The 1153433-nt window shown below is 39.7% G+C and overlaps 5 protein-coding genes, 3 long non-coding RNA genes, 1 other non-coding gene and 2 pseudogenes across 36 annotated transcripts; 4 read left to right on the top strand and 7 right to left on the bottom strand.

Annotated features, from left to right (window-relative positions):
* Positions 1-189363: 189363 nt before the first annotated feature.
* GXYLT1 (glucoside xylosyltransferase 1) lies at positions 189364-285576 on the bottom strand. 5 transcript variants are annotated; one of them, XM_074375019.1, is made up of 8 exons: positions 285215-285576; positions 278318-278410; positions 269912-270083; positions 264054-264179; positions 260957-261208; positions 255235-255358; positions 254762-254934; positions 189364-189844 (listed from the first exon to the last, which is right to left on the bottom strand). In XM_074375019.1, the coding sequence occupies exons 1-8, from the start codon at positions 285442-285444 to the stop codon at positions 189575-189577; spliced, it is 1440 nt and encodes a 479-aa protein (XP_074231120.1). In that variant the 5' UTR covers positions 285445-285576; the 3' UTR covers positions 189364-189574. The 5 variants fall into 5 exon arrangements, with proteins under 5 accessions (XP_074231120.1, XP_074231121.1, XP_074231122.1 ...); XM_074375021.1 differs by lacking the exon at positions 189364-189844 and adding an exon at positions 241216-247137 and having other exon boundaries at positions 285215-285567; XM_074375023.1 differs by lacking the exon at positions 189364-189844 and adding an exon at positions 247144-249923 and having other exon boundaries at positions 285215-285572.
* On the top strand, positions 230827-230901 carry TRNAT-AGU (transfer RNA threonine (anticodon AGU)). Its single transcript has one exon. It is a non-coding gene; the product is annotated as a tRNA-Thr (tRNA).
* A 9257-nt stretch (positions 285577-294833) lies between the features above and the next one.
* On the bottom strand, positions 294834-361987 carry YAF2 (YY1 associated factor 2). 5 transcript variants are annotated; one of them, XM_074375018.1, is made up of 5 exons: positions 361819-361975; positions 361258-361383; positions 337553-337624; positions 297047-297199; positions 294834-296239 (listed from the first exon to the last, which is right to left on the bottom strand). In XM_074375018.1, exons 1-5 carry the CDS (start codon positions 361842-361844, stop codon positions 296002-296004), a joined length of 615 nt encoding a protein of 204 aa, XP_074231119.1. In that variant the 5' UTR covers positions 361845-361975; the 3' UTR covers positions 294834-296001. The 5 variants fall into 5 exon arrangements, 2 of the variants coding, with proteins under 2 accessions (XP_074231119.1, XP_074231118.1); XR_012510632.1 differs by lacking the exons at positions 294834-296239; positions 297047-297199 and adding exons at positions 337393-337459; positions 359298-359675 and having other exon boundaries at positions 361819-361987; XM_074375017.1 differs by lacking the exon at positions 337553-337624.
* A 1-nt stretch (position 361988) lies between these two features.
* Positions 361989-400647, top strand: LOC105081377 (uncharacterized). 6 transcript variants are annotated; one of them, XR_012510635.1, is made up of 7 exons: positions 361989-362460; positions 363771-363903; positions 367826-367971; positions 391230-391335; positions 395843-395981; positions 397482-397555; positions 398544-400647. It is a non-coding gene; the product is annotated as an uncharacterized LOC105081377 (long non-coding RNA). The 6 variants fall into 6 exon arrangements; XR_012510634.1 differs by having other exon boundaries at positions 362240-362460; positions 391230-391646; XR_006720260.2 differs by lacking the exon at positions 391230-391335 and having other exon boundaries at positions 362059-362460.
* On the bottom strand, positions 400582-410401 carry ZCRB1 (zinc finger CCHC-type and RNA binding motif containing 1). 3 transcript variants are annotated; one of them, XM_010970541.3, is made up of 8 exons: positions 410263-410401; positions 409086-409171; positions 407069-407097; positions 405179-405290; positions 404742-404849; positions 402184-402296; positions 402002-402077; positions 400582-401188 (listed from the first exon to the last, which is right to left on the bottom strand). In XM_010970541.3, exons 2-8 carry the CDS (start codon positions 409167-409169, stop codon positions 401057-401059), a joined length of 654 nt encoding a protein of 217 aa, XP_010968843.1. In that variant the 5' UTR covers positions 409170-409171; positions 410263-410401; the 3' UTR covers positions 400582-401056. The 3 variants fall into 3 exon arrangements, with proteins under 3 accessions (XP_010968843.1, XP_010968842.1, XP_074231117.1); XM_010970540.3 differs by having other exon boundaries at positions 410211-410389; XM_074375016.1 differs by lacking the exon at positions 410263-410401 and adding an exon at positions 406339-406375 and having other exon boundaries at positions 409086-409145.
* A 4-nt stretch (positions 410402-410405) lies between these two features.
* Positions 410406-529758, top strand: PPHLN1 (periphilin 1). Of its 8 annotated transcripts, none has more exons than XM_010970546.3 (10): positions 410406-410518; positions 422621-422712; positions 440181-440345; positions 443020-443081; positions 464812-465023; positions 473820-473876; positions 476315-476394; positions 481225-481344; positions 488034-488174; positions 527363-529758. In XM_010970546.3, the coding sequence occupies exons 2-10, from the start codon at positions 422641-422643 to the stop codon at positions 527555-527557; spliced, it is 1104 nt and encodes a 367-aa protein (XP_010968848.1). In that variant the 5' UTR covers positions 410406-410518; positions 422621-422640; the 3' UTR covers positions 527558-529758. The 8 variants fall into 8 exon arrangements, with proteins under 8 accessions (XP_010968848.1, XP_010968849.1, XP_074231113.1 ...); XM_074375012.1 differs by lacking the exon at positions 410406-410518 and adding an exon at positions 410610-410989; XM_074375010.1 differs by lacking the exon at positions 410406-410518 and adding an exon at positions 411051-411434.
* A 7793-nt stretch (positions 529759-537551) lies between these two features.
* PRICKLE1 (prickle planar cell polarity protein 1) lies at positions 537552-638100 on the bottom strand. Of its 6 annotated transcripts, XM_074375007.1 has the most exons (9): positions 637849-637987; positions 632919-633041; positions 549158-549343; positions 547321-547434; positions 546521-546658; positions 545334-545537; positions 543830-544016; positions 542042-542905; positions 537552-539851 (listed from the first exon to the last, which is right to left on the bottom strand). In XM_074375007.1, exons 3-9 carry the CDS (start codon positions 549287-549289, stop codon positions 538983-538985), a joined length of 2508 nt encoding a protein of 835 aa, XP_074231108.1. In that variant the 5' UTR covers positions 549290-549343; positions 632919-633041; positions 637849-637987; the 3' UTR covers positions 537552-538982. The 6 variants fall into 6 exon arrangements, with proteins under 6 accessions (XP_074231108.1, XP_074231109.1, XP_074231107.1 ...); XM_074375008.1 differs by lacking the exon at positions 632919-633041 and having other exon boundaries at positions 637849-638100; XM_074375006.1 differs by lacking the exons at positions 632919-633041; positions 637849-637987 and adding an exon at positions 559430-559448.
* A 9411-nt stretch (positions 638101-647511) lies between these two features.
* On the top strand, positions 647512-1036792 carry LOC141579510 (uncharacterized). Its single transcript, XR_012511048.1, has 7 exons — positions 647512-647893; positions 792358-792515; positions 866786-866846; positions 1003816-1004368; positions 1014049-1014146; positions 1021057-1021170; positions 1036398-1036792. It is a non-coding gene; the product is annotated as an uncharacterized LOC141579510 (long non-coding RNA).
* On the bottom strand, positions 889589-895518 carry LOC123612970 (uncharacterized). Its single transcript, XR_006720283.2, has 3 exons — positions 895230-895518; positions 892121-892282; positions 889589-891810 (listed from the first exon to the last, which is right to left on the bottom strand). It is a non-coding gene; the product is annotated as an uncharacterized LOC123612970 (long non-coding RNA).
* On the bottom strand, positions 997967-999712 carry LOC105081413 (AP-2 complex subunit sigma pseudogene; annotated as a pseudogene).
* Positions 1036793-1091813: 55021 nt separating the features above from the next.
* LOC105081414 (serine/threonine-protein phosphatase 4 catalytic subunit-like) lies at positions 1091814-1094061 on the bottom strand (annotated as a pseudogene).
* Between the last annotated feature and the right edge of the window lie 59372 nt (positions 1094062-1153433).

The following is a 1153433-nucleotide window of genomic DNA, read 5'->3' as shown; positions in this document are numbered from 1 at the left end:
TTTTCCAAATTGTCTACAATGCAAATGTATTCCTTTTGTAAGTATATAGTAGAGCCTTTACATGAAGTATTCAAATATCTGGAAGTATCTGGCAATCCAATAGGGTCAGCTTTCCTGATGTGTATTTGCACAAGGAGCTGAAGACACTGCTCAGAGAAAATGTCATACAACAGAGCCAAGAATGAGGGTCTTGGCTAAGTGCACAAGGCAGGGTCATCAGAAGGGAGGGGTCATCCTGAATACATCCTGATATGGGTCTCTTGGATGTGTCTGTCCACTTTGCTTTCGTATCTGAATTCTCTAAAGACAGGGTGGCTGAGATAAGAGCTAACATCTCTGTATCGCTGAACATTCTTTATGCCACTGAGCACACGCAGCCCAGGTCCAGGACTCCTCCAACAGGGCACAACACAAAGACAAACCTCCTTCTCCCGGTCACAACGGAACCACCTTGGCTCCTGAAAGAATCTGGTGGTGGACTGTGGTGCCCAACCAGAGGACATAAAATCTGGATGTCCCAGAGATGCTCAGCCAGGAAGAGAAGTGATTCTCTGCAGAAGCAGTGGTTTTATAAGGAGATTCTCACAGAAGAGGCAAAAGTGCCCGTTAGATGAGAGAGGTGCCAGGTGGACGCAGAGGTGGTGTCTAGGAGTGTCAGACACAGTGATGTGGCTGGCGGACATGGCAAGCCACCTGCTGGAGGAAGACAGTACCAGCTGAAGATGAATAAAATCCCCAGGGAAACACAGGAAGAATTTTCAGGACCCTAAAGCAAGAGTTAGCGAAACACAGAGATGAGGGAAGTACCTGTCACAGTGTCTCGCACAGGATAGGCAGCCACGTTTTTTCTTTTAGAGGTGAGTTTAAATGCCAGTAGAGCAGGTGTAGAATACGATAGAAAATGAGCGACTCAAGAATTATAAACGTATTCTCTAAATCGTGTTACAGTCTGCTGGAGGAAATACCTGTCTGCTGGTCCCTGCCCTCTTCTCTCAGCCATGACTTACCAAACTGTGTTTTATGGCTCTCTGAGACTCAGCTGGAGGCACCTCAGAGGAAAAGTGGAGGTCGTGGGAGGGACCTGGGGGGTGATTTTATAAATGAGTTTGCTGGAATAAAAGAAAAGATTTTCTCAACTTAAGACAAAGTCACTGCTCTGTGGCAATATCATACAGGACGACTTATTCTTCAAAACCATAACCCTTAAAATATTTGAAGACAGCTGTCACATCTCTGCGGAGTCTCTTCTCCTGAGACTAAACACCTCAGACATCTGTTCCGCAGACGACGCGGCTACAGCCCCTTCCACACGCCAGTTGCTTTCTTACGTTGCCCTCTGGTTGGTTAATCCACGTCTTTTTTGATAGGTATGTGGCTGAATCAGAATTCACAGATGTTGACTGAGATGTGTGTTTTTTTTTAAGTTTTTATTGTCTACTATTATTTTTATCTTACTCGCAAGCCCCTTTCCTAATCATGGTAAGAAAAATTAGACTTTCCAAATAAATCTATTTCTTCCAATTTAAAATATAGACTATTCTGGAGGGGGTGGGGGTATAGCTCAGTGGTGGAGTGCATGCTTAGTATGCATGAGGTCCTGGGTTCAATCCCCAGTCCCTCTATTTAAAAAAGGGGGCATAAAAAATAAAATTAAACACAGACTATTCTGCTACAATGTGCATTATTATAGCATCAGTTACTCTTACACGATCAGTCAATAAGAGGATGATAGTATAATGCAGAAGTCGCTTTGGTTCACACCATTTCTGCCTGGCAAGAGAAGCAGAATTAGCAGGAACAGAATTGCAACCATCAGCAGGAAAGGAAAACACCCTCAGCTGGATGCTTGCACAAGCAGGAGCTTCTACTCTGCACTTTCAGAGAATTAAAAATGAGTTTCTACTAAAGAATTTCTATTCTTCTCTTAAATGCGCATCTACACTCAGGGCTCTTCCCCCAGCTCAGGACTCAGGTTCACCAGCCTTCTTTCAGCACAAGTCTCTGCCCTTTGCACTACTGTTCACAGAATTCTTATTCCCTAAGGCAGCCTGAGGCTGCTGACCAGTCCTGGGCAGTCCACGTCAGCCCCGAAACAGACGTGATTGTTTTGTTAAGTTTCCGGTTTCCCGGGCACATAGGTTTTCGAGTGGTTTGCCCCTAATTAATTTTTCCTACAAACCTAGCTATTCTTTCTGAGCAATTTTATAGATTGAGAGGTTTTCCAGATACAGGTACCCGAAATTGTAACAGAAAGGCCCATAGCCTCAGTCAGGTCTATATCTAATCAATTCAAAGTTTAAACTCTCCATAAGGCTGTTTCTCTGCTCTCAAAACAACTCCCAGCCCCAGCCCTGGCCCTTCCCCAAACAGTGTGTGAGTTCAGAGGCAGCATCTGTGGGAAGGGCCTGTGACCTCATTCAGGACCATCTCTAGGCTATAAGTGTCCTCTGTCGAGATGTCCCCTCTCATCTGGCTTCTGGTCCTCTGGGCTGGCATTGGTGTGCCCCATCCTTCCTAGTGTGTCTAGGTGTTATGTGAGCACCCACTGCTAAAAACCTTGGTCCTATACTCATCAATTGCAAAGTTGGCCATGTGACCCAGACTGTGCCTGGTCCACGGGCCTCCTGCCCTCTCCCTTCCCCCACTGGAAGAGGCAGGAATCTCTGGTTACACGGCTCGGCCTTGCAGAATGTAGGTGACCAGGAGCCCTTGCCCAGGGTCCTCCATCTAGCCCCCTCCCTCCACAATGCTGCTCTCCCGCTCTGCCCTGTGTTCAACAGCAGCGTGGCAGGAACTTTTGTTACCTTATCCTCCACCTTCTTAAGATCCACTTTCTCTTATAGCTCTATGCTCAGACTGCCCCAGTCCACTCTGGGTTTGTAAAGGGAAGTGTGAACATTTGAAACTCCTTTGTGTCTGGCTTTCCAGATGATTGGTTCTCTACACTTTCAAGAAAAGTCAAAGTTGCGTCTCAATATTGCAAAATATTTTCTAGGCTATTATTTTCCTTTCCCCCAAAACCATGAGTGTCAGTGGTTGGGGGTGGAGGAGCCGTGGGACAACAACGAAGTCAGAAGCATTGGGAATCAAGATAACAGTGGTTTGATATGCTTCCAAAGTTGATCAAGGTTTCATGGGATGTCCGGAACTAAATGTGGAGGTCTGTCCAGTGGGACCAGAACTGGGAGTGAGCTGACCTCTAAAAAGAGCATTCCTTTTTCATTAAGCATATCATGTAGCTGAGTTAAGTGGTTATTGGAAAGGAAAGATGTGGTCCCCCCTGGCATGGGTCCCCAGGGTGCCCACCCAAGTCATCTTCTGAGCCAGGGATGCTGCTGGGATTTCCCCATCTGCTGTTTTCATTGCCATGATCTTTAGCTGTGGCCCCAGTGGTCTATTAGATTTCTTCTGTTACCTCGTGTCTCCCAGTTCCTTTGCTCACAGGAGTTCCCTGCAGCCGCCAAGCACAGGGAATAAATGATGCAGCCTTCCCCCAGGCAGCTGGATGCCAAGCCTCTCCATACAGGATGCCATGGCCCAGGAGCTCCTGGCCGTTTAGGAGGGAAGGCTGACGTTATCCATCCAGTCCACTCCGCTGTCCACGGGGCACCTGGTGCCCTTGCGCACTCCACGCCTTTGCAACCTGATCACACGCTCTTGTTATTTTTCCTCTGCTTCCAATGAATAAACTTCTGGAAGAAGGCTTGAGCATCTAGAAAGGGCCATCCCAAATGGCAGCCATACAGAACATGGCATTCTCCACACTGTGTACAAATTCCACAAGGCCTGCATCTACACAGCCTGATGTCCTGATGGCCAACATGGAGCAACCAGCACAAGAGGACTGGGGAGAAGGGGGTGCGGGTTTCTCCAGGCCTCCGGGCAAGACTGGAGCCCTTGTATTCCACTCTCTGTAAATCAGCTCCCTAAAGTCAGCTCTCCACAATGCAGCCAGAATAATCACCCAACAGGAAATCTGTCATTGACCACTCCTCTGCTCAAAACTGTCCGAAGGCTTCTCATCACACTTACAACATGATTAAACTCCTCACCCTTATGGGGTCGCACATCACCCAAGCCCTGCTTCTCTCTCGGACCTCATCTCAACGCCTGCTCCCCGTGCCTTGTCTCACCGGTCATTGCTGTTCTGTGATTCACCACCTTTGTTCCTGCCTTGGGGCCTCTGCCCTTGATTTTGCCTCTTCCTGGAACACACTTCGCTCAAAATATCTCACTCCTTCATTTGATGGAAGAATTTCTAAAATTTTCTTGATTCATTCAAATTTAATATTCAATCATTTCTTTTCATGTCCACTATAGAACAAAAGAAATACCTAAGAGTTCCATGTATTTAGCAGATCAGTCCAAACATGAGTTATTTATGCTCTAACAACTTGGTGACCATTTGAAAAAATAATATGCATAAGTTGAAAGAAAAAATATTTGTATTTCCTTTATAAATAACCAGAGTCACTCCCTGCATTGGTTTTCTAGGGCTGCTTCCTCGGCTGTGTTCTAGGGTCACAAGTTACCACAAGCTGGGTGGCTTAAAACAACAGAAATTTATTCTCTCAGAGTTCTGGAGGCCAGAAGTCTGAGATCACAATGTCTCTAAGGCTGCCATATAAGGTAATATTCACTCTTTTGCCTTGTGAGGTATTACCCCCAGGATCTAGGGCTTCGGAAGTGAACACGTCTTTGGAGGCCATTTTTTCTACCTTCCACACTTACCAGTGGGTGGTGTGAACCATGTGGACGCTGCACAACTCCTCAAACCTTGGAATCACATTGAGCCCTGCCACTTCTTCTTAGTTTTTTCTCCGCACTTGCCTTTTATTGTGGCAAGAGCCCAAAACTCAAAGATAAATCATCATTGAAAGGAAAGTAACATGATCACACGTTGAAACTGTGAGAACCACTACAAGCCAGTAGCTTGTGCAGAGCCTAGTAGAGGCTGAACATTACCACCCTTGAAACTTCAGTAATGTGGCCTGTGAGTTCTGCAGCCCCGCCGGGCAAACAGGGACACAGGGTGAGACTGTCTGCCCTCCTCAGAGAGACTATTGCTCACAGACACCATTCCCATCGCCGGTATGTCATCAGCCCATTCACTCTGCTTTATTTTTTTTCCTAGCATTTAGCACCACCTTAAATTACATTGTAAATTTGTTACTGTCTGCTTCTCCATTGTGATGCAGGTTCCATGAGCGCAAACACTTTGTCTTCTTCACCGCTGGAACTTCCGTCCATGGAAGAGCACGGGGCACAGAGCAGGCACGTGAGAAACACGTGCTAAGTGAACGAATAAAAGATAGGAAAGAAGGCCTTGGGTCCCCATCTGCCAGCACGTAACATACAGGTAACAGGTCTTCTCCAAGTGCTTTTCAGGTACGTATTTTCTGACTCTAGTCATTTTCATCTTTAAAAGGTACGTGATCCCTGCAGGGGGAAGGTGTTGCTCAGCGGTAGAGTGTACGCCTAGCACGCACAAGGTCCTGAATTCAATCCCCAGGACCTCCATTAAATTAAATAAATAAATAAACTCCCACCACCCCCGAAAAAATATATTTTAAAAAGAAAACTTAAAAAAAAAAAAAAAAAAAAACAAAGTTCAGCCACAGAAGGCAGAGGGTATAGCTCTGTGGTACAGCACGTGCTTAGCATGCACAAGGTCCTGGGTTCAATCTTCAGTACCACTGTGAAAAATAAATACCTTAATTATTTCCCCTCCCCCTGTCCCAATTTTTTTAAATGAAAATAAAAAAATAAAAACTATGTGATCCCTGGGTACAGAGCCTCCTCAGGTTTCTTCAACAATATAAAATTTGTTTCTCTGAATTATGACTCTATAGGGCAGCTTGGCTGATCTCACAGGAACAGGTTAAAAGTGTAAGAACATTCAGTTACAGCTGGCTGGTCTGTGGCTGACCATTCGTGGCAAGATAAGGGCTGAATCAGGACTCTGCGAGAGGAGTTGGAAGCTCGTGTTAAGGAGGGAACAGCAAAGAGATAGATGCTTTTTTGAGGAATTCTACCTGTTTTCCCCTGGGGGCCTCCTTTCTCTGCCCCTAAATAGGGGGCATCCCTGACTGTCAGAGACCCTAGGCCTGACCTTCAGAGCTCAGCGTCCTCTGCAGGGAAAATGCATTTTTTATAAAGTTTTGAAAGCCAATTAATATTTTGCATCGCCATCATTTTAGTAGGTGATTTCACTTCAAATGAAATAATTGCCCAGTTTTGGGAAAGCTTTGACTGAATCAGAACCAATATTATAACAAGGACAGGGGAGGACTCAGGATGTGAAATGGCAGACTTGCTCACTCAGCCTTTGACTCTATTTCCCCTTGAAATGACAGGGGGAAATCGTATGACAGAATGAATTCCCTAGTGACAAAATGAAAGCAAAATAGGGTTTTGCTCTCAGGACTGAACTCTTGAAGCCCAAGAACGAAACTCTAACAAAAGTGTGTAAGTTGCCTAAAAAGGAAGGAAGAAGACTTGGCAAGGCTGCCAGGACCTGAGAAAGAAGCCGGTTGGTCCTCCAGGAAAGATACAAAGCAGAAACAATGGAACAGGAGAGGAGTGAAACAGACTCTGTGAGGCCAGAGTCACATTACCTGCTCAGGTGCAGATGAAGAATCTGTTGTGCTGACATGTGCCCCAAGTACACACGCCCTGCAGGCAGCCCTCTTCAGAGGGGAGGTCTCTGGATGCTGGGCCACTCACCTCAGCCACCTGCACTCAGCGATACAGCCCTCCACTCATGAAAACGAATGAAACACTCACAGAAATTTAAAAAACAAAACAAAACAGGAGAACAAAGACCAGGAAGAACAAACAGAACAACAAATCCTAGAAACGATGGAGGAACCAGACTTTAAAAATACTTAGCTAGTATCCTAAAAAATATTCAAGAAGCCATCACATCCTGATCACAAGACAAACTGACACGAAAAAGGAACAATTCAAGAACCAGAAAGATGGGAAACATTATGGTCAACTTAAAGGATGGGTTAAATGAGGATAAGAAAGTAGTCAAAGATCGGGTTGGAGACATACAGAACAGAGTTGAGGAAATCCTCCAGAATGTGAAACAAAAAGACAAAATAATGGAAAATATGAGAGAAGAATGAAGACGACAGGGGTGATCAATTTTAAAAGTTTAATATTCATCTGATACGTTCCAAAATCACAAAACAGAGACACTAGTGTGGAAAGTATAAACATATACAAAAGAAATAATAAAGAGAGATTTGCCTCAGTTGCAAAGGCCCAAGTCTAAGGATCCACACAGTAAATTTCTTACTGAAATTTTAGAATCAGATAAATTAAGACCTGAGAAACTTCCAGAAAGACAAAGAAAGCTGGCTAACTGCAAAGGAACAAGCCACCGTCAATACTACAAAATAAAGAGCAGAGTCCAGAGTGGAACGTTCTTTGGAATCTAGAAATCTATATACCGTACAGCCAAATTTTGAATTATGTGTGAGAATTTTAAAAATATTTTTGATGCAGCTATCACAAAGTTGAAAACTCATGTTCCATATTAAACAAAAAATTTAGAAATATAGACCATCCAAAGTTAAAAAAAAAAATCTGACAAAATAAAAAAATGACATAAAATGTAAAGAACAAGCACAACTGACACAGAAAGATTAACGGAAATGAGAAAGGAAACAAAAGAAACTCCTTAGGCTGCCACTTTAAGATTTTATTTCAAACAGCAAAAATTGAATTTGCTAGATTATATTTCAATTCACCTGCAACTAATTGATCTACACAGTTCTGGAGTAAATAATAGTTATATAATTATAGTATTCAAAATGTTAATTATTTTTCTTGTTTTAGAATCAGCCTATACACAAAATTTAAGAGATTTAATTATAAGCACAGAACTGCAGGACAAAATGTAAGTGTTTAAATAATGTACAATAATAAAAACCAGGAAGTAGATGGAAAAAAATAAAGAGTAATGCAGTTGGAAGAATTAATACTGTTAAAAGAACCATACTACCCAAGGCAATCCACAGATTTAATGCAATCCCTATCAAAATGCAAATGGCATTTTTCACAGAACTAGAACAAATAATTCTGAAATTTGTATGGAAATAAAATAATATTGAGAAAGAAGAACAAAGCTGGAGGTATTGGGCTCCTTGATTTCAAGTTATTACTACAAAGCTACAGTAATCAAAACACAAAACACAAACTGGACTACTCTCTTACACCACATACAAAAATAAATTCAAAATGCACTAAAGATTTAAATGAAAGACCTGAAACTATAAAATCTCTAGAACAAAACATAGACAGTATGTTCTTTGAAATCAGTCTTAGCAATATTTGTTTGGATTTGTCTCCTCAGGCAAGGGAAACAAAAGCAGAAATAAAAATATGAAAACAAATATATGTATGTATATGCATGACTGGGACATTGTGTCATACACCAGAGGTTGACACACTGTAACTGATGGTACTTCAAATTTTTTTAAAAGTAAAAATAAACAAATGGGACTACATCAAACTAAAAAGCTTTTGCACAGCAAAGGAAATTATCAATAAAACAAAAATGTCACATATTGAATGGAAGAAGATATTTGCAAATGATAAAGGGATAAAGGGATAATATCCAAAATACATACAGAACTCATACAACTCAAAACCAAAAAAACAAACAATCAGATTAAAAAATGCTCAAAGACCTGAAGAGGCATTTTTCCAATGAAGACATACAGATGGCCAACAGACACATGGAAAGATGCTCAACATCACTCATCATCAGGCAAATGAAAGTCAAAACCACAATGTGGTATCACCTCACACCTGTCAGAATGGCTATTATCAAAAAGACAACCATAAGCGTTGATGAGGATATGGAGAAAAGGGAACCCTTGTGCACTGTTGATGGGATTGTATATTGATGCAGCCACAGTGAAAAACAGTCTAGAGATTCCTCAAAAAATTAAAATAGAACTACCATTTGATCCAGCAATTCCACTTCTCAGGTATTTATCTGAAGAAAATGAAAATACTAATTAGAAAAGATATATGCACCCCTACGTTCATCATAGCATCATTTACAACAGTCAAGATATGGAAGCAACCTAAGTGTCCATCAATAGATGAATGAATAAAGAAGAGGTAGGATACACAACGGAATATTACTCAGCCATAAAAAAGAAACTAATCTTGCCACTGGGGACAACATGAATGGACCTAGAGAGTATTATGCTAAGTGAAATAAGTCAGACAACAAAAGACAAATATCGTATGCATATTATATATGAAAGTTGTTAAGGGAGTAACTCCTAAGAGTTCTCATCACAGGGAAAATATTTTTACCATTTATTCAATTTTGAATCTACATGGATACGTATAGATGCATGGTCAATAAACTTACGTGATAATCCTTTCATCACATATGTAAGCTAAATCATGCTGTACATATTAAACTTATACAGTGCTTATACAACTATATCTTAATAAAACTGAAAAAAAAGGGAGAGAAAAAAAGAGCAATGTAAGAACACTAAATAGCTCATCTTTCATAGGAAGGTCAATATATAATGTTCAAAACTGATAAATCAAGGAATAGAGGCATAAGAATATTATTTCAACATACAATGGAAACTTCCAGAAGCACTAAAAACCAAATCTGCCACCACAGTTGCCCCTGGGCATGAAGACCTGGTGATTATACTTCTCATGTTATCCTCTCTCATACTCTTTAAATCATTTACCATTTGGATGCACTCATTCTATTACTGAGTATAAAAACATGGAGAAGGAAGCATCACACATGAAAAGCATCACCTTAATCCTGAGTGTATCTACTTTGAACCTTTAAACAGAAAAATAAAATAGGTCCCACTGCACTATTAAAACTTTGTTTTTACAAATCCTGAGTTTTCAGAGTAAAGTCTGGGAGTCTTTCCATCAGAGGCGCAGGTAACTATGGGTCCATCAGACTTGTAATCCCTCCTGCTACAGCTTTGGATTTAGACATGGAAGCCATTGCTGAAATGTGCAGTGATCTGTAAGAGCAAGATAACTGATACTTAACTCTTTGTTAAAGGATTAAGAATTTAGCACAAATTGTTCAATCAGATTAGGTAGAGAGTCACAAGAACACCCCAGATTAATTGGAGTTTTGGTTTGGAGACCAATGGGACAGTAAAAGGGAAGAGGTACCCTAGAGATATTGCCCCATTAGGGACCAAAAGGATGCCATAGGGTCATCTGACACCTAAAGAGGGGAAAAGACAGGAAGGAAGTTACCTATTTCCCAATATTGCTTTGGCTCAGCCTTGACCTTAAACCTCCATGAAGCTGAAGTCTTATGGGAGGTTTGAAAGTTAGATTTTAGATCATAGTACTAAAAATAGCATTGATATTTTTATCACAGGCCTCTAAAACAAAGCTTTATCCAGTCATTCTCAGAAACCAGGGCCAAAGTAACGAGTCTATTCGGACACAATGGGATCTACAGCAACCACGGGCAGGTGTACTTTGTAAATATCAAAGCTGACCCCACAGCACATTTAACAATGAATCCTTTATAAGAATGAGGACTATCAAAAGGGCTGCATGAGATCTGAAAGTAATATTCACACAATATTAGGTAATGGCCATAAATGCCTTGAGGAATAATATTAAATGCCTTGAGGAATAATAATATTTACCAACTTACTGGTATATTGGTTTTAAGTACAATTGTGTAAGGTCATTTGCATAGTGTTCTTTTTAGCTTATCATCTCTGTGTCTTTTCCTGTTCTTTGAAAATTCATTTCAGCTCTGTAACTAACAGTATCTCACTGGATACAAACAGATAGGTCAATCTAAGGGTGACACTTGGCTCAAGAAGAAATGAGGTGACAAACACAAATCAAAGGTGTTCAATAATATGGGATCACTTGAGTGAGAAAATACATTAATAAATGTACCGAAATTTTTATCATTCATATTTAACCCAATGAATGAGAGTAAATAAATGTTGGGGAAAAAAACTTTGATCTGGAGGCCTCTAAGGCAAAAACTGTACATTGACAGTTGTACATGGGCAGGAGAAGAAATAGGAAGGCATCTTGCTAACAAATGCGAACAAAGAGAAGATTTTCCCAGAGCTGTAAATGAAGTGACGCGGGGTGGCGCGGGGACGGGGGCTGGGACTGGGGCCGGCTGCTGACAAATCTCTCAACCTCCACCCAGCTCCTCCCTGAGCCCCACTTATCCTGTGAGGACACCCTCCCTCAACTCCACAGTTGTCTCTAAGGGCTCATCTCGGAACCTGTTTTCTTTGTATATTTGGGAAATCCTCACTCTGACTTACTTTGAGAACTCACCTCTAACCCAGATTATCTGGAGGAATTCTTAAAGAATAACTCTGCAGGAGAATAAAATATATGATCGACTGATTTGATTAGTATGGCCAGATTTAAGGATACAGCAACTCTTGTCCCCATTACAGTTTCCATTTCCTTTCATTTTCATTATGAAAGCAACTGGGACATTTTTTATTAACATATCTCTGTACTACGGCAATGGCATAGCTTTAAAATTTGCTGCATCTGGACTGATATTTGCCCATGTTTCTCTGACTCTTTCCTGGCATAGGTCCTGAATTTCTGTACCATATTTATTGGATAAGTCACCACTCACCAACGCCAGTATCTCATGAGCACATGAGAGCCCTGCTAATTACCGATCTGAAGCATTCATTAAGCTGTTCTGAAACATGACAAGCGCCACTCTATCACATAAAATAAGGTGCAGGGTCCACATGCATGCCTGCCTTGTTTGGTGGTAATGCGGATTTTAGCATGCACTTGTCACCCACTTTAGGGGCTCATTATTGTCCTGCTTGCCCTAATTCAGTGATGTATCATCTTCCTGCATTTGTCTAAATCAGTTCAGCAGCAGATAAATCAAAGCATTTCTTGCCCTTGCCCTTCCAAGCTGTTCAAATCATCCATCTGACCGTGGAAGAAAGGAAATAATCACTTGCTTGGAAGAAGAAAATATCTGCATTAACTCGACAACAAATCGCTTCTGCATCAACATGGGCAAATATGTGCGAGGGGTGTGTGTGTGTGTGTGTGTGTGCACATTTGCATACACACTGATGTCACGCACCTTGGGGCAGGTTCTGAAAGAAAAACATCAAAACCCCAAAATGTCGCTTTTTTTCCCTAGAAAAGAGAAAAGTCTGTTTCAATTCTCTTCTTTTAAAAAGAGAGTATATCCTACATTTCAAAAGCCATTTAAGATCCTATTTTGATATCCTCATGAGCTGTAGGAGCTGGAAATTAATTGGTCCTTTAACTGACAAATCCTTTGACAGACAAGATACCCTGGCATCCAGAGGCTTAATACATTTTTCTCTTTGTGGTTCAACAGAGGAAGAATCCTAAACCAGAAAAGACTTCCTGGGTAGACCCAAAGAATGCTGCAACCCACTCTTGTCACTTTCATTCCCTTTCTCCAGCTCACTTCCAGTTTTTGATATTTTATTTTAAACCACCCCCTACCCCCCGCTTTTTTTTTTTTTTTTTTTTTTTTTTGCCTATGGAGCTTTTACTTCTTTTTCTAGGAAGCATGTTACTAGAAAAATTTTAAATGATAAAAAGGAAGAACTATGGCTGTGACAAGGGAGACCAAAGTGCAGCAGACTTTCCACTGTAACCTCCAACTGCTCTCCGGGAAGCTGCAGCCAAGAAACGGGAGTTACTGCTCCACTGCCAATGTCTCCATCAGGACAGGGGCTACACTAAGCTCTTCCCTTTACCGCAGAATCAACTCTGTCGCTGTTAAGAGCATTTGCTGGCATGGCAAAAAAGAAATTAGGGCCTTTCTCTTCTTTCATGTTCTGCAGGATAGCAGGCAAAACTCCATTTTTACAGAAACAATAAAATAAATGGACAGGAGTATTCCCGTGTTCTGTAAGGGATCCAAACATGCTTCTCTGAACTCTTGTCACCCAGGGTAGGATCTAGGTTGAACTCTGTAAACTAGGATTTTGAATTCCTTTCTCTGGAGGCAAAAGTAGCAGAATGTGGTTATATATCTTATTTATTTCAATTTATAATTTTATTAAAAATAGCACTCTCTCCCCTATTCTACCTACTTTTTGTTTTCATTATATATAATCTATATCTATATATACATAGATATACATAGATATAGATATCTTTATACATATGTCCTTTCTCTTTTTAAAAAGACTATTTTTTTGAGACGTTTTAGGTTCACAACAAAATTGAGAGGAAGGTACAGAGATTTCCCATGTACCCCCGCCCTCATACATGCACCCCCTCCCCCATTATCAACATCCCCACCACAGTGGTGCACTTGTTACAGCCGCTGAACCTGCCCTGACATGTCATAATCACCCAAAGTTTATAGTTTACATCGAAGCTCACCCCTGGTGCTGCACATACTATGGGTTTGGAGAAATCTATGATGACATATGTCCTTCGTTATGGCTTCACAGAATCTTTCACTGCCCTAAACATCCTGTTCTCTGCCTATTCAGACTCCCACCCCGACCCCACCCCTGGCAACCACAGACCTTCTTACTGTCTTCATAGTCTTGGTTTTTCCAGAATGTTGTGTTGTTGGAATAACACAGCTTGTAGCTTCTTCAGATCCGTTTCTTTCACTTAGTATATTATGCACTTAAATTTCCCCTATGTCTTCTCATGGCTTGATATCTCATTTCCTATAGCTCTGAGTAATATTTCCACTGCCTGAATGTGCCACATTTTATTTATCCATTCACTCACTAAAGGACATCTTCTTTACTTCCAAGTTTTTTCCAATATAAATAAAGCCAGTACAAACATCTATGTGCAGATTATCACGTGGTCATAAGTTTTCAGCTCCTCTGGGTAGATACCAAGGAGTGTGATTGCTGGATCATAAGGTGAGAGCATGTTGAGTGTAGTTAAGAAATCACCACCAAACTGTCTCCCAAAGTAGCTGAAATATTTTGGATTCCCACTAGCAATGACTGAGAGTTCTTGTTGCTCCACATCTTCATCAGAATTTGATGTTTTCAATGCACCTTGTTTATTTTTTGATATAAATTATTAATTTTCTCAGCTATAAACCTAATTTTTAAAAAGGTAGCTGAAAAAAGTAAAATATGCTTTCTTTACAGTTTTCATATGATGATCTGTGGGTGTGAAGTTAGATACACACATCCCTCAGTCTGGTTTTGGAGGGCTCTTTTGGATTCTTTATGATTTTTTCAGCATCCCTAGGCTCACTGCTTCTGTATTATTCCCTTTGTATATTAATTCTGGCCTCTTTTCCCTGTCCTAAGAAAGTGTCCAATATTTCATTAGACAGCACTCAGAGGAGAGAAAACCTAGATCACCCTGGAGGTCTGTTTCTTCCTTTGATCTGTTAGTAGGTAGGCGAGAGCTAGCTCAACAGCTCCGAGTCGTCAGCTCAAGAGAAGAACAAGTGGATAGAAGCCCCTGGGTTCCAAAGGTCTCCTTTCCTAACAAAGCCACTTCCCTGATCAGGGAGCAGGGGTTTCTCCACGGCACAGGTGCAACCCGCGCCCCTAGCCCCTGCTGCACAGACAACATCACAGGTCCCTGGTTCCTCCCTGTGGAACGCTGGCCACGGTGCATGCAGTCCACCCTCGGCCCCCACCAGCCGTGGGATAATGAGATTTTGATGGATCGTGTGCACTCTGCCACCTCTCTGCTTCTGAGTTGTTCCTCAATAAGGTCTATTCTATATCTGCATCCCCCGTGGCTCTGGCAGTCTATTTCTTGACCCCTTATATGTAAGGCACTTCAATCGCTAGCTGGTGACTGTTTCACCTGGCTTCTCATGAGGCATCCCTCACCATCCAGAGGAGTGGGTTATAAACTATTGTACAAATTTCTCAGGCTAGTCCCAAGGCGAGCATCTTAATAACATTAGCGTTCATTTCACACAATGACCTTGTTTTCTGATTCAAGCAGTTTTCTGACAACAGCCCTCACAAAAGAGTCATCAAGGCAAGCCCCGTTCTTGTAAGAATCTAGGAGGTTACGAGCACGGAACCAGGTAAGTGAGGAGTGTGGTTTGTGTCCTGCCACAGTTATCTGCAGATTAAGAACATTTGGTCCTGGCTACACAGATTCCACCCTCATTCCCCCTTTACCAGTTGATTTGTTCTCTTGACTTGGGGCAAGCATACGTGTGTTGGGGAAAGGATGGGATGATGGTGTCTGCTAGTAATAATTCTAATGTTTTCCAAATTGTTGAAGCAAGTATTTAGAATATTCACCACTTATTGTTTGTTGCCTCAAAAAATATTTAGAATCTTTTCAAATAATTAGCAGAACAGAAATTCACGAAGTTATCATGCATTCTTCTATATATAAAGACCCCAATTAAAAATTATAGTTAAAGGTGTCAACCATGAAAATAAAAAGCAAATAATGGTCTGTGTTTGAAAAAAAAAATTTAAATAAAGATATCAGCAACTCACCAAATATTTTCTGTACTGAAGGGAATTTAAGGAAATAGAATTGTTTATTCTTAATACGTTTCAATGAAATCTTATGGCAGCACATGCTCTATGCAGTTTAGTCAGAGATCCCAGAGAGTTCCGAAATATAATCATGGGAAGAGTGTTGTTCCAGAATGAAGACTCGACAAGAAGTGAAAAGAAAATAAATGGGTTACAACCAGCATACTAAAAAGGAAAAATAATGTTAGATAAATTTCCCCAAGAAACTAGAGATAAAGGAATAGATTTTTGTCTGTTTTTTTAAGGTGCTTTGTTTCTTGTTTATTTCCAAATACTATGCTCCATTCAAAAAATAAGATAAAAATCAAACAATTATTTTCCAGTTTATTTCAAGAGAGCTTAGTATTATAGAATAACAATAACAAGCAATAATATATTTCAGGGCTTAGGGCTGATTTATTAAGAGATTCAAATTATAAAATTCTAAAAGGAGGGGTGGGGACAAAGGCTATGATACATGAATAATCATTTGTTAAGTAGCAAGTATTCCTAATGGGAAAATAATTTAATTAATATTAAAGCACCGAACAATTAGTGGTCCTTATCTGGCTCAGGACCCGTGAACTCAATTATCACTAGTCATCCCATTAGTTGAGGTTAAATTTTAGAAAGTTTGAAAACTGTAGACAAGAATGTGGTTCAAGTTCAGTGTTCACCAAGCCTGACCGCAAAGCACTGGGTAAGGGAGAGCAATGCACCAGCCCGCATCCCCACATCTTCATTTCTGTCTGTTACAGCTGAAACGTAGCACTGATGCCAATCACACTGTGCTGAAGAGTCCAGTGAGGGCTGCAAAACGTGGGAGGTGAGGGGTACGTTTTATTTTTCTTTGATAGGTGGAATTTTTGGAAGATAGATGTGATAGGCTCAAAAAATTCCCAACCTACATACACCACTGTTATATTGCCTCTTTGAGAGCCAACCTGAGGACCCTTGGGACCTCTGTTGTGACGTTGGTTTAGAAGTCACTAGGTGGATGGCAAGAGCAAGTGCAGAGGGTGTCAGGGATGGAGGCGTGGATGGATAGGTAAAGGAAGTACTCTGAAAATCCTCTATTGAAGGAAAAATGATATCACTGTCACCACCCTATCATACAGAAAGCACTGCAGGCCAGCTTGAAGATTTCAGTCATTCTCCGAAAAGCACCAGGTAACCCCTGAAAGATTTATGTGATGTGACTCTATCTCACTGAGGATTTATTGGGTGTGAAAATAGTTGGGTACTTGAAAGCATCAAGCTTGTCCACAGATGGGTCTTTGGAATCCTGCCACGCTTCTGATACGGCCAAGCAGCCCAGGCTGCTGTCCCTTTAGGCAGTGTGACATGTGCTGCTTGTGCAAGATAACACACCCACAGTAGAGGTTAGTATATACATCAGCGCTCCAGAAATGAAACCAGAGGAACAGAGTCCGTCTGGATGTCAACGGCAGGCACGACTCAGAACATAAGACCAAACCATGATGATGGCCACCAAAGCATTTTAGAAGCCTGTCTGCATCAAGACCACATTACAGGCAACACTGCAGAGCAGGTGGGATGTCCACAGGGACAATTCTGGCCACTCTGACACCTTTTCAGTCAAACCACACGTATAACATCTTCTCAGCCCCTCAAACCTGTCTCACCCATTTACTTATGTCCAGAAATAGGGCTTCATATAAAATTGAGAACCACTTGTCTGAAAAGTGGAAGAATCAGGGAGCAGGGGAGCCGAGTTCTTGAATTAGAGGGCTTCATTTTTCAGATTCAAACTAATTACCAATAATTCTGTAATAAAGCTGTTTTGAAACTCATGATCTCCTTATACCGTCCATGTGCTTGGGTTAGAAGGAGTGGGAACTATTCTCATTTTAGCTTGGCTGATCCATTTCCTCGATCACATTTCCTCTTACGTTGACTATGCAAATTCATGTCTTTGGGGTTTTTTTTTAAATCAATAGACAGAAAAATAGTTTTTTTCCCAAAAATCTCTTAAATACGTGATGCTGTATTTTAAAAATAATTACCAAAGGCCAAGGTGGCAGCGTGCACACAGACACCCGAAGACAAAGACTTTCTTTTTGACTAAACCTGAGTCAGTCTCCTCTGAGTCCTTTTCTTTACTAGACCTTGACCTTGGGTTCTGTCCTTGCCCTGCTTAGTCCGGTTCTAACAAGAATCCTGCTGGGTCAGTTTAATGGAAATCCCCTAGTCTAGATGTCTGACCCAATTCCTTAACCCCTGCCCCAGACACCTGATCACCCTGGCCTGCCTTCAGCAACAATCCTAGTAAGTTTAGCCAAAGTCCTCCCTTACCTCTAAGGGTTCCTCTTAGTAATTTCCTATCCCTGACTCCACCCTGCTTCTTCTCTCTAAATCCCCACTTGTCCCTGTTGTATGTGGAGTTGAGCCTGACCTATCTCCCCTCCCGCAAAACCTCCCATTGAATAGTCCCTCTTGAATCAAGCCTTCCTCACCGTTTTTAATGAGCATCATAAGTAATTTTTTTCTCTAACACCAAGATTCTTCAAAGTTCACACAGAAATGATCAGAGAATGCTCTGAGAGAAAAACCTCCCTTCTTGCTGCAAATCAGGAATGGTCATCTTCCATATACCAGAGATCCAGATGAATTTCAATTAGATGCAGCCCCTGTGGTGTGAATTGATGCAAGGCAGGAATCACCACTGACAGCACCCTGTGGAGAGCGCAATGCTGGGAAATTAGTGAGAGGTGACAGCAACACTTGTAAAAGCCAGGGTTGCCGTGAGATCAAAGTAATTCAGGGTAATGAAGAAGTCTGGTACTTTGGTTCCTCTGGCCACTACAGCAATGTGAGCCTACCAGTCAGAGAAACAGGTATAAGAGAACCTTTCTCTGGAAATACTGTCCATGTCAGTGTCCTTGAAAACCCTGGTCCACCTGCCTCCCCAGTCCCCAAAGCTGCTATGCCCATGATGGTCATCCCCTGCTTGACTTCTTTCTCCACATTCTAAATCTAGAAATCTTGCTATGATCATTGGCAGAGAAACACACATCCATCTACGTTACGAACCTAGCCTAATCCTACCCAACAAAAGTCAACGAGGTAGTTTCTTAGAAAGCTAACCAGACACTTATCATGAGACCCAGAAACCCCAGTCCCAGGTATCTGCCCATGCATTAGTCTCCTGTGGCTGCTGGTACAAATTATCATAAATTTCATGGCTTCTAACAGCCCAAACTTATTATCTTCCAATTCAATAGGTCAGAAGTTCAACACTGGTCTCACTGGGCTGAAATGAAGGTGTTAGCCAAGCTGCAATTCTTTCTGGGCTTTTGAGGAAAAAATGCTTCTAGAGGACAATTGTATTCTTTGCCCCTTCTATCTTCAAAGCTAGTAACAGAGGACCAAGCACCTCTCAAGGTGACAGCTCTCTGCTTCTCTACATCAGTTAGGAAAGGTCCTCTTCTTGTAATCATTTATGTGATCTGGTTGGGTCGACCTGGAAAATCCAGTTGAGACTCTATTTTAAGATCAGCTCATTGGCAACTTTAATTCCATCTGTAACCTCAATCCCCTTTGGCCGTGTTATGTAGCATATTCCCAGGTTTGAGGATGAGGACACAGGCATCTTTAGGGGCCATTATTCTGCCGCCAGAACCCAAGGGAAATGAAAATATATGTCTATACAAAGATTTGCCTTCAAATGTTCATAGCTTACCTGCATAAAAGCCAATAACTAGAAATAATCCAAATGTCATCAACTGGTGAAAGGATAAACAAAGTGTGATACATCCATATAACAGAACACACTCAGCAATGAACAGAAACAAACTATTGACACCCACAACATGAATAAATCTCAAATGAATTATATTGAGTGAAAGATACTAGATATAAAAGGCTTTATATTGTATGAATTCATCTGTACAAATTTCTAGGCAAAGCAAAACCACAGTGACACAAAACAGAGGATAAGTTGCCAAAGAGAAGGAGGGTCTTACTGCAAAGGTACAGAGGGAATTTCTTGAAATGACGGGCATGGTTTTTATCATGAGGTGGTGGTGGTTACATAATCATATACATTTGTCAAAACCTACTGAATCACACCTTCCAAACTGTGAACTTCATTGCATATAAGTAAATTAAAATATATACAATAAAATATATACTTATACAAAATATATGATAAAATATAATTTCAATTAAATATATAATTAAAATAAAAGAGAATAAAAAGTGATTTCAAAAAACCAGTAAGAGGACAATCATAGACTTCCTGGTAAGAATGAATAGTCATGAGGCCCATGAAAAATTTTGCAATTCAAAAGAAAAGTGCAAGATGTTTTTGGTAGTAAGCCTAAATATAAATATGTTATCTGAATTTTCTTGTGTTTTTCTAAAGCAAAATGTTGCCCACTGAGTCACCAACCAGAGCCCAACAGGACTCAATGACAGAAAAGTACACCACATGCACAATGAAAGCCCAGCGGGTTATTTCGTGGTTTTAATAAATGTGTCCAAGCCAACAAAAGAAACTGGTTGACCTGTCTTCTTAATCATTTTGGCCACTAATTTACGTTTTCTGTGTCTGTTTTATATGTAAAGTTGGCCAGCTGGTACCCAAAATTGGCAAAAGTGGTTTGCAGTTAGATTTAGTTTGTTCAAAATTTATTTTTATTTTGATACAAATCACGCAATATATAATTCAATCTATTTAACCATTTAAAGGCTACAACTGAGATGTCAACACAATGTAAGAACTGAAGGCTTTTGACACTCCCTCCCACCATGGATATACTGAATAAAGACCTAAACAAGAATTACAATCAGGAAAAAAAAAAAAAAAAAAGAAAGAAAGAAAAGTGCAAAAGAAGAGAACTCTGGAAACCGATTGCCTCTGCAATAGATTTTGTAAAAAGACAAAAAAAATCTAAATAATAACTTATTTTTATTCTCACCTAGGGATATTCCACCTATGAAAGAAGATGAAATCATCACGAAAAGGAAGAATCTAAGACAACGAGGAGCTGGACGGAGGTGTTAAAAAGCCAACATCATATCGAAATTAAAATCCACAGAGAGGACACCTATCTCCACATGAACTAATTGTGTTTATCCCTTTGTTTGCTTGGCGATTGTCTCTCCCCGCAGGTGACCTGTGAGCTCCATGAGCACCGGAACCTCATCTTCTGTATTCACCTTCTGCCCTCGGAACCCAGCACAGAGCCCTGCAGTTGGCTGGGGCCCCACAAAACTGGCTGAATTAAAGGATGCTTTATTTAAAATTAGAAGAAAAAAAAATGAGTTGCTCCGCACAATGAAGGGATACACAAAGTAAAAGCGACCGGCCCCTCCAAAATAAGTCAGCACTGCTACTTGTAAGTAACTAGAGAAAAAAAACAAAAGCTACATCCTCGCTGTTTTACTAGCAAACTTCCAACAGTCCTTCCAAATACAAATAGGTAGTACTCTCTGTATGCAGGCTTTCAAGGCGGGCTAACTTACATTGCAAGGCTCACTTCCCTTCCCTGCCAAATACGAGGTCTCATCTCCCCCAGGTGAGTGTCTCCATCCCTGCTCATCACAAAGCAGTCTTGGAGAAAGTCTTCTGCTACACTTGGGCGTGCAAGTTGGATGGGAGTTTTCTTTCTTCCTCCCGCCCTGCTGTTCCTGTCCACGAAATCTTACTGAGACTCTTTGATGGTGGTCTTATTTTCCACAAGAGTAGTTATTAAGACAATGCTAATAAAAATTTTTCATAAGGAAAATTCTTCTGATGTGACATTAAATGTTTTTAAAGCTCCAAATAAAAATATACAGAATAATACTGGGAGAAAATTAACTACATTGCTAATAATTGTTAGTTCTGAATGGCGAGATTTGGGCCATTTGACATTTGTTATCTTTATACTTTTCTAGTGTTTTTCTTTCATCTTTTTTTTTTTAATTTGAGGAAATAAAATGACAAAAACAATTAGAGAGTTCCAAATGAGGTGTGATCTACAAAGGAACATTGACTCTTTTTACTATTTTTTACTATTGAGCACCAGCTATGTCTAAACACTGTGGATTCACAGTCTAGAAGAAAGGCCTACAGATACACACTGAGACCTACAGTAGCAGGCAGAATGTGGTAAGTTCCACAGACAACACTCTATGGGAGTTTTGAGCAGGAAAACATGACTGTCTATATGAGACCTTTTAAGACGGTATTAAAAACTGTTACACTAAACGTGTAAGAGAGGGTGAGGAAATTTTATGTAGGCACTTGCAATTTTTAAAAGTAGTTTAGAGACTGGGAAGTAGAAAGGGACATAGATTTTGACCAGTGGTTTTCAACTGGTTTTCAATCAACATGATTTCGTCTTCCAGGGGACATGTGGCAATCTCTTGGAGACATCTTGGGTTGTCGCAATTGATGGGGGGGGGTATTCCTGGTATCTAATGGATGGAGCCCTGGGATGCTGCTAAAAATCCTACAGTGCACAGGACAGCTTCCCCCCTACCTTACCCCTCTCCACCCACAACAAGGAATTATTCAGCCCAAAACATCAACAGTGCCAAGTTTGAGAAACTCTACGTTAGGCAGATAATAAAAAGCATGTATATATTTACATAGAGGAAAATTCATTTAGGGGGAAATTCATAATTTATTAGCTATATAAAATGAATGAGTTTACCATGTAGGTAGCTGAGTAACCCTGCCAACACTTACACTATTCCTAATGACCACACCCTAAAGGATTCTGAAGGACTCAAATTCCTCTACTAACATCAGATTAAAACATGAGAGACTGCTTAGCCCAATTCATGCATGTTGGCTGGAAATAACATAGTCAATAAATAACAAACAGGAACAGAAGAGAAAGATCTGTCTGGTTTGTCCCCAATCTGATATTTATCCTACAATTACAGATTAGGAGGTGAAAGGGAGGAGACAGAGCCCATCACCATCCAGAGGCATTTCCCCGAGTATCTGCAGTTTCCCGGGAGTAACCTTTTGTTTGGCAGATAGCAAACTTTGTGCAGCTTGCTGGGTCGGTCATTAAACATCTGTGTGAAGATCTGAGTGTTAGCATCACTGACAGGGCTTCCTAAACATGCCGCATTTCCTCTGCCTGTCACCAAGAATTACAGCTTCTGTGACGCACACTATAATAGCAGCTATTTGTGATATTTTAACCTAATGTACGGCCCCAGAGGAGAAACAACAGAAACAATAAAGCATCTGCCAGGGACCTGCTTGAAGGAAGGGATTCTGAGTGTTCAGAGGGTCCCAGATTAAGGAGTAAAGGTTCGGGTGTCAAACACTACCGGGTCTGCCCTCATTAACTTTCTAGTAATTTACGTCTTGATTATCTCCACGCCCCAAAGGGGGACATTCTAATTCACCTACGTTGGCTTCATAGGCAAAGCCAGAAAATGTAAAGAGCCTCATTTTGTTTTTCTGTGCTGGAGTTGGGGAGAGGGGCTACTAAAATCAAATACAAAAAAAAAAAATCCTCTTTAATGAGAGTTTATTCTTGTGTGTGGATTCCTGCCACGGCTAGACTTCTGTTTTGTGGCAGGAAGGGAGGGTGACAGGGGAATTGGCTTTTTTCTCTTTTAATGAGAAGTCCGGTGTCAAAACCACCGTCCGGATTTCTCCTGGCTTCCTCGTCAGCCCATCAGAGTCTAAAATTCGCAAGAGGCTCAGGAGAAGCGAGCACCAGCTCTGGAAAGACCAGATCTACTCAACAAAATAAACCGTGTCATTTCATGCTCCTTCAGAGACTCATCCCAACTGCTGTGCGATGCGCCGCCAAGAACCGAACTGTAACTCAAACACAAACACAGCACATTGCCAGGAAACGGCTCATGTCGCCTCCCCTTACACAGAGCTTTCAAAATGTTTTAAGCATTGATGAATACAGCGTTTTGGAAAGCGTTCAAACGTATGCAGCGTTAATGCTACAAATACATCTTTCTTTCAAAAAGAACCCCCTTGCCTCAGAATGTGAATGGGGAAAAGGAGCTTTTGAGTGGAGGAGCATGGCCAGGTGCATCCTGGTGGTTTGCTCCTCCGCAGTAGGGAGCCTAGTTGCTGCAGCATCCTCTGCTGCATTTATCTCCCTTTTGGGGGAAAAAAAAAGCACAACCACGCTAGAGTCTTACTTTTGAGATGGGAAGATACACTGAAAGTCTCTTTAGGGTATTCTGTGTGATCACAAACTTCAGGGATAAAGACACAAGTGTGTTCACTTTAAAAACTCATTTTTGGAGAGGAGAAAATATGATTGATCCCCTCGCCCACAAAAGGGAGCAGATGAAGATTGATAATCTTCTCTGGGCCTGTTTACAGGAAGGTGCAGCAAAATCCGCAGGGGCTATGGGATCTCCTGAACAGACACCTGGGACCACTTGCCAAAAAGAGCTGCTCCTTAAAGTAGGATTGGCCACACCAGGTCTGGCAGAGCAAAAATATTCCCTCATTGAGGCCCAGACACTTACTTACCAATACCAGGCTGGTTGGAAACAATTTCAAACTGAGCTGAGCTCTGGACTTATTTTAGTCTAGAGGCAGTCAGCTAGAGGTGCTTTCAACGCTCAGATGTACCCAAGAAGGCCTTCTTCCCGAAGGTTCTAACTGGGTGCTGCCAAAGCCAATGGAACGCCCAGAGCCGGGCCCCTCTGTGGACGGAGGAAGCCGCCCAGGTAAATTAAGGGATGCCTCACAGTAGGAAAGGCGGGCATTTTAGCCCAGCTGTGCCAGTTACTTACCTGTTTTCTCTCCAGGCTAAGTCTACCCTTCCATCCTCTGCTGCTGAAACGGAAGGTAGAATTCTACAAACCGGCCTCCCATCAGGTCCTGAGCATGTGAAGCACAAGGGCGAAAGTGGAGGGTGGGCCGCGGGAGGAGGTCAGAGGCCCCCAGCCCCGCCAGCCTCAGGCACCCCCTGACAGGTACAGCGGCGGCCAGGCGGCTCATCGGAGATCTGAACACCATGTGGCTGGCGCTGCCGTTCCAAGCTCCTAGTTTCTGATGTTTCTCCATCTTTCCTCTATGTTCCCTCCGTTCCAAGGATGGTAACTGTTTCCCGTAATTATCTCAGTGTGCCCTTTTTGCGCTTTTAGCCCGTTAACACCTGTGTAGTGAATTCTCTGTATTAAATTCCATCTGTTTGCAGTTCCTCGTACCACACTTTCCTGGCTGGATCCTGACTGATACAGTAAAGGATGGCAGAGAGGGTGAGGTTTGGGAGGAGGGGATGGAGGGGAGGTAAAGGGAGCCAGTTTATAGAGCCAGTCTAAGTGGTAGAGCACATGCTTAGCATACATGAGGTCCTGGGTTCAATCCCCAGTAGCTCCATTTAAAAAATAATTAAATAAATAAACCTAATTACACAGAGCAGGTCTAGATTTTCTACATGTTGGAGGAGCGAGGAGCAGCTAAAAGTGAGGCTCTGGATGGGCAGTGTCCAGCAGGGTAGTCTTTGAAAGATGTCAAGTGTGACTGAGGGACTGAAGCGAAGTCAGCTTTTGGTATTCAGTGTGGTTATGTCTGGAACAACTTAGGTAAGTGAATCTTCTTTTTTAAACTGCACATTTTATGAAATCTAAATAGAGATGAATTATCTGTGATGAAAAGGTAGCATACAAATTGAGATGCGCTCTAAGTATAAGATACATGCTGGATTTGGGGGGCTTTAGATTTTTAAAAAAGAGTATAAACTTCTCGTTAATAATTTTCACCATGACTATATGTGAAAATGATACTATTTGGGATAGGTTGAGCTCAATTTAATATATTATTAAAATTAATTTCACATGCTTTTTTAAAAGAACTTTTTCAATGTGGCTATTTGAAATTTTTAAATTACGTGTGTAGCTCCTATTCCATTTCTATCACACAGTGCTGCTCTAGGCTCTTCTTTCTTATACCCTCAATATCCAGGTTCTTCATCCAAATACATTGTGTTAGTTCTTGTTCATATGATACCATATAACCAAAACCAACTCTGGACAGTTTAACAAAAACAAATTGCTGGATACACATGGAAAGCAACAGCAAGCAGAGTAGAAACATGAAAGTAAGAATGGTCATGTACTACCTTAAAAAGCCAGACAAGACTGTGACCACATTAATAAAGGCAGAGTGTCTAGAACAAGGGAGGTGATATCCTATCTGAAGCAGGTGTTCCCTTCTGGGCATCAGCATTTAAGGACGCTGACAAACTAGACAACATTCAGAGGAAGGTGAACAGGCTTTTGATGTCAAGGAACCATGTAATATTAAAAATAGATGAAGGAATAGGGCCCATTTGTTATAAGCCATTGGAACACTCTGTAGTTTTCCTGCGAGGAATTTATATAACACTGTAAAATAAACAATTTTTAGTTGTTTTAAAAAAAGAAAGAATAGTCATGTAAAAATGTCCGAAGAACCAGCACTAACCTGAATTTGACACCGACGAACTCAACCTCTGTGTACTTCCCAACCTCCCAGCATGCTACTGTGGGGCCAGATGGCAAACAAAATAACAGAAACACATAAACAGCACAAGCCAGATAAAAGAATATCCCTCTAAATTCAATCTAACAGTTGCACATAATTAGCTTATGATGTCTGAGTCATTCAATATGCTCTCAAATTTCACAACAAAGTCATCCAAATGATTACAACTCATTTGTTAGGAGTCAGGGTTCGCCAGGAAAATGTCATGAGAATTCTGGATTTGGGGTTTCAGAGGAAGAAACATAGCAAGATAGCATCAGCAATTATACTGCACACTTAAATTGTACGTTTCTGTGTATTTCCACAGGACAGGCTTCCTATTAATGTTGTCTCTTTACTAATTATAAGAAAACTAGTTTGCATACAGAAGTTTTCTATGCTATAGCCAATGTGTTTCCATTACCATTCTTTAAATTTTGTAAGAACCTACAGATCAATCAAATAATATGCAAGTGATTATCAAACGTCTACTACGAAACAAAGCACTGGGTGAGGAGATGGGATATTGATGAAATAACAGTGTCTTCTTGGCAAGGAACTTTCAAACCAGGGAGAGAGGGAGAGAGAGAGAAAGAGAGAGAGAGAATATGGAATACTAGAACTTCAGCTTTGGAAGAACCTTAGAGTCACCTAATCCAGTCTTCTAACTGATGCATGTTTTAACTCCTGCAACTCTCTCTGTGAGTGTTCAGCTTCTGCTTAAAACTGGTTAAACAGGAAAAGATAATGTACAATCTCAGAATCCTGTCTACTCTGTGTTTGTACTGCTTTGCTTTTTAACAAGATCTTTATACTAAATAAAAAAACGCACCCTTACAATTTCTACTTGCTGTTCCTTTTTGTGTCTTCCTTTGCAAATAATAATAATATGATAGGAGAACCATATCTTATTCCTTTCTTCCTTTTTATTCGCAGCATTGCCCTAGGATGTTTCACAGAGGGGAAGAGAAAGCATTCCATGGTGAAATACACTTAGAAAATAGAGCATATTTTAATCTTGTCTTGAAAATACATTTTTTTAAAAGCTCTGAGGTTCCCAGCAGTAAGGAAACCCATCTAACTGCACTGTACTTTCCAAACCAGTTGACCACAGAAATTTGATTTCTCCTCATTGCACCCACTAACATCACACAGATTGATGATTCAGTGGAAAATTTATCTATTCACTCATTCATTCAAAAAAATATTCGTTAAGCATCTATTCTGCATCAGGCATTGTGATACGTGCTGGAAACACTAGAGTAGACAAAACAGAAATGATTCTTGGCATCCCAGAGCTTAACATCAAGTCTGAAAGATGAACCATGAAGCAAACAACAACACAAAGTGTTAATTAACGCAGGAGTTGCTGGGGAGGTGCAGTCCATGAGGACACACTGTGGGTGCTGCTGCTCAGCGCTGAGCAGGCTCAGATCTTTCCATGTTCTTCTTACATCATGGTTTCCTGACTCCGTGCCTTCGTGATCCTCTGCACATGCTCCACTTTGTCACTGTCCCTCAGAAAGGGCTCCAACCTAAACATAATACCCCAGGAATGATTTGACCCATAGACCTCGGGCAAGAGAATATCTTCCTTATACTGGACATTGAAGGCCTAGTAATGCAGATTGCTATACAAATATAAAACACTAAAAACAACCGTGAAAGAAAAAAAACAGCAGATTGCAATAAAATAAGAGCTGCTCTAAGAAAGTCCTTTGTACTAATTACCAACTAAATGGTGGACCAAAGTGACTACCAGAGAAGGAAACTCATTTCCCCCGTGAGAGACTGGATAAGGCTTCCAGAAATATTTGAGTTGAATCCTATAAGAGAGTAGAATTTGGATGGAGGATGCTTTTAGATAGTTTGCTGAAACATAAAAGCTCAGTGAGATCTGGGAAACTCAGGCTTAACCAGGAGCCCCATAAACTGCTTAGAAATACAGGAAACAAACTCAGGGTTCAGAAGCAAATTTGTGGCATCGAATCATAGTAAAAGGTGAAAGATTTATTTGATCTGAAGAGAAACTGGAATATGGCATCTAATTAGAGACTTTACAATGAAGCTGAGTGGCATATCAGGCAATTCACGTTTAAGGGGCACGGACTGAACTTTCAGATTCCTCAGGATATTCAAGGACCTGCTTGCCTTCACCTGAAGGAAACTAATGGTGAGTACCAATGGGGCTCTGCATCTTGATGTGGCTCAGGGTGGGAACCACTCAGCACACGGAGAATCTGTACTGAAACAGAGAGCTAAAACCAACCTCAAAGAATTGACCCTCTTTTATATTAAGATGGCATCATAACCAACACGTCAGTGCTATCAATACTTAAAAGTAGCCCTAAAAGTAAAATGTGAAACAGGGAAAACTGTAGACGGACTTCCCCCTTGGCCCACATATCCCTCTGGAGCTCTCGATGTAACCAGTACAGTGCTTACTAACTCTTCCCCGGAATTTCCAAAGGAAAAGAATAGATAATTCAGCCCTTTAACCTCCTCCGTTAGCTCTGGTTAAATGGTAGAGGATATGCAAAGCAGTAATTGAGATTTTTCTTTTTATCACTATTATCATTCTGGTTGTCAGTCCCCCATACCTCCTGTCTCCCCGACTGGCATGGATGATGGGGAGCTGGAGGTAGCACACTGCATTTACATCAGGAATACTCAGTACTAACAGCCTGATCCTCTTTCTGTCTCCCGACCTCACGCCACCTGACTGCACCTGGTACACTGAAGGACACAAATGCCCTGGTAGCATAATTGGCCACAACTCATTAGTTACACATGAGAGAAGCCCGACTCTGTTTACTTTTAATTTGAATTTCAGAAATTGTTCTATTCATCATCATCAATGGAGAATCCACAAGGGCGAATCAAAAGCTAGATGCCAAACACCCTGATGAATGAAAATTTTAAATAAGGGTCTGGGGAGGTTTTCTGCACCCAGTAAAGCGTTCACAAGGGTGGGCACTTTTAGGTAACTGGCTGAATTTTTCATATTCAATTCAGTTACTTGACCTCAGCATTTATTTACATTTCTCTAGCTGGCTATGCCAGTAATCTAAATTAGCTGTGAAAATGACCAGTGGCAGCCAGAAGTGTTTTATTTCCATCCAGGCTAAATAGAAGTATCATTGGAAGGAGGGCGGGAGGAAGGGAGAGGAAGTTGATGGAGGTTGATGAAGCAGAGGAAGATAAAATGGAAGAATGGCGGAAGGGAGAGAGAAAGAGGGCCAACAAGCTAGTGCGGAGAAAAACACTTCTCCCCTGCCCAACAGACGCATGGGAGGTACTGCCAAGCCTTCACTAGTTTTTCTATGTGTTTGCTCAGTTAATTGATGACCTTTTCTACGAGAGAATCAGTAATATTATGAACGGATTCAAAAGAAAAATTGGAATTACTGTCTTTCCCTTAGATAACTAAATAGCTGAGTGTTGGGATTGTGTCCCATTGTGGTCAGCTGGGTAATGCTCCCAAAGACATCCAGGCCCTAGTCCCTGGAACCTGTGAGTGGGACCTAACACAAGAAAAAGATCTGCTTAGATGAGATTAAGCAAAGGATCCTGCGATGAGGAGATTATCCAGGATTATCCAGATGGCCCCTAAATTCTATCATCTGTTTCCATATAAGAAAGAGACACAATGCATGGGATCTAAAAAAAAAATGATACAAATGAACTTATTTACAAAATGGAAATAGACTCAAAGACAGAAAACAAACTTATGGTTATCTAAAGGTAAAGTGTGGGGGATAAATTAGGAGTTGACGATTAACAGATACATACTACTATATATAAAACAGATAAACAATAAGGTACTACTGTATAGCACAGGGAGCTGTATTCAATATCTTGTAGTAGCCTATAATGGAAAAGAATCTAAAATATATTCATATATATATATATATATATATATATATGACTAAATCACTTCGCTGTACACATGAAACATTGTAAATCAACTTCAATTCAGTTTTTAAAATAAAGGAGACAGAGGGAGATTTAACTATAGAAAGAAGAGAGGAAGGCAATGTGACCATGAGATAAGAGTGATGCAGCTACAAGCCAAGGAATGACAGTGGCCACCAGAAGCTGGAAGAGGCAAAGAATGGATTCTTCCCAAGAGCCTCCAGAGGGAGCATGACTCTGCTGACACCTTGATTTCAGCCCAGTGAAACTGACTTAGGCTTCTGACCTTCAGAGCTGTAAGAGACTAAACGTGTGTGTTTTAAGCCACTGAGTTTGTGGTAATTTGTTACAGCAGTACCAGGAAACTAATATACTCTACATTTCTTGAAAAAATGGCCAATAGGCACATGAAAAAATGTTCAATATTGCTAACTATCAGAGAAATGCAAATCAAAACTATAATAAGGTATCACTTCACACTGGTCAAAATGGCCATCATTAAAAAGTCCAGAAATGATAAATGCTGGAGAAGGTGTGGAGAAAAGGGAAACTTCCTACACTGTTGGTGGGAATGTACTTTGGTGCAGCCACTATGGAAAACAGTATAAAGATTCATTCAAAAACTAAAAACAGACTGCCCTTATGATCCAGCAATCCCACTCCTGGGCATACATCTGGAAGAAACTCTAATTCAAAAAGGTGTATGCACCCTAATGTTCATAGCAGCACTATTTACAATAGCCAAGACATGTAAACAACCTAAATGCCCATTGACAGATGACTAGATAAAGAAGTTGTGATATATTTATACAATGGAATACTACTCAGCCATAAAATAGAATGAAATAATGCCATTTGCAGCAACATGGATGGACCTGGAGATCATCATTCTAAGTGAAGTGAGCCAGAAAGAGAAAGAAAAATGCCATATGATATCACTTATATGTGGAATCTTAAAAAATGATACAAATGAACTTATTTGCAAAACAGAAACAGTGTCACAGACATAGAAAACAAACTTATGGTTACCAGCAGGGGAAGACAGAGGGCGGAGGGATAAATTAGGAGTGCATGACTTGCAGATACCAACTACTGTGTACAAAATGGATAAAAAACAAGGTCCTACTGTTTAGCACAGGGAACTATATTCAATATCTTATAATAGCCTATAATGGAAAAGAATATGAAAAGGAATATACATAAATATATATGTATAACTGAATCACTACGCTGTGCACAGGAAATTGACACAGCATTGTAAACCAACTGTACTTCAATAAAAAAATATATTTTTTTTTAAAATAAGCATTCAGTAGCTTCAAAAACCATTCCAAACTGCCAAGAGTCACCTGGCAAAGAAATCCCTTTCCAGGACCTCAAGGCACAGATCCCACAGGTTCCCTAGGAACTCACTTGAAGACCCAAACGAGCTCTCATCTCCTTCTGGGAAAATAGCCAGAGCGGGGTCCCATCAGCAGTCAAACATTATAAAAGTGAACTGAATATATAAATACTGAGATTTTACAGAATGCATTTTCAAAGACTCTTTATGAGTCAGGAAAGATAAAATACCACTGAAAATTTATAGAATAATGAAACTTCAAGAAAGAATAGAGAAATGAGTGAAGTAAGATAGTAATGCCCTAAGAATACATGAAATAGGAAAAGAAAATGTCTGAGTGTAATTATGTTCAGGAGAAGTACTGATCAATAATTCTAAAGAAATTTCCAATTTCCTTAGGAAATCCTCCCTAAGGGTGAATCAGATTTTCCCTCTTATCTCCTCTGCAGTGTGCTGACACGTGCAGGTCCGCGATGGAAAGGGCGCTCAATTAAAATGCACCGCTAAAAGTCAGAAAGCTGTGCGTCTCGCCACTGGAGTTTTCCATAGGAGTAAAGATGCCCGGATTTTGAAACAAATCATTTTACGGAAAAGAAGGGTCATTTCCTGCAATAAATCCCCATCAGGACAAATTCTCACTGGTGCCAGTGTGGTGACGGATGAGGCTCTCTAGGCTGGCTGTGCGGATTGGATTTAGATGGGCCAACAAAAGTGAAGATGTTTATCTAAAACTTATCTGAACAAGCCAAATCTCACGGGCCTGCAAAATTATGCTGGCATTCTTTCAAGATTAGTCTCTCTCTTGAGATTGCTGGCTCTCTCTTGGGGGACTTGGCTGCCCTTCCAATGAGGATGGATTTCTTCTTTTTTTTTTTTTTTTTGGCATTCCTGGTGCAGGGAATAAAGCATTTCTCTGATAGTGGGCACACAGACAGTCATAAGAAAGCAAAGTGAATACTGCATTACTGAGGTTTTAAAACGACCAGCCTTACTGTCTTCCTGCTCCTGGGCGTTTATAATCCAGCTGGAGAAACAAAAGTCACTATCAGAAATTAAAAGAAACTCAGTTACAAATGGTCAAAAGGAGGAAAGATCAAGCCATTATTTGAGAAGTATTCTTCATAACTATGCAATTTAAGCTGGACTGTAATCTGTAGTAAGATTCAGTAGTCATGGTGATGCAGGGGAAAATGGGGGTGCAAAACGATGGCTGTGTCCCAGGTCTCAGTTGAGTCTCTGGGATGTGCCCTGCCAAGTGAGGGTCCTTGGCTTCATGCAGCAAAGAATTCAAGAGCAAGGCACAGTTGAGTAAAAGTAGATTTATTCTGAGAGATGCAGACTCCATAGACAGAGTGCAGGCCGTCTCAGAAGGCAAGAGAAAGGCCAAGGGGTGCAGAGTTGGGCGTTTAAAGTAAAAGTCGATACACACTCCTCACAGTGCACATTTTGTTTTCCCAACTGGGTTATAAACTCCTTGGAGCAGAAGGTAAGGGAGCAAGAGAAGGGTGGGGTTGCTAGTTTTTATATGTTAACGAATGAGAGGATTATTCCAACCACTTTGGGGAAGTGGCAGGGATTCCCAGGAATTGGGCCACTGCCCTCTTTTTGACCTTTCATGGTTAGTTTTCCAGCTGTCTTGGTGCCTGTGAGTCATCATTCACCATGCTAATACGTTACAATGTGTATAATATAGCTCAGGGTCCACTGGAAAGCGAATTTCCCACCATCTTGGGCCTCAAGGTCCATTGGGAGTTGACTTTTCCACCATCTTGGTTCTAACTTCTGTGTCTTTCCTTTAATGGTTGTGCCTGGCCCCCTTCCCTCCTGTCTCAAAGGAAAAGAAAATTCACACTAAGAAGAATCACTATTGTTGTTTGATAAAAGCCTACTCTGTGCCAGGCACTGTTTAAAAACAGGCAATATTTCTTTCACTTATTTCAACAATGCTGTGTAAGTAAGAATCTTTATCCTCATCTTTCCCTGAGGAGAGCCAAGATATGGAAGAGCTACGTTTCTCAAACTCACTTAGCTAATAAGTGGTAGAACCAGAATTTAAATCCAAGACTCAAAAAAATCTCTTAGTCAATATTCTCTGGGATACAAAATCATGGTAGGTGGTTATTTCTGACAAATGTGAGTGCAGTGAAGAGTAGAAGGAAATGGAGAAGGATTTTTTTTTAATTCTGAAATAATCACAATCTCCACGCAAGCAGAATCATCTTTTCGTAAGTATATGTTTTTCTTGCTAAACAGATAAAACTTTTTCTTCCTGAGGATACAAAGAAAGTCATTCCAGCTTTATCATTGTGTTTGGTATGTTTGCTTTGCTTGTTTTTCTTAGATTTTTGTCACATCAGAGTATTTTAAGGACATTCTTTGACCATCTCCAATGTGCTAGAAATGATAGGTTAATTTTGTAGTATTAACTTCCTTTGCACTTTTATTCATTTACTATTGTTGCTATAACAAATTATCACGCACTTAGTGGTTTAAGACAACACAACTTTATTACCTCACAGTATCTGTGGGTCAGACGCCTAGGTTGCCTAAATTGATTTCTGCGCAGGGTACCACAAAGTCAAAATCAAGCTATCAACAGGGACTTGTTCCTTTCTGGTGGCTCTGGGAGTGAATCTGCTTCCAAGAGCATTTGTAATGTTGGCAGAATCTGACTTCATGATGCTACAAGACTAAGGTCCCCATTTCCTTGCTGTTTATTGAGGGGAGGAGGGTCTTTCTCAGCCTCTAGGGACGGCCCATATTCCTTGGCTCTTGGCTCTGGTCCTCCATCCTCAAAGGTCAAAGTTGAGTCCTCCTCACGTGTCTGACATGCACATTTCTGCATCCCTCTTCTGCTTTCTCCTTCTTCCACCACCCTCTCTAACTCTCTGCTTCCTTTTTTCTGTTTTTTTTTCTTTTTTTATCAACATACAAAAAACTGCATATAATTAATATATACAATTTGATGAGTCTGGAGATAAGTGTACACCATGAAACCATCACCACAGTCTAGGCCATCAACCTATCCAACACCTCCAAAAGTTTCCTCTCGCGTCCTTATCGTCCTTGTCTGTTTTTAAACGCTCATGTGATTACACTGGGCCCACCCAGATAATCCAGGATTATCTCCCTACTTTAAGGTCAGCTAATTAATAACTACAATTCTATCTGTAAGTTCCTCCCCAGCAGTACCTTGATTAGTGTTTGACTGAATAACGAGGGGGCAAGAATCTTGGGGGCACAATTTTAGAATTCTACTACTGCACTTATCAGCTATTTGGTTCCTAGCAAATATATTGTTTTACTGGTAACATAAAATTAATTGTACTCAGCAAATGTGGTTTCCAGTTCTTCCTATTACACACCCTCTACCACTGTCCTGACTTCAGGAAGATTGAAATCCCTTCTATGAATAATAAGGACAAGTTTTAAGAAGATGAGAAATCCTCAAAAACAAGTTAATACTATTAAAATAGAAAATTTTTAAAGCAGATAATCTTCTAGATAAATTGCAATTTTAACAACCATCTCCTACCTTAATTTCTAAAATATTTCCTTTCAAAGGTCTTAATTATCAAAATAACTCAGTTCTTCAATCTCTGTTCTTATTAAAGCCCATGTAAGTGCCTTTACTTGGGAAAAATGCTTACTGTATTGAAAATCCCTCATTCTAAATCGATTAGTTTATTTCCTATACAGGAGGCAAGAGGATAGTTCTGTGCTTCAAGTGCTTAATAGTTGAATAATCCTCTTTTGGTCCTTCTAAATTTATCTAGATAGTGGTGAAAAAAAAATGTTATCTGGCAAAATTTTCCCAAGTTCCAATTATTTATTAGAGCTTGGTGGCCCCTGCTGATATGGAGCAGAGACCTGTCACAAGTTCATCGTTCTTGGAGTAGAATACGCCTCTCCCCACCCCCAGCGCCCACCACCAACACACAGGTATTCCTGGAATAATCTCAGATCACTGCTCTAAGAGGACTTCCCTTCAGCCACTAATCAGTTTAGCATATAATTAAAAGAGCTTTAGAAATCATCAGTTATCTTGCTTAGGGTAAGTTATAATTTATGCCAAGGAGGTTGGAAAGAATGCTGATTTCACTTATTTTTATCTCCTTGGAGGGAAGGTGGACTGATAAAAACCATGCGCAAGACGCTAAAGCTTTAGACTTATTCATAAGGCTGAATTAAAGCAGCAGACCTATGGGTTTCTGAGGATTTTTGAATCTCTCTGTATCCCCCTTTTCGAAGCAAAAGGGTTTTATATAAATACAACAGCCCCTTACTATGCTCCATCATTTGTGGCAGTGACCTATTTAAAAAAATTTTTTTTCTTTTCCTAAACCAGCCTCCTCTTCATTTTTCTACATTAATGAATAAACAATACATGAATAGCAGTTATTGGCTAAGCGCTGGTTCACTGGTACGGTATATTTTTCTTCTAAGAAATAACACTGCTGCCCCATGTAGGAGAAATGGGCTCTCTCTGTAGTTGATCATTTGTGCCAGGGCAAGATAGGACACAAGTGCTTCAGGAGTTGGTGACGCCAAGGGAAAGCATGCACTGAAGGTTATTAATATGCACTGTGTACAGAGGACGAGTATGATGGACCTACCTAATTAAACCATCTCACTGAAGTGGATTCGAAATCTGCCTACTTTAGCACTAGAATTAATTTAACCCTGCCTTGAAAAGGAGTATGCTGAGGTCATATTTGCAATGTTAAAAATATAAAGATATCGATTATGTAACAGTATCTGGTTTTTAAGAACAGAGTTAAACTAAAATCTTTAAATTTAAATTAAGACCAAGGTGTGCTCTATCATCTGTTGAACGAATATCTGTTGAGTGTTGATGAGGGAGGAGCCATGCTCTGGGAAACTCAAAGGTGTGGAAAGAGCAAATGAGGGTGAGTCCAGGTTTCTCCACCGCGGGTCCCTGGACACTCCTGTTTCTTCAGGAATGTGAAATGAAAGTGCTTGTCTCCTCAGAGGAGGCAGAAAACCCAATCCAAACAGGTTAAAGTGGAAAAGGCAGCTCACTGTTGAGAAGCCCAGACGTCAGACACCAAGAGCCCGAATGATGTCACCAGGATTCTGCTTCTCCTGGCTTTGCCTTGCACCATGTGAGCTGCCTTCCCAGGCACCACACGGTGACCCCTGCACTGGCTCAGTCATCCTCCCTGCTTGCAGTCCCAGTAGGGAGAGCACCTGCTCCTTCACTAACATCCAAATATGCTTCTGCGCGTCTCATGGCTCTGATAGGAGCACGTGCTTCTCGCTGGATCCATCCCACAGCTAGGAGAAGGTGGTGCACGTGTGTGCAGTAAGGGGTGACAACAACTCCCCCTGAAGAGAGTGGGGTGGAGCTGATTATGTAGAGACAAACCAGGCTGCTGTGACAAGAAGAGTGAACACATGCTGGCCTGCTGAAAGGAAAGGTCTAGCCTAGGCCATCTCAACGCCTCCTCCAGGGCTGCCCTCTTGCTACGGGCTGAACTGTGCATGCGTGCGCGTGCGCGCACACACACACACACACCCCACACGCTCATACACATACGCTCCAGCCTGCCCCCTACCAAATTCATACGTTGAAGCTCTAACCACCAGTACCTCAGAATGTGACTGTATTGGCAGAAGGGTCTTTAAAGAGGTAATCAAGGTTGGATGTGGCCGTGGCGGAGGGCCCTATTACAATCAGATGGGTGTCTTTATGAGAAAAGGAGATTAGGACATCCAGAGAGACACCAGGGATGGGTGCCCAGAGGGAAGCCCTCTGTGCGAGGACACAACAAGAAGACAGTCGTCTGCAAACCAAAGAGAGGGGCCTCAGAAAAAAGGCAACGTGCTGATACATTGATCTTGGACTTCTAACCTCCAAATTCGGGGAAAACAAATTTCAGTTGTTTAAGCCACCCAGTCTGGGTATCTTATAATTTTAGCCCTAGCAAACGAATACGTCTTCTGAATAAGATGTGACCTTTTCCTTCCAGATCCTTCTTTTGGCCTATTTTCGGTCTGTTTTTGGAGAAAACAGACAGCCCCAACCTTCCCCCACCACACACACATACACAGACACACACAATACCCAGCCACAAGGTGACTGTTTGGACAAAGTGAGTGACACAACAAGCCAGAAGGCACAGTCCCTACTTTCAGATGCTTATAGTCACAGCTTATAAACAGAAGTTTAGGCTGTGTATACAGATTAAAGGAGTGATTCTCAGCTTTCTGGGGCTCAAGGCACTTTCAAGCACTACGATTTTTTGGCAGCCCTCGTGAAATAGTTGAACCGTGTTCACAGTCATCACAGTACTTACTTGGGTCCCCGTCAGCACCAAGTCACTGTAGTGGACATTTGTCCACCTTGCATCTCAATCTCCTGTTTGGGGAACTGTCCACTTTATAGCTCCTGCCAGAGTAGCAGATGGCGCTGGGCATTTGCCTTAGCAGCCTTCTTTGCAGCTGGATGTGGGAGGAGACTGAAGTTCTGCTACCCAGACACACCTGCCTGGCCTAAATCTGTAGCTAGTGATGCAAACAAGACAGAACCGGCGGGCCCTCTCTGTAAGTGGTGGCAGTTACAGGCAGCGCTAGAGAGTCCTGGGATGAAGGACGGTGGGTCAGCTGCCCCGGGGACAGCCAGATGTCAGCTGGGTCCACGGTATAAGCTGCAGTGCTAGGCTTTGTCCGATGGGATCAGCCCTGCTGTGGGCTTCCAGACAGCATCCCTGGCCACTGCCCAGCCTCTTCCATCAATGCCCAGCCTTCCAGGTGATTGCGTGAGCGTCCCCCAGTCCTTTCAGCAAACTCATTTTCAGCTCAAAATCAACCAGAAACTTTCTGTGATTAAACTGAAAACCCTGACAATATTGCTGTCTGAATAGACCTCTTTATTGCCTCCAACTGTCTAAAATTCTCACCTGTTCCAAAAAACAACCAACTTTCCAGTTTCTGTGTATTTTCCTTCTTACCCCAAAAGGTTCCTGACCCTGAACAACACCATGTCGGTCACGTGGCATGATGTTACTCTGCCGTGACAGTGTCTTACATCTTGCGTCTCTTTTCCCTTGAAGCAAAAAAGAACCAAAACCAAATCTTTTAAATATATGTGTATCTTCATTGAAAGCAAAAATGTATTTTAAATATATATTTTAAGAATTTTAAATATACCATAAATATTGATCTTGGTTGCATACCTGTGAACTGTTTGAGGTGCGAAAGTCTGAAAAAAACCACTGAGTTAGAGCATGGAGGATGGGTCCACTCAATTCCAGAGGCAGAGAAGAGAGCCGAGGGCAATGGTTACCAATCAGGTGATTGTTAGAGCATTCTGAGAACTTCTGTGGCTCAATATCGATTCCAAGTCCTTCAGAGAGACTTCTCTTGTATACCTAGAGTGTAACCTGGGAAAATGAGCTTTTATAATGCTCAGCAGAGATGAAAGAAGACTGTTCAAATTGGCCAGGTAAGAATGGAGATTCAAGTTACAAAGGTAAGCAATAAAAGGACTAGCATATAATCTACCTAACAGAACCTGGGGGAGGTGTGGTAGACTAGGGAGCCATTATAAGAAAGCTAAATGCTTCAACTTTCATGATGAGGAATCAATAGATAAGGACTAAAGATGATAAAGCAAGACATGGACTTAAAAGCGTTATCACTGAGCATTATGGCAGCAACCATGAGGAAAAACTAAAACTCAACTTTTCAAGGTTCTGGCTTAATTAGCTCCTTCCATCCACAGTCACTTCTTGCCCATTATTCTCTCGTTACTGTAACTCTTCATACTTTCTATATGAACATATATATTTTATTGGTTTATTTCTAAAGTTATAATAAGTAAGCCTCATTAGGCAAGGATCTTGTTTGTCTTGTTCCTTGTGTCCCCACAGTTGGAACAGTGCCTGTGTACAGCAGGTGCTTAATAAATATTTGAGGAGAATGATCATTCTTTAAAAGTCCACAAATGACAAATGCTGGAGAGGCTGTGGAGAAAAGGGAGCCCTCCTACACTGCTGGTGGGAATGCAGTTTGGTGCAGTCACAGTATGGAGATTCCTCAAAAGACTAGGAATAGACTTACCATATGACCCAGGAATCCCACTCCTGGGCATATATCCAGAAGGAACCCTACTTCAAAAAGACACCTGCACCCCAATGTTCATAGCAGCACTATTTACAATAGCCAAGACATGGAAACAGCCTAAATGTCCATCAACAGATGACTGGATAAAGAAAATGTGGTATATTTGGAATGGAATACTATTCAGCCATAAAAAACCAACAATATAACGCCATTTGCAGCAACATGGCTGTCCCTGGAGAATGTCATTCTAAGTGAAGTAAGCCAGAAAGAGAAAGAAAAATACCATATGAGATCACTCACATGTGGAATCTTAAAAAAAAAAAAAAAGAAAAGAAAATTCACACAAAACAGAAACAGGCTCACAGACATAGAATACAAACTTGTGGTTGCTAAGGGTGGGGGGTGGGAAGAGATAGACTGGGAGTTCAAAATTGGTAAATACTGACAGGCATATGCAGAATAGATAATCAAGATTATACTGCATAGCACAGGGAAATATATGCAAGATCTTGTGGTAGCTCACAGCGAAAAAAAATGTGACAATGAATATATGTATGTTCATGTATAACTGAAAATTTGTGCTCTACACTGGAATTTGACACAACATTATAAAATGACTATAACTCAATAAAAAATGTTAAAAAGTAAATAAATAAATATTTGAGGAAGGAAGGAAGGAAAGAAGTGGGAAGGGAGGGAGGAAGAGGGGGTATAAGTAATGGCAGATACTCCTGGGGAACAGAATAGGGATGGCAGAATTTTACACTTTATTTAATGCTTTTCTGGACCGTTTGAACATAGTTTTTCCATGAAAATGTATTATTTTCTAACAAAAAATTGTAAATACTCCCCTAGTAGCTCTGATGTGTAGCCAGGTTTGGGTACTGGACTAGGGCATGGAAGAAAACACCTACAAAGTAAAGGAGGATTTAGGATCAACTTAGGTATGTGGAGGAGGGTTACTGATTTGATTAGTCGTCTTTTTTTTTCTTTTTTTTTTTTTTTTTGGCATTTTTCCAGTTTTTATTTTATTGTTGATTTAGTACTAGGCTCTCCCCTATATCATATGCCATGGATAGCCATAGAAAGACAGTACCCAATCTTTGCCTGACACTTTACAATTATCCATTCCTTTATTTAAAAAACTTTGCCAGATTGTTTGCTCTAGTTGGATGCTCACTTCAGCCCCTTTTTAAAATGCAAACCCTCTATACAGTGGCGAGGGGGGTCATATTATGTGATCAGTATCTTGGTGTGAACTTCTTGTGTGGTTTAATCGTCTTCTCAACCTCTTTAAATGCCAAAACACAGAAAAAGGAGATAAATCTGTCTACAGGATTCCAGCTACGAATGTTCTGTGTGATGAATGATGGACTTATTCGGCCCTTTCATTATTTGCAATCACACAAAGATTGAAAGTAAATATGGAAGGTACAACTCTGTCTCTTTTTGTTTTTTGAAAAAGCTGAGTATACTATCAAGGTAGTGAAGCTCTTCGCAGATACTGCCTTGCATCTGTATGAGCCCAATTTGGAGCTAGTGTTGTGTACTGAAGTGTATCGATGATTCAGGATTTTAAAAGGAAGAGGAAGTAAGCGGGTGGCATAGCTTGTTTCTGCTGATGCATTCACATGTGTACTTTGCTCTGAAAGAGATGAAAACTAACACATACAGAAAATCCTACCGACACTGCCGTGGTGCATCCTCCAAGTCACTTTCCTTCTAGATGGCCCATAATAAGGATTCAGGGCTAAGGACTCAGTATGATCCAAGGTACCAGAAGCACAAGAGTCAGGTCTCAGGACTTACTATACGGATTTCTGGAAGTGATATGGTCATATCACTTTTAATTTCCTGTTTTATCCATTTTGGATTTGTTTTTCTTCTACATCTGGTACTTTTTCTCACTTTCCAATGAGAACCCAAAAAGATGAGCATCTACACCCTATAAGAAGGAATTTTTTAAATTAAATATAATAGAATTCTCTATCCAAGTAAGTTTTACTCAGTTAAATACTAATCTTGGGAAGCCAAACATTCATTCCACTGATGTACTGTATCTCAGAACATTTTCAGAGGTCCTTCTTGGAAATTGTCTTCAGGGTCTCAAGTATATTTTCTTGTAAAGTTCACAATGGCAGCAAGTAAGTCTTTAGGAATATAATTGACTGAAAGCAGCAGTTCTCAAAAATTTTGGTCTCAGGTTTCTTCTACACAGATAAAAACTGTGGAGGATCCCAGAGAGTTTTGTTTATGTGAATTATTTTATAAATATTTACAATGTTAGAAATTAAAATAAAAAATTTAAATACTTTTACTGATTGGTTCATTTGAAAATAAGAAAGCCATGAAAAGTTAACATAAATAACATATTTTTCTGAAAATTATCGCTCTACTTACTCAAACAAAAAACTTCTGTGATAAAAATAGCACTATTTTACATTTTTTTGTAAATCATTTTAGCATCTGACCAATACAACACAGCTGGATTTTTATACCTATTTCTGCTTTCAATCTGTTACAATGTCATTTTGACTTAAGAAAATCCAGACTCACACATATGTAGCTAGAAAAGGATTCTTCTAAGATTTTTAAAAAATAATTATGATACTCTTCTTTGGCACTACACCAAACTCAACAAATAGTAGTTTCTTAATGATTAGTTGCAAACTGAAATCTAAAACCATATCAATAAACTTTCATATTCTGTATATCAATATCCTTTGGTCTGATTTGCACTTTGAAAGAATCTTTCACCCATGCATAATTTTGTAACACCCTGCATTGGTTATTTGGAAAATATTGATTCACTGAGCTGTTCAGATCTTCCAAATATCAATACATTTCACTATACAACAGTATCACATGCCCTGAAACTTCTGGAAAACTACACTGTACTCTTGTGAGAGAAAAAGAAAAAAAGGCAGATAACATCTTACTATTATTATTTTAAAAATAAGTTTGATTTTACTGACACCCTGGAAGAGTCTTAGGACTCCCAGGGTCCCCAGACCACACTTGGAGAACCCTAGACTTACAGGATGAGCTAAAAGTCTTTTCAGAGTCAGGTCCTATAAGGCATGTTTCCAAACTAAGCAACATGAAACATATAGTTGAGGAACTGAATAGTTTCAGCTCCTTGCAGCTTTTGTGGAAAAATGAATTTCAATGGATTTTTTTCTGTTGTTGTCAGGTCTACTGATTAATGTCAAGTGTCATCCCTTTACATCATGTAAGACAGTTCATGATGTCAGCCCACTTTAGGTGCTAGAGTTGCCCCAAATCACAAAGCCAATTAGAAACCAAGCTTGGTCAAACTCCACAAAACTCAACACTGGCACAGCAAAATATTCTTATTTTCTTAACCCCAGGTGGTGGCCCATTTACTTCAAGAAGTATTCAAAAGGATCATGGTTAGTATTATGAATAATATGGATATCCTATGGGGTTTACTGGAAAATGATTTTCTATAGCTCTAATGCAAACATTCCAATCTGTTTGCTTTTTAAGTTGTGATTTACGACTGTAGAATTGAATAGCGATGCAGAGCTAAGAGGCAATCTAGTCCAATACGCTAGTTGTACAAAAAGTGAAAACCAGAAAGCCAAAACTGGACATCTACTCTGAGACGGGGCTGAAACCAAACTCCAGTCACATGACATCCTGCCCAGTATTCTCTGCACAAAAAAGGTTCTCAAAAGAAAATATCTCACTTTATCTCAGCTTTATATTTTTCCATTTAGCAACCAATCCAAATTGGAGATGTGGAAAAATGTGCCCAGTAATTTAGAAACATCTTAGACTTTTTCTTCTGAAAATAAATGTCAGTTTTTTAAGTTATATTCTTGTCACCCACCCAAAAGTTATAGATGATATTTTATTAGTGAGGGATAAAGAAATATTGAAATAATCTAGTGAAATGCCTACACATTGCAAAGCTACCCACAATAAGAAAATTATTATCTATTTTATCTGCCTTGGTGACTGATGTCATAAACTAAGGTTCAGGGTCTTGAAATAGGCAATAAAAATGATACTTACAAAAATGACTAAAGATAGGTGGAATACCATTAATTAAGCAATAATCCTTTTGAAATCAGTCATTACCAGCAGTTTTTTGCTATGGGCCATTAACACTCTAACTAGCAAGTCATTAATAGTGGTAATAACCAATTCTGAGGGGATTACTGCTCGAATAAACTATATATAATGATTTTTAAGCTTTCTAAAAATTTTCACACTTTTATGTTAACCTTTGAATAATAAATATGGGCAGAATTAGCTAAGAATATTACTGGCTAATTTTTTTAAACATAAATATTTATCTCTCTCCATTTGTCTTTCCTATCATTTGTCTCTCACGTCCTTCGCAGTTGAGGATGGTGCTCCTGACACACCAGCACGGAAAGGGCTTTGCTCTCCTATTTTGTACAAGATTTGTAACGACTGTGTGGTGGTTTGCAAACTGCCCTCACTCATTTCAGCCCAGCATTACCACTGACTTTACCTTTGAAAGTCCAAACCTGCCTGAAGTCAGTTTTTGTCCAATTTCATCTCAGTTGCTTTGCTGATTTTTTTTTTTTTTTTTTTTTGGTATGCCAGTAATACTGAGTTTCTTCAGTAATGTAGACAGCTTCTGTAGCTTGCTCTAAGTGCAAAGCGCCAGACCCAACACAGAAACTGATCCAATTTAGGGGAGGGAGAGTGGGGAAAGAGTTCCTGATTTTTCGATCCACGATGGTAGCCCCCAGGTCAACACCTTGGCCCTGCTCCCACCTCCCTGTTTCCTAGGCTGCTGGAATCTAGCAGGGCTTTTGATGGTGGTAGCTTTTACCATAGTTGCCTAGTCATCATAACTTGTTCTAATTTCTCCTTCACCCTGGATCTAGGGTGGGGTGGGGGGGGAGGGGAGGGGTGCTGGGCCTCCCTGATATAGTTAACATCACAACTTGACTCTTAGACGACTTTACAAGTTATAAAACAATATTGGCTATGCTTACCAAAGGGGAAAAGGGGGGAGGGATAAATTAGGAATTTGGGATTAACAGATACACACTATTATAGATGATAAAATAGATAAACAACAAAGACCGACGTATAGCACAGGGAAATATATTCAATTTCTTGTAATAAGCTATAATGGAAAGGAATATGAAAATATATGTATATATATATATATATATATATATATTTACATGTAAAAAAACCAATATTGGGTAAACATAGACCCCCCTCTAAAAAATGAGTCAAATAAAAAAAAATCATGGGTGTAATAACTATAAATGGGGTATGAATTTTAAAAATTGTGAATCACTATGTTGTATATGCTGAAACTTACATAATATTGTACATCAACTACACCTCAATTTTTAAAAAATGTTTTAAAAAAAAAGAAGTAATCTGCCTGATAGAACTTCACCCCACCCCAAAAGAAGGTACCTGGCCTGAAATAACCTTTTCTTTTCTTTTCTCTTCTTTTTTCTTCTTTCCTTTTCTTTTGCTAATAACATCCTTGCTCCACTCTCTTTCTACCTAAAGAAAGCTTCCATTTTGTATAACCCCTCAGAGGGACCTTATATTTACTAGACAGGATGCTGCCCAGTTGATGAATTGTTCAATAAAGCCAATTAGATCTTCAAATTTACTTAGTTGAATTTTGTTTTTTAACATAATGAACCTGGGTTGGAGCGTGTGGCTACTTTGACCAATAAAGTATGGAAGAAGCTATGCTTTGTGACTTTGATAGCTAAGTCACAGAAAGGATCCAACAGCCACCTGGTGATGCTCACCCTAGGAAACCTGCCACCAAGTTGTGAAAAGGCCATGTTCCAGCCACAGCCCTCAGCTGCTGGAGTCTCCCCAGTCATTCTCAACTGCCATTCTCAACTGCCAGACATCTGATGAAGCCTTGCCCCCGAGGCCTCCCATACTGCAGATTCACCAGCAAAATACTGTTTTCTTCGCAACCCTACAACTTTCAGCTGTGTTGGTTTAGAAGTTTCAGTTCCCAGACAGAAGTGCTTCCAACAGGGAGCACCATGATGGTCCCAGTGAACTGGAAGTTAACCCTACAGCTGAGTCACACTGGCCTCTCCATGCTACTGAACCAACAGGCAAAAAAGGGAGCCTGGGTACCAAGCACTGGCCTGGGAAATGATTGTTAACAAGGGGAAGTTGGGTTATTACTCTGTGTTGTGGGTAAGATGAACTATGTCTAGAACTCAGGGAATTCTCTGGGACACCTCTTAGAACTTCCTGAATAATGTTTAGAATTATAGTTACTGGAAGCTTATGAACTTTCAAAGTAATATGTTGAATCTTTTGGTCCAAGGCAAAGACCAAAGGAACAATCTGAGTCACCAACTTTATACACAAAGAGCCCAGAACACAAAGAGCCCATACGCAAGAGGGGACAACCCTGACCACCTAGGTCCTAGAAGAGTGATCCCCTCAAAATCAAGAGTGGAACCCTCTCTGAAGCATCAAGTTTTAAGAAGTCCAGGCTGCCAGACTGGAGAGGGACTAAGTGAGCTTGTCACCTGCCACTAAACACTTCCACATTTAATCCATTCTAATTCCAGCTGGAAACATTTTCATTCTCCTCAATCATAATAGCATAATATGATTTGTAAAGCCATCTTATGAATCAATTATGCTCGTGTATAAAAATTAGAATACATTTTCCCTTTCTTTATGAAGATGTTCAAATATTCACAAACTAGTTTCTAAACAAGATTCATTACTAAAAAAAAAGAAACTCTTTTATGTTTCTTGCAAGTTTTAAGGCTAGAAGTGAATAGATATTTAAATAGAAATTCTTCCTCCATTTGAATTCAGTTAAAAAAAAAAGATTTGATTTCCCGAATGCATGAGTGCATCATCTTTAAAAACCAGTTGTTATGTTACCATCTATTAAAAAACCAATAATGATAAAACCTTATTTTCTGAGCTGCAAGAATTTTGAAAAAAGTGAGTCAAATCCATAGCTCAATACAAGATCACTTAGAAGTTCAAAGATAGTATCTTATTAAAAATCAAAGCTTTCAGACATTTAGCTTTACTTAAAAGTCACCCAATATTAAACTGGAATGTTTCACTTATTTAAATTCCCTTTAATGAGGATCTTTGTACATCTTCTCATCTATATTAGTCCGTGATGATTATACCCCAAGGGTATTAAAATCCCAGACTGTCAAATCACCAGAAAATATCTTCAAATATGCACTTGACAATCTTTGCAATACTGAGTTGGTAATGTCAAGGATTATTTACAGCGAGGATACTGCATTTTCCACTTTGCAAATGAGTTTTAATTTGCAGTCCGTTTGCTGGCTTGAACTGGGTGACTGAATCTTAAGAAAATTTAGAATCATCAATCTGGAGTAATTGTTGAAGATGTTTAAAAATGGGGAGGTTTCAATCTGGTGTCAGAACAGCTAGGGAAACACAAATGAAAGCTGACAAAACACATAGAAAATGAGACATTTGAGAGAAATGCAGGAAGGAAGGAAAATACTTGGCTGAAATCTGAATTTCCTTTGTCTGAATTTGTCTAGATGTTTCTCATGTTCCCTGAAAACTAGTAATTTACCTTAAGCTACAATCCCCAGCCAAAAAAATATATATGTAAATAGGATTTAAACAAAATACCATCTAATCCAATTTTCGGTCTTCCCTCACTTCATGGGTTCCCTTCTCTATCACAGTGCTGTCATAATTTTTTGCTCATTTACCCTTTAAAGGAATTTTGGAAAATGATGTACCCCCTCACCTATTTATTTAGTTTAAACTCAACTTTTTAAGTAACTTTTCATGGTTGTGAAGGATCTACTTTCCAGTATGTTTAAAATATTAACATTTATCATTGTTAGCTCACTCTTAAATATATCCAACATAAGTTGGGTAAGGATTATGCTTTGGGATTTTTTTTTTCATATTTCAACATATCAGACATTGAAATGAATCTTATTATTGCTCTGACCAGGTGGCAGGTGTGCCTGTGATGTCAGTCAGAAGAAAATTCTAGAGAAATTAGCATTTAAGAAATGCTGTTCTGAGGCTTTTGATGACTCAGAGAAAATGGGTATAGGGAAAGCCCAGACACTGACAATTAAGCTAAAAAGTCTATTCAAAGACTGAGACTCTGAATGTCAACAAGTTTTAGTAATAAAATGTTTTAGTACCAATTCTAACATGGGGGTGGTCGGGTTGTGGGGGGCCACACCACGAAGCAATTCTCTGACACCAGTTGGGGATCCTACAATTAAATTCAGTCCTGACACTATTTACTTGGACACAGCATCAGATCTCACAGGTTAAGGTTTTAGTCCTACAAGACTGCCCCCCTCCCCCATCCCCCTACTTTAGGTCCCAGTCATAAGTGCAAGTTGTCTTCTGTGCTTCTGACCAACAGGCTATAGATCTGAGGTTCCAATGACCCCCCTTCTTGGGTTTGATTAATTTGCTAGAGCAGCTGACAGGACTCAGAGGAACATTTCACTTACTGATCACAGGTTTACTATAAAAGGACATAGTTGTCCCTAGTATCTTTGGGGTATTGGTTCTAGAACACTTCTCTGATGCCAAAATCCTCAGATGCTCAAGCCCCTTTATGTAAAGTGGCATAGTGCAATCAGCCCTCCGTATCTGCAGATGTGGAACCCAGGATACAGAGGGTATAACTCAGGAACAGCCAGACAGAAGAGGTGCACAGGGCCAGGTAGGGGGAATGGGTGCAGATCCATGCCCTCCCCAAGCACGCCACTCTCCTCAAATCTCCATGTGTTCACCAACCCAGAAGCTCTCCCAATCCTGTCCTTTGGAGTTTTTACAGAGGCTTCATTACATAGGCATGACTGATTGAATCATTGGCCATTGGTGACTGGTTCAGCCTCCAGCCCCTCTCCCTCCTTTGGAGGTCAGGGGTGTGGAACTGAAAAGTTCTGACTCTCCAATGACATGGCTGGTTCTCCTGGCAACCAGCCTCCATCCTTAGGTGGGATCCAAAGTGAGCTCATTAACATAACAAAACACCTTTGTTGTTCTCATCACTTAGGAAATTCCAAGAGTTTTAGGAGTTCTGTGGACCAGGAACAGTGGACAAAGATCAAATAAGTATTTCTTATAAATCACAATATCGTAAGTATTTCTTATTATTCTGTTCACATTTTCCACAAGCATAATCAATGGTAAAGATCCAAATAAGTCTAAAAGATCTCTCTCAATAATGATAGAACAAAATTTGTAAGTGATAAAAAGCATCATAGTTTGTTACAGAATTTTTCTGGCTTAGTTATACAAAAGTCATAGTGCATCTAAACAATGGTATCTAAGATTTAATAAAATACAAGACTACAATGATGTAATAACCACAGATAATTCATTTTTTTAATTACATGAATAAACTCTTCTATTTATTGTGTAAAATATATATAATATATATAACATGAAATTTACCACTGTAACCATTTTTAAGTGTACAGTTCAGTGGCATTAAGTACATTTGTGTTGTACAACCATTACCTGTATCCACTTCCAGAACATTTTCATCATCCCAAACTGAAACTCATTAACCTCATTAAACAATAACTCCCCCTTTTTCCTCCCCCATCCCCTGTTAACCACTATTCTACTTTCTATCTCTATGAATTTGACTATTCCAGATGCCTCATATAAATGGCATCATATTATGTTTGTCTGTTGATATCTGGCTTATTTCACTTAGCTAATGTCTTCAAGGTTCATCCATGCTGTAATATGTGTCAGAATTTCCCTCCTTCTAAGGCTGATAGTATTCCGTTTTATGTATATACCACATTTTGCTTAACCATTCATCCACTGAGGGACACTGAGTCATTGCCACCTTTTGGATATTGTGAACAATGCCACTATGAATACTGGTGTATGAATATCTGTTCAAGTATTGAAACTGTTTTCAATTTTTTGGGTATGTAACCTGAAGTGGAATTGCTGGAATATATGGTAAAATTACATTTAATTTTTTTTAGAAAACGTCACACTGTTTTATAAATGCCTTTTTTAATATCTATTTCCATTCCATTTCTCCCACAAGAATTAACCTAACTTAAAATATTTTTTGTTTAAAATCTTTTGATTATTCATCATAATCTTCTACAAAAAGTAACACAGATTAAAATGTAAATTTTCTATTATCATAAATATCTAGGTGTTAAAATTTCTTCTAGATTGGGTTATCATTCAACAGTACTACACAGTTGATCAAAACAACATAGATTATAAATTTTATAAATACTAAACAAGAAAAGTATTATTTACAAGGCAAATTATTTTAATTTCCAGATGAAATTGGTATTACTTTAGAATTTTAATGAATTCCTGATTTATCAAATACCATATAATTTTTTATTACTTCAAAATATTTTTTTAATGAGGTAAAGGTGATTTACAATATCATATTAGTTTCAGGTGTACAACATAATGGTTCAAAAATGTTACAGATTATACTTAATTTAAATTTATTATAAAATATTTGCAATATTCCCTGCATTATAAAGTATATCTTTGTAGCTTAATTTTTTAATATATAGTAGCCTGTACCTCTTAATACCCACCCCTATCTTGACCCTCACCCTTCCCTCTCCCCACTGGTAACCACTAGTTTTCCCTCTGTATCTATGAGTCTGCTTCTATTTTGCCATATTTATTCATGTTTTATTTTTTAGACTCTATATTTAAGAGATACCATACAGTATTTGTTTTTCTCTGTCTGACTTATTTCACTGGGCATAAGACTTTCAAAGTCCATCCCTGTTGCCATAAATGGCAGAACTTCATCCTTTTTTATGGCTGAGTAGCATCCAGTGTGTATACGTACCAGATCTTCTTAATCCATTCATCTGTTAATGGACATTTAAGTCACTTCCATAGCTAGGCAATTGTAAATAGTGCTGCTGTGAACATTGGAGGGCATGTATCTTTTCAAATTAATGTTTTTATTTTTGTTTTGGATCTATATCCAGGAGTGGAACTGCTGGATGATTTGATAGTTCTATTTTTAGTTTTTTGAGGAACCTCCATACTGTTTTTCATAGTAGCTGCACCAATTTACATTCCCATCAAAGTGTATTAGAGTTCCTTTTTCCCTTCATCCTTGCCAGCATTTGTTATCTGTGGTCTTTTTGATGACAGCTATTCCAACAGGCATGAAGTAACATCTCGTTGTGGTTTGGTTTGCATTCCTCTGATGATGAGCAATGCTGAGCATCTTTTCACGTGCTTGGTGGCCATGTCTTTTGAGGTCTTCTGCCTGTTGTTTAATAAGGTTGTTTTTTCCATATTGAGTTACATGAGCTGTTTATATTCTGAATATTAACCCCTTATTGATCATATCATTTGCAAATATTTTCTCCCATTTAGTAGGCTGTCTTTAAGTTTTGTCAATGGTTTCCTTTGCTGTGCAAAAGGTTTTAAGTTTAATTAGGTCCCGTTTGTTTATTTTTGCTTTGGTTTCTTTTATCTTGGGAGACAGATCCATAAAAATACCGCTACCATTTATGTCAAAGAGTGTTCTGCCAATGTTTTCCTCAAGAAGTTTTATGGTGACCAGTCTTATGCATAGGTCTTTAATCCATCTTGAGTTTACTTTTGTATATGATGTTAGAGAATGTTCTAATATCCTATATGGTCTAATTCCTAATTCCCTTCAAATATACCAACAATAACAGATTTGCAATAACAGATTTCAGGTACCGAGAAGCTGTAAACAACCAGAGAAATTTCAAAGCAGAAATAAAGACTTAAAACTTCACTATTCCCACAATTCAAAGAAAAATCTAAATATAACGGGCAAAAATCCAGAACCTCCCTTGGGTGCCATAGTAGACACACTTGCGCCCATCTCAAGAATCAGCCTCCTCTCCCCGTCTGAAACAAATAGGAAGGATGTACTTCCTTTTTCCCAGTGCAAATCTCCGTCCATGGCTGAAATTGGAAAATTCAATCTTCTGCTCAGAGGGGATAGCCATGTTTTAAGTATCTGTCCTTTCTCCTTGTGGGGAGGGTATATTCCAAGGTAAAAATTGCCATCAGCAATACCTTTTCTCAAGCCTAAATTAATTGAGAACAGCATCATGACACGCTCCAGCTAAACAGTCCTAGTTGGCTTTGTCACCTTAAGTCTTGCACCATTCACGGTCTCTCTGCCAATGAATTACATTTATATTCATCCGCATCCTCCCAGTGGTCTTGTAGTAGGTATGCACTGGGCCAAGCATGTGTGCGCACGCACGCACGCACGCACACGCACACGCACAAACCTCTCTCTCTGTGTCTCTCTCTCTCTTTCCTCTAAAAAAAAAATTTCCAAAGACAGTACAGGCTAAATCCATACTAAAATAGTGTGTCCATTAAGATAAGGAATAAGATTGTTATCCCTATAAGCAGCACAGAACTGAGGACCTAAAGAAGTGGCTCTAACACGGCCGAGGTTTCCTTCCTTATCATAGTCCGGAAGGAGGCAGTCCTGAACTGGTCTAGTCAGGGCCTGGGCTCTTTTCAACCCTCCACCTCCCCAAGACCCGGCTCCATCCTCATGATAACAAGATAGATGCTTGAGCTTCAGCCATCACATCTGAGATCCTGACATCCGATAGTGAAAGGCCCTCCCTTTGAAAGGACACCTCTGGAAAACTCTTGCATAACACTCCCACTTACATGTCATTGGCCGAAATTTTCACAGGTCTTAGTGCCCATAAAAAAATCGTGTTTTACATGACTGTCCCAATTATTTTATCAATACCAGAAACACCCACAAAAACAGGACCCATAACAATGTCTTGCCAAAAGCAGAATCATTTTATCTATGGCCATCTTAGTTATACCTAAGCCTGTTAGAAGCATTGATTTTTTTTTTTTTTAAATTTGGATCCATGTTAAATTCTAGGGTTGAGCACCCTTCTCTCGTTAACCTTTATAATCTGAACGCAGGCCATATAAAGATTCACTATGCTCTTTTACAAAGAAAATCCTCAGTGTCAGAAAGTGAGCGGTGGGGACGCTCATTTTAGGTTAACTCACATCTTCCCACTTTCTTAATTTTACTCATCCTTAGATTTTGTGTGTCCAATGAGCGAGTTTCTTCTTTTTTTTTTTTTTTTTTTTTTACTGATAGATGGAATATACTTCCAAGTGTAACACCCAAATAAGCAAACGGTTCACTGAGTAAATTGCAGACTAGTATGAATGGGAGTGAGAGAAAAGAGAAGTTTTAATAACGCAACAGTGAGTCAACAACTTCTGCAAAAGGGGAGATGTTTTCTACTTTTCACCAACAACAAAACTTATCTATATCATCCCTCCTACTGGTGCGTCACAGAAAATAAGAAACTCTCTTCAGGCCTGGAGAACCTACATCAGGCATTTTTCAGAAAGCTCACTGAAGCAGCTTTCAGCATCTCGTTGTTGAACAGATCTGCACAACAGAAAACTGGGAAAGTCAGAAATAATATTATCAATCTCCCTATAGTTAAAGTGTGAGTTTTCAACAAATAAATGTAGAGTTTCTGAGGATTCTGTGTTCAGGAATGAGTGAAATTTGGACCAGCATGGACAGAGGGGAGGTAACTGGCAGATAATCAAAAACACCTTGAAACAGAAAACTCAGGATATTTTAAGAGAAACACAGACATTTCTCTTAAACGAATGTAACAAAGTATGTGCTGATTATTCAGTTAAAAAAAGATTAAAATCAATTAAAAATAATACACCATGTCATATATTATTTTTACTTTGTTATGTGGAAATCAGTTTTTAAGACAATTTTTAAAATACTGTGTGTAACCTGTATTTCTCCAGGTCACAAACCAGTTCATATAAATAGCACAGTGGTAGAAAAGAATGGGCTGTGGACAAACAAAAATATGTATGGTCATCTGATTTAAGACAAAGGCAACACTGCAGTGCAGTTGGGGGAAGAAGGCCCTTTCAATAAGCAGTGTTGGATCAATTGGATATTCCATATGGGAAAAAAAATGTACCTTGACCCCCAACCTCACACTATATATCCAAATCAAGTTCCCCTTCCTGCCTGCTTTTGCAGGACCTCCAAACCTCCTCAAACTCTCCCCAGCTCTTTCCTGTAGTCCTCGGAGGGTATTTGGGATTTTCTGCCATGTGCTGGATCCCATCGTCCCCTGAGACACTGAGCTAATAAACACTGTAACTCTTCATGTCCAAGCATCACGACCTCTGGAGTCCTCAAAATGCTACCGCAGGCTGTCCTCCGTGGCAAAGGAAGGAGAACACTTTGCTTCTCCTTTTGAATTTAGAAGACAACCAAGAACTCAATGCCCTTCAGAGTTTTTGCAAAAAACAAAAAACAAACAAACAAAACAAAAAACTGTAAAGTCTTGAGGTATTTGAAGACAATTTTTGCTTTGTTATCTTTTCTTCTTTTTTCAGTTTAGAACCACTCTGTAGCACAAAAGGCCATGGGGCCTGGACCACCGCAGTGTATGGGGCCCAGCCCCTCCTCTCAGACTGATACCTTGTTATTGGGCCCTGCTGGAAACGTTTCTTTCCTTAGGATACTCTCAGTCGCTTTGGCACACACACTCTTGGCAAGCAAGCCACTCTAGTCCATTAGACACACCTAGCTATGCCTGAGTCCCAAGAATGAAGGCATTTGTATCCCAGGAGAAACTCCCCCGAAGGATTTCATTACACACTGTTGGTTTTATGAAACTCAGAGCTTAAGGAACACTTCATGCAGCTTTACAGGTGGATATCTGAACCAGGTGGATGTGGTGGACAAGCGAGACAAAAACTCTGGGACCCAGTAGAGGCTACAAAACTCAGCAACATGCGCCCACGGATGTCAGTCTCTCTTTCCGAGAAGGCCACATCCTCCTGATGCTGATGAGTCCACACAAACCCCAGAGCACCCGTGTGACACACCCCCTCTCTGCCATTCAGGAAAACATGGTCCAGTGTAAGAAAGTACATGTGATGGCTAATTATAGACACAACCTCGACAGTTCTCTAATCTACTAAAGTAAGAAAACATTCACAAGTTGTAGTTCTTCCTTATAAAGAAAACATTACTGCAATGCACTGCACCTCCATTGTTTTGGCCACAGAATGTGTCACACACTTATGACACTGAGACCAAGACTCATCAGCTTACAAAGGACAAAAGCCCACATCAAACTAATTCGGGGAAAAGGGGGGAGTTTGTTAAAAGTATGTAAGGGAATCTCATATGAATGCCGGGCAGGCGGGGTAAAGCCGGGTCTCAGAGGTAAGTTGAATGCTGCCTGGACTCGCCTTGTCTTTTACATCTGCTTCCTTCTTTCCTGGAAACCAGTTCCCTTCACATTGTAGAGAAGGTGGCCACCTGAGTGCCCCTGACTCTCACAGCCAGAGAGGGGTCTCTTTCCTTGGTTACCACGTGACAACCTATGGAAAGACAGACATTGGCAACACTCCTGTCAGATGCCTACTCCCAGCCCAGTCAGCAAGGGCCACAGGGTCTGCAGCCCTGGGGCACAGACGCCCCGGCAAACCAGAGCCCATCCAGAGAAGGAAGAAGTACTGGTATCTATTACAGAGGGACATTTCTGTCTGGATGCAACAAAGTTTTTATTCTGCTTATGACACTTACCGAATGCAGGGGGTAAAACTAACAGAATAAGCCACAAAAGAAGGCAAAATCAGATCATAAGGAGTGGAGACCAGTGAGCGGTTTTCTCCATTAAAGTAGCCAGGCTGAAATCAGGGTTGGATTGAATATCACAGCGGTCTGAAAGCAAATGAAAGGAAGCTGCCTGTGACAGTCTGATGGCTCCCCATGATAAGGCACTGATCCCCATCTTAATAATAACCAATAATAAGCGCCCTGCACGACTCTCTTTTACTTCTAATATTATGGGTAAAATTGTGCAGGCCGAATCACATGCAATTACTGCTTAAGGCAGAATGGACGAAAACCCACAGCTCCTACACATTAAAAAGATTCAGTGGGTGGAAGACCTAAAGAAGAAGGATGTAATAATGTTTTTTATGATTATAGCTTCCATTGTTATTATTTGGGCTTGGGTTATTATAATTATTATTATGATAATTACTTTTTTATTGATACTTCTTGTTACGTTTATCTTGAGACGGAAACAATAACGGCCCAGCTCTCCTTGTAAAAGTGCCAAGGGAGTAGTTGGAAGTCATGGTGAAAAAAGTCTTTTTCTTTTATATTAGTTCTGCCATAAAAGGGGTGGTTACTCTTTCTATAAAGGTAGCTTATGTCGCATAAAATAAAGTCATATTTTTTCCAAAGCTGTTCACTCAAATCTGGAAGTAACTTCTTCTTCCTTATGAAAAGGCATACTTGGGTGATTATCAATCAAATCTTGTGAACTTCTCTTCCTCATAGAATATGCAGAGTTAATAAAGAGCCACGGCCCCTGTATCTCTGCCTGGGTCTCGTTTTCCCCCATGTTCCGGTGCTTCGTTGACTCCGATGATTAAAGAGCTCACATAGCAGGGTTTCATGTGATCTGTGTTTTTCGGGAGGAGAAGAACAGGGATTAATTGATCTTTTGTCCCTGAATAATACTAGATGATGGAAATTTAATAGAAACTGGTAGGTTTCAATATCACCAGGAAGGCACAGAGAACTTGACATTTCAATTTGTTTCTGAATCATTCATATAGGAGAAAAGCCAGGAATATACATACGGTAATAAGCTTTCTGACAGTGCAATGAGGAGGAGAGAAGGAAAGAAAGGGCTATGCGATCCATCCATCCATAGGAGACTCAGCAAGAAATGAGTTTGAGCCGGGTAGAGAGATTTCTTTCCAGTTACATGTATGAGCTGGGAATACATAAGTGTATTGTTCTGGGGGATTATGCCACTGAGAACCTAAATGTAAGGTAATGCAGACTGGAGAGAGTTTAAGGGACCTGGGGAAGTTCACTGATCCCCGCCTCCTCCCCAGCTGAGGCATCCCTGCCACCTGCACTGGGTGTGGGCAGTGGATGGACCTGGCACCCCACGCCCCAGGCCAGTCTTCCCGCACCCTCCTTGTTAACTCACACCCATTTTCCATGGCCCTTTGATCCTCCTTGGGTCTCAAGGCCATCTCAGTGCACAGCCCCTCTGGTCACAGCAGGAAGCAACTAAAATAACCCTCTCTCTCCAAGGCAGTAGTGACTTGCGTTACTTCTGAGTATTTGCACTCTTAATGGGGGGAGGATTGGGCTTAATTATCAAGAATGGATTATGGATTCCATTTAATTAAGCCCAATCCTCCCCCATTTAGAGTGTGAATACTCAGAAGTAACACAAGTTACTACTGCCTTAGTATCTTGTAGTAAGTAACCTATAATGAGAAAGAATATGAAAAGGAATATATGTATGCATATGGATGACTGAAACATTATGTTGTATACCAGAAACTGATACAATATTGTAAACTGACTATACTTCAGTTTTAAAAAAAGAAAAACAAAGAATGGACTGTGGTTTTTCCTATATCATACTGTCCAATATCTGATGAGCCCTACTGCAAAGCACACTGCCTCCTGCAAACCTGGGCACCAGAGAGTGTACTCATTAGAAAATCACAGCTTCTAATCTAAATAAATAGATTTTTTTAAATTTACCTTTCAGAGCACGTAGACGAGCCCTCCTTAACTAATCTTGATAATTGACATTTTAGAAAAAATTTGCTTTAAGGTTCTTGGTAAAGGGTGAGAGTTAAGAAAGTTCATTTGAGCGTTTTGTTTATTAAAAAAAATAATGTGCGTGCAACTTTTCAAGGAAAAAAGTCTTGCATAAAGAGAGGTTTGGGAGTTCGAGATTTGCAGATACTAATATGTATAAAATAGATAAATAACAAGTTTATACTGTATAGCACAGGGAACCATATGCAATATCTTGTAGTAAATTATGGTGAGAAAGAATATGAAAACAAATATATGAATCCTACAATATGACTGAAGTATTGTGCTGTACACCAGAAACTGACACAACATTGCAAACTGATTATACTTCAATAAAAAATACATATATATATGTGTGTGTGTGTGTGTGTATACATATATAGAGAGGTTTGCCAAACATACATGCAAACACCCACACTTGTTAAACTCAAAAAGATGAAAAATGGACAATTAGACCACATCCAGTGAAGATGCCTCCATCATGGGAACTAACAAACCGCTGGCGCCATCTCTGGCTGTATGAGGTCTTTGCACCTGGGACACAGCCTGCGTGAACTGTCATTAATCATCATCCATCACCAAGCTCCACTCGCTACCTAACAGATGAACCCTCTGCAACCCTCATGGTTTCCCCACATTTGCTCATCTGTAAATTCATTTAACCTTCAGGATCCTGCACAACTGAGTGATTCTGTACCTCAAGTAACTTTTCTTTCATTTTGCCTTTTTGTTTGAATTCCTATTGGCTAGGTGTAGTAAGAAAAACTCTGCCCACCCACCCACCGAGCTGTTCACACCCTCATCCCCAGACTGTGAATGTGTTTCCTTATGTGGCAAAACAGTTTTTGCACAAGTGAGTAAATTATGGATCTTGAGATAGAGACAGTAGCTTGGATTATCCAGGTGAGTGCGATGATAGAATCACAAGGGTCCTGATAAGAGAGATGCAGAGGGAGATAACTGTGGCCAAAGAGGAGAGGGTGATGGGACGACGGCAGCAGAGACTCGAGGAAGGCACTTTGAAGGTGGAGGGAGGGACAAGACAAGAAACCGAGGTGGCCCAGGAGCTGAAAAAGGCAAGAAAATGAATTCTCCCCTCTTAGCTCCCACAGAGTCAGCCCTGCCAACACCTTGACTTTAGCTGAGTGAAACTGATTTCAGACCTCTGACCTCCAGAACTGTAAGATAATACATTTGTGTTGTTGTAAGCCACAAAATCTGTGGTAATCTCTTACAGCAGCAAAGGGGAACTACTATACCAGACACGAATATTCTGTTATCCTGCAAACAGACAAATGCCCTTAAAATTAGGACATTTTTAATCTCCAATTATCTGTATTATTTGGGAAGCTTATAAATAATATTGGCATTTAGGGTAAAAATGAAAATTACTATCTCATAGTTACATGGATTAGTAATCAAAAAGTATGTACTCGATACCTAGTTTGTACAAGGCATTGTACTATAAGAGACAGCTGAATAAGGTATGTTGCCCCTGAAGAACTTATTTTAATGGTAGGAAAGAAAAATATGTATAAAATTAAGTAACTCTGAGCACTATCCGAATCATTTGTGAATCTCCAAAATATTTTCTGGCATATAATAGATGCTATATGTATTCTATTCAGTGACATAAATTAAGGTCATGTGTTGTAAGTCAACAGTGCAAGAGTTGTCATGCAACAGCCTGTGATTCCCTGTGAAGCTGCTATTATTTTAATAATGGCTGAGGAATGGAGAAAGAGAGGGAGGGATGGAAGGAGGAGTGGAGGTGGGAAAAAAAGGAGGAGAGGTCTACCAGTTGTCTTTCCAAACAGACTGGACTAGAAGGTGAGTGAGCTTCTCATGGAAGGCCTGCAGGTGCGCCAAGATCTGGCCTTCAGTGGCGCATGTTCAGGCCCTTGGTTTACTCAAGGCTCTTCAGGTTGTGGAAGATCATCAGGTCTGGAGGTTGTACTGGACAGTCCTCCACTTTATAGGCAGGTTAAGCATCTGAGTCTGTACAGTTCACGTGATGTTGCTGCAGGGGCTACAAGCTGGAAAGTCCAGTTGCAGGTAAACCAACATCAGGACCCTGTCTGGTTCAGAAGGCAGATGCCAGCCGCAAAGTCACTAGAGCTGAGGGGTGTGATTAAAGCCAAGGTCAGGGCAGGAAAAGAAGGCAATGATGACAACAAAATACTTACATGTGATTCAAGCACACAAATCCAACAACAAAGAATAGGAGTGCGGGAGAGGATAACACCAACTTCCACACCCAGAAGGCGGCGATGTGGCAGGAAGGGGGCTGAGCGTGTACGGCTGTGAGGTGGTGACAGACCAAGGCTTCACAGCTTTTATGAAGAACTTGCTGTGTGCTAAGCACTTTTCTAAAGACCACTGTCTCATTCAGTCTCCCCAACAACCTTATGATGTATATGCTGTTACTGTCTCCATTTTACAGGTGAGTGAAAGGGAACACAGAGAAACTATACAACTTGCCCCAAGTTACACAAAAAGTGGTGGGTCTCAGGCTAATTATTTTCCTGAGCTATCAGCATCATTATTTTAACCCTCATGTTATTATGTTATTTCCATATCATGGCAGGATGTGACTACCATCAGAGCGAGTCTTCTTGTCCACCTTCAAATCATACGCAGAATCTTTTTTTAACACTTCCACTGTTACTACCCTAGTCCAAGCCATCATTTAGTCTCACCTGGATTATTAGACTTGCCTCCTGCCTTGTCTTCCTGCTTCCATGCTGGTCCTGTATGGTCTACTGTCAACATCACAGCCATAGCAATGCTTCTCAAACATGGCACACTTCACAAAAGAATACACCCAAGTGATACACTTCCATGAAGAAGCGGTGCTCAACACCATCACTCATCAGGGGCTGCAAAATTAAACCACACCGTAGTGTCACTGCACAACCACTACAAAGTCCACAATGAAAAAGCAGACCAAATCAAGGGCTGGCAAGCAAGCCGCAGAGCAGCTGGGACTCCGATCACTTGCTGGTGGGTACAGCAGACAACTATCTGGCAATTTCTGCTAAAAGCAAGCGTGACTCAACGATCCTACTCCCAGGCATAGATCTAACCAAAATGTGTAAGTACGTTCACCTAAAGTTACACAAGAACATTCGGGGCAGCACTGTTTAAAACACCAAACCCCAGAAAAACCTGTAAAATCATCAACAACTGAACGAATAATAAGACCTATGGGATCTGACTGTGCCACACAGCCATTCAACCACGGACCACAGAGCAAGGAGAATGCACCACCTGCAGCTGCGTGACTCTCACAGCGCTGACTGAGAGGGGCCAGACACAAAGCAGGACATACTCTTTGAATCCAGAACTAATTCTTTATGTTAAAAGTCAGAGTAGAGGTTACGCTTGTGGGGGCGGAAAGATCTGTGACTGGAAAGAAGACACAAGAGGAGTTTCTGGGGAGGGCTGGGAATGGTCTGGTTTCTTGAGCTGGAAGCTAGTTACGCACTTTTGAGTTTTCACTTTGAGTAAACTCTTGAGCTGTAGACTTAGGAACATTTACGTACGTCATATATTTACATTTAATGTGTATATATATGAGATATACATCATAGACACATTATTCAATAAAAAGTTTGCAAGATAAATATAGAAGTCATATCGTCTAACTTCTCTGTTCAACACTACCGCCCACCCCCACCCCCCCACCTCCAGTGACTTCCAGTCAAATTCACTAGTAAAGGCCAAGGTTGCGGCTGTGGCTGCAAGGCCTGGCTTGATGAGCATCAGGCAGGTCTGCTCTGCCCTCCTGTGACTCTGCCCCTTGTTCACCGCGTGCTCAGCATACATGTCCCCTTGCTCGCGCTGCCTCAGGACCATTGCTCTTCTGTTCTCACCACTCACATCTGCTCGATTCCCTCCTCTCCTTTAGGTCTTTGTGCAAATGTTATATTTACAGTGAAAAATTTCCTGACCACGTTATCTGAAATGACAAGCCCTCCTTCCCTCTGGGGACTTCCTCTTTCCTCTTTTTTGACTTACCATGTAATTTGTTTATTTGTTTGTTTTGAGTTTTTTAAAATCTGTCTCCTCCACACTACGGTGTGCCCTCCCTGAGGGTGAGGGTATTTGTCTGTATCAAACATTGCTGTATCCCCAGCGCTTGGCACATTGCAGATGCTCCATAAACATCTGTCAAATGAATGAATAAAGCTCTTACACCTTTACTACATTTGTTAGTTATGGGTGCATCTGTCTTCTCTAATAGGCTGTAAATAAGACATAGCTTGTATATTAGTTTCCTAGAGTTGCCATAACAATTACCACAAATTTGATGGCTTAAACCAATAGAAACTTAAGCTATCACAGTTCTGGAGACCAGAAATCTGAAATGAAGGTTGTCCACAGGGTCACACTCCCTCCAAAGGCTCTAGGGGAGGATCCTTTCCTGCCTCTCCCAGCTTCTGGTGGCTCCTAGTAGCATGTGTTATAGGCCTGGTTGTCAATGACACACCGAGGAGGTCAGCTGGAGGTCCAGTGAAGTCAGTGAGAGATCCAGGCAAAAAATGCTGAGCATACCTTGACCATCATATGACTTCTGTGAGAGAGAGGCATTAGAGCAGGAGTCACACAAAAGCAAGTGGACAGACAACTGTATAGAAGGAACAAAGGTAAAGGAGGGGGGTAACGTCTCAGCTAAGAGTCAAGGAAAGGCTAAGACTGCATATAAAACTGCAAGGCAAATTCATGTACATAATTGGCTTCATGGACAAGAGACAAAGAGGGGATGGATTTCATGTGCATTGTAACGAGCTAGATTTATGGGGCTGGGTAAGCAAATAAACTTAAGGGGGATGGTTTAATAAAAAAGTCATGATTTACAATGAAAATAATCTCTGTTGTGATTTGGTTGCATCTGATTATTGATTACATTGACTGTACAGTTTTATAGTTAAAATAATAATCCAAATTTTTATCTAAGCTCTCTCTCATTCTGCAGGGAGAAAATGTGAAAAAAAAAATTACTGAAGTATCTGCCATTTATATGTTTTAACCATACTGGCAACTTGGGGTTAGCTGACAATTTTTTAAAACCCTGTCTTCTATGCTTACTCTTACCAGCAGATAATGTAATGTCAGCTCTGACAGAAGTAAGCATGACCCCACCCCTCCCCCACCAGGATCCAGTTGGACAAAAACAGAGGTGAGGGAGTCAAAGCCCCTTAGCTCTACATTCACGTGTGATCCCATGAAATGGAAGTCAAAAATGATGACCCAACATCTTCTGGGAAGTGGTAAAATTTAAATCTTAGAAATTCTTCATTTCTACAAAAAAAAAAAAATCCTTAGCTCTAATAAAACCATATAATGAGGCAAGAGTCTTACTGGAAGGTCTGCTAGTAAGGAAAGATTAATAGTTACCTGGGGCACAAAATAACTGAGGTCACAGCCTCAGAGCCTAATTGAAATCAAAAAAGTTTATCTTCCTGCATGAACATCTTAGTAACAGCCCTCATATAGTACAGCTGATTCTAAAAGGCTGAATAAACACCCAGTGAGGATATTTTGCCTTCAGAATATTGAAAGCCCTCTCTGAGTAGTCAACTCTATCCCTGCTCACTTTAGTAATCCTTCAAACACGGTCCAGTCTATTTGGACAAAATGCAATTTTCCCCATTTTTTAAAATAGAAAATACTTAACTTTCCACAATTAAAACAGCCCTCCTTTATTTTAGTGAGGGGAAGAGAGGGCAAGAGAAGAGATATTCCATCCAAAGTGCACTGGTTTCCTGCTTGAATAACCTCAAACCCAGTCCCTCAGGCTACTGAGTTCCATGAGGAACAAGTGGGCTTTCCTCAAAGTGGATTCATTCTGGACCGCTGTTAACAACTGACTATCTTAACAAGAACTTGCCTAAGGATTACATTGAATCGTTGCAACTTTTAACCAACTTTTCTCAATCTTTGACTCTATGCTCCTGAGTTCGCAGATGTCAGATTTTTTTTTATCTCACTTTGAATTGAAGCCCCAAGACAACAAAAACCCATGACTCCTACATTCCAAAACGAACTGCTTGATCACCTGTAAGACTTACAAAAGAACTGATCGAGAAAGCTGGATGACCCTTGACTCCAGTCTACAAAAATCTGCCAGCAAAGCTAAGAAGTGAGTTGGAAATATGAAGCTCTTTATATTCATCTCCTGGATTTGGGTGAAATGATGGAAAGACCCACTGAACTACCCTCAAAATATAAATAGACAACCAAGAAACATAATTTAAAGAAAAAACAAGACAGATGGGAAAAATGAAGAGGAATTAGTAGAACACTAGATACCAGCAGAAGTAGCAGTTAGGCAGTATGAAAGAACTTTTCAATATGTTGAAAGTCCTCTCAGACATTTGAAAACATTTTGTATCCATAAAACAAGAACAGACTGCCATGAGGAGAGAACTGGAAAACAAGAATTAAATGTTAAAAACAAGAAATAAATGTGAAAATAAGAACTAAATGTGGATCAAGAATATGAGACCAGAATCGAATGACAAAATTTTAAATGCACTGGAAAGACTGGAAAAAAAAGTCAAGAAATTCTCCTAGAAAGAAATAAAGTGCAAGAGAAGAGTAGAAAAACATAGGGGATCAGTGTAAGATATCCTTAATATTGAGGTTCTAGGGAAATAGGGAAAATAGAGAGATAGAAATTGAGAAAATTCCCTGAAGCTAAAGAAAGAAATACTTCTTTAGACCAAAATCTACCAAATGCCAAAAACAAGGAATGACAAACAACCTCCACCTAGACACAGGCTCATAAAATTTCAGAATCCCATAGACAAAGATCCCAAAGGCTTCCAGAGATATAAACAGGTTGTCTAGAAAAAAATGAAAATTATATTGGCTTCAGAATTCCATTAATAACAATAGATGCTAGAAGATAATGAAAACTTCAAATCCATGCCTTCAACACTTTGAGAAAAAAAAAAAATACTCTTGACTCCAAACGTCCAGACTTCTAGACTCAGTTTAAACTATTAATCAAATGGGGAACAAAATGAAGACACTCAAGGGCAAAGAAATGTTTACTACTCAGGCATTCTTTCTAAAAAATTTATTTGAGGTTGTGCTCCAACAAAATGGAAACTATGCACTCTTTTTTAGATCTGAGAACAAAAAGGTATGAGACCCCTCTAATATAATGTTTTTAATTCATTTCATTGTTTTAGGGTAACTTACTGAAGCAAGAAAAATATATAGTTACAAAACAGAATGTAAATGTTAGAACGCTTAATAATATAATTAACATATACGAAAGAAGGTCGTGTATGATGAAGGGCTGCGAGGGGAAGGATAGGAAAAGAAAAGTGTGACTGTAATCATTTCCTCATCATCTTTTCTAGTGAAAATCTGATGATCTTTAAAGCTGATGGATTAAGAAATAAAACTTAAAACCAAAAATGGTTATGAGAAGTCTGTTCTGAGGAGCAACACTGTGGACGGGGGAGGGACGTAGAGGGAGAACGTGGCTATTGTTTAATGCTCTTCTCAAAGGTTTCAATTCATTGCTTTTTACAATGTATCTGGCGTTGCTTTTGGTCATAGGAGAAGCAAAATAGGGACCACAGGTTAAAAACTTAGACTCCAGAGCCAACACATGACTTCAAATCTCAGCTCTGCCACTTCTTGGTGGTGGTGCCTTGGCCAAGTCAACCCCTCTGTGTCCCACTTACAAAAAAGGGGCAGTGACAGAATCCACCTCACAGAGATGCTGTGAAGATTAACTTCTTCTTGCTGTGAAAATTTTAGAGCATAAAAATGTGTAAACACAACAGTACCCACATACCTCATGTTTAATTCTAATGTATTTTATTTCACTTTGTTTAAATCATTGGGTATTCTTTTAAAGAATAAAATAATAGAGACACAGTGAATGTTCCCAACTGACCCCAGCACACTCCCCACCTCCTCGAGTAAACTGCTACCAGGAGTTGGGTAGGTATCTTTTATATCCTTATGTTTTACTACATATATATGGACATATAAATAATATATAGCATTGAATGTATGTTTATAAATTGCAGAAATGGTGTTTAACTCTATAGATCCATTCTTCTTATGATTTTGAAGTTTATCCATTTCCACATACATGGATGTAGTTCAATCATTCTTACCTGCTGTATGAGATCCCATCCTGTGATTATATACTGCGGTATATGTATCCCTTGCAGATTAATGGGAGTTTGTGTTTTTTCCAGTATTATCTCTTTCTGTTTAAAAATATTTTTCTAGCAGTTGTCATTATGACACTTGCATCGTTTGTCCTGACTAATCTCTCTGTTTGTCTAGTGCACTTCCCAGCTAGTCTTCCCCATGCCACCAGATTGATTTTTCTGTATATGAATCACATCCAATCACTTCTGAAGCACTTTATCATCTCTAAAAATGAAATCCTAGCTCCTCAGCATGTAAATCTGGCTTCCGCCCAATCTCAGTTCCCACCTCTCCTCACTCACCTCCTATGGTCCCCACATCAGGCACAGCTCACCACTGCAGATTCCCGAGGGCACCATGCTTTTTGCAATTCTGTATCTGTGAGTTCTGTGTGTTCTGTTTCCTAGAAAGTCCTTTCTTCTTCCTCATTTTCATTTTTGCCTGGACTGGAATCCTCCTGTGTCCTCTCCAAAGAGATAAATGCTTCCTCTTCTCTGCTCCAGCCAAACATTGTACGTAACAATATTAAAATGCATACACAATGCATTGTCATTTTTTTCAGGTGTGTCCCACCCCTCACTATTCTGTATAACTCTGTAGGGAAGGACTGTATTCTAGTCGTCTTCATATCCCCAGTACCTAGGGCACTGGCACAGAGTAGGAACCTAGTAAATGTTGACTGAAAGAGTGAATTGAGGAATGGAATTTATTCTGTAGCCACTGAGAACAACTGCCTATCTTTGATAAATAAACAGAGATGAAGAAAATCTGGTGCTTGTGCTTGAAATTGCTTGAAATTGAGACTAGAGGTAAGAAATCAAAGTAAGTAAGTTATTGCAATGTTCTAACAAGGTTTCACTATGTGTTGTTGCTTTATTCCAAGGGATATGATTTAAGTGGTGATACGACTTAATGTGTAATACTATCTAAGCCAAAACAGGGTCTAATCTACTCAGGCAGGAAGCTGACTGCAATTATGTTGCTGATCATTTCCTTTCACGTCGTGCTGTGGGGTGCCCCTAAGTCTCATCTTCAGCTCCACACTGGGACATACGTCCTTTATAGTTTCTCAACCTTCACAATGCTATTCCATGGCAACAGACTGCGAGCTTCTGGGAAAGGCCTTAAGGCATCATCCGGGGACTGCTGTGTGCTAATAAACGTTTCCTAAAATGATATGGAAGCTAGATGAGTTGTGGGCTTTTTCATAAAGAGATCATTAATTAAGCTTTCTTATTAACAAATGCATCCACATGCATAATATCAACCGGGCAACGGCTCAGAAAGCTTGTTGTTCATCCTGCTCACTTTGGGAAAGAGACAATGAGAGGTGACAGATTTCAGAGCTGGCAGTCCAACCACGTTCCAGTAATAATGCTGGCATGGCACCCAGGGGTGGCGCCTCAGACTCGGGTGAGATTAATGAACATCATTTCATGTAGCCTTGTCCACAAACCTGTGAAGGAGCTTCCAGTGTCCACTCTTACCAAGTAAGAAGGCGAGGCTTAGATGGGTTAAATAATTTGTTTGGGGTCAGACAATTCGTAGGTGAGAGAGCTAGATTCTCACCAGGTTTTTCTGAGTCCGAGACCTTTGCTTTGAGCCGCTACTGTGACGCTATGCTGGCAGCTGCGTCCATCTCATACGTGGGGCCAAATCCAAACTCATGCTTTCCATCTTATCCACTGCTCAGTTAAGAAAATCACTGAAGCGTGCTTTGGATGCGGGCTTCACTTCTTCCTTTCTGACCATTTGCTCGCTTTCCCATTGTTGACGCCAAGAGTTTCCGATGTTCCTTCCACCTGGGTCTTTCCTCTCAGCATAGTCAGGGATGGCGAAGAGCAAAGCCCAACTCAGTCAGCCTCTCTCTCCCAGGACTCTGAATTACCAAAGGGCCTCAGACACCAAAGAAACCTCTGGAGTTAACGCATTGTAGGCCTCAGGTGGGATGATTACTGAACAGGTCCCACTAACGGGACTCAAGGAGGTGCCTGGTCCTGCACCTCCCAACCCTGGTTCTTGTTGTTTTTTAAATTTTTAACTGAAGTATATAGTCAGTTACAGTGTATCAATTTCCAGCATAGAGCATAACGTCTCAGTCATGCATATACATCCATGTATTCACTTTCATATTCTTTTTCATTAAAGATTATTATAAGATATTAAACATAGTTTAATAGTTCCCTGTGCTATACAGCAGAAGTTTATTTTTTATCTACTTATATATATAGTGGTTAACATTCGCAAATCTCAGACTCTCAAATTTACCCCTTCCCACCCCCTTTCCCCTCTGGTAACCATAAGATTGTTTATTATGTCTGTGAGTCTGCTTCTGTTTTGTAGATAAGTTCATTAGTGTCTTTTTTTTCTTTTTTTAGATTCCATATATGAGTGATATCATATGGTATTTTTCTTTCTCTTTCTGGCTTACTTCACTTAGAATGACAATCTCCAGGTCCATTCATGTTGCTGCAAACGGCATTATTTTATTCTTTTTTATGGCTGAGTAGTATTCCATTGTATAAATATACCACAACTTTATCCAGTCCTCTGTCGATGGACATTTAGGTCATTTCCATACCATCTCTGGTTCTTCATTCTTCCTGTCAGTCTTGTGAGAACTACATCTCCTTCTGAGGAATTCTATTTTTTGTTTAGAATATCCAGAATCATTTTCTGTGACTTCTAACAAAATAAATAAATTAACTGAAGTCTTCTCTAATCTCTAGGAACATTGCTTTTAAATATCCCCTAATGGAGGACAATGTACAATGAGTACCATAAGGCAGACAGATGGACTTAATATAACACTCAAAACTGTGTCAGAGTAAGTTCAACTTGTGAGTGTCCAGTGATGACTTCAACATCATAATCTTCCCTACTGTGACCACAGACAGCCCCCTTCCCCCAGTACTAGAAGAGAATCCAGCATCTACCTCCCCAGACCACTTAGCTTCCTCATTGAGCAGGACAGTGAGACTTTAAACTGTGGCCACCTGCTCCAGACAAGGAGAAGATAGAAGTGGTGATAAGTGGTGGTGATTGCAACTCCAAAGGTCCTCGCAAGTGGTACAGGAAGACTGAATACAGCTTGTAAAGTAAGAAGAATAAGTCAACGTCGTGATTGAAAATAAGACAAATGACAAAAGACATCTCAGAACCTAGCCTGGGAATGTAAGGCAAGGAGCAGGCAAACAGACCACGTGCAGGAGTGCAGGGACCACGAAGAGGAAGCCAATGGGTGTCAGGAAATGGCAGAGTGGATACGAGAGGTAGGGGGAGGAAACCAGTGATCCCGCTCTGTCTGGGGCACAGCTTACCAGTTACGAGATAAGTACATAATGACTAGTAAATGGGCTCAATATAAAAAGCTACAAGGACCAGTACCAGCATTTTAACAGTAATCGTTCCAGGTAATGAGATCATGGTGATTTTTACTTTATTCTCTGTATTTTCCAAATTCTTCAATAGTCAATGTTCAATTCAATTTTTCTGAATTCTTTAAATGTTCTTCAATGAGAACTTTTTTTTTTCCGGCAAGTCTTTGACATTTAATAAACTGGCTCTGGAACTCTGTAATCACCCAGCACATCAGGGTGACTTGGGAATGATCGCCATGTGTGGAAAGCTCTGTAATACCCACTTGCCTAGGCAGTATCTTCTCGGTCACCGTTAAAGTGGAAAAATAGTGGGGGGGAGGGGGGTGTACAGCTCAGTGGTAGAGTGCATGTTTAGCATGCACGAAGTCCTGGGTTCAATCCCCAGTACCTCCATTAAAAAAAAAGTAAATACAAACAAATAGATTTTTTAAAATAAATTTTAAAGATAAAGTGGAAAAATAAATTACACCAGAACCTGAATTTTCCCCCAATTCCATCCTGCCGCCCCCTTCCCAGACATCTGCTGGTAAAGTTGGCCAATTCCTCCATCCTCATCCTCAGCATTTACTCCCCCAAAACCTATAGACCGTGTTCTCCCTGAAATTGTTGTCATTCAATACAGGACCTGGGCCTTACTGTGAACAAATTTCCCTGGGTTTCTTCAGCCTTCATTCATTCAACAAACACTTATTTGGAACTTGCAGTGGTTGAGGAAAGTTAACTTTCCTGCACGGCATAAGTACACTGCTCACTGCTCTATGTAAGCTGCCGCTCCAGTGGCCAGAAAAAAACAATTTCAGTTTCTTCCACCAGAAACAGAGGGGGATTCATGGTGTGAGATAAGGAAAGAAGCCTTGCATTGTATTGCTTTGTCTTGTGGGCTAACTGTGCTCAGTTCAGTATGGTAGAAGCCCTCTTCTTATCTGATAAAATGGGACTCACATTTGCTGGTTGTGTTTTCTCTGCATCAGTCCTCAACAACCACACCAAGAATGCATGTTTATCACTAGACACTTTTGCTTTTTTTGAAAGTGTAACAAGAATATCAAGATACTTGCAAAGATCCTGGATACAACGAACTCTTTTACAATTGTCTTACCTACACCTAACTCAGCAGATGCTCTTTTATCGTGATTCATCTTTGTCTTTCATCCCCATTAAGTTATTCAACAATAACCCTGTTTCACTCTCATAAGTACCCATTTCAGCAATATCTAATTAATAACATATTTATAATAATAAGCACAATGGACACAAACAAGTTTAGAAACAAACGAAACTGACCCTTGAGTAAGAAACCATTTGCTGCAGTGGAGCCCACCAGCCTCCAGTGTTCAGCACGTCCTGGGCACCAGTCAATAGGAGAGCTGACTAGACAGGTCAGTTGGATAAGTGGCATCAGTTAAGGAATTCCTATTGTCCATGTTTCTGGCTTTGTAACCTCCTACTCCTTCACCTCACAGCTGACTCTGTTATTCACTCTCTGACTCCTAGCAATTGAAGAAGAAATTGCAGAAATTCCCCAGATCAGAAGTTGGCAGACTCTGTCCCACTGGCCAAACCCAGACCACTGCCTGTTTTTATAAATAAAGTTTACTGGAACGTAGCCATGCCCATTGCTTACTACTGTCTACCACTGCTTCACCCTACAGGTCAGAGTTGAGTAGTTGTCACAGAGAGAGTAGGACCCACAACACCTAAAATATTTACTATCTGACCCCTTACAGAAAGTTTGCCTACTGCTGGCCCAGCCCAACCAGAACAATGAAGTTATAGACAGTTGTGTGCTGGTAAATGTGACGCAGCTGGCTCTCTGGAGGAAAAAGTCCTTATTTGTAGCAGAAGATGATTTGCATAGTGTAACTAGACATAGTCTTTTTGTTTGTTTCTTTTCATTTTTTTCAGTCAAAATGATGATCAAATCAAATCAAAAGCAACGACCATTTTAATCAAACTCTTGCTTTGCAAATAAAAATATACTCAAATTTTCAGTGTCTTTTATATATGCTTTGCAAAATGAATGCCAGAAAAAACTCAAAACCAAACTAGAAATGATGCTTATACATGGTGATGTGAACACTGTAACCAAAAGTTCACGTTTTTAAATGCACCTGTCTTTCCCTCAACAGAAGAACATAATCAATGTATTTTCCCAATGTATCTCTAATCTTACAATAAACTAGAGTAAGTCATATTCAAGCCAGTGAAAGTCTGTTCCAGTACATCACTGAGTATAGAAATCATCTTCAGTGGAGGCTGTAAAAACAGAAGGAACAATAAAACTTGAATTCATATAAAACCTTTTTTAAAGCTACCAAGCTAGATGCGTAAGGTCCAACCAAGAGCTGATCTCTAGTTCCCTGCAGGGCTGCATTTATGACATATTTTGAGTGCTCACCTTTTATCTGGGGCTGCTCTTTACATATAGTACTTTACACATCAATTGTTGAGGTACGTACAATTATTATGCCCATTTAACAGATGAGAGCATTAAAACAAAGAGACGTGTAATTTGACCTGAAAAAGGAGTTTTTCAGAAGCCTTCACCACAAAGCAGTTGATTTGGGACGCCTCCTTGATTTCCAAGTCCTGATCCCGCAGTCTGGTACCCTTTTCTATTGTAATGAAGATCAAACATATTGATACACAGGTATTTCTTTCCCAGGTTCAAAAGAGGAAGGGTCATTTTTTTTCCTGGGTTATGTTCATCAAGAAAACTGAAAAAATTCTAGAGAATTCTACATTCATACAAAAAGGATCAAAGGACAGAGGAGGGAAATAGAGCCTGAAGGGAAGAAAAAGATAGGAACCCACACAAGTTAAGCCAATAAAGACTATGAGGGCGAGATGGGAAGAGACTGGGGGTAACATGCACGGTGCCGGAGGAGACAGGAAAGGAGATTCAGGCAGTTGTGCTGTAAGTAAAGGGATTTCTCTTAGGAGTCTTGCTAAGAGGCCTAAGTGAAGGCTAACAGATTTTCTTGGAATTTTTTTTATATTAGGCTAATATTTTTTAATGTAACACTTTTGAGACTATTCAAAATGTTCTAAGGTTGATGTTACCCTGTTAAAGCTAATGCTAAAGAGAATGATTCTTTTTCTTTCCTTAAAAGACAAAGCAGTTGGGTTGTGGCTTTTATTATCCACAATAATGAGTCATTAGACCATCCGGTACAGAAAGCAGAGTAAGGCAAACTCCAGGACTGGTGGTTGAGCAGAGGAAGCTTACTGTCTCCAACGAAGCCCCTTCAAAGGAACAGAGTCGAGCCCACATGGGTCAAGGGCTATGAAAGTGACCACATCTCAGTCTCTGTCCATAAGAAGTGCACAGCCAGGCAGGAGAGACCAGACATACACTGACAACGATAAGTAGGTGCAGTAATAGTACTGTATCCAGGGGTTTGCGGAAAGCCTCTGCGCTCCTGCCTTCACCCCTCCCTCCTCTGTACTGCATGTGGATGCTCGCTACCTGTGCATGGGCAGGCAGCTAACTCCAGTCCCAGCTACCCTGTTTTTAAAAGGCATGAAGCTGGGAGCATTTCTTTTACATGCTCCGTCTCCCCATTCACAGTTGTGCAGGAATGTGATGCTAATAGACATAAACTATTCCTGACTGGTACAGATATTTACCTAAAGAGTTAAATGAGTGATAGTGGCTCCCAACATTATTTTGCAAGCTAATCAGATGCCATTCCTTAAGAGAAGTCAAAGAGTACTTATCAAGCCCTTCTTAAGGGCAAGTCTCTGTTCTAGACACCAAAGGAATGAATATATGAAATTTCAATGTGTAGACTCACTGTATCAATGGGAAAGACTTTTGGGAGGGACAGCGGAATACTCTTGCAAGCTCTTGGTATTACCTAAGGGTACACAGTTCCCTTAGGACGTGGAGGTTGGTGTATGCTTTGCCCCATATTTGGCTATAAGCTGATAACAACATGACTTCCAATTCATAGATCACAACCACTCCACTTAAACACCCAGGTAAAGATGAAGCCCCCACAGCATATTCCGTATCTTCTTCTTTTTCTATCTGAAGTTTTACTGTGATCTTGGCACCTTCTACCATGGTATCACTATGCCCCCACCAAGTATCACTCTCGGCCCCTTAATATTGCCTCCTTTCTTTCCAGCATACATTACAGAACATCGTGCATCAAGAGCCAAACAGATGGTCCCTGACTTATGACGGTTTGACTTACAATTTTTCGACTTTATGATGGTGCTAAAGCGATACATGTTTAGTAGGAACTGTACTTGGAATTCTGCATTTTGATCTCTTCCAGGGCTGGTGCTATGTGATACAATGCTCTCTCTTGTGATGCTGGGCAGGGCGGCAGCCATTCTCGCAGTCAGCCATGCAATCATGAAGGTAAACAACCAAGACACCCACAACCATTCAGTTTTTCATTTTCAGTCCAACACTGAATAAATTACATGAGATATTCAACACTTTTATTATAAAATAGCCCTTATATTAGATGATTTTGCTCAGCTGTAGGTTAATGTAAGTGTTCTGAGCACATGAAAGGTAGGCTTGGCTAAGCTACGATGTTCAGCGGGCTGGATGCACAAAATGCATTTTCAATTTACGATATTTTCAACTTATGATGGGTTTATCAAGATATAACTTCATTGTAAATCAAGGAAGACCTGCAACCTCAAAGAGCTTTGTTCTCTGCCCCCAGGTCATTTAATTTTAACCACAGTGTATGGCCTTGGATCCCCTGCTGAAGGTTAGACAAAGAGATGCTGGCTTTCAACCCAATCGGCTTTGGGTTCAACTATCTTAACAGAGAAGTAAATTTAACATCTTGAGTCAAATTTGTATCCCCATCTTGTTTTGGCATTGTTGGACTTAAGGCATTACAGACCAGGATAAAGCAATAAATGGACAGAATTTCTTAGCAGTGGCAGCTGTTGGTACCAGATTAGATTTCTCCCAACCTCTGATGACTTGTCAGTAGTCTTTCATAGGAGTCCTGCTACTTCCTTCCACTTCAACCCATGTTTTTACAGCCACCTACACTTCTTCCCTTTACTCCAAGAATTATTTTTCCCCTGGCCATCTGTTTTCTTCTAAATAATTCAGATTTTCTTTGGCAGGCGCAAGAATGAATCTACCACGGCCCTTGTCCTCCTAACGGGAGGGTCACTGAGGAAGCCCAGGCAGGAGGTGCTCCTCTGAGCACATGGAGTGTCGATTGGGTCTGCTCACCTCAGAGCGTCACCTAACAAGTTCACGGCTGCTGCTGCCCCTGAAGGTGCCCATGGTGTCGGCAGGGCTGCTCCATTTTCCCCGCTGATGAGGGGACCAGGCTGAGTCCCGCCGCGGCACAGGCTGCCCTCACTCCAGCCCTCACCCACAGCTCACAGGCCTTACTCTTACCCCGGCAGGCATTGCTCAGTGCTAAACTGCCGCAGGTTGTCGACTGGTAGGTATGTCTAACAGGCCGTTGCATTCTGGTGATCTCAAGAACAAATAATGAGGCCCTGTGTTAATTAACCTGACAATCCACAAACGCCAAGATTCCCAGGAAAGGATCATGCTTCTCAGCAGGACAATCCAGCTCTTTTGCACTACAGCCCCCGGCATCTGGGAAGTTAAGGAAGTAGTTAACACTAGGCTGACTGGGAAATGACTTCTGAGTCTGTCTTCTCAGAGAACTGGGCTTTTGGAAGCAGTAAATTTAGGATAAATGTAGAATTTATCCTGTGTCTGTCTTGTTTGGTGTGAAGGCCCTGGTGCAGGGGCCCCCTGGGCTGGTGGAGCTGTGAGCTGGCGTGCAGGCCTTGGGCCGATGTGCTTACTGCGGTGTAAAAGGAGGTGGGGAACCACCCATAGCATACATCCACCCCCACGGAGGGAGAGGACAAAGGAAACAGTACGCCCTCAGGAGCTGCCGGGACTTCCAACAAACTGAAGGTGCTCCACGGTGGTATCCTGCCCTTCATCCTTCTATAAAGCTAAACAAACATAGGAGAAGATTAAAGCCAATGTGTCTTGTGCATTTGACTGTGAACTTGAACTTACGCCAACCATCACGGAGTGTGGAAGCACAGTTTAGCTACGAAGCACTCTCTACATTTAGGGAACGGTTTGTATTAGTAAACAATGCAACATCCATGTGGTAAGAACACACCTACATTCACCTCCTATTGTCCTTCTGAGTTTTCTGCCCAGGGCTCCCACTGCCCACATCTCCACACTGCAGGGTGAGGCTTTCTGTCCGTCTTCTCCACAGCCAAAGATCAGAGCTCCCTATGGATCTGACAGGTCCTGTGTCCTTCCTCAGAGGCCAAGTCTGATCTCTGGCTCTTCCTCTCCTACCCTGTTCACTCCGTCTCAATCCCAGCTTCCTCACCGGGATAATGAACAGAGTAGGAATGATGAAGAAAATAATACAGAACTAGAAATAAAGTATTCCGGCCACTGTTTTTTAATACAATCTGATCCACACAATGCTTTCAACATTGCTAAATTCTAAGCTTGAATTTGACATTTGTAGAGAGTAAGTGTCCCAGAGGCAGGGGTCTGCATTTCGTTCTTCAGTTTGTATGTATCCACATTACCCAGTACTAAGATAGTGGCCAGGGCCCGTGGTGGGAAGGGACGGAGAGTTTGGCTTTTGTTTGGGTTTTCAGTTAATGAAGCCAGGTGGTGTCTGTTGTCTTGCCAATAGTCCTTTGGGAGACTGAATAAGGCACTTGTCTGTGGCTGGTAGGAGTTTTCTTCAAGACTATCAACATAATTTAAAAAAAAAAAAAAAGTCAAATGGAAATGATTCTAGATAATGGCCAAGCTGGAAATATTGTTCCCAGTCAAACAATATCAGAAAGGTTCCATTTCCCCTTTGTTAGTAGCAAACAAGAGTAGTTCCGCAGCTGACCGAGTAGCATTTACACCTAAGAAGGGAGAGAGAACAGAAGGAGGCACCAACTTACTTCCCCCACTCTGTCCCTTCTTGATGTCTGTCAGTCACTTTTACTAATTGCCTACAGAAATAGGAACTGTGCTTTCTGAACTTTTTTGATCCCAACCAAGGCTTATTTTATGTCTTGACCTCGTATGTTCCCCATTTACTTTTAAATGGAGGCTGTGACCCACAAACTGATTTCATGACCCTGCAAATAGGCCGTATCCTCCAGTTTTGAAATCACTGGGCCAGACCAGTTACTTTTTAGTGACTATGTTAAAGTCAGTAGTTATCCTTACCCAGTGTTGGTTTAGATGACTTAGTTAATCGGTCTCTAGGGAAAGCTCAAGACTTCTACCCTCTCATTCTCACTTCCCTCTTCCCCACAAGAAAGAGAACCCTTCTCTGGACCGATTTAATCCTAGAACAAGGCACTGGGACTCGGTTTACTGAGCAGCGTGTCCTAAGGGGTCAAGCGGATGAGCACGGTTATGTAGAAGAGGAACTTCCCATGGGAAGGTCTGACCCAGACAAAAGGATGCCTCCTCCTGAGACCTTTGGAAAACCCATCAGTTTCCCTCTGCCCTTCTCTCTGCTGGGGGATATTTTAGGTGGTTCTTCCACACTTTGGAGCAGTAACATCAGAGCTCTGGGATGGAAACAGGCAGAGCAGTTCTTTCAGCCTATCTGAGTTTTGGCCATCAGGTGGGCCAGAGTGGGTACTGTTTCTTAATATGGTATTGTACGTACCTGGGAGTTCTCAATAATGCTATAAACTACCTTTCCCAAACTGGAAGAATTCTAGTGAGTAAAGAGGTCTTAACCTCTGGGTTTTCTTGAGTTTCTGTTCATCCTCCACCTGATTCTCAATGACTTGAAGGCTGCTGGGGACAGCACTATTGGTACATAGATGTATCAGTCTGGGAAAACATCTTACAATCTGCCTCATTTGTTAATAACTTAATAAATTTTATTCTATAACAAGGGCCAAATCAAACAGGTACAGATGAACAAAAATTAAGAAATTTTACTACCAATTTATTACAGTAAAGACACGTCTGAAGTGTGTATGTGAAGAAGAAATATAGCCACAAAAGAAAAATAATTAAAACACAAAGTCCCTGCCTTATTTTTAGTCAGGAAAGTGTTTGTATTTGATGAACTTGAATGTGAGGCAAAAACAAGCCAAAGAGGATCTTTTTTTACTACCTAAAAATCCCTAAAATCTGACATCTGTGGCCTACTAAATATCTAAAAATTAAAAATCTAGAAGTAATCCTGTTACATTTTAAGTTATCTCTATGAATATATCAAAGCATAAGACAGCTATCCAGGCTCAATACTGTGCAATATGACCTGACCCCAAGGCATGGACAGCTGAATAATTCTCTTTGGCTCTGACTTACCCACTACGGAGAACGTAAGCTCCAAGAACACAGGAAGTACATCTGTTTTCTTCATCTACGAATGGTCAGCTTACGACACAGTGCCTGATTTAAAAAGTATATCCACTAAATATTCGTTGAATGAATAAAAACAAGATGAATAAATAATAAATAAGCAAGGGTGCTGAGAAGGAAGGAAAGGAGCTGGCTCTAACCAAGTGAGACAGTAAGCAGGGGATGCAGGAGCCCCGAGTTGGACCAGGACCCAGGACCAGGACCCACAGGCCATTTCAGAGCTGCCACTTCAACTGCCTCTCCCTCCTGGCATCGTGCACCCAGAGGCATCACTGGGCATTCTGCCCGCCTCCACCAACTTCACAGCCCTCTAAACAACTGCAGTCATTGCAAACATTTATTTAACTTCAGTGACATATCGAGCTGAGCTCCAAACACCAAACTAGACTCAGCGCCTCCCCATAGAGCCAATCCCAAGAGCTACCAGAACACCATCAAATAATGACTTTCAACTTAATATCTCAAGACTAATATGTATATGACCACAAAGGTTAAGAGCTCTGCTCCCAATTACTAAAGAGTGCCAGTCTTCTTCGTTTTTTAATCATCTGTTTTATTGCTACTTTGTTGTCAGAGTCATCACCATGGTGGCTGGCTGATTTTTTATTCAGTTAATACAGATCTTTATCAAGTGTGAGCAGTGTGACGTTTCCCCTCTTAATGCCAGGCTCCCTCCATGAATCATCTCTGTCGGTTGAGATGGGATGAATATTGTGTGGGATTAATGAGAAGCCATCGCCCCCTCTGAATCTCTTTCATTTATGAGCCTTCTTGAACATTAACATGATCAAAGGATTTCAAAGAAGCCAGGACCACTATTCATACGAAAGCAAGGGTCCATCCAAGGAACCCATCCATGAAAGAAGGGCTTTTAAAGACAAATGTAAAAGTCTGTTCTCAAAATTTAAACAGGATGGCAAACCTCAAACAGCCTCACATGCAATTCGGTGTTTGTTAGCCAAAGAATAAAGATAAAAAGATAAAAGAAGAAACTTGCCCTTCCAAATTTCCTGGTTTCCTTCACACAGCTCAGAGATCATTTGAGCTCGGAACACAGCATGGTGTCACATTCAAAACACAGCATGGTGATTTCAAACTGATAAATTGTATGCGTGCATTGGTATCTGAATGCATTAAATCACTGAAGTGAGGCAATATTTCAATGCACGCACATGAGTGGGCTTTAGCATAAAACTTCCAGCAGTCGGCACTACACACAGAAGGGAAATGTCAGGGATGGAAACTTTTGTCCTTCAAATAAATAAAAGAATTTTAGAGAAATAGGTCGTATCTTATTCTTAGCTTGACATCTTGCTGCCTGATGGCTGCTGTCCATCTTTTAGGTTTTTGCATTTACCATTTGGAGAAAAGCTTGCTGTGTTTAACAGGGTGAAAGGACTCTGACTGGAGCCCAGGATATTTTTTTTCATGGATGAAGAGTTGTTGGCTGAAGGTAAAGAAAACTGTTATTTTTAAGTCTGCAAGTGGTGTTTCTACTTTTCCGGAGAGGAAGTCTTCGGTTCTTCGGGTGCAAATTGCTCCTATGATTTGAGAAAATCCTTTCAAGGAACTTTTTGTTTATGCAAAGATAAAGCAAAGGTCTGATTCTGGAATAGGGCTGACAGCTGAGCCGTACCTTTGCAGGAAACTATCTTTATCAAGCGTAGTTTAGTGGTTATACACTCAGATCATGGAGTTAATGTTGCCTAGGTGCAAATCCTAGCTTCCTCCACTTGCTAGCTATGTGACTTCTTCACAGTTTACTTTGTGCCTCAGTTTTCTCATCTGTAAAACTGGGTAACAGTCCTCCATGTAGGGCAACCTGAGGTTTATATGGGGTGATACATAAGGAATTCAGAACAGAACATTAAAGTTAATGATCTCTCTATATGCACTAGCTTGTTATTCTCTGTTGACCAAGTTTCATCCCACAGATTACTTCCTTTTAGGAAAGAAACAGAACCAAGCTCAAGGGCAGGGAGATGAGGGAGCCAACGGTACAGGGAAGCAGAGCCACAGACTGCAGCCCATGGACAGGGCTTCACCCAAGCAGAAGCCATGTCAGTACCCATTTAGATTTTCTCAACGACAATCACTTTGATTAGTCTTGATTATTCAATTACATCTCTTTAATTTTGCAGCCTCGTCTCAAACTCATGGTGGGAGGAATGATCTTTTGAAGAAAAAGACAAAGACCCAGAGCCAGAAACTGGGCTAAGGGGGCAAAGAAGAACTTGAAAGCTCTGAGGAGCCTGAACACGTGCCTGGAGGGTTTCTAGGGACAGGTGAGTCAAAGAATGAAGGTGAAGCAGAATGGGACTTTTACCCTAAAGATCTGGGCATAAAATGGAAGCATGGTCTTATTCCATAGTCATGTGTACACATTTACCTTCTTGGCTGCCTAGTCTCATTTCCAATGTTGGAGGGATTCCTTCAAGTCCAAATATTGCCTCCCCTGTCCCTAAACTCTAGTGACAAACCAGGTGACGACTTCGGCTAGTCTGACCACCCTCACCTGTAGACTTCGGCTAGTCTGACCACCCTCACCTGTAAATCTTTATCTGATGATAAAAGAAGCAAGGCGGGGAAGAATGACTCTGGAAGAGGTGACAACAACACACAGCACCGCCAGGAGCCCTGGCCGAGACGCCGATGGCCACAGTCCCCGGCAACCTGTTCCTGGGTGTGACTTTGGCTGTGTTCCTGGTGGCCCAGCCTCCCTGCATTCCTGTCCCTGTCCCAAGCCTGGCTCTGTAGACTTCCTGTCATTTCTGGGCCCTACCCAGTGTTCTTCAATAAAATTTCCTTATCTATCTAATAGTACAAGTTTGTTTCTGTTGTTATAACAAAGGATCTTAACAGGTACAATCAGGTTACCTGGATTATACCTGAAACATGAAAACAACTTATTTTCGGCCTTCCTCATAAACAGAAAAATAAAACACCAAAAATAGATTTTTTGAAAAGGACAATTTAAATTTGATTCCAAACTACAGCCTTATGAAGAGGACCACAGAAGTACTCTACCAACTGAATTGCCAGGTCACAAATTTTTCCCCAGACTCAACAATTTTCATCTGACTTTACCTCATCTTGACAGGGTCTGATTTCTGACCAGCATATCATTAGCCAAGAGAAGTACTGTACAATTCATCAAATCCACAAATATGTACAAATTCCTGTTAGCTTAGACAGCCAGCTGACTGGCCATACTCCCGAGCAAGTGATGTCCTGTGAGTCCCAGAATCTCTCCCTGGGACAGCCCTCCTGCACCAGCTTACCTCTCGCCATCCAGCTCGGCACCAGAGTGGTTACCTATAGTCAGTAGTCTATGCTGAAAATGTTGCCACACTGACATTTTTTAGAAAGTGATGTTTCATAAAGCTTAATTTATTTTGTTTAAAGAATTGGCCTTTCCACTATGAAAAACAGCATGGAAGTTCCTCAAGAAATTAAAAATAGAACTGCCATATGATCCTGCAATCCCACTTCTGGGCATGTATCCAAAGGAAATGAAATCATTATCCCAAAGAAGTTATTTATACTCCCATGTTCACTGCAGCACTGTTCACAATAGCCTGGGTATCAAAACAACCTAAATGTCCATTGAGGGAGGAATGGATAAGGAAAACATAAAATAGAGACATATATAGATGATGGAATATTATTCAGCCTTAAAAAAGAAGGAAACTCTGTCACTTGGAACAACATAGATGAACTTGGAGACCATTACGCTAAGTGAAATAAGCCAGACAAAGAAAGACAAACACTGCATGGTATCATTTATATGTGGAATCTAAAAAAAAAAAAAAAAAAGTCAAACTCATAGAAACAAGAGTAGAAAAGTGGTTGTCAGGGGCTGGGAATGAGGGAAATAGGGAGAGATGGGCAAAGGGTACAAACTTCATTTATAAGATGAACAAGATTTGAGGATTCAATGTATTTCACATTGACTATAGTTGATAACATTGTATTGTATAATTGAAACTCACTGAGAGAGTAGAACTTAAATGTTGTACTCAAAAAAAAAGGTTAATACATGAGGTGATAGATGTGTTGACTCGATGGTGGAATCTTTTCACAATGTATACATATATCAAATCACCACATTGTACACTTCAAATATCTTACTGTTTTATTTATCAATTATACATCAGTAAAGCTGGGTTTTTTGTTTTTTGTTTTTTCAGAATTGGCCTTTGGTAAAATAATTATGTTCCCTACTGCTTTTTACTCCAGAAAGTCCAATCTTTTATTAAATAATGATGAATGAAAATGGCAGTTAAATAGGATTTTAACATCATTACTTGGAAATGTCATTTTTGTTATCTCAAGAAATCCCGCAGACTTGAAGCCACTGATTTGGGGAACCCCCCCATCACTCCCCAACTGCTCTGTTTCCTGTCACTATTCACACTCCACTGATTTCTCTGGTGATACGACACTTGAGGAGTAGAAGTTTTATTAAATAGAGCCATTTCAGTAGAGTGAGGTAAAAGCGATGATTCAAGGTCTTAACACAGAGAATCAGAGACCTCTAATGGAGAGGGGAGGTGGTCAACAATGACCAGAAATGGACTCGTTCTCCTTCCAAGAAATAATCACAGCACATAGTCTACCCAGCAGCACTCTATCATGGGGACATTTTTTTTACCATATGACTTCATTTCTAATGATTTTTTTTTCTTATTTTCTCTTCATTGGCAGATGTACCCAAGGAAGAAGCATTCAGTTCAAATCCCTCGTAGCTACGCCTCCAATGCAAGTAAGAGGCTACATGTCATGGAAATAAGCTTATCTCATCAAGATTTTTTCCCTCCTGGCAGAAGCTAACCAGACCCTGCTGCTTTACCATTATCCCCAGTGCTTACTATGTCCCAAGATGTTTAAGACCTTGTTCTTTTCCTCATGAACACAAGTGCATGTATAAATTTTTCTTCGCCTGATTTTAATGTCAATTGAGCACCTACTATGTGCCATGCACTGTGGAGAAAGACGCATATAGGACACGAGTCCCTTCTCACCAGGACTGAATTGATCCCTTCAGCCAGTACTTCTTAGAATCATACTAACGTATAATTCATTTTAATAATTTAAAAATGTGTAAATATTTATCATTCATCGCTTCATCAGAACAATTCAAAATCTATTCAATATACATTCTAAATACACTGGCTAAAGTGTGAAGACCTAGAGAAATCTGTAGGACGGGGAAGTGGGAAAATCTGAAGTGAGGCTGAGGACACCACTTTCTTCGGACTTCAGCTGTAACCATGGAGACAGCTGAGGAAGAGCGGGCAGGTGCCATGCAACTCAGGGAAGGTGAAAATATGGCTGAATCATTAGGTTTGTGGTTATCATCAGGGGAGGAGGAAAGGGAGGAAGGGGCAGCGGTAAGGAAGAGGAATGAAGTACCTACAAAGGATTTCTTCAGTAAACCCTCTGTCTGAGCCGGGGAGAAAAGTACACACACGCCCCAGAGGGTACATTCAGTACAAACGGGACCAACTGGGGGAGTTTCCTTTGAACAACTACCAAAGGAGACTGCTCTCAGCTTCCCACTGCTGAGACTGGCAAACTGAGACTAGATGAAGCCCAGCTGGGACACTGCTAAACGGACTCCTACTCTAGACAGCGGGCTGTACTCTTTCCACTGGCAAAAACACTAACAGAAGTGCCTGCAGAGATAAACCAATTAATTTTATACCTAAAACGACCTCAATATGGAGTTTTCTTACAGTTATAAATAAAAAGCTAGCTTTTTATACATCATTACCAAACTGACTCTCTCCAAGGACTCTGTCTAACAAAATATTTCCACCCAAAGGGAACGCAGGCCTGCGAAGCCATTTATTACAATGTCATCTCTTTTATGAAACAAATATTCTTCAATATTCTTTTAATCACAAATGACCTTCTTGGAACTAACGCTGTGGTTATGAGCGTGTTAACTGGAGCAGCCAGGGGCTTGAGTAAAGAAATTTCATTTTGTTCCCAAGCTGCTCTATTCATTACCCGCCCCCTTCACTCATCATTTAAACTCCTTACAGAATTAGAAGAAATTCTGTAACAGGGTTACTTACTACATGTTCCATCTGACAGTTACAATGAACAAAAACAGAAGCTTTTTCAAAGGCCTATTTCCCAAAGAGCTCCGCACAGCTTGAGTTATAATTAGACGAAGAGTAACGCTCCCCGTGTTGTAGAATGAGGCGTGATATGCCTTCACACGCGAGATACAGAAAACAGATCAAACAGAGCAGTCAGCACATAGGCCTCCCCCCTTTGCCCTGTGTGGCTTCCCATTTGACAAATCAGTTTCATTCTGTTGTCTCATAAAATTCTCACAACAAGTCTATGAGTTGTCAAAGCAGGTATGAGTATCTCCATTTTGAGTGAGACGGTGAGAGGCTGGTGAGCCTAAGATCGCAGACCTACTAAGCCTTTGAACCCAAAGTCCACAGTCCTTTCCACTGACTTTAAGAAATGAGTCAGATCCACATTTTTAAAAACATACCAGGATTTTTCCATCTGAATGATTACTGAATCTCCTTCCCAGTGGTCACAGATTGATACTTAAAACAGTGACAGCTATTTGTCCTGTATAATCAAAATCACAGATGTGTAAGCCAATGGCTCTTCCAAACCTATAGGATAGTCTTTGAACTTTTTCAGTGGTTGCAATTCTTGGTCCACAGGAGTGATTATCCATATTTATAGGTGGGCAACCTGGGACTAAACACATTGTTCCACGTAATTTTGCAACTGCTAAGAAACTAAACGTAAGAGTTACTCTAATCTTCTTTCCTGTTTCATTTATTTTAAATCACAGGCCAAAACACCACAAATTCTAATAAATACTACAGATGTTTTGTTATCTTCCTCTCAACTCAGATTTTCTACTAACTTGAAAACATACAAAAGGCAAATCATCTTCCAGCCGAATCTGTGAATCATCTCTTTCTGTGGACCGCTAGCCTTCCAAATCCTTGACACTTCCTGCCCTAGAATTCCCCCTCCCCATTCCCAAGCTCTCTCGCTCCATGAAGCCATCCTTTCTAATGTGGTAAATATATTTTTAGGTATATATAGATCCTCAAAAGATGTTTTCATTCATTTCCTTGACAAAATATCATCAAGCACTCCTTTTATTTTCCATGTACATTCCTATGAGCTGGTATAGCACTTAGCTTTGCTGCATCACAAACTCTCCCAAAACTTAGTGGCTTAAAAATGACCATCTGTTTACTTCATTATTATGTAAGTCAGTATTTTAAGTCAGGCTCAGCTGAGCCATTTTCTGCTAGTCTTAGGTGATCGCTGCTGGGCTCCCCCGTGCTCTACCAGGTCAGCTGGAGGCTCATGGTCTCAAATCGCTGGAGCCTTAACTGGAACAGCTAACCTCTGCTCCATGGGCCGTTCATCACCTGGGAGGCTGGGCTGGGCTTCTTCACATGACCATCTCAGGGTCCAAAAACAGCAAGAGAAATCAGCACCAGAGAACAAACAACTTTGCAAGTCTCAAACTGAATCACATTTATTATTTTCCCAGCAGCCAAAACAATTCAAATGGCCAAGGCCAGAATCAGTGTGGAAGTGGACCGCCCAAGCACAGAGATACCAGCAAGTGTGATCAAATCCGCATTTACGCCTGCAGAAAAACCTTTTATAGTGGAGATTCAAAACTGGACAATGTCCCTGCCCTCATGAACCGTGTTTCCTCACATCCTCCATCAGTATGAGGTATTTTTCCACTTCCTAAAGTTGGCCAGCATCTAGGTGTAAGCCAGCATCCCTTTGTGGTTTTAACTTCTCTGATTAACGACAACCATTTCTTTATACACTTAATAGCTATTCACATTTTCCCATCTATGACTTGTCTATTTGTGTGTCTTGCCTATTTTTCTGTTGGATTTCCTGTGTTTTTCTTACTGATTCTTGGAATCTCTTGTGTATTAGGCACCAAACTCTTATATTCATACAAGAAGGAAGCTGTGTTATGGACAAAAGACCCCTTAGCTTGCTAAAACAGGCTTCTCACCATTGTATATTATTTTACTGTGAATATATCATACATAGAGACATACATAGAAAGCATACATAGAGAATTTAAAGAATAGTTATACTCATGTACCACTGCCCCAGTGGACTCACCATTTATTATTCCTCTGATTTGAGATGCCACCTTCAGCATACACTATTGTTACTGTATACCTAGATCTATTTTTGGACTTTCCGTTTTGTTTATTTTCCATTTTTGAATGTTTTTACCAAGACTGGATCTTGGATTTTCAGCATAGTTGAAGATAGTCATATGATTTTCTCCTCATCTTGAACTACATTTTTGTATTCTCAGAATAAACTCCACCTGATCGTGTGATCTCATTATTTTAATTTGCTGTAGAACTCTGCTTGCTGACATTTAACTTAGGATTTTGCCTCAGCACTTGTGAATGAACTTCACCCAAAGGTTCTGCTTGCAGCATTATTTGCCAGAGTTTATTATACTCGGTATAGAGCATTACACTTATTTTTCTAGGAGCTGGAGCAGTTTAAACAGCTGTGGGATTATTTCTATTTTATAGACGAGTAGACTTCAGGATATTTTCCCAAGGAGAGATCTTTGACAAGTTTATATCTTTCGTTAAAATCATTCTATTCAGAGTTTCAATCTTTCCTGGACTTACTATAAGTAAATTATATTTTACTAGGAATTTGTCCTTTTTGTCAAATTTTCGGTTTGCCTGCAGTAATTGAGCAGTCTCTTGCCTTTAATTTCCTTGTGTGCAACATTGTAAATCATCTACACTTCAATAAAAAAATTTTTTTCCTCTGTGTGTGTGTGTGTGTGTGTGTGTGGTTATTTGCCCCTGAATCACTTCTCGTTTTTCACATTTGTACTTTTTCCCTTTTTTGGCTCAAATATCTTTATCTAATTTTTTTTTCAAAAATAAGCTTTTTATTTTATTTATTAGTTCTGTTATTTTCCTATTTTCTAACTCACTGGTTTATTCTTTTATCTTTATTAACTGTTCTGTGCACTTTGTTTTCATTTATTTTGTTGTCATTTTCAAATTTCTTGAGAAGAGGGAAAGTATAGGCTGGTTTAATTCAAATTCCGGGTGTGGAGAGTCTTGATCCAATGGATCCCATTTCTTCCCATCTTCCTCTCCTGCCTTCCCCAATATTCACTTCTTCCTAAGGATAATTCACGTCACTGATTCCAGTTAGCTCCCAGCAGCTTCTGGGGCATCATGTTTCCCCATCTACATCCAGCAAGAAAGAAGAGGTATTTGGCCCTGAATTCTAAGCAAAAGTCCTGAGAGTCTCTCTGGTTTGATTAACTTAGCTCAAATGTCCACTCCTGCACCATCAATCATTGTGGTCAGAAAGACAGAATGTCCTGACTGGCTTAAGTCATATGTCACTCCTCTGAAGCCTATTATAGGTGGAGCCAGCTTACTTGGAAGTGTTTTGATTGCCAAACAGAAATCACAGATGGTTGGGATGGATGTCCACCAGAGTGAATTACTTGTTTGCATAAATCAATGCTAAACTTCCTTCCAAATATTTATCACCATGTATGAGAGCGGCTGTTTCTCAATATCCCCACCAACATTTTCTATTATTTATATTTTATTCATACTTACCCAATTTGTTGATGAGCATCTTTTCATATGTTTGTTAGCCTTTTACATTTCTCCTGTAAAATGTCTGTTTATAACCTCCACCCATATTTCTATCTTTGAATGGCTTACAGAAGTTCTGTATACAATCCACATAATAATCAGTCATCCATTAAATATACTGCAAATAGTTTTCTCTGTATGTTACTCATTTTTTAACTTTATCATGCCTTTCACTGTGCTGAGATAATTCATAATGTTTATGAGATTACATCTGCCAATCTTTTTCTTTCATGGCCTCTAGTATTTATGTCTTATTTAAAGAAGCCTTTTCCACCTCCAATTTTATAAAAATTTGCTCCAGTATGGTCTCCAAATGCTTTTATAATTTCTTTTATATTCCGTTGCTTAATCACCTGAAGTGGTTGAGATAACAGTCTGGTTTTTTTCTTTTTTTTCTGAATCAATAACTAATTTTTCTAATACTATTTATTGCATAGCTTATGTATTCCTCCACGGATATGAAATACCACCTTTATTATAACCTAAATTACTACAGATGATACATGGATCTGTTCTGGTCTCCCTTATTGCACTGATTTCTACTTCAGTCACACCATGTTGATCATGTCTCCAGCATATGCCTTTACCACGTGCTTTTAGCATTGCTTAGCAATGTCTATAGGACATGCCCAAGACATGAGATAGAAGAATGTCTATGACGTGAGCTTCATTTTTTCCCAACCTCCTCACCCATCATCTAGCCCCTTGCCTTTTAGATTTTAGTAAAACCAAATGCAGATAATTCCAAACAGACGTGATTCTGGAGCACAGCTTAGAGTCTTTTCTTTGCTCTTCCTGCAACAGCCTGCCCTCCTTCCTTACCTGAGTAACTCTTACTCATCCTTTAGACTGCAGCTCAGTCAAAAGTACTTACTTCCTAACATTCCCTGAACCCCCAGGTCGGCATCTCTCCCCTTCTCCCCTATTCTCCTGCTATGCCTTCCGCTTCTATTAGACTAGATAGCCTCTTCAAATATGCATCTTTTCTGCGAGCTTTCCTATGACAGAGGTGATGTTTATTCTTCTTTATACTTCCAGCATCCAGTACAGTCCTTGCCCATAAGAAATGCTCAAAAGTATTTGTTGAGTTGAGCTATGTTCTTCTTTTCTTCATTTTATTATGTGTTATATTTTATGAAGGCACACCTCCATTCTGTGGAATAAATTAGTCTTCCTGGAGACTAAATTTGCAAGACAAATTAATTTTTTAAAAATTCAAGTCAGCTCCATCCACCAAGAAATAAAAATATCATATGGTTGAGGAAAAAAAATTCCTCTGGCACCTGCTGCAAACATAGGCTATAAAAACGGCACTAGCTGAGGTATCAGATGACTGAAAGCAAATACTTATTAGATCTAAATCATAACTGTTTAATCCATTCTGCTTTGTTAAATTTTATTCTTTATTCATTTTATTCTTCTTCCTACATACTTCTCTTAAAGTTGAGTACGTGAAATCCCTTGCCTAGCAATTTTGAGAAATTCTAAAATTCAGCTCAATCATTCGTTATTTTTGCTAAGTTTTATACATAGGCTGCTACTTTCTCAGGGACTTGAGAAAAAGATAAAACCATCATTTATTAGGGGAAGAAATCTATGTAAACAGAAAAAGCAATAATGACTTATCTGTACTAGGCTAAAAGTATGCAGAGGGTTTGGTGGAGCATACAAATTCTTTTCTTCATTACATTATTAGACCAGGTAAGCAGACTGTAAACATCTTTCAAAATGTTCTGAAAAACCAAAAGCCCTTATGATACCCAGCATTTTGTTATTTTCTAAAATGCGTGTTTTAAAAGTTTCACCGCTGAAGCTTGAACTGAGCTAAACTGATTCTAGGATTCAGGCTTGTCTGAAGGACTTATAGGAAGAAAAATTTTCTTCCTGTAAGACACCATGAACCTTCTGAGAAGAAAACCCTAAGCAATGAGGATAGGGGAGCAAAAGTTTCACTTGTCCAAGGACAAAAGTTGAAAGTGGGAGGAAAGCGTGGTGGTGAGCATAGCAGGCGTCTGTCGTCCACTTTACGCTGCCGTTGGCTTCCACCAGTGCAGATCCGTTATCAGTGAATCATCCTTCTTTCTAAACCATCTCTAGTGGACAGTGATTTCAGAACAAGTGTGCATGTTCCTCGCCATCCCTTTCCCATGTCTCCTTTCCTCCAAGAAGAGGAAGCCTTTTATGATTGGTCAAATTCTTTGACACAGATTTGCTGTGTGATCTTGAACAAGTTAGTCACTTAGTGATTCTGTACCTCAGTTTCCTCATATGCAGAAGAAGGTTAATAACAGTACTTAACTCCCAGGATTAAAAAGATTAGTCAAAAAAAATTAAACAGAAAAATTAATCAAAAAAGATTAAAAGAGCAATCAAGGGTTAAGAGTTAATACATAAAGCACTGAGAACATAGGAAGCTCTCAGTAAATGCCCAGCATTGTTACTCCTCTCCTTCCTCCTCTCAATAAGCTTCTCCCCCACCCCTTACTTTCTCTTTTTCTGTCCCTTCTCAAGGGCAAATGGCCCTGGGGGCTTCTTCTGATTTTCTGCCACTTCTGCCCTCATCCTCAAAGGCTTGGGGTCGGGGACCATCTCAGCTCTGCAGTAGACTTTAGTGGGAGTATATTTTCTTCTTATACTCTCTCATCTTCTGTTGGTTTTAGGCTTCTGGGACCAACACTGTGAAATAAGAAAGCACGCTCCGTGGAATCTAGCCTGCTTTATCTAGCTGCTGGATTACAAATTCTATTCGAGGTTTAGGGCCAAAACCACAGGAGATTCTTTTTTTTTTTTTTTTTTTTAAGTATTTTGCCTTATTTAATTCTCCTTTGCTTTTATTCCCACAGAATAGTTCAGGAAGAGATAGCTAATAAATGGAGGTATTTATGATTCCCCCAGCCTATTATCAGCAAAATCTCTCACCTGTCATCCTCAATAATCCTGCTGAAATCGAGAGGAAGGAAAAACACTCTCAAAGTATTTAGAAACAACCTGGATTTTTTTCTCCAAAGAAGACATACAGATGGCAAACAGGCACGTGAACAGATGCTCAGTATCACTAATTATCAGAGAATCGCAAATCAAAACTACAATGAGTTATACCTCACACCAGTCAGAATGGCCGTCATTCAAAAGTCCACAAACAATAAATGTTGGAGAGGCTGTGAAAACAAAAAAGGAACCCTCCCACACTGTTGCTGGAATGTAAACTGGTGCAGCCACTAAGGAATACAGTGTGAAGATTCCTTTAAAAATTAAAATAAAGTAACCATATGATCCAGCAATCGCATTCCTGGGCATATATTGGGAGAAAACTCTAATATGAAAAGACACATGCATCCCAATGTTCATAGCACCATTGTTTACAATATCCAAGGCATGGAAACAATATATATGTGTATATTACATACATATTATATATATAGGACTACTATTCAGCCCCAAAAAAGAATGAAACAACGCCAACTGCAGCAACATGGATGGACCTAGAGATTATGATACTAAGTGAAGTAAGTCAGAGTAAGACAAATATTACATGATATCACTTACATGTGGAACCGAAAACTGATACAAATGCACTTATTTACAAAGCAGAAACAGACTCACAGACATAGAAAACAAACTTATGGTTACCAAAGAAGAAGGGGCAGTGGGACATAAATTAGAAATTTGGGATTAGCAGATACAAGCTATTATATATAAAATAAGTAAACAACAAGGTCCTATTGTATAGCACAGGGAACTATATTTAATGCCTTGTAATAACCTATAATAAAAAAGAACATGAAAAAATATATATGTATAACTGAATCACTATGCTGTACATCACAGACTAACACAGAACTGTGAATCAACTATACTTCAATTAAAAAAATTAAAAACAAGCAATAGAAGAACTGAATAGGCATCTCTCCAAAGAGGAAGTGCAGTTAGCCAACAGGCACATGAAAAGATGATCAACATTGCTAATTGTCAAGGAAATGCAAATCAAAATCACAGTGAGATATCACCTCACACCTGTCAGAATGGCTATCATCAAAAAGAACACAAATGACAAATGTTGGTTAAGATGTGGAGAAAAAGGAGCCCTCCTGTACTCTTGGTGGGAATGTTAATTGGTGTAGCCGCTGTGGAAAACAGTAAGGAGGTTTCTCAAGAAACTAAAAATAGAGCTACCATCTGACCCAGCAATTCCACTCCTGGGTATATATTCCAAAAAAAAAAAAGACAAAAACACAAACACTAGCTCAAAAAGATACATGTACCCCAATGTTCATAACAGCATTATTTACAATTGCCAAGATATGGAAGCAACCTAAGCGTCCATCAAAATATGAATGGATAAAGAAGATGAAGTATATATATGTATACACACATATATATAGACAATGGAATACTACTGTGCTACAAAAAAGACAAAATCTTGCCATTTGCAGCAATATGAATGGACTCAGATGGCATTATGCCATGTGAAATAAGTCAGACAGAGAAAGACAAATACTATATGATATCACTTATACATGGAATCTAAAAAAAAAAAAAACAAACTAATGAATATAATAAAAAATAAAGAGACACATAGATACAGAGAACAAACTAGTGATTACCAGTGGGGAGAGGGGAGCAATACAGGGGCAAGGGAGTAAGAGGAACAAACTATTAGGTATAAAATAAGCCTCAGGGATACATTGTACAAGACAGGGAATACAGCCAATATTTTATGATAACTGTAAATGAATTATAATCTTTAAAAATTGTGAATATTGTATACCTGCAACTTACATCATATTGCACAGCATATACTTCCATTTTTAAGCAGTCTGTAAACAAAAATAATAATAATTGGTTGAGGATTTTTACATGTTCATCAGTGTTACTGGACTGTAATTTCCTCTTTTTGTGATATCTTTGTCTGATTTTCATATCAGAGTGATGCTGGCCTGGCAGATTGAGTTCAAAAGCAATCCTTTTTCTGCAGCTTTTCCGAAGAGTTTGAGAAGGATGGGTGTTAACTCTTCTCTAAATATTTAGTGGAATTTGCCTGTGAAACCATCTGGCCCTGGATGTTTGTTTGTTGGGAGTTTATTACTGATTCAATCTCATTACTGGTAATTTGTCTGTTCGGATTTTCTATTTCTTCCTGGTTCACTTTTGAGAGGTTTATATTTTCAGGAATTTGTCCAATTCTACGTTGTCCATTTTGTTGGCTCATGATTGTTCAGTGATCTCTTATAAAACTTTGCATTTCTCTGATATCAGTTTTAACTTCTTTTTTCATTTCTGATTTTATTGATTTGGGCCCCCTCTCTTTCTCTCTTGATGAGCTTGGATAAAGGTTTATCATTTTTATCTTTTCAAAGAACAAGCTTTTTATTTCATTGATATTTTCTATTATTTTTTAAGTCTTGGTTTCATTTATTTTTGCTCTGATCTTTATAATTTCTTTCCTATTAACTTCGTGTTTAGTTTGTTCTTATTTTTCTAGTTCCGTGGGTCCCTGGCATATGAGATTCTGTGTATGCCCTTTAAGAGAGGAATTTCCGTTCCCCACAGCCCTCTGGCTCTCCAGAAAGTAACACCCACTGATGTTCCAAGCCAAACATTTTTAGGGCTCATCTTCCCAGTGCAGGACCCCCAATCTGGGGAGCCCAGTGTGAAGCTCAGTCTGCTTGTTCCTTGGGGAGAATCTCTGCAACTGTATTTATCCTCCAGTTTGTGTGTTGCCCACACAAGGGTGTGGGTCTTGACTACACAGTGTTTCTGCCCCTCCTACCTACCTTATTGTGTTTCCTTTTTTATATCTTTAGTTGTAGATGATCTTTTCCACTAGATTATGGTCTTTCTTATCAATAGTTGCTTGTAAATAGTTGTAATTTTGGTATGTCAGTAGGCGGAGGTGAACTCAGGGTCCTCCTACCTGCCATCTTGCCTACCTACCAATCCTCTACGCATCATTTTGGATAAAAACCAGAAGGATTTGGGAGAATAAGGTCAAGGTGGGTATGAGTATTTTAGGGGAGCAAGACCATCCAAAAATACAGAGAAGCTTTAAGTAATGTGATTTGTACAGAAGAATTAGTCTTTCAATAATGATAAAGAAATAAGTGCAAGAGTCACATGAGGGCAGTTGAGCTAACGAGACAAGAAGGATGGGGAGGGAGGAGAAAAAGTAGAGCAGCCAAGCACTATTTGAGCATTTTTCATATTTTATTTCATAGAAATATCATAAAAAATCTTATCAGGTCACTATATTACAATAATTCTTTATTTTACAAATGAAAAAAACTGAGGCACAGAAGGGTAAATTAAGTTGTTCAAGGAAAAGAAAATTAGTAGATATGTTTGTTTGCCTTCTGAAATTTCCATGTTTAGCAATGGAGGGGTTTTTTGCTTTTTTTTTTTTTTTGAGGTATAATTGATGTGTTAGTCTCAGGTGTACAATGTAATGATTCAGTATTTGTGCATATTATAAAATGATCACAATAACTCTAGTTGACATTTATCACCATACATATTTTCACAATTTTTTTTGTAATGAGAATGTTTAAGATCAACTCTCTTAGCAACTTTCAAATATGCAATACAGTATTCTTAACTATAGTCAACATGCTATACCTTATTTCCCCATGACATATTCATTTTATAAGTAGAATTTCATAACTGTTTGACCCACTTAATAATATATTTTAAGTTTCTTTTTTGTCAAGCATTTTAGGTGTTTTATTATAAGGATGACTTTTCAGAGTATCTTGTCTTATTGCTGGATATGGATTTATGGTCAATGTTTAAAGGCTGGATTGCAGAGGTGGGATTGGTTGCTCTCTTCTTCATGAATTATTAATTTTCCCTCTCAGCTAGGTCTTTTCCATTCATGAGAAATACACTATAATATCTCCTACTTAAAATAGGTTCCACTGACCCTCTATAGTGAATGCTCTTGGTTCCTTTCCTCAATCCTTTATCTAACCAATTTGGTGGACCCATCTCCAGGTGCCATGTTGGTTGCTAATACACCACAGTCTTCAGAACCTTGCCCCTCGCCAAAAGGGAACTGTCTTGCCCACTGGGTTACAATACCACCTGTGACAAACTGACATGGGAGCACAGAAGCCGAGCCCTTTGCTTTAGGGTAGAACCAATTTTGTGGTGCAATTCATATTCCAGAGTACCCCATGGGATCAAAGCGAAGCAGACTCAGCCAAAACCTCATCCTTCAAGAGCTCCCTCCCCTTCCCTCTCCGGCTCCCTTCTCCCCTCCATCCCAAGACATTCCCTCTAAAAATCACACATACCCAAATCTCTCAACTCAGGCTCTGCTTCTAAGAAACTCAACCCTCTAGCTACTAACATGATTTCTCTGTTACAGCAAATCTCCTTGAAATAGTCTTCTAAATTTTCTGTCTCAGACTCTTTGACTTTTGTTCTATCTTGAACCTACAGACAATAAAATTTTCATGCCCACTGCTCCATCAAAACAGCTCTTGGTCACAAGTGATCTTTACATGCCTAACCTTAAATGTCAATATTCAGTATCCATTGTACACAATTAGCCATATTTGACATAATTGATGATTTTCTCCTTAGAACGCTGTCTTCTCTGCTGCCAAGACACCACTCTCTCAGTTCTCTGCCCTCACTCCCCCTTTACCCTCTCTGCTACTTCTTCCTCCAGTCTCTGATCTCTCCATTCTCGAGCTTCCTCAGGACTTGATCCTTGAAACTTTTCTACTTCTCCATGTATATTCACTCTCTGGGTGGTGTCATCCATGACTGACACTCCCCAATGTGTGTCTGGAACCCTGACTTCTCTCCAAGTCCCAAATTCATATATCCAACTGCTTTTTCAACATATGCATTTGGATGTCTGTAGGCATCTCAAATTTAACACATCCAAAGCCAAACTTACAATGCATGACCCACATTCCAGCCCAAATGTGCTTCCTGTTTCACACCCCTGCTTTCCCCATCTGAGTAAATGTCGGTTCTACTCTTCAGTTGCTCAGACCAAAAGGCTTGGATTCATGCTTCACTTCTCTCTTTCTCTTACACTCTATGCATAGAATCTGTCAAGAAGCCAATCAGTTCTGCCTTCAAAGTATATTAACAAATTAACCCTTCTCCAATGTCTACTGTTGTTACCCTAGTCCAATGTACCGTTATTTCACCTTAACTATTGAAATAGTATCCTAACTGGTTCCTTCCCTCCACCCTTGTACCTGGTAGTCTATTGTCCACAGAGCATTCAGAGTGACCTTCTTAAAATACGGATTGCATCATTCCACGCTCAAATCCTCCAACAGCATAGTGTAATAGCTAAGAGCATGGATTCTAAGCAGGTTTGAGTTAAATTCAAGCTCCCTTACTGTGTCCCATGCCTAGGTCTCTCATCGTAAAATGGGAATAATAATAATAACACCTACCTTCTAGATCTGTTAAGGGTTAAATGAGTTTATATTTATATAGTACTGGTGACGGAGTCTGACATTATATGATTACTTAATAGTGTCCCGTCTTGCTCAGAGCAGAAGCATAAGTCCTCGCTTCTCTCATCTCTCATTTACTCCATTCCAGCAAACTCAGCCTGCTTGTTGCCTTGGAAGGCAGAGCTGAACAATGAATCCACCAAGCCTGCCCCCACCTCTGCTATCGCCCCTAATACATACCTGGCTCATTCTTTCACTTCCTTTCAGGGTTCTGCTCAAAACCCACTATATCAAAGAATTTCTCATTGGACATGAATAAAAAAGCATTGCTTGCCCTCTGCCACCCCTTCTCCCCTTTGTCCTGCTTTATTTTTCTCCAAATTGCTCATTACTTTCTAGCATGTTATGAATTTCCTTGTCTTTTTATTGCCTCCCCTGCCTTACTGTTGCATAAGCTCTTTAATGATGGAGATCTTTTTGTCTGTTTTGCTCACAGCTGTATCCTGAGTGCCTTGAAGAGTGTCTGGTACGTAACAGCATTCAGTAAAGTTTTAGTGAATGAATGAATCAATGAATTAACAGAAGGACAACAAGGAAGCCTATGAAATATGTCAAGGGGAAATTAATGAGGTCTGACTGGGGAAAGTGGCAGTGGGAGTGAAGAGATGGGTGGTATACTCAAAGAGACACAGTAAACAGAATCAACAAGATGGGGTCTGAGGGAGAAGAAATTTGGGGGAATTATTTTGAGACGTGAACCAAAAAAGCAGAATAGGGTCATGGTGCTCCAAAGCAGAACAGAAAACACAAAAGGAGGAATCAGCTTGAGGGAGAATACAACAAACCTAAGTTATAAGAAGCAGACAAACACCTACGTGGCCAGCAGGCAGCTGGAAATTTGACTTTATTAACAGGAGAGATCAGAACTGTAACCGAGGCTTCGAAAGTCACTGGGATAGACTCATTCAAAGCCAAGTGACTGAATGAGGTTGCCCAAGGGAAGGGATTATGATCAAGAGAAAAGGAAGAAGACAAATCTTGGGGGACATCTGTACACTGTAAGTGTGCAGATGAAGGACAAGCTAGGGAAGATGACTGGTAGGAAGGAAATGTAACAGGAAGGTCTCCAGAAGTACTGAAGTGCACGTAAAACCACGGCAGCTGCTGAAATGAAATAAACTGTATCAACTAGAAACTTCTGCAGTCCCATCAAAAATCACTGAGAGAAGTGGCAGGATTTGGAACTTTCATACCTTCTGGAAAGACTGAGCTAACCGGGCACTTTTGCCTGTTGGTCTAGAAACAGGGCAATCTCCCGAGCCCCTCCCCGTCTTCCGGATCAGTTCAGCCTCTGATGCGTTTTTAACCCACAGGGCTTCTGTACATTGAGTACAGCCAGTTACACGTTCATTATCTCATCGCCCTTTGCCTTGGTTTTCAAGACTCATTTCTCTAATGATGTTCTTACAGGTGTTACAAGGTCTCACTTCATTAACCCTTCTTTGTTCCAAAAACGTAGTTATTTTGTGACCACTACTTTCTCATCGTCTTAGCTGAAACCTTTTCTTCTCTGCTTGTCATTAGCAGCATCTTCAGGACTGAATACCTCTTTCTGCCTCCTCCACCTCTTGCATAAGAAATTATCTTCTCATCCTAAGAAGGTCTCCAACAAGAAGTAATTCGCGATGTTTAACTACTCACATATTTTGTACCTAACAAGCTATCTTAAACAGGGATGGAAATGGTAATTATTTACTCTGGGAGCCCTGTCAAGGTTACTGTTAAATCATTGTCATGCTGTTAAACTGGACCAGGAGGTTCCTCCCTTTTCCACTATTGATCTTATGGGTGAATTACCCCCAAAGAAACTTGCCAATGTGCTATTGGCTAATTCATTGCCAGTGCAATATATATTAAGTGGAATGTGACTAGCATACATCTTATTTGTAATATGTTTTAGATGCACAAATTTGAAATTTATAGCAATGTTCACAAGCAATGTAATATAGATGGAAAAATACAATTTCCAATGTAATATTCAGTGTTCATAAATATGCCAACTTGGAAGTTACAACAAGTAACATACAGAGTAAGGAAATCAATAGACTCTGGGCACTAATACTATTTCTCAGGGCAAAGGTCTGTCTTGTGTGGCAGTAAACGCACCTCTGTCCTGACAAAGAAAGTTGGACTGTGATGAAAAATGACTGCACCATTTACAATCACTATGTCTTAATCCCTTGGTTGTCAAGTGTACTCATGGGGGCGGGCCTTCATAGCCGCCCACCCACATGTCTCACTGGAGTGGGGGTTGTTAAGGTGGTAGCAGCATAGCAATGGAAGAAGTGAAGGGTTATGGACCTGAAGATAATGGAGTCATGTTCCTGCTAATACTATACTCTCAATTAATAGCATATGAAGTCCATTTAACAATTTGAAATCAACTTTTTAAAATTCCATACACATGTTTGATAGATAGGTAAACGTAGATAGATGGTGATGATGGTGATGATGATAGAGACTTAGAGAGATAGATAAAGGTATAGGTTGATAATTCTTTGACCAGGAAATTGTGGTTTCAGTCATTCATTCCATACACATTTACTGGCCATCTCCGTATGCTGGGCACCATGACAGACCTGGGAAAGAATCGGCAAACAAGATTGCTGTCGGCTCTGACATCACACAGCTTAGAGTCTAGACAGACTGAGCAAGCAGACTTTGTCTACATGCAACACCTGAATGGGAGAACTGAAGCAGGGGCATTTGTATATTCATTTATTCAACAAGCACCACTGGGTCCATGTTTAGTGTGCTTTTCGCACAAATGGTGCGAAAGAAGTAAAATATAAAGACCTTGTTCCATGGCTTCCAATACTTTAGAGAGAAATATCTGTTCAATGGATTTAGGAAAAAAAAAACCCAAAGGACAACATATGTAGTGTCTAGGGTCAAGCTAGAGACATGCAGAATAACAAAAATCTTACTTCCTAGTACTCTCTCCCTCCCTCCCTCCCTCCCTCCACCCGTACCTCCACATTGCTGTTCCTTGTCTTCCACACTCCCTTCCTCGGAGCATTTGCATCAGCTACTTCCTCTGCCATTATCAACTCCCTTATCGACTTCAAGTCCTTGCTTGAATACTTTCTCAGTGAGGCTGACCCTGACCACGCTGTCTAATACTGCAATGTACTGACCCTTGGTGTTTCCCATCCTCCCTTCCCTACTCTACTTTCTCTTTCTCCCATAGCACTTATCACTTCTTAATACACTAGATAATTCACTGACATATTGTGTTTACAGTTTATTCCTTGTGTCCCCCTATCCGAACGTGAGCTCTACAAAGGCAGAGATCTTGTTTTGTTCACTGGGGAAAGCAAGGCAGCTAGAACAGTGCCTAGTAGGTAGTAAGTACTCAAAAAGTATTTGTTAAATAAATGACAATGATGATCATTGACAATAAAAATTAAGTGTTGGATATACGCCAGGCAGCACCCTAAGAACTTTAAATCTTTATAATGCATTATCTCTTTTTTTTTTTAACCTCATAGTAGAAACTAGTCCCACTTCTCAGTTACAGCAACAGAAAAGGAATTCATTAGGCATTTATCAGAACACTCAGAGAACGTGTATGAATGCTGGAGAATCTGGCTCATGAAAGAAATAGCTGAGACAAAGCACTATTGAGATTCAGCCACAGGGAAAATCTACTGAGGACACCGTCCCTTGTGTAGCAACTACCAGACACTGTCAGCCTGGCTGGACTCACCGCGGAGATGCTGAGGCTCTTCATTCCTTTTTGCAGATCTGATTTCCACCATGTCATTCATTCCTTTCAGCCAGAGATCTTCCTTTGACATGTCCTTTGTGTGCATCTGCTGGTGACAAATTCTCTCAGTTTTCATTTATTTCTCTTCCACCTCTGAAATGTATTTCCACTAGATACAGAATTCTAGGTTGAATACAGAATTCTAGGTTGACAGTTGTTTTCTTTCAGCGTCGTGAAGATGCCACTCCATCACTGTCTGGCTTCTACTGTTTCCAAGGAGAAGTCAGCCATCACTCTTGCTAACATTCTTCTGTATGAAAAATGTCTTTTTCTCTCTGGCTGTTTCAGATTCTTTTCTGTAATTTTCTTTACTGAATTTCCCTGACCTGTGGGGGCTTTTTAAATCAAATTTGGAAAACTTGGGGCCAATATTTTTTCTGACACATTCTCTTTCCAATTATATGCATGATCAACTGCTTGATAATTTCCCTCAGGTCACTGGAGTTCTATGGTTTTTTCAATGTTTTCAATATTTTTTCTCATTGTACTTTAGTTTCAATAATTTGTATTGAACTGTCTTCTGTTGAGTCTAACCTATTAACCCCACGCACTGATTATCTTTAATTTCAGAGATTATATTTATTAGTCCTAGGATTTTCACGTAGTTCTTTTTTTAGAGTTTCCAGATGTGTCCTGAGATTTCCTATCACTTTACCCATTGTAGATTTAATGAAAATGATAAACCTCTAATAAGACTCAGACAGGGAGAGAAAGAGAGAATAAATTAACAACACAAGGAATAAAAGCAGGGACTTTGCCACACCATCCTGCAGGCTAATGATAATATTATGAATGCTATGATAATAAATTTGACAATTTAAGTAAAATGTACAAATTATTTGAGAAAAACAACTTTCTAAAATCAAGCAAGAATAAATACAAAATCTGAAAAGCCTGGTATTTATTTTTAAAATTGAAGTTGTCATTTAAAACCTTCCCAAAAAGAAAACCCAAGGCCCAAATGGTTTTAGTAGTGGATTCTATCAAACATGTAAGGAAGAAATAATACTGAACTCAAACCAACTCTCTCAAAAAACATAAAAGAAGTAAACACTCCCAATTCATTTTATAAGCTTAGTATGCTGATGCCAAACCTGACAAAAGCAATACAGGAAAACCAATACACCTCAAGACTGTAAGTACAAAATTACTCAGCAGAACAGTTGCAAATCAAATCCAGCAATATATGAAAAATAAAATAAAGCATGACCAATAGAGTTGATCCCAATAATGCAAAGTTCATTCATCAATCAATGTATTTTGCTACATTATTACAATATAATCTCCTCGATAGATACCAAAAAAATCATTTGACAAAAATTAATGCCCATTCATAATTAATGGTTAAAAAAATGCTCTTCCTCTAAAACAGAAAACAAATCAAGGATATTGGCTCTCAACACCTCTCTTCCTAGATTAGGAGGGTCTAGACTGAGAAATAAAGCAACCAAAGGAAATAAAAAGCACAAAGATTGCAGAGAAAAAAAGAAAGCTGTGTGTATTATCAGACAACTTGTTTGCATACATAGAAATCCTATGGAATCAATATACCCTTAGAACTAACAAGTGTACTTAGCAAGGTCTCAAGACACAATATTGATATACAAAAATCAATGTGTTTCTAAATAAGACCAACAGATAATTGAAAAGTGAAATTTAACAAATAATACTAAATTGGTCTGCTGCCAATTCCAGTGGGAGAAGTGGGGAGGTTACCCCACAGCACCAAGCAATTGCACGCTGCTGGTGTCTGAGGATTCACCTCAATTCAACTCAATTCTAACACTACCTATCCAAAGGTAGCATCAGATTCCACAGATTAAGAGTTTGGTCCTACAAGACTGCCCCCTACCTACACTTCAGATGCAGTCTTAAGCCCAAGTGGAGTCAGAACCTGTGCTTCTGACCAATCAACTATAGATTGGAGGATCCAGTGACTCCTTCCTTGGACTTCAGGTGCCAGTCAAAAGTCCAGGTTGTTACCTGTATTTCTGATCAGCTGGCTGTAGATCAGAGGTTCTCACAATCTCTTCCTCAGGTTCAATTAATTTGCAAGAGCAGCATACAGAACTCAAGAGAAGCATTTTACTTACTGGACTGTCAGCTTACTATAAAAAGGTATAATAAAGGGTACAGATGAACATCCAGATGGAAGAGATGTATAGGGCAAGGTATGGGGAAAAGGCATGGAGCTTCCATGCTGTCTCAGAGCATGCCACTCTCCCCAGATCTCCACGTGTTTAACTTGGAAGCTCTCCAAACCCCGTCCTCTTGGATTTTTATGGAGACTTTAGTATATGGGCATGATTGATTGAATCATTGGCCACTGATGATTGATTCAACCCTCAGCCTCTCCCCCTTCCCCAGAGGTTAAAGTGGTGTGACTGGAAGTCCCAACCCTTTAATCATGTGGCTGGCTCCATTGGCAAGCAGCCGCCATTCTAAATGCCTTCCAAAATCCCTCATTAATGTAAGAAGGATACATTTATCACTCCCAACACATAAGAAATTCCAAGGGTTTGGGGAACTGTGCACCAGGAGCAAAGATCTTGGACAAAGACCAAGTATATATGAGAAATATATTTTCATCTTCTGAAGGATCAAATATATGTTTTCTTATAAATGACAATATCACGATACTATTAGCAGTAACATAAAAAAACATAAAATGTTCAGGAATAAATTTAAATGTGCAATATCTTTACACTGAAAACTACAAAACATTGCAAAGAGAAATTTTTTTAAATCTAAGTGAGCATAGAGATATATATCATGTTCTGTGAAATGGAAGACATATTGTTAAGGTGTCAGTTCTATGCAAATTCACCTATGTATTCAATGCAACCCCAATCAAAATCCCAGCAGACTTTTTTTTTAATTAAAATTAACAAACTGACTCTAAAATCTGTATGGAGAAGGACTTATTCTACCTGATTTTAAGACTTATTTTAAAGCTATAGTAATAAAGAGAATGTGGTAGTGTGTGAAAAAAGACTAACAGACCGGTGGAACAGAATAGAGACTCTAGAAATAGACCCACACATGTAGAGTCAGTTGAGTTTCAATGAAGATGCCAATGCAATCCCTTTTAAAATTGCATCCAAAAAAATAAAATACTTAGGAATAAATCTGACCAAGAAAGTAAAAGACTTATATGTGGAGAACTACAAAACATTGATTAAGGAAATTAAAGGTGACTTAAAGAAATGGAAAGATATCCCATGTTCTCGGATTAGAAGAATTAAAATTGTTACAATGGCCATACTACCCAAAGCAATCTACAGATTTAATGCAATCCCTATCAAATTACCCAGGGCATTATTCACAGAACTAAAACAAATAATCCTAAAATTTATATGGAATCACAAAAGACTCAGAAATGCCAAAGCAATACTGAAGAAAAAGAATGAAGCTGGAGGAATAATCCTCCCAGACTTCAGACAGTATTGCAGAGCTACAGTAATCAAAACAGCATTGGCACCAAAACAGACACACGGATCAATAGAACAGAACAGAGAGCCCAGAAATAAACCCACAAAGTTTTTGGTCAATTAATCTTTGACAAAGTAAGCAAGAACATACATGTAGTAAAGACAGTCTCGTCAGAAAATGGTGTTGGGAAAACTGGACAGCTGTATGTAAATCAATGAAGTTAGAACACTCCCTCACACCATACACAAAAATAAACTCAAAATCACTTAAAGATTTAAACAAGACAAGACACTATAAACCTCTTAGAAGAAAACATAGGCAGAACATTATCTGACATAAATCTCAGCAATGTTCTCCTAGGGCAGTCTACCTAGGCAATAAAAATAAAAGCAAAAATAAGCAAATGGGATCTAATTAAACTTATAAGCTTTTGCACAGCAAAGGAAACCATAAGCAAAACAAAAAGACAACCTACAGAATGGGAGAAAATATTTGCAAAAGATGAGACTGACAAGGGCTTAATCTCCAGAATATATAAACAGTTCATACAACTTAATAACAAAAAAACAAACAACCCAATTCAAAAATGGGCAGAAGACTTACACAAGCAATTTTCCAATGAAGACATAAAAATGATCAATAGTCACATGAAAAAATGTTCAATATCTCTAGTTATCAGAGAAATGCAAATCAAAACTACAATGAGGTATCACCTCACACCAGTCAGAATGGCCATCATTCAAAAGTCCACAAACAATAAATGCTGGAGAGGCTGTGGAGAAAACGGAACCCTCCTACCCTGTGTGTGGGAATGTGGTTTGGTACAGCCCTTATGGAAAACAGTATGGAGATTCCTCAAAAGACTGAAAATAGACTTACCATATGATCTAGCAATCCCACTCATTAATTATATATCCAGACAGAACCTTAATTCAAAAAGATGCAGCACCCCAATGTTCATAGCAATACTATTTACAGTAGCCAAGACATGGAAACAACCTAAATGTCCATTGACAGATGACTGGATAAAGAAGTTATGGTATATTTACACAATGGAATATTACTCAGCCATAAAAAAGAATAAAATATTGCCATTTGCAGCAACATGGATGGACCTGGAGATTGTCATTCTAAGTGAAATAAGCCAGAAAGAGAAAGAAAAATACCATATGATACCACTTATATGTAGAACCTAAAAAAAAGACAAACGAACTTATTTATAAAACAGAAAGAAACTCTCAGATATAAAGAACAAACTTGTGGTTACCGGTGGGGAGGGACTTGGGAGGGGATAAATTGTCAGTCAGAGATTTTCAGATACTAACTGATATATATATAAAATATATATAAATATATATATAAAATAGATAAAAAAAACAAGTAGAGCACAGGGAGCTATATTTGATATCTTACAGTAACTTATAGTGAAAAATAATATGAAAATGAATATATGTATGTTCATGTATGACTGAAGTATTGTGCTGTACACCAGAAATTGACACAACATTGTAAACTGCCTGTACTTCAATGAATATATATATATACAAAAAATGCCAGTGTAATTTAATAAAGAATAGTCTTTTCAAGAAATGTTGCCAGAACAACTGAATATATTTAATATATACAGAACATCAGCACATCTTCTGCCATACACATAATAAACTCAAGATGAACCACAGGTCTAAATATAAAAGATGAAACTGTAAGCCTTCTAGAAGAAAACACAGGAGAAAATCTTCATAATCCAGGGGTGAGTAAAGATTTCTAGGATAGAATGCCAAAAAATTACAAAAGAAACAATGATAAATTGGACATCATCAAAGTTGAAAACTTTTGCTCTTTGAAAGACATTATTAAGAAAATGAAAAGGGAAGTCACAGACTTATAACACAGCTATCTGACAAAGATTGGATCCTGAATATATAAAAGTACCCCTACAAATCAACAATGAAAAAGCAAACAACCCAGTAAAATTTATGGGCAAAAGACATGAGCAGACTCTTCACAAAAGAATGTAGATACATGGCTAATAAGCACATAAAAAGGTACCCAATATAACTACTCATTAAGGGAAACTCAAATTAAGACCACAATGATATAACATTTCACACTAACTCAAATGCTTCCAAGTAGGAAAACTGACAATACCAAGTGTTGATGAGAATGTGCAGCTACTAAAATCCTACTTTGCTGGTGGGAGTATAAAATGGTAATTTAAGACCACTTTGGAAAACATCTGGAGAGTTTCTTATAAAATTAAATACACACTTACTCTATGATCCAGCAATTCTACTCTTAGATATTCCAGGCATAAGAGAAATGAAAATATATGTTTACAAAAAAAATAAATGTTCACATGCTCTTATTTGCAATAATCCCACGCTGGAAACAACTCAAATGTCCATCAACAGGTGAACAAATAAACAAATTGCGGCATAGTCATAACAATGCTATACTATTCAGCAATAAAAAGGAACAAACTGCTGGACCATGCAATAATAAATAAACTCCAAAACTCAACAATCCACTCCCAGGTACGGACCTGACGAAATGTGGTACAGGAACACTTACACCGACATTTATCATAATAGCCAAAAGCCAGAATTGACTCAGATGACTTCCAGAACAGAACAAATACGTGGTGATGTATTCATTTCATGAACAGGTATAAATTGTTACAGTGCAGCAATGCGGATAAACCACCCAGCACAGTGTGGATGGAAAGAAGCTTCTGTATGATTCCATTTATATAAAATTCAAGAACAGGCAAAACCAATGGGTAGGGATTGAAATTAGCATAGTGGTTCTAACTGGGAGGCAGTACAAGGGAGGTTTCTGGGTGCTGTGCATGTCTTCTGCCTTGATCTGGGGAGTAAGTCGGTGAGTGTGTTCACTTTTTTAAAAGTTGCCACATTTAAGATTTTTGCACTTTACAGTATATATAATATATTTCAACAACAACAAAATAAAACAAAAAAAAGCAACTGATATTTTTACTTCCCTCCTTTAGCTCCATGTAAAGCACTACAAAGAATATGAGAAGAGAATAGGGGTCCCTATTCTTCAGAGACTTGGGGTGTAGTTAAACAGCCAAGATCAACATGCGTATATTAAACAAAGATTAATACAAGGTGTATCAGTTTCCAATGGCTGCTATAACAAATTAATACAAATCTGATGACTTAAAACCATAGAAATTTATTCTACAGTTCTTGAGGTCAGAAGGCTGTGATCAAGGTATTTGCAAGGCCACACTCCCTCTAAAGGTTCTGGAAGAGGTTCCTTTCTTGCTTCTTCCAGGATTCCTGAAAGCTCCTCGCATTCCTTGGCTTGTGGCCAGTCCCTCCCTCTGTCTTCATGTGGCTTTCTTCCCCGTGTGTGTCCTGCTCCTCTTCTTTTAAGGTCAACAGTCACTCGGTTTGGGGCTCACTCTAATCCAGTATGACCTTATGTTAACTAAATACATCAGCAAAGATGTATTACTTGTAAGTTACAAAGAAGGTCACAACTGACCTTCCCAGGTGAACATGAATTTGGGGGAGGGACACTATTCAAGCCACTACACAAGGCGATTTTAAATTTCAGTTAAGTTGCTGAACTGTTTGGCCATAGGAATTCAAAGATGTGATCAGTGTGATCTGAAAAAGTAAGAGACAGTATCGCTGGACAGCTAGCCCGCTGCTACTGAGACTGGGCACGATTCAGGTGAGCCCAGCACGAGCGGGCAGTGGAAGGGGCGGGACACAGAGGCAGGCCTGAGGGACAGGGGGAGTTCCGGCTGAGGAGTGGGAGAAAATAAGATTGAATAAATAGAATGAAGCCAAGTTATGAGAGTCCTTGAGGGCCTGGCAGGTGAATTTAGACTTGATCCTCTAGGAAATAGCAAACGACTGTAAATTCTTGAGCAGAGCAGTGACACGGTGAGAGCAGTGTTTCAGGAAGATTATGTTGGTGACAGTATGCTGGATGGATTGGCGGCAAAAGAGACTGAAGGCTGATGCACTTTGTCTTTCTGTTCTGGTTGAATCTGTGGTAGCAAGAGATATGAAGTCTAATTTTAAAAAAGAAAATGCACCACTACAAGTACTCTCCTAAATCTTATTAAACGTTCTGAAATGGAACAGTGGCTCAGGTGGTACTGCATTTAAAAACACTCAGTGCCCCTCAGTTTGAAATTCCTGTTTACGTTAGAATAGACAGGAATGTGTCACACTTCCTTGTTACTCGAACTGCCTGCCGTGTTAGCATCACCTGGCAGCCTATTTGAAATGGAGAGCCCCAGACCCAGGATCCCAGACCTACAGAATCCAAACCTGCACTTTTCCCCAAATCCCCAGGAGATTCGTATGCCTTTAAACTTCATATTAAAGTTGGAGATGCACTGTCATGGTAAATTGCTGGACTTCTGTAGTTTGTGAAAATGTGGATCTATAACTGTTGAAACTGTCACGTTAACTTGAAAAAAAAGCAATTATGAACTCTGCTTCCTGTGACAAGGCTGCCACATCGAGGCCCCCGCTGGTCCCATGGTTCTGGGACTTGCTCCCCCACTTCCCTGTCTCACGGGGAATAACGTTACATGGCTGAAATGGAGCATCTGGTTGCCTTATGAAATGTGTCACTTAGCACTGGTCATGGAAATAGAGACAACTGTTTCTCTCCCCACCATTCCGTGGACTTTTGCTCTAAAGTGACACTATTTTTCTCTTTAGAAATGTAGCAATCTGCTGCAGTGGCTTCATTGCCTCGCTGCACAGGTGTGAGAGGGGAGAAGCAGATGATGAAAATCAGCAGATCATCCACGTATCCAGAGCCCTGGCAGGGCCACTCGCCTTAGGAACACGGTTACAACCTAACCGAGCAAGTTGTTCCTCTGGCACTCCACTCCAGAACTGTCAATGGTTACCCCAATGCATCACAAAGTGAAAAATATTTGGTAACTGTCCCCTCTGTCCAAGTTGCTAGGAGAAACTGAGTTTGCAAGGCTATACTGGAGAGAGCTTCTCAAACTTTAACATATATACATATCACTTGGAAATTTTGTGAAAACACACATTCTGAATCAACAAATCTAAAGTGAGGGCTGAGCTCCTACATTCCTTTTTATTTTTTTTAAATAGCTTTATTGGGGTAAAATTGATCAGAGGAAGTTGTATATACTTAGGGTGTACAAGTTGATTTTTTGAAACATTGTGAATAATCACTACAATCAAGCTAATTAACATACCCATCACCTCAAATAGTTACTATTTTTGTGTGGGTGTGTGTGTGTGTGTGTGTGTGTGTATGTGTGTGTGGTGAGAACACTTAAGATCTACCCTGTTAGCAAGTTGCAAGTATACAACACAGTGTTGTTATAGACACACTGCTAGACATGAGATCTCCAGAATCTATTCATCTTGCATAACTGAAACTTTGTACTCTTTGACCCACATCCCATTTCTCCCTGCACTTCCAACAGGCTCAGAGGTGATGCAGATGTTGGTGGTCCAAGGACCATAATTTGAGTAGCAAGGCCACTTGCTTGGCAAGATTACGTCAAGCGAGTAGAAAAGGCAATTGCAAATGCAATCACTGTAGAAATATCTCTGTTGGTGGGAAGAAATAAAGTCAAAGATAAGAAGAGTTATAAACAGACTTGAAATGGAAGAATAGAAAAGATAGTTTAAAAAAGAAAGTTCAGTAAAAAAAAGAACTTATAAAGATGAAAACATCAGAGGAGTTTTAAATATATTAGAACTGGGTTAGTCTAGTAACCTACAATCTCTTTAGCAATACTTCTACTAGAGACACCCACAACTAGCTACTCTTGATGGAGATTTTCAACTCCCTGGGCCAGCAGGATGATAGGGAAAAAATATTGACTCTGGCATCCAAGATCTTCCTCACTGATCCTGGACATCTGGTCAGTAAATCTCTCAGAAGGGCAGATTAGAGATAGTGAAAAGAAAACCCCGCCAGCAGAGGCACCTAAATGAGTAGGGAAGCTAGCCAGTCTCTCACCATCAGATCTGCAAAACCGCATTACACATGCAGCCTAGCAGATAAAACAAAAGAAAAACATTTTGCCAGACCACATTTTTTTTAAGGCCTTAAAGAGTGACAAGGACCACAAAAAGAGTGAACTAAAGATAATTATTCACCCAGAATGCATCATGACTCAACAAGGTCGAGCAGATTTCAGCAAAGTTGCTCTACAACAAGCAAACACTGAAAAAATTACGGTACTGTGTATGTTGAAGATGCTCATGGGATGATGGCTTTTTAAACTGGACATTCAGCAGTAGGCTGAATGTACACTTGGGGTTTTGTAATGAAGTAAACAAACAGCGACATATGCTTAGCTTATAATTTTATTTGAGGTTTCAGGATACACCTTCATCAGGAACAGAGGGCAGGCCTAGACTCTGCTCAATTTATCTTCCTGTAACAACGCTGTAAACACGGTTGGGGGCGAAAGACAACATAAAAATCAAAGATCATTCAACTCCAAGAAATCTCCCAATGCCATCACCCCGCCACCTAATGCCGTCACCAACAGGGGAAGCAGGTGATGGAATCTAATTAGGACTGTCAGTAAAACTCTGTTTTCCAATGGGAAACAGCTCTACTTAACTCGAGTGCTGAAATGAATTTACATGCCCTCTTATATATTCTGATTTTGTCTTCCCTGATTAAACTTGAAGGCTAAAGACTTGAAGGCTTGACTTATCCTACCCCAAGGAGCCTAGCACAACATGATCCTGTGCCCGCCCTCCTGATCCTGCCCACACCCCCACCAACACCCCCACCCACACCCCCACCCCGACAGTGGTGACTCAGTGCCCAAGTCTGGCAGTGGGGGCTGCTCCCCGCCTCCTCCCCACCGCTCACAGTCTCCCACGGTGGATCGTTAATCATGGGGAGAATCAAGAAGGGGGCTGAGCTGCACACTGTAAGCTCTCCGTCCCTCCCGCTGTGTCCCTGACAGAGACAGCCTGCAAGGCCACTGGAAGGCTCAGCCACCCTGTCTCCTGACAGGCCATACCCAGGTCTTGAGTCAGATGTGAAAGTGACTAGGAGCCATGGCTCCCAAATCCAAAAATATATATAGTAGCATGCAGTGTGGAAAGATGTAGAACTATGGCAGAGGAATGTGGACCCCAAGCCCCAGCTCCACCCACCCTGTGGGTTTAGAGCCCCGCTCTGTCACTTAGCAGCTTGGAGAAAAGAGCTCTTTACCTGGCTTCTCTGAGCTGTCTTCTCCTTAAAGTAGAGGTAACAGTGCCAATATCACAACTGTTTGAGGATCAGACGAATGTATTTAAAGCAGGTAACACATGGCCTTCTATTCCATAAAAAGCTTTTTAAAGGAGTCCGGTCCAAGAAAAAAAATGGAACGGTGCTTACATTCAGAATCAACAACTGTTCACTTGCTTAAGGGAAAAAAAAAGCCCTCTTTGTCTTAAGACTTTCTTCTTTAAAACACAAGCATGACCAAAACTTCTCTCTGATGTTCTATAATTCCTTTGAGACTGTTCTTAATTATTTAAGTCCTTTTTCTAAGGCTGTTGTAATTTTTCTTAGATCTTTTAACATTTTCTGTTTGAGAATTCTATCAACCTTGAAATCTCTGTGAACATATCTGACAGAATTAAATTAATGATTATTGCCAGTGGTTAGATGTCCTTTTTACCTACTGTATGAATTCAACTCTACTTCTGAAATGATGAGAGTATTTTCCTTCTTCATCATTTTCCAAAAATAGGACATCAGTCCTTTCCTCGCCTCAGCCTCACAGACGGTGCACAGTTCCTCCACCTCCTCCCGGGCCGGCGCAGAGACAGCCCTGAACAGATTGCGAGGGCTGCTTTGGGGGAGGCAGCCGGCAAGCCGCAGCCTCGTGGCTTAAGGAGGGATTCAGGCATTTGTGCTGGAGGCGGCGCTTGCCAGCAGCGCACCAGGCAGGCTTGGGTTCCAGGACAGAAGCTCCCCAGCATGCCTCCAGTGGCCAACACGTGGTGTCCCTCAGGCTGGCCCGTGTGCTGCATGTGCCCAGCATCCCCAGTCCCCATCTGGCCGGCCTTCACAACAGCTTTGCTGACTTCATGCCCCATGTCCTGGGCCTTCCCGCCCTGGGCTCAGGGACCTTATTGAGAGCCATCTCTTCCCACCAAGGAGTTAATCATATGTGTTTTCAACGATACAGCCATCTGGGCATCTGACGCCAGACACCGAGTAATCAGAGATGCTGCAGCATATCCAGGGATGGTCAATGCATATTTCTTGAGTGAGTAAATGAGGTTCAGCAACTCCCCATTTGTTGGCCCCTCTCAGACGCCCCAAGGCCCCCGTACCTCTGCCCCCACTCTCAGTGCTCACCGTCCCCCAGTGTCCCCTCCCTGGGCTGCCGCCCTTCTCAGCTGCTCTCCCCACTCCTCTTCGCCCATCTCCTCCATCACTCCCACTACCAGGATCACCTGCATTCCAGTAACTGCCACTGTTTCTCAGCAGTCGGGCAGCACTTCCCTCAGCAGACTTGAAGGTCCAACTTGCTAACAGTCATTTCCACCAGACATTCATGGGCATCTCAAACCCCACACGTCCAGCACTGAATTCATTACGTTACCCCTGAAATGTTCCTCCGCCTTCCTAGTCTATCTCAGTTGGAGGCCTGGCCACTCACTCTAAAAACCGTTCGTTTTCCTCAACTCTCTAACTCCTGCAGCCACTCGCAAGCAATCAGTTTCCAAGTTCTGTTCATTTTACTTCCCAAGTATTATTTGAACCTCACCCTTCTCTCTCCTTCCTGTTTCCCCAGTTCTGCCTCAGCCCTCACCACCTCCAGTCTGGAGTGTTACGGTAGCCTCCTAACTTGTCTCCCGGTCTCCTTACTTCAAGCCCACTGAGAAGGAACAGGGATCTGCAATGACACAAACTCACTGCCTTGTTTGAATCCTTCAGATGGTTTCTCCTCAGTTAACCGTAAAGCTCACACTGGGGGGTTTCTACGCCAAGCTACACACGTCACACCTTCCTGGACTGTTGGTTTTCCTCAAAGAGCTGGCAGGGAAAACTTTATTTTTATGAAAATAAGCAACATTATAGAGTAGAATACAATGCAAGATTTAGTGGCCTAGACCTGTGGCTGTAACACAGCCTCTTTCCCCGACAAAGTTCCATTTGTTCCCTGTTATTTTCAGGGAATATCGTCCATATATTCCATAGAAGCCAGGACTATAGTCCCAGAGCCTAGAATATGATCTGGCACATACTAGGAATTCAATAAATATTTACTGAATAAATAAGTAAGCCCACAAACCAGTCTGCCAGCTGAGGTCACCCAGGGCTGCATGGTTACCTGTCTTTCTCTTTGGCTCTGGTCCCTGCTTACCCATCTCGGCAGCCTGCATGGCCAGAGAAACATTCTGTCAACCACCATCAGGGTTACACCACTGTTCGTGCCAAAGGACTGAACCCAGGATGAAGCTGGGTTCCAAGATGATGCAGGAAAATGGTCGCCTGGGCTCTGAAACAGTCCTGTCTGTGCCTGGAGCCCCAGACACCCTTGGGGCTCCACAAATTCTGACCCCTTTTCTCTGTAGGAGATTCCAGCTCAATCCACAGTGACCTGCAGACTTCACCCCAGACTTCCTCCTCTCTCCATCATCAGTTATAAAATAAAGACACCCATGCATAAAAATGGGAGCCAACATCTTCAAGGAAGCAGGTAATCAAATGTGCCCAATTATGAGCACAAGACTAAAAAGAAGTTCCACTGATTTGGGCAAGCTCCTCTGCAATCTGGAGAGTTTATGTGGAAAAGCCTTACTCATCCTCTAGGCCTCAGCGTACGTGTCCCCTTTGGTAAGGAAGCATCTGATGCTTTTTCCCTGCCTTTCCCTTCCAACCCCTATCCAAAACCGGAAACTCTCTCAACAGCTGGTGCCACCTCGGTCACCACCGGGGCAGCTCCAGGTGTGTGGGGCCTGACACTAATATAATTTCTGTGATCCTCTTTAAGCAAAAGAATACAAATTTACAAATACAAAGTTAGATGCAAAAATCACAACGAATTACAAATTTGTAATGAGAAAAGTCACATTATATTACTAATTTTGAAAAGTCAAAAAATAAACCATCTATCAAAAAAACAGAAAAAAATAACACTACATTTAGTTGGTTAACTGCCTGTTATCTCTAGCAGACAAAGGTACCATTTTCCTACTTGTTGACTGCATACTCTTTATCACCTCTTTGTACAATGATTTTGTAATATTTCCCATAGAGGAGAAACGTAACTCAGTCTCTCCTTTGCCACAGTTGGTGAATATTTGTTTTTTATTATTGATAGTTGGGCTTCACAAAACATGCTATGTTAGACACAGACATGCTCTCTACATTGCTACAAACACAGAACTTCTGGTAAATTCTGTTTCACACACTTCCCATCCAAAAAACAACATATGGTGTGTTTATAATTGTACATGAAAGATCTTCCATTTTAAGCAGACATCAGGGAAAATGGAAACCTTTGCTTCTGGTTTTGCACGTTGGATGACTGGAAGATTGTTCCACAGACTAGCTTCTGGCTCCATTTATTTCAGATTTTGTTTCTTCTCCACCCCCCACTCTCTTCACACCAGGACGGTGGACACATTCCCCACATCCTGCAGACTCTGGCCTTGTGCCCTCGTGCCACAGTGTCAGGTGAGTGACACAACAGACGATAAAGCACTCCTAGAACACCAGGATGACTGGTAACAGCTTCACCATACATGGAGGGGACTGAAAACACATAAATGTATCTCATGAAACACAAACAAAATGCATCATCTCGACTTCTTACCTAAATCCCCCAAACGTCTGCTGCTGGTCTTATGCTCTTTAAGACGAGGGCAAGTGGGATGCGGGGGAAGCCAGAGTAGAGGGAGAATGCACTCCCACCCGAGTGAACTGAAAACAGCTAACGTCCGCAAAGTTTACAGAACGTACGACCCCGTGGACACACTGCCAGGACTTCGGGACAGGCCCAGCAAGTGACTTCCGAAGCCTAAGCGCCATTATTAACTTCGCAGACAGTCCATTTCTAATCGTTGCATCTACCGTGCTGTCTATTAATTAATTATGTGTCTGTTTCCCCCTCCAGACTTCAAACTTCTTAAATATAGGATTACACTCTGTTCATTTTTGCCTCTCTGGTACTTAACACCGCCTGGCCTAGAGTAGACACTCAATGAACGTGCGTTATCTGAGCTGAACTGAGATACCAGGGAAGCCAGAACACTTAGCAGAGCCCATCTCTGTCAGTTTTAAAGCATTAAGTCCTCTTCTGCTGTAGAAAGAAAAGCATGCTGGTGTCAGTCAGATATTTTGCATTTAGTGCAAGGTGAAGGACCAAGCACAAGTTTAACAAGGGAAAAATAATGCGTTTACATAAAATGTCATGAGAGAATCATGAGTCTGAAGCTGCCTTACCAACAGGCAGGACTGTGCCCATCTGGCCAAAGCACTGGAGAGCTTGTCTGCCTAGCAAAACAGCACATGCCTAGACCAGAGGCAACAGAGTAAAGAATGAAATCACAAAGCAGTTGTAAATGAGGCTTGGTAAATGTTTTAATGTGCCTCGAGTACATTTCCAGTCCATTTATTCATTCAGCAGGTATTCAGAGAGTTCCTGCTGTATGCTAGGCATTGTGTGTTAGGGCCTAAGGACTGCAACATGACTCAGTCGTGTGAAGCACAGAGCCTTAAGGAGGAGACAAACATCAATTAAATGCCACTCTAACAGTGGGATAATTACAAACTGAGATAGGCACTGAGAAGGAAAGCACTAAGACTCCATGGGGGTATAAATGAATGGCCTTGACCTATGAGTTGATTAAAGATAACTTCCCTTAGAAACAGACCCTTGAGCTGAAGCTTGAAGGATGAAAAAGAATTAACTCATAGAAGAGGATCCACATCAAAAAGGAGTATCTGGGCAGAGGAACAGAATATGCAAGACTGCCTTGATGAGAAGGAACTGGAGATGATCCACTGCCCCTCCTAATCCACTCTCCACCCTCCTCTACCTGCTCTGTACCCCAAAAGGTTAACTTCTACATAGCACTCAGCTTCTTTGTCCTCTGGATTCTGCTAACTTTAGCAGTTGTTGGAGGCATTTACTCTCCTGGGTCTCTCCCTGCTGGCCCTTGGGTTGGCAATTGCTGTGACAGTCTCTCTACGAGCACAGCTCCTGCTGGGTGGTCCTATCCCACGGCTACAGCAAGGCCACCTCAGGACCCTGCGGTCCTTCCTTCCCCTGGGACCTGCAGGGATCTACATTCTTGGTAACCGCTCTCAGACGCTTGCTTCATCATCTCTTCTCTTCCCTTAACCCTGACTCTACTTCTGTAACTAGCCCCTCATAAACTCCCCTCAGTCACACAGTTTGAATGTACCAGTTAGTTCCTACTGGAAATATGACATAACATGTATGAGAAACTGAAACACACGATAGTTGTAATGTGAAATGACAGTGGTGTGAGATGGGCTGGAGATCGCCACAGGAGCCAGAGTCTGGGGCCTTCTAAGCCATTTTGAGAATTTGGATTTTCATCTTAAGAGCAGTGGGCAAACACTGAAGCGTTCTAGGCAGAAGGGACATAACAGGGTTTTCCGTTTTGGTCACAGTTAGAGTAGAGTGGGTCACAAACTAAGCGGGGAGTGAGGAAATGGAGACAACAAAGATTGTCATTAGTCATAAGAAGTTTGACTTTGAAGGAGGGAAAGCTTTAGGGAAGTAGCCAGAGAAGGGATATATGATTAATAACAAGATTTAGAAAATGGGCATGTCCCAGGTAGGGGAATGCAGTAGAACATGCATGAAAAAGAGGGGGATGGTTAGTACAGGTGTTAGAGGGCAGGAAGAAGCACAGACCATGGCACTCGCCATAAACAGAAAAAGGAGCCCCTGTTGCAATGAAGCAGAAGGGAGGAGAAGAGATGTAAATGCATTTGCATAAGTGTTAGGTGGCAGGAAATCGATGGCGGGACTTCCCATCTGCAGTGAGCTCTGTAAGGTAGAAGGGAAGGTCACTCACCACTGAGAGTCAGAGAAAACGCTGAGGTGAGGTGGGGGGAGATCAGAGGTTTGACAGCAGTGGAGATGGTTTGAAATATTTGTTGTTAAGAGCATAAATGCAACTCAGACCAGAAGATTGCAGTAGGAACTGCTAAGCAGTTTTGAGAACACTTCTGAATGTGATTAATGACATGGATGTTCCCCGCCTGACTCAACTCTAAGCCTGCTCAGCCCAAGCGATTTAAGTGGATGCAGCCTGGACCTGGATCCGCGGGGTAGACATAGGACTGACACTTGAGTTACTGGCCTAAGGATGAGCATGTGACGTGACCCAAGCTTGGCCAATCAGACAACAGCCCGAAATTTTCTACCATTATCAGAAAGAACGTTCTTTCCCTCTCACTACCAAGATGGTACAAGCTTAGTTAAGGCTGCTAGATGTCATCTTGTCATCCAGCTGAAGAGAAAAGCAGAGCCCCGATGACACCGAATTTCCAGATCTAGCCATGCCTGAAGTCTGACCACCCCTTAAGCTTTCCACTCACATAAGTCAATAAACTTCCATTTATATATTTCCTATATATTAATTATGAAGTAATCATAAAATTTTAGTCCTACAATTTCAGCTCTCACTTTTCTCCAGAAATGCTTCACTGCTTAAACATAGGCATTTAAGAAAATGTAGGTGGCCGCCCAGGGTTTATCTAGGGGAAATGTTCTGCCAGGAAAATGCAACAATTAAAAAAGGTCCAAGAGAGTCACATAAGCCCCATGGCCAACTTTCTTTCTTTTAATCTATATTCCAGATCTCATGTACCTTAGGTCAGGATTGCAGCTGGATGACACATGTATTCAGGGTTAAATCCTCACTGAGAAAAATCTAGTCTGGTCACCCCTCTTACCCCTACCACCTCCAACTTCACTACCACTGGCCAAGGCAGGAGATTGCTGGCAAAATTACCTTCACTGCAGACAAGACACTGCATGTCTTCTGGAGAGACATGCTACTGATATCAGAGAAGGAAGAATAGAAAAGGGAACCCAAAGAAGCAGGGGATAATTAAAGAATGTGTAAGTCTAAAAAAATCAAAAAGAACACAGCCCGTTGTGTTTCCAGATACACCGCTGTAATGGCCAGCAATTGCTGCAATCAAGACAAAGTGTGAAGGTCAGTCTTTCCAACTGCATACTCTTCATAGCTTCTTAACAGAGAGCAGAGGAAAGCACTGTGGGTCCATGAATCATCTACACTCGTGCCTGGCAGTAAACGTCTAATAATTTATACATTCCATCTGGATGCAACTTGAAAGACTAATTACCAGTGATACGGACTAACACCTAGTAAGATTAATGGATGAGGGCCTTAAGAACGAGGCCAACGAGAACCCCAAACTCAGCATGGCTACAAACAGGTAAAAAGTTTCCCTGAGACAGAAGCAGATGGTATTTAGAGCTTCTAATTTGACGCAAGTGAAAGGCAGTCCCCTTGTTGAGTTAATTATTTAAACTTCACTCCAAGATCAATAATTAAATTTAAAATGTCACTGATATCTCTGCATGATCACCTCTGCCTTTTGCAACTAAGAACATAAAGAAGTTTTTGAACAAAGAAAAGGCCATTTGGCCCACCCCAGTTACCACTGATGGTTAATCATTATTAATATTAATAATTTTACATAAAAGCACACAAACCTTGAGGCTTCAAAGTCCTTCAGCAGACATTACAGATCAGGTAAGTCTTGCCAAGGCACAAAGCTGGAGAAGTAATTAGCTAGTAAATCCCACTGAAAAAGTATTTAATCAAAATAAAAGTTGAGCTTCTGCACAGTATGTAATGACCTTTTCCTGAAAGACTATATATTTCCTAGTCCCATTTTCATACCAGTTCCAATTCCCATTGCCCTTTGAAGGCAAAGTCACCTTTGTACACAGAAGGTACACGTGGAAACTTGTAGGTAACAGCAGAAACTTTATTCCATCTTACACGGAAGATCAGAGAATTTCTGTGCCTTGTCTGACATTCTACTACTAGCAATCAGGATTTATATCATCTTAGGGTAGTATTCAAACCACTGCATCAGCTGTTCTCAATTTTTTTTGTTGTTTCATACATGCTTTCTTTCTCTTTTTAATCCACAGTATCCGTGCCTCTGAAGCTAGTTTTCCACTAATGGTAGACACATAGAAATTCTAAAATTCACCCTATTTGTTATGCCTTTGCAAAACAATCTAGAGAATAGAACGATAGACAATTTCTTCATCCACAAAATGGAAATAACTATTTATGCGGTAATACACGGAAATCACATAGCACGGTGCATGACACACAGTGTTCTGTAAATAGTAATAATTATCACATAGTTTTGTCTTTCTTCCCTCTTCCTGTGGTCCACCTTTCCATGTTTCCCCTCACCACGCCAAGCTATTATGCCCTGCTCCTACATATTCCATACCTCCCAGGAACCCAGAGGATTATAATCCCATAATAGTTGTTATTTACTTTCCTCTTTTCTTTTTAACAAGGTGTTTCTTTAGACTCAAATCTTGCTAATGATTGTCAAGTCCCTTCTGTTTGTAAATAATATCCAATGGTCCTTTGCAACTCCATTCTCAAAGAACGTTCGCCCTGTGTCACTGTCATCATACGTGTGCCTTTCTGCTGTACCTCCTGCGAAGCTTGGAGGCTTCTCCCCACCTGTATAACCTGCAACACATACTAACTGCCCTTTCCACTGTTCTTCCCTTAATTCAATAATCTACACATTTGAAGGCAGGTGGAAATTTATCTCCCATAAGTAGATTTTACATCTTTCCAACAGCAGCACTACCCCAGCCCATGCCCTTCTGGCCCCCACTGCTTTCATGATATTTAAAATGGAAAAGGAAGGGGTGCAGAATTGCTGAATCAAAAGGAGGCAGCATCTAAGCCCAGTTCTGATTACAAGTGTCAAGTTCTTCCTGAAATATTTCTGGGGAGTGAGAGAACAAGCAGATTTATAAGGTACATACTTCACTGGTTTTTATTTTGGTGGTGCGTGCAGATGAGAAAAGATTAAAAGCCCAAACAAATGTCTAAATCATTGTGCACACCACCGCAGTACATCTCCCAGCCATAGGCACCATGGACAGCACTCTACAAGGGGAAATAATTCTCGGCCCATTCCTCCCAGAAAAGGTAAGGGGAAAAGATCCCAAAGAATTAGAAGGGAAGTTCAAAATTGTCAAAACTATATTTCATGAGAAACAGTGATCCCATTTTTAATATGTTATCTTTGAAGTTTTAAGTACCAAAAAAGTAATTCAAGAGTTTGGGTATGGCATAATTCAAAGTGTGATTTATATTGAAGGTTTAAGGAACTGGCGTGTTAATTCCTGCAGAAATACAAGTCTAGAGGAAGAACAGTACAGTGATCAGAAAAAAAGAGTTTAATGAAAAAAGTATGAAAACAAATATATGTACGTATATGCATGATTGGGACATTGTGCTGTATACCAGAAGTTGACACGTTGTAACTGACTGTACTTCAATTTAAAAAAGAAAGAAAGAGTTTAAAATCTCATGGTTCTGAATTCAAATTCCAGCTTGAACACTTCCTAACCAAGTGAAATCAAGCAAGTTACTTAACTTCCCAAGCCTCTAAGTATTATGTATAATAGTTAACTTCTCAAGCTTCTCTAATCATCACCTGTGAAATGGGAGAATTAACACTTGGCTCTTAGATTTAAACATGGCAACATATACACTGTTATTTGCAATCATTCAACTAGTTGATACCAATATTATACAGCATCTTATTTTAAAGGAAAATTATGATCACAAACAAAGAAATGGAACCCTGGAAGGCAAGTTCTGCTTTACTGAGGCTAATAATTGGGGCAGAGGAGCCTTCCTGAACTTTTTAAATAACACTAAACAACAAGTAGCTACTTTGCCCACCCAAAATCTAGTCTCCCTTCTATATTTATATCTGACCCAGTCCCACCCGACCTTGGCATCCAAAACCTCCCCACTTTCTTTCCTTTCCAATTGGTGATGTTCCTGCCCTTGATACTGGCTTCTATTTCAATGCTTAAATACTGCAGTCCACTGCTTGCAGCCACCATTTCTATATAGAGGAATCCAGCAGTCAGTAGGCAAAGGAAAGAGGTTTATTTCCAGTGCCTTATGGGATGGTGTCAAAATAAGGGTCAGATTACATGTGTGATCAATTTTCGCCTTTTGCATGTCAATTAACATATCACACTTGGATGTTTTATTGATGCAAAATCCTATAGAGGGATGTTATTGTGCTCATATTTTAATGTCTTAGGGGTCAGCATCTTCCACATAGATATCCACTGGCATATATTCAAGTGCAGAATTGCTAGCTTTATCATTTTAAATGATTTAAGCCAATGAAAGAACATTGCATTTGTTTGCTCAATAGTCAATTGAAATGGAAACGGTTAGCTGAGTGCATCTCCCTTGAAAGTCTCTTCCCCTCTAGTGCCAATTACAGAATATGAAAGGTGCACTTCGCACAGCTTGCTCTGGATAATAAATCACTAAATTGGAAGCTTCAGTTACCTCGCTGATTTTGATAAGAAAATTAATAGAATTAGCAGCTTATCTGCCCGACCAGGAGATTCACATTATGAAAAGAAGAGAAGGGAAGGGGGGAAAAAAATGAACGAAAAAGAAAAGAGAAAGAAAGAAAACTGTCTCCATGGCCAGGGCTGCCTGTTTTTCTTCCTGGTGACAGGAAGACAGTTTGGATATTTTTTTTTTTTGGCCCCCTGTGGTGATAAAGCTCTGTGGGAAACAATGCAAGAAGCACTATCAATTATTGTCTCCTTGTTCTGTTTTCATGCATAATTAAAGGGGGACAAAGCCAACAATGCAACAGACATTAAATAAGGCTGCATCAAGCAAAGTCCGGCAGCAGTCCCACTACTGATAAACAAAAATCCTAAACAGCCCCAAATTGAAAAGCAGGGAGACTGAGATTTTCTAAAAGAGGATTTATTGCCTTGCATTTTCCCGGAGAGGGAGTATCACGGCGCTCCTCTCTTCTTTTTGTCTAAGGAAGGATCATTGTTTGCAACAAAGATGCTGCTCTCAAGACGGAATGGAAAGGCAAGAGTCATTTGCTTCAAAAGATCCTCAGTAGCCTTCCCCCTGCTCCTTTTTTCCTTAAAATATATATATATGAAAATCTGTAATTATTTCTTTGAAAACATTTTCAACAGCTGTAAATGATAATGAGGCAATCACTGTGTGCTCCTTTTTTGGCCCTGGCAGCTGCAGAACTCCCCATTCAAAGCAATTAATTGGTATTTGTAAAGTGCTTTGAAACTGAGAAGTGGCACCTCGTATGTGCGAAATATTGTTCCTCTTGCTGCTGCGTTAGGAAGCAAGAAAACCAGGTCCTCTTCAGACAAGCCTCGGCCGTCATTCTAAGTGTCTGAAACAATCATCTGAAACTCCAAGGCACCCCAAAGAAGATTCAGATTAGCAGGCCTTTTTAAGAAACATCAGAGGTTAATTACCAAAGATAACTTCACTGGAAATTATACATCCAGCATGCAGCAGGGTTTAACACTTCAGCTGCCTGTGTATCATTTTCACACATTTGTACCAGTGTGTCAGCTTGTACACACTTTTTCTTAAAACACACTTCTCAAGCAATATGTCTCTAAGAATACAGTGCTTGTTTGTGCAACATGGCTAAGTTAAGACCTTCTAGACCATCAGGCCAACTCAGAGGAGATTTTTTGGCATCGCATGATTGTTCAGAAGTGGAAAACCACTCTACTAAGCTGAAAGACACTCTAGATTATCTCAAACAAACAGTTCTTATTTTCTGGCAATATATGGATGTTAGAAAATGCTTGAGCCTTAGATATTGCTGTGGTTTACAGCCGACTTCAGTGTTTTCATTCAATATTTCAATTTTTCAAAAATCTCTCCTGATTTACACACCTCTGCTATCTACATTTTTGACAGTGTTGGTCATAAGAAGGGTTGGTCCATTGACAGTTTCAAAGCACAAGGTAAAGGAGAATCTGTATAGAGATATCTCACAGAGATCGCTACAACTGAAATATTATTTCTTGGGGCAATAACTCTAGAGATGGAGTCATAAACCTGCTGGCATCCATTGCTGTTAAGAAGAGCTATGGTAGCAAAATTCTGTCCCAATCATAGACCAAGCACATGGATAGGTTTTTCCCGTGGTCCTGAAGGGAGGAGATTGCTTAAAAAATGCTATGTTGCTAAGCAATCAATGGTTGACCATCCAACACCGTTTCTTTATTGAGAAATTAAGAAAATTACAGATAGTACCACCCAGCAATGCTTACACACACATTATGAAGCCAGAGATAGATATTTGCGAGTCAAACAATAAAACTAGTGAACATGCATACATAACAACTCTGCAGAGGGAAAAAAAATCACAGGATACTGCACGGTAGCCACATAGAAGGCAACCCATTAATTCTTGTGCCACTAAAACAAAAACTACAATCCATGCAGTTCATTTTTAAAAGCTTGTACCCAAGCTTGTCACTCTTATTATAAGAAGACAATATTTTCAAAGTAGGTGGTTTCAGTAAAGACTTTCAACACTAGGAAATATAAGGTTTTTCTTCCATCCTATTGTCAATATAGTTACTCAAGTAAAACTACAACGATTTATAAAATTAAAACAAGAAGCTGAGGGCTCCTTTTTCCTGTCATCTTAGCTGTCCCAAATTTGGCAAACAGGGCCAAACTCAACTTTTCTCTAATAGTGCAGGAATGGCATTAAAAGGCCAGTAAGTTATGCTTCTGAACTATTCACAGATTAGGGCGAAACACAGAAGGAAATAATATTAGAGTGCCTCTTGTTCTAAATTACTTAAGAAACAGAATGTAGCCTCCCCGAACAAGAGCTCAGCACCGGAGTTTATGCTTTTAGATTATGTATGTCCTTTCTCCTAGCGTACTTAACACCAGTGCCTCTCCTGCAAAGAGGTGGTTCTATGTAAAAAGGCTGAGCCTAAACAGTGTTAGCAGTGCCCTCTTCTATGGAGTCATGAGACAGTAAAGAGACCTTGCCTGATCAACTTTTCCTTCAAGTAGAGTTAAGTTTTAATTTTAAATTATAGGAATCAAATCACAAGATCATGTGACAAAAAAAAAATGAGATTTGAGAGAAAGGATAGGAAACTAATTTTGTTGCAAATTTCATTTTGGGCTGGCACTTTACATCGATAATCTGATTCGATGCTCACAATACAGAAAAAAAAAAAAAAAGTCAATGGTACCACTGCCCACATTTTAAAAGTGAGGAATCTGAGGTTCTCAGATAAAGAATTGTGCTTGTGAGAGCCCAGAAATGGCCTTGATATTTGGATTCAGGACTGTATGACCCCAAAGTGCATGCACCCCCACCATGCTATGTAGTCTCCCTGTCTGCTGCAAATCAAACAATGTTGTCAGCTAACTGCCCATAACAAACCACCTGCAAAATAAGAGACACCAGTGTACTGTTGTTAAAGAACTGTGCTCTTCTGCCATGATTTCCTTAATAAAGAAACAATATTGAATTTTTTTAATTTTTAATTTTTAATGGAGGGACTGGGGGGTCGAATCCAGGACCTCATGCATGCTAAGCATGCGCTCTACCACTGAGCTATATGCACCCCCCACCCGAAATGTGGAATTTATTTTTAACTAATAAGGAAACAGCAAGGCACTGAGTGGCATCACCCAGGTGTCTGGCTAATCACCTGAAACTTCTTCCCAAGAGGCATCAAATGAATTCGACCTCCAGAACAGTCTTCATCCATTCCTGGATGAGCACACCTTTCAAGACTTGGCACATTTGTTCTGCACTAATAATAAAATTAGATTATGCCTATTTCACATAAGCAATAAAAAGCTAATACTTCATGAAGCACAGTCTAATAAGTTCTTTTTTTAACCATGAATCAGCTAATCTGCTGACCAAGAAATCCCACAAATGCCTAGTGAGTTCTACTCCTTACTTCATAATTTACTTCCTGCCTCTGCTCATTTTCCACAGATGAACTCAAAGCACACATGAAGCATGCAGAGCCTGTGCTCATAAATTTCAGTTGGCCTGTAATTTGTGATACCAAAAAGTCAATACGACAGAACTAGAGTCTTCCCTCGTAAGCTCAAAACTTTCCAGGTTCATCACAAACAAAGAAGCGAACAAACACCTGCTCTAGAAACGTGCCAGTGTATTCACACCTAGATCTTGTTTGCACGGCTGTGTCTACAGCAAAAAGGCACGGGAAAAATTTAGTGAGCAATACACACTGCCTCATAATCCCTTTCAAATTGAGCTAAGTAAGAGCAAAGATGAAATAATCCTGCTAAATCCTCTGGAAATTGTCTGGAAGCGTTTAATCTTGGGTTGTGACTCTCAGCGCAGGGTCTCTTTAACCACACAAATAATAACGATGACCACCTTCAGTGCCCCTCCACTGTCAGGCAGTGTTTCCAGCGCAGGACTGCTCTTACACACACAAGAATAGTTTCCCACCTACCACTTTGGGTGCCACTGTAAAAAGTTGATATTTGCCCCCCTAAAATTCACATGTTGAAGTCTTAACCTCGATTTCCTCAGAAGATGATCTTACTTGGAAGCAGGATCATCACAGAGGTAATCAAGTTAAAGGTAGGTCATTAGGGCCACTTCCTATCTCACTGATGCCCTTATAAAAAGGGGAAATTTCAACACAGATACAGATACACACAGAGGGAAAACAATGTGAAGACACACAGGGAGAAGATGGTCACGTGATTAAAGTGACACATCTACAAGTCAAGAAATGCCAAAGACTGCCGGCAAACACCAGAAATGAGAAGAGGCAAGGAAGGATTCTCCCCCAGGACCACTGGAGGGAGCATGGCCCTGCTGACAGCTTCATTTCAGACTTCTAGACCCCACAACCGTGAGACAATAAAGGTCTGCTGTTTTAAGTCACTCGGCCTTTGGTACTTTGCGGTGCAGCCCTAGGCAACGAATGTGGCCAGCATCAGGACTCCATTTTTCCAGTGCCTCTTTCTCCGGGGAAAAGAAAACACTATTTCCAGAGTGGAAAACTAATTCTAACCTCCACACCAGATCAGATGAAGCGTTGGGAACTCCTGGAGGGCTGTACTGACAAAGGTTCTCAAGTCAAGCCCAAGATTCGCCCCCCAAAAATATACACCATGACTGCTTACTTTAGGTGCTGGAGGATACATATTGGTATTAAGCCATGCATTTACCATGACTACAATAAACCTATCCATCAGCCATCAATGCCTTAGTATAAATTATTTTCTCAAGTCTTTCCAATGTAGACCAGGTAAGAGTAGAATTAGGAGGAGATGGTTAAAAAAAATAGGTTTGGAGAAAGAGATATTGCCCCCAGGGGAGCAGGCCTTGGGCAGCGTGCTGTGTAGCCTGGGACTGCATGGAGATGCTGGCAGCCAGAGAGCTGGAAAGGCTGTTCAGAGAAAATGGAGAAAGGACCACCTCTTTCACCTACATCACAGTTTTGTCCACAGAGTCCTGCTGCTTCTCTCGTTCAGCCTGTATGTCTGTAAATAATAGAGCCAGAAGCTAGCATCTTATCCAGCTGTTGTCGCCCATCATTATAGAATATAATGCAACATTGTTGTCACACGGCGGTTCCATATTAATTACTGCATATTACAGTAATTAGAATAGTCAGAGCACTGGTGCAAGAAAACGGAAGACCCATGTTCATAAAGAAATAATCATATAATAAAGCTATACTACAAATCAGAGGATGAGGATAGATATTCAATAAATTGCAGGGAGTCATTTTGCTAATCACCTAGAAAAAAATTAAGCTCCTTAGCGTCACACAATATAGAACAACAAATCTGGATGAATTAAGTCTAAATATTTAGAAATAAAATTTATAAAAATACAGGTAAAATTATCTAACAGTATTTTTTATAATCTTGGTTTGGGAAGGCCTTCCTAAGCAAGACCTAGATGCCTAAAGAAAATGATAGATAGATTCAACTATTAACAAAATGAAATATTTCTGGGATTTTAAAAATATTACCAAAAAGTTAAATTTTAAATAAATAAACAGAAAACATGTGTGTACATCTACATGAACACTGATTGTAAAAATAATTATTGCAAAAGAAAAATAAAATGCCTTCCACAGTTCAAAATGCATTCAGCATTACCATATAACAAAAATAGCAGAGCAGATAAATAAAAGTTATTTAACTGTTTCTTATGCTCAAAAAATTAAGTACAGACATGGAACACATTTAAAGACTCAAATTTTAGAAATAAAAACTATACTGTCACAGAGAAACATACACTGGATAGGATCAAGGGCAAATTAGACAAGATAGGATAAAAGATTAGTTACCTTGAAAATACATCCTAACAGAAACATTTAAACATGAAACATGGAGAGAAAAAAAATTCCAAAAAGAAAGAAAGAAAAGAGCATCCATGTTCATGGGACAATTTTAAACAGCCTAATAATTGGGGTCTCAGAAGAAAATGAAAAAAGAGGAACAGGAGAAAAAACAATTTGAAGAAACAATAGTCAAATAGTTCCTAAATTTGATGAAAATTATAAACCTACAGATCCAAGAAGCTCAAAGCAACACAAGTGAAAGAAACATGAAGGTACTATGCCAAAGCACATTATAATCAAGTTGCTTAATGTCAGCAAGAAAGAGAAAATCTTAAAATCAGCTAGATTTTAAGACATGTTATATAGAGAGAACAAAATGTTCAGGGCAAGGGGTGACTGCAGATTTCTCACTGGAAACAGTGCAAGTAAGAAAACAGTGGAGCAGTATCTTCAAAGTACTAAAAGAAAAGAAAATTATTAACCTAGATTTCTATACCCAGTGAAAATAGCTTTCAAAAATGAAGGCAAAATAGGCTTTTAGAGACTTAACATAGCTGAATAAATTAATCACAAGCAGACCCATATTACAAGAAATGTTAAAGGATGTGCTTCAGACAGACGGTAAATGATACGGGATGGAAATGTGGATCCACACAAGTAACACACGGAAAGAGAGGCCTATATCAGTAAGTATGTAACATTTTTTGTTACTTGTATCTCTTTAAAAGACAACTAATGACTCCAAACAAAGTTGGAGATCTACATACTTATCAGAATACAAAAATTTTAAAGACTGAAAATGCCCACTGTTGACAAGGATACAGAGGAACAGAATGCTTTTGGGGGGAAACATACATTACAGTTCCACTCCCAGTTAAACACCAACAGGAATACACGCGCATGTGCACCTGGAGGTACGTACAAGCATGTTCAAAGCAGCACTAATCATAATAACCAAAAACTGGAAGCCACCCAAATGTTCATCCGCATAGAGTAGATAAACTGTGGCAGATTCATACAATGGAATATTAAGCAATGAAGATAAATGGTGTGGATAAATCTCAGACATAATGTCAACTGAAAGAGGTCAGACATCCCTCACTCATAAATCCATAAAGTTCAAAAATTGCAAAATTAATCCAGGATGTTTACAGATGCCTACTTATATGGAAAACTATAGACAGAAGCAAAAAAATTATTATCACAAAATCAAGAGGTTACTGGTTCTCTTTAGTGGGGAAGAAAAGAAAAGGGAAGGAATGGGCACCCAGGGGAACTTCTAAGATACTGGCAAGGCTCACTTTATTGATTTAGGTAATGGTTACCTGGCATTAATTTTATAGCAATTTATTAAATTTTTGTATTTTTAAATCACATTTTCATAAGTATGGCATATTTCAAAACAAAAATGCTTAGGGTGAAAAAAAATCCCTTTGTTTTCATTGTAGTGCAATTTGGGTTGAGGCTATGTGTTAAATCTGTTCTCTTTATTCCAAAATACACTATGAACATTTTACTCTATTGAATTGTATATCATGTGTTAGTATTTTTATTTTATTTTTTTAATCATGTATAATTTGTAATTAAAAACAATAACTTATGAAACTTGGGAAATAGATTCTGGGATTTCCAGAAGTGAATAAAAGTACATTAAAATGTAAGGAATGAAAACTGGACCAATAAGAAAGAAGTAGCTCCTATTCTCAGCCAGCTTAAAACCTCTAGGAGAGTGGTGGTAAAGAACAAACAATTCTTATGCCTCTTTCTTTATTCAATCAAAAGCACTTAAGCTCTTTCCAGGAGTGTAATGTAAATATGAGTAATGGAATTGATTTTTTATCAAACACACAAGAATAAATCAGATGAGTGCTATTCCCTTCAAGGTATTCATCTCAGGAAGTTGGACACTTTTTCCAATGAAGCTTTTATTAATGCAAACATTCTGGCATGCCTCTTAAGAGTACTGCTTTCAGAGCCAACGGCATTCTTTTAATAACCTGCAGGATGGTAAATTCACCCTTTGAGAATGAACTGAGAAAGTTATTTGGATCTACACCTGATAAATAACATAAGTAAACTCACTCATTCAAGGATGTATTGATTTGATTCAAAAACTGAAGTATGGCTGTAAAGGAATGGGACTGGTCTTTAAGGAAATTCCCAAAGAAAATAACTTCCTCCCAAAAAATAGTTAAGCAGTGACAGTATTATTGATTGAAATGTGTTCTGTATATTAAGTAACCACTTTGGAGACAAGTACATATTCCATTCACTTATTCAACAAATGTTTATTGAAGTCCTTCTGTGCACCAGGCATTGTTCTAGACCCTTCTCCTGACAGAGCAGGGAACTCAGTGGACAAAAGACAAAACAAACCCTGCCCTCAAGTAGCTTACTTAAATATATGCTGTTAACAACTTTCTGCATAATTTACAGTTACACTTTTACTTTCTGAATTTGTGTATTTAATGACTATAATGAACATCTCTGCATCCTCTTTACAATATTTTTAGTACTTAGTAGGTCTTCTGAAAGCAGCTCAAGATTTAAATCTCCTTGTCTTCTAAGACAGAGCTATAAGCATGCAGATGAGAAGTATCCAAATTGCTTTTCTAGTGGAAAATCAAGAGTCACTTGTATTTAACTTCAGAGCTTCTAGTAAAGAAATGTCGTTGACACTCAAAACATATATGGCGATTTGGCGGGGGGGCGGGGGGTTGACAAGATTAACTTTAAAAGTTCACTAATGCATTCGTAAAAATAAGGATACGATCAGTTTGACTGAACCCAATAGGAAAGATTTGGTTAAGTAGGTCTCCTGACTGTGTCGTGATCATGCAGAGAGGATGTCTTCCCAAGGTGCCCAGGGAAGACTGTATCACACTGGTCTAGTAGCTCATAACTCAGCTGCCACAATCCCTAAGTGCAACTGGAAACGGGATGTCAGCATTTGGAAACTGGTGGCTATACACCGCAGGCTTTGAAAAAGAAGTTGGCATACTAACTCAGAATTGAGGTGTCAGAATCTGGGGAGTCCTCGCCCCCAGCTCCACAGCTGCTATCCCCAGCACCTCATCATTCCTAATCTGAACTCATCAAAAACCTCTTGTTAACATTTTTAGGGTGAATGGGAAAAGCTCTGCTGAACATTCAAACACCGTTGCCCCAACCTCTCCGCAAAGAGGCGCAGGGTTCCATTTACCAACTTTATTAGCGCTGCGTTTCAGTGAAATCTGCAATGAGGAAGGAATCAGTAAGAACGCGGCGCCCGGCAGGCTCCGTAGAGTCGGGAGCTGGTCTTGGAGGCCCCCGCCGGCCGAGGCAGCAGGAGGAGCGGCAGCGATGCCTGCTCGTTGAGACCCGCGCAGCGGGGCCGCCTCCTCCGCGCTGGCGCCGCGCCCAGACGCGCGCTCCCATCCCCGCCCAGGCTTTCTGCTTCCTGTTTTCCTAGTCTAAGTGCTTTTTAGCTAGCCTGCATCACTTCTACAATGTGCAACTTTTACGGCTTCTGACCGACAGCATGTCCACCTGACACGCCCCGCGCTACACCTTCTGCCGGACCGGGCCCACCTGCCCAGTTCCTCGAGCATCCACATATTTAAAGTGCTCGTGGGTATCCAGCGACTCCATGGATTCTGTTTAGATTTGTCCCTCTTTTCCTTGTCCAACACCTTTGTGCTTTTCAGGGGCAAGTTCCTGCAGGCAGAAGCTTAATGTCAGTGTTATCTGTCTGGCGTGATTTTATTTCTGGCCAAGTCTCCTAAATATTTTCGACACTGTGTATGTTGGTGCGGGAGGGGCTCGTGGGAGCACATAGGCCTTCGAAGCAAAAACATAATACATATGCAGAATTTGGAACAGATTTCACACTTACACACAGAGGTTTCGGAAGGGGATGCTTTTTTCATATCTTTCATTTACCGTTTAATTATTTTGTCTCTGTAACTTCTAATTACAAATGTTGCAATTTGTTTATTTGTTTAAAAACTAAAAATGCTTTTTTTCTGTTAGAAGAGAATCGAAGTATGGACAGCTTAGAGCAGACAGGACCCAAGATCCAAAGGGCTTTCCCCTCCTAAGAACCGCCTCCCCAACCCCCACGCCTCCCAGAAGTCTGTGGAGCACTTCCCCAACTTGCTGCCTCCCACCTGCCCCACTGGGCCATCCACCCACACCCTAACACCCCACATCCTACAGAGCCCCAGAAATGCACAGGTAAGTCCTGGAGCACAGAGGCCTCTGTTAGAAGAGCTTTTGCTGAGCCTTGTCAGTAGAAAGGAAACACACACACACACAGCTAGTCCCTTAAAAGCAGGAAAACTGTCTTTGGACTAAGAACCATTTTTCTTGGTATTCTTTTCCCCAGTTCCTGAGACAGTAGGTGCTCTATAATGCCTGAGTAATGGAGGAATTAATTAATGATAAAGGAACAAGTAAATGAAGAAAGATTAAGGAATATGCAGCTCATTCAACTTAAGAAGTATCTATTAAGCACCTAACTAAGCACCTGCTCTGTATATGCAGGCACTGCTTGGAGCAGCCCTTGTCTGTGAGGAGTTTACAGTCCAGGGGGAAACAGACAAGTAATAACACATAACAGAGCACGCACCTTGTCAAGTAGCCCTCATGCTATTATCAGAACACAGAAGGAAGGGTATGGACTCAGACAGGGAGGGGAAAGGTGAGGGGGGCTATGAACAAAAGATCCATCAGGACAGCATAAAGTATACAGCCAAGGATGATAAGAAATGAAAGTCAGGAAGAAACAAGAGATGACTGGATAAAGAAGTTGTGGTGTATACACACACACACACACACACATACATATACACACATACACACAATGGAACACTACTCAGCCATAAAAAAGAATAAAATAATGCCATTGGCAGCAACATGCATGGACCTAGACATTACCATACTAAGTGAAGTAAGTCAGACAAAGAAAGACAAATATATGATATCACTTATATGTGGAATCTAAAAAGAATGAAACAAATGAACTTATTTACAAAACAGAAACAGACTCATAGATGTAGAAAATAAACTTATGGTTAGCAGGGGGGAAATGGGGCGGGGGAGAGATAAATTGCGAGTTTGGGATTTGCAGATACTAACTACTGTATATAAAGTAGATAAACAGCAAGGTCCTACTGCTTAGCACAATATTCAATACCCTGTAATAGCCTATAATGAAAGAGAATATGAAAAGGAATATACGTATAACCAAATCACTACACTGTACACCAGAAATTAACACAACATTGTAAACCAACTACACTTCAATCAAAAAATAAAAATGGAAAGAAGACATGAAAGAGTTCTGCTTTCATTTATGCTGTAATAAAAGGTCACAAGATAAAGAGAGATGAGCTTTTTCCAGGTGAGAATAGGGCAGCTGCTTTCATCCCTGGGAGCAGGGCAGGTAAAGACACTACCTGCTGCAGGACTGTTAACAGCCGTGCCTGAGCTGGCATGTTGATCAGAACAAGGAGGAGCCCAAAAGACACATGGCCCGTCCATTCTTCTCCAGGGGCCTTCACAGGGTGCACAGCTGGGGGACAGTGAGGACACGCGGCCAGGCACCAAGACCTTCACAGGCATAGAAAGCTGGGGGCAGAGCTGGATGTTAACAGGAAGCTCCACAAATTCCTGGGTGCTCAGACCTCAAGCCTGCAGGAGGCAGGAGCTACAGTCCAGCTGCAGAACTGCCCAAAACCACCAAAAAACTGAACTGACTAGAGTGAGCAGCCCAGCCCTACCCAGCTCAGCTCTGGAACCCACCAGAGATCACCCTCGTCCTGGTGGAAGAAAGGGCCACTGCTCTTCTGGGCAAATATTATCTACTTCAGTCTCTACTGTTTATACCCAATGGTCAGCTTATAATTTTTTAAAATATGAGACAATCAGGAAAATGTAACCCATAATTTTTTTTTTTAAGTAGTACCTCTCTCTGATAAAGACTCTCTTTTTAGACCAAACTTTAGTCAGTCTCCTCTGAGTCCTCTTTTTGACTAGGTCTTGCCTTGGGCTCTGTCCCTGGCCTATTCAGTCCGGTTTCTGCAAGAATCCTTTCAGGTCAGTGTAGTGAAGATCCTCCACCTCTGACATCTGATTGAATTCCTTATAACCCCTCTCTGGGTTTCAGGGTTTTAGTTTTCTCATCGTTAAAGTGCTGATATATATATCATATCTTCTCTATACATTCATCTATTGATGGGCTCTTAGGTTTTTTTCTGTATCTTGACTATTGTAAATAATCCTGCCATGAACATTGGGTTGCACATATCTTTTTGAATTACTGTTTTTGTTTTGTTTTGTTTTGTTTTTTGAGTAAATACCCAAAAGTGGGATTGCTGGATCATATGGTAGTTTTATTTTTAATTTTTTAAGGAACCTTCAGCAGTAGCGCCAATTTACATTCCCACCAACAATAAATGAGGGTTTCCTTTTCTTTACATTCTTGCCAATGCTTGTTATTTGTTGTCTTTTTGATAATAGCCATTCTGACAAACAGAAGATATCTCACTGTGGTTTTGATTTGCATTTCCTTGATGATTAGTAAGTTGAGCATCTTTTCATCTGTCTGTGGCCAACTATATGTCTTCCTTGAAAAAATGTACTTTTGGGTCCTTTGCCTATTTTTTAATTGGATTGTTTGTTTTTTTAGTATTGAGTTGTATGAGCTCCTTATATATTTTGGATATTTTAACTCCTTTCTGGTTATGTCATTGCAAATATCTTCTTCCATTCAGTAGGCTGCTTTTTCATTTTCTTGATGGTTTCCTTCGCTGCAGCCCCTGCATCACCTCATGATGTGCGTCCAACCTGCCCAAACAGAAATGGATCCACCCTCCTGCAACCAACAGGCTGGGGTCCTGGTCCTCTCCCCGTATCCCTTCTGACTCCTCCTGAACTACGCTCTGCTTCTCACACCTCTCCTAATATCCACCAGAGACCACTTTCCTTAAAGCCCAGACATCCCACAGATCCTAGCAAAGAGGCCATCAGCCAAACAATCTGTTATCCAGGCGTCCTCCCTACCTATCTTATCCAGGGATTTTTTTTTTTTTTTAGAGGGAATCTTAACATCTTTTTTGTTTTTCTGGATGATTAACTCATATCTCAGCTTACTCATCACTTCCTCAGGAACACCTCCTTGATCAGCTCAGATCTCACATCTTATCCCCATAAGAAGTACCATGCCCTCTTACGGTACCATGTACCTCTCCACAAAGTACCTGTCACAATTACCATTTTACGTTTATTTGTATAAACACATAATTAATGTCTATCATATATATATATATATCAATATAATTCTATTTTTCTATTCTGTTTCTATTTATATATAATATTCTATTTTACATATATATTAAGAAATGGAACATTAGTCGTAAAAAAGAATGAAATATTGCCATTTGTGACAACATGGATAGACTTACAGGGTATTATGCTAAATGATATAAGTCAGACAGAGAAAAACAAATACTATATGATTTCACCTATATGTGGAATCTAAAAAAAACTAAACAAACAAAACAACACAGAAACAGACTCATAGATACAGAAAATAAACTGGTGGTCCCCAGAAGGCAGGGAAGTGGGGGGTTGGGTGAAACAGATAAAGGGGATTAAGAGGTACAAAATTCTGGGTATAAAATAAATAAGTCACAGGGATGTAATGTGCAACATAAGGAATATAGTCAATAATAGTATAATAGCTTTGTGTGGTGACACACTTAACTGTGGTGATAATCTAATATATAATAATATATAATATGTTATATATAATAATATAATATGTAATATATATAGATGTAGAATCACTGGTTGTGCACTTGAAACTAATATAATCTTGTGTGTCAACTTACTTCAGTGAAAAAAAAATATTTTAAGTGATAACAGAAAAAAAAGTGATATTTGAAAGTAAGGTAAAGGCTAAAGAAAATGGGATAAAATTTGAAGGTAAACTCAGGCTAAAATGAATGGGTATCACCTCAGTATGAAATGAGCGAGGCTGAGCACAGCAGTAATCCGTCACCGGTAAGCTGTCCTCCACTAGTTTCTCTGTACTGCACTTGGAGTCGGTGGAGTCAGGAGGAAAAAGAGCACTGATGGAGGAGCAGGTGAGGCAGGGAAAGACTCAGGCTGGTGGAGACATCTCAGCCCCTGAGGTGAGGCTGAGGGCGTGCGGCATGAAGGGCACAGGTGCCCGGGGAAAGGACCCCAGAGCTTTTAAAAAAGAGAGAGAGAGAGAAAAGAACTGAAAGGGAGAAAACAAATACTTAACCACCTTTACAATTTTGCCCTAAGGCTTTCTTTTTCACTAAATCCCACTGCAAGTTCTGTGATAAATAACATCAAATTATTTACTGAAGATCTCATGGTACAATAAAGGATAGGCGTGAAATATAGACAGAAGAGGCTACATTGTAAAGAAACTCTACGAAAAGACAGGGTTTCCATCAGTTAAAAGGATTTCAACAATAGAAAATCTTGTAATCTGATTTAGAGGACAAAATGTTAAAAAACTACCACTTGAGGGCCTGGCTAAGAGACTCATTTAATCCTAACACCTGCCCTATAAAATGGCAACAGAAGAATTTTGAAGTTTATACACACACACACACAGACACACACACCCCATTTCCACAAGGATTTGCTGCCCCAGGGTGAAGTCCCCCAGTGCTTCACTGTGTGTGATGTATGTGGCAGGACTGGGCTCAAGCCCAGGCATCAAACAGACCCAATTTTGCTACATTTCCACAGCTGCTTTTGGTATTAGCATCCCCCAAGAATGAAGCGAAGAAAATGAAAGCATGGGTCATACAGTTAGAATATCTACCAGATTATGCTGAAGAGACTCCAGCCAAATAGGAAAAGGTGAAAAGGAAAAGGACTACGACCCAAGAAAGCACAAAACAGAGCCTAAGAAAGAAGCCAGGTAGGGAGACTTAGTGGGAACAGAATGTCGAATGAGCTGTGTGTACAACCACCAGGAAAGGGCTTGACTTTGCACAGATCCGTGGGTCCCTCTAATAAGAGCTGTATTTGTGATGCTAACTGGCACGTTAGCTTGGATGAACAGTTTAGAAAAGCTACTAGTTTGCTGACAATTAGAAACAGAACACTGAAAGTGATGTTACATTTTATTTCATCTGAATGGTACTGGGGTTTATATTGCTTTAGAGCAGAAGCCTAACCTCTAAAGATTTTTTTCTAAATATGGGGGTCCCATATTTAGAATTTCATAGTCAATAAGCTTGAAAAACATTAAGCAAAATTAAACATCTTACTAAAAGACTTCTTAGAGCCTTTACTATGCTAATGTGCGCTGTTAAGACCAAGAGACGGATATAGTCCAATCCATTTTATCAAAGGACACTTTTTTGCGGGGGTGCATCTCAGTAGGCAGGAGAATCACAATTCAAACTTTGTGAAATACTTGTTTAGAGAGTGAGGAAGAAGTGCAAACTTTCTTCAGGGCTCACTCTGTGTAAACAATAATAATAACAATAATAAAATTGTCATTAAGTACCTGAAGATGCTTGCGCTTTGCAAACACCTCGGCCACAGAGCCTCCCCGAAGAAACCATACAAAGCTCATATCCTTATCAGAAAATTAGAAAAGGATCTTGCTTGGGGGAAGTTCTTGGTCAAAGATCTAGAAACATCCTACATTTAATAATAGATTCTCTTTATATGCAATGAGTGAATAGTAAAGACAGCTAAGAGAAACAGCAGAAACATTTTATCAACAAGTCATCTCTCTAGAACACCCTTCCCCAGACATCTGCATGGCTCCCTCCCTCCCCTCCCTCGGTCCTCTCTCAAAGGACATCTCCCTGGAGAGGACCTTTTGTCTATGATGGCAGCTCCGGTAACCCTCTCGCCACCTATTTTGCTTTATGCTTTATAGCACTTATCCACCTACATATTATAAAATTACCTGTTTATCTGTTTATTGTCTGTCTCCTCACAAGAATCTTGGGCCAGTGGGGCCAGGGATCTTGTGTGTTCACCTCTGTATCCTGAGTGCCTGGAACAATGCCTCTCTGTCACATAGCAGGCCTTCAGAAGTACATGTTGAGTAAATACTCAAAGTAACCCACGCTGGTCTCTAGCTCTACTAGTGATACTTCTCCTTGAATTATTCCAATTAAATCCAAGCACCTAAAAGCCCCTCCCGGTATTCTCAGTTATAAAGTGAAGAAAACAGGTCTGTCCACGGTCAGGCCCCCTAGATGCGTCAGGACTGTGGTTAAGGGCAGAGCTGTCTCTTTCAGACAACTGGCAGTGCCAGCGAACACCCAATGGCAACATCATCCTTCTACTTAAGAGCAAATGAGAGGTAAAAGCATTCTTTTCTTTCATAAAAAATAATATTCCACATAGCAAGCAAACAAAACTTCTCATAGAACAAATACAAAAGCTGCAGAATGTCACAATACTGTCACCTCTTGTTATGGACTGAGTTGTGCTCCCCCCTCACCCAGCTCATATGTTGATGCCCTAACTCTCAATAAGACTATATTTGGAGATAGGACCTTTAAGGTGATAATTAAGCTTAAGTGAGATCTTCAGGGTCAGGCCCTAATCTGACAAGACTAATGTCCTTATAAGAAGAGAAAGTGAAACCAGAGAACTGCCCCTCTGAGCACAGGCACGGGAAAGGTCATGTGACATGTGACAATACAGAGGAAAAAGTGGCTGTCGGCAGACCAGGAGGAGAAGCCTCACCAGAAATCGAATTTTCCAGCTTCTTGATCTTGGACTTCCAGCCTCCTGAACTGTGAGAAAATTAATTTCTATTGTTTAAGCTTCTCAGTCTGTGATCTTTCATGGCAGTCCAAGCCGACCAGTACACCTTTTTTTGTTGAGATGTATGCGCATTTTCTTGAGGGTACAGAACAACCCAACCCCTGCAAATTCAAACTTTCCTCGCAATGATTTGCCTAGAGGTCCGTCTTTTTCATGGATGAAGGACGTGTGTTACATGGCAAGGGGCTGAAAGTTTCAGGCAGTTAGGCAGGACTGCTCAAGGCAGGGAATTTCTCAGCACCACCTGAAACCTTCCAAACTGTCTGTACAGGGAAAATTCTGATAGATTGATGCTTTGAAAGGGCAGGTACCAAAGACAGGAAAAAGGGCAAGTGAGTAGCATCTGTAAGATGAGGACAGGGAAGCTAAATAGCACAGTGAGCTGAGGCTTTGGAGAAAATGCTAAGACAACACAAAGGTTAACCGTGTTCGATAAATCAATGAAAATGGAAGGGATAAGCCCAATTCTTGAGAAAGACTGTGTAATAGTAATTAATGACTGAGAAAGAAGGGAACACAAGTCCTTGACAGCCTCTGTCTTCACCAAAAAGAAAGACATTCAGATTGGGGAAGAAATAATTATGGTTAAGAAGAAACTGAACAGCTAAGTAAACTACAGTATTTCCATCTTTAGCTTTTTAGGAAGCCACTACAAATTATGTTTCTGAAGAGTTCTTAATGGCATGGGAAAAAAAAAACATGGCATGAGATTAAGAGGAGTTGGGGGGGAGCAGGATACAAAATGGAATCGCAAATACTCTTGATTTACGAAAAAAAGATAATCAGAGAAAAAAAATGCCACGATTATATGCCAGAATAACACTGGTTGCCTCTGGCTGGTGAGATTATGGGAATTTTTTCTCTATGTCATATTTTTATGAACCTTCAAACAGCAAACATTTGTTACTTTTATAATCAGAACATAGAAGTAGAAAAGTTAAAAGCAGCACAAAAACAGGAGCCCAAGACACTTGAGGCTGTGAAGAAGCAACCTCCAGCTGGTATTAAATGGGGCCGAGTCCCCTGCACGGCCCAGGGGTTGCAATCAGGGAATCAGTGTCAGTGATACCCGAGGACCCACACACACTAAGAGGCCAGAAAGCTCTGGTTTTCAAAATCATGGGAATCTTAAACCCTTAGGCACCATATCTCAGGAAAAATCTGGACCTGATGGCTCTGAAATTCTGGCAAAGGTGATAGAAAAGGAACAGGCTTAGCTTCATTCTTCCCACCACTCACAGTGACATGAGCTTTGTCCTACTCACGACTGTTAACCAAAACCTAGTAGAAACAAGACGCAGGGCCCCTACCGACCCCAGCCCTGCGGTCTGTGGGTCCCAGCGCAGCCCACTCTCAACTGCTGGCGTCTGGGGGTTGGGGCCTAAGTTCACCGTCGTTTTCTGGAGCCAACTTTTTCTCTGCATTCTGCCGTCTCCCTCTACTGGCCCCGACCTGTCTCAGCAGTGTTCAGTCCTCCCCACCAGACTCCTGTCAGCTCTGTCTCACATGGCCCACTGAGGACCAGCATGTTAGGGTATTTCCCGCTGCTTCTCGTAACCAGCCCTGAAAGCCATCCATGACATTCCCTGGCCAAGGAGTCTGATGATTTAAAATTTGAGAAACTCAGTGTAGAGATTCATAATGTCCATTCACATACTCATATTTTTTAATCTAAATTAGTGACCTGGGAGTACACTTTGGCAAGAACTACATTAGAAGCTTCCTCCCCAGTAGCACTTATGACCTGGAAATAATCTGCAGTCCCCCGTCCTGTCCGGAATATCCTGATGTTGGAATTAGGACACGGAGGCCCCTGGAGAGCATTGGGCTGCAGCCCCTGCATCACCTCATGATGTGTGTCCAACCTGCCCAAACAGAAATGGATCCACCCTCCTGCAACCAACAGGCTGGGGTCCTGGTCCTCTCCCCGTATCCCTTCTGACTCCTCCTGAACTACGCTCTGCTTCTCACACCTCTCCTAATATCCACCAGGGACTGCTTTCCTTAAAGCCCAGACATCCCGCAGATCCTAGCAAAGAGGCCATCAGCCAAACAATCTGTTATCCAAGCGTCCTCCCTACCTATCTTATCCAGGGATTTTTTTTTTAAGAGGGAATCTTAACATCTTTTTTGTTTTTCTGGATGATTAACTCATATCTCAGCTTACTCATCACTTCCTCAGGAACACCTCCTTGATCAGCTCAGATCTCACATCTTATCCCCATAAGAAGTACCATGCCCTCTTACGGTACCATGTACCTCTCCACAAAGTACCTGTCACAATTACCATTTTACATTTATTTGCATAAACACATAATTAATGTCTATCTCCCTCACTAGTATGAATACACAATAAATTACTATGTTCTGCATACTCCATTAAATCTCTCATATCCTTTCCATTTAATTCTCACCACAATCCAGCTAAGCATAAGGGTTTGGCTGTGCAATTATTACTCCCATTTTATGAATGAAGAAACTGAGGCATAAAGTGGCAAAGGAACTTGACCAAGATTCCACAGATGATAAGGGAGAGACTGGAATTTGAGTCCAAGCATTCTGATTCCAGAATTTGGTAAGAGTAACTTAATCACTAGATACGAAATTCCACAAAGGAATAAACAGGACATGACTTTGCTCAGCAGTGTATCCTGAGTGCCTAGCACATACAATCTTTCATTATATTTTTGAATGGATAAATAAACATAATTCAAGTACAAAATTTAAATATTTCAGAAATATACAATATATAAAGTAAAAGTTGTCCACAATCCTACTACCACGTCTCCCAGAGAACACACTTTTCAGCGGTCTTCTAACTGTCCGTCACAAGGTGAACTGTATCGGACAGTGTCGTGTGTGGCTTATTCCATGAATCTTTTTTTTTAATTTTTTTAATGTTTATTTATTTTGGGGTTCTTTTTTTAAGGGGGATAGGTAATTAGGTTTATTAATTTTTTTAGAGGATTTACTGGGGATTGAACCCAGGACCTGATGCCTGCTAAGCATGAGCTCTCTACCACTTGAGCTACACCCTTCCCCATTTATTCTATGAATTTCTGACACTTCATGAGGATAAGAAATTTTTTCCCTTCGGGACATGGCCATCACACTGGTACCTTGTTTACTCACACGTCCTCTTCCCCCCCACTACCAACACTCATGTTTTGCTCAGTATTAACAGAGATGATGGATAAGCAGATGTTTACCATCAATGCAATAAACAACATCATTCACAGTACTTGTCATCAAGATAAAGAACTATAGTCTGGATAAGAATACAGATGTGTAGAATCAAAACTGAGGAAGTAACAAAACCAGGAAAAGAATCATTAACAAATGTTAAAGCTGGAGACGGGGCCGTAACAGCATGCCACACAGTTCTGTCCCTGTTTCTGGACTGTTCAACATTGCTAGTAACCATTTCAATGAAAACAGGAAACATGCTGATCATTTCTGAAGGCAACACTAAACTGGAAGAGATGGATAATATTTCAGATGACAAAATCAGTCTTTTAAATTTTTCAAATAGATGGAAATAGTGACACAAAACCAGCATGATTAAATTTTGTAGGATTTAATATAAAATCTGAGTTTAAGTTCTAAAACTCAGTAACATAAATTTAGAACGGGGGGCTTCATTTTCTTCTTTTGAAAAATGCCTGAATGCAGCCAAAGAATGATTAAGCAAATCACACTTGTACAGCAAATATGAATGTGAGTCACCAAACTCAGCTGTGCAAGAAATGTCTATTTATTTTCCGTAACTCAGCTGAACTCTAACTTTGAGACCTGAATCTGCCAAGCAGGCAGAGAATTTAAGCTCAGTCATTCCTGAAGACTCTTTTCCACCCCAAGGAAGGTTCAGGAGACCCAGCGGTGAGGCATGGGAAGAGGCTGGCCCCGCTTGTCCCCTGTGATCTACAGGCACAGGCTGCCAGGGCCCAGGAGCCCTGCTGCTCTGTGACACCGTTGGGCCATCGGGGTCTTTGCAAAGACTGGGAATTCCACGCCTGAGCTCTCCCTGCTTCCCACCTTCCTGGCTCTGCTGCCAGGAAACAGGGCCGGATCCCCACTTCTCAGGAGCCCAAAGACGTCTTTCTCCTCTCTAACCTCCTTTTTGGTCTCAGGAAATGCTACCCCCAGAGGCACTTTCTTTTTTCTCTTTAGTAAATCTCCTTGGCCCTCCCACCACCTCAACAAACATTCTGAGTTCCCCTGTGGGCTTAGGCTTTGAGAAACAAAATCCAGAAGTCTACATACATGCTTCTACCCTCCACCTTGACAGACACCTCCCCTGAGGCCCAAGGGGCAGGCTATTTGCTTGAATTGGAAGAAAGAACCTGGGAAAATAGAAAAAGAAACAAATCAAGAGATAATGGAGGACTATTACATGGCATTAAGAGCAACTACATGGGCTGTAAAATTAGAAGAAAATGTATCCATGAAATAACGTTAAGCGAGACAGAGACATAGAATGACATCAATATAGAAATATATATTCTTGTAAGAATCAGTACCCAGTTTTAAATGAGACAAATCAATGTATTTTTATGTAAAATTAAGTGCATAACTCTGGATAGAATAAATCATATCAAAACAACACAAGACCAAAACAAATCTTTTAGAAATAATTTAATTACTATGGTTTCTTACTTAGCAGTCTTGCCTATTAGACTGTGTGTTCTTTGAGGACAAGAAGCCCTTTATTACCCAAATTAAATGCATGGAGACTACATAGTAAGTTTAATAAACATCCGTCAAACTGAAGGAAAGTGAAGTTAAAGAGAGGCAGCTTTGGTTCAATAAAGCCAGACTCAAAGATTTAAGCAATCGCTGTTCAAAGTAGAACCATTTGCTTGTGAATTAATTATCAAAGAGTTTTCAGTCCCAGAGTTTCTTACATTGTGAGAGAATCTGGCTCTCTGTGATCAGTGCTTCTCAACTCCAAAATTTTTATTCCCTATAAATCCTTGTTCCACTTAAAATAACATTTTTGTGTTTTTCCGAGAGCTGTAAGAGAGAATCAAAAATACAATATTCTCTTGTTCACTTGGGGCTCTTCTCAGCCATGATCCTCCCGGGTCTTTCTTCAAGATTCTAAGAAGATACTAAAAATTAGACCTCTCATTATGAAAAGAGTAAAACATCTAGATTCCACTTTCCCTAAATAATTTATCCACAGTTTCCTCTCTTCTTCAATGGAAAAGAGGCAATGTGATTACTCAGTAGAATTTTTTAACCATTATTCTTATATGGGTAGAAAAATAAGCTTGCTTCTCTACTTACCAAATTCTTCGATGTTGATAATTTTATTTTTCTAACAAGAGTATTTCACAAGAAACTGCATTTTCATGAAAGCAATCTTCAAGCTAAAACATGGCCATTTTTCTTCTCTTAAGGGTAAGGAGAAACCAGTTTATATTTAATTTAATAGGCTTTTTCCCTGTTCGCTCTACTCTTTTACTTACTTCTTCTCCTAGATCTATTATTCCCATTAAATTTTCATAATATTCCATTTACTCGATGAAAAGAATTCTACGTGGTATTGAGGTTGGAAGGAAAGCATTTCTTTTCATTATTATCATGAGAAATTTTGAGGGCAAAAATTTTTTTTATTTTTTCTGTGGACCTTTAGTTTGCTCTTTAGGATTTTCACAATTATTCCACCGTTATCAGTACCCTCTTAAAGCCAAACTGAATTGCTTCGAGTTTACCTCCAACCTTTAGTATCACTTTCAGATTATTGGGTGCCTAATTGGAGAAGATTTTTTTTCATAAATAACATTTTAAAACTGTACCACTGAATAGCCAAATACGTAGTGTTGCCCCCTCAATCTTTTCTCTCGGGTTCTCCTGAAACAGCTTTCGCTGAACAGTGAGCACTGTTGCTGTGTTGCAAAAATGAAAGCTAAATTCCATGTGTAAAGTGCAAACTGAAATCACAGAAGGCAGAGTTCACACCGCTAATTGTTGCTTAGCAATAAAATGTGCAAAGCACGCTAATGGAACGGTGACATCAGGCACCAGAGGCATGTGTATCCACGCTGGCAGTAAATCAGGGAATTAGAAAGCCAACATAACAGCAAGAAAAGGAATTCCATCCCTCAGGAACCAGGGGAGGGTTTCTGCCCTCTTCCCTACTTACTGCTCTTGGAAAAGAGAGAGAGCGCCTTTAGCCATTAGATACCCCTGCTGTGGCACTTGAAGACTGCATGGAAACAGATACTTAGAGGCTCTTATTATCCTGAAAGAGTCCCTGGTGGATTCCCACGTATCTTCCAGAACAGGTATTGTGTTCTTTTCCCTATTAGACAGAAAGATGCTCAGTGGGGACAGACATTCGAATCCCAGAGAGGATGTTTGCTGAGGGAGCAGAGTGGGACCAGCAGCCCCCGTCACAGTCAACCTCGTCCATGTGCTACCTGGGAGGCAGGTGTGCCTCCAGGGGCGAGGCTGCGTCCAAGGAAACAAGCAAAGAGCCCACAGTGCACAGGGATAAACTCACATGGGGTCTTAACCTAAGAACTGAGTCTGGCTTCTTCTTATGTTCTGTTTTGGTTTTGTTCTACCTGCATTTTTTTTGTTTCTGAGAGGGTTTCTGAGATTAGAATTTCCAAGCAGCCTTAGAAGGAATCTGAGTTTACCTATTATCTCCAATCTCTCTGGTGACATTTAAATGAACAGTATGAGGGTCAGGCAGGGATGTTTAGAGAATAAATAGAATCTCAATACGTGTTAAATTAGTTTTAAGAAAAAAAGTCATCCCAAAAAATAAAAAGAAAAGAAGAGACTGCTTTCAGAGGGAGATAAAGACTCTTGTACACCACAGGGCGATTGCTGAACCAAGAACTGGCTTAACGGAATTGCATTGGCAAGACACAATGTACCTTTCCTTAGGGTCCCTCTCAGGAAGTCCTTACTGAGCATATAAAGGTGTCCTCGTCCTTGCTAGGTGCCCTGGGCTGTACAAATGCTGCTCTCTAACTTGTCCACATTATAGAAAACATGATACGCATCAGCCAATTAGGGACATACAAGACTACAATATAAAAGCTAAAGATCTGAAAACTCATTTGTTATCTAGCCTCCTTAATGATGACCTGCTGTTCTCCAGATTGGTGGATGGAAAAACCCAGAGATAGCACCTAAGAGATAGTTTTTAAAACTGAAGTATAACTCATTATAAAGTACACGAATTGTAAGAGTATATAGCTCAGTGAAATTCTCACTTGTGTAGTATATATCCATGAAAACAGCACACGTGTCAAGATACAGAAAGCTCTAACAGTCAAGCGTGCTCCTCCAGTCAGCACTGCCCCACAGGTAGCCATCACCCTGACTTCTACCACAACAGATTAGCTTTGCCTATTTTTTTTGAACTTCATACAATTTATTTATTTATCTTTGTTGGTAGGGAGGTAATTAGGTTTATTTATTTTTTTAATGGAGGTACTGGGGATTGAACCCAGGACCCCATGCGTGCCAGGCACACAACTCTACCACTGAGCTATACCCTCCCCCTTGAACTTCATATAAATGAAGTCACAGAGTACACTACGCTCTGATGTCTGGCTTCTGTCTCTTCCACTACATCTGGAAGATTCATCTATGCTGCAAGTAGCAGTAGTTTGCTGTTTTTCATTACAGTGTACTGTTTCATCATGTGAATACACCATAGTTTATCTATTCTTCTTTGATGGACATTTGGAATTTTTTTTCCAGTTTTGGACTAACACGAATAAAGCTGCTATAAACATTCCTGTACCTGTCTTTTGGTGGACACAAGCACATATTTCTGTTAGGCATAAACCAAGGAGCAGAATTACAAAGTAGGTATCTGTTTAGTCTTGGCAGGTTCTATCAGTTTTTCAAGTAGTTGTACCAACCACTGAACCCACTACAGATAGAGCTTCACACGCCTTACATACTTGCCAACATTGGATGGTGTTGGTCTTTTACGGGGGAGGTACTGTGGCTTTAATTTGCAGCTCTCTAATGACCAATGATGCTGAACACCTTTTTATGTGCCCACTGGCTATCTGAATATCTCCTTTTGTAATCAAGTTCCAACACATATGTATGTCTGCAATAGGTTAATGTTTCAAACCATCAGGCTATGGATCTGATCTTACAGTCCTCAGAATATCTACCTATGTCCCAACTAGCAAAGGATGCCGGGGCCCATGACGTTTGTACCAGGGGAAACTTCACGAGTGAGCATCCCGTCACTGGAGCTGTTTCAGCAGAGACTGGATGCAAAGGGAATTTGTAGAGGAGTGAAAGTCCAGCTGGAAGGTGAAGCCTAAATGTCTCTTCCAACACTGGTGAGTGCTACAGGGACTCCAAGGACTGCACTAAGTCTTCACATCCATTAATTCATTTAATTCTCACAGTAATTGTTTAAGTTAGTGTAAAGGAAAGAACTCCACTTTCTTTCTCTCTACACACAACACAAACACTTCTAGTCACCAAATACGGGGGGAGAGGGGTGGCTCCCACACTGATGGATTCTCAGATACCGGCTAGGTGGCCTACAGTTCCATTCAGTTCTGACACTCTCTCCCTGGCGTCAGCATCAGATCCCACAAGCTTAGGGCTCAGTCCCACAAGACTGCCTGTACTGAAGATGCCAGTGGCAAGTCTCAAGTTATCACCTGTAGTTAAATTGGGGATCCCATGACCCCCTTCCTTGGGTTATATAATTTGCAATCATGGCTCACAGAATTGAGGGAAACACTAATGTTTAGCAGTTTATCACACAGGAGATAAGAAAGGATACAGATGAACAGCCAGATGAAGGAATACATAAGACAAGGTCCAGAAGGGTCCCACATGCAGAAACTTTTACCCCCATGGAGTTGGGGTGTGCTCCCCTCCCAGCATATTATTGTGCTCATGACCGGAAGCTCTCTGATTCTTGTCATTTAGGATTTTTATGGAGGCTTGACAGTTTGGCATGGCCGATTAAATCATCGACCGCTGGTGATTAGCTCAACTCCAGCTCCTCTCTCCTTGCCAGAGGTGGAGGTGTGGAGCTGAAAGTTTCAACCCCCTAATTATATGGCTGTCTCTCCTGACAACCAGCCCCCATCCTGAGGGATCTGGGGGCCCTCAGCCACCAGTCATCTCATTAGCATGCAAAAAAACACACCGCTTTTGTGATTCCAAGATTTTAGGAGCTGTGTGCCAGAAAATGGAGGCAGAGACCAAATACATAATCTCTGATTGGGTGTCAGGTAGATAATACCTTTATTAATTATCTGTCACACTGACTATCTACCTATTAGTGCTGTATAACAATATTACCACAAACTTAGCAGCCTAAAACAACACACATCTATTATCTCATAGTTTTATGGGGCAAGAGTCTGAGCGAGGCTTAACTAGGTCCTCTGCAGTCAAGGTGTGGGCCAGGATTGGGTTCTTACCCGAGGCTTGACAGGGGAAGGATCAGCTTCCAAGGTCGCATGACCGCTGGCAACATTCAGTTCTTTGCAGGCTGTGAGACTGAGGGCCTCAGAGTCTCACTGGCTGTCAGCCACTCTCAGTTCCTTGCCACACCACCCTCTCTATCCGGCAACTCACAACATGGCAGTGTGCAACTCCGAAGCCAGCAAGGAAGAGAGTTTCCTAGCAAGACACGTGTTCCAAGCACATGAAACATCATCATGTGTATGTATCAACGCATATCTGTAACCTCTGCTGATTCCATGGGTTAGAAGCAAGTCACAGGTCCTGCCCATACTCATAAGTATGAGAGAACTGCGCACGGACACAAACACCAGTACCAAGGACCATAGGAGCCACCTACTTAAAAGTCTACCTACTACCCTGCTATTATTATTCTCACTTTACTGGTGAAAAGTAAGCTACAAAAGGTAAAATAAATCACCAGTCAACAACTAAGCCGGGTTTTGAACACAGGTGTCTTTAAACAGGGGGGTTGCCTTCTTAACCACTGTAGTGCCTGGGGAAGGTTCACAGCAGAGGTGGGACTGGAGTTGGAATGGCTTATCCCGAATAAGCCTAGAGAATGAATGGGATGGGGGACCAGCATGAGCAAGGAGGCGGGAAAGAACAGGTGTATTATAGGAGAGTCAGGAGATGGTCCAATTATAACAGTTTATTTGGGTGTGTAATAGGGGAGAAGAGGCTGGATCGCTTGAGTAGCATCGTAAGTCAAGGAAGACAAACGGAGATGCACTCGTCTAACGCACTGTTCAACAGGGAATTACTGTCGGTTTTTAAGAAGAAGTTTTTAAAGTATTAAGATGAAACAAGCCTCACAGCCTCATTCTAATCGATATATCTGGGTCTTCTTAAAAGAATAAGTCTTGATGTTAACCCAAGTAGATATCCATTTCTACTTGGCAATGCCTTTTAAAACACAGCTGTAAACAAGTAAATATTGACTACTAAGTTAAAAACAGTTCTCAAAGGAGCATCTTTGGTTGGATCTAAATGGAAGAAAGACCTTGCAATTAAAAATGCAACTCTTCTTAGGGTCCCCACGTCATAAATCCTAGAACCTCTGCTCTTGGCTGCTCTTCCAGATGGTGAGCTGGGAGACAGGACATGGTGGAAATCAGCTACCTCTGAGCACTGGGTCGCACAGCCCTCCAACCTACAGCCAACCAGACACAGGCCAGTCTGATCTGCTAGTGGTCTCATGGTGGGGAATAGAGGGAAAACTTGGGGTTTGGGGAGAGGAGGCTGTTTAAAAGAATCACTGGAAATTGTCAAGTGAAATGTTCCCTCTATCTAATGCTCCTGTTACTACTTGCTTTCACGCCTTACATTCACGCCTCCTAAATTAACAAATACCACCATAATGTGTGGTATGATGAGAAGAGATGATTGGTTTTCTGTTCACTAAGAGTCCAGAGTGTGGGCTTAGAGTCAGGCAGTCTGGGTTGGAATCCCTCCTTTCTCCACTTGCAAACTGTGTGACCACAGACAAGTGGCTTCACTCCCTGGGAGTCAGCTTCCTCATTTCTAAAAGCGGGCGTACACGTGAGATAATGCACAAGGTTTGTAGAAGGATAAAATGAGATAATATACATAAAAGGGCTTAGTACAGGGAATGAAATGTAGTAGACACATAATAAAACACTCAGAATTCTATCAGTGCATAGTGTAATGCTTTGCCAATAAAAGCACGATGGAGTTTACTGAATAAAAAATCCAACATAATGAACACAATCCTGAATCCATTTCCGTCTTGCACTTTTCCTACAAGGACACATGTATTTCCGGAGCACCCAGCCACCGTGTAAGTGAACATGGGGGTTCTTCCTGGAGAGTCCACTTTACCGGACAATTTAGGGGAAGGAAAAACAAATTTAACTCATAAGTAACTTTTTACTTATCTTTGTATTAAGTTCATAAGAAATGTTTTATGTGGTCACATATATTATGTTCCTAATAATACTGATTTTAAATAGCTCCAAGTCCACATTTAAGTCCACAGTTTAGAACTCAAAAAAATGGATTGAAAAGTTATAATCCATGATACTTATACTAAGTATGTGGAGGAAAGATTCCATTCAAAACAAAAGCTTGATATATTCTATACACGGTTTCCTCTGTGCTTATTTTAAGCACATTAATTTTTTAATTAAACTCATCGTTTTTCATCTGGTGGTAGGATACTGGTGCAATGCATTTATCATAATAAATCTTACCATAGATCATAAGCAGTTTTTAAATTATGTAAAGGTTTTCTTCACCAGAGGAAAAATTGATGGAGTATGAGTCAGACAGACCCTTTAAGGGCCAGACTACTTAACTTGCAACCAAAAAGGTTAGACAACTTATTAAAACTCTCAGAACTTTGATTTTAGGAATATTATCTACTTCATAGAGATGGTGAGAAATTTAAATTGAATAGGTAAGTTAAGTGATCCACAGGACACCCTCTACCACGTTAGCACCATTTCCTGGCTACAGTCTCCCTGCTCCCTACTTCAGTGCCACCTCCTCCTACAAATGTCACCTGCACGTCCCATCAGCCACCAATCAGCATGTTTTTGCCTGAACTCTCTCTCTTTCATTTTCTTATTTCATATGTAAGTTTTAAAATTTTTTGTGGAATAGATAAGCCAGTGACTTGGAGAAAATGTTTATAAAAACATATTGACGAAGTAGTGATGTACAAGATATATACATCACTCCTAAAACTCAATAATAAAAAGAGGACCCAATAAAAAATGAACAACAGATCTGAACAGACACTTCAAAAGAGAAGATACATAAATTATCAATAAGTGCATGGAAAATGTGCATCATCACCAGAGAAGTACAAATTAAAATCATGATGAAGTACTCTACACTCTCACGCAAATTGTTACCATTTTTAAGACTGACAACATCTAATGTTGGCAAGGATATGGAGTAAACAGAACTCTCATACCGTATGAGCCAGCAATTTCACGCCTCGGTTTTCACCCGAGAGGAACAAAGCATATGTGAACAGGAAACTTGAATAAGAATGTACATAGCAATTTTATCCATAATCACCAGAAACTGGAAATCGCTCAGATATCTTTCAATAGAAAAACCGATAAACAAACTGGTATAATGGGACGAAGGAACACAATTCAGCAATAAAAAGGAACTAATTACTAATACAGTCAACAGCATGGATGAGTCTCAGAACATTATGCTAACTGAAAGAACAGTACATACTACATGATTCCACTTATAAAATCCTGGAATAAGCTAAAAGTGGGGATTGCCTGGGAACGTATGAGATGGTGGTCATGTTCTATATCTTGATTGGCATTTGCATCACATACAGGTTTGTGTTTGTCAAAACTCAATAAATACACACAAGATTTGTGCATTTCTTTGTATGCAAATTTTACAGCAAAAGAAAAATAGCTAAATAAATATTGCAGACTACATGTCGATGTCTGCAGTTTACTTTGGAATGCGTCAAAAATTTAGATGGATTAAAGGACGAGAGGCGGACAAATCATTAAACAGATATGTTTTGGAACAAATGGAGTAAAATGTTAATGGCAGAATCTAGGTAGTGAGTATATGGGTGTTCACTGTAAAATTAGTTGTTTTCATAATAAAATATTGGGAAAATGTTGGGGAATAACGCAAAACTAAATTGTAAAAAGTCACTGGTGAGAAAAACTTCACAGTAGTTACTGAAAACATTCCATGAAAGGAAAAAACTTTTTTAAATCATAGGCACACATACATACATGCAGTCTTTTAAATTATAATTAGAGCGTCACAGAGCATTTACAGTATTGTCTATTGCTATTGTGTAACTGTTTTCCTCCAAAAACAGAATAAAACGTTTTTTTAAGTTACAGTTATCATGAAATAAAAATATAATGAAAAGAATATTAGCACAATATATGAATCCTAGAAAAAGTATGATAGATTTTTTTAATCACCAAAAATATTCTTTAAGGAGATCTGTAAGAAAACAGACTGCAAACGTTTGTTTCAGATTACATTAACATCTGCTGTTTTTCAGGTCAGACACTGTGACTTTGAAGTGTGCTTTTAATGATTTTTGCTTAAAGTTTATCCTACTGCCTCCATCAGCATTTTACATCATTTAGTAGTTCCTGACCTGCTGTATCAGAACCACTGGAAAAAATCTCTTGAAAATTCAGATTCTTGGTTCCCAACGTATACAAACTTAATCAGAATCTTAGAAAAATGGAATAATTTTATCTTATTTTTCTTTCTATGTGATGGAGCCAGAATTGAGAACCATGGCTCAAAACCTGCCATTATTAGACAACAGCTATGCTCTGCAAGCAATGGGCACCTACTGAAGACTCACGGGCAATCTGTCCACTAGCTCGTGCCAGCTTCCAAACAGCTCCTGGTGTGTGTTCCCCAGTTACCCCTCCCCACTTCGCTAACACACTTCTCAGTGGCCTCCTGTGGGCTAAGCACAAGCTCCTTAAGTGCAGGCTCATTTTCCGGGTGATTTATAGAGTAAGGCTGATGGTTACACTAGAGTGTAACACGGGATCACTAACGGTGCTACTTCAGCTCTCAGCCAGGGCTGGTATAATGGGATACGCAGAGCATGCTGTGCATAGGAATCCCCAAAGAGGAAAGGACTCAGACTCTGATCACTGTTTTTATACACTTAGTAATAAATGTTTCTGTGCATTTACAGAACAGGGGCCAAGTCTCCTCCTTTTTTTCATACCCCCTAGAGAATATTCCTCCAAAATTCCCAATGGAGATATGCATATGGCAGATTCATAAAAATAATTAACGGTCGTCTTCCATTAAGGTAAAAATTGACTAAGGTGTAAGCTGATGAGCAACCTTATAGAAAAAAAGAAAGGCAAAGCATGACCCAGGAGGTATGTGGGGGTAGAGACTGGGGTAAAGCCAAATTGAGACTCATGCCTTTGGTCCAATCACAGAGAGCAATGAACCTTTCTATTTCTCTGCTAAACAATCCACAAACCTAGTTCCCAAAGCTACTGATGGGAGCAGGTCTCCTTGCTCTGGAAGCCTGTAACTATTGACCCCATTTGTCACAGTGTTCCAAAACTGGGACCCAAAGAACACTTGTCCCTCTAGACCATTAGCCACTGTTCAGTGAGTTTTGGAAATGCCACAGATTACATCCCATTTGGATTGGTCACAAAACTGCTCCCCAAATTAAACATTAAAAAGCTCTATTCTACAGAAATCTACTTAACCTTCCTTAACACATTTCTGAAATTTGACTCCTAATGCCTTTTCACACATAACACATAAATGGGATGCCCTGCAGAACATTATTTTGCAATTGCTGCCTTAGAGATGGCTTTGCCTCCTTGTCTTCTCTTTCCTCTCTGCTCAAGGCATCTAATATCCTTACACCACCTTCTGGCTATCCAAATTCCCGACTAAGATGTTAATCCCAAACCCAGGACCCAGCTACATAATTTTCAAGGTCAACCAGCGCAAAATCAAAGTCTGGGGTCCTTTGCTCAAATGTTATTAAGAATTGCAAGATGGCAACAGCAGAACCTAAAAGCAAGCATGCGGTTTTTCTGAGTATGGCCCTTAGTTGCCTCCCTTTTCTCTCCTTTGGCAACCTAATTAAATTAAACATGTGAGTTGAAGAAATGAATCATACTAAGAGAGAAAAGACTTGAAAGGATTTTCTTGACAATGTGCAAAAAAGCAAACAACGAAAAAAAAAAACAGCCTGTTTAAATAATGGGTTGATATTTAGAAGTAAAGAGAGTATGTTTAAAGGAAGGTAGTGAATGAGGAAGCATTTTGAAATCATTTTCTAGAGGAGAGAGAATGAGTTTAGTCTAAAATGTGTCCAGACCAAAGAAGCGAGAGCTTGGAAGTCAAGAAAGTACAGCATGGTGCCCCCCGGCCGTGAGGGCCTCCTGGAGACAGGAGGTAGTCCCTTGTATCCTCAGAAGATCTGATGAGGACCAGAGGTTGGGAAGAGCACCGCAGCCAAAGCACCGACAAGTGTGAAACAGCAGGGGAACCGTTGGTGGAACACTCCTGAGACATGCAAGGGAGATGAGGCTTCCACTTCCCTTATGCATTACCCAGATGTACAACATATTGAAAATGATGAAAAGAAAAGAAAACATGTTGAAGGTAGCCAGAGGAAAAAGACACGTTATGTACACAGGACAAAGATGAAGCTACAGTAAATGTCTCATCAGAACCCGTGCAAGGCAGAAGACAAGAGAATGACATCTTCAAAGAGCTGGAAGACAAAAACCACCAACCAGTATTCTATACCCAGCAAGAGAATCTTTCAAAAATGAAGGAGAAATAAAGGCCTTCTCAAATGAACAAAACCTGAGAGAAACTGCTGCCTGCATACCTACCCTATAAGAAATGTTGAAGGAAGTTCTTCACACAGAAGGAATGCTATCTGTCTTAGTCTGCTGGGGCTGCCATAACAAAATATTACAAACCAGGTGGCTTACACAGTCACTTTCTCACAGCTCTGGCGGGCAGAAGTTCATGCTCAGAGTGCCAGCCTCCTCAGAGTCTAGAACAGGCTCTCCTCCTGGCTTGCAGGTGCCCACCTTCTTGCGGTGTCCTCATAAGACACAGAGAGAGAGAGAGAGCAAGCAAGCTCTCTGGAGTCTCTTCTTATAAAGGCACTAAGCTCATCAAACCAGCGCCCTGCCCTCATGACTGAATTACCTCTCAAAGGACCCATCTCCAATACCATCACACTGGGGGTTAGGACTTTAACACACAAATTGGGGTGGGTGTGGGGGGACACAAACACTCAGTCCACAACAATATCAGACTGACTCTGGGATCTACACATACACACACACACACACACACACACACACACACACACACACACGAATAGCACTGGAAATAAAATATATGAAGCTCTGACAGAATAGCAACATTACCTATTTCGTTCACTGCTAGATCTCTGTCTAGTTAGAGAAGGATCTAAGGTATGCTCAATAAACATTTCTAAATGAGTGAATGTAATATGATGCCTGATTAATTGATGTGGATTTTCAGGAAACTGAATGATGATCAGTAGCACGACAGTACCAGGCTCATTTACACAACTGGTTTTATACTGGGTCTCATGAAAACTAATTCCAAGCCATCCAAGAGTTTTTAGTTTAAGATCAGTAGGATTCCATTCTGCTAAATAGAGATAGGGTTTCATTTAAATATGAAGGCGATAATTAAGATTTAGGAATAATCATGCAGACCCACACTATAAAAATACTAAAAGAACTAAAAAATATAGAGGGATTTAAAATGGAATACAAAAAAAAAACATACTCTCTGATTCTGTTTATAAGACAAACTGCAGCAAAACAAATCTGAAAACTCATTTATTCTGGGGGAGACTGGTTAGAAAGAGGCACAGGGGAACTTCTAGAATGATAGAGAAAATGCTCAGCTTCACTAGTCATCAGACAATGCAAATTAAAATTGCAATGGGACATCACCTCACACCTGTCACAATGGCTGTCACCAAAAAGACAAGAAATAACAAGCGTTGGTGAGGATATGGACAAAAGGGTACCCTCCTGCACTGTGGGTGGGAATGTAAATTGGTGCAGCCCCTGTGGAAAACAGTATGGAGATTCCGCAAAAAATTAAAAATAGAACTACCATGCAATCCAGCAATTCCAATTTCTAGGTATTTATCTGAAGAAGACAAAAACATTAATTTGAAAAGATACATGTACCCCAATGTTCATAGCAGCATTATTTACAAGGGCCAAGATACAGAAGCAACCTAAGTACACGCTGACAGATGACTGAATAAAGAAAATGTCATATACATAAATATACATTTTTAAATTTTATATATATATATAAAATATATATATAAATGGAATACTTCTCAGGCATAAAAAAGAAAAATCTTGCCATTTGGACAACATAGATGGTAGGTATTATGCTTAGTGAAATAAGTCAGACAGAGAAAGACAAATACTGTATGTTTTCACTTATAGGAGGAATCTAAGAAGCAAACAAACAAAAAATTTAACAAAACGGAAACCAACTCACAGATATAAAGAACAAACCAGTGGTTGCCAAAGGGCATGGGGTGGGGGGAATAGGCCAAACAAGTGAAGGGGATTGAGAGGTACAAACTACCAGTTATAAAACAAATAAGTCAAAGGGATGTAATGTACAGCACAAAGAATGTAGCCAATAATATTATAATAACTTTGCATGGTGTGCAATCTATAACAATATCAAATCATTATGTTGTACACCTGAAACTAATATAATTCTTTAAGTCAACTCTACTTCAATTTTTAAAATTTAAATTAAATTTAAAAACCTAGTTGTGCCATTTACCAGCTGGGTCATCTTGGGTGATTTTTTTTTTTAACTTCTCTTTAAAAAATCATTTATATCTTTTTATCGTATATATGTATTTCATTTTTATCCTCAAAAGAGCTGTAACTAAATATTGAACTCTGGTGCATAGGTTTACTTTTGGTGGTGATGTGGGTTAACAATTCTAAAACTAGATTCTGTGTAATCTGAGTAAATGAGTAAATACTGCAGGATAACGGGAGCCAAGCCCTTTATTGCGGGAGAAGGGAGTTACAAATAGAGAAGGGGGAAAGCTATTCCAAAACCCTGTGGTGTTGAGTTGGAACTGGAGATATCAGAAGTACTTTATGATTTTTAAAGAGAAATAAATGTAGCTAGAAGGGCGCCCGTGTGTATGCCAGGGTGTGTGTGTGTGTGTGTGTGTGTGTGTGTGTGTGTGTGTGTGTGTGTGTTTCCTAGCTATGTACACTGAGAGCTGTTTACATCAGAAGCAGATAGCGCTCTGGCATCAAAGGCGTCTGGATCTTGATTTCTGTATAGCATTCTCCATCAAAAAGACCCAAACCTCTGGGAGAAAGTTTGATTCCAGGGTTGGGGCAGGAGGAGTACAAGATGAGCCTGGAGCATCTTGTGCCAGAAAGTAAGGAAGTGCTCGAAGAATGAGGGGGACATGCCAAAAAGATGCAGGGGCCGGCTTAAGATGTTTCCAGAGACCAAATCTGGGACAATCTGAGCTTCAAAATAAATAATGAAAGTAATTAATTTTGAAATATTGACTAAGATAAGAATCTATGAGTCCATACTGATAAAAACAAGTGATTATTCAATGGAGGACAAGGGAAATTCAGCAATGGATTCTAAAACTGGTGAGTAAACATTTGATGAGAAGCAAGATATATACAAAATTTCAAAGGAATCTCCCCCCAAACTGTTTACTACTTACAAAGGAAAGATAGTAACTTTAGTGGAGAAACCTGGCAGACATCATCTTAACCAAGTGATGAAAGTTAACATCATCGATATTGGAACAAACCAACACCACGTGGCCCCCAATATAATACACTTAGACATATCACGTCTATGGTTTTCCTGCCAAAACTGTATAACCCAAATCTAATCATAGGACATAACAGACAAACCAAATTGAGGAATATTATTCAAAATAACTGAACTGTACTATTCAATTTTCAAAGTCAGGAAACACACAAAAAAACTGTTCCAGATAGAAGGAGACCGAAGAGCCACGGCAACTGAAAACAACCGATGATTCTGGCCTGGCCTTGGAGAAACGGCAACATTTGAACACAGACTATGGATTAGATTAATAAATTGTGTTAATGTTACAGTTCTTGATTTTGATCGTTATACTATGGTTGTGTAAGAGTTTTCCTTATTCATAGGAAATACACACTGCAATATATAGTGGGAAAAGAACACGGTGTGTCTGATGTCTGCAACTTACTCTGAAGTGGTTCAGAAGAAAAAAATGTGTGTACACTTCACACACATACATAAATACACAAGGCGCATGATAAAGCAATAGGATAAAATATGTACAGAACGAGTGAGTCTGGCCAAAGGGTATGGGTTTTCCTTGTACTATTGCAAATTTTTCTAAGTTTGAATTATATCAAAATAAAACTTTAAAAAAAGAAAAAAGCAAAAAGAAAAGGAATATTTAAGGTGGTAGCAAGACCTTTAACTCTGAGCTCTACCGTTAAGAATACATTTCAAAACTGTAGAATAGATAAACAAGATTATACCGTATAGCACAGGAAAATATACACAAGATCTTGTGGTAACTCACAGAGAAAAAAATGTGACAATGAATATATATATATAAGTGCATGTATAACTGAAAAATTGTGCTCTACGATGGAATTTGACACAACATTGTAAAATGATTATAAATCCAAAAAAAATGTTAAAAAAAAAAAAATACATGACTGACAGCACACAGAATCCCTAGCTGGAATTCAGAGGGTGCCAACTTAGAAGGTTGTATATTTTTACTTTAACTGGAAGTCATATACACACAAACTTAATCAGAGGAAATTCTTTCAGACCCTCAGTCAGAAACCTTCCTGGAGAGAACAGAAGAGCTGTGCTCTGCTGAGGACCCGCCTGCCATGTGGGAGGCACCAGGACAAAGCCCAGGCCTCGCAGAGTGCAGACCCAGACTGGAAGCCACCTCTGGAATAGTCACAGGTCACTTAACCTCCCTGCGGTCTCACCTGGAACATGGAACTAGAGCATCCATGCAGCAGAGTTCAGCGAGGAATAAAAATACTAGAGAGAGAAAGCACGGAGGAGGCACTCAATAACGTTACCCATTTTGGGTGCCTCACACTGAATCTTCACAGCCACACTGAGACGGTATCCTCACTTTCATTTCTACATTTTAGAAAGCAGACTCAGGACAATTAAGTGTGTCTACACCCCGCTGTAGATTCAGCCCCAGTGTGACTGACTCCAGCCGTGCTCCATTTCCTGGGCCGCATTATCATGCAAACGCACAACGTGCACGTGGAACTATGTGGGGCGGGAAAAGGAAAGAGCAACAAGGTGGCCTCTGTGCCAAACTAAAGTTAAAATGACCCTGCAGCTAATGGCATTGATCTTAACCTGTGTTTTGAAGACTTCATTTACTTCTTCTTAATAAATGATAGAATAACTTGAAATGACATTTTCATTATTACCTCCAACCATAACGCCAAAGGACCACTAGTGACATGTTAATTACGATGCTGTTATAGATACGAGTCTTTTTTCATCTATTTCTACTGGCATCACTACCAGCATTGCCATTAATAAGGGAGTATCAGTGATGGCCTAGAAAGCTCTATTATCAAGTTAAGCATATTTTATTTTTTAGAATTACATAGGCTACAGTTTTGGCCTTAAAAAGCCATCAGCCCCAAAATTACAAAGTACATTTAAAATTCATGTATTTCAGTAAAATGTTAATACTGTCATTTTGCAGATGACAGAATTCAGACTCGGTGTTTCTAAGCGTTTCTGAAAATCTCATGCCTACAGTTTCCTGAGATTCAAATCTGAAAATCATTAGCCAGGTTAGTGTAAACTATCTTAATTGTCATGGTAGTGGATGAGGAGGAGGGAAAACTTCTAATAAAAATGGGTCACAAACTATCTAGGTTTGTTTTAATAAGTTATGTAAATTGGCTCCAAATCCACAAACTAAGCCCATGGAGAAGAAGAAATCAGGCTAGCTAAAAAGCTACAGCAAGAAATACTTTAAATTAAAGTATATTTTAAAAGCACATTGATCTGTACATTCCAACCCTTAGCTGTACACAATAAGAGCCAAGTATATGTTTAAGGAAGGAGGGAAGGAAGGAAGCAAGGAAGGAAGCGAGGGAGGGAGCAATGAAGGAGGGTGGAAGGAAGCGGGGACGGGACAAAGGGAGAAAGGACAGAAGGAAAAGAAAAGGTAGTCTTTTCTAAAGCTATCAGTGTCGACTAACAGCCAATGCATTACTTCTAACCCCAAGAGGAGTACAATAAAATGGTTTTAAAAAATTGCTAATTCCAGTGTCTAAGGCCTTAATCATCTTTAGCTAATCTGCAAATCTGCCATGCGGCATAGATTAAAACTGCCACCAAATCTGAAGCTATAACTCTTTCAAAAGAAGTCACAAAAGATTACAAAACATACTGGAATCTCGCTTAGTCTCATAAAAGCTGCTCAATCCATATTCTTTTTCAAAAGTAGTTATAGAAACTTACTGAGTTCAACCAAAAGAATAGGGGAAATGATACCTGCCCTGCCTGCAGCAATGTGGCTGCTACAAAGAGGAAGTAACCTTTAAACACACAGACACACACACACGCTTTGATTTGAAGACATCGGTTAACTGTAAAGCAATGTCCACATGAGTTGTGACACTCGGGAAGGTCACAAGCGGCCTGGCCTGAGGTTCTGCTCTATACACTTTAAGGGGGTATTATTATCACTGTTGTTGTTGTTAACACTATTGTTATTATTAAATATTCAAAAAATCCACAGTCATGTCAGGAGAGGATCGAACGTGGTTCACTCAAAGCGCACAGACACTACCCGCCAGACTAGCACAGGGCAGAACTACTTATAAGCAACTTTCTTGAACAGCAAAGTCCTTCACATACGTATGAAGTGCTCACTAAATGTGATGAAGAGACCTAAAAAAAGGGGCGCTTCCCTCAAACATCTCAGCACGATGAGAACAATGCAAGTAGCCACGGGCAGTATAAATACTATGTAGTCACTTTACATTCATCACCTCATTTAATGTCAACAACAAATTTAGGAAATAAGTATTGTCATATCCCCATTCCACATATAAGAAAACTGAGGCTCAGATACAGGAAGTTATTTGCCCAAAGGCAAACAACAAATGGTAAGTAATGGAAATGAGCGTCCATCTGCGTTTCTCTGACTGTGCTCTTGACTTCAGATGAGGCTGTAATATCACAACTATCTTTCATGTTGGGAAAGAAATATAACCCCAAAGAGACTAATAAAGGAACAGTTAAAAGGATGGCTGGAAGTCCAGGGTTCCCTTAATGTGAAAAGCCCAGGGCATGAAGTCCGCCTGTTGTAAGTGGGGATTCCGCAGGACACGCAAATCCACAAGTCCTATTACATGTGCGCTCACAGAAAAGTGCCAATGTCTGCAGCCCTCATTGATGGTTCGTTATCCCGGCTTCCAGGTTTAGACTTAGACAGCTCACGCTGGTTTAATAGGCTTCTACTTTATGCCTGTTGCTACTGAAGCAAGATTTTTTCCATTGCACTCAGGAGACAGAAACCCCAGCAGAAGAGAGCTTCTGTCAGCACGTCTTTGAAAACTAATAGACTTTGAAGTTGGCCTTAGAATGTTCTGGTGAGAGGAGCCCCAGGGTACCTCCGTCATCTGCTTCCATCAGAGCCCTGAAGCTTTCTCTTCTCAAGCATCCTCTATTAAAATGCAGAAGTTTTCATCACGGCCAGACTCAAGGCCAGAGCCCTGCCGATTCCAGCCGAGATCCGGACTTGGCCTCTAGCCTTTGGATTCATGGCCCCTGCCAGAGATCCCCTCGCCAACCGAATCCCCAGCCCGGCTCTCTGGACAGCCCAGGCCTATTGCTGCCCAGCCAGGACTTGGCAGGGCGTGCTCCCTCATCGTGCATGTTTACCACCAGATCTGCAATCTCCTGCTCTCTCCACCAGCTCACCGCCCTCAGCCTTCAAATACTGCAATTACCATGATATTTATCAACCACACCAGCATACTTCTGCGAGTGACAGGGAACAGTATATTTGTACAATACTGGCACAACAGACCTAACTCTGCAAACCTAGATCTGGTCACCCCATCAAATACCCACATGACTTCCTTATCCTTAAAACAAAATTACACTCAGTCTGGTGCTTTTTCCAAAAACTCATCCAATTTATTCCCCTTCCTTCTCTGCCCAAATTCTAGCATTTGTTGTCTACAAAGATGGCCTGCATGTATTCCCCACTGCCCTCCTCTCTAATCACTAACCACTCTTCTCCATCTAACCATCAACTGAACTGACTTTCTCAGTACTAAATCACACCTCCTCTTTTCAATCCTCCTTCTCCTAAAGCCCTCTGCTCCACTGGGTCCTATTCAGTCCATCTCCACCCCAGCCTTTAGCTTCCGGAAGATCTCACTGTCTCATCTGTCCTCTGCTTCCCACTGTAAATGGTAGGTACCTTCAAATGTTGGAAAACCCTGCCTTTTTTGAATTAAATCTCAGTCATCCCTCACTTAGCATGATTATGAGGCGCTCTCATCCTGGCTGCTTCCTCTGGTTGAGCTCCGGCTCATCGATATTCTCCTTAGAATGTTTCATCCAGGAAGGAGCAGCCCGACCAGTGCAGAGAAACACAAGACTGCGTCTCCCCTCTCTCTGCTCTTCCCGCCTCGTGCTGTCTTAGCTTTGTTAGCACCTCTTCACTCTGGTGGCTTCTATCACAGTGACAGTCAACAAAATCTCCTGGTGCTCATTTGTGAATTCTTACTAAGTTGCTTTCTTCCATCTTGACCTTGTGCAGTGAATTTTTTGTCACCCCAAGAAGAGGATTTTACATTTATCCCTGTTACATTTCAACGTCTTAATTTCAATCCTATTTCACAGCCTGTCAAGACCCTTTTGAGTTTTAATGCCACCATCTATCAAGTTAACTCTTCTTTCTATTGCGTTGTCTACAAGTTTGATAAGCATGCCTTATATGATTTTCTCTTTTCTATGCCAATTTCAGCTTGGAAACAGCTGATTTTTCAAATATCCGTATTAAAGACCTTTTTCCCGCCTCTCGGCCGCTCTGTGTGCCACAGTGCCACCAGGAGTTCTCGTCTTCCCAATCCAGCATGATTAGTCCTGTCATTCGGAACAGTGGTGCTCAAGTCTGAGTGGACATCAGCAATTTGTCACATTTGTTAAAATGCATGTTCCCAGGCCCGGATTCAGGGCTTCTGATCAGTAGAAGAATGTATATTCTTGGAGAGGAATCCAAGAATAAGTGCCTTTCATAAGCACCCCAAGTGACTAATGAATTAACTGCACATAATATTTAAACACTTCTTTAGGACCACAAATTTTTGCTCTTCTGAATCTCCATGGGCATCCACAGGGCCCTAGTCTATCTCACATACTTAGTTTTTTATGGTCTTAAGTTTAAAGAGACTATTTTTGGTCTTAATTTTTATTTCTTTGATTCGAGATTTATAAAATAACTCTTCTGGCCATACATTTAGATAATGTCGTATCTGTAACTGTTGTTAAAAAGAATTTCAAATATTTTTGAGCTCTATTTTTAATTTCCCTTATTTTAAATTTCTTATTTTTAAATTAGCATTATTTTATTGGTTATTAACTCCATGGGTTTAGTCTCCTTTTAAGCTTTTTATATTTGGCTCTTTGATGATATTTAATTTAAAAATGTATCACTAGTGATAGTCACCTCATCTTATTTTTAAATTTTTTAGCTTTAAGAGTATCTCACTTTCTTTTAAGTTCTTTCATTTATTTAACCATCCCTATTTTCATCTTGCGCTTTTCTATTCTTGGTCTCTTGCTTTCACAGTGCCTGACAAAAAAGTGGGTCACAGGAATGCTCAAAATGGAAGGAATCCAGTTACAACTGGGAAAGTGGTGAAGCCGCCCAGCCACCTTGGTGCCTGTTCCTCTGCTCTGGCTTCTCCTAACTCCTCATCCTAGAGACTCAAGAGACTCACAAGAAATCCTGTAACAGAGACTTTCAAATACTCTACATAGAATACTTTGTCATTTTTCTCATGCTATTAATTTATTAGAGAAAGTCTATTACATTATCATTGGAATTAGGATGTGCATGTTCCAAATTGTTTTGGTTTTCTTTTATTTTTCTTAACCTAAACTTCTGCTATAACTACCTTCATGCACAGTCAAATCACTGAGCAAAATGACCCATTCACATACAAATCCATCAGGTCCACGTGGAAAGAGAGAGAAAAAAAAAAGACAGCGGTTACCATTTACTGAGTGACATGCTCTGTGTTAAGTGATTGACATATATATTATACACTGATTAATTTTCACAAGAATCCTGCAATCAAGGTAGCATTATCCTTCTTTTACAGTCAAAGAGCAGAGACTTCCCTGCTCCTTCTACAACTGCGCACAGCCATTCAGTCAAGAGCATTGTTGTGGAGGGCTGGAAGTGCTAGCTATAGAGGTCACAATGCTGGGGGACTCATTATCCATCCAATCTACCGGTTGCTGCCGCCTGACAGCCCTCACTGTTGGGCCTCTCTGAGATTTGCTGGCAGCTGAAGAGAGCTCCTCACCCCAGGTCATACCTCTTTGCAGGGGCAGCCACATCCCATAACTCATCAAAGGGGGAGGGAGTGTAAGGCCAGCCTCCTTGTCCACACCCGGGACCATCCTGAAGGGCCGTCCCAGCTCCAGAGCTCCCCGGGGACCGGCTGGAGCCAGCTTCTCTGTCTGTGTGTCCTGTTTCCTTCCCTTCTCTCCACTGCATGACTCCCGAAAGCACTTTCTAATAAAGTTCCTATGTAAATTTCCTTATCTGGGTCTGCTTTTTGGAAAACTTGAACTACAACGTTGTCTGTGGTCCAACATAGCAATTTTTATTTATGCCTCCTCTTTAACGAAAGCATCAAAGGCAATCTTCATGAATATGCAAAAACAAGTTAGCATACTAGAGGTGGCAGGGAAAGGATAAAGAAATAAAAAATAAAAAAACCAAGCATGTAAAATGGAGCCAGGCATGTAGCTAACCCAAAAATGATGAATCCCTTAGCTGAGCATAAATCTGGCCCTTTTTCACCAATGCAAAAGAAAGTAAATTCTTCTGTCCTATAATTCACAGTAACCTTAAGATGTTTGGTTACACACATGGTTGCCCAGGAAAAAACCAAGACCAAAGAGAAATAGCTCCTAAGCATTCATATAAAGCTTTTCACAACCCTACATTAGATGCACAGGTAAGTTCTGTGGGGATGTGTTTGAGTGGCTGCTACAGTAATCAACTGTCCAAGTTTGTCTGAGACAACAAAAGCTTCCTGCAACATGGACTCTCAGTTCTAAAACCAGGACTGCCTGGGGCAGACTAGGATCGTTGGTCACCAGGGCGATAATCCGGCTCCAACACCAAGCCAGTGAAAGGGGTAAATCTGCAAGGGACCAGTATGAATCGGTCCAGGCACACAGGGTTACGCTGGTATGGCCCAATCCAGGGATATTTTAGGTGATCTACAGGAACATGTAACCACGCAGCCTTCACACAAGCCTCCACGAATACTGTCGATCTCGGCTGAGCTTTTGAGAGATGATGCATCCAGCACTGAGTTTAATGTGCACTCTTCCAAAAATTACTCAAGTATGGCTATTTTATGCTGTCAGTTCACTACAGATCCTCACACTTCAGCAGGGCTAGGGATAGGGTTAACATTCTTAGGTGAAAATTGAAAAGCTCGACAAGCCCAGAAAGGTGATTTCACCTCCATGGGGTGGGGAGCTGAGGGAGCATTTGGGGGCAGGAACAAAATTCTCCTTTGAAAGTAATTGTGAACCTTCTCTACTACATAAATGTGTGCACTGAGGTAAAAATCTCTCACGACGCGGTCGTCACAATTTTAGCCTGCAAGAACCAGAAACTGAAAAAGGCAGATGTTGCCAAGAATCAATCACAATAAAACATCTATAGAATAATTAGCTAGACTCTTTGCCACTTTCAAGTACAGCAGCCATAATCAAACTGTTTGAGGGAGTGACAACAAAGTAACCGAAGACTGCTGAGGGGCTGCATCGGATTGAGATGTGATATCCCCGTAAATCCACCACCTATTCTTCAGCCTAAATAACAACCCACTGGCTTCTAATGCTGACTTGTTTCTAATGGACTTCACCCAAGAGTTACGGTCAATAATACTGATTTAGGAGGTCCAGTTTAGCAGCTGTCTCTCAGCAAATAACCTGTGCAAGTCATTTAACAAACAAATACTCCTTTTTTCCTGAGTGATCTAATCAGCGATCATATGGATTTTCTTCTCTGGTTAAGTTCTAGTTCGTCAATTGTAATTTGTAAAAGAAACTGGGAGGAAGTTAGAAACAAAGATGGCAATTATCCAGCTAATTTGGGGTTTGTGTGTGGCTGCACATGTATCAGACATGCTTGAGAATATTTTCTATTTCCATTGATGACATTTCCAAATGATTGCTAAAGCTCTTTCGCCCGTTCTGTGGCATGGATAACCACAAGTAGAGCCGAAATGAAGATACTCAGTGATGCCTGATCTGCAAAGCAGAGGCAGTGACAGCTGTCTCTTGAATTCACAAGGTATAGAGAAACAGTCAGTTTTATCTTTTCCAACTATTACTTTTTTCCTTCCCTTAATAGATGAGTCAGTTGAAATAACCGCACAGTAAGACGAAGAAAAGTCAGCTGGAAAGTCCAAACAAGGAAGATCGTCTTTCCTGTGCATTATGTGTAGTTTTTTGGGGAGACAGCAACTCTCTTGCAAAGTTATCTCAGGCATTCATCCCACAAAAGCCAGCGCACTGGCGTCTATCGGGGGCTTCTGAGCTGTGGCAGTGGCCCTAAGAGACTTCCAGTTCTGAAGGGTCTTGTCTGTATTTCTTCATTGCCTTATTCACCAGTTCATTTCCACCCCTTCATTTCATTTTGTGCTGACTCGTCCAGAGGAGGGCAGAATGGCCAGTGCCCCAGGGCCACGCACTGCAACAGGATGCTCCCTTCCCTCTGACTTCACTTCCCGGTGCCCCATCCACTCCACTCCCCCTAAACCCTCGTTCCACGCGCCATTTCACTTTCTGCCTCCCAGCTTTAGTCATTAGGCAGGAAGGAAAGAGCACCATTTGCTGCACAGTGAAGTCAGCCCTTTCCTCAGCTCAGCACATGGGCAAGCTTTTCTTCCTTTTGAATAACTAATTTCAGCTGTGACTAAGAGGTCTGAAATTTTACTACTCAACCTGCTAACTTTTGCACTGCATTAAAGAGAAGGTCAGTAATCTTCTTGACAGAAGATATAAAACATAAGAAGCTTAGCAATCAGGTCCAGGAACTTAACCCGGCGTGCCCTCACGGTGCACTGCTTAATGGAGCTCGGTTTCACTTCCCAGCTGGCTTTTCAAAAAAGCTGATGAGGACAGAATGGTCCCCACCTCCCCCTCCTCCCCCACCCCCCCCGTGGTTCAGGATTTTGTACACCTCCAAACAAGACTAACGAGCAAGCTCTTGGCGGTGAAAGGCAGGCCTGCAACGGGGCACCCTGGCCCCGGCTTTGTGAACTCTCGAATCAGAGTAATTTCCAAATACATCACTGTCAGTACACACCTTTAGCCTGCCATCAGAGAGCCCAGAAATTGGACTGCCATCTCATTCCTCTTTTCTAAAGGTGAAATGAGCCTTTAAAAAAAATAGTTATATTCTACTGTGGATATTAAGTTCTGCCTCGAACAAATGAATGAAATGTAAGCATATCGCTCTCTGAGGAAGAACATAACATTTCTATTTCCAAAATGTACATGCATACATTTGTCTAAAAATAGCTTCCGTCATTATCATAATGATTCTTCTCCCTGTGTTCAGGAGCTCAGGGAATTAGTGGTAAATGTAAATGTAATCAAGGGCACGACCACGCTTTTAATTTGGCACCTAGAAACCATTTCTATCTCCCATCATTGTGGCAGGCTAAGTCAGCTTTATCACCAAAAGAAGCTTGGAAGTAATCTGTTTGCCAACCGACTTTTTTTTTTTCATGTTTATGTCTTGCCTGAATAAAAATCCTGATCTCATTATAAGAGTTGGAGCAGTTATGGGGAAATGTGCTGTTGTTAAGAGTGTAAATTGGCCCTACCTTTCTGGAGACAATCTGCCAAAATACATCAAAAATGTAAAACTATGACCATCCTTCGACCTCAAAACTTCACTTTCATAAGTTTACCCTGATGTAGCTGCACACACAGAAAAAGTTGCACGTTCACTGTACTGCTGTTTACAACAGCAAAAAAAAAAAAAGTCCAATAAAAGGCAACTAGTCAAATACAGTAATGGTATGCAAATAAAACTGAACTATTTAAAATAATAGGATATTTGAAATACTGTTTGATGAGAAACATCTTGCACAGTATATAGAACTCATATAATATCTACTTCTGCTACAAATATATACCAAACACTCACAAAGTGACAGGCATCCTTCTGTAGCAGAAGTGGGCAAACTATTCCTACAAAAGCCCACGTGCTAAGTGTCCCAGGCTCTGCAGGTTGGACGGTCCCTGCTGCAGCTGCTCCATGCTGCCCCTGCGGCGTGAAGGCCACCTAAGCAGTCTGTAAACACATGGGTGTGGCTAGGTTCCAACAAAACTTTATTTCCAAAAAACAGGCTGCTGAACAGATTTGGCTCCTGGTTGCTAGTTTGCTGACCCCTGTTCAAAAGAGTTGGAATATATAAGTGATGCAAAACACACAGAAAGCTCTGACTCCAAGGATCCTACGTTCTGCAGCTGCTTACCTATATGTATACATATGAATAATATCATTAGATGGATGTTCACCAATCATTAAGCAAATCTTTGGTGACTGTGCCAGATACCATGCTATAATTAGCTCGTGATTCAATGGTTAAAGAAAAGAGATTTGGTGCCTGTCCTCAGAAAGCTCATGGTCTAGTGGATAACACAGACAAGAATGCGAGTCAAAAGAACAACAGCCGTCAGTTAAAACTGGTAAGTAAATAAGAGTATTAACCTTGGTTATCTGGTTAGTGAAATAGCTAATGAGTCTTCCTTTATTCTTTCTTACTTTATTGTTTGAAGTTTGTACAATAAGGATGTTTTATCATCTTAAAAACAATAAAGCTAGTCTCAAAAAGTTGTAAGTAATGAAAAGGATAAAAGTTTGATTCATATTTTCTACTGAACATGTCATCCTAATGGATTTAGAACAGCGGAAAATCTCTACACTTTTCACAGTCATTTGTTTTGTCTTTGAAATTGTCTCCCTAAAATAAAAGGTCTCACTGTTCTCTAAATAAATAAACAAACAAATAAAAATTCTTATCTTTTGTCTTTGGGATAAAGATGAGGAAGTTAGCAAAGGACAAAAGAAACTTAAGTCTACTCCACTCACACACGTGTAAAACAAACAGATTAAGGAAGTTTAGGAGATTGAGAACCCAAAGCCTGGCAACGCTTTAAGATGACTGACTCCAAAAATAATTTATTTTACTTTTACTTTGAAAGGAAAGTGTATAGTAAAAAACGTGGCTTGCCCCAAAGAGAAGTCTAGCCTTTGCCCTTGGCTTCTGTGAAGTAACTCCTATCATATCTGGTGCGGGTATTTTTGTTTAGGGTGGGTGCTGGCCACCCCTGACATCCTTGGTTGGGGGCTGGCCACACCAGAAAAAGTAACCACAGGTGAGAGCTTTGGGTCACAAAGAATCAGCTGACCTGGTGACTGAGTCAACCACAAGGGCGATCGATCACACCTATATAATGAAGTCCCCGTCAAAACTTTGGACAGCAAAGCTCAGGTGAGCATCCTGGTTGGCAGTTCTCTGCAGGTGTTTTCTTACATGGATCCCAGGAGGGCAAAGTGTCCTGAGGACAACAGAAGCTCCACGTGCAGTTCCCTCCCAGGCTCTGCCCTAAGCACCTCTCCCTCTGGCTGATTTTAACCCCTGTCCTTTCCTTGTAATAACTGTAACCAAGCATATGGCTTGTTGCAAGCCTTTGAATTCTTTCGAGCCTTTCTAGGGAAATGTGGTGCCAGAGGGTGGTTTTGCGAACCCTCCGAACCTGCAGTGTCAGAAACGAGGGTGGTCCTGTGGAGGCCTGTGCCCTAGGACCTTGCAGTGTGGCTAACGCTGCGTCAGGAACATTCAGAGGAAGAAGAGTGAAGACGACGGAAGTGTTGGTGGAAGCTCAGCTCTCCGTTTGCAGTGAGACCACATGCTCCTGGTCTCTTTCTTCCTTTGCTTCTTCTGAGTCTCACACATCATTCACCAGATTTAAGAGACGGAATAACCGCATGGTACATTCAGGTTTTACAACGATGCACGGCTGTCCTGATGAAAGGTATGTCTTTAAGATGCATTTACAAATATTATTTTCATATTTTACTTCTGACTTTGTCTTAGAAAGATTTATGTACAATCTTTTTCTCCTTTAATGTATGAGGAGCAAATAAGGACTCAAAGATTCAAATCAGTGCATTCCTTTATGCAAAGAACACAAATCTTGTCAAAATATTTTCCAGATAGCTCTCTAGAAAAGCATGTTTCATTTAATTTTCTGATTTACTCCATTTTTTAAAATGTTTCCTAGAACATCAGGGTTTAGACACATCCTGTTTTTCCAAAAGAACCACAAAGAGTATGTCTCTGTGAAGGTTTAGATGTGTGTGAATGACTGTCTCTGAGTGGCTGAGGTCCTGGGGAGTCAACAACTTCTAATGAACATTTCTTGGGGGCAGCCTGGGGCTTTTTATAATGGCAGCTTCTAGTCCATTTATCTTTAAGGTAGAAGAAAAATCCCTAAAGTTTAATCTATTGCTTCCTTAGAGGTTGCCCTCGTGGCCCCACCAATCATATGTGGGTATATCATAAATCCTAGGTCACCCTAGGGTTATTTTTTAAATGTCAAAAAATAATCTAGGGAAATTAACACAGTGAATCTTTATCAACAACTTGGGCTGGGACTAAAAGTACTTCCTCCATGACTGCATCACCTGCATAAGTGTTTTGTGGATACTTTTGAGGGCTTGCATTCAGGATCGATTCAACCTCTAGAAACTCATCGAGTTCTGAGCTTGTCCTTGACTCCAAGTTCCGGTGCCCAGCACTTGAAAAGATCAGGTGCAATTCAATTACGAAGTCGTGTCTGACTTTTTGAAGTGTAAATCCACTGCACTTGAAAATGGCAAGTGTAAAATCCATTCTTAAAAAGCACTTGACATTTTCACATGCTGCTTTACAGCCATGGAAATGTGAGGAAGTGGCCAAGAATGGCTTTTCAAAAAAAGAAAGGAAAAAAAAGAATAAAAGTTCTAATGCTTGGTCAGGAGCAGAAGCCTGATTTTCAGTTCTTTGACTAAGAAATTACAACTTCTTTAAAAGCCGTGCTTTGTCAAACACATCTCTATGAGCGGATTTTCCTTGATAGTGTTTAACTTTCGGTTTGTATGCCTAATACCACATGCTTTTCTCTTCACAAGGACTTTACAGGTTATCTTGATATCTTTATTCTGTACTTGCACCCTGAAATAATCATACAGATCAGGGGTTGACAAACTTTGTCTATAAAGGGCCAGACAAAAATATGTTAACTCTGCAGACATCAGGAAAACAGCCACTGACAATAAGTAAGCAAATAAGTGTGGCTGTGTTCCAATAAAGCTTTATTTATGGACACTGAAATCTGAATTCCATATAATATACACATGCCATAAAATATTATTCTTCTTTTGATTATTCTTCAACCTTAAAAAAATGGTAATAAAAGCTATTCGTAGTTTACAGACGGTACAAAAACACACAGTGGGTTGGACTTGGCCCCCTAGCCACAGGTTGCCAATCCCTGATATAGAAGGCAAAAATAATTTAACAAAAATAAAGCATAAATGGCAGGGCGTTTGTTCTGAAGTCTTACATATTCTGTGGGAAAGATTTGTCAGAGATCTTCAAAATCTCTAAGCCTCAGTAAGCCAGCAAGTCCATTTGACTCCAATGCTGGTTTAACAACCTGCTGAAGTCAGCCAGTCAGTGCTCTGGACTGCCTGCTCCTCGCTGGGCTGCAGCCCCAACACCAAGGAGTCCCAGCCCCATCTAAGCACCAGCCTTACACCGCCAGCACCAGCATCGTCCGGGAGTGCACTAGAAATGCAGGGTCTCAGGCTCTGTCCCCATACTTTCCAGATCAAAATCCGCATTTTAGTGAATAAAATCAGACACAAAAAGGCCTCATATTCTACGACTCCATTTATTTGAAACACGGAAAACAGGTAAATCCATAGAGACAAAGGAGACTGGTGATTGCCAGGGTCTGGGAGAAGGCAGGAATGGGGAGTGACTGCTTGACAGCTATGGGGTTTCCTTGATGGGGAAAATGTCTTGGAACCAGAGGGAGGTGATGGTTGCACAACACTGTAAATGTACTACTTGCCACTTGATTGCACACTTCAAAATAGTTAATAATTAATTTTACATTGTGTGAATTTACCTCAATAAAAAAATGCAAAAAAAAATCTGCATTTTAAGAAGACCTCCAGGTGATTTACAAGCACATTAAAGATGGAGGACAAATCTCTACTGGATGAAGTATCAGGTATTTTTAGTCATTTTCAGTCTAGATTACAGAAACACTGGATTTTCAACACAAAGGAACAAAACTCCATTAAACCTTTGGTTTAGGAAATGTTAACACTGCCTCACTGTTTAAATCCTTTTTCCACATTTGCTCTACATATTCAACGGGGAAATTCTAATCCCTATGAAATATTAAAATACGTTTCTCCTATTAAATTTGAGTTTGTGCAATTCTTTTCTTGTGCCCAAAACTGTTCCCTAGCACCATCTATTTCTTCCGGTTATTTATTCAACTATCACATTCTTTAAATTTTTTTTAACTTTCTCAGATTAACTCTCCAGAAGAAGTGTTACCCTACTTGATATTCAGTATATATTTTCTTGTGACAGCTTTATGGTACAATTAAATTTCATGCATTTTTTTCAGCCCTCTCTGAATATGCATTAGAAAGCCAGCCATCGTAATTCTAAGCCAATTGTCTTGATTTGCTTTTTTAAGCCCACAGCTCACAGGCCTGCTGCATTTCCACACACTCCTTTTCCATCTGTACGCCCTCCACCTGCCCAAAGTTATTGCTTGTGCTGACAGTGAAGGAAACCCCAGGGCACTGACAGTCAAACTACAATTTCCATTAGAGAGCTCTTTAGAAAACAGAAAGTCCAGATTTAGACTCCGAACTTTATGCCAAACTGTATAGTGGTGTCTGTTTCAGCCAAGACACAGGAGAAACTGAAAATTGAATATCAAAAGCCAACTGGGCCTGCGATTTTCAAACCTGTTATCCAAGTTTAGCATATAAAAAAACTGTTATCACAACTTAGCATATGAGAGAAAATCCGGATGTTTAGATGGACTAAGTAACTTAATAAGGCTCATTTGGATGCAAAAATAAATGAGCATCAAGTTAACATTAACTTTTAATGCTTGCCATTTTATGTTAATTCATATTTTTAAATTATGTCTGATTCTTTGCAATCAGTCTATGGCTAATTATATCTCCAACATGTAAATCTGATGGAGTGCTGGGACCACAGAACAACAAAAAATATCCAACAAAGATCTTGGAGACTCAGAACTGGCACGTGCCCCTGTCAACTGGTAAAATCCAGCCTGTATAGCAAACCAGAAGCGCTGAACTTCAATCATCATTCTTTCTCAAAGATCAAAGCTTAGTTTCCTTAACCATGGAAACCATGCTGATACATCCCATTTGCAGATGTTTTTCCTAATTTTTTTATCTTTGTAATTGATGACTCTATCCTAAGACACAAGAGCTATGTGTCAGGCAGATGTAGACTGGATTTTTAAGTACCTCCAAATGAAACAAACCTGAGTAAGAAATCTAAAGTTAAATACATACTCCCACCTGACACTCAGATTCCATACGTTCTTCAAGACACAAGGATTCTTGCAATTTATAAAAAGACATCCAGATCCAAGCCTATTAATGAAGATGTATTCTAATGGCACATTCTCATCAGAACCCTAGATTCTAATAATACAAAAAAACCAACAGCTTCCATAAAATGAGGGTCTACCCTGAGCCTGGCACTTTGTAAATGCTACTTACCTTACTTACTCTCTACAACAACCCTGATGAGAAACTTCAAAGACACTTAAACACAGTTACCAAGCTAGTGAATTACCAAAGCAGTGTTATCTGATTTTAAGAGCCAGGTAGACATGGATTGTTCAAATCCAGACACTACAAATTTAACAAATGTTTGTATGTCAGTTAAGCACTAGCTTTAAGAATCCAACGCCCACATTTCACAGGTTAAGACACTGAGACCCAGAAAGGTGAAGCAACTTGCCCAAGGTTGCAGTGCAGCTAGTGGCAACTCCAGGACCAGAACCCAGACATCCTGTCTGCTCAGCCATCTTACGTCCTCCACATCTTTAATGTGCAAGTGAGTCACCTGGGAATCTTGTTACAAAGCAGGTTCTGATTCAACAGGCCTGGGAGGGGCCTAGGAATCTGCATCCTTGCCAAGCAGGAATTGGTTCCTGGTGATTATGGGGCCAGGAACCAACACTCCATACCACACTGCCATCACCCCTGGTCAGCATAAGAGGCCTGGAGATGTGTTTCAGGATTTCAATTAGGAGAAATAACAACATAAACACTATTCACTGACAACTAAGGAGACCAACGTCTCAATTTGTCTGAGATTTTCCCAGTTTTAACACTGAAAGTTCCACATCCTGGGAAACCCCTCAGTCCCTGGCAAATCAGGATGTCTGTTCACTCTATCCTCATTTATACACCACACCTAACACAGCATTAAATTGGAAGAAAATATGCAATATGGGTTGGACGAGAGGAGGTAAAGGGGCAGAGCCCTTAAAAAGCTGAGGGGAGTTGGTGTCCTGGGCACACACCTTTGTCCAGGCCCCAAACTCAGAAGGGCTCCTCACTTGGTTTCATGTTCTGCTCCTGCTGTCTTGAAATTCTCAGTATTTGTTATTGTGATTTAATTCACACACCATAAAATCACCTTTTTAAAGTGTTCAATTCAGTGTTTGTAGTTTATTCACAAGGTTGTGCAACCATCACCGCTGTCTAGCTCCAGAGCTTTTTCATCACCCCAAATAGAAACCCTGTACCCTTCAGCATCATTCCACACCCTCCCCTCCCCGAGGCCCTGGCACACATTTATCTACTTTCTGTCTCTAAGGATTTGCACATCCTGAACATTTCATAAAGATGGAATGATATAGTACGTGGCCTTTGTGCCTGGCTTCATTCACTTAGAGTGTTTTCAAGGTTCACTGGTGGTGTAGCCTGCGTCAGTACTTCATTGCTTTTTATTGCTAAGTAATATTCCACTGTATGGATACAACATATCCATTGCATGGATATACTCACACTTTGTTTAGCCATTTATCAGCTAATGGATATTTGGGCTGTTTTCACTTCCTGGCTGTTATGAATAATGCTGCTATGAACATTCGTGTACAAGTTTTTGTGTGAATATATGTTTTCAGTTCTTTTAGGTACATACCTAGAAGTAGAATTGCTGGATCATATGGTAGCTCTATGTTTAACTTTCCAAGGAAATGCCAGTGTTTTCCAAAGTGTTAGCATCATTTCACATTTCCACCAGCAGTGTATGAGGGTTCCAATCTCTCCACATCCTTGCCAACACTTGTGATTGTCCATCTCTTTTATTATAGCCGTCCTAGTGTGAACTGGCATTTCATTGTCATTTCAATTTGCATGAAATTCTTAATAAATTTTAAACTAGGGGCCCCTCATTTTTATTTTACCTTGGGCCCAGCAAATGATGTAGTTGGTCCTAACTAGAGCAAAATAACTAAAAAAGGAAGTACCAGCACCCAGGATCCACAATCCCGCCTTGTTTTCCCCAGAGACACAAAGGGACAAAGCATGGGAAGAAGGAGAAGAAACCCACCTGTTTCTGACATAGCCATCAGGCACCTTGGAGAACTGTCAGGTTCGTCCTGAGAGGAGATCTATTGGGACTTCGTTCACCCACTTCCCTAAGCTCCCGACATTAACACTCCACCATGCCTTCCCCTCTCTTACCCCTTCAGCCTGAATTCCTTCAAGTGAGAGAGAAGTTAAGTCTTTTATTGTTCATTCAGCAGCAATTCGTTCTTTACCTGCCAGGTAGTGAGTCAGATGCTGGGGATACCACAGCAAGCGGTTCCAAGTCCCAGATTCTCACAGCTAGAAACGGGCTTGAATTCAAGCCCGCTTGATTTACCACATCCATTAAAATTCATTCACATTACATTAACATTTTGTGTATTAATCAACAAACAAAACTGTTACAAAACCAGTGTCTGATGAAGGAGAAGGAAAAAAGAGGGTGTGGGATTCCTTGTCAGAGGAGGGGGCAATCTGTTAAGAAGTATCAGGAAATGGAAGCTGGAGAAACAACAAAGGTGGACATATTTTATAAATCTGCTGAAGAGTGGCCCTGTCCACTGACATCTGGGCAGGGTTGAGAGCCTCGCTGCTCGGGGGTGTTTCTGTCTTGCCAGTGCCTAGAAGCAGTTTTGCCTGGCTTGATTTATGAAGATGAGATTGGAACAGTTTTTTTTTTCAACACTGGCTCCTTCCCTGAGGATTTGTTAATTGAGGTATCACCTTTCAAGAATCATTGAGTAAAACTAATATATTACGTTGCATGCTTCTGATTTCCACCAGGGCAATTATTCCACGATGTGAATTAAAGGGAAGACCACACTCTTGAGCATGTCAAATAGAAAGCAGTTTATTCAGGACCAAACTGGAAGAGGTTGATTTTCCTAATTTACACACTGAAATTAGACTTTATTTCATTCCTTTACCCTATTTCTAGAAATGAAATCATAAATTTCTCCTGACAGGTCTGCACAAATTAGTTTTAAGTGCTCACGATTCAGTTATCTTTGGCGTGTCTTTGACCAGGAGTCAGCAGAAGTCAATCACATAACTTTGTAATGCCCAAAATTGTACATTTAACCCTTTTTAATATCTTAGGGTTGTTACTTCCTCTCTAAAAAGATTATAAAATAACCTGATACAAATTCTAGGGTTCCCTAGACTCCTAGCAATTTGGGAAAGTACGAAGGGGGTCCTTACGCATTTTTATGTTTCTGAAGGTCCAGTGAAAATCAAACAATACAACTGCACAAGCCAACAACAACAGAAAGCTTGTGTTCAACTGGAATTGTATCAGCTCTCACATTCATCAGACATTCTGACTGATAAATGTGTTGTTGGTGCTTGATTAATGTATTATACACATAATTACTTACTAAAATTATTTTGTAGATATTTTAAAATAGGAGGTGTCGATCACTAAAAGTGTCCTTGATATTGAGAATTCTGGGGAACACCTGGAATAGATGACAAAACACCAGAAAATTCTGTTCCCTTAGGAGCTCTTGCTTTAGAAGGCAAAGCTACTCAGGAATTCATATTCTGGTTTTCTCATCCTGTTCACAGATCTTTCTCCCACTCCCAATCCCACCTGGAACCCAGAACTGGCCACGTCTAAGGGGAGGGCTTCCAAAGCAGGTTCTGTTTGTAGATTAAATAATCAAAATGACTTGCATTGTTGATATATTTTCTTAGCAACATCAGCTTAGATTTCATTTTTGGATATTAACAGCAACTGTTTCCCCTCTGCCTACTAGAGGGGCTCTGGTCCAGCATGAAAGCCCGCTGAAATCCAAATGGGCCTCTTGCTCCAGGGAAGGTCTAAGCAAAGACAGCTATGACTTTGGTGCTGTTCTATTGGGAAGTTCTAAAAAGGACCAGGCTAGTGAAACTTCTTCAATTGGGACTTTACTAAATGATTTCCACCATTTGTTAGAAGTGACTCTTAACCAAAAAGTACCCAGTCTTATCAAAAAGTAAGTTTAAATACGCATATCAACTAAACGCTGGAGAGGCTGTGGAGAAAAGGGAACCCTCCTACACCGTTGATGAGAATGTAGTTTGGTGCAGCCATTATGGAAAACAGTTTGGAGATTCCTCAAAAGACTAAAAATAGACTTATCCTATGATCCAGCAATCCCACTCCTGGGCATATATCCAGAGGGAACCTTAATTCAAAAAGACACATGCACCCCAATGTTCATAGCAGCAATATTTACAATAGCCAAGACGTGGAAACAACCTAAACGTCCATCAACAGATGACTGGATAGAGAAGTCATGATATATTTATACAATGGAATACTACTCTCAGCCATAAAAAAAAAGAATAAAATAATGCCATTTGCAGCAACATGGATGGACTTGGAGAATGTCATTCTAAGTGAAGTAAGCCAGAAAGAGAAAAAAAAAAAAATACCCCTATGATATCACTCATATGTGGAATCTAAAAAACAAACAAACAAACAAAAAACTGAACTTATTTACAAAACAGAAACAGAATCACAGACATAGAAAACAAACTTATAGTTACCAGTAGGGAAAGAGGGTGGGAAGAGATAAATTGGGAGTTCGAGATTTGCAGATACTAACTAATATACATAAAATAGATAAACAACAAGTTCATACTGTATAGCACAGGGAACTATATTCAGTATCTTGTAGTAACTTATGGTGAAAAAGAATATGAAAACGAATAAATGTATGTTCCCCTATGACTGAAGTATTGTGCAGTACACCAGAAACTGACACAACGTTGTAAACTGACTCTACTTCAATAAAAATACATTTTTAAAAAAACAGAACTTAAAGTTAGTTTGTCTAAAGTAATCTTCCCATAAGCTGTATTTCCCAAATGCAAGCACATGAGACACCGCCCCACTAGCCTCATGTTCTCTGTGTCCTGAACGTACCTTCTTTTCAGACCTGGAACAACAGCCAAGGCTAATCACTAAAAAGCCTTCATTCCCAAGATCAAAACATTTTCTGCTTACACCACGACTATTATCATTTTCCTTAGCCCGTGGAAGAATTTTTTTTAATTCTGGATGACACAATTTACCGCACTATTTTTGTCATCTATTGTAACAAAACTGACCCAGAACTTACTGGCTTGACGGGACACTTTGTTCTTTCTCTCAATTCTGTACCTTATCTGGGCTCAGCTGGAAAGTTCCTCTGCTCCACGTGGTGCTGGCTGGGATCAGTCTCATGGCTGCATTCAGCTAGGTGCTCAGCTAAAAAGTCCATGATGCCTTCACTCAAATGCCTGGTGCGTCGCAGGTTGTGACTGGAACAGGGTGGGGCTGTCTGCGCCCTTCTCTCTCTCTCTCTCCACATCCTTCAGCTGTCTGGCCCAAGCTTCTTTACAAAGCAGCTGGGTCCCAAAGGGCAAAGCAGAAGTTGCCCGGCAGCTTCAGACAAGGGCCCAGAAGTCCACGTCACCTCCACAGCATTCTGCTGGTCAAAGCAAATCTCAAGGTCAGGCCAGGTGCAAAAGGAGGGACACAGACTCCACCTCCTGATGTGCACATGCTCCCACCAGGACAGGGAGGAATCGTCGCAAAGCGGTGTTGGTGACCATCTGTGAAAGTACCAAAAACGTTATCTGTAAAATCTGAGCTTCAGAGTCAATGGTGAACTATTTCATTATGACTATTTAGAAAATATCTTATCCATTCATGAACAAAATTTGTTTCTTTCTAAGTGTCTTTTACCCTTGCTTTTCCAGAAAGCATTTGTTTAACAATTACAGTAGGTTGGATGATGGCCTTCAAAAAGATGTCCAGATTCCTAGAACCTATGAATGTGACCTTATTTGGTCACACCAGTCTTTGCCGATGTCAGTAAGTTAATTAAAAATAAATTAAGAATTTGAGATAAGATCATACTGAATGACCCAGGTGGGCCCTAAATCCAATGACAAGTGTCCTTATAAGAGATACAAGAGGAGAAAACACAGAGGAGAAGGTGACGTGAAGACAGAGGCAGAGATCAGAGTGATGTGTTCACAAGCCAAAGAAGCCAAGGACCGTCCACAGCCATCAGAAGCTGAAGACGCAAAGAAGGATTCCCCGTTAGAGCTTCCAGAGGGGGTGTGGCCCCACTGACTTAAGGCTTCTGTCCTCCAGAAGCTGAGGGAATACATTTCTGTTATTTTAAACCACCCAATTTTCGGCAAATTTTTACAGCAGCCACAGAACACTAATCAAGGACCTTCCCACTTTATAATTAAGACTATAGCAGCCTTATCAGTGAGGGCTACATTCAAGACCCCCCGTGGATGCCTGAAACCACGGGCAGGACAAAACTCTACATATACTAGGTTTTTCCTAAGATGAAGTTTTATTTATAAATTAGGCACAGTAAGAGATTAATGACAATAATAACAAAATAAAACAATTTTAACAATATACTGCAGTTAAATGTCATGTGAATGTGGTCTCTCTCTCCCTCAAAATATCTTACAAGCGTAATGCCTTCTCCATCTTAACCAAGCACTCATCACACACCGTGCCTGTAACTTTTGCAGTTTGAGGTTTCACAGCAAAACTAGCATGAATTTCCTTTTCTTTCTTCACAATTTCACAGATCAAAGATTCGCTCTTACCATAGAGCTTAGCACCTCAGCATACGTGGGTGGTTTTTTTTTTTCCCTAAAGTCACAGATTCTCACCCTTTTACCCAAAGAAAGCACTTTTGGGCTGCTCTTGGATGTATCACTCCTCACACCTTTGCGGCCACTTTTAAGTAAAATAAAGGATACTCGAACACCTGCACTACATCCTGAGGCTGAAGATCTGAAACCCAGCGGCTACTCAGTGACTCAGGGGCGGGACCAAAGGACAGAGCGCAACGGCGGGATTTCATCACCCTTCTCGGAACAACGTGCCATTTAAACCTTAGGAATTGTTTATTTCTAGGATTTTCCAAGTAATATTTTCAGAACATAGTTGACTTAAGGGTAATGGAAACTTCAAAAACAGGGCAGAGAAGGGGGAACTACTATAAACGTTTCACTCCCATTTTAGGACTGAGATTTCTGGGTCAGTGGCTCCTACCTCCCTCACCAGAGATACTGCCTAAAGTCCCTTCCATAAAAACTCTCCAGGTCTAAGCCAATCCTGCGTGGAGCATCCAGGACTCGGAAGCCTGTCTCACCAGGTCCTTCTGGAAACAGCTCTGCGGCTCCAGGTCACCAGAGCGCGGGGCCTCCCTGACTTGACGTCGCTCATCCCCAAGCAAGGCTGCGGCTCCCTGACCACCGAGCTCCCGTGGCGACTCCACACCCAGACCTGGGATGACTTCTGGAAACTCTCAGCGCTCCTTTCTTTCCCAGTAAAACCCTGATGGCGTCGCCTTCCTCGCAGAGCTGTTTCAAGAGTCAGCCGGTGGCCGGCTGTGACCGTCGGGGTTGCGGAGGCCCGGAGCTCCACGAGCCCGGCTGGCCTGGGCCCGCAGGTGAGGACAAGGCCCGCTCACCCCCGGCGCCGCTGCGCGCACGTCCCGGCGCCTCCTGCCCCGCGCCCCGCGCCCCGCCCCCACTGCCCCCAGCCCCGCCCCACCCCGCCCGCGCGCGTGTCCGTGCTCCCTGCGCCGCCGCCTGGCCTCCCCGGGGCTGCAGATGCTCACGGCCCGGTCCGGCTCTGCCACGAGGGTCCGCAAAGACACGGCAGCCCTTGCCAGGCCTGCGCCTCCCTGGCTGCCATGCGGTCGTGAGGGTGGAGCTGCCGCCTCCTGGTCACCAGCGTGGAGACGGGGAATCCAGGAGCCTCAGCCAGCGACTGGAAGGAGGGCCCAGACGGGTTTCCTCTGGGATGAGCCCCAAACAAGCTTTCAAGTTGCTCACAGCCTTCACCATTGTGGGCCTTTGTTTTTAATCCAAAAGAGGAGAGAAGGGGAGTAGCTCCCCCGCCCCCCATCAACTGGCGCCAAGAAAATGGCTTTTCTGTGTCCTTGAACCCTTGGCCTTCCATGGCCTACCTCTGCCAGGGTCCAAGGGACCTGCCCCCTCCCCCAGGTCCCCACTTAGCGGTAGCCCTGCACGTCCCTCCCCTGTGGACCACAAAGGAAGGCTTTCCGATGCCCAAGAAATTGGCCCCGTGTTGAAGAGTCCCCAAGCCCAAGAATGAAAGGTTTTCTGGCTGTTCCTTGGGTGCCTGCTTCTAGAGGTTTCCATCCTGGTACTGTTAACTTATGGAACACCTACTCTGGCTTTGTTGTAAACTCTCAGCAAGAGTCATCGGCTGCTGGCCCACATCTGTTCGGTGGGGCTCCTCTGTAACCTTGAAAGGTGTGATGCAGCCAGTTGTTGGCTGCCCAGAGAAACTCTGGAGCTGTCTGAACTTTGTCTCTTTTTTTTTCCTAATATTTTTTTATTATTCTATTATTTTATTTTGGGGGGTGGTAATTAGGTTTATTCATTTTTAGAAGTACTGGAGATTGAACCCAGGACCTTCTGCATGCTAAGCATGCACTCTACCACTTGGGCTATACCCTCCCCCTTGCATGAACCTCCTCTTAACCTTATCTTCTTGTGAGTTCCCCAAGCCCCAGGTGAGACCTGCTGCGGGTGAGGGTGTGAGATGTGGAAACCTTGCCTTTCTCTGTGCCCAGCCATGCACCCTCCTCCCCCTTGTATGGTGGCTGTGGCAGTGGGAAAGCAAGGTCAGCGAGCATAAGGATGAGCGGGAGCTGCTGTGCCCATACTGAGGATGACCTTGGAGGAGTTACTCCATGAGCTTGATGGCAGAGGAGCAAACCATTGCTCTCTTGAGGTCTGTCACACTTTATCATCCATAGTTCTGATGGGTTCAGTGATTGAAACATGGTGGTAGGCGGGCCAGGTTCACCCCAGACTGTGTGCCGGTCACCTGGTCATGCCTTTACCCACCAGCCTCATCCTTAGCTGTGCAGCCCATTCTCTCCCCAGAAACAGAGCAGCAAACTGAGCATTTGAGTCACCTGAATGTGGCCCACCCTCCTGTTTCAGATCCACCAACCTGGAAACACTGCTGGAGGCTGTGGAGAATTCAGGGAGTTTGGAATCGACAGGGTAATAGGAAGAAGAAATCTAACTCCATATTGGATCTGTTTCTTTTACTCTGATGGGTGGGGCCCAGCAAAAGCGGTGTAGCAGTTGGGAGTCATGGAGGACAGCTGATTCCGGAGGGGCGGGCTGGCTGGAAAGGACCACGAAAGTGTCCGAGGCCTCACCGATCAGATTGGGGTTCAACTCATGAAAGATGTGTGGGAGACTTTTTGAAGGATCCCTCAACTGTTACCCATCATAACATTTCTCCCTCCTGCCAGCCCCATGGTATAGTCCTCCCTATTTCCTTCCTCAGCTTCTTACCTGCCCTGAGGAGGAGAGGCTGAACCGGGCCGTGGACATTAGCCCCTGCCTTCCAGGGGCTATTCTCCAATTTCTGATAGTTTGGACCTGGAACAAGAGACTGGGACAAGAGGAGCCCAGCCTGCGACAGGCTGGGCTCACTGGACTGGGAATGGGGGTGCAAGCACAGGAGGAGGCTGGGTGAGCAGAAGGCACAGGTCCCAAGTGGAGAGACATGGACAGCAGGACAGGAATCAAAGATGAACCTGTCTAGGCAATTGGGATACTGTCTTTGGACTTGATCAGGACTTTATTTTATTCCTTCTGAGCCAAACTGATTTTTCCCTCTGTTGCCCTTTATTTACTGTGGAGTGAAATGGTCCTTCACAAATCCCAGCGCTGAGGGAGGAGGATTTCTTGCTTTCCTCTGAGATTCTGGCATTTCATCCACTGGGTGCACCTTACCCTCTGTAATGGTCCCAACATGAGCCAGGATGAATCAGAATACCCTCCCTTAGGAGAAAAGTAAAAATAAAAAAATAAAGCAAATCACGCAACTGGCACAAAGGACCCCAAGAAATGGTGCCTATTATTACTACTACTCTTATGCTCTGCCTGGTTTTTTGGTTTACACTCTTGATGCCCAGTGGGGCTGGAGTTGAACCCCAATCTGATCAGTAAGGCCTTGGACCCCTTCCTGTCCTTTCCAGCCAGCCCATCCCTCCTGAATCAGCTATCCTCTGTGACCTTGTCACCCAAATGCTGCACTGCTTTTGCTGGGCTCCTCACAGTAGATTTGAGCTACCAGGATACTATAGGGATGCAAGTTCTTGGCCCCTTTGAATTAAGTCAGAATTTCAGGGACCTGGGCGTATCTGTCAAAGCTCCCCCACCTGATTCTTCTGTGCAGGCAGGGTCAAAAACCTACGAAAGGGGATCATGGCTATTCCTTTTTGACTCAGTCCTCCTCTCCCTGGTGCTGCCTACCACCCACCCTTCCCTACTGGCCACTGTTGCTGACTTCCCTGCAAGTCTCATGACCAAGGTCACCTCACTTTCTCCATACACAGAGAACATGGGTATCCTGGGTGTACACAAAGATGCATTGCTCAGATATGCCTTCAGGAAAGGACTCCAGTGTTCTTCTAGGGCAGTCTACTCAGGCAATAGAAATAAAAACAAAAACAAACTAATGGGACCTAATTAAACTTATTTGCACAGCAAAGGAAACCATAAGCAAAACAAAATGACAACATATGGAATGGGAGACAATATTTGCAAATGATGAGATTGACAAGGGCTTATTTCCAGAAACAGTTCATAAAACTTAATAACAAACAAACAAACAAAACAAAGACCCCAATCCAAAAATGGGCTGGAGACCTAAACAAGCAATTATCCAATGAAGACATACAAATGGCCAATAAACACAAGAAAAAAATGCTCAATATCACTAATTATCAGGGAAATGCAAATCACAACTACAATGAGGTATCACCATATACCAGTAAGAATGGCCGTCATTCAAAAGTCCACAAATGATAAATGCTGGAGAGGCTGTGGAGAAAAGGGAACCTTCCTACACTGCTGGTGGAAATGCAGTTTGGTGCAGCTGTTATGGAAAACAATCTGGAGATTTCCTCAAAAGACTAAAAATAGACTTACTATATGATCCAGCAATCCCACTACTGGACATACATACTGAAGGAGCTCTAATTTGAAAAGACACATGCACCTCAATGTTCACAGTAGTAGCACTATATACAATAGTCAATACATGGAAATGACCTAAATGTCCATCAACAGATGACTGGATAAAGAAATTGTGGTATATTTATACAATGGAATACTACTCAGCCATTAAAAAAGAATAAAATAATGCCATCTGCAGCAACATGGATGGATCTGGAGATCATCATTCTAAGTAAAGTAAGTCAGAAAGAGAAAGAAAAATGCCATATGATATCACTCATATGTGGAATCTAAAAAGAAAAAAAAAAGAAGACACTAATGAATTTATCTACAAAACAGAAACAGACTCACAGACATAGTAAACAAACATGATTACTCGGGGAAAGGGGGTGGGAAGGGATAAATTGGGAGTTCAAGATTTGCAAATATTAACTACTATGTATAAAATAGATTAAAAACAAATTTCTTCTGTATAGCAAAGTGAACTGTATTTAATATCTTGTAGTAACTTGTAATGAAAAAGCATATGAAAACAAATATATGTATGTGTATGTGTGGCTGAAACATTATGCTGTACACCAGAAATTGACACACTGTAACTGAATATACTTCAATTAAAAAAAAAAAAATAAAGGACTTGTTGCCCAGATGCAGAGCGCGTGGTCACCTGACAGGCTCCAGCTGTTTGCTCCTTCAGGGTCACCTCGGCTCTCCAGCCAACATTAGGCTCTTGTGGGGATGACTGCAGCCAGGGACTGAGCAGGCAGTGTGGGGCAAGAGCCTGGCATTTCTGCCCAACGAGGTGATTCCTCTAGGCAACTATCATCCATGGGCCAAGAATTTGTGAGCTCAGCATCACGTTAGACTTCTCCCCCAACTCACTTCCAATTCCATTCTTTCCTTGTACAGGTCTCACTCCCCCATAAACCTTCCACACTCCCAACTCCACCTCCTCCCCAAGGACCCAGCCGACTCATTTGCCCTATTCCAGTGGTTCTCAAAGTGTGGTCCCCAGAACAGCGACCTCAGCATCACCTGGGAACCTATTAGAAATGCGGATCCCCAGGCCCTGCCCCAGACTCAGTGACCTACTGACTCGGATACTCCGGGATGGGGCCTAGCATCTGCATTTTAACAAGCCCTCTAGGTGATTGTGATGCACACAATCTGAGAATTGTGGCCTTGCTGTATTTCAGTATAAGTTCAAACCGCTTGATGTCCTGTGCAGCGAAATGAAGTCACCTACCCGGGGTACTGTGAAGAGTTGTGGCTAGCGCCCTCTGCAGTCCAGGGATGTAAAGAGAAGTGCACCACGCCTTAGCCAGGAGCCAGCGACACCCTCCCCCGCCCAGGGCAGCACTCAGTAGTTGACCCGCTTGGTGTGCCCAGTCTGTGGCTCTCCAAGCCCATATGCCCAGCAGCCTGGCCACTCCTTCACAAGCAACAGAATCAGTGCAGCGAAATTAACCACAAGGTCAAAAATCTGAGTTTGAACCGGAAAGGTACAGCATTTGACATTTATACTGCCAACTTCTGTCCGTATCATCTCAAGTATTTAACAAATAGCAGCTCCTGATATTTAATTTTCAGAGCTAACAATGTATTTGATGTTCCTGGGATATGGACTCAGATATCGACCTTGACCTGCTCATAAATTCTCCATTTATCTTACCAGGACCCGGTAAGCAGAGCATGTTTACGAGATTCACAGCTGACTGCCAGCACCCAACGGCAGGGGCATTTCTTGCTGTGACCACCTTGAAGGAGAAAGGAAGCAGATCTTCAGACTCTTTGGCCCCTCCTTGTAATGGTTCAGACAGATTCTCTTATTAAAACTTCTTCCTTAATTACTGGCATACGTGCAATTCAAGTTACTTTCTTGCAATTATGTTATTCAGCAATAATTGGATTTCGAGTTTTAATTGGGCCCTAAATTAGCGATAGCTTTCATGAAAGCCATTACAGTGATTTCTAACTACAGTTTTTGCTGCTTTTTGAGTACATTATATTTCAAACAGAATGATTCACCAGTGGAAGAAGTCACAGCTGCAGTGAACTCTTGCATGGGTTTCTGTGAATGATTTCAAGTTGGGTACTAGTCTGTTGTAACTAAACGTTTGCTGCAAATACTCTCCATTGAGCTTTGCTGTGTCACAAGAGAGACTGTCTCCTGCCCAGGGTTAGAGCACACAATTCTGTTTGTGATGAAGATCCAGTCATGTGACCAGCTATTTAGCTCCATTAAATGGGGAAAAGAATCTATTTCTTACTACCTGCTACTACAGATAAACACTTGAAAATGATATAAAAGAAAGCCAAACCATTCTTTTATTTTATTTTATTTTTAAAGTGGCATTTCTTTTCATTTATTTATTTGGGGGTGGGGAAGAATTAGGCTTATTTATTTATTTTTAACAGAGATACTGGGGATTGAACCCAGGGCCTCGTGTATGCTAAGCACACACTCTACCACTGAGCTATACCCTCCCCCCACCCCACAAAATCATTCTTGAAAGCTATTGGAATCAAAATTTTGTTGAACCTATAGAAAGCATAATCCCATTGGTGTCCTCCTTTCCTAATGGGACTGTCTAATCAAATCAGCTCAACAAATATGTGCCGAGTGTCATCTGTGTGCTTTTTTTGTGTGTGTGAAAGACACTAAGCGAGTAAGAAACAATAAGGTGATGTGGTTAAGAGTAAGAGCTTTGGAGTCAGACTATCTGCTTTAGGATCCCAGCTACTTCCTGGCTGTGTGACCTCAGGCAAATTACTTAATTTCTCTGAGGCTCTATTTTCTCATCTGTGAAATGTATCACAAGTTTGTAGTGTGGATTAAATGATTTATTACATGTAAAGGACTTTTAAAAGTGCCTGCCTTTTATTATGTTGAGATATAGTCCCTTTGGGGGACCCTGTTACACTGTTGGTAGGAATGTAATTTGGTGCAGCCACTGTGGAAAACTGTATGGAGATTCCTTTAAAAACTAAAAATAGACTTACCGTATAATCCAGCCATCCCACTCTTGGGCATATATCTAGGAAAAACTCTAATTCGAAAAGATACATGCACCCCAATGTTCACAGCAGCACTATTTACAATAACCAAGACATGGAAACAACCTAAATGTCCATCAACAGATGTCTAGATAAAGAAGCTGTGGTATATTTATACAACGGAATACTACTCAGCCATAAAAGAAATAAAATAATGCCATTTGCAGCAACATGAGCAGACCTAGAAATTATCATACTAAGTGAAGTAGGTCAGACAAAGACAAATATTGTATGATATCACTTATATGGGGAATCTTAAAAAATAATACAAATGAACTTATTTACAAAACAGAAACAAACTTACCAACATAGAAAACAAACTTATGGTGGGGGGAGGGATAATTTAGGAGTTTGGGATTAGAAGATACAAACTACTATGTATAAAATAGATTCTACTGTATAGCACAAGGAACTATATTCAGTATCTTGTTATAACCTATAATGAAAAAGAATATGTATATATATATATATATATCACTGAATTATTATGCTATATACCAGAAACTAACACAACATTGTAAATCAAATATACTTCAATAAAAAAGTGCCTGCCATGTGGTAAGCACTTCTTAAGAACTGGTTCTACTGTTCTAGTTCAAGGTGGCAAGGACTTATCTGTATTGCTCATCACTGTATTCCCAGCATCCAGAATACTGCCTGATAGATGAGAAATGTTCAGTAGGTACTTTGAGTCTAGTAGGAAAATCCAAGATGGCAGGACTTGCCCTAAGAGAGAAGGGACTTAAAGGAGAGAGTAATAGTGTCCAGTTCGGGGTATACCAGTCAGGACAGTGACCGTAAATGGATTCGGACATCCAGAAGGAATAATTGAGGAGCATTTCATGAAATAACTACTTACAAAGGTACGGGGCAAATTAAGAGAGACAAACAAAAATGGTAAAGCACGGCAGGGTTAGAAATGTCAGAGCACTGTTACCACCTCTAGATCTGAAAGTACCCGAAAGGGCAGGGGCTGCAGAGAGGAGCCTCTGACAGGAGTGGCAGCCTTCAGGAGGGACTGCAGGCTCTGCCACCTGCAGCCACATGGGAAGGGTGCCAGGGCAACAAACCCTGGACCTCTCTCTCTGGCCCTCCAGCACTGTCCTGTTGGCCAAACCCAACTGTAAGCCAGCGGGTAAATGACACAATCCCTACAGGTGGGCCTCCTAGGTGCCAAGCACAGTGGACAAGGGTGGAGAGTGAGTCTGGAGAAGCAGATGGAGAACACTTAACTTGAGGAAATCAGGAGAAGATTTGATAGGGGTGGAATTTAAGATGAGTCTTTCAGCAAGGTTGGGCTGAGTAAGGTTGAAAGGGCAGGTATCCCAGGTAGAAAGAACAGTGTGAGTAAATCAAGATAGGAAGTAGATTTAGGGGTCAAAACTCAATCCAACTTGGCTGTAACAGAGGGCACGAGTCTGTAAGAAAAGATAATTTTGAAAAGATAGATTGGAACATTTCACAGACTGTCTCAAACGGCAGGGAAAGACTGAGGACTTGATTTTGGAGGCAGGAGAGGCCAATGAAGTTGAAGGTCCAGCAGGCAAGGATCAAAGCTGTGGTTAAGAAGTCTGATGTTATAGTGGTGCATCAGAAAGATTGGAAAGTGAAAAGATTAGTGCTCATAAGATGATTTGAGAGATTTTATAATAAGGTGATCTGAGAGATAAATAAGATGATTTGATGGTTTGAGTCCAAGGGAGAGAAAAATAAGGATGTGAACTCAGGCGTGAACAACACGTGTGAGATTAAGAAAGCAGATGAATCACGTGGGAGGTGGGGCTCAGGGATCCAGACTTCACGAAGGGTCAAAGATCATTCCAGTCTGTCTGGCCTGGACGGCTGGAAACTTAGAAGGAGGAAGGTAAGCATGGAGGAGATGCAAGAAGCTCAGTTCTTGGGGACAGAAGAGCAGTGACAAGCAAGTCCCCTCATGCATTCCCCACAGAGCTTGTAAGACACCCTTGGGTTCCAGCCAGCTGGATTCCACTCCAACTTCTTTCTTATTGTACTCATCCTTGTTACTCTGACAGCCCACCAGCTGACTTCTGATTTGGTTTCTTTAGTACCTGACTCATTTCCAGGCCCCCAGCTCTCTATCATCCTGAAGCTCAATCCTGGTTGTGAGCCCACCTCTCATTCATCTCAGGTCTTCAAGCTGCTTACCTTCTGTTACCCACTCAGCTCCAGACCCATCCACGCTCATGGTCCGGAGCAATGCTGTCCAGTAGAATTGCCTGTAACAATGGACATGTTCTATGTCTTCACTGTCCAATATGGTAACCAATAGCATATGTGGCTATTGAGCACTTAAGATGTGGCTAGGGAGAGTGAGGAAACGAACTTTTCATTTTAATTAATTCTCATTTGGATAGCCTCAAGGCACGAAGCTCGTCTCAGCGGGACAGATGAAAAAGAATGAAGGCTTGTGGGATTCTGAATTTTTAAATCGGTTTTGCAGGAACTAGCCCCAGGAGATAGCGTGAGAGAATAGTTTGTCTTTAGCATGTTTTCAATATTTCTTCTGTTTCCTTTCCGTATACATTTATCATGTCAGAAGCCACTTTCTGAGCTCTCTTCAGCTGTGATTAGGCTGGACCTGTTTCTCCCTGCCTCTCCTTGCAACGTCTACAATGTGTGTCATCGCTTCCATAACTTGTCCCCACACCAGGCTGGGATTAAGGACGAGGCAAACAAAGCAAACAGAGGAAGACAGGACCACGAGGGACAGAGCCAGTGGAGCAAATCTGACTGACCCCCTTCAGGGGAATGAAAATTCTAAATCTCACTCTAAATCCTGCTCTAGGTTTCTTCGGTAGCATTTCAATGTTCTAAAATACTACATAATTTAATTACGGTATGTTTATTACTTAACGCTTCTCTCCCCATGCAAGAATATAAGCACCACAAGGGCAGGAAATTTTCTTTCTACTGCGCATGGATATGCCGAATTACCCAGAGCAGGGTCTGTTGAATGAATGACTTGGCCCTGGTGAGGGAGACAGGGACTGGGGCAAGTGTTACAAGGATGCATCAAGATTCTAAGAGTGAGTTTAGGTTGGAACAGGACCCAGAAAGTAGGATTTAGTTTAGGATTAGACAAAAGGGTGAAAGCTGTGTGCAATTCCAAACGAGTAATAGTTCCTGATGACTGGGTTAGGAAGGACCGTAAAACCAACCCTGAGCCCAGCAGAAGAGTTAGTTTTGTCTACTATGAGTGCAGGCCTGGCTGCCCAGATACCCTATATTTGTCCATTTGTCTGTCTTGACTAATGTAATTAAGAATTAAGGCTCCAGTCCATTTTTTTTTCCCAAATATGTGACCTTTATTCCATTGAGTAGGAGAAACTAAGGGTCTGTGATTCAGGCCAGGTGTCCAATCCAGTGAGGGAAATTGAGGTCATGGAAAAAACAAAAGCACTCATCTAATCGTCCAATCTGTTCAACACAGTAGGGTGATACGAGGAAGAAAGATCAGCTAGAAGGCCAAGAGGCGCCCATGTTCCCCTACAGATACACCATAGTTCAAAATAAAGGTGGCAAGATGCATTCATTGATTTAATCAATGTTTATTTATTCTGTGTACCACACATTATTCTAGGCACATTTATTCTAGAAGACCCAGCATGAACAGAACACAAAATTCCCTGCCATCATGAAGCTTACATTCCAGTGAGGGAAAGAGATAATAATCAAAATAACCAAAACATGTAGTGTATTAAATAGCAGTAAGAATTAAGCAGGACGGGGGTTAGGAAGTGTGTATGCTCATAGAGTTGTTGAAATGTCAGACAGAGTAGCCAGAGAGGGCTTCACTTAACTCATCAAATCAAGATCCACCCCTTGAGGGCTGGAAATCCTAGTTTCTACAGAACTGCATTGGGTTGGCCCAAGTCTCCTGGTGAGATTGAGCCCGCAGAGGCCACACTTGGTACCTGGAGAACACTCCGGAGAGGGGAGCAGGATGCTGGCTCTTTTTGTTATGCGTCTGGTCTTTGGCTGCTTCTTTGGAGCTCCCCAGCATCAAGGACCTCCCACTGCACCCTTTTCTGGCACAGACAATACCATGGGCTTCGTTAGCAATCTGGTGAAGCCTGAACTCCTTTTCAGAATAATGTCTTTTGAAAACCTAAAATAAAACCCATGGCATTACAAAGGAAGCAAAATACATTGAAATCGAATTATCAAATATTTTTAACAAATTTGTCATTGAGTATAATATATGTGATTCTCTATTAATGCATTAAATAATAATATCTAGAGATAGGTGTAATAGATACCTTAATGTTGAAATGGGAAAAAATAAAAATATTTTGATACATCTGAAACAATAACATGATAGAAAAAGCCTGTGACTTCTGTTGCTGATAACATCTCCTGGGGTTCATTGCCTACATTTATAGTTGAAGAAAATGCTAAATTTTGGCCAGAGGTAAATCCAAGTTCATGGACTCCCTGAATTAATAATTACCACTGGTCTGGTCCTATCATGCCTGTTTTCATGCCCACAATAGGCAGATGCCACCGAAAGCAAAACTAACACAGCTTCCCCAGAGGAGTGTTGGTTCAGAGGGCCATAACCTTTCACTGGGAGGGAGAAAATGGTAGAACTAATTAGATTTGCTGAGTCTTTTCTGTTTCCCAGTAAAACCTGATTATACATAGTCATGAGCAAAATTTTCATGGAAGACCATCTCATTAATCTGAAATTAGTCTTGCGGGTGGGGGTATAGCTCAGTGGTAGAGCACACGCTTAGCGTGCACGAGGTCCTGGGTTCAAGCTTCAGTGCCTCCGTTAAAAAAAAAAAAAACCTCAAAATACATAGTCAATCTTCATAAAATTTATTCATTCAGCAAACATTTATTGAGCATCTACTATATTCCAGGCACTGTTCTAGGTACATTGGTGTTCATCAGTGAACAAACAGACCCAAAAATAAAGCCCTTCCCTCATGACCCTGAGATTCCAGAGAAGAGTAGGGTGGGGAGCAGGTAGGTCAGACAATAAACAGAAACAAATCATGTAAATGATATCATACGTAAGGAAATGTTAAGTCCTATGACAAATAGATCAAACATTACAAGGAGTGCAAGGAGGCCAGAGGAAGAGTGCAGCTTTAAATGGAGTGATCAGGGTAGAGTTTATTAGGAAGGTGAAGGTGAAATTGAAGAAAAGACTTGAAGGAGGGAAAATCAATCACATTCCCTTGACAAATGAGTTCTCTCTCCCAAAGTAACCACGCTCTTTTCTGTCAATAGGCCGTGTGGTTTGATGGAAGGAGCACGAGAATGGATTCAAGACCCCTGTGCCTGTTTTCTCTCTGCCACTTGGCTTTTCCTGGACTTGGTTTCCTCACTGTGAAAGGGGAGAGTCCTAACTAGGTCAGCGGTTGTAGAACTGTGGTTGGGCCCCCCCCCATGGGTGGTGGAGGTACACTGGGGGTTCTGCAGGCAGATGATGCTCCTCGAGGCTAAGGAGGCCAAGATTTGGGTCACTTCCCCAGCTTCAGCCTCGGATCTGTTCGATATAATGTGGCTGCACATCAGATTCTGTTTGAAAAAAGTGTTTCACTACATCCCCACCCCAAAAAGTCTAAAAACTATAAATAGTACATTATACACTTTTATCTTTTAAATAACTGTTATAATTATTCAAAGAAAAATCATGAGTGTTGTATACTGCAGCCTGGAGTCTTCACTCTCACAGCTTGCCACAATTTTACTACTTCTTTTGGCTTTATTTCATTACTTTCCACTCAGAGGTATTTATAGTGATGCTAATGAGTTTCAAAACAAATCTAATGAAATGTGCATTTCTGTAAAATTGTGAGTTCCTGGAATAAACAAGCATTGATTACGGAGCCAAATTACGCAGCAAACAGGAGAGGAGGCTGCCCTTCAGGGAAGGTGACCACAGCCTGCATCTCCTTGCCCTTCCCGGCACCATGCTGCTGGGACATCCCTACCTGCTCCACTAATGCACTCCAATTTGATTCTTTTAAAGGATCATCCGATCCTTCCCACTTAAAATAGTCTTCCAACTCGCGCTCACGTGTGCTCACCTAGAGAAATTTCCTAATAGGGCATAGATCCTCAGTACAGGGTCCCATTCAGTCAGACGTCAGACACAGCACACCCACATAACTGATTAGACTGCTCTCCCCATAAATATTCCACCACCAAGGAAGAGATTTACGATATTGTATCTTCAGTTCAATTTTCAGAACGATTTACAGCTCACACACATCCAAAAACTTATTACCAACTGCATTATTTGAAAACAAAGCGATAACTGGCTCTCCTCAGAGAGGGCCAGCGGAGCCTTCAGCTGCACTTTCTCTCTGCCACTATCTCTGCCACTGCTATTACCAGAATATATACAACAAACCTCGTAAGTGAAATTGCAAAGCACACATGCCGCACAGCGCCTAGTAGCCTATTAAGTGGAAAGCCTTCAGAGGATCACGTATTTGTCTGCAAGCCAGGAACCTTGACAGAACTGCTCAAGAAACCGAGAGGCTACAGCAGAGATTGCGCTGAGCATCCATGAGCCCTGGGAGCAGACTCCTGATACCCAGCGACACCACCGCGTGGATGCCAAGTTTAGCCGTCAGTGATGCTCTGCGTTCTCCTGACTTCCTGTCCACAGGCAGCCCAGGGTGACCTCGCAGCAGTATCCCCAAGCCCTGGCTACACATAGACCCCCCCCAATGGAAATTTACAAGAAAATACTGGTCCCCCCCCCAACCCCTATACTTAGCGATTCTGGTTTAATACCTAGGGTAGAACCAAGACATCAGTATTTCCAAACACAGAACCCTCCAGATGATTCTAATGTAACAGAGTTCAGAGCCTCTGACTTTTTGTCCCTGAGCCTTAAGTTTCCTCAGTAGTCAACTACAGGAGACACTTGCTTTGACAAGTTGTGTGAATGCATACATGAGTCTGGCTTGTTAATCATCATAGTTCACACTAGTGCCTGACACACGTTAATAGCTCACTAAACATGAGTTGAATTAACCAATGAATAAACATCAAGTCCTGGGCATGATTTACCACATGGTAATCATTGATAAGTGACAGCTAGTATTGCTAATCAAAATGCCTGTTTAAAACTTTTTAATTTATAGCTTTCATCAACAAAAATGTTATTTGACTCTAGCTTTCCATTCCAAAGGCATTGTTTCCTCTCTGGACAATTTTTTGTTGTTGTTGCATAATCACGTGAATTATGAAATCAGATACTGTAAGAGAAGTACCAGCTTCCAGCACTGGCGGGCATCTGTCACCCTAAAAGATTTGCCTGTGTCCTGTTTCAGTGACACATTGGAGAAGAAATGCTCAATGTCTCCATTCGCCATCCCTCATTTATTGACACATTTTCCCCATGACTAATTTCGTACCATGATGGAAAAGAAAACCTATATCCGAAAATGTAACACTCTTGGAAAAACTCACCCAATATCTCTGTTTGTAGAGGCAAAATTACAACATGAAAAATTGCAAATTAAAATGTTCATTTTCATTTTAGTCCCAACAGCATCAAAGTTCTTTGCCATAAAAGTAGGAGTGAGACACTGATCATACTTCCACATGAAATGCACCTCCTTGTAACTCACCCAGTACAGTTATTCTGTCCCACTGCATTGATTGGTTCCAGTAGCCACATATCAGTCCCACTGGGGAAGTAGCTCTGACGTTAGTAATGAAGGCAGCTGGACGAGATAGTGTCACCGAGCTGAGTCCAGGGGCAATAAATGGATACAACTGCAAACCCAATTATACCAGAGAAGGGGGATTCTGAAAAAGGAGCCAATGATGTGGTCCACACAATTAATCAGCCCATTTAATTAAGATTCATCCCTCATTCCTCCGTTTTCTCCGTCTGATTTCCTCTCCCTATCACCTAGGTGGAGCTGTGATTCACTTTACTAAATCATCCTTTTAAAACCAGGTACTTTGTAGTCAACGATTTAAAACTTTTCCAGTTTCACTTGGATTTGGTCCCTTTGAAAGCCAACTTCAGACTGCTCTTTAAAATATGAATAATATTCACCCCTTCAGCCAATCAGGTCGACCCCCCCTGCCACATCCTTTGGAGGTGCATGTTCCCCCAGGACTGCCTCCAAAGCTTGCATCTTTGAAAAATATCGGTAATAAAAATTCAAATACATTCAAAAATGAATATAAATAAAACATAATTTCCTCCAAATGATTTATAAAATACTAAAACATTCACTTCCTTGTCTTTCCGCCTGTCAGGAGTGGCACAGCACATCTCCTCGGGGTGGCGGAGGGGCTCAGCTCTTCCCTGCGGAGTCGTCCCCGGGCGCTGCCTTGACGACGTGGGACCCCCGGGAGCCTGCCAGTTCTCACGCGCCGCTGATCGCACTCTATCCATCAAAGCACCAGGGTGGCTTCATCCCTGGCGAGATGGCACAGCTCTATAGTTCCTCCTCGAGGGCTCTAATTTTAGCAAAAATGCTGGGATGCAAAAATCTGTCAGGGCAGCAACAGTTTGGGGACAAGAGAGTGAATCACCTCAACCCGACGGGATTTCACTAGCGCCCGCGTCTTAGTGAGAGGCACTGGGAAGCCAGGTTCACTCCTCCATCCACCTCAACCTTCCCCATTCCCTGCCAACCCCAATTCCCTGCCTCGGTGATTTCCGAGATACCTAGAGTGGGTCTTGGGCGGAACCCCCTGGAGGACATGTGGAAACACATGTTGCCTGGGCCCACTCTAGAGTTTTGATTCAGTAGGTCTGTGGTAAAATCCAAGGATTCACATTTCTAAGAAAGAAATGCTTTATTAAGGTATAACTGACTTGTAATATTGTCTAAGTTTAAGGTGTACAATGTAATGATTTGATTGACTGACTGATCGATCAATTGATTGATCGATAGATATAGCAAAACGATTACCACAATTAGATTAGTCAGCATATCCATCACCTCACATAGTTGCCTGTGTGCGTGTGTGATGAGAACTTTTAAGATCTACCCTCTTAGCAACTTTTCATATTCAATACAGTGTTAATTATAGTCAGATTCCTTAGAGTTTTCTATATAAAATATGTAATTTGCAAAAAGACAGTTTTACTCCTTCCTTTCCAATTGGGATGCCTTATGTTTCTTTTTCTTGCCTAAATTCTGTGGCTAGGTCTTCCAGTAACATGTTGACCAGGAGTAGGGAAAAGTGGGCACCCCTGTCTTGTTCTTGATCTTGGAGAAACAACTGTCAGTCTTTCACCGTTGAGTGTGGTGTTAGCTGTGCACTCGTCCTGTATGTTTATTATGTTGCAGTATATTCCTTCTGTTCCCAGTTTGTTAGAATCTGCATCTCTAGTAAGTTCCCAGGTGATGCTGATGCTGCTGGATTGAGAGCCACACTTTGGGAACAACTCATCTAACCTCTCAGGGACCAAGGCTTCCTTGATGAGACTCAGGTAGGAACAGAGTTGTGCTCAGAACAATTCAAAATGTACCAGACATGATCATGTCACATTCTAGAAGAAGACTCCAGGGCCGTATGATTCGCAGGGGATTCTACACACACACACACACACATACACACGCAAAAAGATGCATGGCACACTGGGAATAATTCAAACACAATGAATCCTTCCCTTTGAATAATTCCCAGACTTATGGAAGAAAGGTACAAAAATAAATAGAGAACAAAGTTTAAAAAACAAAATGCTTTACAGAAAGTGTGTGCCAAATTTGTGGGAACCCAAAGGAGTAAGTGATTGACTGCCCAGGGAAGTTAGAAGTTTTCCCAAAAAGGAGGTGACACCAGACCTGGCACTTGAAGGGGGAACGGGAGTGGATGATGAAGTGGGCAGTTTCCATCTCAGGCAGTAAAGGGGCAGATGTAAAAGACAACTGAGGCAGCGGAAAGAGCATGGCACTCAGAGGAAATAGAAGACTTTCGTGTGTACTTGACGGAATGTTTGGGAACTGATGTGTGGAGGTTCTTAAATGCCAATCTAAAGAGTTGAACCTTGGAACAATCAAAAGATTTTCTGGTCAGATCTGTGTTTGCACGAGAAGCCAGATCACTATCCTTCTAGAATCATCTTTGGGCTCCGGTCCAGGTCCCTGAATCTACAGCCACCAAAATCATCCGGGAGTTTGAGGAAAGATTGGCCACGGAAATCAAACAGATTCAATAAACTGAGAAGCTGACGCACAACACAGAGACCAACCAACATGCTGCTATCTGGAAGCTACTACACGCACGAGGAAGCTCTGCCTGAGACCCAGGAAGCTCATGTGACCAGATACTGGCAGGAATTTTGACTTGGGCCACATATCAGCCGTCCACGCATGTCAGCCATGTGGGTGTTACCCTGATGGTGAGGCTGTGAAGACGGTGTGATGCACGGCCGCCAAACCCAACACAGGCATGAGTCAAGTACGAAATGATGACAAAATGTTATAAGGCAGCTACTGTGTGGGCATCAGTTTTGCAGTTACAAACTCAGATGTACAATAATAGAATTTTTGAAAATTGTTTCCCTATAATCCAACCAATGTTAGCTCTCAGACTTCATTTCACTTGAAGCAGAAAACTTTGTCTAGTCACTTCCAGGAAAACTCGATCAATTCAGCATTCTCACAGCCTCCTTTTAACCCTTTTTTTTGCCCAGAGATTATGTCAGTGGAGGCTGAAGGGGCCACCGTCTGTCATTGATAGATAACATCTTTCCCTCCTTCTTCCTCGGTCATATGTGTGTCCATGACGAATACCTCTGGCCAGATGTTCTCATTCTTGAGGCACTAACCGCACTGCAGCTGCTGCTGACCATGCAGGCTCCGCCCTGCTCCCTGGGTACCATGGCCACACTGGTCACCTGCATCCTTCTTGTCTGGATGTCGAGCCCCCTCAGGTACAGAAAGTGGCTGTACCCCTCTTAATGACACAGAAAACTCTCTACTTCAAGCATGAGGAAACTTGATGATTGTGGCCTGTCAACTCTTCTCTGTCTCAGTATACTACTCTGCCATTCTTTGTCTACTGGGGACCCGGTTGGTGCAGGGGGTCCTGGGAAGCAAAGCACAAGTGCCCCTGCTCTGGGTCTTCCCCCAGACTTCTCTGGGCTTTCCATTATCTAACCCCTGCCCCGAACTGGTATAGCCCCTCCAGTCTACCTTCTAGCACCAAATGATTGACCTTACATCTCTGTTAGAGCAATAAAATCTGTTACACAATCCACGAACGATAAATGCTGGAGAGGGTGTGGAGAAAAGGGAACCCTCCTACACTGCTGGTGGGAGTGTAAATTGGTGCAGCCACTATGGAGGACAGAATAGAGGTTCCTCAAAAAACTAAAAATAGACTTATCCTATGATCCAGCAATCCCACTCCTGGGCATATATCTGAAGGAAAATATAATTCAAAAAGACACATGCACCCCAATGTTCATAGCAGCACTATTTACAATAGCCAAGACATGGAAACAACCTAAATGTCCATCGAGAGATAACTGGATAAAGAAGATGTGGTATATACATATATACAATAGAATACTACTCAGCCATAAAAAAGAATAAAATAATGCCATTGGCAGCAACATGGATGGACCTAGAGATTGTCATTCTAAGTGAAGTAAGTCAGAAAGAGAAAGAAAAATACCATATGATATCTCTTATATGTGGAATCTAACAAAGGACACAATGAACTTATTTACAAAACAGATTCACAGACATAGAGAATAAACTTACGGCTACCAGGGGGTAAAGTGGGTGGGAAGGGATAAACTGGGAATTCAAAATTTGCACCTCCTGAGGAGGGATGGAAATGTTAGCTGTCTTGATTGTGGGGTGGTTTCATGGGTGTGTACAGCTATCAAAATTCATCAAACTGTGCATCTGAAATATGTGCGGTTTAATGTACAAGAATCATACCACTACAGAGGTGTTAAAAAACTCTGTTACATAAAAAAGAAAGAAGCTTAAGCTACCTACAGATTATTTGAGTAATATACCATGATTATTTATTTATATGTTTGTTTACTATTGAGCATCTACTTTGTGTCAAACATGTTCTAGGCACCTAGGCACTTCAGATATGGCTGGAAACCAAACATAAAAAATTTCTGCACCATGAAGCTTACATATCAGAGAGAGCAGACCAGCTATAAAAAATAAATATGCTACTTATTTTTATATTATTGCATTTAGTATATTATATATGCCATAAGATTACACAGTCTATGTACTGATTAAATAGTACATTAGAAGATAATAAAGGCTATTAAAAATAGTCTCCACACTAGAGGCCAAATGCAAACCAGTAAGTTCTGCAGGTATGAGGCCCTGACATCAGTATTTTTCAAAAGCTCTCCAAGTGATTCTAACGTGCACTCAGACTTGAGAACCACTGCTTTCATCCGTGGAAATTGTTTCACTGTTGTTCTGTGGGAGCTCTTTCTTTGGTTTTGTTAATTCACTTATTCATCAATTCATTTATTAAAATATTTGTTTGTTTGTTTGTTTATTAAAAGGTAGCACATCCATTTTCCAGCCTTGTTGTAAACACCAGGGATACAGCAACGAAGAGAAGAGATGAAGTCCTTGCTCCTGTGCTTTTCACGTACCGGACAATTGCTTGTCCCATCATCATCTCGTTTAACTCTTACAACACACATAGGCAGCGATCATGATTATCCAGACTTTCCAGGCGAGGAAACTGAGCATTCGTCAAGTTAAAAAACTTGCCCAAAGTCATACTACTGAGTGATAGAGCTAGGACTCACACCCAGGCCTGGAGGAATCAAAAGACCATATTCTTTTTTTAAAATAAGTTTTTAACAAATTTTTTTAAGTAAATGCTCATGACAATTGCAGCCCCTGTTTCTGTAACAGGTCATGTGATTGTAGCTGGTACTTATAACCACCTGAAAAGACCATATTCTTACACCCTCTCTCATCCCTGTATTTTCCCAGAGAAAGACTTTTATGCCTGCTTCTTTCCATCTTATTTTCAATTCTTCATGATGGACCAGTTTCATGATATAATTTAATGGAATTAAATTTGAACAGCTCAAAATTGTGTAATTGATTGCATTCAGTTTCCATCACCAATTACTAATTTGATTCACACCTGCTGATGCGACACCTGGAGGGAGGGAGTAGCAAGGGGGCTGGGTAGCAAGGCCTTATTGATCTGGGATATATGAGCTAACTAATTGTATAAAATAAATGTTATTTAAAAACCTCCAATGGGCTGTATTAGGCAGACCACATAGCTGTCATCAGCTTACCTGTTAGACACCTGGAAATTATTGTAATCAGCCTGGTAAATTCTGAAATTAATTTTCATTAAATCTCCCCACACGGAAGATACATTGAGGGTATCTCAATGTATCATTTGAGGTATTTTCAAGGCATGTCTCATATAGGGATCATACACTTACATGAGATCATACATTTATAGAAATTCTAAATGTTGACCAGCATTTCACATTCAGTACATCTGTGAGCTATTTTAAAGATATATACTGTTATGGGCTGAACTGTGTCCTCCTAAGCCCTCAGGACCTCACAATGTGACCATACTTGGAAATAGGCCTTTAAAGAGGTAACTGAGTTAAGACGAGGCCATCAGAGTGGGCCCTAATCCAGTGCGACCAGTGTCCTTATAAGAAGAGGAAATTTGGAGAGAGACACTAGGGATGTGTGTGCACAGAGGAAAGGCCGTGTGAGGACACAGCAAGAAGGAGGCATCTGCAAGCCAAGGAAAGAGACCTCAGAAGACATCAAACCTGTTGACAACTTGATCTTGGACTTCTACCCTCCAGAACTGTAAGAAAATACATTTCTGTTGTTTAAGCCACCCAGTCTGTAATATGCTGTTATAGCAGCTGCAGCAAACTCATACACATGCATGTTAACATTCCATTAAACAAATAATTAGCAGCCGGTGCCTGACGTAAACCCATACTGTTAGGGAAACATTGTGGACCTTTTCTTCAAGGAACTTACAGTCTCTTAGAAAGACATACATGGATGAGACAGAGGATAATGGGAGGTCCAGGAGAGGAAGCAAGTGCTCTCTGAGAAGTTCAAAGCCAAGAGAGATCACCCAGAGAAGAGAGTTTGAAAAGAGAGACATTGAGGTTGGTAGGGTAGAGGGTAGGACAGACGTGAAGGCTTATGAGAGAGCAAAACAAAGAGGTGAACACCGTGTGCTTTTGGAGCAGTCACATGACCTTCAGGTGGAGAAGCTACTGCACACTTTGTAGGGCTGTGGTGAAGATGAGCTGGGACAGTGCTAGAAAAGTGAATTCCTGGTGTATATTAAGCTCTCAGGAAGGGTGCTGGAATTTTGAGAGGACAGTGAGGAGAGCTCACTCAGAGAGAAAAGATTCAGCCTGAGAAATAGTGAAAGATAAGGGGTGTCCTTGGTGAGGACTTGAGACTAACTTAAATCCTGCCAATAAGAAAGATTTTCCCTAAAAGGAATATTTTTGCTCCCAAATTGCCAATCCATCAATTTGACATCAGCTGACATTTGCCAGGCACGCATGGGTGGGTGCCAAGCATTATTTTAAGCATTTTGTTATGTATTAATTGCTTTATATGTACTAATTGCTTATTATGAGTATAACAATTCATTAAGACAGGTCTGGTAATAATTACGCCCGCTTTATAGATGAAGAAACTGAAATAGAAAAAGGTGACATAAGGGGCTCACGGTCGCACAGTTAGTAACGGCGGAGGGAGTCAGGCGCAGGCGCAGGGGCGCTGGTACCACACCCTCCTCAGAAGCCTGTACCGTGCTCTGCAGGCACAGGCCCTTGGCATCCTCTCAACTTATTAATGAGGAAATTGAGGCACGGACAGGGGTCCTGACTAATTACCCACAACGGTATAGCAGGCAAGAGGCAAAGCCAGAATTCGAGTCCTTCTGACCTGGGGCCCGTGCCTTTCCCGGGCTCAGCCCAGGCTCTCTTGTCCAAATACGTGACTTCCGGAAATTGGGGGCTTTTTCCCCTCCAAAAGAATATGTTGACTCTCACTAGACTCTGGGTATTTCCTACTTCTCCATGTGACCTGGTGACTCTCAGAACAAAAACAAACAAACAAAAAAGGAAAATTCTCAAAATATAAATTCTACAAAGACAGGAAGAAAAAGAAATTTTAAATGCATCTTCTTCATGTATGCACGTGCACGAGAAAAGCCAGCATTTACGAAGCCCCGACTGGTGCAGAGCACATTCACTGTGCTTTCTCATTCACTCTGGAGGATGGATGTTGTCATTATCCCATTTTAAAGATGAGGAGGCTGGGGACCAGAGAGGGTGAAGGAGGGGGTCCAAGTCTAACAGGTTGGTGGCGGTGGAGCGGCGGGACGCAGATCCAGGTTGTCAGACAGAGCCCACACTCCTGACTGCACGCTTTATTACCTCCAACTAATGTTCTCCTCCGTACTTCCACTCATGCTGGCTCCCACTCTTGAAACCCTATTCCCTCCAAAGCCTGGTCGTGTTCCAAAGCACCAGTTTCCATCTTCCCTGCCACACCTGCAGCTCTTCACGGGCATCAGAATGACTCAAAAGTGGCTGGTTTCAGTGTGCCCCACCCCTAAGCCAATGAACTGTAATCTAGAAGAGTGGGGCTGCACTCAGCATTTTAACAAGGTCCCTGGGGGATTCTGAAGCTCACTAATGTCTGAGGACACTGGTCTGCATTCTGCCATTTGAAATGTGTGTGCTAACTACAAGGTGACCCAGGGACACTGCAAGTCTGGCAAGAGTTGTACCAGCTCTGAGCAGATTTGGTCACAAAGTCAGCTGTTTGGTGTTTCTCATAAAAGCAAGATTATAAATGTTTATTGGGCTCTTAGGTGAGACAGCCAAAACGGGGTATATCCATTATGTGGCTTAACTATGGAACTAGTTTAACCTTGGTACTAATAACTGAAGAAACATCAGGCACAGAACACAAAGAAGGAGAGAACATGATGGCTTGCAAAACACTTACTTCCTGGGGTTCATGTTTACTGCATGTTTCCGAGTCAAAGGGGATGCACACCCTTTCAGCATTTCTCCTCCAAACATATAGATGAGTCAGAAAGGAAATGGAATGGATCCCAGAGATTGAAATTAAGCCCTGTAAGAAGCCACCTCTAAAAGCCAGGTGGCTGATTCAAATTAAAATGTATTTTGTTTCTTTTCTGAATGTCAAAGAGGAGCAGAATAGACACATTTTCAATAACATTAATGAAGCATTGATTTCCCTTCCTTTCTAACCCAGGGAGACTCCATTCACTTCAGAGATGCTCCCTCTCCCAAATAGGAATATGATTAACAGTGATTTTTTTTGAAGACAGGCGTACTTAGAGTGGAGGAGCTTCTTCGTCAACATTAATAAGCATTTAATGAGCATGTACTATGTATAAAGCATAAAATGAAATTGTGATTTGGAAAATATTTAGGATTTATGCCATGTAGACCTAAAAATGTCAGTCCTGGAGCAGATCTGGAGCATTTAGGGAGCATCTATGTTCAGTCTGATCAAAGAAATAGTAAAAACACTGGAACATGTTTTCCTCAACTGCCTCATCAACTAGCACGGTTGCAGGAGCAGGATCTGCCTCCTCCTAGCAGCCCTCCAAGCTCTCCAGAGCCCCTGGGATTGAACAAATGGTTCCTTGGCCCAGAGGATGACTTCAGATAATTTGAGAGGACAAAAAAATCCATGCATCTTCTATGACATTATTTTTTAGTATCTGTTAGGAAAATGCTTATTGTTGAAAGGTAACATAAATTCAGTATTATCTTAAAATAACCAGTATTTCATTAAGCACAGCAGTATCTGCAATCTACATGGATCTAAAAAGTAGTTAAATCCTGTGGCTTATTCAGGCTACAGACCATGCTCAGTGCACTGGGGAATTTGAAAATCTCTTTAATCATTTCAAGGGCCTGAAGCAGAGGCTTGAGTCCCACAGGCTAAGAACTGTTGCCCCAGCCTATTACCTTGCAGGATTTTCTCCCAGACTCTTCTCCTTAACTGGTCTGTGGGAAGAGAGCCCCAGTGTCCCAGTGAGAGCAAGGAGGTCAGAGCTGTGAGGAAATGGGAACGCTGAGCTTCTGCAGATGGTACAGCAGCATTTGCTAAGGCTGTCGGGGTCTTTGCCATGTTTAGAACTGGGGACCGAGCTTAGACTGGCTCAGGGCAACCACTCCATCCTCTGCAAAGATCTGACTTCATCCCAGAGGACATCTTGGCTGGCACAAAGCATGGTGGGTAGTAAAAGGCTGAGGCAAAAAAAAAAAGGGTTGTCAAGTAGGTCATAAATGTCCAATTCTCTCTAAGGGAGGCAAGCCTTGTCCTTAGGAAGAGTTACACTATAAAACTGTAGACAGCAGAGAAGTGAGTTAAAGCAGATCATCCTTAAGGTTTATTCCTCAAAAGTCAAACATGATTTCAGTTTGGGGTCATCCACCAAGCATGAAGGTTGTGGATAACAGTATTATTAATATTCCATAAATTCTTTATATAGTCCTCAGTGGAAAATCATCATTTGTAATATTTATCTGGTGCTTGAATGAGAACATGCTATAATATGACAATTCAATTTTCTACTTTGACATTTCAAATATGACCAAGTCATGATAATCAATCAGGAATACATTTATCATCTACACGAAGCCAATTATGCGCCAATAATCAGTAAAATTTCAAACTTGTAACCTAGACCCATGTACAGCCGCAACAGTGAAGGTGGAGACATTTGCTATAATCACGCTATTATTGCTTCTAACAAAATGTTTTATACCTGAAAGGGCAGGCAATGCTTTTAAAGCCACAATTCGAGTCTGGCTCTTTATTATAAATTGCCTTTTGAATCATAAGCTTTTTAGAAGGACAATGGAAGACGCAGCATGAGTATATGGCGTTGGAATCAGAAAGACTGTGGTTCAAATTCCAGCTCTGCATTTATTAACCGAGTGACCTTGGGCAAGTGATCGAACTTTTTAAGCCTCAGTTTCCCCATCTATAAAGTGGATGGTAATGATTACCTTGCAAGACTGTGGAAGGATGCACCAAGATGTAGGGCACAGAGGTGCTCAAAAAAGAAGAGTTATCATTATAACCGAAAGAATATTGCCAAGGATGAAAGGTTTCAATTATGTTTTTAAAAGAATACATTTAAAACCTTCTGTTTAAGTGAACCAATGTTGAAAGAAGACAAACATTTAAAACATAGCACTCATTATAATCAAGTAGCTTTTAAAATATTCTGATTACTAGACAATAATTATATGCAGTATTTTAGTGATATCATAAAACGGTTGCACTTTGTTCTTTGTTTATTGCGTTCTGAAAGCCCGTGTTAGAATTATAGGCATATAAACTGGAGCTATTAAGAATGCCCACAAAAGGCACTTACCGATGCATCACTTAGCCTGTATCTTGTCTTTGCAAGAGAAAAATCCAAATGGCTGCTTCTTTCAAATGTCACCCAGATACCTAGTGTTCATTTGAGGTCATCTATATATTTTGTGTGTGTGTGTGTGTGTGTGTGTGTGTGTATCTATCTATGGGTACATTTTAACTCAACTTTCCACAGCAACTCATAGGAGTTTTTCTGCCCTGGTGGGACAGTTAAGAATCTGGTCAGGAACCAGGATGGATTTGGAGACAGCCAGTATGCGTGGGATGTGGCACAATAGGAAGCATCCCACGAAGCTTTCCTGGTCCCCAAAAGTGGGCTTCAGTCCTCACCGAGCTACAGAGTTGTTGCCAGGGATCCTCGAACCAATAGGAACACAATCCTTCGCTCTGTGCAGCATACCAATGGCATGCTGTCACAAAGGATGTGCGTTCCGGTTATCTATAATTGTGTCATAGTGATAATGGCCACCCCAAAACTCAGAGACTTCAAACAAAATCTATCCTCTCTCATAATTCTGTGGGTTGACCAGGGGTTCTGCTGCTCCACCCACTGTGAGCTGGAGCACCAAGTTGGCCACAGTCATCCGGGGACTTGACTGGGCTGGGACCTTCAGGATGGCCCACTCACGTGGCTGCCTGTGGTTGGCTCTTGGCCGGGACCTCAGCTGAGGCTATCAACCGAAACACCCACATGTGGACTCTCCATGTAACCTGTTGGGCTTCTTTGTTTGGTGACTGCAAAAGGTAGCACCTCAAAAAAGGAGCATTACAAAGAGCCAGATGGACGCAACAAAGCTTCTTCATCTTTTTTTTTTTTTTCTTAAAAAAAAAAATTGAAACATAGTTGATTTACAATGTTGTGCTCATTTCTGGTGCACAGTGATTCCATTACATCCATACATATATATTTTTTTCATACTCTTTTTCATGCAACAAAGCCTCTAATGATCTTGCCTTGGAAACCACACAGTGTCATTTCTACCTCATTCTACTGGTCAAACAACTCACAGGGCTGGCCTGATTCAGGCAGAGGGCAATTAGACCATTTCCGGGTAGAAGAACAGCTATTTTTTTCAAGTTTTTCTATGTGTAATAGACAGAATATAAATTTATGGAAGGGCATATTGAATTCTCAGTAAATTTTAGTCATTAAATATTTTTCAAGCAGCTCATAAAAATGTGTAAGTAATTTAACAAGATGATTAGGAGTTCAAGCTCTGCTGTCAGACAGTTCTGATTCATTTAATTTATTTATTTTAAGTTTTAGCAGAGGTACTGGGGATTGAACCCAGAACCTCATGCCTGTTAAGCCCGGGCTCTACCACTGAGCTATACCCTCCACCCTCCCATCTGAATTTAAATACCCACACCTATTGGTTGCGGAGCCTTGAGACAATCACTACGCCTCGATTTCTCTACCTCTAAATTGGCAACAGAAATGGACTTCACCAGCAGCTCCAAGGACTGATTGAGAAAATGCATGGCGGGTGCTCAGTACTCAGAATAAGTGAGCCCCTGTAGTTATCATAAGGCTGGGATGCACAGCGCTGGCTCACGCTCCCTCCTTCTCTGGTTCCTCCTCCAACCTCCACCCTTCTCTCCCTTCATCTTGTGCTGTGTTTAAGTGGGTAGATTGATGCAATGCCAGACACGTGCTTTGTCTGGGAAGAGTCTATAGGTAGAGACTTACTAGGGGAATGAATTTTAACATTTCCTTATACTATATATGTATATGTATATACGTGTGTGTGTGTGTGTGTGTATATATATATATCAAAACAATTTAAGGGACATGATGTTGATGGAAGAAAATGAAAAACTGAAAAAGCAGCCCTATTATCATCAAGTATCTTTTTTCGAAAATTCTTAAAAGCCCATACCTGACAAATAAGCCAGGAGCCAACTCCTACATATTCATCACGCACGGCGAGTCAGTTCTGGCCCATTTGCCACATTTCTTGGGGCAAAACTGACCAGAAGCAGGCTCTAGTACCTAATGAGTTAAAGCGGTATCTGAGTGCACGTGGGCACATGAGGTCCCAAGCCTAGGGACACAGGAGCAGGAGGGGCCGCAGGCCAACACAGAGCAGATAACCGGGAGCCAAAAGAACTTCCGGATTCAGCCCGGGTAGTTAGGGAACAGGGGTAGATTAAACAAACGGGAGGCAGGAAATTAAACTGGGTGAAAGTCAACGGTCCAATTGAAGATGTATTGGAACTTTACGGAAAAGACTCTGCTCGCCTCCTTGGGGCTGTCTCTCTTACTGCCTGCTCCAAGCAACTCTTCCCTACCTGGAGCAGAAAACTGCACCGCGGGGCTCTGACCCAAGCTTAGTCTGATCAAGTCCAAGTTCAGCCCAGCCAAGAGCTCAGTGCAGAAGTGGGAATTTTGCCAAATTCAGATCTTTCATTGGAAGGAAGGAGGGGAGCTCTCTGGCCCTAAACGATGTGAGTGACTATCTCATGAAGTGATGTGGTCCAGCAAACATAATGCATGAGCTTTCGCTCCCATAGTCTGAAGCCAACAAGAGTTACACACATGAGCAGAACCACGGAATCTGCTTTATAAAGAGTTTAGGAAACTCTGAGGGTGAAAATATTTATGAAAGTTCAAAGGACGGGACCTCTCTCTGGGTGACTTAGCCCTGACATGTAGTGGGTGAAATAAGGTTCTAACGAAGCTCTCCTAGCCTCCCCAATATATAACTTCTTTAAAAGACTGATGAAAGGCTGACAGATCCGCCTGCCTCTGCACTGCACACTGCAGCAGCTCTTGTTATATGTTAGAACGCCAAGGCTTAAGGCTTTTTTCAGTAATGGTGTATCTCCCAGTTCTTGGACTATACCTACAGATTCGCCAAGCAGCCTATCTTCATCACCTTCATGTTTGCTGCTATGTATTAATAATGCTGAAAAATGGATTTATAGACCATGCATTAGCCACTGAAATTAGACTTGCCCTAAGATTTTCACATCTTATTACACACAGTATTTGTCATATTGTTGAGAGCAACTTTTATATACTTACCCTTCCTTAATTTGTAAGCCAGGAGGGAGAGCTGTCATTTAACATTCCTGCTGCTGCATTTTCCATTCTGTTAGTGCCACCAAACAAGAAAAAGCCTGCTCGGATTGCCAGGTCCCTTTGAGAATTTCTCCAATACACTGATAGTCATAGCAACCATCTAGTCATGATTTCCATGTGAATTTCTTACATATTTTTGTTTAAAGTCGGGAGATTGTAGTTGGATGATTGGGTGGTCTGAATGAATCTCATTGCTTTACCCACCTCCCCTCCCCACCCAGGGAGCTTCTTTTCTAAAAATTCTCATTGTCCACACTATATTGTCATTGAAAAGAAGAGTCTGCTTTCCCTAGTCAGTGACACAAGCCAGCCCATAATCTTTTGAGGATGCTGAAATGATTGTCCCACACCTCCAGGCAGCCAGTCATTACTTAAAACCATTGTATCAGAGAAAACTAGGTTTATATCTCATAGAATTAAATTCAGCTGACTACACCCTGCCAACTACTCACATTTAAATGTATACTCAATTGGATGGGAGTTTAGCCAAGGGAAGGTGGCAGAGCTGCAGCCACCAGGGCATGAGGGATGGACTGTCACTCATTAAAGTTATCCTTAAGATAAAGATTTAAATCTATTTCATTTCCTTGCTCGGTATCACTAAAGTAAATGGGACTAAGATATGGGAATTAAAGGAGATTTTTTTCCACCCAAGAACATTGACAGCTGAAATATAATCAGTTTCTAAGATTTATAACGCTATTGACTTTTCTTTTGCATCATAAATTTCACTGCTGACTCTCTGCCTGGGTTTTATTATAATATCATATCATATTAGGGAGATCAGCTTTGCTGGTGACAAATGAAAATCACTGATATGAAAAAAAAACTCCCATTATCAGCTCATCACCTAACCATATTAGCATCTTTGTATCCTATTATCAACTTTTTTCTATAAAATAACATTTCCTAATGACAGGGATTTCACTAATGCTATATGAGTGGGACTAATATCATTTGAGAGTTCTCATCATGCTCGAAAGCTAAGTGTGTTTGTTTTCTATACAGACTTTGAAAATCTCCAACGGTGTCTGGCAATTCAGGCAAAAATGATGCTTTAGAGAAAAGCCATCCTTGGGATTAGCATCAAGGGCCCTTCACAATTGGATCCCAACCTTCAGTTAACAGCATAATGACACAAAATTTGAAGATGGTTACAGAAGATTAAAAAAAAAAAAAAAAAAACCAACCAGCTAACCTAGTGAATGAAAAGTAGAATATATCTAATTTCTTTAGTTATCATTCATACTATTCTCAAAGTCAAATCTGGGTAAAGTTCAGCTGAGTTAACAGTTACCCGATACCAAGTGTTGGCCAATGCCACCGAATCGGAGACTTTTACCCATTTACTAGCAAACTTGCAACTTTCTTAGATTAGTAGAAACTTGATAAAGGGAAAAAACAGCATTTCTACAATTTATTTTTTAGACTGTGACCGAGTCATTGAACTCTGTGACTCTATCTGTGAGATGCTGAACCAGTCGATCACCTGGGCGACTCAGTATGGCGACCAGTCAAGGCCGTGAGAAAATCAATTTTTATCGGCTCATTGAACTGAACTAACGCCTGTGGTTACATGCAAATCGAAAGCCCTTCGTGGTTTCCCATCGCTACTGTGGCAGCTGCTTCTCTCTCGTCCGGTGGGGTAAGGTTCTCACACAGCCAGAATGTCCACAAAAGGGGAGCCCAGTTCTTCCATGATTTTTACGTTCCCCTGGCATCTGGCACCGAGCTGGGGGACGCTTGCTGGGCAGCACCAAATATACCAAATAGCCAAGCAGGCTGAGCTCCTTGGCTGCCCTCTGGATCCTTCTAGAATTCAGGACTCACTTTTGACCCTGCTATGAGAGTTTACCCGCCCATGTTTCTCGAAATGCCATTTCAGTCCTCTCCAGCATTTCATCCAAGAAGCTTATTTACCGGGTCCTCACTGCACACCTCCGTAGTCAGCCAAGAGATTCCAGAATTCCTAGCGTGGTTAAACAGCTTGACTTCTCCATGAACCCTCCCTGCGTGTCACTAGCTGAATTGTGGGTACTTAAAATAGAGGGCTCTGGCTTCGTAACCCATGCAGTGAACGGCAGATCACAGGGTTTACTAAATACTAAATAGCTGGACCGATCAACTAATTAACTTAAAGCAGTGGCTCTCAAACTTTAGTTGGCATTTGAAAAAAAATCACCTGAAATCTTTTTTAAATACAGATTCCTGGACCCCATTTCCCCCCAAAATGTTCATTTAAAAGGTCCTGGATTGTGTGCAGGTATCTGCATTTTTAACAAGAACCCTACATGACATGCTTTGACCTAAAGTATCAGTTGTTTTCCAGCGATCTCATTCTTACTTTAAAAAATAAAACAAAAAACAATGTAAAGGTTTCTATAAGACAAACTTTATAAGTTGACCCAATTTTACTGCAAGTGTCTGTTTTTCCTGTTGTTTTGGTAACTCATTTTTCTAAGCCTGGGAGGATGATCAAGCATTTAAAATCTATTTCCATCCCTGAGTTTCAGTAGAAATTAGATGCAAAGGCGTTCCTAGTGGAACGTGTCAAGACATTTTCACAGAGATTACCTGAGAGACTTAACAAGTGTCTCTGGTCACTTGGCTTTTTCGTGACCACCGCCTCATCAATTTCCAGGCAACCAACAGCGGAAGGAAATGCACCCAAGTCCCAAGCGGTTCCCCCCTTTAAGGGGAGGTGGGAGGAGTAGCCTAACCAGACTGAGGGAACGGGTAAGGGAAAGCCAGCTTCTTGGGAAGCTAGTAGAAGCCAGACCAATAGAGAGGCTGAGAGGAGGTTAGAAATGTCCCATCTCCACCAGCTTCTCAGCAACTCCTGGGGCGGGGAACTCCCCCTGTTCTGTGCTCCTATTGCCACGAGGATATGTCTACACCCCGGGGCTTTTTACAGTAGAGTCTACTTCATGGCTCACTGTCTCCAAGAGTCTGTAAGCCCCTTCAGGGCGGGGCTTATGACTGGTTAAGAGCTTGTTCTAGAGGCAGACCCCAAATTAAAGTCCAGATCTGCCACTTACTGACTTGACCACTTACCTTCTAGACCTCAGCTTCCTCATCTGCAAAATGGACACAATAATGACGTCCCTGGAGGAATGGTTGTATGAATTAAGTGGAACTAATGTGAAATGTTTAGCAAACTTGCTTTTTAAGTGATCCATAAACGTTAGCTCTTATAATCATTATTCATGTGGTGTCCCCAGTACAACTTGCAGTAAATGGAATGGAAATGAGGACAGCTGATACCCAATCTATCACAGCCAGCCCCCAGCTCCAGCTGGGACCCTGAGGGAGACAGAAGTCCAGGCCAGTCACACGTCCACTGCTGGTCACGCTAAGAACCTGGCGGGAGCTTCACACGGACTGCCCGACCCTGGTGCGCCTGCACCAGAAGCCCAGGCTGGGAGATTTCCATAGCCTCTTCCCCTCGGTCTATCCTCTGAACTTGGCTTTTGAAGTTCCTCCACTCCATGGAAAGATCTACAGAAAAGGAATGTTGAAGAAGAGAAAGGCCTTCCCTAACCCACACCACTAGGTCAATCCTTGCATCATTATTAATAAGACTCTCTCAGGGACATCCAGGTGTGTTTGCTAAATTCTGTGGTTATCCAGCCCCCACGCACTGGAGGCAAGAGTCCCTCCGAGTCACCTGCACCCAGCTGGAAGCAGCCTCATGGGCTAACAGGGAAGAGAAGCAGTCTGGGAGGAGAAGCACCTCGGAGGATGTAAACTGCTAGCCCCACCTCCACTCTGAACGACCTGCCTTTGAGCCTTAAGGCCCAGGTGTATCCCTCTGGCACCCCCGTCAAAGCCCCTCTTCCTCCGGGGGAGAGAGCCCACGGGAGGCCCATCTCCCTGGAGAGTTTTAAAGAGGACTTTAAATTCCACTCCCAGCAGGACCCCCAGCCACTACAAGACACTCAAAATAGGAACTTTCACTTTAAGAAAAGCCCTTCCATGGACTAAAAAGCTAGTTTGTTTTTGATGGTCATAACTTTCTTGGGCAAGGGACCAACGACTACCTAACTGTTGGTTGAACAGCGGTCACGACTATCAAAGACACAAGTCAAAAAAATCATAAAAATCAGAGGCAGCCACAATAACTAATTCCTGTCAAGGACTTTACCTTCATGATGTGCTTTCAGACCCATGACGTCACTTCTGTCTTTCAACGGCATAGTTAGCCCAAAGTTTACAGGGAAGAAAAAGGACACTGAGAGAAGTTAAGTGATGTGCCAAGATCAAAGGCACATAAGCAGCAGGTTTGCAACAAGAACCTATGGCTTTTGGTTTCAAATCTTGAGATTCTCTCTAATTCAGTCAGTCTCATCATATTCAGATTAAACTTGAATGTAATTTAAACAGGAAAAAAAGAAGAGGAAAGTACAGATAGAAGGAGAAGCTGGGAATGAACCATCCAAGAAGTGTGGGCCACATCTCTGACCCGTCCTTTCAAAGCACACACGCCATGGAGGGAGCAGATGATCTCGGGCAGGACCACACTGTTCACTCAGTTGACCTCTGTTCTCAGATGCTCTCCTAATGAGAGCATCTCATCTTACTGAATGGGATTCTAAGATTTAAAGGTTTGTGTTTGGGGACAACAAACTCCTAAGCACAGGTGAACACGATCAGTTCATCTGGTGCTCAACCCAAGGACACAACCATATATTAGATCCTGAAGGGAGAACGCAAGCAAGGGCCAATTTCAGGTCCCACCCGGCACCTTCCCCAGAGCTGGGGCTCCTCCTCTGTCCAGCAGCGTACAGCTGAGAAAGTGCTTTCACAGACCACAACGCATCTTATCAACATCCTGAGAAAGGGAGAGGTGGAGAGACATGTTTGTCCCTACCCTGTGGCTGGGGTGGGATAATATTCTAAGATACTACATTGGTTTTTTTCTCTCTGCATTTGTGCTGCAGGGAAAGGGGTGAGGAGGGATTAAGTGGTTAAGACTCGGGCAGATCAGGCCCCTGGGAGTGGAGCTTTCAGAGATGGGCAAGGCTCTTGTGCCCAAGCTTGGTCCAGAAGCCACAGAGCTGTCTGCCTCCAAGCCCCATGGCTTGGACAGACACCAGCTGTGACCACACTGGAATGATGTTGGATGGTCCGCCCCATAAGGAAGGCACCACTGAGCCTCTTGGGTTCTTGTACAACCCAAAGGAGTTGGAAGAAGTTGGAATAATGACCATAAGTAAGTGTCTTGAGCACCCATAGTCATGTTTCTGTTGACTTGTTTGGGGTGGGTTTTTTGTTTTTGTTTTTGTTTTCGTTTTTTTGGCTTTTTTTTTAATTAAGAGAATTTTTTCAGAGCAATTTATAGTTCACCGCAGAACTACTGGGAGGGTACAGAGATTTTGCATATGCCTTCTACCCTACACATGCATTGCCACCCCCATTATCAGCATCCCTCACCAGAGTGGAAAATTTGTTGCAACGGCAGAACTGACATTGACACATTGTAACTACCCAAAGTCCATAGTTACCATTAGTGTTCACTCTTGGTGTTGTGCCTTCTATGGGTTGGGACGAATGTATAATGGCATGTATTCACCATTAGGGTATCATACAGAGTATTGTTATTGCCCTAAAGATTCTCTGTGCTCTGCCTGTTCATCTCTCCCTCCACCCCAAACACTGACAACCACTGATCTTTTTATTGTCTCCATAGTTTTGCCTTTTCTGAATGTCATATAGTTGGAATCGTATAGTATGTAGCCTTTTCACATTGGCTTCTTTCACTTAGTAATATGCATTTCTTTTTCCTCCCTGTGTTTTCATAGCTTGATAGGCTCATTTCTTTTCGGTGCTGAATAGTACTCCACTGCCTGGATGTACCACTGTTATCCATCCACCTACTGAAGGACATCTTGGTTGCTTCCAATTTTTGTGTTGACTTTTTTTTAATGAAAAAATATGAAAGTTCCTGCAGATCCATTTCTGCAATTGCAAATCTTTTCGCACCTATGAATGAGAAAAAAACTGCCAAACATCCAGAAAATCATGTATTTGAGTTATAAGAACAATCTTCTTATGGAATGAGACACTCAATTTATTAGGCTGTTGGCTAATGTGTGGTTCTCCCTTGGCTTCCTGTACAGACTTCAGGTGTTTAGAGTGACTCTGGAGGCCCCTGTCTTTACTGACTTACTTGATCAGCTGTCTCTTGCACCAGTTACCATCCTAAGTATGTGACTTCAGCACAGCTCGTGTGGCTCCTTGGAGACATGCAAAAGAAGGGGTTTCCAAGGTACACGGTCATTAAGCAAGTTTCTGTGCCCTGGTGCCAGGGCCCTTCATTAGGGTATAAAAAGTAGCTCAGTTTAATGTTTGCTTGTCATGGAAGAGCCCATGAATAGGAACTCACCTGATACTCACCTAGTGAAAAATGTCTCCTACACATGACCTGTCCTGCTCTCACCCTGCGGCATTCTGCACTATGGCTTTTTCTCGCTTTTCAGTATTTGAGGATTTGTATTCTTGCTTTCAAGCTTGGCTAGTTAAGGGTTTCTCTTATCTTTGGTCCAGCATGTCTTTGTGTTCAGAGTCCAAGGAAGGCTTCCCATAGCACCTAAGTTTGCCATTTTCAGAGTAGTCTCCATAAACATTCATTCATTCATTCAGTTAACATGTTTGAATCCTTAAGGGGTGTCAGGCATTATGCAGGGCCCAGGGCATGAGACAAACATGGGTGACACGGAAGCCTGTTCCCAACAACCTCCCAGCCTGGAGAAGACCACAGTCAAACCCCAGTACAAAGGGGCTTGTGGCTGGCATAGGCACATCAGAGGGAACAGGGGCAGAGCACTGACCAGTGCCTGGCAGGAAAGCTGGGGACAGCTTTGCATGTATGGCTGTGAGTGACGAGTGTGACCAGCCAAAATCCATCCATGATCATCATGTCAGTGACATAAATTAACTTTGACGTTTCTGATCTGAACCTGTTTTAAAATGCAATAGAGCATAACATAAAGTGCGTTGTTAAACTACTGGAGAAGCCTGGGTCAGAGTTCTCTGCATCTATGCACACTTGAATCACTGTACATTTCTAAGCATCACTCTCTCACCATATTATTTAACCAAGTGGGTTAAGTAATCTCTAAGATCTCATCCAGCTGAAAATTACATGATTAGTATACTGAGCTGCTATCATTTTCCCACAAAAAGCACTTTTATTAAAATATTTAAGGAAATTAAGCTAAACATATCTGTTTGCCAAGGTCAGCAAGTACAATTTAGCTAAAGAAACAAACCCAGGTAAAGAAACAGACATAGACCAAGAGACCAAAGAGAGGAGAGGTTGTTGGTGAGCATCAGAAGCAATCAGCACAACAAGGCTGGAACACAGCAAAATGAAACTGTAGTGAGGTATGAATGGGCAGAAAATCGTTTTTTACTATCTGTGGGTCACCTTCTTAAACACAAACTTCTCCAAGTTACATGTCACATCTTTTCATCGCAGCTCACTACCAAGCACCAAATGACCCTTAAATACAAACTGAGGAAGAAGAGAGCATCCTTTTCTTGGTGTTTGATGGGGGCTGCTAAGAACAGTCTTCCAACCTCCCACAGCAACAATTGAGTCCTTTCTCCTGACAAGCAGCCGGTTCCCTTAGCAGTAATGAGCACTGTTAATCCAATGCATTAAGCCCCCTAGATCAAGGATAACAAAAACCATGTCCTTGAGGACACAAATCGGTATGAAGGGAGGTGAATTATGATGCTAAATGCGTAGCTTCAATTGCTCACCCAATTCTGAACATGTTGTTTACAGTCTTCAGCTCAGCTCTGCCAGAACGGGGTCCCCATCTCGTTACCAAAGACAGACAAAAGGGGCAGCGCAGTGCCATCTGCTGTCTGTCTGACGGAAGAGGTGACACTGCGAAGGAATTACTTCTCTTGTCGCCCAGTGGCACTGTGACTACGTTTTGTAAAGCAGTTTTCTCTAATATAAATGAATACGTGAAATTTATTTGTTGTAGTATTTTTATTATTTATCATCATTTTATTTATGTCTGATTTTCTAGTTAAGGGTCTCAGACAAAAATGAAATTTGAAGTTAAAACCTGGTTTATAATACTTATGCATGTCATAGAACCACAACATACATTTTTTAATAAAGCATCTAACCTTAACTACAGTCCTTCCCTTTGTATTCATTTTAGGAAACATAATATCAATGCCATACACAAGAGGACTATTGAAGAGGGAAAATGCATTCAAACAATGTTATAAAACCGTACCTTTTGAGTTAGTAAGATAAATATTTTTTTAAATAACATATTAGAATTTTAAGAATGTTCAAAAGGAGCCTTCTTTCCTTACAAAAGCTGAAATTGTGCACTGAGTTTACAGACCTTTTCTTAAGTGGACTCAGTACATAATTCTATCTTAATAAAGCCTATTTTCAGAGCAGATAGTTGTGCACTGAGGTTCACTCAACTATGAATGAGTATGTCCTGGTTAGGACTAGATATTGGCTTTCCAGCTTGGATGATTTGGGGCTGGTGTGATATGACCAGAAAAAAATGGTAAACAGGATGTGAAGGAATGGCACAAATGTCTCAGAACGCTCACCTACCATACGGCCAGCCCTTCTGGGTGGAGACCAGAGCAGACCCCTGGACAGGGAAGCCCCAGAGCAGCTTCCTCCCACCCCTCCTGCCAATGTCTGATTCCAGACGTTGATTTTTATCAAGTCTCCATTCCTATAATTAGAGGTGGGAGTGACAACAGGAGACAAACAATGTTTGTTTTTTTATTATAAATATTCCCCCCAAATAATGGGAGAGAACAAGATGCTAGAAATAGTATTCATGAAACAAATTATAGATGGAGCCACAAGAAACTGCTGCTACTTGACTATTTTTTACCCCCAAATAAAGCAATTTCACACACTACTTAGGAAATACCTAGGAAACTCAAGGTCAGGCACACCAACATGGTTGTGCCTAGGGAATAACCTTCTTTGTAGTTGCACAAAGGTTGTTCATGGCTGAGGTCATGTTTCTACAACATTAAGTTGGTCAACTATTTTAACTGGCTATGTGAGTTTTATCAAATGGCACCACCACCACCCCCCAGCAGAATGCACCCATGCAAATAAACTTCCAGTAGGGGCTCTCAGTTTGGGTGTTAAGACTTAGTTTCTCACCTTTGTTTACTAATTAAGTTTCTGTCAAACCTTTTTTGTTGTCAAATAGATAAGAACTACATACAAAATTAACATCCTAGATCCACTAATAGACATGCTATGTTGCAAAAGTCCATTTTTAAGGCAGTTGCTTGAAAGTAAGAAAGCATCTCCTCAAAGAAATAAAAAGTGGTCAAGTTCACAGCCCAACTCATGAGAGACTGCACAACTCATCATGAAGTTACATCATGAAGTTATCTTACAAACCTGAATCAATCGCAAGCCCAGGAAGCAGAAAGACAAAAAGAAGAAGAAAAAGGATCAAACAGTGGTGTTTCGCAGTTTGGTGCAGCCACTGTGGAAAACAATATGGAGATTCCTCTAAAGACTAGGAATAGACTTACCATATGACCCAGCAATCCCACTTCTGGGCATATATCCAGAAGGAACTCTAATTCAAAAAGACACCTGCACCCCAATGTTCATAGCAGCACTATTTACAATAGCCAAGTCATGGAAACAACCTAAATGTCCATCAACAGATGACTGGATAAATAAGCTGTGATATATTTATACAACGGGATACTATTCATCCATAAAAAACGACAACATAACGCCATTTGCAGCAACACGGATGTCCCTGGAGAATGTCATTCTAAGTGAAGAAAGCCAGAATGAGAAAGAAAAATACCATATGCTATCACTAATATGTGGAATCTAAAAAATAAGAAGAAGACAAATGAACTTAAATATAAAACAGAAACAGACTCACAGACATAGAATACAAACTTGTGGTTGTCAGGGGTGAGGGGGGTGGGAAGGGACAGACTAGGAGTTTGAGATTGGTAGATACTGACAGGTATATATAGAATAGATAAACAAGCTTCTATGGTATAGCACAGGGAAATATATTCAAGATCTTGTGGTAGCTCATGGGGAAAAAGAATATGAAAATGAATATACGTATATTCACGTGTGACTTGAAAAATTGTGCTGTACACCAGAAATTGACACAGCATTGTAAACCGACTATAACTCAATTTAAAAAATTAATTTAATTTTTTAAAAAAGTAAACCTGACTGTGTCATGGTTACTCAGGCCAACGTGGTATTTGCTGTCATGTTAGATATTCTAAAGCAAGGGTTGGCACAGAAGCCAAAGCTAGCCCACTGGTAGTTTTTGCAAATAAAGTTTTATTGGAGCATAAACAAAAGTGGCATTGTGATACCTAGAGTTGGTGACACCATTTCCAGTATTCTGCTGTATACTACGTTACTTTTAAGTACTAAAATACATGTTTAGTTCTAGATGATACTGTTGTTTTAATATTTGAAAAAATATGAAATCTGAATCCTTTATGTATTCAAAAATCAGTGACTCAATTGGTCAGTTTATGCCACAAAACAAATCTGACCTCATTTTTTTTTAAGTCTGGGCAAGACCACAGCCCTGAAGTTTGCAATAAGCAACCAGATGTGAAACCGCAAAGCTTCCACTGAAAGGTCAAGTCTTCTTCTAATTCAAAGGCTCTCTGAACAAGTGACATATGAATCTGTCAGGAAGTTGATAAAGATCCCTCAATTTCGGTCTCTCCGTGATGAAACTAAGAAAGTCAAAGACAACCCTGAAATGCTTTCTTCAAAGCAAAATATTTTGCAGCTTACCATAAGAAAAAGATTGTCCCTCTGGAAAAAAAAAATACAAAAAATTTCAAAAAGTACTCTTCAAAGAGATGGGATCATTTGAAGACGAAAGAGTCAAAAGTAAAGGTGTGGAGTTAGCCTATAGCTTGCCCCGCCGCTTCCCGACGTGTGTGGAATCAGAAAAAGCATTATCAGCAGCTGGAAAAGTTTGTACAAAGATCTGCTTGCAACTGACTGATGATACCACTGACCTCATTTCTTTAAAGCTGGCATGTCTTAAGAGAGCTATAAATTACATCAGATATATGATTTTACCTTTTGTGGCTAATTTAATTTTCTTCATTTTACCCAAAGCCTATTTTAGTAAGGCATGATTTTATATATGTCACCTTTTATTTATTCATACTATTATAATACATGCTTATTTATTGGCAAAAATTAATATTTTGCTTGAGTTTCCTAGGCTATAGTTTCATACTTGAAATCTATGACCTTTTAGTCCAACTGAATTTTTTTTTAAGAATTTGGAAATTTTGTTTTAAATAAATTATAGATGATACATCTATTTCAGTATTCATTTCACTTAAAATTAAAATAAATACTGAAGGGCCAGAAATGTCATTTTTTTCTGGTGTATCAAAACATCTAGTGGTGCTCAGAGACGGCATGTTGACGAGGAAAAAACGAGGAACTGGGACCCAATTTCAGCCCAAAATAGGAGGAACTGGGACCCAATTTCAGCCCAAAATAGGACCTACAGGGGCCATAAATCATGAATGGTACCCTCTCACCAATATGTAATTAAAAATTAAAACAATACGAAGTCATAAACTAAATCTAATAGTCTATTTTTCTCATGATGAATAATAAATATTTTTGTTAAAATATTTATTATTCATCCCTCCCAAAAAATATGTATTGGTCCCATAAGCATAAGACATGCTTCATGGATGTACCTGGGGTCCAGTCCTCCCCAGCCTGCTTCTGTCTGTTCACCAGTGACTTCACCTGTCCAGGCCTCTTTCTTCATCCACACAATAAAGGGTTTTGGTCAGATGACATCCAGCCTCCCATCCAGGTCTAAAGAACTACTCCCTGATTCCCAGCACTGCAGAGTCAATCCTAGGCAATTGTGATATTGTGATTCACCATTAAAATATATGTATTTAGTCTTCATCCCCATTTCTGGCTCAGAGCTCCTCAAACCCTTGGGATTTCCTAAGAGTGAGATTAAGATGTCTCTTGTTATGTTAATTGGGTGAATTTTGGACCCTCACCTAAAGATGGGGGCTGGTTGCCAGGAGAATTTTCAGTCCTACTCCCAGATTTGCAAGAAGGAGAGATGGGCTAGAGATTGAAGTCAACCACTAATTGCCAATGATTCCATCAATCACGCCTATGTAGTGAAGCCTCCAGGAAAGACCAGCAGGACAGGGGTCAGAGAGCTTCCAGGTTGGTGAACAGGTAGAGATTTGGGAAAAGTAGCAATCGTGGGGAGGCTGTGGATGATCCAAGACATTTCCCCACACCTCACTCTGCACATCTCTTCCATATCTAGAAAGTTAAATGTTTCTGAGTTCAGTGGGCTGCTCTAGCAAATGAATTGAGCCCAAGGAGGGGGGTCGTTGGAACCTGTATGTTCAGAAAGTGAAAATACAAATTCTTCCTCTCAGGCTTTCTCCTGTTTGAAAGAAGTGGTCATCCACCTGAGAAGATCTCACAGCTCTCCTACCACAGACTTCACCTGTGGTAAGTGGTAAACAGCACTTGGGGATTGCCAGAGCACAGCACTAAATTTCACTCCCCATCCGAGCCGCCGAAATGTGTTTATTTCTTGAAAGTTATCGCAGAGTTAACTCCCAGTACAAAGGCCAACCAACGCTCTTGAGGTCCTGACTTTAAAATCCTGGCACTGCTTTTTCAATTCCCCGAGACAGAATGCATGTTGTTAGAGAGACATACTTCACAATGTGAATTAGCTTTTGATAGTAAGTTAATTTGGTTCCCCTAACACAGAAAGCTCAAAACCATTCAGACGTGTTTCCTTGAGACTGCTGAAAATAAGATTCCTTTCAAAGCAGTAAGTAGTAATTGTCCCTGAAAATGAAGGCCAAATGGGCCAGAAATGAGAGGCAGTTTGTAAATTCTGAGTTTGGGTGCACCAGAGCCAATTACTCCAATAGCGACAATCTTGGTCTTCATTTGGACTCTTGAGATAGCCTGTCTACTGCAAGGTAAATGAATTGATATGCCCTCCAGGAGTAACTGAGGAGAAACCTGTTGGATCACAAATTCATCCAGTAATTACTCTAGGATTCCTCTGAGAAGGTGTTTACATAATTTCCTTTGTATGTGTTTTCCAAAAGGACATACATCTCCTATCCACTGCTCTCCAAACCACAAATGTACCCCATTGATTTTTCTCAGTCTACAGTGTGTTGATTTTCAGCCTATAGTGTATAAGGTGAAAGGGAACAATAATTGTATATAGAAAATATTGATCTGTAACCATTGATTCAAGGCCCCATGGTATCAAAAGATTAGTTACTTTTAAGAGAAGTACTAAAGGTGACTTTCAACTACTTTTTATTGAACTAACACAGACCAGATAAATCCCTCTATTCAAAGCCATAGCCTCTTCTCCAGAAACCATAATAAATAGACTATTTCACTCATTTACTTGAGGTCTAAGTAACGCTGTCAACATATTTTCCAAATACATATGCTGTACTGTCATGAAATGATTTGTGATATTTAAACTTTACCATAATAATAACCAATACATTTGCTATCTGCTATGTCCCAGAAAGTGTTCCAGGTGATTTAGATATATTTATTTGTTAAATATTCACAACACCCTTCTGAGTTAGGTACCAATATTATCCCTATTTTACAGAAGAGTAAACTGAAGCATAGAAAGGTTAAGTAACTTGTCCAAAGTCACACACCCCATAAGTAGCAGAGCCAGGCTTGGAACTCAAGTAGCCTGAGTCTAGAAGTTGCATTTTTAACCACTACACAATGGTACCACTCAAATGCTAAGGGAAATGTGAGAAATTTCATTGGTCAAAATTGCAAATGAAAATTATTCAAATACCAGCCATCACTCTGCATCTGAAGAAGGTGAAAAAGGAAAGGTAATTTGTTGCCTTTTTGATAATAGTCATTGTGACAAATGTGATGTGAAATCTTGTTCCAGTTTTAATTTGCATTTCCCTGGTGCCATGTTGAGCATCTTCTCATGCGTCTGCTGACCATTCATATGTCTTCTTTGGAGAAGTACCTATTCAGCTCATCTGCCCATTTTTCAATCAGGTTGTTTGTTTTTCTGATGTTGAGTTGCATGAGTTCCTTGTATATTTTGGGTCTTAACCCCTTATTAGATATACCCTTTGCAAATGTCTTCTCCCATTCAGTAGGTGGCCTTTTCATTTTGTTGATGGTTTTCTTCAATGTACAGAAAATTTTTAGTTTGATGTAATACCATTTGTTTATTTTTGGTTTTGTTTCCCTTGCCTTAAGAGACAGATCCAGAAAATATTGCTAAAACTGATGTCAAAGAACACACTGCCTATGTTTTTTTCTAGGAGTTTTATGGTTTCAGGTCTTACATTTAAGTCTGTAATCCATTTTGAGTTTATTTTTGTATGTGGTGCAAGAAAGTAGTTCAGTCTGAGTCTTTTGTGTGTAGCTGTCCTGTTTTCCCAACACCACTTATTGAAAAGAATGTCTTTACTTCATTGTATATTCTTGCTTCCTTTGTTGTAGATTAACTGACCATACGTGTGTGGGTTTATTTCTGAGTGCTCTGTTCTGTTCCATTGATCTGTGTGTCTATTTCTATGCCAGTATCATACAGTTTTGATTACCGTGGCTTTGTAGTATAGTCTGAAATCAGGGGTCATGATACCTCCTGTTTGCATTTCTTAAGATTTTTTTTTGGCTATTTGAGGTCTTTTATGTTTCCATACAAACTTGAGATTTATTCTAGTTCTGTGAAAAATGCCCTTGGTATTTTGATAGGGATTGCACTGAATTTATAGATTGTCTTGGGCAAAGGAAACCCTCATGCACTGTTGGTGGGAATGTAAACTGGTGCAGCCACCATGGAAAACAATATGAAGTTTCCTCAAAAAATTAAAAATAGAACTACCATATGATTCGGCAATTCCACCAATGAGTCTTTTTCTAAAGAAAACAAAAACAATAATTTTAAAAAATAAATGCACCCCTACATCCATTACAGCCTTATTTACAATAGCCAAGATATAAAAGCAAACTAAGTGCCCACTGATAGGTAGATAAAGAAGATATATGTAACTTAGCCAATAAAAAGAATGAAATCTTGCCATTTTCAATAACATGGATAGACCTAGAGGGTATTACACTAAGTGCAATAAGTCAGATAGAGAAAGACAAATACCGTGTGATTTCACTTATACGTGGAATCTGAAAAACAAAACAAATGAACAGACATAACTAAATGAAAACAGAGTCATAGATAGAGAAAACAAACTAATGGTTGCCAGAGGAGGGGAGGGTGGAGGGATGAAAAGAAAAAAGATAAATACATGAGATAATGAATGCTAATTAGCTTGACTGTAGTGATCATTTCAAAATATATGTTTACATGAAACCATCATGTTGTACACCTTAAACATACACAGATTTATTTTCAACTATACCTCAATAAAGCTGAAACAGATTTTTTTAAGGGAAAGGTAATTTTTTTTTATTTTAAAAATTTAATTGCTTTTTCTGGTTTATCTTCAAAAGCTAATTTAGAGAATAATGAAAATTATGTTAGCCCATAGCTTAATAAAATACTCAAGCAAGATTTCCTATTATCATTTATAACTTTTAAATCCTCTAGACTTATACTCTAGAGAAATCATTAGAGAAATGCAAATCGAAAGTGCAATGAGATACCACTTCACACACATTAGGATGGCTATCTTAAAAAAAAAAAAAAAAAAGAAAATAACAAATATTGGTGACGATATGGAAAAATTGAAACCCTCGCCCATTGCCAGTAAGAATGCAAATGGTGCAGCTGCTGTGGAAAACAATATGGAAGCTCCTTTAAAAATTAAACATAGAATTACTATATTATGTAGCAATTCCACTTCTGGGTATATGCCCAAAGGAGTTGAAAGCAAGGATCTGAACAGATATTTGTACACCCATCTTCAGAGCAGCATTATTTGCAATAGCCCAAAGTTAGAAGCAACCCAAGTATTCATCAATAGAGATGGAGTAAACACAATGTCATATATATATGTATGTGTATATACATATATATATATATGATGGGAATATTATTCAGCCTTCAAAAAGAAAGATATTCTGACACATGCTACAACATGGATGAACCTTCATTATGCTAAGTGAAATAAGCCAGTCACAAAAGAGTAAATACTGTGTACGCCACATACATGAGGTACTCACAGAGACAGAAAGTGGGTGTTGGTTGCCAGGCACTGGGGTAAGGGGGAAGTGGGAAATTATTGTTCAATGGGTGTAAAGTCTCCATTTGAGAAGACAGAAAATGTTCTAGAGATGGTTGGTGGTGATAGTTACACAAGCATGTGAATATGTTTAATTCCACTAAACAGTACATTTAAAAATGGTTAAACTTTATGTATGTTTTCCCACAATAAAAAAGACCACATATGTTCATTTCTGTGTGCAGATAATGTAGATAGATGATTGATAGATTGATAGGTAGATAGATCTCTTTTTTATACTAATTGAAGCTGTGAACACTATTCTGAACCTTCCCTTCATCTCATAACAAGGTATCTTAGAGAGAATCCCATATTAGCACATTCCTTGAAATGGCTGATTGATAATCTATGGTACAGGATGCTATGACTTAGCTAAGCTGCCTGTTAGCAATAGTCATCCATCTACGGTCTTTTGCTGCAATAGACAACACTGCAACAATAACAAATCCTCCAGAATAGAAAACACACCATAGTGCTTGTGTTCATCAAGATGGACTCGGTAGTCTGGTGTTAGAAAACAACCCCAAAACCCTTTACTAAAGAAAAAGCTCTCAGATTCTCCTAATGCATCGAGAGTTATTTTTTTTTCCTCATTTGACATATCCTGCAGGAGTCAGCAAGAGCTTCTCCTCCACACAGTTCCACCATCTCCCGCATCATCTATAAAATATAGACCCCCTTCCATGATCACAGTGCTCCCCACAGTGTCAGTCCAGAAGTAGACTCAGATCTCGTCAGCCAGAACTAGCATTTTCTCCCACTAAATGGAAAAGAGGCTGAAAAGTGTCAGAGAGTAAAATAAACTCTTTGAGTACGTCTTTATACTTCAATCACACAAGCAGAAATAATTTTCTCATTGAAGTCAGTGCAAAGTTCGCAAATTATTGATGGAAGCCCTTTTTAACTCTCAAGTGATTATTTTTCACTCAACATATATCTCTATCATTTCTACTACATCTTGAATGCAGGAATCTGATAGGCAGTCCAGAAATACTTGCTGAATAAACAAACAAATGATCCTTAATTATACTAGTAATTACTACCGTTTCTCCCAGAGCAATCCGACAACTAGGAATGTATAGGAAGAGAATGAGAAATAACTTCTGTCTCCGCACCTAGTCACTTGGCCAGGGCCCAAAGTAACTGAACTTCCTACTTGAGGGCAGACCTTGACCGTCAAGAGGAGAACTAGGAATCTGACTGAGCTCTAAGCTACAATTAAGCTATGACTGCTGCCCAGTTCAAAATTCTCATTGTTTCAAGGTCAATCCATGAGCCAGGGTTGGTACTTGAACATTTCAGCTTACAGCTCACATTTGCATTTTGCACAAACATTATGCACAGGTAAACGAAGAGGATTCGATTCAGCCTAATCCAATAGCTAATTAGCTACACCTGCACCACGGTACTATTAGCATCTTGCTATTAGGTTACTGTTTGCATTACAGGGTAAGTGATTATGCCTGTCAAATTATGACAGGACTTGCTTCATTTTTTAGTTCATGTATAAATTTAAATGTCATATTTTTAAATGTACCCCCCCCAAATGTTTAGTTATGACATTGCTATTTTTGAATTGCAATTACAGATTTCAATTGTCAAGGACAGAATTACAGTTCAATTCCTAGAAAATTTAAAAGTTATGTTTACAAGCATATCCTTTTAATTATGAGTATCTGAGTATCTCCTATATTTGGTCTACCTGTTCTCCCTAAGGCTTTAGTGCCTAGATAGAAATTCTAAAGGCAGTAACATGTGTTAATTCTCAAAAATTTTTTGTCTATGTCTAGCAGAACGCCCAGCGTGTGTAGGTGCTCAATACTTATTGTTGAATTAATTAATTCAGCTTCTGCATCTGTGTTGATGACTCTCAGATCTCCAGCCATGACCACTCTGTAAGCACCAGGCTTTTATTAACTTACAAAATATCTTTCAGTGTTTCACCATTCTACAGACAGGATATGCTCTACTATTATAAACATCTACATTCTTTTCTAAGTTTACACTCATTCAGATTAAGATCAAGAAATCACAGTGTCCTTTGTCCACATGCAAGCAAAATCTTTCTTCCTCTAGAAAGAGGAGTGGCCAAGATGATGGAGTAGAAAAACCCTGAGATCACCTCCTCCCACAGCCAAACTGCACCTACTTACAGAGCAACCATCCATGAAAGTAACTTGAAAGCTAGCAGGAAAGATCTTCTACAGCTCAGATATAAAGAGATAAAGAAGGAACCACAACAAGACTGGTAGTAGGGGCAGAGACCATCCCCTAGTTAGGTGACCCACAAATGGGAGGATAATTACAATTACAAAGGTTCTCCCCCAGGAGAAGGGGTCCGAGCCCCACAGCAGTCTCCCAAGGCCAGGGGTCCTTCACCGGGCAGACAAGCCCCCAGAACATTTGTCTTGACACACAAAACTCTCACACACTCTGAGAAGCAGTAAATTGAAAGGGGTTTGGGTCAGATCTGCTTGATAATCTTGGAGAGCCTCCCAGAGGGGCAAAAGGCAATTGAAACTCACCCTGGGGACACAGACTTTGGCAGCACTCATTTTGGAATCTCATCCCCCACAAGGTCACTGGTGCTGGGAAGCACTATTTTTAAGTCCTCTCTCTAGGTTATTAGTGCTGGGACCCAGCACCACCCACCAGCAGGCCAGCTGCCATAGGACCCCTGATTGTCCAACCAAACTGGGATCCAGTCTCGCACACAAGACAGCCCAGGATGTGGCCTCACCCACCAGTGAAACTACACAAGCCCCAGGACTGCAAGGGGCCCCACAGCTAGCCATCAGACTGGCCCTACCCACAAACTGATTGACACCAGCCCCAGGGCCGCCATGCCTTCCAGACAGCCACGTCAAGACCCAGATCACCTATTAGCAGGCTGGCACTACCCTCGGACAACCCAGACCCTAGCCATGCCCAACAGTAGGCAAGCACCAGTGCTGGGACACTTTGGGCCCCTCAGCCAGTCATGTGAGGATCCAGCCCCACACACCAGTGGGCACCCTAAACTTCACAGCTAGCCATGTCAAGAATCAACCCCACCCAAATGCAGTTTGGTGCAGCCATTGTGGAAAACAGCATGAGATTCCTCAAAAGACTAAAAATAGACTTACCATATGACCCAGTAATCCCACTCCTAGGCATATATCCAGAGGGAACCTTAATTCAAAAAGACACCTGCACCCCAGTGTTCATAGCAGCACTATTTACAATAGCCAAGACATGGAAACAACCTAAATGTCCATCAACAGATGACTGGATAAAGAAATTGTATATTTATACAATGGAATACTACTCAGCCATAAAAAAAGAATAAAATAATGCCATTTGCAGCAACATGGATGTCCCTGGAGAATGCCATTCTAAGTGAGGTAAGCCAGAATGAGATAGAAAAATACCATATGATATCACTCATATGTGGAATCAAAAAAAAAAAGACAGATGAACTTAAATATAAAACAGAAACAGACTCACAGATATAGAATACAGACTAACAATGCAGGGTTGCTAAAATGCATTTGAACTTAAAGATCAGCAATTAACCATAGTCACAGATATATGTAGATTGCTATATATAAGCCTCATAGTAACCACAAACCAAAAATCTATAGTCAATACACACACACAAAAGAGAAATGAACACAAACATAACACTAAAGACACTCATCAAATCAGAAGAGAAGGGAACAAAAGAAGAAGAAACAAAAAAGACCTATAAAACAACCTCAAAATAATTAACAAAATGGTAATAAGAACATACATATTAATAATTACTTTAAATAAAAACGGACTAATGCTCCAGTCAAAAGACATAGAGTGGCTGAATGAATATAAAACAAGACCTGTATATATGCTGCCTACAAAAGACTCATTTGAGAACTAAAGACACACACAGACTGTAAGTGAGGGGATAGGAAAAGGTATTCCAAGCAGATGGAAATCAAAAGAAAGCCAAATAGCAGAACTTATATCAAACAAAATAGACAAAGAAGGACACTACATAATGATCAAGGGATCAATCCAAGAAGAAGACAGAACAATTGTAAATATATGTGCTCCCAAATAGGAGCACATCAATATACAAGGCAAATATAAACAGATATAAAAGGAGAAATCAACAGTAACACAACAGTAGCAGGGGACTTTTACACCCCACTTACGTCAATGGACAGATCATGCAGACAGAAAACCAATAATACAAAACTAGCAATGAAAATTGTTGAGTCTAAATCTTAAGAGTGCTCATCACAAAGAAAAAAAAATTTCTATTTCTTTAATGTTGTATTTATATGAGATGATGGGTGTTCACTAGACCTATTGTGGTAATTGTTTCATGATGTATGTAAGTCAAATCATTACACCTTAAACTTATACAGTGCTACGTCAATTATATCTCCATAAAACTGGGAAAAAAATATTTATTCCTTTAGTCCTGGAGATAGTATTATGGTGTGCAAAGGGCTTTAGAGCTAGAGTCTTAACCTGGGACCACAGAGAAGAAATCCAATAACCCCCTAAAATACAGACAAAATTTGTGTTCCATGGGTTTCTCTCTCCCTCTCAGGGTAGGAGTGGGGTTGCTGCAGGACTTTGTCTGTGAGGTTGGCATGTTGGCAATCCCAGCAGAACGTCTCTGTGGTGGCAGTGTGGTAGTTCCAGGTCCAGGTTGGTGGTGGTTGCTACAGGACCACGTGTGTAGTCAGAATCAGCTATCTAATGCACAGGACCCAGCGCAAAAGGCAAATTTGGAGCCTTCAGTTCAAAACTTATTAAGCATTCCAAGATGGTGGCAACAGAGCATTAAAGCAAGAGCATGCCCTTCTGAGCGTGGGGCCCTGTGCAACCGCTCCGCTTGCAGGCCCGGGAAGCAGGCCCCATTTGTGATGCCGACAAGGTGATGATGTTGGTTGCCATGGGTCCGTGTTTATAATGTTACAGGTATTGATGCTTGTTGCTGCAGGACCAAGTATATGGAATGTTTTTGTTTGACCATCAACAGCCTAGCTCCTCATGAACTTGCCCACTATTTCAACTCTTTGCAGGTGCCAGATCAGCTAGGAATCCTCACATGCCAGGTTTACTGGGTTTTGCCGTAAAATTGCAGAAGGTGCTCAGCAGAGAGTTTCCGTTTCCCATTATACCTTCAGGAAGGCTGGGCAGAAGCTGGGCAGACATGGGGCATTGTTGCCTGAGATTGACCAGGTCTTGCTCCAGTGGGAGACTGGCCTCTCCATTCTGTGCATGGACTCTGGGTGGAAGAGCTGGGAGCTGCTGAGGGAAGGTTTCCTTTCGGGGCTGATCCAGGACAGTGAGATTCCGGCTCAGAACACCATGTCTAGCTTCACCCTGATGAAGCTGTGGCACTTCTCCGCCCTGGGTGGGATGGCCTAGGAGCCAGGCACATCCGGCACATCCTCCTCATGGACTACAAGGTCAATGCCATCACCTTCTGCCTCTACAGCTTCTCCTAAGGGCTGGCCCTGGCTCCACCCTCTCCAAGCCCGGTGCACATTGGGTGCTGGAAGTAGGGCGGCTTCTCCTTTTCTTTAAACATACACACACACATAAGAAAATAAATGCACTTTACCCACTTTCAAAAAAAAGTGAGGTGGCCACAGTGGTTCCAACAGCATTAAATTCCAGAAATAGCAGTGCAAACTGCAGCTTCTAGTGTTTTGCAGAATTTCAACAATGGATTCCTCACCAGACACGTCTGGAAGGTGGGTTTGGACATTTCTTCCTGGCTGACTAATCTCTTCCTGTTTCTACAGCTGTCCCAGTGACTCTGGGAACTACCAATATCTTAAAAACATAAAGTGTCCCTTTCTATTTCAAAATCAAATTTGTTCCTATAGTTTATAACTAAGACTCCCAACTGATCTGTGGCTCCTGAGCGTTTACTGGGAAGGGGTTGTGGCTTTCATCAGATCTCACAGAGGTCCTCTGCTTTAGAACCAAACCTAACTGAATTCCAGTGCCAACTCCGCCCCTTCCTTGCTTCATGGCTTACTTTCCTCTTATACAAAGCAGGTTTAATAAAATCTACTTTGCAATCTTTTCTGAAGAATAAACAATAATGCAGGGAAACTGTCTGGCATACACGGATGTACTCAAGCTTAATTCCTTTCTCTAGACTCCTGTAAACTATAAATTTAAAAGTTTCACTTTAAGACATGAGGTCATAAGGTGGAGTTAAAATACAAAGATCAGTGAGAACTCAAATGCATTTAATATTTATTTCTTTAAAAAGTAGGTATTCTAAGTTTACTAAAGATGTTTTGCAAATACAAATAAAAGCTACAGAAAACTGAGATGAGATTAAAGCATTCTATAAACAATACAGAGAAAGATAAATAAAAAACTGGATGTAAGAATTAAATACCATTATAGTTCAAGATCAACACAAATGTTCCATTTCTGGGGTTGATAGATCAGGTGAAGTCCGTATCATAGTATCTCTGAGTTTCAGGATGGCGTTTAACAGGGCTGCCTGATATTTGGTGATGTCCTTGTAGACATGGAGAGATAAGACATGTGTGCCGGCAGTGGCTCAGTGTAATGAGCCCATAACTGGTTGAAAGACCATTGTCTAAAACACAGATTATGGACTGAGGGAGCAGGGTTTAATGAGACACATCGTTGGACAGGTTCTTTGATCCTATACACATGCTTATTATCACTTTGGTGAGGCCATTTGACTCAAGAAATACATAGTAAAGACCTATTATATGCCACGTGTTGTGCTGGGGACTGGAGCTACAATGGTGAAAAAAATATATATTCCTGTATTCAGCATCTTATAGGCAAATGAGGAAAAGTAAAAATATAGACCATTGTAATGTAGGTTGATAAGTGCTAGGTTTAACAAAAATACAACATCTATGGGAGGTTATAGACGGGCCATCTCACCCAATGTAAAAAAAAAAAGTCCTAGAAAAAGAGATCTCAGTCAAGGCTTGAGAAATAAGGGTTAGAAGATGAAAAAGAGGAAAAGTAGTACAAAACAGTATGTGTGATGACTCAGATTGAGATATACCATGGTCTGTTTCAACAATCATATTTCTAACTGTATGTATGGAGCCGAGTGTGTGAGGGTAATGAGAGATGAGGCTGGAGGTGACATAAAAGAGTGATAAAGGATCATCAGATAATATAAGAAGAATCCATGAAGATCCTGGTAAGCCAAAATGATGGGTTAAGTACAAGAAGAAATTTAAGAGGGATAAATGCAAATTTCAAAGCCCAACTACACAAGGATGGGTGGAGATGTTTAAGAGGTTGAGACAGTAATGGGAAGTAGGATGGTATATAGCTCAGTGGTAGAGTGCATGCCTAGTATGCATGAGGTCCTGGGTTCAATCCCCAGTACCTCCACTAAAAAAAAAAATTTTTTAAAAAGAGCATGAGAAAAAGGCATTGGGATTTTAGTTCACTACAAGATTCGTATGATTTAAATGAGTGAAAAGGTAACTCATACAACAAACCTCTTCAAATCCAAGTCCTAGAAGGGAGAAGTCAGAATCTGACTTTATGATGTGACTAATTCAAATTTTATGCAACTGTATTTGCCTTCAAATGTCCAAAGGGCTTTTAACAAGGAAAAAGGCTCAGAATTGCTCTGTGAGGCCTCAGAGGACAGACCTGGCATGAGGAATTTACAGGAAAGCACACGTTCACTGAAGAGAAGAAGAAGTTTCTGCCTGAGTCGTCAAAGCCACAGTGGGCTGACTGAGGAGGTGGGAAGTAATTGTGTTGGAACATGTTTAAGCAGAGGCTTGTCCACCATCATTTAGATGGATGTCTCCAAAGACCTGCATCCAGGCTGACCAGCTGTGGTCGGAATAGGAGGATAAACAATGAATAAGAGATGTCCTCTGCCTTCTATCTAATACTGTGCTCTGCATAAAGAGGTGCCTGGGAAGTAGTAAGGCACATCAAAATCATACTGTCACTCAAAACTGTCCTATTTTGGAAAGATTGTTTCCCCTAATTACTAGCTTTTACAACTCCTTGTGCATTAAAAATTTTAAAAACTACATTGCCAAAATACTATGCATTTCATTTTTGCAGTTAAAATACCACTGATTTACAACCTAACATAAGCAAACGCACACTCTGACTATAAAGACTGAAAAGCTCCTCCCTGTGCATGTCTCCATGGGAACCCATACAATCATCAAGGCTCCATGCTTCTGTGAAATGGGCTCAGACTTTGCCTCCAGCTGTACAATATAGGACCCTGTAAACAACATTTTAAAATTTACCATTGAAAGTATAAAAATGTTTTCCAGACCCTACAGAACACTGCTCTTTCAGACAATAGGAGTCACTTTTTTCATAGCACTAAACTGAAAAAGTCAGCCTTTACTCAGAGAGCACACGTATTCATTTATTTCAACTTCCATCTGAGAATGAAGCACAGTAGTGGTGACCTACAATTTGGTACAGACAGATTTATCCTGAAAAGACTCCAAATGGCCTTTCTACTCATCATACAACATCTACTCTTCTATTGTGAGAATCTCATCTTTGACACACACTTTCTCCAGAACATTCTTTGTGATATTCACTTGACTTTGATCACCAGTTTGATAGTTTATCCTCTATTGCAGAAAATATTCTCCAGTTTAAATATCTAGTTTGAATAGAAAACTGTAATAGATTAGACAAAGCAAGGTGATTTTTACCTATTTTAGAATTTTGAGAAACTTTTAAGAATAAACATTTTGAACTTGCTAATTTGTGTGGGTTTCTAAAAAAACAATAATAAATTGATTTTTATAATGGACTCAGCTAAAAACAATAATTTGCCAATCTTCTTCACATCAGGGACTAATAAAATTGGGGAGGGAAGAAATAAAGCACAATAATTTTTAATATTTCTCTTAAATGAGGTGGGAACTCAAAATATACTTCCCCAAATAAATGTTATCCACTTTTCAGAAACAGGACAAAAATTGGCACAATATATACAGTAGGGCCTGGAAGTTTTACTCTGTTATGCTGACTCTATGAAATTTCCTTAATTCTAGACAGTATAAATCCACTAACAATATTAAAATTAAATGTAATTTGAAATTAATGATGGGAAGAATTTATTTCAGTTATCATTTAATCCAACGACTTTCATAATTTAGCTATTCATCTTGGATTCCCCGAAACTAATGAAAAGAAATAGCTTCTTAAATGGCAGCGGGAATGGACTTTGGCATCTGACATTTTATTACATATGTATCACTGACTACCTCTATAACCTTGGATAAGTCACTTCACTTCCCTGGGCCCAGGTTCTGATCTGCGAATAAATACAATATTATCTACAGCATAGATTACATTCATCTATGTGGCAAATAGGTCGCAAGTGCCCACTAGGAACTGGTCACCTAGATAGGAGAAATTCACTTAGGAACAACATAGACATGACTCCTCCCTTATGGAACTTACATTTTAGTGGGACAGGAAAATAAGAAGGTAGATAAAGAAAATATTTACATATCATGATGAACACATACGATAGTCGCACTCTGATCTCACTTCTGTTTACCAACTAAGATTCTTCACCTAATTCCAATGTGAGAAAATGTGGGGGTTCCCACCTCTGACATCAGCTGGGTGTTCTACAGTTCAGCTCAATTCTGACACTATCTATCCAAAAGTAGCATCAGATTCCACAGGTTAAGGGCTCTGTCCTACAAGACTGCACACACCCCCTTCTGATGCCAGTCACAATTCCAGGTTATCACCAGTGCTGTCACAGGCTGTGGACTGGAGGTTCCAACAACCTCTTCCTTGGGTTCAATTAATTTGCTAGAGTGGTTCACAGACCTACATTCGAAAACGTTTTACTCACTGGATTATTATTTTTATAATGAAGAGCGCCAGCGCGAAGGGGGTCAGCACCTGTGCTCCGCCGTATGAATAACACATTTCCGTGCGCCTGGTGGAGCCGCAGAAAGTACTTGGGCTGGAATCATTCAACCAGCGTAGCACGCAAGGGAGCCATTTGCCAGGAAAGTAATCTGGCAGCAAGAGGAGGTCAAGGGAAGAGATCTGGAACCAAAGACTCCACGCGCAGGAACTTTGCAGCGGGGAGGCCCCGTCGGAGAGCCGGCACCTGCGCTCCGCCTGGAGGGGCGCGTCTGCCATCGGCCTCAGCAGTACAGCAAAGGGGAGAAGGCTGTGATCGCCCAGAGGAGGTAAGGGGTGTTTGTCCTTCCCTGCCGTCCCTTCCTCAAGCTCTAGGCCGAAGATAGAAGAAGAGTAACAGATCTGACAGGCACTGGGGGAGAGTTGTGAATCAGATACGAAATTGAAGTTTTTAACTGGACTAGAGGGCTTTAATAACAGAAATTGATCAGAAAGTTATGGGATTTGCCCAAGGTGTTGAAAGTATCATTTGGCATAGAATTATTTTTCTGTTAGAATTTTATTTATTTATTTTTGTTTTGGTTTGGTTGTTTTTGTTTTGTTTTCTTTTTGTTTTGGGGGAGAGGTAACTCGGTTTATTTATTTACTTACTTATTTTGATGGAGGTACTGGGGATTGAACCCGGGACCTCATGCATGCTAAGCACGCCCTCTAGCACTGAGCTTAAACCCTCCCCACCACATAGAATCATTAAAAGCAATTTGTACCCCAATGTATTCCATATCTCCATATGGGAGTGAAACTTATGTAAAAAGCAGAGAGAAAAATACAGTGCTCAGTTTCCAATCTCTCAGTTGCATGGTAGACCTACATTCGAAAAGCCAGTTTTTCTTGTGAACTGAAGTTTACAATCTGTTTAGAAGATGGGTTACTCAGGCATTAATGCGAAATACTTCACTTAGGGACAAAGGATTAAGTGCCAACTGCGTGGCACAGACTATGAGCTGGAGGAAGGAGAAGGTCTGTGAGCTTCCCATTGAGGTTCAGCGACAACATAGGACAGAAGCTGTCCCCGGAGAGATGGATATAAGTTGCATTGACAAAGGGACGTGGGGAGGATTTTACAGGAGGAAGGGATAACGTTAACAAAGTTTCAGAGGTAGAAATCCAGGCATCTTGGTCTACCTAGCTGCAATGGGATTCATGTGAGGGAGCAGTAGAACATAAATTTGCAGAGAGTTCAAGGTCAGATTTCGGCAGCTATGATCTCTCAGCCAAAGAAATTTGCATTTGATTGGATAAATAATAAGAAACCATGAAAGGTTTTGCACAAAGGCTTTTGAGCTGATGGTCAAAGGAAGACAGAGAAAGAAGCATTTAGAAAAGGAAGGAAAACATTTATTTTCCAAGAGAACAAGAGAGTCAGACTTCAGAAGAACTGTCTAATCCAAGTATTTAAATTTAAAAGCTGCAAAATTACCCAGGTTATTGAGTTTCCATTAGTCTGTCTGTGAAGGAAAAACAGTAGCTTTCTCACATAATTACCCTATTCAAAAGGTCACAATGTGTCTTCAGACACCAGCATGGCAAATATCAGGTATAAAATGGTTTACAGGAAATAGTCAAGGTTTTGCTATGCAGGGACCAAACCCAGTCAAGGTGACTTCGTTATTTTTGGTTTATGTCAGTTACATGTCTTCTCTGACTGTCGTATAGGAAATGCTTAATCATATTAGCAGCAGGGCAAAAAGTCACTTTCTGCTTCTACGTGATCAAAGTGGAATTTGAAGCCAATAGACTTGACACTGGTGTTCAGTCTAGTGATTGAGACGAGCAGAAGGCTAAGTAGGTCTGAGCTCCTTGTGTTTTCCAGCTTCAGCCTGAAGGAACCGAGGCAGAGGGGTCAACTGACCAACTCAGTGACATATTCCACGCTGGAGGTGGGCCACGGTATGCAATTAACAGCACTGTGTTCATCTCCACTTGTCCAGCCCTTCTGATCAGCCTGCGGAACCATTTTACTTCCCTTTCAATAACTCCCAGTGCATTAATTCAAGGGTGGGTGTGTTTTGGAGCTGCTATCAACAAGACAAATGATCCAAGCCTCCCAGGCAGTGCCTGTAATTCAATGAGTCTTAATTAGGAAGAGAAAGCATCCTACAAGGTCCTTGATGCCTCCCTGGATATGTCAGCATTATTGTCAGAGCATCTGCCTCCTTTATTGCTAATTCCAAAACATATGATTTACCTCCTATTTTATTCAAGGTTTTCCCCCTTGAACCTGGAACATGTAGTTGGTATCCTGTTACTACATTTTTCATCTGGCCACAGAAGGAGCCATGTGAGGTTACAAATATGCCTTGGTGGTGTCATTCTGATTCAGATATTAAGAGACTCCCATTATTCCTGCTACCTGGCTCCATCTGCTTCTGTGCTGATGGAAGGAAGTTCTTTCTAAAATCTTGACTCGATTTTTTTGGTCTTTACTACAATGGACTTTGTTATTCAATAATTATTAGTCATAAAAATAAGATACATCTCTATTATATGCTTTATAACACGGAATTGTTTTCATGTGTGTTATTCAAAGATGCAGACCTTCTGAGGTCTTCATTTGTCTCACACAATGATTTTTTTTCTAACTGTGATGTTTCTGTTATGCTGATATTAATTTGGTCACTCTTGGTACTGATCTAACCTACCCGAGGCCAAGTGCCAAAACAGACACTCTACAAGATTGCGATTATAATTGTGTCTGTGAGCATTAGGGCAGCGGGAGCTGGCAGTGGAGGTAGGAGGGGAAGAAAGAAGGATAAATTCTACATGTTTGGGACTTGGGAGTAAAAGGAGGGGTCTCAAAATGCTCTGAATGAAATTATATTTTTGTTGGTATTTTTCCTTCTATAAAATAAATTTTACTAGTCTTTAAATTACAATAAACATGGTTACATCATAAGTAATATCTGAATAGGACTGAGAATACTTCAAAGACGTTTTATGTTTGGCTCATCAACTGACATCTTAATAATTTAATTTATGATAACATGAAATCAAAGGTATAGATTTAACCTAAATATAACAGTAATAGTAAAAAAAAGTTCAGAATAAAAAAAAACTAAGAGAAGTTGAGGAAATGTTTCAGATTAAAGGAGACTAAAGAGATATGAGGGGGAGGGTATAGCTCAAGTGGTAGAGCACGTGCCTAGCATGCATGGGGTCCTGGGTTCAATCCCTGGTATCGCCATTAAATCAATAAATAAACCTAATTACCTTCTCCCCTAAAAAACAAAAAAGCAAACGAGACATGACAATTTAACACAATGTATGAGCAGAGATTAGATCTTGAGCCAGGAAAAAAAAATAAAGCTATGAAGAACATTATTGGGACAATTGATAAAATTTGAATATGAGCTGTGTTTAAAACAACAGAACTGTATCATTGTTAAATTTTTAAAATTATTGCACCATGGTTATGTAAGAAAATGTCCTTATGCCTAGGAAATGCACACTGAAGTATTTAGGGTAAAGGAGGCATAATGTGCCCAACTTACTCTCAAATAGTTGAGGAATAATCTTTGGAATGAAAGAGAGAAAAAAAAAGAGAGAGAATGATAAAGCAAATGAGGCAAAAGGCAAAAGAATTAAGGGTATACAGTGGTTTCTTATACTCTTCTTGTAAATTTCTAGTTTGAAGTTTATCAAAATGAGAAGTTACCTAAAATTCATGATAACAGATATAAACACACACAATGGCTAGCTCAGGCCTCATCTTCTCAAAAACACCTGTTTAATGACGCCTTGTGCCGATTATCTCCCGCTTGCCCCTCCAGCTCGACCTCCACCACCTTCCTCGCTCAGTTTGATCTCTGGGAGACTCACTTTAAGGACTCTGCCTGTGGGCTCTGTGTCCTGTAGTCTTCAGTTGGACTTTTCCAGTGGGAGATGCTCTCCTGGGTTCTGGCAACCTCCACCTCCCTGCTCTGCTCCTTTAAGCTTAGAAGTGGTAACAGTTCCCCAGCGTTATGAGCCCTGGATATTCCAGCATCCAATGCTGTCTCCCTAAACCTTGATCACACTCTTGTGACTTGTTTCTGCACTGACCGCTCCTGGTTACCCACTTTGAATATGCCGTCAGTGTTGTCCCTAGGCACTAGAGATACAAAGATGGCTGAAGCATGAACCAGGTTTTCTAATTGCTCACAATCCAATGTAAAAATGTAACTGGACATCGTTACATAAAATGCACGGTGATACCCTCAGTCATAACCTGAATTACTTTGGCACCTTCCCTCAACCCCCTCCACCTGACCTTATGGTTTGGAGATTAATCCTTTCTAAGCGTCCTTCAGCTGTATCTGAGCAGTCCCCAAGCGGGGGGAGGGGGATGTGGCGGCACGTCTCATGGACACCCAGGAGCAGGGTCCTTAGTCTCTTCTGCTCTGGCCTCCTCGTGTCCACATGCCACTGCATTTGATGACAATGACACATGTAAGTTCACCATGCCTCTGAGCTGAGGTGATGTGGCCATCACTCTATCCTCAGAGAAATGATCTTCCTTCTTAATTTCATAATATCGTATTAGAGAAAGTATAGTCAGTTTAGTCAATTTTAATGAGAAATTACTGAAAGTTTTGGAATAATGGAATATTCCAAGTTAACAACTCCCACTCTGTTCTGGAATGTCCTGGTGTCCTTCACCTGACTAACTCACTGCTTCAGTCCATCACCAGAAGCACCCCAGGCTAAACTTTGTGTTAAACAATTGAGAAGATTAACAAACAGATCAGGTAAATCCTCTAAATGATAGGAGACTAAGCAACCATTTAAGTTATGCTAAAGATCTATATAAACAATGGTGTTTATAATGACTGGAGTGAGAAAAAAAAATGACAGAACACCTTGTAGGTTTCAACTGAAATAAAATGCACAACCTAAACGTTGAGAGTTATGTTTCATTCGGTGGACATTTCTGAGGACTCGAACCTCTTCAAGCCCAGTATGACAGCCTCCCAGAGCTCTCAGAGGGACTGCTCCCAAAAGGTAGGGGAGGAGTCAGGATATATAGGAGTTTTTTTATAACAAGGCCCAGGTAGTTGGAACATTAAAAGGTTACTGTTAACCAAAGAAAACCAGACATCTGAAGTTAAAGAATTTGGCGCTTTTGTACATGTGGGACGGTGCAATGTCTGGGCTCATTGAAATCCGTCCTTTGACGTGTACCCAGCTATCTAGGGCCAGTGTCCTGTACTTTCATGTCCTGCGGGGGGCATCACTGGGGGTGGCTGCAGAGGCTGGGTGCCTGCTTATCTGCATCCTGAGTTGGCTGAGGACTCGATGGCCACAGCATTCTTTGTTTACGGACGTGGCTTGCTGTATTTTTCATTCACATAGAGTATGAATTTACACACACACACACACACACATATACACAGACACACGCTATTGTCAATTTTGTTAACCTGAGAACGGTGTTTCTCAGAAGCCCCTTAGCTGTCTGGCTCTGGGCTGGAGTCTGGGAAGCCTCGGTCTCTGAAGGAATTCCCAGTCGGACACACAGCCAGACAGACCTGGACTTGCCTGGTGGCTTCCAGCTTGCCCTAGCTCTTCTCAGTCCACATCCAACTCTTCTGCAGCTGCCACTGTGGACCCCTCTCCCGGCCCTCACCCCACAGAGGCAGAGGCAGCTTCCCAGAGACCTCGGCAGGAGCCTCCACATAGTGGTGGGATGGGGTGGGGCTCCTCAGATCCCCCTCAGCGGTGCTTCGGGAGGGTGGTTGGTGGCTCTTCCTTGATCCTCCAACTCCCCCTCTGGACTTTCACTTCTCCAGTTCCCCCCAGTTGGCTGAGGTCCAATTCCTATAACCAAGTCGTATTCTTTAACACCCGTGGAGACCCTGCTCCCCTGCTGTGCTGTCCTGCATGCTAGCCACAAGTGGCCACTGAACACATGAAATGTGGCAACTCTGAATTGAGATGTGCTGTATGTGAAAAATACATGCTTAGTACAGTATGAAAAAAAAAGTGATCTCACTAACATTTTATCTTGACTACATGTACAGAAGATATATTGGCGATATTGAATTAAGTAAAACATATTAGAATGAACTACAAGTGTTTTTTTTACTGCTTTTAATATGGCTACTAGAAAATTTAAAACTACGTATGTGCTCCCAATACATTTCTGTCAGACAGCACTGTTCTAATAGATGAAAAAGCTCTTTTAACCAGTTAAATGGCCCTATTAAAATATTTTAAATGCTAAAGAACAGTGGGTAAAGCTCAGGTAAAACTGATGGCCAAATTCTGTTGATTTCCACAAATAAATTTTTTAAAACTTTACTATTCAAAATGTATTTTTAAGAAAGAAAAAATGTAAATATAAAAGAGCAATCCTGAAGTGACAATATTCAGACATGCCAGTCTCACAAAAATACAACTATTGTTATTTACTAGTATGTACTGAGTAAATTGTACAAAAACTTTCCATTTAATTAGAATTTTTTTTAACAATATGACATTTACTTTGATTTTCAAGGTATATAGTTCATTCACAATTTAATGTACCTTAAATTAAATCACAACTGGAAAAATGGGAAAAGTAGTTAATCACTATTTCCCCTAATAAGTTAAAAACTCATTACTTACAGTTTTATACTTCAGAAATCCAAGTGCTAATTTCTACTTAAGGACACTGCCATGAAATAACATGCAGCTAAAAACCGAGGTGGATCTAATATATCGACAAGGAAAGGTATCTACTGGGTGAAAAAGGCAAGTTGTAGAAAGTGGGACCATTTCAGAACCGAGCCTGTGGGGAGTGTGTCTTGTCTACACGTGCACAGCAGGACAGGGAGGATACACACCAAACGTTTTTAGGGGTGGATGGATAGATTCTTAGATTTTTTTCACTTCATATACTTTTAATTCTTCTGTACTGTCTGAGTTTTTTTCAATGAGGACATTTTGTAACTCATAAATGATTAAATAGGAAACGTGACAAAGATTGCTAATCATTTTTCATCATGAATTTTAAAGACCTTTCAAACTCTTCTTGGAAGTAGGTATCACCTCAATAATCTTCCAAAACCCTTTATGTTATGATTGTGACCAGAAAACTTTTTGTACAAAGAATAAAACATGTAAAGTTGAGAACCATTGGGTTGTTAACATTACAGAGACTCTTTAAAGCACAACCACACCGTGGCACAGAAAAGGTGATCTTCCTCCAGATGTGAAACTTGATCTTCCAGGAAGCTGTAAGAAATACTTGGGCCAGTAAAATGACGCATGGTCTGTTGCCTCCCTGACAGCTATCTTCCAAGCCGCCTGCCCCCTGCCGCCCCCAGATTTCTAAAAGAAGCCTGATGTTGCTTCCTTCCCTCTGAGTTGTCATTCTCCAAGGGAGGCTGTGCTTAAATTCAGGGCAAATCTTCATGGTCTGAGCCAATCATTAAAGTTTGATTCCCTTTGCAGAATAATTGTTTTAGACACAGACACTGCTAGGGCTATGAGGGCAAGTGAATGGGGACAGGTGGCAGTTTCCTATTATATATTAAAAAAAAAAAAGATATATTTTTGCCTCTGGTTGTCATTTGAGCCCCAGAACGCTGGCTGCCATTTGGGGGCCATGTGGGGAGACCTAGCTTGCGTGGTGAGAACGGTGATGGAAAGACAGAGGTACCCAGGTTTCTGATGACGCCGTTCAGTTGCTGAATTCGCCAGTCCAGGAACGGCACTCTGCCTAGACTTTGAGTAATCAAGCACCCCAAGCCTAAAGATTCCAAAATTGCTTTTGACTGCTAGAATAATTCAGACACATCATTTGAAGAAATTAGACATTTATTGAATAGATGTTTATTTAGTAACAACACCACAAAGTTTCTGAAGAAAAAGACAACGTGAACTCCCTCCAAAACAGAACACAGCAACTTTCCGTAATTCTCAGGTTACACCCGAATCTACAATCTTATACTCCCCCTTTAATAAATGTCAGGATGCACAAAACACTTGGAAGAAGATAAGCAAATTACCCTAAAACCATTGTACTTTAAGGTAAAAAGCAGTTTAAGAGCAGCAATCACTGCATATCACAGTACACCAGAATGCCTTCCTGCAGCTTGAGAATCACTGCTACTCAAAAGATTAACATACTTATGCAAACTATTTGTGAGAAATGGAAACACCTTCCAGTTTCTGACTTCAGGAACAGGTGCAAACACCATCTCCTTCATGGATCTTCTGTTGCAACATCATCAAAAACCACCGGCCCAGCTCTTTCATACTGATGACAGCGCACGGGACACACGTGTACACTGCTAAGTTGTGAACGGATCACGCGCTCTCCAGCTGTACTGCAAGCCCCGCATTATTTCTGTGTAACATTCTGAGATTCCCTGAAGAGATTTTATACACAGGTTGAAAACAGCTATTTCCCATCACAGTCCAAGTCAACTTACTTTTTAAATGGAATGTACACTGTTGCTTCTCTTCAACTTTCACAAGGAGTTGTTTGACGCTGTGTATGACTATGCTGACAAATTCAGACTTTACATGTAAACTACACATCATCAAAGGCTCCACGTCAGTTCTTAAGTCTGATGTTAAAATGCCTGACCATACACTCGCCAAACAGCATTCACATTATTACAAGTGAGAGAAATTTTCCTTCCTTTTTTTTTCCTGTTATCTTTTCAAAGGTTCTCTTTTGTTTGAAAACTGAGTTTATAGAAAATTCTTAAAAAAATAATCCCAGTAGGCATTTGGAATTATTGGTAGAGATGATGTGACAAAGGATATTTTCCATTTAGAAGTAAGTCTGACGTTGATTTGTAATCAATTTTAAATTGTCTATTATATGCTATTCCATTCTTATGATTCTGTAATTGCTAGATATTTGAATTAACATCATAGTCTTTTTTTAGTTAAAAAAATTATAGTATGACCTGCCTGAAGTTAATATAACTTAATTTTAAAATCTAGTTTGATGTTCAACAAATTAAGAAACAACAAACATCAGAACAGTTTAGCCAGACTTGAACAGGCCAAAAGGGTTGCTTTGGCAACAGGTAAAAGGATAACCGTTACAGTACTAATCATTATTTCATCTACTTTTATTAAATATTCAAATGCAATAAGGCAATTGTTTTAAGACACTTGAAATTACATTTAATAAACTGGTAACTGGCCCCACACCTGGCATATTGCACCCCTACTTTCCTTCTGTATTTACTCTAAGGAATCAAAAAAGTTATTAAAAAAAAAAACAACACAACAGATCAATGGTCTTGCTAAATCACTACTGATTAACACTAAGGTGTTTATTACTTACAATATAAACTTCGGAAGACACTGAACACTGTCTTTTAAGGTTTTTCCCTTTAATGTATTCCTGCTGTCTCCTGTTCTCTTGGCAGTACACCAAAATGCCTTCCAGCAACTTGAGAATCATTACCACTCAAAATACTAACATATTAATACTGTGGTCTCCATTCCTAACAGTCCAACTGAAAGTACGCCTATTGAGGAACCAACAGACGTGGCAGGTTATTTAAGTTGCCTTTTGAGGCAGGGCGGTGATTCCCAAACCCGAGTCCTTATCAGCACCATTTGCGAGAGTGCTGCAGAAGATTCCCGGCCCTTCAGATCCAACACGGCCGCCCCTCCACCCTAACCTCCCCTATGAATCCAGGTGGTCAGTCCTGCATAATCCAACATCTGAGAGGACTAAAAGGATGTTAAAAAGGAAGATATTTGTCATTGTGTCCACACAGGTCTTAGCTCACAAATTGGGATCCGTTAAAAAAAAATACAATGTTGAATCATAACACTAAATGTTCAATGGGTAGAGTGACAGGTAATGAGTCTAGCATCAACAGGTCAAACAAAGGGAGCCTTGCTGCCCCTTCCATGAAAGCCAGCGCCCCTCCTGACCCTGGAGGCCTCTTGAACTGGCACAGAGGAAGGCGAGCCGACTGGTACAGGGTGGGGGTGACAGCTCCCAGACCATCTCTCCACCTCTACTTCTCCGTTTTCCCTCTCATCCCATCTCTTCTTCTCCTCTGCCTTTTGCCTTTCTCACTTATTCCCTTCTTCATCCTCACTTTTCTCACTTCCCCTCTTTCCCTTCTTCCTTTGATCATTCATTTCCATCATTCTATTCTCTTTCTCTTCCTTAAAAATTGTTCCCTACATAATCTAAGCAGATTCATGCTGGAGATGTAATGCTTGTCAGAAAACACGCAGCCTAAGGAAACAGAGAGACCTGTGCAGGAGACAGCAGGGCAAAACAGAACTTCAACCGTGAGGCTGCTGGAGCTTGAAGCCAGACCTGCAGCAAACTCTCAGATCCATTCTCTTCTGGGTCTCACAGCGTCACGACTCACGACTTCTGAGTCTCGTGAGGTCGCCAGGGCGTGTGGACTGCAAACTTTTGGCACAGAGCAGGTTATGTACCTGCCGGGGGTCCCTAACCTAGAAGAGAATTCAGATCAAGTTCACAGTCTGGTTTTCTTTCCATTATACCAGTAACATCTGACATCTGAGGCAAGATGGCAGAGCAGTCAGTGAGCAGTAATACTGTTTCAGGCTCTCAACTGTCCAGAGATAACTAGGTTACCATACACGTTATGAACTACTCTTCACAGGGGGAAAAAAAGTATGTGTTTTCTTAAAATGTAAATCACCAGACACTTTCTAAAGGTTTCCCAAGCTCTGCTAAGATGGCTACTTCGCACAAGTGAAGGCTAACTGCATTTTAAAGTCATTCCACTTTGGTCACGCTGTAGCCCAGAGAGAGTTCTGAGGTCAGAATTGTCCTAACACATAGCCTCAAAGAATATATAAGGTACTTCATATAAACTGCATAGATATACTGCTTTATGTAAAGAAATACAAAACATTCTCTAAGCTGTTCTAGAATTTAACCTCATTAATGCTGAGAACTACATTTCTTGAGAATTCTCAAGGAAAAAGTTACCTTATCTAAAGATAAATTCAGAAAACTTAAATATTGTTAAGGACTTTCTGTGACACTCTAAATTTCACGTAAAAACGGTCCCTAAGTGGAGAGTTTTCGCCATAACCCAATTTATGGTAAAATGCTCAATTAGGTCAGGTCTGAAAAAACCAGATGAAGAACCTTCCAACCGATCCCCGATGCGGAGTGTGTGGCAGTGTAAATTAGGCACAGCGCACGTGAGACCCCAGAACACAGTCTGGGTAAACACGACCACCCTCTGCATGGCCCCAACCAGTCCTTCTGGCGTCCATGAGGCTGAGTCTCTGCTCACTGAGAAAATCAAATCTAAGGAACTTACCAATAATACAAACTCATACCTTGTCAATAACCCCAAGTATTTCCTCTAATGTTTTAGAATCACATTTATAATTCACCAACTGTGCCAATAATTGTGGCATCCTACCCTCAACCTTCAAGTTGGCAAAGTGGTTCCCAGTGGTGCCCAAACTGACATCAACGTCACCTGAGGTGCTTATTAAAAACAGAATCATAATGTGACTTATGTTTGTACTCTGATTCTAACATTTAAGACAAAAAGGGAAATCTGCCTAAGGACCGATATTAAATGAAGCCGAAGGGGGGAGGATGTCTCTGCAGTTACCAGAGTGTTCACAGAGGTGAAACACCACGATGCCTGGGATTTTCCTTAAGGTACTTCAGCAAAGGAAAAAGAGAGAAATGGCACAGCTGTGGTGAGACACTTCTGTGTCTGATCTGGACGATGAGGACCACTGCACTATTCCCTCTACTTCGGTGTAATTTCTCAGTCTCTTCATTTAGGAGAATGTCTGCAGACCCATCCTAGATGTGGCGCCCCAGTCACCAAAGGTGAAGCCCGGGAATCCGCTCTCGTCAAGGTCCCCACAAGGAGCCGGTGGTCTCATTTGGGGACCATTAGAAATGATCTTATACCTTCCAAACTTCAAAATTCTAGGGATTGCATTTTCTATTTAGCAAATTCAATTTCAACAAGTTCACAAGGTCTTCTGTCCACCCTGGTTTTGCGCCCAGGACGTACGGAGTGTGCTCTCTACATGCATCCGTTCTAAGAGTGCTGGGCTGGGTGTCAACTTCTAATCTGCCTTTCTGACATCCTCCTCTCTCAATCTGCCCGTGACTGAGCTGCAAAGGACAGGGCACAGCTGCGTGTCTCCACACAGGGCCCCGCGTCTTCATAAAGCCAAAGCACCTCTATTTTCACGTAGGTGACATTTTTCCTTCATGATTTTCTCTTCTCTGTTTAAGCATTAAAATACTAAAGAGAGAAAAAGAGGCTAGCCACAGAGCACTTGGGACCATGAGGCCTGCACCCCAGCCCAGCACTGGCTAAGTACTCCGAGTCTAGCTGGACCAGGGGGCGGTCAGAAACACTAAGAGAAGTAACATTTTTCCTACCTTCAAGATTGAAAGAAAAACAACTGTCTTAAGTGATGGTCACAAAAGGACAATATGCACATTAGCCCAACCGGAGCTACTTTTCTCTAGGCAGATACCACAATCTTCTGAAGCCAGATCATCCATGAAAGTTGCCTCACTTATTTAAGTGAGGCTCTATCTCTATACATCTGCTTCTTCAAAAATATCCTGCAAAGCCATTCTGAGGTAGAAGGAAAAGCATTTCAGTGGGTGACGTTCTTCCCGCCCCACTGCAGCTGTAATATGATCCTGCTCACAGGAGAGCATAACTTATGCATTTTGGTCCGTCACATTTTCCACCATCATATACTATTTAGGGTCTCACCTTATTAACAGCATATTTATTGCTTCCAGAATGCCCAGTAAAGCTGAAAAGTTTCATTTAAAGTGATTAAAAAATTTCCTAAAATATCTGCATTATAGCCTTCAATCTGACTTCTGGCAAGACAGTTTAGCGGATAACAAATGAAAATGCTACCCTTTACAAACGTGCAGTTTAAAACTCCCAAATTTTCACTGTTTTCCCTCTTTCTTATAGAGCTCAATATTAAACATGAAGCTTACTTTATCGTCTAAAAATAATTTTAAACGTGATTGTCACAAAAATATTTTAAAAGAGATGAAATGTATAAAGGCACACACAGATTGTCAATAGTTACATTAGTTACATCACATTTCTTTAGAAACAGAACCTTTTCTGCTCCTGTAAACAGCTTTTTTCTCACACATTTAAAGTGAGGTTAGTGCCAACATAAAATTATTGCTATACTCACAGCTTGAGTGTTTCCACTATGGATGAGGTACACTTTCTCTATCCATACATCGCCCACTACTCTTACCCACTGGAGAATCAGGGTCAGTCAAAGTCTGTAGGCTACAAGCATTCAATAATATTTTCATCGATACTAGAATGACATCAAATAACATTACAAAACATCAGAGATCAAAAATATCTTCTTATTGGGGTCCAAGACTTTGACTTATTCTTCATTACATGAATATATTGCTATTGAACTTCTTCAGGAAAAAGAAAAAGATATTCTGAAGATGAATAATTCTTTCCTGAACACTTCATCCAAGACTATCCCTTCACACACACCCTCTGATATTTGTTGCTTCAAGTCATTTGCTTTAGCAGTCACCAACAGTCACCTTTCCTTTGGTGGTCTAGTGTAACGGTCTTGTATGCTTTTTGCTAACTGTTTGATAAATATTTTGTAGCTCTTCCCACAGTACGTATGCACTGTCTTTTGTAGTTCCAGTTCTAAAGGCTTTAATAAGGAACGGATGTTGTCATCTTCAAAAGAACACTAGAGAAAGAAAATAAAAAGACAAGGAGATGTATAAAAATTTAACCGTAATCCCAAAACAACTTCTTCAGTCAACTGTATATTGGCAACCTCTATTTAAAGTCTCACAGAAAGTATATGTCCAACAAATAATTTCAGTGGATTGAACAGAACTATGCTCTCAGGGCAGGGGAGGGAGGGAGGAAGTCGTGGTGAATCTCCGGGGGCATGGGGGAGAGCCTTTCGGAGAGGATGTTAAGGAGGCAGGACATTCCAAGCCAACGCAAGAACACGTTCAAGGGCAGAGAAGACCCAGAGATACAGACAGGTGTGAGATGGCAACAGAAAGCTCTGAAGGTGTCTGAGAGAAACTAATAAAAGCCAAACATCGCTCTGGTAACAGGACCGAGGCTGGGCTGGATAGGAGTGAGCCGGAGGCACAGAGTGGGCGGCATGCACAAGGACAGCACAGTCCGGCGTTTCCCGAGGACCCTCACTGCACAGAGGCCCCAAGGATAAACATGTTTGACACCAGCACACGAAAAACAATAAAAAGTAAAACAGAAAATACATCCGCTGAATGGCGTTTGGCCCACTAATTCCACAATATATCTCTTTTTACCAGAATCCTTTTTCACTCTGAAATACAATATCCCAAGGAGTATATTTTGGAAGGCACTGTAGTAAAGTGGAAATAACTTGTGATCTTAGTATTTTCGACCAGGTTCATTTTTTGTAAATCGAAAATCTGCAACTAGGTATATTTTTAATTAGAAAGACTGATGGGGGTTGAAGACAGAACATTTCAGGCTAAGTATGAAGTCAGTGAAAAATGCAAGAGCCTGAAGGAAATTCAGAACCTTAAATCTAAGAGCGCTGCAAATGGCCTGAGGCCCACTTTCCTGCCCCCGAGGGGGAGGGAACGGACGCGCCATTTGCATCACAATTAGTGAGTCTGTAGGAGCCGCAGCCCAGCTAGTGAACAGGGCGAACTGAGATGCTAATGTACAACACGGATTTCATCAGTGCAGAGCCCGAAGAGATCCTGAACCTTGGGATCTCTAGTGCAAGAAAACTGTGAGCATTACCTGCATGACACCTTCACTCCTGGCGTGATTCTTAAAACCTAATCCTATACACTGAAGATAAACAGTTTGAATACCAAAAAAAAAAAAAAAAAAAAATAGGGAAGTTTAACTAGGAAGAATGTAATGAAAGTAGTAACAGCTGGTACATAGGGATCCGGGAGAAACTGCTGAAAGCTGGACTTGTTATAAAGACGGCACTTTCCGATCACTCCTAGGAGGATGCTCTCTCTCCTCCTGCTACCTGCCTGCACTTTCCCATCCCCACACCTGGAAGATAATATGTTATGCCCTGAACATGCTAAGAGGAATAAAAAAATAATGAAAAGATTAATTGCAATGGGGGAGAAGAAGAAACGCAGTTTGAACACATCAATATCATTCCTTTTAGATGGGCCATGTCTTAATAAAAAATAAATGACTACCAGAGGGGAAGGGATAGATGGGTGGGCGAAATGAGTGAAGTGAGGGTAACTGTGTGGTAATGATGGTAGCAGACTTACCACGGTCTATACTTGTGGTGTGTACGAATATCAAACTCACTATACGTACATCTGCAACTAATATAATGTTATACGCCAATTCTACCTCAATTTAAAAAAAAGTTTGTAGAAATCTATTGAAAACAACAACAAAAAACTACTATTGCTATTAATACCACAAATAAAATTAAATTAAAAAAATAAAAATTAAAAATAAAAAGATGGCACTTGCAGGCACCGTTCTAAGAGCTTCATATGTATTAATGCATTCATGCCTCAACTTTATGAAAGAGGACATATAATTATCACCATCTACAATGAAGCAGCTAAGGCAGGGAGAGGGAATTTTCCCACAGTTACAAAACCGGTAAGTGGCTAAGACAGGATTCCACCTCAGATCCAGAAGTCGAGCTCTCCAACCTCACTGCTTATCCAAAAGAGCAAACAAAACTGTGCCAAGCCAGTTTCAAAAACTCTGTTAAAAGATGAAGCGCAATCAGCAGGGGGGAACTGTGCTGTGCTGAACACAGATGTGCCTGCGTTTGTCTGGGGTTAAAAGTGGCAGCCACGCTGGACAGAGTGACCTTCACAGAGGTTTTCACCCTCATCAAGTGATACTGCCAAGTAACACTTCGATGCGCACACACACACACCTTGACCACCGTGGCTGAGGGGCGAGTAATACGAGAAGACCAAGCTGTGATCTTTTTCTCACCATACAATGACAAAAAATGAAAATGTTAAAAGGCATTTAAAAGTTAACTCCCAGGAATCCTTGAGATTCGGTTCATTCATTTTCATGTGATTTAAATCCCAGTGTTGGTGACTAAAAAAAAGTTTTTCTCACTGAGACAGTCTTTTGATGAATATTTTCCTGAAATAAAAGCAGTGCCTCATCTTTTAGTCCACCATACAGCACAAGTAATTTGACCTTCAAGGGAGAAGATGATAGGTTACCGAAATTTCCACCTATACACACGCAGCCTCAAGTCCCAGCCCTCTGCCGTCCTCTGAGCAGGTCCAAGAGCTGAGCAGCATGGAACTCGCACCCAGGGGTTCCCTTGCCCAGAAGCCTCGGTGCCCTGACCTGACTGCAGGCCTCCTCCTGCACCTCCCGGGTGCCTGACCGTCTGCACCTTGCCTCCTCCGCCTGGTCCCTGTGGCTCAGTCCGTCCAATGTCAGCTCCTCTGAGAAGCCTTCCTGATGCAGTTAACCACTCCCTCTTCACTGGCACCGTACCTAGGATACAAACTTTTAGGAAGATGGAGCTTTATATGTACAACTCAGCTGAAGGCAGTGAATAAACAGTGAGGCTATGATGACCACGATTAGAGCATTCGAGGCATTTTCAAAGAAGAGGACATGTTTTAAAATAAGGCAGAATGACAGGGAGTTCAAGCCATTGAGTGCCGGGTGCCAACTACATACAAGGGCGTGTACAGGGAAACGGGAACGATCAAGACACCCCTGCAGAGAGACTTAGGCAAACAGGAGCAGTTGAAGTAAATCAAAGTTAGCACAGAAACACCAAGAAATATAGTAATTCAGAAAGAAATATAGGAAGCAGAAAATACCACACAGGGCAATAAAATGCTTTGTTCCCATTGCAAATCTGCAATTTTTAATCTTAATATTTTTATTCACTCAGTAACTAATATTTAACAACTACGTATGGACGATAAAAGCTGATTTGTTGGCAGACACAGCCATGCATTTACATTTTAAAGATGGTTCACATTCCTTATAAGTCATACTGTTCACTGGAGTCGAAGGCTGTGACTAAGCGTCTGTCTGAAACTTGCATAAATACTCTTGTCTGAATGCAATTCTTTTAAAAATTACGCTTCTCATTGAATTATAGATAAGGGAAGATAAAACGCTAACCAAGAGCACTATGAAAGACTGATTAACTTCATTAAGTTGAAAAATGGATCAATACAGCTATTAATACGGACCCAAAACAAACACAAAAAATCATTCATTACTTCAGTATTTGAAATCGTTTTTAAAATAAAATTTTTTTTAAAAAAATCAAGTGTAATTAATCAGCTTAAAACCAATACTCAGCTTTCTAAAGGTGTATATTTACAAAAGATCAAAGAACAGTGAGATTTAATTCCTTAATAATGGATTTTTTTAAATGCTCAAAGGAAACAAAGAAATCACATTTTTACAGGAATGCACTTTTCTATCCTGCGAAGTCTCACAGCCCCAAAAGTACTTTTCTTCCTGTTTATCACCTCTTGACGACCCATGATAAAGCACTATCCAAACACGGCATTGACTTCTGAAGGCGCACAAGGTCGGCTATGTGAAAATGAACGTCAACACTAAATCTTATAATTCTTCAGTAAGTGTAGCTGCACCATGATAAACTGATTATTCAGAAACTTTGCCTGTCAAGTCAGTTTATAGGACAAGAAACTTAGTAAATACACTAAAACTGAAGCCTACAATGCTGTCTGCACTTTGCCTACCACCGAGTTTGAGAAACACTGATTTCCAGGAGAAAACTTCAGTTCCTCGTCACCACAGATCATCACCTTAACACAGCACGTCATCACCACACCCACCCCGGCCCTGCACTGTCAACCTTCACCCATCACCGCAGTCAGACAGCTCAACACCTGACCTCTCCGTGGATGTCCCACAACGCTTGAGCCTTTTCCTCAGGCAGTTCTAGCCCAGGCAGCCTGCCCGCCTGGCAAGCTCTTACTCACTCTTCAGAGCCCACTTCATATGCTTCCGTATCAACAAGACCTTCCCTGGCCCTCCAAGGCAAAACCGCTGCACTCTCTCACAGCTCCAGTGCAGCCTGTCTCCGCAGACAGTGGTATCTCCATCCTCATTTCCATTACAAAGGCTGCACCAGACCCGAGGTTTTCAGTCATTAGCAAATGGGCGTCGGCTCTCCTACTACAGCTAGTTTGGAGTAAGCAGTAATCTCCATGCTTATCCCAACTAGCACTCCTGTTATTTTACTTAGGTTCTGTCCTCACGTCCACACGGGATGAGACAGGGTCTAGCAGAACAGTGAGCACACCTACGTGAGAGGTGAGCGGTCACAGACGCTCCTCCCCAGTATCAGCCAAGCAGCTGCATGGATGGTGATGGAGCAGCTCATTAAACAAAATCATAAACCCGATCCCCATTTGGATTTGCCCCAAGTCTTGGTCCCCAACATTGACAGAGACCTGGTTCATGCACCATCTAGCAGTATGGGAAGCATAATCACCTCCCCCTGTCAATCCACCTGAGTTACACAACAAGAGACTGTGAGAACAAGGGAAAAAAAGAGAGACGAACAGATATCTGAGGGAGGGGGGAGTACAGGATAATTTTTCCCAAACTCAATATAAAGTAAATGCTTGAAAGAGAAAACCCCATCTACTGAGGCAACAAAGAAGATAAAGTACTTAAGTATTATAGTTAAGTATTAAGTTTATTAATTATTAAGACATGTTCAAAATTCATAGTGTGAAGAAAACTATTAAAATATCCCTGAAAGACACAAACGGAAAGACAGCCCTTGTTCTTAAGATGTCTCAACTTCATCAAAATATCAGCAGTCACTGCGTTACTATGCGAAGATGATACACTCCCAATGAAACAAGGTTTTAATGTAGTTAAATGGGTTGATATTTGTGGAAAAATAAACATACAATAGGTAGGAAAACTCGGAAAGGACAGGCTGTGAAGAGGAAGTCGCCCTATCAGACATTAAAGCACAGCACAAAGCCTTTACAGTTAAAGTAGTGTGTATTAGCGCACGGACAGACAGACAAATGGAACAGAACAGAAAATCCGGAAATTACACATGGAACTTTTAAGCATGATAAAGTCAGGGTCTCAGATCTTTGGGTTACAGATAAACTTTTAAATAAATGATGTTGGGACAAGATAGCCATTTGGAAAAAGATCAAATTAGATCTGTTCCTCACTGGAAACAGTAAATTCCAAATTGAGAAGAGGACTAAATGTAAGAAATGAAACAGTATATAGGGGAATTTTTGTGTAACCTGAGTATAGGTAGAAAAGACTTTCTAATTATGATTTAAAAAAAAAAAGGTTTTAAACTTGATTACACAAAATTTCTTAGAAGACAAACAACTCTGAATGGCAAAAAAGCCATAAACAACGTCAAACTGGGAGAAAACATTTACAACAGATTTCACAGAAAAAGGACTAATATCTTTAATTACACAGTAACTTGTAACAAATGGCAGGGAGGCAGGAAGTAAAGACAGAAACCGCCTCGTGCTGATGGCTGTGCAACTCTGTAAATACGACAGAAACCACTGAAGTGCTTACATCAGTGAGCTGTGTGGTGTGTGAAATATGTATCAACAAAGTTATTTTTTTAAAACCTACAGAAAACTAGGTGAAAGAAAACTTACCCCTAAAAAGAGGTTTAAAAAGCTGCTAAATATATAACAAGATGCTCATCTCATTCATAAGACAATGCAAAGTACAACTAAGATTCCATTTCTCACTCATCAGAGAGGTGAAATTTTTAAGCTTGATAACACACTGTTGATGAGGCTGTGCGTGTAACGGGCCATGAATTGTCGGCAGGAATGCAAATAATCCCCACGTAAGGAAACAGCCAGTATCTTCAACCTAGTTTTCCCACTTCTAGGAATTTACCCTGAAGATACATCTCCCAAAAATACAAATATATATATACCAGTTATGTACTATTGCACTATTCAAAATGTTGGAAAACACCAGAATGTTCAAATATAAGAGATTAGTTGAATAAACTCTAATATATGCACAAAATGGAGTATCATTCAGCTGTTTAAAAAAAGAAAAAGCATGAGGAAGATATTTATAAATGCCCAAAGTTTCAGAATATTGTTTAAAAAAAAAAGCAAAATGCCAACAAAGATCAACAGTATGCTACCTTTCGTGTAAGAAAAGGGGAATTACAAAACATACATATATCTGTTCATCTGTACAGGAAGGTTAAACCAGAAAATGAAGCTGGTAACCAGCGGGGTGGGGGGCTTGGGGTGGGGAAGGAATGTTACTTCTAGGTAAACCCTTACACTGTTTTGACTTGTTGAAGTATATGATCCACATGCCAACTGGAAGTTAAACCAACAAGGATAAGGGGAAACAAACTTAAAACTGAAAGCATACGAAAACAAAGAACTCAACTGTATTTCAAATGAGTAAAAAACCACACTGAAAGGAGGAGAAAAGAACTCATCCTAGTAACCTCTGCCCACAGTACTGAGCACACACCCTCGTCTGGGGGCGGGGGGAGGGCTGGACACAAACCCTGAACGTTTTACAGCAGGTTGATTTTGCACGAACAGGAGAGTAGAGACGGCGGTAAAAACAGAGCATTTTTTACATTATTTTCGGTGCACTGTAGGATTAAACGAAGGAGGAAATATTTTATGTTAGAAGCCACGAGTCCAACTGTGGAAGAAAGGACACAAAACATAGAAACAAGGTAGGAGAAGGCAAGGAAGGGGCTGGGTTGGGGGGGCGGTGAGCTGGACCATCGGCGTGAGCACGACTGTGTGTGTGTTTGTGCACATTTGTATTTCCTAGCTCTGTCTCTGAAAGGGCTTAGAAGGGAAGACACTTTTGTAGCAATAAGCACTCCCAGCACCCAGGGCCCCGGGAAAGGAACCAGAGATCCTTTGACAGACAGCTCATTCTAGGGCCAGGGCAAGGAAGGCACAACCAGATGCGCCTGGAATCTTTCGTTTGGACAGAGAATGAGGAGGCACTCAAAATCGCCACGGGGACATGGCAACCAAGCACAGGAGGTGGCCAACAGGGGCTTCCAGCCGCCCAATCCGCCACAACTTTAGCATCAATATCCACAAAAGTGAATATTGCATCATAAATCATCAGAAAAAATACGTATCACTGAGCTCACACTGACCATGCACAGATCACTAAGTGGGCAGAAAGGAGCACTCGTCCTCGCAGCAGAGGGCCAAAGCCGTGCGTGCGCATGCTGGGGCCGACAACTGGTGAGGGAGAGTGAAGGATGCGCAGCTTCTCTGCAAGCTTGGGAGCATTTCCAAAGACATTAAAAAAAAAAAAAGGCTTACATTTCTCAGTGCTTCATAAACAGCCCTAAAAGCCGGCTGCTTATCGTCGTGGTAAACACCTCGGTTCCCGTGAAGAATAAAGATCCCCTCTTCTTCAGCTTCTCGGCAATTGCTTCCATATATGCAGTGATCTGGTCGATAATTCCATTGACACGGAAAAACAAACAGGCTTTCTGTGTGAACACAAAAAGAAGCAAACACACCCTATAATTCCACAGAATTAACATTTTGCAAAAATTTTGGTTTAAATATACAGCTCTTACAAGATAAGATTTAAAACAGTAGAAAATATGTTTGGCACTTAGATCTCTTCCTATTAAATCAATATTCAAGAAAAGTTTTACTCTGTCTTAAACATAAAGAATGATAACGTTAATATAAACCAAAATCAGATAAACGCATTTCTTCACTTCTGACTAAATATTATCTATTTTTTTACAAATGCAAAGAATAACAGAAATTTAAATGATTACCTGGATTATGAAAAAATATGATGTTCAGCAGATCTTGATCACCCCATGTGATGTTCAGCTTGTATTTTTTAAGCAATGGCATGAGTATATCCCCCCATCTCAGTCGTACAGCGGTCATGTCATTCTGTAGGAAAATACAAGAAAGAGACTCTCAGGCTTCCAGGTTTAAAATGGCACCATAAGGATGGTTCCCTATCCTGCCCTTCCAATTGTTACAGGGCAACAAGGGGAAACAAACTTCTTTTGTTACAACACCACGTGACCCTAATGTAAACCTAAATGTGAGTAAGGCTGTCCAGCTGGAGAGGAGGAGACAACAAAAGAAAGTATCTGAAGCTGCTCATGTAAGTGATCAAACTCACAGAAGCTGGGGAAGAAAGGGAAAGAGAAGGGCGGCAGTTTAAGTGCTACAACCGTGACTCATCTTAAAAAGCAGGTCGCTTTAGTACCTATGTCCTATGACTACACATATTCCCACATCCATGTCCTAAGTGTACACATACTCCCATGTCTATGTCAGATGGCTGCGGAGGAGTAAACCTGTCAATATATAAACAAAAAGTACTTGGAACAGTACCTGGCATGCGGTGCAGACTCGGTGTTAACTATCGTAGCAGCATAATCACTGTTATTCCTAGACTGATTCGCTAATCTTTCATTATTGGCATTTCAAAGAGATCATTTGAAATTGATAAATCAAAAATAGATATTGAATTTCCTCAGATGCCTTTTCAGCCTCTGTGAAATTACTCATAGCTCATTATTTTAAAACCCAGTCAAGTACCTAAGGAAACAACAGAGCAGAAAGAGGGCTGGGGGTCAGGGAATCCGGGGTAAGAAGGGGTGGAGTTTAATACTAAGCTTCTGTACCAGTCTGACTCTTTGAAATTCTCCAGACTTAACCAGTGTTTGTAGTGTGATAATCAGAGAATTTATGTTCTCTATAAGATTTAAGCACAGAAATTAACAGTGAGATTTAGAAACTTTTATAGCAACTTAACAGAATAACTTTATATCTATTTAATGTAATATTCTCCTAGTCACTTATTTACATTATTTTTACAAAAGCATTGGCTCATGACAGTGCATTTTAAAAAAGCACTGATCCTTCTCCACAAATAGTTTTGAAAAACATTGTTACAAGCTACTCTAGGATATATAAAAAACTCAGTGGACACATAAACAACCTATCCTTTGAGTAAGGAAAGTCAGGATTCCTGGGGGAAAAAAAAACCCCTAAGTATTTAAACTAAGTATGATCTGCTATAATTGTGTGAAGTTTCTCTCAGAATGCAGTAAACATAGTAACCATAACACAACCAGAAATTCCTCTCTCCAAAAATCTGATGAGTTTAGAAAATGACTGAAAACAAGTTTTACTTAAGGAAATAATAAGAAAATACTTTATTGAAAGGATGACTCTGAAATAAGTCACTGAGCATGTTAAGCAAATGTTCTTAGGCTCTGAAAAGGAAAACAGGAATTGTACAAGGGCAAAGACCAGCAACACATTCAACAGATAGGACTGGTGGACCCCCTGTACCAGATTATGTTCAAGTCTTCACTGCATTCTATTTATTCAAAAAAAGAAAAGAAAAGAAAAGAAAGAAGAAAAAATATATATATAAAAAGAGAAATACACCCATTCAAAGAAATACATCTATTCAAAGAAAAGAAAGATAAAATTACAAGGCCCAGGGCAGGGCAGTCTTAGAAAAACACTGAAGGGGGGAAAATATTCTTTATAACTTCAAGGAAAAGTCCTACTGGAAAGATACTGGACAAGAAGCAGTAACATTAGTACTATGTGCTGATGATATAACCTAGAATATCCAAGACAACCCATTAAAAACTATGAGAAGTGAGTTTAATGAAGAAGCACTGTATATAAAAAGAGTTCAAGCCAATAGAAACAGAAAAAAACAAAGTAGAGAAATGGTCAAAGGGCATGGACAAACAGCCATTCACAAAGGAGGAAACAGATACGGCTAAAAATTGCATGAGATTTCTACCCACACTGGTGGTGTAATCAGGAAAGTACGAATTAAAATACATGAGTTTTTTCAGCCATATAATGACATATTCATACTAGTCCACACAGACATTAAAACCACATCATCGATACTGCACAATATCACACACACAAAATGTGACAGACTATGCATACTGACATAAAAAAATCAGTCAATTATGTATTTACTCAGTGAGAAAAGCAAACTGAAGACACAGAAAAGGATCCTACAAGTAAGTGCTAACGTACATGTACACCTGCTTCAAAATACATTTTTTAAAGGGTCTGAAAAATACACAGCACACTTTATAGTGTCATTTGGGCAAAGGAATGAAATTGGGGAGAGTGGTGTGCACAGGGGGACTTGTCTTTTTACTCTGAATGCAGTGAACTGTTTGAATTTTCATAAGCATGGTATAGTTTTAAAAAAAAGATTCAGTTCTAATGTACCTATTTCAGCAAACTTACCAAAATGCACATGAATTATGTTAAGAGAAATTAGTTTCGTTTTTAGAATTATGTATGCCTTTGAAAACAGACACCACCATCATCAGTCTGTTATACATAAATATAAACTGACAGGTGGCTAATCGTGGTTTGCTCCAGCAATGCTAGAAACCAGGAACTCGCCGATTACCAAAGATTAGTTACTCCACTGACCTCTGAGAAGTTCTGTCCCTTTTAGTAAGATGCTCACCGGTGTCATTTTCTTAAGCTATTTATGTAACACAATAAAAGTCCTCTATCACGTACATCTTTCAAATATGTAAAAACAACCATCATGGCCACCTCACTTAAATAAGTATGCTCTTCTCTAATATTTTTCAATAATTCATTAATGGCCTGGTTTTTGAAACCTCCTCCTGTCATCTGTCAGTAATCATCTATTGAGCTGCTACTTTATGCCAGACTCCATGCTAAATATTCTGAATACAAAGTTGTGCAGAAGACATAACCTGCACTCAGCAGATGGAGGAAACAGGCAAAAATTACTTTACAAAGTAATAAATGGCAGGACATGATCTGGGTACAGTAAACATATGAGAAAAGGATTCTCAAGGTGTCTTATTTATATTCTCTGGTTTTTCTCTAATAAACAGAAAAAGGTTAAGAAATATCCTAATAGGGATTCAACACTACATATACAATTATAAAATACAAAGTAGGGTCTTCGCTATTATCTAACACCGGCTAAGGCCAGTGTGATATCAAAGTCTATCAAGTATTATGAGAAGCAAAGAACAAAAAAGTGAAATTTTTACTGTTTTAATTTTTTAAATATATAATTGTATCACATCAGGTTGGAAATGAATAATCGTCAACGGTAGGGGCTGGGCAACGGCAAAGCAAATTAAGAATTTAACACATGGCCACTGTCCTAAGTGGGCAGTCTCATAGCTTTTCACACAGTAAGAAGCATGGGGTGACATTCAGGGGTCTGCACGAAACAGTCTGAACAGTTATTACCAGTAACTGAGTCGTATCACCAGAGCTCTAAAATTTTACATCTGTGCCAGCAATTACAGAGTTCACAGGAAAAAACAAGGCAATGTTTGCTACAGATACATTTAGAAAACAATTAGGAAAAATAAAGATACACGAAAAAAGGAACTAAAAAATCAATTAATTTCATAGTAACATTTCAGCAATCATAAATATAAAACTCAAAAACAAACCAAATCTGTGTTGTTCCCACTGGGCAAGAATGGAGTTGTTAGAAACAGGGATGGTAGGTAAGAAGTAAACCGTACCTACTAAATTAATGTACAAACATACTCTCACAGTTTTCTTTATTAAGTCATTAATGCACAGAAAAAGAAGTGTGAAAGGTTAGAAATTGTTTCAACTCCCATATCTACACCTCCAGCTGGTTTAGAACACGCCACAGACAAAAAAAAAAAAAAAAAAAAAGGGAAAGGGGAGAAACTGTTCGAAGTATTTAAGAATAATATTTAAATAACAAAAGGTCAATTTAAAATAATCATAGATTTGAACTGTACAGCTGTACTTTGAAATTTTTTAAAAATCAAATAATGGTATCACGTTAAATTATCTGTAAGGTTCTCTGCAACACTAAAATTCTCCTAATTCTATGAATTTCAAATGAAGAGTTACCAAGCAGTGACGTTGTTCCTTAGCACATAATCTTACAGCACCATCTTCTGGTATAATATTACTGTGCATAGTCTAGCCATCAGAAAAAGAACTCATGGCATTACACCTGTTTAATTTGGTAAAACTTTATAGTACACGAAAATTTTAAAACTCAAAATACATTAATAAATTGGGTACTTGAAGAAAGAAGTTTACTATTAAGCAACAGCACAGGTTACACTAGACTCGTTAATTCATTCATTTGCAGGAGACAAAGCTGAAATGGAAATCAAGATTTCAGAAAGGTATAGAAAATAGGAAAGTTAAAAAAAAACGAAAAACACCTAGGTTTACTAGATCTACAGAAGACAGCAGTGATGGGTACTAACTGTCTCAAGACTGAAATGTCGAGACATGGGCAGCGATGGCTACAAGGAGGACTGCTGCCTGAATCAAGGGTTGAGAGGGGACAACCCCAGGTGAGGCACAGGTTTAAATCAGGTCTGCAGAAAGGAGTAATGAACAGTGGTGTAAATTCTGGCTCACCAGAGGCCATAAGAAAAACATCAGACCACTACACACAGCACAAACATGTGTGTATATATTTTTCATATCATAAAAGACATAATACCTATCAGTGTTTAACTTCGTACTAACCAGATGTAACGGGATAAATTGTGTGTTTCAGAAGCCACTGTTTTCAGCTAACACTGAAGTGCTCATGCTTACTGTGTCATGTTTTCGCTAAGCATTTTAAATGGGTCTCTTTTAAAATACCAGCCTACAGAAGTCCATTTATTGCCGCTATTTTCCAGTTGAGAGAACTGGCGTTTGAAGGTTAACCAGCTGGCTATGGTACTGGTGACCAGGGGGCAAAGCTAAACATAAGACCAAACAGTTTGACTCCTGTGCCCCGAGACGACAACGACTTAAGACTCATCGGCATGAAATTGCTAAACAGTACAACATACCTATATGTTCAAAATGCAGAGAGACTTAAATAGTTTGACTCTTCCACTGACCCCACAACTGGAGAGGCAAGAAATATTCAGGGATTTTTTTCTTTTTAAGTTAACTTCCCAAAGCACCAAAATAGCCACCATTTACTACGTGTTAGCCTCTGGTCTAATTAATTGAATCCTCACAAAGCCCTACGACATAGGCACTGTTATCGACCACCCTGTTTCACAGATGAGGAAATCAAAGCAGAGATGTTCAAAACTTACCCAAGGTCCCAGAGTTTGAAACAGGCCAACAGGATCCAGAGTTTTAAGCTCTCAACTGCAATCTGTGTTCCCCCAAGATGTATCACACTTTAGCTTCAATACTGTGTGGCTGCACATCTACAGAATGACAACGCCTGCCTGAATAACAATCTAGGAAGACGGTGCCCACTCACTGCATCGTCACTTCACTGTGATGTAACGCCGTCCGCTCTGACCTACTATAATGCTCTAATAACACGGAGGACACACTTTTCTTCAACTCTTCCAGGTTAAGTGGACAAATTCTGAATAGTTCAATCTAGTTTTTAGTAAAGCAAAATTAAATTGGAAACCCAACAGTTTGGAAAGAAAACAGAGACAGGTTAACCAACTACCTGTATCAGTGACTTACCTTGAAATACTTCCTTCTCATTCTGGTCATGTTCATCAACATAACTCCAGAGTTCACGCCAGTTTTTCCATAGTACGGATGCCTGGCAAAGCGATTATACCATCCTATCCGAGGCTCTTCGTGTTCCGGTGCCATGGCAGCAATTTGTGTGGAATTAAATTTCTTTAGTAAAGACCAGATATCATCAATGGGCCGTAAAAAAAGGATATCAGTGTCGACATACAACAGTGAGTCAACGTCCTTCAGGATTAACTACGGGAAGAGACAGTTGAATCATTAACTATAATTCTACTTATTTAATATAAAACATAGAAGAGTCTTTAATTACTTAAAAATATCTAATAGATAAGCTAATTTACATTAATTTTTAAAAGTAATTTTTCCTAAATTGTTATTTTACAAGAGCATATATAAAGATACTCAGCTAATCTTTATATTTACTTTTAGAGAAGATAAGCTATGAAAACAGACAAGAACAAAAACTCAATACTAACAATTAGAAGAAAAAAATAAAAGTAATATCCTCAAAGATTAGAGAGGAAATGTTTTTCATAATGGAAGATAACGTTAACTTAGATGAATTTACATATCAAAGCTTAATTTCCTGAGATAAATACAGAAATTAACCAATACAAATGAAGACCTTCTAAACTTGTTCCCTCTGCCTAGAACACTAATGGCGCACCTTTACCTCATTCTGGCCTCAGCCAGTAAACGGTGGGGCCAAAATGGGAATCCAGACCACCTGGTTCCAGATCCATGTTCTTGACTCTGAGCTTACTGTCTCCCAATGAATCAGAGAAAATGTGCACTGGCAGAGCAAGGGTGAAGACAAGACTCGTCTCTGAGGGAAGACTGGCTATGTTACTTTCTGAGAGATGTTAATCTCCAGCATGTGTCTTCTACAGGGATTTCCAAGGGTTAGTTTTTATTTCTGCTTTACCCACAAACTTTAGAATCTGACTCCTGCAAATTTAAACTTATTGTCTATCCCAGTACATTAGGAAAACTCAAATGATTAACTTAACCTCAAGCTTTTTAGTTAAGAACATAATGAGAGTAAGAGCTTGATCTTCATTCTGCTCCTTTTCAAAGCTGCTACCTCCTCCTGCAGCCAGGGTTAAGCCATCACCTTAGTGAGCAGTTACGAGGCTGAAATCACTCCATTCCCCTCACTGATTTAATATTAGTATCAGGCTGGGGGGAAAACCTGACAGCTGACTACAGAGCCTGAGTAGGGAAGGTTTACTTGCTCAAAGACTGCAATTAAAAGGGTGTGTATGTATGTGTCTGTAGGTCTGTCCCTCTCTCTCTTTTTAGGGGGCAGAAGAGTGAGGGGAATTTGTTTTTATATCAACATTTTGCTTCTGTACCCTGAGACTAGAGTGTGTTTACAGACTACTGTATTGTTAGCAGTCTAGGAAGACACTACGAAAGGATCCAAGGCCACTGCTGAGAGCCACTGCCAGCTGGAGACCACACATAAGGTTACATAATAACCACATTTGTATTTTCTATGGTTCCTTTTGGGGGAAGGAGTTGGTAGAGCTTACATTAGTTCTTTTAATCCAGCTATTTTAAAGGAGGAGAAACTTAGTTAAAAATAAAAGTTTTCTACTTAGAAAAAGGAAAAATCAATTTATTTAAATCTGGTTAAAAAGATGCAGAAGTTAAGAGTGAAGTATGAGGACAGTTTGACAGGTTTCAAGGATTTAATTTTAGAATTTCAAATTCCATTTAGGAATTTCCCAGATTACAGTATCAAATGATGTGGCAAATTTCACATCACAACATCAATTACACTTGTCAATAATGCAGAACAAAACAGAAGAGCCATGACTGTACCCTCAAGTGCCTTTTCTCACTCCTTGCTCTTCAGTGACATGTCTGTGTTCATTTAATGTCACAGTGCGTTTGTTTAATGTCAGTCTCCCATACAGACAATAAGTGATATGAGAATAAGACATCGGTTTCATTTGCTCCTATACACCCAGTACAGGTACGTGGCACTCAAACTATAATTAAATGATGTAACACTGCAGTGATTCAATATAAAATTTTTTTTAATTTTTACAATTTAGAAGCTGCATTAAGCACCTAAAACTCCTTGGGCTTTTCCCTTATCTTAATCCCTTATTTGTGTGCTTCTTACAGTGGAAGCAGATAATGAAAAAGAGATGCTAGGATCCAGATTTTTTTTATGCACAGAAACAGATACTCGTCTGGCAGACGCAGCTATCAAAATGTAACTTAACTTTAAATCTTACTGACATCTTACATTTGATAAACTCTATTCTATTAATATACTAAGAATTAATTGCCTTAATCCACTTAATAATAACAAGTAACTTAAGTTTCTTCCCCATAATTCTATACTTTCCAGAAACTTGTAAGCTTCTTAAATTCAGGATTTTGACTACCATAACTACTTTAAACATTTCAGTGGTTCTAACAACTACTGAGAATTTTAAAACTGTGGGTGAATTCAATTCAAAATGGAAGAAGTAACATTGCTTCTGAGTATTTTTAGAATGAAAAAAAAATAATCAGGGTTTATCACCAGAGACCACCACCAAAGAACAGCCCCCACTGAATAAATGGTTCCCATTTCCCTTTGAGTTCACATGCCTCAAATTTTGTGTCTGGGTTAAGGTAGAACCTAGGAAATGTAAACTGGCTTGCTGTTAAGACAGAAATGGTCCTTTAATGATGCATTCTACCTCTTTTCTCACATTATAAATGCAGTCTACAACTTGAAGGTGACCCTGCCACTGCATTTCTCCTGGCAAAGACTTGACTCCATTAAGATCTGACGATCTCTAACTCCTTCTTAGAGATAAAACAGTTTATAGCAACTGAATAAATTAAACTGTAAGAAATAGTATTTCAACAGAAATTAGTTAACTTTTTCATTTTTAACAGAGGTTTTTATTGGAGCTTTTATTTGTTCTATGGGAACTTTTTTTCCTTCTCACGTTCCAAGGGAAAAATCATATGTGTATGTTTACTTAACAGATTTATATGTAACTCTTCATTAACTCATGTATAAAAGCACGATTCAAACCAAAAAACAAAAAATATGGGGGAAAAAACTTACTGGCAAGAACAGTCTCTGGGAAGCACATGGTTTAAAGAGCTTTTTCCACTCCACTGCATTCTCACTTGGAAAAGTTATTGGGTACAATGAATAATTAAATGTTTGTAGAAATGACCAGCTGTCAAGCTAAAATATATTAAAAAAAAATTAGAATTCAGTTTAGATTTGTTTCACTTTCGCTATAAAATCATAAACAGAATATTTTTCAAAAGCTAATAATTAAGATAGTATACATTTTGTTGTACAAGATTAAGAGAAAGTCAGATTTTTCTTTCCCACCATTTTGTTTTCATTCGATAATCTTAAAATCATTCTAATTTGCCAGAAAAACTTCACCGTAAAGATCTGAGGCACAATTAAAGTCGTAAGGAAATCAATCACAAAACCAGAAGGTTGGAAGAGCCTTACAAGCTGTTCACCTCCGTCAGCTTGACCTGATGTATAGATCTTCCCAACACCTAAACAAATTAAACTCAGAAAGATGAAGCACTAACTTTATTACCATAGTATGTATAATAGAAAATGTTTATAATCCAAGTCAGACCAATATGAAACTGATTAGAAAATATTTAATCTATGTAGTCTCAATATGCATGGATATTCCTGGCAATAAAATATTCCAATAAATACATATCCAGTGCCAATTTTTTTAAAAAACGATTATAAAAGCAAAGTCTGATTTTCTGATCTGCAAATCTATGATGATGAACAGATTTACTCTTTGTATCCTGAATGCATTTCATGACACTGAATTGCTTCAAATTCAGTTTACGTATTACCTATCATTGTTGCTTCAACAGATTTGTTGATTTAAATTTTGTACAGAGCATTCACAATCTATTGGCAGGGGAGAAAAAACTAATCAGTTTATGTAACAGGCTGAAGGTGATCTCTTTTTGAATTATGTCTATGTTCAAGTAATTTTTAAAAATATTAATGCCTTCTAACATAGTTTAAGGGAAAAGTTTCACTTCTAACACATTGCTTTGATGTCTCAGCTAATTACTTTCAAACACTAGCATTTTATTTTCCCTGTGTGACTTCTAAGTCATGGAAAGATCCTTTGAATACCAACTTCAAAATGAAATCTCAGTCTTCTTTAATTTAAGTTCTAATTATCTAGTCATCTTTTTTGCAGTAAGAGCATGTTCCACAAAATACCTGATACTCTTTCACCAAAAGAAAAACCAAACATTCTCAAGAGTTAATTATGACAGTTAAAGAAAAACTAAGTTTTTAAATTCAGTATATATTACACAAGCATTAACTCAGCCAGATTTAAAGACAACACAGAAGCTGCATATAAGATGAAGCAACACATTTATTTTACTTTTAGAATACATTCTCAAAGGCTTCCAAAGTTGGTAGCAATCTGTTGCTATTCCCTGAAATGTTAGGAAAGCTTAATTCCTCAGTTAATACTTTAGAAAACAATCCAGATAATGAGATCAAGATCACAAAAACACATTATCAAAAACTTAATCACTTTGCTAACATGACATTGTAATAACTACATGTCAAATAAAAAGACTAGAAATATTTTTTAAAAGTAAAGCTTTTTAAAAATTTTTGTTTTTTTTTATTGAAGTATAGTTGATGTACAATATTATATAAGCTACAGGTATACAATATAGTAATTCAAAACTTTAAAAAGTCATACTCCACTTATAGTTATTACAAAATATTGGCTATAATCCCTGTGTGGTACAACACATCCTGTAGCTAGTCTATTCAAATGGTTTGTACCACTTAATCCCCTACCCCTACATTGCCCTGTCCTGCTTCCCATCCCCCACTGGTGACCACTACTTTGTTTCTATGTATCTGTGAGTCTGTTTCTTTTTTTCTTATATTCCCTAGTTTATATGTGTAAGTGATATCACGCAGTATTTGTCTTTCCCTGTCTGACTTATTTCACTTGGCACGATACCCTCCAAGTCCATCCATGTTGTTGTAAATGGCAAAATTTCATTCTTTTTTTATGGCTGAGCAGTATTCCATTGTGTTTGTGTTTGTGTGTGTGTGTGTGTGTGTGTGTACACACATACATACACCACATCTTCTCTATTCGTTCACCTGTTGATGAATACTTAGGCTGCTTCCCTATCTTGGCAACTGTAGATAATACTGCTGTGAACATTGGGGTGCATGTATCTTTTTGAATTAGTGTTTTTTGTTTTTTAGGATATATACCCAGGAGTGTAACTGCTGACTCATATGGCAATTCTATTTTTAGTTTTTTGAGAAACCTCCATACGTTTTCCACGGTGGCTGCATCAATTTACATTCCCACCAACAGTGTATGAGGGTTCCCTTTTTCCACATCCTCACCAACATTTGTTATCTGTGTTCTTTTTGATGACAGCCATTCTGACAGGTGTGAGATGATATCTCATTGTAGTTTTGATTTGCATTTCACCAGTGATTAGTGATGCTGAGCATCTTTTCATGTGCCTGTTGGCCATCTGCATGTCCTTTTGGGAGAAAAGTCTATTCAGGTCTTTTACCCATTTTTCAATCAGGTTGTTTGTTTTGCTGATGTTGATTTGTATGAGCTATTTATACATTTTGGATAATAACCCCTTATCAGTCGTATCATTTGCAAATATTTTCTGCCATTCTGCAGGTTGTCATTTGTTTTGTCCATGGTTTCCTTTGTTGTGCAAAAGCTTTTAAGTTCAATTAGATCCCATTTGTTTATTTTTGCTTTTATTTCCTTTGCTTTAGAAGACATATCCAAAAATATATTGCCACAATTTATGTCAAAGAGTGGCTATGTTTTTCTTCTAGGAGTTTTATGGTTTCCGATCTTACATCCGGACCTTTTGAGTTTATTTTTGTATATGGTGTTAGAGAATGTTTGAATTTCATTATTTTAAAAACAGTAACTAAAGCTTCATGCTTCTTAGAATTAAAGATTTTGGCAGAAAACTTAAAGACTTGACATCACAAGTATCATTATCAACTTTACCACCATCTCAGAACACAAGGTAGCGAGATTTCACGTGAACTTTCTTTTTCTTCTATGTTCTCCCTCCTGTATTTATCTGTTCTTGACTCGCATAGTAATAATTTTTGTTGTTAAGGTTGCGTGGCGGCCCTGATTAAAAGGGTATATTTTCAGCACTCACAAACTGCTAGGTATAGTCACATGACTAAATTCAGACCAATGAGATACTGGCCGGAATGTCATGTGCAACTTCTGGAAAGCGTCCTTAGAGAGGACGAGGAGAATGCCCTTCTTCACTCCTTTCCCCTCATGTTGGCAAGAATATGAGTGTGATGGCTGGAGCCTGAGCAGCCATACTGGATCATAAGGTAGAAGTCTTATGTTAAAGATGCCTCAGCCATAAGAGATACGAAAACAGAATCCCTGAAGACATGGGGCTGCCGTATACCACAGGCTATCGATTTTTATGTGAGAGACAAATAAACTTCTATCTTCTTTAAGCCACTGTTATTTTGGGTTTTCTGCCATTACAAATTGATTGTAGCTAATACAAAACCAAAATTCAAAAAAACTTTCTTATCAGAGCAAGAAGTCACTTCCCTCCATATTGCCAAGCAAGAGTTCCCTCCACTCAGAACAAAATTGTCCATAACAATAAAATACTTAGGAATAAATCTGGCCAAGGAGGTGAAAGACTTATACATGAAGAACTACAAAACACTGATTAAGTAAATTAAAGATGACTTAAAGAAATGGAAAGATACCCCATGCTCTTGGATTGGAAGAATCAGTATCATTAAAATGGCCATCCTGCCCAAGGCAATCTAGAGATTTAATGTGATTCCTATCAAATTACCCACGATATTGTTTTTTACAGAACTAGAACAAATAATCCAAAATTTATATGGAATCACAAAAGACCCAGAACTGCCAAAGCAATATTGAAGAAAAAGAACAAAGCTGGAGGAATAACCCTCCCAGACTTCAGACAATACTACAGAGCTACAGTAATCAAAATAGCATGGTACTGGCATAAAACAGACATATGGATCAATGTACAGAATAGAGAACCCAGAAATAAATCCACAGACCTATGGTCAATTAATCTTTGACAAAAGAGGCAGGAATATACAATGGAGAAAAGACAGTCTTTTCAGCAAGTGGTGTTGGGAAAACTGGACAGCAGCATGTAAATCAATGAAGTTAGAACACTCCCTTACTCCATACACAAAAATAAACTCAAAATGGCTTAAAGACTTAAACATAAGGGAAGAAATAATAAACCTCCTAGAAGAAACATAGGCAAAACATTCTGACATAAATCTTAGCAACGTTCTCCTAGGGCAGTCTACCCAGACAATAGAAATAAGAGCAAAAATAAACAAATGGAACCTAATTAAACTCACAAGCATTTGCACAGCAAAGAAAACCATAAGCAAAATGAAACAACCACCTATGGAATGGGAGAAAATATTTGCAAATGATGTGACTGACAAAAGTTTAATTTCCAGAATATATAAACAGCTTATACAACTTAATAACAAAAAAAAAAAACAACATAATCCAAAAATGCACAGAGCACCTAAACAAGCAATTCTCCAATGAAGACATACAAATGGCCAATAGGCACATGAAAAAATGCTCAATATTGCTAATTATCAGAGAAATGCAAATCAAAACTACAATGAGGTATCACCTCACACCAGTCAGAATGGCCATCATTCAAAAGTCCACAAAGGATAAATGTTGGAGAGGCTGTGGAGAAAAGGGAACCCTCCTACACTGCTGGTGGGAATGTAGTTTGGTGCAGCCATTGTGGAAAACAGGATGGAGAGTCCTCAAAAAAAAATAAAACTAGACCTACCATATGATCCAGCAATCCCACTTCCAGGTATATATCTGGAGGGAACCCTGATTAAAAAGATACATGCACCCCAATGTTCATAGCAGCACTATATACAATAGCCAATACTTGGAAACAACCTAAATGTCCATCAACAGATGACTGGATAAAGAAGTGGTGGTATATTTATATAATGGAATACTACTCAGCCATAAAAAAGACTAAAATAATGCCATTTGCAGCAACATGGATGGACCTAGAGATCGTTATTCTAAGTGAAGTAAGCTAGAAAGAGAAAGAAAAATACTGTATGATATCACTCATATGTGGAATTAAAAAAAAGAAAGGACACTAATGAACTCTTCTAGAAAAGAAATAGACTTGCAGACATAGTAAACAATCTCATGGTTACCAGGGAAAGGGGGTGGGAAGGGATAAATTCCAGAGTTTGAGATTTACAAATGTTAGCCATTATATATAAAAATAGAGTTTAAAAAAGAGTTTCTTCTGTATAGCACAGGGTACTATGTTCAATATCTCGCAATAACCTTTAATGAAAAAAATATGAAAACGAATATATGTATGTATATCCATGACTGGGACATTATGTTGTACACCAGAAACTGACACACTGTAATTGACTGTACTTCAGTAAAAAATAAGAAATAAAAAGTAAAAAAATTCCTAAACCTTAAAAAAGAAAAAGAAAAAGAAAAAAAAAAAAAAACAGAATTAAAACCTTTGTGCACACACTGATTGAGGCATGCTCAAGCCAAGGGTGGCAACAAAATTAAAACAGGACCTCTCAGTCAAAACGTCTTTGAACTATAGTCAGTAAAATAAAACCCACTATTGGCAAAGGACTCTAGGCAACCTAACTCCTTTTCAAAAACAAGCCTTCCTCCATGCCCTAGGGCTGGACTCAGACAGAAGCGGCAGCAGGGAACACAACCCACTCTTAAGAGGGCAGAGTTGCAGAATAAATATTTTTGTTCAACAACATTTTATTACAGTGTATCATTGACGGTTCAACTCTACAGTCTTCACTAAGTCTCCAATACTTACTATGCCTTTAAAACTATCATGTAGTTGATCTTCAGCAAAAATATGGACCTGAAGAGGTTTGATGCTGAAGATGAGAGCTGACTTCAACATGGTTACGGTTTCTTGCAGTCTTTCACCGCAGGCAACCACGGCTAGGTGCATTCTCTCAACGGGCTGCGCTTTCACACTGTACCTAACAGAAGAGAAGATCACATTTTCCAGAAGATTTAGTATAGGGTAACATGTTAACAACGTGGTATTCTGACCGTTTTTAAAAACGGAAGTTTGAAGCTTCCATTTAAAAAAGCAGAGAGACACCAAATTACGAAACAGTACAATGTTGAATCAATCACATAATTTCTATACCCTCAACCAGCCTTTCTCAGCTAATGTTCCTCACTAGGAACCACAAAACACAAAAAACGACTACCTCTCAATTCTCCCAAGGATGGTACACAGCTAGCATCGCGCTGGATGCACAGGAGCTCCCAAAGATCCCTCCACTTCAGAAATAAAAGGGAGCATCACTGATTAGAAGGTCTTCCAATTTGATTTTTAACTTTTTTATTAAAAAAAAACTCAAACATACATAAGTAGAGAGAACACAACAGTAAACCCCCATGTACCCATTGCTGAGCTACAATTATCCATTCAAAGGTATCCTTACTTCATCTAAAACCCCGCCCCAAAGCCCCTCCCACCATCAACAGCTCATTCTAAAGCAAGCCCAGACAGAAACTCATCCAGGAACATTTCAGTACTGTGTCCCATCTTCTTCACCCACGCTCATTACAGGAAAAAGTTTCCTTCACAAAACCCTTTTCGCTGTCCCAATTCCACTTATCAAGTAATCAATGAGAGGTAACACATGCTAGTCAAACACTAGAAGCACATCATTTTGGAAGGAAGGAAAGATTCCCTAAACCCAAGTTACTGGCCTCGGCTACGGCAGACCGCACCTCTAACACCGAGCAGCCAGGCCTAAGGAGCCATTCACGCGTCCTGCACCTTAACACTGAACTAACAGCAACCCACCACCGTACAAAGAGCAGAACTAACTATGTGCGACCAACGTGTCCGCAAACAATTAACACTCACAATATGAAGTAAAGACCTCATCTGTGATTCCGGCACAAAATAATCATTTCAGAACTGACAGCTACATAAGAATAAAAGACAACATAAAGCAAACTAGTAACACACTAAAGTACTATGAAGCACAAACATTCCAAACTACAAATTACAAATTTGACTTCAACTCAATTTCTGCTTACAGAGATCCTTTCTGTAAAATGTAGGAGGGGATTAAAAATTACACGGTTTAATGTTAACAGCTGTATGTATACACTACTGAGATTTCGCAGTAGCAGGGGATGGGCGATTAATCATTTTTTTTTTTAACGTACAAGCCAAGATTTCGGCAGTTACGTTCCTCAGCACAGGCCTTTGGAATCTGGAGCAGTCACGCCTCCGCGTGTGAGTGTGAGCATGCACCAAGAACTGCTTCCTGGGGGAAAGCCTTGGCCTTGCTCGCGGGCGTCAGAAAAAGAAAATCATGGTAAGTAACGCCGAACACAAACAACTGACTACCTAAAACACACCTGAATGTCAAATTCATTCCTCTTAATGTCTTAACATGAAACATTTGGAACCACATTATAGTAACAGGATAAATTAAGTCTGAACATACGTGACGTGCTCCTGCTCTCACTGCACATCTAGCTCTTCCTGTTAACCTGCGGGTTTGCTAAGGGCCCAGAGAACTTTAAGACAGCGGTAGAAACTGAAGCTTTTCTGGTCTGACTGGGTTCCTGAGGCCTGAAAATGGGTTTGTTTCTCTTATGTGGGGCATCTCTGACCTACACGATCACTGGTAACGGTCGGCCTTCAGCAGAGGAGCAGAAAAGCCCTTCAGCAGAAATACTGATCTCCTAGAAAATGCAGGCATCACTTCCTTCCCTGGTCCCTCTTACAGGGAGGCTCAAACTCCTCCACACCCTGATAACTCACTCTTTGTTCAGGCTAACGGGCCAATTATTCTAAAGATGAGGTTCCTTAAAAACAAACAACAACAAGAAAAAGAAACCTCCCCTAGATAACCCATGAACTTAAATATTATGACACCACTTTGTTAACAGTATTAAGTGGAGGAGTCCCATATAAGTGGTGTTCTTGGAAGGAGAGTATTTACTACTCGAGAAGCATGGTGATATTTTACTCTTCATTAAGGTATGAAGATTATCATTATATTAAGACACAATATCAGGTACACACCTTCCCTTTGAAATTTGGATCAATCCACCTGGAACTGATTTTTACGAGTGGTTTGCAGAAGGGACAGTTGCACAGTTTTGCATGTGGCTATCCAACAGTCCGAGCACCTCCAGTCAGTCACCACAGCTTGGCCTTTCCCCACCCCTCTGCTGAGCTGTAGCTTTTACAAGCAAGGTGTAGCCTAAAACTGGGTCTTTTCAAAGCTCTGCTCTTTTTCACTGACAGCAGTTGGGAAGAAACAGTACCTCCTTCCTTGTCTGCACCCTCTATCCATTCCCCTTTTTGCTGCTGAGCCCCCCAGTCTGCAACACCGGAACACTGACAGGTCAGAGGGGAGAAGAGCTGCGCTCTCTACAGCTAAACAAGGGGACGTGACCCCAGGTCACCTCAAAGCAGAGGAAGCCACAATGACTCAAGGAAAAGCCAAGGCAATCAAGACAAACAACAGTTTCACAGAGCCCTAAATTTTCTGATCTTTCTGGTAAATGCCTCCAGACCCTACTCCTCATGATGGTATAAAGACCCTCACTGAGGCACTAAGATGAGATTCTGTAATGAGCCTGGATTGCTTAACTGGCCATAACTAGATTCAGCCCCAAAGCTAAAAGCCAAGAGATTTAAAATGTAAGCCTTAATAGTCGTGTACTGTTTTGCACAGAATTCTCTATTGTAGTAGATGGTTTGAACAAGAAGAATTAACAAATGCTAAAACCATGGAGTATCAATGTATTATCCCCACACATTACCAAGGGGATAAAGATATTGTTAGAAATGTGACACCACCACCTTAACCACATGACCAAACGATCAATAACGTTAAACGTGTGGCATCAGATGCCTCCTAACAGTATGCCCAGAGAAGAGCACATGTCTCCATGCAGTACTCCTGCCAAAATCCTCAGTCTAATCCTGAGACAGATGAATCCAAATAAAGGAACTTTCTGCAAAACAAAACAAAAATATCACGTCACAAAAGAAAGACACCAACCACTATTCCTCCCTGCCCCGCCCTCCCCCCCAAAAAGTGTCTGAGATTGTTCTAGAGAAAAGGAGACCAAATGGATCTAATAACTGAATGCAATTTATATTCCTTGACTGAGTCCTGAATGGGAAGAAAAGATATAAAGTTCATTAACAGGAAAATAAGGAGATATGAATATATATTCTGTCAGAGTTAAATAACTTGAGTGCCAATTTTGCTATGGTGATGCTGGAGAATTTCCCTGTTCTTAGGCAATCCATGCTGAAGACTTAGGTATGTGTCATAATGGCTGTCTCTCAAATTCAGCCAAAAGTGAGCGGAAAAATGTCAACAGGTAAATATCTAGGGAAGGGTCTGTAATGTGCTCACTTCGCTATTCTTGTAACTTCTGGAGATCTGAATACTTAACAAAGCAAAAAGTTGACAGGAGGGGGGTGGGCCAGGAAAAAAAGTTAGCACTTAACGTTTTAGATAATAAGTTCTAATACGAACACCGTTAACAGACTTAAAAGCCTTAGGAATAAATTTACTTTAAGTAACATTTCTGCTATAAAGGAACCATAATATTTTTTCTTCTATTTTTTTAATTTAGACAACATGAAAAGCTTCCAGTGTGTTCTTCTAGCCTATTATTAAACTAGTGTTCTCTCTAGAAGACAATGTATAATATTTAGACTAGGAATCAGCATTATATTGAAGTATATAAACTCAAAGTAAACAAATTAAATTTCTGATAACAATCTCCCCAAACTAAAAAATAACTGCCACAAACCTGTTTTTAAAAACTTACAGTCAAGCAAAATTGGGAAACTATATTCAGAAACACTAATGATAATTTCCTTACTGTGTAGCTTAAAAAAAAGTTTTTCCTCTTAGTGTAAAAAACAGAGTTGTGCTGAATTATCATAGTAGGTAAAACTACTTTAAAGGTGGTATATAAATCACTTTTGGAACAAAATACAATACTTAAAAAAAACTCTGCAAGGTTTTATGCAAAGCATTAAAAATCTAAAAATCCAACAGTAAGTGTAAGTACGAATTGCTAAAATGTAATTTAAAATAACCTGTAAAAATATATCTCTTAAAACTAGTATGGGACCACTCAAGATAACTGTTCAGGTAACAAATTCACAGACTCCATGCACTGAAAATCAATTCCCACCAAAAAGAGAAAAATTCAGTATTTTAAAAACTCAAGTCATATGATAATATTAAAATTAAAAGACTGCATAATGAAAAGATAACTAAAATTTAAAAATAAAACAAATTAGGAAAATATTTGCAATCAATGGCAAAAGTGGAATGTATTATTCTGAGTTCATAAAATAAGTATTAAATATTCAGTAGGTAAATATCAATACAGAAAATACGTAAAGGACTTACAAAGCTAAACGAAATATGTTCAATAAATAATCAATGGATATAATTCAATAATAAGCTATCATTTTACTCTAATAAGTGGTAGTATTGTAACTCCCAGTGATGAGTACTAAGGTTATGGTGACACCAGTACATTCACATAATGCTGGTGCAGGCTTAAATCTGTGTAATTCTTAGAACACAATTAAGTGATATTCATTCTTTTTAGTGAATATTTGAGCTCCTTTCATAAGCTAGACACTGGGGATAAGCAAGAAAACCACAATCCTGACCTCATACAATTTACAGCCTGCTGTGAAAAGACAGATTTTTAAAAGATTTAATCAGAAAGCATGGGAATTGCTTAAACAGAACAGAGCTGAGACTGATAAATGGGCTCACTACACAAACCTCTAACCTAGCCTGGAAGTGCTGGGGAAAATCATCAGTCATTCACTGGTTGCCAAGCAACCTGCTAAATAATGGGGTTTAAATAACGAGCACCGTGTGGCATCTACCTGTAAAGCCAACACTCTACAAGTGGATGACGACCCACAACCACAACAGATGCAGCAGGTAACTGGGAGGGCAGAGAAGGGAGAAGCAGTGCGAGCACAGCAGCCGGATCAGGAGTGATGCGCGCCAGTCAGGGGCAGAAAGGAAGAGGTTGACAGGAGCGACGATGTGGGCGGAGATGGGTGAGAAGCGTCACCGTGGACTGACGTGTGGAAAGTCCGTCACCAACCAGACCACAAAATGCAGACGAAGGAAGGTGTGAGGAGCCAGACCAAGCCAGCAAGGTAAAAAGCAGCAGCACGCAGCTGGAGATGCAGTCCGGGAGCTCAGGAGAGAGCCGGGGACTGAAGACAGCAGTTAAACAGTCGAGCCTGTGACTGTGCAGGGCATGGGCAGAGAAAAGAGCAGGGCCCGAAGCAACGTCACTATGCAGGAGCCGGGAGGAGCCGGGAAGAGAGAAAGGGGTCCAGGAGCAGAGAGAACAAAACGCTGAGATACGGGTCTGAAGAGCCAGAGACTGACACGGTGGAAAGAAAGAAAGAGGAAGTGCTAAGCAATGTCAAAAGACAAGAAAAGCAAGATTAGCCTCAGAAGGACAATCCAGAGGTCAGAGGTGACTCCCATGGGGGCGGGTGCTGGCGTTGCTCACAGCGGGCTGAGGTGTGAATTTTTTAAGGAGTGAAGCCAGTAACATTGTTATATAAAATGTTTGCTAGTGAAGAGAAAGAACAAACAAAGGATGCTTGAAGGAGGAGGGCTGAAGGCAAGCTGTTGTAGGGACCTGGTGTTTGGTTTTGTTTCCAGGACAGAGAGAGAGAAGGGGATGAGGACTGTGACGTACGGCTGGAAGGTGGTCAGTCAGGCTGAGGACGCAGATGCAGACACAAATGACTAACAGTACGTGCACGGTGAAAACACTTGGGATTATTTTATACTCAATGTATAATAAAGTAATGGGGAGGAAATGATCCCCAAGATAAGTCTGATCAACACAAAATTATATAAAGATTTCAAATTGGGAAAGCTGGGACAAGGCTGGGGCGAAGAACACGGTGCCAGCCGAGGGCCCACTGGCGCCAGGAAAATGTGAGACCTAAGAAGCTCTTCCAGATGGGCAAAGGAGCTCTGAGAGTCAGGCAAAAATGAGTGCTCGCTTAGAGTAAATACTGAAACGGAGGGTGAGAACGGCGTGGTAACTGTAGGGCATTTTGGCTTGTCCACATGTTTGAACAGACACTAAGAGATTTTGCACAATGATATGATACATGTAACGAAATGGTTACAGATGTATACTATGGATGTAATACTGCAAGTGGAGAGTATTACTTTTTAAGTCTCAAATTTAGGAGAGTAACAGTAACAAGGATTTACAACATAGTGTATCCATCCCTTCCAGGGAATACTTGGGAACACTAGGAAAACAATGAGTTAGAGAGTCCCAAATAAAAGGGGTAATAAGCAGAGACTCCAGGATTCAGGCGGGTTGACTTCTCTGGGTACTCTCGCAGTAGAGGAGGAAGGAACATGACCACTCACGCCATAACTCACAGGGGGGCCTGGGTTGTAGAAATCAGAGTACACCGAAGTTTTCAAGCTTACCCAGCTTCCAGGGTGAGCAGATTTACATCACAAGGCTGGAGATAGCAAAATGGTGCTTGTCAATACTCTATTCATTAGCAAACTCTTGAAAGAATGAAAAATATGGAGCTCCAATTCTCCAAAGTTATGAACAAGCTGAATGGTTAAGATTATCTTTAAAAAGTTAATTTGTAATTTATTCCTTTTCACCCTCTCCCCCCACCCACCACCAGTAACCATAGGTTTGTTTTCTATGTCTGTGAGCCCAAGATTTGCAGATACTACTATATATGAAATAGATACATGAGTTTCTACTGTAAAGCACAGGGAACTATATTCAATATTTTGTAGTAACCTATAATGAAAAAAAATATGAATACAAATATACGTATATGTATGAGTGAACTATTATGCTATACACCAGAAACTGACACATTGTAAACTGACTATACTTCAATTCAAAAAAAAAAGTTAGTTTAGAAGTTTAAATAAGCTGACTGGACTGACCCATATTAGAATTTCGATCACCCAATCTATTCTATAGCAACAAGATACAATTAAAATATCTAATTTCAATGATTCTTTCCCAGTTGTTCATGGGACGCATAATGTATCGGGAATACAACAATTTAATAATATATACTACTATTATGTATTAAGAATGTGGTTCCTCCCATGTAGAACACATTACCTCCCGTCCTTAAGCCCGGCTAATTTCCTGTTCATCACGTAGTCACTCCCTCCAAAAGCCTTCCCTGATGTGTTAAGATGATCCCACCTGCTGACCACCTGTTTCTCCCATCATCAGAGCTATAACTTGTCACCCTCTATTACGGTCCCAGGTTTACTAGGGTGAAGCTCCCATCAGAATGTAAGCTCCAGAAGGATGGAGCCACGCTAACCAGACTCAGTCTGATTCTTAAGCAATTGGTACTGTGCCTGGCAAATGGAATGAATGGAATTAAAATTTAAATACATCATAGAGACACAGTAAAAACAGGGGACTCTCAAAGAAATTTTATTCTTGGGAAGGGCACTGCAGGCAACTGCCTCACTCTCCCCTGCCACTGTCTCAGAGACAGTCTGATATTCCATTCCTACCAACACTGAAGGTCAGAGCAGGAAGGGACCTGAGCGTCAGCCAATCTGACGCCTTCACCATCCAGAGAAGTGGGCAAAGCTGAATTATTCCACCACTTTTAAAAATGGTCAATAAACAATGTCATATTATTGGCTCCTTCATTAAACACTGACTTTACCCTCCCAGTCCCCAATATTCAACCTCTCTGCTAATAACCAATAAAATCCTTCCCAGCTGTCCCCCTCTACCCACAAAATGTTTTTGCGGTACACTAGCTTTAAATTAGATGAATGCTGTATGGTTGTAAATGTCAGTGGAAGTCTCTTTTTATCACCCGTGAAGCAATTTATCACCTGTTACCTAAAATTAGATCATAAATTGTCCTAAAAACAATGGTTTATCTTAATAACATTTTTTTAAATTTTAGAGCATTTGATAAACAGTATGTACCAAGAAACAGTGATAACTACTTCAAGTGGGGGGAAAGGAACAGAAAATCCAATCGGAAATGAATTATTTAGTTGTATGATAATATTAAATCACAGGAAAAGAGACATTTTTATGACCTATTACAGTAAAAAATTTATTACCTAATCTTACCTACACTGATCTACCAATTAAATAGTTAAGTGCCTACCTAAAAGCCGCTTCCCAAAAGCAGTTCATTCCACAAACATCAGAGGGCAGCATCCAATAGGGATTCCAGTAACACAGAGAGAAATCTTTACACCTAACAGAGTAAGACAGAAATAGAGAGTTCTAGGTGAGAATTTTAGCTTAAAACTAACAAGGGACTTACTCAATAACATAAAAACTTATGGTTCTCTTTTACAGCAATAAACATTTCAAATCCAACTTGCTATGGCAATTTGAAGATTTTTGGAAACTGATTTCTCCCTTACTTAGGGGATCACTATTTTCAATAAAACTTTAAAACTTCCGGCAGAAATACTACAGACTGGAAACATTTTCTGGTCAGGAACTCTCCTAATATATTAAGATTCCCTCCTCAGATGACAAAGAAAATATTGGAATACTTCTAAAATTTTCCTTCAGGGACTACACATATACCCCCTAGAACAAAATCCATTACACCAACAAAATATTTGCTTATCCTGAAGCAAAATTTAACCACAAATGCCGGTGGAAAGGAAACAGAGAATCTTTAAATGCTTTTAAATTCATCCTCAATCTAAGCTACCTATATGGTATTTTAAGTTGAAAAGTAAGAAATCATGCTCAAGTTCATTATCTACATTATCTCAGTTTCCCATTCTTCACCAAGCTAGACCGTTTTTCTTTCCATCCTTCTGTAATGAAAATATAAAACCCATGTACTAGTGAGTATACATGCAGCCTACTGTTAAAAAAATAATAATAATAAAACACTGAGGTGCTGCTGGCAAGAGGTAGCGTAATTTTTTAAGGCTTCTTATCTCCCAAATTTACATTTTCTCACTTATGAAAATTTGGTTTAAAGATTAAGATAAAGAATAGAAACTCAATACTGAGAACTCCCTAGGTATGTAAGTAACCATCACTACAAGCGATAAATTAGGAAAACCAACTAAATCTGGAGACAGAACTTGTACATCAGGCCAAAAAAAAAAAGTTTGAAAATATTAGAAAACTAAAGATAGTTACGCAACTTCTAGTTATTACTTGTTTTTATTCCTTAAAACTTTTTTTTTTTTTAATGAGGGGGAGGTAATTCGATTTATTTATTTATTTATATTTGGAGGAGGTACTGGGGATTGAACCCAGGACCTCTTCCATACTAAGCATGCGCTCTACCACTGAGCTACACCTTCCCCCTCCCTGAGCTATACCCTCCCCCCTTATTTCTGAAAACTTTTGAAAACGGGGTATTAGACATACGAAATTCAAAGAGGTAATGCTATTACATAATTTTAATGGGCCAAAACTGTAGCTGAGCTAAGCGGGTCTCACCTCAATGAACAATGACATCAGGCATCAGTGGAGCCTATAAATGCAAAGTTTCTCCACTGTGGCTCAAACTGAAATAAAACTTTACCATGGCTCATCCTCATATTCCACATGGCTTAATCTTTCTAGCTCTAGGTGGCTTGTCTACAAGCAAACTGATCAAGGGACAGCACAGGGACCTCTGTGGTAATAAAACAGTCTGTACCCTGCCTGTGGAGGTGGTTACAGGAATTTACCCGTGTGATGTGACAACAGAAAACTACGCATACACACGTGAGTGCACGTAAAGCTGGTGATGTCTGCATACAGACTGCGGGTTGTGCAGTGTCAATTTCTGGGGTTCTAACATGGCACTATGTTCATACACATACACTCCCGATACAGTGGTATTACACTAAGCTCATGTAAGATGTCACTACTGGGGAAAAACTGAATTAAAGGATAAACGGGGTGTCTATGCAACTTCCTGGGAACTCATACTTATTTCAAAAGTTTTAAAAAAAAAAGCTATTCAAAAATTAAATTCCCCCAAATTTCAGTACTTGAAAAATGTTTTAAAAATTGAGATATTTCATTCTCTGGATTAAAGAGAGCATTTAACAATAATGCTCTCCACAGTAACAGTTCTCAAACTTGAAGTTTACTTAAATCCAATAACAAAAGGTCTTTTATGTTTTTAAATAAAACTGGAAACAGTATTTTTCATTTCAAAACATCCATGATAGCCACGAGGCTTTAATGAAAACCATGCACAACGTGGAGAGTCAGGGATAAGTCTAGGCATATCCAGCATAAGAATGTGGAAATCTGAATGAGGTGTCTCACCAGTGATGCACCGTCAAGGCACGGATACCTGTGCCGTGGCTGCGAGAGAAACAAAGATGCTCACAGCCACGTTCAAGGAGACCATTCCCATGGTACTGACCACCACCAGGTAAAGATTATTTTTAGGAGGAGGGTATAGCTCAGTGGTAGAGCATATGCTTAGCATGCACAAAGTCATGGGTCCAATCCCAGTACCTCCATTAAATGAAAAATAATAATGGTAATAAATTAATTTTTTAAAATATGAATGCTCCCTAAATTGTTTTTATTTAAAACTTTAAAATATATGTATTTTAACTAAAAACTGTGTCCAGAAAACTTAGATTAATTTCTAGCTCTAATTCAGGTCCTCACTTCATTTTCTTAAATATCTAATTTCACAAATACTCAAGTAGGAAAAGAACTGCAGTTTTCTAGCCATTTCAAAACTGAGTTAGCATCACACTGTGCAATCTAACCCCTCTCAAAGAAAAGACAAAACAAAACCCTGGATTAAATATTTAACTGTTAAAAAAAAAATAGGAAAAACCTCATTGGTAGAAAGTTTTTCTATGCATGACAAAAGTAAAAACAATAAAGGAAAAAACTGCTAATCTGAATACATAAAAATTTTCAACTTCATGTGGTATACCCTCTGAAAAAAAACTTAGGTCAACATGTGGGGGGAAGCATTTCCAACAGATATGACACATAAATAATAACCTTAACGTTTTAAAAATAGGATTTCTAAGTCAAAAATACACATTATTTTTTCATTAGCCTTATTACTTTCCGCTCTAAAAGCACAGAACAATATTATTTTAATTAATTAACTACTAGTTAGGTTTGTGCTAAGCACTTTACAGCTATGTGAAGTATGATCTTCAATGAACTAAAATACACAGTGTAAAGTACTGGTTTTATGTAAGATATCTCCGCATTAACAAAGCAAAGATTAAGGTGACTTTATCAAGTCTTTTAGCCTTTCTCACAGTTCACTGCCTAACTCCTCTCTTCTTCAAAAATGACTGCGAGGAAGAGGAAAAACATTGCTCCCTACAAAACATTAGTGCGAAAATAGTGGTCCAACCCTTTCTCAGCTAAATCCATGGTTTTCCATCTTTGGTTTTATAACAATAACCTGGAGCGTGTATAGAGATTCCCAGACTCCACTGTCAGGCACTCTGATTTAGCAGGTCTAGACTGGGGCCTGAGGACAGAATTTTTCCCAGAGGTCAGAAATCAGAAAAGAAAAAAAAAAAAAGAAATCAGTTAAAAATTTAAATGATCAAAACCATCACCACATTAGCTGTAATTTTACTATGCCAGACACCGCATTGAAGAATTTACACAAACCATTTGACTTCAGTTCTCACAAGCAACCCAGTAATACAGATCCTCTTAGTTCTTCGTAACTGATAAGGAAATGGGTTCAAGGTTAACACAGCCAGTAAGTGGCAAAGCTGAAGTCTGTTTCCAAAGCCCTGACTCTTTCCACTTTGCATTCTCAGTATGTCTGTGTTCCTGAGACCCAGCAGAAAACCGTAACCTGAGGGCCTGACCAGACCTGAAAGGGAGAGTGAGGGGACTACACCTCCCTGTGTGACAGTCATTCCCACAAAGGGCACGACAGTCCAGAAGTGGTCTCACCGAAATGCTTAGTAGTCTGTTGACCAAGTCCCCACTACCAGTAGGCTGTCTAGCCACAATAGGACGAAATCTTGATCATCACTGTCAGGATGCATCAGTGACATGTAAGGATGTAACCGCCCTGAGCATCTGAAGCCACAAAATGGTGTACCTCCTTCTGCAGAAGTAACTAACATCGGGACATCTGGTAAAGACAACTGCTTTAGATCGCATACCTGAAATGCAGGCTGTCCATAAGGAGCAGCTTCAGAGTCAACGTGGAAGAGCCACAGCCCACCCAGCATCCCCCGCCACTGAGGCAGCACTCCTCTCCAACACCAGGCACGTTCTGTCTGCGGCCGGGGCACAGCCGGAGAATCAGAGGTCCCCATCCCAGCCAGCGCTAGCTGGTCCACGGATGGGCATGTGATGCAAGCAAGTCCGATGAGGGCCTTTTTCTCGAATTTTCTATGCGAGATTAGTGAAGAAACACTGCAAGGAGTGGAAAGAGCCTATGAACAAAACCTGTCTACAGCAGGAGAGAAGAGAAAGAGCTCCCAGTCGTCGAGGTTCCTGGAGCTGCCCAGGCATTTTTCCTTCAATTTTGTTCCTTTCAGGAACCCATATAAGCCTATAAATATCCGTTTTGCTTAAGTAAATTTTGTTGGATTTTTGACGACTGACAGTGAAGAATTCTGACTACTATAAATTAAGGTAAATATAATCTACATTTTATACGTGAAATACATGAAGCAGGGAGGTGGTCAAGGTTTCACAGCAAACAGAGCCAGAATGAGAACACAGGCTTGTCTGACTCCAAGACTGACCCGTTTTCTAAATACCAAAATAATGGATTAAAACAAAATGAATTAGTAATAAATTTCACTGAAAAATTGCTCTCATCGTTTTAGAGGTTTTACTTTGAGAACTTGGAAGGACATTTCCAAGTATCTTGCAGCCAAGGAATTCCATGCAGTGAACATTTTCTGTAAGATCTGACCAGCGCAGCCTACTGGGTACAACCCTAATCCCACGTTTTAAATGAGAGAAACAATAGTTTTAATATGTGAGGTAAGGCTGCTTCAAAACAAAGTTAAGAATGCAATGATAACCAAGTCCCATCAAGAAAAGGAAGATGCTGCTAGCCTCTTCGCCCCGTTTTCCACTAATGAAACTCTACCTAGACTAGGTCCTTATCACAGCGGCTTTATAGAAAAAGCACTTGCAGGGCATCAAAGGATACACAGTTTCCAATCCTGGTCCAAGTACTGATGCCCTCTGCACTTTGGCCAAATGATTTACACATAGGAAGAGAAGTTAAGAATACCTACTCCATATCCCAGGGCAGCCAAAAAAGTTGATGGAATTCTAGGAGAAATCTTAAAAGATGTCAGAAATGACAGTATCTAAAATGGAAAGAGTCCTGATGTCTCCTGACCTCAGCCAAATCACGGGGTGAAAAACATGACAATCTAGCTTTCTCATGTTGTTCCTCGGCCGGAACTTCTACACATGTACACGTAGTGAAAGGCACTTCACATTTTTATGAAGACTGATACACCTTCAGTTTCAACTTAAAAGTTTGCCTCGTTTAAAAATGAGTCACGCTGCTCAGAGAACCTGTAATCTACATCTTTTTAGTTGACTGGACTCTGACACATCAAACTTCAGGTTTCAGTAAAGGCTCTATAAAGTATTTACTAAAACGGAGGCACGTTTTTCCTGAATTTCAAATAGTTTTCTTAAAATTAGCTGGCCCAGCAAATGTAATTTATAAAAATGTCACAAAATAGAAGTATTGAAACAAAGCACTAAAAATGAATGTTAACTCTATCAAATTGAAATGCTAACATCAGTCTACTTGCACTCAATGTTTTCATTAAAATATTGCTTCCTTACAACTCTACCCAGTGCAAAAGTAATTTCTTTTCCATAGCTTCAAATGATTCACACTAACATAATAAACCACCATCAGCTTTTCATGAGCTCATCCAGGTCTCTGGTCACAACCTCTCCAGGACAGATAACTGAGGGCAGACAAACTTGGCTGTGGAAGCAAGTTCTGCTTTTATGAGCAGAGTTCTGATGTCTAGGAACTGCAGGAATTCTGACTATAATCAAATCCCTTGGTGAAAATACGACAATCCTCTCCCAATGCTGCTCCTCTGCCCAAACGCCCCCTTTCCCTTTGGGAATGAACATCAACTCTAAGGATAAAGTTAAATAGCCTACAACAGACCCACACTCTCCCCTCCTACCAACCCGATACTTTTCCGTATCAAAGCAACCTTTGCCTCTGCCTAAGGGAGCACCCGGGAAAAAGGCGCCCACAAGTAGGGGAGCTTATTTTTCAAGGAAGTGGAAGCGCTCAGATTTTGTTAAGCAATCATAAAGCGTTGCATTCTTTTTTCCATTTAAATCTCATGTTGATTTCCAGCTCTGCCAGTGATATGTGTAAATCCACTTAAGTAATTATTCTGCTTTTTAAATTCCGGTTTTTAAAAAAGACACCTCTCTCTCATCTCACAAAAGACGTGAGCACGTTAAGTATCGTTTATTTTTCTTAACTTGCTGTGAGTTTCACAATAGACCGATTGTTTCCTAAAGAAAAATTCACAATCGCATAAATGCACTGTCCAGATTTAACTAACCAGCTGATAATGAAAAATTTAAGCGTTAACACGAAAATTAGACGCCTCATCGGGGGGCGGGGGGATTGAACTAGGGCGCCTGCCTGAGGTTTAAATATCTCAGCTTGAATGCCATGGAAACAAGAGGGAATTCCCAGTAGCCAGACAGCAAGAAGGCTTTTGTAAGACCCTCTCATTTTCAACGAATCCTAAGAAGGAAGAGGGGGGAAAACGCAACCATCAATTAAAAGTTGAAAATTAATTTCTAATTGGTTTAGAGTCCATAAGGGAGAGTCCGAAGCAGACACGAACAGTGTGGGGTGCTCTCAGGCTGGAGCAGTGCCGGGTTCGCCCCCGGAGTGAGGGGAAGGAGGGAAACGGGCAAAGGGGGTCAGAGACCGCGGCAAAGGAGCGGGAGACGCCGGCCAGGCGGCGGGAGGCGAGGGACGGACCCGCGAGCAGCCCGGGCCAGGCCGAGCCCCGCGCCCCCGCGCCCCGGCCCCCAGACAGGGAAGGGCCCGTACCTGTCCGACCGGCCGGGATGCGCCGCGGGGCCCGCGGGGCCCGCGCTGCCCGCCCCTCTCGCGGCGCCGCGTCCACCGCCCCCGAGCCAGGAAGCCGCTGCGGCCTGCGGCTTCCCGCCACCGCCGCCCGCTCCTTCCTCCAGGGACACGGCGAGCTGGCTGAAGGCGTAGAGGAGCGAGCAGAAGCCGCAGGCCAGGCACAGCACCACGACGCGCAGGTAGCGCCGCATCGCGCCGGCCCCGCGCCGCAGCCACCACCGCCACCGCCGTTGCCGCCGCGCCCGCCCGGGCGAACTGGAGCCGAGGGAGCAGCACCGCGCAGCCGCGGGCGCAACAAGTTCCTCCTCCGCGCGGCCTCCCGCTCGGCCCTCTTCCTCCTTCCCCTCCCGGCCCCGCCTCCCGGCCCCGCCCACCACCCTCGCCGGCGCGCAATCGCCCGGCCCCCGGCCCCTTCGGGGAGGGCGGGCGGCCCGCCCGACGCGCCGGCGCACTGAGCGCGGCAGGCGCTGAGGGCTCCGGTCGGCTGCCCTGGGGTCCTGGCGCAACGCGGACAGGGGACGGGCGACCCCCAAGCCCTCTGCTTCCAAGTGCAGGGGCGGGGTGCGGCGAAACGAGTGGGGTATGGGAGGCAGCTGACCCACATGCAAATTATGGTTCTTCCACACGGTCGTTTGGGACGTTGAGCGACCTAAATTCTTCGTCACTGAAATGGAGATGATATCCTCGTCGTAGGATGATTGTAAAGATTAAATTGCTTAACGCACAAAAAACGCCTGGCACTTAGAAGGCTCTTGGTCTTAATCACGTTTTTCAGCTCTAGCCTCCTCAGCAGGGACTTCCCCAGCCTCTTAGCCTGGTCTGTAATACAGTGTATGAGCCATTTTCACCCAGTCATCTAATTACCTCCTAACGCTGGTGAGCATGCATATCCTTGCTCCCAGCGAGGTTGTAAGCGCCTGTAAGGCTGAGCTTCCTCCCTTTTACGTTTTGTCCCTCCTCTGAACTCATCATTTGCACGTCCAAAACGAAGTTCTCCCTAGAGAGCTTCGTCTTTAGCTTTCCATTTATTTTTCCCTCTTCCTCAGCCGTATTTCCACTCCATTCATTTATTGAACATTTATCACTATGTGCCAAGCACAATGTGACTACCTTGGGTACAAAGACGCCGAGCTGGAGTATGGGGTTGGGCAATGGATACTTGCAAGTGCAATACAACCATACAGACATTAGGATGTAAGCCTGCAGAGGTGTGCGCACGCATACAAAGGAGCAATCAGTTGTACCTGCTGGCACGGTCAAGAGACACTTCATGCTGTTAAAGTCAAAACCAAGCAGAGACCAGACTTGAAAATTCCCTGAGCAGACAAAACCAGTTAGTCAAACAAGCAAAGCTTACTTTAGCTTATTTTGCAGGGTAAGCGAGGTTAACTTGACCTCGGTCACCACTTCTTGCTTATGCATCTGAAAATCATGAGCAGGACTTAAATAGTTCCCCAAATTGACAGGAGGTAACCACTAACCAGTTCCCTTTTATTTAAGAAAATTCTAGGAGGGGTGGGTCGAAGTGAGTGAAGGGGGTCAACTGTAAAGTGATGGGTCAGCTGTATGGACGGGTCAACTAGACTTGTGTTGATCACGCTGCAGAGTATACAGTGTTGAATTACAATGCTGTACACTTGAAACTTACATAACAAGAATTTTTAAAAGAAAAAAAGCAGCTGAATACAGTATTTAATGTTTTAAGTTTACACTGTTTAAAAAAAAGAAAAAGAATATTATGATATTTTAACCAATCACTGTCAAAAATACTCACTCACTGCCTTATAACAATATACCTCATTCCATATTTTGGTTTGAGTGATCCTGGTTTGCTATCTTTTCGGTGTGTGCACAATAAACCTTTACTAATAACTACTCCAGTGACTCATTGGTTTTGCTTCTGTTTTTTAATGAACTTTTGACCATAACAAAGTGGCCTGAGAGTCTTGGGTGGGGTAAGGGAAGTAATTCTAGGCTGAGGGATCAGTGAAACAGGCTCTTGTGTTTGGGGAACTGAGAGAATTTGATACCACCCGTTAAGTGAATGCAAGAGAGGATGATGGGCCATAAGGCGAGAGGTTGAAGGGGCCAGATACCTGAATGCCTTCTTAGTGCACCAAGGAGTGTGAACTTCATCAGGCAGACAACGGTGAACCACCCACCGAAGGGGTTTTAAATTAGGAAGTAACCTGATCACATCTGCCGTTTGGAGAGCAGATTCTGGGTGCGGTGTGGAGGCTGGGATAGACTGAGATAGGAGCCAGAAAGCAGCCACAGGGCGAAAAAGTGAGAGGAAGGAGGCTTTAAACACACACGCACACGCACACGCACACGCACACATATTTCATGGAGAGAAAACATGTTAAACTGTTCAAATTGCACTGCGAACTTTGAAGAGTTTGCCACGAGAAACAAGGTGGGGGAATGCGGTGTAACTGGACCACGGGCAAGTCATGAATCGAATCTAAGCCTCAGTTTCTCCCCTATGCAGATTAAATTTCTTGCCTTACCTGACCAAAAAAAAAAAAAAAAGAAAGAAAGAAAAGAAAATTAGCATGCTATCAAGATGTGTGAATAGAATGAAAACATACACTTATTCATTCAATAAACATTTATTGAATATATTCTACATGCCAGAGAAGGGGCTAGACTGTACTGTCCTCAAAGGGGAGACAGGCAAGTAAAAAGAATGGCAATATGAACTTAATCCTTCCACTACTACAGTTCTTAAAGAAATAAACTTAATGAGGTACAAAGATGGAAAATAAAAGCGTTTGTAAGAGTGGAAAATAGATTTTGAGAGCGAAAACCAAAGGACATGGTACCAAGAAACTGGAGTAAGAGCTCGTACTCAAATACATGTTTACTTTAAAGCGATGCTAACTACAATTGTTTCTATTTCAACGAACTAAATGTAATGAAAATAAAGAATAACTTAAGGACCCACAGATTGTTAAATCCTGGAATGGCAGCTTTCGTTTCTGCAATAATATATGGGAAGAGCACGTCCAGAAGAATAATCATCCATTTACTTGACATCAGGGTTCTGGACCATATCATCCCTTTAGGTTCCTTTTAATCCTGTAATTAAAAAGGAAATTCTGTTGAAAAAGTATATAAAGCATTCCCCAAATAGAAAGGATTTTTGTATTACCCACACGCTGTTCGAACTGTTGTCTTGGACTATAAGGAGAGGTGTGCATACCCTTCTGATCACTTCCAGGATTCGCATATTACATTTTGATATTCCTAAAATATCATTATTGAAAATGATTTAAAATATTTTTATGTAATAATGGTCAGGCTTTTCTTTCATCTACTGTGTATGTACATATTCTTAAATCAATTTTTTCATCTCTAGACCACCCTCTTAATTCTCTAATGATAGTTTGGCTATATCCAAATTTTTAATCAATGTTGAGCTTCCCTTCAACCTGTCAAAAAGATAAATTTTGATAGACGAAAAGAAACATAAAGTTAGTAATATTTTGTTGTTGTTTAAATCATGGAGATAGAGACCTCCTCCATGATCTGGAAAACTCTCAGATACAAGATAATCCAATTCTTAACAGTCATATTCAAAGGACTGACTTTGATTTTTCATATCGCTCCTAGTACATGTTGGATATGTAACAGACATTGAATTAAGGAGTGTTTATTTTTTACATCTTTTCCAACTCACTCTAGAGCAAATTTAGGTCCTGCTCAGAATTTTCTTCCCACTTCTACCTTTTAGCACTTCTTTAAAAACAAACAACAACAACAACAACAAAAAGCCACAAGACATCCTATGAGGGAAAAGGTAAATTCTAAACCTTTTCAGAGTAAAGTTCAAGACTTTTTTTTAAATATAACTTCCACTTTATAAAGATCTTTGCATAATCTAATTTAATCTTTATAACAATTATACAAAGTAGATGTTTTATTCTTTTTAAAAAGGGAACCTGAAATTCAGAGACGTTTGCTAACCACGTGGCTAGTAATGAAGGTCCACAATTCAAATGGAAATCTTTGAGGATTCAAAGTGCATGTGCATGTTTGTTTTTTCTCTTATACCATGCTAGCTTAATATCAACAAATAAATGCTAAACTGAGTGATGCAAATTAAAAGTAAAAGCAGAAAGAAAAAATCATCAATGCTATATGAAAATCTCTTAGACTGGTCTTGGGGATTAAAGCAAATGAAATTTACAATCAGAGAAATACAAGTCAGATTAGCTGCAGAGCACAAAAAATCAGAAACAGACTAAAAGTGAAAATCTTTCCTCCAGTTGACCTACAGTGAAATTTCTCCTTTTTCCACAGTCCATTTCCTAAGGACCTTGTTGGGCTGGAGGAAAAAGTTGGAAAATTATGCTGTCAGCTGTAGCAAAAAGTACTTCATTTTAAGTTTTCATTCAGACTAGTAAATGTAGGGGAGGATAAAAGAGTAAAGTGATTTTCTTCATTCTCAGAAAAGTCAACTACAGTCCATAAGATTAGACAAAGTGGCAGTGGAAAAGTAATAAATGGGGACACCTTAACTCCTGTATGATCCCAGAATTCAGCTGGCATTTCCATCCACAAAGGAGGGAGAGTATGGAGAGGCAGCATGGGGAGGGAGGAGGAAGGAATATCCTGTGGACCATCCTTGTATTTCTCCCAGGTTCTAGCTTCAGGAACATTTTATTCCCATTAATACAACAGATTGTAATCTATTATTTAAAAAATTACTGTCAGTGGGGGGAAGGTATAGCTCAGTGGTAGAGCACACTCCTCGCATGCATGAGGTCATAGGTTCGATCCCCCATACGTCAGTTAAATAAAAAATAACAGTAATAAATAAATAAACCTAATCCCCCCTACCCCCCCCCCCGGCAAAATACTGTCAGTAAAATTAAAAGCCAGATTTGCAAGGAAATTTAGTCATGGAGAAAATTAGAACTAAAACATATATACCCAAGTTCTCCAAAACCTGCCATCAGTCAAGGTCATGATTATAACAACATCGAGTAACAGATAAATCTCTGGACCCAGATTGCTCACAATTAAAAGATGAAAATAATTAAGAATTCTGGTACCATCACACTTCAGAAGTACAGTGCTTAGTGGAAAAACAAAGTCAGAATTTGTGTTATCCATTTCCTTTCTATATAATTACATCCTAAACAGTCCCATATGTTATGTTTGATTTAAAAAAAATATTTCTATAGTTTATTTTTAATAAAGTAAAAAAGATTATCTGTGTCTTTCTAATTAAGTTAAAGTGTCCCTTTATTTACCTTCTCCTATAGTGGGCACATCATAGGTTTTTATATTTTCTCTTATTAAAGATCAAAAACTACCTCTTGGGCCTAAGGCCAGATCACCGTGCTCTTTACTTCTGAAAATTGCCTACTTTCCTTTTTAATGCTTTCACTTCTATTTTGTCAACAGTTTTCTTCTCCCAAACTGGTTTTATGTGATATCCCAACTCTTCTCAATCTTGCCGACCCAAGAGTAAACACAGGCTAATTTTATCATCGCTATTATTATGAATTAAGAGGACAGTGAAAATAATACACATGAAAAAGTCTAAATTAATAAATCTTGGTACCCAGTTTAGTTTCTGAATTCTCTTGTAGAAGTTAATGAACATTTGAATATGAGATGGTACCTTTTATCCACATTCTCTACTTCCAGGCAAGTCAGCAGATCTAAACCTAGATGTAATTCAAAACCGGCCAAACGCGTGTATTATTTCCACTCCTCAGGAATTCCAGTTAGATCATTTAACTGGATTTGCCCCCAAAAGTTCACACTGGGGCTTATCTTCATACCTAAAATAAAGCAGTTTTTTTGAAGTATTACTGTTTAGCCTTATTTACAAAGAGATTTGAGGAACTTTATAAGAACACAAGGGGAATGGTAAGTAGACAAAAATTGGAATCTAGCAGAATAGAGCTAGATCAAGAATAAGTTAGAATATAGGTGATTGGGTTCTGCATAATTATTACAAGTAATAGTCTGAGATTTCTTACAACTAAAGCAAAACCTGAGGGTGATCAATGATTTGCATTGTTCCTAAGAAAAAGGTAAATTGATTTCTCAGGTGAAGTAAAGCTTTTCCTGAAGCTTTATTTATTCCTGAATAAAATTTCTCATTTGGATTCTGAGTGACATAAAGTTTTCTCAGTATCCTCACTGAAAGACAATAGCAAACCTTATTCAGCTGTCTTATTGATTTTTAAAAATTAGTATCAAAAAATGATCATCTCACATTACATGACTTAAAAGTCTTAAATTTTCGAAAATTCAAGCTGGAGTAATGAAATGGTAGCTAGCTAAAGCTACTGGTGACACTTATCATCAGCTGTAACTATCAGAATGAGATCCTAACATCTTTAGTGGGGACTTAGGGTGGATACTCAGGCCAAGCTGAATTTACTAGGGGGAAAAAAGGAAAAAAAAAAAAAAAAAAAAGGGAGGCGTGCCAAGCCCTGCCTCTTCTCTGTTAATTCTCTGTATGTTTCTTTTTTTGAGTAGGGGGGTATTAGGTTTATTTATTTTGTAGTGGAGGTACTGGGGATTGAACCCAGGACCTCGTGCATGCTAAGCACATGCTCTACCACTGAGCTATACCCTTTCCAGCTCTGTTTTTATTAATTCTTGCAGTAATTGCTTTACAATTATTTATTTACAAATCTCTCCTCCAAGATATGATCTCCACATCTTTGTCCTCTTTATAACCAGCCCCGAAGACCAGTGCCTATCACGCAAAACATGTTCTGTAAATGTTCACGGACTTGAATACTGACGTAAAGAAAATCTAGATGAGGAATTACTGAAAAGCATTACGGCAGTAAAATCATTAGTACAGTATACAGCTCCTACTGATGACGGGGCAGGGAGAGAAACCACCACCCCGAAACAATTCAGAACACGAAACGTATCAGAGAACTGAAAGTTTTCAGAGCTCTACCTAATTTTTCTATGGAAGTACCTGGTCTTATCATGGCATTTCATACGCTCCAGAACTGGCCCATTCCATAAAGGCAGGAGTCTCTGCACGGGCTGCTTACAAAGCCACACTGAAAGCATGACATTTACTGGGATAGCGGGGATGTGCATTCAGGAAGGTAAAGTGTTCATATAATTCCAGGTAAATCTGACAACTTCTTAAAATGAACTGGTTTTGAAGAAAGTTGCTCTACAGCTGTTACACATACAGCTGCCTTAGCCGTCTGCTAACCACGACTGAAACCTTAATGACTGAGACATTGTGGACTCATCGTAGCTTGTTTTAAAAACTCTCGAGAGACAGTATTATATGTTCTACTTGTTTTCTCCCCCTCCTTAGTAGATTTTCTACTGTCATCCAGATTGTATCCCAATCCCCGGCTTTCTAATTTCTGCCAGTATTTTTGCTTTGTTTCCCCTGCCTCCTCCCACATTTTGCTCCATTTTTATCCCTCCTTGCCTTTGCTATTATGGGCGCTCACTTTTCATCACCCTCAATACCCAGGGAGGCGGTCTTTTCCTTCTGCCTTCACAAAATGATCAGTCACATCCTGTACTTAGTAACCTCCGTTGTCTCTTGATCCTGCCCAACTAGTTTTGTCACTGATGACTTCTACACTTCAATTTTTCTAATTTTGGTTGTTTCAGACAACTGGAGGTGCCAGCGGTTGAAGAGGTGGGCCAGTGCTAATAAGTCGAAGTAATACTTCTTACACACACACTCACTTTTCTGTTTTCACTTAGGTTTCAAAATACAGTACAGAAATTTCTATCAATGGCCCAGGTCTTTAAAAGATTCTGGAAAAGAGATTTTGCAGACCAAGAAATGAAGTAAGATAAGGGTTTCAGTGGAAACTATTCTAGACCACTTAGCATGAATGCATATAATATGAAGAAACTACATTCTTTCCAGGCAATAAGGATTTTTGTCTAAAAGGAAGGCAATAAATATGTTATCAACTTAGAAAAGCTGAGATTTTCCTTCCTTTTAAATGTTTTCACTTTATCTGCTATATCACTATAATTTTTGGAAAGCATTTAATAAAAATAAAACCTTTAAGTTATTAAGTCAACTATTTCTATCGTGTAATACAAAGTTTTAAGAACATGTATTCTTGTATGCCTCAAATTATATTTTTCACTCTTACTTATATCAAAATAAGGTAACAAACTCTGAAAAACATCCAAATTCTTTTTGAGCAGAATTTGACTAAAAGAACCCACTGTTAAAAAACAGGGTAAACTGATGAAACAGAGCTAAAAACGTACTTTAAGCCCAGGCTCTGAATCTTTCTGCATATTTTAACATTAGGTGTATTTACGGGAGTTGGGTCTGTTTCCTGGTTTGGAAATGTATTTGAGGTAGGGTGAAATGAATGCAAGTAAAGATAATTGTGACTGATGAAAGGAAAACAAAATTTCAAAGCAGCCAACTCAGCTCATTTCTCCTGTCTCATAATGCATACCATCAGGTTCCTTAATTACAGGAAGATGGCTGGTCTGGGATCAGAGCAAACATCTGATGTAGAAAATTCAGTGTAACGCAATTCCTTTTGATCATCCAAGAGGGCATGGAAATGATTTTATGTTTTTGTAATGGGATTTTACCTATAAAGATATTTACTAAGCACTGCGTATGTGTCAGGTAACTGTAGGAATTTTACATGGATTGACATTTAATCCTCCCCGCAACCCTATGAGTTAGATATGATTATCATTATCCCTGTTTAATAGATGGGAAGTGACCCTGAGTGATTCACTCAGGCCCACTTAGGTTCTACAACAGGGATTCAAATGCCAGACACCAGTGAGCACTTTTAATTTCCATGCTATACTGTCTCCCCACCTACACAGAAAGAGGACTATGGCCCGATCAGGTAAATTCCCATCTTCTGTCAGATTTTCTCTCCTGTGGTCCTTTTAAAACACATCCTGAAAGTATCTGGTCATCATCAGAAGACCCAGTACCTCCAAAGAGTGGTTTTGACTTATATATTAGAATTTCTTTCCTATTACAGTTATACTTGTAATTTTACTATGACTAAAAATGAACATATATATAAACATTTGAAACATGTGAAAAAGAGTAAGACAAAAAAATTCATATTTTGAAAGAACATACCAATGGTTTGGGGTTCCACTGAGAGTATCTTCAAAACAAATAAATTTTCATTTAACAACACTAAAGAATGAGGTATATAAATGTTTTAATCACAGACTTTTACTGTATGCAATTAACTGTATTTCACAACTTGCATCTTACAAAAAAGACAGTACCATTGTGCCTTAAAAAGTACTGCAGTTAAACAGAAAATTACATTACCACGTGAAACCACCAAATATCACAACTGTCAGGGTCTACAGTTTTCTTTCTCTCTTCAAATGCTATCATGATGTTTTTATGTGATATTTTGCATTCAAGTTACGATTTAAAGTTCATTTATAGCTCAGCAGTCTCCCATAGGTGAATATATATTAAGCAAATGGCTAAGAGAAAGCAGGAGACCCCAGGAGAATTTAAGAAGTACTGTGTGGTTTCTAACTTGGATTTTTAAATACAACATAAAACACCTTTACTAGTTGTAAACAAAAATGCAACATCTGTAGTCATAAAAATATTTTATTGGTAATTTTACATAATAGTAAGTGGGGGCTGTAAATACTTTTAAAATTTCAGAATATTGATAAATGCATAAACTGGCAATTGTTTCTGAAAATAGGGCACTATGATTTTTGTAAGAATTGTTATATTTAATAAGAGGCCAATTAAACTGATTTAGGATTAGTTATTTCCCAGTTCTGTGCAATAGTTCCCATTTCTGTATTAATTAGATACATGCTTCTATGACCCTGGATAAGTCTGGGACAAGGAAATAGCGATAAAACTATTAAGTTAAAGCTTTTCCAAAGTTGCAGCTTTTAAAATGCGGCAGGTTTCTTTTCTCTTCTGTTTTTGCCAAATATTTATAATTACTTGAATTTTAATGTTCTATATAATACAGAAAATACCAGTGTTCAATGACAATAGCACTAAACTTGAATTAGAAAACTAAATAATCAGTTTTATTGTTTACTAGTTCGCTAGTAAACATTACAATAAATGAATATTTTGAAAGATAGGCAAAAAAAAAAAAAAAAAAAAAAAAAAAAACCCTGAAAGAAGAGATAAAACCAAAAACGTAATTCAGGAACAATAATTTAGTAAAACATGTCAAAAGCATTGGCAACGGTTCATACAAATTCTTTATTTAATAACAATTTTCCTATTTGACCACACCAAGTACCAGCAGGTGTATTTAAGAGGACGAGCATCAAAAAAATCCTGTCGCAGCCGTAGTTGATCAGGCTGATCTCTGACTTGTATACATATAGCTATTGTTTCACAACTCTCAAATAATACATATTTAGGCAGCTTGCACTATGTTATAAAAATTTAAATTCGTTACATGCCAATAGTAGAGATTTCAAGAATTATGTGTTAGAATTCACTAAACTAAAAGTGAAAATAGACTTACCAATAACACTGCATAATGAATAATTCAACCACATTTTCATGGCACCTTTAACGGTGGAGACCAAAATGTTAAGTCCGGAAACGTTTGGTAGGCATAGATTGCAATAAAATCTAACAAATTCTAACAAATTTCTATGTAAAACGCAAATTATGGATTGTGCACGAGTATGTTTGTCATGAAAATGTGGTACTTGTTGGCATAATCTGTGTATTTGCATGGTATGACAAGTGACTAAGAAACTGGAGAAAATAAACTTTAATGAGATTCTCCATTCAGTGATGAGGCTTCTCCTCTGGGGGAAGATGACCTGGACATGCCCCGCTCTGTGTTGTCAGAGCTGGAGCCACTCTGACTGTGCTGGTCTGCAGAAGCAGCACTACATGCAGGCGGTGACTTGGTTTTCTCCTTAAAGTCTGTAATAATGACTGTCAGGTCTCCAACGGTAACTTCCAAGTGTTGAGCACTACTCCGATCCACATTTTTCAATCTTGGCCTAAACACAGAAGACGATAAAAATTTAAGCTAGCTTTTCTCTCTACCCACTTTCTGAACATGAAATGCATAATGAATTAGGTAAAAATGGCAAAATGAAGACATCTATCTTCAAAGCTCTCTATTCATGTGTAACTAGCCACAAAAATATGATTAAATGTTTGAAATCATCAACATTAATCAAACCAGTCATTCATGCATCTTTCTCACCATGGCAAAAAAAAACTGGGAGTGATGACCTCCTAATTGTGCTTTTGTAGCTTTATCATAATTTTGTAGGCAGCTTACCAATTGTATTAAAACAAATGCTTCAAAACAGCAGTGACATAGCTGCCCACAGAAGCAGCTGGTAACAGCTAAGGCTGAGTTATATGCAGGGCTGTGACTCCATTGATGTGCACTTATGATAAGGGCATCACGACTGTCTGATCTGCCCGGAACCAGGACCATTTTGATAGGTCAAAAAAAGCTCATGCAAATACCTGTTCAGTAGTGTGAAAATCACTCTGAGCTTTTCACTCTGAGTTAAAAAGAAATAGTTCAAACACAAATGTCTTTTAATCTAGTTAAAAAAAACAAAAGCAAGCAAGCAAGCATCCTCACATTTAAACTTATATTTGTGGCCTTTGTGTTTAATTCCTAATATAGCTTCAACTCAGAAAAACACTTTCATGATACCTTACAGTAAAGGAGATGAAATCTGCTATTTCTGCTTTATATACTACTTTATATATCAATGTTTAAAGACAATATTAAATGGTTAATTTTTTTATTCCAAAAGTGCAGGCACAACACTCTTCAGATTTACCTGGTTTTCTTATGACTGTTCTTTTTGCTAGTTGTTTCCTTTTCACTTTTTTCTTTTTCTACTTTATCTTTTTTCTCTTTCTTTGACTGTGTAGGGGGCACAAACTGCTGCGTAACCTGCTGTGCAACCAACTGGGAGACAGGTCGAGGCTTCCTGTGTGCATGTTAAAAAGAAAGTTGTTTTTATTACTATAATTTAAGAATATATGTTCTTTATGAGAGAATAGCTCAAATTATGAACTAGACATATGATTTCTGCACATAAAAATTTCTCAAATGTAAGGTAATTCAGGGGTGTGATTTAACACATACATTATTGTCTTCCTATCTAACAAAAATAGAACTATAATAACAGTTATAGTCCAAGAGATACAGTCAAACCATTAAAATGTAACTGTTACATAAATCGACATGAAAATTATTAAAAATGTATATCAAACTGTGCTCATGGGGAAGCACACTTATAAGCATGAAGTTTTTAAATTAAACTTGAAAATTTACACTGAAGTAACATTTAAATTTATCCCTCCTCCCTCAGAGAAGGAAATATCTCACCATCTGTGACAATGGCTCTTTGTTCCTTCCTTTAAAATCTTTGATTTATTCATTTAATAAATATGAGTGTCAAAATTTCTCACTCCTTATTGTTCAAATCCTTGAGGTTCCTTATGTAACCAGCCACAGTTTTACTACGCTTTTTTGACCCTGGACCTCTGCTCAGTCCTTTGAGACTTGCCTATTTACTCACTCATTCAAAAAATATTTATTGGGAACCTACTGCAGAACTGCACCGAGATGTCTGAGGTGCTGCCTGGCTTCACCCTCTGGGGCTGGTACAAGCTGTCACTACTGGTCCAGGGTCCAGGACCCCTCCAGCTTTACAGCAGAACTTGGGCAGCTGAAGTCAAGATTCAAAGTATTTTAAGTCTGTAAATTCTTAAAATGATAGCAAGAAAAACTGAGGATGCAAAACAAGTGGGAGGGGAAAAGCAAGGGAGAATAAGATAAAAATACAGTTTAACAGATGGTCTACAAACAACAATAACCTATTGCCTGGAAAATCCTGACCCTGTTTTGGTCAGTAGAGTTATTAAAAAAAAATTTTTTTTTCTCCTCTCGAGTAAGACAAAAGAGAAACCAAAGAGAAAATACTGCACAATCTATGATTCAAAGCTGCAAGGAGGAAATCCTTTGAAGGAGGAAATAGGAAACACATTATATAAAACAGATCTCAACTGATAGGATAGTGAATTTTTTTAGAGCCTACAGAGTCTGATTTCCAGGAAAGACATCCAACACACAATTTAAAAAGCAGGACTGACACGGACAGCAGGGTTAATGATGCAGATTAGTAAGAGTTACATAAATGAAAGTGATACTGAAAGCATGGTAATTAATGGCTGAAGTTGTTAAAGAAATAAACTAAAATAAACAAAAAAAAAGGATTAAAGCAGTGGTTCTCAAACTTAAGGACACCAGGATCACAGGGAAGACTTGCTTATTTGCTTGCTTAGCCCTGCTCCCAGCGTTCTGACTCAGCAGGCCTCAGGCTAGTGCCCAGAATCTGCATTTCTACATCGCTCCAGGTTATGCTGATGCCTCCGGGCTAGCCACTACACTTAGCAAAGAAGCCTGAAGAAGAGCAATATCTTGTTACTACTATGGCATAGAGTTTGAGATGGCAAGCGGGGAGCGGCAGAGAAGGAAAAAAACCAAGGCTGGACAGACAGGAAGGAACCCGATAATGAAAAGCTGAAGGAGTCTGATTTACCCTTTAAAGATGGGAGAGCACTGAAGAAATTCAAACTTGAATCTTACAAAGATTACTGGCAGCAATCTGGAGGGAAATGTTATTTTAATAAGATCTAGCAAAAATTAAAATGGCTTGAACTAAAAGAAAACAGCAGTGGGGTTATTTAAAGACAGGCTGAAGAAGCAGAATCACAGGCATACGGTGACTAATTAGATGTGCCTTTCTCACTTCTCAACCAACAAATATTCCTTTAGCAAAAACATACAGAAATTCTTGTCTCATGTAACCAACATGCTGTGGATGAAATTAAACAAACAAAAAAAAGTCTTAGATGTTGATAAATGCTCTGGAAAAAAATAAAGTAAGGAACACAGGGAGTGTTAAGAAAAGAAGCAGCAATTTTAATTTTACTGTGTGTTTCCTCTTTTTGGACAGAAACTCCACAAGGAAAGGGCTCATATCAGTTTTATACACCACTGAATAACTCGTACCTAGAACAGTACTGAAAGAATACCAGATACTTAATACTTGTTGAAAAGTGAATGAATGGTAAAGTAAGGTTTAATGAAGAAGGAAGATGTTTTTTAAGAAGAGGAATACTGTGTAATAATCTATAATGGAAAAGAATCTGACAAGGAATAGATACATGTATGTCTGTATATATCTGCTGGAATACCTGAAACTAACACAACATTGTAAATCAACAATAATTCAATTAAAAAGAAAAGAAAAGGAATACTGTCTCCAAGCTTACTCACTGGCCAGGATCAACCACTCATTGCACAGAAGTAAACAAACAGTGAAAAGCAAGAGAAGCAAGAATTAATTTCTCTTTTAATTTTGCTGGAATATGGAAGGAGAAAGACAGCTCAGAGGTGTGGTAAAGTGAGAAAAGATGTGTTTCGACTAGGGCCTAGTAGACAGTGAGTCACCCAAAACTGAGAGTCACTCCAAGGTATACGATGCAATCGAGATGCAGTCGTCATTTGTCTCTCAAGGAATTATGGGGCTCCGAATCTCTTCTTGCAATAACAAATGAAGGTTTGACAACTTCTTTTATTATGTCTTGTACTGTTGCTCCCTTCATCCCAAAATTTAATGCAAAATGAATTTACAAAAGTGCCAATTAAAGTGAATTATAATAAAATTGTAAATATTAAAATAAATTTACATTCTAGAGTAGAAATCCAGAAGTTTCACTGATCAATAAATTGAGTTACTTAGAAGCCATCATTACTAACGTAAGATATGTAATTTATTTATATTCTCTTTAGTGGTGCCTTTAAGTAAAACTGAATGTTACTCTAGGTTTTTCTGGATTCATTAATGATCTCAGTACCCAATACTGTTTTTCCCATAATGTGTAAATATCTCAATCATGAAATCTTTGATCATGAAGATTTTCAGGAATTTAACTATTATGTTGTGATTAGTTTTTATAACATTAAAACAGTAAGAGTTTTTATAACATTATCAGTCACTCCCCTACCCCCCCAGCGCTTGTCTCCAAGTTGGAACCCACTGATCACATGACACAGCTCCTGAGTACCTCACTCCGGCTTTTATGTGCGCAAAGGATAACCCTAATCCCCCAGCTTCATGCATCCTACAGTACAATTGCTCCCAAAGTCTTTTTCATATTTAACAAGTTTTCTCTCTCTAGAATCCTCTTGGATTCATTATCACTGTTTATATGGCCCATCAATCTGAAAACGAAACCCTATCAGTAGAGCATGATTTGCTTCATAAAACCATGGGGTAGAGTTAAATAACTTAACATTTTTAAGCAAGTTATGTATCTAGAGTTCTTCTAAGTGGTAAGAATAAATTCTCAGTGGTAAGAATAAAATACTCTTTATTGAGTATTTTAATAAAGGCATACTCTCCTACAAGGTAAAAAGGTAAAAATTACACAGAAATAACAATTAGTTGGATGCGCCAGATGAGAGACTGGAAATCAGGAGACAAGCTGGAAGACCACCACATCAAACTAGAAATGATGGTGCTGGTCATGCTGGGTTTGTAGATTTTATAAAATATAAGCAAAGGTGTCCTTAGGGCAAGTGGAAATGTGGGACTAGTGTTCTGACAAGCAACTATGTAATTTCCGTACCATTGTTTGTTGCTGATTTTGTTAGTTTTTAATCAGCAACAGGTTTTCTATAGTGGTTCTTTTCTGCCTTAAGAAAAATGTTATTTATTTTTGTTCTTCAGTAGTTAAATCTTTCCCTCTCTTTTTATCCTAGATTTTCCTAAATGTGTACTAATTCATTCTTCTATTCTTATCTTAATTAGATGGTTTATTTTCACTTAAGATTATGACTTTGCTCCTCAGTTCTAGGATTATTTGATCTGGTACAACTTTGGGAGACAAGATACACAAAGTACAAATGTATGTACACATAAGCTCACATGTACCTGAGCTTAATTACTGAACATGAAGTTCTCTGCTGCTCTCTAGGGGTCTGAGTGAGTTTTAAAGGTACTTCCCTGAAGGTGGGGAGGACCACAGCTTATGATGATCTTTTCACTCTACCTAAGTGACTCATCTTCACCGCGCTCGATTGAAAAGAAAGCCCTCCTTTCTCCAGGGATCTTACAGAGGTTTAGCTTGATCCCTCCTCTACTTAATGAGGAGAGTCTGGAGGAGAGTAGGGACATTTTGAGCTGGGAGATAGTTAACTTAGAATATAAGGGACAGTACATTATTTATAAGGTATGCCTTTTTTGTGTATATATATTTTTATTGAAGTATAGTCAGTTTGCAATGCTGTGTCAATTTCTGGTGTACAGCATCATGCTTTAGTCATACATGAAACATAATTGTTTTCATTTAGGTATGCCTTTGATGTTCAGTGATTTATCATTCACGGTTTTGACAACACACCTATAGCACTAAATATTCTGTGACAAGGAGGACAAAAGGTCATCCAAGTTAGTGAAGTAAGGGCTGCCCAGACATACCCCAGTTGTACTCCACTGTCATCTAAATTTATGCACATATGTCACGATTAGCTGTAACTTGTGAAATATGGCATTCCAAAATCTGGGGGTCCCTGTGTGTCCTTATGTATCCTTCATAAATAGTTCAAACAGACTAAGTTTGGCAGGTCTGTTGACTTCCTATAACATAAAAACAAGAACATTTCAGCAGCCATTTATGGATAGCTACCATTCATCAGAACAAAGTATTTTTGGGAGCTGTCTGACCTTTCATGTGGGTAAAAGGCTGGTTAATGTTGACTTGATATATGCCGTTTCTAACTGTGCATCTGCCCTCCTCCCCAGCCATCCTGCAACAAAAACTGTATGTGTTAACTATTATAAGAAAAATGTTTTAAGCTTGATTAACCTCATCACAATTTAGCTTGTCAAGTTGCATAGGCAAAAGAAAAAAAAAGATAAAATAATTACTGATTCTTTCCTAAAGGAGGCAACATTGTATGCTCAGAAAGAAGTAATCTGCTTCACGACACTAAAATATATAGTAAATTGAAGCATATAGTACATCTCAATGAGTAAAAATGGCTGAACTAAATCCAAACCTGTTGTGAGTCTATTGATACACTGCTAACAAAAGCTCTAACCAAGTAAGATTTACATAAGCAGCCACCCTGTCTGACAAGTGACACACGTGCGATTCACCATGAACAAGACAGACCCAGTCTGCGCCCTCATGGAGTTTGCTTAGCGGATGAGACAGAAGCCACATACAAGTAAGCTAACTAAATAAATTTTGTCAAAAGCACTAAGAAGGAAAAAAATGGTATGCTGATTTAAAAAAAAAAAACAGAGGACCTACTACGAATAGGGTGGAAAGAACTTTAGCTCATGGCTAAACCTTCAGTACACCAGGAAAAGTAGCCACCATCATGGACCACTCCCCTGCTTTTAAGTCATTTTACAAATAATTTACAGAAGTAAGAAATAAAGGAACAGTGAGTATAAAAAGTTTGAGTAAGACTTTAAAACATAGTAAACCCTAATTTTTACTCCGTATTATAACTTGGCTCTGAAGGTATATAGACCTGAAATAGGCAAAGTTTTTTTAATGTAACTAATTCCTCATCAGCTGTTAGGCCTAATCCTGGGAACATTTCTATCTTGTAAACACTGATTCCTGATTTCAAATATATCTCTAAACAGACTTTGGCTTATCTTTACTTCCACTTCTTGCACCTGCATTGTCAAAACACTTTACTTTGGAAACCTTGATGGCTCATAATTTTTTGAAGGGAGGACAGCCATTTTCTTTGCTCCAAAATTATCACAGTCATTTCTAGATTAGGTACACATTCCCACCCTTCAGAATCTGTCCTCCTGTGAATCACATCGAGTAAGTTTTGGTGAGTGAATACCATTACATGTCCTATAGCAAAACAAGATGGTTCTGGTTCACTGTTCCAAAATACTGCATGATAAAGTCCTTTCTTTTGTATGACGATTCATGTGAGAAACCGTATTTCCTTTTTGTCCTTAAAAATGTATTGTTCTTGTGATGATTCCTGAGTATGTGAAAAACTCATCCGGGACACTGTCACTAGAAGACTCACGGTCAGAGCGCTCTAGCAGCATGCAGCCCACGCAAGGTTAAGAAGCATGAAGGGATGTCAGCTACTCCACGTGAAGTACCTGGGTTTGTCCTCCCCAGGCTCTCCGAGGAGCCTGCTCTGCCACCTGGCTGGCTCAGTGTACCTTCCTTTCCCAGGCTGTCTGACGTAGATCTTATCTGACATATCAGTTTCTGAGATTTTGCAATGAAGAATCGGAAGGAAAGGAAGATAGAAGGAAACTGCTAAAAGATTTGTTGTGGGGGTTGGAGAGGTTTTGAGGAGTGTAGCTTGGGAACAAAATTACTGCATAAGGGCAGAGGTGGGAGAGGGAAATTGATGACTAAAAAATGTTGCTAGGGCTATGTGTCTTTTTTCACTGTCTTTGAGCAATACAAGTAAAGGATTTGCTACTTTATTTTGAAATTTTAAAAGAAAAAGTGAATTAATCTGCAAAATAAATTGATGAACTTCAGTGGTCGTCTTCTTTCTGTGCATGTTAATATCTGGTGTGTAGAGCACATTTATATAACTGGTTATTTAGTACCTTAAAAAGAAACGTCTACCAAATATTTGTGGAACCCCTGCAGCAGCTCTGCAGAATCCTGGTCTTCTACATTCTCCCTGTATGTCCCCACTAACTGGACTCTAACCCCTACATGGGAAAAAATCATACCTTGCCTATCTTTGTATCCTAAACACTTTGTGCAGTGGATCTTACATCAGATAACAATCATTATAAGTAACAGTTAAATATGATGCATAAATACAACTATTAATCAATTGTGTAAACACTGATTTAACTAGGTCCCAACTTCCAAGGATTCACTTTCTTGAAAAATCTGCTCGTGTCATCTTGCTTTTGAGTCACTTACTTCCTTTTTCATGAAACTGGAATGGTTTAATGTCTGTCTGCTTTCCATAACAACTGATTACAAAATCAAAGGATAAAAGAGTCCTTTCTAAGAGGTTTTCCTCACCTTCAAACAATGAAGTCATCCACCCTAACGCCAGCACTATTTTACGCACCAGCAAACCTCAAATGTTACGTATACTAATGAGAGTCAAGTGTTTTTTGTTACTGTTTTTGCAGTAGAATCACCACGCTAACAAAGTCCTACAAGGAACCTCCATCTATAAAACTGAAAACAAACTAACTTCTCCTGGGGTTCACGTGGAGACACTGAGCCCCCACCTGCTCGGCACCCATCCTTCCCTGAGGCGTGGCCGGGGAGGAAATGATTCGAAAAGCGTTAAGTCAAGGTTTTCACACTATACCAGTTCAACTTACACCTCAGGTTCAATGTCCTCTTCCCTGTCACTTGCCCAAGTCTGCATACAGAATGCAAGGAATAGTGTCCCTCACCATTTCAAGGATTCATGCTGAGTATTTTGATGAGTTTTCCTCCACTGTCTATACATACTGAATTTTCAGCACCAAACATTTCCACAGAGGCCCAGGATACAATTTTCCCTAAACTCTTGGGAGGTGGTAGTGGTGGGACTTGATTCCTAGGCAGCTACTGAGACAGTCCTTGGTTAAGTACAGACAAAACAGATGACTGCGTCAGCCTTATAAAAACTAGGTTAGCGTGTTCTGAAAAAACCCTCAAATCATTAAACAACATCACAATTCACTTAACTTAAAAGACTACCTACATGCCCCAGAGCAAAAAACAGGTCATCTTCACCTTTTCCTTCCCCTTAGCCCAATGAAATCGAGTCCTTTCGATGTTTCTTCTGTGTTATTGGAAGGGCTCCCCCTTACCATTCCCACGAGCACCACTTAGCCTACCCGACAGACAGCAGCCTTCCACACCACTTTCCTTGATTCCTTGCCTTCTCCCCTCCAATCCAAGGTCACTCTTTACATTCATTTATTTAACAAATGTTTATTAAGGACTCATTATGTTCTAATCACTGTTTCAAGCACCAGGCATAGAGCATTGAACAAAACTTTTATTGTATTTTGTTTATTTATGATGGGGTGACACAGACTCTTATTTCAGAGGAAACAGAACCTATTTGATTAAATTTTCCACATGCTCCCATGTGTGCCCATGTACTCTAATTTCCCTCTCCACTCTCCTACTTAAGGCCACATGTCTGTCTGTCCGCTGGAGCCCTGCTCCAGGACACCATCCCTGCTACTGGCCTTTTCTCTCCTGCTGCAGGCACATTTCCTTCTCTGCTAGGTTACTCCTGTCAGCATACACACATTATGACAGTTCTTGCCGTAACCAGAAAAAAAGGAAAACCCATCCCTACTTCCACATCCCCCTCTAGCCACTGCCCCATTTCTCTGTTCTCTTTTCCACTATAATCACCAAATGATTTATCTATACCCACTCCCCACACTTCTCTCCTCCATTCTCTCATGGGCTCACAGCAGTCAGGCTTTTGTCCCTACCGGTCTACCAAAAGTATTTCTTTCAAGATCATTAACAATCACTTGACCACATCCATTAGTCAACAGTAGCTCTCATCTCACTGGGTCTTTTCAAGCCATGTTTTACTGAGTTTATCACTCTTTTTCCTTTTGGCAAAACTTTCTTCAGAAGCCTCTAGAACACTAGACTCCCGCTTTTCTCCTGCTTCACCTGCTACTCTTTCAGTCTGTTTTACTGGTTCCTTCCTCTCTTGCCAATATCCCACCTTTGGAGGAGCCAGGACTCCGGCTTTAGGTTTCTATCTACATTAATCCTCCAGGATGATGCTACTCAGAGAAGCCCAACTGAGGGTATCGGCACCTAAGAGCCGCAGAGAAATGCAAATTCTCAGAACTTGCCCCAGAACTATGGGTATTCTTATCCAAGCAAAAGCGTGAGAAACAGGTGTCCTAGGTGACCTCATTCAGTCCTTGGCTTTAAATACCATCTGTAAAATGTACAATGTACAATGGTTCTCAGCCTTGACTCCACATTAGAATTAACCTGTGATGCGTTTAAAAATAACTACGCCTAGGAAAAAAGAAGTTAAATTTTGTTAAATCTTTTAAATTGAAAAAGGATTTGAAAATGAACAAAACATTTAAGAGAAAACTAAGTTTTTAAATGGAAACTAATAAATTGAACATTAATTTTAATACTGAAAGTAGTCTCTGAATAATTTTTCTGGGCACAAAAGTTTTCCTCAAGGACACACATACAAGAACACACACACAAAACCCCTCATGCTGAAATATATGAAAAAATGTGATCCATATGACCCAGCTATGCCACTCTAAGATATTTATCCAGAGAAGGAAACATATGTCCCTACAAGGCTTGTACACGAATGTTCACAGCAGCTTTATTTGTAATAAAAACTGAAAACAACCCAAATGTCTATGAACAGCTGAATAAAGAAAGATATTCATACAATGGAACACTACCCAGCAACTTTCTGGAATGAACTACTGATAGATGGAACAAAAGGGATATCAAAACAATTATGCTTAAAGAAGCCACAAAAGAGTACATAATGTATGATTCCATTCATAGAATTCTAGAAAATGTAAACTAATCTATGCAGAAAGCAGATCAGTAGTTGCCTAGCAACTGAAGATGGGAAGGAGGCAGGCACAGGAGGGAAGGACTGAAAAGGGGTACAAAGAAATTTCTGGCGATGATGGATACGCTCACTATCTTAATTGTGGTAATGGTTTCACAGGTGTATTCACATGTCAAAACTTATCAAATTGTACACTTTAATTGTGTGCAGTACATTGTATGTCAATTATACTTCAATAAAAGCTGTTTAAAAACTTTTTTAACCTAACCATTAATCAAATTAAAACAGGAATGCCTGAGTCTGACTCCCACATTAAATGAGAATACATAGGGGTGGAACCAGGTTTAGAAATTTTTTGAAAATTCCCAAGCTGATTCTAAAGTGACATCCAAAGTTGAAAACAACTGATCTATGTACAATGATACTATATCATCAGCCCCAACATCTCTAAACTCCAGACTTACATAACCAACTGCCTACTTAACATTTTTACTTGGATGTCTAGTAGCAATGCTCAAAATAACTTAGGCTGTTCAACACTACAGTTTTGACTGCTCCCTTCTCACATTCCTCCATTATCTGACAGTCTTCCTCAGGAAACAGCACTCCATTTTTCCAGTTGCTCTGACCAAACACTTAGACACAATATTCATTCCCCACTTTCTCTCACATCCACATCTAATTCATCAGTAATTTCTTTCCACTCTTCAAAACATATCTAGAATGGGAAGGTGATTTCTTGCCACCCCCACTGATACCCCCTTGTAATAGTTATGTGGATAACTCAAGTCCCTGATTCCTCAACTTCTTGGCTACAGACTATTTTCCCACAAAGCAGCCACCTGATCTTTTATGTGTAAATCAAATTATATCACCCAATTCAATGGGTTCCCCTCCTCCTCACCCAACCCCCTCCCTAGTTACACTCTGGCAACTAGAGTACATGGCAGTTGAGAACAAAATCTACAGTTCCTGCTCTGGTCAGCAGCCCTCCCCAGGGTCATCTCTCTTCCCACCACATCGTCTACACTCTCCCCCTTGGAGCCCTCTGTTCCTGGTGTCTTAGTTGGCGTGGGCCGTCCTAACAAGACACTGTAGACTGGGTGCTTCAACAACAGAAAGTTATTTTCGCACAGTTCCGGAGACCAGAAGTCCAACATGAAGGTCTGGCAGGGTTCAGCTTCTGGTGAGTGCTCTCCCCCTGGCTTGCAGAGGGCCACCTGACTGTTCCTCACATAAACAGGGAGACCTCTGGTTCCTCTTCTTAGAAGGCCACCAATCCTATCCCATTCAGACCACAACCTCATGCCGTATTTAACTTGTATTACCTCCTAAAAGCCTTATCTCCATATGCCGTCATACTGGAGATTAAGACACTAACACAAAATTGGGGCGCTATTTCTTTTACAGCATCCGGCCTCCCCGGCCTGCGCCTGCCTGACAGTGTCTCCTGCTATCCCCTCTGCCTACTCACTCCCTCACCTTTTCCATGTCTCTGCTCAAACACCAATTGTCAGGGAAGTCTTTCCTAGCCTGACAAAGTAGCACGTTCCTCTCCAACTCTACTCCCCTTTGCCTGTTACTCTGTCTCCCTCATTAGTCTTTACTGTCTTCAAAGCATGCTTCTAAAACTAAAAATAGAACTACCATATGACCCAGTAATAATTTCACTCCTGGCTATATATCCAAAGAGACCAAAAACACTATAATTTGGAAAGGTACACCCACCCCAATGTTCATAGCAGCATTATTTACAATTGCCATAACCTAAATGTCAGTCAACAGATGAATGGATAAAGAAGATGTAGTACGCGCACACACACACACACACACACACACACACACACACACACACACCGGAATACCATTTGCTGCAGCAGGGATGGACTTGGAGTGTATTACGCTAAATGAAACCACTCAGACAGAGAAAAACACTTATGATATCACTTATACGTGGAATCTAAAAAATACAACAAACTAGTGAATATATAACAACCACCAAAAGACCAGACTCACAGATATAGAGAAACAAACCAGCGGTTACCAGTGGGGGAAGGGAAGGTGTGAGGGGCAACACAGACACTGTACAAACAGGCACCAAGTATTATGTGTAAAATAAGCTGCAAGGATGGACTGCACAACACGGGGAATACAGCCCATAGTTTGTAATGACTATAAACGGAGTATAATCTCTAAAGCCTATGAATCACTATATTGTGCGTCTGTAACTTATTTACTGTTGTACATTAACCACACTTCAATGAAAAATAAACTTTATAAATAAACAACTATTTTCAAAAAAGAAAAAAAGCCTTTGTTTCAACCTACCACACTATGCATTATTAGTTACTGCCTGTCTTCCCCTACCAGAAAGGAACACAAGCTAAGTGCAGACAGGGGCTTTGTCCTGTTTTATTTTGTTCACTGCTATTTGCCGTGTGCCAGTGGCATAAAAAAACAACACAAAAACAACCTAATTTACTTTTAATGGATGGGTGAGTATCAAACCCTCTTACTCAAAAGTTTCCAGGGATCTTAGGTGATCCTATGGCAGTTTTCCAACCCTGGCTGCACCTTAGCATCAAAGGAAGTCCTGAGTTTTCCAAATCGGACCCCAGGATCTGGATCTGTCATGTGAAGCAAATTACTGCATTTCACCTTGCACTTTCCTAATGCACCCAGATCTCGTCCTTTCCAAGCAGCCTCCTTTATCTACTCTAGCATATACACATCTCTCCCCTATGAAACCCTACAGCGCACGTGGGCTGTATTAGGGAATCGCAGTTCATACATATATAACTATATCATGAAGTGTAACCTAGTCCCACTTTGAAACTACTTATATTTCTTTTATTATCCCCCACATGTGCTATACACGTACTGGACACAATAAATATATGCCAAATAAAGAAAGCAGCTCATAAAATTATTTCCTCTTTGAATCTGTACTAAACCACAGAAAGGGTGCATACTAAAATCTTTCCATTAAGAATCACTTAAATCAGTGGGTCCTAACACTGATTGCAGATTGGAAATACCTGGGGAGTTACTAAGTTGCTATATTCTCGTCTGCGCCCCACCTTTAGGAGTTCTGATTTATTTAGCCTGGGATAGAGCCCATGTATCCTTTTTTGGTTTGGTTTTTCAGTTTCCAAGGTAATTCCAACGTGCAGGAGAGCTGAGAACCAATGAATGAAACACATCAAATTTAGATGCCCTACCTTTTCTAAATACAGAGATTGGCAGTATTACAAAGATGTCATTTGAGTCAGAGTCTGCTGAAACAGCACTCATATTTTCTAAGTCTTTCTCTTATGATATGGATGAACTGATACAGTGTACTTACTGATCAGTATGTCTACTTTAAGCTAAAACAAGTCTTATCCAGAGATTTATTTTCTGTTTTATGGTTCAACTTCCATTCTGGTAACCTGTATTTATAGAAGACTTACTAGTACAAGCTTTTTTTCTTAAGTTTCTCTTCTTTCCTTCATTCATTTGCTCATTTATGAAAATGTTTATTGTGGTAGGCAGCCTGCTTCTTAGAAAAGATGTCCCCCCCAATCCCATCCCCTGGCACTCATGTCCTTATCTAATGCCCTTCCTGGCCGTGGGCTGGACCTCGTCAAGTGCTTCCTTCTAACAAATAGAATGCAGCAAAACTGACTGAGGCCACTTCTAAAATTAGGTGACTACAGGACTCTAGCTTCCATCCTGCTCACCTTTTCCTGCCACACTGTGAGTTCCTCCTTAAAGTGGCCACCATGACAAGGAAGCCTCTGTCTAACACCCAGTGAGGAAGCGAGCTCACCACTGGACGACAGTAAATCACCCATCGGATGACAGCACCTTCAGTGAAGGACAAGCTGTCCTCTGCTTGAGGTTGCTGTGGTAAATACCTGATCTGTCCTCGTGTTCTCATACACCTGTTCTACTTGGTGTTTCTTTCCACTCCCTTGTAATGTTCATCTTTATCCTGTGTTCTCAGCTATTCTTGGCACGCAGTTTACCTCGTGTTGTCTCTCCTTACTCCTTGCTCTGTTGCTTTTCCTCTACTTCTTGGCCTGGTGTGGGTAAGACAACAGTTTTCAGAGTCACCATCAGGCTCCTTTCATTCTTCTCTCTCCTTTACCTTTTACCAGTCAGACTTGTCACTTTCTGAGTAATAATCAGACCGGCTATCTGAATAGCTGCTCCTGGCACAGCTTAGCGCGATGCCGTCAAAGCCTGGTTTGTATACCGCCAGCGTTCCCCATCAAGGGCTCCACGGACAGCCTGGTATGATCATCAATTAGAGAGGTAAGATCAATTATGATGTTTCATAGAAACTTCATTGTTATTTTGTAATGTATAAACCAAATTCATAAAAAGTTACTGTAGCTCATAAAAGTAGAGATGAAAATACTTCCAGAAATGCCAGAACTCATGGAACAGGGTTTCAATAGAACACGGAATGTCAATCAGCACGACGGGTAAGCAAACCTGCAAGTACTGGTGTGCATGCACAGGTACCTGGAGAAGAAACGTGTAAATGGAAAGTGTCCTGATGAATCTGAAAACTATTTTTGAATAAACCATCATCCTGTTCCCTCTAGTGATCACAGTATAATCCTTTTTCAAACAGTGGCATCAAGCATTAGAGCTTTTTAATAATTTTCAAAACATAGTACTTCTCTGGCAAACCAGGTAAGTTTTTAAAAAGCAAGGGCAAAATATGCTCTTCAGTGTAAAATTGATGAACTCTGTCACCAAAACCAGACAGAAGTCTATACCTACAAAGGCAGTATTCATAGTTGTACTAATAACAAAAATATTATAGCAAGAAGCTTTTTAAAAAATTCATAAAATTGATGACATGTGTTTAAAGGGAAAGCAGAAGGCGTAAAATTCTTTTAATACATGATGTAGTTGGCCATCATATTAGAAGAGTTAACACTATTAACATGCCTACTAGCAGGTATTTTTGTTTTACAGTTAGAAAAAAACACAAATGTGAAAAAAAATCAATCAGTTCTTATTATGTCATTATAGACAACCTATTTGAGAGAGAAATGATCAATGATTTTGTTTGATTTATCATGGACATCCCAAGCTACAGAAAAGTTACTTCCAGTAGAAATGAAACTACATTAAAAACTGTGAACTACTCTATCAGCTGCAAAAGGTGGGTTGGGATCAGTACTGATAGAACACTTTATTTGTCAAATATCAAGCTATAAAAGAAGTTGCAATTGATCGCCTAATCTACATGCTGCTTTAATATTCAGTGCATAGCTGGTAAACAAAATAACAGGGGGAGGCTAACAGCTCAGTGGTAGAGCATGTGCTTAGCATGCGTGAGGTTCTGGTTCAATCCCTAGTACCTTCATTAAAAAAGAAAATACACCTCTCAATTTTGATTCAACGTGATCAGAAAAGTCATTTTTCTTCCTATGCAAAGAAAACATTATAAAATATATTGAATATTCTACCTTAATATAAACTATCTGTTGCAGTAAAAAGTGTTTACAGTTCTTCAAGACATTAACATCTGAAATGATCATTTCTATGACTTCTAGAGACTTGCTCAAGTAGTATGCACATCTGAGGAATACGGTTAGAATCTTGAACAGCATGAATATGCCGATTTAGGATACAACACAATAAATTTAATTTTTAGTTTAAGAAAAAGCCAAATATGGTGTACAGTGTTGATCACTGAAAGACTGACTTTCCCACTAAAAATAACCAGGAAATTAATTAATATTACATTTGCCATTGCCTCAATTTGGAATATATCTACATTTGAAATACTCACACTTTTGGCATTTTAGTGAGACAAAGTTCATCAAGAGTCTGAGAGTATAAGAGAACACTTTAAGAAACTAGTTGTAATTTCTGGGAACATGAAATTTCACATTCAATTTGAATATCCAGCATTATTTGGTCAAACCATTGCTTGCTACCATTTCAGAAACTCAGAATTTTAAGTTAGCAGAAATTAAGCAGGCAAAGAAACATACGATATGGGTAACCTGATCTATAGTTCAAGCTCGTGAGCCCTACAGCGAACCTAGTAAACAACATCTCTTTTACAATCTGACTTAGTACAAATAATAACCATTCCTTTTAAAAATACTATTTTTTGATTACTTTACATGTGATAATTTTTTCTTAATTTACCCCAAATTGGTGGTATGGTTATATATTCTTTGTGTTCTAAGGATACTGAAAGATTGAGATTCATAGACACAGTGTTTAAGAGTTTGGCTCTAAAGTAAGATTATCTGAAGTCTAACCCTACTCTGCTATTTATTTAAAATCTCATTTTTCATTTACAAAATCATAATTGTGAGGAGTAAATATTGTGAGGAGTAAAAGCTGTGCACACAAAAATACATTAACACATTGTCTTATACATAAGTATTAATAAAGATTAATAATAAATGATTATTTATCCTTATTCTTCGAAGTTATTCAGACAACAGAGTATATTAAAAAATCTGAAAGCTAATATGTGAAGGTACTACTAAAATTTGATTTAAGACTGTATCCTTATAAGTTCAAATCTTCCGTATTTTGTCATTTCAAACAAAATCAATACTACATTACACAATCTCAATTTGGAAAAAACTAAAAGCTATCTGGCTTCTTCATTTCCCCTCTGTGTTTCCAGCTCCAGAGCTGGGCTAGACAATTGCTGCTGGCCTCCAAGATGGTCTCACACCCCTTGCATTCACGGCCTTGTGCAGGCTCTTCCCCCAGTGAACAGCGCTGACCTGTATCAACAGAAGGACACTGCAGAAACAGCTAAGAAGGACTTGGAGGCTAGGTCATAAAAGACACTGTGACCTCTACCTTGTTCACTCTTGATCACTCACTCTGGAGATGACAACTGCTATGTCATCAGGACACTCACACAGGCCCGTGGGGAAGAACACACAGCAGTAAACTGACGCACCCAGCCCACGACAGCCAGTGAGAGTGTGACAGCCAGTGAGAGTGCACCATTTTGGAAGCAGATGCCTTCAGATGACTGCAGCCTCAGTTAACATCTTAATTGCAACCTCGTGATAAACCAAGAGCAAGAACTACCGAGCCAAGCTGCTCCCAAATTCTTGGCTCACAGAAACGGTGAGAAAATAAATGTTTTGGAATAATCTGGTACACAGAAATATGTAATTAAATCTGTTTGTCAAAAATCCACATGAAAAGATAGTGGTTTCTGGTGTAGGAAAGGGGAACACAGATGACAGAAAGAGAGAGGAATGGGAATAGAGCTGATCAAAGTGAACAGAATACATCAATGCAAACTGTTAAAAATGTTTTGGCTGTCATATCTAGGTTTCAAAGGTCACCTTAATTTTCTTCTTTGTCTTTATATTTTTCACACCCTCAACAATATATTTTACTTTAAAAATAGAAAGAGAAGTTATCTTTTTAATTTTAAAAACATTCTAAGTATTCACATGCATAATTTTATTATGTAATAATACAGCTGAAAATGACTGAAGGTCAACTGTCGAGCTCCCTATTCAGTTCAAAGCCTCCCCCGTATGCAAGGCACTGTGCTAAATGTAAGAGGAGACCAAAAGAGGAAGACAACATGGTTCCTAACATCATGGGGCCTCAGTTTAAGAAGGAGAAACAGGAGGAAATCCAACAATTGCCTAAACACAGTGTATGCTTAATAAATACCTGTTTCAAGTAAACATGAGGGGTAGGATACTGAAAGAGCACACCTACAACGGGGAGAGTCAGAGTGGAAAAGAAACCCGGCAGGGAAGCCTTCCTTGAGGAGCTGGTACTTAAACTGAGCCTTATCCGTAAAGACAAAGGTGGCCAGCAAGTTGGAACCAGGCTGTGGAGAGCTCTGATGAACACACTCAGTGGTCTGGAGTCCGGATTTCATTCTGAAGGAATAAGGAGCTATCACAAGTTCAGTCTATATGCCATTCTCTCTACTGTCGCCTATGCTTGAAATGTTAAATAATAAAATGTTACATAAATAAAATTTAAAGGTTGAATCCGTTTTTGAATCCTCACTGCTGACAATGCAAGGGCACTGAGTGGAAACAAGGCAAACCACTGAGAAATCATGGCTGCAGTTGAGAGGGAGGTGATAAGGATCTAAAGAGGGCTTCGGGGGTTAGATGGGCTTTGTGGAAAACAGACTCAGAAGCCTAAATGGATTTGGGGATGCCGAGACAGAGGCGTAAACAATGACTTCAGTGTTTAAGACTGGATGCCTAAGAGCATGATGATGCCACAGTAGCGGAAATGTACTTCAAGTTCGCCATCTGGCCCTGTATACACTACCTATGTGAATGTGTGCGAACATACAGACATGTTCTCTATGTGTTATCTCATGTTTCTAAACAGGATGTTATATACATTTTATATTGTAAAAATTATATATAATACTTAAAGTATTTGCAGCAGATATAAGATCCTTAGAAATTTTATATTCCTGATTATATTTCTTAGGTTAATATTAATATTAGATGAGATTTCATAAGTACCAACTGACAGCATATGCTACAGATAAACAGGGAAGGTAAACAAACCCACATCAGGTGTCAGAGTGAAATGACCCTAGTATAAGCACATTCTGTTGATAATTCATATACAAATCATCAGTTCAGGATAAAAAATAGGTTCAATAATATATATAGCACTGTAACATATACTTCCTAAATAATAAAAGAGCTACATCTAATTTTAAGTGTTAAACACAAATCTTGATCAAAATTGACTGTTTCAATATATTACGCCATACAATTTACTTTTGTCATTTTCTTTAGACTGCTTATTTCTACTTATGATGCCCATAATCAGATTTCTTCCTAATTTAAAGAATGTTCTTTTAAAGACAGCTATCCTGTAATCAGAAATTTTTTTAAAATACTGAATCTAATAATACTTACCACTGCTAATCTAGTTCCTTTTGACTACAATGCATATTAATTTTTCAGTCGTAAGAAATCAAAAAATGGTTATTATCTTCTATCTGCTAACAGAAGATTTAATTTAGCCATCATAAAGTTCTCCAAAATTTAGATTAATGGCTACATTTGAAGTTTATGGCAGAATATCACATTTCTTAGAATAAAAACAGTATTCTGAATGGAAATAAATATTCCTATGTTTGCTAAGACAGGTTTAGCTTTAATCAGTTAAAATACATCACAATAAGTGACCAAATTAAGCTGTACAGAAGTGAACTGAATTAATTTAGAAAGAAAGGGTCCTAATGATATATTCCAAAGTAACTGAGAAGAGGAATTTTAGGTTTACCAATAACATCAAACATAAAGAAACATGCAACAAAAAAAGAGGCTTACCTAAAGTAAAACGGGAGGAAAAGACTAGGGAAGGGATGCACAGAATCCTGACTGACTGAGGAAGGACAAATGTGCCTCTACTCTCAACATTTCTCAGCCAAACACAAGTGAACTCCCAGCTTCCCTTTCCAAAGACAGTAAGGAGCCACTTCAGGATCTTCTATCTCTAATGAGTCGAAGAGATTTAAGTTTACCTTCCAGATCAGCTGAGGAAATAGTTGTGATTTTCCCTTCCACCCCTTAGCTCCCCCATCTGCCTCATGCTTCCCAAAATCACTTTAGCACACAGAGCTAAAACACAAATGCATGGTTGAACTGACAATTCATAAATACATGCAAGTAATCAGCCAGCAGGCATAAATGACTACTTTGGATGTTTGCTTTTTGATATAAAAGGAAAATATAAGGAAAAACAGAAGTATATTAGGCTCCCCAAGTGAGATATATAAAAAATAAACTTGAGAAGACAAACTTTATATTCTTATACAGGATTATACCAGTTAATATGTACTATGTACTAATAAACGAAAGCCATGTGCAGAAATTTTTGGTTTTGGACTAGAACACAAATGCAAAATATAAAAAACACTGCTACTGAGTTAAAATAGACCAACAGTGAATACAAATCAATTGTTTTTTAAAAGAACATTAACTTCCTATAAAAGAGATTTCTTAGCAGAGTTTACTAAGTTATCACAGTTACCAACTACATTTAGCAACTCATTACTAAGCAGTTCAGTGCAAATGGAAAATACTATATTAATACTCAAAGTTAGTGTGTAGTCAAACTGAACATATAAAACCTATGCATTTTATTGTATGTTACACTTCAATTAAAGAACTAATGGTCTTAAGACTTTAGTTATGAGTAAATAAGGATGAAATATTCAGATAAAATTGATTTTCCAACTGATTAAAATACACATTTAAAAAAAATCAAATCTTTTTATTTTGTTCCTAAAATGTATTACATGCTTCAGTGCCTTAGTAAATGGTATAACATATAAAAACTACTAATTTTTAAGGGTGTCTTATGTGTGCCAAGGATCATACTAAGGTCTTTACAGTCACTAACTTATTTAATTTCAAATTCCTTTTACATGAAAAGAAAACCAAGGCTCAAAATGTTTAAGAAAATTGCAATGACCACATTCCAAGTCATACTCAACTCCAGGTCTGCCTGATTCTGAAGTCCGTACTTTCTTTTATTTCCGCTCCCCAGCTTTATGAAGGTGCAACTGATAAAACTGTATACAATAAAGGTGTACAAGATGATATATTCATATATATATGCACTGTGAAATGGTCACAACAAGATAATTAATATATCCATCACCTCACATCACCCTTTTTTTGAGGTGGTGAGAATATATAGAGATTTACTCTGCTAGCAAATTTCAAGTATGCAATACAGTATCACTAACTATAGTAACCATGCTGTATATTAAACTCCCCAGAACTTACTGTATACCCTTTGACCAATATTTCTCCGTTTCTCCCACTCCCCAGCCCCTGGAAGCGACCATTTTACTTTGCTTCCATGGGTTCAACTTTTTTAGATTCCACATGTATGTGACATCATGCAGCATTTGTCTTTCGATAGCCTACACTTCCTACATGTCACTCAGAACCAGCATTCAGAATCTCATACGACATGTCATTCGGAAGCTATTAAGATGTTTTGGGCCATCTGCCCTTATTTGAAATGGCAGTTTCAGAATGCTGTGTCATTCTGCTTGGTGATTCTTTTGTCTCCTGTCTTGGTGTCAGGTACCACTTCGCAGCATATCTGCTTTTGGTAACATTAATCATCTCATTCACAACTCTAAGCCCCAAACTGCTTCTAATTTAACATCCACCATAACTGAAGAACTGAAAATTGCCAAGAAGAAAATATTATCAAGTTGGTGATCATATTTTATATAATTATGTCACGGTTAACAACTGTGGCACAAAAAAGCTGCATGCAACGAATAGAGTTTTAATTCTTAAAAGCTGCACACAGCACTCCCAGGAGCTAGTGGGGGAGATGTGGATGAGGAGGAAGAGGCAATGAGTACAGAGCTCCCTGACCCCTCTGCAACCAAAGCACCTCTGCTTTCGCTTTATCAACTGGAGTTCCAAATAAAACTATATGAGATTTTTTTTTAATGGTAAAACAAGCTAACTGAAAACACTGCACTGGGTGGAAATTACTGTAAAATAGCTGCAAATTCAACAAGGCCATAGTTCTTTAACACAGTGACTAAATGCCCAGAACAAAGCACTGGACGTCACCCAGAGGGTTTGGGGATTACTTCTGTATCACGCTTCTCTAACTTCTGTAACTTTCAGTACATCTAGAACAAAGTTAAACAATCGTGATGGCCATTTCCTTGCTTTGTTTCTAAATATTAGTATCACTTAATTTCTAATGTATCTCCATGAAGCACTTCTCTGACTAGGATTTCGTGGTGCATATTTTAATTATGTTAAAGTTTTATTTAAGACTATTTCCAGGAATAAATGTCTGATTTTATCAACTGCATTTCAAGATCTATCAAGATGATCACATAGTTTTTTCTCCTTTATCTACTAACAAACTGAATTATAAACATTACGATACATCTTCACAGTCCTGGAATAAATTCTATTAGTCATAGTATATTATGAATAAATTCAAATTAGTCATAGTATATTGTATTTTGAATGTAGTATTGGATTTCTGCATCAATTTTTTTTTGGAAAAACTGACAATGTATTATACATCCTACAACACAGTCAACTGATCTGTTTTAGTTCCAGAATAAAGTCTTCAGTTCTCTAAAATCTATTAATTTTTCTTTTTTTTTTTAATTGAGTTATAGTCAGTTTACAATGTTGTGCCGATTTCTGGTGTACAGCACAATTTTTCAGTCATACATGAATATACATATACTCATTTTCATATTTTTTCACTGTGAGCTACTACAAGATCTTGTATATATTTCCCTGTGGTATACAGTAAAAACTTGTTTATCTATTCTATATATACCTATCAGTATCTACAAATCTCGAACTCCCAATCTGTCCCTTCCCATCCCCCTCCCCCCTGGCAACCACAAGTCTGTATTCTATATCTGTGAGTCTGTTTCTGTTTTATATTTAAGTTCATTTGTCGTGGTCTTTTTTTTTTTTTTAGATTCCACATGTGATGTGTCAATATTCTAAAACAAAACTGACCTGCAGTTTTCTTTGATTACGATTCTCTTATCAGGTGTTATCTGCATCATGCCCACTCTATTGCTCTATTTTTGCAGCACTAATAACATTTATTGAGTGCTTTCTGTGCATCAGGCCCTGTTCTAAGAATTATACTTGTATTAACTTGTTTAATCTTCACAGCAGCTTTAGGTTCTGATAGGTTCACTTACTGTTTCCTAACAATAATCGGAAGCCTCAATTCTTCCTATTTCCTCTAGGTCAGTTTAAATAAACATAGGTGAAATTATCCGTTCCTTGAAGGTTTGAAGGAAGTCACTTGTAAACCCATCTATGCCTGGTAAATTTAGGTTTTCAGTGTCTTCTTGGATCAGTTTTGGAACATATCGTCATAGAAAATACTGTATTTTTCCAGTATTTTCTAATTTATTCATGTGCCAACCATTCTTTTGTAATTATGTTAATATTACTTGCATCCATGGTTGCTTTTTTATAATTCTAATATTAATTTTTGTACCTTCTCCCATTTATTAAAAAAGAAAAGTAGCTAGTCTTATTTTTCTTTTAATCAAAGAGCCAGCTCTTGGTTTCATTTATCTTAAACTACTTCTCCTGTTTTCTAATTTATTACTTGCTATCTTTATATTTATTAATTACTTTTTCCAGCTTTCCTAAGGTTTATGTTGTTTTATTAAATTTTTAGGTGAACTTTAACTTGTTTATTTTCATATACTACTGAAATTTTTATAAATAATTTTACCTGTGTCCCATACGTTATTTATATATTTTATCTTTATTGTAATTATTTTTCTAGACAGATTACAATTGCCAGTTTGCAGTATCATTAGACCTTTAATCTAAGATTTTTTGTAAGAATGTTTTTACATTTTTTTAACTCAATTAACTAAGGTTTTTATTTTGAGGTTTGGGAGGATTTTGTGGTTTGGCTTCTGGTTTCTGCTTTTTTATTAGTTTAGAATTTCATTGTAAAGTATATGGTTGATAATATCTTCCCTCCCTCCCCCCCCAGTTTTCTTTCTAGTATTTATTTTTGAAAATGTCCCATGGGGAAATGGAAAGGTGTCTTTCTTTTTACAATAACAAAGTATGATATATTTATTATATCATGTATTTATTATATCAGATTTATTGATTGTAAAATCCAGATTCTCCATATCTTTTTATCTCATTGATATGGCAAGGACTGAAAAATGTCTTAAGGTCTCCCATTATCATTTCTTTCTTTCCCTCCTTAAATTTATAGTTTTCACTTTAAATACTTCAGTGAGTCATCTTCAAAAAATAAAACCATGTATCACTCATATGCAGTATCTAAAAAAAACAAAAGGGACACTATGAACTCATCTATAAAACAGAAACAGACTTGCAGACTTAGTAACAATCTTATGGTTACTGGGGAAAGCAGGTGGGAGGAGACAAATTTGGGAGTTCGAGATTTACAAATGTTAGCCACTATATATAAAAAAAGACTTTTCTAAAAAAAGGTTTCTTTTGTATATCACAGGGAACTATTTTCAATATCTTGTAATAACCTTTAATGGAAAAATATGAAAACGAATTAATTTATGTATTTGCATGACTGGGATACTGTGCTGTACACCAGAGATAGACACATTGTAATTGTACTTCAATTTAAAAAAATTTAAAAAACCAAAACATAGACTTGAGGGTATCTTCATATTAGTAACTATGTCCTTTGTTATTAGAAAGTGCCTCTCTTTTTCTCTCACCTGATGTTTACTGCTTTTAACTCAACTATGTCTAGCAATAATACAATCCAATGATTAACCTTTTGTTTATGTTTGCTTAGTATCTTATTTTGACTATCCACTTACTTCCAACATCCTTAGTAATTTTGTTCTAAATGTGTTTCTAACATCAACATGTAACATGTTGTTACATCAAGTTGGGGTCTGTGTTTCATCTAATCTGAGTCTTGCTTAATAGCTGAGTTTATGTCACTGGCTCTTATTGTTTTGGTTATTTACTTGTTCTTCTTTCTATGTTTTCTGGGGTATTTTTTCCCCTTTCATGCTCATTCTTTTTGTTTTCCATCTTTTGCTATATAGTTATTTCACGTATTAAACAAATGTTTACTGAGCACCTATTATGTGCCAAGTACCATACTTAGTGTTAAGAATACAACAGTAAACAAAAAAGGTTAGCTACATATATGTAATTACAAACTGTCATTTTGTTCTTCCCACCCCACTCCAATACCATGAGCAATTCCAGCATGAGTGGGGGTGGATAAGGATTTCAAGGAAGGCTGCTCACAAGATCTGATGTGGTCAGATTTAAATAACACAAAGGGGCTGCCCCAGTGAAATCGTGGGGAAAAGACTGTATTGGGCAGAATACAAGCACTGAGTATACAAAAGGGCAAAGAATTCAGTACACTATAGAAACTGAAAGAAAGGCTGAAGAATATTGGGGGAGTTGGGGGCAAGACGTGCATGAGATTAAGAGACTATCCACAATGGGCCACATCAGGTCTTCAAATAGGCCAAGTTAAAGACTCTGGGTTCCACTGCAGGAAGAACAGGATCCTGAAATACTTCTAAATTTAAAAACTGTGTAGAGAATGAGCTGAAGTGTGACACATCCGGAACTGGAGAGACCAAGTGGTATACTATCAGAGCAGCCCTGACAAGAGATGGTGGTGGCTTGCAGCAGCTGGCAAATGGTGAAGATGCGTGGAAGTGAACGGATGCAAAGATTTTAACCACGGTAGTACTATCACTCTTCCTCTTCCCATTCCCCCAATTTTAGAGTCCTATAGCCTACTTTTTAGTTCTTTTCAAGGTTATATTTATATATAGCACAGTTTGGTTGATTATTAAAAAGACATGCTATATAAACTCATTCATTCAGTAAATATCTATCAAATGTGTATTACTGCCAGGTAACATTCTAGGCATGGGAATATAGCAAAGAAGGAAAAAAAATTCCTAGATTACAGAGCTTACATGTTGTGAAATAAAATAAAACTAAGCCCTCATTATCTGATTATGTTCCATGGCAATATTCTAAGTCGGCAACATTAAAGCATTTTTTGACATAATATAGTCATTCATTCACTCAACAGACATTTACTAAACACCATTTATGTACCAGATTCTACTCTATAGGTGTACAGAAATATCCCCTTGTGGAGCATACATACATTCTAGCAAGGACAGGCAAACAAACATACATATAATTTATATACATTATTATAAACAAATGTATACATATATATTATTAGGTAGTAGCAGAAGCAAAATAAAGCAGGGTATGGGAAGAGAGAGTGACACCGAAGTGCTATTTTTCTGCAGGGAGATCGGGGAAGTACCTCCAAAGAGGTTACACTTAGGCAGAGTCCTCGATGAAATGCAGGAGTAAGCCAGGCAAGGATCTAGACATGAAACATTCTAAGAAAGGCAAGACCAACTCAACTGCAAAGGCCCTGAGGCAGGAGGCTGTATGTTCAAAGAACAAGAAGCTGATCAAAATATCTGAACTGCAATGGGTGAGAGAAAAAAGGGTAACATTAGTTTGAAGAGGTAGCCAAGGATCACATCATGTAAAGTCTTCCTTTTATACAATGGAAATAACTTGGGATTTTATTCTAAGTAGGATGGGAAACAAAGTAGGGTATGAAGGTTCTGAATAGGAGAGTAACATGATCTGACTAAAGTTAAAACAAAAATTACCTGACCGCCCTATTAGAATGGTCAAAATCCAGAACACTGACAACACCAAACGCTGGAGGGGATGTGGAGCAACAGGAATGCTCATTCCTTGTTGGAAGGAATGCAAAAGGGTACGGCCACTTCAAAGACGTCTTTGCAACTTTTTACAAAACTTAATATACTCTTACCATACAATCTAGCAATCATGCTCTTTGGTATTTTCCCAAAGGAGTTGAAAACTTCTGTCCACACAAAAACCTAAATATGGATGTTTACAGCAGCTTTATTCGTAAGTCTCAAAACTTGGAAGAAACTAAGACATCCTGTGAATGGATAAATAAATTGTGGTACAGCCAGACAATGGAGTATTACTCTGTGCCAAAAAGAAATGAGCTATCAAGCCATCAAAACATGTGGAAGAACCTTAAATGCAGATTACTAAGTGAAAGACGCCCATCTGAAAGGGCTCCTATAGATTATATGATCCCAACTATATGACATTCTGGAGAAGCTGAGAGCACAGAGTCAAAAAGATCAGTGGTTGCCAGGCACTGGGGGGAGGGAAGGATGGAACAGGCAGAGGACTGAACACTTTCAGGGCAGTGAAACTATTCTGTATGATATTATAATGGTGGATACATGTCATAATACAGTTGTCCAAACCCACAGATTGTCAAAACACCAAAAGTGAACCCTAATGCAGACAACGGACTTCGGGGGATAATGATGTTTCAGTATAGGTTCATCAGTTTTAACATACGCACCACTCTGGTGGGGACAGCGGGGGTGGCTATGTTAAGTGTGGGGGTAGGGGATTTAAGGGAAATCTCCAAACCTTCTGCTCAATTTTTCTCTGAACCTAAAACAGCTCTAAAGAATAGTCTATTTAAAAAACAAACAAACACTGATTGCTTTAAAAGAGTAACTATAAGTGATGTGAATGACGTCTCCCTTTGCAAAATAGTCTTGGGGAGATTTTAAGGTAAAGTCCTTCTTATAGGTTCTCAAGCCAATCACATTTAGAATTTGTGATTCACAAGGCAAAGCTCTGAGACATGAAAATCTATGATTAAATTCTGGCTCTACTACTGAGTGACTGCTGTTTTTATGCAACTCACTTAACCTCTCTGAACACTGCTTTCTTGGGAAAATGATTACAATGATAACAGTCATTCTACAAAAGGGTTTGTAAGGATCAAATTATATGAGCATTGGAAACTTAAAAAGAAAAATTCCCTGGCTATTATTTAGAGACTAGATGGTCAGGGAGTAGAGAGTAATCACAGAAACCAATTAGGGACTTACTCTGAATGGCGGGCAGAAGATGCTGGTGGCTTTTATCAGGATGGCAACAGTGGAGAGGGGAAGAAGTGACAAAATTCTACACATTTTGGAGGTACAGCACAGAGGATTTGTAGATGAACAGAAAGTAAAAGGTAAGGGAGAGAGTGAGAAGAGAAAGAGTGTCATTAGAAAGAAGGAATCTGGGGAGAAAAATGTAAGTTCAATTTTGCATGTGTTAAGTCTGAAATACCTAGAAGACATGAAGTGGCGTTGCCTAAAAAACTGCCTAATACTTCACGTGCAGAGAAATGGGAGACGTTCATGCCTAACTTACTGACAACACTCACCGTTTTACAGTCAGATCTTAGACATGCATATGGTTAAATACTGAGATCTTCTAAATGCCAGTATTAGTTAAAACATTACACCAGCAGGTGATTATAACAAGATAGACATGGTTTCAACCCTTACTTGGCTTGCAGTTTAGTGTGAGAAACAGAAAAATACACAAGTAATTTAAATATATGCACTACCGGAGAAGTCCAAAATGGAGGAAGAAATTGAGGTAGAAATAAAAACCTCTGGCTAGATGTCAGAGTTTTCAATAAATGAGGGCAAATAATCTAGAAAAGTAGGAGAAGTCTGACTTATGAATGAATTTAATCGGTAGATAAATTATCTTAGCCAGCAATATACTATAAGCAAAGCACAGGTTACTGGCAACTAACACCTTAAGAATGAAATTGTGGCATTAAATATAACTTCATTTTAAAGTGACAATGAAAACATGTCAAGTGCTAAAATGAGAGGTTTCTAAAAAGTTTTAAAGAAGTGAAAGGTCAAGAGATACTGAATTAAGCCAAAAAACCCTCAAAACCAAAAACCCTCTTAGGATATCTTCCAAATTGAAGCCTAGACGATGAACAAGTGTTGGAAGAGCGAAAAGAATATTCTATAAACAGAAACCACATAAGCAAATTCAGGATTAGAAATTATTAAAAGAGCTGGCAGAAAAAGAGTCATCCATTCAAGATATATTTACTATATACTATTTTATTATAGACCCTGGGCATCAAAGGTGAAGGCACCCTTAAAAAGTCTACAGAATGGTATGGAGAGCAGTGGTATTACGTGTAAAGGCTGGGTTAAATTGAGGCGGTGAAGGAAATACATATGATGGCTACCCAGGCAGATCGTATGTGAGCAAGAAACGCTTTCTGAGACATGTGACAGCTAAACTAAGAAATGAAATTAACAGGAATTAATCAAACTTGCAGTGGGGGCAGGGGGTTGGGGACAGAGAATAGGAGGAAAGGCAAAATAGCATTCACAGATTACTGTGCCAAAGGCCAGGAGCAACAGAGCACAACAGAGGTAGGTGGACCGTGTTTACGGCTGGGGCGTAAACATTACTGGGAATGGCAAGAGCTAAGGCTGAAGAAACAAACAGGAACCAGCCCATGAAAGGATTTGTAAGCCATGAGGAGGAGCACAGGATTAACCTAAGGATATCTTCTTGGCTGTACTAAAAGGTTCCTAGCAAAGAAAAGAAATAAGAGTTTAGAGCAGTGAGGGACCAGATTATCAAGAACAGGGATTATGAGCCCAATTATGTATAGAGACTAGATAAGTGACAAAAATGAGTAAACAGGGTGAGGTATAACAAAAATCCAAGAGACAATAAGGAGCGAAAAGAACTATCCTATAAATGGGGCAAACTGTTTTAACAAACAGCATGGCTCAGTATTGCCAACCTTCCAATTTTTTAAAAGAAGCTGGAAATTCAAAATTTCTAAAGAAATCTGCATATTTAATAATGACAATTCAGTTTCTTTGAAACATGGTGCAGAACAGCACTGAGGGGAAAAAACAAAACAAGACTAAGTCAAACTGGCACCACTAGTCATGGGTTCCCAGTCTCCACTGCAGAACCACAAAGGCTAACAAGCTGAGACCTCTGACTTGGACCTGAAAACAGCAAAGAGTTACTAGACACTTTAAAAAGGAATGATAAGTAACCACCACTTGAGAAGGCACAGAGTATGTCTTGTTCACTGCTGAAAAAGTACCTGACACTTCACTGGTCTCTGTAAATATTTAAAGATAAAGTTAAAGATTGAATTTGAAAAAAAATAGTGTGGTGGCTAGATAAAACAGTGTGGAGGATAGAATATAAAAAGAAAGAAAACTAATCCAGTGACCCTTTGCTCCAACCCTAGTCCATTCTTCTACCAGTTTTTAGTTTTGTTCACAGTCAGCTGCTACCACATGCTACCTAGGACCCTTTTTGGGCTATATTCAACTGTCTCTAACTCAAATCTAGTCAAAACACCAGTGATCACAGTTAGCATCTGGGTAGGGGCAATGAAATTAAATAGGATGAACAATCACAGTGGTTGGGAAAATGAGAAGAATGTTCAAAAGAAGGCCAGGACCTCCAATGCTAAGGCTGTCTATTGTTGATCAAACTGCTACCTTAACATCAAGGCTAAGAAACAGTCAAATGCTGCACTAACCGTGCTGGGCAACGCCTTCTAACAATGAGTACGCCTGCACAGTAGGGTGGGGAATAAAACAGAATGGGGTTAAAATTCTGCTAGAAGGGAGATGGAGTAACAAAGATGTAAGTTAAGAAGGACTGGAAACTCAGAACAGGTAGGATTACTGAGAATAATCTTCTTAAATGTCCCTCATCCAGGAAAGGTGAAACTAATAGGCTACGAAAATGTCAAGTCACGTGTGCTGTAACTTAGTTATGGCTTTATTTTGCAGCGTGTTCATTCTCAAATGAACACCTAGCGAAATCAACTAGTATCAACCAGGGGAAAAAATGAGTTGATCTGAAAATCTCTGAGCACTTAGTATCTTAGACAATGGACACCCAATTCCCCATAAAGTAAGATGTTTGACCTTATCTTATAAAAAAGTCATCATATAAGGAATCCTGCTTCAAAGCAATGACTTTGAATCAAGAAAGGAGAGGTTTATTACCCTGCTGGGGTGAGGGAGATGACAATGACAATAATGTATAGCTGACCTTTGAACAACAGGAGTTAGGGGCACCCACCCTCCATGCAGTCAAATACCCAAGTATAACTTACAGATGGCTCTTCACATCCAGGGTTCCTCCACACCCATGGATTCAATCAATGGCTGACTGTGTACGACTGCAGTACTCACTACTGAAAAAAAGCCATGTATAAGCAGACCCCTGCAGTTCAAAGGCTAACTGTATAATTCTACCTACAATAGCCCATGTAGAAGGTCTGAGTCTGATATTCTAATGAAAGCAGGAGCTGATATCCTGATTAAAAGCTTACAGGAGGAAATTTTATACTTTACCTAAGGAAATCAAGTAGACCTAGGTATCAAGGAACACTAGAGAAAGACCTAAATGCTCTGTCAATTTTAGGAATGCACAGTAGGGTTTCAGGTTGCCCATGATCAATAGTAAAGCTAAGCACCCATGAACAGCCAAAGCAATAGAAAAAAACAGATACTCAAAACAACCTTCATGAAAAGTAACAGAAGGAGAATTATATAAAACCGAATGTTTTGCAGATTCTGCACTGTACAGTACAGAAGCCACATGTGGGTATTGAGCACTTGAAAAGTGCTCGTCCAAACTGAGATGTGCTCTAAATATAAAATACACCCCAGATTTTGAAGGTTTAGTACTGAAAAAGATTGTGAAATACCTCACTAATAACTGAAAGGATAATATTCTAGATATATTAGATTATATAAATATAGCATTAGAAGTAATTTCGCCTGTGACATTTTAGTTTCTTAATTTGGTCACAAGAACCTTCAATTTACATACACAACTCCCTTTTGTGGCTTGCATTATATTTCCATTGGATAGCACTGTTATAAATCAGTCCTGTTTAACGTGAAGCCGCAAGTTAACAAGACCATTTTAACATTTCATTGAATTCAATGTTGTTTGTTCAATTAGTATTAAATTCCTCTTGGGTACATCCTGAATAAGATGATTTTCATGTGAAGAACAATGACAGCTTACCAGACTGTCCAGAAAATAGACTGAATCAAATATCTGGGTTGGGGCTTGAGCCGGCAGGATTGTTCCACCAAATGTTAACCAGGCTCTCTTCCTGTTATCTCTGGCCAAAGGGCTACACAGTAAGAAAGAAGCACTATGTACACAAAGAACAGGATCTGACCAATAGTTTAACTAAATCCACCCAGCATAGTAATGTGCTTTGTTTTAGGATTTTTCTCAATTACAATCCAAGTGTTAAACTTACAATGTAAGATAAATATCTTTCACTATGATTTATTCAAGTTTAGCCATTCTCAGCAATTTTCAGATACTCAAATTCACCCTCTGAGGAAAGATCTCCCCTAACACTATTCCAATCTGCTATCAAGGAAAACACATCTCTCTCACTAGGGTGAAAGGAAATAACTGTAACTGCTTTTTATGAGATACCATGACAGATGCTAAAAGACAACGGAATTCTTATATTATAAACACTAAGGCCATCTGGGAACAATCCATAGCTCATCTGTAAACTTGAAAAGAACGTGGTTTCAGTAAATTAAGAATTTCACAAATAAGACACAGAACGAAAAAACTTTTACAAGACAGTGGTGACTCAAAGACAATGAATACAATAACTGAAAATATATGTATATACTTTCCCAATAATAGAAGAGTAATAGTTTTGAAAAAAATCTACTGGACTCAGCACAATGAAAATAACATTGGATTTTAGAGATCCAAAATTTCTTACAGGTTAAAATATTTCTCAAGTCAGAGTTCTTTAGCACAAAACAGTTCGAGACTTCATATAGTGTTCTCGGTCAAATCCCTCGGACTTCAGTCAGCAGTGGAAAAATGGAACCAATGGAAGATATCCCAGAAGGCTTAAGGAGAACTCTGGGTTCAGGTGGTCGTTAATTTGAGAATGAAGTGTGAAAGTGCTTCAGTTATTTATTCAAGCCTGTAGGAGTCTACTAAGCACAAGGCATTACACTAAGTTTTGGAGATACAATGGTGAACAAGCTAAAATCTCTGACAACTATCGAGTTAACTCTTTCATAAAAGTTTTGTAAAAGAGTAGGAAGCAGGATCGCCATCAATATTTCATTGCTTGTTTCTCTTGCCCCAATTCAAGACATTTCTACCTCCTATTTGCATTTGGAGGGGAAAGGGTGGGGTTGGAGAAATGAGGAAGAAGGTAAGAGATGTGCACATAACAAACTGAATTAAAATTATTTTTCTTATCTCTTTTCCTGTAAAACTCTGAACTCCTTAAAGACAGAGGATGAAACCACCCCATCCCCAGCACCTAACCTAGTGTCCGGTGCTCATCCACTGCTCACCATCTCAGAACTGGTCTAAACTACAGCCATTGTGCAAGGGCCACTGCTTTCTTTTTCTGTATAATCCAGTATCAAGAATAAATAAAGATTACAGCAATAAAGGTCAATCTTTCCAGTGTTTCTTTTTGCAAAAATAAACATATACATACGTTAAGTAAAGTAATACACATATTCTTTAAGGAAAAACATGCTGCTCCATAAAGCTAGTTTCCGCTCACCACTATCACTAGATCTCTTTCACTGTCCAACTCCATCCAAAGGTAACCAACACCAGGAATTTGGTGTAAATGGGATCATATTGTATACATCATTCTGCAATTAACCTGACCTTCCATTTATGAGGTCTCTCCACATTTATAAACATCAAAAGGCAGCATGGCATAGTGAACTCTGAAGCCAGGTGACTAAGGTTCAACCCTAGCTGTGAATCCCAGCTCTGCTATTTCCTGGATATGAGAGTAAGGAGGGCTATTCATCCCGCCACACTACAGTATTCCCATATGTGAAAGGGAGATAATGATAGTGCCTATGACTGAGTTCTTAGGGGGACTGAAATACTTAATGTTTATAAGATGCTTAGAACAATTTCTAGGCACAGGCAGTACAATCTGTTTCTTAAATTAAAAAAAATTCACTAATGATAAATAACATAATCATAGATCTGCATAATTTCCCACTATGTAATTATTTTATATCTTATTTATCCATGCCTTTTATTGTAGATATTTAGATTTTTTTTTCCAAATGAATATCCCTCTACAAATCTCCCTGGGAAAATGTGCAAGTTTCTCTAGACCAATACCTCGAACAACAACCGTTAGGTAGCTGGGTAGGCACACTTTCAACTGTGTAATAACACTTACCTGATGCAGAGCTTTGCAATACGATGGGTGAAAACTGATGGCTCATAAGCTTCTAACTGCATTTCCCTATAGCTGAGACCAAGCATCTTCTCAGTCCAATTTCCAGCTTCCTCTGCCTGGAACTGCCTAACTACCCATTGTTCATTTTACTTGTGTCACCTGTCTTACTCTTTTGACCTTTACGTATTCTGGACACAAATTCACTAGACATTACAGACACTGCACATATCTTCCAGTTGTGACATTACATTTTAGTTTGGTTTATGATGCCTTATATTAAACCTCAGCATTTCTTTCTGAGGTAGTCAAATCTTTGACGGTTTTTTTTTTTAATCCCTGCTTGTTCATTCTTTTTTTTTTTCCTCGACTTTGTTAAAGAAGGCCTTATATATGCCTAAGACACATATTCTTCTATATTCTTCTCTCTTCAAAAAACAGTTCTTCTTGTTTGGTGTTTAATTCAACTGGAATTTATTTCTGCATATAGCCTGAAGTAGAGATCTAGTTTTCCCTCCATATAGAAAAGACAATTCAACAGTCCACCTTATCTTTTTTTTAATCTATTTTTATATACAGTGTCTAACATTTGTAAATCTCAAACTCCCAAATTTATCTCTTCCCACTCTCTTTCCCCCAGTAACCATAAGATTGTTTACTGTGTCTGCAACCCTGTTTCTGTTTTGTAGATGAGTTCATACTGTTTTTTTTTTTTAAGATTCCACATATGAGTGATATCACACGGTATTTTTCTTTCTCTTTCTGGCTAACTTCACTTAGAATGACAATCTCTCGGTCCATCCATGTTGCTGCAAATGGCATTATTTTATTCTTTTTTATGGCTGAGTAGTATTCCATTGTATAAATATACTACATGGAAGCAACCTAAATGTCCATCGATAGATGACTGGATAAAGAAGTTGTGGTATATTTAAACAGTCCACCTTTTCTTTCCCTGCTGATAGAAAATGACATCTCTAACACCTACCAACTTCTCAAATATGTATAGATCCATTTCTGAACTCTTTATTCTGTTGCATTAATCTGTCTTTTCCTGTAGTAAGACCACACTACTTTAAATACTATAAGGTTTTACTTTTTTTTGAGGTATAATTTATATATAGTAAAATATATAAATACTATGTACAGCTTGATTTTTAAATATGTATACTCCTGTTTGATCCAACCCAGATCAAAACGTTAACACTTCTCATGCTGCAGAACACTCCCTCATACCCCTTCCCCATCAGTACCACGCTCCCAAGTTAACTGCTATTCCAATCTCTATCACCATGCATCAGTCCCACCTGTTTCTGAGCTTCCTATAAATGAAATCATACAGTATGAAAGTCTTTGCTGGCTCACTTTTTTGCTCAACATTAGGTCTAGAAGATTCATCCCATGTTGTTGTGTGTAGCACTTTATTGTTTTTCACTGCTATGTAGGATTCTATTCTAAATATCGAAATTTTAAGATTAGCCTTGATCTCTAACAAGTGCCAACCCCCTCCTCCTTGTTCTTTTTCTTCTTTCAGAACTGTCTTGGCTATTCTTGTGCCTTTACTTTTGTATATGAAGGCCATTTTCCACAAAGAAAAAGAAAAAAATTCTACTGGGATTTTTGTCTGAAACTACATAAAAATCACAGAGAAGTGATTTTATGCAATATTTATACTTCTCACCCATAAATATAGTATATCCTGTCTTTTATTCATATCTAATTATATTTCAATAAAATTTTGGGTACTTTATAGAATCTGCTGTAAAAGACATATTTTTAAATTTTCTAATTAGCTGTAGCCAATTTGAATATTGATCTTGTATCCACTAACACTGTACTATTAATATAGTCTGTTGATTTTTTGAAAAATATTTTCTACTAATATGTTCATCTTATGTTTAATTCCTTTCCAATCCTCTTGGATTTTATTTCTTTTTCCTTATCTTCTTAGTAAAGACATATTTGTCTTATTCTTGACGTTAATGAGAATTTCTCTTAAGGTCTTCTCACAATTAAGCATGATGCTTGCTGTTTGACAAACAATTTGAAAGACTGTCTTTACTGGAAGAAAAAAGTTCACCTCTCTTCATGGTTGAAGGGTTACTTTAAAAAAATATGTATTAATGGGTATTGAGTTTTATCATATAATTTTACTCAATTTTTCAAGATTTTTTTCCCAAATCTTTTTTTTTTAATAAAGTACAGTTGATTTACAATGTTATGTTAGTTTCTGGTATAACAGCAAAGTGATTCAGTTATACACATATTTTTGTTAAATCTTTTCCATTATGATTTATTATAGGATATTGAATATAGTTCCCTATGCTATACAGTAGGACCTTGTTATTTATTTTCTATATAGTAGTTTGTATCTGCTAATCCCAAACTCCTAATTTATTTTTCCTCCACCTCCCTTCCCCTTTGGTAACTGTAAGTTTGTTTTCTATGTCTATGAGTCTGTTTTGGTTTTGTTAATAAGTTTACTTGTATCATATTTCCTAAATCTTATAAATTACATTGGTATAATTTTCAAATATTGAACTATCCTTACATTCTTATCCTAATTAAAATTCCTGTCTCTGTTCACAAGTGAGATTGAATGTAATACATTTTCCCTTGTATATTCTTTTCAATTTAGGTTTCAAGGCTAAACTTGTGTGATAAACAACAGGGCAGATCTCCATCTTCTATTATCTAGGCCAGTTTATATAAAATTGAGATTATCTGTTCCCCAAAAGTATATCTGAAATTATGATTACAAAATCACTATTAAAACTATTCCTTCTGATACTGCACACCAATTAGTATGGCTATCATAAAAAAAGACAGATAATGAAAATGTTGGTGAGGGTATAAAAAAATTGGAACATTCGTACATTGCTGGTGGAAAAGTTAAACAATACAGCTGCTCTAGAAAACAGTCTGGCAGTTCCTCAAAAGGTTAAACATAGAGTTACCACACAACCCAGCAATTCCACTCCCAAGTATAACCCAAGAGAAATGAAAACGTATGTCCACAGGAAATCTTGTACACATGTTGATATCAGAACAATTCATAATAGGCAAAAAAAGAGGGGAAAAATACAAATATCCGTCAGTTGATAAGTGTGGTATATCCATACAATGAAATATTATTTGGCCATAAAAAGGAATGAAGTATACTGACATGCTACAACATGGCTGGACCTTAAAATTATTATGCTAAGTTGAAGAAGGAAATTACAAAAGACCATATATCGAATAATTCTATTTATATGAAATGGCCAGAACAGGCAAATCTATAGAAACAGAGAGTGGATTAGTGATTACCTAAGGTTGGAGGGTTTGGGGAGAACTGGGATTGACTGCTAACAGATACATAGTTTTTTTCCTGGGGTTATGAAAATATTCTAAAATTGAATATTGGTAATGGTTGTGCAACTCCATAAAAATATTAAAAATCATTAAGCTGTACATTTCAAATGGGCAAATGGTATCAATAAAGTTAAAAAACTTACTCTTCTTGGGGAAATTGACTCCAATTTCTTCAATGATTTTTAGTTTCTATGCATTTTCCTTTTCTTGTGCAGCCAATTTTTAAGTTATTTTTTCCTAGAAAACTGACCATTTCACTAGGCTTTTTGAATTAATATATATTTAAATCAACAGTGATTTCCTGTGGTTTTTAAAATTACAATTGTTACTTGTAATTATATCCTATTTTACAATTTTATTAGTTGTGTCATCTGCTTCTTGATGAGTGTTTCCAGGACTTAACTGACTGAAAAGAACCAGCTTTGATTTGAATGAATATTGCTATTATTTCTATTGTTGACTGTTTTCTATTTCAGCAAATTCTATTTTTATTTTTATTTCCTGCCTCTTCCTTCTTTCTTTGGTTTTACTTTTTCCTTTTTTTAGTTTTTTGAATTGTATTATTTGGCTCATTTGTTTTCTTTCAACCTAAAAACATGCATTTAAGGTTATAAATTTACCCCTAAGCACCACTTTTCTTGTATCCTTCAAGTTTTGATACAATGCTTTTACTGTGATTCAGTTCCAATTATTTCATAATGTTCATTATTTTTTTTTATAATCCTTGAAAATTCTTTGCCATTCCTTCTTCAATACTGCTTCCCTACCATTCTCTGTATTCGTTCTTCTGAAACTCCAATTAGACATACTTTGGAGATTTTCAATCTATCCTCTAAGGCACCTTAGCTTTTCTTTCATGTTTTTCTTCTCTTTGTCTCCCTGTGATCTGGTCTTCGAAGAATCATCAGTGTTATTTTGAAATTAACAACTTCCCTCTTAAGTTGTATCTAATCTTATTTTGTCCATTGATTATTTTATAACTAGCTGTATTTTTCATGATTTCAATTAGTTAACTTATATATCTATATGTATTTATTGCTTATTGATTATTCTACACTCTATGAATGATAAAAAAAAGAAACAGATGTATTTTAAACTACACACTTTTAGGTGAAATGTTCTTTGAAAAGTTCTCCATTCTAAAATGCTTCTTTAATGTCAAAAAGAAGACTTCTTAAAAGTCTTGACTGCTATTCTACCAAATCTTATCCCACTGTGCCTACCTGCATCAAGACATGGAAAGAATAAATTCTATTATTCCCATTTTAGAATTAGAGAAACTAACACATAATAAAGTTCTTTTAAAAATACTCCAACTTTTTTTGAAAAATATCAGAGTCACAGAAAAGCTGAAAGTACCAGTATACTCTTCACCTAGATTCAAAATTGTTAACATTTGACAGATCTGCTTTATCTCTCCTTTTATCATTTTACATATGCATAACATACAACACACCCAAATACTCACACAGTTTTTTTTCTGAATCCGTCATGATGTTTCACTTCTAAGTATTTCAGCATGTATCTCTAAAGAATAAGGCATTCTCAGTATAACCACCATACCATATCACACCAAAGAAACCAGGGGGTCAAACAGTTGGCAGATTCCAAACAAGCACTTGAGTCACCTGACTAAATGTTCTTCATTTTGGCTTGTCTGATTGGACCTGAATTGGTTCTCTGGTGATTATTTAGAAGTGACCCTCAAACTGTCAAAGAGTATTTCCTTCCTTCAATGATCTTGAAATTAGATTTCATTTACTGTATCATTGGACAGGTATCTTAAATCCAAGCATTTCTGAAAAATCAAGCAGTAATCTTCTAAAATATTCAAACCTGAAAAATCAAGCATGCTGAACTTCCAATTTGCTGTCCAATATTACACAGTCTTGTGAATACAATCTAGCTCTCAAAACTATACATTCTTTTAAAATGTGCAATAGAAGCTTATAGTGTACTAAACAATTATAATTACACTATACCAGCTTCAAAGGAAAAAATATACAATATGGCTTAAAAAATATACAGTACAAACAGGATTGATTAGCCAAATAAACCTGTTCTATAAATGAAAATACTGGTAAGTATATTTGTGAATCTACATGAAAAACTAATTCTTCAGGGGTATGATTTAATTGTAGTCACTAACATTAGGAAGGAAGATTAAAAAAAAACAATAAAATCCTATCCTTGCTCCCAAGACCATACAAGTCAGCTTAAGAATTTTATATGAAGACAGAGCAACACAATCTGAAGCTAATATTTAAAGCTAAACTATGTCATAGAGATAAGAATTACACCTACAATCACAGAAATATTTAAGCTCCATCTATAATCACACAATGGCTAACAAGAGAGTTTACTACGTGCCGCTAAGCACTGGTCTAAGTACATTCCATGAATTAATTAATTCAATCCTCATAGCAATCTAATTTTTCCACTGAAGAAAGCAAGGTAACTGAGAGATGCTAACATAAAAGGATTTATGTGAAGGGTAGGGCTTGACCTCAACCTTAAAGTACAGAAAAGTAGAATGGAAGGAAAGTCATTTCAAGAAAATGAAAAAGCACAAGCCAAAGCAAAAATATGAGAAGTATCCAGGTAAGACCAAGACAAAAGTTTCGACTTGAAGAAATTAAGGCTGGAAAAACAGGATGGGATTGGATTACGAGAGGCCCTACATATCCAGCAAATGGATGAAAATTTTATAAAACAGCAGGGCATCACTACAGGCTCTTTATGTGCTAAAAGTGCCCTTTTAGAAATGGTAACCTGGTAATGATGCAGAATGAGTGGGGGAGGGGGGAAGAAACAAGGAACTATGTCCAATTCTAACACTTAAGAAACAAATCAGGCTGGTATCTGAGGAACCACAGAGCTCACACCGAACCAACTGTGCCACCCTTCACATCAATAAGCCCATCCATTATAAGCAAGGAAGTGATAAATATAATTGCAACATACCCTGAATTATTTTCCAAACATACCTTCAATGAAATTAAAAGGTATACTGGAAACTATGTCAGTAAAAAATGTTAGTCAATTTACATAAAACTATTCTTGCTGTTCAAGTACCATGTCAAAAGAATTTTGCCAAATTTGACACAAGCATTAATTTTACAAGTATCTACTTCAATAAAAGCAACACAATAAATAAAGGAATTAACAAAATAATTCAACATAGTTTCCTCACATTGCTTTAGAACTATTACACTATTTACCAAAAGATGATAAACATACACTTTTTATAAACTACTACTATGTAAATGACACACTTTAAAACTATTGTCACATTTATTCATACGCTCATTAAGAACTAGGTATTTATCTTCCATACAATAAACTCCATAATCCACATCAACCTTACAAAAAATAAGCTATCCCAAAACAGTTCCTCTCTTTTGCAATTAAGTGAACTCCTACAGAGAAGAAATGTACAAAAAAAATCTCAAGTTTGTGAAAACTAGCTTACTTACCAGCAACTTGAGTTATCCTATTGGGTCTTTTCCCTCACAGATCCACCTCTTGCCCTTCTGTCCAGCATGAGAATCGTCCTGATGGGCATCCACTGGAACTGAGGGGGCATGCAGTACAGATGTATACGTAAGAAAGTTGGGGGAAGGGGATTTGGGAGATGCTAGAGACATGCTTCAGTGCGCTCGCTTACCTTCCTGAAATTGGAAATTGCAACGGTTCCTTGGTCCTCGAGGCATTCACAATAACTTCAAAGAATGTGGATCTGTGGAGATTACCCAATAGGAGAACTCCAGTTACTGGTAAGTGATCCAGCTTTTTCTTCTCTATCAGAATAAGAAGATTATATCATTTTATTTGAGATTATTAATACACATAGAACTACAGAGGGAAGGGCTGTAAATTCATAGATAACTATATGTATGCACCAAAGTAAATACAGAAACTGTGTGCCAACTATGAGGTCAATAGAAACTTCTGGCATTATCAGAAACACAAGGGAAATAAAATGATTTGAATGATTTCATTTTAAAATTTCTATTATAATAACAGCTATATTTTAATATATAAAAATATCAGCTATCAGACTATTCCATCTCACTGAAACACCACCATCATTTTAAAATATTAATACAAGGATAATTAGTTTATCAAAATCTACCACTTCTTAACCAGCTACTGTCATGAATAGTCACTAAATTTTGGTGTAGAGGCCACCACAGTGGATTAACAATGTGTAAGACTTCAGATAAAAAATATCAATGCATTTCCCACTCATCACTGAATAAATCTTTAAAAATAACCATTTGTCACCTACAACAAACCAACCACATACACATATATTACGTATGCCAGGCCACTGAAAAATAATAATGCTGCTCTTAATGTATACTACATAGTATAGTAATACTTTTGATTAACTGTTATACTTTTAAAATTGGATCTGTCATTAAAAAAACAAACAAAAGAATGATTTCTAACAAAAGGAAGGACTCCTCAACAGAACTTTATCTTCAGGTTCACATGAAGACATCCGTTACCTTTAACTCAATTCACATTAATCAGGTACACGTTCACTGTAACGTGTTACAGCAGTGATGACTGCAAACACTAGTCCCTGCTGGAGATACACAGATACGTTTCAGTAGTACTTCCTCCTTTTACCATCATGCTTCTAATTAGTAATTACCCTATACCTTCAAGAAACCTATGGTATCATGGTTCTTCATTCTATGGAAAAAATTAAAGATAATGTATAGTTTTCCTTTTGTTTTGAGCAAATAGGATAAAATGATGTATAAAACATTATTCAACAAAAACAAGTTGAAAATATAATTCTAATGAAAATTTTACGTTTCAACCTTGTTATGAGGTAATGTTTGTATTTAATACAGGTTGACAGTACCATGTTAAGATTTTTGCTAGATTACAACTTAATTTTAAGATATAAATTGTCTTGGATAAATTACATCCATTTTTATATAAATCTGAGTTTTAAAAGACAGTAATATTTAATGCATTAGTTTTTAAATGACTCAGTCATGCAAACAGGAGCACTGCACAGACCTGTTTATAACTGTAATACAGATAAATGCCAAAAGGGTCATGCAGTTAACTTTCCTAGTTCACTACATTCCTAGTTCCCTGAAGAGTAAGCAAGTACACGGCATGAAGGTCCTACGTGCTTGGATTGATGAAATACATACAGGAGCAATAATCCAAATATTTTATCTTCACGATATAAGCTAGTATAAAAGACGTCATTAAGAACTAAATAATAGTTCCCAATTTTTATTTGTAGCAACACATGCAGTCTCCATTTAGACTCAGATCTTATGAATTTAAAACAAAATCAACTGCATTTTAAAAAAATAATTTAAGAGAATTAAAATATCTTGAAAAGATTTTAAGGTAACCAAAAAGGTAACTTAAGAGACTAGCCCTGAAAACTGTTTGTTGTTATTATGCCATAAGCTCAACTAAAATGGATTTTATCGGAACACCTTAGAAAAGAAATTCCAGAAATTAGGATACTCTACTCAAAAGTACCCTTTGTAAGCTCTAATAATTATAACGCCTATCCACAAAAAGTTACTCCTTAGCAATCAAGAACCAAATCGAGCAGTTCACTGATGAGAATCTACTCCATAAAAACAATCTGAACTTATGAAAACAACATTCAGGAAAAAAAGTGACTTAGCTAACCTTCACTTAACGCTATGTATTGGTTTGGACAGTATATTAAGTTTGGAAGCAACTTAAATTACAACTCATTTTTATGATTCCAAGTACACTATTTTTTAATTCTCAATTAAGATGTTAAATTCTAATGTATGATATAATAAAATTTAGTATTATACACACATATTTAAGTGACATTATTGATGGTTCATATATAAATATGGGGGAAATGTGTGTACCTCAATTAACCAAAGTAAGGTCAAAAGGGAATTATAAATGTACTTATTAAATAATGTTATTTACAGAAACTGTCCTCTTTTTTTTCTCACTAAACAGCTTATCAAAAAATCCATTTCTGAATCAAATTCTCCTTTCCCTGAGTTTTACCCACTACTTCTACATGAACCCATAAGAAACAAACAAAACAGTACTATTTTATTGTTAATGTAAATTAACCTACAATCAAGATGGAAAAAACTGTTATTTATCTGTAAAATAGGGATAATAGCGGAACCTACTTCCCAGACAGCTGTAAGGATTAACGAAGTTCTTATCAATAAAGCATTTTAAAAACAATGCCTTGGAATCTAACTGCATATCAAACTATAACATAATCACCCAGAAATGGAACTATTTTCAAATGATTTTATACATCTTTAAAGAACTATTAAAAATTCTAAATTTGGAGATTTATCTTTTGGTATTAATTTTGGTATAGTTGGCTCTCTGTATTTGGGGGTTCCACACCCGCAGATTCAACCAATTGTTGACTCAAAAATATTCAGAAAAAAAATTTCAGAAAGTTCCAAAAAGCAAAACATGAATTTCCCATGCTAGCACCTATTTACAAAGCATTTATATTGTATTAGGTGTCATAAGTAACCTAGAGATGACTTACAGTATACATAAGGACGTGTGTAGGTTTATGTACTCCTACACCATTTTACATAACGGACTTGGGCATCTTTGGGATCTGGTATCCAAGAAAGTCCCAGAACCAAGGGATGATCGTACTATTATTTTGAGACTACATTCTTTATATTGCAAGATAAAGAAAGTAAGTAATTCATGGTATTTATTAGGAATCATGATGTGCAGCAAGAAAGAGCTACAAGAATACTTTAATATTAAAATTGAATTGCAAACACACTTACTGTAATTTTTAAAAATACATATAATTTGGAAACAGTTAGGAAAACATTCTGGACAGTGGTTACAAAGTAAATCACTATCATTATCCTACCAATACATAAATTACATCTGCTAGTACTACAAAATCAGCCATTACATTAGGTTCACTTTAGCAACGGGAGCTACTTAGACTTAAAAAGTTGCCAGAAATATTTACGCAAATCGTTTTCCATGTTCCAATACTTGATTTTTATAAGCTAGATTTTTAGAACTGCAGCTCTTGATAAATTCTAAAAAGAAATTAAAAAAAAATAATATATATTCATGTTCTTGTCTGACATTTATTAGATGGTAAAGGTACTAATGTTCAAACTGTTTGGAAAAGATGAGGGAGAAGGATGCTAGCAGGTACCCTAGTTCCCTAGAACCCGTCTCTGGACAGAAAAGCTTCCCATTTATTTATTGCATATTTTGGGTTTCCCCTGTAAGCTTCCCTTTCAAGAAAGAATTCTGAAATAACAACAAAAAGTTTTAAACTGTAAAGGATAGTGTGGTGGGCAGCCTTTAAGACAGTCCACAATGACCCCACCTCCTAATCTGCCTGCTCTTCTATTATTTCCTCCCTCTGAGGATGGGCTGGATTTAGTGACTTATTTCTAAGGAACAGAAGCAATGCATGTTACTTCCAAAACTAAATTATAAAGACTGTGGCTCCCATTATGGGGACTTTCACCCAAATAACTTGCTTTGGGGTAAGCAAGCTGCCATACTGTGAGCAGTCCCAGGGAGAGGCCCACACGGCCAAGAAACTGACGCCTCTGGCCGACAGACAGCAAGAGTCCTGAGGCTTGACAACAGCTGCACGAGTAACTTGGAAGCAGGTGTCCTAAGGCCTGCTGACAACCGCATGAGTGAGCCTGGATGTGGATCCTCCCTCAGCCGAGTCTGAGACACCCTGAACCAGAAACACCTGCTAAACTGCTTCTGAATTCTTGACAAGGAAGGAAGGAAGGGAGGGAGGGAGGGAAGGGGGGAGGGAAGACAATAAATGTTGATTGTTTTCAGCCACTAAGTTTTGGGGTAATCTGTTATACAGCAATAGATAACTAATACAGAAAGCATTACCAAGTAATTACTATTTAGCTAAAAGTGGCAAAATGAATGTCAATTAGCTGCCTAAAAGGAACTCACAGGAAAATACTACCTATGAGTTGATGGGTGGGGGCTCAATTCTGAATTTGGTTCTTGGTTTTTAGGTCCAAAAATTCAGCGTAAGCTGAAGCAGATAAGGCTCAATAACTGAATTATACCAACCAATCTCATCAAACTGATTAATAAATCAGATGTCACCTTCCAGGGTGTTTCCGTTTCAATATCAATGAATCTGGACAGAGCCAAAGCATTACAAAGAACTGCATAATGCAGACAGTCTGAGTGTGCAGCAGCCCTGAAAACTAGTTGCTGTGTCTACAAGCTACTTTTTTTAAAACTGAAATTTAAAAAATTTTAAGATGTAGTTAACTTAAATATAAAGACGTCTACATGACTACAATCCCAGAATAAAGCACCATTCTAACAATCGTGAAACAGCATCTCTCATCTCCTGACAGTTGATCAAACTGTCCAGTGTTGCAATGCTGTACAGCTTTTCTTTTGTATCATTTTATGTTCTAGCCATTCTTCCTAAGGATACCTTAAGCACATTAATTGATCTTCAATAATATTTTGATTTTCCTAACCTGACAGATACCCCAGTCCCTTAATTAAGTACCACATTTTATAAACCGCATCTTAAAATGAGATACTTCTTTAGAAAGTCAATATTAACTATTCTTAATAGTTTCTACTTCAAGGAAACATTTTCTTGACCCTAGTCCAAAATGTCAGCAGCCTTATATGTAGTCCTTTATACACTAATTATAGTTGCCAAGTTAAATACACAAAAATGATAGCTAACAATACTCTAAATGCCCACAATTATGTCAACACAATAAGGAAGTCTAACTTTACTCTGTAATTATGTTTTTTCTCACCTTTCCTGATTATAATATTAATCTGACCAGACTCTAAGCCCTGCATTAGTTTTCAAATCAATTCTTAATAACCATCTCTAAAATATAGGTGCATATTTTCTATGTAAAACTGATTTTATAAAACAATGGCAAACTTTTCTAACATAACAAATTTCAAATAGTCTGAGGTCAACAGTAATAGTTTTCAAACTACTGTCTGTGTTATAAATAATGATTTTATTATTCAGCAGTCATAAAATCTGAATCTGGATCACATTAAATCCAACATACTTCACAATGACTATCACTTTACAAACCAAATCTACTGTACAGTTTTATGAAAAGTGCTGTGATTTTCTTGGTTAGCTGATCTAATGGTATGGTTTACTGCTTCTAAAAACAGAAGATAAGGGCTTCTCCAAACTATACTTGCTCCCTCACAATTAACTGTAGAATTTTCAAAGAAAGAGTTCAAAGTTACTGTACTTACCACCTAAAAAATTCTTCATACCAACATGCACTCAATTTTTAGAAATTAATTCTATTAATTTCTATAGCTACAATTAGGAGCTACCTGTAAAAGCAGAGGCTTACTGATAAATTTTTACTAGATAATTAGACCACTCTTCCTTGAAAGAATTAGATAATTTTTCTCATCTCCCAAACTACCATTATTAACCGCCGTTATTTAACCTATAGATAAATAATTCAGAACTGCTGTAACTATCATGGAAAGCTTAGTGCAAGCACTATGCAGGATTACAATCTTGTTAAACATGAAATATAAATATTAATGCCACACTTGCTAAAATAAACATTACACCGAAAGCAAGGGGAACAGTAAAAGCCATTTGCCAGGGCCAACCACACCCCACCCCCTTGGAAAACATTCTCTCCGCCTATTTCTGTACCAGTACACTCTCCTGGGCTTCTTCCTCCTTGTTTAATTTTTCTTTCTCCTCCATTTCTTTCTTCTTCTTTGTGGATGCTCTTCCTCTACCACCACAGGAAATAATGATGTTTCTCAAGTTTCTGTCCTGGATTCTCCTTTTGCAAGCTGTGCAGTCTATTCTCTCCTTGCTCTGTCTTACTCACTCCACAGCTTCGACTGGGTCATGTACGCTGATGACTACCAAACATATACTTACAGCCCTGTTCTCCTTCCTAAGCTTAAAGCCCCACACAGCCAACTGCCCCGGAGATCTCCTCTCTCAGATTTCCCGCAGAGACCTGAAATTCAACAAGTCTAAAAGTGAACTATTACCTTCCCCCAAACCTGGCCTTCCTCCTGTTCCCTGTCAGTGAGAAGGACCACCTTTTACCTAGCTGCGTAATTAAGCCAGAATCCTGGGATTAATCCTTGGTTCTTCCCTCTCTACAACCCAACTTCCCACCTCCCACAACCATATCCAACATCCATCAAGTCGTATAAATTTTCTCCTGAGCATATCTAGAATCCATTCATTTCTCTCTCCTGCTGGCATTATCCTTGTTTGGGCCACTACTGTGCCCTGCATAGACTACTGCAATGACATCGACTAAATGGTTTCTCTGCCTCTAGTTAAGATTCACAAACAATAAGCATGACTTTAAAACAGAATCAAATGCTACTGGCTGTGGTTTCAACGATGCATTGTATTGACTGCAAAAGAAAACATTTTTTAAACTGCTAAAAATATTGAGTATGAACATAATTTAGGTTGACACAAGTTCTTTTATCAAGTAAAAGGGCACAATTAAATATATCCCACCCAAACTCACAGGTTCATGAAATGAAATGATGTAAATGATACTAAAAAAAAAAAAAAAGTGGAAAACAGTTTAAAGCAGCAATAGAATGAGTAAATGATAGAGTCTCTGCAGTTTGATTAAGTACTGTCAGTGCTATGCAAGACACAATGACAGGCACAGGAATTTTTATTAATATTATTTACAGTGATTACCGTTATTATTAACTAAAAACCATGTTAAGTTGCTTCCATCATTTATCACATTTAATCATCACTAAAAAGCCCTATGGTTACGTGGCCATTAAAAGGCAAGGTGGGGATTTAAACTAAAATGTGATTCCAGGACCAGTGGTACTGCTCTCAAGGAGACTACAGTCCTGGGAAGGAGAGAGAAACAAAATGAAATATTTTCAATAAACTGTGTAAGTACAGCCATCACATTTTGCACAGAATGCTTCAAGAGTAATTGAAAGGGCATTCACTCTGGCCTACAGATAAAGGAATGCTTCTTGAGAGAGATGGCGCTTTGAGAAACCAAATTAAGAAAGAAACTGTGGCGGATGGGAGGATATGAAGCCGAGGAAATGACATAAACAACATGACACGGTGGCTTAAAAAGACCATAACCATGCTGTTTGACAATCCAACCTGGAAACAGACTTACTCTTTAACTATGGCAAGTAGTAAAAAAAAAAAAAATGCTGCTTTTAACTGCTCAACTCTTGAGTCTATATACACTGCTTACCACTACCAAAGCACTTTCTAGATGTTAAAACTTACATTAAGGTCTAAATGTTTAAGTGACAGTCCAAATCTAGTTAAAACACACACACACACACACACACACACACACACACACACACACACACGTGAACAAAGAGGGAAGAGAAGAAAGAGGGAGGTTGGGAGGGAGGGTAAAAGGGTAGGCAGGTTGACAATATCCCTGAAGCAATTTGCGGAAATACTTTTTTTTTTTTTAGTAGAAAGCACTTACTCTTATGCTCTAGTCTGGTCACTATGGAAGTCTATTACTATATTACCACTCATGTATTTGATTGTTTTAGTGAGTATTTTTTGAGGACTTGAACTATATGCCAGGCACTGTGCCAAGTACTTTACAAGAATTATTTCACGTATCCTCATAACCACCCTTAGTTATTATTATCAATTCCATTTTACAAATGAAAACTGAGGCTCAAAGTTGAATAGCTTTCAGAAGTTTGCAAAGCCAGTTAAGTGGTGAGATAGACAGACAGACAGATAGACAGACACACATATGCAGAGTTAAGCTCCAGGGTCCCAACTCTTCACCACTACACTATGTAATAGCAAGCAACTCATAACTATTGACGTTCTTCATTTTTTTTGCTTTCCATTATCATAATGAGTACACATGAAAATTAAAAACAAATACACAGTTGAAAAAACAAAATTAGGTATATTTTCTGCACTTAAAGTTAGTATAATCAAATCCTACATAAGTGAAGGATGGCAAGATTACAATTTAAACGTAAATTAAAAAGGAATAGTACAGAAAAGTGCTGTGTGAATCAGAGACATTAAGTTCACAGAAAATTGGCAACAAGGGAATAGGGAGAAAATTTGATAACCACATTCAAATAGATAATGGAATAGTCTTACTAAATTTTATCAAAAAGTACAAAATGATGACATTATGAATTTAACACATTTTTCATGTGTAAATTATACTGCTCATTATTCACCTAATAGATGACTGTGGCACTCTGGGCCTTAACAAGCACTGGTCTTTAAAAAAAGAGCAAAGTGTCTAAGAAGATGGTAAGAAAAAAGGAAAGGAACAGAGAAGGAGGGAGGAAGAAAAGGCTTTTCAAGGGGAAAAACTTCAAATCTCCCCACCACTATACAAAACTCATTTTTGGCTCTTCCCTTGGAAATGTGAGGCTAAGAAGTCCAGTCACAACCAACCCAACCTGTGCTGAACAGAATCTGACAGAGAGAAGGATACAAGGATGGAACAGGGCAGAGAGGGTTAAAAAATGTTCTGATGGCAAAACACACTCAGGAAACAAAAATTAAGAGAAATGCTAAGAAATGAAATGTTTAAGAGCATAGATGATCTGGCTCAAGTGGAGTAGAGGAGCACAAAGCCCCGTCTGTTTGCTCCTCCTGGCAGCCACTGAGACAACTTCAGGAGATCTCAGGGCTCCAGAAAGCACAATTCAAAACCTCTGGGCCCTTCTGAGGCAAGGCTAGCTCTCTCTATGCCAAGAATCCTGTTACTTGATTCTAACTGGCAAACCTATGTCCTCCTTTCCCCTTACTTCCAGCAACTTGCTCTCTCACAAGAGGCTTCCCAGAGCTGACCCTGAATGAACTGTATGCTTGAAGAGATGTACGGCTGTGCACCTAGTGCCAGGCTAAAGCCTCTCTGGGCAGTGGGACGTCATGACGATGGGCATTCCTATTTCCCTCCTTGTACTTGTTTAATATCTTCAATGAACATGTAATACTTTTATCAGCAGAAAAAGAGTTGTTGTATTAAGGAAAACAATCATCCTATTCTCCATGCTCAGCTTATTTACATTCACACTTGAACCTATTACTTTATTCCGATTTATATAAAACAGGAAAGCTTTTCTAGTAAAGGAAGAACTGCTGATGCAGTGAAGAAAATAAAGGAATCAGAGCATTTTAGAAGGCAGGCTAGAAACATTATGGAGGAGACTTCGGGTCCTGGGGAGACCAAAAAGGATGGAAAAAGATGAAAGATGACCAGAACAACTCTGCCCTCTGTGCAGACGCACCCAGCGCTCTACTTCCTGGGCAGCCACGTCTCCAGCATCGAAGACTCTCCACTTGCCCCGCTGCTCCTAGTAAATCTTATAAAGGGTGATGTTGTGCAAAAGAACCCTGGTGAGATGATAAAATACAGAAAGTGATTTAACCCCTGACTCAAAATTGTCAGAGGGCTGTACAAACTTCTTATTATACACACAACGTTCATATACATACACCTATTCAAACCGGTTATTAGTTACACTACTGGTGATTCTTGTATTTATATCACAAATAAAAGAGGGAAATAATAGGAACTGCAATTTTTCTCCTAAAAAAATACTATGATACATGACATACAGCACAATAAATGTTATTATAAAAGAATCAAAATGAAGTCTGTTAACATTTCTACTTCAAAAGTTTTCCTTTAACATAGGGAAAACAACTGACAGTCCTTTCAGTTCTTCATTCACTGTACTGCTAGCCCAGGTTTTAACGTTGAGTTCTTATATTAGTTTTAAGTTATTAGGTTTAATGTTAGAAGTTATCAAGATGTACAGCACTAGATTTAGGTATAAAGAAATTTATAAGAAAAATGCCTCAAGAAGTTACTTCCTAACATATTTTAAGGCTACCACAGCAAGAAAAAGGACTTAGAAATCCAAACATTTGAATCTAACACTAACCAGCTAATGACCTTGAACAAGTCACAATCTTTCCAGGCCTGTTTTCTTGTCAAACGAGGGCCAGGCTTTTACCAAGCTAGAGCCATGAGTTCCAGCGAACAGAGAAGGTGTCACCTAGCAGGTTGCCACACATGACCTGGCAGACCTCTAAGACTGTCTCCAACGAGAATTCTCCACACTGAATTCAAATCCCTGAACAAAAGGGTTTGGAAACAACAGCAACCTCAACAATTTTAAAAGTTTTAACAGCAACATCTTTACCCCATACCCCTCAACATCTTCTCTCTGAAGACTGTCTTATCCCTCTGCCATTAAAGTTTCAAGAAGTAAAAACTAGCCTGTCTCAGGAAATGATTAAACACTATGGAAACTCTTGAAAGGTTCCTTCCAGCTCGAAAATTCCCAGTAATTCTGCAAATTCCCATAATAAACGATACTACAGAATGAAATGCCTACTGAATCTTTTAAAACAGATGATTATCAATTATAGATCATATATAACAAAAGGTAGAGATTTTAGCAATCATGAAAGCCAATAAACAAAACACTACAGTGTTCAGTAAATATCTGTTAAATGCATAATTTATTTTCAAACTCAAAACGACATAGTATTTTACACACTTGTAAAATCACTAAAATTACAAATTATAAAAGATGATTATTTAAGGAAAATGTGTCTCCAAAAGATAAAAACCCAGTAACCTAAAGTTCCGTTGAATGAAAACTTGGTAACACCCAGAATGCTAATCTTTCTACCTAAGTATGCTGGTCCAATATCGAATCCTGAAGGAAAGAGGGATGAGCAAAGAAGCCTTTCACCCACATAGGACAGTTTCATAAACCTCTTTATCAGAGACAGAAGGGTGAAAAGTCAAACAACCCGCATTTCAATCTAGGCTCTAACACTAAATCTATGGTTAGATGAGCATCTCCCTCTCCCCAGTGTACGGTGGCTTGACAGGCAAATGGAATGATAGAAAGGAAATCATTCTGAACACAGTAGAACACGACAGGAATGATAAAGAATTTAAAGATACTGTTTTTACTGAATTCTTACCCAAAGAAACAACCTATAGTAACTAAAAATTAATTTGGTAGCAATAAGTTCCAAATATTCTTTCAAAATATTTAGTGAGCACTTACTTGTGCCAGCCACTATAAGGGCTTTACAGAAATTAACTCATTTAATTTTCTCAACAATACTTTTTAAAGAAAAGAAAAGAAAAAACCTGAGTAACTTACTGAAGATCATTGCCAATATAACCAATAGGACAGCTAAAGAGAGGGACATTAAGTTTAATAATGAACTCCTATTATAAACTATTTTATTCTCAAAAACGGTTTCTGGGATAAGTACTAAATACATATAAACTTAATAATCTGTAACCATCCTTTGTAAATCCACCATTGGCAAGTAATTATTTTAGTTTTTTGAAATCTTACTTCAATTATGTAACAATCATTTTCTCTTAAAAACATACATATGTATACACACATATACATACACACACAAACATACAGGATTTGTCCCAGCAATGAAGTGGCAGCTTCATTTGGCTGAAATTTCTTAGGAGAAAGGTAATCAATCAATCAAACTGGAAATTGGCTGTGATGTCAAAACACAACTTACCAAAAGCACTTGACTGGTAACAGCCACAACAACTGATCTCATACTTAATTTTAGCATAGAACTTCTCCAAAAACTAGAATGACATTGAAAAATTAATTTAAAATTTATTCTTCTCTTTACTCATTAGCAAATATTTATCTTCTCTGCTATAATTCAAACTCCCTGGGGGTTGGAACTGGGTCTTCCCTACAATTCTACAGTCTTACAGCATAATTTCTGGCATAATTTCTGGTACATGTTCAAAAAGCATGTACAGAATTCTAGAATTTTGTTCAATTCTGATCATTTACTTTTGATAAGTCACATAAGTATACAGAAGGGTTCTTTTCCAAATAATGACTTAACCTGCATCAGAATTCTTTTTCAAAGCCTATTAAAAAAAAAACTTTTCCTTTCTAATATCTATATTCCTCTTTCAACAAACTTTTACTGAACACCACTACTTCCAGGCATTTCACTAAACATTCTCAAAACAGATAATGAAAATCTCATGTTTCTCTTAAGAAACTCAAAGCATAACAAGAGAGAAAATGCACACATGTAACAGAACTGCAGTGTACTAAATGACATAATAAAGATGAGCATCACAAACTGACTTTGAAGGACTAGATCCTAGAAAGAGAATACAGCCATCTTCCTCTCTCTCTCTCTGGTTAATCTGTCCTATTGAGAGCGAATACACAGCTTCATGAGAAAGACAAAATCAGTCCTGGGTTTAAGAGGAAATGCTGCAAGGAAGTGTTCTAACTTCATTGATTTACATAATGCTGTCTACTTTTCCCAACACCACTTGCTGAAGAGACTATCTTTTCTCCATTGTATATCCTTGCCTCCTTTCTCGAAGATTAATTGACCATAGGTCTGTGGGTTTATTTCTGGGCGCTCTATTCTGTGCCATTGATCCCTATGTTTGTTTTTATGCCAATACCACGCTGTTTTGATGACTGCAGCTCTGTAGTATTGTCTGAAGTCTGGGAGGGTTATTTCTCAAGCTTCATTCTTTTTCTTCAATATTTCTTTGGCAATTCTGGGTCTTTTGTGATTCCTTATAAATTTTAGGATTATCTGTTCTAGTTCTGTGAAAAATGTCCTGGATAATTTGACAGCGGTCGAATTAAATCTCTAGATTGCCTTGAGCAGTAATGGTTATTTTAACAATATTGACTCTTCTAATCCAAGAGCATGGGATATCTTTCCATTTCTTTAAGTCATCTTTAATTTCCTTAATCAATGTTTTTTAGTTCTCCATGTATAAGTCATTCACCTCCTTGGTCAGATTTATTCCTAAGTATTTTATTGTTTTGGATGTGATTTTAAAATGGATTATTTCTTTACTTTTTTTTTCCTACTATGTCATTGTTAGTGTTAAGAAATGCAACTGATTTCTGTTATGTTAATCTTGTGTCCTGCTACCTTGAATTCTTTTTTTCATTTTTCAGTTTTATTAGGTAGAACTGTTACAATGTGACTGCACATATACAATGTATTGCATGTAAATACATATACATAATATACTGCATATATTTTAAAATTTATATATATGTACTGTTGTTTCTAAGAACGTTTAGAGCTTTAGCTTTTTAAACTTACATAGTTACCAGAGGAATAAAGCCAACCATAAAGTAAGAATTGATTCAAAAAGATACATATACCTTGCTATTAACAGCAACATTTTTTTATAATTGCCAAGATACGAAAGCATCCTAAGTGCACATCCACAGATGAATGGATAAAGAAGATGCAGCATATATATGGAATGGAATACAACTCACCCATAAGAAAGAAGGATATTTTGCCATTTGCGGCCCTTCATTCACTTTTTTTCACTTCAGAAAACAGAATTTTATAACTGGCATAAACATTTCTACTGCATCAAAAATAACAAAATACCTAGAAATAAATTTAACCAAGGAGGTTACCTATACTCTGAAAACTACAAAACACTGATGAAGGAAACTGAAGATGAGACAAAGAAATGCAAAGATATCCTGTGCTCTTGGATTAGAAGAATCAATATTATCAAAATGGCTGTACTACCCAAATGCAATGCAACCCCCATCAGAATACTCACAGCATTCTTCACAGAACTAGAACAAATAATTTCAAAACTTATATGGAACCACAAAAGATCCTGACTGCCAAAGCAATCTTTTGTAGGTCTTTTTTTTCTCTCTCTTACTTCTTTTTGTTCTCTTTTCTTATTGTCTGATGACGAGAGACGTTTCTTTAACATTTGTTGTAAAGCTGGTTACCTTGTTAAAATAGAATAGAAGTGGTGACAGTGGGCATCCTTGTCTTATTCCAGATTTTAGCGGGAAGGCTTTCAGTTTTTCACTGCTGAGTATTATGCTGGCTGCGGGTCTGTCATAAATAACCTATATTATGTTGAAATATGTTCCCTCTATACCCACTTTGGTTAGAGTTTTTATCATAAATGGGTGTTGAATTTTTATCAAAGGCTTTTTCTGCATCTATTGAGATGATCATGTGATTTTTGCCCTTTCTCTTGTTGACGTGGTGTATCATGTTGATGGATTTGCATATGCTGAACCATTCTTGTGTCCCTGGGATGAATCCAACTTGATCATGGTGTATGATCTTTTCTATGTGCTGTTCGATTTTGTTTGCTAATATTTTGTTGAGGAATTTTGCATCTATGTTCATCAATGATATTGGCCTGTAATTTTCTTTTTTATTAGTGTCTTTGTCTGGTTTTGGTATCAGGGTGATGGTGGCTTCATAGAATGAGTTTGGGAGTACTCCCTCCTTTTTTATCTTTTGGAAAAGTCTGAGAAGGATCAGTATGAGTTCTTCTTTTTATGTTTAGAGAACGCTCCCTCACACCATACACAAAAATAAATTCAAAATGGCTTAAAGACTTAAATATAAGACAAGACACAATCAACCTCCTAAACACAACACTGGCAAAACATTCTCTTGACATAAATCTTAGCAATGTTCTCCTAGGGCAGTCTACCCAGGCAATAGAAATAAAAGCAAAAATTAGCAAGTGGGACCTAATTAAACTTACAAGCTTTTGCACAGCAAAGAAAACCATAAGCAAAACAAAACAACAACCTACAGAATGAGAGAAAATATTTGCAATGATGTGACTGACAAAGGTTTAATTTCCAGAATATATAAACAGCTCATACAACTTAACAGCAAAAAAACAAACCCAATCCAAAAATGGGCAGAAGACCTAAACAAGCAATTCTCCAATGAAGACATATAAATGGCCAACAGACACATGAAAAAATGTTCAATATCACTAATTATCAGAGAAATACAAACCAAACTACAATGAGGAAATGCAAACCAAATGACAAACTACCTCATACCAGTCAGAGTGGCCATCATTAAAAAGTCCACGAATGATAAATGCTAGAGAGGGTGTGGAGAAAAGGGAACCCTCCTACACTGCTTGATGGGAATGTAGTTTGGTGCAGCCATTAAGGAAAACAGTATGGAGATTGCACAAAACACTAAAAACAGACTTACCATATGATCCAGCAATCCCACTCCTGGGCATATATCCGGAGGGAACTCTAATTCAAAAAGACACATGCACCCCAATGTTCATAGCAGCACTATATACAATAACCAAGCCATGGAAGCAACCTAAATGTCCACTGACAAATGAGTGGATAAAGAAGTTGTGTTGTATTTATACGATGGAATACTACTCTGCCATAAAAAAGAATAAAATAATGCCATTTGCAGCAACATAGATGGACCTAGAGATCATCATTCTAAGCAAAGTAAGAAAGAGAAAGAAAAATACCACATGTTATCACTCATATGTGGAATCTAAAAAAAAAAGAAAAAGAGGACACTAATGAACTCATCTACAGAACAGAAACAGAATGCAGACAGAGTAAACAATCTTATGGTTACTGGGGGAAAGGGGGTGGGAAGGGATAAATATGGGAATTTGAGATTTGTGTATGTTAGCCACTACATACAAAAATAGATTTTGAAAAAGTTTCTTCTGTATAGCATAGGGAACTATATTCAATATCTTGTAATAACCTTTAATGAAAAAGAATATGAAAACAAATAGATGTATGTATATGCATGACTGGGACATTGCACTATACACTAGAAATTGACACATTGTAACTGACTGTACTTCAATTTTAAAAAAAGAGGAAATGCTGAAGTTAGATGGAGATCACAATCAGAGGTATGAATAAAAGACACGAAGAAAGGCAGGTTTGGAATGGGCCTAGGAGAATGTCCCAGAGACTAGACACATGAGCTGGATCTTGAAGAATAAGAACTGAACAAGGCAGGCAAAAATAACAAATTCTAGAAAGGGATCAGTGACTAATCCTATTAGCCTGACTCTGGACAATTAGAAATAGTAAAGAAGCACAAGATGAGGGAAAATTTCATTTTTTTAAATTTCTGCCTAATTTCTATCATCTTGTAAGTGTCTGCCAACTTGTATAATTGATTTATCTTTAAAAGTAACAAGTTCAAAGATTAAAAACAATACTTTTACAATCATAAGAATTAGTTCCATTTTAATTGTAATTAAATTTAACCCATTCCATTCATTTTAAATTCAGTACAGTTCAAATGTAAAATCCGAATTCTAAACTATTTTTCAAATTTAATAATCTCAAATACTACAAATCTTTATTTTATTTTTTGATAGGCCCTTGATATCAACTATACTAACTTTAAGTATCATGGAAAAGAGAACTGACAATTTAACTGAGGAATAAAATATATTTCATAATATACTACACTCTTTCATGACTTCAGTAGTTTACTGTAGTCAAGAAATAGTTCTCATTTTCAGGATTACTATGTAAATTTAAAAAAAAAAATCTGAATAAAAAGACCTAAATAGGAAGTTGTGAGATAAACATACAACTTTCCACTTACACCTTAAAAATGCAAAAGTATTCATGTACAGTATCATCCTTGAAATAATGCTAAAACATGAAGCTTGTATAATGTAATATGCTAATTTAAGAAAATGACAAAGCAAAATGTTCCAAAACTGAGGAAAGTTAAATTTCCTCTTGTAAACATCCTTTTTAAGAATATGATAAGAATAAATAAAATATGGTAATAGAAATAAGACATGCTAAGCTCTTTAAGTATGCTCTTACTTGGTCATCAAAATAAAAATACTATGTTATAAAAATACTATTTTCATGTTTAAAGATATATACACTAAGACTCAATGACTCATCTCAGTTACTCATCTAACTGTAAAAACTGCTTTTAATCAAGTAACATAAACAAAAATACAAAGCAAAATTGTGAAAAAAATGCTGAAACAATTAATACGTATCTACAAATTATGGACAAAATAGTCTGATAATACTTTTTAGAAACATAGTCTTAAAATTTATTGGAAAAGCAATGGCAGGTATCAAACAGAAGTAGTCAAATGTAAGAGAACATTATTTGACCAGTCTGAATGCCCACATATTTCAGGTACTTTCCTAGCTTCTGGAGATACCAAAGTAAGACAGTCCCTCCCTGGGAGAGGAGACAAACCACCAGACATGATGGCCTTCTCTAGGAATAACTATACACACATACACATAGATAGACACACTGAATCAATAGGATAGTGGGGGTGGGTGCAAGGAGGGTTGTAAGAGACCCATCTGTCCAATAACTCGGGAGAAATGATATGAGCTTCTAAATTATAGCAACATAAATTGGAAAAAGGACAGATTCAAGAGACAATCCAAAGGGAGACTGGACATGAGAAAGAAGACAGTAAGTCAGGATCAAAGGCGAAAAAATGATAGTTATCAGCTCAGGTTCCAGAAAGTTTATGCCCCACACAAAATAAGGAACAGAGAAAAGCCAAGTTTGGATAGGCAGAACTTGATTTCAGAGATGTCCAAGGAAAACTAGGAAAAAAGAGTGTTAGAGACATCAAGGAAGGAGAATTTTGATTTTTTAAAAAGGCTACCAACATCAAATACGGCTGAGGGGACATAAAAGAAGACTGAGACTAGGTCCCTGAGTTTAACAACTAGGTCACTAGGTTCTATCAGAGAGCTCACCCCCAACAGGATAAAAGGACGGGAGAGAATGAATGCCTGCGGACGTAAACGTATCATATACAGAAACCTGAGCCGGTAAAACTACCCCAGCAGTGCATACGCTTTTTGGTCTCAGGATCTCTTTACATCTCAAAAGTTAAAAGAGCTTTTGCTTATGTAGGTCTTATTTATACCAAAAAAAAAAAAAAAATACCAAACTGAAAATAAAAACTGAGAAAAAGTTTAAATATATTACTTTATTTAAAAATATATAAATAACATATTTTTTATGAAGAAAATCTTCCATTTTCCAAAACAAAGATAATTTTGTGTGAAGAGTGGTAACCATATATTTTTGCAAACCTCTACTATCCGGCTTAATAGAAGACATCTGGACCGTCATATCTACTCCAATTTGTCGCAATGTGTTGTTTTCATTCAACAATACGAAGAAAACCTAGACTTCCACAAATATGTAGTTGAAAAGAGAGGAGAATTTTAATAGCCTTTTCAGATAATTGTGGATATTCTTCTTTGATACTGCATAAAAACTCAACAAGGAGTTGTTTCTTAGAAGTTAGCTGAATGCGAAATCGGAAACCACATCAACAAAGTTTACATAGTGTTCCCTTAAAATCCACTGGTTTATTTTATACTTTGAATGGATTATCTATGGATGGTTTTGAAACATCATACACTTGTTATTGGGAAATGTTAGTGCACTGAGTTATGCAGACCTTCCAAATATTGACAAACTTCATGATAAAATATTAAAAATTACATTCATTGATATAACCATCTGATCTCATTTTTAAAGTCCTGGGAAGCTCTTGATCTCACTGTGATGGTTACAAGTCTTCAAAACCTGATTTTCACCTGACAGCTCAATTTTTATCATTGGCAACAAATACTATCAATTGTTTTCCCCAAAGTAACAGACTTAACTGTGTTTAATTTTGAGGCAGTATCTGCTAAAAACCCACATCTGAATAGCCAGTTTGCCAGCAAATAAAAATATTTTATTTAAATAAAAATTAAAAATTCAAATAAAAATATTTGATGAAAAAAGCAGCCAGTTCTGCTCAAAACTCAAACAACTACAAAAAGGTCTCCCTCGAATCAACCACTTTACTTTGGAAAACAACAGGAGTGCTTTACTTGCACTTCCTGGTTCATCAGACAGATTATTAAAAGAGACACGAGACTTTGTACAGTCATTTATTTTTACTGCTTCATCAAGAACATTCTTAAGTGAAACTGGCATCTTTTTACTGCATGTGCATGCTGGTGAAGATTACGGTGAGTATCGAAATTGGTGCCACTGCTTTGATTTATGCTAAGGGGCCAGCAGTTGTACCAACCCTTGCCTCTGCACAGCCACCTCCACCTCAAGTGTCAACACAGTGAAAAAGGCAAATAACATCTTAGTATGATCACAAAAATAGTCTGCACCTTACAGACTCCCTAGAAGGGTCTCAGGGACCCTCAGGGCTGATCAAATCACACTTTGAAAACCACCACTCTGGACTATCCAAACACTAATCACTTTGAAAATTTCTCCAGAAACAATGAACCCACGTGACTAATTCTAACCCAAGATGCAGAGACGAAAACCAACCAACCAAGCGACCTCCTAGAATAAGGAGTCCCCGAACAGCCCCACGTGGTGGCTGGAAAGGTTCCCCAGGCATGGCAGGCTAAGAATGCTGCATTTCTGACAAACAGACGGACTGACATGGTCTTTGACTTTTTCCCACATTCCCACACCGAGAGTCTAGGAAAACCTGTGCCAAGCCTCAAATTAGAAGATATAAAGCACGTATGACAAGAGAACAGTAACACTGAAAAGATTTTTATCTGATGATAACTGATTTCAAGGTTTCCTCAAAATGTGAATTTTATACCATTTACTCCCACTTACTCCATTTTATACAAGCTGTAATAATTCATTCTTTTTACCAACAGTCAGAGCCTAACCATAATACTGTGTTCAGTCATACACACTAGTTTTTCTAAATAAGAAAATTTCACCTCTTCAGCTCACATGTAAGTATCTACTAATACTACCTCACGTATAGAATTTGGTACAAAGTGTTTCTGAATTGACAGCAAAATCATAAAATTTTTACAGAAGGAACAAACATCTATTCGCTCAGCACTGCATGTCTAGTACCTAACTCAGCCCTTGTACAAAACATGCTCAATTAACACTGCTGAATGCTGAATGTTTAAGTGGTTAAAATGAGGTAAGAACCCAGGTTGCGAGACTCCTAGTAAAACATCAAGCACGCTTGCTAATATATGAAATCTTTCTCATCATTCTCTACAATAACATCTCTGAGATCCCTAAAGGAACTACTACAATTTTCCCTGAGAAAATATACTACTACCTGTTACGTTTGAAATTACATTTTTAAGCCTGCTCCAGACTAGGTGTTTTTATATTCTCATTTAAATCACAGTTCAAAACCAAAACAAATAGCTCTATCATTTTCATTTTTAAACGTCTGCTTTCTGAATTAAGCATTTATTTCCATTCTTATATGAAGAAGTGGCAGTAAGACACCAGTCTAACTCAATCATCATGCATTGATTGTACTACTCACACACTATACTAAATATTTTTCTCCAATGATTCAGAATGGTTCTTTATTTCTTAAAGTTTCTTAGGTTTATATCTGAGACACTTATTGCTTTAAAAGAATTTGAAATATAAAAGATGAAGGAAACTGTGTAGCACCTTTGACAATAATTGTCACTGTAATTTTTTCTTTTTTACATCTTTCCTGTCAGTTTCACATTTATCATTCATTGATCCTCTCACAAAAGCACAATGTAGAAAACTTCCAGTACTTGAACTATCTAGCTTTTTAGAGTCTGAATTTTTTAAAAGATTAATCAAATTTAAACTAATTAAGGCCAGCAAGTGCAAAACTGAAGTTCAGTCGTAGAAATGGCATACATTTAAAGAATATAATGTATCAATTCAGGAATTGAAGCTGCTTGAAACCGTATTTCATTCTGAAATACTGCTACAAATATAATCTCATTTCAGTCCATACAGTTGCTCTGCAGAAAAACATGACCTACCAGGGATATTGCCGATGAAAACGGTCTTCCGCTGCAATATAAAGGATTTCAGCTAGATATCCTTTAAACAACAACAAAAAAAATCAGGAAGACTTTAAAGGGAGACCATTTTTAAACCTCCAACTTCTGCGGAGGTTTAAAAAGAAAAGACTGTTCAAATGTCTGGGATGGCTTAGACTTGGCCTCACATTGGCGACTAAGACAGAATCAGTTCAAAGGTCATTCTGACCCAAGGGATTCAAGTTCTGTCTCTCTCGGTTATGCAAACAAGTCGTTAGCAAACTGCATCCTTCTGCTCTGCAGCTACCCAGTCCCTGCTTGGGTAATCGCCAACCTTATCCTTGAAATTACCCTCACTGCTAATTAACACGTCAGTTGTAGAGAATTATTTCTTCCAACTGCTGAAACTTTTGCTTCTCAAGAGTGTTATGTGATCTTTTAATCCTGTTTTTCTAACATTACCAGGGAGGCAAATATTTTGTGGTGCAATCAATATCTGCCTTATTAACAATGTCCTGTTCCATTGTTCTACCCAAACGTGGATTCCACTCTGAATTTCGGAAACAGCGGGAGAAAAATAACAAGACAACAGAGAAATTAGAGCTCTTAGGTTTAACTTAGGGCCGAAATCAAAAGAGAAGAGACAATTCAGAGAGAGGAAGGAAGAAGCTGAGAGGGTCGTAGTGTAGAACACTTACTTTTAGGAACAGAGTGTCCCTTAGACTTCTGGTGAGTTGCCCAGAGCCTCTTCAGTTTCAATCCAAATGACAATGCTTCTCTGAGTCCTCCTCAAGTAATGTTTCCACCACTAAAAATTGGATCTATAAGAGCTCAGATGTACTGGTAAAAAATGTCAGGGGCCCCCACGTGGGCCTCAAGCCTCTTTTAAACTAGGCCCACTTCTCTGTCCTGGGCCAACTCCCCTGTGCACTATATTCCTTCTTCTTCCAGGTGCCAGGTATTCGGCCTGTTTCTCCTCTTCTGAGCTGCCACCACCTACTCTATTTCTCAGGGTTCCTCTAACCCCAAGACTGGCTGTGGAGTAGGACACCAGCTTCCCCCCTTCCTTGCTGTCCCTGCAAATAAACATATAGGCTCTTCTAGTTTCAGTATTTTTCTAATGGCTACAAGAAAATAGAGAAGGAACAACAAAAAGCAACAATATCGTACCAGATATTGATTACAGTAATTGTCTCCACATTAAAGTTCCTGCCTCCCAAAAAATTTTTCTGAAAATTGCTTATTGAGCATTTTAAAAAGTAAAAAGTACTAACATAGATATACAAATATAATCTAAACTAAATCCAACCTTATATAGACATGAAGATATAAAGATACTTTGCTTTTCAAAATACTTAAATCACGGGTCCAAAAATAGTTACCACATTCATTTTAGCAAATGGCACTTTTTTCTTTCTAGAATGTTCTGTTTCCTTGAATTTAGCAGATGTTTGAAAGTTTACTTTTTAAAGGACATCAGGAAAATGTTCAAAGTAGTTTACCCAATGTAAATGGGAATTAATATACAAAAAGCATATTATGATTTACAAAAAGAGGGATATGTCAAAAGCAGCTAGCCTCATTAAGCAAATCTTAAAAATTTCAGGCTATTGACAATCATTTCTATCTCTACATTTTAAAACATTTAATAAAATGCTATAAAATGGTGTTTTAAAATCTGGATATCTCATTTTTAGAAATCTAACTTCTACTGAATATACTACTGTAATGTTAACATTGTATAGCCCTTTTTAAAAACATTATATCACATTAGTATCCTTGTGATAATTTAGTTTCTAACAGACTTTAATCAAAATATATATGTCATCTAAATATTACGTTATAAATCACAGTAACTAAGCGCTGGCAGACTAAGCATGCTCTGACTTTGAATTTCCCAAATGATTTTCTTTATCCACTTAATTCACTTAAGTGGTTTGTTTTGTTTTGTTTTTTAAAAAGACTGAGTTATCGTGCTGTAAGCTTACAATAAAAGACCGAAAGTAGGCAGAGATCATTTTATCTCATTTATATAGTCTAATGGATTGCCATTTAATCAAACTAAAGATACTCAGTTACTTTCAGTAAAAATGTGTCCCTGTGACTGAGTTCCCCTCCAACTATTTACCTATAAAATATTAGATAATTAGAATAAAAACACTACACAGAACCCTGATCTGACCCTTCCACACGTTTGTATATAAAAAAAGAAGCCTAATCTACTATGTATTCTATAATCAGATACTTTTTTGAGGAACGAAATTAAATTACATCTTTTGCTCTTGAAGAGGGTTTCACGGTTTTTGATTCCTACACTAACACAACAATGCAGCCAACATTATTACATCCGGAGTGTGTGCTGGGGAGGGTGGAGGGGGGGTGGCATTACACCCAGCGATACGAATTTAAAGCGCAGTAGCTAATGCCTCCCTTAAATAATGTAGTCTCTCCAGGCAGCGGAAAAACCTTACAGCCTCCTCAATTACCCCTCACCGCAAACCATCGCTTGGGTTGCTACCAATCTGACCCAGTTCCTATCGCGGCCACCACCTCGCTCTCGCTCGGCCCGCCGGGTCCGCGAGTGTCACGGGAGGGGCGGCCGCCGCAGGGGCGTCCTCGGCGCCGCGACCCGGTCGGCGGGGCAGGCCCGGGACTCACCGGGTGGAGGTGCCCTTCCGCACATCGCACATCATGCACTTGAAGGCCTCGGCGCTGTTCCGGAAGGTGCAGACGCTACAATCCCAGTAACCCTCATCCGAGGACGGCTTCGACTGCCGCTTCGGCCTGCAGGACACAACCCGGACACGACGCGGCGCGTGGTCACCAGCAGGCCGCGCCCGGGCCCTGCGGCCGCCCCCGCCCCGCCCCCCGCCCCAATTCCGCGACCCCCGCCCCGCCGGCCCCCGGCGCGCCAGGCTCCGGCCCGGGGGGGGAGGGGAGCCAGGAAGGCGGGGGCGCGAGTGCGGCCGAAGACGCCACCGCAGCCGCCGCCGCCGCCGCCGCCGCCCTGACACCCCGGGCCGCCGCTCCGGCCGCCGCCATCGCGGCTCCATTGTGGGGCGGCCGGCGCCGGCCCCTCGCGCGGCAGCGCTCGCGCAGCGGCGGCGCTGCCCACGTTCTCGCCCCGCTGCCCGGGCAGCGAGCGAGGCGGCCGGCCGAAGCCCGGCGCGAGGGCCCCGCCGCCGGCGCGGTCCGGGCCCGGGGCCCGGGCGCCGTTACCTGGTGGGGCTCTTCTTGTCTCCCATGGCTTGGCTAGGGACGCACGCCGAGAGTCGCCGCGGCGGCCGCTCTGTTTGTCAATAAGGAAGATAATAAGCCGGGCGGAAGCGGGCGGGGGAGGAGGGAGGGCGGGGGCGGGGAAGGCCGCACCGCCGAGCTCGGGAGCCGCCGCCGGAGCCCACGCAGCCTCCAGCTGTCGGGGAAACTCCTGCCTGAGCCACGTGACCCGCGCCCGCCAACCAGCGGCCGCGCCGGAGACTTCAAACGCGGCCAGCGCGGCCCAGCGCTCGCGGCGAGTTCGCGGGCGGCGGAGTGGGGGTGGCCGCTCGGGCCCCTCTGGCGGGGCACGCTCCCTCCTCCCGCACCAGGTCTAGTCCGAGGTGGAGCCGGCCTTCCGAGGTCAGCCCAGCTCCGGACCCGAGTGCGCTGCCGCGGTCGCCAGGTAGAGCCGCTTTCCGGGCCTGGGCGGTCCCTGGCTCCTCAGCCCCAGTCCGAAGGACACCGGGGCGAAGGCGGGAGTCACCAGTGAGCGCCATTGCCCGGTGCCTTAAGCCACTGGTCTGGTTTGGCGCACACGGATGCTCTGCCAAGTCGGAATTGTCGCCCTTATTTTGGAGGAAACGAAACCGAGGCTCCGGAGAGGTTAGGTGACTTCCTTTATATTGCGTAATTAGAAAATGACAAAGCCAGGAATCTAACCCTCGTTTCATTCCAGTGCGGTCTTCTCGCCTCCCAGGCCTCTACAATAGTTGCTTTAAAACGAGTTTGCATGTGCCCTGAACGTTGTTAGGAAAAGAACACTTTTCTCCCAGATCTCGTTACCTCAACATACTGGATGCCCTCATATAGTACTAGACTTTAGCGACAGCCATCTAACTGGTCTCTGAAGCTCCAGCCCCACCTCCCGAACCTGTTCGGTAGTTCACAACCAGGTTAATAATAAAATGCTGGTAACATTATGTCACCACATTAATCAATAACTTTGCTAAGACTCTCAGACTTATTGGCCTGGCGTTCAAGGAACAGCACACTTTCTCCCTACTTCCCCAATCCACTGCCCATCAGAAGAGCTGCCTCCTGCCAAACTAAATGAAATTCATTCCCATACCCTTCCTTGATACACATGGCTCACTTCTGTATGAAATACTTCCCCTTTGTCTCTGTACTGTTTCGAATTCCTGTAAAACAACAGTCATATGGCTAAAAGGGTCTTAAGGTACTAGAAAACAAATAGAACAATTCGAAGTACTGGGTTCTCAGCCTGCTTTCTCTGTTACGTAACTGATCGACCATAGAAGTTGTCCTTAGTTTCTGTAATTCTCAACTGCTTTGCTTCATCTGCAAAATGGGCATCTATATTTACGAGAGTGCACGATTAATAATAAAATAACACTTTTTAGCACTATGTGCTGGCGCTTTGTAAATCTCTCTACACAAATGCGTATTTTAAAGCGCTTAAAGTGCTATGCAAATGTTCTCATCAATTAGCCTAGCCCTCTATTTGAAAGACAAGGAATTTAGGGACCGGGTTAAATGGTTTTTCTTTAACAGGCCAGGATTAGAGCTCAGGTATCCTGTCAGTCTTTCACCAAGCTATAGTTTTTTTAAAATTATAGTTCATTTACAATATTATATTAGTTTCAGGCGTACAGCATAATGACTCAGTATTTTTGCAGCTTATACTCCATTATAAATTATTACAAAATAATGGCTGTAACTCCCTGTGCTATCTATCTGTCTATAGCTTATATCTACTTTATACACAGTAGTTTATATCTGTTAGTCCCATATACCTAATTTGTCTCTCCCCGCTTCTCCCATTTGGTAACCACAAGTTTGTTTTTTAAAACTGTAAGTCGGTTTCTGTCATCAAGCCATGCTTTCTGATTAACCAAATCAGATTTACAGCGGTTTCTGAACTCATTGCACCATCTTTTTTTTTTTTTTGCAAGCATCACTTCTTATGACTCAGACCTCGATTTCAGAAACCCAGAAACCATGATGAATATGACAGAGCAAAGCATATGAGAGAGGAAATCTTAGGCCTGGTCTTCAGTCTCTCAGTAATGCAATGGGTAAATTTAGGTAAGTCACTTCTCTTTTTTCCATCTGTAAAATAAAGGAGTTAGAACTATTATCTCAATTTAAGTCCCTTCCAAGTCTAAGGCATTGTGATGTTTTTAAACTCCTCATCTGTGTGGATTATCAAGGAGATTAACAAAAACTTATCTACTTGCAAAAGTGATGGCAGCAAAGTATTTTCCAATCAAATCCAAAAAAAGAAAAAAAAGCAAATTGAGCACTCTAAAAACCCCCAGTGCTGCAAATCCCGTTTCACTAGAACATAACGTCCACCCCCAGAAAGTAAGCTCCATCTCTGGGTCATAAACTCAAGAACGGCAGGAACTTTTATTTGTTGTCTTCATCACTGCATCTCCAGCCCCTAGAATAGTTTGACACATAACAGACAGTCAATAAATATTCTAAGAATGAATACATTCACCTGTGTCTCAATTCTACAACAAAGTATTTTTTCATACCAGATTTACAGCCTATTAAGCCTAGTGTGTGTGGTGGATTGTCAGTCAGTGCTGAAATTTACAACCACCCTTCAAACTGTACTTTACAACTCTGCAAAGTAGTCCTTGGAGGAGAACCAGAAACCCATTTTCTGCGGAGTTCCAAAGCACATGCCCTTGCACTGTACCAGCTGCCTCCCACTTATTGGTGCTTCTCTGGGAAAAACCCCTTCCTGGACTAGACTTCCATGGAGATAGTAATACAGGAGATACTTCTCCCGCATCACCACAAAAGTCACACCTTTTTCCTAAAGTGTTTCCTACGTGTCTGGAAGAGTGGCTGGTGAGGAAGAGAAAGGTCCTTGCCACTACAGGAATGCAGGTTCTTACTCATCCAGGTGTCATTTCAGTACATTAACAGAGTTCATATCTCAGTACTCGAGACATACAAGTCACTAGGGTCACTTGTAAAACAACACAAGCAGTTTAACAATGTAACAGTAAGTTATTGAAGTTTTCTAATGATATACCTTTGAAAAATTAAAATAATCCCCAGGCCACTGATATAAGAATGTTCATTTCCATTCTGATATGCTTCCTAGAATGATAGAGCCTGGAGAAGTTACTGAAGCTGTGCATGGAATCCTGTATACAGGATTCTGTTCTCTGTGGAGGTGGAGAAAAAGATTGAGTGCACCTGTCTTAGATCAAGAAACTGACATTGGGCTACAAACTGTACAATTCCAACCAAATGACATTCTGGAAAAGGCACAGCTAGAGAAACAATAGAAAGATCATTGTTTTCAGGGGCTTGGGGAGAGGGAGAAAGGGAGGAATGAACAGATGGAACACAGGGATTTTTAGGGCAATGAAGTTTTTCTGTATGATACTATAGTGGTGGCTACATGTCATTATGCATTTGTCAAAGCCCATAGAATGTACAACATCAAGAGTGAACCCTAATGTAATGTGTAGACTTAGGTTAATAATAATGTGTCCATGTTAGTTCATCGATTGTACCAAATATGCCACCCTTATGAGGGATATTGAGGGTAGGGGAGTATATATGTGTGGGTGGGGAGGGCCATGTGCAAACTCTCTGTATTTTCTGCTCAATTCTAGTGTGACCTGAAACTGCTCTAAAAAAAATAAAGTCTATTAATAATAATAAAAAAGAACAAAAAAAAAAAAAAAAGAAAGAAAGAAACTGACCTTGGATCCCAGAAACCCCAGGCTATTCTGATTAGTCCTGAATTTACATCAAGGCAAACACAACAGCAATAAAAACTATGTATTAAAGTTTTGTATATAGTTATTATGCAACAGGAGCTAATGCCTGAAATGAGGAGTAGCCTCCTTTTTGTCAACTGGAATTTGAGGGGCAAAGTGCTATAAATGAGGCAGAAATAAGCTACAAAACCTTCCCTGAGAGAACTCAAAATAAAGTGTAACATTAATGAGCCATAGTTGTAAAACTAATCACATTTTAAAAGGTTGGTTGGTTTTTGTTTAGTTGGTCATGTTTTGTTTTTGCAAAATGGAAATCCTTTTACTGATTTTTGTTGGCATAGAAATTACATGTTACCAGTTGCATTGGCTTGTGGGGTGCCAAAACAAAATAACACAAACTGGGCGGCTTCAACAACAGAGATTTATTTTCTCACAATTCTGGAGGCTAGCGGTCCAAGATGAAGATGTCAGCAGGGTTGGTTTCTTCTGAGTCCTCTCTCCCTGGCTTATAGTTCACCACCTTTTCTCTCTGTCTTCGTATGGTCTTCCCTCTGTGTGTGTCTGTGTCCTAACCTCATCTTCTTGTAATGGCATCCATCTTACCGGAGTAGGGTCTAACCTAAGGCCCTCATTTTATCTTAATTATCTCTTTGAAGACCCTGTCTCCAAAGACAGTCACATTTTGTGGTGCTAAGGGTTAGTACTTCAACGTGAATTAAGTAGGGCACAAAATTTACCCCGTAACACCAGTGAAAAAGTTTAGCAGAGACTTTTTTTTTTAATTTTAATTTTTATTTTAGCAGAGATTTTTCGAATTAACATATCCAGCACTTTTCTTGAAACACTGCTGGAACAGGTTCACAATCCTCATCTGAAATCCTTAAGGCTGGATTATGTTTCATAGGTAAAACATTTGGGATTTTCAAAAGGCAGTATGGCACGAATACCGCATAATTACCTAAGACTCCATGTGGGTTCTGAAATTGTGAGCTACCATCAGAGGTGTTAATATTTCTGCAGAACATGTACATATTCACACTAAGTGGAATAATAAATTCTGTAAGTCACCTCCCATTAGTTCCACCTAGATTTTACTGCTAAATGATTACAGATCAGGTAACATGTGAAAATGCTTTCAATTTTCAGTGCTTTTTGGATTACAGAATTGTGGACAAAGGATTGTGGATCTGTAAGAATTTGAAGGTGAATTCAGATTGAAAAGGTGACCCAAACTTTCATTCTTGAATGCTCAGTGGTCCTGCTTTGAGTTGGTTGCTGAAATTTTGCACTGATTTTTACTTTGGACATTGAAGTACTGACAGGTGCTCTCAGGAATACCCTGGGGTGAAGCCATAATCCTTCCTACCTTCACAGTGTATCAGCAACCCAATTTTCCTTTTGTAATCAGGCTCTATCTCCCCATCCGAAAAAAAAAAAAGCTGTTATTTATCTGTTGGTTCAGTAGCATGAGGAGCACTAAATATCCAACTGGCAATTTCATCTTCCAGTTCAGTAGAAGAACCAGTGTGGAGGGCCCTGATGGAAGCACTCCTATGCCAAGAACCAAGGTCTCCAGATCAGCAGAGTTTGATGTTATAGGGATGGGAGACACAAATTCTGCCATCAGGCTTTTAGGTATACTAATGAGAAGAGCCACTCCCATCTTTTTATTCCTCTATTCATTCTGGCTGTGGGAAAGACAGCACCACATACTGGTCTCTGATTCAAAGCATATACTGTTTTAAGACAATAGAACCAAGTTCTTTCCGGATGTTGTCTTTAAACTGACTGAAACTTGAGTAAGGCTTGCCACTGTTCCATTAGGCCAAGCGCTTCTGGGTGACGAACGATGTGGTGAGAACAGTGATTTTTGTGAACGTGAACCCATTGCTGCGTTTCTTGTGCTCTGAAATTAGATCCTTAATTAGAAGCAGTGTTGTACAGAATATAAGGAAAATTAATAAGGTGTTTTATGAGTCCATGAATGATGGTGCCAGCAGAAACATTATAAGCATGTATATCCCAAATATATATCTATTCCAGCAAAAAGGTCTCTGTCCTCTCTCCCATGAGGGAAGTAGTCCAATAGAATCAGCCAGCCAGCAGGTAGCTAGCTGGCTTGTCCCTCCAAGAAAGGGTGCCAAATAGACCCAGTGTTGGTCTGTGCTGTTGGCTAGTTAGGCCCTCGGCAGTGGCAATGTAGCAAGGCTACAGGGTCAGCCTTGGTGAGCAGACAGTATTGTTAAGCCCATGCAAAGCCTCCATTCCAGACACTCGTCCACTTTGTACGTGGGTCCACTGAGAAAGCACTACCCTGGCTGCGGACAGTGGCTGACAGACATCAAGAGAGCATCATTTTGTCCACCTGCTTGCTGAACGTCTCCTTTCCAAATGCTGCCCTCTGGTGAGTATTTTCATGGAACATGAGTGTCTTTATACCCTGTGCCTGTTCTGAGAAATCCATTCGCATACCTCTTCCCCGGACCTTCTTGTGTCAGTCTTCCAATCTTGTCTTCTCCAAAACCCTGACAGTCCGATCCAAATGTTAGCCAGTGCCCATGAATCACTGCAGATCCATACTTCTGGTCATGTTGTACTCCAGAAAAGATGGACAATCAAATGTGTTGCTCTAAATTATGCTCGTTATGAGAACTTCCCTCCATCACTGCCCTTCCGAGCCACCTCTCCACTGGAACTGTGATTGTACAACCGCCCGCCTCTCCTTGGTGCCCGTATATAATGAAGAACCATTTCATTTGTAAACCAGTCCTCCTCAGTGAACCAGTTATAAGAAACTCCTTATGAGGTCGTAAGTATCGATTGAAGGAGAGGAAGAGTCACTATTGAAGGACTCTTCATGCAATTGCTTGTCTTCCATTTTTGTTCAAATCCAGTATCTTGTATACCGTTTCCACTTGATGGCAGATTGCTGCCAAGCACACCTAACTACACGGCTTGGTGGTCCAAATAGCACTCATTTTGTAAAAGGAAGCTCAGTTAGTATGGTCACTTGATGTCCCGTGGTTAGACGTTCAGTCTCTATGTGGGACTAAATAGCAAGAGAGGAGCTCTTTCTGAAAAAGGAGAACACTATGAAGATGAGAACATGGGTTTTCTCCAAAGCCTTAAAGGTCTGCACTGTGATTTCCCTTTAGTACAAATATCTGCTTACTACATAATAGAATATTTTATATGTACAGCTATTTGAGCATTCATTGTTACAGATTTTTTTTATTAATTTTGTTGTTAAAAATGCATTCTTTGATTTGCTGGTCTTTAATATTCTGTTTTGGTTTCTATTATTCTCATTATTTTATGTTCATTTTTCCTCAGTTTCCTGTTGTGTTTTTTCCTTATATTTTCCTTCTGTTGTTTTCTGCAGATATTTCCTTTTCAATTGATCTTTTTCAAGTTTTCCTCTTTTCTCCTAGTTTTCTACTTGACACACTTATTTTCTTCTTTTTAGGTTTCAACTCTACCTTTTTTCTCTGTATTTTCTCATTAATTCTGTTTCATTTCCATTGTTCCCATCCCATTGGTTCTTATTAAAGACTTTTTAAGGTTTTAACACATGCCCCTGGGATAAGTTTTTTATTTATCCTTGGAGAGCTTATAAAGATTCAGTGGGAAAACTTACAGCCTGTGAGAATATTTAATATAATATGGTTGGGTTAGTTGTGCAGAAGGTCTTAAGTTTGGTAGTCCTAGATATTAGAGGGTTCAAAACCTTTGTAGTCTTTGTTCACTACATCATACTGCATCACTAACTCTGTCGGGTGCCCTGACACGTCTACATCTTTAATATTAAAGGAATGCAAGGGAAGCAACCCCATGTGCATGCCTGATAGCCAAGTAAGTTAATGGTGTTATATTAATTATAAAATGGAGCGTGTTAATAAACTCCACAGTTGTAAAGATTTCATCCCCAGTCATACATTAAGTGATTTTATAAACTTCCCAAACAAAATATAAATACTCTAGCTACGCTCAGAGCCCCTAGGAAAGTCAAATATATTTTAAACATTTTTATATTAACATGTTTGACCCACGGAAAGTCTATCGTAACATATCTGAAAATTTTATAAATACCCAAAGTCTTTCTGCCAATAGCACAAACAAAACTGTAACATCAAATTTCTCACTAGTGAAAGTAATATTTCCCTGAGATGTAATCTTGGAGACATGTTTGGGGGAAATTTCAATCTGCTGTCATATATATCTTTGTAGAAAAGTGATTGAACTAGCATTTGTTTTTGCAGTAATATAAAGAAAGCTCTGACAATTCCTACAGGGATTTCTTGTGGCAAACATTGCCATTTATTTTATTTATCTATTTTCTATTGAAGTATAGTCAATTTACAACATGTCAATATATGTTGTACAGTGTAATGTTTCAGTCATACATATGTATACATTATTCATTTTCATATTCTTTTTCATTATAGGTTACTACAAGATATTGAATATAGCTCCCTGTGTTATACAGAAGAAACTTGTTTATCTACCTATTGCCATCTAAATAATACATTTCATTAGTATATTCTCAAAACAAACACATCTTATATCAGTAATATACTTATGTAACATATTTTGCATGATATTTATTGCTTGACATTTTTCAGGTTAAATACATTTTTAATTTTAATATAAATAAATTTTGGTAATAAGCAAAACAAAACTGTTTGCTTAACCAATGTTTGATGGTATTATATATAGCCAGGTTGCTTGTATTCAAATTCTCGCTCCAAAATTTACTAGCTGTTACCTTTGGCAAATTACCTAACCTGGGCCTCAGCTTTCACATCTGTGAAATGGGGCTAATAATATTATTTATTTATGGGATTGTTATGCAGATTAAACAAGTCGATATATGTAAAGCCCTTAGAAATCATGCTGTTTTTCTGAGGTAGCTCAATGGATTGACTAGAACTGGACTAACAGTTGCTAATCCCAGCTCTGTACACAGTAAACTCTATATAAACATTTGCTTTTATCAGCAGCCCTGATTTACCCTGAATGCCAGGGAGACTTGAAAGCTCTAACAGCTTAGTGGGGTTTTTTAGGTAGTCCATCCTCCCTGGACCCACTGAATATGTGGTAGCCAGGCCAACCATCAGGCTTTTGTCTGCTCAAGGTTTCCTGTGCTCATCCAGGCAACTAGAAGTTTACAGATAATCATAATATTTATCTTTTAGATTAAAGCAACAAGGAGAGAGGTATAGAGTCAGCTGAAGGTTGTAACATAATTGAGCTAGTTTTGGATTTCCCACTCTGGAACTGTTTTATATCTGAAGTATTTTTTGTATCTGAATATATGTGAAAGTATTTATCATTTAGCTTCTCCACTCCTCCATTTTCACACTTACAAAATGAGATGATTGTGCGTGGAAATCTCATGTCCCTTTCATGTATAAAACTGAAAAATTCTAGCACTCTATCCATATGATGTGGTCTGAGAGAGAGAGAGATGGAATCTCAGCTGCTATTTGAATCAAGTGCATTGATAATACAACTCACTTTTGGTGGCAGCTGCCTGAACTGTGGATGTCTACAAATCCTATAATTTCTTATTATTATGGAGAAAAAGTACCCAAGTTAATTGGAGTGTTTATAATGATACGTATCTCTATGACTAAATTGCCATACAACTCCTGAACTATTTTTAAATAACAGAATCTTATAGGTTTGAACATTTCTAAAATCCTTAATCCAAGCATAAATTTTAATGAGGGAATGAGGGAAATGAGGAAATATATATATATTTATATGTAAAGGTTCTTCACACAGTGAATACATTTTACAAACGCTAGGTGTGATCATTTGTAAAACCAGTCTGATCTTATTTTAACAGAAGAACATGATAACAGTTTACGGAGACAGAAACCTCTGGTTATTTAGCAAGCATGTAGAAATCCTTGGTTCTAAACTGACATCAAAGCACTTTTATGTGAGAAGATGTCCAAGTAAGATTTCATGTATATGAAGTCATGCCAGTTGCCGGGAGGAAAAGCAGCTTTACTTTGATGGTTTTGAGTTTCCACATTTGCTTTCGGCTCCTTTGCTAGAGGTATACATTGCACCCTCCACCCCTAGATAAATTTCTCTGATGTTTTTAACAGCAAGGCATTTTCCCTCACTGCCTTTTTAGTTTTATCAGATAGTAGAATGAGTAATTTGTTGGCAAAATTTGTTCATCTATTATTGTGGCTCTTAGTGTGTCATGTAGTGCTTATTCTGTAGTGTTCTTTAAAATATGGCTTAGGTTTATCATAGTAATATGATAGTCCATTTACCAACTCATTTTTTAAAGACAATTTTTGGTGCTCAATACTGCAAATCAGTTTATCGTTACCATGCCTGGTGTAATGTTGACATTAGCACATCTCTTCACATGCTGTGCAGTATCTGTCTTGGTTTTTTTTATATTTCCTAATCATATATTCATTCTTTCAGTAATCGCCTCAATAGATCTACAGGATTACTTTTTCTGCAAGCTTTATTGAGTCATAATTGACATACAGCTCTGTGTAAGTTTAAGGTATAGCGCAAAATGGTATGACTGACTTACATCATGAAATAATTACCACAATAAATTTAGTGAACATCCATCATCTCATATGGATATACATTAAATAAAGAGAAAAAAACTTTTTCCTTGTGATGAGAACTCTTAGGATTTACTCTCTTAATAACTTTAAATAATAACTATTGGTACAGCAGTTTTAATTATATTTATCACATTGTAGGTTACATTCCTAGTACTTGTTTATCTTGTAACTAGATGTTTGTACCTTTTGACCACCTTCGTCCAAGCCCCCCACCTCTGGTAACCACAAATCTGATTTTTTTTTCTATGAGTTTGTTTGTTTGATTTTGAAGTATAATTGACCTACAACACTGTGTTAGTTCCAGTACACAGCATAGTGATTCGCTATATCTATACATTTCAAAATGATCACCACTGTAAGTCTAGTTACCATCTGTCACTGTACACAGATATTACATAGTTATTCACTACATTCCCCACACTGTGCATTCCCCATACCTGTGACTCATTCATTTTGTAGCTGATAGTTTGCATCTCTTAATCTCCCACCTATGTCTCTCCTCCCTCCACCACCCTCCTCCCTGGCAACCACCTGTTTGTTCTCTGGGTCGATGAGTCTGTTTCTGTTTAGGTATGTTTGTTTATTCGCTTGTTTTATTTTTTAGACTTCACATGTAAGTGAAATCATACAGTATTTTTCTTTCTCTGTCTGACTTATTTCACTTAGCATAATACCCTCTAGGTCCATCCATGTTGTCACAAATGGTAAGTTTTTTATGGCTGAGTAGTATTCCCTTGTATATATATGTGTGTGTGTATATATATATATATATATACCACATCTTCTTTATCCATTCATCTGTTGGTAGGCACTTAGGTTGCTTCCATACTTGTACTGTAAATAGTGTTGCTATGAATACTGGGATGCATATATCTTTTCTAATTAGTGTTTTTGTTTTCTCTGGATAAATACTCAGGTATGAAGTTGCTGGATCTTATGTTAGTTCTATTTTTACTGTTTTGAGGACTCTCCATACTGTTTTGCGTAGTGGCTGCACCAATTTACATTCCCATCAACAGTGCACAAGGGTTCCCTTTTCTCCACATCCTCGCCAACACTTGTTACTTGTCTTTTTTATGATAGCCATTCTTACAGGTGTGAGGTGATAACTCACTGTGGTTTTGATTTGCATTTCTCTGATGATGAGTGATGTTGAGCATCTTTTCATGTGTCTGTTGGCCATCTGTATGTCTTCATTGGAAAGATGTCTATTCATGTCCTCTAACAGTTTTTCAATCAGGTTTTGTTTTTTTTAACTTTTTATTGTTGTTTTGTAGGAGTTCTTTGTCTATTTTGGATATTGGCCCCTTATTGGTTATATCATATGCAAATATCTTCTCTCATTTAGTAAGTGGCCTTTCTATTTTGTGGATACTTTCCTTCACTGTGCAAAAGCTTCTTATTTTATTGTAGCCCCATTTGTTTATTTTTGCTTTTGTTTCCCTTACCCGAGGAGACATATCCAAAGAAATATTACTAAGACCAATGTCAAAGGGCATACTGCCCATGTTTTCTTCTAGAAGTCTTACGGTTTCGGGTCTTACATTTAAGTCTCTAACCTATTTTGAGTTAATTTTTGTGTACGGTATGATAAAGTAGTCCAGATTGATTCTTTTGCATGTACCTGTCCAGTTTTCCCAACACCGCTTACTAAATTGGCTGTCTCTTCTCCATTGGGTATTCTTGCCCCTTTGTCATAGGTTAATTGCCCATGTAAGTGTGGTTTCATTTCTGGGCTCACTGCTCTGTTCCTTTGATATATGTGTTTGCTTTTGTGCCAGCACCATACTATTTTGATTACTGTAGCCTTGTAGTATATTTTGAAATCAGGGAGCATAATACCTCCAGTTTGTTTTTCTTTCTCAAGGTTGTTTTGGGTCTTATGTGTTTCTGTATGAATTTTAGAATTATTTATTCTTGTTCTGTAAGTAATACTGTAGGTATTTTGATAGGGATTCATTGAATCTGTAGATTGCCTTAAGTAGTATAGTATTTTAATGGTATTCATTCTTCCAATTTATGAACATAGTATGTCTTCCCATCTGTCTTTGTCATCTTCAATTTCCTTCATCAGCTTCCTATAGTTTTCTGAGTACAGGTCTTTTACCTCGTTAGATAAATTTGTTCATAGGTATTTTATTCTTTTTGATGTGATTATAAATGGGATTGTTTTCTTAATTTCTCTTTCTGATAGTTTGTTGTTGGTACTGGCCCCTCATGGGCAAGACCAGGTCCCGGCATGGCTGGCTGTATGGCCATGGGAGTCCAGGTACTGGTGCCAGCTCGCTGGCGGGCAAGGCCAGGTCACAAGGCGAATGGCTACAGGGCCAGGGGCCCCAGAGCTAATGTTGGCCTGCTGGTGAGCAGGGCCAGGTCCTAGGGCAGCAGGTCTGAGGGGCCCAAGGTGTCCTGGAACTGTTGTCAGCCTACTGATGGGTGAGGTTGGTGTCCAGGGAATCCCAGGTTGGCTGTGGGGCCTCAGTGATCCTGCAGCTGGTGTGCTCCCCCTGGTGGGGGAGACCTAGTGCTGGCCCACTGATAGGTGGAGCTGGGTATTGGGATCTCTGGCTGTGGGCCCCCCAGGTCCTGGAGCTGGTGTTGGCCCTCAGGTGGGTGGAGCTGTGTCAGATGCTGTGGCTCCTGGGTCCTGGGGTTAGTGCTGGCCAACTGGTGGCTGGTGCCAGGTCCTGGGGCAGCTGGGGACTCAGGGGGTCTTAAGGCAGATGGTCAGCTGGTGGATGGGGCTGTGTCCCTCCCCAGCTAGCTACTTGGCCTGCAATGTCTCAGGATTGGTGCTGACCAGCTGGTAAGTGGAACCAGGTCCCAGTGCTAATAAGCTAGAGGGTGGATTCCAGAATGACTCTTGCCAGCACCAGTGTCCTCAGCCGGTAGGATGAGCTCCCCAAAATTGTTGCTGCCAGCACTTGTGTCCCCAGGGTGAGTCCCAACTGCCTGCTGCCTCTCTGGGAAGCTCTCCAAGATCAGCAAGTTTTTCTGACCCAGGCTCCTTTTAAATTACTGCCTCTGCTCTGAATCTCAGAGCGTGTGAGATTTTGTGTGTGCCCTTTAAGAGTGGAGTCTTTATTTCCCATAGCCCTCTGTCTCCCGTAAGTAAGCCTTGCTGGCCTTCACAGCCAGAAGTTCTGGGGCTTGTCTTCACGGTGCAGGACCCCTGGGCTGGGAACATTAACATGGGGCTCGGACCTCTTGCTTCCAGGAGCAAACTTCTGACATTGTAACTAGCCTCCAGCTTGTGGGTTGCCTGCCTGGGAATACGTGTCTTGACTATACTACGTCTCCATTCCTCCTCCCCATCTCATTTTGGTTCCCTCTTTAAATCTTTAGTTGTAGAAAATCTTCTATGATAGTCTTGAATTCTTTCTCATCGGTAGTCGCTCTGTGCGTAACTGTAACTTTGTGTGCCCATTGGAGGACGTGAACTCAGAGCCTTCCTATTCTGCCAGGCTGGCCACTCCCTCTCCTCCAGGATTATTGTTAACTAGGCTTTTCGTTATCAAATATGTGATTATTGCTAAAAATTTGTATTTGGATTCTGTACAGTAAAATTCACTCTTCTTTGAGTTTTGACTAGTGCATAGAGTGACATAACTACCCCAGTAGTTAAGATGTGGAACAGTTTCATCACCCAAAAAAGTTCCTTCTTGCAGCCCCTTTGTGGTCAGCCTTCCCCTCAGCCTCTAACTCCTGGCAACTACTGATCCATCCTCCACACCTAGAGTCGCCTTTTCCAGAATGTCGTACAGATGGAGTCATACAGATGGATGTACGTAGCCTTTTGAGTTGGGCTTCCTTCATGGAGAATAACGCTGTTGAGATTCATCAGTGCTGTTCCTTGTATCAATGGTTTGTTCCTTTTTATTGCTGAGTAAAATTCCCAGGTTGTTTATCCACTCCCCAGTATAGAGACCTAGAATTGTTTCCAAGTTTGGTGATTAAGAAAAGAAAAATACTGCTATAAACATTGCATGTAGGGTTTTGTGTGAATATACATTTTCATTTCTCTTGGGTAAAGACTTAGGCCTGGGATCATTGGGTCACATGGCACTTTATGTTTAAGAGAGACAGCTTGAGGCACGTGAGTACTGCTTGCACACTGAAGAGAGTTTCAAACTTCCTTAAATGGAAACTGTAGCTTTCAAGCCACATTGTGCCCCAGACTACATTGAGAGGTGAGATTCTTGGAACTGACACATCTCTCTGCCTCCTCTCTCAGTCGCTCTACCAGAGAACACTTCAGGGACCACATCACTCTATTTTGGCCGGATCTCTCTTCAGGAGCTCACAACACATCCTGTTCTAATGAGAGTGTGAGCAAAAGCTGCAGACTCTTGACAGAGGCATGGACTTCAGCCTCATCAGGACTGACAACACCAGAGATCTTAGCCTGGGGCAGTTTTGAACCTCAAAGCCAGTTAATCCTAAAATGCTTCTAATCTCTGTCATTTTCTATCACTCTCACAATTGCAGACCACAGTCTCCCTCCTCCACCAACATTTACACTCAGTCCTGTCTTTGGCAGTGTTACTGTCATACAGCTGCTTTGTGCTTTCTCCAGTAAATCATTCTTTCTCTGGGGGTTGCCCACCCACCGTAGCACTTTTACTATGCCTTTTGGAGTCCTCCCACGAACAATCAACCAACCAAACCAACCAACCCTTTTCTAAGGACATGGAATCTCCCCCTTTTTTTTTTAATCGAAGTACTGTCAGTTACAACGTGTCAGTCTCTGGTGTACAGCACAATGTCCCAGTCATGCATGTACATACATATATTCATTTTCATATTCCTTTTCATTTAAGGTTGTTACAAGATATTGAACATAGTTCCCTGTGCTATACAGCAAAAACTTCTTTAAATCTTTTTTTATATCTAGTGGCTAATGTAGAGTTTCCTTTTAAAAGTGCATTCCTCTTTGAATTGGCTGCTAGAAAGCTTGAAGCCAATTTTGTAAGTGAACCCCACTTCCATCTCCATCTTATAATCTTATTCTTATTTCTCCTTTGCCTTATCTCTAAGACTTAAAAAAAAAACTTTGCTATGTTTTTAACAACTTTGTAAAACCTCTTTAAGTGCCTTTTAGGACAACATGAGGTTATACTACATGAATACTCTGGCATTCACTTATACATATCCAAAATTCTATTATCTCTCCTTCTTTACTAACAGAATACTGATTTTACTTGGAATATCACTGTGCCTCAGATCAAGGAGATGTAAACCTAAGCCAAGAGAGCTGCTGTTTTGCTATGAAAAGGGCAAGACTCAAGCCGGTACACACTTTTGCCCTTCTTTCCTTCTTCTTGTCTGTAACTGGAACGTGATGTCTGGCATTAGAGAAGCCATCTTGGTACCATGAGGTCAAAAGCAAAGTGCTAAGAATGGTGTCTCAGGAAGCCAACTCGATCCTTCCCTGGTGATCTCATAATGCCACAGTACCAACCCTGAAATACTTATTCTTAGATTTAATGTTAGCTTCATTTGATTAATGTAGGTTGAGATTCTGTTACATACTGCCAGATCCAAACCTAGCTCCGACATACCCTCATATCTTTTTCCTCCACTGAACGTGCCTCCCTCAACCCTGGCTTTCACTAGCTGCCTTCTTGTCACACCATTTTCACTATTGCACCATCGAGAAGAGGTTGCTCATCCTCTCAAGCCCCAAAAAGCTAAGGCCTGAGGGCAGTCATCTCACTCTGCCTTTCTCTTTGTTAATTTTAACCATTCTTCTTCTACTCTTACGCAAAACACTTCCTTCTTCCAGGGACACACCCTTGGTTCCACCCTTTAACACTCCTCATGGCTGTCATTAGCCTGCCTCCCAGAGAACGCCCCTTGGTCTCACTCTCCAGCCAGAATTCCAGAATCATTGTAGACAGTTTCAGTATAGACATAGCTCTTTTTTTTTTTTTGCACTTTGCAGATACTATGTATTTTACAAGTTGAAAATTTCTGGCAACCCTACTTGGAGCAAGTCTGTTGGTGCCATTTTTCCAACAGCATTGTTCACTTGGTGTCTCTGTGTCATATTTAGGTATTCCTAACTCAGATCATCCATGAAGGTGCGACACTAAACAACAGATTTTCAAGATAGATGAAATATCTTTATATTGGAAGAAGATGCCACCTAGGACTTCCACAGCTAGAGAGGAGAAGTCAATGTCTGGCTTCAAACTTCAAAGGACAGGCTGACTCTCTTGTTAGGGGCTAATGCAGCTGGTAACTTTCATTTGAAGCCAGTGCTCATGTTCCATCCTAAAAATCTGAGGGCCCGTAAGCGTTGCTAAATCTCCTCTGTCTGTGCTTCATAAATGGAACAACAAAGCTTGGATGACAGCACAACCGTTTACAACATGTTTACTGAATATTTTAAGCCCACCATTGAGACCTACTGCTCAGGAAAAAAAGATTCCTTTCAAAATATTACTGCTCATTGCAAATAGACCTGGTCACCCAAGAGCAGTGATGATGATGTGCAGTGACATTAGTATGTTCATGCCTGCTAACACATTATCCATTCTGCAGCTGATGCATCAAGGAGTAATTTAGACTCCCAAGTCTCATTATTTAAGAAATACATTGTGTAAGGTTACAGCTGCCATAGATAGTGATTCCTCTGATGGATCTGGGCAAAGTCAACTGAAAACCTCCTGGAAAGGATTTACCATTCTAGATGCCATTACGAACATTTGTGATTCATGAGAAGAGGTCCAAACAGCAACATGAACAGAAGTTTGGAAGAAGTTGGTTCTAACCCTCACAAATGACTTTGAGAGGTTCAAGATCTAGTGGAGGACTTAACTGCAGATGTGGTAGAAATAACAAGAGAACAGGAGTTGGAAGCGAGGCCTGAAGATGTGACTGAGTGGCGGCAATCTCATGGTAAAACTTTAATGGATGAGGAATTGCTTCATATGGATGAGCAGAGAAAGTGGTTTCTTAAGACAGACTCTACTCCTGGTGGAGATGCTGTGAAAATTGTTGACATGACAACAAAAGATTTAGACTATTACATAAACTTGGTTGATAAAGGTGCAGCAAGGTTTGAGAAGATTGAATCCAGTTTTGAAAGAAATTCTATTGTGGGTAAAGTGCTGTCAAACAGCATCACAGGCTAGAGAGAAATGCCCATGAGAGGAAATTTCCGTGTTATTTTAATAAATTGCCACAGCCACCCCAACCTTCAGTAACCACCACCCTGATCAGTCAGCAGCCATCAACATCGAGGCAGGAGCCTCCACCAGCAAAAATATTATGATGCACTGAAGGCTCAGATGTTGGTTAGCATGCTTTAGCAACAAAAATATTTCTTAATTAAGATATGTATAACTTTTTTAGACGTAGTGCTATTGCACACTTAATAGACTGGTATAGGGTAAACATAACTTTTACATGCATTGGGAAACGAAAAACTTAGTGTGGCTTACTTTATTGCAATTGTTGCTTGCTTGCGGTGGCCTGGAACTAAACCTGTAGTATCTCCGAGGTCTGCCTGGATCGATATTCAACATCCTAATTTTGAAGCATCTTGACTTCCTTCAACTACTGCAGCAGCCCATTCCCAAGGCCACAATCTGGACCAGGTTATTTCCTTGAGCTCCTCCAACTGTTGCTTTGTATAGAGATATCTCTTACAATTTCAATGTAGACCTAATTTTTTTTTAAAGCTGGTCTGTTTTTTTAATTAGTAAATTAATCCATTTTCAATGTTCACAGTTAATTACAAGTTTGGACAAATTTTACCATCTTATATTTATTATGTCTGTGTTTTCTTGTTTCATTTTATCTTAATTTTGCTTTTTGTTAATCAGATTTTATTAATTTCATTTTTATTTGAACTATTTAGGGGCTGTGCATCCTATTTTTGTTTTGGTAGTAACCAATCGGGTTTTGCTTTACAGTTTTATTGAGGTATATAGTTTATAGGCCATATAATGTACCCCTTGTAAGTGGATGGCTTTTCAATGATTTTGACAAATTTATACATTTGTGCAACCTTCAGTTTTAGAACTCTCTGTTCATCCTCTAAAATGTCATATGTCCTTTGGCTGTCAATCCCCTCTCTCACTCAGCCTCAGACACACATGGATTTTCTTTCTATCTCCATAGTGCTGCCTCTTCTAGAAATTTCATATAAATGTGATCATACAATGTGTCGTCTTTGTTATTGGGTTCTTTCACCTAGCATAATTACTGGAGGTTCATCCATGTTGTCGCACGTGCCACCTGCTAATTCCTGTTTATTGCTAAGTAGTATTCATTGTATGGATATACCATTGTTTATCCATTCATGAACATTTGGACTGTTTCCAGTTTTTGGCTTTTGTGAGTAACATTGCTATGAATGTTCACTTACAAGTCTTTGTGTAGATACGTGTTTTCAAGTTTTCTTGGGTGCATGTCTGGGAGTGGAGTGGCTAGGTTATGTGACAAGTGTGTTTCTATTTGCTGCTTGGCATAAACCGGGAAGCAGGAGGACCTGCACCCTGCTGACTTGTGCTCCACCCAGTGTTCCTGACAGTTTCACTGGGCTCTTGCTTGCTCCCCTTATGCGGTCCTTCTGAACCCTTCAGCACCCCTAAAACCACTCCTGTACTTTTTACAGTCCTCTTCCCTTGTTTTGGGCTTCGGTTCTTCCTTCAAACTGAGCCCAGCTACTTTTTGCCTTCTGAGATGCTTTATAATTTTGAGCCCACCAAGAGCACCTTTACTTGTTTTTCAACACTGTTATGAACTTATTTATAGTGTAGCTGGTTGTGAAATTGGAAATTCTGGCCAAGACCATAAGATAGTAGATAATCTGATCCCACAGTGAAGTGATAGACTCATATACAAGTTTTCAAAGCAGGAGGTTGAAATCAGTTAGAAAACTGACCGACAATAAAGAGATAAACAGGTGAAGGAAGTGGAGGAGGGAGAAATTGTGTGGAGAAGCTTCTTTGGGGAGAGTTACTGCCATAATGGTCATTCCACTCCCATCCTGCAGCCCACCATTTCCTCCGTCCCCTCAAGCCCAGCCGGGGCAGACTTTCAAGGACCACTGGAGAGCTTGTATGTGTTCCCTGGCACTTGGGATGCACAGCGGTCTGGAGTCTGCCATTGGCCTGAGGAGCCAGGGCAGAGACACGGAGAGCTGTTTCTGCTTTGAGAAGTAGCTGCCTTCCATGCCTAAGGTGCATGACCGTCAGGGATGAGGTCATGAACTCTTGGGAGGAGTACCAGCCGAGGGTCATTTAAAAGCGTTCCAGTGCTCCTGCCAAAGGAAAAGGAGACACCCTCTCAAGAGAGGGTCTGTGCGTGCGGACCAAGAATCTAGGGGAGAAGCAGCAGGGCCCACTGCGGAAGATGACTTCGTCACAGCATGTGCAGTTGGATAAGCACACCCAGAGAACCCACAGAACTCCCAGGAGAGAGTCCACCTCAGGCCCCTGCAAGGCCTAGAAAGACCGATGTCACTTACAACAGTAGCAGTCAAATGAGAACTTTCTGTGTCTCCTTTCCTCTCCTCGCTCTTTGTGGCCCAACTGTCAAGGCACCATAAGGAGACACAAACAGGGAGAAGAAAGTAATGACATCTCTTTCAGGTGTCAGGCGGCCTGCCTGAAGCTGGCCCCCAGTGGAGGAGACGAGAGGATTTCATTCTGAATCAGTTTGAGAATTACTATTCTTACAGAGAGTTGGTCATACTAATTTCCATATTCAGACTGTGTTCTGTGACTTAAAGTAAATCTAAGAGTCTGTTTCCAAAGAGAGACCAGAGGAGTGATGGGGGCCGACTGGAGACGTCGGTGGGGGCAGCAGAACCACTTGCCTCACTTGATGAGATTTAAAGGGATAATAGTCAACCACGTAAAGTTAGTTCATCAATTATAACCCTTAGGGCGGGCTTGTTAAATGATATGGTTACAATTTTTCTATCTGTTCTTCTATTTCTAAGGATTTAAAATGGAGCGAGGACAGGGTGGGGAGGGGATAGCTCAGTGGTGGAGTGTGTGCTTAGCATGCACAAGGTCCTGGGTTCAGTCCCAGTACCTCTGTTAAAAAAATAATAAAACAGAGGGAGAGGCTGAAGTGTTTTCATAATCAAATATTTTTCACCTCTGAAATCTTACATTTTTAAAAATTTTGGTTTCCAAAATTAATTGCCTATTTTCTCAGTATTCTTATTGTTCCTCCTTCGTGCTCACGTCTCGGCACTGGTCCATTAAACCTTGTGTTTCTCCGGCTTGGACTCGACTTCCTTTCTTTTCCAGCCAAGACGTTCTAGTGCATCATTTTAACTTGCTATCCCATTTCCAGGGCTCGACCTGCAGTCGCACCTCAAACTTGCACCGATCCTACTCCCTGTCTTTTCTGGCTCTGCACACAGGGTGCTGAGCAATACTGAAGAAATCATTTAAACCCACATCTAGCAAATTCCTACTCTCCCAACTCAGCTGGGCTCCTAGTACTTTTTTGCAGAAGAACACTTACGTCTTTTCTTGGGCCAGTTTTTCCTCTTCCACCCATTTTAGTAGTTTTTGTAATTCTTTGCCACTCATTTCAAGCTCTACGCTTTGAATGCATTCATATTTTATAGAAAATACTGAAGCAGTGTTCGTGAACAAGTCCTCACGTTCTCAACTCTATCTGAAAATGTATTTCTATTCCCATCTCTTTCCCTAGTTCCTCTAGCATCAGGTGGAGTTTACCTTCTTCCTAGCCTAATCTACTTTGCTTGTGTTCTGGGTCAGTGCAGATGAATAATCAAGGGATCTTGTTAAAATGCTGATTCAGCAGGTCTGGGCTGGGACCTGAGATTGTGCCGTTCTGACAACCTTCCAGGCCATGCTGACACTCCTAGTCTGCAGACCACACTTGGAGTAGCAAGGCTGTCATTTGATATCCTCTCCTCTCCTTTTGCCCTATTAGTTAATTACCTTTCCTCCTCGATTTATTTTTAAACTCTCTCTACTGGCTCTTCAGCATATAAAATGTTTGAAATTCTCTGATCTTAAAAAAAAAAGTCTCTTTCCAAAATCTTTTCTTCTTAAGGCATCACTGTTTCATACCTTATCTTCTGTATGTGTTATCCATTGCTGCGTAACATGCCCTAAAATTTAGCACCTAAAAATAGCAGTTTCTAGGACTCAAGAACCCAGGTACGGCTTAGCTAGGTCCTCTGGCTCAGCGTGTCTTATAAGACTGCAATCAAGATGTCAGCCAGGGTGACAGTCATCTCAGAGCTTATCTAGAGGAGGATCCATTTCTAAGTTCATTTATCTGGCAATGGCAGGATTTAGTTCCTTACAGACTGTTGGGTGGAGGGCCTCAGTTCCTTCCTGGGTGTTGGCTAGAAGGTTCCAGCAGTCCTTTGCCATGTGGGTCTCTCCACAGGGCAGCTCACAGCATGGTAGATGGCTTCCACTGGAGCGAGCAGAGCATGCAAGAAAGGGTGAGCAGGGCAGAATCCGGTCTTCTTGTAACCCGACCTGGGAAGTGACATATTGTCACTTTTGCTGCATCCTGTTGATTAGAAGTGAGTTGCTAAGTCCAGCCCACACGCAAGGAGAGGAGATTACACAAAGGTGTGGACATGAGGTGGCCATTTTAGAGGCTGCTTCCCATTCCTTCATAGCCAAGCCTCTTGAGAAAGTCTGTATTTGCTTTCCACTTTCTGTCAACTTTCGTTCACTTTTCAAAACTTTAGCTTTTGGTTCCCCCTTTAGCTGCTTACTAAAGACGCCCTAGTTGTCAGATCCAAAAATCGTTTCTCAGACTCACCTTCCTTGGTCTGTTACTTAGCTTTCATAATACTAGTCTCTCCTAATTCTCTTCCTAGTCCTTGAACCAAATCCTTTTTAATATATTTCCTAACTTCTCCTCATCAATGCGTAGTTTGAATGTGGATGTTTCATAAGTTCATCTTCTTTTCATTCTATGTACAATTTTCTCATCTTCACCTATAGCTTCCATCATCACATGTGCATGATTGTTTTAGTCAGAGTTCTCTAGAGAAACAGAACCAATAGGAGACATATATATGAGGAGATTTATTATGGGAATTGGCTCATGCGATTACAGAGGCTGAGATATACCACGATGCGCCACCTGCAAGCTAGAGAATCAGGAAAACCGATAGTATAATTCAGACTAAGTCCAAAGGTCTGAGAACCAACAGAGCCAGTGGTGTATCTCCCAGCCTGAGACTAAAGGCTTGAGAACCAGAGGGCCAATGGTGCAAGTATCAGAGACCAAAGTCCCAAGAAGCAGGAGTTCTGATGTCTGAGGGCAGGAGGAGGTGGATGTCCCAGCTCCAGAAGAGGGAGAATTTGCTTTTCCTCCACCTTTTTATTCCATTTGGACCCTTGATGCCTGCCCTCATGGGTGAGGGTAGATCTTTACTCAGTCTACTGATTCAAATGCTAATCTCTTCCAGAATCTCTTTCATCTTCACAGATATACCCAGAAACAATGTTTTACCAGCAATCTGGGCAGCCCTTAGCCCAGTGGAGTTGATAGATTAAATTAACCACCAATGGTAATGCTGAAAAACTTTCTGTGGAACTCCGGGACAGTATTTCTGCCTTCTGGCTATCCCATAAGCATTTCAAACATGGACTTATTCCTTCCCCCAAATACATTTCCCCCCTTGTTTTCCATAATCTGCTTATTGTCATCACGGTCTACCCAACTGCCCTCTGATTTGGAAAACAGGACTTGTCTTAGAATCTTGGCTTCCTGTCACCTTCCACATCCACATCTAAGTCTTGTTGCTTTCATCTCTTTAACATCTTCTGTATTTCATCCATTCCTCTGCCTGGTCCAGGACCTTTGACTCCTTCTATAATTTCTTCTCCGTATTGTATACCCCACGAGGACAGGGAGTGTACCTTGTCGACCTCTGTGGCCCCAGTACTAGCCCAGGTAGTATGGTTCTTGTGAAATCTCCCTTGTCTGGTTGATTGAAACTAAAATTTAAATCTGACTGTGGTGTTCTAGCACTTAAGGGCTTTAATGAAGTCTAATTACTTGTCTGAACTCCTTAGTATCATGTAAAAACATTCCTTTATTCAGATGTGTACATGTAATAGATGCCTAAATGTTTTAAGGTCTTCAATCCGCTTCTGCATTTTTTTCTGTCACTTCCCTCATTGTCCAGCTGTCCACTTCTACCTCTTATGCTGTCATTGTCTGTGCTGTTACCTGCCTCGTCTTCCTTTCTCATCTTGTTGCTTCTACGCTGCCATAGGCAGGGGAAACAGTGATGGACTGAAAATTCAAAGGGCTGTCTTCTGGGTAAAGTTCAAAAGCATTAGTGGACAAAAGTGATAATTTCTCATTTGGTTTATTACATCTTTCCCCCTTATTTCCTACTTCTTGGTTATATCAGAGAGATGAGAGGTTATTGGATGATTGTCTTGTAGACAAGTAAGGTGTAGTAATTTATAGCTGTTGAAAATGAAAATTGTATGTCAGCTCTGCCTGTATTTTCCATATGGGGGAACTAGCCTATCTGCAAGTCAGTAATTCAGTACTTAAATCTGAACACATTGTAAGTGGCTCTCTCATCCACACTGTTTTCTTGCACTTCACCCCCAGTCCTTTTCTATCACCCTCCTTTTCTATCAGAGCGACCTGGAGCATAGAGTGGTAGGTATAGGGCAATGTGAGTAACCAGAAAAGAGAATTCTAGAAGAATTTTAATGTTTTTCCTATTAATGAAGAGGTCATGTGAAATCAGCGTACCTTCTGGCACACAGATACCTTATGCCTCCTGTCCCCATGTAAGATAATCTAAGTGGGAAAATTATTTAAATAAAAACATCACTGATGCTTTTTTAAAAAGGGCCCATCATAAGCTGTTTGACCCCATGCCCAAAAGAAAAGCAAAAACAGAATCCACTGGACACCCCTATCTGCAGGTGAGCTGATAAGCACTGACAAAATGGGCAAGTATTTAGTCATTAGGAAACACTTTAAATGACAACACTCTTAAGAGCTGTCCATTAGAGTGAGTATATGTGAAGATACAGACGCAGGAGAAAAGCAAATAAACAAATATGAACAATCCTTTAGAAGGTCTCCGTCAGAATTAGATGTGAGAGCCTGGCGTGAAGGAATGCAACAGAAGGTGCTTGCATTTGAGCTGAGGCTCGTTTATCCCACTTATCTGAAGTCAGAGCCAATAATTCCAATGATCCCAAGAATGGCTATAAATGTTTTCCACATTTAGAAAGAGCAATTGGCAGAACATCACAAATGGGCCAATTCCTTCTCTTAGTAACATGATACAAATAGGGACTGTTCTGATTTAATCCCAGTGGGTCATATGCGTTGAGTTGTTTCTTATTAGCAGGGAGAGATTCACACCCATTCCCATGCTTTCTGGCTCAGGCTGCGACAGCACGTCTTTGCTGGATTCCATGTAGACATTTTTAAAAATTTGCTCTCCTTTGATTTGATTCTTTTATCCCAAACAGATCTAAATCTTTAGCATCTTTTAGATCTCTGCTCCTTCTATCTATTTCTACTAGTTAAAAAAACTTTCTATCAAAGTATGATGAGTTTATAATGTTGCATTAATTTCTGGTGTACAGCATAGTGATTCAGTTATTCACATATATATTCCTTTTCATATTCTTTTTCATTATAGGCTATTACAAGGTATTGAATAGAGTTCCCTGTGCCTCACAGTAGGACCTTGCTGTTTATTTGTTTTATATCTAGTAATTAGTATCTGCAAATCTTGAGCTCCCAATTTATCCTCTACCCTCCTTTCCCTCCTTATAACCACAAGTTTGTTTTCTATGTCTATGAGTCTGTTTCTGTTTTGTAAATAAGTTCATTTGTCTCATTTTTTAAAAAGATTTCATGTGTAAGTGATTTCATATAGTATTTTTCTTTCTCTTTCTGGCTTACTTCACTTAGTATGATGATCTCCAGGTCCAGATGGAAAAGAAGTGGTATATTTATACAGTAGAATACTATTCAGCCATAAAAAAGAATAAAATAATGCCATTTGCAGCAACATGGGTGGACCTGGAGATCGTCTCTGCTAGTTTTTATTGTGTCATTTGGGCAACTTAGTTTCTGTCCTTGGCCAATTGCTGATTCTGCTTTTGCTTTAAATCTCTAGGTCTTATTGAGCTGCTTGTGCCCTCCACTTATCTGGTTTCAACAGCTGGCTACTTTTGCTTCAGTATTTCCCTAACAGTCTGTAGAGCTTTTGATCCATAGTGCAAAGCAAGATATGGATCTAATTAGAACAGTGTAGACTTGGGGGAGGGTATAGCTTAAGTGGTAGAGCACATGCTTAACATGCACAAGGTCCTGGGTTCAATCCCCAGTACCTCTAAATATAAAAATAAAAACCTAATTACCCCCCACTCAAAAGAACGGTGTAAACTGGCTTATCAGCCCCTATAACCTCCCATCTTCTAAAACGTTATTATTTATAGGCTTTTTAGTTGAAGCTGGTTTACAGCCTTGGATTATGACCTGTAGAATCTTGCCATGGAGATGGATAGAAAGTAGCAAATTTCTTCTCTCAGTTCCCACCCTTTTGCTTTTAACATGCATGTTGAATATCCATAGGAGAAAGTGTTTCATTTACTTTTTAGAAATAACTTGGAGCTATTATTCCCCCAAATAAGTGCAGATTAATAGTCCTGTTAATTAATAGATAGAAATCTAGGAAAGAAAAAAACTCAATATTTTCCCCCCAAGTAATTGATGATCCGTATGTAATTAATGATTCACCATATGTGAATCTAAGTGTTTAATATAATTTTTAGACTGAGTCTCAGCTATGAGCTAAAACTGTTCATACCAGTTCTAAGGAAACTTTCACCCCTCAAGGTGCCATTTCATATATTTTAACTCCTTTGTTACTGCCAACATTCAGAATATAGTGTTTTTCAACTCTTAATGGGTGATTTCATTTCCAAGGCAATGCGTTTCTGAGGGTGAAATCACTTGGAACAGAGCCTAGCATATACTATAGATGTTTGCTAGTATAACTTGTTCAAATTGTAGTGATAGATTGTTATCAAGATGGTGCTGGATTGTATTTAGCCAGGAGTATCTGAATTTTCAGTCTTAGCCCTGTGACTTGTCTCTCTGTGGCAGTGTTGAGGGAGCTTCATGCACAACAGGGGCCAAACAAGACAAAGTAATACTTCATCGTTAGCAAAATCTTTTGTCTCCAAACCCCAACGTAATTACAGCACCAGAGAGCTGAACCAGAGCAATGGTGAAATTCCTCTTCTTTAGGCTGGAGGCTACAAAAACCGATGGCCAATGCAAGCCAAATGGCAAGTCTTTTCTCTCCTTTCTACCTCATTCCCTTATTCGCCCCTAAGGATTGGAATTTGCCACTTTGGTGATAGGAAAAGGAGACGTGCCTGAGACGGAGAACAAGTGACAAATGATAAGAGAGAGGTTTTCCCCAGACCACTTCGTGCCAGGGCAGGACAGTGAACTTGACTGTGTCACTTGGGAAAAAGGAGACAAATGGAGAGCAGAGAAAGGGAGGTGCTTTAGGTTTCTACCATGTCCTAAGCCTGAATTCCATAACCTCATGGATGCAGAACTGAAAAGAAGAGAAAAAACTGGTTCAGTTTTAAAGGTGTGGTACCAGCTCTTAGCTCTTACTTCTCTCCCATTCTCGGTAGGGCATCTGATAAATAGCCATGTGCCGAGCTACTAGCCGTGGCCAATGCAGTGTTCCTTAAACCAAACCAAACCGCACCACACCACAGAAATGCCTCCTTGTAGACTGAGTCACAGCACAAAGGCCTAGAACTGTGAGTGTCACCTTTGCCTGTGGGCACCACCTGTCTTCCAGGATTGTAATGATGGTTGACAATAATGTATGTAATATACATGGTGCATAGTAGGTCCTCAGATTGTAGCTGTTTTGCTTCATTTTGTTATTATCATTATTAAAGAAAATCCTCTGTGCTAGATATAGAAACATAGAAATCTGAGTGAAAAAGCAAAAATTTTATAGTGCTTAATATAATTATTGCACCTCCCAAAGCTGTAGCAAAAAGCGACTTAAAATCTTAAGAGTGGTTTTATTTTCAGTCTTCTTTATAATTGGTGGCTACAGGTGGTCAAATCCAGTTTTAGAATATAGATTTAAGAAACTTAAAATGAGTGTAGAATCTGGCAGCTATGTTCCATCTAGATTTAAGTCACATTTAGAGTTTGGCTGGGATGTAAGCCAAAAGAGATTTGCTATAATTTCATAAGATAAAATTATGGCATGAGTCATCATCTCTCTAGCTTAGGTGTTTTTCTTCAGAGGATATTTTAAAGATGCAATTCATAATTTGGTGTTACATGGGTTTCTTCAGTTTTATTCCTTAATTTTAAATGATGTTGTGAAGAGGGCATACATTATCTAAAGCTACAGATTTGGGTTTATCAGATGAGAAATAAGTGAAGGAATGCAAGGACATTTTTTAAAAAGGAGGTAGAGGTTCTATTTAAAAAGAGACTTGACATTTTCCAGGCTAAGCTATTATTTAGAGAACATAGAACTTTTATAAAAATACAAATAGCTTTCTGAGTAGGGATTTTTAAAAAACCAATTACCTTGGTTTTTGACAGTGTAAGGCAAATGCAGGATGTTGGGAGAGCTCATGCTGAGATCACCATCTAATACTATAGCCATAAAGTATGGGCTTAAGTCCAGCCTTAGAATGCCTGACATTTGCTATGGAGATGAAAATGTGGATCTTAAAAGACTAGCCCAGTCAGATGTATTTTTTTCATTTATTCTGGAATTTTGGGTTGGCTAAGCTTTCACAATAACTCAATTTAATCGTTAGCTTTTAACTTTATCATAACCTCTGGGTATTAGCATCTGACATTCTACTGAAGTTAATTGTAGTGCCCTTAGCAGTCATTTTAAAAAGGTGTTAGAAAAAGAGAATAGTAAGATAAAGCCCAAACTAACATGTAATTTAAGTATGATGTGTCATTTAGAGTGAATCTGCATGAGCTGAAGCACCATCTAGTATTACAGCCATAAAACACTTCGATTCCTTAACGTCTCTGTGACTTGGTTTCATCATTCTATAAAATGGGCATTACACCTTCAGTTCTTGGGAGAATTAAATTAGAAAATACATTTAAAGTGCTTAGAACAGTTCTTGGCACATAGTAAGCATTCAACATAGGATGTATGTTACCAGAAGCAGTCGTTGCATATGGGATATGATGGCTTAGAAGGAAGTGCTGTGAGAATAAATAAGGGGCATATTATCTTAGAATTTACCTGCTTAAAATTTGGATAAAATGTTTTACATTTCCTAATAAATAAAAAATAAAATTTCTGAAAAACACCCAATGGTACAATTCATATTTAGTGAGCATTCAGTAATACATTATATTAATTACTGCCTCTAAAGCAAAAGAAACAAAATAAACTTAAAATGCTATACATAATACATAAAGTAGTGCCTGTTATCATCATATATTTTAATGGTTAGAAAAATTTTCTCCAAATTCAGATGTTCCCTAGAAAAACCTTCCACTGCAGATTGTTAGTATGTTAAAACCCCATTATAACACAGCTTGTTAGTACCTAGATTTGTGTGCTGTCGAATCATTTCTACTGAAAAGCATGTCTTGTCCTAAAACAAAATCTCATTAATTTTTACTTTGCTTAAGCTGTGGGTCAAATAATGCTTCTCTGGAAAACAGATATTATAATGTTAGGCTAAAGAAGGTATTAATTTTCCCCACCAACACCAGGATTTCTGTTTATTTGTGTTTAGTAAGGCCAGTAATTTCCAGCATACTATGGCAGTATAATTGGCATACTTATTTTTCCAGATTTGTGCAAGTTCTGAATTATTAATCATTAACTTTATAGGATAACTTTATAAAATTTGGTCTTAAAAAATAAAACCCCTCTTTTTAATATTCTGCACATTTTATGTACATTGTTTTCTCCCCTGAATTCCAGTTGTATTAATATACATTCAACTCCATTTTCCATCATCTCTTTATAGTCTTAAATGAATGTTTTCATATTCAGGGAAAGAAGAATAAAAGAGTGGCAGGAAAAGGAATGGAAAAATGAAGTCTCCAGAACTCTGAAGATAATAAGAAAAGATGGGAGAAGGATGGCGTGAAAAAGAGAGGTGAAAGAGAAGGGCTGAGTCTAATCTAGTGCCGATCCTAGTCTGTGCTGGTGTCTGACTATAAACGTCGGAATTGTCTTTGGGTCTACAGTTATTGGAAGACGTAAATGGGTGGGATAAGCAAGACACCTCACTTGCATGGACATCAGCAGGCAGGTCGTTACTTGTCTGCTGGGAATTCATCTACAGCTTCAGACAAGGGCCTACACGTTCTCCATGTGGCTTGTTTTTTTCCCAGCATGATGCCTGGACTCCCAAGAGAGCATCCTGAGTACTAAGTGGCCCCAGAACAAGCATTTCAAAAAGCCCAGGTGGGAGTTGCAAAACTTCTTATGATCTAACCTTGGAAATCACAGAACATTACTTCCAATGCATTCCACTGGACAAAGAAGTCACTAAAGGCAGCTCAGTTTCAGAGAAAGAATTAGGCTTCATGCTTCAGTAGGAACTGTAATAAAAATTTTGTAGCTTTCCTTAATCAACCACAAATTGGAAAAAAAAATTCTAGAAATGAAAATCATTGTGAATGAAATTAAAAATGCAGCAGCATATAGGCGTCACAGAATTTTTGACAAAGTTTAGGAAATAATTAGTAATCTGGATGATAGAACTGGAATAGACTATCCAGAAAATAAAATCCTCCAAATAATAAAAGGTATTTTTAAAAAGACAATGGAAACCAGAAGATAATGGAATAAATTTTTCCATGAGCTGAAAGAAAATCCTTTATCAACCTTAAGTCCTGGACCTAGTGAAAATATTCTTCAGGAATGTTTCACACAAACAAATTAAGATAATCCATCACCTGCAGACTCATATTAAAGGAAATACTAATGGGTTTTCACTAGGCAAAAAATGAAAATGGTCCTGGGTAGAAGTTCCCAGATGCAAGAAAGAATGAAGAACACAAAAATGGCAAATGTGTGGGTAAATCTGAATAAACAGGGACTGTATCAAGTAAAAATGCTAGGAATTTTTAGGAGGGGATTCAAAATATGTAGAAATTGAAACATAATAAAACTAGCATATAAATCAACTGAGGGTGTTACATAGAGTTCAAATAACCTGGGGAAAAAGTAAAGCATTGATTATCATTAGAACCTGATAAGTCATGATTATACTTTTGAGTCCAGATAAAAACTTTTCCATTTATTATAAATCAATTTTCAACAAAGGCACCAAGAAAAGTCAGTGAGGGAAAGGATCATTTTTTCAACAAATAGTGCTGGAACAATTAGATACCCACGTGCAAATGATGAATTTAGACACTTGCCTCATACTATATACAAAAATAAATGCAAAATGGATCATAGACAAAAGTTAAGATCTAGAACTATGAAAATCCTTGAAGAAAACATAGGAGTAAATCTTCATGGTCTTGGGTTAGACAAAGGTTTCTTATGTAGAAAGAACATCAAAAGCACAAGCAATAAAAGAAAAAAATTGATAAATTGGACTTCATTAAAATAAAAAAAGTTTACCCTTTAGAAGACATCATAAGAAAGTGAAAAGACAAGCCACAGATTGGAAAATATTTGTAAATCATATATCTGATAAGGGATTTGTATAATAATAAAAATATAAAATATAAATATAAAAAAAGAGAGCTCTTACAACTCAGTAATAAGACAATGGAGAAAAAAGTGAATAGACATTTCAGCAGAAAAGATATATGAATGGCCAATAAGTACATGAGAAGATGCTCAGTATCATTAGTTATTAGGAAAATCCAAATTAAAATTATAATGAGATAATACTTCACACCCACAAAAATGACTATAATTTTTAAATTTTTAAAAAACTTTTTAAAAATTAGAAAAAAAATTTTAACAGCAACATTATTTGTAATTTCTGAGATATGGAAACACCACAAGTGCACACCAATACATGAATGGATACAGACAATGCAGCATATATACGTAATGGAGTACAACCCACCCCCAAAAAAGGATATTTTGCCATTTGTGGCCCTTCATTCACTTTTTCTTTTTTTCATTTCAAAAACCAGAATTTTATAACTGGCATAAACATTTCCATTGCATCAAAAACAACAAAATACCTAGAAATAAACTTAACCAAGGAGGTTACCTATACTCTGAAAACTGAAAAACATTGATGAAGGAAACTGACTATGATACAAATAAATGTATTTTTAGGTAGGTTAGTTACGTTTCTCAACCTTGGAGAGGTGGCCCTCTGTGGGAGATGTTCTATGCGTCCCAGCAGTACACACACTCCTCTCTTGTCACCCAAGGGTCAGGGTCCAGCCAGTCCTAATGTAGCATCTGACCTGTGTTTGTGGATTCCTTCCACAGGCTTTGGGATTGTTGTTTTCTTATTTCTGATATCTGCTCCCTGGTGGATGAGGCTGGACTAGAGGCTTATGCAGGTTTCCTGGCAGGAGGAGTCGGTGCCTGCCCACTGCTGGGTGAAGTTTGGTGCTGGACCTCTGGTGTCTAGAGGTGTTTGTGGCTCTGCTGATGGGTGGGGCTGTGTTCCCACCCAGTATATTGTTGGGCCTCAGGCTCCCCAGCCCTTAAGCCTTCCGGCTGTCAGATGGGGATACGTCTTGGTGCTAATGATCCAATCAAGATGTCAGCCTCCAGGAAATCTCATGTAGATGAACACTCCCAGAATGTCCACCACCAGCTTTTATGTCCTCTGGGTGAGCTGCAGCCATCCTGTATCTCCCCAGAAAACCCTCTAAAACCAGCACTCAGGTCTGGCCAGGTTCCTATGAAATCACTGCCTCTGCCCTTGGACCTGGTGCATGCGAGATTCTGTGTATGTGTCCCAAGAGAATGAAGTCTCTGTCTCCCCCAGTCCCGTGGGGCTCCTGAAGTTAAGCCCTGCTGGCCTTCAAAACCAGATGCCCTGGGGTCTCCTCCTCCTCCCAGTGCCAGAACCCCATGCTGGGTAGCCTGACATGGGGCCCAGAACTCTCACTTCTGTGGGAGGGCCTCTGTGATTTAATTATCATTCAGGGGGTGTGGGACCTGACTATAGGAGGGTGAGCGTGCCCCTCCTATTGACCCGCTGTGGTTCCCTCTTTAAGTTTCCAGTTGAAGGAAATCTTTTTTGCTAGGTTCCAGTCCTTTTTTTCCCCAATGGTTGCTTAGCATTCAGTTGTGGTTTTGTTGTAGTTGTGAGGAGAAGAGAGCTCATGGTCCTACTACTCTGCCATCTTAACCAGAAAAATAAAAATGACTATAATTAAAAGAAACTACAACAAATATTAGTGAGAATGTAGAGAAACTGGAACCCTCATACATTGCTAACAGGAATGTAAAATGGTGCAATCACTTTGGAAAACCTTTTGACAATTCTTAAAATGTTACACATAAATTTACCACATAACTAAAGCAATTCTTCTTTTAGGTATTTACCCCCCAAAATGAAAATGTATGTTCACACAAAGACTTGTACACAAATGGTCATAGAAGCATTATTCATAACAGCCAAGAAATAATTCAAATGTTCAGCAGGCAGTGAATGGATGGACAAAATGTAGTGCAGACATAAAATGGACTATTCTTTGACAATAAAAAGAAATTAAGGAATGATACATATTACAATATGAATGAACCTCCAGAATGTTATGCTAAGTGAAAGAAGCCAGATGCAGAAGACCACAATTTGTATGAGACCATTTATATGAAATTTCTAGAAAAGGCAAAACTACAGAGATAAAAAGCAGATCAGTGGTTGCCTAGGACTAGAGATGGGAAAGGCAGTAACTGCAAATTGGCCACGAGATGTCTTTCGAGGGCTGTAGAAATGCCCTAAAATTAAACTGTGATGATGATTTCACAACTCTGTAAAATTACTAAAAAAAAATTTATTCGTACATTTGCTTTTTTTTATTTAAATGGAGGTACTGAGGATTGAACCCAGGACCTCTGCATGCTGAGCATGTGCTCTACGCCTGAGCTATACCCTCTGCCGCCACCATACATTTAAAATGAGTGAGTTTTATGGTATGTAATTTACCTCAATATTAGCAGTTAAAATTTTTTTAAGTACAATAATATATTTTATAATCAGAATTAGGTCTAAAACATTAGCAAAGTAATGCATATTTTCCAAACTGTTGGAGGAGGGGAACTAGATTAATAAAAATACTTAACCAGAAAAAGGCTAGAAAGGGGACAAAGAAGAACATAAAACAAGTGGACAAATATCAGGCACATTTTGAGATAATACACTTAAACGCAGATATATAGGTAATAATATTAAAATATAAATGGGCCATGTACCATTTTTCAATTTATTGCCTCAGCTCCTTCAACCTTTTCTCTGTTCTGTGAAAATGGTTCTGGGCCTTTGAAATATTTTTCCTTTGCCAGGTGGCATGGAGGGACAGTAGAGGGCGCTGGAGAGACATTACACCAGGAAAGGGTTATTACTTCCTGGTTCCACTGAACTGATTCTTTAGGCTCCTGCAGCTCTCCAGCATCCAGCTCCTGGCTTCCCCAGCCTCAGACACTTGTCCTTTCTCCAACACAAGGTTCCTACAAGTGCATGTGGCCAGCAGCATCCGGTGGCCAGCAGCATCCGGTGGCCAGCACCTTTTCATTTCTTGGGTGGCGCTGTGAGATACCTCCCTATGGACAGCTTTCCCTGGCATTCTGAAATGAGGATTTCTGGTAAGTTCCAAGGGCAGACTTCTAGAAAGTTCCAGCCATGTGGCACCGCAGAGACTTCCCTGCCATCCAGTGAGCCATGGCTATGGTCTCTCATCCCTGCAATGGTGGGTGTGGGAGGTGTGCTTTTCCTTGGACACTATCACAGCTTTTGAGTAGTGGCTCTTCCTTACATCTGCTGTATATATTAGACTTCTCTGCTTTTTAATAGCTAATTGTTTATTACCCCAACCCCTGATATAGTTGGTAATTCTTTACATTAGATTTTCCCTTCAAATTATCATGTGGTTTCTCTCTTCTGAGTGATTGTTTACTATGTCTACAAATCTATTTCTGTTATGTAAATAAGTTCATAGTGTTCTTTGTTCTTTTTTTTTAGATACCACATGAGTGATATCATATGGTATTTTTCTTTCTCTTTCTGGCTTACTTCACTTAGAATGATGGTCTCTAGGTCCATCTATGTTGCTGCAAATGGCATTATCTTATTCTTTTTTATGGCTGAATAGTATTCCATTGTATAAATATACCACAACTTCTTTATCCAGTCATCTATTGATGGACATTTAGGTTGTTTCCATGTCTTGGCTATTGTACATAGTGCTGCTATGAACATTGCGGTGCATGTATCTTTTCGCATTAGAGTTCCCTCTGGATATCTACCCAGAAGTGGGATTGCTGGCTCATATGATGTCTATTTTTAGTCTTTTGAGGAATCTCCATACTGTTTTCCATAATGGCTGCACCAAATTACATTCCCACCAGTAGTGTAGGAAGGATCCCTTTTCTCCACACCCTCTCCAGCATTTATTGTTTGTGGACTTTTGAATGATGGCCATTCTGACTGGTGTGAGGTGATACCCCATTGTAGTTTGATTTGCATTTCTCTGATAATTAGTGATATTGAGCATTATTTCATATGTCTATTGGCCATTGACATTGGTCCAATAACCAACTCCTTGCAGATGCTGGGGGACAACTGTACCCATGAAGCCCTAACCAAACTATACTATCTCCTTATAAAAGGTTATGTGTTTCACATAAACCTATGCATTTGGAAAAATGTGGTGATAAAAAATACAGCACTCCCAGAAAGGAATCTGCTTAAGACCACATTCCATAAAAGGTATATTTCTGGTCTGCTTACTCTAAATATCAGATCTTAACTAAAATTATTAATTGGTTCTATCTATAAGAGTACATAAATATTCTTAAAATTTGGATATTATAAAGGCAATTTTAAATATAAATATGTTTAAATATAAATATAAAAGCAATTTTAAATTTTAAAATAATTGACAATGGCTAAACCCATTCTGTGGACTTAGGGTTTAGTCACTGACTGCAGTTTCTCACATTGTTACTTTAAGTAATGGTGCTTATCAAACTGCTTTCCAGCAAGGGTTTAACCCTCCTTCCATATGTTTTGCAAATAGCCTGTGAAAATTGCTTATTACGGGAAATGACTTCTTTTTGTTTGGTGCTGCATCTCTGTTTTCTCAGTGCATCCTGCTCAGCTGTCTCAGTATTCTGTCTCTGACAATGGTGAAAAGGGAGCCTAGGATTCTTTTGACAAGGTAAGTAACTTCCACATTGATTCCCAGCTGAAAATAAATACCACATCGCATAGGAACACCCTTGGTCTGTGTGGGTTGGGTGGGGCTGACCCTACTCTTTGCCTTTGGGAGTGGGGACTGTGATTAGTCCTGGCCCCTCAGGGCTTTTCTTGGTGGAACCATCAGGGAAGAGTACTCATTATTAGGATTCCTAGCCTTAGAAGTAGGGGTGGTCACCTCTGCTATCTCATAAAGAAAGCTTGTTGGGAAACAAAGGTAGTACAGAGTAAAGCCGTGGTAAGAGACAAAGACAAATAGATTTCTAATTACATTTTTAACCCCTTCATCCATTTCTGAAGCTGAATGTCCCAGTTATGTGATCCAGTGACTCTTCCATCTCACCTTGTAAAAGTCATGCCTTCATTTCTCTACAAATAATTGAGTCTAAATAACCGGTCTATCTATGGTATATTCCATGTGAAGCTTTCAAGTACTTCTCTAGCCAAGGTTTTACTATTTACACATATTAATGCCTAAATATTTTTCATGATCACTGTTGTGTACCACATATACACCCACTTACGGAATAAAAAACAAAGAAATGAATTAACACTTAATAGTTATAAATATGTCCTATTATATGTGGCCATCTGTTTTTTGTAATAATCTGAACATTATAACCAGCAGTTCCAGAATAGGCACCTGGTCAAAAAAAAAAAACCCAAATGAATAAATAAATGATTGCAGAGGAAAAGAAAACATACCCAGCAAGACAAGCGTTCTCTTAACAAATGCTGTCATGTTAGAAATCACCTGGTTTATTAAAGGTCCGTAGTCCCTTTCTCTGAAACCCGTGGAGCCAGATAGATTTTTACAGCCAGAATTCCTCAGTTCCTCTATCCTCAGTTCCTCTAAGCTCCCCGTTTTTTCGTGTGGTCACTTGGGTCTCTACTGTGTTTGAGGCTTTCCTCAAATGCTTGTTGATGGTGGTCTGTGTTCATATTCGAAGGTGAAGCCCTTAAAAGCTGATCAGAAGCATCTATCACCACCACCATCACCACCTTGGGCATCGACTTGAGGGATTTTATTGTTGAACCGACTTGTTAAGAGGTCCCAAATTTCCAGTGTCTGTGTGTCTTTTCTCCTGGGAAGGACTATGCGTCCCCACCCGCGGCCCCCTGCCTGAGGTGAAATGAGCCTATCCGATGTATTCTGGACATTGGCGGGAAAAGGAGACTGCAGGTATCATGGTGCAGCATGATTGGGGGGTGGTAGGGAGGGTCCTGGTGGCCTGACTGCTCTTTACACAAAATTTTAACCAGTTACGCTTGTACATTTGTGTGGTAAAATATACATAGAAGTTACTATTTCAACCATTTTTAAGCATACAACTCAGTGGCATTAAGTACATTCACAGTGATGTGTAGCAATCACCACTATCCATACCCAAACCTTTGTCATCATCTTCAACAAAACCTCCACGCATTAAACACCAACACTCTGTCCCCCTTCTCCTGGTTCCTGGTGACCTCCGTTCTGTCTGTCTCTGTGAACTGGCCTATTCTGGTACCTCATATAAGAATTATACAGTATTTGTCCTTCTGTGTTCTTCACACCTTTTGACCTTTATATTTTTCAGTAACTCAGATTAAGTCAGTGCCCAAGGCCATCAGCTCTGAATGGCAACATGGCCACAGGAACCAGTGTCAAAAGACACTAGTCTCAACTGTTGGGCCGCTACTACCTCAGTGGTTGACTTTTGCCATCCATATGCCTGTGTATCCATATGTAGCAGGGATTTTGCATTTACCATTAAATACTGAATGTTTTTCAAACCATTAGGAATTCTCTGAAACATTTTAATGCTTCCTAACAGTCATTTTTTATGTATCATGCTTTATTTTTTATTGTTTTGAATTTTAAGTAACAGTATATACCTTCGTACATAAATACCTGTATTTCTGACTAGAACTCTATGGTAAAAGAGAATGTTATTTCTGGTTCAAACAATAGAACATAATTATTATTTGATACTTGTTAAATTACCCTTCAGAAATTAGCAAGTTTATAATACAAGTATTCTTAAGTCATCTTCATTACTACTAATTTTAATTAGGTAAAAATAAGGTTCTACTGGTTTTAAGTTATTCTTTAATAACTGGTAAAGAATATTTTTCATTTTCTCTATATTGCTTAGGCCACTAGCTCATTTTCTATTCTGTATTTTAAGGTATTCATGTGAACCTTTTCCTATATTTTGTGCCATATTTTTTCCCCCAATTTTTCCCTCATTTTAAATTTGATGAATTAATGGGTGAAACAGAATAGTCCAGCATTCAGTCATTTTGTCTGGTTTCCTCACTTGAGATCTAGATTTTTTTCATGGTGAGGGGTTAACACTTTCATTGCCTTTGTGGTTTCAAAGTAGAGATATTTTTATTGCTTTTAGTAATTAAGAAACTAGTAAGTTTTCTTTTCAAAAGCACTCACTGGTATAGAAATATAGAAAGCAGGAAATAAAAGGCTCCATAATCATATTCTCGTGTAACCATCTGCAGAACGTATGGGGAGATACAGTCGTAAATACAAAGAAAAATAATACATGAAAAAAATGAGGCAATTATTAACCCTAGGGAAAATATAATCATAGCACAGTCATTGGTTCTGAAGTGAACAGTATTTCAATGGGTGAAAATATAAACAATAAATATGGATTTAACCAAAAATTTTAACATAGCCATATTGGGAAGAGGGAGGAGGGTGGGGGGGAAGTAAATGAGATTGAAATATCCTCCTTTATCCTTTTATGTATTAATTGGAAGAAATCTATGTATTTTATTTAGCAATACATATATATACACGTGAAGAGAAACAGCTAAAGCAGCTGGCTGCTTCTGGGGAATGGAACTTGGTGCCAAAGGCAGGACAAATTACTGCTGTTTGGTTATAAGCCTCTGAGAGCTACTTCACTTTATATTTTGTGGGTAATTACAATGTATCCAGATTGGGATAAAGCTAAAAGAAATAAGATGGCAAAAACACCAATATTTAAAAATAAAGTTCTCTTGAGAAAGTTTTATTAATCTTTAATAATAATAAATCATTTAACTTTTTCACAGTCTTTATGAAGTTTTTGTTTTAAAGGTGAAGTTTATTTCTGAAGTCCTCGTGTAAACCAATCAGACAGGAATAAACTTTCATAATGAACTTCTCAAACAAATCTTTTAAAAATCTATCTTTTTTCTTGAGATGACAATAGCATTATTATGATAGTATTGTTTTCTTTTATACTCAAATGAACTATTTTCAAGATTAATGGTTATTAGCAAATCTTGATGCAAGATAGAAACATGATACCTTAAAATTACTTTTCAATTTCCTATGAACTATTTTAAAGTAAAAAACTATTTGGTACTAAGTGTTCTTATGTTCAAGTTCTAAAAGTAATCTTTACTCCCAACTGAATTTGGTACTGCAAGATTTGAAAAAAATTTTAATGATATTTACATAATAAATACAATTTTAATCACTAAGTTCCTCCTCATCACTGAAGTATGTGCTTTTCTTTATCCTTGGGCGTCTTGAATCATCTGATGTTGATGGACCCCCGGAACTGGGTTTCCACTTGTTTTGTTCTTCTTCAATTTTGGCTTGCTGTAACATGATTCAGAAAACAAAACAAAACACAGTCAGGAATCTGTTTAATATGATGCATGGTGCACTAGTTCAAAACATGGCAAAAGCACAGCACAAGTGCTGGCACTCTCCACCTCCTAGCCCACGCAGACAATTCTGCTCCACCAGGGTGCCACTCTCCGACTCCCAAGTTTTGCCCCAGTCTTAGCATGTTACTCAGAATTATTCCAGGCAATTTCTACTAATTAACAGGCACATGAAATAAAGCCTACTTGCCATCCCTGCTGGACGTGGGAATGTTACATAAAATTCAACATTAGATAACTAAAAGGAAAAATAAATTGATGTACGCACTTACAATTTTTCAGCTACATTAAAACAAAATAACTGGTTATATGAAATTAGGAAGTTATACGCCCTTCTTCAAAAAATGTTTCATATACTTGTATTAGGACCTGCAATGGTCAAAAATATGTTTTCTGTTTTGTTTTGAAATGAAGCTTCTTTTAAAATAGTATCTGTGATTTAGTAAAATCTTTTCCATTGGGCTAAATTCACTTTAATCAAATAGTCTGTCAATTCTACAATGAAAACAGATTATGATATTAAAAGTGTTGTGGGGCCCTTAAAATCTAGAAAGAACCAATGGGAACCCTTCCATCATACTGCTCTAAAGGTCTTAAAGAAAGAGCCTATCTCTTGAAGTTTAGGGGGTGGAGTGGAAAGACAGAGGTTGCCATGAGAAGACAACTAACAAAGTAAGACAGGAATGTAGAACTGCTGATGCAAGGTAGCTGCGGCCCGGTGCCTTTTAGAAGAACTATCTAGTACCTGGAAAGCTATGGCCTGACTGAGACTGTCAAGAGCGGGATCTTCCCCTTCATCTTCACTTTCTTCAACTTCTTCACTAAATTATTAAAAAAAAAAAAAAAAAAAAAGTCAGAATGCACTCGGTCAACAGTAAAAAGACAGAGGCAACACAATAATGTATTTAGTGAAGTGGATGTACATACATTTCTGCTTCTGGTTCAGGAACTTTCTTTTTTTTCTTTTTCTCTTTCTTCTTTGGAGGCTCCCGTTCTCCAAGCATATTTTTAGGACAGGCATAACTTAAGTGTCCACTTTCCTTTTGTTTGCCATTAACATGGAAAGAAAGAAATACTGTGTTGTTGTGTTATTAACAGAAACTTGGTGGTACCTTAAGACTAAAATGTTTTAGAACTTAAAAAAGAATGCTGCCACATTGGGAATATACACAAAGAAATTAAAACCTATTACTTCAATATTTAGAAGAGATTATGATATCTCAAGATTCAGGATATAAAACAATTCAAAATTTAAATGGACCATCTATGTTAAGTGTAAAAATTTTAAGTTATTATGATAAAATAGAGAAAAAACTATTCCTAACCTCCATGATGTTGTTTAACATTCTGTTCTGAAACAAATGAAAAATTGGGGGGTGAATAGCTCAGTGGTAAAGCACATGCATGAGGTCCTGGGTTCAATCCCCAGTACCTCTATTAAATAAATAATAATAATAAAAAAAATTTATTTTAAAAATGATTTTTAAAAAGCCCTTCTTAAAAAAATAAAAAATTAAAAATCTTCAATTTTCCTATTCATTTCCTTTTGCCTCTTTCATATCTAGACTCTATCTGCACTGTCCACTGATGGTAGCCACTGGCTGTAATTCTCTTGTGGTTACTGAGAACCAGTCTAAAGTGATATGCACTAAAATACACACTGGATTGTGAAGACAGTATGAGAAAAGAATGTAAAATATTGCAATTAAAAAAATATTAATTATATAATTCAAATGATAAAATTTTATACTAAATAAAACATTAATTTTTTTTTTTTTACTCTGCTTCTTTTTTTAATGTGGCTATTAGAAAATTTTAAATTACACTTGTGGCTTGCATACATTCATATTTGACAGTGCTGGATTAGCCATAATATTATACTGAGCCATAACACTGAGTTGTAAAACAAGACAATGAATCTGTATATCGGCTTACTAAAATAACTTTAAGAAGTAATATGTGAGAATGAGGGTGTGGGGAGAGACTGAGCCAGGATTAGAACAATAGAAGAGAAAAATAATCATGCGTTTCAAGTATACTTCACAAAGCATCAAATCAACTGTGTACTTTGTTTACCTGGGGACATGGCTGAACCCAAGACGTGTCATTGTTAATGAAATGCATGTACTTTGTTTACCTGGGGACCATGGCTGAACCCAAGACCTGTCATTGTTAATGAAATGCTGAGAGAATGTACTTAGAGAAGCATTTTCCAGACTGTTTTTGGAATAATGGTATACAAAAAGCTGTCAACACATCCCACACACAAAAAATGGGAGGTTTAGTAGTGAAGTAGATTTGGGAAAAACCAGGCTAAAATAAATGTAAGCAGATTTTTCTGAGGGGAAAATTTAAGAAATATAATGTGCAAAGTATAATATAACAAATCTATGGCTCCATTAACAAAAAAAGACAGATGAACAGATTATTCCAGGAGTTCTCAGATAACGTAATATTTAGTGTCAATATGTAGGTAACATACGTATCTATCTGATCATAACAGCTCCTCCTGCCTCCCTTCCTTATTTTTCTTTTCAAACAAAACTCAGGACTCTGGAACACAGTTTCTGAAACATTAACTTAGATGTCACAATCACAAAAGTTGACAGAATGTACCCAGGGCCTTGCTTGCTCTCTCTTGCCATCCACCCATCCATCCACCTATCCACCCACCCGCCCATCTATCTGTGTATCTATATAATTTTGAGGGGAAGAGGACCCCAATCCATTTCCTTCTATCTTCCACATGATTTTGTAGCCAGGGCAGTATCTCTCAATAATCCTCTCTTCAGTAAAAAGCTCCCCATTAACCTCTGGATCCTGCTTTGAGAGAGAGAGTGTATATGTATGTATGTGTGTATATATATGTATATGTATATATATATATTTGAAATAGACAACGAGACCCAGACTGAAATTCTTTTGATACCATTATGGGTCTCATGCAAAATTATTTTGTGGCTGTACATTACCCTTAATTACCTAAAGTTTAAATGGGTAACAACAGATGATGAGAACCAAATAAGAAAATCTGGGTATAGTTCAGTTACTTAACTATTAGCAGTACTAATGGGGAAAAAAAAACCTTTCAAAACAATATCCAAAGAAGATAGGTCATGTGATAATGTTTTAAGTGAACTGTGATGCTTAATCATTGGCAAAATATTATAGAAACACAAAAATTTATGGGTCACTAAAATGTTTCAGACAATAATATAAGTAACTAGTCTTAACACTACCTAATCTAACAATTTTCAAAGATTTAGAAACTGGAGAAAATACCACTCTGTTTACCCAACTCAAGTTATCTTTACATACTCCATTTCAGTTGAGTTTACTTATGTGAGCTTAGAGTCTCAAAGTAAAACAACCTTCATAACCCAATTTTAGCCAACCAGAAGTTTTGGAGGGCCCAAATAAAACACTGATGTGGGAAATGCCTTCAGGTAAACAATGGGAAATTACACTGTTTTAGGCATACTCACGCCACATTCGTAACACTTCGACTTATCAAAGTAGTTCCGCCTTCGGATGAACTCAGCTGCTCTTCCATTGTCGATAGCAATGCTTGCTTTTATCACTCTACCAAATAACTAGGCCAGAGAAAAACGTAAATGCAGAAGGATGTATTTCATTGACACCTAAATTGCGGTTATTGGATCCCATTTCTTAAAACCTTCAATTCCATTTTATTTTTTAGATTATTTTAGCAACTGCCTACTTAGGTGTGACAAATTCTGTCTTGTTATTCCTTCTCTTCTACCAGTACAGTTTTGACCTATTTTCTTTTCTAGAAGTTAAAAATACCCTCAGGACCCACTAATATCCATCAGGCTTGACCATCCACTGCATCCCCACATTTTTAGCCTGGATGAGCACCAAGGCTTTTGGTTAAAAACCTTGTCAGGAATGAATGGCTTACCTGTTTGTTGTTTATTGCCTTGGTACAGTTTTGTGCAGAGTCTTTATCCAAAAATAAAATAAATGCAACCCCTTTACTCTTCCTGGTATCTTTGTCTTTCATTATTGTAACCCTTAAAGCATAAACAAACAGCCAATTAAAAATAATGAGGCAGCAAAAAATAAAACATGAATAAATTCTTGGAAAACTCAAGTGTTCAAAAAGGTTAAGAAATTTACAGAGTAAGTAAGAGACAATACATTTGACATTTCACAAACAGCTATCTCCTCAAAGTCATGGCATATCAAGAAGAATGGAAATGAAAGTGTGATACTGGTTTACTACAAGTGAACACAGCTATGACTAGGAGTATCTGATAAATCAAACATTCATCGCAGGTTGAAGGATGAAGTAAGAGAGTACAGAGACAACGGGCTCCTGAAGGGCAAGCCTAATTCCTCTTTTCTACTAACTCCCTCCATTCTGCACGAAAAAAACGAAACTGAGTATTCTCTCCTACACAAAAAGTGATTTACTCAAATTATTTTTTCCATAGGTTTTAAAATCTAACTATATTCTTAACATTCTTTTAAAGAATCTCCAGTTCTGAGCTTCTTAGCCATACCACAAGGTACCTAAGTGACAGGGACAGTGATAAGATCACAGAGCCCGCTTTTTCTCCTAATCCCTTACATATACCTTGCTCATCGTAAGTCAGTAAATACAGTCTGAAAAAACAATATTCAACAGGGCTCTTTGGAGAAATAGCTGATTCCAAGCCGGGGATAGGGTAAGTACAGGATGAACTGGGAACATCTTGTTATGTCAGAAAGGAAGTACTTAAAAAAAAAAAAGAGAAGTGATGGGGCATGGCACATAAACAGAGAAGCCAGCTGAAGGGAGTGCCCACTGGCCAAATCGAGGACAATCTCGGTACCAAAATAATTAAATACAGTAATGAATTATAAACCACAGGAAAAAAGGAATTCGTAAGTCCATACTGATGATAAATAAATAAGTGGAGGAGAAAGGAGGGCTATTGCTTACAGCAGAATGCTAAGGGATGACCAGTTAATGCACAGGGAGTGTAGAGTTGGAGAATCACTATTTGCAACAAACATGGTAAAGACAGGGCATTTTGATGATTTTTTAATATAGAAGTAAGTTTAAATGAAGTTAACCTTAGGATGCAGATGAACTTCAACTGTTTAACAAGAGCTATAAGAAAAAGCAACTAGTCAAGATAAATATGCTATAAATTCTTGGGATTTTAAGTAGATTTTAAATTTATGCCAGGGCATATATCCGTTATAAGATAGTTAGAATAACAGTATTTTGCGTTTACTTTATGCTCGGATTAACCCTGTATTGTTCAAGAGTCAACTGTATCTGTTTTTACATTCCATTTGTTTGACAAATGATAATTTGTAGTATACTTGATAATACACCTTCTAGTAACCAAAGTAAAATTTAATCAGAGCCTTTAATTTATATCTTACGTTGGATAATCAAATCAGTTTTAGTTCTTAGTAATATGGTACAAAATTACATTGTTTAAATAAATTACATATATATATATAAAAGATATATAAAAGAATACCATGAAATCATTAAATACAAGGATGTATCCTTACAGTACATGGAAAGACATTTATGATATAATGTCACATTAAAAAGACAACAAAATTGCATGTACAGAATTGAGTCTTTTAAAAAAATTATCTATCCATGTTTATATATTTAAAAAATAACTGAAATACCCATGAAATGTTAACAGTAGTATTTTTATTTTCTTGTTATTTCAAATGTTTTATTAAAAAAAAGTAAATCTACTTCCATTTACAAAATAATGGAGAAGTAAATTCAGATAAACTTTTAAACGAAGTTTTAAAATTTGATATAAATACTTACTTTACAACTTTGCCATACTTGGAAAATATCTGAAACAAAAGACCACATAATAATTTACAATTTAACTTAAAATCATAAAAAAAATTAAATTTTCACGTTTTATATATGATGACCACATTCTTTGTTGTAGTTCATGAAAATTTTTAGCCTCTAGTCTAGAAGGCAGGCCCTAGAAAATACACTTTTTTTAGTGACTAGAATAATATTCTTTTATTTTGTTATTGGTATCACAAATACCTGCCTCAGTTCCTAAGTTTCTGACAAAAGAGTGCAAGCTGAGGGGAAAACCACTCTTCATGGGTGGTAGACTGCTGCTGTGTCCCTGTCCTGTATCCATGGCAACTATCAACCCACCACAGCTCCGGGGAAACTTCGTGCTTCCAATATCAATGTTGTGGAATATTACTGTTCCTCGCCCACCCCACACCCCATCAAGCAATCACTGCGTCAGAAGACAGATCCTTACTTAGACTGTTTATAAAACAAAAAGCTTCTATAATGAAAAATTCATTCCCCTCAGTCTCTTTCTTCTGCCCACCCTGATATGCAGGTGGCCCTTTCTTCTCTTTTTCATCTACATCTTCTCTCCAAGCACTCTCATCTACTTCTACCGTCTCAGCCAGCACCTATATACTAAAAGTTCCTATTTATTACATAATGCTTTGTAGAAAAGTCTTTCAGGATACATTAATATATGCAATCAATAATAATAAATTTTTGAGTTCTATGATGAAGTTGTGTAATGCTGGAACATAGTATAACTGAATCGCAGTGTCAGTAATACTGAATTCTGAAGACCAATAAAGATAGTTTTCTATAGAACATTTTCTAATGGTTTCTCATTTTACTCAGAGTCCTTACCATTATCTATGCAAGCCCTGTAAGACACCCCTCAATAGGCTTACCTCTGACTGCCCCTCCTCTTCTCTCCACCTGATTTACTGGCTGACTGAAACGCTTGTCCCCCAACACATCTGCACAGCTGCCTTTTACCTCCTTCAGCTCTTTAATCAAAAGTCACCTCTCAAAGTAAAATTTCACCCCTATTCCCAACCTAACATTTAATAACCCTCCTTTCCTACTTTATTTTTGTCTCCTTAGCACCTATCATCTTAGCATTAACCTACTATCTAACAAATAATATCATTTGACTTTTTAATATCTCAAATTGCTTCTCTAGCTTGCTACACTGTGAGTGCCAAAAGGGATTTTCATCTTTTTGTTCACTGATGTGTTCCTGGTACCTGTAAGAGTGCTCAGCATACAGTAAGTGTTCAGTAAATACAGAAATGTCTCTATTTTGGTATAAAGACGGAAGCTAAAGTTCATTTTCTTCTCTGTTCTTTGAGGCTCAAGCTATCTTAATTAATCAAGTGTGATGTATCACCTATGTAGAATCTCTCTACTTAACATCTACCCAAAGTAGCAGAGAGAAGAGGGCACACTTCAAAGAAAGGATTCATGTCATTCCTTCCAACCACCCATCTGCAGGACAGGAGCAGCTGGAAATCTTGTTCTCTGTAAAGAGGTGGAAGATGTTGGAAGGGATTTTTTTTTTTCTCCTCCCATCACCCCTATCGTGAATTGAAAACAAACTTATTGAACTGTTAAGTTTTCGCCACATACATAAAGTAAGATATGCTTTAAGAATCTGAGGAATAAGAAAGGGACCTGTTTTGCTTCCATCGGCCCTTTCCTCCAAAACCTCCACCCCACTACCAGTTTCAAAAGCAAAGTAAGCAAGCAGAAAGATCAACTTCATTATGCTAGTTGTGTCTTCTGTATTTATTAAAAACTCCTTATTCTCTATAAAGCACTGCAAATTCTCTTTGGAAATTAGAAGTTGTCTAATTTTTTCCACTTACTTATGTTTACAATAGAAGTCTTTGGTATTAATGATTTAAATCCACTGTAATGTACATATTTAAAATTTTGCCTAAGAGATCTGTTTGCTTAAGCTACATCTGTATCTCAAATAAAGAAGCCCGCAGATAACCGTACTAATACAAAAACTTACCCGGTATAAGTCATTGTTGGTCAGGGAAAAGGGCAAGTTGGATACATACACTGTGCTTTTACTTGGGGCCAATCCACCACTCATTTCTGAGAAAAACAAACAAACAAACTCAGAAGCAATTTAAACCAGATATTCTTCATTCCAAGTAAAACCAATAGTGTAGGCAACGTCAGATTTATAAACCTTCCTAACTTCTTTATACTTAAGAACAATGACTCCAGTTGCCTGAATTAAGGAATTCCCTTTCTCCAGATGCCACTTAAAAGTTTTCTGGTCTTCTTTTCAAGTAGATTCTTTACACTAACCCTTTCAGTGCTGGAGTATGGTGTCAAGAGGTGAGTTTCAAAACAGATGAAGGAAAAACTTTGAGGCTACTCTCAGCCTCCCTTTCAGCTTAACTGCAAGAAAGTGCTTTCCAATATGCCTACCCACCTGTGAAAAAGCCTGGGCACTCAGAAAGAACCTTAGCCATTGATTTTCACTAATTTGGTTGGGGACCTTTTCGGTAGCCTTAATATTTTTCTCTGGAGTGGTGTCAGGAAGAAATTTTAGCTTCACATTTTGATGATGTAAATAAAGTTCTTTCAAATCACGAATTTTTCACATTACTGCTAAATTATGAAATGATACCTTTTATTATATGAAATTTTCAGGCCCGGAAGAGTACTGACCTATGTAAGTATTTTCAAGCGTACAAATATAATCTGTAATTCATTTTCATACCGTATTTAACAAAGTCAGCAAATTATCTGTGAAAATTGTATCAGACTCAACCAAGTTCAAATTTTCGATTTAAAGAATGTGTGGTGTGTCTTTAAGATCACGAATGGCAAAATACTGGTTGTAAGTCGTGCCAATTCGCGATATAACGGGAAAACTGCTTGATGCTTGGGGATGTTTGGGGGGATTTAGACAACTTCAGGAACTCAGCATCACAGGTCGCTTTTTAAAAGCTTCCACGTGAAACTTCACACATTAGCCGTTCTGGAGTGAACGGCGAGGGCAGGCAAAGGTATTAATGTCCTGTAATTTAAAAAGGGTAGTGGGAGAGAGACAAATGGTTCCGGCAGCTGGGTCTGGGAAGGGGCCCGCAGAGAGAAAGGCCGCAACTGAAGAGGCGTTTACCTTCAGGTGGGGCGGGCCAGGGAGACCAGAAGAGCGCGAGCCCTCAGCTCACCTGGGGCTCAAGCCCGACTGTTCGACGCCCCTCGCAGCTGCCTCGGCATCACGGGTCCCGGGAGGGGTCAGGCGCCGTGGACGAGAAGGTAGCAGCACTGCCTCTTCTTCCCAGCTCTCCTCCGACCCGAGCCCCGGAGGCGGGGCTAGGGGCGGGCGCTGCTGCTGACGTCTTTACGCGCGCCGGAAGTGCCTGCTGGGAGCGCGGCGACGAGCGGACGACTACACTTACGGGGTCTCCCGGCGGCCCAGAGTCGGTGAGCGCATATTACCTTTCCGAGACGGAGACGGGGACGGGGGCGGGCGCGCGGGCCGCTACACTGGGAAGCGGGGAGCGGGGCGGACGGGCGTTTCCGCGGCGGGACTTGGCGTCTCCCGCTGCATTTGAATCTTGCACCGGTTCTGCCTCTGCGGTTGAGGGTGGAGAGACGCAGTGGAGTTTGGAATAAAGGAAAGTGTTGAGGCTGTGGTATAGGTTCACTTCTCTTTAGCGCCGTAATGTGCAAAAAGAGGACTGAACTAGGTGACTTCAGTGACCCGAGATCTGTTAGGAAGTCGGTCATTTTACTGAATGTATTCGACGTGCTCAGTTCGGGATTAGGCACTTCGGAAGCTACCAAAAAAAGTGTAAAACAGGCCTTTTTTCCGGAGGATAGTTCAGTCTCTTCGGGGAGACAAGGTCAACTTGGGGACACTCGGATTCACAGAATGACTCATCTTGAATACTGGTATGGACAACTATTAAACTTCTTGGCACCTTTTTTCTGCCTATAAAGCTATAATGGGCACACGCTGATTTTTCTTTAAGTTGACTGTGTGCAGGGCCATCATTCCTTCAGAAGAATCAGAAAATAATGCCAGGTAGTTTATACTTAACTTCCACCCACCGGCACACACAGACCAGGCCTCTCACCACTGTCTGGGAGCCTGCGTGCCAGCAGCCTGGAACTCAGAGCCTCTCCCGGACCCTGCACAATCAATCCGGCCTGAAGCCGTTGTCTTCTAGAGAGACGGAAGTGCAGCCCCGCCAGGGCGCAATGGAGTTTTGAGAGGTTGGAATGCCTCCGCGTCCACCAGAGGACCGTTGGGACTCATTCTGTTGGCAGACGGGTGGCCAGCCAAAACTACCGTGCTTCACATTCACATCCCTGTTATCCTTGGTTACCGCCCGATGTAAGCCCCTTTGGTCTCTGCGCTACACCCTTACCCCTGTGGTGCTGTGTGCTTCCCTCTCCCTCGATTTAGGCTTTCACTGCTTCTCCCTCCTTTTCTTCAGCATTTCACCCTTCAACACAACCACCGTGTCCTCTGAAACCTTTCTTCTCCGCTTAATAAACTCTTACATATTCAGCCTCTTTATGGAAATTTTCTTTCATCTCCTCACCCCAGCTGACACTTGTTTTTTTTCCCTTCAGCCCTTTCAGTTGAGTCTTTTCTCCGGCATCTGCGTTTAAGGTTGAGTGACGGCTCTAGCTGTATTGGACTGATTTCAGTTTCTCAATACTTTTCTCTTCCCTCAGAGTCTTTGCAAAAGTTCTTTTTTCTTTCTGCGGCCTTTGGTTTCCTGGACTCCTACCCTACTTTTTTAATGGATAATTCCTACACCCGCTGAAGAGCTCTCAGTTGAGTCCCTTTCTCTGAAGGGTGTTCCCTGACTTCCCATGGACAGAATTAGGAATCCTTGCCATGTGCTAAGTGCCCTCTACTGCCCTCATAGTAGCATTTATCAGATGTGTCCTGACTGCTTCTCTCTGTCTTTGCTACCAAGCTAGGCTGTTGATGGGGGAGAGAGTGACTGTATTTGTCTCGTTTACTTTTGTAACTCCAGGACCTAACAGGCAGTCAAGTATTTCTTGAGTCATTGCAGTTGCTGCAGGTACAGTCTCAGAAATTAGGCAGTAGATGTGTCATCTCCTGACTTTAAACTGTAAAAATCTTGCAAAGGGTGTCAGCTGCTACTCAGCTACAGTTGATTGTGGCTGCGTGACAGTATGATCCCAGTGTTGCCAGAGCATCCAGTTTTTTTCAGGGAAAGTTAGAAATACAGTTTCTTAAAGTGCTACCTCCCAGTTTTTAAGTGTGGTCAATGGAATAAAGTTTTACTAAAAAGAAGACACCTGGGCCAAACATGAGTCGCATGTGGTTTCTGAGTCACTAGTTTGGGATCTGTTATAGGTGTTGTTGGGTTCAGAATTGGGCTTTGTGGAGAATGATAGATTTTGAACTGGGCCTCGATGGATAGTTGGAAGTTGAGTGAAAGAATGGAAAGAGGTCTTGGTTTGGGAAATAAGTCAGACAGCTCCAAGATAGTGTTTGTTACTTTGACACAGGAAGCTGGCAGTGTTACGGAAACGACAGGCCAGCCAAGAAACAAGCACCACTTGGAGGGTTGAAGTACTCAGATGTATTACGCTGGCGGGCTCAGAGGGGCTTCTGCTCTGAAGCTCTGAGCACCCCCAAGACATGCGCTTGAGGTTTTATAGGGTAAAGTACAAGCTTGGGGTATTCGGCCAATAGGCATGGAACAGCTTTAGCAGCATCATTATCACAAAAGTGGAGGCGGGGAGGCAGCAAACCAACATTCCAAAGCCAGATATGTATCTTTGAAAATCCAGCTGGCTAGCAAAAAAAACATGAACAGCAAACCAACACTAATTAACTTAGATTTACAAGTTAGTCCAGCAGAACTCAGATCAGTATTCTGATACTTAGATTTGTGAGTCCAGCCCAGCTTCTCCTTCACATTCCTAGACTTGTGAGTTATCTTGTTAGACCAGCCCGGCTTTTCCTTCACAGCAGGAATGATCCCTTTGGAGAGAACAGGAGGTTAGAAGAGATGGTAGAACAGGGCATATGAAGATCAGAGAAATTTGGATTTGTTACAGTTAATTAATAAGAAACTATTTGGATTCTTGATCGGGGAAACCAGATATGAATGAGATTTTAGCAAAGCTAATTGAATATCCTTTTCTAAGAGTGAAATGGAGGGCAAAAGACTGGAAGGAGGCTGACCAAACAAGACTCTAACCTCCATGCAGATGTAAAATGAGACTTAGATTTGAAAATTTTATACACAGGCAAACATCCGGTATTTTTGCCTATTTGTGAACTTTCCATTACTTGATCACTTATGATGAACAATCAAGAATCTATTACTATTTAATACAGTACAGAGGGGCTTATAAAAGAGGTTTCTTTAAAGCGGTGAAAAGTAAGTTGTGAAACTAGTAGAGAATGCAGTACCTTAACAGTACTGTTTTATTGTTTATTATGAAGCAATCAGTGATCTCCTTTCCTCTAGCTTTTTTCACCTTTAATCTACTTTGTATACTTCCAGGTTAATCTTCTGGAATGACTTTTTTCTCTCACCTTATTTCTAGGTTTAAAAGCCTACAAGGAGCTTCTCCTCTAGTGTTTTGCATTGTTGTGTCACTTAATGCCCTTGAATTTGTTCTCTCTGTCCTTGCCTTTTTGCTCTGTGAAGCAGTGTGATATGATGCAAAGGGCTTAAGCTTTAAAGTCATGCAGGCCTGAGGCTCATTCTAGGCTTCACAGGGCTCTGGGATGTGAGCTTTTCAGAGTCTCGATGTTTTATCTGGAATGGGATGATTAGTAACTACTTCAGGGGAGGAAATGAAAGCTTGAATGAAATGAATACCTATGCAGGCTTATTTCCCATTCCTTTGCAATGCAAATCTTCTGCTCTTTCTCTGCACGTTTTGTCTTGCCCAATTCCTTTCAGTTTTCTTAGATTCTCCCATTTACTATTGTTCATTCACATTTAAGCCATCTCTCAAGATTCTGGTTAAATGTCCTTGGCTTTCGTAACTACCATTTCCTGTATTAATCTTTCCTTGAGCACTGAACAGTGATTAATTCCTGTGGATTCTTTGCTTTATTTTGACCATTTCAATTGGTATCAATGTTAATTCTTTTTTCACAGACTTTAATTATATTCTAAAATTCAATTTGTTTTAGATGTCTGGAATTTTAAACATTTTCAAGGAGGAATTATGTATTGTGTAATTTTTAGGTTCAAGTCAATCCTTAAAAACTTCTTGTATACATTTACCTTGCTTTAACATAAATGGATCTTATCCTAAGATGAGAAAGTTTAAGACTTAGAAAAGTGTCCCAGGCAATTTTTGTAGGGGTTTCAGAGGACAGGGCCTAGACATTAGTATTTTTTTTTAAATTGAAGTATAGTCAGTTTACAATGTTGTATCAATTTCTGGCGTACAGCATAATGTTTCAGCCATATAGGAACATGCAATTATTTATTTTCGTACTCTTTTTCACCATAAGTTACTACAAGGTATTGAATATAGTTCCCTGTGCTATACAATATAATCTTGTTGTTTACTGAATTTTGTGAGAATCCTCCTGTATTTTGAAGTGAGAGACATTCTGCCAGAGTTCAGTAGGTGTTTTGTGCGATTCAGTGGGTTTGTAGATGTGATTCTTGGTGTACTTGTTGGAGATGGTGAGCTGTGAGTTTCTACTCTGCCATCTTGACTCAACCAGTAATTTTTAAAAGCTCTTTAGATGAGTTTAATGCGTAGACAGGATTGAGAATCACCCCTTGACGTGCTAGACCTAAAGGATTCTCATTGGTACCTTTTGCTCAAAAATGAAGTGGCATTAGTATCGTGAGATGTGTGACAGGAGCCATAATCTAATAGTGCTCATTGAAAGCTTCCTGAATAACTAAACTAATACTTACATTCCCCAGAATGGCTCATATAGTGGTTATATGAATAATATGTTTATTTGGCCAATATTTAATAAGTACCTTTACTCTGCTAAGCAACAGAAATAAAAGAGGTACACAGTCATTGCCTGTTCATTTTGGGAGGGAGGAGAAGAAGGAAAGTAAATTCAATGTGATATTATATAGTACTATTATAGCAGGGTGCTTTAAGAGGTTCAAAGAAGGAACACTTTATTCTTTGTGGAGAATATAGAAAAAGCTTACATTTGAGCTGAATCCTGAAGGAAGAGTACGGGGTGAAGGCAGATAAGTAGAAGAAAGATATTCTAGGCAGGAGAAAAGCTTGCCAAGATATGGTGGGGAGAAATAGTGGCACACCTGCAGAACAAGTAGTTTGATCTGTCTAGAGGTTCTGGAGAGGGTCGGGGGATTGAAGGAGGTGAAGCTGGCAAGGTAGAAGCAAGGTCACAAATGAGCTTTTTTTCAAGTTTAGGCTTGAGACGTCATTCTTTAGGATATGGGGAACCACTGAGAGATTTTTAAATCAGGTGTCTTATCAGAATGAATACTGTAGCTACAGTTTGCAGGGTGGAAGGGATGACATCAGAAGCAGGGAGACCAGTGTTCTACTGTTGGGGAGTCCAAAGGCTCGACTAAGAGCTTATGAACAATTGACTTACCATATATGATCCAGTAATCCCACTGCTGGGCATATATCCAGAGGGAACCTTAATTCAAAAAGGTACATGCACCTCAGTGTTCCTAGCAGCAGTATTTACAATAGCCAAGACATGGAGGCAACTAAATGTCCACCGACAGATGACTGGATAAAGAAGCTGTGGTGTATTTATACAGTGGAACACTACTCACCCATAAAACAGAATAAAATAATGCCATTTGCAGCAACATGGATGGACCTGGAGATTGGCATTCTAAGTGAAGTAAGCCAGAAAGAGAAAGAAAAGTACCATATGATATCACTTATATGTGGCATCTTAAAAAAAAACAAAAACAAAAACAGACTCACAGACATAGAAGACAAACTTATGATTACCAAGGTAGGAAGAGGGTGGGAAGGGATAAATTGGGGGTTTGAGATTTACAGATACTAATTAATATATATAAAATAGATAAACAACTATTTGTTTATACTATATTCAATATCTCATAGTAACTTATGGCGAAAAAGAATATAAATATGAATATATGTATGTTCATGTATGACTGAAGCATTGTGCTGTACACCAGAAATTGATGCAACATTGTAAACTGACTGTACTTCAATAAAAAAGTAGATGTACAAAAAACCCATGAACAAAGACATTGGTAGCAGGGATAGGGAAGTGTAGATACATGTGCTTTATGTATTGAGGTGATAGAAATAACTTATTTAGATATGTAAAGTTTAGGTCTTGTGTGACTCAGGTTTCTGATGTGGGCCTTTGGGTACCTGATGGTGTCATTGACCAAAATGGGGAAGACAGGAGATCAGGCAGGTTTCTGAGAGGTCTATAGAACTGTTTTGGCATATTGAGTTGGAGGTGCTATGAGAGATCCTCTTGAAAGGAGTCAAGATGGAATCATTTATCTAGAAGGAGCATATTACCAGCATTAATAGATTTACTCCATAAGCACATACATCGTGCACATTGTTCTAGGTGCTTAATATTAATCAATGAGTGGAGACCTGCTTTCCTACAGTTTGTTGTCCTAGTAGCAACGGACCAATAATATGCATCGATGTTATGCAGTATCTTAGATGATTAGTGCTATGGAAAAAAATAGCATCTAGACATGAATATACCACAATAGTGTATTAAACATACTCTGTTGACTATGACATAGGATAATGAGATCTTTATAATCTAGAACCAGTTATTAGTAAGCCTCTAAATGAAGCTTGCATTCTCCACACTGAATTCTAATTCTTTTCTTTGTCTAATTGTCATGTAGAGAGGCCTTGTAGTTTTCAGTTGTATTCTTCAATTTTCATATGCTATTGGATCAGAGAACTTTCCTGGAGTATTTCTGATACTCCGCTAATGGGAGATTAGTGAAGTGATGACAGGATAAGTAACATGATCACTTCACTGGGAGTCAGAGCACCTTTATTTAAATTTAGCTGATAGGCTTCTAGTTGCAGGATGGGTCAACATCCTACATCTGGGTAATGTCATAAACGTGTGGCTAATCAGAAGGTTGCTCTACTCACCAGTTACTTTAAAATCCTTTGAAAATTACCAAAAAAAAAAAAATCATTTGAATTCAAGATTATTAGCATATTCTTCCCTTGTTACCCTACTGCACACTTGTCATCTCCTCTACTACCTTTTCTCTTTTCTGATTTTTATGGAAGATCCAGCTTAAAGCCCATCTTCTTTACAGCCTGATTTCTGTCTTTTGTACGTAATCATCAAACTGTGTCTTCTGTTTTGCTAACAGTACAATATTGCATATGGAATCTTCTGTTTATATTCCTGCCTTCCCCAATTATATAGATTTCTTAAGTGTAAAAGAAGTTTAATAATTTGGCATGGACCTCACCAGTGCTGTTTAATTTGGGGGGGGGGGTGTTTTCTATAGTGGGTGCTAATTATTTGCTACACCAAGCTTTGTTTAATTTCACCATTATATTGTGTTCTGCTATTTTTATATTCTTATTCTGAAAATACATAGTAATTTAGATAATAATAAAGCATTATATTCTGATATTGCTGTTTTGTAAAAGCAGTATAAGTATGGTAAGAGTACATTTAAAAACTAAATACCTGCAGATTCTGTTAAGATATTAGTATTTTAGTATACTCACCAGTAAGAGATAACTTAAAAAATGAAATAATTGATTAAAGATTATTTTATAGCCTAGTGTTTGTGTTTAATTGTTGTAAAATAGATACTTCAGCAATTTTATTATTTTTAAAGGGAAGTAATTTCCTTTTCTAAAATTATTCCTAAGTGTACAGTAATTAAAATTTTAAATTAAGATTTTTTAAAAACACTGTTAACTTTTTAAGGTAAAGAGAATTTGTTTACTCTATTTACTAAACATTTTTACTTGAAATTGTGATTTCCATAGCTCCTGGTAAGGTGAATACTTCATTGGGGCATCACCAGGTATATGCAGAATTGTCGTATGATTGACTGTAGGAATTGAAGTTGTGGTAACAGTAGTGTAATGTGTCGCTGGTTCATGGATACTGTTTGTCTCTAGCAGAAATTAAGTTCAAAATACAAATTGATGCCCTACAGAACTGATTGTTACATTCAACAAATTCAGTTAGGAGTTTGATGCCAGAAAAATTTACATTTAAAAAACATTTTTAAAAATTGTGGTAAAATATACATAAAATTTACCACTTTAACTGTTAAGTGTACAGTTCAGTGGTATGAAGTACATTCACACTGCTGTGCAACCATCACTACCATCCAATGCTTTTCATTTTCCCAAACTGAAACAACATACATATTAAAAAATAACTTTCCATCAGATAAATTTGATTTTTTCTACATTTCTGGATTTTAACTCTTTGATTAATTTGTTCAGATTTAACTCTTCCACAAGTGAATTTAATTGGCCTCTTGTCTCTTGATGATCTATATTCTAGACAATGCAATTCTGAATTTCTATATGATTATATTTCTGTTTTTTTGCCTTGTTCTAGCTATTTTGTTTCCAGTTGCTGGGTTTACATCACTTATATACTTTTACTTTCTTGGCTGCTTTTTTTTTAGCTTCTATAAGTTGCAGATTGATTAATTAAAGTAGAAATACTGTGAGGTAATCACAATAAAATTTTGGTTATTTGTCTTCCAAACTGCCAGGCAGAAAAAGACAACTAGATCAGGAGTGACCTATAAGTTTAAGACTATCAATACAGTCTTATTTCTGCATTCAACTAGTGAGGCATTTCCCAAAGTCTCTGTATGGCAGTTAGGTGAGTCTAATCTTTCTAGGTGAGCCACTCCTCTGTTTTTTGAATTTCATGTAAAGTGGTAGGTGGAGCTACAGGCTTGAGTAGATTTAGATTCACTTTTTTAAAAGGTAGGAATATTTCAAAAATTTGCAGTTTCCGTCATGAATTGCACATGCTACCCCCCCCCCCCCATTTTACTTAAGCCTGCTCAATGCACTTCATATACTTTAAGGGAAAGTCATTTAAAGTTCTCCATCAAACATAATACCTAATACGTTTAGTGTTCTTTGATGAGTTGATGATTATTGTCTTGATACTGGAATTACTTCTGAACATGGGACCACTTATTGCCAATATAAAACTATAGGGATTGCCAGACTAAGGATGCCAGATTTTCTTTCAATATGTGAGATATTTTAAAGCTAGTGGTCTTGATATTCTAGGTAATAATGACCTTAAATGTCTAGTGCAGTCCTTTCAGAGAAAGGATAAGAGAGATGCCCCGTCCAGTTCTCAACTGGCAAAATTACGTCTAGAAGTCTCTTGACATAATTTTGTTCTTATGAAGCTTGAGTAGACTCTGGTCGTCAAAATATTGTCTTCTATTTTCAAAAGTGTGTTTGCAGGAAGTTTTGGTTATTAAGGTGTGTGATTTTTTTATTTCGAGAGTTTTATTTATATACATAATGCAGGTTTAATTACTTTTCTCCATTGGTAAATAGAGACACAAATCCTTAGGTCTGTATCTGCCCTTCCCCTCCCCAAAGGAGATTGTTGAAAACTTTAAATTTGATTCCTGACAGGACTCAAGTAAGTAGTATAGTAATTATTATCACTTTTTTTTTTTTGTGGGAAGCCAGTAAATTTCAATATCGTAGTGTTATATCCAATTAAGAAGCTATATAGTATTTCTTTAAAACTCTTGTAGTTTATTTTTCTTTCTCATTAACTACTACATCTTATTTTTACTTATGTTCTCCTTTAGTTCATTAATTTATATTCATAATTTTGCCATCATTTGCTATGTTACACTTACTGAATGATTTTCAGGATCTTTAAAAACAGTTACTTATCTTTATACTAGATACAAGAATGTATAAAACATGTTGTGAAAATATTTACCCTCCTGTACTCCAGCCACCCCATTTTCCCCGGAGGCAAGCTTGGTTATACTCTCAGAAGTAGTCTGTGCTTAATGTATATATATATATTCATACCCTGCCTTTTTATTTTCCAAATGTGTCAGCATGCTCTACATATTAACCTGCCCTTTACTCTTTTTTTTTTTTTTTTACTTAGTGGTGTACCTTGGCAGTCTTTCTGTATTGTTATATAGGCATAACTTTTCTTTGAAATGGTTTGCAAGTATTCCTTTACGTGAATGTGCAACACTATCTCTTCCGTATCCTCCAGAGGGACATTTTAGGTTGCTTTCTATCTTTGCTGTGCACCTGTGTAAGTATACGTAGAAGTAGCACTGCCAGATCAAAGCGTGTGTGCATTTAACATTTTTAAGAGATACTGTTAGTTTGTTCCCAGTCTATTCCAAATGATACTTCCTTCATTAATGTATGAGAATGTTGCTTTTCTTACTCTTGTCAAAACATTTTGAATTTTGCAGAGCTTTGGGTGAAAATTAGTACTCCATTATAGTTTTAGTTTTCATTTTCTTTATTTTGAAAACGGTTGAACATCTTTTCAAAAGATTGAACCATTGTATTTACTTTTTTGTGAACTGTCTTCATATCATTCGTCCATTTTTATTTTGGATTGTTGATTTTTTTCCTGTGATTTGATTTCAGTTTGTTGCTGTTACTATTTCTCTGTCCTGTATCTTAAGTAAGATAAAATCTAACGCTGTCTTTATAGTAAAACCTTTTTACTGAAGCCTGGATTCAATAAAGGTGGGTGAGGAGAAGTAATGTTGACAATTTTTTTTTTCCTTTTAAGCGTCCATCAAAGGACTGGTTACTTTGAAATAACATTGCTAATGATGTCTGATTGTAGAGTTAGAATTCAGGTTGCTTTATGCCTTATGTTAAAAGTAAATTTGTAACTTAAATTAAGATTTCCCTAGGGGTCTTTGGTTAGTTTGTTTATTTGATTTGGTTTGTTTGTATTAGAAAATGTTACAGGCTTTTTTTTTTTTTTCTTCAGAGAAAATTAAGGTTGATTGTACTATGATAGTGTTAAAAATATTGCTCTCATCTTCCAGCCTTTATTTTTCCCTTGGCCTAAACTAACCTAAACTACTACAATTCTGTACTGCCAAAATGGGCTGTCCATTACTTTTTCTTCCTGCTGAGTATTACATCAGAAAGAATCACTAAAAGTCTCTTGACCTGTGTGTTTGAAATATTTTTCTTCTTCAGAGACGTGTGGACTGTGCATCTGGACTTGTTTTCTTAATTTCAGTGTACTATAAGGCCCTGACTCGGTACCTGTCCCATTTTCACTTTTTGCTCATGATCCTCCTATACCTGGGATAGTTTGTACCTCTAACCTGCTCCATGATTACTTCGTCCTAGGCTGGTTCTGCCCTGTTCACCATTTGTCATCTATTCCAGGGCTTGTCAAGCTACTGCCTGTGGATTGCTTGCCTGTTTTTATAAATAAAATTTTTGGAACATAGCCACACTCATGCATTTATATATATTGCCTATGGCTGCTTTTATATATGTATTTGTGTCTATAAGTAATAGCAGAACTGAGTAGTTGTGGCAGACACCTGTGAGCTGCAAGGCCAAAAATATTTATGTGGTCCTTTACAGAAACGTTTGCCAACCCCTCACCTACTATATCATCATTTCATGTAAATGAGCATTAGGCTGCTTCCTGCACTCTCTTCTCATCTCTCGTTTGCCTTGTCTGCCTGTTCACAGATACTTTTCCATCAGGACTCTGTAACGCACTGCATGAGCCCTCTACCCAGAATGTGTCAGCTCTCCGTCAAAGCAGGAAGCCTCTCTCTGCATCCCAAAAGTCAAAAATGCTGACAGAACTTATATTTTAATGTCAAATTTTATGAAGGTGTCTTTGCATTATAGTAAATTTATAGCATTAAGAACAAAATCAAGAGTGGTTTGTGTCAGGGTTGTTGAGTTGTCTTGTTTTTACAAGATTGTTTTTTAGTACTTTTTTCAAGCTAAAACCACTTCATTGAACATACGGAGAGACACTAAGCTCTAAGGATATAGAGAAGCTGAAACTACTGTTGCAGAAACCATCCATGAGGAGCTTTGCTGTTCAAGCTAAAACCACTTCATTGAACATACGGAGAGACACTAAGCTCTAAGGATATAGAGAAGCTGAAACTACTGTTGCAGAAACCATCCATGAGGAGCTTTGCTGATCAGCCTTTTACATTACTCATTAAAATGAATCTTTTCCAATTTTTACTCTATGAGAATGAAAAATTTGTGGTCTTCTGGATCTTCCCACAACTGATGGGAACAAGGTTTTCGAAACTGTAAACAGCCTTGGAAATAGAAGGAAGATGGCGCTTTCGTTTCTTTTCTTCCTTTTCTTTCTTTCTTTTTTTTTTAGTTTCAGAATTGTTTAGAAGAAGAATTGCCTTAATCATTTTTTTTTAAAGTCACTTACATTTTTTCTCCTTGAAGTATCTCTGGAAAATATTTGTGTTGGAAACTAATCATGTACTTCTTCCTTATCTTCATTATTGTTTCCTAATACAGAAAACCCATAATTCTTTGGTTTCTTTTTTTATTCTTCAGTGGCGTACAGAAGAGATGAAATGTGGTCTGAGGGACGATATGACTATGAAAGACTTCCAAGAGAAAGAGTGCCTCCTCGAAGCCACCCCAGTGTAAGCTGTTTTTATGTGTAGAATAATTCAGAACCTACTGTCTAAGTGAATTTGATATAATACCAAAGCTGGTTGAAATTTAGATAGATCAAGCTTATCTTTTAAAAGTCAAAAGTGGGAAAATAAAAGCTAACGTTTTATTTATGTAGAAAATCTGTGTTTTAGATTTCTTGTTTAAATTTCTAAAAGGAAGGATTTATGTTGAATTTAATTTGTGAAGAAAATTTGAGGTTTGATAAAGCTCAGACCACCAGTTAACAAGTTTTTGAACACCTGCTCCTACTATTTTGCTGCATTCCTAAAAATGTTTGCAAATTGGATGTGCAAAATTCTAAAGTAGGGGCAGCTCAGGGGCAGGTAGGTGGTTTCTGGTCTGCTCATCTACCACTTGTCTCTGTTGCTCTGGGAATTGGGAATTTTGAGCCAGTCCTTTTCTTTTCTCAAGGGACTTACTGTTTTATGTACTATTGTATTCCCAGCACTGTGTTTAGTACCTGGCACATAGTAGGAGCTCAGTGTTTATTGAAATGGATATACGCTCACTCTCCTCACTCTCCTCAGAATCCTCTGTAGAGACCCAAGGGAGGGTTTGGGGAAGGTCAAAAAGCTGTCAGCCTTAAACATTTGCATAGGCCCATTCTGAGCACCAAGAGATTGGGCTCATAGTGATGGTGTGTGGTAGATCTCTTATGGATTCATTATGTGGCATCAAAGGACATAAATATTTGTTTATGTATTATTTGCTTTTTACTTATATAGTAAGTAAATCCTACAATCCACTTAGATGGGTGTTATCTTTATGGTTGTTATTTGGCCTAGGTTACAGCTTAGTTGTGATTAATCTGAAATAACTTAAGGTGGAAAAAATGAAGAAGCCTACCATAGTCAGAATGGGCAGCACAGACTTAATTATTATCAAATGTCATTTTTTTCCAGGTTAATTTATAACCTTTATGTTTCTAATCAAAATCTCAATTAAAATTTTTTTTCAACTTGATAAGATTATTTTATAGTTTACCTAGAAGAACAAACAAGTGATAGACTTGATATAGGACTAATGCAGGGATGGGAAAAGGGATGACTTTTTAAAAAAAGTATTTTTTTAGGGTGCCTCCCAGGCATATATTGCCATTAGGGATTTGAGATACCTAAAAGAATTTTCCCTGGGGTTATGCCATTAACTGAATATATAGTTGGGTTTGTTTTACTTTATTGTTGATTTGGGGGTTTGCCTTTTTTTTCCTTTTCTAATTAGTCTCTCTCTTTTTTTTAACACATTTATGTGGCTCCAAGTGATAAAATAAGGTACATTTATAGAGGGGATGACTTACTTTAAATGATAGTTTATTGTAATTACACATTTAACTAGTGCCTGCTTACTGTTAAGTGAGGAGTTTTATGTATAAACTTCTTAATCTTCAAAACAGTTCTGAGTGTTGAATGGTACAACATTTATAGAACCCAGGAGCGTGATTTAGAAGCCATAAAATGTAGATATTTATATATAGAAATAGACTTTTTAAGACAACAGTGGGAAATATGATACAGTCATGGACAGAGTCACATTGCACAACCTTTGTTACACCATTCTGCACTATGTGTGCGTGCTGTGCTGTGTTACGGGATAGAACACACTGCAGTGAAGTTGGCTTAAAGAGCTGTTAAAACTGGAAGCACAGAGACCTGCCTGGAGGGTATTGCTCAGTAAGGGAGATGGCTTCAATAAGCTGGGGAGGAGTGATTTTTAAGATGGGAATAACCAGTTTATCAGGGTCATAATGACCAATAAGTGGCGCCCTCCAGATCCCTAGTAAGATCATTGTGTGAGAATGGATTTGAGAAAGTTCATATCAAATAGCCTTTTATTTTTCTCTGAAGTGAGAGAGAAGTCGAGGAGGTAGAGGGAGACTTGAGGCCAGCATTGACGTATTGGAGTAGCCATTGTAGGTATCTCCTGACCAGAGATGTTGCTGAGGGACAGTAAGCTTGTGTACCTTAAATTTGATAGGGACACCAATCTGAAGGATTGTGTGCTTTATTATCTAGGTAGCCCAGGTCAGGAGTAGAGAAAGCAAGTTGTATTGATTTAAGATTGCACAAGGAGTGTTAGACCCAGAGAGATAAGGATATTGAAGATTCTGACCCACAGAGTTATTGAGGAGATGTATGATGTGGTACAGGGCTGATTAGGAAAGGGGGAATAAGGCTGTGAGAGGGACAGTGGATTGAAAGAAATGAGGAGTTGAGGGACAGGAAAGGTTCAGTGAGGTTGAAGACCGGGGTGGGGCAGAATGATAAGCAACTGGTATTTTGGAATGTAGAATTTTCCAAGATGGAACGGTTCTGGGTGATTGAAGTTTAGTGTGTGGTGGTGAGAATGAGGGTGGGTGAAGGTTTTAGGCCTTAAGATCAACAAAACTTTGAGGCTAAATTTTGGACCAGTGATCTAGATTAGAGGCTCTCAATCCTCACTGCACGTTAGATTCAGCTAGAGGGCTCTTAAATACTGACCAGTGGGCTCTATCCCAGATTATTGGGTCATAATCTCTATTGGTAGGATCTGGAAATCAGTGTTGTTGAAAAGTTCATCAGGTTGGGGGGAGGGTGTAGCTCAAGTGGGTAGAGTGCATGCTTAATATGCACGGGGTCCTAGGTTCAATCCCCAGTACCTCCTCTAAAAACAAATAAATATACCTAATTACTCCCTCAAAAAAAAAAAACAAACAACAAAAAGAAAGAAAATACATGTATAAGTTTAAAAAAAAAGTTCATCAGGGGATTCTTATATGCAGAATTGAGAAAGGCAGATTGTAGCTGAACACTAAAGCTGCTAATGATGCTAGGAGTTGAGGTGAGATGACAGGAGTTGGAAATTCTCAATAAATGAGGATACTGCAGTAAAACTGAAACAGATCCAAATATTTTCATTTTATGCCATTTGTGTGTGTGTGTGGTGTGAAAGAGAAACAGGCATTTTTCCTTTGTAAAATAATTTCATCAGCAGTAAGCAGGTAGGGAGAGATGTTTTATACCACAAATGCCCTTGAAATCAGACTAGACACACTCAGCTGTGTCTCAGTGCCTAAAGGTAAATCTCACTTCCGTAAGTTCTCTGGCTGCTGGGCTCCTCCTAGATGGAGAGGAGCCCAGATTGCTTTTCTCCTCTTGAGAGCACAGAACATGCCTAGACCTTGTCCAGGTTCATTCCTCTCCTCTTTTAATTCCATTGGATTTGTCTCTCCATTCCTCTGATTAACTTCTCTTACTTTATAAATCCTTCTGTATTCTCACATCTCCCTCCTCAAGACTCAGACACTACATTTTTTTCTGGTGAATTTGGCCTTTCCGTGGTTAATAATTTAGTCTTCCCTTCCCCTCAACATATTTTGCCTCTTTGATGGCTCTTGGAAATTATCCCTTTGCTTTTTATGTTACGCCTCCATTTTAGTTAAATAAAACGATAGGTTCTTAACCTTTTTTTTTTTTTTTTTTTTTGTGCCATGGATCCGTTCAGCAGTCTGGTGAAGCCTATGAATCTTTTCTCAGGATAGCATTTTTAGAACTATAAAATAAAAATACATGGAATTAAAGGAGAGCACTTATATTTGAATATAATTATCAAGCTATTAGAAACCCGATTTGTGATACAGGAATGTATACTTCCTTTAGTGGCCATTAGGTGTCAAGAGCTAGTGGTGGGAGTTTCTCTGTTCACATCTAATTTCATGGACCGACTGAATCCCTGGGTTACAGTGTTGAAGTGATGCTGGGACTAGAAATGTAAGTCACTGAAGTTGTCATTCTGACTTTGGATCTAATTAAAAACGAAAAGTTTAAAAATACTTGCTTACAAAGCATAGATCATCCTATTGTTATTTGAAAAGCTACATCTGTGTATCATACTAACGTGTACAAGAATGTTCACAGGCAGCATTATTCCTAAGTGCTCCAAGCGGGCAACAATCCAAATGTCCAGCAGTACAGTAGATAAATTAATTTCCAGTTATACAGCAATGAGGGAGAATGGACTGCTGCCAAATGCAGCAACATATGTGAATCTCACAAACAATACTGAGAGGAAGAAGAGTATATCCTGCATGTTTCCTTTAATGGACAGTTTTGAAAAAAGCAGAGCTAGCCAGGAAAGCAGTTACTTTTGGGAGACAGAGAGAGTGACTGGGAGAGAGGGCAGGAAGGCTTTGGCCACGCTAGGAACAGTTTCTTGATCTGAGTGGTAGTTAGACAGTGTGACTACCTTGTGAAAATTTATCCAGAAATATGGTACGCTTTGTACGTTTTTTTGTATGAATATCATACCTCAATAAATCTTTACCTAGAATTTTGGAAATGATTTTTTCCGCCAAATGTAAAATGTTGGCTTATTCTTTATGAAGTGAGAACCCACTCTCATTAGTGCCTAGGGTAGAGGAAGTTAATGCTCTTTTTTATTTTTATGTTTGGATTCTGTTCTGTAACAATAGTGATTTTACTGCACTTCTTTCTCTTTTTCTCCCCCTTACTTTTCCGTTTGTCCTGTTCATTCCTAATTCTGATACATCAGGAATGTATTTAAGGAACAACTAGGTATGATATAAATACGACTTTAAGTGGGGACTTCAGGTCGCTAGTGTGACCTCAGTTATAAAACAACTATTCTGAGAGCTGGCTCTGATAAACCTGGGAAGGCAGCTGGGCACATATTTTGGTGCTGATGTTTATTGTACTTAATTTGAGTATTGGAAAACTTATCCTCAGTGTATAATTTGACAGATGTTCTAATTATTATTTTAGCACTTTAGAGTATTTTAAAATTGCTTCTGTATCAGTAATAAATTAGTTTTAAGAAGCTTTCACATAAATTTTTATTTGGTCTCAAACTTGGATAGATAAATAGGAGACTAAAGCCCACAGAAGTACACTCAGAATCTGCGTGTAAGCATACACGTTCCTCTGTTGGGAGGATATTATCACAGAGTATCTGGATTTAATGTCGAGATGTTTGTAAGGCCTTTGTTTTCGAAAGCATGCTTTCTACTGTTTAATCCATAATTTCTTTGCACTTGGCTATCTGATTTTGTAACGCTTATCCAAGTTTGTGACAGCATAGCTTTTGGAAACCAGTAAATTTCCAGTTGTGGAAGTCTATCTTGTTAGCCTCATAGGTGATGTAAAATGTTTTAATGAAATTGCAACATAAAATGTTTATTTTCTATTGGCTTATTTAAAAATGGGAGACAAGTTTCAGTTTCAGAAATTTTAGGTGTAAAGTTTGGAAACTAGGATCAAAACACTAGCAGCTTATGTTCTGGACATTGCAATATAATGGGCTGAGGCAGTCCTGTCTGTTTCTGCCTGCCTCCTTCTTCTGTTCCTTTAACAAATGCGTATTAAGTAAAATATTTGCTAATCTTGGTAGCAGTGAGAATGGTAAAGATTGAGGGTAGTGATGTCAAGAGCAGCAACATTTTAAAACATTTTCATTTTTCTATCACATTCAGTTAATTTTGAGTTACATAATTAGGTTTTATGATTAAGTAGTTACATTACAGTATTTATTTCCTAATAAATTAGTTGAGTGTTTGTACAATTCTTGTCATTGGTTATTTCTGTCTCCTGGAGAGTCTAGCCAATCAGAAATAAATTTTTTAGTGAATTCAGAACATAATTTTGTTAATTTCTAAGGTCTTATTGGGAACATACAGGGGCAATATGTCTGTTTCATGCATTCTCAAATTTAAATGTACCCCAAATTCTCTTATCCAACCTGAAATAATCAAGTCTGCTTAATTTAGCAATTGAATTAGATACATATTCCAAATATTATTTAAAGTTATTAATGTGGGAATATTCCTTTTCTTCCCACTCTTATTTCATGAAACGATTTTATTTAAAGTGTTCACATGCATAATTCTTTTTATGCCCCACATTTTATTATTGTTTTGCTTTATCATGTCTTTATCCATCCGCTTAAGCCATCAAATTTGGGGGATGCATTTTAAAGTAAACAGGACAACAGGATGCTTTTCATCACCTACCTAAACATGTGTATCATTGGCTAAAATGCAGTGCTTTTTTTTTTTATATAGTTTATTTTAAATGTGGAAACTATGTACATGAAATACAAAATCTTAAGTGTTCGTTTACTGAGTTTTGACTGTGTAATGTTCCTTTGTGTAGAGCTGCCCTTGGAGGTGTTCAGTTCTTTTTGCTGACAGAATTGCATGAACTTAACTTTTTATTGTCACCATTTCCAGAGAGATATGATCAGTTCTTGGCTACATTCTATAACAACGTATCCTAATTTTCAGGGGCAGTTCCAATTTCAGATATTTGACTCATTATTCCCAGAAGCCATTGAAATGACCCAGAAATACCAATATTTCACTGAAAATTCAATGAGTGAATTAAACCAGTGAGTGCTACAATACAGTTGCATGTCACAAAACATGAGGGGTCAGAGTGAGGAAACCTCAAGCTTTTGAAAGCCAGAGTCCACCAGAACTTTTTAGTTAGGAGTGGTAATTTTCTAGTAAAAAGCGTGTGATGCCAACAGTAATACAAAATTGAAATATCACAGTGGAATATGTATTCTGTATGTGGTGCTTGCTATGTGCCAAGTACTGTTCCAGGTGCTGGGAACAGAGCCGTGAGTAAGACCAACAAAGTTTGTTTGCCCAAGAGCTTGATACTAAGTTGCTTGTGTCAGGAAGTAAAGGCATTGAATATTTACATGTACCATCATACTTAGTTACCTTATTGGTAGGTTAATGTGTTCTAGTTGTTTTTGACGTTTTATAAGGGTGAAAATTAAGTGTGTAAAAGTAGACAAAATGACATAATGATCTCTCTCTGGACAACTTATTCAAGTGGCGGTTAGCAGCTGGTGGTCACTCTTGTTTGTCTATGCCTTCACCACTTTCCTCCCTCCCAGATCCTTTTGAAATAAATTCAAGAAATCGTATTTCAAATGAAGATATTTCAGTATGTGTCTAAAAGATAAGGATGCTTAAGAGGGAGGGATACTTATATATTAAAATTTTTATTTTAAATAAGGTGTTTTGGTGTTAAAATTAGTGCAGAGTATATTTTAATGACAATGGAAAAGAAATGTAATCCTCATAATTTGTATCCAGTTAATGAGACTAAACATTAGTGTGGAAGATTTGATATACATTTATATATTAAATCAAACAAAACATCAGACTTAATGCTTTTACTTACTAAAATGAAAGCATGTCTTGTAATAGGTAATTATATTAAATTGGAACTTAAAGCAAATTAAGATATACTTGCTTATGTTGTAATAAAACAGTCACCATTTCAGATTTCAGAATTGCAAAACGAATTTGACATGTATCTTAATCTGATCAGATTTTATTTTTTTAGTGCAAGCAAACTGAGTAGTCCTTATTTTAGAAACACAAGGGGCCTTGTGGTAGGAATTGTCTTTCCTCTAGGATAATGACAAACATGGAAATGTAAAAATCACAGAACGACAGTTTTTCAAAAAAGTATTTAAGTTTGTTTTTGCTTTCTACATACTGCCAGAGGACATAAATGATTAAATAGAAAGGCTTTTACATTTATCTTTTTTTAATGAGCTACATATATATATATATATATATATATATATTTTTTTTTTTTTTTTGGTCTGAGTGGTCATACCATTAATACTAACTTTGGAGGAGCAAATCTGATAGATTCATTTGCATTTTATTTTATTTTTTTAAATATCTACTTATTTGCTTTATTTTCTTTTTGTTTGTTTTGGAGAGGAGGTAATTAGGTTTATTTATTTATATTAACTTTTTTTTTTTTTTAATGGAGGTACTGGGGATTGAACCCAGCACCTTGTGCATGCTAAGCATGAGCTCTACCACTGAGGTGTACCCTGCCCTCTCTATCTGCATTTTAAATAAATGTTTAAATTCCATTGAGTTCATTTTGTAATTAATTGAAAGTGATCCTGTTTTTATCTTCCAGGATACTCTTTATAAGTCATAAGTTTTATTTCTGGTTTATATGTAATGGTACCATTGTTTTCCAAGATATTTCTAAAAAGGAGGTTCCAAACATATCAGTATCTGAAGCCTTATGTATTTCTGTTAGCATTTAGAAAGGAAAGTTACATGTTTATAGCTTGATGTCAGATTTGTACAAGAATTTCAAAGTGGTGATATTTCTATTCAGATCTGGCACTGCAAGTGATATAAAATACTGTTTGAACTTTCTTAATAATGTTAACTTTTGAAAGAGAAATTCCAATAAAGTCCGTGAGGAGAGGCAAGGATTTCAGAAAGAATAAGAAATCCTTGAATGGTATATCTGGATAAGCTTTGAACTCTCTCTGAAAATACAGTCTTGCTTTGTCACAGACTCCTACAGTCATCTTCATTTCCTTAAATCTTTTTATAGGACTAGGGAGTTTTAAGATTTGATGCCTACAGAGCAGAAATGATATAATGTGCTTATATTTAAACACTTCTCAAAACATAAAGGAAATGCCAATTTCATCTTCATTGCTAGATACAAGAGCTGTCGTTAAGAGGTTTTTTCTTTTGCTGATTAACAACTTTGGAATGATTATTTTCATTTATTATTCTTTGGTAGAAATAATTTATTAGATACTGTTTTCGAGTTTTACTTTGAAAGTTTTACCATATACATTTTAAAAACCTTAAGTAACTTTCTAATAATTGGGGGAGTTGAACAAAGGAACAGGCTGCTTGGTAACGTAATAAGCTGTCTATTCTGTCTGTATATGCATGGCTGGGACGTTGTACTGGACACCAGGAATTGACACATTGTAATTGACTGTACTTCAATTAGAAAAAAAAAATTTTTTTTAAAATAATTTAAAAAACCAGGGGCTTAGAAAAGGGAAAAAAAATAAGCTGCCTCTTCATAGAAGCGTTTAGGTGTGTATATATATACTCACCTCACCATCCCTTCAAATAAGCATGTGCATGCAAATAAGGATATTGTTGAATGGAATTTTATGGTTTCTTGGAATCGGACAAATCAGTGATTCTAATTTTAGATATAACAAATTCTGAATTAGAAAATGCTATGAATTGTAAGGTTGCTAATTGTGGCTTAATGCCGAATATTTTAAAGAAGCTTAGTATTTGTTTAGATAATTGAAATCTCTGTGAAATACAGCATTTAGAAGAAGTAGTCAAATTCATTTGTGTACTATATTTTATGTAGACATATAGAATATATATTATAGTTTAATATCTAACATACTAAAGAAGGAAACCACCTTGTGACCCATGGAAAAAAATCAGGTACCTCATTTTAACTATCAAATGGATATGAACTACTGATTTTATTTTTTCCCAGAACACTGACAAATTTCCTGCCCATTGTGAAATTTGAATTGGATACTGTAATTTTTTAACTGAATAATTATTGTTATTAATGCTAAGAAGTAATTTAAGGAAATAGACACTTTGAGGAATTTAGTGTTTCCCTTAGACTTGGAAAAATGGTAATTAAAATAACAAACATTTTTTTGAGCACTTAGTGTGTGCTGCTGTGCTAAATGCTTTACAATTTGGTTTTTGTTTGGTCCTAACAACTCCAAGAGGTAGGTATTACTGTTAATCTCATTTTACAGATCATGAAACTGAGGCTTAAGATGGTAAAATAGCCAGCTCTGAATGTTGGTGTGGGAGCACATTCTTGGGTTAATAAGCTGTAGGGCTGCTCTTTGTCTTGCTGAAAATGGCAAGACATGCCTTGCTTATCGTAGGTGTAGGTGGTTAGTTGTAGGGCTGCTTCTGCTTCTTGGAAAACCATTACCTTTGCTGAAAACAGTCCTTGTGCCTGTCTGGTTTTCATTATTGATTGTATACTCCCTAAACACTGTAAACTTCTCCCTAAACATATAGACGAAGACTAATGTTTCTGTTTTTCACGAAACTGCTGCCCTGCATCCCTGCGCGTACACCGTGCCCCTTGCACATCCCTGTGACGTATTTTGCCTTCATCCTTTGTTTGGCTGTTCGCCATAAATACAAGAGTTTCTGAGGGGCTGGGGGAGTTGGTCCCTGGCTCCCTCTCATCTCTCTTGACATTCTATTTGTCTTGAGTAATTCGGTCTTCCGCGGTGGGTCTTTGCCGGACAAAGCCCACAAGTGGTGACCCCGATGTGATTGTCTTCAGCAGCAGAACCGACAGTCTTCAGGGAGCAGAAAGAATTTTTGGCCGAAAACTTTATCCTGGTAAGGGACAGCAGCAACCGCCTGGAGTAGCTGCCAACGTGTCTAGCCTTCAGTGAGAGCCTTCTTTTCTTGCTTTCTGTTTTAAGATGGGCCAGCAAATAACTAAAAAACAAAACCTCTTTACCTCAGGACATTACAACAACTCTTAAAAGCGGCCCAATGCTCCGTTCCTGAGGAACAGCTAGTTAAGCTACAATTTGTACGTGATTTTTGTCCATGGTTTCCCGATCAGGGAACCGTAGGTTTAGAATTATGGGAGCAAGTAGGAAAAAACTTGAAAAAAAAAAAAAAAAAGCACAAACAGGGAGAAAAGGTGGCCACATCTGTTCTAGTTACCTGGAGCTTAGTCCAAACTGCATTATGCCCTTTGTGTGTGGCACCCTCACAAAACAACTTGAGGGACCAAGCCAATGATGCCGTTCGCCTGCCTCCTCCACCCCCTCCGGCCCCGCCTTTTACGGAAGGCGAGCCTTCCTTTCCACTGCCACCGACGAACAGGCTCAAAAATATGTGGACCCAGAAAAACCCTCTATTATACAAGAGTGTTTTACAAAAGGTCTAGCCCCTCTGGAGAGCTACACGCTTTCCCTGTCATCACTACACCAGGGCAGCCCCCAGACATGATACTCCCCCTTTTCAAGTTTTTAAAAAACTTAAACGTAACAAAACAAAAAATGGGTTACAGAACTCCTTTACTAAAGACATCATTGAGGCATTAAAAACAGGATTGTATATACATGGCTCCCACAGGTGTTTCGGGGTCCCCACCATGTAATTTTTGTGGACTAATTGTAGGAAAATTTGATTCCACAACAAAGGGAATCGTACTCCCAGAAATTCTTGATTTTGATCATGACAGAAAAATTTATGTGTTGATAAAGGCATATCAGGATTATCTGTGATTCCATCTGGAACCCAAATAGCGCAATTAATACTAATCCTACCTGTAACTCAAGAAGTTATTCTAAGGCTAATATTGACCAAAATTCTTTAAAACAGCACGATGCTGCCCTCTACTGGACACAAATTATAAATTCACAAAAGCCTTTATTGGCTGTTTCCATAAAAGGCAAATTATGTCATGGCCTTACAGACACAGGAGCAGACGTTTCTGTAATAGCCCTACATGAGCGACCTGAACAGTGGGAGAAGATGGCTAGTCGTATGGCTGTAACAGGAGTGGGAGGCACTCACTTGCCTATGCAAAGTGAAGAATCTCTAAAGTGTATTGGTCCAGAGGGACAGGTTGAACATATTCAGCCATTCATTCCCCCTATTCCAGTCTCTCTATGGGCTGAGACCTCTTACAACAATGGAAAGTCACAATTCAGTCTTTTGGGTAGGGGCCATTGTTAACATACCTCCTCTTCCGTTAGTTTGGAAATCTTCCACTCCTATTTGGATCAAACAGTGGCCCCTTGAAGGGGAGGAACTTATTCAAGCTAAGCTTTTCATCCCACAACAGTTAGAGGCTGGACACATTGAGCCATCTACTAGTCCTTGGAATACTCCAATCTTTACTATCCCAAAAAAGTTAGGCAAATGGCGGTTGCTACATGACCTCAGGGCTATAAATGCTATAATTCAGCCCATGGGAACCAAGTAGCCGGCACTCCCTAACCCTGCTATTATTCCTGCAGATTGGCCCACTGTGGTTGTTGATCTTAAAGATTGCTTTTTTACCATCCCCTTGGCAAAACACGACCAAGAGCGTTTTGCTTTTTCTTTACCTTCACCTAACAGTCAGTCTCCTTTGTCTTGCTATCAGTGGCGCGTTCTGCCTCAAGAAATGATTCATAGCCCCACTGTTTACCAATACTTTGTTCATCAGGCCCTGCTACTTACTGGCTCTGCCTTTCTTTCTTGCCTGATTTATCATTATATGAATGACATTTTACTTACAGCTCCTACACAATCCCAGCTTTAACCACCTATCAGTTTATGATGGATTCCCTTTCCAAACACGGACTCCAAATAGCACCTAAAAAACTTCAGCTTCAAAAACCATAAAATTGTCTAGGCTATATCGTTTTTAATCAAACTAATCAATCTCAACCAGTAGTCTTAGATACTACTTACCTTCATACCTTAAATGATTTTCACAAGTTTGGGGGAGCCATAAATTGGATTCAACCCATTTTAGGCATTACTACAGGACAACTCTCTAATTTATTCAACTTTCTTAAGGGAGATTCAGCCTTGGACTCCCCCCAGAAATTAACTCTAGAAGTTAAAGAGGAAATAACGCTTATTAAAAGACAGGCAATTACATAGGAGACAATTAGGCCACCTGATTTATTTGTTCTTATTCCCCACCTTTCGAACCCCAACAGGATTATTAGGACAACTTATTAACGAACTTCAATATGTAGAATGGATGTTTTTTTCCCATTCCTTTAAGAAGACACTCACCTCCTATACTCGACAGCTTACTGATTTGTTATATAAGGACCAATAACGTTGTCAACAATTGACTGGCTATAACCCAGACATCATTTATCCAGGAATATCCTTAAAAGGTTTCCAACAGTTAATTACTCAGTCTCTTGATTTCCAGTCTGCCATAGCTGACTTTACAGGACAGTGTTTATTCTCTGTCCTCTGATAAGTTGTTACAACAGCTAGCTCTTTTCAGTGTCATTTTACCTCACAAGGTTGTGACCACTCCTGTTCACAATGCGTCACTGTCTTTATTGACGGCTCTGGAAGAAACCAAGTCTGCTGTGGCTTGGTTTGATAAACAGCGGCATAGATTGGTTTCTGCAGGGCAACTCTTCACACAAAAAACAAAACTTAAAGCTGCCATGATGACATTGCAACATTTTTCTAAATAGCCTATTAATTTGATTGCTGGCTCACAATATGTGGTTTATGTCATACAAAATATAGAGCAAACATCATTTAAGGAATTAACAGACTCCTCTCTTCTCTCTCTTTCTTACTTTACAATCTCTAATAGATACATGTAAACATCCCCTTTTTGTCACACACGTAAGGTCTCATACCAACCTGCCTGGCCCCTTGACAGCCGGCAGTGCTGTGACAGATCACTTTGTTGGTTACAGCTTGGCTTTCAAAACAACATAACAATCACGTACATTCTTTCATCGAAACTGTAACTCTTTGGTTAAACAATTTCACTTAACAATTCCTCAAGCAAAACAAATTATTTCAACTTGTCCTGATTGCCAATTATTGGCTGGAGTACAAAAATCTTGGGGAGTCAATCCTCGGGGTTTAGAGCCCAGTCAAATATGACAAAACAGATGTGACTCATCCTTCTTTTGGTCGACAGAAATATATCCACGTTTCTTTGGATACCTTTTCTAAATATATCTCTGCTTGCATACACACTGACGAAAAACAGAACACGTTATTAGTCACCTTCTTCACGCCTTTGCACACATGGGCAAGCCCCAACAAAAACTGACAGTGGACCCAGCTATACCTCTGCTAAATTCACACTCTTTTGTCAAAACTGGGAAGTACAACATGTTACGGGGAATCCTTATAATCCCACTGGACAAGCCATTATAACATGTACCCATTCCACATTAAAATCCATGATTAAAAAACAAAATGGGGGAATACACCCAGTATGACCTTTGCAGATTTGTTACACAGAGCAGTATACACTTTGAATTTTTTAAACTGATTCTCAAGGCCTCACAGCAGCAGATCGCCATTTTGCTAAAACAGCTACACCCTCTGTAAGAGCAGAATTTCTAGTAAAAAATGTTACACAGAAAAATTATTCATGGGAAGGGCCTTTTGAATTAATCACCCGGGGGCAAGGATATGCTTGTGTTCTTTTACCACGGGACCAGTTTGGCTACCTGCCCGTCATATCAAACTTTACCGCAGACTGGAATGAACCTCAACCTCCAGGCAAACAGTCCTGTCCCTCAGATAGCCAGCCTCCCCCTACAACACCCCAGCCGGAGACCTGCCCAAACACCCTTAAGGCACCAGGCGTGACCTGGGGACAATTTAAGAAACTAGATCAACAGGCCAATAAAGTAATGTAACGTGTTGGATTCCCCCCCAATCCAGAAAACAGGTTTTTAGCATATCCGGCTGTGGTTTCTCGGCTTTTGCTTCTCTTCCTCCCTATCACACAAGCTCACCTATACTGGGCTCATATTATAGATCCCCCTCTTTTCAGACCCATCTCCTGGTGGGATGTCGGTCCTCCTCTCAGCAGTAATGACACCTGATGGGCTGGAGGAACCTTGCTCCCACCTCAGGGGCCTCTAATAGATCAGTAAGACTGGCCCAATTAAACAAATCCATCTCCTTTGTCTCCCCTTTTCTGCCAGTCTGTTTTGCTAACATACCCACACTCGATTGTCTTACTATCAAGCCTCGTGCTTACTTACGTTACACTCCTAAGGACGGATTTCATAAGGCTAATGTGACTTTCATATTTACTGCAACCATTGATGCTGGAAGTCCCTCTGATAAAATTACCCTCCACTGTTGGAATGCTGTCATATGACAGAAACCTGGAGCCCAGAAAGTCAAACTGTTTCCTGGAACTCATGTTGCTCTTGTCAAGCTTCCATGAAATCTCTTTTTGCTAATTACTCCCTTTTTGATTGGGGTCCACAAGGTTATTTATCATCCAAACATCGTCCACTGTATTTTAATGAAACCAGTCATTCTAGCATTTCCTGGACTGATGGAGGCCTTTCTGGCCCTATTCTAAAAATTTCCAGTGCTCATGTACGTAGCCCCTGGCACGTTAATCTACGGTGTGTGGCTCTGCCCTTTTTGCCTCGTAACATATCTCATGGGAAGTAGACACTCAAAAACGGTCTATATAAAGTCAACCTCATATTTCTGATCGTATTCTTGCTTGTACTCCACATCCTTATGTTTTTCTTATGTCTTCCCCAAAAATCAATATTGCTCTTTAAAATGGATTTTACTTACTTCAAGTTCATACCCCTGCCGGGTATACCTCCTGTTTTAGCACAACTGATACTACACATTTAAGTATCTCACATGTGATTGTCCTGAAGAGACAGCCACATGTTTGATGGCCAGTCAGTTTCACACGTCCCTGGGAGGGGATCAGCGGCTTTATTAAACTAACACAAGCTGTCTCTCAGTGGAGATGGGAATGTTTCCTTGTAGCGTGTATCATCTCTGCAGTCACCGTTACTGCTGCTGCCTCTGTAGTGACTGTTTCTCTTACCCATCCTGTCCATACTGCCCACGTTGTCAGTCATGTTATGACTAATGTGACTCATGCTTTGATTACTCAAACCCAAATAGATAATGGCGTTATGCAACAGTTTCAAGCTATAGAAGCTGCCCTTAAATGGGTCGGTGATAGACAACAAGCCTTAGTAGGTAGACAGTTACTACAGTGTGATTGGCAACGTGATATAATGTGTAACTCCATTACTTTATAACAAATCAGTTTTCTTAGAATACCGTTAAAAAAATGTACAAGGAGCTTACTCCTCCAATCTTCAGTCTCGTATTGATGCCCTCTCTGTTTAGCCACACCAACAGTTGTTACATATACAAAAGGAAGCTCAAACACATGTTGAACAAGATTTATATGACCTTAAATAGCTAAATCCTGTTAATTGGTTCCATGGTCTCAACCTTCACATCTGGATTATTGGAGCATTTTGTTTGTTGATTCTGTGTGTTTTCTTCATAGTTTGCAAAGTGATTTACTTGGTCTGTTCTACCTCCAGGCAACAAAATCAACTGATGATCGCCCTTCTCCAATCAAGAATTCCTGATAAAGATTTAAATAAAAAAGGGGGATATGTGGGAGCACATTCTTGGGTTAATAAGCCGTAGGGCTGCTCTGCAGAAAACTGCTGCTCTTTGTCTTGCTGAAAATGGCAAGACATGCCTTGCTTGTCTTAGGTGTAGGTGGTTAGCTGTAGGGCTGCTTCTGCCTCTTGGAAAACCATTACCCTTTGCCCTTGCTGAAAACAGCAGGGCACGCTTCGCTTATCTAGTTTATAGGGTCTTTGTGCCTGTCTGGTTTCCATCATCGATTGTATACTCCCAGTTCCTGAAACATTATAACCTTTCCCCTAAATATACAGATTAAGACTAACGTTTCTGTTTTTCACAGAACTGCTGACCTGCATCCCTGCGCATACACCGTGCCCCTTGCACGTTCCAGTGACGTATTTTACCTTCATCCTTTGTTTGACTATTTTCAATAAATACGAGAGTTTTGAAGGGGCTCGGGGAGTTGGTCCCCGACTCCTTCTCACCTCTCTTGACATTCTATTTGCCTTGAGTAATTTTGTTCTTCCGTGGTGGGTCTTTGCCGGACAAAGCCCACATTTGGGCATTATATTTTGGGTTTTCATTCTAGCAAATTAGTTGATTCATATTGATCGTATCTTATGCTTGGATAGCTTGTCAGTTTCCTTCACATATACCTCATCTGATATTGAGAGACGTAGCGTGAATACTCAAGACCAGATTGTTTACTGATACGTGTTCTGTAACTCTCCAGTTTGTCTTGTTGACAGTCATTTTTATTTAGTTATTTCACAGCAGCTTCTAGTCAATGACAGGTGTTCTTCTGCCTCTGTCCAATTTCCCAACTCCCACTAAAAATCCATTCAACTGCTAAAACTTTAAAGCATTAACCGTTAACATATTGCTTTGAAAATGAGTTCAAATTCTGTACTGAGTTTTATTTTGCTTTCAGACTCCCAAGGCTGTCCTCTCTATAGTGCTGCTGGAGAAGTTGCAAAGTGTTTTCCTCTTGATCTTTCTGGCTCAGTATTACCTCCCTGTTTGCTGTTGATTATGTGTAAAAATCTTGTATTTCTTCAAAACAGTATACTTCAAATACAGTAGACCAAAGATCTGTGCTATCTTAAATGGTTTTATTTCTAAAATTCCTAGACAATTAGGTATTAGAGCTACTGTAACACTCACTTTCTATAGTTTATTTTTTATTAAAACAGTAATATTGTATTTTTTGTTTTACTTATGATTGGTTTTCCGCATTGCTGCATGTTACTTTAAACACCTGGCTTTCTTCATTGAACGGTTTTATTTCCTTTAATTCGTGTGAAGACCTTACTATTAGTTATATTCATGTTATTTCATTAATGCATTTTTTTATTTGTTTATACATTTACTTTATTTGATTAAAGCTAAGAACTCCTGTGCTTTTTAAAAACCTTTCCAAAAACCAATTAGAGAAATTAGTGATTTTTATATATTTCTTTTTGTCTGTTTTAGGATGGCTACCATAGAGTAGTTAATATTGTGCCAAAGAAACCACCACTGCTAGACAGACCTGGTGAAGGAAGCTACAATAGATATTACAGTCATGTTGATTACCGAGAATATGACGAGGGCCGCAGTTTTTCTCATGATCGAAGAAGTGGTCAACCTCACAGAGGAGTATGTAAATTTCCCCCATGTACTAATTGTTATTTTTTTGTAAGTTTAAAAAAGTATGTAATTTTTGGAATTTATGTGACTGGCCATGAAGGTAGTTGAATAAACACTTCCTGCTTGATGCTCTGTTGAATTGCCTGCTGGAGCTGTCAAATGGGAACTGGTAGTCAAGAACCTTGGGGTGCTGGACAAAGTGGGTAAGCCCTCTGGATAGCTCTATTTAAATGACATTAACTTCAGCTAGCCTGCTTTTTTATCCCCTAAACTGGCAAGGATTTGTAGAATCAGATGAAGATAACTTTATATATTGCTTTTGTATTCTATTAAGTATTAAGCATGTAGTTACCATCTGTAACTGGAAGTGCCCACTTAAAATTACTTTATTTTCATCGTGATGAAATGCTATGGGTGAGGTTGGGTTAAGGTTGTTGAGACTCAGTCTCATTTTTGTTGTAGTCATTACTAAAGTCTACTTCCTAACTCAGATTAGAAAGCACTCAAAGCATTGCCTGACCTATAGTATGCACTTGTTTAAATATTGGCTATTATTACTGTTACTATTATGTTTTCCCTCTTTATCAGCTTTAGTAATCTAGAAGTATATATTTAATGTTGCAGTAATGTGTTAACTGAACTTGGAACTATTGCTTGATGCACTTCCTTTGACCCAGCTTGCATGTTTACAGCATTCCTCTGCTAGACTGTTTTCCTACGTTTAATTCTTTTTTTCCCTTTCTCTACTAAACATTATTGTGATTAACAGTACACCAACAGACGTTGTTTATAATAAACTTTGACCTCCCACTGGCCACTGGAATTAGTTTCCATCCTTTACACTTGAAGAAATGGAGCTAAGGTGATTGACCCAGGATGAGCTATGTCTGGGAGTCCAGTTTTCTTACTGCCTCATCATAGTGACCCTTGACAGTTCTGAAGTGGAAATGAGACTACTCAGTGTTTCACTGTGTTTGTTTTTAAGTTTGGGATGTTATAGCTTCCTTATTTCTCGTAGAATTGATTTTTTTGTTGTTGTTGTTCAACTTTAAATGTCATGCTGTTCCTTTAGGAAGAGGGGTTCAGTATTGAAAAGTAAGCATACATTATCTTTATTCTAGAAATACTAGATTTTGCCATTGGAGCCATTCTTCCAGGTAGTCTCAAGGAGAAACAATTTGACCTTTGCATAAACAGTTATCACTCATATGAAGAACCCTGTGGCCATTGAGTGTAGACAGGGAATTTTGGATTCATTGGACCAATTTGTATTTGAAGCCTTATGAGCATGATTTTCTTCTAAAACTTTGCAACATAATAGTACCTTGATAATAATTTTTACCATTATTGTTACAAACTGTGGTTGTTCATATTTTATACATTTTCTCTTTAAAATATTTTCAAATAAAACAAGCCCACTTGAGATCCTGAGGATTCTCATGACACTAATTCTTATGTAGAGTTCAGTTAATATAAAGCAAACTACTTATTTGATCCAATGTTATTACAGCTATTGCGTTTTTTTCTTTTCTTTTGTTTGTTTATATTTAATGTTGGTAAGGAAAATGATGAATACACTTTACGTCTGTAAGAATAGGGTACGTGACGCTAAAGAGGAAGATGAAGATAGTATTTATTTTGGCTGTATCAGTGCTTCTGATTGTAGGTAGTGCAGTGTTACAGTTGTCCCTCGATATCAGCCGGGGAGTGGTTCCAGGACCCCGCAGAATACCAAAATCAAGGATGCTCAAGTCCCTTATGTAAAATGGCATAGCATTTGCACATAACTTATGCACATCTTCTTTATGATTTAATTCAGCCCCAGATTATTTACAATACCTAATACAACACAGTGCCATGTAAATAGTTGCTGGCGTGCGGCAAATTCAAGTTTTGCTTTTTGGAACTTTCTGGAATCCCCCCACCGCAAATATTTTTGATCTGTGGTTGGTTGAATCCATCGATGCAGAACCTGTGGATATGGAGGGCCAACTGTACATTGTCCTATGTATAACTGTGAGTGTGGATTATTACGTGGTTCTTTTTTATGCACCTTTTCAAATTTGTCTGTTTTAGAGGACAAAATGTGCTTTCTTTGATTAATTTTAAACAGTGCCACATCTTTCTGTGATACAGCTTATCAGTAAGCACTGATTTCTTACTGTTTCCAATTGCAGTTTTTAATGGGAGGTAAGATGAGAAAAGAAAACTTAAACAAGGAACGTGGTAAAACAACAAGTTCCTCATTGGACTTGAATCTGAAAATTGACGTGCAAATTTGATACAGGAAGAATGAAATGAAAGGTTGAGAAATGTGTACTTGACTAAATTTAAGTTGAACCTTTGTTCTTGAACAGACTTTCTAGGTTGTGAGGGTTGGCATGTGTCTTTGGCGATGAGGCTGTTTGGACCTACCAAAGGAATACTTCAAGCATTTTAATAGTGATAAGTGGTACCACAGGTTCTGAGTCTACTAAATTAGTTGTTGAAACAGATGACTTGCAATATCTTTTATTCTTTTTTGTGCCTTTGAAGCTTAGAGAAATTTAGAAAGCTGTTCTTGCCCTCATATTATTTTGGTTTTAGAGACTAGTTTCTAATGGTGCTGTTAGATATATATACATATATCCTATTTGACCAAAATTATGTAAATGAATATCTGAGTAAAGTTTTTATGTTACAGGATGAATCTGGCTATAGGTGGACAAGAGATGATCATTCTGCAAGCCGACAGCCTGAATACAGGTAAAAAGATAAAAATAATAACATAACTCACTGAGATGTCTGCGGTAGAAATCTAATCTCAAGGCACACTTTTGTGACTATATAATATAACATTAGTGGCACTAGTAACTAGTGTTCTGTGTCTATTGGCATTTTGTAATTGATAATAAAAATATATATTAAGTATTTGAACTATTAGTTTTTTCAAATTAATTATTAATCTTAATGTGTAGTATGGATTATAAAATACATATTTACTTAATTAGAAAGTAGGCATTTTTTTCCAGAACTATTCTTCTGAAAATATTTGAGTCATTATAAATTGTCTCCTATTATAAAGTATCTCTCAGTTGCTTTATTTTGATCAGTTAAGTTCTGTTGGGAAGACACACCTTGGAAGGATCTCAATCATTATTAACTTTGGTTACTTATAGAGGCATTTGATAGAATAGCTAGAAAAAAAGATAGGTTTAACTAGTTTGATATTTGTGTATTTAAATGACTTCACTCTGGTAGTGTTGGAAATTGTAAAAGGAGCCTTTGAAAGATCTCTTGTGAACTGTCAGAGAAAAACCCCAAACTCACAGAGAATGGCAAGGAGCCAACTGCCACAACTCCACAGGTGCCAAAAATGGACAACAAGATTCAGTGGATAGGAGCAGAGCAGTATTACTCAGCACCACAGTCAGCACAGTAGCGTCAGTTCCCTGCTCCCAAGTCCACAGGGTGATGTGATGGGCAGGGGTGGTGGCTGTGCACACAGTGGGATGCACTGCAGCTGAGAAAGCGAGAGTTAAAAGCTGGGTACCTTTTGTTGCAAATAGGAAGCAAGCCAGTTATTTAATGGGGAACAAGCAGTCACACGGTAGTTATGCTGTGGTCATCTTGACCTGTTGAACTATCTGCGTGACCAATTACAAGAACTGTTCAGTATCAGTGGATGGTCTTTTAATTTGGCACATGTGGCAGGGATGTGGAGGGGCGTTCAGAACTCATGGCAGACTGCCTCTCTCAAAAGAAGCAACAGAGATGATAGATGCGGAAAATTTTTCAAAATGCTTTGATGAAATTTAACACCAAATAGTAGTTATAAAAATTTTCAGTCAGCTAGGAATGGAAGAGAATTTACTTTATCTGATAAGCAGACATTTGCTATCTGAATGGTAAAGTTAGAAGCATTTGTCTTAAAATCAGAACAAAGCAATAATGCTGTCACTGCTTCTGCTTCTACTCATCATGGTAGTGGGGGTCTCAGCCCCTCAGCAAGACAAGAAGAATAAAGGTGTAAGGGTTAGGATGAAAGAAACAGACCTATTTACAGATGATATAATTATCTATGCACAAAGTCCAAGAGAGTCTATAAACTATTAGAACAATTAGGAAATGATCAAAGTTCAGTGTGATAAAATCATCTACCAGCAACATAAATTAGAAAACGTAATTTAAAAACACTGTAGCCCCAAAACTATAAGGAGTAATAGGAATAAATTTAACAGAAGTGTGTGACCCCTATTTGGATGAAATTACAAGTCATTTCTAAAGAACATTTAAAATTCCTGAATAAAAGGAGCAACATACGACATCACTGACTGGGAAGAGACAAGTATATCAGTTCTCTTCAGATTTAGGGGTGAATTCAGTGTGATTCCAGGGTTTTTTGTCTTAATTTGTTTTTTTCATGGAAATTGGCAAGCTGATTCTAAAATTAATAAGGGTAAAGAGCAAAATGGCAAAAACAGTTTTGAAAAAGATACGAAGACTCAAAATACCATATATCAAAACTTATAAAGCTGTGGTAATGTAAACAGTGAAACAGAATAGGGAGTCTAGAAGCAAACCTAGGTATGTCTAGGAGTTTGGGATACAGCCATCGTTAACATTGTAAATCAGATGGGGAAAGAATGTATTTTTTTAATAAAGAGTGCTGGGACAAACTGCTGTCCATTTGAAGGGGAAAAAAACCCCCACCAAATTGGAAGCCTGGCATGTCAAAATAAGTAATTTGCTGTAATAAAGGCCTAAATGTGAAAAACAGAATAAAAAAAAAAAAACCCAAAAAACTTTGAATTAGATTAACTAATGGTTTATATTTCCCTCCAAAGAAATGGCTCTTGGATTATTTTACTTTTGTTGTTTTTCAGTTTTTAAAATAAGAGTTCTGTTTATATCTTTATTCTTTCGTCCTGCCTTTGTTAGCATTTTTCCTTCCTGTGTCTGTATATAATTTTACATAAATGAAATAAAATCACATGTGTGACTCCTCGGTCGCCACAGCCATGTCAACAGATTCTACTACACTTTTCTCTGTATGCATAAACATTTGGTGTGTTTGATTTTTGTTAATGAGATCATGTTAAATACTTTTTTCTCTAAGTTGCTTTTCTCCTTCAGAGGCTTGCAAAAACCCCACCAAATTATTTGCTTTAATGTTAATTTGAATCTTTTTAATGGCCAGGTAGTGTTCTATTATGTGGGTATACTAAATAATTAAGCTGTTCACCTATTGATGAATATTTATGCTGTTTCGAGTACAAAACAGTATTGCAGTAAATCTGAATTTGTAATACCTTTATGAAACACTGCTTTAGTTTCCATGGGATAGATTGCTAGAAGTGGAGTTTCTGGATCAAAGGGTATATACATTTTAAATTTGAATAGATGTTTTCAGTTTGCCTTCTAAAAACCTAAAACACTTATGCGTTCATTTAAAAAAGTCTTTTTAATTTGGATATTTAATTTGCTTTTCTTCTTATTTATTAACAGAAGTATTAAGTTTCCTTTAAGCATTGCTGTAACTGTATCCCGCTGATTCTGATACATAGCAGTTTTACACTGCTTGTGACATAGTATATATTCTAGTCATTCTGTGATCAGAGACTGTTGCCTGTACTCTTACTCCACTGTTTGAAATTCATTGATCATTAGTTGATCAACTTTCTTAACTATAGCATGGTCATTAAAACGAAATACATTCTTTTCAAATTTTTTTCCGGATATATACATGCACCCCAATGTTCACAGCAGCACTTACTTACAACAGATAAGACATGGAAGCATGCTGGGAGCCCATCAACAGGCGAGTGGGTTAAGAAGATGTGGCGTGTGTATGTGTGTGTGTGTGTGTGTGTGTGTGTGTGTGTGTGTGTGTGTGTATATGCATAGGAATGTTACACAGCCATAAAAAAAGAATGAAATACTGCCATTTGCAGCAACGTGGATGGACCTAGAGAATATTGTGCTTAGTGCATTAAGACCAAGAGAGAAAGACAAATACTATATGGTATCATGTATATGTGGAGTCCAGAAAATAATACAAATGAATGTATGTACAAAACGGAAACAGACTCACAGGCATAGATAGCATTGTGGTTATCAAAGGGAAGAAGGAGGGAGGGATGGACAGATCAGGGGTATGGGATTAACAGATACAGACTACTGTATCAAAATAGACAAGCAGCAAGTATATGCTTCATAGCACAGGGAATTATACCCACGATCTTGTAGTAAATGATGGGGGAGTATAATCTGCCAAAATACTGAATCACTCTGCTATACACCTGAAACTAACACAATATTGTAAATCAACTATACTGCAGTTTCTAAAAAAAGGATTAAATGACTTAACACGCATACTTTTTCATGCCTGTCACATAGTAATCATTTAATAAATGTTAACTATTAAAAAAGGGATATTCTGTGTTTTCAGGGTATAGAGTTCTTTCTATAGGGTATATTCATTCATTTTATAAATATTTATTGTATCTTGTATATGTCAGATATTCTTTTAGCCTCTGAAGATAAGAAGTTCCTACTTTCCTGAAGCCTACATTTTAGTACGGATTATAGATAGTAAACAGATGGAAAAAAACATAATTTTTATGAATAAAAATAGAGCAGGTTTTGTAGAGTAGAAAGTGCTTCTACTCCAGCACCTTCCTGCACCTTAACTTGGTGTCTGGATGTCTTCAGTAACATCTCAGGTTTTACACTATTTACAAAAGCTATAGCTTTTACTGCCTGGCATCTTTCTGGCTGTTTATAAGTTGTTCCCTGTCAGGTGGGCTCATTAAAGAATTCCTACCTAAAAGACTTTGTGAATGGAAAATAGCTGTGGTTCTAGAGGGAAGAAAATCACTGCGTCGTAAGCCAGATGAAGAGAGTAGTTGTGTACATTGGTAAGAGGATAAGGTTCTGAGCAGTTAGGAGAACCATGCTAGTCAGTGTTTTTGTTCTTGTCAGTGGAATATACACAGTAATTGTTTGTACTGTGGGAAGAAAATATTAGAATATTTAAAACATTTTATTTGAAAGAGGTTTTTAAAAAATGTATAGAAAAGTTGCAAGAGTAATTCGAACTCTTCTGTGACCCTTCACCAGAGACCCCACTAATGTCTCCAACAGTGCCCCCCAGTAATGTGTTTTATAACAAAAAGATCTAATCTGAGCTCGTAGGTCATGTTTTTGTAGACTTCTTTAATCTGGAACAGTTCCTCAATCTTTTTCTTGATCTTCATGGCTGTTTTTGGCAAGTTGAATACAGGGCAGACGTTTTGTAGAATACTTCTCAATGTAGATCAGTCTAATGCTTCTTCAAGTTTAGATCCAGGTTGTGCATTTTTGCTAGGGCGTCAGTCCCTGCAGTGATGCTGTATTGCATCCTGTTAGGTTGTACTTGTTGTTGATTTGTCCCCTTATCGGTGGTGTTGACTTTTAGTGCTTGAGTAAGATGGGGTCTGCAAAATTTCTTCACTGTGAAGTTAGCCTCCTCCCTTAAAATTAGTGTTTTATGGGGAGATACTTTGAAACCATGTGATTATGCCATTCTTCATCCCACTTTGACTCCCTGGTTTTAGCATCCATTATGTTTCTTGCCTGAATTAATTATTAATAAGATGCTTTTTAACGGCTGATTTCATAATTAGATGCTTCTTTCTATATTTATTATGCAGGTATTCTATTGTGAGAAAGAACTTTCTCTTCACTCCCCTCTTTAAAAAACAAGCAGAACCTCTTTTATATCTGTGGACTCATGGATTTCGATTTTACTCAGTGTGTTATGTTCCATTACTGTCATTATTTTGATGCCCAGGCTTGGCCATTGTGAATCCCTTCAAAGTAACTTGTGTTTTTTAAAAAAGTATTTTTCTGTGCTAGAATATATATAACATAAAATATGCCATTGTAACCATTTTCAAATGTTCAATTCACTGGCATTAATTACATTTACAGTGTTGTGCAGCTATCACCACCATTTCCAAAACTTTTTGTCACTCCAGACAAACTCGAGTATCTGTTAAGCAATAACTCCTTATTTCCTCTTACTCTGAGCACCTGGCAACCACCATACTACTTTCTATTTTTAGGAACTTGCCTGTTCTAGATATTTCATGTAAGTACAACCATACAGCATTTGTTCTTTTGTGTCTGGCTTCTTTCACTTGGCATAGTGTTTTCAAGGTCCATCCACATTGCAGCGTGTATCAGAACTGCATTCCTTTTTATGGGTGAGTAATATTCCGTTGTATGTATGGACCACATTTTGTTTTTTTCATCCCCTAATGGACATTTGGGTTGTTTCCACCTTGGCTATTGTAAATAATGCTGCAGTGAACATTGGCATATAACTGTCTGTTTTCAGTCCCTGTTTTCCATTCTTTTGGGGGCATACATTGAGTGGAATTGCTGGGTCATATAGTAATTTAATGTTTAGTTTTTTGAGGAACCATCGAACTCTTTTCCATAGTGGCTGCACTATTTTACATTCCCACCAGCAATGTACAAGTTTTCCCAGTTTTTCTACATACTCACCAGCACTCATCATATTCCTATTATTGTCATCATCATTATCACCATGACTGTTGTTATTGCCATCCTGGTTAAGTGTGAAATGGTATCTTGTGGTTCTTATTGGCGTTTCATTCCCTAATGATGAACAGCATTTCATGTGCTTGTTGGCCATTTGTGTATCTGCTTTGGAGAAATGTCTATTCAGTTTTTTTGCCCATTTAAAAATTCAGTTGTTTGTCTTTTTCTTGTTGAGTTTTAGGAGTTCTCTACAGATCTGGATATTAAATCCTTATCAGACACACGACTTGTAAATATTTTCTCCCATTCTGTAGGTTGGCTTTTCACTTTATTGATAATGTCCTTTGATGTACAAAATTTTAAAATTTGATGAACCCTAATGTATCTATTATTCCTTTTGTTGCTAATGCTTTTGGTGTCATATAAGAATCCATTCCAAATGAAGGTCATTTGTGTTGTTTTGACTTACCTACATCATTTTTGATTATTTTCTTACTTTCTGATGAAAGATATTCTAGGTTTTTCTTATACTTTCTCTGCCCTGGCCCAAAAGTCCACAGTTTCTCTAAGGAGCATAGATTCTTTTTAGTGGAGGGTGGGTTTTTTTTTTTATAACCAAGAGCTGGATACTAGGTTCGCACATGCCCACACGCATGGCCATATGTACGCACACATTTACATCTGTATTTACTTTTATACACTACTTACAAATACTGAAAATCATGAGTTCATGGCAATATCCTTTTATCTTTTCCATATTTTACCTCCTTCATCAGTGAGAAATCTGGCTTCCAGTTGTTGGGAGAGACAGTCATCCATAGGTCTCTGCACTCCTACACATCTTGCCAATATTATACACCAAGAATGCAAAGCCCTGGCCACTTTTTATGCATGTTATTTCTCAGAGCTGAGTTTTTAGTGAGCACTCTTGAAGAATAAGGTAATGTCTCTCTCTTTGTCAAAGAGCAGGCTTGCTGATTGCTTGGTGTAAAAATAGTGGGTTTCCCAAGTTCAGTGTTCCTTAGTTATGAACCAAACCCACCACATGTGCATCCATCTGGGCTTATATCACATCATCCCTGTGGAACTTGGGACCTGGAGAACGTAAACATGTCAATGTTTATGTTGTTTGCCGTGCTGACAGTATTCTTTATCTCTGACCCAAGAATCTTGTGTCTTCTGCCAGCATCCATGAAATAGTAGCAGTCTAACTCATTAGCTTGTAAATAAGCTAAAATCTGATCTTAGACCTAAAATCGGTACCCTCGGTATACCTGCTTACATTCTTGCAGGTAAACCCCCTGTGGGTCTTCTCACTCCCCAGCACCTTCGCTGCCATCACTGGTCACTGCTGCGGTGCCTTGCTTTCACACCATCTTCCACTGTCTGTCTGTTACTGGCCCTGGAAAGTTCTGTTTATAATTAATCTCTTTCACTTTCTGTTTTATGTGTTTCACATTGTAGCACATTATGTACTTTATAAATCCAGCATATATATTCTAGTGATTCATATTCAAATATGTTTTATTAATGGGAGTGTGGAATCATTGGCAGCAACTGGATTAAATAACAGCTAACAGAGGAAGGAGAATGTATCAAGTTTTTTTAAATCATCCTTATTAACCCCCGACCCCTGCTCTGAAAGTGATCATGTTTTTATTTAATAGAGCTGCATACCTGATAATTTACCTACATTTCCAGTAAGTCATTGTTTACTAATCTTGGTACTGTATTTACCCAGTGATCAAATTATCTATTTGTTCAAAACGCATGTAGATGAAATTCAGAATATGTTAGGGTTTATTTCATTTTGTATTCAAGGAGCATGTCATACTTTATCAGGGGTTATTGATTTAGACAGAATGAGGTTATTTTTAACAGATTCATTTTTTCCCCTATAGTTATGAGGTCTTAGAATAAACTTTTGGATGGAACTTATTTAAAATATTAAGTAGTATTTTTAAATGTGGAACAAGAGTGTTATCAAGTGGCCAGTATACTTTATTTATAAATACTGTGGGTTTTTTTTCTGAATTTATATATGGAAAATTTTGACTTACTCAGTATTTCATACTTACTGATACTTTAAAGAAGTAGGTTTAGTTTTTAATTTTATTATGGCTGTTTTACCTTCTTAGGTGATGTTCTGTTTGACAGAGAAAATATTATAAAACATCATTTTTGATTTAGTTCAAATATTTATTGAGTGTTTACTGTGTGTAGGCCACCCTGCTTGTATCAGTAGCTTACAGTCTAGTTAGTGAAACAGAAGCACAAGTAAATGGCATAATATAATACATGCTGGAGTTTCATAAAGTGCCATAGAAGACAAAGAAGCACTTAAACTGTGCTGGGGCTTTATTAAAGTTTCCTGTAGGAGCAGATAATTTAAACAGAACTTGAAGAAAAAGTTAGAGTTAATCAGAAAAGGAGTAACAGGGACCATATTTCTACAAAGGGAAGAGCATGAGCAAAGCTATATAAAGCATGATGTGTAGCATATTAATAGGGGATTATGTATGAGCTGGGGAGTTATGGATTAATCTATAAAAAGCCTGGGTCTTATTCTATAAACTGTCAGAAGTGACTGAAAAATTTTAGGTTGGTAGGGAAGGAGAGGCTAAGTTAACTCAATGAGATTGTAGTTTATTTTGTCTTCATCGTAGGTGATGACTTTTCAAGATGGCACAAGATTTAGAACAAGAAATCATGACTATCTGAATTGGAGAAGGGGAGCTGGGATGGAGGAAGAGTGTTAAATTTGATAAATGCTTAGGAAGTGAAAAATCAGCAAGATGTGGTTGTTGGATGTGGGGAAAAGAAAGAGGGAAGTATGTGGACTCTTTATTTTGTTTACTGTGTGTATAATAGTTCCATTATCTGAGATTGTCAGTCCAGGAGAAATGGTTTGAAGGGAGGAGCTCCATTCAAAATTGAGGTTGTCTAAGGAGAAGATGTAGTTAGACAAAAGCCGTAGACTAAAGTCAGAAACCTGGGGAGCACTTATACAGAAGTGATGGAAAATGAAACTTTTTAAATAATATAGGGGTCACCAACATCTAATGCAACTGAATATTTCAGTGATGTAAAGATTAAAATACCTCTTGGATTTGGCTGTGTCAGGATGAATTTCATGTGAAGCGGGTAGATTCAACCTGGATGGGTAAACTTTTTTTAAAAAAATACTTGACTCAGATGGAAAGTAGAGAATGTTGTTAGCTGGAGAAAGACACTGGCTAAAAAGGGAGATCATCTAAAATCTTTTTTTAAGTGATCAGTAACTTGAGCATATTTATAGGTAGAAGGGAAAGAGAGGTTGAAGATACAGGACGGAAAAGGGATGCCTGATGAAGCAAGGTAAATGAGGATGAAGACAATGATAGAAGGGCTAAGTTTTAATGGCAGGGAGGAGAGACTCATGTACCAAGAAAGGAAGGAGGAAATGAGGGGGCAGATGAAGGCAAATTAGGGGAGAGGGGATCTCAGCTGGCAGTTGAGGTAGTTCATGCGTGAAGACTGCTCTGTTTTTTAGTGTGTGAAGTAACCCATTGACAGTGAAAGGTTTGGGGCAAGGTAAAGGACTTGGGGAGAATTATCAAGGTATAGAATACTTGCTGACCTGAATGGGAGATGGGGCTCACTAATGATAGGTAAAATTATTGCTGGTGGAATTGGAGGCACGGTGGAAGTTGGAGACCATGTGTCCGTAGAGGGTTCAGTCTGTAGGCTTGTGTAATTTCTCTCTAGGTTATGGCAACCCAGCTATATCAGTGAAGAACACACATTTTGGGGTTAATTCAGGCTTTGGGTTGGCTAAGATGATGTACCAAGAATTGCTGGGAGGGAAATTTAGTGGTTTTCAGAGTGGTTCAGATACTGTAATTTAGGCTGAAAGGGCAGGTGAGACCAGATGGGGTTCGTAGACTACTAGAAAATATAGGAGACTTGAAGGTATTCATGAGGTGGAGGTGGAATTATTGTAGGAGTGAGGAAACTGAGAGAGAAGACTATAAGAATATGTAGTATTGGGTTCTGGTGAAGAGCACCTCTGGGTAATAAGTGGCAAGGTTTAGGATTTAAGTGAGTGGCTAAAGTCATGTGAAGAGGTAGGAGGTGGTCAGGGAATTGCCACCATATTGCACAGATGATCCACATGAACTTTGAGTCACTCATGATATGGGTAGGATGTGTTTCGGTGCAGACTGTGTCACTGAGTTAAAGGCTTTAGGAAATGTGGGAAGGTTACCAGAAGGTTGGTAATACGGGCAGTTTGGGGTTACAAGGGGATGGTATGAACTTAAATAAGGAATTTGTTGGGCTCTTTCCCCCTTTTCTTAGAGGATGGAGGATTTAGAACAAAATCTTATGCCCCATGTAACTCAAGACCTTGAGGTAAAACCATCAATGTGCACTTAATACTCAGGAGTTTGAGGGGAGGTAGTTTTTATGTTACAATGCCAGGTTGTGCTTAAAGGAAGAAGTCGGTTTATGAAGAGGGTGATGTGAAAACATTTACAAGATTGACTCAAATTACTGTGTTTTGTTATGTGAGTGTACACAAATACAGTTATTACGCATGAAGTAGTTGTAATACTTACAGGAAAGTAGTTAACGTATTCGTTTCTCTGTGGTAATAATGCCCCTGTCTATTAGTGGCAATAACTCATGTGCCTACATGACCAGTTAGGAAATGTAAACGACTGCTGAGAGTCAGACTGGAGCAGCTGCTTCCTGGTACCAGCTGATCTTTGCTATTTAGGAATATAGCCCAGTGTGGCCTGCTTCAAAAGGAGTCAGAAATCCAGATTTTTTAAAAATGTTAACTCTCTTGACTTTTCAGTGTTCCCAACTAATTAAAACTAGAATTTACAACCTCTGGAGTAGGGCAATAATTTGCGACTCTGAAATGAAGAGCATGTAATAGCAGCTTGTCTAATAATGGTGGTTCTCAGCCCTGGCTCTACTCTGAATTAGATGGAAAGCTTTTTAAAAGGATGCTACATAATTCTTGGTCCTCACACTTGGAGATCTGGTTTAATTGGTCTTGGGTGGAGCCTGGGCAACAGTGTTTTTTAAAAAGATCACCAGATGCTCTAATGTGAAGCTAGACTTGAGAACGAGTGGTTTCTTAGGCAGTGTGGAGTGACAGCAGTCCAGAACCCACAGGATCCTGTTAACAGTGTGCTCTTGGCACCTTCTCTCATTTGCAGTAACTTCATCTTGAATCTTTATCCTATGAGACTTCATAATGAGTGTTCTGATTGTACCTCTCCTTCTTCAAGAACTCTTTTTTGTTTTTCCTTATAGTTCATTCTGTTGAACTCATTATGTTTGTTGATATCCTCATTTTCAACATAGCTAGAAACTTTGCAGTAAATGGAACTTTATCTTCCTTGCAGTGCAAAGTTTTACCCTGTGATTTATGGAATGGCAGTTAAATGTACTTGTTTCCAGTATCCTGTTGCTATGTTCAGCATGTTTCAAAGTCATGTTAAACACAATTCTTTCTTAAAATTAGAACTATACTTGCACAAAGAAAATTATACTAGGTGATATTGATTGAATTTTATAGCTAATCATCACTGAAACATTTTAAAAGAAAAATAGTGTGAATAAAGTTGTAATATTCCTATCAGTTGATTTTTCCCTTTTAATTTTTTTGAGCAAACTAATGATAATCTATAGAGATTTTATGTTTTGCATTTTAAGTACTCTGACAGCTTTGTTTTAATTTATACAGTTCTTCAGGAAACAGTTCTGTATTTAAGGATGTCTAGCTTAAATCTATTTTACTTATATAATTTTAAGTGCATAGATTTTCTTGTTAAAATGAGATTTTACATCTGAAATAATTTTAAGAAATCTTAATGAACAGGAAAACAGAAACCTCTAAGTATTTCAAATATTAGCAATTCAGGGTCACGTCAGGGAATGTAGGTAAATTAGGTCATATGAAGCCAGGCTAGTCTATTTCCAGTTCACCCTGCTCATTGTGTAACCCTTTGGGGTTTCAGCCCTCCTTGGTAAGATCTGGACTCTATTTTAATATTCTACTCTTATGAAGCTATCAAAATTATTTCTCAGCTTTTCAGCCTCTCAGCTACTGCTTCTGAAATTGGCAGATACAGAGGCAAAAGCTGCCCCAAAAGACAGGCCCAGCTCTCTGAGCTTCCTGCTTCTCTTGTATGTTGGATCCATAGTTGTTTACTGCATTCTTAGCTCTCTGATGACTCTGAGAAGATTGCTAAAAAAACAAACAAAAAAAAATGGTTTTGTCAAGTTTTTCTAGATTTTTTTTCAGCTGTCAAGTTACAGTGATTTAATTCCTCATTTTTGGACATAGGAGTATTTCTTGAATATAATAGTGGTGTTTTGTTGAAGTAGCAAAAGTTGAGGTGGACCCTGAAGTAATGATATCTTTAGCTCAGACTCTATGAAATAGAAAAAATCTTTAAATGATATGTCAAAGGTTTTATTAGTAGAAAGTATCTATTAAATATATGGTATAGAATTAAAACCTTGAATGAATATACAAAAATATAAACTGTTAAACAACAGAAGACTTAAAATTTTTCTATTAATAATTCTTTTGTATTTGCTTATTCATTAGTCATTTGATAGTGGTTAGTTGCATACCTCTAACAGCAGGCACTGAAGATTTAAGAAAAACTATGGGAGGAAAAAAGCTTTAAATTTTATATTTTATTATAAAGGATTCTTTTCTAAAATGTTTTATTTATAAAAGATTGTCTCTATTCACTGACTTTTCCTGCAGGTCAGGTAAAGAGAATTATATTTGGAAATAATGTTGAAGGTTAAAATATTGCTTTGTTAAGTAAAAACATTTTTCTGAATGATGGAAAAATAAATAACAATAAAAATAGGTTGGATGATTTCTTGGTCAAGACATTGGAAGGTTTGCCTTTGCAGAGAGACTATCCTGAGGTAGTGGAACCTATAGTTTCCTGTGCTATACAGTATAAACTTGTTTATCTGTTTTATATATAGGAGTTAGTATCTGCAGATCTTGAAGCAGCATTGTCAACATTCCCATGGTCAGCTGTTTGTTCTGTAACTCCATTTATGTTCAGTTTGAATTTCACTACCACCATTATCACTTTTTTTGTTTCTTGGCTGCACTTTTGTCTTTGTTAGCTGATTTTCTTTGAATTGTTCATTTTTGTAAAATATCACATGGGTTTGTCACTGGGAACAAGAAGGCAACAGAAAACTACATGTTGCTGTCTGTGTGTGAACTGAATAACAGATGCACGATGACTAATCTAAAAGCCTTTGAAGGATACGATGTGATTGGTCACTGATGATAATGTGCATTGGTTAGTCATGTAGTGATTTGTGGACTGAGAGCTAGCAGCTTTGTACCTGTTCATGGTCCCATCAGCAAAGTATGTGAATTCCAATTGTTTTACATTTTTGTTAACACTTGGTGTTTTCAGTATTTTTTTTTTAATTTGAGTTAATGAGTTAATATGTAAGATACTTATTATGTATGTTGGTAGGCATTATTCCTCTTAATCCATCATTCCCATTCCCATTTCATAGTCAAGGAAATAGGCACAGAGAGGTTAAGTAACTGTCAAACCTCTCCCATGGTAACCAAATGATGGAGCCAGGATTTGAACCCTGGCAGACTTGTTCAGGGCTTACGCTCTTAACTATTGGACTACATATAAATTAAAAGATTGAGAATAGAGTACAAAATACTTTACTTGAAAATGTAACATGTAATTTGAATGTTTAGTAGAGTTGAAGAAATTTTAATAGTTGACATTAGATATATTATAAAGAAACATTTTAGAATTGTTAAATGGTTCCAAGAAATCTCTAGAATGTTTCTTCATATTTCTTAAACTGATAGATTACATTTATGAGTATGCGTGTGTCTTTCTGTCTGTCTCAGGATTTCTGAACTTTGGCACAGTTTTTTATCCTGGGGCGTGGAGTAGGGGGCTGTCCTGTGCAATGTAGGATGTTTAGCAGCTTCCCTGACCTTTACCCACTCGATGCCAGTAGTACTAGTTGCGACAGTCAAAAATGTCATGTCTTCAGACATTACCACGTATCCCTTTTGGAGCAAAATCACTGTCATTTGCAAACCAATAATATAGTAAGGAGCCTCATTAATAGAATCCTTTTTTATTCTTGCATATATTTTGATTATTTTTTATGTTCATAAGTTGGATAAGTAGTTTTTTTTTTTTTTTTTGCGTTTGGAGTATCAGACTCTCAGAGCAATAATAACAAAACTCTGCTAGTCACATGAGTACCTTAAACATCAGTACGCTGATTCTATCGGTTGCTTTTCCTCTCTGAAGTACATTACAGCTACTTGATTACTGTGGAGAATATCATCCAGATTTCTTCTTGGGTTGGAAGGTTGGTGTTGGGGGGAGGTGGCACTGAGTAGTGGAAGATCGGTTATCCTTTAAAATCTAAAATAAGGAACTTAAGAGAATATTGACATGTCGGAAAAAATTTAGTTATGTAAGTTGTTTCTAATAGTCAAAATGACTTACTAATTAATTGTGAAATATTTGGTCTTCACTTGGTGAATAGGAATTACCGATGAAAGAAAAAATCTTAAAAAAGCTAACTTCTAATAATCACGTGCACTAGTATCTAATAGTGTCTCCAGAGCGCCCACCATTATCCATGGTACCTGTATGCATACCTGTGTCAGTGATGCAAGGATAAACAGTGATGAACGTTAAGACACCTATCTTATTTATGGAACAGTGGATTGTTTGATAATCGTGGCTTTCGTCCCTCAAAAATAGAAACTCTCATGGTTGACATTTGAAACCAAGTGCAAACTACATTAACCAGGTGTTATGCCAAGAAAAAGAAAGAATTCAGGGTATTCTGTGGCATTTTGCAACATTAACTTGAACCTAGAAAAAGAGAAATGTGTACAGACATATAAATAGAAGAAGAGAGAAAGGCAACTTGTCAATGAAGATAAGAAAGGCACTCTGACAGTCAGAAGACTTTGATATTTGCAGCCCTACCTAGTATTCACACTCTGTGTTGACCTTGACGTCTAACCCTATTTTATGGGCTACAGTAGTGTTTTTCTTTTTAGGACCTTTAAATCCCTAGCAATTTCTAGCCCAACCCAAATTGGATATTGTTCATGATGAGGCTTATGTATCCTACCCTAATGTTCACTACTGGTTGAGGTAATTTGCCTATTTGATAGGGAAAAATTAAGATAACTTGAGTTATCTTAAATATTTATTTAGTGAGACAATACATTTATTTGCCTTTCATTGACGTATCTTCATATCCTTCACCTTATTTGGTGATTTTTGTCAGTATTCGTTATATTAAAGACTAATATTAAAGACTTTGTTGGAATTTCAAATGTTGGATGTTGAAATTTTCCTCTTTAATTGGAAATTTACTTTAAATCTAATTAAAATTTCAACTTCAGGGGCCTTTCTTGTATGTAGTTTAAACTTGGTATTTTGATACAAAATGGTTTCTTCTTATAGGCTTATAATTATTTATTTATTTATTTTAATATGTATGTCTGTACACACATATTTTGAGGGGTCTTTTTCTCCTATTCCTTCCTTCCAAACATTTAGCTTTTTAGTCAACCTAAATTTATCATGGTATGTGTTATAAGAAGGGAATCAATCCCCAAATTTTCTCAAAGTTAGGTAAAATATTTTATAACTTGAGAGTCCATATGTTTGGGGGAAGATTAAAAATGAGATGACTGATAATGAAAAGACTAAAATCTAAAATTATACTAATAGATATCATTCATCGTGAGTTGCTCTGCTCAGAAGAGTTACGAAAATGAAGGTTAAGTAAATTAAGGTCAAGGCCATACATAAGCAGATGATGAACTAATTTTTGAACCTGTATCTTCCTGTAGAGAATGCTCTGAGATATGCCATTGTAAATAAAGGTGTTTAGTTCTCTTAAACTCAGTGTTTCCTAAAGTTATTCATATGAAAAAAGACTAACATCTGTGGATTAGTATTTTGTGGAATGTATTTTGAGAAAGGTTTTTTATGTTATAAGTAAATAATAAATTTATATATTTACATTTACATTATAAATATATAGTATAAAGTCAGGTCTCTGGTAGAAAAGAAGAGGTGAGTCAGCCAAAACGTTTCTATCATCATGTAATTAATTTGCTTTCCAAAATACAACTAAATTTCTGAAGTCCAAAAGTCTTGAGATATTGGCAAGGGGTAGGGTGAAAAAACTCCCCATGCTTTCCTTTGTATTTTGTGAGAAATGTGAAGCTCTTTATTCTTTAATGAATTGTGTTTGGAAGTACGTAACTGTTCACATTGGGGTCAGCAAATACAAACTGGGGGCCAAATCTGACAGCCGTCTATTTTTGTAAGTAAAGTTGCAGTGGAACATAGCCGCCCGCAGGGGCTTATGTATTGTCTGTGGCTGCTGTTGTGCTGTGGTGGAGTGTTGAGGAGCTGTGATGGAGACCATAAGGGCCCACAAAGCCTACAACAGTGGACCTTTAAGCCAACGTTTGTTGACCCCTGGTCTAGTGAATGGCCTTTCTGCCTTCTTTTCACTTTGTATGTGCTCTGTCTCTGCACAGAACTCCATGACTGCAGTTCTTTACATTAAATTATCCATAGTTCACCATCTATAAAAGCAAATTTCTTGGGAAATCAAGCTGACGTCTTATTCTAGAGGTTTTATTATTTTGAGTTAGTTTTAAACTCTTACTAATATGCAAGTTTCCATAGTTTCGCTTTTCTGAATGACATGCTATCAAGCAGTTGTATTGGCAGGCTTAGCTGATTTCTTGCACAGTCCTTTTACTGATGCAGTGGAAACCACAGTAGGATGATACTCTCAGGAGAAACAGCTGACATCTGTTGAGTGCTGTGTACCACTCTGTTCTAAGCACTTTGCATATATTATCTGACTTACTCCTTGCAACAGCCCTGTAAGGTAGGTACTATTATTATCCCCACTTTATAGATGAGGAGATTAAGGCACAAGGAGGTTAAGGAACTTGCTCAGGGTCATGGAGTCAGTAATTACTTTGGAAGGGGCTTTCGGCACTTAGGAGGCTAGTTCGCAGAGGGCCTTTACAGGCCCTAATCCCCTGTCCTTTCTCTACTAGTGATGCTCCTGTTAAGTCTTACATACGGGGTTAGTGTTATATTTGTTATAATTCTGTGAACTCCAGGAAGGCCCTCTGATTCATCATTATGCCCTCCATGCCAACATACGATACTTTCACAGAGCGGTTAGGGTGGCCATTGTGAATGTAAATCAGGCCTCTTCACAGCCTTATTCTTTGTTGAGTTCCATCCTTCTGTCCCATCTCTGCTCATACATTACCTTCTCAGGGATGTCCTCCCTGGCCACCCTATCTCAAATAACCTCTCTCACATCTGTCTTTTTGTTTAGTTCCTGTCACTCTGAAATGTTTTATTTATATGTCTTCCCCATTAGAGTATAGGCTTCATGAGGGCAGATCATGGTCTTTTACTATCAAGATGAAGTGAACGTATTTTCAGCCATTCTTTCCATCCGTTTTCTGTAACTGGAACCTAACTTCCCAGAATTGAAACCACCTCTCTCCCAACTCTCTTGCCTCCTAATTCATTGATTCTTGAGATGAGCTCTGGCCGTACTTCTTGCTCCTTATTACCTCCTCCAAGCCATTGTTCCAGTTCCATCTTTGAACTTCCCCATTTCTACCACCCTGTCTCTACATCTTTGTGCTCTTTGATAAATTTCCAGGACTCCATTCCTTCTTCCTTTGATGATTATAGTTTCTGGCCTACGGTCTTCTCTATGCCGACTTGATGATACTTTTAACACCAGTTCTTTCTTGTGTTTTTGAACTCTTGTCTTTAGTTATCCACTGGCATGGTCAAAACCTAGAACCAACATCACTGGAAAATGTTCCGCTCTGTCATGAGCTCTGAGTTTCTGCTTTTGAGTTAGACATCACACACACACACACACACACACACACACACACACACACTCACTCACTCACTCACTCACTCACACACTCACTCACACACTCACACACATTCCTGCTCTTACACGTTAGTAAGATTGTCTAACTCAGTCCTTCTCAAAGTTTTGTGTGCATCACAGTCACCTGCTGAAGCCCAGAATCCTTGGTCTCACTCCCAGAGATTCTGATTTGGTAGGTGCAGTTTGATGCCTTGAACTTGCATTTCTGTTACCTTCCCAAGTAATACTGATGCAGGTGTGAGGACCTGCATGTTGAGGAACACTACTGTAATTAATACTCACCCCAGCAAAGGACAAATATTTTCCACTCTGCCTTAAGCTTCTGTTCACGTTCTTCCTTTATTTTCTATTGAGGACTTCTAGAGTTATTTTACTGAGGTAAAGGCCTTCTATGGAGAGATTTTTTAATACTTTCTCTTCTCAAAATGAGAATTTTCCTGTTTATCCTGTTTATGTTCTTCTTTCCTACAGTGCCATTCTCTTCTGTTTAGTTCCTTTGTCCCATTTTCTCCTGTTGAGTTTTGGCTCCTTATTGGTTGACATTTTTGTGTTTTGGATTTTCATTTTCTCCTTCTACAGGAAATTAGCCTTTCCCCCCTAGCTTCCAGATATGATCAAATAAACTCCTTTCCTCAGAATATTGTCTCAGTTCTCTTTCTTCTTCCCTCTGCCAAATTTGCTTTGGAAGAAAAGTAATGACTTCTTTAGGAGGAGATATATCATAATTACTTATAATCTGCTTTGGTTTTCCGAAGCTTTCCTGGATAGCCCACTCACTGATCAAGTGACTCTTAGGTTTTAAATGCAAAGATCTCTACCAGCCTCTGCAGTATTTGATATTAACTGTCTCTTCCCTTTTCAGAAATTTCTTGCCTTGCTTTTTAGTCACTGCTTTTAAGTTTTTGTTCTGATTGCTTCTGTTCTTATTTGCATAATACCCTTTAATCCTTCTCTGTTTTTCCTTGAAGCTTGGAATGCTTTTCCCACCGTCTAAATTTGTGCTGTTCAGTATTGGAGTCACTAGCTGAATGTGCCTCCTGAGCACTTAAAATGTGGCCAATTCAGACTGAGACATGTGTAAGTGTAAACTACACATCAGATTTTCAAGATTTAAGATGAAAAAGAGAATATAAAATATCTGACTAAATTTCTTAATATTGATTGCATGTTGGATACAATATTTTGGATATATTGGGTTAAGTAAAAAATGTTGCTAAAATTAATTTCACCTGTTTCTCTTTAGTTTTGAAATATGACTACATTATCTATGGCTCAATTACATTTCTCCCAGACAATGTTGAACTAAATTTCACCTTTCCTTAAAGACTCCTAGGTCAGTTTTTCATCAACTAATATATATTTTTCTCTCCTGAATTATAGTACCAGCCTTCTGGAACATTTACTCCCCATCCTCTGATTTAGATACTAAGCTTCTTTAGAGCCAGAGTAATTCCCCATAGTGTCTTTCATATATGGTGATGTAAATGTAGACATATAGATGTGAAAAACTATATATACAAATGCATACACATGAATAAATGACTTGGCAAATATCACCACTTTATCAAAGTAGTACCATATACTTATGGTAGATGATGTCTGTTGTAATGTTTTTGCTTAATCTGATGGGCAGTAGGAGAGGTTGATGTGAAGGGGAGGAGAGATATTACTCTGCTCTGAAATATTAAGTATGGAATACACTTTTCCCAAGGTTATCAAGCTACCCCAAGCCACAGGTGGTTCTAAACTGTGCTGTTGTGACTTTACTGCCATCTGGTGTCAGGATTAGGAAACTGTAAGTCAGCCTTTCACTTTCCTTTCCCTCCAGAGAAAGTAGGCAATCTTTCCTGTGAATGTGGGCCTGTTGTTCTCCATTTCCTGAGCAAGTTACAGTAAGAGCTCATTTAATTTCACTGTAGGAAACCTTTATTCTCCTTGGAGCACTCCTTCCCTACCTTCCCCAATAACTTACCAGTTTCCCTCATGTCTCTGTGCGCCCCCCTTCCCCCACCCCATTCTTCTCAAACAGCCCATTGCCTTCTCAGTGTGGTAGTTTTCTGGTCCTTAAATTTTAGGCCCTCTGCCCTTTTTATCCTTTGTTTTCATCCACACCCGAGGCTTTAAATGCTGCCTATTTACTGACAAATCTATTATTATAGCCAAAAATCTCTTCTGGTCTTGTCACTAGTATCTGCAGTTGTCTATCAGGATGTTACTTAAGTATCTTAAATATAACATGATCAGGTCTAAATGTGGCTCTCCCACCCTATCCGCTCTTCTCAGATCAGTTTTTCTCATTTCAGTAATCTGTCGTGCCAGAATTCCTGGTATCAGCTTGGTATCTCCTGTCTCTCACGTTCATTAGTCACTTACCATGTCCTATTGAGTCTACAAAAGTGCGTTCTTAAGCATGTTTAATTTGTGGCCCTTCCCCTGCTCCTGCCTTATCTAAGCCACTGCTGTCTCTTGCCTGGGCTAAGCAGGCTCCTAATTAGACTTCCTGCCTGCACTCTGGACTGCATTCACATGTTTTATATTCACATGTTTAGGATCAGCCTCTCTCACTAGCCTGAGAGTTCTGTAATGACAAGGACTATGTGTATTTGGTTCGCCATTGAGTCCCCAGCGCCTGTTGCAGTTCCTAAAACCTGTGCGATACATATATATCCACTCCTATTCTCAGTGATAATGATGTAGTTTTAGTGATTGATCTTCAGTATATCAGAATTTCTTTAATTTTTAATTTCAGTATAGTATTATGTCTGAGTTCATTTGTCATAAATGAGTTTTAGCTGTTTTCTGCTTTTTTGCAGAGAAATTTAACTATATCTGTAAAAGCAATGTATTTTGGGTATTAATCAGTTAATGACAACAACCTACTTATATATTGGGGACTACCAGTCAATATGCTGAAATTATTTTCCGAGCATTTGAAATTGCATGCCATTGGTTTGTCTCTTTAGCATTTCTCCTGTCTGAAATTTAATTTTTTAAATTTTAATATGGAGGTACATTTGCTAAATCTTTAAAACCTGTTTGATACCAAGTATTCTTTTAAATAGAGGCTCATGCCTTGGAAGTTTTGTTTAATAATTTTAATTTGCTTTGGTGTTTTAGGGATAGTTTTGCTTTATAAAATTGTATTGCTTGGTCTTACTTTCTGCTTTGAGTTGATATTGCTTAATAAGGAAATTTAATTTGTAAAGGTAGAGGTAATATAAAAAGTTGGTATTTAGAGATGGGTAACAGATTGTAAGGTGCAGATACAAATCCAGAGAGCAAGGGTTTAATAGGTGTATACCAGGGTTTGGCACCTTTGGCATTGTCATCACTTTGGGCTGCACAGATTTTTTACTGTGTACGTGTGTGAGAGCTGTACTGGGCACTGTGGGATTTTAGCAGTGTCCTGGCCCCTAACCATCAGTGGCATTCCCTCCTCTCCAGTTGTAACAACAAAAATGTCAGTAGACATTGCCAAGTTGTCAAGGAGGTGTGGGGGAAATCACATCAGTTAAAAACCAGTAGTATAAACTGTACTTGGAAGAGGAGAATAGGCCATGAACGGTCTCACTGGGGAGATCTTTGGCATTCTCCAGGTGTCTTTGAGAGTGTGGTAACTGTGGTATGTTGTTGATGGCAAACGGATATAGGGACTATATGACTGTGTTTTTCACATTTTAAAATTTCTGTGTTTGCTTAGAGTAAACTTTTGCACTTAACCACCTGATTCTACCCCAACCTGAAAAAATGATGCATTCCAAGTCATCTTTCACTGATTAAGTTTCATTTTGTTGACTGATGTCAGAAGTCAGGTGGTGGTAGAAAAAGGGAACAAAGGTTACAACGTGAAGAGTAGTTTGTAACCAGACCTTTTGCCATTTGTGTTTGTGTATATAGAGTACAGGATAAAATTAACTTATTTTTTTCTCCAAAGGGACGTGAGAGACGGATTTAGAAGAAAAAGTTTCTACTCTTCCCATTACGTGAGAGACCGGTCTCCTCATAAAAGGGACACTCCTTTTTTCAGAGAATCATCTGTAGGCCGAAAGGATTCTCCACACAGCAGATCTGGCTCCAGTGTCAGTAGCAGGAGTTACTCTCCAGAAAGAAGCAAAACGTACTCTTTCCATCAATCTCAACATAGAAGTATGTACTTTTAAGGCTTTTCCTTTTTCTTTTACAGCCTCCACTGATGGGAGTGTACTGAGTCAGATTGCCTTATATGTGTTGTAAGAGATACTATTTTTAACTCCTTATTGAAAAATTTCAAACTTAGAGTAAAGTTGAAGGAGTAGTGCAACGAACATCACACACACACATTTCTGGGAACCATGTCAGGGTGCAGTCCGCATGACATTTCACTTCTAACTGTTCAGCATGGAAGAGGTGTGTGTGCTTGTACTCACGTCAGAAAGTCACACGCTTCTGTATTTTCTGCTTATTCCTGTGCTGGTCCAGGCTCTTAAATTTTCTGTCACTAGGGGATGTCTTTTTTTTTTTTTTTTTTTTTTTTTTGTATGTATATATATATTTTATTGAAGTATAGTCAGATTGCAATGTTGTGTCAGTTTCTGGTGTACAGCACAATGCTTCAGTCATACATGAACATACATGTATTTGTTTTCATCTTCTTTTTCACCATAAGTTACTATAAGATATTGAATATAGTTCCCTGTGCTGTGCAAGGATATCTATTTATATATGAGGTGTAATTTTTCATGAAAAAACATTCGTGGTTTTCCCTAAATATAAGGTATAACCTTATAGAGTTTAGAGCTGAAACTCACCTTAGGTTCTTTTTTTTTTTTTTTTTCCCCAACTTCCAGTTTATTTTTTTAAGTTTGGAATTCCTGGATATGCATGGCATTCTGTGCAGTCATAGCACGGCATCCTGGCCGAGTGGCCCAGTATGCACTGGAATAAATAAATGAAGCAACTTTTCTAGGTGAAGCTTTCCTGTATTACTGTTCTAGACTCTACTACCTACAGTTGAGCTCATTCACAAAACACTTCCTCATGCCTTCTACCCCAGGGCACTGTGTTAGAAAGGTGTCCCTGTCACCAAGGCAGTAGAATACATATATGTATTTTCCCCCAACTAATAATGTTATCAGTATGTAAATATAACATAAAATATAACTTTGCTACAAGACTTGATATGTCATAAGTGAGTTAACATGACATAAGCAGGTCAAGGTAGGAGATTCTCACTCTGGGGGTGGAGGAACATGTCATGGAGGAAATGACACTCGGGCTCATCTTGTATGTCAGATTTCTACAAGTGGAGAAGTATCTGCTAGGTAGAAGGAATTACAATCCAAGGTACGGAAAGCAGAAAAGTCTAGAATGTTTCTTTTTCTTTTTTTTTTAACTTCCTTTTTATTGATTTTTTTTTTTTTAAATAACAAGATGTTTAAGTTAACAGTCTTTGCCTCCTGCACGTTGAGAGTGATGGACAATCACTTCAGATCATTAGGTTGTCTCCATAGTAGCTATTGCTGGATTCTTGTATTTAGCAAATATTTATCAATTGTCTGCTGTTTCTAGAGTTTGGTAGAGCAGGGCTCTCAAAAGACATTGTTGAATATATGTGTATGAATGGTCATGCAGGAGGTAAGGATGCCATATGAAGGATTTAAAACAAACGTGGTCACGTACACATGCCTGATTGTGTAAAATATTCTTGGAATGGTTCCAGGTAACTGAAGGTTTTACGGTGGAATTCAGTGTGAACAGCTGGTATTTTCTCCTTTGCTTCACATCCTACCTCTCCCCTCCCCCTTCAAGTAGATGAACAGCCTCTAAGTCTAGTATATGCTCACATGCACAGACATAAATACACAGAATTAGCCAGATACTGTCTAAGAACATGTTTTTTTTAAGATGTGTATGACTTAATCTAAATCCATTAATCATTTACAAGGAGGACAGTATCTTTGGAAACCAATTATGAAGCCTTTTTAACAAAACATGAGTAAAATGGACGCTTGAGATCCTTCCTTACAGCTTATAGTGAAGCTATTTAGTTATATAGGGTAGTTCTTAGTGAACTAGCCTTATTTTTACATTTCTCCTCTGAAACAGATTTCTAGGGAGGCATCCTCTGTCTGCTTTTGGCCTGGTAGTTAGTGGCGAAAACTCTAAAATCTTGAGATGAGGCATGGAGGAGCCGCAGTGCGAGGCTCCTGTCTGAGTGTCTCCAGTGAACCTCCCTGATCCTTTCTAAAGGTCTCAGACCTTTAGTATCTTGGAATGATGGAGAGATAACAGAGAAAGTTGGGAGACTAAAATCTGGTGTAAATTGATTGAAATAGAGTGTATGACTTTGTTAATGCCTTCATGTTTATTTTCTTAAGTCATTTAGCTTTGAAAGTAAAGTTCTTTATTCAAGAAAAAAACTTTGTTCTGGGAAAACTCTTTTTGGGTTACTTTGGTAGATTCCTTAGCTATTTGGGCCAAACTATTAAAATGTTTTTCTATACTCCTTTCACTTAAATAGTTTTCAGAATAGTTATGTAAGGTCATCTTTCAAAAAGTTAATGGAGAAGTCTTGCTTTAAATGATAAATGGAAAAGGTAAGTGTTATTTTACGTATTTGTGATACTGGTTTTTGCGTTAAATCTAAATCTCAAAATATTGATGGCACCTTGCTTTTCTTCAAAAAAAGACTGAGAAATAAGGTCCTTCAATGATCAGTCACTTAAATTGGGTTAACTAGCAATAATGGATTAATTTAGTTTTCCAATGTGAATCGAAATTTTGACGAAGATTTTAAATGTTTCTATAAGTAACAGGTAAAAATAATTTTCTTATTCCTTGCACCCTCACTTTGCTAATTCTTTAACTTTCAATTTTTTTTTGCTTTTTGTTCATACTTTTCAGAGTAATTTTACTTATTTTAATGATCACCAGCAGTTTGTCCTTGGTCCTTAACTATTTAAGGACTAATTCTTCATAACTCTTCTCTGTGTTTAATATATCTCTTATGGGCTTATTTATAAGTCACAGAATGATTTTTGCTACTTTTTCATCTTAACTGCTTATTTCCCGTTTTGTGCTTGCGTGCACATGCATGCATGCATGTCCACGCATGTCCATGGGTGTTATTTACTTAACCTTTTGGGTTAATCCTATGGAACTTTATACTACTTTAGGCAAATTATCTTCTTAAATCGAACTGTTTATACATTGTGCTTCATGTTTAAGAATTTTCTGATTATAACTTAAAAGGACCAACTTGGTCATAGCTGTGACTACGATACTAGTTTTCATTCTTTATTGTTCATATCATAACAGCATAGGTTGTCCTAGTTAGCGTCATTTCCTTTCCCCTTGTTTATTATGATGCTGTTAGAGTTAACATTTTTTGTTATATATACTTTGTGTATTTTTACTTGAAGTTTAATTCTGATTAACCAAACATCTCCCCATTTGTCAACTCTCTTAGATACGTATTTCTTTTTCCCCTTCCCTTTCGCATATGAATCTCATTGTTTTCCTGTCTTATACTTTTGTTATTTACCTTCTATTTAGGATAATAACATTAATTATGACACCAGAGATCACTAAGTTTATTCTCCTATATGGATATAGGAGACTTTTTGTTGAAGTACTTTCTGTCTTGTTTACTATATCATAATTAGTCCTTCCATTTTTGTGTAGCTCATTTTTTAAAACAATTGCAATCTTTTCCTGTAACATCTGCTTAGTACTAGTAATTTGTCTGAGAGCCATAAAGATTTTTTTTTTATGTTGTAACTTTTTGTGTATTTGAAGAATACCGTCATAATCTTTTTGATTTTTTTCCCCCAGGTTTAGATATATTCAGTTCCTTCATCTGTTCCTTTTATTTGACATGGTTTTCAGACCTTTTGCTTTCCTGGTTTTCTTTCTATTTCTTTTAAGTTGTGATGCCAGAAGTGAACTTTTAATTTTGTCAGCCACATTGTATTACTGGCCCTTTTTGAAACTGCAGGCAGCTGAAGCCCAAGCCATTCTCACACATATCAGTCTAAAACAGAATGGGCCGCAGCCGGTACTTCTTTCAGGTGCAGTTGTTTGTTTGTAGTTAATTCATTAAAAAAAAAAATCTAGGAATGCTGAATTTCAGCTAATTAACTTTGGCTTACAATTCTCTTCCATAGAGGTTTTAAAATCCCTGGTGATCCTATGTATTTAGCAGCAGATAAGAACAGCTTTGTTCTGTCTGCAAAGGAAGTATGCTTCATGTGTTTTGTGTTAATCATTTATAATTATGTTGAGTAGCATAAGACCCAATATAGAAACCTCTAGAGACCTCCCTCAACCGTGTATCTGCATTGTTTGCTGTTATTCAGGCAGTTGTGATTCCACATCTTGTTTTCCTTTCCACTTGAGGATTACAAAGCGTTTCCTCTGTGGACATAAGGAATTAGATAAAGATTGTCTTGCTTTTTTTGTAAATCTGTTACGGCTCCTAGAGATGATTATGTAAGTGTTTAAAACTCTTGACTAATTCATTCTAAACATTTGCTACAGATTACTGTCAGATTTACTAGTTATAGTCATATATTAAGGAGGCTATATGACCTTTTGGTTGAATTTTTAAAATATCATTACTACAGAAGACTTGCAAGTTTATTGTTTTTGTTGATCTATACCTTTTTCTATAGCTCTGACTTGCTGTAACTCAACCTTCCCTTATTTTCTTGATATCAGCAGCCACTGTTAAGAATGGAAGATACTTTAAAGAAAGACTTATTTATCAGCATTAATCCTTTTTGAAAGCACATCTTCTAGGATAACTGGAAATGTACAATAATTTAAAATACTATTTTTAGAAAAGTATATTTAGAAGATAGACTCTGTTATTGAACTTCAGTGTAATGGGAAAAGATACGACTTAAGACTTGTTGGCTGTGAATGAATTTGGAAGTCCACATGAGTTTTTGGATTATGATTGAAATTACAATAAAATTTAGAGGTTTACTCCTGCTTTTAGAAAGAAGGCTTTTCTGTGCAGTTACAGAGTGGTAATGGGAATATGAAAATAAGACAGATCATGTTTACTATGCAGTGGGAACCTATTTTCTTAATGTGTCTAATACTCATAAAATCGTGCAGCAGAAATATAGTTCACATAAATGGTTTGCCAAGCAAGACAGATCCAGTCTTTGCCCTCTGAGTTTACGACCTAGTGAGGGAGATAAGTCGGTCCTCAGGAGTAGACATTTTAGGTGCTGCTGAAGGATGGATAGAAGTTGGTGGAAGGATGCAAGTGGAGAAGGATTATTGGGATGAGCTGTTTCCTGGAGAGTACATGAAGTATAATTTAATCTTGGACCATTAACTGATCCAGGCTATTAAGGTGCAATTGAATTAGATTCTACAATATATTGTTTTTGTTTGAAACTCTTTTGTTCAGTCACAAAATCTTTGGCTGTGAGTTTTCTGGGTGAATCCTGGGAGTATAAATAAAGCTTTTCTGGCACCTAAATGATGGAGGCTCTGAAAAAGTAATCAGTTAAGGACATTTTCTATCTATAGGCATTTATAGCATCCCTGTTTTGGGAACTTAATATGTTCTGTCAGTAGCACACATTCATAGTATGTGCAGGTGACGTAATGTTTTATTTGTATTTTAAAAAGTAAGTCCATGCAGTTTTAATCAATGTATTTATTAAAGGAAAGTTCTCTTTAAAAATACATTTTCATATATTCATAGTTAATATGCCTTTATTTCAGCTTGTCAGATCTCTCACCTCCTAAAGATGGTTATTTTGGGGAAGCAGAAGTGTTGTACAAAGCTTTCACTACCCCTCTATCTGGTCATTTTTGTGTGTGTGTGTGTTGTTTTTTGGTATCTTTACCACAAGGAGCATTTTTCTTGTATGGCCCCCATTTTTCTGTTTCATACCTTCTTGAATAAACCAGTAGATCTCTGGGAAATCATGTTCTTCCTAACCAAGAACCCCGAATCTGCATGTCTTCATCCATGATCCAGAAAAAGAAGTCCTTGTTTCCTTAGTATCCACGTAGCCACCACATCTTCATTTGCTCACATCTGACTTTCTCTTGTAAAGCTTCAGCTGTCAGGAGAGGTGAATGTACTACCTGTGCTATTAAATTTGTTTGTTTATTAATGAGACTTTCAGAAGTATCTGGTTTTGCTCTTATACACCAGGCACTGTTCCAAGAATTTAATAATTTGCAAGACAGAGCCCCTAACTTTAGTGTCTCCAGTGATGGTTTTAGTTTGTTTTCCTAGCTGTGTGTTTTGCTCATGTGTGGGTTATCAGTAGTTAATAACACTTGATAGGGTTGGATGAGTCTGGTTAGGTTCATCATTGCTTTCAACAGGAGAACACATCAACAAGAAAATATATTTCTGAAAGATCATATCAGACTTACAGCTATTATATTCAAAAAGTCATCAAACTTTGTATTGATATTCATATCAACTATCAAAGAGTTAGCAAATATTATTAAATTCTTACCGAACTTCTAGATGTTTATTGGAATATTAAACCACTCCTCTAGCTTTCGTTTCACCTGTGTGGGAAGAACCTTGTACTTGATCTGTGGAGCCAGAATTTGAAGTGCTTGTTCATTTTCTTTGTCTCCGTTTATTCATTCACTCACCAATATATTGACGTGGATTTTGATTTCCATACTGCCAACTTCAGAATTTTTCTTTCCTGGTGTCTTTCCTTCATGCTAATTTGGAACTCCTTTTCTTCCACAAGTCACAGCAAAGGCAGGGATGTGTGGCTCCCTTTTGCTCTTCTCTGAATCAGGAGTTAGTGTCTGCTTATGTGTGAGGTGAATTTGAGGTAATGGCTAAATAGATAAGGAGTAGCATTCTGTCATTTAGAAATATAGAGAAATACAGAAATATCAAAAGAAGTGGATTTGAGAGACATTTGTCTTCCTAGTGTTGGTTGGCGCCACATAAGAATAACAAAACAAAAAGGATTGAGGTTAGGAGGAAAACTCGTGTTTAAGGAATAGTCAACAAACAAAGAGAAAGATGTGGTTAGGAAGATGGAGGAGGACAGACCGGAAAGTACAAAGGCGTAAAAAGCAAATGGCAAAATATTAAGAAAAGCTTGTTTATAAATCAATAATCTGCTGTAGTAGAAGACAACAAGAAAGACCTTTAGTTTTAACATTAGCAAATCTTTGGAATCTCTGGGATGAAGAGTTTAAGCACAGTGGGTTTCTCTTGTGTTTAAAAAAATACTCTAAAACTTAGTGGATTAAAACAACAACTTGTTTGTGATTCTACAATTTGAGCTGGATTCCGCTGAGTGATTTTACTAGTCTGTTAGGATACTGTTAAATAGCCCAGGCCTGTTTAAGACAACATGGATGGGAATCATGGTTAAATGTAGTCATTCCTGCAGTGTCTCTCAAATTTGGAATCAAAATCAGTCAACACAGCACCAGTGGTGTGTTGGTCAGCTGACTCTTTAGGGTAAAACACCTGATTTATGACATTTGCTGATACTTGGAGTGAGTACTTTCACCATGGCTGATTTCAGGCTACCAGTGTTGGGTAACTGAACTTAAGAGTTTGGATGAGCTACAGACAGTTCACTCTCACCAGCTAATGTGAGCCAGGCACAGACTCCAGACACTCCTATAAGAAAATATCTTTCTCCTATTCACTTGATCTGCAAAGAATTTAAGGCCAGGTTAACAAAATAAACACTTAACAAAACAGGATTAAGTAAATGGATGAAGAATTTATAAAAAAGGGAAATAAGGATATGAAAATAAAATAAAGTTAATAATTTATGAAATAGATGCCTATGATAAGGCTGTCAGCAGTTGCTATAAGTGAACTAATGATCTGCCTAAAACAAAGGGGAAATGGGCAATAAATAGTGTTCACAGCAAAACTTAGATAAAATAAATCAGCTGCTCAGGAGGAACAGAACTTTTTCTGATGACTGATCAGTGAACAGTGAGAGAGGAAACTGTGTCTTAAAGAACATTCTTGCAAAAGTAGAATGGCAATATTTGTGTGATATTTCTTCAAACATTTTTTTAAGGCAAGGTGCTGACATTGCCAAAGTGATTCAGAAAACACGTTATTTTCTCAGAAAAAAGATAAAATTGGCAATTTAAGATCTATAATAGAATAATTTGAAATAAATGATAAGGAGTTTGCATCTTACTGGGAAGTATCTGAGAGCCCCTACTAATATATTTAGGCTGTTTAGAAAGCTGATTCCATCAGCATCGTTAAGAGTTTGCAGGTAAGGAAACTAACAAAATATTTACAAGATTCTAAATATAGGATAGTTGGGAGTTCAACCAAGAGAGTAGCTGTGAATTTGTTTATAAAGAAAATCTATCTATAAGAGGATTTGTATAAAAAGAATTAGTAAGATTTAGTAGTAATAGGATGCCTGTTGAGAGCAAGTCAGAATGACTACTTGCAGGTAGCCAATGTATGCCCAGGAAACTGATATGATATAGCATGAAAACCTTCCTGGGTGTCCTTTTTGATTTCTACTGGTGATTCATCTTTCATTCTTGATTTTTGTGGTGTCATTCTTTAATCCTTTGAATGTTGACTTCATGGAGGAAATTAGACTAAATGCTTACAATGTTGAGTAAGACGTGATTCCTGTCTTTAATTTTCCATGTCTTATCCTATTCTCATTATTTTCTGCGTATGCTGTCCTTGGTTAGCCTCATCTTTGTACATCATTGTTGTTGGGCCCAGTTAGCTTCTGATCTTACATAGAGATTTTCTCCTATTCTGTGACTTACTTCTCATCAGTGGTGGTTGGCCAGGCAGCCCAACTTGAAGGCAGGATAGGAAAAAGGTTAAGGTCACCAGCAAATGCTCAGAAGTTCCTGTTCTCATTGCTCGTACTTCTGGGTTCTTCTCTTATTCCTCCTGGGCACAGAGGTGCGGGTGTTAATTCCTCCCTGCCCACCTTTCCCTAGAGTCCGTGCGTGCTGGTGCCTCCTACAAACGGCAGAATGAAGGAAAGCCAGAAAGAGGTGAGTTTTGAGCTAGATTTTGATTTGGGATTGTGAAGGGTGGGGGGCTTGAATTGATAGAAGTTATAGAAATGGGGAAGTGTTATAACTGCGCTGTTAAGTCTGCTGTTGGGACCAGAGTTGAACAGCATCAGACTCAGTAGGACTGGGGGGATATGTGGGTTTGTGGTCAAGAACTGCCACGTCGTGGGAGGCTGAGATTTGTAGAGCAGACCAGTCCCACAACAGTAGAATCAGGGTATCTCTGTTTACCATTTTTGTGCTCTTTCAGCTGCCATCTGTACCATTATTTTTCTTTGTCCTTTGCTTTCTTGCCTGTCCCTTCCCTTCATGCAACAGGTATATGTGAATATCTGTGGATATTTGATAAACCACCTGCCCTATCCTTCAGCGTTCCTTTGCTTCTGCACAGTGAGATTGGTTGAAATCTGCTTAAGTTAGTCTTATGCAGCTAAAATCATGACAGATTCTAAGACTACAGTGGGGCACCATACTTGGCATACCTGTAGTGCTGATATTTTGTTTGTAGAGCAGATGCTAAATAAGAGATTAACAGCTGCTTGTGAAAGGTTTTTTGCTGTGTCCAGCTACTATGTGCCGGAATTTCGACTTGCCTTTAATTAACACTGTGCTCTGCTGATTGGTCCAGCTCCTCATCTTCTTTCAAGGCAATGCTTATCAGAATGGCATGGGGAAGTCATTGCATCCTAAGGGTAGAAAAATAGTTCATCTTTTCACCTAATGTTTGAGTGCCTACTTTTCTCTTAAAGGACTTGACTAGGTAGGCTCTGGGTATTCAGAAATAAATAAACTACGGTACTTGTTCCTCTAGGGGCTTTTGGTGCAGTGGAATAGACTGATATTGTCACAGTATGATGCAGAATTTGCCACGTGCAATGGAAATACAGTAAGGAATGACTAAATAAACCATGTTCTTAGTCATTTGGGGCTGTAGTGATGGTTGGTATCATTTTACTTTTGATTTTTAAGGTCTGTAAGAACTTTTAAACTTGCTTAGTGTGAAAGACTCTTAATGGTACCACAAGTTAAAAAAGTTTCTAGGGTTATGTCTTTGTTAAGACTGTTGGAGCTGTAGAGTTGGAGTACTGTGCCTGGAGCAGGAGTTTTCACCCTCAGCACTGTTAACATTTGAGGCTGGGTTATTCTATATTGTGGAAGCCGTCCTGGGCATTTGTAGGGTGTGTAGCAGCATCCCTAGCCTCTGCTCACCGTGTGCCAGTGGTTTCCACCCACTGCAGTAATCAGAAGTATCCTCACACGTTGCCAAATGTCACGCTTGGGGTGGGGGGTCTTGGGAAGGCCTTTCTGGGTCCGCAGGACACTGGAAGGAGATGTTACTCACTGCTGTCCCAGGTGGTCGGAAGCCCTCCCGGCCCGTACTTAACTGACCAGAGCAGGAATTGCTTAAGAGGCTTTTTGGACTGAAGCTGGCTTTGCCTCAGTTTCCGGGTGGTTTTGTCTCTGCTTTTGCTCTTGACTGCTTTCCTGGCCTTAACCCACTATCTAGTCTTGACCAGTTTCTGTGTCACTCTGAACTTGGTGCTACTTTTTCCTCTTCTCTGTAATTAAAGTTTTCCTAGCAGTTCAGAGCAGAGGATTTGTGTCCCGTTTGACATATAGACAATTTAATGAAGTGCTTTTCTGTCAGTAACAGCTCACTGTTATTTTTAAGATTATATATTTAACTAAACTTATTGTTGAGGTTGAACTGGCTAAAGAAATATTTAAATTTATTTTCTGGCTCAAGTTTCTATAAAAAACAGTAGTATACATAGAGTATTGTGTGAGTGTCTGAAGTGATTAAAGATAAAGATTAGTGACTATCTCATACAGATTTATTTTTAATCATTTAACACATATTTGGATACTCATTCATATCAGACACTGGATTAGTGCTCTAAATTATAGTTTTGTACTTTTAATTTTTTTTTAAGCTGACTAAGCATTTCAGGAATGCCTGCTAAATTTCCTACATGCCTCTCTCTTTGAGCTGCTGCTTAATTAGCTAGGTCTCTTTGGTGGTATCTATGTAAGAACCTCCACTGGATTTTTAGTGTGATATATTAAACATTAGGTTTTCAGAACTTGGAGGAGGAAGAAGCATTTATGATTTTAAAATGTTTTTTGCCTCTCTTGAGGTCTTCTTAGTGGTTCCACGTTTGCTAACTGGCATTGGTGTGGCTTAGATTGCCATATATACTGTCCTTTGGTTCTAGGTTATTTCAAATTTTCAATGGTGCCCAGCCTCTGAGAGAGATAGCTGGATTTCGGTATTAACAGATTTAATTTAATAATGTAATAAAGATTTCAGTACTAAAATTAGTGTGTGACACTTGCCCCTTATTTATTCAGTTACAAAATCACTCTAATTGAAAACAAATAAGATAAAATATTGCATTTTATATTTTCTTATATAGGTAAAGAGAGACCTGTTCAGTCTTTGAAAACATCAAGAGACACTTCACCCTCAAGTTCTTCAGCAGTTCCTTCATCAAAGGTTTGTTGTATTTCTGAAATCACTTTAAAAAGGAATTACAAAGTAAATGACTGTCTAGTTCAGATGCTTTTATTCTTTATTGTCATACCTAAATTTGGAGGTAATTTGCTGCATTTAAAAACTTAAATTTTAAGTAACCACAGCTTGAAAGTAGCCACTAGAGTAAATGAGCAGTTTTCTTATAGAATTATTTCCACAGGTTTTGCTTAAGTTGGTACTTAACTGTGTTCCTCCTCATCTTGACCCTAGCCATGTGGAAATGAATATTCAGATGGGCATATTTGAAAAACTGCATTCATTTTGGAAGGGAGGTTATAGGCAGAGACCCAACATTTATTGTATAACTACTTGATTCTAGATTCTATATTATACATTTTCTTCTATTATTAATTCATACAAAAATTCTATAATATAGATAGGTATGTATTTCCATTTTATATAAAAGACTCAGAAGTTAAATAATTTTCTCAAATTACTTCACTGGTGAGTTTTCCCAAACATTTAAAGACTATCTTCTCAAACTCTTCCAAAAAATAGAAGAGGAATGAACACTTCCAAACTTATTTTATGAGACTAGTATTACCCTGATACCAAAACCAGACAAGGACATTACAAGAAAAAGAAAAAAATTACAGGCCAATATCCCTGATGAACATAGATGCAAAAACCCTTACCAGAATATTAGCAAACTAAATCAACAGCACATTTAAAAGATCATAAACCATGATCAAGTGAGATTTATTCCAAGAGTGCAAGGATGATATACTACATTAACAGAATGAAAGATCAGAATCATATGATCATCTCAATAGATGCAGAAAAAGCATTTGACAAAATTTAATATCCATTTGTGATAAAAACTCTGAACAAAGTAGGCATAGAGGGAATGTGCCTTAATATAATAAAGGCCATTTATGTCAGGCTGACGATCAGCATCATACTCAGTGGAAAAACCTGAAAACACTTCCTCTAAGATCAGGAACAAGACAAGGATGCCCTCTCTCACTGTTTTTATTCAGCATAGTATTAGACGTCTAGCCAGAGCAATTAGGCAAGAAAAAGAAATAAAAAACATTCAAACCGGAAAGGAGGAAGTAAAACTGTCACTATCTGGGGACAACATGATTTTATATATAGAAAATCCTAAAAAGAAATAAAAGCAAAAACAAACAAATGGGACTTAATTAAACTTAAAAGCTTTTGCACAACAAAGAAAACCACTGACAAAATGAAAAAACAACCCACAGAATGGGAGGAAATATTTACAAATGATATGACTGACAAGGGGCTAACATCCAAAATATATAAACAGCTCGTACAACTCAATATCATAAATACAACCCAATCAAAAAATGAGCTGAAGACCTGAATAGACATTTTTCCAAAGAAGACATACAGATGGCCAACAGGCACATGAAGAGGTGCTCAACACTGCAGAATGCAAATCAAAACAAAAATGAGATTATCACCTCACACCTGTCAGAATGGCTTTCATCAGAAGGTATACAAATAACAAATGTTGGAGAGGATGTGGAGAAAAGGAAACCCTTGTCTACTGTTTGTGGGAATGTAAATTGTACAGCCACTATGGAAAACAGTATGGGAATTCCTTAAAAAAAAAAGGGGACTATCATATGATCCAGCAATCCACTTCTGAGTATATATGCAAAGGAAGTGAAAACAGGGTCTCAAGGAGATACCTGCATTTCTAGGTTCACTGTGATATTATTCAGCAATAGCCAAGACATGGAAACAACCTGAGTGGTCCTCAGTGAAGAATGGATAAAGAAAATGTGGTATAAGGGGGAGGGTAATGACTCAGTGGTAGAGTGCATGCTTAGCGTGCACGAGGTCCTGGGTTCAATCCCCAGCACCTCCATTTAAACACACACACACACACACACACACACACGAACAAACAAAAAACAAAATATGTTATATATACACTATGGAATATTATTCAACCACGAAAAAGAAGGACATTCCACCAGTTACGACAACATGGGTGGACCTTGAGGGCATTATGCTAAGTGAAATCAATCAGACAGAGAAAGACAAGTATTATGGTCTCACTTGTATGTGGAATCTAAAAAAGTCTTCACCGAAACAGAAGGAAGGGTGGTCACTGGAGTCTGGGGGGTGGAGGAAAAGGGGTTATGTTGGTCAAAGAGTACAACTTGAAACTATAAGATGTGTAAGTTCTGGGAATCTAATGTCCGGCATGGAGATTATAGTTAATAATACTCGATTGTATAATTGAAACTTGCTGAGAGATCTCTAATGTTCTTGCCACAAAAAAGAAGTGGTAATGATGTGACATGATGCAGGTGTTATCTAATGCTATGGTTGTGATTATTTTGCAATTAAAAAAGGTAGCATGTATATCTCCATTTTATACAAAAGACTCAGATGTTAAATAATTTTCTCAAGGACATAGCTAAACTTCACTGCATCATTCTTCTCATTCCTTCCTTCCCAGCATCCCAAAAAGATGATCCATGGTTCTAAATCCTCAAAACTTAAAAATTTGGGGGGTGTTGGTGAGGTTCTTGTCACCAATCTCACACTCTTTCTCTTTCTGTAACTTGTTATTCTATTCTTTCTTCACTTCCTGTCTTTCTGTCTCTGATATGTTGGGCTTTCCCACAAGAATAGATTTCACCTGGCAGTCTGTGCTGGTGTTCAGGGAGCAGTTGCTTCTCTGCCTCAAATGAAAAAAAAAGAAAAATGTGTCTTTATGACAGTTTGTGTGTTTGGAGCTTCCCTAGAAGTCTGACGCTATTAGAATGCTGGATTTTGAATTCCAAAGATTGACTGGATAGGATGTTTTTGTTTTTCTTACCATATCAAGGGTGTTTTATCCACCTGAAAGACTGGCTTGTTTTTTGTTTGTTTATTTTTGGTTTTGTTCAGGTAGAAGTGAATGAAGAGTAAATAGTACTTACCTGTCTAAGTCACTCTGAATATTGAACTTATGATATTTGAAATATTTATTTCCCCTGAACTACAATGCAATATGAATATGTTATAGCATAGGACTTTATGGTACATGTTAAAGCATACTTTTAACCATAAAATCTAACCATAATGGATTTTAGATATCTTCACCTGACAGTTTATGTAGATGTTTGCATTTTTGTCTTAAAATGGAATCAGAATTTTAGACCTATGATCATTGTATTAGAGACGTACAGCGTCCTGTGTCCTCTTTCCAGGTTACATGCTAGCTGTGGGGAGCTTTATTACCTAGATTTCTTGATTTGGTGGAGGACTTTTTCTTTTAAACATTATGGCTGACCTCCTGTGGGAATAAATTTTCAGAGTTTATTTTCTGCTGTTAGAAGTTAGTTTCAAATGAGAGTTTTTCAAGTATACAGATTTATTGGCAGTTGAATAGAAGAATTCAGTTATAGACGATTTTGCTTCTTTATAGAGGTAACTTAAAACATTTGCTTTGCTTTTGCTTTGTACTTTTCTCTTCAAAATAGATAATACCTCCAAAAAGTGAGGTATATTTTCAAAAAGATATTTGTGTGTGTGTTTCTTCTTATTTTTTAGAACCTTTTAAACCTTATTACTATGTAATAATAAAGATATTCTTTATACCTTTTTAACCTTGTATGTGGGTAGGGCTTGGAATGAGAGATTTTGGCTTCCTTCGTGGCTGTGTTCCATGGCCATGGAAACACTCCCTGTGGACACATTGTGATTATCTTCCAGTAAATATGGATGGCAAGCCAGTTTTTTGATGAATTGAATAAACTATGGAAGGGGGTCAAGGGCCTTATTCTTCTAGAAGAGCTAGTTTTAAGGTCCAGCTCAGCATTTATTGGAACTGTGTGCAAATCACTAACCTTTTGACATTGAGTTCTTTGGTTTATAAGTTGGGGTAATAGAGTCTACCCTATCCACCTTCATGGAATTCCACTTAATTAAAAAATTTTTTTGGTTTGCATGTACAAACACTTTAAAACTGATAGTGTACCATAATATGAGGATTTTTACTGACACTGTCATCCAGGGGAGGTATATTTGGAATCAGTGATGTGATTTTACAGAAGTAAGAGGTGGAGACAAAATTAAGTACCAAGCATTATACTAGATACTATCAGGGCTGTTATCTCTCTTGATTCTTACAGCTACTTTGTTTAAGAGTGAATATTATTAATCCTGTTTTGTAAATGAGGAAACCAAGGCTCACAGTGTCGTAAGTTATGTATGTAAAATCATCTACCCTCACTCGTGATGAAATTACTGTTCAAACCCAGGTTTGTCTGTAACTCCAAATCCCATATCTTGTTTAGTATGCTGTGTGGTTGGAGAAGGAAAATAGTAGAAGAATCAACAAATGAAATTTAAGTGTATAAATTTTATGTAAAGAGTAGGGTTTATATAAACTTTTACAAATTATGTAATAGCATGTCTGGACTTTTCAGTTGCATTAATTAGGAATTTACCTTGAAATTTTGGCAGTATTTATTTCATTCAATGTAATTAGAGATACAAAGTTGAAATCAGCATAAGGTCTTATATATTCTAAATACTGTTAGTATATTAGTTGTCAGTGTCTTTTCTTCCTTAGATGAATTTCTGAAGCTTTATATGTATGAGATTAGGAGTCAAATCTAGTCTGTATGCCCCACACAAATTGCTACTTGAAGAAATCCTGTGTAGAATAATTTTGGAAAAGCAAATAAAGAGTGTGCTTCTTTCCCGTGTAAATTTGAAGGCTTATATGATTTTGAGTGTAAGTGGGGTATACTTCTTGATGTATTTGAAGTTTAAAAGCCCCCGAAAATTGTAACAGAACTGTTCTTTTGTTTTTATTAGGTGTTAGACAAACCCAGTAGGCTAACCGAAAAGGAACTTGCTGAGGCTGCAAGCAAGTGGGCCGCTGAAAAGCTCGAGAAGGCAGATGAAAGTAACTTACCTGAAATTTCCGAGTATGAGGTAAGGCATAATTTCTTCTGTATGTTTCACATCTGAGAGTTTTGTCCGGCTTTTAAATTATGGACAGAAATTTTGGTTTCTTCTAGTGTTTTAAAATATATTTGGGGAAAACGTCTTCATGGATTATTAAGATTTAACACACATGGTAGTAGTGTGAATGTGAATGACTCTGAATTCAATAATTATACTGTGTCTGAACGTCTAGTAGTTTAGAAGTGTAAGAACAGTGTAAGTATGGAATGTAAGGAAAATGCAATATTTGTATGCTGCTTTTTTTGCTGTTAAAAGTTATCTCTAGAAATCGTGCTAAACCACTTGTCATAAACCACTGAATTCAGAACAAAAATCTAAGTAATCCTTGGATCTTGGGCTGTATTTGTACTGCATGTTATGCTCTATGCAAATTATCTCATAAGTATCCCAAGAAATGGAAGTATGCATTATTTGACCTGTGACCTTTCATGAATCTTGAGTACGAAAAAATGAGAATATTTTTGAGTCCACAGAATACTGTTTATAAAATATTTCCATTAAAATATTTGAAAGTGAACTGGAAAATGTATCTGTAACCTGTAATATCTCTAATAGGGAAATACAGATGTTTCATGGACAAAGGTGAACTTTTAGATTTGGGATTTGGTACTAGAGGAATTATTTTGAATGACAGCCAGAGAATGTAAAAAAAAATTTGTGTACCATGACAAATCATATATACTTGGAGATTTCTGGCTTTTCAATATGTTTTTGGATGCCTTTTACAGAATATCCTTCAATAAAAGAGATCAAGCATTGGAATTTGATGTACAAGTTGTACGCCTACATACACGTTCACACACTATGAAAAGATCCTTTCCAAAGTAATTAATGTACACTGCTCATATAAAGTATAAACCGTACAAACCCTGTGAAGACTTACAGAAATAGCCTTTCTTTTTTAAAATGCTGACCTGTCATAGAGGTATCGGTTATTCTTAAATAGGTCAAGGTTTCCTTGTTACTGTAGCTATAATAATAGATACTTATGAATAGTCTCAAGTAAATTTTCAAAAATATCAAGCGGTCCCTCTTTGGTACCTTTTCAGCACTATTTAAAAGCATGAACTGCAACAACAAAAAAGCATGAACCGTACAGTAGTAAATTTAGTAGGGCCATTTTGCCCATTTTCCTTAATAACTTTGAATAATGGTTTTTATGTTAATAGTAGAAATATGTGCTTTAAAATGGCTATTTTGATCTGACAGTTTTTCTCAGAGTACTTAAAACTAAAAGCTTTCAAAAGTATTAATTTATTGTTTGCTAAATACTTCATCTTCAATTAGCCAGGCTTTATTAAGATGTATTTATTCTTCCCCCTGTCGTTTTTGGTATCACTTTTTATACTTTTTCTCTTTTTTATCTCTCAGTTAAAAAAAAAAATCTCATTATTCACCTTTTCCAGGTTTTTTTTTTTTTTTTAACATTTTTTAATTGAGTTATAGTCATTTTACAATGTTGTATAAAGGTCAACAGTGCCACTGTTGTGGGGTTGTTTTTGTTTTTGTTTTTTGTTTTTTGTCTTTTTTGGGAGGTAACTAGGTTTATGTATTTAACTATTTTTTTAATGAGGGTACTGGGGATTGAACCCAGGACCTCATGCCTGCTAAGCACACACTCTACCACTTGAGCTACACTCCCTCCCCCTACCTTTTCCAGGTTTTAAGTATTCTATTTATACTCTTTTTTCATTGCTTGACAGGATCTTGACTCTGACTAGTCAGTGACCTTAGGTTTAGAAAGACTTTTTTAGTAGCCTCCTTATTTTTTTCTCTAAAATAATGCATATAATTTGCTAGTTTTTGAATTAATGAGAAGTAAATAATTCTAAAAGTATATATATGTAGGGTCACAGGTCAGGCACGATCTTTTGTTGGACCAAAGGCAAGGTGAGTGGAGTAGGTTTGGGATTAGTGTGTTTGTCAGTCACTTACGTCAGTAGTGTTGAACAGTAGCATCAGTCTCGTAGCATTGTCTAAAACGTGCTACAAGTTAAATGGACACTTCTCTATACTAGAGATAAAGCAATGGGGAAATTCTTATGATGCTTTGTCTTTTGGACTCAGATAGTCACATTTGTTCTTGGGCAGTTACTACATAGTTGCTCATTTCAGTGATCCCTGCTTTTTGAGAAACAGACTTGAGAATTTTGACCTTGGTTCTGTAAACTATCTGGTTTGAAAAAATAAGGCTTAAGGAAAAAAGGACTTTGATGCTAGGAAAGAATTTAGCATAACTGTGTGTGTGTCTGTGTGTCTATCTAGTTGTGACAATCTTTTTATTTTATATTAGCTATTTAAATAATGATCTCTGTACTTCAGAAACATTGTATAGATTCATTTTTATGAGCAGAGAGGAGATTAAATATTTAGGTTTCCAGTTTATCTTCTCTTGCTGCCATTAATATAGTTTTAAGCAATTTGGTTGGGAGACCATGTAGTATATAGAAAGTCCGGTGGAACTGAAGATATATTCAGTGATATGGTTAAATTTTCAAGAATATTGTAGTTCATTCTTCTGTTCAGTTTTATACTTTTATCTTACGGACTCTAATAGAGAATTCCCAAAGTATTTGATAGAATAATAATTCTGAAGAGTTTTAATGGCCTGAAGAAGGAAAAAAAGATTCTATTAGCCCCACCATGTTTGGAAAGTGCTAAATTTAAGAGAGGCAGGTTGGTTTAGACATTTCAGCATTTTCCAGAGATTTTAATGTTATTATGCTCATCAGTGGTCTGTGAAAGGAGGATGAATAATAAAGTTTGCATAATTTGTCAAACTTTGACTTGAAATTTTTTTCCTAGTGCGTATTTTAGGGCTAGTGTTTTAAGGCATGTATTTTCAGAAAATGATTCTGTACTGGCTGTCTCATAGTTTATTTAAGTTCATTGAATATTCATTCTGCATCTACTTGTGTCAAATACTGCGTTAGCGACACCGTCCTAGCTTTCAGAGAGCTTGCAGTCAAGTTTCATAGAGAGATAATTTACTATCAGTAAAGAAACAGCCATGAGAGTTTTGCTTTTGGCTGTCAAAACGAAAAGCAAAGTAATGTCCCAGGAGAACAGTTTGCTTCTTGCTGTAGAAGAAAATTTTAACATATTTCTTATTTAAATGTGAAAATGTGAATTATGTTGTTTCCACACATCAGGTGTCATTTTCCCCTTACCCTGTCCATACTGAAGTATGCCCAACTTCCATGGCCCTCTTTCAAAAATTCAGCTTCATTCAGTGGAATCAATAATGCTTGAGGTAATAAGACTCAAGCTCTCCCTTGCTTCCACTTTTCTTCCCTCCCTATTATAAAGTTTTATGCCCCTTTGTAGTTCACTGATGATCTTATATTGCCTTTATTAAAAAAATTTTTTTTTACTTGTCTAGTTATTTAGATAAATAGGTAGATGGGTAGAATGTATCTCATGTCTTGTTTTCTCTCTCATATCTTGGATAATATAGATCTAATTAACTGAACTAAATTTAATTACTAATAAGCTCTTTCCCCCCCAGTTTTATTGAGATCTAATTGACAAACAGCACTAAGTTTAAGGTATACAGCTTAACAACTTGACTTATGTATATTGTGAAATGATTACCACATTAAGTTTAGTTAGCATCCATCATCTCATATAGATACCACCCCAAATTTGTTTTTCCCTTGTGGTGAGAACTCTTAGGGTTTAGGTTTACTCTCTTAGCAACTTTCAAATACACCATACATCATTGTTAACTATAGTCATCATATTGTACATTATGTCATCAGTACTTATTTGTAACTGGAAATTTATACCTTTTGACCACCTTCATTTGATTCCCACCTCACTCCCTAACCCCCACCTCTGGTAACCACAGATATGATCTTCTTTTCTATGAGTTTCTGTTTGTTTGTTTTTAGATTACATTTAGATTCCATGTGTAAGTGAGAGCATACAGTGTTTGTCTCTGCCTGGGTTATTTCAGTTACCATGATACCCTCAAGGTCCATCCATGTTGTTGTAAATAGCAGGTTTCTTCTTTTTTATGGCTGAATAATATTTATATAAATATAAATATTCTATTTCTTCTTTATCCATTTATCAGTTGATAAATGCTTAGGTTGCTTCCATGTTTTGGCTATTGTTAATAATGCTGCTATGAACATTGGAGTGCAGGTATGTTTTTGAATTCGTGTTTTCATTTTCTTTGGATATATACCCAGACATGGGATTATTGGATCATGTGATAGTTCTTTTTTAAATTTTTTGAGGAACCTGTTTTCCACAGTGGCTGCATCAATTTACAATCCCACCAACAGTGCACAAGGGTTTTTTTTTCTCCACATTCTCCTAGTATTTGTTAACACTTGTCTTTTTGATGATGATCATTCTAAGAGGTGTGAGGTGATACCTTATTGTGGTGTTGATTTGCATATCCCTGATTAGTGATGTTGAGCATCTTTTCATGTACCTGTTGGCAATTCATATATCTTTGGAAAAATGTATATTCAGCTTATTTGGGTTTTTGTTTTGTTTTGTTTGCTATTGAGTTGTGTGAGTTCTTTATTTTGGGTATTAACTCTTTCTCAGATATATGATTTGCAAATATTATATGATTTTAAGATATTTTCCCGATTCTGTAGGTTGTCTTCATTTTGTTAATCATTTCTTTTGCTGTGCAGAAGCTTTTTAGTTTAATACAGTCCCACTTGTTTACTTTTTATTTTGTTGCTTCTGTTAGAGATGTCATATCTAAAAAATCATTGCCAAGACCTATGTCAGGAAGCTTTTTCCCCTCTTTTCTTCTAGGATTTTTATGGGTCCCAGTCTTACATAGGATTCTTGGTTGACAGTTTTTTCTTTTAACACTCCGAAGATACTGATACGCTGTCTTCTGGCCTCCAAAGTTTCTGTTGAGAAATCTGCTTAATCTCAGTGAGGACCCCTAGTGTATGATGATTTTGCTTCTCACTGCTTTCAGGATTCTCTCCACGATAGTTAAATCAGACAAATTCTGCCCCTGTAAGTTCTGTGTAAGTTGGGAGACAGATTGCTAGTGCTTTCTACTCTGCCATCTTCCCAGAATCCTCACCCCTTAAATGATTCATATACTTTCAACTTAAATCCCTTAAAATATATGTCAAGACTTGTACAAATCAGGTTCTTTAGAAAGTAGATTTTGCACGTACATGTCAGAAATTCACATGGCACTGAGGTAGGTAGAGTGTCTCCCTTCCATCCATCCTATTCCTTACTTCTAAGTTATCCCTATGGAGACAACCTCTTTTATCATTTTTTTCCAATATCCTTCCAGAGATAGTGTATTTATATATATGTTATGTGTGTGTATATATATATACACACATACACCCATACTATCCTCTTCCCTTTAGTTTTCCACACAGTTGGCCATATATTTATAGGGAATGACCTTCAGGACTTAGGAGAAAAATTAGGATATATTATGTGTAGACTATAGACTGTTCTCATTCTTGTAAATGATGTTTTACTATTCTGTGGTTCTAGATAGTATGACTTATTTGGTGGACATTTAGGTTGTTTTCAATCATTTGCAGCCATATCGTAGTCTTTGTTGCTCACGTGTGTATCTGTAGGTTAAGTTCCTAGAGGTGAAGTTGTTGGGTGAAAGGGACATGTGACAAATGCTGCCAAATTACTCTTCAGAGAGGTTGTGGCAGTATACAACACACTAGGTGTTGGAATGCCAGTGCTTTTACTGGTAAAGCAGCACTAATTTGTGTATATCTTGTGACTTCTCTAAACCCATTGCTGTTTCCTGCTACTTTGATCACCAAAACCTTAAGTTTTTTGATAAACTTGTCATGAATTTCTCATTTCCTCCCTCATCTTCCACCTAACTAAAATATATAATAGTAAAACATATCAGCTCAAACAGTTTACTCTTTCCAACTTACTGCTTACTGCAAGCTGCATGGAGGCGAGCACTTCTGTCTGCTCTGTTCATTGTTATCCAGTGTTCCTTGGGTTCCAGTGTTGGCTTGGCCATAGAATAGATTTTTGAATAAACTAATGAATGTAATTAAATAATAGTTTTCCCTCATTTATTTAGTTTTTCTCTTTTCATCAAAAGTATTTTTAGCAAGTAAAATAATTGGCTGTGAGCTTTTTGTGGGATTATCTATTAATTAATGAATTGTTGCAATATTGTCGAAGTGATTATTACTGCCTTTCGGATTGTTTCCTTTTCAGTTATTTCAATAAATTTATAGGCTACAGGAGGCAAGGTATTTTTAACTTGTGAAATAGAGTCCTTTCCATGTTCCTGTTTAATATATCTATATATGTGTGCACACATTTCTCATTTCCAATTGGACTTTTTCTCTTCAGTGTGTCTTAAATAGATTGCTAAAGGAATAAACCTTCTGGCTGTATCTTAATATAGTACAAAATACAATTTTGGAATGCAATAAGCCCAGAGGCTTTGTCTCACCTAAAATTTAAAAAGTAGCAATCATTTCCTCCTTAGTCCTCCTCACATGTCTCATTATGCCTAGCAAAATTAAAAGTGTTTCTTTTCTTAGTACAGGTTAAACTTAGCACTTTCTCTTAATATAATCCACCAATTAGTGCCTGTATGCAGTCATCTGAAATGGTGTACGTCCTTTAAGAAAGTAATGAAAAATTTATAATTCGTTTTAAAGGCAGGATCCACAGCACCATTGTTCATTGACCAGCCAGAAGAACCCGAGTCAAATGCAACAGATGGCATAGAATTATTCGAAGATAGTCAGCTAACCAGTCGCTCTAAAGCAATAGCATCAAAAACCAAAGAGATTGAACAGGTGAGAATCCAGTCTGCTTAAAGTACATAGTCCTTTGTTCCTGTCACTTTGTGCATAGTGGTTACAGTAAATATTCATTGGCTAAGTATATTTCATTTTGTCTTTTTCCATTTGTGACTCTGAAATTATAATTTAAAAAATTATAGAAATTGTTTGATTTGATTTCATAGTAATTTTGGTCAGTTGGTCCTCCACCCCTGCTTACTTTTTTTTAAAAATAAAAAGCAGTCTTCTATATTAGAGAATATTAATATTCTAGTTAGTGTGAAGCAATTTAAAAACTACTAAACTTAATAGGGATGGGCTGAAAGAGATTAAGTATGCCAGAGTGTTAGCAAATGTTATTTTGTAATATTAGAATTTGAGATTTTTTATGGTTTTCATTATACTTTTAAGCATTTTTTAAATATTAAAGAAAAAAATAAAGAGTAGATAATTTAAGTCTAATTTTAATGATGTTATTCTGAAAGTTAGAATCTTGTTTTTAATAGATTGAATAGATTATTTAAAGAATAGTTGTAGGACAAAACCTTCTATTTGTGTCTTAATACAATGTGAAATACAATTTTGGAATAGAATTAGCCTAGAGGCTTTGTTTTACCTAAGATTAAAAAAGTAGCAATCGTTTCTGCTTTAATCTCCTCACATATGCTCATTATGAATAGAAAGTTTTTAAGTGTTTGTGGAAATATTACCTGCCTTATAGGCTATTATCACTTTAAGAGAATTAAATGAAGTAAATAAAATGTGAAGGGGCTTTGTAAAACGTGACATGTTGTACAGCTGTTTGTTTTTGATGTTGATACTCTCCAGTGCCTTGAGTAAATGTCATTATATTGTTATATAATCTTCTAAAAAACGATTGGAAATTAAGAACAAAATTAAATCTCTTCTCAAGGTGCTGTCCATTTCCACATCAATTAAAATCTGTTTCCCTTGGTTAAATAGGAGAAAATCTTAATTAAATCCCAGATATGCTTGAACAGTTTATATTGGTGCCACCTCAATGGCAAAAGATAAGAACTTCGATAGGAAATTTGTCGTGTAAGCCAGTAGAGTTTCTGAATGGAGTTGGTCGGCATTTTCAGATGCTTGGAGAAATATAAGGAAAATGGAGACTGAGAAAATCCTGTTTAGTCTGGCAGCGTGAAAGGCAGATTGGTGCCTTTCAAGATATCAGTTAAACGAGAGCATAAATAAATGGTCTGCTCACTAGGTGTGTCTTCCAACATGAATATGAATATCATTATCCTGTATTAAATTATACCCTTCTGTCTTTTTACTCTGGCTTATTTTTCTTTGTAGCTTTTTAATTTTTTTTTATTTTTAACCATTTGGCATAAGTTTTTATTTGTTTGCTTGTCCCTTCACCATAATGGAAGCTTCATGAGAGCAAAGACTTTTTGTTTTGTTTACTGCTTTATCTTCATTACTCAGAACAGTGATTGGCATGCAGTGGGCTCACAGGAAATATTTGTATGAACAGTCTCTGAGTCACTTGAAATCAGAGACTGTGTCTTAACCTGACCACTTAACAGAGTGCCTACGCCCAGCACTTAGTAGTAAGTGCTTGATAAGTATTTGTTAAATGAATGAATTATTTAATGTTATTTTTCTTTTCCACCTAATGTGCAGTTCTCTAAGGGAGAGGTTGTCTTAAGAATATAACTGGTAGAAAAACTTGAGTGACTCCCCTGTTTGGAGGGAGTCTTTTGGGTTGTTATTTATTGATATTTATACTATCTCCTCTTGTTAGAAATTTAATGGTATTAAATATTGGAATGTAACTACTGTCTAGGGAACTTTGATTTTCAATATTGGCAAGAAAATCAAACTAAAATTCCTCAGAATGTCAGAAAGCCAGCAGATAATAATACATAATTTTATAAATCATGTCTAAACATTACAGTGATTTTTGGAAATGAAAAAAAGTAGTTTTAAGGGGATTTCCCTCTATTTTTTCCATTTCTAACTTTTCCACATTTTATTTTTATGGATTAAATATTAGATGGATAGGAATATTACAAAGGTTTGAGAAAACTAGATAGTAGTTACACAGTTGTCCAGTAATTATTTTTTATGTTTTTCCATATGCTTGAAATATTGCATGATTTTAAAAAATGAATAATAATCCAAAAAAGCCCTGCATAGATGAGGCCACTAAATCATGCTTAGAATAATAATGTAAATATTGTAAATATTGGTGTAATAGTCAAGTTACTTTTTCTCCCTATTATGTCAAGTGCAGTATGTTCAGATACCTTATAAAAATAAAGAAAAATTTACACATATAGATTTTTGAGGGTTTGTATAAATTAGATCCTTTAGCCCTTGAATCCCAAGAAAGTCACTAACTTGAGGCAGTATTACAGAATAAACTAAATTAACTAAATCTCCAGGCCAAAATTTGATTTACTTCAAAAGGCCTACAAATGTGGCTCATTCAATGTTTAAGGGCATACATAAGGAGACAGATTGTATCGGAATCACCTCAGTGAGGGAGCAGATTCGTGTTTTTTGCCATATTATTGCCTTCTCATCTCTGGGCACATAAGTATTTGGTAGGACTGGAGATAATGGGTGCCTTTTGAAAAAGCTCCCATGTTATGGTCATATATGGCAGAGAACCACTGGTCTAAAATCCTCGAACCAGAAGACATCAGATTACACCTCTGAATACTGTGTTGCTGGAGGTCATTTGAATCGTCCCACTTTTATGTGAATACCTTTTAGTGGATATGGTCCATTCTGCTGCTACAGCACATTTATGTTCCTTGTGCTTTCAGTCCTATGGTATATCTTTTCCCCTTATTTCCCCAGATTACCCCCTCTTAACGCTATTTGGACCATCTTTTACATTCAGTTACTGGAATATTTTCCTAGGCTTCCTGGCTTCTGAGCTTAAAGAGGCAAACTTAAGAATTTTTCCTGTCATGATAGTAATTCTTAGAGTGACTTAACCCACAAAATTATGGATGACTCATATTCTGTCTCAGGTGTTTGGCTTTTACCCCTTGACTGTGATATCCCACAGGTCCTCACATACCTACAATTACTTAACTGTTAGATTTGACAGTGCTTCCTACTCTACTAATTTTACCAGTGAGGAATCTTGTCTTTTAACAAATTGTTACTTTGAATAAACCACACAAATTGAAATCCTCCATTATTGTATACCCTCCTTCCCTCTATTGTTCCTCGAAGGATAAAGCATTATTTACCTTAACTCTTTGGAACTCTCATATTTAAGATTTGCAAGGTCCTTCATACTTTGCTAAAGTTGTGTTTAGACATAGCTCGCCAGTGAGATACACTGTTATCTTGGGGTCTTGGCATCTAAATATAAAAGTCCTCTTGTAATTCCCCACTGGCAAGATCTGGATTAGAAGTCTTCCCTCTTCCTCTTTCTTCAGATGGACTCAGATAATATGAGTAGATCTGGGATGGATGGATATGCACACACACACACATGTGCACACACACACGTATAGATAGATATGTGTACATATGTGTGTATGTGTATACACACGTACATACATACGCACACTTAGTATGCATATGCATGGTCATCCTAGCAGATTGTATGACTGAGTGTGTCAGGGTGGCTAAAATCCTCCTAAAGACACCAGTTGTGGAGAAGCAATTACCTAATGAAGCAACTGCTAAGGGTAGTTGGTGAGTAGCTGAAGTTTATAAGGATATTTTGCTATGCAGACTAGTCTTGAAAAGAACCTATCATCTCTTCACTCTCAAGGCACTGTTCATATGTTGTGATTCTCTGCTTTTGTTGTGCATTTGTGGGGCTTTCGAAAAGCAGAGCTTCTTGGATTTCTGGCATAAGTATTCTGATAAGTAGGTTATCAGAGCTTCTCAGGCTTTAATGTGGATGTAAATCACCTGGGGATCTTAGTAAAATACAGATTTTGACTCAGTAGCCCTGGGATGGGGCTTGACATTGGAGTTTCTGACGTTCTCCTAGGAGATGCTGACTCTACCAGACTATGTACCATATTTAGAGCAACAGGGTTTGGGAGGAGGTGACTATTTTTTCTTAAGTTCTTCTATAGTTTCTAATGTGCTTAAAGGTTGAAAACTATTACCACCTTTTATGTAAATTAGAGGTTTTATTGTATCTATTTTTTCACTGTGGTATAATTAGCATGCAGTAAAATACATAGGTCTTAAATATTCAGTTGGATGAGTTACAACAGTTGTAACACTTTATAAATATCAGAACAAGTATTTATGAAAGTCTTTCTTTTCAGATATGCAGTTGATTATACTGGGAGTGATGAGGATTTAGTTAGGAACTGTAAGTTATGGTCATATCTCAAAAGCATGTGCTCTGGTTTGGTTTATATTATATATCCTCCAGCTCATCCATTGAAAGCTGTATTTTAAGTGATAAGATGCACTGGGATAAAATTCAAAGGCACAAGGGATTATGGTGTGAAAAACAAGTTTCCTTTTCATCCGTAATTCTTAGCTGCCCGATTTCTTTCCCCAGTGTATAGATGTACTATTAGACACACACACATATGTGTATACACAGTTCATATACAGTTTTTATATGTGTGTGTATATATACATGCATACATACATACATACCGTGTATGTGTACACACAGACACACCTGGTGCGTGGGGTTGTTGTGTGCATCTCTATACTTCTTATTTAAATAAAAATGGTAGCATACCGTGTACCCTGTTCAATACGTCTTAGAGCCATTCTTTATCAGTATGTATAACTAGTCCTCTACTAATAGGTATTTATAATCCACTGTGAACCGTGTTTCAAAATATAGGACCTCTGATTTTTTTCCACATTCAAAAAAAGGTATATATTTGTACTTCTAAAATAAATAATTACATTTAACATGAACAGTTTGGAGGGCGGAGTTGGTTTAATACTGTGGGTGTCAAATGCCTGTGTTTATGTCTCATTAAGCACTATGCAGGTTCCAGTAACTGCAGAGGAGATCCCCAGAGTGCCTGTTACCTCTCGTGGGTCTAATGCATGCCAAGTTTGAGAGTAACCAGAATATATGAGTTTCCAGAGAATCTGAATTTCCTGCTTGTACCGATCTTTGTCAACCTTTCTTAAAAATTATGTTAGTAGATGTAGTTAATAAACTCTACACCAGTGCAGTTATGAGGATGTTCCTGATGATATTCTTGAAGTGCATTATTCATGATATTCCTCAAATCACAAAAAATTATCATTTGTAGGAGGGGAAGTCCATGTCTTCTTTCTTCTTATTTGGTGGGTAATAACTAAAAAAAAAAAAAAAAAAACAAAAAACACGTACTATGAAGGCAAATTCATTTTAAGAATCTCTTTGACTATTTTAGGGCACTGTCCTAACATAAAGCTGTTTTATGAAAAAGCTGATATTTCTACTTATAAGTAAAGCTCTTATTAACAGAACAGTTGATTATGTATTTATGTGATAATTTATGATTAAAGTGTAGACAGGAATCATTTTAGATCCAGAGAGGGTGCCCGTCCAGTGCTCTGAAACAGAGAACTCAGGTCCTCTTGATTGAGGGGATTGTTTCTTTTTCTTCTTTCCTTCTTTTAACTTTGAAAGACTTAAACTGAATATACATTTGTTTTAGGAAAGACATTATTTTTTTGTAACCAGTCAGAGCTATGCCAGCCTTGTTATATTTATTTCTTAGCCATGTGGGAGCTACTTTCCTTACTCCAGTTAGTTAAGGAAATCAAGTTATTTTGGAAATCATTTTGTTGCCTGTGTAGGTCATTAGTCTAATAGGTTAATAAAGTTTTGCTGTAAGTCTAGTAGATCTATCTACTTAATGTGTGATTTTTATTTTAATTTGAATTCTGCATGCTAACAATTTTGTGACCATATGGGCTGCCCGTTGGCTTTTCTTCATTTTTCCCTCAGAATAAAAAGTTAGGCTGAATACTCTTAGGCCTCTTCAAATCTGAATCATATTAAAAATTAAAAGCTAAATATTGTTTTTTCTGTACATATGATTGTGTGTACATACAGAAGCTAATTTCAGATTTAACTCTTAGCATATTTAGATGTAGATTTTTTTTAACCCCCTTAGTAAGGACACAGAGTATTTAATATGCTTTTTAAAAACTCAAATATGCCATTGCTGTGCATCAGTCAGTAATTAAGTAGTGTTTGTTGAGCTAGTGAATTGTGCACAAAACGTTTTCTTCAGTAAAGATGTTACATTTAATCACTGCTTTGCCTGTGGCCCTCTTCTTATAGGGTCTAGTGTCCATCACCATCTGTACAGTCCGATGTGTCCCAGCACTCTCACTAGCTCTGGCTCTTTCTCTCTCAATATAAAAGGCTATTTTTGTTTTAGTTTTAAAGTGAAAGGGCAAGAGAATTAATCAAATGTACTGTCTTCCTGAAATGTTAACCAGAGTTGGGGACACGGAAAAGAATCATCTTTAACACTTGGGGGATTAAAATGAAATTGTTTCCAAAGTAGTGGCAACTCTGTCGTTGTATATGCGTAATCTAATCAGGCATTTTATATTAACCCTACACAATAGAAACGTTCTTTTTTCTCTCTATCAGGGCAAATAACAAACTTCTTAAAAGGGCAGTTCTCACCACTATCTTGTCTAGACATCACGTCTACCCTACTGTATTTAGCAGTCCTTTATTACCAACCACTTATTCAGACTTACATATATAGATTTAGTAAAATACACTCACATAAGATTTACCTCTGAAAAATCTCTTATTTCTAAAACACCAAAAATAAATCATTTATTTTGGCTAAGTTTCAAAGTTTTTGAAAGTTATAATTTATCAGATTCTGTCCATGCTCTTACTATAGAAACTTGTTGCTGAAATGTAAGTGTAACAATTTCATTTTAAGGGAGTTACATCTGAAAGCTGTCTGGTTAGGTAATTTGTATCATGCTTTAAATGTCAAAACCAAGCATCTCAGCCTTTACATTTAATTAAAAGTAAGTTATTTATTTATACTTGATGTAAATCCATACATTTGAAGATTGATGACTCTGCTAAGATACTATTTTTACATAAAATTTAAAAATTTGGACAGTACAGATTCCAAGCTTTACAAAAACTATGCGTAAAATGTTACAAGTACCGAAAGAGACGAGGCCACCCTGGACCTTATTCCTGGGAGTGTCATCGTTTAAACAAAGTACCCAGGACAGGTGTTCCCGATGGCACAAGCCCATGCCTGGGCTTCCTTCTCTCACCTCTTTTTTCCTGTCAGCCAGTGTTAGGTAAGAATTTTCTCTAGTGGTTCCAAATTACTGTCCCTTGCTATTCATTTCCCCTTTTGTAGGTGACAACTTTTAGTCTCTGAGTATTTCACATGAGGGGCATTTGTAATTAGTGTGGCATAGAAAACGCTAGATGCTTCCGTTTAGTACTTTAAGTTCTCGAAGCCTTTTCTTCATTTGTTAAGTAGGATTAACTGCATGTTTCCCCACAGAATTAATAAACTCTTGTATGTGCAAGCCCTTTATATATTGAAATCACTATACAAATGGTTATGGTAGGGTTAAACATTACTTTGCCTGGTGTTTTTTCTTTTTTGTTGTTTCTGGATTGTTTTTGTTCTGCAGCTTTGTAATATTGACTACTTTCAGATTACTTCTTAGGAATATTTTATAGCAAGTTTCCTATAAAGTTTAACTCTGAGAAGCTGTTTTCTCATCATTGTGAGGGTTTGATCTCCTGTCCTTGTTTCTGTTTTGGGTTTTTTTTTCCCCCTTTATTTGTTCAAAATGAAATGTAAAAATAATTTTACTCTGAAATATTTTGCTTATTTGTGGGGGTGGGGGTCTTTGTAATTTTTTTTTCACGTTTTCCATTTGGTGTGCCTTTTTTTTTTTTTTTAATCTCACTAGTCCTTATCTTTTTTTTCCCAGAAATAAGAAGCACCGTAAAAAGGTTAATGTTTCCTTCTCCTTAGAATTCCCTGCTTTGGCTCCCTGTCCCTCAAACGTAAATTGTTCTCAGCTTTCCCCCTTCATTTGTCATTCCTGATGTTTAAGATGTGATTCCTCCTATAACATCTGCTGTCTTCTCTTAACTGTTGTTTAGTTCAGGTGTTGTGCAAGGAGGTAACAGACTTGTCTGTTTTATACACTCCTTTGCTGACTGCAGTGAGAGTTCATTGATATTCTCAATTCATTTATAGAAGGTGTTTTGAAAGTTGCACTAAGAAAATATTATGCTTCTACTTAAAGATAACTTGAAATTAGACATTAGAAGTGGAGTTGATGGTGGGAGTCCATTATATTGTTAGCTATTGTGTTCTTCATCTTTTTTAATATTTTGCTTTTTAAAAAACTTTTGCAGGAAATTGGACAGTGCAGTATATATCATTTCTGTTTAGAATAGTTGTTTACTTGAATTAGCTGGGAGATGATTTGGAGATTTTTTTTTTTTTTTTTTTTTTTTTTTGTCTCCTTAGAGCTGAATCTTAAGATTGCTAATCCCTCAGTTACCTGGACTTGGGGGGAAATGAGCAGTTCAGCATCATTTAATTTTCTGGTTAGCTGATGCTCAGTTATGCTAAACTCTGCTGTAATTGCTAATGTGCTCTACTTTTTTAAAGAAAATCCCTTTAATGATGTGTAATAATATACAGAAAAGTGTTCAAAACATAATGGTTAACCTGAATGATTTCTCAGAAAGCAAACACTAGTGAAAAAACTATCATTCAGGGCAAGAAATAGAGTATTACCAGCACCCCAGGCGTCCCCTCATACTTCCTCCCTGTCATTCCTGCCCCCTCCCCTTTCCCCAGAGGTAACCACTAAATTGATTCCTAACATTGTAGTGTAGTTTTGTCTGTTTTTGAGCTTAAAGCAATTGAGTCATATATATTATTTTATGTCTAGCTTTTTTTGGGTTCAGCATTGTGTTTATGAGATTGATTTGTACTGTTACATGTAATATAGCTCCTTATAGTTTTAATTTGCATTTCCCTCATCACTAATGGTGCTGAGGATTTTTTCATACAGTTATCGGCACATAGATTTCCTCTTTTGTAAAGTACCTGTTGAGAGTCTTGCCTGTTTTACTGTTGCGTTCTTTTGTTTTTGTTTTCTGAATGATTTGGAGAAGTCCTTTATATATTCTGAGCACACAAGCCCTTTGTAAGTCACATGTGTTGCAGATATCTCTTCCCATTTGGGGGGCTTGCTTTTTCATTCTTTTGATATCTTTGGAGGGATAAAAATTCTTACTTTAAATGTAGTCCAGATTTTTCAGTCTTTTTCTTTATTACTTTTATTTGTCTCCTATTTAAGATATCTTTCTCTTTTATTATCTTCTAGAAGCTTTTTTGTTTTGTTTTTTACATTGAGTTACAATCCACCTGAAAATGTATATATAGTGTATATTGAATATAGCAGGAATAAACTTAATCATTTTTTTCCCATGTGGACCTCCATTTGACCCTGAACCATCTATTGAAAAGACCATGTGTTCCTGTGCTTTGACACCTGTGTAATAAATCAGTTGTCCTTATAAGTTTGAATCTGTTGCTGGACTCTGTTCTGTTCCATTGGTCTGTTGATTCTTGCAACAGTACCACACTGTCCTCATTACTGTAGAAAATAAAAAGTTTTGATGTCCAGTAGAGCAAACCCTCCTACCCTGTTGTTTTTTTCCCAAGGGTGCCTGGACTTGGAATGGTTAATTTCTATAGAAACTTTAGAATTGGTTTCTCAAGTTCTCAGGTATAACAAACAAACAGAGCCTTTTGGGCTCCGGGTTTCAGGATCTCTCAAGGGGTTGCAGTCAAGCTGATAACAAGGGCTATAGCTTCTGAAGATGTGACTGAAGTTAGAAGAGCCACTTCCAGGCTCCCTCACGCAGCTCTTGGCACGAGTTTCAGTTCCTTGCCACGTGGACCTCTCTACTGATCTGCTCATTACATGGCCTCCCCAGAGCTAGTGACCCAGGAGTTAGAGAGAGCAATGCTTTGCTGCCTTTTTTGGTCTATTCTCTAAATCACATACTGTCCGTCACCCCCACCTTGTTCTGTTCATTAGAAGTGGGTCACTGAGCCCGCCAACACTCAACAGGATGGGGTTAGACAATGATGAAAATACCAGGAGTGGGGATCACTGGGCTTGTCTTGGGGGGTTGGCTGCCACACCTCCCGTGGTCAGGGTTACCTGAAGTTACCAGCTTTGTTAGTCTTCAAGGAACCAGCTTTTGGTTTTGTTCATTTTTTTCTTGTTTTGATTTTATATTTCATTAAACTCTGCCTTTATTATTTTCTTTCCTTCTACATTTTTTTGATTTAATTGCTGTTATTGAAAAAACTTTTGAGCTAGATGTTTACTGATTTGTGGCTTTTCTTTTAACCTATAAATTCCCTCAATATGGCATTAGCTGCATCTTCCATATTTTGATGTTATTTTTATTGTCATTCAGTTTAGAATATTTTCCTACCCTTGGATTTCTTCTTAAAAATAGAGTTATTTAGACTATTTCTTAATTTCCAAACATTTGGGAATTTTGTTCTTTTTTTAAAAAAAATAAATTGCTAATTCAAAGCCCCTGCAGTCAGAAAATGTATTCTCTAGGATTTTAGTCCTGTGAAATTGGGCCACTTACGTAGTGGCCCAACAACACGGTCAGTTTTTCTAAGTGTTCTGTATATGTGAAAAGAAGGTGTATTTTTAATATGTTAAATTAGTACGTCAGGTGAAGTTTATTATTGTGCGAAATCTTCCATATCCTGATTGATTTTGTTTGCTCGTCTTTCCGTTTCTTATAGAGTTGTGTTACCTTCAAATATGTTTGTTGATTTGTAATTCTCTTTAAAACGTTTCTATTCCTTTTATATTTTGAGGCTATGATATAAAGTGCATATGAGTTTAGAATTATTTTGTGTCTTTATGAAGCAGTCTTCTTAATCTCTGATACTGTCTCATATTTATCTAAGTTAGCTTTGGCATATGTTTTTGTCACCTTACTTGCATTCACTTGACCTTTCTGAGCCTTGCCTTTTGCTCACTACTCTGATAGGAATGGTGATATTACCCACTCCATAATAATGGTAGAGTTAATGGGAATGTGTATGTAAGTTGCCTAGTATGTTGTCAGTATCAACATGGCTGCTATTCTTGTTCTGTTCTGTTTTTCATGGTAGGTGAAAAGTATTTAATTTTTCTTGTGTGCTTAGAAGGCTTTTGTGGATTAGTGTGGAATCCCAACTTAGAAACAATAAAGCCCAAACTCTGACCAAGTAACTTACAAGTCACACTGAAAAACAATCTGTTTCTTTGGTCGTCTTGTATTTTAAATTATGACCGTTGTCAATGTGTTGAATTATAATGAATGTCATTGAAACCAAGGAGGGAAAAAACGACCCTGTCACTTTCACCTAGTGAGTCTCTCTTACTAGAAATGAAAGGGAAAAGGCAATGTAAGTACTGAATGATGGAATGTGGAGGGATGTGATAGAATGATGCTAAATTGACATCCCCATCTTAATGGTGATGGTAGTGATTATATTGAGGCTATAGTTGGACTTAATTTTTGTACATATATCTTTAAAGATTAATTTGCTTGGGAAAAGCCTATAGAATATGTATTAGCAATTTTATGTCTTGAGTTGGGCTTTTGCCTTTTATTTATTATTGTTTCTATATAATCCTCTTACTGGATTTATAGGAAATACTTTATTTCATGATAACTTGAAATGATCATTTATGATATATGAATTCAAGTTACAGAGTTTTTAAAATTCCATGTCAGGAAATATAGTAGTATGCCTTTCTCCCATGAAACCACTTCTTTGTACAAGTTTTTCTTGAATATTTTTCTGAACATACACCCTCCATTGTCTTTTACGATATACAGACTATATTGAATTGTGGCGCTTATTTGTATCATTAGGATATTTCTAACTTTGAAGATTATTTATGTATTTTCATTAGCTTCTTTGGCTTATTATAGAGGGGGGTGTGTGCGTGTGTATTTCTTTTGAGAATTCTCAGTTATAATTCCTGCCCAGGAACTTGGACAGCTCCATACTGCACTGATTTCTAATTATGGTTTGCTTTATTCTGCCCTGAAATTTTATTCTGTCATTAACATCCTTCATTGGCACCATTTGAGGAGAACTAAGAAAAACGTTTGGTGTTTATTACTTCAACAACTGTTACTCATGTGTTTTTCTGTTGTTTATATTTGTTGTCCGAAAGTTATAGATCAGATGAGGTCTTAATAATACCAAAGTTTTTCTAATCTAGAGATTTAAATAGTACTCATTCTACTTAAATATTAAATCATAAGCTATGTTAGTAGCTTATGTTAGAAGCTTGGTACCATTGGAACCAAGCTTAAAGAAATGAATGTGATTCTCTCAGTAGAAAATTTGTTCTTACATAAAAATATTTTCCATTCCATTTTTTAAATGTAGTACATTCTTCATTATGAGTGTGAAAGAGATCAGGGCCCCATGTAAAGCACAAGTGTAAAACATATTAAATTAATTGACTTTTTAGTTGAAACTGGGTAGGGCAGTTTGTTTGCAGCATGTTTACTTTTCTAAATTTTGTTTTATTTACACTAAAACTTTATTTTTATTCACTGAATTCATCAGTTGCACAGCCAACTGTTGTTTGCCATGAAAGTTTCACAGCCAAAAGTTAACATCTTTTCCTCCTACTCATAGCTAGCATATGTTCAGCTACAGTGCTGTTTACCTTTTTAATAGGCTGAAAGGAAAATTACCAGTTAATCATCTTTGTATCATCCAGAATTCCTTGCCTACACTAGACTCACAGTAAGTGTTTAACAGTTGAATGAATGAACTAGGAGTGCCCAAAGCACCCTCAGCCCCATGTAGTTTTACTTTGCCATTTTAGCTTCAAGAATCTTTCCCTTCAAGGGATTGGGGAGTAAAGGAAGAAGCAAAACCATCTTTATTCCTTTTGTTGCAAAAACACAGTCAGATTTTAATGGTTCTCAGAGTCTATAAGCTTAATTGAGAGGATTTCTCATAATTTATTACATGTAACTAAAATATACATTTTAAGATTGATATAAAAATTGTTACTGATATTAAAAAATTAGATCTTCACAACTTATGAAGAGGCAAGGAAGAGAGTATTTTAACATTTATTTACTTTTGAAGTACAGTTTCACTGTAATGTGTCTAGAAATGGATGTTTTAAATTTTATTCTGTGTAAGATAACTTACGCTTCCTGAGAAACTATATTTTTCATTAGAACTAGAAAATTATAAGCTGTTGGCTCTTTGAATTTTGAATATCCTTTATTTCAATTTTTATGTATCCTAGTTGCACATAGGTAGATTTTTTCATCCCATCTTTCATTTCTCTTTAATTTTTTTTTTTTTTCATCTTTTTCTATCTGAAGTGATGGGTATTTTGTTCAGGACTGCTCCCTCTAAGCCTTCAGTTGTATCTAAGTTGCTGTTTAACCTATCCATTGAGTTTTTAATTTCAGTTAGTATTTTCCATTTTTAGAAGTTTGGTGTGGTTCTTTTTGTGAATCTGCCTAGAATTAGACTGTTTATTGCTCATGTTTTCATTTTCTCATTTCTTTAACATCTTATTTTGTATAACTGATAATTTTAATATCTGAAGTCTCAGGCTTTAATCTAGCTGATGTTTCTGCTGACTCTTGCTTATGTAGCACGTTCCCTCACATAATCTGTATTTTGGAGTTGTGAGATTATATTTATAACTTCAAATGCATATGAAGCTAATACTGTGCTTATGAATTCTCAGTAGAAGCTGTTGTCTCACCTCAGGAGCCCAAACCAAGGCTGAGAAGTTTCCCTGTCATTTTCTTTTACCGGCAGGTGATTTTTGTTTGCTTTTTTCCTAGTTCATCCTTTAACAAAGATCTTAGCTTTTATACAGAGGCCTCAAGTCCAGCTTTGTCCTGCATGTCTCTCATTCCCCACCAGGCTGTCTGAGTTCCTGGCTCTTTGGGGCAGCCATGGCCCATGATACTAGCTTAGCATTGGTTTCTTGCTACTTTTCTTTCTTCACTTATGACTGTTGGCAATCCCCTTACTTACTTTGAGAGCTTGGTTATAATTTTAAAAGAATGTGCTTCTAAGTTTCTGAAGGCAGGATAGTTTTCTGGGAAATCCAGTGTGTTGTTTTGCCCTGTCTTCATTTTACAAGTTTAAAAAACTTGTTCAAGTTTATACTGGGAATGGTAGAAATGTGACTACTCCTTACTTATTGCTTTCTTTTATTCTAGTTTTCCTTGAAATTGAGATTTAAAAAATCAATTTCAGTTAGGAGAGCCACAGAGGTTTCATTTGGAAAGTGACATTTGCTTGGACCCTTAAAATTCAGGTAGGAGGAGTCTCATAGGTAGAGATATGACATAAAAGATTCCAGATAGTGGTGAGTGACATGAGCTTAAGATGAAAACAGGGAACTATAGGGGCTAAGCCACAATTACAAATAGTTTAGCTTGGGGAAAACCATATTTTACCTGAATATTTTAAAATCTCTCCCCCATATCCTTCATTCTCCTATTCCACTCCCCAGCCACAGCATTTATTGCTATGATTTCACAGAGATGTTGACAGAATTTTATTTACTGTGATGTATTAGAAGGATCTTGAATGGTTGTGAGTAATGGGCTTAGGAACTTTGTCTTGATTTGGCAGAAAAGAAGGGCTTTGGAAGGAAGTGTTTTGTTTCAGTCCCTACTGGTGTACTGCAGATCAGTTCTGTCACTAACTACCCAAAAGCTAAAGGGCACAGCAAGACTGCCCTTCCTCCAGATACTAGCTGGCTGCACTTTGGGGGTCCCCAGGTCACCTGCGCTTCTGACAGATTGGCTACAAATTTCGGGTTCCCATAACCCCATCAGGTCCAATAATATGCTAGAACAGCTGACGGAACTCAGGAAAGTGTTATACTTAAAATAATTAGTTTTATTATAAAGGCTACAAATCAGGAAGGAAATATTCTGTTAAAATCCTCCAACTGGTGCACTGCAATTCAACTCTGCATTAAGCACTCGGAGTTAGTGCAGATCCCCCAAGTTTAAGGGCACAGTCCCCAACTAGAAGATGAGAAACTAAGGTAGTGTTAGAAAGGGTGTGATTGTAGATTGTATTTTACAGGTATTTGTTGGTAGGGAGAGGATAGCAAGGCCAAGATAGTTTTCTGAGAATAGGTGGATTGGAGCCAGATTGTTTGGAAATTTAAATGCCAGAAAAAAAGAGTTTGAGTCCTGTTGTCAGGCAATATGGTTTATGGATGAATTTCACATACGTGAGAAATAGGATCAGGACTTATTTGAAGATGAGTGTGGCTGTGTAGAACTGTTGGGCTGTTCCTCTGGTGAGTCAGGAGTGGAGAACAAGTGCATGGGAGCGTGTGGCAGGAGAATAAACAGAACTTGGTGTCCTGTTATTTATTTACTTACTTATTTTTGACCACTTGTGAAAGGGTCAGGGTAACATGAGAGAGTGTGAAGATAAAAAAGCGCATGAAATAATTGATGAAGCATGATAGCACAGATAGAGGGACTAACCTTGAAAATTTAGAGAAACCCTTTTTCTGGGACTAAGGCAAAGGAGAATGAAGTGGCAGCATCCTTGAGGTGGAGAGGAGGTACGTTTAGGAGACACGGTTTTGTTAAGAGTAAGGGGAAGTGAAATAGGGAGGAGAGAGTCCTGCCAGCAGTTGGTGTTGCTGAACTGGGCAAGGCAAAGGCTAAGAGTACCCCACATGGTATATGTTGATACGGAACACAACAGAGGGATTAAGGAGTTTGTTGTGGATCAAATAATTGCAGTTTTGGATTTTTTTCCAACAGTTCATAGCATCCTTTGAGTAAGAGTGGAAAGGGCAAGCCAGATTATTTATCCATAGTTGACCAAGTAAGTAAATATTACTAAATAATCAAAAAATGCTCACTGATAGATGGTGATGGTGGTGATTTTATTTAAAAAAAAAAAAAGACACAAAATTAGTCTCTTTTAGTCTTTAATTCAGTTATTTATCTGCTAGGAAGTTTGACCAGTTCTCTTGCACAGGCTTTTGAGCAACTTCATACTGTACAGCTCAAAATCAAAGAGTAAACTTACATTCCTAACTCAGCAGAGCTCTGGATCATGATGCATTTAACAGGGGAAAAGATAAAAGAAAAAAGTAGTTTTTAATATTTTTGAGATGTCTTTTTTTAAACTAAGGCAGGAAATGGCTAATATATTTTAGAATTTTCCACCTAAAAGGAACAAACAATCGTATTTTAAACTAAAGTGACTTGCAGTGCTCCAGAATGCTTTGAATCTCGATCTTGTGGCCAAATGGAATGTTGCTATGGTTATTTCCTGACTTCTAAACCTGATAAATATAATGGTTTCCAATTTGAAAGCCTCCAGTGGCTTCCTGTTATAGTATTTCAAAATAAAAATCCAAAGTCCTCCCCATGGCTGTAGAGATCTGCTGGTTTGTGTCTACTACCTCTCCCTCCAAATTTCTTCCATATCACCCTCATGGTTCACTGTGCTGCAGTCATTCTGGCCCCTTAGTAGGGCATGCTTTCCCCCGTCTTGGGTGGCCTTTGTCGAGGCCCTTAACTTTTGCCTGGAATGCTCTTGCTAGCTGTTTCTCATCTTTCAGGCCCCTGGTTGAATGTTACCCTTTCACTAAAACATTTCCTTATCCCCCTGACCGAAGTTGTTCCCGTATCACTGAACCTGCTTTATTTCCTTTATACCATTTACCACAATTCCATATATGTTTATGTGTTTTCATATATTTCATTATATATCTTTCCCACTAAAAAGAAAGCTTTAAGAGGATGGGGACTATATGTTTTTTTGTTCACCACTTTTACAGGGCCTGCACGGAGTAGGTCCTCAAATATTTGTTGAGTGAATGATTTCTGGATATTAAGTACTTTGTGTTTGTTCTGTCACTTAATCCTTACAAAAGCCCTTGTGACCTAAGGTCCTGTTATAATCCCCACATTACAAGTAAGGCAACTGGGGCTTACAGAATTATATAATACACCCAGGAACACACAGCAACCCAAATCTAGGAGCTCCAAGACCTTAAAATCGTGATTTCCATCATTCTACCATATTCCCCTTCCGTCCCATTAATGATTTAAATTCCTTCACACAAATTTTTAAAGTAAGACAAAATAAAACTAGACATTTAAAATGCTTATGGGCCTACATTTCTATAGTAGTAGCATCTGTGGGAACTTTTTGAAAGGGTTGGACACTATGGATTTTTATTTTTTTAGTTTTGAATACTGAATTGTATTTAAAATACATTTATGTTCAGTATGAATGAAAGTTACTGTTTTTATAGAATAAAAATGACAAGAAATTATGCCTATGATAATTTTTTATATTTTCTCCTTTCTTCTTTGGAATACTTGTGGATGTAAGTGGCTCATTCTTCAAGGTTATATTGATTCTTACTGTGCAAAGGATTTGAATTGAAGCTTTTACTGTGTAATTATGTCCACATGTGATGACTTGAAGGCTAAGAAAACATAGTTAATCTGATTTCCATATGTATAGTTGAGAATGTGTTCAGTATGTAAGGAGAATGGTATATTATTCTCTTGTTTTTAACAGGGTCATAGGATGTTATAGTCAAAATTTGACTTTTAAAGTTGTATTTTGGTTATTCCAATTTAATGTGGTTTCTGTTGTCTTTAAAACTGAACTAACTTAAGTTCCATTTAAAAAAATACAAAATGCAGCTGCTGCACAATTGAGTTGTATGGGATAAATACTGGCTGGAATCACTGGAGATGATTCAGTGTTTGAGGAAAATATTTAGAGCTTTCCTGTCACACCTACACAATAGAGATAGGCAGAGCTGGAAATTTTTCCTTTGTTTTACATGCAGTATGTTTACATTTTAATTATTGCTTCATCTTAGTAGTATGCAGTCCTTCTGACTTCTTAAAATACTGTCATACTGAGTGGTACTCTTTCTGGATGAATTTTGGCTTTGGTCTTGTGGTTGTTCTTGCTGTTTGGCAGGTGTGTGAGTTATGTTTGTTTTTTGCAAAAGACAGTATAAGTATGTTTTTGGACATTTTGAAACTTGTCTCTCTGTATGATAGTCTTTTTAAAAGCTTCTTTTCTCCTTGGGTGTTCAGTTTTAGTATTGAAAACTATATGCATGTACAGTGAAGCAGGGTGTTTCTAATTGAATTTTATTCTCTTCCTACAATATGATTGCCTTACAGGGAAAAAACTTGAGACCAAATCTTTCTTTTTTTTTTTTCTTCAATTGAGGTATACTTGATGTAAAATTTAAGTTTCAGGTGTACAACATAGTGATTCACAATTTTTAAAGCTATGAATAGTTATAAAATACTGGCTGTATTCTCTGTATTATACAATATATCCCTGTAGCTTATTTATTTTATACATAGTAGTTTATACCTCTTAATCCTCTACACCTATCTTGCCATTTCTCCCTTCTTCCTACTGGCAACCACTAGTGTGTTTTCTGTATCTGTGAGTCTATTTCTTCTTTGTTATATTCACTAGTTTTTTAAAATATATATTTTAGATTCCACATATAAGTGATATACAGAATTTCTTTCTCTGCCTGACTTATTTCACTTAGCATAATACCCTCCAAGTCCACCCATGTTGTTGCAAGTGGCAAAATTTCATTCTCTTTAATGGCTGACTAGTATTCCATTGTATTTGTGTGTGTGTGTGTGTGTGTGTGTGTGTGTGTGTGTGTGTGTGTGTGTGTGTTTGTACACACACACACATTACATCTTCTTTATCCTTTTATCTGTTGATGGACACTTAAGTTGCTTCCATGTCTTGGCTATTGCAAATAATGTTGCTGTGAACACTGGAGTGTATATATCTTTTCCAATTAGTGTTTCCATTTCCTTCAGATATATACCCAGGACTGGAATTGAGGGATCATATGGTACCTTTGTAGTTTTTTTGAGGAACCTCCACTGTTTTCCATAGTGACTGCACCAATTTGCATTCCCACCAATAGTGTATAAGGGTTCCCCTTTCTCCACAGCCTCACCAACAGTCATTATTTGTGGTCTTTTGATAATAGCCATTCTGACAGATGTGAGGTGATATCTTATTAAGGTTTGGGTTTGCATTTCTCTGATGATTAACATTGTTGAGCATCTTTGTGCCTGTTGACCACCTGTGTATCTTTGGAAAAATGTCTGTTCAAATCTTCCCAATTATTAAACTGGGTGTTTGTGTTTTTGATAATTGAGTTGTAGGAGCTGTCTATGTATTTTGGAAATTAACCCCTTATTGTTCATACCATTTGCAAGTATTCTCTCCCTTTCCTTAGGTTTGCTTTTTGTTTTGTTGATGGTTTCCTTTGCTATGCAAAAGGTTCTAATTAGGTCCCATTTGTTTATTTTTGCTTTTGTTTCCTTTGCTTTGAGAGACAGATCCAAAAAATATTGCTGCAATTTATGTCAGAGAGTGTTCCGCCTATGTTTTCTTCTAGGAGTTTTATGGTTTCCAGTTTTATATGTAGATCTTTAATCCATTTTGAGTTTATTTTTGTATATGGTGTTAGAGAATGTTCTAATTTCATTCTTTTACATGAGCTGTCCAGTTTTCCTAGTGCCACTTATTGAAGAGACAGTCTTTTCCACTTTGTACATCCTTGCCTCCTTTGTTATAGATTGACTGGAAGTGTGTAGGTTTATTTCTGGGCTCTCTATTCTATTCCATTGATCTTTGTGTCTGTTTTTGAGCCACTACCATATTCTTTTGCTTACTATAGCTTTGTAGTATAGTCTGAAGTCAGAGGGCATGATACCTCTAGCTCTGTTCTTCTCTCTCAAGATTGTTTTGGCTCTTCAAGGTGCTTTGTGTTTCCATACAAATTTTAAAATTATTTGTTCCAGTTTTGTGAAAAATGCCATTGGTAATTTGATAGGGATTGCACTGAATCCGTAGATTGTCTTGGGTAGTATGGTCATTTTAACAACATTAATTTTTCCTATCCAAGAACATGGTATATCTTTCCATCTATTTGTGTTGTGTTCAGTTTCTTTCTTCAGTGTCTTATAGTTTCTCAAGTAAGGGTCTTCTACCTCATTAATTAGGTTTTATCCCTAGGTATTTTGATGCGATGGTAAATGGGATTGTTTCCTTAATTTGTCCTTCCAGTAGTTCATTCTTAGTGTATAAAAGTGCAACAGATTTCTGTATTAATTTTGTATACTACAACCTTATTGAATTCATTTAGGAGCTCTAGTAGTGTTTTGGTGGTATCTTTGGAATTTACTAGTATAGTATCCTGTCATCTGCAGATAATGTCAGTTTTACTTCTTTTCCAATTTGGATTCCTTTTATTTCTTTGAGTATGATGTTGACTGTGGGTTTGTCATATATGGACTTTATTATGTTGGGGTATGTTCTCTTTGTGCCCAGTTTATGGAGAGTTTTTGTCATAAATGGATGTTGAATTTTATCAAAAGCTTTTTCTGCCTCTATTGAGATGATCATATGGTTTTCATTCTTCAGTTTGTTAATGTGGTCTATCACATTGATTGCTTTGCAGATATTGAACCATCCTTGCACCCCTGGGATAAACCCTACCTGATCATGGTGTATGATCCTTTTAATGTATTGTTGGATTTGTTTTGGTAATACTATGTTGAGGATTTTTGCATCTATGCTCACCAGGAATATTGGCTTGTAATTGGATTTTTGCATCTATGCTCACCAGGAGTATTGGCTTGTGATATCTTTGTCTGGTTTTGGTTATCAGGTTAATGCTGGCCTCATAGAATGAGTTTGAAAGTGTTCCTTCCTCTGCAGTTTTTTGACATAGCTTGAGAAGAACAGGTATTAACTCTCTGAATGTTTGTTTGGATTCACCTGTGAAGTCATATAGTCCTGGACTTTAGGTTGTTGGGAGTTTTTAAAATTCCTCATTAGTTTCATTGCTGGTAATTGGTCTGTTTATATTTTCTATATCTTTCTGGTTCAGTCTTAGGAGATTGTACATTTCTAGGAATTTGTCCATTTCTTCTAGGTTGTTCATTTTATTGGCATATAGTTGTAGTAATCTCTTTATGATCCTTTGTATTTATGTGGTGTCAGTTGTAAAATAGTACACTTGATGTTGTCCCAGAGGTCTCTTAAACTGTCCTAATTTCTTTTCAGTCCTTTTTTTTCTGTTCAGCTTCAGTGATTTCCACTACTTTGTCTTCCAACTCAGTCACTGATGTTTCTGTGTATTATTTATTCTACTGTTGATTACTTCCAGTGTATTTTTCATTTCAGTTATGATACCATAACTGAATCGTCATCTCTGTTATTTATATTTTCTAATTCTTTAATAGAAACTTCTTGCTCTGTTCATTCATTCTTCTCCCTAATTCTTTGATCATGTCTACAGTCATTACCTTGTACTCTCTCCCAGATAGACTGCCTGTCTCCTCTTCACTTAGTTCTTCCTGTGGGGTTTTATCTTGTTCCTTCATTTGAAATATGTTCCTCTATTGCCTCATTTTGCCTAACTTGTTTTTACTTCTATGTATTTGATGGGTTGGTTACATCTCCTAACCTTGAAGAGGTGACCTTTTGTAGGAGATATCCTATGTTCCAGCATTGCATTCCTCTTTGGTCACCAGTTATCTGCTCTAGGGGGAACCCCCTATGTGGGCTGTGTGGGTCCTTCTCTTGTGGAGGTGCTGACTACTCTGCATGGTTTGGTAGGCATGACTGGCCCCCAGTAGGTGTGGTTGTTTGCCAGGCTTTGCCTTATATGGAGGCTGCTCACTGCTGTTTGGCAGGGCTGGGTCATGAAGCAGCTGGCTTTAGACCCTGGCGGGCCCTGAGACTAGTGCTAGCTCATTGGTGGGCAGAATTGGGGTCCAGGAGATCCTTGAGCCAGTGCTGGCCCACTGGTGGGTGAAACTGGGTCCTGGGGTTTGGCTGTAAGACTTAGGGGTCCCAGAGCTGGTGTTGGACTGCTGATGTGTTCAGCCAGTTCCTGACACAGGTGAGTACATGGTTTAGGGCGTCCTGAAGCTCGTGTTGACCTTTTGCTTGGTGAGACATGGCCCAGAACATCCCAGGGCTCTTGGTGGCCTACTGGCAGGCTCTGGGACTGTGGGTGTCCTGGTGCTGGTGTCTACCTGCTGGTGGGTGAGGCTTTTCATGAGGCTAGAACAGGCTTACTGGTGGGCGGGCCCAGGTCCCAAGAGATTCTGGGAGTGGTGCCTGCTCCCTGGTGGTTGGAGCTGGGTCTTGGGGCTCTGGGATCTAGTGCTTGCCCTCTGGTGCATAGGCCTGGTTCCTGGGCCCTCTAGCCAATGGCCACTAAGCTTAGGAGGTCAGCCCATCTGCTGGTGGGTGGGGCTGTGTCCCAGCTCAGTTAGTTGGCTAGTCCTGAGGCATGTCAGTACTGATGCCTACAGGCTGGTAGGCAGGGGTAGGGCGATAGGGCTGGTTACACCTTCCTTGTAATGTTCTATCAGTTAAAAATTTAACTGTGATATTTACTTGATCATGGAAAAATATTTATTGACAACCCCATGAAGAGATTCATTTACTAACTTCAAAGAATTTTCAACGGGATCAGTTGGAAGGATGGCACAAACGTCAAATTAAATTTTGAGCCAAGGCCAGAATATGCTAGGCCTTTAAATTAATCAGAGGAGTTAAAGATCCACTGTTTCCTAGCCTTATACCTAATGGGAAGACAGTTACAGAAGAAGCAAAATAAATTGTATTTGCCCTCCACTTAATGGAGGTGGGATGGACAGAAAGAAACATATGTTTCTTAAATATTTCAAGTAACTGGAAAAATTTGATCTGGAAGAACTTTGTGAAATATATCTTGAACAACATTTTGAACAAATTAAAGTAGAAAAGCAACCAAGGAAGTGCAGATGGCATATGAGAGCAGCTAAAATATTTTAAAAATGTATGGTGGGTGGTATTTGGGAAGGTGATGAGAATATTTTAGTAGCTAAGATTTTATTAGAGGACCCTTAATTGGGTCAGTCTTGGAAGCCAGAGCAGCAGGTTTCTGAGAAGTGTGTTTCCATCTTAGGATGATAGCATCTGTGAGCAGGAGAGTTTAGAATGAAAAGACTAGAAGCAAAACAATGAGAAAGAGAGAGTTGTACTGGTTAGGTCAAACTAGTAGTGTGAGTATAGAAATAGCAAAACCAAGAAATAAGGAAGTGAATAACAGAGTCAGATTTTAGCACTATGGTACCTCAGAAAGCGTGTCAACAGTCCGCTTTAACAGTAGAATCTTGTAGCAGTTAATTTTTACAGGAGATTTTGTGTTTGCTCAGGAAGTAAGTCCTAACCATAAACATTAATTTCTTGTCTTTTATAAAGTACTATAACATGAAGCACACTGAGCCCTCAGTGAGTGAAGCTGCATTTTGATGTTTGTGCTTTTTGACATAGGACACTGAAAATATGTATAAGGAAAGAAATGGTTTAATGCCTTTTTCCAGGACGTGTTTATATGAAAAATTTTTGTCTATGTTGTATCTACGTGAGCACATGACAATCTTGAACGAAGTAAGGTTAAAGGGGAAACCACAGCCTACTGTTTCTTTTGGCTCCTGGAGTGAGGTGGCCAGCCTTTTGACCCTTATTTTATCTGGAGCAATTTAACGTTCAGTGCTGCTAATCCAAACAGATTTCATCTCTGGTTTTCCCTATTATTCTTACCTAAAATATACCACTTATCCCAGTCTTAGTGATTTTGCTAGCCAAAGTTGTTAATTTAAAAGTACAGATTTTTAAACTAATAACTCAAATTTTAAAAAGCCATTTTAATAAATATACTGTACATTGAAAAAAAATATGGTAAGATTTATTAGATCTTTGGGATTCCAGTAGAATTTCAGTTATACTACTGTCATTTTTCATAGTTTCATAGCCCTCATAACTTCAAATAAATAGAAATATTTAGTTGTATTCTGTGATACCATTTTACCCCAGATTATCTGCAGATGTAAAAAAAATTCATTTGACTGGATTCCTGTCTCAAATTCTTGGCTGTAACTAAATTCTGTTTCAAAAAGGCTTTTGAGGACCAGATTTACATCTTCATTTACAGACATTCAATAATATACTTAGTGATTAACAGCTGGTACTTATCTAGAGCATGAAGTGGAAGTAGCAGTATAATTAGTTGATGTAATGACGACAGCATCATGATTCTAGCATGGGTCTGTTTATTTGTGTGCACCATATTGTTACAAGTATGTCTCTAAGTCTTGAAAGGAACTTCAGTATCATTTGAGAAATCAGTAGTAGTTTCATTTGTAATGTCAAGTGGACAAATCAAGACTAATTTTAAATCATATATCATTTACTCTATAGACTTTGCTATTAAAAGTATAGACTAAAAAATATTTGCAGAGAAACCTTGAAAATACGTATTTTCATATGTAATGGGATTTATGGACCTTTCCCACTGTATATAATGCCTTCAGAGATAACAATAAAACAATGAGTTATGTTAAATACTCATTAATTTTAACCTACTTTTAATATACCAGATACTGCAGTTCCTGTTTTTAAAATGAAGCTGTACTACTTACGTTAGTGATGAATAAATTCTTTCTTCTGGAAAGAAAAAAACACATCTTAGAAATATTCAGAGTGGTATTATTATATGTTATCTAGTTGAAAAGCTTCTCTCAGTAGAAGCATGATTAAGTAGATTGAAAATGTTCTGTTTCTTACATTTACATATGATGAGTTGAAAGCAGATACATTGCTTTTTTTTTTCCCCCCAGTAGAAGTAACAAAAGCTATATTTTCAGTGGAAATGCCAAGGATTGACAGTTTAGCATTCACCATGGGAAATTATAGCCTGTCTTTAACTATGTTGGAAAAGCCTTGTGAAGCACTCTGATGGGTTTGCCATTGCACTGAAGAAAAAATAGATTCCTACCATCCCCTTGGCACTCCTGCCCATGTGAAAGCACTGCCTACAAGCAGATATGCTGTGGTGCAGGTGGGATGGTGCAGATCTGTGCTGTTCCCAGATGGCCACCCCAGCCCTGAAGGCCAGGTAACATCTGCTACGTTGTGCAGGCCATCATGCTAGGTATCTGGAGGAAGCTGCTTTTGGTTACGAGTTATAAAACCCACTCAGACGACCTTTAGCAAGCAAAAGGAAAGTACTGAAAGCTTATGGAGGTTTCTCATGAAACACAGGGCAGAAACCAGGTTTAGAGCTTGGAACTGGAAGTCCGCCTTCTTCCTAATTTCCCTTCTTTTCTTCATGCTTCCTTCCCTCTGCACCTGGTATCTACTTGTCCTGTATTCCTTGGCAATGCAACATCATAAACCCGATTCATAATCAGTAAACCCTGCGATTTGTCTGTCACCAAATCCTTTAAGTTCTATTCTATAAATATATATATTTCCACTGGAATATAGTATAAATATAGCTGACAGAGTTCTCTCTCAGGATGGGGTGGGGGTGGAGAAGGGCCAGCTGAGCAGAAATGCCGAAGCTGCCTGTGTACTGCAGGTACAGTTAATCCTGACCACCACTATGTTCCCCACCCCTTCACTGGCATCTTTTGGCTCAGTGGCCTCTTAACAACCCCTGCTCCCATCACCTTCACTAAAAAGAGAGTAGGGCATACATTTTAAGTCTCCCAAAACTATTTCCTCAGCAAGGACGTCTTTATCTTGAGCTGAAAACTCACAATATCTTGATAGTGTAACAAAAAGGAAAATTTTTCTAAACTACAGTGCATACAAAATATTTAACCTGTCTTTAAAAAAAAAGTCACAGAAAGCAGAGAAAAACAAAAAGTGGCACATTAGCACATATGTGCTGAAACCATAACTTAAATTTTTCAGTGTGAGACATGGAGAAATTTCATAGCAGGAAAAGTGATTTCCCCTAAAATCAGCTAGGCAATACAGAATTTTAATGTTGAAAGAAATGGGATGATAGAGTGAATGTGCCTGGATCACTGATTGACCTGGCAAAAAAGCTAAAGAAGAACTAGCCTCCCCTGTAGAATTCATTGAAAGTGTCCCATTTCAACCATAAAATGCCCTCTAAACCAACCACAGCGTAAGTAGTTTACAGAACAGTAGTGCTTTTTCCCAGCATCGGGAAGATGGCTGGTCTGACCTGTTTATTTTTTTAAAATTTATCTTACTGGTATCCCTGAAGCTGTATGGAAAAATAACCCAAGTTTCAGATTTCATCAGGGGGAAGACTTGAAGTATTTGACATGAAGCTCACACACAGAAATAATGTCTCATTGTCTCAAGATAGTTAGGAATCATGATCAGATGACCTGCCTTTTGGGTCCCTCCAAGCCACTTTCTTTATACCACTCTTCAAAACCAAGCTAATGGATTTATCTTTGCCAAGGATTTAGTCGGTCATGGCTTTATTTCTGTTTTGGATTTAAATAATTCTTGTGGGTTATAGCAGCAGCATTGTAAGGGGTAAATTAGAAACCGAGGCTGTGAATGTTAATTGTACTTCTTGCAGCTAAACTCCTTCAATCTCTCTGCTTCAATATTTTTGTAAGATGAGAATAGTAATTCCAGAGTACTTAGGAGGATTCCTGGTACCTAAAATAATGTAAAAGCCTGTATGAAAATGTTAGTGACTTAATGTTTCTAATATGCCACTAATTTCTAAATGCTATTCTATTTAAACAAACAAAAAACCCTTTAGAATTGTAATCCATAACCATTTCTGGTCACAGAGACCTTTGCCAAGGATTCCTCCCCATGCTCTTAAAAGTCTTCCTGTGTAGTGAGCCCTTCCTGACGACTCACTGCTTGGGCTCAGTAATTGTTAATACTTTTAGATTCTTAGCCATCCTTCCATATCTTTACAAGGTTAGAGCAACCTTACTGTTGGATTCTCTCCAACTTCGTTTGTGAGAGATGAGCCAGGAGGTAGGGGCGCCGGATGGGTCATGAAGTAGCTAATCTGCTTCCTGCTGAGTCACTCCTGACAGTTTGACCTATCAGAGGGTCACTGGGTGGATGGAGGTTGCTCCTCCTAGATCTCAAACCAATGTAAGATTTTTTACTCATAGAACAGGGGCTGTTGCTAATTATTTACTTTCTTCTAGCCTTATTCAAAAATAAAACATGACCTTTTGTAAAACATGACTTTGTACTTTTCTGATTGATAATGTTAAATCATTTGAGGACTAGACTAACCTCATGAGCAATTTAAAATCTATTCATTTCAAAAAAGACTTATTTGGAAGTAATCATAATTAAAATAAATTTTCTTTTGATAACACTAACTTAAACTGTATGTTAGATTTTTCTTTTGGTTGTATACTCATTAGCTTCATTTAATTTTCAACCAATATAATAATTTCTTTTATAACAAATAGCTATATGTAAAAAAACAGTGTATATACACGTAAGAAATTTTACCTTTTAACTTGATTTTTTTTTTTTTTTTTTTTTTTTTTTTTTACTCAAGAGAAATATTTTCTAAGTGACAGATACCTTTTAAGGAGCTGACTTGCCATTTTAACCTGTGATCAGTTTCATTGTGATGAATTTTTAGACATTAACTTGGGAAAATGTCTAAATTGAGTATACCCCTCCCTGCCTTTATTGCAGAATTTTTATTGTTTTCAGACATGAAAATATTAAAAGCCACATGACAAATGTCATTTTGCAAGATACTTATTATTAACCATTTTCTCAGCAATTAGAATTTTTAACCTATTTTATAATGTATTTAATTGCTTTTTATCCTATCTTCATTATGACTATTTTTCTTTAGATTAGCCTCTTCGTATATTTTGAATTTCTTTTCTCAAATCAGTAACTGACAATGAACACCAGATTACTTTTCCTGGCCTACTGAATCAGAGTTGAAGGGGATATTGAATAATGAATACATTAGTGTCCTTCTAATTAGCAGTCTTCACTTGGTTCGTTTGTTGTTTGTTGAACATGAAAAAAAATGTCTACAGTGTAATACAAATTATTTTAAGTCCAAGGAGGAATTAAGCCATAGGATCAAACATAAATTATTTAAACTTGTGGTTTAAATACGACTGTCCGTTAGTCATCTTTTCCAAATCTTACCAGGTGTATTCCAAGTTTCATTGTTTTTTAAACATACTGTACTTTTTTGTTTGTAATATTCCAAGATGCCTTGGAATAGCCAACATTCTAAGTGCTTTTGTTATTTTATCTGTTTATTTTATTAACCACTTTTTAAAACTGAACTATAGTTAATTTTCAATGATGTGTTAGTTTCAGTGTACAACAAAGTGATTCTGTTTCAAAAACTGTAGCTGTGGTTTATGTCAAAGAGTGTTCTGCCTATGTTTTCCTCTAGAAGTTTTGTAGTATCTGGTCTTACATTTAGGTCTTTAATCCATTTTGAGTTTATTTTTGTATATGATGTCAGAGAATGTTCTAATTTCACTCTTTTACATTTAGCTATCCAGTTTTCCCAGCACCACTTGTTGAAGAGACTGTCTGTCTGCTCTCCATTGTATATTCTCGCCTCCTAAATGACCATAAGTGTGTGGCTTTACTTCTGGCTTTCTGTCTTGTTCCATTGATCTGTGCCAGTCCATAGATCTGTTTTTGTACCAGGACCATACTGTTTTGATTACTATAGCTTTGTAATATAGGCTGAAGTCAGGGAGCATGATACCTCTACCTCTCTTCTTCTTTCTCAAGATTGTTTTGGATATTTGGGGTCTTCTGTGTCTCCATACAAATTTTAAAAATTTTTGTTCTAGTTCTGTGAAAAATGCCATTGGTAATTTGATAGGACTGCATTAAATCTCAGTGCTTTTTATCTTCCCCTACTCCACCCATTATGATCTTTTCTTTGGAATTATTATAATATTTCATATTTGTCTTATGGCATTTACTGTACAGACACACCTCAATTTTATTGGGCTTCACAACTATTGCTTTTTTTTTAAACTGAAGGTTTGTGCCAACCCTGCATTTAGCAAGTCTTTCTACCAGCACCATTTTTCCAACAGCATTTGTTCACATCATATCTGTGTCACATTTTAGTAATTCTCACAACATTTCAAACTTTTTTATTATATTTGTTATGGTGGTCTGTGATCTTTGATGTTACTATGGCAAAAAAGATTACAACTCATTGAAGGCTCAGATGAGGGTCAGCATTTTTAGCAATAAAATATTTCTGAATTAAAGTATATACATTTTTTAGAGATAATGCTATTATTGCACACATAATAGACTACAGTATAGTGTAAACATAACTTTCATGTGCACTAGGAAACCAAAAAACTCATGTGGTGTGATAGTTGCTTTATTGTGATAGTCTGGAACTAAACCTGCAATATCTCTGAAGCATTCCTGTATTTTACCATGCCTTGTGGTTATCGTAAATGTGTTACTCTTTTTATTAGAATCTAATTTCTTTGGGCAGGGTCTGCTATATCACTGACCAAATCCAGTGTCTTGCACACAGTAGGTGAATTCTAATTGTCTGATAGGTGCAGTTACCTGTCATCTAAATTTATATCTGCATTTACAGATTGATTCATATCTATAATTCTGAACGCACATTGAGAAGATGCAAAGTTCATTACCCAGGGTTCAAGCAAAACAGAGATCCATCTTCATTTGTAAGCTGAGATGACCAGACCCATATACCCATCATTGGGCCTTATTTTGCTTTAGATCTCTTTCCCTTTAGTATTTTTTTATAAAAAATTTCTAACATTAGGAATTACACAGTGCACATCGATGTGCTGAGCACCTAGATTCTCTAATTAACATTTTGTTTTATTTGTTTTGATGTATCCATTCTTCTCTTCATCCATTAATTCATCTTACTTTTTGATGCATGTCAAAGTGTATTGCAAATCTCATTACATTTCACTCCCAAATACTTCCACATGTATGCCATTAAGCAGAGTTAATATTTGTGGCTTCCCCTCACCCACACATTTTAAAGAAATAAAATATTACAGATAAAAGCCCTTCTCAGATCCCTGCTGGCTTCCTCCCTTCTCAGAGTTGTCATTCTTACGTATGTTTTGTATTTTTAGTATATATGTATGCATTCCTAAACTAAATGAACTTTAAAAAGCATACATAAATGATGTCTCTAATTTCCTTTGCAACTTTTTCCCCTCAGTATTAATTTGAGGTTTGTCTAGTTCTTGTATTTAATATCAGTGAGACTTGGTTTTGGCATCAATGAATGATTCTATAGACTCTTTGGAATTATTTCATTTATTTTTGTCTATTGAGTGTATTATGATTGAAAGAACCAGTAAGCTGGAAAGGGTAAAAAGAAAACCACTTAGGTATTAATCTTTGGTGGAATCCTATAAATTTATAAATCGATGAGAATTCTACAAACATTGATTGCTAAGGTCTTTTAGCATTTAACCATGTAATCATTGATTTTGGACTGACTTTTTTACATGGCTGTAACACTTGTATCCATACATAGAATGTAGGCGGTTGAGATCTAATCCATGTGTTCATGGTGCATATCTGAGCAACCATCAGTGTACTTTGTAGAAGCTGTGCTTTTAAGAGCCAGTGGGGGCTGTAGCTTTGAGAAGGATGTTTCAAAGATATCTTTTTCTATTAATATAGCACAGGGAGCAACAAGGGTTGTAATAGTTTTGACACCTTCTGTATTACTACAGACCCAAATCAAAGGGTTTAAATGAGTCTCCAGTATTTAATTACCATCAGTATACTGTCACTTTTCCCCCAACCTTATCAACACATTAGACATTATAAGTTTTCTTGTATAGTAAGCCTCAATTGGAGTTATCTTTTTAATTTGCATTTTTATGTGAATTTCATCAAAAAATTGTAGAACGTTTCACAGATAGCAGTTATGTTTCACAGTGCTCCTTTAAAAGTGGTAGGCTTTTATTTCCACTTTAATGGCAAAATAGTTGCAAATATGTGTTAATTAATTTCCAGGTCAACACTTACCACTTTCCTCTTTTTTCAACTCCTCAGTCCTCTATAATAACACTGCTTAATAGAATTTTCTGTGATGACAGAATGTTTTATATTTGTGTTAACCAATATGGAAGCCACAAAAGTGCAGCTGAGGAACTGAATTTTTAACTTACCTAATTAAAATTTAAGTTTAAATAAACCCATATGGCTAGTGGTTACTGTATGGGACGGCACAGCTCTATCATCTCCACCATCCCAGTAAACTACTCTTGGCAGTTAACCAGTTACTCCCTAATTTTCAAGTCCAGTCAATATGTTTTGGTTGTCAGCTTCTTTGATCTTTCTTTCATTGATTTGATTGACTGTATCCTTACCCGACAAACTTTTTCCTTCACCCTCTCTTAGTTCTTAGTTTTCCCGATTGTCTCTTCTGTGACTGATACTATTCTTAAGTGCCTGCTTTTGGCTGTCTTTTGTCTTACGTTACGCAGTCTCTCAGAGTTGACTTTGGCTATTCATTCAACATTGAGTAAGGATCTACTTTATCAGCTACTGGAGCTAGAAAGAATTTACCTCCTTCCTTAAGGAACTCCCATGGCCTCAACTGGCATTAGTGCTAAAAATGATAAGATTTCTCTCTCCATTCCCTCTTTCTTTCTCCTGAAGTCTAGATTCAGTATTCAGCTTCCTTCTGACAGGTGCCTCCGTTACATTTTAGGTACTGAACTTATCTCCCATTCCCAATACTCTCCCTCTTGAAATAAATTAAAAGCCTTCAACCTTTCTTTACATTATCATATCCAATCCATATTGTTTCTTAATTACTCATAAAGCCTCTAATCTCATCTTTATTTAACATACCACATCATGTGCATTGTTCCGGCTGTGAGGAGGAGCCCATAGCATTGGTTCCTAACCATTCTTTCCCTAATACCTCAAAAGGATCTGCTTCTTGCTTGTAGCTTTTTATCCATTTGCTAATTGTTCATTTATAGGTTGAGGTCTAAACATCTTGAAGGAAAGCTTTTCATGATCTCCTTTGAGGGTGAGTATGCTTTAGCTATGCCAAGCCAGTTGAATTTCCCCCAAATGCTAAGTCCTCTTCCTCCTCCACTCTTCTCTAGAGTGAACTCCTCATGTTTAAAGAATCAACTCTTGCAATGGCAAATGTTGCCCCCATTTTGATTTTTTTTTTCAGTGTGTACATGATTAATGTCAGCAGAAAGTAAAGGACAACTTGAGGTAAAACTAAAACCAAAATAAAAGCACTAATGGTAAAACTTTTACTGTAGTCTTCAATGTTAGAAATATCATTAGATGTTAAGCAAACAAACAAAAGAATCAGTTACAACACAATTTTATAGTACTTCCTTCTCTAGACAAAGCCAGAACAGTTGTTTTTCCTCTTTCCATCATCAGGATCACCATCTTTAACATGTATGAAATGCTTCCTATGTAGCAGGCACTATACCCAGTGCTCTTTATTATCTCGATTCTTACAACAGCACAGTGAGGTCTGTAGGTACTGAAACGAAGGCACAGAGAGTAAGTTTGTTTTCCGCCCCCTTTTTTATTTGTATGATTCTGCTAAATAGTCTACCAAAGTGTCCTGTATCATTTTGCATTCCTACCAGCAATGAATGAGAGTTCCTCTTGCTCCACATTGTCACCATATATTGGAATTGTCATTATTTTGGAGCTTAACAATTCTAACAGGTGTGTAGTGTATCTCATCTCATCTCATTGTTTTAGTTTTCAATACCCTAATATCATGTGATGTTGAGCATCTTTTCATATGCTTATTTGCCATCTGAATGCCTTTGGTGAGATGACTGTTCAGATCTTTTGACCATTTAAAAAACTTCTGTGTTTTGTTCTTTGTTTTTTAGTTTTAAGAATTCTTTGTGTATTTTGGATACCAGTACTTTGTCGGATATATGTTTTGCAAAGATATTCTCCCAATGTGTAGCTTGTCTGTTCATTTTCTGAAGTGTCTTTTGCAGAGCAGATGTTTTTAATTTTAATGAAATCCAATTTAGTGATTTTTTTTTCTTTCTTGTAACATGCTTTTGGTGTTGTTACCTAGACTTTTTTCCTCTGTTATCTTCTAGAAGTACTATAATTTTATATTTTACTTTTAAGTCTATGATCCATATAGTTAATTTTTGTGACAGGTGTAAAATCTCTGTCTAGATTTTGCATATGGATGTCCAGTTCTTCCAGTACCATTTGTTGAAGACTATCCTTTCTTCATTGAATGGCCTTTGCTACTTTGTTAAAGATCAGTTGATTATATTTGTATAAATCTTTTTCTGGGCTCTTTACTCTGTACAACTGATCTCTTTGTTCTTTTGATAGTACCATACAGTCTTGATTACTGTGACTTTATATTAAGTCAAGTAGTGTCAGTTCTCTGACTTTGTTTCTTTTCTTCAGTGCTATGTTGACTATTCTGGGTCTGTTGCCTTTCCATATAAACTTGAGAATCAATTTGTCAATATCCACAAGATTACTTTTTGGGATTTTGATTGTGACTATGTTGAATTTATAGGTCAAGTTGGGAAGAACTGATGTCTGAACAATACTGAGTTTTCCTATCCATGAACATGGTATATGTCTCCATTTACAGACACACCTAGGAGATAGCATGGGTTCAGTTCCAGACCACCGCAATAAAGCAGATATCACAGTAAAGCAAATCACATGAACTTTTTGGTTTCCCAAAGCATATAAAAATCATGTTTATACTACAGTCTATTAAGTGTACAATAGCATTATGTCTAAAAAATGTACATACCTTAATTTAAAAATATTTTATTGCTAAAAAATGCTAACATCATCTGAGCCTTCAGTGAGTCATAATCTTTTTGCTGGTGGAGGATGTAAAATATTGCAAGAATTACCAAAATGTGACACAGAGACACAGAATGAACAAATGCTATTGAAAGATGGTGCCAGTAGACTTGTTCAGTGCAAGGTTGCCATAGTTCATCAATTTGTAAAAAACACAGTATCTGCAATTCTCAATAAAGCAAAGTATGATAAACAAGGTACACCTGTGTATCTTCTTTATTTCACCAGTGTTTTATCATTTTTCTCATAAAGATCTGGTACATGTTTTGTTAGATTTACACTTAATTTTTTTGGTGCTGTGTTGTGTTTTTAATTTCGAATTTCAATGGTTCATTTCTAGTATATAGAAAAGAAACTGACTTTTGCATATTAATACCTTATATCCTGCAACCTTGCTTTCTTTAATCACTTATTAGTTCCACTAATTTTTTGATCAGTTTTGGATTTTCAACACAATCATGTCATCTGCAAACAAAGACAGTTTTATTTCTCCCTTCCTAATTGGTTTACCTTTTCTTTCCTTTTCTTGTCTTATTGCATTAGCTATGTCCAGTACAATGTTGAATAGGAGTGGTAAAAGAAGACATTTTTGTCTTGTTCCCTGTCTTGGGAGGAGAGCATCTACTTTCTCACCATGATGTTAGCAGTAGGGTTATTGTAGATATTCTTTGTCAAGTTGAGGAAGTTCCTCTCTATTTCTAGTTTGCCACAGAGTTTTTGTCATGAATGAGTGTTTCCTTTTTTCAGATACTTTTCTGCATCTATTGATGCGGTCATGTGACTTTTCTTTTCTAGCATACTGATGTGATGGATTACATTAAATGATTTTTCAAATGTTGAGCCAGCCTTGCATGCCTGGAATAAATCCCACCTGGTTGTGATACATAATTCTTTTTATTATATTGTTGGATTTGCTAATATTATTTGAGGATTTTTTGGCATCTCTATTCATGAGAGATATGGGTCTGTAATTTTCCTTCCTTGTGATGTTTTTGTCTGGTATTGGTAATAGGGTAATGCTGACCTCATAGAACAGTAGGAAATGTTCCCTCTGCTTCTCTTTACTAGAAGTGATTGTAGAGAATTGGTATCATTTCTTCCTTAAATGTTTGATAGAATTCACCAGTAAAACAACTTGGGTTTAGTGCTTTCTGTTTTGGAATGTTATCGTTGATTTAATTTCTTTCATAGATATAGTATTTAGGTTATTTATTTTTCCTCATCTGAGTTTTTGTAGACTGTATGTTTCAAGGAATTGGTCCCTTTCATCTAATTTATCAAATTAGCAGGCATAGAGTTATTCATAATATTCCATGAGGTCAGTAGTGGTGACTCCTATTTCAATTGTGATGTTAATAATTTGTGTCTTCTCTCTTTTTTTCTTGGTTAGCCCAGCTAGAGGTTTATCAATTTTATTCATCTTTTCAAATAACCAGCTTTTGTTGATTTTCTAATTTTCTGTTATCAATTGCATTGATTTCTGCTCTAATTTTATTATTTTCTTCTGCTTACTTTGTATTTAATTTGCTCTTTTTCTAGTGTCCTAGCTTGCTATATTATTAATTTTGTCTGTCTTCTTTTCTAACATAGGCATTTAATGCTGTAAATTTCTCTTTGAGCATCTTTTGATAAGTTGTGTTTTCATTTAGTTCAAAATATTTTAAAATTTCCCCTGAGACTTCTTTGATCTCTGTGATATTTAGAAGTATATATTGTTTAATCTCCAGATATTTTGAGATTTTTCTAGGTATCTTTCTCTTGATTTCTAATTAAATTGAACTGTGGTCTGAGAGCATACTTTATATGATTTCTGTTCTTTTAAATTTGCTAAGGTGTCTTTTATGGGCCAGAATGTGGTCTGTCTTGGTGCATGTTCCATGTGAGCTTAAGAAGAACGTGTAAAATCCAAAAGGGGTTTCACCAGGCCCACATCAACGTGTCTGCAGGGCTCTAGGGGAGAATCTCTTTCCTGGCCTTTACCTGTTTCTAGTGGCTGCCTATATTCCTTGGCTGGTAGCTTCTTCCTCCATCTTTGAAGCTAACATACCTTGCGAGGTAGCATATTCACAGGTACCAGGGATTAGTATGTGGACATCTTGGCTGGGGGTGGAGGACATTACTCAGCCTACCTCAGTAGTAGAGCCAGGATTTGAACTCGGTTAAGTCTGTTCTTGAAGCCACTTCTCTACTCTTTCTGGCTTCCCTACCACCTTCCACATCTAAGTGTCTCCTTTATGCTATGTTTTATTGTCTGTGTTTACTTTTTCCACTAGGATGTTACTCTTCAATAGGACACATTGCATTTGAACCAAATGAGTTGAGATAAAGGAGATTAGATGGAATGTTGAGGTATCAACAGTAGAGAGAAATTGTTTTTATTTGATTCAATCACTCAACCTTTTAAGGCTTTGTACATGTCTGACTTTTGCAGTTATCCATTTACCTTCTAATATTAATATAAATTATGAATTAAATGCTGAGATAAGTATATGCATGTATAGCTAAATTTAAGTAGCCTGCTGTGGCCAATGGCTGCTGCATTAGAGCACAGCTGTGCAACCTCTGTCTTTCCACCAAACTACTCTTACAAACTGTAACAGATACACTAAAGATGGTTTGTCTGAAATGAAAATTGACTCATTTTGCCTTAATTTTTGGTTTCTCTTTCTGTGGGAACAGAGGTAAGGACTAAAATGATACACATTTTAGAGGAGTTTTGTGTCATTCTAAGCATTTTAGAGAACACACTTGCCACTGAGGAGTTTGTTTTGCCAGATACTCTTCTTCCAGTCACCAGACAGCATAATTAATAGTAAAAAGCCTTGGTAGTTTATTTTATCATATCCCTTTATTCCTAAAAGTACTTTGTGAGAATTTACTATTAACATGGACTACTATGATAAGGGACTGTGTGAAACTGGGTTTGGATAGTGTTTTCATTATGCTGGCAAATTTAACCGTGTTTCTATGCAATTTATGTGACCTCCACCCAGACTTTAACGTTTCCCATTTTGATGAGGTCCAATCAAGGGAAAAAGCAATAACAAAAAAATCTTCCTGTGTGGCCTGTAGATTATCAAATCTGAAGAGTATTAATGCATTTCCAGCTTGGGACCGTAAGCAAACAAACTCTTCTAGCAGATAACTACACCCTTCCTGTTTGGGATTGAGTTTACTGTGGAACAGATTTCGGAAATATATCTCTGACTGTTGTGAATTTTATTTATAAAATGTTGGAGGGTGAGGTTCTTCCTTTAACAAAAAACTATTTCCTGTCTAATGCCCAGCCAGTGCATTTTAAGCAGTCTTTTAAAGAAAATTCACCCTATAGTAGAGAATTACGTTGCTTTGGGCTGTTCTGGTTGTTCTTTTCAACTAATGTACAACGTTTTTTCTATTTCAGTGAATACTTCAAAAAGGACTTAGAATTGAAAAATAAAATACAACCTTTTGAAGCTTGTATTATCTTGTCTCCAGAGGGACAGTAGTTTACAGTTTACATAAATGTATGGACACATTTTAATATGATTTTACTTTTGAAATGCAAATCTGTAGCACATTTATGTTCTGTAAATATGCTAAATGAATAGTTGCAGTTTAGGTAAAACGGCAGATTTACATTAAAGGATTTGCAGCTTAATTCACAGTGTAACCTTACCCTCCCCTAGTGCATCTGCTATAGAGAAGCCTATAAAATTTAGGCCACCCACAGGGTGGTCTGCTGAGGCCTGGGGTTGGTGTTAGAATGCTGTTACTATGTGGGCTGGCTGGTTTGGTACGGAATTTACCTGCACTAAGACTGAAACCTCGTGGTTCTGACTTTCCCCCATGGGGACTGCATTGGCTTGACTTAGGTGCTCTGTGTTTGTTAGACCGTTACTGAGCTCTTTCACCTTGACATTCTATGTTGTATTAAGTGGACGGTGCACTGTTCCCTAAGCTGGTTTATTAGAGTAGTTAGTATATCAATTCTGGGTCATGTAAACCTTAAGATAAACTGGAATAAATGGTTTGTTTAAATCGTTGAATCAAACTTAATGGTTATAATGGTTATTATAAGTAAATTTCATCACTGTTTAGAAAAATCATGTGTGTGTGTGTGTGTGTGTGAGTGCTGAGATGGAGAAGGCAGCTGAGGGTTTTATATATCCTAATTTCTGGGTCATTTGAGGAACTTACCCTTTTAATGTCTTTGGGGCTTGTGAATGGTTTTCAAGAGCAAGGAAATGAATTTAGTGTAATTTAGCAATCTAGTACTGAAAGTCAGAAATAGATATTCTTCATTAAGTAGCTATTTTAAGGGATTAAAAAATATTGCAGACATTTAAAAAAAATAGCAGCAACCACTACAATAACTAGCAGTGAGCATTTGAGAAATAACAACTATCATTAAGTGAAGCAGTGTCTTAAATGACTTCTTTCTAACATTTTAAAAAATGAACAAAATCCTTTTTCAGAGAAGAAACACGTCATGTTTCTGATAAATTTAGAAAAATTAAAATTAATATAACAGTTCTTTTAAATCAGGTAATTTGTATTTCACTTAATTTTCATGGAGACTTAACTGTAATTTTTCCTTAAATCTGTGAATTACAGAGTATGAAAAATAGCATAGAAATCTAAAAGGCATTTTGTGATTGTAAACTAAGGAAATTACATTTAGTTGTAGAGAAAATTTAGCAGTTTTTTTGGACAGGAAATAATATCTATTTGCCACTGATAAAAATTAAATATACATATTGAAGTAAAATATGTACATTGTGATGGAAAATATATATACATATGCAAGTATGTATGTGTCTATGTATACATGTGTGTGCACACACGCATGCATGAATGTGTGTGTGTCACATACTGTTTTGATCTTAACTCTGTCTTGGTGACCTTAAACTATGGTTAAATATTTATAACTTGAAAAGTTTTTTTTCAGATGAATTCTTTCAGCCTTCTTGTAGTTGTTTGTTGTATACTAAACAAAATTTTGAATTTGTCATCTGGTCACGAGTCAAACAAATAATCTAAAGTTAGGGGCTCAGAAACTTATTTCTTCCAAACAGGTAAATGAATAAAGCCATCAACATGCCTAACATAGCTAGCATTCACTCTAGTTCTTCTCACCTCTAGTCTGACGTCCTGTTAGCAGACTGCCTTATGCTTGACAAATGCCATGCCTGACTTCTGTAATCAGTGATGTGGTAGATCAGTGTTTTCCACTCATTCAACTTATCAGCAAATCTGAGAGAGAGGTTTAAATGGCCTTTGGCAGTAGTGTATACCCAGAGCTCAGAGAGGTTCAGCCGTATTATTGTGTCTCCCTTTCAGATGTTAGCAGCATAATTCTGCCAACTAAATCAGCTCATTTGACTAATTATTTTCATTCTTAGCTAACCACACTGTTTTTCATCTTTCCAGGTTTACCGACAAGACTGTGAAACTTTTGGGATGGTTGTAAAAATGCTGATTGAAAAAGATCCTTCATTAGAAAAGTCTATACAGTTCGCATTGAGACAGAATTTACATGAAATAGGTGAGCGATGTGTTGAGGAACTCAAGCATTTTATTGCAGAGTATGACACCTCTAGTCAAGATTTTGGAGAGCATTTTTAGAAGATTACTTGCTCAGGCAAAAAAAAAAAAACAACAAAACGCATTTCTAGATTTTTTTTTTCCTGGATTGTGTAAATCCTTAATATATGGAATTTTTGTGATGAAGAGAAATACTTTATGATAGTTGACCATATTTCCAATATCAAATAAACATTTAAATAGTCTAAGATATTTTAATTAGAATTTTTTTATCAACATGTAGAGCCTCCTAATCCATCCTTTTTTTTTTTTTTTTCCTCCTCATAAAATGATGGGTCAATTAATTTTTCAAGCTTTCTTGAAAAAGCAGTCCTGGAGAGCAGCTTCTGTATTTACTCATGCTCTGTAGTCTTCCGTAGTGTGCGATCGTTTGGTCACACTAGTGTAATTTATAGGTTAGAGATCATTCCACTTAAACATTCATGGTCTTTTTGCAGTTCATAGTCAGTGGTACCATGTGAAAATGTTAGAATTCTGAGTTGTGATTTTATTGACTTGTTGCTTGCTTATCTTAGGCTTTGGAACTTTTCATGTGTTTAAGTATATTATCCAAATACACTGAATACTTTGGTATCTTAGGGAATATTTGCTTTCGGATATTCTCATTGTGATAAAATACAGCACTTAAATCTCTAAAAGACACCTCATAATAAAATCCTGTTTCCACATGAATGAACTCAATGTATTCTATTCAAATAATCCTGGAACTCCTGACTCCTCTAGTCTCACTGATGTGTGAGTCTTAAACAGTATCATATATAAGACTAAGAGAAGGTGCAACTTGAGGTGAAAGATGAGGGCTGTTTTAAAGCTGAGATTTCTTTAAAAATTTCTAACCAGAAGAGAAAAATTGAGAATATGAAGGAGTGGTGGAGTTTCACTTTTTCCATAGGCCCATAGTCCCCATCTCAAGAAAGAAGGTGACTGATAACATACCCATGATGAAACCACTTACAGATTATGCCTTTGTTAACCTCTGTAATCTAACAAACTCTTTGTTCTGCTGCCCCGTTTAGGGGTTCATAACCCTCTAAAAGTGTTCTTGAAAGAAGCGAAGCAGAGTAGGCAGTAAGCCTAGCGAGCCTACACTTCACCACGCAGGCTGTGTAAACAGCCCTTCGTGGGCGAGCCATCCAAATCATGGGTTCGGTAAGAATCTAACTGGGACGATGAGGATTTTCCACTCATTTCCTGCTCACTTCCAGCTGCCCAGTGGCAGCTAGCCAAAGTATGTGATCTCGTGGCATGGGTTAGGATACCTTTAAAAATCATGTTTGTTATTCCTACCCAATTTCATTATCCTCCCATCCGCTTTCCATTTCCACTCCCTTCTCACTGGAATTCTGGCATTATTTTTAGGGGCCTCTATTGATTATATCTAAAGAGCTACCCTAGAGTAGACAAAAAATTATATTAAAAGTGGAAATAGTATAAATACTTTTAGTGGATCCTATAATGGGTGCCTCAAAATATGTATTATGCCCTCCCACAAATTAAAAAACTAACTGAAGGCAACAATTAATTTTCTAAAGTTTCCTATATGAGACCACCTTGAATTGAGATGCTATACGTAAGTCAAAACTAAACGTTGTGTGTCATCTTTGTCATTCTTCCCTAATGTGAACAGTGCTTTTATCTGTTAATTTGTTACCCACGTTAGAAAGTGCAGACCTTGTTTCTCCCCTGCCCCCATGTTTTTCTTCTGAGATATTCTGATTCCAGGATTCATTTCCTTAAGTCAGGATGTCACAAGTTTAAAAATAAAACTTGAGACTCAACTACCTTGAGGCAAAGGAGTTGTTTACTTTGTTGAAATTCATTAAGCTAAAGGTGCATTTAAATGTAGGTTCAACAGATAATTTCTTCTTTTCCCCTTTCCCCAAATTACATTCAACATTTAAAGCTGTTTATAGCTTGCCATCAGCATTATTCTGGTAGGCTTGTCAGTGTTAAATCTGTCTGTTTTATTTTTAAAGCTTTTTAAAGTCTAATTTTAGGATAGATGAATTCAGATATGTACCAGAGTGTGTATGCTACAAAATGTTCTTGATTAAAGAAATTTGTTTGTAAATTATCCATTATTTTTGAGTATGCCCAGTTGATGTGGTAAAATTTTCATTGTCTTACCATAAAGCCTTGATGATCAACAGAGGGAAAGCAGATATTGTAAAGTTTTTTTGTGAATTTTAAAAGTGCAAAATAAAGCAATCAGGTTTAAATAATTAGATTGTCTTTTTTTTTTTCTTTAACAGATTTAATATGTTTTGCTGAAACGTTGATTTTTATTACTCTGTACAGCAAGATTACTCGTTAGTGTTCCGTTTACCTACTCGCAACAGGATGGAGGACGTTTGAGCACTGAGAGACTGTTAACTTTGGTGACTTGGGGAGTCTCCCTCTCTTGAGAAAGCAGTTAAATGAGATAAGATTGAGCACAGGGTCATGCTCAGTAATTGTGTAATTATGAATCTGAGTTTCAGAGAATCACAGGATTAAAATCTGACATCTTTATAGTATCCTCTGGAGGACAAGAACCACGTTGTCTCTGTGACCCTGGTTCGCAGCGTAGTTTGGAACGTTGTAGGTCCTCATATTTTTTTGACACAAAGGAAGTGACATTCGACCCCTGGGTCTTGGAGGAATAGGACTTATCCAGGGAGAGAAGGGGAAGAAGGAGGAGGGCCTGGCACAGGGAAAGGTACGGGGCCTGTGTGACTGAAGTCGCTTGGGGAAGACAGTAGGGGACGAAGGTAGGAAAAGGTAGGTTGAGAGCAGGTGAAGGATTTTGAATCCTTTCTCTCCTACTGAAGAATAAGATTTTTAAATCATTACCTTTATATTTATTCCTGCCCAAAATGTTGATTTCTCACACCCCCTCAGCCCTGAGCCATTCACAGACCCAGAACCTCATGAAGAGGGGGAGGCCAGATCCCTTTACGAGAGGATTCTGCTACCCTGCCGAATGCTGTCTAGAGGTTCCAGCTTCATTTCCAGCGCTCCTACAAGGGACCCTAAACTCCAAGGAAAGCTCTTGTGGTTCTTTGGCAGCAACTTTGGAGACAGTAATCTGGTTGTCCCTGAAGTATTCCTGGTGGACAGTATTCAGTATTCAGTGTCGTGGGCCACCAGCCACCCAGGTGGCTTTCCATCTGTACCACTGCTCAGGCTGGCAGCTGGAGCTCCCGTGAGCAATGGCCACACTCTGCTTGTCAGACAGAGGCTTGTGGGTAAGTGCGGTACATTTACCTTCTTCCTCCTAGTTCTTGAGAGCACTGAGGTTACCCATTCAATGAAAAAGAAAAAAGTGGCAGGGTGGGAGGGCAGCTGGTAACTAAGGTGGTTGGCAGAACCTGTTCTCCCCCTTTTCCATGGTAATGGAATTGAAACTGAGTCACGTGCCTGTCTCATTAGGACTACTTGTCACCAGTGTGATCAAGTGACTAAGTCCTCCCCTGAGGAGAAGTGCTGCTACTTCTGGTCTGGGACCCTTCAGACAGTGGGTGGTACCCCCTTCATGCTCTCTTTTATCCCTCCCCCAAAGTAGTAGCCATAGCAACCCAGCCTCCACATGTTGCAGAGCCATGAGATGGAAGGTGCCGGGATCCCTGCGTGACCGCGTGGAGGGCTGAACTGCTACGTGAGAGAGGACTCGATGTCTTTCTTGTTTAAGGGCACTTCCTTGGTTTCTGGTTAGCAGCTCGCCTTGTGCTCAAATTCATCCAAATTACATTTCAGGGTTCGTGTCACTGAAGTTGGCCTCCAGCAGGCTGCTCTAGCTGTGCATTTCCATTGTAATAGTTGATCTTGGAGCAATGGGGACTGATTATATAAAAGGCCTTTCCAGTCTACTGAGTTTATTTCAAGTTGTATTTAAAATGCCCCTTGATGACAAATAGTTAAAGCTGCACACACACTTGTATAGCAGTAGAGACAGCCTGATTTTTACAACATGTTGTTTTTCGAGCTCTGCTCCCATAGATGAATGGTGTTCTAATGTTAGATCATTACCGTTGAAATTGTGTAAGGCTTTTTTGTGTTTAATTTTTTTTTTTACCAAGGTAACCTTGGTTTATATGTGTACAACCTTACATTTCTACTTCTGTGTACTGTACAGTGTGCTCACCACCAAAAATTTAGTTTCCATCCATCATCAGACAGTTGATCCCCTTTACCCACTTCACCCTCCCCATCTAGTAACCACTACTCTGTTCTCTGTATCTACATGTTTTTTCTTGTTTGGCTTGCTCATTGTTGGGTTTTGTTTGTTTTTTGTATTCCACATATCATACGATATTTGTCTTTCTCCATCTGACTTACACACTTAGCATAATACCCTTAAAGTCCATCCATGTTGTTGCAGATGGCAAGATTTCTTTTTCATGGCTGAGTAATGTTCCATTGTATTTCTGTGCCACATCTTTATCCATTCATTGGTTGATGGGCATTTAGGTTGTTTCCGTATCTTGGCTAAATGATGCCTTGATGAACGTAGTGGTGCATATATCTTTTCAAATTAGTGTTTTCATAGGCATTGGATATATATACCCAAAAGGGGGATAGCTGGATCATATAGTAGTTCTATTCTTAATTTTTTTGAGGACTCTCCATACTGTTTCCCATACTGGCTGCACCAATTTATATTCCCACCAGTAGTGTATGAGGGTTGCCTTTTCTCCACATCCTAGCCAACACTTGTTTAAAATCATACAAGGTTTTAAACCTTTTTCCATTTGTGTGTGTGTGAAAAGTTTGGGGTTTATGGAAATATCAACATTTGAGGACATGTAAGATAGAAAATGACCACAACATACACAGACACTTGCGGCAAGAGGACATCTGAGGCACTTACCCGCTGCCTAGGCTACCACTGTGCCATCACGGTTTCCTGGTTAGACAGAACGCTTGTCAGATGGGGACAGGGAGGACAGAGCTGCCCTGGTTGACTGGCCACGTGGCGTTCAGGACTGCGCCATCAGGGACAGTGTCTCTTGGCCCAGGGCCCTGTTCCCAGGGGCTCCTGGTGCCCCCACTGACAGGCTTTGTGGTCGAGACCCTGCTGTCACCCTTGAGGGCAGTGAGGGTTCACTGAGAAGGTGAGGCTAGGCCAGCTGCCTGGGGGAAGGGAGAGGATCCAATGACCAAAAAGACACAGTGTGCTGCTCCCCTATCCTTCGTAGAATTCATCCTTCAGGTCCAAAGCCCCGAGAAAGGCATACTGGCCAAATGCGATGCCTTCAAGTGGTCCCAGCACCAGCCAACGGGCGTGCCCACGTCCTGTGCTTGTCCCAGGCTTCTGAGGCCAGAAAGGGTCAGCCCCCGGTGGATGGGACTGTGTGTGGTAGGGAGGAGGGGTGGTCAGAGTGTGGTGTGGAGGGCCGGGGGAGGGAATAGGGAAGAGCTCACCAGGCTGAGGTAGATTTTGTACATTTGGTTTCCGTTTCCTTTCCTAGACAGGACTGAACGTTCGCCATGTTGTGGGCTCGGCCTTCCACCGCCACAGCCCAGCATCCCCGTGGGTGGGGCTCTCCTGAACACTGCAGGGCTACTCAGCCGCGGGGTGAGCCTTGTGTGACGGTCACCCTTTCTTTCCAACGCAGGAGCAGCCCGGTCCACCGCAGGGGCCAGGAGGAGAGGGGCAGCTTTCTCATCTCATTCCCTGGGGCAGCTCTGCGAAGCCCACGGCCTCCGTGGCCGCGCCTGTCCTGAGGTGGGGATGTGTGTAGGGAAGACGGCCTGCCTCCTCCTGTAAGTGAGGGGTGGGGGTGTGGGACTAGTCCTGCTTGTAAAGGAACTCCCCATCTTTAAAAACTTTGTATTCGGCTACTTCTGTAGGGTAGAATCTGGTGTACCGCATTGGAAGCAGCTTAAAATGCATTTCAGGTTTAATATACTAAATATAGGATTTGAGGCACCCCATGTTTTTCATTTACTTCACTATCTGAGCAAGGTTAGAACGACCATTCTAGTGTTTTCAGAGTCACACTTTCATATGTAATTAAGCCAACAAGTATTTTTAATCTCACCTTACAGTTAAGGACAGAAACTGTAACTTGCCTAAGGTCATACAGCTGGAAGGGGCAGAGCCAGGGTTTGACTCAAATCTTTCAACCCTGAACTCAGTGTTCTTGGAAGAAGTGGAAGTTTGGTGGTCATTCAGTATTAGGTTCAAATGCTGACTCCAGGACACACTAGCTGTCGGCATGTGCAGTTAATGTGTAATATAATTGTAATGGATAATGTATAAAAATAACTACAAAAAACTCTGGATAGAATTCAAGTCCTAGCTCAGTAGATTTTTCCCATTTTTCCTTTATCCTCAGTCACTCCTACCTTCCACGTTGGTTTCTATGACTTCTGCTTTGGCATTATTTTAGAAAAGAGCCTTGAGGTTCCTAAGAGGTGGCTGTCAAGGGGCAGGTAGCATGTAGGGTTACTCTTTGGCTGTGGTACCTGGACCCAGGATGGAGTTTGAGAAGACCCATTTAAGTGGAATGAACCTGGTAATTCAACTATCCTACCTAGGAACCAAGATTAATTAAACATAGTTAACACCTTTTCAGCTTTGCTTACAACGTGTTCAGAGATTCCAGACTAAGACTGCTGCCAATAGTAATGTAGAAAAAAAATCTTACTTTTCATCCTGGTGACCAGGGAGAAATAACATGAGGGAAGGAAATACCTTGTCTTCCACATACTCTGTGCAACCTCCAGACTGTCCACTTAAAGGACACAGCCAGCTTGAAGCACATGCACTGCCAGGGAGATACCATCTCCATACTTCTTTTTCATGATTTAATTTAATCTCTTGCCCACCCAGAGTCCCAAGCATCAATATAAAAAAAACCCCAAAAAACCCTCTTTCAAGTACCCAGCTCCCATGACCCATGGTCTCTGGAAGGCTCATGCTTTCAGAACCCCTTGCCGAACATGTTGGTAAAATGAGTCAGAAAAGGGAAACACCACTTCATGCTGAGTGGGCAGGCTTTTCTGTTGGATAACCGGGTGAATTCAGTTCAGTCTCCACAGAAGTGGGCGGGAAGGAAACCTTTGAGACGGTCGAGCACTCTTGTTTTACATAAGTGGAAACTGGGTCAGAACACGTAACCTGCTTGAGTTAATGAGCGAGGTGAGTCTCCTGACCCAGATGTCCTGACTCCGGGGTCCAGTGTGCTTTCCACCACTCCGAGATCAGCTTTGTGGTAGCTCTGTATCAGACTAGTCATCCTCTTTTCCAACAGCAGTTGCTTGGCCCATTTACCGAAAAACACTAAAACAAGCATTTAAGAGAACTAGTTTTGTATTCTTAATGGTACAGTTTATGTTATCTGGGATCACATGCTTCTAGAAACGGGCTACAAGTCACCTCTGAGCTGGGTCTGTTCAAAAAGAGTAATTTTTTTTTTTTTTATGATTTGGTCTCATCCTATGACCAAGTCTGCACATATATCCAACATCTTACTTTTCCTCTACACTTCCTTTCTAAACCATTCTGGGAAAGCCATCCTTCAACTTTCTTCCTCCAGTAAAGTTACTACTTTAGACTTCAGCAAAATGTGAGCACACAGATGCAGAATTCAGTTGCTCCTGCCTGTTTTCTCCAGTTAACCTGAAAACCTCCCTAATGTGCTTGAGCGTGAGCAGAAAACCCAAGTGACTGGATGGGGGCTAGAAAAACTAACTAGGCAATTAGCAGTTTTCTCATTTGCCTAATTAAAAAGGTTTTTCTAATTGTGATACTAACATTAAATTGATAATGAAGCTCTTAGTGGAATTTTTAAAATCCTAGTAATTTTTCTTTCTTGTGCATCAAAAAAAGGTCACATGTATTTCTATAAACAGTAATTAGCGATGCCTCCTCTAGACAGCTTTCAGGGACAGCTTCAAGCTCTTAAATTTATAACCCATGCCGTTGGTGACTGGCGCCTGGCAGGCTTGTTTTGCTCAGTGTTTCAGAAAGGTTTGAACGAGTTGTTGGCATTTAGAAGCTTGGAGACTTCACGAAAGTTCAAATTCTTGGTTCCTGTTGGAAACCCTGAAGGTGTAAGCTTCACATCACTGCTTCTCCCGTCGTGAAAGCAGTCACAGGTGCGTTAGGAGAGAGCAGCTCAGTAAACAAACGGCTGCCCTGCCCGTGCTGTGCTCACGGCAGTGCACTGACACCCCGGCGGGCCCTCCTCAGACACCCCACGCTGATGCTGGCTGGTCCCGTCACCCAAGGACCACGGTGGGCAGCGCTGGGTGCCACACATGGACATCTAGCCGTCTTGGGTGCCCATTCCGATTTTACTACCCTTCTCAGACGGCCTGTGATTTGTATCTAAAGTGAGAGGCTTAGACAGCAAATGGTATCTCCTTTCAGTTTTGGTGCTTTTAACTCACGAACTAGAAAGCAGTGTCAAGAACAGCAAATGCATATGCAGGACGCATCATTTTCTTTTAATGAGCGCTGACAGGAGCTCCCGCTGACATGTTATCAAAGCAAAATGTTCCCCAGTTTGGTCTGAAGTGAGGGGAACAGAACCATGAGGGTTCTGCTTCACCCGTGGAGAGATCAGAGGCAGTGTTGTAACATTTGCTATTATCTTAGGACCAAATCTTAGACTTTCATGACTGACCAGACACTGTTAACTAAATCTATGAACGCCTTTTAGCAACTACAGGCCTAGTTTTCTTGCCTAATTCTCTACAGGACTGCAAGATAGTTGTTGCTTCCCTTTTCTTCCTCTGTAGATGGTTAATGGCAGTAACAAGGATGACTAAGATTTAAAGGCTTTACAGATTACATTATTGTGAATAAATATCCCTGCATTTCCTTAAACCTTTGGCAATCTGTATAACCCTTATATAAGGAAGTGAAAAAACAAATAGGGTGATTGTTACCAGGAACAAAAGCAACCACGACTTGAAAACTGAGGACAGTGAGTGACCTCAGCTTCTACCCGCCTTTCTCCAGGCTAGGAAGACTAAGGACTGCCTGCTGACTATTTGTCAGCCGCCCATCACAGCAGCCTTCGCTACAAGGATGCCCCCTGTTTGCAGTATACGTTCTGGAAAGGTCTTCAAAATCAGGAAAGCTGCTCCTGTCTCGTGTGACATTCTGACAGAACAAGCACGCTCGTACATTGCTAGCGTAAATGTACATCAGGAAAATTCCTTTTGGAGGAAAATTGGTTGACGTCCATCAAAATTTTAAATGCATAACCTTTGTCCCAGTAATTATGCTGCTGAGAATTTATGGGCATCTGTACCAGTAAAGGGCAAAGTGAGGAAATCCAAGCCCATCACCCAGGGACTGGTTAAAGTATGATATATCTAAAAGGAGACTATTAGGCAGTCATTGAAAGTACAGAATAAGGGAGACCTGTACACACTGATGTCGGAAGTCCATATACAAAGTGAACAAAGTCTCAGTGTATGTATTTACTTTGCTGCCATTTCTAAAAGATACATTAATATGAATTATGCTTTGACTATCTGAAGGCTACACTAGAAATGGATAACAGAGGTTACTTCTAGGGAGCAGAACTAATGGGTTGAAGGGTGGTGAGGAGAAATCTCACTGACTTTTGGAATTTGAATTTGTGTGTGTGATTGTTTCTGTATGTGGTTTGAATTTCCTTTCCATTGCTATGTTTTTAAAGTGAACCAGACCAGGGACATGATGATACACGTACTGAGAAGGGACTCTCCCACCACCAGTGTTTCCGCAGGGGCTCTGCCCAACCCAGACACCAAGCTGTGCCCTATCCAGGGATGGGTGTAGGGGATGTCATCGACCGCTGGTTTTCCTATCGGATTCAGGCATGTCCTCCCCCAAGGCTTATTAACAGCTTCTCCTGATACTGGAAAATATGGACCACCCTGCCTCGGCACCAGTATAAGGGCAAGTGGACACACAGGAGTCAAAAGGTGGTCTGTTAATGGAGGGAGAGCAGCAGAATAAATCATGTCTGAGCAAGGGAGCAAATGGAAGTGATCTGGTTATGTGTGCAGAGACCTGTGTTCAGAAAGGTAGTTTGTTATTTAGTGAGTGTTTATTAAATACCTTCCTAAAGGCCTGAGATACCATTAAGACATTTATTTAGGACTGAACATATGTGCAAGAATGGTATCTCTCAGAATATTAGCTCATCAGTTCAAATCCAACGTAATCTTCCCTTGAAATAGAACGTGAAGTAGTCAGTGCCACCAGCGTCCTCTAATTTTAAGATTTTAAAAGAAAAATATAACCAGAAGGCCCAGGTTTCAAAATTGCTGTTAAAGACCAACAAATTAGCAGGAAAGGAGGGATGAAATTTCAAGAAATAAATCTACAAAGGCCTCTGCCACAGAAAGCAGATCTTTGTAGCTTTTTTGGCCTCTTCCTGTGAGATCATCACCACCTTGCTAACATGGAAAAGGCACACCCTTCTATCCCAAAGGGGGAAAAAATAGTCACCCAAACAGCTTCTACTTGTTTTTACCATATATTCCAGGGTATGTGTGTGTGGGGTTTTTTTGTTTGTTTTTACATTTATACAGTTTACATTGCTTGACCCATAAATAACACTTGTAAGATTAATAGGGCCATAGTTTTTTAAAGAGTATTTACATAGCCCCTCCATGCATACAGAGCCTTTTTAATATTGAAAAAAATTAAAAAAAAATGGAACTTTCCATCACTAGGCAATATAAATTTGACCATCTAAACTCATAAACCCTGACTAAAATACAAGCAATCGTTTCATCCATAAATGCGCTTTCTGGTCCCCTAACAAATCTAGCACTGCAGGGTAACAAACGTCTTGCATTTCAGGGGTATAAAAATATCAGCTTTAAAATCTGAACTGTACAGTATATACATTAATATTTGCACCGTTAAATTAGGAATACACTTAAGTCTATGAAATACTACATTATAAATAGCAATTTCCCCCCCTCCCCCAATCTGGAGCTGGAGCTAATACAACGTAACGTTTACCTGGCTACTGAGGGTTGGAGGGGGGAGGAGGTGGCCTCGCAGGACAGGACGCACAGTGCTGGCTGGGTCGTGTGACTGCGCGGACAGACCGTCAGGACCTGGGCCAACCTGGCGCGCAGACGACCACTCACTAGTGCTCGACAAAGGCGTCTCAAGTTCTCCGTTGTCTAAAAGCAACACCCCCATCCAATCACCACTCAACAGCTTCTGGAGACTCAAGAGCCGGAGACCAGAGCAGCTGTACCGAACTGGGATGCACCCAACAGGAACCAGACGTCCCGTCCACCTGGCACCATCCGAGGAGGGTCAGCTGGAGAAATCACACCTTCCAAACGTTAATCTGACACCGTAAACAGCAGTCGGGGTCTCATTTACATGGGCAAAGCACTTTAATCTATTTTAGCAACTCTCCTATGGAAGAAAAAAAAAGATACGATTTAAGATGGTTAATGGCTGCGTTTAAATACGATCTCCACAGCTACCAGGTTAGGATATGATACAGTTTTTGCCCTTGTGTCCCTTTTTCTTCTTGGATTTAGTTGTCCTCGGACCAAACTGGGGGCTGGGCAGTGCAGGAGCGGGGCTAGAAAGGTCGTCTGTGTAGCAGGCGTATCTCTGCGGCCGAGGTTGAGGGATGGGTTGTCCCAGAAAATACCCTTCCTCTTCGGAGTCGGAGGACGAGGAGGTGGAGGAGGAGCACCAGGAGTCGTCATCCTCCCCGCAGAGCCCCAGAAAGCGGTGGACGCCCGGGCTCTGCAGGGCGTAATCGGAGGTGGCGTGCGCGTACTGGCCGTACAGGTCGGCGCCCTGGACGTACGCCTGCACCTCGCGGGCGCTTTTACTCTGTATGAACTTCTCGTAGTTGTCGGGGGTGTAGAGCCGCAGCCTGGCCTTGGGCGAGTACTTCCTTTCCGTCACGAGATTCAGGGCGTTGTCCGAGCGGGACTTGCGGCTTCGCCGGCGGCGGTGGTGGTGGTGATGCGGCCGCGCCCCGCGCTCTTCGAAGTGGTACACGCGCCTCCGCGTGCGCTCGCTCATCGGGGGCTGCCGGACCTCGATGTTCTCGTAGCTCCCGTGGTCAATGACGTCATCCGAGAACTTGACCTGCTGCGGCCGCGACTGGGACTTGGACCTTCTGAGCACCGGCAGGTGCACTGGCTTCTCCTCGGGCATGATCTTCTCCGCACACAGGTCTGAACTCAGGCTCTTCAAGGACTCGGCGCTCCTGTGCAGCATGGACGAGTTCAGGGTCCCCATGTTGCTCATCTTCTCGCAGTCTTCTGCCTCCATCTCCTCGAAGTTCTGCAGAGAATATAACGACGGCCTCGGCTTGCTCTCTCCGTCCACCGAAGCCCCTACGGGAAAAGCCAAAACGAGGGCTGATTCTCAACAATCCCAATACTCTGATGGTTATTACCAAGAAGCTACTGCAAGGAAGCATTTCGAAGCGAAGCCCCCCGAATCTGAGTATCTGGTTAAGTCACTCGTCAATACCGACATGCATTTACACTTAACCAAGTACCTGTGTAATGCAGTACTTGAGGAGAGGGATGAATTTTGTTACTGGAACAAGGGGCACAGTGTCTCTTATGAGCCCAGCTGATCTGAAGCCAGAGATTAGTTACAGCCCATGGAATGAGCAGCAAAACTTTTAAAAGCTCTTCTTTAAAGTCCCGCCATTAGCGTATTAACACAACATGGAGAAGCTTCAGCCTCTCAGCCCATTTAAGTCATATGGCTTCAGCTAACGTCTCTCCAATCAGTCCTTCCCTTTGCACCCACATGTCCACCATGTGGTCCTCTTCTCACACCCAGACTAGTCTTCCTTCTCTCACATCAGGACTGGTCGTTGCACAGCCATATCCCACCCGCAGCCTGTGTGTGGACAGAGTTTCCCTGCAACACGGCTATACCTATTTGCCTACAGACTGTCGACAGCTGCCTTCTCCAATGACAGAGTCAAGTCATCGTAACAGAGATGATAAGACCCCCAAAAGGACTATCCAAGCCTTTGACAGAAGTTTGCCAACCCCTGGCCTAGACCTTCATCCAGTCTTCTGCCCCTTCAACCCATAAAATAATGTGCCACTTCCAGATTAATCTTGTCTCTTCTCAAAACTGGTATTGCTCCCCTTTGCTGCCACAGGGCCCAGGTTAGTGAAGAGAAATGGTTATCGCCCAGCTCACTGAGTGACAATTGCGAGTGGTGTGAACTGTCATCCGGAAATGACACAGCCACCTCCTAAGGAACCCGTTTTTTCAGCCCATTCTTGTCAAGAAATGTTGGCACTGACACTTACTGTATACCGAGTGATGTCTATTTCTGATACTAAATGTTAAAACACCTAACACAGGGCCTAGCAAACAGAGGTGCTTAACAATTTAGCCTCACCCACCACTCCTGAAGTCCTCTTTACCGTAGGACTGAATTTCGGCAAGTCTGACCTCAGCCGGGAGGGTGGGTGTCTAACCCCTCCTGCCCCTGCAGCCCCCTGCACAGGGTCCTCCTGCAGTGGGCAGCTCCTCAGACCTCTCCTGTCTCCATGACAACGTGACTTAACCTTTATGAGAGAACTTGGTGTCACTCATTTGATCATTAAAACCAGCCACCTAACAGCAATACTTCTATATCCAAAGACTTACTGCAAACATAATATTGAGGAGGTCTGGGTTCTAGGTTCAACCTTCCCTTTGAACACCTCTGTGCAGATACACACTACTATATATAAATAGATAGACAACAAGGACCTACTGTATTGCACAGGGAATTATATTCAATTTCTTATAATGAGCTATAATGGAAAAGAAACTGAAAAAATATATACATGTCTATGTATAACTGAATTGCTTTGCTGTGTGCCTGTAACTAATATTGTAAATTGACCAATAAAAAATAAGAATTTACCAAAAAAAAAGAGGAGGGGGAAAAAAACCCCACCTCTGTGGGGCATTCAGCTTCTTGGTAATTCAAGTTTCCTCATTTGTAAAATGCAGTAATACCCGCTCTATACACACAGCACAGGGTCATTTTAAGGATAAAATGTAGATAACTGATATGACGGTGCTTTGAAAACATTAATGTGAAATTATTTTAAAATCTGGGTTTAAAAAAAAAACCAACTCAGCTATTTTTGAGCTATCTATTGCCGCAAGGCAATTCAGGAAAATACCAAAAAAAGTGATGCACTTGCCAAGGACACAGGCTGTTTTTAACATTTTGAAATTCATACAGCATGATCCAAAGAGATACAGATCATCAGATACAGATGCAGACTCCATTATCCCAATAAATCCATTTCTCCTCTTCAAAATAGGGATAATAAAACCGACCCCCAAAGACTGTACTGGAAATGTATTTTGTATGTATGCACACATGTATGAAATGCTTGCTTTGTCTCAGCATTTGGCATTTAAGTGAAAGGCTCTCCCCTTCCCTTGGTCTATGGCTGTAAACAACAGCCCCTACTGGTGCTGAAATACAATTTTTGGAATAAACTTTTCAGTGGCTCCTTTTTCAAATACCCTACAATCCCCAGATGACATACCTGTGATATTAGACAAAGCCAAAGAATCCATGGAATCTCGAACACTCTGCTCTGGTTTCAAGTCTGACAGACACTCCAGGGAATCTTCGTACCACTGTGCTTGCTCGTGATTGTATCCCGAGGCCCCGGGGTCCAGATCCAACTCCTGGAGCCTTCGACTGCTGCCGGGGCCTGGGTGGCTGCCATACGCAGAATCGCCCAGTCCATCTTGGGACTGCGCCCAATACATATCAGACTGGTATTTTTTACTTGCAAGGCTCTGGTTATTTTGCTTCAACTCGGTCTTATTTTTAACCATGTTATCAGATATCCAGTGCTCGCTGGCTCGAATGTCCGTCTCGCTGGGCTGCTGCTGAAAGAGGCTTTTATCACCAAACTTGAGGAGGAGCTGCGTCATGTAATCTTCATGCTCGGCCCACTCTTCAGGGTCTTCTGGGGTTTCGTGCTCCACCCGGCCTTTCCAGAATTCTTCATTGACAAAACCTGCTCCTTGCCGGGAAAGGCTCAGATCATCCAGTTTCCGAGAAAGGGTGTCGTCAGCGTTGTCTGAGAGGCCGGGGAACTTGTAGTTCAGAGCCGGGGCCAAGAGGAGAGACTGGCGACACTGGTCTGCTGACCGGCTGCTCTTGCCCATGCGGACGCTCCTTCTGGAGTCCCTCGACCGAGCCGACTGGAAGGCAGAGTCGGAGGAGTCCGAGGCGTGGACGTCTTCCCCGAGGCTGCACGTCTTGGAGCAGTAGATCTGACCCTGCTTGGGGAGGAAGGGACACCCCAGCAGGGAGGCTTTGCACTGGGCGCAGGAAAAGCAGGCCTCTGTCGCGTGCCAGTGCTGCCCACCGTAGGTCATCTGCGCGTGGTCCACACCTGGTTCGAAAAGGATAAAATAACAGGTTATTGCTCCATCTTGAGACAAAGGAAGAGGAAATAGGAAAGGCAGACCGTGGGCAAGAGGGCACTCTGAGGGGGACTGGAATGTCGTGGCTCTTGCTAGGGCTGTGAGTCAGGCAGTGTTCACTCTCCTTACTTGCAGATTCCACGTTTACAGATCTGCCCACGTACAGGCTAAAATTCATTTGTGCTTCCAAAATTGACCCTCGCCGAGCTTGGAGTGTCATTTGTGGACATGTGCAGGGTGGCAGAAAACTGGAGCCCACCAACACGCCTGTCCCAGCCGAGGTCAAAGCGACCCTGCTTTTTGGCTCAGTGCTGATAAAACACAAGTGGCCAGTTAAGTGCCGGGTTTCGTTTTCTAGCATTTTTGGTGCTCTCTGTCGGTGTTTTGCTGTTTAAAATGGCCCACGCATGTGCTGAAGTGCTGTCTAGTGTTCCTGAGCACGAGAAGGCTGTGCGCTGCCCCCCAGAGGCGGTCCATGCTAGGTGAGCTTCGCTCAGGCAGCAGTTAGTGTGGGCTGCGGGTTCGGTGTGAACGCACGAACAGCATATAGTACATAAGGTGTCTGTCAACCAGGACACACACGAAACAGGGTCCTATACTGACTGGTCGATGAAAACGTTGCGACCAGAGGCCTGAAGGAACCTAACCCTGTTCCCCCAGGAGCGATGGTTCCGTGCTGGGTAACTCTGTTCACAGGACTTTACAGAACATAACTACCCCAATAATGAGACTCAAGGATATACCCATTTCTCAAAACTCATCAAACTGAAACACTGAAGATCTACACACTTCACTGTAGGTAAACGATGCCTCAATTTAAAAAAAGAAGAAACAAGAAGACCGTGGGTAATCACAGACAGATGACGGGCCAGCGACAGGGGCGGCGGCCTCACCGATGTGCTCCCCACAGGTCTCGCAGTACTCGGCGTACAGGGACTCGAAGCAGCCACAGCAGAAGGGGCGGCCGTCCTTCATGATGTACCTCTGCCCCCCCAGCACCGTCTCACACTCGAGGCAGCAGAAGTGCTTCATGTGCCAGTGGCGGCCCTCGGCTTCTGTGCACTCGTCGGCAAAGATGATCTTAAAAAAGACCCAGGAAACCACAGATGAAAGAGAATCATGATGAGCAATTTTAAAGGCCAAGGAACTGCATGCATGTTCTTGGGGCAACTGACAAAGATGCTGGCTCTTAAAGAAGCCGCTCAGATGGTGGACTTGGTTTCCTAGAGCCTCAAGCCTCAGTCTAACTTGGTTTAGCTACGAAACAAGAATGGAAATGGAACATGGTGAAAAAAGGAGAAACTAACTACATGCTTAAACTTTAAAAAACAGAACAGAATTCTACACTGGAGGTAATGCGTTTGGTCCTATTTGTGCTCCCCAGTCACACTTTGATCGCATAATCTGGCAAAGAAATCATCAACACAGATAATTCAGTGCTCTCTGCGTGTTTAAAACCAAAATCATTAACGTGGCTGGGGGTCTGCCCAGCTAGCGCTACCCGGATGCTGGACTGTGTGAACAGCATTCGTGTAGCCAATGCTTCATCTGACCTGGTGGCCATCTCCAGATGAAGGACTTTTAGATGTTTTCTGTTTTTGGTTTCAAAAAATTTTTAAACTAGCCCATCATTGGAGGAAACGTAAACATACAAAAGTAAAAACTGCAAATTTGCTGTCACTGATTGAAGTGGTCTAGGGAGAGATACTGAATAAATGTTAATGAGGTGCCCTGGATGGGGTCTTGGAAGAGAAAAAGAGACATTAGTAGAAAAAGTGATGAAATCTAAACCTACAGTTTAGTTCACGGTACTACCCCACGCTGATACCGTAGTTGCGATGCGTACGCCGTGGTGACGTTATATTTGTATGTTCACAGCAGGGGAGCTGGGAGAAGGGTACACAGGGACTTTGTGTAATAGCTTTGCAATCCTTCTACAAACCTCAGATTACTTAAAGATAAAAGGCTCAAGGAAAGAGAACTTCCTCTCCCACCACCAGCCCTTCCCACGTGCGCCGGGGGGAACCACTGTGAACTTAGCGCATGTCTTTACATATGCCGTTTCTGAGTGTTTACAAATGTATACAATCTTGCCTCTTGACTCCCTCTTTTCTTTTTTAAACAAAAATTAAGATCAGTTGCTCCATACACTTCCTGCACACTGTTTCTTCCCTCCCAATCCATCACGGACATCCTCCGTATCGAAGCACAAAGACACCTGCTACCTTCTCTGTGTTGTCTACACATTACTCCACCACACCAATGTGCAAGGTTATCATAGAAATACACACACAGCGGGCCCACAGGAGAGGCTTCTGCTCTGCGTGGGTGGGAGCAGTGGAATACTGGCTTACTGGAGGCTTATTTTCCTCGCCATTAAGGGCTGAACTTTGTTACCTCGTCGCAGGCGGAACACCGGGGCTTCAGCAGTTCAGCGTGGTGCCTGCCACAGTGGATTTTTCCATCCTGATAAAAATAGATGAGGTCGACCAGCAGTTCGTTACACGTGAAGCAGACAAAACAGGACGGGTGCCAGCACACGCCGGGGCCCGCTCGCGAGGCGAACACGGCGATTTCTCCTCCGTTGATCTTCAACCCACACTGAAAACAAAAAGATCTAGGGTTTAAATGGCCCTTTTTTAATGACTGGATTCTCAGCCTTTCCCCCGTTACACTCAAGCCCACATCTCTTGGGAAGACTTTGTCCCCTCCTGTTAGTGACTCCATACCTCTTCGGTGCTGGAGTATTTGATTCTCCCCTGGAATGAATGCGCCTCAGACACACCACCACCTGAGGCCGTTTCTTTCTTTCTTTCTTTTTTAAAACAACTTTATTGTAGTATAATTTCTGTGCAATAAACTAAACATATTTAGGATGTACAATTTGATGAACTTTGATAAATGTATGCGGCGCAAATTTTGAACTCCCAGTTTATCCCTTCCAACCCCCTTTACCCCCTGGCAACCATAAGTCTGTTCTCTATGTCTGTGAGTCTGTTTCTATTTTGTAGATAAGTTCATTTGTGTTCTTTTTTTTTTTTTTTTTTTTAAGATTCCACATATGGTATCATATAGTATTTTTCTTTCTCTTTCTGGCTTAATTCACTTGGAATGAATTCCAGGTCCATCTATGTTGCTGTAAATAGCATTATTTTATTCTTTTTTATGGCAGAGTAATATTCATACACACACCCCACCGCTTGGGAATTTGAGCAGGGTTTTCCAGAGCCAGTCTCCTGCTGGATCCAGTCCTGTTCTGGGAACAGCCAGTAAGGACCTGATTACTTAGTACGTCTCTGCCTTTCTGGAACACTGGGTGTACCCTGGCACCTCCCTCCATGCCAGGAGCCCACAAAAAGCGAGATTTCACCCAGTGTTTATATAAGGGGAGGTTGGCTCTCGTATCATACATTGCAGTATAGCCAGTTACAAATGTGAATCCCCATCTCATAAAAAGCTAGGCTGCCCTTCTCTTAGTTTTTGGAGGCTTTTAGGTGCCTGGGCTGGCCCTGTCACCGCCACCCCCCCACCCAGCTGATCCACCCACATCCCTCCCACGAGCTGCTCATCCTAGGACGGGCTACCTGCTCGCACACAGCATGCATCACTGCTCTGGACAGAAGTTTAATCGTTCCTCTTCCAAGTGCTTCTTTCTTCCGCTGAGCACTGAACACCTGCAGCTCTTTTTTCTCCTCCTCGCTCAAAGTCTGGCAATATCGCACCTTCCCAGAAAGGAAAACGGGAGCGTCACACACTGTCGCGCACGATCTTCCTCGCCAATTCTGTCCTTCCAGAAGTGAGTTTCAGGAAATAAAATAGCAAGGGTAGCTAGCTTGCCCCGATGAACCCCCAGTTTACAAATGACCCCATACGTTTAAAATGACGCCAAATCTCGCAGCCTCTCTAGCCAAAGGGAAATGCACTCTGAAGGAATGGTCTTTTCTTTTAAAATGTGAAATGTGTCATTTAAACTCATCAGCAGAGACACTAAAAAATGTGAGATGTTGACCTTTCTGCAGAAGGCTTAAACTTGTTAATTGCTGCTTTCAGGTACATTCTACAGGCACCCAAGGCAATTGCGGGCCTGACTATACCACAAAGCAAGGACTCCAGATGAGGGGCAAGGAAATCGCAGGAATTTGTAGGCTCCCGGTAATTGGTGGGTGGCTGCAAACACTATAAAAAGCAACTTGTGTTAAGTTTATTGCACTGACACCCTTTTCTCTCTTAAAGAATGGAAACGCCGTATTCTCCAGTGCTATTTGAACCGAAGAAAGGCCCAGCCAGGGAGGAGCTGGGTTTATGGGAGGCATCTGAATGCCGAGGGTGGATTTCTTTCTTTTTCTTTTTTTTTTCCTAATTAGACTTCTTCCTGTTATTTTACCTCATTATCATGTGGTGGCAACTGGTACAAAAGCTGTTTAATTCGATGTTTCTCTCCAGGGCTGTTAACATAAGGGACCTTTTCCTCCGGCAAGCAAGCAAAGTAGAGCTGGATCTGAGTGAGACAGGACAGGACACATCGGCACACAGGAAGCAAACATTTCAGCTTATTCCACCTTGAAAAGTTACCCTGCCCCTTTAGGTACTGGGTCTGGCTTCCGGCAGGACCTGGCTCCTTGCAGCTAACAGGAGACCAGCTGGCCCGGCCTGGCCCAGCCGGGCCCGGCAGACCCACAAACCCTCAGCCAGCTAGAATCCAGCTGCTAAACCGCTCTTCAGGAATGTAATTTGTAGTGACAATTAGGGGCATCATAAATTCTGCACCAGAAAATATGCACGTTTAATGCTAGTATGCCTTAGCCGATCTCCCGAGAGCCCTGAAGGAATACTGGGAGTGACCACCCAGGCTGTGTGACACTGTCCAAAATCCAGCCACTACACCAACACCTCTGGGTTTCACACGTTACAACGACAAAGCCTGTTCTGTTAAACTCCGTAAACGCTCCCTTCTCAGGTCCCTGCAGGCTGCGGCTTTCCTGGCTTCCGTGGGTGCGGGAGTCGGTTTCCCCGTGGAAACCGGAGGGGAGCCGTGTGAAGCTGTACTTGGTTCATTCTGAAAGGAGAACTCAGCTTTTGTTTGTTGGGGATCTTTTTTTTCCCTGTTGTATCTAAAGGAACGTCCCTTCCTGGGTGCTGCAAAGGATACTGCGATGCTGAGGAAGAATGAAAGGGACTCAAGGAAAAAAAAAATAGAAGATTAGGGAATTGAGGGGACTGCTGGTTTCAAAATCGTAGTATTTCACAAAATCTGATACTCACCCTAAGCTGCAAGAAGGGTTCTCTCCTAATAAGTAATTTGTCAAAACACTGCCTTCCTACCTGGCGCACCAGCAACCCACCCTCTGCCACCGTATCAGCCACAGGAGCGTTTACAGCTGCAGACACTGGGCACCAGCTGCACGTGTGCCAGGAGCTGCCCTGGCCCCAGATGAATGGGGGCCCCTATTCTCAGAGGGGTTCCCATCAGTCGGGAAGTACAACCCAACTCAGAAGCAACCATGCACCCAACTGGCTCCTTTTATTTCAAACCATCTCAGCCCTTATGATAATATCCATCAGTGGCAATTTTTAACAAGTTTGTCATTATAAAGATGCTGGGAAGATACAAAGAGGCACACAGAATGTTCTCATCTTCCTAAAAACAGCAATACAACAAAGCACAAAATCAGCTATTTAATTTTTTTCTCCAGTTCACGCTGTGTGCTGGCAGAATCTCTCGTGTGCCAGGTTATCGAAGGTCAGATGCCCAAGCAGTGACACTTCGGATGGACTCTGACAGCTCTGGGTTTCCTCTCTTCCAGAGCAAAGGCTCTGCTGAGGACTGGCATGAAAACTCTCTGCCCTTTCCTCTGATTGCCGTTTTGTTGTTACTGAAGTTTTTTAAAAGGTTAAAATCCTCTCACTCTCTCCAAGGGGACTCGCCAGAAATCCACATAACAAATGCACAGGCAGTACTCCGGGCTTCACTCATTAGAGCAAAAATTGTATCCGTAGAGGGCTCCTGGATCCAGAAGCACAAAAGGGATTGAAAACTTGTCATTGAGAAACCAAGTAGGGCCTTCATAAGCAAAAGCTTTAAAAACCAGCCAAAGAAGAATGAGGTCCGAGGACGTAGCACGTCAGTGTGACAATGACTTCTATGATTTTTTAAAATAACTCTTAAAAACCGTCAATCACATGGAAAGGAAGACTGGACAGGAGGGTGCGCCGGCCCCTACCTGCTCGGGTCGGAGCCCCGGGGGCACCCAGGCGTACTCCTCCAGCGCGCAGCCCGAATCGTCGTCCGACGTGGAGCTCCTCTGGCAGCCGAAGGCCAGCTTGCCCATCTTGGGCTCCATCTCCAAAGGCATAACAGTGAAGTCGCAGAGCTGGCTTCTCAGTCCCAGGACATCAAACAGTGGCGGCTGCAGACAACACACGGAAAAAAAAAATCGAAGAAATGAAGACCCGGAAGGTCTTACCTCCAGGAGCGTTTATTGGAAGCTCGTTTACCCGTGGCTGGGCCCAGAGAAAGTCACCAAATCATCACCCCCAGCGCGCAGGCCCCCAGACTTGGAATCTAAGGCTGCAGGATTCAGAAGTAGGTCCCTGACCAGCTCAGCATTTCCAAAACTGCCACCGAAACTAGTTTATTCCCAGATGCCTTTAAAAAGGTGTTCCTCTACATACTCCTCTTTAGAAAGCCTCTCAAGAGAATTGGCTTTACTGACTTTTGTAACTTCCCATAAATGAAACCCTACGAAGCCCCAGGAGTTGTAGAAAGCAGCTGGGTTCGCACCTTCGGCCTTGCCCACCACGATGTGCCATGGAAAGTGGCTCCAGTCACCTGACTGGGTTCCCACCCCACCGCCATCCCCATTTCCTAATGGATGTTCCCAACGGGGCCACGGCTGCCGGCACACAGTAGGTCCGCTGGGCCACCACTTAGGTTTCAGATTTCTCATAAAGTTTAAGAGGTACTGAACCGTGTTTACTCCTGGAGTAGAAACAGCACAGTTAAATCCTTACACAGCACGTTAAATCCACAAGCCTTGAAGATCTATGGGCTAGAGGCAGCCACCCGTTCATTGATGAGTTCCTTCAACAGAAAAGTAATTGAATCTAAGCATGAGGGTCAAGTAAAATCCAGCTCGGTGACTGTCAGCGCTGAACTGCGTTCCTAGCAGGCTTCCCCTGCACAGCTCTGCAGCACCTACTGTGTGTCACATGCCGCAAGCCCGCCGTCGGGCAAAGTAGGTGTAAACCCAGCTCTGACAGTCTCCCTGGACGAAGGCCTGTAAAGGTGTCAAGACAACAGTCCCTGACCCACAACCCAGGAACTTTGTCATCACCATGTAGCTCCTTCTGATTCTTAAAAATCACCCCTCACACCCCGGCCCTAAGAAGAAAAAAGACAACAAAAGCCTTTCAGAATCAGATGCAGCCTTTTACACCTGCCGCTCTCCCTGCCCCCCCCAAATAAATAAAAAGAAAACAATTATAAATAATTAGCCCAACCCAATTGTAAAGGAATCAAGGCTCAGAGAAGTTAGGTGACTTGCCCAAGGTCACACAGCTAATAGCCAGAGTCCAGTCACACTGCATGCCTGACACATCACACTTCCAAAAGTTCTTCTGCCTTAAAAAAATTATCTCTTTTGCTTCAAAAGGTAAGAAAGGCAGCGGAAAGAAAACACCATCATCCTGAGACCTGGTCACTGGTCAGGGATGTTCTCAATGCAACTCTAAATACGTGTAGGTCAGTGTTAGAAAATGTTACCTATTAAAGCCTATGAGTATTCAAACTTATGATTTTTCCTTTATCAATCAAAAGACAATGAAAAATTAAAACTGTAACAGTTCACAAATGGGAGGCCAGACATCCAATGGCTACAGTCTTTACTCGAAGTATGAGAAATGCCACACAGTAGATAACTATTCCGGCTAATAAGCTGAACTTTCGTTCCCCCTGAACAAAAAGTAAAGATGACCTCATTTCCGACAGCACCACTGGGAGGCGCTGACCTTTTAAACGAGACATCATCTCACACAGGTGCGGTTCATTCATGTCTTGACTTAGGAAAGGCTTCTAAACACAGGCGCATTCCTCTTACTCCTCAATAAAAAAGGATGTGTTAATGAAAGTCAGAACACTTCTTGGATCTGGTCTTCCCCTTTTGTTTTGAAATAAACAACTCCCACACGTCGAAGGAAGAGTAGCAGAGGTTAAGAGCTTAATTAGTAACTCCAACCACCCCACCAGGAGAGTGGGCGCCTGCCATGCGATGATGTACCCTGAACCATTAAAGGAGCGCAGGTGTCCCTGCCAAACCTGGAGGGGGACGCTAAGGGACCGGCTCTGCACTGACTTACAGAGAACATGAGTATTAATAAAAGCTCAAAATAAAATGTCACTGCATTTTAAAACAAGAGAAAACCCCACACATTAAAACAAACTGCATTTTCCAAGCTAGCACAAAGATGCAGACGGCCAAGGAGCCGAATTGCTTCACAGTGTATTTCTTGATTAGCCTTTGTGACAAATGTACCGTAATGACTGCCCTCATGAGGGTGGATCACTCTAGCACTAAGTGCCCCGGCCCCGTCCTCCCCGTCACCTGGATGTGCCGGCCACATCTCAAGCCTGCAACATGCACATCCATCCCAGCCTTGCCTCAAACTGTGCTGGGACCGTCACTCATCGGAGATGTGGCGAGTCCGGCTGAAGGGACAGAAGTGACATGGGCATGGCTTTCAGCTTCCTCTGCTGTCACCGTGGCAGCTAACTCACCCCTCTGTGCCCGGCCTGGCAGGATCGGTGTTATGACATCCGACCACGGGAGCAAGCAGCCCCACCAGGAGGAAACTGAGCCTCAGAGCGACTGGCCGCAGGCAGTGGCCTTCGAAGTGGGTTCATCGTGACCTTAAACCTGTCCAGCCCGTGCTGCCCCCAGCGAGGAACCTCTTCCCTGGTGACCTAGCCACACCGCAGATGCCCCAATGGCACCACTGCAGGGGGACAGGCCACTTCACCCAGCAAGGGCGTTTTAAGGAGAACATACCACCTAAGAGGATTATCAAAACTCAGTGACCTCAGGAGCTGTTGCTTCTGAGTTTTTAATTTGGAGAAAGCTTCTTCCTTTATACCAGAGGGTAATTACTTAAAGGACAAGACATTACATTACTTAGCAGGTTCTCAGAGCTGACCAAAGAATAAACATCAGAAAAACAGGTTATATAGCATGACCTCCACGTACCAGATGCTAAATTACACTAGCTACTTTTTCTCTGATAATGTGAAAACCTGAAGTTGGTATTTTCTGGTTTTTAAAAAAAATTTTAAATTAAAAAAAATTTTTTTTAATGGAGGGACTGGGGATTGAACCCAGGAGCTCATGCATGCTAAACAGGTGCTCTACCACTGAGCTACACCCTCCTCCCTGGATTTTTCATTGTTCTTTTTAAAGATGACCTGTGCCTGTCAGCAGACCGAGTATACCGCCGAGTACATCACAGTCTCAGACTGCATCGTATGAAAGCGGCTGAGTGCTCAGCCTGGTTCTGCACCTGTAAGAACATACAAAATAATAAACGACAAGCATGTGATGTCACAAATACCCCTCACGCAGACTTTTACATTACTAATGGCATCTTCTTTGCAGCACAAAAGAAAAGAGGGAGGCCTGGCCATTACTTATGCTCCGGGTCGTGATGAGGGTCTTCCTCATGACATCTACGCGTGGCTGTGTTTGGTTTGCCAAAACACCACCTTTTAGGCCAAACATGAAGCCATGGGTGAATTAGATCTAATAGGAAAATGCCACTAATTTCATTTCCAGGTGTTGTCTCTTAAGGTTGACCGTGTGAAACAGGGACACAGATCAGGTCTGCAAATGAGCTGAATAATAATGGACCAGAACTAATCAACGTGGGGGTTACAATACACGGTGAAACAGGTTTTCAAGGTTCTTTTTTTTTTTTTTGGCAGAACCACATTTAGATGGACAAGAGTGGCCCTGTCCTGTGCCTCGTCCTTTATCTGGTTTGTTATTTACTTATTTTTGTAAATTTTGATTTTGATGTAATTTCAAACTTCAGTAAAGTTGTCAGAAGAGTTAGAAACTCCTCTATCGCCTTTCACCCGGACTCATCTGTTGTTCACATTTTGCTTCGTTTGCTTTCCATCCTCCTCCTCTCCCTCCCTTTTCTCCTCCTTCTCACAGCCACACACACACACACACACACGCTTTTGTGGGAACCATTTGAAAGTATTTTACATCCTCTCACCTAACCACAATTAAACATGGTGTCTTTAAAAAAGGTTATTAAAAAATAAAATCCTGTTAGATGATGTTGACAAGTAGAATAAAAAGCCAAAATGGTTCAAACCATCGGTATCCTGTGCTTATTCTGATTTGAAATGCTGTAATAAGCTGAATGAACTTCATCACAGGTGAATGGCAATCATGCAGGAACCAGCCCTCTGCGCTAGGTCTGCCCCTGTTCAGGAAATGAATGGGTTGGGGCGCCCCTCTCCGACGTCTCTGCATACTTCTGGCTGTAAACATGGCTCCTAAGGCAGGGAAAAGCAGCAGAACAGTTTTCGGGGATGGGTTTGTTCAGGTTCAAAACAGTCTGACCACGAAGGAGACGTGCAGGAGAAACATCTTTAAGAGCTGGTGACACAGTCAGAGGCCCGAGGTCAGCCAAGGAGAGAGACTTTCCTAGAAAGATGAGGCTTGCGGTGGAGGTGCCCCACACAAGCTGTGCAACAAGGTGGAAGGGGCCCATCTCCCCCCTCTGTCCTTTCTTTCCCTTCTTCCTTCAAAATAATTGAACAGCTACTTCTCACCATTTAAAATGACTGGCAGATGTCTGACTGCTCAATCATCCACACCTGGCAAGAGTCTGTGTGACCCAAGGGCCAGCGCCGTGCTGAGGACTGAACCTGTTGCTCCCCGCACTCAGTAAGTGCGGTCCTGAAGTCCCCAGGCCTTTGACAAGGCACCCAAAGATGTGCGGCCTGGTTCCTTAACAACACGACAATTATTTTCCTTCCAAAGATGGGCTAAGGATGTGTAAGTTTTAAAGAGAATAATTAAATGAACAGAAAGAACTAGTGACCACTGACGCGTGCCAGCTGGCACTGTGACCTCCACTCTGATCACACGCGAGTGACATCAGAATAAGGACACATTAATGACAAAGATCGAATGTTGACAGAGGAGTTCCATCATCTTTTTGACTTCGGCATGCTCTAGCCTCCTGAAGGGCAGACAACTTTAATAAACTATTGGCTACCATTCTCGGCACCTTTGGAGTCGGCCTCTAACCCGTCCCTACATCAAGTCTCCGACGCCAGCACACGGAGCTCGTGGTCACAGACACACACACGCACCCACGTGGAATGGTCCGTGGCGCGTGGCAGGGTCTTTCCAGGTATTTGAGGCAGAGCACCACTGGGGAGCCGCCAGTATATGACTGGATGTGAGGCGACACTTGTCTCCCAAACTCGTTCATTTAAGGACAGGGGTACCTTGTGAAATACACTTTCCAGATTCATTCACTCCCTTCATTCATTCCTTCTTATGTTTAAAGACCATTATCGAGTGGTTTGGGGGAATATCAAGAAAGAAGGCTACTGACATTTATTCCATTAAAAGCTAGAACTTAAAGGAAAAAAAAAAAGTAACCCCTGGCCCCCACGATCAGACTGTTTCCAACTTCCATTTGGAATGTCCTTGCTTTCTTTAATGGTGGTGTGCGTGTAAACTGTATGTGACTGAGCCTTTGGCTGATCATTTGCTTTCATTTTGAGTCAAAAATGAACAGTATAAGAACTTGCTGGCTTCTGGATTCATGCGACAGACAGGAGTTTCTAATGCGGCCCTCCAGCTGGGAGTGACCCGGGAACCAGCTGTCAGCGACCCGGGAACCAGCTGTCAGCTGGACTGCGAGGAGGTGAGGGCTACCTCACACTGCAGAGCTGAGGGCCAGACCCGCCTGCTCCGGGCACGGGACTTCAGTGTGTTGCTTTCACTATTCTGTAAGTTAAGCAATTACAGCTTGGAAAGTCTGTCTAAAAGCACATGGAATAATCACGCTGTGGACAAAGGTGCAAACACCCCCCCCCCCATGAGCACAGTAAACACTGGGTATGTAGGGTAGCATACAGTGAGTGAAGGTGTTATCCACACCCAAACCCGGCTTTATTGTTTCACTGTGCTGTTCTGGGTCATTTGGGGATCATTTATTTTCTACTGGGCTGCAGGCTGCATCCAGGAGAGAGGCAGGGATTATTATTTTGATTGACCTTGACATATACATAAAAGAGCATTCACTGTCTTGCCCTAAAAAGCTTAACCAGTCAGCACAGTAGATGAAGGTCCAGCAGCAGCCAAGAGACGGTGTTTCTCTGAAGACAATTCTTCCAGAGACGCAACAACAGGTAACAATGGTAGTGCTGAGTGACGTTTTCAAGAATTATACATATTAAGTAGGACACTTTGGACTTGTTAACCCTATAGGCAATAGGAAAGGACAAAAGGCTTATGAGTAGGAAGGTGCCACTTCTGGTCTTAATATGTGCTAGGGAGGGAGAGAGGGGAGCCCTCCTACACTGCTGGTGGGAATGTAGTCTGGCGCAGCCATTATGGGAAACAGTATGGAGGGTCCTCAAAGAGTAAAAAGAGACTTACCATATGATCCAGCAATTCCACTTCCGGGCATATATCCAGGGGGAGCTCTAATTTGAAAAGATACACACACCCCAATGTTCACAGCAGCACTATTTACAACAGGCAAGACATGGAAGCAACCTAAATGTCCACTGACAGATAAATGGATAAAGAAGATATATGTGTGTGTGTGTGTGTGTGTGTGTGTGTGTGTGTGTAGAATACTAATCAGCCATAAAAAAAGAATAAAATAATGCCATTTGCAGCAACATGGATGGAACTGGAGATCATCATTCTAAGTGAAGTAAGCCAGGAAGAGAAAGATACATTCCATATAATACCAACCATATATGGAATCTTAAAAAAAGACAATGAACTTATTTACAAAACAGAAACAGACCTATATGTATGACTGAAACATTATGCTGTACCCCAGAAATTGATACATTGTAAATCGACTATACTTCCATTATAAAAAAAAAATTAATATGATAGCGAAGGTCAGAAAACAGAAAAGGAACCTGGGAGGGGCCCATTAGCCCACTGTCATCAAGAGAGCCTAAACACAGCTTGCTTGGGGAGAGAAAGTAAAAGGAACCAGTAAGGAAGGGGAAACTCAGGTCAAAGACAGTGTCGAGTCCTGGGTGAATGAAAGACAGTGCCCCAGTGTGGAAATACTATAAAGGCCAGTCAGAAGGGGAGTGGGGGCTGGAGAACGCTGGGGAGAATGAGTTCAATCAGATGCAGACTGAGGCCATAACAGTACATCAGTTCTGGTATGGTTCCTATTATTCATCATTTTCTTGGACCAAGTCACCAAATCAAATCAAAATCATGCAAATAGAAAACAGAATAATTTTCAGTGCCTGCCATTGAATAATAGCCCTAATGGCAAAATACTTTTCCCAATGAAATTCCACTCTGGTCCCTACGAGAAGACTACCATGGCATTGTCAGACCCCTATGAACAAGTATGTCTTGTGTGAACACGCCCAGGGAGGTTAGAAGTCCTTTGATCACCAAAAGCCAGAACAGATACTGATTTGTGAAGTCAGTGGGGCTAAGTGCCCCCTGCTGCTAAGTGCCATCCTGTGGGCCACAAACTGCTTAACAACGTCTTTGTCAACCTGCTTGTTAACAAGGCCTTTGTACACAGAAGATGCAGATCACTCACACCCATTCAAGAGCGACTCTAATTCAGCCAAGCTAAGTATGCAGGTGACTTGAACTGAACTGCAGACTAGTTTGGTAAGCACAGAACCCTGGAACATTTACTTCCGTTCTTTTCCACACACAAAATATACATGTCTTTTATACACATACACACATATATACATACATCCTAGTTTTATGGTGTCCTTAGCTTAAAGCCTTAAAAAAAAAGTCAGAGACCTATAAAAGCCATAGGTCTCAAAACTATTACAATCAAGGTTTGAATTTCACAGTAAATGACACTAAAAACTGTGATCCCTCAAGTGTCCTCACTCAAACCTATAGTCTACTAAAGACAATAAAACAGTCATTGCCAACAGAGCCCAACCCAATTTTACTTACACTGAAATGAATTGTTATAACCATAAAACATAAACATAAAGAAGGCACCCAAAGATACTGCTTATGAAACAATTCCTTTACTAAAAGGACTTCGTACCAGCAATCAGTGGCATTAGGCCATGTGCCCTTTGGCATTTTTCTGTATTTTCCAAGCAAACCTCCATCCAAATTGTACATTTTCCGACAGCTGAGTGGCCCGTCAGGCACCATCCAATTGCCAAGAAGCTATCCATTTTTCCAAGAGGAAATGTGGAACTCTGCAGGGTTTCAAAGCATTCTAATTTCATGCACAAATACATTCCACGACAGTAAGACAGACTGCTTAACAAAAGGAGGAAACATGATGACCAAGCATGGTCCTCTGCCAGGGCGACGCTTTGGGGGTCAGGTTATTTGGCAGCAAGCCGGGCTGTAAAGACAAATTCCAAAACGCATGCTCTGGTGTGAGGCGGGCCACGCGAGGCACTGTTCTAACAAACTCATTATTTTCCATAACGGGGAACGCAGGTATTTTCCCCAAATCGTGTTCCAGTCCGTCTCCTACTGATTTTTTTGAACGTCTATTTTCAACAGCGGCCCGAGGAAACGGCGGCCAGACTGGACTCCAATGTACACACACACTCAGGTTCCCCCCCACCCCCGTCACCTGTTGGCTCCTGAACAACATGCCTCTTTGTGAAACTTACAGCACTCATTTGAAACAAGTTTCCAGAGAAAACACTCCGAGAAAGTGTTTGAGAAGTCACAAGGCTCGAGTTGTAAAAACAAATTCCACACATAGCCTGGCTTATGCTGACACAGATGAACGCGAAAACCCGAGCTTTTAAATACGGCGGCGGGAGGGGAGCCGGAGGGAGAGGATGTCACTAGCCTTCGGGAAAATCGGCGGGGCGATTCGGGATGGACCGCAGCGGGCTCCGCCAGGTCACCCCGCGCCCGCACCCCGGGGACCCTCGGGGCTGGAGCCCTCGCCCCCGCAACCCCGCAAACCCCACCCTCCGCGCGGCGCTGGATGCTCGGACCGCCAGGGGGCGCCCGGGCCCCGGGTCGGACTCGGCCCCAGGCTCCTCGGCCGCCGCGGCTCCGTGCACCCAGAGGCCGAGCTCCAGACCCAGCGGCCGGGAGCGCAGCCCTCCTCGGCGCCGGCGCGAGGCCCACGAGAGCAGCCGCCCGACCCCCGGGGCCTTGGTGCCCCCTCACCCGTCTCCCGAGAGAGCCCAGCACCGCTCTCGGCGCAGCGTCACCTCGATGGGACGGCACTCGCCCCCGGCTGGGCGGCGGTCCCCAGTAGCCGCGGGTCCCCGCGTCTATCCCCAGTTTCCGACGCGAAGCCCTCCCCGCCGCCTCGGCGTCCTGCCCCCGCCGCCAGGCTGCCGTCAAGCCCCGGGCCCCAGACGGAGGCTCCCCACCTGCGGCCGCGGACAGCGGGGCCGAGCGCGGCCTGTAGACCCTCCGCGGAGCCCTCGGCGCGTGCTCTCCGCCCCCAACTCTGCGACCGGCCGAAGCTGGCGGCCCGGCGCGGGTGGCTCCCGGAGGAAAACAGGGCTGGGTGCCCTGCGGGTCACCCGCGCCCACCCGTTTCCGGAGGAGACCCTAGCGGGGCGGGGACCGAGGGGCGGGGGCAGCAAATACTGGGCCGGCGTCGCGCCTCTGTGTTGGCCCCGCCCGGTCGGCGAGGGGACGCCACCGGCCGGCTGCGACGCGCTCTCCCCGGGCCGGTCCTCCGCGAGCCCTCTTTCGGTGCAACGCGGCGATCCTCACCCGCGGCTGCTAGCTAATCAGCTGTGAGGGGCCGGGCAAGAGGTCCCCCAGCTCCCCGGAGATCCTCTGTCCCTGTCGGCATCGCCGACTCGGCTTCCCCGTGTTTGAGTCACCTCGCACAGGCCACCGCATCCCCTACGCCCCAGCTCTGTGTCTCTCCAGGATCCTCCACCGCAGAGAAAACCCCTGTCTCCTCTCTGCGCCGGCAGCCTGCTCCGGGCCCGCGATCTTCAAAAGTAACCAGAGCCCGCATTAAAAAAAGTAACCATTTCGCTTCCTGCCGGTCCCACCCTCCTCCGAACGCTGCGGGCCGGCCGCCCGGCTCGCGATCCCCGCCCAGCTCCGCTCCCAGCTCCCATCCGCAGGAGGCGCCTGCCCCGCCTGATCTACTGCCACCCGCTTTCCAGGAACTGTCACTGCTGACCGTGCCCCTGGCATGTCTCCACGAGGTCCTGCGCGTACGCTGTTCCTCGAAAAGTTACTCATCCACTTGGCCAGCCTCGTGGCTGGAGTACCCACCTCAGTCCGCCCGCTGCATTCCCGGGAGCCCCAGAGAGTGGAGCAGCTGGGATGCAAATAACCCAGGACGCTTATGTAAACTTCCCCCTCCCGCAGGTGCACGCGCGGGCCGCAGAACGCTGGGAGCATATGCAAGGCCACCTCTTAAAGAAATCATCTCCACTCTGCCCATAACAATGATGTCAGCAAATGGCACGTTTAACCAAGTTCTCACTTGGAAGGGTTCATTAACATATGAATTCTCCTCTTAGGACCTTTCTTGCATTTCGGAGAGATTCCTACTGCTTAGCGCAGGAGATTTATTTTTATCAGTAAATAACAGCAAAAGAAAGGAACCAGGTCACGGGATGCACTAAACCAAGTACATGAATAAGAGTTTTTATAAGTAGGTTAAGTGACTATCACTATTCAGACACAAGAACTATGCTCATACTCAAGGCTAATCTTGTTTCTGAGCTATTTTTAGATAGATTGGGGGAAAAGTGAACCTTGGCATTAGTTGTAGACAGAAAGGACTAAGAGAAGCAAAAACAAGACCTCAAAGCATGCCCCAAAATGATAAATTATCCGCAGCAGAGGTCTGAATCTCTTCAGAACTACAAATTTTAATTTCTACTATAGCCTCCTTATCACAAGGTGATAAAACGCTAAGGGAAGGGAGAGGGAAAAAAGGCAATATTTAAGAGCTTTATCACTTTATAAAATACTAGTACATAAAAGCAATTTAAAATGGTCATCAGTTCCTTGGGTATCCTACCTTTTCTTTTAGGTTAGGAAAAAAAAATCCTTGTACCCTTAGGATTCCTTGGGAGTGGTTTGCAACATACACATTTCTACAGTATGCAACGGAACAATAGGCCATTGTAACTGTGATTTTAAAATACGCAAACAAGTTGCCATAAATAGAGCAGTCAAGTAAATAACTCTGTGGCCAATTTATGTTATCTCTCCTAAAAAGCAAGGCAGCTGAGAAGCTGCTTTTTTTTTTTTTAAGTGGTAGAGACCAAAAAAAAAAAAAAAAAAGGTTGTGGCTTGGCTGGTAGGCTAGTTTGGAAACACTGATTTAGACGATAGGATTTGTGACTTAAATAGACTCTCCTTTGGCAAATCTAGATCCCAGTTTTGAAGACAGTTCCCAAACAGTTTTAATACAGAATTCCTCTAGCCTTCAGGTTGTGTGAAGATTTGCGGGAGGGTAAGGGCGTGGACTTCAAAGGTGAGCACTTTCCTCTGTGGAGCTGTGAAATTAACCATGAACGCCTAGGTCAGGTTTCCCTTTCCCTATTTTGTTCCTTTTGCGCTTTGTCAAGGAAGTCATCCACTGACAGCGCGCACCCCATTATTGATTTAAATCAAACCCTGAACTATCGTATTATTATAATAAAGGGAGCATCAGCAAGCCAATGCTTTAAGCCAGGTGAATCCTTTCTGCAACAGCTTTTAATGGAGAGCTACGCATTAGCCAAGACCAAAGAACCCTGCCAACTACAAGCCATAGCAACACTTGGTATTAAATGTCGGCTATTGTGAGTGTGCTTCCTCTAAGGCAGTGACTTGTAAATACTGTTGGTTACAATTTCAACAGGTACTGCCAGCTTTATTGCCCATTGTAACTGTTTGCAGTGATGAAGCAGTTTGAGGACAGTTAAAAGCTTCCTACTAAAGTTCAACCTGAATGCAGTAGACTCTAGCCTGGTCTGAAAGGCATTGCTATTGTCAGGGGTGAACTTCTGCAGGATGGGGTGCAAGGCCCCCAACCAGCATCCTTTTGTTCGAGTCAGGTGGAATATTCATTGCTTGCAGATCACACCTGAGGGGAGGCTGAGAAAGGAAGCCCAGAAATTCACAGGAGTTGGCTCCTCATGTGATCCTGGTCTCCGATCTACTCACTTCCTCAGAGAGGCCTTTTCCAACTGCCCATCCCAAATATCACCCCTCCCTTTTATTTCTGCTACTGTCTTCATAGCACCTAGCTTTGCTTGACATTATATGCCTGTTGGTTCAAGTTTGCTGTCTTTCTTCTCCCCAGAAGGCGGGGACTCGGGACTCCTCTCAGCACTGAGAATCATGTCGCGCACGTAGCAGACAAGTTCCAAAAATATGAGTTAAATGAACAAATGATTTTTGACATTCTTCCCAGGTTCTCCCAGCCTGTACAAGTAACTCTGTTTCTAACCTACAACCAGACTGAACTACAACGTCCTAATGAAGGAGGCTATGCTAGAAAAAATGCCAGTCAGCTTTATTGGGTCTGGAAGAAAGAGATAAAGTCCAAATATAAAGCACACCTGGGTTCTATTCTTTGGTTCTCGTATGATTTGTATATAGTGACCTTGAGGTGTCTCTGCTCCTCGCCTCTGTTATTTCATTTGTAAAACAGACTTGCTTTCTAGTTTTAAGTGTTAAAGAGTTGGTCTTGGTGGGGGAGGGTAGCTCAATGGTTAGAGTACATGCTTAGCATATGCGAAGTCCTCGGATCAATCCCCATTAAAATAACTAAATTAACAAACCTAATTACCTCTCCCCCAAACAAAAACAAAAACCTCCAAAAACCCCACAAAGGAAATAAAATATTTTTTTAAAAAAAGAGTTGACCTTGGTCTCAAACATTTGGAAGGATGTGTAACTAAAAGGCAGTCATATTGGAAGAGTCTATTTAAATGATTGGATGTCTCTATGTTTCTGAATAGAAAAGAGAGATCGAGGGCTCTAAATATTCATCACATGGTATTTCACTCACTAAATCTGAGGGGTGGTTGGCATATGCGAATGTTAAGCAGGGTGACAGTTTTGGTCTCCAGGATAGCAGCTCCGGTTCTGACTATGCAGATAGGTAACTGAATCACAACACCTGTGGGCAGGAGGCAATTTCTAATGAAAAGAAAAGGGCTTAAAAAATGAATCACAAAATCAGATGATTTTAGAGTTGACACCAACCTGGAGGATCCTGCAACTCGTCCAGAAAAAGAAAACCAGGATCCAAAAGAATAATCATAATCATAATTCTTCACGCTTGTTACCAAATCTGTTACCACTAAACGTTCATGTAAATGTTTTGCTTGTTAATTTTAAACACTTGTGTTTTATCTCCAGTTGGGTAGTATATCCTGGTAGGTCACTGAACACGGCAAATTCTAGAGCATTAGCTGAGTCTGCAGCCTCCCCAGGGGAGAGCCCAAAGGCAGATATCAGCTCTTCTGAGAGTTAACAGGCTTGATGGTGTTTTATAATGGGTTGCAGTTTCTCTAGGTCTCCAATTACCTTCCTTCCCCCTTTGATTATATTTAAAGCAATGTGATTAGAGAGCACAGGTTCTTTAACATTTCCTACACCCAATCCCTCTTTAGATTTACTACTCCCACCCTCTCAGCTGTCCGTCCCTTCCCCCAGCCCCTACCTCCTTTGTGGGTGAGGTGAATCCTCCCTGCAAAGTACCCAGATGCCCTGCATATTCTCTGTCAATTACTAGCTCTCTGACATTGGGATCAATCATTTTTCTAAGGTATTCATCTTTTCATTTCTAAAAATGCTAGTGTTTGGACGAGGTCACTGGTTAGAACTTTTGAGAAGGGAACACAGTCCATTTTCCAACTAAAATAGGAATCTTCATACAGGAAAAGATGAAAGTAAGACCGTTCTGTTGAAGCTCTGGGCTAGTTTCTTCCCAAACCCCTTCCACAACTACCTCCCCAAGCCCACTCCTCCAACACAGACCTCAGGCTCCTCCATCTCAAACCAGAGGCTCCACCGGTTCGTAGGTAGGTGTCTTAAGTCTACAGCGCAGGCTGGGTGGGAGAATACGGGGTCCGGTCCTTTCCTCTGACTCTTGCTCAGGGTTCTGACTTCTAGTAAAAAACCAGCAGCCATCTTTGCCCATCTCATCCTCACTCTCAAATGCTCTGAAATCGCCCTTCCCCGCCCCAGAAAATGTCCATTACTTTCCATGGCCAGATAATTAAACCAGTATTCAAGCACCTTTACCTTCAACATTCTCAACTCCTGGAGATCTGTGGTTCAATACACACAGAGTTCAGGCTTCGTTGCTGAAAAACTGCCAAAATATTAAGAAAGGAAGAATAAATCTTCCAATAAATATTCGGAGAGCAATACATGGAAAGGTATTCAAGATAATATTAAGAAGCAAATCCCCATATATAATGTGATCACATCGTATAACTCATAATATATGTGCTAGTCTATGCAGAGCAAAACTATTTAGAGGAATATGAACACCAAGCCATCAGTATGATTTCTAGGGGATGGCAGACGATGGGAAGCTATCACTACCACTTTTGAGTTTACAGTTGACCCTTGAATAATGTGGGGGTTAATCTGTGTATAACTCCGTACCCTATTTCTGCCTCCGAGGAGTCAACCAACCACACAGTGCAGTGCTGTTGTGTTTGCCACTTACTGAAAAGCATCCAGGTGTAAGTGATGCGTGGTTCAAACCTGTGTTATTCAAGAATCAACTGTATATTCATAAAATGAATGCATTTTTACATCATTTAGAACCTTTTTCTTTTTACAATGATCATATGATCAATGATCAAACAAATAAATGATTTAAGAAACAATGAAGAAAATATACTGCAATATTAATTTAAGGAAGAAAAGCTCAGAAGCAGAGAGCGACTTTTTTTTTTAGAAAGTGACTTTCTTAAGTTGTTAGTTGATATGGGAAGATCTGTGAACACACAGTTCCTCCCCCTGCCGTCTTCCTCTCAGCCACCAACTTCGAGGGCGAGATCCCTGCTGCGTTATTTGTAGCACTTCAGGAAGCGGGTATCACCAGTCCCCCATTCCCATGGACCCAGACGTACTGGAACAGGAGCTACTCCAATGGATGCCTCCATCCATGGATTCACGGATCGATTCTTTGGTTGAATCCAAAGATGTCTGCTGAAGGGCAGCACTGTTAGACCGAGACCCGCCCCTTCACTCAAGGACTTCATATTTAAATTTCATATCCTATTTGTATCTTTATAAAACAGAAGGCAAAGAAAAATATACAAGACAAGTAGGGAAAAGAAACAATGGGTCTAATTTTCCAAAATACACAACAAACTATGATATGTTGTGATTAGACCACAGTCGAGGTGTGGTTCAAAATTCTAATGCAGGGATAGGAGGAAACATTGGTCAATCAATTCTGGTTAGAAAGTGAGAATCAAGGAAGGTGGGGTGACATTTGAGCTGGGCCTTTAAGGATTCAGGGTAGCCAATCAGGGTAATTAATGGGGTGGAGGGAGCCGGGTAGGAACCAGGGTCCAGGATGAGCCAATCAAAGCGGGAGGCCAAAGAGTGAGCAGCCCTGAGTAAAGCCATGGTGAGGTGATGGGAGGGAGGAGCCCAGGGGGAAGGCAGGATCAGGCTGTGTGGCCACGTATGCCAGGACCCTTCAGCTCTTCCAGGGGCTACGGGGAGCCACAGAGGCAGAAGCCATGAGACACGGATTTCTGAGGGGAACAGCCTGGACTGCGGCAGCCCAGAGAGTAAGGTGGAGGGTTGGGGGTGGCAGATCCAGGCTGAGACTCCTAAAGGAATCAGCAGTCCCATACTTTACTAGAAAAACAACCAACAAGTTAACCCTCATGTGAGCTCCAGCTTGAAACTGCGGATATTTCTCACTGTCCATGGAAGACAAACTCGAGGTACCCTGAAATATTTACCTTTCTAAGGTCCAACTTTAACTTTCTGTTGAAGTTCACCCTTAAAATATAGCATCGACATCCTCCAGTGTTTCTCTTTTTTTGATGGCGGGACTGGGAATGGAACCCAGGACCTCATGCGTGCTAAGCACACGCTCTACTGCTGAGCTATAGCCTTCCTGCCGCCCCCTCCCCCGCCTCCAGTGTTGAAGAGCTCAGAGTCCTTCATTATGAAAGAAATAGGCACACGACTTTCAAGTTGGAAGATAATCTATGTAGAAGAACTATCCAGCTTATCCTGGGAGGGAGAGGAAAGGGAGGTGGGAGATGAGTGTAACATGGGGTTACAATCTAGCACCTAGTGTTCTATACAAAACATCGAAATAATGAATATTGCTTTGTCTTCAGTCTTGAAATTATAGGATATTTGTTGCCTGACTTCATGAACTACATGCTCAAAGCTATTCTGCTTACCTGCATATTTTCTTTTACAATTTAAACTCTCCACCTGCTAAGATGGTTGATTCTCACAAGGGAAAATCTCGGCCAACCAAGGCGGGCTAGCTTTTAACCCTGTTACCATGTGCTATAACTAATCCAAGCGTTCCTACAGAGATGTCAGCGAGGAATTATCTCAAGCCGCCTCTTGCCAAAAAAGAAAAAGGTCAGCAAAGCTTTCCGCAACATTTCTTTATCTTATCTAAGATCCCAAGTCCTTTTCTGCAACTGTGGGAATTTAAACAAGGTGATTTTGTAGTGGGAACTGGTTTACAAGCTTTAATTAGATTGTGCCAGGGCCAGGACTGAGAATTCAAGTTGTTCTGTTGGACTGAATCACACAGCTCTAGATGGGTAACTGTCTTGTGATGCAGGTTATTTTTATTAATTTTTTTAATTAGGTTTATTTATTTTAATGGAGGGACTGGGGATTGAACCCAGGACCTCATGCATGCTAAGCATGCGCTCTACCACTGAGCTATATACCTCCACTTTTAATATTTCCTTTCTCCTTTGTGCTTGGAGCTCCAGTCTCTTCAGCACTGCGTTTGCACTGAATTACAGAGGGGCTCAGGGCAGACAGGGACCTTGCCTGTTCTGTTTAGGGATGTGTCTAAGGTACGCAGGCCTGGCACATGAGGCACTTTGCCTGGTACACAGAGGATTCTCCGTGAGTATCTAGTGAGTGGGGAATGACTACTGTTCACATTTGACCCCCGACAGACCCTGACTGAGACTTTGCTAAGCACACCTATTTATATCTCAGTTATCAATCCGCTGATTGTTTTTCTTTATTTTTATTTGGATTTTTTAAAAAAGTGAGTCATGGGGGAAGGGTAGATAGAGCTCAGTGGTAGAGAGTGTGTCTATCATGCACGAGGTCCTGGGCTCAATCTCCAGTACATCCATCTAAAAACTAAATGAATTAATTAAATATATAAATTAAACAAACGTAATTACTCCCCCCCAAAAAAGTGAGTCAGCCACTTTAAGGTTCAGGTTTCCAGCTTTAATCTTTAAAGGAATCTCGTCAAATTTATCATTGAAGTCACTTGTTCTTTTTGGCATATAAGATCTGATACGAATTCAAGCCAACTGGCTAAATTGAAAGCTAGAGCTCTAGAAGGCTCGAATTTCTAAATCATGGGCTCCACCCACCTCCAGACCAATATCCTCTTTCCTCCTCTATTCCCAGTCTGTTTATGGTACCACCAGTAATCCCAGTAAGCCGGACACCTGATCATCACAGATGCCTCCTTTGCTAGGCACCCTCTGTCTTGCCTGCCCTGGTTCAGTGACTAATCAGATCCTTCCCTTGACCACCACGAATCTATGTCATTCTCCTACTTTAAAATCCCGTCTTCAGTTTTCCTGACACGTCCACGGGATAAATGAAGCTCCTCCCTTTCCAGCCCCTGTTGGTCCGGCTCTACCTGCATCACCTGTCATATCTCACTTTTGGCTCCAGAACTGGTGGTTTCTAAGCGCATCGTGTTGTTTCATGACCTTTTGCCTAAGCCCGCTGTCTCCTCTTCTTGCAACTGTCTAGCCAGTCACTTTTATTTGCCTGGCTAACTTTTCTTTCAAGGCTTAATTTGGGATGGGCCGAGGAAATGTTCCCTGAGGACCCATGAGACCAAAGGTTTCTATGCTGCACTTCCATCGCTCCAAGACGCTCCAGTGGTCCTAAGACTCCCATGTATGCAGGCCAGTCCCTCCACCAAAACTACTGCTTATTTCCTTTGTCAATGAGAAAGTTTATTAACTTAAGGGATGTATTTCTCCTCCTATGTGCACACAGCTTGGGGATAACCTAGAGGCTCCAACTTTCCACTCAGCAGCTACACCAATAAGGATGGGCTACAGTCACTATCTTGGTTAGCATTAGTGTATGGAAGAGATGTATTTCTGAGAAGTAGACTTTCTGGTGTGTCTAGCTCCTCCAAGGAGCTTTCTCAAATAAAATGCAGTAACATCATCCAACGATGATCATGGTGAGAAGCTGTTTGTCAGGGATAAAAGTGCAGTCTGGGTGGATCTGGAGTCTACAAACACCCTTAGCATCCTTTAGGGGATGGGAGAACTGCCCTGTAGCGTTCCACCGAGTATCTGGTACAAGGCCTTCCTTTCAATGAACAGTGAGCTAAAGACGGGGTGGGACCAGTATAGAATGAGGAGTCAAGTACGTGTGAGACCTGTGTGTCATTCTGGGCGTATAGTATGATGTTACTGCATTTTATTTGGTGCTGTATTGAGTCAGAACATAAAAATGCCAAGTGAACCTCTATTATCATTATTATTATTGTTATTATTAAGCAGCTGTAACTTATGGAGTATTTGTATGCTAGGCCTTGGGCTAAGTCCTGTACATGGAAAAAAAATCCTTATACCAACATAAGACGGTAAGATCTTATATTCCTCATTTTATAAATAAGAAAAGTAAGCTGCTCAGTGCAAGAGCCTGGATTCAGAACTGGGTCTGACATCAAAGCCTTAAACCACACTGTCATTTGCTTTTAGAGCAGAGCTTCTTACAAACAGCAAAAGAAAATGCCGGCAGGGGGAGGGCATAGCTCAGCAGTAGAGCACATGCTTAGCATGCACGAGGTCCTGGGTTCAATTCCCAGTACCTCCGTTAAAACAAACAAACAAACAAGTAAATAAATAAGAAAATGCTCTGTTTTCCCCAACTACTCTCTCAGCGATATCACCAGAAAGGAGGAAGAATAAACAGAGTGGCTTTACTGATCTCTGGGACCAACATGGCGTGCAGCTCAAAGGACCTAGAGAAGCGTCACCCCAGCCCCCAATCCCAGGGCTCCTCAGACAAATGAGACTCTGAGCTTTTTGCAGCAGCTCACTGCACCATTTTAATTTCTATAGCTACAAAATCATTTTATTGTCCAGCTACAACACAACCAGCCTGTATTTGAAGATCATTTATACAACAGTTGCTCTGTTGCAACTGTTACTCATTACAGTATCAGGGTGTACTCAGCTCTTAGATAAGGGTATCACTCTTGGATGGGTTCAGAAACCCAACCATCAAGCCCCTCAACTTAAAGGCAGATTTTGCTGAACAAAAGGGCAAACCACAAGAATGGTTCAGTTTATAGCTTGTGTGTAACCCATTCTAGTGAACGCATCTCACGTGACATCCTGAAGGCAAAAAGGCACTGAAGTAATAATGCAGCCATTAATAAAGCTGTCAGACGAAACTGATTACAGCTCAACTCCCAGGACCACAATACATTACTATTATTATTGTTATTCATTTATTTTTATTATTATTATTTTTTTACCAAGTCCTTCAGTTTAATTGCAGCAAATGAAAAAAAAAAAAACAAAAAATAGAATTAATAATCTGCCTAGCAGCATTTCTTGGCAATTCTAATTGCCAATATGTCCCCCAAGAAAAATTTGTTGCAGATGAGCTCAAATAATAGGGAACTGTTGACTCATGTAGTATCACACAGGCTTGTAAAGACAGTCTGCTTCTTACCGAAGGGCACACATTTTTACTTCACACAAACTCTAGTTCCAATTTAAGATTGCTGACTGCATTGTTGCTGATATAATAGACCAAATCACGTTTCCATTATCAACCATTCCATTGTCTGAAGTTTTTAGCTTCTCTTTCAATAGATTCTAACAAGAGTCCAGGAATCTCTGAAATGCTTCTCACCACCTTTTGGACAAATATGTTTGGGAGCGAGGAGCAATTTAATGAAGACTGAAATTATCATTAGAAAAATAGCTTTATGACATATTATGCATTAGGATCTGAAGAGTCAAAAGGTTTTTTTTTTTTTGAAAGAATCCAATGACATGGTTTGATAACCTCTTCAAACGGAGCCACCATTCAAAAGATAAAAGAGAAGGGCCACAAGCAACTTTTCTGATCATCTTCCAAGAAACTTTACGATGACTTTCTCGAGCATGCAACTATCTGATTCCTAAGGATACCTTTCATGAAATGTAGCATTTTTCTTTTTTTTGTACAACCAGGCAAATTAAAATCTTCGGAAAAATATTTGTTACTCTACAGAAAAATGTTTCTCATGCCTAATTAAGAGTTCTTAGGGCTCATAAATATGATGTCCACACACATAAATATTTGAGATCCTCAAAAGTCTAGAGTAGGAACAACTAGGCATTTTGCTGCTGATGCCGTGTAATAAGAAATTTAATTTGCAGTGAAATAAGAGAAAAAAGAACTCAAAATGACAACTCGTGTGCTAACTAGACTGCAGGTTTTCTGTGCATTATGAGGAAAACACCCAATGCCATGTTAGTCCTAGAAGCCTGCTAACAAGTATGGTAGCTTTGACCCTCACTCAGTAGATTCTTCTTCTTTTTTTTTTTTTTTTTTGAATCAAATCTGTCCGTGTATTTTTGTTTGGTTTTTGGTTATATAAATGAAATAAGAACTTGAACTTCCTGTCAATTTCATTCCCAGGGATCCCCCCCTTTTTTAAAATTGAAGTATAGTCAGTTTACAATATGTCAATTTCTGGTGTACAGCATAATGCTTCAGTCATATATAGACATACATATTCTCGTTTTCATATTCTTTTTCACTAGAGGTTACTACAAGATATTGAATATAGTACCCTGTGCTCTACAGAAGAAACTTGTTCATCTATTTGATACACAGTAGTTAATATTTGCAAATCTCAAACTCCCAATTTATCCCTTCCCACCCCCTTCCCCACAGGAACCATGTTTGTTTACTGTGTCTGTGAGTCTGTTTCTGTTTTGTAGATGAGTTCATTAGTGTTTTCTTTTTTCTTTTTTTAGATTCCACATATGAGTGATATCATATGGTATTTTTCTTTCTCTTTCTGGCTTACTTCACTTGGAATGATGATCTCCAGGTCCATCCATGTTGCTGCAAATGGCGTTATGTTGTCATTTTTATGGCTGAATAGTATTCCATTGTATAAATATACCACAACTTCTTTATCCAGTCATCTGTTGATGGACATTTAGATGGTTTCCATGTCTTGGCTATTGTAAATAGTGCTGCTATGAACATTGGGGTGCATGTATCTTTTCAAATTAGAGTTCCCTCCAGATATATGCCCAGGAGTGGGATTGCTGGATCATATGGTAAGTCTATTTTTAGTTTTTTAAGGAATTTCCATACTGTTTTCCAAAACGGCTGCACCAAACTGCATTCCCAGCACTCGGTAAATCTTGGTGGCACAGGTTTTGTTTTGAGCAGGGGATGAAGTGACAGTTAATTTAAAGGATGGCTTGGGAACGAATGGACATTTTCGATGCTGTTTTTTCCCCAGACAGTTTTATGTTTTAGATAGTTCTTAAAGGGGACATAGTGGGGCTGTTTCACCAAGGTACTTAATAGGTATGATTTTTTAAAAAGTATTTGCTTCTCTGCTCCTTCATACTTCCAACTATCAGGGACCCACATTTAACATTGGAATGTATTTTTAGGGCAGATGGGGAAAGAAAGCCAAGTTTCAGATGTCTCTTTTCTCTGTTTCTTTCCTTAGCTGTAAGGTTTCTTTACGGAGCTTTCAGTCTTCAGTTTCTATAACCTCCTAATGCAAAACAGGCTAAAAAGAGCAATGAATGTAACAAACCACATGTTGCTTTGCTCCGCTCTTTCTGAGGAGGAAAAATCCAGCTTCCAAGAAGAGTATGCAAACTTAGCTGTGGACTGAAATTAAAGATGTTGGAAAGGTTTCTTAACCCCAGTCTTGGCCATCTTGTAATATTTTATAACATAAATTAAAACATCTGATTATGATAAACTCTGATTTGACTTTGAAACAAATGCAAAATGTTAAGGCCACGGATAATAGGCTACAAAATTAATTTTGACGTAACGGGGTGATCTGAATATATTCACCTTGGCCAAAGAGAAGACACACACACACAGTGATCTGGAAGGAGTTCGTTGTGAGATTGACATGAGTGCATTCTGAACACGGGATTAACCATCTATATCTGGGCTTCCACAGACTCACATAAATTACTGAAAAATTTTATGGCTCAATTCAGCTGTCAAAGAGAAGAGCCTGTTGACAACAGTTCACACCTGTTATTTAGGACCGTCCTGGGCTTAGGGACTCCCACCTGGATGAGCGTGTCCAGACTCTCCTCACACTCGTTTGACACAAGGGGATAGATTCTTTGGCATGCTGGGTAGTAAAGAAATTAAGAGCCACACTAAAATCCCTGGAATTTTCCCCAACAGACTATCATAATACAGATCTTCAAGAAAGTAACCACAGAAAACAGCACAGACCTTACAAAACCATCAAAAGAGACGGTCTGTTTAGAACTCTTCCACGTAACACACACAAGACAATGAAAGGCCTTCAGTATCTGCTCTCAGGAAAGCACCGTACAACCAAAAACAAACAAGTAACAGGAATTACAGAAGCTCATTTTTCTTCTGGGTCTTAACAGTCATAGAAAATGTGAACGTTAAAAATAAATGCTCATCAGGAAATTACGAAAGTTCATTTTTCTCTTGAGTCTTAACAGTCGTAGGAAATGTAAATGTTCAAAATAAATTCTCATCAGAATATTCCCAGCCCTCGGGGTAATTCTCAGCTGTGGGAAGCTCTGATTTACCCCCACACCTCTTCCTTCCTTAATTCAACTCACATAATAAAGGGGTGAAGCCTCGGTCAGGTCTGAGGTTCCTACATCCTCCACAAATCCCTGCCTGTGGTCCTGCCATCATCCGTCTGCATGCGCTTCTTAAGGGGCCTGGTCATTTAAGTGACAAAGAGGATCCTTGGGAAAAACAGGTTTGAGACAAACATCGAATTTAAACGTTGAGTCTGTGGCCGAAACCACACAAAACCCCACTTCCTCACGAAAATCATCCGTAGATTTTGGAAGTTCTAAATAATCACACTGGAGTATCAATTCTGCTGATGGCTTTTAGGAAAGGGAACTGGGGTGCAAAGAAAAGCGGAGTCCTAGGAAAAATCTACGTCATAAAATAGGAGGGTATTAAAAAGCACAGGGTGTTAAAAGTTGAATGCAGATATCTGAAGACAGGACCAGAGTAAGCTCAGAGGCACCTCTCCCGGACAGGAGGCCTGGGACAGGTGCCAGGAAAGGAAACTTCTTGTTCGGGGGAAATTGGTGGGCGGAATACAGGAAAACTGCTTGTAATTCAAGTATCTTAAAGGAGAATATTCTGACAATGAACAAGTGTACTGAACTCCAAAGTGAGCACATGTGGGCAGACAACTTGAACGGAACTTGGGTGCTTCTGACCTGAGTCCACCAATGGGACACTCCTTCCTTTTGGTGGCCTCCAGGCTTGGGTAAGGACATCAGGGAGCCAGTTCATGCAAACTGGGCTGCTTTGAAAGCAATGAGGTGTCTATTAGGGCTATTTTTGTAAACAACAGAAACCAGACCAATTGAAGGAGAAAAAGGGCGGGGAGTGGTCATTTACTGGAGCGATACAAAGATGTCTCAGGCAACACAGGGCAGGAAGGTAGCTGAGCCTCAGAAGACAACTGCGATTCAGAAGGAGAAGCCCCCAGAAATCCAGGCGCCACTCTTTCCTCCTCCAGCCATCTACCTGCTTCTTGCTAGTTAACGCTTTGTGCTTCTCCCCCTGCAGACAGGACTCCATGGCTCCTCAGTCTATGAGGTTGAAAAATGGCCTGCTCCCAGGCCCCGGGTTGGACTCCAACATGACTGCCAAGGGCCCACTCCTTGACCGTGTATCCATGCCGACGGGTGGCTGTGGATTTGGGCGTGTGTGTGTGTGATGTGGGCTGCAGGCCAGTAATTCTCAGTGAGGCTGGAGCTGTTTTGTCCTGCGCAGGTACTCCAAAAATGCCTATTAAATGGATTTAAAAAATTCTGTTCAGAGAATGGGGCAAGAGTACTTGCTGTTAGCTATCAGGGGTGGGAATCAGCTCGTCCCAAATAATGGTGAGCTGGTTGGCAGTGGAAGAATCACATGGAAAGCCTCAAAATATATAGACACCTGGGCCATGTCCCTATAGATTTTGATCCAGTAAGCCTGAGTTAGGACCTGGATATTTGCATTTCATACAGTCTCCCTAGGGAATCGCAATTTGTGAACAGATTTAGGAACCATGCATTCGTGTACAGACACCCTCCACTTTGGTTACTAGCTCTCTGAGCTACTTTAAGTTTCACTGAGGAGTTGGTCAAAGCAAAATTCTATCCAGACGCTCTAAGGTCTTCAAAATTGCTGATGAATCCGTCAGGTTGATGAGTACCTCTCAGATCCCTTTCATGGGAAGTTCTGAAGGGACAGGCATCATTTTAGGGCCACCTTTGTTGAGATGTCTTTCTCAAGTGAAAGTTAACTTCTCTTTTATTATATTAGGTGAGACTATGGTTTTGATGTGGCTTGGGGTGCTGGTTTTAATTCACAAAACCTCTGAAAACTATGGTTTCTCGTGAATGTGAGAATGGGTTTTTAAAAAAAGCATGAAATGAGAAATTTAGAAATTAAAGCCATCTCAAGGCTAATATTTGAAACCCATTATTTTGGGGACATGCAATGCTTATTTTTTAATTAGGCATAGTTGCTGCAATTTCAACACATTTCCTAGGCAAAAGCTCGATTTCCATGACGTTTTTTGGAGGCAAGTCCTGCTCCCAATGATGTAAATGAACTGCTGTCCTGCAGGGTGAGGGCAGCTGCTGTCTCCCTGAGTTCTGAGTGTTCCTTAGCTTCCAGCACGTGAACACACAGCAAGCAGATCACGTCATTTCAGGGGACAGGGGATATTTCCTGAAAATACCAGGAAGATCAAGGCTGCAGACAAAGCTGAAAAACAATAAATCACATGACCCTTGGAGCCATAAGCTGGGCAGGTGTCTGAACCCGTTTGAACTAAACAAACGTGAGTTCACTGGGCAAGCACTGTCTTGGCAGAGGAGAGAAAAGGCATCCTTGTCCCAAAGTGACATCAAATGATTCTCTCTGTTCACAACTGCATCTCCTGCTTTTCTCTGCTACCGTATTTTTCCTTTCTTGCACCAGCTTTTCTCTTACTCAGGCTTCTAATCTGTTTTATTACCTGGAAGAATTTCCTTCTCCGGATATTATTAATATTACGGTAAGGAAGGATTCTTCTGGGGGAACAAACCTCCAGTCCCCATCACACCATCAGTGAAGGTTGCCTTGTGCTTAGCGGACAGCAGAGCCTCAGTGAAGTTGATGAGCATTTCCAAAGCCAACGCATCTATGTTGATTCCATGCAGGGAAACAGAAGAGGACGATGGCTGGTCCTGTGACAGCTGACATATAAGCTTCTCACCAGGCTGAATCGCAGTATGGACAGAATCAGTTATTCCTCATTGGCCAGAGAACAAGTTAAATACATATCGGAGGATTCAGAGTAGGATCGGATTACAACTCCTGTTCCTGTGTGATTTTTATCAGGATCTGAAATGTAATGGTGTCCAGTCTTCTTTGAATCAATCCATCAATTTGTCACTTTGGGGTTTTACAAAAGTTGACTGTCTAAATGAAAGTGAAAATGTATTTTAACTGACAATTGAGGACCACTGCTTTTACATCTTTAAAAAAAAATTATGAGAAGATAATAATCCTTCTTTTATCGTGGTTAGAGTGGGAAGTGAGAAGTATGGAGACTGGTGCTCTGAGAAGGGGGAGGGAACAGGAAAAGGGGACGGGGGTGGAATGTTTGTCCTAGACCAAGTATTTTTATAAAGGGTCCTCCCTACTCATGCTGCTTAAGGGGACTAAGAACTTTATTATACGGCAATAATCTTAGCACAACGCACTTTCCTGTTAGAATATCCTGTACCATGGATTTTTTTGGCTTAAAATTGAAGTGTGCCTGAACATTATGTGTAATGTAATTCCCACAAATGAGCTACTGTTGGGGGAAAAAAAAAAAAGGCAAGTGGTAATAAATCTGTAAGTCCCTACTACAGTTTTCAGGATGACCTTTATTGGTCTAGGCTCAACAGGTCTTAACACATACATAGGTTTTATACATCGGTCCGTAACATGCACCGAATTAGAAATTCATCAACAGAACTCATTGATAAAGAATTTTGCACAAACAGCTTTATTCTTTCTTGTAGGGGGTGAGGGGGAGAGGCAATTAGGTATATTTATTTATTGTTTATTAATTTATTTATTTAATGGAGGGCCTGGGGATTGAACCCAGGACCTCATGCATGCTAAGCACGTGCTCTACCCCTTTATTCTTTAGAGCTTTATTTATTTATTACTTGGAGAGCTATTATGAATAGCATTACTATTTACTCGTTTGTTTAAAGGAAAAGCAGTATGGAGAAAATTTGGCTTAGGTCAAATGTGGGAAATATTTCACAACTGCTTAGCTTCAAACACAGATGGGCAGAGAGGTTTCGGAGGCAGCAGAAATGAGGGGGCATGATGGAGGTGGATGGCGGGTACTTTCAGGGTCCTGGGTTCCTCAGTTTCCCATTCACAAAATGATAGCTGATCTCTGAGTCTTTTGGCTGTGAAATCCTCTAATTCTCTGATTTCTTCAGTCTAAAAAACCTGGGAACGGAGGTCTGCTGTCTGCACAGGGGCCACTCCTAACCAAAGGCTGTTTCTGCACTGGTGGCCACGCCCAGGGTGGTGAGGTAGAACCCACTGCCTGTGTGAATAGCACCCAGACGGCGCTGGGTCTGCTCCTCCCAAGACCACTGACCGTGATGGGCTGAATGTCTGAGTAGCCACATGAACCCTCTGGTCCCTCTGGGGTTTAGACGGTACAAAACTTGAAATGAAAGTTCCCAGGCAGGTCCCCTAAATGCCCCATCTCATCTGCAGCTCCTTAGTCTAAAGTGGAAAATTCTATTTTGGGAAACCATCTCGAGATGCATTTAGGCTACTGTGAATGAAAAGTTGGAAAGCAAACTCGAACATAAACACAGAAACTGTTTGAAAAGGAAGAACTGTTGAAAAAGGAGGATAAAGTTCTAAAAAACACAGAAAGAATGTTGTCACAGCACCTGACATTTCTCTACCATATTCTGCTCACCCTTTAATCGGGTGTGTGATGTCTGAGGTCTCTGCTGGGCTGGCAGACTTGTACTGATGGAGAACGAGACAGCCTTCCTCAGCACTGCCTCCGAGTCTAACACCCTTCACGCCATCAGGACTGACAAAGGTTTGTTGAGTGACTGAATGAATGATGAGTGTCATTCATTTTATAAGCACATCCAAGATGTGGACCATTTGAGATACTGAGATGTCAATTAAACAAGATTGGTGTGTATCCAATTTTTCTACTTTCTGTTCTATCAATGACCATTCATGCCATTTGGTCTGAAAGATAATCAAGGTCATTTTTCAGTCAGGAAGCATAACCTTTTCTTGAAAAAGTCTTTAATTGGGTTTCATTTGTATGTTATTCCTTGTGCAATTAATCTTTGGCTTAGGAGTAAACAAATGAATCCCCCAAATTGACACTTTTCCCCCAAATCTTCACTGAGATGGGCAATTGGGAAATTTGCATCTTTGTCAAAAAAGATACACAGATCCTGGTCTGTGTTATTAGCCAAGAGCTTGCAAAACCTTTATTTACCTGCCTAGCAACAACACTAACCTGGTCCATTCAGAGCACTAATAAAAAGTGTGTGATAAAAACGCCAAGGCCTGCTTATCTTAAAAGATTCTTCCTAGTTCAAAGGGTCAGTTTCACACCAGGGTCCCAAGTCTTATCAGCTGGCTCTTCAGAGCCTGGCCATTGTAAAACAAAGGATTCCTCCAGCTGGCATGACAATGGTCCAATCACCAGACACTTCAAAAGATGCAGGCGCCACCGCACAGAGGATGCCCTGAGTTTGCCCCTCACCGCGATGTTTACACACACGTTCCCAAAGGCTCATCCCACAACAAAGGCCAGGCCTGTAGTCAAGGGCATTGCACCCGCAGAGCCATCAAGGATTCTGACTTTACCAATAACGCCAGGGGGAAGCTTCAGTCTAAACACCATTTACTCCAAACACCGAGTTCTCAAAAGCCAGGGTCTCATTATTCTACTAGGGCAAGGAAGCTGCCAGGTGATGGAAGTGAGCTTCAGAGGCTGTGCCCTCGGCACATAATTAGAGAGAGAGAGAGAGTATGTCTGCAGAGAACCCGGAGTCATCTGCAGGTGTCCACATGCAATTTGCAGATGTGGCTAAAAATAAGAACAAAAGGCTTTGCAGGATGCAAAGACAAAGCCTACAGGTATGAAGTTCACAGAAAAAAAGAATTGACTGAATTCCCTCTGAGGGCCTGGCCCTGTGATGGGGGCTCTGATCTGTTGGCCTTGTTTGTTTAACTTCCCTGAAAATCAAAAACAAATACCAACTTTCCCAAACCAAGCTCCACAGGAGAAGGAGTATGGAAATGATTGAAACACTTAACAGTTGAGGGTCCCCAGCCGTCTCCTGGAGATATGTATTAGAGACATGTATAAATAGCATTATTTCAAAGAAACCAGGCCCTTGGACCCTGGGAGCAGGAGGCCAAATGAGGAACAGCGTGATCTCTTCTACATCAAACACCAAGTTATAAGGTTTTCTTTATTTCTCAAAGCCTGTGCTTTGTCCATTCTGGATAGCAAGGGTGTTTTAAAGACAAGCAAACAACCTCGCATTATTCTAGGGAACCCTTTGTACTTTGCAAAGAGCTTGGTGGCCTTGCAAAAGGCCAACAGGACTGTGAGGTCTGGGAAGCTAGGATCTGTGTGTGATTCTGCTCATGCCACCCCGCTGTCCCCACTGGGGCTTCTGCTATTACAGCAACCTTGCCCTAATTCTTTTCAGGTTCCTGTCTTTGCTTAAATGCCCAAGAGGACGATCCGACTAGTCAACCCCTCCAGGACCCGCCACATCTCTGCCTCCCACCAAAAAAAGAGTTCAGACAAGGGTCTTTGAGAAATGGACAGATTTGTTTTCACCAAGAAATAGTTTCAATAGGCACTTTAGTGTACCCACAATGTACCTACCCTATTTAAAACTGCACCCCGCCCTCTCTCTCTGCCCCATACTTCTCATCTCTTTTTCCCGAGTGATTTATCTCCATAGCATCTATCCCTATTGGACCAACTACGTACTTTTCACAATTATTTTGTCTGGCCCCTGCCTCCATCCCTGCCCCCCATGCCACTAGAATGTAAGCTCCACGAGGCAAGGATTCCCATCAGCTTTGCTCTCTGGTGTAGCTCCAGGACCTGCTGCTTCGTAGGCAGTCAATATTTGTTACATAAATGGACGTAAGAAACTGCTGGACGCTGGGGTATAAAGAGGAAAGAGGGCTGCTCTTTGCCCTGAAGCAACTCACTGTCTGCTCCCTGTATTTATATAACATACTGTCAATTTGTGCCCCATTTTTTCTTTTTGTTGTTGTTGAAGTATAGTCAGTTACTATGTGTCCGTTTCTGGTGTACAGCATAATGTCCGGGTCATGCATACTGTTCCTCATTTTTATGTCTCTCTTAAAGCTTTATTGTCTCTTTTTAAAAATTATTACACAATAAAACATGGATATATCTCATTGTATATTAGGAAGCTATTCAATTTAGTGTATCCAGTGGCCCCAAGAATAGAACCCTTCCAATATACATTTGTTGCTTTTAAAAATCCTTTGAGGCATCTTCATTGTAATAAAACTGTCCAACAGTTGTATGGTGTACAAATATCTCCCCAAATCATGAAACATTAATGATCTAATAAAAGCAATTAGTTTCAGGCTGTAGCAAATGAAACTGTCTTCTGTTCTGGGATTTAAGATCCTTTTGTTTTCTGCATTTCCTATTTTCCACTGTGTGTCCCAGGAAACTATTAAACCCCCCCACCAGATAGATCTCTTATCTCCTGGTTCTTCAGTGGAAGAAGAATGATCTTTTTTTTTTTCTCTTCCTGAATTTCTTGCCAGTGTTCTTGTAAGAAACAGAGATCCAAATACAGCTTAATGACTGTTTCACAAGAAGGACTGCATGCAGATCAAGAGAACCGCCTTGGGAAACTCACGGGCTGAGGAGCTAAAATTAAATCTGAACAATTGACCTATTACACGTTGTCAAATTGAAAGATCCACATGACCAAACTAAAATGAAAACAGTTTCTTTGCCCATCCTGGCCTATGTCACTTTTCAAATTTCTTTTTTAAAATTTCATTTCATTGAAATTATACAAGCACATAGTGTGAACATCAAACAATCCTGAAAGGCTTGTTTGGAAAGATAGCAGCCCCCTTCCCTTTCCCCTTCTTGGCTTCCTAAAGGCAACCAAGGTCATCCATCTCTTTTTACTGATTCTTAGACTTCATCTCCACTTCTCCAGATAGCAAAGAGCTATTAGTACTTTGATTTTTCTTTTTTAAAAACATATGATCTATTAACTCCAACCCTCAGTCTATCTCATGCATCGTTTCATGCGAGGTAAACCTGCTGAACCCTTGCATGCCTGATATCAGCTTTATCCGTCCTTAACTTCCAATGATACTTTGACAGACGACTCAATTCTAAGCCGAAACTGATTTCTCCTGTGAATTCTGAAGTCAGGGCTCTGCTGTCTTCTAGCTGCCTGTATTGCCATTCTGACTTTTCTTCCTTTACACGAAACCTGTTTTTCCCCTCTCTGAAAGGTTGTAGGACCTTCCCTATTCCTAGCATTCTAAAATTACCTGAGGATGTGCCTCCATGGTGAGTCTATTTTCAGACACTGTACAGGGTATTTGATGGGCCTTTCAATCCAGAAATTCATGTCCTTCAGTTCAGGAAAATTTATGGAATTATTTCTTTGATGATAGTCTCCCCTCTGTTTTCTCCTCCTATTTAATTGCTGGCTCCCTGGATCTGACTTCCAGTTTTCTCATCTTCTCTCTCCTATTTGGCATTTTGTAGTGTTTTTATTTTACTTTCTAGGAGATTTTCTATTATTGTAGCTTCCAAGACTTCTAGTGAATGGTTTTCCATTTCTTATTTTTTAATTTCCAAGAGCTGTTCTGTTTGCTCAAGGAGGTTCTTTTTTTGTAGCATTCTTTTCTTGTTTACTGAGTACACTATCTTCTCCTACTTGGACAATGTTAATGATACATATCTCTCTCATGTGTATGATATATATGATATATACTATCATGATATATATGATATGGTATCATGATATATGTGTGTATGTGTGTGTGTGTGTGTGTGTGTGTGTGTGTGTAATTGTCCTGGGTAGTATCTCTTCTATCTGTTCTCTCTCCTTCTGTTCATTTCATATTAGGTATTTCTTCCAATGTCTTCCAGACATTCTTCCAATGTCTGATGATCCTTGGCTATCTGTTTATATTTCAGAGTGAGACACTAAAAAGCTGATTGGACACTATCTGTATTTGGGAATGGGGTCAGGGGAGGGAGCTTTTTGACTCTGTCCTCACTCTAGACTAAGATAACACATAAGAACTCCTCAAACGCATTATCTTTAGTTTTCTTTCATCTCTCCCCCGCTTTTGGTTAACCAGATGCTCCGGAGAAGATGTCCCACCTCCTGCCTACAGGGTAATCCCTGGCTGAATGTTGTGGAAGGCAAGTTGAAGTGTGTTACCTGGTTCCCCTGGTTTTGCTTAGGGACCCCTCCCTCAGTCGTGGCTGGTATCTTACAGGCCAGAGAGCCTCTGTTCTACACTCACCAAAGGATAAACCTTGAGCCTTTTGGTAGTTCTATGGTATAACTTAGGTTGCATCTCAACTTTACCAGTTCTAGATTAGGATCTGCCTATTTGGGTCTTCTAAGTCAGTTACCAATTACAGTCGTCCCTTAGTCTCCAGGTGGGATTGGTTCCAAGACCCCTCTCCCCTCAACAGAACCAAAATCCGAGAATGCTCAAGTCCCTTACAGTCGGTCCTCTGTGTCCGAGGATAACCCATGGATACAGAAGGTGAGGGTATCCTGTTTCTAGCCTCCAAAACGGGTTATTTTCATCTTTCCTTTTCTCATCTTTGTAGGTTATCTGCTTTTAAAAAATAATTCATTTGCTGTCATTTTGGTGAAATTCGGAAAGAGGACACCATCTTTAACCAAAATTTCCATGGGCTCGTTTTTAAGGGAAGCCTCAAATACCAGCCTCACTGCCTTCTCCAAGTTCAAGGTCATCTTACAGCTCTTGAGGTCTGAGTTTGAAGGGACAGGAAAGGAATTTCAGTTGATAAAATTGTCCTTAAATCTTAACTGGACACTTAATAAGAAGAGTGGGGACTTTCATCTGAAAGATGTTCTTTTTCTACATAATTCATGGGTTTCTTTCTGCATACTAGATAGATATGAATTTCCAGAGCATGAAGAGGGAATTAATAGGTCTCAGGATGTCTCTTCTAGATTTGAGCTTGTAATTCTAAAAATAAGAGAACTAAAAACCCAGCCTAATACAACACCTTCCTTCCATTAGCAAGAAAACTGATTTTCCAGTAAAAGTTAGCTATATTAAAACCATCAGAAGTTTCTGAGCAGAGACATCTTAATAACACTGTGATTGCTAACAAGGACGACTTTTTATACCCTGGAGAATTTCTCATTTTTTTCAGCTCACGTGCCTTTCCCTAAGAAGTACCAACAATAATACACAACATGCCGAAATCCATATGTTGTGGATTTATTTTTTAACGAAGCAAACTTATTTAAGTTCTGACACAACAGCTGCCAACTTAATTTGAAAGTGTTAAAAATAGCTCAGTGGTCCTTAATTTTTCTATATTTGTCCTCGCATCTGCCTTCCAATTTTAAAACGAAAACACGATTGCATTCCCCTCTATCAAAGTTATAAGATGAATTTCAGTCCCAGTTTTATTTTAAAATGAACTGTATTCAATATTAGTGTCCAGTTAAATGATCCTGAAATGTATCTGGCAGTCTCTACTGGTTGAGGCAGGAATAATACATCTTACATTTCTCAAAAAACTAGCAACATATCCCTACTGCCTTCCAGTAAGCTGTCAGGTGCACGTATTAACAAGAGCATCCTGGAGCCTGGGTTCACACGGCAGCTTCGCCACTTGCTACCCGTGCCACGTCCTTATGCCTCCACTTCCTGCTCTCAAAAATAGAAGCAAACGTCCCTCAGCTGATGTGGGCAATAAAAACGATAATGCGTAGAAAGGAGTAGGCCTGCCGTGAGATGCACTGTGGCTATCACTGATACGTCTCTGCTTTATTTAGAGAAGTCAGCCCGCAAATGTTGGTAATTGTTACCATCTTTAATGCTGAAAAATGTCTTCGACATGACCAATTCTTAAATAGCACTCAGAGAACTGTGCGACTGCCCCACTGGGGTGGTTAACAGGCATTTACTGAATGTCCAGCACTAGCTTTAGACTTTCACCAAACAGAAGGGATACTTGAGACTTTGGTGGCTTCATGTATGTGATCAGCTCAGACCTCTTCTCTGATCTCGGTGAGTTTTTTTTTTTTATTGAGGGCGAGGCAATTAGGTTTATTTATTTATTTATCTTTGAAGGAGGTACTGGGATTGAACCCAGGACCTCATGCATGCTAAGCATGCGCTCTACCACTGAGCTATACCCTCCCCCCTGATCTTGGGGAGTGGATACTGATCAGTGCTGGTGATGGTAAGAAAACAACATACCTACACTTAATAAAATGACGTCTTTTGATTAACCCACCATTGTGCGAACATTCACACAAGGTTGCTCTCCATAATTCTAGGCCAGTAATGGGCTAGGAAACACCTCTAGAGAAAGTGGCCAGAAGGCATGGGGTGAATGCAGTTGGGCAGTCTGAAAACAAATCAGAACTCTCCCATGGCTTTGAGTGTTTTAATCCCACGTTTACTTAGCAATTCAAGTAACATTAAAGGAAGACCTGTGTGTTTAGCAATCTAGGCACATACTTATTTTTTTTTTAATGGAGGTACTGGGAATTGAACCCAGGACCCGGTGCATGCTTAAGCATGCACTCTGTCACTGAGCTGTACCCTCCCCCAAGGCATATACTTTTAAAACCAGTTGAGAAATACTGATCTAAACCAGAATTTCTCAGTCTTCTTTCTCCCTCTCCGTAGCAGTACCCAGTGTGGTGTATTTCAACCCACCACGCCCCCTCCCCACATGTGCTAATACGGCATGCCCTGCAGGCAGCCACCGTTCTGTATAGGGTAACCCTGTGCCCCTTTCTGATTTGGAACATCTTAGTTAGTGCCTCTTTTCCACCTAAAATTACTGACAGCACCCTCTTTCATTATCTCACGTGTTCAGGTTTGGACAATAAATGATAAGGTCACCCTGTATAATATGGGGGATGACTCCGTGATAGGGGACAAGTCATTTCATTGTCTCTTAGCCTCATTTCCCTCCACTGCCCAAGGTACTAGTTAATACCTGCAAATCTAGAAAAGGGGTGGGAAGGAATAATTTGGGAGTTCAAGATTTACAAAAGGTTTTTAACTTAAAAAAAAGTTTACTTAGAGACTCAAAACTGTTGGTTGAATTTGGGTGCTTAACAACACAGTGAGATATTATAAATCAGAATGTAAGCTTCAAAGAAATGTCAATATACGCACAATTTGAATCAGACATAATGTCATGATATGGTAAGTGCATGTTTGTCTGTTGATCGAATTTGTCTGTTGATCGAAGGACAAAGGAGTTAAAGATATACCTTATGATCCAAGCAGTTTATATTGTATTCATACAAATGCCGATTATATCACTGAAAGTCAAAAGAATGAGGGCCAAAAAACTTTAAAACCTAATTTTGAGGAACATTATATTTCTATACTAATTATATAATTAATGGGTGAAGAGAAATACTTTTAAAATTAAAATGTAATTCAGTTTCAAAATGGTTACGAATGGCATACAGTTAAAAGTGATTAACAGTAGAAATTAATCAATCAGCTAAAACTCAGAAGAAATGGTCCTCATGCAGTCTATTCCATTTCTCCCGGCCGTGAATGTCTCCTATGAAAACTGCGTCTATATAAACCAGTAGTGAAGAGTGGAACAGTTACCCGCGAAACAACCTAATTTGGTTTTAGTTATTTAAATATTTCAAGTAAAATCAGGGGTTTTTTTTAGGACCGCCATTTTCTTTTTAAAAAAAATTTCTGTACCAGTAAACTACACATATTTCAGATATACAATTGGATGCATTTTAATAGATGTATATACCATTATGAAACCACCACCACAATCAAGATGGCTAACATTCGCATCACTTCCCAAGAGGTGCAAATTTTGAACTCCCAATTTATCCCTTCCCACCCCTCTTTACCCCCCTGGTAATCATAAGTTTGTTCTCTATGTCTGTTGAGTCTGTTTCTGTTTTGTAAATAAGTTCCTTTGTGTCTTTTTTTTTAGATTCCACATATAAGCGATATCATATGGCATTTTCCTTTCTCCTTCTGGCTTTCTTCACTTAGAATGACGATCTCCAGGTCCATCCATGTTGCTGCAAATGGCATTATTTTGTTCTTTTTTTTATTAAGACTCCCATTTTCTACTTTGCTTGTACAACTACAATAAAGTGGAATTAAATGACTATCGTCCGTTTGCAAAAGCACCAGATCAAAGCAGGGCAAGTTTTACTGAGTTTTACTCAGATAATTCAGGCTAACTCTTGGCCTTGATATGTGCAAATCTGATATTGTAAATTACATTTCTAAATTATATCACAGCACAGTCCACAGAATTACCACCTAATGTGACAAGAGAAAGTGTATTTATCTGCCAATGTAACATGCAGTCAAAAAAAAAAATACCCTAAAAAGTTGACAATGAGAGCTGAAAATAGCTATATTAAAGCTTCTCTCCTTAGCATCTCATGCGGCATTTCGCCTTGGGGAACCCACCACTGCACCAAGTGAGTTTTATGACTTTGGTGGCTGGACAGAGTTTTATTTTTTCCACTAGCAAAGAGAATGTTTCTTTAAAGCAAGAAATTGGCAAAGTTATTTTTAAAGTGGGTATGTTACATACATTCGATCTTAAGGGATCTAAGAATTTTCAGCGAACTCTCATAAAGAAAGCAAGCTTTGTGTTACTCCATCCACTTTATTCCTAGCCACTTTAATAGAAAGACAGCCCATGTCCCGAAGCAGTTCATGTTACTTGAAAGGTGTTTCTAAAAGAAGGTGTGTGTGTGTGTCTGTGTCTGTGTTTTTAAGTCCCTTTTACACTTGGAATGGGCATTTAAAGGTTAATCAAGATGCCAATTTTCAGACTTTCCCTCTAGCCCAATTTCTGCAGGGGCAAAATTCTTGAATTCTGAACAAGACGCAGGGAACTAGGTCTATTCATGGCTACTTTACAAAGGGGTCACTTGGTAAAAAATTTCAATAAACTATTTTTCACACTACTACATCTTTGTCTGAAACAATGGGTTGATACCAGCCACCTTTCTTGAGCCTTCAAACAACAAAGAAAGGAAAGAAAGAAGACTGCAGAAGCACTGGATTTCCACATGCATGTCTTTCACATCCTCGGGGTTTCAGATGGCTCAAGGAACACCCAGTCATCAGTATGAACCCTCTTGGTGTATAAAAGGGTAAAAATCTGGGGGTCACATTACAGAGTGCAGGTGGAAATACATGTATAAACCCAGACCAAACAGGTGATTTGTACCAACCTGCAACTTTTATCTATCTGCAAACTTAGCCAGTAAGACTCTCATATCCCATACTTAAATGAAATTAAACCTCGTCAGCCACAAAGTTCAGGATAAAGGTCTTTGATGTCAAACGTAGCATTCTGAAGCAAGTTTTTATTAAGGAGGCATTCTGTAAATAACATTTACCTTCAAAGTACCAAACACAATACCCGTTCCCAGGTAAATAGTCAGGGCTTAGGAACAACTGTGTTGAATTAATTTATGACCCTAAACATTCTTTCCTCTGAAATACATTTTAACACCTTAATTGAATTGACCATGGCTTCCTTGAGCTAATAAAAGACACTTCCTATCTTTAAGCTGATTTTATTTCCATTAAAATGGCCTATGCAACACAGGTAATTTGAAACAGCAAGTACATCTACAATACAGCAGCTTGACAAAATGTTGTTCTGTACGGAATATTGGATTATGAAAATCAAGGCTATTCTGAAACACTGCAAGTTACAGAAAAATAAAAGCAGCACCTGAATTTTATCTCTGTAACCTCTTCTTTCATAATTTTTTTCTTACTAATCCAACAGTATATTTAGTTTTCCTAAAATAATAAAAGAAGAACCCAAGTGAAATTACTGAGTAAAGATTATTGGTAATAATTATTGTTTAAATTTTTTACATTTAACTTCAAGTTCTTCTCCATCAGGCGTGATCTTTTTCAGAAGTTGTGTTTGTTTGGAAGATAATGAGGCACAGCGGTTAAGGACAGGGGTTCTGGAATCATCAAGACTTGGTTCATCTGGCAGCTTTGCTGCTCATGAGCTAGGCCACCTTCCCGGGACTCCATTTCCTCTTCTCTAAGACCTGGACAATAATGGCACCGACATCAACAGCCCCAGCAAAAATGAGAATTCATATAAAGCACCATGCCTGCTCCACATTAAGTGCTCAGCAGATGCTAAATGTCACCACTACCAACGGACTGCAGTCCATCACCAAGGACAAGGAGGGGAAGAAGGCCTCTGCCCAAGAAATCAGGGCAGCTTCCTACCTAGAGAGCCGAGAGAGGTTCCGTTGCTGAGAAGCATGGGGTGCAAGTGCAAAATCATGGCTAGACATGTGGGATCACTCTGCAAGGCCTTTGCATGTGGACTCCAGTGAGGAGGGATCCACTCGCATAAAGGGCCAGGCTATGATTAGAATCGTCTGAGAACGGTGACGAGGGCCACAGGGTAGAAAATGGTTCAGAGGAATGCAGAAAGAAGCTGAGCCGGAAGACCAGGTGGAAGGCTGTTAAATAATAATGGTGCCTTAATCACGGCAGTGAGTGACAGGAAGGCTTCGATTTCCGGGAGAGTTACGAGGTAGAACCGATCATCTCTGGTGCTTGAATGTTATAGAGGCCATCAGGAGATGGCCTTGACAAGGACGACGTGTCTCACGTCGAACTGTGGACCACTACCACACATACACATTTAGATGACTAAATGTGGAAGTCAGACTGGGGTATTTGGAAAGGGGAGAATCTACGGGTGTGTTTTCCTGAAGGAAACTGCCTCTTTCTCCCCTCCTTCCAACTCAACATGCCCTCAAGATTTACTTAGCAGCCAGCAAGACGAAGCAGTGCAGAGGCCCCATTTCATGACATGGAGGACTTGTCATGAGAAGACTTTACTGGGAGCCCATGAAGACACGGCCTGGGCCTAGCATGCAGAGGGCATTAAATAAACACCTGTCCACTGAATCTGATAAGCTGGAAGTGAATAAAGCAGTGTGCTGGGTCTTGAAATTACCTGAATCTTCTGAACTCCTGTGTTTTGATTTCTTTGTTTCTAAAATGGAGATGAAATGTTAGGAATGAAAGAAAGAAAATTCTCGAAATAAGTAAGAATTGATCAAGAAGTATTGATGTTGGAAAGGCGTAACTCCCCAAGTTCGGTATCTAATGATAAGCAATCTATTTAAGATTTTATACATATACTACACTCTTCTCTGTCTATCCAACGTTTTATTCTCTATCTTTTTGCCATAAAACAATTAAATAAATAAAGTGAAGTGCAAGCTTTCTCAAATCTTAGGTATTATGAAAAAGTTAAATGTATTAAAATTTGAATCGCCATGATTTTTATTTTCTGTCAGTCAGGAAGAATTTGATGTGACTGGAGGTGTCTGGCGTATAACAGTGAGACTCCATTTGATATTCTCACAATTGCTCAAAAATATTCACAGACTTGAAAAATTGTGGTCTGCGCTGGAATTTGACACAACATTGTAAAATGACTATAACTCAATAAAAAAAAATGTTAAAAAAAATTCATAGACATACCTATTAGAATGGCAAAAATCCAGAACACTGACAACACCAAATGCTGGTGAGGATGTGGAGCAACAGGACTCTCATTCATTGCTGGTGGGAATGCAAAATGGTACCATGCAAAACGGTACTGGAAGACAGTTTGGTGGTTTCTTAAAGAACTAAACATATACTTAAAACACGATGCAGCAATCACACTCCTTGATATTTGCCCAAAGGAGCTGAAAACTTATGTTTACACAAACATGGATATTCAGAGCAGCTTTATTCATAATTGCCAAAACTTGAAAGCAGCTAAGAAGTCCTCCAGCAGGTAAGTGGATAAATAAACCGCGGTCCATGCAGATAATGGCATGGTATTCAGCACTAAAAGAAAGGAGCTGTGAAGTCATGAAAAGACCTGGAGGAAGCTTAAATGCATATCACTAAGTGAAAGAAGCCAATTTGAAAAGGCTACACACAGCATGATTCCAACCACAGGACATTCTGGAAAAGGCAAAACTATGGAGACAGTAAAAAGATCAGGGGTTGCCAGGACTTGGGGGAAAGTGGAGCGCAGCGGATCTTCAGGGCGGAGAAAATATTCTGTATATTACAATGATCCGTACAAGTCATCATATCCCATCCAATGCACAGCACCCAGAGTGAACTGTAATGTAAACTTTGGGTGATGATGATGTATCAATGTAGGTTCATTAACTGTAACGTATGTACCACTCTGGTGAGAGGTGCTGATCATGGGGGAAGCTCTGCAGGGGGTACATGGGAAATCTCTGTACCTTCCTCTCAATTGTGCTGTGAACCTAAAACTGTTCTAAAATATTATTTTTTAAAAATCCATTGGAGGGTGGGTCTAGCTTAGTGAGCATGTGCTTAGCATGTACGAAGTCCTGGGTTCAATCCCAGGAGTTTCATCAAAAAAAAAAAGTCTATTGCGTGTGAATAACATCAAGAAATAATAATCACATACTTAATATGTATGTGAAATCTGTACAATGAACGTGAGCGAGCTATGCTGTTTTTTAAAAGGACTGCACAGTTTCTTCTCCATCATCATAGTTAGAAAATTGTCCTTGTAGCATCTCAAATAAATCTTCATGTGAAAACCAAAAAGATGGCTCTTTGCCTCTAAAGTACCACCACTAAGGGAAGCGTCCCTTGAAAACAGCCTCTCTTTGGTGGAAGGGTATAGCTCAGTGGTAGAGTGGGTTCAATCCCCAGTACCTCCTCTAAAAATACATAAATAAACCTAATTACCTCCCCCCTCTTCCTCTACGCTATTTTTTAATGAATGGATGTCAGATTTAGACCTTCTGCTCTGCGGCATTACACATGGAAACACTTAGAAAATTACACTTAAAAAAGGGCAGGATTTGTTTTTTTTTTTTTAATTAGGAAAAATTCCTAGCCCTTCAAAACTAGATATTTTACTTTGATTTTATTTGTCATCAAAATATTTCTCTGGAAGCATTTTCTGTAGTCTTAATTACTCAATTAAACAGGTTCCTATAGGACTTTTATGTCACCACTGCATGATCATCTTGCAGATGGCAAAGATTTAATATGGAATTAAGCTAAGCTACTAATTATATACACAAGTTAAAAGAAATCTAAATGAATGAGCTTTAAAAATTTTTTTTCATACTTCTAACTGGCAGAAGGGCAGTGGCTTGGTTGTCTGTCTGAGAGATACAGGAGTTAAGTAAGAGTAAGGATGAAGTGCTTGGATTTTGCCCCTTGTTTCTAAATAAAATACTAGCTTTTTGCTTAAAAAGCCACCGTAGGATAAAAATCTGATTCTTGCAGAAGTCAGGTCATCTCAGATCTGTTGCTACTGTATCTGACCTAAAACTGAAAACCATCCCAAGCTAGAAGGACAACGGTGCACTTTCATGTACAGTAACTGAGAGGTGGACTGCGAAGTTTACAAAAGATGGTGTTCACTGAAGACACATTTTAAAATGAATAAACGGAGAAACTCTCTCTTGCAATCAGATGGCAAAGATGGGAAATTAGAAATAAAAGAGCTATGTAAATATATTTTTTTTTATCTTGGATGATCACTCTGGAAGGGAGATAAAACAACTAAGGAATAATCCAAAATGTATCAGTAGTAGAGCTTTACGCAACGTTAGCGTTAGGAAGTAAAAATTCTTTTTCTGTAGTTCTGAATAAGGAGACAACTCCAACTGGGAGTTTCTGCTTCACAGGGGTAGGGTTGCTTCTCTAAATTCTTTAGATGCAAAGTTAGGGAAAAGGAAGATTTTGCCAAGTTGGATTAAATTATGGATTTTGATTTCCACTTCTTCCATTGGTCAACAATGTAATTTATTATTTTAAATGAAACACTAACAGAGAATACTTTAGAAATGCCATGGATCATTCCTCCTAAATTATATTCAAGTCACTGTTTAGCCCAAATAAATCCTCAATAATGCTAATTTACCCAGTCAAACATAAGCTCTTTCTTGAATTGACATTTTCTTTAACACTCCCCAGGGAAAACAGAAGAGAGTTCAGCAACTCCTGAGACATTTTCCCTGAGAATCCCTGGGACACTAGAGAAGAGTACAAAATGCCAAAATCCTAAGGAAGGAAGGAAGGAAGGTTTTACAGAGGATCTACTGGCCATGTGAAGCAAAAAATTCAGTTGTGTTTTGTCCAGTTAATATTACAAGAAAAGTTCAACCTTGCTCACTGCTTAATACCCTAAGGCTTTGTTTTTAATGTATAATAAATAGTGTTAAGACAGTGTTAGGTTATACCTTTACACAGATGATAGATCAAATACTCTGGATCTCTGATGAATAATCTCTTAGGCTCACAACCCCTCTCCTCTTCACATCGTGTAGTTTTACAAAAATAACTTAGAAAGCTGTAAAAATCTATATATTCTTAATCTTCTCCAATTCATGATCGTCTACGAACAAAAATCAAGAAAGTGTATGTATTTTAATTCAGGAGGAAGAATGCTGCTGAGTCCAGCCCTTAACATTTGGCAATTCACGTAACACATGAAAATTCAGGGCAGACTTTTCAGAGACCACTTAGTCATAGCTAATCTTGATTTATTTGAATATTTTGATATGGTGTTTTTGATTCCGTGGAAAATGAGCACTTGCTAATGAGCAGAAGCATACCTTTCTCTACAAGGAGAACAATAACATAATGGGAAGCAAAAGCGTTGCTTTTTACTTCTTCATTTATTTATAATATAAATTTCTTATCTGAAAATTTCCGTTCTCCCAGCATACCTACTTCCAGCAATAAATCCTAAGGAAACAGAGATGTGCCAAAAGATTATGTACAGAGTGTTCCAAGAGTTATTTTTAATACTGAAAAATAAGATTACCAGGAAGATTCAACATGATGGGACTGATTAAGAATTGGCTAAGTAATTATATTCACGTGGCATAAAATTAGGCAGCTATAAAATGATGCTGTAGAATCAGTACTGTCCAACATAGTGTGGATGGTATGTGTAACTTCACATTTTCCAGTAGGCATGTGAAAAAAGATTTTAAAAAAGCAAAATGAATTGTATTAATATACTGTATTTAACCCACTACTATTTCAACACGTAATCAATATAAACATTCACAATGAGGTATTTCCTCCTTTTTTTGTACTGCCTTTGGAATCTGATGTTTTTTGTACTTACAGCGCATCTTCATTCCAACTAGCCACAATTCTGGGGCTCTAGCCCATGGTGCTGTGGTGACAGTAATGAGCAGTGCCATTACAGACAATGTTTCGATCTAGAAGGTCATTAATAATAAATGAAAATTTAAAAACGGACTCTATGACATATGTACAGTATGATTCTAATTGTATGCTTTAAAAATTCATGAATTAGAGAAAAAAAGTATAGGAGGGTATATGCCAAGGTGTTTACAGCGTAATTCTAGGAAGCACGATTATCATTGTTTTCTTACTTTCTTTTTTCTCTTCGGTGTTTTCTACATGTTTGACAATAAACCTGTATTATTTTGAAGTTAATAAATGATTCTGTTTATATGCTCCACTCAGCACTGATTAGATTTATGATGACCTTAGACGTTCAACTCTCAGAATTTGATCCCTGAAAAGTAATATATTTCTCTTTTTTTCTGGATTTCATACTAGTGAATACAAATTTCCTTGTCCACAGAGAATAATTCACCACTATGAACAAGACTTATGTTTTGGGCATGAGTCCTAACTTTTGCCCCTTAAATGTGGTGTGTGTAATCACAGTACAAGAACTGTGAGTAAATTATTTCACTGCCTGTTAAATAACCATTTGCTAAGTCTAGACAACGATCATAAATAGCCATTATTTATAAAGTTTCCACTCAAAATACTTGGGGAATTGTAGAATAAATAAGCAGTGTGACCCACGCCTCCTTGTACCCCCAAAGCACACAAAAAAAGAGAGAGAAAATACATACATAAAATTGGCGAAGTGGCGGAGGGTATAGCTCAGTGGTACTGTGCATGCTTGGCATGCACAAGATCATGGGCTTGATCCCCAGTACCTCTGTTAAATGAAAAATAATAATGATCATAAATAAAATAAATATGACCCCCCAAAATAAAATAAAATTGGCAAAGATGCTGAATACAGGCAAAACCCACTTTTGCAAATGTTAATCGCTATATATAAAAATAGGTAAAAAAAACCAAATTTCTTCTGTATGGCACAGGAACTATAGTCAATATCTTATAATCTTTAATGAAAAAGAGCATGAAAACTAATATGTGTATATATATTCATGATTGGGACATTATGCTGTACACCATAAATTGACACATTGTAACTGACTATACTTCAGTTAAAAAAAGAAAGAAAAAGAGAAGTAAACTGAAATGAATGCTGAATGCTTGGCACCCACTGCCATGTAGCAGAGAGCTGCTTCTGCTGACCCTCTTCATCATGTTGACCCCCTCTCCTCAACATACACACAGCTCTTAAGACAAAACTAGCCTGTGTTTCCTCTTCACCTCCTCTCTCAGTGTTCCCCATCACCGGCTCTGCACTGTCTAGCGCTCCGGCATTCCTTACCATATCCTCAAACAAAGTTCCCGTGACCCTTAACGTCGGTCCAGAACACATTGGACGTTAGCTTATTTTATTGAGAAATATTTACTGAGCTCCTGCTTCCTGCATAAAAAGTGGGGTTCACCTCATTTAGGAGAAACCCACAAAAACATAAAAATACAAAAATGATTTCAAATGGCGGGAAGGAAAATAAAGGAAAAGAGAGTGATAGGAGAGAAAAGAACAGATTGGGGCTGGGGGCCGGAGGGGGGTGTGGTCCAGGAAGACCTCTCCATTGACAAAGGACACACTCATTGGTGCAGAGACCTGATGGATGAGGCGGAGAAGGTGGGAAGAGGAGCCTTCCCCTCGCAGGTGCACACCCGGCCCCCAGCAGGACTGCCTAGATGATGTAAGTGGGGGGAAGACTGCCGGAGCCACGCCAGCTCGTGGGAGTCTCGCAGTGGGGCCAGCATCAATGTGGAAGCCTGGCTGTTATTGTTCACAAGATCAGCAATAGATGAAATGTGTTCAGTGTTTCTGATGGGCCCGGCACATGCTGGGAGCTGTACACACAATCACGGACTAATTCCTCACAGCAGCCCTCTGAGGTGGGGCTTATTTAGCACCTGAGAGGACTCAGGTGACATGACTTAGAAAGGACAGAGCACCCTCTCTGGTGAACTGCCTCTCTTTCCAAGTTTTGCACCCTGATGTCCACTGCCCCAGAGCTGTGGGCAAAGAAACAGTTTTTTGAAAGAGGATACTGGAAAAAAAACCCCAAAGAAACAGTTATTTATCTTCCTAGAAGGATAAACCCATTTATGGACACAAAAGACCAAATTTACTCATGTCTAAACGAGGGAAGAGGGACACAGAAACATATGCGTAGCACGCTGTAGGAGATATCCATGGGTTTTATCTTCCTTATATATATAGAGAGAGATATAAATAACTCTCTCTCTCTCTCTCTCTATATATATATATATATAAATATATATATATATATTTTTTTTTCCTGGTGAAAACCATTTTCTTCAGGCAGCTGTCCCTCCCCCACTCTGTCTACAGTGGTTTTGGTGGGGCTGAGCACATGACCCTTCAAACCTAGGCAACTGGAACATTCCATCTCCTTGGTCAGTGTCTAGCTCAGAGATGGTTATTTGACTGATGGCATATGAGCTCAATCTGGGAATTTCCCGAATGACGGAGAAAGATGAAAGCCGCAGCTGCTGGTGTGGACACCTGCTTCCATGATGGACCAAGCTGCCTGAGAATGAGGTCAGTAAGGAGAGAGCCATGCCTGGAGATGGAAAGATTGAGTCCTTATGAATCACTGACCACATGGATTCAGACACACTAGAAACAAGATTTATTCCTAGACTTTCCAGCTGAATGAACCAATGAGTTCCCTTTCTTGGCGAAGCCATTTTGAGTTAGATTCTTTTCAACTGAAAAAAGACCTAATGTGGATCAGAAACAGAGCAGACTGGGTAGAAAGGAGGGGCAAAGTAAGGCCAGAAAAGTGGCAAAATGGCAGAAAAGTGGTCAGAAAGACCTTCAATTATATGACCACTGAGAAAACTGAGTTATTCCGGTGGTTAAAGTAAAACGGCTCCTCCTCCTTGGCAGCAAGAAGGCACAACTTTGAGATGCAGGTGCCACCAGCCAGCATCAATGAAGAGTTACTGGCTGCTTAAGGTGCGCCAGACTCCGCGCTCGGCACCGGAACGCGCGGATGGACAAGACTCAGACCCTCTCCCCTTGAAGCTCAGGGCTCCTCCGGAGGGAAGAGGAAGCAAGCGCAGGGTAGCGCACCGACATCACAACTGACCTGCAAACAACACAGCGCAGCAAAAGCATCATCTCATCAAAAAGTCTTGGTTCTCTGGTCTAGACACAAGCACCTTCCCCTGAACTGTATAACGAAAGGCTCAAAAGGGCAGCGGCCAAAACTCAAGGAGCCACGGAAGACGAGCGACCAGCATCAGTAGCAGCCGCGCTTCTGGGTGCAAAGGCTTCGAGCCGGAACCGCGGGCATCTACGCGCGCTCTAATCGGATTCCAGAATTAAAGTTGCTCAAGGAAGAAATCAATCCAAGAACTGGGGACAGAATGTCGGGAGGGACACCACACAGAGCCACGATTAAAAATGCCTCCAGCTGCTACAACACGACGTGAGCCCTGCGAAAATTTCCTGCCCTTGACCGCCGGGCTCTCTGTCGCTCCTCTCTCCTCCTGAGCAATTTCTGTATTTCCCCAGATCAGTTCCACGTCCGGCTTCCTCCTCTGTGAGGCTGGACATGGACTGCTCTGCCCAACGCAGGATCCAGGGCCGCAGACCTAACCAAGAGCCCCCGGCTTCTGGTTTCCTGCCTCCCTATGAGCCCGGTCTGCAGAGCTGGGAAGTCCTCGTGGGTCCCCGCTGCTCTGCTTAATCCTCCCAGCTTCCAGAGCCTGAGTCCCGGCACGCACGCGCAGAAGGCCCTTGCTCCCTGATCCGCCGGCGGCTGGGACGCGGCCACATCCCCTGGGACGCCTGCTGAGGGTGCCTGAACCGCCCCCGGGCTTACTGCGTCTTCTCCCGCCTCTTCCCGCCTCTCCTGCCCACCTCTCACCTCTCAGGCCCCTTCCTCACTTGCTGTGCAGGCGTGTAGGTTTCTCACCCTACTTGCTGTGAAGGCTGATTAAGCTTCATGCCCAAATCACGGATTTAATCCGTATTTGGGTGGGTGGATGGGACGTTCTTATATTAACTGTTTGGTGAAACTACATGTAATTTTTTTTTTTTTTGAGGTGAGACTACTCTTGAATAAATCCACCAAGGAACAACAACAAAAAACCCCCAGTAATGTACATAAAGTCAAACAGTCTTGACTACCAACTCTGTTCGATTATTTGAATATTCATAACCACCACATTGATTCATTCAAGCAACAAATATATACTGAGTGTTTACTGTGTACCAGACAGGGACGTAGACTTCGGGGATCAAAGTGGGAACAAGACATTTTCTGAATGTGCTGTATGTGCTGAGTGCCAAACTGTGCTCCCCTCCTTGTGGAACCCCCACTTGATAAATCCATCTTTCCTTCCTACTTTGATGACTCTGCCCAGGATAGCTGTTTAAAAAAGCGTTCTTCCAACAAAAGCAGCCTTGGAACAGTGATGCTAAGAAAAGTTTTAAGATCATCCCATTCAACCCATCACCTACAGATGACAAAACTGAGGCAAAGGGAAGTTGAGATCTCAAACTTCCCCAAGGTGGTCCATATAATTAGTGTTGAAATCTCTTGATGCTTAATCCAGAGCTCTTTCTTCTTCTCCACTGTCCAATTCTATAGCCACTAGCCCCACGTGGCTATGCAAGTTGAAATTTAGAATTAAAAATTCAGTTCCTCAGCTCCCCTACCTACATTTCAAATGCTCAACAGCCACACAGGCCAGTGGCTCTCATACTGGACAGCCAAGAAAACAGACTACTTCCATCATGGCAGAAAGTTAACTGGACATTGGTATGGGGTCCAAAACACACAATGCTTGCCTTTTCTCCAGCTCCGCATTTCTCAAACATTAATAGGCATAGTATTCACCTGGGGATCTTGTGAAAACGCTGATTCTGATACAGTGGGCAGGGCTGGGGCCTCACGAGCTTCCAGCAAGAGAACTGCTCAGGGTCTGAGGACCACACTTGGAGCACGGAGTCAATGTGGAGTCAGGATCCCAGCTCAATACCGCAGTTAATGCCACAAGGTTTAGCGTTTAACATGTATGATGTTGTTGTCTTCCCAAAGAGATTTTAAGCTCCTTCAGACAGAGCACCACATCCCTCATCATGACCGCACAGTGTGGGGATACACCAGGAGTGTGTTTTCCTACCGTAAGTGCATTACATTCGGTGCAAATCACCACAGCGCTGCACATAAACCCAGCTTCATTTTCTTTTGAAAAGACACCAGGACTTTGACCTAACGGTTCACTGCCTTTGATTTCCCCAAAGTGAGACACTGTACTAAGTCAACCTCAGGGAAACACATGGGAATTAATTCTACTTAGTGGCTTTAAAATGAATTGTAAATTTTACTAGAGCATGCATACTTAAAATGATTTTTACAATAGTCGAGAAAAAATGTACAGTGTATATCTGACAGCCGAATGGATGCTAGATCGTGTCTGGAAAGTACAACTATCCAAGCTCTGTCTAAAATTAGAAAATGATTAGAATTATTTACAAAAATAACACAGCCAGAAATGTTATCTGTGTCTTTATATTACTGTGGCCTTCTTTCCTACCCTGGAAATAGAGAGCACCCTTTCTCAGCGGGACAGCTGACAGCTGTCCTGGTAGGAGCAGGCACCTCTGTCATTCTTATCACAGCTTTCCATCAGCAGTTCTCATTTTCCTAGAGATTTCAGTCATTACTATTTGTAGTCAGCTATTAATTAGGAACTTTACATTAGGTTTAAGAGTTCAGTCATTTTTGTAGCTAGAAGTCACCTATTTATGCGTTAAGCTTTTAAAGAAATAAGAGTCCTCTGTGCCTTTCTAAATGTATTCCTTGTAAAGCAACAAGAAAAAGAAGTTTTATTAATGCACAAGACTGAAAGAAATCTCAAGTATGCTAGAGTTCTGGTTTTGATTTTGGACTTCAGAGAAAGTAAAAGAGGCCGTGGAACAGAAGAGCCCTTTAATTACAATCCAATGTCCTAGAGAAGAATATTTGATATGTCTTCCAGTTGGCATTCGAGCCGGTGTAAGAAAACCAACTAAGGGGAGTACAATGTAAAGCCATTCCCCCTCGTCAAGTTAATCAGGAATTATAATGTGTGTATGTCATGAACCTCCCTGGTTTTGTTTAAGACCTTCTTGGACACATTAAAAGATGGAAATGTTTCAAGAGTTAAATCAATAAATGTATGTATGCTACATAACCTAAGCCAATAAAAGTTTGTGCTAAGATTCCTCAAAGTCCCACTTCACTTTGGGGAGAGTAACTAAATAACGATGTGTTTTTTTTCCCCCTGCCAGAGAGTAGACTTCTCTGATAGAAAGATGGTGGCAGTAGGATGGTTGAGAGTTTGAGTCTGGAGTCTTTGTCTGCATACAAAGTTCTCCACCCAGCCTCCTCATCATGTTGGCCTTAGGAAAATCAGCTATCGCCTTAAGACTCAGTTTCTTCATCTGTAAAATGGGAATCAGAATAGGACAACTGGGAGCATTTAATGCAATACTGACCCAGCAAATAAGCATTTCGCACCCAGTAAGCTTCAAATGAACGTTAATTATTTTCATTAGCTCTGAAAGAGACTAGTTCAGTCACCAGGAAATATTTTCCACCACTCTCATCAAGCCCCTTCAAGGCCTCTTAGTTTGTGTTTGTATTTCAAAATCTTCCCTTTAGATATACAAAATATCCATTTATGAGAGAAATAAAAGAGGCATTTGGGGATCTGTTTTTTAAAAACAAGCATGTTATCTGTTCCTCTGAGATCACTCTATAGCCCCTATTCAGAGATAAAATGATTCAAAGACACTGAAGCACACTCTCAAGAAATAACAATATTAATATCCAGGCTCAGTTAATAACATTAGATGCATTATTCTAGAAGAAAACTTTCAGTCATGGAGCTGCTGAAGTGAGGTCCAGACAGCTCAGAACAAAGTAGAAGCTGGCAATTAAATACATAATTTATATTGCACAGGGGAAATTTTTGACTTATTCAGTTCAAAAAGGATTGTTTTTGTCATTAATCATCTACTTTGATTGTCGCCTACACGAGGATCATGCCAACTCCTCTCTTCTGCCGTTGAGTGCGGAAGTGACCGAGGTAGAGCAAGATCCATGTTCCTCATGGGGGACAAGAGGCAGGGGTCCCAGTGACAGTGGCCCAGGCTGGCCAGGCTCCCGTCATCAGCCAAAGGGCTTGTGGATCAGCACAGTCCTGTGAGGAGGATCAGATGCCCATACTCCCTGCATCAGGCTGACCTCTCCCTGAAGGGAGAGCAGTGGACACACTGGTGTTTCTGATGTTTATGACGGTGCTGGTCAACAGTGGAATCCAGGCCCCTCCCCAGTCACAGTGAGCAATGAAGAGAAACAGGCTTGACACTTCCGGTGTGTGCAGCTCTCTCCCATCGACAAGGTCATAGTGGAACTCACTTGACTACAGCCCTCACGTGGTGGGTCCAGTTATTTAACTTCCCAAGCTCTGCAGGGAGGATGGCGCACCCAGGAAAACCAGCAACTGAGCGGGGGGGCAGAGGTGGGAACTACATCCAGGCCATTCCCCGGGGCAGACGGAGAGAAGAGAGTTACTGAGACGGAAGGACCGAGAACTTGGCTGCAAGGGTGCGAGCCTCACCAAGGAACAGTCCTTGTGGCCTCTGGTTTTATTTTTCTATACTGTCAAATCAAGTAAGTTGATAAAACTAGGGTTTTTATATAATTTTTTTCATAATATCATCAAATATTTAATCTGTAGTAAAATTTTTCAATTGGTTTTTAAAATGTCTTCATAGCAGCTGTTTTTCCACCTAACCAGGATCAAATCAAGGTGGTGCATCGCACTTAGTCACTAAGTCCTTTTAGTCTTTTTAGTCTAGAATTGTATCCCCATTAGTTTTTAAAATTACATCGGCTTTTTGAAGACTCACACCTAGTGTTTTACAGAAGGGCCACATTCTGGATTTAGTTGTTTCCTTATGCTGTCTTTTAATGTGTTCTGCTAGCTCCTCAGTTTCCTGCTAACTGTGTTAGGTCTGATTGGATTCAGGTTAAATATTTTTGGAAAGAAGATCTCATTGGTGGTGGTGTGTCTTTGTGTTGTTTCACATCAAGAAACACATCAGACTGCCCCACTGCTGGTGAATTTCAGAGTGATCGCTTGGTTAAGTGGGTGAGCACCATGTTTCTCCCTTATAAAAGTGGTTTTTTGTTTTATATTGTTCTGTTTTGTTTGTCAGTGGTTCGTATATGTAATTTTTTGGTGCTGTATCGATATCCTGTTCCTCAACAACGTCTCAAATTTCATAGCTAATTTTTGTTATGTTTGTAAATCTATCATGTCTCACCAGTTAAAATCCTCCTGCAACAGTCATTATTTGGGCTAGGGATCCGGTGAGGCAGAATCATCTCCCCTCCTCCTGTCTCCCTGTGTTCCATGCACGGACCCAACCCAGGTACAGGCCTTTCTCCTCCACCTGCCAAGTAAAGATGGCGGGTCTTACCCTTTGTAGGACAGGCGACTTCCATGAGGATACGGACAGAATTCAGTCTCTACCCAAAACTCGAAGAACAATGTTAACCATGTGGTAAAATTAGTTATGCTTTTTGTTTACTTTTATTTTATCAAAGTACTATATATACATATGCACATGTTTTCAGGTTTATTTATTTGTTAATGGAGGGACTAGGGGTTGGACCCAGGACCTCCTGCGTGCTACACATGTGTTCTACCACTGAGCTCTACCCTCCTTCCTATGCACATGTTTTTAAAAGCAAAACAGTGCTAAAAGGCTTATGACAGAAACAGTAAGTGTTTGGCAACTGGAGTCAACCGCTTTTAACTCTTGTAGTTATTTCTTCTGAAACTTACCTCCATGTTTCTAAATAATAGGTAGAACTTAACCTTAAAGTTTTAGTCACTATCTCTGACTTCCTCTTACAGTAGATGAGGATTAGCTGCTTTTCCGATTTCTGGCTTTGGAGAAGTGAATATGATCCTAGAGTGACCACGGTGAATTCTGACAGCAACTAGCACACAGTTAGCCAGCCTTAAAAAATAGTGTTGAATGTCACTGGATGAACGCCGCGGAGCTGCAAATGCATAGCACAGGATGCATTTCAGCACCTTCTCCTGGCAAGTGTGCCCTGAGCGGAATGTAGGAGAAATACATCATCTCCCAAGTCACATGCATTAAATTGGCTACCTGGATCTTGCTTTAGTATGTTCTTGGAAAACATTAAAATTCAACACATTAAAACATTCTTAAAGGAGCAATGTTATAAAATTAATTTAAATGACTCTCTACAAAAATCTCTGCAGTCCAAACATTTTTTTTCCCCCAAGGAAATTTTTAATTGGCCATAGAGAAAAGAAGAATTTAGATGTGAGAAAGTCCTCTTTTCTAAACAATGATGACTAAGCATGCTTGAAAATATACGGGAGACCTTTCCTGGAGTCATGTGGGCTCAGGATTTAGCTCTTGGCCTCGAAGAATTTCAAAGTGTGATGCTAAGCCAAAAAAAAAAAAAAAGTATAAATTATGACTACTATGAAACGACTCCTACCTCATTAATGTCTCTAGACACGTTCCTTAAGGGTGAAGTTAATTAAATCACAGTATACAGAAATTTGAAATAGACTGGTAATCAATCACAGACAAAATTATGTTATACAGAGACAAAAGGGGAGTAGTGGACACCAATAAAAGTTAAATGAAAACAGATTCATACAATGGAAGGAACTTTCCACCTAACTTGCTGCTGCCTCTTTAAACTATGCAGCTTTTGGGAATATCTGAGGCAAACTGATGAAGGGATTAAATATTCTTCTTCACTCTTACAACCCTCTCAAGCAGCAGATCTTCCATCTACTACTCGAGAATTTCTCAAGCTGACTTCAGTGAGCATCAGATTTGCTAACAAGGCCGTGAAACTCCTAAATTTCCTGACTGAATGATGCAGCTTTGTGACTTTTCCAAGAACTCTCTCTCTGGGTTTTGTTGCTGTTGTCTGTCTTTGGGCCTCTGACTTGCACTGCATTCCAACTCTCTGGCAAGAAGGGAGAAGAAAGAGAGAGAAACTCAAACCAGCCATTTTGATTACTTGTTAATTGCTCTGATGTAACAGACCCTGAGTCTTTGCTTTTTTGTAATTAGCTGCAGGCTCCAAGTATTCCTGTCTTATTACTAGCAAGAGCGATCTGGAGCAGATTCGAAATTATTTTCTGTAGCTGGAATAATTTCTATGCCAGTAATAGTATTTCCCTGACATGTCTGGCTTTTATGACAATGAATCTTAGAATGGGGAGGCTCGTAGTGTGAGCTACTTTCAAACCTCCACCTGAGGCATCTTCCTAGCAAGTGCTCATAACAGGACGTGGTGCACGGTGATCGGAAGAGCAAGGGATTGGGAGGCAGATCGTTTTAACTACGCGTAACCGAGGCTAACAACAGGTATCCAGGAAGTCCTTGGGCGGATGACCCAGCACAACAGATGCACAAGCGCCAACAGGACAACGCTGTGGACAGAACCGCGGGTAGCGGAGTTGGAGCCTTGTATCTCAGGATGGGTTCCTTGTCTTCCCTAAAGACCAGTTTCCCCATCTGTCAAATGGAGAAGATAATACACTCAAGTCATGATCTCATCTTTGGAAACCAAACGGGTTAAAATGTGTGGTGCTCAAATAGTATGAGCTGTCGTGATTTGAACAATTCAGATTAAAAACTGGGAACCGGATACGCCCACCTGCAGCATCCTCAGGTTCCCGGTGTTATGTCCCTAATAAAGGCAGCTATGTTGATAACGGACACTCTTCATTTATAAGAGAACAAAATCAAGCTTAAACATCCACGGTATATGCAGCAGAAAAAATATCCTTTATCTTTAAATCCCCCCAATCCACTGACACAAAGATACGTGTTTGTGCTCACTAGGCATAAGCATAAAGTAGGGGACAAGCGGACATGAGCAGAGATCCATCCAGGAGCAGAAGGCATCCGTGCACCATGACAACTAACTAGACAAGGCAGCAGAAGCTAAGTGGCCAATAAAGGGTCCAAAATACGAAGTTCCAAGGAGCAGGACTGGCTCACGTTCAGGAGGTGTGGGCAAAGAGGGAGGACGTGGGATTTGAGCTGGGCCTTCAAGACCAGTATTGGGAGAGGAGGGCGAGGAAGTTGAAGGTCGTGATTCCAGAGGAAAAGAACGTGCCATCCTGTCCAACCCCTACCTACATTTCAGTGATAAAGCTGTGAACCGGAGTCTCAGAAGGTTCTGTGACCTGGTGTAAAAAGAGAGAGAACTTGTGGGGCTGGTCACCTTCTAGATAAGGCGGCCTCTCCCCACAGGAAGCCAGAATAAAAGCATTAGGAGTCACGTCAATGGACAACTTCGCCCTTCCCAGCCTTCCTCACTCCCTGGTGCTCTTGGGCCCCCGGGGTATCGCGTGGTCCCCCAGAAGCTGGGGCAGAGGTAAGAACAGACATCAAACAAGTGACAGCAGAATCCACACGAGAGGGGGTTCGTGAGAATACAAGATAAAAAGGGGGTATGGGGGATCAAATGTCTGTTGCTATTAAGCTTATCTTGACATAATCATGAGTCACACGCAAAGTTCTCAGAGGAGGACCACTGTGACTCAAAGCAGTGTGTCTCCTTTATGCCCTGGGACCATGTAATGCCCTCACCCTCCACCCCCACCGCATACTGACCATCCCCTCTTGGATGATTCAAGGCGCCCTGTCCTTTCTCCTTCCACAGTTCCTATCTCAAAGGATGCACATGCCTCCTCCCAGCAGTGGCCTAAACGAGGAACCTCCCAGCCCCACGGACTGATTTCTCTTTCTTCCCTGGACTCTGCGGTGGACTGCCCACTGGCCTCCCCAGGCGGGTCTCACCTCCTCTAACCCGTCTGTTCTCCAGACCGCTGCCACAGAGTTATCACCTGCAGGATAACATCCTAACTTCTCTTTAGCCAGGCTGAGAAGGCCATCATTACCTGGCCCCAGCCGACCGGTCAGACCTGAGCTTCCAACACTCTTAACTTGAAATCTGCATCCTGGCAACATCTAATTACCCGAGGTCTCTGAACCCACCCTGCTCTGGGGCCTCCCCGCGTTGCACACCCTCTTCCCTCCCACTGTGCTGACAGCTTGGAACATTCCTGTTCATCCTTCTAGCCTCAGCTCAAGCACTGTCACTGCTTCCCTCCTGACACCTGCCCACATGCTGAGGTGCCCCCGTCCGTGTATCTCATAGACCTGTGATAATTTACAGTGCCCGTCTTGTCACCTGCTTTGTAAGCGCCTTGAAATCAGGGAGGGAATAAAAGCTTTTCTTCTTCTGGCCCTAGCCTCTTGCACACAGCAGCCCAGACAAAAAGTTATTGTGCAAATGACTAAATTTTTAAATGAAGATGAGAGGAATAATATTATTTGGTTAAAATCCACAAGTTTGAAAAATATCCACCGCAAGCATTAGTTTACATAATTGTGGGGGGGTGGGCGGTCTTGCATGGGGACACGTCCACCCGTGTATCTTTTTTCCGAAACTGCCCATGAAGTAGCTTCACACACCTTTTACAATAAGGCAAGGACGCAAAGTAACATTTGCTGGAAAGAAATGACCTCTGTGGTACTCCCTGGATTTACAGAGCTTTGGAACTCTCTTCTGCTGGTATTAAAACTGGTCTAGAATATTTACAACCCTCTCTCCACTACCAAAACAACAAAAACAGACGAAAAAACACCACAACAATTTAGAACCGGCCTGGCAATAGGGATTTAGCACAAACCGAGCTTTGAGAACTCTCAGAATTACTTTTGATCCTCAAAGCCTCCCCTATAAAATAGGAGACATTATGAAACTGCCAAAAGGGTTCCTCTTTGCTTTGCATCCCTTGGAAAAAAGAGTGACACACAGACTCATGCCGGAAGCCGTAGGACTCAGCTCTAAAATCTTCAAGTTTTGAGTATTTGGTTAATTGTAATCATTTACTTTCCTTGGGAATTAATAGAAACCATCTGCTTAATGATAAAGCTGAGGTCTGCAATTATTTGAGGAAAAATGTGCTTCCGTCAGCGTAAAAGAGTCTTATTGAGGAAGCCTGCTAGACATATGTATTTTTTTTTATAATTAAAGCCAATCGCATTCATTAATTTAAAAATGCTGTTGTGATCAGCTGCCTCTATTTTTTTTTTTATTTATCAGCACCACACTTGTTAATATGCACCTATGCATCCTTCAATTTTAAACTTCCAGGAGGTTAAATAACTATAATTGTACGGACGGTTGTGATCACACCCCAGAATGTAGAGGCGATCATGAGAAAAAGGATGAGAAGCAAATGTCTACTCTGAACCAGATAGCCACCTTCTGGGTCTCATACCTGCTTGCAGCCTGGATTTTTTTTCTTTCTTGGCAAACAGGGAAATGGCTGAGAGAGCTCCCAACACAGTTCCTTTGAGTTGGCCATCCTCTCAAAGCCCCTGACAATTTGAACTTTAGTTCTGCTAGTAGACGTGAAGAAAAACAGGGCATTTTGTTACACAGCAGACTGCAGGGTGGGGAGAGCCAAGGTCTCCCGTGAATGGCTGTAAATACTGATCTACCTGTAAAGAATAAGGGCGCCATCTTTGTATGGTGGCAAATAAATACAGAGGGAGGTAAGCGGAGGAAAGAGAAACACACCAACAGCTCCAAGCCAGCTTCTTCCCTGTCTGTGTGGTCCCAGGGAGGAGGAGACGTTTATTTTGACATCCTCCCTTCCCAAAAGAAGCCAGCTGACTGTCTACTTGTGTGTGGGTCCAGTGTAAGAGCCCAGCTAATTTCATAGGCAGAGACCATGCAGTTTTTAACCAATGTAAGGAAGGACGGTGAGTTTTTAAAACCAGTTGGTAAGAGGCAGCTGACCCAGCCCACCAGAAAGCCCCACTTGGGTTCTGTAATGTTTCACGAGTCATTACCATGGTCCTCAACCTACAGAACGGCAGACGGGTTTTAGGAAGATGGGTTTTGCAAAGTGTGACAGATACGGAATGAAATCTCCGTTAGTCACTTATTACCTGTATTCACTCAAGAAAGTTGCTTAACCTCATTGTGCCTTATTTTCTATTCCTATAAAATGGAGAAAATAATAGTAGCTACCACAGAGGGCCCATTATCAAATACGATAATGTATAAAAAGGGCTTAGTCCGGGGCCTGGAACAGAGGAAGTGCCCCACAAACGTTGTATTTGTTTTTTTGCTTCTTGTTAGCGTGATGGCCAACCTCATGGTAGGAACTAGCAGGAAACTCTCAGAAATCATCAAATTTCCTGCAGGATCCTGCTGAGGCATCATTGCCAGGAACAAGGCATCCTCTCTCTGCTTTTGAAAAAGAATCCCGGGAGGAAGTTAGAAGATTTGGGCTGTGACCAGTCCGCAAGCAGCAGTTGTACCAGAACTGCGCACGAAGACCCTGTGTGAAAACTGAGTAAACATGATACATTTCCTGGCAAGCAGGGAAGTGGTGTTTTAGAATATGAGTATTTGTATGCCAGCCTGTTTGTTTGTTTAATTTTCAAACAAATACGTCCACTGTATTACGTCACTGAAAGGCACAGGTGCTCTACAATCAGAGGGACCAGGGTGCCTCCCTAGCGCTGCCATCTACCTGCTCTGTCACCTTGGGCAAGCTACTTGACCCCTCTCGGCTCCAGTTTCCTCAGCTGTAAGACACAGGTAATACCAGGCGGTCTGCAGGTGATGGAGTGAAAGAAAGGTGCCCCAGTGCAGCCATTCAGCAGAGTGCTGGACCACCTGGGTTCAAGCCTGGTCCTGCCACTTACCCCAAGGGGCCTGGGGCAAATCACTGAATGCCTGCCTCAGTTTTCTCCTTTGAAAAGTGGTGATAATAAAAATACTCACCAAGTTAAGTGAGCATTAAATAAGCTGATACTACCATGGGTGCAAGAACTGAATTCCTTTTGCTGCTTCTTTTGAAGATGAACAGAGGTAATGCTTGCAAGCTCTGCACGTACGAAGTGCTCGTTCCACAGGACCCATCATTCCTACCGTGAAGAAGTTAGAAAACAGAAATGTGCAAAAAAGGAAAAAAAAGGTAAAATAACTCAACTTTTAATGGAAACTTTCAAAATTATGTAAAGTACCATAAAAAATGACCAAAATTGCAACTGGAGAACGACACCATTTCCAAGAAAACTATGGAAATTTATTTCCCTAATTATCTTTTAAGAAGGAGTCTGATAGGATGAGCCAAAGTGGGAGGTGATGTCTGTACTTTCCTTTTACACTTGTTAACAGTTCACAAGTTATTTAATGGAGGGACTAGGAACCTGTAAGACAGCAAAACCACCACATGAGGCGAAGCAAATTCCTATTAAAAAGGGGGAAGTTTCAAGTTTAAAAAAGACTGTTGGCCAAACCCAAGGGAATGAATGCGTCTGTTAACGCCAACAAATCCAACTTCTATTCATGGTGGAGGTTTTAGAACATGAACTTTCCCCCTAAAACCCAAGTTCAGATTCCCTTCATCAACTCTTTCCCTAAGGCACTTGGCAATAACAGGTATTAATATGAAAATCCCTCTGGTCTGAATAACACAGAATGGACCTTGACCTTTTTTTTAGCCCAGAGTACCATACGAGGTGGTGAGATACTGAGACACTTAGATGCGACGGTCGACTAAGTATCGCTTTGAGTGGGGAGCTTTAAAACATCTCTTCAAACTCTTTAGAATACACAAATTCTGTTAAGACTATAAAGGAAAATAAAATACATTTTGCCCCAATTTTTTTTTTTTTGGTTTAAATAGTATTATTGTGAACACTGTCAATCAACTACACCTCAATAAAATATTTTTAAAAATAGTATTTTTGTGTATAAATATGTGGAAAACAAGAATCTTTATGCGGGCGTATAAAATTGGTTTAGCAATGTTGCTTTGCTTTGTTTTTCTTATCCCCATCTCTAAAATTTAAAATCTTTCACAACATATATTTCCCTGTGTACTACATATGTATAATTAATTTTTTTTTTAAAAAAAGAGTGTACAAAAACAATTATTTCCAATGTATTTCCAAGTTTCAAATGACACAAAAGCTCAGGCTTGAAATCTTTTTCATTTTTTTTTATGGCTTAACACATAATTTTGAAATACGACAAATGGATATTGGTAAGTTATAATACATTCTAAATATTTTAACAATAAGAAATAAAAAGTGACTTATTAAAGTCACTTATCAGCCCTTTAGAATCCTTCTAGAATAACCATTATTTCTCTATATAATATTTTCTTTATATGTTACTTGGTTACTCAGAATTAGCAATAACCTGATTCTTATTCCCAGTGCATGTAAACGTTTCATTATTCTAAGGAACCCAGGGAGTAAAAAGAATTACACCTTTCAGTATTTAATCACCAAATTTGATTTTCTTTACAAATAGCCTGAAGGTAAGTCTGTAATATTACATATCTCTTAATGCCACTTTGAAGGGAAGCAAATATTTACCGCCCCACTTGGTTCCTGAGTACAATCCACATTCTCTTCTGTGGTTCAGACATAAAGCCCTATTGATTATGTTCAACTGGCCACTTACAACGGTGTCTTAAGCAATTGCTTGCAGAACTCACCGAATGAGGTTCTCTGACCTTGGCAGAGGCAAAAAGCTACAGACAGACTTCATCACCACCCTCCCCCAGATCTAAAGGCTTCAGTGGCTCTTCCCAGGGTGGAGGATGCAGCCCCAAACTGGGAAACCTGGTCCTCCTAACCTGTCCAGCCTCATCTCACAACACACTTGTCTTTGCCCTTTCTCATAACCACCAGCTGCAGGACCTATGCACTGTCTATAAAGCGATTAATTTCATCTTTACAACAACCCTTTAGGGGAGGGACTATTATCACCCCCACTCGACAGAAGAGGTTAAATGACCTGCCTGAGACGGTCCAGCGAGGAAGGGTGGCGGCCTGGAGTGCAGCAGGCGCAGTGTGGCTGCAGGTCTGAGCTCTGGCATCTTGACCCTTATTCAGAGAAAGGGTCTGGCACAAAGTAGGGCCTCCATAAATCTGTATTAAATGACTGAAAGAATGACTTCTGCAATCAGTCAAGAAGTCTATCTGGTCAATCCTGACTTCTTAATTTTCTATGACCCATAACTGCATCATGGGTTGCAAAGGAGAATTTAAATGGATAATGCAGAAATTTTTTGAACAAATATTTCAGAGCACCTACAATGCACCAGGGCCCCGGGCTAGAAGGAGATACTGCCCTGCCTCCAAAGAGCCTGTGGCCCAGTGCAGGACAGAGACCAACAACAGGCCACTGATTTCTACCAGCCTGGTGACTGCTGGGTGCTACTCAGCCACAGAAAACCTCGTGCCAGATGCACGGAGCTAAGCATTGGGGAGGGTTCAAGACACCGGTGAATGCTTTATAAATAGTCAGTTTATTCACCACATATTCATTCTGCTTTAACCTTTTGTGCACCGGTCTGGGACAGTGCCTGGCCTGAGAAGCAATGCAATTACTGTTTGTTCAATGGATGAAGTTAGGGACCTGTGACTGGTCACAGTGTCTTGGAAAAAGCATCTCAAATTCTAACTAACTTGCAAGCTCCCGTAGTTTGGGTCTCTCCCTCATTAGATGGGAACAGGAGAGGAGTGAAAGTCTACAGCTCCCTGCCCCCCACATATACTTCCCTTAAAATTGGGGGGCAAATCAATCATCAAAATAGCAAACAGAAGGGGAGGGTAGAGCTCAGTGGTAGAGCACATGCTTAGCATGCACGACATCCTGGGCTCAATCCCCAGTACCTCCATTAAAAAAGTAAATAAATAAAAATACTTAAACTTTTAAAAAAAGATTAAAAAACAAAACCAAAATAGCCAACAGAAATCCAGATTTTATATCACCCATTCACATAGCATCCTATCTTCCTTCATGCAAATGCTGTATTTTTTTAAATGTCTGCGTTTGCTTAAAAGTTGCTTTAGGAATCGGAAGGGGGCTGGCTCTCTCCTTACGTCATCTGTCACGCACAATTCATGGAATACTTGAGTTATTACAATTCTGAGGTTTCTGTGGGGATTATTTTGTTTTTAAAAACCTGGCAAGTCAAAATTCTGGGTTTCGTGACTGTTTTGTGTAATCTGGCAAAATTTTTCTCTCCCTATTAAGAAAGCCTCCTCAAACGCACACTAAAAGACTCAATTCCAAACTCAGTACAATTTTTTTCAACCAAAAAAGTGAACAGTTTTGACATTTTAAAATAAAGGACTGTCGCTTTCAGAATTTGATTAAACTATTCTAATAGCAGGCGGGTGTTTTTAACCTTGGCTTTTAGAGAGTCACTTCACATACTTAGTCATTGGCACATTATAGCATGACAGCCTACAAATCAGGCTTCCAAGTAAGACAGTGTTTCTAAAGACTAGATGAATGCATGTCACACACAAACCACCCATTAGAAATGTGTTTCAATATTGTTTAATCGTACAAACTCTACATCCTCATAAAAAATAATGCTGCTCTGCATAAATAAAGTGTGATATTTATACCTTAGATGTGTGCATACATATTCTTTTGTAAGAAATGGAAAAGATATTCTGCAAAATGGTTATGCCACCTTAATTCAAAAGTAACGTACAACAGGGCATTTCATAATTCTTTTCTTTGTCCATTATTACTGTTAAGGGCGAAAAGGGAGGGAACAACCAATAATTTGTTAATGGTTTAGGAGAGAAATGCCAGATTAATTAAAACAACAAAAAAAAGGCACAATGTTTCCTAAGATTTACTACCATTTTATTGACGGGCAAACTTTCTTTAAAATTCCAGATGTGAAACTGCCTTAGGAAAATTCCGATGCTGTTGTGGAAAATGCAGTGAAGGTCTCCGACAGGATGCTGCTTGTCTGGGTCCCCAGTGGCTCTCCCCAGGCCAGCAGATGCCAGCCAGGAGTGGGCGCTGGACCACAGGCTTGAGGGGAGAGCATCGCTGTTGCCTTCGGGTCACTAAGCTACAAAGAAACACTGTTTTAACAGTCTTCTTAGAGAAAGTAATAAAGTGCGATTTCTTGGCTTTTATGACCTCATATTCTTTTAAAGAAATTTCATTTGCCCAGAGAGGAGCCAGAGCTGATGTATGTGGTTGATATAGTAGGACACAGCCAAGGGAGTACTGAGAAGGCAGAAGACACTGTTGGAAGTGCAAATATATTGGATAAGTTCATTTTCTTAGGCAGTAGCTACCAAATAGGCAGGGTTTTTGTTTTTTTTTTTCAAATCTGACATTTAACCAGGTGTACTGAATTGCATGATTTATTTTATACATTTTTTCTTTTTCATTTGTGAGAAGTCCTAGCTCTTAGGCGGTGGTGTAGAGGGTAAATTTCTGTAGAAAACCGAGTAAGTGGGATCAGGAAGGAGTTTGAAAAAGGAGCACTTCTACTTCCAAAGAGAAAATCAAAGAACCATGAGTTCAGGCCTCCGTAAAGTGTCAGATCTGCATCAAAACACCAAAGACGAAATCACTTTTTCTTCTGTGTCACTGCCATTGTATCTCATTTCAAACTGTTTCCCGTGGCTTTCAGAAAATAATATTAGCCTATCGAATCCATTTAGCTGTCAGAGATCTTTTTTTTTTTTAATTGAGTTATAGTCAGTTTACAATGTTGTGTCAATTTCTGGTGTACAGCACGATTCAGAAGTTATTTTGATGTCAAGATGTTTAAATGAAGCTTCCTAATTAAAATGTACCCGCATAAAACCTCCTTAAGACTTTCCATGTGAAGGAAAACGTCCTGGTCCCTCCTTCCTTAGACAGAGGCAACCCACCCGCCCTTGGCTTCAGTATTGATTGTACCTGGTTTGATTGATCACAACTAAACAGGTCTTGACCAAATTCTCACGGTGGGGAAATACATTCCAGGTTCAAAGTCTGGAGCCTGTGTGGAAGGGTTTTTACACAACACACAAATTGTTGGCAAGTAAAACAACTGTATCCACGCTCCGTAAACATCACTTCACAAAATTCATGTGCTATGAACACTGGAAAACAAATAAGTAGAAACAATTTCTTCAAACTTCAAGTGGAGAAGAAAATTTTCAGATACCCCAGGAAATCTTTCAACATTTAGATATTCTTAGTCTTTGAATTCATCTTAACCATTTCTATTGTCTGAGGCTATTTGTTGGAGGGTGTGGAAAAAATGTCAGAGACAGAGAGGGAGAGGGAGAGAGAGAATAAGTGATCCAACCTTCCATTAAAGGCAAGCATTTGTTATTTCTGTATTTGATTCTGGACTAGGCAGTTATTACGTCTGGGCTTTGCTGTGGCTGAAGCCAGTAGCCCCAACCTGGACAGTCATCTCACACACGGTCAGGGCCGGCACAAGGAACAGGAGGCAGAATGGATGTACATTTATCTGATTCTGGAAAAAAATATCCCTTAACCTTGGCAGGTCAAAAGCACCATCTTCGTGCAACAACAAAAAAAAAACAAGGACCACTAGCAGTTCCGATAACCAGGAGTAATATCGCTAACTCGTGTTAATGATATAAAAAATATCAGTGGAGTCCTATCCCCCAAAGAACAAAAATGTCTTGCGGGATTTGTGATGCCTGAGATGCTATAAATCTCTGAAGACAGGTTATATCCTTCCCACTTCCCTGAGGCATTTGTCACGTTGCCAGACAAGATTAGACCCAGATAAGCCACAGACACTTTTTGAAGATATTAGGAAGATCATGTTGGGGAAGTGGCTTAGGGGTTATACTTTATCAAACCAACATCCTCCAAATGCCTGCTACTCATCATACACTGTCATCCGCTATAGCAAGACGGTGGCCACTGAGGCAACATGGGGACGATATATTTAGTAATAACCTTTCTTCTGTTTTCCTTTGTGTGTGTGTGTGAGGGAAAGATCGATTAAAAAGATAATCACACAATAGGGAAGTCTCCAGCAGACAAAGGCATTTTTCATGATGGAAGCCCTTTCTAACCCCTCCCTGTCACTTCTCTGACCTTCTTTTCTACGAAACTTTCCTGTTACTCCACCCTAGTTTTCCTTCTGAATGCTATTTTTTTCTACTCCATTCAACACCAACGGCATCTGTCTTTGGTGAAAATGTGTTTTCAAATTTCATGTTTCAAATCTGCGTTACTCACAGTAGAAAGTCAACTCTATTCTATCTGAGAACTAATGAACTAATTTGGCTTACATTTAAAAGGTCATATTTCTAGAAGCCCACAAGTGGTTTTTAATTGCAGGCTAATATACACATCACAAATCCTCACTAGAGATTTCATCAGGGTGTAAAATGAAATTTATCTTATTGTCCATTTTAGATGTCCATTTTTAATGACAAGGACTCAGTACTTATGTACAGTAACTATGAAAAGTCAGCTCTAAGAATGGCCAAGATCTGTAGCTAATTCAAAATCTCTGTGGGGAATCTGTCACAGCCATTGAACTGTATCACCTTACGGCTGCCCTAAGACAAACAGGTGAAAATGTAATGTCTCACCTCCCATTTTCAAATTAATCAAAAGGCAAAGATATCTTATCTCATTTATTGTATTAGAAAATTAAAACATATGTGCTAACATGGTAAGACTACCAAGGGAAAGATTAGGACAGGGACGGGAATCCTCACTAGAAATTGTGTAAAAGAGTGAAACACATTTTGAAGATGTAAAAGATATTGATAACAGACTCAAAGTATATCATATACATAATAGAGCCAAAGGAAATTAGGAAAAGTTGCTAACGTACTTGAAATGTTTGTGGAATCAGTGGAAGTGAATTCTGAAATAAAGCACTTCTGAAAGATACATTAAATATAAGTTAAAAAAAAAAGGAAAATATGAGAACAGGCAATGATAGAAATGAGAAATAAATACGTGTAAGAAAAACCAAAGGGATAAGGATTCAATAGCAAATAAATGAGAAAGAATGAAAGCAAGGCAAAAATCTACAGATAAAATTTAAATATCAACTTCATAATGCAGAAAAGAGACATGAACAGTCTTCTTATATGACAAGTGGCTTCAGTACCCTAAGTCACAGGTAGAAAAGAGAAAAAATAAATGATATAAAGGTAGAAGAAAGTTTGCTGCTAACACAGTTGATGGAGCCAGAAACACTGGATCACCAACAAAGACATAACGTGCATTCCAATTTTAGGAGATTTAATTAAAATTTTAAAATTGTGATCAGGACAATTTCACGGCTCTGGAAGATGAAGAGCTAAGTTACTGCCACAAATAGAAACTTGCCTGTGGTGAGCCAAGTTCAAGCAGGATGAGTAAGATTACTGACTGCTTTTTTCTCAAACTGCATGAATACTGGAGATTTTTTACAAGCCCAATCATTTTTTTTTGCATTTCTTTGCAAGACTTAATTATAGACAAACAAAACTCCTGATCAACTGTTTGATAATCAAATAGATTAGACTTGGGAGAACATATAATTTATCATGCACACCAGGCCACTTTTTGAATGTAATTAATAACTATGTTGGAACAATGGACATAAACCAGGATGTACAGTCATCCTAAATATGGAGCAACTCTAAAGTGAAATGACATCAAGACAATTGGACTCATCACCCCACCCATCACCCATTATGAAAAATGTCCCTTTCCAAAATGCTATGAAATCTTTCTGGAGGTCATATTTTTAAACATCAGAATAACATTTCCCAAACTTTACTGAAGTATTCAAAGAAACATCCTTGGGAGGGTTAGTTGTAAAAGGATTTAATTTAATTTTTGTTGGTTTCAGAATCATTTGGATTCCAAAGTCCTAGTGGAATGTAAACAAAAGCAATAGGATATGCTTACTGTAATGCATCCAGATGTAGCGCTTAATGTCACTGGCAATCAAGAACAGTAACTCAATTATTGCAGAAAGGATTAACTTGCATTTAATTTGCATTTATTTAAAAACATATATATTTGAGGCAAGAACACTAGCAAACTGAAAGTAAACAAAGAATCCTAAAAGGAGGTAATATTGAGACCACGTGTTTGAAAGTATCCTGCATAAATATCTGAGTCAGTACAGCCAAGGTCGAACACCAATATTAATTGTCTCAGTTAGGGTTCCCAGATTCAGGGACATCTGAGTTGTCAGGGGAGACCACCAGCCTCCTGGGAATAGCAGCTCGCCCAGGGCTGAGAGAACACTGAAGCAGCACAGGACCGAGGCGAGAGGTCATCAGTTCCGAAAGTTTTAAAACAGGGGGTTCTTCCAAAACTCTCACCAGCCTGGCAAGTTGGAGAGAGGTGAGCAACAGTGGGTAGAAGGAAACCAGTGGGCGGGGTCGCTGTTAGAACCAAGAGAAGTCAGGAAGTATCCCTGCCTGGAAGGGGTGCGTTTTGGGGAAAGGGGGCATGGAGCAGGGGCAGGGGGAGCAACTGTCCCATCTCAGCCTCCCGGACACACGCCCCCTTCCCTAAGTGGAGCTTTCTCAGAGGTCATCAGTGACCAACTGGCATTAAAGATGGCAGCATGGAATATGATGGGCGCTCTAGGGGACACAGGGAGAGAGAAGAGGTAAACAAAAAGGGACCCCTTTTTCTGGGTTCACTCCCACCAGCAACCAAAGCAGCACCTCCCCCTTAGTGGCAGAGCCCAGCCAATCCTGCAGGTTTACCCATTTGTTCTGTGGAAAATTTGTTTGCATCTGCCATGTTTTGCTAATTGCTTTCCACCCACAGCCAGTTTCCCTAGCTTCCTTTTTTCTTTTTAAACCAGTGCTGACATCATGATCCCAGAGGCTGGTGAGGGGAGGGCGCTGGAGAAGGACCGAGTAAGGGAACTGATGGGAGAACTCCAACTGCCCTCCGAGGACCCTCCTCCAAGTTTCCTCTGGCTCTGAGGTCTGTCTGATTCTGTGGTGACTATGTTCACCTAGAATGGGTGGGAATGAGGATCTGGGGAGGAGGGGCCAGGGAGGAAAACGTGGCTCTGCTCTGGAAAGAGACAATCTAAGCAAATCAGGGTGATGCTCTGTCTCGCTGTGCTGCTAGATGGGCAAAGGCGAAGGGAGGCTCGAGGGAGATGCTGATGGTGCGGGCTCACAGGAGAAGCACAGTTTGAACACAGACATGGCAGAATCCAATTTTCACTGATGACAGACCACGCTGTGGCGTGAAGGGAGCAGGGCCGGAGGCCAGAAGCCTGGATGGCGGATTAGTGACTAAGATGAAAGACTGAACCTTGGAGAGAGGAGAGGAGGATGGTTGGTCCCAGAAATGTCCAGAAGGTAAATTAGGTGGGACATGTGGTTGAAGGAATGCAGAAAAGAGGGGGCAAGGATCACATCCAGGTTTCTGACCTGGATAACGAGGTGGTTTCTGAAGCTACTGACCTAGAAGGACAGATACAGGTGGAGGAGAAGCTTTGAGGATGGACAGGGGCCAGCAGAGTGGCTGGCCGGGGAGGTGACAGCGTGTCTCAGAGGAAGTACTCCACGTGTTGGTCTCAAGCAAACTGGGGCAGAGCATCCTGGACTGTGTCAGCCAACCTGACTTCTAGCCCAGTGCTCACATTTAGTAACCGTGTGACCCACAGGGATTCTCCCAACCCTCTGATCCTTCATTCCTAAGACGAGACAGTCGCCCCACAGTTTGTTACCAGGATTAAAGGAGAATGTGTGTAAAAAGCCTTTTCAACTCTGAAGCCTTAGTTAAACTTAACAACTGCCCCTGTGCCTCCCCCCAACCCCAGCCCCGTCGCATTCATCAAACGTTTCGTACTTTCTCAGCCAGACACCGGAGATACAGGAGTGGACAGTGATCTCACAGGGGCTGACAGGGTCATCAGGTGGCCCAAACTTGGCTTTGCACTTGAGAAACATTTATTTACTCATCAAGTTAAAACATTTTGAGCCCCTTCTATATGCTTATTCTACAAACAGAAATCGAATAACACATAATTGTTTTCCCTCAGGGCCTCTAAGTTCAGAGCGCAGAAGATAAGATATAAAGAGATAAATGGTCATGTGCATTCAGCACTGTGATGCGGTCTGAGGCTGAATAAACTGGATGATTCTGCAAGTCACCTTTGCCAAAGGGTTAGCGAATCGCCTCACTATTCCAATTTCTGTATATGAGGGACAAAAAGATTATTTTCAGTATTTAAAATAATTATTTGCAACTAATTGGTCTTGTGGGGGACCACATTAATGAAATGTCCAGCGGATTTAGACCTTACTAAAAACCCTTCTCTAAAGCCTTTTATTTTGGGTATGTAGAAATTACCAACCCAAATGACCTGCTGTGTACTAAAAATGCTCTTGATGGACAGAATCCACCGATGAACGAGTATGGAAGGAACACATACTCTGTGGAATAAGTTCTATTAAGGGCAGGATAGACTCTTGAATAATCTGTAATGTCTCCCAAAAGTCTAAACTGACCCCTTCTGAATGGCACTACGCTTTGTGAGCTCTCCTTAAAAAAGCTACCAGGGGACAGTCTGGTATAGACATTTTCAGTCTTGCCAGATTGTTTCTGGGGTATTTCCCAAAAGGAATTAAACGTCTGGTGTATTTTTGTTAATTTCTAAAAACATACTTTAATTATTATTTTTTGATCACACTTTTCTCTGCCTCAAAATGGAGCATTAATTCCCAAATGATATCAACATCCAAGAAGGAAAGGGAAGAAGCATAAATGTTATCGTCTTTAGGTGGGATATGCATTTCTTTTAAACACACGTACAGATGAGGATGGACACCAAAAGGAAACTCACTTCAACCCCTGCAAAGCTGCATCTCCAACCTTACCACCCAGGATTTATAATTTCTGATAATACATGATGTGTGCCTATTTGATGTTTAATCAGTGTTCACTGTGAATGGAATCTGGAGAAACATACAGATCACCCTTGAGATCTAGGTAGAATTTGATAATATTCATAATATCATTTTCACCATACTTTGGAGCATCAGAACACTTTTTGTATTATTTTAACTGATGAAACCCCACAGTATAAATACGAACTCTACAACATGGAAAAGTGCACGAGATAAGGTGGCAAACATCCTAGATGGAAGAAGTGAAATGACAGGAAGCAGTATTTTCAAGAAGCCCATCTTAGATCAGGAAGGCAATTTTACCCTACTGTGTACATTTAAAAAACTCTACTGTCATGCAGAAGAAATACAGTTTTGGTAGAAAAATAATAAGCAGAAAGAAAAAAAAATCCATTGTCCCATCTCCCAGAGACCAACACAGGCATGCAAACATACTAACGTTGGTGAATACATACCGTTCTCCCCAAAAGAGGGATCAAATCCTATTTCTATCTTATAATCTGCCTTTTTTGCCACGTTAACTGCTATATCTTTAACAGTTCATACTTTTCCACTTTACGAACATACTATCACTTTTTCTAGCTTTTAAAATGTAAAAAGACTCTCTGACAGCATTTTAAAATGTAAAGTTAAAACAGGTAATTAGGATAACTCAATAAATGAACCTGCTCAGCGATGGACCTTTAAAGTATACAGATGGTCCTCCCTGACGTAAGATGGTTCAACTTACAATATTTCAGTTTCACCATGGTGTGAAAGCAAGAAGCAGACAGTAAACGCCGTACGTGGAATTTTGAATTTTGATTTTTCCCCTGGGCTAGTGATATGCAGTGTGATCCTTTCTTGTGCTGCTGGGCAGGGCAGCAGCTGCAGCTCTCAGTCAGCCCTGCGGTCACGAGGGTACATGACTGACACCCTCACAACCGTTCTGTACCCACACAACCATTCTGTTTTTCACTTTCAGTACAGTAGTCAATAGGCCACCTGAGATACTCAACACTCTTATAAAACAGGCTTTGTGTTAGATGATTTTGCCCAACTGTAAATGTAACTTAAGTGTTCTGAGCACGTTTCAGGTAGGCTACGCTGAGCGATGATGTTCAGTAGGGGAGGCGTGCTCAACGCATTTTCAACTTTTGGTGTTTTCAATTTACAGTGTGTGTTTGATAAGGACAAACCTGTAGGTTGAGGAAGACCAGTATATGAAATACTTTTTCATATCCAAAGCAAAATTCCACAATTTTAAACTTGGTAATGCTCTTAGATTTGCAATATTTATAAAGTAGAGCTCAAGTCCAAGTTCATTTGGAACAGAAGTGACTGCTTTTGTCTGGAAGATCTGACCAATGATGTCAGCGGGGGTGTTAAAGTCTTCCTACTGTTATTCTGTTCCCATCGATATCTCCCTTTATGTCTGTTAGTCTTCGTTTTACATATTTAGGTGCTCCTTTATTGGGTGCACATATGTTAACAAGTGTAATATCCTCTTCTTGTATTGTTCCTTTCATCACTATATACTGTCCTTCTTTATCTTTCTTTATGGCCTTTGTTTTAAAGTCTATTTTGTCTGATATGAGTATTTCTACCCCTGCTTTCTTGCCATTTCCATGTCAGAAGTTGACTGCTTTTAGATAATGCATTTGTTTTAAGAGAGGAAAGGTCATTTCAAGTCTGTTTAAGACTGCCATCTAGTGCCTCCTTTCTTCCTACTGGATGCAGAGGCTTTCTATGAGCAAGTCCATGTAAGGATGTTCTGTATTTAACTTTCTGGACTGGTGAGCTCAGGTTTTCCACAGATAGCAGGAACCTTTGTGCAGCCTGTATGTCATCCTTATGGTACCAGCTGGACCAATTAAGGAAACTGATTGCCCGGTTCAGCAGTCTTAGAGAAAAAGTGAGGCACAGACATGGAGTAAAGCAAAAAGCAGTCATTTATTATCCTTAGCTGACCCCTGCAATTAAACGTGACCCTCGAAACCAGACAAATTAACTCCTTTGTGGTGATGTCATCCCTACAACAGATGGATCAATAAGGGAAACATGCAACCCCACCAAGGTCCGTGTCTAAGAAGAGCAGTGTGGCACTGGGAATTCTATTCCGGGCAGTGCAGCCGAAAGGTCGTGTCAGCAGCCGAACAGCACAGATTCTGCAATCAGAGTCCCGCGGAGACACCTGCAAGAGACCTGAGAGTCGCTGTGTAGCCCAAGGCATTCCTTTGTGAATCAATGTGAAGTCAATATTCCAGCATGCTGTTGGGTGGCACTGTGCTAATGGACAAGTAAACAAGGAAGGGAGACCTCAGCCCTGTGAGCTCATTAGCCAACTGGAGCTGGAGTGGTTCCAAGACACCTGGGTGGCTATGTCCACCTACCTGAATTACCCTGGAAGTTTCAACTGGATACAGTTCCCTCATTTAAGTTTTACTATGCACTGTTAAACAATTGTCATATTCCACGCTTAAGTGGCTGCCTTCCAAACGGGGTATGAAGTGATTTTGTGATTAAATTCACAGGGGTCCTAAAGTATGAACGAAGTGTACTGGTTTTAGATAAAATTCCATCTGGCAGCTCAACCGGTCAAGACACTGATCTGATTTCAACGGCTCAACAGAATTACGATCAGGCAATTCTGAACGGCACCCCTATTTTTCTTTCTAGAAAACACCTAGTTTACTCATAAGTAAAATAAATTTTTAGAAAATTCTTTCATATTTATTTCAGTGGATTCCCAAGTCCAAATGTGCAATCTGTTAACAAGTTAAAAATTCCGTATTCAGTGAGTTCTTGAAAATTATTATATAAACTTCAAACATATAGTCAAAATAAAGAAGAAAATATTTAGCTTTATTTTAAAGCAACTCTTTCGTATATTTAGGAGGCTATTTTTGCAAGTATTTACATGTTAATGTCAACAATAACTGGGTTAATTTAACATGCGATAGCTTGTGTGAATTTAACCTTGACCCCAAAAATTGTCTTAGCAAATATAAAAACCTTTAATTTCCTAGGCTTTATCGTGCAAATCCCCTCAAATCACCTGTCAAATTCTACCTTCATGGAGCCACTGAAAAATGTAAAGTAAAAGGTAGTCTGTTTGAACTGTGAAAGTAAGTATAAACATCATGAATAGGTAATTTTTTGCACATGTTAATATTAGAAGAGAAAAAAAATTCAAGTATTTTGGGATTCTCCATATTAGAGATTTCACAGTCAACAAAACAGACCAGTAAAAGGGATTTTATGAAGAGGCTATTTCTTCCTCCAAGGCTCCTTCAAAAAGAGGCTAACAGAAAAAAGTAAATGTCCCTGCAGCTTCTATTCCATAGTTGATCAAAAACAAAATCCCTGAAACCAGCCTAGGGGCGGGTGAAATCATCCAGCACAAACCCAGCCCACAGTGAAAGCCGGCGGGTGAGAAGCAGATGGACTCTGGTCCTAGGCCTTGGGTTTGGAAATCAGCAGGGATTCTGGTGGCTTTCTGAATCCAGCTCCTGGGATGGGAGCTTGTGCTTGGTTTTGCAATGCAAGATGACGAACCCCTAACAGGACTCGGGTGACCTGGGTCTTCAGGTACTGACTGTGACAAACAGCCTCGTGAAAGCCACTTTGGCTCAATGAGCATCGAGCATCGGGATCTCATTTGCTAACTGAGGCCAAGCAAGCATCTTTCCTCCTCACTTAGGGTCTACTACCCCCATGAGTGCACTCCCCAGCCCTGCCCACAATACGGTGGAGTCCTGAAGGATGGAGTAGGTGGGTCACATCTCTGGATGTCACTTTTCTTTTGCATCCATTCATCACCCCCTTTCTTGTGTTGTATAGGAATATATCTGGTTCTTCAGTAGGTATTTGTTGAATGAATAAAAGACAGATGGATGAATGAGAGATCAATTTTAAGTGTAGACAATTTGGGTGGATTTCGTATTACAATTAACCTTCAAAGATCTATCAGCATTTGCAAATAAAAATGATCTATATCCCAGATGGAACTCATTTATACTTTAGAAACTTTAAACATAGAAACATTTAAGGGGTTCCCCCTCCCCCCACCAAATGTTTAAAATGTATCACTAATACTTACTGTTCTTACCTAAAAGATAACACACTTACAGCACACATTTTGGAAATCATGAAAAAGGGACCAAAAAAGTCATATCCATTCCTAATCTACCTATCAAAAAATAAACCACGACTAATATTTGGCAAATACAGAAATTTCATATAGAGTTAGTAGGTCACCCGTGCAAGGTAACAAATCCAAAGCACCTGGGGACCCACAGATCCAGGAGAGGGTCCTCAGTTTCTTTTATGTTTTGAAAAGATATTTTTTTTTATCAGTGAATCCAGGGAGTCCCTTGAGCACTGCAGGACTGTTTCACCGTAAACAAATTGAGTGGCTTCTGATAGCTACTTAGACCGTACACAGTGACGCTGAGGAATATAATGGCCAAATAAATAAGAATATTCCAAGAAGGAGTCAGCTTGAGAAATGAGACTAACATCTGAGGGCTGCTTTAAAACGATGGGGCAAAATAACTGAATTTCTTTCATGGGTGTCATCCTCAAGCCAGGACCATTGAACGTGTACACGCCAAGTAGACCAAAAGACCAAGATGGGGCCCATGCCGGACACCTCTCTGTGGGTTACCTTGGCATCAGGCTCACAAGCTCCCATCCAATTTTCTCTTTATCTGTAGACTCTGGCCCACCTGCAATTCTCCTTCCTCACAGGAGCTAAATTGCTGACTTCTACAAACAGGTGACTTAACGAACATTGTTCCCAAAGATTGGGAGACTTCAGTATTTTGTCCTAAGGAACAAGGAAGGCCAAGTAAAGGCAATAATTCCTTACAATGATCACGGAGATCCTCTAACACAGCCAAGGGAGTGGCGATATTTTCTAAATCTGGATTGAGACAAAAAATGTATTACTATTTCTCTCCCAGCCTTTGCATGGATTTCTTTTATCTGTGGTTTTCAAACCGTGTTCAGGGAACCAGGACCCTCGCCTGGCTGAGGAGGATAAAAGGGCACCACAAGAGTGGGACTATAAACAGGAACCTCCAGCTGCCGGGAAGAAGTACAAGATGCATGGCTAAGTCTGAATTTCAGATAAACCATCAATCATTCTTTAAGGGACACACCATATCTGAGACACACTTACACTGCAAATTATTTTATCTGTTAATTACAAAAACCTGTTTATCTGAAATTCAAATTAAATGGGCATCTCGGATTTGTTTTGTTTTGTTTTGTGTTTAATTTTGATAAATCTGGCAGCCCTATAATGAACTCCCTTTCTTCCTCCCAACAAGAGCAGTCCTACTTGACGTGCTGGAGTTCCAGATAATCTTGTGTTTGAGAAGAGTGTTCAGCTATCCCCCAAAAGTCTGTAAACCACTTTGCTAGACGAATCCGGGCCTCACTCTGAACTCCGCTGTCTGTGGACTTCTCGTCAGTAAAGCAGAGTGCATCTGGTTGTTGTGAAAATTAATTAAAGCTTGGAAAGCCCTTTGAAATTGGCATGTTCAGCCGTATATGCTGCAAAATATTTATCACATGCCAGACTGCCTGAAAACATACTGATTGCTCAGTGAACAATTAGACGGCAGAAATTCTGAAAGATGTTAAATCACAAATTTAATATCGCCACACTGAAGACCTGTACATTGAAACACAGCAGGCCTCCCAACCTGAGAAGTGAGCTTATCTTTGAAACCAAACATACTGTGATTTGCTTTTTTAAAGTACAGTACTTTAATTACATTGTTGTGGATTTTTCCAGCTGAATCACGGTTTCTGAAACAGGAGATCAAGAAGTAACAATCAGGAAATGAAGAAAATAGTTCGTCTCCTATGAGTCTATTGTCTGCTATTTCTGCTTCGCAAGGTTTTTTTAAACTTAAGAAAAAGTTTTTATGAAAACAAAACAGAGATACCAACACAATAAAACACATCTGGAGGCCACTTGGTGACATTTGGGCTTCTTTTTTTTCCCCCAACCATTAGCTTTCATGGAAAACCCTTACTGTACTAAAGCAAATGTCATAAAAGTGTAACACTTATTATATAATGTTGTCTAAACACTCGAGGCTGGAAATTGAAACCTGGCACTGAAACTGCAAAGTAAATAAATCTAGATTGTACCAATATAACAATGAAGAGACTCAGGTGTAAATAAATACCTGGTTGGTTGGCCAGGTTAGTGCAACATTGAGGGAGACCAGACAGCTCTTACTCAGAATCTTAAAGTCAACCACTGAGAAGAACGAGGCTCACGATTAAAGTTTCAAAACTCATCTCTTGTCTCTGATTGAAGCTGTTTTATAAAGGTGGCAATAAGTCCATGACTAAAAGCATAATGAATCTTAAAGCCCAATGTAAGGACTCGCAATTAACTGAACATCATGTTTGTCTCATGTTTCCCGCCTTTGGACACACTTCTCCTTCTGCCTAAAAATGAGTCATTGTCCATTTCTAACGGCCTGGCCAACTCCTATTCAGTCGTCAAGACCCAGATCAACCATCTCCTTCTCTCTGGAGCCTTCCTTAACAATTCACCCAGAATAAATGACTTCCACTTTTGGCTTTCTGTCACTACTATATCTAGTACATTTCTCTATTCCTGCCTCTACCACAGTATTTCACAAGTAAATGCCTTCCTTCCCAACAACAAAGTGAGCTCTTTAAAGACAGGAACCACTCTTATTTGATGTCTGTATTGTTCCCAGAGCCTAGCACAGTGCCTGGCAAACCACAGGGCTCCAGAAAGATGTGTTGAAATGAAAAGGATGCCCCCAAACTGAAATACAAATGGGGAAGTTTAACATGAAATGGTTAACACGCATCTGCAAGTGCAATTTCTTTTTACTTTTCAGAGGAGAGAAAAGGCAGTCAAAAGTATGCAAAAACAGCTACCAGCACTTTGAAGTGAATAAATGGTCAGGAAAAGAGGCAGAAGATGAAAGGTTCTGTATATCCATTTAAGAAGCTGGAACCACCGTGAGCTGTTCCTAAAACATCTTTGCGAAAGTATGCCGACTGTAACCTGGAGGGCTGGCCTCCAGACCGAGCAGCAGATGCGCCTTTATTTTTCTCCCACCGTCTAACAGTCTGCTGAGAGGGCCCACAAAGGTGTCATTAAGAAATGGAAACACACTCATTACCATCTGATAGCGTTTGATCTTTGAGTCATGGCTGAAGTGACCCAGATTCAAACTGGTGATTATTAATGTCACATTCTGAGAGTCCTTGCCTTTGGAGCGGCATTTCATAGTCACTTACGGATCTGCTGGGAGATGTGCCACGGCTCACTGCTGGGTTCACCTGAACAACTCACACACTCCACCTTCTCAGATATAATACGAATGGGGTAATGCTTCCCCAGTGGGCTGTCTGCAACTTCAGGCTCAGCCTAATTAGAATGTGACTAAGATCCAAGGGCCTGAGACTTTGCTTAAAAGTCAGTGATGTAATTAAACACAGTGCTAACAAAGATGGAACATCCAGGCCAGTAGGTATGGTGACATATACTGACATGTATTAGTTAAGATTAAAACAGAGTTTCACCACTCACCACTTATTTACAACAGCTTTTATTTGGGGAGTGGGAGAGATAAGGATATTTTTATGGTTAAAAAAAAGTGCAACTAAATGTAACTAAAATGGATGTTGGGCTATTCTTACCTTCCAGCAAACCTTCTCTAAACCTCCCCAAATTAGTTCCAATTTGGTCAGCAGACATACACATTTCAAACAAAAATTACGATCACTATGTGATTGCATACGTAAGTGAACATACTACTTTGAGTTCTACTTTATAAATTCTCCACATTTCCCACGCGTAAGCACACTACTCATATTTGTAACTTTCAGGACGAGTATAAGTGTGCCATTGTTGTAACTACATCAGAGTAGTAATTTGTGCTCAATGTTACTGAATTTTTTAGCTCCTTATATTAAATTATAATGTAACCTATTAAACCAGACTTTTGGTAAGGGGAAGTGTGTATTCTCTTAGGTCTTTAAAACACAGCTACTGCTGAATTTTGAACTGGCCACACTGAATCATGAATAAATAGACCTTTTCTTTTTTTTTTTTTAAAAGTTGCACCTGGTTAACATGAACAATGTTGAGTAGACTGTTCAATAATTCTAGTCAGGGACTTAGGTAATGATGATAATTAATAATAAAAATAACAATATCAGCTCCCATTTGTTATCTATCCCCCTGAAGTTACAGCCTCCAAATCCAGTATTTTAGAATCAAGGAACTTTTAAGCCTCACAAGGTCATTGGGCCTCTCACTTCATCATTAGGGAAACCGAGGCACAGAGTGGGCAAGGAGTCTAGAAAATGAAGCAACTTATCCAAGATTACATGCAAGTTAGTAGTCACTGAGGCTACAATTATCTGAAAGCATTTAATATAGAACAAATACACACACAGCAACATTTACAAAACAGTAAAACATCATCAAACGATTCTAGATAGATTATCTTATGCTTGTTTATCCCCCCCCTCTTTTTTTTCTTTCTTTCTAAAAATCAAACCACAATTTACTTAGGAATCGCCAAACCAAAGATCCGTAGGAAGGTGCAACTTGAACTAACAGGCAGCTTCTCCATCAGTGAGCTGGGGATAACCTTGGTTAGACCTCCACACAAAGATGCCGCGAAGGTAAATGAGATGAATCTGAAAGTGCTCTGTGTACTTCTGAGGTATTAGCCTTATTATTAGCAAAGAACCCCTGAGTTAAAACATGATAATTTCTGGACAAATAGGTTGGCGCAGCTCCTTAATAGGAAAGCTGACTCACTGCCAATTTAGCCCTGGAAGCTAAGACATTAAAATAATAATTTCAAGCAACTAGGTGTCCTAGGAAGCTGGTTGCAATCACTTAGGGGATTAGCTTTTCACCTCTGGAATTTAAGTCAGGGTTTCTTGAGAGAAAGACAGTCCATCACCCTTGTTTTAACAAACAAGGCAACACCACAAATCTGTCTGAAGATACTGCCTGTATTTTTTTTTTAAAGGTTACAGAGTAGCATGGGTGTATTATGAAGGGGAAAATCACACAGCCTCCTTATTGCAAATATTCAGTCTCACGTCTATTAATATGGCCTCCGTTCACTATATGATTACGTGTCATTGATCACTTTGTGGCAGAGAGAAGGGAGGAGGGGTATTTGATCGGTTTCTCTCTTCACACTCCAGGACGATTCTCTGGCTTTATTCAGATAAGGGAGGAAACAGCTCAGAAACTCCACTATAGCTGCCCCCCAAAACCCCCCAAAACACACGGAAAAAAAAACTATTTTGGAAATTCTCACTTAAATGAAAACAGAATGCTTGTTTCTGTTTCTAAACATTAAAATGGTCCACAAATGCCTACCCGGTAAAATGAGGGTGGCCATTTGCTAACTTTACAGTCCTGTTACAAGAATGAGAATATAAGCGTAAAACTCTCTAGTTTATTTATACATATTATAAGATTGGGGAGGGGGTGTTCTGATTCGAGGCTCCCTAAATTTTTGCAGTCATTCATTCTGCAGGCATTTATTAACTACCTGCTATGTGCCAGGCACCGCTCTAAGATTGGGGAGAGAAAGCAGGAGACAAGACAGCACAGAGATTTCTTCACGGAACAAACAGCTATACTAAGTAAGTGTCTGTCCAGTGGTGACAAGTGCTATGGAGAAAAGTAAAGCGGGTTAGGAGGTTTGGGGAGTGCTGGGTGGTGGCTGGGGAAGGTGGGGTGCTTCTATGTACAGTGATCAGGGAAGGCTTCCCTGATGTCAAACGGCTTTTGAGCTGACACCTGAAAGGCTGGAGAGAGCCATGATCCCACCTGGAAAAACCGACACGTGTCCTTTTGTGATTAGCCTGCAGCCCAGCACAAACAGGGAGATTAGCCGTGAAACTTCAGGGAAGTGAAACCTACAAACAACAGGGCTTTATACAATACTCTGAACCAGCTCTCCATTTATCTCCAATGATCCTGAAGCCCTGTTTAGTGACTTCTTAAGCTTTTTTCCTGACTAAAATGCCTCACAGTAGTCTCTCTTCACCTAGTGACTAAGAGAGAGTCTTCCAGTTACCTTGTGCAAACAACCTAAGCAGATAATTCAGGTGTCAATGTCCACTCTGAGGCCCCGGTTATTTGATTTGGCAATGGGCGTACAGTGGGAAAAAAACGACTGGTTTTGCTACTGGCCATGCCTCTACAGTGAAAAGGTTCAAAGGGAACTGAAGAGTTGTCCAGCTTTTAGAATGATGAGTTTTTGAAGTTCTTTTTTAGTTGAAAGCAAAACACCACCTCTCCCCTCCCCCCAAGAATGGCAACATACAACCACCACCAAAAAATCAAGTCAACTAGGTAAGCATCAAACTTCTCCTTTTGTTCCTACCACGTAGACATAGCCAGCAGTCATGGACTGGTTTTATGTTCTTTTTATTTACCCCATGTTCTACAGTGATGGTAAGAATGGATAATGACAGGAAATAACCTAGTTGTTTTTTTTTTTTTAAGACTGAAGAAAAAAGCAAAGAAACAAAATGAGCAACAAACTCTTTGAATCAATTTCCACAAAACTTTGCAACCAAGAATAATAAAACTTTCAGACATGTCATTGTTAGTATGAGAAAAACTGCGAGTGTGCTCCTCACATTTGTTGGAGATTCTCTGATTTATTTTATCTAGAACAAGAAATAAACACACCTACACATTCACTGTGGATATGGACCGTTTTAAAGTACTTTATATGATATGAACTATATGAAATGGAATCATGTCTGTAAAGAGATCCTACACAAATCCCAGAAAAAGTGAATTAGCATCTCTTGTTGGAAAAAAAAAAAAACCAAAGGGCTAATTACACACACACTTTATTAAGAAATTTGTATTAATAAAGATCTATTTAAAAATTTTGACCTTTGTAATTAAAAATATTTTCAAATGAGACTTAAAATCATAATAAAGCTGTAAATTTGTTGGATAAACTTTGAAACCTCTGTAGTGATTTGGCTGGGTTATTTCCTTAAGCTCACACACATAGGTGATGGCAGAAAATCAGACAGTCATTCAACAAATGCAGGAGCCCAAGAGATAAGGAAACATACAACAAACTGCAAACTATGGCTTTCATAGGATAAACTTTTTCAATAACATGTTAATTACACTTTCAAGTCATATGCTTAGTGTCTTGTCTTTTTTCTGTTTTGTCAACGTCCAGATACATTTTCAGGTAAAGCACCTCCACATTTAAAGCAATGAGACCAACTGTTAATCTGGGGGAAAAATCCAGTCAATACACCCTGAGTATCCCCAAAGTCTAGAAACATACGGGAAATAATGTATTTATTATGCTGTTTTTCAGATGAACAATGATACCCATTGTTTTGACTTTTGAGGCACTTTACCTGAAAGGCGTCTGGAAGTGGACAAAAAACATTTGAGCATATTGCTTTATTTTATTTTTAATTTATCTTTTATTGAGGTTTAACACTGGCTTATAACATATAAGCGCCACGTGTACAAAGTTATATTTATACTTCTGCATGTTGACACTACAGCATGTTGACCATATTATTTTGTGGTCAACACATTTTCAAAGTTTCCTGACTCCCTGGGCCCTCTGCAGCTGTCAAGTGTCCACAACGCATCGTGTCAGGTGCTGGGTATGCAATGGTGAGTAACATAGCTCTGCCCTTCCATCAATTACCATCTACTCACAGGAGCAGAACATAGCTCTTTCTGGAACTGAATTAACATGATGTCTATAATATTTTGACAGCAACAGTAGGGAACATAGCTGTTAAGAACGAATGAATGAACAAACGAACAAAAGAGAAAGGAAGGAAGGAAGGAAGGGAGAAAGGAAAGGAGGGGACAATGTTCAGCTTAGTAGGATTAGAAACATAAAATTCTAGAACTGGGAGGAAATCTTAGAGATCACTTAATTTAGTGGCTCTTAACCACAGCTGTGCATCAAATTACTCGAGGAGCTTTTTCAAGTTAAATGTGAAAAACCCCACCCAAAACCTACTGCCTAAAAATCTCTGTGTATCTGCATTTCGAAAAAGCTCCATTGGTGTTTATGGCGCAAACCTTTGGTTAACATGCACTGATCTGGCCTAATTCCCTCATTTTATATATGAGGAAACTGAGGCCCAGAGAGGCTGAGTGCCTGGCCAGAAATCACACAGCTATTTTACTACAGTCCAAATTTTCTGATTTTCAGAAAATGATGGTAGAAAAACTGTCTTTTTTCTGCACTATTATACCACATCACTACTGTCTATTCTTGAATCTCTGCTCAAGAAGAAACAGGATAAATGGACAAGCACTTGACCAAAAGTTACTGAACCGAAGTAAAAAAGCCAGCGTGCACAGGCAACACAAACATATAAAAAACAAAGACCCATCATGTACCACAGTAACCCAGTTGCTTTCTGCTTAAACAGTCAAGTCAAGCTAGTTTAAACCACTCCTGCACAAATACCATTATTCCTATCAGTTTCTCATTTCAGCACTGCAATGAATAACAACTTGGGGTTTTGTGGGTAAGGAGAAGGAGAGAATAATTTTTCTGGTTTATTCCTAAAATTCAGAAGGTTAAAAAAAAAGTTTCCAATACCTCAATATAAAGACAGTCTGGTCTGCTTTTAACACATTTGGCAGGACTTGAGGACGTGTTTTTGGCTATTAGCCTGACAAGCTGTTTAAGCTTATAGACCCACAAAGGGAACTTATGTGATTAAGTTAGTAAAACACAAACATCTTCTCTGTATATTTTATTCCCTCCCTTCACATTCACAAAAACATAAAAGGCTAAAGCATTTCAGAACTTGGTGAGGGGGGCAAGTTATTTATCACTTCAGCCCTTTCCCCAAAGCCTGTGTAAATAAGAACTAAGGCAACTCAGTGAGATTATTCATCTGATCCTTGCAATGAACAAAGCAAAGCATCAGAAAGCAGTTCAAAATTCCTATGAAGAATGTGTATTTTCTTACAAGAAACATCTGTGCTTCTCTAATGCATTTCAGACCTAACTTTATCTCTTCCTAAAAATTATGTAACATGCATATACTTCAAGCAGTGAACATACTTGTTAATTACATAGTCACAGAAGAATTCAGAATGCCGTCTCCTTCCGACACACATTATAACCAGTATTTCAACACCAGAGCACTAAGCAGTCTTCTTACAGAAAGTCTAACAGTTCCTGAAGCTGTCTGGCAGAGAGGTCTGAAAGCAAAACAAAATACCATACTACCTAGCTCTTTTTCAGATCCTAATGAAGGAACTTAGGTTATTCAAGCATGTAAATAACATAGTTGGAAACATCAATTACAGTAAACAAGTTAGGAGTTTCTTCAGAAGATCATGTTATTTACTTATCATTGAGATAAAAGGAAAAAAAAAAGAAGCACATTTGCCTTTGGTGAAACTATAACATGGTTTAAATCAGTTCACTATTATTAGACTGAAAAAGTGGTGTGTGTGTGTGTGTGCGTGCGCGAGTGTGCGCGTGTGTATCTAGAAGACAGCATTTCAGCTAGGGCAGAGGAGCTGGCCAGTACAGGGAAGGGTTTTAATAGACTTTCTATTTCAACCATAGTTACTATAGTGGGTTTTGTCACTATAGCAATGGGCCTGGGTGGGGTGAGGGTTTGGCAGGCGGGGGAGCTCAGCTGGTAAAGCAACAGAAACCTCATTTTACCTCGAGCTGGGCAAATTTCCTCCGAGAAGGTTTGCTTAATTGAAGGAGTTTCCAAGGAGGAAGGACAAGTCCAAGCGGCGGTTGGTGGGCACTTCCCACAGTGCGCTGCTTTGCGAAGGCTCCCCTCGCGCCTCCTAGCTTTGATCAAAGGCCTCCACCATCGCTCATTAGTGGTGATACATCGGGTTTAGGCAGTAACCTAACCTCCAGGATCTCAATGCACCCCAGCAGCCTGGGTGAATTTCAGCTGGCTCTACGGGGGCTACGTGAAACATGGCATTTACAAATTTGGATTATACAGCACTATTTATTACACGATGGAAGATTTCCAAAAATGCCAGAAGTGATGGCTGGCATTTATGCAAGTCAACTACTGTTCAACCCAAAGGAGCTCTGTATTCTGTGGGATGTTTTTTGCCAGGACTGAAAGAGCCTATGTGAAAACACCTTAATTAGGACCATCTTAGCACCTCAGCTATTGGATACCCTCTAGCTCGAGGTGTTATGTTTCAAATGGGCCAACAGACCATCCTGGAAACAGAACCCCCCAGTCCTGTAACTAATCCCTTCACTCCAAGTCCAGAGAGTGTATATTTTCTTATTTTCAGATTTCATAAGTCAAGTATATCCGGTAGCTATTAAAAGATTTAAGCCTCTACTGTTTTTAAAAGGTTGTGGTGTTCAGAGGCTTCAAGCCCACAGAGGGGGCGATCTGGAGGGTTTGGTTGCTGGAGAATGGTGAAATTATTCCCTGGTTCCTTTCTCCCCTCTCCCCCTCCATCCTGCCCCCACTGTTTTAAGAATATTCTTATTGACCATTCTCTACCCTTTTTTCATATATATATATATATATATATAAAGGATTTATTTCTAGCTGTTTATTTATTTCCCCTTAAGGGAGGCACTGGGGCTTGAACCCAGGACCTTGTACACACTGAGTATGCACTCTACCACTAAGCTAGACCTCCCACCCCTTCTCTACCTTTCAGTGTGTCCTTAACATATGTTCATTGGCTCACAAAAAGAAAAACAGAAGAATCTGAAGGAAGGACACCATACCAAATAATCTTCAGGGACCTAAAAATATCATTATAATGACAGATCCCTAAAGAAGGAGGGCAGGGGGAGGAAGACATTGGCTACTTACAATATGCTATCAGATAACCTTTCCTTCTTTTCTTCTTTGGGGAAATCCAAACTGCTGGACAACGTTTCTTTAAAGTTTCCTTTACTGAACCGTCCTCATGCTTGTGCAAAGCCAAAGGCCATCCTAGAAAAACCAGGGCCAATATTGTATCACATTAAGCGGTGGCTAGTTTCTATCAGGCTTTTTTTTTTTTTTTTTTTTTTTTTTAAGGCAATGAAAAATGGGCAGGGGGGTGCTGGTCAGAGGTGGTTATAAAAAACTTCACAGGAAACCAAATAGCCTTTATTTAAATTAAAAGCAATCACAGCCTGATTCTTGGAACACACTTGGAAATGCTTTTTTGGCATGCAGCTGCTACATGCCGCCAATATTGTGTGTAATTGGAAACATTTCAAACAGAATTGTTACCAAAGTCAAGGACCATAATTGCGAGCTGTGGGATCTGCCCCTCAGATAAAAGCAGGGCAGCTCAGGGAGTGCGCCGTGCACGGAGAGGTCTCCTTACCCAGCGCATCTGACTACAATATTTTCACTGTATTATTGACAACGCTTTCTTTCCAGAGGTCCAACCAGAAGAGAAAAGACAGAGAGACACGTACACAAAGCAAAAGCTATAAATCAGCAACTGGGACAAAACTCTCAGAAGGGAGTACATGACTTCAGTTCTCCAACAACTGAAATAACACAGCCCTAACGTGTTTTTTTTTTTTTTCCCTGAAGTGTAATCCACTAGAAATGAAAGACTTCTCTCCCACGAGTTTACCCCAAATCTACCAGTGAGAAAATGCAACTGCTGTTTAATTGGTCAGCGGTTTTTTTTTCAGGATCACTTAGGACCAAATTATGGAAAGGAGGGAAAAAGTTAAGTAGAGGTAAATGACAGCTGCTTGCTAGTTTACGGCTCTAAGTTTTAAAATGTTTACATTGGCTTCTGCCTTGCTGACATTTTTATTTTCATTTTCATTTTCAAATCTCTCCTCGCAGGGAAATGAATCTGGAAAGGTCTAATCATTTCAGGCTGGGCAATCATTCTTGTTCCTAGAGAGGTCCCTTCAAAAGGGACCAAGATGCATTTAAAGTTTAGTCTAAATGAGCACCCGGAACAGAGACACAGGAAGAATTATTACATTCTCTTTGAGAGGTCTGATTCCCCCCTCTTCCCCAACCCCCAGGAACTGGAAATAGTCAGTGCCAGTGGACCCCTGGCTGGGGAATGGGTCTTGGAAAAATCGTGTCATTCTGGCACGCAGGAAAGGGATCCGATTATTCTGTCGTGTCTCTGTGCCAGAAGTGTCATGACATCAGCGTGCTCCAACTTGCAAAGCATGTCTCTTCTCACCATCCCTCCTTTGGGAGGTGCTGGGGGTGGGAAGGGGAGGGAAACAGAGGCTGGGGTGGAGCCCCTGTGCAATTTTGGGCCAGGCCTTTCCCACCGTTCCACAATGTTCCTCCACCCACACAAGGAGGTAACCTCTGGGCCTTCAGCTCTGCAGACCATAAACAAGAAGGCTGGTTCCTGGTTCCTGGTGGAGCTGAGGAGCTACTCTTGTGGTATCCAGAGATGGAGAATTCCAGAAAAGGGATGCTTCTGCAGCTTCCCTGACTCCAGCCCGGGCCCTGGCACTCTGCTCTGGCTCCACGTGCCGCCTGAGGTTTCGAGGAACAGCAGCCAATGCAGGACTTGGCACCAAGATGACTGTACTTTACTCTCCCCACTTTTTCGGTCACACCAATCTTCTAAAGATAATAGTGCACAATATGGCCATGCTGTCTTCTATGAGCAGAAGAAAAGGCAGGAATGGCCCCTTAAAACACCAACCAACCAACCAACCAACCAAGAAACACAACTCATTCACTGCCTTAACTCCTCTTCATTGTGAAATAATTATACCCAGATTTAAGCAAACGGAATATGGTCACACTAATGAGAATGAAACAACTAGAACTATTTTATATAAAATGGAGGGGGAGAAAAGGAGAATTTTTTTTTCCCAAGGGGAAAGAGTCTATTCTGGTCTAGAGGCATCTTTGCCATTTCTATGCACAGAGGAGAATTGCTTTGACTTTTTAAATTACTTTCCTTCTTTAAAAGGAAAAATGTACTCTATAAACTGCTTTAACCAGAAAATTAACCGCTAATGATAATCTTCTCTGAAAACTGTTTCCTGGAATATGGATAACCCAGCTACAGGTCTACATCACTAAAAGAGTTAATTACTGGAAAATAATTTTAAAAAATTCTTGTTCCATTTCATGAACAGTCACTCATAATTATAAACAGTCATTCATAATACTCAACTCTCTGTGCTTTGTTTTCAAATAAATTACAAAAAGTTTTAATGATCTTACAATGTCAATTATAAAACTTAGATTTCAGCTTACTTTTTAAAATCCAACTTAAGACACTTCAAATTTTAATCTTTTTTCTTTTGTGTCTTTTCAGAGTTATCATAGTAGAGAATATTTGGAATAAGCAGACTTTTACCCACATCTGACTCTAAACTTAATAGTTTAGCTATTAACCTTATAAGGTTTTTTTTCCCCTTAGCTGGCATTTGATTTTATTTCAGTGACCCAAGTTGACTCATTACAACCTCTTTTATTGTAGAGACAAATGGTGGTTCCATGGACCTTGATTTTAAAAACATGATACACTATTTAAGTTTCATTGGTATTGCTGGCAGAACTAATTGAATCTGTCACTTTAGTAAAATATGTCACTTTTCTTTAGAAACCTGTGAACCAATAGGCTCACTCATTGATAAATCACCCATCAGTACCCAATTAAGGATGGAAAAATTAATGTACTAAACCCATCGACTCACATCAATATGGTTACCTCTATGTCCTACCCAGTCCTCTGGTCCTCCAAAACTCCCTCTTCCTCCCTCCTTCCTTTCTTCCTAGGCTTAGTCACAAGAAGGAATCGCTAATGTTAGCCATGGCTTATTAAAGCAGAGATTTTCAAGTTTATCAGCAAGTGTGCTAACTTTCAACTGCGGGTAATGTCCATTTATTTCTAGCACCTTTGAGTTTTAATATGTAGAGTGCGTGCATTGCTAACCTTTAAATCCTTTGTATAAACATTTCTGGAAGGCCTTGTAAAATATCTCCTTCTCTGTTTCCTGACTCACCAGTTGATGCATTTAGAAACCCCCTCCAGTACCAGCAGGTGCTGTGTTTTGCTTTCTTCAGGCTCCAGCTGGGGCTACAATGACAGATTCCTGTCCCAGGCCGGGCCCAGCCACCTAGGCTAGGACCACATGGAGGCCAACTGAACCGGGCCCCACCAGACAGCAAGATAAATGGCTGCTGTTTAAGTTGAAAATCCCCCAGTGGGAGTAAATATTGTTCCAGAGAAAAAGGCTTGACAAATATTGCATCATCCTTCCAGAGCTGTCTTGATTAAAGCAGAATCTTTGGATTAAGTTGGTGCTCAATTCAAAATGTATCTATCTTGCTGTCATGGGATTTTTTTTTTCTTCCAAGAGTCTGAAAACAGAAATACTGTTGGAAATGGTCAAACAAGGCTGCCGCCTCCCAAGGGGCTAGAGTCCACTTTGATAATAGAAGGCGGCTGAGCATTGACACTTCACTGAGGATAACACAGACAGCAAAGGCTTAGTGGGAAAAGGCCAGTTGTCACCTAAGTGACAGGCAACAACTGAGCTCACACATCTGGAGCCGGACCAGAGCAAACAGTCAGCAACCCTCACCCGTCTACACCTTGGGTTTGTCTGAAGTAACAGATGGAAGTTCCTTCTACTCCAAAAGCACGCTAAAAAACAGCCAATGGTTGAACACATAGATTATGTAACATCAGCTGCAGACACTGCCTTCCCAAGTACTGATGAAAATGGGGAGGGAGACAAAACTATACGGCATGCACAAATACAGTTTCATTAAGTACAATCTGCCCTTCAGGAGACCCATCGGAAAAGCTACATATATATGCATGCTTTTTATAGCACAAATGCATCTGAGCTCCTGGGAGAGGCAGGACCCTTCCATGTTCTTTTCCTCCAGGAGGCCCCCATGCTGTGTTCTTCATCTTGCTCAGGGCCGCAGTTCTGCCTCTCATCCACCTCAAAATCAGCAACCAAACGTGTTTGGCTTGTGATTCTGAATCCTCCTTAGGCAAGCTGGGACTCTGGGCGATGCCAGCCGTCCCTCCCCCACCCCCACCTCCTTCTTCAGCCTCCTGAAGGCAATCTGTGGACAGTTTTCCCGAAGTCCCCCAAATAACGCGGCGCTGCCAATAGTCACCGGCGATGCCGTTTGTTTTTCTTAGAGGGCAATGAAAATTGAACAGCTTTCTGCTGCATTCTGAGTCCCGGTCCTGCTAATTATTAACATGCCTAGTTTCTTCAACTTTTTCTGCCTAAAGGGAAGAGGACGCTCCCATTTTTTCCATATACGTGTTACCTTTAAAAAACACCACTGCTGGGGGGCGGGGGGGGGGTAGGCGGGGAGCTGATGAACCCCAGCCAAAAAGCAATCGGCCCTTTCCCCAGCGCATTAGGGGAGAATCGGCACCCTCCCTGCGGACGCCAGTAGGTGACAGGCGAGCCTAAGCGCCGTACACAGGCTAACGCACCCTCGCCTCCCCGCGCCCCACATCGCCCCAACTCTGGAGCCACTGAACGGGTTTCCACGCAGGAGAGAATCAGGGAAGAGTTGGTCGTGATGCAGCAAACAGAAGCCGTGCGGGCAGCCGATGTGAAGCCCTCCTGGTGCTGCAGTCCAGTATCTGCTTTCCCTGTCTACACAGCCCAACAAATCGCCTATGCCCACCTCCCCCATTTTCTGCGACACGGACCCAGTCTGGGTGTCACAGACCCCCTGCAGTGACGCAGCCGCGGCCAAGCCCTTCCCCGCGGCCATCGCCCCCCACCGCCGCACCCGCAGCCCCTCTGCGGAGCCCACTCACCCCGGCGAGGGAGCGGGACTCGGCTGGACGGTCGTCGGCGCCGCCGCGAGTCTGCGGAGCTGCGGTCCGCGGCGTCAGGGGCGGGCGAGAGCGGGCGGCGCGCGAACCATGCAGAGCCCGGGACGTGGCCGTGCCGGCCGCGGCGCCCCTCGCGGAGGTCAGCGCAGGCGGCGCGAGGCGGGCACGCTCCGGGGCGCGCTGTCGGGCGCGGCGGCCGCGGGAGGCGGCGCTCGCTGGGCTGCAAGCGGAGTGCGCCCGGCTCCCCAGCCCGCGCCGCTCCTCCCTGCACCCCGCCCTCGGCCGCCGGCCCGGCGCGAGCGAAAACGCGGAGCGCGGACGCCGCCGCGGGATCCGGGCCGCTCGCGCGCCCACGCGCACCCCGCTCGGCCCCGAAAGGAGAGGTGGGCCGCGGGCTCCGGCGGCTCGGGGCGCGGGACGGCCGGATCCGCGCAGCGGGCGGGCTCAGGTCGGCCCCGGAGGTCTGCGGAACGAAGTTTGCCAGGGCGCAGCCCTGGTTCTCAAGTGCAGTTTGGTCGTCTCCTCTGCCCCGCCCCCGATCTTATGCCTTTTTTTTTTTTTTTTTTTAACCAACCATTCTGATGGATCGAAAGACAGGAAGGATGAAAGGGAAAAAAAGACAAATCCAATTTCCTCTGATCAAACGTTTTGAGGGTTGCCTATTTGGGCTTCTTTTTCTTTGGGGTAGAGCGGGGAGGTAGTTAATTAAAACTCTTAGATCCCTACCCGCGCGCCTCGCCTCATTGGGAACTCGCTTGGACTCGAGCATGTCTCGTGGAACCCCACAGGATGGGGTGTCTCCACCTCGGGGCAAAAAGCCAAAGATTCAGCCTTTAGTCCATTCCCTTCCCTCCTCAACGATCCTGGTTATCTCAAACAAACAAACAAACAACCCCCCCCAAAACAAAAAACAAACAAAACCCCCCTCAAACTATGGGGAGTGCACGTGAGACCCTCAGCCCACTGCAGTGTTCAGAGCCTGACTTATGTTAGCGTGGGGCATTTAAAGTCCTGCTCAAAGTATGAATTTGATCACAATGATCATTTTTCATTCGCCAAACTACTCTCCATGTTTTCAGCCTGCCCAATTCCCAGGACTGGGCTCTCAGGCACGTTCTCTCAGGATGAACTGGAACTCAGCCTGTTTGAAAGTTCTGCCCTGATTTGTGTCACCTGAGCCCCTGAAAGCCCCTCACTCTTTCCAGCTCCAGGTCAGTGGAGTCTCACACCGTGTGGGTACTCTTTCCCCCGAGGTTACAGAGGGCAGATCCGACGGCAGCTGCCGAGCCCAACTTGACAGGTGTCCCTGCAAAGCTTCCTTGACCCCTCAATCCCTTCTACAACCCACTGGGACATTGTAACATCTTCCAGAAAGATGTGGATGTGTGTATGCGTGGTGGTGGTGGGGGGCAGGTGTTGATTGACGCATTTTTTAAAAATCCTTTAAGAAAAATCAAAACAGCCAATTTCAGAAATTTTCAGAGCACCAAGTCTCCTCAGTTTTCACTGGGAGTAAAACAGGGGATTACTCAACAAATTCGAAGCCAATGGGGGAAAAAAAAGAATGTAAAGCACATCTAAAGGCAAAAGGAAGGGGCACCATACAAATCTAGGGACGTGTTTGGCCTCAGCCCTGTGCTCTGTAATTCCAAGTCTGACTCAGATCTCACTGCACTGTGGAAGCTCTCTCCCCTGTAGACTCACAGCTGAATTTCTAATCCTCGGAGCAGAGATCCCTCAGGAAACAAGACTGTTGCTTTTGAAATAACTCCACTTGTTCCTGGTGTTTGTAACTGATAGGAATCTGGGGAAAAACAACCTAGGCTATCTTGCTCCTCAGCCTTTTATTGGAGCTGGTCTTTTAAGTTGTGTCTGTTTATCTTGCGAGGGTTACAAATGCTTCTATTAAGCTGTAAACCTTTAGCTTCTACCTAAATTCCAGAACTGCCGAGAAGACTGACACAATGATTTATTCCATGCACGGAGGTCATGAAAAATCAGTACTTCTAAGGGCAGAGAGTCCACTCTCCTATTACCATCTGTGGGTGCCTATCTGTCTGTGGTCTCAGTGAAGACCTTCAAATGAAAGCAGTTTCCCCAACAAACTGAATGACACAGTGGAATAGACTCCATGGAAGATGGAGTGAAGGACAGCATCAGAGAACATTTGCAACTGTATCTGCATGAGAAAGTCCTCTTTGATGGACCAGGAGGCATTTGTAGTAGGCAAAGCTGAGAATGGAGAAGCTCAAGAAGAAGATATTTATAGACCCTGACATAGGATCTCCTTATTAATTGGAAAAAAAAGCTACTTTCTTATGCTAAGAAACAAATCTGATATCAGAGGACTTACAGCTCTATGGTGACCTTTGTTTGTTGAGCTCCTATTGTTTGATAGCAGACATGTTGGGTACCATAGGACATTCACAACTGTTCCCTTTAGGAGGACTGTTGGCTCTTTGGACAGTGCACTGGGAAGCATTTTTTGGACCCACTGCAAAGGTGAACACTCGCTCTTCAACCAGGACTGGCAAAATGAGTTTGGGTGGTACATGTGATGATTTGAAGTTGACCGAATGTCACCTAGAATAATGCAGTTAGCCTTGAAGTGATGCTCAGTTTCTTCATTTGTAAGTGAGGATAACCACATCCATCTCAGAGAGCGACTAGAGGATTGAATGCTAGGTGCACAGAAAAGACTCACTAGGTGGAAATTTTCTATCAATGCCAACATATAAGGGTCACACCACCCTTCTCTGCACCAGCCTCCGTGCAAAATCCTACGAGTTAGGGAAGAACCATTCTGAACTTTATCTGAAAAAGCCTTCTTCATTGTGGATTATTCAGTTCTTTCTGGGTCTTTTATATTAATGGTGTGATTTTCTTTGTCTTTAAAAACCAACATGTTACCAAATCTTTTATAAATAGATCAAGTCACTGAGGGAATGCCTGCTTTTCTTTTAAAGTTTTGATAACAAATGTATCTCCTTTTTAATGATACTTTTATGCATTGAAGTGTGTCCTCCAAATACTTATATGTTGAAGTCCTTGCTTCCAATACTTCTGAATGTAACTTTATTTGAAGATAATCAGGTTTAAATGAGGTTACTGAGTGAGCCCTCAGCCAGTATGACTGGTGTTCTTATAGAAAGGGCAAACACACACACACTGGGAGATTTCCATGAGAAAAAGACAGAGGTCAGGCTGATATGTCTTAGAGATAAGCCAGGGGATCACCAGAAGCGAGGCAAGAGACTTGGAAGAGATTTTTTCCTCGTGGTCCTCAGAAGGAACCAACATGGCTGACACCTTGCTCTCGGACTCTAGCTTCTAGAACTGTGGGACGTGGCATTTCCCTTGTTTAAGGTACTCAGCTTGTGTGCTTTGTTATGGTAGCCCCAGCTAACATAGACAATTCACAACCGTCATGCTATGAATGCCTTGACTTACTGAAGTGTGCCTTCATGAGACGAAGAAGAGTTCACAATAGTTTTGGCCACAGGCTTGGGGCTTTAGAGAGCAAGAACTTGATGGTGTTGGCAGGCTCTGTCTGATCCCCAGGTCGGCTTGGTTGCTAGGCTCTGCGTGGTCCCTGTTCCTTGAGTCTCTTGTCTGCCCACATCTGGGACTCTCTTCCCTGACCTGCAAACTCAGCCCTACTTAGTGTTTCCAGGCTGAATCATTTTCACCCTGTGATGACCTGCAGGGGCTGAATCATTTTAACCCTGTGATGACCTGCAGGGGCTTAACTGTAAGGCATGTTCCCCAGCTGAGAATCCTACACAGACTTCCCGGGGCTCTCTGGATAGAGAGCACCCTCTTTGGTTTGCGGAAAAGGTCCTTCATCTGTGCACTCTGCTTACCCCTCTGGTTTCTTTTCCTACCACTCCCTTCTCTTGTTTGCTGTTACCATGTGAAGCTATTTACAGTTCCTCGAAAGCATCAAGCTATTTTATGCCTCTGAGCTTTGAACATACCTAGAATGCTACCCTCTGATAAAAGCCCTCTTTATTAATTAACTCCTGTTTATCCTTTAAAACTCAACTCCAGCATCATCTTCCTGACAGTCCATTGATGTGTATACTTGTTGTTCTGTCTGCCCAGCATTTGTTTCTCCTTTGTAATGCCTCGGATTTCCTTTGGGGAGCTACCTTCCTTCACTGGGAGTGCACAAGGTTTCACTGGAGACTCTTCCCTGGTTTTGCTGTTGGGATCATGTGACCCAAACATGGAAAGGGAGAGCTCTGTGTCCCCCTGATCAAAAGATTGGTTCAGAGATGGGCATGTTATCAAGGTTAAGTCCTGGGGTTTGTGTACCAGCTTTTAGGAATTCCACAACAAATTCAACAAGTATGTATTAAGCACTGATGTACAAGTCACTCTTTGCTGGAAATTCAACAGTAGACCAAACAGACAAAAATCTCTACCCCTGTGGATCTTCTTTGAGCCCCCTGTGGATCAGACCCTACCTGAAAACAACTACCACTGAACTTGTCAGATTAAATCAACCCCTAGTTGTCATCCTTTAAGCCAGTTAGGGGTTTAAGTGACTTGAAATTGAGGAATACTAACTGGTATATCCACCCCCCCTCCCCCTTTAAATGCCACTTTTCTCAGTTCAACTTTCTACTCCTTTGTTATTTCATTTGTTTATTTGATTAGTTAAACCTGACCTTGGTCCAAAAAAGAGCTAAGCCCACTTACAATTATGCAACAAAACCATGCAGCAAGCTAACTGGAAATTTTGATTTGAAAGTAGGTAGGAAATGCGACAAATTCATGAAATTCTTCCCATACAGAGTGCAGCACAATTGAGCTTTTAGGTTTCTAGCAGCCAAATAACAAGGGTGACATAATTCTAGCACAACTGGAAATGTACTGAAGATAAAACAACTCTATGAAGAGACGCACAACTATTACTAAGTCAAAAAGCAGAAGGTAGCACCCCCACCGCAGGCCTTAATGGAGAAGGCTCTGGAAGAATGATAAACAATGTCCTCAACAAAATCCTCACAGAAGCACACAATGATGTGTTTCTTGAGCTGTTTCTCTGAGCATCCCTCAGTTCACTCTTCAGAAAATCCATTTTTCAGGAGGAGAAATTTAATTCACTTTACTTTGTGAGAGGCACATCACAGATGTGAACTGGCAATTGTCCTTGGCAATGACAATAAAGTAAGTGGTCCAGAGCACTCTGGTAGTGCATAGCAGGGGCTTGCTACATAGTTGGAGGGGACACAGGTGCAGTCAGGGAAGGCTTCCTGGAAGAAGAGGCATCTGAAAGATGAGCTAACCTAGGGAAAGATGTATGTGTATGTGTGTACACATTTACAAGCATTTTAGGCAGAGGGAACATCATGTGGAAAAGTGAGGCGGTGCGTGCAAATATGGCGAATCAGAGAAGCTGAAACAAGTCCTGTCTGGCTGCAGTATGAGGTGCAGGGGGAGAGCGGTGGTGGAGGCTTGGATGAGCCCCGAGAGATGGGCAGAGGCTGGGTTATGAATGAGCTTAAAATCAGGGACAAGTTTGGTGGGGAAAGATTCCATTTTGGATGATGAGAGGAAGTAACCTTGAATATTGACTAAGAAGAAGTTACAGTGATCGGAAGCCCTAGGGGGAAAGAAGGGAGCAAGGATCCAAAAGAAGAGAGTAGTTCAAGGAGAGGGTCCTACCTACCCTCTTCTGTGGAAGGTTAGACCGTCCAGAGCCGGCTACGTTCCACGGCGCCCTGAGTTCCATCCAACCTCTAAACTAAGAGGCTTGCCAGAGGCCCTAAGAGGTCTTGACTGGTGGGTCCTGGGGACCTCAAGGAGGTTCGCACTTTATTAGAAATCCATAAAGAGGAGGGCTAACCTGTGTGTCCTTTAGGGAATCTTCCTTAAGTAAGTGCGAATCAGGCTTCCAGGACTTTGGCCAGCAGCGATCTTGGGATGATCATCCGTGGGGAACACTGGTCTAGTCCATGCTGCTCATTTTCAAAGGAATGGCATATTTTTACAGTCAACTGCACCAAACTGGTCATCCCTTGCGAAAATTGAGCCTACCCAGGACATAGGTGAGAACTGCAGGCCATTTCAAAGGTGAGTAGAGGGAGCATGCTGGCTGGGGTCCACTCCTCGGTCACTGCAGTCTGCACATCTTTGATGTGCTGTCTCTTCCATTAGCCTGGTCTTGGAAGACACAGTGTTGCCTATTTAAATGTTGCGACTCGAGTGCTTTGCACAGCGACTGGAACAGAGTAGGTGCTTAAGACACACAGAATGAGAAATGAATAACTGGGACCTCAGTGGAGGGTGGCTGGGGAGGAGGGAGTGGGGGTGGGGCAGGCAGGGCCGATCAGCCTGGCCCCAAGTGGATCCAGCCACAGCTAATGTGGGCCGCAGTCCCAAGGAGCTCGGGGCAGGTCTGTGGGCAGCAGAGACTCCATAATTGGACTAGTTGAAGCAGCAATCAGGGAGCAGGAGCAGGGGCGAAGAAAGAAGGCCAGGTTGTCTGTGTTGAACCAAAGGAGCTGAGGTTCAAGGGTGGACCAGAGTCCCAGGGGTTAAATTAGAAAGCAGGGTGAAACCCAGTGGTGTCTGTATGTGACGAGGATGCAGCTGCTGCTTGGATGAGGCCCATAGCAGGTCACCAACTTTGGAAAACAGGATTAATTCCAGACCCCCATGGCCAAAATGGGGGCCTGTGCTAGAGAAGAGAAGAGATTGGTGTTTTGCCTGTCAGTTCTCTGATTCTTATTTCCTTATTATACACCGAACCAGACACTGTTGATCTCAACCTGTGAGTTTGAGAAAAAGAGTGAGGAAAAATAAACGTCCTTTGGCTCATAGCTATTAACCCAATTTATTTTATTTCAGATCTCTGTGCTACGTAGAGACACCAAGACTAGTTCATTCACTCTGACAGCTTACAAAACTTGAGACAGTGGCAAGATGGCTTCTAATGACCTTTCTGGAAACATCTTGGGTTAAATGGTGCTTTATTTTCTCTTTTCTTCATCTAAAAGGAACTTTGGAACTTGTTGTGGACTCACTGAAGGAAGACTAAACTCAACCTTTTGCCTCTCAAACGCTGGATCTTAGATGTTACTACGTATTCTCTCCTTTTAATAAAAAGTAGCAATTTCTGCTTCAGGATGTGGCTTCCTCCTTTGGCCCGAGGCTTGACGATCTCCTATAGATAGCACATGGCGTTCCATGAATATCTTCAAGTAGGACCTGCAACGTCTGAATTAGCTTTTCCCCTCCTGGGGCTTTGTCTGGGACAGAAGTTCCAGGATGTTGGTGTTTAAATAATTTCACAATTCCTAGTCACAATTCCACCCCACCTCCAACCCTGAGCCCAGGGTTTGTGGGGGCATTAAAATAAAACAGAGCTCAGGCAAGCATAAGAAAAAAAAATTAATGTAGTTATGGGCTCTCAGGGTAAAAGAGCAATTGATGAAAAGTAATTGCTAGATTTACATCCATTTTCTTCTGGAGTTTAAGGTGGGAAGGGGGAAATTGTGGGATGCTGGCTGCATAACATTTCATGAGCAAAAACAAAAAACAAAAAACAAAAAAAAAACCCCCCCAAAACCAACAGTTAGCTTTGCTTACCAACTCTGAAAAATTCAGATACAAGCACCAGTGTAGGGGCAAGAACAGCTTGCAGCAGCGTTTCTGATCCCCTGGGAACTGGCGCCCAGGCTGGCACCCTCCACCAGGATGTGGTTTTCTGGTGAGTGAAGGCCATTGATGGGCCTAGAAATTGGCCTTTTATGTTCGCGCACTGACCATGTGACTCTTCATCACTGTCCTAAAGCATTAGCAAAATAACCTGTCAGTCATGATGTGATTGAGCAAAATGTACAAAATGTACAAAGGAAATTAGTTTACTAACTCCATTAGGTTCAAAGGCAAGTGGAGACTGAAACAATAATCTAATGGTAATATTTTAATTTTCACAATTAGTTATCTGACAGGGTAGTTCTCTTTTAATTTAGCTTTCTAGATGGTGAAATAATGAAGTTTAAGGAGCCTGGTAGAGAAACAGAGGAAATTAGGGTGCCAAGCAAATCAACACACTTAATCCTCTTTATAGACTTTCAGAGTTACAACCCACTCTTGCTAGAAAGTACTATTTCAGCCACCACAGCAGAATAAATCCATAAGAGAAAAGGAAAGAAACAAGAAAACTGCCCTCAAACCCCACAGAAAAGGCAGCTGAAGTCAATGAATTTTCCCAAATGAGTGACTCTTGAGATGGTGAGATTCCAGCCCCTGCTCTAAGTGGTGCTTGAACTTCCAGATTTGCAAGTTAAATGGAATCTCTAGTTGGAAATTGGAGTTTGCCTGTAAGCAGCTCTAATTCTCCTACTGTCTCGTTAAATAGGTTACAACAGGCAGGCAGGCAGGCAGGCAGGCAGGCAGGCAGGCAGGCAGGCAAGCAGGTAAGCAGGTAGTCCTGTCGGCCAGACCTGGGAGAAATGCGAATAGGGCAGGAAGTCTGTGTCTCTGCTCAACGATTCTCTCTGCAAGAATCGGCAAAGGTGCGTGGGTGACAAGAGTAAGGAGGAAAAGGAAGAGAAAGGAGGGGCAACTCTCAAAACACCGCCCAAGGAAGTGAAGCTCTTGTCACAACTGCAGCAGGAATGCACTGATACTACTTTTTCCCTCACAACTGAGGTGGATGCGTCTGTCAGGGAAGCGCACTCCGTGGGAGCAACATCCCTGGAAACAGATCTAAGTCACTCGATTTTTCATAGTGCAAGTGCACATCCGTGGACGGGGTGACCGGCGCCGGGCAGGTCGTTCCTGTTACTCTTACGGACGTTGTTTTTATTAGCGTCTTGAGAGTTAATACTGGAGAATGGCATTTTCTTTTCCCCCTCACTTTGAAGATCTGATGCTGAAATTGATTTCAAATGTCTAAATGAAAACCAGAGATTATTCACTGATTTACGAGCATCGTAGGGATGGGGTAGCTAGGTGTGTTACTGTTAGTGTTTTAAGTGGTTCATTCTCTCCCTATTCTGTTTATGAATGAAGTTTGCTGACATATCAGCTATGTGGTGGCAAAGTTTTAATCATCTCTGCGACCAAATGGAAGTTCATGTGCTCAATGCACCATGGGTTGGAACAAACGGAAACGTCAGAATCTGGAGCAGAGAAGGGTTTACTGCAGGGCTGAGCAAGGAGGACTGTGTGGCTCATGCCCAAGAAAACCCCAACTCCCTGAAGGGTTTTAGCAAAGCACATTTAAAGACCAGGTAAGGGAGGGAGGTCTCAGGGTACGTGATCGGCTCGTGCACAATCCTCTGATCGGTTGATGTAGAGGTAACAGGGCGGTCAACACTATCAAGCCCTAGGCGCCAGGAGGTCTGGGGGCCACGTGTTCTCGATCATCAGGTAGTTAATTTCTTCCCTTTGGTGGTGGTTTTAAGCATCTGAAAAACTCAGGAAATATGTATGAGATACTGTTATCCGGGTGCTTCAGAGAGGAGCTGCAGCAGGGGGTATGGGTCTGACCCTGGAAGGCCCCACAGGGTCCTGCTCATCCGACACTTTGCATATTTGCTTTCATAATATTTTGCATGTTTTGTGTGCTTTAAACTCTGCTGATTAGACTGTTGGCCCTGGAGGGGAGGATCTTTTCCAAGACATCTTTATATCCCTCACAGATACCTGTGTACGTGGACCTCTGCATACTCATATTGATTAAGTGTGTATTTCCACATCCTCCATGCGCTCTGAATGCAAAATCATAATTTTCAGATCCAGAAGACCTCGAGAGACTCATTTTATAGAAGAGGAAACTGAGAAGAAAGAGAAAAAAAAAAAAATGTGCTCACAGGCACAGGGCCCAGTGGGGATTAGAACTCAGCTGTCAGACTTCTACTTTTTCCTTTTCGCTCCTTCCTGGTTGGAGAAACCGGTGTCACTAAGCAAAGTTCAAGAGACTGGTGGCTGGTGGTGAAACGGATTCGCGGCTCACATCACGGGCTGATAAGGCAGTGTTGCGGGCTTTGAGAGTCAGGACTGTTAGGTAAGTGGAACACAGGGCATTCTGTGCGTCACTCGGTACCCAGGGCTATGGGGGACGCTTCTCTGCCTCGATGCAGGCAAAGAGGAAGTCCCACTAGGCAGTAGCTCCCGGGCATGAGCCGAGATAGAAAGAAGAGAATGAGGCAGCAGAGTGTGCCTGCTGGCTTTCTTACCCTAGGCCTAGGATGCTGGTTTTCTGGAAAGGTTCTCTATAAGCAGCTATCTCTGGGCTACCAGCCTTAGGGGAAACATTCTTTTCTTTGACCCATGATCCAAAGGCAAACCTAAGGAATGGCTTTTCTCAGCTTGCATCCCAAATAATGCCTCCTCCCCTCCCTCTCTCCCTTCTTTCCTTCTGAGAACATTTGTTGATCATCTGCTATACGCTGAGCACGATGCTGGGTGCACAATGGGGAGACAGATGAAAAAGCCAGCCGCCTGGCTCTGGGGCGCCCGGTGACAGTAGAGAGACGGCTGTCATAAACACTCACCCAACAGGGAGATCAGCTCTGACAGAGGCATCTCCGAAGTGTTAACGGGGGCACAAAGAAGGGGGAACTTCGAGAGGACGTGACCTCAAGTCGTTGTGGAGGAGTTATGGGGGAGGGGTGGTTTCAGGGGAAGAGAGATGTCCCTGGGGGCGGAGCAGCAGGTGCAGACACAGGAAAGCATGAGGAACCCAGAACGCTCAGGAATCCACCCAGAAGTAGCTGGTGTGGGAGACAGCGGGGACTTGTGTGCAGAGGAGCCAAAAGCTGAGGCAGGAGAGGAGAAATCTAAAGGACACTGGCCAACGTGCTTTATATTTTATGTATTTTACTTTATATTTTAGCTCATAGAGATGGGGAGGAAAGAACCACAGAGCAGAAACTAACTGTGCTAGTGTCCTTTCCCTCAAAGTAACATGCAATGCTGACTATAAAGAGCTCTGCTAGAGAAAAAATGTATCTGGGCTCATTTCATTTCCCCGTAAAGATGAAAATTAGTTCTTGGAGATACCTTTTGCTTTTGCAGTTATTAAGCTTTTCCAAATGGTGTGCAATCGTACTTATATAAAGCAAATCATAGCATCGATTTAAAATGTATTCTCGAAGTTAATGGAAAGGGCAAGGACTGGGGATTGGGAGACCTGGGTCCTGGGTCCAGGGCCACCAGTAACAGGATGTGGGAATCCCCTCTGTTGGGTCTTTCTCATTCATCGTGTTTGGGGAGGGGGATGGGAGCTCTCCAGGGACCTTTCAGCATTTGGATTGAAGTGTGTAACTTGTGGACATGAGTGACGTGTGTGTGTGTGTGTGTGTAGGTATTTGCGTGTTTATGTCTCGCCTAATTCCGGTAAGAATATGAGGCAATTGAGAATGAAGGGCACTTACTCAATAAGGGTCAAAATCCTAAACTTCGATTGGAAGACCAGAGTCAAGTCGTACAGAGTGGCGAGGGATGACATAGGGTTGCTAACATTTCATTTTGCCAAATAAGGTTATTATAAAAATAAGCAAAGCAAAGAAAAACAACCTATTGATTCACACCGAAACCAGAGAACGGAATGACAGCAGAATAAAGAACAGCCTTCTGAGTTGCTACCATGCCATCTCACTTAATTTTTATTAATTTTTGGTGGGTAATACATGCATTAGTTTCAAAATTCGAAAGGTGAAAACATACATACAATAAAAAGCCTTCCCCTTGTCGCCGGGCAGGCACTATGCTCTCTAGCCACCAAGATAAGGTAGAAAATATGACAATTTGCAAAGCTCCCAAGGATCAAGGTTTATGACAAAAGAAAGGCTTTTTTTTTTTTTTTTTTTTGAGGGAGGAGAACTTTAAGCTCTCAAAGAAATGTGTCAACAGGGTACCTACCCAACAAAGGCTCTGGAGTAAAATCATGGAAAATAAACAGTGATATCCATGGACAATGTAGAGAACCTGCTCACTTCCCAGCACTTCATCTATTTCAGAATTTAAAGAAATACTGAGTTGAATTCCCCAAATTCTGTCCTATTCAAAAAACAAGAACAGACTTTGGCCTGGAGTATTTTGAGGGAAGAGTTTACCCCCCAAAACCTTATTTATTTGTGCCTTTGAGGAATCTTATTGTTTATGTTTAATTTTGAAAAGGACTACAACCTGATTTGATTCTGGGATAATTCAGCCTCCCCCAAATGCAGCCCTGTACAACTGAAGGAGGAGATCTTTGTGTGTGTGTGTGTGTGTGTGTGTGCGTGCGTGTGTGAGATTAATTAATTAATTAATTAATTAAAAGACTTTTATTGAAGTGTAGTTAATTTACAATGTTCGTTTCAGGTGTACAGCAAAGTGATTCAGTTATACATATATATACATACATATATTCTCTTTTCAGATTCTTTTCCGTTATATGTGATTCCAAAACATTGAGTATAGTTCCCTGTGGTATGCAGTAGGTCCTTGTTGTTTACCTGTTTTGTATAAAATGGTTGAGTGTTATCCATTTATATGTGAAAGGGCAACTGTCCCAGAAGACTCTGCTTGGACATAATTACTGTTTGGCTGTTCTCCTGGGCGGTAATTGGTTAATAGGTTGAACTGCTTTTAGAGGCCCCTCCCCTTTTGTGAAAGTGGAGTCCCATGATCAGCATAAAAAGGGGCCTGAGTGGTCAAAGTAGGTACCTTGGACTTGGAGCCCAGGTGCAGGTTGAACTCAGAGTGGCTGTGGGTGACTCCTGGATGTGCCATTGAACCTGATGCGCTAGCTGTTGGAAAGTGAATCCTGTCAGCTCAGACTAGTGGGAGAATAAACGCGGTAAAGGGGTATTAAAAGCCTTGGATCAATGCCCATTATGTAACGTGGCCATAAATCATTGCCTGTAGAACGAAGGACTGACACCAGATCAATAATTGCCAGAAAAATGAAAATCTTCCTGAAATGAAACAAAAAGCAGTGATTGAACAGTTAAACCTAAAACCAGCCAGCTTCTCAAGGAGGGGATAAGAGACTGAGAGACCCAGGCCGGGACTTTGTTGAGGTGAGAGCCTGTTGGCGTAGAGTTCTGAGGGCGTGAGAGGAGATAAACTCTCTTATTTTTGTTTTTAATAGTCTGTGGGCCCCTCTAGTTAATGGAGGTACAGATTTCCCCCAAAATCAGACTTGTTCATTGCAGTAGAATTTAAAGAGCCCCCAGGACAGGTCTTCCCTGGAACCCTTCCCTGGCTCGAAACAGGTCTTAGGGAATGTTCTGGAGACAAAACAAGAGCTCTTGTCCAAAGCTGCAGCAGCAGGGCGGGGCTTAGACAGGGCCGCGAAGTCCCACTTCCTCCCATCACAGGCCGGCAGCAATAAAGCCCCAGCCACCAAGCAGGGTCTGAGGGCCAGGCCTCCCACGGAGCCCGCTCCCCTGTGCTTCCTCTTCCTCTCCTCTTCCCTGACCACGTGTGAAGCTGGGTTAGCTTTCTCAGGAGTACACAAAACCCACAAACTTTCTCGCTAGTCTGCCTGTGTTTGTTGCCATGTTAATTGGTCTCTAGTTCAGCTCATCTTTCAGCCAAAGAGTTAATGACCTGTAAACAAATAGACAGTGGTTCACAAGGGCCCAGGTAGTCAAAAAGCCCTGAGGTGAATCTTTTGTAAAGCAAAGCATCTTCAGTGTGTGTGTGTGTGTGTGTGTGGTGCAGAAATACCTCCTCTATTTCATCTGTTTTATAGGATAGTGCACTACGGGGCTCTCTAACCAGTAAGGGTATCGCTGGTAGTTGCAGTCAGAAGAATGCTGATGAGATTTCCAGTTCAATTCAGAGAAAATGAGGTCGGATTTCCTCACAGCAGCAGAATGGCTGTTACCTTAAAATGGCTCATTGCGACCACCCATTCTTTCGCTCCAGTCTACATTTCAAGATCAGGGTTTTAATTAAGTAGCAAGAATCTGATGCTCCTGCATCAGGGAAACACACATCCCACCTGCCCCTGGAGAGATGGGTGAAGATCCCTTGTTGGCGAAAGCTATGAACTTGGAGCTGGGGGCCTTCCAGGAGGAGGTGATCTATTGCGGGCCAACTGGGAGATGGTGTCAATGTCAGGGCTGAGTCTCTATTTGTCCACCTCTGGTCTTTAAACTTCTGAGAATGCCATGTTTGGTTGGAATGCTTTATCTTCGCTAAGAGAAGTGTTATTGCACAAGGAAAAACATGAGATGAATACACAAAGATGAATAAGCCATTTAAAAAGGAGTAGTGTTTGGATAACTTCCGTTCTCTTATTTCTCTTGCACTGAAAGATTGTGCTCATTATAAAAATTCTGAAAAATTTAGAAAAGCACAAAGAAAATGTATTCCCTGGTCTTTTATTTTCTGGGCACACATGTATTATCAAAGTTGATCACATTGGACAAGTGAAACCTGCTTTTCAGTTAATATATAAAGGACATTTCTCCCTGCCATTTAACATTATTGTGCAACCATTATTTTGTGGCTATATGATACATTTGTTGGACATTAGCATTAAACATTTTTTTTTTTTGGTAAATGTTCTTTAAGTGGTGATGAGCACGCTATAGCTAACTCTTTGTGCTGTCCATTACTTTCATAGGATAAACGTATATAAGGATTTCTGTTGTCTAAAACTATATTTACCCAAAGTGGAGGGAGGAAGACTGACTGAGCCCTGACTGCTAGGTACTAATATCAGGAGGGCAGCATAACACAGTATTTAAAAAGCATGGGATTTACAGTCAAAACTGCCCTCATTTATCCATTCATCTGACTATCGACATTTAGGTTGCTTCCGTATCTTGGCTATTGTAAATAGTGCTGCTATGAACATTGAGGTGCATGTATCTTTTCAAATTAGAGTTCCTCCAGGTATATGCTCAGGAGTAAGATTGCTGGATCATGTGGTGAGTCTATTTTTAGTTTTTTAAGGCATCTCCATACTGTTTCCCATAATGGCTGCACCAGACTACCTTCCCACCAACAGTGGAGGAGGGTTTGTTTTTCTCCACAGCCTCTCCAGCATTTATTATTTGTAGACTTTTTAAATGATGGTCATTCTGACTGATGTGAGGTGATACCTCATTACACTGCCCTTATTCAAACCCCATTTCTACTTTGTGTATGCTCAGTTTCCAAATCTGGAAAATGGGGATAAGAATGGTAACTATGTTCTAGGGTTGCAGGGTGAGATAAATGAGTTAATATAGAAACATACATCTGACCCACTATTGTATTTTCCTCCTTTAGTTCCATAAATGGCTCAATTAGATGGGTATTATTATGGCCAAATTGCTGAGGGGAAAGCAGGTGCCCAGAAAAGAGAAGTGACTCACCGAAAGCAGCCAAACCCAGATTCTGTGTGTCCAGCTCCAGGGTGCATTCTTTTCTCTCCTATCCAATAACTATTAATTTAATCCAAGGAGAAACTTTAATGAAACACTAGCTCTAGAAGTATGATTTTTCAGTCTCATTTCAGATCTCTGCCAAAGCGTCACTGCCCCAGAGGGGAGCAGCTGCCCGTGATGTCACTCTGTGCTTCTGCCCAGTGCGTGGGATGGTGTCATTCTCTCTCAAACTCATATTCCTATTTATGTCTGTCTTTTCCACTGGAATGGATGCTGTCTGAGGAGGGCTGTGCCTTTTCAATGATGTAACACCAAATCTGGCACCTAGAAGACTTTTTAAAAAAAATAAGTAAATCTTATCATTTAGTTGTGAACATAGCCTAAATGACCACATTCTTGCCAAATTATTCCCTTTGCTTTTGCAGTGAAGATTATCTATATGCATCAGATTACCCAGATAATCTCCAACTTTTCCTTTCGCTTTTACCTAAAAGCATCTTTGATTGTTAGATTTAAAAAAAAGCAACCAAACAATATAAACATTGATAAAATCTTAAACCGAATAGTTACGTAAAACATAATTGTCAGTGATAGACATCGTCTCCTGCTCTCACATCCAGCACTTTTGAGAAGTTGTCTCCAAGCAGGTAAAGGGCTCATATTTGGAAGAGCTCATATTTTCATATTATGAAAACACTCCTAGCTACACTCTCATTTCGTAAAGCCCAGAGTTACACTTGCCTGGTACAGGCTGTGTCTACAGGCGTAATTCCCTTGACCGGGTTGCCTGACTGATCCGTCGAAACAACTGGATGATTCCACAGAAAAGAATAAGTAGAACCAGGCTTCAGTCCCTTTGTTTTGACTAATTTGCTGTGTTGCCTTTTCTTCCTCCATCTCTTAAGGAATTTCCATTTATTCTTCAAGTCTCCATTTGAGAACCTCCTCTGTCTCAAGCTTCTCTTATTTCCCTCTTGCACTGGGAAGGAATTCGGCTCTCTTGCTGCTTCCACGATCCCTTGCACAGAGGAGGGTATGGCTCTGAGGCCTTTGTAGCACAGTTATGTTTTTGAATCTGTGTTCTCGTTTGGACGGAGACTCTTTAGTGCAGTGGTCACTGACTAGAACGTAACACAGCATGTTGTAAGTTCTGCTTAATGACTGACGAGTGAATAAATGAACTATTGGTGTGGATATGTGTACTTAGATTTTGTTACGTGAATAACAAGGCGCCAAGGGAGATCTCTATTTTTTTTCCTCCAGCTTTCTTAAGATATACTTGACATAAACGTTATGTAATTTTAAGGTATAGAACATGGTGATTTGATACATTTAGATATTGCAAAATGAGGTTGTAGTTTCAATCTTCAGCACCTCTGTTATACAAACAAACAAACCAAATTACCCCTCCCCCAAAAACCAAAACACCATGCGTTTATATATTGCAAAATGATTACCACCATCCAAGGGAGGTTTATAAGTAAGGGAACAGCAGAATCCAATCTGTGGTTTAGGACTACCTGTTTAAGTGGGCCCAGCTCCACCCCAGTCCTGGCACTCAGTCTCTTAGGCACCATGCGGAATGACTGCAACTTACTCTTTCTACCTTAGACATTTCATTTGAAGACGCTTTGTTTCATTTTTTGGTGTCTCTGTAGTCTGACCCTTCTTTCTGAAGGTTATAATTTATTTACTTTTTTCTCCCTAGATTTTCTTCAAACGTTGGGTGGTGCTTTATCTCGATCCTTGGTACTTCCATGATCAGAAAATATCATCCTTTCCAGCACTGAAGCCATTTAACAGTGGAGAGTGGGTGGGAAATGTGCCACAGGCTGCTCAAATAGGGTCAGGACTTCCAGGAAGGATTGCAAGTTTCAAGGGGGTCCCAGGTGGGACTCCTGCATCTTGGTTCTATCATGACTTTCCTCTACCCACTGAAACCCCCTTAAGAATAGTGTCAATGTCTTATGCATTGTTTCATCTCCAGCATCGTAGATACAGGGAGAAAAAAGCACTGTGATAAACTAATGCAAGACTGACTGACCCACTGATGGAAGGAGGGAGGCTTTTCGGACCAAGAGCTCATTTGGATTTCAGTAACACTGATAGTCCCCAGAAGGGTGGTGACAGAAGCTAAAATTTTGTAGGCTACACCCTTTAAGCAATGCCCTATCACCAGCACTCCCTTTGGAGGTAAATAATCCTAGGGTGTTTGGAAAATTGTCAAGAAGTAAAGTAAGCCCATGAGGTTCATCTTCTTTCACAGGGAATTTATAAACTCTAAAGCACACCTCTCAAGGAGGTGGGCGGTAACAATAGCTCAGTGGTAAAGGTCATGCTTAGCATGCACAAAGTCCTGGGTTCCATCCCCAGTACCGCCATTAAAAAAAAAAAGAAGCATGATTCTCATTACCAAGTTGACTAGTAATGTGACTGGTAGACTTTTGCTTGGGAATTAAAAGTCAGCAAGACCATTCCTTTATTTTAAGTGGGCTCATATTTGCCCTGGTCCCATGGATTCTTCTTTCTTCCTCTCCTATTGCCTCAAATAACATTTTCTATGCAACTGAAGCTTCTATTAGGGCAGAAGAAAAGCAGAGGGCGAGGGTCTGTTGAGACCTAAGTCTTTCTGCTGGAGGATGTGTTGTGCTGGGACAGATGGGAGGGAGGGGACCCACGAGTGCTCCTGAGTTCTGGGAGTGGGCTGCAGGCGATGTGGGTGCCCACGGCCTGCTCCCAGCTAAGCTCCTGGCACTGTCGGCTGGTTGCTGACTCCTCCTTCACTGCTCTGATTTAGACGTGGGTAATCTAGGAGGGTTCCTCTTTAATACACATGAAGGGTACGTTGTTAGAGTTCATGGTGGTCCCCAGAGACATTCTAAGCTCCTTCAATACCTTAAAAAAAAGTTCTACCCATAAGGCCCTGCCCTTGTTTACAACTGGGTTCCAGGCTTTGGGTTTAAGTCTGGGACAGTCCCTTAGGGAATGTGAATGTGAGGTGACAGCCTGGTGTTGTGCGTCCTTCCCCTTTGCAGAGACACTTCATCTTCCCCACATCCCGTCTGTGTTTGGGAGACACCGTTGCTGCCGGGATGTGTAACAGACATGCAGGAACTTACAACACCCTGCGCGCTGGGCTCTGGGTCTGGGAGATGTTAAGTGGCCGCGGCTGTCTTCACCCAGAGCCTGGTTTCGAACTGTTCTTTGCTTTAGGCTGAAGGGACCGCAGCCAAAGAGCAGACCGAGGTGGAGCCGACTCTGCTGATGACACGGGCTTTCCACAGCCCCCCCAGGAGAAGCTTCCACTCCTTTGGACTCGGGGGCATAGCAGAGTGGAGCTCGGTTACACCTCCGTCAAACACTGCCTTCTGAAGCTGTCCCCACTGCTCCCATCCCCCTCCCCACCGCCCCCAGCTCCACACCAAGTTTACAAAGAAAATCGTCAGAGAGTTTAAGACCATGTCCACTACAGATCACTTTCCGGGGGGATTTCTGAGATGAGATGAGCATGGACTTCCTCGCAGGTCACCCAAGGTACACATTTAATCTTTCTACTATGTTCAGTTCTTAAATAAGTGATTTCCACTTATTTAAGCCTGGTCTGTCACAATTTTTTTTTTCCTGATGGCTCAAATAGTTGGTTTCACTTTCCTGTCACCGTGACTTGATTTCCCGGTTAGTTTTCTTCGTTCAGTCACCAGGTTGTCACTTATCTTGTGTCTGCCCTGCAGGTCACCACTCATCAGTCAGCTTTTCTGAACGGTGGGCTCCCAGCAGCTCTGCAGGAAGGTGACCCCTCCCCCCCCCAGCCCTGGGCACTGCTGATTCGGTCAAGGGCACACAGTGGAGCCAGTTATCACCCTTGCTGTGGGATTCTAAGTCTGCCTCTCTGAGAGACGGGAACCTTAATATTTGAACTTGAGAGCTATGGGTGCCCAGTGTATATTCACCTAGTGGACAAAGGAGCATGTTGTTAAGAAGGATAAGACTGGAGAGTCTAGGGGAGAGGTGGAGAAATACTTTTGTGTTTTTTAAATTGAAGGATAGTTGATTTACAATGCTGTGTTAGTTTCCGGTGCACAGCATAGTGATTCAGTTATACACACACACACACACACACACACACACACACATATATATTCTTTTTTGTTATAGGATATTACAAGATATTGAACATAGTTCCCCATGCTGTACAGTAGGACCTTGTTTATCTAGAGGTGGAGAAATTCTTGACCCTTTCCCATTCCTGTCCTTGTCTTCCTGAAGCCTGGCCACACTTCTGTCCTGGGGGCGGCGTGTGAATCACCTCTGTCTCCTTATGATCAATCTCCTACATTTTTTTTTTTTTCTTGAGCAAGTGTGAAGTTTTCTTCTGTCGCTTCTAATCAAAAGAATCTTAAAACCAGTCCAGATGTACCAAGTCAATATTTCCTTTGGCAATGCCACTGCTCCAAGAAGCAGATAAAGGCAGAGGATGGGAGAAAAGCGTAAACAGAGTTCATCATCAAGCCAGGAAATGGGAGGTTTTCTTCCTTTTTTCATCATAGCCACAGATTCCCTTCCTGAGGGGAACTTTGTGGTGCATGTGAGAGGTGGGAGACCAGAGCCTGCGGCAACAAATAACACAGAGCGTGATGTTGCTACAGTGGGGAAAGGAAGGCATTTTAAAAGACAGAATCCAGATTTGAGGTTACACACCTGTGGAGTGTGCGTCCGACAGAAAGACCTCGGTCCTCTCGGGCAGATCAGACGTTGAAGCTTGGATCCCTCCACAGGACACACAGCATTGGTAGGAGCCAGGAAAGGTTTGTTCTCGAAAGACTGATCAGGATGTTTTGACATTTGCATATTGTCATCTAATTTGCATTCTGGGGGAAACTAAGAGGACCCTGAAAGTTGTTTTGTTAATCACCATTCCCTTTTCCCACATTTGACGTCGATAATTTGTATCTCAATCATGATGTGACTAATTTGAATATGATTATTATTCAAACATGAAGGGTCTTGTGTTTTCATTACTAGAAAATAACTTTCTTCTTGAAGGAGCCAAGTTATGGAAAAGTCTGCGTTGTCTGTTTTTCATAAAGCACATTCTTTTTCTGCTTCATGCCAAAATCCTGTCTCAGCTGAAAATAAAGTGGAAAAATCTTCCTTGTGGTTGATGTACAGCTTTTTATGAGAAGGAATATATTATGGTTCTAACTCTGTCCTTTGACCTACTGTTCTGATTTAAGGTTACATGAGTAGAATATTTAAAAATCAGAAAGAGTATTTTGAATATGAACGTAAAAGAGAAATGTAAGGGCATTTTAAAATTTTGACATTAAAACATTGTTAAAAATTAACCAAAAACTTAAAGAAAAATCTTCCATTGGACAGTTTTTACTTTCACTTAGGAAGATCAAGGCAAAGAAATGCTAGTTAAGATTCTACCTGGCAGAGGTGCAAATTTCCTCCCCACTAACTTCATCAGAAACGCTGCCTGCTGCAAACTTCTCTTGGCAAAACTTCATTTCAGGTGTTGAATTTCAGTATTAGGTACACCAGCCTGGAATTCAGGTGTTTCCATCACTCATCTAGACCATTCTATTTTATGATCCATGTTGACTAGATGGGTTGGGGCAGCTCATCCTCCATTTTTATGGTCCTTCCCAGCCTGAAAATGAGTAACTGTTTCATGGGATTTTTCCTTCTTGCTTTGGTTTCCCCTTTTTACGCATTTTGCCAGATGGCTGAGTTTCACTGGGAGAAGAATTTTCCATAATAACGTATCACTTGGTACTCAGGGCCCATGGCCCCGCTCCCCTCCGCCTGCCATCTGCAGGAACCAGGGAACGGAGCAATGTGGCAAATGAGTCGGCCGCACAGAGCCTGGAGAAGGGGGTGGGGAGGAGAGATGCTCCAAGCAGGGGGAGGCTGGGATCCCGAGAGACGGGAAGGAAAAACCTATGACAGCAAGAGAGAGTGAGTGGGGTTGAGCGTGTGTGTTCGTGAGAGAGAGAGTGCCACGTACACACACTCAGGAGGAATTGTGTATGTAAGTATTTTGGAGTGTGTAAATGCTGGAGGGCATTCTGACAGATGTGGAACACGTGTGGCCCAACTCGGTATGGAGGAGGGGTGGACCAGTGGAGAGGCACAGTGCTGAGCTGCAAAAAGAGCTGAGGCTAAGATCCTGGGTGTGCACGTGAGGGCTTGGTGAGGGAAACCGTACTAAGAAGGTAGGACATTGTATAAATATACCACAGCTTCTTTAACGATATTCAATATCTTGCAGTAACCTATAATGAAAAAGAATATGAAAATGAATACATATATGCATATGTATGACTGGAACATTGTGCTGTACACCAGAAACTGACACACTGTAACTGACTATACTTCAATAGCAACAACAAAAAAGAAGGTAGGACAAACTCACCTTGTGCCGTTATCTGTGTTTGCTAAATTTTGTTGTATTGGTCAACAACAAGAAAAGAAATGGAACTCTTTACCCAGAGCCTGGATTTGTAATATTCAGGAAATTCCATGACTCATGGCATCTGCAGGCAGAGTAACCATCACACAAAATCTAAACAACGGGCTTACTTCAGGACCCAGAACCTTCACTCTGCTTAGTACAAAACAGGTTAACTTGCAAATATGGTCTTCATTTAGGCTGGGGATCATGGAAGCTAACTTTTGCACTTAATGACTTTCAGCAAATTCTCTCCAGGCTTCAATTTCCTCAACTGAAAATGAAGCAGTTGGGCTAGATAAATGTTCTCCAAATGGTTCTCTACAATTTTTCCTAGAAAGTGCCTCTCCCTCACTTCCAGGGTGCAAGCAGAGCTACGAGGGCTTTCCCTGTTAATGCCTTCGTCTTTAAGAAGGCATTCTGCTGATTAAAAGAAGAAAAGTATCTGGGACTCACCAGATGGAGCTCCCTTCTAGCTCTGTTATCCTAAGTATGTTCACATTGGGGTTGACATGAACACATTCTGACTCACTCAGTCAGTCAACAAATGTTACTGAGCATTTATTATGCACTTGGCAGAGTTCTAGGCAGTGAGGATAAATCAGCAAAGGAGACAAGGTCCTTACGCTTCAACATTCTGGTTGAAGGAAGGATGATACACAAAGTGATTAGAGCTGGTGCTTGGTGTATTCAAGCAGGGCAAGGGCAGAGACAGCTCCCCAGGGTGACATTTGAACAGGCATCTCAGTCAAGCAAGAAAAAGACTGTTAGGATCTGGGGAAGAGCGTTCCAGCAAGAGGGACCAGCGAGCAGAAGACTTCAGGCAGACAGAAGCCTGCGGATTTGTTTTCCCGCGTGCACTGATCTTGGTCTCTCTCCAGGCTTTGTGCTCCCGTAAGGAAGGAAACACTTGATGTGCTGAGGAAAGATGCTGGAGTCTCTCCTGCTTTCAGAAATGTGTGTCTCAGTGGGTGCTCCTTGCCCCACTCCAGGAGCTCCTCCCACCTCGCCTGCACAGCACAGTGCTCACTTCCCGCCCAGGGAAATAGCTTGTCCTGTCCCGTCCCTGGGGATCAGCCTCTGTCCTTGCTCTGTCTGCTGCGGTTAATGTGACGTGCCCTGATGAGTTTTTCTCTTCTGCACTTGAAACTGGCCACTGTCAGTAAGGCACTGATGCCCACTGGCCTTACCAAGGCCTCTGGTCCCCAGGACCCGACGCCCAGCAGCCTGGGGCTCTCTGTTCAGACCCCAGGCCTGTTTGGTCCTCTCAGCACCAGTAGGGCCTGGAGCCTTGTTCTCTACTAGAGGGGGCGTGAGAGGCATTAAAACCCAGGATCTATTTTTTTTTTTTTTGACTTTTTTTTTCTTTTGTTGAGTTCAGGAATGTGTTACAAAATCAAATTTGTTAATAGCAAATTTATTAATGGTATTGTTCATATCTCCTCTATCCTCATAGTTTTTTGTCTACTTGGGCCATTGGTATCTGAGAGATGTGGTTGAAATTTCCCACTACAATTGAAGATTTGTCTACTTCTTTATATACCTATCAGTGCCTTTTAAAAATTTATTTACTTATTTTTAAATGTTTTGTTTATTTTTGGGGGGAGGTAATTAGGTTTATTTATTATTGTTATTTACTTTAATGGAGGTACTGGGGATTGAACCCAGGACCTCATGCATGCTAAGTATGCTCTCTACCACTGAGCTACACTCTGCCCCCCAAGAACCTGAGCTCTTGAACTTCAGCATTTGGGTTTGCCTTCTGGTCCTGCTGAGTGACCTTGAGTCTTTTCCTGTTTTCCTCTTTGTCTCAGTTGTTCGACCTGTAAAATGAGAGTGATCATGATAGTACCCCTCTCTGAGATGATTGTTGTCAGGTCTAAAAGTAGGTTAATATATGTGAAATGCTTTTAAAGGTGTGTGATACATTATTTCATTCTTTTTTATATGCATGACTGGGACATTGTGTTGTACACCAGAAATTGATACACTGTAACTGACTGTACTTCAATTAAAAAAAATTAAAAAAAAAAAAAAAAACAACAGCCCAGATAGGATTGGGAAAAAAAAAAAAAAGAGTGTGTGATACATAGTAAATACCCGATAGGTTTTTGATTTGTAAGACAATCCTAGGACACTGCCCTGGGTTCCTTGCTCACCATTGCCATTCACTTGTCCTGGAGCCAACAGAACCCCCCACTTTTCTGAGAGGCTCAGAGTCCCCCAGACCAGGCTGCAGGAAGTGAGGCATCAGCTGCTATAGTCTAGACCTTCCCCAACCGAATGGGACCCTCATTTAGAATTTAACATCCAACCACAGATGGTCTGTACTTAACCAAATATTTTCACATGCATCCTCAACATGACATTGTGAAGTTTGAACTATTAACCTCATATTACACATGAGGCTTAGAGAGGCTGGGACTTGATCACACAGGTAATCAGTAGCCAAATTCATACTTTTTAAAACAAGGGTTCTGCTTAGAGTGTCCGAGTTCCTTTCTGTATACCTCAGCTGTCTCTAAGAAAAATCTTTGTATAAACTCACGGGTCAGAATATCAGGCAGACGAACTGGCTAAATCCAAGTATGGGAATAATCTGTTTTATCCAATTCTTGCTTCTTTGCTTTCCATCACCATTTTTCATGTCTTTCATGTCTGTTTCATTACTTACCCGTGTCCCTGGTCATTGCAATGTCACGAGTAAAGATGGTGTAGAAGATGTAACTTTGAATTATGTTAGTAATTTTCTGTTTTATTTTAAACATCATTTAAGTAAGGCTCATTAAAAAAAAACACTTCATGGAAGAATTCCTTCTCTCCTTTTTTATTTATATGTACATTGCAAAATAAAATAACTAAATCAGTTGATTGATTACTTACCAGAGACGTGACAGGTCAAGAAATCGCATCATTCTCATCGCAAGAGGAAAGTCTATGGAAAGAATAAAATAGAAGAGTTAAGACAAATACTGTTGGGTTTTGTATCAGCCATTCTCTTTCAAATGACAAGTTTCACAATTAAACCACAGTGGAGTTAAAATGTGAATGGACTGATTGCAGCTCCGAGTTACGATTATACAAAGCACCAGTCTGCAGAGTCCTGGTCCCAGACAGTTGACAGCCAACACTGCCACATTTGTTCTTTTTCTATAACCACGACTCCTGTCAAAACCCAAGAATATTTCAGTAATTATGATCTCCCTCCCGCCAAAGATCAAGTAGAGTTAGAATGCAGTTTCTTTTGATAACATATCTAATTGTTAAAGTAGTTTCTAGGAGTATAGTGGGTATAGCTCAGTGGTAGAGCACATGTCTAGCATGCATGAGATCCTGGGTTCAATCCCCAATACCTCCATTAAAAAAAAAAAATAAAAAAAATAAAAAAAATTTTAAAAAAAAAGTAGTTTCTAGGAGAATATTTTAAATTTATAACCCAAAGCCTTGGAGGTAAGGTCTTTTGGGTTTTTTTAAAACAATTTTTATTTATTTTCTGTTTGTTTGTTTTTGAAAAAAATTTTGTTGGTGGGTAATTAGATTTATTTATTTATTCTTAATGGAGGTACTGGGGATTAAACCTAGGACCTAGTGGATACTAGGCATGCACTCTACCACTGAGCTATACCCTCCCTCTAAAAGTCTTCCGCTTTATTGTATGAGAATTTTTTTTTGGCTCAGCTTTTCAAGAGCAGTGTCTGAGTTTTGTTGACTATTAGAAAGCTGCCTGTAGTTTGCAGAGTAGGGCTTTGGCTGGGGCTCTGTAGATGGTTTAAAAATCTTGTGGGGGGAGTGTTTTTCGGGCAAGATCCTGGCTTGTGCACTGGCTCTGCTCTTGCCGCCTTCTGCGTGTGCACTTGCTATTTACCCGTTTTGCTCACCAGTCTGCTCCACCAGTGATGGTTGGAGATGCGGTGCCCTGTGGTACCCGGGTCTCCATCACGAGGATGCAGCCTGAGATTTGGCCAGTGGCTTCCATTTTCCCTGTCTGACACCCCTGCTAAATCATATCAAGTAATTTCAAAACTGAACTCGTTCTTTTTCTCTTCTCTCTAGGAAGCTTGCCAAGCACATCCCTGCCTATGTATTAAGGGAATTGGGTAGTCAGGTCAGGAGAGTTCAGAAGGATAAAAGAGATATTCCAATTTCCACAATGTTGACAAAGAATTGCAGCACAAGATAGTTTACAATGTGCACCCTTTAGGTCTTCGTTTTAATCTGGCTCAGTTTGTGGCAGGAAACTGGACCCTTTCGACTCTCCCTGCTTTACAGGAAATCTCTGTGGGCTTTCACCCGGAGTCTGTTGCACCCATTTTAAAAGGAAATGTGACTTTATGCTCTTCTTACGCTCACAGGTCTGAAAGGAGCACTGTATTTGGAGACCACTGCGCAGAGCAGAACTAGCTTTAATTACCTCCTTGAGGTGTCAACAGTTAGGGAAACTGAGGAAGTCACAACTTCTGAGATGAGAGAGGCTTTTCAGGTAACTTGAAAAGGTTTAAAAAGGTGTCTTGGCACTTTTGTGAGTACAGTGTCCCAACTACTGTTTAATTATCTGTCCAAGTTAAAATGCACACGAAGAAAGCATTGAGACCACTGAATGCGTCCGAGAGAATGAAAGAATTCATTTTCTGGTGAATGCCTCTGAAATAGGTAAAACATAAGCTGCTCTAAGGCATCAAGTGGGTACAATTGATTTTAGTCCATTTTCTCTCTGTTGTAGCTCTTCCAGGTGACCCAGAGCAAATTATTTTAAGAGAGGATGACAATTTTTCCTAGCTGCCTTTCCAAATATAGAAACTGAGTTCATGCTTCCTGGCTGATATCTTTTTTTTTTTTTTTTCTTTAATGTGGGCTCAGCTTAGGTTAGGTGTGAGAGCTTGGTTCCGTCATCTTCAGGCTTCTGTGTCTAAAGAATGTTCAGTCCACGAAGAGAAGTTTTCTTCTCTCCTGTTACACACCTTTCCTTGCACTCAGCACAGCTCCTTCCTACTCTGTTAAGATTATGATCATGGTCTCTTGGACTCCAGGCCCATTGCAAAGACTTGCCTTTCCATTGTCCAAGAGTGGCTTCGTATTCTGAAATCTAATCAGACAGGGAAGTCCACCCTCCAAATATTTCTTTTTACCATGTTTACTGGAGAGTATGCCTGGGCTCTGTCCCAGGAGCTGGATGACAGCAGTGAAGCAAATGGAGAAATGTTCCTGCCCTCCTGGAGCTGATGCTCGAGGGGAGGGGAGACCAGCTTCTTCTTGAAAATATAAGTCGGTCTACTTGAAATCTTCCCTAACTGTCCCATTCCAAGATGTGTACCAGTGCCGTTTAGATGCATTTTACCAAGATCGAGATAATTCTTATTAAGAGAAAATTGCATTCACTCTGTTAAGGCACTGGTAAGCCAGGAGCCTTTCTGCTATAGTTGTATTTGTCTGGCCACCAAGATGATATGAGAAGAGAGGGCCTGAAACACAGACTCAGCCCAGAGATCCTTGTTTTACGTTTAAATTTAAAGGTGAAGACTCTTGGGAAGCAAAACCAAAAAAGACAAAAAAATTCCTGTCTTCTTGGAGCTTGCATTCAGGGGGAGGCAGGAAACAAAAAATAAGTAATATATGGAACTGCTCTTGTCTACACAGTTTGCAAAGTAACTTCACAAACACCCTTAATTCATTTAACAAATATTTATTGAGCATCCAATTCGTACCAGTCATTGTGCTTCTAACAACGATATAGTTGTTATGATTTTACCCATATTTTAAGACTGCAACACTCAGGTGAAGTTATTTTTCCAAAGTAATAGAGCTGGTGAATTGCAAAGCCAGGGCCCAAACTCACATTTTCAGTTTCCAAGTATAGTCCTGTTTCTAATGCAACAGCTATAACTTTAAAATCTGGGCCCTGAAGCTAACATTTCTTTAGAAAGGTCCTTGTTTCTTCTTTGATTCCGTCATTTACTACTTGACTGCAAAATAAATCCATTTCTGGGGAAATGGGTTCTACCTCCGGGGGCTCCGTGCCATGTGTGCTGCTGGATATTTTATCTTCAATTAGATGAGCTTGGTAGCCTAAAAATTCATTATGACTTGCAAAGAAAAGTGTGTCTGTGTGTTTTCAAATTTGCGTTCATAAACTTTTCTTAAGTGATTTTAAAGAAATTCATTTACCATATCTTCCCCTCCCTGTGTCATATCTTTTAGTTAATTTTATTCCTTCAATTTCCTCTAGTTAAATGAATTTAAAATTAGATCGTTTGACTCTTTCCTAAACTGTATTTGAGGAGTCTCTCAAACTTCAGTGAAGTCTTCTCTGGATTCATAAAAGCCCGTGGCTCTCTGAATTTATACTTCATGGGAGAAACAGGAGAGATTCTTGGAAATAATCTGAATTGACATCTATTTCTGCTGTTTTACAAAAGTTTCCCAAAGTAGGCTGTTTAAAATAAAATTAGAACTGTGGAAAAGTCAGTACAGAGTTGCAAATTGTAGTGTTTGCAGGCCCGAGAAATCAGGCTTCTTTTACTTAATGTGTACTCAGGGATTTTTTCCCTCAAGTTGTGTTTTTAACACTCTTCTCATTCCTTTTATTTTGGCCACTTGGTGCATCCATCTCCAGTGAAAAGGTTTAAACTGACTTTCCACCAGGATGAGTGCAGCAATGGGGACGTGAAGGAAGTCAGCACATTAGGACAGGGCACAGCAATTTAAAAAATAATCAACAAGCAGCTTGTAATTAATGAGCGGCTTGTATAATTAATAATCTCTAAAAAGATACTAAATAATAATCTTAAAAAAATACAGAAACAACCTTTTTTCGACATAGAAGTTATTACTATTAATATCTTGGTATGATCAATTCTTTTGGTCATGTTTTCCTCTTCCAAAAATATGTGATCATATATCATGGACTTCTTTTTCTGTGTCAATTCCTCTGTTTTTTTTTCAGTCTGCTTCATTTTTATGGCTCTTTAGTGGACTGATGTATTATGATTTCTCTACTATTGACCACTTATTTCTAATTTTCACTCTTACATCCTTAAAGTAAAATATTTAAGCACATCAGTGATTAGTTTCTTAAATGAATTCAAAGAAGTTAAATTGTTAGGTCAAAGAGTAGACAGGTTTTCATAGTTTGTTAATTTTGTCAAATTGTTCTCAAAACTCTATATTCTCAGCAGTAATAAAGCACGGTGAGCTGAAGCATTGGATAAGAAACTTTATATTATTTATTTATTTTTTAGTGGAAGTACTGGGGGTTGAACCCAGGACCTTGTGCACATGAAGCGTGCATGCTACCACTGAGCTATATCCACCCCCTTGGATAAGAAACTTTAAAATGTAGAAAGCACAATACATAAATTTGAAAAGTAGATTTCAGATAATTTCAACAACTAAGGATATTCTGATTTTTCTTCTTCTTCTTCTTTTTTTTTTTTTTTGGTGATTTTCTGTTTGACAACCTTTCCAAAGAAAGAAAAATGGAATGCCATTACAACTGAGAAGCTCTGCGGAGTTGAGCAGGCTGTCGGGAACTTTGGTCTCCAGTCCTGGTTCTGATGCTCCTTTGATGGGTGTGAATATAAGTTAGCCAGTTACCCTGCCTGGGCCTTATTTGTGGTTCCAGCACAATAATTAATAGCAACTTACTTACCCCCAGAGCGGACCATAAATCCTGTACTTTACCCCACGCCCCTGTGTGTGAAGTGTTTCATCTGTTGCCATGGGTGCCTGTTGTTCTGGCTGCCCAGTCGCCTTCTCTCACTTTCTGTCGTAGAACCACTCCCTGCCATCATCACAGACTCTCTTCCAGCCTACCTTGCAGTCTAACCCCATCCCCAGGCCCTGGACCCGTCTTGGCCAGTCAGAGCACCACAACCCCACTGCCGCAGAGACGGGTCTAAAGTGGGCATGTGGCCAAAGCCAGGCTCCTGTGAACTGTCCTCCTGGGTTTCTGATAGAATTGGTTCTCATGGCCTGCAAGAGCCAATGTCAATTTCTAGGAATTTTGCAGATCAGTTGTTAAACACAGCCGTTAGTAAAAATTAGATTATATAAACTTACAATTAAATTGTATGAAAATACGGTACTGAATACTCAAAATTCATAGCTTGCCAATTATTATACTTTATTTTATCATGATCCATTCTCTTAAGGTTATTTATGTGCATTGTATCTGTATGTGTGGTGGAAATTCTAAACAATCTGCCCTCTGTATTGGAGGGTTCCGCATTTGCGGAGCCAACCAACAGTTGATTGCAATTGAAATTGGAAACCCCTGGATAGGAAGGCCACCTGTACCACACCATTTTATATCAGGAACCTGAGCATGCATGGATTTTAGTATTCAAGGGGAGGTCCTGGAACCAACCCCCCGGGGATATTGATAGGCCACTATGCGTGTAATGGAAGTGCACATCCCTTCCATGCTGAATGGTGACAAGTTAGTAGGTTGCAACTGGCTGAGGGAGAAGTATTTACACTATGGAAATTGGCAGATGCTACAAACCAGAATTTTTTTCTGGAAAGCCAGTGGTCACACATTTACGTTACACCATCGGCTGAAACTATTGGGAAAGGGCCTTCTGCTTTTTCACTTTGTTGCTCTCCTAGTCAGATATAATCCTGGAGTAGCCAAAGGGCCCTTTTGGTTGTTTATGGAGAGCTTACCTCAAGAATAATGACAAGAAAAGTCAAGCTGAGGGGTGCAGAGAGAGAGGATTCTTAAGGTCAAGTGAGCATTTGGGATTTTATTTAGTTGGATGAGAAACAGGCTCAAACCATGTTAGGTTTCCGTAACTTATGGATGAAAGTCCTTTGATAATACAGATTCCATGATCTCTAAAACCCCCTCATAAGCTTTAATAACGCATTTAATAATATGTGATTCTAAAACTATATAAAAGGCAGACTCCTTAGCTAAATATTTGAGTTCCCATAGTTACTATCTATGAAAGAAATCAAATAAAAATAGTCCCCAGTGAATCCAAACATTCAGTTCTGTATGTTAGTGTTAAAAATCTTAGAACCAAATTTTAAAGTCTTAAGACAGATGAAATAACTTATGTTAATGATTTTCATTCATTTAAAAATTTTTTCTCCTTCCTGTAAAAATGAAATAATTGTGTTTAAGTTGATTCGCTTTAAAAGAATTTTAAAACCTTACTTCTAATCGTCCTGAGATAATGAGTATTTTTACCTCTAGTCAGTCAGAGCACTGTTTCCAGAAAATCAGTTAGAATGCAGTCACTTTGCATTTTGAGAAGACTGCAATTGCCCTCTTTGAATTATTGATTTCATTTTACCAAAGTGCTGCCACTGTGTACCCCGAGGTACCGTTTCTTAATTAGTGACTGGGTCCGGAGAAGGTCCTACTGAGGTGTTAGGACTACTCTCCAATTTGACATTGCCCTGGTGTATATTTAACACTTTATTCCTGGCTCACTGCAGCTATGACCCATTTCACATAGTGTTGACTCAAAAGAATCAAAATCTCACTGGTATGTTTACTTTCTGGGACTTGACTGTTGATAACTCAGAGGTGTTAGTGGTTAATTGTCAACGTTCACAAAAACTTTGGGACCAAACCTGATAATTTGCCAAGTGCTAAGATGGTTTAAATTTCCCCCTCCACCTCCCCCAAACAGAGTGTTCTCTTCTTTCTCTGGCTTTAAAAAGATGTTGGAGAAAGTCTGTTTAGATTTGGATGATCATATTTAAAAATAAACTCAACAAAAACCTTGACACTGGTAACTCTGCTAGAGTTATTTTTGGAAGCCAGAACGTTGGGGTCTTGTTGCCAATAGCTGGCTGCCCTCTCTCAAATCTATTACTAGTATGCCTCCTTTTCATTAATGATGTCTTATCTTGCAGTGGTGACAAGATACATATTCAAATTAATGTGAAAGAGAACTGTGCTGTAGTGGAACAAAACAAATCAGCCCTCTTTTGGACTGACCTGGAGTTAATGCCCTCCACTGGCATTTGCATTTCCTAAAGTGTATTCTGAGGCGTTTAATTAGGGAAACAGTCCAAGTCAGTGTTTCTCAACATGCGGGTCATCTGCATCTGAGCCACCTGGGGTGTCTGTTAAAGCATCACCTCCCGAGCTTCCGTGGACTCCCAGCCTCTGAGAGTGGGGCTTGGCAATCTAGATTTTCAACAGTTCCTCAGGGCGATTCATACATCCTCTGGGAATAAAGGGTCTAGTAAATTTGAGAACCACTTTCTTTACGATTTACAAACCAAAGTAGCACATTGAAGACTCTGGGAAGTCCTGTAGAAGGGGGAGACTGTTTCACTTTTTTAAATCCAGGATTTCCCAACAAGTTTCTACTGTATAGCACAGGGAACTGTATCCAATATCTTGTAGTAACCTATAATGAAAAAGAATATGAAAAGGAATATATGTAGGTATATGTATGACTAAAACATTATGCTGTACACTAGAAATTGATACAACACTGTGAACTGTCTGTACTTCAACTAAAAAATAAAAAAAAAATAAATTAAAAAAAGAAAAATTAAACAAATCCAGGATTTCCCCAAATTATTTGATTACAAAACTCTTCTAGGGGGAAATATCTGTTATTTGACCAAATAATAAATAATATTGGGAAAGTTTACTCTAACCAATAGCGTAAGAAATGTAGACTGTTGAAGATGCCTGCTAGTTTGATACTGATGAATGAATCTTCTATCTTAGTACAAGCGTGAGACGGGAAGACCTGAGTGTAAATCCTAGATTTTGTGCTGTTGGCTCAGTTGCTTTCCAGTAGTGTTCCCTTCGCCCCAAGGGAGATAGGATAAAAACATGAATTAATATCAACCGAGAACCATTATTAGAAAATTAATTTAAACAGAAAGTCCCCTCGATAATGTTATCTTATATGAAGAGCAAGACATTAGTACTTACGGGAATGTGCTCTGCCCAGACTTTTCACCTCCTCGCTCTGCACCCCCAGGGAAGAGATCTGGTTACTACTATTTTACAACGGAAGATATGGAGAGGGGAGAAAGGGCTATTCTAGAGATACCAATCAAGCTGAACAATGGGAAGAAATACATTTGAACAGGAAATTGGGTGGAAGTGAAATATTTCTTCATCCTGTAGCAGAAAGGGAGAAAGGCGACTCCAGTCTGCCGTCCCACCCTTCCTCCCGCTGGGCACAAACAACACGGAGGCAGGGGAGGTGCAGGGAGCAGAGACACGCTGAGAGAGGATGGACTTAGGAGCTTCCAGGAGGCCCTTCTCTCTGGGTGGGACTGCCTTTTGCTTGTCTCTAGAAATAGAGGGTGCAAAGACGCAGCTGGAGTAAAAGAAGGAGAGGTGACATTAGCTGTAGGGAGAGAGATAAGGAGACCTTGTGTTTCCTTTTAGATTGCCTGGGCTGGTTCAACGGGGTAGAGGGGGAGGTGAGGTCCTGAGCTCATTCTGTCCCCCGATGGGTATTTCATGCCCTGGGGACTTTGCCCACGTTGCTTCCTTTGTTTCAGATGCCCGGGCCTTTTTCTCTCCCTCTTTGTGTTTGTGGAACTTCACTGATTTGGCTCATTTAATCCCAGTATAGTATATGCATGCTCTGTGGTTCGACTGGGAGCTTTATGACGGTGGGGATGCTGTCTTCTCTATCTTGAATATCTTGCACTAGTTCCTAGGGTGAAACAGTGGTTCCATAAATGTTTATTTGTAGCCGCCAAGGTGGGTCAGAAACCTGCCCAGGGTGCCCCTAGCAATCTTCAGAGCATTCGCCTAGGGTTCTATGGATGTGGAGTTTTGGAACTGGAGGCGGTTTAGTGGACCCTCCTCATTTGGCAAACAGGATAAGTGACAGTTCACCCAGGAAGCAGGTGATGGCCGAGGACTCAAGCCCCCTTGTCCCCAGCCCAGCGTTCTTTTGACCACCCCAAAGTGGTTTGTATAATTAAAGAAAAAAATTCCTTACGCTACCCAAAGCCATCAGGCCCTTTTCTGAATTGTGGCATAAACCAGGATTTACATTCATATTTGCAGCCGTGAAAAAGGCAGAATCATTGAACTCGAAAGTGATTTAAGGAGGATATTCTGCCTTCAAATGGAATGCGCTCCATCTCTTTCTTTCACGCCTGGAATGTTTGCATCCCATTGTGCTCCTTTCTGATTCTTGGCTTAGCTTAGAAGCAACAGTTAAAAACTGCTGGGTGAGAAGCTATTCTGCAGGTCCTCTCAACTTTATTGGAAAGAGAAGCTCTCATAAATCACATCAGGGAACTGGGGCCTGTGGGATTGCTTAGTTGCCAAGTGAATTCTGATTGATTGCTTTGGAAAATATGTACGTTTTCCAGGAGCTTATCTGAAATAAAATAAAGTTTCATACTTTGTCAGACTGAGCTCCCTCACCACCAAATTTCAACTGTAATCCGGTCCTTTTCCTACAGTGAAAGTGCAGCGAAATGAACAGTACAAGCATGAGACGCTTAGTCAAGAACTTGGACAGCAGAGCACAAATGTTATTCCAAAAGGAGAGCGTTCTGGAACAGCAAGGTGTCCCTAACAATACATCCAACCAGAACCAGATTCAGGTTACAGGGCTTAGGTTATAGGATCCGAAAAACGATCAGCCTAGGAGAGGAATTTCTGGGAAAACCATGATGTGTGTTGCAGTTATCTCTTCCCTATAAGGAGGTGGTGTGAATTAGGGTTTCAGGGGAACTAAAATTGTGATGGCCAAGAGTAGTGCAATAAATGGGAGGGAGACACTTGGATCTTAGTCCTTTAGGTCACAGAATCTGTTGAAAATCTCTGAAAGCAGTGATCCTTCTCCCTGGACAAGTTCATAGGCTATTTCAGGGAGTTCATAGGCCCCCAGACCCCCAGGAACGTGGGACCCCCACATTAAGTGCCTCCTATTTAACTATTCCCTGCAAAGTTCCTACATTCCTCGTGTGGCAGCTCTGCCTGGATGGCATCTGGGACTTCCAGCCATGTTACACCCCCCCCCAACACACCCTACGGGGTGAGGTCCGAGCAAATGAAAAGGATTGAACATATGCTATGAGGCTGATTCAATTTGACTCAGAGGGAACAGAAGTGGCCTTAATCCCCCCCAGATTTCCTTCCCTTTGTTGTGTGGTGAGGTCATCTGGGGGAGATTTACACGTCTCTGAGCAGTTATTCATACTTTCATGTATAGTCTGGCTGAAAGGAAAATGCAAACTTTTAACTGGACTGACTTGGTAATTTGGTTAAGTGGTGGACGAGGTGCAGAATCATCTCCCGCCCCATTCATCAGATGATGACAATCCGCGTGGGTAGCAGGATCCGTTGGATCCTGGAGATACACAGCTCAAGGGATTTTCTAGTCTTCAGGTGTGACCATCTTATTTGAATTCATGAGTGGATGAAGGAAGACTTCCTTTTGCCTATTAGCCCAGCAAACCTGATGGTGCCTTCCGGAACAGACATGGGAAAGGAGGGCAGATAATGACAGTCTACAACACTTTTTGTTTATCCAGAAATCAACCATCTCCAAGAGGTTGACATGTATTCCCATGCTTCACCTGTCATCCATACCCTAGGTAATCATCATAATGATAATGATAATCATTTACACTTGCATAGCCACTTCCATCAGGGAATCTCAGTACTTTACAAACAGTAATTAATTCCCCCAGTGTCCTTGTGAACTAGGCGAGGCCCATTTTACAGGTGAGGCAGTTGAGGCACAAGAAGGACCAGTGGCTTTCTCAAGGCCATCAGGTAGCTGACGACAGAACTCAGAACCCTGGTGAGCTCTGTACCTTCCGTGCATCTTGGGGTGAGAGGGTGAGAGAGACTAAACCAGAGAGAAGCCCTCGCTCTTCTGGGTCTGAGTTCCCTAAGCCTCGGCAGTTCATAGAAACGCAGGGCCGGTTTCCAAAGCAAAGGGCGTTCCTATCCCTACACGGCACGCACAGCCTGGGAGGAGTTGTCTTTGAGGTCTAAGCAGTAGAGACGGAGCTAAAATGGGCTGTTGCCCGTGTTTGGATGGGAAGGAGAGGAACGAACATGGGTGGAAAATTGCCTGAGAAGCGTCGCCCACTCAATGCCAAATCAGACCAATCATGGCCTTTGACTTGTTTTATTCCATTCTGCTGTATGAACTATCTGATCTGCACCTAACAAGGATGAAAACTGATTAAAGAGAGTCCCCTGTGCAATCGACCAGGGACCAAATGGAATGTAGCTTCTCACTACTGGCAGGCTTTTCAGTTGTGGACCATTCTTGATATCCCCCCAAACAGGTGGTGCTGAGTTCTAGGTAACATGACAGTCTACCTGAGTGCTTCTCAAACATTAAGACCTTACCAGTGACCTAGGGATCTAGTAACATCCCAGATGTTGACTCAGAGATTCTGGAGTCGGGCTGGAGATTAAGCTTCCAGGTTTGGCCGATGCTAATGGTCCCTACGCGGTGCTCTGAGTAGCAAGATGTTATGCTACTGTTTATCAGTCTGATAGACCCCTTCCCACAACGTACTGCTCTGGAGGAAGTTTTGGTCTCTGGGAATGAGGCTTGGGCTGCATTTGAAAATTGCTTGTTACATATTAGCTGAGAGATTTGGGACACCAAATCTTTCTGAGCCTCAGTTTCCGTATCTTAAATGGATATTGTGAATCTGTCCCTCACAAGGCTGAAGATGAATAAGATAACCCAACAGAAACAATGTCCCATGTTGGAATGAACGTCCATTCAGTCCCCGGGCTCCCCAACTCATCCTGCCTCGCTGTCTTCCCTGACAAATGCTGAATGGCCTTCCTCTCTGTCTGCCGTAGTCACCAACTATATTTGATCTCTGTTGCCTTTTTCATATAACTTTATCTCTATACTCTTTCTCTTCCACATGTAGAAGCCAGTATCAAATGTCAACTCTTTTTCACTATCAAAATGCCTTCCTTGAGCCAATTTCTTGTCTCCTTCACTATTAGAAATGTGCCCCTGCCTTCCTGGATTCTACTTTGATTGAGGCTATACAATGGAAGTGAGATTATAGGGTATTCATTTAGTAAACAAATATTTAATAAGCACCTTCTGCGGTGACCACTGAGAATGAAAGAGACATCTTTCTTCTCTTTCTGTTGTTTCTGTTGCCTCTGTCTAACTCTCTGGGCCACAGTGAAGTCTTCCTTTAATTCTTCATTCATTGATGGCTTTAGACTTTTCCTTCATCTCTTTCTAGTTTCATGTTCTGTCTTCCTGCTGCCCATACAAATCCTTTGGTTCTATTCCCTCTGACTCTATCAGGCTGACTTAAAACTTGTCTCTTAAAAATCTTCCCCACCCCACTCAAAACAACAGAAATTTATTCTTTTTCAGCTCTGGAGGGTAGAAATCCAAAAATATGTCCAATCTCCACCTCCATCTCCATCTTCACATGTCTCCCCCATGTGTTTCTTCCTCTATCTCTTCTCTTCTTACAAGGGTGTCAGTCATTCTGGACTTAAGATCCGTCCTGCTCCAGCAGGATGACATCTTAACTTAGCGAATTACATCTGCCAAGTCCAAATAAGGTTTCAGGTCTCCTAAAACTCTTTATGACTCATTTTGTGTGAATGTCTCTGTGTAAAACTGTTTGATTTTTTTTTCCTCAAAGAACAACACTGAAAGCCATGTATAATATATACATTGGAAAAAGTCTGGAATAACACACACACTTCACTGTCAGCACTAGAACTGGGAGAGGGAACTTGCAATTTTTTCTGTATGTACTTCGGCATTTTTGGAAAAAAAAATACCCTCTTACAGTCAGCCAGTTCTATTCTGTAACAGGGAGAAAAAATAAGGAGAAAAAATAACTGTACGAATTAATGGATAACACAAGGGAAGATAAAGAAACGTGAAAATGAAACTTACAATCTTCAAATCTTCCCACATTCTCGCCTGTAGTTTTATGTCTCAGTTTCTGGGTCTGTCTTATTCAAGTTTCAAGTCACTGGTGCAGAACTCTGTCTTTCTGGGATTACACAGTGTCAGGAACACTGTTGGCATGAAAGCAACACTAATAGTAAAGCAACAGGAGGCATTTTTACAAGAGCGAGCACTACCCAGATGGATTTTGATAAGGTTGGTATGTACCCCGAGAGGTCGTAATTACCCACATCAAAGAAGGAGTGGCTTCTTAAGCAAATGGACTTTATCTAGCCATCTGCCAAAAATGTACCAAATGCTCTTACTTTGTTGAAAAACATCTGCACTCTTGGAACCAAGTCTTCACAGCTTTGGACCGATGAACACGACTTGAAATAATACTTTTATTACTGACGTGTGTGACCGCCACTTTGCTCTTTGCTTCTCTCACGTGCTCCTAGTTTGGACACAGCGTGGACAGTTTGCCTAAATGAGGAAGTAGTGGGTTATGGCTGAATTGGGAACAGAGAGAAAAGTTATCAGATGAAAGCCATGCAGGAAGGATTTAATTTTCCCAGCTCATGGTCAATTTCCACCTTACCGGCTGGTATGCCGGGCTGGGTGGTTGTCAGAGGATTAAGGTGGCAGGCTAAACTGTATGAGAATTTAGCTAGGACTCAACCTGGTTTCTCATTAGAGTCCCCTAGAGAGGTTCCCCACCCACCCAGAGAGCTTGATTTAATCAGCCAAACTTTGGAATTAATAAAGACAAAAACAAACAAGACAAAACAAAACCATCAAGCACAAAGCTCCATGGCTCTCCAGGTATCTGTAGAACACAGAACCACTCCTGGGACCACAAGAGGTCTTTGGACGGCACATTGTTCTCCAAAGGAAGACTAGCTACTGCCAGACCTCGTTCTGTCCTGTGACTTTTGGTTTCGTGTACATTTGAAAAGTAATTAGATACGTAGACAAATAAATCAGAATATCCAAGAATATGTTGAACATTTATAATTGTGTTTCAGACTTGTTACTTTGACTTTATATACGTAAAACTCTACTATTACGTTTCTCTACAAATAAGTCTTATTTCTTAAACATTACTTAATGAAGTGTTTCGCCTATTGTTTCTGCAATGACTGTTAAATTATCCATCTTTAAAAAAACACAGAATAAAAATGTGTTTTTCCTAGTGCCAGAGTTTCTGCCACTGGGGGCACTGAGCTTTTTGCGTCTCCTTTTCGGAGATGCGATACTTATTAGATTTTTCATGGATTTGATAAAAATGTTTGAGACTAATCTTGCTACTGCTTTGTGGTTTTCATCCTATTTCTTTGCTTCCAGTATTACCTGAGGGTGTGTTCAGCTGTGCTGTTTCCTACTCCATCACTTTCCAGGGAGCTCTGGGCATAGTGTTTTAGAAGGCACCTCCACGGAGGATAACCTGGATGTGAAAAGATCTGAAAACCATGTTGAGTGATAAGCATTTGAAGGAAGTGGAGGCAAATGTCTTAGAGAAACTATGGTGTGAAATTGTAAGGTAAATGATGGTTTCTTTAGTACATTTTCTTTCTTAATATAAGTTTTGTTTCTTAATTAAAGGAAACGTAGATCCTCCAAGGGTGTTCCTCCCTTATTCCTTGATATGCAGCCTCCTTTAGGGCAAGGATGGTATTCACCATTCATCTATGTGGCTGCTCCCTCTGTCATAGTCGTGATCAAAGCATCCTTTTCTGTTGATTCTGGGCATGGCCTTAGAGCCTTTCTCGTTGGTACTCCAGGCAGCCACTACTAACTGACTGGTGTTGGCATTAAAGATGGCACCTCTCTGCATTCCCTCCATTAAACGTGTCTTGCTAAGTACTGCTGCCAGGTGGGTAATTCTGCCCTTCAGCCACCAAAGAGGCTTCATGTTCCTTATCTGAATACTCAGATATCAGCTGAGATAAGATTGGGATATTTTATTAGGACTGCAATCAAGGCTAGGTGAGTAACAAAGTGGAAACAGAGTAACATAAAACTAGACAGTCTTGCCCATTTTCCTCTACTCCATTCTTAGCCTGTGATCCTTGAGAAGGATACTTCCCTGCATAGCACCTCGTCTGCCTCCACGAAGAGGAAACCATTTTTAACTTCTACTTTCTAGGAAAATTTTTAGTATCTCCGGGACTTCAAAATTTAGATCCAAGAAAATGAAGCCCCGAGAGAGAGGGGAATTGTTGTCGTTTTCTCCTGAGTTGTATGAGCTGTAAGTGAATTGCCTGACATTTCTCTGAAGACTGGCAACAGAAGGTTCATACAATGTGTCTTTAAGAGAGCACACTTAGCTACCATTCAGTTGTGATCTCAGAGTTCCAACATCTGTTCAGAAAATTCACACCTGTCAAGGTTATAAATGCTGTCTTCAAGAAATCTTTGAAGAGCTACTGTGGAGAATAGGGTGTAGGGTTTTTGAGTATTGCTTCTGAGGGTCAGCTAGACCAGAGGGTAGAAATTAGAGGGGGACCACCTTGGGTTTGATAGGAGGTTATATTTCCTATTAAGAAGAACTTCCCTAACATGAATACGTTGTCTAATGTTATAGAGCGCTCTTACTCACTGGGACTATTTAGGGAAAGGCTGGATTGCCCTCTGTGGGAGATGGAGTTTAATGGATTCCTATCTTAGACGGAAAATTGAACTAACTCTCCCTTCCAGAGGGAAACTGGTAAGTTAGATATTGCTAATCTATACAGTACAGTATGTGTGCTTGTGTTGAGGTGGTCCATAAACCTTTTGACCCTTTCTGTCCTGACACCTGTCGGCTAACACATGACTGATTGTAGGTCATGATGATATATCTGCAGTTTCTTAATAGGAAGGTCTTTGAGTGGGAACTGAAAAGACAAGGTGATGAAAAAATAACCAGTGGTGATCTATACTGGTACAGGTTTATAACTGAATATAACATAGTTGCATTATAATATATAAATGTATTCATATACAGTCTATAGTTACAACTTTCTAAGTGAAGGCAACATAGTCAGTTTAAAAAGAATTTTAAACACAATTTTGATCTTACAATTATAAAATGGAATATTATGTAGCCTAAATAATGCTGCTATAGAAAATACACAATAATGTGGGGAAATACTCACACAATAGAGAAGAAAAAGCAGGTTATAAAAACAGCATGTAAAGTATGATTCTTTTCTTGATTGGGAAAAGCCTATATTTGTGCTTTTAAAAATAGATTGGTTAAAGGTGTGCTTTAATTTTATAAGAAAAAAGTCTAGAAGAATATACCCCTGCAGTTAATAATGGCTATTATAGGATAGTAGAATTATGGGTGATTTAGAAAAATTGAAGTATAGTTGATATACAATGTTGTGTTAGTTTCAGGTATACAGTAGAGTGATTCAGTTGTACGATATACTCTTTTTTAGATTTTTTTCTATTATAGTAATATTGAATTATTGAATACAGTTCCCTGTGCTATGCAGTTGGTCCTTGTTGTTTATCTGTTTTATATGTAATAGTAGCTGTTAATCCCAAACTTCTAATTTATCCTTCCACCCCTTTCCCCTTTGGTAAGCATAAGTCTGTGTCTTTGAGACTATTTCTATTTTGTAAATAAGTTCATTTTTATCATTTTTTTAGATTCCACATACAAGTGATGTAAGTGATATCATATGATATTTGTCTTTCTCTGTCTGACTTAGTATGATAATCTCTAGGTCCATCCATGTTGCTGCAAATGGCACTATTTTATTCTTTTTTATGGCTGAGTAGTATTCCGTTGTACATGTATACCACATCTTTATCCATTCATCTGTTGATGGACAGGCTGCTTTCATGTCTTGGCTGTGGTAAATAGTGCTGCTAGGAACATTGGGGTGCATGTATCTTTTCAAATTAGAGTTTTCAACTTTTCCAAATATATATCTAAGAGTAGGATTGCTGGGTAAGTCTATTTTGAGTTTTTGAAGGAACCTCCATACTGTCCTCCATAATGGCTGCACCAATTTACATTCTGTGGGTGATTTTTGTTTCCTTTTAAAATGTTTCCCCAGATTTCTAAAATTCCTAAGATGAATACACATTACTTTCGTAGTGTATAAGTTTTGTATTGCTGCAGTAACAAATTATGGCAGGCTCAATGGCTCAAAAAAAGCACAAATGTATTATTTTATGGTTCTGTGGTAGGAGTCAAACATGAGTCTCACTCGGTTAAAATCAAGATGTTAAACAGTGCTGCTTTCCTTTCTGGAGGCTCTGGGGGAAATTTACTCTCTCATCTTTCCCAGCTTTTAGAGGCCATTTGTATTTCTTGGCTTGTGTCCCCTTCCTTCATCTTCAAAAACAGCAATGTTACATCTCTCTGACTTTCTTCCATAGTCACATCTCCCTCAGACTGGCTTCAACTGGAAAAGGCTCTCTGCTTTTAAGGATTCTTATGATTAGATTGGGTTTACTTGAATAATCCAGGATAATCTCTCCATTTTAGGGTGCTTAACTTTAATCATATCTACAAAGTCCCTTTTGCCAAGTGAGTTAACATATTTATATTCATGAATATATTTGGGGGGGCATTATTCTGCCTACCTCAAGTGGTCAGAATAACAAATTATTTTGTAAAAATGTACTGAATCCTTACTGAACTCATTCTGCACTTTTCAGTGGAAGCAATGCCACATGTGAGGTCGTGCTCTAAGGCTAGCCATCAGAAACCTATGTGACCCACAACAGAGGAAACTTTGCTCTTTTAAGTACCACAGTACAAGGGCACTAATGGGGTGCATGCACCCCAGTGTTCACAGCAGCACTGTTTACAATAGCCAAGACATGGAAGCAACCTAAATGTTCATCGACAGATGACTGGATAAAGAAATTGTGGTATATTTGTACAATCAAACACTACTCAGCCATAAAAAACAATAAAATAATGCCATTTGCAGCAACATGGATGGACCTGGAGATTGTTGTTCTAAATGAAGTAAGCCAGAAAGAGAAAGAAAAATGCCATATGATATCACTCATATGTGGAATCTAAAAAGAGAAAAAAAGAAGACACAAATGAACTCATCTACAAAACAGAAACAGACTCTCAGACATCGTAAACAATCTAATGGTTACCGGGGGAAAGGGAGTGGGAAAGGATAAATTTGGGAGTTCAAGATTTGCAAATATTAACTACTATGTACAAAAGTGGATTAAAAAAAAACATTTTTTTCTGTATAGCACAGGGAACTATATTCAATATCTTGTAATAACCTTTAATGAAAAAGAATATGAAAATGAATGTATGTATGTATATGCATGACTGGGACACTGTGCTGTACACCAGAAATTGACACATTGTAACTGATTATACTTCAATTAAAAAAAAATGAGAGAGCACTAATGGGACTACTTGACCCAAAAACCATGAATAACAATGTTGTTTAGAAAAATGTGTTCAGATTTCTGAAGAGGATGCCAGGAACCCCCTTCCCCTGTCTTCCCAGCCTCCTCGCCCCTTATCTTTATTACTGCCTCTCCCTTCTCCTCATGTGTTCAGAAATGGTGAGCAGAGGTCTCAGTTTCTAAGCTACGGCGTGGGCCGCCCTGGTCTGTGGCATGGGTTTGAGCAGGGTGGGGGCTGGGGGGTGAGGGACAGCTGAGGACCGAGGTGAGTTGAGAGAAGGCAGCTGTGGGAGCTTTTTCTGGTGTGAATGAAACCTCTGGGGGATGTCCTTGGAGGATTCCGGATCTCTCCTTTCCTTCTCCCAGGATTGTGGGATTGTGATTGGCTCACCCACTTCCTTTGAGCTGCCTCCACTAGTCTCCAGAAAGGCATCTATCCTTTCTTGCTCACTGTGGAATAAAATACATGGTTGTTCATACAAGCCAAAGCCCTTCTGGAGTTTTCTGAGGGCTTTTGTTTCCAGCAATGAGGGGAGAAAAAAAGCTCTTTCTCCTGCTCCCTTCTGTTTATTTTGACTCAGATTATGTGGGGATCGCACACCCAGGTGCTCACGGGGGAGCGTTGTACAGAAAGGTCTGCCTTGGAAGGAGAAGGACACAGAAGGGGACGGGGAGAGGCCCTGCAGGGGGTCAGGAGCAGCAGGTCTGCAGGGGAGAAGGGCTGCGCCTCCCCCCCACCCCAACCCCAGGGTGAGCGCGCCTCCAGCCCTCGCCACCATGGTCCCCACATGATCCCTATTCAGCAGAGCCAGTGTGTCTCCTCACAGCGTTCAAAAGGCAGTGTCCTCTCCCCTCCTGAGCGGCTCTGCAGTTGGTTGAGGGCATGTCTCTGCAGTTAGCCTCCAGGGGAGACTTGTTTTGGAGAAGTTTCCTCTTTGGGGAGCAGTGAAGGGGAACGGTGCTCCTGACTGGGAGCTGGGGCTCACTGTCAAAAATGATGGTGACAATTAAACCAGCAGCTGTCCCTTCTAGGGCTCACTTTTTAATTAAAGTAATTAATTAATTATTTTATTGAAGTGTAGTCAGTTACAATATGTCAATTTCTGGTGTACAGCATAATAGTTCAGTGATACATATACACACATATATTCGTTTTCATATTCTTTTTCATTATAGGTTACTACAAGATATTGAATATAGTTCCCTGTGCTCTACAGAAGAAACATGTTTTTTTTAATCTATTTTTATATATAGTAGTTAATATTTGCAAAGCTCAAACTCCCATTGGATACTATGACATAAGAACTATTTTATCATTGTTACGTGCCAATGATTTCAAAGTAACACAGAAGAATCATATAAAACTATGTACTAAATCAGCAATACATAAGCGATTCAAAACTTACAGGGCTGAAGCATTGTGCAGTACACCAGAAACTGACACATTGTAAAATGACTATACTTTAATAAAAAAATAAATTAATTAAAAAAAGAAAAAAGTTATTGGGAATGAGAAACACTGAATAAAGCACTGTGGTCATGGAAGGGGCTTAGCTTGGTCGTGCCTAGCCCTGGAGTAACACACAGAAAATAAAATCTGGAGTCCTCACCTGCCCACCCATTCCCCTCGACTCTCTTTTGCTCACCCCTCTGTGACAACCCCAGTGCTTTCTCTGCTCCCGGAACACACTACTGTGCCCCAAATCTATATGTTGACATCCCAGCCCCCTTACCAAATGGTAGAAATTCCATTTCGTGTGTAACTAACCCAATCTTGCCAAACATTTACCAGTTAGGCTAGGCGATCTCACAATTTCAGATGGATATATTGTATTTGAAGATTGATGATCTTTCATAATTCTGTTGCTGGCGTGGGCGAACAGCAATCTGAAAGCTACCGGATGAAATAAAGACCTGTGATAATCTATTTTATTCCTGGGAAGAAAAATGAAGCGCAGTGAGGAAGGACAGATCAACCCGCTAATGTATCCGAAAGGATCTTATTAAAAATGAATATGATTTCACGAAAATTCCAATGGTGTTTAATTTATGTAATATTATTACTGCTTCACAGAAACTGAAGCACCCCATTATGTGACAGGTTACTTTGCACACTTATTAAATGTGTCGTGGGATTTCTCAACTCATGACACAGGGCAGAAAATTTTAAAAAATCTGCCTTTTTTCGTTAAAAAGAAACTGAAGGTAAAGCAAAGGACAAAATGTTGACCATATGAATGAAAGCGAAAAATGACAGCACAGACCAAACTCGAAACCCTGAGGGTACCAGTTTGCTAATTAGAATTTTCCTGGGATTGTTGTGGCTTTAAACTATAGAAAGAACCATGAAGGTTTCCTCTCTCTGGCTCATCGTTTCAGATGGACAGCTGTCATTTTTCCTTAGCAGACGGAGGCATTTCCTTTTTCCGGGTTCCAGGTGCTAGGGCTGTTCAGTGAGTGCCAGAGAATGAGGTCGATATGGACACAGACTGACGAACCAGTAATGCTGTAATGGCATGTAACCAAACCCCGGTTTTGGACTTTGGTCTAACAGCAAAATTGTACGTCGAGGTACTGATTAAAGTAAAACCCCCTGTTTCAAGAGGTTTATTCATTTTTTTTTTTTTAAGCCTATTAGGGACTGAATGAGTTTACAGTTCTGAATAACTGTATGTATGGTGAATAGTAAACAACCTGAATAGGCCTTCTAAATGAGTTCTTTATATTCAGCTTCTAGAAACTTGTAATTACATTTGAAGCAGGACAAGGGATACAGAAGATATAAAGCTGTTCAGCCCCCAACTGCCACTTGAATTCAATGAAGGCGGCCCAGCGAGATCAGTGGAGCACATGAGAAAATCTCTGCAATTAATCATCTCTTAAAGTTGAACTGAAGAAAGCTTTTCCTTAAAAACAAATAGGTTTCTCTCTTTTTCATTAGTTCTGGGCTTTTGAGATTAATTGTGATAGGGCTGCGTTTTCAGCAGCAATTGATCTTTTCGGTCTTACGTTTTCTATCTTGCTTGGTCATGTTAGAAAATTACAGAGCTAAATACTACCACAGCATTTCAGTTGGAAAAGTGGAAGCCTGAGAAGAGAGGAAAAAAAAGTCTACTTTGATTTTCAGCAACTCTGAAATCAAATGTGGGGCCACTCCAAGAATTTCTCCCCATCGTGAGCTGTGGAAGACAGAAATGCCCAGGGAGATTTAGAAGTTTAAATATGAACAATTTTTGAATAAGTAGGCCATGTTTTCAGTGTATTTATGTTAACAAAAATATGGCAAATTAGAAAGAATATCCCTTCCAGATGGATTGACCAAAATCATAACAGGTTGCTAATAACCTTAGCAACCTGCAAAAATTTGATCAATTTTCTTATTCTTCCCATAATTCATTCATTCTTTAGAAAAATATTTGTTGAGTTTCACTCAGTTCTATAGTGAACGGCAGTAAGCATTAAGGGTCTGAAATGTCTTATTCATATTTCAGAATATACATTCAATTTATCATCTAAGCCTTTAGATTAGAATTAGGTCCAACCTAATCCTCTCTGGTCTTGGCTCTCTTGGGTCATATCAATTAGAATCGAAGCCAACCCTTCCCTTAGAAGCCTGGGGCACTGATTGGCATGTCCTAATGCTGGAGGGCCTTGAGGAGGAGAGAACGAACCACGCAGAAGCAGTATGTGGGTGGCCTTCATCACAAACCACAGCACCTGCTGCCCAAATGGATCATGGCCACGCAACCGCACTATTCACTGTTCTCCTAACAGGCACCTTAGTGGCTGGTTTCTCATGTTTGCACATGCCTTTTCCTCTCCTTTCTCTAATTTTGGCCCTTTGAACTCTCAACCGTCCTATACAAACCCAGCTCACATCATTTTCCTTCATTAAAGTATCTTTCATTTACTGTCTTCATTCTCTTCCCAAGGTAATTGCTTCTCTTTAGATTTCTACTTACTTGTATGTTTCTTTTGGTGCCCCTTTGGATGTATGGATGGTAGATGTTTTCTGCCTAGTATTCAAACTAGACTGTAAGTTCTTTGAAAAGAATGTTTCTTGTTTATCTTAGTAGCCACTGGAGAATTTTGTTGGTTCTCTTTCAAACAGAAGGTACCTGATAAATGTTAGTTGACAGAGTCAGGGAGAATTGGATACAAGACTGGCAACATGTATCTGGCATATGGATTTTATTTTTACCTTTCTTTTCTCTTCCATCCCCATAAATGGGAAAGAAAAAAAAAACCCCATATCAAGACTCCATTTATAGTCAAAGAATCCTTGAGTTGGAGAGAAACAACTGAGGCTAGCCCTTTATGTCACATTTGTGGCACTGATTTTTCCAGTGGCAGTTGGGAAAGTCACCAACACAGACATAACGTCATTGCAAACCAGGAGGCCAAGCATAGCTGTGGGAAAGAGAGCCCGTGTTCAAAAGGAAATATCCAAAATAATAGAACGGAGGGTCTAGAAAATCACCACCATGAATGCCTTTTTTGTGGTCTCATTTTCCCCAAGGTTGCTCTGGTATGAAAGTCCTTCTTTAAGGAGATAACATAAAAAGAAATAAGTGGTGGCAAAAAAAAAAAAAAAAAAAAAAAGAAAAGAAAAGAAAAGAAAATCCAGTCGTGTAATGGCCTTGTGTGTTCTTGGGCTATTTCAATGCAATGTTTATCTAATAAATAGCATTTCAGTGTTAAACAGTAGAGCTGTGTCTGCACTCCTGGGCCAAAAGGCTGGACCTCTTTCAGGTCTTGCCGTGCTCTTTCTGCTGAAAAAAAGTTCTGTTTTAATGAAAAGAGATACTATGTGACTGGAGCCAGCACCAGTGATGGCTGCTTAATGTTTTCATGCTTTTAGTTTAGTGCAGAAGTCTTCAAACAGAACCACAAGTTCCTGTGTGCGTGTGTGTGTGTGTGTGTGCACGTGCCCCCGCGTGCATACATTCATGAAAAAATGCAATTTTAGTAAAAACTGATAGTTCTTCAATAATAAAAATCACTCAGAGAATACTTTTTTGAGATACAATTTTATGTAATGCTCCCTGCACTGAACTCTTGAAGAGAGAAAGCCATGTGTGATGTGTGTTGGTACATTTGTGTAATAACTTGAGTGAATTTTTTGATGTCAATGTTGAAACAAAAAGGAAAAAAAAAAAAAAGACAAAAGTGTGGTTGTGAAGTTTAAAAAAAAAAAGCTAATTCCAGAAGAGAGGAAATGAAAGCTATGTCCAATTACCCACCTCAACCTTTAGACGGTCCACCCATTGAGATAGTAACAGAGTCATTTTTGAGAGTAAATTCTAGAATTGTAGTCCCTGACCTTGCTCTTCTCCAGGGGAGGGGAGTGTGTTCTGAGAAGAGTTGGGTGGATTTCCAACATGGTGGAGGGAAGAGGTGACGGGGAGAGGGGAGAAAAGGGGCAGTTGGACATCAAAGTGGATAAAATGCAGTGCGTTAAAAATGGCCTCAACCACAGAGGGAAATATAGGATGTTGCCTTGTTGATTTAATCTGTCTCTGTAAACTCAGAAGGAGATGTTTATGTGGGCCCAAGGCAGTGTTTCTACCCTGAACCAAATCCACATACTGGATTTGGCTTATAGACGGAGGTAGTTTCCGGCTGCAAAATGGGAAAGAGAAACTTGGCAGGGGACTTCCTTAAAGTGTTCTCATTGTCAGTCTGAACTTCTTAATAAACCCTTGCATGTTCATTCAAACATTCCGTTCATTTAAAAAACTATTAGGCACCTTCTGGGAGCATAGGAAGGACTGAAATAAACACGTCCTGTCCCTGAAAAACTTAGTGGGGTTTAACTTATGGGATCGGTTTTGCATCGTCTGTATGTCCTGCAGCTAGGGCTTATTTTATTTAATTACTTAATTAATTACTTTTGGAGGCAGAAGCAGTGGTCTTCATTTTAGTCCGATAAAACCCTTCAGCAATCAGCAGGCTATTCCATGCAATGTTGGCGTCCCTGCAGAATTCCACTGCATCCTGAGTATTTATTCAGGTATTCAGTGTATGTTTCCTACCTTCATTCAATAAATACATGCCTACTGCCTGCTGGCACAGCTCTGGGCACTGGGCAGAGCGAACAAACGGTTCAGCTACTCACTCCCACCGAGCTTGAATACTTGTGATGGAATGTTGATGACGGCGAGGCTCCAAATGATCAACCCATGAAGTATAAGAGAAACAGCTTTCTAAAGTCAGCCGCTGTATCAGAAAGAAGGGAGGGAAGTGAGGAAAGGGAAAGTGACAGATGTCTGTTACAGTCCTCACCTAACATTCAGCTTGACACGTCTCGCGTCTGTCACCCAGCATTTGACTCCTGACTCTGTGGTTTTCTTCTCTCCTTCCTAGCTCAGCACACTTCTGGCAAACTCTCAGGGTAGCATCTCTCTTGCTTTAACCCAACCCCAGGACCCCTCTTTCCTATATACTCTGACTCAGTGGAGAGTCCCTACTCCAGTGAGTACTGGCACTGGGGCGGGAGGTGCATGTGAGAAGCAGGAGTTAGGGGTAGGGGAGGCGGCAGCAGGATGAGTGGAGATAGGGGTGGGGAAGGGAGGAGTTCGTCATAAAAGAATGAGGACAACTTTACAGGGATGGTAAAAGAAAGTACAGTAAGTGGCAGTAACTCCAATGAAAGCTAAATTATTTTAAAGCAGGAAGAAATTAACTACTATTTTTTTTAATGAATAAAAAGCAAAGGATAAAGTGTCATGAAGGGAAGGGATGCGGAGAAAAGTCTATTGGGGTTTCTCAGAGTGTGGGTCCAGGATCACGGCATCAGCGTCACCTGGGAGTTTGTTTAAAACTGTGCTTCTCTGAAATCCTGAGCCTAGAAAGCTCCAGGTCAACCTGATGCAAGACATTTTTCAGGCCTTTTCTTCTTGAGGTTGGTCGATCCTCCCTACATTTCTGGCGATACATTTCTTCTTTTAAAATAAGGTGCTGGGACTCATCTTTAAGCAATTTGTAAGATGCTTCCTTTCATAGTCTCTTCTTTTGATTCCTTGTTCCTTATTTTCTGTAATTTTGATCCGTAGCCCGTGAACACAAACTGTCAAGGTGCAGGTCAACGAACACAGCTAGAAACAAGAAAAAGACAACAGCTTGCTAGTTCTCAGGGTGTATTAGCAAGGGGAAAGCACTTGAATCAATCCAAACGTCAGTTGGTGAACTGCTTGCTCACAGACATGCAAATAAATCAGTGTTTTATTTGAGCAGACATGTAGTGGAGAAAGGATTGCACAATTCTGTGTTGTACACTATCTGACACAGAGGCAGACATATGTGCAGATATTGCAGAAATCAAACATTAACCTTTCCATCTGAAATTAAAGAAGAATATATTTTAAAAATTACATCTATATATATTTTTTTTTTTTACAAATAACATGCTAATGTATTCACTCAGAAAATATGCAGAGACATGGTCAGTGTGAAGGAAAAAGTCATCAGTTACAGGTCAGGAGCCAAGAAGGAAGTAACAGTGAACACTTACATGATATTTACATGCCAGGTCCTGTTCTAAGCACTTGACTTCCATGAATTTATTCAGTCCTCACAATGGCCCTGGGAGTTACTTATTGCTGGCAGGCCCATCTTAAATGTAAGGATGAGGCACTGAGAGGCCTAAGTTGCCCGAAGATCACAGTCTGGATTTGAAGCCAGGCGGTAGGGCCCAAGAACTTCTGCTCTGATCTGCCCTGGACAGTAACCTCTGTTTCCAACCACTCTTCAGTCCCACCTGTAAGCACAATTTAGTGCTATTGCTGTAGCTTTTAGCAGATGGAGGGCAGACGAAGAACAGACGGGATGAAGCAGAGCAGAGATACGCAGGGAAACCCAGAGGCAGGCGGAATGAGACCGGACGACAGGTCACAAAGAGGAGCAGGGAGAAAAGGAAGGGACACGGAGTGAAGTAAGCAGAAGCTAGAAATGGGCCGATGGCGTTGCTGTGCAGCGATGAAAAGCAGGCGGTTGGGAGAGAGTGAAGGAAGTGGAGAACGGTTTCCGACGATGAAGGGATGAGGAGCTCACAGAACTGAAAAGGGGGCGCGGAGGAGCCAGTCGTCAGAGATGGAGCCAAGGAGAGTTTAGAAAACAGGATCTCGGTCCAGAAAGATAAAATAGAAAGACAAGAGGAAAAGGAAAAGAGACGACCCTCTCCTCGGGCATTCCGAACGCCACCACGCCCCATGGACCTCCGCTATAAATAAAACGGTCCTCCGCAATAAAAACATCATTTTAGTAAAGGTCACGGTCTCAGCATCGCAGCACGAACAGGGAGCACTCACTAAATAAATAATTAATAAAGCAAAACGGCTTGACTCAAGCACCAGGGGCTTTCCTCTTTTCTCTCCACTTCCCCACAGCCCGTGTGCTTTCGCTGCTCAAATATTAGAGACACGAGAGACCAGGACTGTCATTCCCTGTGCACGCAACACCTGTCGCAGCCCTGCCCGTGGGGCAGCCTGGAGGAAGGCGTGAGCAGAATAGCACTGTTTTAAATTGCCTTCGGGGCGATTTAAACCTCCCACTAGCCCAGTTCCTCACCGTAAGAGCCGGCAGCTGCCTCTGCATCTCAGGATGCGGGGATCCACGCTTCGCAGCCTGTTAGCTGCTCAACACAGGCATGCGAGGCTCGTCTGGGGTTGCAACTGCCTGAGGGGCCTGGGTTCTCGAGGGTCTTCAAGAATGTGATCTAAGAGTCAAAGGGATGCAGCCAAAAGAAAAAAAAAATCAGAAATAACTTTGCTTATTGACCTGAGAATTGAGAATTCTTGCTCGTAAACGGATTGCCTCCTGAATAAAATCCAAATGTGACACCTCCCATTCCAGAGTTCCCCAAACTTACCCGATATTAACAATCACTTCGAGTGCTCATTTAAAGAAGAAAAATGTTTGCCAAAAATGTATTCTGGAGATTCTGTGTAAATAAGTCTGGGTAGGGCCAAGGAATCACCCCCCCCCCCCCCGATACACAGGTATACAAGTCATTCTTCTGCTCTGACATGTTCGGGAGGCACTGATGCACCTTATACACCAGCGAAACTGTGTTTCTTTTTGCTCAAACGTGTCCCACTGCTCCCCTACTCTACACGTTACAGCACGTATCTCCATAGGGACCCTGCCTCCTACTCACCAATACCATCTCTTCCTGCTGCAATGCTAGCCGTTTTTGAATGAGCAGGATTTCTTGACCTTCGCAGGTGAAAACGGTCTCGAACACAGTTTGGTTGATGTTTATCCTGGAGCGCTGCTCACGTTTTGTCTTGGACTATGGGTAGGTTACCCATCATGTCCTTTTACTATATTGCAGGCTTGGTGAAGGAAGCAGCCATGTCTTCAAATAGCCCCACAGATATGAAGTGTCTGGCACCATGCTTGGGGCCATATCTCATTCCTCCCCCTCTCTTTCCTTTTTGTATCCTTTCTGTACATAGAAAGGGTTTTGCTTGTAGTGTATGTTTACTAAATATACGTTAAGTAAACGAAAAACTGAAATCGGAATTTTGGAGGCTTTTATTAATTTGTATTACTTTTAGGTCTAGATTGAACAAACTTAGGAAAAAGTACCTGGAGGCATTTCGAATGCAGAATAGAGATTTTTTTTTTTTTTTAATAGGCAGATCATGAATTATAATGCTAGAGTCTTGGTCGTTTAGTTGGGAGACATTTTTAGAAGAAACAAGTATTTAACTGAGTATATAGGAGACATACAAAACTCCCCGGAGAACTAAGGAAGGACACAAAATAAATGGGGAAAGGTTCTCCTATCTCCATCAGCTGTTTTGTTTAAGAAATGTGGTACCAAATACCTTCTGATATGGTGGTAACATCTTCTCCCAATCGCTTCAAATTTCTATTTGAGTCTATTTGCTTAGTATACCTTTAGGTCAAATACAACTTTACCTCTCTAACTAGAGATCAATATTTTTCATCAATTTTTGTAGTAATTTCCCTTAGTGAACATTTCAGCCTATGTGTCAGTCATCACTACGTGTCCCAGGTGCCATACAAGAGATTGTTTTGCTTATTTAGGTGACAGGGTTATCCCATGAATTTTTAGAACCCTCTGGATCACTTTCCGGTTCCTTGAATTGAAATTAAGTTTCCTTCAATTCCATCTTAATGTGTAACCCTGGCTTTGTAAGGTCCCTCCTGCAAAACATCAACTTGATTGGATAATGATCACTCATCCATGTATTTTTCTAATAAACATCCCTTACACAACTGGATGCAATTTTTTTCAGAAATCAAGGAGGATTCTACCTGGGAAAGAAATCTCTTCCAGATACACCTTTGAAATTATGTTCTAGTATTATGATATAAAACTACAAAACAGTCATGCTCTGATGTTGACACTGCAGTTATGACCGATTGCTAGCAAGCATAAATTCACATTAAAAAAAAGCAATGTTAAAAGTGCACTCAATTATCCAAATGTTTCTCAACATCCAGATGTTTGGCGTTACAAGAACAAAACAGCTGGATAGCAATAAGATGGTTTTAGTTATCACCAGCGTATTTTGCTTCCTATGAGATTGTGTGAGAGTCAAAGACATTATCAAATTTTTCTGATAATCACCTTCACAGTCCATGTAACCAAGGTCATAGACATTTTAAATATGACTTGTTTCCCACTTTTCAACAAGGCTCTATGTCATGAACTCTAACTCAGCGAGAATGCATAGCGTGGACATTTCTTTTGAATGCACTGCATTCCAATCTCACAAGTGAGGACTTTAAATAGAAGCTTATCATTATGTCAAAATTCCTTAATGCTTTTCCACCAGACAGAAGGCATATAAGGAAAATAAGAAATTGAACGGCTCTTCTATTTTTGTGGTTAAAGGGGTCCCACAGTGACCTCTGTGAAGTGTAATTGTTCACCTATACAAGGAAGCTGGTACATTTAGAAGATGAATTCCTTTAGTTACAAAACAGAAACAGACTCACAGACATAGAAAACAAACTTATGGTTACCAGCTGGGGGAAGGGGATGGGGAGGGATAAATTGGGAGTCTGAGGTTTGCAGATACTAACTACTGTATATAAAATAGATAAATAAGTTTCTACTGTATAGCACAGGGAAGTGTATTCAATATCTTGTAGTAACCTATAATGAAAAAGACTATGAAAGGAATATATGCATGTATATGCATGACTGAAACATGCTGTACACCAGAAATTGACACATTTGTAAATTGATTATACTTCAATAAAAAAAGAAAAAAAAAGAAAGGAAAGGTACTCTCACACTCAAAAATAAAAGATGAATTCTTTAGGAATTGGTTAAACAAAAACTAGTTTGGAACTAGTTCTAATGCCTTTCTGTTACGTAATGTCAGATGTGCAAAACTTGTATGCATATGCCCTATGGCATTAAATGAGAACAGCACCTCAGTGCAACTTAATCACCAGGTAACGCTATCTGAGGTAGAGACAGGTAACAAGTGACAGTAATTTGTGGCTAAGCAGCTCTACTAACAACAACAAAAAGGCAACCTAATGAACTCTCTTTAGTTAGCAATCAGGCTCCTTTCATTCTTTTGAATTATACATTTAGAGAGGAGAAAAGAGGGAAAGGGCCCACACATCTTTTACCTCCATTAATTTCAGCAGGATGTTGGCATGTCTGTGTCAGGCGCTACCATTATGAAACCTGGTATGGAATTACAGCAAAACATCTTGCAAGATCTTGAAGCAATCATTTGCATTTTTGCTTCCTATCTGCTGACTAAAAATTACCATTTCAAATTTCAATGAGTAATCCCTATCAATTTGGGATATTTAAGAAGTCACAGAGACCTAAAGATAGAACAAACTCTGCAGAAGTACTCGGTTGGAGGTGTATGTGGTTCTTGGATAGGGTACTGCATCGTTAGCGCTGCTGTATTTAGAATACTACATACATGATAAATAGAAAAGCTATGTACCCTTTACTGCTCCTCAGTTATATCTACTGTATAGGACTGAGATAATACCTGAGGCTGAATATGCTGGATTGGGACAAGATGATAATTTTAATGTGTGATGAATGTAAGTCAAGAGAGAGGAGACCTTCTACCCCAACAGAATGTAAGCTCTTTGAAGGCAGAAGTCTTATTTTCATGCTTCACTTCTGATCTCCTCTGGGCATAGAGGGGTACCTGGCACATAGTAGGTGCTCACTAAATATTAGTTGAATGAATGGATATTCGATTCAATCCCTCAATAAATATTTCTTGAGAGTCTGCTCATTATCAGACACTTCTAGGTATCAAGGGAGATGCAAAAGCTGGATGAACGTGCTCAGGTCCATGATGAAGTCGGTTTATTAGAGGAAAAGAAGACATGGGCAAACTGAATTCAGTTAAAAAAAACTATTTATTTATTTGTTTCGGAGTTATTTATTTTTTTAGTTGAGGTAAAGTCAGTTTACAATGTTGTGTCAATTGTAGCATAAAGTTTCAGTTGTATATAAATGCACATATATTCCTTTTTATAATCTTTCTCATTTTCATTGTATGTTATTATGACTTATTGAATATAGTTCCCTGTGCTATACAGTATAAACAAATAGCTATTTATTTTATATATAGTAGTTAGTATCTGCAAATCTCGACCTCCCAATTTATCCCTTCCCACCCCTTTTCCCCCCTGGTAACCATAAGCTTGATTTCTATGTGAGTCTGTTTCTATTTTGTAAATAAGTTCATTTGTGTCTTTTTTTTAGATTCCACATATAAGTGATATCTTATGGTATTTTTCTTTCGTTTTCTGGCTTACTTCACTTAGAATGATGATCTCCAGGTCCATTCATGTTGCTGCAAATGGCATTATCATTACTTTTTTTTTTTTTACTGAAGTACAGCCAAGTACATTACAATGTGTCAATTTCTGGTGTACAGCACAATGTCCCAGTCAAAATGGCATTATTTTATTCTTTTTTATGGCTGAATAGTATCCCATTTTATATATATATATATATATATATATATATATATATATATATACACCAAATATATATATATATATATATATATATATATATATATATACCAAAATTTCTTTATCCAGTCATCTGTTGATGGACATTTATGTTGTTTCCTTGTCTTGGCTATTGTAAATAGTGCTGCTATGAACATTGGGGTGCATGTATCTTTTTGAATCAGAGTTCCCTCCATATATATGCCGAGGAGTGGGATTCCTGGATCATAGGGTAAGTCTATTTTCATTTTTTAAAGGAATTTCCATACTGTTTTCCATAATGGTTGCACTAAACTACATTCCCACCAACAGCATAGGAGGGTTGCCTTTTTCTCCACACCCTCTCCAGCATTTATCATTTGTGGACTTTTTAGTGATGGTCATTCTGACTGGTGTCAGGTGATACCTTATTGTAGTTTTGAGACAAATCTGATTAGGATACAAGTCGGTGAGGGTTCAATATCACAGGAGTGATACTCAAACATGGAATAAATACTAGGATGCTCAGCCTTTAAGGGAAGGAAAGAGCATTTCAAATTAGGGTGACCCCAAATAGACACCTGCTGTTTGCACTCTAGATAATTTCAAAAGAAAGAAAGAAAGAAAAGAATGGAACTCCTAGCCCTAGTTCCTCTTCAGACAAGAGAAAGATGAACATAACCTAGGAAGAGTGGGGAGAACGTTGAGGAAAGCTAGTCAGCTGTGTCTAGGTGTTTTGGGGGAAGGAAAAAGGGACTAGCAATATTCCACTTGATCATAAGAGTGGCCACTTCATTGGTGGTTTTTAACTGTTGTAGGAGCTCTAAACTTCTGCTCTCTGGAAGGGGCCACTGCAGAAGGGCAAAATATCCTGAGAGGCAGGAAACTGTGTTCTCCTAAGAGTTCCAGCCCAATTTTTCCAGACTGCAGAGGCAGTGTTTCCCCAAGGGATGAAACTTTTGGGTGGCCATCCAAGACAAGCCAGAAAGCCTTCTGAGGTTCTCCAATTGCTACTCATCATTCACCGTAATTCTTGTAATTATAGGTTTGTCTGATAACGACCTTTGATCCATCATGTCCTTTACATATATATCAAGTTTTCTATTTTGTAATTGTCTTAAGAGTGATTGAAAGTTGTGGTATTATAGAATTTAAATCAGAAAAATAAATTTAGAAAATGTTACAAAAATGTCACCTCTGAAGTGTATATATAGCTTTTATGTAACTCTCTCTGATTCATTTCATTGGGTTTAACACAGTAGGATGTGTTAAAATATCAGTAAAGTGTGACTTTTTCTGTGATTAGTAAAAAGCTTTTCGGAAGATTTGCTTAAACTCTTGCTGTGTGCAGCCGCTGATGGGTTCCATTAGAAGGCTGGTTTGATGCTAGCTAATCTGAATTCCTGGTGATTCAGGCCACAGGAATCATTTCAGGCACTCAGACCCAACAGAAGAAAAGACAACAAGCAGGCGGAAGTGCTGTAGCGTTGTCATACTTTATCTGCTTCTTTTTTCGTGGTACTGTTTGGAAGGCCAGTTCAGGCATTGTCCCTGCCGATTGCTTCATGTATACCCAGAGCTATTCAGCGGAGCCTCTGGGCTTAGGTACAAAGCACGCCAGTCTCCCACTGCTCCTGTTTAGTTCATTCCAGGCTTTGCTGGATTCGGGGGACCCAGAGATTGCCCACCTAAGCTACGTCTAAGTTCAACACAAAGCCAGCCCACTTTGGTCTAAAGAGACAAAGGGTGCTTGCTTTTCTCCGGGGTGAATTCTCACAGCCGTGAGTAGGAACAAACACTGAGCAAGACAAATGACCGATGGCTGTTTCTTTTAGGAATGAATACTCTTTCGCATTGCTTTTGGATGGGTGAGCTCTGAGGCACGAGAAGAGCCATTTCCATATCATCACTTATTCTGGAGTGATGGAAAATGGTTTGGCAATTTCTTACAATTATTATTTTTAAAAAGTCTTATCTTTTTATTGAATTGTAGTCGATTTACAATGTTAGTTTCAGGTGTACAGCAAAGTGATTGACTTACACATATACATACATATTTGTATATTTTCAGATTCTTTTCCATTACAGCTCATTACAAGAAACTGAATAAAGTTCCCTGTGCTATACAGTAGGTCCTCGTTGTTTATCTGTTTATATACAGTAATGTGTATCTGTTAATCTCAAACTCCTAATCTATCCCTCCCTCCACTGTCTTTTCCCCCTGGTAACCACAGTTTGTTTTCTATGTCTGTGAGTCTATTTCTGGTTTTCTTATAACTATTTTTATTTTATATTATTTGATGCATTTATCATAAGACCCAGCCATCCCACTCTTAGGTATTTACCCATGCTAAAACTTCTGTTCACACAAAGAAGAGGACACCTCTATTCATAATCATCAAACATGGGAGACAATCCAAACGTCCTTCAATGGGTGAATGAACAAGTCTGCATTCAGCAGAATGCTACTTAGCAATCAAAAGGAACAAACTATTGATACATGCAACAACTTGGATGAATCCCAAAGGCATTAAGCTAAATGAAAGAAGCCAGTCTCAGAATGACATACTGTATGATTCCATTTATATGATCATCTCAAAAATATATGTTTCTAACTGTAGCCATAGAAAATGGATCATTGTTAGCCAGCGGTTAGATGTGAGGGAAGGGACTGACCGAGAGAGTGATGAACTATTCTATATTCTGATTGTGGTGTCAAAACACAAGGGTTAACACACACAGGATGGTACACAGAAAAAGTCAATTTTACTGTTTGGGAATTTAAAGAAACACACACACACACACACACACACACACACACACACACCCCTCAGCAGCAGCAGCAGAAGCTCAGGGAACAACATAGAATACAGGGATCAATGGATCCCAGCACAACCCTCAAGCTCTCTGGGGCTCCAGGAACAGGCTGATGGGTCAGCCACCATGTTTCTGGATGCAGACAGAAGCCATGCAGAGTGACTGCTATTTAAGGTGGCCCCAATGACTGTCCCCCACAATCTCTTATCCTGCCATAACTCTTGAAATTGTTAGTGTTAGAGCAACCCCTGCCCCAGGGCTTAAAATCGTTTGTCTTCATTGTGTTATTCCAGTATTAACTAGGAAAAAGTATCCACTAACACCTTAGCAAGAAAGAGGATCCTCAGATGAAGCAGACTCAGGGAATTATGGGAAAAGAGCGCACAACGCTGCTGCTGAATTTGTTGGGAGGGCAGGGAGGAGAAAGCTGGGGCAAGGGAGGCTCCCAGGTAAGGGAGAACTAGGGAAATCAGTAGAGGCCACAGGCGGCCACCACCGGTGAGGACAGTTCCCTACAAAGGGTCAAAGCAGCCACGTCAGCACAGTTCATTTTCCATAAACATGAACACCAGGTCTGTGCCAATCACCCTTGACAATAAGCCCCAAATGAGAGGTCAAGAAACTCCAGCTGTTGGACATGAGGTTATTAAAACTGTCGTTTTGTAACATGCTAACCCCAGAGAGGACTCTCAATCATGTATGCACAATATGTTCATAAATGCTGGAGAGCAGATTCTGCCCATTGGTCCCTCCAGGACACCCCAGAGACTCCTACCCCTGCCTGTGGTCCAGACTCAGTGATTATGGCATGACTAAAGTAAGTCCCCTCAAGGGCCCCAGTCACTTCCTGTCCACTCATAGTTAAACCCATACTGTTCCCATGGCCTTTGGGGCCCTACATGGCCTGGCTGTTGCCTGACTCTTGAATTTGGTGCCCAGCTCCCACCTTGTTTGTCATTCAGTCTGTCTCACTGTCCTGCTGGTCCTTGAATACACCAAGGTCAGTCCCACCTCAGGGTTTCTGCACTTTCTATTCCACCTGCCTGAACACTGTTCCCACAAGCCTCATCCTTCCAGTCTCAATTCTAGTGTTAGCTCCTTATAAATGTCTTTCCTGACCTCCCATCTAAGGCAGCCTCCACACACCAAGGCATGCTCATACCATCCACTTTGATTTTCTTCATTATCTTGTTGCTGTCTGAAATGACCTGCCTGTCTGTGTACAGTGTAGTTTACGAGCCCACTGATTCAGGGGGTAGATGCCTGCTCTGAGTCCCAGCATCACCACTTCCTGTGTGACCTTGGGAAAGTGACAGCCTCTCTGTGCCTCGGTTTCTCATTTGTCAAACGGGGATAATGAGAGCACCTACCTTACGCATTCTGATCTCAGTTGAGGGACAACACATGTGAACTGTTTAGAATCGTGTCTGGAGGAGACACGGGCTATGGAGGTGTTTACTCAGATTGCTACCATGAGAGCCCTAAGCTTTTCAGGCAGAATACTCACATAATGCCTGGTCAAGGTGACTTGTCACTAGGTGGACGTGTGAAAAGACGCACTATTCTGAGCTCTTCCTGAAGGCCTGTATGGAGGGAGAGCGAGGACCACTCTCCTTTGGGAAATTCAGGAGCTAAGATCAACACTCAGGGGCTGCTGGGGGAGGACACAGACTTCCATTCGGAAAAGCAGGGGAGAGAGAGAAGGGGAGAGAGAGGGATGGATTGGGAATTCTGTTATTACTTGAACCCCTGATTCTGGCCATGCCAGGAGCAAAACTACTGCTAGAGGTTTTAATTATCTGAGTCATTTTAGACTCTCTTTTGGTTGAACTAGATAAATTTGGTTTCTGTCATCTCCAAAAGAAAACTATGCCCAGAAGGATATAAAAGATGCTGTTCTGGCTACTGAGCATTCATACCACCCTCCCTTGGTGTTCCCTTTGGAGCCCACGCACCTCCCCACTCTCAAGTGCACGGGCGCTGGCACTTGGTTTGGACTATCGGCGAATTCCACCTCCCTGGCTATACTGATTAGTTCAGGGACTGGCACAAGGCAGAATGCATGTCAAAGAGACTCAATGTGGGGATTTTTTTACAGGAACGATGGGAAATATGAAGCCAGTTTTTCCTCTAGAATTATAATGCTGGAGGTTGCCAGCCCAGAGCGGCTGGGGCCGTTTGTGAAAAGGGCCTGCCTGGAGGCAGAGCCCTTGGAGAAAGTCTGAATACAGAGAAATCCAGGCTGATGGCATCAAGGTTCAGGACAGCTGAGGTTAAGAGGGTCCGGAAACTTAAAAAAACACATTAAAGAGCATTGTTAATCAGCTGCAGAGCACATATGTTTGGAATCTTTCTAAATCATGGTCAACTTAAGCAGATTTCCCCAATTGGTTTTGTGTTCTCAAAGAAGACTTTAGATGCCGTCTTAGCCAAAGGAGAAGTTATGTCTGCCATTTGCTCCATTATACAGAAGGGTTAAGACCATTCTTATTGAAAGTAATGATAAAATAAGAATTTCAGAGCTGAAAGGGACCTTTAGAATTTATCTAGACTGGTGGTTTCCAAGCTATGGGTCATATAGCTTTTATAAGTAGTCCTTAAATCCATATGTGTCACAAACTTTGCCCCGTAGATGGAAAAAAAGCACATATCTGGCACATGCACAAATTACAGTTTTTCAGATGTACAAAGATGCTACTATGATTCACTTTGTTAAGATTCATTTAAAGTCTGGACTGAAAGTATAAAAGCTATTCATCATTGTATTTTCTCAATCAGTATTGAGTAAAAAGTCCTACCAACCTTTGGTAGGGAGGATGGTCTGAGAAATTTTTGATGCTAAAAATTTTCATGTAATTGAAAAGATTTTAAAACATTTACCTGGGCCTAAATGCTGATTTCCATTAATTGAAGAAACTAAGAGGTTAAACGTTATCTGAACGTTTGTCTGTGATAGTTTTGTTACCAGACACGGCTACTGAAAGGCAGCTGCCTAAGTGGCGTGGAACCTAAGGCGGAAATGCAGAAGTGGAGGTCTTACTGACAATGATGTCGCCCAACCTGTATCCTTAGCATCGCTGGCCAGGTCCTGCAGCACTGGCCCTGGGGCCCCTTCCCCCCATCATCTTGTGTCCCTTTCCCCTTGCCCTCTGCACTCTGTCACACGAGTTTCTTGCAATGTTTTGGGAAGACTCTGCTTTCTCTTAGCACATGATTGGCCCATGATTGCCTCTGTCTGTCATGCTCTCCACCCCCTGCCTCCTTTTCCCTCCCCACTCAGCTCAAGAATCATCTCACGATCAGGGAAGCTCGTCCCCGCTTCTGTCCATCAAGTCCTTTATTACGAGCCTTCCACAACAGCATGGCTTTCCTTCTGAGCGCTGCTGTCAGCATCTCACTCTGCTCCCGGGCTGCGATTTGACCAGGCCTGATTTTCCCACCAGGGCGGAAGTGTCCTGAGAGCAGGAACTGTGTCCATTTCTGTGCATCTTTGTCTTTCCAGTGCTTGCACCTAATAAGGTTTGTTGAACAAATGAAGCCGGCTGCCAAGGTGTCTTAAATTCCTGCTCCCTGTGCTCCTCTGCCTCCGTTATGCCCTTTCCAAAGTTCTTTCGCACGATTTCTACTTTTTCTGTCCCTGTATCTCGTCTTGGAACGCTTCAAGGTCAGAACCTGTGTTGCATTTATCTTTCTATCACCAATGTATGTGGCTATTTTTATCCAAAATGTGAATAGAAGACACACCTGCAAGACTGTGACATAACCAGAAAACTATGTCCTACATTCAGCCCTCTCCTAAAAATAGCCCAGCACATGCTCTGGTATAATCTGACTCAGATGCTCCACATCGTAGCATTTCAGGAATAGGCCTGTTTTTCTGCACCAGTTAAAACCCAGGAACTGAGTTAGTACATTCACGTATCTGCTAAGATAAGATCAATACATTACTCCTGGATTTAACTATAAGCAAAGGCTCCTTAAGCCTGGTGCCTTCTGTTGCTTCACAAAGACCCCCTTCTCTCCTTATCCTGAAGTGAAAGCTGCAGGAATGAAGGACACATGGCCTGGGGGACCACCCAAGAATAGTGCCATATTTATCGCAGTGGCAAACAAGACCTTTGGAGTTACACACCCTGGGCTGAACACTCGCTTTGCTACTGACCAGCTGTGTGGCCTTAGCTGGCTACTGTATCTCTCTGAGCTGTGTTTTCTTCACAGCTAAGTGGAGAGGACAATTGTCCCTACCCCCCAGGTAGGAAGTGTGGGTGGAACCTGCAGGTAAAGCGCTCTGCCCAAGGTCAGACAGAAGTTCACGATCATACTTGGGAGGGTTAGGCAGGAGCTGGTGTAGCCTGAAAGGGACCAACATTCTGGATTAGGGCAAGGCTGCCAGTTCTTTTTCTGCAGCCAGTGTTTTTACCACTGTTCAAAAAGATCCCAGGGAACAGAGAACCACTCTGTCCAAACCATCAGTGACCAGTGGGTCTTTCTGGGGTAAGAGTAGGTGAGGTGGGAATGTTGGGGTAGGCAGCTTGAAGATAAAGTTGGGACAACTGACTGACATTTGGAGACAACAGTAAGCTTGTGCCAATAACAATAAAGTATCAAAAGATCTTGAGTCGGGGGAGGGTATAGCTCAGCGGTAGAGCACATGCTTAGCATGCACAGGGTCCTGGGTTCTAACCCGCAGTACCTCCATTTAAAAATAAATGAATAGGATGCACCTGGAGATTGTCATTCTAAGTGAAGTAAGCCAGAAAGAGAAGGAAAAATACCATATGAGATCGCTCATATATGGAATCTAAAAAAAAAAACAAAAACCAAAACAAAACAAAAATAGACTCATAGACATAGAATACAAACTTGTGGTTGCCAAGGGGGTGGAGGGTGGGAAGGGATAGACTGGGATTTCAAAGTTGTAGAATAGACAAACAAGATTATACTGCATAGCACAGGGAAATATACACAAGATCTTATGGTAGCTCACAGAGAAAAAAATGTGCCAATGAATATATATATGTTCATGTGTGACTGAAAAATTGTGCTCTACACTGGAATTTGACACAACATTGTAAAATGATTAGAAATCAATAAAAAATGTTAAAAAAATAAATGAGTAAACCTAATTACCTCCCAGCCAAAAATGTAATAAAGTGAAAAAAAAAAAAAAGACCTTGAGGAAAGAAGACAGAATAGATACATTTAAAATATAATTCGGTACATAACCTATGATAAACATTAAGTGTCTCAGAGCTTCCTGGCAGCCTCAGATTGTTGGTATTTTTATTGTAGCTTTTAAGTGGAGTTTGGGTTGGTAATGTTTTCTTTGCGTGATGCCTCACTTCCAAGCTCATTTCCTCTGAAACCTGACATTTAATTATTGCCTTAAATTTTTTTGGGGGGGTAATTAGGTTTATTTATTAATTTTTTAAAAATGGAAGCACTGAGGATTGAACTCAGGACCTTATGCATGCTAAGCACACGCTCTACTGCTGAGCTATACCCTCCCCACCTAGTTGTTGCCTCTTTAAATGGTGAGGATGCAGATTAGAAAACGAAGGGCGAGAACAGGTTGTAAAACACCACACAAATGTGAAGAATACTCATGAACCCCTCTAACTCCACCAAACTGTCTGCATCAGTTCCTTCTAATCCGTTCTCCTGACTCACCCAGCGGGTGATTCCTAAAACACAGTCTGCTCACATCTTTCCCTTATTTGTAGTCTCTCTGTCTCAGTACTCAGAGCAGTAATGGTCATTTTCTTTAAATTGTTAAGTTTTTGCTAAATGGTTAAAAAAACCAAATGGTAAAGAAAAGCACCAAATCTTTTCCTTCCTTCTTCCTTCCCTGGTCCTGTTTCTCTTTTAGCTCTTCAATTTCTTTTAGTAATTGGGTTCTATATAAATAATATGCTTATAGTATATGATTGATCAATTTTTGGCTGTATCTGTTGATTTTCAGCACACACACAAACACACACACACACTGGATTCTTCTTCTTTCTTTTCCTGAGTCATTTGAGAATAAGTTGCAAGTATCCTCCTCTCTTACTCCTTAATACTTCAGTTTGTATTTCTTAAGAACAGGTTCTCTTATGTAATCACGGTACAGTTATCGAATCTAGGAAATTGTGTATTTGTTTCATATGTTGTCTAATCAATAGTCCATTTGCCCTTTTGATCAAATGTCTGAGTCATTTATTTTACAGAATCTTTCTTTTCTCCAAGTACAGGATCTGGGACCACATATTACATTTTTGGGAACATGTTTCTTTAGTCTATTAATTTGGAATAGTTCCTCGGCTTTTCTTTGTTTTTATGAAGTTGACATTTTATTTTTTTGAATTCATATTATTATTATTTTTTTTGATAGGGAAGGTAATTAGGTTTATTTATTTTTAATGGAGGGACTGGGGACTGAACCCAGGGCCTTGTGCATGCTAAGCACACACTGTATCACTGAGCTGTAACTTCCCCCCTGATGCTGACATCTTAAAAAATGGATGATAGGCCACTAGTTTATATAGAGTGTTTTCTCAGCGTGAGTTTTATGATACTTTGTCATGATTGGAGTCAACTGTACGTTTCCAGCATGAACACTACAAAAGGGATGCTGTGTCCTTCTCTGGGCATCGCATCCGAGGCTTATGGTATTGATTTTGATCCCCCGGTCATGGCATTGTTGGCTTCTTTACTGAGTGTATAGTTGCTATTTTCCCCTTGCTGTCCTTGGGAAGACACTTTAAGAAGATGCGTGTATCTGGCTCCTCATCAAACTTTCTCCCCTAGATTGAGCATCCATTGATGATTTTTGATTAAGCCAGTCTTTGCTATGATGGTTACAAAAATGGTGATTTCCCACATCCACCATACCCTTCACTTTTTAAAACTGAAGTATAGTCGATTTACAATATTGTTTTAATTTCTGGTGTGTAGCATAGTGATTCAGTTATATATATATGTATTCCTTTTCATATTCTTTTTCATTATAGCCTATTACAAGGTGCTGAATATAGTTCCCTGTGTTCTACAGTAGGACCTTGTTGTTTATCTGTTGTATATATAGTGGTTAGTATCTGCAATTCCCGAACTTCTAATTTATCCCTCCCCACCCTTTTCCCCCCTACTAACCATAAGTTTGTTTTCTATGTTTGTGAGTCTGTCTCTGTTTTGAAAATGTTTGTATCCTTTTTTTTATTTTTTAAGATTCGACATACAAGTGATATCATATAGTATTTTTCTTTCTCTTTCTGGCTTACTTCACTTAGTATGATGATCTCCAGGTCCATCCATGTTGCTGCAAATGGCATAATTTTATTTTTTTATGACTGAGTGGTATTCCATTGTATTAATGTATCACAAATTCTCCATCTAGTCACCTGTCAGTGGACATTTAGGTTGCTTCCATGTCTTGGCTGTTGTAAATAGTGCTGTTGTGAGCATTGGGGTGCATGTATCTTTTCAAATTAGAGTTCCCTCTGGGGAATATGCTCAGGAGTGGGATGGCTGTATCACACAGTAAGTCTATTTTCATTTTTTAAAGGAATCTCTGTACTGCTTTCCATAATGGCAGCACCAAACTACATTCCTACCAACAGTATAGGAGGGTTCTTTTTTCTCCACACCCTCTCTAGCATTTATCATGTGTGGACTTTGGAATGATGGCCATTCTGACTAGTGTGAGGTGATACCTCATTGTAGTTTTGATTTGCATTTCTCCGATAATTAGCAATGTTAAGCATTTTTTCATGTGCCTTTTGGCCATTAGTATGTCTTCACTGGAGAAATATTTGTTTAGGTCTTCTGCTCATTTTTGGATTGGGTTGTTTGTTTTTTGTTATTGAGTTGTATGAGCTGTTTCACTTTTAGTAACTGATATTCTACTCTAAGGAAGCGCCCACCTCCTGTCTTCCTTTTGCATTGATCATCCCCCTATTCCCCTTTCTCTCTCTCCTCTCCCTGCTCTGAGAGCCAATCATCTACTTAAAAGGCTGCTGCTCACTTTCAGTGGTTCCAAGTCAGAGGTACGAAGGTGACGGAAACCAGTCTGCTTTAGGCCAAGCCACCTGAACACACACAGACACACACACACACACACACACACAGCTTCAAAGGGATAGCATAGCTTAAAAGGGAAATTTTAACATGGAAGCGCCTTTAATCTCCTGCTGCATACATAGTCAGAAGGTAGCCTTTGGATCTATGTTTGTGATCAGTATACGACTTGTTCAGTGCTTAAATGATTCAAATTTGAAATAAAATTTCTACAAGGCTTTCAGGATCCATTTATCTCAGGAGCAGCCCGAGATTGTAAGGTAAAGTCTTGGGGCCAAATCAAAACAAACCCAAAACCAAAAAAACCCTGCTATGATTTGAAGTTCCTTAGTTTTTTGAATTGGAATTTTTCTTGATTCTGCACAAACCGGAATACAGAAATACATCAGGGGCTGAGGCTGCCACATGATTGCAACTATTACCCGTAAACCCCAGTTTCAAATTTTGTATGTATATTTTTGTGTTTGTATTTATGTTTCTATTTTATATTTCCCAAAATAGCCTATTTTTTCCACTGTTTGACTTTAGAGAAACATATAAAATCCATTTGAATTTTCTACATCAAGACCTGATTGGGTTTTCTTATAATTCTAATTTAAATGGGAAGATTAAAGAAACTCAAACTCTTTGAATGACTAACTGAAGCCCAAGTTCCTCATGATGACACACCACAGTCCTGACGATCCGGTTTCTTCCTAACATTCCAGCCTCATGTCCTGATGTTTCCTACTTATTGTCAAATTACTTGAAACTCCCTGTCTCTGCTGTGGTTTTCTTGCTCTCATGCCTTTGCTTGGGGGGTCCCTGCCTGGAATGCCCCTTCTTGACTTGCTTGCCTGATGAAACTGTGCTCGTGGGCCCAGACTCAGCTCAGAAGTGATGTCCTTGGGGAACCGTCGCAAGGAGAGGCTGTCCACCTCTTCTGCTGCATCCAGCCCCCATGGGCACCCCCGTGACGCCAGGGCGTGCTTGTTCTCAGCGCCTGCTCCTTTTCTGTGATTCTTTGTTAGCAGCAATTGGAAGGCTTGGATGTTTTGCCTCTCTTTCTTCTTCATTCCTAGTGCGGCGGCAGGCACGTGCCAAGCACGCAGTAACCATAGTTATTTAACAAAATATATAATGGTGTGCTATTTTCACAAAGTCTGTTCCAATGCTGCCTTCGTCTTGAGAAACGCATCTCCTAGTGAAGAAATCAAAGTGTCAGAAGGTTTGGATGGGGCCCTCTTTAGCTATTTGTAAAACTTCCTCAGCATTGACGCTCCCATGACACTCAAGTGCATTGATGGGGTTTCTAAGACTTTAAAAAGTTATTGTAAAAAATATAACTATATCATAACCACCTTATAGCAAGTTTGGAACTTAACAAAAAGGAAAAATATACCTTTGCTTTTATGGCCCTAACAGTACCACAGTTTACTTAAGCATTTCCATATTGTTGGCTGTACCCCTAATAATGTAATTAGTCCCTTAATTTTGGGCCATTTAAATGGTTTCCAATTCTTGTTACTATAAATAATATCATGGAAAGCATCTTTCCCCATATATTTGAAAATTATTTCCTTAGGATTTATTATCCATATTGTAAAATCTGAGCCAAACAGTACAAATAATTTTATGAATCATGATATTTATTACCAAACTGCCTTCAAAAACGATTTTGGCAATACACTAAACTGTCAGAAAATACTTGAGTGTCCTTTTCACCTCATTCTGGCTGTTTTTTTTTTTTTAATCTTGACTAAATAATATCTCCATCTAGGTGTTTTTATTTTGAATCATGTATAAAGTCATTCTCTAGTTATTATTCTTGATGGGAAACTTACTGAGACATAACATTTGAAAGTCTACTTTGAAACTTAGATTCCTTTTCAAAATACTGGAAGTGGACTGCTTTCCAACTCCTAATTATGAAATTCTGGCTCCAATGAGTTCTAGCATCATTTTCGCATAAATTTAGTATCTCCACCTTGTCTCCCTTCCGGCAGCTTGTTGTTGTAGTAAAAGTTACAGTGAATCACCTGCCATCCATCCTGTTGGACAAGAAAATAACCCCATCTCTGCAGCTGTCTGGCACATCTTGGCTAAATATAAGGGGAAGCTTAGCAGTGTCTCAGAGGTTTCTTGTTCCAAATTTTTTGAAAAAACTGAGCTGTTTGCAGAAGCCGGCCTGAAATGATTCACTTGGTATCAGTGCCCTTGAGGTTCTTTGGTTGAAAAATGTGGATGAGGGACCAGAAAAGGTCCTCATCTAAATGCAATTAAAGGCTTGATATGTTTTCCTCTGTTCACTAGGAGAGATTGATAGCGAGGTAAACAGATTCTAAGCTGGCGCTTAGGCATTGTGTCTACGTGATGCCAACTTTTGCAAGTGAACTGTAAATTTTGTTCTCAAACAGTTGCACGGATGACTGAGCAAATTGATCCACTTGCCCTAATGGATCATTGTGTAACAGGGTGGAAAAACAGGAAACTTGATGGAGGCACCATTTTGATCTGAGGCTGCAATCAAATGACACGAGCTCTCAGGTCATTATGATGTCCTCCACTAACTCCATCCTGTGGGACCTCATCCCCAAGGGGAGTGGGGGTCTCTGCTAGCCTCACCTCCATCATGTGCATGACGAGAGGAATCGTTTTTCACGGTATCAACGTTTGATGTATTTTGGAAAAAGGTTCAGTTTTCCCAAAGGAGTGTTGCACATGCAATCTTTTTTGTTTTGAGGATTTTGATAATTTTCCATGTAACTTTTGAATAAGGAGAAGATACGGGGTTTGATGAGAAAATAAACAACTGTTCTCAACAAATCAGCATTTGTTGTAAAAAAAAAAAAAAGCACTTTAATTTTATAGTTGTTTATCTCTGTACACTCCTCACTCCTTCTCAGCTTCCAAAACCCTCATCTGTCTACCTCCTGGCTCAACCATCCCCCGCCAGAACTTGCACGAGCCCTGGGAAAAGACAAGGCGTCCTCCTCCTGCTGGCGAGAGGGGTTTGGAAAGCATCTTCTCCTGTAAGGGTTGCTCGTTAAGCCATTGTTTCATTCCATTCTTCGGGGGCAAATGAAGGAGCTGCTAATCAGGAAGGAAAGCGTCCCCTGAATGACTAGTCATTGATCCACTTGCCTTAATGTGTCATTGTATAACAGAGTGAAAAACAACAACAGTAAAACAACCCGTTTTGCATTTAAGCTCTAGGGCTGCAGTGCCTGGATGTCAGCCACCTCTTTCCCACTCAGTGATGCTGACCAAGTGACAGCCTCCTGAAGCAATCTTCCTCTGGGGAGGAACTTAGGATTTAGGTGAGGGTGTGGAGGTTCAGAGAGGGAACCTGCCTGTTTGGTCTCCTTCTGTTAAAATCTTTATCTTGGCCTTTTCGTTATTTTCTTTCTGGTTTTTGTCTCTCCTTGACGCCCCCCTGATCCCTCCTCCGCCCGCTCATGCGTGGTTAGCGCGTCCTTCATCCGCGTTTCCTCCATCACCCGAATCTCTTATACAGAAGCTCCCTTACCTCAGCCTCCTTGAGACGCACGAGCCCCCAGCAGAGCTCCGGTCGTTTCCTCCCGAGGCCGTGACTCTCCCACGGCAGTGTTTCCTGCCTCCTTTCCGCCGCTTTGCTCTCTTGTCGCTTCCCCTGTGTCAGGCAGGCAGTGCTGTGCTGTGGCTGGGTCCGCCTTCTTTTTGGAGGTATTTTTGACATTTGCCTCAGTTGCTTGGGTTCTGGGCCCAGGTGTACCCTCTCTGCAGTCTCTGGAGGTAAATGACTCTATCAGGGAACCGTCCAAAAAATGATGTGAAAATACACATTTGTAAAGTAAAGCCAATACAAATATGAGTTATGCTATTGACTTAATAGGAATATAATTTTCTGGCAACAGGAAGGAGAAACATAAATTTAGTTTTTGGTGGTTCACTGCTTAATAGGAAATATTTCGATATTTGTAAACACAGCAAAACTGCAACTTATTCATGTATTCATCCATTTAGTCAGCCTATATTAGTTGAACATCTTTTATAAGTCGGATTTTGCACTAAATCATGGAGACACAAAGATAGGAAGATGAATAAAATGGTTCCCACCCATAGGGACGTAACAGGCACAAAAACAAGTCATTTGAAAGCAGTGTGATATGTCTACCAATAGGATATACACAGGGGCTTAGGGAGTATGAATAAATGAATAATGGAATGAGTGAATGACTCTGTCCATCTATTTCCTTTAATGTAATAGAAAGCAAGTCAGTCAGCTGCAACTTTGCTACTTACTGGATGTGGCCGTTTAAAAATACATCGGCAGTTTTTAAAATACTCTGCCTAACAAGAGGTGGGGTTTGGACTCTTTTTTTGAAACTGGGCAGGACTTTTGACTATTGGCTCAATCAAGAGCGCGGTGGAAGTGATGTCATGTGACTTTCAAAGCGAAGAGGTAAAAGGTGATGCGGCTCCTGCCTTTCATGCTGGAACACTCATGCCGGAGCCCATGTTAGCCCTTGTAAAGAGACTTTATGGAGAAGCCCTGAGGCTACATGAAGAAAGAGGCCTGGCCATCCTCCCGTTGCTCCAACACCCCCCCTCCACTGTTCCAGCCTCAGCCACTATTTGACAGCAAGCACATGGGAGACCCCAAGCCAGAATTACCCAGTGAAGCCCTTCTCAGATTCCCGATCTGCAGAAACCATAAGACATAATAAAATGTTTTGTTGTTGTTTTAAGACACTGAGTATTGGAGAGATTTGTTACACATCAGTAGGTAAGTGGAACAGGGTTGTTTAAAACATTTTTTTTTTTTTGAGGTTCTGCTACAACAAAAACATGTGGCATTGGCTTTGGGTCTGGGCAGCAGGCAGATGCTAGAAGAGCCTTGAAGAAATTGTTAGCAGAAGTTGGATAGATCTTGAGGAATCTGCTGTAAAACTTTACGAGAAAATGAGAAAAACTTTATTGAAAACTGGAGGAAGGGAGATCTTTGTTAGTTGGTGATGGAAAGTGTAGTGGGCTTGTCACCTCGAGTGAAGTGGAACAGAAGAGGTACTGAATGAATTCTGGATCTGGCTAAGAAAATTTGCACGCAGAATGTGGAAAAGGCCAGATGCTTTCTTTGAGATGTGTGTGCAAAGATACAAACAGAGAGGATAAGCCTAAAGTCCAATGCAAATGTTCAGTTTTCTGTACAAATTTAGAGGAAATATTAAGAGGCCAGGACTCTGTGCTTGAGAATAGAACTGTTTATTATTTGTAGCCTAACCAGATGGCAAAAAGTCTCAAATTAAGTAACAGTTTTAGGGCAAAGATGAAATCCATGGTGGTCCTGTAGTATCTTTGGTGAAGACCTCAGGAAGATGTCAGGTGGTGCCTCGTCGATCTTTTCAAATGGGCAAAGCATCTTTGAGGGACCTTAGGGGCAGGCCTCACAGGTTCTCCCTGTTTAACAACAGGGCTTTAAGAATCTCAAGGGAATTTTCCAACAGCAGCTTCACTGGAAGCCCCACATAGAGAAGAAGGTTTATTCTAAAGAGATTTGTAAAGCATTTGTTTAATGGAGTGGATTATATATTACTGTACAAAAATCCCATGAAAATTTTAAAGGAATTGTATTAGCTTGAACTGAAAAAGATATAGACAAAACAGAACGAAAAGAGGCCTTTGCTTCTTAGAACTAATATGGTCAGAAAGGAAGCTGAGAAACCTACTTAGCTGCAAATAAGCTGGTTTTTAGGGAAAAGTAAAAATGACTTAGAGGATAAAACCAAAGAGCCCAGCTGGGTTTCAGCACTGCGTGGACCAGACACCACTAGGTGCTTCTTGCTTTCCCCTCTATGAAAGGGAGTGTCTGTAATGGTTATCCTATGCCTCTCCCATCATTGGGTTAGGTCTGTGGGACAGATAACTTGTCAGTCTATTTCATAACAGAAAAATCCTACCCCCCCACCTTGAAAGTGACGATACACAAAAAACCATGCCCAAAGAATTAGAGCCGAGGAACATCATCACACTTGGATTTGACTTAGATGATAAGATTCTGAACCTGAAGCCTGACACTATAATGTGATGAAACCACGGGGGTCTTGTGAAGGGGGTAAATGTATTTTGCTTGTATTCTTTGTGCCCAGAAAGTGAACTACAGTGGTTTAAAAATACATCTGAAAAAAAAAATACTTCGACACACCTCCTGTCAAGAGGGCTTTTGAAACTGTTTCCAACAATAGAGCAAGGCAGAGGGGTGCTATGTGATTTTTAAGGCTGGATCATAAATGATAAAGCAACTTCTGCCTTCTTTGCTGGAGCACTGCAATGGAGCCCGGTGCTGGCAGGCAAGCAGTCTCACTGCTCTGAGGCCACCACACTGTGAGGAAACCCGACTGGTCCACTTGCGGTGGTAACATAAAGCAGCCCTGAAGCAATCTTTTTATCTATGTATCTCCATTTCTAGGTTTCTCTCATCTGTTTATCCATCTATCCATCTACACACATACAACTCATCCCTTGCTATCCTCAGGGGATTGGTTCTAGGACTCCCTACAGATACCAAAATCTGGGGATGCTCAAGTCCATTATATAAAATGGCATAGTAATTGCCTATAATGTACACACATCTTCCTATATACTTTATTCATTTATTTTAATGGCGATACTGGTGTACAGTTCTGTGACTTTTGACAAATGCATAAAGTCATGTACCAACCCTCCTGGACAAACGTGGGATAGTTCCATCACCCCCAAATAGTCCTTCAGGCTGCCTCTTTGGCATCAACTCTCTCCCATCCCAGGCAACCACTGATTTATTTTCTGTTCCTGTAAGTTTGCCTTTTCGAGAACATCCGATACATGGAATCAGATAACGTGTAAGTCTGGCTTCTTCCACTTCGTGCAGTGCGTCTGAGGTTCATCTGTTTGGAGCATGTGTGAGTGGTCCAGTCCCTCGTTGTCTGGTGATGTTCCATGTACGCATGTGCTGTAGACATTTTGTCCATGAGATTGCAGGAGGACATTTGGGTTACTTTCCCTTTTTTTGTGGTTATGAGTAGAGCTGCTATGAACATTCAGATACAGTTTTGTATGGACATAAATTTTCATTGCTCTTGGATAAATACCTAAGAGTGGGATTTCTGTCATGATGAGAGTATATATTTAACTTTATAAGAAACTGCCAAACTTTCCCAAAGTGTTTATACCCTTTCATTCCTGTTGGTAATGTGCGAGAGTTCCAGTTGCTCCACATCCTTGGCAACTCTTGGTATTGTCAGGTTTTTATTTTTCAGTTACATTTCAGCCATTCCCATAGATATGTAATAGTATCTCACCATGGTTTTAGTTTACATTTCCCAAATGACTAGTGATGTTGAATATTTTTCATATGCTTTTTTTTTTCTCTCACCCAGATACTGTCTTTGGTGAAGTGTGTCTTCACATCTGTTTTCTAATTTATTTCATCGGGTTGTTTGTCTTCTTATTACTGAGTCTTGAATGGTATGTTTGTTATAACTGATGAGCCTCCATTGACATGTCATAACCACTAAGTTTACATTAGGGTTCACTCTTGGTGTACATTCTGCAGGTTTGGGCAAATACATAATGACATGTATCCACCATTATCACAGAGTAATTTCACTGCCCTAAAAATCCTCTGTGCTCCACTTCATCCATCCGCCCTGCCCCACCCAATTCCTGGCAACCATTGATTTTTTTTTCTGTCTCTGTAGTTTTACCCTTTCCAGAATGCCAACATAGTGGAATTGTGTAATATGTAGCCTTTTCGGATTGGCTCCTTTTACTTGGTAACATGCATTTAAGGTTCCTCTATGATTTTTCAGAGCTTGATAGCTCATTTCTTTTTAGCACTGAATAATAGTCCATCACCTGGATGTTCCACATTTTATCCCTTCACCTACTGACGGATATCTTTGCTGCTTCCAGGTTTGGGCCATTATGAATAAAGCTGCGATAGATGTGAGGTTCATATCTTTTCATTCAAGGTTGCATTTTACAAAGCTTGCTCTATCAACAATGTGGAGAATGTACTGGAGGGGCAGAAAAAAAAACTGGGTTGAATTTTTCTCAATTAATTTATCTCTTACTGTTCTAGGACGAATTGTACATAATGAGTAGGTACATGGAAAGAGCATTTCCAACTCGCGATTGCTAGCATACATGAAGTAATTTAAATGATTTGACTAATCTCAGTGGTAAAGTATTTTAAAAACATACCAGTCAGCCTATTAGATGTTTGACTCAGTTATTTGACCACGTAGACACAGCTTGAACCTTATCTGACCTTTTTTTTAATCCCTTAGTGGATATAAGGAATTTAAACAGAAGAATGTTTTCTCTTTTATGTTCCATAATTGTATATCTGAGTAGAATGATTAGTGGTAGCTTTGCTAATAAATACTCAGGGTGGTTTCCTATTATGGGAAGATGGATTTACTTTGATTAATGGATAATAGGAATCTTAGGAAAATCTAGATGTTGGCTTAGGAGATCAAATACCTGAGACTAGTTGTCATTTATTGTGTAGGCAGCGAAAATACACAAGAGAATGGAGCCATTTCTTTTGCCTGCACCGAAGTCTCATTGTCAGTGGATAAATAGTCTATGTGTTTCTTAAATTTCATTGAAATTGATTTAGAAACTATCAAGTGTGGAGGTAACGTTAGAGAACAGGGGTTTAGGCTGCGGAATCTGACCGCTCGGGTTCAAATCCTAGTTTCACTAACGGGGTGACGTCGGGAAAGGTCCTTAAATACTGTGATCTCATTTCCTCCTTTGCAAAGTGGGGATGGGATGATAACTATAGTGCTTCTTTTTAGGGTTCTTGTAAACATTAATTGAAATAATATCTTAAAATACTTAAACCAAGACTGAGATAGAGTATGTGATCAGTAAATACCACCTGTGGTAAACGTGAACAAAATTAAGAACCTAGTTTAAGGCACTGGGCAGGAATATAATGATGACATACTGCATAGTTCCCTTGAGGAGTTCGCAATTTGCAGTCTATTTGGAATGGCAAGTATGTTTAAGTTGGCACTTAAAACTCAACCAGAATGAAATAAATGTTGTATTATTTTTACGAGATCGGGGGAAGCTAGAAAGAGTAAAGATCCTTGGGTGGGTTAGAGGATGCTTCAGCAAGGATACACTTGATCTGGACCTGGAAAGAGGATGTGGCGTGCTGTAAATGGAGAAGCAGAAAAGAATGACCCAGATATGGGTCCAGAAAGGGTTCAGGGATGGATTCTCTTGAGCTTAAGAGTAGAAAGGGTAAGGGATGATGGAGAGAGAAGTGATGGGAAAGGCAACTAAAGAGCAGATTATAAAGGAACCAGGATGCCATGGGGGAGAAGTTGGATTTGGCTGTAATTATTCTCAATGTTTTATAATTTTCTCATATCAGTGTTTTGGAAAAAAATCAACCAGGAAGAGAACCAATGCAAAGTTTTATTTCCCTTCCTTTGGAAAAAAAAAAAACACCCTTGTAAATCATTAATGGCCCACTTATAAAAGGAGATTACAGTCCTGAGAGTTACTGTTTTCCTGTTCAGCAGAGAAATAAAAAAAAGCATATTGAATTATGTGAAATATGAATCGGTCTCTGTGCTCCAGTACCTATCTAGGACATATTTGTAAATACTAAAATGATATAAATGACCACTGTTCAGCTCCTTTAATGTTAAAGAACTTTTTATGTTAAATCAAAGATACTGAAAGAGAAAGTTCTAGGGAAAAATGGTCATAGTCTAGAAATCTTAAGGTTATTCTTGTTTTTCCTCTGTGTTCATTTATGTCTAACCAGTACTTATAAATTTTTAGTTTTCTGCCTACTCTGATAATTTGTAGAAAATTTGAGAAATTGAGCATTTAATTCCTCATTTATTAGTCCTTAAATACATTTTATAGGTAACAGTGAGATCTTAAATTATTTGCTCAATTTTCACTGTCCAGTTCCTTAAAGTGGAATTAATATTTGGATAATTAATTTCCAAGAAAGATTTAATTCTAAAAATGATACAGGATTGCTTTCCTCAAAAGTTTAATCTGATGTCTCCTAGAATAATATTGGGGAGTAGTGTTGGGAGGAGACGGTAAGAAATTGTTTCAAATTCTAGACTAGAAAGGTGGGGGGACGGATAAATTAGGAGTTTGGGATTTGCAGATCCTAACTACTGTATATGTATAAAATAGATAAACAACAAAGCCCTGTTGTACAGCACAGGGAACTACATTCAATATTTTGTAATAACCTATAATGAAAAAGAATATATATGTATAATTTAATCGCTATGCAGTACACCAGAAACTAACACAATGTAGTAAATCAATTATATTTCAATAAACAAATTCTAGATTAGGCAAGCAATGCTTAATTAGCAGTCTATCGTTGAAAGAAAAATTGTTCAATCAAAGAGTTAAACACGAAATCCAACTATTTCAGTGTTCCAAGGATATTTAATTCTCTTAGAGAGGTTTATCTGTATCTCAACTGGGAATTATTTAAATTTGTCTATGGAATCTTCAAGTTATTATTGAAAAGAAAAATACAAATAAGAACTCCCCTCGCAAGCTTTGTGGAGCAAAGTTTGGAAACACTCAGTCGTATCGTTAGCATTGACTTATGCTTCCCCCGTTTGAGGGTTCACATTGGCTTTTGGAGTTTTCTACTGTGGTATTTTTCCAGGCTTACCTTCCAGGGAGATTTTCTTCTTTCATCAGATCTGAGCTGGCTAGCATCCCATTTCCTTAGCACTCTGATAAATGACTGGCAGTTCTATTAAAGTAATTTTAGAGTCAATTATTTATTCATTTGTTCATTTGTTTAGTATTTATTGACTTCTGTGTATGTATTTATCATCATGTATTGGCTAAACACATTTTCACTTAGTTGAAAGGAAGTGTAAAAATAATTTAGAACTTTAGAGTCCAAAGTTCTGAATTCAAATTCTGAGTCTACCCTTTATCTCCCAGGTATTTCAGCTAAACTCATCTAACTTCTCTGAATTATATAAAATGGCATATTATATAAAATTCCCACCACATAGGGTTATTGTGGATACCATGAAGGAGAGTTGCAAACTGTAAAGTGCAGTTTGAATGTTACTTTGGAAAATGAGTAACTCCTGCTGAGGGAACACTTGATCACCAAAGGACACTCTTGATAGTGCAAGTTTCAGGCACGTAGGCAGGCAGAGGTAGGATATTGTTTGGGACGTGTGGTGGATGGTATGTTCTAAAGGTGTTCTAAGATGTAAGTTCTGCAGTAATAGCTCCCATCCCACGCGCTCTTCTTGCAACGTGATCTTGAAACTCCTCCCATTGAGAGATGTGACCTATATCTCCTGTTGGATGTGGGTGATGTTGTGACTACCTCAACCAAACAAGTATGGCCAGAGTGACACCAAATGACTTCTGGGGCTAGATTATGTGATGCCATGTGCTTCTGTCTTGCTTTCTTGGGACACTCACACTTGGGACCCAGCCTCAGTGCTGTGAGGTTAGCGCATGTGGAGAGGCCACATGTAGGTGTACCAGTGGGCAGCCAGCATCACCCACCACTGAAGATGCCGCCAGATGATTCCAGCCTCTCATCTTTGAGTCTTCTCAAGGAGCAGAGACATGCCATCTATGCTGTGCCTTCTCCAAACTCCTAACTGACCAGAATTCATGAGAAGAGTAAAATAAGTGTTTCGTGCCATCAAGTTTTGAGGTGGTTTGTTACACAGCAATATCTTCTGCAGAGCACAGGGAACTATATTCAACACCTTGCAATAACCTTTAATGAAAAAGAACATGAAAACAGATATATGTATATATGCATGACTGGGACATTGTGCTGTACACCAGAAATGGACACATTGTAACTGACTATATTTCAATGAAAAAAAACAAACCCCAAAACCCAGTAACTAACCGGGACAAGACTGGAGGATTCATCCATTCCAAACCTATTCTTAATCTTTTAATAAGTCTGTCAGGAAAATTGGAACTGCGTTACTTCTATAGTTTTAATAGTTCTACACCGTGATGGAAGGCCGTAGTCATTGCTCACTAGAACTCCAGAGCAGAGCAGAGATTTAAAAATATAGGCATTCCTACTTTTTCTCAAGCAGGACCAAATATAATGATGGGAATTGGCATAATCACCCCTGACAGCATCTGCCCAGCTTTTCAGTGGAGGTGCTGGGATACTCCTGTTTGTTTCTACTTTCCCAAGGAATGAGAGGTGAGCATCTTCACGCCCCCAGTGTCTTCAGAGTGGAATCCAATGTGAATTGTTTTTGTTGCTACCATCTATGGCGTTTCATCTTTCAGAGACAGTGGCAAACAGAAAATAGATGCTCTGGGGATAATTTGGGAAGAGAATAGAAGTACTGTATCCTTTTACCACTTAAGAAGGTGTTTTGGACAACGGGCTTTTCCTGAACCCGGATGTCTCAGTTTTACAGGGCATCTCCTTCATCTGTTCAAGAAGAGTATAAGCTCTCTCGAAACCTCTGGGCCTTTGCTTAAATGATTTATTCTACTGAGAATGGCTCCCTTCCCTCTCTAGCCTTCAAAGTCTAGTAGGAATTTACCTTCTTCATGAAAGTTTCATGAGTTAGAGGCAGCACTTAAGACTTAGCACTTTGTTGGCACTTCCCTTAGAACCTTTAACACCGCCAGTGCCTGTTTCCCTGATTAGGTTTCAACACCATTCTTGGCAGGGCCGCCATCTTGCCCTCCTTCATGACCCCTACTGTGGTTTCGCAGGAAATGCTTGCTGGATTCCATCAGGCTGCCTGAGGTGGTGCCAAAATTGTGCAATCAAGAGTCAAGACACTTGGCTCCCAGCCTCAAGGCTGAGCCAGGTCTGTCAATAAGCAGACCCTGAAAATGTTGTTGTGACTCTAGAAGATTCTTCACCTTTCTGGGCCTCAGTTTGCTCTGCTGGGAAATGAGAGGTTTAGAGTAGGTCAGTGGTCCTCAACTAGGGATGCTTCTTCAGTACCACTGGTGTCCAGAGGGTCTGGCACATCCTTGGTTGTGCATCCTTGACTGGACACACAGCTTATAAGATGCCTTCCGGTTCCAGAAATACATGTGGGTTGGTGGATACTGCTGTGGCTTGCGGAGTTGGAAGAAAGTGAGAAGATTGAAAGTACAGGTTAGTACTTCAGAGATACAGCGAAACAGAGAGTTGAGGCAACTCTCTAAATAAAAATAGACATTTATTTAGCCAGGCATTATGCTAAGGGCTTGAAACGCATTCTCATTTAATCCTCACAATACTCTTATGAAGGCAGGTACTATTATTACTCCCATTTTATAGACGAAGAAACTGAGGCTTAGAAAATGACCAAACTGCTAAACTAGGTTACTAAGCACTGGAACATATCAAAGCCAAGCTCCCTGTTTCCAGAACCGGTATTTCTAATCACGCACCAGCTTCCTCTCTCTTAGTTTTTTACTTGTATAGTGAGGGATATGCTTATGTGGCAGGGAGTTGTCATATGGTTATTAAAAATATTGACTTTATTAGTCTTTGCAATTCCTCTCTCTCACTGGGGCTTAGCAAGAGATGTGTGCACTCATAAGCATAATAATTTTGATGAAGAAAGGGCAGGGAGACATCATTGGGCTATTTAATTTTTAAAAATTGCAGCATGCCAGTCCAGAGTCAGGCAACCATGGCATCTTTTTATTCGCTTATACAGATGAGGACAGGTTTTGTTATAGGAGAGGAATTTGCTTCCTGAAGGGAAATGCCTGGAGTTGAAGGAAGATTTGGAGTTGCAAGATCACCAAAGACCAGGAAATGTAGCCAATCTTGTGGAAACTCATCCAGAGTTCTCATCAGCGGTGAGCGAGATGCTGCTCTGTAATGGCACAGACAGAACCGTGATAACCCACTTCGGTTTGCAAAATGTTTCACCCCACAGTGTGATCAAACAGTTAGCGCTTACCACACCCCAGACGTTGTTCATGTTTCTATATGTGAACAACTCCCAGGTCTCCCCTTTTCCCTCCAATTTCCCTATCACTGCATCATTTCTAGCTGCCTCTGTAATATGCCTCTCTCTGCCTGGTGAAATGGCTTTTGGCTCCTGCAGAGCACAGCTGATGTTCCCCTCAGGTTTTCCTAGCACCCAGTTTCCCAGCCTTTGTTGGCAGAAGGACTTCATCCAATACATATTTTGACTTAAGATAAGTTCTGCTCTTAGCCACTTGTGCTCTGTCTTCTGATTGCTGCCTGATCTGGTGGCTTTTACCTCCACAATATATATATATATATATATATTTTTTTTTTTTGAAGGGGGAGGATGGGGAGGTAATTAGGTTTATTTATTTATTTATTTTAGTGGAGGGACTGGGGATTGAACCCAAGACCTTGTGCATGCTCAGCATGCTGTCTACCACTGAGCTAGCTATGTACCCTCCCCCCTTTTGCCTCCACAATATTTCTAAATGCTCTCTTTGTCCACCTCTTAGATCCAGCAGCTCTAAATCACATCCTTTTCTACAGGATTATGACCCCCAATCCATGCTCCTAGTGTTCCGCCTCCCTCCTTGGCCTCTCTAACCTCTGATCAGTAAAAAAAAAAAAACCAAAAACCAAACAAACAAACAAACAAAACTCTTACAAACTGATAAAGTGGTGCTATCTCTTCTAAGGAGGGTGTGAAATAGTGTAAGTCGGCCCAGCGCTCCCTTTGTCCTTGTCTACCTTCTTTCCTGCTATATGGCTTGCAGGTGTTGGAATTTTGACAGCAACTTGCCCTCCGAGGTGCTTGGCAATAGAAGGTATGCCTAGTGTATTTATTTCTACTGCTGTGTAACACATTGCCACAGATCTAGGGGCTTAAAGCAACACAAGTTCATTGTCTTACAGTTTCTCTGTGTCTGAGGTCTGAGTATGAGCTAGCTGGATTTTCTGCTTAAGGTCTCATGAGGTTGAAATCAAGATGTCATCTGGTGACTGGATAAAGAAGCTGTGGTATGCTTATACAATGGAGTACTACTCAGCCATAAAAAAGAATAAAATAATACCATTTGAAACAACATGGATGGACCTGGGGACTGTCATTCTAAGTGAAGTAAGCCAGAAAGAGAAAGAAAAATACCATATGATATCACTCATGTGGAATCTAAAGAAACAAAGAAAGGTAACACTAATGAACTCATCCACAAAACAGAAACAGACTTGCAGATATAGTAAATAATTTTATGGTTACCGGGGAGAAAGGGGGTGGGTAGGGATAAATCTGGCACATGACGTTGGCTGATACCACGTCTTGGAATTTGAAACTCCTTTACATGTCATTCACAGCTCCGCTCACCCCAGTCCTGAACTTATTTACCTCTTGTATTTCTCCAGTGGCACTTTTCTGTTTGATGGAGAGATGAAGTCATGGAATTTGAAATCCAAAGACCTAGCTCCCAAGATGGGCTTCTTCATTTGTTAGCTTTGTAAACTTGAGCAAATCCCTTCATACAGGGGAACTTGAATGTCTTCATTTAAAATGGGGATAGTAGTCATATCTGCCTTGCCAACTGTGTGGGGTATGGGGTTGATGTGAGGAATAAATAAGAGAAATATGTGAAGGTATTTTGAGCACTATAAATCTCTGAGCCAATGTTGAGGACATGTCTTGACCCTCCCTTCCCTCCCCTCCCCCCCTTCCCTCCCTTCCCTCCCTTCCCTCCCTTCTTCTTTCCTTCCTTCCTTCCACAAACATTTACTCTGCACCAACTATTTGTTGAGCACTGAAATAGTGCTGGGGACACTACAACTTGTAAGAGAGAGTTCCTGCCATCACAGGACTTGTAGTTCTGGGGGGAGGCAGACATATAAACAGTAGAGTGTGAGATGTGTTTCATAGAGGCATGTATGGGTTAGTTTGAAAGCCCCTAAACTAGACCTAAGGAAGGGCTCAGAAAAATCTTTCTAGAGGCTGTGGCAAATAGATAATCTGGTGAATAAATATTAGTAACAACTACTATCACATGGAGAGTACTAGTATGTGTCAGGGCCTGTTCTAAGTGTGTCATATATGTGTGTGTGTGTGTGTGTATCTATGTATCAATCTATCTATCTATCTATCTATCTATCTGTCTGTCTATCTATCTATCTATCTATCTATCTATCTATCTATCTATCTATCTATAACTATGACACAAGAGCTGTTATTATAGCCTCCAATTTATAGATAAAGAAACTGAGGCACAGAGTAATTAAACAGTTTTCCCCAAATAACACAGCTAGTGAGTGGTGGAGTCAGTCTCCAAATCCAGGCTGTCTCACCACAGAGCCTGACTTCATAATTGTCACGGACTTGATACATGGTTATGCGCTTGGGGTGAGCAGTCCAGCCAGATGTGACAGAGAGCCTGTTCTCCTGGGAAACTTCGAGTTCACCAGGGCTTGAGAAAGGCACCGAAGAGTGAAGTTGGGGGAGAGAGGGAGGTAAGATTCCAAGGGCACAGAGACAGGACAGAATATGGAGAACTTTGATGTTCACCACAAGTCTTTTGTGTCTGGAGAGGGATTCTGTGTTCATCCGTCCAACCGATACTGATCAACTACATGCGAGCCACTCTATGAAAGGGCTGGAGACACATTCGTGTTCAAAACACACTGAAACTTCCAGCTCTGGAGTTTACATTCTGGTGGGGAGACTCAAATAGTAAAATAACTGTGGAAATTAGGCAGCATGTTAAAAGTTGGTAAGGGCTTAGGAGAAAAGCAACAGAAGCAGGAGAGAGAGCGCTGGGAGGTGCGAGAAAGGGTTCCCATGAGAAGATAAAGATCTGGAAGGAGGGAAGGAAGAGCTGGGCAGGTGACTGGGAGACTAACATTCCAGGCAGAGGCGACAGCAATTGCACAGGCGACGGGGAAGGAGGGGCCGGCATCTCTAAGGAACTCAGTAATGAGTAGTAAGACATGAGGTCTGAGACATCGTGGCGGCTTGGGGAGTGGGGGTGGTGGCAGGTCATTCAGGGCTGTTGGGATCATTTAAAAAATATTTTTGACTTCTATTTGGAGTGAGATGGGAAATCACTGGAGGATGCTGAGCAGAGGAGACACCGTGCGTGGCTGAACCATAGTGCCTCCGTTCTGTCAGCTCCATCTCAGGCCTGCAGGCCTCCCCTCCCCTCACTGTGTGGCTGAGCTTGAGCCTCACTTCCGAGGAATGCGCCCAGGCCAGCTGGGTTCCCTGTCAGCTTCTACCCCTGCCTTCACCTGCTAGGACAGTCAGAAGAATGCGTTTGCCAACACAGCTGGTTAATGGTCACGAGACGCCCCCCCCCCCGGGGGGGGGGGGAGGAAAACCCCCCAGTTCCCATCCATGTCCACACGTGCTTCTCACTGGGTAGTCAGATTCTGTTTTTAGTTTGGCCCCTTTAAGTCCCCCTGCACCCCTTTCTGGGGCACAGAGTGCAGCTGTGAACGCCTCCGGATGGTCCGCCCGGTCCTGCCTATATGTAAGTTACCCCCAGTAAACTTCAGAATTGCACTTTATGGAGTTGCCTGCTCCATTTTTCAGTCTCAAAGTTCCTTCTCAGTTTGGAGGATATTAGTCAGTATCTCCGGCTCCCAAAACATCGTTTTCTTACGTTTTAGAAAGATCGCTCTGGCTGCTGTGCGGAGACTCTGAGGAGGGAGGAAGCTGGGGTTATTTGGTGTCCACATTTGGAAGCAGGGAGACCTTCTAGGAAGCTCTTGAAATAATCCAGGTGAGGAATGAGGATGGCTTGGGAGAGCTGTATCAGTGGAGATGGTGAGTGAGCCGTTGACCAGACTCTGGAAATATCTTGACGATAAGACTCTGAAGGATTTCCTGACATACTGTATGAGGAAGAATCAAAATTTTTGTCCTGCGCAGTGGGGCAACCTCTTATCTTCTGTCCTTAGGGAAAGGACCCGGTCTTACTTTTCTCTGTATGTTTCTTAGTTCCAAGGACAGTTTGGGGTGAATTATTTCAAGCTTTTGATAGAAACCATTTGAATTTAATTGAAAGTTTTGCAGCCAGTAAACATACACCCTGTGGGATGATGAAGTGGCTAATTTGTTGTTTCAAATACACCTTTTCTCTAACCTTATCACTAAATCTCTCAAAGGAGCATCTATTTCTCTGGCAGCAAATGGGACCTAAATGGTGTGGATCATGCAACAGGTAGGGATTACTCAGGAGTTTAGGTGGAGGAGAAAGACTTGTGTGAAGTTTGCCCAAGTGAGCACCATATTGGAAATCTGCGGCAGCTGAAGGGCACCTGGCAAGGAGAGGGTGCGGATCTGAAAAGCAAGAAAGGAGACCCCAACACCTCCAGCACTCTGACCTGGCTTATTCTGACAACATACATGCCTCTGTGTGGCATGCAGACAAGGACTTCATTGAATCTTAAGTTCTTGAATTTCAAGAGGAAGTAAGAAGATATTTGGAAATATGCCTTAGTTTTTGCTTCTCCTTAAAAAAAAAAGTAGCACCTATTTTTTTCACAAATAATAGGTTTGCGGAAAAATCTATTATTACGCTGGTGTGTTTGCTCTCAGATCCACACGCCATCCTTCCCTTGGATTCTGCTTATTGCAAGTGGCATTTTGCAGACTCCCTTGCCAACTGGCTCAGGGTCAGCTGGTGTGAAACTCTGCAGGGAACTGGACGGTGTGAGTGCGGTGCAGACGAACTGGGGTCTTTCCACTTCTCTCTCTTTGGTTCAAATTGTGTTCCAGAGGAGGCTGTACCTTCTCTGCTAGGAAGCACTGATGTGGGTGACACCATCTCCTTCCTCCTCCTTTCACTTATTGATGTTGCTGATGGGCATGGTTCGCTTTTGCCTGTGTACCTTTCACCTCCTATAAACCCTTTGCAGCTACTTCCTATATTAAATTCCTAATATTGAGCTACCTGGTGTGGGCTGTTTTCCTAGTTGGACCCTGATTGGGACATATATTTACTGTAGAAATTTGGCCAAAGGAGAATTTTGTGGAAAATACAACAAGGAATATGAAGTTACTAAGGATAACTATGGTTAAGATATACATCCTTCCAGCTTGTTTTCATAAGCATATATGCATTTTTTTTCTTTCACAACTTTGGAGTCATACTGTACTCTTTGCTTTGTAGTCTTTTTTTTTTTCCATTTAATGTATTGCAAACATTTGTCTCAATCATTAGGTGTTCTTCTATAACATGATTTTTAAATAGTTATTTGTATGATGGGTTATTTAACATGCCTACCCTGGTTGGTTTCTTAGATTGGGTCCAGTGTTTTGCTACTGTAACAATACTCTTTGCCAATCTTCGGTTTATATTTCTGATGGCTTCTTTAGGATAGATTCAAAGTGTAACTACTATGAAAGCAGGGTTTTTTTTTTTTCCCCCTGGTTTATCCACTGATGAATTCTCAGTTCCTCCTTGACAGTGGACATTCCTGGTGGGGTTGAAGTGGGATGACCCTGTTAAGGAACATGTACAATCTAGAGACCTTGTACATCTTGACATACCTCCCTTTTGAGGGCCAGGGCTGATTCATCACACACGAAGCAGTTGGCTCAGGATGGGCCAGCTGCCTGATGGATTGTACAGGACGGAGCCTCTAGGCAAGCACAGCTGTTCGGGGTCGTTCAGCTGGTGGAATTTGCCTTGTTGCAACTGGGAGCCAGCTGGACTGAGAGCGGAGGCCAGGGCTGCAAGGAGACCAGTGACGTCCACTCCTGCTCCCCCAGGACATCCGCTGGCTGCTCTGCTGAGGCTGTTACAACTGTGCTGGGCCAAGTCTCAGGCCCAACCCCAGCCGGACAAAGGCTCAGGGGTGGGTCCTTCTGGTCCAGATCGTTCCGATGGAGTTCTCAGGTCTCCTCAATCCTGAACTTTTGAAACCTGTGATTTGTTTTTTGGGCTTGTCATTTGTTTGATTAAACTTTATATTTTTTAATTTGTCTTTTGAGACCCTCAGAAATAATGCTTTCATGGAAATTAAGCATGTACACAAGTGTTAGAAAACTGAGAGGTTTAAAATTGGGGGCTTTCAACTAAACTAAAAAACGATACACTATTTTAAGGGTTAAACCTGGTTGCGACAAAAGGCTTGAGTAGATATTAAAGAAATTCTGTCTCTCCTGCTAAAGGAAGTTACTTTCTTTACTGAGTTACCAATCAACAGGCTTAGATGAAGGTTTTTTGTTTTGTTTTGTTTTTTTAGAAAGCGAGGCACCCCCAGGGGACTGGCACCTTAGGTCTCCACGTTTATCTTTGATTTTCCCAAGTCCAAATACATGCCCTTGCGACCCAAGCGAAATAACAATAATGTGCCGATAGCATGAAAGGCAAAGTGGAATGTGGAGAAAAAGCAGATGTTATACCCAGGATTAAACTGAAGCATGAGGATATATCTGGGCACCTCCAGTTCTGAATATCCTAATTACTGTCAACAAATTCCAGATGATTTTTTAAGGAGTTTTGAACAGCTATATTTAATCAATCATCTTTATTATGTTTCTGATTATGTATGATATTTGCTGTGTTTTATTTCATTTACTTATTTGTTTTTAAATTGAAGTGTAGTCGACTTACAATGTTGTGTTGGTCTCTGGTGTACAGCATGGTGATTCAGTTATACACACACATACACATATATTTTTTCTTTTTCATATTCTTTTTCATTATAGGTTATTATAAGATATTGAATACAGTTCCCTGTGGTCTACAGTAGGACCCTGTTGTTTATTTCATACATAGAAGTGTGTATCTGCAAATCCCAAACTCCCAATTAATCCCTCCTCTCCCTCTTGAGATGATTTAAAGTTCTAATTGAAATCAATAATTATTTATTGCGTACCTGTTATGCACAAAGTGCTAGAAGCTGTCGGGAGGGAGTTTCGCCTTTAGAAGAGGGGATGGGGGTACATTTACAGCTCAGTAAATGATGAAGAACTTGGTGAGGCTGGGCTGGGCTGCGTGGCTTCTAATCCTGGTTCTACCGCTTACCCAATGTGTGATCTTGGGGAAGCTGTCTGCTCTCTTTTGGCCTCAGTTTCCTAGTCTGTAGAATGGATGTAAGAGCCTACAGAACTGATGGGAGAATTCAGCACATTGTCATTTGTAATATATTTGGAACACTGGCTCAGACAAGGGACATCCACTGTGCTGCTCCAGACTTTTTCTCCAATGCCAATTCCCCCTCCTGCGTGGGGTGGAGGGTCCCTGGGAGCATTGTGAACCCCCCCATTATTGGAGTGTGTCACCTGCATTGGGAGGGACTTTTTAAGCTTCCACTTCTTTGTGACTTTCTGACCTTGCTCTTGGAATACATGGCCTTTAGTGTTCGTCCCCGGCCTGTCCCTGAGCTGGGGGTTGAGGCAGCATTAGGCTAAGTGCTGCAGGAGACAGCGAATTAAAAGAAATGGTCTTTCCCTGATATGTTGGGCATGTGAGGGTCCAAAACATCTGACCCAGAAAGAGACGGGCCTTCCAGCAGAACAGAGGCATGAGCGTGGGGTTCCCAGAGTCCCTGTCCTTAGAATTAGTAAAAGGAGCCTTATCCCCTGAGAATGACCCTTAGCAACTGGACAGTTGCCTGAACAAGCCCTGTGCACTCTCAGAAAATCCAGTCTTCCACCCCAACTCAGGGTTCTTTGGACGCTATACCTTGAGCTTCTGCTAGAATATTTCATTCATTCATTCAGTCAGCCACTCACTGGGTAAAGCCAGTCATGGGGACTACAGCACCTGTCCTATCAGAGAGCACGGAAATCCACCCAAACAGCTTCTGCCTGGTGGCTCTTATTCTGGTTTTGCAAAAAAAAAAAAAAAAAAAAAAAAAAAAGTCAAGTCTCTATTTTATATATTTAATGGCATACATTATCTTCCTAAAACTTTTCCTTTTCAGACTTACTGTTCTAGATTCAGATCATTCAATATATGTGGCATGAGTTCCCCACTCTGTCATTCTGGTTGCTTTTCTTGAGAAGAATCGTAGTCTGGGAGTCTCCTGGAAAATTCGGCAGAAGGAGTGAGTTTCAACACACCGCATGTCTCCTTGAAGCTGTACATCTACTTGTGTGCCCTACGACTGCTTCAACTTTCAAAGGCAAATTTATAAAAGAACCATTATCCACCCAGCTTTCTTCTACCCCATGGTTATATAATTGGCTTTGTGAGCCTATGTGCAACTCTTCACGTGAATTTATTTGAACTAACTTCAGCTTACCTACCCTCTGATGTAATTTTGAATTTGCCAGTAAGAGGTATTTGTACCTGCATCATCTGTAATTTTGATAAGCATTGGCTGAAGAAAAGGTGATGTCTGCACACTCCAGTGTGCATTTTGCTCTGATATTTTACTCATCTAATCATCACATGCATTGACTTTTGGATTCAACTAGTTGATTCTTCCTACAAGTCAGAGGTTGGCATCACTACCCAAGTTTGAAGCTCTTCAATTACTAGCAGACCGACATTGGGAAAGTTATAGGACCTCCCTGGACCTCAGTTTCCTCAGCTGTTAAGTGGAGAAATATCAACCTATTAGAGTTGAAGTGAGGGATAAAGAAGACAAATTGTGTAAAGGCTTTATCACAGTGTCAAACAAATGGTAAACATTTAATGTCAGTTATTTAATATGTTATTTCCTTTCTCCATCAGAGCCACTGGAGATCGCAAAGACTGAAATCTCATTATCATAGTTACAGTAGTTTCTTTGGTCTTCTGGAGTTTCCTCGTTTTTGAAGACTTTTAAAGGATTAATTGGCAATGACCTTGAAATGAGCCTGGAGACTTGTTTGAAGTAGCAGCCGAGAGCAATTATGACTTCCTGTTGAGCCCTAGGTTAGCCTAGTGACAAATACAAATAATATCATTAACTGAGGGGAGAGAGAAGGCTAATTTGACTCCACGAGAGCTGAGAGTCAAACCTAGAAGTCAGACAATATTTTTTTTTGTTTGTTTGTTTTCAATTAGAAATTGAAGACCATACAGGATAATTTGAATTAGATGAAATTATGGAGCTTTCAGCAGGACTCAGGGATTGCTCCTCAGAGTGTGGTGGCTGAATTTGCCTTTACTTTGGACGTGGTTTAACCAATAGCGTCGTCACGATTAAGGGCTTCTGGAATCACACTGCCCTGGCTTCACCATTCATCACCTTAGCTTCACCTGGGCTAAGGTCGTAGCCAAAATCTCGGACTGACTGAGTCTCAGTTCACCATTTAAACAGAGTCAAAAATACACGATGGTTTGAGGATGATGGGAGAAAAGGGGCATCTAAAGTGCTTGTTTGGGTTCCTGCTGAGTCCACAATTGGTACTCAATGAACGGTAGCCATGACTTTAATTATGCTAAGAGAAAATTTCACAAAGGAAATGTCCACAAAGCACCACTAATTTGCAACTGAAAATGATAACTGGTGCCTTTACCAGAATACTTGCTTTTTTTTTTTTCTCGTCCAGGGTACAATACTGTGACTGAATGACACAGAGAGAGTGCCTTCTGTCAGCAGCCCACAGAGTTCTCTGCCACTGGAATTCAGCTTATTAGCTGCATGGCTAACTCCTAGCACCAGGAAAACATGTCCCACACATGACACCGTTGTCAAGCAGAGGTGACACATGTTTCTTGGCTTCCCCTTTCTGGGACTTAATCGCTGTTGAAGGTTAACCTTTATTGACTCATTAAGCCGTGTCCGCCCGGGGGTCAGTGGTGGCAAAGCTTGTGTTAACCTCAGCAAGCAAGCGTCCCCAGAGCTTTACAAAGGGAGACGTGGCATTGTCGCATTCGGGAGAAAGGCAGGTGATTCAACACACACGCCATCCTCGAATGGCCATGATTCCCTGGAGATAAGGAGAAAATATGTGTTTTCTTAAAGGATTAGAAAAGAAAACCCTTTGCTTTTTTTGGGAGGGGGGGTGGCTTATTGGTAGGAGATCTCAAAATTCTATCCCTTGTTCTCTCTCTGTGTTTAATCTCTCTATTTGCTAAAAAGCACCACTCACATGTGGCAGCCGCAATGGTGAGCAACCTAGAGGAGATGCTGCTGGGGCCGCTGCTGAGAGTGTAATGAAACCCACTGGGAAAGGAGGTGAAAACGATGTTATTCTCTCTTTCGATGAAGCATTTACAATAACTGGTTTTATTTTCTCCTTTCTCTCTCTGGTGTCCCGCGTATGCAGTGATGGGACTGGAAATTATTCCATTTGATGTTCCCGACTGAATTATTCCTAATCTGTTTTGATGTGTTTCTATTTTTTGCTGACTGCGTCTGGAGGTACCTAATTTATATGCTGTTCTTCTGCTAGTTCCCCAGGTGGGGTTCACCCTTCCTCTCTGGGGAGTCCCGTGGACATCAGGCTGTTTCTGGGATAGATGTGCATGGTTGGGGGTGAAAGTGTGCTGTCACCATCAGTAGAGAGTATTTACTGAGTGATTGTAAAAACGGTCCCTGGAGAGGTTCCTGTGACATTTTCTTAGTGAGCCAATGCTAGCTTCTGGTGAACATCTTTTAGCAGGTGTCAGAAATGAGTTCTCTAATAATCTATTCTAGAACTTGGTGAAGCTTCAGCTTTATGATAATGTGTGTGCACTTGTAATTATCACCTCTAATAATTTCTCTGGAACTGTAGACTTCAATTTATTCAAAGGGGATAGGGACTCACTCCCTTGGGCTTCTGTCTGTTTTATGTAGTTCACTCTCTGCTTTCTAATTTGAAGAACATTTTCTTCGGGGGCCAGTGAAGGAGTAGGTTTCCCATTAGTAGTGAAGAGAATGGTCTAAAAGGTTGGAGACATGGATGGGGTTAGAGCTGTGCTCTCCAAGATGGCACATGTGGCTCGTGGCCGCCATCTTGGACAGTGCAGATACAGACCATTTCCATCATCACAAAAAATTCTATTGAAAAACACTGGGCTCGATGGTCAAAAGAGTAGGACCACCTTCTGCTGGCCTGGGGGTCTCCATCAGCAGAGGTCAAGAGAGCACAATGGAATTCTTCAGGTCCCTGTAACCTCCGCTTCTTACCTCCCCAACAACGCGTATCTTCTTCACCTCTTCTGCTGCTTGGAGACAACGCATCAGGTCACTCATCACACAAAGCCCAGGACTTCCTGGCCATCTTCATTTCTAGACACTCATTCCCCTATAATTCTACACCTCCTCTTTAAAGGATTTCACTGGTCCTTTGGAATTTAAGGTCAATTGTCATCATGATCCCCCACATCCTCAAGGCTTCTCTGAATATTTTCTTCACCTCCTTGCTCTCCCCAAGACCCTGCTTCCCTGCAGCCTTCCCAGGAGAACGCTGTCTTCTCTTCCTTCCTTGTTGCGCTGCTGGAGCTGGAGGTGAGGTAGGTGAACCCTTTTACTCTTCATTTCTGCTTCTGGACCAAACTCTTTCTCTCTGTCTTCCATGAAAATCACTCAGTGACAAATCTCATGTAATCAACTTAAATCACCCATGAGTACCCCCCTCCCTTGTTGTGGTCAGTTAGCACAACTTGGATCACTGAGCCTGATTTCTTGAAGACATTAGCTTTGGCTCACTGCCATTCCCTCATCATTCTTTCCATGTTGTTGGCAATTTAAATATACATATAGAGGATTCTTGACTTTCTCTTCTCCAATTATCTTGTCCTCTATCCTATCTCAGCAACTCCCTCTCATAGTCAGTCATAGCCCAGTAGACCTTGCTCTTACCCTAAACCTGAACCTTGCCAGCATCTTAATTTCAAATATTCAACTCTCTGACCACTTTTCCATCTTTAAATATAGCCTGCTTCCTGGAGCCCCCTGACCCCACCAGGATTTCCAATCTAGGGTCTCTACAAAGGCAGCCTCCTAGAAAGAGATGTCCTCTCTCGGTGATGTAGCCCCATGCAAAAACTCACAGCTGGGGACACAGACTAGATTTTAGCTCCCACTTACCTTTTTCAGATGGGCACTTTTGTGCAGTGCACAGCCTTCACAGCTGTATGTGGGAGCCCTGTTTCAATTCATTCATTCAGTTACAGTTTAACTGTTCCTCGCTTCGTAACAGGACCTTGCTTCCCTCTTTACCTGGTTTAAATTCCATGACCAGTCATTATCATCATCACCCCTTTGTGTACAACTTCAACATCCATGACTCTCCCTTGCTTTATCGTTTTCTCTTGGCTAAGCTCCAACCCTGGTTAAATCCAACTCATTTTGTTCTTCATGCCTATAGATCTGCCATTAACATGGCAAAGGAAGGACACTCAACTGTGCTGCATGTTCTCATTTCACATTCACGGTCACTAACCTTAAGTGGCCTATAACTTTATCCAGCAATTGTACTGTGTTTTCTTACTGAATATAACTGTCTATCTTTCTAGATAGATCTTTGGTTTCCTCTTCCTTCTCTTCAAAACTTTACATCTCCTCCCTCACTGAGTTTCAGCTGATGACCCTGCTTTCCATTTCCCAAGGACACTGAAGCCATCAGAAGGCACTTCCACAAGCTCTTCCCAGCACACCTACCCCTCACCTGCCCCTGTGTCCACATGCTGTGCCTTCTCCTCTGCTTGTGCTCCCCCGACTTGGGTACCGGATGGCACTGCTCTTGCCTGCTCAGGGGTTCTCTCTGCTCTCTTCCATACCCCCAAATCATGCCTTTCTAGTGGATCATTCCTATCAGAATATAGACATTATTTCCATGACCTTAAACACAGCCCACCAGAGACCCCATTTCTCTCTGCAATGACTACTCCATATTTCTATTTCCTTTCACTGGAGACATTCTTGAATGTGTTGTCTGTACTTGAATTCTCCATGATCCTGGCCAGGCTGTCACCTCCTCACTTTTGTTAAGGCCATCAGTGTTAACCATGTGGCTAAATTCTATGATCAATGATCCTTCTTCCTCTCCTTGGCCTATTAGAGGCATTTACCATCGTAAGTTGGTGTCTCTTTCTTGGAATATTCTTCCACTTAGCTTCTAGGACACCTGCTCTTCCAGCTTCTTACCTACTTTTCTCCACACACAGAGACCTCTCCTTTACTGCTTTTTCCTCACCTCTAACCTCTCAATATTGAAATGCCCCAGGGTCAGTGCTTGGTCCTCTTCTTTTTTCTATTGCTCCCCATCTGATCTTACCTGGTCTCATGGCTTCAAGTAACACATTTATGCTGGTGATGTTGACATTTATGTCTTTAGCCCAGATGCCCCCTGGACCCTCAGACTTGTACTTCATACTTCAGTTGCCTACTTAGCATCTCTACTTGGATATCAAGTAGATACCACAAACTGAACAAGATCAAACTGAACACCCGATATGCATCCCTTCCCTGCCCTGAAATCTGCTTCCTTATCTCTATGATGGCAATTCTATTTTTTTAAGTTGATTAGCCTCCAAACCTTGGAGTCATTAATATATATATTTTTCACAACATCAGCAAATCTTATTGGCTCTGCCTTTAAAATATATTCAGAATCTAATCACTTCTCACCTCCTCTACTGCTACCACCCTCGATGAGATGGCATCGTCTCTTACTGGATATTTGTAACAACCTCCTAACTGGTCACCTGTTTTGACCCTTGCTCTGTTTTAGTCTGTATTCCACAGAGCAGTCAGACTGATCCTTCTCAAACCTATATTGTGTCATTCCCTTACTTATAACCCTGCAGTGGCTTCCAAGATCACTCAGAATAAAAGCCAATGTCCTTTCCGTAACCTCCTCCAAGACCTGGCTCCTGTTATTTCTATGCCTAATTACTCTTTGGCCTCCTCTCCTACTCAATTTCCTCTCTCACTCTGCTTCAGCCTTACTTCTTCCTTGAATTCACCAGCTAGCCTACTGCCACAGGGCCTTTGCACTTGCTGTTCCTCTGCCCCAAGTGCTCTTCATCTAGATATCCACATGGCTCATGCCATCCCTTCTTTCAGATCTTTATTTAAAAGTCTCAGTGAAGACTTTTGCAGATCCCTTATCTAAAATTTCATTTACCTTATCTATGCAGAGTTTCTCCTCACCTGCTTCTCTTTCTTTGCTGCCTTATTTTTCTCCTTAGTACTACTTATTACTATTTAACATAATGGATATTTTATATTGTCTTGTTTTTTACTGTCTGACTCTCCTACAAGAATGTAAACTCCATAAGAACAGGGCTTTTCATTTGTCTGTGTTTGTTTCATTCACTGCTGTATCTCCGGTGCTCAGAAGAGTACCAGGCCCCCAGCAGGTAGTTAACAAATCTTTGCCGAATGACTAATTGAAGGTAAAGAGGAATTGGCTAGTATTGCCTCTTTGGCAAGAAATTCTAACCTCCAGCTTAACAGTGTGGGTTCAAAATCCTGCCTGTGTAAACTTGGGTAGATTACTTGATCTGTTTCCTCCTTGGTAAAATGGGGTGATAAGAGTCCTTATGGTAGGTTGGTTGGAAGGATTAAATGAGATAATACGTGGGGAAGTCCACATAGATAAACTCTGCAGAGATGACAGATAGAGAGTAAGTGACAGTAAGTCTTCATTCTCACCGTGATTGCTGTCCTTGGCCAACATCATTTCATCTTCCCGTCTTCCCATTATGCTTTTCTTAAGTTGTTTATAAGTACAATATAAACCCATTTATAGGAATCCCAGCTCGGCTGCTGGTTAGCTATGTGATTTAAGGCAACTTACTTAATTTTTATGAACTTCAGTTGTCTGACTTTTGGACTAGAGATGACACTTACTTTACAGAGTTGTGATGAGGATTAAATACTGTGTTAAAAGCAGTTGGGCATCTGTCCCTGTCACATAGTAAATGCTCAACAAATAATAGCTCCTAACTGTATTGTAGGCATGCAGGACATGGGAGAGGCATTCTGGTGGGGCAAGCGTGAGTGTGGCTGTGGAGTCAGCTGGACTGTTCAGAGTCAGGTTCTTCTAAAACTGGAGCCCCTCTGAGGCAGCCTGCCTGTGCAATCAGTCTTTAGTTCAGTTCTTCCTTTTTCTCACCAACAGCACTCAGATTTTTTTTTAGCAGAGATTGTAATTTTTAGTTTCTTAAGATATGTTTCTTTTTATAGTTTCTTCCCTCCATGAGTTCTTTTCTCTGATTTTTAAGCATCCTATCTAGAGCCTAAGGAAAAAAGATTCCTTCTTTCTTTGTTTTTGTTTAACTTAGGAAACACTGTCACTGTCTTCCAAGGTTCCAGTCACTTCCATATCACTAATCTGTCCTCCCTTGTTGACTGGAGTCACCCAGAGTATAACAAATCCACCTGTTCCTGCCTCTACCTTTTAAGCATCCAGCAATGAAACTGACATTATTTATAGATTACAGGGCAGCTACATGAAGATGTCTAAACTGACCTGTTTTAAACTTTTGTTCCCCCAAGCCAGACTTAGCCAGCTTTAGTACAATCCTGAGAATGCCCGGTAAGCTGGTTACTCAATACCACCCACTCTCACCGTCATACATTCTTAGGTATTGTTGCCCAAACTCATCTGCTGTCCTGATTTCAGAAGGAACTCCATGAATGGAAGAATCCCTTAGGGGACAGAAGTGAGAGTTAAACCCTACACCAAATACATGAGCTCATCTTTTCAGAATCCTGCGGAGCAGAAAGTAGAATTTTTGCCAACAATTCACATTGACCAGGCAAACTTTCAACATTGTCTATTTCCTTTTTCTCATATGGATTAAATATCTTCAGAAAAACCTGCTGGCAGAGAAGAGACCCCCCCTTACCCAAGTCTCAGCTCTAATTTTAAGTAACTGTGCAAAATGAAGAAAAATGGGAAAAAAATTTGAATATGATTTTTAAAGTGAATTTTTCCCCAAAGTGAAAATGTTGAGGTTGGGTGGTAACATAATTCTTGGAGCTGAGAAAGGACTTTCCAATTGTGGAATACAACATATTTAGTTATATATTTTGTGCCATAATACGATACAGTTTTGGAAGGAAGTGAACATGATCGCTAATTGGCTTGAATTTATTGAATTTACGAAATAAAAACTTCTTCAGTATTTTGGTGCATGGGAAAGTGCCCTTCCATCGTGCAGAAATGAAATAAATACTAATTGAATTGACAGTTTGTCTTCTAATGACCTAAGAACTTGTCAACTTCTCCCCCTCAAATCTGTCATCTACTTTTTATGTCATTCTGAAGTATCCGTCCTGATTCCTTTTCTCCCACATTCCTGCAGCTCTTGAAAACAAGCTAAAAAAATAGAAATGGGATGTTGGAAGTTGTTTTGCTCTGTTACATTTGCTTTTAAAGAACAACATCAAAAATTAACTCATTCCTCCAGAAATGTCTTTTAGCATTGCCTCTGTCGGGTGGGTCATGCCGTATGAAGAGGTCAAACTTCTGAAATCAGGACACATCTTTTCGAAGAGATGTTGAGGACATTGACATACTGGTAACTCACCTTCAGTCCAATGGCTGGATGCACAGGGGAACCTTCTTTAGTTCTAGTTTTCCGATACCAACTGGAGAGGGGGCTTTTCCTTTCTTCATATCAAGCTCAAGGGTGAACTATAGCCTGGAACCCACTTACACTTCTCCATTTGATGCACTCCCAAAGTGCCTAAGAGTTCCTATGTTCACTTCAACCCTTAGGTGTGTCTTGCAAGTCTCTCTCAGGGTTTATTGCAATTTTTAACTTTATTAAGTTTTTTAAATTGAAATATAGTTGACATACAACATTATACTAGTCTCAGGTGGACAACATAGAGACTTGACATTTTTGTATGTTACAAATTGATCACCAGGTTAAGTCTAGTAACCACCTGTCACCACACAAAGTTGTTGCAATTTTATTGACTGTATTCTCTATGCTGTACATTACATCCCTGTGACTTATTTATTTTATGACTTGAATTTGTACTTCTTAATCTCCCTCATCTGTTTTACTCATGGGGGTGGTTGCCCCCAGCAACCACCAGTTTGTTCTTTGTATCTGTGAGTCTGTTTCTATTTTGTTATGTTCATTTATGTATGTATGTATATATGTATGTATGTTCCATGTATAAGTGAAATTATATGGTATTTATCTTCCACTGTCTGGCTTATTTCACTTAGCATCAGGTCTTCTAAATCCATCCATGTTATCAGAAATGGGAAGATTTCATTCTATTTATGACTGAGTAATATTCCATTGTATATATACACACATATATGTGTGTGTGTATATATACACATACCTTCTTTATCCACTCTCCTATTGATGGACACTTAGGATGCTTCCATATCTTGGGTATTGTAAATGATGGTGCAATGAACATAAGGGTGCACGTATCTTTTCAAATTAGTGTTTCCTTTTTCTTCATTTTGTTCAGAAAACACAATTAGTGTTTTCTTTCTCCATATACATATACCCAGGAGTGGAACTGCTGGGTCATATAGTAGTTCTATTTTCAATTTTTTGAGAAACCTCCATACTGTTTTCCACCATGGCCGCACCGATTTATGTTCCCAGCACGAGGGTTCTGTTTTCTCCACATCCTCACCAATACTTGTTTTTTGTGATGATCGCCATCCTGGCAGGTGTGAGGTGGTATCTCATTGTGGTTTTCATATACATTTCCCTGAACCGCAAACTCATAGTCACGAGGCAGATAGCTGATGATTGGCCTGGACCACTTCTGCCTGACATCAGATGGCCTCAGGGTAAGTCTTTGAGGGCCACAGGGACCAGCAGGCTGGGCCTAAGAGTAGAATGTGTACATGCATTCATTGAACAAACATTACTTGTGAGCTTGCTCTGCTGGGTTTGGGTCTATGATGGGGCATTGGATAGAAATGGCCTCTGTCCCTTAAGGAACCTGGAAATAGCCCCTTTGTCAGCATTTTCTCTTTATTTCCCTTTCTCATTCCGCATATATTTTACAAGTATCTTCTATTAGCCAGACTGCTCTATTACGAACAAGACAGATAAGGAGCCCTCCCATCTTAGAGAGTTTACTTTTCCGTGAGGAGGAAAGGAAAATAAACAAGTAAACGCAAACCCCCAAGTTAATTACAGATTGCGACAATCGCAAGGAAGTAAATAAACAAAGTCATGTGAGGAAAGATTGACTTTAAAGGGTGAGCTGGCGTTTGAGCTGAGAATTGATGGATGAAGGTCTTTAGGTCACAACCGCAACCGGGGCAGACGGATGAGTCATTAGAAGCACCCATGATCAATATCTTGTAATAACTTTTAATGAAAAAGAATATGAAAACAAATATATGTATGTATGTGCATGACTGGGACATTGTGCTGCACACCAGAAATTGACACATTGTAACAGATTGTACTTCAATTAAAAAAAAGCAGCACGCATGCCTAGGATGAAAAAATGACGTCGACAAGGACGATGATGATAATGACAGCTACTACTTATTGAGCATTTCCCGTGTGTCAGACTGTGTGTTAAACATTTCGTGTGTTCTATTGTATTCAGTCTTGGCAGGAAGTCTGGGAGTTCGGTGCCATTACTCTCACCTTCAGATGAAGAAATTGAGGGAGCTCAGAGACATTAAGTGTCTGGCTTGGGTCACACAGCCAGTAAGTGGCAGATTGGATGATTAAACTTAGCTCTGTGTGACGGCAAAGCCTGCTTTCTTTGGCACGACATGGTTTCCCTTTTTGGAGGTGCGAGGCTGCCGCTGCTGACTGCGGAAGAAGCGTGATGAAATAGAAAGTGCGCAGGCTTGTTAGGCCGATGAGGATGGCTCACATGAAAAACGTGTAATAGTAATGACTGAACCCTTGAGCATCTATGCTGTGCAAGGCATTCTGCAAAGCACCTTAGGTTTAATGAACTCTTGTGATCCTCAGAATACTCCTTTGAGATACAGGTGATGAAGCTGGGGTTCAGAGAAGTTAAGTAACATGGCCAAGGTCACTCAACCGGTAAGTGGTAGAACCAGATTCACACTTACGAGGTCTGATCCCGAATCTTGACTCCTTTCCATCTGCTTCCCTGATGAAAGGAGCTAAGGTCTGTGCCAGGGCGTTGGACACACTTAGACACAGTAAACCTCAGAACAATCAACCTCCCACCCCGATCCCTGCCAGGGCTCTTTTTCATCTGGTCTGGTTCCTGATGACTGTGACCCTCTCTTCTTACTTTTGGGGATGCTTGCTATAGAATCACCGTGTGTTTCTCTCCCATGCTGACTTCTGAGAGGTGACCATTATTGGCAAGCACCTGGGCATGTTACAGGGGAACTTGCCATTTTTTCCTGTTTTTAGAATGAATGCTGTCGATCCAGCATTGATGACCTTCCAACCTTAACAAGCCAGTATAGGTTTATCTGTCGTCATCTTTCCACGGGTGAAAGATTGCTGAGAGCAGGGCACAGAGGAGCTGGGTCGTGAAGGAAGGAGAATGCCTACCTGGTTCAGAGATTGTGGCCAGCTCGGGGAGTGAAATCTTAACAAGGACTCTTGCTAAAATGGGGACAGAGAGAAAGGTGAAGTCTCCCAGGGTTGTTATTCCCCTGGGAAGGAAAGAGGCCCCGTGGAATGGAAGGTGACTGGAGAACCAGAGTAGACTTCAGAGTTTTTCCTAGCGTGGTCCTTTCTGCTGATACTAAATCAGCAATGGCCTGCAACAATAGCCCGGGTCCTGGTTATACTTCTCTGTATAACAGCAATGCTGGCAGCGGATGGCAGTGAACACCCGCCACATGATTCCACGTTGTTGATTTGCTTTTCAGTATTGGTTAAAATCAGAGACTTATCCCATTCCTGGCAAATCTACTACTTTTAGAGTTTTTGATCCTTTCTGCTTGGGCTGTTCTGTGGCTTGGGTGGGATTCCACGTGGGGGATGACCTGGCCCCATTCCCTTCACCCTCTGGGATGATTTGGGTTGGGATTAGTGGGCTCTGGCTTCATTCCCTGTGATTTGGGGTTGAGCTGGATTGGACTTGGGAGACAAACTCGGGCTCATTCCCTATCCACCAGCCCTAAACTTTCAGGTGCCTACCAGTGTGATTTCAACATCTGCCAACTGGTTACACATTTTGAAGTTCCTGTTATCTTTTCGAACTTAAATCTGGACAAATGGTGGGATCTTATGCATTCAAAGAGTGGCTTTTAGCTTCACCTTAATCTTGGACTTGGTAGGAAAAATATTTTGTTGTCAGTGTTCCATTTTCTTTTTTATCCAGGTGAATTGTATATGATTAACTATTCATGCTACATGCATTAAAACCGTTCATTGTCAAAAAGTGATTAAAACTAGGTTTGTGTGATATTTGTGTGATATTAAAACTATGTGATATTCCAGCATAGTTTTATTAGGAAGACATTTTTGAAAAAGCTAGGAATATGGAGGTGGCATCTCATGTGTGAAGGCTGGAAAGAGCTATAAACCAGGGGGTCAGCTGACCTGGGTTCTGGGTCTTTCTTTGGTACCAACTTGCTGTGTGACAAAGGGCAAATCCCCTTCCTCCTTGTGCCTCAGTTTCCACCTTTGCAAAGTAAGATCAGAGGTGAAGGGTGACCCCTATGCACCCTTCCAACCAAGATTATTTTTTTCATGGAAGTGAACTTTGACTTCTTCAATCTGTCCCTTTGCATCATGATCAGAGGCGGCGACCTGACTTGAATGCACTTATATTTTAGCATGCTAACATATGGTTTCTACCCTTATTTTTAAATCACGATGGCAGTCTTTGCAATGAATTCAGATTCCAGCGTTGCCTCTCAGGCTCTGATTGTGGTGGTGTGAGACGTGGGTGACGACATTTTCACTGATTCCTTTAAATTGTAGGGATGTGTCTCCTGTTCCGGTTTCCAGATGGCAACTTTGAACATAGTCTTTTCTTATTAGCTCAGGCTTTGTGGAAGCCTTAGGCAGCAGATAGCAAGAATCAACCAGCTTTACAAACTGGCTTTTTTTCCTGTAAGTTCTTTTTGGCAAGCTTCACCCTACTCATCTAACCATAATACAACAGGGGGTGACTTTCCCGGTTAATAGAAGAGCTAAAGACCAGGCTAACAGGTTTGCTGCTGTGCTAATACAGAACAATCTCTGATAACTGTAATTAACTTGTATGCTCTTGTCAGAGGCTGACTCCCCAGAACACTCACACCCTGCAGGATCCATATTCCTCTCTGAGATGCAAGCAGGTGCTTCTACCAACTCTCTAGAGCCCCAGTGCCGCAGCCTCAGTTTTGAATACATTTCTCCTTGGCAGGAGCACCATCTATTTTAGGAAGGTATTTCGACACATTACCTCTTGGCTAGAGTGTCTCCAAAAACGCACTCAGTGAACAGAACAGCCCTTTCCCTCCATGTGACAGTCAGCCCCAGCATGTGCTGTGGCAGGGTGAGCTGGCCAGGGCCCAAAGTAGCTAATCAGCTCTGGGTTTGTTCTGGGGCTCGAGGAAGATTCCCCACCATTCACGGACAGCCTGGGCTTCCGCTCCTCGTAGCCCGTCCTGTTGTGCAGAGGGGCTGGACAGCCGTGCTCGGGAGTTCTCACCCGGGTGCTTTTGATGAAAATGACCATCTCGCTGGGCTTCATGTTACAGCTCCTCCTGGGACCCTTGAGGAGGAAAATCATTTTCCTGGTAATCCTGGTAGGCTGCCTGGCTCCTCAGGGAAAGCCGTTCCTCCTGACATGGGTTTAAGAGAGATTTAGGGAGACTCTCTACTGCTTTCCTCTGTGGCAAAGGTGAGAATCGGGATGAGGAAGCACTGAGAAAATGAAGAACCAGCACAGCCCTATCTGACATGCACATAAATGTGCACAGAAATAAAAATTAAGGGATTTGTATGAAACAAGGCCACAGTTTCTTTTCTAGATCTGGGCAAGATGGAGTTGTATCAGACAAGACAGGTCTAGCCCACTGAGGATAAGCTAGTGAAGGCTGAATAGGAATTAGTAGGGATGGGTGTCCTTCAACGGGGGTTCTTAATGGAATGAACTCCAGGGTTGGTGTTAAGAGACATCTTTTTCTAAGCTGTTTTTTAGTTTCCTAGAAGTCCGTCTTTGTATTCTCAACCCCCCCCACCCCCACCTAGCACCTAAGCCCCATGAGTAAGGGAATCTGCTGGTTAGCGCTGGTGACATTTACCAAAGACACAGCGCCTCAGAGGAAAAAGAGGAGAAGTCTTCTCCTAATGCTGTTTACAGTAAATATCTTAAAAATTACAGAGTAGTGGCTGTCAAGTTTTCTGATGGAAAACAACATTTGATTTGTTTTCAGGCAATCATGGGAAAGTCTTAACTTGCTCTTTATGAAAATTTTCCTTAATCTTTTTTTTTTTTTTTAGGATCATAAATTTCCCCCAAAGGGATCTCTTGTAAGTCAGTCATTGGAAGTGGTACAAATTCATAAACCTCTCTAACATTATCCCGTGTGAAGGCAGATCTCGCCACCACATGTGTCCTGAGTAAGGAAAGCCAAACAATTGTTGACAGTGAGGTCTGTGTGATCAGTCACCTTGGCAAAACAAATAAACAGACAAACAACCAAACCAAACAACAACAATAAACCAGAAACAAATCATCATTAGGCAGGTCATGTATTTTTTTTGAGTTATCAAATATAAGTGATGAGATTTGCCTGGAATCTTTATTGGTGCCAGAGAGGCTGGAGGAGAAATCAGAGATTTCCTGCAATCTGGGTAATTTTGGCAACGTCTCTTAAGCAATTACATAAAGACCTCCATGTATTGACAGCGCAAATATTCTAAGAGAGCTCTCCTGTTGCGGGATTTAGGAAAAAATGATAGAGAATCAGGACATTTCCTGAGGATGAATGACCAGCTGGAAGGAATTCACAGAATTAACCTCAACCAAGTGCCATTAACCCACCTTCCCCTGGAGTTGCTAGAGATAGCTCACCATTTACGCTAGACACGTGTGCTACTTCTGATCCAGGTGAACTGGAGAAGATGGAAAAATTGGTTCTGGATAATATGTTCCATGATATGATTTTTGTGAGTTTGAAGGCTTCATTTCTAGTGGGTTCCATCAGCGGGGAAGTTTCATGCAGTTACAAGCAGTTGAGGCTGGAAGGGCAGACCAATGGGCAGCAGAGCAGGGACCTGGCATGATGCCTCCAGTCTGCTGACGGTGCTGACAGTCTCCAAGCTCTGTGCCATGTGCCTGGGGATGTTCATCACATCTATAATCTTGAAAATCTCAACCCTCGAACTTATCTTGGGGCAACTTTTGGAAAGTTATTATCAAATCAGTTTTAGAGGAAGTAAGAATGATTGGATTAAATTAGGGGAAAAGAAAGGGATACATTGGGAGTTCAAGATTTGCAGATACTAACCACTATATTTAAAATAGATAAACAACAAATTTCTACTGGATAGCACAGGGAACTATTTTCAATATCTTGTGGTAACCTAAAAGGAAAAATAATACGAAAAGAAATATATGTAAGTATATGTATGACTGAAACATTATGCTGTACACCAGAAATTGACACATTGTAACTGACTATATTTCAATTAAAAAAAAATTAGGGGAAAAGAGACTAAGCATTAACTGCCTGGTCGTCTTCATAAAACTGTTATTACTTGGTGAGGTCTTTGCAATTACACTTCAAAGACAGGCAGCATCTTCAAAATTTCCCTCTTTTCTTTTAATCATTAATGATATTCTCTATTTGTGAATCTTTTAAAGTGCAGCATTTTCAGAGTGAATGAATAGGAATTCTTATTAAGGAAATAAGCAGAGCAGCCCTGGAAAGACGACACTGCAATTTCCAGATGGGATAGTCTGTTGTTACTGTAATTACAATATTGGCAGTTAAATTGTTTTGATTATTGGTCCACTGCAAAATACAGTGCAATTTACATTTCTATTCATTTTTTCGAGTTTAAACAAAGCATATTTAAAATGATAGCAAATTACACTCCAACATCCTCACCTTCAGAATTCTGATTTTAGTTTTCTTCTGGTTAAATGGAATCTCAAAAAACAGCGTATCTGAGTATAAAAAGAAATATCCAGAGGACAATTAGTTAAAAATACTCCACTTTGCATTTATAATACATTTCAGAATGTGAAATGAATCATTTATGCAAAATCCATTTTTGACTTAAAGATGGTTTTATATTTAAAAAGTGTCTACCTGAATGTAGTCTCAAAAAGAATGTGTTCAGCCACCCATTGTTTTCATATCCAAGCTACTGTCAGAAGAAGGGAGTATTTGGTGATAGTCCAAGAGTAATTTTTTCATTTGTAGAAAAAATAAATTAGAATCTTTAGGCGGATGCGTATGCTCAGCTGACCTTTGAGGCTTCACATGACTGGGTTAACAGACGGCATCATTTTTAGGTTTTCTTATGGAAATGAAAGTGTGGTACCTCTATCCAGACCCCAAAGATGGGAAATTCAGATCGTAAGACTATTTACTGAACATCAACTATACGCTATGGACAGTGTCTTAGTTTGCACAGAAAACAGGTAAACATGTGAGTGGTGGGGATGAAGGCAGAAACATCTTGATAAAGGAGTGTTTGACATAGATTGTCTCTTTGTGGGACTCATTCTGCCCTCTGTTCTCTCATTCCATCTCCTGGGCTGGGCTGGGCTGGGGGTCCTGCTCTCTGAGCTCACCCTTCTCCCGGGGCTCTGGTGGTGGGAAGGCTTGTGAGCTGCTGCTCCCGGCACAAAAGCTTGAAAGTTCTACTGCTTTCTGCAAAGAGTTAAAAAAAAAAAAAAATCTCACACCGATACCTGATTAAAGCAGCTATAAATTACTACCGTGTAGTCCTACGGTATTCGTATTACACGGGATACAGGTATACACAATCATATACAGGATTTATAGAGTCACAGAAGGTCAAGGCTGGAAGGAGCCTTTGAGATCATTTAGTGCAGCCGGTTTCAGGCTTTCCCCAGGGTGTGTTGGGGAAGGGGGCAGAACGGAAGGCTCAGTCCCCTGTAACAAAAACAGATCATCTTTCGTTTTATGTCTTATGGTTCTGAGTAGGACTTCTTTGGAGAATTGTTCTGCCATCCCCCCTACCCCCCACTAAACTATCTGTGAACCGCCGAGCCTGTCTTTTTACAGGTAAGAAGGTAGAGGCCCGGAGAGATGCTGTGTCTTAATTCAACGTCTCTTGCAAATACGGGGGTGTTTTTCTCTAGGCTGGAAATTCTTGCCTAGATGGTATATAATAAATGCATCATCTGGGGTTGGGGGGTGAACTTCTTGGCTGGAAAGTCATGAGCAGAGCGTCTCTACAGCCTGTTTCTGTGCCGCTGTTCCACTCTTGCAAGTGTGTAACCTCGGCAGGTGGAAGTGTGTGCGGGGAGTGCGTGTGCACGCATGCGCTGTTTGCACTAGGCTGCGGGAATCATTAATGCAATGAGTCCGTGGAACTTGGGGATCGGTTTGGTCCCCTTAGTAGCTGAGTGCTTGGAATGCTTCCTAATTTTCCCACGACCTGGCACGCAGAACTTGCTACAGTGATCAGATAATAAATACAATCCTAAATCCCTCGGCTCCCATTGCCACCAACGTGGTTTTGAGCCTGGTTTTGGTTGAAGACTTTGGATGTTTGGGAGAAGCCATTAGTTTGATGAGAGGGATCCGTCCTGGATGCGGTACCCAGGGCCTTGAGTGCACAGCATCTCAGGGCTAGGGCCGCAGGACACTGCCACATCATGCCAGCGTGGCAAAAGAGCCCAGACCCACGGTTACAGTCTAATCGAAATTGGTCATTTCCAACTTTTCCGGAGGTCCCAAAATGCTAAACCCGGTATCCAGTTTCCCTCCCGAGCATTCAGGTCAGTTTGGTCCAGCAAACATGCTCTGTGCTGGGCATGGGCTCTGGACCACATGTGAAGGAGTCTGAGTTAAGTTAGACCAGGATGTTCATATTTCTCCCCAACAGATTATTTAAAAACAGGTTTAAACGGAGTTGAAAACTTAATGTCTATCAGAACAATATTGTAAGTGGATGAAGCAGGGAAGCCCCTCTAAGGGGTTTGCCTGTTCCAGCCCATCCTTACCATATAGAAGCATGGGCCTTGTTGTTGCCAGATCATCTAAATCAAGTGAAGCAAGAAATCCAGATTTTTAAAAATGTTTCATATCCCAGTTTTTAAATGTTGGCAACTAAGTGGAAAAAAAAAACAAACCCAAAAACCCCTTTAAAGCCCACGTCTGTGAGCTGTTATCTCCTTCCCAGAAAGCCCAGTTTGTGACTCATGCTTTAAACTAACCTTTGAATGTGATCCGTACGTTTGTAGCTGGCTGTCCTCCTATGGGAAACATATTGTCTCCGAGTCCGCAGTGCTGGAAGGCTTGCGCGGCACATATGGTTTTGCAGACATATTGTGGGCAGCCAATGAATATTAATCATTAGCAGCAGTTTTATCACCGCCGTTATGCAAGCTTGAGAAAGGCATTGCAGAGCGGTTAGTAGCAAACCTGCAACAGTAATTGTGGGAATGCTTTGGAAAATGATGATCTAGAAATAGATTTCACTCACACACTTAAAAGCAATTATAAGCCGTGAGAGAGAAACATGATAACAGTGTGGTCCAAAGGCTGAGCTGTTTAAAAAATAATTTCTATGGTTTGAAGACCTGAGTACTTTGCCTTCCATGAAGACTTAGTATAGCTGATTATAAAAGTATATATTTTGGCTACTTGGTTTCATGGAAACAATGAAATGTTCATTTGCTTGACTGGGATGACCACTGCAGCTGCTGCTTCTCTATGATACACAATTGCAAATGCTTAGTTTCCCGATTTTATAAATGTAGAGACAAAGTTTAAGAAATTATTCCCTGGAGAGAATAAAAAAATATTTTTATGGAAATGAATTGATGTGATAATGTGTATATTACTTCCAACAAATAAAAGCCCTTGATACAGACTGAAAGTTTGTGTTCTCCGAAAATTCACGGTGGTATTTGGAGGTGGGGCCTCTGGGAGGTGATTAGGTCAGGAGAATGCAACCCTCAAGAGTGGGATTAGTGCCTTTATTAAAGAGACCCCGAACCCGCACCCCCCTCTTCCCATGTGAGTTACAGTGGAAAGATGGCCATTTGTGAACTGGGAGGAAGATCCTCACCAGACACCAAATTTGTGCCTTGTACATGGACTTCCCAGCCTCCAGAACTGTGAGAACTAAATTCCTGCTGTTTATATGCCTATGTCTATGGCCTTTTGTTGTAGAACCCTGAATAGACTAAGACAGCCCTTAAAATTGAAATTCGCAACGCCACAGCTGTCCTTAATGGAATACTTAATAGAATCAGTGTTTAGAACCAGGAACAATCTCATTTACTCAACTCTAGGATGAGTAAACGAAGACACAGAGAAGTCAAGTCATTGACCCAAGGCCACACAGCCAAACAGAACTAGAATCTAAGTCTCCCGCATCTGGTAGAGGAAACTATGACTTATATAGATTTAAGATTTGTAGTTTCCACTACATACCAGTGACCTAAAATCCATGACATGTAGTATTTATAATTTTGCTGAAGCAGGGATTTGAATGCAGGTCTAATGATGCTGGTTCAGTGATACAAATCATTTCACTGCTGAAGGATCCCCGGTCCTTGCTTGGTATCTGATCTTGACCCAGCTGTGCTGTTGTCTGCTTTAAAGGGGTCACCTAAATTGTTTGGTTTTCTTTTATTGCCTGCCTGTAGCAAGATCGCAGTAAGATCTTTCTCCAATGAAGGAGTGAATGAAAGACTACATTTTATAGGGAAAATTATATGTTGCAGAGGCCTTTGCCAATCTGAGTATTCCAGATTTCTCATGATGTTAGTCTTGGTGAATGCTGAAGGTCAGCTGGAGTTTGTTTTAATAGAAAAGATCCTCAGATAAGGAGGCAGAGTCGCCAATGCTTTCTCCCAAAGGAATCTGAACCAGGCTCATAACTTGGTGGGGTTAAAAGGTAAGACTTAATAAAATAGAGGCTTACCAATGCTGACTCAGATTCGTCCAGCTCTAAAACTAGGCCCTGAGGTTTTAGGGACCTTTGGAAGCTGCATCAGCCCATTCCAGTAATCTATGTCCTGGTCAGTAAATTATTGCTTTAGGAATACAAATATTTCTTGCCTAGATGTAGTATGGTGTAATGTGATCAGGAACCCCCTATCCTGAATATATATGTTTGACTTGAATTAGCCTTTCTAATTTTTTGGTTTCCTCATCTACAAAATTGACAGTGACACTTGGTGCTACAGGGTATTTGGAAGTTCACAGGGAGCCCCTTGGGAAGGGTACCCTCCAGTGTTCTTCCCAGCATCCTTTCCTTCCTCTGTTGCTTTGTGGTTGCCTGCTTGCTTGTCTGTGACGGTCCCATCAAGCCGTTCGCTCTGGGAGGGGCTGGGGGAGTGTCTCACTCCCTCCTGCATCTGCTCAGTAAATGTTACTGAATGGCTAAGGTGCTTCATGCCAGTGTAAGGAATTATTATAATTTCATCCAGGAAGTCGTTCTTTAATTGGATGGTAGTAGGTATTCCTTGACCTTGAACATGCTTTGACTTCCAGTGTTTAGTTCTGACCCCACACATGGGTTCCAGGTGCTCTCTGTCTTCCTTTTCGTGGAAGTCGCATGCCAACTTGCCTGTCGACATGTCATTGGGTTGACACTTCCTGAGCAGGGCTTGGGGTCGGACTCCCTTTGAGGAAATCTGGACTTTTTTGTACTTTTCTGGTGAAAGGCAGGGACCTGTTCTCTCCTTCAGCGTTAAATAATATAACCATTGAAAAATACAGCCATCAAATAGTATGGCCATAGAAGGGACCAGCACAGTGCATGGCTCAGTGGGTCTCAGCAAGTACTGGCTTTACTGTCCCCTTGCAAACCTCCCAGACTCAGTTCAGTATTTCCATTATTGGTGATTTTCCTGTCTGACTTCACTGAGGATCTTTACGTGTGATTTGGGAAAACTTCTCTTCGTGTTAATCATAAGTGAGATCCACCATGACCTCACCCTTCTAAATTTTGGGTTGGCTTTAGTCTGTCTGATGGTGGGTGGAAAGCCAATGGCGACCCCGGACAACTTAGGATCCGAAGGTTTTTTCCAGGCCCGTGAAAAACTCTCCCTGTGGTTGGGGTGGGAGGCTTTTATGCATCCCTCCCTTTGCTTGTGGGGTGTGTGAGGGTGCCCTCTCAGTCCCGGTGAGGTCTCCTTGCTGCTCTCTCTTGCCACATGATAGCTTCTTCCTCTGTTCTGCAGAGATAGCTTCTTCCTTCCCTCCTGCTCGAGAACTTAACCCTGTTAGCCAAACCAGTATTCTCAGCTCAGTGGAGAAAGCTGAGGAGATTGTGTGTGTATGTGTGTGTACATAGTACACGACAAAGACAGATCTCTACTTGTATTTTGCAGTGGGTCACATTCAAACTTGATGCATTTGTGTCACTGCCCCCACACTGCAACAAAGATCATTGTTTCAAAGGCTGGCTTCTGTCAAGCAAAAAATAACAAAGATTGTAGGAAATTATAGTAGCAGAATTGGGAAAGTCCATGGCTCCGAGATTACATTTAATACAATTATGTGTTTACTTGCTATAATATTTTATGGTTTTGTTCTCCCCAAAGCACAATTTACAATGGTTTTACTAAAGGGTTTCCAGTCATCTTGGTGCGTGATCTTTTGTTTATGTGTCTTTTAATTACCCAGATCAGTTTTTGCCTTGATTTTAACTCATCTTAAAAATTTTCAGAGGCTCTGCCAGGATAGTTTAGAGGGGCACCAGGTTTCTTGGTAGACAGCCAGAAAAACCACTATATATTTGTTCTGGGGAATTGTTGGAAAAAAAAAAAAAGGTGAAAAGGTGTAAGGGAGTGGTCTCTGTAATCATACACTCTTCTTAAGCCCCAAGCCAGTCACGTGCTCACCCAGAGCTATATGTGGTATTGGTATGAGACAGCGGCAAGCTAGAGATAATTAGGTCTGTCTTCAGGACTTGACCCAACCAGGCTGACACTTTATAAGGAAAGTCTTGTGATGCTGGTGTACTTGGCATTTGCCTGGGGCTGTTTGCGGATCCACTTTATTAAAGAAGCAGACCCTTCTACGAGAAATGCTATGGCCTTGGAATGCTTCAAAACTTTTCACTTTAAGCTAATTGCAGGCTTTCCTGTAGGCATGGAATCAAGTAAATACACATTTAAAATGAACTTTTGATGTCCACTCATCAACGTATCATGTCTGGAAGACATAACAGTTTTTGGAGAGCAGAGTTCTGGGACAACCGCATTTTCATGGTTGCTTCATTACTGTAAAACTTGATCTGAAATCCTGTGATATGTGTCCCCAGGGGGTGGGGGTGGGGGAAATACCCAACTTCATTGTTCTATCAGTTGCGGATAATCGAATCCAGTTGCACAAGTGCATGGTGCAGAAGCGGAAACAGCAGCCCGGAGCGCATGCGTGCCTCGCTCGGGGTCCCTCACAGTTCCCTCCCCTCGGCTCTCTCACTGCTCTCTTCTCTAGCTGCTCCCTGCTCCCACCAGCTCCGCCCTGTCCTGGTCATTACTACTAAACCTGACCCCAGACTCTGAGGCTCCGTGTCAAGTCACCGTTTCTGCTGGTCTGGCTCTGTGTCTGCCTTAGACCTGTGTCCCAGCTCTGAAAACTGTGTTTCTGGTCTGTCTTGTCGCCACGTGCCTGACTCCTGATCGAAGTCACCCAGAGCCCTGGTGCCTCTAAAGCTGGGTCCTCTTCTGCTGCTGCTGGTTTACTTTCCAGAGCACTTACTCATCGCAGACAGATGACAGAAGCCTTGATTAATTATCATCATCATCATCATCATCATCAAGATGATCGCTGACAAATACTAGGCACAGTGCTTAGCACTCTTCATATGTCATCCTACTTAATCTTTACAGACACTTTCTAAAGTAGATAATATTAATATCCCCATCTATAAGTAGATAAACTGAGGCCCAAAGAGGTTGAATAACTGCCCACGATCACTGAGGTCCTTGCTCAGATGTGAACTCAGTCACACCTCAGCTCTTAGACATTTTTCTACTTTTCTGCTCCATGAAGACACATCTTTCTGATGCTCAATGCCTGCCTTGATTGCTAAGTGCAACCCACTCCAAGATCCCCTGGAGCTCTGTGCTGTCTCCTGCTGGGGCACCTAGATGCCATTGTGAACTTCCTTGATGAGGTCTCCTGATACTGACAGCTTTCCTGGACCACTCCTGTTTCTGTGGCCCAGTGCTTTGGACGCTGTACTCTGCTTCCATTAATAGTGTCTTCCCATTATGTGCAGCAGAGTGACTGCCCACCTCCCCTGGCAGGGCTAATTTCAGTCCAGCCCCGCTGAGTCTCCCTGCTCAGCTGTTGTTGATTTAGCCGTGCCCCTGGTGTGATACTCAGCTTCCTAGGAAATAAAATAGGTAGTGGGAAAAAGAGATGGGGGTTTGACTTAAGACCAGCACTCAGATTGTACAGAGAAAACCCTACAATCTTGAATAATATGAGGAATTTATTTGCATTTTAGGAAGAAATCAAAACCTATGGTGTAATTTTTAAGGTTCAAGATTGTAATTTCTAGAGAGCTTTTGTAAATATTCAGGGGCAAGCTAATAAGTTTTTCAAAATTGGTTATATTGTAAAAATGTTAATTGGTCTGCAAAACTTGCACTTTTCTCAGCTTAGCTGTGGTAGAGACTATCCCTTGTCTTTTACAGTTATAGTAAATTTAGCCCAGAATGACTGAAGACTGAACTCTTGGTTTGTTGTTTATGCTCTGATCAGATCGTACTTATGTGTGCTCCTGTGTCCGCATTCACAGCTGCCTTTCTGCATCTCCACATAGTCCTACAATGCCTGATTTTTGACCCAAATCTCTAAGTCATACCATTTAGACCACTCCCCACACCTAATTCCTCTCTGTCCCCAAATGAACCTCAGTCCCTTACACATTTATACTTCTGCTAAACTTTTGCACATGGTCTTATTTACTCTGGCATCTGTATCCCATTCTTTTAACCTTGACCTGTCTCTGTAGTTTTTCACTGGGTGGCTTTGAGTGACTTGGATAAACAACTCTCTGCCTCTGGGATGTGGTCTTTAAGGTGGCAGATAATAACCGCATAGGCAAAGTGCTTAAAAAAGTGACTGGCATGGGGAAAGTATCTCATACAGCCTGGTTAAGTGTTCTCCCCATCCCAGACAGGTAAGCTCGGCTTTAAGAATTGTCATTTTCAAACTTACTTTTTTTTTATTTAATGTTTTGCTTTAAAGGTACTTCTTTAGGTGTAAAACATATATAGAACTTTAATATATAAAGTGTTAAAAGTTCATTCTATTTGTATAAATTTATTTTATGAACTCAAAGGCAGTGAAGCTTTGCTATGTACTCTCTTTACGAGCTACATAACAATGAGGAGGGCTGGCGGGTAGATATCTGCTCACTGAAAAGGAGGCTGCAAATCAAATTTCCAAAAAGAAGTAAAGAAATCAAAAGTTCAGTAACACGGCTGTAAAAAAACTGAACACGAGTTTACTCCATGAAGGAGTCTGCATAAGACATTAACATAGAATGCTCAAAGAGATAAATGAAAGAGTGAGTTTCATTCAGAAGGACACGAAATTATGAAACAAGATCCGGTAAAAATGAGAACAAAGTTTAAGGAAAAAAGGGACAGTTAAGAAAAATGGAGAATCAATTACAACACTCCCAAATATCTTTAGTAGAAATTCAAGAAGAGTGAAATAGCGGTAACAGTGGAGAATCAATATTTTGAAAGATGATAATTAAAACATGTACCAGAATTGAAGAAAGATGTAGGTCTTTGAGTCCTCTGAGAACCAACACCAGAATGAATTAAAACAATCCTAAGCAGACACATGACTGTGAAACTGCAGAGTATCAAGGGATATTCATTTGCTAGGACGGCCATAACAAAGTATGGACAGGCTAGGCCGTTTGAACAAGAGACATTTGTTTTCTTGCCATCCTGGAATCTAGAAATCTAAGGCCAAAGTGCCAGCAGGCTTGGTTTCTTCTGAGGTCCCTCTCCTTGGCTGGCAAATGGTCTCCTCCTCACTGTGCCCTCACAAGGTCTTTGTTCAGTGCCTACCTGTGTCCCACTTTCCTTCTTAGAAGGACACCAGGCATTTTGGATTAGGCCCACCCTAATGGCCTCATTGCAACTTAATCACCTCATTAATGGCTCTGTCTCCAAATATAGTCACATTTGGAGGTACTATGTGTTGACCTTTAACAATACGAATTTTGAGGAGAATACGGCTCAGCCTGTAACACAAGAATAAGGAATAAAATCTTAAGACTACCAAGGAGAAGGACTCCCGGAGGAGTGGCCATCAGACTGACAGCAGACTTCACCTCAGCCACAATGGATGCCAGAGGACATGGGAGGGGGAGCTTCCATTTACTGAGAAGGGATTGTAGTTGCCTCTCTGGATTTGAAATAAAACTAGAATATTGTTAAAAATGAAACCGGGGAAGTTAGGTAATTTTGTCAAGGCTGCAAAACTAGTAAGTGATGGGGCTAGGCTTTGACCCCAGAGCATATACTTAAAAAATCTTTTTAAAAATAATTTATTTTCATTTTTGTTTTTTAATTGAAGTACAGTCAGTTACAATGTGTCAGTTTCTGGTGTACAGCACAATGTCCCAGTCACGCATGTACATACATATGTCTGTTTTCATTTTCTTTTTCATTAAAGGTTATTATATGACAGAGCCTATATTTTTAATCATTATACTTTTAGGAACAAAAAGGGACAGAACTGCAGTTATGATTTTTTTAAATTACCAGGAAATATCATGAACAAGTTTATGTTAATAAATTTGCAAGCTTAGGTGAAATTTGTACTTTGTAGAAAAATATAAATTATTAACATTGACATCACAGAAATAGAAAACCTGATTAAATTTCCAATTACTACAGATATTTAATGCCACGTCATTGGGATAAAAGCAAAAGTACAGTGCATTTGAACTGTAACATTCTAGACCACTGATTTTCAAGAATTTAGAAATGTATTATGCCAAATTCCAATATAGAAAACAGATTAGTGGTAGTTGACTAAGGTAATTTATTTCATAAGAACATATGTCCTTATGAAATACATATATATGAATATCCCAAAATGAATATGTATCTATTCAAATGCAAGGAGAATAGATTAAGAACTCCTGCTACCAGTAAAAAGCGAACCCAACAGAAAAGTTTTCAGAGGATAACCCAAATGGCCAATAAACATATGAAAAAGTGTTTATTAACCTCGCTATTCTACAGGAGGACCGTATATCCCGGATTGCCAGTAACAGTCCCAGTCTGCTCTGCTTTACTCACTAAATTTTTAAAAACTCTCCCCTTTGCTTTTGGTTCAGATGATACATTTTGTGGTTGCCCTACTAACCAGGGAAATACAAATTAAAATCACAGTGATACACCACCACATATCAGAATTAAAAAAGATGGGCAATGCCAAAGGTTGGCAAGGAGGTGGGAAGATATTAACTCTGAACAGCAGAGAAAGCCCCATGGCTGTCACAACGCTTCCGTTCTGGAGCCGATCTGGGGAGGTGAAGAGGGTGACTGTTTTTGTCAACTATATGCTACCCTTGCCTTTGGATTTTTAGAACCGTTTCTTACAAGGAGAGCCTGGGTCTTAGTCTCTGCTCCAAGTTGTGGGAGCTTTGCCGAGGGAGTCTGTTTCAAGGCTGGTTTAGCTTAGCCTGCAGTGGACGATACATACCAATAAACAATTCAGTCATGGTTGAGCATCACTTCAGAACCGAGTACAACTTTGTTCAAACATGCTAGGTCGCCAGTTCTGTACCTAGAAATCAGCCAATTCGCAAAAATCTGGATCTATAGGAAAGGCGTGTCAGATGCCTGCTGGGGGCCATCGCCCTGCATTTTTCTGGGTCTCTGTGACACCTCACTTCCTCAGACCTGCAGAAGGGAGCACACAGGAATGAGGCCAGTCCCGGAAATCTTCTTCCTGGAGGCCAGCTCTGACTTCTTGTTTCATTCATCTCTTCAGAGCTGCCGCCCGGTCCCTTTAGAGGGAAAAGAGGAGCTGAGAACTCAGACTGTCTTAATCTTTGGCCTAACTAAGACCTCCTTCTTCCAAAATCCAAGACAACCCACAAATTGCCCCAGCCTCCAAACAAACAAACAAACAAACAAACAAAAAAACCCTTCTGAGTCTCCTTTCAAGCCACCAAAAAGAGCAAATTCACCCAGTCTCCATCACCATCACTTTCCAGTTCTTCATTTAAGAAGAAATGGCATTTTTATTGGCATCGATTTTAAATTCAATTGTAAGCATCAAGGTCAAAAAGTCAGCTGGGATTCCCAGCTGCACTACCCTTTCCTCGTCTTGTGGCTCCACGTTGGACAATGAAGGTGCTTTCAATTTGCATGTGTGGTGAAAACGGATTCTTGTCGGACTCCATCACACTTGCATCAGACGCGAACAAGGCCCTGCGGCTTCTGCCCTGTTCCGTTTTGACTACCTTCGCTTTGATGCTTGCGGAGTTATTAGCCAGCCAAGCAAGCGCTCCCCGGGAACCTCAGCACCGGGAGCCTGGTGCCAAAATCACAAGGTGCTCTCTTCGTCACACAAGGCTTTTGTTTAAATGTTTCTCCAGCGAACCCGCCTGTCAAGGCTGATTCTGTGGGAGAACAAATTTGTGAGACAAAGCCAGGCTGCGGCTGACCAGGAAGTCTATGACTCGAGCGGGGAATTATTCACTCCGGGCCATGCAGGACACACCGGGTCACCGATGCTCACAGCGGGGAGCGGGGCGTTATTCATTACCAGGCTTTGGTTTGCTGTCTTCAGGGATCCCCCCCTCCCCCTTTCATTGCCCCTTCAGGTTTTAACAAGACATCACATTCTTTTAAACTTCCCCTGGGCAGCAGGGGTCTCCCCCTCCCCCTCTTTTTTTTTTTTTCCATGCGCATAAGGTATAATTGTAGATGGAAAGCTGGAGCAGTTGTAAACTGCAGCAGTTAACGCCAAATTGATGGAGCAGTGATCAAATGAAGTTCATAACCACACAATGCAACCTGAGGGCGGAATGCTGTTTCAAACATTTCTAATGACAGGGTTATAAAATCATAAAAACGGAGCCTTTTTTTTTTTTTTTTCTGGCAATAAAAAGACTTCATGTGGGTGACCAAAACTATTAATGAAGATAAGATTGGACATTGGTTTGGGGGGACCGTGGTGCCCCAGTCAGAACTTCAGCATTGGGATGTCCTTAAAGTTCGGATTTCCCCAACTTCCTACTTTCCGATTTTCTAACCTTGGCTGCAGGGGTAACAGAGGGGACGTCTACGGGTCTAGGAAAGCAATGGTGGCAAATTGCTGAGTCGTCTGGCTTGCTCCAGCAAACAGTGTAGTCCATTCACAGAACAAAAACGAGGGACAATGACGCACAATTAACGGGCAGGGAAACATTTAACAACCTATTAAACTAGACACCGTGCAGCTGACTTACAGCTGTCTATTCAGCTGCAGACAGCAGAAGGAAAAGTGATTAGACACAGGAAAACATTATAATAAAAAGAGTCAGAGAATAATATACAACACATCCCATTGTTCCTTTTGTACAGAGGGGAGGGACAGATTTTAGCTTTTCATTAGCTGCTTATTATTTCCCCTGCTCCAGTGGAGGTAAGTGGTATCTGTGTCCTGGAGAATAACACCCTCAGAACAATTCAGCTGCACGGAAAGGAAGAAATTGGATTTGGTGGCAAGAGAAATGATACGAGATGAACGACAGAGGCCCCTGAAATGACTGAGCCTGTAAAACAGGAAACTTCACAGACGGCTGTAAAGATCAACATGTGTGAAAGAATGTAAAGTGCACCAAAGAATGACTCCAGCTTAGAGGGCTTGTAACAGAGCACAGAAAATCACAGGCAACTGGGTATTTCTGACAAACAGCCTTGGTAACAATTCAGGACCTAGTCGGACCATTCTTGACAAAACATAATTCCGGTGGTTTCCCTTTGATTGTGTGGACCCGGCTATGTAATATGTTATATTTCAGTTCCTCTAATTTAAAGGCGTATGTGGAGGCTAAATATTGCCAAGCAGGATATGGGTCCTGGAGGATGCCAGCATTCACCCACTAATTGACCTGCTAAGAACCGGCAACAACATGCTCTCCACTTGTGGTCTGGAGGTTGAATTAAAATAAAAACCCACACGAGTGTCCTATTCAGATTCTCCGGTTAAAAAGCTCATATACCAAGCTGATGAGACCCATGTTAGTTGCAAGTTAATGCTTGCTGGCTTCTTGCAGTCAGCTCACCAGCCCCGCTCAGTACACAAGAACTCGGACACCATGGATCCTCTCTGCTACTGCCGGAAAGGGAGGCTGGAGCAGAGCCAGCTGTGGGGAGGTGCAGGAGCCTCGGTCTTGGAGCCAGACAACTTAGGTCCTAGTCTTTGTTCTGCTCTCCTTTCCCTTTGACCCTTGGTCACTCGTGGAAGCCAGACTACAGTATTCACATATGGATAATGGAGAAAGTGATGTGGACCTCATAGATGGTGATGAGGTACTTGTGAGATGAGGTTTGAGACCATCTCCCCATGATTAAGTGATTAATACTCGGAAGACTGATGCTTGCCAGCCATTTACTGGGTAGCATGATGGTGGAGATTTGTGTTGGGAGCAAACTCAGTGAGATTATGACTAGGGATGTCCTTCTCTCTTGAGATGCTCTCTAGACACCAAAGAATGGATCTCTAGGTAGCAGGAAAGCAATTTTGTCTGACTTAGGAGTGGATGGGCCCTACTTGGAAATAGAATATCTTTAATGAGGTTTTGAATGACGGTTTCCCTTCCAACTTAGGGCACGTCTGCATTTAGAGCAATTTGATGCCTTGGGCCTTGGGCAACAGAATGAGCACATGTCTTTTCATCTTAAAAGATTAAGGAGTTACAGTTCACAACCATCCAGTGCCTCTTTTCTAGGCCTCCTGATGCCCTGTGTTCAGGGCGATCCCATCAAATGGGGAAATCAAATCACCTCCAGCTGATTCAAAAGGTCCTGGCTGAAAGGCAGAGGAGATGTCAGTCCAGGTTTCAGGCTCCTGGAAAAGTGCTTGGTTGCAGCTTTGTCTGCTTCTTCCATTCTAATCAGAGAGGTCCTCTGTGGGTCATAAGACAAGAAACAAGAGGTTTAGAGAGCCCCTCAAGAACAGGGGGACCAAAAAGTGGACCTGAAGAGCAAAGCACTGAAACAAGCTCTGGCCGAGAAGTGAAGGTTACATGACCCCAGGGATGAACCAGCTCATTCTGAAGCAACTTCCTTGGTTTGGAGCCAGAGGGCCAGATGCCCAGTGCTTGTGAATGCACAGGATTGAAGGCAGACTGCTGCACTCAAGAACCTTCTGTGCTTTTTAGCCCAGCCTTGGAGGAGTTTCATTCCATAAATTGTGTATTTTGAAAGGCAAACCTGTGACCAGCTGAGTTCTGGACACAGAACCCATGCTACGAGAAAAGGGGCTTGACCGACTAATAAAATGCTTTTGAGATTTAGTCCCATCAAAAAGATAAGAATCTTAAATGACAAGCATCGTAAGAGTTTTATTTAATCATGGACACACTTCCTGCTGTAACTTTTTCAAGATGGTCTACATTTGAAAAGAATTAGGACAATCCTGTATCTTTGATCAACTCAACGTCTCTTTAGGGGAAAAGATTTAACACTCTCATTTTTAAACAGAAATATAAATATGCATCAGCTAACAGTTTTCCAAATTAGGCAGCAAAAACTTTGTAATTTCCTGACATCCAAATGAATAGGAGGCCTGTTTTGTGCTTAGAAGGGACCATCTTTGAGCTAAACACACTTGAGCAAGGGGGGTTTGTGTGTCATTATTTTTGACACAACTTGTCATTAGTTTTAACTTTGACCGGGTTGTAATGTGGAATTTGGTTGTGCAAGTTTGCCTATTGTTTATCTATACCCAGACTTAATTATTGCTTCCCAGGTCAATCATCACCATTTTAAGTGGAAAGAAATGGCCTTTACCCATGGAATGATTCCCACGGAGTTCATTATATGTAGTTAGATCATGAGGTCAGATGTATAGCCAGAGTGGGCCGAGTTACTCTGGGAGGAGTCTGGGGTGGGACGTGATCCAGCCACATGGGGGAAGATGGAAGTACAAGGCTTTCTCTCTTTTGGAAACACTTCAGGCAGGCAGACCAAAGACTACATAGGGCCAGAAGAGTGGCCATCATATGCTGTCTCAGACAAGTCCTTTCTCTCTGTGTCCCCACCATAAGGCATTTTGAAATTTCTGCTATTAAAAAGCTCCTTACAATGAAAAGCATCCTGTTTATAAAATAGCAGGGTCATTTCTTGTTGTGTGGAATTTGCTAAGTATGGCAGGATGTTTAGTGTCTTTAACTCTCTCTCCCTTGGTTATTTTGGCAACAGTGATGCCTCCAAAGTGTTCAAGAATTTCTAAACACCAGATTAGCAGAGAGCCACGCATGACCCAGGCTGAAAGGCCACAGAGAATTTCTTGGGAAAAGAGAAGAGAGAGAATCTTCAGAGCATGTGATAGATCATGTCAAGAGGTAGAAGTGCTAAAAAGAGCACAGGCAACTTTACTTTGCCCATTAGGATGTGCCCAAGTGTGCTCCCTGTCAGGTAAGGAGGAGGGGAGGAAATAACATTTAAGTACCTATTATGTGCCAGTGTTTTGTCATAATGACTTAAACTAACCATCACTACTGTGGGAGTGAGGTGTAATTGCTCTATCTTCACATAAAGATCTTGAAACAGAGACAGCTGATAGTGCCAAAGGTGGCATGGGAATCCCGGACCACATGAACCCTTTCTCTTTTTAAAGATTTGGACTCATGATGAAGCTCCCCCTGCATTCCAAGTTCTGTGTTTCTCATGTCATCCTGGGTATCCAAGGTCGAGATAAGAAAGCTAATGGTTCTGTTACTGTAACTTGGACGAGTAACCTCGGCTGTGAACCCGGTAGAACGTTGGCCACACAGTATATACTGCGTCCCTCTCCCTCCAGTGCCAATCAGAGATAAATTTGCTCACTACCTGCAGCAACAATTGTTGCATAATTTCTGCAACATTAGGCCATCCTTTACACTGAGGTCATCATAATTTTCTTCTCTGCGGCTAATGAAATGGCATTGTCAGGTGGCTGTTGATAAGATATTAATGATGCCACTGATGGGCTGGAACTTGGGTGTAGGGAAAAGTGCCAGAGACTGGCTAGGTGCTGGCCAAAGCTGTTTTCTTTTCCACTGGTACATACAGCTAGACAGCATCCCCGAGCCTCCCCTGTAGTGACGTGTAACCATGAACTGTATTTTGACCAATGGAATGTGACTGGCAGTGTGTATCTCACTTCCAGGCCCCACCCATAAAACCCTCCATGGGATCTTCTACTCTCCCCCTTCCCTGTTTGCTGGCCAGATGTTGGCATCAAGATGACCTTGGAAACCATGTGTTGAACCGGGCAGTGCCTTCATCACCCTGAGTTCCTGTGAAGCAAGCTCCTCTTCTCAGCCTTTCCCAGTGTTGATTGGATTTTATGCATTGGGTTAAGTCCATTGGTGTGCTGTCTCTGGCTGGCAAGAGCAGATTGTTAAATTTTAAGGAATTTTGTAAGCTAGTTGACATCAAGTTGATGGCTTGAAATCATCATGATTGGAGCATTTACAGCACAGAAGTTGGCAAATGCCACAAACCGGAGCTTTTATTTTGGGGAGTCACTTTGTTAGCACAACACTGGTTAAGCCACTGAAGTTTTATTTGTATGCAGATAGCATTATCAGGAAGTATATATATACTGCTATTCACAAGGATGTTATTCTTTATCAAGGCCTACAAGATGTGAAATTGGCTTAGTGGTTGAGTGGAGGTTGGCAAGAGTTGGGCATCAAGGAAACTGGTGAGTCAATTTCAGAGGCTGGAAGAGTAGTGCCTCATGGTATGCCGTGGTGAAACATTTGGTAAAACCATTGTCTGTAATAACTTGGAAGGCAGACTGAGTCCCATGCAGCCTCTACCTCTTGGAGAAGTGGCTGGAAAACAGAATGATAGGTAGTGTGTATTGTTTATTATGGGCTGTGACTAAAAAGAATTAAAAAAAAATGAGATAGACTCATCTCATTTGTTTGTTTATAACTTGTGTATAAATAGAAATAAAAATAGAGTTCAAAAATATAAAGATTTGTAATATTGGAGATGTTTACCACTTTAAGACCCCAAATAGTAGGAAATAAAACAGGAAAAGCCTTTGCACGCCAAAGACTCTATTCAAAAGTGAATCTGTACTCAGGTGGGTTTCTTTATTTGTATTAAAATTTATTTTTAATCCTCACAAACATTTTTGAGATGGGAAGCATTTGAAGCATGTAAATTCTGAGTTTCCTTTGGAGTCAATTGGAAAGCAAAATGAGATATCCTGGTTTGTACCCCCCCCCCCCAGTACTTTTGTTCCATATAACAAACCACCTTAAAACCTAGTGGCTCAAAATGACAATCACTTATTTTGCGCATGAATTTGTGACTTGGGCAGAGCTTGGTTCAGGAAGGCTTGTTTCTGCCTCATTCAGTGTCACCTGATTGAAGGCAGGAGGGGCTGCTTCCAGGGTGACTCCCATGCCTGGCAAGTAGGCAGTGATGGCTGGCTGGGAGCTTGGCTGGGACTGAGGGTAGGGGGCTTTGTCTCTGCCCCACGTGGCATTCTCCATGTGGTCTGGGCTTCCCCACAGCATGGTGGCTGGTTTCTAAGAGCAAGTGTTCTAACAGAGAGCCTGCTAGAATCTGTATTGTCTTTTATACACTAACTTGGAAATCACATAGCATCACTTCACCTGCACTCTGTTATTCAAAGTCACAAAGGCATTCTACTTTGTGATGGGGGAGGCAAGGTTCTAGAAGAGCTTGCGGGGTAGGAAATATTGTTGTGGCTGCTTGCTACATTTATTCTGCTAGGGAGTGAGAGTTCATGTAGCCAAGTTCATTTAAGAACCCCTCTTCATTAAATGATCAAAAGGAATTTGATATCTCAAAGTTAGTCCTAAATTTTCTACTAGTTTAAGACAGCTATAGTAAGGCAATGATTAGCCAGTAACAACCAGAACACAATCTACAGGAAAATAAGTCCTGAAGGGGTGCCAGGGATATTTAGAGATGAAAAGGGAGTCATTATTGGATTAAAACAGAGATGAGAACCCACTGCCATTCATGTATGCAGTGAACACTTGTTGAAGGCCTTCAGCATGTCAAGCACCATTCAAGTCACTAAGGAGATAAAAATGAATGGTTTATTTATACCCCAAGGAAACTAACAATGGTGGTGGGGTAGGGGTTGGAGGGGAATAAGGAAACATCTATGTGTTTACAAGCCATTACTAGAGACCCAATGATAAAGATGGAACAGTGCTTGACAAGTACTGAGGTCTCATTCTACTTGGGATGGTTGTGAAAGGTGGAGGAAATTTGCCCTGAATCTTCACTTATGAAAGATCATGCGTCAATCTCCTAGCAGAGGCTGAGCTGCAGACTCAGATGTCCTGACTCAGAGTCAGTGCTCTTTCCACGACACCACACAACTGTTTAGGCTGAATTGCGTTGTATGGATTATGCAAGTGCTGGCAGTCCAGCTGTTAATATTTCTTGTGCTGCTGTGTCTGCTCCAAACCTCAAGGATGTTCAGGACAGGGCTTTGGTTAGACATCTTAACAACAGATGGGAGAGCATGAAAACAGACCTTCCTCCGACTAAACAGAAACCTCCTTGAATCGAAGAGTTTGTGTCCCATCTGACTAAACTGTCACAAAAATTGCTAACAAGATACCATAGAGGTTTGTTTTCCTTTTATTGCTTTCCTTTCCCTTATCTACATTCTGAGGGAAGCAGTAATCATCATCATAATGGCCAAAAAGTGGATGAGAAAAAATAAAAGACATGGATGAGTTGCCAGTTGAGAAATTTGGAATTAACTAAACAATGACATGTATTTTTCATAGGAACTCATATATTCATAATCCTGAAAACAGTTGACCCTGAATATTAACAAAGAGCTTTTTTTTTCTCCTCCATCTTTTGGAAGTTTTGTATATTTTGTCTAGGTCCTTAGTCTGACCAAGATAAAGAACAGTGCTTCCTTAACTCTATTTTGGCAAAAAAAAAAAAAAAAAAAAAAAAAAAAAAAATCCCTGAAGTATTTTTGCTTATCTTAAAGGTATCTACAAATTCTTGAAATGGAAAATCTTTAAGTTAAACTCATTTTAATTTACAAAGTGGCATGCCACTCACGAAATGAACATAAAAGTAATTAAGTGATTTTAAGAGAAAAAGAAAAATATTGCTGAATGCAACAAAAGATAACGGGGCTTGAAAATGTTGAAAATGTTTGCAATCCCTGGCATATGGAGATGGGAGATGAAAAGCTTTCAGAAATTATGGACTCCTTGTGACATTTCTTGCATCTGGGAACTTTACTTAGCCTAAATTTCTACTTTCCCAAACCTTGCCTTAAAGCAGTCTTCTGATGAACTGTGTTCTGAGCTTACACCATCTCATCATTGTACTGAGTCCAGAACTTACCCTCATTTGATGTGCCTTCCTGAGCCTGTGACGGCTCATGGAGCTCAGAGCACCAGCCCATCTCAATAATCTTCACTCTATAAATCATGTGACTTTGTAACAAGATGGCGGTTGCTGACCACGAGTGAAAAAAATTCTAATTTTAGTAGAAAACTCAATTTTCAAGTGCATTTCACAGCTGATAGTGAGTGAGAAATGCTTAATTCTCACCACGTGAACTTCCAGATTGCTTATGGGGAGTGGTGCAGATGTAGCTGTCTTGAGAACCTTTGAAGCCAAAATTCAGCTTTTACCTCAAAATGTCTTCCTTTTATAATAACACGTCTGAGAAGCGGTGGTCTGTCTTAGTGTCACGAGTAGGTTTTCCATCACTGCTGAACTCACTTGTTGAGTGGCAGAGCATGTGTAACCTTATGCCTGTTTGATTCTAAAAGTCTGCACCAGAGTTTGTGGATAAAAAGATTTAGGTCTATCTGGCAGCGGTTACATTACAAAGGCTATTGGACTGTGAATCGGATGCAGAAACTATTTATTTAGTGGTCTGGCGGATTTGAAATCTACGCTCTATACTATGCAGATGTTTATGATGCGCTGATATCTTAGAAAAATCCTGAAATACTCAGTAAATTAATGAATCGCTGGATTCAATGACTTCTGGTTACTTTTACGATAAAACCTGAAGTCTCCATGTTAGGATCCTAGTCCCCGCAGGGTCTCTCTAGGCTCATTTGACCTCATTCTTCCCTCTCTGTCTGTAAACAAGCTATGACAGGTCTATTTTCTCGAATGTTCCATGCTCCATCTACCCCAGAGATTTCACACTTGCTCTTTCCTCTGGCTGGAAACTTCTCTTCCTCTTGGTCCGCTAATTCACTGTTACTCATCCTTTAGATTTTGGCTCATATGTTGCTTCTGCTGGGATGCCGTCCCTTACACACCACTGTACACTCTATCCACACTACATAACTTTCCTTCCTAGTGCTTGGCACAGGGTGTAGTTACTCACTTACTCGTGTGACTATCTGACTGGTCTTTGGCTCCTGCACAGGATTCCCTGAGAATAGAGAACATATTTCTTTTGCTTATCATTATATTGTCAGTGCCTAGAAAAGTGCCTGGCTTATGGGTACCACTCCACAAATATTTGTTGAAGAAAAATATCGCATAAAGCACCTAGCAGAGGGGCTGATCTGCAGTAGACTCTAAGAGCAGCTCCTAGACTGGTCTTCTGAAATACCAGGAAGTCTGAAAATGTAGCTCCTGTAAATGGTTTTCTCTTTTACTTTATGGTTAACTTGATTTTACTTCACACTTCCAATGGCTTTCTGGATGAGCCTGGAAGGTCACTTTGGTGACTGAATTTTCTCAAGAATGGGTTGATAGCTAGCCGTTGCTGCATCAAACAGTCCCTGTGGAGGCATGAATGCCAAATTGATGGTGAGTTGGGAATATATTCTGGGAAACAGTTCTGGTACTGTGTAAGTCTATGGACGTGGGTGCTGGGTCGCAGCTCCCGTTCTGTTATGTCTGTCCTTTCTCTTCATTCTAGTCTCGATGACTTTGAAAGGAAGGTGGTAGGGTCTGTTTCCCTTTCTCTGTGCCAGACTCTTTTCCATGTAGGATTTTAGTTTTAATATTCTCACCGTTTGAGATCAGTGTTTTTGTCTTCCATTGAATGGACAGGGAAATCGAGGCCCAGAGAAGTTAAGAAATTTGCCTGAGGTAATTTAGACAGTAAATGATGGAGATGGAATTTAAGTCAAAGTCTTTCTCATTGCAGATCTGTGATACTTCCCACTATTCTAGTTAGCTTTTCAGGTATCTGAAATGCCTGGAGGTTGGGTTGTCCATTCTCATTTAAACAGGGTAGAAGCTGGGGTGACTGGAGTTGGGGTCCATTTCTCCACTCGATTATATTTCCCTGCCTTGGTTGACAAAGGAGCTGAAGACCTACTGGGGAAAAATGTGAACTTGGCCAGAATGATACAATCTGTCAGACGAGGGTAACCAAAGTGGAATTTGCTCTTGGGCTGTTTAGGGACCCAGAAGACCTCTGGAGAGAGAGCTCATCACAGTGGGAAAGGAGACTGGCTCACGGAGTCAGCTCAGCCCTGGCCCGGAGGTCAAGGGGAGGAGTAGGACAGCTGACTGTCATGGAAGGCACTCCAACCCAAGCACCCTGGGAAAGATTCAGCCTGTGGGTGGGAGGACCATGATCAAGCCAAGTGGCTTGGACCCAAACTGCAGGTGATACAGAAAGAACCGTCTCAGCTGGCGTGTGATATGCCAGTTTCACCGTTGGCATTTTCAGGGAGCGATATCACAGGAGCAGACTCTCTGGCCCAGAGTTGGCTTCTGTGAGATTTTGCATGGTCCTGGGTCACCTGACAGTGATGGAGAACTATGGCCAGGTATATCTGTCCTGAAGATTCCTTCACATATTTGTAGCTGATGGGAGATTTTCTAAAAGCTTTCATAACTTTTGGAGTCGAAGACAACTGCTATTAACACTGGCATGGATCTAGCTGTATTCACAGTTTAGGGCCGCCTGAGGTACTTGGGCTCCATCTGGGATAACAAGATTAATGGATCAGATTCTCTCAACAGGCAGGTTTTATTAGCATAGGGGCCTAGGGCTGTAGTAAAGGGGATACATTATCTTTCAGTTTGCGTGCAGAATTTTAACTTTCTCTTAATTAAGGAACTGTATTTTGAACAGAATCCTCCCTTAAGATTCTGACCAATTTGTGAATATAAGTAGAGAAGAATTAACTTCGGTTTCCATAGTGAAAGAGATAAAAGGAATTGGACAGAGTCAGAAGACGTGAGTTCAAGATAAATGAATCTATCTAGTAAATGTTTATTCAAATTTAGTGTTCTCCTGGATACTGGCGATGCAATGGTGTCTTCATGAAGCTTTTAAATGAGTAGGGAACATAGACATTAAACTTGATTATACAATCTTGTATAATTAAAAAAACGACATGAATCAATGTAAACTTATTGGAGTGATAAGTGCTATGGGGAAGCCAGTGATGCGGGCAGAGCATTGAACAGGGGAATGGGGCTTAGTCAGTCAAGGCTTCCTGGATGAGAGTAAGCCTCTACATAAAGGTTTGGGTTGGGGGTGGGGACAGCTGGCAGCGTGTTTTTATGAAGTGGGACCAGCAAGGCCAAAAGCTCAGTGATGAGAGGAAGCAAACATTTCCTAGTCTTACCTCCACTGGTCAAGCCAGGGTGTTAAACAAGATGGTGCCTTGATTTCTTTTAAATCTAAGTCTCAGAGTGGTTTGCATTTTAAGATGTATTTTCTGATCACGTCTCAGAATGTGAGCTTGAATTTCCCTTCTAGCATACCCTAGCTTTCATCTTCCTCTGCTCTTAAATAGGGATGAAAATATATGTTTTACCAAAGTTTCGCTGTGGATCAACCCAAATACTACAGCCAGCCCGCATATCCATCTATGAATGTGAGATACTTCTCTTGAGTGTGTGTGCAATTTTAACCCACCCCACCTGAAGGCAGCTGTTTTAGGTCATGAGCACGGGGCTGTGATTCTCACAGGGTGGGGAAAATGGCATAATTTAACACATTGTTCTTTGGGGGAGATATTTCGGAAGTTTCATGGTGGACAGGTGGTGTCATCAGTGAATGAAGGAGAGAGCTATCATCACCCACAAATAAAACCGGGGGTCCTTTAACACTGGAGTTGCAGAAATGTTTTCATCTGGACTTTTTTCCCCTCAGTATATGTTTTTAAGTGAATGAAGTTTGAAATAAATGCTTATTTAAATATTTTGTCCATGGAATTAAAAAAAAAAATGTCTTCAAAGGCCTCACCACAGAAAAATGACCATGCAAGGCTGCATACTGGAATGGATGATAGAGAAGGAGTCTTAAGACCTGCACTCTGGTTGTGGTTGTGTTATAAATGACGAGGTTGGCTTAAGTACTATGAAGCCCCTCAGGGAGCACATCTTTTCTGTTGAATGTTTCATTTGGTATCACAGATTCCTTGGGTGATCTCTTGTTTGCAGTATGTCCCAGCTTGCATCAGCCTTAGAGTATTAATGAGGCATTCATTTCAAATCTCACCAGCTTTGAGTCTCCACGGGTTCACAAAGAAAGTCTCGTTTTTTTCCCTAGGAGCCCCTCTTCAAATAGTTCCATGGTGCCCATAGATCAATCATTATCACCCAGACTAACAGTGGAGAAGAAATTTGGTGTTGTCCCTTGAGACCCAGTCCGGAGACTTCTGCACTGAGGTTGTTGGCACAGGAAGGACATCATGATTGAAGACAGAGCCGGGATGGGTAAGGCAGGGAAGCCCCCTGCCTTGGGAAGCCCCCCAGTGTAGACAAATGAATGAACCATCCAGTAGGAAGTTAGAAATATGGATCTGGAAGTCAGTGTGGGGGGGTCAGGCCGGAGGCTGACTTAGAATTACTTTATGAGAGATGGCTTCATCCAAGATGGTGGCCGAGGACCAGAGCCTTGGGAAAGTCTGTGTTGAGAGGGCAGGTGAAGGCAGGGGAGACTGAGGAGAATGTGGGGGAAGCAAGGGCACCTCTAAGATGAGAATGGAGAGACCTGGTAGCAGCAGGCGGGGGCAGGGCTTTTCCAAGGCCCAGCAGTATTTCTGAGGTAACCTTGATGAGTTGCCTCATGGGTGTGGAGTCCCTCACTTCAGATCTGAGGTAATAACTCGGCCTCCCACACAGAGGTGCTTTGTAGTTGTCAGTGGGAGTGGGAAGATGCTTGTTTACAAAACTGCATATCTTTAAACAATAACTTTATGGCATTATCTACCAAGGGGATTTGGTTTTTGACAATTACATGGTTAATTTGATGAGGGAAGATAGCGGAAGGGGATGTATCTGGTCCCTTTCTTCTCAACTCCAAAGGAATATCTCTCTGTAGAGATAAAATTAACAGAGTAATTGCCAGGTCCTCCTTTAATGTGGCAGTATTTATGTGATCTACCACTTCTTTGGGACAATTGATCCTGTTTCCTTCCTAGATTCTTGCTTCTAATCTCTTAAAGAGACCGTTCTGTGCCATCATTGAATGAGTTTGGAGGTCAGACTACCAGGGTTCAAATCCCAGCTCTGACTCTTACTAACTGGCTTTGAACTAGTTACTTAATCTTTTTGTGCCTCAGTTTCTCATCAGAAAAATGGGGATAATCACAGTATCTGCCTCTTGGGGTTGTTGTGAGGATTACATCATTATGTATTTGTATATTGATAGCTACATATATTGCTGTCCTCTGAATCCTCTCTAAAAGTTTAGAACATTCTGTCTCTATTTTGACAACGTGGAATGACTGCTTTATTGATTAGGTAGTTTAAGTGTCCTATTGCCTAAATCGTTCCATTTCCAGCCCCTCCCAATCCAACCCTGCCATCTCTGATTTTGCACTAAAATGCTTGGAGATATTTACTTGTATTTCAGCTTATAACATCATATTTAGTTACAGACAAATCTAACAGCCAAAGAAAGTCTTCCCTGATTAACTTCTAGACTAAAAAAAAAAAAAAAAAAAATGGATAAAGGTGAAAAATAAGATCAAACATGCCTAAATCAATATTACTATATTGTGCAGCTCTTTCCTCATTTTATAATTGTATTAAAGCCAAGGAATAAAGGCAAAGACTTTGCAGCATTAGACAGTTCTGCAAGAGTCAAACAGCATTTATCAACAGATATTTCCTTCACATTCTTTCAGAAGATCGTTTCTTACGCATTGGTACTAAGTACATTTGAGAAAGGGAGCCATCTGAATATCTTCACGATTTAGTCTCTGATTTATTTGCATGCCCCCAAAATAGCCCTTATGGGTAGAAATGGGAAATTGTGTTTTCTTCCTCATCCCCGTAACTTATTCTGTGTTAAGAAGATTTGGTTGAAGATGTGCACTCACAAGCATGTGTTCTAATGTACAGGATGATCTTTTTCAACCTAGAGTTTTGTGTGTTTGGTCCACTTACCTAGGAAATGGATGGGTGGCTGCTTCCTGTAAAATTCTCTAAGACTAGAACTTCTTTATTCTCCTCCTCTGCAGATGACATGTTTCTTTTGAGCCTAGACTATCAGTCTCTCAGATGAGCAGGGATTGTAGTTGCCAGAAAATGATCTCAGGGCAGCACAGTAACACTCGAGCTGGAGCTTCCTGGAACTTCCTCGTCCCTTAGTGCAATGCTGAGACCAGGGATTCTTAGGGGCAACTTTATCCTTCAGGAGACATTCGGCAACTTCTGGAGGCATTTTTGATTTTCCTGACTGGGGAGGGACGTTGCTACTGCAACCATTGCATAGAAGCAAGGGATGCTGCTGAATGTTTCACAATGGACAGGGCAGTCCCCCTTTACCCCAGCAAAGAATTATCCAGCCCCAAATGTCAGCAGTGCAGAGGTGGAGAAGCCCCTGACCTAGACTCTTTAGATTCCAAACAGAAGAGGCAGGTCCCAAAGCAGAGGTGGAGAGATGAAAGCAATAAGAGGAGGATGTGACAGGGGTCATGTTTACTATAAAGATTAGATTTTATGCTTCTGTTATGTTTCTAGCAAGTGTTACATTAAATCCTACTGTCCTAGGTAGCATTGGAATTTCTGGCCATTCCAGGCAGCCATACAACCTGCCATGGATGCTTATAATTTGGGTATCTTCTGGGGATCCTGTGATCAACCAGGTTTTGTAATCAATTATCTATGTACAGCCTTTCCTTGGCATACAGGGGAGGTGGCAAACGAATTACCAAGGCTGAACTGATTTCATGTCAAGAAAATCAATCCCAGCTGAAGGTAGTTGTCAGAGGTTGTAGGTAACTGGTCTAGAGAGAGAGAAAGAGGAATGGCTTGATCATTTTATTTAATACAAAGATTAAATTAAAAAAGGACGTAATATCCAGCACAGTGTATCACCTGCAGTGGAATCTCAGAAATTTTCAGTTACTTTAACTTTGTAAACTTAGGATCTGAGCTGCAAACTGGATAATCCGCCCTAATAGACAGGACATAAACAGGATGAAGCAGGTGGAGGAGCCTTTCCTTCCCTCCGTGGTCACTTGACCGTATCTCCATCTCTTTTGCGCTGTCCTCTTGATCTGTGGGCATCAGGAACTATAGGTTTCTGTAGGCATCAGAAGAGACACACCAGCCTGGATGGCAGGGAGGTAATTAGCCAGAGAACCTAGATTCCAATCATGGTTTTTGCCTCTGAAGTTATATGACCCTAGACTCTGTGATTCTTAACCTTTTGTTTACCTCTGACCTCAGCTTGACCATAATGGTTATTAGGAAATTCACCACCATCCAAAAGGAACGTTTGGGAGGTTAATGACATAATTGTGCCCAATCTTGGTGATGAGGAGAGAGTAAATGTCTACCTTTTGGAAATGCATCATAAATCTTCCAGGTAAACTGCGTTTCATTTATTGAACTAAACGTATCCTAAAGGGAAACCATATGAAGGATTTTCAGTTTTAAAGTTTTTGTTCCCTTTAGTGGCCTGAGAGAGTTCCAGAACTTCTAAAGTAGGGCAAAAATATTCTCAGCACAAGTGGAACTTTTGATTTTAAAGGGCTCTGAGTTCTCTGCAAGGAAGGCGCCTTTGCAATGATCTAGTTAGGTTAATAGGCAGCACTTCCCTTCCAGCCTCCCCTGAACCAATTATCACAACTGTCTCCAGAACAGAGAAACTCAGATTTTTCAGCTTGTGGGTTTTTTTTTTTTTTCACCTGAATTAAAGACCTCCCAGACCACTTCCTCTACCTGAGGCTACTTTAGAATACCAAGGCGAACCCCAAATCTAGACTCCCCTAGAAAATGTCACCTGTCTGTAAGAAGGTATCCCTTTTAACTCCTTGAAATCTCAGCTGTCTGAGATTAAAATTTTATTTGACCTGAAGAATAAAGGGAAGAATGGAGGGCAGAAATGTGAGGATAGGGCCTGGCTCCCCGGAGAATGTAGGGGAAATGGAAGAGGGGTGGAAACGATCCAAGCTCCCCAGTGCCAGCTGTGAGTTTTAAGCACAGAAGTCACTCTACATAAAGAAGAAAACTAAACATTTAGGAGCAGGCACTATTTTCCGAACGCAAAGTGATGGATTTGCACATGCATTATTCTGGCCTGAATCTCTGCATCGGCTTTCTGAAGGGTATTATTATCACCATTCTTAGCGATTAGGAAAGAGTGGTTAAACCACTTGCCCAAGGTTATGCAGCTCGTAAATAAGAACCAGGATTCAAATACAGATGGATCTGACTCCTAAATCCACGCTCTTTTTCATAAACCAAGATCCTTTTGCAGGCAACCAACCCCTCTCACCTTTCTCTTCTTCTCAGTTATCATATCCCTTTGTGACCTTTCTGAGGATTTTGGAAAATTCAGTTGTCCACGTGAACATGTGAAGATGAGGCAGCAAGCTTTCTGCAAACTTGATGGTAACCATTACTGCAAATACCATTGTACCTATAGTTTGTAAAGTGCTTAGTATATGAATGCAACCCTATTATTACCTAGTAATAGTGTGTATGTTTATAATAACATACAATTATTTAGCTTGGGTAAAATTAGAATGGTGTGTATTTAAGATGTCACCCAGGCCCTATTTTTCTAGTCCCTCTGGAATATTCTGTCCCATTTAATGAATTGCATCATAGTATCACATAGAACATTGATTTGCATTTGATTTTCACCTTTACTTGGGAATTTCCTGTTTTCTAGTGAGATTTACCAGTCTGAATTTATTACCACTGCAAAAGCATTAACCAAATAACATACAGAGATCATGCAATTCTCCATATGAGGAGTATCCATGGGAACCATTTGGCCCAGCTAGCTGAATGTCTAATGTGTTTGAGAAAGAAAAAGTTGCTTTGAGATGTGCCTGCCCCCAGCTCCAGACTGCTGGGCAGCCAGCCCAGAGACCAGGTGCTGACATGCAGAGACCACCAAAACCACCAAAACCTTTCCCATTGCAGCCAGCTTACCAAGTAGCTTTGCTAGTACAGAAAATACCCATTTCACCAGGCAATAATTCTTCTGCTCTTTAATGAAATCTTTGACTTTGGGGGGATGTCTTTTCTTTCCCCTTTGTGCCCATTAGAATATTGATTAGAAGAGGTGGTTAAAGCCAATAGATATCATTCTGCAGCATCTTAGCAATGGTGGTTTAAAAAAATTAGTGGTAGACTGTTTGGAAATAATAAGCCCAAATTAGTTTTTTAAATCATTTCATGGTTTGGAGAAATTCATAGTTTCTCAGACTTTATTTGATGAACATATTTATTGGTTAGCTATGCTGCCTCTAGCTTATAATATGATATACAAATAAATTTAATGTAATGTACAAGTAAGTCGAAAACAAGGGAGTACGTGATCTGTAATCTGTGCTATGTACCATAATAATAACCAGCAAGGATAATTCAGTTCAGTGAAGTTTTGGTGTTTACACATTGTGTGCCGGACTCAGTGCTGGGTTCTGGGAATACCAATGTGAACCAAAAATTGATTCTAAGCCCCTCCTCGATTGATCAGATAGCCAGAGTTACAATAAAAAATGTCTTGCGATGCGTGATGGCTATAGATGAAAATTTACGTATTTAGGACGAGTTTAGTCTCTAACACGACATTTGAGGGAGGTATAATACAAAACTTTGAAACCTGGGTCGTCAGTCTGGGAGTCAGTGAATTGCAAAACGTGCTGAGGCTCCTTGTAGCTCAGAAATCCTGGCCTGGTGCTAATGCCAGCTTCTGCTCCTATTTGCTTAAAAATATTCTGTCTAATCCCTGGCTCCCTCCAGTTTGCAAGTCTCCAGGGAAGCAGCTTGTTTGCTAGCGGAGGAGAAGGGGAGGGTACATCATGTGAACATCGACCCCGCGGAGGTGCCAGAGCTGACCTGAGTTCCTGGGAACCATTCAGGGCATGAGGATTTACTAGGGCTTGGATCCCATCCACCTTTGTAGCCAGGGGCACAGAATCAAATTAGATAATAGAGACTGGATCCAGCTTGCCTGAGGGTTTGGCAAGAAGGCAAGTGTCTGTGTGCCTGCTGGTGCCTCATGTTGGCTCTGTGCCTGCTGCAGAGAAACTCTGACGTTGCTGTTGACTAACATGCACCCAGTTGTTGGACCTCCATCCTGGTGATGTGGTCCGGTGCCCTGGATGGTGCAGGTGGGGCCGGGACCTCCTCAGCCCACCCTTCCTCTTTTTAGTCTTCTTCTTGCTCTCAGTTCCTTGCCCTGTGGGGCCGGGTGCAAATTCTTTTTGGTTGCTGGTTGCTCTAAGGGACAGAGCAAGTCTTGTTTAGCAAGGAAGAAGCTGGTGAATCTAGCTTTTGTTTTGCAATCCTTTGGGACCTGCTTACAACAGAGGATTTCATGATGAGTAAATTTTGGTCATTCTCAAAGAAAAATACATCCAGTGATGTATTTGTCTCCTGGCTGTCGTTTCTGAAGTCAGATTAAATTACATTAAGAGCCTTCTCTCATGGCCACTGGTCTTTTAGTATTCAGTAGACGTTGAAAAAGATGATACGTGGGTGAAAGATAAAAAGCTGCATGACGGTCAGTGCCTTGGGGGAGATGTTCTCATAGGGAGGAAGTGCACCGCTGGGCAGAGCAGGGAGGTCATTTATGGGCAGCGGGGTGGTTAGAATCTCTCTTCTGCTGCTCTGCTGTCTCTCTCAAAAGTGTAGCTTAGCATTGCCAGACTAGTTATTTTCAGCTCTCGCGAACAGTCTCATAGCCTTATTTTTGCCCTCGGCTCCAGTAAATTGGGGCCCCCATGCAGGGCTCGCTTGGCATTAAAATGGATCTGAGCTGTTTAAGAGCTTGGGATATGGAGGGTTGGCACAGTGGGGAGGGCAGACAACAGGGTAGGACCATTCAAGGCTAAAGCATTAATGATGCTTCTTTTGGAATCTGTGGGGCGAGAGGTACAATTCTGTAGTGTGGAAATGCAAGCATTGGTTTGAAAGCCTTTCCAACACTCTCGGTAAAGGAAATCTTTCAGGCTACTTGGTATTTCATTTCCCTTTGTTCGCTTGTTTGAAAATTTATATTTCCCCTTTATGATACGTTTTTATATCTACCTCTATCTATCTATCTATCTATCTATCTATCTATCTATCTATCTATCTATCTATCTATCTATCTACCTATCTACCTATCTACCTATCTACCTATCTACCTATTCATCCATCCTATCACTTAGTTTTGGAGAGAGAGTTCAGTAGTAAGGGAAAGATGTCAAGAAATATGTCCTGCTTGTGAGTTTCAGTCAGTGGGAAAAGCAGTGTGCAGGAGGGGACAGCGCTGGCCTGTCGTTAGTGAGAACACCAAAATTGCTCCCAAGAAACACGCACAAATGGCGGGCTGGAGTTTCCCCTACATCTGGAGTCCATGGGGAAGCACTCGGCTGAGGAAAAACAGTCCTCATTCTTACCATCTGTGAGTGCTCTGTGATAGAGGATAAGGCAGGCTGGAAATGAGTAGACGGATTGATCTGAGGGAATCTGGACTAGGTTATTTCCTCCCTTACCGGCTCAAGGTTCCCTCAGATCTCATCACTGTGATGTTTCTCTTTGGCTTATGACCCTGTTAATATCCTGTAGCTGTCTTATCAGGGTTTTACACCTTAGTGCAAATTAGTTTGTTGGCATCTTTCCTTCGATCCAGAGAACACGAGGAGTCGATGATGAGAGAGAAGGCGAAAGGAAGCAGGGTAAGAAAGTGGGCGTTTGGGTGTACCGTAGGTCGACTCTTCCTTGCAAACTTGGCCGAGCAGTGGCCGTGCCTGTGGGCGGGGCCTCAGGGCCTGCCAGCTGCAAGCATTTCCCGTGCCTCCGGCACTTCTCCAGATAGAACCTTCTTTCCATTCTTGAGATGTGACATCTGTTTTAAATCATGTCAATTGTACCTAGATCCTCAAGTGATTGACACCTTCTTCAGAATATGTGTGGAAACTACAGTAAAAGTGATGAGCCAGTTGCTTCCAGGAGAGTAAATTACTCCCTGCCTGTAAGTTAGCCTTGGGTTTGGTGCATTCACCTTTTTTAGGTCACCAGTAAATTACTCCTGTGAAGGAGTAAATGGCCTCAGTGTGGTGTGAGGTTCTTGTGCACGTGAGCAGTGGGGCCTCCTGTCTCTGTGTAGTATCTTTCCTCCAAATAATTAAACATACTTAACACTTAGGATTTTTTTTTTTAAATTATGGGGTTTTTTAAACATTTTTTTTGTGCGGGGAGGAGGTAATTAGGTTTATTTATTTATTTTTTTAATGGAGGTGTTGGGGATTGAACCCAGGATCTTGTGCATGCTAAGCATGTGCTCTACCACTGAGCTATACCCTGCCCCCAACGCTTAGGTTTTATATAGCAGTGTACCAGCATCTTTTAATCAGGTTCCATCAAATCTTTGTAAGGTTCTTAAACAGGCAATTGTATTATTAATCAAATTTTTCAAAAAGATAAGCCTCTGAACATAAGTCCGACTACTTACCAGAATATATTATTCCACTTATTTTTGCCTTTGGGGTGAATTCTCTCACCTTTAGGATTAGACAGATTTTATACACCATTCAGGTCACATTTAAGTCGTATCATATTTTATCCCTCTCTCTCGCTCTTTCTACCTATCTATCTATTGTTAAACAAACTGGGATGGCTTTGTGCTGTGTCCATCAGCTACTCTGGAACTACATTTCCCAGAACTCCCTGCCCTGCATGGTTTTGGGGGACATTCTACACAAGATCTGGAAAGCGGAAGTGAAGTGGCAGCCATATTGTGTTCTGAAGGTCGCTGCTGGGCATTGGGCAGGGTGATGACTCAAGCACGTTGGTGCAGGTCTGCTGGCTTGCCTGGCTGGTGCAGGGCAGTTCCCAGTCCTGTGGCCCCTCCAGCTCTTGTCAGATCCCCCACCGTCAGCTTCCCCAGTGCTAAGGGAACTGAATGTGCAGGTCCATGGGGAAGGGCACCAGCAGGTCACCTAGGCCGTCAAGGTTGAGATGGTGAGAGACAGACGTGGTCCCAGGTCATCCTTATGGTGTCCAGTTGTCTTTCTTTTCATCTCCATTCATCTATTCCTCCCAGCTGCCAGTCTGGCTGACCTACAGTGAGTTAACTATAGTTAACTAATCATAGAGGCAACAACCCACATGGACTCCTCCATCAGCCCACATAGACTACTCCCACAACCACATGTGTCTAACTCTCTAATAACCCTCTTTTCTATATTATTTGTAGTGATCTAGTGATGCAACCCTGATATGCAAAAAATTTAGATTTTTTAACAAGCGTGTGCAATGTAAGCTACATGAAAGCAGCAATCCTCAAAATTTTTTTCACAGCTGTATCTCCTATCCCTCTCATAGTGCTTGACACATAACAATCCCTCCCTATATATTAATTTATAAGTTTGAGCTCTTTATTGATAGAGAGATGAGACATGCAGTTCTTTAAGTGTTGATTATATCTTGCATTTCAGATGCCTATGGGACTTCCAACTAGAGATTTGGGAATTGGTTATTTAGCTCTGGAGATCAGCAGAACAATCTGGATTGAAGTTATATAGATTTGGAGGTCATTAACATATAACAGAGATAAGAACCCAGAAAGAGATAAGATAAGAAGGGAAAAGGGATAAGAAAAGAACCTCGGAAAACAAAATTGAATGGTGGTTCTGAATTATCAACTTCCTAGTAATTGAATTATCTATTCACATCCTCGAAGTGGCTTCATAGAGGATGAAGGATACAGCCACACCTCGACGTTGGGCTGGGCTCTGTTACTTCCTTTGGCTGACGGATATGACGTGAGCAGACAGTTGAAACGTACTTGTGCAGTTACGCTTCTTCTTTTATGTTCTGGTCATCTGCTAGGAAAGAAACGTGCCCCCAGTTGCCACTGTCCCTTCAGGCTGGTTCCAGAATAAAAAGAGACCGAGTAGACCTGAACACAACTTGCAGCCTGGGCTCAATTGCAGCTGATACACAGTCTGGAAAGAAATAAAGATCAGAACAGAAATAGGCTAAGTAGAGACTAAAATATAGAAAAGATCAAGGGAACTAAAAGCTGGCTCTTTGAAAAGATAGACAAAATTGATAAACCCTTTGCCAGACTCATTAAGAAAAAAAGGGAGAGGGCCCAAATTGCTAAAAACAGAAATGAAAAAGGAAAAGTTACAATTGAAACCACAGAAATACAAAGGATCATAAAAGGCTACTGTAAACAGCTATATGCCAATAAAATGGACAACCTAGAAGAAACAGACAGAGTTTTAGAGATGGACAATCTCCCAAGACTAAATCAGGAAGAACTAGAAATAAAAAATATGAATAGATCAATTACCAGTACTGAAATCGAATCAGTAACCTAAAATCTCTCCAGAAACAAAAGTCCAGGACCAGATGGCCTCACAGGTAAATTCTACTGAACACCCATCCTTCTCAAGTTATTCCAAAAAATTGCAGAAGAAGGAATACTTCTGAACTCATTCTATGAAGCCAGCATCACACTGATACAAACACCAGACAATGATATCGCAAAAATAGAAAACTACAGGCCAATATCGCAGATGAACATAGTTGTTTACTTATCGTCTTTACTGTTTTATGTGCTAATAGTTTTTATCCCTCTCGCTGTATATCCACCCACCCATTTGTCCATCTGTCCATCCATCCATCTGTGCGTGCATGCATCCATAGTCCACCCATTCATCCTGCACATTATTCCTTCAAGGATGTCAGGGAACTTACAGGTAACTCTATTGAAATGTTAAATTAAAAATTAAAATTTTATAATTTAGGAAAATATAAATAAGAACACATGTTAGTCACATAATCAATACCACAAACACTTTTTGATTGATCAAATAGCAACTTAGCAAGAAAGTTGTGCTTGTGGACCCCATCCTAGAGCTCTGAATTTATGCTTTAGGAATCTACCATTGTAATTAGGTTATATTTTAAGATGAAAATGGGAATTTGAGTAAGGTAACATGATAAGAAAGTACTAGTTAAATCACAAACTCTCCCTATGGAAAACTTTCAGTTAAAACAAATCCTCCTTTGTATCTTCAATGACACACAGAAAGAAAGTATTTTTATGTAATTTGCTCCATTCTTACCAGACAGTATGATCAGTTTCTCTTGTCATACCTGCCCCTTAGGACAGATAAAACAAGTAGTGTTGTCAGCTGTTAGACCTTTGCATAGAAAATACATTACTATTTATTCTCTTAGGAGATGGGGAAAGGATTGCAAAATACACATTGAATTCTAATTTTTTTTGTATGCACAACAAAAATTTATCTTCTGCATCCTTTAAAAGGAGATGGGGTTTTCATTTCACTTACTTATTTTTATAATTCACACATATAGGATTATTTTTATGCTCAAGAAATTTTGACAAAAAAAAAAAAGATAAGAAAAGAAGTTGGCTATGCTGGTTCATTAATGCCTTTCCCCAGCTTCTCTTCAACTGGTAGGAAAATGAAATTAGTGTAAGAAGCCCTATATGATCAACAGATTTCAAAATTATGCTACTATTAACATTTAAAAAACAGATTTAAATGACTGGTTCCAACTCCCTTTATCTTTAATATTTAGGTAAATTGAAAATTCTTTAGCAAACATACCTATATATCTCCTTGAGTTCCAGAAAGAGCCTTTTAAGAGATTAAAATATAAACCAATCCAAGTCACTGGTAAACTCAGGCTTCAGGACCACAGTTTCCTCCAAAGCTATGGCAACGAACTAACGCCAGTCATTTCCCAGACCTTTCCCACATCCCCACAACTCCTGTGATCATCTGGTGACAGGTCATCCTCCTATATGGGAGACAAGTCTTTCTTGATGATACCCAAGGCTTTATCGTTACACATCTTCCCTTGACTTTTAAGGTAGCTTTTCCTCACTCTGTTGATCAGCATATGGATTGAAACCCTTTCATAGAATTCTATGAAATCCATTCATTCATTCACTAAATATATTTTTAGGGCTTCGATGTGCCAGACACTACACTAGGACCTAGGAATACAATGATGAACCAGATTGCATTTCTGTATGTAATACTCTCTTTAGTGCTGGAGACAGGTAAATAGATGGAACAGTACAGCATGATAAAAACTCTTGTTACCCAAGTGGTTGCCTGGACCTGCACCAGGGTCCTAGCCAGGGCCGAGACCCCTTGTCTCGGCCAGGGGGTTTCTTTCCCTACTTGGATTTTCACAGTCAGTAATGAAACTGATTCTGAGATTGAAATAGCACAAGCTTCATTCAGCGGCCAGAGAATGGAGAAGCCGGAACTTAGTTTTCAAATCAACATCTCAACCTGATTTGGGCTGAAACACCATATATATTTAGGAGGGGTGAGGTAAAAGGAAGGATATTGAGTAAAGAGATGGAGGAATATTCAGGACTCATCTGAGAACAAGGGTGAGGTTTGGACCCAGAACTGAGGCAACTCTCCTTGTTCAGTCCTGGTCTGAGCTCCTCTGGTTGTTGTCATGGCGACTGTCAGCCATCGTGGCGCTGGTGGGTGTGTCATTTAGCATGCTAGTGTATTACAGCGGGTGTATAATGAGGCTCAAGGTCTACTGGAAATCAGGTCTTCTGCCGTCTTGGGTCTGTGTGGTTCTAACTGGTTCCCGTTTTTCTCTTTGTATCTCCTCCTTTTGTGGTGAAAACGGAAACACAGATAAGAGCAGTACTTGGCTTCCTTTTGAGGGAGAGGCAGGGTCTGATTCTGGGGCAACAGCCTGGTAACATGCTAATCATATTTATATTTCTGTATTCCTCTCACTGGATCAAAACATCTAAACTTGGGGTAGTCTTAGATGTTTAGTATTTTCTATGATGACATAAAAAATTTAAATTCACTTTGATGAGAACTAAAAAAAAAATTTAAAACATATTCTTGGTTATCTGGATGACTAATTTATAACTGAGTGATATTCTGCAATTTTTGTGCTCAAGTGTGTATTGACAGTTATTTGAAAAAAATCAGTTGCAATGAACAGAATTTTATTCACATTGAAAGATTAATTTTATATACAAATGGTTGGTTATATGAAGTGAAAGCTGTTAATCATCATTTGTTGGTTGTGCTTTTAATATGTAAATTTTTAGATTATGTAGTTGTGTAAGAACATAAACAGAAATAATTAATACTGAGTTTTATGCTCTTTTTATTTACATTTAGTAGCATTCTGATAGACTCCATATAAGTTAAAGTGGATGGGTCTGTGCTTTAAATTACAGGGTAATTTTTCTTTGAAAGGAGTTCCTATATTACTTGCGCTTGAAAAACCTCGTTCTGGTTCCATGTCAGTGATCTTTCAGGGATGCCATTCCATAAAATTCCTCTCATTCATTCCCTTAAAGAGGGTGATAACTATCACCTGACAGCTTACGGTCTTTCCTATTTCCACCCTCAGCTCCTGGAGTAAGGGGAGGCCCAGCTCCATGTGATGGCAGAATAGAATTTAGAAATACCCCAAGGGCTGAGATCCCATTAATCCCATTCACAATTATCTAGATGGCACATAAAAACATTCGAGCAAGGCTAAGCACAGTAACCCTCTGGGTTATGCGCAGGTCGGATTTTTAGTTTTTAAAATGGGCTGCGTGTACTCCCAGGATGCTAGGAGGCATGGAGGATGTATGCCAATTATGCCTTAATGTTGGCGAAAACTAGGAAATGAAGCAAATACTATCTTTTGGACAGAATACAGTTTGTATGCCTGTTTAAGTGAAAACTTCAAGGAGATACCAGGCTTGGTGCTGGACACTGGATGTGCTAGAGAACCTTCTGGGCTCTGGCAATCTCTCTTCTCTGTCTTAAAGGGCTTCTTTGGCGGAAACCTTTGGAAAGCATCGTGCATGGGAAATGCTCCAAAGAGCTAGAAACCTGAAATTGTCCTCTCCCTCTCTCGGCCCCCTCTGGGATTTTCTGTCTGCAGGTTAGACACCACCAAAACAGTTGAAGTTCCTTTTATTCAGTCATCCCATTCTCATCATCCCCCGGTCCCTGCCTCCCCGTGTATCAAGTCAACTCATCCATTCAACAAAGTTGCTGGGTCTCTGAGATGCATGGAGCCATCTACATGTAACTGGAAGCTCTATGCTTTCCCACAGTTCTCTTCTCTATTAAATATGACATCTCCTTGCCTTTGGTTTAAATGCATCATCTATTTAATGTAGGCTCATTAGCCTTAATGTCTCTGTTTTAGTCAGGCTAAATCAATAAAGGTCTATAGTTAATTTGGATCAGATCTCTTGATTGCCTTTCCAATTTGGTGGCCAGTTAAACCAGCAGACCGAATAACCAGATTTGGGGCCAGAGATGTGAGCTCATTTATCTTCTCAGACTTCCCATGCCTCTTGTGAAACCATCGGTCAATGTCTCATCTCTTATCATTTTGCTTGACTTTGCCTTTGAATAGTGATTCTCAAAGCAGGAAGTGGTAGCGTGGCAGGTGTGAATTCAGCATCCCCACTGGTATGTGTGAGTATTTGTATATTTTGAAGTATATTCTAAAGTGATCATGACCTATTTTAAATCTTAATACCTAATTAATTTTTTTCAAATAGCAATAAAGGAAGGCATATGATTTTATGTTTTTAAAAGAAGGCATGGATTTTAAGAGATTGTAAAACATGGCCTTAGAATTTACAGAGAGGATGAGATCTTGCCTGCTTTCCAGATTCTTCTCGGCACCCCCACACAGTGATCACACTCTACTTTTAATGCTCCATTCCTGATAATTCAGGATAATTGCGGCTTACCAGAAGGTCAGATTTCCAGCCATCTCTACATCTTAAGAACAAGGAAATAATAAAATAAACAAACAGAAGCCTTTAGAGACTTTGAATCTATATGTAATATGGTGGTCCGGAGAACCACACCTCCATTTTCTTTAGATGTAGTCATATGGCTAAGTTTTGGTCCATAAACTGTAACAAACTTTGGTAGGACTTTCACTTTTACTTTTCTGTAAAAAGAAGAGAGTGGTATCCTTTGATTATTCTTCCCTCTTTTTTTTTTGCTGCTTGAAATGGGGCTGTAAAGATCAGAGCTCCAGGGTCTTTTTAGAGTCTGACAAGTCACACAGGGCAGAGAAAAGACAGGCATAGCATTGAGTCCTCTTACCTGGCCTGCTTAGCACCACACTCTCTTTACACAAGTGAATATACCTTTGCATTTAAGCTGCTACAGTTGGGTTTCTGTTACTCACAGCTGAACCTAACCTTAACTGATAACGCCTTGTTAATTTGATTTTTCAGTAGCTTGAAAGGGACCAAATTAGAAGCAGGAAGGGCTGCTTCCCGTAGCAAGTGAGGAAACAGAAAAATTATTATAGGTCAGGAAACCAATTCATGACGATGTGACTGACATCAAGTCAGCAAGCAGGCAGGAAAAAGGGTAGAATATTTCATAAAGTTTTTTTTTTATTGAAGATGGTGGAGGTTTAAAAAAACCCTGACAGGTAGGGTCAATTTCAGTTACTTTTATTTTATTAATTTAATTTCGGGGAGGGGAGGTAAGTAGGTTTATTTATTCATTTAGTGGAGGTACTGGGGATTGAACCCAGGACCCCATGCATGCTAGGCATGCGCTCTACCACTGAGCTATACCCGCCCCTCTTTCAGTTACTTTTAGATTAGACACATAATTTCCCTCATCACCGTTTTTGTCAACAACATCGTTGGAGCTAGCCATTGTGTGAACAAGGATAGAAACACACAGTATAACTGTATTCAAGCTCTTCACAACAGATCCCGGGAAGGCGAGACATTAGTCCGAGCGAATGTTCAGGGCTGGGAATGTACGTTTATTTTGTGTAAGTGGGGAGTCGGGACAGCTTGTTAGTTCAGAGAATGCGTCTCCGGCCCCCCCTGGAGGTGGGCACGTTGTCCCAGGTCAAGTGGGGAGACGGTGGCTGAGTGTGAAACCCAATAACCGAGCTCCTGGCTTGGTTCTCTAACAAATGACACTGCCTTGCTTGTCTTAAATGCTCTTTAAATAACTACAATTTATTTCCCTCTTGACTACCTTCTGACAAAAGGGTCCTGTTCTCTTCCATTCTCTCACTCCCAGAAATACCAGCACGAGAAAGCCTCATCAGCCACGAGGGTCACAGTGTCAGACAAAGCTTATTGTCTGGGTTGGTGATTTTATGCCAGGAAGAGAGCACTTAAAATAACGCCAGAACCCCAAAAAGCAGAACTGGGACTTCGTCATCCCCAAACCTTTCACAGCCCTACGTTGTAAACCCAACGTGATGAATAATTAAATTTTAAAATCTATGGGACACCTTCGTAGCTACCAATTTTTGTGGGGAGAGATAATGACTTGGATGGAACATGAGCAGAGAGTTGATTTGAAGTAAGGAAGTGGGGTCAGGGAGAGGTTAAGTGGCCGGCCTGGGGTCAGATAGCAAGCTGGTGACTCAACGTTGCAGCTCCTGGATCTGAGGCCGGCAAAGAAAACCAGAGCCCATTTCCTCTTGATAAGTTAACTACCCCATATCTGTGGTCTGGGTAAGCTTTTAAGAGCCACATTCCTTTTGTGCTTGCAGACCTGAGCTCCTGTGACTTTCACGGGCGTCATCTGGATAATACTTTCAAGGTCAGTCTGTGGTATACAGAGGGCAGAACAGCCCTTCATGTACACTGAAAATCGTCCTGCAGTTCATTGGAGTTGCCATCTTTTTGGTGTCTTTCGATTTACATCCGGTGCATATGCACAATCACCAGCCTGTACAACAGAAGGTGATGTCTCAGAAGTGATGATGACACACATTTAAGGAGACCTCACTATGTGTCAGGTCCTCCATGAAGAGTTTCACACCGGTCATCTCATCTGATCCTTAGGATGTCCTTGTTGGGTCCCTTTTACCGATGGGGATGTTGAGGCTTTTCATGGGTTAAGTACCAAGCCCACGGTGACCCTGCTACCAGGTCACTCTGTGATACAAAACCCCTGTACATTCATATGGACATTTTCCTCCTGATTTTGTTATTTCAATATTTTTATAGATTAAATCTGTCTGTGGCTATAATTTTCATCCCAGCCTTAGGCAAAAGATCTTCCTAAAACAAGTAAAATAAAAATGAGATTTTAGAGGGGAGGGCATAGTTCAGTGCTAGAGTGTGTGCTTAACATTAACGAGGTCCTGGGTTCAATCCCCAGTGCCCTTATTAAAAATAAACAAATAAACCTAATTACCTCTCCCTCCAAAAAAATAAAAAAAGAAAAGAAAAATGAGATTTAACAGTGAGGTTGATTGTCCTCCCCGCAAATAGATCAAAGATGCCTCTCTCCTTGGGTGTTGTTTAGAGATCTTAGTTATAAACTTCAGAAGGTAACTTTTTCCAAACTAAAAGGCTGAATATAAAAATATTTGAAAGTGGAACTCTGAAAGTTCTTGGTGTACGGTGAACCTTCCCCAGTCTTTCTTGGACGTCTTCCAATAGTCTTTATTTTCTGGAAAACATGACCCACTAAACTAAAAAAGATGATGAAATGGACGTCTATGAACGTTTCTATTACTTGAAAATTTTATTCCTAAAAAATTCACTTATGTAGGGTTCATTGGAGAAGCAGCTCTTTCTTTTGAATGGGAGACAACAATTGTAGATGAATTTAAAAAGAAGTACTTAAGTCCTAGATTTTTATTGTTTTAGGTGGCAAAATGTCACCTTAGAAACTAACAGTTGGAAATTGTAAATTGAGTTAAAATTTCAGTAAGAAATGATTGTATTAAGTAATGTATAGGACCAATTGTGTGTGTGCGCATGCATGCACGTGCGTGCACGTGTGAAGCTTTGGTGCATTGGTAGACTTCAGAGTTCAATTAACTCAACTCTCATCAAATCAGTTACAAGTGCAAGAGAAAGGGGACCAAGAAAAAAATGACAAAATGAGAGGGGTATATTGTGGTTTTTCAAAATATGAATATTTTGAGCTTTTTAAAAGTAGCACATATTATGAAGTTGCGATGACATAAAATGTTAAGGTGGAAACTCAAGGCCTCTTTAATAAGACAAAAATGGCTAAAGCATCCACCACCTCTGGCAGCAGACCTCAATTGCGAGGTACCTTTTTGGAGGTGTGAGCAAATTTCTTGAAAGCTAAAACTAGAATTTTTAAATAAATTCTTAAAAAATGTTATAAAAGCAATGTTCATTGTGAAAACATAAAATAGAAAGTACGGATAAATGAAAAGGAAGAAGTAAGAGTTACTCACAGACCTGTCACCTGGAACAATCACTGTTAATACCCTGGGGTTTGTCCTCGCGGGTCCTCCGTAACTGTGTGTACACACACAAACAAGCACACACTTGGATCGTTTTACATCCTATTTTATAACTTATTTCTTCCACTTAATTGTAAAGCCATGGTTATGATAATGACTATCCATAAATGTTTTTATATGACATAATTTTCCATGGCTGTAGTTGGACATTTAAGAATTTTTTTTTTGGTATTTTGCTGCTATCAAAACCATTGGGTAACTCTTCTTTTAGGAAAAATGTGAACTTATCCTTCATGATTTTGTTAGGCTGAATTCTTTTGTTGAATTTTATTTTTTATTGAAATGTAGTTGATTTATTTGAGTTCATATTTTTATAATGTCTGGATTAAAGGGAAAGCAGGTTTGTAGACTTTTGAAATAGTCTACGGTGCCTTCCAGAGAGGTTTACCAGTTGACACCACGGTTATCGGTATTTATCAGGCAAGATTAACTTAGAAAGTCGGAGGAATTATTTTAATGACAACTGTGACTGCATTGAAAATTGTGAATGTCATAGCTTATGTTTTCTGTGTGCTTAGTTTAGAGTCAAACATAGCAGATGTCAATACATGGGGTATATTATTATTAACATAGTTACTACATTACCATTGAGATCTAAGATGTTTTTAGAGGTCTAATTGAATGCCATGCAAATTCATGGACTGCTGGTTTTTCTAAGCTGTGAACATGTGGCAAGCTTAGATAGTATTAAAATATGTTATCTGAAGAAACTTTGAAAAAACTGGCATATGTGGGAGGCAGATGCTTTACATTGATAACAGCTAAGTTTTGCATTTGGAATGTTGAACCTTGAGGGTAAGACTAATATCTTTGAGACTATGTGGATGTTTTTAGCAAGGAAGCAAATGTTTAAGGGAAAAAAATCCCTCACACAGTTTTAATAGTTAATTTTTAGTGGAGTATTCTCTCCAAATGAATTATTTAACACTCTCCCTTTATTAAACGATCATAGGATGTGTTGGGCTTAAATTTACATTTTTGCTCTTGTCTTTTAATGATGGCGATAATTCTACATCATGGACTTTTATGTATCTTTGTTTGAAACCGTGTTTAAATTTTATTGACATTTTCCCCAGTCACCTCAATGGACCAGAAAAATACATGTAGTGAGTAACATTATTTAGAGGTAATTCAATATATCTAGGCTTCTTGCAGATGAATGACTCACTTACCCACTTGGTCCTTCATCTGTTCATTCATCCATTTGCCCATCCATCCATTCATCCATCCGCCCCTGCCACCCACCCGTTCATCCAATACATTTTTATTGAATACCTACTTTGTTTTAGTGCTACAAGTGCTAAGAGCCTGTGTCTTGTGGAAGAAAAGGCATCAAATTAGGCCCATCAGCAACAGTGGAAGTTTAGTAAATGACAAGAGCAAATGTGTGGGGGTAAATAGAAAATTAAAGAATTCGGGAAGGAAGAAGTTCCCTGGATTTCTGAGAGCTGTAGATAGGCTAGCTTTGCGCAGTACCTGAGCAGGCTCTTCATTCTTAGGATCTGAAATTAGGCGGAACGTCACACTAAATTAATTCATTAATTAGTTTATTCAATAAACATCTTTGTCAAATGTCTACTGTGAACCAGGCCCTTTTCAATCACTGGAGATCGAGGGTCGAACAAGACACACCAGCTGTTCTCTCCTGGAACATAATATCTGAACTATACCCCCTCTCCCACCAGCTTCCCCTTCTGTATTTCCACGGCTTCTCTGTGTTGTAATCATCTGTGTATCAGCTGGTGCCTCCACCAGGCTGCTGATCTCCTTAAGGGCAGAGGTCTTTCATGCCTCCCTCTCTGTTTCCAGCGCCTGGCACAGTCCCAGCTAAAGGTACTCCATCTACACTTGGACGAATGGATGCTCGCTTTTATCCCTTTAGCTGACTTGAGGGCTGCGTTTACCTTGTCTAAAACAATTGTATGTCTCTCACGAACACAGGAAACTTCTGTGTGGCTTCAGTGTCACTTTTCCAGGTTGAAGTCCTACCACAACCCTCCACACACCCTATGCTAAACCACTCCGTGTTCTCCAAATGGGCGCTGGTCCTTTATTCATGCTTTCCCTTTGCCTAGAATAACGATCTCTCTCTGTTTCTCTTCTTGAAGGCATAGCCCCAATTCACCTGCTCCATGAAGCTTTCCCTGTTGCTCTGATTGGAAACTCTCACTGCTTATTTTTCTCATGCTGCTATAGTGCACTGATTGAACCTCCTCAGAGAACTTTTCTCTTTCCCCCTATTCCCCGCCTCACGCATCATCAAATAATATTTCTTTGTTTCGTCTGTGTCTTCCCTCCTTAACTATAAGTTCCTTTGAGGAAGGAGCAGGTCTCATTCATTTTGGTTTTCCCCACAATATCCAGAGCAGTGCTTTGCACATAGTAGGAGACCAGTAGGTGCTTATGGAATGAATGAAGGAATGAATACATGAATCTACTCTCCACCGTGAATGGACGTCGTGTGTGACTCGGTGGAATAAGCTTCTCACAAAGGAAAACGTGTACTTGGGGTTGATGACATTTGAAAAGGGGAAGGGGGATCCATGTAGAGGGGACACGGGAACAATATGCAAGGGCCAGAGAAGACAAGATGTTTACGCAGTGAGCAATAAAGAGATAAGGCTGACTACCAGGTAGGTTTAGAGTCCAGAGGGCTTTGGGTATGGGGCCAAGGAACTTGGCCTTGGGCCCGGTGGCCCTGGGCCCGGTGGAGGTGAGCCACATTCTTGATTCTTGAACTGGATTCCAGATATCCAGATATTTGTGGCATCAACTCACAACCTCTTCCATCCATTTTTATTTTCTTGCATTTTGTTAGGATGAACATCGCAATGATAAAGAATTTTGGTGATAACTTTCATCCAACGAGAGCAGATGTTGTATTCAAGGGGTGGATATGGGAAAATGGTACTTCTAATCATACTTTGTATTTGAATACACTTTAAAGTGTACAAGCTGTTTCCCAGTATATTAGATCTTCTCCTGCACAACAAATCTGAAAGATGCTGAAGGGGAAACTGAGTCCAAGGTAGCACAAATAGGACGTAAACCGAGTTTAGACTTCTGGGGCTACTGGTACCAAATCTAGTATTTTTTTTCCTCCACAATTCTCTTATTTTTGCAATCATGAAGGTAGTTGGGAAAGACAAGGAATGGATGATGAGAGAAGGGTGGAAGAATATGGGAAGGTAAAATTGTGGTTTATTCATTCACTTAGTAACTATATATCAAGCACCCTTCCTCTGCCCTCCCCTGCCCATTCCAACCCATATCTCAGTCCTCAAAGATGCTCCAGGCAGGCAATTGAAAGACAAAGGGATGAAGGCCTTGGGAGCGTCCAATGAGGTACCTAGTCTAGTTCTGGAAAATCAGGAAAGCTTTTTAGAGAACGAGACATCAGGATTGAGACTTAAGGAAAGCAAGGAGAACCTAGGTGAAGTGAGGCTGGATGTTGAGGGTGGGAAAAAAGCTTCAAGCCAGGTCATGAAATTGCACAACTGAACGAGGACAAAGAACCACATCCTGGAGTGAAAAAAAATGGGCAAAGTGAGCCTCGCATCTCTGTCTCCTAGGGTTGTTCTTTACCTGCCTCCATGCTCCCCACTCCCCCCACGTGCTCTTTGTTCCCCCAGTGAGGAGGGGCGCTAGGCATCACCTCTGGCTCCTTTGGTGCAAGATCTACAGTGTTTTTATACTGAAAGACCCCTCGGAGAATAATGAACTGTGTGCCTGACCTTATTTCATCAGTGAGTTTTCTGTTCCAACCCCAGTGATGTCCATCGTGCTCTAACCTGGCTCACACTTCCTGCATTCTCTGCACGCTTGGAGGCAAGGCTCTATTAGTATTCAATCAGGTTGAAGATGCAGTTGCTTCTGTTTGGAAGAGACCGGTATCCATAACTCAGAGAACAGACAGAAAATATACCCTGGGAAGAAAGGAGTAGGTGTGATGCTGAGTTACAGACGGAAAAAAGAAAAAGTTAATCATTGTAAAAATGTTGCATGATTTCCTTTTTTTTTCTTTTAGTGATTACAAGAATACATCTTCTTGTAGTATTTACAATTATTGATGTTTGCAGAATCTGTGTATTCTCAGATTACTGCATTCTTTCTCTTCCTATTAAAAATTAATTCTCTGCTTCGATGAGGCTCTTAAACTTTATTTCTCATTAGAGTAATGTAGTCAAAAGCTAAGGGAGCATAGCCAAAATTATGCTTGAGCTGTATTTTGGAAGAATTTTCTGAAAATGTAAGGCACAATTACCGATTTTTGAATTCCAAAGTCAGTACATGTTCCATAGCAGCTCTGAAAATCAGGATATCAGTGTATCAGCTGAACATTGACTTTTAAAAAATGTATGAGTTGACTTAACCTATTTACAGACTGTCAGAAGGCAAGAAAAAGGGTTTCTTCCGGAGTTGAACTCAGAGAGTCTGTTTTGCCAGAAAAATAGAGCCAAACGTATTAATATCCAGTGATTTTTCAAAATCCAGGCAACAGGAGGAATGCATTTGAAGAAGAGGAATCCATTGTTTTATCCATCTGGCAATTAGGAATGGAAAAATCAGTGACCTCTCAGCAAATCCTTTCCTACACACTCTGATGACCAATATTAGCCTGTTTGCAGGGCCCCATTCCCCTCTTCATCTGGGGATGTGAAGAAACGGAACTCAGTGGTGTAGCAAATAGTCTTTTCCATGAAGAAATTGTACATGTCCTCACTACGTTTCTGCGTTGGAACAAAGGTGCTCCAGGCAGAATGACAAGGGCTGTGTTACAAATTAAAACGTGTAAAATTCACTCTAACCACCTAATGTGGTATCTACGTGTAACAGAAATGACTAAGCTCTGAGAGCCATTTTCTTGCCTGGCTTATGGAAATTAAGCTTATTACATTATCACGGCCCAGACAGATGAAGATTTTGTTAAACTAAATTCCACTCTGTGAGAGTAACTTAAAACTAGATTGTATACAGTCCTCCTTTGGTGTACATGGGGATTGGTCCCAGGACCACCCCCCACCAAGGATGCCCGAAACTGGGGGTGCTCGAGCCTTATGTAAAATGGCCCTGTGTGTCCACGAGTCCTGCATCTGTGGATTCAATGAACTGAGGATGGAAACCTGCAGATACGGAGGACCAAACATAGGCAGAAAAAACCCACAAAGATGGCAGAACATTGTTCAGCTCCAGAGTATAATAGGGCAAGTTTCAGGCATTTTATATGATCGAGTCGGAGCAGTTAAAAATCTCCATTCTGGGCTGGGTGACTTATATTCCACATGGAGGGGACTGATGGAGTCCCACAACATATATTTTTTTCCTTACAGGACAAAAGGGTTATTTATTTATTTATTTTTTCTCCTCCAAAATGTGAAGATTCAGAAGCACATAATGTGGAGATTCAGAAGTCACTGCTCTGCTGCTGGGACATTTCTCCTGTAGAAATATCACTCCCTGGGCTCCAAGGTGCTGAGCAGCACTGGGGACTCAAGGAGCTTGCCTCCTCACCTAGGGAAAGAGGAGACAAGTCAGCTTTCTGACAAGTAGACAATAATCTTCATCTTCCTCCCTCCCTTCCTCTCTCTCCCTCTTACTCTTCCTTCTTTCCCTTCCTTCCCCTTTCCTCTTCCTTCTCTTCCTTCTTTCTCTTTTCCCTCCTCCCTCTCCTCCTCTCAGCCTTCCTCCTTCCCTTCCCTTCTCTCCTTCCTTCCTTCCTTCCTTCCTTCCTCCCTCCCTCCCTCCCTCCCTCCCTCTAGGCACTTTTCCACATCCTACTCACAGAGATAAGACATAAAGATCAGACTAAACAGGGCATATATGTTATAACAGTCTTTCAAAGTACTTTCCTCTGTACTTTAAATTCAAAGTAAATTCTTTAAGGTTAAACCTTGGTGCTTTCAAGGTATTGATTTTACAGCTTGGTGATGATTTGTGTCAAAACCTTATATCATGCTAAACTTCATACAGAACTGTAACTCTTTAGATTGAAGGAGAAAATGTATTGGTGACTTTTAATCTTATCATTTCAAAGGAGATTTGTGTTAGAAAGTGGAAAATGTACAGGGCATTGACCAATTAGGTGAACTGGAGCTTTGAGGTAAGAAGCCTTTATAGGAATTGGAAACAAGGCTAGTGGGTATTATCCGAGAAGCTTTCATAAAGGAACTATGTTCTTCAAATGGTTATCTTGGTGTGCTTTAATTTATAGTCTCTAATGGGTAGGAAATCTCTAAGTAAAGAACAAAGAGTTATGAACCCACTAAGAAGGTTATAAATGGGTCTTGACAAGGTAGCTTAAAAGACATTATGGCATCCGGGGGACAAGAATTTACATCGTGTTCTTAGAATGTGTAATTTGCCTTGAAATCATCAAAGTTATCATCAGATAATATTTCTTAAGCTCTTTGAAGAACCTGGTGTCTTAAGATCTATACAAAATCAAACACATAATCACATGTAGTTAATGTAAGTCACTTTACTTTTTTCATGTTGTTAACAATCTTTTTCCCAAAATATCTTAACTCTAAATACCAACCTCACCAGCAAGTGTTTTGCAAGTACCATTTCCCACACTGATGGAAATGGAAGTTTTATATTTGTAGTTAAGCAAACCAGAAACTTGCAAATCTCAAGTATTGGAATATAGAGCTTGATGCACATAGTTCAGGGGCACGTTGTGGAAAGGACAGGAAAAATCCATATAAAATAAAAAGACTTCTGTCGATGCTTATGCTCTGAAGAGAAAGCTATGTGCACAGAACTTTGTAAGGGTCAACCACACTTGAGAGAGAACCATTATGATCATGAAGTCGTCATTCCAGCAATCCAAGGGCGACTGACTTGGTTAATTTGGACTTAGAGAGTACTTTTCAGGGCACTCGCTAAGGGGGAGGTAATTGGGTTTCTTCATTGGTTTCCCTTTGGAGGAGGTGCCGGGGATTGAACCCTGGATCTCTTGGGTGCTGAGCATGCGCTCTACCACTTGAGCTAGACCCTTGCCCCCTACCCCCGGGCACTCTCTGGAGGGACGATAATGGGGCTGTGATTGTAATCCCCCAACTGAATTCTAAGAGAACCCCACAAAACCTTGAGGTACGAGGGTTGATAGATGAAAACCAGGGTGCCCAAGACAGTGGAAAACCTTGTCAGAAACATGGACATCCTGTGCATTAAGACTTCATAAAGAAGTTGCTTGGCCTCAGGCAAAGGATAATATTTGCAATTGCTCCAATCGGAGGGTCCACTACAGAGATTTCTCGGCACTAAGTACCGGGGATACAGTGAGTCCCACAAACCAGCCAGGGTGTATAATTTCCCCTATTTTATAGTTCAGGAAACTAGGAGAAGTAGACTCACTTTTTGACTCCTTCCCCAGCCAGAAGCTGGTAAGAAGATAGAAGCTTTAGGGCAACGACTAAACAGCCACACGACGTGCGAAGGACTGGAGCATCGGGCTCCGAGCCCAGCGCAGCCCTGACTTCCGTGCGGTAGACCTTTGACTTCGGCGTTTTGGTGTATCCTTCCCTCATCTCTGCTGAGGGAGGCCGGGGAAGTATCTCAGCTCCATTTTTCATCCAGGGAAGGGTAATTTATTTTATTGAAAGAACTATAGGCCCCAAACTGAGGACAGACATTTCACTTAATATAGTTAATGCAGCCAGGTGTGGAAAATGAAGAACCTTTGAAGGCTACATCCCGCAGTTCTTAGCCTTGGGCAGCAAACACTAACAGAAATCAGAACTCTCCAGCCTCTCCCTAGGTTCATATTTCTTGGTCCTTTGTTTGGTCTATTTAACCTGCATCTTTCTGGCTCAGGATCCCTTGGAAGGCTCTGAAAGTCATCAGAAGGCAGAAGCATGAAGATTTCTCCATGATGTCATTAATAAGGCGACACTGACCTCAGAAGTTAATTCATCTTGGACACACATATTGAGCAGCTGGTCGTCGAGGAGAGAAAATGTCACTTTCTGTCGGTAAGGAGGGAGTGGAGTCGGGGCAGAGAGGGTGAGAGGGTGGGTGTCTGGCTTCCTGACAGCTGGATTACTGAGAGAAGTGTCAGATGACTCTTGTCCCTGCCACACAGGCTTTCCCAGTTGTTTCCAAGTCTTCAAAATGCTAATAAAAATACTTTCACATTTTCATTTGTAATGGCGGGGGCTTGTATTAGTTAAGATACTGCCAGCTGCTACAATAGATAAAATTTGAAATCTCCGTGGCTTAACACAATGGAAATTTGTCATGAAGTCCCAGAGGTGGTCGAGGGCAGGGTCATGGGAAGGGGACGGAGGAGATGGCACTCTGGTCCACCCAGGGAGCCAAGCTGATGGAGGTTATGCCGTTCCAACATGTGGTACCCAAGGTTGTCCTCAGTGTCAACACCAACTCCACTCACATGGGAAGAGAGAGAGGGTGGAGAAGACAGCCCTACTTCTTCACCACGTGGGTCTGAAAATGACACAAATCACTGTCATTCATATTCTGTAAATAAGAGCTAGTCATGGGGACACACAAGGGTGGCCAGGCACTTGGAAATGGAGTCGTGGCTGGCAGCATCTCCCCGAAACAGTTTTGTAGGAGGGAGGGAGGATGCAGATAGAGAGTTTGCATGATCTGCTACAACATTCTTTCGTGCAAACAATAGAAACTAACTGGTGACCTTTAATAATAAGATGAATTTATTAGGAGGATATTAGGTGACTCAAAGAGCCAATAGGAACATTTCTGGGGTGAAGCTGCAGAAACTACCTGAAGGTTTTGTCAAGATGAGGCTGCCAAAATAAAGAAGCCATCTTGTTTTATCTTCTTGCTGCTTGTTCCTAGTATTCAAACTCTCCGGAGAAGTATATGACTGGTTTAGGTTGGGTTATTTGTCTGCTCCTCAAGACTGTGTCCAGAGGCAACTCCTCAGAGAGAAAGAATATTTAGCAACCAAAGGAAATGGAATGAAGGTGAAACAGCCAAAGCAAGAAACGTTTGTTCGCCATCTTTCACAGCAGATGCCAATTTTGAGGTGCGAAAAAAAAAAGTAAAGCTAATTGCTACCTCATGGAGATTTTATATATGATGTATAAAAGAGAACAGATTGGAAATTATGAGTTTTTGAAAGTATGGTAGACCTCCGCAGAGTCAAATACTGTAATAACTGCTTTAATAAGCATCACCATCTATTTCTTTTCGTGTTGCTGTTCTTCAGAGATAGTATAGTGTTATCATCCATCAGGGGTGCCCTGACCCATGAGGCACCTCCCTCCGTGGTTGTCTGAGTGCTGTCATGATGTTATCTTTGGTCCCTTGGTCTTTTAAGAGAGTAACACAAGGGACCACATCTTCCCCTCATGCAGAAGCACTTTCAAAGCTTCTGCTTGGGTCACGTGGCCAAAGCACGCCACCTGACTGCGTCTGCATCTGCTGCTGCTGGTTAGGAATTAGGGGTTACTCTTCCTTTGCATGTGCATAGAGGAGGCGCTCACAAATTCTTGCTGAATGCAGTTGAAAGGTGAGAGAGGCTAAGGAGAAATCATCAAGCAAACCTAATTGGCATTCAGTAAACTCCAGTTTACCAACAGTGTTTGTTTATTTGTTTGAGTCTCCGGAGAGGTCCAAATTCAATACAATAAAAAAATGCCACCCAGAGGATATCTTGTGTCTAACTGCAGTTTAGAATATTGTGTTCCTGAGATTACTAGGTAAATAAAAGGAGCAAGGAGAGATCAAGTTGGACAATCTGAGAAATTATGTGAGGACTACACAAATCTTAGAAAGTGGAACAAACCATGAGAATGAAAATTTAATTTGACTTAATTCTAAGAAAATTTTAATTTTTTTTAGGTTGAAGTTCTGTTCTTTATTTGGTGTCAGAAAAAGTTACTATTAAAATTAGGCATGACCTGGGCCTTGAGAAAATATCCCTTCATCCTTAAGTGACACATGGATTGAGACAGAAGTCAGACACAAGACAAAACCTATGTCTTTCTGGACAGAGTATCTGGATAAGAAATGATGATATTCTACAATAAGGAAGTAATGCCTTCGGGACATTTTCCCTTCTCATCATAATGTAACCCCTTAGTACAACTCTTCTTTCCTTTTACAAATTAGAAACACTGAATTTGCGTATTTACTTTTTCAATGGTCCATGGTAATGGGAAAGGAAAATGAGTGGGGAGGAGAGCCCAGAAGGATATAATCAGTCCTCCGTATCCTTGGGTTTGGCATCCTCAGATTCAAGCAACCATGGACTGAAAACATTTGGGGGGAATTATTTTTGGAAAGTTCCAAAAAGCAAAACTTGAATTTGCTGTGCTCTGGCAACTATTTATATAGCATTTACAACTATCTACTTAGAATTACATTGTATTTAAAAGTATTTACATAGCAGTTACATCATATTAGGTATTATAATTAATCTAAAGATGATTTAAAGTATACAGGAGGATGTCCGTAGGTTTTATGCAAATCATATGCCATCTTGCATAAGGGACTTGTGCATCCTCAGATTTTGGTATCTCTGGGGGTTTTGGAACCAATACCCCATGGATACTGTGGGATGACTACATAGATAATTGGTATCAGCAGATTCTTTGCAAGCCTCATTATTTCATTTCATCCATTAATTTTAATATCTGCCTTCATTCTGTTTGATCTTACACCAGAATTACAACAAACAGCTCATGAACATTGCTTTGATTTTTAGTTCTTCTTTTTCAAAGTGATGTGGTTTCTAAAAGGTACAAAGAGACACAAAAGCAGCTTTCAAGAAAGAGAGACAAATGTGAACATTTCACATTATCTGAGAGTGGCCTCTGTTAGATGTGAACTAGTCTATGGGGAATGGGTCAGCCATGGTGACTGTATCCCATGATCTCAGCCTTGGGTGACTGATAGGATAGACACCAACTCACTGCGAGAAGGGTTGGGGCAAGGAAACATCTGTAATAAAAATGATACGAACCAACCAAACCAACTGGATTCCTAAGACTTTAGTGCTAAGGTTGGAGAGGGGTGATTCAATGAGGGTAATAACAACAGCAAACCTTCTCCATTTATTGAGTGCCTACCCCTACTGGGCATTAGGGGTCCAGCTAGGGACCTATCACCACCCATCACCATGGCTACGCCTCTAAAAGCAGCCCTATGGGGCAGACATTATTCCCCACACTGTGCGTGGGATTCCAGTCCTGAGGCAGGCTCGCCTCCTTTCAAAAGTTTAGGAGATAAGACCTCAGCCCTCACAGCTGAATTCCATGAGCCCTCAGGCAAGTCTTATTCATATCCACTAATAGCAGCTGGGGATGTTCGGGACTGAACCCTGCCACAAAGAACGTGATTAGCAGGTTGTCAGGGGGATCTCTGTGAGACCGGACATATTGGGGAAAAAAAAAACCAAGAGCCTGTAACCAAAGCCTTTGATGCCATTTGGGAAATATGGTCCTAACACGAAAGTGAGCTCGCTTTGCTTTACCATTACTTTGCCAAGTCAGCTGCTTTGAGAAGAGAGGCCATGTTATTCTTTTTAAAAAGAAATTTATTATTACTTTTTGTTTGGGTTTTTTTTGGGGGGGAGGTAATTAGATATGTTTGTTTGTTTGTTTGTTTGTTTATTTAGTAGAGGTACTGGGGATTGAACCCAGGAGTTCTTACATGCTAAGCACACACTGTACCGTTGAGCTATACCCTCCTGCCCCCACGTTATTCTTTTTATTGCAACTTGTCTGTAGTTTGCCGTAGGGATGACCATGTTAAGATGCGCTGGATCTTGATAATTCTGTGAGCAGCTTGACAATAGCCTGGCATTCAAAACCTTCCTTTCAATATAAGATCGAGCATTTACAAAGCACATATTGTGTGACCAACAGGGTACCGGGCTCTGTGGTGTAGAATGAAAGAAATAGAAACCCTTGTCATTTTACTGAGGTTAGGCCTGCGCTAGAAAGCAATACAATACCTAATGAAATGCAAACTTGTGTGACCTGCATTGTAATAAAGGTTCTGAAGTGAGAAGAATGCGTAGGGGCTGGAGTTGGGTAGGAGGATTTTGAGGAGGTGAGAGGGTTGGGCCTTAAAAGGTAAGCAGGGTGATGAGCAGAAAGGAGAGGAGGATAGAGCAAGAGTGAGGCTGTGGGGCCCAGAAGGCTCCTCCTGCCTGGTGGGGCCAAGGTGCCAAGGTGCTTCCCAGCACTGAGTGTTGACTTGATGCAAGGGTTGTACGGGCTGAGCAAAGCCCTGTGCCCAGCGGTGCAGTGGCCAATATGCGGCACGTGTGTTTCTCAGCCCATTGTTTCATGCAGCCACCACCAGCATTTGAGAGTCAGAGTTGAAATCTATTGACTTTTTTGGACGCTTCCTCCAAGACCACAGCTGTAGAGATTTATGTATGTGGGCAACAAAAGCAAACTCCTTTCTCTTTGAAAAAATCTGTCCTGCTGCTCCTTAGTTCTTTTTCTTCTGCTACTCCCATAAGGAAAAGTAATGAGAAATATATCTAGCTTTAAGCAAACACCTGCACTGTGCTAAGTGACACATATCCTCAATCTTAACTCTTTAGAAAAGCATCTTAAAAGTAAACTGCATTGTTGGTGGGCTAGTGGGTCCCACTATTCTCCATACTTGTCAAAAGCAGGACCAAATGTCCAACACAACCCAGCTTGTAAAATCCATGGACCCAAGACCTAGTTGATGTGGCATTCCTGACCCAACCATCTAAGTGTATGGAGGCCATCCCACCCCAAAGTCACAGCTTTGGATCTTTCCATGTTGTGGGTTCCCTGAATTAGCTCTCTAAAAATCTGTTCTCTGTTCACACATTATTCTGAAACAATATTAACAAAATACTTACAGAATGTTTGCAAAAAGGTTTTAGCTACTCATAGGTGCTGAGCTTTGGGAGGAATTTGACAATGCACAAACCTGTCCACTGTCCTTTCCTGGTAACTGGCTTCCCAAGGTAACTTGAATTATTGGATTCATTAGGATTTGGACAGAATCTTACTGAATAGTTTTTATTTGGTTATATTTATATTGTCTTCTATCTAGGAGAACATAAGGTGGAAAAATAACATAGGAACAATTTATAAATATTGTAGAACAATTTTCAAAGTTAGCCAGAGTATAAACCCAAGCCAAATATTATCCCCTTGAAGTTCTTTAAAAGAAAATATAAGTAGACAAGATAATTTCAGTTGGTAAATTATGGGAGTCAAGCTCCACTTAACCTTTGGCTGTTACAAGTTTCTATCATCAGATACACAGCTTTTAAATCAAACTGTTGATGTTTGTAGTTGATCCGATAACCCCAATGAAATACTTTGTTCCATGTTGTCCTTTATCTCTCAAACCAGGACTTCTGCGGGCTGTGTGTTTAGAGCAGGTGCTGCATTTTATTCTTCTTTGAATCTCCCACAGCGCCTGGCTCAGTGCCTGGCACCATGAAATTGTCATGGAAGTAAACGGGTTTTAAATACTGTTTCCTGCCAGAAAGTCGTTGTTACATTTAATCACCTGTCATGAATTTGAGTGGAATATAATGGAGCATATATATTACATAGCAATATTATAAGGAATCTAGAAAGCTGAGAATACTGGTTCCAGGTAACACCTGAGATCAAAATCTTTAAGGAAACTAATCTATATTAGAAAACTTTAATTGCTTCTTCTTATTGCACATCTGCCACCTCAGGACAAAGAACATGTTTGAAGGTATAAGGTATAAGATATACATGGATTTATTGATGTTGATTAAGGTCTAGATTCAAATTCTTGATTAGGCTTTTGCCATCAATAATGTATATAATGGCTCTGGAAGATTAAGGAGACAAGTGATTAGTGGTTTAGACTGAAGTTTACATAAATGTTCTATTAGTGTATAACTGATTAAAAATTACAAGAGAAATTACTTTAAAAAATAAAATTGAAGAGGTGGTTTTGCCATGATGTGATGTGAAATACTTAGCTTTCCTATCGTCTCTCTTTTCAATGTGGAAATTAATTCCTAGTCATTAATTCAACAAATATTTATTGAGCACCTATTATGTACCTGGAACTGTTTCAGACTCCTGCGATGGAACGTTGAAAAATGACTGACTCTTAAGAAGCTTGCATTTTGGTGGGATAGAGACACACTATTAAAAAAGTAAACAAATATATAGATAATTTCAGATAGTGCTCTAAAAACAGCATGACAGGATAATGCGGTAGAGTGAACTGGTATGTAGGGGACTCCTGTTGCTGTGTGGTTAGGGTAGATCTTCTCCAGAAAGATTTAACATTTGAGATAAATAATTATTGCTGGGAAGTCCCATAAATATTTTGAAGAAGAGCATGCTGGGTCAAGAGCAGCAAGTAGAAAGACACAGAAGTGAAACACTTTCAATGAGTTCAAGGAACAAAAACATGGTTGGTACGACCAGAGTGTAATGAGATGGGGCAGTGGGGTGGGGAGGCTGGGGACTGTAGGATATGAGTGCAAAATACTAATCTCGGAGAGTGGGAAGTTACTAGGGGAATGTAAAGGGGTTGCAGGTAGTGTTGAGCACTCATTTAAAATTTGAAGCCATGACTTTCTTCAGTAACGAGTTCTTGTTGCAGCTGTGGAACGGATAGTTGAGTTTAGACAACTGTGCTTTCTACAAAGATATGATGTTGGAAATGAAGGAGAAGGTAGTCAAAAGTATTTATTAAGTGATGATTGTAATGATGAATCATGGAATCTAGGATGGGTTATGAGGGCTGGTGTTCTGACGGTCTCCTCTTCACCCCATGGGTGAGGGAGGGACTCTTGCCCTGGGGTGATGAGGATGGCCGAACACATGACGCTCAACACTTAACAAATGAAACTGACAGCAGATTATGAGTCTCAGACACTCATAGCCAGGAGAGGGGGGAAGACACCTCACAGGGCTTGCACGTGAACAGCACGTGAACAGCCAGTGGTTGTTGGAAGCAGGCTTTGTAGTAGCATCAGGAGGGTAAGGGGCTCCCCAGTTCCTGCTGGAGGATGTGATAAGCTTGTTTGAATAATTTTGCAGGCTTGCAGGAAACTAAAACTGCCACTGAGGCAGGGACTGTGCTTGGTTCCCGTGATCAGGAGGGTTATGTGGCTAGAGGACCTTACCTGTGGTGGTAGAGTGGAGAGGGGAGCTTGTGGTTGGCCCATTTGAGGCTCTCCTGATTGTCCCCAGATGTCAAAGGAACACGTAATATTAAATCTTAATTTTTGATCTCAAGCCACAGCTGGGAAGGTAAGAGAGGTAATGCATAGTAACAAAGGAGTAATGGACTGGAGATCTCCATATATTTGAAGGATTACTGAAATGGGAGGTGAGAAGTTAGGAGATGGTTGTGAGGATGATGATTGAAGTTGTGATCTCAGGGAGTTTCAGATTAAATGAAAGACATGACTTTGGAAGTGGAAAGCTGAAGTGGAATTGGGGAGCAGTAGGGGATGGTGGGTGATGCTAGATGACCTCAGAGTTGAGGAATTCTGGTGGTGACAGAGTTGTGAGGCATGATGTGGTTAGTAGTAAAATCATTTAGACATAGGTAATCCATGAAACTACTGTCATAGATTTTCGTCATGAAGATGTGAGCCCACTGGGTGTCCCTTCTCTTCTGGGGGGGAGGGGGAGATGACCTCAAGGGGGCACAAGGGCCTGGGATGACTTCTGTGGACACCAGATGGAGTGTGCTCTCACCAGCAGCATCACAGGTCCCAGACCACTTCTTCTGGGCTCCATTGCCTGGCACAGGTCCTGCCATTCGGTGGAGGGTGCTCAGTGAATGTTGGTCAGAATCCCTTGAATTGTATGTGTTAATTAAACAGAACACTGTTCTGTTTGGTGATTTCTGTAACCCTGTCTTTACCCTTAAGGGTTTCTAGACTGATCAAAGAACTGATTATTTCATTTTAACTTTTCAGGTTATGGGATTCTCTGGGGTACCAGGTTCAACTTTATTCAGTTATTTAACACACATTTAATTTGTGTCTACTAGATTCCAGACATGACACTATGTGCTGAGGATATAATGGAGAATAAGGCAGAAACTACCCGCCCCTCCCTCCAACAACCCTGCTCCAAGAAGGACTTTTTGTAGCCTACAGATTTCAAAACTTAGAAAAATATGCTTGACAATCACTAATTACAACACAATATAATAAGTACTGTGATAGGACAAGTATAGTCACTTAGGAGAGGCATCTAACCCAGAATTAGGCTAAGGGAAGTCTTCGTGGAAGGAACAATATCTAAGCTGGAATCTGAAAGACGAATAGAGTTTGATTGCAGGGCTGGGGGTAGGTGGGTAAGGAGCAGGCAGTTACGTTCCAGAATAAGGGAAATTGAGTATCTCCCAACCCTTTTGGGCACTCTCTTTGCCTCTCATTCTTAAAATGCTTTTTTTCCTTGTCTTTACATAATTCAAAGTATGCATTATATTAATTCATGTGATGATTTTACAAATTCATTCTTCTGTTAATTTAATGCATGTTGTATATATTCTTAAACTTCTTGTGGTCTAGTCTATCTGGTTCTTCAGAGAAATGTGAAATTGGGTGCTTACAAAATGATGAGGCAGATAACTTTCTATTACAGTATAAAACTCTATGCCCCGAAACAACAGCAGTGTAGATAGGAAACAGAAATAACTTACACATAAGGAGTAAATATTAAAAAAAAAAAAAACAGACTCACACGCACAAATTCACAGATAAGTTCTCTAACTTAGAGCTTGTGTGATCTCGTATTCCTTGAGTTTCTAAAAAATGAAAACAAAATTGAGACTTTCAAAAGTTTCCAGTTTCTACCCAATGTGAAAACAGCTAGCAAGAACACAGGAACTTCATCACATAGGCTTGAAGGCAGGTTCTTTCCCCCTAGTCGAGCCTCTGGATGACAATGCAGCCAGCTGACCCTGCGATTTCAGCCTGTGGAGTCTGGAGCAGAGAATCCAGCCAAAACATGCCAGATCCCTGGCCCATGGAAACGTTGAGATAATAAATGTGTGTTGCTTTAAGCCACTAAGTTTGCAGTGATTTGCAGCAATGCAAAACTCATACCGGATGGTAATTATACTTTTCCCCAGGATCGTTTTGCGGCACACATGAGATAATCCATGTAAAATATGTAGCATAACACCTGGCACACAATGAACACAGCAAATATTAGTTACTTAACAATATCAGTTTGATTTTAGGCAAGTGATTTAATCTAGCTGGATTTTGGTGTTTCTTATTCCTGAGATGAGAACATTAAACTAGAGCTACATTTTTAGAGACTCTGAAATTTGATGCAAAATGTCCAGGGATTTCTAAAAAGCCAAACCACTGTTGTAATAGGGAAGAACAAATCTGACTTCCTATTAGATCTAACCCTGGGCTCTGTTTCCTGGGTTTAGTTGTGCCGGTTCTGCACCTTTTGTAAAAGAATGTTGCCTAGAGCCTGAAATAGACAGGAGAGCCCATTTTCAAGCCTCTGACCTTTAAAGGTATAACACTTTTCCATTCATATGGAGATAAAAAGTTGCAGAACGGAGGGTAACATTTGTCTTGCGGGAGATTTACAGGAACATCATGACCTGACCTGCCTGTGTGGACAGCTGCAAGAACAAAGGATTTCAACACCAAGAAGTCTGCAACAACCAACCAAACCCCCTATCCTTTTTCAGTATAAAAGGAGCCTGAATTCTGACTTGGGGAAGATGTTTCTCTAGGACATTAGTCCTCCGTCTTCTTGGTCGGCTGGCTTTTCAAACAAAGCTGTTATTCCCTGTCCCAACACTTCATCTCCCAATTTATTGGCTTGTTGTGCTGTGAACAAAACAAGTTTGGACTTGGTAACACTGTTAGGATGTTATGAGGGAAATGGGTGATGCTTCAGAAGAAGGAACTGCTAATATCAGCATCACTGGTTTCATGGAGCCTACAATGTGACTTTTGCTTTCCAACATTTGAGACTACGATCACTAGGATGTACTTTGCAGGCAGTTCAGGTCTTTGGGGGTGTGTGTGTGTGTGTGTGAGCGCGCACGTGGGATTGTTTTTGGAAGAACAAAAATCAGAATACCTTGTGTCTATAGGACACTGTACTGTAAGCTTTTAATAGTGGCTCATCACTTCTTTCAGAGAATAGGGCCATTTTTAAAAGATGAATTCAAAAGGTTGAGCTTTATTAGACAATTAATGTTGAACAAAGAACATCTTAAATAAAACAAACAAAAAAAAGGCTATAATATGTTTTAAAGCTCTTTGAAAACATCAGTTTACCAACAGAAGCCACCTGGTCCCAGGCTGAAAGTAAGATGCATGATTTCAACTGTTGAAAGTAAAATTTAGAGAGTGTATCAACTAGGTGCTAATGTATCTTTATTAGAGCCCGTAACTTCAAAATTAAGTTTTCAAAAAGTGCTCAGATTGGATCTCATTAACCATTCTCCTCTTTCAAGATGAGATATTAGAAGCCAGTGAATTCTCACAGCTGTTTAAAAAAGCAGGCTTCTTGGATTTCACAGTATTTGTTAACAATGTGCAAAGATCAGCTATAAAACCTAATGTGTTGGACCAAGTCAGTATGCCATCCCAGCCCTGATGAAACGTGTTTTACCGTATGCTCATTACAGAGCCCGTGGGCAGCGTGTGCACAAAGGCTAAACTAACCTTCCAGCAACCTGTAGTGGAAAATTCTGCTCCTTTAATGCTGATAGCCTGGCAGGAATGGCTTCCTTCATTCCTTTGGTGGAGACTTTATGTCAGATTTGATAACTGGAAAAATAAACTAGGAAAACAAAGCTTGTTAAAGATACGGTGAGAGTGTTCATTTTTTTTATGGGTGTGCCCATTCCAGATTCAAGAGGACCACCAGCAGTCCCCCCCCCCCCATTTGCCTGTTACTAATTTAACTTTACTTATAATGGCTTATGGTTGTGTATATGAATCTGTGGTCATATTTATCTTTGTCTTTGAAGGTTACAGCCTGTTAAGCATTTATCTATGCATTTCTGTGGCATTCCATGGGCAACTCGCACCAAGACAGAATTGTCAAAAGGGTTATGGACAGAGTTCCTTCTCATGCGGGAGTTGGGCTTTTCAGTCAGTAGCCCTTGAATCCCAAAGGACCACCATGTTTATTAGCCAAGTACTTGCACCCCCTTTTCTCCCTAATTCAGCCCATCTGCAGCAACTCTGATTGCTGTTGGTAGACCAGGCTTAAGGTCTCATTTGCTGCTGTACATTGCTTGAAGTCTCTTTCCTAAATAATTTGGTGAAAGGCGGTCATTTGCTTCCTGACTTCTACTTTTACACCACATTCACTCCTTAATTACCACCTGGCACAATGTGTTTATTTGTTGCTCACGATATAAAACTCTGAAATCTGCATATGGAAACCACCCTGAGTTCTAGAATGAAGTGGTCTTTCTGGCCGGAGGTCTTCAGTTTAACAATGCCCCCTTTAGTTTCTGCTTCTAACGCATGTCGAATGATTCTTTAGGGCTTCATACCTATAATTATGCTAGAGTCAATGTAGATGGCCCTGAACACCTCCCCAAATTATCCCAAGGATTTTCTAGGTGATCTTGTATGGACTGGGGTCCCCATAATTGACTCCAGGAAACCTGGAAAGAAGTTTGACCATCGCCATGAACCATTAACTATTAAGTAGGGCCACTGCTTGGCATCAGGGTCTGAGAGCTCAGCAGGAAAGCCTAAAACCTCATGTGGGCTGCTTGTAAGAAAAGCATTGCTTATGGAGAGAGGCATAGGTGACGCTGGAGCTGGCTAGGCAATGCATTTTGTTTAACTCTTTTTCTCAAAAAAAATCTTTTTAATAGCCTAATGTACTGGGAAAAGGGCCTGCATTCATGTTAGGCAGGTGGTCCCTCAAGGCAGGTTCAAAACACATTACTCTGATGGGAAATAAATTACACGCTCAGAGCCCCTAGCTATTTCAAAAGGTGGTCTGTGGATATAGGTGGTCTCCTTAGCAATTTTTACTTTACACATTTAATGTACATACGTGGTCAGTGCCGCTTCACTTGTCCGTGTGTCTTCTGTCTGCTTACAGACTTCTAGCGGACAGTGTCAGAATCAGCTTGCTTTTTTATAGACTGAGACCCATCTTGCCCTGTGGCTATTTAATCTGTGTTTTTAAGTATAAAGTGTGCTAGTTATGCTAAGTTTCTGGATGGTGCTAGAGAAAGGGGCTTACTGGGCAGATGACTGATTTAGGAAAGTCAAGTTACCCAGCTAGAGCATGGGGTAGGGAGCTCAGATGTTTTATCCAGAGAGTTAGAGACACTCCCATATGAGAAGACGTGTAGGCTCTGGAATATAGATAGATGAAAAAGGGGGAGGCAGGTCTCCACTGATCAGGGTACCAGTGTGTGAACGAAATACTGAGGCAAAGTCAGATTTAACCAGGGTCCAGAGCGTGGGCTAGTCCCATGATATAAGATGACCTTGATCTTCAAGTGACTTGAAATAAGTGGCTACATCAGGCAGGGAGGAATACGGGAGAGCAGGTCTGTTCTTGGAACGTTTCTACTACATTTTCCATTCTGCTTCACCTGCACTTGAACAAGACCACCTTAGTCTTTAGCTTTAAACAACTTAGCTGTTCCTTAAATATTAACATGGAAGAGGCTTTGGTGTTGGTAGGGGTGGACTGACCAACTGTGCTCTGACCTCTTAACTGTGCAATGATTGCACCTGACATTTGATGGACAGTGAAACCTGGCAGTGCCGATGCCCAACCTTAGCTTCCTGCCGTGTTGGTCTTCCCACCCCTGCCCCCTACCCCCACCATATTCCCTTGGATCCTCCACAGTTTCCTCAGACTCCAGAGTCTGTGGATGAATTCTCCGTCTTAGGAAATGGAACTACTCTCGTCCCAGGAATCTGGGAGTCATTTATGACCCTTTGCCTTTCCTTTTCCCTCATTCCTTCAGCCCATCAAGCACTAAAGTTGGTGGTTCCTACTTTCTTCCAGTTCTTGTTCTCAAACCACTGCCCTGGTTTGTCTCTTGTTACCTCCAACATGGATTGTTCCAGTGCTCTTCTGGCCTCCTTGCTTCTAGGTTTGACCCCTCTGATCCATTCTCAACAAGCTGCTAGAAGAATCTTTCTAAACCCCAGATCTGGTCATGTGTCTCCCTTTCTTAAATCCTTTCAATGACCACAAGTGTTCTTAGGGTTAAGACCCACATCCTTATCCTGGACTACTTTACAATCTGGCCCCAATTTTCCTCTCCATTCTTATCTCTTGCCATGTTCTTTATTGTACACCATGAGGTAGTTGCATTGAACTATTTGCAGTTATTTGAATAGATCACATCATTTCATGCTTTTCTGCCTTTGTTTAGGCTCCTCATCAACCCACCCCTCTCTCCTTACCTGGAGAACACCACTGCTCACCTGGGAGCATCTTCCCTTGCTTAGCTCAGTGGTTACCTTTTTTGTGAAGCTGATCATTCCTGAAACATTCTCTCACCTCCCTCATCTATCAGCTTGAAGAACTAACTGTTCTTTTCTTTATGTTTCACCGCGCAAACCTCTGTCATAGCAACTGTATCACTTCATTTTTTTTTCTATTTGTCTGTCACTCTATCCCTGTAGTAGACTGTAAATTTCTTAAGAGCAAACATTGTGTCTTATCTTGCAAGGTGCCTGGTACCTAGTAGTGGTCACACATATTTGTTGAAAAAAAAAAAGAATAGATTTTTGGCATATCTAGTGATCTCAGATATAAGATTGGTGAGAAATCTCATTGCATTTGGACTGAATAAGTGACTGAACCCAGATAAAGCCTCTCTCTACATAAACTTTCAAGATTCTGGAGGCAGATGGAGAGATCAACTCGTTTTACAGCTGCCCAAGACAAGCCTTGTATGTAAGTTCTTTTGCTCATTAAACCTGCCACCTACCAGTCTGGAGTGGTCTGCCTTTTTCTTTGGTTTTTTCCTTGCCCTCTGTGTACAGGGACCTGTTACAGATTTCACCTGGGAACTCCTGAGTTTTTGAATCAACAATTGGTGAGCCAGCCAGGAGATGGGAGAAATGAGTCTTGGGAGAGGTTTCCACTGGGAAAATCCCAAGTTGGCCATTGATCTTTGTGTAGGGAGGGGTGGCTTGCGTGTTACATGTTTGTGGACTGCCACGTGAGCTTGGGGATACCCTGAAAACACTGGCTGGTTTAATGAGTTTGTCTGAGAAACTTCATAGAGGGCACTGTGGTGAAAACGAAAGCCTGTTATCCTCTGTCCTTTGTCTGCAGCATGAGAAGTCTCACTGCATGGCTGCCTAATGAGGACTCGCCCGGGGACGGTGCTGACGGTCACTCCCTTTTGCCACCACGGGCTTGTCCCACTCACTGACCAAGAACTTGGGCTGGGTCTGCAACACACATGTTCATCTGAGGGCCTCATTTGGGATAATGTTTAAGAAAAGCGTGCTAGAGTAATGCCCAGTTGCATGACCCATAATTAGTCTGAATAACATTTTCCATTTTAAAGTCTGATTTTATGGGGTTTACTACTTGGCCCATAAAATCTCATTCCAGGCTTAGCCTTGGCATAGATTTTAGCATAAGCAAATTTACCATAGCAATAAATCATGAGCTCAGGTCTTGAACCTATGGGATGACGAGCAAACTCCTGTTACCTGACTGGAAATGCCTCTGTAGGTCTGGGACAGAGTGGCAGTGTCCCTGCTGTTGCTAGTTTTGCTCACAAGCTGTGCAATATCAGTGGCAGACCTGACCGGGGAGGTCCACAGCGGGACTCAGGAAGTGGACACACAGGTGATGCTCTTGTCCTCAGGAGAGTAAGGAAGTGGCTAAAGGCTTCTCGGAGAAAGAATAACAATGACGTGAATTTTGGGGAGTGTCTCTCCACGGATTTGATAAATGAGGACAGGAGCTCTCTGGAGCGGGGGAGGGGGAAACAACTTACATAGGACTGGTATTTTTTGTGATAAAACAGGTCTATTTGAGGACCAGCACCTGGCTTTTCTTCCCCCCTCAGAACATTGGCCAGCATCACTAAACATTCCTATTTCAAATTATTAATTTGACAGGGCCGTCCATGGGAGGACGTAACCGTACTTTAGCCGCAGTTAGTGGACCGTAATGTGGTCCCTGAGCTTCATCATTGGCTCCTGGGAACTCATTAGAAATGCAGATTCCTGAGGCCCCCTCCCCACACCTACTGAATCCGAAACTGTGGAATGAGGCCCAGGAATCTGTTTTTTTTTTTCTTTTTATTGAAGTATAGTTGGTTTACAGTGTTGTGTTAGCTTCAGATGTACAGTAAAGTGATTCAGTTATATATGTATAAATATACATGTATATATATTCTTTTCCAGAGTTTTCCATTATAGGTTATTAGAAGATATTGAATATAGTTCCCTGTGCTATACAGTAGGTCTTTGTTGTTTATCTATTTTATGCACAGTAGTGTAAACATGTTAATATCAAACTTAATTTATCCCTCCCCCATTCCTTTCCCCTTTGGTAACTAGATTTGTTTTGTTTTCTATGTCTGTGAGTCAATTTCTAGTTTGTAAATAATTTAAGTGTATCATTATTTTAAAGTCCACATTTAAGTGATATCATGATATTTGTCTTTCTCTGTCTGACTTACTTCATTTAGTATAATAATCTCTAGGTCCATCCAGCTTACTGCAAGTGGCATTATTTCATTCTTTTTTTATGGTTGAACACTATTCCATTATATCTAGATATCTAGATATCTAGATATATACCACATCTTCTTTATCCATTCATCTGTCAAAGGACATTTTGATTGCTTCTATGTCTTGGCTACTGTAAATAGTGCTTCTATGAACAATGGGATGCATGTATCTTTTCAAGTTAGAGTTTTATTTGGATATATGCCCAGGAGTGGGATTGTTGGATCATGTGGTAACTCTATTTTTAGTTTTTTAAGGAACCTCCATACTGTTCTCCGTAGTGGCTCCACCAATTTACATTCCCACCAATGGTGTAGGAGTCTGTTTTTATCAGTGATTTTGATGCCTGCAGCAGTTTGAGGACCACTGGTACATTTGCATCTGAGTGTGAGTCTCTCCTTCATTACTTTCCCGCTGTGTGACGTTGGGTAAGTTGCTTAAATCCTCTGAGCCTTAGTTTTCTGAAAGTAGTTAAATGGGCGCATTGAGCTCAAGTGAGATAATCTATATGAAAACAGGTGGTAGAGCTACAAATGCTACATGTTAATGTCAGAGATGTTACCCAGTGTTACACTCATTTGCTCTTTTCCTGGAAAACAATTAGTAGACCAAGGAGTTTGGTACTTTTCTTTCACCCTTAACAGTCCAAGGAAGACAGACTGAACACCTGAGCAATAGAGCTCGTAAGGTGACCATGATGCTCAGATAATGGCCCTGGCTGCACTGAATCTTAGATAGTCATGGTTAAGGATACATATAAATGCCACTTGGGTGAACAGGTACATTTTCCCAAATACCCATATCTGCTCAAATACATAAAGGTGTCCATCTTTGGTGGGTGGCAATATTCATTTCCCCTAACTCAGGAGACACCACTTGGGAGCCTTTCCAAATGCCATCTTTAGAGTCCACGCTGAAGGGGGGCTTCAGAAGCAAAACATTTCATAGAAAGAAACTTTCCTCCGTCTCCTTCCCTAGATGGGCTCCCAGGTGCCAGACTTTGATGTGATGTTTTCTCTGTTGGCATCTTTATGATGCTGGGATTTTACCACATGTTGGTGATTTTTTTTTTTTTTTAATCTGTCTGGGGATTTAGCAGAGGACTGAAAAGCCCAGCCAAGCCACTTTTAGGAACAGCCATACAATATAATAACTTTCTACTTCTCATTTTGTTTTCTTTTTTGTTTCTCATTATGTAAATTCCAGAAAATTAATCGTGCATTAGAATAGGACAGGCAGGGCCTTTTTGGTTCACGGTCCCTAATTCATCTGTGGTAGATGTTTAAGCACAGAGTCCAGTGTTGTATTTTAATGTCTGGAGAAGAAGGGAGATTGAATATATTCCAGAATAGCTTTGATTTAGTAAAGGAAAAATATCACGCTTAGAATGTTTCAGAATACAGGGCTGGGAACAGAAGACTGCCATTAGTCACTTAAGGAAAGAGGAGGCTTCATCTTCTCATAGGAGCCTGAAGATGGAAGCACTTTAAAGAAATAAATCAGAGAACTTTCCTTTTGGTGTTCGCATTTTTTGGTTTTCATTAACCCATGATAAAACTCTGGCTTTAAGTAAATCTAATTTCTGATTTTCTTTTTTTTTTTTTTTTCCTGAAAACCCTCTGCTGGTTAATTTTGGAGTGGATTGGGCCAGAAATGACTCTGCTTTACTCCTTTTTTCTCTTCTCCTTTAAAAAAAATATTTCCCCCAAATTTCGGCTCTTTGACCCCCATCTACAACTATGAATTATCAACTGTGTAATACGAACTGGCCAAAGTGTTAGGAGCACTTACCTTGCATTTTCCCAGTTTAGTTTTGTAGTAATTCTGAGTGCAGACACTATTATTATCTCTATTTTATAGAAAAGGAAACTGAGATGTCAAAGATTAAATAAATTGCCCGAAGTCCTTTACTCAGCTAGTGAGCAGGGGAGGGGGACAGGGATCAATTCCTAGAGCACTTTTCACCCAAGATCTTAAGACCCACCTGGTCCCTAATTAGGAGGAAAATTAAAGAACCTAGTTTGATAATTAGGTGACTGAGGTCCAGCTTGACTTTGCTGTAGTTTCACGTTTCTGCTTCATTCTTGTGATTAACTCCTCGTCCCTGATTTTGCGTCATAGCTCCTATAACTTTTTAATCTTATTCCCTGTACTAGGGTTTCTCAACAGTGGCATTATTGGGGGCAGGTAACTTTGTTGTGTGGGGCTGTTCTGTAGATTATTGGATGCGTGGCAGCTTCCCTGGGCTCCACCCACTAAATGCCACTGGTCCGCTCCTCACGTATGACAGCCAAAGTGTCTCCAGACATTGCTAAGTGTTCCCAGGGCGGGGGAAATTGCCCTTAGTTGGAAATCTCTGCCTTATAGCCTTGCTCCCGACTGGGTGACTTGTTGATGACTTTGTCTTGACCAGACTCCTGCACTGTGACTGTCTGGTTGGGTCCACAGCCCTGGGTGACAGTCCTATACCTGAGTCTTCTTAACGCCACAACTCCCTGAGGTCAGCTGTTTGCCGGAGTTGCTGCCTCTCTTCTAGGTCTGAACTCCCCGTCGCCGTGCATCTGCCCTTGGGACACACCGGTTATCCATCTACCAGCAGCCACCTAACTTGATGGCAGAGTCTCACTAGACACGATGTTCTCTGACTGTGCTAAACTCCTGGGATGGACTTCCTCTGACTGCTCTCACTGCCTGCATCATGGCGCGTCTCGTCTCTCCCAATTTATTCTGTTAAATTGGAGACTGGGACTCTGCTCTGATGCAGCCTTTGTCTCCCTGAGGGCTACTGCTCCTAGTTAGCACAGAGTAACTCTCTGCTTTGATCCTTGCATGTGTTTAAACTTGCACCTTTGATACACCTGGAATTGCATGTTCTGGGGGAATTAGCTTCCCGAGTCAGTGGGGAAGGCAAACATTTATATAGTCAAACTTTCTCTGGAAAGTTTCCTAGGAAACAGCAACCTGAAGACTATCTTCATCTTTCAGTAAGTTCCAGCCAGTCATGATTTGAAGTCTTGTCTGATAATTTAGTCTCACAAAATTTATTATGTCAAATAACACAGCAGAAGTTTGCCCTGTAAAGACTCAGTAGTTCTTCAGGGTAGAATTTGAGAAGTAGAACTTAAGGGTCTAAGGTAAATACATTCATTCAAACTGCTAAATTACCATTCTTTTTTTGGGGGGGGGGGGAATGGCAGGGAAGTTTATTTATTTATTTATTTTAATGGAGATGCTGGGGATTGAACCCAGGACCTTGTGCATGCTAAGCATGCACTCTAGCACTCAGCTATACCCTCTCCCCCAAGTTACCATTCTTTTTTTTTTTTTTTTAACATTTTTTATTGATTTATAATCATTTTACAATGTTGTGTCAGATTCCAGTGTAGAGCACAATTTTCCAGTTATACATGAACATATATATATTCATTGTCACATTTTTTTCTCTGTGAGCTACCATAAGATCTTGTATATATTTCCCTGTGCTATACAGTATAATCTTGTTTATCTATTCTACAATTTTGAAATCCCAGTCTGTCTCTTCCCACCCCCTGCCCCCTTGGCAACCACAAGTTTGTATTCTATGTCTGTGAGTCTATTTCTGTTTTGTATTTATGCTTTTTTTTTTGTTACCATTCTTTAAGAGGGATCTAACTTAAAATTCTGCCAATGGTATGAGTCTTTCCTATATCAATGCCATGACCAAAACTGGCTATTAATAATCAACTTAATTTCTGCTCATCAAGTGGGTGAAAATGACATTTTGTTATTTTCATTTAATTTTCTTGATCATGGGTCACACTCATCATCTTTTCAAATACTTACTGGCCATTTATATTTCTTTTTTTTAGCATTTTTTATTGAGTTATAGTTATTTTACAATGTTGTGTGAAATTCCAGTGTAGAGCGTAATTTTTCAGTTATACATGAACATACATATATTCATTGTCACATTTTTTTTTCGCTGTGAGCTACCACAAGATCTTGTATATATTTCCCTGTACTATACCGTATAATCTTGTTTATCTATTCTGCATTTTGAAGCCATTTATATTTCTGCTGTGAATTGCTTTTTCACATACTTGGTTCATTTTTTTTTTCTTCGTGGTTGCTTAGTTTTTCATGCTGATTTTCAGAAACTTTTTCCTGAAAACGTTTCTTCTAGTTCCTTGAGTTGTATACATTGTATTTCAGTCTGTAGTTCACCTTCTAACTTCATGGTCTCTTTAACTGTGCAGAAGTAAATATTTAGGTATTCAAATCTCTTACTCTTTTTCTATCTTACTTTAGGGTGTTGTGTTTTGCTTAGGAAGGCCTTTTTTCACTATAATAATTTGAAAATATTCTTTTAAAATAATATTTTATATTTAAAGTTTTGCTTAGCTATTACTTCCATATATGATAAGAATCTGACTCTATTTTTCCTAAATACTCAATCTGTTTTTAAGGTCATTTATTGAATAATTCATCATTTCCTTTTTGAGTTCACATGCCGCATTTCTCATTTGTTAAATTTCTATTCATAATTAGTCAGCTCTGAACTCTGTATTTTGTTTATTCATTTATTTATTATTGTATTTATAGCAAAGGATTTTAATTTGTTTAAAGCATGTTAAATTTCCCACTCGCTGTCTTTTTTAAAATTATTTCTTGGCTCTTTTCTACATTTTGTTTTCCAGATGAATGTTAGAGTGTGTCAGGTATGAAAAGTATTTGCCTATATATAGGTTAAAATGATAGTTTACCATGAGGGAATTGATATTATAAAAATACTAAGTTTTCTTAACCAGGGATATACTCTCTCTCTCCATTTATCCTGGTCTTTTCTCTTAATAAAGTTTTCTTCAAATAAGTATTGAACATTTTTGTTAGTTTTATAATTTTTGCTGTTATGACACACTTTCTAATTGCTTATTCCAATGAATGCTACTGATTTTTGTATATTTATTTTATATTCAGTCACCTTACTACACACCTTAATTTTTCTTAACTTTTTCCAGATGATGCCTTTGGAGCCCTTTGATTCTTACAGAACGCCTTTAGGTTTGATGTGGGATGAGTTACAAAATCACCCACGTGGTCCCGGCTCTCTGACAGCAGCGGTGCACCCACAGACCACACACACAGCCGTAGCCCCATCACAGATGTTCTCCCCGCACTCTTTCCTCCTCGTGCTTCCCGGCCTTATCCTTGCTCTTGTGCTCTGCTTTGTTTAGGGAACCCATTAGGGTCTGATACCCCAATCACACCTCTGTCCATCCCCTTGGCTTCATTGTCCCTCCAGGTCCCCAGGATGATTAGATACTGGCCTCTGCTCTTCAGCACCCTGTCCTCCCCTCTCCTCCCCCACAACCAGGCTGGACAGTTGGAAGCACAGCAATGAGTCTGAACAGCCCATCTCACCCCATGTGGTTTCCCAAATACCTCCATGAAGTGGCTTAACAACAATGTGACACTTCTAGTGGAGCCCTTGCTAGGTTCTGGGCATTCAAGTAGGTTCTAGGGAAATGCTGTCCATCCTCATGGAGCTCGTATTCTGCAGGGAGTCCAACATTGAAGGTGAAGTCTCCCACACTTTTCCAGGGGTTCCCGTTAGTGCTGGGATTCTCCAGGTCTTACCACGGTCAGCCACCTCACAGACATTGTTTGCTTTCACCTCTGCTGTCCACGTTTGGGAGATTAGAGAGATAAAACCAAACAGACATGAACTATTTTCATTAAAAAAAAAAATAACAAACCTTGCTGAAACCCTGCACTTCTGTACAACTGTGTTATAGTATTTACGCACACAATTTCTTTTTACATACAGTCATCATTCCTCTGCTTGTTTGTAAATTCCTATAGAAGGAAACACTTAGCTTATAAACTTTTTCCTCTCTAGAGTGGAGCCAGGACTCTTGCACAAAATTGATGCTAAGTATTTATTGTCTCTCTGGAGGGGGTAACTTGATACTAAGCCTCAAAATCTTATTTCACCTCATTTAGTTTCCTAAGGCACTTCAAGGGACAACCCACTCTACCTTCCTTGAGGTTTGGCATTTGAAGAAAGCAAGGGGATAAATGAGCATGCTTATAAGTAAAGACGGCAGCCACTGTGGTCTTGGGTGACATATTTTGTTATGTTAAATGAGAGAATTCACTCTCATCTGTGGTTTGCTAATTATTGTTTTTTGCTTTCTTGCAGAACAAAGAAGTAAGAAAAAATTTCTTTTAAAGAAAAGCCAAAAAATTATTATAGATCTTTTCTTTTGACATTCCTAAACAAGGACAGGCCTAGCTGGTGTCATGCTCAATTCTTGCCCTAACTGGGATTGCACGATTTTTTTTTTTTTTCAGATGGCCCTGAATTTTTGCCCAGTTTTTGTTTGTGTGTCGGGTGAGCGCTACCTCTACACAGAACAACTAAGGTTTCTTAACTGTCTACTTATATACAAAACATTATTTTGTCTTCTGAGTTTGATTAACAACTGACTTTGTGTACGATACTAGTTATCCTTTGAGCTTTTCTTTTTGAAGGGATGTACTAACATCTTAGGCCCCTGGAGACAAAGAATCCATGGCGATTGTATTTGGAATTTTCGTCTTATTATCTCCATATGGCAAAGTCACAGCTCAAAAGAAAGCTAGATGTTGTGTTATGTGATGCAGAGATTTGTACTTTTGTTTTAGATTTTGTATGCTTTCTTTCTAGATTTTCTTTCTATCCATCTGGCTTAAGAGCCTCTTTGGGTACCGAGGAAAGTTGTAGAGTAAATTCCAAAATCACTTTTCCAAGCTTCAAAAATTACATCAGGGATTTATAAAAATGTGAAGGGAGATTTACTATTTCATTTGTCGTATTCAAACAAGAAACACACTGACGTTCCAGTGGCTTAGTGTTGGACTGAAAGTTTCTCAAAGCGAGTTTCAAATAAGGCTACAAATACAATTTATGAGTGTCATTTCTAATTCTAATTTGTGTTAGTCACACAGCACAGAGGTGACAGGGTACTGGTCTTTGAGCAGAGAGCACCTGGTGCGCAGTACTTATGGAAGTTGTTCACCCTTTTGTTTTGATTGGCTGACCATTTTCGCTCTGAGTGTGCCAAATCCATTTAGGTCAGAACAGAAACATCTAGCCAAGTAAATTAGACATGTTTCATCATACACAATTACATGGCAAAAATTGGGAAGACGATGGTCTAAAGCCACCTCTACATGTATCTCAGGGGACCCTGCCTTTTGAGAATGAACAAAGCCGGGATTTGGAGACAATGAGTGGCTGGACGCCTTCCTTAGGTGTAACTGGAAAGAGAGGGAGACATAAGGATTTTGATTTTAAGCATTTTTATAGGGTGCAGTCACCCAATGGATAAAGAAGAGGAATGACAGCTAGAGAAAGAGTATGGTGGGGGGTGGACAGTGAACACAGCACACGTGATTTGAAACATACGATCTTGCCCTTCTATTTTCTGAAGAGATAGCTAACTTGTTCTCGAATTCATACATACTATGTTAGAATTGCTCAATATGCCTTTCTTATGTTTCCTGAAATAGATAAAATACTTAATGTGCCCTCGGGTCAAACATGAACTGAAAAGTTAAGTGGTTATCTAGGCACTGGTGTGCTTTTATTGATGCAATTAAATTATGCTATCTTCCCTTCCCCACCTCCAGAGATTTTTGGTGGCCTTGCATTTTTGAGCTTTACAAAATTTTTTTTTTAATGCAGTTATGAAAAGAAGGACCGTAAATCCTTTCAGGCATTGAGTTCTAATTTCTGGAGTGAGATTATGCTAATAACAATTATGAATCTTTATTGATACCAGGTGCTAAATAGTCTGCTAAACATTGTATCAACATTATTTAATTGAATCCGAGATGCTACCCTATGGGGCAGGTACTGTTTTTAATGACCTATACAAGAGGAAGTTTAGGCACAGAAAGATTAAGTAATTTGCTTAAAGTCATGCAGCTAATAAAGGGCAGAGTTAGGATTTGAACCTGGGCATAATGAACCCAAGCAGAGCCATGGTCTTAAAGACTGGTTGATAGTACTTTCTTTCTTGACCAGTTGAGCAGTCATTAGAGGGACCGGATCAAAAGCAAAGTTGGAGCACTTGTATTCTCTGGCATGAGAGACACTTGGTTGTTTCCCCACCATTTATTTCCACTTCCCTCCAAGTTTGTTCAGGTCTTGGGCAGCTAAGAACTTCAAGCACTATCCCAGTCTCAGGAGGATAAATAGTGATTAGTCAAAGCCAAGACTGGTAATGCCATGGTTTTGCTTTTCATTGGCTGAAGAATGTTCTTGTGACCAGATTCTTGTCAATAAGACATAAAGATAATTCTACATGATGGCATCTGGAAAAGTATCCTTTGCTCTGAAAAACGGATAAGAAAGAGATGCACTCTGTCCTCCCTTCTTAAGATCAATGGGTGGGATATGAAGCTTGGAGCAGCTGCAGCCAGCTTGCAACCATGAAGACGTAAGATCGAAGAAAAAAGTCCATTGAGGGTGACAGAAAGAATTTGAATCCTTGCAGATGTTAAGCTGCTGCGTTAATTAATCCTGGAACCTCTTTGTCTTTAAACTTCTTACTTTAGAGAAAATTAATGTGCCCAACAGACGAAGCCATTTTGAGCTGAGTTTTCTTTTTTGTAGCTCAAACCATACTCATTGGTACATCTGGGTTCCAGACCATGTCCCTCTCCCATATCTTCCACATTTTATTCCCTTCTAGGTGATACCACGTTGTGTTTTTCTTCCTAGTTTTTGTTAGGTTAGAAACTGGCTATAAGATGTTCTAAACAGATGTTTGAGACTTGCCCAAACAGAGGTATTTTGAACAAAAGTGGATAGTTTTGACTTTAAGAACTAAATATTTACAGTTTCTCCAAGCCTCTAAAGCTGTCCAGGAAGAAAATTGTGAGTGAATGTTCTGTCACATACAGAATGGAATAAACAACACACACAAGAGCCCTCAGGAGACTGTCAAAAGACATGAAATTCTACACAGCTTTAATGAAATCAACAGAGTCCAGTGCAAAATGAGCGGTGAGAGCGTGGAGTGGGTTTGGGACCCTCCTGGAGGAGTTCTCCCCCCTCTCTTGGGATTATCCACCAAGACTCATGATGCTCATCCACAGATATACTCATACTTTCACCAGGAGGCAGATAAAAGAATTCAAATAGAGTAGATAGTTTCTTAGTTGAAGTTTAAAGTATTCTTCTTTTTAGAATTGACGTGTAGTCAGTTTACAATGTTGTGTTAATTTCTGGCGTATAGCATCGTGATTCTGCTATACGTCTGCAGATTCCCTTTCATATCCTTTTTCATTATAGGCTATTACAAGTATTGAATATAGTTCCCTGTGCTGTACAGTAGGACCTTGTTGTTTATCTGTTATATACATGGTAGTATGTATCTGCAAATCCCGAACTCCCTGAAAGTTTTCTTGACTTTATCGTTAACCCCATGTGTGAAGAGACCACAACTAAATGGAAAGTGTTCATGAACGCGAAGGGCAGGTTTAACTTGGTTTATTTACTTAGGAAGCATCAGGGATGCCTCACGTTAAAGACATGTGGCAAGTCCTCCTCAGCTGTGGCCAGTTGTCACCAGCTGTTACATGTCTTTTATCTCAGTAGTATGCATGTCACATTTCACAGAATGGAACTGAGTGGGGTAGAACCCCTTGGTGACAAGGAACATTTCTTACGACCGGCTCACTCGGTTTTGTGAGAGGGGTACATCTCAGGCTCTCTGCTTGCAAGTGGGCTTGGAATTATCTCTAGGACTGGCTCAGATAACCTGGTAAATTATGAATGCTGACTTTTTTTTCTCGTGGATTCATGAAACCAAATACATAATGCGTCTGGAGGCCCTTCCTGTGGGTCATGGAGATGTCCTAACTTCTTCGGATAAGATGTCTGACCATTTAGTAAATGTCTCCTCTAGTTTGTTCTGCCTCAGTTCATGACCAATGATGGTGAGTTTATCTGTTTGTTTATGAGGGTGTCTCCCTCAGTAGATGGTGAATTCCTTGAGGAAAAAATCACTTGTTCTTCTGCCTTTTTTTTTTTTTTTTGCCTTCCCAGCATACAGCACAGGGTCTGGTACATAGCTGCAGGTGATCATAAAGTCCGTAACGTTTTTTTCTCCCTCCAATTGCATGAGGTCACAAGAAATATCTAAAGACAAATATAGCAATATGTCCTACCCTGATCCTTTGCCAAAGAACAGAATGGGGTATGTAGACTCCAACCCAGTTGGTGCTCTGTACACAGCCAAAGATTTCAAGGAGATGGATAGTCTCCTGGAACTGATCTGTCCTGGACAACAAAGGCGAAAAACCATATGTGTATCTGTAGGAAATCCATGGTGCTCTTGTTACAGCTCAAGGAGCCAAAGCAAAAGCTCCTTCCCTTTTCTCTAAGCACTGAAATTGGGAGTTGGCAGACACATAATAGGGCATGTCTATGGTTACCAAAGAATGGAAAACTAGGAAAATATTAAATCTAGGGTTATAATGATCTGATTAGCCACAGTGGTACAAAAGTTGAAAATCTAATAAGAAAGCTGGCATGGCAAGTGGGAGGAAGACTTTTTATAGAAGTGATCAGCCTATAAAAACAGAAATGCGTTGAGTGGTACTTGTGACTTGACCAGATTAAGATCCCCCCCGACTCGCAATGATACCTAATGCAATCCCAGAGGTAAGGCAGTTCCCCAAAATGTCATGTGCTTCATCATGCTACTAGTCATCAAAATTTAGAATGCTGTTGCGCAGAGTAAAGAAAGCTGTATGGGTATAATTACAAGCAGAATGTCTTTGCTGGAATCTATTATTTTATGCTCATAAGGTACCTTCTTTCTCAAAGTGCTCTGGGAAGCATATAAAAATATTAAAACACATTACCTAATGAAGGAAACTGACACAGAGTAGAATGAAACAGGGGGAAGAAAGTTGGCTCAGAAGATGGAACTCGATTCCTGCTCCTTGAAAGGGGCCAGGGGATTTTTAGTGTTTAAAAGGGCCAAAAGGAGCATTCAGTTAAAGAAAAAATTTAAATTATACTCCAGATCAGAATGACTTTGTAAGCACTTAACTTTGGGATGCTGTCTGGCAATACGTGCTCGGGGTTTCTTAAGCAACTGGGAATCTGGCAGTCAAGATGAGTATCTTCCAGTTTTGTTTTCTCCCCACCTCACCTTTGCAGCAAAGCACTAATTTCTCAATATTATGCTTCAGTGAACGGTGACTGGGGGAGAGCAGGGTGTTCAAAGGGAAGACTGTACTTAGAAGGTGCTTGAATGGGGAGTTTGTCAGTGACCCCCGCCCCCTTCCTTCCCTCTCTCCCTTGTAAAGCAGCAGGCTCTAGAGCGGTGGCGTTTCCAGTTTGGGGGTATGGGCTTGGAAGAGGTGAGGCATAAAGCCCAGGGAGTGTCTGTGGAATGGGTCATTTCTAACAGAGTGTTGACATGAGGGATTAAGGGAGTCGAAGTCTTGAAAGGAAATCCTGATGGCTGATCCTTGACTTTGTATCTGGAGCTGTTCTAAGTGCTTTGCTCACATAATTTTATTTAATCCTTATAACAAGCTTATTAGTGAGGTACCTATCCAGCACTTGAAAAGCCCAGAGAGGATCATAGGTTAAATAAAGGCCAGGTTACTAGCAAGGGATGGGCCCTGGATTGAGCACAAGCAATCGCACTTGGGGCTGAACTCAGCTCCCACGGCTCAGCTGCCTCTATGGGGAGAGTAAGATCAGACCATGGAGGGCCTTGAACATCAAACTTAATTATTTGCTTACTCTTTTTCTTCTTTTTAACTGAAGTATAGTCAGGTTACAATGTTGTGTCAGTCTCTGGTGTACAGCATAATGTTTCAGTCATACATATGCATACATGTATTCCTTTTCATATGCTTTTTCATTATATGTTACTACAAGATATTGAATATAGTTCCCTATCCTATACAGAAGAAACTTGTTGTTTACCTATTTTATATATACCAGCTAATATTTGCAAATCTCGTACTCCCAGTTTATCCCTTCCTACCCCCGTTTCCCCCTGCTAACCATAAGATTATTTCCTATGTCTGTGAGTCTGTTTCTGTTTTGTAGATAAGCTCATTAGTGTCTTCTTTTTGCTTTTCTTAGATTCCACATGAGTGATATCATATGGTATTTTTCTTTCTCTTTCTGGCTTACTTCACTTAGAGTGACGATTTTCAGGTCCATCCAAGTTGCTGCACATGGCATTATTTTGTTATTTTTTATGGCTGAGTAGTATTCCATTGTATAAATACACCACAACTTCTTTATCCAGTCATCTGTCAATGGACATGTAGGTTGTTTCCATGTCTTGACTATTGTATATGGTGTTGCTATGAACATTGGGGTGCATGGATCTTTTTGAATTAGAATTATTTACTCTTTATTGTGTTTGCCAATTAACAATTTGGAAAGATTTGAAAGGTTGTGGAATGCTCTTTTGAATGACGTTTTGCTAATATACCAAACAGATAAAAGTGAAAGTGCCAAGGTACTAATCAGAGATACTGACTATTTAACGGATCAAGGTGCACCTGCTCGGGTTGAAGTGGGCAAATTCATGGACCCGCATTGACTCAGCTGTGCCCTGTGCCGTGGCCGGGGAGAATCATCCGCGGGACTCTCCAGCCCAGGTTGGCAGTAATGTCTGTGTGCAGGGGCAATACTGGGGATTTTGAGGAGAGCAGTGTACCACTGAATGGGGTGTGCTCTCGAACAGAGAACGGACTAAGGTCTCTTCAGAACTGATGTGCAAGATGATAGGAGGACAGAGAGAGTGTGGGCAGATGACAACCAGTCACAAGGCCACCGTAGGGCCCAAGCTTGATTTGATGAAGGCCTGTTGTAGGTGGGAGAAACGGAGCAAGAGGTGGATGTGAAGGAAGAACTAAGCAAAGGATAAATGGTTGACAGAGAAGAATTACAAAAGAGGAGAACGTAACTATTTCATAAAAGAATTTTTTTTTTTTCACTAGAGAATGAGGTATCAAGAGTCATAGGGCTGATTTTTTTGGCTAATTTTTTTTTTTTTTAGTTCATTCATTCTTTTAGTTCATTTTCTTTCAGAGCATTTTTTTTTAAGTTCAAAAGTTTTTTAGTTAAAAATTTTTAATGTTTTCCTTCCATATTTCATTTTATTTTATTATTTTATTATATTTTTGATTATTATTTATTTGAAGCTTTTCTTTAAGAACACTGTGTCATATATTGGTCCTCCATAGTTCATTTTAAAAGGCAGATTTAAGATGCAGGATATAGAGAACACATTGTAAGCCACAAGCACTCAGGCATTAACTAAAAAGCACACGATTAATTTCAGTCTCAGAATCGTTTGTCACTACTCCCCAATATCAAACAAACAAGAGATTGATAGAGCACAGACCCACAGAGGAAAACCCAAATGTGTGGAGTGAGCGGCAGGGTTGTGGTTCCGCAGATCTGATGTCCAGGAATGTACTCCTGGTTTTAAGAATCCATAGAACATTTATGTTGATTGTATCAAGCTCTTAAATCTCTTTCACCTCTTGATGTCAACCAACCAGATTATGGAATTTTTGAAAAAATACTTCAGTCCAAAGTTAGATGGATCTGTTGCTATGTGGATGGATGAACCTCCCCCCAAAGGACTACATTTTAGACCTAGAATCATTAATCATTTTTAATTGAGTAAAGCTGGTCCCTGAAGAAGAGTAATCAAAATTTAGTGCTGGCTAATGAATCCACTGTGAAAGATAATTGTAGCTCTTCAGATAGATGTCATTGTTTTTAAATGGCCACTAAATTGTTTCAATTAATTTCTTTTGGATTTATGAATAAACATTCCTTCTCCTTTGGGCTTTCCTGCCTGTCTTTGCCTTAGAAAACTCACCTCAGCTCCATCAATCCATGACATTTTTTTTCCCCAGTGATATGATTTATGCAGTCAGGGTTTTCTAATTTCTATTTTTCAAAAAGCTTATCTCCAGGGACATCATGCTCTTGGACAGTTAAAACAGTCTATTGGGTAAAATATATGAGAATGACTAACAGTAGGAGACGTTAATGTTAAAGAGAAAGTGTGGTTTAATGAGCCCATTTGAAACAAGTTAGAACATTGACATTGTTGGGGACGGGGGACTCCCAACACTCTCCTGGCTATTCCAGAAGCTCTAGTGAAGTATTTCTTTAAACTGCAAGTGTGTGAGATCTTTCTAAAGCTCCTCAGAAAGCAAAAGAGGAATGAATACTAATGAACACAAACTGTAATACAATTCCAATTTTACAGCACACTTAACGTTGCCGATGACTTCTTAGAGCATAATTAAGTCAAATCGAAAGGAGATTCTAGAGAGTAATCGTTCTCTTGGCTGAGAAAGTGGATACTCATTTAAGTGTTATTTACCCTAGGCTGACGACACGCAAGCCAGCACCGTGGAGTTTGTATGGGGGTTTGCAAGACGCTATTCAAACTGTTTTGAGTATTTAGCAATTTCCTTTATAGTATGAAGAAACATCTACTTTGGGATGAGAGAAGAAAAGGGGCAATTATGTTCGTACACTTAAATTTCTCTCAATAGAGGACTAAAAAAAGGCAATACTACTCCTCCAAAAATATAGCATAGTTTTCAAATAACAAGTTGCCTAAATTAACTTAGGGAGCAGTCTTATAGAAGAGTGCATTGACTTTTAAAAGCAAATTTCCCCGAGTTCTTTACTTTTTCTCTTCCCTTGAGCTTCAGCAAATAAAAAAGGCTTGCCCATACTTTCTTCCATTGACCTCTACATTATAATTTAAAACATGCTGGTTAAAAAATGAAGGGTAACACCATTGAGCTTTGAAAAGAAAAATCAGAGATCTAACCATGTGACTTCAAATCAATTATTTCAAAGGTTCTCTTCAACTGTGATGATTTTCCCTCCAGAAACTGACAGCTTGGTCTTTATCCTTTTGGCTGCTGCAATACCTTTCATTTCTCAGGGATATTTCTGCTGATTTCATACGAATTCTACTGAGTTGGATCTGCCTCCCAGTACCTCCTTCTTCCCCTCCACCAGTCAGCCTCACCCAGCAGTGGCATGGGAGAAGGATTACAAATCTGCTCGACTCTTTGCAACCTTTCCTCATCCCATTTCTTTTATTTTTAAAGACCTATTGACACCCAAGAGCTTCTGACGTACTGATCAGAATCTTGCAGTCAAGTACAGCAGAAATAGCCAATGGGCTTATGTCAATGAAGGAGTTAAAGAGACATTTTCCAGGCATTTGGCTTCAAATTAGCACTCTGGAATGCAGGGAATGTTTTGAACATAAAAAAAAGCTGAGTTGTATATTATAATACATGGTAACTTTTTAAATGTTAGGGTTTCATATCACAGAACATACACACTGGAAATTAAATGACCCATTGTTTTGAAACTTCTGCTGTTCAGATACTTACCTAAGCCCTAGTTACAGCTGATTTAAAGTCAGGGGCGGGGACCTCAAATGCCTTGTGTATGATTTGAGGTTTTGCTTCCACTACTTTTTATAAAAGCTTGGATGAACCAAATTCCCAGACACTGGTCTGAAGACTTAGAGCTCTTTGTACATTACCTTTGGATCAGGAGGCTGTTTCGTTTCTTGAAAGGTGGGAGAAAGCAAAATACTAGAGGAAATAGAGTAACAAACTGATTTTCAATCTGCCCTTTATTGAAAACATTTTTTTGGTACATCAAGTAGGTTTGAAAGTATGAGATTTCTACCATGGAAAATTAGATTCTAAGTTCCTTGAGAATACGAAGTATATCTTATGTCTTTCTTGTAAACCTCACATAATTGTTTAGTTCGCTTTGAGGAGGGAGATAGAGAACCTGGAAGAGGGAAGGGAGCCTTGCGATGTTGCAGCTGTCCAGTTGGTGGTCAGGCTGGCAGTGCCCCGAGGCCATAGCTTGTGAAGCAGCACAAAGCCTTCCTGGTTCCAAAATGCCTCCCCACGCTTTGCCATTTCTTTTACCCAGCAACTTCTCCTTTGCCCCACTCCCGCTCCCCAGCAATTGCTCTTTCATGAAGGTAAAGTTCCCCGCCCTGGAGTTACTCCCTTTGTTACTTCTGATACAGGGAAAAGTAAGGTAGGGACTCGGGCGAGTCCCTGGGATGCGCCCCCATCGAGTGAGGGTCCTTGGCTTCACACAGGAAAGAATTCAAGAGTGAGCCACAGTTGAGTGAAGGTAGATTTATTCAGAGAGACACACACTCCATACACAGAATACAGGCCATCTCAAAAGGCAAGAGAAAGGCCACGAGGTATGGGGTTGTTAGTTTTTATGGGCTCGGTAAATTCATATGCTAACAAGTGGGAGGGTTATTCCAACTACTTTGGGGAAGGGGCTGGGGTTCACAGGAATTTGGCCACCGCCCACATTTTGACCTTTTATGGTCAGCCTTGAAACTCTCATGGCACCTATGGGAGCCATTTAGCACGCTGCTGTATTACAGTGAGCGTATATTGATACACAAGGTCTACTGGGAGTTGAATCTTCCACTATCTTGGTGCTAACTGCTGTGTCATTCTTTTAATGGCTGTGCCCTGCCCCTTCCCTCCTGTCTCATTTCCAGGTGTCCACCTAAGTCCTGGCCAAATGGGAACCAGAGGGGATCAAACTTTTCTTCCTCTCTTCTTCCCCTTTCTTTCCTCCTCTTCTCTCTCTCTCTCTCTTTTTCTTCAGTCTACCTCCTTCAGAAGGAATTTATGATCGTGACTCTTTCATTCTATCCTTGACATGGAATCTTTGGGTAAGATTAGGTGATCTAGGGAGGGAAAGAAAGAATTCAAGGAAATGAGTCTTGTTTTTTTCTGCCTGCAACACAGAAGTAGATACTTTCCTTCACGTGGGACACCTTCCAAATGATCCAGATTTATCATGGGTGTTCCTCTGAAGGATACCAGTAAGCCAGGGAGCAATGTGGAAGCAATTGGCTTCTCTCCTCCACCTGCATTTCCTGAGGAGGGAAGGCTTGGTAATAAAAGCAGTAACCATCAAGAGGAGAGTTATGGGCAGCCATTGAGTGGGAAACTTCATCCTCTTCAAAATAAAATGTGCACTGTGAGAATGGCTGAAAAGCTTTGCTTAGGGTTTTTCCTTTCAGTAGTGCATTTGTAGTGCATGACATGGCAGCTAAAAAGAAGATGGTTTGGGATAGCTAAGACGCCCACTGCTGGAGCCAAAAGAGATGCAGTGTTAGGTGATGCCAAAGTAAAAAGAGAATTTTGCAAGATATAAATGAGGACGTCTGAATGCAATGGATTCCTTCAGACATCTGCCTATATCCTCGGGCAGAAACTCCATAAATAAACCAGAACCATTAGGCCATCTTGAAAGCTCATCTAAAATTGTCATGTCTATTTAGTCACACTTTCATTTTAGGAAGATAATAGAACCTGCCAGAACGTTTGAGAAGAGAATGTAATAGTGATGAAATTTGTTGTCTTAAACAAGCTATCTTTCTATCTAATCTATTGACTTAATTTCTGCTGTGAATTTAGAATACTTGATGGTGTCAAAGTTTTCCTGTAACTAATGTAACTGGCATGACATTTTCCCCAGACTAGTCTATATTAGGCCATATTTTATGTTTTGGGTTTTCAGGCACCCTAGAAAGTTTTCTCCTCCTCCCATACAATTCCAGCAGTCATTCTGACCACTGTTCTAATGCATAAACTTCATTATTCTTGCTGTACTATAAATAAACTTGCCAAGAACCTTCCAGAGAACGGGATTGAAAATGAAAAGCATAGAAAGTGGCCTACAAGAGATGCTAAGTTCCAAGGGGAAAAGGAGCAAGAAAAATGGAAATTGGGGTCTTGTAATATCCCACTCTTTAAGTTTGTCAATAGCTCTTGCCATAGTTATCCCAGAGGAAGATGATGAAAGCAGTTAAATGATAGATACCTTATGTGCTGCCTCGTGCCTACCGACGTGAGAGGAAGTACATTCAGTGGAACACGGATTACCATTAAGTGATGTGGTTTTTGGAGACCATTTTGCTAAGAGGAGCCTTGGTTTCAAGGCAGGAAGATGGTTGTATTAAGGAGCAATGTTCTGTCTCTTACTTCTGTCATCATGAGAGAGACTGAGGGAGGATATGCAGGATGTGCAGGGAGCAGGAATCAATCCTAAAAATCTCATGAGTATAAAGAGCAAAACCTGCCCTTCTGCAATCCTAGTTCTAGAAGAAATGTCAGTGTACCCATGGTACATAGTAACTGTAGGAATAGGTTTCTGAAGCATTTAACAGTATTGTCGTATTCTTTTGTTCTCGGTATTAGTTTGTTAAATTTCCTGTTAAACATTTAACTCTTCATAGGCATAGGCTTTATGGTTTACATACCAAGCTAGATCTTTCTGCAAATTCATTATTAGAATAAATTTGTAGAGGTGGAATTCCTAGGGGTTTTGATGCTTATTGACAATCTGCAATCCAGCAGGGCTGTACTGATTTGTGCGGTCGCGAACAGTGTTTTTTCCCCTCAAATATTTACCAATAATAAGTTTTCTAATATTTTTCAATATTTGTTAATGTGAGAGGTAAAAGATTAGCTGCCTAATTTAATTTTCTTAACTTTCTGAAGCAGATACTTTGTTCATTTTCATTTATTCTTTTTTACAGTAAAGCATTTGAGGCTACACGTTTTCCTCTGAGCACAGCTTTTACCACACCTTTTGATGGTCAGCTCCCATTATTGTTATTCTTTAAAAAGTTATATTAATAATTTAAAATTTTTTTTGCTCAAGTTACTTAATGAGTATTTTGAAATTGCTATAGAGCTGTTCTTAGATGAAGTTAAACTATAAAACAGGTTTACAAAGTCACACAATAAAGCTCATATTACAGCACTTTTTTGAATTTTCCTTACAACATTTCATTTTATGTTGTGGTAAACATTCCATGGACATTTGCAGTTTGCAGAGTTTAGCAGGCATATGTTATTAAGGCTTTTAATGTTACCCAGAACTTTTCTGTCTGATATTAATAAGGCTACTTCTTTTTTTTTTTGAATATTTTTATGCCATTTTAATTTAGGGTGTATTGTAAATAACATAACAGTTGTGGTTTTGTGCATGTTGTTTTGATTGCTAGTTTATTTTATTTTAATTTTGGCTTAGCTAGAGACAGTGTTTGGCTTTTATGGATGAAAGTAAAGTAATTCATTTACTATTCTTACTTTCTTATGAAGTTTAGCTTTACTTCTCCACCTTATTTTATATTTGCACGCTGTCCTCTCTTGTTCTTTTCCTAGCTTTGGTGTGTTGATTAGATTTCCTTAGTTTTATTTATTTATTTCCTCTCACTGCTTTGGAATTTATGAGCTCCATATTTGTATAACTAACGGTTATCTTAAAAATTTAAATAACATATTTCAACCTATATTTATCTATCAATATAAAGAATGAAACAGTATCTGCTCATTCTTTAATAGTCATATACAAAAATTTCATGTTTTTCTAAAAACACTGTCCCTTCAGTTTTTCCTAAAAAGTTTTGGGTTATTAGATCTTAAAATAATCCATATATGGGGGTAATGGAGAAAAGTGTAAGAGTGTATAATAGACTGAAGTTGTTTCTAAGCAATGTTAGAGTTAGGAGTGAAAAATTATATTAGAGCAGAGGGGCTAATTAGAGGAATAATTTATATGAATAAAATTAAAGATTTTATTATTGTTTTACGTTGACTTCTTTTTTTAAGCTTTTTTTTTTTTCTTTTTTTTTGTTGGTGGAGGTAATTAGGTTTCTTTGTTTATTTTTAAAGGAGGTACTGGGGATTGAACCCAGGATGCCATGCATGCTAAGCATGCACTCTATCACTTGAGCTATACCCTCTCCCTATTGTTTTCAGTTGAAACGACCAGACATATTTTCACCAAATCTGGGTTTGTTTGGGATGGTCTGATTTAAAATAGAGGCCATGTGGTGGGGTCACCAGCAAGGGGCACCTCAGTGTGTTCAGCCTCCAGACTGGTGACCTGTGTGGGTCTGCAACTGAGATGCTTGATGCAAGCAGGTCTCAGTGAAACCTGATCTAAGGTGGGCAGACATGGGGTCTCCTCTATTTCTTGATACATGGCTAGCAACTCAGAATAACTTGCTACAGCACAATAAAGTTGGATATACTGTAGGGACCAGGAAAACCTGCTCCACAAATCCTAGGGCTCAGAGCTTAGATTTAATCTGATGGTTAGGTGTTCCTGGTTCCCAAGAAATAAGTAACAATCTGGACCAACCAACGTCTATTATAGTTCTCTGCTTCCATTAGGTCCTTGGAAGATTCTAAGAACAATTACACAACTCTCACCTTTGTGTTCTCTTTAAGAAATGCTTTCAAATATAAGACTTATGGTGTGCACAGGCGATATTAATTCCACAAAAGGTTTGTTTAATTTTTAATGATTAGAATTTGAATTCCCCACAGATGTAGTTCTACAAAGCATTCTACATACTTATGAAAGAGTCAAGATTTGGGGCCATCTGTGGTATATTTAGATGAGACTAAACTTTCTGTTTCCTATAAAGCTACAGAAAATTTCTACTCCATTCCCCCCTCCCCCGATTTTATAGGCATCTCTTTAATCAGCTAGTAAGATCTATGGTGAAACTATGACTTGCCTGACCAGTCCTCTGTTTACTGAAAAGGTTAAAAAAATGCTCTAAGAACACTGCTTTGGAAATGAACCAATGCTTGCCTCACCGGGAGTGAAAGCAAAAAGAAGAATCCGGAAGTATCAGTTAAATGTAGTTAGTGGGTGTACGTGTGTGTATGAGGGGGTGCAGGGCAGGGATATGATCTTAATCGACTTAAGGAGAGCAAGTGAAGTGTTTGGTTTCTGAAAAACTTGACATGCTTAGTGTCTGTAACAATTAGTAGCAGAAAAACAATATGCAAAATGTTTCTAAACCACTACTATCATGTAGTATAAAACATCACCCAACCAAATGGGATCTGGAACATAAGCTTGGAGTTTGTTACCTCCCATTACCCAACTATCTAAAATGTTATTCATTCTCCTTGGCGAGGCCTTTTCTGATTTCCTACAGTTTTTTTGTCCTTTCATTTGACTTCCCACAATATGTTATTTACATCCTCATTGTAGCATTTTATGAAGTTTGATTTACAAACAATAAAATTCGCTCTTTTTAAGTGGATAGTTTGGTACAAATGTATACATTTATGTAACTATTATTACAATCAAGATACAGAACTTTTCCATCATCCCCTTGAGACAGGAGGGAAGGAGGCAGGGCACAACCATTGAAGGAAGGACACAGCAATTGAGGACAAGACCAACTGGTTAGAACCAAGATGGCAGAAGATTTAACTTTTAGTAGACCTTGAGCCTCACGGCACACCCACAGGTGCCATGACAGTTCCTAGGCTGACCATAAAAGGTCAAAAAGTGGGCAGGGGCCCAATTCCTGGAAATCCCCACCCCTTCCCCAAAACAGTTGTAATCACCCTCCCACTCAGTAGCACATGAAATTACTGAGCCCATAAAAACTAACCACCCAGTGCCTTGTGGCTGCTCTCTGTCTCGCCTTCTAAGATGGCCCACACTTTGTCTATGAAATGTGTCTTCTTTTGCTTTAAAGTAAACATCCCGTACCTCATGGCTTCTCTCTCCCTCTCATCTTTTGAGATGGCCCACATTCTGCCTATGGAATATGTATCTCCTAAGCCTCTCTTCCTTATGAGTGAGAAGGACCACACTCTGTCTATGGACTGTGCATCTCCTTAAACAAACTTGCTTTCACTTTACTATGCCCTGCTCTTGAATTCTTTCCTGTGCAAGATAAGAACCTATTCTTTAGTAACTCCCTTAAGCACCTTCATAGTCAATCACCTCCATCTACCCACGGATCCTAACAACCAGTGTTTTTTTTGTTTTTTTTTTGTCCCCATGGTTTTGTTTGTTTGTTTGTTTTTTTTGTTTTTGTGAATTAGGACGGAAGCATTGTGTAGATGTTGTACGATGCAAAGTTTAAGAGAATGAGCCTGTCTCTACAGTTGTGCCTTTTATAGAATGTCATAAATAGAATCATACAGTTTATAGTCTTTTTAGTCTTTTAGGTATGGCTTCTTTTCCTTAGCATAATGCTCTTAAAAGTCATGCTCTTAAAAGTCATCCATGTCATTCCATGTGTGTTCATTGCAATGACATTCATTGCAAGGATAGTTCAATCCTTTTAATTGTTGTGTAGTATTTCATTTTATGGCTATACCACAATTTGCTTAGCATTACTTATCTTCATTAAAAATAACTTTGCTACCTGTAGACATTTGATAACCATTTATCTTATGCTAAGCATGTCATGGGTGCTGGGGGGAAAAGTTAATTAAGACATAATTCTGATACTTCTGAGATTTATATAAACAGATGGGCTTAATATAATAAGGCTAGCATAGGGTGAGGTATGTTCTGTGAGTACAGAGGTGGGACATTCAAAACAAACTGAGCCTTTCAAGAGAAAAAGAATTAGCATAGACAGGAAAGGTGGAGAAAAGTAGAACAAGGAGAGGAAAGAGCGTGAATAAAGGCATGAAGACAGAGAATAGCACAGAACGTGCTAAGAACTTTACTAGAGCATCAAGTTTAAAGCCTAGGGTGGCAAAGGAGGCTAAGAAAACATGTAGTAGCCAGATCTCGGGAGACTTTAAATGTCACAGAAGGAGCTTATTCTTTATTACGCCACATGAGGAAGTCTTTGATGTATTTTAAGATGGGAGAGATGGTCTGATTTGCATTTTAAACAGTGTGGCAAATGGAATATGAACAAAAGGTTTTTGTTGGTCTTTGCCCTATTGCTTGCTGTCCAGTGACAATGAGAACCTGATTCAGAATGGGAGTCTAAAGGGTAGAGTAGTAAGAATCAATTTGAGAAATATTTAGAAAGGAAAAGAACTTGGTTATTCAGTGGTTGTAGATAGAAAATCATAGAGGGACAGAGAGGATGACTCCAATGTTTCCAGAAAGGATGTTTGGATGAATATTTGTATAGCTTTGAGGTAGGGAGGTGATTTTAGTTTTGGACATAGTGGGTTTGAGGAACATATTGTACTTTCAAGGGAAGATTTTTACTAAGCATTTGTGTTTATGACTCTTGACTTCATGTGTAAAGATAAGGCTGAGTTTAACAAGTCACAGTAATTGGCATATAAATGAAATATGAGGAAATGGAAGAGTTAAAGTTCTTGGAGAGTAGGGACAAAAATCTGACTTATGTCCATGTTTTTCACAGCTCACAATACAGAGCCTGAAATGCAAAAGACGCTCCAATATTATTTGTTGAGAAGATGAATGAATAGATGCTTACTTCCAAATTAAATTCTGTCTTCTGCCTTGCACACTGGAATGCCTGGGAGTTAGACATATAACTAAGGTGTGGAATTGCATGACTTATTTAAAGGCAGCTGGATGACATTCCCTATCTATGGCAGATAGAGCTCTGTGCAATGAACAAACAATAACCTTATCATTATTTTCTGTTTCTGGGTTGCTGAGGGAAAGAGAGAAAGCCACCTGGAGCCTGGGTTGCACGGATTGCCAAACCACCACTATGTCTACCGTTTAGTTCTGCCCTGATTAGGCCAGAGCTGGATAAATGAATGTTTCATCTTGCATCTTTCTGCATAAACAGATGTCTCTACCCACAGATAAATTTAGAAAATGATGTGGTTTTAAAGAAAAGGGGCACTATTTTTCCAGTTGGGAAGAAGGTGACTGCTTCTCATCACTCTTAAAGACTTGTTTATTTTTCAAAACCCAGGTAACAAATCTCAGGTCTTCCAAGAAGCCTTCTCAGATCTTGCCAGTTGGAATGACTCTCTATCCATTTACTCTTATATTATTTGTTTTGGAAGCTGTGTAATATATTGGAAAGAGCGTGGATTTTGCAGTTGGGTAACCACAGGTCCTATCTTGGTGTTGGTAGTCATTATAGTTCTCTGCATCTCACTCTCCTTATCTGTAAATTACCTGTAATGATGCACATTGGGGTGGGAGGGTGCCTGTTAAATCATCTTATTTCCCATTTCTAAGTTCTGAACCTTAAAAGATACAGGAGATAGGCAGACTTAAAGTGCTAGTCGTTGCTTCTTAATTCATTAATCAGTTAAGTCTCTCCTTCTTCTGCAAGAAGTTGTTGAAGAAGCTGCTAGTGTGAATCATATACTTTTCTTTTTCTTCACAGTAGAGTAGAAATAGGAAATAAATATCGCCTTATAAAAAGACCTACTTTTAAGTTTGTCTATCCGAAGGGCTGAAAATAGCACATGAGGGATACGGGTAGCACAGGAGGGAGGCAGGCAGGATAGATCTGTCCTTCCTTCCTCCATGCTCTTTATAGCACTAAGTGTAGTGCTTTAATAGAGTAGGTTATCATTTGATGTTTGTTGAATTGAGTTGGAAATAAATCTCATTTGTCTCATTAACACTAGATATTAAATTTCTCTCCAGAATTGTTATACTTCTTTTCCCATATGATCTTTAGACATTGTAAGTCTATACAATTTGTTTTACTTTTTTACTTAAAAATCACTTCTAACTTAAAGTATAAATCAGTCAATCAATCACAAATATATAGCTTGAGGAATTATAACAAATTGAACACACCTGTAACCATGACCCAGCTGAAGCAATAGAACATTACCAGCATCCTAGAATACCCTTGAGTCCCCTTTCAGAGGGAACCATTAGCTTTATTGCTAACCCTTATATTAATTTTGTCTGTTTTTGAAGTGTGTATGTGCATGGTCTTATTCTGCTCAGGTTATGTATATGAGATGCATTTACATTTTTTAATAAAAGTAATGTGTTCATTTTTATTTGTTGTATCATTTTCTATTGTATAAATGTATTACCATTTATTTATCAATTCCACTGTTAACGGACATTGGATTGTTTCCAGTATTTAGCTATTTTGCATAAAGTTACAATGAAGATTCTTAAATATTTTTTGGATATTTATGTTAAGTACATAGGTAGGAGAGAGATTGTTGTGACACAGTGTAAATATGTATTACCTTTAGTAGGCAATGCAAAAATAATTTTCCATGTTGCTGCAAATGGCATTATTTTATTCTTTTTTATGGCCGAGTAGTATTCCACTGTATAATAAACTTTAGCATCCACACAAAAATTTTTTTTCCAAGCTGATTGTACCAATTTCATTCCCACCAGCAGTATGAGAATTCTTTTTCTCCATATTATCATCAACATGGGGTAATCTCTGTCATCTGAATATTAGCTACTCCGTTGAGTGGGTAGTGATATCTTGTCGTCATTTGAGTTTGCATTTACCTGATGATTAACAAAGTTAAGCAAATATTCATCACAGTGTTTTTTTGTCACTTGACATTCTATCATGTGAAATTCTTTTTCACATTTTACCTATTTTGGTGAGGTTATCTGTCTTTTATTACTGATTTGCAATTTAATTTAGAACACATTTTCTTTATGATTAATGCTTTTTTGTGTCCTAGTTTAATAAATTGTTGCCTACTTCATGTCATTAAGATAACACTTGTCTGTTATCTTCAGGAAACTCCCCCTCCCTCTTTTATATATACATCTACATTATTCCCAGAATTGATTTTCTGTGTTTGGTATGAGAGTGTCCAGGTTAATTTTTTATACAGTAACCAATTGATCAGGACTATGTATTAAAAAAAATCTTAAAAATTTCCCCATTGTTTATTAGTCTCTTTTGTTACAAATCAATAGTCTGTATATAGAGATTTGTTTCTGGACTTTCTGTTATATTCCGTTATTCTGTTGATCTATTCTTGATTACCACAATGTCTTAAAGCTATAGATTTGCAAGGTCTTGATGTGTCATGGCATAAATCTTCTAGTTTTTCTTCAAGATTATCTTGGCTATTCTTAGCCCACAGCATTTCCTTGTAAATTTTAGGGTTATTTTGTCAATTGCTGGAAAAAATATGTTGGGATATTTTTTAAAAATTAAAAAAATTTTGAATAATTTTATACTTACATAAAAGTTGCATAGATAATACAGAGTTCTCATATGCTCCTTATCCAGTTTCTCGGATCAGCATCTTATATTACTATGGTACATTTATCAAAACTAAGAAACTGACAGTGATATATTACCACTAACTGAACTCCAGGCTTTATTTAGATTTCACCAGTTTTTCCATTAGTGTCCTCTTTCTTTCCAGGATTTGATTTAGCATACCGCATTGCATTTAGTTGTCAGATCTGTCCAGTCTTTTCTGGTCCATGACGTTTTCTCAGCCTGTATTTTTCACCATGAAAGGAATACTGACCAATTGTGCTGCAGAATATTTCTAATCTGAGGTTTTCTATTGTTTTTCTTATGATTATTCTGGGGTTTTGGGAAAAAAAAATACAACAGAGTTGAGTACACTTCTCATCACATTATATCAGGGAATATGTGAATCTACATGAAATTACTGGTGATGTCAGCCTTCATCACTTGGTTAAAGTAGTATTTGCCAGTTTTCTGTTTCAAAGTTAATTTTTTTCTTTTCTTACTCTATTCTTAGTCATTAAGTCTGGCCCACCCTGGTGGTGGTGGTGAGGGGGTGATATTAACCTTCACCTCCTACAGGATGCACTAGCTTCACATGTTATTTGGCTTTCTTCTGTAAGAAAGATTTGCTTCTTTTCTATTTACTTATTCATTCATTCATCCACTCATTCATATCAGTATGGACTCATGTATGTTTACTTTATACTTTGGGTTATAATCAATACCACTTTATTTATTTTGTTGCTCAAATTCTCCCAGCTTTTGGCCATGGGGAAATTTTTCAGCTAGGTTCCTGTGTCTGTTTGATGTCCCTATAATTTTGCTTTTGAAGCATTTCCTTACTTTCTGGCACTACAAGATGCCCCAGGGCCACCTTGTATATTCCCTGCCTTAGTCCTAGAATCAGTGATTTCTCCAATGTGAGCTTGTTCCTTTTTTTGGAGAACGGTATTTAGAAACCAAAGTCTGGGCATTGGTGTACTTGTTGTTACTTCTGCTTCTAGGCCCTGCCAGTGAACAGTACTATATATAATATATTTGTACATGTAGACATACATGCATATACACACACATATATAAATATACAAGTATATGTATATATACATGTAAGTATATGTATGTATATATGTGTATATCTATGGACACTAACCCATGCATATACACACCTATAATTGTTCTCTGTGTGTGTTTGTATGTATATCTGTATATATATACATATATATATACAGAGAGAGATGAGCTAAACATGCATTTACACTAATATTTCTGACTCTAATCCAGTACTACCAGATTCCTTTTAGTCTTCTTTGTTTGTTTATCTTAATCTTCCCCTGATACTTACCATCTGTTATCTATTTACTTAATTGTTTAATAAATATACAACTAAAGGAGTTTCAAAATTGTTTGCTTTGCCTAATAAATTGCTCTATCTCTATAAGAAAGAAATTCACCAACTAGGGCAGTGTTTATATACACTTCCTTTTGTCTGTAGCCTTATAATTTTTAGTCAAAACATTATTTTTCAAATATTGACATATAACCAACATTATATATTCATGTTTCCATCTGCCTATTGTACATCTTCTTTGGTGAAGCGTCTATTTGGATCTTTTGCCCATTTAAAAATTGGGTTGTTTCTTTTCTTTTCTCCTTTTTTGAGTTTTAAGAGTTCTTTACATATTTTGGATACAAGTTCTTTATCAAACATTTGATTTAAATATATTTTGTCTGTGGCTCCTCTTTTCATTTTCTTAGTATCTTTCACAGAGCAGTTTTAATGTTAATAAATTCAACTTGTCAGTCTTTTATAGATTGTGCCTTTGATGTTTTATTTAAAAGTGCATCGCAAGAACCAAGTCATGGAAGTTTTCTCCTGTTTTCTTCTAGAAGTATTAAACTTTATGTTTTACATTTACTTCTAAATAATTCACTTTGAATTAATTTTTGTGTAACGTATGAGTTCTGTGCCGATATTCTTTTTTTGGTATATGGACACCCAAGTATTCAAGCATCATCGTTGAAAAGACTATCTTTTCTCAGTTGAATTACACTGGCCTCTTTATCAAATATCAGGTTGTGTAGCTCTGTCTTCTCTGTTGGGATTTTCATTGGGAGGACATGGAATCCATTGATCATTTTTTGACAGAACTGATAATATCCTTATCATATTGAGCCTTCTAATCTCTGACTGTGGTTTATTTTTACATTTATTTAGTTCTTTCACATACCTCAATAATTTTTGGTGTAGCACTGTTGCGCATCTTTTGTTATGTATATTCTTGTGTATTTCGTGATTCTTGATGCTGTAGTAAATGGCATTGTTCTTAAAAATGTCATCTTCTAATAGTTTGTTTCTTGAATATAAACATCCACTTGATTTTTTTTTAAATACTGATTTTGTATCCAGCAATTTTGCCAAATGAAATTTTTATATTTTATCTTTCGCAGTTTAATTCTCATGGTTTATCTGTAAATTTAAACAACATTTCAACCACATAGATGTCTTGTTTGTGAATAGTGACAAGTTTATTTCCTTCATTCCAAATTTTAGTCTTTTAGTTCTTCTTTTTAAAAAATCTTATTGCTTGTTAGAACCCCCAGCACTATTCTGAATAGAAGTGCTGATAGCATGCATTATTATCTCAAGGTGAAATTTCAGTATTTCAGTGTCTCAGGGGAAATCATTCAAACATTAAAACAACATTTCCTAGATTTTTAAAAAGATAAACTTCGTCAGGTTAAGTAAATTCCCATTTATTCCATTTGCTAGGACTTTTTAATCACAAATGCATGTTGAATTTTTTTCACTTATTTTTCTGCATTTATGGAGGTGATCATATAATTACTATTGCTGTCTTTCATTTTGTTAATGTGGCAACTTAATTAATTGATAATTGACTGATTTTTAATGTTAAACTAACCTTTGATTGCTGGGATAAATCCCGCTTGATCACATTGCCATGTCTTTTAAGTTTATTCCTGGATGAGATACGGAATTTAGTTAAGGATTTTTTGTGTGTACATTAAGAAGTGATACTGGTTTGTATTTTTCTTTTCTTGACTACCGTTTTCTGGTCAATGATTAGAGGGCAGTGCTATCTTCATAAAATAAGTTGGGAAGGATTCTTCTCTTTGTTACCTGAAAGATTTGAGTAAGATAGGAACTATTGTTTAAGTTTTTGATAGAATTTACCAGTAAAGTCATGTGGACCTGGAGTTATTATAGCCTTTCTCTTGCTCTGTGAGCATTTCTCATCATGGATTTACTTGAAAGAAAATTCTCTACTTCTTCTGATATTCATCTTTATTAGTATCAAGTTGTTTGTAATCGTTTTATTAATGTCTGTAGGATATATACTGATGCCTACATTTTAATTTTTAATATATAGGTAACTTATGACTCATCTACTTTTTTCTTGGATAGTCTTACTAAAGGTTTATTAAGTTTATTAGTCTTTTGAATAAACCAGCTTTCAGCTTTATTGATTCTATTATGTATTTGTTTATATTGTTAATTTTTGTTTTTATCTTCATTATTTTTTCTTCTATTTTAAAATTATTATTATTTTTTCTGACTTATTGAAAGACACTTGGACAATTATTTTAAGCCTTCATTTTTCCTAATAAATGCATCCAGGACTGTACATTTCCCTGTAAGCACTGTTTTAGCTGCATCTCACAAATTTTGAGACATTATTGTTATTTACCATTTAGTTAAAGGTATTTTCCAATTTCTATTTTGTTTTTTTCTTTGATCCATAAGTTATTTGGAAATAAGTTGCTAAATTTTCTAAAATTACATCTTTAAAATAATACTTTTGTTATGATTTCTAATTTTATTACACTACATTAGAGAATATTCTGCATGCTTTCAAATTTTGACATTTATTAAACCTTTTTTTTTCCAGTTCATTATATGGTTGATTTTGGATATGTTCCTTGTACACCTAAAAAGAATATGAATTCTGTCTTTGGTAGGTGCAATGGTCCATATATGTTAATTAGGTTAAGTTCTACATATGTTATTTGTAATACTCAGCTGTATATTCTTAATAAGATTTTATTTGCTTGTTCAGTCAGTTACTGAGAGTAGTGTGATTTTGGATTTATCTATTTATCCTTTAATTTTTTAATTTGCTTTATATTGTTTATAGGTATGTTATTGGTTGCAATAAAGGTATGCTATTAGGTGCAAGCAAATTAAAAATTATTGTATCTTACTGGTACACTGAACTATTTATCATTACAATTTTTCCATTTTATCTCTTATAATGCTTCCTACTTTAGAATGTATTTTATTTGACATTAATACTGCTACACAAGCTTACTTTTTATTAGTATTCTCATCATATACGTACATACATATACAGTTGACCTTTGTACAACTTGGGGGTTAGAAATGCTGACCTTCTGAGCAGCTGAAAATCTGCATATAACTTAGAGTTGGCCCTCTGTATCCACAGTTCCTCTGTATCCACTGTTCTGCATCTGCAGATTCAACCAACTGTGAATTGGTAACACTGCAGTATTTACTGTTGAAAAAAATCTGAATATAAGTGGGCTTGAACAATTCAAACCTATGTTGATCAAGGGTCAACTATATATAGATAACACACATATATATATGTATATACTTTCAACATTTCTGTATTCCAATATTCTAATATTTAAAGTCTGTCCCCTAAAGCAGCATAAAGTTTGTTTTTTTAAGTGTTTCACTCATATTTAATTGGCATATTTAACCTATTTTCAATAATAAGTTACATACATATTTCTATTTACATTTATGATTTGTTTTCTATTCATTCCAAGTCCTTTATGCTGCTTTGTTTTTAATCCTTTCTTACCTTCTTTTGAATTAAATATTTTGTATCATTTTATTTCTCCTCCCTGCTGACTGGTGAGTTATATATTTTACTTTCTGTTTGGTAGTTACTCTTGAGATTTCAACATACAGTCTTGACTTACTAATGTCTAATATAAATTAGTACCTTTTACCATTTCCCAGATAATAAAAGGAACTTAGACTGCTTTGACTCCATTTTCGTCTCACATTTTTTGTTATTGTTGTCATGTATTTTAGTTCTATATGATTTTAAGCTCACAGGCATTATTGTTATTTCATACAGTCAACATTAATTTAGATGCATCTACATTTCTACCTTTTCTATCGCTCTTTATTCCTTCCTGCATTTTCATACTATCATCTTGTTTTTTCTTCCTGAAGTACTTGCTTTAATGTTTCCTTTAATGTGGATCTAATTTCATTTGCCTGAGAACGTCTTTTTTGCCTTTGCTTTTGATAAATATTTTTGTTGGAAATAGATTCTGGATCGGCATTTGGTAATTAGTTACTTTCTCTCAGCGCTTGTAATTTTCATTCTTGTCATCTGGACTCCATTATTTCCACTAAGTAGTCAGTCCTCAGTCTTACTGATTCTTTTTTGAAGGAAATCTTTTTTTCCCCTCTCTGGTTGCTTCAAAATTCTCTTTACCTTTAGTTTTCAACAGTTTTACCATCATTCTTAAATAGTTTTCTTCAAATTTATCCTGATTAGGATTTGTAACACTTTTCAATTTTGTGGCTTGGTAGCTTCTTTTGGTGTTGCAAGATGTAAGGCCACTGTTTTCTCAAAATTACATTTGCACTTTTCTCTCTTTCTCCTCCTTCTGGGATTCCAAACATTTTTCTGAAATACCATATGCCTTTTACATCCCCTCCTCCTGTATTTTCCGTCCTTTTGTTCATTTGCACCAGTCTGAGTATCTTCTTTTGACCTTTAGTTTCTCTAGTCATCTCTTTGTGTCCATTTCTGTTAACTTATCTATTATGTTTTAATTTCAGTTAACACACTTCTCAGTTCTAGAATTTTTATTTTTTTGAATAAAATTATCCATCTCTTCATCTAGTTTCTTTGGTATATTAATAAGATCTACTTTTTTTAAATTGAAGTATAGTCAGTTACAGTGTACCAGTTTCTGGCATACAGCACAATGTCCCAATCACGCATAGGCATACATATATTTGTTCTTATTTTCCTTTTCATTAAAGGTTATGACAAGATATTGAATTTAGTTCCCTGTGCTACACAGAAGAAATTTTTTAAATCTATTTTTATATATAGCGGCTAACATTTGCAAATCTCAAATTCCCAGATTTATCCCTTCTCACCCCCTTTCCCCTAGTAACCATAAGATTATTTACTATGTCTGTGAGTCTGTTTCTGTTTCATAGATGGGTTCATTAGTGTCCTTTTTTTTTTTTTTTCTTTTTTTAGATTCCACATATGAGTGATATCATATGGTATTTTTCCTTCTCTTTTTGGCTTACTTCAGAGATACTTAAAAGTATATATCTAATGACTTAGTATCTTTTCTTCTATGGGCCTGTTTCTGTCTTATTTATCTTGGTTTTTGGCCACATAGTCATGTTTCCTGACATGCCTAGTAATGTTTGATTGACTGCAGAACATCAGATACGAACCACTGCAGAGATAAACTGAGCCTTTGGATGGTGCTTTCTGCATCCTTAGAGAATTCAGTTTTGCATCTGTTGGGCAGTGAGGGTATGGGTCAGTCACCTTAATCCAGTCAGGGACTGAGTTAATTCACATTTGGGATTCAATCTTTGCAAGCACTGATTTAATTTTGGTTTCTCTCTGTTTCTAAGGTGGAGGCCTTTTGTGGGCTGAAATGAAGGTCTGGGTGGTTTAATATGGACTTCTTTTGAAATCCAACTTGTGTCTAAAACTCTGAGACGTTTGCTCTGCTTTTTAGCTTCTTAAATTGCCAGCTTCCTGGTATCTCAGCAGCCTCTTGGGAACCCCAAAATGATGACAAGCAGTACCAAATGTTGGTATTGTCCCTCTAAGTTTCCCTTCTTTTGCGGATCCTGGCCCCTTAAGTCCTCATGGCTTTGGAAACTCATGTCTTCAAAGAAATTATATGTATGTGTATATACATGCATACACACATAGTTCAGCTTTTCTTGTTTTTCATCACGAAAGAGTGGTCTGTGACACACTTGTCCATTATTATGGAAAAGTTATCATGTATATAATTCTTGTACATCGTATGTATCTGTGAGATAGGTATAATAATACTGAAGATTATTGTGAGACTCAAATTAGATCATGCATGGGAAAGCACTGAGCAAACTGGAAAGCTCCGTGCAAATATTTAGTATTATTATTATCCTAATATAGAGCACTGTCTCTTGGAAACCTAAAGCAAAATGCCAGAGAAGTCTTGAAAAATTTGTTATTTGTTATTTTTAAAAATATGGATCTTATTAAAGGGCTTGGGTCAATCTAGTGAAGGTGCTACTCAATGTAGAAGTTGGAGTGGTATCCAAAGAGGCTACCCAGATGCCTAGCAGAACTGAGAGAAATTTCCCCATGGCAACCCAAAGGTGGAAGTCACCCCTCTAGAGGAACTTAGATAGCCCTGGATGTCAAACCCCAGCAGGGAGGAGAATAAGCAATAGGTCTCTGGCATGTGGAATAAAGTCAGAAGCTAGGTGAATCAAGACAGGAGGGAAAGAAGTGGGCAAAAAGCATAGATGAGGAGCAATGAGAGATACTAGGATTTGCCTGGTGCATTGCATGGGACGTGGCCATGAGACTAAAAGAAACGTTGTGGGCTGTAATTTACAACCTAATGTAGTTTTTGATGAGTTTTTGATTTTACAACTCCTCAAGGTATCTACTAGAATCATTTCTTTTCTGCTATTTTTCTCATACCCAAGTTAGAGATTGGGATGTATGTCAGTCTATTGAGTATTATTACGCATATCTCTGGTTGTTGGTGGTGTGCTGTACGAAAGATGTGAATACACAAAGAAGGATGTATGAAAATGAACAGAAAGACACTATACTGGTGTTGAAACAGTCTATCAGTCAGAGTTTAATTAAAACAAATCCACACAATGCACTTTCTGTTTAATATTGAAAATATGTCATTTTCATTATTGTAGCTACTATTATTGTGATTGGTTTGTTGTTTTTCCATCCGTAGAGTTTGTTGGTGGTAGCGAATGCTGTTTTGATAGATGTCCAAGATGGGTGCTACCAGCTGATCTCTTTTGCTCAGGTCTGCTTGTCAGGGTTCTCAGTGAGGAATGGCTCCCATTCTGTCATTCCTTCCTCTCCAGTCTTCTCATTGTTAGCAATCCTCCACCTACGCCTCTCTTCCTTTCTTCCCTACTTCCTGCTAACCCTAACTCCTCTCTGAGCTCAAGCTTTTCAGTACATTAGATGTTTTCAGGGGCAAAAGGATGGGATTATGATGTATGGACTTTGGTGTAATTTTCCCTACGCATACTTTTGAACTTCTGTAAGTATTCTTGAATTTTGTTCAAGGAATTGTTCTTAAGATCTTGCTTCTTGAATTTGTGTGTTTATAGTTTTCATGAAATTTGGAAAATTCTTGGCTATTTTTTCCAATATTTTTTTCTGTGTCCTTCACCACATCTGCCCTTGGGGAATCTCATTACATGTATGTTTGGCTGCTTGAAAGTTCCTCAACATCCCTGATGCTCTGCTCTTTTCTTTAAAATGCTTTTCTCTGTTGCATTTTAGATGGTTTCTCTTACTGTATGTTCATGTTCCCTAATCTTTTCTTCTGCAGTGTCTATCTTGCTGTTCATCCCATTCAGTGTCTTATCCATATCAGACATAGTAGCTTTCACCTTTAGAAGTTTGAATTGTGCCTTTTTAATATCTTTTAAGTCTTGACTTAACTTTGAACATATGGAATAGAGTTACATTAGTTCTTATTTTTCTCGTCTGCCAACTCTGTGTGTGTGTCAGTTATCGTTGATGTCAATTAATTCATTTTTTCCCTTCATTTTGGGTTCTCTTCATTTGGGTTATATTTTCCTGCTTCCTTCCACACCTGGCAATTTTTGATTGGTTGCCAGATATTGTGAAATTGCTGGATGCTGGATATTCTTGTATTCCTACTGGAGCCTTTAAAAAAATTCTCTTCTATATTTTGACTTGACTGTTCAAACATAATGACTTCTAAAATGTTTTCGTGTACTCATTCTAACATCTGCATCAGTTCTTAGTTTTTGGATTGATTGATTTGTTTTCCTCATTGCAGGTCCTATTTTCCCTCATTAAGGGTCATTTTTTCCTGCTCCTTTGCGTGCCTGCAGAGCTTTGATTGGAGGCCAAACGTTATAAATTTTACTTTTTTGAGTACTAGATACTTCTGTAGCGTTACAGTCTTGAGCTTTGATCTGGGGTATAATTAAGTTACTTGTAATCAGTTAGTCCTTTTGGGTTTTGTTTTTGAGATTTGCTAGGTGGGACCAGAGCACTGTTTAATCTAGGGCTGATTATACCCCACTGCTGCTGAAGTCCCCTCTAAGGACTCTAATCAATGCCCTATGAAAATAAAGAAAGTTTTCCAGTCTGGCTGGTGGGAACAGGCACTATTTTTTGCCCTGTGTGTTGCTGGGCAGTGTTTCCTCTAACTCTTTGGGTAGTTCTTTCCTTGGCCTCAAGTAGTTTTTTTCCCCATACATTTGCCCTGACTCGAGGTGACCTTTGGGGATCTCTGGAGTTCCTTCCTGTGCAACTCTCTCCTCTCTAGGACTCTACCCACCCACCTTGGTCTCTGTGTGAACTATCTGCTTTGTTTTCTCAACTCAGATCGCCCATCAGCCTCTGCCTAGTGCTTCCCATTTTTGTCTACCACCTCTTGGAAACTCTCTCAAGGAAGTAAGTTGGAGCAATATCATAGTGCTCACCTCCTTTGTCTTCCATCTCTGCCCCCAGGTCCAGTGTCTTGAGAGTTGCCATTTCAGATTTTTTTTTTTTTCTTTTTGATTGTTTTAGGCAGGAGGGTATGTCCAGTTCTTTTTGCTTCCTTTTGGTCAGAAGTGGAAGATAAGAAATTGATTTTGAAGTGTTAATTTTAGAAAGTATTTCAAGAAAGATGTCCTTAAATAATGAAATTGCAAAAAAGGTATACGATCTTGCAACTGGATACTAGCTCGTCCTAGAGGGGCTTTACTGCTGGGCATTTACTTTTACGAAGATAAAGGCTTTATATAATTTTCAAGCTTTTCGGAAAATGATCTGTAATCTTTATAGTTTTGACAGCAGACATTTGAGCAATACATCTGTGCATTAATTGAGTATACTAAGTGTAAAAACATATCACAACTTATTTAAGGATCAAATATATGAATTGAAAAAAGAAACCCGATTATGCTCCAGGCATCTCATTTAAAAACATCAATCTCTTTTATAAATATTTCTTTTATAATTCCCTTGAATACATTGCCTTTGAGTTATAATATCTGCTGATAACACTAGAGATCCTATGCATTTATTAATTTGACATTGCTTTAGGATATTTCAGGACATTTAAAATAGATATGAAATGGAATAGTAATGAGGCTTACCCTATTGCTTGGTAATTGTATATACAGTGAGCCCAGTTTCAATCTTTAATAATGAGTTATTTTAATTTAGTTGCAAAATTTACACATATTTTCATGTGTTCTATGCAAAATGTATGGATAAGCTTGTGATAAATAAGACATTAACTAAAGTGATAAACTATACATCAATAATTATAGAGTAATTTTGGTTTAAAATCAGGGCGGTTTAAAATTCTTTGTGTAATAAATGTAAAGTGCTCAGAGCAGGGTCTGGAATGTAAGGAGTTCAATACAGGTTAAAAATTAAATGGCTTCCTCCCATTTGAATTTGTTTTGAGACGTGTATGATTGAGGCAGAACTGAAGTAATGATGCTGATTCTATAAGTTATCGGATCTTCGTGCTGATGATCTATTGCATTCATCTGTCACTGGTCAGTGTTTGACTTAAGATGAGCCCAACGTGAGACATGTGCCAACATGGAGGCTGGTTAGTCTCTTTCACTCTTTGTTGATGGTTTTGGTTTTTCATTTTAATTCCTGATCCTGTGGTAGTTCGTTCACTCAGAACTGACACTGGGTGAGGAAGAGTGTGACGATGAGGAGCTGTGAGCAAAGAGGAGGATGGAGAATAGGCACGTAGGGCAGGAAGGAAATTTCTACAGAGGCAAAGGAGCCGTATAAAATCAAGATTCATGTCTTGAATATTAACTTTGCCAGAGACTTCTCAGGGGAAATGCTTGCCCTGCAAATAGGGAGATAGGAGACAGAGAACCAATAGGATTTTAAAGTTTTAATGAACCTAGAAGTCCATCAGATAAAAGCAATTTCAACAAGTAAGAGTAGTGTTTGCAGGAATTATAATGGGACAATTAGTTCAAAAAGCTAGCAATCTAAGAACAGCCCCAATTGTTGAGCCCATGCTATATGAAATTTGCTTTGCTATATTTATAAATTATAACTAATTTACTTCTTTAAGTAAATCTTTATTTTTGGGTAAAACATATCATGTACGATTGGTAATGCAGTCATTATTTTTTTTAATTTATTTTTTTATTGAAGTCTAGTCAGTTTACAATGTTGTGTTACATTCTGGTGTACAGCATGGTGATTAATTTATATAACTGTATATGTGTGTGTGTGTGTGTGTGTGTGTGTGTATATATATATATTCTTATTCATCCTATTTTTCCATTATAGGCCATTACAGGGTATTAAAAATAGTTCCCTCTGCTATAGAGTAGAACCTTGTTGTTTATTTTATATATAGTAGTTAGTATCTGCAAATTCCAAATTCCCAATTTATTCCTACATACCTTCTTTCCCCTGGTAACCATAAATTTGTTTTCTATGCCTGTGAGTCTGTCTCTGTTTTGTAAACAAGTTCATTTGTATCATTTTTTAAAGATTCCACATATAAGTGATATCATATGGTACTTTTCTTTCTCTTCCTGGTCTACTTCACTTAGTATAACAATCTCCAGGTCCATCTGTGTTGCTGAACGTGGCATTATTTTATTATTTTTTATGGCCGAGTAGTCTGTCTGTCTGTCTGTCTGTCTCTCACAGCTTCTTTATCCAGTCATCTGTTGGTGGACATTTAGGTTGCTTCCATGTCTTGGCTATTGTATATAGTACGGCTATGAACATTGGGTGTATGTATCTTTTTGAATTAGAGTTTCCTCTGGATATATGCCCAGGAGTGGGATTGCTGGATCATATGGTAAATCTATTTTTAGTCTTTTGAGAAATCTGCATACTGTTTTCCATAATGGCTGCACCAAACTACATTTCCACCAACAGTGTAGGAGGGTTCCCGTTTCTCCATACCTTCTCCAGCATTTATCATTTGTGGACTTTTGAATGATGGCCATTCTGACCTGTGTGAGGTGATACCTCATTGTAGTTTTGATTTGCATTTCTCGGATAATTAGTGATATTGAGCATGTAGTCATTATTGACATGAATAGTTTTCTATTCCTTTTTAGATGCAGAATATCAGTGCTTTCCTAAAATAGGGATCTATTCAATAGACTTGTCAAAAGGTAATCATTAGAAACGGTATTCAATTTTTGGACAGCTGTGGGGCTGTAGATTCTTTTTTTTATGCTGAACTTAATTATCTCTCTATTACATTCATCCACTGTAGTTCAGTTTTTTGCAGTGAAACAGAATAAGCCTTATCCATTTTGGGTTTTGAAGATAGCTATGCAACCCCGTTACCTTTTAAGTTTTCATCAGATGACCTGGCCCTTTTCCCCTCACCATCCTGATTATCTTTCTAGGTACAGAACTGATTGCCAAGGTCTATCTTGAGAATAGAGATAAGAAAGAAATACAAAATGTGCTCAATACCATTAAAGTACTTATGAAATATTGATTTTCCTCCCAGTGCTTGTTATGTATTTTTATGCCCAATAGGTATGACAGGTTAATAGGTACAAAAGAGGGATTCTAAAGAATGAAATCAATTTAAGGGGCCTGGTGAGTTCTAAGTGGGAGTGAAGCTTGGTTACAACATGTGCTGTCCAGACACATACTTCCCAGTAGAAAAGAATGAATGCCAATTAACTAATTCATTCAAAAATTATTTTATTCATTCATTCAGTCTTGTAACACTTCTCAAAATGTGTTTTGGGGACCATTCTGCTGAGAAACATTTTCTGTAGTTGAGTAAACTCTACATACTGTGTTGCCTCTTTGAGATTTTCTACAATAATTGTCACGTAAAAGATTCTGGTCAACCCTGTAGTAAAGACCCTCCTTTAACATTGTTTCAGTCAGCTTTTCCAAACATTGTGCCATAGGAAATTTTATGTGTACCGTTGACTTCTTGCCAAACATGTTTTGAAAAACACTTGTCTTAAAACATCAAACCATAGAATTGACTAGACTTTTTAATTCCAAATATTTCAGTGTGAGTAGAACCATTTTTATGAAAAATGGCTCTCACAGGGAGACTGCCTGGCATCTGAGCTTGTCTCATTTCTTTTTTTTTTTCTTTTTCTTTTTTATTGAAGTATTGTTGATTTACAATGTTGTGTTAGTTTCAGATGTTCAGCACACTGGTTCAGTTATACACATACATGTGAATATGTATTCTTTTCAGATTCTTTTCCATTATAGGTTATTACGAGAAATTGAATATAGTTCTCTGTGCTACACAGTAGGTTCTTGTTGTTTACCTATTTTATGTACAGTAGTGTGTATCTGTTAATCTCAAATCCCTAATTTATCCCTCCCCCCTTTCCCCTTGGGTAACTATAGGTTTGTTTTCTAAGCTTATTGACTCCTATTTCTACTGAAGATTTATCACAAAACCCTGTGAGAAGGAAACTGAGACCTAAGGAACAGAGGAAACCAGCAGAGTATACTGGCAGGTGATTTTGGGGGAAATTCATGAAGGAACAAGGAGGCAGGAATATCAAACTGGAAGGAAACTTGAGAGATTTTTGTCTCTATTCCATGGCTTTTCTTTAATTAGGACAGTATTTATTAAACAATCATCATCATGAATGTGTTTGATTAATGAGAATATTTGCAGATAACTAACTACAAGGTGACATAAGTGGAGACAAAACCATCGTGCCAAAGAGCTTATAATTTAACTACAGAGAAAAGCTATACATCCAGGAAATAATCAGATAATGGTATAAGGCAGTATGTAATTAGTTTTTGAGTGGCTCAGATTGTAAATACTCTGAAGAGAGAAGGAAGTTATCCCTGTGAATGGAGTGAGAGAAGGTCTTCTATTTTCAAGGATTCCTCAGAAAGGAGAGTTGTAATTTATCTTAGTAACCATTGCTGCAAGGGGATAACTAAGAGTTCTGTATGTTTAACAAAGGTATTTATTGCTGAAGTTCACACAGATTTCTCTTGGTGGGGTTTCAGTGGGACGAGTGAAAGGACATCTAATATATTAACAGCACGAGTGTTAGGAGAATATCTTCATGCAAAGATCATGACAATTCTCTTTTGTCAGCAGAGGGTTTTTACAAAACATTAAGGTCAACAACATATAGGTGTGCAATTCAGTGATAGCATCTGAAATGTGGGATGACTCAGAAAACAGTTGGCAAAACTAGAAGATTTATGACAAGAAATAAATGAAAGACAAGATAAAAATCGAATGAACGCAATTTGGCGCAAACCTCAGAAGGGAAAGAGTTAATAGGGAATGCATATTTCAGTAATAGAAGAAGACAGAAAAAAAGACACACACAGGAAGTAGGTCCACGGAGAAGGGGATGGCTGAGATTAACATATGGAAACCAGACAGCGGGATGGGTCAGAAGAGAGGAACAGACACCTAAGGGATAAATATAGCATCTGATAAGATGGAATGGAAATATTGGATGGGGTGGGGTTTACCTCCTATCTTGGAAAGACAGAGCAGAGAGAACAGCTACCAACTTAAACAGTTCAAAAATTACACACTTCCCTCTTTCTCAAAGGGGTTATGTAATTTGTAGATACCAAAGAGGACCTTTAAAAAACACTGGCATCACTCTCCATGTTATTTTTAAACACCTTTTTCTTTCATTAGGCACAATTAAACTATCAAGTCCCCTGTTTTAACTGCAGAACCCCGTTCTCACAGCCAGGAGCGCCCTGTGGATGAGGAACATCAGAAACAATTCTGAACTTGCACAAAATATAATTGGCCAATTTGGAGACATTGCTTTGCACAATATGATGTGTCTCATACATTTTTCATACAGAGGCAATGCATTTTATGAGAGACGCAATAAGCATATGGAAATACATGCGTTTTCAGGAGGCTAGGAAGGACAGTTAAGGGGGGACGGGCGACCAGGAACTCAGCAGAGCCGCGTGATGCGATTTGTGAGCTCTGAAACTTGACAAGCTTGGAAAAGACTATTCTAGGCAGGCTTTCTAAGGCACTTGCAATGCTAATTACATCTGGTGCAGTCCATTTTTCCCTTGCTGTAATTTCTTCACGGGTTTTAATTAAGTGCTTTTAACGTCTATTAGGAAGGTGGAGGAACAGGGAGGGTGAGAATTTGCAGAAACAGACAAGTTTTGCCTTGCCCGCATTCATTTTATGTCCTATCCAACCTGTGCCTCTGTTAATCTTTCCTACCATTACCTACATTTCTACTAATTGATGGCTTTTTATTCTTTTCTGTTGCTAATTCTACAAATTAAGGTTCTGCTTAAATGTCAAGTTCAGTCAATATACCCTTTTGAGTAGTATTAGAGCAAATGGGTAATACGCTTTTGTTGATTGAGGTGGTGATATTAAACATTACTAATGCAGCCTGAAAGCCTCTTTGGAGAGAATACTGAGGAAGCACTGAGCTGTGGTGGAAAAAGCCTGTGGTGGAGGGTGAGCTCCTATTTGTAGGAGAGCCTTGGATCTGGGGTGTAGGAGGAGTGCGCGGCTCCGCCCAGTCCTGATTCAGCTGAGTCAGCACTTCCTGACCACAGTGTTTGGTACAAAGCTCACTTGCAATAACTTGAGAAATACATTTTACTGTACGGCACAGGGAACTGTATTCAATATCTGGTAGTAACCTATGGTAAAAAAAGAATATGAAAACGAATATATGTGTGTTCCTATATGACTGAAGTTTTGTGCTGTACACCAGAAATTGACACAACACTGTAAACGGACTATACTTCAATAAAAATACAAAAATAATTAAGTAACTGAACTAGAAAAAAAAAAAAAAAGAAAATTTAAAGCCAAACATACACATTATAGCATTTCATTTGTATGGGTCTGTTGTATTTAGAAAGAAGGAAGGAAGTCCTTTTTACTCCTTCGCTCAATTACCCAATACATCTTGTCTACCTTCTGTATGTAAAGCACTAGAATTGAATGTAGATAGGGATGGAATGAGACCACCTCAAGAAGCTGACAGTTTGGGATTAGCAGGTATGCGTTACTAGATATAAAACAGATAAACAAGGACCTACTGCAAAGCACAAGGAACTGTATTCAATTTCTTACAGTGAGCTGTAATGGAAAAGAATCTGAAAAAAAAATGTACCTATTTGTATAACTGAACCACTTTGCTGTACACTGGAAGCTAACACTGTAATTCAACTACGTTTCAGTAAAAATAAAATGTAAAAAAAGAACAAAAAAAATTAAAAAGAGGGAGGATATAGCTCGGTGGTAGAGCAGGTGCTTAGTATGCAAGAGTTCCTGTGCTCAATCCCCAGTACCTCCATTTAAAACAAACAAACAAACCTAATCCCCTCCCACTCAAAAAAAAAAAAGAGAGAGAAACTGACATTCTCATAGGGGAAATAGAACATGTAGAGAAGTAAGAACCATCTGAGACATCCATTCTTTTTTTTTTTTAAATTAAGCCTTTATTAGCTGACTACTCTGTGGTAGGGGGAGCTGGGCTGGGGACAAGGATATGAAGATGAAGAGAACACAGTATTTGTTCCCAAAGGATTGGGTAACTGGGACAGTGGCACAGACATGTAAATGAACAATTGTACAACCGAGTAACTTCTATTAAATGGCTCTATGCACGTAGTTGTATGAGAACCCTGAGAAAGAAGTGCTGAACTCTTCAAGGAGGAGTGAGTCAGGGCACCCTGGAAATAAAGAAGACCTTCGAGGGGTGCTTTGAGTCTCCAGTGCCAGTGACTTCTCACTCTGCTGTGCTACATATGTGAGCAAATAATAATCTCACTTCCCTTTTCTGCCTCAGCAAGTTTGAGTTGGATTTCTGTAACTTACAGTCAAAAGAATTCTGTACAATTCAGAGCCAGCCAGAGCCTCGTGTATAGATTGTTGCCAAAGTGTTTGGAGAGATGCTAAGGAGCCATAGCAGGACGCACGTTGTCTTTTCTCCAGAAAGATTACATCATTTTCATGTAAATTATCTTCTCACACATTTATAATCATCTTCCCTATTTTTATATTTGAATTTTTTTTTTTTTTTACTATTTTATTCTATGTTTTCTCTTTACTGTGCTTTTTTTTTTTTTTCCTTCCCATTTTTCTGCTTTTTGCTGGATGGATGACATTTTCACAATTCCCTGATTTCTCTTTACTTATCTGGAAGTTAAACATCTATTTCTATTCTTTTTGTAGTTAGTATTAAATTTTTTAACATCAAGGGTTAAGTAAAAAATTAATCGACATCTCTATCTTTTTTTCTATTCAATACAGGTACTTTAATCTTGTATCATTAACCATCATTTCCTTTTACGTCCCAAATAATTCTTTGGCATTATTTTTACCCCTCTTCCATTAATATTATTAATAATATTACTATTATTATATTAACAACCTATTTTTGTACAGGTTTACTAAAAGTTTATAGATTTTATTGCTTACTAATTTGTCTTTAACGTATCATTTTCTTTTGGACTTTTTTTCTTCATTTTGAAGTACATATATCCTTACCAGCTATTTCAGGTATCTGGTATATTCAAATCTCTCCATCTTTGTCTGGAAAAATCTTTATTTTGACCCCAGATTTGAAAATTCCCTTTGTACAGCTTTTGGGATGACAGCCGTGCTAGATACTATTCTTTTGCCCAAACTAGACTCATTCTCCACCCTTCTACATCCTTCTCATGGCCCAAGAAGCTGATCTATAGAAACTGAATCAACGTCTCTTTGACTTTGGATTGATTAAAGCAATGGGCGGCTCTGGCACTGGAGTCTCCCACTGGAGGGAGGAGAAGGAGAATGGGGTATTTATTTCCTCTACTATTCTCTGATGGGTTCTTATAGTATGATTGCTTCCTTTGACCAAAGGCCAAAGCTACCATTAGTTGGCGTTTCCCACCAACTTTCTATGAGTTCCAATTGTTGCTCCTTCTTATTTTTTCAGGTTTAAGAGTTGTATCATTTCCAGCTGTTATTAAGCCTAAGCCTGTGGTACCATAACATCCTTTGATGCTTTTTCTAAACCCCACCCTTACCTTTGTAGCTAGTCCCTTTATTGAAATTGCCGCAATTACCGAGTTGAGTGTACCATTTTTTCCTGGTTATAATAGTTATTTTTCCACTGGCATTTTTAAAAAACTCTTTTCATTATCTTCTGGCTTCTGTTATGGTTGGTGAGAAGTATGCTGCTACATTAACTATTGTTCCTTTATAGGTTGTCTGTCTTTTCTTTCTGATTGCTATTAAGATTTTTATTATGTTGGGGAGATCAAGATGACAGAGTGAGAGAATGTGGAGCTCACCTCCCCCCCCCAAAATATTAAAAATACATCTACATGTGGAACATTCTCACAGGAAACTAACTGGAAACTGGCAGAAGGACTTAGGCTGTAAGAAAGTTACACACATTAAGTGGATAGAATGGGAAAAAGAGTGTCGGTTCAGGACCTGTGTCCCTGGGAGGGAACTAAGAGGAAAAGGGAGATTGCACAGGTGACACTTGCCCTTGGGAGTGAGTGGGTCGAGCCACAGACTGGGTGTCCCATTCCGGGGGCCCTATGTGTAGGAGACAACCCTCTTTGGCTGCTGGGTGAAACTCTGGGACAGATAGAAAGGCTGGAGAAGCCTGGGCTCCAGGAGTGTGTGGGTCTGCAGAGCTGAGATGGCCGCTGTCCCTCTGTAGTCTCTGTTCAAGACCTGCAGGAACTCCAGCATGTCTCACAGGCCAAGCCTCCTGGGTGCACCACACAAAACCCACTTGGGGAGGAAGCGGCCAGGAGCAGCTGGGAGCTCAGGAGAGAGCATTTCAAGTGGGAGGGTATTCAGACTCCTGTTCCATCTTCTTGGATAAGAATTAGAAGTTGATTTTGTGCATTTAAAATGAATTTCTTTTCATTGTCATAATAAAAGTTTAATTTAAAAAACACATTAGGATGGACATACAAATGTATATTTTATAGCCAAATTCTAAGACTAGAATTAGCAGAGCAGGGAAAGCAGAACCTTCTGGAAAATGAAACTCTAATAAATGCTTATTCCTTCTGGCTGTGTTTACCAAAGAGTGTGCAAACAGCAAATACTTCAGTTTTAATGAACTGGCTCAAACAAGACAAATGTGATTTGGGTTTAATTGGCTGAAACAAAATTGCTGAAAATTAATCGAGTTTGGAATTTTTGAAAGATACTGCCTTGGACTTCTGGTAATTGCAATCCGAATTGTTTTTCAGTAGTAGAACCAAAATTTTGTGTAAAATAAACCATTAGCACTGAGGAAAAATTAAGAATACAGAGATACTATGAGGACCAGTAAATTATCTTATATCCTCAGGCTTGGCAATGGGTCTAGTAGATTGTGAGACTCAGTAAATACCTATGAAATAGAGAACATGGAAGAATGAATTTTGAGTCCTTGAAGACAGGGATTGTGCTTAGCTTGGTCTTTGTTGAACTTATACCACCTAGTTTTGGATCTGGCACACTGTTTTTAATAAACATTGTGTTGATTGGGTTAATTAATGAATTAAAATTACATGGCCTACAGGTACATGTTTGGGTGCAAGTTTGAAAATACATTTTCAGGGGGGGAGGGTATAGCTCAAATGGCAGAGTGCATGCTTAGCATGCATGGGGTCCTGGGTTCAATCCCCAGCACCTCCTCCAAACAGAAATAAATGAATAAAACTAATTTCCTCCCCCTCATAAAAAAAAAAAAAACAGATATGTGAAAATACACTTTCAGTTCTGGAAATTTCTAGTCATTATATAACTGAGAAGTTATACTGAAAAATGACAGACACTGTGAATAAATGATACGTTGGTTAGAGGAGTTTAGACATCTCTTCCACTCCAGTGATGAATTCACATTGGAAACAAGAGTTGTGCTGCAAAGGCTAGAATTGTGAAAGAGTTCATCTGTAGGCGAGCACTTTTTCCATTTCTGTTTGCAGCTCATTCCATGAGGAAGAAATGGAAAGGTAAAAATGCCAAAAAACCAGACACAGGAATTTAAAGAGAAAGGGAAATTAGCCAGCAACTGTGCACCGCAAATCACTGTTCAAACAATGAAGACTCACGAGGTCAGAAGGTTGTTCCAGACAGAAGATGCTGCAAAAGGCCAAGGGTAGACCTCAGGGAATAAAAGGGAGCTAGTTCCTACGTCTCCCTCCCCTCCCCCGCCCCCTGAGTTCACAGGAGTGTTTTATCATAAGCTCCTTGTTCACTGTAAGTAGGAATGCCCTGTTTTCTTCATGCTCCTCAAACAAGTCGTGGTGTCTGTTAGATGCTCTTTCTGCTCTCAGGTCACTGTGGAGGCCCAGCCAACATCTGTGTGCAAAATTACCTGGAGGGAGCAGGCCAGGTGCACAGCATTCCCACAGAGCAGCCTTTCCGCTCGTTTTACTCCAATCGGGGCACGCGAGAGGCTATCTTAGCATCCCGTCGTGCAGCATGAAGAACTCCAACTGCCATAGAACAAGACCGCCGAACATTAGAAACGCTACTTTTAAAACTGGGTCATTTCAGTCTTACTAATGTTAGACTCCAGCTATTGGTGGAGAGACTTCTGGACAGTTAGGTTTAAAAAAAAACCCCACACAACTGCCCCCAGGTCATGCCCCCATCCCTCCCCTGCTTGGTGTGTTAGAGAATCTGTGTGAGCCTGAAAGGCAGCCACAGGTCCCCCCTCTCTTTTCCATTTGGACCCCAAGCAAACAGTAAGCCCTAGTTTGTAGGGACTTGGCCATTCCACTACTCAGCAAAAGACAATTTCCTCTGTGTTGCAACTTTACATTTGGCGAGAGGATGGAAGGGTTGGCAGGACCAGACCTGGCTACTCAAAGCCGGCACAGTAAAGCCTCACAACGATTTGCCTCTTTTTCAGCTTGGCACCTCATGTGAGGGGCTGGAATAGAGACACGTTTGTAATAAGTGGCAGTTGGGAGGAGGGCGACGGTGCTTCTGTAGAAGTCCTGTGTTTCATCCGTCCCCCCGCCTCCCCCAACCTTTTGGCAGCATAGTCATGAGCCTCACTTTTGTTTTTCATATTTTAAATTCAGCCTGTACTGAACTCGCCACCGAAATAGATGTGCACTGACACTCCCACTCGCAAGCTGCCCACACTGCAGGCGCAGGTTTGACATCGCTCGAGCCAACCCGGAGACTAGAAAGTTGAAGGGGGAATTAAGGGGGTAGCTCCATGAACAGACCCACTTCCTGGCTGGAAAAACCTGGATTGTGTTTTATTTCCATCTCTGACACTCTTACAAATCTTTACCATCAACACTAGGCTCGTCACACAGCGATTGCCTGCACTCACCGGGTCTTGCTAAAAAAAGGAATTGCTTTAATGACACACACACACACACACACATTTTTTTTTTTTTTTTTTTTTTTTGCCTGAGTGAAAAGGAACAGTGGGAGTCATTCTCACTTGGACAAGCTCTACTGCGGATGCCTGATGCCTGGAAGTCAGATTAATGGAACCACTGGGGCAGGGCCAACCATCAGGGTGGGAGGTCGGCATCAGGGAGGCCTGGAGGGAGGCAGCCGGAGGTCCTGGCAGGGGAAGTGGACAGAGCATCAAAGGTGGAGGTCTGGAAAGGCAGCCCGGGATGTCGGGGACACTTGCCAGAGGGGGAACCTCACTCCAGGGCTGAAAACCAGAGCGGTCCTTATGCTCTCAGAAGGAGACCCCAGAGCTCTGTCCCTAGAAACTAGTAACATCAGTCAGCATGTTCATGGAACGCCTGAGCCAGGCAGGCCCTGGGCTTGTGATGTTCTGTACAGCAATCCCCGCTCTTGTTGCAACGTATGTCATCGTTTCTTCCCTCCTGTATCTGTCACTGGATGGTGAGTTCTTGGAGGGAAAGGCCAAGTATGTCTTGATCACTTAACGGGGAACCTGGCACATAGAAAGTGTTTGGTAGATATTTGTTGATTGAGTGAGTGAGTGACCTGACATCTTTTAACAACCCTACAAGTTATTATTTTTCCCACGTTCCTGTTGACAAAACCGAGTGTCAGAAAGCTCAAGAGGCAAGAGAGGGCCCAGATTCTGCAGGTGGAGTTCGATGTGGGGGATTTTTCACATTGGCAGTTCTGTGGGTGGAGACGGTGGAACCAGCCCTAGGGCTGACTGGCTGTAAAATCCCTGAGCTACCGATATTACGCCAACCCCCCTCCCTGTGCTCCGCCCTCCCGTCCTGCACGTCTCGGCTGATGCAACAGGGGTGAGGTTGCCAGACAAAATCTGGGATACCCAGTTACATTTGAATTTCAGATAATAATCTTTTAGTGTACGTATGTCCCAGACAGGGCATGGACCTGCTGATATTTGAAAAGTAGTCCTTGCATATCTGAAATTCAAATGTAACTGACATCTTGTATTTTTATTTGCTAAGTTTGGCAACCCCAGGTTGGTTTTAAGGATGCATGTGGGAGTCAGGAGGTAGGTTAAACCATCTCAGCAGCCACAGGGTAGGCTGTGAGGGCCCCAGCACTTCCGTGACTGGGAGGTTCGGTGTGGAGTAAGGAGCCCTAGGATGGCAGCCCTCTGGGTTCTGGATTAGCGGCAGCCCGAGTGCCCTCTTGTGACCTCCTCAGACAGGGAGCCCATGGCTCCCGGTGCTGCGTTCTTCCTCCCATGTGTCTCGCTGTCCTGCTTCCCAAGAAAGCCTTTGGTGGGGCTAGCTTGTCACTGTCCAGTGTGGGTGACCTGGCACAGAATAGGTGCTCAGTAAATATTTTTTGAACGAATGAACAAGTCAGTTCTAAAACGTGTCGCCTCCTATGTGTTGCTCTCCCTTGTTCCGGGCTGTCCGTGGTCAACTCTGACTGCGTCTTCTCAGGTTTCATCAACTGTGGCTGGAGTAGCACGGCCAGCTAGGGTCTCAGTGCAAAGGCTTAGGAGTATTTTACTGAAAGAGACCCATGGCTGCTTTCTTGGCAGGGATCTGTAAGGGTGGCAGACAATCTGACACTTTATTTCGTCATTTGGCAGGGCCCGTCTGGTACACTTGGCTTGTGCAGTGCACATGCCTGTCTGAGAGGCATGGCCTGTCCAGTAAGTCATCCTTAGACCATTAACCACCAATAAGCTCTAGTCACGTTCATGTTAAGGTGATCATATAATTTATGATCTAAACTGGGATACTTTGATGCATTAAAAGAAAATGCATAAATACCTGGGATAAATGGGGTGATCGAGATTTGCAGAAACCAACTACTATGTGTGAAATAGATGAACAGCAAACTCCTACTGTGTAGCACGGGGAACTATGTTCAATACCTGTAATGGCCTATAATGAAATAGAATATGAAAAGGAATATATATATATATGTATAACTTAATCACTATGCTTTACATTATAAATTAATATATTGTAAGTGGCCATATTTCAATTAAAAAATTTAAAAAAATTTTTTTAAAAAGAAAATACTGTTCAGAATGCCACTAGGACAAATGATGTAAACCCAAACTCTTCCGGGCATCTCTATTTCTGTGAATGATAAACATCCTCTAGAAGCCCCTGGATGCCATAATCTCTAAATGCCACTTTTTGGACACGGTGACTGTGTTACCTGATCAGCTGCATGCATGTCCCTGTGCGGCTTTCCCTTGAGGTAGTTTATCAGGAGAGATTCTATGAGACTTTCCTCACAAATCTGATTCGTGTAATACTTTGCTGAGTATATGTCTCCATCACTCGATTAGAATCTCTTAAAGATGATGGTCCCTGCCATTAACCTTTGTGTTCTAACACCTGGTCCCGTTCCCCACAATGAAGTGAACTTGTATTGACAGCGATAGGCTGTTACGATGCAGAAACAGACAACCCTCCAATTTTGGTGGCTTATAAGAAAAAAAGAGTTATTTTCTTTTTCACACCATGTGTATTGGCCAGTCTGAGCTCTTTTCCATGTCCTGTTTAATTTGGAACCCAGGCTGATGAGCATTTTCTATCTGTAATGTCCCAGGTCTCATGGCAGAGGGAGAAGAGCCGATGTTGAATCACAGGCTGGCTCGTAAAACTTCGGCTCAGAGGAGAGTCTTCCCTCCGCTTGCGCGCCATTGCCAAAGCCAGCTACCCAGCCAACCCGCCTCAGCGGGAAGGGGAAATAGAATTCTCGTGTGGGGAAGAACAGCAAATATTTTCAACAATAGTACAAAAGCTACTGCTTACCCAGTCAGCGTGAGTGGAATCCACCTGAGCATCGTTACTTAACTCCATACTCCAGACTTCCCTGGTGGGATGAGATGGGAATGGGGTGAGGGAAAGAGCCCACGCTGTGTGCAGAATTTGAGGAGCCCAGCATGTCTGCTCACCTTTCTGCTTTTTCTTCAGGCGCTTTTGCACCTTGGAGGAACAGGAAGACTTCATTTCTAGTCTTTTCTTCCCCATCTACAAGGTTTCTCCTTCCCCAGGGTCATGCCTGGGAAGGGAGTCCAGCCTTCCTAGCAGGATCAATGAATAGCAACTCTTTGATTTCAAACCACACCATCTCTGGAGCTATGATATGGATTCCTTCAATTCATTGACACCTGCCACCTACTAAGTGCCAGATAGCGGGCACTGTCCTGGGACCCGTGAAGGTTTCAGTAACATCAAGGTCCTTGCCTTTAGGCAGCTTGCCCTTCAGTAGAGGAACAAGACATGGACAGCTGATTCTAGGTGCGATGGAATATGTCAAGCCCTTGATGCCTAGAATTCCTGTGTTTCAGGCCACTTGAGTCTCTCTGACTTCAAGTGCTGGCCAGCTTGGGTTTAACCAGACACACCAGGTGCAGATGGAGTCCCAGTGGGTATTAAAGAACATCCTGCCTTCTCCAGGAAACTATTCCCAACTCAGGCAGAGGAAGCTTGCGTTCCTACCAGACTCAGTCTCGCCTCTTTGTTCCCCCTCCTATGCTGCATGCTTTGAATGTAATTATACAGATATTTGAGTGAATTGTCTAATATTTGGGCATATCATGGCCCATGTGATCCAATCCCCTGAAATACAGTTATACAAATACAATAGGATTTTTCTTAGTGATCCCAGGTTAGACTTTGGTCACCATCTAGGGAAGACGATTTCTAATCGAAGGAGCTAATAGGACAAGATAGACATGACAGGGAGTCTTTAGGATACACTCTGGACTATAGGCATTCTCAGCCATGACTGTCCCTTCCAAGACCACCCTGAAGACCACAGCGCTGCCTCACAGAGTCACTTACCTCCTAAGTGAGCCATTTCACCACCCATGTCTTACTAAGTGGTTTGGGGAAATTTGAGAACTAGCTAAGGTCTCAGGACACATGACCTCAGATGAGCATACTGCTCAGCAGATTCTAGAGCTCTGATCCATTAATTTTCTGATCCCATGTGGCCATCTCAGACTTCTGCTTTACCCATGAAAAACTGAAGTTCAGGGAGATTTAAGCACATTTTCCTTAAGTCACATAATGGTTGACTGCAACATTGTACAACTCTAAAAGGTTGGAGATTTATATATGAACTGGAATCCGTTAGGACAGTTGATGGCAAGAATGACAGGGCAGTTTTCCCAAGTTCTGTGTTTGTGAAGACGGCTCTTTTTACATTTTTCACTTTGTAAGTGTCATGTTAAATTAGGTAACTCTGGTGAGCACGTGCTGCCTGTTTCACAATAGCACTGAGTTCTTTAAAAGTCAGATTTCTGAGTCATGTTGAGTTGTTCACACAAACAAAGCCTGAACCTGGCAAATGGAATAACAGTGACATCACATGTCTCTTCTATAAAAGGCTGGAGAGACCCAGAAAGAAAGTTTCTCCAGGAATTAGGGCAAAGTTGAGTACTGAGCATCAATCACCCAGTTATAATGACAGATAATAAAGAATCATGTCTGGTGAACTCGACAAAATTGAGCTAGGATAGGTGTGGAATTTAACTACTTAGTTAAAGTTAAACTGGATTATGAACTCCACTTTACTGGCTCCATGAACATCCTTCATGGAACATGCTTTTTGAGTTCTTTTTTTTGGACCCTCCAACTTCTTTTCCAGGAGCCAAAATACTCCTCATTTTTCAGGGACAACACTTACTCATGAATTTCTTGATCCCGCTGGTTGGCAATGGCTTCCCTTTCCTTGGCATTCTGATGTCACTTTGATTAAGCGTCCTTTATAGCCTTCATCAGATGCTAGTCAGGCACATACAATAATTACCATCATGTGTCATTTCCTCTGCTGTATAATAAGCTGCTTGAAGACAGGGATCATGTCTTTTCCCCTTTGTGTCCTCACAAGGTCTAGCATTGTGCCAAGTACATATTCTGTATCCTCCAAATGTTTGTGCACTTAAGTGAAACTGAATTACATTTGAATTGATAGGGCCAGGGCAGGGGCAAAGCCTGAAAAACATTGTCTGCTGATATAAAAGAAACCAAAGAGAAGCTGAACATTTTGAACAGCAGAGTTAAGAGGAGGGAACAGGTACTTTTCAAACTTGGAAAAAATTTTCTCTTTTGTTCATTGTGTATATTTGTGTGTGATATGATTAATAGAGATTATCCAAAATGAGCTAACTATGTTATGTTCTGTGCTTATAAGGAAATATGGTTTCCTTATGAAAACCGTAAAAAGACTATGAAATATTACTTTTCTCCTTTTCTATGCTTATACCCTCCTGAATAATACAAAGACCACATTAATGATCTCTGTTAGAAAGTTGGCTTTTAAAAAAAATCATCAGAATGTGTTCTATTTTTGTTCAAATTCCATGTGTGGGCTTGATGGCACATTTCCCCTTTGAAAATTCTCCTAATTCAGTGGTGGAATAGAGGGCCAGACTCTGTGGAAACATTGTCATATTTTATGATGACATTTTGTTTGGTCAATCGTGTATACTTTGCTTGTGTTAATAAAGGGAGTTTGTATAGACATTTGAAATCTATTTCTACTCTAGGTATGTGTCATAAGAAACCAAAACACAGGGAGAATGGATCAAGGAAATAGTATTTGTTGAGTACCTGCCATGTTCTACATAATGTACCTTTAAATAATAGTAATGATGTTGATGATGAGAGTAAAAATAATGTTATATTTAGTAAGTGCTTATTCTCTTCACATATTGAGACATTTAATTCTTTCAGCAAGCTTTAAATGTACTCTGTCCGTTTTATAGAGGAGGGAAGAAGTTTGGTGATTTTAAGAAAACTATTCAAGGTCACACAGCCAGTTAGTGCCAGAGCCGAGATTTGACCTGATCTAGCCGAGGGCGGTTTGGTTGCAGGGTCAGACCTTATCTCAGTCTAGCTCGCCAACAAAAGAGGCTTTTTCTCTTTTTTTAAATGAGATTTTTATTTTAGAACACGTTAGACAGAAAAATTGTGAAGCCAGTACAGTGTTTCCTTAAACTCAACACCCAGTTTCGCTTACTGTTCACATATTGTACAGTTTCTTTGTTACAATAAAAAAATCAATATTGATACATTTTTGTGACCTAAGCTGTATGGTTTATTCAGTCTTCCTTAGTTTTTAAGCCACGTCCTTTTTCTATTCCAGGATCCTAGCCAGGAGACATATTAAATTTAGCCAGTGTGTCTTCTTGGGCTCATCCTAGCTGGGACAGTTTCACAGACTTTCCTTGTTTCGGAAGATCTTGACAGTTCTCAGGAGTACTGGTCAGGTATTCTGCAGGCTGTCCCTCCATTGAGGTTTGATTGGTGTTATATGCTTTGGGGGAGGAAGAGTGCAGACGTAAAGTTGACCACATCGTATCAAAGTTACACACCATCAACATGACTTACCACTGCTGATGTTGACCGTGGTCTCCTGGCAGAGGTGGTTTTGTCACTTTCCCTCACTTTCTAGTTACTCATAACAAGCTTTCTTTTTGTTGTTGAAATAATGCCAAGAAATCTCACAAAGATGAATTATTCAGAAACTGAAAATGATCAGGAAGCTATTGTCTCCAATATGCTCTTGGGCACTGTTGTTGCCCCTCATTTCCTTTACTTTGGGTGTTTTCTTCATTATCGCTTCTTAGTTTTTACCAACTGGTGATAGATTTCTGGCTCTCAGTAACTCTGACTTCTCATTTCCCTCTTCTCTTCTATCTCTGCTTTGGGACTTGGCTGCCAGCGACCCACCCCACATCCCTCTCACCACTTCCTGGTCATGGACCTGCTCAGCACGGGGCTCAGTTTCTTCTAGTTTCTTTTCGCCATTGCAGGTGTTCCTTGATCTCACCTGGTGCCAGTCACTGTCCCAAGCACTTGTCCCTGAACTAATTTGATCCTTTGGACAACCCTGGGTGACAGGTAAAATACAGATGATGAAACTGGGGTCCAGAGAAGACTGAGAAACTTTCCTAACTCGTGTCAGTGATAGACCTGGCCTTGGAGCTAGGTTTTTCAAACTCCAAAGCCAATGCTTGAAAGTCTAAAGGCAGAGTGTCCTCCTATGTTGTGTTACTTAAACTCCACATAATCCTTTAAGGTTAAGGAGTTTCAATGCATGGAACAGTACAGGATTGTCCTTCCCTGGATTAGCCAGCCAGCAAGGGGTGGGGCTGGCCTTAGACCCTGATATTTGCAGCCTGAAGTCCATCACACCAGCTTGTCTTCCAAAATATTGCAACGTATAAATTAGCCAGATGAATTCCGTTGTTGTAGGCCTGTTCTGAAAAGGTGAAAGTAAAGATGCCAAATCTGTGATACTCAACTACCTCTGACTAAATCAGTTCGGATCTGGGCCCTGGTGCCCCTCGGCATTCACCTTGAGTGAGTACTCAAATCAGATAAGGCAATTATAGGTCCAGACCTTGTGATAAAAGTATGTATTAGGAAGTTTGCAAGACTGGTGGGGGAGGTTAACAGAAAGATAAATAAACACTAAATATTGAACCTTCCAGAGTTGGCCAGTGTGATGTCTTGTGGCTGTTAATGTGTACGTGCATGTTGGTCTAAGGTATTGGTGTAGATGCTGGGGGCCACGCATGTGGAGGGTGCTTCCTGATACCCCTGATGTCCGGGGATGTGGAGTGATGGCTGTGGCCTTGGACTGTAGGAAACAGCCCCACTTAATCTTGAGTTTTCTTGGTATGTCAGTGGATGTAGTAACGACAAAGTAGTTAGTAGTGAAGGTGAAGGATGATGGCAGCTTGGGCTCGGTGGTGCTAGAAGAGATAGAGAAAAAGAATGAGTAGTTTCAAGACATTGAATATGGAGATGAAGCTGTGGACATCGTCAAGGATGATGCATGGGTAGTGGCGTCATTTACTGAGGTAGGGGCCCTGGGAAAAGACTGTGTTTGGTTGGGGTGGGATGGGGCGATCAGGACTATGGATCCTTTAGGCATCCAAATGAAGATGTCAAGGGTAAACTGTTGGATATATGGCTAGAACTCAAGGAGATCTGGGCTAAAGAGATGCATTTGTGAGTCATCTACATACGGGTAAGCAACAGTATGGGTATTGTCCAAAGCTCCTAGAGAGAGAAAGAGTGAAAAGGTAAGAGGGCCTGATGGCTAGATGGTGACTCATTTGCAAAGGAGAAAAATAAGTGATGGGCTAATAATTGGAGATAGGCTGGGAAGAATCCAGGCAAATAAATATGAGAACTGGAAACAATCCAGTGCCAGGAAAGAGACTATTTCAATAAGAGATAAATTATAGATTAATAGATCATGGAATCATTAGCTAATTTATCAAATAATCAAACATTTAGTGAAAATTTCTTCTGTGCCAAACAATAAACACTAGGACTATAAAGACTATTAGGATCCCAATAAGCTTAGCTCCTTGACATGACCTTCTGAGCTGGGTCAGAAGCTGGTTGTGGCTTATCAAAGTTAGCCACTCTCCTCCTGATCTCTCCTCCTTTTTATTTTTGTCATTTCTCTGCATTTCTCATGTCCATCAGGGACTAGGCAGGAATAGAGAAAGGAAGTGATAACAAAAGCACTAGTTTTTTTCTGGATATTTCCTAGTGCTGATGGATACTTGATGGTGTAGGAATACAGTCCTGGGAACCACTAGGCTTTTAAAAGTTTCTGAAAATTATTTTTGTCCTTGAATAGCAGAAGTTGGCATTACCTACAGTGGACTACAAAGTATCTAACTCCATGTATTTTGTTGACCAGAGTCACAGTTATTTCAAAGTAATTCAAGCAGATATAAGGCATCAAGAAAAAGTAAAGAAGATAATATTGAGGAGACAACATACGCTGGACAACTATTTAGTATTTCAATGTCTTTTATGTTCAAAACCATCTCAGTATTTAGAAGTTAATAACACGTACAAATATAGGCTCATATAAAACTGTGTCCAGTTAGCAAAAATAGTTATTTTCCCTCCTCATATGATTGTTATCCTGTAGGAGGAAAAGCCGTGATATTCTGCAACTCCAGTGTTCTTGAACTGGGGTGGGGTAACGTAAAAACTCACAATAACTTGAAAATGCTTTCATGTAGAGAGGAAATGGGATTCATTCTGTGACTGTGAGAGTTCTTTTTTATGGAGAAAACTTCCTATATTCTTAATGTACCCTGACTGATACTGACAAAACATTATTTAGGGTTATGGCTTCAGGACTGTTGTATCTTTTGATGTGAAATAACCTATTTGCTGGCAAACATATCGTTCAAGTCAAATATACTGTCTTGCTGTCCCACACCAGGTCTGGCATTAGGAGCCATGGACGGGGCAAAAACCTCCCTTCCAGCATTCAAAAAGTTTCTCCCAATGCTCTGTGCTCCATAATTTCTCCATGCTTAGCTCCCACCCTCCACCAGCCATCGTGCTAGGCATTTTCCATTAGTCACCCCTTTGAATAAAAGCACTAATGTATAAATACTATCTTGGAGTGATAAGATATAAAGTAATTTTTTTAAGATAAGGTATTTCATTACTTCTTGGGAATGAGACATTCGGGATATGGGAAATAGCCAATTAAACACTCAGCACCGTGTTAACCACCTTGCATGATATAAAGTAGTGTAGTTGTTTCTTTGTCCTCAGGCAACTGTTATTCTTATTTTAAGCTGCACCAAACAGAAAAAGAGCCAGGCTTTCATTTTAACATTGTGAAGACGTAAGAAGAAAACTTAGAAAAACAGCATGTTCTAGACAAAAGGAAAAAAGACCAAAAGATGTCCTAAGTTTGACCTGGATACTTCAGTCATCTCTTAAGGGGGGATAAAAAGTAGCCATGTTTCCTGGGCAGGAACTTTAAAATCCCAATTTATTGGTCCATGAAGTCAACATTCTTTCTATTTAGCAGTATTATTATTACTCTTTGTTCTCTGGATCATTCATTTGTTTTTCATATGTCCCTTATTTACATCCATTTGTCCATCTCAAAAATTGATTCCCAGATGGGAAATAGTATGGAATTTCGCTCATCTCATTACTTGTCACATCTCAGCAAACTCCCACCAACAGTCATGGACGATCGTGACCACTTCGGTCTTGAGAAGTGCCAGGGCTCTCTACTTGGGGGTCATCCTAACACCCAGGCCTCGCTGTGCATGGGCAGAAAAGGGCCTGCTTGTCAAATAATGCTATTCCATCCATTCTCAGACCCGGGAGTCTACTTCCGCCAGCCCAGTCCAGCTCTGAGCCCTGGTCAGTAAGGGACTCCTTTTAACTTTCCCCTTCCTCCCCCAGCCCTGCTGTTCCAAACCATCTGCGCTGTAGCTCATTATCCTTCAGCCCCACTTCCCAGCATGGGACTTAACTTATCTGCAAGACTGACTCCTAAATGTTCTGCACAGTGTCGTGCTGGATGACTGTGGTCACTAGCAGAGAGCCAGACAAGGAGCAAGTCAGAACAGATCAAGGATGCTTGGAGAAAAACAGTTAAAGAAGAATTACTTGGGTGGAAGATAAAAGTCCAATATGGTTTCATTTAATTTGGCTGAGAGAGTATGGTATTAAATTATCCAATCATCCATATTCATGGCCAAAATGTCATTTTTGTGGGAGCTAAATCTAAAAGAAATCTGTAATAAATAGACATCCATAAATAAAATCAGCTGCCTTATAATTTTTATTGGCTTCAATGAGGGGATAACATAAATAGTATTTTGTTTCTGTCATAACACAGTTATTAAGGCAGGAGAGTCAAACATTATTGTAGTTCCCCCTAATTATACAATTACTATTATATAAACCAATTTCCTTTCTGCTGGTAAAGAAGAGACTGTCTATTTTATAGCAGTTGAGCAATGTCACTGGTGTGTTACTAAAGCATTATTTGTGTCTTTCAGGATTCATCCATCATCTTCTACTGACAAAATTTTAATCAACATCATCACATCTCTTTGGAAGGTAAGAATTTTACTCCTGCAGAAAAACATGGATTTGCCTTATTTTTAAGGTGGATTTTTGTGAAGAACTAATTTCTATACAAAATAGTCGATGGATGTTTTTTCCTGTTATGAAAGACACCGGAATGTGTAGTGTATTCTATGTGTACAGATCATGCATTTCTAGCTTCACTCCTTCACCTGCATTAGAAGTCTTAACCTGCTTTAGAAAGTCTGTTGCCTTGAATTTGGGTACGTTTGAGATGTTCTCAGGCCATCTGTAATCAAATAGGTAGAACAGGTAATGTTTTAACAACCGTCGCATTCCTGTAATCCTTGTTGACAGTGCTTTGTAGGAAAGACTGTGTATCTCCTTCTCTTTATTTCCTGGGACGTGGCTAGAAAGGCAACTTACTTTAGTGGAGTTGGAAACTCTGGCTCTGTGATGCTGGGAAGGACATTTAATACATTGGGGCCCCAGCTCTCATTCTGCAAAGTGAGAAGTTGAATGGGATGTTCTTTGAGTTCCCTTTAAGTTATATAGAAACTAAAAAGCTGATCAAGCTGGCTTTTCATGCTTACTTAGAAGGGTTCTTTGAAACAGATGATGGAGGAAAACAGTGGAGGAAGAGAACCCAAAAAGTGGAGACTGTGTGGGAGGACGCGGGGGCAGCTCATCGTGGCCGGCAGCCTGGCTCTTGCCTCTCCCTGTGTTTCCGGTAACTTTCTCTACCATAACATCCTGGCTGATCTCACACCAAGAGGAGAGTCTGGGTGTGGGTTGAAAAGGAAGGGGGTGGATTTTACTGGTTGAGAATGCCAAGTTTGGCTTGAAATCCGTTCGTTGCTCAAGTGATAGTTAAAATCATGGAACATTAGGTCAGAGGGGCAGTAGGTAAGGACAGGCAAAAGCAACTGCTAATCCCAAATTCCTCTGTAATGTCATTCGAGGTAAAAGTTTGCCAGAATTAAAAAAAAAAGTTTAGTTATATCATTTACATGGTCAACATATGTCACACCCTTAAAACATATGCTTCTCCCTAAAATGCTCTTGAAGGCTTTTTTTCCTCTTCTAAATTTGTATCCTGGCTACCTTTTCACTATTTGTGTGTTTATTTTTTATAAAGTCACCTGGAAACCTGTGATGAGCCAATAAGCCTGCCTGCTGGCTGGGACCATCTCTCCCTTGGTCCTGTGTTTCCTCTAACTACGTGTTTGCCACAGTGCGCTCTGGCGGTTTGTCCTCATTTCCCTGCCCCTCAACCAGAGAAGTCCTTTGAGGACACAAATGACATCTTCTGTTTTCCCAGAACCAAAATTACTCATGGCTCAGATTTGACCAGGCATAGTGCTAGGGTGGGCAATGGGCAGATACAAGTCCAAACTTAGATACTTTTAGTTCAGTGGGGGTATCAGGAGTAAAAAAAAAAAAAAAGTCCATGATGTCAATATATGGAAATAAATACTTTAATGGATATATGACCCAGGAAACAATAAGTCCTAAAATATTTGATTGTAAGGGTGGAAGAATGAGAGAGAGTGGTTACAGAGCAGCCCACCTTGGAATCACTGGATATTAGACTTCCCCATCATCCCTAGACAGGTATCACCAGGATAAGAAATGCTGAATTCCAATCAATTCCTTACTTCCAATGAGATGATGACGTTTCATAGTCCTACACAGGTGCCATATGAAGTAAAGTTTTAAAAAATTGAACAGTAGGCAATAGTCCCACTTTGCCCCCGACTCCAACTATGTGCCTGCCACTCCAGACTGGGAGGGGATAAATCCAGGGGTCACCTTTGCCTCTGTCCACATGGTCTGTTCTCTAGGTCTGGAAGTGCTTCCCCTGACTCTTCTGTTTGGTGATTTCCCACCCATCTGTGATGGATTAAAGATGGCTGCAGATCTCTACTACTCCTCTCATTGAGAGATGGTGTCCGTACCCCTTCACTTTGAATCTGGTTCGGCTCTGTGACTGCCTGACCAATAGATTATGACAATCCCAAGCCTCAGACACTGGTGGCTTCCACTTCCTAGCTCTTTGAATGCTAGCTCTGGCAGGAATCAGCTGTCGCGTAATGGGTCTGGCTACCCTGAGGCTGTCATGCTGGTGAGAAGCCCGTTCCCCCCATGGAGTGGCTATGAAGGATGAGATGTCATGTGAAGAGAGGGAGAGGCCAAGGGATGCTGAGGTACCAGACAGACAAGTGAGGGAACCTCTTGGGAGTCGATACTTTTGCTCTGATTGACTCAACTAACACCCGCGGATCAGAGATGAACCACTTACCTGAACCCTTCCCGAATTCCTGACCAACAATACCGTGAGCAAAATAAGATGGATATTTTAAGGCAGCAGGTTTTAGTATAATTTGTTACATAGACATAAATACCCAAAGCAACATCCTTCAAGACCTGGTTCACATAATATTTCCCTTGGGCAGCAATTGTCCTGTTTTGGGGGTAAAATTAGTCTTCCCTCTCTTCTCCCATGTGTTGTCCAAAACAGTCATAGCAATTACCTTTTGTTGACTATCGCCTTTGTGTTAGGCATGGCACTTGGTGTTTTACATACATTTTCTTACTAATCTCTGAAAACAAATCTATAAAGGAAATATTCTTATTATATTGATCAGAAAGTTGGCACTCAGAATTATCCAAAATTATTAAAGGCCCACAGTGGAACGCTATGGAGCTGGAATCTGACCCTGGTATCCATTCCAGCCATTGCCTTTCCAGTTTATGATTATCTCCTTATGAATCTTTCTGCCCACACCAGACTGTGCAAGGGAGGTTTTCTATTCCCTGTGATTCTCCCCAGCTTCTAGCACAGTGTCTCTTGCTCAATCAATGTTCCTTGAATGAGTGAACAGCCTGCAGAACAATTTCTGGAAAGTCAACACGAGGCCCTGTTCATGTAAAACAGAGAATTGCTTTTCAGTGAAAAGGGAACAAGTCTTAGCACTGCTTTGAAACCCAGGTTCTGCAGTCCCTCCCTATTCCATTCTGAGTGTGTTGGCAACGGTAACGTTGGGGTGTGTAGCCACGGACCAGGCCTATCTTTCCCTGAATCTTGCATCTCAGCAGGTTAATGGGGAGCTAGTACTGTCATCTGGGGTTGCTATGAGAAAACTTGTCTAATCAATGAGCTTGCTCTAAACAGCAGTGAACTCAGCCACCTCTATCTTTCACAGCTAAAGCTATGGGAATCCAGGACGGAGCGCTGGTGCTTACTTAAAACGGAGGGAGACAGATAAGCAGCCTCAGATAAAGCAGCACAGGCTGGACAGAGATAAGATGTTCCAGAGGTGGGACTTTCTGATTTTGCTGGCGCTCACCCTTATTTATCATGGACGAGGGTTCTCCCTGGGTCCCCTCAATCTTGTACCCGCTTTGACACTTTATTGGGTGCATTCCATAAGAGTTTGCCTAACAGGAAATATTCAGCAAAGACTACTTAAGAGAAAGCAGCCCAGCCTGGCTTCTTTTGTGAAAGCAGAGCTGACGTAAGGGATTTCCAAGCAGAGCAAGGCAAATAAAATGCCAGCTTAGAGCCTAAATCCTGCCAGATGATCGGAGATAACTTACACAATGTGCCCTTTTCCCAAGCATGTTTGCATGCGGGAAGGGCTGCAGTACAAAGTAAAAAAAACTGTCCGCAACAGCGATTAGACCTTGAGATGTCACTTGGGGTGTCGTGTGGATGCCCCTGGGTGTGCAGTTGGAGACACGTGAATCGTTTAGGAGTGGGTAGAGATTTTGTTCATTTTGTTTTGTACGGAAAGAGAGAAATGAATTCCCATTATAGTTCCTTTACATTTTGTTAATGGAGTTGATAAAAGAGAAAGATTTTGTGATGGATTGATTTTTAATTAGGTTTCTGTTCTATTCTTCGAGTACACTGAGGTTTAATAATAATAATAAAAAAAAAACCCTTAATCTTCTTGAGGTCAAGTAGCTGTAATCGTGTGGGTTTTGTGATGTGCGTGAACCCTGCTGCCGGCCATGCGAGGGCCTGTACTCTTGTCAGTAACACATCAGTGTCGTCTGCTGTGTGAGGAACGTGTTTGAAACTCAAGGGGAAAATATGGATCATCCACTGCTTGGATTATATTTCTTTCTTTGCATGTCTGTCATTTTCGTTAGAACATTCAGTGAAATTAGGTCAGTTATGGTTTTAGTTAGCAATGCAGCTTTTGTGTTGTACACAAATCATATGATGTTTCTAATTAACTCTGCTTTTTAACATTGATCTGAAACCAAATCCTCAACTATGCATGGCTTAGAGGTGTTTCCTTCTCCCCCTCTCCTTTTTTTGCTTTGGCTTCTTTCTGGGGCAAATATGAAACTTAATCTTACAACAGCAAGAGACAAAATTTGGGGCTTTATAGGCAGCTTGAAAGCCCAGGGTTAAGAGTGAAAGAAATGGGTAATTACTGGGTGCACCGCTGTGGGTGGGAGTTTTGGTAGTAATTAATTGGACAATCTGCTGCTCTGCTTCTAAGAGGTGCTGTGATGCTTGGCTCAACTTTCTAGCTGCACCAAGGAGCCTTTGGGAGTGTCAGTGGTCTGCCTCAGGCCACGAGCTCTAGCTTTTCTCTTGAGCTGAGTTCAGTTTCCAAGGGTACAGAAGCAGTTGGAAAGGATTTCTGAGGGTCTCCAAAAGTGAGCTTCTATGTGGTGTCTGAGGGGAGAGCCTGGGAAACGCACCATGATGTGTAAGGACACGCTGTGAAAATGACTGGGATTGATGTCACAAAAGGAGGTTCTCAAAAGCATGTCTCTGTTGGCTTTTAAAAGCAGGACTGATTCTCTTCAGTTTAGTTTGTCAGATGCTAGGGCGATAGAACTGTGCAGATGTGCCTCAAGGCAGAGACTAAATGACCTCTGAATGTTTTCAACTCCGCAACTCTGTAAAGAGACAGGAAAACCCTCAGGGCCACCTGGCCCCCTGGGGCTGCTCCTTGGTCACCTTTGTTAAGAGTCTTAGGCGTGATTTGCAGCAACATGGATGGACTTGGAGGGCATTATGCAAAGTGAAATAAGTCAGACAGAGGAAGACAAATACCGTGTGGTATCACTTATGTGTAGAATCTAAAAAATACAACAAACTAGTGAATAAAACAAAAAAGAAGCAGACTCTCAGACAGAACAAACTAGTAGTTATGAGAGGGAGGGCCAATTTGGGTAGGGGATTAAAAAAGGGTTTTAATGGGATTATATAAAATCACGTGTGTGAAACTTTTGAAAATTGTAAACTGATGGAATTTTAAAAATAAATAAATACATACATAAAATTTTAAAAAAATGGTTTAGGCATGGAAGATTCTTGGAAGCCTAAGGCTTAAGAGAAGCTTAAAGAGTAAGGAAAAGAGAGAGAGAATTTCATATATAACCCACCTGCTTTTTCCTTCTCTTCACAAACACAATCATTAAGTACTTACTGGGTACTCAGAGCTAGGATAAGCTGTGGGCATTATTTAAGGGGAAAAATAAGTGGGTGATGGTCCTCAAGGAGCCCAAAGGCTGATGAAGGAGACACACATGTGAATCAATTATTATGATTTGATTCTGACAGAGGAATTGTAGTGGGTTGAATTGTGTCCCACAAAAAGAAATGTTTAAACCCTAACCCCTGGTACCTGTGAATGCAAATTTTTTTTTTTTTTTTTTTTTTGGAAATAGAGTCTTTGCAGATGTAGTTAAGTTAATGTTCTTGAGGGAAGGTCATCCTGGTTTTAGGGTGGGCCCTACATCATTGACTGGTTCCTTACAAGAGAAATTTGAGATGTAGAGACAGAGAGAAGGCCATGTGATGACAGAGGAGGCAGAGACTGGATTTAAGCAGCCCCAAGCCAAGGAATGCTAAGGTTCCCAGCAGCCATGAGAAGCCAGGAAGAGGCAAGGAAAGATTGTCCCTTGGACTCTCCAGGGGGAATCAGCCCTGGAAAACCCTTGATTTTGGACTTCTGGTCTCCAGCACTGAGAGCATACATTTCTGTTGGTTTAAGTCACCTGTGTTAATTTGTTACGACAGGCTCAGGAAATAGATATAGGTACATACACAAAAGAAGAATCAAGGGGCAGCTGTGTCTAAAAGATCTGGGAGGGCTTCTCAGAGAAGATGCCACTTAAGCAAAATCTTGCAAGGAGAGCAGTTCACCAGTTGCACAAGGGGGTTAAAGATATTGCAGACAGACAGAGTGAAACAACCAATTCAGCGTTAACAAGCATGACATCTTCAGGAAGTACTGTGTGATTCGGTGTTGCCAAGTATAGGGGGTGATGTGGAGAATGAGAGACAGGAAGAAAAACCAGAGGGAAATTGTGAAGGCTGTGCATGACATGCTAAGACGAGCCGGGCTTTTCTCCAGGGCATTCGTCCTCAGTGTCTCTGCCACAATGTGGAGTGCCTGTGGGATAGATCGCAAGTAATTTATTATGGATAATAAAGTGCTGAAGTTTTCTAAAATTATGAGGTTTAGTCTCAGCTAGAGAAGATCTGAAGTTATCCAGGTAAATAAGTCTCCCTTACTCACTTGTCTTTTGATGGGTTTCTTCATTTGCTGGGGAAGGGGAAGGGCTCTGATAAACATTCAGAGAACTATGTATAAGTGGTACCCATCTGTGAATACAAACATCTGTTCTGTGTGAGGCAGAAAAGAGGTTAGAGTCACGGCTGTGGGTCACAGGGGTCCAAGTGACTTTGAAGTTGAACAGTGAGACGATGATTTTGACTTCCCAGGGTAACTGTGAAGGTGATGATGAGAATGGGCAGAAAGGGAAAGACGTTTGTGCCGGGGAGCTGCTGGGAGTCGTCGTGACCAGGATCAGTGGAAGCTGCGATCTTAGACAGCGGCTTTGGGGATGGGAAAGCGAGGGGGCCAGTTTTCAAGAGATCTTTCTGGGATAGAAATGACTCGTCTGTGTGATAAGGATAATTTCTTCAAAGCTTGGAAGAACTGATGGTGATGGCATTGACTGAGTTAGGGAGTACGCAGGGGAGCAATAAGTTTGTGAGAGAAGATAACGAGTTGAACTTGGACGTATTCTAAAGGAAACCACATCTGTCCCTGAGGGAAAGAAAATTTTTTCCAAATACTTAGTTCTGTGTTTTCCTGTGTGGGACATCATATTTATACAGAACCCTAAAAGAAGTAGTGGGCCAAGTTCTAAAGGATCCTTCTTTGCTGAAAATTAGATATTTAAGAAAAATGCAAGTCAATAGGGAGGATCCTTCAGGAAACCAAGACAATATTGTCTATACCTGCATAATTACATCTATTTATTAATCTTTGTTGGGTGCGCTAACTGGATCCATGTTCATCAAATACATGGCGTTTTCCTTGTGCACAGTATGAAATGTAAGCCCAGTGTGCATGTGCTATAAATGCTAGTGGGGAGAGTGAGGGGAGAAAGAGGGAAGGGATGGCTCTTTATAAAAATGCACTCCGATGCGAGGAATCTTAATTATCAGGGTCTGGATGAGAGATTTGATGTTATGGACTGAAAAGCTTCCACAATAAGAGTCAATTGGCGTCAAGCCTGTAGATACGGAATAAATACAGGGGTCTCAGTAACACTTTATCATGACTTATTTCTTGTTAGGTTGAAAGGTGTTTGAACCATGACAAATGACCTATGATCTGTTCCAAGGCATTTTGTCATTAGAATTTTTCAAGAGTATAATCAAGGTCACTGAACACGGAGAAACACACATTTTGATTTTTCAATATATTTTTCTTGAGAGAGTCTTAGGTCTGTGCCCACCTGCTTAGCCCACAGGGGGCTTGCAAACAAGGAAGACAATTTACAGTGAAGTTTGCATTATGTAGCTTGGGTGAAAAATATCTGGCACTGGAAGACTAGTTTCTGCTGGTTGTTTGGGAACCCATTGTCCATCTGCTGTATGTTTCTGCGTTCAATTCGTAGTAGGCGTCTACTTCAGGCATTAGTCAGAATAGTTACAGTTTTCATTTATTGACTGTTGTTGGATCATTTTGATTTTGGAGAGGTCATTTATTGCATACTCACGGCGTGTATCTAAGATAAACTCTTGGAAGGTGGAAGACCCAGGGCATCTGAACAGCATGGCAGGGGGCAGGAGGAGGGCTGGCAGAGACACGCATTGGTGACGGCTGGGAACATTTTGGCTGCAAATATATGAGGGAGAGGCAAGGACATGACTGTGCTTCATTTTTTTTTTTTTAATGTACTGATCTTTATATATATATTTTTTATTTTGGCTTTGGTTTGGTAACTAAATTTAAAAGTGGGAGGATCTTGTGGGTATACGTATTCTACATGAGAAAAAAAAGAAGTTGTTTGATGATGCTCTGAAATTTTTATTCCTTCAAACAGGATCATAGCAATTCACAGGGTCTCAAGCCCCAAACATTACCTCATCAATGGCACTGTGGAAATGTGTCAACAAAATTTGACCTACTCAAATCAGGTCTCAGAATAACAGCTGCTGGTGCTCTGGCTCCAAAAGCAGGTGTGAGACCACCTACGGTACCAGCTCTGAAAGCTTCCTGTCAGTATGGAACCAGCATGGGCTTCCCCCAAGGTGCCAAATAATGCAGCAGATAGAGTAGCGACCCGAATATGAAATGTTAATACGATTTACTTTTCATAAGCACTTGGGTTCGTGCCAGAGAAACAAATTAATTATACAACAACTGCTTAAACAGAAGCGCTCAGCCTGCAGCTAATGTACCAGGGGCTGTTTCTGAACATTTATGTCTTTCTGTTTATGGAGTACCAGGCGAGGCATCGTGGATGGAGGTAGGCAGGAGATAGGGTTGGTTTAATGCACGGTAGGGCAGCACTTTGCATCTGTTTTTACAAGAAAGAACATGTAATATGAGATGAATGTGTGCAGGCAGGAGGGTGGGGGCTAGGGGGTGGGACTGATTAAAAGTGGAAAACTGAGAGGGCCATCGAACATGGAGGGGGCTCCCCAGTCTGGGAGGTCCACCCTTTTATTGCCTGAGAACTGCATAGCTCACCGCCAAAGGGGAGGCGGGCTCCACCCTACCCGCACAAATGAAAGCTACAAAGGCAAAGGACAAGTGGAGAAATCACTAGGAAATCCTCGCCTACCACATGGAAAGAGTATGGGTGTGCTCCCTGCTGTCTTTCGTGGGATGCCCCCGCCAACCCAACTCCCTTGCAGGTCTGGGAGACAGGTAATATCATGTTCACTGTGCTGGAAAAAAACATTTTGCAAATTCTTCTAGGATCTTGAAAATTGGACTTGCATTTACTTCCACCCAGATCTACTTGGAAGATTTTTTTTTTAAATCACTGCATGCTCTCAATAGCAATTTGTCTTAAAGCTCTCCAGTTAATTTCATGGTTTATTGAAAGTCTCAGATTTTACGGTACAACTGAGTGTGGACCAGGATTAAGTGCTGGAGAAAGAAGCAAGCTGGCTGACTAGACTACAGGAAACTGGAGTCAGAAGGGAAGGGAAGCAAGAAACTGCTCTGCCTTTATGAATTTCATCTGGGTATGAAGGGTATGGATTGAGGGAGCCTCGTCTACTCTGGATACGGTTGTCTATGGCAACTAATGCATAGTGTGCAGTGGTCAAACAGTGTTTCGATTGTGTTGTTCACTCACTGCAATTTCTCTGCTGTGAAACTGATCTGTGAACAAAATGTGATAGTTCAGTAGGAAGGCAGCAACAATGACACTGATTATAATTGAATCCGATGACGTTTATTCTCTTTGGAAATCCAGCATCCTCCGATAAAGGAGGGCGAATTAAGCAAGATCTGACTGTATCAGCCTCAGCTCTTTTTTGGGTTGTCTGGGACCCAGTCTGACAGAGATTATTGCAATTAAAAAATAAAAACTAAAGAGATAGCTTAAGACTCTTCTATAGAAACAGGGTTTGGAATGGCTTGATTAACCAGAAAAGTATTGTTCTGTCTAAGCACTGAGCAGGTCTCTTCATCAGGTATTCAGTTTTTAAAAAATTAATCAACTTAATTTTTTTTTTTAGAACAGTTTTAGTTGTATGGCAAAACTGAGCAGAAAGTACAGAGAATTTCCTATGGAGTCCCCACCTGGACACACTTGCAGCCTCCCCAAAGATCACTCACTAGAGTGGCTGAATCTGCACTGACCCATCATTATCACCCAAAGTCCGTAGTTTAGAGTTCATTCTTGGCGTTGTAAGTTCTGAGAGTTTGGGCAAATCTATAATGACATACATCCACCATTGCAGTATCGTACAGAATGGTATCACTGCCGAAAATCCTCTGTGTCCTGCCTTTCCAGTCCTCCCTCTCCCTCACTCCCTGACAACTACTGATCTTTTACTGTCATCATAGTTTTGCCTTTTCATTGGGTCATATATTTGGAATCATACAGTGTATAGTCTTTTTAGCTTGTCTACTTTCACTTAGTAATTCTCATTTAAGTTTTCACAGCTCAATAGCTCATTTCTTTTTAGTGCTGAATAATATTCTATTATCTAGATGCAGGGATTTAATTTCACGTAAAGGATTCTGCTGAAACCGAAGAAACGGGAATGTGTTTTGTGCAACGTGGGGGAGAAAATGGACTTAAATAAACAGCTGTCTGCACCAGTGGTAGTTGAATGAATGAGACCTCACCATTTTTCTTGGTAAAGCAAAACTGAGTTTTCCACTGCAGAGAATTCTCCATCCTGGGAATTTCCTCATTGTCACAAGGGAATCCATTCCACTGGGTTCTCTACATTTTGGACTCTTATTTGTTAGTGAGGATGGAGCTTCCTGTCTGGTCACAGCACACTGGATTCTCTATACTGCTGGACTGAATTTTACGATGGAGAAAGAGCTTCCCGTTGAAAGAAAATTTCCGGAAGTCAGCCCCCATCACATGAGGAATTAACACGTCATTCATGGGGCGTCACATTCTGGCCTGCTGGGAGCTGTTTTGCCATAAACAGACAGTTGTGTCCTGGTCAAGTTGAGCTTATTTTTTTTTTTTGCTTTTGTTGTTAAAGGAAGCCTTTTCTTCTTTAGATTTAATAGTGAAAGAAGGAAAGCAGCTTCAGGTTAAAAGGCAGACAGAAGAGATGTTTAAAGTCAGTATGAGGATGTCAAGTTTTGGAGCCCTTAAAAGAATAAAAAAAAGATGTAAAATATTATATATATAAAAGATTATATAACCGTGGGGTGTAGGAAAGCAGATTAGGGAGACGGTCACCACTTATCCAATCCTGCTGGATTTAGAACTGGATTTGAATGTTTTCCAGTTTGATGCTGGATGTCACGAGGAGACACATGGGTTTTGCAGTTTGTTCACGGTGTTTGTCAGCATTCAGCTGAGTACTGACATGGAAGAGCTGGTGCTGCTGACTCAATGCCATAAACATTTGACTCATCCTGACAGAGCCTCTTCTCGTGATGAAGGGCACCACCTGGCAGAGGGAGTGCTGGAGACTGATTTATAGTCCCTTCAGCATCGATACCAGGGAACTCTGGATTCCCTCGCATGGCCTGCCACCTTGGCAGTGCCAGAACGGGCATCACCCTTTGCCGTCCCATCACCCTCCACACTGGCGTGCTTTTACCCTGATGTCCGACTCAGTGCCCCCTTTCCAAATTCTCAGCTCCTCAATTCTTCTGGTTTGAACTGAAGAAGACATTTCAGTTCAATGTTGATTTTTATTAGAAATTCCCAGAATAGATGCTGAAAAATTATCTTTATAAACATGAAGAGAATCAAGGGTCAGTAAACAGTCACATTGGATTAAGACGGATTAAGCCCTGACCATATGCCAGGCACTGGGTTAGGGACTGAGGATATATAGATGAGTAAGTCACAACCCCTAAGCTCGAGCAATTGGCAGTAAGTGTGGTGCAAAGTCATATAAGCAAATGCTGATAATATAACCTGATATGGGCAACACCATACATGTCAGCACTAGGGTGATTAACTTTGTATGGGGACCAGTTCAATGTGTGCGTCATGGAAGACTCCATTTGGTTCACTAGATGGACAAAAGGTGGTGAAGGGGGCATTCTGGGCAGAAAGAATTGCATGTCCAAGTCACAGATGTAGCATATGTTATAGTAATTAACATTTATTGTTGCTGGAGTATAAAGATGGGAGGGGAAGGGTGGGACAGCTGAGTGGCTGGAGATTCAAGTTAAAGTCCTATTAGGAAGGAGCTTTTAGGCCATTAAGGAGCTTGTGTTTATCTCGTAGGTAATGGGGAAGTATTAACGGATTTAATCAGAAGAGTGACTTGGTTGTCCTCATAATTTAGAGAGCTATTTGTGAGCCTATAGGGGTGATTTAGAAGAGGACAAGATCAGACAGCGGGAGACCAATTAGGAAACTATCATTCATCTTTCAGGTGAGAGATGGTACCTCCCATAACTGAGAAGATTGAAGACATGATGGAACAGACAGGGAAGACAGAGTTAGATGGGAAACGGACAGAATTTGGAGATATGGGTAAGGGAGGGGTGGAGAGGGAGGAATCTGGATGACTCCTAGAATTTTGTCATGGGGAAGTAGTCACTGCCACCCTGAGCCACAAGTGAGGGAGAGAATACATGGGGAGAAGCAGGATTTGTGAGTTGTGTGGTGGAGTGGTGATTGAGGAGGCATAAAAATAAATAATTTGGGGCTGGGCAGCTCTGCCTTTGGGGTGTCTATGGGACAGCAGGTAGAGGAGTCTAGTAGACAGTGGAGATATGAGCATCTGGGCTTTAAGATCAGGCTGACATACTTCATAGGGACTCTCAGCTTTAGATGTTTTGTTCTTCAACAAAAAGATATGCTAGAACTTAGAAGCTGTGGTATTTACATGCAATGGAATTCTACGCAGATAGACAAGAATAAAACAATGCCATTTACAGCAACACGGATGGACCTGATCGTTATTCTAAGTGAAGTAAGCCAAAAAGAGAAAGAAAAATATCATATGATATCACTTATATGTAGAGTCTTAAAAAAATGACACAAATGAACTTATTTACAAAACAGAAACAGACTCACATGGAGAACAAACTTATGGTTACCAGGGGAAAGGAAAGGGGTGTGGAGGAATGAGTTGGGAGTTCAGGATTAGCAGATACTAACTACTATATATAAAATAGATAAACAGCAAGGTCCTTCTGTACAGCACAGGGAACTATATTCAATACCTTGTAATAGCTTATAATGAAAAAGAATATAAAAAGGAATATATATATATATCTGAATCACTATGCTGTATACCAGAAATTAATCCAACATTGTAAACCAACTATACTTAGATTTAAAAAAAATGCCATCTTTAAAAAAAGAAAACAATATGTTTTTGCTACCCAGTTCCTAAAAAACAAACAAAAACTTGATGCTACTTGTTCAGCTTGGCAGGTTTCTGGCTCCTAAGATGTCTGTTACTCCAAATGACATTCAAACTTTTCATTTCACACAATAAATGCAACACTTGTCCTGTGTTATCTAATCTTCATGGCAGCTCACTGCAGGACATGTTTATAGTTCCGTTTTGAAGATGAACAAAGAGGCTGAGATGAGCTAGATGAATTGTCCGCTGACAAACAGGGCTGGAATTTGAACCTGACCCATCTCAGTGCCTATGCTCTTAACCACTCTCTTACATTGACACTTATTTCTCATGATTTATTTAAATACGTCAAAGAAATTTTTTTGATATATTCAATAGCATTCCTTTAACATCCTATGGAGCTGAAAAAAATGAACAAAGGAATACAATTCAACACAGCCCTAGGGCTTTTTCATATCTCATTTAGTACAAGGGTCTGTCTGTAACATACTAGAAAAATTTCGTCATTTGCGCTGGTTCAAAATAATGTTTCCACTTCCATAAAAAAATCAGGAGCCTCATTTTGAGTTTCTTTAACTAGAAACATCTCCATTTGCCAACCTTACTGTGGGAGTTCCAAAGAGAGGCAGTGGATCGCACTTGTGAGAACATGAGCTGGGCGATCTGGAAGCCCTGCTTTCGGTCTGACTCTAGCTCTGTGCACCTTTAAGCAAATCACTTTGCTTTTCTGGGCCACAGTCCCTTCTCCATGAAATTAGAGGTTTACATTAGATCAGTAATTGCCAAGCTTTTTGAAGCTTCAGACTTCTTCCTTCTGATGACAGATAAAAGGAAGCCCGATATGACAGACAGATAAAGCACAAGATGCTTGGTTTAAAAAGAATGATAGTGTGTTAAGCCCCAACCCTCCCTCTTATAAGTTTCTGATTGTGATGATGCCCTGAGAAAGGGAAAAAATTAAAAACATCTTTAGGTCTCACATGAATTGTATATTCCATCTTTGATTACAAAATAACAATGAAAAATAGGCAATGGCGGACAGTGCTCCCAGGTGCTCCCAAGCTGGAAAAAAGAGAGAGAAATCCCTGATGTAGGAGGCATTGCAGCTTCTGGAGTCAAACAGAAGCCACACCCCGACTCTGCTACTAAGCCAGCTGTGAGGTCATGGAGCAAACTGGCCCGTCTACACCTCACTTTTCTCCTCTTTAAAATAGGGTTAAGAATTGGATCTATTTCATAGCAACATGGTGAAGAATGTGTAGGGTGAGCTTTATAAGATGGTCAGGTTAGCACCTGGCACATGATAAGGACTCAGTCACTGTTAACTGCTATTAGTGCTATTCATTTTAAATTATTATTAAAAGCATTCTAGTGCAGTGCTTGGCACACAGCGTTTGACAAATGGTCACTGATATGATGAAAGGATGACAATGACCATGACCGAAAAAGAAAAAAAATCAACTCCAGATTAAAGACCTAAATGGCAAAAGCAAACAAACAAAAATTTTAAATCTTGAGTAGAAATGTTAGGTAAATCTTTAGACCTTAATGTAGGGAAAGAGAGGTTGTAAACTTAAATGTCAAAAACAAAGCTTCAGAATCCTTACTAGAAAATCTTGGTGAATATATTTCAGACCTTAGGGTTGAGAAAAATGCTCAACATTGTCAGTGATCCAGGAAATGCAAATCAATATTTCACCTGGCAACACTTTTACACTCAATTGGCAAAAATGTTGAAATTTAATAATACCAAGGGTGGGAGAGGACTCAGGTTGTACATGTTGCTGGTGTAGTCGGTGGTGCAGCCACTTTGGAAAGCAGCTTGTTATTATCTCCTAAAGTTGAACATTCGCGGAGTCCCAGTGATTCATTTCCAGATAAAGGAAATACAAAGGATGACGATGTGTAGAGCCCCAATTATCTGTCTATAGGCCCCAAGGAAACTCCTCAGAGTCCAGCCTGAAAACCATTCAATTGGATGGTTGCTAATTGTCAGTGATTTTAATATTGCCTGATAGGACCTTGATCAAAGCTGTAGTGGAATTTTGTTTTCGAAAAGCTTTAGGTATCATCAACATACAATAAACTGTGCATATGTATGTGTGTACAATTTGATGAGTTTGATCTATATATATACTCATGAAAACATCACTACAATCCAGATAATGAACACATCCATCACCCTCAAAACTTTCCGGTGGCCCTCCCCATACTTTGCCACATCGCCAGGCAACCACTGACCTGTTTTTACCATCACAGGGTAGTTTGCATTTTTTAGAATTTTATATAAATGAATTAGTAGAGCATGTACTCTTTTTTATGTCTGGCCTCTCACACTCTGCATAATTATTTCAAGATTCATCCATGGAGTGTCTATCCATAGTTCCTTCCTTTTTTATTGCTGAGTGATATTGCATTTTATGAATATTTGCATAAAATTTGCATTTCTACCAGCAATGTACAAGAGTTGCAGGTCCTCTGTGTCCTTCAAGCACTTGCTATGGTCAGATGTGTTAATTTTAGTCATTCTGCCAGATTGTAGTGCTGTTTCATTGTGGTATTTGGCATTTCCATAGTGGCTAATGACGTAGAGCATCTTTTTGTGAGCTTATTTGCTACATACAAAACTTCTCTGGTGAAGTGTTTGTTCAAATAATGCTTATTTTTTAAAAAATAGGGTGCCTGTTTTACAATCAAATTTTGACAGTTATTTGTGTATTCTTGGTACAAGTCCTTTGTCAGATATATGATTTGCAGTTTTTTTCCTATCCTGTGGCTTGTCTTTTCATTCTATTAACAATATCTTCAAAAGAACAGACATTAATTAATTTGGTGAAGTTGAATTTGTCAGTATTTCCTTCTATAAAGGTGCTTTTGGTGTTATAGCTAATGTATATATTTAATTTCCTTATAAATCCCACTTCAGTGGCATCCCACAAATATTGATATGTTATGGACTCATCTTCATTCAGTTGACAATACTTTCTAATTTCCCTTTTGATTCCTTCTATAGCCCATGGGTTATTTAGAAGTGTATTATTAAGTTTCCTAATAGTTGAAAATTTTCCATATAATTTTATGTTATTGATTTCTAATTTAATTCCCTTCTGGTCAGAGAACATACTTTGTATGGATTAAAACCTCTTAATTGTTTTATGGCCCAGAATGTGACCTAGCTTGGAAAATTTTCCTATGTACTTGAGAAGAATTTATATTCTGCTGTTGTTTGGCGGAGCACTCTGTGTATGTCAGTTGGGTCAAGTTTGTTAACCATGTCTTCTGTAACCTTAGGATCTTCTGTCTACTTGTTTTTATCAATTGTCGAGAGATGTGTACTGAAATTTCCTTAATCATGACTCGGTTTCTCCCTACAATTCTATCAGTTTTTGCTTCATGCTGAAGCTCTGTTATTAGGTTCTTAAATGTTTATGCACCTGTTGGTGGATTGGCCCCTTTATTATTGTAAAGCAACTTCTTTATCAGTAATACTCTTTGCTCTGAAATCTTTCGATTCTTGCTAGCATTTTCCAACCCTTTATTTGTAACTTGTTTATGTCTTTAAATTTAAAGTGAATTTCTTGTACAGGCATAAAATTGGGTCTTGCTTTTTATCTGATTTGATAGTCTCTGTTCTTTAATTAGGGTATTTAGACCATTTGCATTTAATGTGATTATTAATATGATTAGTTTTAAATCTATCTTCTAGTTGTTTGTCTCATCTCTTCTTTGTTTCCTTTGTCCTCTTTTTCTGCTATTTGAATTAACTAAATTTAAGTTTCTATTTTATCTCATATGCTGGCTTATTAGCTGTGACTGCATTTTTACAAAATTCAGTGGTTGTTTTTTGATTTACAGTGTACATTTTTAACTGATCACAGTCTATTTTCAAGTGCTATTAAACCACTGTATGAATTGTAAAAGAACCTTTCAATAGTGTACTTCCATTTATCCCTTTCTGACTTTGTGTTATTATTGGCATATGTGTTGGTTTTATATATGTTATGTTGTTATTATTTTGGGGTAACCGTCAATCGCCTTTTTAAGAGGTTTAAATAATAATAAAAACACCTTACATATTTATCATGTAGCTACCATTCCAAGTGGTCTTCATTCCTTTATATAGACCCATATTTCCACCTGTGTAGGTTTCCTCCTGCTGGAGGGACTTCCTTTAACATTTCTTGTAGTGTAGGTAGACAGGTGATAGTCTTTCTTATGTCTGAAAAAGTGTTTGTTTCACTTTTGTTTTTGAAAGTTATTTTCACAAAATTCCAAATTGATAATTTTTTCCTTTCAATACTTTAAAGATGTTGCTCTATTCTTTTCTCACTTGAACTAATTCTGATAAGAAATCCATCATCCTTATCTTTGTTCCTTTTTTATGTAATGTACCTTTTTAAATTTTTCTGTCTGCTTTTAAGATTTTCTCTTTATCCCTGGTGCTCTGCTGTGATGCATGTTGAGAACTTAGTGAACTGACCACTTTGGGTAAAGGAAACTGGGAGTACCCTATATATTGAGATATGTGCTATACAACTAAGCTTGCCCTAGATAGTCTGGCCAGGCTCCCACCAGGAGGGCAGGAGCCCCAAGTCAGGAGACTGGTGGTACAGGATGAGCCTCATGACCAAGGGTAGGAGGACACTGAAGCTAGACATCCCCATGTTTCTGGCTTTATGACTCATTCCAGAACTCTGTGACTGAAGCATGGGTAGAAAGTGGTGTGGCTGAACCTAGGTAGGGAGGCATCAGGGATCCTACCAGAAGGGCTAGGAGATGCAGACCTCAAAATAACCCAGAGTAAGATTAGAGTAAAATAATGGAAATTACAAAGGAGGTTATATCCTGAGGCTTTATCTCTTGAAAGTGAACATTTAGACATGTGTGTGTGTAGATTTGCCTAGTAGAACTCCATTACATTTCCAAAGATGCTCTTTCCAAATGGGCAAAAATAAAAAGCAGTTTGTACAAAATAATTATCTTATAAAATATTTTTTGAAAAAAATTTTAATATTACAAATTAATAATATTGTTAAGAGACAGTTTTGTGTTAGACATTTTGGAATTGTGTCAGGAAGTAGAACAGACCAAAAAAAAAAAAAAAAAGAAAAACCCACCCCAAAGCAAAAACCAACTTTTACTGTTCTTATGCAGTCAAATTAAAAAATGCTTTTTACATTTTGCACTTGATATAATTTTGTTTTGACTTCTTATTGTTCACCTCTTTTTCTGTTTGGGCAAGTTCCTGCTGCCTGTGGCAATCTTTACAAACAGGGAACTCCGCTAAAAGCTTTTATTTAATCTGGTTAAATAAATTACTAATCATCTTTAAGCAGGGACAAGTCCAAAGTTACCACATGAAGGATAATTCATAATCATTTTTTTTAGCAACAACTTTCCCCTTTTCTTGCCAAACTAGTCAGCAGTCTGGCAGTTTGGTTTTTGCAATGAATCGGGATATATGTGCCAGGCCATTTGCACCATCTGCTACAGGAATGTCATAGGAGCGAGAACGGTGGACACCTGGTGGGTTGACGTTGAAATGTTAGCTGGATGGTAAACACCAGCTCCAGTGATGAGAGGCCAAGGAAGCATAAAACCTGGGAGGAGAAGTTGCTGGTAGCAGCAAAAGAAAGAGGTGTATCTGTTTCTAAACTGGGAAGAGTATATGTATACAGGTGTGTGTGTGTGTGTGTGTGTGTGTGTGTGTGTGTGTGTGTGTATGTATGTAGTTTCAACATTAGTTGACTTTTCAGGATCTTAAAGACGGGATGAGATTAAATTCTTGGGAAAGATTAAAGACCATCAGATAACATTATACATACAAGTTCTGGTAAAGTAATTTGATACCATTTGTAGAAAGAACATACATGTATTTATGTTGACTGTGGATAACTTCAATGATTTTTCCAACTGCCTCCTTTGGGAATAAAGCCATCACCATGGACTCAGAAAAACTCTTTTAATTTTCCTTATATGGTATTTGTCATCCAATATACTTAATTTTGGTTTCTTTTTTTTTTTTTAAAGGAACTATTCAATATCCCCCCAATTTTTAAGGTAATTAAAGCATCTTGTGGTTGAAACCAATGGTGGCGGTTTTGAGTAACGCAAAACACCTGGACACGAGGGGCACAGACTTGTGAGTCATTTTCCAGTTTTGGGCTCTTGAGTTTGGTTTTCCCCAGTGACAGTTCCCTGTAAAAATGAAAGTAACTGTCTTTTGTGTGCATTTATCCAGCTCAAATGTGCACATCCATGATCAGGCACACACACAAACACACACAAACGTCTTTTCCTTCTCCTGGTGATGCACAAGGAGTAATGGTCATCATCTGTATCATGCTTGCTGGAGTTTAAGGTCAAAAAGTCAGTAGTAGTGGCAGCTTTCAAGGCTGGGTCCTCTACCCCCAAGGATCAGACATATTTTTCTCCACCATGTTGCATTATAAGATCTCCATACATTAGCTCCAACTTGTCCTATTACTGATGAGCAAAGTCAAGGGAGGTTCTATAGGAGGATGTAATTGACCTCACTGGCATCAATTTCAAAAGTTCATACCACACTCTAAGCATTTCTAACTTCCTGTAAGAGTAAAGTTACTGTAACAAATATAAATGTAAATCTTTTTTTTTTTCTGGCTGCTGTGTAATTATAATTTTGGCTTACATCTAAAATTCTTATATCTACTTTTTCCATTTCTACTCTCTCCTCTCTCTCAAATTTGCATCCATTTTCTCTGTCCCTGTGTGAGCTCAGGCTCTTAGGAATTTTCCCACAGAACTTTGTAGCTTCCCAGTAGGTTCTCCTCCCTGGCCTCCTTGCAACGGCACACAAGATAGTTTACGATGTGACCGCTTATACCTTGCTTCCTCCCTGGCATCCTCAACTACCTGCCATTTGCTAGATGTTAGATGGACAGGACGGTTTTGTGTTCCTGGATGCTTTTCCCATCTCTGCTCCAAGCATCTTATCTGATCTGCCTGATGCGTTCCCTCCTGAGACACAGCCCAAAAGCCTCCACTTTCATAAACCCTTCACGGATTGTTCCAGGCCTTCTCCTCCTTCTCTTTTAGCACCTTGATTATCCTAATTACTTTGCTCTAATTATTGTTTAATTCCCTATCAACCCTGCTGTGCTGTGAGCACTTTGAAGGCAGCCCCCAAATCAGTGCAGTGCTTGGCAGATAAAGGTGCTTAATGAGAATTTTTGAGTATGTTGTTCCTGAATGCCTTCTGAAACCTTCTGGAAGTATTGTTGGTGTTTGGGGAGAAGTATTATTATTGAGTATCTGTGGTGTGTCTTTAGGGGAGGTATTTGAACACAGCTGGGAGCTACTGAAAGGAACTTGACAAATTATCTACTTTATAAACATAACTAAATGCCTCGGAATTGGCAGTTTCTCAACTCTGGTGTTCAGGGGATCAGAGATGTAAATTGCCATATACATGCAGATGATTCCAGTCTAACTGCTGCCCAGAGAGCTCTTTGGACGGAATGCCACACCACGACCCCAGAACACCTATTAAACATGCCTGCTTGTGTACCTCCCAGGACCCCCACATCCTCCCTACTCCCCACCACTGCAAAGAAGAATGAGTGGTACCTGGATGCCCAAGCAACAACCTGGGAATTATTCAGAACACTTACTCTCCCACATCCAACAGTCACCAACTCCCGCTAACTCTCCCTCCTTAATAATATTGCAAATCTGTCCTCTTTGCTCCACTGTCATGGTCACCTTACCTCCCCATCCCCAGTGGTCCCCATTTTGTTCTCCCTGGGTAACTGAAAACAGCTCTGGTTTGTTTGGTCTCTTTTCATCACCTGTTTTCTGCAGTGCAGTTGAGTGATTTTTTTTTTTTTTTTCTGAAAAACATCTGATCATGCATTGGTCCTAAAGCTGTCTGTGGCTTTCCATCAGTTTTCAGAGTAGACCCTTTGTGATGTGGGAACTGCTTCTGCTTCTAGCTGAGCTCTACTCACTGCCCCCCAACCCCCGTACAACCCTGTACTTTGGTCACACTGAATTCCTTGTTTTTTCCCCCAAAAGTGACTTTTTTTTGCCTTTAGGTTTTTGAACATACTGTTCTCTTTCTGGAACTTCCCACCTACCTCCTCTTTCCCACCTTCAACTTCCTACTCATCCTTCAGTCCTTCACTTAAACATTATCTCTTTTGGAAGAATTTCTTTATTCTCCACAACTGAGTTAACTGCTACTCCCAAGTGTCCCACGAACACATCTGTTATGATTCTTACCGCCAGCATGGTGGTGATCTGATTTGTGTTTGTCTCTCTCACTAGACCGTGAATTCCATTGGTACAAGGCTAGGTCTTATTCATGATCATAATCCTGGCTTCTAACACTGTGTCTGGACACAGAAGTAGCTCAATAAGTATCTGTTGACTAACCAAGTAATTGTCAGTACATAACCACATAAATACATTAGGCAATTTGCAAATACTTTGAAGATCTACTCCGACAAAGCTCTTCCAAACTAATGCAATATTGACATTTGTTTTAACCCAGATACTTTGAGCATTTAAAAATACTCACCTACTTCATTCAGATCTTTATCTGTTTGCTTATGAAGGGTGAGAGAGTCAGTCCCTTCTAATTAGGAGTGAAAAGGGTCTGGTGTGTGTGTAGCCTGAACCGCAGTATGTAGAAAGGGCAGGTATCACCTTGGCCACTGCCAACTAAAATAATGGTAAAGGGGAAGTGAAGCTAGACCAGAGTTCATCTGTCTTCTTCATGGGTCAGGCAAATTATGAATTTAAGACAAAGGAGATCAGTTAGGTAGAAAACATTTGACCTTGAGTAATAAAAAGTCTGAGAAAAGCTTGTGTAGATGGAGAAATGGTATTAACCGCCTTGCCCTACGTTACTGTAGAGGGCAGAATTAATGAATGATTTCCAATCCCTACATGGATGACCTTGTTTAAAAGGTGTTGAAAGTCAGCTATCACTGTCTACACTGATCTCCTTTGCTTAGGTTCAAGTTTAGGTTCAACTCATGAAACGTCTCTAGAAATACCAACGAGACTAGTTAAAGAAGGAAGACACAGAGGCACGTGCACACACACGTGTACATTAAATTTGAACTACTAGCAACCGTCTACTGTATGGATAATTTTTTTAAGTTCAAAAAAATTAAATAAGCTATTTGAAAAAAAATCATACTCACAGTAGACTTAAAGGGAAACATCAATACTTATTTATGTATTTATTTATTTAATTGAAGTATAGTCGGTTTACAACATTGTGCCAGATGTTTATAATCCTAGAATTTGCTGATATTTTGATAGTGGGTAACAAAGATCTTGATAGTGGTAAATCTTTCAGAAAATAATCAGTGTTCTGTTTGAGGATGATTTTTGTCAACCAGCTTAGTGACTTGTTATTTCCTGTGTACATTGCTTGTCACTTATACCATGACTTATTCAGTACTCTTGGTTCATTCATTCAGTATTTATTGAAAACAGAAGTACCAGGTAACTCCTGGTGAATAAAGTGGCCTAAAATGGAGATGCTGCTTATGACTAGATTCACAGGATAGAAACAATTATAGAAATAATTACAATTTAATAGGGTGTCTAGAGGGACTAATTATTTTTTTTAATTTTTTTATTGAGTTATTGTCATTTTACAATGTTATGTCAAATTCCAGTGTAGAGCACAGTTTTTCAGTTATACATGAACATACATATATTCATTGTCACAATTTTTTTTTTGCTGTGAGCTACCACAAGATCTTGTATATATTTCCCTGTGCTATACAGTATAATCTTGTTTATGCATTCTGCATATGCCTGTCAGTATCTACAAATTTTGAAATCCCAGTCTGTCCCTTCCCACTCTCTGCCCCCTTGGCAACCACAAGTTTGTATTCTATGTCTATGAGTCTGTTTCTGTTTGGTATTTATGTTCCTTTTTTTTTTTTTTTTTTTAGATTCCACATATGAGCAATCTCATATGGTATTTTTCTCTCTCTTTCTGGCTTACTTCACTTAGAATGACATTCTCCAGGGACATCCATGTTGCTGCAAATGGCGTTATGTTGTCATTTTTATGGCTAAATAGTATTCCATTGTATAAATATACCACATCTTCTTTATCCAGTCATCCATTGATGGACATTTAGGCTGTGTCCATGTCTTGGTTATTGTAAATAGTGCTGCTATGAACATTGGGGTGCAGGTGTCTTTTTGAAGTAGGGTTCCTTCTGGATATATGCCCAGGAGCAGGATTACTATGTCATATGGTAAGTCTATTTCTAGTCTTTCGAGGAATCTCCATACTGTTTTCCACAGTGGCTGCACCAAACTACATTCCCACCAGCAGTGTAGGAGGGTTCCCTTTTCTCCACAGTAGAGGGACTAATTCTGCTTGGAAGAGAGAAGGAAGGTTTCAGGAGGGCTGAAGTGCCCTTTGACTTGTGTAGACTTCTTCCAGGAGTTTTCCAGGCTTTTGTTGAAAAGATTGCAGAATGAGTAGTAGGATGGGGCTTGAGGAAGACATTCTAGCCATCAAAAATTGTACAGGAAAGAAAATAAAGGTGCACAGGATGTTAGGGAAAGGGTGGTGTTTTGAAGGGGCAGTTGAAGAAGATGTTTGGGGAGGGAGTGACAAGCTGAAACTACAAAAGTGAACTGTTTTAAATACTGAAAAATATGGTAAAATAACTTCAAGACATTACCGTATTTTGTTTATTTCTCAGACACTTATATTAACCTTTTAACTCAATCAAAATTTGATATGTAAGTATGTACACATACTCAAAAAGAGAAATAGTTCTACTAGACTTAACTACAAAATATTATTCATTCATTCATTCATTCATCAAACAGTAAAGATTGCTCCCCGTATATGCCAGATGCTCTACTAGATATTAATACTGCCTCATTTTTAAAATTGAAGTAGAGACAGTTTATAATGTGTCAATTTCTGGTGTATAACATAATATTTTAGTCATACATATACATACATATATTTGTTTTGTTTTTCTTTCTCATTATAGATTACTACAAGATATTGAATATAATTCCCTGTGCTTTACAGTAGAAATTTGTTTAGCTATTTTATATATTCTAGTTAATATTTGCAAATCTTGAACTCCTAATTTATCCCTTCCCACCCACTCTCCCCTTGGTAACCATAAGATTGTTTACTATGTCTGTGTGTTTTGCAGAAAAGTTCACTAGTGTCTTCTTTTTTCTTTTTTTGAATTCCACATATGAATGATGTCATACAGTATTTTTCTTTTTCTTTCTGTCTTACTTCACTTAGAATGGCGATCTCCAGGTCCATCCATGTTGCTGCAAATGACATTATTTTATTCTTTTTTGTGGCTGAGTAGTATTCCATTATATAAATATACCACAACTTCTTTATCCAGTCGTCTGTCGATGGACATTTATTTTAAACAAACACAGCAGTCTTCTTTCCCTCCCTACATCATGTACTAGATTCTTATTCCACGGGGACAACATTTTAAATTATTTTCATTGTTCCTTTTGGTGTTTCCCTTTGTGTTTCTAAATAACAGGGTTAGATTGCCATTTGATTTTATCCATTGAATTCTTGCTATTTGTAGTTAAATCATCATTTTTCCATCTCTCTGCACTCTTCTCCTTTGCTCTTTTGTTCTTTTTCTTCTTTCTCTCTGTCGTGTCTTGCTTCAGAAAGGAACAAATATCCATAAGAAAACAAACTAATGTAAAAACAAAGTTGGATGAGGAAAGTTGTCAAAGGGAAGAAAGGTAGGAAAGACTGTGAACATCACAAGTGAGATATTACACAAATAAATGTCACAGCTCATTGGGAACACTTGCTAGAATTGGGCCATAAATTTTGATCTAAGGTTCCCAGCTGATACATAAAAAGGTTTCACAATTGGTTACTTGGTTCATGGTGTCCTTAAGATAAAAACAAATTTGTTATTCAAGAGGAATGAACATTTCCTAGAACTGTGACTAAGACATTTACCTGGAAACATAGTGAATGTTCTCAATAACCTTTGACTATAAACCCAACAGTGCATTTCATAGGACTCTTCCTCCAGGTGTCTGCATGGCCCTCTCCCTCACTTTGCTGCAGCTTCTTTTCAGTTGTCACCTTCTCAGACAGTGGCCACATCTACAATGGTACCTGTAAAGGAATGAGAATCCTCTTACACCTCCTTTCTCTGATTTATTTTTCTACTCACCAGCTGACATTTTCACTGGTTTGTTTACTGTTTATCTCCTTTGGACTGTAAGCTTCATGAGAGCTGGGACATCGTTTTGTTCATATCTTCCAAGTGCCTAGGACAGTGGATGGCACACAGTGGTGTCAGTACATAGTTTTGAATAAATGAATGGCTAAAACGTCTTCAGTAGTCTCTAGGGGCTTTAAGATTGTTTTTGTTGAAAAGGATCTTGTTTGAGGTAAAGCATGACTAGCCAGTTCCTACAACACTGGAGTCAGTTGGCTTTCTGTACCAGGTTAATATGGTAGGCTCAGACTTGGTGGTCAGCCAAAGAAGGACTATTCTCAAGTGAGGAGAGTGACACCTGTCCTGTTTTATATACAGAAAGGATTGGAGGCCATGCCACTTCCTGAGGAAGGGAAGGAGTTACAGGTTATCAAGTTATAAATCAATGGGGCAAGATTGGTTCTCAAAGGAGGTTCCCCTTAGCAGACTCTTAAACGAGGACCTGATAGGAGTGCCCTGGGATGAGAGTGTGTAGACAGAGGCATGGCTGCTATGATTGAGCCATCCTTTGGACACTCATTTCTTTCTGTTTCTTCCTTAAGAAAACATTTAGGGAAACCATACTCCACTAAGTTCCTAAAACTTTCTGAGGGAAACTTGTGCCCATTGTATGGAGGTGAGATCGCCCTTTTCCTGTCCTAGGTCTTTCCAACTTAAGTCATGATAAAAAAAAAAAAAAAAAAAAAAAAAAGGCAATCTCCAGCAGAAGCGCATCAGAGCCACATTTTTAAAAAGTTCTGCTTTTGATAACTTCCACTTTGGCCAGCTTATCCATCTTTTATGATAAAGGAAAGAAAAGGTGCTACCCTGCATCTGCTGAGAAGGGGGATGACCAGTCTGGAATTAAGTGCATGTGATTTTGTAAGTGGTGCAGATAACCTGGTCCCAGGCTATCTGCTTTACTTTCTCTCATGAGGAGTTTCAAAGTCATCTGCCTGCCCTCGAGGGCCTGGCCCAGGGGCAATTTTTGTTAACCCCTCCAGTTATCATTTCTCCTTGGCTTGTATAATATTGACCATCTTTACCAAAAATTCATAGTCTATCTTTGTCAGAGGTCATGGACTTGAAAACACACTTTCTCTTTTCATTGTGAAGTTATTTATTTTTAGTATTTTGACTCAGTCTTACGAAGACTAGAGGACCCATTAGGGGCACCAGAAAGGCAGATTTTGGGGAGCAGGAGGTCCAGGAGGTTAGAGGATGGAGGGGAGGGTGAGAGGGAAGTGCCCAAACTCCCCCAGTTATGGTGATTGGGTCCTTTACACACCATCCCTTGTTGTTAATTATAAGAATATGTTAAAACTAGGAAACAATATAAAAGAAAAAAAAAATGAAGGCAAATCTAAAAAATGAAAAGGGACAGTTGGTTAAGCAGAGGTTAAAATTTTAAAAGCGATTATAAGGTAAGAAAAATTAACCTAACAGAGAATGAAGTGGAAGCTAAAATAGAAGATTTAAAATCCCCACAAAGGTAAAAGGTTAAGAGTTTAAAAATACAAAACACATGAGATTTAAAAATAAAAGCTAAAATACGATAAGCCAATGAGCTAAAAGGTTAAAGCATGACTAAAAGCTATAATGGTCTAGGCTAAGGCCAAAGCCCATGAGCTGGAAAGCTAAAAACATCATTTCTTGGGATTAAGGTTAGGGGATAGGAAATCAGAACAAAGAAGGCAAAAGAAGGCAAACTTAAGAATTAAAATTAAATGAAAATTTGAGAATAAAGTGGATGAGGGGAACCATTACTTAAAAAAATTAATCAGCAGGAAAACAAAAAAAAAGAACTGGTTAGAGGAAGTGGAGTATGTGGCCAAATTCTCAGGGCAGCCTGGCCTTCCCCGTGGGACAGAGGGGCTGGGTGGGGGCTGCCCTGATTGTGTCTTTGGACGTAGGGTCCTGGGACAGAAGGCAGAAGGTGTCAACCCCCCAGCTCCCACCTCCCCCCCGCCATCCCAGACAGCTGGGGAGAGGCCAACACCAGGATGAGCCGGTCTGGCCCCTGGAGACACCACGGGAAAGCACCCCCTTCCCCACCTTTTGAAGATTCCCTGTCACTTGCCCTCTGTGTTCTGTCCCCACTGCCACCCCCCAGCTCTGGCCTCCAGCAGCTCCTCTGTGATATTTGAGTTGGCTCCTGCCCCAGGTTTTTCTCCTTCCAAGCTCTCCCCACATTGCAACCAGACTAATCTGCAAACACCATGTTGGTCATGGAATTACATGGCATGAAAACCTTCCTGTGCTTATCATTTTAATTATTAAACTTCTGAAAGGCCTGGCAAAATCTGACTTATTAACTAGTGTTCTCCAAAGAAGTTAAGAGATCGTCTATGTTTGCACTTAAAATTCAACTCTGTCTCCTGCATTATTTATGCTACCCCCCCAGGATATCTGGAGGCTAAGTATTTGGAAGTTCAAAGTCGGATCAGGAGATTTAGAATGATTTCAGAAAAAAAAAAAAAAAAAAAAAAAGGAATTCTTAATTCCATTTTGGAAATGTCAAAGTTAATTGGTATTTTGTTTCAGCTTTTGGTTTCCAGAGAAATTAGACAGACAGTGAAAGAGACAGACAAAAAGGTGGAAAAAGGGAGAGAAAGAGAAAGAAAGAAAAGAACAAGGAAACTAGAATTTCTGTTTTATGAAGTACTTCTGGGAAAACTCGGTGTCTGGTCTACCCGGAATTAAGCTGGGGCTCTTAGCTCTCCCTTAGAATGACTGTTTCTCCTGAGTTTAAGGATATATTATCTTGAAAAATATTTCTTGAATATTTCTCTACTGAAAATAATGAAAATTTAGCTTCTCTCAGTGTTGGAGGGGGAAAAAGATTTGGGAAAGAAAACTCACCCTGTTTAAGATGATTCCAATGAGTTTTCTGCCAGAATACCCGATACTACTGGAAAGAGGGATCTGCCACAAATTGTTGTCTGGGAGCTGTGCCTGCCTCCTTCACAGGAGAGCGATGTAGAGGAACCCCACTCCAAATAAACAGGGCTTTTATATTAAAAAAAAAAGATTCTAATTAGAACTATTATGATAGCACTAATTCATATTAAATTTCTATTTTTTCTCTGCAAGGGCACCTGAGAGCAGATGCAGGGTAAATTCTGGTCACTAGTACATTTGGCCTTCCTAAAACCATTTTTATATCTCTATAATTAAACTTTCAAGCAATATTGTAAATTTGCCGAAGGGCCTGGGAGCACTCTAGGTTTGGTGCTAAGCCTGACATTTCTATTTTCTCATGTTGATTTTTGCTTTCCTTTTAATTTTTACGTGGGTTGGAGTATGTCCAGAGCCTTTTATAAGCCGCATCTATCTGCACTTGCCATATCCACATTTAGAACTCTTTTCTCTCTCCTTGGTGAATTAAAGCAGCATGAGAAATGAAACTGAATTTTGGGAAATGGAAGATGTGTGTAGCTTAAAGTGAGGCACTTAAAGCCAACCTCAAATTAGATTATTCCAACTTAATATTAGTTTTAGACATAAAAAAATACTTGGGTGACTTGTGTCCTCTATTTTAATGCAGTCATCTGGCTCCAGCTGACAGCAGGAACAGAAGTTCCCATAAATTGTGAGAAAGGCAGGCTTCGCTATACTTCTCAAAAGTCTCCAGGATGTAAAGGAAATCTAGAAGACGGGATCTAAAATTTCCTGCCTTCTGCTTTTTGAGTTACCCTAGTCTTAGTCTGAGGTTTGGCTTATTCAATAGTTCATCATATTTTTAAATCTGTTATGGACTGAATACGAATACGTCACCACCCCGCCCCCAAGTCATATGTTGACGCCTTAACCTGCCCCCCAGTCCTGCCCCAAGTGTGGCTGTATCTGAAGTAAGGAAGTGATTAAGTTTAAATGAGGCCATAAGGATGAGGGCTTGATCCAACAGGATTAGCATCCTTATAAGAGGAGGCACCAGACAGCTCCCCCAGCTCCCACCACCCCTCCCACTGCCCACGTGCCAAGGGAAGGCCATACGAGGGCACAGGGAGAAGGCAGCTGCCTACAGGCCGTGCCGAGGGAGGGCACTTACCAGAAACCAAATTGGCCAAACCCTTCGTCTTGGACTTACCAATTATGGTATTTGGTTGTGGCGACCTGAGAAGACATATGGTATTCCTGTTAGTACTGAAAATAAAAGAAGAGACATTAGTTTCAAAAGGGAGATTGGTTACAAAAGAAGGTCAGGCACCTTGTTTGTCTTGTTTAACAACTGTATCCCTAAACCTGGAGGAGGCCTAGCTCATGGCAGATACCTGGTGTTTATTTTGTCAAGTGAATGAAAGGAGGGATAATGAACGAGTAGATAAAACATCTCAGCTCCTCATGATGGCCAAACCGGTCACTGAGGTGGGTTACCAAAGGCAGTACTGTGTTTCCACCCTTAACGTTTTTTTAATGCGTACCTGTCTTGTTTATTTCTGATGGTTTTAGGGCAGTCCCCACTAAAGGCCATCCTATTTTTTTTTTTAACCCCAGATTTTATATGGATTTCACTAGGATTTTCATTACCTTTTTCTCTTCCTTGCCAGGATTCAATTCAGGATTCCACATGGCACTTAGCTGTCATGTCTCCCCAGCCTCCTTTGATCTATGATTGTTTCCCAGTTTCTTTATCTTGTTCTTCAACACCCTGAGGAGTACTGGCAAACCGGCCTATGTAGTGTCCCCCCGTCTGGATGTGTCTCTTAGTTTTCTCACATGTATACTGAGGTTATGGGTTTTGGGAAAGAACACAGAGGTGAAATGCCCTTTTCATCACATGATATGAGAAGGCACATGGGGGAGAAGGGGTAGAGCTCAGCGGTAGAGCGTGTGCTTAGCATGCATGAGGTCCTGGGTTCAATCCCCAGCACCTCCATTAAAGAAAAAAAATAGAATAAAATTATTTTTTAAAAAAGAAGGTATATGATAGCCACAAGGAATCATAAGTGAAAAACCGAAGTTATTTGTACCAAATTATCATGATTATGTAACACTTCTATAGTATTTGCAACAATAATACTTCATACCTTCTGACTGGTCATAGAAGAGCTCAATCTTGTCTCCTAAATTCAGAAATGAAAACTGCTTCCTTTCCACCAGTGTTGTAGAAAGTAAGATGATATGTGTATCTTTGTGTGTGGTCTTATATGTAATTAATATTATCTTCATTTTTCTCTTTTTTTAGGGTTTTTAAAAAATTTATTATCATTTATTTTATTTTTAAGCTTTTTGGGGGTAATTAGGTTTATTTATTTATTTAAAAATTTATGTAATGGAGGTACTGGAGATTGGACCCAGTACCTCATACATGCCAGGCACTCGCTCTACCACTGAGCTCTATACCCCACCCTGAATATTATCTTTATAGCAAATCTTTTCCCCTATCAGAAGAACCACAGTGAAATAGGCTGGATGAATAAGAAAGGAGGGGTTTTTTTCTCCAAGGTTCTTGGTTCATATCTGAGATCCAGATAGGCACTTTGACAGCAGAAAGCGCAACTTAGCTCTCCCAGTGTTCATGCATTAGGCACCTTGTAAAATACAATTTATTTAATGTCCTGCCAGCCATACCACCCTCAAGTGTGATGTCATCAACACATTAAATAAAGACGTTTGGGACCTCCAGAGAATGAGTTTTGGCAGGTAACCCGAAAGGTAGTCTTGAAGCAGTAGCGTGGTCTCCCTTGGGTTCCACCTGAGTGATGCGCTGGTAAGTAAATGCAGGGCAGGGCTCTGTGAGCTGATGTGCAGAAATTAAGAGCCATAAAACCAAGTCAGACCACTTCGTTCTAAAAAGATTGAGATGTTTCCTTGGCCTTGTATTTTGTGGGAACATTTATATTGGAACTTATCCAACGCTGAGTCAAATTAGGGTGAGTAAAGTAGCCTGTGGGGGATGGCGTGCTTGTCCAGAAGGGGTCGTTCCCTTGGCCAGGCTTGGGCATGTGAATGGACACTTTGCTCCCAACAAGGTCTTTAAGTTACTCAGCTTCACTCTTGAATTGGGCCCATTGTGTCTCATTAAAGTCTTGAAATTTTACTGGCTATTCATTCTTGACTTTCTGTCTTGGGATATTATTGAATGCATTCACTATCATGTTGCAATCAAGAAGAGCCTGTGACTCAGATAGTGAGATGTAAGTGCCGATAGGTAGTAAGGAAAATTTCTGGATTAAAGTTATTTTGACCAGGAATGTTGACTTGAACTATGATTTCAAAAAGATAATTTTTAAAAATGTCTTCTTCTAGTTCAATAACTCTTTTTGAGTGCCTATTATAGGCAAATCATTATGTTAGATCTAAAAGGGTATAAAGAGAAATAAGTAATGGCCCTGCCTTCCCTTAATAAATTGTTGGACAAAGATCAAATCTGTACTCTACCGATAATCAAATCTAGAATATTCAATCAAATAAAAATAGAATAAAAACATAGCAGTAAATTTTATGAAGCTGTTTACTTTGTTAAGATGGATAGCGATATGTAAGTTGGATGGAGATTTCATTTTATTAAGATGTTCCTGGGTGATGTGGCTTGTAGTTGGTCACCCACAAGCATTTCCAAATCTCACAGATAAAACTTCGCACTTGCCTGTGGGATTTTGTTGTGGGGATATTCTCTCAGCAAACGAGGAATCAACCTTAGACCTTTCAGTTGTGTAACTTGGCAGTGCTCAGTACTGCACCCACATTCTTTGGCAGAAAGAGGCTCCCAAGAATTCTGGGTTCCTAACCTCTTAAGTTTTCTTGTCATCAACCACACCTGTAGTCACCGCCTTCATTCCTTAAGCATTCCACTAAACTGAGTACAAACAGTTAATCTACTCAACACAAAGTCTTAATTTTCAGAACATTAAATGATGCCATAAATATTGGGAGGCTCGCCGAGAAAAGAACATGGAAAAGTGTTACAGTGACTTTTGTCATTTGTTAATTCTGACATGTCTTTCCTAATCTGTGGGTCTAAGAAAGTTCGAGTTTGGAATGCACTGCCCAGCAAAGAGATCCCGTCTCTGGTTTCCAGGGATGACATTGTCTCCCAAGGTAGCTATACTTTTTTCTTTGCTTATTCTTTATTTGTTTGGAGACAGACAGACTGTGAGGGCTTGGGAATTTTTCTTATTTTCATATATTCTCAGCAATGCATTTAAAATAATTGTATTTTATGCAGCATTTAGGTTTTTACTGTTGAAGAGCTTTTTGAAATAGCTACTTTATCATACTCTTCAAAGCGTAAGCTCTCTCTGGAAACTAGAGAGAAAGGAAATGGAATAAATGCATATGATTTTATCTCATTCCTTTCAGTTTTATCTCATGCTTTACCCATAAACCACTCTTTGCAATGAATGAATGAGGTACAGCCGTCTGTTCATGGATATTATTAGAACACACGGAATTTGTTAGGTTCTCACTTAAAAAAATTATTTATTTATTTTTTTAATGGAGGTACTGGGGATTGAACCCAAGACCTTGTGTGTGCTAAGAGCATGCTCTGCCACTGAGACATACCACTCCCCTTGTCAGGTCCTCTTTTATATTTTCTGCTGCACCGTCTCCCTCATCACTCCCCCCCCCCCGCCCCCCGCCACAGCTGAGTTATTCCTGTGGAAATAGGAGATGTGAAACTGTGACCTGGTCTTCTCCCAAAAGAGCAACAGAAAATCAGGTCTCTCCTGCCCATTCTCTAGGCAGACTTATCTGATGGACTTGGCCTCATGTGAGAACTTGGAAGAAAGTTTCTTGGTGGAACATGAGTTGGTATACCATTGCTAGGGTCAGGGACAGAATTGGAGTATGGTCAGAATAGCCAGAGGGTCAGTTAAGGTACAGGAGTAATGGTGATGAGGTTGGCGATGAGGTTGGTATTGGCAAAAAAAAAAAAAAAAAAAAAAAAAAAAAAAATCCTTGTATCAGTGCGTAGATCTGTCAGGCATTGTTTTTCACATTTTATATATTTAAACCATGTAAAGCTTATCACAACTCTGTGAGGGAGGTAGCCTGATTTTCTCCATTTCATTTTGCTTTTACACCTTGTCTGAGGTCATACAGACAGCAAGGAGAGGATCCTGGCCTTGAGTCCCTCTTCTGAGTCTCCACGCTGCATCTCATGAATCCCTTGAGATGTCTAACTCTGTGACCCACATTCTGAAGTCCACACGGTCACCTACTTAGATATCTGAAACGAGGAACATTTCAGTTCTGTATTCATTAGCAATACATGATTCGTTACACTTAAGCTTTGTCATACATTTATACAGTCAATTAATAGTTTAGTTTTTTGTTTTAGAGGTAGGTGGTACATGATAGATCCAGTTGTGCCCTTTTTGTGTTTAAGACAAAAAGTTGGGAAATATACCAGCTGTAGACTTAACTAAACTCAGTTAAACTGTAATCTTCAGATCCCTTTCCATCATTTGTGTTTATCCGTTATCTATCCCTCTGGTAGAAGAGCAAAGAAGAAAATGAGTTTTTTCCTTGCTTTTATATCTACTCTTGTTCAATTGAAACACTCAACAAACATTTCTTTTTCCTTTCAGTGTCCTTTATTTGCTAGTTGTTACATTAGGATCTGGGATAATAATGTTGAACAGGACAAACAAGATAACTGGGCTATGTGGTTTTAAAACCTGGTGGAGGTTATAGACAAGTAAATAAGAAATATAAACACAGTTGGATGAAATAGAAGCAATATCTCAGTCTTTTCTATGTACAGACACCTAGTTATCTTAAGATTTTGCTATTAAATTAAAGTCAAAATTTAAAAAAAGACCATTAATATAGATACAAGAAAAACTTAGGGGATAGGGTATAGCACAGAGGTAGAGTGCACACTTAGCATGCGTGAGGTCCAGGGTTCAATCCCCAGTCCCTCTATTAAATAAATAAATAAATAAATAAATAAATAAATAAATAAATAAATAAATAAATAAATAAAACTAATGATCTCTCCCCTCCCCCCAAAAAAATTTAAAGAAAAAAGAAAAACTTAAAGAAATTGTGACTGTTGATCTATTTGCAATGATGATTCTCTGGTATGGTGAGATTTTACATAATATAAAGCATTAATGGGGAGAAAGCTGTAATTTTAGCATCCCCAGGTATGTAATTGAAGAAGACGGCAGCAAATTGGAATAGCTCCAAATGAAATTCAGATTTTTTTTTTGAATAGATGAATGAAGAAAAGCAAAGTTGGCTACAGATCTCTGCTGTCTTACCCCATACTTGAGACACATTTGAACTAGTCTTGTAACTCACTTCATTTCATTCCTCATGAATTGATGATTGCCCTGCTAAGATCTCAGTGATTTTTTTTCAAGTTTTATTTTTCTTTGTGAAGAATTCAGTGACTTGTCTTTGTTCTGTTTTAGGAACAGCTGTTGCAAATCCAGTGTTGAGTTTATTTGAAACTAAGAGCTACCCGGTAGCATGTTAAGAGAAACAGCCTAGGTGATATTTCCCTGCAAATTCCTTTCAGAAAGGGCGAGTTTCTAAAAATTTACCTTTAATTACACTGAAATTAATGAGATAGGAGGGTTACAAGGATGGCAACAATTCTCCCGTTGAATGCGATGGACCAGTGTTCTATGTTTATGCTAATCCTAATGTATTTAACCCAAATATTTAGATACTTAAAGGCTACAAAAGAGAAAAAAAAGTTACTATTTGAACTGGAGGCCAGCTGGCTTATCTGGCTCTTGCCTAATGCTTTCCAAGTGAAGGGCCACTGCCCAGGCTCTATGAGTTTCTTTGACAAATTCCCAAGTCATGTCTGCCTACAAATCATATTAAAATAAATCTGAATGGTATAACACTCTGAGTCTTTGAGAGGAGCTGACTTTTCAGAACTAAGCAAACAACAAGCTACTACTAACACAACCGTTAAAAAGAAAACCACAAAACTACCACCAGACGCTACAAATCTTTGGGCCTCTTCATTCCCAGCTCGGAAGTTTTAACTGATTCAGGGAGAAGCATTTATGTAATGTTTGCAAAGTCTCCTGTGGACGTATAAAGTACGACAGCAAATTCTTTAAGCCTTAAATTTGTGGAATTGCTCAACAACCCATTGGGACATATATCTTAAATCTTTGTACAGAGTCTATTACGCTAAGTTTCTACCTACACCACCTCTTACTCCAGACAACAGCCCTGAGAGGTGAGAATTATTGCCAAATGAGGAATGGAAGTTGAATCACTCATTTAAAGTCATGTCACAAACAGACGTGCAAAGTCTAAGGTCACTGAGCTAGCAAATGGCTGAGCTGGGACAGGCGTGGGCCTTTCTAATTCAAAATTCCATCTGCCTTACTGCAGTTGAGAACTCATCTTTTAAGTATCTGTCTTGGGAAAGTGCAAAAGCAATAAAGAAGACATTTATTAGAGGCAGAACTCAAGACACAGAAACACTGGGCAAGTCTGTGGCAACGTGCTGGCTCCCTCTTTTAACTCCACCCCCTTCAAGTGAAGCCCTTTCTACCTTCTCCTTTTCCCTTTCTTCCTCTTGCCTCTATGCCTCTTGTTTCCTTTGGTCTCTATACTGCTTATCTCTACTCTGTACTAATATGGGTAATTCTTTCTAAGTGCCCATCAATATCTGCAAAACTGTCTGCATATTACAACAAAGAGGGAGCTGAAAAGATAACGAAATAAAAGACATAGAGTGTGGAGACCAAGATATTTCATTCAAATCTCACAGTCAAGTTTGGTTTTTCTGTTCTCTTCCAATAAACTGGTCACAAAGAATCATTGACTGATGGCATTTTAGAGTTGGAAAGAACTGCTCAGTGTAATCAAGTCAACATCTTCACTGTGAAGATGAAGGAAGTGTGTCTGAGGGAACAGGGTTGACTTGGATAAGGTCAAAAAGCCAGCAAGTGGCAGATCTGGGACTTCTCCATGGGAACCCTCGTGCTCAATTATGCCCTCTCCTTTGAATCCATGTGACAAAATCTCTCTCATGGCTCATAGAGGGACTGCTTGGTTTCTCTCCAAGCACAGAATTCCTTGCCATGCTGGATGAGGTAGTGTACACTGCATTTCAGATTTTGAGTTCTGGAATCAGGTAGACTTGGGTCCAAATCTTAACTCTACCACTTGCTAACTCTGAGAGTCAAGTCCTATTACTTACCCTCTTTAAGACCCAGTTTCCTCATTGGTTAACACGTGGATGGCACTTCGTGTCTTCTGTGGTTCTTGAGAGGATTAAAAGTATAGTACTTAATGTTTATAGACTGCTTGCTTGCTCTTGGGTTATATTCTGTGTTAAATGTTGCTACATTGATTTTTTTTCGTGTAGTACTTATAAAGTATGCAAAGTACTACTATATGGTCTAAAGCATATAGTAGAATGGTTTAGACCATACAGCAGTGCATGTGCATACTTGTATGTGTGTTTGCACACATATATATATAGATCAATTAGAAATCTTTCTCTCTCTCTCTCTCTCTCTCTCTCTCACACACACACAAGCCAGGAATTTCATTTAAGCCTTGACTACATCGACTTAAAATAAGTAACAGTATCCTCTAGTTGGCAGTCCCGGGCCCTTGTGGTTGTCCCATGAAGCTACTGGGGCTCACACTCTTTCTGTCTATCTGCCCTGCCAAAATCTTGGTAGAAAGCTTCCACTCTTAAGGTCACAGGATGGCTGCTTAGTCATACTACCATCTGTGCTTCACGAGTCAAATAGCAGGAAGGAAGAGAGGAAGGAGCAGAAGGACCAAGCGTGTGCTCCTGGAAACGTTGCCCAGTGACATGTAAGTGTTCTTATTTACTCATCACTAACACTTCTATCTGTAGGATATGTACCTACATATACATACATATACATGTACATATATATACACTCTCCCTGTATATTCACACATATACCTTTTATTGTAAAGAAGACATTGTTACTTATCACATGTAGCAGGGGGGTCTCAGTATACATAGAAGTCAGGAATATGAATATGACTTTCACATCATCCTAGTGGCTGGAATTTGGGGCTGAGATTAAGGAAAAAAAATTGTCATGCAAACAAGATGATTTATTCTGTGTTGGAGTAACTGAAACAGGATTCAGAAAGGAGTATAACAGCAGAGAAGCAGTAAATCAGCTAGAAATGTGGTTGAAGGGAGAGCTATGGAAGGAAATTCACCGAGGTGGAGCCACATGGTCCAGGAAGGAACCGAACCTGTAAGTAGGAGACCTGGAAGTTGCTCTCGCTCAAGGAGTTAGGAAGCCAATTAAGGGGTAGTGTCATCAAACCTTGAGGTCAACAGATGGAAGAAACTGCAAAGAGATGACTTGGCCTCCTCACTGATGGGACAGGAGGAAAGTGAGAGAGAGAGAGAGAGAGAGGGATCTCAGTTCATATTAGGGACAGGAAGGAAGTTAGGATCAGAAGGGAAATATAACAGTTTATAATAAGTTGCTCCAAATTGAACTGAGTCATGAATCTGTGTCCTTACGTTCCATGACATATAATAAAATAAATTCTCCACCTTCCCTGCCTTCCTGGGCTTGGGCTCTGTTCCACATCCCTTACAGAGCAGGGCCACTGAGGAAGACAGACAACAAAGGGACACAGAGCCAAATTTGGAGTCTTAGAAGAGCATCTCTTGAGACATTGGCTGAGAACTGTAGACAGTTACTCGTGGCACAGATTTTCCAGAATTTTTCCATTCAGAGATACTCTGAGTCCATTTTGTTGTTGGCCTTTGGGACTTGACAAATGAATGGTGTATGGACTAGTTCCGGCAGCTTCCTAAAGGACGGCATGAAATCTTGTGGGTTTATCAATTCTTCGTTAGCTGTGTTTGAGGCTAAGGGTGCCTAGCACGTATAAGCTGTCTATAAAAATGTAATTAAATTTATTAATGAAATTAAATGAATGAATAACTGTCTAGATAGCTCTTAGGTGGCTCCAGTAAATGACAATAGGGTTCTAGTACCTCGACTTATTCAGCTATTGACAATACTGCAAAACTTGGCTTGTAAAAAGTGCAACTTGAGTTTTTATTTTCTAGTATTTGGTTGAAACTGTCATCAATGGACCATACAGTGAAAAAGTACTTTGGAGGAAAAACAGCAAAAGTTACTTTAAAACATGTTGATTTCCTGTTAAAATGCCTTGACCTCATATCACTTTGCTCAAATTTACAGTTCATGGAGATGAGAAAAATCATTCCTTGCCCCACCCCCAAAAAATACCCCCAAACAGATTAAACTATGTCTAATATGTTATTGATATTCATAACAGATTGGCTAAAAATCTTTTTTAAGTTAGGCCTTCTTCCTTGTGCCCACAAATAGGATTTTTTTTAAACATTTCTTAGTATGCTTCTCTTTTTTTTGTATATATAATTTTATTGAAGTACAGTCAGTTTACAATGTTGTGTCAATTTCTAGTGTACAGCATAATGCTTCAGTCATACATGAATATATGTGTATTCTTTTTCATATTCTTTTTCACCATAAGTTACTACATGATATTGAATGTAGTTCCCTGTGCTATACAGTATGAACTTGTTGTTTATCTGTCTTACATATATATTAGTTAGTATCTGCAAATCTTTTTTTTTTTCAGTGTAAGCCTTAGAATATGGGTCTGATTAGCTCAAAGTCTTCCCAAATTTGCATATCTGATACCAGTAGTCATTCATTCAGCAGTGCTGTAGTCCTGCTATGTTTAAAGCAGGGTGTCAAATAAGCTCTGATTCTTGCTCTCAAGGGGCTTTCAGTCTACCCGAAAATAAAAGTATCTAAACTATGAGTTAAAATGTAAGGGCTAGTAGGAGACGCAGTGCTGAAATATAGTGATGTAAGTGCCATCATGACGGTTTGCACGAGGTCCTCTGGCAAGACAGGAAGGCAGATTAGTGTCATTTTAACAGCCTCAACTTGAACTTTGAAGTGTGTGTGTAAGTTTTCTAATCTGCCTGCGCCCCTTACTAGCTGTGTAATTGCTTTATCTCCCAGAGCCTCAAACTTCTCATCTGTAAAATGAAGATGGGAGTAGCATTCAACTCGAAAGTTGCTGTGAAGACTTGAGATCGTTTCTAATGAACTCACTGAGAATAAAATAAAAGCTCTTTAGCATCGTGCTAAGTTCTAGCTTGGCCTCCCGCCCGTCTCGTCTTTGCCACCCTCACCCTCATGTGCTTTACGCCAGCCACACTTCCTCCAGGTCCTGGAGGGCACCAAGCTTCCTCTGAGTCAGAGGCTCAGCACATGCTGGGCTTTTTGTCTGAGGTGGTCTAACATCTCAAGTCATCCTGCTCACTATGACTTGTCTCTGCGATGTCAGCCTATCTATCTCTTTTCTGACCCCAAAGTTAAGTCAGTTCTATTTCACTCTGCTGCCTTCCTTCCTAGCTGCCTATTGCTTCCTTACACAGAACTTGTCACACTTTGAAATTCTATATTCTGTTGTACTTATATGACATTTATCTTCTTCACTAGACAGTAGCTCAAGGAGGGTAAGAATCGTATCTTTTGGGTTCATCACCATAAACTCAGTTCAATGCAAATCTTGGCACATAGGATGCACTTTAAATACTTGGTATTTGATGAATAAATAATGGAAGGAAGCATGGCTTTGCATATAAAGCATTAACACTGTGTTTGGCTGTTTGTGTCTGTTAAGTGCCATCTTTTATCATTTCATAGAGCAGGTATCAGATTTAGACTGGGGGGTGGTCAGGAAAGTTTTCTGACGAGAGATGACATTGGAGATGAATTTTGATGTCAAGTTCTTATCTTCCCCATATTTCTGGCTTAACGTGACAGAGGTTTTCAAACTATCTCAGGATGTTTTATGGCAATCTGGAAGAATCTAGTCCTTTGCTTTTGAAATTACTTAACATAGTTTCTTCTGAAGGGTTTGAAGTAGTATCCCACACTGAGGTCAGCAGGAAAGATGATTATTTCTGTTTCAAAGGTGGAGAATTACTTCACAAAAGTCAAAAGTTAAGTCAGGCTCTGTGATGGAACTTTTGGAAGAGATGAAGGACCAAAAGTTGGAGGGCAACAAACGCCGTGTTTAAAGCTTACAGGTCAAGGAGATTATTACTGAATTCCCAGAATGTTACACGTTTGGCAGCCATACTCTGCATGCTGGAATTGATCTGCCAGAAAAGGGCACGTAGGAAAAGGGAGTGGTCCACATTCTAGCCGCCTGGACCCCCCAAGCAAAACTCACTAGAGCCTCATCAGGAATCAGGATGTCTCAGTCTTGGTGGGCCTTGGCCTCAACTCTGTGGACCAAAGTGACCTCTGGGAGGTTAGAGTAAGACTCTGATAAAGGCTGAAGAGTTACAAGGTGCTTATCGTCTTAACTTAGGAATGTATTTTTTTTTCTAGAAAATACTGAAGATTTCAGATCTGCATGGCTGTTTATGGAGTTTTGTAGGAGACCATGACTCTACCACATACTCTAATATTTCAATTTTGCCAATCTAAGTTCATCTAAGGAACTTACATTAGCCAGAGATGCTGAAGGATTTAACATCTGTTTTCCTTAAAATGAGGGGAAGGCAGAAGGATTAGATCTTTTTGGGAAACTCATCAAAGTTTACAGCAGGAGGGAAAAAGTTTCTGATTTCTGTTTAAGAAGGTTTTTTTTTTTTTTTTTTTTTTTTTAAATCCTCCCTTGGTCTCTGGCCCTTAAAGTTACAACTCTCGGAAAAGATGACAACAGAGACTATCCATCAAGCCTGACTCCTCTGTTTCTTCTGTCTCAGCTTTGGCCGATTCAGTGTCACCAGATTCAGTGTCATTCTTGAAATGAATGCAGTTGCTTTCCCTTGCCTGACATACCAGTCTTGTAGACTGAGACTCTTGACTCCTTTGAGTCAACATTTATTCAGTGTTTGTTATAGGACAAACTCTAAACTAAGCTCTAAGAATGCAAAGGCAATAAAACGAGATCATTTCCTATGAGGAACTCTAACGGGAAGGGAGAAATGTCAGCAATTGGTTGCAGTGTAGTAAGTAATCCATGACAGGCACACTTTCTGCGGAAGCCCAGGAGAGACTGTCAGGCCACTAAGTCATTAATTTATACAGTGCTCGTTTAAGGCAAAGCCTTGCCTTGTAGCTGAAGATGATGAATCCCGGAAAAGAAGTTTCTTTTCCTCCAGGAACTTCCTCCAGGTCCTATGAGATGCAAGCCCAGATAAACAGCTCTAATAATACATAATGAAATCTGTTATAGGTTCTTAAAAACAGCTGCGGAAAAAGTACCATGTCTGGGAAGATGTCTATTTCAAGCATTATGGTCAACTAGAAATCCCCAAACCCGCCCATACCTCACCATGCTGAGCGAAGTCTGTGCATGTAAAAGTACATTGCTGAGCTGGAAACAAAGTAAAAAGACTCCTAAGAGACTGAAAAATAAAGCAAAACTATAAATATTTAAAGATAAGCCAGTGGTGAAAATCAGCTGTTCTTTTAAAATCACCTACCCTTGTCCCATGAGCTTTGGTTTTTTTTTTTGCTAAACGCAGGTCATGAAGAAACACTACAATCATCCCAGGAGGCAGGCGTGCCAGATTAGCGATAAAAAAGCCCAGACACTCAAAATTACAGTCAGTGAAATGGTGAACTAGAAAAATGCTTTCCCTGGTCCTGGCTCTGGGTAGGGGGGAAAAATTCTCCCCTGAGTTGGTCATCACAGGGGTTTGGGCCCAAATTCATGGTGCTTTTGTGTTTGAGATACCGTAGGCTGAGAATTTATGATAAAGTGACCCCATGTTGGCGGTGTCCCAACATGCCTGGAGGAAGCAAATATAAATTCTTTCAGAAGGAATGCACATTTTAACTCTAAGTCTCAAAAATTCCCACTGATGAAGTTTATGGGACATATGCTTATGATAACAAAATCAGAAAATTCGAGGAAAGAAGCAACAAAATATATGAATCAGGAAAAAAAAAAAACCCTAAAGAAACATAAAAAGCCAAACAAATGAAAAATTAAAGACAGCAGCCTCAGACCCACAAAGCCATTAGATATTGTAATTATTTAATTAATATGTTTAATGTGTTTAAAGAAATAAATAAGAATATTTGAAATATGAATATAAAACGAGATTTTAAGAAATGAATAGGCAGATTTGAAAAGACTCAGATAGAAATTGTAAAAGTCATAAATATAATACTTGAAATGAAGAGCTCAATAATGGGTTGAACACACATTAGACAAACACATTAACTAAGGCTGAAGAGAGAATTAATAAACAGGAAGCTATCTGGAGAAATCCAGAAATTAAGAAACACTATGACAGAGATAATGACACTCAGGTAGAACAAAGAATGAATAATTTAGCAGGAAGCAGTTGAATCCCAGTTTAAGCTTCTTCAAAGAGATTTTCTGAATTGAAGTTGAGGTAATCTGTTTGGGGTAGAATAAATTAACCCTTTCTTTTGGGTTCAGAGCTTGACTGAGAGATCGTTCACCTTCTACATGACGGAAGTTGAAACAATTAGTTGTTACCCATATACCTAAAAGAGTCCACACAAGATACTCTTGTTATATGAAAAGTCTTTGCAACAACGTGTCTAGCATTAATGTCTAACCTGTGTCCCCAGCCAGCCTTTAAAAACGTCTTTCACATATAGAAGTCTCAGCTGTAGGACTCCCTGTGGCCACAGCACCCTTGACTCTTACTGACTGGGAAACCAGCCTGCTCTGATTCCTTCCACAAGGTTTAGAAACTGGCTCTGATGAAGGTCCAGCCCTGTGTGCCATTATTATTACTACTATTATTATTATTAAAAAGTTATTTTATTGTTGTTCATGTTATATTGGACATTCCTATATAAGGGTAAGAGCAATGGCACATAGGGGCCCCGTAGGAGAAAGTGTTGGAAACAGTTGCCTTAGGAGAAAACACTGGGTGGTTCCAGAGGGGTGGGAGGGGTTAATACACTGAGCGAATAACAAAGAATCGAGGAACTAAAAGTCACATGAGTTTGAAAAGCATGACCAGTCAAGATGAGGGGAGAAAGGAAGTTGAAGTTTGGGCGGTGATGGTGCAGGGGAGGAATGATGTTTTCTCGACACTCGTAATGCTGTCCTTGAGACCCGCAGATTAAGTTGTCAAAGGCAGGTTAACGGGAAAGAGGGAAAATACACATTTTATTTGATATCAATGCTTTTCTGTGGCACTGGGGCTTCATAGGAAGAAATGAAAACCCCAAAGGAGCAGTTAGACCTGGGGGCTTTACCATTTAACAAAGAGCAAGAAATTGTGGAGATGTGGTAAGACAGAAGAAAAAAGGGGTTTGTGCCAGGGCCAGTAAATTGTGGGCAAGTGACTAGGAAATATATGCAGGGAGTCAAAGGAAGGTAAGGGTTATTTTAGTGAGTGAGTTATTTTCAGTCTCATCTTGGCATCCACTCCCTGTCTCTGGTGATAAGAACGGTGTCTTCTTCCTGGTACAGGGGGAGCACCGTTTTCACTGAAAATTGATGCCCTGCTTTTAGGTAGAGAGCGGAAAGGCACAGAGTCTTTCCTGCGTCTGCTATTTCTCAATTGCCTTCAGCTCACAATAATTAATATGCCCAAGTGGCATGCTTTGGTTGGCATGTTGTGATGCTCTTCTGTGGATTTCAAAGATGGCATCTGGAGACCACCCTCCCTGATTTGGAGCTTTCCTTCCACAGTGATGCCTTTCATGGACTCGGGGTAGACAGAACCAACAGCACACTTCCTTCCTAAAGTCAGATTTGAATAGGGCAGCCCAGCCAGTTTCTTTGAGTGATTTGGTCATGAGAGCCCTCGTTATTTTTTAAAGCCAGCAGCAGCACGGGCGGTTAAGATCATTAGGTCTGGAACCAAGATCATGGGGGTCTGGAACCATATTCTCCAAGTTCAGATGCTGGCTGTGTGGCCGAGCTGTGTGGCCTTGGTCAACAGGGCTAACTTCTCTGTGCCTCAGTTTTCCCACCTATAAAAGGAGAGCCCAAGTGGTTATTGAGAGGCTCACATGAGTAATCACTCTGAACTGCAAGGAGCCCTTTCGAAAATGCTTGATCAGTGAGCTGCTGTTTTCGTATGAAAATGGGAAGAAGTTCATTTACTGATGGGCACTGGACTTTTGCTGGGCTGGTTCTGGTTTCATTGTCTAGTCTGCTTTTAATCAATGCTGGGTGCTTATGAGTTTGCTGTGTGGGATATGAAGGGTTTAGTCTGCGACCGTAACTTCAGGGGCACTGCGATCAGCACGACTGAGAAATGTTACTGTCTGCGGGCACCTTTTCGTCACCACCGGGGACATAGACCTCTTACCCACTTTTTTTTTTTTTTTTTCCTGGCGATATTTTCATCCTTATGTGGGAAATCTATCCCCAAGTCCTGGATTACCCTTATAGACAGACGTGTAACAGTCTCATCTATTGTTGGTTTTTCTGTCATAATTTTAACTTAAAAAAAAAAAAAAACCCTGTGTAGTTTGCAACCTGATGACTGTTTCTGTGACAACCATCACTATGACAGAGATAATGACACTCAGGTAGAACAAGGAATGAATAATTTAACAGGAAACCTTAGACTCCCAGTTTAAGCTTCTTCAAAGAGATTTTCTGAATTGAAGGTGAGGTAATCTGTTTGGGGTAAAATAAATTAACCCTTTCTTTTGGGTTCAGAGCTTGACTGAGAGATCGTTCACCTTCTACATGATAGAAGTTGAAACAATTAGTTGTTACCCATATACCTAAAAGAGTCCACACAAGATACTCTTGTTATATGAAAAGTCTTTGCAACAACGTGTCTAGCATTAATGTCTAACCTGTGTCCCCAGCCAGCCTTTAAAAACGTCTTTCACATATAGAAGTCTCAGCTGTAGGACTCCCTGTGGCCACAGCACCCTTGACTCTTACTGACTGGGAAACCAGCCTGCTCTGATTCCTTCCACAAGGTTTAGAAACTGGCTCTGATGAAGGTCCAGCCCTGTGTGCCATTATTATTACTACTATTATTATTATTAAAAAGTTATTTTATTGTTGTTCATGTTATATTGGACATTCCTATATAAGGGTAAGAGCAATGGCACATAGGGGCCCCGTAGGAGAAAGTGTTGGAAACAGTTGCCTTAGGAGAAAACACTGGGTGGTTCCAGAGGGGTGGGAGGGGTTAATACACTGAGCGAATAACAAAGAATCGAGGAACTAAAAGTCACATGAGTTTGAAAAGCATGACCAGTCAAGATGAGGGGAGAAAGGAAGTTGAAGTTTGGGCGGTGATGGTGCAGGGGAGGAATGATGTTTTCTCGACACTCGTAATGCTGTCCTTGAGACCCGCAGATTAAGTTGTCAAAGGCAGGTTAACGGGAAAGAGGGAAAATACACATTTTATTTGATATCAATGCTTTTCTGTGGCACTGGGGCTTCATAGGAAGAAATGAAAACCCCAAAGGAGCAGTTAGACCTGGGGGCTTTACCATTTAACAAAGAGCAAGAAATTGTGGAGATGTGGTAAGACAGAAGAAAAAAGGGGTTTGTGCCAGGGCCAGTAAATTGTGGGCAAGTGACTAGGAAATATATGCAGGGAGTCAAAGGAAGGTAAGGGTTATTTTAGTGAGTGAGTTATTTTCAGTCTCATCTTGGCATCCACTCCCTGTCTCTGGTGATAAGAACGGTGTCTTCTTCCTGGTACAGGGGGAGCACCGTTTTCACTGAAAATTGATGCCCTGCTTTTAGGTAGAGAGCGGAAAGGCACAGAGTCTTTCCTGCGTCTGCTATTTCTCAATTGCCTTCAGCTCACAATAATTAATATGCCCAAGTGGCATGCTTTGGTTGGCATGTTGTGATGCTCTTCTGTGGATTTCAAAGATGGCATCTGGAGACCACCCTCCCTGATTTGGAGCTTTCCTTCCACAGTGATGCCTTTCATGGACTCGGGGTAGACAGAACCAACAGCACACTTCCTTCCTAAAGTCAGATTTGAATAGGGCAGCCCAGCCAGTTTCTTTGAGTGATTTGGTCATGAGAGCCCTCGTTATTTTTTAAAGCCAGCAGCAGCACGGGCGGTTAAGATCATTAGGTCTGGAACCAAGATCATGGGGGTCTGGAACCATATTCTCCAAGTTCAGATGCTGGCTGTGTGGCCGAGCTGTGTGGCCTTGGTCAACAGGGCTAACTTCTCTGTGCCTCAGTTTTCCCACCTATAAAAGGAGAGCCCAAGTGGTTATTGAGAGGCTCACATGAGTAATCACTCTGAACTGCAAGGAGCCCTTTCGAAAATGCTTGATCAGTGAGCTGCTGTTTTCGTATGAAAATGGGAAGAAGTTCATTTACTGATGGGCACTGGACTTTTGCTGGGCTGGTTCTGGTTTCATTGTCTAGTCTGCTTTTAATCAATGCTGGGTGCTTATGAGTTTGCTGTGTGGGATATGAAGGGTTTAGTCTGCGACCGTAACTTCAGGGGCACTGCGATCAGCACGACTGAGAAATGTTACTGTCTGCGGGCACCTTTTCGTCACCACCGGGGACATAGACCTCTTACCCACTTTTTTTTTTTTTTTTTTCCTGGCGATATTTTCATCCTTATGTGGGAAATCTATCCCCAAGTCCTGGATTACCCTTATAGACAGACGTGTAACAGTCTCATCTATTGTTGGTTTTTCTGTCATAATTTTAACTTAAAAAAAAAAAAAAACCCTGTGTAGTTTGCAACCTGATGACTGTTTCTGTGACAACCATCACTATGACAGAGATAATGACACTCAGGTAGAACAAGGAATGAATAATTTAACAGGAAACCTTAGACTCCCAGTTTAAGCTTCTTCAAAGAGATTTTCTGAATTGAAGGTGAGGTAATCTGTTTGGGGTAAAATAAATTAACCCTTTCTTTTGGGTTCAGAGCTTGACTGAGAGATCGTTCACCTTCTACATGATAGAAGTTGAAACAATTAGTTGTTACCCATATACCTAAAAGAGTCCACACAAGATACTCTTGTTACATGAAAAGTTCTTTATATAGTTAGTGCAACAACCTGTCTAACATAAATGCCTAACCTGTGTCCCCATCTAGCCTTTAAAAACATCTTTGGAATATAAAACCCTAAGCTGTAGGACTCTCCGTGGCCACAGCACCCTTGACTCTTACTGACTGGAAAACCAACTTGCTTTGATTTCTTCCACAAGGTTTAGAAACTGGCTCTGATGAAGGTCCAGCCCTGTGTGCTATTACTATTATTATTACTACTATTATTATTATTATAAAAATATTTTATTGAAGTGTAGTTGATTTACAGTATTAGTTTCAGGTGTACAGCAAAGTGATTCAGTTATACGTATACATACATATATCTTTTATTTCAGATTCTTCCCCATTATATTTTATTATAAGATATTGAATGTAGTTCCCTGTGCTATACAGTAGGTCCTTGTTGGTTATCTGTTTTATATATGGTAATGTGTGTCTGTTAGTCCTCAACCCCTAATTTATCCCTCTCCGCCCTTTCCCCTTGGTAACCATAGTTTGTTTCTTATATCCATGAGTCTGTTTTTACTTTGGAAATAAGTTCATTTGTACCTTTTTTTTTTTTTTTCAGATTCCACCTAGAAGTGATATCATCTGATATTTGTCTTTCTTTCTTTGATTTACTTCACTCAGTATGATAATCTCTAGGTCCATCCATGCAGCTGCAAATGACATTATTTCATTCTTTTTTATGGCAGTATGCTCTTAGTGGTAGGATGTGGCAGAAACCACGTTTGTGGTGCATTTTTCTTGTACATGAATAGTGTTTGCCAGTGTTTGCTAATGGGAAATAGGACAGGAGAAGCTATTACGAGATACTGGTATTGCCAAGCTCCGGAGGGTTAAGGAAACTGTGGGACCTCAATGAAACGCAAGTTTAAACAAAGAGGAAAGATGATTTATAGTTTAATAAACCATTATAATTTTTGACTTTAGAATTTCTTCTTGAACTAGGAATCTGGAGAGCAGTAGCCAAGTAGTGGTAGGAAAGAGTTTAAAGAAGAAAATATGTCTTTTAAATCATGCCTGGAAATAAGGAATGGATGTTTGGGTCTGCAGCTGGGAGGTCAAAAGGCCAGTGGAGAAGAGGTTCTTTTTATTCTAAACATATGAATTAATCATGACTCAAAAATGGAATCAGGAGAAAATCTGCAGCTGGAAAAGGAAACTAAAAGAAAAAAAGGTTTTCATTTATTTATTTGTATAAACACACGCACTAAGTACGTTCTCACACTCACCATCTAGCTCTTAAAAATCATGACCTCAAAGATAGAAGTAATACTAAGTTGATAATTGGGTAGAAAATCCAGCATTTATATGTTTACCTTGGCCTCAACTCATCTAAAATTTGTGCTGAAGCAGGAGTCTTCTTCACAGATTTTAATACAGAAGCCTTTCCTTACCCCTCTTTGCACCCCAAATCTGACATATTTCCAAAAGCAGGAATTAAAGTCAATGCCATGTGATTCTTTGTAGCGGAGCCTCAGAACTGTAAAGGGGGCCAGAGGAACATTGAACCAGCAGGAGCTTAACGCTGGTAAATGGTTCTGCTTCTCTGCTTTGAAGTTTTTTTTTTTTTTCTTTTAAAAGTTTTATCTATCTACCTACCTACCTACCTACCTACCTACCTACCTACTTATCTATCTGTCTTTACAACCATACACTGTACAAAGACTTTGTTACAAACTTTGCTCTTTTTCTTTTATTCCTTTCAAATTAGACTTTCAGAATTTACAACCCGGAATACTGATTCTCATCGATGTGGTTACTTCTGCTTCACAATTACTGGCTACTCCAGAGGGCTGGGGTCAGAGGCTTGATTAAATAAATTACAGCTCCGGGTCCCCTCCAATAAACCATGTCAGGCTGCAGGCAACCCCAAACAATGCTCCCTGTTTTAACCCATAATGGGCAGTTGAGCTCAGTAAATGGCCTAATCACTGCAGCATAAATATTTATGGGAGAATTTTTCCAATTAAGGTAGAGGCTTGTTTAGATGCTATCAGTTTAGAGAGGGCTTTTCCAACGAGAAAATGACTCTGAAAAGACATCAGGAAATGGTTAAACTCCAGAAGGCTAAAAGGTCAGCGAGTCTGCCGCGCACCAGGGCTGAGGCTGTCGCCCACTGTCCACATGCATTACACCTCCCTCCTGCTCCTTTAAGCGGAGAATTAGAAACTAGCCCTTTGTACCTAGGAAGGAAAATGTCGCTTCATTCATATAAAAAATATTTATGTTGAGAAATAAAAATGTGGGCAATGGCCCCAGCAGATTTGGTGCTATCCCAACTTTTACAACAGGCTGTACGTAGGTCTTGCTTGTTTGCTGGTCTAGAGTAGGGAGGGTGGCACCCACAATGGTATTGAATGATGTCCATAGTGGGTGATGTCAGCATGGACTTCAGGGACGCCTGTCGCACCCACCCTAGAAAGAGCCGTAAACGTGCAATTTGTGAATTGTATTATCAAGACAGAGCTGTGTAAAATTTGAAATGTGGAGTACAGGCAGAGAAACTCGCAGAGGAGGAGAATATGTGATCTCAGTGGGAATTTATTAATCTACCGAACAGTGTAGTTGTGTATCTCCCATATGGAATTTTACTCTTGGGGAAAACATAAAAAAGAAAAGTGGGGGAAGAAAAAAACCCCATAGAATGTGAACACAAAATACCTTTGCCTGAAAATAAACTTGCTAAGTTTATAGCAGAAGAAACACAGGAGAGTATCCTGGATCATACTACGAGAGCTGAGATGATTTAGCAGCACTGCTATCCGATTCTGATTTTTCTTGGAGGATAGAATAAAGTATTAAAGATCAAGATTCTTTAGCAACAATTTCAACAGTTAGCGATGCCGTAAAACACAGCACAAACCACAGAAGATGGGGAAGACTGGTCTATATTCAGATAACTTAGACCTCTGTAAGCCAACAGAACGAATGATTCTTTCCAAGTCACAGCTGTGGCAAAATCAAAAAGGCAGTGAGACACGTGAAAAACATGAGACCGCAAAGAGAGACATTTGCCATTTCATAACTGACCGGGAAGACAATCTACTCGGAGCCTCTGTCCAATCCCCACTTCCACCCCCATCCTCAGTGTGAACCTGGTAAGTATCCAGGAAGAATGCCTCCCAGCTCAGCCTCAGTAATGACTGGCTTTCGCCCTAACTGTCCTTTTCCTTCCAGAACTGCTGCTTAGCCAAACCGGCGCTTGCAATAGCACAGTGACAGAGCCCAAGGGTCCCCCGGAGCCATCCCTTCAACCAGGAGAGTGCATACCTGCAGATGCGCAGAGGGCAGCTTTGAGGGAGAGCCCCTCTGAGACACTTCGTCAGGGCTGATTTGGGTTCTGCACTGGAAGTCCCTGGGGCCTGGGGAGGGCGAGGCGGATTGTCTGTTAAAAACCTGCCCCACTGGGGTTGGCTTTGGGTGAGGAATTTGAAGTAAACAATTTCTAGTACTTGTTTCTGCCTTTCTTAGTCCCTCCTTTTAAAAAGCATAGGTTCTTAGATTTCCCCTTTTATATTTTCAACTTAATGATATTAGTTGCTCCAGAATTGAATTTCTCTGGAGAAAAGAGCTGAAGAAAGATGGGTAGAATCAGTCTTAATTTGGGCTGGGAGACCTGTTAGGCTCTGTAGTGGGGAAGCAAGCTGGTTATATGAACCTAAGGAAATCCTTTATAAAAATATTTTTTAATCGAAGTATAGTTAATTTACAATGTGCTCATTTCTGGTGTACAGCACAGTGATTCATTTATACGTGTGTGTGTATATATATATATATATATTCCTTTTCATATTCTTTTTCATTACAGGCCATTAAAAGATACTGAATTTAGTTCCCTGTGCTATACAGTAGGACCATGTTGTTTATCTATTTTATACATAGTAGTTAGTATCTGTAAATCCCAAACTGCCAATTTATCCCTCCCTGCAAATTCTTATTCTACCCAGACTTGTATCCTATTACATAAAAGTGTGTTTGTGGCTAGAGAATTCAAGTTTCCACTTCAGAAAGACTATGTTCTAAAATCCGGAGGCTAGGAGTCAGCTCAGATGCCCGGTCACTACCCTTCCTTCTGCAATGTTGACTGGCCTAGATTTCCAGGAGGACACACTTTTTATGCTGTGTTTGGCTTATGAACTAGCAGCTGAGAAACGACCACATTTAGAAAGTTCTCCTTCTCAATTAGATCTCTCATATACGTGGAGATTTGAGATTTGGGCAGATTTGATTTAGTTTTCTGATTTCCTAGCTCCAAGTATTTTATAGATCAACAAAGTGAGGTTGATAATTGCTTTAGGCAAATGCTGTTTAATAGCATGAATGCTCATTGCTAATTAGGAAAAGGAAGTTAATCTTCCTTCTATACCGTCTTTGGTCCGTTCGAAGAAACCATCACAGACAATTTTAAGAGCTTGGGCAGGCATGCTAGATCATCGTGGTGAGCACGCTGGGGCTTTGGTGGGGTGACGACTTCCTTCCTTGGCTCTAACTCATGAACATTGCAGTCTTGACCACCTGTAATACACTGTAATACTTCTTTTTCCTGACATAAGGTCTTCAGCATGAGTACTTAGTCAGGAACTTTTTCAACATGGGTATTCTTATTATAAAAACTGTGATCTGTCATTTAAAAATAAATCCGCAGATGATAACAGGCAGAATGTTCCTTGGGTTTAGCAAATAGCCCAGAGCAACACCTCACCATTCAGATAGCGTTCCCAGCGGTGCTTTTCATATGCTTTTTGTGTATGTATCGCTCTCTAAAGTAAGTGAAGGAATGACCAAGAGGACATGCTGGCTTTGACTCTGTTTTGTCTTCTGACCCCAAAGATCGAAGAGAAATTCTTCTTGTTGATAATACTTAAATTGGAAGATGGTTTTGTTTGAGAAGGATAAGTAGGGTACTATTGAACATTGTTGGGCAGTGGTCATGACTAACCCCAAATAAATAACTAAACCACTGTATCATACCCAAAATCACAAAATCAGAACATACATGAGATGTCTTAGGAGGCCTACTGTTTGGATGCAGTTAAATGAACCCATCTGAGACCAGCACTGAACCAAGCCATGATTCCATTTCAACCAATGTTGCTGATGGCTAATGGTTGAGACTCCTTTTTAATCAGATCACTTAAGTAGTTCAAACACTTGTCCAGAACACAATTTTTGGTGCTTGCCATATTAAAGCAAAACCACTAGGTGACCAAAATGTCTCTGTCTACAAAAAGAAAATCTAGACTTAAAAAAATGTTGGGTTTTTTTTTTCAGTTAATGACTATGCATGACATATGTGACATTTGAAACTCCAGATGAGCTGCTGATTTATAAAGTGGACAACATGATGATCTGTGATTTTTTTTTTAAAAAAATTTTCAAGATTTAGACTTAGTATGTGACTCCAAGCAGTGGATTTCAGTCATTTTCAGTAAGTGGCGGTGGTGGTTGGGGGTGGGAGGGAGAGTGAGGGACTCAATTTAGAGTTTCTGAGACACAAGTTTGCAATCCCAGAGTTGGCACTTTGGATAACTGTGGCACAGACGACGTTGTTGTAACTCAGATACTTCACGACTAAGGAATGCATGTCTGGAAATTTCCTTCTGAAGTGAATTGTTCCTTCTGCTGATAACTGTGGTGTTGAGAGTTACCCTCTGCCCCATAATTTCCCTTGCTCCGTGGCTAGTCTAGACTGTGTGCGAGAAGTCATGTGTTCTGACAGCTGGAGCCTCCATTCCTAAGACCTTTCGAAAGCATCCATCTTTCACTTCCCTGTACACCTCTGACAGTTTCTTAAATGGATCAGTGGTTTCCTTACTAGTCTGCAGAACTGATGACAGTCTTCCAGGGGGTATGAAAAATATCCTGGCCGTGAAGTTGTTTGCACCAATATTCACAGCTGATAAATTGGGCTGTCATTCTGATCTTACCGTGGAGGGGAAAAAGGGGATTTGGTAGCGGCGCTGATCACAGCGACCCAGGGCACAATCGGATCCTACATCCGTCACCAGATTCCTGCGGTGGCCCACATCTGTCCTTCTCCATCTCTGCTGGGAGTGGGTGAAGAAGACCTATAGGGTGATGAAAGGATGCAGGTTGTGATACGGAGGAAAGGACGCCTGGGAAATGAGGGTGTGACATCCTGCCTTGGACACCAGAGAGAGTTTATTCGCCCTCCTGACACTAAAGGGCTTTAAACATAACCTGGAAACTCAACTGTCTGGGAACTTGTTTGCTAAACATTCTTGTTTGAAGACAAGTGAAGGAAAAAAAATGGTGTCTCACGGGTTGTTTCGTGATTTTGGTTGTTTTATTCTTTGGTTCGCTTCCAAACAACTGAAATGTGTGGAGATGCAGGCTAGATGACAGAGTTCAAAATACGCAGTGCTGTATTTAGTATTTATTTCTGATTAAATCTCTATATCCCAGGTTCCCAGCTAATGTGCAGTGTTAGAATCATCTGGATAATTTTTACAGACTCTGCAGGTCGGGCCCTTTACAACTTCAGTCTGGCTGTGTTACCGAGTCCAAGCTCGTTCTGCTCACCACACAACAAGCCAATAAATCAGGAGACAAGGTGTTGGGGTAGGAATAAAGACTTTATTGGGAAAGCCAGCAGACAGAGAAGATGACAGACTAAAGTCCTGGAAAACCATCTTCCCTAAGTCAGAATTCAGGCTCCTCTTATACTAAAAAAAGAAAGGGGGCAGGGGTTGGCTGTTGCAAGCTTCTTGATGTCGGAATCCTTTGTTCTTGCCGCTGTCCATCTAGGTCAGGTCATGATGTCCCTGTAAACCTCCAACAAGACAAACGCTGTTCTCTGTTCTGCACCTTTTTATCTTTATGTGAATGGGAAAGTGTTATACTTTTAAAGATCAGAGCCTTGAGAATAGGCTGTCCTGTATATTTCAGGCTATAAGTAACATTCTTTTACAAAAGGTGCGGAACTGGCATGACTAAGCCCAGGAAACAGGGCAGCGTTTGAGCCAAAGGAACAGTCCTAATATGGAGTCAGATTTGTTCTTTTCTGTTACAGCTGAACAGGATTCTCTGGGTGGGGTGGGAGGGAGCAAGACTGGTGAAGTCTGGCCATATGATTGGCCACTGTCATTGCTGGTCAAGAATCACTGCTTTTGGTAAGTCAGTGTTTCCTAAAATATCAGCTTAACAGGATCACCTGGGAGCTCTATCCAGGCCCCTTTCCAGCCCGGAGCCATCAGAATCTGGAAAGGAGTGTGGTGGGGCAGGACCTGGATAACTGATTTTTGAAAAAAACCACCCTCCTGATTCTGATGCTCTGGCAGATTTGGGGACAACTACCCCAGTGGATGGGAGAAACTGATGGAATGGGAGCATTTTTAACAATGAAAAGGCCACCTGGCACTGAGGGGAAGATTAGTGGAGGATTCAGAGCTGAGATTTGATGAAGGCTATTTTCATTAGATCACTATCCTACTTACAAAATCAGTTTCAGTTGGATTTTTTTTTCGGACCATCAGAAAGGTTTACTGTGTTAATAGTGGCAGTGGCAGCATATAGCTGTTTCTGAATGGTTGGGGAGGAAAGTTCAGAAATGAGCTTTAATTCAGCAATTAGTCTAAGGTATAAGGCTCATACGGAAAAAAAAAAAATGGAATTGATGAAAACTGGCTGGCTCTCCAATCTGTGGCTTGGTGTCAGGACGAAAGAGGGGAAATACTGATCCAGCCGCGAAGCGATTTGCAGGATTCTGGGATTGTGCTGTCTGTGGTGACTCTGCCTTGAGAAAGATTGCAACAGAATACTGGCTATTTAAATATCTCCGCAGTTAACCTAAGACTGGCAGAATGCACTTTTAGGGGTGTGAAGTTGGGGTAAGGCTGGGGAGGGTAGTAAGAAGCTGAGAACTTTGGGAGGAAACAAGGGTTAGAAATTGCTACATAGTCTGAGTCTGATGAGGGTTGAGGAGAGTAGGCTTTACATGATAAGGTGGTTCTGTTGCACCCAGGTTTTGTCAGCCTGGTGGGATGATAACGCAAGCCCTATTGCATTTTCCACTTTCTAAGAACAACGCTCTATTAAACAAGTGAACATCAGAATGGAAAAATTTTGTTTTAGAAAGTGTAGGTGTCCAAATATGGATTTCTTGGTTACAGAAATCTCCTTTGGAACTTAAAACCGGCCGAAAGGAGCCTGACTTCTGTTAAGTACAGTCACCTTTATCTAGATGCGGCCCGCTAATCTCAAAACTGGAGCTGTGGGAACCATGATATCTTCTGCAGAAATTGGATAGGAAGTAACTGAAACTGGTTTTCTAAATGGCAAGGATCAAACCATTTGGAAGCCTTAGTCTGCGGTAACAGAAGGATTGGAGCCCTGCTCTGTGAGCCGGACTCCAAGTCTCTTCAAAGTTGTGTCACTGACTGACTGAGGAGATAAGTAGTGATAAGGGACAGACAGCCCCAGGGCCAGGGCTGTTTTCTTTCTGGGGAACAGCCCTAGTCTGAACTCTGCTACCCCCACCCCTTCCCCTATTCTCCAAGTTACAGATGTTTGCTTGTTTGTTTGTCTGTTTTAATGTTGTCAGCTTTCAAATGTAAGATCCTAAAGGAACAAGGACGGTTTCATTTGAATGTTTTAATGTATGTTGCCTAATGCAGAAGGCACTTTTAATACATACTAAGTGGCTCAAAACTTGAAATTATATTTATCTCCCTAGATTTGTGCTTTAAAAACCTTTTCTTTTAATGCTGTACACCAGAAATTGACATAACATGGTAAACTGACTGCCCGTCAATAAAAAAGAGTGCAAAAAAAAATTCCCTTTTGTAAGACTTCTTGGAAGAGAACCTAGTGGGTTTCAGGGAAACTTCATAGGTGCTTTAACACCAAACTGGAAAAGTGCTTTTTGCTAAATGAACCCAGGCTTTCTTGTAGTGGGTGATATGGAAGATGATCAGTGATCAATGATCGCTATCACATTAATAAAGCCAGTTTACTTAGCATTTAAATTCTCTCGAGAGAATCGTGTATGGGCTTAGCCAAGGATGTGGCTCTAAATCACATGGATTTTTATTCATTACAAGAACTCAGTTCAACTCAGTTACACAAGTGTTTGAGGAACTCTCTGGAAAGCTGACTCAGTTTTCAAGGCACAGGAGCAGCAGTGGAAGATCCGATAGTCTTCTACAGTCCTGATACCCTCTGGTCTGAGGGGAAAAAAAAAAAAGCTTTCCATCCCAGGACCTGGGCTAACTTGATCGCCTGCAGCCCACGAGCCTAACGGATAATGGGATCTGGGCGAAAAATAAATGTCAGAAGGAACTTGACAATAATGACTTACAAGCAATAATCTGATTTAGAAAAATATTAAATTAGGCCTAAATGGAAAATGGTGCTTAAACAGTTCCATTTGAGAGAGCCAGGCTGCCCTCAGCTAAGCCGTGCTGGTGGGCAAAGGGCGTTTGTTTCTGCCGTGGCAGGAGGGTGATTGATGCAGTCGCTCCTGCAAGCCTGGTAACGAACTTATTATTACAGCAGCTCTGAGGTTTGTCGCCGGGCTGTGCAAACAAACGATCGACATCATGTGGGAATGGCAGTAAGTGGAAGGGCCTCGGTGGAAAACATCGTTTGTGAAACAGGCTTTTCAGCCCAGGAGTTAGCTACTGAGAGTGTAAAAACAAAGGTCTTTGCAAGAGAGACAGTGAGCAAAGCATGATGGATAAATAATCTCGACCATGCACATAATTGCTTCCAGGTGTCTGGCCACTTTATTACTCTTGGGGTTACGCTACCACCCTGACAATGTTTTCTTTCTCAAACACGATAACTCCACAGAAGGCTGGTGCCAGGAGTTACGGTTAGCTCCATCACCCTAGGTTTGACTCGGTTATAGCCCCGTCTCCAGACAGCTGCCACATTAGGGAGATTTAATAAGGTGTGTGTGTAAAATGGAGTTTAGGGAAACCCCAGGAAACGTCAGCTGAGTTTGCTTTCTCCATCTGGGTTACGTTGTCCACTGCTACAAGCAGCGAGCGTTTTTCCAAAGGCAGGTTTTTTCCTCCTCTGTATGACACTTTTAGATAAAGTACATAGCTTTCTTCTTATTAAACGGATTGTCTTTCTAATGCCATTTTCAGATATTTTGGGTATCCACAATTTGATATTCAGTGACTTATATAAGCAGAGAAAATACAGCATGTTCTTGCCTGGATATTAACACCTGGAAGTGAGGAGGTTCCAGCAGTTTTCTTAACCACCTGCTTTTCTAGGCTAGAGGAAATAATCACGTGGCTTAAAAATAATGTCGCTTTCAAAAAGCTTGTCCCGAGAATACTCCATTCAAATCCTTATGTCCTTTAAAATCTTTGATACAAGCAGATCTAGGGGCTTTGATAATTCAATATCTCATTTAAAAAATTGCTGCAAAAGACCAAAGCCTTGTAAATTAAAATAAGCACTAAGGATGTTTTGTAGCTGTTCACAGTCTCACTGCCACTCCCCAGAATCTCTAGAATCAATGGCGAGGGAAGGAATATTTTTTGAAAGTTAGAAGGAAATGACAGATTTAATGAAAGCATTATAGTATGTAGGATAAAACAATCACTCATCTAACCTATTTTACCATTAGGCATTATTTGACTTAAAGCATCCCTAAAAGGAATATATATAACTGTAAATATGTAAGTACTACTTTCTACTTTATCCTATGAGAGTGTTTTTATAAAACTTTGAAGTCTCACAAGGAAAAATGTTATCAAACTATGGGAATAATTCTACCTTTATTAACATTTTTTATTACTCCGTTTTAAAAAAATTGATCATCCTGTCATCAGAAATAGCCTTTTGTTCTAAACACTGACACTGGCTTCTACAAGAGGAAAGTCCCGCCCTGCAGGGCAGGGGAAGGCATTACATTTCAGGGCACCTCCTGTCAGACCATCAGGCACCAATTTTTTCACGTGTTTCTTTCCCTCTTCTCTTTCTGACCTTATCTAATATGGTCACAATGCAGGGAAGAGCTTGAAGGTTGGATCTTACACGTAAAACTTCTAATGTATTTTTCACTCACAGGGTTCAATCAAATTTTACGCTGAAAATGAATTGGGTTGGAATACAGACCTCATCCCCCAGAATGCACTGAAGCATCACTTTTGACCTGGGTAAGGTCTGCACGCTGGCAGGGAGGCCACATCAGCAGCGAGATGGTTGTTAAAAAAATATAACGGTGTGAGAATTGCAATGAATTTTAATAAACTCATCTTTCTGCAATTTAAGTTCATTTCTTCTACAAGAATATAGATATGTATATATATAAATAAATGGTCCTCTTTGTCATTAAAAAGAGGATAATGGTAATTTTGGACTCTTCCAGTGTGCCAAGCAAAAGGCTTTTATTTTGTACAAAGAGATTTATCGTATTTATTTTTGTTTTTTAATTGACGTATAGTCAATTTACAATGTTGTGTTAATTTCTGGTGTACAGCACAGTGATTCATTTATATATATATGTGTGTGTGTGTGTGCATGTATGTAATGGCCTATAATAAAAAAGAATATGAAAAGGAATGAACAAAGCAATTTAAGTGGGGACCTGGAGTAAACCATTTCACGTGGTATTCAGTGCTGCACAGCTTTAATGATGTGTGAATTTATTTCACATTCCCCATTACTGAAGTGGCAGCTCTAGAGTGTAGACGAGTCTGCAAGTAGGTCTTTCGTAGATGAGTGGCCTGGTGCTGCCCTCCCCAGGGCGCCATGCTTGTGGGCCACCTTCACCCAGTCTGCCTTGATTAGCCCATCACCCTCGCTGTGAAGGTCTCTCTTCCTCCAGAACCAGTTAAACAGCTGAGCCCGTTCTCTTGGACCCACTGTTTCTTGACCACCTGTCCATTTTCTAGTTGTTGAAAGGAATATTTCTGAGTAACAGCTCCTGGCTCCTTCCCATAAGGTGCCTGGAACCTCGGCCGCCCTCGTCCCCTTAAAATGCTTTGACTCACGATGTGAACCCAGCTTAGGGCTGTCCTCCGAGAACCTCACCTCAAACAGTTAAGAAGTCCAAGTGAAGAAGGAGCAGCAATGGCTCTGAAAGGAGATAGCCACGGACAAGGGGTCTCCCCTTCATCGAGGGCCTTGGAAAGGCTTTCGACAAAGGAACGATGTTGTGGAATCATTCCTTTCCTCTTTGTGGTGTTGAGCATTCTAGGATAAGGCCACCGGGAAACAGGCGAGAAATGGGAAAGCTTCATTGCTTGGAGCAGAAGGGTGAGTCTGAATGTGAGGCTGACCCCGCCTTCTTGCTGTCAGCAGAGGTTTTACCTGGTACACAGGCATCTAAGTCGGTCACAAGAAACAGGGATGTGACGAGGGGACGGAGGCAGACAGAACTCAGCAGTCCCGCTTGCCATAGCAGATTGCCAAGGCAGTTGCAGATTAGGAAAAGAATGTTCAGTGGCAACTGGTTTATCGAGAAAATGGCAATTTGGGCTTGAGTCTTACAATTCTTTTTACCTATGGGCTATGAAAAGGTGGTAAGCCGTCACCATGGTACTGACCCCTGCCCTCTGCACACCTGACTGGGCGAGTCCTCCAAGAGGTCTCTGCCTCCACATTTCCTACCTTTGAGATGGGGTGCTTGCATATTGTCCTCCCAGCTCTCCTGGGCCGTTCCACGTGGCTTAGCTCAGATGTCCATTCCTGAAGTTTCCTCTGAGAACCGTTGACGAGGACTGATCTCTCTTTTTGAAATCTGTGTGGGTCAGTTTGAATGGTGTATAACACTCACTTCCTAGAGCCTTCTTGTGGAGTTATTTCTGCATTTGCCTCCCTTCTTGCATTGGACTTATCACTGAGAGAAAATCCCTATGTGGCGGGAATCAAAGTATTCACAGTTTGTGTCCAACCTCTTTTACTCCTGGTGAAATATTTCTAATCGAGGCATTACTGTCCTTGTTTTAAAAATGAAGACACTGAGGCCCAGAGAGATTAAAGGACTTGTTGGGGTTCCATGGGCGGTGACGTGGAGGGTGGCAATTTTGACTCGGGTGTGTATGACTGCTCAGCCTGTGCTGTGATCCAACATTTTAGGCTGATACTCTCAGGGCAGGAGTGGGAACTAAATGTTAAAAAAAACTTTTTTTTTATTGAAGTGTAGTTGATTTACGTTTCAGGGGTGCAGCGAAGTGATTCAGTTATACATATACATATACATATACATATACATATACATATACATATATATGTATATGTATATATATATATATATATATATATTCTTTTCAGATCTTTTTCCATATATGTTATTATAGGAAATTTAATATAGTTCCATGTGCTATATAGTAGGTCCTTGCTGTTTATCTCTTTTATGTATAGTAATGTGTGTCTGTTAATCCCCAACCCCTAATTTCTCTCTCCTCACCCTTTTCCCTTTGGTAACCATAGTTTGTTTTCTATAGGACCTAATTTTTATCCTCTCCAGGGACTGTTAAATAATTGTTGATTTGATTAGTGATTCTGATAAATCATTTGGCATTTGGCCTTGTAAATGGTTGAAGATGGCATTAAAGAAAAAGGAGTGTGTTTTGTGTCTGATGTTGTGGTTAATTGATTACATGTAATTTTAGCATGATAGGGTCCACTGATAGGGTAAAATGATAAGACAACCTGATCTATTTGACCTGAGGTCCTTAAATTTCTCCCTGTCATTCTAGTGCATTTAAAAATATGGATGAATTAAGTAAGTGTTGGGGGCACTTACTTATTTAAAACACCAGTAGCAAAGAGGAGACATAGTGTTCTGATTTTCTTGAGTTCTTCATAACAGATTCAGGGGATGTTGAGCTCCAGGTCATCCTGAGATCAAAGGAAGTACACACACTTGGTCTGAAGTCACTGTTTCTGGGGAAGGAATAATTTTGAGGGCAAAGTAATGTAATATCCCTGGAACTGAGGTCCATTTCATGGGGACCTGAGCCAGGTCAAAATAAAAAGACCCAACACTCAATGTGCCACAAGGCGCTCTGCTGGCCAAGCGACTGAGCAAAGCACTTGGGAGGCAGTGGGTAGGGCTGCACTCTTTCCCCTCCAGCTGAAGAGGCCACTGGGGCAAAGCAGAGAGGTGGTGGGGCTTTCACAGGCAGGGCGGGAGGGTAGCAACAGAGTCAAAACTACAAACGTCTTAAGGGGAGGAACCAAGTCTTCCTTGCTCATTCTTTTAATTTCCAGTACTCAGCGATTTGCTTGGTCCATAGTCCTTAAAATACTATGAAAACGAATAGATGTGTGTATATGTATGACTGAAACATTATGCTGTACACCAGAAATTGACACATTGTAACTGACTGTACTTCGATTTAAAAAAGTGCTTGTTGAATGAATGGCTATGAGAAGATAACATGGAATTGTGCTTTTGCCAATGTACAAATTATGTTATAGAAAATGTTAACTAACATGTTACATGACCCCAAGAGACCCATTATTTGTGAACACTCCTGAGGCTTCTTCGGGATTATTCTGAGTTAGGAGGGAGGAAATTGGGGGCTGAGGGACACTGATATCCACAGTAAGGAGCTAGCCTGGGAGATCAGTGTTTCTTTCCTTCTGGTCCCATTCTTACCCTGGGCAGGTATGGCTTGAAGACACGGGAGCAACATGCTTATATATTTGTGTTGAGATTTACACCACTGGAGATAGCTCTCAGGATAGTAAGATGAGTGCTCTTGGAAACTGTTGTCATTTTCAGGGATCATTTAGTAAATTACTATTATTGTTTTTTTCAAATCTTAAAGGAATCCCAATACGGCCAGAAAGAGTTAATGTAACTTCCAAAAATTCTTTATATAGTCCTAGGGACGGACATAGTCCCAGGAGAAGCTATTTCCAAATTTAGTTTACAAACACAATGAAATGATCTATGTGGTAAAGGGTTTGAAGATGTTACAAAAATTATTTAATTAGGCCTTGAATTTAGCACCCATTTAACTTACCATCTATAGCCTGGTATAATACATCTAAGGCTGCTGACTTTGAATTCCATTTTGAGCTTGTAAGCCTTTTTGAAAACCTCATTTCCTTAAAAGGAACAAGAAGCCCTGTTTTTGTCCCTCACAGAGGAATTTGTGCAGGAAACAAGAAGGTAACAGGGTTAGTTATTTGAAGCAGATTCCTGCTGTGTGCTGCATCGTTGGCTAAATTACATCTGAGGCTCCAAAGACAGTTTAGTCAAATAGGAGTCAGAGCTTTCTGTTGATCTTTGAGAACAAATGAAATCAAGACACACCATACACCTTCTACATTTCAGAAGTCCTAGAAGACGCCTCTAATTTTTTTTTTTTTAAATTGAGACATGTAAAAATTCCTGGTGAAAGGCGAATGTTCTTAATTAGCACCTAGAAATATTGCTGATAGGCTATAAGTCTATCCATTTGGTAGTAAGCCCCCCAAAATGAACTTGAGAAGCAAAGAAGTATTTTGAGGGAGGAGAAGTGGAGGACCTGAGAAAAAGAAACTCTGCTGGACTGAGGAGTGACCCCAATTCACACATGATGAACAAGGTTCTTGTTTCCAGGGAAGCAACATTTATTCAGAGGGAAGAAGCAAAGAGACTGACCACCTGGAGACATGATTTCCTTGGCTCCTAAGACCCAAGGTAGCAGCCAGACCCCAGCACAGCATGCCAGCCTGTGCAGTTGGATTTTCAGAGAATGTTATTGTGTTGGACATGATGTGGTGGAGTCTGCTTACCTGTGTATTTTTTTGGTGGTGTTAATTAAGCCAATCTGGATGTCCAAGGTCCCTGACCAGATGCTCACAGAATTGTCCTCCGTGCAGTTTGATTCACCAGGTTCACTTGATAGCTTGTGAAATGAATAGGACCCACTTCCATTCCAGACGAGCAGCCCAGTTATGAGGGAATAAGGTCAAGGCGAGGAGGACAAAGCCAAAGCCGGAGCTCAGCAGGAGGCTGGGCTGAGGCGTGGCAACAGGGAGGGTGAGGATAAGACCAAACGTGGAAACAACAAGGTCAGAGTTGGGAACTGGACAAAGACAGGAGAGTGGATCACCAGGCAGGATGCTGGAGAAGCCATGTGGATGCCTTTCTTCTCTCCAACTTGCCTTCTGTGACAGAGTAATAGTGCTTTGGATTTACACAGAAATTTCCTATGTAAGCATTTTGCTTCTATAAAATATCGCCATTTGGAGAACTCAATATTTTCTTAAAATATTTTATTCTTAAGAGGTTTATATGCAACAAACATCTCTTTTGAATCTCAAACAGAAATCCCATAAAAGGAAAGACTGAGCTTCATTCACCATTGAATTCCCGATGCGCAGGACAGGATGGTACCTCGTAAATATTTAAGTGAATGAAACAGGAAGGAAACTCCCATGTACCAGGCACAGCTTCGGCTCTCAAGAGGTTTATTAGAAGGTTTAGGACATTTTCATTAATAACTGTACACAAGGCAGAAAATGGCATTGGAGGAGATCTTACTCAATGAGTTTATAGTGAGGATGGAGTCTTCCTGGGGGTGAGAAGTGGGGGGAGATAAGGGAAGACTCTAAATGTCAGTAATATTCTATTTAGACTTTCTAGAATTGGATAGAGTTTAGAAATGGCAAAGATGGAGAAAAAAGTATTCCAAGCCAAAGAAAATACATGAATGAGGGTATTTGAGAAAGTGTAGGGACCCTCTGTGGTTTTATTTCAGCTAAAGTGAAAAACGACATAATGGGGGCTGTGAGTCGGGATAAGTTAATTGAATTGATCCCAGAAAGGGATGTGGATACCATAGAAATGCGTTTGGACTTTATTCTGCAGGATGGAGAGAGATGGAGAGTTTTTGAAAAGGAGAAACATGGTTAGGGTCGTGTTTCTGAAAAAAGGAGTTGGCAGCAGAAGAGGTGATGAATTCGAGGACAGTGAGGTCAGAGGCAACTAGGGAGCCCTTCGTGGGGCCCAGCAAAAGGCCATGAGCATCTGAACCAGGGCGGTGATAACGAGGGTGGCACGTGCAGGTGCATGTGAGACGGTATCCCAGAAGGAGGTTCTTGGGTGCCGCTGGAATCCCCAGGTATAACTGATGTAGAGTTGAAGATGTGGGAGTGAAACCTGGGAGATAAGTCAGGGTATAGAAGAGATTTAGAAGCCATTATTTAAATAGCACTGTTGGTTGAAGCTGTAAAATTGAACGAGGCATCAAGTGAACGAGAGTAGAATGAGTAGGGAATTCCACCAAAAAAAGATCCTTTAGGAACACCTGGATTGATGGAGACAATTAATGGAGAAGAACAGGAGAAAAATGCAGAGGAAAGACTGTCAGAGGCCTGGAGAGAATTTTGAGAAGCGAGGGCCCACAGCTGCTGATGTGGTAAGAAGATTAAGCTTGCAAAAAAAGAAAAAAACCTCCGTCAACCAAAAGTTCACTAGAGACACTTAAGGGAGTGTGCAGTGGTAGAGCTGAGGTAGTGATACACCTCACTAATGCTGGACGTTTGGAGATTAAGAGCAAAGAGGTGTCTAGTGCCTTGACTGAGTGCTAAAGGAATGGGGAGAAATCTTGTGTTGCTTGTCAGATGAATGGAAGGATGGAAGGAGGAGGAGAAAAGAGAGAGAGAAAATAGAGAGAGAAAGAGAGAGAAGGGGAGAAAAAAATGGATGGAGCATTTGGGAATATTCTGATATCATTCCACATTTTTTTCTCTCTGATTCTTTCCAGTAGAGCCTGGAAAAGGGGCTTAGTAAATAAGAGATGTCAGATTATCTCTTGACTGTGCAGTGTTTACCTGAACTCTGCTATTGCCAAGGCCCAAACTATGTTTTTGCAGATTTTTTTTCCCTATTATTTTTGTGTCATTTGTCGGCTGGAGTGTCCCCTGCGGGGGACTGGTCTGCCCGTTTGGAAACACAGACCTAGATTTTTTGGTTCCAAAGTATAAAAACTGACTGTTGAAGCTACTGCCATAACCTATTCATTCATTTGCGTGAATGGCTTAGATTAGAATGGCCCCATCAAGTCATTTTGTACCTTTTAAGGGCTATTTCTGCTTGTTTCTTGGCACAGGCGTGGGCTGCTTTTGAAAATGGAAGCCAATGCCAAAATTACATGCATATTCATAAACTATAAACAAACAGACAATTATGCATGCACAATCCGACACACCCCCTGTAATAATAAAACTGAAACCAAAGACACCACACAAAATACTTCTTTACTTTGCTGGCGGAGGCTGCGGAAGGCTTTTTGTAATACTGGGCTCAATTTTCAGAGTTTAGTACAAGTCCACAATTAAAGATAGTACACACAAAAGAATTACTCTCAGATGTAGGATTGCAGGACCGTTTGCAACTCAAATGTGTGTTATCTGGGGTATTGTTTGAAGTTCACAATACAGTGCTTACAATTGTATGTAGCCTTGGTCATGTTTTCAACATGTTCTTGGGAAAAGTTCTTTTATTTGCTTTTTAGCATCCATGGGCCTTTGCAATTTGGACTGTATACACAGCATCAAGATGCTTTTTCCCTTTCATTCAAACAAACAATGGCTTTGTAACTAAGAAGAAAATTAGTAACAGGTGAAAGTTTATTTTTAACGATGTTGAGATCAAATTGCTGTTTAACTTTCAGAACAACCCCCCCCCCACGTCTCTTTTAATGTTTCAAAATTATTTATAAATTAAACTTACACAACCTTGAAACAGGCTCAGAGCATTAAAATGGCCTCTTTATTCTGCTATACTAACCGAATACAAAGAATATTGTTTTGCTCTGAGTTTCTTCTTTGCAAATTTATTTTTAAAGCATCTTGCATCATAAAAATTTACATAGAGCTGTCTTGGAGGCTTTTAATTTTATACTTGTGTGTACATCAAAGTTTTGTGCTTAGAATATGTTATTTTGTAAATTCATACTAATGTTTGGTTTTATTAGATATGTTTCATATTTCATTGTATAACATGATTGTATCTTTGGGGGAACTTTTCTTTTTGGTTATCCTATTTCATTACTGTAATTTACATACCTTATAACCACCAATCTAATAAGAATATTTACTAAAGGTTAAATCTGCCCTACCCTCTTCCTCTTTGTTTAAAAAGTCACAGAGAGTGTTTAGCATCCATAGAACTACATAAACAATATAAATCAAGATCAAGTTTTACCCGATGTCTCTACTTCTACCATAAATTTCTGTTGAGATAAATCAAATGTTGAATGATTCCATTAATGAGGGCTTCATAAAGTATTTGGGACAGAAGGAAGAGAGATTTCAGCTCAAACAAAGACTGTTTTCAAAGTCAAGCACTCTTTAAAGATGGGAGCAGTGACCTTGAAAGGTGGAGGGGTCACCAGAGGTGGGTAGAAGCTCCCCTGGAGAGGAGGTGACCCTCTTTAGTTAAGAAACTGGGGAAAATTGCCCAGGCCTTGTTGGACTTGCTATGTGAATGCTAAGAATCTACCAGTCTATAAGAATCACAAACTTGAGAACAATTCCACAGTGGAATCCAACTGAACTGACGCAGATTTTGAACACTGGGGTGTGGGCATGGTGGCTAGGTAGGGTTGAGGAAGGAGAAACAGGTTTATATGGCCTTGGATGTGACACTGGTGACAAGTTAGAATTTTCTTTTGCTCCAGTTACAGATTTTCTGTTTCTTTTTGAAAGCTTTTATTTGTAACACTGTGTAATACACGTGGACATTTCCAAACCAAATTTAAAAAGGTAGGTTAGAGGGCAAACTCCTGTGAGTTAGTGTGTCTTCTTCATCCAGCCCTTGGCATTCTCACGCAATATTCCACGAATCCTTGTGAATATGAGATTCTGCAAATGCTGTACAGATTTAGTCCAATCCCGCTTAATCAACGATTTATTGGATACCAGTTACGTGTAGTCATCATGCTAGCATGAGCCCCAGTCCTCTCATTACGGGGTTTGCATTCAGAGGGACAGGAATCAGGTGGAAGACTTGGCTGTTTTTACTTCTCTTCTACTCTTGCCCTCATATTCCCATTCCTCCTTCCTCCCACTGACAAACTGAATGAATAAATGCAGACTAGGGAGCCGAGGGTGGCTTGAGAACAGGTTAGCTTAGCAGACAAGTTCTGACTATGGAGGCTTCAGTGGCTCAGAGGTGAATCTGGACATAGGGAACCTGCAACATTTTTTCAGGCCAAGGAGTGGGTCAAATTCGCCCACCATAGCCAGTGCCCAGTGCGTGGAACGCACCATCCATGTTGGTTTAACCAATGAGTGGGCAGGACAAATGTCGGTGTTCCTCTCCCAGCTACTTTCCTAAAGACTTTGTCCATCCCCCTCCTTACTTTGGTATAACCCCTATTATCATGCTACCATGGGTCCCCAGAATGCCTTCCCATCTCCTGCTCCAAATCAGAACTACCATCCTCTCAGGTGACGGTTTTGATCATTCCTGCCCTGGAGTGAATGAGTCCCACAGCACCCCTAGGAAGTGTTGCATTTAAACATTTTTTTTTTTATTGAAGTATAGTTGATTTATAATGTTGTGTTACTTTTAGGTGTACAGTAAAGTGATACACACACATATATATTCTTTTTCAAATTCACTCCCATTATAGATTATTACAAGATATTGAATATAGTTCCCTGTTCTGTATACAGTAGGCTCTTGTTTATCTATTTTATATATAGTAGTGTATATATGTTAATCTCAGACTCTTAATTTATCCCTCTCCCCACCATCTTTTTGTTCCCTTTGGTAACCTTAATTTGTCTTCTATGCCTGTGATTATTTCTGTTTTGTGAATAAATTCATTTGCATCTTTTATTTTTCCACTTATAAATGATATTATATAATATTTGTCTTTCTCTCTCTGACTTACCTCACTTAGTATGATAATCTTTAGGTCCATCCGTGTCGCTGCAATGGCATTATTTCCTTCTTTTTTATGGCTGAGTAGTACTCCACTGTGGAATTTAGGTTGGACATTTAGGTTGCTTCCATGTCTTGGCTATCGTAGATAATGCTGCTGTGCACATTGGGGTGCTTGTATCTTTTTGTATTAGGAGGTGTCGTGTTTTAAAGACAAGCACACTGCTCAGGTGACTCTCAAGCTAGTGTCAGATGTTGAGGGACAGCACAGGGAATGCATTTCTGAGTCGGGGCTGCTTGCCGGCTCTTCTTCCTCCACGTCTGCTTGCTTTACCTTTTCCAGGGATTAAAATGTATGGAATCTGCTTTGCAGAAACAGATCATTAACTGCTACTTTCTCCCACTTGTGTGGACGCTGTATCCCAGGGGCTCTGGAGAAAGAGCCATTGCTCAGTGAGGAGGTGTGTGTTGCCAGAGCATATCACACATATTTGAAATCTAGCCTCCCAGTGGTGGGGTCCTCTTTGAATTCCCTTGCAGTGCAGTTTTAAGTGCATCACCAACACTTTTCCGGTCACGTATGGCTGCGTAAAACCACCCAAACTAAGAGGTGTAAAACAGCGACCATTTCACGGTGCTCATGATTCCGTGGGTAAGGAGTCCCATGGAGCACAGCCCACCATATGTGGGGCCTCGGCCTGGAGGACTCCAGGGACTGGGGCTAGAATCCCCTGGAGAATTCTTCAGTCACATGCCTGGCACCTGGGCTGGAATGACTCCAAGGATTACAAGATATTGTAATTCAGTTGGGATCGTTTACCAGAACACCCACCTGTCGCCTCTCCTTGGGGCTTAGCTCCTCATAATGTTCAGCCGGGTTCAGAGAGGAAGCATCCAGGAGAGTGAGTGTTCCCAGAGCACAAGTGGAGTCTGCATGGCCTTCCTCTCCTCGCCCGGGAAGTCAGGAAGCCGGGATCCCTGGTGCTGACCCCTGTTGGTTACAAGGGAGCCACCAGGCCAGCCAGATTCAAGAGGAGAGGACACAGACTCCTCTTCTTGGTGGAGGAGAGGCACGGTCGCATGACCGGAGAGCAGGCGGGGCAGGAGTCAGTGGCGTGTTCCTGTTCCAAAAGCACAGACGGCCACAGCCCTTCTCAGCGTGCCCCTTCTTAGTCTGGTAATAGTATAGCCAGGCTCAGTCTCCACAAATGGTCTCCAGTCCCCTCAGCCACCCTGCAAAGTAAACATTACCCTCATTTCTGTGCTAAAGAAACTGAGGCCCAAAGAAGCTTAGAGACTTGCCTCAGGCCACACAGTGATAAAGCCAGGATTGTACTCTGGCTCTGTTTGACTCCAAAGCCCACACTCCTTCCATTATATGACATTTTTTATATTAGATTATATGGGGAAAGGAGAAAATTGTGTTTAATAGGACTCATTTTAACCTGCTCTGGTAATTAGCGAATTATAAGGGATTATTTAAACTGAAATAAATATGTGTTCATATTGGAGAAATGAGAAAGTCCTCCACAACACGAGTCATTTTCCCTTCTTAGTGATTTTTTTGGGGGGAGTCTACACTGAAACGAGTTGGAAATACGATGTAAACATGAATGCAGACTTTCTAAATTTAGATTATATACTGTTCAGGTGATAATGGGGTCGTCAAATGTTCTGGGAGGAAAGGAAAAAAACCTCCAAATTTTTACAGTCATTGAACAGCGGACTATCTGAAAATGTTAACAAGATGTAGCAGACCCACTGTGAGAGGGAAAAATCAAGATTGTTTCTCACCATAGTCCTTGTTTCAAAATTTTCCAGCGCATCTCTCTACAGGCGCTCTGGCATTACTTAAAGCCAGCTTGTTGAGGCTTTTGTGATGTATTAGATAGAATTGGGGGCTATTCGATTTTCAAAGGAAACGTGTCTATGACAAATGCTGTGTTTGTGTCTGTAAGTGAATGTACATTGTTGTGACCTGGAGTTAGCTAAAAAGGCGGAAGCTAGAATTTTACAAAATGTATACAAATACTAAATTTCTGGTTCTAGCGTCTTTGTGTCTGTGTGGATATGTATGTGGGAGAGAAACTGGGGTGCTGGGAGAAACAGTCTGCTTTTTTCCATGAGGAAAAAATATTGCTTTAAAACTACGTTTGATTTATGTAACTTGCATATATTTACTTTAGAGAACAAAGAATAAATTATCAGGCCTCTGAAAGACCGGCGAAATTCCACGGACCCAGATTCCTCCGAAGAGTGTGCTGTTCTGCTTTCTAGATAAATGTGTTAATAATTTATAACCCCAGGCAGTTTGAGTGGTGATGCTGGGGTGTTTTCAGGGGAGGGGACCTCGACTCTGATATATGTCCTTCCTGCTAATTGAGCATTGGTGTCATTATTCACAGTTGGATTTTTGAAGTTTCCCCTCTCGAGTTCCCCTGGAACACTGCCACAAGCAGCTGGTGAAGAGGGTTCGGGAGAAAGCATCATGGGGTCAGAATCGGGGAGGGGCTGGTGAGCTTTCCCAGGAAGGGAAGCTCAGAAATCAAGAAAGGGCAGGAGCTCCGTTTCCTCCCTCGGACTCCTTTGCTAGGGCTGCCGTCACAGAGAATGTACCACACCCCCGGGGCTTCCCCACAGGTTTGGAGGCTAGAACCACGGTGTTGGTGGGGTTGGTGCCTTCCGAGGGCTGTGAGGGAAGGAGCTGCCCCAGGCGTCTCTCCTGGGCTGTGGACGGCCGTCATCTCCCTGTGTCTTCACACCCCTCATCCTCCGTCTATGCCTGTCTGGGTCCGATTTCTCGTTTTTATGAAGCTGCTAGTCAAGTTGGATTTGAGCCCGCACTCATGACCTCATCTGAATTCGGTAACCTGTGTCAAGACCCTGTCTCCAGATCGGGTCCCATTCTGAGGTGCTGGGGGTTCAGACATCAACACTGCAGTGGGAAGGATGCAGTTCCACCCATCACTGACTCCATCCTGAGCTCGGACTCGGAGGCATCCTCTCCTCAGAAGGAGGCAGAGACGGATCTGGAAAGGGGCATGAAGCCCTCCGGCTGTTGGAGAATCTGGTCACTCAAAATCACCCAGCAGGAGAGGAACACTCAGGCTCCTAGTGCCAGGGTGCCTGTGCAATTTATCCTGCCAGCAGGGACACCTGAGAGCCCCAGGGGCACTAACCAGGGGACGTGCTGGGTAACGGCACATCCTGGGACTTCGCCTTACTCTGGCTATTTTGAGAATTCCCTGGTTTGGAATGGATGCGTTCCCACAAATGGCACTGCCTCCACCACGTGCCTGCTGGGCACCGTGCTGCACGTGGCAGATTGACAGTGACAAGTCCTATTCTCCAAGCAGCAGGAGTGTGCATGCCTTTCCCGTGCTGTCCCATCATCTCTGTAGTCTTCAAGGCAAGTGTTCTGTCCATGAAGAAAACGAGACCCAGAGAGAGTTAGTGACTGAGTGGACATCACATAGCCTCAAAAAAGAGGGATCTGCATTCCCACCCAGGTTATCCTCTTCTCCAGCCTTTTTTATTTACCTCTTTCTCTCCCACCATTTTGTTTTCCTCGCCCTTTTGTTTTCCTCTCATGATCATTGCACGCAGGCCACCCTGGAATGCAGCAAACTAATGTGGAAGGACTTTTTCAAGTCTGAATTTGCCTTTGCCACGAAGACCCAGCCTGATTCACATACACTGTGAAAGGGCTGTTGATCTCGTGTCAGGTCTACAACTATGCAAACCCAAAGCAATTTCTCTGCCTAGAAACCCGCAGCCACAACACATTCTACTGTAACAGGGAAGAACAAATCTGACTGCACACTGCAACTGTTTCTTTTACTTTAACCTCTGTATTCTCTTGCTTTTGTTACAAGTTCATCACTAAGGGGATGTTGCCTATAAGAGTAAATTATACATAATGGCCCATCTCTGGGAACTCTGTCTCCCAGGTAATGAGCATAAAGCTAAAATACCTTTGTTTAGCTCACAGGAAACATCCTGACCAGACCCACCTGTGAATGACTGCAGGAGGGAAGAAATGAACACATCCCCTCCAGAGGCTGATGGGAAACAGGAAATGTTTGACTTTGCTCCCTCCCATTTTAGTATGAAAGAAGCCTGAATTGTAACTCAGGCAAGAGGGTTCTCTGGGACACTAGTCCACCATCTTCTTGGTCTGCTGGCTTTCCGAATAAAGTCACTATTTCTTGCCCCAGCAACTTGTCTCTTGATTTATTGGCCTGTCAGGTGGTGATCAGTAATATGAGCTTGGACTCGGTAATGCTATTAAGCTGACTTACATAGTGTCACAGAGAGTTCTCTTAGAGAGCTAGATAGATGGTGCACTTTTGTCCCGTTAGCTAATGCAGGTTTGTTGAGCTTTCCTCTAACACACCACCTGAAGCCTTTGCTGCTAGTTAAATACTTGGGGTCTTGCCACCCGTTTTCTCACAACGCATCATTTTAAAGCTTTTATAAATCTAAGTTCCGGCACATGACTGCACATACAGCACTTAGCAGGGTTGACAATTATGTCCTTTGACCCAAGAAAAAGGATCAAGTGATTCAATTCACATTTAATCATTTTTATTTCATTCTAATGTAGAAATCCATTTCCTTCAGAGTGAAATAAATGATTCAACCTTCCTCCAGGGAAGAGTTAAGGTAAATGCAGTTGCCACACAAAATCCAAATGGCTCTAGGTAATATTACATATTTCTAAAAGTAAGCAGTTGGAGATGGAAATGAAACTTAATAATAATACTGCAGGCATTCCCTGGGATTTTATTATAAGTTTATTATGATCATAAATATGGAATTTACATGCAATATATATATTTCAATATTATATTTTGTTAAATTAGTTCAGCATTTAGTCATTAACTTGTTGGTGGTATGTTATGGTATGTTATTTATATTTCCTTTGCGTTACCTACACGACTTCTGAGACCCACAAAATGAATTAAAAATCAATTCTTTACCTTCACAGTATATTCTAAAGCAGATTTTATGTATATTTTCCGTGTTTTAACCACGTAGGAGGTTTTTGGCTATAACACCTGTGAAAAATTAAATCTGTTCTGTAATCTGCGTCCTTGTGTGTGTGTGTGCGTATGTAAAATTGAGGGTTTGACATAGAAATTAAGCCATAAATGACTTAATGATCCACCTAATGATCTACAAAGAAATCAAATGACTTCCTTCTCTAAATTCCTAAGAGAAGCTCCCAGGGCAGTCTATCATATTCGTTCACCAGGGAAGCCCACATGTTGTCTGTGTCTGAGCTGCCATTTCCTAAACACAAGCTTGAACAAATCCTTGGAGCTCAGGAAGGTTGCCACCGCAGTGCACTGTGGGCAGGGGGACCCCGTGGAATTAGTTTTCCCTCCCTCCACCTTTGTTCCCCTATTTTGTTTCTATCTCAGCTCCCTCCACATCGCCACATTTCTCCCACGCCTGCCATCACCCCCTCCTCCTGTTAAGCAGTTAGGGGCAGGGCGGCCAGCGGCTTTTCTGAATTCCTGTTTCCAAAGCCAAGTCAAATACATTAGGACAGTGCATTTTCCCCTGCCTTGGACTGCCCTGGGTCTTGTAAGGAGTACCATGCATTGCGGAGTGTCAGAAAGAGACTTCTTTTTAGCTGATCCTGTTGACCCCGCTGGTTGCCAGAGTGAATCCTATTTATGTTAAGTTCCATCTAGTGTCAGCTTATTACACATGGTTTTAGTAAAGAAAAAAATGTTTCAAAAGGACTGGCTTTGCAGTATTTATTAAAACACACAATGTTCCGAGACCTCATTATAACATCATTTTAAGGTTCAATTCACACAACTGCACAAACACAAAATCTTCCAGGACTTTTGGTAACTAAATTTACTTGGATGAAACTCAAGAAGTTTACAGTTACAAGTTGAATTGTTATATCGCAAACATAAGCTGTGTCTACACCCAAGCCACCTCCTCGTGAAAGCATGTGGACAGTGAATAGTGACTACAGAATTTTTTTTACAGTGGATTTGGGCTGGAAAACTGAAATTTGTGGTGGGGAGCTGCATTTGCGTGGCAAGCACATTTTTCATGTTTCTAAACAAATTTGCTTTGTTTCTGAAATGATTTGTACGTTACAAGTCCATTACAATAACAGCCTTCTATTTCCAGATGCTTTTGTTCACACCTTATTAACATTGAAAAATGTCAAAGTGACTATATGGAAAAACACAATTTCATTTTACTGGGAGCAACTGATGGATAGCATTTGTGTGTGGGACTCAAACCCCCTCCCCACATTCCAGCCACCACTTGGTGCCAAGGCTAGTGAAAGTTAAAGTAATTTAAGGAAAAAGAACCAAGCATGAAAACCCACTTTTGATCATGTGATTTGGTTGCTTGATCCAGGTCTCTGATGCCCCACCCACCCTGGCAAGTATTAGGAGGTGGTGCAATGGTAAGCAAAATACAAGTATGGAAAGAGGAAGAAAATATTAAACTCGGAAAGAGAAAAAAAATGATAACGTTTATATATCCGATCATATTAGTAATGCGAATGTAGAAATTCTTACAGAAATTCAAGGAAGGTTGTAAATGAGGTGACTGTTTCCTCCTTCTTGCCTGTGCCAGTGGCCTGGGGTGGAGGGGCCGTGTCCTTCCTCTTAACTACCATTTCCAGCTCACGTTTCTCCTTTTCCCTGTACCCTTCACAATTCCTGCTCGTACCTTCCTACAACTACCTACACCTCCTTGTTGAAATCAGCCACAGAGCTCTGGCCACTCCCTCATGACTTGAGAATTTTAGCTTTGGTTCCTGGCTCACCATCTCCATTTTAAATTCATAGGCATTTCAATGTCCACATAGATGATCTTTCTAATAACCCGCCCTCAAAGTGCCTCTTCTCATTCTCTTGTCTTCCATCCCACTTCAGTTCTCAGACTCTGTGGTCACACATACCATCCACAGGCTCTTTAATGATCAAAACAGCACCTCCTCTACAATAATAATTTTAAGCATCCCACTGTCTGACTCCCTCCTCCTTTCTTTCCGGCTTACTCCCTCTGGAACTAGGCTCAAACCATTCTCTGGACCCCCTGGGAGAAACGGTCCATTGACTCTACTACGGTTTCATTGTTGTACACTCTTTCTTGTCTCTGTTTCCCTCTTTATCCAACTTGCCTTCCATGGTCTTTGTTCACCGTCGTCTTTATCACCGTCATCAGAGTCACTACCTCCACCGCCTTACTCCACTTTCTTTTTATCCTGCTCAGCTGGAAAACCCTAGCTGTGCAGAAATTCAACCCTGCATCCATACAGCTGAATGTGCCTGGAGGAAAAACTCTGCCAAGTCGCCTGCTCTCACTTTTAAATTCATGACTGTCACCCTCCCGTGGGTTCTCGGAGCTGCCAGGCAGTCCCACTTCCTGTCCCTGGACTGTACATTCCATCATTCTTCTAGATGATTATTTCATTCCTTCTCTGCTTGAGCCTCCAAAACCTCTTCCCACATCTCTACTCTCAGCCGATCACCTTGCTTTCTGTATCACTAACATCAAATCGTATATTTCCGCCACCCTGTCTACCAACCTACTGGCACCTGAGTCCATAAGCCTTAGTGTCTGCCTGTTGCTGTAGAGGAAATATCCACTGTCCTGATTCTTCTGATTGTTCCCTAGATGCCTTCTCCTCTCCTTTCCCCAAGGACACCACTTCAGCAATTTCCCCCTCTTTCCTGGAATTTATAAACTTTGCCTTCTATGGTTACATAGTTCCATAGCAATACAAACATGCTATAATATTCATCAGCTAAAACAAAACAGACACTTCTTAAACTGCTTTCCCTTCCATACCCTGCTCCATTTCTCATTTCTTTACTGGAAAAAAAAAAAAGATCCCTCAAAGAGCTTAAAATGAGTTTACTAGTTTCCTACTGAATATGTGCTAGTGGCTAAGGAATGGCACCCCAGTTGTAGATCAAAGAAGTGCACCAAGGTTTTGGGGAAAAGGCAGGCAGAGAAGCAGATGGTCCTCGGTCTCGGCCAGCGTGACTTGATAAAAGTTTCTGTCCCTCAGATCTGTCTTCAGACACCAACATCATTAATCTTCTTAATGATCCTTATTAATATGAAGCTCAAACTTAACAAGAATTCAAACCCTAGAACTGTTTTCATTTAGCCAGCACTATTTTGTGAGACATGTATTTTCTCCACCAAACACTGAAAGTTTTAGTAAATCGCAATCGGCATTTTGTTAGATGAAAACCTTACAGGGAGTTTAAGGGAAAAGCTGCTGAGTCTAAGGGACAGCTGGGAAGAAGTGTCGAGACAGAATTCATTCTGCATTTATTATAGTCCTTTCTGTTAGAACTTTTTCTAAATGTTTTGAATAGATGGTATATTCATTCAAGTAGCACCTGATGACCATAAATTATATGAAAAATATTTATTCAGTCATTGCTTATAACTTTCTTTGAGCTTGGCAGCTAAAGTGAAATCTTGCTTTCAAACCAAATATATATATTTGGAAAACCAAGTGCCCACCCTCCTTGATGTACAAGTGACTCAAGCAGAAGAAAAAAAGTCAGAGCAAAATTCCATGAAAAAATAGAATAAATTGGGAAAAACAAAAAACAAACAAACAAAAAACTGCCTGGCCAAAAAATACACCAAAACAAAAGTCTTTCGGACAATTGAATTTTCCAGAGTAGCAGGTGATGAATTAGCCACCTTGGGGAAGACGTGCCATAGAACTGATCCCGACTTCATTTCATAGTCTGATAGGAAAAGATAAAATGCTGCTATTAAAATGGTTCTTAGAAAAAAGAATATGAAAATGAATTCATGTATGTTCACGTATGACTGAACCATTGTGCTCTACACCAGAAACTGACACAACATTGTAAACTGACTATACCTCAATAAAAAAAAAGTGGTTCTTAGCCGTTTTATCTCTATGGTTATACCATTTCCCAGTGTAACTAAACACCTGACTAATTAGCATACTTCAGTAGTCAAGAGACACAACACTGCTGTTGAAATAGAATCTTGCTCAAAAAGAAACTATTAGGGGACACAGGGTCTTGAAAAACACTTGAGGGTCCCCTTGATTCATACTTCTGCATTTTATGTGTATATGACTTCTGTATTTACTTACTCATTTTTTTCCCAGAAAAATTCAGGATCAAAGCCATTCCTTGAGGCCATGTATAAAAATGTGAAAACCAAGGCAAATAAGAATAAACAAAAGCCATGTGTATCCAAGCGGGCTCTTGGAAGCATGCTTAGGAGATGCTGTCTTTAGAAGTCCTACAGGCAGAGCTAAAAAGCCACCCAAATATCCTCATTTCTAAAAACTAGAACTGTTTTGATATATTATAAAGAAATGGATGCTCTGACTATTCCTGAGGGTCATTTTTTTCTTTTCATTCTCTCTTCCTTGAGGATACTTCATGATAAGAAAGAACAATGGTGACTTTGATTTTTTTTTTTTCTTCTTTTCTGTTAGTGTCAGTCCCCTCCTCTTCCCTTTGGCACTTTTTGAGTCAGCAAAAGCCTTTCAGAGCCCTCCCTGGCTGGGGGCTTACAGCTTGCAGAGGCCAGAGCTCTGGCAAGAATCCAGTCCTTATCATTGTCACTGTTGTTTTTTTTTCTCTAGAGGGGGTAGGAAAAAGAAGACAATTTCATGCACTGTTTGCAGCCAGAATAAGTCTATATTTTGAGTCTGTTCAAATAATACCTTTCTCAAAATTTTCTGTCTATAAAACTTGATGCAAATTTTGAAAAGTCATTTCTGCAGAAGCCAGATTTCCTGACAGTCGCTTTCTATAATTCATTGGCTGTCTGTGAAGAAGCCTTTTCTTCAATATAAAAAGTCTTTTATTAAAATCTTTGTTCCAAAGATAAAATAAAGAAAAACCTATTTTGAAGGCCCAGGCTAAATCTATTTTTACCATCTGATTTTGATAAGATGTTTTAGCCCTACAAAATAATGGTATAAAGTAATAAAACCAATAACTGTTTCTAGCTCTCAGTTAAGAAATGAAACATGATGAATGCAGTGAAAACCTCCTGTGTACCTTCTCCAGTTGTATTTCTCTCCACTTCATACCTAACCCATGGATAATGATTGTCCAAATTCAGTGCTGATCATTTCTATTGTGACTTTAAAATGTCATCTGCTAAATCTTCAGAACAAATTTAGCAACCTAAGTCAAAGCACATGGAGCAGTAGAATCAGAATACAGAGACTATGCAGATGGTTAAGAAGTAGCTTTACAATCTCTGTACACTAAAATTCCATGGTTCTATAAATTGTGGAAAATGCAGTGAATCAGCTAATTTGTTAACAAAATCAAATGAGAAGTTTGAAATCCAATCCAATCTTCCCATTCCTTTACTTTACTTTTTAAATTAAATTGAATTTATTTTTCTACTTCCTTTATTTTTTAATTTTTATTTTAATGAAGTATACTTGGTTCACAATGTTGTGTCAGTTTCTCACGTACAGCACAATGTTTCAGTCATATGCACCATTTATTCAGATCCATCATATTGTTATTTGATTAATTATTCTTGGAAATTTTAAAAAATGACAAAAAATTGTCCCTATTCCTAGGGAGATGATTTCTTGATTCCTTTTCATCCATCCTTCTATTGATATATACTCGAAAGACACAGCTCCCGTACTGAGAGCAAATAGTAAAGCACACTGAACATTAGATACCCTGTGAGGCTGTCAATTCAATTTGCATTGTAATTCAGCCACCTGCAGGATTGGACTCTGAGTTTGGTTTTTAGATCTGAGGCTTCAGAAACAGTGTCTGTGAAGAGGCAACAGTTTTCCTTGGACTTTTCCACCAGCTACAGTTTGTGGGCTCGCTCTGATAGCTGGACAGCCTAGAGCCCCAGCTTCGCCTTTAGGTTCCAACACTTCCACCTGCATCATTGCTTCCAGAGAGCTGGTTAGTGGCTTTCGGCGGATGCATCAATTCCCCGCTATTGGGAAACATAGTTATGACTTAGCCAAGTGGGCACAGATAAAAGCTTTATTATAGTCCCTTCCCCGGACCTGGAGTTGGGAATTTAAAGGCTTGTGTTCATGATTTTCTTTGTCCGTGTCTGCAGTGCACTCAGAAGTGACAAACCAACCCAATATATATTTTTAATTCCCACTAAAATGTTATCTGTTTGCAACTGCTTGTTCATTTGAAACCTTATCTTCTATAAGTATTTGATGATAAGTGATTGTAGATGATGATTTAAGTAACTGTTTTGCCAGTTACTGTTTAGCCATAGCATGTCATGGGCAACCAGTGTCCCCTTTGCCAACGGGCACAGGGTCCCTAATTCCTTTAAATCCAATTTTATCAGTGCAGTCGTTCCAGATTCACGTCATTCTGTGCAGTTCTGTCCTCTGGAATCCACTCTGGTAGCAGTAACTGTTAGGCAGGATTCAGCTGGGGAAGCAGAAACACTGTGACATATTTTGAAATAAGGGATTTTTATAGGAATGTGGTCTATACATTTGTAAGAGAAACTGGAGACACAGAGTCTGGAAAGGGGAGGTGAAGGATGAGAGGATATTTGCTAAGCAACCCTCCTAAATCCAGGTACAAGCCCTGCCAGGTGTGAACACACAGGAGAGCTGGTGGAAAGAAGAGGGGTAGGGCCACCATCTCCTCACCTGGGGATGGACCTGCAGTCACCCATGGTCGTCAGGCCAGCTGTCAGGAAGAAGAGCTGGATATGGAGTGGGAGAAAGAGACCACAAACTGGACCCTCAACACCACTGACTCTCAGAGATTAATAGCCTCTGTGTCATTCCTGCCCCCCAAATCTTGTGCCAATTTCTCTTCCAGAGCATGCCCACCTAGAACCACATAGGAAAGAAGATTCTGGAAAATGGAGTTCCAGCTTAGCCAGGTTGATGCAAAAACAAAAACAAAAACAAAAACAAAAACAAAAACAATAACAAAAAACCCCACCACCCCTTCTAATCGTTAGTTCCTGGCTCCCACTCTCCCATTGCTGACTTAGAATCCATCCTTAGATGTTCTCGCTTGTTCTTGCTCAGATTTGTCTACTACTTTTTTGGGGTTTTTTTTTTTTGCCTACTATTGCCATAAATCTGAGTTAGATCTACGGTTTGTCTATATATCTGAGCTAGGTAGGTCTTTATCTCTGACTTCACCCCAAATACCAGGCTTTCTTATTTTATCTATATTTTCCCAGACTCTAACTGCAGTCTTTGGGGATATTTGTTGCCTTTGTGGCCACCAGCTTTTTCTGAACACATTTTCCACATTAGGAGTTCTTCCATGATAAAACATAAGCTGCATGTCATTTTCCCAGCCTCCAGTGATCCAGGTTCTGCATATCAAAACCACCACTGTGGTCTCAGACTGGTCTTAAGATTTTGGATGCAGAAATAGCAGAAGTCCCTGTGAGTATGTCCATGCTGGGCATCCCCAAGGGAGAGATGTGCTGCCTGTTCCCACAAGCAGAGACACGTTGAAGGCACACCCACGAGCATCCTGGCATTGAAACCATGCGTAATTCCTGCATGCAAGTTCTCCAAGATGATTCTCTGGACCTCCCAGAGGCTCATCAAATGTTCCTGTGTGCTAACATCCTTTAGTAGAGCACTCCTCAAACTTCAGTGCACCTAAGAAGGGGGTCTAGAATGGGGCCCGGCATTTTGCGTTTCTAACAAGCTCTTACTGATGACAAAGCTTGTGATCCAATTGATACAGGCCAAACCTCTTTTCCAAGTTGCTTCAGTGATGAGGCCAGAGTAGTGGGGGATAAATAAGAACTGTCATTGGTAAAGTCTGGCACTGGTGGCGACAGTTCCAGTAGGAGGTCTGGGGAGTCCTGGTATTCTTGAACTTTTAGTGGGGTGAACTTTCTGCTGTAGATAGAAGTGTGAATATTATTTCTTTCCACCCTGAGAGAAGAGGAACTCACAAAATTTTACTTATTATTTCCTAAGCTTCTAATTATGATTGGCAGTGCTAAATAATCTCCTGGTTTCAGGGACCATCTATACACTGTAGACTCTCATGCTTCTATATCCATCCCAGAACTCACCCCTGGCTTCTGAACTTGTTTATCTGTCAACATTTCCACTTGGCTTGTTTTGTTTGTTTTATGAGAGGGGTGGTAATTGGGTTTATTCATTTATTTCTGTTTGGAGGAGGTGCTGGGGATTGAACCCAGGACCTCGTGCATATCAAGCATGTGCTCTACCACTAGAGCTATACCCTCCCCTTCAACATTTCCACTTGGATGCCTTATTTTAGATTTAACACAACCCACACTGATCTCATGATATTTCCCCTAAACCACTTCCACTCATAATCTCTCTCATCTCAGTTAATGGCACCTCTACCATTTGAGTTGTTTATGTCCAAACCTTAGAGGTATTGAGTCTGCCTATTGTAAATAATATCTAATTCATCAGCAAATTCTCTGCAAAATCCAATTCTTAGCAGCTTCACAGTCCTCACTCTTGTCTAAACCACCATTGTCTCTCACCTGGATTATAAGCCATCCACTTCATCTATCCTTTCCCTGTTGGCCTGTCTGCAGCACAGAAGTTACAATTTTCTGATAAAACACATCATCATGTCACTCCTTTGCTCATAATATGCTGGATTTAGAAGAAAAGTCAAACTCTCACAGGGGCCTGCAAAGTGCTAGACAGTTTGGCCCTTTGTCAGTGTTTGACTTTATCATCTACTACTTTGACTCTCTGCGTTTAGCTACAGCCAGTCTGGCCTTGCCCTCTCAAACACAACAGCCATGGACCTACCTCAGGGCCTTTGCACTGGCTAGTCTCTGTCTGGAATGTTGTTCCCAGATATTTACATGGTTTGCTCCTGCATTACCTTTAGGTTTTACTCAAATATTCCATTTTCTCAGTGAGGCCTTTGCTGGCCAGACTATAATTCAGTCTCCTCTCCTGACCTTCCCAGTACCCCTTATCTGCTTTAGACATTTTCCCTGTTTTTAACACCATTGACCAAACATATATCTTGTCTTGTATATTAACTTTATCTCTTATAAGACTATAAGTTCCATGTGAGAGAGATTCTGTTTTTTCATTGCTCTTTGCACTGTGCGTAGGAACATGCCTAGCACATAGTAGGCGATCACTAAGAATTTGTTGAGTGAATGAATGATAGAAGAGAAGATAAATTGGTTTTAGGCCTGCCGGTCAACAAGAAGTGAATTTCAGTCCTTTCAGGTAGATGTAGTTATAAAATGGGGTTTTAGTCCTGTTAGATAAGATGACACTATTTGGGAACATATCTTTGTGGGGACATTTATCCAGTCCTAGGAAATGTGGGATACAAGATGTACAGAACATAATCTGCCCCTAAAAATCTAGAAGTCAAATTAAGATAGAAAATATTTCCACTTAGTATTACAAGATGGGTGTTGGCAGGTGGGGTCTGCCCAGAACGTGCTATAATCAAATACGTTTTTTTTCAAGGTTCACATGGGTGTGCTGCCGTGGAGAGGTCACTTTCAAGGCCTTGTAAAATGAGATGATACCTGTAATCACACAACCCAGTGCTTAGTAAGTGGTAACCATTATAAATAATAGCATGTCTTCGTAATAATGCCCATTACAGGCAGGAGAGGAGCTGAATGAAAGAGTGCTTGTCTCAGAATTGGCATTAAACCACCATCATTTTTCTGATTAGTTAAGCAAGACTGCTTATTATGTAAAATTGCAAAATTGAGCAAGGTCAAAATATCAAATGAAGAAATTGAAATTCACTGGTAATTCTACTATCCAGAGTTAACCAACGTTGATGCAAATAAATGAGCTCGCAAGGCATATTCTGTCTTGTCTTTTATTTTTTTTAACTTATTTTATCTAGAAAATTTCTTTTTATCAATAAACATCTTTTAAATGGAATTTCGTATGCCTAAAAATGTTTCATTTTATGCATGTTACACAATTTGAAAGATTACTCTCCAGTTGTTAGCTATTGATGTCATTTCCTTTTTTGTCAAAATCATAAATAATATCCCCCACTTTCCCCTTATCTCCTTAGGATGGATTCCACAAAATTATAATATTAGTCAAAGGTTTGATTAGGGTTAAGGCAAAAAAAAAAAGAAAAAAAGGAACAAACTGCTGCACAGCACATATCTTTTAACAAGGTACCAATTTGCTTAGTATATGAATGAATAAATAAAGAGATGGATGCTTTAACCAGCTACGTAATGAAGAAAATACACTTTTCCCACGTTACAACACAAGCAACTCTCAATGCTGTATTTCCTGTTGACTTGGTGAGTGTCCTACATCCTTGACTCCAACCGACCATTTCCCTGCTGTTTGGTAGAACTTGGAGGTGAAACATTTAGATACTTGGGAGTCTGATTCTGCTTTGCCCACCTAGTTTGTATCACCAGAAAGATTTCTCTTACATGATGTAAGTAGATTTAAAATGCTTTCTCTGAATCAGCGCTATGTTCTGCTGGTGAACTCTCTGAGAGAGAGGGTAGGGTAAGAGAGCATCGCACTCCCCGACCGGCAGTGAGGAAGCTTGGGAAACCTCATGATGCCAGAGCATCAGCTATCGTATAATGGTGGAAACGTCTCCTCATCTTCAAAGCACTAGGCAACACGAACTCATTAACCTTCATGCCATCCCTGGGAGACAGGCATAGCTAGTTAGGAAAAGCTAACTAATGATTATAAGGCCCCTTTAAAATAAAAATGCATCTGAATGCTGAATACCAAATCATAAAAAGCAGATAAATATTATGGTGCCAGTTTTATAGACTAGGGAAGTAGGTCATGGGTATTAAGTATTAAGTAATCGCCCACTGGGGACAATATAATGATGGGTACAGAATAATTCATAGCGAGAACTTAGGCAACCTCCAGTCTGAGAGGCTGTACTCAGAGACTTGGAGGAGTCCTTCTGGCAATAGTATTACACGCTGGGAACTATTAGGAATTGGGAACAACTGGTAAAGATCAGCCGCTTGAAAGCAAAAGATTCATAGCTTGTACTGAAATGCTCTTTATGTTTGGCAGTTAAAAAAAAAGCTGGTTGTAGTTGAATCCATAGCAGGGTCATGGCAGCATTCCTTCCTTTGAGTTTCCATTGCACAATAAATATGCTAATATAATCACATCTCTTTCTCCTAATACTTTTTTTTGACATTTGTGTCTTTCACTAAAAACATCTCTGAGATTGCAAATTGCATCTTATTTTTTTGTGTCTTTAGTGCCTAGCTCAGTTCATGGCATCTTGTAGGTCGAAAATAAAGTTTCACTGGATGTAAAAAAAAAAAAAAAAAAAAAAGAAAAAGAATAAATAATTAGTAACATGGCAGCATCCTAATCTCATACAACAAATATACCTCTTGGGAAAAAAAGTATTTCAAGGCTTCTTAACAAAAAATTCACATCAGAATCAATTGTAAAGCTTTTTAAAAATATAGTATCTACCCCAATCCAGACTTTGTAATTTATCATCTCTAAGATTAATTCCAGTGTTCACCACTGATGGAGAATATACAGTCTATTTCCTTTGAAAATCCTTCAGTATCCTGTTATCATTTTACTACTAAATGACAGAAATCCCTTTACATGATATATTTAATTTAATGTGAGAGGTATTGGTAGATAAGGAAGAGAAAGTCACAGTAATGGATCACTTTCTATATTCCAGGCACTGTCCCGTTGGAACTTCATATTTCAAGCTGAATGTTAATTATTATTACCATTCTATTGATTTCAACTACCATTCAATGCTGCCTACAAATATAATTCATTTTTACTTTTGGTGTCTTATGAAGATTCTTAATTCTGCTACACTGTTGTCTTTTATTTAGTAAATATTTAGTTTATTTCTTTTAATTATATGCATTATGCTAGGTCCTGTCCTTCCCACTTGGATTAAAAGATTTGCAAAGGCACAGCTAATCCCTCTCTTCCTCTCCTCCTTCATTCTCTCTCTCTCTCCTCCTCTTCTTCCCTTTCTTCATCTTCATCTTTTTCTCATTTTCTCCCTCTTTTCTCTCTCTTGTTGGAAATACAGGTTTTATTATTATTCAAGTTATAGGAGGCCAATGGATCAGGAGAAACCTGCCATTGAAAAGGTAGTTATTCAGTTCCCCGGAGCAGGGGGCATGTCATACCACCCGGGGCCACACGGGGCAGCACCAAGGACGGTCAGGAGGCAAAAGAGCTAGGGGAAAGCATAGGCTAGACCATGGGACAGGCACAGGACCCGAGTGAGCAGATTTAAACTGGCTAGTTTGAATAATTTCAGTGGGCTCTGGGCTTTCGGAGTGGTCTTTAGTAGTCCAAGACCTGGTCCTGGAGTCTCTTAGGACAGGAGGTTAGTGTTCTGGACTGTCAGAGCCTGATTAAACGAGGCAAGTGTGGGTATGGACTTGGATTGGTTGGTTTGCATATCAAAGGCTTGCTTTGGATAAATTGTTTGTTTGCAGTCTCTAGGAATTAGCTGAGTTTGACTGGGGCAGTCCCTCCCCAGGTCCACAAACCACCAAGATGTCAAAGTATCATAAAATGTAGAAAAAATTAAAAAACATGATTAATATACTCTCTCTCTCTGTCTTTATGTTAATACAGCAAAGTTACAGTCAGTGGGGAATAACACTCAATACATTACTCACTTAAAACCTAGAGCAACAAAAGAGAAGTGAAGCTGTAGAAATAGCTCCAGAATATACAGAGCAGATATCAAGCCAAACACCTTTTTAGAGCTACATTTCTTTTAAAAGAAAATTTTAATTTAGGAATTAATGATTGAGTTCCAAAAGACTTAAACTTGTATTTCACTACAATGAAAGATGTGAAAACAAAGAAAAATCAAACTGAGCCAATGACCCAATGCGAAGCAAAATAGGTAAAGAACCTACAGACTTTGTCCTAAAGGAGACAGGAAACTTCCAGTTTGGTCTTTGAGCTCAGAAAAAAAAAATTTTTTTTTTTTTTTTTTACAAGAATAGGCATGCTGATCCAAGTGCCCACAACCAATAATTGTATTGTAGCTCAATTATCTTAATCGCTTCCCCTGCCCACCCCACCCCCACCAACCACAGTGGTCTCAGGACAATTTATGACCTAGAAACACGTTTTGGGGTAATAAGATAAACATATCATTAAAGGAGGAGATTTTAATCTGTTGAAAACCCTTGAATAACATTCAGCCAACATGAGGCAGAATCTATCTAAATGTCAGCTTTCTACTTAGAAAAAAATGAATAGTGAGTAACAAGGAAGAGTTGGATCCACTGAGAAAACACAAGTTATTCCATTTTTTTCCTGGCAAAGACAATCATTAATATGATATACTGGTTGGAATTTTGTATTTTTCTCCTTAATGCACATTTTCGTTCCAGATCAGGAAGAATTCAGGAGGCAATATCAGCTGCTTATAAAAGAGGATTAAAGATGAAAAAAAAATTAATTGAAGGATTACTGCAGAGCAGGATGGCTAGCTTTAAAAAGCTTTCACATAGCCCCTTGTCTGAAATCATTAGGAAATTATGCTCAGTTAAACTGTTGCTTCAATCAATCTGTACCTTCCCAATTATTCTCAATGTTGCTCTTGGAGGGGTGAAAAGGTGTTATTGTAACTAAAATGGCCATAACTGACATTCCTGGGACCTTCTGCCCATATTCACCTCATTCAGCATTCAGAACAATTTCATAATCCAGGTCATTATTTTCATTTTATAGATAATGAAAGAGAGGCTCAAAGGTTTATGTGACAACCCACGTATAAATAGCCAGCAATTGACTAACGTTGGATTCCAGTTCAGATCTTGTTGATAACAAGTCTTTCCCCCTTTCAACCACATCAGCCTCTTTCCTGGCCCACTGTCGGTGCTGGACGGATGTGTGCTGACATATACTGAGTTGACTTCAAATTTTGAAGGAATTCCAAGATTACACAGAGATTTATTTTCTTTAGGAATCTTTCCCTCTTGAAATTTAAAATAGGCTTATGAGTAAAAAGGCGACTAGGTCCCCAAAACTCTAGTAATTTTTGACCTGTGACCGGATAATAGAGCTAAGACCAGAGGGTTCTGACTTTGTATGGATCCTTTAAAAAAAAAAAAAATCTATCTCCTACTGTTGGGTGTCCAGCTAGTCTGCAGCTGACTTGGGAGAGACATGAGAGCCATCTGTTTTCTTTCTCTTTCTTACCAGTCCAGAGGTTAACCCCTGTCTAGTCTTCAGTGGAAGAGGTATCAGCATTTCCATCTTTGAGGTGTTCATGGAGAGGGAAAAAGGGGGAGGGAAAGAAAGAATATGACTGAGGTCATGTGTCTTCAAGGATACAGACCGTATTTTTACTCTTGTTGGACTGGGAGCTGTGCTCATCAGCAGTGATAGCTGCTCCATCCTCACCTCTCTCCTAGGAAAGCTCCCCAAATGATTCAAAATCTAGAGACTACTCCATCTGTTTCTGCAGGTGGTACAGACGCCATTCCATTCTGACAGTAACCAGTGTCCAATGGTTGTTGCACTTTGCTGCTCAGTCCTTTCCTAAGACATGACCATGGCGGGGATGGATGTGAGGGGTTAACAGAGAGATCTTGAAGCTGAAACATCAGAGAAATTTATTTTTTCTAAAAAGTATCTCCTAGGCACAAATGGTTTCTTTGGTTAGATTCCTACCTTTGATAAAAATGGAGTTAGCACAGAAAGTAGTGGTTTGTGTCATTTCTCCTCTCCTATCCCCAATTGTAACTACCAAACATTGTTGACTTTTTTGGTATATAGATCGTTTCCTCACAGTGATAAATTCTTGCATCTTTTTCTTGATGGAGATATATTTACTTCTTTATTTTTCAGAGAGGAGCAGATCCTCTCAATGGTTGTTCTGGTTCTTAAATCTGATGAAACTCTGACTCTAACATCAGTCTTCTTCTGTCAAGTCTCAGTTGTACAGCTGGGCTAAATGAACCTATCCTTCATTACATACAGACTCCCATCCATCTTGCATTTGAGAAAAATGCTTTCCTAATATGCTTCAGAGCTACTCTAATAAACCTAATGGCAAATCACTTCTCCTGGAGGTCAAGGGCAGGAGCTTAATCCAAAGCTTGAGCACTATTGAGATTTAATTGCGGTAAATGCTGCTAATGCTGCTTTTGGCAAAAATGTGTCTGGCACTGAAATGGATGCCTCTGGGTTTTATACTCCTGGGATGAGATACAGCTTGGATCTCAAAAAAAAAAACTGTAGGGTAAATATTTACTGATTGGGCCAAAAGGATGTAGAGCTAGTCATAGAAAACTAAAATAAAAACTAAACCTGTTTTTGATGCTGTCTTTGGTGGGGAAGGAGAGGGAGCTTGGGGAAGGAGAGAAGGCGTTTCATTTAACATTCACTGCCCTGAGTAGTAAAAACTAGGTCAGGTGGTAAAAACAGTGCTGTGCTTCTAATGTGCTATTAGATCATACCAAGTAGTTTTACAAGATGCAGTCTACTTGTATAGAAGTCACTGTAATAGAAATTCTGAATTTTGAATTCATGGCCTACAGTGCATGCATAAATTCCCACCTGATATTACTTTTAAGTGTTGGTTGTTTTCAGATTGAAACCTGGCACATAACATTTGAAACCTTTTCTTTAAATTATACTAATTGCATAATCTCAGTTTTAAGGCTAGCATCGAGAAGTATCTTAGTTTGTCAACTGGAATTTGGAGTGGTTAGATATTTATTGAACTTTATAATAAAAATTTTGGGACAAGAAGTTTGGAGTAGGAGTGATATCAAATATATTCACAACTGATTAATTTAAAAAAAAAAGAGTAGTAAATCACCAACACTGATGAATGCCTAGTGCCTTTGGAGACAGGCCTGTGTGCTTAGAGCACTAAGTAGAGGATGGCTTCCCAGGTCAGATGAGGTGGCTTAAGATATATGCCCATCAAACTTGTTCAAAGCCACCGAAGGAAATGAATACTGCCAAATCCTACATTTCTAATCTGTCTTCAACCTATCGACAGAGGGGATTAAAATTTTAAAACAGTGTATGTCAGTTATGAATGAGATTGGCAGGAGAAGTTGAATCATAATAAGGTATAGTATGTTCAGCTAACGTCCAGTTGTTCATCAGTAAATACATAAGATACCTACCCAAACTATATATGGACATTTCTATTTAAATTATTTATGCTGAAATAAAAATGTCATTATGCATATGGTATTCTTCATTTCATGCAAGCCTGACACATCTTGCCTAATGATGTTATTAGTCAGGAAAATGGTCTTTGTAGGAATCCAACCCTCAGATCTAGTTTGTCTGTTTTCCAATATGGTGGTGATCTGGTGTAGGTCATATAAGCTGAGAGTGGGGACCTTGGACTTCTTCATGCTTTCGTTTTTTAGACTAAGTATCTATATTTTCCTAAATTAGTGACCCAATATGAGGGAAGATGAAAGACAATAGCTTAGGAAGCAAAAAGTCATAGCATATAAAGCAGGCTGTAGTTAGCTAGAAATGTGGGGCACAGAATCCTTTTGAAAAACTATAAAATTCTCAATGATTATAGCTCTTTATGTCAAAATATTCAGGGCTGAAATTACTGAAACCCACAAGAGCAGGTGTTCTGAGTGATAATCTAAGGTATAATTAGAGTTTCTGAAGAACACTATGAGTTGCAGTTAATTGAAAGAGACTATATGGCTAATCATGGAATGACTTATTAAAAAAATTAAAATAGGCCAGCTAGCTCTAAAAAACTCCTATTTCCCAAATCTCTATTTTGACTAAACATAAAGCTGAAATATGTTGCTGCTTTGATTAAAAAATGTAAACAATTTAGTTATGCCTTTAAAATAGTATATAATTATCTCACTTTTTATGATATTACACCTCATTATTTACATAATATGTAGGTTGTTTCCAAGGTTCACAAAACCATGCTGAGCAGACAGATTATAGGGATGAGTGGTAGGACAGTGTTTGAAATTCCACTTGGATTAAAGGACTGAAAAATGCAGAATGAAATAGAGATGTAGCCTTTTCCTCTTGGTATTTGTAACCACTTGGGATACTCATATTTAAACCACTGTATTCATTATATGTCTATCAATAACTTCTTAGTCACTGCTTTGATTCTTTTTTTTAATTCACCAAAAAAACTTATCTAGAGCTCTATAATTAGTATGAAAAGAATTTTAATGGGAGATGGTGGGTACTGGTGTGACAAGTTCAAACAAGAATCCTTCAGAGGTTGGACTTCATCTGAATGCTGGTCTGTGGGGACACTATTGATAAAGAGAAGATCAAAAGAGTGGAGCTGGAAAGAGGCATCACCTCGTCCCCCTTTAGCATGCAAATGATAAAGTTGAGGCCCAATGAGATTAAGAGACTTTTCCAAGTTTCCCATAAAGAGTGCTAGGTTCCTGGGGAAAATACTGTGATCTGTGATCAGCAGCTTGAGGAAATCGATGAGAAAGTCACAGACGAAATACTGCAGGGCTCAAGAGAGAGGAGAGACATCATATTCTGTAGCAGGAATGAGAAAAAAAGACATCATAAAGAGTGAAATTTCCCATAGCTTTAAAAAATGGGAACTTAGAATTCTCAGCAGTTGAAATGGAGGTCACAGAAATGACAAGGGGGAAATATTCTACTGTGAAGAGTGACCTTGTGATAGAGAATATGAGCTAGCTGAGGGCAAGCTTTCTTGACCTCTGCTCTATTGACATTTGGGGGCAGATAATTCCTTGTTATGGGGGCCTGCCCTGGACATTGTAGGATCTTTAGCAGCATCCCCAGTCTCTAGCCATTATATATGCCCGTAGAATTCTCACCCTGCACACCTGAATTGTGACAACCAAACCATTTCCAGACTTTGCCTCATGCCCTGGGGGAGGGGTGGAAATTTCTCCTGTAAACTCTTGAGAACCACTGCATTAAGGCAACAGAGAACCTTGGAGAAGGGTCTTGGTCACTGTGTATACATTAGTCACTCTTAAATAGTTTTTAAAAATAAAGAAGGAAGGAAGTGATGAGAGGGAAGAAGTGAGGAAAAGATGGAAGGATAGGGTATATTTTTTCCCCAGAAAACTCTGCCACTAAGATAAAAGCCATTACAATTAAAAAAATTCTTTTGTAAATTTTAATGGAAAAATTGTGATGCACTCCATCTTCAACTGAGATGTCCAAGTATGTTTTCACTGATTGAAAAATAGACCAGTTTAACTCTATTTTTTTTTTTAACTTGGGGAGATAAAATCAGTGTAAGAAAGGTTTATTGTTCTCGAGAAAGGAGGAAGATGATGGTGGTATGAGAGGTCATTTGTTGGAAGGTGGTGGAGAGTCAGATGATCCACCTTGGGCAGGCAATCTCTTTGTGACTTATGGTCACAAAACACACTTAAACAGAAAGGAATTGTACAAAGAAGCATCTTCGGGCAAAAATAAAAGTTCACATTGAGAGTCTTTGTGGGCATATGGAAATAGCACAACGAGCCCAAGTGAGTGAAGAAGAGTTAATTTGTGCCTCCTCACCCCACTTACAAAGCAGTATGTTTTGAGTTCCTCAAAATATGGTACCTAATTCACATTTGTGCCCGATGCTAGTCTCAAACTGGAAACGGATGCACCAAGTACATTGATAAGAATACCTTTGCCTTAAGAGTCAGTGTGTCACTTTTTAGAGTGCATTTTCTAAGAGGGTTAAAATATTAAACTGGGGAATAAAAATCACAGAAATCTTTCAGAGTGATGTCAGTCTGTATATGCCCAGGCTAACGGGAGACAAAGCTGTGAAAGTAGAATGGAGACATGAGTTAGCAAAGATTATGGTCGAGTATATAGGACATAAAGATGAAAAAGATTTGGAACCTATTATTTGGGAAAAATTGCTCTAGAGATCAGAGAAGCATGAAATTAAGTGTGACCAGGAAGTCTGTGAAGGCTTCACTGAGAAGGTCGCCATTAATGAGGGACACTCTGAAAGAAATGGTTGGGGAAAAAGAATGTTCTAGGCTGGAATGAAGAAAGTCTGGAAACTAAGCGAACAGGGTGGGTGTGTAAAATAGAATGGAACTGAGGCTTCTGAGCATGGTTTGGATGTGATATAACATGGACACAGGACCCTAAGCCAGATTATAGAGCTGCTCATGTGTGCTGTGAACAAGGTCAGTTCTGCTGTGTAACAAACCACCCCTAAACTTAGTATCTCAGAGCAGCAAACATCTGTTTCTACTTACAGTTCTGTGGGTTGGCTGGTTTGGGCAGAATCAGTTGATTTCTGCAGTACATCTGCAATGTGGCTAGGTGGGGGTTCTAGAATGGCCTTTTTAAAGGGGCCAGCAAAATTCTTCTATAAAGGAACAGGCAGCAAATATGTCAGACTTGGCAGGCCAAAAGAAAAAACTAAATATTATGTAGGTACATATATAACAAGAGAGAAAATTATCTCCATAGATTTTTTTTTATTGACAAAGTTCAAAATAAAATACTAGTAATTGAGTATATTTTTGTAATACAGGTCTTCTGATGAGGAGAATGGAACTTTTTTAGGGGGAAGAGGTAACAACATACTTCAATGGGATTCAAAGATAGGGTTCTCTATTATCAAATCAATTGTTAGTGTCTTTCTATAAAAACGTTCTTAGCTCAGGCTTTCCCAGAACAGATGATGGGCTGGATTTGGGCTGCCACCTGGAGTTTGCTGACCTCTGTTGTAGAGGACCACTCTGCTCTGCTCTGTTCTGTAGTAAGTCTCCTTCTCCAGTGTACATGCATGGGCTTCTTCACATGGGTGACTCAGGAATCTAAAGATAGAAAGAGAAGCCAAGCCCCAATATGCAAGAATTTGTAAGTCTCAGATGTGGCATATTTTCTAATGTTCCAATGTCCAAAGTAAGTCTTATGGTCAAATCCAGATTTCCGGGGTAGAAAAAGAGATTCCGTCTCTTGACGGAATGAATGGCAAAGTCATATGACAATGGGTGTACACACAAGGATGGGAAGCGTTGTTACCATTTTTGCAAACCATCTCCCCACACATTGCTAAGAATTTTGAATTTATACTGCAGGCAGGGAGGCAGTAACGTTCTCTTGAGCAGATGACTGCTGTATCTGGAGTTGAGCTGGAGGGGAATTAACTGGGTAACCATATAAGAAAGATGGCAACCATCATGATGGGAGACACTAGAGGGAAAATGACCAGCTACTACAATTCAAGTAAGATGTTTTCAAAACCCTGCTTAGTGGCACAGCGGAAGAAACGGAGAGGAAGCAATGAATGGCAGAGTCCCTGGAGAGGCCTCCTGGTGTAGAGACGCTTTGAGTCTGGAAGTTGGTCAGACCTGGCTTTGAATCCTGTCTGTGCCACTTAGCGTGTGAACACAAGTAAATGACCTCATCTCTATTTATTAAAACGGGCTCCTAAAGCTGTGAGGATGAGGGACAATGAGTACAATGTGTGCTCTATCTTGAAAAACAAATACAAACATGTGCTAGATGTCCTTTTTGCATTTTCTAGCACATTAAGGCCTCTCTAGTTTGCTCTTAACATGCATCTCCTGTATGTGTGTACATGTGTGTGCGTGTGTGTGTGTGTGTGTGTGTATGTTTGTAGGAGGCGTCTACCGAAAGCAAGAATGGAAAGCAAAAAAAGTCTTAGTCCGGCATCTGGTATCCAAAATAAAATTTCATACTAAGATTATTTTTATAGAGCAGGCTTTGGTGGGGCAGGGGGCGGGGGTGAAATTTTTCTTTATTTCCCACTTGAACAAACCAAGAGGCAAATATGGCCAAATTGGAGTTTCACATAAAGAAGGCCCTACCCACCCAGGAAGAGAAGGTGGGGGCTTGACCTCTGCAGTTCCAAGTGTTGTGGGAAGAGGAAGAGGAGGGAGGCAGGAGGGCCTGGGGTGGGGAGCACTGAGTGGATCTCTTTCCCCTGGAGGGAAGAGTGACTCTGTGGAGTCAAAGAGGGTGGGTGATGCTCAACCAAAGTAACACCATCTTTGTAGCCTGTTTAGGTAGAAGGAGGGCCAGAGGGGATGTATTCTGAGCTGGTTTTGATTTCTGTATGCTGTGAACTGGAACCAGAATGCCCCAGAGGCCCATGGAGGGGCCACAGAATACAGCTGAGCAGAGAGCCAGTGTGGTCCTGCTGCTGGTACAGTCCCAGGGGCTGCAGGTGACCTGCTTAAACTGGCAACCAACAGGAGGAACTGGAAGCATTAGAGGGTCTTTTAGCACCTGTGAGCACAAAGCATCAGGGCAGGTGTCTGGGCCAGTGTTATAAATCAGAGACTTCAAAGCAGATGCAACCAGAATTTCCAGAGACGGGACCGGTGCTGGGCCACTGTCACCAGTTCAGAGAACGGCCCAGTGAGCAGTGAGCATGCACTGTTCTATCTGAGGGTCCCATCTAGCTCCCTCATCAGGAGGAGGCATCCCCCACGTGCCATCCGGGGGAGGAGCAGAGGGAACGAGTTAGATGTATGAGGTGCTGAACATTTTTACTCCACGAGGAAGAGACTGCACATAATTAGAGGAACTGGTTAAATTGTCCCATTGGCTGGAATGGACTAATATTTAGGGGTTTTCCTGCTACTTTTCTAATAGGGCTCATGAGCGAAAAAGGTCAGAGCAGTAGTAGAGAACAAAGAAGCTTCATTTTCTTTGCAAAACCAGCATGCAGTGTGAATAAATGTGACCTCATTTTTTTTTTTTATAGCCACAGCTGTGTACGCAATAGGAATTTATAAAATGGTTGCTGTTACTATAGGACTTGATTGGATTTGGGAAATTGCGAGAAAAGGACATAGAATATGGCAAGATTTTGACCTGAATCATAGGGGGAAATGAAGGCACAAGAACACAGACACGAGCAAGATGAGTTCGTTTAGGGTAAAGAGAGGGTGCTGAAAAAGCAAGAGGGTAGGAGCCGGGAAGAGTTAAGAGTAATGAGCAAGGACATAAATATAAAGTACGGAATATTTGTAATGTTAAGCAGCAGGGGGTCTTCAGGATCAGGGAGCAGATTATTTATAGGAACTGGATCCTTGTGGCTGAAAGAAGGCTAATGACAGTCTTGGTGGTGAGTCACAGATTTTATTCTTCCCTGATCATTGCTGGCTCCAAAAAGTGGCCTATTCCTGAACTGACGTTGAAATTTTTCTAAGTGAACAAAGGCAACGAATCTCATATGCCAGAGTCTGGAGTTGAGAAAAATAAAAAATGCTCAACCAAAATTGAGGAGGTTATTCATTTTACTTTTAGAAACAAATGAGTTTCTCCTCTTTTGATTCTTCTGTTTCAGTGAAGAGTCGTTGGGGGAGGAGGCTGGGAAAATTGGAGCAAATAATGTGGTCTCTTCTCATTCATTTTATTTTGTTTCCCCTTTCCTCCGTGTACTTTCTCAGCATTACTATTTCCTAACACTCCTGGGGAAAGGAAAACAGTCTTCTGAAAGTTCTTTCCCTTCATTGGGAGAGGTTCAAAAAGTCTAAGATCTGTCAGGGTCTGGATCGCTGGTACTCAGTGCCTTTGTTGGCACTTACTTTTGTATTTCAGTTTGATGGGCTTCTGCTCAACTGGGCCTTTATAAGACTATTCAAGTCTAAAAAAGAAAAGTTCTAATAGAAGGTGGGAGGAGAAGAATGAATGTTACCCATTATTTGCAGACCGATTGGTTTAAGGGTATACAGGGGACACTCGGGACAAGTCCCTGCTACTGAACTTCCTGGTACCAATAGCCTGCTCCTTTCTCCCATAAAACATATGACTGAGAAGTTCACTCTCTACTCGATGGCTTTGAGGTGTTGGGAAAGCGGGAATGAGCCCTCCAACCAGTGCTAGGCAGTGGGAGACCCGAGAGGGGTACTGAGAGTTGGAGGGGGTCCCAGAGGAAAATAGTATTGGGGGAATCCCGGTGGTCACAGAAGACCTAGTGGCTGAAGGCAGAATTAAGTCAATGGAAGGGACCGAGTGGGGAGACGCGAGGTGGGGCTGGAAGGACTAATGCAACTGTGAACATGAAGGAGAAGTTATGATGGGCAAAAAATGTAGAGTCTTAAAAATGTGAATATTTCCTTTTAAATCACACGCTATACTTGTGTGCAATGAATACACACAAGTAGGATCTATTCAAAAAGACCTTTCACTAGGTGACTGTAAGTTTAGTATCATGTTTGTTAAGTTAACGTGATAAAAGCAAAATAATTTCGGAGGCAAGCATATGTCTTAATTACAAGAGGCTTTTTCTTCTTTCTCTAATTGGCCAGGCTGAGGTGAGAGACCTTAGAACAGAATATTTAACAAGCCACTGAGGATTCCATCAGACAGAATTTGTGCCAGGTGACCGTCTGCTCTTTAAATGCAGTGAAACATTTCATGGTACTAGTGTTTTAGGTGAAATTTTACCTCTGAGTCTTAGACAGAAATTAATGCTAGTAACTTCAGATCACTTGCCAGCATCTCTGTTTCTGGGTATCAACTTTTTGCCATTGAGTTGAATAATTAATATTTTCTTTCTTCTTTTTTTCCCCTCCTTCCCTTCCTCCCACCCACCCTTCCTTCCTTCCTTCCTTCCTTCCTTCCTTCCTTCCTTCCTTCCTTCCTTCCTTCCATTCTTCCTCTCTTTCTTTCATCAGCAACAAACTTACAGAACAACCGGTCAACTAACTATTATTCATACATAATTGCCACATCCTGTTAGGTAATGGGCATACACAAGGAAGCCTCATAAAACAGCAAATTTTTGTTGAACAGCACACTTCCTACACACTCCTCACCCTCTTCAGTCCGGCTGCCGCCCCCATCATTCCTGAAATAGCTGCTTCTAAAGGCCACCGAGCATCCTCAGGGTCCTGAATTTAAAGGTTGCCATTCAGCCTTCATTTTACTTGACTACTCAGCCCGATTTCACAACAGCGAATCGTTCTGTCCTTAAAACAATCTTCTTCCTTGTCTTCTGAAACAAAGCCGTTCTCCTGGCGCTTTATTCCCCGCTGCCCTTTTCAGACTCCTTTTGCTGGCTCATTTGACTCTACCCAATCTTTAAACATCGGAGTTCCTTAAGGCTTGTTTCCGGCATCGCTTCTCTTTTCTTCCTGTTCGCAGTCTCCTTGCTGCAGTGATCATCGAGGTGTCAATGACTCTCAAATTCATTTTTCCAGTTTGAATGAGTCTCTGCTGAGCCTCAGACTTGTGTATTTGCCTACTTAACATCTTCCTTCACCCGGTGGTCTCACAACGATTCCAAACACGACACATCCAAAAGCCAGCTTCTGACTGCGCCTGCCGCCTCCGTCAGTGTGCCCTGCCATCGTGAAGCGGCACCTTTGTACACAGAAGCTCAAAAGCCAGAAACCTAGACATCATTCGTGACCAAATCCGATCCTGGCTGCTCCGCTTCGTACTGCCTTCACTCTGGGCAGAGCCATCATCACCGCTCGCTTGGACTAATGCTGTTACCTCTAAGGATCTCCCAGACGCCCACTCCTAGTTCTCTGTAATCTGCTGTTTTCATTGCTACCCAAGTGATCTTTTGAAAATACAAACTGTATCATATTAGTACCCTGCTCAAAACCCTCGAATGACTTCCCATCACTTTGAGGACAAAACCCAAATCCTCTCCTCCTGACACTCTCACCACCTTCCTACTCTTTCTGTGATACAGATACTGACCTTGTTCATGTCTTTGAATGTATCATGTTGTCTTCTCACTTTTTTGTGTACCTATCTCTCTACCTGGAATGCTTCTGCCTCTGCCCCTCAATGAAAATTCCTACTCATCCATCAGATTTCATCTCTACTGTCATGGTCTCACGGAAACCTGATGTGGTCTACAATGTTCTATGTGCTCACAAATGCCTGTTCTTTACCATTGTAGAATTTACCAGAGTTTGCAGCTCTCTATTTATGGACTTGCTTGCTTATTATATGTCTTCCTCATCGGACTGCAAGCTCCATGGGGTCAGAGACCATTTCTGTTCTGCTCATCATTGTACACCTGACGCTAATCACAGTGTCTGGCTGGCTCATAATTGGTATCCAATAGTTACTTGTTGAACCAATGGAGAGGACCACTTTCTACTTTGGTTTCTGACTCATGCAAAAGAAAAATGAGTTAATTTTAGTATACCACAAGGCTTTCTATACATACACATTTATAAAACATGAGCTTGTTAGGGAGTGTGCCAAAATAACTACCCTGTGAAGAAAGAAGGCATTAAACCTGGAATTCAGTCTAGAATTTCCTTGGAGATAGAAGTACATTTTTTCTGGGGTCTTTGGGGGAATTGACTGTTCTTTGTAACTATTATTGTTCCTTTGCTGTGGTCCACAAGATCAATGAATGATGGAGAAGGGCAGTGATTATAGTGTGGGTGATGATGAGTTTGGGCAAAATGGGCAGTATTCAGTTTCCAGCTCCACTGACCATCACAGAAAGGTAATGGTGGGCCCCACAAGTGGTTGTGGGAGACGCCCGCGTGGTCTTCAGTGGTTGGCTTTGAGAAGGGATGCACTGATGCAAGCTGAGTTGTGACCACGAAGGGGAAAGGAGCAGGTGGCTGTTTACAAAGCACTTCCCAGTTATTTCTTCATCCAACCTGAAATGAAACAGAGGTGTCTACACTCCAGTCTGTGGGTCGCGTGGCTGAAAAAGTCAAAGTCCAAGGGCCAGATTCTGCAGCTGTTTCCTTTCAGTTTTTTGCCTTCGGGAAGAAACGAAAGGTAAATAAAAATGATGGTTATTCCACTGGCACCAGAGTAACTTGTATTCATTTTCAGACTGCTGCATTTGAGTTAAAGCTCTAAAGGAGGAAGGCAGGAGTGAAAATGTTATATGAAAATTATCCTTTCTGCATTTTCTGGTTATTTTAATAGCTCTCCCCAATGTGAATTTAATATTCAGAATTCTAATGCTTCTAACAGAAACTCAGTAGAGACTGGATTCCAGTATTTCCAATAGCTTTTGTGTTGCTGGTCTTGAAATTTTGTCTGTTTTCCTTTTCAAGGTAATGGATCTGTTTTTGCTCTGTTTATTTTGTTTTAGTCATGTCACGAAGAAACGCGGTACCTAAGTTAATTATTTTAATCCCAGTAAAATGATAACAACCTGTAACTGTGTGATATCCCCCTCAACTGGTCAATTTATTTAAACAGTTATGTAAACTAGACTTTTTTTGGCGATTTGTAAACATGGAAATGAATTACTCTAAAATCACACTATCCTAGAAAAAAACCTGGAAAGAAATAAAATACAGAATTATATTCATTTCTATCCCAAATGTCTTGTCTACATTACTGTAATTTCAAAAGATTTAAAGCAGCTGTTGAGACCTACAAGAATCTATGTTAAGTTATTGTGGCCTTCCCATTTTTACCCCTCAGGGGACAGCTTTCTTCATGAGTCTCAGATCTGGTGTAAAATCTCATAAAATTTTGCAAGAATCTCTTATGAAGTAATTGTCATCTTAAGGGAACATGGGTTTTCAAATTAGCAAACAAGTAAAAATCACTTGCCCTATATTTTTCTGTACTGGATTGAATAGGATCTTTCTAAAAATCATGCAACTTGATTTGGTAAAAAGGTCTTTGCAGAAATGAGTAGTCAGGTTAAGATGAGGTCATGCTGGATGTTGTGGAATGTACGTTCGTGTGGCCCTGCCCATCCCAGCCCCCAATTCATGTGTTGAAAATCTAATCCCCAATGTGATGGTATTTGGAGGTGGGGCCTTTGAGAGGCAATTAGGTCATGAGGGTGCAGCCCTGTTGAGAAGGATTAGTGCCCTTATGAGAAGAGGCCAAAGAGCTCTTGCCCTCTTTCCACCTTCTTTGCTTTCTTTCAGGGAGTTGACCTTCTGCACCCAAAAACAGGGCTCTCACTAGGACCCAATCAGCCTCCAGAACTGTGAGAAATATATTTATGTTGTCTACGCCACCTAGTTCATGGTATTTTGTCATAGCACCCTGAGCCGACTGGAAACTGGGTTAGAGTGGTCCCTAAATCCAATGGCTGGCATTTTTAGAAAGGAGAAAAAGATTTGGACACAGAGCCACAGACACAGGACGAAGAGGCCATGTGAAGACAGAGGCAGAGATTGGAATGCTTTGGCTACAAGCCAAGGAACCCCCAGAAGCTTGAGAGGCAAAGGAGGACCCTTCCCTAGAAACTTCAGTGGGCCACTGGACTTGTTGACACTTGGATCTCAGACTTCTAGCCTCCAGAACTGTGGGAGAATAAATGTCTTTTATTTTAAGCCACCTAACTGGTAGTAATTTATGGCAGTCCCAGGAAACAAATACAGTTTCCCAAGTTTTTTCCCTATCTTCTTCCCAGTTGAATTTATTGAAAGAATTGCCTACTGCTTCTGTTTCGTCTTCACTGCATGACGTTCACTCCTCATCCACTGCAGTCTGGGGTCTCCCCTCGTCATACCACAGAGATCACATTCACCAGGTTGACCAGTAGCCCCTTGTGGCTGTATTTTGTGGACACTTCTCAGCCTTTGCACTATTTTCTTATTCACCATTTCCTTTTACGCATTCCTCCCTGAGCTCCTGGACTGTATCCACAAAGTTTCCCTTCTGTCTTTCTGGTTTCTCTGCCTCAGTGATTGTTCAAGTTCCTCTTCTTGTTGTTTTTTGTCCCTGAAATGTAGGAATTTGTTCAGATTCTGCTCTGGAGCCTCTTCTCTGTCTAAGCACTTCGGGTAGTCTCATTCACGTGTATCTATTTGCTTCTGTTTACCCAATCTGCCTTCAGATCATGTCTCCCTCCTGAGCTGCAGACTTATTATTAATGCCACAATTTAACGGGGACTTCACAAATTAAATGCATCGTGGGTCCCTCCAAATCAGTGTGTTCAGAACAGAAGTCACCTGATTATCTCTCAAACCTACTCCTCCTCTTTTGTCTGTGCCCCCAAATCATAGTAGCGCCTTTCTCCCCATTATTAAAGTCAGAAATCTGGGAGACCTCCTTCATTCTCTCTTCCTCCCCCAACCCGAATCCTGTCTCTCTTTTCAACCTTACAGACAAAGCTCTATATGCCTTGGTGTGAGCTTTGTGAAGCCTAAATTTGCTTGTGTGGCTCTCTTGCTTAGAAGCCTACAATGTCTTCCCAAACCTTGTAGGATAAAGTCCAGAATGGGCTACACCACTCAGTATCACACGTCCCTCTATGCTCAGGCCAAGCAGAAAACCCTGCTCTCAGTTCTTCACATATGCCATGCACTCTCTGGAATTGGATGAGATGTCACGCCGCAGGGAAGCCAGCGTCACCCGCCATGGCACTCATCCCACTGCCTTGTAATTCTCTGCTTTCCCCAACAGTCCCCTGAAATTCGAGGAAGTCATCCATCTCATTTACCAATGATCTCCAGTGCCAACTACAGTGTCTGGAGTAGAAAGCCACAACAAATATTGGCTGAGTGAATTACCCAGTCTCCATAAATAGGGAACCAGGGCTCATAACGATGAACTCATTTGGCCAAAATTTGCTTGGCAAGCCAAGGGCAGATTTTTTTTTTAGCGTCTTTTCTGTTCTTTTATTTATTTATTTATTTGGAAATCTATTTTTATTAAAAAAAAAAGTGTTTTTTTGAGGGGGAGGTAATTAGGTTATTATTTATTTATTTATTTATTTATTTATTTATTTATTTATTTATTTATTTATTTATTTATTTAAATGGAGGTACTGGGGATTGAACCCTAAGGCCAAGGACGCACTCTACCTCTGACCTATATCCTATGCCCTGTGTCTTTTCCATTCTTATATGTTCCCTTAAAAGAGAAAGAAAACAACTTGGCATTATGTAAAATTAAGTCATAATTGTTAGAAAACATCACTTGTAATTTACAAGGCTCAAAACTGCGAACAAATGATAAAAACCAAGAACGGCCGAGTTGTAAACGCTGTATTTTGTTACCAATTTTAAACACAATTTTTTTTGTCTTCTAACCATGGCCTTGTTTCCTTTGCCTTTTCATGGGCTCATACAGTCGCTTTTGTAGCTTTGAACTTTGCTCCTTGAGCTTGTACTCAGCTGCTGGTTAGTCTCCAGGTGTCAAAAGCCACATTCTGCTCTTTGCTCACTCTGAGCACTAGCAGTGCCCTTGAGATGCCTCCTGCACATTTTTAGCTTAATCCACCCATTTGTAAGCTCTGACTCTGCTCTGAACTCTCCCTCACCTTGAGCTGCCTTTGAAGGGGCAGGCCTGTCATGGTTCTGAATCTGCCCCAGCTGTTCCTAATTCGTTCTTAGAGCGCTCCTGCCTCAGAGCGCTGCCTGCTTCTCAGAGGAGGGCTGGGATTACTGGGGAGAAGTGGGGGCATGAGCTCCCCTCTCCGGGATGCATATTAGTTGTCTTCGTTTGTTGGGATTTTTTTGTTTGGTTTTGTTTTACCAAAATTAAAATTTCTGACATTCGTTAAAGAAAAAATGATCAATAGAGAAAATTAGAAAAATATAATTTCACTAACCAATCACTGTTGCCATTAACATTTGGATATATTTCCTTTCAGTCTCTTTATCCACGTGTAAAACTTTAATTTTGACAAAATTGTTCTCTTCTCATGTAAATAATTTTATACTTCACATTTTCACTTAGCACTGTTGAAACCTCTCTTGCATACTTCATTGAGTGGCTATCCCAGAAAATAATCATTCTCTTCCAGTTACACACAGAAGTTGTTTCCATTGTCACTGTGAAAAATACCAGAATGAGTGTGGTATAAGCACATAGAAGAAACAAAATGACCCTGAGAAGAAGCTCTCTGCACCTAACACCTTGTCTCCTTTCAGAATTATTTCCTTAAGATTTACATCCAGAAGTGAAATCACTGATTAAAAGGGAGTAAATAACTTCAAAGATCCTATCTCATCTTCTCAAAGTGTTTTCCAATCAGGTACCAATACACAGACTGGTCAACTGCTCAGCCGGGTACGTATGCGCGAGGCCATTTCATTCATCTTTGCCAGGCTGTGCTTTTTTACATTTCGTTCTCCCTAATTTCATGGATCAATTACGGAACCTTTTTTTTTTTTTTTTTTTTTTTTTGATTCCTAGAGAAGTTGAACATCTTCACAAGTGTTAGTTTATATTGTGTTTTTTTCTGTGAATTTCTTTTCATGTACTTTGATCATTTACATATTTGACACTTTGTCCTTACCTTTCTTATAGCTCATTATTTAATACAGAAATTAAATCTTATATTTGCTGCAAATGTTCTTCCTTTGGATATTTATGTTTTGAATGTCTTATTTATAGATTAAAAATTTTATGTAATTAAATCCATTTATCTTTTTAATTTATACTTCTATTAAAGTTTAAAAAACACTTCTCACTCTTGGTCTGCTCCACTCTATCCAGACATTTAATAATATTCACTTACCTATTCTCTTGTAAGATTTTAAGTTTTAATATTTTTTACATATAACTCTAATACATATGAGATTCTATTCTAGTGTATGGAGTAAAGTGAAAAGCTGAATTTTCCCCCCCAAATTTTTGACCAAATATCCCCAAAACATTTCTGGGATATTCTTTATCTAGTACATTGATTTATGATTCTTTGTTAATCATATTCTTAATTCTCCAATATATGGAGATTTATTTTTGGACAATCTGTTATGTTTCATTGATCTGTGGCCATTTTTGTACCAGTAGTTAGTATTCAGCAAATTTAAGCTTTATAATGTGTTTAAAGTTTGGGGTAAAATTTGTACTTTATAAAGTTTGCAAAAAGCCCTCCTTTAGTGTGCAATTGAAATAAATATTTGCACTTATTGGTGATGGAGTTGCTATGTTTAGAAGATGTTCCATTGTATTTTAAGTGGTTATTTCAGTTATATAAAAAGACCATACAATTTGATGTATTTATTTTGAATTGACCCCACTTCACAAAACATTTTACTGGGGATTTTTCACATCTCTATTAATAAGTGCTTGGTTTATCATTTTATTTGGTGTTTATTTTTGTTAGAGATATGCTTTTAGAAGAACATTTCCTTGGTAAAACTAGGGGAAAGCATTTCATATTTTTATGTTTTCAGAAAATATTTATATACTATAGAATTTGTTTCTTCTCTGATAATTTTGAAATAATTTTATCCTTAAAACCACCTAGACTTGGAGCCACTTGTGGAAAGTATTTCTTTGGAGGTGTTCTCAGTTTCCACCACAGTTATGACTTTATGCATCCTTTATGTTTTTCATTTTCCTCTGTGATTTCTTTTTTTTTCTCAAAAAATATAGTTTAAGTTTCAAAATTCATTAAATAAATTATAGAATATTTTCATATGTTTAATGTTTTCATTGCTGTCTGCTATAGATTTAAATTCTATTTATTTACTTTTTAACTTTACTCATTAGATTTGCTGATTGTTTGAAAAAACAGGGTTTGCTTATTTTGTTTACTTATTTTGCATCTACTCATTTCAATACAGTCATTTCTGTTTTACAAACTGCCCCTTATTTCTATCTGCTCTCTTAGGATTGTTAATACCCACCGCTTCAGTTAAATACTTATTTCATTTAGTTCTTCTTTATCTCTTTTGAGATAAAAGATTATATTTATATTTTAATTGTTGTCTAAGTCATGGGCTATTCCATTTTTTTTTCTTACTTGAATCAATAATTAATTAGTTTTGATTGGCATCTTTGTTATTCTTGGCTTGAATTTTTGTTTATAATTTTTACTTTTTCTTGTGTCATGATCAGAAAACGTGGAGGGCAAATTTTCCTTCTTTGGGGAATTATAGTTGTTCAAAAATATAAGCTCAATTATAGATGTTGAAGATGATGTATTTCTTTTTTTAACTGATAACACTTGATACATATTTTACATCAAATTTTGGGTTAAATAGGTTTTAAACATTTTCTATATCTTTCAGTCATCTATATAGTCTCCTATTCTACCATAAGCTGACAAAGATTGAGCTGAACTTTCTACAATTTTGTTTTGTCGGTTTCTTACTGCCTTTCAAACTCGTTTGACCTGTTATTGGTGCCTTGAAGTTCTCCATTGTTATGCTTTTCTTGTACATGTTACTTCTCTAAAAAGATCTTACTTATCTCATTGGTTTTTCCCCTGCAAATACTTCCTTGCCTAGCCACACCTGCTTTTTTATATACATTTTACATACCCTCGTCTATGTTGCTAATCCTTTAACTTTTTACCTTCCTGTTTTTATATTTTTTTCACCTTGTATTTATCCTTTAATTTGCAGAGTGTGTTTTATTGACTTTCATCTTCAAAAATTTGCAAAGTAGATAGCATTAGTTAATTTAGTGAACTTGTGATTCACAGAACTATGGAAATTGATGATGAAAATAGAAAATAACATTCAATTCAGAAAATCTTTAGTATTTAATTCATGGTCATTTATAAGTATGATGAAACTACCCACGTGGCTGGATGAGTGCTCATCACTGGGCAGTTTTCTACCCCCAGTTCACCATTCTCAAATTCCATGGCACCAGTCCCTCGAGTTTCCCCCTATCCCTCCGGCCCTTTCTTCTGTTTCCTTTGCCAGCAACTTCCCCTCTGCAGAACCTTGAAGCAAGTAGAGCTCCTTAGGGCTCAGCCTGGGGTCCTTTCCCTGTAAGAAATGACAGGTGAGCCGAGATCTGGAGAGAAGGCAAGAGCCAGCCTCATGAAGTGCGTGGCAATGATTTCATACCAGCCCTGTGGCATCCAATACCACCCATATGGAGTCATTTCTAAACCATCTCAAGAAGTCCAAAAGGATTTCTTCCCATCTCTTTCCCCCTTGCTCTACAAAGGCAATCCATCAGCAAACTCTTTGGATTCTCCTGCAATTACACAGCAGAGTCAGGAGCCTGTCTCCTCTGAGTCCACTCTGGTCCGCGTCAGCTCACTGAAGGATATGCCCCCGTACCAAACTTGTGCCGAGTAATTTATGCATCTGCCTCATGGTTTTTTTGTGTGTGTGTTTTTGTTTTCCTGCTTATTCATCCTTCAGTAATTCTTCAGAAGAGTTATTAACTTCAGAAGAGTTAGGCTGTGCTGCTGTCTCATGTTCCCTTACTATCCACTAGATTGCCCATGACATTCGTAAGTCTTTCGACATATTTATGTCATTTTCAGTTTTTTGTGTTATTTTCTCTAATTCTGTTCAGTTTTTAATTTATTTGCTTGTTGTTCTTTATTGAATTTCTGGAGCTGTTTATATATTAAAAGAAGAAATTAACTTTTCAAAAAATTGTTACTAAACATGACTGAATTATTTCTAGTATTTGAAGCCCCTGTTAAATTGGCTAATTCTCATTTAGATATCTACCATCATGAAGAAATCTGTTTCAAAGACAGACAGCTCATTTGGGACAATGAAGTTTACATTTAATTCTGGTAATACTAGCACTGTAGTTCTTTTCTGAAAAAGCCAGGCTGTGTGCAAATAAAATCATTAGAGATGAGTAACAAAGCCATCAGTGTAGTCCTTTTATTACTTGATTCTACACAACATTATAACTTATTTAAAGAGAAATATTAAGCTTAGAAATGAAAATTTGGACTGTGGAATTCTTACCAACTGCTCCATTCTTTAGAATTGCAAGGTCAAGAAAATAACATTGTGAAAAAAAGTTAATAAACAGAAAATGTAATTAAATGGAATTGAGAGACCAGCAGGGGGAGCTCTCATGCCCTGTGACCTTGGCCGAGCCCAACAGAAAGAAGACCGCTTCTTCCCTGGCAACAATTCAGCTAATGAAAAGCCACAGACTCCATTTATTGCAACCCTCCCAGCCTCCTTTTTCCTTCTTGCCATGTGGGAACTTGCACTAGTCTCACCATGGTTGCAGACCTCAAATTGCAATTCTCTGCTACTTTCCAATAAACCCACTTTTGCTGGAGAAATAACTGGTAGTCTATTTGTTTTAGGTCAGTGTTTTGGTGATCTGTACAGGGACCAGAGAAGACCTCTGATGGCTCCAGGGCTGGTAAGCAAAAAGATGGGATACCCACAATTGAGCCTAGTTGCTCACTGTTGTTCTCATTGATCCTGGATTTTGAAAGCATGTCTTTCTCCTAAATCCAAGCTTCCATCATCTTTGTGTTTCATGTTCTCCAGGCTTTATTTGGGATCTATTTTAAGGTTTTGTCCTTTCTGGTTAAGGCTTTGTTCTGTATGAAAGTACTCATTTGGCACTTTGGTTTGATTTTGAGATCAGACTGTTTCAACTGAAACTGGTTAGGCTTTTGACCCTTTCCTTTGGGAACAGGGGCTGTTTCATTGAAACTGTGCTCTTTTCAGCTGTTTGGCCAATTCTTTTGGATTAGAGGCTGTTCGATGGAAATTGTCTGAACAGCCCTTGGCCTGGCTCCTTCAGAACCAGTTTGTTCCCTTGGGACTGGCTGGTATTAAGCTAACAGGTTGTTTGGACTGCTTGAGATATAAGATGTTTGAGGTGTAATCTGTTTAGGCTATTTAAAAATTATTCCTTTACTCTCTCTAGATTTCTAGAACCCTTGCTCTTGGTATCACTCATTTTAACATTTAATCACACATGACCAGGATCCCCTCAAACACCCCTGGGAAACTAAGATCTAGTGATTAAGGATTTCTCGGACAATCTTGCTATAAGAAGCTTGTTTCTTGGCGGGGGGGGGGGGGAAGAGATCTTTATAATCAGGCAGTCTCATATTTTTATTTTGTGGAGAAAAATATCAACACCTGTGAGGCAATCAAATTCTGTTAAAATGCCACATATTTCACACAGGATTCATGACCCAAAAGGATCCTCAAGTCATAATTTGCCTCATTTTATATTTATATTGACTTAAAACAATTCCCTTGACTTGTCACTTGCAGAGGACTTCAGAAGAAACTAAGGCACTCTTCCCTCTAGCAGGTTCGACAGGACACAAGTGGCCGTGCTCCAGTCATGCTGCTGTTTCTTTTCCCCACCTTGCATCACACAAACTCCCCTGTGTCCTCCTGAAAAGGGAGCCCAGTGCCCACCCTGATGCTCAAAGGCCTCTTGGCTCCCTTTTCACTGCCCACAGTGGTTTTTTTTTAGTCGAGGTATAGTCAGTTTATGATGTTGTGTCAATTTCTGGTGTACAGCATAGTGTTTCAGTTATACATATACATACATATATTCCATTTCATATTCTTCTTCATTACAGGTTAGGCCAAGATATTAAATGTAGTTCCCTGTGCTATAGGGTAGAAACTTGCTGTTTATTCATTTTACATATAGTAGTTAGCATCTGCAAATCTTGGACTCTCAATTTATCCCTTCCCAATGCCTTTTCCCCCTGGTAACCAGAGATTTGTTTTTTATATTTGTGAGTGTTTCTATTTTTTGAAATAAGTTCATTTGTCTTTTTTTTTTCTAGATTCCACATAAAAGTGATATCATATGGTATTTTTCTTTCTCTCTCTAGCTTACTTCACTTAGAATGACGACCTCAAGGTCCACCCACATGCTGCAAATGGCATTATTTTGTCCTTTTTTATGGCTGAGTAGTATTTCACTGTATGAATATACCACAACTTCTTTATTCAGTTGTCTGTCAATGGGCATTTAGGTTGTTTCCATGTCTTGACTATTGTAAATAGTGCTGCTATGAACATTGGGGTGCAAGTATCTTTTTGAATTAGAGTTCCCTCTGAATATATGTCCAGGAGTGAGATTGCTGGATCATACGGTAACTCTATTTTTATTTTTTTAAGGACTCTCCATATACACAGTGTTTCTTGTCCAGCACACAGAAACCAGGGCTGTCATGAGTGATGGGAGACAGAGTTTCCACAGGAAAATGGTATTTTTGGTTCTTGGCAAGATTTTCTGAAGCAAAATATTAGGCCTCAGTTGGTGAACCTTGGAGCCAAATTACCCCAACTCTTCCCGGAGGCTCCTTCCTCCTTCCTCATATTCCTCTAGAAATGGCAGTGGCACGTGGGTGCACCAGGGCCTTCCTGCAAAAGGGAGAAGCCCCACCCTGGCACTCCAGCTAAGACAGGGGGTTGGGGAGGACTAAATCCGAGGTCCCCTAAGATAAAGGATCTTTGGGAGCGCACAGAAGGACAGGAAGGAAGCTGCATTTGGGAACACATCTCTTTAATGCTAAAGCATCTGAGGGAGCAAGGCATGGGATTACTGTGGTTTCAGGCCCGGCCAGTGCCCCACGTGGGGAAGATCAGGAACAAGGACTGAAGCCATAATTCATGCCAAACTCACAGTAGACGTTTAGGGTCTCTCCCAGGAAGAGAGGTGTGAGAGAACGTGGGTAGAATTAGGAACTGAAGGGTTAATCTACATGCCTGGTTCCCCATTTGCTGGCTGTGCAGCTCTGCCTAATTCATCCACCTTCTCAAGCCTCTCTTTTCTCATCAGTTAAATAAATACACTTGCAGATTCTTTTCTTGTGTATAATCAATCAAAATGTCGTGACCTAAATGTAAAGACCTACTCAGAGCTGAGATTTATTATTTAAATGAAGTGGTTACTGTCTCACCAGTAGGGACTGTGGAACAGTTTTGCCCATTTAGAACTCTGTGTGGCAGGTTTCTTGGATGGCCGCACTGGTTTTTCCTGGCTTCTTGAGGCGTACTTAGCATCCAGCAGACGGCACATATTTAAGGGTTACAGTTTGATTAAGTTTTGACATACATACCACAGTATAACACAGATTGTATCTGGTGTCTGCTCCTGGTTCTTGGCAGAGAGCTTCAAGAATCCTTGGAATTTCCTGAGTGCTAAGAATGCTTTTGTTATGCCCTGAGGTATCTGTTGTTATGCACTTAGATAGCTTCAGGGACAGGATTGAAAGACTACTGCGTGGTTAGATGCTTGTAACCTTGAGCTACACTGACTTCGAGGGAGGGGAGGGGGCTGGGCATTGACTTCAGTCACTTGGCCAATGATTTAACTCATCATACCCAGGTAATGAAACCTCAGTAAAAGCCCTGGACACCGGAGCTCAGGAGAACTTCCAGGTTGATGAGCACGTTGACACGCCAGGAGGGTGATGTGGACAATCTGTCTAGACTCCACAGGGAGAGGGCACGGGGGCTGTTTCAGCACCTTTGTAGGCATCACCTGTGTGTGTCTCCTTTGCTGTAACGCTATAATTGTAAGTATAGTGCTTTCCTTAGTTCTAGGAATTGCTTCCAGGGAATTACTGAACCTGAGGGGTTGTGGGTATCCCTAAATACATAGCCAGATGGTTAGAAATGTGGGAGGCCTAGGGATCCCCAAATTGCTTCTGGTGTCTGTTGTAGGGACCATCTTGTGGGTGACTTTGTCCTAACTTTGGGATCTGATGCCAACTCTTGAGTGGTTGGCAGAATGATACTGCTGTACTCCTAGTTGGGAAGGAAACAGAGCATTTAGTGTCAGAAATCTGGGATTCAGTAGAAGGACCCTGATTTACTGAGACATGGTTTGGGAAGAGAAAGGATGAGAGGGTGGGGAATGAGGATCCTTTGATTCCTGGGGGGGCCAAAACTTTACTTACAGCATGAACGGCAGCTGTGTAGCAGTCATTTGCTTAGGTTAAAAGTTAATGATGGAATTTAGAGATGATGGACCCAAATCCTGGGGAGTGGCTCACTGGATGCATAAGTAAAATAATAAGAAAAAGGTTAAGCATGCAGTTCTTTGGTTACTGTTATCTGTAACAGCTAAGCTGAAATTAAAAGAGAGCTGGATCAGATCTTGGTACCAACCAAGCTCAGATATTGGTCAGTCTGAGCTTATGGCCACTAGCCTCAAAGGTTTCCCCAAAGGGAAAAATTATGCCTGGACAAGACAGAAACTCTGAGATCTCTGGTCATCAGAAAGGTAGTCCAGTCGGGGGGATGGAAGGACCAAGAAATCACTGAAACCAAGAGGTACAGTGTGAAGTTTTCTCCCTTTGTGGATTGGTATCATCAACTTCCTGAAGAATCCTTACTGAAATGGGATGTGTGAGTGTCTAATTTGGAGGCTGCGTCTTAGGTTTTAAATGCTGTAGAGTGGAAAAGCACATCTGGGTTGATACAGGACCCTCGCTATGGAATCACAAATGCCTATGCATGGTCCAGACGCACCACAGGTTACTCCTGATTTAACAGCTAGCTGGGTGGACTAGAAAAAAGGTGCTCTAAAGTTTGTTTACTCTGAGAAGGAGGATCATCTGATTCCCCCTACAACTGCTAAGTAGTACATCTCAGTTGAAGCAGCTAATATACTTTGCAAGGAAGCCATGCTGGACTGGCTTTATGATGGTCAGGATATTAATCAATGAAATATGCCCCTTTTTCAGGGCATGGTAAGGGCTGTGATTAAACAGCTCCTTTTGCGTGAGACACCACGTAACCGTACTGTTTCAAAATTGAAAAATAGTCCAACATAACTTATTGGATTTTTCTATCTCAGTTTCCCCTAATGGGTCTCACAGATGCTAATAAAAAGGTAGATGAATTAACACAAAAATAGAGAAAAGCAGAAGGGAGAGTCAAGGGACTCACTCCAGCAGGATGGAAATCTTTGCATGGTATTTAAGGAATGGGATGAATAAATCAGATATTACTGGGGTTGAAACAAAGGACTTAATAGCGCACTATCAAAGGATGTATGGGCCAATAGGACCTCTTTGGGGTCCCCAATGTTAAAGGTCCTTAAACATGTCTGTCCACTCTATATAACCCAGTTTGGCAGAATTTTAAAAGCCCGAAGGCAACGATTACATTGAGAAACCCAGTCTAAATTACTTGGGGCCATAGTCAAGCAGATTTATCAAGGTAAAATTGGCAAGAGGGCCAGTGTATCTTGGATCAGCCTTCTCCTGGGGACACAAAGCCTTATGCCCATGAGTAAGTGGGACAAATGGGGAGTGAAGAAGAGAAATTTCTCAGACCTCCTGGCAAGGGAACCTCATAAACTATTTAGTACCAAAATCTATTGGTGAGACCCGACTGGAGCCTACAATTTAAGCGAAAGCATATCAAAGTGCAAGCGTTGTTAGGATTAAGATGGAACGTTTGGATGAAAAATTGCAAAAATTGTGAAATGGTTGTGTCCATTTTAACTAAGTGCATTATAGGGGTGGAGACTGTGCCTGACCAGGGGATGCTTCCCTTACCTGGCGTGATAAAACAGAGGCTTGTCACACCCCCCTTTCAGCACTACTTACTGGACATGGTAAATGGGAATGAATAGAAATGCCAGCGCCCATACAGTGTAAAAGAGAAGCTGGAGTGTTGGTATGGACAAGCTCTCTGTACAGTGGCCCTGTGCAGAGTATAGACTGGGGTTCGTGGCAAAATCCCACGAGTTTCTTCCAATGACAACTGCTAGGACTATGGGCTAGAACATTTCCATTTGAGAAGCAATTAATCTCTTGCTATGGGGCATTAACTGACTCTACCCCTGTGACTAAAGAGCATAAAATAGTATCGAAACCTGAAATACCCATTATATCTTGGGTGATAGCAGAGACAGTCTTAATATGGAGGATTGTGCCCTGTGAGCTCAAAAAAAAAGAAATGGTTTACACAAGAGCAGTCTGCGAAGGTAATGCAAAGAATTTCTCAGCGGACTCATGAGCAGGTACATTCTTTTCCTCTAGATCTGACTTGGGAACCACAAAAGGCACTGTCTGATTGTATTGCTTCTTAACACTGCCCTATAAACAATGGCCAACACAGAGATGCTTAGCTCCCAAAAGAATTGCTTGGAAGTCCAGCACTCCGATCAAAGAAGGCAAAAATAAATTAGCTTAATGGGCTAAACTGCATGCTGTTTGACCCTATGTTTAGGTTTTTACTGACACATGGATGGTGACCAGTAGCCTGGATGTGTGGTCAGACAGAAGAGCAAAGGAAAACTGGCCTCACAGAAGGATGCCCAAATGTGCATCCATCTGACCTTCTGACCGGGGAGGGTTAATAGTGAATGCACGCACATGCACAGAAGTAGAAATAGCCCAGTAGTTTCGTCCACATGGAGAGAAAGGGAGATAATAGCTGAGGGTAAAGGAATGAATACATGGTTATCCAATGAGGGAAGTTCAATATTCTTCAAAAAAAAAAAAAAGCTCTTAGCTCAATTATGCCAGATTCCTGAAAGGGTGAAGCCATGTATGGCAGAGACCACGCATTTTGGAACCAGACAGTCTCAGAAGGAAGCCTGCAAATCTGTGTGGCCTTGCCCAGGAGACATTTTGGTCCTGCATCTTGATGATGGGCTGGACAAACTATTAATGACTGAAAGGAAGTTTAATAATGTGCCAGTACTTTTGGACCTTTGCTTTGCAGGTTACATCCATCATAACGCAAGATAGTCTAACACTGGCATTGTTGGTAAGATTATAATTTCAATTTTGATAGTCAGATCTACTGGGAAATATCTTTGATCTAAAAGCCTATTATCTGTACCCCACACTTGCTCCTCCAAATATTAGGTACATTCATGTCACTACTATTGCTCTATCTGTTACATAAATGCCACAGCAAATGTAGAGGCTCACACAGGTATGATCATTTTGCTGTGAGATAACCATGGCCAAAGACCGGAAGAGGGGAGGGCAGACAGAGATTGACTTCAGTTATGTGGGCAATGTTTTAATCAGTTATGCCTACAGGATGAAACACTCATAAAAATGATGGACTCCGAGACTCAGTGGAGTGTTTTGTTTGGTGAATACATGGATGTGCTGGGAGGGTGATGTGACCAGACTCCGTAAGGAGAGGGCATGAAAACTGTGCTTCCGGGACCCTTCCAGACCTCGCCCTACATGAAGCTTTTATGATAGAGCTGTAACAATAAGCACTAATAAGTAGAGTGCTTGTCTGAGTCCTGAGAGTCACTTATAGTGAATTATCAAACATGAAGGGGTCACAGGAATCCCTAAATTTATAGCAAGTCCTTTGGAAGTATGTGTAGCCTGGGGACCCCAAAAGGGTAACTGGTGTCTGAAAAAAAGGGCAATCTTGTGGGGGACTTTGTCCTTTTAACTTGTGGGGTCTGATAGTAACTCTGGGTGGTGTGTGTCAGAGCGACATTGCAGTACACCCAAATAGGGCAGAGAGAGGACATACACAGACCCCAGAAGCAATGGTGATGGGATTTTTAATTAAGTTGACACTTGCAGTCTTGCTGTATAAGGGGGCTGTAACTCTAGGGGAAGGACCCACGCATGCACACACTATCACACCACACAAACTCACATACAGACACTCCTCTCCATCCTCCCATGACACAGACCTGTACCATTTAAAGGGGATACGACTGCTTGTGGAAACATGGCCATGGTTCTTTACCTAGAAAATCATTTTCTTTCATTCCACCCTCGAGCCTCGCTCCCACCAGTCAGCAAGGCCAGCAAGGAAGATCTACCATTCCTATTATCTGTTTTTCCTTCCTCAGCTAGTGACTGACCCAGAATATGTAGATTTTTCTTTCTGTCTTTTTTTGGTATATATATGTGTGTATTTATACTATACAGTATAAACCTTCTGTTTCTCTATTTTATATATATTAGTTAATATCTGCAAATGTTGAACTCCCAATTTGTCCCTTTCCACTTCCTTCCCCCACTGGTAACCATAAGTTTGTTTTCTATGTTTTCTTTGTTTTGTAAATAAGTTCATTTGCTTTTTTTTTTAGATTCCACATATAAGTGATATCATACGGTATTTTTCTTTCTCTTTCTGGCTTACTTCACTTAGAATGACAATCTCCAGGTCCATCTATTTTGCTGCAAATGGCATTATTGCATTCTGTTTATGGCTGAGTAGTATACCACTGAATAAATATACCGCAGCTTCTTTATCCAGTCATCTGTTGATGGACATTTAGGTTGTTTCCATGTCTTGGCTATTGTAAATAGTGCTGCTAAAATCTTTCTTTCTCTTGAGTTATAGAAAAGAAAGCACTGTGAGGATCAGGTCATTCTGTGTCCTGCTTGCACAGATGTTTTGTTCACCTGTTGACTTTAGAAAATCAGATGGGAAACAGTGGTCAAGACAAGGAAGACTACATGTACCAAAATCCATGACCTTTTCTTGGATGATGTGTCTCTCAAGTCTACCTTAATTGGCAATTACAAAAGTCTTAATCAAAGAGGAAAAATCTCTGCTGAAGGAAGGGTCCTCTACCAACAGTTTATAACCTGATGCCCCCACATTTGAGTGCCTCTTGAATCAGGCAACATTTGCCCAGTGACTCTCCTTCCAGCCCTCCGATGAAGCTGTAACTAACCTCTGTAATGAGCATGATAAGTTTTCATATCCAAACTATACTGATTAAGAAAAAAAAATCAAGAACGCAACCTTTCTGTCTTAACTTGGTATTACGTGATGTTCGCTCATCTGCCCTGCCACCTGGTCCTCTGAGGGGACTGGGAAGATGTCAGTGAGCTTTCAGTAGCTTGGTGGGACTGCTCGTGCATTACTTTGACCTAGTTATATAAGAGACTTGCAGGCTAATAACCAACTGGTACTATGAATTTTTTTTTAAATTGTGATATAATCAGTTACAATGTGTTAATTTCTGATGTACAGAATAATGTCCCGGTCATGCATGTGAGTTCTTATTTGTCACTGAATCTCCCAGGATTTGGGCTTTTTGAGGGCTTGTGGTGATAATGCTATCAAGTACCAGTAAAATGTGTCCTCAGTTCTTATTTGTTTAGGTCAGATGCTAAGGAATAATCCCAGAAATGACAGACATTGACCAGATTGCCCTTCTTCTTACCTCCAGACTCTCAGAATCTGATTCTGCGAGCTGACCAGAAACACCTGACCTTTCTATGTGCTTTTTAGAGATTTCCTAAAATGGCAAATAAAAAATTCTGAAAATGGCAATTGTGGGTGAGGTTAGGAAGCAACCAAAATCTCCCACAGCAGGTGTGAGCATGAGATGTGCACTCCATTTGGAAAACTCTTGGTCAATAGCCCCTAAGTGTGAATGTAAGCATCCTCTATGTCCCAGTGATTCTTCTGGTAGAAGAATATCCAACAGAAACGCATGCATATGTTTCCCAGAGACATTTACAGGAATGTACAGAGCAGCATTATTCTTAATTTCCCAAAGCTGTAAATTCCCTATGTTCTCATAGCGCTAAAATGTGTCAGCAAATTCCAGTATATTTCAACAACGCTATGCTATATCTTCATGGGAAAGAATGATCCTTAAAAACGCACAGTAATATGAGTGACTCTCACAAAGTGCAGAGTAAATGAAGCCAGACTCAAAAGAAATCGTTATTTCCTTTATTTGCAAGTGGTTGACAGCAGTGAACCTTGGAGGTGAGGTTCATGATGGGAAAGAGACCCGTGGACACTTTTTGAGAGCTAGGTTCCAGTCATGTATTTCATTTTTTTATCTTTGTTTTTTAAACGAGGAGATGATTATACAGGTTGTAAAAATTCATTGAGCTGTACAGTCATAATATGAAAGATTTTTCAGTATGCATATAATATTTCCATTAAAAGTAAAAAAAAAAAAAAAAGAAAAGAAACAGTAATGTTTCACACATGTTACAAAAATCTCAGCAGTGACACACATGGTTGCAGACAGGGTATTTGAGTAATTTATCACAAACTCAAAATTCACGCCTCTGTACCCAAGTGCAACAATTACATCGCGACATTTAGAGTAACTGTTTGGCAGCAGTCGAAGGTTCCAGACTGCTGCAAGAGCCTCCAACATTCACACCCACTTAACCTCACAGCCAGGACTACCCCGAAACAGTTCTGCCTAGCACTCACCTCTAAGCGAGCCTCACACACAGGCAGGAGAGTCTCCTTAAGCACATGAAGAGCATCACTCTTGGAGCTTTTTTTAAAAAATCTACATTGGATTTTATTTCTTTATGAACTTCTCTTATCCATCTGTTAGACTGTAATTTTCCATGATTTTATCTATACTTATTGAGTATATTTTTCAGATGCGTACTGCACTTTTGAGGAACCCTCACACATATGGAAAATGAGCAGTCGATCATAGGGTGATGCAGCTTACAAATGTTGCTTACCCCTTCCTCCATTCCCCCTTGCTCCTTAATAAGGAGTTCCTGATTTGACTTCAGGACAGCGATGTGCTCATCTGAAGCGAGTGCTGACACGTGACTGAGTTTATTTAAGGCTACGGTTAATTCAGTCAGCTTAGGATATCAAGAGCAAAGAATGTGTTTGATTTTCCCTTCTGTATAAATACATCCAAATATGAGCGAACACGCACTTTTTACAAAATGTACACTTATAATTTCATTCTACTTTATAAGCCAGCAGTAATAAAAGGAAGGAAAGAAGGATTGGAAATAAGTAACTGTAAAGTCTAGATAGGTAGACAGGAGAGAGCCCAGGAATTTTCAGATAATTAGAAATTTTAGTTTTCTTAATATTTATGTATTATCTTGAAAAAAAACATTATATTTTGTTCATTCTTGCTTAAAAATGCTCTAAAATAAGTACTCTGTCTCCATCTAGTCGGGGAAGGAGGTGGGAAAACATGAGAGTAGTTCTGGGGGGGAAGGCGTTTGGGAACCTTCATTAGCTCTCTGCAGCCCAACAGCTGCAGAAAAAAGGTTCAGTTCCTTCAGCAATCTGAGCACCTACTGTGTGCCTGGCACCGAGCAAGGCCACCTCTCGAAGCCTGGCTTCCTGTACAATGGGGCAGTGGATGATGCTGGCAGCCCTGAAGGTTGTTGGGAAGCAGGTGAAGTGTGGTGTATACAGTCAGCACTCCATGATGTACCAGGCACTGATGTCTCTCAGTTTTTACAGTTCACTCCCGTTGTCCACCAATGGGGAAACTGAGGCCCAGAGAGGGCTAGTGACTTCTCCAAGGTCACAGAGCCTATATCTGGCTGGTTCCAGCTGTGGCCTGAGCCATTTTCCTTGCTCAATCCCAAAATAACCAGCAGGGCTTGGCTTCTGGGTAGACCAGGCGGGGGTCTCCCTGCGCTGAGGGGTTGGTGGGTGAGGTAGAGGAGTGTGTCAACGATAACAGACCCTCTTGCTGAGGGCCTTGTGTGTTTTTCTCATCAAAACCTGAAAGAGCTGTGAAAGCGGTATTATAGTCATCCCCATCTTACGGACGGGGAAACTGAGGCTCAGAGAGATGAAGTCACTTGCTCAAAGCACACAGTGGTGGGAAGAAGGGTTTTGACCCCTGCCCCAGATCTGTTTGCTGAGTGAAGGAAGAGATAGTGGACAATCCAGGGACACACAGTGACTTCTGTGTTCTGGGGAGTTGAGTCTGTTTCCCCCAATCCCCAAATGGTGAGGGGCCACAATGCCAGTGTCTTCTGAGTTTCTGGGTCCTTAGAAGCTCCCAGAGCTCGAAAGGGGCACAAGCCTAATTCCACCCCACCTCCCCACTCCCACCTCTGGTTGGCGGATGCCTCACTTGCAAATGCTCAGTCCTCAGGAGCATCAGCAGGACCCCATTCAGAGCAGCAGGGGCCACGCCCACAGTGCACCTGCCGGACCACCCTCTGCTCTGTGCAACCAGGCAGCTTTCAGAGGCCCATCAGTCTTTCTACCTGGGACTGCTCCAGCCATGGCCAGGGACCAGGAACCTCAGCCCCTGGTCCCATTGTGTATGTTGTCTCCTTCCCGCCTGGAGGAGAGTGTGTCTCCCACCTCCCGAGCCTCCTGTACCTCGCCACCCTCCCGTACAAAGGTCCCCGCTGCAAACCCTGTGTGCCTGCTGGCCTCCAGGTACACTGTCTCCAGTGCACCCCTAGGGAACACGGGGAGGCGTTTCAGGCTCCAGTTCCCCAAAGGAGTATGGCCAGTCCCAAGTCTTACAGGACGAGAGCAGAATCTGCCCTCCAACATCTCCAAAAGATGAGTACCTTTGGGCACTCCCGTCCCTCAACTGGAACCACAGATTCTGGGGACAGTTATTTCCAGGATCGTCTGTGGAAACCTGCATTCTGAGTACTGTTGCCCGCTGGCCTTCTGACTTCTGGTGAACTCAGGACCCTATCTGACCCTCTATTTCCTTAACTCTGCCATGAGTAGTTGATTTTGCTGTTTAGGTGATTATGCAATAATCTATTTTGTTCAGGTGATTATGCAAATAAAGCACTGCGCATAGTCTCTGGTATATATATAAAGTAATGTATCAATGTCAGTAATAAATGGCACAGTCTATCTGGGGAAAGGCCACTTGGGCTCGGCCCTCCCTCCTACATCCCTCAGTGCGACTAGAGGAGATGCTGGGAGCGTGGGTGCCGGCTGTAATTGGGCTTCCCTCGTGGATGTGGTTGGGCTTCGCCCAATCAGACGGCCCTGGTGGGACGCGGCGTTGAGTGGGCGGAGCCTCAGCCCGGGGAGGGGTTTGCACTGCCTGCGCCCCTCCCTGCGGTCCCTCAGCGTCTGATGGAGGAGGCAGAGGTTAGACTTACCACTTGGCTAAATGTCTGGGACTTTGCAGGCTCCTCAGGCACCTTGGCCCCAGTAAGCAGCCACAGAGGGAAATATACTGTGAAAGGTGACAGTCGTGGGAACTGAGGGTTGAACAAATTCTGGTATTAAGAACAACGTGTATGCACTTTTTTTTTTTTAAATTTTCATCCCCTCCTGCTTCTTTTATTTTATTTTTTAAAGCTTTTTTTTTTAAAGTTTTTTTTTGGGGGGGGGATAGGTAATTAGATTCACTTATTTACTTATTTTTAGAGGAAGTACTGGGGATTGAACACAGGACTTCATGCATGCTAAGCATGTACTCCAACACTTGAGCTATACCCTCCCCCGATATAAACCTTTTTTGACAAATGTGGAATGTCTTTGTATTTGTCGTTAATGAGTTGTGGTAGATACTCCATTAAAGCCTGATGAATTTTAATAAATATAGGTCTATGAGGTATCACTGTACGAAGTACTGAATATTTCATGATCATCTGTTAGTTTGCTTGTTGGTTGCTCTGATCTGAATTTATGCCTCTTATCTTAAATATAGTTTAGGACTAGGTTTAGGGTCAACAAGGAGCCTTTTAAAGACACTATTAGATTCTTTTAACTTTTACCCTTAAGGCTTCTATCACTTCTGGAATTCACTCCAACCATGAGAAGGAAAGTCATCCCAATGCCTATGAAATGGAATCTAGTTTTAGTTTTAAAACTAGAAATCTGAAAGATTCAATTCCTTATGATTGCAAAATATTTATTTCTTAATATTTTGGTTTTACACAAACTGGTGCTTTTGAAATGTTGTTGATTGAGCTGGCTCATCTTTGATGTCATTTTTAGGGGTAAAGCACTAATAAATGGTAGTCTTTCTTGTAAGATTTGCATTCAATGCTATAAATTTCCCTTTAAGCACTGCTTTTACTGTGTTTAACACATTTTGTTAAGTTGTATAGTCATTTTCGCTTAGTAAAAAAATTTGAACTTTCTCTTGAGACTTCTTTTTTTGATCCCTGCTTTGTTTAATATCTAAATCTTTTGGGATTTTGCAGCTATCTTTCTGATTTCGTTTTCTACTTCAAAGTCCTTTTTGGTCTGAGAACATATTCTGTATGATTTCTGTTGTTTTAGATTTGTTGAAGTGTAGGGTGTTTTTACCCTGAATATTGTCTATCTGGTGAATTTTTTACATGAGTTTGAGAAGTCTGTGTATTCTGCTGTTGTTGGATGCAATATTTTATAAATGTTCATTAGATTTGGGTGATTGATGACACTGCTCAGTTCATCCTTACTGATTTTTTGCCGGCTGCATCTATCAGTTCCTGAAAGAGTAATGTTTAGCGCTGTAATGGTGGATTTGTCTATTTCTATGTTTTCCACTATGATATTGGATCTTTCTATTTCTCCTTACAGTTTTATCTGTTTTTGCCCCACATATTTGATGTTCTGTTGTTAGATGCATTTATGCTAAGGATTGCTTTGTCTTCTTGGAGAATTCACCCCTTTAGCATTATTTAATGACTCTCTTTATCCCTAATAATTTTCCTTGTTCTGAAGTTTGTTTTGTCTGACATGAATATAGCTACTCTAGCTTTTTTTGCTTTGATTTAGTATGGCTTATCTTTTTCTGTCCTTTTACTTTTAACCCATCTACGTCTTTATAATTACAGTGGGTTTCTTGTTGACCACAGATAGTTGGGTCTTATTTTTTTAATCCATTCTGACAGTGTCTGTCTTTTAATTGCTGTCCTTAGACCATTGTATTTAAATTATTGATAGTTGAATTAATATCTACCATATTTGTAACTGTTGTCCTTCTGTGTTATTTTTGCCATTCTTACTATAAAAATATTTAAAAAATGAACTCCCCATTAGAGTGGCATGAGACACCCACTATATCTTGCTCACAGTCACAAGGCAAGGAATTCAGGCAGGGCACATCTGCTCTATGAGGACTCACAGGCTGGGGCCGCCTTGACATCAGGGGTTAGAATCTTCTGGCGTGACTTCACTCCCTGGTCTGCAGTTGAAGCTGGGTTTGGCTGGAAGACCTCCGTGAGACCTCCCTATGTGGCTGGGCTTCCTCGAAGCAGGGCAGGCTCAGGGCATAAAGATGTCTTGCTTGGTGACTAAAGGCTCCACAGAGGAGTGACCCCAATGACCAGGGAGAGGCTCCTGGCCTCTTCTGACATAACCCTGGGCACCTATCAGTGTTATTTCTGGGACATCTGTCAGTGACAAGTGAGCACTGTGTCAGCTATGGTCACAGGGAGGGGCCTAGACCCCACTGTTCGATGGGAAGAACGTCAAAAAAATTTCAGGTTTTGAAATTTCCATATATGTAGACCAGTTTGAAAAATACTCAGTAGCAGCGATACCACTCCCACGTATGTGATGCCGGGAACGTTGCCTTTTGGCATAGGGCCAAGGGTAAGGTCAACGTGGGCTGGACTCCTTCCTCCACAGCCATGAGCTGTTTGACAACTAAGCACAAACATTGAGGGAAACTTACAGAACAGTTATGGAATACTGAAGCACAGTGTCTACCTTAAACATTGCTCTATCAAGGACCCTTTGTCTCCATTCCCATGTCAGGATGCACGATTCACGTGCCCCCACTGATTCCTGCATATCTCCTTCAAAGCAATGCATAGACTTGTAACTTCTCATGGATTTGCATAAAATTTGCATAGTGGTCCCTTTCCTTTTCAGCCCTGAGCCCTGTGATGAAGGAAGTCCAGGCACCAGCTCTTGGAAGGCTGGAAGTGAAATAGGGTCATGCTGAATATAGCACATAACTTTCTTCAGGCACTAGTCCCCAGACCTTTCCTGCCATTCTAAATCCATCACGTTCTTGCCAGTGAAAGGCTTTCTTCGTAAATTTGGCACCCAAACTGAAGTGTCAGCCAACCTGCCCTCAACTGAAGAGGACCCATTTATATTCTTTTTACACTCTCCTTCGACAGAAATTTCAGTGCATTTTGCTCCAAGAATATCAATGTGTTCGAATTGCAAAGTCGTCAGCCTCAGGCCTGGCTGGGGGTGTTGAGTGGTGTATGGGATGTGTATTTTCCCCCTCCTTTGTGAGAGGGGCCTGGACCAGATTGGGGTCCTTCCATCTCAGTTTCCAGAATATGCACTTGTACTTCAGGCAAAAACAAGTCCTGGAAAATCTAAGTAAGAGAGTTAGCCTGCTGCCACCCACTGAGGCGCATGTGGAGGCAGATAGTGGGGGACTGAGTCAGATGAGGGGCCAGTGAGAGCACTGATTTCAGGGCTTATGTGAAATACAAGGAAGTGGTTGAGAAGAGGAATCAAGGACAGAGCAATGGGAGGGGGTTTAGAAGAGAGGAAATCTGGGAGCTTGGATGGGATGAGAAGGTTGAGAAATTAGACTATAATGAGGTCCCCTGTCTCCTTTTTAGATGTATAGACTGATGAAAAACCCCTTAAAATAGAAGGACTAACTTGATCAGAGCAAAGAAAATGGTATTATAATTTATGTTATGATGCGATTGACATTGAGATCTACCTATACTTTACATAACAGTTCATCAGTTTTCTCAATATGATTTATCCAATAATGCTGCTTATTTACTATGAATTACAAGACTATCTGAAACTGCTGTAGGTGTTTTAAAGAGAGGGGCTGATTAAGGGACATTGGGCACCAATGTGCTGTCAAGCCTGCAGGGACCAAGGAAGAGGGTAATGTTAGGCTATGTTGACCATGTGTCTAGTAGAGAAGCAGAAGCCACTGTCCAGAGACCCCAGACACTACTTCTCCAACAAGGCAATTTTTGCTTTTCTCTGCAGCACGAAGCTTCTGTCAGGGTTGTACCTGGATAGCACGTCAAAGGATTCAAACTCAATCGCAGTGTCCTCCAAACTTTTGAAAAAGAGGTCTGAAAGGAAATTTGAAGTGGGTCACTGAATCTCTCCTGTTTTTCCCTCTATTTAATTCAGGCAACCTCTCTGCCGATGGTTTTCCACCTTTGTGATCTAGAATATCCCCACTTCAACTCTGAAATTTCTGTCTCCAGCCCAAATCTCTACTCCAGACCACCAAATTCTTATTTAACATGATCACAAGGCAGTCCGATAGAAAACTCAACCTCAGCATTTCCAAAGCTGAAAACGTGCTCTTCCCTAACCTACTGAAATACGCTCCACCTGCGTTCTTTCCATCTCTGCTAATAGCCACTCCGTCCTTTTGGACAGGACAGTGACGTTGAAGTCACACTGGTTGACCAGATGTTTCACTGGATCCTACATCCAAATGGTTGGCAAACCCCCGTTGGTCAGTTCTATCATCAAAATAAGTCCAGTGTCGTAACATTGATCACCACCTCTACCGCAGCCCCTCTGGTCCCAAGCCTCCTTATTTCATGCTTGAATTATTTGCAAGATTCTTCTAACTAGTCTCCCTTCATCAACTTTTACCTCCCCTTGCACATAGAAAGGCTGTTCTCAGCACAGATGCCTCAGTGACTCATTTAGAACCTTAGTTGGATCATGTCCCTTTTCTGCTGAGGACCCTCCAGTGGGTGGCATCTCACACAGTGTTCCCCGAGGCCCTGCACAGCTGGGCCCCACTTCATCTGACTCTTCTCCTATTACCCGTCTGCCTCTGACTTCACTCACACCCAGCACAGGACCTCCTGGCTGCTGCTCAGGCACTCCAGACACGCCTTTGGCCTCAGGCTTTGCACCTGCTTTTCCTCTGCTGGAATGTTCTTCTCCCAGGTGCCTGGCTCACATCCTCACCTCCTTGAAGTCTTGGTACAACTGTCACCTTCTCAGGAAATAAAGCCTCCTTAATATGTAACTCCTTCCCTTCACCCCTGATCTCCTTCCCTGGTTTATTTTTCTCCTAAATTACAGTAATATTTGTTGATTCGTTTGTTTGCTATCGGACTGTCTCCTTTCGTGTGAATGAAAACTACACAGGGTAGCTAATCCTGTTGTGGTGGTTTTCACAGTTGTTTCCCTAGTAGGAAAGTCCCCGGACATCATACATTCTCAAGAAATTCACGTAGAGTGAATGAACGGACTGACTCTCACTTCTAAGCACTGCAATGTCCAGTTCAAACTCACCCTGCAGCCCTCTCCTGTGCTCTCATCCCCACGTTCTGTCCTTCCACATAATCCTCCAACCCAGGCTGACGTCAAGTTCACCCTCTCACCAAGATTCAACTGCAATGTTGTCTACATCAGGAAGTTTTTCTCTATTCTGCCTTCCTTCTGTTTCCAAAGTTCTTTTCCTAAAAGTCTCTAGTTTGTACTGGAGTTATTTTTTTTATATATATATCATCCTTTCTACTAAATTATCATTTACCTGAAAGCAAGCCAGCCTTTTTTCTGTAATTTTCTAATCTTACAGAATACAACCTTAAAAAATCTTTTTATTATGATAAATTTCAAATATACACAAGGTAGAGAGAATTGTACAATGAATCCATGTTACCCATCATCCAACTTCAACAGTTATTAGTGTGTTAACAAATTTGTTTCAGTGAACCTCCTGAACCTTTGCCTGTTGCTAACACTGAATCTAAACACTCCCATGGGCTCAGAGCTTTCACATGCAGGAGAGTTTCCTGTAGATACACTAGCCTGGGAGAGCTCAGATCTAGTAAGCTAGCATAAGTGTGCCATTGCCTGAAACAAGAAACGTTGGGAAGTAACCTAAATGCCTCTCAACAAGGAACTCAATGGGGAAATAAATAAATGATGATCTCTCAGATACAGGGGCTTGGGAAATGGTCCAACATGCCTTCTAATTTGTTCTGGAAATTAAAAAAAAAAGGCTTTGAAACTGCATATTGGAAGAGCACACCGAACATTGAACTTGGAGTCATTAATGGCAGGGCATCTGGTCCTGAAATGATTGGGCTTTAAAGAAAGGAAAAGTGTTTGGTCATCTAGGAAACAAGAGCAAGTGACATAAAAGAGAAGGAGAAATAGAATCTCATCAGCTTTCTTGTATTCTATTTTGCAAGAAGAAAATATAGTACCATGTTTACAGACAGAAGTGTGAGCCATGAATCTGATACTCAGCAAAGGTAACTTGCAGGGATAAAATGCACTGACATCCAAGTCGTCATGCCAAGACCTCAGATAGTACTGTTCCTATGATCTTCTTCCAGAGGAATGAAAAATCTTTAGAAAAGAAAAGTCCTAGAAAGACTTTGACACAAGTACTAAACTTCTTTGTTGTTTTCATCTGAGACTTAGTGAAGATTGCAGGAGAGAAGCAGTGACCTTGGTGGTGACCTCTAGGATGACTGTCTATAACAATTCAGTGAGGTCCACTCACTTTGCTTAGGGTGCTTTTCTATTTATGTTTGATTTCATATAAAATATTAAAAATGAAGCTAGTAGCAGATAACTTGTTTTATGTAAAAATTTTCAACGTAATATATATACCTAAATTTAATTCTGCATCTCTACCATTCAGAAACGAATTAATTGGCGTGAAATGAGCTGACTTGGGAGAGGAGGAGCAGTGAGGAGGCTCCTGTTCCTTGGCCTCATTTCAGCTTCCCGACGCTGCAAACTCGATCCCCTCTGAGACTCAGGCTGAGGCCTCCAGGGCTTGGCCCGCACGGGGATCACGCCAGCATCTTCAGCGTAAACACAGGTGCTGGAATCACGGCGGTGCTGGAGAGACAGATGGAGGAGGGTCTCCCTGGTGGGGGTTTGCAGAATCCAAAGGGCCCTGGAGAAGGGGCCGTGGGCCCTGACCCCCTGGAAGAGGGGTTCACATTGCACTGAGGACTTTGTGCTGCTCTCTGCAGAGGGTGCTGGCTGCCTGCTTAGAGTATCTATGAATGTCCCACTGAAGCCTTTTAACTTGGGCCTTTGACGAGGCAGCCTTCAGGCGACTGGTTCCCAGACGGTGAAACTGATGCTGAGGAAAGGGGGAGCTCTAGGACTCCGGGATGAAAAGGCTGACCCCAGCCCCCTGGGGCCCTGTGAGGAGCGGGGTGTCTGATGACACAGGACAGAAGTGATGCCCATGCTCCTCTACCATCAACACAATCCAGTCATGAGATTTTCCTGCTGAAACTGGACAGCCTCCTGGGGAGCTTCCATTTTTTCTTTAAAAATCTCTCCTTTTTTTCCTAGTACCAACACTAAACTTTGCTTAGGCCTTTGAATTAAAAAAAAATCACGCCCTAGTAATAAAAACATCAACGTCATGGCTTTAGCGTATTCCAACATGACAATGTTACAGAAGGCACTGCTTCTTAAAGTGTAATAAAATCAGGTATATTCCTTTTATTTAATTACAAAATTAGGGGATAAGTAAGAGAAACACAAGTAACTTAAAATCCTTCCCCCGTAACTCATCCCAAGTGAATATTGCGTTGAATTGTCTTCATGTTTTTGCGTTTGACTTGAATGTTTTATATGTGCAAAAGAATCTATGCAACATCAGATTGAGAAACAGCACCAGCGGGTGACCTGGACCCTCTGTAGGACTCCAGAGCACCAGACCTCAGGGCTTGGACAAATCCCTAGTGCCCTCTACTTGATGTCAAGTCCTATGATGAGCCCAGAGGGCTGCAAAGTTGGGCCAGGCGAGCTACCCTGATTGCAAGAGGAGCTGTCCCACTGTGCCTCTGTCCTCTTCACCTTTTTCCCAGGAGGTCCGAAGAGGGAGAGGTCAAGGCCATCACACTCTGACTCCCCACAGCCAGTGAAAATGTATGTTCCACTAAGCTTCCAGCAAGGGGATGCTCCCTGTTGCTCTTAAGAGAGTTGAGAGAGCCGAGTTGGGTCCTGCAGGGACAGATGTTGAACAAACCCATTCTTCACAAAGAATACAGTGTGATCTATGACCACACAAGTTATCCATGTGGTGGCCTTACAAGAACCCACAGCCCTGTCTTCCAAATTAGAAGCCCTTTCAAAATGTTCTGCCAGGTGTTGTAGTTCAGCTAAAGGGGCTATTTTCCATTTTAATTATATTTTCAAATTATATCTCCAGTTTCAAAGTGAGATGGAAGGGGTGCTGTTACATCAGCATCTTTTTAAACTCATGAATGTTGTTGAAAATGTCTTTTCTAGTCTATCTGGAATTTGTTCTGTTTATTTGCGTGATTGATGATGGTCCAATCAATTTTTATCGAAAATGTTTCAGGCAAGACTTTTAGGACTTTTAAGACTCTGACCTATTTATATAGTAGCACCCCCTTTCATGATTCTTTGGTTTATTGTGGTAAGAGGGAAACTGGAGGTCCCTTTCCAGGTCAGCCCAATCAGCTTTTTTGCCAACAGTATTTAGCATCTGAGGATCTGAACAACATGTATGCAAGTTAATAGGGGTTATGTGCACCTAAAGGAATTCTAAATACAGCCATGAATATTTGCCCATCTTCTTTGGGTTAGGGAGATCATTCTTTATAACTGTTAATTAAGCTCAGTTTCCGGGTTTGAGTTCTATGTTTGTCTGCACGACTGGCTGTGGAAGGGATGAATTTTTAGAAGCAACTGGCACTTTGGTGTTTTAGAACTGTTGGGAAAAGGTATGGAATCCGGACAAAGGGAAGAGGAGGGTGGAGGTGCAGAAGGAGAGTGGTCAGAAGGATGAAGAGTGAAAACTGGACACAGGGACATAACTGGACCACAAGGACTGAAAGATCTACTAGGGAAATGAGTCTGGATTATTTTTGCGTTAAGTTTGCCAAATCATTCACTCGCTTTGGTCAAAGAATCTTTTAGGAAGCAATTTTTGATTCAGAATTTTGTTTGGAAGCCTCATCAGATCAATCAAAAAGTGGTGCCCATTGGGCTTGTGAAATCTTATTTCCTTCCCTTTCTAAGTCTCCTCTCAGAGGAACAATTTTGTTCTAATTAAGTGTTCACCAGAATGGGCACTGAAGACTCAAATCTTCCTTGGTGAAGGTGTGCCATTTGGAAAGGGGAACAGAACTAGGATTTTAATGAGAGTGCATACAAGAAGCAGGCACTTTTCTTTTCTGGTAGAGGAGAGGATTTAGACTTAAACACCCCACATGTACCTCATGTCTTGGTGCCCACTACCACCCCCATGATCATTAGCCACCTATGACCATAGACCCAACCCTTTGTACCCCCCAGCTGGTGGAAAATGAGAGAGAAAATTCTCTCAGGACACAAAACCCAGACGGGAGGAGAAACTCATCTGGTTAGATTGATGACCTTCAGCAAAGTTCATGCAGGTGGATGCCAGTCCTATGAAAAGGTCCAACTCATGGGTCTGTGAGACCAGCTCAAACTCGTAAGACCTTCTCTTGGCTCTATCCTCTTATTATTCTTATGACACCCAACACTTTGATGAAGCACAACACAAGACAACAACACAAAAGACTGCAAGAAGAGGTGAATAGGAATGGCCTGATTCCACCAAGAGGGCCACACAAATGGGAAGCAATAAAAAATTTAGGCAGTAAATAAAATAAATAACCTAGGAGCTTACACAAGAAGAGTAAATTTCAGACCCAGAGAATTTACTGCATCATCATGGACTCAACAAGCTGCAAGCAGCAAGGCACAAGGGGCATCTCTGGGTACCACGCCTGCTTCAGCTGGGGTCTGAAGCAACAGGCAGCTCAGACTGGGCCCCAGTGGGACCTCCACTATTAACTGTCCAATAAACAAAGGCCAATCAAATGAGAATAACCAAAGAATATTTATTCTGAGCTTGCTAGAGCAAGTCACTCAGCCACTATCATTTGCATTTTGGCAGAGACTCAAAATCAGGTAGAGGAGTAAGAAATCTTTATAGTGGGGGCAGGGAAGGCTTTAGCTCTGCCCTGATTAGTGGCTGTTGGCACGAGGAAGCTTCAGGAGCTATCTAGACGTGGGGCATCCTATGTGATTGTCAGTGATGCATATTTGGCTTTATCTGTTTGGTCCCAAGTTGGAAATGAGGACTAAAATTAGGGAAACTCTCAGTTATAAAAATGGCCATTTTAGGCCAATTGTTACAAGGTTATAGTTTAGATTCCTGAGCGGGTTGTTAGATATAGGGTCAAACTTCCTGCAAGTCTGACCTACACATAGTAAAGCTGCTTCCTGGAATGAAAACTGTAGATAATGGGTTGGTTCCTATTTTTACACATGGTCAGCTATGGTCCATTTGTATATTCAGTCTCTTGGTGTAACTGGGGAGTCAGAAACCAGGTCAATGCTAAGGAAATGGGTGAGCAGGACTGGAGAAAGATTTATAGACATTGGAGACCCAATGGCTTCATCTGCCTGGATGAGACCAGGTCCTTCAGCATGAGACCCATAAACAATGAAAAAGAGAAACTTATAAACAAGAAAGAGAAAGAATTAGAAAGAGAAAAGAGGAAATGAATTATAGGCAGATTGTTGATCGATGTGTTGAATCTTCCAAGTCTGTGAAGTAGTCTTCCACGTGTAAAGGACAGGAATAGAGACTGAGTGGCCTTGGGAAAGGAAAGGGGGAGTCAGGTCTTAGGTGAGAATTTGGGCCCCTGCTGCTCCTGGGATTCCATAGCCCGACCCCAGCGCTCAGTTCTGTCCCTCTCTCTCCCAGGGCCTTGACTGCTTTGCGTCTGCAGTGAGGGAGTAGGTCTGGCATCTCCAGGGCCCCTTCCCAGCCCTCAATTTCTGTAATTGTGATCAGGAAGCAATGTCTGTGTTATCCCGTCCCTATAAGACGGCAGTCGCTGTATGCATTTCTGTGCATGACATTGCCTTATCTCCATCACTACTTCCCTTCCTCTTTTTCCTCCAATTACTGCCCGTTTCCTTTCTCTTCATCAGCCTCCACCAATCATATTGTTCTCTCATGTGGGAACAGTGAAGAAATGATTGTGGGTATACTGCCTCTCTCTCCAATCAATCAACTGAAAAATTCATCCATCCATCCTACCAGGAAATACTTGCGATGGGCCTGATACTGTGTTGGGTCCTGTGGGTGGTAACTCCACGTATCAAGTGACTGTCCTGTGCCTGGGGTGGCCTTAGTTACTTGGAAGATATTTAATCTCAATAGTCAATAGCCTTGTAATAGCTTTCCTAGCCCATTAGAGACAATGGATGCAAACTTAGAGGTAAAGTAAATTGTCCAATTTCCATTAGTCTGTAAGTAGGGTGACAAGGTTTCCATGGCAGGTGTGACCACATAAATACATGGTAACTTTTTTTTTTTTGCCAGGTGGGGACCACAGGTTTACTGGGGGCTCCACACACACACTGATGATGGTATGGTTATTGGTACATGCGAGGTGGCCTCCGCCTACAGCTGGGGCCCAGAGGCCGTGGGGTGCACCCTCCTCCCTTGTGGCCCAGACCCAGCTGGGTGCCTTTCTCCTGTGCAGCTGAAGGACTGGGTGGCTGGGGTGGGCCCCCAGCCTGGGAAGGGGAAGAGAGCAGGCTGGTCTGGGGCGGGAGGGGCCGGCCTACCCTCACTCCAGGGACTGCAGCATCAGCAGCTGTTTGAACGCCTTCGTGTGGCTGGTCTCGCAGATCTCGCTGGCCAGGAACATTTGGTCCACGACCGTGTAAACCTTGTAGAAGTTGAACACCAGGTCCAGCTCACAGACGCTGTGGAAATATTCATTTAAGACCTCCACGACCTTTTGGGTGGCCTCCAGGTAGGCCAGCTTGTTGTCGTTGATGTCCACATGGATGCAGAAGTAGAGGCCGGAGCAGTGTCGGTAAATGATCTCGAGGTTCCAGAACTCCACGAAGTTGGTGTGTTTGGCATCTCGCGCAGTGACCACACATGCGCCTCCTTGATCAGCTTCTGTTTCTCGTCGTCTTCAAACTCCATGTACCACTTGGCCAGGCACGTCTCGTCTGTCTGGTTCTGGATGAGGATGAAGCGGCGACCCCCGTCCAGACCCCAGCGGCCCCGGTCCCATGGCTTCTAGGTGGCTCCGGCTCCGGCAGCTACTCATGGTAACCTTTTGATTAAAGCCAGAGAAGATCACTGTGGGATTCTCCCTTATCCATTTTTGTACCTCATGCAATAAAAGCCCTCCTGAATTCTCATCACACTCCACTTGTCTCAGTCAGCCACTCATCTTCTGTGAAGTCCTTTTGTTAACTGCTCTTCACAGGACTTTTATTTTTTAATTGAAGCATCGTCAGTGATGATGTGTCAATTTCTGGTGTACAGCATAACATTTCAGCACGTGACTTTTTCACGTTAGAACACCCTGAGCCCTGCAACTCTTCTCCCCTTCCTCACCAACAAATTCCCTCACGGCTTCTTAACACTGACAGATCGCCTGCTGACTCCTCGTGACGATCTATAGGAAGCTCTTTTGGGTAATGCTGACTTCTCGTGGTGCACGGATTGTTCTTATTTGGAGAGTGACAATGGCAAAATGTTGTGCTGGAGATGCTCTTGCAAATCCTTTTGATGCTGTTGAGGCAGCATTTTTATCTAAGGTTATTTAGGTCCAGTGGGCTGAATTATATGCTCTTACATGGGTTTGTTCTTAGCCCAGGAGAAGACTGCCAATATTTATACTGCTAGTAGGTATGCTTTTGAGTTGCTTGTGATTTTGGAATGTTGTAGAAACAATGTGGCTTCCTTACTTCTGGTGGAAATAAAATTAAAAATGGCTCCTATGTTCAGGAATTATTGGAAGCAATAGTTTTGCCTGCTGCCTTAACTACTATTAAGATTCTGGGGCTTCTAAACTTGACTCTCTAAGGCTAAGGGAAACCACTGTGCTGACATTACCACAAGGAATGCTGCCCTTCAAGGAACCAAGAGCAGACAAACCTCTGCCAGATCCAAAAGGATATTTCCCCCAGTGACAACTTAGGAAAACTGGCTACAGAAGCCCAACAACTGGCCTCAAAAAAGGAAAAACAAGATTGGAAATTCAACAGCTGTTGGTTTGATCAAGAGAAAACTCTAGTTTGGACCAAACAATAACCCAGTCCTGCCAGAGATGCTAAAATTCCCACTCCTCACCACTGCGCATGCATTAAACCATCGGTCTTCTGACAGGTAATAGCATTAATGAATCGATATTGGTGGGGACACATTAACAAAGCTGTAAAAAGTGCCCACTTCACCTGTCTCACTTGTCTGGAATACCACCCCGGGAAGCCTGTTACTGCTTCTGGACATTTTAAACTGTCTAATATATCACTCGGGATCTGGCAACTGGATTTCCCATGACTTCCTCCATCTCGTGAATATAGATACATTTTACTTATGGTCTGTATGTTTTGATGCTGGATTGACACTGAGCCCTACAGGAAGAAGAAAGACTCTTCTTTTTTGGCAACAACTTGGCCAATGTAAAGCCACAGACTCTTTGTTTATTATCGCCCCTTCAAGTTTGTCCCCCCTCTGCAAAAGAGTTCCCCTTCTCTTGCTATGTGGGGACTTGCAGGTGGCTCATAGTGCTTGCAGACATCGAATTGCAATTCTCTGCCAATCCCGAATAAACCCATTTTTGCTGGAGAAATGACTGGCAGTCTTCTTGTTTTAGGTCAATAACATTCAGTGAATAATCATAAAAAATTGTATCCTGGTTTAAAGTTTTTTTCTACTTTTAAAATTGTCTTTCCCTGATGGCAGGCATCCATTGTTATAAAGACAACCAAGAAAAAATGATCTCATAAAATGAACAGGTTAAATCAAGATAATATAGAATTGACTAGTTTCTCTCTTTCTCCCTCTCCCTCTTCCATTCTTCTATCAGAAGTGTGTTATGAGCACAAGTTGTGTAGACTGTGGCCTGGGCTGCTTTTATTTTTGAGTTTTTTTCATAGAGGCAGTCTTAGTGACTATAACATCTTTTCTTTTAGTGTTATTGAACTTGGCCTGAAATCCCAATGAACAGATTAGAATGTCAGGGAAAGCAGAAAGGTTAAGCAAAAAGAACCCCAAGGACAAGATACATGGAACCTAGGTTTCAGTTGCAAATCTGCATTAACTATCCCTTAACAAGAGCTTCACAGGTTGGTGCCAGATTAAATGTGCAAACCTTTAGAAGATATTAAAGCCAGTCAAATGCAAATTTTATTTATTACTCTCATGATTTAAAAATTTAATTGATAGGAATATATTTACAATCTGTACAAAAAAATTAAGCACTTTAGTTAGAAAAAAGTGAGTAATATAAATCCAAGGCATCAACTGCTCCCCAATCATCCAGTTTTTCAGTAGGGAACCAGAAATTAGATTTTTATGCTGTGGATTAGGTCCAAAGTTCCTTTTTTGATTCTTTCTGGAAAGTCTGGGTCAGGTTATCACATAAGCTTCTTTAGCCGGTCAGCTTTTCATTTGTCTCTTGCCCTCTTCTTAACCTTATAAAGGCCTGTGAGCAAAATAAGAATATACAAGCAATAGGTAGTTATATAATTATATTTGTTTTTAGAATTTTATGTCCTTTGAAGAGAATGGGAAAATGACCAGGAACATGTATGTCCTATGTGAGGCTAAGAGGATACACCGTGGAGCACTCTTACTGGCCCCAAAGTCCCTCAATGGCAAAGCCAAATTTTCTGTTTTAAACTGCAAGCCCCTGGTTACATAGTTGAAGCTCAAGTATTCAGCAGGACCTCTCTAAGACTATAAATTAACTTTTTTGATTAGTGAGAACGTGGAAGACAGTCATCTCTTACATTGGTTAGTCTTACTATAGCTGAAGCTGAAAATTTAGGTCCAAGACACTTTGTAAGAGATAATTTTAACGCAGACACATAAGGAAAAAAAGTCATGGCAATCACAGCTTCAGACACATTTTGTTTAGAATAAGAAGTTTCATGACATAAGTTGGGCTTGGATGTAGATGGGTAGATGGCAAGAACTCTGATGTTAGTATTAAGGAAGAATGTTCTGATCAATAATTAATTGGTATTTTACATTTTCATTGATAAAAATGTTTTGCTCTGCGTTTCACCCTGGGCTGAAAGATTGTCATTGTGTTTCTGGAAATGTATACAAAACAAAAAGCTATTTGGAAGGTAAGTGAATTTTCCAGGGAAATTCATCTAGAAATGTTTACATAATTTTCAAATGAAAAAAGTAAATGCAGCAAAGGAGCATTAGGGAATGTTTATTTTTTTATTTGTTTATTTTTACAATTTAGGGGTGAATGTGCCAGGTTAAGAAATAGGGCCATTTTCAGTTTGAGGCATGGTGCCGAGCACCACAGAGAGTACTAAGGTGAACACCAAGAATTTCATACACTGTGTTGCATTTATAGCTTACCGCACACTTTAATATTTATTATTCATTCTCATATTTCAACCCCCCAGAGAAGTATGCCTGACAGCCATCATTTTCATTCTTTTTGGACACAGAGGAGGAAACAAGTCCAAGAGACAGTCATTACCTTGCCAAGGTCAAAAAACCAGGTCGCAGGAAAGTGTCTTAAATGAATTAATAATGCTGTAAAGGGTTTTTGGGGGGACCCTGACAAAACAAAGACAAGTTCCAGCTGGGGAAAATGGAGGTACCAGTCCCAGCTGAGGGGAAACAAGATGGCCCTTGAAAATGGCTTAAATTACAAAGATTTGGCATTTCCAACAGTGGAAATGATGTTAAAGAAAAGAATGGATTGATGAAAGTTAGGATGCTGGATGACGATGGGTCTTGTTATAGATTCATTAGAGGATGGGGAGCCACCAAGTAATTCCGAGGCAGCTTCTTGTCCATGCAAAGAGGTGCAGTTTGCCGGGATTTAAATCTCAGTTCTAAACACCTATAAATTGTTTGATCTTGGGCTCTACCTAAACCTCAGTTTCCTCAACAGCAAAATGACTGTGAGAATCATTACCTTATAGGGTCACAGTGAGGCTTTAAATGGGCAAAGTGCATATGCCTGGAACATAGTCCCGGAAAATAACTATTAGCCATAGCTAGGACCTGATGGAGGTGAACCTTAGAAAGGCTGCCATGATGTGAACTGAAAACAGGCTGGGGTGGGAGCGAGGTGGGGTGGAATACCTGGAAAAGGAAGGCAAGTTGGAGCCTATAGAGCAGGAGGTCCGAGTGAGGTACAGCGAGGGCTTGACTTGGGCGACCAGGTCTGGGAATGTCAGATGTCAAGCATTTGAAAACCTTCAATAGGTTAGAAGCAAAATGTGAAATGTGTGGTTTTTAACTGTCCCCAAATTAATGCTTCTCTCTGTTGCCTGGCTAGGTTTACAAAGTTTAATGACCAACTTTATAATGGTTTTGGTTCCAGTCAAAAATTCTGTAAAGACACCGAATTAATTCTAGCCTTCGCACCTGTTCAAACAGCAACAAAGACAAAATGAACTAGCGGAAAGACCAACCCCTTCCTTTCCTTAATGAGGCTCCACTGATTTTTGCAAACAAATACAAGACAATAAATTGCCCCAAATGCCCTTTTTTTTCAAAGCCAGGCTGTAGGACTGATCTGGGTGTTCCCAGCCAACTCGAGGCGATAAATTCTCACAGCTGGACCATAAAATGCTTTTGCAGCTCTGAGGGTATTCGCCTAGTCCCTTTGTTCCCACTAGAGCTTTGGGTATTTGGGAGTATATCCTGTTGGTCCCAAGACTAACATTTTCCTGTTTGTTTGTTTCACAGTTCAGTGACCCAAACCTCTCAAAAGTCACAAAGAAGCTCATCAGGAGGTCAGAGGCTGCCCAAAAGGCATTTGATTTCCAGCCCAGGAACTCAGGACAGACCTAAGATCAGGGCTGGAGTGACTCTTAGCAGCCTGTCATTACCTACAAGAGTAGTGAGTTGGCTTCCTTCCAGGGGCTTCTGTTCCATACGTTCAGTTCTTCCCAGAAGACTGAGGTCTAGCACTGTTCTCTACGGAACGGGAGCCATGAGCCTCGTGTGGCCATGGAGTACTTGAACTGTGGCTTGAATTGAAATGGGCTGTGATTGTAAAATGCACACTGAGTTTCAGAGGCTTAGCATTAAAACAATGAATGAAAGTATCTCAATGTTCTTATATTGATTACATTTTTAAACATTTTTTATTGATTTATAATCATTTTACAATGTTGTGTCAAATTCCAGTGTTCAGCACAATTTTTCAGTTATACATGAACATATATATATTCATGGTCACCTTTTTTTCTCTGTGAGCTACCACAAGATCTTGTATATATTTCCCTGTGCTATACAGTATAATCTTGTTTATCTATTCTACAATTTTGAAATCCCATCTATCCCTTCCCACTCTCCGCCCCCTTGGCAACAACTGCAAGTTTGTATTCTATGTCTATGAGTCTATTCCTGTTTTGTATTTACACTTTGTTTTTTGTTTGTTTGTTTGTTTTTGTTTTTGTTTTTTAGATTCCACATATGAGCGATCTCATATGGTATTTCCAAGGAAGACATACAAATGATCAAAAGGCACATGAAAAAATGCTCAATATCACTAATTATCAGAGAAATGCAAATCAAAACTACAATGAGGTATCATCTCACACCAGTCAGAATGGCCGTCATTCAAAAATCCACAAATGACAAGTGCTGGAGAGGCTGTGGAGAAAGGGGAACCCTCCTACACTGCTGGTGGGAATGCAGTTTGGTGCAGCCACTATGGAAAACAGTATGGAGATTCCTCAGAAGACTAGGAATAGACTTACTGTATGACCCAGGAATCCCACTCCTGGGCTTATATCCAGATGGAACCTTACTTCAGGATGACACCTGCACCCCAATGTTCATAGCAGCACTATTTACAATAGCCAAAACATGGAAACAGCCTAAATGTCCATCAACAGGTGACTGGATAAAGATGTGGTATATTTATACAATGGAATACTACTCAGCCATAAAAACCGACAACATAACGCCATTTGTAGCAACACGGATGCTCCTGGAGAATGTCATTCTAAGCGAAGTAAGTCGATTACATTTTGAAATGGTAATATTATAAGATTAATTTCACTGGTTTCTTTTTTACTTTTAACGTGGCTACAAGGTGATGTAAGATTACATCCGTGGCTCCCATGTATTGTATGTCTACTGCAAAATGCTGCTCTAGAAGAATGCCGGGGGTCTCCCAGGTTCTCCTGAATTCAAACCATTTGGTAATCCTTGATTATTTTCTTGAATACCCTTTGGTTGTACATATAACCTTACTGTTCTTGGGAGCTGATTTTGTCTACTTATATTTGTCTTGTAATTTGTGATTATCCAAAAAAAATGGATGCTAGTGCCAGGTGACTTGCATTTGGTCTTACTACAAGCTGAAGGGATCAAATTAGGTAGAAGATGAACAAAAAAAAAAAAAAAAGGCAGGTGGGAAAAAAAGGAAGGGAAGAAAAATACACTATATTGGGAAACTTCTACTCAGACACCTCTTTGGGATGTATGCTGTTTTCTCCATTTTTATAGAGGAAGAAACAATAGCTCAGAGAGGTTAAGTAACTTTTCCAAAGTAATCCAGTTTATGCCTATCAGAGAATGCAAAAGGTCCAATAAACTCTAGTGCACAAATTTGTTCTCTTCATCATAATGCTTCTCCTTTACTGACAACATTTGAGCAAATCAAACAGTAAAAATCAGTTTTGGAGATATTCCTTTTATTAGTCACAAATGTCCTTATTTAAGATTTGTGTTTGTTCAGTGCTTATTTGTCAAATTATTTTAATATTGATTAAAGTATATATCTTCTAAAAACCTTTAATGAAAAAGAATATGAAAAGGAATATATGTATGTATATGCATAACTGGGACACTGTGCTGCACACCAGAAACTGACACATTGTAACTGACTATACTTCAATAAAAAAAATATGAAAAAATAAAAAAAAAGTATATAGAACAAACATGGGAGCTTTTATTCATGAGAGGTCAGTGAGTATTCCACAGGTCCTCTTATTTCTCTTCTGGTCATATGACCTTAAATAGCCACTTATGTAACATGTGGTCGATGAAACAAATCTCATCGGGCTGTTAAGGGGCTGAGGGAAGGCTTACGTGGGAGAAAGCACTTTGTAGAACATACATGTGCCAGGCAACCTCCCCAAACCCTCCTCCTACCCCTGCAATGGACGTAATGATTTCACCTTGTTCTGCTACATTTACATTCTGTTGCCAGACGTTGGGGGCCACTTTTCCTCTCTGTAAATGAGATACATTACGAAAAAGCTAGAAGTTATAAGAACCTCACTGTGGTCACATACTTCATTCCTCTCAATACAGGACTATTTTTCTGGAAACACACAAATCTCATAAAATTTCCTTTCAACTCTTCATTCCAGCCCTTTGATCATTTTACTCAAGAAGATTTTTGTTCCCCCTCTACAAAAGTAAGTTTTCTTCATTAATTACTTTGGATGAAAATGAGAAAAATATTGGAAGATTATTTCTCTTCCCTAGACCAAGTTATGCCTTTAACATTCCTTTAACTTTTTTCTTCTTATTCACTGCTTCTCCTGAAGTCCATCTACATGAATTGTCATTCAACAGGTTCTTATATATTAAGTAGGTAGCAATTCTGAATATAGAGTGACACATTGCCATCATTATTTTAGGAAGGCTTCCTCTAAAGTCAGTATTCATTTTCTTGCTTAGGCTAGACTCCAGGAGACTGATTTAAGGAATTCAAGGATAATAATCGATAGTTTGTTGTTTGCTGCTGTTGACTTGGTTAGTTTCCCATTTTAATATTTGAGACTAAAAGTAAGATAAAGGATAATGGAGCAGGAGGGTCCACAGAAAAGACATTATGTGTTTGCCAGCTCTTGATGTGACATCAATATACTGGGCAGGCAATGGTGGAACTAAACTGAAGCAATCAAAGTGTCGCATTAGGTCTCCTAGACTGGGAGGGTTCCACTTAGGCAAATCTACCCTCACTGCAAGGATTGGAGGCATTGCCAAGGTGAATGAGTTAATAACCAAAAAAAAAAAGCAGAGAAAATGAGGGTGACTTTTCTCAATATGTGTCTTGCTGTTCTACTATCAGAACACTTTCCCTGTTCTTTATTCTCCATGTGTTTGGGGATTTCCATTCACAAGGAAGAAATTTTCCCACCAGGAAACCCTGCAATGGTTCCTTTCATCTAGAAACTGAGACTGCCACCAGGTCGCTTAGGCACCTCATGCCATGGAAACAGCATGAGGAAATGGGATGTGTTTTGACTAGGAGATTAATCCTGATTATCAAGGGGACATTAACTTGTCCTGATACAACAGTACTGAAGATGAGCATGCTTGGAACTCGGAAGATTCTCTGAGTGTGCCACTCAGTTTTCCTGTGTGCAATGATACAGGCATAACTGTTAATTACACACACGCTTCAGGAATAAAGATGTGGGTTACCACATCGGGCAAGGAACCAAGACTAGTGAAGGTGCTTGATGAGTTGAGAGAGAATTTAGAACAGTAACGGAAGAAGGATATTAGTACCAACTACAACCCTGTGAGTGGTTTCACAAACACGGTCCGTAGGAGTCAAGTGTATTTCTCCTTGTTTTGCTATTAACACATTCACTTATATTAACCAATCTTTTCTTGTGCTCAATTCTCTTATAATCTAAAGTGCATTAGCAATGATTTACCCTGTGCTCTCAGTATAAAAGTACATGATATCAAAGGGGAAGTGCGAACCACCTAGAAAAGAAAGAAATATCACACAGAGATGCATGAAATGATAGGCAACTTGGTGTTTCATCTTTCATGGAGGTGAGCTCACCTTCAGTTGGATGAAGAATAGTTGCAACACATTAGGTGGAAATATGATTTGTTTTTAATTAGAAATTAAATACAGGTCAAGGGATGTTTATGGATGCAATCAGCAACACTCTTAAGAGTGATAACTATAGTTTTAAGAATTTGCTTCCCTTTATGGTTCTGGCATAGAGTTTGCCAATGAGAAGAACTACTGAGAAATTCGGAATTTGGAAAGAAGAAGCCACTGTTCTTGGGGGTAAAGGGGCATAGCGGGAGCGTGTTGGACGATGTGGTAGGTCTCCAGGAGCCTCACTTCACGGCTGTGACTGCCAGACGTGGTAGCATCACAGGTGTCTCCACGAGTCTCTACTCCACAGTCATGGCCTCCAGACGTAGCATTTTCTTGGCCTTCGTGGTGGCTCTGGCTTGGCCAGCTTCTCCAGTGCTGTGGGCTCAAGGCATGAGTAATTGCTTCTCTGACATTCTAGCTGCAGCCTCTCAGGTGTTTGCTGCCCAGTTCTTCCCACATTCGGAAAGCCTCTAATTCCTATGTTATTTATCACTTTATTTTCAACACTTGGGATGTTTCTGTTTCCCTAACTGAGCCCAAACAAAGATAACATGTGATCGAGTGATCCCTGGGCTATATAACTCATTATTATTTCCTTATTTTTATCCCTTCAATTTTAATTGCTGTAAATCTTGGGACTTAATATTTTATTATAATCAGTATGCTTATAACTTATTGATGCCATATTTCTAAATAAGTAGACAAATACAATTTTTGGTGGCTAGAACATTAACCTGGAAATATTTTGAAATGGAATGATTAAAATGATGCTAACATTTAACTCTTTATGACTCTGAGTGAGTTATAAAAATGATAATGGGACACATACCAATATTTTATACTTACAGTTTGTTTCCAGGTAAGGTGATGTTCAGTAGTTCTGCTGCTGATGTCACCAAAACATCTAGACGAATACTGAAGAAATCAATCATCATCTGATATTTGAGTACAGAGCATTTTGATGCTTTTGGTATTTCAGAGATTTGACATTTTGTAGGTAAAATGCAAAAATGATTCATTGAACTCTTAACTTTTCATGCAGATGTTTGCCCTAGTGCTCTTAGATTAGAATAGGAAAAATTTAAAGTGTCATTTGTTTTAATTTCCACATTAATGCAAAAGAAATCCAATTAAAGTGTCTAAGTGCTGAGCCACTGAATTAAGCACCAATTGTATAATTCAGACAATTTCATCAAATGCTTTTGCTGTTTCTGGACTCACATCAGATTACTCGGTTTAGTGCCAGTCTCATGAATTTCAATGGCAAGAGAATGATGAGTTAGAATGTAATTAAAGATGAATGATTTCCCATTACAGTTTTGTAAGCTAAAGAGCATTTAGGTGTGAGTTGGTAATAAAACATAAACAAATATGGTCCCAAACACAAACGTCTCCCAAATCAACCAAGAAAACACTGGCTTTGCTAAATATGCCTACTGTATCAGGATAATTTTAGATTCAAGTGACTGCAATCTAATTGAACCTGGCGTAAACAATGAAGATAATTTAGTTTTTCACAAAACATAAATTTCAAAATTCCCAAGAACCAAATTATGCTAATTTTTAGACTTTTTTTAAAAATCTTACAGAAAAGCCTCAATGACAAACATTTTAAACTATGTTGGAAGAATAATTTGACAGTGAACAGATCTATTTGATCTTTGAACTTTCTAAAAGCAAATCTTCATAATATTCTGTAAATTACTGTGAATTCTGGAATGATGCCCACATATATATGCAATAAAAATGAACTTACACTGAAAAATCTCTGTTGCAATTATTCTGAATATTCTGGTTAAAGGAGATTTGTCGTATGTCAAATATGATAAATTCTTGCAACCAAACAATTTCAGGTTTGGGGTGGATCTTAACATTCACCTATGGAATGAACTATATATTCAGAGATTGAATTTAAAAACTATATTTAACAGACACTAAGCAGGCATTATTTAATTTTGTTGTTGGCAATAGAGAACTTAAAGGTCTTGTTGCAAACTTTTATTGTGGTTACCAGTGATCATGCTCTAAAAATGCAAAGGTTTTAGTTAATACAGTGCATAGGTAGTAGGATGTCATATAAACCAACTTCTTCCATAAATCTAAATTATCATTATTTTTAGTGTTCCAGAGAAAATATAACCCAAGACCTTTTTGCCAATGGTAATCTGTCAAATGCTAAATCACCTAAGAAATTTGCTAATTTGCTATCTTGATTGTCATAGTGATTTCATTGGTGTCTACATCTATCAAAACTCATCAAATTGTACATTTGAAATATGTATAGCTTTCTGTATAGGAACCATACCACAGTCACGGTGTTAAAAAAGAGAAATTTGCTAACCTGTAAATCTGGTCCTAATGACGCAGTCATATGTATAGTGTTAGAAAACCTCATTGAATAGCTAGTAAACATCAAGACGAGTTGAATGAGAATACAAAGCCACTTCTATGCTGAATAATGACCAAGAGAATTAGCCTTTTCAGCCATAAGATATACGGCATTTCCCTCTCTGCTGCTGGAATTTCTTCTGACTTTTCTGGCCGCTCCTCCTCAGCTTCTTTGGGCTCCTCTAAACCATCTTTCCCTGAAGAATTAGCGTTTCTCAGGGTTTGGTCCCACTCCCTCTTTCCATCCCGTGAAATCGCATTCATCCCTTAGATTGTATCTCCAGCCTAATGACTATCTTTGTCTCAGTGGCCTATGGATATGCATGTCCAGCCTTCTTGCAGACATGTCCCACTCAACAGCATTCCAACTTGGTCCTTCTCCCCTGGTTTTTTCTGCCTTTGAGAATGGTACCACCAGATGCTTTCTTGTCAACACTAAAAACCTCTTTGACTTCTGTCTCTGCCCCCACCCAAATACTCATGAAGCCCTGGTGATATGTTGCATAAACACCTCGTAAGTCACCACCACTGCAGCCTGACACCCTCACAGGGACCTTTTCTCTCACTTGCCCGATGGTCCCCTGTGCTTTGCATACTGCCAGGGACATAATATGTGCTCAAAAGATTTCTTGAATGAATAATTAAATGAATTCTAGAAAATTGAGAGACATTGAGAGATAACAGAAGTGGAACACAGATTTAAAAAATACCCTTCATGTCATTAGCACACAATTTGTTTTAACAAGCCAAATGAGTCCAAGATTTTTTTTTTACACTGAATTGCTTTTTGGAACATTTATGTCAAAAATGTATACTTAGAAATGTATTTTTAATGACCTCCAGGAGGCCATTTCTCCACATTTTATGTGAGAAAATGCTATACCATGAGTGATTTAGTCCTATGAGCCTGCTGAGATTTAACATATAAGCATTTAAAGTAAGAAAGCATCAAAGCTAAGAAGGTTGCTGCAGTAAAATTTCAGATATTATTTGCTTTTAGGGATGCAAGAACCAAAATCCTAAACATTTTTGAAAACTACTTACAAAATTCATGGTGAGAGACGCTCTTCAATGTGTCCTAATTCATAAAAGTAAGTTCAGCTTCAGTTTAGTGATAAAATTCTCATTGTTCAGCATACGTGTGTTCATAAATGAGGCAGCAAAGAGTGTGGGTAATTGGGTGACTCTTTCGAAAATTGAATCCTGGCAATTCCTTTGTCTGGTAATTAGTAACTGGATGCTTCACTTTCCCAGGGCACTGCTTTTAAAGATCTTGCTGAAAGCTTCTGCGAAGCAGTATTTACATCTAATATTCAGTCTTCCTGGCCATCGAACACTACAGGCCTTTAAGGAATGTATGAGGGGTTCATAGGTGGAAGAGAGGGATTGTTTCTTGAGGTCGTGCTCACACGGCAGATCTGTCTCCATTTCCTCCTGGTTCCCCTTGGAGGTTCTATTCTGCCACTCTGGATGGACATCATCTTGTTGAGATGCTCTGTAATCGGGATGGTGGGGCGTGTTGGAAGGTGAATTAGGAACTCTTTAGCCTGGATGATGTTTAGAGATTGATCACTGCTGTGATGGTCAGCTCTGTGTATATCCCCAGAGACTGGACCAAAAGGAGAAACAGTGGCTAAAGTCATCACAGTTAGCATCTTTAATAAATCGTGTTATTGCTCTCAGCCATTAGAATCTTGATGTCGACTTGGTAGTGTACTAAATGAATTCATGAACTTTGAAGTTAGGATTGTTTGGACACTGAGTGGACAGATTTCCAGTGCATGACTGGATGTTTATACTTTTATTTGCTGGCGATTCCTCTGACCTTGGTAGAAGCCAAATGAGAGAGAGGAAACAGCATTCAAGGAGGCAGAAATTGAAATGAAAAACACATGAAATAGGAGCTCTCTATGGAACTGAAGCAGGGAACACTCACTAGGAATGTGGTGGGGTTTGTCCTTGCCCAGTTTGGCCTGATCACTCGGAAGAACGCCTGGCAGCAGACTGTCCACGTGCAATAGGTCATGAGTGGGCAGTGAAATTTCTTACGTGTTTTCCCCAAAATATAAACATTTTTTGATCACAGATACGTGTTTGAAGTGTTCTGTGATTTTGTTAAGGGCTGTGAATTTCATCTGTTTTTCTTTCAGTCCATTTCAAGGCACCAAATTAAAAGGGCATTGAGTTCTATGATTCTTCCATACTGTCTAAGGGAGAGCATAGCAAAGGGCAAGTATTTACCATTTAGACGTGGAAGACTTGTTCTGGGTGGCTCCGACTGCTTTGCGGCCGACGCTATTCTGAATTAAAGTCACTTAATATTGTTAACTAACATTTATTGTCTCACATAATGATAACGTTGGCATCTAAAATGTTTAAAAGGAAATGAAAAGAAAAACAAGTCAATTAAGCATATGAAAATTAATCTACCAAAGTTAGATTTTAAAAATAAATTCAAAAACAATTTTCTGCCACTCTTTCTGCAGGTGGACCAAGAAATGCCATGAACCAATGTGTGTGTGTGTGTGTATATATATATATGTTTTAAATGTCATTATATACTAGTAAATTTTTTCTTTCAGTGTAAGAATATGATTACCTCTTCCACGCATATCTTTGCTTTGAAGTTTTTAATCAAAGAGCATAATTTTATAACAGAGATAATAGGTTTGATTCATTTCCTATTATAAAGTGTACACAACTGAATAAGTGAGCTAGTGGATTCTTATCGAAGGACAAAGTTTTGTATATAAAAGGAAACACTAGTTCTTTCATGTTTTGCCTCCTTCTCCACTCAAGAATGATGATGAGATCTTAAAAACTGCACTTCACGTGCTCTTGCTTATCCTGTCTTCAGTGTTGATCGCTCTTTCCTTCTATTCTACATTTGGTGAAACCCTACCCATCCTTCAAAGGCCAGTGCCAATGTCATCTTCCCCAGAAGGACACAAAAGGAGTCAACTTGCCTTCCCACGTGCTCCCTTTGGCCTGGGCCACAGAGCAGGGCGGCACCTATGACAAAGACACGCTGTCTGCTGTGGTTTTGAATGAAGGTGGGATAGCATTCCACCATATTTTGGGGCCCGATGGGTGATTCAGTAAGTGTTTGACTTACACAGTGAAGCATAAAATAAGTTGACAGTCTTTAGATATGTTTCAAATGGAAATACCATTGTTTCCTACTAGCTCAAGAAAAATAAGAATGTTTTAATTCATTTAAATAATTTTCTGAGGTGAAAGTCACACTCTAGAAATTAACCATTTTAAAATGAACAACTCAGTGGCATTTGGTACATTCACAATGCTGTGCAAACAACACTTCTCTCTGGTTCCGGAACATTTCCATCCCCTCAAATAAAAGCCTCTTACACATTGAGCATTTTATAAAAATTTTACTTCAAAGAAAAAAGCATTTATTATCTTCATGACTTGCATAATGGGATCCAGGCTTAAAGGCCTTTATTTTGTTTCACTCTCTGTACTGGTTTTTGAATATGTAAAAGTTCAAATGGCTAAATATCAACAATGTTTATGAAAAATAATGCCTATTTAATTTGCCTAAAATGGCTCTACTGTCTCCAGTTTTGCTTACGAATTATCTCTTGTTACATGGCTCCAGGCGCTCTTCTGCTCAAAGCAATTGTAACCACCAGCAGTAAGAGAGCTGTCACGTGTAGCGTGGTCTCAGTCAGCTTCAAGCTCAACTTGACAAACGTTTCATGAAAGGTTTTTATTGTGCCGTTTGTCCTTATTTTTACTTTTGGTGTAAAAGATGATGATATCAAAACAAACGATATTTTGAAAACATAATGAATAATAATACAATAATAAACCCTAATACAACGATTTCCATTTTTGCAGGGACTTGTCTTATTTATACATGTACACGCATTTTGTATACCTGTAATTGTATTGAAACCTTCACTTTACACGATAATTTTTGGCTAACACTGTATTGTAATATTTCGTCATGTTTCAGCATAGTCTTCATTTTTACAATTTTAAGAAAAGTATACTTTTCTATGTCATTGTGCCATAATGTATGCATATTGTACACACATACATATGCCCTATATACTATATATAGTATAAATGCAAATTAAATTTATTATTTATATAATATACACTAAAATAAATACATAAATTTGCCTATCTATTATCTAGCTAACTAGCTAAACATCTATCCAAAATCCAAAATAAATCTTTCAGGCTACCTAAGTGAAATACAAAATTCTTTTGTCTTCTAACAATTTTGTTTAAATTACTCAGAGGTCTGTGGCAAAAATTTAAGATGTTTTTGTCAGAAAAAAAAGGGGCTATTGATCAAGCAATGTGAGGAATAGTTGGAAAAGAGCTTGCAACTGAGGAACCTTTTTTTTCTCAGATGAGTGGAGTATTTTATTTCCTTTAAAGCACGTTTTTGAATACTTTCTATCTTTTAGGAATTGGGATTTTGCTGGAATCACAAAAATGCCCAAGATAGACATACCTATCAACAATTAGAATTTATATTCCAGTGGAGGGAAGAAACTAAAAACAGGTAAGTAGACAAATTGAAATATTTATGAATTATCAAGGAATTTTTTTTAAGCATCCCAGATAGAAAATGTCTGTTTAGGGTGAGAGGTTGGTGGACTCCTTGTTGGTCCTCTGATTATGTGACAGTGAAGGAGTCAGATTGTGTGGGGAAAGCTTTCAGGCAGTGGGAACAGCACGAAACAAAGCTCTGAGGTGGCGAAGAGCTTATCTGAAAAACTGGGAGTAGAGGTGGAGGGGAGTGAGCCTCAGACAGTGAGCAGAGAGCAAACGGCATGAAGAAATTTAAGTGACAGGTTCAGATTGAGGGACCAGGTAAATTCAGATTTATCAACCCAGATTAAGAAGGTGGGCTTCCTTCTGAGCCTACAGTGAAAACTTTGAATGATTAATCAACATAGTAACATTGTCCAACTTCCATGTTAAGTTTACTTTTCACACAATATGAAGAATAAATTGAGGTGCAAGAATGGCAAAGGAGATCACGTAGGAGGCCGTAGAAATTGTCCAGGTTGGACACATTGGCATCGTGGAGTAGGGTGGGAGCAGAGGAAATGGGGAATAGTGGGCAAAATGAAATGTGTCTTTCATGTGTCTTTCAGGTGGGAATAAATGTATAAGGTGATATTTGGTTGTAGAGAGTAACAGAAAAGAGAAATCAAGAATCACTTAAACATCTGACTTATGCAACCAAGTTGCTGGTGGTAATATTTACAGAGATGTGGGAGACATATGGGTTGGTGGGATGGGTAGCATTTTAAGACCAGCCTTGAGGACACCAACATTTAAAGGTTGGGTGGAGATGGAGAAGTTAACGAAGGAGATTTGATGAGTGAAACTAGCTGTATCTCTAATGTTTTACCTCTAAAAAGTCTTGAAAAATTACAAAATGCATTCAACCTGAATTTAGATTGTAGATCCATAGATTTCTGTTCTATTATGGTCTGTAGTTTTTAAAAATATGTTTAAAATATTACTTAAAACATTTAAAATTATGGAATATTTTGCAAAAGTCATTCACCACATGATAACGTGAGATAAAACAAACCTCACAAACTCACTCACTTACTTCTTTATTAGTTAATGACTGATAAACTATCACTGTAAATGTTGGCTTGACTAGAACGCTTAGGTTCTTGTAATGCTAAATGATGTAGGTAATAAAGCATAATATGTAGGGTCACCTACTAGAGAAGATTTAAAATGGCCTTCAAAGGCAGGTCTCTGAAATGAAACTGTCTTCAACTCACGTTCCCCATTTGCTGTGAACCGTAGGTCCCAAGGCAGGAAGTGATTGTAAAGACATCTAATCCATCGTGTCATTTTCTGATGGAGAAACGGACTCTCAGAGATGCTGAGGGGCTTGCTCACAGTCTCAGCCAGGTCTTCAGAGTTCGGATGACGTGTCTCCAGGGACAGCTTATGCTGTATTAGAAATACACATTTTAGACACCAGATTTAGCTTGCATGAAGTTTGGAAAAGCTCACGTAGATCATTTTATAATATAAGCTTCGATTTTAACACATCTCTGCGCTCTTCGTAATTTCTGGTAGGCTGTGGGAAACTTTTCTACAATACATATGATAAAGAGCTCTGAGATATATATATATGTATTTGGACAGAGGGAAAAGAAATCTTTTTAATAGTAACTCAAACTTTATATTGCTTAGCACATAATATTGTTTCATCTAATTCTAAATCAACTGTGAGATATATTTTAATGTAAGCAAGCTGATTAAATAACAAATAAACAATACTTAAATGACAAAGGTGATTAAACACATTATAAAAGGATTTTTTTAACTTCATACAAGTATCTTGTATGCTATTTCCTCAAATATAAGATCTCTTAGTGTAAAAATGGCAAACAGGTTTAATTATTTCTTCATCTCTAATTGACTGTTAGTGGCTGCCTGAAGCAAGTGTTGAGGAAAGGCCATACCTGGACTTACTAGGGATTATTAACGTTCTTTAGAACTGATGTGTATTACATAGAAACAGATCCATTTTCAGGAATTGGCTCTTGTGGGAGCTGGCAAAATGTGGAATCTGTAGGGCAGGCCAGCAGGTAGGAAACTCGGGTAAGAGCTGATGGTGCAGGCTTGAGGCAGAATTGCTTCTCTTACAGAAACTTCAGTCTTTTCTCTTAAGGCTTTCAACTGATTGGGTGAGCCCCACCCATATTATGGAGGGTAATCTGCCTTAGCAAAGTCTACCGATTGTAAATGTTAATCATAACTAACATCGACATCTAGACTGTATGGCCAAACGACTGGGCACCATAGCCTAGCCAAGTTGCCACACAAAATTAACTATCACCTTAAGATCATCTTAAGAGTGCAATGAAGGCTTACAGCATATTGAGGGGGGCTGAGAGGCCATGTGTTTGTCATCCTTATACTGGTTATGCTTAAATGTTCCTTTAGCATTAAAGAAAAAAATCTCTTTTATTAGCAAAACTTCAAGAATATTATTGCATAACATGGAATAACTTAAGTCCAAAAGATTTTTTAATTTGAAAGGCAGGAAGACAGAGATTTGATACTTCGTGTACAGAGTTTTCAATAAACGTACATTTTGCTTAATTGTTGCGTTATTTTCTAAGAAGGTGTTTAAAAATCCTTCCTGTCTGGTCCCATCCCTTTCTAGAATTCAAAATTTCAGACCACATTGGTTATGCCTCCCTCACGCACCCATTGGTGCTTGTAGAGAGGTCTCTAGTGGTAATACTTTTATACTTTTACTTAGAGAAATTACTGTCTGAATTTTTCGGAAGCTGACCACCACTTCCCATCCCAAGATTAAAGTGTAACTGTCAAAAAAAAATTTAATCATCACTTGATGGGTTTCCTTTATCTATTATGCTAGTTTTAATCCTTTAAGTGACGTGACACATCTTAAATTTCTGGTGACTTCGTGAGTGTCTCATCTTATCTAATGTGACATACTGCAGCCCAAACAATTCTACTATTGTAGCCAATAATGCCTACAGTTTCAGAAAACGGTGGGGGAAAGTCTCATTGGAGACCTGGCTTCAGCTATACTTTTTAGTTAGAGGATATTTGAAATAAGACTTAAAATAATAACCTTTGTTATGCAAACATCTTAATGTAAGAGCATTCAAAAAATCTCAGAAAAAAAATAAACCCTTAGAAGTAGAACAATGATTACCAAAGGAATGAGACTTGGATAACATTGGAGCGAAACCAAATCCAGCAAGTATTTTCATTAGAGTGTTCCTTTTGTTCTTCCTAAAAATGTTTTATGTTATTGAATATCACATGTCTTGCTGGATTTCTGTTTTCAGTCACGTTTCCTGCTAGGAACATATGGAAAGGGTAAATGTCTGGAGTAAAATTTGAATGCTATTATACACGATGCGAGAGGATCTTGAAGGATTAATGCAGTTAGAAGAGCTCAAACTGTGTCTGCAGTTAAATTTAAACAACCATTTTGCTGATCTTAAATTCTTTTTATGGACTATGAAAAAGAAAATATAAAAAAGCGGATCTTAGAAAATCTTGTTACTTCATGTGTTTACATTTTGATGTTGGTATCAGGTTACTCTCCAACGAATGCTTAGTATTATTGTGTTTTGAACACAGAGAAATTTCACATGTGTAAAACTGCAGAGAATTCTAGTTGTGACCATTTATGAATTGGGAAATGATTCCACGGAGAACTTCCACTAAGAACCTCAGTGCTGACTTGTGGCGTCCCCTTGCCTGGGGCTTGGCTCTCCTGGACAAACTGAAGCATGTGGTTCTTAAATGTTAGAGATGAATTTAAGAGTCATGGCCAAAAAAAAAGGGTAGATATGGGCGATTACTTCAGTAAATTGGGCGTAAGATGTACCGTTAGTATTCGGCCCATTTAATTTTCACTTCTCTACTTTGCTGTGGTTGGAAAGACATGGTCTTTCTTTCCTTTCACAATTTTAAAGTTAGACCTCCAGAGTACAAAATGCCCCAATTCTTAGTCTTCCGGTGACTACTGAAAACCACCTCTGAGGCACAGTGAGTGAATCAGCCAATGCTAAACTCAGAGACCAGGGCAGATCGCAGATCGCACGTGGGCTGTGGCTGGCCCACCTCGGCCAACCTGGGGAGACGATGATATTAACTGGACATTTTATCACGTGCCGGACCATAGGACAGACATGCTTTTAGAGACCTCCCAACAAATCTGCAGGGTAAGCTTATTACTCCTATTTCACAAATAAGACCACTAGGTTAAGATCTACTTGTCTGAGACTTCCAAAGTTCAGATGTCAAATTGGAATCCGACTCTGTTTCCAAGCCCTGCTTTTTTTTTTCTGTTGTACTTTTGTTATTATTTTCACTCCTGAATCCAGTCTTGTACATTTTGAGCTTACTCACCCAACTTGCTAGTGACTTGCTCCAGAAGAACGCCATGACGAGTTCTACTGACCAATTCTAGGAGACATTCACTATTTCAAAGGCTTTCAGAAACAGATCATCAGAGTCCTTGAATTCTTGTCATTGCATCAGCTTACAAAGCTGGAATAAACAGGGTTTGCTGATAGTGGAGATGAGGGGTCCTTTAAGAAAGACTCCAGAATGCTCTGAATCAATCTGGTTGTCCTGTAGGCCTGAAATTGGTAGTCATTCCAAATTCAGGGCAGATGGTTGCAGGCCTTTCCTGTACTCCTGGGTATTTATCATTTAGGATTCCGCAGCATTTTGCCTGTTTTCATTAGGTAATTATATTTAAAATATGTCTTATCACAGGGAAAAAAAAAACCTAATTACTAAATCGTGATTAAACCTTGTGCTAGAGGCTAACCTCTTGGCCAGTGACATATGACCAAGATTAAAAAAAAAAAAAAAAACAAAAAAGGCAAGCCAGAAAATCCCTAGGGGGCCTGACAATGACCAGCAAATGCACAGTGACTGATCTAGAAACAGTGTTTGCTCTCTCTTTGTTTTGTTCTTCCCCAGTGTCAGTGATTACCAATAACATTAGCAGTGTTGAAACCACATTTACAGTTGATAATCACAACATTTTTCCTACACGTATGTCTTGATTCCGCTATAATTCCAAAGCTCTTCAAAATATATTCTTGAAGAAAAGCTTTGGTGGCCAACACATGAGTAGCAGCATGTTTTCCTCCTTCTGCCTCCTTGTCGTAGGCAGAGAGCATAAGAGTGAACTGATGTACAATCTGAGCATAATTTGTATTTCCGTTTTTATTGAATCATATGTGACAATAAACTGAAACCTCTCCAAGGTTTTTCATTGTTGACACTTTTATATTTTAAATGCTATTGTCATCAGGCTGGTATCTCCAGGTTAGGTATTTCTCACAAAGTGTTTTAAAATTTATGATTAGATATTTTGTACCATAGTGTGCCATGATTTCATTTATAAAAATAATTCCAAGACTTTATATGGTAGTTCTTTTTATTGTCTTTATTATTTTTAGAATCTTTATTATTTTTAGAAGGATGTGGGGGCCCAGAAAAACAAAGGGAGTTTTTCAACTTATTAACCAACTGGTATGGGAAATTTTGTCCCTTTTCACCATTTATAATGTTTACTTTTGAAGAAGTGAGTTTGCTAAACCACATCATTTCCGTAACCATCTGTTATGAGTGTGTATTCAAAGAAATTCAGAAACAAGTTGTTTACAAGAAACTGTGAGCCCCGTGTTCCTAAAGTGATTTTCTTCTACATGAAAGTGCGTAGTTCCCTCTTCTGGGAGTAGCGACCTTGAAAGTTACTTTCTAGTTTCAGCTCTTGGGAAGGTATGTAAAATTAAGACTCTCCCCCTGAAAGTCTTTTCTTGACTATTTTATGAAAATTAGCCTCCCCCCTCCTTGTTCTGGTAATCATTTTGTTTATTTATTCTGGCTATCTTTTACCTCACAAGAATGTAATCTCTACCAAGCTAGGGATCATGTCTGTCACTTATCAATATTTGCCCAGTGATCATGAGTCAATGCCTGGCACATGGTGGGTGCTTAAAAAATATTGGGAGATGGAATGAATGCATGAATGAGCAGATGTGTACATGAATCCATGATGGAGTAAGAAGTGAAGAATGATGTGACCAGGAGTGGAATTCACCTGGGTCACTTCTGATGGGATCCCAACATATTGAATGTGGACTAATGTACCCATTGATGGCTGCAGGCTGAGTGATGAAAAATAAACAGTGACAACAAAAAGCCATTGGGCAGATTTGTTACTGCAGCCACTCTCATTTATTTAACTTGAACTCTATGCCAGACCTTATGCTGTATTTTATTTTTTTAATTGAACTGTAGTTGATTTACAATATTGCATTAGTTTCTGGTGTACGCCATAGTGATTCAGTTAGATGTACACAGAAATATATATTCTTTTTCATGATAAGTTATTATAAGCTATTGAATATAGCTCCCTGTGCTATAGAGTAGGACCTTGTTGTTTATCTAATTTGTATTCAGTAGTGTGTATCTGCTAATTCCAAACTCTTAATTTATCCCTCCCTCAGCCCTTTCCCATTTGGTAACCATAAGTTTGCTTTCTATGTCTGCTAGTCTGTTTCTGTTTTGTAAATAAGTTCACTTGTATCATTTTTCAGATTCCACAAAGAAGTGATACCGTATGATATTTGTCTTTCTCTGTTTGACTTACTTCACTTATTAGATAATCTCTAGATCCAGCCATGTTGCTGCACATTTCATTTTCCATTAGACTTGAGAGGCCAAGCAGGCCTCACAAAGGAGGTACCATAGAGTAGTAGAGGAAGCAAAGAGGGAAAAAGGAGAGGGGTAGAGATCTGAACAGGTAATTCAGGCATAAAGAATGCCATTAGCATTGGGCAGATTTGGACCTATCTTGTTGGTGTTTCTTTGTTTGGAGAATTAGTCTCTATTTTTTTACTGTTTTGAATTTGACCCTACAGAGAATAAAGGGCACAAACTCAGCGTCCTTTGGTGAATGTCTTGGTGACCCCACCCATGTCAGTGGTACTGGGTGATGATGCTCAAGCTGCTTGTTTAATTGGCAAAGCGAAGAGGTAGGTCAATGACGTCCATGCACATCTACCAGGTGAGTCACACAAATTGCAACTTGTATCAATTAGCTCGCAGCCCTGCATGGTGCATAGCATCGTCAATGCGAGAGAATCAGTGTTCAGAGAGGCCGTCCAAGAGGGTAAAATGTATGTAACTTAGAGTCAAAAGCCACTGCAAAGAGCCACATCAAAAAGAGCTCTACCACATCCTTCCTTCCCCACCTCACACATCACAGTGTCTGAAGAGAGGAGAAACCTCAGAGGTAAGTTGCTTGTGGTGATAAGCAATTGCACATAGACGGGGCTGGAAATGCCAGATAGAGTGATTCTATCCCATCATTTAAGGAACCATAAGAGCAGCTGGGCCTTAGAATGCAATTCTGACATTTGAAATACACTTAAAAATATATATGTGTATATATATATATTTTTTTTTATTAAGTACAGTCAGTTACAATGTGTCCATTTCTGGTGTACAGCACAATGTCCCAGTCATGCATTGAAAAATACTTTTTTTTTATCAAACAATAGAAAGATCAGAGACATATACTAATTGCATTCTGTTCTTGGCTAGTCACATTTGTTGGGAAGCAGCAGATTTACAGGTATTTTCTATATCCTGAACTAACTTACCTATAATTTTCTGCCCTTGTTAGTTTGAAGAGATGTGGATAATGAGGTCAAAGCTAAGGGACATATAATATTTCATCTGCTGTCAAAACCTATTATTTAAATAATCGGAAACTTCTAAAACACTGAAATAAAAGTAGTCCTTACGGGACTAGAAAGGGTTTTTTAAAAAGCAGGAAGAGAGGCAGGAAAAGAAGAAAGAAATTGGACTTTGGGTGATAACGATGTGTCAACGTACATTCATACCTTGTAACGAGTGTACCAGTGTGGTGGGGGACGTAGATGGCGGGGAGGCTGTATGTGTTTGGGAACAGGGGATATATGGGTATACGTTCTTCTCAATTTTGTTATGAACCTGAAACCACTCTAAGAAGTAAGTTATATTGAAAAATATAAATAGATAAGGTTAAAAAAAATCTATGCATGCAGTTGGGATATTGCAAGCTGTAGGACTTAAGTATTCATATTGATTACTGCATTCAAACTAATGACTATGCACAGAGTGGGGAAACCTGAACTTTCAAGTTCTATCCGCACCCTCCTTGTGAGTTCCTCCCTCACAAGGCAGTGACTTTATCATGTCTTCTCTGAACTATACTCCCATACAAAATTTCATTTTGCTCTGATGTATGAAAATATAATTTTGAGAGAAATCTGAGAGGTTATGCTAGAGAGCTCTGAAAGAATTCCTTCCGGGTTAAAAAAAAAAATCTCACTTTGAACATCCAAAGGTCTAAAGATCATTATGAATTCAAAGCTAAGCAGTTGGGCCTCCATCCATGGTTTATCTGCTGTAAACCTTGGGAAGCGTAGATCCTGGGTTCCCTAATTGTGGGACAGGCTCACCAATTATGGTAATTCTGTCACCTCGAAGAGACTTCCAAGGCCTGACTGCCTTGGTTCCATGTAACTTAAAGATAAGGGCTATGCTTGTTATATTAACTTCTTATATTAACTTGTTATATTAACACAAGTTAATATAATGTGCTTTGCCTGAGGTGTCTCTGAATAAGAGTGAGTTTAGTAAGATGAGGAAATTCACTGTCTCCTTTTCAACTGATTTGAATACTTACCTCCAACTCCATGTCTTACAAATAGTGCTTCTTTTCCTCGATAAATTCTTCATTCCAAACTGATTATTACCATGGAGAAACCTTCATGTCCACCGTGCAGAGTTTAGAATGAGGTTGATGAGATGTTAAAAGTTGCAAACCAGAAAGTGAAATTTTTCCCCCTCTTCAATCAGCCAGGTTTTCTGGGGAGGAATATGGCAAATGGATAGAACACATTACAATCAAACTATGAGACTTGGAATATTAAGAAGAGAAGGGAAGAAGATGGGTGAATACGTGCCATTCTGTGGAAACCATACAGCTCTTGCTTTGGGAATTGGGATGTATGGCTCTTTAAGTGAGTTCAGAAATCCAGTTACATACATAACGTTAAGTAACTCCATTCCTTGTGTTTTAAAGAACTCTTTAGCATGTGTCAATGAATAGTTTTCAAATATATTAGGATGCCTTTTCAATCTGTTCTAAAATAGTCATCCACTTTGAGAATTTCCAAGTCACACTTTAGTCTACTATAGACATTTCCATTTACAGACTGTGTTAAAATTGCTTTGGGTTCTGTTTCCTGAACACCAGGAAACATCAGTGTCACAAAAAAACCCCAACTCTGTATGAAAAACACTGATTAATATAGCTTTATTTTTTTTCTATTAGTGACTACGTGATTCATCAACTATTTATTGAGCTTCAGAAACAAGTTTATAAAAATGGAAAATAATTAAAACCCCTTGAGGGTTATTAATTACCAACTGATTTTCTTGAACCCATTGCCTTACATAATAAAAACTACATTCCTACACAGTGAGTCTCTCTATAATCTGTGTGAATACATGCACAAACACAATTATCTTTTCTAAGTAATGGTCTCTTGTTAAGTTTTTGTTCTGCTATTATTCTCAAAAATAGAGCTGAGAGCAGGAAGCTTCCAATTCTAAATCTGTTATTACATAAAACCTTTTATAAGCCTCTTCCATTTGATGTTATTTGTATTTAATTATTACTAAGTCTTTATTCCCTGTGGAAAATGTCAAGTAAATATTACAAATATTTCTTCAGATTAAATTACTTTAATATCTTTATTTTTTGGTGTTAAATCTTTGTAAAACTGCCTTTTCAGCATAATTTCTATGCTGAATATATATATATATATATACACACATATCTATCTTTGTATCTATCTATCTATCTATAATTTCAACACAGTGAGAGCTGCATAAAATTTTCTTCCTATGTTTATCCTTTAGAAATCTATTCTCATGCATACACCTGACACTTCTTTCTATTCTTGTGCTTAATATATTTTATTCTTTGTCTTATTTGGAAAACATTATGAGAAGTTTTTGTCTTATTATAATTCTTTTGTTCAAAAACAATAAAAACTCTCTTATATCTTGTATTCCTGAAATGAGTATAGAAAGCAACATTTTGGAACTTAGACTATTCATTACTAATGTTTTAATTGAAGTTCCCATCACTTAAAACAGGCGACACCTAGATATCACGTTACCTCTAGTTACAATGAAGCCACTTATTTAGACAGAATTATCTGTAATAATCTAAATAAATAATCCAGTTAGGCAGAAAATCAAGTCATTTGCCTTTGTGTTCAATATCAAGGTTTTTTTTCTTCCCCCCATTTAAGCCTGTAAAATTAGTTTGAGACAATGTTGCTCATTGTTGTCTGAAGTCATCCTGCATGCAGATCATTGGAGGTTCTCCTTAAAGATGCAGATCCCTGGACCCAGCACTCTCTTGAAATGGCTTGTTATCCAATCCTGCAGTGATTCCTGCCTTGTCAAACATGATTATCATTTGACTGCTCACTAACACTTGCCACAGTTACCAATCAATCCTCTTGTTGGACCTTTTTTTTTTTTTTCTCCCTTTGGCCAAATCCATTGTGGCTTCCTCAGGAGCCTAGATCAGCTGTTCATTTTTTTTAAATTGAAGTATAGTTAGTTTACAAAGTTGTGTTAGTTTCAGATGTACAACAAAATGATTCAGTTATACAAATTTTTTAGATAGTTTTCTCATAGGTTATTATAAGACATTGAATATAGTTCCCTGTGCTATACAGTAGGTCCTTGTTGTTTATCTATTTTATATATAATTAGGACATGTATCTCCTGATGGACTTTCTATTCAACTATTTGTGAAAAGGCTTTCTCTCTACCTCACAGCAACAGCTCAGTCTCCTTGCCTGGTTTTTTCCTCTTCTGAAAATTTTCTATTGGTAACAGGATCCCATATAATTCCCCTCCCATCCTGACCCAAGATATGGCACAATAAACCCCTTAATTTGTTATCTTAATTACTTATTACTAGGACATTTCACCCTCTAGTTGAGATGATTCGTCATCAATACATTTCATCATTTCATTGAAAATCAATTACGTCCAAACATTCAAAGAAGCAAAGTACATTGTCACTGTTTTTCAGGGAGAGAGACCTACATGAAAAGCTAATCAAGGGGAACTCTTCCAAACACATTTTATGGTCAACATGACCCTGATACCAAAGCCAGACAAGTATGCTACAGAAAAAGGAAATTACAGGCCAATATTCCTAATGACATTGGGGAAAATATTCTTAACAAAATATTAGTAAACTAAAGTTAATAATACATTAAGAGGATCATTCACCATGATCAAGTGGGATTTAGTCCAGGGACACAAGGATGGTTAAACGTCTGCAAATCAGTCAGTGTGATACACCACGTTAAAAAAGCATGTGATCATCTCAATAGATGCCGAAAAAGCAACTGACAAAATTCAACATCCATTTATGATAAAAACTCTCAACAAAGCAGGCACAGAGGGAACATGGCTCAACATAATAAAGGCCAGCTATAACAAGCCCACAGCTAACATCAGATTCAATAGTGAAAAGCTGAGAACTTTTCCTCTAAAACCAGGTAGAAGACAAGGATGTCCAGTCTCTCCACTTTCATTCAACATAGCACTGAAAGTTCTAGTCAGAAATTAGGCAAGAAACAGAAACAAAAGGCATCCAAATGGGAAAGGAAGAAGTAAAACTGTCACTATTTGCAGATGACATAGTATTATATATAGAAAATCCTAAAGACTCCATCAAAAGTCTATTAAAACTAATAAATAAATTCAGTAAAATTCCAGGGTACAGAAAATTTGCTGTACATCTTTACACAAACAATAAACAATCAGAAAGAGAAATTAAGAGAATAAGCCCATATGCAATATCATCAAAAAGAATAAAGCACCTAAGAACAAACCTAACTAAGGTGGGGAAAGGCCTGTATATTGAAAACTACAAGACATTGATGAAAGAAACTGAAAAGAGCACAAATAAATAGAAAGCTATTCCTTGCTCATGAATTGGAATAATTAATATTGTTAAAATATCCATACTACTCAAAGCAATATACAGATTCAAAGCAATCCTCGTCAAAATTTCAGTGATACCTTTTCACAGAAGCAGAGCAAACAATCCTAAAATTTGCATGGAATAACAAAAAACATGACTAGCCAAAGCAATCTTGAGGAAAAGAACAAGCCAGAAGCACCACACTCCCTGACTTCAAATATATTACAAAGCTGTAGTAATTAAAACAGTATGCTGTGGCATAAAAACAGATTCATCGATCAATGGAACAGACAGAGAGAGCAGAAGTAAAACCACATGTATGTGGCCTGTTGATTTATGACAAAGGTGCAAAGAATATACAATAAGGAAATGATAGTCTCTTCGCTAAATGGTGTTGGAAAAATAGGACAGCTACATGCAAAAGAATAAAACTGAGCCACTATTTTATGCCATACACAAAGATTAACTCAAAATGGATTAAAGACTTGAATGTAAGCCATAACCATCAAATAGAGAAAAAAAACATAGGTGGTAAGCTGCATGATATAGGTCTTGCCAATCATTTTTTGAATCTGACACAAAAAGCAAAAAGCAAAAATAAACAACTAGGACTACATCAAACTAAAAGTCTTCTGCACAATAAAGAAAATCATTAACAAAACAGAAAGGCAACTGGCAGAATGGGATAAAAATAATAGCAAATCATACATTTGACAAGAAACTAATATCCAAAATATACAGAGAACTTATATAACTCAAGAGCAGAAGAATGAACAACTGGATTTAAAAATGGGCAGAAGATCTGAATAGAAATTTTTCCAAACAGGACATGCAAATGGCCATCTGGTACATGAAAAGATGCTCCACATCATTCATTATCAGGGAAATGCAAACCAAAACCACAGTGGGATATCACCTTACACCTGTCTAAATGGCTGTTACCAAAAAGGCAACAAACAAGTGTCGACGAGGATGTGGAGAAAAGGGAACCCTTGTGCACTGTTGGTGGGAATGTAAATTGGTGCAGCCATGGTGGGAAACAGCATGGAAGTTCTCCAAAATTTTAAAATAGAACTACCATGTGATCCCGCAATTCTACTTCTGGATATTTATCCAAATAAAACAAAAACAATAATTTAAAAAGACACAGTGACCCCATTCGCCAAGTTCATTGCTGCATTATTTACAATAGCCAAGATATGGAAACCACCTAAGGGTCCACTGGAGGATGAATGGATAGAGGAAATGTGTACGTATGTAATGAGATGTTTTTCAGTCATAAAAAATGGAATCTTGCCATTTGTGACAATATAGATGGACCTCAAGGGCATTGTGTTAAGTAAAATAAGCCAGAGAAAGACAACTGCTGTTTCATTTTTCTTACATATGGAACCTAAAAAACAAAAATAAAAACCAAGCTCATAGATACAGAGAACAGATTTGTGGTTGCAAGTGGTTGGGGGTGGGGAGTGGTAGAAATGGGTGAACTGTTTTTTTTTTTTGTTGGTTTTTTTAGTTTCAATAAATTGAATAAATTTAATGTTAAATAATCATTAGTCATCTTAACAAAAGGTATATCTCAAGTAAGATCTATGAATTCATAGGAAAAAATGGGTCTTTGTAAATTTCCCAGAACAAGTAGGGATTGAGTTAGGCACTGATGGATGGGCTCTTTTAATCAGAGCAGCTGTAGCTCTAGTTTCTGTTTTACAACTAGGGAGTCATGATGGCAAATGGAATCTCAGGTCTTGGATTCAGTTTAGAAGACAAAGCTGTATTATATTTTCATTTATAACTATTGAGTGAGCAGGCAAGATTTGACTTTGAGAGTACATTGGATTTAGGAACTTTGATTAGGCTTTTCAAAGGGAATCCTCTTCAGAAGTAAAATTCATATAAGCTTATCAATTTAGGAAGCTCAATAAAAAGCTCTAAACTAACTTGTAAAAACCATCAAGGCAAAAGCAAGTTGCAAACCACTGGGGAAGCCATTAACAATGTAACAAAGGGGGATGGGGATTTCAGCCACCAAAGAGAATAAAGTATTAAAGATGTGACTGATACATGACGCAGCTATCACAGAAAAGGAGGTTGGTTGGCTCCGCAGGGATGTTAGGATTCTTTAATCTTATTACGTTGATCACAAATAATGTCTCTTTATGAAGTAACTCGTATTGGATTTTATTATAATTATGATGGCTGTGCCTGCTGTCTAGCAGCACCCAGGAGAGGACTGAGTGAGAATATGAAAAGAGGAGAAGAAAAAGGTGGAGCACAAAGAAGGCTGGTAGTCTTGAAGCCATCATCCGTCTCTCCAGGGAGCAATAATCACTTCAGTAAATAATCAATCTTGATTGATTGGAAGATTTCTTACATTTAGGCAAACAGTATTTCTCACACCTATTCAGTATTCCTAAGACACTACGCAGATGCAGATATAAATCAGACCTGGACTCTATCTCAGGAACCTTGCAGTCTAGTAGGGGAAATCTGTCAAAAATACCTGCACTTATGCTGCAACTGTGGTCCAGTTAAATATTATGGGAGTTCAGAGTGGGGAAATGATCTTCCTAACATTTTTATATTGGCAGAAAATAAACCCCCTTTTAAGCATATACACATGGTTAAGTCTCTTCCATCTCAAAATACATTTTGCAACGAAACTTAGTCTTTTTGTTAATGAAACTTTTTACAACAAAACCAATAATGAACCTCTTCCTTTAACCCTCTAGGAATTTTTCAGATTTCATCTCCTCTGCTAATGTGAAGTTCTTAAAGAAAGACTCTTTAGTTCCTTTTCCCAAATCTTTGCCTAAAACCCATTCGCTTCACAATCATCTACAAACTGACTTCTAGATCCACCACTTCATTTTATGTGCTATTAATACCAAATACAACAAGCTATTTTGAGCCCCTTAATTACTTTTCACTTCTTCTGCGTTTAGCATTCTGGATTTTTCTGTCCTTGAAACTCTTCCCCGCCACCCCACTTAATATACTAGATCTTGCATTCTGGTTGATGGTTTCTCCTAGGTCTTCCTCCCGAAGTTCTTTCCCTTAGCCTGCCCCTTAGATATGGTGTGCTCTAGGAATCTACTCTTCGCCTTTTCAGTTATTTCTCTCATCACCTTTCTCCCAGCTGAAATCTTTCATTCAGTGGCTTTTTTTTTTTCTACAAATAACTTATGTCTCCTATGAAAGAGTCATATTTTCTCTTCCATAATGTAAATAAATTTTCTAATTAAGACTATATTTCTCAGACCAAGCCCCCTTGGATCCAGGAGAGGGCACAAGGCCAATTCAGGAAAACAGAATATGAGGAGAAATGACAGGTTATTTCTGGGCCAAGGAGCTTTAAAAACACCTCTCCTTATTTTTCTTATCTGTATTCCTGGAAGAAAGTGGAACCATGAAATGAAAGCAACCTGGAACTCATAGTCAGCATGTGTGACTAACCACCAACCAGGAACATTTATAATTGACATTTACATGAGTCAAAACTAAATTTCTGTTGTATTAACCCACTGAAATTTGGGGATTTATTTATTGCAGTAGCTGACATTAATATTTAAATTAGAAACTTGGAGAGTGGTGCTCTAATTTAAAAACTTGGAGTATGTGAAATTGGATTTGTGTTTGGGTAGCAGGCAATAAGAAACCAATATCAGAGTATGGAAAGACGATGACAAAATCACACAGTAGTAAAATATTTGGTAAAATTATTCCTTGTAATAACTTGGAAGGCATCCAAGATGCCTATCTGTGGTCGCAGAAGCAAAGATTGGAAAACAGAATGTTAGTAGCATTTGTTGATTTTTACTGGTTGAGTTTAACAAGTTATGAGAAGAAAAAGGTGAAGTCAGACAAGAAAGAATCGTTACAGAAGCCATAAGTGAAAGTAGAGGAAGTCCTGAAATATGGAACCTCTTAAGGTGAGAAAACATTACTATTTTTAGACCCCAATCAAAAAAGAAATAAGATTTAGAAAGGCTTTGAGGAGATATGACACCAAAGGGACAATCCAAGAAAGAAATAATTGACAAGCTACACTTCATTAAGTTAAAAACCTAGGCTCTTTGAAAAGAATGAGAAGATAACCCAGAAGAAGAAAATATTTGCAAAACTTTCTGATAAAGGACTGTTATCCAAAGTATCAAAGAATTCTTAACAACTCGCCAGTAAGAACATGAACAACCTGATGAAAAAGGAAGCAAAAGATCTGCGCACTCAACTCACCAAAGAAGGTATGCAGATGGAAAATGTGCATAAGAAAAGATGTTTAATATTACACGTCACCAGGGAATTGTAAATTAAAATGGTGAGATATCACTACACACCTATTAAAATGGTGAAAAACCAAAATACCGACAACATCATTTCTGGACTTTTTTTTTTTTTTTGAGTTTGTTAATCAATTGACTTTATTTTTTGGCAAGGGGGATGTTACTCAGCTGCTTTTTTTAAAAACTGAAGTACAGTCAGTTACAATGTGTCTATTTCTGGTGTACAGCACAAAGTCCCAGTCATGCATATACATACGTATATTAGTTCTCATAATCTTTTTCATTAAAGGTTATTACAGTCAATAAATGTGATACACCCCATTAACAGCATGAAGGAGAGAAACCAGATGATCATGACTCTGATAGCCAAAGCCATCTTGAGAAAGAACAAAGCTGGAGGTAGCACACATCTTGATTTCAAATGATACGATAAATCTATAGCAAGCAAAACAATATGGTATTGGCATAAAAACAGACACATAGACCAATGGAACACAATTAAGAGTTCAGAAATATCTAGTCATCTGTCAATGGACATTTAGGTTGCTTCCATATCTTGGCTATTGTACATAGTGCTGCTATGAACATTGGGGTGTATGCATCTTTTCAAATTAGAATTCCTCCAGGTATATGCCCAGGAGTGGGATTGCTGGGTCATATGTAAGTCTATTTTTAGTGTTTTAAGGAACCTCCAGACTATTTTTCATAATGGCTTCACCAAACTACATTCTCACCAACAGTGTAAGAGGGTTCCCTTTTCTCTACAGCCTCTCCAGCATTTATTGTTCATGGGCATTTTAATAATGGCTTTTCTGACTAGTGTGAGATGATACCTCATTGTGGTTTTGATTTGCATTTCTCTGATAATTAGTGATATTGAGCATTTTTTCATGTGTCTATTGGCCATTTGTATGTCTTCATTGGAGAATTGGAGAAGTTGTGGTATATTTATACAATGGAATGCTACTCAGACATAAAAAAAGAATAAAATAATGCCACTTGCAGCAACATGGATGGACCTGGAGATCAAGTTCCCCAGGGGAAAGGGGATGGGAAGGGATAAATTTGGGAGTTTGAGATTTGCAAATGTTAGCCACTACATATAAAAATAGATTTAAAAAAACAATAAATTTCTTCCTTATAGCACAGGGAACTGGATTCAATATCTTGTAATAACCTTTAATATAAAAGACTATGAGAACGAAAATATGTATGTATATGCATGACTGGGACATCACGCTGTACACCAGAATTTGACACATGGTAACTGATGATACTTCAATTAAAGAAAAAAGCAGCTGAATAACATCCCCTCCCAAAAAAATAAAGTCAACTGATTAACAATCTCAAAAAAAAAAAAGAGAGAACAGAAATAGATCCATGCATATATGATCAATTAATCTTTGGGGTAAGGATAATCTCTTCAATAAGTAATATTGGGAAAACTCGATAGTCATGTGCAAAAGAAGGAAATTGGACCCTTACCTTACACTATACATAAAAATTAAATCAAAATGGATTAATGACTTAAATGCCATACCTGAAACTATAGAACTCTCAGAAGAAAACAGGGAAAAAGCTTGACACTTTCTTTGGAAATTATTCTTTTTGGGTATGACACAAAAAACACAAGCTACAAAAGCAATAAACAAATGAAACTATATCAAAGTAAAAAGCCTCTGTACAGCCAAAGAAACAGCCAACAAAATGAAAAGACGACCTACAGAATGGGAGAAAATATTTGCAAACCATATATCTGATAAGGAATTGACATCCAAAATACATAAGAACCTCACACTACCCAGCAGCAAACTCAAAGCCCAGCAAAACACACACATACAAACCAACTAAACCCAATTAAATGACCTGAATAGACATTTTTTCAAAGAAGACAAACAAATGTCCAACAGGTACACAAAAGTTGGTGAATATTACTGATTATCAGGCAAATGACCTGAATAGACATTTTTTCAAAGAAGACAAACAAATGGCCAACAGGTACATGAAAGTTGGTGAATATTACTGATTATCAGGGAATTGCAAATTAAAACCCAGATGAGATATTACCTCACACCTGTTAGCATGGCCTTTATTAAAAGCCAAGAGATGACAAGTATGGAGGAAAGTCTTGGGCACTCTTGGCAGGAATAGAAAATGGTACATGTTGTGGAAAACAGAATGAAGTTCCTTCAAAATTTAAAGATAAAGCTACCATATGATCTAGCAACCCTACTCCTAGGTATACAACCAAGGGAAATGAAATCAATGTCTCAAGGAGGTATCTGCACTCTCATGTTCATTGCAACATTGTTCACAGTAGCCAAGATTAGAAACCATCTAAAACCTAAAAGTCCATTGATAGATAAATGGGTAAAGAAAATGTGATCTCTATATATATAACATACACCTATATGTATATATTATATATAATATTTATAGAGAGAATGCAATATTATTCAGTCATAAAAGGAAAGAAATCCAGCCATTTGTGACAAGATGGAGGACAGTATGCTAAGTTACATAAGTCAAACACAGAAAGATTAATACTGTATGATCTTACTTTATATGTGGAATCCAAAAACATCAAACTCATAGAACTAGAGATTAGAATAGTGGTTGCCAGGAGATGGGGGTTAGGAGATGGGGAGATGTTGGTCCAAAGGTACAAATTTTCAGTTATAAGATGAATGATTTCTGGAGCTCTAATCTACAGCATGGTGATTATACTGTATTGAAAACTTGAAATTTGCTAGAGAGCAGATCTTAAGTTCTCACCATATGCACAAAAAAGATAGCTATGTGAGGTGATGGATGTGTCAATTAACTTGATTGTGGTAATCAATTTGCAATGTATATGCATATTAAAGCATCATGTTGTACACATTAATCATGTTGTACAGCCTAGATATGCACAATTTTTTATTTGTCAGTCAGCTCAGCAAAGCTGAGGGAAAAAAAAGAAATGGAGGAAACTTGCATGCATATTGCCAAGTGAATGAAGCCAATCTGAAAAATGTACATACTGTATGATTCCAACTCATGTATGACATCCTAGAAAAGGAAAGACTATGGAAGTGGTAAAAAAAAAAATCAGTGGTTGCCCTCTTCATAGGTGTGGGGGGAAGGAGATTAACAGGCAGAGCACCGAGGATTTTTAGGGCAATAAAACTCTGCTATACAAATCTATAAAGTATATATGTGTCACCATACCTCTGTCAAAACCCAAAGGATGTACAACATCAAGGATGAACAGTGGACCTTGGTTGATAACAATGTGTCAGTGTAGGTTCAAAGATGCCACTCTGATGTGGGATGATGGTTAGTGGATGATGCTCTGTGAGTGTGGATAGGGGTTTATAGGAACTCTGTATTTTCTGCTCAGTTTTGCTGTGAACCTAAAACTACTTTCAAATAAAATTGTAATAAATAAAAACTTCTGGTCGTGATCTGTTGAAAAGAGGCTTTGAGGCCAATAGTCTCATTAAAGCTTATAAAACAAAGAAACTCAGCCTGGTGGTCATTGGCCCACCCATGCCTATTGCTTTACGTGGCCTCAAAATACCTGCCTTTAGATGAGAGAGATTTGTATCACGGCAAATAAGCAAAGAAATAAAGGAAGATATACCTAGGAAAAATCTTGGGGCTATATTTGCTGCCACAATTAAACTGACTTAAAACAAAAAAAAAACTAAATAAGATGCATTAAAAATAACCAAATCTTGTAGCTCTAACATGATCATTGAACTCCCAAACAGTCATCAGCAGAAAGGGGCTGTAAAAGCTTTGCAGGCACTAAGAAGGAGCTATGCCCCCCAAACCATTTCCCATGTGACCATGGAGGATAAAGGACAGGAAAAAAATCTTGCAGAGGTGGAGCCAGGAACCTTAAGAACGTGGGCCAAGGATATTCTTCCTAGAGAGTAGCATCAGCATCTAATGAAGGAACTGTCCCCCTGCCAGGGTGGAGGTGCCCATAATGTGTGCCTAGCAGGAAATTACTACTGTGGAGCGTTTCTGAATGGAGGCTTTCGTAATGGTCTTCCTGATCCTGTGCCAACATTATCTACTGGGTTAGGGCCAAGAGAGAGAGGAGGTAACTTGTCTTCAAGTTTATTTGTTGTTACAAGAAGGAACAATATTTGAATTTGATGGAGAAGGTGCTACGTCACTCGGAGATCCTGGAACTTGAGCTGGATGACGTGACTGCATTGGACCGCATGGCATCTTTCTTGAAGAGGGAAATGGTGTATGGGATATGCCCATGAATTTGGTGGCTGGAAATGTGGGCTTTGGCTCTCCAATCAGAGATTTAGGCTCCACTCCCATACTTGGATTTCCAGAGAAATGGAACCAATAAGATGTGTGTATATACAGGAAGAGATTTTTGTGAGGAATTGGCTCATGTAATGATGGAAGCTATCAAAACCAAATCTGCAGGGCAAGTGGGTGGGCTGGAGACACAGGAAAGCTGAGGGTGCAGAGAAGTCGAAAGGCAGTCGGCTGGAGAATTCTCTCTTGCTTACACTCAGGTGCTCTTTTGCTAAAATTTGAGTGTTTCCCCTTACCATGAATTCTTCCTCATTTTATGTAAGCAGTTAATGACTAAAGCCTGGCAACCTTACCTTCTTATCCTTCTTATTTATCTCAGCTACTGTGACCTAACGTGATAAATTGTCTCACTCTGACTGTCCTCATGCTCTGCTACCTAGTATCCTATCCCAGGTCCCTGTTCTAGTCTTGCTGGTTGTGAATACTTCCCCCACAAAGGAATGATCCATCTAAATCATGGTCAGCATGTTGGTGCCTAAAATTCTTTAATTTTGTCTACTGTTCCAGAATCAAACCCCAACTCCTTCACGTGCATACAATGCTCCCTCTAATCTGATCCCTCTAAAACTATTCAGCATTTCCTCCAGGTACTCCGTACCCCAAACTTGACATTGACTCAACAGTTCCACTGCTTCTATTCTGTATTTCGCCTCATTCCTCCTTTGTCCTTGCCCTCCTCTCCTTCCTTCCAACGACCAGCTTAACAACTTATTATCATGCCGTAGCCTAGGGACCACTTTTTCTCAGTCCACTACCCTCCCCATTGTCTCCCTCATGTATCAGGTCTCTTTCTTCCTTAGCCCAACTGCATTCAGAATCCACCTCTAGGTGAGAAAGCACAGGACACTGGCCCCGGGCAGCTGGGTGCTTACCAAAGTAATGATTTCAATGAGCCCAGACATTCGCACCTTCCCACACATACAAAAGCGCTTAATTCTTTAACTTGAGATGTCTGCTTTTCTTTAGTTAACAGTAATCTTTTAATGTTCCAGTTACTTGGGCTTTGTTGTGCAAACTCCTATATATCCTGGCTCCTCCCCTACTTCTTTGGAGCAGTCCCTCAGAGCCATCTGGGAGGCTGTCATCCTGGGCTCGAGTCCTCAGAATTGTCCACCGAATAAAACGTAACTCTCAAAAAGAAAAAAAAAAATCTGCCTCTAACACTGCACTTAATTTACAGTTTAATGAGTATCTGTTGATGTGTCTGTACTGACTAATTGAAATTTCTAGAGAACAGGGACTATATGTTCAAATATGTATTAGCTACCTTTTATGGAACTGGAAACTGATTTAAGTTCTAGAAATACTGACAAGACTTGATTCGTGCCCTCAGGGAACTCATTCTTAAGAAGTGAGATGCAGAACGTGAATGAGAAACCTAAATAATGAAGGTGGTTTCAGAGATTGATAAAGGCTGTGAAAATAAAGCAATATGATGTGATAAATACGCAGGGAGGGACATACTGTCAGTAGCATGGTCAGCAAAGGCAGTTCTGAAGAGTAGAGTTTGATTTAAGACTGAAAGGGTGGAGAAGAAAAGTGGCTCATGGAAAAGGTAAATGCTCTATCTCGGCAGGAGGAGCAGACCAGAGCGTGATGAGCAGAGAGAAGTTGCTACAAGTCCGTTTGAAAGGAGAGACTTTGAAACCTTTTCCATTTGAGGGATCTGCAATCAACAGACTTGTAAGTGACAAATATTCAGCTGAAAATAGTACTGCTTTTAAGTAAAACTGGAAAAATAAAGCACTTTCCCCTCCTTTCTCAAGTACTCTGTTACTCACCCCACTTACCCGCTCTCCCCAGCCCTGCCAGGACGTGGGAAAGGAGATGGTGCCTCACCATGTCTTTGATCTTTACTTCACTTGATTGCGTTTCTGCAACACAATGCCTTCTGCCACCCAGGTGATCTGTAACTTCCACTATGCTCACAGGGAGGCCTCAGGGGAGTGTTTTCTGCTGATTTTCTTGTTCGTGTGTATATGTGTCTATTGTTGATGAAATCAAAGAAAGTGGCTGAGTTTAGGGAGTGGCTACAAGTCATAGAGCAGAAAACATGAATTCAGTGGAAGTTGGATGCTGCAGCTGGACATCACCATAAGACTCCCCAGTCCTTCTCTCTCACTTGATAAATTTGGGTTCCAAGCTACCATCCCTGCCATAACCATTCATTAGTTTTGAACTATGTGCAAAATTGTATTGTCTTTATTAGAGGGGCTGAAAAAAATCTGGAGGACTCGCTTTTAGGCTAATTGAGGACAGGAATTTCATATATCTGTTGCTTTATATTTTATTAGTTAAAAGTTTAAAGAAGTAGAAGACATAACCTGACAGGCTTAATAAAATTTAGGAAATCATTAGCTCTGTCTCTATGATATTGATTAAAAACACTTTAATTGAAACGTTGAATAAAACCTAATAATTTTTTTTTTTTTTTTTTTTTTTTTTTTACTATCAATGAGCACATTGTTAAAAATGCACTTGTACTTCCCAAAGTCAAAACCACCTACTTGATGCAAAAGGTCTTGATGTCAGCAGTACCTGCTTGGAAGAATTTATCTACCGTCTCTTGCATTAAGCACTGGGCTGTTTATAACACATTTTGGGTTCTGTAGTTATTTTTCAGGGCATCCGTATACATAAGATTCATTTTAAATCCTGTAACACATTCTCTTCATATGGATGTTCCTGTTATAGCCCCTTGGGAGAACACGTGTAGGTTATGTTAGAATAAGACTTAGGGTAACAAATTGACTTCCTTTCAAATGTTTTAGAAAATTGTAACCCACAGGAACAAATCCCTAATTAGGTGAATGAAAACTGAGATCTGGATAAGTCTTAGGGAGTCAGTGAGAATAGATCAGGGGAAGTTTTCTAGCAGCGATCTCCCTCCGGAGACCCATCCTGGGATGGGGAAGGGGGATGCAGGCGGGTTGTCAGGAAACCATGGTTCTCCTCTTACTGTCTTCTGATTCACCTGCCCTCCACGTGGCAGCTCTGCATGGATAAAGGGACTCTTAGGTGGGGAATGAAGGGAAGTGGGCATCGGGCCAGTAGTTCTACGAAGCAGAGTGTAGAGATGAATGTAGGATTGCCTGTTTGCAAGGAGAGATTTGGAAAGAGACGTAACTATGGTTATTGCAAGCAATATTAGCTCATTCAAAATATATTTCCTTTCCGAGACCCAAAAGCTGTTAAATCAGAGTCCTTCTCTGCTCTTGCTTTGTCCGTTTGCAAACTGGACTGTCCTTGACCTACTCCAGGGCATGCTTCTGTATTCATAATATGCCTTTATATGTATAATTTCTCATGCATCATCTCATCCTATCCTTACGATAGCCATATGAAGTAGGTGGCCTCATCGGTTTATAAATCAGGAAAGTAAGGCTCAGAAGGCTTATGGGTATATGTTGAATGTCTTACAACTAGTAAGTCTCAAGTTTGGGTCATTTGTTTCTAAACTTCATGACTGATTCACAATGTGCTCTTTACTAGCCCGTATGTCTCTTCTCTCTCTGTGATCTTTCTTCTTAAGTCTTGTATCTTACCACTCCATAGTTCAGTCCTGCTGAACATCTTCCAGGTCCTCATTTTTGCCACAGCACCTCTCACTGCTGAGTACTTACTTCTGAATGCTCTTTGCTTCTGCCTTTAACACTCTGGCCACCATTTTGCCTAATTAACTCTGAGTCGATTGTCACCTTTCCTTGTGGGTGTCATCACTTCCAGGGCACCGTTACTGACCAGTGCTCTCTGTAGCACCCTCCACAGTGCCTTGCTGGCCCTCCAGCCTCATAATAGTTACCTGTTGTAATTTTATCACCCACTGGTCTGTGAACTATGTGAGAACAGAAGGTGACACCTATTTTATTCAGTATCTGGCTCATAGGTGCTAAATATTTATTATTTGACTGACTGGTTGAAAGAATGAATGAATGAATGAATGAATGGGTGAATATTTTTTTATTCAAATTCACTCTTTCTTCTGGCCAGTTTCCAAGTCTCCCTTATGATTTTCTCAAGTGTTTTAGCATACCAAGAATCACAGTTAATTTGACTTAGAACTATGTCCCACATTTAGAAGTATGAAGCTCTTTAGTTACTCTGTGGCCTTCTGAGAGCAACAGGGAGACCAGCATCACTTTGGGTGAGAAAGAGTAAATTAAAAATGCCCCCTTGCAACATTTTTCCTTCCAGTTTGTCCCACTGCCAACATTTCAGCCTTGGATTCCAGTCAGTTCTATTTTTAGTCCATCCATCAAAATTTGTGAATATGTTCTAGGAACAATTCATTACCCATACAGAGCTAACTCATAGGTCAAAATAACAATAAAGATGCAAATTTATAGGAGTTTCCCATCATGCAAGGAAGGTTATTTGACTTCTTGATCCGAACATACTATTATCTTAGACCTTGCTGAAATCAATTCTCTCGAGATTTTCTATCCATAAGATTAGTAATATCTTCTTGCAATTCTTAGATTTTGCCATCCTAACAAACCACTTGGAAAGCCTGGGCGAACACCAGTAGGGATTTTTTCAATCCAAAGGAGTAAAAGCTTCTCAGAATTTCTCTTTCTTGAACTATGTCCCAGTTTTCCATGAGTGAGCTACATACAATCTTGCCATATGTCCCTCTTCATATTGATACATCTAAATAGAGTAAGATATTTATAAAATGATGTAGGTATATTCACTGAATGATGAAAGACGTTAGTTTCTGAATACTCAGATAACTTGAGATCTGGCCTTGTTTGATTTACCTAGACAAGTGAAAAGTGGTTAAAACAAACCTATAGGGTCTTAAACCATGAGGACTTTTTTCTTTTTTTTTTGCCATGGAAAAGGTCTGGGGAGCAGCTGGCTACCAGCTGGAGTGTTTTACTGAAGTGGAATTGGTGCTCTAACGAGCTTGATTATAGCAAGACTTCACCTGCATCACAGAACCCGTTACACTGCCCACCCCTCCTTTTTTGTAACACATTTCGGGTTGTTTTGAAGCCTGTTCTCAATATTTCCACCCAGACCACATTTGATCTGAAAGCTTTATAGTGATACTCTTGATTTAGCTCTAATGGCATAAAAGGGAGAATTAAATCTAGCTACATTGGTGAAGGTAAGATCAGCAATGGGATGAGGGGACTCAGAAATAATGGTGCTGCCTATACACTTGATCTGAGTGATAAATCTGGCTAGATCTTCTTTTTCAAGAGATTGATGAGAGGACGATGTGTTCATATCATTAGTCCATGTATCCTGAGGGTCTACTTTTGCTTCATTTTATGATTCTTTAAGTATATTATATAAGGTAAAGCTCACATTAGATTGTAAGCACTTCTGAGTGCTTACAATGGTATGATTCCCAGCACATAAATGACACTTTGAAGATACCGTCGATAGCTTGATTTTTTGGAAGTCTATACAGATTTGCAAAAAAGTTTACTGATCACATTTTTAAAACATTATATTACAAGACTCTTTTTTTTTTATCATGAACTGCTAAATGATGATTACCTGCTGCTATTTCCTTGTATTGTTTTTAGTGCATGAACAAATGATTGTTAACCTCTTTAAGATGATGACTTGAGGGAAGGTTTAGAGAGAGATTTAAAATTACCTTCCAAACATGAAGAGAAAAATGTGGTAAGAGTCTCTGATTGGTGACAATAGTAATAATATAACGTGAAAATGTTGGTGAAAAGTCATAATCCCTTGCTGCTTTTTGTGATAAAAGATTTTTAGATCCTGGGTAGCCTGGAAAGGCACAGGGCTAAATGAATAAATTAGATTTTAGCATGAAATAAATGGGTTGACCCTTTGGAGTTTATGTTTATAGCGTTCTTGTCCTGAATAAGGTAATTACATTTCTATTTGCCTGTAACTCTTGGGATTAGAGATATTTATAGGTCTTGGAAGAGGAATTGGCTCAATCAAACAATAATGCTGCAATAGACAGGATTTTCTAAACTGAAAGTTGGATGAAAGAATTATCTATGATATATACTATGTACCCTGTTTTAAGAGGCTTAGCTGATGCACGATATTCAGACTGAGAGGCAGGGAAATGCCACTTTGCTTTGGATAATTTTATGAGGGACTATGGTCCTGTAATAGAAGAAAAGTAACTAGGTTTCTTATCATTATTACATGTATTATATTATTAAATCTGTTTCAAATATTTTAAAGATTCAATTCAATTTCTCTTAAGCACTGTCTATTCTTTGAAGCTTCCTTGGGCATTCCGTCTTCCTCACTGCCCCTATCCCACTCCCCCAGGAGTACTGTCTCCTTCATCTCTGCTAACAGCTCTGTTAACAGTGCGTTCCTTCTCTCTTACAACACTTCTCAAATTGCACTGCAATCATTTGTTTACATGTATGTCTCCCTCACCAGACTGTGAGCTCTTCAAAATTTGAGACAGCATTTTGTTTAATTCACTTAGTATACCCACAGCCTGTCAGTGTCTGGCACATGATAGGCAAATAAAAAATGCTGAAAGAAAAAAAAAAAGAGGGGGTGGTAGTTAATGAATAAATGTAGATGATTGCTGTCTCTGATTTATTTGGCAGTCATTTCATTGGGCACAAAAAGAAACACCCATCGTATTACTCCTTCAGTGTCATGTAGTCTTTTCTCAAAGACTGCAGAGTGCTTGACAATCTTCTCAACTCATCTTGCGTAATTCCACGATAGTGATAACGGCACTGTAATCAAAGCTCAAACACTTACCAGATCTTGTCAATCATACTGTGCTGCCATCTCGGAATCTACAGGTGTGATTTTTTGGTTTCTATTTTAATTCTCTCATTTTTAAAAGAAGGTTGCTGTCTGGTTGATTGTCTAAAACAGTAACTACTGGTTAGACTTCTAAAATTCATTTGTATCGACAAATAGCTTAAATTAGAATTTTTTTCTTAGAAGAAAATAGAGGGTTTGTTGAGTCATCGAAGTGATCAAGTAGGCTTCTTGGTGAGTGAGGTACACTCACTCAAAGACCAAGATTAGCGCTTACAGTAGGTGAGCAAGTAGGTTGGTTCCTGGAATCCTGCTGGGTATGAAGTTCAGCTTTTGAACAGATGTTTTAGTTTCATTAAAAATGAAAGTGTATTCCACAAGATTTTCCTGTTATCATGTAAGTGTATGTGTATGTAAGAGGAATTTAATTATTCTATTTCGTTCATTTAAGCTTGAATCATTAAAGGCTGTTTGGTAATGGATAAGATGGGCTGCTTTCTTGGCTTTATTCTGTATTATTTTGAACTCCCTAAGACATTTTTTTCCTACTATTCAACAAGTTTAACCAATTATATGACAGTAGTACAATTGCCGCCAACACCAGTTTTCACTGAAGAAACAAAAAAATTCTTTCACTATCCTTAGTAAACGATGTCTCGTTTACGATAGGTAAACGATAGGTTATATAATTAATGGATTGATAAACTTATGGAAATTAAGCAACATGTAAAATTGCAACATGAACATTCGTAGATCTTTAAGAACAGGGACCGTGGTTTCTTATTCCTGGTCATTTTATCAGGGCCTAGCAGGATGCTTAGGACCAAACAGATACTCAGTAAATATTGGATATGGATTAATTGATGAATGCATCAACAAATGTTATAGGATAACATGAAATTTGTCTAGTGATTAAAGCAGCAGAGAGGAATGCAAAGGTCATTTTTGTATTTGAGGCATGTAAAGAATTTCAATTATTGTGGGAGGACTGCAGAGAGAGAAACTTTGATTTATATGCAATGCATACTTTGTGCCCTGGAGAGAAAAGAGGAGGGTTGGTCTTACTTAAAGAGAAGAAAGCAGAGATTTAATTGAAATGGCAGAGTTTCTGGTTAGCCTATACTGGGATTAGGAAAAGTTTGGGATGGGAAGATGAGAAGTGTTTATTCTTTTCCTTTTCCTGATATTCCTAAACTGACCAACATAATGCAGTCACTAGAAAAGGGGCATCAGTTTCCATATTCCGTGAATCAGCATTTTTTTCACCCCTCTAGACTAGAATTTTTAAAGTTTAGAACAATTGGCTGGGAGGGAGCTGGGCTCCAGAGCATGCTTCAGAATGACTCACCAAATCACTGAGTAGGGTGTAAAAAGAAACAAAACTGTCATTTATGTTTATTTTTATCTAAAAACTGAAGAAAATGAGTTAAGCTTTTCTCATTCTTTGGAGGTATTTTTAAAAATAAAAATTTGTGGAGCATCACATACAGTGAGATTAATTTCATAAAGTGAACACACCTAGGTAACCGACACAGATCAAGAGACAGACATCACCTTGGTTTGCTTTTCTTTCAGCACAGGGATAACTCACCGGCAGTGAAGAACTAAGACAGAAATCATGGTGTGTTTCTCCCAAACACATGCTGCACATGGTGCAGCGCTTCATGTTGTGAGCAGGATGTAGTAAATAGATGGTTCATTCCGTGTGTTTTCCTAAATGTTCTAAATTTTGGCACTGCAAGTAGAAGGTTAATCTGATAGCTCTTCTCCAAATGTGAGCTATTTCTCAGCTAGCTAAAGAAAATGTCAACTTAATAATCTCTAAGAAGCTGGTAAAGATTAAATTATCAGAAGAGCTATTTAAAATAAAGATGTATGTCCACTTTAGGTAACAATGTAGTATTCCTTGATACATTAAGGTATAAAGCCACCATGATCAACAAAACAGTAAGTATGTTTATTTCATCTTCATCTCGTCCTTTTAAATTGTCTAGGTTTTGCATATTACACGTATAATTTATGAATAAATTAACGTATTATCAACTGGGGTCATTAAAATAGTTTGGAGCACTCTTCTAGAAAATGTTAAAACTACTGATCTACCACTAGGGAGAAGCTTTACTGTGCAAACCTCCAGGCAACTTTTGAAATGGAAGCTTACAAAGCACCTCTTGATTACCATTTAGACCTGGATATTTAAAAAGCATGGCAAAGAGTTCACCATGCACGTAGGGAAATAGAGGTGCCTGGAACAGAATTGTGATAGAAGCCACTGTTCTGAACTCTCCATTGCTCAATAAAAAGCTGTCCTGAATGTCCTCATAGTAAGGATAAGGGATTCAGGTAAGGGATGATTCAGGAGAATGGAATATGGTGGTAGATTTCACCTTGGAATTTGAGATTCAGAGCCTGAGCCTAGATGCCTGGGGAATACCTAACCATGTCTTAACTATGACAGCAAACCAACTATTAGAAGTAGTTGCCACCCAGTGGCAGGTGGAGCTTCTCAGAGAGATGCCAGCTTCTCCAAAGCCACCTTAAAGACGTAAGGAAGTTTAGACAGAAGATAAACAGTTCTTTTCTACTGAAAAGTCTAAATGTAAATATAAAAATGAAAAACGTGAAAATAAAAAAATATAGAGAGGGTATTTTTTTTTTCTTTTCCTCACATTCTAGAGATTTTATAAGATTTGGTGAAACTAACCAGCAAACAGTTTTGTTTGTGAGTATTCATTACAAATGTCGCCTTGCACCTAATGAATGAAAATTCAAGAATCACCTGATACATCCTGCCTGTTGTTGGCAAGGCTGAGAGAAGCCACCCCGCGTGGATGAACCTTCAGGCTCTCCAGGACAGGGACCTCCAGACCCTGTCAACTACCCACTGCAGTCGTCTTTGGCTGCACACTTTCCTTTCAGCTGCGTCTCACATCATTTACTTGGAATGATACACCCTCCCCTTACTCCGATCTGAAAGGCTGTGAACACTTTGGAAGAAAATGCCGTGGAAATATGGAGCATTATTTTAGGCACCAGATCTCTCCGGCTTTGAAGCTTTTGCTAAGCACTGCATCTACAGGCAGCATTTCTGTCACATCTGTGTGTGTGGGAGGCACACTGTACTCATCCTCCGAGATGAGTCACCTCATACAAGGGCCTGATTGGCTTGAGCCTTTGTGTTTAAATTGCTCTCTGGTGGAGTGAGCTGTAGTATTGAAGCTTTAAGTGTTCCATATCTAGGTCCCTGGGGAGCACCCTGCCAAGAGCAACAATAGCTACAGAGGAGAAATATCTCCTTCCTTTTGTTTCCTCTCAGTCTGTCTTTTTAATGACATTACTGCGGAGGCAAAGGCAGTGAGGACCCTCGTGGGGTGCTACCATCCCACACCTGTTCTGGAATGAGAACAGCTGAATTTGGCAAGGCAGGAAGACACGAAAACCAAGGGTAAAATGAACCAGAAATATGACAAAACACCAGGAAAATATCTCTAACCAATCCTTAAATATCCATTGCGGTTGATATCAGGGATTCTGAAGTCTGGCTCTCAGACAAGGTCTTCAGTACGTAGCCATTAGTATATATCAGTGATTCCCCAAAGATTTTCCTTTAGTGTTTGAAAATCTAAACAAAAACAGTGACTTTAATCTTCTTTGCAGTTCTCTCTCAGGGGCTCTCAAAAACTATTTTTCAATAGAGATTATTTGTTTGTATGAAGAATATCATTTTCCCTGACTCTAAAATATGTGTGAGGTATTTCAGTGGCTACTGATAAATTGTATCCATGAGGTAAGCATCTTATAAAAGAACATACATAGTTTGATTACTTTCTGGTGAAACATCCACTTTTCCTTTCTGTAGAGTATGTCTTAGGTTTGTCTCCTCTATCCCAATACTTGGGTACGAATCCTCCCCTTGACCAACACAGGTGTATGACCTAAATCATAAATCGAACAGCACTGAGTCTGTAAGTGGAACAGAGCCCAGAATATTCTCCCCATATTAACTCATTGTTCTACCCCCAGGTCTGCTTTCACATCCTTCTCAAAAGAAGAAAGAGATGTGATCCAAATGATAATCATGTCTGCTTCTCTTTAGAAAGAGTTGTACAGTCAGTATATAGATACCTGATTTAGCTGACATCTTGCTATAGTTCTTTTGGTCATTAAAATTGAGCTGTATTTACAATAGCCAAGATATGGAAGCAACCTAAACGCCCATTGACAGATGACTGAATAAAAAAGTTGTGGCACATATATACAATGGAATACTACTTGGCCATAAAAAAGAATAAAGTAATGCCATTTGCAGCAACATAGATGGATCTGGAGATTGTCATACTAAGTGAAGTAAGCCAGAAAGAGGAAGAAAAATACCACTTGATATCACTCATATGTGGAATCTCAAAAAAGAAAATGACATAAATGAACTTATTTACAAAACAGAGACAGACTCACAGACATAGAAAACAAACTTATGATTACCAGGGAGGAAAGAGGGTGGAGGGATAAATTGGGAGTGTGGGATTTACAGATAGTAACTATACATAATATAGATAAGCAACAGAGTGCTACTGTATAGCACAGGGAACTGTATTCAATACGTTATAATGAAAAAGAATATGAAAAGGAATATATATAGTATATGTACAAATGAATCACTATGCTGTGCACCAGAAATGAACACAACATTGCAAATCTACTATACATCGATTTAAAAAATTGAGTGCTAAGGAAGTCTGGGTCATAAGTTTAATCCCCATTAACATCCAGTTATCTTTAACAATATGGAATAACTTTTCCATGGCCTGATTGGCTTTCCGATGTGGTAATTGGATGACTGGATGGTGTGGATTTGAAAGGCATAGGAAGGTTCTGTTTGTCTTCCATTCCAAGGAAATTATTCTTGTTTCTGACAGTCTCACCTAACTCTTTCTGTTGCATTTAAGTAATAGGATTCCTCTGAAAAGGTAAATATAATTTATAAGCCGTTGCATACTAGGGCACCACCAACCGTCAAATTTTTTTCAAAGAGATTTTTCCCCAGCATGTAGAAATGTGAGTGAAAGTAGCTCTGGAGGAGCAAGCTGTGGTAAAGGGGCCAGAAGGCAGGAACAGATACAGCAGAGTCTCTAAAGAGAGAAACAGTGGTTACCTTATGGGGCCCAGAGAAGCAGCAGGAATTTGATTTTTCTGATCACAGAAAGGTGAAAACACCTGTTGGGGAGTGATGGAAATGTAACTTATCTTGATTGTGGTGGTGGTTTCATGGGTCTATATATCTATCAAAATTCATCAAATGTACATCTGAAATATGTGTAGTTTTACTGTACAGGAATTATATCACCATAAAGGTGTTAAAAAAAATAAAGTATAAAAGCATAGATTATATATTAATAGGAAAAATGTTAAAGAATTTATGCTAGATGATATATACAGAAATAAAATTCAACAAGTAAAAACAAAAAAAGGAAGTTATTTAAAAGGGAAAAAAAGGGGGAAGGGTCTGGTTGCCAGGGGTGGAGGAGGGAGGAAGGGACCGACTGGGAGCTGGAGATTTGCAGATACTGACAGGTATATACAGAATAAATAAAGAAGTTTATACTGTAGAGCACAGGGAAATATATTCATTACCTTGTAGTAGCTCATGGTGGGAAAGAATATGAAAATGAATATATGTATCTTCATGTATGACTGAAAAATTGTACCGTACACCAGAAATTGACACAACATGGTAAACTGACTATAACTCAATTAAAAAAAGAGAAAAAGAAAAGGGGAAAAAAAAAGAAAGGTGCAAATAATAGAAGATAGGGCACCAAAGAGTGCCGGGGGAGGAACGCCTCCCGCCCAGGGCTGCTCTCCCTTCCTTTTGTCTGTTGTTCTTGTAAATGGGTGGACCTAAGACGGGGTTGTGGGGGGCTCAGAGAATAGTATCTTACAGTGGAGAATTACTCTGAGATGTGTGACTACAGGTCAGGAAACTTGAGAGGAAAGTGCGTGGAGCACAGCATCACACGCATTATAGGTTGTAGGACATACCCATCCTTGCTCCTAGAGCATAGTAAACATCAGTGGAAGTTCTCCTTTCCCTCCTTCTCCTCCTTCTCGCCGCTTTTGCTGCCGTTTTTGTTCCTTATTCTCATGACTTCCTCTTGTCTCTACTTCCCACTGGGACTAAGCAGATCTTACTCAACCACTGAGGTCATGTCTCTAGCACTTAAGTTCTATCTCCTTCACGGAGCTTTCCCTGACTAATCCTGACCCACACGGACCTCCCATTTTGGGATCAATACTTAGCTGCACATTCTTAAGTTGTTCCTTGTTATTTCAAGTTTTTTTTTCAATCTTGTTAGCTGAACAAGGTGAGAAATACTTTGAAATTTGAAACCATATCCTTATTTATTTCTCTGCATCCACCAGGGTAACTAGAACAATGTTGAGCATGTGGAATTCCCAAATAACTGTTTTTCAAATAAATTATAGGTATTTAATAAATACTGTTGGATGGACTGACTGTTTCCCTCTGCACGCTCAGAAAAGTAGACACGTTACTGTGCGGTGAAGAAAAGAGAGAAAAGGATTTATTGATGTTCCCAGTTTACTTGGCATGCTTGTGTTTGTGTCCTGCCATGTTAAAATCTATCCTTTGCTCACTGCTCTGGCCAAAATGAGCAAAAACAAATGAATAAAGAAAAGTCCCCAGAAGAGAAAAAAAAAAAACATAAACAACAACAAAACAAAGCCCCAAACCATAACAAGCACAACATGCAAAGAATCCAGAAATTGATAAAATGAATAAAAACAATACATTTATAAGGTCAACACAGGTCTTTAGAGTACGGATTACTACTGGGAAAGAATTACTCCGTCAAGGTTATGTTTGTTAGCCTGGAATTGAAGCAAATATTTGAAATGAATTAGTAATGAAGAGTAAAGCATCTGATTTTTTTTTTTTTTCAACATAATCTATTTTAGATCAAGAGTACTTTGTGGCGAGAACATGAAATCAGTTGAGACCAGCTGACCTTTGCAAAGGATTGTGGCTGGTTAACTTCATAGTTCACTTCATATTGTATTTGAGACATAAAAGAAAAATCTTTCAGTCCCCATCTGCTGAGTTATTCCCCTCCCCTCCTTCAAAGCCCGTACTGAAAACCACGTCTACCACAAAGCCTTCAAGTGGAAAACAGCAGTGAAACAGCCATTTTAACTCCTGATTAATTTAAGCAAACAAGAAGACAATCCAGTTAAACATGATTAAATATGTAGCAGAACCTTTTTCCTTTTCTTAAAAAAAAAATAAAAAAAATTGCTGACTGCTCTCCAAGTTTGTCAAATCAGCTTTAAATTAAGTATATGATAAGGAGTGACTCAGAGGGAGAGAAAAGTGACACATTTTTTCTTTATGATTGGCAAGGATTTTGTAGGGGGATACTTTGAGACTATGCAAATATCCCTTATCATGCTCACCCATGAGTTTTAATTTCCATTGATGTTTCTAGGCTGAATTAAGTATTATATGGTCGCTAAATGGTATATTCTCATTTTCTCATTCCTCCCATAATCGTCTATTATTCATATCATTATAAAACTCATGGGTACCTATTTAATTCAATGCTATAATCAGTTGCTATCATTGCTTTCTAATATTTATTTACAGCTTTATTGAGGTGTAATTGACATACAATAATCAACACATACTTAAAATGTGCAGTTTGATAAATTTTGATAAACGTATGCACCTAAGAAACCATCACCACAATCAAGATAATGAACGTATCTACTGCCCCCCCAAATTTCCTTGTGACCCTTGCTAACCCTGGGTTCAATCCCTAGTAACTCCACTTAAAAAAAAAAAAAAAAAAAAAGGAACCACTGAATTTTTTTGTCTGGATTAAGGCCATAAACTCCAACACGGTATCCGCTAAGATGAAAACATATCCAACCAGATTCTTTTTTTTTTAACTATAGCTTCTCTTTGGCTAAAATTGAAACTTTTTCTAAATGCTTGATAGCAGAATGATTCCAAGCACTGGGATAGCCATAACTCTTGTGCATGTTGAGCAGCACAAAAAAGTACTCTTACGAGAGCCCTCTCTTTCTCCATCAGGTCCTGCCCCTCCATGCTTCCCAGGCAGGCTGTGGCTGCAGCAAGATCAATACCAGTACAACTGAGACAGTCTATGGACTCTCTCCCACAAAGATATTCCATGCACGTGGTGGAGGTGGAGCTTGGCATTGCACAGTGCGCTTTTGTGTCTGCATTTGTGCCCACTTCTCTGCAACTGTGAACCTGAACTGTTCTTCCTTGAACTGTTTGGCTCCATTGTACCTGGTGGAAAGCGCCTACCTCCTCTCTCTCTAAGACAACGTCATCTTTTTTCAAATCTATCTTTTCATCTAATATAAACATTGATCTGTCACTAAGAATCGTAAGCCCCATTGTCATTTTCCACGGAGTTCTCACCACCCCCACCCCACCCACTGGCCTTGGTTAGGTGGGCTTGTAGTGAGAACTGACTTTTCTTCGTACACCATTTTTTGAAGGATGAACCAGCTGTGTGAGAGAGTATGGTGTCAACTAAAGAGAGAAACATTTTTATTTTATCTTATTTTACTTTAGTTTCACGTTTCTATTTTCACATGTTAACATGACAGTTGGAGTGGAAGGACTTTGCCTTTTGAAGCCTTTCCCTTAAAGTTTTGTCACTTTAAGACCATTATTTCCCTCTATGTGACCTTCCTTAAAACATCACTGCTATTGTCTACCACACCCTACAATTTAATTCAGGTTATATAAACGGCTTGGCACAAAACTTTCTTTTCTGTGTGTTCCCTGCAGTCTTCCTCAGTAACTTCAATACTTACACTTTTGACCTTGAAGATTCCTTGATCTGATTTCTTTCCCTTCCTGACCGTATGGACCACTAGCTCCTTTCTTTCTCAGTCCCAGGAAATCAATAGTTTTCTTTCTGAGATCTTCAATTCAGCACTTACCGGCTTCAACCACAGTTTTTACCTACATCTTTCCCCATTTAATCCAGTCTTTATGCTCTGTTCTCCTTGGCATCTGTACAGGTTCAAATGGTGACTCCTGTCTCTCCTTTCTGAGCCAGACTTGTATCCACAGCCAACTTTTTCAGTTGGCCTCTCTGATTCTTCTGTCTGCCCAACTCATCAAATCTCAACCCTGGATAACCTTCCCCAGTTACTTTGCTTTCCTGCCTTTTTTTTTTAGTCTACAGAATGTTTTTAATATTCTACAATGATGAAAATCTACATATTTTATTTTTTACTTTTATTGAAGTACAGTCAATTACAATGTGTCTATCTCTGGTGTACAGCACAATATCCCAGGCATGCCTAAACATACATATATTCATTTTCATATTTTTTTTCCATTAAAGGTTACTACAAGATATTGAACATAGTTCCCTGTGCTCTACAGAAGAAACTATTTTTAAAATCTATTATTATATGTAATGGCTAACATTTGTAAATCTCAAACTCCCAATTTTATCCCCTCCCACCCTCTTTTCCCCAGTAACCATCAGATTGTTTACTACGTCTGCAAGTCTGTTTCTGTTTTGTAGATGAGTTCATAGTTTCCCCTTCTTTTTTTTTTTTTTTTGAAAGTTTACATCTTAACTCAGCTTTAGCATCCAATGGAATTATTATTTCCTTTCATCTCTCAACACTATCATGATACCCATTATTTTAGGGAGAAAAACGCACCAGGTGTGCCCACATTTGCCTACTCTGAGCTTTATTCTCTTATGTCTCCCTCTCCTCTACTCCTTTCCAGTTTAAACTTCACCTCTCCTTCAATATTCTGGGCTCCAAACATTACCAGTGTTTTCAGGATATTGGTATCACAAGTAACTACTTTTTCTCAGACATCTTTAGTCTATCCCAGTCTCTAGACACATGCACTTTAAATCAGCACAAAAACAAAACCGAAGGTCACTCATTCAGCATATATTTATTGAATTGCTGCTCTATGTAGGCACTTCTGTAAGTGTATGGGTTGCAAGGAAATAAGACTCAGTGTACAAAGACTCTTGTGTGCTGGCCACCTTTCTATATACCAACTGAATTCCCTATTGTCTTCAAAAACTTTTAGAATGTGGTTCTAAATTCACTCCTTCTACTTTTATTCTAACCATTCCCTTAGAAGCCTCTTATAGTCTGGCTTTGCCTCTGTTAATACCATTCTCTGAAGGATCAAGATAAAATGATGACTTTTTTGTCTTCTTAGAAGATCTTTCCTCTGTCTTCATTCTTTATGTTCACGTCCCTTTGTCTTATATTCTGCTTTCCATTTTTTAGTTTCTCCTTTCACGTCTCAGACTTCTTTATCTCCTCTCTCAATCTTAAGTCTGGTGGTCCTTTAAAGTGTTATCATAAATCCTCTAATATTTTCTCTTTAGTAACTCTATCAGGAAGCAATTATATTTTAAATGTTTTTTCACTGTAACCCTCTTGCCCTGCTCCCAAATTACATCTCATCTCTGGCCTTGTACCTTCTCTGCAACCCATATTTCAAATGGCCTCTCTAGTACTTCTGTTTGGATACCCTGCCACACCTCAAATTCAGCATGATCACAGCTGTGATATAGATCTGGGACATGGTGAATTATGGAAGAGCAGGAACTGTAACTGGGATCAGGGTACACAGAGCATTAACTTTTCTGTAGAGTCACCCCCAGCAACATCAGTGAGAAACGTCCCAAGGAAACATCGTGGATGTGGTCATTTTATGTCCAGCTCAGGCAAGGCTAAACCATTAGGTCTAAAACATTGTTAGGGACATGGTGCCAGGGATTTGGGGAAAATAGCAGCAATGTAGGGAGCTTTTTATAGTTCAGCAAACCCTTAATTCATAGTTGGCTATATGGAAAATATAAAACAAATATAGAGAAATGGACAGGCGAAAGACATGGAAGACGTTTTGGATGCAGTTAGTGAAATTCATGAGAGGGTCTGAGAATAAAAAGCAAAGTCACAGATCAGACTACCTATAGACTGATGGACAAGGCAAAAACCTATTTAAGTGGATGGTGACCACCAGACTCTACAGTGATGGCAAGAGAGAGAAGGGATCAAGGGAAAGCTGTCTTTTAGCCGAATGACAACATGGGATACGGAGTTGGCTTGTAATATCTGTCTGGGAAGGGCCAGATTGCTGATAAATTCCCTGCACTATCGCAACGCCTGTCTTGCAGACATCTCCTCAATATTGACGCTACCAACCACACATCGAGTCTTTAAAATCTCTACTGTGCTAACATCTGTGAGGGAGGCTCTTTTTGGACTCTTCTTTATTTCCCTGAATATTTCTTCCTAATCTTCCGCATGCATTACTCCTCCCTTTATACCCTCAAATATTGGCTGTTTGCATGGATTCTGTCTTTGGCCCTCTGACATTCTCCCCGTCTTCACTTTCCTTCGGTAAACTCATTCGCTTTCTTGATTGTTAACTTCCCACTATACCCCGTAGCTTTGTAATCCAGGTTGACAGTTCTGGTATGTCCTTTGAGCTTTAGACTCATGTATTTAAATGCCTTCCAGTTAAATCCATCTCAGTGTCTTACTCTTCATGTTCAAGTACATGTTCAAAGTGGATCTGAATTTCTCTCTCTCTCCAAACCCACTGTTTCCACCAATGTTTCCTACGTTAATTAATTGCAGCATTATTCACTTATCACTTGAGCCAGAAATTTGGAGTCATCCTAAGGCACTTCCTCTCCCTCATCTCCCCACATTCAATCAACCAGCCAATCTTACCAGCTTCATCTCATGATTATTTCTCTGTCTCTTCTTATACTCTCCTAGTTCAGTCCCTCATAAGTGTGCACCTAGAATATTTCACTAACCAAATCCCTGCTCACCCTGATAGCTGCCTGGCTTCTCCACATTACATTGCCCCTTTAAACAGTCTGCGTCCCATATCTGAAATACGCTTCTAACCAGGACACTTTCCTGCTTCTGAAATTGGCATGGTTCTTCACTGTTGATTGAATCAACCTGAACTTCCTAGTACAGCTTAAAGAACCTTCATGGGTTGGCTCCCATCTGGACTCTTAGCATCATCTCCTCTTGTACTTTACCTTAAGCTACTTGTGTACAACTGAACTCATGATTTATTTTTGTCTACTTCTCATCCCCCCAAACAGGTGCCTCCTCTTATATTCATGATCATTTTCTCTAATCTTCTAAATTAGAAGAGAGGTCAGCCTACGCTCCTTTACCTTTCTCACCGACAGCTCAAAACCATTGCTCCCCAATCTTGATTAATTTTATGCCAGAAAGTATCTCTCACATCTGGGCCTTTCATTCTACTCCTATTTTAATATTTCTTCTCTGAACTACAAAGACATCTTGATGTTACAGAGTTCAGCTTTCTTAGTCTTTGATGGCCACATTTTGTGTTGTGGCTTTGGGTGTTCCTGAAAATGTTCCCAAAACTACTGAACATTTGTGGAGGAAAAGGACATATTACAGAGAGAGACAGAGAGGAATATCATTGCTAGGTCTAAAGTAAGCACTTGATTAATATATAATTAGGAGAAATTAGATAAATAGGTAGGTAGGTAGGTAGGTAGATAGACAGACAGATAGAGATAAATATGTGGTCAGATCACTCTTCCATATTCAGGGACATAGGGTGATACTTATTCCCCAGTTTTTTGGTGGCATAAGGGACCAGCATAAGGATGGAATATTTTTTCTTCCTTCTAATAAAGAACAATGGAAAAATTATTATAGACTGAAGGGATATGGCAAAATGTACATCTAAATAGTCTCCATGTCATCCACAGTCACCTCCTTGCCTGCAATGTTTGGTGCAGTAAGTGTTTTGAAAGTGTTTATGAAACATATAAGCAGCTAACTCCACAAAACGGGGGAGAAAACTCAAGAGGATCTTTCTTTCTGGATTCTTGGAGCTCCCTATTTTCTGATGTGACTCAAAATGCTGTTAAAAACAACTCTCTGGGAAGTAGCTTCCATGAAAGTTCTCTTGCTTTCCTTTCTCCTCCTGCTAATCCAGGAAATACAGCTCCAAATGCAAGTCTTAAATTGAGGCCTGATGAAAACTACACGCTTTTAATAATTCAATAGCTTCATAAATGGTCCCTCAAGGCATGAGCCTAACTGCAATATATACTGTTAATGAGAATGGGAAACTTGGAAAGAGAGCGGCAAGCTAAGCCAGCTTAGAAACTGAAGATGGTATAAGGATGCCCTCTCTTTCCTAGTTTAAGTAGCGCTTATAAAAAAGTGACTGCTTAAAATGTTCACAAGAAAGGGTTCTGCTTATTTTGTTGAAAGATACAGAGAACTCTCACTTTTCACCAGTACATTTTGGGGGGTCCTGCTTATTAACCACACCTCTTACTAGACATTGAATCATCAAGACTCATATTTCACTTTTCACCAATCGTCTCGGGGCTTCCACTCGCATCCGACAGCTCATGCATAATTAGGATGTAACACAAGACCGATGAGCCAGTTTTGACCTTGCAGCAATCCTCTGTAAGTTGCGTTTGCAACAAACACACTGTGTCTAAAAGCGGAGACTGCCTTTAATGTTGGCAAGCTGATGATGGGGAAGAAAAAAGCGTCTGAGTTCCTGGAGAGGATAACCTTATCTTGAGTGTAAGTTTGTTTGGAATGTCAGTAGGCAGCCTGAACAAAGAATTCCTTGTATGGTGAAGACGCCTTTTTGAATTTATTTTTCCACTGAAAAACTGAACTGAAGACAGTCGTCTCTCAGGAGAAAGCAGAGTCAAACCACACGTTAGATCTCTGGCATTTACATGAATATAATTTTTAATTTTTCCTGGCGACCCAAATGGCAGGTATATGCCATTTTGATTCAATTATCTGCTTTCAGCATTTTTCCCATACCACCAATTTAAGCAGTCTAGACAGTGTGGTTGCTCTCTGGTAAGCGGGCTTCATTCTGGCAATTGATTTCTTTTGGATCGCTGAAGAAATCTCGGAAGACCTGGATAACTCTTCCCACACATTTCCTTTGCCAATATATTTCAATATCTATGAGGCCATAATAAATTAATACATCTGCATCATATTAATACTACATTAGAGCAACGCAACAGTAACATGATCCAATAGGAACATCGCCAACCCCCCAAGACTCTCGCATGGCTCCGCAGGACCAAAACCATCACTGTCAGTTTCAGCTCGCAGACCTCATGTCCTTGTAAAGGCAAAATGGACGGTGTCCGGGGTGCCTCTGAGTCGTATGAGCTGTCTTGTTATCAACACCGACACTGCTGTCCAGAGATAAGGAAAGCAGACACCCAGACTAGTTACTCTGTGAGCTCTGCCTTCTTTTTTATAGCCCTAATCACTCTCCCCTTCAGCATTATTAGTTTGTCATTGTCTGGATAATTGTTCATAAATCATTGCTTAAATGGCTCATAAGGCTGATGTCTCTTGCCAAAAGGTATTTCACTGAATATTTGATAGATTTTCCAAAATAGTTTACTCCTACGATACTTGGCTTTCAAATTTTCAGAATGATAGGAAAAAAAAAAACATAAAGAGACAAAAATTCAGACTTTACCTAACAGCCAAGTTTGCTGGATACAATTTTTATTTTCCAAGTGCATAACAGATGTATGAATCTTAGCGCGGCCCTTTCTTTCTAGCCACAAACCTAAATATCTATCTGCTCTATCTCATGGCATCTGGACATAGTACATTTCTTTTCTGTGAATGTTGACTCTGTTCACAAAAGTTTCCAAAGACAGAAATACCGTAACTGTGGGGATTCATTAAGTCTATTGTTTTATAAAGACTTTATAAGGACTAAGCTGAACTTTCTGCCACACTTGAAATCATTGTCCTGGACTTTTACCATCATAAATAAAAATCAAAAGCAACTGCTTACCTCAGCCTATGCCTTCTCACATCCTTGATATATGTTGGTCGGTTTGCCCCTTCAAGTTTCTGCACTAAGTAGACCCAATTCCCGTGACCTTTCTTCAGAGAGAGAACTTTCCAACCACTTAATCATTTCCCTTGCTCTTCTTTGGACCTGCTCCAAATTCTCTTTCCTTGGGTGGGCCCCCAGTGGTCACCGCTTTGCAGTATAGAAACCTAAGCAGGACTGGGACTGACGAAATGGGAAGTTACCTCCTGGGAGGCACATAGCATGAGCCTGACGTCATTCTACCCATGTGGTGACACCACACTGTACGCAATCCCACTATGTGGCAATCCAGATAGAATTTTAAAACAAACTTGGCAAGAAGATTCACCATAGGAGAACATCTAGAAAAATACTCTTAACATATTCAAAATAGGATTTGTCTTTCAAAATCTGTGTATCTACATTCTGAGAACGTGGTGTGAGTTGAAATATACAATACCCGTCTATTCATTCACTCATTCATTCTTTCATTTATTGAAGAACATGTGTCAAATGCCCAGTATATTCTGATCACCACTGGGGATATAAAAGTGAATACGTTATCTCACCCAGCTTGGTTCTGTACCTACCTTGAGGAGTGTGCAGCCCAGAGACAGGATAAATACTTTGGCCTTGGGAATGAATCAGATCCGTGTGGGCAATTGTGGTCCACCATTTACTAGCTGCAAACCATCAGCACAAATTTACTTTCTTTAAACCTTAATTTCTCTCCTTTATGATGAATATAATACCAATTTCTATCCACAGTGGGTGGTGAAGTTTAAATAAAAAATACATATGAATATGTTCCATATTCCTTTCATATAGCAGACAACTTTATTTCTCAGTCAAATTAATAAATAAAAGAATAAATAAATCAGTAAAACAGATTAGAAAGTGGATTATTATAAGACAATATAATAAGCACTATAGTAAAATTATGAACACAATCTCATGGGAGAACAGAGGAGCAAAATGCTAAGCCTACTTGTGGAGACTCCAGGAAACATGCAGGAAGTAATGTTTTAGTGGTGTAATTAAGGACAAGCTAAGTGGAAAATGAGGGAGAGAGCATTCCAGACGGAAGAAAGAACATGTGTGAAGACACTGAAGTACATGTAAATACGGCAGGTTAAGAAACGTGAGAAGCCAGGTGCATTCTGCATGGAAGAGCTGGATGGAAGCTTGCTGCAAGTGATGGAGCTCGAGAAGTAGGCTAGGGTCAGAGGTGAAGGTCACACGTGCAATGATAGAATTTAACGTGTATCCTCTGGGCAATGGAGAGAAGGTAAGATTTCAAGGAGAAGAGTGAGGTTCCAAGAGAATTTGGAAAAAAATAGTTAGGAGTATAAGAGAGAAAGGTATCCAGTATGTAATGGGAAGAAAAAGGGACTAGGGCAGAAAGACCAGTATGGTATGAAGTCCATTGAAATGATCCAGGGAACCGAAGAGGAAGATCTGAATTAACAGTGGCAGTAGAAATAGAGCGGAGGGATCAGATTTGACAGAGACTTTCTGGCAGGTAATTAATCAGAGTTGGTGAGCAACTGTTTAGGGCTCTTCATAAGGAGGTAGAGGAGTCTATGTTGATCTCTTCCAGTTTAGAAGACTGGACAAAATGACAACAAATACAGGAGGATGAGAAGTGGATAATGATAAATTTGAGCTCAGTTTCAGTCCAGTAGTATAAGGCTTTGCTCTACAGAGTTGGCACTGAGAATCTGTGGCTTGGAAGAAAAGTTTGGAACAGAAGTGGCGTTGGGGATTGTTAACACAGAGACAGCAGCTGAAACCTGAGAATGGCTGAAGTCTCACATTGAATTTGGGATCCTTTTTGGTCCCTGTCTAATCACCATTCCCAAGCCATCTCATACTTCCAAAAAATACTTTCCTTTCAAATATAAATTACCTTAGGGTAGTCTCTTTGGTATTATTTAATAATTTTTTTGCGGATCTATCATTAATTCATTTAAAATTTGTTTCCAAGTGACTTGCCCCTTTACTAAAGAGACATCTCTCTCCAAAACCACTTGCCTAAAGGGATCTGGCCCGGAATTATAGGGCTACACTGAGTGTACTTTCCTGAAGCACAGATGACAGGAGTATGTAGGAACACTGGGCTCTGTTACATGAGCAGGGCACATTAGCTAAAATGGGAGGAAATGACAGCTGCTTGAGATGTCACTGTAAAGAAAAACCTTGATTAAAGATCCATTTGGAACCGTTTACAGCACACTGTCACTCCATCAATTCTATTGCTCTCGAAATCTAGATCTATTCCAAACCCACCTTCTCTATCTTCCAAGTCACAGAAAAGTTACCACGTCTGACTTGGGAGTGCTGGATTGCTCTGTCAGCGTTGCTGCACTCAACCTCATATCCCTTTGTTGAGCAGTCACATGACAGATGCCAAAGAAACTCAGAGCCAATACAAGCTCTTGGCTTCTGCTAATCAGCTAAAATCACGCATAGGATTCTTTCCAATGACATAAGTTCTATATCATCATTACAGAATATTTTGAGTGTTAATTTTTTTAAATGGTGGTGCTGGGGCTTAAACCCAGGACCTCGTGCATGCTAAGCATGTGCTCTTCCACTGATCTAGTACCCTCCCCCTAGAGTTAATTTTTAAAATGTATAAATTTCCTTGAATTTCTCTAATTGAAATAAATCTGCTTTCTAAGATTTTCTGGAATTAAAAAAAAATTTCAATTGTGATTGGAGTCTTTTTGTAGAATAAGAGGCCCTTTCATTCATGTCCCACTTCTATTTTTTCTAGCATCTGGGTCAAAAACAAGGAACATAACTTTGCTGCAGTTAAAAGAGAAAGTCTTAAGGGTGTGTCTAAAATTGTCATTAAAAAAATAAAAGTTCAATATCTGGTCTGATAGGGCAAGACTATGAAGAAGGGAAGGTTTTTATAGTGAACTGTGTCTTCCTAAAGTCCTGTTGCTCCCGCGCTCTAAACACTCACAGTATTCAGCATAGCAAGATGTGAGCAATTTTTGTAACTTTTTCTCATTGGAAAGTAGCCCATCTCTAGAAGAATAATCCTTTACATGCCTAAAATTGTGTGAGTCCTTCACTTCTTAACTGAAACTTGTTTGGAAACCATTTCCCAGCTTAAAGAAAATTTTTTCTCTGACTTTTCATTTCCTAACAGCCCAGTGACTCATTTCTGCTAGCCTCAGTCTCAGCAGGTAAGAGCTAGCTAAAATTATAAAATTCCTGTGAACGTGTGTATGGATGCCAGGGCACAGACGTGGGGAGGAGGATGGCTTTGCACATAAGAGGAATTTCAAAGGTGATCGTTTCATGCCCCTTGGATTATCTGCAAAGAGCGAATTCATGAAACAAAGGATCATTGGCCACTTCTTCAATCAGATCACAGTGGTGCACACTGACAGGTAGAATTGCTCATAGAGCAGCTGTTAAGTACCAGTAATGCAGGCGTGCTGAGGCTCCCAGCCTTTTCCCATAGCAGCCTTCCAGTTTATGCTTTCTTACCATTTTGTTCTAAAGCAATTCAATTTGGACAGTTTTTAGTGGAAGGAGTCTTTCTATATGATACTTTCTGAAATAAATACACAATGAAACTGACAAAAATGGGACAACAGAACTTTTTTTTTCTACCACAAATAAGAGCCTGTCATTTCTCTTTCGCTAGACTCTTCATTACAAAAAACAACAGCAAGAAACTTTTATGACAAATTTAGGTATTCCAAACAAGGTGACAGACATTTTCAGATTTTAAATAAATGGATGCATTCCATTTGTTTTTGGTAATTACACATATGCTCCTCACTGCAGGTCTTCACTCTCTAACAAAGATCTTTGCAAAATGATTTAGTTATTAACTTGAAGTATATTTTTGTGGGGAACAGAGATGCCAAGTAGTCATTTAAATTTTATGCTTGTAATTTCTTACTTTCTGTCCAAGAATTTTAGTAATCAAATGGTTTAGCTCATGATGTTCCCATGGAATAACCCACATCTGTTTCATAAATCTAGAAAGATTCCTGAGAATTGTCCAATATTTTTATGAGAATAATAGACTAAGTCCAAGCTTTTTCTCATATGTGTGTGTGTGTGTGTGATATATACACATTTTTTTTCTGGATCTGCTGCTATATCTAGCAAAGTGTTTATAATTAAGAATCTAAAAAATGGTAATCAAATAATTCAACAGTAAAAGTTTTCTTAACATCTAATACCTTACTTAGTTTACCCCAGGCCTGAATCAGTGAGAAATAAGAAGAAAAAAATCAGAGACTTTAAGTCAAAAGATCTGGATTAAATATTCCAGAGATGATATTACTTGTATTCCTTCATCCATTAGCAAATATTTACTGAACACTTATTATGTGCTAGGCACTGTATATGCTTACTACACACATAGCTTTAAGCAAGTTATTTAAAAATTTTTTTTAAATTTTTTATTTCTTTAATTGAAATATAGTCAGTTACAATGTGTCAGTTTCTGGTGTACAGCACAATGTCCCAGACATGCATATACATACAAATATTTGTTTTCATATTCTTTTTTCATTAAAAGTTATTGTAAGATATTGAATCTGCAAAACAGGGAAAATAATGTCTCTGATACAGGAAAATGAATGTGGGGCAAGATAATGGTCGTGTTCCAGGTCTCAGTTGAATCCCTGGGATGTGTCCTGCCAAGTGTGGGTCCTTGGCTTCATGCAGGAAAGAATTCAAGAGTGAGCCACAGTTGAGTAAAGGTAGATTTATTCATGGAGATACACAGTCCATAGACAGAGTGCAGGCTGTTTCAGAAGGCAAGAGAAAGACCATGAGGTGTAGAGGTTGGGTGCTCAGTAGATGCACACTCCATAGACAGAGTGGGGGCCGTCTCACTCAGAAGGGAGAGCAGCCACGATGTGTGGGGGTTGTTAGATTTTATGGGCTCGGTAGCTTCATATGCCAACAAGTGGGAGGATTATTCCAACTACCTTTTGGGAAGGGGCTATGATTCCCAGGAAGTGGGCCACTGCCCACTTTTTAATCTTTTATGGTCAGCCTGGAGACTGTCATGGCGCCTGTGAGAATGCCATTTACCATGCGAATATATGACAAGGAGCGTATGATGAACCTCAAGGGCCACTAGAAGTCAGACCTCCTGCATCTTGGGCCTCAAGGCCTCAAGAGCTGAGCCTTCCACCATTTTGGTGTCAAGGCTGTGTCATTCCTTGAATGGCTGTGCCCTGCCCCCTTCCCTCCTGTCTCACCTTCACAATAGGGTTAGGGAAAGACTGGGTATGGCAGTGTAATACAGAGCCTGCCACTGGGTGCCCACCCACGCACCCGCTGGTTGCCAGTTCACGAGCCTGGCTGACTGTATGAAGCGGGGAGTTCTATACGAAAATATTCTAGGACACAACATGAAGAGAGAGAAGTTGACACTGGACTTTGGAGTCATGGTTGCCTGTATCTTCACAATCTAGAAAAGGAAGGCAGCATGAGGAATGAGAAAAACACAGCAGGACTGTCCCAGGGAACTTTGGACAGATCTGCTTTCAAAGACTGGAACCTAACTATTCTATTGTCTAACTCTTATCTATTATCTGAATGACCTTACATTAGTTACTGGATCTCTCTGAGACTCAAGTTACCTCATCTGTTAAATAGGATATTACTCCCCAGACAATTGTTGAATTAATTGTGACGATTCTTGTAAGAAATTGAGCACAGTAGATGGCAGTAATTATTATTGTTATTCTTATTCTTATTAATAAGTATCCCTTGAAAACTCTACGAAGTTTGTCATTTATGTTGCCATCTGGCCTTTTGAATCAAATTTTTCCTAAGTTAATGGTAGAATGACAAATGGAGTCGTAAAATTGCAGGGACATTTGAGCAGTTTATCACTAATAGAAATTATTTTCCAGAAAATTCTTCCTTTTTTAAAAGAAATACAAGAACACCCCCTGAACAAAACTGCCGTCCATTGGCTATGCAGGCAAGTTCGTACATGGACCTAGTGGTGGACATCTAGGTAGAAAAATAGTCAACACTTTTTTGCTAAGACTTTGTAGGCTTTCTTTGAACAAGTTCACGGCCTCTCATAAACTAAAGGAAATGTCGTCTCCTCTGAGTTAAAAAAGAAACCAATACGTTCTTCATCTTTATATTCTTAATCATGCCTTGCTCATCTATTCATATTTTAAACTCAGTTTAGAAAGGGACAATTTATTTTTCTGTGTCAGCATGCCGCGGTCGCACGTGTGCTGTGCTTATCCACAGAAAATGATGGAAGATCCACCATGTGAAAGGTCTAGTGAAATTAACAGCACCAATGTTCTTTTATCTGTGGTGATGGAAAGATAATCCGCATGTGAAAGCACTTGGTGCTTCAGCTTATTTTGAGTGACAGACGCATAATAGAACCTCCTCGGCATTAACGTTCTACAACAACACAGCATTGTAATCCTTTGTCTGATCCTGGCTCGGACCACTCTCACTCGGTGTTTCAAATTCCTAACAAAAACTCGAGAAATAGACCTCAAAGCTATTATGTGGAAACGGATTAGGTAGAGCTCTAAATCTTTAAACAAACCCTTAATGATATAAAAGTCCTATTTATAGACTTCTCAAGGGATGTTTATAGGCGGGATGAAAATTATGAAGCCCGATCTCACAAGCAATTTGCACGCCTAAATCCTACCTCTGTTTTGGCTCGTCCAAGTCTTAGCCCTTTCTGTCCTTTCTTGGCATTTGATGTTTTGGCTTCTGAATGCTGTTCTGCAAAACTTTTCGAGAATGCTGACAGGAAAATTCTACATCCATTTGAATTTCAAATGAAGGACATCATGTAATCTTCCATTGTCTCCTGAGTTTTCATTTTAAAAAACAGAAGCTATTACCTCTTGTTATGATCAAGTAAGACCATCCTTTGGGAATTTTTAGAAAAAGGAGGAATTCATCAGCCAGTTTCTCCCAGTTCTCCTTCGGTGCCCACCTTCCAGGAGCTGAGATCTCCCGCGTTGCTCCCTGGCTGTCCGGAACTCCTGTCATGTGCAGTCAATCTGGAACCTTCCTTTCCAGGCTGTACTCTTGCCTCCAAGGTTATCCTTCTTTCTTTACATCCATTGAGCCCTGACCATCTTGGTTCTCATTCTCCCAGCTTTCTACTCCTAGCCAGTGTCCAGAGGGGCAGCATGGGAAGAGCAGGATGGGTGTCGGGCTGGAAACAAGAGGCTTGAGTCACCGCTCTGGTCCCCACTTGTGGTGTGCTCTCCTGTGCCTGTCTAAGTGCCCTTCATGTGATAAATCATTCACCTCTCAAAAGCAGGCCTACGTTTATGTGTCCCCTATGAAAGCAGGCACTAGGGCTAAACCACAGCCGGCAAGAGAGGGAACCAGGATTCTAGTCCAAGGGGTCTGACTCCAGAGTCTCATGTTTAGCCACATTGCAGTAGGGCCAATAATTCATGCTGTGGGCTTCTCTTGGCCTCCTGACCTGTTTCTACCATGAAGCAGGAGAGTTTAGACAATAGCAAAGATCACTTTCCACTATAAAACCATATATTTCAGTGGGTGAGAGGCTATAGCTCAAGTGGTTGAGCGCATGCTTAGCATGCACAAGGTCCTGGGTTCAATCCCCAGTACCCTCTCTAAAAATAAAGAAATAAATAAATCTAATTACCTCCCCCTCCCCCCAAAAAACTAAACAAATAAATCACTCTTCAAAAAATATTTTTAAAAATTATGAAAAAAGAAAAGAGTTTAAAACAAACATACAAAAAATATAGTTCTAAGGAGGAACTCAATTGAATTAAGCAAGCTCCATTTAAGGCTAAACCTACAAGTGCTTTTTGACTTGGAAATTAAGGCCACCAAATACCAAATAACATTCCTGTGAAACCACTGGAGCTCAGCGATTTGGGGGAGCACCCATTTCTTTGGCAATGGTATCAATTATCTCTGGTTAATTCTATTAAGGTTTTATGTCTTACTGGTGTCAGTTTTGGTAATTCATGTTTTACTAGTTTAGGTAACCATTAGTTTTCCACTGGGCTGTTTACAACTGATTTCGAACTGGTCCTCCTCAATTCCAGTTTATGCTTTCCATAGCATTGTCCGTGAAGTCGCTCAAAATGTTTATTCTAATTAATTTACTTCTGAAAACACCTCAACAATTCTCCTCTTCTTTCCAGACAACATACAAACTCCTTACACAAGATATGTTATGAGGTCCTTCATTATTTCTTGAGTTACATCAGCTACCTTTCTCTCCTGGCATTTCAATTCCCATAATATGCTAGGCTCACCCTCTCCCTGGGCAGCTGCGAGCATTATTTCCTCTGGCTTCAGCTGCTTTCCAATCTCAGGACGACCCTCCTTGTCCTTCGGGTTTCTGCCCAGATGTAACCTTCTCCAGGAAGATTAACTCCCAAGATTACGTTGTGTGTCCCTCCTAGGGGGCACTTGCATTTACAGAAGGACAGTAAGAGAGCACTTGGTCACCTGTTTATCTTTTTCACACAAGGGACTGTAAGCAAATTGAGAGGGGAAACCTTGTTTTATTTGTCTTTGTCTTTTCAACATCTAAAATCAGGGAAGGCTGGCTCCTAGGAAGAACTCAATACATATTCATTGAATGTTGAATGAATGACAGGTATGAATAACTTCTAATTATACTGAATTTTTTAGCAATTCATATTTATTTAGGCTTTCCAAAGTATTCAACTTAGTTATCAGAGAAATAACACACATCTTTTCTTCTTCCACTCACAGTCTGTATCATCAGTCTACATAATATTTAATTTAATGACATAATTACAAGTGCAACTGGCATAAAGGAGTTTAGGATTGAAACCTGGACTCCTGCTTGACACATAGCTGAGCCCCTAAGAGCAGAAATCACCAGCCATGAGTACAGAGATGGGCAAAATACATTCATCTGTGAGTTGGTTAAGCGGGAGTCTCTTAGAGTTTCTGTGAAATATAGAGACAGCTCATAATTTAGAAATAGTTGTTGAAGTATCTGTGTAAGTTGGTAGAGTTGGATCCTACAACCTGTTTCGTCATGCAAGGTAAGAAATAGTCAAGGCCCACAGAATTCTGCAAGATGTCCTTTTTAACGTGGAAGTTGAACTAGTAACACATGATATGGTCTGAGTTTTAGGTCTAGGGAGTTGGGGACTATGTAATACAGAAGGAAGGAGAAGAAATCATAAAAAGAACTTTTTTTTTTTTTTTTTGGTACTGGAAAGGCTCTGGGAAAATTTCCACAATACATAAAGATTTTATTTATGAACCCAGAGGTTGCTGCCCATTTCTCTATCTCCTATTCAATCTCTGCCTTGGATATTCCAAAAGGTTCTAATTTCTAAAATTATTTGGAAGGTCCTGATTTTTAGAATGAATCTCTTTTTCCTGCTGTTTGTTCCTTTGCTAACTGACAGAGGACCACTTAACCAATCCACTGACACATGTCAGAAGAAAAAAAAAAAGCAAATTTTTATACCTAAACTGGATATAACACTTCTGTTTTGGAAAATACCTGGCCTGCACATTTTGGGACTTATCTTTGGAATCGTTCCCTCCATTACTGCTGATAAGGCCATGTGCATTTTATTTAGGGGAGTCACCTGCCTAAGGGATGAGGAAAACTGGTCGGAGCTGATTTACACAGCTTTCTGGATCCGTCTATCTCTGCCACGTTAGTTTACTAGAAATGCCTAGTCAGTGTCTCCATTCCCACACGTGGCTCTCGGATAATTTCTCTCTCATTAACTGCCTACTGAAAAACTTAACCCTGGTGTGTAGGTATCTACCAGGACACTCTCTGTTGGCCATTATGGGGTCTCAGGTGGACGCTTCATTCAAGCTGGGACCATTCTTTCTTGCTCTGTCTCTCTCTCTGTGTCCCTCTGTCTCTCTCTCCGAGGAGTTAGGAGTTAACATATTGCATTGGTTTGCTGTAGATACTGTGCTGGCCAATTACCAAGACTGGACTTTGAATTGGTCAAGGTCAATGAAAGCCACATTTATGGAGGAGCCAAAACTAAAGAGCCTTTCCCAGAAAGCAGGTTAAGAACAAAGCAGACACGCAGGGAGAAGCCCAGATGGGATGTGGCCACAGAGCGAAAGAGGCAAGAGGGCTGCCAGGTGACTTTCGGGCCAGCTGAAGCCCAGCTAGGCTGCAGGCACTTCATTTCCTTGGGATTCTCTGATATCTTTTCAATAAACTTGCTAATTGGCATAGTTTAAGTGGGGTGTATGTTTCTTGCAACCAAGTGATTCCTGGCTCATTCTTTGTACCATATTGAGAATCTGAAAACAAATATGTAAACTTTCAGATGGAAAATGTGACTCATTGAAGAGATAGGATGACAAGCAAGAAAGTCATCGCCCCCTCCACCCCTGCTCCTGCTTTTGTTATCCTTTTCCTTATACATCGCAGAGCCCAGGTCCCATAATAGGCAGATATCAAAGTCAGAAGTTTGCCTTTGATGGTCCCATTCTTTCTTTTAATCTGTTCTCCAACTTACAGAAGTACAACCTTCTCTTTTTGGTACCAAGGGACTCATGCTCTCATCTTTCTCCTTATCCTAACCAATTACAGAAAAGCATCTTATAGCTTTATTTACACAAAAGGAAAAATAATTTTAAAGCTCTCTCTCCCTCTCTCATTATTCATGCATGTATGTTGGAGAATTTCCCTTTCAACGGTATTGAAAATGTTAGGGAACAAAATAAATCTGGAATTGGGACATTTCAGCTGGTAAAAGAACGTATTTTGCAGGGCAGCCTGAACACGTTTGGACTCACACGGCAGAGATGGCTGTCTCCTCCGTCTCCCGGTTAAGGCTTGCTCTGCTCTGAGTATGTCTGTGACAGGGTGTGGAATGTGACTATTTGCGAAGAGACCACCCTGCCTGTTTGGATTAGCGTCTGCATCTATTTTAACAAGTATGGTGCCTGGGCGTTCAGTTATTATGAGTTCAACTCCAGTTTGGGGTTCTGCATACATTTCAAGGGTAAAGGGCAAAGTACTTGCAGCCTTTTCTTGATGCTTCATGAGACTCTTTGAAATACAATATTTTCTCTTAAGTGGACACATCTCCAACATGAGCCAGCTAGTTGATGGATAGTTTGCATGTGCTTATGGATAAGTACATTCATAACCTACAACTATTCAAAAATGCCAGAACTGTTTTCTCAAAATTCAATTTTGCATAGTTCTGGTAATTAACTCACTGTCAAGCCCTGCGTAAATTTGAATGGCTTCCGTCTGCAGTTTCCAAGCTTCTAAAAAGCTTGAATGGAGATCAAACAAAAACTCTCAACCTCACTAATGCCAATGACAATATAAGGCCAAGTCCAAATTTTTTTCCATCATGTAATCAATAAAATGGTATGAATTTGTAAACAGTCCTGTCAAATCTCTGGACATATATATCCTCAGACTTGAGGTAGCCCACAAGGTCACAGAAAAAATGCCTGAGGAATTTTGCTTTCCTGTTAAAATCGTCCAGACTGAACTTAAACCTGGTATGCTTAGATTAATTTATTTTAGGGTACCATGTCACAATTTCCTGCTGCTGAATAATGATGCCAAAGAAGTTTTATTGGAATTTTTATTCTGAAAGAGGGTGCACAGTAGAGTGACAGAAACTCAAGTGGAGAAATTAAAGATACGGACTTTATTTCAAGCCACATTCTTGACACGTGCTGGAGTCAGACATCCATTTGAAAAACAGTGTCCTAAACTCCCCAAGGAATTGCAGCGCTGGGTAGGATCTGATGTGTGTAGACCTTAACCCAAAGTCAGGAGCCTTGTCTTCATCCCTAATGCTACTGTCTTAGTTCACTCTGCTTCCTATAACATAATGCCACAGACCGAGTGGTTTATAAATAACAGAAATTTATGGCTCGCAGTGCTTGCAGCTGGCAAGCCCCAGATCAAGGGGCTGGAGGGCTCTGTTTCTGGTGCAGACTTGCTTTTTGGCTATCGATGGTGGTCTTCCTCTGTGTCTCACATGGAGAAGAGTCAATGATTCCTCTGGGGCCTCTTTAAAAGGGCATTAATCCCATTCACAACAGGCCTGTCCTCACAATGTAATAACCTCCCAAAGGCCCCATCTCTAAAACCCCTCACACTGGGGATTAAATTTCAACATGCGAATTTGGGGGGAACGCATTCAGTGTGTAGCAACTATTATTGCTTTTGGATATGATGTCGTGGATCCATTCATTCATCCCGCTAACCTTTTCTGAGTTTCTAGGAGGTACCAGTTTCTGTGTGAAGAAGAAGAAACTCAGAGGTGAATAAGTCATAGTCTAGAGAATTTACAGTTGTCAAAGAATGTGGAATTACAGGAGTAAGCAGAGGTTTTATGTGAACCCCAAGGAGGAGCGCCTAACCCATTTAAGTGGGGGATCGTGGGATGGACGAGAAGAAAGGAAGGCGAATGGAGGAGGCGATGATGACACTTAGGTTGACTCTCCAAGGGTATCTCAATGAAAACCAGACCTAGAAGTAGCTTGAGCAAAAGAAATAGCAGAATATAAGGTTTTAATGTGCTGGAGGTAAGGGTGAGACAAGACACTGAGGGACTGTTGGGACTGGAGAGAGAGGCAGGGACCTGACAGTGGAGGATCACAGGAGCCATCAAGTCCCAGAAAATCCTTAATCCAAATATCGTTCACCAGGTTATGGGGAGATTAGCCATTTCTTAATCATCTTTCTAGCATCCAAATACAGCACAGACCTACTGAGTAGATGCTTAGTCAATATTTCCTGAGTATATTCCATACCTCTAGCTTTTCTTATTTTGTTGTTGTTATTAAAAAAGACATTTTTAGTTGTAGGATGATATCAAAAGTTTTTAATGAATTGTGTAAAATTGGCTGAAAATTCTGAGTATGGGAAATAATGTCAAATATTCCTTCATCCATCGCTTGATGTCTTATAGAGTGAAAAATACTTCGGGCAACACAACTCAATTAGGAAAAATGGACAGCCCTCACTTGATGGAGTGGTATCTGCGTGCCAAGCCCTGCGCTACAACCTGGCATGTGTATTATTTAACACACCCAACAGCTGCATCCAGTAGTTTCTATTATCCTCACTTTACGTCTGGGAACGTGAATGCCAGAATTGGGAAATAATCTGCCCATGTTCAGCTAATGTACACGGAGGCAGGGTTTGACCCTCCGTCTGCTGGCTTCAAAACTCTAGGATACCACAGCACTTCCAGAGGTCACAAATAAATAGGTAAGGAACCTCTGTTTACGTTCATGCAAAAAGCTGACACATATGCATGTTTTCAGCTTGTCTGTGATCTGAGTTACAATACAGATGAGCCAGGTAAAAAAAAAAAAAAACACCAAAAACCAAAAAAAAAAATCCCACAAAAAATCCCCAAAAACCCAACCACAAAGGACCATGCCATCCAGGTCATAGAGACTTACCCTATAGTCTCCACTCTCTTTTCTATAGCTTGAAAACTACATACTGTTAGAAAATATTTGACCGAAATTTTAACTAACACGATATTTTATGTGGCTTTAATGGATCAGGACCTTCTGTTTTGGGATTGTGGTGGGGGGGAAGCCAACATCCCTCCAAAATCTTTTGAAAATACCTCTTCACTGACGCTGCCTTGAGTTGAATAGAGGGAGGGAACCTTGTCTTTTTTCCTCTAGTTCTTGGAAAGTGTCTGCTCTCTTCGTGGTCAGACGTGCCCTTGGCACTTTTTTATCCTTCCAGGGAGACTGTCTGCACAGCAGCATTGAGGTTGGCAGGGCTTCCTCCCTGCGTGAGACTGTACAATGAGGGCTTATAAGACGTCCCGTTTGTTACTGGGCTCAGGTGATGACAGCAACACACTAATGTCCGTCTAAACAAAAATGAATAGAAGAATACATGGAGGCTAGCCCATTAAGACAAAAAAAAAAAAAAAATAGTAGCCAGATGAGCTTTATATCTGAAAGAAAAGGTACATAGAGCAATCGTATTGACATTTTGGGTGGTTTATAATGTCTGCTTTATTTTTGCTAAAAAAGAGAAAACAACTCTAGCCTCTTTGCAGAGGGATCACTGTATTTCCAGTTTTCAGTAATTCTCCCTCAGTAAAATATTTAATATAAATGTTTAAATAAAGGAGTGTAAAGGAAGATAAAAATCTATTTTTAACCTGCCGGTTAAAATCTCTTTTGTGATTTCCCCAATATATTAAAGAATGATTTATTCCCATGTGCTTACCCCTAAGCTTTTCTATCTTTCTAAAAGTCATTCTGTCTCTTCCTCTTTTTTATGCACTCAGGCATTCTAAACCTTCCTCTGCTGAGAAATACAGCCCCAAGTTTCGGAGCTTCCATAGGAGGCTCCATATAACACTGATTGGAGGATGGAAGATGGCGAAGGTTACTTTTTGTGCCCACTTGACTGGGCCATGGGTGGCCCAGATCAATATTATTTCTGGGTGTGTCTGTGAAGGTGTTTCCAGAGATTAACAGTTGAATTGGTGGTGGACTGAGTAAAGTGTTTCGTTCTTGCTGGTGTGGGTGGGCGTCATTCAATCCACTGGGGGCCTGAATAGTACAGGAGGGTGAAGGGAGTGTAGATCTGCTCTCTTGATCTGACTCATGAGCTGAGACATCCATCTTCTTCTGCTCTTGAACTGGTACTTATACCTTTGTCATTTTGGTTCTCAGGCCTTTGGACTTGGACTGGAATTTATATCCCTGGCTTTCCTCGGTTTCCAGCTTGTAGATGGTGGACTGCGGGACTTTGCCCTCCATAACTGAATGAGCCAATGCCTTGTCATAAATCTTATTTTATATGTATAATATCCTGTAGCATGTATCCTATTGATTCTGTTCATTTGGAGAACCCTGACTAATACAGAGGACATGTGCATTTATACCTTTTCCAAGAATACAATTTTTTCTCTTTTCCCCAATATTTGGGTTCAGGTCGTTAGTGCACACGCTCCCCACGAGGGCACACAGTCCGACAGGCCCCTACACTCTTGAAGTCTTTAGTATTCCTTCTTCTATCTGTTTTCTTCCCCCTTCAAAATTCCAGACGTGACTAGAAAGTAAGTCAATTCTGTTGCCAGGTTCCTCCTCCATTTCTTCCTTCACCTTCTGTTTCTTCAAAATGTCCCCACTCCGACAATCCTCTGGGACTCTGGACCTTTCTCTCCTCTTCATCTTCATCAGATGCAGCTTGAGTAATCTCATTCTCTCAAGTTCGAGAGTTCACTTGTAAACTAACTTAAAATGCTTTACTGATGGCTGATAATATGTGAAAATTATTCAATCCTAAAGGAGTAAGTGATAGGAGATGATGACACCCTCTCACAAGTGAGAGTAAGGACCTTCTAAGAAGCAGCAGCCAGTGAGAGTCATGGTCTCACTTCCAGACATGGCCTCCTCTGGGCCATCATGCGTCTCGTCCTGCTACTCAGAGACCCCGGCTCTCAGATGACTTATCCTTGCCTCTCCTTTAAGACTGAAAAGGACTAATCAGCTTTCTTCATGTTGATGATATTCATCAGCCTGTTTCTGCATAAGATTTCTGTTCTTTTTCTTTTAGAACAAATTTCTTTCAGAAATTAAAATCAAATCAGTTTTTAAAGAATCTATTATCAGATAGCATCATTAATGCTCCATAATTTTTTTGCACAATGAAACAGTTCAATCAACATATAACCTCTAAAGTAACCATAGAGGACTATGTTGCTCTTACATGAAGGAAAGAATGAGGGATTTAGATTGAAATATGGTATTTTATCATATAACACATAAGATCCCAGCATTAACTCTTGGTCCAAGTGGCCCTTGTCCAATGTGTGTGTTTATACTGGCATCTCTTTTTGAAAAATTTTTTTATAAACAATTGACCTTTCACCATAACTTTTCTTTTAACATCTTCTAAAAGAGCTATGAGCCATAATAGCATTGCTTATAATACGTATAAAGAACATTCTTTTCCCTGTAATTTGATGAGTCTGACATGTACAAAAAGTTTTATAACTTTAAGAACATAAATTATATAAGGTAAAAGTTACACCAAACATTCAAATACCTGCAGTATTTTCTCTCTCTTAAAAAAGGATATGCTTTTTAAATGTTGTTAGAATGCCTTAAAAATCATAGCCCACTTGATTTATTTATTCAACAAACAACTCAGTTTCTACTTTCTGTCTTGTTTTGTCCTGGGTGTGTCACTGAAAAGAATAGTTTATCACTTAGCAGTAATGGGAATGCAAAAAGCTCGGTTAAGAAATTTTGGGATTTTTGACAGCAGTTCCAAGGGATACCACAGTTTGTGTATGAAATCATTTAGGGGGCAGAAACTGAGAAACTAGTTTATACACCAGAGCAACTACTGACTATGCACCTAGGTTAGACACATTGCTGTCTCTCATCTTCACAGCAATCCTGGAGGGTAGGAATTCTCACTGTGATTTTATAGACAGCGAAACAGGTAGAGACTTAAAGCAATTGGCTTAAGGTTACAGAGTTCCCAGGTTTTAAAGTAATGTTTTAAATTTAGTCTGTTGGCTCCCGAGCCCATGTTTTTGCCATGAAACCTTAAGATTAAGAAAGATGTGCTCCTGAAACAATGTTTTTTCCCAAAAATGGGATCTGCTTTAATTTTTATATGATAATTTCTGGAATAAATTGTAAAATAATGGTATCTAGGATCATATTCCAGAATCGTAATGAAACATTTTAAACAACCTAAGTCTCTATTGTCAGATGAATGGATAAAGAAGATGTGGGATATATATATATATACACACACACATATACACATACATATGATATATTCACATAATATTCCATATATATATATATATGCAAATCAACACCAAGCATGCTTGTTTGAAAAACATTAGCTAAAGTTTATAGTAACTCAAATAATGACTCTTTTCAATGTTTTCCATCCTTTCATATAGATGGATCCATTTGTTGTATTTGGTGGGAATAAAATACTAAAATTTTCTGTGATGTCAGTAATTTTAAAGAAAGAGGAAAAACACTTCTGGGGTGACAGAATGAGGAGCTCTGCTTACCCTCTCCCCAGTGAAGCAATTACAACTGGTAAAAATCATAAAACAACCATTTAAAGTCTCTGGAAATTGTCCCAAGGGCATACAGCAAATGGAGAAACACGTATTTAGGAAAATCTATTAAATCTCAGAAGGGTGGAAGTCTGTGTCATGAGTCATGGCCCATTCTTCCCCACCAAGCACTCAGCTCAGTGTGAGGCAAGCTCTACTATGGGTGATGCAACCAAGAAGATGGGGGCTCCTTCTCACCTCAGCTCATGGTGCATGATTGCATTTTCTCCCAGTGAGGGGCAGGGCACCAGCATTTCTCATCCTCTCCAGTTCTGTATTGCAGAAACTCTATTCAGGCAAGCACAGAAGTCTGGGACTCTCTTATTCCGCCAAACTCCCAGTCATAGACTGAGGGATTGCCTTCACTCTAGTTTGCTTGTATGGCAGAGATTCCACATTTGGAAAGGAAAACCAAGAAGACCAAGGGCTACGGCCCTTACTCAGTACTCTGCTCTCTGAGTAGGGACATCCTTGGAGACAAGTAGACCACGATGTAGGTTCTGCTCAGAGAGGGAGGCAGGCTGAAAGCACAGAGAGGTCCAGAGCTCATCCCAAGGAAACGGGGTTTATTCAGAACAGAGTGGGGAAGTCCAGGCCTAAAGATACCATTTTTTTTAAAAAAGGAGATTTTGGTGTCAGCAGTTAGGGACAGCTGACAGCTCTATGATAGCAACAAGTGAAATGGTAAATTAGCTAGTAGTTTAGTCAAAACAAAACAAAAAAACAGGGAAAGAGAAGCTAAGAAAAGCTCTCCTGGGGTATGACCAAGTCACAAAGACTGGCCTGAAAGACTGTCTCTGCAAAAAAGCTGACTTTAATTGGTTCAGGCTGTGGAGTGATTTATGCCCTCGGGCATTTTCCAAGAAAAAAAAGAAAAAAACCCTAGTTAACAATTAAAGTTTAACAACTGGAGAATAATAACACTAGAGGCAGACCAGTTAGAATCTTAGCGTGAAGATCAGGGAAAGAGAAATTCAAAGCCAGTCCAGCTAAAAACACTGTCATCCCTGGGCAAAACGGATGTCAGATTGACTGTGCACATGCCCAGGGCTATGCTATCTGAGCAGTGACATTAGAGGCCTTACACTAAAGTAGAAATAAAGTTTACTGAAATGGTTCAGCAAGGTCACTAAGCAACTAAACAAGCAACAGCTACAGTAAGCCCCAGATTGGCAGGAAAACCAGTATCCAGAGTTGTTACATCAAGTTTTCAACAACAACAACATCAACAACATTTTGCAAGAAATGAAAAGAAACAGCAAGTGTGAACCATACTCAGGAAAATAAAAAAACAAGCAACAGAAACTATATTTGAAAGGGTCCAAATACAGAATTTAGCAAAGACTTCAGAGTAGCTATTATTATATGTTCAAAGAACTAAAAGAAACCATCCTCAAAGAATGAAAGACATGATGGCAATGTCTTATCAGATAGAAAACATCAACAAAAAGAGAAATAAATTATTAAAAAAAAACTACTACCTGGAATTTGGGATGTGAAAAGTACAATGACCAGTGTGAAGAATGAAGACTCACTAGAGGGGATCAATGGTAGCTTTGAATTTGCAGAAGAAAGAATGAAAGAACTTGAAGATAGATCAATAGAGATTATGTAATCTGAAGGACAGAAAAAAGAAGAAAGAAAAATCAACAGAGCCACATCTACCAAAATGTGGGGTACCATTAAGTATAACAGAAATATCAGAAAACATTTTAAAAAGAAAGGAGAATAAAAATTATTCAAAAAAACAATGACCAAAAGCTCCCAAATTTGATGAAAAAAATTGTGACATACCCAAGAAGCTTAATGAACTCCATGTGGAATAAACGCAAAGAGACCCACATCCAGATACATCATAGTCAAAAGATTGAAAGACAGACGCAAAAGGAAAATTGTGAAACGAGCAAGAGAAAAATGGCTTGCCAAGGACTTGGGGTTACTCCAATGTAACCGGCAGCTGACATTCAAAACAAAGGAGGCTGAAGGCAGTGACATTCAAAACAGTGAAAGATAATATTGTAAATTGAAGTTCTCATGTCAATCAAAAGTATCTTTCAAAAATGAAGGCACAGTGAAAACATTTTCATATACGCAAAACTGAGATAAGGGGAGGGAACAGCATGTGCTAAAGGACAGAATCATGTTTGTTAGAAAAGTAGCCAGAAATGCAAAACAAGGCATGCGAGTGGGGAAGTACCTGAAAAGGGCGCTATCAGTTTTAATATTTTTTATTAAAATATAACATACAAGGGCACAAATCTGAAGATATCCCCTAGTGAATTTTCACAAAGAGAGCAGGCCTATGTAGCCAATGGACAGCATAAGAAATTGAATGTTATCCAAAACCCAGAAATCCTCCTCTGCCCCTCCAGATACTACCTCCCTACAAAAGTACCCACAGTCTTAATAAAAAGCTTAAAAAGGGAATTAGAAAATCAGTAAAGAGAATCAACCAAAATAGAAAGGGATGAATGGAGTAGGGCAAACAAATTTAGCAAACCATTAAAATAGTCTAGGTAGGAGATAGGAATTTCAAATAAAGTCATTACAATAGGCATAGAGAGAATAAAAGGAGTTGGAAATTTGAAGGCAATGTATCTCAAACCTGACTGTGCATTAGAATTACCTGGGAGCATTGCACAGAATATAGGTCCAACACCCACTGACTCTCCAGGTTTGAATACCAGGAATAAACTTTAAATTTTAAAATTTTAAAATCACTTCTCATATGTTTTCTCATGTGCAAGCAAATTTAGGAACCATTCTTCAGAGACAGAACTCACCTGTCATGGAGACTGATTAACTACAAGATATGAAGAAAAGGGAAAAATCAATGGAAACCAAGACATTTCTGTCTTGGGGCAGCTGGGAGAAATAAAAACAAGAAATTTGTTGAGTTTGAGGCGACTCTGGAGCATCAGAGATAAATAGATGTTAAGCTACTGATATAATTAGTCTTCAATTAAGACTGGACGGTGGTAAAAATTGGGGAAAAATTTAATTGATGTGGTAGTTGATCCAATTGTATCAAAAAGATTATTTACTTATTTCAACCATTCCTCAGTTTCATTGGTGTGGATGACAGAGAAGTGACTACACTTTAGTTATTTGGCACTAAGTGTCTACTCCTCTCTTCCAAATGGTGTGTTAGGTGACTTAAAATAGTTCAGTGGATGTGGATTTCTATGACATCTTTGAATATATTAGTAGCTTTGGGTAATCTGAACTTACTTCATTCTGCTATATCTGTCTCTAGTGTTTTGAGATGAAAGGAGACGTAATTGGAGAAAAATACAAATGCCACAGCAATGTTATACACACAGATACACTTAAACTTGAACCGTTGGTGACGCTGTATAATTAAGCAGTAAAATAAAACAGACAACTGGTATAACTACTGCTCCTGCATATGTTATAAATATTAACAACTCACTTTAAAGGAAAAGACTTAAAAGGAAGGTTGTTTTACTCAAAATATAAAAGACAGGAATTTCTTGGTTTCCTTAGTATGTGACCCAGAGGCTTCTTTCCAATTTGCAAACGTGCTTTGTTTAAATATTTAGAATTAAAGTAACTCTGAAATGAATATAATCATAAGGAAAAATATTGCAATCCAATTGCTTCCAAATATTATTGTTTTAAAGTTGATATTTGAATAAGCTTGTAAACCTAATCCTAGAGTTCTACATTTGCTGGTTTACACTGGAAGACTGACCACTGGATTGAGGAATCCAGTCCAGATTCACTTTTATTACTAAACCAGTAAAACCCCCAAATAAGAAGATCTCTTCTACCGAAGAATGATAAATTAGATAGGGTGGGTCTGCGATTTGTCATGTAAGAGTGGACTCTCCAATCTACAAATAAGCCCTTAGGCACCAAATAAGTAGGAAGGGCATGTTTTGCCCGTCTTCCCCATCCTTTGATATGCATTGGAGGGGAGAGGAAATAGATGAAAACATAATAGATGAACTGGTTGGAAAATCGAGGCCTTGGCCAACCAGATATCAATCCAGCTCCCTTACTGAGACAGTTGAATTGTTGTCATCTGTCAGAATTCAAACCGCTACTGACCTCTTCAACTTTTGATAGGGTTTCTTCACAATTGATGTGTGATGTAAAATTTTGCCCATTTTCAATTCATTTTTCACTAGGAATGATCACTTGAAACCACAGTACAACCACAATGAAAGCATTTTATTTTTTCCAAGATTTTTCTTCAAACACGTTTTTTAAGTCCTCCTTTATTACTTGATAGAGGTTTCCACGTGTGGATATGAACACATGTGTTTAGCAATGATCTAAATTCATTATTTAAGCCCAGCTGTATTATACACATTAGGCTAAATATTACTGTTCCTAAACTACATGATCAAAATCAATACCATTTCATGGAGCTCATCAATTCCCTGTATCTTTAGAGTGAGAAGAAAAAAGCTCCAGGTGAGTCCATCACTTCCCTTCTCTCTTCTGTGCTTCTCTAGCACCCTGAGCATATTTCTAGCCTAATATTCATCCCCAGGGCCTCCACGCCACCCAGCGTTAGGGAAATATTCACACTATGGCCTTTGGAATAGCTGTGTGTGTTCAACTCCAGTAACCCCATCGGCAGAGGCTGCAGTGCAAATGTACCCCTGGAGTTGTGCAACATGGTGGCCCTGCTTATAGCATTAAACCATAACTATTAACTCAGTTGTCTCTTTTCCCCACCAGAGAGGAAGCTACCTGAGGATGAGAATCACGTCAAGCTCAGATTTGCATCCTTATCTCTAGCAAGCTTTCTGGCATGTTAGTAGTGCTGGAGAAGTCTTTACTGAGCAAGTGAATAGGGCGATGAATTTGGTTCATGGAATAGCTTTCTGGAAAGCAGCCATGCTGGTAAAGTGTACCATGAGATTCAGATGTTTCAATTATCTGAGTTGTTAGCCCTAAACTTAGTGGCTTAACATAAGAATCATTTTTATTATATAGTGGAATTTTTGTGAGCTAGGAATCCAGGCAAGGTTCAGCTGAGTGGTTCTTTTTTCCACAAAATATCAAGTGGGGCCAGAGGAAACTGGTCTGGTCTGGAGGGTCCAAGAGAACTCCATTCGCGTATTTGGCTCCTATACGAAGTTGGCTGGAATAGCTAGAGATCGGCCAGCCTTGCTTCCTCGCTCCACATGGCTGGCTGGCTTGGGCATCCTCCCAGCACAGCAATCTCGTGCTAGTTGGACTTATATGGCAGCTCAGGGCTTTAAAAGCAAGTGCGACAAAATACCAGGAGAGAAGCTGTTAAATTTTACCCCCATTGCATTTCGTTCATCAAGCAAATAGCTAAAGTGGGTTGAGATTCAAAGGAAAGATCATTACCTGCTACCTCTTAATGGGGGGAAGAGCAACGAATTTGGGGCCATCTTTAATGGACCACAGATACCTGGGTCCAATCTTTATTTTTCAAGAAAGAAGTTAAGTAAACTGGTAATTCAGTTGGTATCAGGAATGTTTATCTGTTTCATAGCTTCTACTTGGATTGGCACCTCTTCCACCCAGTGTCCCAGGCCATTTACATCTGCTTCCATAGCTGTATATTTATAAAGTTTAGAATATAAATAAGGAAAGGAATTCCAGTAATCTTAGAGGTCAGCTTCACCATGATGTGCTTTCTTTACAAGTTCCCAAAAAGTTAACCTACACGTTTAAAATATGTTTTATGCATTCTGTTGAATAAGGCTGGAGACGGGTAGCACATTTCATAAATATTTTCATTAAAATTCAGGAAAAAAGTGTCAAAGATAATCTCTCACTATCTATACATAGGCATTTTAAGGTGCACTTTTAGGAATCTTTGATTTTTCCATATTTCCTGGCTAAACATTCTGCAGTAATAGTTCTATGGAGTCCAGTGTGTGCTCTTGTTGGTGAAACTGTCTCTGTTAGAATGGTCCGAACGTGACTTGCTGAAGGCAATCTTGCAATGCTCTATTTATTCCCTAACTCACCATGAGGTGGCTCTATGGTGGTCTTCAACGTAGGGGCTTCTCCTTGTTTGTTTTCTCAGTCTTTAGGAGAGAATATTAATCCTACTCACAGCTCAACTGGCAACGAAATACAGCTGTTTTCCAGCTGCTTGCAAGGTGAAAACCTTTGAAAGCTCAGCTGAAAGATACAGCGGACGTCCTGGAAAACAGCTATCCTGTCATCCAGAAACTCACAGCTCTCCCCCTTGGAATCACACGTCTTAGAAGTTCTGGAATGCATCCCATTGAATTCTCATAGATTTGCCTATCACAGGGACCATCTTACAAAACTCCCTGCCCCAATATAGGAATGTTGATTCGATTACACAGCATTCTTACTACACACATCAAACAAAGCAAAATTCCTCTTTAGTTTCTGTATCAGGATCAGTTGTGGACCCCAAGTTTTTTGTTTTTTTTTTTTCTTTTTGTATTGTGGACAACGTGTATGAGTAATTGATCAAATATCTTTTTTCCTGTGCGCTGATAGCAAGTTCATATTGTGGTCCAACTCTAGCAATCATGAGACTTCACAGCTAGCTCACAGGGAAAAAAATGTGACAATGAATATATGTATGTTCATGTGTAACTGAAAAATTGTGCTCTACACTGGAATTTGACACAACATTGTAAAATGACTATAACTCAATAAAAAAATGTTTAAAAAGAAAAAAAAAGAGACTTCACGGCATCAGGTGATCTGCGTTGATGTAATTCCTCATCCCACTAAACTCTTTTTCCCTTATTTTCCTTTTGCTCACTTTTTTAAAATTTTAAAAACATAAATTATCTTGCTCTGTTTAAATGAATTCATGCTTTAAATTATTTTGAGAATAATAATGGGGTACAAATTAGTTTAAAAATTCATGTAAATAGGTGCTGGGGACGTGTTGGCTTATTTTTTCACCTATCCTGGGATAAGGTAGCTGGTTCTAAATTTTTAAAATATGTTTTTATTGAAGTATAGTCAGTTTACAGTGTGTCAGTTTCTGGTGTACAGCACAATGCCTCAGTCATATAGGAAAACACATGTATTCGTTTTCATATTCTTTTTCACCATAAGTTACTACAAGCTATTGAATATAGTTCCTTGTGCAATATAGTAGAAATTTGTTGTTTAACTGTTTTATACGCATCAGTTAGTATCTGCAGATCTCGAACTCCCAATTTATCCTTTCCCACCCCCTTTTCCCCCCTGGTAACCATAAGTTTGTTTTCTGTGTCTCTGAGTCTGTTTTTGTTTTGTAAATAAGTTTGTCTTTTTTTTTTCTTTTTAGATTCCACATATGAGTGATATCATATGGTATTTTTCTTTCTCTTTCTGGCTTACAGGTGCTTCTAAATTTTAAATTCACTTAAAGAATAGCTTTATTCTTTCGTAAACAGAGAGAAATAGCTATGCTTGTAGAGGACCCTGGGAGAGAGATAACTTCTGTTATGCAATCCTGCAGCCTCAGAGAGTTAGCAAGTTTGGAGAGCAGGGAAGACACCCTTCCAATTCTCAAACCCCAAACCTTACTAGACTCCTGCTGAGCTTGCAGAGGGAGTGTCTGGGTTCTGCTGCCTGGCCTGGGGCAAGGGATTCCTGGCATCCCAGCCTGGCACGGGGACTTCAACTCCCACAGAAGCAGTGCTCTAACTTGCAGTTGCCTGTGGTTTAAAAAAAAAATGGTGGACACACACGTACACATGTTTATATATTTTAGACATGTATAAAGTAAGGATAGTTTTTTGAGCTTACCTGAATACCTCATCATAATTTTGCAACATTGTTTTTTTCCAAGTTTCAGATAGCCTTATTAGTAAATTTTCTGAGCCAAATTTGTGAGCTGGGGACTTTCTCTGTCTATATTTGTACTTATACTGAATACATTTTTATGGGGAAGAAAATGAACAGAGGCCACCTTTTTCATGGAACACAGTGGAGGAGGCATCACTAGTATTAAAAAGGATGCTATGTGCGATTATTTACTCTGTAAAGGAATTTTCCTGCTTGGTATTTGGCATTTGTGTTTCTTTACAAAACCATAAAATCTAAACCTTTATTTTTAATGTCTTTGTACAGTGTGCCAAGTCAACATAGAATAACTGAATTTGAGGGAAATAGAAAAAAATGTTGAAACTATCACCTATTTAAAAATGTTCAACTACCAACTGGTTAGTGGTAATGTTAATACTGCATAAAATGGCATTCAGGACTACATTTAAACAAGTAAAAATAAGAAAACAGGAATGATTTTAAAAATAAAATAAAATAAAATATAATATAATAAAATAAAATTCATGAGGAGCTGGACATTTCCAGAGAATTAGCTCTTAGCTGTGTCTAGTTTGAATAAAGAGTGATGGAATTAACTTCTCTCCTTCCAATGAGAGCCCTATTTATACTGTGACAACTTCTTTGCCACTCACTAGAGAAATGTAGATCTTCAGATAGGTCCATCATAGCCCCAAAAGGCAAGGGCGTGGAGAAATGAGGCAACAGGCACTGCAGTGAGTTTCTGGATATAGTTGAGGATAGTGTGTGTGTGGGAGAGACAGAGAGAGAGAGAGAGAAAGAGAGAGAGAGAGAGATTGCTACGAGGCTGACCAGAGCATCACAAAAGGCAAAGATGACTGCTTTTGGGGCAACTATGGCATCTCAGAACAGTCCATTAGAGGACAAGGGGTAAGCTGTTTATCTGCCAATTCTTGCCAGTCTCATATGTCTCATTGGTTGGTCCCAAAGACCATTATCACCTCTGAACCTTGGCCTTGTGTTATTTGGTGGCTCTAGACAGCTCTGAGGAGCTTCTGGGTGGGTGGCAGGAACGTTATGACTGAGGGGGTGGAATGAGCCATCTCCAGGGTCACTAACAGCAGGAAGCAGGCAGGGTTGAGCTGATCTGCCGTGGTACATAAACTGAGGTCGATACATCAGATAACCTCTACTCTTAAATTTTGCATAACCACCACCATCACCCAACACTTATGTTTGCTGCTTACTATAGTCCAAGTTTTATTTTAAGTGTTTGATTTATGCTATCTCTTCTAATGATCAAATAAAAACATGCAAGAAAGGCACTATTGTTACTTCCGATAAGTGAATTGAAGCAAAGAGGGTGTGCGTGGAATTGGGTGGAGCTGTCCTGGGAATCTTGATCACAACTTCTAAGCCTGAATGTGCCAAAGTTTGGTAGAGCCAATACTTTCCAACGAATGAGGACTACATTTTAGTTTTGCTACTTTTCAAATAGTTGAGTCAAATAATTTCAGATTTTATAACAACTTTATGGATAACAATTCATTGATAAGAACATTTTTCAGTTGAATAGCTTTTTAGGAGGTGTTGCCATCAGCGTTTCCTTGGCCAGAGGCTTTTATAATCAGTTGTTTCTTCAAGTATCTTTCTTTTGAGGATTTCATTGCAATTTAGCATCTCCTTCAGAAGAAAAAAAGAAAAAGAGAGAAGGAATTCAATAAACACTCATGCGTTACCAGATCCCCAAAATGGCTGGATGTAAAAAGTGGTTTAAATAAAATCCTTAGGAAATCTGAAATATTTATTGAGTGACCATCTTCCATTGTCACAAATACTTTAGTGTTAATGATATAAAAGAGTCCTTGAGTAGGGTGAGTTTGGAAATATTCAATTAAAAATTGTTGGTCTGTGATCATTCATTAATAACTCTTCAAAGAATGGACCATTTTGGATAACTTAGCCGCCAACTTAAAAAAATGCCATGAGCAGCACCAATTGTTTTATTGTCATTCAATTGATGAATAAAGGGGGTGTGGGCTTGGCGTTGTGACTAATAATAGGTCACTTGGTTATAAGCTTTGTACACAAAGAAAATTGTACATCTAGACCTTGAGAGAAAATAGCCTTATAATTTGGGCAGTAGTCCTCATGTAATTAATACCATCTGGGCCTTCCATTGACTTCCCCCACCCCCATTTCTAATACTATTAGCAGCAATATCCTTGATTCTGTTATTGAGGGTTTCTTGGAATAATGAGGAGTGACCTCACAGGAATGATTAATGACTCTTAATCAGGGGATGGGGGACAGGCTTCTAAGCACCAATTCAAAACACTGAATATAATTAGCATATTCACTTTTCAGAAGCCAGTCAGTTTATTACAGTTTGTGCTGTAGCTCTTTGACTGCAACTTATAAGTAATTATTTTACATCCCTTTATTTATTGCAGTGACCTCTAATGCTGAGCGTGCTTTTAATTTCAGGAGAAGACTGCCTGTTGCGTGACTTCTTAGGATCTACGCTTTTGATGTTGGGTAGTTTGTCCTTAGTAATAGTCTATTTATCCCTCTGGAGGAGATGTTTTGTTTTCAAAGGGGATTATTCATGGCTTAAATCAGATACCCCAAAGCTGCTAAGTAATAAAAGAGATGGTTAACATTCTCAATCATCTTGCCTAACTACTAACTAAAAGCCAAGAGTTGGTGCTATTTGGTGACCACACTAATGCATTCTTCTTGCAAAACTGCATAATTGAAGGGGTGGGGTCTGGTTTGCATTCCATCTCCAATGACTTTTATAGCCCTTAGAAAGCTGGATATCTGCTTCAAGTCAAACGTCTCTTTCCACAGCAGATTAGGCTCATCCTTTTTTCACTTAAGTCATTAAAAACCAGCAACATTCAGCTTTTTCTCAAGTCTCAAAGTCATGAAGACCCTCAATATCTTTTTATGTTGAAATACGTCCCAATACAATCTACTATTGTTGATCTATTACTTTTATATTCAGTCTTAATGTGCCAAGTCATTTAGTTCCAACTCTATTTCTTAATAAGCAATACATGACATTTTGTTGGTGAGCAAATGCAAATCCAACATCTGCTTTGGCGAGCTGGAAATCTCCCAGCTCGTGGGAAGCACTTCTCTTTTCTATTTTGCCCTCAGGGAAGAACATTCTTGATCAGGATGTAGTTTTTGTCCCCCTTTCTCCTTTCCCCCACTTGGAGTTGACATAAAATGGGAACGAAAGAAAAATCAGTGAATCCCAAAGAGGGACCAGAGGTAAGTATCAGATCCAAAATAGCTGAGTCAGAGAAAGCACAGAAATGGTTACAGTGAAAGAAGGAGGGATTAAAGAGGAGCAGCAAATATGACCAAGTCCTCTAGACAGTCTGCCGTAGCATCACACCTGAAAGTCCCGCCAAGGTCTCTAACACTGTCCCCTAAAGCAGTCCATGTGGGTGTCTTGTTCTTCAGGGGAGAACAATATAATATAATAACAATAATGATAATTGCTATCATTACTGATAACAGTTTGATGTAATAGAAAAGGTTTTGGAGTCAGACTTGTATTTGAACCCCAACTCCACCATTATGTGACCCCTAGATAAGTGAGGCCTCCTTAAGGAGTCTCAGTGTCCTTACCTATAAAGCTGAAAATAATACAATCTACTTATTGTGAGGATGTAAGTAAAAATATTTCAAGTATCTTCTACTGCCTTACACATAATACAAGCTCAAAGATACTAGTTTTCCTATTCCAAAGTCCTTTCATACAAAATTATAATCAATACCTCAGCTACTTCAGAAAGTATTTTAAGACATAAAAACAGTGATTTAGCAATATCAAATCAAAGTCTGAGAACCAGAAGAACTCGGAGACCTACTAATTATAAAGGTTTCCCCAGTTTTACGAGCAACACGAACTACCTTTTCTGTCTTCAGAACCTTAAGATTCCCAGGAAGACAAGTGTCTGAGACATTTCTTTAAGCCCAGAAACTGTAAAGAAGACAGCTCTCTGGGAGCTCTACAAGATCTGTGTGCTCTACAAGATTCGTATCAACTAGTGGAAGAATTTGGCTCATCCTATCTCCTTACCTTAGAGACGAGGCATCTGGATCTCAGTCTTTGACTTAGCCAGTTGGTGGTACTGCTGAGAACTAAAAACTGGTGTGCATCCCAGTTGAATACTCTTTCCATAAGGAGTTATTTTGAGTCAGCCAAAAAATCTGCAAGAACATCAAAATAATGTTCTTTCTCCCTCTGACCTCAGTAATAACTGGTTAAGGATTTAGAATGCTTTAGAGCAAATCCTCAAAGCAGCTGCAGGTCTTCAATGTTCCAGAATAGATATTTTAAGTTCTCCATGCAAAAATTCCTGAAAAAGACCTTCTTTTCACAGTCACTAAAAAGGCTTCCAGCTGTCTTGCCATGAAGCACCTACTGAGACATCAAATACAAGTTGCTCTCCTTTGAAGAAGGAGGAGAGAGTGAATAGAACTCCAGAATGGACATCAAAAAAACACCTTGATCCTAGTTCTAACTCAAGTTTACCTTTTATGTGGCAGGAGGGAAGCTTTAGATGTTTCTGAACTTGAAGTTATTTCTGACTCTTCTTTTTCTCACATGCTCCATATCTAGTTCAACAGCAAGACTTGATGGTGCTATGTTTAAAATATATCCAGAATCTACTTACCACTCACACTGCTGTCACCTTCATCCAGGCCATCATCATTTCTTCTCTGGGCAATTAAAGAAGTCTCCTAATGGGTCTGCCTGTTTCTTTTGTCCTTTTCTCCTCCGTACATTAGTAAGCATAATCTCAGAGTTTGCTAGCCAAGCTTCCATAATGGACCTGTCCCTTGTTTAAAAAAAACCCTGCTGTTAAGTGAAAAGCTATTATATGAGAAAGCTTTTTCACTAATTTTTGTGGACAAATTATGATGAATTTCATCCCAACGCAAGGTACCCCAATAACGTTTACAGATAGAAAAATATTTTAGTTAAACAATCAAAATACTGTTCAATTATTATTGCATTATGTAAGTTTTAGCAATTGATATATTTTTACTTTCTGGTTACTTGAATCAGATAACTGACTGTATTTTCTCTCAAGTTTGGTAAACTTTGAACACATTTATGTTGTCATTTAAAATATTTTTAAAAGATAGCACAGAGTAAACAACTAAAATCTGTTTCTAGGCAACTGTAGTTAGTTTTAGAGTAAAACTATAGAGTAAACATATGGAGTAAGGGAGTGGGGATGAAGATGAGAAGATAGCCAGTGGCCAGATCAGAAAGGCCATTGATGTCCTGCTAAAGACTGCAGCACTGTAATTTATATTATCTAATTTAATCTTCATATCCATACTATGCTGTAGGCATTAACATTTAAATTTTATAAATAAAGTAATCAGGATAAATTACTTTTGACTTCAAAAGTTCAAGAGCAGCACGGTGAATTTATAACTACATATTTTAAATCCTTCCTTTCATTATAACATTGTAACTTAAGCAAAATAACTTTACAAAATTTCCTTTTGAAGGAAACTACAGCACTATTTCTTTTAAAACAACTATCTGTGACTAAGGATCCTTTTTATTTTTTATTTTCAATCTGCCATTCACTGACATTTTTGTAAAATATAATAAGAAGGAGTTACAAGAAAAATGAAAAAGGACATACAAAATACAAGCCTACTTTTTGTTATTAGCTTTAACAGGTATAAAATTACTGTCAAATTTCTGTAAAGTTTTTAAGTGCTGACTTTCAATGTCTGTATTTTATCTGGCAACAAACTGTTATCAAGCCACCATATGTCTACAGACCAACTCTGAGTAGCACTGACTAGTGGATTATGTTTATTGTAGATAGATTATTTTTCATGCCCCAATTTCTCACCCAAAACACAGTTACCAGTCTACCCTGGGTGACCCCCTCAGTCTCCTCTTCAAGCCTGGTTTTTCTCAACAGTTGCCTACAGCTTTCCTTCAATGATTTATGCTGAAGGGTCCACTTACACAAATGGTCTGGGGAATTGTTAGTGCCTTGCTCATTGTTCAACCTCAGCTGGTGCTCGAGGACCAGAGCAAGTCTTCTGGCTATTAAGCAGTGGCATATGCATAGCATGCTCATAATTTATAGGCAGCCGTGTCCTTCATCACACAGAGTTTCTGCCTGTATTGTGAGGCAGAGAATGGAGCTATTTGAATGTTTTCTGTGTATGGGATGGAAAGCTGAAGATGGCTGTATATTGATGCTATATATTCATTTGCCAAAAGAGTTCTCTAAAAATATCACATGTCTGCAGAAAATGTGTGTAGATTAAGAATTTTTCTTTGCATAACTTGGCTGAATTTTTGCTAGAGTTTTGTGGTAAACTATATGCTACATGCGTACTTTCTAAGCTCCTTTCCCAAGAAAGAGAAAAGAATGCAGCTTTAATCTAATATCAGAAGAATTTGCCAATCTCAGATGGCTTTTGAGGCTTGGCAACATCAGATTGGCAAAACATTTTCCGAAGTGAATTTCAACGGATTAGAGCTTTCTTTTTCTGATTCTTATCCTTCAGTAGATGATTTCTCAGGGTAAGGCATTGTTAAGAAAACTATGGTAGACCAGTCCTGCTAAGACAAGTAGATTATCAACTTGGTTGCTGGGTTAGTGTCCCCACATGTAATTGTCAACCTTTATCGTACATTGAAAACACCTGTAGAGCTTTTAACAAACACCGATGACTGGTCCCCATCCCAAGATCTGAATGTATTATTCTCAGGTAGCCCCTTGCCATGGATACTTTTTAAAAGCTCACATAATAGTTCCCCTGTTCATCCAGGCTGAGAACCACTGCCCGGAACTAAAGGATGCCATGATGGAAGTCAATATAATTGTGGTCAAATTCGATTCTCATTATGTTGCAGGAAAATTTACTTCGATAAAAATTGATCAAAGTAATATATGTGCTTCATACCTGTTATTGTTGTATGTAAAAACCCAGTCAACTGAAGAAATAAAAATATTACAAATAAATAGCTAAAAATAATTTGTTGAGCACTGCTGTAGACTAATTACATTATCCCAGTACTATCCTCACAATGTTAAAGAAGTTAGTTTACTATTTTAGCTTTAGAATTATAGACACTGAAGTACAAATAGCTTATGAAAATTATCCATGGTCATAACTAAAAAAAAATAGAGCAGAAGGTCATATTTTGGGCTTTTTAGTTTGAAATCTAGTGGCTTTTTATTTATTGATGCTTAGCATTTTATAGTCAGTGTCTTTTCCCCAAAATATATCCTCACTCTTCCATTTGCCAATATCTGAATTAAAACTTAGGATAGATCCCTTGTCAGCTTTCGAAGAATTCGTAATCTACTCCTGGTCCATTTTCTAACATTAAGCTGTTTTTTTCCCATTGTTTCCAGTTTGAATTTGGCATCTTTGGGTTATCCATTGGTTTGGAAACCTAACTTTAGGGCGGAACTTCTTGGTTCTTGAACTTGGTTTGTGTTTGGACATGACTGTCCTCTTGCCTTAGAAGAACAAGTCTATAACACACTGGCAACAAACCAACCCCATCCATGACCTCCTATGCTCCCCTGGTAAAAACAGGGAGTAGGCAGCCAAAATATTAACACTTAAATAATCTTATTCCATATTCTAAACCAGATTCTCATTTTATACAAGCACACATTCAAATAAAATAGAATGAGGTAACTATTAATAACGAAGTTGAGAATATAAATTTCTGGGTTATGTTGCCATTATGTTTCTACTCCTGTATTAGGTAATCACAGCCACTGAAAATAGGGCAATTTTTACCTCTATCTCCCATAGCTGATAGCATATGGGAATTCGTGTGTGGGCTGATTCAGCTGGTGACTGTGGTGTTTATGGGATCCACACAGCAGGTTAAAATCACCTTAAGAGCTAGTTAGTATCTCAAGAAGCAAACACTCATCCATAGGTAGTAACTACACAGCAACTCCACGCCACAAGTGCACACCATTGGTCACAAACAGAAGAAGGAATGTGGTTGCGTGAGCACAACCAACTGCCATTACCAGAACAACAAAACCATAACCAAGACACCACCAGTTACCAACCCACTTTACCGAAAGACAAATACTTGATGGGAGAAAATATCTCTTGCAAGTTGAACTTGAAATCCTCCATTAATAATGACTATCGGGCAAGGTACAGTTAGTGTATTTTTTGTAATGATATGTATTACTTTGAAGTCAAGTTTTAATGATTTTTAATGTTGTGGATATTTGAAAATATTTTCAGTTATTTGATCAATACATACAACTAACCAGAGAGCAGAGAGCAGAGAGAAATCAGTATAGATTTGAGAGCTTATAAACCTTCTACACATTCTAAGTTCACAGGATAATTGCTTACTTATACATCAAATGGAGCCACAGGTTTGTGGAGAACGTGCAAAGCCACTTCCCTAACCTGTGACGCTTAATTTAAACAATCAGGTCATTACAATCCCCACTGTCATGCAAAGAACAGCTTCTATAATTTGTGAAGCTTAAATTAAAAATAGGATGTAAAGATTTCACTAAACTCTTTTGTTACTAACAAAATCAGAGCTGAGTCTCACAGGTAGTTAATACAACACATTGAAGTAAGTAGTTCTATGAATGCCAAAATGATTAGTCAATTTGTCCATAAATTCAACTCACAATTATTTGGGCTATTATAAACAGAATTAATTGGCTTTCCATTTATTGACATGGATTCAACATAGATAAGAATGAATCGATTCTGACAAATATTGAGAAAAATACATTCAGAAAAAAATGCTATGTAGTTAATATACTACTTAGAGAATGACTAATTTGGTATTTCTATAGTGTTGAGAGGAATTTCCAGAAAATAATATTTCTGCTTTAATTTTAATAGATTATATAACATAGTAACAAAATTAATTTCAAAGTTATTGGAAATGTATATTTTTGATCTTGCATTTCCCAATCCATGTTCCCATCTTAAAATATTTTTTTAAATTGGATTTTTTAATGAATTTTAAAAATATCTTTCATCGTCATGCTTACCATTAAAATGATCACTTACTACACCAGATGATATTCAGTTTAAGGAGCACATGTTTCCTTATTAATATTCTATAATAAGTTTCTCAGGCTTATTGATCAATATAATACAGATCTTCCTCAATTTATGATGAGGTTACATTAAGCTCATTGCAAGTTGAGAATATCATAATTTGAAACATCATTAAGTCAAAAATGGATTTAATACACCTAACGTACTAAACATCACAGCTTAGCCTAGCCTACCTGAAACATCCAAAATCATCTGACATGAAGCCTATTGTATGATAAAGTGTTGATTATCCTCTGTAATTTATTGAATATCATACTGAAAGTGAAGGACAGGATGGTTGTGAGTGTATTGGTGGTGTACCCTGGTGACCGCAGGGCTGACAGAGCAGCGGCTGCTGCCCTGCCCAGCTCCATGAAAGAGGATCATATTGCATGTTGCTAGCCCAGGAAAAAAATAAAAATTCGAAATTCCAAGTGTGGTTTCTACGAAATGTGTATCACTTTCACACCATGCTAAAGTTAAAAAATCATTAAGTCAAACATCATGAGCCAAGGGCTGTCTGTATCAGCAGTATTATTTAGCGACTTATAAGTAACAATTGGGTCCAAATACTGCCTTAATTTCTTTTCCTAGCCATGGGCTCATTCGCTTAAAACCAGACAGATTCCAGTTTATTACACACATTCACCATGAAACTGCATATTTTAGGCTTACCACAAAACAGACAGCAGTAACATTTTAAAAGCAGAAATGTACAACAGAGGCCTCAGAATGTCTGTTATAGAAGATGCCTGGCAGTGCAGCAAACCAAGCTAACCAGATGCTCGGCTTTCTAGCACAACACATTAAAAAAAAAGGGGGGGGGGGAATAGAGTAAAATATTCAAATTAAAAACTGTTTCACTGCATAGGTTAATTCAAAAGAAAGAAACCAACCAAGTTAAAAAAAAAAAAACTAAGCCAAAAGTATAAGGATATTTACATTCCAGCTGTTTCCAGGAGAGTTAGGACCTACTCTGGGTCTTGGACACTAGAGTTTTAACATTCACAGGGGCATGGGAAATGACTCTTTTAATAACTTGTGGAGGCAGAAGCTGGAACTGAGTCCCTTGCGTGAAACCTAGAACCTTACTGAACTGTCCCGTCCCTGACGGGAGTAGGGAAGATGCGCGCAGCACTCTGGGGAAGCAGCGAGACCGGTCATCTTCATCAAGTGCTTTGTGTAAAAGCACAAAAATCAAGGCTCACAGCGAAAAAAAAAAAATGTGACAATGAATATATGTATGTTCATGTATAAATGAAAAATCGTGCTATACACTGGAATTTGACACAATATTGTAAAATGACTATAACTCAATAAAAAAAAATGTTAAAAAAAAAAAAAAAAAGGAACAGCCATTCCTATTCAGTGAAAAGAATTTGAGATAACATGGTATTTCAAGTATGGTTAAAACATTTTTCTAGGATTTGGACTGTTTATAACCAACGGCCACTCCCAAATGATTGTGTTAATTAAATAAAATATGTAAGTAATTAAAAAAAATAAAAGTAAAAAGAAAAAACAAGGCTCCCAGGAGAAATTAAAATTCCAGTTAAGATGTGATATTTTCCTTTAAATCTACTAATTTTTTAAATTACATCAATCATCACTTTTTTTCTCTTTTTCTCAGAATTTTAATCTAAAAACAAAAAAAGAGAAAAAAGAAAAATGAAAAGATTATTGGAAACTTCATGGTTCAAGTGGGAAGAAAGGAGAGGAGGAGCCTGGAGCTGAGGCTCTGCGGTCCTCCAGAGAAAATCCTCATTCTTGAAGTGCTCCCTTGAAGAACAGCCCCTCAACCCCGAGTATCCAACCTCCAGCTGGAAAAGAGCGCAGAGTCACGTGGTAGGAGAGCCAGAGGTCGGCAGGGGCCCAAAGGCTCACAGTAAATAGTCAGCTGCGGGCTTCTTGGAGGGCATGCCCTGTGTCTCTCAGGGAGCGGCCACAAAGATGCTGAAATCTTCCTGAAGATGCTCATCCAGCTCCAAGATAGCTGCCACGTTCCCACAGCTGCAGCGACAGCTGAGTGACAACCCAACAGTGAGCACACTTTCATTGAGGTGCCCCAGTTGGTGGGGGCAGATCATGTCAGTATCTTTGGCTGCATGAAACTGGGCCACTGCATCACTGCCAAAGAGATGGCCAGACCCACAGGGGCTCACACCCCAGCCTGCTGTGTCTTCAGGGTCGGACTAAAGCAGGTCACACAGGGGCCATCATGAGGCACTTCTTGCTGTCCGTCAGTCATCTGGAATTGCTCCAGGGTCTGGATGGAGGGGGAGAGGCCCTGTGCAGGCAAAAGACCTGGTCATCGATGAGGCTGAAGTAATCAAGGATCTCAGGGCAGCAGGGCCACACGGTCACAGAGTCACATTGCACCAGGGCTCATCAGAGAAGCCAGAGACCTGGGTATCTGGCGGCTACCTGGTTGCCTGGGATCAGGGTGATGTAGTCAGGACGGCCAACCTTAAGTGCCAGCAGCAGGAGGATTGTCTCAAGGCCTTAGAAACAACTATCCACAAAGTCTCCCATGAAGATGTAGCTGGTCTCATGGATGTGGCGACCCTGTTTGAACAGCTCTTTGCGATCATAGAATCATCCGTGGCTGCAGCCTTGCACTGTGACTGGCGAGTCCAGGCTCTGCATGTAGCTCTCCAGTCTCAGTGTGCGGGGCCTTGACTTCACTCTCCTCGGTGATGTCCCCGCATGGCAGCCCCTGGATCTGCTGGTCCAGGTGGCAGACCTTGGTCGCGGTCCACGCCTCCCCGCCCGGCAGGTCAGTGCGCATGCAGCGCCGGGGATCTGCGCCCGGGCCTCGCAGCCTCCCTGCCTTCCCCTTCCCCCAGCTCGGCCCCTTGCCCTGCTACTCAGTCTTTCATCCTGGATCTTTTCTTTTTTCTTTTCTTTTTTTTTTTTTTTGTAACTTTTCTCCCTTCTTATTTGGAGTCTCCCCCACTTCTCTTGATCTCCGTTCATTTCTCCTTCAGATTTTGTTTAGCTATTTTTTATTCCCTTTTAAAAAATTCTGTTGTTAGTCCCCATTCACTGTACTACATTCCGTCTCATGTTCAAGATATTTCCCCCGATAAAAATTAACTCTCTAAAAACTGTTTACAGCTAGGTACCTACATAGGAATATAATATTTAATAAAGACATAATGTTATCTATAAATAATAAAAATATGACTAACAGTTACTGAGGACTTACCGTAAGCTAAGTACTTTTCTGTGTGCTTTATACGAATGAATTCATTTAATCCTCTTTAAAAAATAACTTAATCTAGATATTATTTTATCCAGTTTATAAATAAGGAAACAGAACATTAAGTATATTGCCCCAAATTATATGGCTGGTAAGTACCGAAGCCAAGATTCAAACTCTGACATTTGTACTTCAGAACTTAACTGCTCTTAACACAGCAATGCAATGTACCCAAAACATGTGGAAAATGCCCCTATTAAATCTCAGAAGCACGTGTAATGCCTTCTCTCAAAGAAAATACTGTGGAGAACTATATTCCATGATAAATGGCTTCATGTAAGTAGCAAGAAAACAAAAAGTACTTAGATGATCATAAGTGGGTTATAAGGCAATAAACATAGTAAAAAAAATATGAGTGTAATGGATGAAACTCCATTTTATATTGTTGTCTTTTGAATTTAAATGAAGGTTTTGAGTTCTTTTGAAAATAAACAATAGCATGGAAATTCTTTCATTTAAATTAATGAGTTTGGCCATGTTTTTCAGTGAATGTTAAAAATAGAAAGTATGACACATTGTATATTCATTCTTCTTTTCTCTAATTACTAGTTTGCAAGAAAGAATGTTTAATAGGTAATTTAAAATTTCAGAGATTTGAGATTGATTCTGGAAAGTAATTTCCTACAATTTCAACAGGGTGTATCTGTGTATGTTCGAGCATTATCATATGCAATCCTCTGGACCAGATGGGGCCACCTACCACTGGTCTAGGATGGTCTACATTCAATGTCAGTAAATGCTGACAAAGTTTATGGCAGTCAAATACAGACAAAGCAATTCTATACATTCTGATAGTAGCACTTGTTTTATGTACTTTAACTTGCAAATTGGATAGACCGCTTCCTGAAAGAGTATTTTGAAAATGACAAAATCATCTACGCAGATTCTAGAAAAGGTGTTCAAAGCTGAATTAAGGGAGGGAAAAGGTGAGAACAATTATCTATCTTTAGAGCATAACAAATAATCACGATGTAAATTAGCTTCTTTAGTGAGGGAATAAATTAGCACTCAATTCTACATAATAGCTTAAAAGCCAACTTCGCTCATAACATCAGAAGTAAGAGAAGATGAACCCGTCCCTTTGCCGTCTTGGCCAGATCTGAATGTGCAGTGTTGAAGACTGGTGGTTAGATGCTAAGTTTGTTTTTCCATCTTCTTTCTCACATTATCTTCATCTATATGTGTTGACCTTTCTTCACTAGAGTGTTTCCTTCTTATTGCTCTGTCTTCAGAAGCCTTAATTCCTTGACACGTTATCACACTCCAATAAAAGAACAACCTAGCCAATGTCTAATAATAATTTTGCAATATGTGGGAAAGTATGTTTACTTTAAAGAACTCTTCCTAGTCTACCAGAAAATATTCTAACAAAAGAGAAAGCTGTTTCTACCAGGACGAGTTGACGTGTTTTTGTCTTATTTTTCTAGACAGAATACACATTTAAAGAACTTTCTGAAGTTTGGAATTTCCTGAATTATGTGAGATTCAGGCAAATAAACAAGATTTGTCTGGTTCAAATGCAAAGATGTGATTAGTTTCAGAGAACTTGGTGACATTTTCAATGTGCACAGCAAGGATTAAGAGATACATAAGGTAAGAAGCAAATGCCAAAGAGAGAATGACTGTGCTTTGCTGAACACTGCTTAAAACATATGTTTTTATTCTGTTTTTATATTTATAACTGCTAGGATTTGGAGCTCATATAAAATCATGAACTGTCCTGAGCTGAATTCGTAAGTGTTATGTGTGGGTGTAAGGAAGTCATTTTTAATGCATCATCTTGCAAGTTTAGCTTTTGATTATCAGTGACAAAGAAGAATAGTGACAAAATGACCTCATTCACTACTAGGTAGACTTTCATTTTAACAAATTTGAACTCTTTGCATTCGACATCTAAAGCCAGACCAGATGGCAGATATCGGTACAAGGAGATTAGATGGAAAGGCAGAGACATCCTTATTTCCTATGTACTAAAATGCTGCCTTACACACATTTAAGCTGATTTTATAATATTGAATATGTATTACATGCCTGGCAGTGAACATTGCGGTAATTTAATAAACTATCTTTCCATTATAGAAATCTATGACTGGAGAGTTAAATTTCCCATGGAACTCTTTGCAAACACCTTTCTTTAAAATTATTTCTTGTCTTTCCTTAGAGGATTAAAGATATTGTAACATGCAATCTGATTCTGGCAGAGTATATGAGCATGCTCTCGCTCGTTTCAAACTTTGATGTGATAGTTTCTTTTTTTAAGTATTTTGACTGTAATATGATGCTCAAAATTAAAAAAAATTCTCAGCTGAATTTTTGCGCGGCAAAAATTTCCATTGTTATTTGACTCTAGCTTCCTGCTCACCGTTCTAATTGAGAATCTGTAATACTTTCTTTTTTATAATTCATTTATTTTAATGGCCGTATAATCTACCATCATATAAATATATCATATATTATGTATTTATCTATTTGTGTTTAGGTTTCCCTAATTATTTCCAACTTTATTGAGATATAATTGACATATAACATTGTGTAAGTTTAGGGTGTACAACGGGTTGATTTGAAACACTTATATATGGTAAAATAATAATTACCACCATAGCATTAGTATCATGTCTCATAACTCTTATTTCTCTTTTGTGGTGAGAATATTTAAGATCCGCTCTGTTAAGTGTATAATACAGTAATGTTAATTATAGTTACCATACTGTACATTAGATGCCCTGAACTTATCCATTCCTTTGACCAGCATCTCCCCATTTCCCCATCCCTTAGCTCTTACTAACCACCACTGTTCTCTGTTTCTCTGAGTTTGCTTTCTTCGTTTCCACGTATAAGTGATATCATACAGTATTTGTCTTTCTCTGTCTGATTTGACTTAGCATAATGCCTTCTTTCTCGTGGCTAAAATATCTCCCTTCCTATCTATCTATCCATCCATCCATCCACCCACCCACCCATCCATCCACCTATCTATCAATCTATCTATCTATCTATCTATCTATCTATCTATCTATCTATCTATCTATCTATCTACATCTTCTTTATCCATTCAATCCTGAAGCTGAATGGTGGGGAAAGGAGAGTGGAGTAGAAATTACAGCTAGACCCTCCATGTCATAACATTTAAGAGTAGGTTAGAAATTTAGGGGGTTATAAATATTTCCATTCCCCTCATTAGGACATTTTCATTAAGATTTAGGATTTATGAGCTCTTTTTCTCATTGTACATTTGATAGACTTTATGTGACTCACAGTTAAACTTTCTTCAGGAATTTGGAATTTTCTTCAGGCCTTCCTACATAATTAGTGGGCTGCTTATTAAGTGAAAACCTAAGTTGAGAGACTTGTGGTGACTCCAGAATTTTATTAAAAGTGGGTATAAAGTATTGGCTTTGAGCACAAATGATACGATTAAATATACAGACATTTTAGGAATACTACCATCTTATTGGACGATTTACAAGATTTCTTTAAAATGTGTTTGAAATTACCCCTATTATCTAATTTTACCACAAAATAATTAATGTTGACTTTTTTTGTTATTGTTAATGGGGAGGATGTTAATAAAAAGGTTGGACCGGAGGAGTGTGGCAGGCATAGAAGTTTAGGGAAGGATAGATCTGAGCCTGAAAAACTAAGAATGACTCCCACATAGCACGTCTAACTCAACAGTGCTTTCTGTAAGGGAGTATTTATTTTTCATAAGCGAGACAAACCATAGTTAAATCCTTTCCTCCTATCCTTCCTTCCTTCCACCCCTTTTTGTCTCCATTCCCAACTGTATTCCCTCTCCCCACTGTAGCCAAAAATTTTTAAATGTTTAATGTTTATCTTTTTGTTTTGGGACTCTTTTATAAAGTGTGTATTGCTTTTTTGTATGCATGTATTTAAATTCACATACACAGTGTCGTATATTTATATATATTTACATTTATATGTACATCATTGTTTCTTTTTTTACCCCAAACTCTATTTTTGAGAGTGTGTGTGTGTATATATATATAGAGAGAGAGAGAGAGAGAGGGAGAGAAAGAGAAAGAGCTATGATATATACACAGAAAAACATGCAAAATGTACAAATTGAAGAATGTTTACAAACTGAACCCACATGAGTTAGCCGCATCCAGATCAAGAAATACAACATTATCAGCACCCCAACTGCCCCCTAATATCTGCTCCCAGTCACTTCCTCCCATAAAGGGAATCACCATCATGGCTCCTGTCACCTAATTTTGCCTATTTTGAACTTTATATAGTTGGGATCATGTAATATATCCTCTTTTGTGACTGCTGTAGATTATGTCTCTGAGATTCATCTACATGGTTGTTTAACAGTTTTTCCTTTTTTTTATAGTTTTCTATATTAAGAATATATCATATTTACCCACTCCATTTTTGCTGGGCTCTAAGATTCTCCAGGGCAAGCTATTACTAGTAAGCTTTCTTGTGCATATAGTTTGGTAAACAAAAGCAGGTGTTTCTCCTGGCTACACACTGAGGAGCATAACTGCTGATGCACAGTGTACAAGTTCAACTTTAGGAGACCCCGTTAAAGAATTTTCCAAAGTGGTTTATAGCATTATGCTCTCGTAACTGTGTTTGAAAATTTCACTTTTGCTAATCCCTGGCACTGTCTGCTTTTTGATTTTCTCTATTTTAGTGAATATCTCTATTTAATATCCCATTATGAAGTAATTAACAGCTTTATTGAGGTATAATTGACATACAGTAAACTGCGCATATTTAAAATGTATAATTTGATGGGCTTTAATAAATGGGTATGACTGTGAAACTGTCATTGCAGTCAAGGTAACGAACATTTCCATCACCACTAAGAGTTTGCTCAGACCCCTTTGCACCTGCTCCCTCTTGTCCCTCCTTTTCTCCTCTCCCTCTAGGACAACTACTGATATCTTTGTTCCTGGGTATCTAATGTTTCTTTTTTCTGCTTTAGCTGCTTCTTAGATTTTTCTAAGAAAATCACTGGCTTTAAGTCATTTGATGTGTCTTGGTGTCAATTTCTTCATGTTTCTTGTGTTGGGCTTTGTTATACTTCATGAACTGTAGGTTCATTATTTTTATTTAATTTGAATAAATTTGACCATTATTTCTTTAATTTTTTTCCCCTGGCTTCCCTCTCTTTCCTCTCTTCCCGGAACTCCAATTACACATCTGTTAAGCTGTTTCAAGTTGTCCCACAGCTCACTGTTGCCCTATTTTTTTTCCCTTAATTTTTCTGTGTTTAATTTTGCACGATTTATTGCTATATCTTCAAGTTTACTGTGCCTTCTTTTTAATTCCCATTTGGTTCATATTTATTTTATCTTCCGTATCTCTCATTAACATCCTCATGTTTTTTCTACCTTCTTAAACATTGAAATATAATAATAAAAGTTGTCTTCATATTGTTTGTTTTTTTTTTCACTAATTCTATCATCTGACTAATTTGAGAGTCTGCTTCTACTGATTGATTTTCTCCATATTCTGGATATTTTTCTGCTTCTTTGCACAATTGGTAATTTTTTTATTGAATGTTAGGCAGTATGTATTTTAATTTGTGAAGTGCTCAGTATTTTTGTATTTCTATAATTTTTTTTCTGGGGCTCAGTTATTTACTCAGAAACAAGTTTAATCCTTTTGAGGGTTTCCTACTGAGCTGTGACTGGCATGATCAGAGTAGCTTGTATTGTAAATGTCTATTCAACTCACTTCTCTATTTTTCTGTTGAGTTATGTACTCTTTCCTTAGTGACTTTTGGGATATATATTCATTCTATAAATGAGCCATTTATTGAGTAGATGGGAAATATCCACTTCTACTCCATGGAATGCTTTTTTTAATTTTCCCTCAGTCAAAATGTTGTTTCCTGAGAAAGAACATAAATATTTCCCTCCCAGAAAAAGGTTGTCTTCATTATAACAAGGACATAAATGGTTTGTCAAAAGGATGAAGGTTTAATGGTAGAATTTCCATCATCAGTTAGTTCACTGTGTCAGGAGGTTCTTCCTGACATCTCTTCAGTCATAGCACAATCGTGACATCTCCTTTGCTTGTTGCTGGGATTAACTGGTCCTGCTACAGAAAAGTAAAGACAAGTTCCCCTATGGCATGTGTTTGCCTAGAGTGGGCCCTGTAGATAGCATTAAAAAAAAATCTTTGGCAATCGCTCATGAAGAAACTTCATAAAATAAACACACAGTCTTCCTTTCTATTAAAAACATACTTTTAAAGATGAATATTTATTCAGAGATGAAAATGCCTATAGGAACATTTTCCTAGAAATATGAATCTTCCAGTGCTTTGGCTTTTTATTAAAAACAAAAAGAAAAAGAAAAAGAAAATGAATCTTTCTGCTTAAATGCATCTGAATGGGAACCTGTTATATCAGCTATCTGTGTTTCAAAGGGAAAAGGGTTAATTAAATAGCTTCAGTGTAATCACTGTAAATTAAATAATTTCCATTTCTTTGTCCAAACAATTTCCAAATATTTATTATCCCCAAATCATAATCACTGGGAAATTGACCTCCTTATTTTTCCCTACCTCCCATCTCAGATAACACTAATTCTTTTATCTTTTCAAAAATGGTTGCCTACTATAATACAAAACACTTTATACTAGTCACTAGCTTTCCTCCAAAGGAATTTGTAGTCTAGAGGAAAGAGATATGAATCAATAGGGAACAGAGATCAGGACAGCCTTCCAATGCCGGGTACTGGTGGTCTGCCTTGTCAGGGGACTGATGCCCAAAGGAAGAGACCTCTCACTTGACTTTTGTGTAAGATTTTTAAGTGTTACATCTTAGCGTGTAATGAAGATAATGGAATTTCTCTAAGCCAAGACATGGTTGTCTTTTCCAAGTAAATGAATATTGAAGATCTTTAAGTATAAGTGTGTCTGATGTGTATGCAGGGGGTAGGTAAAGGAGGAGGAAGAAGGAAGAAATCTATAGAGAATTAACTAGATTCTTTTGAAGAAAACTATGTAAAACAGAGGCTATATGCCCACCGGCCATCTTATCATTATCATCATCAAAACTACTGTTTACTGAGCCTCAGTAAGCTCTGAACTGAGTGACTTACATGCATTGAAATCTATTGTTCATAATGACCCTATTTAAGGTCTTACTGATAGTAACTTGAAAGGAAGAATTGAATTCACAATCTGTCTCCTTAAAAATATGCTCTTTCCCCTGCACTACGGTTTCTCAGAGATCAGCCTGTGTAGTACCTTTTAATCCAGCAAACTGGGAGTAAGGAAACTGCTTCATTGCTCAAACGTGACAGCACCCATTAGAGATCTGTATGAGACAAGTAGAATCTTTTCTATCTAGAAACTGAAAAGCTGCTGACAATATTAGGTAATTTAAAGAAGACTGGTAAATCTGTAAGGCAGAAACTTCAAGTGGCAGAACCTAGAAAGAACACTCCCAGATTAAATGGGGAAGGGTGGCTCGTGAATGTGCTTGGAGGAGTTGCTTGGTGCCTTCATTACGTTAACTAACCAACGTGAAACCATAGTCATTACATAGCTTCACTTTTTTAGAGTTTGAAGGGGAACAGGATACGATGCCTCAAAATATGCCACTTTGGCATAAGGATTATTTTGAGCTGAAAGCAACTGAGAATCAACACATGCAAGAAGAATTCTCTGCTCTGCCCAAAAAGAGGGCATTAGTTTTCCTTTGACAAAGATGCCCAGGAAGAGGAGACTGACCTATCACTGGAGTCAGAGTCATGTAGAGATGAATCTGTATGAAAAAACCTTGCTAAAATAATCCTTGTCTTCCATTATATTTATCCCCCATATATTTCCTAGTAACCACCCCACAACTGACCACTGCTAGAAACCCCAAACCCCTTTCCTCTTTCTAGTCACTTCTCCATAATTTGTTGTCCTTTGTTGAAACAGTATATGAGCTCTTAAGTCTAACCACTCCTTTCAGTTTTCACTTCTTTTCTGTGAAGCTCCTGTGCATGAAAAATACTAACATCAGTAAAAATTGCACTTTTTCCTCCTGTTAATCTGTCTTTTGTCAGTTTAATTTGCAGGTCTCATCACCTGACATAAGAGGGTAGAGGAAAATTCTTTTTCCTCTGCATCAGTCTGTACCCTAGCATTTTTTCACTCAGGAGGTAACATAATGCACGTGATGGGGAAAATATCTGGCCAGGAATTGAAATACTTACCAGTCTTGGACTCTAGCTGCCTCTGTGACTAAGTTAAAAAGATTCTACTACAAGTCTTTGTGTCTTAATTTCCTTACCAGCATATAAAGTGCTTAGACTAGAGAGGATGGCAAATCCAGATTCACTTCCTGACTGGAGGGCTTGGTCAAAGAAGACTGAGAATGATTAATTGCTAATGCCTATAATAGGCACTGGAACAGGCTGATTTCAGTATATAGGCAGAATATATGGAATAAAAAATGGATAAAATTTCTTGTACTTCTAGCATTCAGTGAATCAGTTTGTAACCTTTAAGAGGTGGTTGATACAGGCTGAGAAAATTCAGCATGTTTCATATTCCACCAGAGGGGGAAAAGAAGTGGGGAGATGCCTGAAGCAATGATACAATGCTTAGGGGAGAAATGAAATCCCTTTTGAGTCTTGGGTGGTAAGAGAAGCAGCAATCCAAGATCTACTAAGAATGTAAACTTCCATTTCAATCCTTGTCCAAAAACTGTGTTTGGGCACTACAGACACCTATAACAATATGTGACTAACATGTAGAGATAGATCGCCCTTCTGTCTCAATTCTAATGTTCAGGTTAACTGGCTGTCCTGGAAGGAATATTGATGTATTCATGAGAAATCTACTTAATATTATCAAAGACTTGGCTTTTAACAAACTGGTGATGGATAGTAAGTTTCTCCAGGGTGAAACAAATTGAATTTGCTTCAATATGACCATCTTTGTGACATGTTGCATTTGAAGTTTCAGTAACTCCTTCCCACACAATTTTAGTTCACTCCCACCTCTTTCTCCCAGATGTCGATGTAATTTATGTAGAAGCGGTCATTAAAATAAGTCACTCAGGGCAGACTTGCTTTCATTTACATAATGTTCTTTGCAGGGGGGAAAGTATTAAATCAATTTTAACCTGTTCGGGCTTGCATCCAAACACTGTGCAGGCCTGTTTGAAGAGAATCGGTTTTGAAATTTGTGAAAGAGATCATGTGAAATGCATTACTCAATTAAGTAAAGGAATTTATACTTTATTATAGGATATTGTACCATCTGCCTGATGAATATGACTAATTAAATTTGACTTGGTATGTAATTCTAACAAACAGTTGAAAAATGAAAATTCTACAATGAATTCTTCAGCAGCACCTGAAATGATAGACACCCACTGGGAAAGATTGTTCCGAGAGCCCTGCTCAGGTTACAAACAGACTTCCATTGTCTGGCTGTGGTCTGCAGAATGTTTGCATTAAAAAGCAGGTCAGTTTCCGGTAACTGCGCACAAGCAACGGGGAAAACCCAAATGCAGTGATTGTCTGATGTTTTCAAAGAACTAACAATCTAGCATGATGAAATCAAAATGGTTGCAAAGCTTCCCTGGCCACAGAAAGAAAGGACAACTTTGCTCTGAAGTGTACTGCTCAAACCCCTGTTTAAAAAGACGCAACCGAAACAACCCTGCACAAAATAACCATTGTTTGGAAAACTGCCATTACACGGAAATGCTACAGTGACAAATCGTGCTAAAGCCATATTACGGCTCTGGGCTTGAATATGAGGCAATCAAACTTAGCTGTCTCTGTAGGTGTTGGCTGCATCTGTCAAATGGAAAGAGTATTATTTCACCTTGTCAGGAAACCTGTTAGGGGAACTCAAGGATTTAGAATGTGCTTTGTATGAAACGTACAAACTTATCTATATAGATGCCAGGATAACAAAATGATTAGTTGAAAGAGAACCATGTCTATGGAAACGTGACCACTCAGAGTCAACTACTGAAGCATCACATTTAACTTTTTCACTTTTCACCCGGATGTTCTTATTCTGTGTGGAAACAGCCTTGGTCCTTTGTATCAGCCACACAAATGCATCACAGACTGAATGCCCACAAGGGTGCTACCTTTCCATCTTTTGTAAGAGCTTAGTCTTTTGAAGATCAGTCATCATTTCACCAGGGAACTTTGGCAAACTTAATACATTTTCATATTTAAATGATGTGTATTTTTTAAAAAATTAATTGCATATCATTCTCTTAAAGAAAGTGGCATTTCAAACCATTCCTTTATTTGTTCAAACAGTTAAGATATTTCTGGAAAACAGATTCTTGTCTCGTGCAGGAGAGAATTCAAGAGTGAGCCACAATAAAGTGGAAGCAGATTTATTTAGAGAGATACACACTCCAAAGGACAGGGTGGGGGCCATCAGAAGGCAAGGGAGGAAGCCCTAGGACATACACATTCCATGGACAGAATATGGCCCCCTTCTCACTCAGGAGGGAGAGCCGCCATGAGATGTGGGGGTGGTTAGTTTCTGGGCTGGGTAATTTCGTATGCTACCAAGTGGGAGGAGTTTCCAACTGTTTTGGGTAAAGGGTGGGGATTTCTAAGCACTGGCGCCCTACTCAGTTTTTGGCCTTTTACCGTCAGGCTGGATGCTGTCATGGTGCCTGTGGATGTGTTATTTAGCATGCTAATATATTACAACAAGCCTATAATGAGTTTCAAGTTCTACCGGAAGTCGAATCTTCCGCCATATTGGTTCTAATCAGTTTATGTCCTATCCTGAATCACTGTGTCAGAAAGAACAGTAGCCCTTAAAAAGAAGATGAATAAGTGTAGCTGGCTCTGGGATCCATCCACGGAAGAGAATAGTGTCGAAAAGCAGGTCTGTATAATTTGGTGACAAAGGCTTCTGAGTAGCACGTGCTTCCACTGTGGGCTGATGGTGGTTATGAAGCACTTGGTTTCATCACTCTTCAGTGGAGAGTTGGTGTTGGACAGAAAAGAAAGCAGAAAGTTTATCTGAAGAGCAGGGGTTGATCTAAGCAATGCCTAAACAGGGGTTTCTCAAGTTGCATTTGTGCAGGAATTAAGAATCCACGGAAAATGAGCCTTTTGGAATTACCAGTTCATTCAAATACTGAGGTTATTTTCCTATAACCATTTTCCTTGGTATGAAAATCATGGTTATCTTGGGGGCCTCCACAAGACAGCTGAATTCAAAGGAACCTGTTGACATATGGGAATGACAGGCACAAATGCCACACTGAAATAAGCAGAAGGAACATATGAAATAAATCACTGCAAAGCTGAACACATGTAGGTAGAGCTGGTCAAATTAGACTTAAGGAAAACCAAGGGAAAAAAAAAAAAAAGCAGAATGAAATAAATGCTTGAGGTTGGAGTCAGGGAATACAGTAATTCTCCTGAGGTCAGGAGAAGCTTCAACATACAAACCTGAGCTATAGGATTTGCAGGTAGCTACAGCAAAATTCCATCGAGAGATGCCCTCAAGCCTTATTCTTTAATTGTATGTTTATTAAAGACACTTCACAGGATATCCCTGTTAAGCTGACCTGCCTGTTTACAACATGTGTCCATTAAGAATGGATTTACAAACATACATCATTTGCCAAGGTTGAAAATCTCCAACATCTATTATAAATACACTATCCAGGCATTATTTAAAAACTGGAAGTCTTGTCCTGATGAGAGGATTTCTGGCAGCTATCTGTGGGATTTCCTGTTCTAACGTCACTTGAGTAGGTGATGACCACATGTCACTCCGGAAGAGCGGCGACTGGCTCCTGTGCTCCATGGAAAATGCATCCTATCAAACTGGGGCTCTGGGACCTCCCTCCAGTAGCTGTCGGAGGTGGTACTGGCCTGAGAAGAATCTCGTCTTACTTTTGAAGTTTCCCTTCAAAACTGTTTTGAGCCAGTCTGTCAACAGGCATATGCTTTTTCCACCAGAGAGCAGCAATTAAGATACCAACTGGCATTTCCTTGATTGCAGAGGGGGGACAGGAGGCCAAGATGTATTCACCGAGGGCAGTTTAGGTGAGAGGCGGCATCTGGGTTTCTGTAAGGAACTGGTTTGAACCAGTTTGGCAGTTGATTTGATTGAGAACATGGCATGGAGCGATGTTTCTCTGGTCACAAAAAAAGTAATGTGGAACAGACCCTTAGAAAGAACTATAATGAAAGCTATAATGGAAAAGAATATGAAAACGATTATGTGTATGTGTGTGCATGACTGAGACATGCTGTATGCCAGACATTGACACATTGACTATACTTCAATTAAAAAAAAAAGTAGATTAAGCATAGTTCTTCCCACTGAGCAGCTGTGAGGGCCGTGTATGGAATGTGCAGTCCAACTGCAAGTGTCAAGTATGCCCTGAGGTCCTCAAAGACCATTCACGTGGGTCCGACGGATGGCAGGGAGGACGGTTGACGGGTACAGATGTAGGAATTATGGGTGAGTCTTACACTTGACGTGAGCCAGGTCTCTGAATTGCCAGCTCTGAATAGTCATATGTAGAAAGATCAAATGAGAAATTTTAAGGAAAAAAATTAGATATTGCTTTTTTAAAAATGTCCTGTTTTTCCCTCTTCATACTGTATTGTTTATCTTATTTATTCTTTATCAGTTTTACCAGGGGTCTATCTGACTAAACTCTTCAAAAACCCATCATTTGGTTATATTAACCTTCTCTATTTTTATTTTATTTATTATTTTCTTTATTTTGGCCTCTATCTATTTTATTTTCTTTGTTTCTTTATGTTTGTACCACTGCTGTCTTCACAACTTCTTGAGTTGAATAATTTGCTTACTTACTTTTAACTTTTATTTCCTGATAAATACATTTCAATGCAATAGTGTATTTAATTGTAGAGAGCTTTAACTTGAATCCAGCATACTTAGAAATGTATTATGTCTTGTTATTTAATTTAAAAGAGTATGTAACTTTTCCTATGTTGTCCTTTTTGAACTCAATACTGATTTAATATTGCTAAACCACTTTGTTTTTTACATGGTTTTATGCAATCTTCTTTATTTGTTTCTTTGAGACTTAAGATTGTTAAGTACTTAGGGAAATGAGGGCATATAGAGGGCAGTTGAAAATGTGGTGGATAATGGATTGTAGTTCCCTGTAGGGTTGATGAAGTAAAGGAATTGGGGAATTAGATTGAACTGGAAAGAGTGAAGTTAGCGATCTGAAAATATGGTGCTCGCAGCTGAGACTCCGAAGCGGTTGCCCTTATCAGTAATGGGAAGGTCGAGGGAAAGCCTCCAGCGTGAGGGTTGAGGACCCCCTCCTCCTCATGGTTCTGGAAGGGCATGGACACCATCCATATGGATACTGAAGTCACCTAAGAATTATGACGGGAGGAGTGTTGGAGTGACCGGAAGAGTTTCAGGACTTAGGGAAGGGTGAGAGATGGGTCTGAGAAGGGGGTATAAAGAGATATAAACTATGGGAGATACACAATGACCTGGGATTTAAAGCAGTGGCCAATATAAAGAAGATAAAAGGCATAATGAGATCAGTCCTGTGCTTCTAAGGTAGGCAGGGGTTATACGAATGGTGGGGGAAGCCTAGAAAAAGGAGGGGAGGCTTATCAGTGGAAAAGTCTATAAAAAGCATCAAGATTTAAGCGCTCCTTCAGATGACTAATGTCCTTTTTGTCCATATTTGTTATACTTAAATTTTGTGTTCCGTTTGCTTCAATAACTCTGCTCCAGGGGTCACATGTTGTTCGGTTGTCGCCATTTATATAAGAGTTGTTTTTATCAGAGAAGGGCCAAAGGTCAGGTCTCTCCTGGTGAGTTTAGGAGAAGAGCACAGTGAGTCCCTGGCGCAGGGCAACTCCACTCGTCTCACTCTGACTGGAAATCTCCTTGCCCAGGATTCAACCCTAAACCCTTGAATAGAAGCGGCAGCAGCGTCTGCAAGACACTCTCCGATGGCTGGAATCCAGCAGCCCTGGGGGCTTGGAGGGGAGGAGGCAGAGGAACGGCTTTGGGCTTCCTCTGGCCAAACGGCCTTTATGCACCAGCTGTTCCCCCGTTGGGACTGGTCTCCCGATTTCCACCTTTTTCTTCTCCCAGTTAACCCCAACTCAAGGGTCACTAGACCCCCTGTTTTATCCCCTCCTGGAACCTTGTTCCTTTCCTTCAGCGCATTTATCTCAATTTGTAATGGCATTCTCATTATTATGATTATTTGATTTATGGCTGTGTTCCCACAGGCCCGTAAACTTCATGAGAGCGGAAATGGTGTCTTTCTATTTATCATATTATCTCCAGAATTCTGGGCAGTGCCTGTCCTGTAGTCCACACTTAATAAGTGAATGAATAAATAAATGATTTAACAGAGGATTAGATGATGCTGAGGACAGTTTCCATTGTAGACAAGGAAGTAATATGTTTTTAAAAAAGGGTGGGGGGATTGGTCTTGAGAACAGCTTATTAGAATTAGCTGCCTGTGTCAGGCAGCAGTCTAAGACAAACTCTCATAACTTTCTTTTAATTGCTATTTATAGCTTTTACTTCTGTATCACATTTCTAACCTGGTACTTGGGGATGGGAAAGTGCAAACCAATAAAAACCAATAAAAGCTTTCTAGACAGAAATTATAAACAAGTGTATATATATATATATAAATATATATATATATATACAATTTTAAACTTTCATATGGAAAATCACAGGGTTATAATGTGCCAGAAATATTTGGAAACTGCTGAATTAACTTTATTGATGTGATTGATGGCAGATGGTGACATGGACCAATGCAAGGCATACTACTTCAAGGTTAAGTACTACTGTGTTTCAATGAAACCATGGCTCAAAAGAGCAGAACATCCTCCTCTGAATTCTCTGAATTGTCAAGTCTCTTCCACCCTAAACAAGTTCCTCTGTGAGAGAGTCTTGCTGAGAGAATACGCTTTGCAAGGGGCAAGGTGAATGTTTTATGATTAGATGGCAGTGAAAACATGAAATGCCTTAATTAGTCTGCAGCGTTTAACAACTGATTTTACTGACCGGATTCCTTGACTCTGTCAGAGCTGTAGTCTGCATGCCAAACCCACCTTGGTTTTACACCCGCACCCGCCCCCCCGCCCCCTTCCGCTCTCCGAATCTGACATTCTGTAATGTCATCTCTATCAGCTTGTTGACAGTGTTGCACTGCCAACTAAATGGCACTTTCGCCCATTTCTGTCAAGGTCCAATCAACATGGTTAGGCTGATATTTAGGAATCATAATGATATGTTAGCAGTGAATAATTTTAACATATTGTTTATTCCTTTGGTTATGAGGCGCTGAAGAAACTAATGACAGTAGCCTTGGCTCATTTTATGTTTCTTTTAGTTGAGGTCATTCCTACACTGAAGCGTTGGAATGTCACTTCTGACACTTTTCTTTGCAATTAAAGTCAGTTTATCTTACATTTGTTTTTCAAGAAAAAAATAATCAGGAAGGGAGCACTTTTGCTCATTCAGTTGCCCTGTTAGGAAATACTCATTTTTACATTAAAAATACTCCTAATTATCATAGTAGCAGCTTCAGCAAAATCAATTGGTGTATAAAATTGCCATATATTTATTATATATCATGTAATATGTAATAACATAAATGCTTGATGTTATCATTGTATCTTAACACCTCAGAGCAATATTAAATAAAAATCTTGGATAGTTTGGTTTAAAGGATACTAAAATCCTTTCAAAACAGCCTGTGACCTATGGAAAGAAGTTTATCCATCTCTAGACATTTTCCAGTCAGTAATCTGTAGTAAGATACACACAAAGTCACATACATGTATGTATACGTATACACACACATATAAACACATATGTTATACATATGTATATACTAAAGATTATAAAATTCTTTGGACATGGAGGATGCAATGCAGGTAAAGATATAATAAAATACAAATTAAAAAGTACAAGATATAAAGAGAACATAATTTAAAAGCAAACATCTGGGAACATAATCATTCAAATATGATAGACAAAGGATTAATAGACTTAATTATAAATAGTTTATATTAATTTATGAGAAAAATACCAAGATACTAACAAAAAATACAGTGGGAGGGGGAACAAAAGAAGTGATACATACATGAAAGCTGATATTCACCTTCACTAATAATCAAGGAAATGCAAATTATTATATCAATAAAACATTTCTTTAGCAAGAATAACAATGGATATATATTTCTTAAAGTAAGAAGTTCAGGTCAAAATGCCCCATTAATTTTAAACTTAAAGGTAAGGTATTGTTCCAAACACAGAGCAATGTTAGATTAACTCTAAAAAGAGAAAAGCAGAAAGACTTATCAAGTTCAAAAAGAAGATAAATCTATGTAAATATAGACACAACACAAAAATTTTTAAAAGCCATAACAGACCACTATAAACTTTACACTAATACATCTTTCAAAGAGGTAGACAATTTTTTAAATAAAATTAAAAGGCAGAAATTTAGTGTAAGAAGAACTTCAAAAACCTGGAAAGATAATCATTGAATACATTTAATCATCAAACTCCTGTCTCTAATAAAGATTCACCTATATATGAAAACTTCTATTACCAATGAGGAAATGATGGACTATTCAATAAATGGTACTTGGTAATTGATCATTTACATGGAAAAATAATATCCTTACTCATTTCATACCCAGAAGTAAATTCCCATTGGAATAAAGATCTAAATGAAGAAAGAAAACTTTAAATATTTTGATGAAAACATATATAAAAATCTTTATAAATTTGTCATACAGAATTATTTTTTAATCATGAGCCAAAGTGCAAATAATAATAAACTTTGAATACAATAAAAATAAATATCTCTGTATTGATTATGATATAAACAAAGCAACAGAATGATCTTGGAGATAAGTTAAACAAAATACTTATAACTGACTGATATATTATATCCAAAATATAGGATGTACTCTTCAATTGTAGACTTAATTTACTGTTGGCAATATAGCAAAGCAAACAGGCTGAACACCTCCTGCTATAAACATATAAAAGGGTTTAATAAAGTATGTACTTTCAAGTGAATAAGCAAACCTATGAGGTAATGAAATGTGCCAGTGTCGAAATCAAAACTAGAGCAGAACTGCAGAGAGATAAGGAGGCGCTAAAATTTCTGGAGATACTAGCCTCCTAGAGCAAAGCATTCTGGGGGCAAAGCCTTGGGCTTAGCAGTGCTGGGAGCCATGGTAACTGTTCTGCCAAGAGATGCTACGCCTTCAGTGCAGTGAGCTAAAACACAAAACTGCAAGGAAGGCTATCCCTCTCATCCTTGGCTCCAGGCTGAGATTTTTAAAAATCTCCTGATCAGTTACAAGACTGCTAGCTGGCCTTACCTCGTGCATGCTAGGCACAAACTCTACCATTGAGCTATACCCTACCCCCTTTAAATAAATATTCTTAAATACATTTATGTTCAACGCACTTCTCAACAGTTTACTCATTTATTCCTCAAAACAACCCTATAGTCTTATGAGGTAGGCGTTTTTATTATCCTCATCTATATTTTACAACTGAGAATCTGAATGATAAAAATATCATACATTAATTTTTTTATTCAAGTAAGGTATTTATAGGTAATATATTTATAATATATATATAATAGCCTTAAATATTTATAATAGCTTTAACTAGCCTTTTTAAAAATTGTGGTAGAAAATACATACTATAAAATTGACCATTTTAGCCTGTTTTAAGTGTACAGTTCAATATTGTTAAGTATATTCACATTATTGTGTTTTTTGGGGGGAGGGGAGGTAATTAGGTATTTATTTATTTGGAAGTACTGGGGATTGAACCCAGGACCTCATGCATGCTAAGCATGTGCTCTACTGCTGAGCTATATCCTCCCCTACCCACATTATTGTGAAACAGACTTTCAGAACTTTTTAATCTTAAAAAAAATGAAAACTCCATTTCCATTCAGTAGCAGCTCTTCTCTCCTCCCTCCCCCAGACCCCTGGTAACTACCACTCCATGTTCTGTTCCTGTGAATTTGGCTGCTTTAGGCACCTCATGTAATACTGGAATCACACAGTATTCATCTTTTTTGTGATTGGCTTATTTCACCTAGAATAATGCCCTCAAGGTCCATCCATGTTATAGCATGTGTCAGAATTTCCTTCCTTGTTAAAGCTGAATGATACTCCATGGTATGAATATACCACATTTCATTTGTCCTTTCATCTGTGGATGGACATCTTGGTTGCTTCCATATCTTAGCTCTTGTGAATAATACTGCTTTGAACATGAGTGTGCAGATATCTCTTTCAATTCTTTGGCTATATACCCAGAAGTGGGATTGCTGGATCATATGCTAATTATCTTATTAATTTTCTGAGGAGGCTTCATACTGTTTTCCACAGTTGCCGCACCATTTTACAATCCTACCGACAGCGCACAAAGGTTACGATTTCTCCACATCCTTGCCAACACTTTTTATTTCCTGTTTTTTTTTTTCAGCCACCCTTACATGTGTGAGATGGTATTTCATGGAGGTTTTGATTCGCATTTTTCTGACGATTACTGATGTTGAGACTCTTTTCATGTACCTGTTGGCCATTTATGTATCTTCTTCAAAAGATGTATATTCAGGTTTTTTACCCAGTTTTTAATTGGATTGCTTGTTTGAGTCATATGAGTTTCTTATATATTTTATGTAGCAACCTTTTATAAGATGGATGGTTTGCAAATATTTTCCCCATTTCATAGGCTGACTTTTCATTTTGTTGACTGTTTCTTAGGCTGTACAGAAGCTTTTTAGGTCGATGTGGTCCCACTGGTTTATTTTTGCTTTTGATGCTTGTTCTTTTGGAGTCATAGCCAAGAAATCATTGCCAAATCACACATTTCTTTCTTCCAAAAGGCTAAATGTTGAGGAGCTAAATGTTCAACATAAGACATCAGGAAAAAAAAAAAAAAAAAGATTAAACCCAGAAGAAGTAGTACAAAGAAAATTAAAAGATCAGAGAAACACTTAATGAAACAGAAAACAAAATATAAGAATGAAGAATAACAAATATAAAAATTAATTATTTGAAAAGACTAATATAATTTGCAAGCCTCTAGCAAGGATAATTAAGAAACAGAGAGAGAGGGGTGCTCAAAAGTGAACAATATTGCTATTGATAAACATAAATACAGCAGAATCGAGATTAGAATGGTTTAAGCGGAAAGGAGCATTCCACACTCTGTTCATACTCTACGTGACCTAACCGAGCATACCTCTGTTGGCTGTTTACAAGCAGAATGATCTATGATTAACAGCAAATAGCCTTAACCTTGTTTTGATCCCCAGCCTTGTCACTTACTAGGTCTGTGTAAATTAACTTCTCTGTGCCTCAGTTTCCTCATCTCCAAGTGGAGATTATAGTAGTAACTTCCTCATAGGGTTAAGTTAATCAAAATAAATTAATGGATATGTTTTTCCTGTCCTTCTCAGCAGATCATCTAAGTCAGTGTTTGCTGCAAATACTACTAGAGTATTCATTTGGGATAACTCTAGAGGAGCAATTTCCTCGTGTCTCTTCTTTTATGCTATTGCACTTTTATGAGTCTTTCCATGCTTATTATCATGCCCAAATAAAGCATAAGGGAAGGGAGGGTAGATGAAAATCAAACTCAGAAATTACTTTACAGTAGTGCTTATTAGTGGTCGGAGAAGGAGGTGGAACTTACTAACTGAAGTAAAGTCATTTAAAAACGTGTATCTCTGCCCTGCATACCTCACTGAGATCAGGCAGTAGCGGGGCTAAATTTATTCAGCAAGTAAGTGTAAACAGCTTCCCAGTTTAAATCATGCAGTTTAAGTCATGTTCTGGCTTAAAAAATCAGATCCATTCAGTAAATCATATTGAGTTGTTTTATGCAACATAGCCTATTTCATTTTAATAACTGGCTTAATAGTTTGTGTCCCTGACCGAGAGTAAGGTCCTTGAAGGTGTGACTGTGTCTTGTTCAATATTATGCTGCTCTTTCTAGTACAGAATATGTTACACTCTAGTCCACCATAAAGATTTGGCCAATGAATAAATTAAGTATTAATCAATAACAGATTTCTATGCAGCATTCTAGCAAGTGCCCAAGAACTTACTCCCTTTTGCGTCCTTTATGCACTTATTCTAATCTTGTTTCTGTTTTGCTTCTAAAGTTTATCAGCATCTCCCACTTACCATGTTACTCTTACTTACAAGGGCTTGGACTGGGAGGCAATGTATCATAGGGGTTAAATGCACTGGGTTTTATTATTAAGTTGTATGAGTGGTTTATATATTCTGGAAACTAAGCCCTTGTCAGTCTCATCTTTTGCAAATATTTTCTCCCATTCTGTTGTTTTGCTTATGGCATCCTTTGCTGTGCAAAAGCTTATAAGATTAATTAGGTCCCATTTGTTTATTTTGGCTTTTATTTCTGATGGGCAGAAGACTGAACAAGCAATACTCCAATGAACACATACAATGGCCAATAGGCACATGAAAAAATGCTCAATATCACTAATTATCAGAGAAATGCAAATCAAAACTACAACGAGGTATCACCTCACACCAGTCAGAGTGGCCATCATTAAAAAGTCCACAAATGATAAATGCTGGAGAGGGTGTGGAGAAAAGGGAACACTTCAATACTGCTGGTGGGAATGTAATTTGGTGCAGCCATTGTGGAAAACAGTACGGAGGTTCCTCAAAGACTAAAAATAGACTTACCATATGGTCTAGCAATCCCATTCCTGGGCATATATCCAGAGGGAATCTTAATTCAAAAAGACACCTGCACCCCAATATGCAGCACTATTTACAATAGCCAAGACATGGAAACAACCTAGATGTCCATCGACAAATGACTGGATAAAGAAGTTGTGTTATATTTATACAATGGAATACTACTCAGCCATAAAAAAGAATAAAATAATGCAATTTGCAGCAAATGAATGGACCTGGAGATGGTCATTCTAAGTGAAGTAAGCCAGAAAAAGAAAGAAAAATACCATATGAGATCATTCACATGTGCAGTCTAAATAAAAGACAAATGAATTTATTTACAAAACAGAAGGACTCACAGACAGAAAATGAATGTATGGTTATCAGCAGGCAGAGGTAGGGGAAAGGATAAACTGTGAGTTTGAGATTTGCAGATACTACTATATATAAAATAGATAAACAACAAGCTTATACTGTATAGCACAGAGAACCATATTCAATATCTTGTAACTTATAAGGAAAAAGAATATGAAAAGGAATATATGTATGTGTATGTATTACTGAACTATTATGCTGTACACCAGAAATTGACACAACATTGTAAACTGACTATACTTAAAAAAAGCATTGGGTTTGAAATTCTGGCTATGGTGCTTACCTCCTGCATCATTTGGACCAGTCACTTAACTCTGAGGATTCTTTTCTTCAACTATAAAATTAATGTGGAACTTTTAGAATAAGGAAAAAAATAAGAACAGGAGATTGAAGCTTGTTTCCAATTCTGACTCCATCACTTCCTAGCTAAGGTAAGGTCAACAGCACACTCTTAAACTAAGTGTTTCTTCAAGTGTCTATTGGGGTTCTTTTCATACAAGGCTTACATAACTATGCGATAGGTATTACCATTATTCCCACTTTACAGACAAAGAAACTAAAGCCAGTAGATCTTCAGCTTGCTGCCCGGAGAACTGTTCTGTCCTGCCATGTCCTGCCAGGAAGAGGGCCCTCACCCAAAACTGGACCATGCTGGGACCCTGAGTTTGGACTTCCAGCCTCCAGAACTATAAGAAATAAATGTCTGTTGTTTAAAGTACTGCGTCTATGATATTTTGTGACAGCAGCCAGAGCTAAGACAGCTGACAATAGTAAGCATTGGTGAGGATCTGGACCACATGGAACACTCATACATTGCTGGAAGAATACACAAATGGTACAATCACTTTGGAATGCTGTTTAACAGTTTCTTGCAAAGTTAACTACTGTGACCCAGAAATTCCACATCTAGGTATTAACCCAATGGGAACCAAGAGTGTTCATATCAGCCTATTCACAACAACCCCAAACTGAAAACCAACCCAGTACTGAACAACGAGAGAATGGATAAGCAAATTGTGGTACTTCAGTAACTTAAAATTCAGCAATTAAAAAAAATTAATTACAGCTGCTTGCAGCAACATGGATGAAGCTTACATAAACATTAAGAAGCCAGATAAAGGGAGTCAGGGTATAGCTCAGTGGTTCAGCGCATGCTTAACATGTATGAGGTCCCGGGTTCAATCCCCAGTACCTCCAGAAGCCAGCCCCCAAAAAACATACAAACTGTATGATTCCACTTATATTAAGCCCCCAAATAGGCAAAACTAATCTATCCTGATAAAAATCAGAAAGCAGGGCTGGCGGGATGAACTGACTGAAAGGAACACAAAGGAATTTTCTGGGGTGAAGGAAAACTGCATATTTTTAGTTAGTGAAAGTTAGATGGGGTTATACAATTACCAAAGCTTACGGTCAGTGCACTTTATTGTATATAACTTTGTGTCAATAATAAATTAATGAACAAATAGATAACTAAAAATTCAGGCTGTTGACTCATTCTGAAACAAGTTTGCCTTCAGGGTATAATTCCTAAGCAGAATTTCTCCCAATGAGTAATACATGCCACCCACATAGGAACTAACCTAAAGGCTGTGTTAAATCTTAGATTCCAGTGCCTCACCCACATCATATCAATCAGAGCAAAATGCACTAGTATTGAATATACCCAAGTGTATAAATATACACACCTGCATATTTATGTGTGGATGCATACTGATGTAAAATCAGAGGAATTTTTAATAATCACAGCTACATTCTTATGCTATTACATTGAGTTAATATTTGATATTAGTTGTTACATCTTAGTAATTCAAATTGGAAGAAAATAACCTTATTTGGCCTGTGCATCCAATCTACTGTTCCCCAAGAATTTAAAAGAATCCTATGAACTGCCTATGTTGGGTGGAAGCAGAGAAGAAAAACAGGAAGAAAAGATACAATGTAACTGGCATTATTCTTATAGGTTCTTTGGTAACAGTTTTCATTTTTGTATCATGCACATGACTTAAATATCAGAGGTTCTTGAAGGATTACAAAGAGAAAGAGTAATTCTATACCTGACTCTCTCCTTCTCCCTGGCCTATCACTTTCTATTACTTTTGTTACTTTTTCTTACTTTTGCAAAGAGATATCTGTTGACTTGCTCTGTATAGTATTTGATTCAGAATATTCAAAATAAAGTCTGTGACTATAAGTATCACTACCTCCGCCACCACTCTAATTCTTATTTTCTTTAAAATTTGTTAGCAAAAATTTTCAGAGGGACTCAAACAATGCAGTACAGTCTGCGATTTTTAACTAGAAGTCATGTTATATTGTCTAGTTTCGGTAAGTGGTGACCAGTATTATGCTGAATATAATTGAAAATAAGAAGGTGACCCTCAAATGGCTTCTTCCTCTCTGGTAGCTTTCAGTTGCTCTCTAAGTGCTTGTATGAATGGCGTCCCTGTGTTTGCCTCTTTCTGTGAGAATAAAGGAGTTCTCCAAGCCCCAATATTTTGGTGGAAAGAGGGCCTTTCAGATTGAGCTCAGTATTCCAGTGATCAGAAATAGTCAACACATTATTACTGACTCCCTGGTTAGAGCCAGCCTGTCAGAGCCACTCATCAAGGCATTTGGGGGCACTAGTTCTGCTCTGTCATCTAAATTACTTCCTCCAGTGTTACTTTACCTGCATTCGTTAGTTCAATTTAAATCGTTGCCCAGACTGTATTGAACACATTTCTCGTTAGACTGCAAAATCCTTGAAGGCAAGAATGCTTTCTTCCACACCATTTATTCCCCTCTATATCTGTGTGCCTGATTCTTTTTTGGTATATTCACTAGTCTGTTGTATTTTTCAGATTCCACATATAAGTGAGATCATACAGTAATTATCTTTCTCTGACTTGTTTCCCTTAGCATAATATCCTCCAAGTTCATCCATGTTATGCAAATGGAAAAATTTCATTCTTTTTTTATGACTGAATAGTATTCGATTGTGTGTGTGTATATGTATATGTACATATATATGTGTGTGTGTCTGTATGTATATATTATATATATATATATATACATAAAATACACACATTACCTCTTCTTTATCCGTTTATCTGTTGATGGACACTTACTTTGCTTTCATGTGTTATCCATTGCAAATAATGCTGCTGTAAAGATTGGGGTGCATATTTCTTTTGAATGTGTTTTGTTTTGTTTTGTTTTTTCAGTTATATACCCAGGAGTGGAATTGCTGAGTCATATGATAGTTCTATTTTTAGTTTTTTGAGAAACCCCCATACTGTTTACTACAGTAGCTTCACTAATTCACATTCCCACCAACAGTGTACGAGGGTTCCCTTTTCTCCACATCCTCACCAACATTTGTTATCTGTATTCTTTTTGAAGACAGCCATTAGGACAGGTGTGAGATGGTACCTCATTGTGATTTTGATTTGCATTTCCCTGATGATTAGTTGATGTGGAACATCTTTTCATGTGCCTCTTGGCCATCTGCAAGTGCTCTTTGGAAAAATGTCTATTCAGGTCTTCCACCTGTGTTTTAATTGGGTTGTCTGTTTATTTGATGCTGAGTTCTGTGAGCTGTTTATACATGTAGAATATTAACCCCTTATCAGTCATATCATTTGCAAATATTTTCTCCCATTCAGTAGGTTGTCTTTTCATTTTGTCAGTGATTTCCTTTGCTGTGCATAAGCTTTTAAGTTTATTTGGATCCCATTTGTTTAGTTTTGCTTTTATTTCCATTGCTTTAGGAGACAGATACAAAAAAAAAAAAAATTTGCTGTGACTTACGTCAAAGAGTGTTCTGCCTATGTTTTCTTCTAGGTGTTTTATGGTTTCTGATCTTACATTTAGGTCTTTATCCCATTTTGAGTTTATTTTTGTACAGGGTGTTAGAGAATGTTCTAATTTTATTCTTTTACATGAGCTGTCCAGTTTTCCCAGCACTTGTTGAATATACTTGTCTTTTCTCCATTGTATATTCTCGCCTCCTTTGTCACAGACTAACTCAAAAGTGTGTGGGTTTATTTCTGGGCTCTCTCTATTCTATTCCATAAATCTATGCATCTGTGTTTGTGCAGTACCAAACTGTTTTGATTACTTAGCTTTGTAGTATGAAGTCAGGGAGTGTGATTCCTCCAACTCTGTTCTTCTTTCTCAAGATTGTTTTGGCTATTTGGAATTTTTTGTGTTTCCATACAAATTTTAAAAATATTCATTTTATTTCTGTGAATCTTCCACACCATTTTAATCTCATGTCATGTACATGTTAGGTGCTTAGTAAATTATTGTGGATTCAAAGTACAAACCAACAGAGCTAAAACCTGTCCTGTAGTGCACCCCCATGTAATTCCCTCTCCTTGCCATTGGTCATGATCTTTAACAGATTTTCTACAGGTTGGGAATCCCATTCTGTTTTCCTCACTTGTAGCCTATGTCTTTCCATTTTGATTTCAGAATATCATGAAAGAAGTAAGCCCTTTCCTGCCCTCTGAATGTGTCACACTCTGCTGAGAACTGGGGACTCTAGGAACTGCAACTTGCTTCCAGTTCCTATGTGCACACCAGCATGTGTCCTGCTTTCTTGCCTTTGGTTATGCTCTCCTCTCTGGCTGGAATACCCTCTCTTCATCAGCATCCATTCTTCTGACAAATCTTTATGTCTTCTTTAGGCATCCCCTCTACCAGGAAATCTTCCCCAATCGCTTGGCCCCAGTAGTGTAAACATCTCTCCTGGGTGCCTACACTATCACACACTGCTCCCTGAAACAGTTTCTATCACACTTCATTCATCTGCACCACAATACAAGCTATGACTCTGTCTCTCTCATTAGACTAGGAGCCTATGAAGAATGTATCGATCTCTGTATCTCCAGAACACACAGCAGGTGCTTAATTCACGTGACTTGAGAGAATGGTTCTGCTAAATGCTGAGTTCACCCAGGAAGTGCCTACAGCATTTCACACACTGCCAACCCAACAGCATTGGGAAGAACATCAGATCGTATCTCCTTTTAGGTGGTTACTAACTCAGTTTTAATAACAAATTCTAGACCTGTGAAAGTGGAGTTGGCATTAAAATCACCAAACTATGTCTATGAATCTTTCTACTTCTTTTAGGGGAGGACACTTGCCTATTTGTAGTCTTCTGGCATCTCCCCATTCTCTATACGAAGTGCCAAGATTTGGGGCTAAGATGGTAACTATGAGGAAGGAAAGGAGGGGATGGCTATGAACAGTATTCAGATGAGCAGCCGCACAGCTGTTGCATGAGGCTGAAGAGGAAACAAGAAGATGCAGATGACTGCAAAGCACCGAGCCTGACAACTTTCTGGGACGAGGAGACTGGCCGACATGAACCTGCTGACAGCCTTGGCCGGTGGAGACAAAGGGATGTTATTTCAAGCAGAGGCCAGTGGAGCAGCAGGAACCTCAGAGAGGGACTCAGCTTTTCAAGAACTGGCTGACACGCACTGAGGCTGAGAGCGGAGGTTGGTCACTCCTCTCTCTTTCATGTGCTGCCCAGACTCCCCTCTTTCTGGAAGCTTTCATCTAGCTGACCCCTACGCACGATTCAGGGGTCAACCAAACATTTGCTTAGAACTTTACCGTTCAGGAAGCCCTTCCACATCCGTTGTCTCATCGACCCTGTGTAATGGATACGCATCTCCATTTCATAATCAAGGAATCTACATGGTAGTAAGGGGCAGGACTAGGGGTTGAACAGAGATATTGTGATTCTTCATTGATTCAATTTCTTTTTATTTTTTTAAATTGAAGTATGGTCAGTTACAATGTGTCAATTTCTGGTGTTCAGCACAATGTCCCAGTCATTCAGATACATACACACATATATTCATTTTCATATTCTTTTTCATTGAAGATTATTACAAGATATTAAATCTGCTGTTCAACACTATGTCAGGTTCTCTAAGAGACAGAAGCATAAGACATGGCCTTTTGACCTCAGGGTCCTAGCTTCTTACTGGGGAAACAGACATAAAATGCATCAAATGATTAGAGAATATGTTAAGTGTGCACATCAGATAACTGTATTTTAGTAGGTATATAACAATATGGTAATATAGATAGTTATAAACAATCTGCCACATGAAATCCCTCGTCTCATTTGAGAGAAGACACTTTGAAATATTTATTCAGGCTCACTGGCCAAAGACACAGAGCAATACAGAGCTGGAACATTTGTAGAGATTTTTATAGCACCTTTAGACTCTATTTATTTGATTGTATAGAAGTTTTATCTTGAGAAACTGAATTTCTTCACTTACAAAAATGTAATTTTTTTTCTTGCCTATTTCCAGATAAAATAAAGCATACATATAAAAGAAAAGCTCTATAGACTCAGCAGGATTGTAAAAAGAAAAGAAAAATCAGCATCTTTGTAAAATCATGTATCTATTTTATGCATCTTAGACTGAAACAGGAAGACGGGGCTCCTGGTGTGCGTGATGGAAATATAACTTTAATATACGAACTTCACATTCATTGACTTTTTTTAACTTAAAAATTCACTCTTTAATAATAGAAGAAAATAAAAATTGATTTGTAGAGGGAGTAATTTAGTTCTCCTAGAGGAAATCATTTTGACCCTGATTTAACATAATTTACAGAGCATGAGTCCCCTGTAGAAATCATGTTTTACTTTTTGAGGATTTGTCTTTTCTGAGTAGGAGGTAATTAGAATTTTTAGAGAATAGTGTTTGTGGCAAGAAAAGAGGCAGTTTGGAGATTCTTCTTACATCAGCACTCTACCCTAGCACCTCAGTCCTCAACAAGAGGTCATAAAAATAGGTTTGCTCCAACGCTAAAAGACATTTCACCAGATTCCATGTTTTACAAGCACATTTCTTTTTATTATTATTTTGTCCCCACAAAAATGAAAACAAGCTTTGAATCACTCTTCCTGGGTTATTCACACAGCATCTTCCTTCAGCTTTTTGCCACCCAGGAGATGAGTTCTCTGTTTCAGTTGAATAGCGGATTCTGAACTAGAAGAGCCTGGCTACAGTCGAGAGCAAAGAAAGGAGGGAAGGGTTTGTGAAAAAGCCTGGGTTAGAGAGGGAGCAGGTCATTCATTGCATGATATTTGTTCAATTAAGCTGTTCTTTTCTTCTTCCAGGGAGGCTGTATAGGAAACACAGAAATGTCTGGAGGCCTGCCTCCCAGAGAAGGGTGAGTCATCAAAGGCACCACCGTTGGCTGTGGGAGTCGTCACTGGGGGCGGAACTCTCAGGCCAAAAACAACTGGGCAAGGCTCAGTTTCTGGAGCCGTTTCATGTCAGGATTAACTCCCACTTCAAAGAAACCCAGCAGACGGGAAATGAAAGTTCAAGACATCTTCCTCTGAGCTGTTTTCAGAATGGCTCACGCAGTTTGCCGTCTGGTATCTTCAAGAGGCATATTTCAAGGTTTATCATTCCAATTTGCTTTTTATCGAGAGCCAGTGATATGCTCTGAAGATGTGCACACACATAGGGACTATTGTTCTCTTGTGAGGTTGGCGAGGAGAGCACTGCGATCCTTTTGGGGAAGGATACCCTAGAAAATTTGGTGAGTGACTCCCACACATCCTCAACAGAAGATCGGGTCCAAATCAAGCAGTTGGGAAAAATGATTAATAAGAGATGAGAAGACTTTCAGGGAAAGATATAAGAATGGGATCTGGATACAAATTTCAAATGGAAGGGAGCAAATGAGCATTTCAAGGAAAAAGAGAGAAAAATAAGGATTCCCCTCACCCTTGTTTACAAAGTCAGATAGAAATAAACAAGAGTGTCTCAACCGAGTCATCTGTGCCTTCTTGGGAAACAGATCTTCATTTTGTAAAGAAAACAAAAACCTCTCTGAGCAGCTTCAGACTCTGACCCTTGGACTTTTTTTTGGTCCTCAGAACTTGATGGGTTAGTTTGTCTTCTCTTCTGTGCTGCCACAGATCATGCCAGTACCTGGTAATCCAGGTTTAACTAGGCTGTGAGAACATGACAATAGAAACAGAGGTCACGATAATTGTAAGCAAGTCCAGTCCTACCCTAAACCAACCAATGTAGAAGTTCCCAGGAGGTATCTCATAGCTCAGTCAAACAAACAAAGCAAAGCAAAACACAAAACACAACAGAACACAACAAACACAGAAAACAGCTCTCCTTGCTCTTTCCAAGTGGGGAGACCCTCTTACTCTTTTCTTCTAGAAATCCAGATCCCATGACACGTCTTTCTCAGTGTCGTGTGGCTTGGCTCTGCATGCAAACTTTGTCTCCATTCTGGCCTCCAACAGTCACTGGACCAAAATGGGGAAAATGATGGCCAAGGAGATTCTAGCATTAATGAAGTCACAGGCATTCCCTTTGATAAAACCACTTCCATTCATCCAAAGGGTCTGGCTTCCAGTTCGTGAACACAGGATATCTTTCCATTTGTTTTTGGCTTCGTCAGTTTCTTTCATTGACATTTTAGTTTTCAGGATAAATTTCTTTTACTTCCATGGCTATGTTTATTCCTATGTATTTCATTATTTTTGATACTATTTACAAGTGGGATTCTTTCTTAATTTCCCTTTCTGTTAGTTTGTTGTTAGTGCAGAGAACTGCAACTAATATTTGTATGTTGGATTCCACGTATGAGCGATATAATATGATATTTTTCTTTCCCTTTCTGGAATCTAAAAAAAAAGGACACTATGAACTTATCTACAAAACAGAAACAGACTCACAGACTTAGTACAGTCTTAATGGTTACTGGGGAAAGGGGGTGGAAAGGGATAAATTTGGGAGTTTGAGATTTATAAATGTTAGCCACTATAAATAAAAAAACTTTTTTAAAAGTTTCTTTTGTGCAGCACGGGAAACTATGTTCAACATCTTGTAATAACCTTTAATAGAAAACAATATGAAAATGATTATATATGTGCATATGCATGAATGGGACATTGTGCTGTACAATAGAAATTGACATTGTAATTGACTATACATCAATTAAAAAGTATATTTGTGTGTTGATTTTGTATGCTGCAAGTTAACTAGGTTTATTTATTAATTCTAACTTTTTTGGTGGAGTCTTTGTGGTTTTCTATGTATAAGATCATGCCATCTGCAGACAGATAATTTTTACTTCTCCCTTTCCAATTTGGATGCCTTTTATTTCTTTTTCTTACCTAATTGCTCTGGCTTCTAATACTGTGTTGAATAGAAGTGTCTAGAATGGACATCCTTCCTTGTTCCTGATCTTAGAGGAAAGATTTAAGCTTTTTACCATTGAGTATGATGTTAACTGTGGGCTTGTCCTATGTGACCTTTATTATGTTGAGGTACATTTCTTCTATACCTAATTTGTTGAGAGTTTTTAACCATGAAAGAATACTGAGTTTTGTCAAATACTTTCACTGCGTGTATTGAGGTAACTGAGTGATTGTGAATCCTTTATTCTGTTAACGTGGTGTTATCACATTGATTGATTTCATATGTTGAACCATTTTGTATCCCAAGGATAAATCCCACTTGATCATGATGCATAATGTTTTAATTTGCTGTTGAAAAGAGTGAATCTGAACCCCTATCTTATACCACAGACAAATTAATTTGAAATGGAATAAGGACTTAAATATAAGACCAAAATCTGTGTAACTTCTAGAGGAAAACATAGGGGGAAAGCTCCTTGTTATTGGTCTTGGCAGTGTTTCCTTTGGATGTGACATTAAACACACATAAAACCAAAACAAAAATAAATAAATGTGACTACATCAAACGAAAAACCTGCATGGCAAAGAAAATCAGCAAAATGAAAAGACAACCTATGGAATGGGAGAAAATATTTCCAAACCACGTATCTGATAAGGGGTTAATATCTAAAATATATAAGTAACTCATACAACTCAGCAGCAATAAAACCCCCAGGAATCGTATTTAAAAATGGGCAAAGGACCTGAATAGACAGTTTCAAAGGAGACATACAAATGGCCAACAGGCACATGAAAAGGTGTTCAACATCACTACTCATCAGGGAAATGCAAATCAAACTCAACGAAATATCACATGACACCTGTTAGGGTGCCTATCATTGAAGAGTCAAGAGGGAACAAGTGTTGGGAAGGATATGAAGAAAAGGGAGCCCTTCTACACTGCTGGTGGAAATGTAAATTGGTGCAGCCTTTATGTAAAACAGTATGGAGGGGCCTCAAAAATTTTTAAATAGAACTACCATATGATCCAGCAGCTCCACTTCTGGGTATATATCCAAAGGGAATGCAATTAGTATCTAGAAAACATATCTGCACTGTCATGTTTCTTGCAACGTTATTCACAAGAGCTAAGATATGGAAACAACCTGAGTATCTGCTGATAGATAAATGGATGAAGAAAATGTGGTATGTCTGTATATATCACATTTCATATGGCTATGATTAGATATGAAATATATATATATACCTATATATATATGGAAATGTTATTTAGCCATAAAAAGGAAATCTTTCATTTGCAACAACATAGTTGAATAAGAATAACATTATATTAAGTGAAATAAGTCAGACAGAGAAAGACAAATACTGTATGAATTTACTCATACACAGAATCTTTTCTTACTGAAAAAAGAAAGTAAATTCATAGAAACAGAGTAGAATTGTGGTGGCCAGATGTTCATCAAAAAGTACAAACTTTCAATTATCAGATGAATAAGTTTTAGGGATCTAATGTATAATATGAAAACTGTAGTTAATCATAATGTATTATATATTTGAAATTTGCTGAGAGAGTAGACTTTTAGTGTTCTCACCACACACACACACACACACACACACACACACACATACACACACAAGTGATGACGATGTGAGGTAGTGGATTTGTTAGTTAACTTAATGTGGTAATTATATATTCTGTTTTATTCTGTCTTTATCCAACTTGGAGACATTTTCTGTCTTTTTTTTTTTTTAATGTTCTGGAATAGTTAAAATAGCATTGAAAAATTTGCCTTTTAAAAGTTTCATCAAATTACCCTATAAAACCTATGCATTCATCTGAGCCTGGCACTTTACATGGATTGCTCTATAAAACTTTTTCTGTTAAAATGATTCTGTTTCAATGTTCTCTCTTAAATCGGTTTTGGTAAATTGTTACCTTATAAAATTATCCACTTCACTCAGGTTTTATTTCCATGTTTCAAGTGAAGAAATTGAAGTTCAGTGCCATGCAGTGAGGGCTTCAGGCCAGATTTCTCTTCCTCCTAGGTATCCGTTATATTGTTGCTGTTGTCTTAAAAAAAAAAATACTATTTCCATTGTAATGGTGTCATGAAGAGTAATCACGTGACTGAGGATGGGGACAGCTTAGAAGAGTGCTGGGTAAAGAGGGCATTCTAGGTGAAGCAGTTCACAGAAGCTCATGCAACACTGACAGTGATTAGAAAAGGATGCAAAATTAACTTGAATGTATGTAAATATATTTAATTAGTAATACAAATACGAAGAGCTTGAAGCAGATTTCTGAAGTTAAAAAAGCATGGAGCATATGTGGAAACAGCATTACATCTTAGAAAAGGAAATAATTATGATTAATTTTGGTTTAAATACATTCATTATTAATTGGAATATGAGCAGCTGGAAACATTTTCTGCCTATAATTTCAGCAAGTTTTTCCTCTTTCAAAAGCTAAAAAAATATAAAATAAAATTTAATTTGCAAGTTTCTTCAGTCATTTATACTTATAATGAAGATCGAGAGATAAATATACCCAATTAACAAATTTTACAACCTTAGGACATCCTTATATGTAAAAATCCTTACATTAGCCCACATACTAAATTCTTCACTAGTCATTTTTTTGAGGAAATCTAAAATTTGTGTATAGTATAAACCTCAGAATTGAAGAAAGCTTCTGAAACCTACAGAATGACTTAGCAGATACAGGAAAAACTAGTTTCCCTAAAGACAAAGCTGCTAAACACCAGAATATAAAGAACCGCAGAAGACAAATAAGTTCCCCAAAGAAATAACTAAGGAATTCTTCAACATAAATCATACAATGAAAACTAATGACTTGAAAGAATGAGGAACTAAAATCCATACAAAAGCAGAACAGTTAAAATCCACATAAGGGGGTCAGAAGAGAAGAAGTAAGTTGTATCAGTTACACCATTTTGAAGTCCTGTTCTCATTTCTAGTACTTAGTGCGTTTATAAAGAGAGACGTATTTCCCTTTCCTTTACTCCATCGTATTCCTTTCTTCAGAGCACCCACGGTGTTCCTTACTTTATAAGACTTACACTCAAGGAGTCTTCCCTTTCAAGAAACTTGTCCTTGTCAAGAAACTTGGAGTTGTCCTTTCAAGAACATTTTCCTGTTCATCTACAATTTGAAATTGTTTTTAAAGGACAAATTTCTGGAACCATAAGTGCTTGTAGGAAGATTTTAGAAAGATGCCCAGGCATTGCTTAGCTAATTTAAATATGGAGGCATTGAGATCTATAAAATAATAAGTTAATCTTGTACAAGGGAGGAAAACAGCATAAAGACTAAAACCAGATAAAGATACAGAACCTAAAGATAAAATTAAATTAGAAGCTAATATTTCCTTTTTTCTTCATTTATCAGGTCAAGTCAATGTCTCTGATTTCAGGAAAGTAATAAAATTAAGATAAATTAGAATAATTTTCTTTGGAAGAGAACATTATCTAGCAAGAACAGAGCGAGCAAAGGGCAGACTTTTCAGTTCCAAGGTCTGGCTCTTACAACTGCCCACAGTTCTAATCACATACACACTGATAGCAAAGAAGGGGTTCATCATTGTTTCTTAATAGGGGTAAATATGTTATTTATTGATTGATTCCTGATGAAGTAGCCTACAATATTTTCCTTTTGCTCCATTGGAGAGAATGGTAATTACATGAAATCCACGGTAATGTACTAAAGATCTCACGTCGCTACTCTGCTGAGCACTTGAACGGAGCAACGTTAGTCTGTACATAGCAATTAGAGTGCCCCTAATTAGTGTCACTTACTGTGAGAAGCAACTGATTAATTATGTTTAGACAGTGCTGCTGAGAGAAAACTCAGAACCAACAACTCCCAATTGCACTCTCCGCCATTCAGCTAATAGCACACCTCTGCTAGCTCAGTCGTCGCTCCAGATTTAATTCCGCCTCCCTCTCTGGCTAATACAGGCACCCCTGAAGTTCTGCACGAATGCTGTGTTCATGAAACTACAGTACATCAAAATTACAGCGTGCATTTCCCTCTGTCACGTTAGGAGAGTAATTAGTGAGACAGCTGTGCTGCTACCAACTTCTGGACTCAACTCAGCGGGCAGTAATACACTTCATTGTCATAGAAACAATATCCTAGCACCTCCAGGCATGGGCAACTTCCCTCAATTAGGAAAATGAGAATTGCCCAAGGGTCAAAGGAAGAGACTCAAATACCTTGGTCACCCCCTGTGAAGCTGTTGTGACCAGGAGGCATTTTTCTTTAAAGTTTCCAACAGCGCATGTCCACAGTTTACCAAAATTCTCATTTACCCTCCAGTCTCCGGTCCTGCCTTCCCAAACTGAATCCGATAATCACCCCTCTACTGTCATCTCCATGTTTGTTCCACACCAGGGTGGGAAGGGAGGCCAGATGGCTGTTTGAAAGCGTCTCAGCCAGCTTTGCAGCTGTTCCCAAATTTGTTCCGAAGGCAGAGAGAGAGAACCCAGCTCCATGTCTGCTCTGTGCAGAGGCAGCAGAGGGCGGTCCGAGGTGATCATTTGTTCCTTCTTACAAATCCAATGAGTTCTTGATTAGGAACAGAGGTTGACCCACTGGAGTCAGGCAGAGTGAATGCTTCCCTGGCCTGAGTTTTCAGGTTGACAGTTTATCAGGTCAACTAGTCAATCCCCTTTCACATAATGTCTCCTTTCCTCTTCCAGGCTTTTCTTGGCCTCCATCTGTACTATCAGTTTATCGCCCAGTCATCTCATATTTCAATATGCAGATGAGTTACCTGTGACTCATTCAAACGCAGTGTGACTACTGAACAATACAGTATTGTATACTTGAAGTTTGCTACGAGGTTAGACCTTCAGTGTTCTCACAACAAGAAAAGAGGAAGAGGGAAAAGCAAAAGAGAAAATGGTAACTCTGTGAGGTGATGGATGTGTTCATTACCTGGATTGTGGTGATTTCTTTTACTATATATCTATAGTGATATATATACCAAAACATGTTGTATGCACACCTTAAAGACATATGATTTGTCAATTGTACCTCAATAAAGCTTTAACAATGCAGGTTCTAGAGGGGAAGGTATAGTTCAAATGGTATAGCACAAGCTTAACATGCAGGAGGTCCTGGGCTCAATCCCCAGCACCTCCACTAAAAAAACACCAACTAATTAATAATAAATAAATAAGTAGATCTAATGACCTCCCTACCACCAAAACAAAAACAAAACAAAACAAAAAAACAAAACAACACTGCAGATTCCAATATATTGGTTTTACATCACACCCAAGGCTCCACATTTCCACCGAGGGCCCAGGTCCTCTCACTGCTGTGAGCTGGCCAAAGTTGCTTTGAGTAGGAAGCCTCTAAGTGACCTCCTTGTGTCCAGTTCCCCCCTTGCTAAACACAATACTGCATTTCGATTAATTTCTCTAAAGTGGCCGTTTATGAAATGTGACTCCAGGACTTTAATAGAATCAGCTGGATCTCATATCAGACCTGATTACTCATAGCTTCTTAGGGTGAAGTCTTCAAATATACATTTTTAACAGTCACCCCCAGGGTTCTCATACACCCTAATATTTGAGAGCTGCTATTGTAAGTCAAAGTCCAAATCAGGTTAATTTTCAAAACATTTTTAATGGTCTCTCATTGACTGTTGAATAAAATTCCAAATTTCTTACCCTCGCATTTAACTTCTAGCGTTTTCTGTTTCCCGTGCCTTTGTCTCATTGCTTCTACACTCCTAGCAGGAGAAAAACTGACATAATAAAAATGATAATAGGAACCGTCCTTACTGAGGACCTACTGATATCTCATTTAACATACTGAAGTCTATTATTGGTCTATCTCATTTTGCTGTCTTTTAACCCTCTGAGGTAGGTGATATTCCCCCATCACTATCAGTGATGGAAATGGGTTTATAAATGTGATGGATTCCCAGGCGCACATTATTTTCAGTCTCCCATGTTTCCAAGCCGGGAAAGTCACTTGAAGTTGTTTTATAAATGTTTCACTCTCATCTAATTGTTGGCGGAGCAAATAACTGTCATAGGGTTTCTCTGTTTTTTGTTACCCACAAATATGGCAGTTTCTAGTGCACACAGTGAACCATGGGCATGTGTGCTAGACGAAAGTTAAGTTTTGCTGGGCTGATGAAACATTGTGTTTCTACTTCTCCCTTTTACTTTCTAAAGATCTATTATATTTTACTTCCCATATTCTGTAGCTCAGAATGGCTCTCCAGACTAGTTGCAATAAATAATACTTACAAAACAGACAGGCCATAAATCCATTGTAAAAATGTAAAGCCATCTGTGCATTGTTTGACTAACGTAGGACGCATTTATTCATATGTTTCACGTACATCCTGTTGTCAGAGACCATCAACTCATCATAAAGAGCCGTTGACGCATTTGAAGTGATAGTTAGTGTTGTTTACAAAAGACGTGATGGGAAAAAATGTAAAAACCATTTTAATCTGGAGATACGAGACTGAATTTGGCCATTTTTTACATTAACACCTTGTAAATGGAATGTGTAAATCAATCATCGAATCTCATGTATGAAGAATCCACAAGCATATGGTGCTATTTGAGCTGCAGCATCAGTAGAGCAGGCACATCTCCACGGTGTTCGTTTCTAAAATAGAAGCCATGATACGGAGAGAGTGCACAGTAATAGCTTTGTGTCCCTTCCTGTACTTGTCTCATTTGTCATAGGATTAAGAAGAGGAGGGAGGACAATCTACCTAAAAACCATTCCTTTTTGTGGGATGCAGAGCTGGGGAGAATCAAAGAAACTTTTTTTTCCTTCTGGTGAATTTTCTCTCGTAATCTTGGAAAATGCAGATGACCTAATATTAATTGGGTATCATCAGTGTCAAGTTAAGGGTTTTGAATGATCAGTTAGTTCTCTGTTCTGATTTTCAGGGTAAATCAAAGAAATCAAGTCAGTCACTAAGAAGATCTGAAATGACTTCTATAACATCACACAAGTAGAACCTAATCATTTCACGTAAGTAAAGAGGAAAATATCTTCTTGAGTATTTTTTAATGAAGTAGATTCAATTTACAATGTTGTGTTAGTTTCTAGTATACAGCACAATGATTCAGTTATATGTTTGTATATGTACACATGTATATTCTTTTTGACTTTTGGCTTTTACAAGACACTGGCTGTAGGTCCCTGTGCTGTTCAGTAGGACCTTGTTGTTTACCTATTTTATATACTATTTGTATCTGCTCATCTTAAACTTCTAATTTATCCCTCCCCACTCCTTTTTCCCTTTGGTTCCCTGAAGGTTGTCTTTTTGTTTTGTTTATGGTTTCCTTTCCTGTGCAAAAGCTTATATTTGATTAGGTCCCTTTTGTTTATTTTTGCTTTTATTTCTATTGCTTTGTTACACTGACCTAGGAAAACTTTGCTACGATTTATGTCAGAGAATGTTTCGCCTATGTTCTCTTCTAGGAGATTTATGGTGTCCTGTCTGTTTAAGTTTTTAAGCCATTTGGAGTTTATTTTTGTGTGTGGTGTGAGGGAGTGTTCTGACTTCATTGATTTACATGCAGCTGTCCAGTTTTCCCAACACCATTTGCTGAAGAGAATGTCTTTTCTCCATTGTATATGCTTGTCTCCTTTGTTGAAGATTAATTGATCATAGGTGTGTGTTTATTTCTGGGCTCTTTATTCTGTTCCATTGATCCACATGTCTGTATTTGTGCAAACGTCATGCTGTTTTGATGACTGTAGCTTTGTAGTATTGTCTAAAGTCTGGGAGGGTTATGCCTCCAGCTTTGTTCTTTTTCCTTAGGATTGCTTTGGCAATTAAATTCCATATAAATTTCAGGATTATTTGTTCTAGTTCTGTGAAAAATGTCCCAGGTAATTTGATAGGGATCACATTAAATCTGTAGATTGCTTTGTGTAATATTGCCATTTTAACAATATTAATTCTTCCAATCCAAGAGCATGGGATATCTTTCCATTTTTAAAATCATCTTTAATTTTCTTTATCAATGTTTGATAGTTCTGAGCATATAAGTCTTTCACCTCCTTGGTCAACTTTATTCCTAAGTATTTTACTTTTTTGATGTGATTTTAAAAGAGATTGCTTTCTTATTACTCTTTCTGATATTTCATTGTTAGTGTAAAGAAATGCAATAGATTTCTGTGTATTAATCTTGTATCCTGCTACCTTGCTAAATTTGTTTATAGCTCTCAAGTTTTTTAATAAGCCTGATCAAATAAGTCAAAGTTCAATTCTGAATGCCTATACATCAAAAATTACAAGTTATATGTAACATCATAGAATGCTTGGGGCACAGATACAAATTATAAGTAACAATGAGAATAACAATGACAAAAGTCAGAGGAGCCGTTACTATACTACGTCTATGATTTCTGGTTTAAATTATTTTCTATCTTCATATTAGCCACATCATACAGCACAATGAAAGCTGAGAGCCAACATGCTCATTTCTTAAAATATTAAGCTGCTCTGTGCTGTTCTAATATTCCATTCTTCTGTTTTTTCCATACAATCTTTTCTTATGAGTCTTACACCTTAGTTAAAAAAGGCAGATGGGTTTTAATTGCTATTTGAATGGCTGAGACATGGTTCATTATTTTCAGACTGCAGAGTAAAATTTTCTATGTACAGTTTTTTTAGACATTTGACCAAGGCCTGAGACTCAGAGCTTTTTTAATTCAGAAATACATGTCATAGCTTTGTGTAGCTGTCCCTTCTACAATAGAATTTATTTCCTCTAGAAATTGAGAAATTTATTAGCTTCTAAATTTTCAGTCACTAAACTCAGAAGTTCAAATATGTCCATTAAAAAATAGCATTAAATATTATTGGTTCAATCCTATTAAGATTCTTTGCTATCCAAGAGTAGGCTACTGGAACAGTTTATCTGAGCATGAATAGTAACCTCCCTTGGAGGACACCCGCTCCCTCTCCTTCTGTTCCAGATCTAGCTATTTTTGCAACTCATTCCTGATAATTAGGAATGTGTCTGTCAAGTTACCAGCAGAGATGATCCAGCCCCATCATTCCTTCTCATTCAAAGTAGTGAATTTCCTCTGGATACAGATGTTGAATTTCATAAACCAAACACAAATGTAGATGGACTCAAAACAATACCCCTAATTTCTGCTTTTCTAACTCTATGTGCCCTGCTGAAGCCAGATATTCCCTTTGCCTCCTACCCCAGTTCACAGATGGACATCCATCCGTTTCCCTCTAAAACTTAGTCTTCCTGCCTTCATTCCCCTTTCTTTCTCTCTCCTTTCCTTCTCTCCTTCCTTCCTCCTTTGTATCAGTTCATATTCCCTTTAGACTTTGTATACTTTATGTACTTTCTGTGGAAACTGTTCACCTTTAATAATTTAATAATCAGTTGTAATAGCCACCTCACTGTACATGGACCAATAAGGAATCCTACATTAAACAGCAGATTCCTGATACATTGACTTTTCACACTGAAGGCTACGGACCATCAACATTTATTTTTGGCATGAGGCATCATTCCTAAGAGGGAGAGCATTCAGGCATTTGGCATTTTAGAAAAAACATGGAGCTGGGAAGTCATGTTAACATGTGAAAGGAAGACAGAAAACGTCTCTTTGCAATTCTTTCCACTTCACCATAGATGTATGTGTACATATCCACAAATAAAATGGCATAGTGACCTGCATGACAGTAGTCATGAAATTAACAGCCAAACAAAGACATCAGAAACGTGGTGGCCATTTAATTGAGTCTCACAGAAAGTATAATGATATGCACACATTGACTCAGTTCTTGTTCAGCGTCGACCCCTTTTGAAGTTATTCTTCCCGTACAAAATGAATAGAATATTACTTTAGCAGGTTTCAAAGTAGCAGGAGAGGCCAGTCCTGTTGCTCATGAGTAACTTGTACTGGTCATCTGGCACTACAAAAATTAGCTCAAAATTGATCATAGACCTCAGTGTAAAATGCAAAACTATAAAACTTGTAGAAGACAATGCAGGATGTCTAGATGACTTTGGGTATGGCAATATCTTTTTAAATGTAATACCAAAGATGTGATCTAAGAAAGAAATGATTGATGAGTTGGACATTTTAAAATTAAAAACTTCTGCTCTGTGAAAGATAATGTTAGCAGGATGAACAGACAAACTGAGTACTGGGAGAAAATATTTGCAAAAGACATCTGATAAAGGATTCTTATCCAAAATATACAAGGAACTCTTAAAACTCAGTAAGAAAGCAAACAATTCAGTTTAATAAATGGGCCAAAGACCTTAACAGATACCTCACCAAAGAAGATATACAACTGCCAAATATGAAAAGATGCTCCACGTTGTATGAAATCAAGGAAATGCAAATAGAACCTGAGATACCATTGTGCACCCATTAGAATAAACCAAGTCCTGAATACTGACAACACCAAATGCTGGCAGGGAGCAACAGGAACTCTCATACATTGATGGGAATGCAAAATGGTACAGCCAATTTTGAAAGACCAGTGATAGTTTCTTACAGAATGAACCGTAGTCTTACCATATAATCCAGCAAGCACATCCCTTGATATTTTCCCAGAGGAATTGAAAACTTACATCCACACAAAAACCTGCACATGGATGTGACAGAAGTTGCATTCAAAATTACCAAAACTTGGAAACAACCAAAATGTCCTTCAGCAGGTAAACGTATAAATAAACTGTGGTACATCCAGACAAAGAAATGTTATTCAGAGCTAAAGAGAAATGAACTATCAGGCCATGAAAAGATATGGAAGAACCTTAAATGAACTATAAATAAATAAAAGAAGCCAACAAGAGCAAACCCTAAGGTAAACTATGGGCATTGGAGGGGATTATAATGTGTAGATTCATCCTTGGTAAAAAAAAATGCACAATTCCTGTGAGTGATGTGGATAATGGTAGAGGCTATGCATGTGTAGGGGCAGGGAAACCTAAACTGCTGTAAAAAATAAAATCACTGATAATAATAATGATAAAAAACTTATCCTCAAGCTATTCTTTTTTTGTTTGTTTGGGAAAATAAAATTTTTTAATAAAAATATTATGTATGTGAACATGTAATATATTTTATTTTTATTTTAGATGGATTAATAAACATTTTTGTATTTTTCCAGTTTTAATTTCTTTTTACTGATTTTTTAAAAATTTTTTGTTGATTTATAATCATTTTACAATGTGTCAAATTCCAGCGTAGAGCACAATTTTTCAGTCATACATGAACATATATATATTCATTGTCAAATTTTTTTCTCTGTGAGCTACCATAAGGTCTTGTGTATATTTCCCTGTGCTATACAGTAGAATCTTGTTTATCTGTTCTACAGATTTGAAATCCCGTCTATCCCTTCCCACCCTCCGCCCTCTTGGCAACTGCAAGTTTGTATTCCATGTCTATGAGTCTATTTCTGTCTTGTATTTATGCTTTTTTTGTGTTTTTTTTTAGATTCCACATATGGGTGATCTCATATGGTATTTTTATTTCTCTTTTTGGCTTACTTCACTTAGAATGACATTCTCCAGGAGCATCCATTTTGCTGCAAATGGCATTATGTTGTCGGGTTTTATGGCTGAGTAGTATTCCATCATATAAATATACCACTTCTTCTTTATCCAGTCATCCGTTGATGGACATCTAGGCTGTCTCCATATCTTGGCTACTGTAAATAGTGCTGCTATGAATATTGGGGTGCAGGTGTCATCCTGAAGTAGGGTTCCTCCTGGATATATGCCCAGGAGCAGGATTCCTGGGTCATATGGTAAGTCTATTCCTAGTCTTCTGAGGAATCTCCATACTGTTTTCCACATTGGCTGCACCAAACTGCATTTCCACCAGCAGTGTAGGAGGGTTCCCCTTTCTCCACAGCCTCTCCAGCATTTGTCATTTGTGGATTTTTGAATGATGGCCATTCTGACTGGTGTGAGGTGATACCTCATTGTAGTTTTGATTTGCATTTCTCTGATAATTAGTGATATTGAGCATTTTTTCATGTGCCTATTGATCATTTGTATGTCTTCCTTGGAGAATTGATTCTTTAAGTCTTCTGCCCATTTTTGGATTGGGTTGTTTGGTTGTTTCTTATTAAGTCGTATGAGCTGCTTATATATTCTGGAGATCAAGCCTTTGTCGGGTTCATTAGCAAAAAGTTTCTCCCATTCCATAGGTTGTCTTTTTGTTTTGCTTATGGTTTCCTTTGCTGTGCAGAAGCTTGTAAGTTTCATTAGGTCCCATTTGTTTATTCTTGCTTTTATTTCTATTGCTGCCTCAAGCTATTCTTGAAACATATTTTGGCTCATGAGAAATCTGCTGTTAGTCTAGTGTTTGGCACTTTATAGGTCGCCTGCCTTTTCTCTCTGTAGCTTTGAAGGTGGTCTCTTCATGCTCGATGTCCTGCAGTTTCATTTGTATGTATCTTGGTTTAGACTTCATTCATTCTACCCTATTCTCAGTGTATTATTTCTGCCTGAGAAGGTTTTTTTTTTTTTTTTCCTTCCAGTTCTGGAAATTCTCAACGATTATCTCTTTGACAGTTTCTCCACAATTTCCTTCATTCTCTACTTTTGGAGCTTTTATTAGAACTATACTGGAGTCTTTCCATCTCACCATCATTTCTTCAATTTTCTTGTTTTCCTTCTAATTGCTCTTATGTGCTTCATTTTGGCTGAATTTTAAGTACTATCACATTTTTTTTTCTGTGATTAGGTCCAGTCTAAAATTCTTGTCTGTTGAGGTCTTCAATCCAGCGCCTATGTTTTTTATTTCAAGGATTTCTAACTGACTATTTGTACCTTAATTTATAGCTATCTACTAGTGTTTTATAATTCATTTTAATAGTTATTTTCCTTTCTTTATCTGTTTGAGGATTAACATATGTTTAAGTCATTTTAAGATTCTATATTACTTGCATTTTGTCGAAAGTAAATATAACTCCTTTTCATTGATTTTGTTCTTTCTCTTTCTCAATGTTACATTTTCTATACATGATTGAAAGATTCACTTCTGGGCTCATAATAGGTAGAAATTACATACCATTCCCTTCCTCCCCAATCACTTTGTGCCATGGTGACACTGGGGAAGTTGCAAATTTAGTCACTGAGTCAGCAGGTGGTTTGGTCCAGGTGTTGCTTGTTCAGCCTGTTCTGCTCTTTCCAGCAGCTTCCAAAAGCCATGGCCCCAGGCAGCAGTCACAGCATTTTCTGATCTCTTTTCAAGGGTAGAAAAGTCCTACCCCAGCCCCAGGTTTCCTGTCATGAATCTGGATCCAACTCCCCAACCTGTGTGTGATGCTTTCTGTCCTTGTTACCCTTTAGGAATCCAACTGCCAGGCTCTTTTTGACCGAGGGTCCAGCAAGCACATGGCTTCTTCCTCCGTGCATCTTGTTTATGTTCTGTTTCTGGTTCAAAGAGATTTTGGCTGAAAGATACACTTACATCTTTTTATTTTGGTTCTAGTAATTTTTAAAGCCCAAATTCCTAGTACCACGATGATTGGAAGTATTTTAAAAAATTCTTTAAACTCAAGTTAAGTAAATTAAAAGTTATTGCCCAAAATAAGATTGTTTGATAATCTTTGTGCTGTAAATAACTGTCAGGAACCTATGGTTGTTGGTGTCAGGTTTACAGTGGATGAGAGGAGACATCTATAAAAATAATAAATGCTTTTTCATTGGAATAGTTTAGGAAAAGTCAAAGTAGTTAACCAGTATTCCTTTATTCAGAGTCTTCGTGTGGCATAAAATAACAAACATTTACATTACTTTTAACATCACAATCTATTCTATGTTGGCAGATCTAATTCTTAATCAATTCTTTAAAGCAAAAGAGTTTGTAAATGTGTTGTTTGAATATATCCAAGCTCACATAGAAATCACCTCTAAAAACAACATAAAAAAGACTTTCCAAGAAACAGTCAGTTATGGATGGAAAAGTTACAACATGCATGAATTCCTTGGGTAGTTGTTCTGCTGGACATGTCATCATTACGAAGTGGTACGAAAAGGTTGTCTTCTACCATATGATGGGAGCAGGACACCGTAACTCAGGAATCAATAGCTGGTGACCTAAAGAAGAAGCTTTAAAACTTACGTTCTTTTAAACCTGAAATGAGTGGCAGAAAAGTTCAATTAATTATGGTTATGTAATTCAAGGTATATGATTACCCTTAGAGAGGACTCTCCAAAGAATATTTCAAGGAGTCTGTACCCATTCACTGCAGAAGCCTGGCAAAAGTGGATATGGGAATTCTGGGCTCCCCTGATAACTGCTAGAGCTTTGTCAGTTTATGTGTAATGTATATGTCATTGTTCTTGCACAGTGAGCAATTGATTTCTCAATGCCATCTGGTGTTTTTTGCCTAAACACAGATGCAACACCATAAGGCAAAATACCAGCAAGTAAGAAATAATCGTTTATATTTATCACCATGTACTAGCACAGAACCAGAAGCCAGTAACTGCTTAATGTCCCCCAAATCTGTCTGAATGTTTATTGTTTTTGTCATTTTGCTTTGTCTTTGTCTTTGTCTTTTTTTTTTTGGTGTCAGTGAAGTGGTTCAGCAATGGCTGGATTTTTGAAGAGAAAAGGGTGGTAGAATTTTAGTGGGCTTATCTTGTTTTTGGAATCAACACATTTTCTTGAATAGGATTAATTTATGGATGCTGTCATCTAAAAAATATTTGGGGGAAGTTTTGGCTCCCTTTATGATCACATAGCCAAGAAGTGATTATTGGCATCAGAGATACAATGATGAGCAACAGAGACATGAAAACCTTCATATGTGGCATCCAATCAAATATCCTGAAGTCTCTTTTGGAGCTGACCAGCAGTTGACAGCATGATCAAAACATTTTAAAAAAATATAGCATCATAGTAGTTTTGAGGAAGCAGAAACTCATTTTTATCTTCCAGAGTCAACTGAAATTCTGTACTGAAAGAATTTACGCTATTGTCTTTTTTTAATGGAAGATAATGAGTGGATGTAATCATACATCAAAAACCAGTAAATGCACTTAGCCATATAACATTTCTTTTTCTCATTAAAAAAAAAAATGGCAACACATTGATTGATGGTAGACGGGTACAGAAGAGGAAGCTGTTGGCGTGTCTTAGTCACTAGGCGTGTGTGTTCTCACAGTCACCCCTTTCCAGCAGGCTTCTGTGTGGACAGCAACGGCACAACCCTCCAGATACATGGATATGCTTGGAGAACATTTTTAAAACTTAAAAGCAGAAATTCTTCTACCATATTTTCCTTATAGCCAAAGGTAAATTTATAACTTTGGAGTGGTTGGAGCTAGATAAAATAATTGTAATCTTTAGTTTCCAAAAGAATACCTTGAAAAAATTTGTAGAAAATCCCCTATATGTATTCATACTCTTCAACTGATAAAAACACCTTGAAGATAAATTATATAAGTAGAAACAATGTCCTTTTTCCATAACCCTCTAAATGACCAGGAGCCATGCCGGATTGCTCTAATCTCCTCCCTTCCTTCAGGTCAAAATCTTTGGTATCCAATTCATCGCCTTCTTGTGTGATACCTGAGTTCCATAAAGATCCAAGGAGATTTTAGCAATCCTGTAGGAAATACATCTCATCCCCTAACTTCCAGTTCCCTGGCATCCTTAGTTAGAGATCTACTCTGTCCAATCTGATAGCCACTAATCACATATGGCCATTGGGCATTAGAAATGTGGCTAGCTCTAAATAGAGAATTGCAAAGTGTAAATACAGTACAAGTGGAAATACACTCCTGATTGCAAGGACTTAGTATAAAAAATAAATGTAAAATGCCTCATTATTGTTACATATTATATATAGTATATATTTATTATATGTTGAAACGATAATGTTTTAATATATTGAGTTAAGTAAAATATATTATCCAATTTCACCCATTTCTTCTTACTTTTTTTAACAGAGCAACTAGAAAATTTAAAACTAGATATGTGACTCACATTATATTTTTTGTGGGTAGTGCTCCTTGAGAGAACTACTATCTGATTAAGAATGTATGCGTGAATTGTTATACACATTTCACATGTATCTCCTAATCCTATTCTGAGCTCATAGTCTTAGTGCTTTTATTTATCTTAATTCCCTTTATTTCTCTATTTCCCTTTATCATTCATCTTGATGCTTCCTTTCCACTTAGCTTAAATCCGGGGATGATCTGACCTCCGTTTTCTCCAGTTCCCTCTATTCCTGTGTGCTGTCATCTTTCACCATGCACAAGCCACAAAATCTAACCTTAAATCATACTCCATTTCTTGTTATTTTTTCTTATGTGCAGACATAAAGAATAGCAATAACTATGCAAATTGGGACTTCAATGAATTCAGAGCACAAACATGATGACCCCCACTGCTTCCGGGCAATCACGTAACTTGTGTCTGATCAGCAATCTTTCTCATTCCTCTCAATGACAGCGAACTCCCTATAGTTACATTCATTGCATTCATTTATTCATTTACTGATTTATTATTTCTTTTTTCCCCTCACCACGCTTTTATTGAATTGTCCTTTGTATGCGAAGAGGAGGAAATAAAGGGATGGGAAAAACATAATCCCTTGTTTCAATGAATACATAATCTCATACAATATTTGCAAAGCATTTAGAATAGTTTCAGGGCACAGAGTAAAAACAATAAAAGTGTTTGTGAAATTAAAATAATATAGTGCATGCGATATACTCATTACTATAATTCAGAAGAAGGAGAAACTTAACAAGGATGAGATAAATGATTAAGCCAATTTGAGCCTTCTTGAATGAAATGTGGTGTTTCTCAACTTTCCAAGTGGAATGGTTGTTTCTAGGCAGTTATATAAATGGTTCTAAAGCTCAGCATAGAAAACTGGGGTCATGATTAAATATCTGATAAAATCAGCAAAAAATGAGTGAGAAGAGGATCAAGGGAAAAGCTTGGGGGATATTGATGAGGCAGTGCCAAGAAAGGGGCTTCCAACAGAAATAACCACAGACACACTGAAAAAGGTGGATCAGAAAGGGGAGATCTCTACAGAGCTCACTCCTTCCCATCACTAAAGGCTTAAGTCAGGAGTCCCCTCCTCAAGGAGGCCTTACCTTAACACATCATCAAAGATCATACACACATCTCCTTAATCACTTTCTATTCCATGTCCTGGTTTTATTTTCTTCATAACGCTTTCCGCTTTTGAAATTGTCATGTTATTGATTTACTCATTTACAGACTGTTTTTCAAGCTCTTTGAAGGCAGAAATGCTGCCTGTTTCATAGAGCCCAGGACGGTGTCTTGCTCTCAGTAGACACTAAATGAAGACGTGTGAAGTTAATGACAGAATAAGGAAGAAAATGAGAGGGAGGGAGGACACAAGGAAAGTAAGGAAATCAGATGGATCGGCCTCTGCTTGACAGAAGCTATGGTTACCACGTGGGTTCACAGCCCTAGAGTGTCAGATATTTCAGTTTTCTGAAAGAAGCCAGGCATTTGGATGTGGAGTATATTTTATTGTTTCTAAAACTTTCTTTTTCCACTTTTTAACAACTCTGTAGTCAGGATATGTCTTATAAATGATTATTGGCATCTTAGATTCAATGAAATTAGGGTTGTGAATGTTTCTGTTTTAAAAATCACAAAACACTGCTTGGCTCCAGCCAAACACTCTGTTGTCCTGATCAACATGTTCCCAGTTGGGATCTTTGACTCAAAAGTTTTCTTACAACACCTTCCTTGCGTTACTCCATCTTGCAGGGGTTTTCGGTTTTATTCCTCCCAACAAGGAAAATGTTCAAACACGAACATTGTGCACAGGGGCCCAGTCCTTATCATGGTAGTTTACCTAAGGGTCGACGTGTGAAGAAGAAACCAAAATATCTCGTTACAGACAGTGTACAGTGGGTGCCAAATGCTATATATTGCACATATACAGTGGCTTGGCCTTTGTCTTTACTTCCACTCATGGGGAAACAATGAAGAACAGAAAAAAGAGAGAGAGAAAGAAAAGAAGAAAAAGGGCAAATATCACCAAGGTGCTTTTGTTTGGCATTCCCATCTTTGGCTGGTGAATACATGCGTAGTTTATTCTCTGTCTGTTTTCCTTTGAGGATTATATAAACTATTTCTTTATAACCTTTACCACATGTTTAAAACTACATAAATAAATTCTTCTATACTGAGAAATGTATTTGGAAGAAAGAGTTAAAATCTACTTTTGAAGTTCCAAGATAGAAGGGGAAAAATACACAATATACATGATTCTCGCATTTTATGTAGGACAAGGGAGACCAAGAGGTGTAATTTTTACAAGAGGAAATAACTATTGTTTCTTCCTTGCCTCTTCCCATTTCATATTGAGGCCTATTTTTAGTAGGAAATAATAGTTGAGCTCAGGCTGATGTACCGTACTAAGAAAATAAATGCAAAATGCCTATTGTTACCTTCTTAACTATAGGAAACAGCTTCATATTTCCACTTAATATGAAAGAATAAATTTCTAACTGCCAGCTTGATCTCACGATGTGTTTAATAAAAAGCTGTAGCAGTAAATGGTAGTGTTGAGTTCAGGCGTTGACATAAATCAATGTATAAACTCTAGGTTATAATTAATGAGTATTTTACATTCTGCAAATAGCACAATGAGAACAGTTCAAACATTGCTGCTTTTTATTTCATCACATTAATGTCAACAATGATCTTTGATGTTCTGTGACTTTAAATCTCCTCTAAGGCCTTAACTTACCACGGAACCATCTAGAAACTATTTATATATAGAAGTTAGGCAAATAAATCTGACAATGATTTATTCACTAGCAACTTCTACTTTCTAAATTAAAAAAATGCAGAATAACAGAAAAAGGATTAAAATACATTTTAAACATAAACACATTTGTTTAGGAATTAGAATTTTTAGATAACAAATGTTTATTTCAAACGCCATAATTATACACATAAAGCTTACTAGACATTTATACCAGGTATATCACAAGCACTTCAAACTCAGAATATCGAAATCTGGAATCAACTTTACCCTTCCAAATTTTAACCACTCCCTGTGTCCCCAGTCTTGGGGGGGGGGCAGCGTTAGCTCCCCTTTTGGGCAAATCAGAAACCTAAGAATTCTCATTTAACATTCATTCAATTCAACTTGTTGAATGTTGAATGAACGAACTCCTCTTGTCCTTCGCACCACATCCAAACACTGGGTTCAGTCACACCTCCTTACCTTCCTCTGGGTAGTATGTCCATTTTAACAAGATTAATTCTTCCACTCCAAGAGCATGGGATATCTTTCCATTTCTTTAATTCATCTTTTTAATTTGCTTAATCAGTGTTTTATAGTTCCCAATGTATAAGTATTTCACCTCTTTTGTCAGGGTTATTCTGAAGTATTTTATTTTTTAATGTGATTTTAAAAGGGATTGTTTCTTTACTTTCCTTTTCTGATATTTCATTGTTTGTGTAAAGAAATGCAGCTGATTTCTGTGTGTTAATATTGCATCCTGGTACCTTGCCGGAATCTTTTATCAGCTCTAGTAGTTTTTGTGTGGAGCCTTTAGGGTTTTCTGTATATAGTATCTTATTATTCAAATACAGTGACAATTGTAGCTCTTCTCTTCCAACTTGGATCCCTTTTATTTCTTTTTCTTGTCTGATTATGTGTCTAGGACTTCCAATCCTATGTTGAATAGAAGTGGTGAGAGTGTGCATGCTTGTCTTGTTCCAGATTTTAGTGGAAAGATTTTCAGTTTTTCACTGTTGTGTATTATGTTGGCTGTGGGTTTGTCATAAACTTTTTTTATTATCCTGAGATATGTTCCCTCTATACCCACTTTGGTAAGAGTTTTTATCATAAATGGGTGTTGAATTTTATCAAATGCTTTTTCTGCATCTATTGAGATGATCATGTGATTTTTGTCCTTTCTTTTGCTGATGTGGTGTATCACATTGATTGATTTGCATGTGCTGAACCATCCTTGTGTCCCTTTGTGGTGTATGACCTTTTTTAAGTGCTTTGGATTCTGTTTGCCAATATTTTGTTGAGAATTTGTGCAAAAATTTGGTGATGATATCTTGATGCGTCACCATACAGTTAAATAAAATATAATTAAATACAAACATATAAAATATAATTTTGCAGAAGTTCCATGTGTGGCTTGTATCACCATCTTCCAAAGTATGTTTTTCCTATTCTGTTTTATTAACTATAAATTAAGCATTATTACTATTTGTTATGATTTACTTACATATTTGCCAACAGCTTTAGAATTCTTTTTTTTTGCATTTTAATATACAACCTGGGACCATTTTTCTTATGCTTGAAGGCCTCATTTAGAATGGCTTACTGAGAATCTTTTGGCTTCCACTGGTACTGTTAAGAAGTCAGTCATCAATATAATAGTGATTCTTTTATAATCTTCCCTTTTTCTTTGTTTCAGTTTTACTATAATGTCTAGGTATAAATTTTTTTTTTTATCATCTAAGTATAATTGGGCTCTTTGTGTCTAGAGTTGATGACTTTTAACAATTCTGGAAAATCTTCAACCATTGTTCAAATATGGACAATTTTCTTTATTCTTTCTTTTATCTTCTGGGTCTTTATTTAGATGTGTGTTAGACCCTGTTATTTTCTTTCTTTGTTGATTTTATTTTTTTATTGATGCATAGTTGATGTACAATATTATATAAGTTACAGGTATATAATATAGTTATTCACAATTTTTAAGGCTATACTCCATTTATACTTATTATATTGGCTATATCATCTGTTTTGTATAATATACCCTTGGAGCTTATTTTCTACATAATAGTTTGCATTGTTTAATATCCTACCCCTCTATTACCCTTTCCCGCTCCCCACTGGTAACCACTAGTTTGTTCTCTATATCTGTGAGTCTAGTTCACTAGTTTGTTGTATTTTTTAGATTCCACACATAAATGATATCACACAATATTTGTCTTACTCTGTCAGACTTATTTCACTTAGCATAATATCCTCCAACTTCACCCATTTTGTTGTAAATGGCACATTTTCATTCTTGTTTATGGCTGAATAGTATTCCATTGTGTATATATACCACCTCTTTTTTATCCGTTTATCTGTTGATGGACACTTATTCCCCTTTTTACAGGATTTAGGCCTAAAATGTCATTTTCCTCACTATGTCTTTTACACACTTGGTTTATTTCTGATACTGCTTGCACTGTCCTTCTAGGTTCTGGTTTTATGTGGTGGCCTCAAGTTAGAATCTTATCCTCAGAAGGACCTTAATCCTTAATATTTGTCTTCTTTCCTTTCCAGCTATCAGTGTAGAAACTTGAGATTTCTTGAGCTCAGTTGAAACCCTTAGGGCAAAACCATTCTTTGATATTTAATTATTTTACAGAGCTTTTACTTTATTTTTGGCTTCTGAAGTTTCCTCTGCATTCTAAGTCAGCAATGTATGTTAAACATTTTAAAATATATCTTATTTAGCATTTTTTTCCCATTGGGATGTTTACTCAGAGAGCTTACTCTGTCATATGCCTTAGCATATGACAAAATAATCTCAAGATATTATTTTGATTCTTATTTGAGTTAGTCATACATTTTTAAGATCAATCCGTGCTTCTATATCTCTCCTAAATGTCTTCTGACTGGAATGTTTTCCACATCTGGAACATCTGCATATCCATATGGGAAAACAATAAATGTCTACCCTCATCTTTCATTATATACAAAAGTTAATTCAAAATTGTTTATAGGCCTAGATATAAAGTGTATTCTAGATATAAAATGTATTAATATAAACCTTTAAGAAGAAAATACAGGATATTATTTTTGTTACTTGGGAATAAATAAAGATTTCTTAAGACACATAAAACAAACCATAAAATTGAAAAAAAAAAGGAAAAGTTAGGTTTAATAAGAATTAAGAACTTCTGCTGTTAAAAGACTAATAAGAACCATTAGTAGCCTTTTACCCCATCCTTATACATCCTTATGGAAACGAGCCGAGTTGCCTGAGTTGCTGACGACAACAGGGGTCAACATTTCTCACCTAAGTGGAGAACTAATTTATCTAAAGTCCTAGCACAGGGTATTTCATCCTTTTTTCTCTTTCTCCCCAAATCATGCAGGTCAGAGAACTGAGCCAATTTTTTGCTCTGCAGATTCAAGTTTGCCTTCCGGTGAAACAGAGATTTTTGAAAAAAGGAAAGGGTTATAATACGTTATATGGTGCCACTTATGTAAAGTTTTAAAGCATGGATAATAATGTTTTTATTATTTTTAGTACATCATCATAGAGTAAAATTATGAAACCACACATGGAAATGATAAACACTAACGTCATGGTCATTGTTTCTTCTGGGAAAAAGGAAAATAGGAGTACTCAGAGAAGTCCAACCTTATCAGTAGCTTTTTTCTTTTGAGCTCTGAGATACCAAAAAAAAAAAGAAAAAAAAAAAAGCTTAGTGTTCATTATATGATTTCATATTCTTGTCAGTATGTTTGAAATATTTCAGAGTAAAATAGAAAGCAAACTAAAACAAAATACACAAAGATCAACTCATTCCCTTGCTCAAAACTTCATAATACTTTCCCATTCTCCTTCAGATAAAACTTAACACCTGTGCCGTGCTCGAACTTTAAGTCTCTGTATGACTTGGCCTCTGCCTACCTCTCCAATTGGTGTTAAGCATCTTATCAAATACACTAAACTTTTCAGTTCCCTGAATACATCCTCTCTCATGCATCAAAGGCTTCATTTATCCCATTTCCCTGTCTGAATTTGTTTTCCTCTCCCCTACTCCTTCACATTATCATTTGAACATGATTTTTAGTAAAGCGTTTCCTGATCCTTTTTCTCTCCAATCTAAATTAGTTGCCTCCATTATAATCCGTTAAAACACTTCAAATCTAATTTCAAATATTCTTTTTTTCCTCCTCTTAGGATTTCTCACAATTATGTATAATTTTATATCTATCCATCTATCTATTATCTGTCTATCATCTATCTAATCTGTTATGTACTTCAGACCATGAAGAACTAAAGAAAGGCCACAGGCTGTAACATATACCTGTGTAATCACTGTCATAGAATCACAGGCTGCTTGAATAATGGCAGTAAGTAGAGAAGACTAGAGAGCGACCCATTAAGTCTCATTTAGATAATGGTAACCCCTGGTTAACCTAAATCCTTCTTTTCTTGGGAAAAGAGGTAATTCCAGAAGGTCAGGGTTAACATTCATCCTAAGCATAGACTCAAGAAGTAAGGGGCATTCCTCCCTCTTTCCCTCCCTCCTGCCTTCCTTTCCTCCTTCCTTTGTATAGAAACTTTGCTATATGTGGAATCCTCGTTCGGACCAGGCATCTAATCCAGACCAGATGGGGGAAGATCAGAGAACGTCTTCTCATGATCTGCGTTACCACACATGAACGTGGCTAGGAGGGCCATTGGAACAAAGATGTGTAAACCATTGCTACGCAGAATTTTCAGTCATCAATAGAGGCAATCTTACTACGACTGTTTCTATTTCTTTACTGATTGATTAAAGCAGACTATTTGTCCAAACTAGAAAATGTGGCATTTCTTACATAAACATTTGTTTACTTTATAGAAATTGTCTACAATCTGGGTACTTTTGCAAATACTTGCTGTAGCTTTGCCTTAGGCACCAGCTTGTTGGAGATTATTTAAGCCTCCTTTGTCTGTATCAACTGTAGATAGTACATATCACAGCTCAATTCAGTAATCATTGAGAAACACCTGCTATGTTCCTGGCGATATGAACTTTGCTGATAAGAGCAATTACAACAAAAAAAAAAGCCAACAAATGTAAGTCAGTAAAAGTCTTGCTTGCTTAAATTTCTAAATATTTTACAGAACTGCCTTATTGGAAACAAAATTACCTTAAAACTTGCCTCTACTTTCTACCGTGCTCATGCGAAGCCCATACCTAACTACTAACATTGGAGTATGCAATATTGATAACATTTCAAAGGTTATAAAGATAAGCAGTGCTTTTTGTATCCATTCAATAAAAATGTTAACAAAACAGTTTTGCCAGATTATACTATTATTTTGCAAAGGTTTATTATATTTAATTCAGAATACTAAACTCTGCTAAAGAAGTACCTCTCAAGTTGAAACATACAGTTTTATGCAAAGTTTAATATGTGATGACGAAAATAGATTTAAAAATAGAGCTTCATTCAGCTTAGTCCCTTTCCCCTTTAAATTGATCATCATTCCTCTGTCAGTGTTTAAGTGGCATATATTGTGTGTGTTTATGTTTACTAGAATTAGGGATACCCAAAGCATTAATATATACCAAGCTGTTTTCAGAGAATCCTTATAATTTACAATGCTTAACCAGGAGGAAGTAATAATGGGATGTACCAAATAGGATAGCAATACATATGCTCTAGAGTATTAGATGTGGGTGACATCTTAGGAACCATCAGTGTCAGCATCTTCCCCATCTACATAATTACCATAATCAGAATCTCCAGGCAGATCGCCCCAGGAGACTGTTTTTGTTTTTTTTGTTTTTTTTTGTTTTTTTGATGTTTGATTTGGTTTGTTTGATCTTTAATTTCCCCAGAAGTTTCCGATAACTTGCCAGGTTATAGCTACTGATTTGTTCCATTTGACAGAAAGGAAAACTGAGGCTGAGAGTAAGGAAAATACAGAGGAGAGAAGCGAAGCAAACTCACAGTTACTGAGCACCTATCATGAACTGAGTGCCGGTACTGGGGTCCTGTATTTCCCTCAGCATGCAATTCTCTTACCATCCGTGTGAAGGAAATCTTTTTGGGCTTTACTTCCTTTTTACTTTTGAAAGTGATTACATTGAATTTGGAAATAAAATTTCATGCTCTTTGTAAAATTTCAATAAGTGCCAAAGAATAGAAATTAGAATAGTCTTGATTACTTTATATTCTCTGCCCTGGATAAACATTGTTAAAATTTTGAGAAACCGTCTTCTGGCTATGTTTTCATGCACACATTCATATGCAGATAAATTTGTAGAATTATTTTTACTTGGGAACAAACTATAAATGCAATACTCTAACATCTTGGGTTTTTTTTTTAACTCAAAAATGTGTCGAATATGTAAACAAACATATATCATGGAATTGAATATAGGTATCTTTACCAGTTCCTGCTGAATGGAAATTTGAAATGTTTGTGGGGTTTTTTGTTGTTTTATATATATTATCATCACTTTTGTCATCATTTATAATTCAAAGGTCAATAGATGTCAACTTTCATCTTAAGATTTAGACATAATTGATTTGATTTCTGTTGCACAAATTGTGGGAAATTTAGTGCTTCTGCAGAGATTTCAATGTATTCATAGGGGCTGCTTATTTTTATCATTTCCGGTGGGTTGAGTTTCTGCCTCCACTCATTTGGTCTAATGACCATCTCATCACTCTGCTATGCTATTCCTCTTCTGTTCAAAGTCAGAACTCAAGTCTTCCTGAATATCCTCCAAAAGTCTCCTACACACAGAAATCATTTGTGTGAGGCAATGAAGATTTGGGGAGATGAAAGGAACTGAATCAGCAGGGGAAACAAGTCCACACTTCTATTATGTATTTATGTTGCTGACAACGTCTTGGTCATTCCATGTTCAGGTTCCAGCTATAATGCTACTCCGTCCACTCTTCTGTGCCTTATCCCTCAACCCCACACTACTGCTGATTCCCAAGTGGCAGATGACTTTCCCATTGGGACCTCCTCCGACCCAAAACTTGAACAAATAATTCTGGTATTTTCTATCAGACAGTTCCCTTTCTTAAAGGATAGATTACTTTCAAAATTGGTATAATTATATCCTTTGGGTTAATACATTTCCACAATGATACACATTTGTTGGCTTCTGTATGTTTAACTTCTTAGGGAAACTTCTTAGAGTGAAATTGCTGTAAAAGTGGATATTGTCTTTTACATTTTAACCCACGTTACCAAACTACCATTCTGACAATTTGAACCAATTTTTATAAACCTTGTTTTTCAGGTGAGCCTCAAAGCAGTAGGCTCGATTGCCCTAGTCATCAAGCCAGTGACTTAGTAGATCGGATATGCAGAATCAAGCTTTTCTCTTTCCATTGTATCTTAAACATTAATTGTGATAATACATGAATGTCAGAGGTCCCCAATAATGTATCTAAATACTAAATGAAAAATAATACATTTTCATTGCCATTACTAGAAATTGCGTGTGTGCACTAGGGTTTTCTTATTTCTCTACTTTGACCTTGTAATGCTTATCTTCAGCAGTATTATACTACTGTCACACTGGAACAAAACAGTTTTAGACATAAGGATAAAATCTACCACATATCCTATGAACCTATATTGCTCCTTTCCTTAAATCTACACATGTTCCCTAACATCTTGCAGATTCCTTTGTGAGGAAATTACTTCAGTTCTCTACACACTGGTTCTGTGTCAGTTCCTGTGCAAAATTTCTCTTCCATAATGCTTTTTAAAAATTAATGAAGTATCATTAGTTGAAAAGAGCTCAGTCTTTAAGTTATGAGTCTCCTACTATTAGCCGTATAATTTTGTGAAAGTAACTTTAACTCTTTAAACCTTTTTTCCCCATCGATAAAATCAAGTAATGGTATCTGTGTTATAGGATTTTTATGAAGATTCAATTAGGCAACAATATGTCAAAACAGATCTGAATGCCCTTGCCATTTAATATACATCAATTTCCTCTCTTACCTTACCTTTTATGATGACTGTTAACTCTGCTTTTCTTCCTTTAATTTAACACTGATTAAGTCCCTTAGACATGGAGTAAAAGTACTTTTTGGGCGGAAGATAGAATGGTAGAGAGGAAATAGCATATAACTAAAGTCAAATGCATGTAGGTTTAAATGCTGATGCTTTCACCTCTTAGCTCTCTGACTTGGGTACATTATTTAACTCCCTATATGTCTGTTTCTGATGGAGATGATAAAATCTCCTTCCTAGAGTTGTTGCCAGAATTTAACCTAAAAATGGTCCAAAGAAAGTTATATGTAGTTGCCTGCTTATTCGCAATATCTGCAGCCTCACCTACCTAATTAAATGAATGATGAAGATTGCCTTCCATTGTGTTTAGTGTCAACTCACACCTAGAAATATCACATTAGTCTGGTCTATGAAAGTAGCAAGTCTGTAAACTATCTACTTTTAATCTTCATTTGACTGTCCATGTATCTCGGGAATAGACAACCATCATCCCACAGAGGTTTTATTTCACAGTGAAGACAGTCATGCACAGTTACAGAAGAGTCGATGATTGACTCAACTAAGCAGTGACACCAACATTTTATCCTGGGGCCCTGACCTACTGACATAGTGGCCAAAATCCTGTGCAACCCCTTGCCTATCTAAGATACTAAAGTAGCCAAGACAACTGATTTGCTGCCCAATTAAAAACAGGAAGAATAGGGTAAAATAAAATATTTGAGAAACAAGTTGCTGGTGTAAAATTTCTTCCTCTTTACTTGTTGAAGTAAAGCCAGTTATTTCCGGATTATTTCCAGTGGTGCCACATATGGAGTTCTCATCACCATCTGCTCACTTAGTCACATCCTTAGAAGGCCAACAGAACTTTGGTTTTTGTTTTTGTTCTGAGACGCACAACCTGTTAAATGAGTCAGGTTAAAAAAGATTAGTATATAGAGAGCATACATTCATTATTAAGCTCTTTTAGGAGGGGGTGTGTGTGTTCATCTTTCTCCTGAACCTCCGCTATCAAGTACCATTCACTGCACGAAACAATGATGTCTTCCTCTCTGCCTTCGCCATTGGGAATCAGTCTTGAATCCCCAAAGAGCCTGTAAGAAGTGCCCGTTGTCCAGATGGATGGAGAGCATGTGTGCAAGTGTCTTTCTCATGGGCAGTTTATCCTCCAGCTGAAAAGTGCTCAATCTGTCCTTGTGTCACTGGTGCAAACCCATAAAACTTGAGAGGAGGGGGTCGTACATGCTCATGACAAATAATTGAAGCCAAGCAATTAAATCTGGAATGATGACAATGGCCTGGATCTCAAAATTGATATGATATCAGCTTTGAGGGCCTCAGAAAGTTGATCGTCATTAATATTAAAGATAGGTTTAAGTTGACAACTTCCCCCCCTGCACTGACAACAGACTAGTTAGGGCCTCAATGACAACAACAGTGACCCTGGAGACAAGAGCATGAAAGCAGATGACAGGAAGAACCACTGTGTATTGCTAGGCTGTAGTCAAAGAAAAACTCCGCCAGGAAATTTCAGAAACGAACAGCTTGTTTTGCTTAGTCTCAGACCACCTACTGAAACAATGGATGTTTTTTTAATTGCCAAATTGTTGAACTAATTTATTCTTACTCATTTTTATTGCCCTTTTCATGAGGAAGCCAAGACTTCCAGAAATCAGAAAAGTGACTGATACAATAATTGCCAAATGTAATTTAATAAATACTTTAACTTCAAGTGGATTTATGTTTTATCAGATATATGAAGTAAATTATTTGACTTCAAAATGTACGTTTCTTGTTTGTGACACTGAGAAGCTAAGTTGAATTATACATAAATCCCTTTCTCTTTGAAGAATTTTTGCTATGAAGCAAATTGGAACTGGATTAGGAATGTTATTTTGAGTACACTGGTACAGCTGGGTAGGAAATAGAAGTCTATATGAGAAAACTAGAAAATAACCCAAATACATTCTTTGGTGATTTCATTGTTATGATATAACATTTGGGGAAAAAATCTTGTGAATAAAATGTTGGTCTGCTCATCACGGTCCTAAGGCAGCCATCAGAAATTGATTCATGTCTGTTAAACCAGTAAAAACAATTTATTTAAACCATTTTGAGAGATACAGATAATCATATGGAAGGCTAGAGAACCGGGCCCCCAAATCAAAGAGAGCTGGGTCACTAGAACCCCAGGCACATCATGCCACACCACGAGCCAGTAGGGTGACAGCACTGCACCACTTAGCGTTGGATCCCAGCCTGCCCCACTAGTACAGCTGATGCCACGCCATGGACATCATGCTTGTAACTCTGAACACTCCTGTCACTTAACAGAACACTGCTTCTATCATCGCTACACCCAAAGGAATTTGCCACTGTCTCTGCACAGAGGCCTGGGAAAATCAGTACATAGCATATTTTAGATTCTATAGGAGGAGACAATTAACTCCTCCATAAAAAGCCAGCAAGTAGCCATGTCAGTCCATCCTAGAACAGTAATTAGACCATCCCCTTTTTTCATACTTCAAATCTTAAAATTTTTGTCTTTGTAACAAAAAAGCAACCATTGCTCATATAAACCAAGCACTTTTAATCCTCTCAACAAAAGGAGCACCTCGATTTCTCATTAGGGGATGCACTCAAATCCATGTTCAGAATTTGAGAGCAA

Source organism: Camelus bactrianus, chromosome 12 (genome assembly GCF_048773025.1).
Source record: "Camelus bactrianus isolate YW-2024 breed Bactrian camel chromosome 12, ASM4877302v1, whole genome shotgun sequence".
NCBI classification, from domain to species: Eukaryota; Metazoa; Chordata; class Mammalia; order Artiodactyla; family Camelidae; genus Camelus; species Camelus bactrianus.
This window is presented reverse-complemented; position numbering and strand designations above follow the sequence as displayed.

Bases quoted from the DNA above. Each gene is read 5' to 3' on its own strand.
- GXYLT1 (XM_074375019.1), bottom strand. From the start codon at position 285,444: ATGCGGCGCTACCTGCGCGTCGTGGTGCTGTGCCTGGCCTGCGGCTTC. The intron at 261,209-264,053 runs GTAAGTTTTTTC...CTCTTCCCGTAG, and splicing joins CCCAGAGACTGTTCTTGCCA to TTAATCCTGAAGGACGTTGA. The intron at 189,845-254,761 runs GTAAGCCTTTTT...GTTTTATTTTAG, and splicing joins TTTATGAAGCACTGAGAAAT to GTTTTCAAAAGACATTATTC.
- ZCRB1 (XM_010970541.3), bottom strand. From the start codon at position 409,169: ATGAGTGGTGGATTGGCCCCAAGTAAAAGCACAGTGTATGTATCCAAC. The intron at 402,078-402,183 runs GTATGTACATCC...TTAATAATTTAG, and splicing joins CCTGAACCAGAAGCAGAAAT to TGAAGAAGTTGAAGAAAGTG. The intron at 401,189-402,001 runs GTACTAGATAGT...ATCATGTTACAG, and splicing joins GTCAGGCCATAGCTTTCCAG to CAAGCCAAAATTGAAGAAGA.
- YAF2 (XM_074375018.1), bottom strand. From the start codon at position 361,844: ATGGGAGACAAGAAGAGCCCCACCAG. The intron at 361,384-361,818 runs GTAACGGCGCCC...TGTGTCCTGCAG, and splicing joins GACAAGAAGAGCCCCACCAG to GCCGAAGCGGCAGTCGAAGC. The intron at 297,200-337,552 runs GTAAGCGAGCGC...ACATGCACACAG, and splicing joins CAATTTCCAATTTCAGGAAG to GAAGCCTCGACCTGTCTCCC.
- PRICKLE1 (XM_074375008.1), bottom strand. From the start codon at position 549,289: ATGCCTTTGGAGATGGAGCCCAAGATGGGCAAGCTGGCCTTCGGCTGC. The intron at 547,435-549,157 runs GTAGGGGCCGGC...TGTCTCACTCAG, and splicing joins CGGGGCTCCGACCCGAGCAG to ATCCAGCTCTACTTTGCTTG. The intron at 546,659-547,320 runs GTAAAATAACAG...CTTTCTGGGAAG, and splicing joins TGCCACCACATGATAATGAG to GTGCGATATTGCCAGACTTT.
- PPHLN1 (XM_074375010.1), top strand. From the start codon at position 411,320: ATGCCTCCGCGTCCACCAGAGGACCGTTGGGACTCATTCTGTTGGCAG. The intron at 411,435-422,620 runs GTAAGCCCCTTT...TTTATTCTTCAG, and splicing joins ATCCTTGGTTACCGCCCGAT to TGGCGTACAGAAGAGATGAA. The intron at 422,713-440,180 runs GTAAGCTGTTTT...TGTCTGTTTTAG, and splicing joins CTCCTCGAAGCCACCCCAGT to GATGGCTACCATAGAGTAGT.